Raw genomic sequence first — 1153433 nt, 5'->3', positions numbered from 1 at the left:
TGTAATAGACAGTAACAAAACACTAAAAGTTAAAATAAGTAAATAGAACGTTTTGGTTTATATGAATAAGGTAGTTAAACACGTTTTCGAAAAGTGCTTTATTAAATTGCTCTATTATATATAAAGTTGTAATAACTATATAAAAGGTATCTTTGGAAATATCAGTCATGACTTTTGTTATAGTATCAAATTTATAAGCAAGTACATGAAATTCTAAAATAAAAAATAGCATAAGACAGCACTATTATATAATAGTGCTGTCTTATCCTATTTTTTATGCCTACCTACTAATCTTAAATCTATGTACAGTATATATTTGAATCATTCATATCAGTGTATAATTGAAAAACTTTAATGATAGAAAACAAAATGTGAAACGAGTATTTGACAAAAAGGAAACTTTCGAATTCGATTAAAACTCAATTGTGTTCTAGTGTAGAATGTGAATGTGAAAAATTTTAGTGTAACAGACTGCGACATCTCGGTTCTAATTTATTACGGAAGATATGTCTGGTAAATTATATATAGTGTATAAATTTTGACAATGTTTATATATTTGTAAACGTTTATGTATTAACCACTGTTATTAAAATATTATACACAGCAAGCCACGTGTATACATACATAAATATTGTGCTTTAAAAAACCATAGAAGTTATTTATATTAATAACAATAGCAGGTATTTACTGTTATAATAAACTTTTTACCATACCCTCAGAAAGTGAGTTACGAGTATATAGATTATAAGAGATAGGACGAGAGCTTGGCTATTATTGTTCATGGAAAGTATAAATGAATTAAAATTAATTATTTTCCTGTTTTGTTTTTCTTTTATTTAATTATATGAGTAAACATATTTTATAAGCTAAAAGTAATGTAATAATTCTTTATAACATCATAAAATATTATAATAAGCGTAAATGAAAATTAAAGAGATTTATTTATTAGGTACATAAAAAATGAATTCGGCTGTATATTAATTTAAATAAGTAGGCATTTTCTGACTGTTCATTATATATATTATTACATCAAAATAGGTACGCTTGGTGACTATCGGAGAACAAAATGCCTATATAGAATAATAAATTAATACTTTCTATGTTCCTAGAGCGTTTTGTTTCTTGTTTGGAATAGATACATCATTGCCTTTATTTGCACTCTTTATTTTTTAGATATAGCAATAATATATAAGCACCTTTTTCAGCAAGAATCTCTTTTACTTATTTTAGTATATAAAGAACTTATATACTCGAATCAAATAAGCCAATATATATTTTAGCATTTTTATACAGTTATTGGAACTTCATTAATGTTTAGGGTCAAACAATAATACGTAGCTGTTGGGATTTCCTTATTCGACCTATCGTCGTTGGAGACGACATAAATCTGAGTTAAAAGTTAATTTTGTCAATCCGGATAATTCCTCAAGGTTTAATCAGACTAAGTTGGGTGTAATTAATGTTCACTAAGGCCACACAATCTAGGAAAGCTTCGGCTTAGCCGCTACGGAAATCGGAGTTTGCAATGCTCTGGGCGGGCGCGCACCGTCCGGGCAGGCGAGGCGGAGAGGCGCTTGGGATACGAGCATCGTTCGCCGTCGTCGCCGAGCTCCCTGCCCCACGATCCGCGCGCCAGTGCCATGGGAACGGGCGACTGTGCGCAACGCGTTAACGGCCGATCGAGGCTCGACGATTTGCTGATTAAAATTTACGTCACTCGCCTGTCAAAAACTCAGCCAAACAAATAAGTTCGGACCTAATTAGCTAGACGCCCCTGGAGTTTTAATGAAATTGTTTTTCAGAAAGTCGCGGACGTGGAAGTGATTTTGTTTGTCGCTCTTTTTCAATGAGTCAGAAGAATTGGTAACTTTTACGAGCATTAAAAGTTTATGATATCAGCTTTATTCTTACATAAATGTACGTACTCCAATATTTATTAATAGAATATTAGAATGCATGTTTATGATCAATTACTATTATTCCTAATTTAATAATTTCTTAATTTATTGATATATTATTATGAATACATTGCTTAATTGATTATTATAATGTTTTTTGATATTAAACATCAATAATAATATTTAAAAAAATATTCTATTTGAAAATATACTGTTATTAGGCACCTATATATCTCTTGAAGATAATATTAGGGTAACATTTATGATAACTACTATAATTTTTTGATTTTCATTCATAATTGTATCATCCAAGATAATAGGATATTTATCTATTAGTACCTAACAATAGATAAAAAAATATGACGAATATTTGAATGATGAATGAACTTGCAATATATACAATGTCTCTTGTGATTATTTTAAGAAATAAATGTATAAACAAAACTAATAATAATAAAAAAAATATGCTACTACGAAGTATCTACCAAGAATTTGAGATAGGATTAAAATGTAGAACAGGGTTTTGCCATTTATGTTTTCCATTTTATTCCGGATATACCGTCGCACCTTTCCTAGCACGCTCCTTTATCCCAAAGATTATTCTAATCTTATTCTCGCGCTGTATTTATGAATATATTCAAATGCCTGTCTATCTACTTGCATCATTATTGACTAATATAACCTGTCAGTGGAACATAGTCAAGTATATATTTTAAACAAGTATTACAATTCTTTTAGGGTACTATATGAAAATAATCAAACGACTTTATAATTCTAGCAGGTTCATCACAGAATCCAAATATCTTAATATAAATAAAAACAATTGTTAATAATAAAATTGACTTTGTTGGTACTACTTGTTATGATAATGTTCCATTTTATTACACATAAAACAGCGGCATAAATAATGACAACATTAATAAGAAGCCAATACAAAACTAAGTTCTTTAAATAGCAAAAATTCAAAATCGCTTTGGAATAAGCGAAGATATAGTGTAATATACAAAAAACTTGTCCAAATAAGAAACTTTTTTTCTTTGAAATCTCTTAATAATGAATAAAAAACTGTCTCTATAAATTTATAAAAATAACTAGCTTTTACCCGCGACTTCTTTCACGTGACCATATTATATTTAATATGTATTATAGTAATAGTAGTAAAGATTATTTACTAGCAGCTGTAGAATCTGTGGCCTTGCGGATGGCAGTTAAAAATTATCCTATATTTTATTCCAGATTCTATCTATGTATGCTAAATTTTTGTTTATTAATCAGGATAACGGATTTACGAAATTTTATTAAAACTATTGAGCTTATTAAGCATGATTGAGTAATAAACACCTTTAAAATATGCATGCCAGTGACCTATTAAAGTCGAATATTTCCTTTGTGTTTATTTTTATCTAGTTAGTTTAAAGTCACACAATCAAGGTCTGTAGTTAAATTTTTAAATTATACATTTTACATACATCCGAAGTTGAAATACTATGTGTTTATCTAAATATATATTTAAATCTGTATTTATGTTACTGTATTTCATTTGAATTATTCACTTGTCATTGTATATTTTTATTTATGGTGCAATAAAGAATTAAATAAATAAATAAATAAATAAATATTTTATATCTTGCGGTTTTGTCAGGGTGAAATAAGACGTATCTATTCTTTGTCTTAAGACATTTCTTATCTACGTATCATAGTTTACATAAGTGCGTCCAACTATTTAAATACGATTTAATAATAAACACCAAAACATATTTACAAAATTTCTTACTATAATACAGGTAATAATAAGATTCATTTTATAAAATTACTAGCTAACTCGGTAAACATTGTTTTCCATCTCACCACCACGTACTGCGTAAATTTTTTTTCTTACTGGGATAAAAATTATTCTATCTCTTGAGTTGTAGACTTTCGAAGTTCAATGCAAACACAGCATTTTTATATAATATATCAAGATAAATTTAACAAAAACTAACTGCTAGAGACTGGTCTATTTCTCTTTATAAAAACGTTGAAGAATAGCCCACTATTACCACGCTAGCGAGGTGGACTGTATATTATTTTGAGTTTTTCTTCTACCTGTTATGTTGTTCTCGAGTCCCCTTTATTTATTTTTACTCTGTTTTCACATGCATAATGTAATATATAGACGACATATATATTGTTATTTCACCTTAGCGTAGGTAACGTAAACTTTTTATTATAAACGATTTTTATTAAATTCCATAATAAATATCTTTTTTTTATACAACTTAGAATGGCAAACAAGCTGACGGCCCACCTGATGGAAAGTGGTAACCGTCGCCTATAGACATGAGCAGTACCATGGACGTAACAGAGTATACTGTTTCGCCCATGATACCCCCCATGCGTTGCCATTCCTAAGGACTCAGGTGTTATTCCTCTGTATCCTGTAAATTCACGCCATATCCTACCCTTAAAACTGAAACACAGCCATGTAAATACAACTGCTTCACGGTTAAAACACAAATGGGACAAAGGTACCCAAGCAATCGACTTTTGTACAAAGTCTCTCTGATGACTCAATCTGATATTGCATTTTGTGATAAAATCCCTGTTCTTCATTGATTATGTTAACATTTATAGAATTTTAACTATATCTATATATGAAACGCAATAAATATTATATTCCTTCATATTATAATTTATATGGACTAGAAGAATATAAATTAATTTGGATATTGTCTCATGGAATTTTAGATACGCTTAGACAAAAAGAAATACATATAAAAGTAATATAAAAAAATATTTCTTATTTAATCGGCTTATTCGCAGATCTCTTCAATTATGTAATAAGCAATTATATTTTGTTACATCTATGTAGGTACGTAGTAAACAATTAAAATAATCCTTCCCTTTATTGATGTAAAAGATTTAGCTGATTTTTATTTATTATATAGATATTTTAAATTTAATTAAATATATCACATATATTTGTCTGCAATGTCATTATTAAATTATTTTACAATAATAATATAATTAATTACAAACGCAATATATAAATAGGTATTATAGTAAATCCAAAACTTATATCTAAATTTTAACTATAAATCATTATCATCATATTAGCCGTTAACTGTCCAGTGCTGAACATAGGCCTCCTCTATAAGGGGGGATTTGTCAGTAGTTGCCACGCTTGGTAGGTGGGTTGGAAACCGTAGTTAAGGGTTTGGTGTAGTTTTAAGAGGGACGTTGCTGTCCATCCCTCGACATTTAAGTCCCTTAGTTGCCTCTTACCTTATCCAGAAAGGAAGGGGTGATCCATTCTATGCTGGGACTGCACAGTAATTAATTACGAATAGTTTAATTTAATGAAAATGATTTCATAAATATTTGTGTATACATAGTATATAGTTGCTGTCATAAATGCGACTACAGGAAGGCGAAAGATGGGTAAGAACGTCCCTCTTAAACATCTCCAAAGCCTAACTGCTGTTGCCAATCCACCTGTCAAGCTTGGCAACTGGCGAAACTCACCAAGGGGAGGCTTATGTTCTATAGTGGTTACAGGATAATGATACATAGTATATGTACAATGTAATGATACGCTAACACGATTCTATGAAGGTTTATAGAGCACGAAAATAACTGATTTCTATAAAAACACATTTGCTGAGAATTAAAATATAAAAAAAATGCAAATTGAGTAATAATAAATCATACTTTAGGTTTTTACTTAAAACATTTAAAATTTTTTCTGTTGTTGTATTGTTTTCAAAAACAAATATGTACTTTAAAATGTTATGTTATAAATGTCAAATTGTATGGTTTGTGAAGGGTCAGCCTTCCATCTATCCTTTCTATCTATTTATTCTATCCTTTCTATTTCTTATCATAGCACCACAGAGGCATCATTATCCGAGCCTGTTTATATAGAAAGTCGTTATTTTTTCTTCAGTCCAATTACACCTTGACCTCTTTTCTTTTTCATAGAGCTCACTAAAAGATTTTGTTTTATTTCTGTCATATTATTATTAATAAATATCAATAGCAAATCATTATTTCTATTACCAGTAATAATAACAATCATGAGAGTATTCGAGACTATGTAAATTTACAGATGTAAATAGTAACAGCTATGTATATATGCAACTACATATAATAGAAGTGTGACTTAATAAGAGCGATAGAAGTCAAAATTATATTTTTTTAATTTTTGTATAGCACAAAATAATATAATTTATTACCTACAGTAATGTAAGATTTACAAGCTCTAGTTATTAGAATAAAAGCAACTATATATGTACATAAAAAAGTCTCCAGGAAAGTGAGAAAGTAAATAACATTATAAACAAATAAATAAATCGTGTATCTTGTAAGTTTTAGTTGAGATGTATAGAAATAAGTATAATATTTGGAAAAGCTAAATCCAGTCAAACATGAGCCAAATTTATAGCATGCAAATGAATGAAAATTTGTTTAATAAAATATGTATTATATGTATGTATTGATATCCAATATTTTCGAATTTTGGAGTTCATTCGAAATTTTTCTGAGTTGCTTTTTAAATAGGAAAGTAGATAGCTGGCTGGGACAGAGTATATGTCAAAAGTCATACTGGCACCGAGACTTTCTCCCCTATCGACGTGATCCATCACATTCAATCATATCCTACTTATCCTAGCGCCATATTTGCCTTTCAGCGGCGCTCGATGGGTCGTTGAGATACGAAGACATTCTGATATTTTTTTTTTACAATTTTCTTTAAAAATTATGAACAAAAAATATATTATTGATGACAAAATAGTACTATAAAAATGAACGAAAACGTTTCACAGTTATATTGAACTACCAACATAAAGATCATATATTTCGCAAGTATATATATATATACTTGCGAAATATATGATCTATATATCTAGTTATATTGAAAATGGTTATTTGTTTACGAATATTTTTGTTACATTATTATGATTAATTTATTTTACATGTATACTCGTACCTATAAGGTACGAGTATCTTACTTAGAGTCACTAGATAGGCATTAGTTTTATAATATCTTATCATTTATTATCAGTCGACCCATTGCTGGATATAGACAATGCCTTCTACCTTTTGCCTCCATTTTCTTCCCATTGTCTTGCGGAGATCGTCATTACATCTAGAGGCAAATCGGCCCACAGGGCATCATCATTCCACAGATGTAACAGGACCACTGCTGTATCAGCTTGCAGATTTTGAGGACTATGTCGATTTCTCTGTTTGATGTGACTATTTCGAATCTTATTCCTCAAAGAAATACCTAGCATAGCTCTCTCCATCACTCGCTGTATGAGTTTTAGTTTGTGGATCAATCTAGCGCTCATTCTCTATGTTTCCATACCGTAGACTAAAATGGTAAGAACGCACGTGTTAAAGACTTTAGAGATAAACTTGAGATAAGGATATGACGAACCTTCTTGAAAGTTACCTAGCCTAATTGGATACGTCTATTGATCTTCCCTGAGAGGCATTTTCGATGGTCCTACCGGTTTAGGAGTAATAAAATCATTGTATATGGCTTTTGTCTTGCTCAAATTCAGCTCCAGTTGCACGCATCTAGAAACAATTATCATCTTGTTAAGTTGTCCAGTGACTCTGCTATTATGACTATATAGTTTGTGCATCGACGATGAAAACATACTCACAGTTGATATTAATGTTCCACTTTTTCTAGTTTAATGTCTTGAAAACGTCATACAAAGCAGCAGTAAACAGTTTCGGAGAAATTACGTCTCTCTCTTTCTGTAGTCAGACAAACTTCGAGTACTGGCTCTGGACGCGCACAGTCATTGTAGCGCCGTCATAAATTATATCTTAACTTATTGGTAATTGTGTAAAGAATACTTATTGCTGGAAATATTACCAGATATTACACAGCTTCATCTAGTCTCAAACTGAGTAGAACTTCAACCATGTATACTAAACTATAGATAGAAATAATTATATATAAAACATCTAGCATAATACAAACAATGATACTAATGAATACAAATGTTTGTATTGTGCGGTAATTGCACCGCGGCCATCAGAAGATAAGATGCCTTTTAAACGTTGCAATCCCTAAAGACTAAGGTGGCTGTTATATGTCAATCAATAGATTGTACCGTGTGTATTGAACGATAAAATAGAAATGGTTCTTGTGAAAAAAAAATTTTAAGCACTTACATTTTAATTGTTTTTAAGATACTGCCGTCCAACCCCGAAAGCAGTTTCAGTAAAAAAAAATTACCAAGAAATTTTACTATTATTATTTATATTTTTTTACCATAATTTAATTCTATATACCAACTTAATTTTGATATTATTAAACAAAAATATATTACTTAGTTTATTATTGATTTTAAGTAGTCTTATACAATAATGGTTATAATAACTTAACCACTTTCGCTTTCACTTTGTTTTCAATGCATTTGGAACATTAACTGAAGGTAGTAAAAATTTGTCTGATGATGTAAACATATTGTTTCATTATAATATGTAAATCTCATGTAATTTTGCATATAAAGTTACTCGAAACGATGCTATAAACTTACTCTCTTATACTTTATTTTAAAATTTGCTCATATTACTAACTGCTATTTTAAAAAACTAGCTATTATAATAATAAGAAATCCCCGTGTTCTGTGCACAATTTCAAGTTTCATTGTACGTTCTTATTTAGTTGTATGTTTATATCTCTGTCAATTTGTTCTTTCATTTTACTACAAAATTTCAATCGACTATTAACCGTAAAATTTTCCAGTATAATCCTAATTCGCCAATTGTAAATGATTAAAATTTATAATTCGTGCAAATGTACTTTATTTTGAAGCGATTTCAATTATTATTTTTAATATCGAAAGAGTTTACTTCCGTGTTAGTCCTGTACTAATTTTGTCACGACTGATATTGCTACTTCTTTGTGAATTGAATCTTAAATTCTTTTACTGTATATTTTATAAAAAGAATTAAATAGTAGATCATTTGGAGCAAACTCGAAGCAATTATTGTCGAATCTTTGACAATTCAGTGAACGATATTTTATAATTAAACCAGTGACTTAATAGGAAATTTCTTAAATTATCTAGATATAATTTGAGACATTTTACAGCTTTTTTTAAGTGTTATTTCTTCCTGCTCTCACACATGATAGATTAATATCGTCATTATTTCGATTATAATATCATCGTTAATAGAATACTAGAAAATAGGTTTTTTACTAAACCTAACATATAATATGTATATGATTTAAATAAATGAGTTCTATGGTACTGCTCATGTCTTTAGGCGACGGTTACCACTTTCCATCAGGTGGGCCGTCAGCTTGTTTGCTATTCTAAGTTGTATAAAAAAAGTATTATTACTTATGTGAGATCTGAAGTTAGAAGTTAGTCAATTTAATATAAACGACCTTTTTGAAACTAATTCAGCATCATATTAACAATATGTATTTTTAACTCAGAATATACGTAACCTGGTTTCTTCTAATACGATATGGACCAGTATGAGAATTATCTAAAACTATGGTAATATCACTAATGACCCTCTTCCTTTCTCGTGGGTGTTGTAAGAGGCGACTAAGGGAATTTAATGGACGAAGAATGGGCAGCAACATTCCTCTTATAATATCATCAAAGCCTAACTACGGTTGCCAACCTGCCAGCCAAGCGTGGCAACTACTGGCAAAACCCCTTAATAGCAAAAGGCTTATGTTCAGCAGTAAACAGTTAACAGCTGATATGATGATGATGATGATAATGATGATGATAGTAATGATACTAGATAAGTAAAATCTTTCTATAATCTAAGATTTTTTCCGAAAAAAAGGATTTTAATCTTTTTAATAATAATGTAAAACAAACGCAAGATTTTTAATAATAAAACTCATCCAAATTGAATTATACTTAACGTAATATATTTGCACGTACCTCGCATAATATACAGACAAAAAATGAAGTTGAATTATAAACACCTCTTTGAAGTCGGTCGAATATAATATCAATGACTGATCAAATGAAAAATATTTACCAAATATTTGTTTTCTCAGCGCGAAATGCAATTTATAAATATTACATATACAATGTGCATGAGATACATTTTATATGAGGCATGTAGAATAAATGCTAGCACATCATCTCGTTACAAAATATGGGACACGACGCGGGGCGCTCAGCAAAATGTGTCCCATTGCTCTTTGTGTCGCCTTCTTTTGTTCGATGATCTACCCACATACCAGGCAAGGTGTACCTTCTATGGATGTTAAAAATTTATATTTTCTTTATTGCTGAACATTTTTAAGTAACTATTAGTTATTACTATGTTTGCAGTTTTATTTTTATATGTCGCTAACTCAATTCTATCAACATTTTGTTGGGTGTAATTCAAATTCATAATACACACTATCTGTACTTTGGTATTCGATTTTTTCTCCTTACCTCATAAGTGATCTAATATTAAAAGTATATAGATAAGGAGTTTATAATTTTACTTTAATATTATCGATTGTATTTCTTCTATGAAAAGAGAATACGACAAGGAACATATTATAATGATAGCGTATCTAATAAATATAAATCAATTATGATCTCAATAAAAAAAAAAATTAAATAACTATAAAATATAATGAAACATACAAACAAGATTTTTAAATGTTGGTCAAAAATATTACCCTGTGCTCAACGTAAGTCTATTACGGATAAAGAATGTAAAAAATCAATATTATTTTGCTTAATATACCATTAATATTAGCACGATTACGATATACGATTATATTTTTTACATATTTGTATATAATTTATATAATTTAAACCATTAATATTATATAGTATAAAATGTCTCGTAGGTGTAGATATATCTACAAATTTAGAATAAGTACTTATTTTGTAAGTATTTAGATATATATATATATATATATTGAATATTTAGAATAGAATTCGTTTTAATATTTCTAAGTACCTACTCTAAAGTATTGAAACAAATTCTTTTTACCAGAATAGAGTATTTGTCTCATTTTTAACAGTCCTAGTAATAATACAGTAAATACTCCACTAATGTAATGAAATGAAAAATAAAATCAGTTGGTCTTTTAACACAATTAGATATCAAGTACATAGAAACTTATTAAATTAAAGAAAATTGAACTTTTTGACAATACAAGGACTACAAAGATTGTTGTGGGCAACAATAAATTTAATCAAAATATCTAAAAGTGACAGGGATCAAGAACAAAACACTGAGGTTATTAAATAAGAGGTCGCCCGTAGCTTTAGCTGGGCGTATTTTTACTTTTGCCATCCCTCGGGGGTGTCTAGCAATTTACCGGGACACAAATGTGTACATACAGAACCAAATAATGTCATGCTCATAAAACAATAGAAATAGAGAACGTACTTCTTATACGCAAATAAACAATTAATCGAAGTGTTTATTAATATGTAGTAGTATATAGTAAGTAGTACTTTATTTGTAAAAAGGAAACTATAAAAATAATATCATTATAACGGTTTTTTTTTAGAAAATATGATTATACAGCGAACAAAAACCTTTACTTTTAATGTAACTTGTTAAAATATAAAATTAAGCTGTTCATGATTTGCTTAATAATTCTGAAAAATGAACATTATCTTTTAAATTGATTTAATGTCTCCTAGATTATCAATGTGAATTTTATTCTTTTTTCAGAGTTTTATTAAACACTGTTTAGATTAACAGTGTTTTAATTTTTTTTTTTTTGTAGTAAGACCGAATACATTTACAAAAGAGAAGGAAAACAAATTAAAAGCCCATATTTAACTGTTTGACCAGGATAGTATAACACAAAACTGCTTTTTGTACCACATTGGTCAATAACGTTTATCATAATATGAATACTATATTTAAGAGAAAAGTATTATAAATACAAATTATTCATCAATTGATTAAAGGCTACATTTAGAGTCACTGAATTCTTCCAAAAGAAAAAATATTAAAACCAGTTAATTAGTAGGTTTTGAATCAAAATGACCTGTTTTGAAATTGAAGTCGGTGTTTTTTTTTTTGTGAAACCAAATGTTATTTTTTTTATTTGGTTATTACGTTACTCCATCAATTATATTTTCTATTATTCCTGTCTACAGTTGACTGGTAAACGACATCATATGGTGTTTGTTTTTACTATATTTAGGTATAAGTAATTCCAATAAATAAATGTCTAAATAATTTAATATATCGACGTTATTTCTCTCACTATACTATATTTAGACACTTATATTTCTATTGTAATAAATCAATTTTGTCGTATTATCAGCCTTTCTTTTCTTTTATGAGTTTATTCTTCCACCTTCTTGTTCATCAATCATTCCAGATACTTGTGTTTCCAGAAACTACACTCTATTGTAGTGTATCCAACTATTAATTGAATAATGAAAAATATAGTTATGATTTGGCGCTAGTCTTAAAAAAGTTATTATTTTCATTAATATAGCTTACAATACAATTTGAGTTGACATTGGAAATTAAAGAGGCTGAAGATAAACTTAATGTATTAATTTTTTCTAAGTCCTGAATTATTTTCCACCCAGAGATATTTTCGGGCCACAGGGATAAACGACCATATGACTCACTTGATGGTAAGTGACTACACAGCTGCTGCTGCTGGCCTTTTAAAAAGGAATATGCTATTTTCTTGTAGGTTTGGTGTATTGATTCCAAAAAAGTGATTGTGCGTGGAAGAAAGTGCTGTGAAAAACGCGCGGTGAAGGACCACAATTCATCCAGATGGTTGAATGAGTGGCGGTGGGATAAAACTTTAGGTTTTGGCAGGTTGTACGGTGGCGAAAATAAGCAACAGGAAACAATCCGAACAATTTCTCAGAGCACTCCCCATGATAAATTTGGTAAAAGAGGCACAAAGATGCAACATGTCTACTCAGTTTCAGTGGGTCGAATCAGAGGGCCTACCATGAAGTATTTTCCGAAATTTCGGGGACGAACGAAACAGAAATTTGATGTTAAAATTACATAATACATGTTGTTTAAAATTATTAAAAATGTTAAAATATCACTCCTTTGGACTATTAGAACAGGCTTTATGATGAACGAAATGTTAAGCTCCATTTACTGGGTCGATTTTGATACGAACAAAAACACGAAATTGAGCACGAAATTTCGGAATTTTATTTCATGGTAGACCATCAGACACTAAGGGGTTGATCGTCAATAATTCGAGCCGTTCGACTTTGTATGCGGTCCAGAATATATAGGTACAGAATATATAGGTAAGAACAGTGTTCCATATGTAGTCTAACTTGAGTTTTTTACAATTTTAAGTGGTATTCCGATGTGAAATACTGTCTGACTCTATTGAGTACTCCTAAATTTTTGGAAGACAACTTAGCCCTTTCCTCCAGATGATTGCAAAACTGGACGTCGCTAAATATATAAACGCCAAGGATCAGTAGACTCGTATTATTATTAAGGAAAGTACTTTGAAAATGAGGAGATACGATAAACAACGTCTTTTTGCGGTGAACGCGCAGACTTGTGTCGTCTTGTGGGTTGAATTGAACAAGATTTTGTTCGCCGTAGATCTAAACTTGATTAGGTGAAGTTTCGACTTCAGACAAGTCTATTATGCATGACCAGTATATAATGTGCCCCCCGTACTGTCATCCGCATAGCAATGAATATTACTTTTCTGTAACATATCATTGATATGCAGAAGCAACTGGATCGGGGATAGTACACAGCTGTGCCCCACACATGAATGCTGATGTCCCATCAGCATTCATGTGTTTTAAATCAGAGCATGCTCTGTCGACTACAACCTTAATGCTACGTTTTTTGAGAAAACTGGCGACCTAACTGCACAAACTTGCAGTTAACCTGCCACACCCGATCAAAGGCTTTCGCAATATACAGACTAATAACTAAGGTCTCTCTCTTATTCCAATTCTTATTAAAAAAAGAATAAATCGTTTATGATGTTGTAAAGTCGGCATTGTGATAACAGAAATTCTAAATAAGAAATTAATTATGAATTCAATAACTTTACTAGTGTCTGTAATATATCGTTTTGAAAAGGCAATTTCATTCTCGTGAATTATTCCTAATTTTTTTTTCTCAATATCTATAAAGTAAAAACATTTCTATTTTGATAAAAGGATATTCAAATTTTTTACATGGCATCGAGGTACATTGCAATGTTCTATGTTCTACAGATCTACCAATTAATAAGGGATTCTATTTTCTCGCCAACCCGTAATGAAGTTTTATTCGTTACATGTGGGCTTTAATTAGGACCTCGATAGTAAGGCTTAAGGCTTTTACAACGGTCCTTTGTTAGTTTTGTCTGTGTTAATCTTTTCAGAGATATATCTTTTCTTTTTTTTCTGTATTATGTGAATACAATGGAAACTATTAATTTGTAATTAAATAGCATATTGTACAGCAAAAATGTAGCCTCCTTTGTTGTGAGTATATGACAAATAAATGTGATTGTGTTCTTGCTATATTTCTCGCTTTTAAACAAAATTCTTTTTTACAAATACGGTTTACGTTTTAAGACATTTATTTCTCTAAAGATATATACACAAATCACCTAAATAAAAAATTTAAAACTATGAACATGCACTTAATATTTACTTAGTTAGCAAGCGTATTTATCAAACATCAACTAAAAATAAAAAATAATGTGAAACTACCTTCATTTTATAAAAATTATACAACGTAGTGAGACTCAACAGAATAGGTTTTTTAAAGTAAGGGCAATATCTACAAACTTCGGTTAACTGATTGTTAACTTCACTTATTGTACTATTACTTTATGTATTGTCTCATTCTGTATACGCCTAAATACGTAAACCACACGCACATACATATAGATTACGCATTCAAATATTATAGTTAAAAATTAAGTTAATATTAGAATTAAATATGTAAATAGCACACATATACTGCAATCAGACTACTTATTACTAAAATGTGATATTTTAATACTTTTTTTAACAGGTGAGTTTATATCTTTTATATCTACATACATACATACATATCTGTCACGCCTGTCTCCCATTAGGGTAGGTAGAAACAATGGAACACCAAATCTTTTATATCTCTAGGTAATTTATTATATAACTGTGCTCCCTCATAGACTATATTCTTTTTCCCATAAAAAGTTCTTGGATTATGTAAAATTAAATTATTTACTTAATATTTTTAGATAGTTATTTATTTTATTCGCTAATTTTTAAGTATTATAATTCCATGAAATATTAAATTTTCTAAACCGATTCAAAAATATATTCAATCTTGTTTAATTGAACTTTTGAAATTCTATAATATAATATGGTATTATATTCTATTATTGACTGCGCCGATAATTGTGATCCAAACCTGATGAATCATTTCATAAACAACGGTATTCGATTTATCATTAGTTCCCATAAATATGATTTTATTTATTTACAATCTCCGCAGATATGTGGCTAGTCCTAAGTAACTTTTAAATTACCTATTTATCAGTGTACAATTTACTTTTATCCTTTTCTCTATGTTCCTCTTTTCCAGGATTATTTAAAAAAATGTAATAATAAGTAAATAGTGTACGAGGGTAGATCGAAATATTCGCGGCCAAACACAAATACTTGAACTATTTTAATGTAACTGACCTCATTCTATTTGCTTACTCTTTGGTTGTCACATTGTAAAATTCTATCGCAATAGTATTATCTGTTTTTAATTGGACTGGATTTTGTGAGCCAAAGTGCAGCGTTTTTAAAGAATGGAGAAAATTGAACAATGTGCGGTCATTAAATACCTGTTTAAAAAAAAAACTAATTCCAAAAGAGATTCACGAAGATACATATGTCAACAACATTGGGGGAATTAGTTCCGTCGTATACGACTGTGAAAAATTGGGTTGTAAAATTTAAACGCGGACGAGAGAGTATTGTAGATGACCATCGCTCCGGCCGGCCTACGACGTCTACGACTGAAGAAAACATCGGGAAAATCTGTGATCTGATATTGGCAGATCGGAGATTAACCATCAGGGAGATTGCAGACACTATTGGCATCTCGTATGAATGAACACAAAACATCATAGTCAAAGAACTTGGATTTTCTAAAGTTTCTGTGCGGTGGGTACCCAGATTGCTTTCAGTTGAACAAAAACGAATACAGCTCACGGTATCTCGCGACTGTTTGGAAATGTTTGAGGCTGATCCACAAGATTTTTTGGCCAGATTTGTGACAATGGATGAAACCTGGGTATACCTCTACACCCCAGAGTTAAAACAGCAAACTAAGTAGTGGAAAAAAACCTAATGAACCAACTCCAAAAAAAAGCCAAAGCAATTTTGTCAGCTGGCAAGAAGATGGCCTCAGTTTTTTGGGATATTAAGGGTGTCATCATGGTGGACTACCTTGCAAAAGGTGAAACTATAAACTCGGCTTATTACTGCATCCTTTTACGTCGTTTGCGTGAAACAATCAAAGAGAAAAGGCCAGGATTACTCAGCAAGAAAGTGTTGTTCCGTCAGGATAATGCACGCGTTTACACGTCTGTTGAATCTATGGCTCAAATTTGCGATTGTGGCTTTGAATTACTGCCTATTCCCCTGATTTAGCACCTTCAGACTTTCAATTATTCCCAAACCTAAAAAAACACTTTGGAAGTCAAAAATGTTCATCAAATAAGGAGGTCAAAGCTGCGGTGGGTGACTTTTTTGAAGGCCTTAAAGAAACTTTTTTTATGACTGGCATATAGCTGTTGGAAACCAGATGGAAGAAGTGCATTGAGTTAAGTGGAGCTTACGTGAAAAAATAAAATGAGTTTTGTTTATATTTTATATTGTTTTCTCCGAGGCCGCGAACTTGTCCATCCATCCTCGTATATTACTAAATAGATCAGGAATAAATCAAATCTCTTTCTTAGCCCAGGTTCATCTATTATTGTGTATAGACCTCTTCACGACTTCGTCAATTGACTTTAATCTTCTCCATACGCATTCAGGTTCTGTTCACTGTTTCTAGTATGTCGGCAATCTAGCGCATAGGTTGTCGCCTGACTTTCCTCCAGTCGACTTTTGGTCTCTATTCTGCAATCTTATGGGGCTAATGTTTCTCATCCCGTGTGATTATATGACCAGTCCCTGTCTATTTCAGTCAGGAATAATTTAAATATAATTGTAAAATAAGTGACTCCTTTTCTATCAAGTGATTTATATAGATATAATATTTATTTATTTATTTATTCATTAGTACAAATATGTGTACATGGCGGACTTAATGCTAAAAGCATTCTCTCCCAGTCAACCATAAGGAAGTGTCAGAATACTCGAATAATATCCAGATAAGTTTTAAAAAATATTATTTTTTCAATTATTTAAGTTTATTTGTTTTAATTAATTAAAGTTATTATTTTAATTAGTTTCGACATGATACAAATCGAAATTATGATTATATTAGACAAAGGGACAAATATAGATATTCTGAACAACTACTTGAATAGCATTTATAATAGAAAATTTAATTCCTTAATATCCTTAACTATTCTTTAAATTTAAATTTAGTCCCTTAAATTTAATATAATATAGTAATATATATGAATAATCAAATGATTATATCGGTAGCTTAATAAAAAGGTTTAATTAATATAGAAATTTACATCCCATTTGTCTGTAAAAAGTGTATAATATAATACAGTTTTACAAAATAATAAACCGCAAAAGCATATCTTATTGCAATTCCATTAATTTTCAATATTACTGTGATTTCTTTCATAATGTAACACTTTTGCATTATAAAAAATATAAAAAAGTTAGTTTATTATTTAATTCTTAAATGTACATAGTTTTTGGAGTTCATGTCCTAAAAGATTAATATCTTCCTTTAAATTTAAGAAACCAACTACTGAACAGCATATTGTTTCATGGATAATTATTTATTACAGAGAAATTTATTTGTTCTTTTAGACCCTAAAAAATGTTATAATGTATCCAAGTGACACATAGCATAACCAATAAACGAGTATAATATTGAGATTTTTATCATTCAGCTATGCAGCAGAATATTAAAAAAGAAAATTTGAAAGATACGTTACCACTTGTATTATTCATAAGAAATGAAACGAAGATAACTTACCATATAATTTATACACAAGGGAATAATGTGCAAATAGGCGGCATGAAATCGCTATCAGCATTTCCACTGAGTGCCAGTTAATTCATTCGTGAAATAGGTAGAGTGACATCGTATTTTGTGCATATAAATACTATATGTATCTATATCTAGGTATTTAATCTAATAAATGGTCTGTAAGGTGATGAAAACTATGATTAAAATCTAAGAATTATTGATGATTTGTTCTATTAGTACTTTTACCTAACTGTCAAAGAAAGAAGGGAGGGAAGATTGTACGTATAACATATTTAGTTAGACGCATTTTAATGACTAAAGATTTAATACTAATTAAAAAATAATTTTTAGTTTCATCATAATTGTGGGAGTAAGATGACGACATCCTTACTATTTACTAACATTATTAACGTAGAAGTGTGCTTCTTTTATTTTTGTCAATGATATTAAATTAGACATATATAGAGTACCGATTTAATACAGAGAAGATCTAGGTTGTTTTTATTTCAATTATTTAAAATGTCTAATAATGTCGGATAAAGTCGCGGACTCCTTTAATAAAAAATATATAAATATATAAATACGGTATCAAAAATTTCTGAAATTGTTTAGTTTGATTTTTTTTTTATTTTATTATATCCACTCCTTAATGCTTCGTCTGACAGGATGTAATAACCGAAGCCAAAAAATTAATCATTCCTCTTTATTTGTCTACTAGTTATGTCTCACGACTTTATCCGCTAAACTCACTATATAATCTATGTCTAGCTGTGTCCAAAATTCCAAATTTGGAGTTGCTTAAGCGCAATTGAGGCACAAATATCCAAGTTTTCGCCTTCTTAAAACTAACAGGAAAAACAATTATTAGGACGTCCAAAACACTTTTTAAGTGCGGTCATTCCTGAATACCAAATTAAATTAAAATAAAAAATATTTTTATAGATAAAAAAGACAGTGTGTATAAATAAATCCATCTACAACTTCTCATAAATACAACACTCCCTCTCATTTCTACTCGTAATACACCTATATTATAAGGATTATTTATTCTTATACCTATATTAAGATAAATGGTTACATTGCAACTGCCCTTTAAAGTAAAAAAACACAACAATAACAAAAAACAACAATACTGGTAAATCTTCTTAAAGTGATTGCATATTTTAATATTTATTATGGTTAAAGATCTTCGAAGCAGCCTGAAACCCATTTCGCTCTCATACTACGTCATTGGAGTCTTCATTATTTATATTTTAGTATTATCTAAATATCTTATGATGACATTTTTAGAGATGGTACATCACTTTATTTGAAATTTTATTAAGTTTTCGATTTGGAAAGGAACTTGGATTGAGCTAAGTTCTCTACTAAATAGATCTGTACACAGTTAAAAAAATGGTAGTGAATTCGTGACGAGTTCGTTACGATGGATCATCGCAGACAAAATTTTATTTAAAAAATTTAGGCACCTACTTTCTTATAATTTAAATGTTCACAGTACATTTGTTTACATGTTTTTGGTGACATATTAATATTTTTTAAATATTGTAATAGGTAGATATATAGTACTATGTATTTTAAAATTTAATGTACACTTAAAACTGGATTACTTAGAACAGAGAAGAAGGTAATATTATTATTACCATCATGTCTTTTGTAAGTCACCTTGTAAAATAAAAATTGTTTCAAGAAGATGCTTTTATCAAGTCGCCTAAGGCGCAATGAGGGAAGCTATTTAAATTTATAAATCTAAGAAAAAATAACTCGCTGATGTACTTTCAAGCTCGAGACCAAATGTTATGATTAAGTTATGAAACAAAAAATTCACAAAGTTGTTTCCAACAATCTTACATAAATTATAATAATAAGAAAGATGATAAATAACCATTAACTCAGCACCGATGGGCCGGATGTTTGCCGCGGGTGAATATTCTCTATTTCGACGTGCCGAAACTGGTTACTTACTGAAATTTAATAATTTCTGTCTTCCGAATTTGAAAAGGATGGTTTATATTGAAGGATTAAATGTTCGTCTGTGTCAATATGATAAGCGCTGAGAAAGGCCTTGATTCTGACGCAAATGTTAAATGCAAACAAAGAACAAAGGCGTTGGCGAGATTGGTCAGATTTCATCGGTGGCAGTAGAAATTTACTGCGTTCGCTTCGATCTCATCCCGAAAGGCTGTAAGGTTTCAAATTGTTACTTTATCTAACTTTATGTCTGTCACATGATTGAACATAAATTCATTGAATCCAATTATGTGCCGGATCAGAATTCAATTTTTGATTTTATTCACATTTATTAAGTGTCGAATAGGAAAATCCTATAAAGAAATACGAGTATAAGGAGAATAATAGACGCCGATGTAAGGTGTAAATAGATATAGATAAGTGACAAGTGATTGATAAAATTACATTATGCATTGCTTTAGATGAAATCATAAAATCTGTATGAATGTTGAGTATTTCAAAGTGATTACATGTCGGTATAACTGAAAAAGTTTTCTCGTTGAAAATGGGTAGAAATATAAAAAAAATTTTTCCCCTTTCATGTAAACTGCGCAGCCAAGACGAAAAACAAGATCGATTTAAAGATTCAACATTATTTCATATTTCAATACTGCCATGTTCTTTGAAGAAAGTTGTTTAGTTTCATAAATTCTGTTGTTGTGTTTCGAATACTCGTATTTACTATTTCCATTACACTCTATATTGTACCTAATTTAAATCTGGAAAAAGCTACGACGTAAATATACTTACATATTTTGCTACGGATTTGATAGATTTGTTTCGCACCAGCTGGGGTAACTTAATCGATGTTAGTGTTGGCGACCTTATTTTAATTTCATCAAGTTTTTCTATTTAAAGGAGCATCTGTAAATTTTCTTTGAAATTATTCCTAGAAGAATTAAACAGGATCTTCTATATAAATGTATTTAAGCGAGAATTCGTGGTAAATCTTAATAATTTATTAATTAATTTTAAAATAGGACAGTCTTAAGTCTTATTAAATCATTTGTTGTAAATAATATTTTATTACGTAACAACGTTTAAAGGAAATGTTCGATACTAAGGCAGATAACATTTGCATTTTTTCTATTTCATAGAGATCATTATACGCAAAATATGGTCAATTCAGTGGTACTAGTTAACTAAATATCAATTTATACATTACTATACTTGTATGGTTTTAACAATTTTTATTTCTTGACTAATATTTTGACCGTAAGTAAGTGTAGGTAGGATTATGACATTAATATTACTATATTTAATTTTTACTATCAGCGTAGCTAGTTACTATTTTTATTTCTCCCCAAGTAATATATAAGAAAATTTTTTCTTTAAAATTTTTTTAAAAGTCTGATTACTATAGAAAAATCGCTTCTAAAAGTATTTTGACAATGCCAGTTATCTCCGGCTTTGTGGCCGAGTTAATACTGCATCGTAAATATGTATTTATTTGCTATATTGACATACTAAATAGCAACTTGATTAATGAAACTAAATTTCAAATGCGACATCGAGATTCCTAAAAACAACTACATCGCCAATGTTAAAAGTATCGACCAAGCGTGCGAATTCCCGTTCTTCCTTACTTCTTCGATTTTTATTCTGTGTAAACGTGCTAAAAGCATATACTTTTATTGCTTGTCTGCATTTGTGAACAATTTTGTACGTTGTTCTTGCTTTTTTCCTTTAGTTTAAACCTACTTGGTTCTAGCTAGCTTTTGTTTTGTATTTTTCGTTATTTTGCTCTAATCTTAGTTTAAACTATCTATATCTAACTTTGCATTTTCTTAACCGCTATTTAAAACTACCGATATGTGAATATCCTTTTGAGAGTGAGAGGGATGTTAGAACTAGCGGTCCTGTCAGTTTCACTTTCATGCGGTCTCCTCTGGAAACCGTAGTTGTTAATTTCTGGTGAAGTCATAGGCTGCCTGACCTTAATTCATCCTCATTTACTATTGCCATCATTCCCTGATACACTACCACTGTATACCAATACTGTAAATGGGTTTAGAATTATAATAATATTTTTATTCCATGAAAAAAGATAAAAATATTTCTTTTTTATGTGAAATACAGCTATCTAATTAGTTGTCTATACTAGTCGTAGCATATTATGTTCAAATTGTAATAGAAAAAGTAAGTTTTGTAACTCTGTAGTGTTTCGAGACCAAAAAAAAATCATAAAGAAATTCTTATGTGACCAATCACAAAAAGCATACATCTCAGGACTATGTTCAGTTTGCGATTCACTTTAACCCAGTTTATTTTTCTTTTTTAGGTACCATGAAAGTCAAGAATGGAGCTAGTGATGTGCAAGTGTAGGTGGCGAACTAGCTATAGTTAGATTGATGTGTGTTCTGGGACTGATCGTAAGCTGCCGAAGTTGCAAGACAAATAAGTGAAGTGACTTATATGAGACAAGTTTGGACTAACACAAAACAAGTGGCATGGAGTTAATACCATCGACTGGAGGCCGCATATATGTGGCATTCTTTGCAACTATCTTCTGGGGAATGGGTGAGTTAATTCATATTGTACAACAAATATATACCAAATATATAGTACGAAATACAGCTAAAAATATCTATTTGGTAAATATTTACAAACAATATACTATTAATATTAATATAAATAAATTTTAATATAATATAATGTTATATAGCCAACAATAAAACCGTAAAACATTAATTTAATCTTGGGATGGCGGTAGTGGTATTTCTTTGTCAAATTAGATAATGTGGCATACATATATATATTCTATATAAAAAATAAATAAAAATTTACTTTTAATAATAAGAGGTTATCAAACCTTAAAACCCTAAACACATAACTATAATTAGATCTTTATAGTGAACATTCGATCATTTGGCCAAATTAATAAATGTTCTTTCGAAACCATAAAATCCTTAATAAACTGACTAATTTCATTAAAATTGATGAAAATTAGACAAAATATATAAATTATTTTGATATATAGATGGTTTTTACTATACAATACCTTCCAAGTACTGATTAAATTAATTACAAGTAGATTTTATCATAATAAATATTTTAAAAAGGAAATGTATCAGTTTTTGTTTTACGATATTGATTTATTATGATTACGATAGTTGGTAAATATGTTTTTACGTTTGACACTCAATTTCGTTTAAATAGCTAAATGGGTTTGATTGAAATTTGGTACACAAGTAGGTTATATAGCATATGTTATAACACATAGACTTTATATATTAATACGGGAGGGAAAAGCTGAAAGAAATAGTAAATATATAATAAGCTGAAAGAAATAAAAAGGAATATACATTTTAAAAGTAATGCAGCTTGCTAGCTCAACCTAAGTATTGTTCGCGTAGATTGAAATAAAAATATCCTATCTATTGATATGTTATATCAAGAAATTATTAATTTCCATAAATACCTATATCCATCACGTTTCGTTCAAAATAAAAAGCATAAAGATATATAGGCATGACTGAGTACCTATATCCAGATATATATTTATATATAGGTACAAACATCTTTATATATTTTCCCATTTATGATATCAATGGCGTTCAATCAGTTCTATTAGCAGCGTTGTTGTTAATAAAACAGGCGTATTTTGTATCATAACCAATGAAGGCACAAAATAAGCATTGAAATTCGATATCCGTCGTAGTATTGTAAGCTACAGTAAATATTGCTCAGTTATTATTGTTAAATGGTGTTTTGTATACATTTTATTAATAGGTAGGTATTAAATATCTTACTAATATAATAAAATTGTAACTAGACGATGTTTGTGCATAGGAGATATTAAAGAAAAATCGCTATGATTGGTTTTAATAAGAGTTGGTTTTCTTGTTCGCCCAAAACTATAATTTTTAGAATGTTTATATGTCTGCATGTGTATTTGTTCCGTGTATATATATCCACAAAAATACTGTATTATATTTAATGCAGTTTTACAGTTGTACTTCTCAAGGAATAATATAATAAAAAGGAATAATAACCTTTGACTTTTTTTATCTTATTAGACCAATCTTTAATAATACTGTAAATATGAGAGTAAATTTATTTGTTTTTTATTTTGACATTTTAACTCAACCAATTGTAAATGAAAATTGTAATGAAATTTCGTACATATTGTACAAGGATAATAGCTACTTTTTATCTCAGGCTACACTCGTATGTCTAGATTTTGCACAAACAGCCACATCTCGTGTCGTACATGTATTAATATACAGTATAGTAAAGAAGAGGCCTATGTTCAGCAATGAACAGTTAAGGGCTGACATGATGATATGATGATATGATGATCGTATCAGGAAAAATTACAATATCGAATGTATTAATAATAAAAGTGTTGATTTTTCGTAGCTATTTAAAATAAACATCAGATATATACTTAAAAAACAAGATTTGTTTAAATACCTATATAATTTTATAATAATTTTTGATGATGGTAAATATTCCTTTTTATACAAAATTAAATAAAATTATTCCACGAAGTACGGCTTTTATCTTCAAAGGATTCTATTTTTTATACTTTCCGCACTTTTAAAATTGTATAATTTGCTTGTGCCTTTTATGAAAAATCCTTTGCTCTGACTACTACAAAACGTTAATTTTATATTTACTCATAAATGGTTTAGAAATTACAGTTTATTAATAAATAATATTACAAAGTGTTTATTGAAATGAAACTTCTTTATAGAAAGATAAAATTCATGAAACATTGGTAACAACTTTCCACATTTATTACTTTTCACTCTAGTTTTAATTGTTCTAATAATTTAGAGCACATTCAGATTTTGAGATTAAAAAACTGATAACATAATATGGAATTACTTATTTTTTTCACATGAACTTATGAATAAATTATTTAGGAAAAAGATTATTTTACTAAAATGTCATGTCAGTTATGATAAAGCGAAACTGCCTTCAAATATTAATTTGAAAACAATCTGTGCTGGTCTCTCTCAGTATCAACATATACTTTCCAATCGACCTCAAAAAGAAAGAGATTCACAATTTGGTTGTTTTTTTTTATGTATGTTACTTCATAATTTCGTTAGTTCTTTTGAAAAATTATTATTTTATCTGAAAGGATAATTTACAGATTAGTTTTATAGAAATTTTATGAAGATTGGTCCATGAGTTTAGTTTTTAAACTAAAATAACTGGTTTTGTCACCATTAAAGTCGGATCTTTTTGTGGTATACAACATTTTTTAATCGTTTGTAGCGAGTGGTTAATATATGTATGTGTCTCTTTTATAAATTAAATGATATTTTTTATGTGTTCGAGATTGTTACGTGATATCTGAAAAAAAATCTCAACATTAGTTTTAAATTGACTCTGACAAACATACAAATAAAAAAACATACAAACAAACAGGTTTTTGTATTTTATGCACGAAAAATTATTAATTCACTCTTGCGCCACCTGCCCATTTCTATCTGTTCTCCTTTAACCAAAGGTTGTCTGTAAGAGATTGCCCTAGCGATAAGACCGCCTTTTGTACCTTTATGTGTATATTTTAATCTGTATTTTTGTTACTGTATTTCACTTGAATTATTCACGTGTCATTGTATATTTTTATTTATGGTGCAATAAAGAGTTAAATAAATAAACAAATCTATTTTTCTACACAAAACTAACAACTTCGGTCATGAAGAAATAAACAGAGGAATTGAAAATCACCTACTCTTTCATTTTCCGTTGTGCGTATAATTGTTGTATTTACTTATTATGTTTAACGCCAACTCCAGATCAAGGTGTTTCTAATTTGATAAATAATCGGTAGTTTCACAGATTTTTGTTTGTTTTTTATTAATTATAAATTTTATTTATAAAAGAGATATGAAAAATAGAAAAAAAAAATTATGTCATGTCACAACATAAAGGCGATTTTGGTAATATTATTTTCTACGATTATGAAATACGAAAGATTTTATATAGCGTACATTATGTTATAACAGTAGATAATTGCATAAGATTTTTAGGGCATTACTTATCATTCGGTTGGGTGAAGTTTATTCATTCCGTAGTCGTGCGGTACCGGTATAGAATCGGCCACCCCTTTCTTTCCCATGGGTGTTGTAGGAGGCGACTAAGGGGACTTAATGGTCGAGGAATGGACAGCAGCGGCCCACTTTAAACATATATATTATATAGCAAAGCCTATCCGCCTGGTGGTTGCCAAACCGCCTAACACGCATGGCAACCACTGGCAAAACTCCCTTATGGGGGAGGTCTACGTTTAGCAGCGGACAGTTAACGGCTGATATTATGATGATGATTCACCCCATATGTATTTTAGCTTAAGAGCTAAAATACATATGGGGTAATAATGGGGTTTGAAGCATACTCACAGGGTAGTCAAATAATAAATATTATCAATAATATGTACATACAAAAAGATTACAGTTAGTATAGGGCTTATTGAATAATTTACCAGAGGGAGACTTTGTACAAAAGTCGATTGCTTGGGTACCTCTGTCCCATTCGTGTTTCTACCGTGAAGCACTGCTCATGTCTATAGGCGACTGTTACCACATTCCATCAGGTGGATCGTCAGCTTGTTTGCCATTCTAAGTTGTATAAAAAAAAAAATAAGAAGTAGATCTCTTGCTTTATATTTAATTAAAACATTTTTTTTCTTGATAGACCGCAGTTATTCTAGATTGATTAAATTTGCCTTTTAGACAGTCAACGAGGTATGTGAGTGTATATTGCTATCAAGAATACCATCTATTTTCATACAAACATACAAATTCAAAAAAGGCTTGGCAAAAAATCAACCATAAAAAAAAACCAAGTAAGACATCGACCACCGTGATGGCGCTTTTATTCTATCATAAAATTATAGCTACCCTTTTGGTTGGCCACATTCAAGTCGTATTTTTTATATGGCCTACTAATCATATAAAATAGTTATTTTTTTACTAGTCCTCTGACATTAATTAATATTTTATTAACAATAAAATGTAAAAATAGTAGAATATATTTTACTTTACTCTGATTTAATATAAGAAATTGACTTGAAATGTTATTCGAGAGATTTATTTGAATTTCTAATAAAAGAATATTTAACTAAATGGAATCAATTAATTTTTATAAAAAAATAATTACTGTCTTTAGATATTAAGTCAAAAAGATACCTCAACGTTGTTGAATTTGAGAGAGAGATTAAGGGTGTAATCTCAATATTAAGGTAGGTAAATATAAATATCAATCGCTCCGGAAAATTTGCCTTCATCATTTCTGCCTGAAAAAATATCTACCGTAGATATAAATGGATATTATTATTACGAAAAGCAGACCCTCTAGTATCAGTAGCAGTCTTATCCGAGCCAAGGTGAGGAAGCGGCGCTGCTCCTTTAAATATCAATTGCGATTGTGCCTCCTTTGTGCTACGACCTTTTCTGTGTTTCAATCAAATAATGAATCTTCGAAACAGGCCTATATCTTAAAAGGAATGTTTTTGCACAAATGCCGGGACCGTGATATCGCTAGCAATAAGGGAATATTGACTTTCTATATATCCATTTTAAGTACGGTCGTTTCCTTAGCTATTTCAATTTTAACTTTATTTCTAATAAGCTGCATCCCTCGGCTTTACCTGCGTGAATTAGGTTAGAAATTATATTATCCGCTTTTATACCAAATTTCACTTAAGTATATAACAAATATACAAACATCATTACAAACTTTTATTTTTTCAGTAAGGACAAGTTGTGGCCATGCTTTCGTTCGGGTGTACTATGTATAATAATCTTTTATTACGATTACAATACAAAATTATTTCATACTTTTATTTTTTAATGTCATCTATTTATAAAATATATAGCACAGTCAATACTATATTAAAACAATAATTTAACCACATTGTGCAATGCTGAAAATTTGCTATAGCTTATACATTATGTTATATATCTTAATACGCTGTAAAAATTTCAATGTGAAATAACCATGTAAATACAAACACATAAATAGTTTCATAAACCAGTTTTGGTTTAATGCCATATTGTATAAAATACATCTTAAAAGTGTTGAATATTAAAGCTTTGGCTTCATTGTGATATTATTGTATGTAAAAAATATGTTATAATTAAATATTTTATAATAAATTAAGCATTTTTACATAAAAAAAATATACAATATAAACGTAAATTGGGCTTTGCAGAATTTACACTAAGGCAAATAAGTAACTCTATAAAACATACTCGTGAGTATAAACAACATATTCTAAATATATTACTGACTCCTTTGATCTCAAATAAAGTACTATACTCATATCTTTCTATCCATACTTACGTATATGTTGCGAATCGTAACATAAATGCGTTGATAGTTTGATATTGTTGCAGAATTATAAAAATATGTTTACGGAAAATGCTAGCAATTAGAACTATAAAAATCAATATAAAAATTAAAATGACCTTTAATTTGATACTTTTTTAGCACGGTATCTAACCATTGTATATATTTGTCTAGAACGGTAATCAGAGAAACGAACTTAAAACAAGTATGCGATTAGAGCAATTTTTCTCTATTTGTTTAAAATTCGAAAGCTGTTCTTGACAAAACTTTACACAAAACTTGGGAATTAAAAGGGCTTATTACAAAGCAAAATTCAAAAGTAATCCGTTTTGACTCTCGCCTCGCGTAGGGTAAAATGAACCAAACTCTGACTCGTAAAAACTTTTGAAGTTTTAAGAACGTAGCTAGCTGTCTTGAATAGCGATAGCCAATTCTATTCTTTGTGTAAAAAGTGTACATAAGTACTAGCTGTTTCTCGCATTTTGTCTGCCCATATTAGTACACAAAGTATTCTGTATATTAAATTAATATATAACGTATCCATATACCAAATTTCATTGAAGTTCATTCAGCCTTTAAAGCATGATTGAGTAACAAACGTCTGTATAAACTTTCACATTTATAATATTATATCAATTATAATGTTTTATTTTTATATCTTATAATTTATAAATAGCTAACAGCAATTACAGCGCTCACCGATTTCTATGTTAACCTTGAACCTTCAGCATCAATTTTTTAGTGTTCACTGCGGAATTCCCGATAGGATTAAACAGAACCATTACTAAAAAGGTCTTACTTAAATACAGACAGGTAAGTTTATGGATATAAAGGCCCTTTTAGAGCACTGCGGTGTGATTATGCGTCACAGGAACGATGTTCTACAATAATGCGACGTGACGATACAACATACTAATATAAACGTCCACATCCAACATCATAATGAAAAGAGATTTCTTGTAAAATGTACAGTTACGTACAATAATTATACGTTTGCTTAACTAGTTGAACCCAAATAATTTATATTATAATCAGTCATTGTTATTTGTAATATAACATGTTCGGATTGTTCCATATAAAATGTGGACATGCTGATGGAAATGTAGCGCGTAATGCAATATATTTCACATTTGCACGTTGCGACAGGGCATCAAAATTTCTATGGCACTATATTGTAATATATTGAAGTGAACAATAACTTTATTGTATCGCTCACGTGAGTCATTATGTAAAATATCCTATGTTTTAAGGTATATAATATACAAATAACGTAGCTGTGTGCCAAATTTCTTTAAAATCACATTTTAATAGTAGTAGGGCTGTTTTGTTTAATTTCTTATCAATGTTACAAAGCATCACTCACGTAAGTATACATATAATTCTTAATTACATTTCTTCATTATTCATAAATGTATTAGGATTTAAAAAGATTACTTTTACCTAATATAAGTACCCAACTATACATACATATTATAATAGTTTTCCTCGGCCCCTGGTTTTTGGATCGATCAAGTTCATACATACCTAATAAACCATTTCTCAAATACTCATAATTGTTCAATGCGATTAATCTTAGCCGTAAGTCTTTCAGGTAAAAAGTAGATCCAAAATACTGAACTTTGAACATAAATGGGTTGAGACCTATTAAAACCAATATAAAAATATCCACAGAGATTTTATTGTTCAATTTATTAAAAGCCTCAAGTCTAACTCTTTGATGAAAGTTCGACCTTTCAGTATATACCTGCTTTTAACAAATATTTCTGTGAAGTTCATTCGTACATTTGATTTGATTTCTATTTTATAAAATAATATATAGCAAATGAAGAGGACAAAGATTTATTTTTTATTTTGTTTACAAATAAGTAGTAGAATTATTTAATTTTATATTTAACAATATACTAGAATGCTGTTTTTATACACATACCGAAAATAAATATTAAAACAAAAATGTATTAGGTATATTTTAATGTAATATAAAATATTTATTAAGTGATCAAAATATAACAGGCAGAAATTCCTCAAGATATTGGAATGAAGAATTTATTAAGTATATTATAGGAAACATTTATAAGATTTTAATATTACAATTTTGAATGACATAGTTGATTAATAATAACATTCGATTATTTAACAGCGAATTTCTCAGTTATTGCTTACTTGCAATAATAAAAAGAATAATTTATCTCACAGTCGGTATATTAAATAAAATAAATTGAAAATCTAAAAGTTTGTAAAGATGTTTGGATGTTTACATGTTTGTTAATGGCTGAAAGGATTGGATTGATATTTAATAAATATACTCGTAAATTCCTATCATATATTATCCATCGTCATATTCCTACTTAACATGCAAAGTAATTGTTGTTCATAAGTCAAACAATACATTACCTTTTTTTATTTACTAAATACTATATATCTCTTAATACATAAATTGGATATGATAATTATATATCTAATTATTTTGCAGTTAAACACGTGGTTTGTTGTATTATACATATTACAGGCACGTTTTTATGTCTACAATTTAAAAAGGAAACAAATGACACACTCCATTTAAAAAGGGGAATACACTCGTTGCTCGTAGCATCTGTCTTGAGATAAATTAATCTCCGTCGTGCAAAGAGCCATTACGGCGGTATTCGTATCACTTATAGCCAGGAAACTACCAATTTCTCTCAGTCAGTGTCAATTGATGCAAACTCGTCTATTCCTTCTCAAAGTATTAGGGTGTATTAATGTGATAAGTATACTATTTATTTTTTGGTACGGAAAAAAATATTGTTTTATAATTCTATTTATTAAATTACATATTTAATAATCTTTGTGTGCGCCTTTAATTACATGTCACAATATTTTTTATATTTCAATTATTATACAAACGGCAACATTTATCATTTATATATAACTATATTTATTACAATATACGTTCTTTCCGAAGCAGAACCTACAAAAGAACTAAATAAAAAGCTCTTTAGGAGATGAACTTACAAAGTACTCAGTGGTAATTTTTTTTTATGCTACTTAGAATGGCAACCAAGCTGACGGTCCACCTGATAGAAAATAGTAACCATCGCCTATACACATGAGCAGCACCATGGGCATAACAGAGTATACTGTTTCGCCCATGATACCCCCATGCGTTGCCATTTCTGAGGTCTCAGGTGTTATTCCTCTATACTCTGTAAATTCATTGTCATATCTCACCCTTCAAACTGAAACACAACCATGCAAACACAACTGCTTCATGGTAGAAACACGAATGGGACAGAGGTGCCCAAACAAACTACTTTTGTACAAAGTCTCCCTCTGGTAAAAGGTATTAAATTCCGTACTTATCCTAATCTATCCTACGTAAAAATTTATATTCTGGTACTCAGTTATTTCGATAAAACATTAATTACTCAGTCAGTGTCTTTATAATAACAAATAAATAAAATAAGTAGTTATTAACTATATTGAAACGGAATAGAATAGAAAATAAAAGGTGGTCTTACAAAAGATCCAGAGAAAAACAGAAAAGGTAGGTAAGCAGGTGGTGATAAGTTACCATATGACAACAATATGCCATTATCAATATCACTTTTTATTGGTGACTGTTTAGACATTCTATTCTATTATTAATAAATTTATATAATATTATTAATATTTTATTATAGATAATTATTAGACTTTATATTCAATTAATATTAATTTTATCATGGTGCAACTATCATTATAATGGGGAGTTAATAATTTGTAATAGAGTGAGGAAATGAGGAAATGAACAACTTTTTTATTAGAGCAGGATAGCTAGATATAGAAAAATAAACAACTGTATTACGGACAAAGCAGAATAGTTTCATTTTGGCTAATATAAGATCGATAGCCCATTTCTCTTAAAGAAATGTATTTCTTACATAATACCACAAAAAAGATAACCATGTTATTATATATTTCCTCAACATTCTGCGCAACAAATTTTGAAATAATGTCACGAAAAATATGAAACCAACAATACTCTTGATTTAGTTGGATTTTGTTATTTGAAATTCTACATTTTACGATCCTCTTCACAGATACAGAATTTAGAAGTATATTGTAGCTTTTTTGATAAAAGCTTTTGGGTACAGCGATATAGTATGTACCTATGAAATTTCAGGCTGTGGAAACTATATGCGCTTGTTCATCATTAATTTATTATCATTATTGATAGTTTTAGGTAAGATTAAGCCTATGTCTGACCATCTTATCATTCTTGATTAAATTTAAAACCGCGGGAGGTAATTTTATGATTCTTAGAATGACAAACAAGGTGACGATATAGGCATAAACAGTATCATGAGAATTACAGAATATATACAATTACAGTTGTATAAAGCCATTCTTAGCTTTGTGATTATATATCTGTTTCATCATTGGAACCCCATCCTTTATATCAAATCACACTAGTCAGCTTATGTCAAATGCTTTATTAAACCAGTGATAATAGGGCGCCAAAACAAAAATCAGATAATTGGAAATAAAAAAATTAATATTCTAAAACCAAATTCTCTTATTAGAGAGAAATTAATCCTACGCGTGTTCAAAATTGTAAATAATGTTACACTTAAATTTATTTATAATTTAAATAAGCAAAATATTGATAATTTGTAAAAGTAAATAAGAGAAAATAGTAAAGTTACAAGTAGTTAATTATCAATTACATTCGTGATAAGTGAAAAAATAAGAAAATCAACTTGTTTCCACATTTGGACTAGGCAAAATGTCATCTTGTTGGTAATCCGTCTCTTTGCTATACGAACAATATTTGTGTGATGGGAAAATCATCTTTTTTGAGTGACTCAACACTTACCTCAAATTATCAGTAGTTTCAATAATCACCTGATGATGATGAACAATGTGATAGAAAAAAAGATAGAAATGAATAGTTTTTAGATGTAATGAAGATATTTCAGTATTTTATAATTTTTGTTTTTATTTCATATTACTTAGGTATGTAATTTTTTTATTGTAATTTATATATCTAATACTATGTCCTATAGCAGGGAATGCTGAAAAATTGGTCGCAGCTCACATTATAATTATGTAATGTTTATAATCTTGCTTCAAAATGCATGACAGATTGGTGATCATTTATTGTTAAAAGTTTCGGTAAGCACACATTATAATTTATGTAATAACTACCGTTTCAATTTACGTGTAATTAAATAAAAATGATATGGTGATGATTTAGTTAGAAGTATTTAATTAATAAAGTCAAGGTAAAAATTAATTACTTACTATTATTTTATTTAGTTCTGACACTATTATTAGATATGTGTGCGACCTGACCCTTGTAGAAGAGCCCACCGCAAGCTACCGAGTACAATATAGAACCCCTGGAGATGGACAGATAACGCTATTCAAATAAAATAAAGCGGTATAACGTTATCGTCACACGGGGTTGGTCCATGTAGTTCGTATATAGATACGAGGTAGTTTACTATCGCTGTGTCAATCAGCACTTAACAATTATATATGTAATTTATTATTGTAAAGCGTAGTCGATATTAAAAAAGCAAATCTTATTACAGCTATCACAGTATTAATACAAAATTGATAATAATAATTTTAATATAATAACTACGGGTTTAATAATTTTGTCTTTTAAAAAACATAAATAATTTAAAAAAATAATAAAATATATGCTATATGATTTTGCTATATGTTTAATATATTTCAAACACTTCAAATATATATATTTTATATATTTTTTAATGATTGAAAATAGAACAGTAATTATGATTGCGCTATTGATATACGGTTTATGGTATTAGTGACGAAAGAAATTTACATATTATATATATATATATTTACATATATATATATATATATATATATACATATATATATATATATATATATATATATAGTGTCTTTTATGTTGCAAGAAGGATTTATAGGCAACATATAAAATACTCCATATTACTAAAGATTACACTAATGGTTTTCCGCCGATATAATGTTTCCCTGAAGTGATATTAATGTGATTGAGAATTCCTAAAGAGGCAGTTCGTAAACACGTTTTTTGAAAGCTGATAGAGTTGTAGGTTCAAATCGTTAGTAGCTATTTATTTTTTCCATTCGTAAACGTTGAATTCGTTTCAATTAGGTATTTATTTTAATAAAAAAATTGTTAAAACCATTTAAAACTTATGAAAAAAGTTACTTAGATTATGCCGATAAACTATAATCCGTATCATCATCAACAACGAGTATTTAGAAAGATATAGTCAAACGTCAAACGGTTTTATAGTAGTTACCTACATTTGTTTTATCAAAGAACATCAATTTGTTAGAAATAATATCGTTAATAAATTTCAAATAATTCTTATTTTATTATGACAGCATACATTAATCTCATTATTCCTCCTTTTGCTATTTTCTTGTTATTCGGATACAGTGCATAAAATATATAATACAAGTATGTATTGCACTCTGCATCTGGGGGTCTACTATGAAATGAAATTCCGAATTTTCGGGCTCAATTTCGTGTTTTTGTTCGTACCAAAATCGACCCTATAAATGTAGCCTAACATTTCATTTGTCATAAATCCTACCATAAAAGTAAAAAGGAACGATACTTTAGCATTTTTAATATTTTTAAACGGTATGTATCAAGTAATTTTAACATCAAATTTTTGTTTCGTTCGATTCGAAATTTCGGAAAACATTTCATGGTGGGCTATCTGAAATAAATTTTACATATAATTTTACATATTTGAAATAAATACATAATAGGTAACATGTAATTATATTAATATTATACAAAATGAAAAGGTAAACTTCTAAGTCACGTCACGACAGTTCTAAGACAGGTGGCTTGAATTTGAATATAGTTTATTAAGCTCCGAACTTCAGGAGCAAGTAACGAAATATGGTAGCAAGTACACAGTTATACCTATATATTAAATCCTAAGTTATATCCTGCGATTATCTATTCCTTCGTTTCTAAAATTGATCCAAATAGTGCTGATATCATCATATCAGCATTTAATTGTCCACTGCCTAACATAAGCCTTCCTCTTGGGGGATTTTGCCAGTAGTTGCCATGCTTGATAAATGGATTGGCAACCACAGTCAGGCTTTAAAGATGTTTTAAGAGGGACGCTGCTGCCCATCTCTTAGTCGGCTCTTATGACACCCACGGGATAGGAAGGGGTGGCCTATTGTATGCCGGGATCACACGGCTTATATATGCTGCTGTAATATGGATCAATAAATGGTTAAATGTAAATGTATATATATACCTACCTACTTATAAAATCGTTGGCATACCACTGTGAACTTACGTATATAATCGAAGCAACGTATATACACACATACAATCTTATTAAAAAAGAGCATATTTTGTTTTATTCATATTGTATTGTTATTATTATTCAAATTTTTAATTTTGTAACTATATACATATTATTATGTATGTATATGTATTTATTTATATGGATATGTATTTATTACATATTTAATGTATTTATATATTAAAATATATATATATATATATATATATATATATATATATATACGAGGTTTGTCCGGAAAGTACGTATAAAAGTTTTTTAAAAATTTTATTTTACAATTATTCAGGTAAATCAATTTTATCCCCTTCAAAGTACTCCCCCTGTGACATAATGCACTTGTGCCAACGCCGTTTCCACTGTGAGAAGGCTCCTTGAAAGTCCTCTGGTTGTAGGTTTCTCAGCTGCCCCGTCGTAGCTTTTTTTATCTCATTTATGTCCCCCAAATGCCGCCCCCGAAGTACCAATTTGGTTTTTGGGAACAAGAAGAAGTCACACGGGGCCAAATCCGGCGAATAGGGGGGTGTTCGGTCACCGTAATGGAATTTTTACTCAAAAACTCACGGACAACAAGAGAGGTGTGGGCAGGGGCATTGTCGTGGTGAAGAATCCAACGCCCCTCTCGCGCCAATTCTGGACGAACTCGTGCCACACGAGCTTTGAGGCGTCTGAGCACATCGACGTAGAATTTTCCATCAACTGTCTGGCCTGGAGGGACGAATTCTTGATGGACAATCCCCCGAACATCGAAAAAAACAATCAACATTGTCTCGGCCCTCTCTGAATCTTTTTAGCCACTTGTGGACGGTTGGTTCCTTCACAGCATCATCCCCATAAACTGTTCTGAGATCGGCAAAAATTTCACGGCCATTCTTGCCGAGTTTCGAGAGAAACTTGATTACGACGCGCTGCTCTTCAACGGAAGCGGGCTCCATGCCGACGGGGTTTCGTTAAGAGGTAACTTCACAGATGGCGTGACAAGCCAGTTCGCACCGCACGGCGGTCAGACCAGAACTGAAGCATTGTTAGGGACATAAGGAAGGGGTCCTGCGCTTACCTGGCCTCCCCACTCCTCTTTCTCGCATTCCAGAACACTTTTATACGAACTTTCCGGACAGACCTCGTATATATATATATATATATATATATATATATATATATATATATATATATATATATATATATATATAAATTTATTTAAGTATCTATTAGTAATTTAAAATGTACACATTATTGTACGTATGCATATCTCTATATGTATTTAAAAACTGTTAAACTGTATAATTACTCTTCTCCTTCCAAAGGTTGCCTGAAAGAGATCGCTCTTAGCGTTAAGACCGCTTATTGTTTTCTTTGTGTAATATTCTCTTGTATTTGTTTGTATTTATAATAAATTTACTAAGTAATCTTATGTAGGAAATACTAAGGAGTTTTTATCTATATATTTATCTATTATAATTAATACCCATGTCTATAGATACTTTCTGTATATTATTATAGAATAGTAGTACTCTATGCTCTATATTTTTCATAATACTGTATGTCAACTTGTTTGCCATTCTTAGTGCCATAACAAAAAATATTTTGGCATTTGATATTGAAAAGCATATCTAATCACTGTTCGTTCATTAATTAAAAATCACTATCTGTTTATTAATCTGAATAACCTAAAGATTATTAAGAATACGTCACGAAGTCACGAGTATGTGTAGTAAATAACTATGATAATCAAATTATTTTATGAATTAATCATAATCTTATCAATTAATTATTGTTTGCAATAGATATTAATGAAATGTGTAAACAAGCTACGAACGAAACATATGAAAAGAGGCGAAAATAAATACTAACATAGCAGTATAGGCCTTAATGCTTATAACCTTAAACTCATTGATATCGAAAGAAGTGTCCAAATGATTGATCGATGATATGAGGTACTCCATTGAGCTGCCTCTAGCGTAACGCTAATATTTTATCACTTGTTTAGCTTTTAAGTGATTTGTACAATGGAATTTATGGTTATTTTTATCACAGCTTGGATGATTTTCCTCGTAAATCATGTCTGAATCACGTTTGTAATCCAAAGCAATATTTCATTACAAAAAAGCTTCTCGTTCTTGTTTGTGGTTTACGAAACGAAACCCATCTACGTACATTATTCATTATAAAAAGTAGTATTCTTTTTATGCAATCATATCAACACTTTTAATTCTAATACTGAAATTGAACAAATTTCATAAAATTTGATTGTGGATGCAAAAGTATAAGTATGTACTTTGGTAACTTTGGGTAACTAGGAAGTATATTAAATCAGGTAGTACTTTTATCTAAAGAAGAGTTACTCATTACTTATGTATGTATTGGACTGTCAGCTTTTTTAAAAAAATCTCATGGGTATTACAAATTCAGTATGGTGGGACAGAACATACTGAGTGCGACAAATAGCTCGGGTAATATTAACAATTTTTTGATGAAAAGATACCATAAGTAACCAAGAGTTCGTTGTTCACACAAATGCATGTTTATGCCAAAAAGCGGAAAAAAGTTGTTTGCCAATTGTCAAATGTGACTTTTGAAGATTTAAAATGAACGACCTCATTAATTCTGAGTACATCTTAAATTTGAGAAATTAGAATAATAGTGTAGACACAAACTACTTTTGCCATTACTGCAGTTGCCTGAAGTTCGTCATGATTTTATTATCTTTGCAGAAAGTTTTCACTTAGAAGCATCTACGTGAAAACTTTACACAACTAGGATTACCAGGATATTCCACAAACAATTCAGCACGAGTAAGAACAGCGACTTAAAAACGAAACGATAATGATTCAATCAAGCCTTGTTTCATTTTTTTAAAGTTTCTTTTAATCAGGCCTCGTAAGAATCGCAATCGTTGCACAGAATTTTTAAACAGTTCACAATTACATAAAATTACAGGCAAAGTACAGTACGTGATTTAATTAAGAATTTCATCAAAGTATTTTTTTTTTCAATGAGCGATAAAAAAATTATGCCATTTTTAAGTGGATAAATTTCAAATGCGGTTTAAACACGAACAGGTGAAAATTACTAAACAGATCTATAGTAAAACTTATAAAGTACATAAGGAAATGTTATCTTACTTTTTACTTGAAAGAAGTACGTGATGAAAGAAGTCTTTCCTGTATATGCGATTGTTAGGCAGGAATTTTTTAATTACGTAATGTACTAAAAGTAGTAACTTACTACTGGTTAATAATAAATATTATTATTAACCAGTAAACACTAGATAATAAATATTATTGATAAAGTTTTAAGTAAACGTTAAGTACGTTTAATAATTAAGTATGGTAATGTACGTAGTACCTAAATGTAATATGAAATGGAAACAAAACCTTCATAATTATATATAAGTAGGGGAATAAGCCTGAAATGTTAAGTATTTTAAATGAAACATTTTATAAATATTATCTATGAGTCTCTTGTATCATAATTAACATTAACAACAACATATAAATTTATCGCATTTATTTGAAAGCTATAAGGGCTCACAAATGATATCAGAAGTAGGTCTCATATGATTACATTACATTACATATGGACTGGTATATTTCCTAATATTCATCATAGTACATTAAAATTATAAAAAGTATAAGTAATGTTATTATCAAAAAATTTGTAAAATATCTATTGCATTCATATGTAAATATTTTGTGTTTGTTTATATTAGGTTTCTATTAACATTCAAATTGTGCATATTTGTAACGCATATTTGTATTGCTGCATAAATTCATATTTTATTATTTTTCGATGTTATTAATTTTAAGAATGCTTTATAATTAATACATTTTGTGAAATAATTGTACTGTACTGATTAGGGACAATTACGATCGAGATAGTCGTAATTGCCTGGATAAATAAGAAAAAAGTAAAATTATGAGTATGATGCTTTTAGGAATGGTATTTAGGCACGAAACTCGATCTGTAAATAAATTATCGTAATTTTTATTATAGCAGAATATTATGGACGAATTTTATGATTTACCTAATTTAAAAGTGTATTATTAGTATGTCTAATAATTAAAATTTGTCTATATTTGCTAATATATTGATGACCTCTGTTATATAGAAGTTTAACATATTGCCTTCATTTCAGATTCATATGGGTTTGATTCCCATACTTCTCAAACAAAACATACATACATAACTAATCATATACTATTATTTTAGTTATTCAATCCTATATTTTTCAATAAACTTCAAAAAGAAGGAGATTTTCAATTCGATTACATTTTTTTATGTTTGTTACATCATAACGCCGTTAGTTCTAAACCGATTTGGAAAATTCTTCCTTTTTCTGAAAAGTAGTTTAGTTTTTATGTTAAAACAACTTGTTTTGTTACAGTTTTAGTAGGATACAATCTTTAATTAAGTTTTTCCTGCCTATCGTGCAATGGATTTGGCATGAGGATAGATATAGGTATACTTTTTATAATAAAAACGGTATTTTAGTGTTTATTTTTGTACTAAAGAAATTTAACTACGTACTACGTATTACTACATTATTATCTATGGTAGAAATAGATTTTTGGGTAAGACGTTGATGCCTATTCAAGAGAATTACACAAAACTTTAGTAGTAAGTAATATTTATGAGCTTTAAGCTACGGATATGCAACGTATTCGTACATCCCATCTCTGAATCCAAATATCCTGACAACCCTACTTATAAAAGAAATAGTAAAATATTGTTCCCTTTATTTTATAGATAAAGATAAATATATATTCTATTTAATACTGACTTTTTATTTCCTAGCTCAGAATATATTAGTATTACAACACATGATCATCATTGCCTTGCTTATTTGGGATCGGCGCAGTAGATGTTCTTCGTTCTAATATATCAACTAATCATGACAATGCATTTTATATTAATAAAGACGTCATCGACACATTACACACGTGGGAGCATGATAATAGATTCCGATATACAGATAAGTAGATAGACATAGACCTAGTATAATGAAAACAATCCCAATAAAAGTTAGTGCAGGATAAATAAGAAAGATATACAAGAGAAGGTCAGATTTTCATTAGTTCCGAAGAATTTTTATTAGAAAGGAAAAGCGGTGGCTCGTACGTGCTTAGATTTTTTTATTCACGTGATATTCATATGAGGATTCACGTAATTGCTGTAGAGCAGACGAATTTAACATCAACATTAAATATTTATAGCGATACTTGGCAAGAGTTCTTCATCTCATTATGGTTTCATTTAGAAAATGAAAGCAAGAAAATTTTCTCCTCATTTAAGTATACAAAAAAATCTTCTTGTATTTAATATGGATTAAGTGAGTCAAGGAAAATTAAGTTCTGTGGAGGATATTTGTTTGAGCTAAGATCTCAAAAATAAACACGGAATAGCTACATTTTCATCCTTGGGGCATATCCTTCTGAATCTCGTGGTATATATACATGTATATTTAAATATTTTTTCGGTGGAAGATTGCCACTTGTCCAGATGATCTGGATGTAACGCTTATCATAATAATTAATGGTTTATATGAAAACTTTTAATAACTTTAGACCGTACTATAACGAACCACCTGCTATTGGGTACAGATCTCTCTTTCATATGGAGAGAATATAAGCCTACCTGAATGAATGAGTTTAGTATAGTTTTAAGTCTAGTTTTGTGTTGTATGTATAGCTTTTTGTTCCCCTAGCTACACCTTTTTAAGACTAGACAAACTTTTAAGAAATTGAAGACTCTAAAAGTCCTGAGGTTAAATCTGGCCAATGCAAGAAACTTATTTGTCTATTTAAATTTCCAACTAATTTGCTTGTCATGAAAAAAGTCGTTAACAAAACCAATTGATCCGAAACGGTTATGTAGGTACAACATAACAGTCGATAAATATGTTTGACTACACCATCAGATATTAAAGACGTTATCACATTTATTTCATTTACTCGTATTTATTTTCAATCAGTTTATGAATATTTATAAGTTTCAATAAACGATATAATTTTTAGGTAATATACAACGTGTGGTGAATATGTTTATGCTAATTTATCGTATCTAACCCTCTGAAGTGTAATTAAAGATTACACACCACCTGCCAACGTTTGAAAGGGTAATTTCTAATGTATAATATTAATTCCAAAACTTTGAAGGACTTATATATAAATATTTAAATGAACAATATTAATTATGACGCAGAATTTTATGTTGTCGAAACATTTTGAAGTAAATTATTTTTTAAATTAAATTTAATCTTTTATGGAGATTCTCGTAATTGCATAATTATATAATTTACACGTAAGTTATGCCTATTATAAAACAGAATAATGAGGTGCAAAGAGCAAATTAATATAAAAAAACAGGCTTAGAGTTACTAAGGTGGCTGGTCTAGCTTAGTTCACAAGTACGTTATTCACGTAATATAGATATTTTTTAGGTATTACCTATTTACCTATGTATGATAGACTCAAACTTTTATTCAATACATCTGTAACATTATTTGCCAATTATATAATCATTAATATTACAGAGAACTATATAAATAATTCAAGCTCTTATTGAAAAATAAAAAAAAAATCAAGTTTACATTGAAAAATTAAAAAAAAAATTAAAAAGAATTTACATATTTAATTAATTTAAAAATTAATTAAATTCTATACTAACTTTTATCAGCGACTTCGTTTGTGTAACCAGGATATGTTGTTCGACTGAATTAAAAAGATTCCTTCTTCCTTTTCTATAACAAATTGCATTTTATTGAACTTTTTAAACTACTCTGATATGATATTAATAAGTGTTCTAATGTTGTCATCAGTTATTTATTTTTATTATATCACTAGAATATTTATCTGTAACTTTCTCAATGGGAAATATTATTGTGTTATTTATTTTGCAATTAAATGTTATTTGTAATACTTGATAAATTTATGATTAATTGTTAATAAATGCTTAATCCTATCATATACAAACTGACTCATCATTGTATAGGATTACCCACAGTAATTGTTTAAATTCAGACGACGAATCGTGAATTCTATTTTGCCGTGTATCGTCTTCTATTAAATATATATTTACGAATATATTTTCATTTTTCTATTATGATATGGATAAAATCAATAAAAGTATTACAAAATGACTGAAATATAAACAATAAACAAGATAAAACAATTAGTATTAGTATGTTTTAATGCCAATGAATTACAAAATTAAGACTTGTTGATAACGAAAAAAGAATTGTAACAGAATAAGTAAATATTTGTTTATTATGCCTATGTGTATACATATATTAAAAATAGTACTTGTGGCATCCTTTTTTACAGGTGTGTGAGGCGGAAATTTTTTTGTAATATATCATCTTAGATCGTAGACAGAAAATAACACCTACAAGAAGACCAACTTGCTACTTCGATAAAAAAATATTATTATTAATTTTTTACTCTACTGGCACGGGTAGGCCAGTACCTACCTATTTTTAAATCCATATATTAGAAAAAAAAATTACAAAATAAATCGTTATTTCACAGTCTTTCTAAAGTCAATTCCTAATAAATTAAATGGGGCGTTCAAGTATGTATGCGGCGAAAATATTATTTGATACGCAATACTGGAAATATATCTAATAAAATAAATACCTTTTAGGTGAAATCAATAAATATAAAATCATTGTATACCAATATATAATAAATTCACTGAAATGGGATTGTTCCTTCAACTGTTGAATTTCACTCTCAATTCAACGTATCTATATAGTAGTTTTATACAATTGCTAGGTACATGTATAACCAGAGAGTATAAATATACTATCCCGTTAATCCATATGCAGTATGTAGTTAATAACGATATAAATCTAAAAGTTCTATTAAACTAAATCTGTAGTTATCAACACCATAAAAGGGGTACCACGTATCGTTATGTTATTTTTTCTGATACCTATGGTGTTTTTCATATGTTAGATGGAAAACAAAGATTATATAACAAATTACCATCAGGTAGGCCGTCAACTTTTTTGCCATTTTCCATAATAGGTGTTTCCTCGAGTTCTCCTTAACTGCCATAACAATTTCGATAATTTTGATATACGGGGTTTTCGGCGATGAAAAATCGATTGAAACAGATATCTTGTTACAAAAATCTACTACAAATATAAAATAAAGATCGTAGTTCATGTGTGCAGGTAGATTTACTGCAGTAAATAAAATATATAGCCACAGATCCAGGTGTTTATCTGAATGATTGTGGTAAATGATACACGAGTAATTGTGGTTTTTTTTTATTTACAGGTGTACGATGTCTTCATAATTTGGAGATTAACGTACCCAGTGCTGTACTAGTCGGTGAGACCGTCACCTTAGAATGTAGTTGGGAGTTAGAAGACGAAGAAGCTCTCTACAGTGTAAAATGGTACCGGGGGAGAGAAGAGTTCTACAGATATATTCCGAAAGAGCTACCACACACCAGGGTCTTTCCACTGCCTGGAATTGAAGTTGATGTAAGTTACATGTACTATTACGATATCCCGCGATTTAAGATATCTGTAGTCCCCTGGCTTTGGATAAGCCATTCCCAGTAGACTCAAACGCATGCTCGCTAATGAATCATAGTTTCAAGTGTTCCATGGATTCCGATTTCTCCCCGCATAGTCTGCACAGTGTGTCCGAAGATAGACCCATCTTGCGTAATATATGCCTTATTGGCATATGTCCAGTGAAGGCACCCATAACAAGTCAAATATTAGCTTATTATTACCATACTTGCTAAATAGTTTGATGCAGGGTTTTATTTAGAATTTTCCTTCTTTATTAAGATCCCGATGCTGACTGCTGCAAGCATGAGGCTCGTTAGCGTACTTTTAGTTAAGATTTATCCTTTTCTATATACTATGATAACATATAGTCTACGTAGACTGGTAACAAACTTATAACAAACATCCCAGATGCATTGAGTTATATTTTCGCTTAATATTTAAACCAAGTTTCATTTAAAATTCTTATATCTCTAGAAGTCAACAGTGAGATAGATGTTCACTGTTTAAATAGTTGAATTACGATAAAATAAATAGGGAGCAACTTATACAGCGCTTTATTATTTTAGTATGAGACGATAATAGTGATATATTCATTTTTTTTTCTATCTAATAATTTAAGTACCGCCGTGTGGTCCCGGCACAGAATAGGCCGTCCTTTCCTTTCCCGTGGGTATCGTAAGAGGTAGCTAAGGCTTGGACAACAGCGTCCTTCTTAAAATATCTCTAAAAGTCTAACTGCGATTGCTAATCCGCCTACTAAGCGTGGCAACTACTGGCAAAACTCCCTTTATGGGGAAGGCTTATGCTTAGCAGTGGACATCTGATACAGTGTTATTTATTCCTATTAATATAAATTAAACGGAACTTGTGCTATGAGTAGGTATTAAACAACTAATAAACATACATATTTTATGTTATTTGTTACTATTCTTCTTGTTTTTAAATATTTCCCCCTTTTTAACATACTTTTTTTTGTAAATATATACATAGAATATCCCCAGACGAATATAAAAACATATTCATAAATACGAATGTTTGTATTGTGCAAAGATTGAACTTGTGACCACCGGAAGGTGAAGCGATATATTAAACTACGATACCGCCAAGGTCATCAATACTAAACCAATCTGAAGCATATAATAATGGATATTATGAATTGATATAGTTATATAGTTCAGTCAACTTGTTTTTCGTATCGTTCAGTAACCTTGTAAGTATGTAATATAAACTAGGTTATTGGACGATACGGAAATAAACTTTACTGTGACAGATAGATAAACATATTGTTGATAATAATAATAATAATATTAATATCCGATCGCCTTGTTCAACCTTACCTGTTATACCTGACCTGATTTCATAGCATTATTTGATATAAAAATTACTGCGTATTTTCATATTGCGTTTAAAAATTCGTTTATCTATTTTATTCAGCGTTTATAATAATAGTCTTATTCTTATAAAAATATTACTGAGAAAAAGTAGCAAATAACAGTAAGTTTCAGCTTAACTACGAGTATACTATTATCTTCGCAATATGATTTTTGATAAATCCTTTATGAAAAACAATTTTATGACAAATAAAAGAAATATAGACAATTTATTAGAAACGTATGCTCAGCTTAATGAAGCAATTTCATATTATGAGGATTTTTTAGTAAAATATATGTTATGTATAATCATTATAAGCATGAAAGTGAGTTTGTTATCTTAAATCGCCTTGGCGGTTTAATCAATCAATATGCAATTTGGTATACATACTACGATATACGTACTATACGAATAAGGCTACTTTTTATCCCGATCAGTAAACATCCCAATTACTACGAATAAAGTCGCGAGTAAAAGTTAGTTATAGTATAAATTCAAGATTATCCACGTAAAAAGACATAAATTCCTATCGAGCGGAACCAACATGGAAGCCAACTTTATACTCAGATTTTTAAAAGATATATCAAAATCAGTTAAGATTTAGCGTAACATACTCAAAAAGTATAAAGTTAAATGGGAACTTTTTTGTAGCCGCGTAAATATTACCTAGTTGCTACAGCGATTCGACGGTTCTACCTATACAAACTACTAATATGGTGACTGGCTAGTTAGCCTCGTGTCGTAATTCCCTTGGCCGTATCCCTCGAGGGGTAGAACAGAAAATTGCATCGTCACCAAACTGGACGGTATTATATTGGTTTTGTGATTCTATAACTTATGTATTCTTTGGGTCCCTCGTGCCTTTTATATTTGAACGTGATACAGAAAGTGTAAAATTAGATCCTGGTGTCGTCTTTTAAAATTGAAATAAATAACAAATAATGTTTATTAGTATGGGTTTATTGAATTATATAATTATAAATGTTATTTAGGTTATATTTGCTATCATTTATTGCGAAATATTGAGAGATCTATATTAAGCGGGACATTGTGGTTATCATGACGATCAAAATATAGCTACAATAAACTAGATACTTGTAAGGGTAAATTGTTAAAACAAACAAATAAAGCATAAATATGCAAAAGGACAATTCTTCACATAAATCACTTACAAAATTATACGTAAAATAAGATTTCTCAGTACATATCTCTATAAAACAGTACTTTGTATTTTTTGATATCCACAATGTTGTTCATCTCTGTTAATGGCAGTTAGGATTTTACTTCAAGTACGCGGACAATGATGGCAAAGTAATATCTAATATAAATATATATAGTATAAAATAAATATTTATGGTATACGTATAAGCAAATTAAATGTTACATTAACTATGTTTTTAGAAGAAATATCTGTTTTGTCACAGATATCGCGTTCTGGGTCGCGACGCGTGGTACTGCAGCAAGCAACCCCAGCGATGGCAGGACGCTTTCGATGCGAGGCGTCAGCGGACGCACCAACCTTTCACACAGAAATAAGATCTGCGCCCTTAGAAGTTGTCGGTGGGTAATGACTTTATCAAGTTTATAGTGTGCGATGCGTAATGTTTTGAAATATTATCATACAAAATTTAAGACTGACAGTATAATTACTGATTCTGCAGGCTTTTAAACTATGAAAATGAAAGGCGCCATTGGTTTCTTCTGATGAGAAAAGCGAGAGATGATTGATAGGCATGATGTTTTGAGAATGAATAATGATTGTTTACAGGGGAAAACAGTATAAAGATCGACCTGACGGGGTTTATTGCTAGAAATACAGGAACTATTCCCCATTACTACTCATATCCTCACCTCCTCCGTAGATTATTATCTTTAGATTTAGATATTTTTCAAACTGTAATCCTATAATTACTACGGCGATTATATAGACCATATTTTAACGTAAGGAGGAGTCTAGTTCAAGAGTCTTGGAAATCGGCGAGCACCGTGTGAGTTATGAAAGTATAGGCATACATGTAAAAATATAGACCTTTGACACTCGGTTCTCTCTGCCTACTCCACATGAGACTTGGCGTGAAGATAGATACATAAACTTTGTCAAAAAAGGAAAAATAATGGTTGAGAAAGCATGCCAAGAAATTGTTTCCGCCTTCTGACTTTTACTATTCCATTCGATATTACAGTCTAACCTTTGGCTAGGCAAATCTATTATATAAACCCTACGGCTCGCAAAGATTGGGGAGCAATCGCTTTGTATACTTGTACAATATCAATATACTCCCCAAAACTCGCAGATTAGATTATGGAAACATGGATTACTGAGATATTTCTAAAGGAATAAAGAAAATTGATTGTTATTATTATGATTTTATTACCTATTCATTTTTTTCAGAGCGTTATTTACGCTACCTTTTATTGAACGTCGGTAGGCATTCTTTAAGTAGTTTGTACCTACTGTTTGTAGCTTCCTGATTATAATATTATCGCTAGTAGGTAACAACATTATATAAAAAAACCGTGTCATCATTATGGTCGTTATCTATATTTTTCAAATAATAACTATTGTTAGTCATGATGAATTACGGAGAATCATGATGCATGATGATAATTATAGTTTCCTTAGAGTTGAAAATTATTTAGTTAAAATTTCCCATCTACGATTTTATCTATTCACATTTCATAAACATGAGTAAGGTAAAGCCGATTCAAATTAATTCGCATCAGGTGATATTAATACGAGTATAATATCAGTGTTACCCTTTCTACGGCTTTGAAAACTTTTTTGTTTTTAATAAAAAAACATGGTAACTACTTAAGTAAACTCTTTTTTTTAATCTAATGCTGTTGGTTACTGATGGCCTTTATTTACCGCTTTACTGCACTTCCTCTATTATATCCTTTTGGGAGCAAAGGCGAGTACAAAATGCAATCCAAATCCTCGCTTTCAAATTTCAGATGAACTTAGGCTTGTGACCTTCAATTTGTAAGTTTCTACGAAGATACCACATTACTGTAAATAATAATAATTTTAAATAATACCATACAATCGATGCTACTCTCAGAGATTATCACCTTTTCTAAACTTTGCTCAGGTGATCTTAAAGCTGCAAGGAAATTGATAGCAAATTTTCTTTTCTAAAAATATTATTGTTATAGAAATTGCATAAAAAATATTCATTAAATAATGCTCCGGTTATTTAAACTTCTGGTAGTAAATTTTACTACCGTGAAATTCGGTTATCTATATAATAACAAACACATAACATCAAGTAGGTCATGCACATCACAAGGGCACTTAGCGTAATATTTAGGGGATCTACCATGAACTGAAATTTCGATTTTCCGCCTGAATTTCATGTTTTTGGTTATACCGAATTCGGTCTAGTAAATGGAGCCTAACATTTTGTTCGTCAAAAATCTTACCATAAAAGACCACAAAAACGATATTCTAATATTTTTAAACGATATATATTACGTAATTTTAACATCAAATTTGTGTCTTGTTCAGGTCCAAAATTTTGCGATTTCATTTATAGTGATTTGTAGCTGTTTTTGTGAAGCAATTTAGCTGATGTGACATATAATTTGGCTAGCATATGATTTTTCGCTTGTGAAGAGTAAAATAATTCAAGCTTATCCGAAGTATGGTTATAAATATGTGGACAGGATGTAATATTATGCAATCTTTTTGTTATAGTTTGGGTAAATACCTGTATAAATGGGTACAGAGAAATAATTAAAATTATCCATTTGACCTATAGTTTTATATCAAACTTTTAGTCTTTGTATTTATAAATATTTTTTATTCAAATAAACTTAATAATAAGTATTTTTGAATAGACCTTTTTTTTGAAACTGTCTCCCAGTTCGGAATTTCACAATTTCAGCTGAGAAGAACGGGCTAGAAACACAGCTGTTGTTTGTTTCAAATATAAGTTTACAATAAAAAAATATGAATGAATAAAATGACTATCACAAACTTCATATTTATACAAATAAAGAAAATAAAATGCTACCAAGTTACAACCTATCACAGTAATTTTGAAAAGATAGTCCCTACTAGAAGCACCCATTCACGAGTATAGCGGATGAATATGACGTTAAATATTTGATTTTATGAAGACATCAATAAGTTGCAGTTTAAAGATAGATAGATACCATTTATATAATATATCGTTATAGTCGTAGAATACTGACGGATCTGACAAATATTATAAATATAGATCCGTAGTAAAAATATTAAATAAATGTGTTCATTATATTATAGATATATAGACAATAATTGTTTGGTTTACATCAAATAACTTTTAGGTTATAAATAATATTCGCTTTTGTAATCTCAGAGAGTGTAATTACTGAGATGTTGTCCACTGCTTCCGACGTGACGTGATGAACGCGCAATTTTCCATAAATATCACAATCCGAGAAGGAAGAGATTTATGGGTAGTGTTTTTTCATTGCACTAAAAAAAAATAAACAAGCTTGCGACGCTTATCCTTTTCTAACGGAAAGGGATAAGCGTCTCATATATAGACTATGGCGCCCTTGATAACTATGAAAATTAAGATGTCACGAAATTATAAGAAATAACGCATTATATTATTATATATATCTTATATTTATATTAATTAGTTCACTAAAAGAATAAGATATTGTAACCATACGGAAATTTATCGGCTAGTAATTTACATATTAAAACAGTAAAATATATTGTTGACATCGTATTTATTTTAAAATTCTTACTTTTCGTACAGTATTATCGAAACCTCATTTACAAATCCATTACCAGAAATAAAAATATCATTCTTTCTTTGGTAGTCGGAAAAAGGATAATCAGTAAGTACTAACTTGATACTGTAGATAAAGATTAATATTAAACAAACAACTAGCAAAAAGCACGCGTGACACGCATTATTAGGGTACCTTCGATATATTCGATATATAAAATTATTTTAAAGACAGACAATTTATTGGCGAAAAAGGCTTCAGTTAAAAAATATGTTCTGGCTCCCATTGGGATAGGCAGATTTTATATATATATATATATATATATATATATATATATATATATATATATATATATATATATGTGTGTGTGTGTGTATGTATGTATGTATAAATTAAAAAGTAAACACTTCATTATATATTAATAAATGAATGAAAAAACAATATATATTTTTTTTAGTATAATAATTAATACGTCTATGATAAAATAATATTTAATTGTAATCTGGGCATTAATCTCAATTACCGGAAACAGATAATTAATATAGTCATAATAATCGGATTATATCTGATAAGAATACTACGTACCTACATATTAAAATTATGTATGAAATATACTATGTTACATGTGATATATATTCTACGGTTCGTTACAAGTTCATTGCATGTGCACTACGAAATTGTAGAACAGCATTAGTACGGACGTCACGCCATGCATCATGTCCCGACATAGAAACTATTACATGGTTCTGCGCTTACCGAAACTTTATATTTCTATATATAAATCCAATCCTGTATAACTTATACACAGATAATCTTTTTAATAATTTTATAGTCTGATCAAATTTTTTATATCTTTCTGTATTATTTGTTTAAGATATTTTATTGCATATTATTATTGAATATATATATATATATATATATATATATATATATATATATATATATATATATATATATATATATATATATATATATTCAATTATATGAAATGTAGCTATTAGTATCAAAGTCTTATAATGAACACTTGCCATTACAAACCAGTAAAGCGTGTGTAGATAATTACAATCTAATCAGACAAATGAATGTAACACACGAGAATGCACGTTTCTTCTATCTTATATCCGGGTGTCAGCACAATGAACTAAGTATACAAAACCTTCGCAAAATATTACGTTACAAAGTTATTGTTATTCATAGCCTATTGTGGACTCGTTTGTTTAAAGGAATTAATGTGATGGTGCCCTAAAGGGACGTTTTCCCTGATTGTTGCGGCCTACGGGTTACACATGTCTCATTGATACATAATACAGTCTCTCAGTTTGCTTGTTTCAAGTAATTCGACATGGATTATGTGACACAGTTTTACTTTTTAACATAGTATATGTTATAAGATGTCATTTATAACATTTTTTAAATAGGATAATATTGATCACAATGATCAGAATGATCACAATGTTCAACAGATCTTCTATTTTAAAAGTCTATTAAAAACGTCTTTTTCACCGATTTCAAAACAAGGCGAAGGTTCTCAATTCGGTTATATTTTTTTATGCTTTTTATCTTAGAAAATTGTCATTTCTAAACCAATTTCGAAAATTATTTTTTATCTAAAAAGATATACTTTCAGATCGGTTCCATAGAAATTTTATCAAAATATAAATTTAGTTTTTAAATCAAAATTTAATTTTAATTTAGGTTTTGATGATTGAAGTCGATGTTCTTTTTTTGGAACAACCACATCTTAGAACATTAATTGAAACCTAAAAATTAATTTCTATTACACATAAACTATAGATACGTATCAGATGTGTCGTCAATAGATTCCACTAATATACATATCGCAATACGTGTCACAAATACAACATTTTGCAACATAGATAGGTATATTTTAGTGGAAACGGGGGCAATATTCTCTTTGTTGTCTACATGAAAGTTTATTTGACCGCAAAGACCCATTTTCTCAGGAATTCTCTTGCTGGCTGGTAGATTCCAACCATCTTACCTTTCAAGTCATATGTATATACGCCTTGTTGCATTTTGATTTAAATTATAAGACAACTTAGTACAACCAAAGATAATATAATACTATGCTAAGTGTAACTAATACAAGAAACATAACATTTCCATAATGTAATAAATAGAATTTGAGTATAGTCTCTGGTAAGAGGTGACACTGTCTTTGTGATACTACTTTACTATTGGAATTAATACGATGATAATACAATGATACTATATGGACTTCTCTATAAATAAGCTTAAATGTATGATTGATTATATTATTTTATAACGCTTGCTGGAGTTTGAGTATATTATTATCATCACTTTAGATAACATTAATCCCTAAATTCTTTATTTAATATAATTTGACTGTTTTCGCCTTTATAGCATTATGAAAGGCTTATTAATCTTACATAAAATTGACATACGAATAGTGAATAACGGATTTAATTATTGTAATATTGGATCGATTAATCGGATTGGCGATAAGGCATGTAAATATGTATCATCAATCTAATTGTATAAAAAGTTTTCTGGTTCTAGTCAATAAAAAGTGTTGCCAGATGGGTAAAAACTTCTCTTCTTTATGGAAAATTATATTAATTAGTAATATTCAGAAAAGATGATGTCTCTAGAATGAATTATAAAATACTTCTTTCTATATTTTTTGGAAACATTAGCTTTACTGGGAACTTAAAGTTAAAAGTACAATGAAAAGATCCACCAAAGTTAAACAAGCGTCACAATTAATGAAAATTATCTAATAATTAATAGTTTTGAAAGTCATATAAATTTGAATATGGTGATTGCCATTTTACAATAATAATTTTTAGCTATACTAACTTTTTTTGTTCATTACTGAACATAGGTTCTCCCATATTACCATAAAAACGTGTTGTAACTCGCCTGCATTCATTGAATACTAATATATTTTCAATCATTGCTCCATCTCTATACAATTATTTAGAGAAAAACGAAAGGGCTATCCTACGCTATGACTTTAAAGTAACTTCTTGAGAAGTAGACCTTTCTTTTTCATAGACTTAAATCTCTTTTTCCTTTATTTTCTATATTCTTTAAGTTACATCGTTCATTTTAATTTTACACGAATACCTTCATCTCGAATTTTGTTACTCTACGATACCGCGACCATATCTCACTGAGCAATTAGTTTGGTGCTTTTATATACTCGTATGACTGACAATGCAGGATCATATGTCTTAAGGCCATAAGTCATCACTTGCAATCCGCGCTTGTTAAGCGCTTTTTAAATTTTGTTTTCAAAGTTTTAATTTGCAATATATAAGCATCTAAAATAAACAATAAAAATGTTTTATTAAGTAGTATAATAAATTAACAATTTAATAATGTTGACCGTATTTACTTTACTCCTCCTAAAAATCCTCTACAAGCTCATCAAATTATGATTAACATTAATAATGTATAACGTTCAAATGCAAATGGTATAATTTAGAAGTATTTTCGGAAACAACCTCCGACGTAATTAGCAAATCAAATGTCTAAGAAAATGCTTTAATGTATAATTAAATAGATGAAATATTGGGAAACGTAATTTATTTCCGATGGTGATATGTATCTTTATTACAGAGCCACCGGAATGGGGCCCGAAGTTGGTGTCAGACCGGTCGTGGTACGACGTGGGATCCACCCTTCGGGCTACTTGTGCCTCGCCGCCAGCGCACCCACCGGCAAATCTTACCTTTGGGCTTAATGGCCAGGAGGTAAAGCTATTTTTAAATCTTGTTCTTGACAAATACAGTGATATTGTGACAACACTAAAAGCCAAGCTGTATGAGCTAAAATGAAATTCTGTTCGCGGACAAAATTTTATGTTTCCTTCCTCATATTCCCATATTTTAAATATGGACACATAAGGTAAGTTCTACAAGAGATAATCCCCGACGTATATTTTAGTCTATTCATGAATAATAATAATATACAGTACACGGCTTACAGAGAGTGAAAATGTGCTCGCAGAAAATGTCCATCACTTCACTGTAAAACACGTATACATGAATTTACAATATAACTAGTATATTAATTTAATGGGGCAACAATAACTTACAAATTTGGCACATTACTTTTATATCAGAAAATATAGTCATGTTACCTACATGACGATATGTTCCACTATCTATTATATTTATTCGATTTTAATTTTATGTTAATAATGTTAATAATATTAATGTTTTTTAGAAGTAACTTCATTCCCATTAACATTTGTCTCTGTTGCACGTTGGAAAAAGTAATTAAAATGTTTGAACTTCCCGTAGAAGTCGTTTAACTAAAATTAAGGTCAGCAGGTCAAGTGGACATTCGGAGTAATAATGTTAAGACATATATGTAGGTATTTGTGTTGTATACACAGTTGTTTCAATAATAATATAACGAATTACTCTTTTTATTAATTTTAATTTACTGAAAAATAACAATAACAACATAGTTATAAAGTGTATATCAGAAATAATCATGATATTTAATTGAAAATTAAAAATTCATAATATGATCGTATAATATTGTATTTTTTCATAATCGTCACTTGCCTATATTATACTGATTCAAACGCAAATTGTCAACTCATTTTACATGTAGATACGCACTTATCTCTCTTTGTAGATCTGCCACATTAAATTGACATAATTTATTATTTTACCGGGAACAAGCCTTAAAAAGTACATTTAAACCGTATCTAGATCGTTGGGCCTGCCACCAGATGTCCGCTCGCGGACAATAGAGCTGTAGGTACCTACTTACTCCACTTTGACGTTACTGTTGTTTTTGTGCGCTGCCCGTTGCGTAGGCGAGTTCATTAATCACAAAACAGCTCTGTGCGAGATAAGCTTTTAGCAAACCTTCCTTTATCCATCTCGTATTACATCTGTGAGATTTCTCGCACAATCGCGCCATGCTCGTTTAATAATTAATTAATTTATATAAAGGCAATTCGACAGCCAATATTCAGACAGGTACTTATTATATACTTCACAAGTCAAAGTTTTCCAATTACAAATTGATGTGCACGTTAATTACCAAGCTCTATTTCTCGGTAAATGAATTATTATTATTTTATATTATTGTTATTTTATACTTACAAATGATTACAGTTAATTTATAAATATTTATAATAAATAATACAATGTTTCTGTTATTGCGCAAAATTATTTAGAAAGTTGACTCCCTATGTAGTGTGAAGGAAAAGATAAAGAGAGTGAAATGTTTTTTTTTTTTTTTGTAATAAACTATACTTTTAATAATATACAGTACTATTATTAATATTATAATTTTAAGCTGTGGTTTTAGAACTGGGCTCTTAAATAGGTTAATATAATAACCTGTGTTAAGGGCCACAGCCCCGGCCCCCTCAAAAAAATAATGTTTATTTTTTTGAGGGCGCCGGGGCTGTGGCCCCCTCAAAAAAAATAAAATAATTTTTCATAATTTTAAAAATTATTTTATTTTATTGTTTCTTAAATAATACTTATTTTAATTAATCTAAATAATAATATATAATTACTTATCCTTCTCTTAGATCGACATGGAATCTCTCGTTCACGAGTTACCAGACTGGTTCAAATGGGACCCGCCACCAAAACCCGAAATAACAACTACGGTGCAACCAGAGGATGATATGAACTTTAATATATTTCATGATGAAAACAACATGCAATATTTGGACGAGTCTTATATCAATCTACTTAAAGAAGAGATAAGGCGTCCTCCCAAAGAAAACCCAAAAGTATCATTTGAGAGGATAGAACCGGATAATAGGTTGCCATCTGTGAGCGAGGTGTCTTTTGTAGTTCGGAACGAGGCATTCGAGCGAGGCAGTCTCCGGTTGACCTGTATAGCTAGCATATACAATCTCTATGCAGCACGCTCCGAACTAATTTTCGATGTGGAGCAACCAGAAGTTGCTTCAGTGTTAGGAGTCCGTAATAGTGCTACAGGTAAGTAATCGTTATTGATATAGTAACTTGCCTAATTTTAGATAGGTATTGAATTAAATTTCAATTAAGTCTCAGAATAGCCTGGTATAGATACAGATTTGTATTTACCGCAATTATTAATAATGTAGATATGGTAACTAATTTTCAGAAATTTAATTGAATATACCACACACTATATTGCAAATATCGTAAAGCATTAAAGATTTTCCAAAAGGAGTCAGAAAAGATAAAATAATTATGTATAAATATTAAATTGTGTTTGTAATTCAAATGTTAGTTGACTGAAAAACATTCCTCTGGTGATAGGTTGGTCATTGATTCTCTTTTTTTTTATAATCCGAATTACTAAAAACAACTAATGATTAATAATATATTTACATTGTAAGTACTTATGTTGTGTTTAAAAAATACAAATACATGCGAAATCCTATAATGTATGTATTTCCAATAATTTAAATACAATTGGCACTTTATCCATACTAACAATAGTGTAAATAAATTAAAATGAGTTGATCTGTTGTTTATTACATTTTAGAGTTTTGACAATTTTATCAAAATTTATGAAATTTGACTTACATTTCATATTTGATGCGAAGAAGGTTGTAGATTACTTTAAACTCAGTCAATCAATATATCCCGGTACTAGGAGCAAAGTTGAGGGTACTACTAGTGTTTTATAATTTATTACTTTAATTATAAAAAATAAATCTAATCATTTTTTTTTTCTTTTCAGATTCCTTTTTCTCTAGTACCTGGAGGATATCTGCATCCTTGGTGCCATTTTTATACAATATCCGGTAGTTTACTTGCTAAATTTGTTTAGATAAGTACAAATTTAATTTTAAGTATTTGAATTTTGTATAAATATAACGTTTCTCATTTTGTACAAATCCATTGAACATATCTAAATTAATGATAGTATGAATTTATCTTCTGTTATTGTCTTTAGATATCATCTACAAGATGACTTGACGTTCAGTTTTGGGAACAGTTTTGTATAGGTAGATTCTCGTACATGTCATTAGTTGTAGGTCAAACTGGCCAAAATAGATTACTAAGAATTCCTTCGGTGCGACGCACAAATATATACGATATAAAGCGCAAAGGATTGTTTCAATTTATTAAAAAAAAACTACAAGTTCAAAGCCAATCATTACTTAAAGCAGTTATTTATGACGAATATTTACGATACAATAGAATTTATTTGCAATGCTGTTATGTTAAAAATATCAAATATTAACAGAGTTGGTTTTAAATTTTAAATTTTTTAAATGTGATCGTCCTTTGATGTGAATAAAAGTTAGATGAAATGAATAGAGCTATAAATAGATTATAAGTTTTAAATAAAATGTGATAAGCTTAAGGATAATTGTAAAAATTAATAAAAAATAAACGTACATACTCCAAAGTTCACAAACATAGTATTATAGCGTAATTCGTTTGTTTAACAAGAGCTATTAAGAGGTTATGATTAGTACTACAATCGTACCCTTGTGAAAGACTGATGAATTATTTTATTATCTGTTGAAGTTTTCTTTTACCATACTATGAGTACTATACGTACTGAACACACTGGTACTATGACAAACATAAATATATCAATCTTTATATTGTATGTTTATACCAAATTAAGATTTATTTTCTTTAATCTTACCAAACATATTTCGTGAAAATGTTAAGAATCTGTAAATATAAAATTTATTGTGAAATTTGTGTAAAATATTAAGAAGAGATAGAGTAAAATAAAAGATGTTGAAATTTACTTTGTATATTTTCTATTCCCCTAACCTATTTAGTCAACGTACAAAATGTGACACATCATAGTATCATAATAAACGTCTTTAGGAATATAATAACACAGTACAGGCATTCCCGACTACTTAGTAAAATAACGATGTAATTTCCTCTTGGAAGAGTTCCACCTAAGCCTCAATCAATCATAGTACAAGATCGAGTCCACAATAAACAGTAGAGAATCCCACCATTATAGAGAAAATCATTTATTGAGCAGTTACTATGTCGGCAAAAATAGATTACTCATGGTCGAATCAAGCATGACGCATTAGTTCTGCCTTTTCTATTACACTTATCTTGGTTTAATATGTGTATTTTAATTGTATAGGTTTATGTGTATTTCAGAAATATAAATTAATAAAGGGGTGAAAGTCACGGCGTATGCCAAAAGTGATGATCAGTAAAAAGAGAACGAATAACAAAAAGATTTTACTTTTCATATCTACAGATTTAAAAAATACTGCCGCCTTTAAAGTTGGCACAGTTGTTTAAACAAATCTGTTTCCGACACGAATAAAAAAGGTTAAAACGAAAGTTGATGTTAAAGTTTTTTCCTCCCACTTTCTAACTCAATAATTAACCAAGATAGATTGTGGAAAGGTATTTCTCTCATTGAAAAATATGAGTTTCACGGCCTAATTTAGTTCTATCATATAAAAATTTACCACGTGACGTGGACCACATTGTTTAATTTCTATTTTTCTTTTCTTATATTGGTATGCTTTATTTACTTGGTTGCCTCTTACGTTCTGACAATGAAAAGGAAGACTCTGCTACCATAACATACGTTTACATAACGCTCAAATGTTACCATACCCACCAAAACTAACCGTTCATAATAAAAATTAACCGTTCATTGTTCTTTGCTGAACATAGGCCTTCCTATTGGGGCAACTGCGGTTTTGCCGCAACTGCAGTTAAGCGTAGGTGATGTTTTAAGAGAGACGCTGCTGCTCATCCATCGATCCTTAGGTTGCCTTAACCGCCTCCTATGACACCCACCAGTAAGGAAGGAATGGCCTATTCTATGTCGGAACTATACAGTACACACAATTTTATCATTATACTATCTTGATAGATCTGAATTTCAAAAATTCTGTTATCAACTAAATAATAAATAACTCTTTAAATTCTTAGTTTTTGTTCATGTGCCCAACTTAATTTTATAAGTTTAGTATAGGTATAAGTAGTACTCAGACATATTTATAAATATTAGTGGTCAAATTTATAGGAAGCTGTCTAATTATATTAATAAAAGATAGATAGGACATATACCAAAATATTATAGAGATACTAAGAGAACCTACTTACAAACTTTTCGAGATCCGCTAAAGGGCATATTAATTATTAATAAAGAGTTATTAAATAGATGAAAGTAGCTATAAACTGTACAATATTTTTAATCCAAAGAGGAAAGTCATCTCCATAAAATATCTAACTTGCGGCATTTAATGTAGGTGTTCTATAATAAATTTAACTTGAAGTCAATAATTTTATGGCTACAGAAGTGCAGGTTCGCAACAAAGCCAATAATTTACTTTTCACTGCTTTTTGTTGTCGGCAGCTACAGTGTGGTTGCTTTCTTAAAATAAAATAACAATCTGTTAGGTTACTACATCATACAATTGTAAGGTTACTGTTCACCTGTTTGTAACACTACAGTTTCTCTTCTTTGTTATAGTCGACGCTACATTGAATTCGCGTTGGTTATCAGATTTCAACAATTCATATCATTTTTCCCTTTTCACAATACTTTTTTTTTATTCTTTCTAACTAATAGAGCTAGCAGCCCATTGCTATCAATAGAACTATACACAGTTCTCTGTTAGAGTTATTTCTTTAAATTATAATGAATTAATCGTGTTGACCCAACTTACTTGATTCCATTTTTACCTATTATCCCTACTGATACCTCGCTAGCGCATACCAATTATCCAGATGGGATTACCATTCTATTTTTATCTACACATCTATACATTTTTCAGTATTATTCTATTAACTTTTATAACCTGATAGTTTAGCAAATTGTTGGTATAAGCTACGGTTTTTATTTCATATGTTTTGATGTAACATTTTCAAATGAAGTTTTCGAATAGCTGTAGACTTTTACATGTTATACGTAGAATCAGAGTGCTAATATGGGAAGTTACTTTAAATATAAAGTTTGCATATAACAAATTGTTGGGTGGTCTTAAAAGCAAAGTTTGAGTTTGTTTGTGATAGCCTCGGGCGAAATCTGGCCGCTCGCTGAAAGGCATCCGTGCGGTTTGTTATAATATAGGTACGAATATTATGCCCTACATTACAGTGCTCCTCTTGGCCCGAAAATAATGGATATTATTATTATTATTATTAAAATACGAACTTTTTCCGACAGAAAAACCTGTAACACAGCGACTTTTCCATTATCTTTTGTGCTCGCCCCTTTTTTTAAGTTTGCTGCTAATTCCAATCAATGATAGGAAATTTAAGATGTTTTTATAGCGATGTTTTTTTAGCTCCTCAGGGTATAAAATGTGTTTTTCAAAGGAGATATATCGTTTATGTATGATTGGGCTACAGCCACAAGTACTGCAGCGTTTCTTCCTCATTGAAACAAAATCTGCAAACACTTTTTGGGCCATATGCTTGTTTAGTTTGCAGTATTCAGTGAGAGTCCTTGTTAATACTCACATATTATTTTTACTTGAAGAATTAATTTCTTAGAGTAATTAAAAAAAAGTGCTTTAAATATAGGATATAATAGGTGTACATGATGTTTGGCCATATACAATTTTTTTGGAAATTTCCTTTTACTCCTATCTGTATCATTAGGAATATTAGGTCCTATCATTTTATATTCTTTTTTTATATTTTAGACACTCGCCTAATAAAATCTTATCTTGCATATCACACTATAAGCGATAGTACTAAAATATAAATATCTATAATAAAATTGTAATAAGACGATATCTATATATGGAAGATATTTAAGACAAAATAATATAAGGGGTTTTATGATATAAGAGCAATACAATCCAAAACAATCATTTTTAGAAATGTTGTCTGTCTGTCTAATTTTGTTTGTATGTTAGTTCCAGTATCACGCAAAATGTAATGTACCAAATTAGATGCAGTATTCCTGAAAGTCAAAATAAAAAATCGGTATATACTTAATCTTCATATTGCATTTAGAAGTGGTCTATTTCATTGTTTTCCTATTTCTGAAATTTATTTTCTTACTACTTCGTACAAACGAAGTAGCGGAAAGAAAACTAGTTTCCAATAAAAGCTTAAAATGTACCTATGTCCTTGAGTAAAAATAAGTAATACGTCGAGGTGGCAAACGAGCATACGGCCCACCTGATGGTAAGCGGTTACTACAATATTTTTCACTTTTATTACTGTATTGTATTTGGCATATGATTTTAATTTAAAAGCTTTTTGACGAAAAATATATTTATATTTCAAATTTTACTTTTATATAGATGGTTACGGACATAACAAAATAAGTACGTAGTAATTAATATGTTCATTGATAAAATATAATTATTGTTTGATTCTCTGCGCTCATTTAGGTAGAATATACCTGCAAAACAATTTAGGAGTCTATTAGTACGAGTTAACTATGCAGATGTATTAATTATCAATTATTACTACTTCATTAATAGAAATACCTTCGAAATTTTCCAACGCTAAAACATAATAAAAATTTAATATTCCCTTCTGTATACTGTATTTGAGTATAAAATAAAGATTTTTTTATTAATAATATAAACATAAAAATAACACCCTTTTAATAATTGAGTGTTTATTCAATCACAAATATTTATATTTATAAATATTTATTTGTGTTGGTCTTGACAATTATCATAATAGATATACATTATAATTACTACTAGTAAGTAGTACAATTTCTGCTTAGTTTGAAACTAAATATTGCGGTATGATATGTTCTTGTATATTACTTTATTTATTACTGTAATAAAAAATAATATTAAAAGATAATGTAAAAAAATATTAAAAGATAAAAATATATCTTAGAGAATATGTATAAAAATCAATTCTCTCGGCATAGAAATCATAGTTCATTTATCATGACTTGACCATTTGCAATATTAGAATTAATGACGAATAATATGCCCTCGAAAGATCTTTCACATCACATGCTCATAATAATTTACACACGACTCCATTTCCATCCATATCAGTAAATTGTAAAGGGTTCACATATACAAATACGAGTATATAAAGTGTTAACTACACTTTATGTATAAATAAAATAAAAGTAAATATAAATAAAAGTCACAATAATTGATTAATGTGGAACAACAATAATACTACTATCATGTGCTGAACATAGGACTCCCCCATAAGGAGGGTTTTTTAGTAGTTACCACGGTTGACAGACGGGTTGGCAACCTCATTTAGGCTTTTAGTGATATTTTAGGAAGGCCGCTGCCATCCTTTAACCATTGTTTCCTTAGTTGCCTCTTTCGATGCCCACGAGAAAGGAAGGGGTGGTCGATTCTATGTCGGGACCACGCGGCAATAATACCACTATCCAGTAGTATTATTTTTATTCCATATTAATATACTTACTAAAAGGATATTTCTGTGCCTTTCACCTGCGTATCGCGACAGAAGGCATTTTGAGCGATCCACTCTCTTTACTGGTAAAGATTGATTTACGACATGTCCTGTATATCAACAATAAGCACTGAGCTTCAGGTCTTGTTTTATAATACGTGAACGGGAATCTTTATTCCCCATGATAAGATTTTTTGCTTCCTAATGGGGTTTCGACGAATTCTGGCTTTAACAGCATTAACAGCCTTTGTAGTTCTAACAGCACGCGGCCGTCCTGATCTTTTCTCGTCTTCGACAGAGGAAGTGTTGTTGTATCTGTTGATAGTACCATATACGAACATACAGCTGATACCAAGCTTTTGAAGTATCTGGAATATGACCGACGGCTCCATACCCACTTTGTGTAAGGCGATCACTGCAATCCTATTTTCTTTAACACCCCATTCCATATTGTAATTTGATAATGAATACGAAATCCAAAGAAGTTTTTAAAATAATAATGTGTTCCAAATTAAAAATAATTGAAAAGTTGAAGAAAAAGAAAAGTTTTATGTAACAGTATTTATGACCAGACTAGTTATAATTATTAGGATTTTTTCCTAAACATTTTGTTTAGTTTGCTCTTTCTTCTCAAATTCATAAAATTGTGCAGTTGTGCTCGTGAATTTTCATTATTATTTAATTTAAGTAACTTGCAGTAACTTTGTGTTCCTAACTTTGCCGTTCAAATTAGTTGTATAAAAAAGCTTACTTGTTATAATGAATATCGTGAAATTGTTATCTACCAACAGGGTAATTAAAAGTTATGTATATTGACGATTTAACTTTGTATTTCAAAATTAAACATTGAGCTCTTAAGCCGATCTTGTACTCGTGCCGTTTTAAAGGTGAGTGATCTGTAAAGTAAAATCCAATTTTCATAGAAATGAATGGAATTACTGTTTTGTTTATATATTTAAAGGCATCTTTGTTTTTTATAATAAATAGAATGTTTTATACTTAAAAACAAAATAATTTATTCATATAGGTACTTATTAACTATATGACAATGTATTTGTGATATTAACTGTTTAGATTAATTTAGAAATTTCGTCTACAAATAAAATGCTGTTTGTACGATTCTCGAGATATTTCCTATAATCTGTGATTAGAGATCTTCTTCAGATTATTAGATTGTTATATACTAGTTCATATGATGACGGGTGATGTAGTAAGAATATAATATGAAGTCACTGTCACAGTACCTTATTATTTCCGGAATATTGGGGAAAGATTATGCCCAGCATTGGGATAGTAATGGATCATTATGATCGTATTCAAAACATTGAAAACAGGAAAATAACAATATAGTAGAAAACAAGAGCAAAGTAAAGAAATTACATTGCATCGGCTTGTCATTGTTATTATATTATTATTATATTTATGCCCTTACTAAGGACGAAGTAGTAAAAATCTCATGATAGTGAACGTTTTCAAAATATAAATTCGACTTCATTCGGATTATTAAATTCTTATAAAAATAATTAGGCACAGACAAAGAAAAAAAAAGGCGGCGAAAGTAAAAGTTTGCGGATGTTGGGCTCGCCACATCTTCCGCGAATTGTACTTTCTCACTTTTATATTAAAACATTTTTGGGAAGTCGATAAAATATCTACAAGGACTAAGTAAAAGATTGTAATTATTAATGTGCTTAAATAAACGTACATTTTCATTATTATAAATTTATTTATGCATTTTGAGTAGCCCAAACCGAGCCGAAACCTCAATTCAAAATTATCCCAAAGGTAAACATATACAGTGTTTTATAACTTAATTTAAGATTATAGTCACTCTATATCAAATATGCCAAATATCATGCATTTTTTTTGTATTATACCAGCGAACTACAGCTACTATATACCTAAATATGAAATTTTTGTTAACAACTTCGTTATATAACGTAAGTGATCACTAAAAAGAAACGTCAAAATATTGCCATTCGAAATAAATAAAATTTCAAGTCTTATTTTGACATTAATGTCTTAGTTATAACAATTTCAGTTCTACAAAGCCGTCTGTCCACGTATCTTTATTCAAACGAAAGATAATGGAATGAAGTTAATTTTCCGTTTCTTTGTGATATATATACTTACCTGTTTATTTAATAATGAACAGAAGCCTGCGGGCCAAAAGGCTCGCAATTTTGGGAATGGCACCGGTTACTGATGTGGGTTGACATTTTCGAGACAATTTATATCAAAAAACTGTAACGAAACGTGCAGTGCGAAACTGAAAAAAATGTAGCTCTATTTTGTTAAATTAGTTATTTCAAAAGAATTATTGATATTTATTTACTGAAACTGCCATTTAAAGTTGATCTATATTTATGAAAATATGAAACATAAAGTCTTTAATTATCTCAAAGAAATGTGGAATGCTCTCGTTCGGCTGTGAGCAGAAGTAGACGGAGACACATTGCGAGGACCTCAATTGACAATACACTATAATCATAAAAACCACGACCACCCTGCCAAGAGTGTATGACTAAAGAGATTTCAAAGGAAATTAATTAATAAGGCACCCTATAAATAAAATCTTTAAAATACCTATTTTATATATCCTCAAAACAAAGGAATTTCTCAATGGTTGTATTTTTTAAACTATGTTACGTGATATTTTCACGTATTTTAAGTGATTTTTATAATTATTTTTGCAAACTTAAAATGCATATTTGTTTTTATATTTGGCCCTTATTAATTTTATCACGACTGAATAATTAATATTTAAATAATATAATAATAAACAACAAAATATAAATACGAACAAAATCTTTTATCAATATACTGTAAAAGGTATAAGCAGGTATAGGCAAGATAAACTTGGTATTACAAATTATCTAATAACAAAAGAATAATTAAAATAGCACTACTCTGTGTAAAGTCAGGCGTAGTCATTAAAACCCTTTTTCACTTCTATGTACTTATTTTATTAGATTTTCGTAACTTTGTACTTTTCATTTCAATCAGTATTTTACTTGTATGTATTTATTCCTTAAAAAAGACTGCGCGGCGATTTGACAAACTCCTCTTTTTTGTCGATTAAAAATGTAAAGGCTTTCAACAGTCCCCTAGAGACCCCTCTATTCCCAGGGCTTTTAATACATTTAGACGCCTCATTTTTAGTGTCTTCAAAATTATCGAAAGTTGACGTGGAACCATCCACCCGGGAGAAGGCTGAATTCATTACTTGACCCTAATCGATACCGATCATCAGATTTAACTCAACGTTTTTTAAGAATACCGACAAGTATATATTAAGATAACAAATATATCGTCATAGTCGTATAATACTGACGGATCTGACAAATATTAAATATATATATCCGTCAGTATTCTACGATTATGACGATATATTTATTCTAATATTACAAAGAGGAAAGGTTTGATTTTTTTATGTGTTTGTTTATAATGAATTAAAAATTCTTTTACTTGAAGAAAGCAACATTATCAGCAAATAACTGCAACGAACATTTTCAAAAAAGTAAAAATTTCTTTCAAAATGATTACTATGTAACCTAAAGCATCAAAAATCTACCTATTAAATAAATATAATAAAAATAAAAACAAATTTATCTTTTTATCTATTACCCTTTGCTAAGCCGAGGCAGATTGCTATCTTTTGTAAATGTAATTATAGTCAAATGCTGCAATAATTCTGCAATGACATAAAAAAAAGAAATATATTTGTAACGTTATCTATAAATCTTTTGATTTTACAGTTTATTGACATTTTAGGACAGACAGCATTAATCTTTACCTTATCTTGTCAAATTGTGATGAATTTATTAATGTTTTTTTATTAGCCTCGACCGTGTCATAACAAAATAAATCGTAAATATCAAAATTGTTCCATTAGATACACCTGTACTATATGCCAGGTATCCGGATAACGTCATGATTTAATTCACCAGAGTTAAAACTTGACGCCATGACAGTGATTAGCGGATTTATATGTGACAGGATTAAACATTTATTTACCTGTGGTGTATGATAAAACTTTTCTGAGGAAGATGGAGGTAAAATTCGGTCTAAGCCATGATATCATTGACGACCGTGACGCTTTTGTATTTTAGATGGCTTATAGGACAATTTTTACATTTAAAATAATGTACGCCGAATTACTTTTAGGTTATTTATTTAGAAGGTGCTATTTGGTTAGTTAAGAGTGAAGAGGTATATAAAATTATAATGTAACAATAATTAACGTCTACGGCTTGTCACCTTTCAGATTTATTTAGCTTGTTTATGGAGTTCCATATAATCATAATAACATATTAAATGTAAATTAATTTCATATTTTTCATTCATTCATTCATTCATATAGGTATAGCTCATCAACGTAATGTAAACGTACGTACTTCAATTTATATAAACACTGGCTTTTACCTGCAACTTCATCTGCATGACTGGGATATATTTACTGAGCGAGATAAAAAGTAGCCTATACCTTTCTCCGTCACATAGAGTACGTGTATACCAATTTTTATAGTAATTGGTTATGTCGTTAAGATGCTATAAGGTAAGAAGCAAATGAACTCAATCTCACATTTATAATATTAGAAAGGATAAACTTATATTATTATGTCCTTATTATTATTAGAGAGCATATAAATTCTACGTAACTATTAAATATTAATTGTAGACATTCAAATAAAAAATCAAATAAAAGATCTGAAATTTATATCAACAAGGATATACAAAATATATTTATTGTGTAGACATACAACAAAAATAATTTAATTAATGTTTATATAAAAATAATATATTACTAAAATATTTTCACTTTTGTTCTCTTAAATTTTTTTTAATAACATGAGAGGAAGGCTATATAATATTATTTTATGCGTACCAAAATAGCATTTTAACATTCAAGACTCTGAATAACTGGAAGTTCACAAAGAAATACACCCCCAGATTTACATATTCGTAAAGATAAAGAAAATCAATTCATGAAGCATTGTGATAACCTACCTGAAGCCTCTTACCGTTTATTTTTCATGACTTTCTCATATACCAATGGAGGAAACTGAGACCATTACAACTTAAACTATACTAAGATATCGTATACTGATAAAGCGAAAAACTTAGAACTTACATTGTCATGGGCCTCTCATATTAATGACATTAGTAGACAGATGTACTTTTCATATCACTCTCTCAAACGTCTCCAATACTTTCTCCCTTTCAATACCAAAATTATGCTTGTTCAATCTGTTCTACTCCCCATTCTGGATTATACCGATATCTGTTTCTTAGATGTGACCGAAGAGCTGCTAAATAAGCTTGAGCGGTTACAAAATTTAGCAATAAGGTTGATTTTCAGCTTACGAAAATATGATCATGTCTCGGAATACCGCTCTCGTTTAAAGTGACTTCCAATCCGACAGCGTCATGAGACACATGTCCTAACGGTCCTATATAATGTCCTTAATAATCTCAATTCTCCTTCCTACCTTCATTGCCAGTTCCAATTGTTACCTCCTCCTTCCAGACCTAGTCCAGGTGAATCAGTCCAGGGTACTGAAGCTTCCCAGCTGAAACCCATTTTATGGGTTGATTAGAAGACTGTCATCTTTGTGTTCTCTTTTATTTGATATTTATATCACAAATTTTATATACCAACATAGGAGTAAATTTTATCGACATAAAAAAAATTATTCAAGTCGATCCAGAATTAGCGATATAATTGCATAACATAAAAATATAGGCAAATGGATAATATGTACCTTTTAGAAGTCACTTAGACAGTACAGTAAAATTAAATTGACACCAATTTCATAAACAAGTAAATACATAGTTATGATACCTATTAATATAAAAATAACACAAAAAGTTTCACATAGTATTAAAAATACAATCATTTTAGCGTTACTTACGCAATTAAAAAATATTTTTAAATAGAAATAACACAGTTGTTATATTTTACTTACTAGCAGAATTCAAATTTTACTACCATCTCCCCGATGATTATAACTTATTTTACCATTTAGGTAGGTACGAAGCGTCGTGAGAGATTGCGATGACGTGTGACGTGACACGTGAGAATAGTAATTTAACTTCGTTGTACCATCGTATAATTTAAGTGGAACTGTCTACTTTATACCAAGGTTGACAAGACATCATGAAGACTTCGATATGATTGGCTCGACGAGAAATCGTTAGCGCTGAATAAAAAAATATTGCGACAGTTACGATGAAAACGACCAAATCAGTTACTACGTAGTTCAGTGAACAAAATTCTTTGATACAATATTATCAAAGAATTTTGATGACATTTATGTCTTGTAATATTGTATTATGTATATTTCTAAAGGACTAATTATTTATCTTTAGATATATAGAATTGCTGTTCAAAATCGTTCCTATTAATTCTTATTAAATATTTCGTAATTGTTGTAATGTACGATTACACAAACTGTCAATGTTTAAAATTAAATACGAAGTAGGTACAGAGTAGTACCTTTCTTCTACGTTTTAAAAATGTATGGTACGGATTGTTTTAAAACTGAATATTTTCAATTAAAAAGAATCTTCAAACTTCATAAAAGTTTCTTTACAAATCTCCTCGACAGTAGGTAATTGTAAATTTTAACAATTTTGCAAATTAATTATTTACAAACAAGCCTATTTTGTGTAAACAGATAGTTATATATAATATTGTAATTTTTTTTTTGGTATTATTCACGCTGTTTTCTCTTTAGGGTAGGCAAAGGCATAACACCTTTTATTCCTCAGCTGACTTATTTATCAGCATTTTTTCTTAAAGTATATTATTTCAGTAAAAATATTTCCTACATAATTTTTTCAGAGCAAGTTTCAAAACTGTCGATACGTATATTTTCTGCTCGCTTACAATGTCCTGTGATGGAAAACTGCCAATATTTCATGTCAATCGCTAACCAGCCGGTTTTGCTTTGTTCAATATTTCATAATATAAATCTGTGTAGCACTAGTTCTACGCCCCATGGTGAGCACAAAGTTGATATAGTAACTTTATTAACGTAGTACGTGAACAAATCGATAATATATTGTGTTGAAGGCAATTTAGTACTAGTTTAAAAATAAAATTTATTGATTTCAGGCTTACATTCCTTACTAATAGTATAAACTTAGTTTGTTGCCTCTTGGAGCTGTAATAGCCCAACCGTCGTGAAATTTGGCATACACATTGTATTTGAGGAATGAGAATTATCGTGGTCATTTACATAGTTATGAAAAAACATGAGGAAAAGTTAGTTAATTTTAAACGTAGACAATGAATAAGCAGGTATGTACCTGTAGGTGCTATTTACCTATAAAGACTTTTTTGTCGCGTTAAATTCCGTTCGTAAATAATGGAAGAAAGCTCATCAAATAATTTAAATGTTTATGTAAGTATAGTTCTATATAGTGGAGCAAAGAATGACGGATTAACACACTCAAATACTGATAGAAGTAAGAAGTATCTTGATACTAGAGATCGTTTTTGTAAATTTTCCGTTCCTAGAAATATACAATAAATAATAACAATACCTATGATATGTACATACATATACATCGCAAATTCAATTATTGTGGATGAGTTGGATGCTAATATGCAATACAGTACATTATCAGATGAAGCAGGATAACGACCCTCGTATTATATGTATCTATAAAGATAAGAGGAAATAAAGGATTACTAAGCCAATAGCCGATTAAGATGAACCATTTGTAATTATGTAGTTAATCTTTTGTTAAAAGGAACAAACAAGGCGTTGAATAACTACATAATTTATATTAGTCATATAACAATAATAAGAGAAAGCCTTGTTAATATAATACGTGACTAAGTAAATGATACGAGTATGTCCTACTTCCTACTAATTTTATAAAATAAATGTGTTTTGATATGTAATTAGATAAGAGCGAACTACTTAGATGTTGTTTCGTTGTAATTTTGTTAAGTAATATAAACGTTTGTACAGATGTTTTAGATATTTGGGAATATATTTTAATGAAATAGTACACATATGAATGGTTTATAGATTAAAAAATAAAAAAAATAATATATTTATTCACCCTAAATTAAAATAGGTATATTCAAAAATAAACAAAACCATAAAAAATGTTATTATAATGTTAAAATGTGGCTACTGTTGTTATAAAATATTATAATAGTGAATAATTTTTTCCCGTAAATTTTTAAATAATATAAATATAGTCAATACTCGTATTAGACTTTACCCATCACTTTGTACATGTAGATTTTGGAAGTAACCCTACTTCTAGATAAAGTATTAAGATTAAATATACGCCAGATTTTAGGTTAGACCTTCAGAAATACGAGAACAACTGTAAAGCCGCATTATATTTGTGATTTTACAAATAGACGGAAAAATTCTAAAAAATATTGTTGTTGCTTTTATTGTTTGTATTAAGAGCCTTCATATTAATTATCATTTATATAAAGACATTATCTAATTACAATTTTATTCTATTAGTAAGATATTTATATATTTAACATAAGTTGCTTATTTCTGTAAAATATGGAATTTCTGTAAAGTGAGATTTTCAATAGCCAGTTATTAATGTCATTTTTTAAGCATATATAATTACTCGACACCCCCTTACAAAATAAAAAAAAAACCTGTGCCCTTATTGTTACTTTAATTTTTTCAGTAAGATCATAAAATAAAACTTAAATCACGACTCAACAGGGGTTGCTTAATATTGACAGAGTAATATGTATGGAAATTGGCAGGGTTGTTTTAAGTATTCATGTGTGTGAGTGTTACACATGTGTGAGTTAATTAAATAAAATCCCCATGCGAAAGCACGTATAACAACTGTCTTGTATTCATTAATACAACTTTCTAATTTTCATAGACATTTTGCCAACCATGTTTCCTTAGTTTGTTTCATTCTTTATTAACGTTAAAACCTTACTTATCTATGTAAGATTAAAATAAAAAAAGATTATATATTTAATTTTTAAATCAACTATTTGCAATACTGAAAAATGATATTATTTGTTTTGGTTTAAAATAAAATAAATATTTAATACGTAGCTACTAAATCGGAAATTAAACGTCAAAGTACGAACTTCGTTCTCCTTGCCTATCCTTTTCAAAAAGCATGAATAAGGGATAAAAAAATGTCAAATTTCTCTTAACCAAACGTCACTCTAGTTAAGTTATTTTTGACAGAGGTACTACGCTTTATTTACTGTTTTAACCCGTATTTGCCTCTCAATACTCTATTTGTATAGGGGAGAAAGGGATTGATAGCCATGGAGTTTGACAGCCCCATTGCTAGCAATACTAAGCCCTATTAGGTCGACCTCCACGTGGTTTCCCCTGGAAACCATCGTGAACAATTCTTGTTGAATTCGTCACGATGGGCTAACTGACCTGCTTCATTCTCACCTATCATCCTTCACTGGTGCTCCGCCGGTGTATACCGATACCGCGGGTAGGGTTACCATTCCATTATCACCCATCAAAAAAAAACTCAATCTGTATAATATAAGAATTACTATTTAAGTAAAATATACTAATTTTATAAATATGCATTAACGTTTCCATCATGTCATGCATTTTGAATAGATGGATAATGGTTATCTACATTTTATCTCAGTAAATTAACATATTCCGATCATCCGGTTGAAGTCGCGATTTAAAACTAATAACTATATAAAGGTGTAACATTTATTTTTGCACATCAATGTGGGTGTCTTATCAATAAATACTTATTTATACTTACTTATTTATTTTTTAAATGAATAAGCCTTAGAATATTAATATTATAAACACGTAAGAGTTAATTGTTAGAATAATACATTTCATATTACGTTTTATTAATATTTTTGACAGATATTTGAAAAAGGTCGACGGCTGTGAAAATTTATTGTAAAACTTTTTACTTAAATCTCTCAAATTCCATCATTAGGGTAAGGACCTTTATTTATTAACAGTGTGGTAATTTCATTATCGTTTAACTTCATGGGACTTTTGACAGGATTAATTGATAAAATTGTTATACCTACAAATTTATTATAATATTTTTTTTTTTTGGCAGGTATGCATAATTATAATGAATCTTGAGAGATCATATGTACGACACGAAGATGAACTATGGTGTTTGAATAAAATGAAATATGATTCACGGTCCATGAAAAAGAAATTACCAAAGATAATTACATTATTTTAATAAAAAAAAATAATTATCAAAATCGATTCAGAATTGGTTAATATATCGTGCGTGTACCTCTCGTACATACAAACATAGTAAAACATAATAATTTGAATAAATAAATAAATAAATTAAATACATACTAGTAGTTCGGTAAAAACACGCTTAACCAATGTGGAAATTAAATAATCAAATACTGCTATAAAAAACTCAAAGTTTTATAAACAAAAATATTAAACCTATTTTAAATAACTATTAATAAATAAATAATAATTTTAAGTCTCCCTCAAGGGGGAGACCTATGTTGAGCAGCGGATAGTTAACGGTTAATACGATGATGATTTAACTTATATTTTATGAAAATAAGCATACGGCTGGCCTATATTGAGGAATTTGCTTGAGGAACCTTTTCACGCCCTTTTTTAAAAAACCCCATTCTGTAGTCTCTCGGGAAAACCTCCGCAGGAAACTCATTCCATGACCGTTCTCCATCATATTTAATGGCAAACTTTTGGAAAGGTTGACATTCAAACGAGTTCCGAGGCTGTAGTTACATTATAAGATTGATTTTTGGGATGTTAAATTTTCCGAATTCGTTTGCATAGACGTCACTCAAACCTCGCTTTTCGTATATCGAGAAATTGGTAATTGACAGGACATTATCAAATACCAAACCTGCCATTTAGTTCAACATATTATTTATATAAATAAACTGGCTGACCTGACAAACGTAGCTTTGCTCCTTATCTACAGTGTATTTTTTTATTATAGCGATAAAAACTATCATCTCTAAAATGTTCTCTAAAAATTTAGTACACGAATAGGTTATAGCCTAATTTAACATGTTTTATAATTCCTCCCACAAATATTCAGGTAATGGAATGAGCTCCCTGACGGCTTTTTCCAAAAGATAAACAGCATGGAGTTTTTAAAAAAAGGTGTAAAAAGATTTCTTCAGGATCGACAATGCGCGTGTAATGCCCCTGGTATTTACTGTAGGCGTTCATAGGCCATGGTTACTGCTTACTACAGATGGGTTGTATTCTTGTTTGCCACCTCAGTGGTATAAAAGACACATAAGATACTTTATATACTGATTCACACAGGCAAAGTTAATGGAATATATTATTTAATTAATGGAACAGACATTTCACGAATCAAGTATTCATAAATTTCTGAAATATTTAAACCTCTCATGCTAAAGTTACTGCTACTGGAACAGTACGAGTAGTTAAGTTAGTGTGGGAATAACTACTGTAACCGGAGCTGGAGACGCCGTGTTATTATGGGAGGCTCAAATTTTGTTCGTCATTTAATGACACATGTTTCTTTGGGAAAAATAATACGTTTCGCTAGTAGAATACACCCTTAAAAAGATCCTAAAGATTTTGATTTCACCTGTATAATGTGAAAGACATATTACTTGTACTTTAAAAGTTATCACTCCAAACTCCTGAACTGATTTTGTACTAGTGTTTTTCTTTATTCTGAAATCATTTATTATATTAATGATATTTTTATGTTTATTTCTGTAATTCAAAGGTTTACTATCCACGTTAGTGGCTATCACTACTCAAGACACTTGCAACATGAAAAAGAATGAACGTTACCCGCCTTTTTTTAAAAGAATATATGCGTTTTTTAAGCCCTAATATTACAAAGAACTTTGATAAAATTTAATAATTAACAAATAATAAAAAAAATTATACATTTATTGCGTCACAATAGCCGGTAAACATGTCATACTATAAAAGACACTTGAAGAAATTAATATATTGAGATACTTAAAGTTTATTGTTACACTTAAAGAACAAAATTACATCAGGTATGCATTTATAATATTAATAAATTGTATTGTGTGTTATGTAATTTATCTACTCGAATGATGCAGTTGTTATGTGGTTTCGCTAAAACCGCATATATAATACAACATAGGGTTTTTCAAAAAGAGGTTTTTTAAGGGTTGGCAACGTGCACGTAATGCACCGGGCCTTTATAGGCTACGGTAATAATAATATAATAAATAATAATAATAATAAAAATTAGTTTATTCATCTCCACAAATTACAATGGCTACCGCTTACCATCAGGGGGTCGTATTGTCACCTCAGTGGTATAAAAAAAAAATATATATTCCTGAGTATAATTGGCACACAATCGATTCTGCCTAGCAGTCTGCCTGTGTACGTGTTGTACCATATCAAAACTTTATTGATGAGAATATAACAGTAGCTGGCACAATAACGGTGTACAAGTTGGTAAATTGGATTTGCTCTCTGGGGATTCTGAGACAGCCGGCGACAACGGTGATGCTAAAGCGATGACTACGCTTCGCGGTGCCCACGCATGTCTCATGAGGGGTAACCTAATAAAACAAATGGACGTCTCCACTAAACATATGAAAATTAATAAACTTATAAGCAGCAATTTTCTTACTTTGGATACATACTAAGTAACTATTAGTAATATTCATTAATTATGTAAATAAATAACAAAAAAGTTGGCCAAACACATACCCCCTATGCTGATCTGATGACAATAAAGTGAAAATAAATTGAATCCACAAGACTGGGTCAATGTCTGTGTGACCATCTGCGGTCAATGGAATTAGATTAGTTAAAAATATTATCTGTGTCGTGGTAATATTATTATTGTGCCATTTTCGGACATCTCAGATTAGACTGCATATTAAATATATATATATATATATATATATATATATATATATATATATATATATATATATATATATATATATATATATATATATATATATATATATATATATATATATATAATACCATAACTCACTCAAAGTTCGTATAAAATCGATTCTATAATGTTAATATAGGATATATGATCTATTTGTATACCAAAGGTAATTCAAATACAATTAACTATTTTGTTCTGATTGAGTAACAAACATCGACATGACTACAAACTTTCACACATGTACTTATTAGTAACAAATAAGTAATCAGGTATATTATTTTTTAAATTTATTTGTTACATGTCTTGCTAGAATATTTAAATACTGGCTGTGTAAAAGTAGCACTCTACCTATGAGTATAAATAATACCCTAATATGGAAACAGCGCCACACCAAGTCAAGTCTATGATAAGTATGTGTTTCTAAGAATTTATCATGATACTGTTAAATATTTATTTCCGATAAAAAAACTACATCGATCACATGATAAGTTCTCCACGTGGTTTTTACTCTCTATATACACGTACATATTACATGTATGTACAGATAGAGTATAGGGTATAAATGAAATAGAATTTAATCCACTGTAAATATGGTAAATGCAGGCAGTGCAACTATGTCAGGCAGCCGCTATATTCGACCAGTTTGGCATGCAACATTTTTTTCAAAAGTTTAAATTACATTTTTTTTCATAAAATAATAGTAATATCATAAAATAGTTATAAAGCTATTTGTATGTTTTCATTTACTTCAACTAGGTACTGGATCTTATAAAGTAAATCACAACGTTATTTAGTAATTTCATTATATAAGTAAGTAGGTATAACAAAAGCATTATGTGAACGAGATGCGTTTAGTCTAATCAATTTAATGTAATATAATACCATCGGACATATATTCTCAAATTTCCTCAGTAAAATCTTAGAGTACTTTGATGACTCTGTCAATATATCAATAGTTTCATAACGATATTACTTTAGCTTTGGATCTTGTATAAGGGCGGCAGCTTTAATCGAGTTAACAAGTCTGAGGCAAGTTCGCATATGCGCCCCACAACTTCGGTTAAATGTGAAATTTATCAGTGAGATTATTAACACGGCTTTGTAAGTTCACATTTAGTTAGTAAAGAAACATAATATTAATAACCAACAAAAGTAAGGGTACTAAATACTGATTATAAGATTAAGATGTATCTACTTACTAAATTAAAACTACAAATTTATATTTAAATTAGTAGTTTTGTTTACATTTTGAATACACTAGTGGAAGAGAAGAAAACTCAAAATAAAACCCTACGTCAAATAGTTTGCTAGCGCAGTAAGAGTAAGCTAGAATGGTCCCTTCATGAGAAGAGATCCATATCCAATTATAGCACTTTAATAAATTATTAAGGTTGGTAAGAGAGGAAAAATTATACTAACAACTAACACTATTATTAATTATACCAATAAAGCAGTTGACTCATAAATTTGAATAATAAACAATTTTGAATTAATTTATAACGGTAGAGTAACTAAAACAATAATTCATGGTTTTATATAACTCACACAGCTATTTATGCATTAAATCAACAGTATCATTATTTTCAATGCAAAAATAATTTTGTTAACAAAACATAATGATATTTTGTTTTCGTGTATTTATAAATATATATTAGGATAGTCAAAATTATTAAACGTCAAATAAATTAATAATCGATTGGAACACAGGTATAACTAACTTTTCAGCTATTGGTATGTTTATTCTCCTAGTTGTTGTAAAAGTAGGTTATTCCTACTTTTAATTTTTATAAAATTATATAGGACACGGTTGAGAACTTTAAGCTCTAAGTATTAAATGAGATCTATTATAATGATAGTAAATTATACATACATCACTAAATCGAAGTGTACGGTATTACTTACCTAAGTTAGCTGATTGTAATTGCAAAAAGATTAAGGGAAAATTAAATTATTATTAATTAATTAAATTTTAAAGAGTCATTTTAAAATCCGTTCTGTTTAGTAAAAAATAATGAATCAATACGGTTATGTTTTAATTTAAACAAAAATATAAAATATATATAGAATTGCACATAAATTATCAAAATTAATTACGTTTAACATCGGAACTGGATAATTAACGTTATTTGACAGTAAACACTTCATAATACCCATAATTAATTAAGACCACGTCACTGTAACATCTCTGAAATATTTGGTGGTAGAAGCTATGGGTAATAACACAACAGCCACTTCTCTCTGCTTCTCTGTGAAGTGATTAACATTGAAAAGCCATTTAACATTCTAGTACCGTATTTCCAACATATGTCTACCTATATTCTTAGTTAGAAAATGATAGTCTGTTCATATTTCGTGCATTACGAATATATCATAAGTATATTGGCTATTTTCCATTATGAGTACTTTAGGTATTGAACTTATTCTGAGTATTTATTTAACGGATGAAGATCTATGTACGACGCACCAGTGAGTAATGATAGATAAAGTTAGGTTATGTTGGCAAATGATGACTACATGGAGAGTTAATTGCAATGGTTTCTAGGGAGAACCACGTGGAAGTCGATTTGATAGTGTATTGCTAAGAATAAGCCTTTTAGACTCCTTTTCCTTCTTTTATTCCAAGTAGGTAGGTATACTTACGCTCTCAACATATATGGAGTAAGTTTTGAAGATTTTCACATACTAAATAACATAAAACAATGCATCAAAATTATATAGTATCTATCAGTCTGATAAGTAACCCCAAGTATATCTTAGTACTTTCTCGTTATTTTTACTAATCCGTAACAACGTAGCGTTGTCCTTTTACAATCACGAATATAATCTTTGCAGTTCTTGCATCCACATTTTATACTTTCATTCTTATTCTTGTATATGTATATTCAACTCTTTCTTCTATACAAAAGCATAATACAAGTAATGTGAACGTGAAGTTATTCATGGCCAACTACGCTTATACATTTTTAGCTGCTAAATAACTTCAAAAATTTAGTTAAATAATTAAAAGAAAACAGGTGAAATCACTTTATAGTATTATATAAGTTATTTATCAACTTATGCAGTTCAGTCGTATCAGTAAAGTATATATGCCCAAAACAATATTACTGGTAAGCTAAAAATGTTAAGAGATATTGATCTGAATAATTTTCACTGTTGAAACGAAAGTAAAATCTGCTCAACTAGGCTCAAGAGTGATAGATGCTGGTATTCAATCACTGTCAACTTAGATTATTGAGAGCTTATCTCTTAGATATAAGACACTGTGCTGTTTAAATTTGTTCATAATTATTTTATAATAAACTCTTTTACAACTATATGACTTTACTAACTTTCTTGTTAAAGATTCTTGTAGATTATTCTAGAATATACTCAATTCCTATCTAATATAAAATAGTAGGTACATTTAATACTGCGGCGAGATCAAAAACATTTCTAAAAATGAAGACAGTGAAAATAATTTTACACTGGAATGACATTATTACGCTATAATTTCTCAAGTTGATAAGCTACGCAACCTACGAAGGAAAAACATTTGCCCACGACCCACATAATCTAATAAAAAACATTACAAGTTGAGAACTTTATATTTTTACTTTTTAATGGACATTATTTTCTTCTGAGACAGATTATAAGAAAAGTCGACAATACATACAATTAGTAAGTCTAAATTTGAAGAAATGCAATGAAAATAGTAATTATAATAATTATTGGAATAAAACGCATATACATTAAAATAAATACTAATAAATGTATAGAATAAGTATATTCTATAGTTTTACTATTTTATTTTATTTTATTTCGCCTTATAACATTATCTATGATGTAGAGAGTGCTATATTATTGTATTACCTAGGTAAAACTCTTAGGTATTGTTAGATATAAAATAGTTAATTACGTTATCATAAAGAAATTGGTGAGATCACACCATAGTAATTTATCATCATTGTGTTTTTTTTATAATTGGGTTTGTCTGATAAGCTATTACACCTAGTTGTTACTGCCGGCTTCTCAATATATATAAGACCATAGACATAAAAAAATATACCTACTGTACCTAAATGCTTGACATTCCTGAGAATTAAGGCACTTAATAACTTGTAGTAGAATATAGACATGGATAACATGTACATATATTATGTAAAACTTTACAAATATAATTTATTATATAAATAAATAATATAACAATAATATTATACCTACTAAATGTTAAAAAAGAAGTTATTTTCAACTGACATCAAAAAAGAGGAGGGTCACTATTCGATTGCATTTTTATTTTTTTGTTATCTCATAACTCGATCTTCGAAATTTCTTCTTTTACCTAAAAGGATATGCTTATATATTAATATTATAGACATTTTATTAAAATCAGTTCAGTAGTTCAGTTTTTAAATCAAAATAACAAATTCGCCACAATTGAAGTCGGTTTTTTGTAGAACGAATAGTTATTTATTATTTTTTTATTACATTAACTTCATAGTCGAAGGATAGGCAGCTGCGTCTCTCTTTAAACACCACCAAAACCTAACTGCCAAGTTGCCAAACCTAGTTGCCAAGCCAAGCGTGGTAACTACTGACAAAACCTCCCAATAGAGAGAGGCCTATGTTCAACAGTGGTAAATTTTTTTAAAGGGTGAAAATGGGATGGTAACCCCGCTTGCACTTTCGGTATACACTAGCGGGGTACCAGTGAAAGGTGATAGGTGAAGATGAAAAGACAGATCAGTTAGCCCATCATGACGAATTCAAAGATAAATTAGTCACGATAGTTTCCAGGGGGAAACGCGTAGAGGTCGACCTCTACGCGTTTCCCCCTGGGTTAGGGTATTGATAGCAATGGGAACCAACCTCCGCTTTACTAACAATCCCTTCCCCCAGCAGTGGTCAGTTAACAGCTGATATGATGATGACAATGGATAAAGATGTTATAACTAAATTTTTTTTAACTTATTAAATAATGAAAACTTGTCTTTGGAGAAATGTCCTAGTAAATACAAGTGAATAATGTGTGAATTGTAAATTATATACCTGGCATAAATATCATAATATACATAAGCATAAATATGACAGATTTTCGTAATTGAAAACGGAGCTTACTTAGTAAAGATATTAATAATCTGGTCACGTACATCAATGAACGCACTTCGAATACAAATAATCCACCCTCGACGTGTATCATTCTCGTAGCATCTCCGAATATTTTTATATTTGATGTAATTTTCATTTCTGATGGTTTCGAAAATTTATTCAGACGAGACCGTTACGACGTGGAGCCAGTTCCATTCATTAACTTACTTTTATAATATTTTTAACATTTTTAAACTTTTGTGCACAGAAACATGAATAAGTCACGAAATTTAAATAGTTCTTGAACTTTATTAATTTGAAAGTACACTATATTGTATACAGATTTTTTATATAACGTCGATTCTGTACCTATAGTATACTCATAAATTGTAAAATACACATTGTTATTTTTCTACTCTATCTTTTTATCTTTACATTACACGTATAATGTTAAGATATGCCTATACTTAGTTGTTGGTGAGATAACATAATTATAACAGAGATAATTACATAAAGCCGCGAACAGAAGTCCTTAAAAGTACCGTGTACACTTAGTAATCCATGTTCAAATGGTATCATAATCTTGTCGCGGCAACAATAATCCCTTGAAATTAAACACACATCCATTGAAATTAGACACGCATTTGAGGGGAATTAAAATAAACGTTTCCTTTCGCATGGAGACGTGAGACTTTCTTTAAAGAGGGTGATTAAGGCTCACGTAGACTCGGGACGGAATTGCGCGATACCGTCACGTCACGCACCTAGCCACCCTCAGCCCGTGTAGCCACCAACTACGCTGCTGTGCTACTCTTTAATAATTTCTTCTCCTGGCTAAACTACATGGAATTTATTTTGGAAAAGATCCAGTTTTATCCAACTTGAATAGTTTTATAGCCATACGTATTCCACTTTATTAGTTTTAGATTGTAGCCTTCCATTCAGTGTAGAAGTAATAAAATAGTGGATTAATATCGGTACTTTTACAGACTTTATTCGTAGTTCGTCACATAATATTTTAATGTAATATATCTAACTGCTAAACAAAGTCCTTTTATTTGTATTATAGTGCTATAATGACGAGTTTACTTATCCTTTTCCATATAGATATAAGCTAGTAATCGTTTGTTAATAATAGATATCGCGACCTACTCATGTGAGGAGCCACGTTCTCCAATGTTAAGACTTTCTAGGCTATCCACATTGTACATAAATTCTTCCGATGACAGCATTACGTGCCTCCCGAAACACGAAGCAAGTGACAATATTTTTTTAACATTGGGATTAAATCTTGGGTTTCCCAGATCGCAATCAAGTCTGTCCAATTGAGCTGTCACCACTAATTTCCAATTAAAAAATAAATTATTCTGCGAGATTTCTTCGAATAAATGAGTTTTCAGTGATGCTCATTTATCGATCTAATTCTACCAGAATTAACCAGAACAAACTTTTGTTATGATAAAGGGTAACAAAATTTGCTGTATATGTTTGGATTCTGTACACTAAGATATTTGTTTCACAAAGCACAGATCATCACTTTAGGTTTTAATCCGTTGGTGTAATTTATCTGTTGATATAACCGAAACATGGTCCTACACGATTGCCCGTATGCAAAAGCTGCAAATTACTCAGCGAGCTGTGCTCGGAGTCTCTTTGCGTGATAGAATCCAAAACGAAGATATACGGAAAAGAGCTAAAATAACCGACATAACCCAGAAGGATAAGTAAACTGAAATGGCTGAATGGACTGGTCACATAGCTCGAAGAACCGACAACCGACGGGGAAAAAGGTTCTTGAGTGGCGACCCCGTACCGGCAAACGCAGTATAGGACGATCCCCACTAGATGGAGTTACGACCTCAAATGCATTGGTCAGTGAATGCAAATGGCTCGTGACCGTTCCTTATGGTAGTCTATGGGGGAGGCCTATGTCCAGCAGTGGACGCATAATGCCTGCAATGATAATGATGATGATACACATATATGTAAAGCAAATGTTTTCAATCCAAACAAAAGATTGGACAATTTATAAATTCTGATACTGTGAAATAAAAAACTCACAAAAAGTTTCCACATAAAATGGTGCAATTCTATTGTCGTTGGAGAGGCAAATTTGAAATTGAAAATAGCAGTTGAAACTGCTCGCTACAGTGGTCGTCTAGAGTCGTTTATTTAGGAGCGAGCGATCGTTCTTTGTTCTAATATATGTAGCGACTAGTTACAGATGAAACTTTAATAATTCAGAATATATTTATTCATCCACCGCTATGGAAACCTTTGAACTGTTTGGATATGAGGTGGTTACTATATCTACGTAAATTTTCTTAAACTATATTACAATTAAATTCATACTAAAGTACCACATTTATTGATTTTTTTATACAATATGAAATGACAAACAAGCTGACTACTCACGCAATGAAAGTGGCAATCGTTACCTATATTATTTTATGTATTATATTATCTGTACTTGGAAACATAAACAACATCATATCACAGTATATATTACGACGATTATGGTTGCTACCACTTATACGGTCCTATTCTAGAGGACTGAAATAATATACTAAACTTGCTAATTAGGCATTACTAAAAAAACGTAAATCCTAATTTTATTTAATAAATAATAGTTTTAGACATACAATAAACTAATTAAATCTGTCATTTTTCCATTCTGCTTACATGTGTGGAAAAGGTTCAAGATTATTCCCAAGCGGCACAAACGCAGTCGTTAGCTGGACCTATTTACGGGGTCACTAGTCACTACTTAGCAATCTTAGCATTAACTTTTATGTGCAGTTAGAAAATACCCTCGGTGACTCTTATACTTACGAAAGATTGAATGAGTCTGATAGTGTTTTTGTCGCTTCATAATACGATATATCTAATTTTTTTTTATATCCGATGACATTTTTCACATATATTTTATCCAGTAATTAGTGGTAATTACCAACATTTTGTAGATTCTATTAGTTTTTTTTATTTTATATTTATGAAATATTTTTTATTGGTTATTTTACACAATCCCATTTTGTTTTACACACATAAATATTATAAGAAGGTTTGTTGGGTTACATATTGTTCTTTCTCATTGTTGTTATTTTAATCTCCTTATTTCTTCTAATTCATTACAATACGTGACATAATCAATACTGTTTTCTTTCTACAAAAATCAGCAAATATTTTTATTACATCCCCGGATTTTGAGCAAAATGTGTCAATTCAAGAAATCTTACATGTCGTATCATATTTCGATTATTATATTACATTGCATAACTTTATAATTTATTATATTCTAACAATATTATATCTACAGTCCAATTTATTTATACCATATAAATAAAAAAATACGAGTTAAGAAATAAACAGTTAGAATTTTCCGTGACTCCTACCAGAGTTACTGATTTACTTATTTAACAATTTCATTCTTAGGATATTTGTGAAAATACATGAGGGTACAAGGGGTGACGTAGTATATATAATAATATTCATTATATTTAATTCTAAACTTTCACGTTGTTGATGCGTATTTTAAATACGTTTTCGAAACTTAACGGAACGAAAATTGCAGGTAAATTGTAACATTGGCATCAAAAATCAGGTATATAGGTACTATTTACCTCCAGTTTTAGTCACATTAAGTTCTTATAGTGTATTTACAATAATATTCATTATATTGTTTATTTCTCCCTCTCTCTACTAAGCGAAGTCCACGCGTATCACGTATCACAAGATACTACCTGTATATATCGGTGGATAAATTTATTTAATTCCTTGCAACTACCTATTCAATTCCATTTTTGAATATTAATATAATTATAATGACAGTAAAAAATGTATAAAGCATTAAATTCATTACTTATTACTAGCTGTTTCACTTGCGTAGAATCCATTAGCACTTTAGAATTTTAGATAATCCTTTCTTAGCATATATTTGGATTGTAAATAAAATCTGGAAATGTTAAAAAATCTTAAATGTCAAAATGTGGGCACGTAGACTCTGCATCAATAGATTACTCAATCAGGATATGTCTTTTTATACCTAGGTATACATTTCTTTACTAATTAAATAGCAAACAAGCTGATAGTATACCTGAAGGAAACTAATATTAGGTAAACAACAGTGGTACCCAACCTACGTGGTACCTCTCACGCGTTATCATTTCTGTAGACCTCCATACCTTATAACAGTAAGAAGTATTTATCCAATATTACTATAAGATTATCTGTCACAGTCAAGGTGATACTGAAATAACAAAGGATCTAATCAGATAAGATAAAAGATCAGTTTGAAACAGTATGTTCGTGTTATATTTATGTTAAATATGTAACTGTAATTATCCTATTACAAATAAGATATTACTTATAACTTACAGGTATATATATTCATGAATAGGTGCTGTTTGAAGAGACCAGTCTGCTATATTTGTATATTTAATATCTTGACTTTAATGGTAGTTTGTATTCACACAAAATTAGAAACTAAAAACTTAAATTTTTCTTTGAAAAGAAAAATAAACATACTTCTTTCATATTATTATAGACTGAAACCACCGTCAAAATTAAGTGGTAGAATAATAATATAAATATGAAAAAGGTAATATAAACATAAAAATACTTTTATATTTGTCCGCTACACCATCAATTTTAATTTTACAACGAAGTTTTGTTTAAAATTCATGTTGTTCTTTTTTATTTAGAATACCCAGAAGTACTCTAATCCAATAAAGTATTAATAAATTTGTTTATTCTGCTAATTTTATAAACATAAGAATTGGATGGTTGTTATTCGATCACGGATTTAAATAAATATATTTAAATAGATACTCATTGTTAGGTTCGAATATTTAAAACATTTTACTTAATATGATATGAAATATTTGATGAGCCTAAGTTTGCATATGGCGCCATTATCATCCCATTGCTGGGAAAGTCTCTCACCACTAAAAGAGGATATTAGACTTTACTACTAATATAGTATACTATTACTTTTATATCGTTTTATTCCTTTTTTGCATTGATGTGCTGTGCATTGTTTCCTTAGGTGCCTCACACACTAACATACACCTTAATTGCCTGTAACAAAATTCTAAGGATGAAAACAAATTGTAATACGTTATATTCTTACTCTGTTACCACGAACATTATTGGACAAAGTAAATCCACATGTTTTGTTATTACAATTTTTCAATTTAAATGATGAGAATCAATAATATGGTCTGATGGTAAACAGCCATGTCCACCAGCGTAGTCCATAAGCATTGTCGTTCATAGCGGGTTGCAGGTCATAGCGATTTCCCTATTATTGTCAATAAGGGGATCGCTAGCACATTGTCTATTTAATTGTTAATCACAAAGTTGAAAATGGCATGTAAACAATTTATATGCAACCTATTTAAACAATTTGCTATGAAAAAGTCGATAAACCTGGAAAATAAATAAAATGGAGCCCTTTACATTACTCAGTTAAATAAAAATGAACGAGACTTGCCCCTCTGGATTTATTTTCGTTAAAAGCTTAATCTATAGCTTTGTTGAGGAAAAGCTGTAAAATAATCATTGCGTAATGCTTTTACTTGATTGAAAAGTGAACAGCCGGTAAATGTACCTACTCAATTTTATGCTACTTATACACTTGGTATAAACTTGATAACGCGATTAATTTTTACAACGAAAGGTCGGAGGTTCCGTATTAATATACTGGTCAGAATGTTTTTATCATTACTAGGTTACTACAATTAGTACCCTAAAAAGTTTGTTTACAACCTATTTTAGTATTCCAGAGTGTTATATTTGATATTATAACCATACCATATTTACCATTATTATCTGTCTGTGGCGTTGTAATTCATTAACAGATAGATTTAATAAGATTTTCTTTATTTGTAAAGACAGGGCAACATATGGGTCGAAAAATGATAAAAAAAAATTAAAAATGTATTACATAAATTATGTACTTCAGTCGTCACATATTCAGATGTCTTGATATTATATTTTAGTGTTAGGAAAAAGAAAAAATATATATCTAACTACGCAACACAAAGGGTTTGATTGTAAAGAGTTCGTTTTATACTATGTTGAACATAAAAATTGTTGGCCAAGTTTGTGAACAGTTACAGTAAGTGGCTCGTTAATATTCCGCGAGCACGGTGCGATAGTATTCATGTGAGCGTATAATATTAAGGCCACTAGGTTTACTGTCATTGTTACAATCACATTTTTTTTTATAAATCATGAAATAGTAAACGTCCTGACGAATCACCAGTTGATTAACATTAATAATGTAACTAGTGAATAGTACACGTTAATAGCACAATTTAATAATGTCATAAAAAAACAATATACTTTATCAAAAGGAGATGAAAAAGTACTAATATGTTAAATACATGACCATTACACGAGTGCATTACTTTTGTTTCGCGTCGTGTGATTTTTTAACATTGAGTGATTTTAAATATAGGAGGTTCTTAATTCTCACAATGGATAGTGTTTAATTAAAATTTAAATGTTAACTCGGGAGGCGGAGGGAGGGAGGGATTAGTAATTGTAAATTGTTATTTTGATTAGCTTTTACCTGCAGGTTCGACACGTGACGTGATATGTTCACGAACCGGGATAAATAGTAGCTGCTTGCACTATTCCAAACTATATACTATATATGTAATAAATTTCGTATTAAACAAAAATATTTATAATATTACATATTAATAGAATAATAATACATAATAATACAATATTATAGAATTTCTTACTTCTGTCATTCTATTATCAAAACTCGCTTATTTTTATATTTATTATAACGTTATACTGAATCAAGGTTTATATTAAACTTAATAAAAAATATACAATATACTTGAAAGATTAATCACTGATTTCAATCATCAACAGGACGTAGCATAGTGTGTCGTGAATGTTTTATATGTATATTATCCCACACACTTACGCATTTTACTTAAACACTCCGGTATAATAAGGATTAACTATTAATCAAAATATTTATCGAGAATATCAATCATTATATTATTAGATAATTAAAACAAAATGATAAAATATAATTATATTATTATCTATTAGTGACGTTTCATTACATATGATTATTATTATGTAAACATGAATTAATTTGTTCTGTGTAGTGCTCTTTTTTTTTTTTACTTTTTCTTGTGTTTATTGCTGTTACAAACATGAGCTGCGATTTGATATAGCAGAAATATGTATGGAGGGATTTAATATACGCCAGGGGAATCCTGCAATAGTCAGATTTATTATGCAGATGGCATGCTTCGTCGGCCGCGACACCTATAACCTCATTACTAGCAATACTGACTTGGCTTGGCCCATATTATGTAAATGGGATAATTAGCTTGATATATATTAGAGAAGATTGATTGAGCGTTGCTGCAGTTTTGAATAGACTAGACGGTATTACTGGATCACATCACCTGGATATTATAAGGAGTCAGCGGATACTGGTGGTTCGGGACCGTTTTTTATGGCAGTCTGTGAGGGAGACCTATGTTAAGCAATGAATATTTAACGGCTGATATGATGATGACGACATCATAAGGTACGACTACAAAGAACAATACACCAGAATGTATAAAAAAAACAAGCTTGAAATGAAACTCTAAATGAAGTCGTCGCTGAACATAGAAACAATTTTTATTTAAATAGACAGGATTACAAGCTATTTTCAATTACTTCAAGAATATTTTTGAGTATCTACCTACTAACCCACTTATTAATAAAAACTAAAATATTATAATAACCTATTTTAACTATTATAGTGTTTTGTCGCTCTCTTTCAAATTGAATAAGAAAAGATCAAAACACTTTAATAGCAAAAATAGGTTTATAAGAGGTTTGGCGTTTTTATAAATAAAGGGGTAAGTCGAAGTTTATCTCTAAGTAGAAGTAGTAGTAAATCTTGTTACACCTCTTTGAACGTATTGGATGGGGGTGATTCTGCCATATAAATCAAGTTATTGTCTTGTCTCTTGACTTCTCTTTGAATGTTATTTTCATATACATAGTTGGATTGTTTGTCCTAGCTAAATACCTGCTACTGAACAACTTACGTCGGACTTCATTCACTCCAAAACTTTATAAGTAGGTAGTTTGTGTACATCGGTAATAAAACACGTGCTACGAGACGATCAAATACATGTATACTGTATTAATTACAATGGCGGCTATTTTCAATTATTTAAAAACAAAAACATATTTATGTTAATACTCAGATATAAATCAAAGTTTTCGATAAAGATATGTATGTGTCATTATGTACTGTATTTTTTTTTATTTTTATACAACTTAGGATGGCAAACAAGCTGACGGCCCACCTGATGGAAAGTGGTAACCGTCGCCTATAGACATGAGCAGTACCTACCATGGATGTAACAGAGTATAATGTTTCACCCATGATACTCCCCATGCATTGCCATTTGCACTGTATTTTGTATCGTATTTATTTTTAGAATTAAACCTCATAATATAAATTTCTCTTACATACTTAGTATCACATACTCGTGCTGTACATACTGGTAAACAGATTTACGCACACATAAATAAAAAAGTTGACCTGTTTTTGAGCAAGCATTTGTATGGATACACTATATATCTAATCTAAGTACTATATATAAGTATATATTAGTTACTTAGAAAATAGCGCGGCACTAATCACTAATCATTCACCTGTCAATATTGTACAAAGTTCACTGAACGAAAGACGTACGAGCGATAACGCAATGCGACTAAGCTTGATAGAACAGCACTTGTGAGACGCCAAGCATCATGTTTCCTTATATTTGTATTCAGTCGAACCTTATCATATCATCTTAAAAATATGACAAGTCAACGGAGCTGGGAATGAATTTACCAAAAGAGCACATTTTTAAACGTAACCACGTTGGGTTGCGTTGTTCGCGAATAACCATTCGCGAACAACGCAACCCTAGTTGAGATGATATTTTAAAATGATAATTTAAAATATCATCTCAACTAGGGTTACAGAACATACAATAAAATTTATCAGTTTTATTAATAAAACTTCTGCAGCGTCTTAGTCACGATACCAATCTTGTCTACAAATTCTAATTAAAAGATTTACTTTTCATAAATACTAAATGTATCTTGTCAGTATCCTAAATTAGAATAGGTATGTGTATTTGTAGTGTAGCATTCTGTTAAAATACCATTAGCCACATTTCGTTATTTTCAGAAGGTTCGTTCCATGTAGCTGCAATATTATGGCTTGTACTCCTACATTGTACGTAATAAGAATACACAATTTTGAGCTGAATAGCTGAGAGATGCGAGGTCGAATCCTATTGTATCGTGCCATCGAAAGGTTCAAATGCAATATATACCTTCTTCTCTCAAATTCTTGCCTAAATTGCGAAATGTAAACTCAAATAATGATATTTTTCCCACAGCAATGAAAAAGTCCATATTATAAAATTATTTATCATTAACAGATGGAAAAGAAATTTAATGAGTTATACATTAAATCGCGAATCATTATCACTTTTTAATTCGCTAAATATTATTTCAGTGCCTAAGGGATGTTTTTAATGGCATACCCTGATAGATTTTATGCTATAACGTCGAAAGAATCTACATTACTGTTATGCAGGATTCGAAAATGTAACAAAGGTATTGTAAAAGTATTTGCAGAGAAGTTAAACATACAGGAGTGCAATGTATTGTTATGGATCCAGAGCAGCCGAATGTGGACGCAGATATATTGAATAAAAAAATTAATGAATAGTTATTATTTCTCCTGAGACGCTTGCTTTGTGGCCACTTATTAAAGTACGCCACTTAACGCGACCACGACGAGTCGACGACTCCGCGCTTGAACGCTACGCGCCGCGCGCCCTCTCGCCATCGCCACCACCACTCATGATTTAATGAGCAAAGTAAACCACCTGTTTTAAATGAATGAAATCTAATTATAAAATGTTCCTGCTATTAGATAAATTCATTTCTCCTAACAAAATTATATATATAAGAATTATATTACTTTGGAAACATTTAATTTGCAAATAATCAATGCATATCTATATTATTATTAATACAAGTTTTTATTTAAGTATTATATGTATGATTGGAATTAAATAGTACCTACAAAGTTCTAATTTCCATTTAAATACAAATCCTACTACTGTTTTCTAAAAATTTATATATTATTATAAAGACATTGCTCTTTATATAGATACCTATATCTACATCACTTGTTAACATGAGATACCAATACGCTGAATTTTCAGGCATTTCACTTAACCTTCTATTGTTAGGCAAAATTTTACCAAACTTCTTAGGTAATAAAGTGGCAATTCCAATGTTCCCTTCAATTCTAATTTCTCCGCAAACGAAAATTTTATACAAGGTCCAATTTAATGATGTATCGTAAACAGAACCTCAATTTCAATAGACGGACTAAAACAACTATACAATAATACAAGTATCAATATGCTTAATATAGATAGATAGATAGATACTCTTTATTGTTTCCTCCAAAAGATTACAATAGTAAACTTATTATAAATATAAACAATTACAAGAAATAATCACAATGAGAAAACAATGGGCGACATTATCGCTAAAAGCGGTCTCTTATAATATCAGCCTTTGTATATATTTTGTAACGTTTTTTAGAGACATTTCAATATATTATGGTACGTGTTGAGTTAATTTCTATTTTTGTTTTTACATAATAATATCATAATGAAACTAAGTCAGGTTCCAAGTCGCTCAGCAAGCTGTGGAGAGGGCTGTACTCAAAGTTTCACTGCGTTATAAAATTTTAATCCGCGTTTTAACTAAAGCGTTTGACATAGTTCGGAGATTCTGCAAGCTAGAATTGCAATGGGTCGATCATATAACTCCAGCAACCGATATCTGGTGGAAGAAATAAGGTTGTCAAATGGTGATTCTATGCAGGCAAGCGTAAGCTTCATCTTCCGGCGCGGCGTGTGCGACACTCCGGAAGATGAAGTTAGGATTTCCAAAATGTTTGAGCGAGCCACTTGATGCAAGCGGCACAGGATTGTACTCTTTAGCGTAATATGGAAAAAAACATAGGTATGAGTGAATGAAGATAGGTTCTATAATGGATAATAGAGAGAATGTAACGATGATGATGACAACAAAGCCTAAAATGTACATTAAATATTTTTGGAATTAGAGTTTATATGTATATAGAGTTCCACCGACAAGAGCGCAGTTCTTAAATAGGAACAAATGAAATGTATGACTGTAAATGTAGCTATAAGTACCGTACACGCAATACTGAATTAGAAAACTATACTAAATATACTCGAAATGAAGCGGAAGAAATTGATTGTTTAAACGCGCTTGATCTAGACCTTTTAAAGCTGCCGGTTGGATTTAAAAAATCTTTTAGAATTTGATAGCTCATTTCTTGAGGAATGTTATAGGCTATTCAACATTACGAAACGACTGCAGTTACTGCTAGTATATTATAAATACATACAGAATAATGACTGTATGTGTCACAATGCTGTACAATGCAAACAAAGTTGCGGGCACAACTGGTTTACCTATAAATAAGTGGTTATTATTTATTTATGAGATAATGGAGTATAAATACAATGTATTAGGAATCTCTCTCACCCTTATGTTATCGTAAAAGACGACTAAGGGAACGACCATACACCAGTACAAGACAAGAAATACTAAAACAACCAAATAAAAAAAAACCCTATAAAAACCGATTGGCCAACCTGGTAACAGTAGATTTATTAGGTCATATCTTTCGCTTATCGTAACGAGGAAATGATATATATCTATATAATGTAAATTATACATTATATTAATTATAATGTATATAATGTATAATTATTAGATATTTTGTTAAATAAACTACAGAGATTTTGAATTTCTGCGAGTCACGTGAAGGTCTTCCCCTGGTGTTAAAATAGACCAGTCAACGTCGTACAGGCTTCTGATGTATCATACAAGAAGGCAGCTTTACATGTCCTCCGATACAGAAAACAAATGATGATAATTTTTAATGATCCAAAGTAGAATTTGAAAAATTTGACATTTAGACTTTGTGATTCGTTCTTACTTCGATAGTTAATCGAATCGATAGTTTGATTAAGCCGTTACCACTATAATTAAATTAGTGCATTTAATAATGTCAGTAATTAAATTATCTAAATTATTTATCAAGTTCACGACAATAAAATATCAATCATATTAGTGATGGTAATCTCATATGATTTGCTTACGTAAATAAATCAATGCGCTGCTTTGTACTTTTATCACATTGCTATCATCATGAATATGACAATGAATATTTCCGATTTTGTACTACCTTATTATCAATCGTACTGTGAACTTAAAATCCAAACAGCATTTTTTTACTCTAAATAACTAGAATAACCATCTTCCTTATTGGCTTACTTGGTATCACTTATTTGGCATTTGACAAAGAATCCATACTTAACCGAGTAGACGTGACAAAGTAGCAAAATCCCAACTATAAAATAAGCTTTTTACAGTTTATGGGCGCCTTATTTATTTTATACTGTTGTGGGGAGCGCGTAGCACTCCCACAATGAAAAAGAATCTAACGACACCTCATTTATTAAAATCCATCAAGCCGTTTACGCCGTACGTTACACACACCAAAGAACCATTATTCTCCATAGTTGGGCAATCGAATAAATTACTTTACACACGTATACCTTAATTTATTTGACGTTTAGAGGAAGTAAGCCTTTCAAAACCTTTATTGACATTAAAATAGTAGTTAATTTATAATATGAAGAAAACAATTGCAGAATCTGAAATGAGGATATCCGCAGAAGAACCAAAGTTACCGACATAGCTTGAAAGATAAGCAAGCTGAAGTGGCTAGCCACATAGCTCGAAGAACCATCAACCGAAGAGGAAGAAAGGTTCGTGAGTGGCGACCCTGTACGAGTAAATGTAGTGTAGGATGATGCCCCCCCCCCCCACGATGACCCTCGGTGGCTCAAGACCGTTTCTTATGGTAGTCTATGGGGAGGCCTATATTCAGCAATTGACAGATAATGGCTGAGATGAATGAAGTCGTAGACACAGTTTTGCCATAAAATTATTGATTATATTCTAACACTTTTAAACACTTGGAACATTTAATAATTTTATTCTTGTTCAATTTCACGACAATATTACGATTAGTTATCAGTAGTTTTGTTATTTTGGAAACATAACAACATATATAGTGTAATTAAATTTATTATAAGTTTTAAATGTCGAAGCTATAAGAATAGAAAGTTTTAAAATCATAATTTGACTTACTCTCTATAAAATGCAAGTAGCTATGATGATATTTTGTAGTTACAGTTATCATAATATTTACTTTCAGGCATGTATATTTATGACTAGCTTTTTGACCAACAATTTGTACGTATTAATTTTAAAAGTAAGAAAATCAATTAAATATACAAATTTTAGATGGTTTATCAAAATTTTGTGTGTTTAATATATACACAAAATTTTATGTTAGACACTGAGGAACACAATTGTGTAAACCGGGTCCAATTTGATACAATAGTTTTTTGTAAGATACTGAAACAAACATAGATAGATAAAATTTCTAAAAATTATTGTTTTGTCTTATTAAAACCTCATATTAATATTTTTTTTAATATCTCTAATGTTACATTGTCCAGTTACAATAATATTATATTAGTTTATGTATTTAATAATTTGAGGTTTTTTTGTTTAAATTATTTAAATAATGATAATTAAAATTATGATTTAAATTTCAAATTAAAATATACGTATTAAAACAAAATAATTTATTACATAAATATTTTCAAATATAATTTCGTTACTTATAAACTTAATTAACGCTGTTATTTCAGCTGCGCAATTAAGCTGCAATCAAATGAGCTATAAATTACGTGCAATATGTTCACAGTGAGATATAATTTTGATGTATGGGTTCTGTAGTTGTCCAACAAGATTAAATGATAGCATTGTAATATTAATATTAAAATGTATTTTGACTAAGTCTAGTTGTATTATAAATTTTATTTGTATACTTTTATTATTTTAAATAATTCCTTTCTAATACGGATATGTCCGTATTGTTTGAAAACCATAGAAATTTTTTTAAATTATATTTAACCAATTTGGAAACTATATAACTGAGAGGTATATAGACTGACACATAGACAAAGATAATGCAAATGTCTGTAGCTTACAACAAATTGGATACATGATTGATCATCTTAGATAAAATTTTAGATCAACACGTAAGGCACTTTTTATCCTAAATAATGCAGGTTAAGCGGGTTACAGCTATACCTTTTACTACTATACTTTACTTAATGTGTAGTGAAAAATGTAACTTCTTAAATAGTTTTAAAATACATATCTATCTCGGCTGTCTCCCATTAAGGTAGGCAGAAACAATGGAACGCCAAATACTTTGATTCAAACAAACCTGTTTCGCCTCTTCCACATATAATACATCAATCTTTTCATACACGCTCACCGGTTTCGGGTACTTTTTATTTGGCCCTTTTTTAGCACCTCGTCTATTTGGGCAACATACGTTCGTCAAGGCGGCCCCTGCCGACATCTCCATTCATTCTTGCTTAATAAATCTCTTTCGTAATTCTTCTTACATCTATCCTCTCCAAATGGTCAAGTTAATACTTTAAAACTTCTATCATTTTATGGGTATTTTCAAAAAATATATAAAAAATACTTCGACATACCAAATATGTTAATTAAGCTATTTGTAGAGCATTGAATAGAAATTGTTTAAAATGATAAACTTAAAAATGTAAGTAACCTATTTCTATAATGTCATCTTTAATGAACATCTAACCTAACGTGACCTAAGACATCAACAAAAAATCATGTGAAAACTCGTCTTAAGATAAATAAAATTGTATCTTTATTTAAGACTTTAAATAAAAAACTATTACGTATACTATCTGCGTATTTATTTTCGTTTAACTGAAAGTTGACTCAAGTTAATTCTGACCGGTTAATTAAAACTTAAACATAATTTCATATTGAGTTGTAGGAAACTGTACAATGTTCAATAAACAGAACAACGTAAAACTTTGTAGAATCTAGCTTGAGATAACAAGAAGAGGCGAAACTCATTAAAGTTTTATGTTATACGTCGGGCGTTGCGCGTCGGGAGCTGTTGATCTTATCGGCCTCCTTGGACCAAATTATTGTGGAAGTGTTACAGAAGAAACTGTACACGCTGTATAAATCTTAAAATCATTATGGATTTCTAATAATTTTCATGTAGTTATCAGTGTGATCTTATACTATCAAAGCAAGATCACAATATGTCACCAACCCTATTCATCCGTACAATGATATATGAAGCGATAAAGAAAACGAAACGTAATGAAAAAGAAGGAAAACACAAAATGGAACTACTACTCTAGCAAGCCAGCATGGCACTTAATTAGCCTACTATAATGAGAACAGACCCGTGCTCAGCAATAAGACGTTAAATGTTTATTAAGGTAAAGTACACGACAACAACTAATGGTACTTACTTATAATACAAAGACATTTGATTTCACTTACTGCATAATAATAATAAATAATCAGTAGCACTGTTATCCTACTGTAACTCGTCTAAGAATATTATAACGAGGAAACGATTTTGTTCAATCAATCAATAATTTATTTGCATAAACAAACGTGCATATAGATATTACTATATTACATTTATAGAACGCTATGTTTTGCCATCATTTGGTGTACAAATTATGACATAATGTTTAGTAATATGAACAGTTTTATTAATGAATAAAATAAAATAAATTGCATTATATTAAATACAAAATCATAATAAAAATTAAAAAGAAAGAAATCTATTTACAATTATGATTTCAGAATGATAAATCTGTTAGGAAGGTGTCCACATCGTAATAACATTTATTTATTAAAATTCTGCACAGTTTAGATTTAAATTCCATTGCAGGTAGTTGTTTCAAGTTATCTGGTAGTTTGATGTAAATTTTTGGAGCTATATTGAGTAAGGCTAATGTAAATTGGTTTTCTTTTGAGCCAAACGTTGTGAATGATATTGTGAAGTGAACAAATGAGAATTTTTCATTATGAATGTAGCCACTTCTTACCCATAAATGCTTGTTAAAGCTAATAGTTTCAAAGAATGAAAATGGAGTACGCATCTATCTAATTTTTTTATTCGGCATATGGTCCTTATACATCTTTTCTGTGCTTTAAAAACATAAAACTATATTTTATTAAAGCTATATAAAAACATAGCTTTAATAAAATATAATTCCATATTTTAAAACGGCGGAGATAAAACCATGGTACGCAGTACACAGTACACAGAGTCTCTCTTTAACATACTTTTTGGACTTACTTATACCAGACACGGACAGTTTGTCCGTCCGGATTTGGACATAACTAGACGGACTAGTACAAAGTAGCGTGTGTAAAGTGTAAGACAGATGTATCCACAGATAACCTTATTAAATCTGAGATAAGAGAGTAAAATTACTGGGTAAGATATTATATCCAAACCCTTAAAATTAAACCCATGGTCAGCATGTTCATGACTAAATGCAAAGGTTACCAGTTTGAGTTAATTTGATTATAAGTTTATTTGTTATTATAGGTTGTATTAAAAATACTATTAATTATTTTTTTGTTTAAGTTGATTATTATTAACAATGCTAATATGTGAACATTATTATTTTTTTACTATAACTCAGCAATAAAATACGGAAACGTGACAAAACATGTGAATATTTGAGTAAAGATTAGTAATATCTTATTATAATTGTTTACAAAATACCATTATAACACCAAATAAAATAGTTATCCAAAAATATGATAAGGTTGAAAATAATACCGTGCAACGAAATATAGACTACTTCCCACTCTCAATCTATAAATAAGTGTATAATATAATAATACCTCAATAAATGTTTTTCCAAAATATACAACTAAAATGTATTAGCCTTATAAGACATCTCAGCCTATATTGTGTTAGACTATTACAAACAATGAATCAAATAGATCTACCATAAAGTTTAATTTACGATCAATGTTTTATTTAAAAGTTTGTCGTTGGAAGATCAGATAATAAATACCGATGGTACTGAAATAATAAAACAAAGTAACTCCTTTAGCTACCTATTAAACAGGTAGACATGTGAATTAAATCTTAGTAAAGTTGAATGTAATAACACTATTTGAGGCTGATTATTCCCTTATTGTATGATGTTAGACTTCATTAGATTTTACAGTACTCGTAGTTATCCTCTAATAATGATATATAAGTTCGACTAAAACATGACTACATTTTTTATAAATTACTTTAAAAATATAATATATAGAATTTTACACTATTGATTATATAGTAGTGAACAGCATATTCTAAGAAAAGTAATATGAATATGGATGGCTAGAGGATTAGAGGAAGACCTAAAAAGACATGAATGGACCGTGTAGAAAGTATTATAGCTACATGTTGTCTATAGGAAATTATCCTACAAATCCACTAAATTATTCATTTGTAATATAGCTGCGTAATATATGATATGTAATAAATAACGTCACAATTATAACTCATAAGCATTAAAATCTAATTGCGCTGTTCTTACCCTTCCATGTGGTAACATATGTATTTATAAGTACATAGGACACAGGACATAAATATAATAAGTACATAATTTTATTATGTGTAATCAATTACTGATAAAGACTTCTTTTAAAACTTTGTGATGTATTGAATAAAGACTTAGCCTCCATTCACACATCAATAAATCGTGAATACATACATATAATTATCGTTATTTGACTGTTATTTTTGTAATTTGCCTTCATTTGATCGTATTTACAAGAGCTGTCAAAGTTAATGTTATTTATGATAAATCTTCAATGGCTGACTTGCCGTTTTTATATTTTTTGCATCTATTTGTCATTGACGTCGTTTATTATTATTAATGATTTTTTATCAGTTAGAAACCATCTATAACGATTCAACGTGTGAACATATCTTAATTTAAGAGTATATTGAAACGTAATTTGTCATATAAACAATTAAATTAATATTAAAATAATTGGCTAATACTTTGATCGGTTATATTTAACATAAGTATATGCAATATATCTTATCAGGTATCAATAATATGCCGAAATGCTCTTTCTAAGGATTTATGCACAATGATAAATTCCTGAAAGAATAATTTAGATATACCGAAAAACAAGTGTAAGTAAGTTTATATGCTATCTGAAACCATTTAAAATCAATAAAGAAAATAAGTACCTAATATACATGAAAACTAAAATATAGACTATGCAATTCCAATTGTGTCTATGTACAGTAGCATGAACAGTAGGCAATGTTTACTTATAATAAGGTCAGAAATTGCTACTTATAATGTTTATAGTCCTAAATTACGTATTAGACAAATATCCATATCCACAATGCAACACCAAGAACTTCATGTCTCCAAGTTTTTTTTTTAACAAAAAGTACAGGCATATTACAGAAAAACGTCAGAATAATGAAAGAACAAAGGATAGTCTGCTTCAATGGAATTCAGTGAAAGTGAAACATTACATTTAGACAGTATTTTTGTGATTATTTTAGCAAAACGTGGTTACCTTTTAATTAAGTTCTATTGAAGCAGACTATGCGTATTTGTACTAAAGCTAAAATAATAAAAACTTTGCAAATATTTGAAAAAATAAAAAGTAAACATTATTGTTGTCGTGGTGGGAATAAAAAAAAACTGACAATCAATTTTGTGTTTTCATATTTTCTCGCGCTTTATTTCGTTGTATACCGAAAAAGGTAATTATCATGTTTTTCTTTATTAAATAGCGCAATTTACGAATAAATTGGCAAAACTTATTTTTTTTATTTACACCATTTTTTTCAGTACAAACTAATTTACATATTTATTTTTATTGTAATTTAAATTTAAAGTAATAAAAAATTTTTGTTTATAACATCGAACCATTGTTCATACAGCAACAATGTAAGTATATTATTTACGATATATACAGCAAACGACAGGTGAACACAAGAACACATATATCTATGCAACGTCTAATATCAAAGCGTATGTTGATATTAATGATATGTGAGTATTATCTATTAAGCAGGGAAAATTTAAAAATTATTACGGACACTGATTTTATAGATAACAATCGAGCCAGCTTTATATATTTGCTCACATTAAAAGTTTGATTACTTGTACGTGTTTCGTTGGAAACATCAGGAGTCAAACTCAAATTATATTTTTCTTTAAATTTCAAATAAATTTGACTCACTAAAATGGGTATCGGAGAAGTAAACATCAATAAACGTGTTAATGCGTTAAAGTTAAAATCTGCGGCAAAATACAATATTGCTCCGGAAAAGTGCCACATTGGACATCTTGTGTTACAAGGCATGTTGGAACAACCTGACATGTTGAATCAGGTTTGTACTAAAAAAATATATTTATTTCGTAAAATTCCGTACTTGAAACTTATTTATATTAAAACCGATATATGACCTTTTTTATTATGCACTTTGTGAAGATAATAGCATATCCAACATTTCGACATAGACCACTGTCGCTCAGATGTCTCTGCAATTAAATTTTTACAAAAATATAAAATACAAACTATGTTTAAATGAACACGATTCTTTTTATTACCTTTTTATGTCTATTATCAAGATGTTTACATTTGTAGGTTTTAATATAGATAATAAATTTTAAAATTTGGTATAGTGATATTCCAAATATTGTTTGTGTGATTAATTTCAAATAAGGAGTATTATATTTTTTTAGGTATTTGCACCCTATGTATATGTCTGTCTCAGAGTTTTAAATAGATCGTATTGGCAAGGGAGAGGTCTCTGTTCAGTAGTGGACGATTTACGGCTGACATAATGACGATGAATATGCGCCGCTGTTACTTATTTTACTTACTTACACTTATTTCAATTATCATGATATTAAAAATATTACTGGACTTGCATTTAAATACCTAATCATACTATTCAATTGTTTATAATACGACCTGTAAGTTATTACATAAGAATTTGTTTAAATTTTCATTACTCAATACTAACCTAAAAGTATATATAGAAAATAGACGAATCTTAACTTTTTCAAATAGTTTCAGATATTTTTTTCAAATTAATATACAGAAATATAATTATAATGAATACACAAGGTCGTTGTTACAAAACAGACAAATAATGTACTTATATTAGGAAATTCTTAATACTTATCTGACCCAGTTTAATGGATTATTCTGTGGATGAACGTATATCGATTACTTTGTTATATGATGCAATAATCACTTGTTTCTGATAAATAAATAAAGAATTCTTTGGATTGGTATATTAAAAAAAAACTTAGATATTATATTTGTTTTATACTATTTAATACACAACTTTTGTTAACTAAATTATGTACAATTAAGTGTTCATTTATTTCAAAGAAAATAGGAGAATTATGTTATGTGAATTTCTCATATTACATATTTATCTTCTATTAACAGATGATTAATTAGCTTGTATAATTCATAATCATATTAATTGCTTAATTAAATATTTTCCATTGAATCATAGAATATATATTTCTCTCCTTTGTCACTAGTTAGTTAGTTATTTGCTTATCATTACAAGGAATGCTATATAAGCTAGATAAGAATAAAAATGTGCATTAGAAAAAAGTGATATTTATTTTATTTTCTATTGTAATAACACACGTAACAAATCAAATATTGTGAAAATAAAAAAAAAAAAAACAGTAAATTAATGATACTTATATATCTAATTATGCATGCAAACTTTATAAATATATCTATAATACAAACAAATTATTAAATGACTTATGTATACTTTCTCGATTTTATTTGCCAGATTAGTTCTAAATGAAAAAGAGAATCAAATGTTCTTTAAAAATCAGCAATTTTAATATTAATAGATAAAACATGGTTCATAAACCGACTACAATTGATATGAGTAACCTAATATTATTTTATTCCGTTATGATAAATATATAAACTAGATTCCAAGATTTCCTGTATCGCCGGATAATAATTCCCTTAAGCCTTAACTTCGGAAGCAGAAATGTCTCATTAGTTATTAAATTTACACAAATTCGTAAACTATATCAATATTACTAATAGTCAAATTGTTTCTATAATCGAATATAATATTATATATATTTATACATATATATGTATAATTATTATTTATATATCTAAACGTTTCGACAATTGCAGGTCCTTAACTTTAAAAAATAATTTTAATAAAAAAAATATATCTTATAAAAATAATAAACATATTTTGAAAAATCTATTTTTAAATGCGTTGCAAGAGATATTATCAAATTTCGAGTATCTTTGATTATTATAACGCGATGTATTCGTTCAATGTGTCTATAAACATCAGTTATTTTTACTTTAAAAAGAATAAAACGTGCACAGATACGTTTTATTCGTTAAATAAGAATAGTGACATTATTGATCAATATTAATTTTATTTATGATTAATAAAAAAAGCTTCTTTGAAAGCTACTTTTGCCGTGCCGTACGAATTTATTTTCTTAACCGCCAACGTAGCCTATATAGTTCTTTGAAAGTTCACAAGCATAACTTGATGTTACTCTGGGGACACATTATATCATTATAACAGTGATAAATTTAGTTATACCTACCCCACTGTCTATTAAGTACTACATACAGACAATAATAATAATTATTTTCTATGTTACAGATCGATGCAGCAACGGGAACAAGTGAAAGGAATCTATCTGTGGCAACTCGAAGCATGCGATTAGCTAGTGCAATGAATAATTATGGGCTAAAACCTGGTGACGCGGTAGTCGTAATGGGCCCTAACCACCTGGACATAGCGATTCCTTACTACGCTTGTCACTTTAATGGATTCTCAATGTGCGGAATGGATCCAAACACCGCATTAAGTAAGATTACTTGTTATATTATACATGTGTATATGTGTAACTAGCTGTAATCTTGACTAAGATAAAAATTATATATTCCAGAAAAATATATATTTATATAGGCAATCTCTAAACATAATTTCACTTAGTCGTTTAAAGCGTTTACGAGTAATGAACATTCAAACATCTGTACAAACTTTAACTTTTTTTAATATTATTAAGAAATAAGACGGGATAACTATAAAGTTAAAAAGAATACCAACAAATATTAATAATAAATAAATAAATTCTTCAATGGGGTTAGAATCAGGACCCACACAATTTTTATACAATATAAATTTATATTAAATTATTACAATTACACAATATTAATTATTACAACATTAAATAAAGAAAAACAATACAGACAACAATAACAACCTAACCTACTTTTTTGTATATTAGCCAGCATGTGAATCAAACTACAACGAATTGAAATACTGGCGGTTTGGACGGTCCGCAAATACCCTTAGGATAGTGTTAGAGCTGACCTTGACCCTACCCATCAAAGATGGGCACCGTTTTCGCATAGTATATATAAAATCAATGAAATATTTGTAAAATACTTTTTTAGTTTTTATTTTTATGAAAATTAAAATTTTTATATTAAACTAACTGCATTCCATCTTTGCTTGTAGAAAATACGAGTAGGAAAAGTATTGTATTTCATTTAAATATGTTCAACCGTTTCATTGTGATCGAATAACTTTCTAAATATCCATTAACTTTCACATTTATACTATTAGTAGAATTTGTGATTAAAGTTTTATATTATATATGTTATAACTACATGTAAGTTTAATACTACTTGTATTAAACTTACATGTTAAGACATAACAAAGACACCTTTCACAGGTAATCGAACTCACCGGAAAGATTATATATAAACCTATTACAATTTTGATAGTTATGATTGATTTGTGTAATCTTGTTTTCATTGCTGTTTATTAATTTTAATCTAATGACGCGCTTAATATCAGTACGTTATCAATGTTTCTATAAATTACTTAATTGAAATATTAAATATTACAATTTGGATTGCCAGATTTCTTATAGGTTAGTGACCTACCAGTGGCAAAGATTTTTGCCTATAAATTACATCTCTTAATTCGTTGTTTGAAAATTATGTAGTTTATAAAATAAAATCACAAGCTTAACAATATAACCAAAACATTTTTCTTTATATTATACTACTAACTTTTATCCACAAGTACGTCAATGCAACCGGGACCGACATAAAAAGTAGCCTATATCTTTCTCCATCCCATATAATAGGTGTATACCAAATTCCATAGTGATTGGTTGAGCCGTAATGACATCAAGAGTTAACAAACAAACCCATTTTCACATTTATAATATTAGAAGGATATTTAATATGTTTATCTTATTATACCGATGCTTACTATTTCTACCCTGCAGAAATGTATTATTTTCTAACCTAATTTAGTTTGAACATTAACGTCTAAACAGAATTCTCGCTATATACGGGCCATATAGGATATAGAGAGCACATTCCACATTAGGCTTCTCTATTAGATCACGATTATACTAAGCTTAGGCCCATTCAATTCCATTTTATTACTCACCGACACTAATTACGATTAACTACTACAGGCCTACCTTTTAACAGAAGTAATGTAGTTTAAAACAATGATCAAAATAATATATAGTTTAGAACCGTTTGCAGCTAGTTCCCCTAACTTTCATTTGTACAATTTACTACGAGAACTCCTTTACGAGTTTAAATATCCAACTACTAAAAATACTATTCACTCAGTGGTAGATTTTGCATAATATATATATATATATATATATATATATATATATATATATATACATATACAGACAGACAAAAATCTTTTAAACTGGTATTATTTTATGTTTAAACCATTTATTATATTACTACTTTTTAACAAAATATGATCATAGTTTTATTATATGTAAATTTCCCCATTTTCACCTAATCATCATCCACAGATGAACGTAAGCCTCCCTCATATTTCGCAAATAACTTATTTTAATATATGAGAGAAATTCATACTTTCATAATTGAATGCCTCGTAAGTCTAATTGGCAATTAAGGATTTCATGACAGTTCGCATGTAGGTAGACATAAACATTTTTTCTTTGTCTCCAGAAATAAGATTATAGTATATAACATCACAAATCCTTACTAATATTATAAAAGTGAAAATGTGTTTGTTTGACTTTTATCCTGATCAGTTAATATGAGTATATTCCGGTCACGCATACAGTCAAAGTCGCCCGTAAAAATGAGTTCTTTATTAACTACCTTGCTATGTTGTTGTGCTTTATTTAGAATATCTTATTAATTTGATACTATATCTACCATGAAAGATTGAAGTTTGGACTAATAAATAAATGATATAAACTAATTACATCAGCAATTTATAATAACGATAAGAATTAGATTTGTTCTTTGTGAAAATATTACCAGTAAATAAATGATTTGGATAATTCTATGCCTTCGAAAAAATCTATTCCGCAGTCTCAACTCATTAATATTGACTACAATTTTTTTAAAAACTCGTATGCTGTCCGTATTTGCAACTTCGTTTGAGACATGTTTATTGTATTAAAAAAGTCGCTTATGATATATAATAAACTGTCTAACGATTTATTAATATTTCTTGGAAATTTAGCGACTTACACTTAGGCATCAAGAAGTAACAAATAACATTTCACTTTTATAATAATACTTTTATAAGAGTAGATAATTAAAAAAAACTATCAAATCCATTTTGTATAGCCACAAAAAATTATACCCATATAATTGTAACTATTCAACTACCCACCCACTTTGACCTATGAACTATGATAGTTGTGAATGTCTCCATTAAAAATTAAGCTTTGTAATTACTTATAGGTATGGGGGAATAGGACTATAGAGAGTATTTTTACCCAACTATATTGTGTTTATAATTTATATTATACTGTTTATAGCATTTCAAAATTTATAATTATAATTAGAGATAATGTAAGTAAAGGTAAAAGATCTTTTTTGGTTATCCTAACACAGTGACATAGAAAGTAGTGTAAAAGAGTGATAATGTACATGTAAATGATAATGTATAACTATACAACGACCTATATATATGTGTGTGTGTATATATATATTATAAACAATTCATAACATATTTATATTTATGTTAATTTTATAAGCAATCTTAACATACCCAAAACGAACGAAACAAATAATTAACGAACGATACGAAACAATCCATCAAAATATTTAAATTAAAAAATATACAGAAATAAATCATTCTGGTTAAAAATTTTATAAATCGCAAATATAGCCATAAATAACAAGGAAATTAAATATTATCATTAAATTTATAACTTACCTCATACTGATGAAGTCTTAATTGACTGAAAATAGTTAAGAATAAAAAGATAACATTTATTATAAGCTCAATCTGTCTACATCAGTAATTTTCAGGAGCTTTGTTCTAATTCTAAGCTCAATGCGCTTTTATTGGCAAGAAAGGGCCAAAAGTTTTATTTTTTCAGCTCTAGTGACCCAAAAGTTTGTTTTAAAATCCCAATGGAGGGTGCAAGTCCTCTATCGTCTAATGATGGTCCTTTCAATTAATTGCTCTTTCTAAATTTCAGTCGATCTCAAGGCGCTTTTCCCGTACATTCATCCAAAAATGGTGTTCTGCCAGTCTAGTAACGTGAATAATGTTAAAGAAGCGTTCTCGATAAGTAATCAGGAAGGGAAAATTGTAATTTTCGACGACGAGGACAATAACTTGGAAAATTTCATAAAGACGTACAACGGCACTGAAATTGGCTTCCGGTGAGAATGTTGACATAACTTAAAATAGTTATATGGTTTGTCTTTTACTTAGAATATTTTTTTATTTTAAGATACTTTCCTAAACTTATTTCTAAAATTAAAGTTTCATCATATTATTAATTTAGCTAAACTCTAATGATACAAACCACCGAGAAATAAATATATACTTAGAAGTATGATTCAATTCTAATATAAATTTGGTGTATGTTAATATTTAAAATAATAATTAATTCTGCTGCAATCTCAAAGTGACGTTATGTTTTCGGTATGAAAATAGAGAACGGCAGAGAATAGATCACAATATCTTTGAAATCGATTAAATATAAGTCAAGATAAAAATGTACTCATTCGTTGTACTTGTTTCTTAATAACATAGGCTTACAATGTATTTTAAAACGATTTCAGCTAAAAAGAACGGTCAAACCACTTAGCTGTTACTTTTTCAAATAAAATTAAGTTTATAAAAAACCATGAATGAATAAAATTATGTATATATATATATATATATATATATATATATATACATATATATATATACGAGGTCTGTCCGGAAAGTTCGTATAAAAGTGTTCTGGAATGCGAGAAAGAGGAGTGGGGAGGCCAGGTAAGCGCAGGACCCCTTCCTTATGTCCCTAACAATGCTTCAGTTCTGGTCTGACCGCCGTGCGGTGCGAACTGGCTTGTCACGCCATCTGTGAAGTTACCTCTTAACGAAACCCCGTCGGCATGGAGCCCGCTTCCGTTGAAGAGCAGCGCGTCGTAATCAAGTTTCTCTCGAAACTCGGCAAGAATGGCCGTGAAATTTTTGCCGATCTCAGAACAGTTTATGGGGATGATGCTGTGAAGGAACCAACCGTCCACAAGTGGCTAAAAAGATTCAGAGAGGGCCGAGAAAGAGTTCGATGTTCGGGGGATTGTCCATCAAGAATTCGTCCCTCCAGGCCAGACAGTTGATGGAAAATTCTACGTCGATGTGCTCAGACGCCTCAAAGCTCGTGTGGCACGAGTTCGTCCAGAATTGGCGCGAGAGGGGCGTTGGATTCTTCACCACGACAATGCCCCTGCCCACACCTCTCTTGTTGTCCGTGAGTTTTTGAGTAAAAATTCCATTACGGTGACCGAACACCCCCCTATTCGCCGGATTTGGCCCCGTGTGACTTCTTCTTGTTCCCAAAAACCAAATTGGTACTTCGGGGGCGGCATTTGGGGGACATAAATGAGATAAAAAAAGCTACGACGGGGCAGCTGAGAAACCTACAACCAGAGGACTTTCAAGGAGCCTTCTCACAGTGGAAACGGCGTTGGCACAAGTGCATTATGTCACAGGGGGAGTACTTTGAAGGGGATAAAATTGATTTACCTGAATAATTGTAAAATAAAATTTTTAAAAAACTTTTATACGTACTTTCCGGACAAACCTCGTATATATATATATATATATATATATATATATATATATATATATATGTATATTAAATATTATATCCATAAGTTAAAAAATAATTTCATTGAGAATTAAACCAACAAAAGTGGTGTTCGGTAACGTTATTATATACAACATTTTATACTATAATAATGTTCATAATAATTCTAATGCTTGCTTTGCTCCGGGGTGTGTTAGACAGAATAGGTCTATCTACTCGTACGTATTAATTACAATAGTTAAATGAATATATTTTATTGTTTCAATGTGAACTAATTCAACAAAGGATACATATAGGTACAGGATATAGAGGAATAATACCTGAGTCCTCAGGAATGACAACGTAGGGGGAGGGATATCATGGACGAAATAATAAACTCTATTATGTCCATAGTACTGCTCATGTCTATAGGTGATGATTGCCACTTTCCATTTGGTGAGCCGTCAGCTTATTTGCTTAAGTTGCATAAAAAAGATAATAAAATAAAAGGATACAAATTATTTGAGAAATACAGAATTCTGTGTATTAATTACAAATGACATTAATAAACGTAAAAAATCATGACAATTAATTGATTTAATAGTCTAAAAATAAAGTTACACTTACTAATCGAAAAAAAATGGCATACATAGAAGATTTAATAATTATTTGTAATATATTTGCCTATTTTAATTCTTTTATATATTAATGGGTACACAATTTTCATTTATAATTAGTTTATGCGATAAAGCGGCATCTCGTTTATCCTGTTTTTTTTTTTTTTTTTTGTAGGAAATTACGTCTTTTGTTCCGAGCCGTTTGTTTCTTATCCACAATTTAGAGGCGGCAATGTGATCAAAATATTTCATGGAAAATTTGAGTAATTCAACTCGCAAATGCTTAACTGCGGTTCTGTCTTCGCCTGCACCAAACCTTTATAACTTTCCAAGTCATGTTTAAATGATTATTACTTTGAAATTTAGTCAAAAATGTCAAAACCCTTGTCGCGTGCGGTGAAGATCGACTAAGGATTTTTACGCTTAAAATCGATATTGTCCGAATAATTAGTAGCACTCTAATCTTTTATCATTGTAGCATTTCAGTATAATGTAATAAATGTATATTTAATTAATTACTTTATATTTCTAGGCCTAACGAATTCAATCACTCCAAAATAGCTGCGTGGTTGATGCTGACAAGTGGGACTACGGGTCTTCCTAAAGTAGCAGTCATACCTTTCGATACTCTCCTAAATGGAATATGTCGCTGGTGGTGAGTATTATCTTACAATTTTTATTCAATTCTGCAATATATTAGAATTTCCTTAAACAACGTTATCCTAGCAAGAAAAGAATGTCCGAGGTCTGATCGCTCAATGATTGGTCTAGAGGGAATTTCATTATGTAAAGTCGACAATAAAGATACTTCTCCTTGACCTATTAAATTTGCCTAGTCCGCCTAGTTGCTTGCATGCTGTCTTCTGCTTTGAAGTGTATTATAAGTAAAAACTGGATACTCAAAATTCTAGTTTAATAAAAATTCTCAATATTGTAAGTATTTATATACTAATTCTACCTCCTGGTAATAATAGTTTTTGGTGGCAGAATTAATAGTCGATATAGAAGCAATTATATAGTTGATTAAGTAAAGTTTTCATTGTTTGACGTTAGTTATCCTTATAACCTTAATAAGCATATAAAATTTTATTACTTTTACGGTAACTTTTAGGAATACAGTAATAAAGTAATAATTATTATTTTCTAATTCCAGGACACCTTTTACCGAACCTTTAGGACTAACAATGACAATGTCTACATTCCAATGGTTGTCATCTCTGTTAATATTTATCTCTGGACCTTTAAGGATGTATACGAGACTACAAATGTCTCTTCCATTGACACCACAACTTCTCATCGTCACTATAAATAAATACAAGGTAAAATATTATCTTATTTGTTAACTGTAGGCGCAACAAGTATAAATAACATGCAATAATCTTATCACAAAATTTAATATACATTAATTTAATATATAATACTTATCAAATGCCGATGTTATTAAAAGTTGACAATTATATTTAATTCACTTTCCAATTTAAACTAGTATTTGTATAGTATATATTTAATTAGACTGTTAGGGAATATAATATTAGCCATTTACATTATTTTCCATTTAAAATTTACTTCTTACAGCAATTTGCATCTTATTATATGTCTAATCCTATAACTATATATTGTTTACAGCCACATGTGACTGCTTGGACACCATATTTATTGGGCCAATTTTTACATGCCACCGAGAAAATTTGTGACTTAACATGCTTCAAATACATTCTTATATCGGGCAGTGCTGTTGAAAAGCCTTTGCTGGATTTAATGAAAGTTAGTAAACATTTTATATTTGCACTTATTACTAAGTTATAACGAAAGTATAATATTATATATTTCATATTTTATTCTCTGTTTTTTAGACGAGAACTAATGCGTTCCTCTATTTGGTTTACGGAATGACAGAACTTCTTGTACCAGGTTTTGATTACACAGATAGTACCCCATTTGGCTCCGTTGGAAAACCTTACGAATACAATCAGTACAGGGTAAGTCAAAATATTTAAACCAAGTCAATCCTAAAACAAGCAACTCTTAATTATTAATTAAGTTTTTTAAACTGACTTATTATTATGAATTTAAGATTATTTCTTTTGTTGAATGTATATTTTTTTTTCAGCTTATTGACGATGACGGTTTTGATATAGAAAAACCATTCAAAAGTGGTGAACTCTGGATAAAAGGCGATACTTTCTTTAAGGTAAAATTGAATATACCTAAGTTGTTCTTTATTGTAATAAAATATAATGTATACTTACGAAACTTTTATGATGACAGATACGAGGCTGATACGATGATGATGATTCTTAATACGAGTAGTATATGTGAAACGACATAAGTTAATAGTTTGAACATTATAATATATACTGTACTTAGTTATAACGATTAATATTATTATATACATATATTGCCCATCATAAGCATCACAATATATTCTGTGGTGTTCGTGGCTTTATTCATATCTATAGGTTACAGTTAGCACTTTCCATCAAATGGGACGTGAGTTTGTTATTTTTATTTAATTAATGTCAATTAAAAATTACGTACTATTTATTATTAAGTACTTTTTTAACCTACAATTTCTTTGCAGGGATATTTGAACAACGTTACAGAAACTAGAAAAATGTTGACAGACGATGGCTGGTTGAAAACTGGTGACATATTCTACAAAGACAATGATAATAATTACTACTTTGTTGAAAGGAAGCGACTATTAATTAAGAGCGCTGGTCATTTTGTAAGTATTCATTATTAAAACTTTAGGGTCACATTACACAACCAAATATAATTTAAAGGGTTATATGTATTATTTATAGATATAAATACATAATAAACGTTCAATGCAATCTCACTAGATTAATTCTAAGCTATACGTTATTAAAAGAAATTTATTGATATGAGAAGTGCGTCAATAGTATTATAAATTGATATTGACAGTCTGAGATTCGATAAAGTAATACAGGGTATATTATTTTATAGGCAACTGATATAATTATCTATATCAGGTATATCTTTATATAATAATCAATCTATTTAGATCAATCTATATTGTCCGTTGTCCGATAATATTTAAATAATGACAATAAACACGAGAACATTGAATGAGTTATGAAATTTAGATACGACCTATGGCAATCGGATCTTTACCTTAAAAGACGTAAATATTCTTAATCAACGTATATGTATATAACCATAAAGGAGAGTTTGTTTGTTTATTTCCTTTTGATGTCTTAACAGCTTTACTAATCAATATTATATTTGTATACACGTACTATATGGAATGAAAACAGATATATGCTACTTTTTATCCTAAATACATATCCTGGCCAAATAAAGAAGTCGAGGATAGAAGCAGGTATATAATAAATTTACCATTCATTATTTGATAAACTAGCAAAAATATTAGAAAACAAGTGTGAAGCACTAAACTGATACGTCATATCGTGCTTTACTATTTAGATTGATCACAGAGCTAAATTCAACCAATATTCAACTAACAGCCTAAAAACCCGTTTATATTCAAACAGCTGTCGCTCACGATAGCCGAATTTCAAAAAACATCAAGCTGTTATATTCAAATTTTCATCTAGCCAGTTTTCAGAAAACATTCCGCTTTTGAATTGATGCACACAAAAAAACTGCAATTGTTAGATTCTTAGTGCACTTTCTTTTTTAAATATTCATAATTGTACTACTATTGATGTTGTGTACAATTTCATATTGAATTTATTTCATAGTGACATTAAATCTCTGTAAAGTTCAACATCGCATCCCTTTGTACAAAGTATTATTGATTCTAATTCCTGAGACTCACTTCATACCCTGATAATATGAGTCAATTAAACATTTGTGTGTACCTAAGTCATGTAATTTATTAGATATATTGTATAGTATAAAAAAAAATGCATTTGAAGTTCTGAACTGTGTCATATATTGTGTTAGGTACAATGTAACAGAAAGAAAAACACAAGAATTTATTTGATGACAAAAGCTAAAATGAAGAGCTGAACATTCTTTGCTCGCAACAGTTTTAATTAAACCAGCAGTAAAATAGAGGCTAGCAGGCGAGACACGCTCGCTATTGATTGAAAGCTACACAGACACTAATTAGAGAATTTAGACTTACCGGGATTGATTTTGGAGCGTTATTTTGTCAATGTAAATTTTAATTCGATAGCTCAGTTAAGTCATTATTCTAAAGATCAGTATAAACAAAATTGACATACTATTCAATGGTAAGAGCATCTCTTTGGTTGGACCGATTTAAAATGTTTATTTATTTATTTATTTATTCTTTATTGACCACATTACAAAAAAATGTCTGGTACAAAAGGCGGACTTAATACTTAATGCTCGTAATAGTAGTTTTTTTTTTTTTAAGAAATACTTTTTAAACATTCTATGCACTATATCTGATAGTCACTCTATAATTACATTTTCTTCTATGGAAAACCACGTGATTGGTGATATCCTAAAATAACCCATTCATTCATGGAACATGTGAAGCTGCAGATTTTCGTATTCACATGTCAATCATGTTTATACTTCGATCATATTATAATATTTATATTTATATTGCACTGACTATTAATATTATCCATATTTATGGTGCAATGCCTATGTTCTATGGCTTTCCTTTTTTAGCTGTTTTGCTTACCTACTAATTACATCATTCAAGAATATTATCATCACGCATACAACAAAAATTATCTTTGTATCTGAAAATAAGAATAATTTTATTGTAATTAGGATAAATACAGTTATTGTAAAATTTTAAAATAAAAATATGATATTATCTAAAATGTATCTACCTAAATAATGACTTTACATTTTGCACGCCATTAAAACTATGACTCTATAAAACTAGCTAAGAATTATTTCAACCATATGTATACAAATAAATTATTATTATTTCTTTTATTTTCTTAGATATCTCCGTTGCAACTAGAGGGTATCATCAAAAAACATCCTGCTGTCGCTGATGTATGCGTAGTTGGTATACCTGATGATCTGTTGACGGAGGTACCAGTAGCTGCTATTGTAAAGAAAAATGGTCAGCAATTTGAGCCATCAGAGATCTTTAATTTAATAAAAGGTAATAACAATACTACATAACACGTCAGCTGTGACAAATATTTTTATCATACTTCATTGATAATATGACCATTCACCCAACAAATATTCAATCGCTTATCATTTGTTTGTTATTTTTAATGAAAATCTAGAATTGATATTTCTTATTAGGTACATATTTAGTTTGAGCCTGATTTTAGAACACCTGATGAAAAATAACGATACGACATAAAGTGAATCTAGAAAGTAACATATTGCTATTTTCTAAGATTCGTCGTTAATTAGCTATCTTCCACTTTTCTTCGGTTTGAATAGTAATACAACTAGATTATAGGACCTATTTATACTTATGTCTTTATACATTAAGAGGCTATATTATTTTATAGTGTTTTTGAAAGGAGGCACATGTTTATTCTGCCGTATGTGCATTTGGTATGTCCCCCGTTTTTACCAAATCTGTACCAAATATGGTAATTAATTTTTCGTTAAAAAAATTTGCACCCAAGTTGTTTAAATTTCATATAAATCTTATGACACAAGTTTTTTTTTCTATAGAACAAAACTTTAAATTGTATCTAATATTAATACTAATAACTCCTTGTTGTACATTTTAGAAGAATTACCGGATAACCGCCAACTACACGGTGGTTTCTTCTACGCGCCTGGGATACCAATAACAGCTTCCGGAAAAATGCACAGAGTCAAAGTAAAGGAAATGGCTCTTGCTGCTCAAAGGATTTTGAATAAATGATTTGAATGAAACTCTAAATATATTAGGTTTACGATTAATTTTAAATCAGCATTAAAGCATAAAATGCCATTTTTGATAACTCAAATACATTTGACATAATTAATAAACATCATATTATACTAATACCTTTACTATGTGAGTAGGTACTTATTTGATGTACTTAGATATTTTATTTGTTACATGTATCATCTGTTTTCAAAAACTAGTCGTATTATATTTTAGATGCCTAATTATCAACCGACTTCAAAAAGGAAAATGTTCTCAATTCGACTGGTATATATTTGTGTGCACGTTACGCGATATCTTCGCCAATTTTGAACCGATGTTGATGATTTTTTTAATTGAACATTTAAACTAACTTGGTTAAAATTGAAGTTGTTTTTATGTGTAAACGATAGTGTCTGATCAATATCTGCATTTATTTTAATAAATACAGATATACAGGATTATATGCATTTCAATTCTTCAAATCTGAACCATTTAAAATTTAAACTTAAATAAAAAATGGTTATTGGTGATGGTAACATGCGTTGAATATTCTGTGATAGAAAAAAAATATAAGTATATATATTTACTTATTTTTATTATATATAGTGGAATAAAAATAGTATTACTTACTTTTCTGACATGTATCAACATGTATTTATTGTAAAAATAAATCACTAATTTTGTCGAATGTAAAATATTTGCGTAAGTACATAATATTTATTATTAATATAATTTATCCATATTCAGTAATAGATAATGAACGATTAAATAAAATTTAAGTAAACATCTGTTAGATATAAGTTATTTAAGTAAAAGCATCTAAAATTGGAATTAAACGAATAAAATAAGAAACAAATGTAATTTCTTTTAATTATGCATCACCTACCTACACGAATAATTATGTGAATAACTTGTCGACTCTGATTTTTAAAACGCAAATTAGATAAGCGTATGTTAGAGATATAATTAAACATTGATTTTCATTCAAGCGAATATATTTTAAATATTAAAAACTAATCTCCTTTCGTAGTAATGAATTATAAAATTATTATAAAACTGTGGAAAATAAGGAGTTATTTTCAATACCATAAACCTGGGGGTAAGGGGTTGTTAGTAATGCAGGCTACTAGTCCCATTACTAACAATATACTCTTTCGGGGAGAAAGGGATTGTTAGTAATGGACACTGAGAATCCCATTGCTAGCAATATACCCAACCAGGTCGACCTCCTCACGGTTCTCCCTGGAAACTATCATGGTTAATTCCTAATGAATTCATCATGATGGGCTAACTGGCCTCTTTTCATTCTCATCTATCACTCTTCACTGGTGCTCCGCCAGCGTATCCCGTTAGCGCAGGCGAGGTTACCATACCATTTTCACCCATAAAAAAACAAATATATACCCTTTTAGATCGACCTCCACGTGATCCCCCCTGGAAGCCATCGTGCTAAAACCAAAATGTATTCATCACGATAGGCTAACTGACCTGCCTTTTCATTCTCACCTATCATCCCTTATTGGTGCCCCGCAAGCGCATACCGTTAGCGCAGGCGAAGTTACCATTCCTTTATAATACATTAAAAAAATATCATAAACCTTCACTTAATTCTTTATTAAATTACTTTGGTAATCATTTAAGCTACTCGTATTTCGCGATCATTAATCTCATTAACACAAAATACGAGTATGAATAATTAAATTGGATAAAATGTTCCCTATTATATGTTACATCAAATAATCTAGAATGTGATTCCGTGCAGGTACGAAATTTAGTTCACATACGTTCAGCTGTTATGTTAACGATAATTAAGTAACAAACACCCAAAAATGTTGACAGATGTTTAATTTATATTTTCAATAGAATCTACGAACAAGAGTGCTTCTTAGTATCACAAATTATATAGGTACTTAATAGATCTACAGTTTTATAATGGAATACTCAGTATAAATTTATAAGATCCCAAGTTCAGATTGACTGACATTTCCACTTTCCAGAAATCCTTTATAATCCCTCAACTCATTAACAATTACTTAGTTAACAATTTTAACAATTTCAGTAAGTTCTGTAATATTGAGTCAGAGTTATAATTGTAATACTATATTTTTACTACCTTTGCTATGAAAGAATAAAAAAATTAATCATATACAAACTCTAAAGACACTTCCTCCTTTCAGGTTCTCCAGGTTGACCGGAAGAAATCCCTTTAAGGAATAAGTCCGCCTATGTTCATTTTTGTTATAACCTAATATCTATACTATAAGTGCATGTACAAAAGCATGTAAATAAATAAAGTAGGTGCCCATATCAATTTTATGCAGATACGTAATTTATCCACTGATGAACATAGGTCTCCACCTATTGGGGGATTTTGCCAGTAGTTACTATACGTGACAGGTGGATTGACAACCGCAGTTAGGCATTGGCGATGTTTTGTCACCTCTTACGACACCCACAAGAATAGAAGAGGTAGCCCATTAATCCATAATGGTCTCTTCCACTGAAACTGTAATGGGCATTTAACACTTTATCGCATTTAGGCCGTCGACTTGGCTGCATCTTACAAAATTGCACAAAAATATGACAATTATAAATGAAAATAATATATTTTTTTAATGTTCGTAAGACTCTGAGAATAAATTATTCTCTTTCAATTCTTCCCTTCTATCATTTCACTTTTTGTTGACTCTAAAAATGCCTAGATATCTGAAATGCAAGACAGGAAACTGGAGTAATAAAATGGAGCCTCCATAAACTAAAGTGGGTTGAATCTACCGAAAGAGGTGTGCCATCAAAGTTTCAAATTCTCGTTGATCGAAGGAACGCCCGTCGTATCTCTCGCCATTGCCTCACACTTGATCGTTTGCTACACCTTTCAACATTTTTGCTTACCTATATAGAGAAGATATACCTACATAAAGATACAGTTTTGATACACCCAAGTGAGAAATTCATCCATGCTTATTGTGTTAAAAACGAACCAATTACATTTATATGACAGCTACTGGAGTAACAATATAATATGAGATTGCATAATTCTTACCTCACCTTAACGAGTCATTATGTTCATTTAGTGTAACACAGAATATATAGTATAGAAAAAGATATGTGGTAGATCAATTTTCCGTATTTATACGGAAAAGTCGCAGACACAATTAATATTACAGAATATTCTTTACTTTTGCACAAATACATTGTTAAAATATATTTATATCTTCTGATCATATTTCTTCACACCGCCTTAATTGAAATAACCTACATATTTAGATCTTCTGTACTACTCATATTTCTTAAGGTCAATAAACATGTAGTTAGGTATGTAAATGTTTGTAAAGACCTTTTTATCATGGGGCAGCCTTAATTAGCATCCTATTTTATTATATATATAACATTTCACAAGTTTAGTAACATAATATGTGGGTAATATTTTATACACAGAAGTATTTATATAATTATTTCATATATTTTGTTTATACACGAGAATAAATTATAGTTGCTGCCTGCATTTTAGTATTAGATACATAAAAATATGAAACTTACTATTTGTACTAAATCTACATTAATACCGTTAAATATTTTATATAACACTATTTACAAAAGAAAACAATCTCATGGATTTCTAAAAGGAAAAGTTGGAAATATTCAATTACGACGAGAAAAACTGGATTCAGTTAATCACAGCGAAGAGACAAAAAAGAGGAATTGAACTCGCCGGATGTGTCCAATTAATTACCCGGCAATCGTCTAATCAATCCTCTGGCTAAAAGGATGAACCTGACGTCGGCTCACTACTCCAATTTATTTGTATCCCTGTTTTTCTGCCTCTGCTTCTGACGCCGCACATCTCATGCACACTGCGATATTAAGGTGGGCTAAAATGATTTTGCAGTTTCAGCTCTAAGTGTTTATATGAAACATAGCTTTATATTTTAAATAATATAAAACAAAAATAATAATCCATGTTTATTTCTCTGCCTACTCTTTATAAACCACGCAGTGTATTTTGATACTATCATTTATATATTTATTTACTGAAAGCTTGTAGACGTCCTAATTCGCACACTTATAAAGCCGACGCGAGTAGGCGACTCGCGTAGGATTTATAGGTGTGCGAATATAATATATTATATATATATTATAATATATATATAGTAACTGGATATTACCAAAAATTAATTTATTTACATATTGTATAATATATATACAATATGTATATATATTATACAATATGTTATGTATATAAAATATGTCTTGAATTAATATATATATATATATATATATATATATATATATATATATATATATATATATATATATATATATATATATATATATATATATATATATATATATATATATATATTTATAATTCAAGACATATTTTTTTATGAACAGAAAACATTCATCATAAATTGCTACTTGATGTCGTTTAGATTGAACTCACGATCTATGAATTCGGAGTCTACAGGTATCATTCGACTACAACGCATTCGAAAAATATGAAATAAAAATAAAAAATTCTATTTGTATTCTTATTTCTGAGAAAATTGTTACGCCAATTTACGTTGCTCCTAATCTTAACATTATTAGTTTTCCTAGTTTATTTAAGGAATACCTATAATAAAAAAGAAATAAAAAATTGTAATCACGAAAGGATCGCCCATTACTAACATATCAATCAAATTCGACACAATATACTCTGTTATGTCCATTGCACTATTCATGTCTATAAGCGACGGTTACCACTATTCATCAAGTGCGCCGTCAGCTTGTTTGCCACTCTAAGTTAATTAAAAAATATATTTCATAAACAAAAATTGAAAAAGTAAAGAATTTGTAATGGTATCTCAAATATATGTTATATCCTGTTTTTCTTTTAAAGAAACAATAGTTTAATTTTTACCAATGATAGTAATATTATCATTATATTATTTGTTAAAGAGCCTACATAAATAAGTTACATGCACATTTGTTTTTACAGAATTAGTTACTTACAATCTATTTCCATAAAATTTATAAAAATAGAAACAAATGAATATAAGACAGTCTGATGTCAAATCCAAAATAATTTCATTGAATGTTTCAATTTATTAGTAACTTTATTTAAAGCCTGTTTCTATGATAACATCAACAAATTATAGTATTAATATTTCCTTACTACATCTCTATTTCAAATATCTACAGTGTAATATGTATATAAAAACAAATATGTTGTACATAAAATTGTTGGAGTAAAGTAATCGATATTATGTAGATAAGTTGGAAGGCAGATGTGTGTGACGGGCGACTAGCAAGAGACGACTAAATAATGACGCGACGCGACGCGACGCGAGTCAACACGCGACATAGACATGGACGCCAGTTGTTGCAGACACTTTGCCTCTTTATTTATATGTAATCATATACCCAAACTTTGTGTTTACGTAGTAGCTAAAATTCTTAAAAAATATATGCTCACGACTACAATCCCTAATGTGTAAGTTAAAGTTATATTTTATGAAATGAAAATAAAATAGTATGATTGATATACTGATAGGACATTAGTAGCGGATGGTAGGAGAAGATGAAGATATGACTATCGACGAATTCACCAGAAATTTATAACAATGATTTCCAGGAGAGACAGCAGGGTTGATTAGACAGGCTACGTAGATGACACTGGTGTAGCCATCCATTATTTAGAACTGGTTTATACCCGCGACTTTGCCCGCATAATATTCATTGACCGGGATAAAATGGCCTTCTCCATCTTATATAGTAAGTTTATATCAAATTTCATATTGATTGGTTGAGTCGGTAATGCAGTTGGAAGTAACAAATTAACATTCACATTTATAATATTAGTAAGTATTCTTTTTTCCAAGTACATTTGTTGGTTGTAGGTTGTATTTAATTGTTACAAAATTATAATAGAAATTGTCCTATCTATGAATGGGACGACTTTTATAATGAAGACTAGTTCTATTCCGCCGCTAACAAACAGTAATATACTCTCTCAGGTCGGCCTCCATGTAATCCTCTTTGGAAACCATCGTGATTAATTCCTGGTACATTCATCACGATGAGCCAAGTGATCTAACTTCACTCTCAACTCTCATATTTCACTAATACTCTGCCAGCGAAAACTGCTAAATTTGAAATCAGCGTTACTATTCCATAATCAGCCATAAAAAATTGTCTTGATTACACAGGTAAAATTCTCTAAAAATATAATAGTAAACCGTAAAATAGGTTGATAAAATACATATATACTCGGCTTAGTTAGAGCCTGTTTTGATATTTGGCAAAATCCCAAGTCACTAAACTACTGCGACCTACTTAATCTTTTTTTGGTTGTGACAGCAAGCCGATTCTACGTCGTTTCAGATGACTTCTTGTAACTCCGACCTTACATTTGTAAGTTACTTTTTTATTTATAAAACACATCTCTTTTCTAATGGTTAGATTGAACTGTCTACCACATATAAATGCCACAGATGACTACATTGAAAATGTAATTTTTCATTTAGGATGGAAAATTACTAACATGAAACATCAATTATTTTTAAATACTAGCCTTTACCCGCGATTTCGTCCTCATGACCAGGGTATATTTATTGACAGGAATATAAAATAGCTAATATCCTTCTTTATCCCATGTAGTAATAGTATACTAAATTTCATAATAAATTGCTGAACCATTTTTTTTAATGGATAATAATGGAATGGTAACCTTGCCTACGCTAACGCTATATGTTGGCGTAGCAACAGTGAGGGATGATAGGTGAGAATAAAAAAGCAGGTCAGTTAGCCCATCGTGATGCATTCATTTGGAATTATAACACGATAGCTTCCAAAGGGAACCATGAGGACGTCGACCTGACAGAGTGTATTGCTAGCAATGGGGCTTGTAATCCCCATTATTAACAATCCCTTTTCCCCTCCGGCTAAACCGTTAAAACATTACCTTATAACAAACAAATAAACATAATCACAAATCAATTAATCACAAATTAAGCTATTCGTTGTCTACGGCTAAATGTAGGTCTTCCTATAAAACTGCTGTATATAAAATGTTCATTTATATTTCTTTCGTAATAAATTCCAAAAACAATATCTTTGTCTGCCTAGTAATATATTTTTTATAATAATAAACATTTTTATAGTTTAATCTTTGATAAACTGTAATGTCATGTTTTAAAACAGAAAAAATCTTTGAAATACTTTATACCTACGTTCCCAATTACAGCCCACGCGCAAAAAAAGTAAGAGCTACCTACTATGAGATGGCACCAGCTACAAAGTACGTATATAATTACCATGCATGAAATAGCAATTATGTCCTTATTAATGTTGTTTTATCCTACAACATACAATTTTCCTGCATCCTGTTCAAATTAACAAGTACTGACTATTGAAAATAACTATTGAAAACTATGGATTTTTTTTAATCTGGATATGAGCGTTTAATTGCAGAATAATAAACCATTTATTAATCAGTGTAGGTATCCATATATTTACCTACTTATTTAATCTTAAATCCTATGAAAAACTTTAAAATCTTAAAATCCATTATCCTCCATTGCTTGTGATGCGTAAGTATTTTACATTACTCGATTAAGATCGTGAAAATATATACTTAAACATAACAACGAATTCCCCCCTGCTGCGTGATAAATTACTGAACGAGCAATATCATAACAGTTCTTTGGGCGTTCATTGCCATATTTCAATTTCTCTGCTCAGTTATGACACCTACTACAGTAATCTTTCAAATATATTAGATGTTATAACATTTTTGGACAACCTGAAGGATTATAGTAACTAATCTTCTAGATCGTCCTAAAATATTATATACCCTATTCTATAGGTTAGGTAGTATCTATCAGAACAAGAAATGTGTGGAATACACTTTTAGTCAAACGAATAATTTAAAAAAAAATACAAGGAAAACAAAGGTATTAGTTAACTATATCTTCCTATGGATAATACTTAATATGTCTATAACAACAGATAAGAAAACATTTTCCACCATTGCACATAATACATATGACATAAAAAAACGCAATAATTCGATTTTTTTTTAATAAATGTCCACAAAATTTACGACCCTGTTCCTGAATTCTTATAGTTCAAAACCATGTATATACATAGTCCTGTTTCTTGTAGCAAAAAGGATACACTTCGTACCTTTCATTTCCAATTTCGATTACAATTAAAAAGATTTGGATAAATGTAATCATAATTAATCTTCAATCTTTATTCTTATACCAGTGATATTATACATATGAATCACAATGAAAATAAAAGTTTAAATTGAGAATTTAATAATAATTTATCTAAAAGCTTTAAATAATTATTTCGCAAAATTACTTATCTAAAGAAATATTATAAAGAGAAAAGATTTTCTGTTTGTAATGAATAAAACCAATAATAGATTTCAATAATTCTTTTACCTATAGAAAACTACATTATCAGCCAGTAACATGGACTGTATTTTATGTTCAAAAAACTATTCAAAAGCGGGGCAGCCACTAGTTTTTTATATACCAGCTTTTTACAAATACTAATAATACCTAGATACAGAAACACAGGGGTACAAAACAAATGTACAAAAAAGGGGCTTAACTCTGTAAGAGTTTTCTTCGACAAACCCAAATTGAGAGAAGCATCAATGTCATCAACTACAAACAAAATATATTTAATTGAAACAAAAAGCTGTTGTTGGTATTAACAGGAACCTACTCGTTCCTTTTTTGTATTTATAACGAACTTATAAATGTTTTATTATATATTCCAAAATAAATAAATCTGACTCTAAAAACAATTTTTCTTTGTACCATCAATAATAAACCATCCATTTATGTTTATACATGAATGTTTTATTATCAAAATTTTTAATAAAATAATAGAGCCTCTAAAATACTTGTCTCCATTTATAACTGTGTTTGGATAAAAGATTAAGCAAAACCATAAATTCATTTGCGTAATGCCCACATCAAACTTATACTAAGGCTTAAAGCACTGATAAACAACTTTTATTAGTTTTAGTTAAACCATTTAGAGACAGATATTAATTTAATAGATTATACAATATTTTTATACAACTAAATGAAACTATTTGGTTGATGTTCGTATTATTTGCAAAAAAATATTCTCGTTTTATATATTATTTTATAACGAATTCCGTAAACAGGATGTTGAATTCTTTTAAACCCATCATTTAATTAGGCTTTCTACAAGGAAAATTAAATTCCCGTTTCTTAACTGAGTTATCAAACAAGACTTTTATATCCTCATGAAAGACCAGATATTTAATTTCGTTTTTTTACAAGGAACTAAGAAAATTTTCGTTATGGTTTGTATGAAATTATTTAATCATTATAGTGTTTATATATAGAGTTATATTACGTCGTATTAAGTGATTGCGAATATTGTTTTTTTTTTATGCAACTTAGAATGGCAAACAAGCTGATGGCCCACCTGATGGAAAGTGGTAGCTGTCGCCTGTAGACATGAGCAGTACCATGGACATAACAGTGTATACTGTAATGTAAAGGATATATTTTAAGTATCACAGTCTACATCTATAGGAATTGGGTAAAATATTTTTGAATAAAATGTTATTTATTTATTCTTTTGATGTTACAGGAAAGATATTAAGTAGAAGATTTACTTGTGCAACCTCTTAAATCAAGGCCAAGAGATCTGAAGTATGGTAATAAATTAGCAGCCGTATTACAAAAGGCTTTGGGTGAGACACTTCGGAAACTTGTACGACATACCTACCACTTGACGATAAGGTCGCAAATAATTTGAGTCTATATTCCACTAGAGGGAAACTTATCATTTGTTGTGTATAAATGACATACATAAATAACAAATTATTATTAAAATTAATATATAAATAATAATAACTATATAAATAGCAGTGAAATTGCTATGAAAGGAAACATAATACCCTAGTCCTCAGGAAGTGTAACGCAGAAAGAGTACCAGGACGGCTCAGCATTCTGTGAACTTCATGATACTGTTCATGTCTACAGGTGACGATTACAACTTTTCATCGGATGGACCGTCAGCTTATTTGCTATCCTAAGTCGCAAAAAATCGTTCACAATAAAGTGTTATAATATTATAATTTATTGTCAATTTTTAAAAACAATTGAACCAATTAATTTAATGAAAAAAAAGCATATTTTTTTCACCAACAGAATATAAATTTTCAGTGATAACTTAATGACTGAAAATTTTAATTTTAATAGCGAGAAAATATTTTAGAACTTCAAAAGCTTTGAAATACTTTTTCTTTTTCAATTGATTTATAAGTAGCCAGTTCTATAATTAACGTTCACTATTAAACAACTTTTTGAACAACCAATCAGAACTATTAAACATTTCTTGTTTTTGTTGTGACATAACCAATTTAGATATTGCTACTCATGCACTTCGCTATGAGCGCTCTGAATGCACTAAAAGTTGTATTTGTTGGAAATACACGACGGGATGATTACCTCTAATATAACTCTAATATACCTAAGCATCAAAGACTCTTTACACTTTTTTATTTTTATTTGTAATGTATTTAATTATTTTAGGGCGCTCTGTCACTCAGTATCTAGTACTTGTAACACAAAATGTCACATTGACGAATATAGGAATCGCCTGATCTTCACGCCTAACCTTAATCATAACAAAAACAGCATTTTTTATGCAACTCAGAATGGCAAACAAACTGACGGCTAACATGGAAGTAAATTCCATCAACTTCAAGAAAAGTCAATAATGTTACAACATAACGGACCATGATATAGCATCATATTATATATAAAAAAATACCTTTGAGTTGAGAATTGGTTTTTAAGTCGCTTAAAAGTATGATTGAAATGGTATTAATGTATTATGCGATATTATTTATTTGAACATAACGTTATAAAATGAGAACCTTTCCCTGCGGGCTTTTTATGCGATCTTGATTCATCACGTATTCAAAGTACCGCTTAAATATTTTAACGAAAGCCGGTCGGTGCCTAAAAGCTCTCGCAGTGGCGAAATATTCGTGTACGTAATTGCTTTATAGATTTATTGCGTAATACTTGATTTAGATTGTTACTTTAATTAAATGACAAGCAAATCCTACAATTCATTACATTCACATTTCAGCATAATTCTATCATCTGTGACACCTCGTCATACTTAATTATGATCTCTCTTCAAATATACATTCCAATTAATGTTTAGTTCCTTTTTAAGAATCTGTACACAAATGTATATAACAGGACCCCTAAATTTGTCATGGAGCGTAATTATTTTATGCCCTAGAATATTTAGTTAATATCTGTAGTAAACAATAAATAAAATATAATAATAATGTATTTCAATGACATCCACAAAGGAATATGACATTTTTTATTGGATCGTATGACGTTGAGTAAGGATCTTCTTAAATAAAATATCTTAGTCACGAGATGAGAGTCCGAAGCATTAGAACTTTGAATGTTCCAAAAGTAAAATACAAAATGTATTGTAATATATAAATACTACAAAATAAAGTAACTTTAATGACTTTATTGTAATCATCTATATCGGTTTAACTCGCTCAGGAATACCCTATTAGTTTCACTGGTCGGGCATTTCCAAGTTTAAAACATATATGTTATATATCTATACAACACGTGATATTATGGAAAAGAGATTGTTAGTAATGAGGATTTTTTTCAATGAATGATAATAGAATGGTTACCTCGCCTGCGCTAACGCTATACGCTGGCGTGGCACCAGTGGAGGATGATAGGTGAGGATGAAAGGGCCGGTCAGTTAGCCCACCGTGATGAATACACCTGGAATTCAGCACGATGGTTTCCAGGGGGAACCACGTGGAAGTCGAGCTACCTGAATGTATTGCAGGCAAAGTTACCATTCCACTATCAACAATAAAAAAAATACGATACTGGTCTGTACAATCGCGTACAGTCTAATATCGTGTGTTGTAATATATTACACTATAGTATGACTCATGATAACTATTATTTGAGTTTAACTATATGTATAAGTAACAGAAATAAACATAAAACTAGGTTAAAAACCTGAAATAGTTACAGAATTCTATTAAGATATGTTTGCAACCATTTGGTTTGTTCGATTGAGTGACAAAGCCTTAGAACGGTAATTCTTAAATACTTATACTGCCTCTTCAATTCAATAAAATTTCTATTTTTATGGTTAAAATTATGTTAACATAATACAGGCGTATTGCAATAATATTTTCATAATAATTACAAAAATGTAACCTGTTGAAATAAATAATATATTTTTACAAAGTAATATGTTTTTAAAATACTATATTATTTTAGACATTGTGTAATTAATATGAAAACATTTTTGTTATTTTATTACTATGAAAAAATTAATACAATCCTTCTCATCAGCTACCTTTTCTACATTTAGTAATAAAAGGTAATCTTTAGGAAACTAGTACAGCGGAGGATTTTTCGAGACATTCTTATAATAATGGAAATGTGCCTAGTGAAATATCTATCTATATCTATCTATATCTCTCTCTTCGTCCATTTCATTACTGAAGGTCGTATCTTTGAAATGTGTCAGTTGCCTCTCTTATGATATTTTTCCATTTCGCACGGTCTTCAGCCTCTTGTGAGAGGCTGAAGACTGCAAATATACAAAAATGACAAAACTATAATAATTAATGTACGTTGTCCTTTCAGTGTACGATCGTCTTAATTACAGACTTTACTAGGCGTCTGTTAAAGGCGTCGCTGAAAGCCAAAAAGGCTTCTGTGACTTAATTGTACCAAATAATTCAGTGCCGTGCACTTTGAGAGACTTAAGTAATTTAAATAATTTAATTAACAAAGAATTTAAAGCTAACAGGATTACTTTTCATTATTTCCATTGCAAGGCGATGTCAAAACTTTTGAAGTTCAAATCGCATGCTGATATGAATAGTAGATATGGTGAGCAATTTTTTAAAGGAAATAAAAAAACTAAAACTATATTTTTGTATGTGACCGTTTATTTATATTATAATTATTATTTTAATAAAATTATATTGATCATTAATAAAATACATACATTATAACATTAGTCCATTCATCTTAGCTATAGCATTTCACGTCGAATCGAATTGAGTAACAAAATCATAAAAAAAAATTACTGTTCAAATATGTTTATAATTAAATTCACTCGAATAAAAAAAAAATCTTATTTTTATTAAGATTATCAGAAAAAGACCAAAAGGAGGCTTTGTACAAAAGTCATTTGCTTGGGTACCTCGGTCCTATTCGTGTTTCAACCGTAAATCAGTTGTGTTTGCATGGCTGTGTTTCGGTTTGAAGGGTGGGATATGGCGTGAATTTACAGGGTACAGAGGAATAACATGTAAGTCCTCAGGAATGGCAACGCATGGGGAGTATCATGGGCGAAACAGTATACTTTGTTATGTCCATGATACTGCTCCTGCCTATAGGCCACGGTTACCACTTTCCATCAGGTGGGCCTTCAGCTTGTTTGCCATTCTAAGGTGTAAAAAAAAAAAATCATTTTGATTGTCGCCATTTAGGGCATTTTTTTATTCTTATTAATTAATCCTGCTAAAATGATTATTTCATTACAATATTTCAATTTGATCTTCAAGTTAATTAAATAATATGTTCTATTACGTTAAGTCAATGGGTAATTGGTCACGCATCAATAGAATAGTGCAGAACATCAAATATTGAAAACATTATCAAACCTATTGACACATTTTCTGCTTGATATTAAATTAGACGAAAAGCATATCAATTGTGTACTAATATCAAAATTGAGACTTAATAAGAGAAGATTATATGATCATTGATATATGATCATATAATATTACAACATTAGTGCTTTTGAGATGCAAGGAAACAGTTTTAGGTAGTTGCTACACAAATATATAACTGTCTGTATAATAAATAATCTAATTAAATTTGGTCACACAAATTTCTACTCACCAACCCATGAAACTTTGGTTCTAAACAGGTAACTATAATTTTATATTGTAATTACAATATTAGTTTGAGTTCGAGTGGACAGCAAAACTTTATGTGGCGTAAATCACTTGGTTCTTGGAAATGGTAGTTAGCAAACCACAGGGGTGCCGTTACGTAGCACCGGCTGTTTCCGCCCTCACCAACAGATAATAACGAATGGTCTCCCGAATTTGCACCTCGGTTAAAATTATCATAGAGGAATACCTACGCAACTCTTTTTTTATTATTTATTTTAAAATTTATCCATTAAAATTTCCTCCGATTGCTGACATGGCATATATTTTATAACGTTCAAGACAAAAAAAAAACATTCACAAACAAATATAAACTCTGTCAAAGACACTGTGTAGACTTTATAACTCGACATTATTTATATAATTTATTATTCTTTTTTTACATTTGTGTTAGCTATATTATATGTCAGCAATAAAATAAAACATCTCGGCTTTATCATAATAATATTTTTGCCTGCATATATTACGCGTAACACATATAAAGACAAAATAAAAAGATCCAAGCAATGTAACGACAGCAGAGGTCGTTCGTATAATATACTCGTCTATATAATGGGCTTTGTACAGAGCAAAATCTTGCTATCTGTTTTTGATTGGGTCGTAGACTTGTCGTTCGCGCAATATTATTCCTCGATAAATACATGCATCACGGTATTTTCGTCGGTATCGTGTGTATGAGCACGCCGCGGAAATGGAAAAGGAATTCCGAAGTTACGAGAATTTATGCGCTTAACCTTTCCTTGCCCTTAATATGATACACATACTACTTGAAATTTTTGCGATGAAGAATTTTCAAAGCAAAACCTGTGTAAGGATCTTTATTGAGAGGGTCTATCTATTCTTTGAAGATACATTGGCTATCTCCTATTTTCTACACGCTGAACTTGATGGTAATGCCATAATATGTATTCTAGTGTTAACTCGAAACCGCCCGAAAATCTCAACAAAGAAATTTCCTTCGGCTCCCCTTGGGTGACAATATCTGACCCTTATATCCACAACACAATAAAGCTTCCATTGTCATAATCGGGAGATTATCGATTGAAAAGCAATTCCTGCTATATCTACCACTGACAATCATAATGCTTTCAGTGCTGAAGAGCAAAACATTGTTTTATATTAAATTTCATTATCTCGCTGTTATTTTATTATGGTAATTCTATGAATAATAATGAAAATTCTGTTTTCATTTTATTATTACGAAACATAAATACCACTAAATGTTGTAATTAACAAAGAATATCACATTAAAATATTACCCAAATATTATTATAATGGATACGATATTAGTAAAAATAATCATTTACTATTATATAATGTAACGGTAATTTTAGGACAAAGAAAAAGAAAAAATTTGGAATGAAATTCAGACTGTTCACATCCATTTCTACAAATTAAAAATGCATTTTATAATGAAATCTTCAACAATTGATATTATCAATTATATGTATTATTTTTACGATTTTGGAATATTTTATAAATTTATTATATTCTAATTATAAGAGATATCTAGATAATAATAAAATGATCAAGATATACATATTCAAGTTTGTATGAGCCTATAATGACAGATTCAAAGACGATACAGTCTATACTTTAGACTTTGCTTTAGGAAGTTCATTGAACCTTTAATATAATATATTTCATGTCTCAAAAAGCATATAATGTGTTAGTGTACTTATAAAAAAAAAAATTCAAGTTATTCTTAAGAATAATTAAAAAAAACGACTAGCAATTTCTATTATTGAGGTGTAGGGAATAAACAAACAAAAAAAGGAGTGTCCAATTTTCATTATTATTGTCATTTCTCATGTAGGATATAGCTGGTGTGTTATTTCATCGAGGGCCGTAAAAGCTGATGACGTAGGTACATTTTTTTTTAATAACAAAGCAATTTCCAAGTAAATGGGAGTAAAATTCATTTACTAAAATTCACAATCAAATGTTAAACAAATAACAGTCTCTGGTCACTTATTTGACGTGTGATATGTATAAATAAGTTAGTTTTCTCACAATTTGGATGTATTTTGGCGATTTACTTTAATGGACGTATTTCGTGAAGCCCCAGGATTAATTGTTTCTCAAATCAATATAGACAACGAAATTTTTTAAAGTGACACGAAATTCCAATTACGTACCTATTTTAACTTGTATTCAATTTTGTTCTCATCATTAAGTGTTATCATCTTTACTGAAAAACCTTTAAAGAATAAGTTTAGCTATGACATGATGATAATCAATTTTCATGTCATAATATTCATGTTGTTTTTTCAACAAAATGATTATAGTTTTAATAAAAAGGCAAACGACACAAGCTTAAGATCTAGGTAATTGATATATGATACCTATTTATATTCTTTGATCAGTCATAAATATTTCAACTAATTGTTACCATAAAAATATATGGTAACATAATTTCTACGTTATATAAAATTAATTCCCGACAGGGGCAAGTAACTTTTCAAAATCTGTGAGTGCAATTTAAAAATTTCCTAGCATTAATATTCAAGGTTCTTTCCCTCCACCACCCACCTTTTTCCACACTGTATGTAAAGGTATACGATAAAAACCACATTTTACCTTCACAAAATTATGCGATCTGGTCCGACTCCACGCGGACGGCAATTTTCTGACTTAATTTGTCGTTAATACTCTGCTGCTTATGTTGATACAAAAATAACATACCAATTGTTTACTGCGGCTTTACCCACTCGAATATGTATCAGCCATTCTCAATAAATTCTTCGCATTTTTTTTATTTCAACCTTTTTCACTAACTTAGTTCTATTTTATTATTTTATAGTGCAAAAACATAATATTTTAGATGGACATCCAAATTGGATAGCAACATAATAATAAGTCCTTAACTAAACATTGTGTTTTTATATTGTTTAACTGTAAACATTTGCTATTATGTACTGAAAATATCGAAACACATCGCAAGTAATGGCTGGGAAAGTACGTAGTTGAATACCTACTGGCAGACTCCGTTCTCGGGCTAAATCGAGAACTCATTAGCAAGTCGAACAACAACGTCGCAAGTCATTGCGTAGCGAGGGGGAAGGACTGGCGGATATGTGTATGTTGAAGGAAGGGGGAGTAATTCATCCACTACAATTTTAACGCAGCCTCTCGTTATTTTAGTAAGAGAAATAGCTCGTTAAGCGCCTTTGTGACTTCGAAGCTTGCTGTTCCCATATTTACGAAACGCTACGAATTCGGGTTAACAAAACAATTGTAATTATTTTGTAGAAGGTCGATAATGAGTAGCTATTTCTATAGAGTTGTAAGTTCTTCATTCTACTAACATATGCTAATAGGATTATGGTGATCTTAAAAAAAAATTGTTTTGAGCGAAGTTACTAATAACATACCTAACGTAGTGTCTGTTCACAACCGTTTCTTCTAAAATAGTCCAGCCAATAGTTAGATAATCGTTTTTTAGGACATTTATTTTTTAACACTTAATATAATATCTAAATCTGTATATGATATAAATTGCGACATCATTCGCATGAAATTTTTATTCATATAGAGACTACAAGATACATCTAAAGATAAATGATAGTACCTTTATCTGACCCAATATTATTGATGTCCTCTATGACCTACACCTAGCCATTAAAAGTCTGGTAGACCCATATCAAGAATTATCCTACAGAAAAAATAAAGCAATCTCAGACGAATTAATTTTAGTAATTTACAAGACAGGTTCTAAAAAAATTATAAAGAGGATTTTTAATATCCCCACATAATTTTATATTTTCTTTGCTAATGAAGAGATAACTGCAATTTATTTTTATTATTCTTTAAAATTTCAAAAAATACAGTCTGTCATAATTTTTCCTAAAAAAGTGAGCGGCTACTGAGCGAACAAAATAAAATAACTTGTGATTATTTTATTTTGCTCACATCCACTGATAGTGATGTCACATTATATAGAGGAGGAAACGAGGAGTTATTATTTATTTATATCTGATTCAACTGTTGGGCATTTACTAGACTCAAATACCTATATAAGTATCATAATTAGGGTAATAACGAAAGTAATCTTACTAAACTACTGTTATGGTTTACAAGATGTGCTAAAACTATAAAACGATGCAATACATGAATAGCTTCACAATTTGATAAATCATTAATCACTTATTTGATAATCGTTATTATCTGTTTTCACCATTTTTAAATAGCAATGTTCAATGAATATCTACTAGAATACCCTGATTATACCCAACTAAATTCGGCACATATTATCTTATTTGAAACTTAAATACTTACTATGTTTTTTTCTCTCGCCACCGCTTTCTCCGTCTCAACTCCGCCACACCGACGTCTTTACTGTCTTTGAAACCTAGAGACTGCAGTGCGAGACGTGACGCTTTAATGAAAGTCTTCGTATGCTCTCTGAAGAAGACTTCCGATTGAAGTCGAAACAATAGCAGGAAACAATAAACATTAAATTCATAAAATTCCTGTTATACATATATATGCTTTTGTATTTAAAAATAAAATAAGACTGGCAAAAAACTGGATAGCATAAAAGACGTTTCTGTAAAACAATAACTAAAACCTTTGCGCCAACCAAAGACCTCATATATTTTTACTTCTATAATGATCGGTTAAACGGTCTCTGTTAATCCCAATTATATCTTCTCTTCTTAATCAATCACTTTTGATAAAGTGGTCATGTTTATGTAGATGGTGTACATGGTAGGTCTTTATTATAGGTCTCCTTACTCTAGATTCTCTGGAGATGCGTCTTGAATATTTAATATACCAACATCTATTTATAAAAATAAAAATAAAAATATCATTATTATATTTATTCTTAATAGTTTTGACTGTTGACTAATGATATAACTATCATATATTTATCTCAAATTTCTACACACTCTAAACTACAGTAAATTATATTTCCAAAGGATAATTATTACATAAACGTGATTACATACAATAACTAGCTGTTGCCCGAGACTTTCCACGCGTGGGGTAATAATTCTTTTTTAAGTTTCAGATCCTTTCTTAGCGATCGCTTACGACATAAAATAAACTTATGTGCCTTTTTCACTTTTCAATATTAGTTTCGGCTATGCGTCGATAGTCAATAAAGACAAACAATTTAATAAAATACTTCGTAGACATAGATCTAGAATACGGTGATAAACGCATACTGAATTTAAACCTGAACAATCAATTTGTATAGAAAATATTTCCCACCCTAAATATTTAGAAACCCAGACATAACAGAAATAAGTCTAATTTTTAATAATGAAATTAATATCCAACGCCTACTCTCATATAGACCCACATCCTTCTAAGAATATGTTTATTTTGGTGTACGTGACACCTCTCTCTTTCTCTCACATTAGCATATTACCCTTTCAGCATGTATTTGGTTTTTTGAGGTACATATTATTATTTCAACAGAATTTATCTTTCACTATATTTGTAGTTTATTTCAGTACACACAAAACATCGATAAAGCTAAGTAACCAGTCGAGGAGAATACAAAATTCATGTTATAAATATAAAACAATACTTGACTAAGGTCAGACACAGATATATAGTTAAATAGCTATATTCTTTTCCACAGCAATCACTAAATGTAAATGAAATTTCATTATAAATAGATATTAAGGCGTCAAGAGTTTTTAAACCAGCAAATTTATTTTTACTTTTATAATATAATACGTAACGAATATTTTAATCACAATATTAAAATCTTACAACCACACGATGTGTACGTGTATAAAAGGCTCAAAAATTATTTTTACATTTCGAATGTCCCTTGGTAAAAGTGTTCAGTTACATGAATAATCGTTGGGTTTCAGATGACCCTGTAGACACCGCATTGAGTCTAAATTCACAGTGTACATTTTAATTCTCAATTTTTTAATTATAAAATAATAACAACGCTCATGTGCTTTATTCCGTAGTTAAAAAGATCAAAGTATACAGACGGTGGGAAGTGCCATTGTTTTATACTATATAAAGAAAACAAATTGAAACACCAATTTTTTTGTTGGGTTCTATAAACTATATTCCAATATATATATATATATAGTTTGTAATGTATCAGGTCTACTTTATTTTATTTTCTCAGGACTGCTCAAAAAAATCGTGTAGATTTTTCAATGTTCATATGTATGAGTTTTTTATTCCACCATAACTCAAAATACCAAAACAAATTCTAAATTTCAGATTTATTTAGATGAGATTTTGTTTGAATTCTCACTACGTGATACTGACTGTTTTTTTTTTTTTTAAATAGTTAATTTTTTATTGGGCAGAATGTATTTATTTTTATTTTCGTTAACTAAAGTTACCACTTACCACTTTTTAAAACCCAGAACCTGCCTAAAATAGGTACTTGTACATGTTGTTCTAAAAGTAATATTGATTTTATATTATCCTTTATTTTTATTAGTAGGTACATGACATATATTTGTATATATATCTACATATATTAATTTACAATCCACGCTTTAAAACGAACACACTTATAAAACTTTTACTGCGTATATTCTAAATTCTGACCACTAGTCCATTTTGCTAACATATTTGCTAAACTTTAATAGCTATCTCCATATTACTGTCTGCAAACCACTTTGTAACCGAGAAATTTGTACACATTCCACTCATTCTATTTCCTAACCATTATAAACGTTAAAGAGCACCTGTTATATGCAAATCAATATTAAGTTCTCAATAATTAAATCAGATCAAAATAGAATACAATAACGTAAAGAACCATGCGATTTAATTTCAGGTTATAATTAAAATTTATAATAATTATACCCTTTACTTTTTCCTTTTTTCTTATCTCATTCATTTGTTATAGATCAAATGCGAACAAAATGGGCTCTTGTTACAATAATAAACAAGTAGATCAAGTTATAGTAACAGGAAACAGATTTTTGATATTATATAAATAAAAAAGTTTGTAATAAAAAAAATAACTTCTTTGTTATATTGAGGTTACAACATACAACTTTTAACTGAACAAAAAATAACGTCTTTTATATAACTTCGTATTGTTGTAGGTACTTAAATGTATATATCAAACAAACCTCTCTATATCCTTATCGACACAGTGATAAACCTATTTTAAGTAGAAAGTTCTATTAGAGACAAAAAAGAAACAGGTTTACATTCGAATTGTAACTTATGAATATGAAAAAATATAGAGTTACGAGTTATCGGAATAAATCGTAAAATGCGACAATAATAAAAAATACATAAAATATCTATTTAAATATACTTACACAGTTTACGTACTCCAACCCCGTGTTTTTACTAACATACATTTCGTAAACTTGTTGTGTTTACAACATTTTGTAGAGACACGGATATCAAGATATCGACATGACAAAATAACGTTTTTTTTACATTTAAAATAACTACTCTAAATGTATCATTATGTTGTATGTTTTTTGGAAAAGTTATGTAATAAATGCAGTGTATATAAAAAGAAGGTATACATAACAGAAAATTTAATTATTTTGAATAATTAGGTACCTATGTATAACAAATATTAGATAACATAGTGAAATGCGGTTAAGACCACAGTCCCCAGGTGCAGTCGTAACTCGTAGACTCATAGCGTTTCTCTACTTAACAGTTTAAGTTAAGAAACTTGCCGGGTGTTCGGGACATTCCACCGCACAGACGCAAACAACATTTTATGTGAAATCACGTTTCTGGCATCAGCTGAGGAAATTCTATTATCGAGATTGGAGGTCTGTTTCTTTTAAGCAGTATTCTCTTCTGTGGACACTTCTAATTTACAGCAATAGCCTTTCCTGGCAATAGAACGCCCTTTTCTATTTCATATTTTTATGTACATATATGAATAAGTCATATTAAACATGCCTCTCATGTTTCTCAGCTCGTTTACGGCCAGAGATTATCCATCTGAATTCCATCTTATTACGTAATAAAAATGCCACAATGAATGAAGCAACGTTGCCTGCTTGTGCTTTTAGATGGAGTGTTTTGAGAATTTTAATTTGAGAAATTCCTTTCAAAAGAGATGTTTGATAAACGAGATTCCATTTTTCATTTGCCTGCTTTTTGCCATTTTATTTTGATTTCTTAGATATCTACGCAATTATAACAATTGATTAGATTAATTCAAACTTAAATATTTAGGTATATACGTTATATAAATTTTTAAATAAATATATTTATACAAGATAACACTAACTAAAAACGTCAGTTTATACTACTGTCTAGAAATCAAATTTCTAATTTTGAATATTTATTAGAAATTTGGCAGTTTCCGCAAGAATTAAACCACAAAGTTATCATGTTGTGATTTTTATATAATTTAAAATACGTATATTTTATTTGAAAATAATACAAATCTCAATTACATTCCAGATACATCTAGATTTATTCATTATATCCTACGTACATACATACATACGTACATGTAAAATTGTATCTATTGACTAAGTAATATTTTAAATGTCTTTATTCGATAAGTACCTACAAACATGCGTCGGATTATATATAAAAGTAGGTAAGTATTATTAGAAATCCAAATGATTGTGATTTCCAAGAAAGGAAACTACCTTCTCCATTTTCCGCTTCCAGTGCGGATTATATTGTAGTTATTGGATCACCAAACTAAAATTTTCCTTCTCAAAAAGAACGACAAATGCTACAGCCATTTTTTACCTTTTTTGCTTTAGTGTATTTTCCATAGTCATAAATTACAGATAAAGTATATATAAATTAAATTATTAAATAAATTAAATAGCTTTGCTGACAACTTCATACATTTGAAACTCCAAATTAAGTAAGACCTGTACCCTAAACGCTATTTTAGAAATAAAAATACAAGATTCATTAATCATAATTTGCTAGACCGACTTTGGTATATACACATAAGTATATATAGACATAGACCCTTACCTAATGAGTTATAAAATTTCATAGTTACATTAAACCTTAAATTATTCTAAAATATCCTATTTGAGTTCCATTGATATTTGATAAAGTGAATGTTATCCATTTCCATAGTTAATTTCCATGAAAACAAAAATGTACATTATTATTTTGTATAGGTACCTAATAATACCAATAATGATGATTCGTTTATACCTATATAGGCTAGTTACAAAATAAGTTATTTTTATCATAAATTATTCAACATTTAAATCATTAATCAACTGTAGAAGAAAAACATCTCGCCCTTAGACATTTTCTAAAGAGCTAAATTGAATACAAACTTCAATACATGGTAACAAATAAGTTAATACCAAACTGAAAACTTCTAATAGGTAGAAGAAGAAATGTCATTAGGTACAGTCGGAGCGAGGAAATGGCGAGAATTTAGCTTCTTTCCTCTTCATTTATAATATTAGCAAACTTCAGTGGAAACTTCCTTAATTAGACCCGCGTTAACCTAAACTTAATGTAAAGTACAGTCAACTTCTGGTCTTTTAAAGTCACGTGGGTATCCGTAATACAACCTATAACTCTTTATGAATTCAGCCACGTGTGAAACTGATATATCTCGCCGTATTTGGGGGCTGCGTCGTAGGAATGCTCAGTTAAGCTTGTTATAAGTAAAATTTAAATAACCTCCATCACAGAAACTCCCGTTAACTTTGTAATGTTGTTGACTTATCGAATATAACAAATTTCAATGTAAATAAAATACGCCTAATGTATATATACTATGACATACTTTTTAAAATATTGTTATGGAAAGATATTTATAATATACTAGCTATTTACTACGGCTTTGATTGGGTAATGAAAGTATTTTATCATATGTACAGTATTTTAATATCTTAACCAATGAATCAGTAAATAGTAAAACTGAACACCTTTTTATGTTTTTTTTTTTTTTTGTAATCGTAGAACAAATTATATGTAACTTACAAGTGCAATAAAGAATATACATATAACAAAACTAATGCAAATTCATATTTAATTTTTGTAACTTCTTTTATTATTAATCTCGATTTACTGATAATTAATCAAATATTATTTATCTAAAATAGGCGTAATAATAATAGATAAAGGCTACTACTACTACTTTCATTTTTCTTACTACTAATTAAATTAAAAATTAAAGTAATTAGTATTAACAACTAGCTCATTTATTTAAAAAAAAAATTAAATAAATAAACAAGCATTTCAAGGTACCAGCAGAATATCAGCGCTGCGGGTACTTCACAATTTTATGCTTGAGTTGGTTGCCTTTTCACCGTTGCGACACATAAAGCCACCCACGTATCTATGTTTTGTTTATAAGTCAAACATTATATACTTGTAATGTTGTTATCTATATATAAACATATTATTTAATTAGGTATAGATTTTTAAATTCATACAAAAATTTTGTATTTAATAATTTCATTGTATGGTCGCCATTAAATAATACTACCCATTGAATCAAATAGAGTACGTAGCTTAAAGGGAATTATGAATGTTGAAGTAAGGTGCATGTCGATGAAATGGCTGAGTTAATATGTAGGCGTATGTATAATTAGTCTATAGAATAATAGTTTAATGTTTACACAATTCTATATGGACGTCCGACATCGACGTCCAAACAAACAAATTTAGTTTAAAGACATAGGTTACAAATTAAGGCAGTATGCATGTGTACGTATTGTTACTCATTTAAAATACGCTGAACGGGTTAATTAAGAGAAGCACCGGAGTGTGAAATTGTAAGCGTATGTGAAAACATTCGGTGGTTTCTGAGGAATTACCCCTCGCCCGCCCTACCAGTGGTGGATTGTTCTAATATTGAAAGATTCGAAGCACAGTACGTACACAATACGTGCGTACACACTACGTCGTCGTTTAGATCGTTAGGTACATGCAACAAGTCAACTCTTTGTAGATTTATGAGATCCATATTGAATCCCAAAAGACTGCCCGAGTGGAATGTTGTGCCGTGTAAAGCGGTCCTCGCTGGATATGCTCCGAGCTAACCGAGATCCCATAATCCTACCGCAGAGAACAATAACAAACATAGATAGACATACTGTATATATCCTTCGTGTAGATGGAAAACCTTACAATCTCGGTATTGGCAGAGAATATACATGAAATGATGAAACTAACCTCACAACAATAAGCCAGGGATTACGTTACACAAGCCTATTGTATGTATAATAGAGAGACATTTATAAGTAAATACCATAAATGTATTCTGCTTTCGAAATCGGCCACTTAGAATTATAAATGTTAATATGTAATTAGGATATTCTTTTGTAGTTAATTTTAAACTTTCGTGTAGTTTTTATATATACCTATCTATATATTTTAAGTTCATTTAGACTGGAATTGCGTCGCAATATGAATGTTTATAATGAAATGTTATGAATTTAAATAAAGCTTTTATGAATTCAGAAATTTATTGATTATTGTCCATTTGAATTAATTGATTGTAGATATTTCAACAGAGCATAGTCTACTGTCGGTATTTTATACAGTAGAGAAAGAATATTAACATCACTAAATCTTAATCTACAATAAAAAACCTATTCTTTTAATATTTAGTACTTAAATAAGCAATTACTTATTTAATTATGCGTCTAAAACATGGCAATAAACAACAAGGAAATTTCTTTCTAAATGAAATTGTTATCACTGGATAACACGTAAGTGCACTAACAAAATAAATACAATAATATTATTTTCACCATTTACAGTAAACGTAAAACACAAAGATAAATCGAATGCCTACTGATAATGTAATCATCGCGAACAGAAAAAGAAAATTATAAAGGATAAATGCTTGAGACACAATCATAATCAACGTAACAATCGTGGGTCTGATTAAGTGTCAGAAACAAAACGTTCCTTTTTAAAGCTCTTTATAAAGAAAGTGGACACTGAATTGTAGAAAAGTGAATGAATTCCATTAGCGGAAGTGGAATTAAAGCCAGCCAGCGCTTGCTTGATAATTTAGCTGCCTGTGAAATAATTTCGTACGAACTCGTTATGTCCTTCACAAATATTCGAAAAAAAAATATGGCTAAATATGTAAAACAGATAACAATTTATTTATGTTTAAGCTAAAGATAATAAGAGAACAACATCTGGTGTTAAGTCCGCCTAAATGTACTAATAAATACACTGTATATTTAAGTTTAAATAAATAAATACTCTTTATTATTTTATTATTCTTTGTGTTTATACATTTGTGATTAATTCTCCCGTATAGAAAATATTAATAACAAACCAAATTGTTTCCCTTGGCTTTGCCTGTCTGATCTCTATTTCCTATAGGAATTTTTAAAAACTATGTACACATACATCATATTTATAAAGAATTCTCTTTAAAAATTGATGTATTTCTTTTTTTCATATTCATTGGTAATTTCAAAAATAAATATCTTCGAAAATAGTGGAGAAGCAAAAATTTATTTTTATGATCCAAAGTCTTAAATTCGAAAATTCATATAAATCGATTTGCTATGCGATCTTCAACCATATAGCCAAACATTCCACCTACTGAGTTATCAGCACTCTGTCAACTATCTCCCCGCTTGCGAAACATAATTAATTCCAGAGATGGCAATAAACTCCCCTGTCACATTGGATTTAAACGTGCTCAGTGAATCGTGGGCATGTCAAATGCCGTGTTCACTCTATGATGGCGACATTCGATTATTATTACCTATGATTTCCTATTCTTAGGTTAGGTTATGACATAAAAATAAATAACGTTAACTCGTAAAATACATTGAATTAATATAATGTTTACTTAAATGTAATCTCACAAAAAGAATCATCAAAATCAATATGGCATTGATGAAAACATTCATACCAAAAAATTTGGGAAGCTCTACTGTACCTCTTTAAAGTAAATCAGCGGCAGAATTTATAAATAAGTACTAGACATAAAAAAAAAACGCCACCTAGCCCCGAACTAAACAGAGCTTGTGTAATATTATAGTATTATTGTAAATAAATAACTGATAGACATTTTTAATTATGTTTACACACTGAAATTGGCAATTACATAAGAAAATAATACAGGCACACGAAATTCTATTACTAATGAAAAAAAAATCACGCCTTATATCTCCACTACTCTATCCTTAAATACACAAGAAATAACCAACGATCCATTAAAAAGAAACAACATCGATATATCAAATTATTTGGTTCGCTGACAAGTTTAATTATTATCTACTGTTTGATGAAATTCCTTGTGTGTGTAGTAGGTACTTGATATTTTTTCTTACAAATTACTTCGTCCTAGTTAGTTGTATAGGAAGTAGCTAATTAACTTGTTTTACAAAATGTGTAAGCAGATACAGCTAAAACATTTAGTAAGTAGCTTTTTAGAAGGAATATTTCAACAATTTAGAAAGGAAGGTTATTTGAAACATTATAGTATACGTGTAATAGATTTTAGTAAAAGACGTACAGTTGTATATTTTTGAAATAATAATTGGCATTTAATAAGTATTTAGTTTTATAAATGAAGTAAATCTAATAATAGAATGAAAATTTTCTTAGAAATGATTTTCATTAAAATTTAATATTTATACCAGTATTGGCTATAGCATAATCATAGACCATAATATTGCTGTATAAGTAATAGCAAATAAATTGCTAATATAGCCAATACCAACAAAAAGATAACAAATACCTAGACAGGAAAGCTTTTAAAAGTATCCAGTGTAATCCTAAATAATGCAATCAAATTTAATAGGCTGCTGTTGCTACAATTACAAGTAGTTATTATAACAGTAATGGATATTGTATTAATGATAATACTAGATTTGCAATATTTAAACGAGGCAAGAGCGGATCAATCGCCATCTAACGAATATTTATATGAATTAAATCTACTCTGTAGTAAACGAAAAAAGATTATATTTTTTTTTATCTTATCAATTCAATTATAATTATTTTTTTAACTCACCTATAAATACACGAGTATGTTTCAGATAAATATTTTGCACGAATACGAGTGGGAGGTCTACAGTATTGTTAAAACTAATTAATATTTATTGACTTATATTACTTTTATATGCCCCGCCTACAGCATTACTTTCTCCGTTGAAGTTTGATCGTTATAGAAACAAAACTACCTACATATTCGATATATCTTATAATATTTCAATCCTTTGAATAAAGAAAGTTTTGCGAACTTCATAAAATAAAATGTTTTTAAAATAGTACAAAGAAAAGCATTCAATTAGCTATACAAAATCTGGATTAAGTCGTAAATAACAGGAAAATCTACAATTCAAAAGCACATATTTCGAACATTTTGTATAACTTAAATAGACCTACTAAACTACTGCGCAACCCGACACGTTCTTTTTTTTAAATACGTTTATTAGTCGTACTTGAACGCTAAATTATATAATATATATAAATTAGTTTTCAATTTATAATTTATAACTATAATAAAAATTTCTAGTAGATAAAATATAAAAAATTACGTATATTTATTTACCTTAGGTATACACCTACATTACACAAATATTCTCGCAGCTATCCATAAAACCACATAACTTTTTCATCGACTTTGTCACCTAGAGCAGCATGCTCGGTTGCTGTCTACCATTTACACTCCGTAATAGAAATATAAATCTCCAACTCCGGTGATTTAGAATTTATTGAGCCACCCAACTCACCCTTTTTATTAGTCACGTTTACAACATGAAAATTCTACTCTCAAATAATGTATCCTTGTGACCATAGAATATATTTACAGTTAAAAAACATATAGCCCGGTTAACGTCAATATGTTAAATGTCTATTTAAGATATTATTTAAATAATAATGTCTTTCAATGATATTTAAAATCATACAGTTTTTTGAAATCATATAATGTGCTTCAAACAGATAACATACTTAAGTAAATATCGATTTTTTTTTTTACAACACAGGGGGCAAACGAGCATGCGGCTCACCTGATGGTAAGTGACTACCGCCGCCCATGATCACCCACAACACTAGCGGCATTGCAGGTGTGCTGCCGGTCTTTTAAAAAGGAATATACTCTTTTCTTGAAGGTTATGTTGTCGTATCGGTTCGGAAATGCTGCTGCTGGAAGTTGATTCCAAAGAATGGTTGTGCGTGGAAGAAAGTGCCTTGAAAAACGCACGGTGGAAGACCGCCACTCGTCCAGATGATTGGGATGAAACTTTAGTTTGTGGCGGGTTGTGCGGTGGTGAAAATCGGCAGCAGGTATCAATCCGAACAATTCCTCAGAACACTCCCCATGATAAATTCGGTAGAAGATGCACAGAGATGCAACATCTCTGCGCAGTTTCAGTGGGTCAAGTCGGACAGTAAATATTTTGACTAGCAATCCAAGTTAGGTATATTATAGTTATGCTGGAACTAAAAACTATATATACACTCATATATTATATACAAATATGTAAAAAAATATAATCTATTTATTATATACATACCTTACATCTATGTACTGTAAATAACAAAAACAAGATATTTTTTACATATTTGTATTTTCTATTATTATATTATTATTCTACGTCCTGAATATAAAAATACTGTAATAAATAAAACCCAAAAAATAAAATCTGGGCAATAAAATTATTTTAATAAATTAAAACAAATAGAAAAAAATAAAAAAATATAAAACAACTGAAATAACTAACTACTAAAATATCGACAGAAGAAATCTATAGGCATGATTAAAAAACAATTTTAAAACATGTTATTACGTTAATGCACTTATCACATTAAAAATCATAAATTACCACATCAAAATAGATAATTAACATGCACCCAATGTAACAAATAACCTAAGCTAGGTCTTCTTTTATAGAATCGCGTGTGAAACCATAGTTAAATTCACGTTTAATTATACCAGCAGCCGTTTGTTTTATTTTTCATTTGGTCACCCAACGAATTTATAGCCAATCAGTCTGACATGTCCGGGAATTTTTAATACCACATAAATTCGTTTACTCTGAATTGCGAGCAGACGGTCAAAAGGTCCCTGTTTGGACTGAAAATGACATCGTTTAAAACCCAGTAAAATTCTTTTATTCTTGTCTATCATACATTTAATAAAATATTTTTTTTTTTTTACATTTCGCAAATATTATAAATTAAAAGAATTTATTTTTAATATACATATAAATAATACCTACTATTTATATGATATGATATTATATTTAGTATATTCTTTCTTCATACTAACGTCTTGATTTATAACAAATTTCATCGCTGTAAAAATAAGACAAATGTTTTGCCTAATTTATAAAAAAAAAAAGTCTTGTGTATGGTCGACGTTCGACATGTCATTCACAATAGACTCGAAACATAACAGTAATATAGTATTAATGTTTAGTTCCGGTATAGAATGGACTACCACTTCCTTTCCCATAGATGTCATAAAAGGCAGCTAAGGGAACTTAATCGTCGAAGAATGGGGAGCAGCGTCCCTCTTAAAAATCACCAAAGCTTAACTACGGTTCCCTACTCGCCTTCCAAACGTGGCAATAACTGCAAAACTCCCCTTATGGGGAAGGCCTATGTTTTGCAGTGGACAGTTAATGGCTGATATAAAAGTAATAATGTATTCGAGTCATGCTATTCTAATGGGTTATGGTTTAAATAACTTTTAAAATCTTCCTTTTCACAGTCTCATTTTTACGGTTTGAAAGTCGGTTATTTTTTTATGAATGACAATAAAATGGTAACTCAGCCTCTGCTTAACAGTATACACTGGCGGAGCATTAGTGAGGGATGATAGATGAGAATGAAAAAGCAGGTCAGTTAATCCATCATAATGATGGACCACCTATAATTCAGCGTAATGATTTCCATGGGGAACCACGTGGAGGTCGACCGGAAGTCGGTTATTAGGTTACTTTACCTTATTTTACATTTTAAATAAAAAATTAGTAAATTGTAAAATTGTATTTAAAAGAGGTAATAATGCTGTTGCTAATATAATTCATCAAGGAAATTAGGAATTCTACTATTCAATGTGCCGTTTTATTAAAAGAGTAATAGACAATAGGTTAACGAGAAACTTAGACAAAAAGTACCACAACACGGAGTCTTATTCAATCTATGTCACAAAGAAGAAACAAGAGAACAACAGTAATACCTTTAAAACTTTTAAGGCAAAAACTAAGACGCTATTTTCTCGGCGGGGCCACTGTAATGGTCCGCTGAAATGTTTATAGCGCCCGCTTCGCGTCCTGCGAGCGGGAACAGATCTCAGATCGCAATAAATCGTACCGGGCACTGAGATTTATTCTTTGATTAGCGTCTCTATTCGCCGAATACGTACTGTAAATGTACACAAAACTATAAATAAACATGAAAAGAAATCGCGAAAAGGCTATGTAGGTACCTTGATAAATAAGGACTGAGACTTTGATACGCTTTGATGATCACAAAAGAATATGGATGGACTGTACAAGTTAGTGAGTACATTTAAAAAGATATTACATATTAAGGGCAAGTTATATTTTTCTTATTAGAACTATCATGTTGTTTATAGACAATATAATAAAAATATATATTTGTACTTTATTATTATTTTCATGGAACTCTATGTGTAAATTAATGTAAAATATAATGTTAAATCTTGAGCACTATACTAAATGTAGAGAACATTTTAATAGCATAACATTTATACGTAGAACATGGTTTTGTAAATTAAACATTAACTTATTGTTAATTAGAATACCACTGCTTTACTCGAAATAAATTACCTGATCTCGTTCCCAGGGAGTTTCCAAAAACTGTTATCGATATCTCTACATCCCATAAAAAATTTACTTGTCAAATTACACCATTGAGTATATTTATAATTAAGATTAAGATTTCGTGTATGACATGTATTTCGTAATTAACAAGATATCTATAGATATAGGTATAAGTAGAATCAATTTCTTATTTATAGACTTAGCATCAAATGTATAGTAAATCTCATATTTACTCATATTAAGACCTTTTAATATTGAATTTATTTAAAAAAAAATGGGCATCAATCAATGTATACCAGAGATAGAATCAAATATTTATAATACCAAACATACTTAAACTTCTAAAAAAATTTTATATTGATAATTTTCATATAAGCAAATAGATTGAGAAATAAAATGAAATGTAGTCTTTAGACTCTATATATATAGAGTAAAACATATACAAAGCAAGTAAGTGCCTATATTTAGACTTACGGGTAAATTCAATCTATCTTATCTTGTTAAACTACAAATACATATTATAAATTCTATTTCAGCCATCTACTCAAACCCTCCTCAACTAAGTGTACGTGTTAGTCTTCACTCATATGATTACATAAGCTCTTAAATATGTATGAAGTTCAACACTGCAAATGCATTTTGCCTCCTTGACCTTATTACGTAATTTGATGTAACAGCCTCAAAAAATTTCAAGGAATCGATGGAACCAGCTAGCTCAGAGCCACTGTCGGAACGAGACCTAAATTTGATGTTATGACAGAAGAAGATAGTTTTAAAAATAGAGATGTATAACAATAAAAAGATAAAAATAAAAAAACAAAACTGCGAGACTCGTTTTTCCTCCCATCACGAACTCGTGGGCGAAGCCCCAAGTCACCCACGCCTTACGTTCTCCAATGATCAGGACCGAACCGTAGTTCCACAGTAAGGAATGAATTCTTTGTACTGTAGTTTGGCGAAATATGATAGAGATATACTCGTGGACAACAAAAAGATCATTTACTATACAATGTACGATACTACTTATGTACTAATTTTCAAAACGATTAGTTGAGTTGTTAAGACACCAAGATTTTAATTTTTTACTTGTAAAAAATATTTAAATTGTTTCAACCGTACCCAATCTACCCTACTTAATATTTGTTACATATTTTTATACATTACTAACTTTTACCCGTTCACATGACTGAGATGTGTTTACTGACCAGGATAAAAAGTAGCCTTTATCCTTCTCCATCGCATATACCGCGTGTGTACCGAATTTCATAGTGATTGATTAAGCTGTTTATAGGCTATAATGTAACAAACAAGCTATCACATTTATCATATTATATAAAGGTTGACCTTACTGGCTGTAGTGCTTTTGATGAGTGAAAATGATATGGTAACCCCGCCTGCGCTAACGGGTTACGCTGGCGGAGCACCAGTGAAGGGTGATAGGTGAGAATCAAAACAGGCCAGTTAGCCCATCATGATGAATTCATCAGGAATTAACCATGATAGTTTTCAGGGAGAACCGCGAAGAGGTCGACCTGGTTGGGTATATTGCTAGCAATGGGATTCTCAGTCTCCATTACTAAGAATCCCTTTCCCCCCAAGTAGAATGGTCGAGTATATTAATCCCAGTGGGTAGCAATGGGACTGGTAATCCGTGTTGAGTTTAATTGTTTGGTATCTCCAGCCTCCACAATTATTATTTTAACAATTGCAACATTACACATAGACAACGGAAGAGAAGTTACGGTAGAGTAAGCGAGAGGGCGTTGCATGATTCTCTCTGGGGGTTTTTGTAACAAGTAATATATATGGCTGAGGAAATTGTAATAGATAAATATAATAAAAGTATAAGTGTATTTCAATACGTGTTTTTTATTGCTTGGCGCAAGTGCTCATGCTTCATTATATCAAACATAAATAAAATTATCAATAGCACGCTTCCACTGCGCAGCGCCAAACAAGATAGGTATGGACGCCACGTGTTCCACGAAGTAAGTTATGTACATGCAGAATTAATTATAAAGAAAAATGGCATCAAGTAAGGAGTATAATTATAATATCAAACAGTTCGAAGGAGAGAATTATAATACATGGTTTTATCGATTGAAAGCGATACTAGATGAACATGATTGCGTCGACGCCATATTAGAGCCGGCATTTTCCAGTGTACCGGGTAATAAGAAAAAAGAAACACGAGCGAAAAGTATAATTATAAGTTCGGTCGCAGATAGTCACATCGAATATATAAAAGACATCGATACGGCGTATTGCATGATAAAGAATTTAGAGGATAATTTTATGAAAAAAAATACTCGAAGCCGCATGTTTTTGCGTAGACAGTTGTCAGATATAAAATATAATGAAAAGGAGAAATTGCAAACTCACCTCACTCAACTAGAAGAAATATTTACTCAATTGCGAAATGCAGGATCAGATTTAACAGAAGAAGAAAAAATTAACTACATATTACTATCCATGCCCAAATCATATGATGTGATAATAACAACATTAGAGACCATGCCCGAGTTAAAAATAAATTTCGTCAAGGAAAGGCTACTAGGCGAGGAAGAAAAAAGGAAAAAAGGTAAAAAACAGGTGGACAATGAACAGTTTCCTTCAGCATTCAATTGTTTCAAGTGTGGACGACCTGGTCACAAACAATATAACTGTAAAATGTATCAGAATAATCAAGTTCAAAGGTCAAACTTCAACATGAAGGCTTATAGAGGAGGACGAGAAGTATCTAATTATGGAGGTGGACGTTTCCAAGGACAAGGACATAAACGTGGTCGAGGGACAACCAGACAGCATCATGGTTATCAAAGTCAAGGACATTATATTCATCAGGAAGAGTCTAACATATTTTGTAGTGAAAGTTGTGATAATAAAATAAGTTTAAACTGTGAGACAAATAAAAACAGTATAGTGTTTTGTATAGATTCAGGGTGTACAGACCATTTGATCAATAATAGGAATTATTTTTCAGATTACATTGAGTTAAGTGAACCTAAAAATATTGCAGCAGCCAAGAATGGAATTATGTTGCAAGCGGTTGGTATTGGAAACATAACGGTAACTTGTCGTGTTGGTAACAGATTTAATAAGTGTACTTTACAAAATGTATATTATGTGCCTGATTTGCGAATTAATTTGTTATCTGTTTCAAAAATGGAAAGTTGTGGCTTAATGGTATCTTTCTCTAATGGCAAAGTCAGAGTATTCAAAAATAACAACTTATTATTGATTGGAAATAAAGATGTATCATTGTTTACAGTCCAGATGCATATTGATCAGTCAAGTTGTAATAATTCTTCATCTAACAATAATAGTGAATTAGTAACTTTATGGCACAGGCGTTTCGGTCATTTAGGTGTGAATAATTTAAATATTTTGGTTAAAAATAATTTAGTATATGGTTTGAATGATTTAAAATGTGATAAAATTCAAAATACATTATGTGAACATTGTTTAATTGGTAAAATAACTAGACAGCCTTTCAATAAGGTTGGTCATAGAGCAAGTAGGCCATTAGAATTAATTCATACTGATGTATGTGGACCTTTTAACACTCCTTCTCGTAACAACCATAGATATTTTGTAACATTCATAGATGATTTCACTCATTTTGTTATGGTTTATTTAATTACTCATAAATCTGAAGTTTTTGAAAAATTCAAAGAATATTATTACTATGTTACAAATCATTTTAATAGGAAAATATTAAAATTACGATCTGACAATGGTGGTGAATATATGTCAGAACAATTTAGAAAATTTTGTACAGTGAAAGGAATTAAAATGGAATACACAGTCCCCTATAATCCTGAAATGAATGGTGTCGCTGAACGTATGAACAGGACTTTACTGGATAAAGCTAGAACTATATTATCAGATTCAAAATTAGGAAAAGAGTTTTGGGGTGATGCCGTGCTGTATGCAGCTTATGTAACAAATAGAAGTCCAACCATTAATAAAAATAAAACTCCAAGCGAATTATGGGAAGGCCGGAAACCAGATGTCACTAAAATGAGAGTATTCGGCAGCATAGCTTATAATTATATACCCAGAGAACTGCGACAAAAGTTGGATAATCCTGGAAAGAAAATGATCATGTTAGGTTATGTTACATCGGGTTATAAACTGTATGATGAAGAAAATAACAAGGTGGTGTGTGCAAGAAATGTTATCTTTGATGAGAGAGCTAGAACAAAAAAGGAAGTATACTTACCGTTGTCAAGCGATGATGAAAATATGAAGTCCCAACCTGGAAAAAAGGAAACACACACAGAAGAAAATACACAAAGACAAAAACAGTTTTTTGATGATGTGGAAATACAGAAGGAAGAAATAAATGATCAGATAGAAGAGGAAAATAGAAATGAAGAATTAACAATGAGGAATAGAAGAAATTATAACAATCACGGACAGGGAAATTCTAAAGAAAGACAAGAAAGGGAAAGTCAAGGAATAGAAAGAGCAAAAAGGAAAATACAGAAACCTCAATGGCAAAAGGATTATGAGATGGATTTAGAAAATGAGGATGATGTTCTATTTGCACTATATAGCGGATTGACAGAAGATGCACCTAAAAGTTTTGAGGAAATAAATAACAGAAAAGATAGAGAATTATGGAAAAATGCAATTAAGGAAGAGCTAAATGTTTTAGAAGAAAGTCATACATGGAATAAAATACCAAGGAAAGATGGAATGAAAATATTGGACACCAAATGGGTATTCTCGAAGAAGGAAATAGGAAATAAAGAGTTATGTAAAGCAAGACTTGTTGTTTTAGGATATCAACAAAAAGACCAAATAGAAGATGTGTACTCTCCGGTGGTAAAGATGCAAACATTAAGGATATTATTGTCAATAGCATTAAAAAGGAATTATAAAATAAATCAAATGGATGTCAAAGGAGCTTTTCTTTATGGAAAAATTGAAGAACTGGTGTATTTAAAATTACCAAAAGGATGTGAAACACAAGAAAGAGATAAATATGTATTAAAATTGGAAAAATCATTGTATGGACTAAAGAAATCACCAAAAAATTGGTATGACAGATTTACCAAAGCAATGACTGACTATGGGTTTGTGAGAAGTGAGAATGACTACTGTTTATATATCAAAAAGGACCTATATATACTACTGTATGTTGACGACTTGTTGATTTTTGGAAAGGACATGATAGAGATGAATAAAGTAAAGAAATTTTTAATGACACAATTTAGGATGAAGGATTTGACATATTTAGGGATTTCCATTAAAAGACAAAATGATTCTATTTTTATTAACCAGTCAAAATACTTACAAACTATTCTTAAAAAATATGGTATGAATGAGTGTAAAGGTTCAGATACCCCTATGGACCCTAATTTTAAGTTAGATGATAATAATATTGATATGTCATATGAAAAACAATGTAGATCTTTAATTGGTTCACTTATGTATGTAACTGTTAATTCTAGACCTGATTTAGCTTATTCTGTGTATTATTTAAGTAGATTTCAGTCAAAACCAAATGAAATGTTATGGAAGGCATTAAAAAGAATTCTAAGATATGTAAAGCAAACTATTAACTATAATTTAATTTTTAAAAATAATTGTGATATTCCTTTGTTTGGTTTTGCTGATGCAGATTGGGGTAGAGATGTCGATCGAAAATCTACTACTGGTTATATATTTAAGATATATGGAAATACTGTAATTTGGAAGTCTAAAAAACAATCCGTTGTTGCCCTAAGCACTACTGAAGCTGAATTGATTTCTCTTTGTGAAGCTTGTGTAGAATCCTGTTGGATTATAAAATTGTTAAAGGATTTAAATATTGTAATTGATAACTTTAAAATATATGAAGACAACCAGAGTACTATAAAATCAGTTCAGACTTATGATCAGCGAAAGTTAAAACATTTGGAAATTAAGTATAATTTTATTAAATCTAAAGTAGAGCAAGGGGTAGTTAAAGTAGAGTATATAAGATCTCAATATCAATTGGCAGATATATTTACTAAACCTGTTGGCAAATGTCGTTTAATTGAGTTGATATGTAAGTTGGGAATAATAATGGTGGAAGCTGAGGAAGAGTGTTGAGTTTAATTGTTTGGTATCTCCAGCCTCCACAATTATTATTTTAACAATTGCAACATTACACATAGACAACGGAAGAGAAGTTACGGTAGAGTAAGCGAGAGGGCGCTGCATGATTCTCTCTGGGGGTTTTTGTAACAAGTAATATATATGGCTGAGGAAATTGTAATAGATAAATATAATAAAAGTATAAGTGTATTTCAATACGTGTTTTTTATTGCTTGGCGCAAGTGCTCATGCTTCATTATATCAAACATAAATAAAATTATCAATAATCCGCATTACTAATAATAATTCCCTCTGTCAGAAAGGTAGGTTAAATCTGGTTTAGTAGGGGGAAAAGGATTGTTAGTAATGGGGTCAAATAGCCCCATTACGAGCAATGTACCCTGTCAGGTCGACCTCCACGTGGTTCCCCCTGAAAACCATTGTGACTAATTCTAGTTGAATTTGTCAGGATGGGCTAACTGACCTGCTTTCATCCTCATTAGTCATTTATCACTGATACCCCGCCATTGTATACCAATACCGCAGACGAGGTTACCATACCATTATCACCCATAACAAAAAAATCTGGTTTAGTGAAAGCCCAAAAATGTTCTTTTTTATAAAATTCTTGCATATTGGGTATATGTAAGAATTTTATAAAAATTCTTGCATATATATGTTGGTAAATTTTAAAATTAATTGGTAAAACTATTTATTTAACATTGTACAGGTTTTTAAAGTATAAATTTTATGCTTATGGCGCTACCATTGAAAGAATATTATTTTTTATCTGTACTCGAACTCATGAATTCAAAGTTGGCAGCACTGCTTTAATGTCACTTTGACCTTTACTATCACTCAATATTATCAATGTTAAAATTTGAGAATGATAACTGTTCATCTTCCCTAAGAATGAATAAACCCACCAAGAATCTTATCTTTGTATTAAGCCAAATCAACCACAACCAAAACCAATAAACATTACTGGATTACATTAATTGAATCGTTTTGTATTTTCGTCTCGATATTCACTGAATAAGTAATCACTATCATCATGGTTCTTGTAATTCCAAACAAATTGGGTATGTCTTATATTTAATAATGATCCATGCCCTGTTATAACAACAAAAAACTTTATAGCATTTTTTTTTCAGATCCATCAATGATAAAAAATGTTTACATTAATAAACAGAGCGTAGATTCGCAGGTGAAAACAATAATACAAAACAACCCAGTTTACAGCAAAGAAAACTATACAGCTTGGTTAATCAAAGCTGTGACACTCATAGATCTAACCACACTCTCTGGAGATGATACTAATTCAAACGTTAGAAGACTGTGTATCAAGGTACCTAAATACCTATTTCTAGAAATAAAAAATGATGACACTGTTGTAAGTCTGGTCCATGCCATCCAATCTGGACATGATAATTACTACAATGTACATAAAAATAGTTACATTTTTATTACCTGAAATTGACTCACTAATTTAACTGATGGATTTTACAAATTTATGCGTCATGAACAATTATATTATAATAAAAGAAATTAAATAACATTACAAAAATTCTTATATAAAAATCATTACTTATGACTAATTCTGAATATATCTTCAAGTCAATATTAGCAACATGACAGCTAGTGTATGTATATATATTTATAAAAACTATTTCATATTACAGGCTGCAAATCCACTATCCACAGATTTATGCAAACACTTAAAGCTTAAAGAGTGCACTGTGAGAACAGCAGCTGTTTGTGTATATCCTAGTCGGGTAATAGATGCCTATTCAACTATCAAACGAATGGGGCTCACAAATGATCTCATGATTGCTTCTGGTAAAATAAAAATATTATTGTTAAATATTTAGTATGCTTTAGTAATTTTATAAATTTGTTGCCTCTTAAGATTCAACTAATAATTATGAAAATTAATTATATTACTATATATTCTATATTATATATAATTCTTATTCAAACAAGCTTTATCATACATTTTGCATCAACATAGTTGTTGTTACAAACATAAATAGCACTTATTTTGTTTTCAAGTAGTTATAAATGTTAAGTTATTGCAATCCAGAAGTCAGAGCTACTGAATTATGCAGTATATTTCATTTTATATAAAGTTCTCACTTTTACAAAAGTAATCTATGAAGTACACATACTAAAAATCGTAAAAAAAAATACATACACTAACTTAACAACACTATGTTAATGTCATTACAGTTGCAACGGGATTTCCTTCTGGCCTCTATCCTATAAACTCAAGACTAGATGAAATCAAAGCAGCAGTTTTCAATGGAGCTACAGAAATAGATATAGTGGTTGATCGAAGTCTAATACTCTCAGGCAAATGGGAATCATTATTTGATGAGCTGCAGCAAATGAAAACAGCATGTGGAAATGCACATATGAAAGTTATTCTTGGAGTTGGCGAACTTGGATCTTATGAAAATGTAAGTGTGAATTTTATACAGTTACAACGCTAGGTTTAAGGAAGGTTTATTTTATTTTTATTTATTGTTTATTGTACTTACAAAATTACAAACATGTAATATATATTAAACATGTACAACAGGCGGGCTTAACTCTGTAAGAGTTCACTACCAGCAAACCCTAAGTGGAAAGGAGCATTAATTACCATTTTTACCAAATTTATTCAGATGTTTAAGTTACATTTCAATGAACAAGCTATTTTAAAAGCAAAGCTAATACCTAGGACTACCATATTTCAGAATACAGTTAAAAATGGGAGGAATTTTACATAAAAAAAAAAAAAACAAATCAATCTCACAATTTATTGTGTGTTACAATCATATCTGATAATAACCAATAAGAAAGCTGAAAACTAATAAACATAAAATAAAAGAAAGTTATTATATGCATTATTTTCAATTGCTAAATTATTCATCCAAAATATACTGTTCTTATTATACAAAGAGAAAAATTTTATACCCTCTGCTCAGGTATACAAAGCCTCTATGGTGTCAATGTTTGCTGGAGCCAATTTTATAAAGACATCTACAGGAAAAGAAGCTGTGAATGCTACTCTGCCAGTTGGCCTCGTAATGTGCCGAGCTATTCGACGCTTTTATCAACTAACTGGTATTAAGGTAATTATTTCCTTTATTTGTCATAGCTAAAGATAATTTTGGATATTTATAAATTGTAACATAGGTAACTTATCTGTCTGCTTTCTTAGAATAACATAGGATTTATATATCCCAAAAGTCTAACTTTTTTTGACATTCTAATAGATATAAATAATAGCATGAACATGCTATTTTTTACCATAAATTTTATTAATAGTGTAGATTGTTGGCTGTTGAAGAAATTTAAGTTTATAATCATTATAAAATAAGGATAAGCCTTACTAATATTATAAATGTGAAAGTGAGTTTGTTTGTATATCACCATAATGGCTTAACTAATCACTATGCAATTTGGTATACACATACTATATGAAATGGTCAAGGGTATAGCACATACCCAGTTTATATAAAAGAAGGGGAGACAGGAAGTGTCCATTCTGCACTAACCACTATGCAAAATTATAAATTAGTAGCTTTTACCTTCGACTTCATCTGAGTGACTGGGATATGTTTGCTGACCGGGAAAAAAGTCGCCACCTATATCCACAATATAAGCTTAGTACTGCTTATATTGTGGATATAGGTGGCGACTTTTTTTTCCGGTCAGCAAACATATCCCAGTCACTCAGATGAAGTCGAAGGTAAAAGCTACTAATTTATAATTTTATTTTACTGCACAGGAATATATATAATGAATCTATTTAACATATGACTGTAATATTTTACAAACCATAATTTTTGTTACAGGTGGGACTTAAACCAGCTGGTGGTATCAAAACTGCTGAGGATGCCGTCAACTGGCTCGTTTTGGTGCACAATGAGTTGGGTGTGGAATGGCTTACTCCTAAATTATTCCGTATCGGCGCTTCCAGTTTACTCGATGTTGTTGAGAATTATTTGCAACAAAATAATAGTAACTAATCAAAAATTTTATGAAATCATATATTTTTGTATGTAAATTTTTCCTTATACACATTATTGATACTGTTTATGGTAGAGTAGCTAGATACTTTCTGTGATACCTATCTGAGGAAATCGCCAAATATTTTATGATATCTTACAAAATTATACTAAATTTATATTAATGTACATTAATATATTTAGTTAATACTTTTAAAATTATTATTTAAATGGAAAACTTATATTTTTTATAAAAATTTGTATTGAAATTGTTAAGTATAAATAATCTATTTAGATTATTAGGAATCTATTCAGATACATTGTATATTGACAAAAGAGGAAGTCATATGGGTTATAATTATGGTTAATGCATATATATTGTTTTATATAATAAAATAAAAAGTTCAAAATCTAACTGAAGTACTTAATTTTCTTGTACCTATTTAGTATTAAAAACTGTGTGTTATATAGCTTTTAATACTATATATTAAGTATTTAAAGCTATATATTATATTAAAAATTCAACTATAGATATTTATTAGTCAAAATCGATCCGATAGATACAAAAAAATATTTCGGCTTTTATTGATTTCATTATGAGCCTCATATATTTTTTTCTAAGGTATCTCTTATGTACAAACATCATTGAGTTACAATTTTGTTATATTTGTAAGATTACATAAGATATAACTAACTTAAAAGACCTAATTGGTGTTGCCAAATACTATATTAATAAATATACACAATATATTAAAAAGACAGGGGTATTTTCAAGTAATTTATTTTCCTTTGTATACAAATTATAAATTATTCTTATTGAACTTAGTATGACACTTAAATTATATGGTATTACATATACGGTATTATGGTATTTTAACAGGAAGAGGTAAGTAAAGCAGGGACAATTTAAATTGTATATGTATACTTATGACAAGCAAATATTTACGAAAAAATTGTTTTCTATCAATTATTTAGCTAGTATATGATACAAGCTCTGCCTAACTTTGGGAATCGATAACGCTGTCTAATAAAAATAAATGAATTTATTTATTCAAGCATGGTTATCTATGACTTATTTCAAATAATTTTATAGGGGGGTCTAGCTCCTTAAAAAGACGTACACTTAGATATCAGCGACCACTAGACAATTCTGAGGTATTCCACCTGACCTCGTTTTAAAATGTCTGTGATGATTAGCAGAATAATTAAAAGAAAAATTTATTACACAATTGATACGATTGGGTTTTGTGTCTAGTATCTAATATCTTGAAACTATTTTAGGGCAATTACATGTCATAATATACAAACGTAAATGATTTACTTTATCATTTTGTAAACGAATATTGTTTATACTGATATGTAAATTTTATAAATCAATTGTATTTATCATTATGGCATACTGTTGCCTCTTCACTTTCTTGTAATGCTGTTTTTTTTTTGTGTACATATTTAATATAATTGTATCTTTCGTTATCAAATTTGGTTTAATTCATTATAAGATAAATGAGAAAGTAGATCTGTATTTTATGTTAAGAGGTCATGAAGTCCAAAATTAGGATTAATAAAACTAAAATCAATCTTAACTCAATGTGGGACAATTCTGAATGAGAACCATTTCTATTAACAAAGGAATTATTAAAATCTATCAGCACTAAATATAAATCAATATTCACATAAAACCTAACAACTGTAACGTGACTGCCCATTATCCGTACATAGTACATACAGACATACGCACAAATATACAATTTCTCATGATAAGTGAACGTTTACTGTTTTCAAAGTGTCTATATAGTCAAATATAAAATCTTTTTCAACTAAAACAGTAATACGTAATTACAATTACTCTATTTACAATACCTATAAATCTACTTATGTACAGTTATCCTGATATTGGGACAGGATAATCATATAGGTACACTCAATGGAACTTTTATTACAAATATTCACAAAACTCAAAAAGTCCATCACTCCTTTTCTACTGGTGCGTCAGCCTGGAAGCCGTGTTCCGGATGAGCTCTGTAATTCACTACACGGAGCTTTCCACGTTTATCCATGTATCCATAGTGGCCCCTCACAATCCCATCGTTGTCACGTTCCTCGTAACGGAATTGACGATTCTTTCTGTAATGAACACAAAATTTCAATTTGTCTTAACGCGAAGATGGTTGTTGTAACTTTAAAACCTTTGTATGTGTGTCTGATAAAAATATCGAAACTATAATCCGCTCATAAATAAAACCTTTAAAATTGAACATAAAATAACCTTCGCATTCTTAGGTTTTTAGTATAATATATGCTAAGTCCCGTTTATGGAATCATAGTCTGCAAAGAGATAGAGAGGTTTCTTCAGGGTCGGCAACGCGCGCGTAACGCCTCTAGTATTGCAGATGTTTATAGGCTACAGTAAGCACTTACCATCACGGATGCTTGTTTGCCATCTCAATGGTATATATATCTGATTTATAAATACCACCTCTGCCAAAAATTGTTTTTGTTTAAAATCAATCATAAAATATGTTCAAATATGCATCTACATAGTACAATATACGTAGATGCAAGTTTGAGCTTCTGTGTTTATTTTCTGTTTTCATAAGCTCTGTCTTCTGTCTAGTAGCATTAAGTGTAATTTTATCTTCTTGATGTTTCTTTAATTTCTGTATTTTTGTATCAATGATTCCCTCTATTTTAGTATGTGAAATAATTAAGGTTAGGGTATAAGAGCTGACATAATCTTATGAATGAACGCCTCTAAATAAAAATGATTAAAGAAAATATTGATGTTATAGGTATCTGTACATATAAAATTATTAATTAATCTCCATATATTTTTTAAATTCACTACATCTAATTATGAATTTATAGGAATCGGACAACCTCATAGGTCCATCCAGAGGCATTTGATTTATAGTTCCTAATTCATGTAATCACCTCACAATTAAAGAAAACATAAATCTTGCTGAAAGTTTACATACAGAATTTAGTTTCCACTTACACTTCTATATCAGAAGGACTTGTCCCATCTTTATAAAGATGGAACCCAAAAATAGGGTTGTAATATTTATACATACGTATAATGGGTACATGATAAGCACCTTCCTTCTTACAGGACTTGTACAAACAAACATACCTAATTCCACTCAAATAGTTTCAAAAACGTACCCTTTCCCCGTGTCATATCCAAACTGGTAGCTATGCGGTCCCTTCATGCCATGCATGCGGAATTCTGTTCGATCGTCAGAAGCCGGAGGCGCGTTGGGGTCATTCTGTGGAGCCGGCGGTGGAGCCTGCCTTAGTGGTGCAGGGTATACGTTTCCTGAAAATTATATTACCTTTCGATTACAATTTTATTAATTAGATATCATAGAAAGGAGATCATAGTCATAGAGAGACACACCTCAAACCTACTTGTGTTTCCACCACCAAGTAGTTGACTTGCATGGCTGTATTTCATTTTAATTATTGACTATAAGACATAGAAGCTGCCGACCCACCTGATGGAAAATGGTAACCGTCGCCTATAGACATGAGCATAACAAATTATACAAAGTATACATAAGTAGACATAAGTTTCACCCATGATACCCACCATGTGTTGCCATTCCAGAGGACTAAGGTATTATGCCTCAGTACCCTTCAAACCGAAACATAGCCATGCAAAGATAACTGTTTTACGGGTAAAACTCGAATGGGACAGAGATACCCAAACAAACGATTTTTGTACAAAGTCTCCCTCTGGTAATAGATACGAAAGATACTCGGAAATGAGAACACAAAAGGTAAAATAATGGGTGTCATAGTTTATGATGTCCGTGGTGCTACTTATATCTGCAGGCGACGATTACCAATTTTTATCAAGTACAATAAATTTATGTAAAATATAATATATTAATCATCATGCCAATGGATTTCGGCTAATGGCCATTTTATTATGTGTAGATATAATAGATTTTTATATTTTAAATAAGATTTTTTTGTGTACAAAAATTCTAAAAAACTATGTTTTTTCTTAGTTTTAACTGTCATATCGTATCATTATAGTTTTTTATACCTATTGCAGGCAAGCAGAGTGCCAAGTTATCCAAAGAAATATCAAAACTATATCAAGAACAATATATAGGTATAACGACATGTGTAAGTGTACGTGTGTACGAACATTTAAAATAAAGTAGTTAACCACTTACTTATATCCTCGTTTTCAATAATATAGTTGATGAAGTAACTAGACAAACCTACCTACCTATTATAGAAAATACAATGGGACAAAGACAATAGAACGAAACATTATTACCGTTCTGATCTAAAAACTCCTAAAAACGTAAGTACCTACTTACATGTTTTATGTTATGTTAAGTTATTAAGTAATATATGTATATGTGTAAAATTATAATTAAAAATATGAAAAAAAGCTATATAATTATGTATACCTATATCTTTGTCAATTCTGAACCAACTTTAATAACTCTTTTTGCAATTATTAATGTTTACTCCCGTGTTAATTCCATTCTATTTTTTTTCGTTTTTAGTCAATCTTTATGAAAGAAAATTAACAATATTAAAACTATGCTTTTTTTCACACATACGTCCAGGATATCTGTGGTGAGTTTCAGAAGTTTCTGGCTCTACGGGACTTGTTTCACCATATGTGTCTGCCGCAGATGGCTGCTGTTCCTGAAAACAATGCAAATGATCTCATTACAGTTATGTCTACAGTAGGTTGTTCTATGTATACCTATAGTACCTCTTATTTTTAAGCAACTTAAAAAAGAGGTTCTCGATTATAATTGTTTATTTACTACCATGTTGATTTCATATAAACTTTGTCATGATTCAATTTAATTTAAATTTAGATCATCTCTCAATCATGTCCTGAATGAACCTCGTACGATAATTCTTTATATATTATGATTTCAACAAAAAAAAATATAATGGCAATGTCGCAATCTTTTATTCAATTTTGTATTTGTCTAAAATATATTTATACTAGCTTTTACCCGCTACTTCGTTTGCCACCTCAGCTTTTACTATATATGCACACCTCCAGCGAGATGTATCTATATAGCGCTGATTTTTAGTGCCCATTTTTCGGATGGGAGATTCAATACACTGAATAAAAAAATAGTACATGTATACCAAATTTAATCGAGATTAAGTAACTCTTTAAGGCTCTATAAGATAACAAACCAACAAACTTATTTTCACATTTATAATGATAGCAAGAAAGTAAGGGTATAAAATATATCATCATTATCATCATCATCATCATATCAGCCTTTAAATGTCCACTGCCGAACATAAGCCTCCCCTTGGGGGGTTTTCCCGTAGTTGCCTTGCTTGGCAAGCGGCTTGGCAACCTCAGTTAGGCTTTTAGAGATATTTTAAAAGGAACGCTGCTGCCCATCCTTCGCCTTCCTTTAGTCGACTCTTACGACACCCACAGGATAGGAAGGGGTGGCGTATTCTATGCCGGGACGGCGATAAAATATATAATACAATTCAATATTAATACCAAAAACTTAGGTATATTATAAATTAAAATATTTAAAAATTGAGACGAGATCGTAAGGTTTTCTTTTCTAATAATTAAATACATTATTAAAAAAAAATAGTAACAGCCGCTAAAGCTCAGTATACTTACATTATCGTTATTCACTTCCTCGTTTTTCAATTGACGCTTTAGCTCGGCTTGTTCGTACAAAAATCTCTTTTTCTCTTCAGGATTTCCGTAGTCGTATATTCCTTCTTCGTTCGTTATTGGCACTGGTCGAAATGGCTGTGCAGGTTTAGCTCTGGGGACTTCTAACAAAGTGTCCTCGGCGAATTGTACTATTGGTATGGGAACAGGTTTGAATGACCCAGGATACTTTTTGGGATATAGTTTAGTTGGGTTTCTAAATTTCAAGATAGTTGGTTTAGGTGGCGCAAGATACGAAACTAATTTCGGGTTTTCTGGTTTAATTCTCAAAATATTTTCACCTTTCGCATAAATGGGTTTCATTTTATCTTTGACTGGTGAATAATCAGCAAACTCTTGATTTACCTGTTCCGCAGGCAACTCTAGAATCTCTGAGGGAGTCGATACTGTGTATTCGTTCGGGGCGTTTACTAATGGTGGCTCTAATCGATCTGACGGTACAGGCACAATGACTTGTTCTCGAATAAGGGCTTTTGCACCACGTAGTCTTTGTTTCACAGGAAAACTTTCATATCTGTCATTACCTTGACTTAAAAAAATTGGTATCATACCACTTTCTGGTCTCTGAGCCAACAATTTACTAGGTGCGCTCTGTGATTGTGCAGGTATTGGGTACCAATCACTTTGCTCTCCTGGTTCTGTAGGTGTATAATAATAGTCTGTCGCTTTCTCTGCAGATGGAGGTAAAAGGTACGTCGCTGGTGTTGCAATATCAGACAGCACTTCTGCAGGCTTATGTGGATCTGGAGGTATAAGATAGCCATCTAAATGGCCTTCTTCATCAGAGGAAATATAAACGGGATTTTCCTGTGTTGTATTAGCATTATCTGTTGATAATTCTGTAGTATTCTTGTCGTTATTATCAACAGGTACTTTTATTGCAAAACTAGAAATTATTACAGTCACAATCTGGAACAATAAAACAGAATAATTATACGTGGTTAATTAAAACGATACACACGATTAAGTTCTGTTGGAGGTCTATAATAAAAAGTTTAATAAGCTGAATTACCCAACCTCTAAAATAAATGACCAACGAAAAATATCCATCACAATTTCATTTTTTATCGGAGAACGTCACGTAACCTTTTATTACCAAAATCTGTGTCACAATTATAGAAAAAGTATATGATAAGACGAAAAAGACTTCATGATTAGCGTAACCGTGCCGGCTGCTATTAACAGCCTGAGTTTGGTTCAATATCACATTGCATATTGGTACACTTAACACTTTCATAAGTAAGTATTATATATGCTGTTATTTAAATTATTCCAAGTCTATGATCTTATATGTCATACAAATAATAGTCTTAATACAAATTATTCGATAGACCTATTTCAGATGTTTGTCATATTAATATAATAAATAATGTAATAAATGAGACCAACTTGATTGTATTCTCTCAAATACACAAAAAAACTATCAAATTTCGGTTGGAGAGTTGAACAGTTAGACCAACTCAAGTAGACCAACAGTAAGCCTTATCGATAATAAAATAATCAAATATTACGTAACATAAAACACGTATCATAAAAAAATACAGGCGATTTAAGTACCTCATATCTTTTTTTAATTTTAAATACCTGACTGAGGTTGCCAAGAGTGGCAACTACTTGCAAAACCCCCTAAGGCGGAAGCTTATGTTTAGCAGTGGACAGTTAATGACTGATATGATAATGCTGATGAAGTATCAAAATATATCACAAGGACATAGAATAGAATGTAAGTTATTTTGCTATTTATATACACATTCCTTTATAATTAAATACCTGTCATTTTTGTGAATTGTAAATTATTGTAGAAATACCATCAAATGGACTGTATACTTACTTGCCACCTTCGTGGTATAAAAATTTTTTATTAAAACATGAAACATGTAAATTGTATTCCAATAAATATAGTGATTGGCCTTTTGGTTCCGGCATAATACAGGCCACCCCTTACTTTCCTGTGGGTGTTGTAAGAGGCGACTAAGGGATCTTAATTGTAGAGGGATAGGCAGCAGTATTCCTCTTAAAACATCTCTAAAAGCCTAATTGCGGTTGCCAACCCGCCGGCCAAGCGTGGCAACTACTGACAAAACTCCACATATGAGGAAGGCTTATGTTCACCAGTGGACAGTTAATAGCTAAAATGATGATGAATTATGGTGATTAAAAAGATTTCGAAGTAAGCGGATTTGTAACACCATCATTCACATCATTTACATTTTATGATAAATATAGGAATGGCAGTAAAATAACAGCCTATCACATAAAAAATGGTAAGTAGTATACTATCACATAAAAAAAATAAAACTACATATTACCTTTAAATAAATTGTTTAAATGATATAATAACAAAATTCATTTAATTATATCAGTTGTAGTTAATATAGTATAGCGAATTACGAAATGCCTATTTTCTTGTCGTTATTGTATCTAAGTGGGTACGTAGTTACATTACGTCATAAATTGGGTCGTAACGCGGTTTGGAAAGCAATTTATATCTGTCTAAAATGAATCAAATAGAACAATATTTCAATATAGAATATTTAATCTGTTTTTATTTTGTTTATTATCATTTAGCCATGTCTTTTTCGAAATTGCTTTCGAAATTTATATTAAACCAGCAACTTACCATAGCTTTGCATGAATATAAATTAGGATAAATTGCAGGTAAGTATATAAAACTTTCGGAAAATATATCTTTATACGACAGTAGAACGTGCTTAAAAAATAAACGTAAAAACAGACATACGTTGACAGGGACTTTTTATACTATTTAGAGATAACAACAGGTATATAATTAATGCAAAAACCTAGACTTTTTTTATTTTATACATAATTATTACATTGGAAAGACTAGCCAAGATTGTTTACTACAATATCGACCCATTTAGTGGAAGCTATTCCGATAAAAAAAGAACAGTAGAAGTATAAAACATAAAATATTTAATTGTCTTGTTTATTCCGTATATTGTATAATGCAAATAATATACTTGTACATTCATTCATTCATTCAATATATAGACAACTTCCAAAAGTGGAATTTCTTAATTTGTCTGAAATTTCTTGTGTATACCAAAGAAAGAAAGAAATATTAATATTCAAGTAAATTTCATTTTAAGCATTTTTGAATAACCATTTTTTATAATTTAACCCCCTATTACAAATGCAATTTTAACTAAGAACAACGAACAAGAAACCCTACTGTTACTTTTCGGAAAAATTGTATTTTGTACATTATGAATTTGTATAAATAAAACTACTAAGTAGTACAAGAATGTAAATATTAAGATATTAGTTTATAAATAGTATTAGAATAAATTTATAAATTAAGTCACTTGCAGTGCCCAAAGCAGGTAGTCCCTACAGGTAGTACCGGTTCACGAGTACGACCGACAATGACTGGCGTCATTACACTCAGCCATATTTCAGGAAACTCAATAACCTGGCCAACTCCGCCACCACCAGTCTGAATATTTTAATAAGCTGACTTACTCAAAATACCCGACCAAGTCATAGCTAATTTGAAATAATCTTATACTACTATATAGCAGTCACAGTATTCACACATTACACAACAATAAGACATGTGGTAATTAATAAGAACTGTCATTGTCTTCGCCAATTTCGAACCAATTTTGATAATTATTTTTACATTCAGTATAGGTATTTACTATACTAAAATCTTTAAGTATATACAGATGGTTTCTAGGAGAAACTACGTGAAAGTGTAAGGTTTCTTTAGGATCAACAACGCGCACGTGACATCCCTAGTGTGGCTTCCATAGGTTATAGTAACTGTTTACCATCTGACGGGCTATATGCTTGATAGCCACTTTCATGCTATAAAAAAAGCCTGACAGTGTATATTGCTAGCAACGTGGACTAAAGTCCCTGTCAATCATAAATAAATATATCCTCTTATATAAATAGGTAAAATTAAGTTTTATTGGTGTATGAGCAATTATTATTTTGTCTTATAATTATATATATACGAATACTTATTATTCTGCCTAAAGCTTTAATATATAACTAAATAAAGCACATATAACTAAATAAATTCCCAAAAAATGTCAAAGAGACACCCTAAATAAAAGTTGTAAATTGTGTGACTGATTATTCAATATAGAGTCCATCCACTAAAGTTAAAACACGTAATTTATATACAAAGGGCAATAATAAATAAAAAACATATAAAATGAATGCATTGCTAAGTACACCAAAACGTTGATGTAATGTTTTATTATATGTAGCCAAGAATGTTACGTTTTCTGAACCTACCTACTTATAGAAATCGAATAAGTTTCCATACAGAGAAGGTCTATACGGAAATCCACATACCTACAATCTAGATCAGCAAGTGTGACATAAGTAGATGGTACCCTACAGATACAGGAACTATCGCAAAAACAAATTCAAACTAAAGCAACATATTTGTATAATGTTTGTAACATTATACAACATCACAACACTGTCTGTCTACCTACTTACCTATAAAGACACTAAACACCAACATTAAAACAAAAACGAAACATAAATCTGTAATCACGATCACCGGAGAGAAATGGACCGTGTACGGAAGTATTTTATTTTTTACAAGCGTGTTTTGTAACACTAATCGTCCACTGACGTACCTATATATTTATTTATTATATACGTAATATTTCAAAATTTGGGTGCTACCGAACTTTAAGAATGTCCTGTTTCATTTAAATATTTTTAAAACGTGTAAACGAAGGACAGTCCTTGGCGTACACATTTGTTTATCGGAATAGAACATAATGATATTGAGTGTAACGCGCTCTGTACATTTATGCGTCTGAACAAAAGGGAAACTGTGTCCTCTGTGGATAAAAAAATGTCACTTGTCTTTGCAGATCTTAATAATAACAATCTTTATTTCTGGCTCAGAGAATTTCCAATGTATCTGACCGTGATAATCGGTTTAATAAAAAAAAAGAGCAACAATCTGTTTAGATCATCCTAGTACATGTACAAAACACTTGCTTACCGATTATTTCCATACTTCACAAGGTAATGTCACAGTACAAAGAACTACTTTTCATACAGTAGTTTCACTAAGAGATCTATATAGGGTAACTTTTGAGGAAAGGCGAGGGCGAGGGAATATCGAACTGCCATGTATTCTTTCGGTACCTGACAAATGTTAACGCATGCATTATTAAACTAATTTAATATTTTGGACATTTTTAGTTTGTTTATATAAGTATATAAATATTGCATATAACTTTTTTTGGATATCGTCTGTAATTAGTTTAGGTTTGCTAATCTAAAAAAATATTCTTTGGATTTTGATAAAAATTATATATATCAATATCTTCAGTTTTGAAGTAAGTTTTAGGTAATTCTATGCATGTTTGGCCAAGCTTTGTCATGTTATTATCACATTTATTTTCAACCAACTTCAATAAGATAAGATGAAACCTAAAATTAGCCAATTTGGTTTTAATCTCCTCCTATTAAAAAAGACTTAACTTGTCCAAACTTGACCACACTTGGGCAAAATGACTAAATTTTGCTCAATTTAGCCAAGCTTGTCCGCAGTTGCTTAACACAACTGAACTCGACACTAGACTCGACTCTCCTAAATTTAATTAACTACACTTACTGATTTGGTCAAGTCGAGTCAATTCGTGTAGAGCTTGAAATTTACTCAAATTAAAGTTTAGAATTAATTCTAAATTCAATTCTTAAAAATTGGTAGTTTTCATTTTAGAATATTATAAAAATTAAAAAACTGTTTAAATTCGCAACAAAATTATTCAGAAATAATATTCATATCAAAACTGTGAAAACAGGAATACTCTAATTGAGAATCTCCTCATTTTGAAATCGATTGAGAATAAATATGACAACCCTTGCGACGAATATGGCATAACAACAAATTTCTATAAGCGATAAATCGCTGTGCTAATATTGCTTATAATGTGTAAACGTTGTCAAAATACTATTAAGCTTCTGTGATATTTAAACCTATTTATTATTACATATATACTGGTATAATCCAAGAATATTACTTAGGTACATTATATTTATTGATAAGTATGAAAACATAGAAAAAAGAAAATCTAAAGTGAAAGTTTATAAAGATGATTATTACATCACTCTTACAACGCCTGAATGGATATGAATGAAATTTAGTAAGTACATCGACTACTACTATATATACTAAATGTATACGAATAGGTATACTTTTTAAAAGCCGCGGGTTACTTGCAACTAAGGTTGCCATCCGTCCGGGTTACCACGGATTTGTCCTAGTTTAGAGGGCATCCGGGGAGCGTGAGGGCGGGGCTAATCCGGGTTTAAAAATTTCAAGTCTTGAGCCATAAAAAAATTTAACTGATTATTAAAACAATTATTAATTATGTAACAAACTGTAATAAGATTCTGTTTTGTTAGGTACATTTAAAATGATAATAAATCTAATTTTAGTCTGAAAATAAATAAAAAGGTTATTTATGACATTTTTAACTGTTTTTTTATTACACTATGTTTAAAAAACCTGTTGATTTTTCCTGGTTCTGGGCTCTAAAATCCGGGGGTTTCACGCGCCTTGTCCTGGTTGCCAAATTTTAGAGATGGCAATCCTGCTTGCAGGTAGTGATATAAGTAAATATTAATTGCATAGTGTATTCTGATATAAGGTACTTGTAAAATATATATCTACTATTGATGCCATTTATCAAGATAAGAAATCTAAATAAACATTTTTTTTTTTCATAAGATATCAGTATTTTTTAACCATTACCAAAAATAAAAAATCTATTTCTCTCGCAAATGTATATACGAGTACGAAAACGGCACTTATTTTGCGTGCCCATTTTTTGCCAAAACTTCTTGAACTCCGGTACAACTTTCTGTTTGAACTTCCTACTTGAAATTAATGTCGAAAATTTTAGACATTAAAACAGCATTACAACTGGTAGTAACTGTTACTTTAAAAATAATATTAAATGAATAGAAATGGGTTAGTTGCCTTCACGATTCATTTATTTAAATCCTTTTTAATATATGTATAACAACTTACCTACATAATGAGAATTTCAGAATTTCCCTCTGAAACCACAGAGTAAACCCCCAGCTATTTATCAAGACAACTTATGAATAGATGCTATATAGTTATAGCCCCTGTTTTAAATTTCTGCGTTCAAAATACATGCAAATAAGTAACAAAAATCACTTCTTAAACGAAATTCTGTTTTACTAACTAATGCCTGTCTCTACGTCTACCCAGAACTGAGTTTTATGTTCCTTACTTAAAAAATGATCGAATCCCGAAACTTTCATCCCCTATTTCATCCCCTTCTAGTTTTATTTTCCAACATACTACAAGATCCAAAGGTCAAAATTGTATTAAAATTCACTATAATTACTTTCGCATTTATTATTATTTTCGATTTAGATGCCCCAATTAAATGTCTTTACATGTCTATCAAAAATCTGTTAACCTTTTAATGAAAAAGTGTCAAACCATTGAAGTTTAAAAAAAATACAATCAAGTTAAAAATACAATTATTTTGATAACTCAACTAAATCCCTAATAATGATAGATATTAAATACTAAAATTTAAACCACTTTTATTCCGCGACGAAACTATTAAATTAAACATTTCAGCACGTACAATTTCGATATTCTTATTAACGCTAAACTTGACCTATGGTAGATATCAATAATGAAATCGAGGCTTCAAATCGCTTTACTGTAAAAGCATTCCACTTTCGCCAAATTAAAGTAACTTTGGTCACGAAATACTTACCGAGAAGTGCCTAGTTATTCGCCCGAATTTCAAAAGAATCTAACGATATCTAGTTAGTTAGTATCCTAAATGCAAAAATTATTTCCATGCGATTTCCTACCTCATTTAGAATAAGTATCTTTGATTCTAATATCTAACTAGGTATCTGTAATTTAATTTGTTATGCGGTTTTGGTCGTAATTAAATATTCGAACTACCCATTTTGTCCTTGTCTTTGCGATAACAAAGTATATAGGTATCTACTCAGATACTTAATTCTTACAACGCACCGTACCTACTCTATATAGTTATCTATTGTATTCATTGTTTATTTTTAGTTACATATAAGTAGTACTATATAATAAGGAAGCGATTACGCTATGCATTTATTGTATAAAGTTAATATGCCAGTTGACAAGCATTTGGAATAACAATTTAGATCCAAAGAATATGCAATGTTTTTTTATTAAATCTCACTGTTTAGGGTAACTTATATAAATAAAAAATAAATCATTGATTTTATATATTTATATGATAATTTTATTTCTATTACTGAATAAATTTATTCTATTTCTATATCGCATGGCAGATTACTAATTATATCTTTTACTACTATGTTTTTTTTATTATAATAGTATGATTCAAGATGGTTCAACAACTTTAACTCATTGAAAAATTTGTTGTCATGATACATTACATATCTACTATTTAACAAACTAGTATATATTGTAACAAAAACAAATATGAACACATACAATAGATATAGGTACACTAAATTAAAACATTTTTTGTAATATAAAATTTATTTGTTAACTAGAAAAAGTTTAATGTCCATGTTTGCCTTCAAGTTTATTGACCATATCACAGATATACGTATTCACTAGTTTTAATATGAGCTAATACTAGTTCTATACACAGAAAACTTGTCTGCATTCCGTGTAGCGTCAGATTAAGAATACAAGTTGTCACCTACACCCTTTCATCCTATGATATCATTAAAGCCAACTTAACAAAGTACAATACACCAAACGAATACAGAATACAATAGATAGAAAGGAATGAATGCACCCGAGAAATACAAATTATACCAGGTCGCTTGATAGCTTTTATTCTTGTTCTATGAGAGATACCCGTGATCAGCAATAGAATATGAATAGATTTATATGATTATATTTTTTATAAATATATGTAAGCTTATCTACAATTTTTGTTTCTGTTTTTTTTTTCTAAACATCTAGACTGGGTTTCTATGAGCTTTTCAGTAAATGGCTAAGTATTTTTTAATAACATATTTTTGACATAAATCCATTTTTTTATTATTTTAACCATTAACTGTCCACTGCTGGATATAATCCTTCCCCATAAGGGGAGTTTTACCAGTAGTTGCCATACTTGGCAAGCAGGTTGGCAACCGCAGTTAGGCTTTTAGAGATGTATTAAGAGAAACGCTGCTGCCTATCCCTCACCCTCCTTAGCGCCTCTTACAACAACCACGGAAAAGGAAGGGTAGCATAGGATGACACATTCTATGCTGGGGCAAACAGACATAAATCCACTTAAATAAATAAAAAAATACTTATAAAAATATATTTATATCAGCTACTAGTGCTTTTGTAGGCAATAAATAAATAAGTAAATATAGCAAATACATTCTTAATAAAACAAAACACCAAGATTCCAACGCTTGTTTATTTCAAACTCTAAATAGGTATTTTACATTGCTTCGACTGGTACTACATTCTGGGAGACCACCTACATTTTATTAAAACCAGTTCCTTGCAGTCAATATTCCTCTAATAAACCGAGTGTTTTACTTATTTTGTGGTCAGGGCTAATGGTCCGTCTGTTTACTTTCTAGGACTACTTAGGTATCTAGAAAGTGTACGCTTTGAATAGACAGGGACGGTAATCGATATCTTTGTGGCCGCATTCGAAGGTGTTGATATCAACAAATAAGTACTATGAATTAGAACCGAGGACCGAATCTGAACAATTACTTTTGATAATGACCGCGAATGTCGTTATGGTTACCATCTGGACTGATGTTCAGTCATGGTTCTCTCTTTGTGAAGTCGTAAATACTTAATAATCGTGATAACTCGCTTTAGCAATGTTGTCACAAAATACGTCTATGGTACTTTATATCGAGTACCATAATCTAAAGAAGTATAATAATAATGAAACTTGTTTATTACTTAGGTAAATTTGAAATAAATACAATGTAGGATTAAAAGAACAAGGTATAATTGTAAATTACAATATACATAACTGATAATAAGTATATAAATGTAACTTACAAGTGCAATAAAGAATACCTACTAATTCATGTTTATACAGAACTTATGTATGTTTAGTTCTATTTTTCAATTTACACGAGGTACACTTTCTTTAAATACAATACAATTTATGTGCATAAACAAGATTAAAAAATAGAATACTTAAAAATAATACAAAAATATATATACAACTATAATTGACTAAACCTACTATAGAAGTTGTCACATAGTACAAAATATATAGTGAAATTACACTGTTACATGATCCGAAATGGAAACAATAATGCCTGAAGGGTACTATGGCGTCACAGTATAATCTGTGATGTCTATGGGGCTGTTTATATCTATAAACTACAGATACCAATTTACACCAGGTAGGCCTTCAATTATCCAACTGAGTCGCATTAAGAAAAGAAAGTAATACTTATCTTTCGTGTTTTGAAGGTTTAATATTTTTTATGATTTCGATTCTTAAATCGCCATTTATTAAAATTCGTATTTATAAAACTCAATAGTTTTTTGTTTCTTTAATTTTTCATCGATCTATATTCGTAAACTAAAAATATTAAATAATTCATGAAGGTAAAAATACGAACTACTCACCTACTTAAATAATACTTTGAACTTTATAAAGGTAAAGGCAATATACGTTACAATGATAAATCTTGATACTAGACTATTACTAGTGCCCAGGAACTGGTTGGAGCTTGAAAATAGGTAAATAGGTATCTATGCAAACCTGTGAACACGAGTGCCTATTAATAACTTACCACCTTAGGGATGTCATATGCACACTATTGGGTACACTATACGGAACAGTTTGTAAAATCGTCTGTTTTAATGTTTGCATAGTGCTACCTGCAGTATAAACATTATAGCAGGCGCATCATTATTATTACAAACTACATTACAACAGCATTACAAAGTAGGGTTTTATTTACTCAACAAGTGCCTATGTATACGCTGTAAAAACTGTAATTAACTAGCATTTACTGTGGAATATATAATTAATTATATAAAAAGCTGTCGTTATCCCAAATAAACTAAATAAATTAATTAATTTACATATAAAATGGAAATATTTATATATTCAACTTACCAACGTTCTCGGTCTGTATACATTGTTTTACACAATATTTTAAAATTTTTATGTTCACTACTAAAAATGTAGAGCAACGTGTTACGTTGATCCATCTAGTGGAAAATGGTACCTAAGAATCAGCTATCGATGTAACATTTAATTTTATCTAAAATTAGTGGAAGGAGTTTGTTTGTGACAATGAGAACGTCTCATTGTCATCTCTGAAAACCATCATGATACATTCCTGATGACATACACTTACTTTATTACCATCTACAATCACGGGTACCAGTGCAAACCAATAATATTATATGAGATAACGTATTTAAGATTCTCGAAGAGATACGTTACCACTTTTGAGGAATATTGAGTTAGGCTTATTGTTTTATATATATTATACTTTTCCGACTAAAAACTTAAATGTGCACACATTTCACCCCCAATCATATAATAAAACTAACCAATCAATAAAACCAGAAATTTGATAATTTATGCATTCAGTATTTTAAAAATTCCTACCAGTAATAAGAATAGATTCTGAGCAGATAATGCCGAGCGGTTTCCTTTTATTTAGGTACCTGCTAATAGAGATTTCCCACAGAGATATATTCAATATTTTACAAATGTACTTAAAGGTAACTTATAAAGATTTAAACTATTATTTGCATTTGGAAAAAAAGATATTATATATTCGTATAGCATAGCCGGAAGTGGATATATGCGCAAAGCATAGAATATGCACGCATATAGGGAAAATCTGTGTTCAGCAGTCGATAGATATAGGTTGAAATGATGAAGGGTAATCCACGTAATGAAAATATGTAACAATATTGCCAACGTTGTTATACATATATAATTAGATTGTATATCAGTATAGGATTCTATCAGTACCTAGAACCTTTGTAATCTATTGTCTAATTTTACATAGACAAGAAACAAATTGTTCCTTTGTATTTTACCTGCATTTCTTTTTTCGACTAATTTTGCTCACACAGAAGTGAATATGTTATATAAAGAAAATAAAGTCCTTAGTAGAGTCGTAACTATGCCATTTAACCATTAGTAAATACTATGACTCATTTGAATACATATATGCCCACTGGAAGAAAGTAGATAAAGTGAAAAATATAATAAAATTAAAATATGTTTTCTAATTTAAAATGAAAAACGTTAGCGTACCGGAATTAGGAAACTAGCAGCCCTACCATTTTTAGTAATAAATAATGCTGGTATAATCTTGTTGGTATCAGCTACAGGTAGTCCGCTAGAGTGTACTTTCTAAATTCAAAACATCGGCGACAACAGATTACCTAGAAGGTCGTTATGGGACTACGATACCCATTTAACGGAGTATTATAGTTTTAATGAGTTCTCGTCTTACCGACAGACAAGAGATATTGAAATGAAAGTGAAACTAATAAGTAACTACCGAACTAACAAATCGCAAGGGAAATTCCGTTGTGTTAGAAATTCCTTGTCAAGTATTTTCAAGTTCGTTGAACATTTTAAAAGCAATAATGACAAAACATCTGCGAAGTAAACAATAGGAAACTGTCATATAAAATTGCAACCAAATTGTGCCTTTGTATGTATTAGTATCTGGATAGATAATAATGCATTTAATTTAATAATTTAAGGTGATCTTACCTATAAGTAAAAAATAACTATTATTTATTTTCTTCACTATTCTTCTTCCTGTCTCATTCCTGTATGATTGTAACTAATAATTATTAATTTTATTTTTATTTATTTATTCTCTACTAATACCAAAATTATTTTTGTATGATACCAAAGATATGATTAGAATTGACTCTATCGATTGAAATGATAATAGAATATCTACGGAACAACTTGATTTATTTACGTTTTAACAACCTTTGCATGAATAAGTATAAAATGTTTATAAGCGCAAACCCGAATTATAGGTCATTGACAAAACCTGGAAAAAAGTAATGAATGGCCAAATGATATTGAAAGAATGAGGAAAAGTATCGAAAGTGACTATAAGGACGAGACACATGGAGGAGGAGACAGTTTAAGTTAATCCAATATGTTTTACACCAATAAAAATATTTATAATAAATGTCTAGCAAAATCCAAGCAAAGGATATAATGAAGCAATTTCCAAGCAAAAGATTTTTTTTGTACTTTCGCCATTTCAATAACAAATTCAATAACTTGCCAAAAATAATTGTTGAGGTTTTGTTATAACTTAGAATTTCAATACAAATATAATGAAATAACTATGAAAAGTAATTATAGATAGTTAATAACATTATTCCCGTATTAATTTTCTACAAGACATGCAAATATGCAATTGTTGTTTTTTAGAATTCTGTAATTAAATTAAATATAAAAAATATTTAAAAATAATAATTACAACTATAAAAATAACTTACACAGAATAAATGACGCCACATGTTAACGAATGTTCAATATTTCAAGTTCACTAGATATTAACTTTTGAAATTTTCGCCACACGAATATACAGTTTATAGCGTCGTCGTTTAACAGCTTCCCGCCCAACACTATAATGCGCTCGCGCCTTCTCGACCGTACTTAATAATGGAAGCGAACGGCAGTTTTGCTCGGATTTTATATAACTTCAACGAATCTCCACTGCACTGTACACTGCACGTCAAGATTCGATTCAGTTCCAAATGTTGCTTTGTTGACACGAGTTAGATAATCCTAATGGTACCCCCATCATAATTTACAAAATCATCCATGCATGAAATTATCAGACTTAAACAAATAAATTAATTGTAAAGTTTTACTAGTAACAACATAAAAAGTGCGTAAAAAGTAGGCTCTCTAGCAGTTCAGTCAAATCTTGTGTCATCAGTGCCAATTTACGTGACAAAAAGTATAAATTGAAACTACGGAAAGTATGCCGCCGGATTGTCCCCAATAACCCGAAGTTTAATTACTGAGTGATAAATACCTTGCAACATTTTTTTTATGCAACTTAGAATGACAAACAAGCTGACGGCCCATCTGATGGAAAGTAGTATCCGTCGGCTATAGACATGAATAGTATCATGGACATAACAGATTATACTGTGTCACCCATGATACCCCTCATGCGTTGCTATTCCTGAAGATCAAGATATTATGTCATTGTACCCTGTAATTTCACGGCCTTCCAAATACAACTGCTTCACTTTTGTACAGTCTCCCTCTGGTAAAAACATGTCTCTCTTTTCGTTATAATTATCCAATATAAATAACAAAAACACATAATTGTAGATAGCATAACCATACAAAAAAAGTTTAGCTCCTAACTACGAGTATATAGAGCAGCAACTTTTCATCAACAACATAAAATTATAATAATTACATTTTTTATTCTTTACATGTAAAATATAGCCGATACCTAGATAAACATAGGTACTTATGAATACAAATGTTTGATTGACCGGATATTATCGGTTGCTGAGTTTCTTCAAAATCAAGATTTTGTTAAAAAAAATTAGTAGGAAGTCAGTGGATGCAAGTGACTCAGGACCATTTCTTATGGGCATTTATTAAACAATCTATAGAAGACTATGTTCAGCAGTGGACTTTTAAGACTAATATAATGTTGATAGTGATAATGATATTAGTAATAGTAGAACTCCTCCTTTTTCCAAATTGGTTATAAGTAAGACAATTTTTTTATAAAATTTCTCAACCTTGAGTTATGTAGTATCCGAATTTAAAGCAATCGTCCAACTAATTACGTTGTCCAGCTGTTTTATTTTTTCACTAAAACCGGGTCGTTTATTTTCATACGCGTTGACAAATTTTCTTTTATCAATTGTGTATTATTATTCTTTTATTATTATTATTCTATTTATTCTTATATACTGACTAGCTGACCCGGCAAACGTTGTTCTGCCATATAAATATTTGTTTCTGGATAGGGATACCCTAATCTCCTAGCGATATGAAATATAGTTTACAACCTAATCTCTCTTTATCTTTGCATGTTGAGAGGGTATTCCGTTTCTTTTGCCTGGTTACCAGGACGCAGTGGTATGAGCGACAATGACAAAGCTGACCTTATTGCAAGAGAAGCTGTAACTTGTGGCGATATGTATCCGTATCATGATTACTGCAGTAACCTAGCTTGTCTCTCAAAAATATATTTAAGATATGCCTGGAAGGAATATTGGGAAAAAACCTGTACAATAAACGGAAGATATTATCGCACTATACAACCCGATATTCCTTTCAAACCATGGTTTTGTAAATTAAACCTTAGAAAGACCGCAACTACTATTTTAACTCGTATGCGTCTAGGTCACGTATGCACACCTTCTCATTTATACAAGCTTGGTATTGTACAAAGTTCGTCGTGTAATTACGGTGCTGAAGTGGCGGACTTGAATCATATATTTTTCTCATGTTCTAAGTTTGACTACACCTCCCTTTTTAATCATCTCCGATCTATCCGTATTCCATTCCCAACTTCTATTCTTACTCTACTTTCTTCCAATGATTCTATTATCTATAAAATACTATTATCATATATATACTATAATAACAATATTAAGATTTAGTTACATTATATGAATACATTTATTGTTGCATCAATTGCTTATCCTATATATTTATAAGTATATTCTCATATGTACATGTATATCCTTTATGTCCTATAAATATCCTAGACCTAATCCTTATTCTTTCTAAATTGGCTTGAGTTAAGTATTTTTATTATTACTGTCGTTTTCCCGTTTTAATCTTGGCAAAATATCCTAATATCGGGGTGAACACCACTAAAGAAAAAAAACCTAATCTCATATCTACCAAAATAAATAAAAAAATTCATAAACATTGATCGATCCGTTTCAGAGAAGTTCGATCACAAACACAAAATTTGTTAAAGAAAGGAACACTTTAGCAATGGCAAATGTTTGTTTTGAAATTTACTGTTTCCTGCGGCTTTGTCTGCGTAAATCAGCATACGAAGTATCATTCAATTTCATTCTGCCGTTTAATAATAAATGTAATTGAGTAACAAACAGCCTTTTCGAATTTTCATATTTACAAGTATAACACTTAGGTATAATATTAGTTGGATATTTTCAACCAAAGACCAATAAATAGTTTTTTTTTTTTTATTTTATTGCATAGGAAACACTTTTAAATAAATCGATCTCTACTATTGTTGTAGTAGTATTTACAAGGAGATTGATTATACCTGTAAATATTAAATTTGATTTTACATTAAATAGGTATTCGTTAAACAATGGATAAACCGTGTAAGGTTAATGATGGTTGATTATAGAAGTTCTTTAGCAAAAAGATGTTGTTATAAACAAATAATAAAGAAGTAAATAAAAAAAACTATTTGGAAACATCGCAAATGTTCATTTTTTGCAAAAGGGCTTTAGTAGATAATATTTATGTGCTTATATTTTTTACATAAATTATTAACAAACGTATTGATAATAAATCGACAAAAAACACAATTATCTATTGCGTACTGGCAAAAGGAGCAATATAACCAGGTATGGGTATCGTGATTTTTTGCTTACAACAAAAATTTATAAAGAGGAAAAATTAAATTTTTAATTTTATTGCTTACATTCTGATAAGCAAAACATTATTGGACGTATTTATACTTTTCCATAGAAATCGTACAATAAATTATATCAATTGTTATAAATATTAAACTATTGAAATTAAATAATCCTGAAATATGGAATACACATATGTTTCAAAATCATGCCTATTTAAGATTCCACAACGGTCAAAATTTAACTTTCAAAAGTCAATCAGTTATATAATTTTTAAAACGATGAACTAGACTTCATTTTATATAATAAATAAGCTAAATATACAGCACACCCAATAAGACTACAATCGGACTTCTTACAAAAAATGCCAGTTTTGTAAGATGTCCATTACGATAAATCATTTATACTTATATTTACGGTAACCGATAATAATTGATTAAGTATTCACAGCAAAATACTTATTTATTTCAACTTTGTGTTGTATAATATAATATTAATATTTTTCTGAAACTCCTGAAGAACTGTTTTTATAAACAATCTTACGTCATATCTTTACATATGAACTTTATATTTTCAGACGTTAGACATAATGATTAAACTGTGTTCCACAAAAAATTGTGACAAATCCAGTTATTTTGATTTAAAGACAAACTACTGAACCGAGTTTGATAAAATTTCTATGAAACTATTTTGTAAGTATATCTTTTCGGATAAAAAAATAATTTTCCAAATCGGTCTGAACTGACGGAATTATAAACATAAAAAATACAACGGAATTAAAAACCTTATTTTTAAAGTCGATTGAAAATAGAAAAGTTGAATCGATTGATACCTACCTACTTGACACAATTAATTTTTACTTTATAAGTCTTTTACATTATCCTAATAATAAAGACTATTCTTATACAATAATGGTCCAAATATATAGATAGCGCTGATAAAAGCTACTATTTTTTATTAATTTTCTTCTTCAATATAACCGTCGCTATTAAAGAAAAGGGATTGTTATTATAGTAAGGAATGTTTATCTTCATTGCTGGCAATAACCTATTATTTTTTTTGTTGGATGAAAATGGATTGGTAACTCCGCCTACGCTAACGGGATACGCTGGCGAACCACCAGTGAAGGGTAATCGATGAGAATGAAAACAGGCCAGTTAGCCTATTATGATGCATTCATCAGGAATTAATCATGATAGTTTCCAGGGGGAACCGCGTGGAGGTCGACCTGATTAGGTATATTGCTATTAGATAATATTAACAATAACCTATTAGATTGACTTCTGCGGTGCGCGTTCCCCACTTTCCATTTATTTTTTCACGATGGACCAACTTATATTCTAATCCTTATATTAAAACTTATATTATTTCTTATTAGTGCCCCACCAACGTATATCGATAGCAAAGGCAACCCTAGTATTCTATTATGACCTATTTAAAAAATTATCACTACTGAAATAAAAAACGGTAATGCAACTTACCTACTTATTTTGCTCAATTCAAACAGCTACTGGACACACAAAAACTACAAGAGTAATATTGAAACGGTTGTTTCATCTTCATATAAAAATAAATTTATATTTTTAAAGTTTATGTCGACACGACATAAAGATTGCTTCACCGTGACGTTCGTAATTTTCGGATTTAATTTTTGTTAAAATAAAAGTAATAAAAGGATTATAGAAGAGCCAGACCCCCGCGGAGTACAGAAAATTAGTGAACCGCAAAAATCTTCATTTATGAATATTCACTTAAACGTTATTTACGTATTTCCTTATAAGTGAAATATAAAATTTCATTAAAATCTGTTCAGTCATATTCTTGTGACCACATAGCTACTCAAAAAACATCAAATATTGTAAAATAAACTAATTTGAAACAAAACCCAAAATGCTTTTGCAAAAAATAGCTAGAAAGACTAAATTGCTTATTTTAACCTCGCATGCTCATTTTTAGAAAAAAAAATTATTAAGATTAGATATACTACAATATAGTAATTATATAGTACAGAGAATACCTACATTACTTCGACCGAGAATCGAATTCAAGAATTAACACAATCTATCAAGACGCTATCACTGCACAACCGAGATATGTAAATAAGTAGGTATCACAATAATAAATATAGATAGGTAGGTACTATAATTATTTACAAAATATATCTTCAAATTAAATAAGTAAAATCAAAGCTAATTACGCGTCGGAATGAATGTAATTAGCTTTGATTTTTAGCACGTCAAGATAAAAAGATACATACACGTTTTTAAAACTTCCTAGTGCTATATGTTTGCGAGCTTTGCTCTTGTGGGAACCAAAATACATGCTTCATAATGCCCACGTATTCACCACAACGAGGGTCGTCAATAAGTAACTGCGGTTTCTTGACTACCGCATCAAGATCTTCATCTAGTAATGAATAGGTAGGTACTACGATTAATTAACTTTGTTGTTATGTCCTACATGATAATATAATTTAAGGGCAGTGTTGTATAATGTAGATGTTTGCATCATTATTATTGTAAATATATTTTGTTAATTAAATGAGTACATTAGTAGGTGTCTATATATTTTTTTAATTAAGATACTTAGAATGCGTAAATTATAAAAACACTTATCCACCACACACCAAACTGGTCATAAATATTCAATCACAAGACAAAACATGTATAAAAGTCTAAAAGCATAAACTATAAAAAGTATTAAATCAAACAATTACCATAAAATAATAAGGAACTTCTTACTCAGGAACACACACAAGCAAAAAATTATATTAATAAAAGCAACATCTGCGAAATTGCAAATCATTGAAATAAACTCAATCAATTGTCTAACTCTTTATAATTTTTAGATCAAGGTAAATGTGCAGGTACTTGTGTCTTTTAATACAATTATTAACAAATCATTAATCATTCGCTTTAACTATTTATTCTAGGCCGAGCAAGTACTTAGGTATTTAATCACAATAATAGATCCTTGGTCAATGCCCTCGTGATCTCACGACCTAACTGGAAACAAGAAAGCAAGTGAGCAAAACAGTTATGCAATTTGTCTTCTTTGTACTTCTTTGAATAGCCACAATAGTCAGTTACAGTTACGATAAAGATATCTAAATAGCTATCAAAACAATACTGGATTGACATATTAAATATGAGTATATGTAGACTTAATAAGTTTCAGTACTGTAGTATTGCTAGGTTACTAACGAAAACCTGTCTTTTTTTTTTTTTTTTTTTTTTTTTTTTTTTTATACAACTTAGAATGGCAAACAAGCTGACGGCCCACCTGATGGAAAGTGGTAACCGTCGCCTATAAACATAAGCAGTACCATGGACATAACAGAATATACTGTTTCGCCCATGATACCCCCCCATGCGTTGCCATTCCTGAGGACTCAGGTGTTATTCCTCTGTACCCAGTAAATTCACGTCTTTGTTAGCATAACTGCCATTGGGCTGTTGAACCAAGGAATTTAATTTACTTGTAATCTCTTCTAGTAACTACTTATATACTTGTCAAAAAATCGTATCACACATTTAATGGTACACTAAAAGGTACTAAATAGGTACTAAAAATTCTTAAGTTGTGACAAAATTGATATGGATGTGTATTAACTATTAGACTTTCACACGACATATTTTATGTTTTTTAACCTGTGTAATCTGGCCGAAACGTCGTGATAATTCTATAAATTATCATAATTTACTTAAATGATCGCGGTATTTCCCGTCTCTTATAAAATATAAGATATGAGAATGTATAAACATACGACACCAAATAAAAACATCAAAATCAGTTTAAAATTTACAAAGATATCACATTACATAAATACAAAAAAACTGTCAAATTAATAAATCTTCCTTTTGAAGTTGTTTCATTGTATGGTCGGTTATATACCTACTAGACTAGCCAATATACTGGTAACGTGCCTTTGAAAAATATTACGTACTTTTTTTCTTATGACACAATATGAATAAAAAGATATTTTACAAATATTGTACATTCATTTTGCATTCATTGAACTAAAAAGTAATGCGTACAAAAATAATATAATAACAGATAACAAAGTAAATAGATGGGTACCTGCTTATTTGATTTCAACGCAACAAATAACAAGGAAAACCCACAAGAATCTACAATTAGACGCACGTTCGTGACTTATTTTATATTATAATTACACCAGACACCATCAGAATCTGATCTTCATGTCCTTCCACACCATAACAAAGTTATATTTTATGCACTTTGATAACGAATTATAATTATTTGAAAACATAGTAATTCAAGAAGTGAGACCATCTTATTCCAGTCATGTATTACATCGATTTACAAACCACAATCCTCGTGAGTTCGAATCTGACAATACTAAAAAAAAGGGAATTTAAAATTTCCTATTACCTCTCCAGTAATAGGAAACACTGATAAAAAAAAAAAAAACATGGATATCAACGGGAGACTCGTCTCTTGCCATGTCGACCCTTAATATGTATGTCGCATGTCGATGTTGACCGCAACGGCATCAAATGACAATTACCTTGACTACCCCATTAGGAATTGAGTGTATTTATATTTATATATAATTCGATTCGAAATCCATCAACAGTAATTACGAAACTGAACTCCTTTTTAACGGTATCACTGCCAATGAACAATGATAGGTGAAGATAAATTCAATCAGTGCGGTCAGTGGTCCATCGTGACAAATTAACCACTATCGCTTCTAATTTCTGCTGTTCCAGAATAAAAATTATAAAATTTCTACTTTAAATTCAATTGTAAATTACAATGAAATACTTATAACAGCAAAAAAAATCCAGGCATACGAAAACATATAATAATAATAATAATTTTTATTTCGGACTTTTTTGGTCCATTAAATATTTATTAGTAACAATATTCTTAAAACTAATGTTAGTAAATTTACATACACAATACACACACACACACAAACACATACACACACATAATATATTAAATAATATACAGATAATTACCGCTGTACAATTCCATTGGAAATTGCGCAGCAGTGATTAATGTACACACAGCCTGCTTGCTATCATACTCAGGATGCTGTTGGCGCTGGCACATACTCTGCGCACCAGGGATGCACATCTTTTTCGCATCGTGGCATAAAAACAATCTACACGATGCTCTGCGAACATCCCTGACGCGCTACAGAATCGTGGCAGCCCCATCAACACCCTGAACGCGTTATTATATTAGATACGGAGGTCGCTGTAGGATTTTTGAGTATATACAGCCCACAGGTTGCATGCATAGAAAGATGTGCAATAAGATCTAAATAACGTAGTTTTAACTGGTCTAGAGCACCTCGCAAACCTGCGTGCTACCTATACTACTGAACTCTTCAGAAATCTATAGTGTTATTATTAATGATTACTATTTATTATCAGCTTCTTTATCTTTCAAAGTTGCAGAAATAAACGCAACTACCAGCCTTGTATGAAATATGTGTTCCTTGAGACATGTCTGTGCCACGGAGTAAATACTTGTGTACAATGACATCAACAAACACATAAACCAAGAAACAAATTCCAAAAAGTGTGGACTTAGTTTCACACTTATTTTTCTTGGATATCTAAGCAATTTTCTTAACCCGGTACTTCTCTTCTTAGAAGAACTAAAGTAATTATTATATTTAACTTAATTTTATCACACAGACATTAGGGCATAAAATAAAAAATAAAAAAAAGATATTTTAATATAATTTTTTATTACTGAAATGTAAAACTTAATTTGTCATGTTAAACTTGTAAACGCATTATATTAACAATATTATTATTATATTATTATGAAATACCCCCCCCCCCCCCCCCATTTTAAATACTAGCCTCTAACCTTCGGGGCCAGTTATCAATAGCGGCACGAACAACGTTCATGTCAATATTTGTTACTACTTTTATGAGTGATGCCTTCGAGGAGTCCAAATTTTTGTGAGTGAACCTCAGGAATACATTTTCCTGTAAGTACTGCCATATTTAATAGTTCAGCGGGTTAAGATCAGGTCTAAATGAGAGCCAATCTTCAAGTTGTATGAAGTAAATTTTATTCATGCTTGTGTATCAAGAATGAATGAATGAATGAATGAGTATACTTTGTTTGCATTATACAATATAGGGGGAAAACAACACAATTAATAAATATAACGATACTATTGTATAAATACAGTAAGGCGGTCTTATTGCTGAGAGCAATCTTTTCAAGACAACCTTAGGGTAATGAACTAATTGTTGTACAAGTAGGTATTGTATAATTAAGAAAATTAACAGAGTAAAACATTAAGGAAAATAATTATAAGTATTAAGTATATATAAGTACGTATAATAGTCATGTTTGTGTAGCTTGTGGTGAATCTTGTATTGCAACACCTAATGTTTGTTTCACTAAGGAGTTCCAAATCAACCGTACCCCTTCAACAAAACCCGACATTTTCCGACATGCAATTCCATTAACGATTATTAAGAACAGGGCTATGAAAATTAGCGGGCCGCATTAATTCAAGCCTCGGGCCGCATCAATTCAAGACCTGGGCCGCATGTGGCCCGCGGGCCATGATTTGGGCAGCTCTAATTTAGAAAATACCCTATTTTTTCGGAAGGCACGTAGTCCAAGATCTACATTTAGCACCTTCTATACCGTATTTACTTAATCCCATTTACAATACCATCAACTTCTGTTTTCTAGCAGATTTTTTCTAATTCGAGCTTTTATTGCCTTGTCTACAGCTGAAGTTCGAAAAGAGCGAGGCCGACCCAAACTCTTTCTGTTATCGATACTAAACATCTCATTATAATTACTTGCTCTGTGCATCTCACTCAATCGTTTAATGGTACTATAAACAAATCTACGCATAATTTTTAATGTTTCCAGAAGTTAAAATATTTAGCGAGGGAAGAGCGATTCTTTTCAAGTTCACTACATTGTGAATACAACAATTTTTTTTAGAATAGTGATGTTTTTAAAAACTGTAAGCATTCGTAAATGTTTGTAAAACAATACGGGGGGTTACACGGGAGGGAGGGAGATTCGAACAACGCGTTACGTAAGTTTTTTTATACCACTGAGTAGGCAAACAAACATACGGCCCGCCTGGTAGTAAGCAGCTACCGTAGCCCATGAACGACTGCAATACCAGGGGCATTACGCGCGTATTGCCGATTCTAAAGAAACCGCTTTACACCTCTTTTGAAGAACCCCATACTATAGTCTTTTGGAGAAACCTATATTTAAATAAAAAACTTGGGTTTAAAATCGTTCAAGTTGGCAATTATCCATCCATTCACAAAACCCATTATTTTACGGAGAATCCCTAGACAGTGTTATACATTATTTTTGTTTTCGTTGTCAACAATCGTTAGTTGACTTTTAGGTAAGAATAATCGCTTAGGTGTTATGTGACTTATAGGGATGGCAGTGGAGGAGAGCAAAATGTTACGACACGTTACATGGAATGAGAAGGAGTCAAAAATCTTCTAAAATTGCGTTACATAATATTTGAACGTCCCTTTATACACCAAGCACATCTTCTCCAAACCAAATGCAGTCGGTTCTTTATGTGGTGACATGATCTTTTCTTGAAATTTTTGGAAATTCTCTCTGAGGACAAAGCTGCATAGTTACATTCTAACAATTTTCAAAATAACTATACCTACTAAATATATTTGGATTACATTAGAAAGTTATCGCAACACAAGTTCATGATGCTGTGCTGGTCATTGACGATACGTCGATACCGAATTTTATGCAATTAAGCAAAAAAAACGGGACTAAGCGGTAATGTAACATACAGTTATTAAATATTATATTTTTTATGCAACTTAGAGTGGCAAACAAGCTGACGGCTCACCTGATGGGAAGTGGTAACTGTTGTTATAGACATGAGCGCTACCATGGACATAACAGAGTATACTGTTTCGCCCATATAACCCCCCCCCCCCCCCATGCATTGCCGTTTCTGAAAACTAGTGTTATGCCTCTGTATCCTGTAAATTCACTGCCATATCCCACCTTTCAAACCGAAACAGAGCCACGCAATCAACTGCTTCACAGTTGAAATACGAATGAGACAGAGGTACCCAATCAAACGATTTTTGTACAAAGTCTCTCTCGGTAATATATAATGAAATCACAAATACTGTTACGGTATTTCTTTATTGGATATCTCCGGTACAGTACTATCTGACCAATTTAAAATGCAATGTTATGTATCACTTCGAACAGTAATGCCGAATATTATTTGTACACAGGACAACATATAAATAAAGAGAAAAAATATATTAATTTAAAAGTAGTATAGATGTTTCTACTTTTTTTCTGGTGTGTATGCAGATTAAAAGTACACACAAAAATTAAGCTAAAATCGATGTCATAAATTAGTAGGCTTTTCTTAATTAAATTCACACTTCTAAAAAACTTCTACCAAATTCAAATATTAAAAAAAAATTAAGTTGAACTGTGTTATACTAGTCCATAAATCTCTTACATTCCAAATGGCATAGGTACATGACATACATAAGTAAATAAATAATACTGCTGAAGGATAACATACATTATTACTACCATTGTGACATCACTAAATCAGACTTCAATTTTAATTATACTTTGAATAATTTTTAAACTATTAATCTTTCACTAATTCTTTTTAAGTCCTAATAATTACGATGATGTTTCGTATAAGGGATTCTGTATATAATAAATCAATAGAGATGAGTATGATTTAAGGATAATTCTACAACTTAGGCAAAATTCTATCGCCATAATTATAGGCAAGACCTAAAAAAGACATTGCTATATACAATACATACACTGGTCACTCACTTCGTATTAAAATATACATTAGTGTAAAAAAGTCGCATTTTTAAATCAGTAAAACATTTTTAAGAAAAAGCTTTGAGCCTGCTTAATAATCTCACTGTCTTAGAAACACAACCTAAAATGCATACAAATAAAATTATATTCAAAAACACACCAAAGAAAAAATAGAAATTTACAAATAATTTCCTAAGATAGGTTCATAATAGATTTCCACGTTCAGATCACATTGTGCTAAAACACAAAAATAAGATCAGATAAACGGTTTATACGCATAGAAACTGCATACATCTAATTTGTATATATATTAATAAACACTTATCACGGTCCTGTTGAATGATTAAATGAGAACTAAATAATCTAGGATACCTATGGGCGCCTATCTATCTAAGCTAAAATATTTTGATAAATATTCCATACACGCTATATTCGACTTAATACTAGATTAGCAACGTATCACATCCATCGACCAATCCATAGCCACAGTAATGGAAAGACTTTACTAAACATCTAACCATTCATACTAATGGGGTTGAATATTCTGTACTTGAAATTTTTCTACACTCACCAACTATTTATATTATATTGTAATAATACAAGAATTTAGACAATAATATGGTTAAAATTAAATTTGTTCATAAAAAATTCTAACTGCGTATACTCATTAACATTTATTTCAAATACATGTAATAAGTACTTGATGTCTGTTAATCGCCTTCAATCAATGTACAAGTAACGGAAAATGACTTGAACAAGATTTAAGTACCATTACATAAGCAGTAGTAATTTTGCGTATAAAAATATTTACTGCTTAAACTATGGTTTTATTCTTTTATTAGTTTTATTTATTTCCTATAGTTTTGTTCATTTGTTCAAATTATCTGCCGCAAATTGTAATTGAAGTGTAAATGCTGTTTTAAAAATCAACATCGCAAAGGAGCATAAGTTTAAAATTTTATTTAAACATATAAATATGGACATTAATTCACCCATAAATGTAAAAGAAATTTTAATATTTCACTCTTTTGTCGTTTTAACAAGTGACTGAAAGTGTTTAACATTAATAGAACGATTTCTTATAAATAGTAAGGAGAAATTGCAATCAATACAGACCGAATATCCATACAGAAATATCAACTTAACACGACGTAAAAGTCATTTGCCGTCTAGTTTAGAAATCGTCACAGTAACGTCATTTAAAGCCACACTACACGTACGTACGCAATAAACGTAAAAATCAGTCACGCCGCACCCGCGTACGGGACTCGCCGTATCGTAGCGATTCGCGATATAATGTTCCCGATATCGGTTGCCGATATTCCTCAGTCTGGGAGTTTACCACTGTGGGTTAGGCGGTAGGTAGTCGGGAGCGTTTAGCGGGGGCGCGCCCGCCACCGCGCCCGCGACCGGCCCCGCGCCCTGCATCGCTCCCGAGTACGGTGGCGCCCCCGCGCTGTACGGACCGTAATAGCCTGCACTGCCATACCCGCCGTAATACGCCGGGTTTGGGTATGTCCCGTACGGCGGCATTCCATAAGCTGAGAAATAAATAATACGTTAAATTACATTTTTTCTTAGGACATGCATTAGTCTCTGCATATGAAGGGCAAAATTTTGAATCAACGCGAACTAACATGCCATAAGTATGTCTTGTAAATAAAATTTCTGTAATGCCAGATATTATTCAAATTTTATTATGACGATAAAAGTTTCCCAAAGATTTAACACTCATTCACGATTAATATTTTCATTTATAAAAGGAAGTTCTCAATTTTGTATATCTAATGCGACATTATTTATTTTATTGATCCTATTTAACGACATGTTAAGGTCTCTGGTGTTATTCCGATATTAATTTTGTCAAGTTTGAAATTATTTCTCGTGACTAAAGCTTTAAATTATAATAAGTTACATTGTTTAGTTTTAAATCATAATAGAAAATAACAGTGATAAGTGATATTTACCTGGATATTGTCCATAAGTACCCTCTGGTGGAGGGTTGGCAGGTGGATATGCCTGAGGCGTCATGGGACTCTGAGAGTGCGCTACATTCGGAGATGCTGAATTCTTTGTGACATCCATACCAGCATGGACTACACTGGTTGGTTGTGGTTTAGCAGGCCTCAAAGGCTGTCCAGGGAGTATATGTGGATGGGCCATTCCACTTATCGACATGTCATGGGGCACGTTAGACATCGGTGGTCTACTGATTATTCTAGACTGAGAATTGAGTGCAGTATTTTCTAATGGCGCAACGGGGGCAGTATTTTGTTCATTTTTTCTACATTTTTGCGATGCGTTGCCTGAACTTAAGAGATTTGTTACACTATGGGACATGTTAGAATTAGATGGAAGCTGCCTTTCGTTAATTTGGGATTCTACTGCTAATTCTGATTTATTCGGAGATTTTTTCTTCTTAGATTTAATGCTAGGTTTTTCATCATTACTTGGAGAATATGATTGAGTTATGTCATCTAAATTTTTCCGAAAATCGGGCATTCCTTCTTTATTTAGTACACTTGCAGTTCTTTCTAATTGACTTAAACTCGATTCAGTCTGGGGTCTGCTGCTTAAGCGTTGATGTCTGTAATTTTTCAGTAAATTGATTTTTCTCTCCACACGATCAGCAGCATTGGCAGATTCGAATTGCTCAACCTTTTCACGTGCTGCCATAGACATATCAATAGTATGATCTGCAGTTTTGGTTTCTAAATTTTCTTCTGGTGGTAATTTTTCATCTGTTGTAAGAACAATAGATTCAGACCTTTTTGATTCAGATTCACTCTTAGATTTTTCTGTACCATCAGAAGATTTGGAATCTTCTGAATGTTCAATTCTATTATTGCTATTCTTAAATTTATTACTCGACGATGCCTCTGCCTTATTTTGCTTGTAGGAAACTTCGTCATCACTATCTAATACTTGAGTGTCATCTTCAGAACCAACATCCATTTTATTTGTAGTATTATTTTCATTATTTTCATTATCTGACTTCTTGGAATCTTTCGTTATTTTCGTTATGCTTACAGATCCTGACAAATTTGGACGCATTATCCTTCCATGTTGAAGAGGTGTTCTTGGACGCATACCAGAATATGCTCTTAATTCCCCTAGTCGATTTCTTATATCGGCTATTTTTTGACCTGGAAGCATAGGTCTGGCTAACTTGTTTTGACCAACCATCGAGGGTCGAGCTAAAACTCGCTGATAACCAGGTCTCGCGCCCGTTTTAGATGTGATTGTTATTGCTGAATTATTTTTAAGGGAGCCAGGTATATTCGTGGATGTTGGACGACCACCTAAAACTAGAGAAAAAATCATTTTAGTAAAACTTTATATAATATTAAAAAAAAAAAATGATATTATAAATGTTAAACTTTACTAAGATATTTGGATCTCTATTACTCAAAGATGCTTATAGTGGATTTAAATAAACTATGGTAAACTGCTAAACCAGATCCTAAATTAACACAGAATTCTTTTTATTTACATAAGCAAAACTACATAATAGAACTATCACAATTTTTACATACCTTTTTTTCCGACAGGGTTGTCCTTATTATCTCCTCCTTTTTGTCCTAAGCCTTTAAATGAAGTCTTGATAGCAATAATCTTCCCAGATTCAAGCTGCATATAAATTCCCTTCGGTGATTTTAACACCATAACACGTTGACCAGCTTTCAATACGATATTCGTTTTCTCAGCTGAATTTGTTGGAATCACTACATCTATTAAAATAAAAATATAATATGAGTTAAATATTATTCATATTTAATACTATTATGAGTGTTATTATGTCAATATTAGTACTATTATGAATGAAATATGGATAGATGAAAATAACAAATACACATTAAATAAAAGAGATAACTATTTACACATATTATACACTGTACTTGATGATGATGCAATGTGTTTATGTTGTACAATGGTGTGGAAGTTTAATGTGACGTTTTGGATGTGTGTATAATGTGACGTTTTGAACGTGTGTATAATGTGGTATAATGGAGTAGTGTACGTAAAGTGTGGTGTAGTAGGATGTTGTGTGCAATAATAATGAGGCTTGTGTGTGATATCAGTTACCTAATGGCAGCGTCATTTCTTGCGCGGTCATGCCCTGGCGGCGCCACACGTCGGCAGGGATCCAGCGCGCGCCATGTTGCATGGGTCGCACGGAGGCGACAGGCCGCTGCACCACGCTGCCATCCGCCGTACGTACAGTACGGTATGCTGCCGCCGGCTTCGGTGCCAGCGCCGCCTTCTTCTCTAGCTCATATCTACCCCAGACATATACATAATATACAACCTTTATATATAAATCCTCTTCCTCTTTATTCATCAAAATTAAAACCTACTGATCCACTTTAATTAAGAATCGGTCCTAAACCGCAAGAATAATTCTTAATCTATGTTAAAGAGTACATTTCAAAGAAAATTCAAAACATTACAATAGATTTATATGAATTCAGACTGATATATATATATATATATATATATATATATATATATATATATATATATATATATATATATATATATATATATATATATATATATATATCACTTGTAAATTACATAGATAATATGTTTATAAATATTTATAGGAAAATATATATAAAAATATAAATATTTAAGGATTTATCTCTGAAAAAGATCTCATTAAGTAAACTCAATACAGTGGGAGAGCAGGTTGTTAGAGGGTAGCTAAAGTCCATGAGTAAAAAAAACAATATAACAATAAACAATAATATTCCATTCAAATGCTGCATAAATTGCAATAAACATAATATATTACCCTCTTTGTGCAAGTCTTTTCTCTGCACTAGATAACTTCTTTTCCTTTCTGTCAACTAGTAGTGACTCATGTTGGAATGGTTCCTTGCTGAGGAGTTTTCCATGATCAGATATGATTCCTTGCATCAATACGTCTATGTATTTGTCTTTAAATGCTGATAGATCTTTTGGCTCAGATTCCTAAAAAACAATCAGTGGCTTACACAGGTTTTACAATGTGGTCAAATATGTAGAATCATTAAATATCTTAGTAATTGGGGGGAAAGGGATTGTTAGTAATGGAGACTGAGAATCCCATTGCTAGCAATATACCCAACCAGGTCGACCTCCTCGAAGTTCTCCCTGGAAACTATCATGGTTAATTCCTGATGAATTCATCATGACGGGCTAACTGACCTGTTTTCATTCTCATCTATCACCGTTCACTGGTGCTCCGCCAGCGTATCCCGGTAGCGCAGGCTACTACTATACCATTTTCACCCATCAAAAAAAAATATCTTAGTAACATAGAGACTGGAAACCAAAACTGTTCATCAAATAAAAATGGATAACAGTACAATCAAATGTTACCTTTTCATCATTATCAAAGCAAAGATTGGTGATTTCCTTCATAGATAGTACTGCGTCTGGGTTACATTCGTCGACGACACGGTCCGCCATACCCTGTTTGTTGATTTGACGATCATAAATTTTCTTTTCGAGGCACCAGTCCATCACGAAGCGATATACAAAACAAGGTTTTCGTTGACCGTACCTAAAAGATAAAGATAATAAACAAATGTAAACTGTACTTTAACGATGATTTATTTACGAAAGAAAAAAAAATTTTACTAAGACACTAATATAATAAATGTGAATATAAAATTGTTTCCCATTGACTTATTTTTACATTCCCTGGAACAAAGTTAATCATGAGGGAAAGGTGATGGGAAATTCCAGCCTCATTACTAGCAGTGCTTCCTATTCAAGTGGACCTCCACGTGGTCCCACGTAGCTCTAAGTAGTGATAGAAAGATGTCTGACAGTGAACCATTGAAAAATATTGAGTTACAGTGGATTAATAGATTACGAATAGAAAAATCACGATGTATGTGAAGATATAATAAAGTGGATACATTACCTATACACCCGACAGACAGCCTGTGTATCATGGCAAGGATTCCAGCTAGCATCAAAGACGATGACACGGTTCGCACCCACAAGATTGATGCCGAGAGAACCCGCGCGCGTCGACACCAGGAACAAGTAGATATGTGGGTTGGTATTAAATTCGTTTATTAGTTTTTCGCGCTCAAGAGCATGCGTAGATCCATCTAACCCTGTATAAAAAAATATTTTGGTTAAAATTATCAATTAAAATTACCAATTAATCAACAAAAGTGATAATTGTATCTTTTTTGTTATAATTAATAGGAAATTAAACAATTATGTATAAATTCTTTTATATAAAGGTAAATACTTACGATAATAACTTGTATTTCTTTCCCACAAGCAATTTGTTCCAGGAATATAATTTTTCTCTAAGAAATCTTCAATCAAATTCAATGTAAACAAACTTTGACTAAATAATAATATTCTATCGCCAAGCTTAATACTTTCATTCAAAATATAAAAAAACAATTCCATCTTCGCAGAATTTTCGATTATACCTGGTATATAATCTTTCAATAATTCAGATGCCCAATCGTAAGTCATTTCTTCTGCCTTTTTGACCATGGCCAATTCTTCTTCCCTGTTAGGTTTTTCTTCTTTGTCACTATCTTCAGATTCGGAATCGTTGTCATTTTTCTCCTTCGACTTTTTTCTGTCTTTTCTGCCTTTAGCTTTAGATCTACTCTTAGGTTTCGCCTTTTCTGACTTCTTATTTTCCCTACCTTTACCTTTCGACCTTCCTTTCTTTGGGGTATCCACTTCTTCAGATTCAGAAACATCACTTTTTGTGTCCTTTTCATTTTTCTTTGAGTTTTCTGGTTTAGTAATTGTAGGTGGAACCATATCTGTTGGTTGTTTTTTTATTTCATTTTTAACAATTTTTTTTGTATCCAAGTCTTCAATTTTAACTTCACCATCTGATTCTGATTTCATTTCAATTTTTTCTTCACTTTTCAATTTGTCAATCTCAGTCTTAATCTCTGTGATAGGCCAAGATGTAACTGGACTTCCCGAACTTGCACTTCCCAAAGGAGGTTTAGTTTCTAAATGTGCTGGAAAACTAGGATATTGACAAGGATAATTGCCATTAGTGTTTCCTTGTTGGTCAGGATAGCTTGGCGTATTTGTTTGATATGCATAGCTTGGATCTCCATATGGTGTAGGTGGCACATTTTGAGACATATTAGGTTCAGGTTTAGTCTCATTTGTTGGAAAAGTTGGAGTAATAGTTGATTCCGTTTTTACCGGCTGATTGGGTAAATTTTGAACAGGTGGCACATTGTTTTGATTGTTTGGGGCATTTGGATACCCTGGATAATTTTGAGAGCCATCATAGTGATTAAATGTGTTGGATGTGTTAGGTGGATATGAAGAATTGCCAGCATATGCAGGCGGTGGGTAAGGATGATTTGGGTACTCTTGTGAGGGTGTGTTATTTTGATAAGGCGACGCAGTATTAGCACTATATTCTGGGTACCCTGGTTGATTATACGTCGGATACGGAGGTCTCTGTTGGTTTCCATAAGCTTCCTGATTACCTGAGTATGGTTGCATTGCATTATCAGGATAAGGTTGTTCTCCTGAAGGTGTGTTGTAATTCGGTGGATATTGTTGTGGATTATTGTATTCAGGAGGTGGGTTGTTTCTATAGTCATGTGGTGGTTGATTATTTGGATACTGTGCATTATCCACTAAGTAACCACCAGAATTACCACCACCATAATAATTGCCATTTCCCCAGTAATTCTGATTATATCCTGGAGTACAATTGGAATTATTTGAAGGGTACTGATTAGGGTAATCATTATTATAAGGTGGTTGCTGTTGATAATAATTATTATCATAATTTTGATTATAATTCTGGTTTGGAGGATAGTAACCAGGTCCTGGATTCGGATAATTTGGGTAGGGCGGATAAGAACCGCTAGGTTGCTCCGGTCTGTATGCATTGGGAGGTCCATATGGTCCATTAGGTGGGTATGGTGGGTTACCATATACATTGGAGTCTGATCGAGGGGGAGCTGGCGCTGTTGTAGTATTTGGAGGAATAGTTGCCGCTGGTTTCTTTGAGTTACCCTGTAAAGGTTATAAGTTAAATAAGTATATATATAAACATTTTACTTGATACTTAACTTTAAAAAAACAATAGGAAGAAAGATAACTGGCACTTTGGTCTTTAGAAAAAAAGATAACAAGGAGAAATAATACATAATAACAGAAAATTATAAAGAAAAATAAATTACCCTAGGTTTAGCGGCTCTACGCGGAGGTGCCTTATTCCTAGCACGACCAGCTTTTGTCACACCACCCAACTCCTCTAGATCCAAATCTTCTTCAATGGCAGCATTTGCTTCACTTCGTTTTTTAAGAAAGTTATATAAAACATCTGGATGGTTCCATATCTGAAATATTTGTAACAATATGGAGTTCAAATTCAATTCATAATTAATTATTTTTAATGTCACATGAACATTTATTACTTGGTACTCAAACCATATTCACATTTCAAATATTTATTGCAAAAATATAGAATTTAGCATTTAGTAACACATTTGGTGATTTTTTTATATAAAATATAAATAAGAAAAAATTAACTTACCTTACAACAAATAGCAAACGCTTTCAATGGGTTAGGAACAGATGTAGACCGAACCACTTCATTCATAAATCTATCATATAACTTCCTCTGTAATGGCGTCATACGTACTAAAAGTACATACTCTTCTTTTTGCGGCAAGGTGGACTGTAACACTGCATGCGATCGTCTGCAAATATAATAAAGGTGTTTATATCAACATTTTTATATCATAAAAAACATTAAATAATGCTCACAAATTATTGATATCAGCAATATTTCTTAATGATGTCAATTTATATAAATTTCAACAGTAAGATTTGTTTTAGAAATTATGTGATTATTATTATAGTTCACTCACCTTTGCACAAACCCCACAAGTAAGGAATGCAGTACATGGGCTCTATATCTCATAAGACGTATGTCTTGCGGCGTAGAGTCTATACATTGACCATTTTGTATTGGACGCTCAAACATATTACAAAACTCTGTTTTGCTACCGAGATAGTTTGGCCGAACAAAATCAACCATACACCAGTACTCAAGGAGATTGTTTTGGAGTGGATATCCTGTAATAAGATAATAGATACGAAATTGAATTGAAATTTAAGTTGTTTATTCATATATCAATATTAATGAAGTATGCATATGCATAACAAACTATACTTAACGAAAAATGTAAAAAAGAGCAGCCACATAGTGAAGTTGATTGAATTAAAATATATATAATGTGTCTTATAAGACCATGTTTTATAAGGCACATTATATATATTTTAATTCGACACATAATTCTCATCTAATACTAGATCAGAAATACTTAATTTATATTTGGAAGTTTGATTTCTTGTTAAGTATTCGTAATTTGTTATTTAATTTCTTATGTGCATTAATATATTAATGAATGAATGAATGAGTATACTTTATTTGCATTATACAATATAGGAAATAAGCAAGACAATTAATGAATATAACGATACAATTGTATAAGTACGATAAGGCGGTCTTATTGCTGAGGGCAATCTTTTCAAGACAACCTTAGGGTAATGAATTAATTGTTGTGCAATTAGGTATGATAATATTAATGAAACTTAAGAAAATGTTTTACAGGTTATAGGTATGCTCAATATAAACTCACCAGTCAGAACTATTCTTCGTTTAGTTCTCATCTGTTTCAAAGCATAAGATATATTTGAATGGGAGTTCTTTATTCTATGTCCTTCATCACAGATAACCAAATCAGGACCTGGGCGAACGAGAGCTTCATACATCTCTGTAAGAAAACAAATTTAATATTCATGTATCATATCATTTGATATTTCGAGATTGCCTATTCAGCAAATGATCGTTGTCAATTTTATATTCCTTTTCTTTTATATTAATACTCGCCCACAATGTACTTTTTATTGTAACATTGTGAATTGTTAATTTTTATCGGGTGCCCACGATACAAGTTCGCCTAGTGTGGAACCCATTGTATCTTGTGTTATAACTTTATATTTTTGTCAAATAATAAATTTCTATTTTAATAAATTTCTATTTCTATTCAGTAAGTTTCAGCTTTTAATTACTACTTGATGATATAACAATATATAATATTGCTATAACAGAACAAAAGAACGAAAAGTAAGTTTGTAAGGAAATGCTACATGGTTAGCATTTAATGACATTACACAAGACCTTTACTAAATTGTAAGAATTCGAAAATCAAATTATCCATTTCTAAAATAACCAGATATTATGAAAAACCAGACTACAGATATACATGGCCCAACCCGTTACAAATATAAGTTTCTCTTATAAAGAAATAATCTTAGTGACTTGAGAGATACAACCACAATTAAATAAATTACTAGCATAACTCACCATCTAAAAGTTTCTTCTCTTCATCAGTGGGTGTATCTTCTTTTTTCTCATCTTTCTTAGCCTCATCTTTGTTCTCAACTTCTAGTTTTCCTTGCGTATCACCATCTTCTTTGTCTAGTTTTGATTCATCTGAAATCTATATTATAAAACAACTATTTTATTTGTTGCAGCAGGATGTAACTAGAATCGAACTGTGAATTACACAGTTTGATTTTAATTTACATAATACATCTGAATTAGAAGCATTAATATTTTTCAATAAAGATACATTCTATAACAAAACAAAAACTATGTAATTTGACAATTTTCTTTGGCACATTTTAACTACATTACTATTGAACAAAATGGATAGGGAACGAAATAGAGACAATGGGTGAAAAAGAGAAGTTTTATTATGAAAAAAAGCAACTATTTAACAGATTTCATAATTTTATATACCTGTGTATCTTCATTAGTAATGTCAAGTTTGTCAGTTTTCTTTTCTTCCTTCTCTTTTTCAGTTTCCTGTTTCGCATCAGCTTTCTTTTTCTTACGAGGTTTTTTGTCCTTTTTCATACTTAAAAGTCTATATAATTCATAACCTATCATCAGTACTCCACCCGTGGTAGACCAATCCTAAACATATTAGAAACATAATTTATAAATACCGGTACTGAAGATAATGACAAATATGTAATGTAAAAATATTTAAATACTAGCTTTTTTTTTTTTATTTCGTCAGCGTATATTTCGATAATATATCGATATAAAACAATCAAACTAATTACTTCCTAATTCCTTAAACACATTTTTGGCACCATGCACCACGCAGTTCAATTACATTCTACTAAAAATATTTTCATCGCCGTAACCTATAAAGTATTTACTCAAATTACTTACTGTAAAAGACAAAGATTATACATTTTACGCAGTAACATATAAAAGTATTTATTCTAATAAGGATTAATTTGCAATACTATAAATGTGCATTGTAAATACATTATAATATAAACAATGCCACCAATACATCATTTTCGTGAAACTCTAATTTTTATGCAACTTACGCTCAAATAGATCTTAGATGACATGAATGACAAAATATTTATCGAGAAATTTGACAAATATAAGTTACTAGCGACCCGCCCCAGTTTCGCACGGGTACAATGCTGATAATAAATATACCTACATAATATATAATATAATAAAAAAATATCTTTTTTTATTATATATTGCTTAAAATCATTTCGTAAATAAGCTATTTTTCCCCGTAAAATGTAAAGGATAAAAAATGATTATTGCGGGTTATTCTTAACGGATAGACATATACCATTGCGGACTTTTTTGTTCCCCTTTTTAAGATGTACAATACTGTAGTACATTATTTGGATTTATCTCGTGGAGTTCAGCCAGCGTTTGCAATGTAAGCGCAAAAAATGTGTTTATTTACGACATCACATTAGAAACCCCTTAATTTATCATTATCTATCTATTAAAAAAACCGCTTCAAAATCCGTTGCGTAGTTTCAAAGATTTAAGCATACATAGGGACGGATAAACAGCGACAGCGACTTTGTTTTATACTATGTAGTGATAATATTCCGACCAATTTACACAATATCTGTTTGCTACAGCCTATGTGCTATACTGATTTTTAAACTTATTATATATACTTTATTTTAGTTAAACTTTATTCTATGAATGTTCTATAAAGTGTTCGTAAACAAAAAGTGAAGTGAGGATATAGGTATATACCGACTATAAATGTATATATATATATACATATAAGTATTTTCCATATTTATATGTAATGAATTATAATGGAGATACTACTTTCTTTCTAAAAACTAAAATAGTTCAGATTTAAATTAAATAACGCCGCTCTTAAATGATTTTTTTTATACAATTTAGAATGATGTAATTAACTAAAAATATTAAAAAATAATTTTACACTGTTGATGTTAAAAAATGCAAACTCATTACCTTGACTACTTTGGCGCGCATTTGAAGTGTCTTATGACTATCGTTGAGTACATAAATGGGGAAATTACGCGCTCGGACCTCCCCGTGGGCTGCCAGAGGACTATTTGTCGCATCTAATGGTAGCCACATATTAAATTCTGCCACCTAAATATAAAGAATATAAAATGTACATCACAAATATTTTATGAATATCAATTAAATCTTGATGGAGATAAAGCATGTAAAATACTAGCGGTTTCCTCTATCTATATACTATTGATCCTGTAAATTAGGATTATTAAACTAAAATATGATTTATTTGCGTACTAATATTTTGAGAACCAATAAATAATAAACTTCTGTATGATATGAGTAAGATAATATATTGAAAAAGATTATTTTAGCTAAAATAAAGTTGCATGTATTAAAATAATAACAAATGTCTTACCCAGTTTTGTAGTGTGTTAATAGGCATGATGCATAGCACAGTATTTGATTTGGTGTGTCTTAAGAATATATCACAGAAGCAAACAATTTGTAAAGTCTTTCCAAGGCCCATGGAGTGTGCTAATATGCATCCAAATCCTGTCGATGTTGAGAATCGCTCCACCGATTCTATTATGTTATCAAATAGAAACCTTACACCGCCAATCTAAAAAAAATAAGAATATTATATTTAATAATAATTTCTGGACCATAGACAATGTGCAATATTGATAATACTGACATAAAAATTTTGATTTATTAAAAAAAAATTTTTTTGCTTTATATCAGGCACATAGTAGTTATAGGTTAAGAACAAAAAAAATTATATAAAAGTAATAATATAAAAATTCATTTTAAATATCTTACACTTATTTCTTAACGTTAAAGATGAAAGCAGAGTCAATTATTTAAAATTATATATTTATAAAAAATTATATACCTGATGTGGTTTAATAATTCTAGCAATTTGTGGAGCCAGGAATATATCTTCTTCATTCTCTGGATGTCCTATGTTGATTAAAACTCGGCCTTGTTCATCCGGAATATTGTAAGCATCATTCACATGTAATCCTGGTAACAAAGGACATTTAAATTAACTCATATTTAAGAATTCATTTAAGAGATACACACACATCAAAATAGTAACAAATGTGGAGCTGACAACCTGATGGGTTTTCAACAAAATTTGGTTTTCTGCATTACAATAGAAATAATTAAAATGATGGTGTGTATATAAGTATGATTGTTTTGCCGTGTGGTCCTGAATGTGGCCATAGAATAGACTATCCCTTCCTTTCCCATGAGTGCCATAAGAGGCAACTAAGAGAGGGCGAGGGATGGGAAGCAGTATCCCTCTTAAAACAACTCTAAAGCCTAACTGCGGTTGCCAATCCGCCTACCAAGCGTGACAACTACAGGCAAAAAGTTTGATATGATGATATGATTCTTTAAGATATGTATTTATATTTTCATTTTTTCAATCTAAATGTAAAGATTAAACCAGAAAAAGTCCTTAAATTATAATTAAATCTAGCAAATTAAAGTTAGGCTAGATATGAAAATAGAAATATCTATGAAATAGATCTTTTTAAACAACTTTTTTACATTAGTACCTAAACCAAGAAACTAAAACACTGAACAAACCAGAGTTATGAGGATCTTCTTCAGCTTCTGGACTAGGTGGCACTTCAGAATCCGATAGCATTATGCAATCATCAGAATCTGATGATGAAGATGATGATTCCTCACCACTGCTACTATCGACAATTTCTACTACCTATAATTGAAAAATTTATATGGAATAAATTTGCATGTACATGTAAAATTCCATATTAAACTAATGAATAGATTTTAATAAATATTTACAGATTTATTAATAAATATCCAAAAAAAAATGTATAATTATTAAAAATAAAATTACAAAAATTAAATAAAAATGTAAAGTTACTTAGTTGCCATATAGTTTCTGAATTTAGAAGAATTATAAACTTACTGACCTCTTTTCTATCAGTCTTCTGTTCCATTTTACCTACTTTCCCAGGTATTGCACCAGATGTGGTTGGCTTTGGGACTTTAGTAACTTCCACTTGCCCTTGCTTCATTGTCTTCTTTATTTCACCAGAAGGCAATTTGACAAGTACTGTGTTTGGCAAACTGTAACAAAAAGTTGTAAACATTCTAATAAAATAGTTTTTTATATTATTTCATTTTTATATTCACTTAATATTGACATCCAGATACTTGGCAGTAAGAATCTTTGAGAGTACAATAAACTTACTTTAATTTTTGTCCAGGAATTTTCTTTAAAATTGATGATCCACCTTGTAATAATGACAATGTTTTCTGATGAATTTTGTTTTGCCGGTTTAATGCTATCTGCCTCTGTACCTATCAGATATTAAACAAAAGAATGGTCAGAAAAATCATAAAACATAATTACATTATATGACAAATAAGAAGATTTATACCTCTCTAATTATTCTTTGTTGTTCTTGGACACGAGCCAAGCGCTCAGATTCTTGCCTTTGAGCAGCAAGGGTTGATGCATCTAAATTTTTCTCATCCATTACCTCTCTGATATTTCGACGAACATTCAATGCATTTGTGTTAAGAGATTTTTTCTGTAAAAGTGATATTTTTAATAGATTTAAAAAAATATTAACATTTGCATACAACTTCATACCCATGAACGTTAAAAATAAGTGTTCGCCGCTTCTAGATGGCATAACTAAATAAAACACACACCAGATTTTAAGTGAGATATTTAAGAACACAACTGTAAAAGCAGCATTCAATTTGATACAGTAGTTTTTACAAAATTATTATTTTGTCTAACATTGCTTTTATTAAGACTCCTCATATAAATTTATTTTTAATTACAATTGTATCTTATTAGTAAGACATTGTGATATTAAACAGAATGTTTAAGCATTACAGTAATCACAACACATACAATGATACAAGTACTGAACTTAGAAACCTATCATAATAATAATGCCTAACTATTTATATACACAAAACTTATTGCAATACTTTTATGTACTTACTAGCTTTTTTCATGCTACTTCTCTGCTTTTATTTCAGTAGTACAATAATAAAACCAATTTTAGATAGTATATCAAGATAAAACATAATTATATCAAATTTTATTAAACCATTAAATTTGTAAGGCAGTAAATTTACAGGGTACAGAGGAATAACACATTGGTCCTCAGAAATGGCAACGCATGAGGAATATCATAGGTGAAACAGTATACTCTGTTATGTCCATGATACTGCTCATGTCTATAGGTGACAGTTACCACTTTCAATCAGGTGAGCTGTCAGCTTGTTTGCCATTCTAAGTTGCATAAAAAAAATTCAATTTGGTGCAATAGTTTTTACCTGATGTTAGAACAAACAGGATAAAATACAAGACAGACAGGATAAAATTACAAAAATCATTGCTCATATAATCTTTTCTTAAATACCTCTCATGTACAGATATCATCTAATTACAGTTTTATTATATTAAAATTAATTTTAACTTCAGAACATTGGTTCTTTATTATCTATCATATTATGGACTATTATTATTTATATATAATAATTCCTTTAAAATCTTACCTCATCTTCAGTCTCTGCTTTTTTTTCATTTTCATTTGAGGGTTCACTTTCTTCTTCCTCTTTTTTACTTACAGGTTTCACACTTATTTCTCCCATTTCCTTTAATTTCTCTGTAATATCAAAGTCTTGACTACTTTCTTCTTGTTTTATGCCTAATAATTCATCTGCAGATTTCTCTGGACAGAGTTCACCTTCTTCCACCTCTGCTATCTCCACATTTTTAGTTAGATCTAAATCACCCTCATTAATAATATCACTAATAGAAAGAGTCTTAGGCTCTTCTACTTGTTGCGTTTCAGGTTTCTCTTCCAATGGGACTTGCGAGGGTAATTGCTGGTCTTTTTTTACACAATCTTTCTTGGCTTCCACAATATCACCTGTCTCTGGATCAATGTAACTATTATCTTCTTCATTTAACTCCTGAACTGCACTGGGATTAACCACAAATTCCTCTTCTGATAAACCATCACTGTCTGATTGACTTGCTTCACTAGAAAAATCACTTAACTCTAATATATTGTTTCCAACTAAACTTCGAATTCTTATACCTGTGTCTTTTTTGAGCTTTTTTGTAAAATCATGGAAATGTTTAACTGCTTCCATTTTTCTTTTATGGCTCATGGGTTTGGGGCGCGCGGGCGCTCGCCGTCTTGGGTTCATAGCTGCCGCCTGAGCAAAGTGAGCACGCTGTATCCTCGCAATCGTTTCATCATCGTCCTCGCTATCCCACGTCTCTTCTGAATCTTCCTCCTCTTCCTCTCTCATTTTTAACTTGTTTCTAAGAGCACTCGCACCCCCCGTATCACCCATGGTAAAATTATCAACTTCTTAAAATTCTGCTGGTTTCATATCCAGCATCTACAAGTTGTCTCTTCAATTGTCAATTTCATATTTCAAGACCTAAAACACAATCCTAACAATTAGGGCTCAGTCCTCTCAGAAATAAACAATGTAATTTTGTCAAATACAAACAAATCCCATTTCGGGATGATCCTTTGTAGTACACGGGACGCGGCATAATACGAGACATGAAATTAAAGCCGGATAAAACAAATATTCACCTTACACACTTGTAATGTCTGAAAAACATTACATTTATTCTCTTATTTGTTTACTATATTAATTAACACTAATAAAATAATGCTTGCAATTAAATTTTAGGAAGCCATTACTTCCGCAATAAATAGCATATTTGACTATAGAAATTGTGTACCTATTCTGTATTCGACAAGCGTGTTTACAAAAATTGCAGAAAGACGTCACAGTAAATTGTAAAGACTTTATTGACGAAAGCACTTAAGGTATAAAATTGCTTATCAAATTATCACATGTTTGTACAATTTTAATGTTTGTATATGTGATATGTCAAGGAAAACACTTTCTTGTTGTTTACAACATTATGGTTAAAGTTTGAAGACAATATTTTTAAATAATGGCAACATTATTGATTTTGTTGACTGTCGGCCAATGTTGTCATTTAAATTTCTAGTCTATGAAATGAACTCCGCTTTCTTTATTTCTCATAATAACATGTAACTCCATAATCAGTGATACTAAAATCTTTTCGTTTCTTTTTAATATCTCGTCTCGTTTCCAGTTTTAGCAATGGAGACTAAGGGTCTCATTGCTAGCATTTTACCTAACCAGTATGACCTGGGGGGAAAAGAATTGTTAGTAATGGTGACTAAGAATCCCATTGCTAGCAATATACCCAACCAGGTGAACCTCTACGCGGTTCTCCCTGGAAACAATCATGGTTAATTCCTGATGAATTCATCATGATGGGCTAACTAAACTGTTTTTATTTTAGGGGTTCAGTGTCTCGAGGGAAACCAAACGCAGTGCTAAACTGATCTAAATTAGCACTACTTAATAAAACAAAAAAAATGACCTGTTTTCATTCTCATCTATTACCCTTTATTTCAGTAAAGATAAAACGGTAGCCCGCCAGCGTATCCCGTTAGCGCAGGCGGGGTTACCATATCATTTTCACCCATCAAATAAAAAACCAGGTCGACCTCCGCGTTCTCCCCTCCCCCCCCCCCTTGAAATCATCGTTATAAATTCTAAGTTTATTCATTACGATGGGTTAACTGACCTGTTTTTTTATCCTCACTTATCATTTCTCACTAACAAGAGTGTTAACTATTATTAATAATTTGTTAGAAACAATAATAATAGTATGTAGTGTTATTATAGATTTAGGTAGTACTTTCAGTCCTAAAGTGTTATATATATTTATCTTTTTCTGATGTACTGATAATTTCATAAACACAATACATTAATTTTTGTGTTGTGTCTATGCTCTTATCCAATGTCTTTGAGTTCCTAATAAATGCACAGATGGAGACATTTATAAAATGAAATAGAGATTTTAAACCTTCATTAACAATCAATTACTTTTTATCATATACAATAACTTGCAATCATAGATTAATATATAATTCTGTAGTAATGGTATAGGTCAGTAATTCTAATAACTAGTACACATTTTTAGGATTCCGTAGCAAAAAAGTACAAAAGAACCCTTATGACTGCTCATCCATCAGTCCGTCTGACGACTGTGACTATTATTTTAAGTTTGAGAATTTTTTATTAGGGGGTCCAAAAGAGGTAGTCAACAATTCAAAATTAACTTTCAAATCCAAGTTGAGTATTATATGAAAGACCTTATTATTTTTATTTATCACAGACATAGTATAAAATACTATAAAGATTTTCAAACATAGATTTTTTGTTATGTTCGATAATGTAACAAAAAATCATTTTCCCTTTACCCCTGAGGATTCTGTAGCAAAAATCTGAAATATTTTTTTTTTTTTTTTTTTTTTTTTTTATAGAACTTAGAATGGCAAACAAGCTGACGGCCCACCTGATGGAAAGTGGTAACCGTCGCCTATACACATGAGCAGTACCGTGGACATAACAGAGTATACTGTTTCGCCCATGATACCCCCCATGCGTTGCCATTCCTGAGGACTTAGGTGTTATTCCTCTGTACCCAGTAAATTCACGCCATATCCCACCCTTCAAACCGAAACACAGCCATGCAAACACAACTGCTTCACGGTTGAAACACGAATGGGACAGAGGTACCCAAGCAATCGACTTTTGTACAAAGTCTCCCTCTGGTAAATCAATTTATAAAGATATATGTAAATATTACAGGAAAAACAAAACTATTAGATTCCAAAAACAAGTAGAAACATAGCATCCAAATCTAAGTTTTATTTATGTGGTTGTTTTTAGCCACTATTACTGACATTCTGAATTGTCATCAAAAATCAATAAAAATAACTATTAGGTATCCATTTTGTAAGGGAAATGCAATAAATAAATTTTATTTTATATTTATATATCTATAAACGAAACCCTTGGCATGTGAATTCAACTCGCACTTGACCAGTTTTTATTTATAATTTTGCCAGCAAACCCATTGATAATATTCTGAACTTGTCATTACAAATAGTAAAAAGCCATAAGCTTATGATAAATTTAATTAGGATAGCAAAACCATCAAAAGTAATCAAAACAGAGCCCTAATTTTCATCTAGGGATAAAAAGGAAACATAAATTTAGATTCTATTTACACTTTCATATATATATTAACAAAAATTCTGTCTAATACAGAGACATTATTTAGGCTACACCAACAAGACGCTGTTCTCTTAATCGAAGGCGGCGCTCACGTTCAAACTCTTTCATGCGAAGGACATAACTGCAAAAATCAGATGTGAATTACATATTATAAACCATTCCATCTTCAGATAACAAAAAAAATTAAGTAATTGGATATTTATAATTTTATTTAGAATGCAATAAACATTTAAGAGTTACTAATTTTTATTTTGACAGTCAGGATTACTGTATTTTCTTAGTTTTTATTATAACATATTCAATTGAATTTTTTTATGACTTTTGAATTACTGCAATATGAATTATTTTAAATAAAAATTGTATTTGAAGGGTGACAAGCTATATATAGAAACAACTAGAAAGTACAGTAATCATTGTAAATATGATTTATAATTATATACAACAAAGATAATTACATATATAGAAATAACAACTTACTCTTGATGCTGACAATTCAAATAATGGTGTTTCTCATGAGCACATTTATACAATAGAGGCATGTTTTTGTATCGGCACTGATGATATTCTAACAGGTAGTGTGCACAGTAATCCCTATTTGCTGGTGGAATTCTAGCTGATATAAGATCTTCTTCTTTAGCCACCATCTCTGTAATACAATAAAAATAATAATAAAATTATCATCCACTTCACAACAGAAAGTCATTACCATTTAAAAATAAATAAAGGATAAATAATTGTATTAAACATCTTTTATAAAAATACTTTAAATTTATGCTTTACATAGCAAAATGAAACCACTATACTACTTAATTCCTATTAAGATTTTAATACAAAAAAAATTATTTGGCTTAATGTCGAAATATTACTTACACATGTAAAAAATATATGTATTAAAAGAATATAAAATTATATTTCATGACTGTAATAATATTAATAATAATATTAACCTATACTGAAACCATTATGTAACAAGATATTTTATAATACTAATAATCTACTCTCAAAACAGGAGTCAATGGCAGTGGTTAATACCTCTCTGTTTCCGTTCATAATTAAATCCAGCTTGATGATCGAAGGTTGGTTTATCATCCATGTAAAGGTCTACATTTCGAGCATTAAAAGATCCCATCATCTGCCCCATCTTTTAATGAGCTTGCGCTGCCTACAAAAAGAATAACCAAGTAATTTAATATTAAATTTATTACAAGATTTACATAAAAATGTATATATATGTATATGTATATAAACCTTGAGCGAAGTATTTTATAAATTGTGTAGTAATTCTATTTGTGATAATAAGACACACACATACAAACAAAATTCTGGAGACAATCAACAGTGTTGCCAGATAAAATGGATCGGAATTTGCGGATCGGAATTATGGGACTATTAAGTTTAAAAAATAATTTTCTGACTTAGTTCGTTACTGACGGAGTTATGAGGTACAAGAATAAAAAAAAATGCAATCAAATTGAGAAACTCCTCCTTTTCGACAATCGGTCGACTGCACGCTAAACTTAAACGCATGACATGTACGTAGATATAAGATGCAATAATCCTTATTCTGTTTCTTATACGAAATAGACACGTAACAATTATTGTTATTAATATTATAATTCATAATTTCTTAACAGGTTTATTTAAATTATAACATAGACAGCACAGTATACCCTGTTATATCCATCGTACTGTTCATGCCTATAAGCATTTATGTCGGTTACCACTCTTTATAAGATTAGCCGTCAGCTTGTTTGTCAATCTAAGTTACATGAAAAAAAAAATATGTTTTTAAACTTTGTTAAATTAGACCACAAAACTAAATTAGTTTTTGGATGTTTATTGATAATTTCTCAAAAACTGTACTAGTTAGAAACAAATTATTTTATTTGAATATACTATTTATATATACCTTTATAAACTGTAATTATTTCAGAGTTTTTGGTCTGTAAATTTCGAAGGTAAACGTAGGGGAATTGTATTTTTGTTTACTATTTTTTGGTCATAAGTCAAAAACTATATAATATAAAAATAAATAAGAGAGAGTTTTAAAATGTAAATATAAAATTATTTTACATGGTACCTTAGTTGGACTAGTAGTTATTTTGAAATTTTAAGTACCCCTTTTAGAGCCTATAAAGAAAATAAATTATATTTTTATTGTTTTCTTTGAAAAAATAAAAACTAGGTGCCAAATTTGAAGTTGATAAGCATTCTTAACTTATTAACTGAGATAAAGAGCTATGACAAGTTTCACCCAACATAAGGTTTTCTTTGTATCGTTTTGATACGGAACCATAAAATATCAGCAAATAAAGCCCTTTTATATAACATGCTAGTTAGACTGAAAGGCCAATTTTGAAATTTTTAATACCCGATTTAGACTACCCTAGCGAAAAAAATAAAATGTTCTTCTGTAATCTCTGTAGACTAATATTACCTAAAACTATTTAAAATTTATATTGAATATCACTATAGTTGTTGAGATACACTGTGACAAACAGATGGATAAACTAATAATACTAATAATATATGGGCGCGCAGCAGTGTCCTTCATAAAACATCTTTAAAAGTCTAACTGCAGTTGGCAACCCGCCTGCCAAGCATGGCAACTACTGGCAAAATTTCCATTATGGGAAAGGTTTATGTCCAACAGTGGACTGTTAACGGCTGAAATAATAAAAGTAATAATATTACTGGATCGTAGATGTACGCACTGTTCAATATGCTTTTTACTTCCCATGCTACTCAATGCTTTGATTGTTTAACAGCTTGTTGTATTCCGTAATTCCACCCGCGTGAAACAGTACATAAAGTATTCTATGTGCTAAGTTAGAATTTAACTTATCCGTGAACTAAACTTGATTTAATTATGTTCATGTTAAGAATAATAAATGTCCATCCATCCATTATTACAAACTTTTGCATTTATTGTATTAAATAAGATGAAGATTAGTGGCACCATTGGTAGCAGTAGCGGTCTCCGTAGAAATCAAAACAAACAAGTTTCTTGATGGATTCGTTACAATGTGCTAACTGGACTGATTTCATCCTCACTGGTGTGCTGCCAGCCAACACTGATAGCGCAAGCAGGGTTACTATCATTGGGGCATTTTAGATTAATTTCCGTTACTTTTGATCCCTTAACATGTTTTTGCAAAGCTTTGTTGGTATTCTAAGTTGCGTATATAACGATTCTGGGAACGATTCATGGACCACCTGGTCCCCATCTAAATACACCTATAGTTACTATTCCATTCATCATCATCATATCGGCCTTTAATTATCCACTACTTAACATAAGCTTCCCCTTGGAGATTTTGCCAGTAGTAGCTACGCTTGAAAAAAGCAAAGCGGATTGACAATTGCAGTTACGTTTTGGCGATGTTTTAAAAGGAAAGCTGCTCCCCATCCTTCGCTTTTGTATCGTCGCCTCTTGCAATACCCATGAGAAAGGAAGGGATGACCTATTCTATACTGGGACTACATGGCATAGAATAGACTATTTTTATCCAATAAAAATGACAAATTAGATGAATTAGCTAAAATGGCTCGTTATACTTTTAAGAGAACTATAAATAAAATGAGTAATTTTTACTTAAATGAATAAGTAAATGTTTTTCATACTTTGAAGAAAGCCTAAATGGCGACTATTCGCAAATCGCAATTTTCGGTCACCCGACATACTTTGAGATATCCTAAAAGGCAAAAATCACCTAATCTGGCCACACTGTCAACCAATAGAGGAGTCTTTAATCTAATAATCAACGTAGTGCAGTTTGACATTGACAGTTTCCTATCACAGATTAGAGAGACTATATTTCATTGGTTTCATATCTGACTTTAGATATGTCTAGTCTCTTTAATTTGCGAACCGTCAAATTCGAAAATAACATCAAATTAATGCGTTCTTGGTATAAACTGAAGACAATGGCTGTATAGGATTAGTCCTTTTGCCTTTCCCATATACAAGAGAAAACACAAAGATTTCGAAATAGGTAAAACCCTAAGAACAAGGAATTACATAGAAGGAATGATAAAATAAAAATTGTAAATTGGTTGCCTCCTTTCTTCTTATACAAATATAATTAGGAAAAAGAGGACAAAAGATAAACCATCATTGCTATTTTTGACAATTTGTAGCAGGCTAGTGTACAGAAAATGTTTAATATGTCAATTAGTTGTCAATGACAAATTTTATATTGCACAGATAAAAAAGTTAACGTAGATACATTAAGGATAATATGTGCGAAAGTCATAACATGATATTTCCATGTCAACCAATAATTTGTAATTTTGTAATTTAATAATTAATTTTTTACAATCATCTATCACATTGTTTTATGTCTTTAATATATAATTACGTAGTAGTTGTTCTCAAAGTTCATATAGCTGTTTTCCCCGTCTAGTATTTTTCAACATCAGCACCTGACGGAAAAAATGATTGCAAATTGTTTGTTGATATAATTTCGTCTAGATAGAGTTGATTGTTCTGTGTTCATTAAAGAATATGAAAAAAATGTACAAACATTACAATAGATGTTAACGCATCTCCGATTTTATTTAATCGAGTTGCCAGATGAAAAAAAATTAAATAACTATGCCAGTCTTCCCCAAAGTGGGCGATAACGCCCCTTTAACCTCGCCCCCCTTTAGGCCTGCAGCGCCCACAAAGGGGGCGCTGCAGGTCTAAAGGGAGCGGTAAGAGACCAAGAAAAATTCATTAATTTAAACAATAATTGATTAATTTAATTTAAAGTAAGTGAAAAAGTAGGTGCTAAAATGGGGGCGCAAAATTATTCTCAAAGTGGGCAGTAGACAAAATAAGTTTGGGAACCCCTGATCCATGTAAAAGTACAGTAAAAAAATGACAACATATGTCTCATTCTGAAGTCCTAATTTTTTATCTTTAAAATTAAAATTTCAATTTGATATCTAAGTGAAATCTTTATTTTAATGATTTTAAAAATTGTTATAAGTAATTTTAATTTATAATGGTCTAAAAGTAATTTCCCAAAATTATTAAATTAAAATATTAAGTTCAGAGTTGTGGTAGTGTAGAATCGGTCCCAATATCCTGCAATTTTCGCCTGTCACAAACTGTTTGTGAGATTAGTGATGTGTAGTTTAGCGAGTGTATTATTTTACGCTTATGGTTCTAGGCTCTATGGCTATTGACTATTGGCTTCTGATCAAAGTTTAATGAATTTAAAAAAGAACTCTATGGCTGTTGCTGTTTCCCAAACTTTGTTTTTGGCGGATGCACTTTGTGCTGTGCCATAAGAAAGGAAAAAAAAATACTCTATGGCTGTTATTTTCTGTTCCTGTATTAATTTTAATGAGGGTAGATTAAAAATGTAAAATTCGACCAGTTACTTCGATCAATTTAATAAATAAATAATAAGCTAATAAATAATGGAAACAAAAAAACGATTTTCTGCACGTAATCTGACGATTTTAAAGACAATTGGAAAAGGAACTTATGGGTACGTACGAATAATTATTCTATTTACTCAGATAACTAAATTGTAGGTACTAATCAAACTGTTACCTTCAGATATGTCTCAATATAAACCAAACACTGATAAAAACAGTAAATTATCAATATTTAAATTTTTTTTTTTTTTTTTTTTTTTTTACAACACAGGGGGCAAACGAGCATGCGGCTCACCTGATGGTAAGTGACTACCGCCGCCCATGATCACCCACAACACCTACGGCATTGCAGGTGTGCTGCCGGCCTTTTAAAAAGGAATATGCTCTTTTCTTGAAGGTTATGTTGTCGTATCGGTTCGGAAATACTGCTGCTGGAAGTTGATTCCAAAGAGTGGTTTTTATAAAATTTTTAAAGGTTTTACAGCAAATGTTACAAAGAAACTCATATTGCGACTACCCATCCGTCTGACTTAATTCTCTAGATAGTTAAATATATTTAATGGATGATAATGGAATGGTAACCCTGCCTACTCTAACGGTATACCCTCGCAAGGCTTCAGTGAAAGAAGATAACTGACAATGAAAAGGCAGGTTAGCTAGCCTATCGTGATGAACTCACCTGGAATTCAACACGATGGTTTGCATGGAGGACCACGTGGAGGTTGACCTGACAGCGTATATTGCTAGCAATGGGACTAGTACTCCGTATCACTAAGAATCCTTCCCCCCTAGATAGTTAAGTAGCTAACTAATCCATCGATGGAAACGTTATTGCAAAAGAATCTATGAATTGTCATTTGTCTAGACAATATTTGTGCTGTCCTCTGGTATTGTAGGTAGGTGTAGGAAATAATAAACAATGATAGGAGTAAAGGAATTGTTAGTAATAAGCTTAGCCCTTCCATTGCTTATTAGACGGTTCCATTGCTAGCAATATACCCTATCACGTCGGCCTCCGTGCGGATTGCTCTTGGAATCCCTGATAGACTGCGTTATTATTAAATACATATTGTTATTAAACTCTTCATCTTTACTTCTTACTTACTCTCTTCTTCATTTCCTACTGTTGCCTCGCCAGCGTATACTGATAGCGCAGGCCGGTTTACAATTCCATTTGCAGTTATAAAAACAAATTGTTTGATGCAGTATTATCTATATTGCTGCAACTAGATACTTAATAATACTGTAACTTTTTAGGTAAAAGTAAACACTCATATCATATAAAAAAATCATATTGATCTATAGAATAAAGATTTTATTGTTAAAGATGGGACTGAAATTTTAATTTATGAGATACTGTACGACGTTACATATGGAGAAGAGAGCGACTGTCTCTTATTTCATCATTTTTATTGCTTGTCTTATATGCATGCACGTTGATCTCGTGAAAACTTGACTATTACTTTTCCTTAGATACTGTATTTTAACTATTCTTATTAATATAATTAATTTTTTTATGCAACTTAGAATAACGAACAAGCTGACGGCCCACCTGATGGAAAATGGTAACCGTCGCCTATAAACATAAGCAATACCATGGACATAACAGAGTATACTGTTTCGCCTATGATACCACACATGCGTTGTCATTCCTGAGGACTCAGGTGTTATTCCTCTGTACCCTGTAAATTCACTGCCATATCCCACCCTTTAAACCGAAACACAGCCATGAAAACACAATTGCTTCACGGTAGAAACACGAATAGGACACAAGTAACTAAGAAAACGACTTTTGTACAGTTTACCTCTGGTATATTATGTAATATACTAGTATAGCGGCACTACATTTTGTTTTTTTTTTCAGGAATGTATATTTATGTGAAAATAGAATAACTGGTAATTTAAGTATTGTTAAAGACATTGAATTAAATTTAAGAATTCAAGACCACATGCAGGTAAGTACCTTTTATGGTTTCGCAGATAATAGTATAGAACCTCTCAGACTTAAAAGTCTGGGAAAACGAAGTGAACATGAAAGAAATGTCCGCGAAAGAATATCCTTTACCTGCATGGGCCACGAGGTTATAATATTTGTTACTTAAATTATGGTTGTTCTAACCATACCGAAAGGATACCTGTTTCCACTTGTATATAATTTAAAAACCCACAAGCTGAGACTGTATTATTAACCCTCTGTCAAAGAGAGTCAAGGAATTATCAGTACAAAAGGAGGAAAATTCAAAGTAAAACCCTATAGGAGTTATCTGGAAATCATTGTTATAGATTATTGTGCCTAACAGTGAGACATAGGGGGAGGGATTGTTAATAATGGAGACTAAGGGCTCCATTGCTAACAATATACCCAACCAGGTCAACCTCCACGTGGTTCCCCTTAGAAACTATCGTGCTGAATTTCAAGTGTATTCATCACGGTGGGTTAACTGACCTGTCTTTTCATCCTTACCTATCATCACTCACTGGTGCCACGCCAGTGTATATTGATGGCGCAGGCGATATATATTGATACTATTCCATCATCACCCATTGAAAAAAAAAGAGTGAAGCATGAATGCATCGCTAACGTAAATAAATCTTATTTTCTTCTAGGACATTGCAAATGAAGCAAAAATTTTATCTTCATTAAAACATCCGAATATAATTAGGTTCTATGATTGTTACTACACGGATAATTACGTTATGATAAATATGGAATATGCTAATAATGGAAATCTAGCGGAATACATGTACCAACGATTTCCGAAACTAATGAAACAAGAAGTGAGTTTATTATTTATTACACTATTATAAATCAAGAAACAACATGATGCATCTGTTTAATTATCGATGTACTTAACAAGAAAGGTTACTTTTTTATATTACAAAGATCACATGTTTAATCTTTTTATAGGTAGGATCTATTAGCAAAATGCTTATTTGCTATCAATCTATTATTTTAGATATTTAAACTGGAGATTATATTTTACCTTTGTAGGCATATTACGTAGATTGAAGAAGGGAGCCTGTGTACTATGTATAGTCACTAATCTAAAAAACGTCTTTGTTACAGGAAATACTTTTTTATTTTAGCCAAGTACTATTGGGAGTTAATTATATTCATAATTTGAATATAATTCACAGAGATTTAAAAGCGGAGAACATATTATTAATGGGGAAGTATGGTGTGCTGGTAAAGATAGGCGATTTCGGTATTTCGAAAATGTTAGCAAGGTAAGACTGAAAAATTTTGCAAATTTTATCAACTATTTATATTTATTAAAGTCAAACTTTACGTACTTCAACTTGCTTACAGAAGATGCTCTTACTGTATACGATTTAAAATTATATAAATGATTAAAGGTAGGCAAATACGAGCAATAGAGTTCGCAGCAATAATAGCTAATCTGGCAAACTTGGGGGGGAGGGGGTTGATTATTTTTTTTTAATGTGTGAATATAAAATGGCACCCTTGCCTGCGCTATCGGCATATGCTAGCGGGGTATCCGTGAAGGGTGACAGGTGAGGATGAAGGCAGGTCAGTTGGTCCATAGTGACAAATTGAACAAGAATTAACCACTATGGTTTCCAGGAGGAACCGCGTTGAGGTCGGCCTGATAGGGTGTATTGCTAGCAATGGGGCTGTTAAATCTCATTACTAACAATCCTTTTCCCTCCGGAGGAGGGATTGTTAATAATTCGGATTATTACTCCCATTGCTAACAATATACCTTAACAGGATGACTTCCACATGATTCCCTTTGGAAAACAGGGCCAACTGATCTGCTTTTTCATTTTCACGTATTATTTATTTCTCACTGGGGCCCCAGCAGCGTATACCGTTAGCGTAGGCGGAAGTACCATTCCATTATCATTCAATAAAAAGACCTGGCAAACGTTTCGGACCTTATTTTCATATTGGGATAAAAACTATCCTCTCAAAAAACTATCATATGTGTCATGTTGGTCGGTTTTTTTATGTTTCGGAGATTATTATGATCGAACATTGTTAGTGAGATGAGATGAGATTTTTATTAATATTTAGAAGCAAACTGCGTAGTTATTGGGAGGGATTATACCCAATACTTAATAAACATAATAAATTGACCTCCACGCGCTCCGATAAATTGTCTTAGTAAAATTACCATTGAATTCGTCAGGATAGTCGAACCGTCCTGATCTTATATCTTCACCTATCATAATCCCATACTGGTCATCTTCACAGAACATTTTTCTCTATTTTAAGAGTACCCTGCCAGCGTAGATCAGTGTAGGAAAGGTCATCATTTCATTTTCAGGTTTAGCTATATACTTTGTTGTTGTAATCTTCATTTTCAGTGCAAAAAAAACGTCTACTGTTATTGGTACTCCGTACTATTTGGCACCGGAACTATGTGAGGGAAAACCTTACGACACTAAAAGTGACGTTTGGGCTCTTGGTTGCTTATTGTACGAGATGTGCACTCATAAGAGAGCTTTCGAGTCCGAGGTACGTAATATTTACATATTTAATAACCTCAAATAGATATTATAGATAATAAATAAATAAAAAGAATTAATAATCGTTGGTTTAAAAGTTGTGTCGGCAATTTAAAAGCTAATAATTTCCTTTTATCAAAATCGGTTCAGATTGGCGAAGAAATGCTCGTAACATAAGGAAATTATCTAAGAGCTTTACTATTTGTAAACTCATTCAAAATAACTCTTTTATATACCTAAGTAGATATATAATATACAGTATTAAACTATACCTGTTAGATTGCATCTAATACTTTAACTAGTTCAGTTTTTACTTTTTATCTTTTATTGTAATTGGGTTAGACAGAAGTAGCTAAAGGGCACTGCATATTAATTATAACTATAACGCTTTCAGACTTTGGTGGGTTTGGTTAAAGCTATTACAACTGGGAGTGTACATCCTATTGACTTGTCAATTTATGAAAGAAGAATGCAAGATCTGGTAGACTCAATGTTGTCAATTTTACCTGAAAAACGGCCCACAATAAAGGATCTTATGGGACGGATAATTATACTACCTATTATATATTCAATTTTCTTAGATGCTGGCGATGAGGAATTATTATATAAAAAAGCTAGTGAAATTTTTTTAAATAATAATCTAATTGTATGATCTTGAATTTTTGATTGAATTTGTTGATTATTGAATTAATTTTTGACTATGAAATAAAACAATGACATATAAGAAAAATGCATTTTATTTAGTAGTATGTAGTAATCACTTCACATTTTGGCGATCAGTAATGTAGTTATGATACGGAATGAAGCTTCCTATTTGTAGAAATTTTATTGTGCCATAAACAATAAATAAATAAGATAGGTATATTATGTTCACCTTGAACACAGTACTGAATGTTATTCATTCATGTATCAAACTGATATGGGTATGAGACATATCACACTCAGGTATATATGCTCCTATATTAGCATCTGTTCATTTCAGACTGAATTTAGTGTCACTGTAGTATAGTATCTGCCTTAAGCTAAATATATCATATTTAAATTACATGATCTCATTGTTTGGTTGATCATCGAAAGTCTGACCAAACCATATAGATGGTTTACCATAGGGTAAACAATATCTTTGGAAATCAAAACAAGAACCATCTCTTTTTAAGGATTTCAAATGTAACATTTGAAAGGCTTTTTCCGAAGATTGGTTGAGTGGTCTGTTTAGACAATCGAAAAATAATGTGTAGTCATATTCTGTTCTTACCAGCTTAGTTTATCTTAAATATATTATTAATACAAGAAATTAAAAAGTAGTATCTGCTTTTACAACTTAAAGTATCTGTTCTTTTTAGTTTATATATCTTGCCTGTTACTGTCCATTAGTTTGATCTGTTTCCATCTCCTCATCATCTTCTGGAATCATGAAACATTTTGTTATATTAAAAATGTTTAACCTTTTTATATGAACCCGCAATAGTCCTTTTGTCAAGATTAAAGGAACAAAAGTTATATGTATCTTTTTTGTATCTGACTAAATTATTATATTACATTAAGGATTTAATTTTCAGGATTTTAGATAATTATTCCCAAAGTTCTGAAGTATCTCAGAACTGATTTTGCTTCTCTTAAAATCTTTACTATGGTAGATAAATAATAAAAATAAAACTTACGTTGACCATTGGTTTGTGTTTGTGGTTGTAATGGTTTTTGTCCAGGAATTTGTCCAGATTGTAACATCCTTGTCAACCTCTCAACCTCTTGCAAAGAAGATGCGTTTTTAATTGCTTCCCTGATCTTGTGTATTTCTTGTGGGGTTAGGTCTGAAAATTAAACAAATTTCTTTTAGTATTATTATTCAAATCATAAATATACAAGTATTAATTGAATTTTGTTCATAATTAGTAAAATTATTGTTTTTATCCCATTATTTGGGGTTGGCATAGTATAGGGTCAATTCTGAGGTGTTTTCTATAAAACCATTTCTAATAGGCATATAACATGTGTATCCATTATAAGTTATTTAATTATGGTGATAAAATGATGTTATTTTTTTTATTTATTCTTTGATACAGGTATGTTTACATAACAGACATAATGTTAAAAGCATTCTATCTCAGTCAACTCAGGGAAATGTTAGAATACTTGAAAATATTTATATAAAAATTTGATATACATACTTAATTACTAAAAATTATAAAGATAAACAAATAAATGTATATATCAAATATACTTAAACATATATAAAATATACTATATTATACATAAAAATGAAAATAATAGACTATGTAATACTTACAAATATTTAGAATTACAAATCTGTAATGATTTTTTTTAATATATATATTACAAATTAGTTAATGTCAATTTGCTTTATTATATCAATCATAATAAAAGAATACAGAATTTTTTTTAAGTTTCTTGGACTTCCTCAAAATGAATGTGATTTTGAAGAAACCCAGATGAATTGCAAAAATAGTAAAGAGATACTACAGTTTAATTAATAATAATGTATGTTGTTAAAAACTGTCTGTTTATTAATTGAAATCTATGTGCATTATTCTCCTAATGTTTATAATAGTGAATGTTGCAAATATTAATTACTGGAAAACAAATTTGATGTGGTGTTGATATATTTATTTTTTTCATGTATTGATTTGTATTCTGTTACTTTGCTATAAATTAATAAATAATGTTTCACAAAGCCCCCTTAACCACAAAATTTTTCAAAATTAAAATGTATACTTACTGGTTACTTTAGGATCTGGCATATTACCACCGGGTATGAATGTTTTTGCTTTCCTTGTAATTTCTTTTTGTATTTCTTTCCCTTTTTTACTCTTGAACAAATTATTAGCCTCTTCTCTTTCTTTCTGTTTAATTTTTCTGAAGTCTAACAGTCGTAAATCAGGTAATTTGTATGCAAGATATGCCCTAAAAACATTTTTATTAAAAAACATTAAAAGGAAATATTTAATTCTTTGTTTGTAATGGATAAACACAAAAAAATTTTTACCTACGAAAGATACTTTAGCATAAAATAAAATGTCTGTAATTTTTTTTTTTTAAATTAACCATCTTGAATCTAAAAAAATAAGGGTAGGTCACTAGTATACCTATAAATTATTCTAAACTATAACAACTCCTAGGTTCACTATTGAGCATAGCTGACTTCCTATTTGAGCAAGTTAGACATTTGTTTACATTTACCAAGCAGGCCAGGTGGCTTTAAAGTCCCTCAACCCATCACCCATAACTATTGGATTTTTTTTATATATATCTCTTAGCCATCAGCCCTTTTAGTGGCTATAATCATAACTGATTATGATATGTATTTAGTTCTTGAGACTTTCTCATCCATTAATGCAACACTCTTGCCATTATGTCTATAAACGGTCCATTTATAATTTAGTCAAGTCAGCTCTTTTTAGGTGGAATGCACAACCAATTGTATCTAAAAGCTTTAGGGCTAGATTGTTGATTGTTGAAGTCTGCTTGTATGTCATGCATGATTTGTTTATTTCCTCACTCACTGTTGAGATATCTAAATATTTGTGTACTTCATTCTTTCTAGTAAACTATTGTGAATATGTAATATTTTTTAAAGTATTATTCTGAAATTGTTGAAATTAAATTGATGTTTATTCAATGCCGAAGTCAATATTATAAATCTATATTGGTTTGATAATATATAATAACTTTACAAGGCTAACTTTGCAATGATTGTCTACCAATTAACCAGTTCAAATGATGCAGATTAATACAGGTCGATCTATTTTTTGTGTGATCTCTCCAAGTCAACCTTTCTATCCAGATTCAAGTCAAAATATTTGACAGTGGATTGTTGTAGCAGTAAGTTTCCATCTAAGATAGACATTTGCCTACATCTATCATGTAGACCAGGCGGCTTGAAGTTCCGTACCCCACCACCCCTACCTGATATCATATGATTATGTTGTTTGCAATATGTAAATTAGTTAGATTGATTACATGTGCAAAAACATGATCATATTGGTGCAGAAATAATGTTTCTAGTTGTTCTAAAACTTACTTAGTTCTCCTTACCAATATTATAATTATGAAAGTGAGTTTATTTGCTACCTTATAGCACCTTAATGGCTTAACTAATCACTACAAAGTTTAATATACATATGCTATATGGAATGAAGGATATTCTACTTTTTATTCTGCTTAGTAAACATATCCTGGTCACATAGACTAAGTTGTAGGTAAAAGTTAGTATAATTAATAACTATACAAGTTTTTATATTAATTATAGTTGTTATTATAATACCTGTAATGCTGCTTATTTACAACTGGGTTATGCATTAGTGAGAGAGTTCTTAATTTTGGGAGAGTAGCTAATGGATCCAAGTCACCAAGTTCTGAAATGTTGTTGTTTGTCAATATAAGTGACTCCAAGTTTGGTATATATTGTTCCAAATTCTCACTTATTCTTCTGTAACAATATTGTATGTTGTTAAATTTTGTCATTATGATAGGTATTTAACAATAGCAACAAACAGTAACTCACACAACTCTGTTGTTATTCAGTAATAGACATTTAAGTCGTTTAAGCAAAGGAAAACCATCCAATTTTCTGATATCATTATCTGAAAAGTCTATTGTATCAAATTGATCTAATGTGGCACCCAAGTTTTCAATTTGGGGAATTTTATAACCTGCAATAAAAAAATAATAGAGTTAAAATTATATTTGTACTTCTCTTGAACTTGCCTGTATGCAAATATGGAATTTAATATATGGAAGTAAATTAGAATAAAACAATAACGTTAACATTTTAATTTATGACATTAATTTATACTGTATGCATTTCAATTCTGTCCTTGACAAGTTTTGATTTTTTAAACTTTGAAATTGAATTCTAAATTCTGGAATATTTCCGATATGTTAGAATCAGTAAAACTTCAGGTTGCTTCCAACAAATAATACGAGACGCAATAACAGGCATGGCTACTTTTGGGTTTAAGGCGTAACAATAATCTAATATATCATGGGTTTATTGTGACGTGACGGCTAATAACCACTTTATATAACATGAAACAGGCTTGGTTTTTATTTCTAGTAAATATAAAAATAAAAGATGATGACAAATTAACCTAACCTCTAAGATCCAATTCCCGGTCTTTACATGGGTTCATGTATTGCATTGAATTTTGTATCAATTCGGTAGTAAGTTTTACCATGGTTTACGTTTTCAATATTTCTGTGATACGAACAAAAGATCGAATTTATGAGTTTTTCTTTTAAACACAAAAAATAAAAGAAATCACTAAGTTATAACACTAGATATCGTCTTTATATTTACGAAACTTGGAAGATGAAATACATGATACCTTTTCGAAGTAACACAATAAAAATTATAAAAAAAAATGACTAACCATAGTGTTGCCCATTATCTATATATGTCTACATCGATATCGACTATTACGTATACACGTTCCTTTGCATATAAGAAAAACAGTCCTATTTGTATTTATAATATTTGTAATAAAAATATGTATATGTAAAATTATTTTTATTTTAAAAGGAAACTTTTATATATTGTAAATAAATGATTAAATATTCATAATTTTAAATATTATTCATCTTCATATAATTTTTTACATTTCAATTTCATTTCATATTAGTAAATACTAGGAATCATAGTATGAACAACCTTAATGGATTTTAATTAACTTTACAAATTCATCAAAATTGATAGTACAGCATATAAATTAGCTCCGCTACTATTTTAATCAGTAAATTAGTTAGATAATACATACGAACTTTAATTATACTTAACTATATTAATTGTAATTTTTTTACTTATTAGTTCAAGTCTATTGACAATTATGTCACATATGTCGCTTGTTTTACCTATATATTATATCATACTGAACACTTTATTTATATTTTTGTTAATTCTGCGTAATTTATCAAAACGCATATGTATTAGTTATTTTTATATAAAAAAAAATGTATTTATAAGTTAACCAGATATTGTAACTGTATATTTTGGTATTTGGTAAGGAAAAAAGGCAGTATGGTGGGCACCAAACAATTTTGAGATAGGCACGGCTTACCCAGCCTCACTTACACACACCTTTCATTTTATTTTGTTTTGAATTGTTTAACGTTATTTAAAACATATATTTATTACTTTCAATAACTTAAAAAAAAAATTACCAAACAATTTATTATACATTACAAAATTAATATATAGTGTAATAGAAAGAAGTAGTCATAAAAATATTTCTTTAACTCCAGAGTTTTTTAGATGAACCATCCATCAATCAAATATTGAAATACATATATTGCTTTGTTATTTCTAAAATGCATTAATAGATACGCGCTCATGATGTATTTGAATTGAATCTGATTTAGATTTTAATAACGTCTATATCAGATGTTATTCACCTGCTATCGTCATCTTGTAGATGTCGTTATCGTGCATGTACCTTATAACGAATTATATTCTAGTAGCGGTGCGAATAGGTCCGTCTAATATTGCATTCAACGCGATAAACTGATACGTGCGTATCGGTTATTAAATCGGTTTACAAGTTTCAGTGTATCGCTTTGAGTGCCATATTGAATACTGGCCGGTCCGATTAGTACTGCTATGTCACAGTCCGCAGCTTTCTAATCTATGGGAGTTGGCTGTAGGACGGCTTCGAGGAATCATATGTTGCTTGTAGCACATAATACTGAATTATAGTTTGCTTGCCTGGTCTACATATAAATTTATAATTTTTGACCAATATCCATATATTGCGACTATATATAGTTTACAAACCTACTGGTGATACATTTTGAGTAATAAACTTGATGAAATTTATGTAACCACTTCATTGAATTTTACACTGCAAAATATAATATAAAGTACATAACTCATTTATGATAGTCATCGATATCGACCTTTTAGATAATATTATAAATATAAATGATTGTATAACACTTTGGATATTAATTTATTTTTTTGTGTTGATGCTTCTAGGTAGTGGCATAAATTATTTTACAATTTCGATAAGTGCATTACTACTCTTAAAAAGTGATAATGTTGCCTTATTTAAAAATTAGTTTAGTGTTACAATTATGATTTGATTTAATTCATGAGAACTAAAACCATCTACAAATCTATTTTTATTATTATTGAAAGACGGGCTTTTTCCAGGCAGAAAAACTTGTGACACTGCGACCTTTGCATGATCTTCTGTGCTCGCCCTTTTTTAAAGTTCGTTGCTAATTCGTATCATAAATAGAAATTTTAAAATGTTTTTTTTTTGTAGCGATGTTTTTTTTTCTCCTCAGGATGTAAAGTGTATTTTTCAAAGGAGATATATTGTTTATGTATGAGTGGTCCACTAATTCAGTGCTGCGGCGTTTCATCTTCATTGTGACAAAATCTGCAAATACTTTTTGGGAATAAGACTAATTAGGCCATATGCTTGTTTAGTTTACAATGTCCAGTGATTGCCTTTGTTAATACACACATATTAATTTTTCGCAACGGAATTAATTTATTAGAGTAATGTTCTAAAAAATCTCTGAATTAGGGTTTTCGAGTAATTTAACCCTGGTAACAAGAGCCACCTATAATTTACTACTTCTAAGCTTTCGAGTTGGGGGTGTCTGAGTTTTAGGTTTTGAGGTATGCCGTAATAAGGTTTTGGTCCTATTTAGTAATTCTTTGCCCCTTTCTTTGCTAATCGGTCAACTGTTTCATTTCCATGAATGTTTCAGTGACCAGGGATCCATCTCAAGATAATGTTATTTCTACTGCTCAAGTTATTTAATAACATTTTGCAGATGTTTATAAGTTTTGATTTAATTTCGTATGAGTCAAGTGCAAGTAATGCTGGCTGATTATCCGAGTAAATAAATAATTTGTTATTTATGTAGTTATAACTTAGATTTAATTTTACACATGTCACAATGGCTATAGTTTCTACCTGAAAGATTATAGCATACTTGTTAAGTTTAAAGAGCTGTGGATTATTGGTCTAATACCATATCCCATATTATCTTCTATTTAGATTCATCTGTGAACCAAACTAGATTATGTTCCGAGTGAGACGGTAGGTACCTAATCTTTGTTCCATTTGTCTCTTTTAGATATTTAAATTTGGAATATTTTAAAATTGCATTCTGTGATCATGTCATCTTCTGGTATTCCCATGATGGGATCGATCCTTGTTAATTCTTGGAGGGTTTTCAGTGTCTGTGATTGCCATGAGTTCTTACTATGGAAACTATTTTGAAGCATACTGGATTTAGCCTTTACCTGTATGATATGTATGTAGGGGTGTTAAACTCAATAATTCCTTTAGAGCTGCTCTCGGTGTAGTCATCATGACATGGTATAGTCATTGGGCGATTATAAGACTTATCTCACATCTTAACCCAGCCAAGTGACGACTAATGCCAAGTGCGACTTTAGCCTTTTAAATAATGTTATCTATATGTAGGCTCCATGTCAGTTTTCGACTTATAGTTTCGCCCAGTTACTTGACTTCTTTGGAGAAGATGATAATTTTGCCATTTACTGTAGGCGTTATTAGTTTTTCTATTTTCTTTCTTTTAGTAAATAGGATGATTACAAATTTATCAGTTTAGTTTCTATTAGTTTTATTATGATGTTAAGAGCTTTTTGGATACATTCTGATATGGTAACTTCACAGAAACCTCTGACCATAATTACAAGGTCATCTGCATAACTCTGTACTTTGATGTGGTCATCAGTTATTCATTCCAAGAGTTGGTAGATTATTAGAAGCCACAAAAGAGGCTATATAACACCTCCCTGTGAACATCCTCTAGTGGCATAAACTTCATGTGTTATTTCTTGAAGGTTTCTTTTTATAATACGGTTGAAAGAGCACTGATTTTATTTATTTATTATTTATTTAACTCTTTATTGCACCATAAATAAAAATATACAATGACAAGTGAATAATTCAAATGAAATACAGTAACATAAATACAGATTGAAATATACACATAAAGGTACAAAAGGCGGTCTTATCGCTAGGGCAATCTCTTAAAGACAACCTTTATTACTGATTTTATTCACTGGATGGATGTTTCATTGACCTCTTTTCGAGAGAGACCTTGTATAATAAAGCTAATAGGGGTATAATCAAATGCGCTTTCAATGTCAAGAAAGCACATAGCGCTATTTGCTTGTCCTCAAGGCTTTTTCGTCCTTGTCCGTAATCTTGAACAAGGTGGTTTCAGTTGATTGTCCATTGCATGTTGATTCCTGTGCAAGCGAAATTTTATTTTTTTCTTGACAATAAATCGACATTAAGATCATTAAAGATAGATAATTTGACCTTGATCTGTTCATTTTTAATGATCTTACATAATTATATATGTTTTAATCCTCGACTTTCTGTGTAGTTTTTATTTTTCCTTGTATTATATATATAGTATTTAGATGTAAACGTATGAATCGAATCAATTTTAAAATACTAAATTCTCAGATTCCTGGCCCGAACTCTTCTTTTAAGCTCGTCCTATAAGTGCTCGGTGGGATTCATATCCGGGCTGAGCGCAGGCCAGTCCATCGTGCACAATTCGACCTCTTCAAGAAACTGCCGAGTGACTCGTGCCGTGTGACAGCGGGCATTGTCGTGCATTAACACGAAGTCTTCGCCGACAAACCTTGCGTAGGGCACAACATGATCGAGTAGGATGTCGGTGATGAACAGTTCAGCTGTTAGCCCGCCTTTTCGGCCGCCCCCAGGCACGAAAATAAGCTCAGTTTTTCCCTCTAAGGAAATAACAGCCCACATCATGCCGCCGCCGCTATACGCCACTGTTTCAGCAAAACAGCATTGGGAAAATCGTTCTCCCAGACGCCTGTAAACTCGGCCTCTCCTGTCACTGTCATGCAGACACATTCTGCACTCATCAGTAAACAGTACCGACCGCCAATGTGCAACGCTCCAATTGAGATGCTCTCGAGCAAATTGAAGGCGCGCTTGTCTATGACCTGCAGTCAATTTGAGGTCCGTTGCAGACCTTTCTGACATTAAGTTGGCTTCCTTCAAGCATCTTCTCTTCATCCATTCGCTTACAGCCACCACTCGTACATGTCTCAGTTCCTGCTGCACATCAACACGCGTAAAGTGTCGATTGCGCAGCGAGATAACAACAATAAGTTAATAACAATGTCGCAAAGGCGAACTTAAAACTTTCTCTAAAAGAGATTTCTTCCAGTCAACCTAACACAGTGGCATAGGAAGTAGTGGGCGGGCAGTAGTAGTGCTAAACGGAAATTAAAATAAATATTTACATAAATTATAAATCATTATATATATATGACATGTGTCTCATGACGCTGTCTGATTGGGAGCCATTTTAAACGACTGCGGTATTCCGAGACATGATCATATTTTCGTAAGCTGTAATAAACCTTATCGCTAAATTTTGCAACCGCTCAAGCCTATTTAGCAGCTCCTCGGTCACCAAAGAAACAGACGTCGGCATAATCCAGAATGGGAAGTAGAATAGATTGAGTAAGCATAATTTTAGTATTGAAAGGGAGAAAGTATTGGAGACGTTTGAGAGAGTGATATCAAAAGTACATCCGTATACTAATATCATTAATATGAGAGGTCTGTGACAATGTACTATTCATGATAAGTCCTAAGTTTTTCGCTTTATCAGTATAAGATATCTTAGTACCCTCGTATACCAATGGAGGAATCTGAGACCATTCCAACTTACATCTCCATTCATAGGCCGACGTATTTACTGAGATGTGTACCGGTCAACTTGTGATAAGTGACTGATAAGGTAAATCGGGTGTGCGCGGGTTTTATAATGGGGGCAGGGAGCGCAACTCGTGGATACCTTATGGAGTAAATTTTCCCTGACGCCCAATTAAAATGCGTCAAAGCCAATTAATCAGCGCTTAAGTTTTTTTTTGGGTATTGATGTTAAATGAGAGCATAATTCTTCAGCTTTCGAATGACACATTATTTTTATAATTGACATTTGTCGTTTTAGTTAAATCAATGCATATGTACGCCGTCAAGGGTTGAGTCGATTTGGTTGCTCGCGAGTGTATATGTAAAGGTTGGTAGACTATTCCATAGTCAAACAATTTGCTCAGTAAACGATTTCTCATAAAAGCTTCTGAAATATACTGGTGTCTTCACCTGGAGGCTCCCAGATGACTTAAGATTAAGAGAATTAATGTTATTTACTTCGCTATCAAAGCACTTTTTTAAATAAACAATCAGAAAGTGTGAAAAATATTTATCTGTTCTTGAAAATGGTTCATTATGAATGCTCTTTAAATTTGCCAGGCTTAATTTAGGTATAGTTTCTTATTTTTGGATAAAAAGTCAAATTTTAAAGTTGAATTAATTTTTGCTCAAATGAAATTATTATGAAAAGTTTTGGGTTTTATTGAAATATTTTTGCATATTTAATAAGTATAATCATATATTGTTGAAGGTAATGAGACCAGAGGGGCATTTTCTACAAAAGTCTTCTGCTTGGGTACCATTGTTCCACTTGTGTTTTTGCTGTGAATTAGCTGTGCTTACATGGTTGTGTTTCGGTTTGAAAGGTGGTATATGACAGTAAAATTACTGGGTGCAAGAGCATAACACCATCGCTCGAGGTCCGTGCTCTTAAACCCTAACAATTTAATGATAATTGCAGACCGTAGAACCATCTTTCCGCACACGACACACATGTATTTGCACAATGGACGCCATTCCACCCGGCGGGGACGAAGACCCCATCACATTGTTCATGCAACACCTGGGCGCGCCGTCCTTCAACAATGGTCGAAATACAGCGGCGTAAATCGATGTCCTCTGGAGCCAATGAGCTGTAATCCATTGGTACGAATTAGCTTTCGTCCCTCCTCTTTCGCGGGCTTTGCACTCACTCACGCACGCACCTGGTGAAGCTGTAAAGATCGTTCAACAGTAGTAGTTTCGCTCTAAAAAAACATCCTCCACACAAACGGTAACGCATGAGATGTATTATGGGCATCACAGGGTATTCTGCTGTATCCATGGTTCTATTCATATCTATAGGCGACGGTTACCATTTTCAATCAGATAGGCCGTTAGCTTGTTTGCCATTTATATAAAAAAGATGATGCTAAGGATAGTGCAGAGAGGGTTTTTTTCTCTTCGTTCGTAAAAATGGTTATTTGAAAATGAAAATGGATAAAAGTTTGTGATTGGTAAAAAGAAAGGAATAATATTATTTAAGAAAAAATGAGATGAAATAAAGAAAAAACGGTAGCCCGTCAGCGTAAGCTGAAAGAATAAGCGGTGTTACCATACCATTATAAACCCATAAAAAATAATTGACATATATTTTATTTCATTCTCACCTATCATTTCTCAATGACACATACACGTATACCGGTAGCACTGTATTACTATTCCATTATCATTCATTAAAAATAAATAGGTATTTTGACAAATTAACAATTGATCACGAAGTGATCGAGCAGTGTTTGCTTATTGCTAATTTATAGGTAATCAATTGCGGTGTTCTTACTGTCTCTGACATCATCGCAGTGTTGCCATATCCGATTATTTCTCCCCAAATTTTTTTTTTTCTCCAAAATGGTAGGATTTTCTTATAAATTTTTTATTACAAATTTTTAAGTAATTTTACCTTAAACTTGGTACTCTAAAACTATATATACTCCAAGTTCATCTTAATACTTAACAAGAAATCAGAGAATACGTCTAGAACTTTCTTATAATATGATGATATAATACATTTTCAAGCGGCGAAATACTACAATAAATTATAAAAGATTCTTTGTACTGTTTAAATTTTTTTCTCTAAAAATTTTTTCAATAATTTATATTTTTCCAAAATCTCTCCAAGAGACAAAATTTTACCCAAAAATATGAAAAATATTCCAAACGGGTAATGCTACATCACAAACATTATTCACTCAAGTTATTTCAGTGATGCTGCTGTGATGTGTTTGAGAACATACACATAGTACGTATGTACTAGAGTAATTATGTATATAGTTACTCTAGTTTTCAGGGTTGTTAATCGTCGAATTTTTCCTTGCATTACAAAATCTTAGACCAGTTGGATACCCATTGGAGCTCTTAAACTTTGTACATTCATTATATATGCATGTAGCTGAACCCTTGTGGTTCCATAAATAAGTCGACTCCAAAGCGTTCTGGTTCGCCGTAAAGAGTACGTAATAGCATGAGATTTATAAATTCTTTTGAAAGTTGCATGAATCTCTCTAGTCTGGGAATAAGGAAAGAAAATAATGAAACAGCTTTTAGAGTTTTCTCCCATATCTTTTTATTCTAAATACATTAATATTTTTTAATTCAACTCAAATATTCATTTAAACTATTACAAGCTATTTTTTTTTTATTTTAAACATAAATAAAGTAATGCAAATGACCAGCATTGCACACTTTTAACTTGGTATTATTAATTTATCTAGGTATTATCCAATCTTAGCGATAGTTCTCCATACTGACAAAACATTTTACACAACACTGAAACCACTTTGGCGAAAAAAATCTGATAATAATTCTTAAGTAGGTAATACTAAATTCTATTGAATTGTGACATGCCATATACGTTTGGATTTAACAGTAATTTTGTAGGTACTGCGCTCGAAAATGAAGCTGGTGCTTGTATTTGACATGTCAAGTAGGCGCACGAATTAAAGAATTCGTGGGATATTGTGCTTTAGTTTGACATTTTATAAGCAATTCTACTTATTCGCACGTCTTATAAAGTGTCAAACTATAGATTTGATTGTCTGTCGTAGGTTAAATCTGTCGATAGGTGTATAAATATTGCAATTAGGTCTATTGAAATAAGTTTTAATTGCGAGCATAGTGTTACAAGTCTAGTTACGTGACTGTCAACATTGCAAATTGCTTGTTGGCTGGATTGATACAATATTATTATATCATAAATGGGACAATACTATATCGGCACAATATCCAGGAAAATAGGTAGGAAGATACATTTAATTTGTTCACATGTGAGTTACGAAGTTACGAAAGATTGGGTACGTACGTGTTATACACAGATCTACTGTAGTACGAACATTATTCAACACAATTTCGTTACGAATACATATACATTAGAAAACAAACGTTCTAAGCGTAATGTCTCTATTTTAACACACAAGTAGTTAAGCGTTTTAATTTTTTTTTCATGTCCAAATCCTATCCTATACATTCCCATATTGAAGACATCATGGCGAAATTCTGTATTTAAATATTTTTGATCGCCGAATCAAATCTTAAATTACCTACGAAAATAATGTACATTGGACCTTCATTCTCGACTCAGATGAATGCTAATGATGACTTAGAAAGTACTCACAAAATAATACTCAACTAGGAAATAAAACATTGAACGAAATGTAATTACCTAATGTCCAGAATAAAATGATATACACAATAAATATCTGTTGAGTACATGAAAACATAGAGACCAGCTCATAATAAAACAGTACATTAACAACGATGATGAATAACAATGAAATGCAAAAATAATACAGGTTATTAAGTATAAATACTCTATTTTAAACGAAAGATTCGTTTACATGTTATAATAATACAATGAAGTACTTATAGTTTATAAACATAATAGGTAGATATGGCTATTAAACGAAATAAGTATAATGGGTGGGGTACTTTGATCAGATCTGCTGCTAGAATGTCAATATTAGCCATCACATATCAGAATGTGTGAAAACGAAGAATGACTAATATAAACAGCACAAGGAGATGAATATGAGAGTTGTGCGAAGAGAGAGTGCTTCTGTAACTATCTACTTAGTATGTACTATTGCAAGACCCGGCCCGCGTGCTTTTACAGTTTGCACTTATTTAATAACTTCAGAAAACATTTGAACTCACTCAAAGAAAACTTAGTCGCAAACCACTCGTTTGTTAGTACTTAACTTTAATCAAACACTTCAAGCCGTTAGTTGCATACACAAAAACCTTTACTTGAAGGATCCATGACTAATTTCTTTTATATATTTGGGTAAAAGAGAACTACAGTAGGTATAATACGTAATTTACAAAATAATACACTATTCTAAAGAGAAAAAGTAATGGGATCGCCAGCGATCCTTCACAAGAAATGTGGTGCTATTACGAAATCAAGTAAAGCTATCTAACAGGATGAACTTGGTAACGTGTCTTTTCGCAGTAAGAGGCTGGCCGAATATTATATATTCAGAAAAAAGACACAACAACAACTCCGAAAGGCAATTTTTAAAATTTACCTTAAAATAGATTTATATTTAGGATACCTATCATGTTAATATATTTTGGTGATTAACATCATTATCGCAAACCCGTATTAAATATGAGAAAAGTGGATGATATGACAATATAAATTACCCTTTCATACCAATTAATAAGCGTTTTCAATGTCCTTACTTAGCCGACCCGGTATATACGGTGCCGGCGACTAAAACTACTTACACGACTTTAAATTTACGAACCGAATGCTATCTACTTACAGGGATATTGAACATTTCTGTGAACTTAAGAATTGATTTCCATATCTTTGGTTAGACATAATGAAACAATAGTAAAAACACTAGACAATTGAATGTTACACAGTCATTGGAGGGACATATTTAGTCGTTAGGTAACTCTAAACAACATTGCATAATAATCACATATAAATAATCATAATCGAAATGTTACGATACACCCGCAGATCGTTTCATTTCGACGTTAAGCGTCAACAAGTGTTATTATTATCCAACAAGAAATCGCCCTGCCTCGATGGCAGCCTTGCCCAGCTCCTCGTGGTTCTGCGCTTTACTGCCAGAGCTTCCACCACACCTGCATCTTCTCAGAGAGTTTCTTACAAATTCCCAGTAGTTTCCGTCACATTCCACCGTCGCCCTCTCCTTCGCATTCTTCTGAGCCTTCCCCTTCTTCTAGAGTTACCTGATGAAAAAAATGTTTTGTTAATATACGTAATACCTAAATATAAGGATCTATTGTATTCGATTAAATTGTGGTTATGTTCTATCTCTCTTACATACATCTTTATATACGTCTTTTGCTTCATTTACTTTAATAACTCCTTACATGCATAGGCAAACGCATTGATGTGTACCTCTCTTGTCATTTCTTTTGTTCTTAGACTAGACTCTATTCTTAATCAGTGAGCATATAATTTTTCTGATCATCATTGATCGGTTTTGCTTTTAATATTATATATTATTTAACTTCCGTGTCATTAATAATAACTTTATAAAGTTAAATACTTTATTTACATCCTTTCACTTTTAAGGACCTATTTTGTTATTTCTTATTTAGATATTACATAGGGAAGCTAGAATTAACGTGGCATTAGCGCACCTTTATCATTACAAACTTTGGCGCAAAAAAAAAATAATATTATTAATAAAAGTAGTCTGAAAATTTACTAGTTACACATTACGCATACAGTAAGTATCTATCTAAATGAATATAATAAATTCTATTATTCTTTCATAAATAAAAAAATATATTAAAAACTAACGAATAATGGTTATTAATACTTACTTGAAAGCGTATTTGTTCGGGGCGATCATCGTCAGGTAAAGAATGCGTTTGAATGGGCGCTGGTGGTGGTGACGGTGGGATCATACTTTGATAGTAGTCTCGGTTCTCTTCTAGCGTGTCCAAAATATCTTGGGCATCCGGATGAACAAGATCTGCCCATGTTTCCCACAGCGGGTGCACGATATAGTCGATAAAACCGACTTGAGATTTTTCTATTGTAGCATTATGCCTATCACACATAGGGCTAATGTCCATGCCATGCTCTCTTTCACGATCTCCTTGTTGGAAGAATTCTTCCATGAGTAACGCTACCCATCGCTTATACAAAGGTAATGGCTTCGTAGGGTTACTAAGATCGGCACAATGTACGAGATTCTCCAAAACTTGTATTCTATCTGTGTAATTGTCTAATAGTAATACTCCGCTGCCAGCAACTTTCTTTGTTTCGACCATAGTCTTTAAGTCTGCAAGTAGACTCATATGCTTCGACATATCAGTTGAAAGCACCATATCTATGACCATTTTTCGTAGTGTTTGTCTTTGCTTCTTATGCAAGTTAACAAATATGTCACATCCATCATTTTGAAGTAATTTAAACGCTACGGCAAGATGGTGATTTTCTAGTACAGACTCGTCATTATACATAAGCGCCAGCTCTGAGCTAGAGTTGACCAGGAACTGATTCGTGAGGCCAGGATGGTCTACGTCATGTACACAAGCTGCAAACAATGCTGCACATACTTCAATAGGTGTAAATACGGCATCCAGAGCCGGTGTGTTAAGTAGTACATTTGTTGATTGTGTAACATCTGCAGCATGAAGTGAGTTATGGAAAGGATTATCACGGACGTAATGTTCTTCTAATGTCACAGCGAAGGCTAAGAATGTGCGTGCCGGAATTTGTAAAGTGGTGAGTAGCTCTCTGGAAGTGAATGCAGCGTAAGCGACGGCAGTAAGGGGTCGGCCACACGACAGGTCACCGATGCGGAAAATGTCAACTCCCCAACGGTCAAGTTCACCCAAAAGTCGACCAAGTTCTTCTTCGTGAGGTGTTTCAACTCCATATCTTGGAACTCGTTCGCCCGTAAAACTGTTTGTATGAGTCAACGTCCGTTTGACGCCAGATATCTGTGAAATAAGAATATAATCAGATTAGTCATCGCGTTAATAATATGATAAAAAAGATCTTAGTCGTTGACTTATTGTAGTCAGGTGTATAATTTTCTTTTCATATTATGAATCTTCAAATTGATAATTTTAATAATATTCAGAGATAACTTACTTGTGACATGGTTGTTCCAGGACCGCTGTGACGGGGTTTTTCCTTTTTCTTGGCACGTTCAGAGCTCTCATCAACTTGCAATGAAGGTAAGTCGAGTTCTTGCTGCTTGTCTGAAAGTAAAAATATTACATTTATGATTAAAGGTACTTATGTTTATGATACTCGAAAGTTAGCTAAACTATTTTATATTTGTTTCCTTATATAACATTCGATATGTCTATATTTTGATTATAATCAGGTTTCTTTGAAATTATTACGAGAATGGTCCCTTAACTTTAAAGTGTTAGTCGGAGTTTATACAAAAAGGGAGTAGTCATGATAAGGCGTTTTTTATCAGGTCTTTTTTATAGCAAGACTAGCTTTTATAAAAAAGTACTAGAAAGGAATATGATAAATTCAAAATGAGTTTTTTTTTGTATTTTGTTATAGGTAATTAATTATATTATATTAATTAGTAAGTAATTAGATTATATTATCTGATTTAGTGTTGACCTAAAAACTTTCTTCATAAAAACTGATATAAATCCGATATCGATATTAATAATTCAGACGCATTTAATCATTAAAGCGAAATATGTGGAATACCTATTGTTCCAATGACCCAAAATCGTTTCGTAATAAATCTAAAAGCTGAACAAATAGTCTAGAAATAGCCAGGTAAGTGGCCATTAGATAGATAGTTTCGATATTTATCACTTTTCTAAAACTATGCCAATGGGTATATGTGCCGAAAAAAAGTAGGCGAACATGTAACGTTGATAATGTTTGATTGATGATAACATTTTGGACATTGTGTGTGACGTATTGTTAAGTGTTTCAAAAAGCATTTGGTTCGTATTTCTAGGTATGATATTTTTTGCATACGTTACGCGATATCTGAATTGATATTGATTTTTGGGAAAAATAGTAGTGGACCAGTATTTATCAAAGTGGTATAGGTGGATTTTTAATTTATAGATAATGGTATGAAAGCAGAATGTTGCGGCTTGTCCATACAATCTGTAGAATAGAAATGCGCATAAACTATCTCTATGCGCAAAATAATAATAATAGGCAAAATATTTCTGTAATTTATGACATATATTTAGAATAACATATATTTCACTACGCATTAAGTATTATCTTTTTTGTTGTTTTGTTATAACTTTACTTCTTGTAATATACATATTATATTTGGAAATCGGAAAATTTTAATTTTTTATTCGTGCAATTATTAAGTTAATTACCCCGAAATACTCTTTTGTTTATATTACGTCTTGTGTAATTTAATCTCGTCACAACGTTATCACTATCTATCTGATAAACATATCTGTGATAGTAACATGTCCCACTTCAATATTACACATAAATTATAAAAAAAAAAAAAATTATGAATATTTACAATATGTACGAATATACGAATATGTATTATATATATCATTGAGTGTTCAAAAGATTAAATGATAATATTAAAATTTAATTGAATACAGTTTATAAATATAATTATGTATACACAAAGAAGAATTAAAATAAATTAAAACTCATATATTAATGTTTGAGTAGATCTTGTGATTCAATATCGATACAACGGTTTGACAGATTTAATATGATTTGAATCGTATGTAATGTATTTGTAAGAGTAATAGGGATGAAAATCTAGTACAAAATAACAGTATTTTTATATTTTGTGCGTCATTTATATAGCATTATACTGTAATATAATTTACGTAAGTTCATATTTTTTATTATAAAACGTGACAAGATATGGGAAATGTAGCAAAAACACATGTCAGTAGGTCGCACGAAAGCGTAGATACTAACTGTATCATTTCGTGCGAGTTTAATGAAGTTAATAATATTTGCATACTCATATAACTTATTATCTCTACAATAATAATGTGTTAGATAACATTACACTTATTAATTGGTCTTAAATAAGGACTTTTAAACCAGAAACTTAGTGGTTTTAAAAATTCGTTTCTAATTTTTATTTTGTTTCAATAATTCGTTGGTTTGGGACATCGAAAATAACAATTTAGTAAAACTTGTAGCAAAAGTTGCTATATTTAATCGATTTTTTTTATTCGGTCGATATCTTGTTCTGTTAATAAATATTATAGTATATTTTGAAATCAGTCATAAGCGTCTAGCAAGAAGACCGGTAAAAAAGGCCTCAATAATGAGCGATAGAATATCAAACCCGTACTTAATAAATACTTTTCAATATGCTTAAAAGTAGAGAGAGATTATCAAAAATCAGAAAGCTAGTACTTTTGATGGCTGGTATTATACGTACAAATTGCAAATATGTACCTATTACATACAGAAAGATAAAAACTAGTTCATATACCCACCTTTCTGAAGAGAAATATCAAAACAATGTTTTATTTATGTAATCTACATTATCTACTTTATTTATTTTAAATAACATTATCTCCATTGTTTCAGTAAATTGTGGGCATGAATCTAAATAAATGAATAGTAGAACCTATGGAGTTGTTGATTTATACTGAACATGTTTACGGTAGCGCTCATCAATTGCTACAATTCATTCTATACAGTCGTTTAATTTTAAAAACTTGTTTACTATAGACGTAGTTGTCTACAGCTTTGATTAAATACATTAAATTTATACCCATCTATATTTTCTGATGTTTAATTTACTTGGATTGGTTTAATATTTCATGAGATTTGTTGCACTAAGCAAATTTAGGACTTTAAAATAAACTCAAGAGAATTGGACTAGTTAAAGTTTGATTTCGAGTTCAGAGAATTAATAAAAACAAACATTACAGCTGGTATTTTCAAAAAAAGTTTACTGAATGTTTACTATCAACACATCAAGGAAATTATCATCGAACGACGAACTTGCGTCGTCTATCTTATGTATGGTTGTATGCGTACCAATAATTTCCATTATAATACATATAATGTATATATGTATGACTTTTAATGTGAAATTTTTAAATAATCCATGTAAACAGCTACATTTTGCTATCGCAATTTACTCTGAGGATTGAGTGTGTATTTAGGTATACAAAAAAATTTAGTAAATATAATAATATAAGACATATAAGTACACTTTTTTTACGCCGAAATATAATAATTTTATCATGATAGAGTTCATAATAAGGACGTTGTACATAATAAGAGATCGTGTAATTCGCCTCGATAGGCGTAGCACAGACAGTTATGTAGCTACATGCATAACGCATGTAAAATTTAAATATATTTCTGTTGAAAAGTATTAATAAATGTATTGTCGTTTCGGTTTATGATATAACATAGTCAGAGTAATATTGGACAGAACAAACTACTTAGTTTTAAGGAATGGCAATAGATCTTGCAAACACATTATCCAAATTTTCATTTATACTAATAAGCTTAATATTCGGTTTCTGTTTCTTCTTTCGGTTTTTGTTAGTTGGGTGGGGGCATCACACCTTGAAAATATGCCTTTTTTATTAAATTACCTGCATAATAGGGTATCTTTATTATATCTATTTGTATTTTACCAAAAAATTGTGTTTTGGGTTGAAAGGTGAGATATGACCACAAAATACTTCAAAAGCATCTCGTGGACTTCAGTACTAGCAACGTATGTAGGTTACGATGAATGTCAGAATTCAAATTTTCTTGCGTGTGTTGTTCATACTCGTATCTATAGGCGGTAATCTCTACTTTTCATTAGGTGGGCCATCATTTTAATACTAATACAACGTTGAATAAAAAAAAAAATAAAAATAAAATGTAATTAAGGAAAAATTATAATATTATATGTAAAAATTTAAGATTTGGCATTTACTTCATAAAATTTAGTTTAATTACAAAGTGGTGTGCTATGGTTACTCCATTTTTTTTCTATACCTACTGACATGCAAGGACACGTCTCGTATCATGTTATGCAGTGATAACAAAATGGCAGCTGGTATATTAGTAGATTAATGTTGTTGTTGTCAAGTAAATACGCGTGCGCGTAGGGGTCACAACCCGTTTTTATTACCGGCAGATAAAACTATTTCTGTACACTACAATGATAGTAAGATGATACATAACAGATAGATATACTCGCATTATTATATATAGCTAATGGCTATTAACTGACAAACAGAAACTGTTACTTTTCAGAACTTGTTTGCATTTCAAGCTTTTCGAGTTTATGTTTTTTTTTTATAGGTATATATATATGAGTAGTAATTTAATTCAAAATTACTCTTGTTAGCATGGTGAATAGATTTACAATGAGTATTATTCGGGGAGAAAGCGATTGTTAGTAATTAAGCGATTGTTAGGGTTTAACTGACCCATTGCTAACAATATACTATCAGGTCGACCTTCACGCGGTTCTCCCTGGAAACCATCGTGGTAAATTCTAGTGGAATTCGTCACGATGGGCTAACTGACTTACTGTCATCATCTCATCGTCACCTATCATCCCTTACTGGTTCCCTGACAGCGTATACCGATAGCGCAGGCGGGGTTACCATTCCATTATCACCAATTTAAAAAAAGATTATTCATTATTTAATCACTATATATAAATACAACGATCTTTTACTTCATTCTAATTACTCGTGTAAATTTAATAATATTTTTTTTAAGCAACGCTATAGAGGCCAACACAGCTGACAGCCTTTCTTACGGTAAGTGCAATCTTCTGAAGATTAAGGCAATGCTACCCGTGCATGTCAGAGACTATTTTTTTTTTAATTAAAACGTTACGTTTATTATGTTCACCAAAAGCAATAGTTCAGAAATGCCTCTTACTATTCTATTGGCGATTATTTTTATGAGTATATTTACTTATTTACTGATGTTAAATAAAAATGAAAGTTGACAACTATAGTCGCTATTGCTGTTAGAATTATGCGTAGATAGTTCTCTACAGAGGGGAGTCATAAATAAGCTTTGCAATAACAACAACATTCTGTTTGTACGGCTATACGAGTATATCAAAAGTAATTTGATGTTATCAATGATAGTAATATTATATTGATATTATTTAAGTATAATGAAATCAGCACGCAACTCGATAAAGGAGTGTAAGTACTTCAAATAGTATTATGTTATATAATGTATTAATTAAATGACAACAGTCACACAATACCTAATAACCATCGAAGCAATAAGTCAATCTCTCTAATTGATCTAACAACTTCTCTAATTAATACCTGTCTACCATATCTAGTATAATATATACAAGGTATATAGGTATAAATAAACCATAGCAGTTACGGGCAGAATATTCGGGAGTTTGTGAAGATAGTATATATAACTGGTATTATCTAGTATTGATGGGATCATATTGACATATGTAGCTATGGCAATATATGAGGGGTAGGTACATTGGGCGCCATAGTCTATTTTATTGTTTGTGACGTTCATAGTGATGTTCATGTTTACAAGTGACGGTTACCGCTTTCCATTAACTCGATTGCTATTCTAAGTCATATAAAAATATAGTAATTGTCTAATGTCCGAGTTGTTGTAGTCTTGACACGATATTAAGAGAAATTTCTAGAAGGCACCGGTAACATACTTACAGTTTTTATGCAAAATAAAAAAAAAACAATATTTGACCAGAAATCACTACACTATACAGGGGTCTATTTAAGTTTAGATTGTCACAATAAATAAGTTCGCTTTAGTTCAGCACGAAATTGTAACTGTGTAACAGGACAGTAAGTGAAATGACATATAATGCATGTAAAGAGAATAAATGCTTGTGATGGAATGATTACTTTGTAAATACTTAATCGGAACCTACTTAGAGGGCGTTGATAATATTAACATTAGGGCGGGCGGCGGCGACGTAGCGGCGGCGAATTAAGGGCTTTGACGTCATTCGGTCACAGAGAATAAACTTTTGAATTTTTTATATTGTTTGAACCCCTGTGACGCATTGCTGTGTGAGTAAGTAATTAATAGAATGAGGTTCTATTTGTAATTATACCTTTTAGCAAGAACCTATATCAATTATCGTTAGCGTTTGACTAATTTTATTTTAATATTATTACATTTGCCGTAATACATCTATTAAGATATTTGAAATAAACACTCACTCTAATTATATATATTATATAAAATTATTTTTTTACGTTAGTTAAATTGATTTTAAAGGCCAGTTTCAATAATTGATCAATATTTTTTAATAAACTAATTTCCATTATTTTATTTAAAAAAAAAATCTTTACGTTCACGTTTTACTAATAATTAATTCATGTTGGTTTTTGTCGTTAAAAATATTACAATCGTACATCTCTTTATAAAGACTTTATTTATATTTGCATTTTATTTAATATGAACGTATATTCGATACATTTGATATCTTCGATTTATTATTTAGATACTATACTTAAGAATTTATTATTATTAAGAAAAATATTTACTAAAATATCTAGTTACTAAAATACTACTATTATACCTGAAATGTTCATTTGTTTTCAGTGTTTATAATAAAAACGATATCTTTAATATCGCATTGCAGTAATAATATAAATATATTTTTCTTCTGAGAGTGTTTTGGCCTAGTTGTTTACTACCTTGATTTAAAAACATCTTTGTGGTAGTGGATCTATTTGGACTGACTCCAATATTTTGTGTCAATTAAATATCCGACCAAGTTTCCTGTGATAATGCTCTTAGTTACAGATATGCTTGTATTATAGTATTGAATTATATTAGTATTAAATTATGGATAAGTCGAATTTTATGTTCATTAGAGCAGAGATCATTAAATAAATATCCCTGACTATCCATTAAACTTAAGATTAAAACATATTTTTTTGTTATATTTCTTGTGATAACAGAGATATGGTAAAACTGTTCAATAAATACAACCTATATGCCAATATTTGCTTCGATATTGATAAGAAGATATATTTGATTATATTTCGTTTGAAAATATCCGACTCGATCCTGTTTAATACTCTCGTGTAGTATATACTATTTGAGTTTCAATACTTATAACAGTGTCCATATGTCAAACTAATACATTTTATTTGATTATATTATCTTCAAATAATGTTAGATGTAATATGATTAGTAACAATTAGAATCTCAAATCTTAAAGTTGCCGAATCTAAAGTAAAAAGAAAAAATCCAAATAAAGTAACTTACCCAAGAAAGTGGAGCAAATATACTCCGAGATTTGGTTTCCGGACTTGCTCGACTCGGAGAAATGGCTCAGCTCCTTGTTCAACATCCGTTTGAACTGCAAATGCAACATTTCAATTGAATTTGCCATCTTTCCAGCACGGCGTCGCAACCAACGGGCCGACGCGAAACGAACGCTTTGTCTCTCGGCGCACACGCGCATTTCCCAAAACAGTTCACAAAATAACAACAGTAAAAAAGAAAATAAATTGCAAACGAAAATTTATTCAAACACAGGTCCCAGTTACGAATATAATTTTACAAGTTACAATAATGATAGAGGCGTCTATTAGCCGCGAGCGCTATCGTTGAACTGAAGCTTCGCGGCAAATACTTCGCTGACTTGTACTATGCTATGTTCGTTATCGTCATCAGTGGCTCAGTGCTATATACGAAAATATCGTATTCCAAGTATTGTGAACGCCGGTAGGTAAAGTGGATCCATTCAGATGTTCTAATTTCCTCTTACGAGGGGAAAGAGTTGCTGAAACAATTATATGCGTGACGTAGCGGGTTAGCGAAGTAGAACGTCACACGCTCTTTCCTGATTGGATTTAGTAGGCTATAACGGAACGAAGGGGTTCTATTCTAAAAGGATCTCTTGACATGACAGCTTCTGTCTAGATGTAATTAAAAGCAGAACAGAGAACCTTGCATCAATTTGTACGATAAATCTTTATTACAACAGTATAATGTTGTTTATGAATTATCTATACATAAAATGTATAGATAATTTATTAATTAATTGTTAAATCTAGTATATAAAATAACCGGTTAGCAACACACCATGTATTTGACGATAAAATTATAAAAATGAAAATGTGACGCAGGCTGTCGGTGAGCGGTGAGACTTTGCTGATCCTTATGGAATGTTTATGGGGACAGTATGTATATGAGGGGACTATATGTTTAGTAGTGGATAGTAAATAATTAAAAAGGTGATAATGCTGATGACGAAACATACTGATGCGCAGTTATACCATCAACTACACTAAGTCCCTGGTCACCTATGGTAGTCAGTAACAGTAACCGATAGTTCTTGAGTTTTAATTTTTTTGATGCGTTCTTGACACAGTTTGTTATCGCTTCGGTTTGTTAGAGCGATTATCCACTTGTTTTGGATAGGAAGTAAATAGATTAGATGCTTCTTTAGTTTATCATGATTACTATATAATCTTGTCTTAGTTATTAGTGTATAAAAAATTGACCTTAAAATTATTAATCACTTGATTATATTTATACTATATAAAACCTACTACTACCGACCATTATACGCACTATGTCAAAAATATTATCACGATAGTAATGATAAAGTCGTTCTTAGTGACTGATACAATCTTGCTATCGACAATATCTAGATTGAATACAATATTTTGCTATATTTACACTTGATCTGTTTTTGTGAAAGTAATATTCTATTTCTGTCGGGCAATTGACGTGAGATAACAGTTTTTTTCCACTTCAGTTTTTGTTACGTTGTTCTATTCACTAGACCAATAAATTGCTTATAAGAATATTAAGGTATAAGGTACTTTTTCGTGATAAAAATGTCAGTAAGGTAAAAGTAACATAATGTACCTAATGTATAGGAAATGCTTATTTCTGGGAACTTTATATGATGTTGTTATCATTCTTTATTGGATTTGCTGTTACAATCTAGTAATAATCCTGATTATCTTTACACCAAGCTAATTAATATTTTATCCGGAGAATATGAACAATTTTTCAAGAAAAAAGAAGTTCATGTTAAATCTAAATTCACGGAATGGGCAACAGTAGGAATACTTAAAAGTAGAAATATTTTGTTTGATTTATACGATCAAAAAAAATATCGATTTGATGACAAATTCACCACTTATGTAAAAAATTATTCTAAAATTTTTAAAAAAGTTTGTATTATGGCTAAGTCTAATTATTTTAATAAACAAATTAAGCAGTCTTCTGACAAAATTAAAACCATCTGGAGCATTATAAATAAAGAAACTGGAAGATCTAAAATAGCCTGTAATCAATTTACATTAAATTATGATAATAAATTAATAACAACAACAAAAGATGTAGTTAATATTTTTGAAGATTTTTTTGCTAATATTCCGATTGATATTACATCTTCTCTGGACTCATCTCAATCTCGAGCAAAAAAATTACTAGAGACTAATATCGGTTGTTGTTCTTTAAGATTTAAATTTTCACATGTTAGCCCCTTTCATATCATAAAAATATTCAAACAGCTAAATTTAAAAAATACGGAAGACCTTTGGGGCATGTCTGTAAAAGTAGTTAGTTCTTTCATAGATATTGTTGCTCCATATCTAGCCACTATTTTTAATAAATGTATTGATAATGGCGTTTTTCCACATTTAATGAAATTTAGCAAATTAATCCCACTATTTAAATCAGGAGATAAATTTGAGCCAGGGAACTATAGACCTATATCTATTTTGCCAGTTCTAAGTAAGGTGTTTGAAAAGATAATGTTAAATCAAATGTTACATCACTTCAGGGTTAACGGACTGCTTCACAGTCAGCAATATGGTTTCACCGCCGGCAAGTCTACCACTGACGCAGGTGTTGCGCTAATGACACATATTTTCGAATCTTGGGAGAGGTCACAGGATGCACTCGGAGTTTTTTGTGACCTATCAAAGGCATTTGATTGTGTGGATCATAAAACGCTTTTGTACAAGCTCGAACATTATGGTATAAGAGATAATGATCTAAAATTAATGAGAACTTATTTAGAGGATAGGGTTCAAACTGTAGATATTGACGGTGTAAAATCTAAGGGAGCTAATATTAAGATGGGCGTTCCACAAGGGTCAATCTTAGGCCCCTTTCTCTTTTTAATCTACATAAATGACCTTCCCTTTATGGTAGAGAAAATTGCAGATATAGTGCTGTTTGCGGATGATACTTCGTTAGTGTTTAAAATTGGACGTCAAAGTAATCAATTAGACGATGTAAATTGTGCTATGTCTGCAATATTAAATTGGTTTACATGTAATAACCTATTATTAAATTCCAGCAAAACAAAGTGTATAAAATTTACACTTCCTAATGTAAGACTAATAAATACACAGTTATTGCTTAATGACGAAATAGTAAATTTTGTTAATGATACAGTTTTTTTAGGTATAACAGTGGACTCGAAATTACAATGGGGGCCCCATATTTCAAAATTGGCCAGTAGACTCAGTTCTGCTGCATATGCAATTAGAAGAATTAGGCAATTAACAGACGTGGCGACGGCTAAACTTGTATATTTTAGTTATTTCCATAGCATAATGTCTTATGGCATACTGCTGTGGGGTAAAGCAGCCGATATAAATACTATATTTGTTTTACAAAAGAGAGCCATACGTTCTATTTATGGTATGGGTTCAAGAGAGTCATTACGTCAGTGCTTTAAAGACTCAAATATCCTCACAGTTACTTCACAATACATTTATGAAAATATTATGTATACACGGAAGAACTTAGCGAGTTTTAAAAAACTCAAAGACTGTACAAGTAGAAACTTACGCAATATAAATAAGCTTATTTTACCTAAATGCCGTCTGCACAAAATCAGTAATTCATTCTATGGTAATTGCATAAGATTTTATAATAAACTGCCGGAATCTGCATTAAATCTGACAGAGAGGCAATTCAAATCTTATATTAAACAATTTTTATGTAAGAAAGCCTATTACAGGATAGACGAATTCATAGATGACAACATATCAAGTAAATAATTAGTTTATTAGCATACAACGTTATAATTTTATTTTCTCATTGCTTTCTTGATTTAATTGATTAATTTTAGAAATATGAAAGCGTAGCGGTTTTTTGTATTAATTGCCGCATGCATTCTTATGTAAAATGTGAATACTATAACTATCAGATGGCAATTGTGAGTAGCTTTGACGTGGTCTAGTGTTTTGAGTAGTCATGCTCACTAAAATGTCCAGACTTGTGGCGGCGTGGTGGGCCGGGTCATTGGGCTCCCTAAAATATGGTCGAGCGCAGTGATGGCTGGCTCATCCGTCATACTCGTGAACGGGTGCTGCTTGTAGGGACTGGTCTGCTCTAATCACTATGACTGATTTCCTCTTATTAATTGTTTAACCAGTTGGTTATGTATTCAATTTTTTTTTTCTTTTTGAGTATTTAATTGAATTAGTGCTAATTGGTGGTTTGTATTCACACAATTAAACTTAAAAATGTAAAATAATAATAAAATTATTTAAAAGAGCATCACGCAAGTTTCTTGCTCGTTCTTCTTGTGATGAGACAGCTTTCCGAACGAGCGGTAAATTAAAAAAAATGTAATGACTTTTCAAAAGTGCTTCAATGTAAGTTTATTTGAATAAATGATTTCTATTCTATTCTATTCTATTCTATTCTATTTTACTTAATAAAGAATGATATAGTCGTCAAAGTTTCGTTGAAAAAGTTCGAACCAAAAGTAATTAAAACGATTATATTTTTTTGATCTAAGAAATAAATGATTTTTAAAGCTATATGCCATTATTATAATAAAATACTTATATGCATATAATAAAAGATATTGTTTTACAAAAAAAGCTAATACAGATAGAAAGATGAACACAGGAGTACACCCTATCGATTAAAAAAAAGATGATCAAAAAAGGTTTAAAACTGATAGTGCAGCTTAATAAAACAAAAATGCCAGTTAATTGGGAAATGCCTTTTTTTCTGAATTATTTTAAAATGTTGATATGTCAGGATTGTTTGTATACAATTCCGTCGAAGGTACTATTTTAAATTCATTTACATTTCAATTAAATATTCAAATTCATCAATATATCAAAAATAAGGAGAGTCAGATTTCTTATGCAAGTTATAGAGAAATCAATGAAGAAAATTATTTTTATAAATTTTTACACGTCACAATTAAAGGGACTTGCATAATTGTGCACAAGTTCTATAGGACATTAAAAATGAAGGTAAACTTTTTAAATTCAATATAGTTAAAACATTGTAACCTATACATTTACATGGTCTTACTCGACGCACATTTGTAAAATCAGAATCTACGTAAGTAAGTGCCTTGACCAATTTTTACAGTTTGTACTTGTTTGGTCTAGTGTAGTGTTGCTGAAATAATATATTTTTTTTATTTTATTATCTGTTCTAATTTCATCACTATCAAGAGCGACAGGGTATATTGCTAGCAATGGGACTGGTAGTCCCCCATTACAAAGAATCCCTTGCTCCCCGATCAAGAGTGATTATGATATCTCTGATTTATTCATGTTTATATGAATATCATATTTGTGGATAGTGTTCCGCGGTTTTTTTCACATAAATCAGGTCAAAAGTATCCTATGTACCTAAATAGATAAGCTATGATCTATCTGTGTACCAAATTTCATTAAAATTTGTTTAGCCATTGGAATGTCAATAACAAATATCGAAATATTACAATATTTTTACAAACTTTTCGATTTATAAATTAGTAGTAATGAATGGCAATTTATGAGGGGTAACGTAGGTATCAGTATAGTGTAATGCCTATGGTACTATTCATATCTTTATTAATGTTTCCTATCAGGCCAGTTACCTTTATTACTATTCCAAAACTTCGACTTCAAGAAACAGGAAAATCCCAAGTCGACTGAACTTATTGTTTGTACGAGTACATTACGCGATATCTTCGATTATTCTGCACTGATTTTATTTTTTTTACAATCGATATGATTTATTCTCGTATTAGTCTGATATTAATTTTATTTAGACTGAAATCACTATTTTATGGATACCTTATTATCAAGAATACTACGTTGTTTTTTAAACATTTTTAAATGATAAACTATTATCTAGATACATATCATATTTGTCGCTAAGAATTGTTCAGAAAACAAAAAAAAAACAACTTAATAATTTATAGGGAAATTTCGACCATTGTTGTGTCATGTCTTGGATCGTTTCCAAATTCGGGGAAAGTAGAATCACACCAACACACCGCATAATTCGTAAGATATAGTTATACTACTTCGTACAAAATGAATTATAAATAAGTGTGTAATTTTATTAAGAGAATTGGGCACTGTCATTTCATTTGATGCAATACAGTAATAGAAAATTTTATTTATTTCATTAAAAAATATGAATATAATGAATAAATAACACTTACTACAAGTTTGTTTATTGTCTTTTAGAGCCTATACGAATCAATCAATCGTCACGAAATTTAGTAGGTACACGTGTGTACTTGGGATAGAGAAGGATATATGATGCGTCTATCTCGGCCAATCAATATATATGCTCGGTTACGCGAAGTCGGACAAAACTTGTAATACATAAATAAGCAAATAATTGATTTACTTTTAATATTTTCTCAGTAATAATTACATATTATACGTTATGTAGGTATGTACGTATCTGACATGTCACGATCCAGCAAATTTTGACTGATAAAACAAACATTCGATAAGTGAGTAAGTAGTAAGTAAAAACCCTCTTTATTCAAAAGTATGAGTAATACTGTATGCATTACTAATTAGGTGACTGTTCTATAACAAAAACGAAATACAAAATGTAAAGAACGCAAAGACCCAGTTAAAAATTGTGCAACCTACTTTTCGATGTTGACGATTATTTGTAGCAACAGCGTCACAATTTAATTAAATTAAACAATGATTATTACTAGAAAGGTAAACTAAACTAGATAAATAAACGAAAAAGCAAAAGTGAAATTTGAAATTACAGATCTTATTGTTTAGATATCTAATACGCAAAAAGTTTTATTCAATGTTTCCTTGTCTACGTACCTTACCTACGTACTTGGGGGGAAAGGGATTGTTAATAAGGGGATCTAATGAATCTATTGCTAGCAATACACCTTATCAGGTCGACCTCCACGTGGTTCCCTCTGGAAACCATCGTGATTAATCCTTGTTGAATGCGTCACGATGGACTAACTGACTTGCTTCATCCTCACCTATCATCTCTCACTGGTGCCCCGCACGTGTATACCAATAGCGCGGGCGGGGTTACCATTCCATTATCAACCATTAAAAAATACCTACGTACCTACCTACATACTTAAGTACTTACGATCAGCATCGAAAGATTTTTTTGATATAAGCTAGCATTTTATAGGTACTAGGACTTTGATTCATTATTATTCTTTGAAATTTCATCAGTAGTTGAATAAAACTACGGACTAGGTGTCTAGCTTAATTTCTAATAATAATAAAGATTATGTCGATCTAAAGGTCCCTACGTTCAGAGAATTAAATGTTCAGAGATTATCAAGTTCATAGCCGTAAGTGATATGTACTTTGTATGTAAATATTTAACTAATAATACACTTTGTACTATTATTAGTTTTATATCATACATTTTGTATAATATTGTTGACAGTATTATTATAATATCAATACCTAGATGTTGTACACTGGTACACAATAATTTTACACAGGTACAGTTGACAGTGTTGGGCTTTAGTTGAGTATGGTACGTATGGTTAGTGATTTGTCCGTTATCATATTAACCCTGACTGGTTTACTGATCTAGTTACAGGAATATGACTCAACAGTCACAGTCAGTAAGTCAACAAGTAAATCACCAGGACACGTATCAATAACAGCATCCGATTTGTCTCCAGTCGTCAGAGACGCATTCAATGCCAATATATTTTGGAATCTATCATAATGTGCAGGGTATGTTGACTGTGAAATATGTAAGTCATGTTAGGCTTATGTAGGTTGCGAGGGCGGTACAATATTGATATTGTATGGGGCACAAAATAGCTGCGACACACTTCCCTTTGTCTATTCTGTTTTGAAAACATCCGGCAGGTACTACGCTTATTCTACCCCAAAGTAATGTCACAAATTTTCGTTTAATTACAGTGAATTAAGCTTAACTATTTTGAAGTCATTTTGTACATTATTGTGTTAGAAAACTTTTACACTTGAAACAAACAAGGAAATAATGTCAGTATTTAGATTTTATTTTGCTGAAGAGCCTTTACTATTAGATATTAATTTAAATAAAACTTATAGGTAGCTCATGTAGATATATGATACCAGGACATTGAACATAAAATGTAATATTGTAATATTTCATTATGGCAATGTAAATATGAGATACCCTAAGGGATATGAAGATATAATGAAATTTTAGAAGTCATGTAAGTAACCCTAATTTATTTGTTAAATAACTGTGGATAACAGCAATTTAACAAAAAAAAAAACTCATACACATATACATAATAAAGTTTTATATGACTTGAAAGAACCATGACCTACATATAATTAGTATATACAGTAGGTAAGCACTTTGTCTTTTATGAATAGAACATGTGTTCTGTGCCTTTATCTGTAAATGTTACTGGTTACACAAGTAGGTACAATAAAATTGAAAACGTTTATAATGAGTTTATTTTTAAATACATACATTTAAACATATAATGTACAATTAAGTTTAATTAAATTTCATTTTCATGTGCAACCGACATAAAATGCACGTATTATAAATACAAACATTAATTTTAGATTTTGTAATGTAAATTAATCGCGTTAAATCTCAACCAAATTCTTTTAAGTCACACGAGAGATAATATTATAATGGAAATCGTTTCACAATTGACAAACACATCACATTAATCCAGTTAGTTCAAATTAACAAATGATCTATATATGAATGAACTATGCACAGCTGAATATAGAATATTAAAATTTTGTAGATAGATATAATCTTATAGTGTAGGTGAATAATAATAAATTCAACCCCTAAGGCAGTAAAACGATAGTGGAAAATTTGTACGGAATTTCGTCAATTTAGAAGTGAGACAAATGAAACTTTATAGATTAAGAAATCGAATATTATACGTCAGCGAAGCAGCGGAAAAAGCTAGTATAATTATAAAGAAACATATCAAATTATATGTTTGAACTATTTTGATACTATGTACCGGTTTTTGACCTTACGGACGTGTCGACGTGACAGTGGACATGCGCGAGCCGTCAGATATTAACGGCATTATCCAATCTCGTTATCTGTCTATTGTAGATGTAAACAAATGCGTCAGATGATGAAAACTATTTTAATCGCACATAACATTTAATGACATAAATTGTACAAGTGTCATATAATTATCTACCTAAGTTATTCAGTTGTAAGAGGTAGGCTTTATTATTATTAGAATGTATATATCAAATCTATTTTGCATCAAGAATATATTTAAAAATCGACATATCGTATATAAATATATGTTATTATTTTAATTGATTCATGCATATCGCTTTTTTTTTTAGAGTAACTAAAAATAAAAAAAAAAAATGGAGAGAAAAACTTGGATAGAGAATAAAAGACAGAAGACGGATGAAAGTGAAAAACCAATAGGATGTAGTAGCTATTAAACTAGTTAGATCTTATATAACTCAATAATAACACTAACGTTACAATTATTACAAGGGACATTTGTAATTCAAATCTTTCCATTATAGTTTATGGATCTCATAAGATGTTTACTGTCATGAACACATTTACACAATTAGGTAATTTACTGTTTAAAAACAAAACAATCAAGTGTTTTAGTGGGAGTTCGGTGTTGTTGAAATTCAATTCTAATCGAGGTTAGTCATGCCGACAAATATACTAAACTTCGTTCTTGCAACAGAGAAGAAAATTGTAAAATATTTATTTTTGTATAAATTGGGATTAAACGTTATCATTGATAGTGTAATTATGTAATTGTCATTAGATAGTTACATAATATATTGATTATTATTTGAAAGCGTATTTTTATTATATAGAAAGAATAATGCAATATTCAAGTAAAATGTAAAATAAAAAGGGATATTTTCTATACAACAATAAAAAGCTTGTCCCATTGTGAATGGAGTTTTATCGAATTGTTAATTGCTTATAAATGAATGACGAAATTTACAGAGTGACTTCTCGATGAATTTAATCTCGTAAAGGGTAAAAGCAACGATGTTTCGATCGATACCATTAGGTAGGTATCTACTTATAATGGCCTTAGTAGAGTTACAGTTATTATCCTTGTGATATATTTATTTGTTTTGTACATATTTGAAATTTTTAACATAATTATCAGTTGAGATTGAAGGCTTTTTAAGAATTTGTGTTTAATTAATCTTACTATACATAATTTTAATGTTATATCAGGTTAACACAAACTCTTTGTACAATTTAGGTTTTACTGAATTCCGTTATATCTAATTTTATGCTCATGTCTTGTATCACGTTTACAGAGAAGTGCGTGGAAAAAAATATACATGAAGGTTAAGGGTTAGGAGTTTCCATTTCGAGCAACAAGCACGAGACGTTTAGAGGAAAATAATTCGATATATAGAGATGAATAAAAAAAGTGATCGATGACGACGTATAATGTTTCCTTAAAAAAATATTGGATTGTGATTGAGACTTTTATTAAATTTGGTAGTTTTTTATAATTAAATTTCTATAAATTATATACAAAAACTTCAGCAGAATATATTCATATTACAATGTATTAGATATACAATAATAAAAGTGTATAGGATAAGCATTATATAAATAAATTTGATATTCACATGATATTAAACATCATTAATATCTGTTAACATAATATTGTGAAACGCTACGATATTGTTATATTATAAATTTCTATATAGTAGGTACTCGTATATGTAAATTAGTATTTATGTACTAATTTTGAAATATCCTCTTTTGTGTATTATATATAGGCTGAGTATTAATTACTTTGCTAATAATAAGTCAAAATTTTATTATGATTATGTGATTCTTATTATGGTAAATAAGACTGTGGAAGTTTTTAAGAATACATTTAAGTATGTTTTAGTCGATACATATCGATATCGGAAAATTCATGTCAACCTTCGAGTACGAAGCGGCGTGCGGCCGTTGGTTGTTCAGAGGTCAGAGAAGACGTCATACCTACTTTAACCAGGTCATTTTGTATCACAACTATTGCTTGGTAATAAATTACATAATACCCTTGATGTATACTTATTAATAAAATATATATTTATATTTATTTCATAAATAGATATGCATACGTTACGATGATATAAATTTGTTCCGGCTTTAAAAATTGTATTTGCTCGTAGATTGAAATATTTCACCCTCCGCTGTCGAATAATTTTTCTAATATTAAAGATTGCCGAAATCAGGGTGAATTAAACGGATTGTTGTATGATGTAGACGCAAATGATTCAATAAATAAAAACTAAATCGTAATAATATATAATAAGCATACATTAATACGTAATCCTAATATATAATAAGTATACATTTTATAATATTTAATCCATTAAGGCGATATAATATTATTAATTATCAATGTCTTTCAAGAAAAAACAATAATATAAGAAAAAAAGTATTCTTTTATAATTTCAATATCTGTTGTGAAATAGTTTATTATGATAATTATTGGGTTTTTAAATGTTGTTTAAGCGCAACTCAATATCAGAATTTGTTATTTTTCCAATATGAATAAATTCTAAACGTACTAAAATTTTAACTGTACGAAATGGAATAACTACAGGTTATCAATTTAGAAAATTATAAAAGAAAACTAGATTTTTTGAGTATTTGTTATACGATATGTTCTCCAATTCAGATTTTTTTTGCAATGGATAAGAGCGTTTACTTTCTTGTTGATAACATATTAATTTTGAAGAGCAAGATCTTAAATTATAAAAGATGTTATTTTCGTATACGGAGTTAGTAGCTAATCGCATATCAGTATTGTACCTTATATTCACACGTGGGCAAAATGATAAAATAATATACGTAAACAGATAGGTGTAACATGGATACTACGCTGCTTATCTGAACTTATTTAGGCAATATTTACATATCACGTCAGTGATTGCGTAGATAGGTAGCTATTGAAAAAATCTGTGACGACATTCTTTAATGCAAATCGAGGTCTTCATGAACCGATAAATTTAAGATAAATATATTTGCAAATCCACTTTTGCAGTAAAATAAATGGAGACTACTTATGTACTCTTTGTGTCATTCACTTCATTTTCGTACATAGATATGAAAATATATAGCTATCAATATTTATACAGTCATCAGTGATTATAGTATCACGTTTTTACGTATTTTAACATGTTTGGAAAAGTGGGTAATCGTTGCGTAGAGCAAAGGAAGCTAATTTCGAACAATTTTCAAACAACTTGCACGTTCTTATTAAAAAAAAAAACGGGTTTATTAAAACGTGGAAATTGTAACATTAATAGATCCACAACAAAAAGGAAATAGTTAAATATAAAAATACTTAGACGATTAATAAATGTTTTCAAAAGCTAACTATAGATATTCCAATAATGTATTTATAACTTCGAAATTCTCGAAATTAGTAATAAAACTATTTTTACTAGTGTTAGAAATGCGTGAGAGAGTTGTCTGTTGGTCTATCTAGTTAGTGCATTTCTATGGTGTAACTATTGAGATAGTGAAATTGACAAAACTATTATAACATTCATTATTTTGTTAATGTGAATACCCAAGAAGAAAATTGTGAATAATATCATGGAAAAGAATCTTATGATACTTGTGAACTAAGTTGCAATAAACATCCAAGTATTCTAGTTATAAAGACATCAAAATTACCTATAAACTTTATACCTAATTTAGCTGTTATGACCACAACATTGAAAATCATAAGTTTTTCCTTTGCTTTGGGAGATGTACGTATTCGGAGAATCATGTACGTCAATTTGCCTTTTACATGAAAATATTTACGTGTCACATTACCGTAATACAACAAAATAAACTAATTCATATCTTTCATACATTTATCATGTAAGTATATGTATTTATATATATTTTTCGTTTTCGTGTAAATGCATTTACGTGATGTTACTTTATGACTAAGAAGCCTTCATCTTCTATTAGTAGGGACTATGTTTACCGGGCGTGACCATGATTGTTTGAAAATTATTTTCAGCGAATTACATTTTGACGCGGATTCTATTTTCCTGTTATAAAAAAAATAGATATTTCTTTGAATAGCATTTAGTAATAAGTACCCAGTTTAATATTCACGTATGATTTTTTTACCGAATAGGTTTTGATGTAAGTAGTAAATAAATGTATGAATACTATTTATCGTTCCCCTTAAAGAAAAATAAAATTTACATAAAATATGTAGATAAAAAAGCAAAAGAAGTTACAACGAATGTATCGCAGAATTCATATAAAAATATAGTCGATTCGAGAAGTTATTGATAATGATATTTATATTTTAATTTTCTTTAAATAATCTTCAAAAAGACGCGTGTCAAAAGAAATAGATATTCATAATGTGTATAAAAATATAATTAACTATCTACAGTTATAATCAGCTACTTGCCAACAGTTACTGATAACAAAATGTTAAATATATACCCAATAATTATATTAATTAGGACTATAGTCCTAATACAATCACAAGCGAAACCAGTAATGTGTGTGCACACTATAAAAAAATATTTAACGTTATTCGCAATGACAGATAAAGAGAATTCAATAAATTACTTATATATCTACAATGCATAATACTATTACTAGTGTACCTACTATTAAACGTACGCAATCTATCGATTCATAAGCTTATAATTACAACATAATGATAACAACCTCGCTTGTGTTAACTCACAGGTTACTTTATGAACTACATAATGTATTAAAACATGTTATAAACATGCATATAGATGTAGGAAACATATTATAATAATTTTTTTTTGTATAATAAGTATAGCAAAAGGTTGAAAGCAGTTTTGAAGTTCCTCGATTCACAAAGTAATAACTTAGAAGAATTATTACAAGAAAAACAAACAATTTATTTATATATAATGTGTATAGGTCAAATCATGGAGTTATACATTTTTCTTGAAACACACTACTATATTTTATATAAGATAATCTCAATGACATAGACGCCTCAATTTATAAACACTTTGGGTGGTTAACGTTATTAAGTCTTTCAGATTTTTAACTCGACTTATTTAAGAATTTACAAACGTTTTAAGCATATTCTGAAAATACTATTATATTTTCAGAAATTACAATATATTTTTATAGATAGTTTTTAATGAATGTTTTTAAAAAAATAGTTCATATATATAGAATATATTAACTATTTTTTTTTTAATAAAACTCCCAGTTAAAATGAAATGTTAGCAAAAAAACATTTATTATACCGCTTCAGCTATAGTAACATAGCAGCACACACCTCGATGAAAACTTTAAGGGTCCTGTTTAGCTCCACAAAAGGGTGATTCATGCAAAAACTAAGCATTTCCCTAATTTTTCCGAACTTATATAAAGCTCTATACATTTTCTGAAAAAGGATGCTTGCTTCCTGAGAGATAAATGCTACAGGTTTCTATACGGTGGTGTCTTGAAAAATACTCATTCCATTTCTCTTTGAAGATGACGTTTCCATTATTCTGTTCGTGGAACTGGGAGGGCGTAGATTGATTTTTGTCTCGGTCTCGTTAGGCGGGCGGCCTCGTGCTGCGTACGTGACTAACGCCGCGTGCGGGTGAGTGCCCGTGGGTTTCATGAATGTAGAATAATGTCGACATGAAGGCAACAACAACTAGACAATCAATTAACTGTGATCGATAACAATCATTCATCATTTAATAGTATTTTGTTTATTCGTATCTACTGATTGTTATTGAGTAGAAATGATATGAAATAACTGACCACATATCTATAAACCTCTATGATATATACTTACGAAATGGATATTTTAAATTTAGTAATAAAATTTTTTATTCACCATTCGTCATTTCGTCTATATTATGATGGACGTAATTTTAGAAAATTATTGTGCTACGATTTTCGCTGTGAGTTAACAAGTAGCCGGAGGCTTCAATTAACATTTGATGACAAAGCCTCGTTTCGAAGTTAGCTAATGTCAATAGAAAAAAATATTCAAACGTGGGCATGACAATCGATGTGAAGACCAGGCGTAGGAAGTGTTCAATCGAGTTCAAAGTAATATTGATATCGTACGAATAAAATCCAATAACACGGTAAATTCGTAGAACGTTTAATATTACTGCGAAATATTTTGTTTTTTTTTGTAATAAACAATAATTGAATGGTAAATCTGCCAGCGCTATCGGATTATGCTTGCGAGGTATGTATATATCAACGAGAGTGGTAGCTGAGGATGAAAGCAGGCCATTTAGCTTATCATGATAAATTTATCATCAAGAATGGAGCTGTATGTTTGTTGACCAACTTCGTGGTATAAATAAAAAGGATTAGCAACGATAGTTGCCAGGGGCTCCGCGTGAAGGTCAACGGGATAGGGCATATTATTAACAATAGAGATTCCATTCATTGTTACTAACAATGATAGGAACCATATTAGTGAATGAGATATTTATTTATAAACAACATTATGGAGAATAATATAAAGAAAAAAAACTACCTTGCAAAAGAAAATAATTCATTATTCATGTATAACACTGTGACCAAAAGCTGTACAATATAGTATCTATTATTTTGAACTTGAAAGAAAAACATAATCACCGGATCAGGCCATTTATTTCGGGGATTGGCAGACAAAGAAAAATGTCGAAAAAGAAAAAGTTTTGTGGTTTTGTAAAATATAAAAAAAGGCATCTTTGCAACATAGCCCTCCTTTTCAATACGATAATGTATCAACAAAGTAACAAAGGATAAAAGGAGTTTTCAAAATTTCAATCGTGGATTGCATGACATGGCTGCTATACAATACAACCATAGAATGTATAATAATATCTTATTAGATACATAATACAACGAAAACCTTGTCTTTTTTATTTGAGAAAGCTTCATTCAATTTCTTACAAAAATACGTGTGCGCGCGTGTGTAGTCATGAATTACACACCCACTTTTATAAGAAATCGAATGTTCCGTGTACAGCGGTAAACGAACGGAAACAAGATCTTAAAATAAGACATTTTCCTTTTCACAATATTACATCTACATTTACAATGTACTTGTATACTTCTGTATCTTTACTAATATCATAAATGTGAAACTGAGTTTGTAACTTTTTGGTGATTTAACATGGCAGATAAACATAACTATACTGTATAATCCAATAAACCTATTACATTTATTTTTTATTTAGATATAAGATACGAATGTACTAGTAGTTTATTGAAGTGTTGTTTACGTCATTCTAAATGTGAGACGTAACCCTTAGAAGGTAATTATAATTAAGGCACATGGATATTTACTAATATAGTTTTAAAATGAAATCGTTTAATAACATTGCTTGCCTATTGCTCTACAGCTATTTTGTAATTATTAATTATGTTATATTTAAGTGCCGGAGATTTCATTCGCGTGACTAGCACATATCGATTGACTCCGTACCAAACACTAGATACATGTAAGCTTTTGACGCTAAAAGAACGAATTCAATTTTATATTTAAATATTAATGAGGGCTAGAGATACATTAGTATTAATTATTGTTTTGTCAATTAATGTCAATAGGTATATATTATATAAATACAATACTTTAGCAGTAATAAGTAATAATTTAATAATTGTGTTAAAATCATCATATGGTAGAAACCGTTGTAAATACTATATACCTATAGATATTTTGTAAATTATTGTGTATACAATCCTCATAGCTTTCGTGGTACTACAGACTGCGTGCGTGCGTCATAATTTTATGCTTATTTTGAATCTGTAGTTAAGGTGTTTTCGATACTATGAGTAGGTATAAATTTATTAGGACTTATTATTCTATCGATCGATTAAAAACAAGCATTCCGATCATTATTTTTTTTTTGTGTGGTGCATGAGTCTGCAATTATTTATTGGAAGGTGAAGCAGTGAGTTAAATTGCTACATAACCATGGTAGTCAAATATATCAGGAAAGGCAACTGTTTACCGAATGATATATTACATAATCCCCTTGTTTGTGTATCTTGTTACTGCAAAGGGTATATAGTCCCGAAGCACAGCTCGTAGACCGTAATAGATTCGGTGAGGTACATGTTATACAAAAGAGTTTTTGACAAAATACATGGTAGTATCCATTCACATAATCTAGAAGCCAATTAGTAGGTAACCTAATGAACAGGTAATTACTAGTCCTTGTACCAAAATTAACAAAATTACGTTAGAAGTCACAAGATAGTGAACTATTTTATAATATTAGCTTTTGTTATTTGTTGAACCCACATCTCATTCTTGAAATAAATAGGGTACAATTATTGATTGTCAAAATTATTGTCGATCTAAAATTATATATATTTTTCATTAACAATAATTCAATTATAGCTATAGGATTTGTAAGTATTAATATTGTTGAGTATAAATGAGCACAACATCAGAATCATAATAAAATTATGGAGAAAAATATTGTACTCGTATTTGAATTGCAATATATATATATATATTATATAAAACAAAAAAGGTCAGAATTATTATTTATATTTATGTCACGAAGTCGTTTAGAAGTAAAGTGACATACAAAATATTTGCCAGTAAACATGTCCTAGTCGAGAAATCATTAAAAGTTTTCCTCTAAAAAGAAGCTTTGAAATCTGACGTACGCTCCATGAGACGTCATCTAATATAAAGGAAATATATGGGTCATATCACTTTTTGACATTTAAGAATGGACCACGTGAGTTTAATATTAAGTTATGATTTTCCTACTGAAAATAATTCAATTTTCCATTACATTATACTTTTCGCAGGCCCCTCGTGTACATTATATTAATAATTATATAATTAAAATTACTAATATAATATAGGAAAAGTCTTTTCCTCTCCACTTATGCTGTTATTACTTTTAATTTAAGAATTCAGTAATAAAAAAAAATATTTTATTTTCTTTTTTTTATATAATATAGAAATTTAGGCCAATATAGATAAAGCACAAAGATTATTATTTATGCGAAACTTGAAATAATGTAACAATAAACAAAACCACTGCAGTAAGTAGGTTATCAGTTAAAAGTTTGAAGTTTTAATAATATAAAGAGGAAAGAGTTGATTGTTTATTTATTTGCAACGGATAAACATAAAAACTACCCCTACTACTACTGACTTTTAAATTTTTATAACCTACAGAGAGCTTTATTATCAGCGAGTAACGCAGGGTGCACATTATTTTCGAAAATTCTATCTACCTATGCGAAGCGAAGTCGGATCGCTAGTATTTCATAAGTTGAATGTTTACTAAAATTATTTATCAAAAAAAATATACCTTCCCACAATGTTTGATTTCATAATTAATGTTAAATCCATATTAATTAGTGACGGAGTAAATTTATTCAGCATTTAATTATACATCAGTGTAAGATAGAATGATTGTCGTAATATTAATTGCACATTTATAAATTAATGTATGCACTTTTCATAACCACAGGATAGGTTAAGCATTATGACGTTTGGAAGTAATAAATTATAATAAAGAATACTAATAAAAAACTCTCTTTCATATCTATAATCTTAATAAGGATCATGTGAATAAAAAATAAATTGTATATAATCCATATTCTATTACTTTACTTTTATCTTTTGTATCTTATACTTTTGTAACCGATAGACACAAAATATTTAGAGTAAAGTAGTCCAGGCTTTCAAGACGATTGGATTCATGTGCGGAATAGTAGTTTATAATCATTTGCCTCTATAATACAGAAGATGAGAAAAAAAAAATCGATTTGACGAGAAAGAATACAAGATAACATTGTTGTACGATAGTTATGAGAGTAAACAGATGTTAAAGTATATATTTTTATCTGTAAATTTCCATTAAGTGCCATCTGTCTGTTAATCTCTTCTTACCTGTTGTAAAATAATGAATGCGTATAATAAGCCATAAATTCCCAATTAGCGATAATTAATTACTTAACACATTATTTCTGCGTTTGACAATTTATTTCCCTTTGAAAATGCTTTTAGAGAAAAGCAAAAATAATTTACTGTAAAAATAAACGTAAAAGAATTTTTTAAATATTGTACACCGAGAGACATATATTTCGTATTAATTTATTTTTTATATATTATATGCATTGCTAGAACATTTATAATAATAATATATGAAGGATTTGTAGATATATCAATCTAGTTACATATAGTGAATCTATAAATGCATTAGTGAAGCTATATACAATTGAACTTACCTTGAGCGAAGCCATATCGGAGACTGAGCGATGAGTTTGTATGGTCTCGAGCTGGTCCAGACACCAGTCGAGCTCTTCCACTGTTTCCAGTGCTAGCTTCATATAGGCTTCGTCTGTAACAAAAAGTAATTAATAAATAATAATGATAAATATTTTTTGTTTAAGTAAACTTAATAATAAGTACTTAATAGTATTTTTTTTATGAAACTACCGCTTAGTTTGAAATGCCATTTCAGCTGAAAAGAACGGGCTATAAACACAGCTGTTGCTTATTTTTTAAAGTATAAGTTTAATACAAAAAAAATGAATGGATAAAATTACTATCACAAACTTCGTATTTATAAAAAGAAAGAAAATAAAAGGTTTATTGTAAAGAAAAAGCTACATAGCCTAAATCTTGTTTACTGATTTCTATTGGCTTGTGTCAAAGGCGTTTTAACTGAGAAGAATAGAAGAATGAATGAGAAACTCGATCGCAGTTTTTAAACATTTAATTTGGCAGATTTTTTAAACATTACATAAGGTCTTTGGCAAAAAAAATATCACACCATAAAAAACAAAGATAATTTAAAACATACAACTATCATTATTTATATACACAATTATCCAGCCAAGCTTTGCACGGGTAGATAGAATTTTCAAAAATATTTTTTACTTTTTATAGATGAAAGGTTTTTCAAAATCGATTGAAAAGTTTTTGAATTTATCCATTAAAAACAATCAAATCTTTCCTCTATGTAGTATTAGTGTAGATAAATATTTCCACAATGCAACAATTATTTCTACACATTACTGGCTATACATTACAGTATTTTTGCGACAAATTTCATCAGTAACGCATCTATATGTAAGAGGTTAGAATAATTAAAATTTATTGGTGACCCGTTAGCCTATACAATCTTGTTATTGTTATATTTAAATAAAACTTATTTAATTGCAAACATATTTATTAACATCAAGAGAATGAACAAAGGTGAGAAAGCAACCGGAAGATCCGCTAGTACATACATGTTAACTAATGTCATCTGTCAATTAAGATGCGTTCCTTTATACATATTTAAACTAGGTACGTTCATCTTACACCTCCCCTTCAACTTTAAAACAAAACTTTTACAATCAATTACAAAATAAAAAAACATTTTACAAAATTACATTATAAATTGAGTCTATCTTTAGGTTTTATAATTCTTCCACTGCGAGTGTGACATGCTTTATGAGGGATATTTGATTGGTTACTATTTTCAGATACAATATTTGGCACATTATTACTAACTTTGTCATTTAAAGAATAATCAAAAAAATCTCTCTTAAAACTATGTGTTTTTGTGTTTGACCTCTTAATGTGATGAGAAGTGCGCCTAAAGGGCTTACAATTTTCTCCCCTACTGATCCAATATGATCTAGGTTCTTTAGACTTCTTAATAACTACTCCTTTTTTCCAATAACTATCATGACCTGTCCTATAAGTTACATTTTCTCCTTCCTTAAAATTTGTTTCACCCTTCCTTATAAATCTATCATGAATTTTTTTAGTTATAGATTGTTTCACAGTTAACAATTTATGAATATTTTTCTCTATTTTAGGTTCTAACATGCTTTCTGTAATAGGTACACAAGTTCTCAACTGTCTACTCTGTAATATTTGAGATGGTGATACTTCTAAACTAGATAAAGGTGTACAGTTATAACTTAATAGAAAATCTCTATAATCTACATTATCCTCCCTCGCTTTCTTTAATAAATTTTTAGCAATATTTACTGCCTTTTCTGACATGCCGTTACTTCTAGGATAGTGAGGGCTACTGGTAGTGATACAAATATCTTTAGATTTATAATACTGAATACATTCATAAGATTTAAATGGATTGTTATCTGCTATAATTTCAGTAGGGTAACCAAACCTTGTAAATACTTCCTGAAAAGCATTTATAACAGACTTTGAACTTTTATTTATTATTGGTATAATTTCCAACCAATGTGATAGATAATCCACAACGACAAGGTAGGATTTCCCTCCATACTCCATAATATCAGAACCTACTTTTGAAAATCTTAATTTAGGTATCTTATGCATTAACAATGGTTCATGAGTATTTGCAGATTTAAATTTCTCACAAGTTCTACATTTAGATATAAAGATTTGAATATCCTGAGACAATTTCGGCCAATAAAATAGCTGTCTAGCTTTTTTAATACTTTTACTTATGCCTGGGTGACCAGAATGAACTAAATTTAATACATATAATTGTAAAGATTTAGGAACAATAATTTTGTTAGTATAGAACACTAAACCTGATTCTACATAGATAACCTCTTTAAATTTAAAATATGGTTTACATTCTTTTAACAATTTATTTTCTTCAGGCCATCCTTGATAATAATATTTTATAATTTCAGATAACACTTTATCTTTGCTAGTCTCAGATCTGAACTCAGACTTTCTTTCACTACTCATAGGCAAATGCAATGAAACTGAATGAACCATGTCTAACATTTCATAGTCCTTCTCTGTTGTTTTCATACTACATCTAGATAACATGTCTGCAAAATGAATGTCTTTACCTGGTATATAATTAAGATTTAATCTATAATTTAATAATTTAAGACACAAACGTCTAAGCCTTGGAGATCCTACTTTAGTAATAGGCTTTTTAATAATTGAAATCAATGGTTTGTGATCTGTTTGTACCTGAATATTTTTAGCACCATATATATATTTATGGAATTTTTGTGTACCAAAATAAATAGCTAATAATTCCTTTTCCGTTTGACTATAGTTTAATTCACAATTGTTCATTGTTCTGGATACACAAGCTACTAATCTTAAACAGTTATTGTTATCTTTTTGAAACAAACAACTACCTATTCCATTCTGAGATGCATCACACTGCATTATAATTTCCTTTTTAGAATCAAAAGCACTCAAAGCTGGAGCCTCTGAAACTTTCTTTTTGAGCTCTGAAAAATTTTTATCATGTATTGGTAACCACTGAAATAAAACATCTTTTTTCAATAATTGACATAATGGAGCCATAAGCTCAGCCATTTCTGGTACATATCTTCTAACATAATTGAATGACCCTATAATTCTTCTTAACTCAGCTATATTCCTAGGAGCTTCTAGACTTAATAAAGATTTGACTCTATCCTTGTCCATTTCCATACCCTTTTCACTGAATATTTGTCCTATATATTTAATTTCTTTTAACTTATATTGCAACTTGTCTTTATTAAATTTAGCTTTTATTTGTTTTGCACGTTTAATAACTTCCCTAACAGTTTTATCATGAGCTTCCTCAGTTTCTCCCATAACTAGTAAGTCATCGAACCATGTTATTACATTAGGTATATCGCCAAAGTAATTTTGAATTTGATCTTGAAATACATCAGGTGAATTTGAAAGACCATACGGTAAAACTAAGTATCTATACACTCCAAAAGGTGTCGCAAAACAACATTTCCATGATGCACTTTCTGTTAGTGTCACATGATGAAATCCTTCCGATAAATCAAAAACTGAAAAATACTTTTTACCTTTTACTTTACATGCTATCTCATCTACAGTTAATAATACTTGGGGTTTTCTAATTATTTTTTTATTTAACTCACTGGGATCTAAACACAATCTTATTTCCATTAGGTTTTTCTACTAAAACTAGCCTATTTATACATGCTTCTGAACTTATCTCTTCAACTTTAGTGATAGCTTTCCTCTTAACTAACCTATTCAATTCACACTTCAAAGGATTATATAATTTATTTGGTATCTTAGGTGCCGCATGACAAATTTGCTCATGTGGTAATGTAGGAATATCCACTGGTTTAGGAAAATTTCCATGACCTTCAAAAATTTCCATATTTTCTTGTATAAACTTAAATTTCTCATCATTACAATTTAAATTTACTGTATTAATTCTTTTAACTAAATTCAATGCAATACAACCTGGTAATCCTAGTAACATTGATTTACAGTCAACTACCATGAAATCTTCATAACATTCAATTGCTTTATATTTACAGTGTAAATTTACCATACCCACTGGTTTAATTGTGGAGCCTTGAAAGGCCTCTAAACTTTGGTTACATTTCCTAAGTTCAATATTACTTCCTAGTGACTTATATATATTTAATGGCATTATACTCACATCTGCCCCGGTATCTAATCTACAGTTTACATACCTGTTCTCAATTAAAATGTTCTCTGTCCAGTGTGTCTTTTTATTACCTTTTACTTTGTTTCTCGTTATACTGCAACAATACAATTTAGAATTAGAGTCACTGTCAGAATTACAATCTACATTTTGTACCTTTTTCTTCACATTACAACTAACTGCAAAGTGATTCTTTAATCCACATTTATGACATCTCTGCCCAAAGGCTGGACACTCCCTCGGACCGTGGTTTCTCTTACAGCGCCTACAATTAAATTTTTCTATATATTTTGTTTTATTTTCTTGATATGCATGCTGCCTTCCTTTATTTTTCTGTTTCCCATTATATACTTCTTTATTTCCTTGATATACTTCCTTTTCCTTCTGTTTTAAACTATTTCTTTTCTTCACTATATCTATTTCTATATTTGGATTCATCTCTTTTGCCTGCTTTTTACTAATTTCACTTGTACGACAAAAGTTGGTTGCCTTCTCAAGTGTTAAATTGTCTATTCTTAGTAGAGATTCCTGTAAGGACTTGTCGTATATGCCTTGCACTATTTTATCTCTTAATATTTGGTCCTCTAATGATTCTTGTCCTTCTACATTTTTATACGAACAATTAGCAAGCAGCTGTTTTAAATCTGTGAGAAAATTATGAAAACTTTCGCCTTCTTTTTGTTTCCTTTCATTAAATTTATATCTTTCAAATACTTGATTTGCTCTTGGACTTACATAATTATTAATAGCTCTTATAACATTTGCATAGACTTGCGATTCTGTTTCCGTAATCGGCAATGTATGTAGCAATCTTGCAGATTCGATTCCCATCATATTACGCAAAAGTGATAATTTTACTTTGTCCTGCGAGTCATCTTTTCCAATGCTCATTAAATAATCCTCGAATGCCTGTATCCATACCTTCCACTCTGAGGCTGCATTAGGCGATCTTATGTCGAAATTTGGAGGCAATTTAACCGATCCTTCCATGATGGCGTCTGCTTGGCTGAAAAACTTCTTTACGATATTTAATACTTGATACAATATCGTTTACACTTTGAATACGATAATTGCAACTTCAACCATGACTACTACTTCGAATACCGCTACGACTGCGCCATGTTATATTTAAATAAAACTTATTTAATTGCAAACATATTTATTAACATCAAGAGAATGAACAAAGGTGAGAAAGCAACCGGAAGATCCGCTAGTACATACATGTTAACTAATGTCATCTGTCAATTAAGATGCGTTCCTTTATACATATTTAAACTAGGTACGTTCATCTTACAGTTATATGACAGATAGATAACAATAATCAACGTCTAGTTTTCGTAATTCCAATCTTGAGGACAAAGTTAATCGAATAAAAGCTAATAGGTATATAAAAATCAGTAAATAATACTATAGAATATTTATACCATTACTCTACAGGTAAATCGTTTCAATAATAGGTATATTGACTACCAATGAAAGTCAATGTCCAACGGAATTACTTAGTACTTAAAATTTATTCAATCTGTACTGAAAAGACCATTCGGCCCTTTTATTCTGAAAGGGCCATACAACTTAGAGCTATCTATTACTTATACCAATTACAAATTGACCTTTCTGATAGTATCGAAATTCTAAAGATGGGAATGATTGATACAAAAGCCGTATCTACGATTAGTTTTTTAAATTAATGAAAATAATTTCGTCCATGGTCTCGATATACGTTATTGAGTTATCAGTGATTATATGTGAAATGAAATAATGTCAGTTAGGATATCGTAATGAATTCACAAGGAATTATCTACGACGGTTTCCAGGAGGGACCGTATGGAGGCGTTGAATTATGTTTAGGTTAACCTAATATTACACGCAAGCTGAAACCACCTAGTTTCAAGTTAAACTTATCTGTAATAAATGTAACAGGCCTCAGGGAGGGATAATATTAATGTTATCAATTCTTTTAATAAGGCTTTAATATAAACTTGGTACTTAGAAGATAGCAAGTAGGTGTTATAAATCTTTTTATTGGTATAACCCAAGTATTGGTACCGTACCAATCTTTATCTTATCTTTGTACGAGTACAATAGTAATGTCTTTTATGGCAGTGACGTAGACAGCTACCTAGTATAATCTCTAAGATATATAGACATAACATGTTTTTCAATCATGATCAAAAATTAATATAATGTATGTTAATAAAACCATAATACCATAATCTATGGTCGATATCTATCTTAGATTATAAAGTATATAGATTGGTAATGTAAAAAAGGAAAACTTAATAACATATATGTATGTTGGAGCGAGATACACAAGTAAGACATTCACTTACACAATAAAAATAAATTTCAAGCTAATATGGCAGGAGTATGGACAAAATAATTTCTAACTATGCTGATAGTTTGAAATGGAATTAGTTTTTAGTGGGTACAATTAAGTATGTTGTACCTGAATATAACATAAATAGCGAATAAATAAAATCAGATAATTTTTATTTTTTTAAAATAATCAGAAATATTTTGTAAAATAATTGGTGAAAAAATATATCTAATTTTACTCAATTTAAGTTATGAATATCCACGAAATAAAATCAAAATTACAACAAATACCTGAAGTGTTACTATTGTTGCGACTTCAATCCCATATGAATTCTGAACTGGTACGAGTATAAATTTACTATTAATTTATATAAGACAGCATGAAATCAAATTTGGACAGAACTTGAACAAACAAACAAACACACAGAGAAACAAAGAATTTGAAAAAATCTGGATTTAATTCTAAAATCATAACATTTTTTCTATGTACAGACATTTGATCTTTACAGTTTTGTTACAGGGATATTTATTTTTTTACACTACTCACATTTCCTGAAATTTTGTACAATAAAAAAGGCTATTAAAAATCGAATAATATAATAAAAGTACATAATTATTTTGATGTACCACAATATAATAAATCATAACATATTATCTTGTCTTTTTTATCAGTAATTGAATGTATAGCTACTTAATGACGATTATGACGTTGATATTAAGCATTAACTTATTATTTGATACAGCTATCTAATTTAGAAATGGGGCATCATAAATGAGGTCATAATCACTGTAAGGAGTCGTAGCGGTAAACGTTAAAGATAAATATGTCGTAAGCAGTTATAAGGAATTGATGGACAAAAATATATTCTGAAGTTTGTGGGGTAGAAGGCTTCATTATGGGTTAATAAACTGAACCGCAGCTAGACACGAGTAAAAGACAATACTCATAAATTGGGCCTAGAAAAATTCTCAGTAAATCACATACTACACAAGTGTGGTTTATAAATTTATATTATGGATTAAAATGTACTTGATTGACAAATGCTTTGACAAGCTAAGTAATTTTTATAAATATAGGGCTTCCGGAAACGTAATGCGTCAATCAGAATATGAAAGAAATTAATGGAAGAACTATAGGATTTTGAACGGCAAATTAATCTTAGAAAAGCTATGAAACCATAATGCCGTGAAACAAATGTGCTACTTGCATAGCTGTCTTTCGATTTGAAGGATATCCCGGTGAAATTATATAGTACAGAGGTATCACCACAGTTCTAGTTAAATTTATTTTATATAATTAAAAAAATCGTCGTATTTACACATTATGTTGGTAAGCATAATTTACAAAATGCTAGTTTGTTGGTTTTGCTTTAGTTTAAATTGAAGATAATCTCAAAGTCAACTTTAGACTTCAATATTTATCAGCATAACTTTAATTAAATTGTCTTATAAAACATTGGTCATACTTAATGACCAATAAGTTAAGTACTTAACTTAAAAGTATCGAAATATCAGGCATATGAATATATCGACACGTTACTCGTTTTTGATAAAATTAATCATTATACATGTTAATCTTCGGTTTCTGGTGCAAATTATTATTTTTATTTTATAAAAAAATACTTCCTTTACTTCATCATCATCATTACGTCAGAGAACATTATCTTCAGTGACAGTCATAAAGAACGGTCGTGAGCCACCCGCATTCATTGACTTCCTGCAACACATTTGAGGTCGTTGCTCCACCTTAGATGTCATTTGGGAACGTTTCTTCCCCATGGACTGTCAGTTCTTCGAGTTCTTTGTTGCTGACTCTGTGAATTATTTCGTTAATTTCCTATTTTATAATTAAATGCACCTATTATGTAATAATAAATTGCGTTCTTTAGTGAACTTAATACTACAGCATTATTGATAGTACCTTAATTTACATACGAGTATAATATAAGTTTAATTATAATAATCTTTTCAGTTTCTTCCTAATATTTGAAAAACAGTTCAAATTGTAATAAATTACAATACTCGATATGTTTATACGGGATTATGTAAGTTTGTGAGTCATTAGTGAGATCGCGAGTGCGGTTCATAGGGACTGCTTATCGGAATAAACAACAGTTATCTCAAACCGCGAGACATTATAAGGCTTACTTGTTATTATCTTCATATTGATAGAATAAAGCAGCATGTAATACAAAGTCAAATTTTATCTTGACTCCAAACGTATCAACAAAACGTCCAAGCGATGTCATTAGGCAAGTTAGACGATGAATTTGAGGATTATACGCAATTCAAACTTGTTTCTCTTAATTTCTTAACAAATTGTACTTGATAAATTAGAATTCAGGAATGGCCAGAAAATTTTGTTTTCTGCCCTTTGGTAATGAAATAAAGCGAGAAAATATTTATTACATGAAAAAAGGGAAAAAGAAAAGTTTTTTTAAATATTAAGTAGGTAAGGAATATCCATGTTTAGATAATTACTTACATATATATATATATATATATATATATATATATATATATATATATATATATATATATATATATATATATATATATATATATATATATATATATATATATATATATATATATATATATATATATATATATATATATATATATATATATTTGCAGACTTCATATATATATATATATATTATATATATATTATTTTATATTTATATGCAGATAAAGCTCACTTAATATTTAATCGGTTCCGGAATGGCATACAGATGATTTAAAATTATCGATAATATGTTAAAGGTCCTGTTTCTTAAGAAGATTAATGTATTGTTGACAGTATGAGTAGATCACGTGATTCACGCGTCATATAGCGGTGTCTGTTTCTAGATAACTCGTGAGTTCGATTCAGTTTGACCCTATGTGAAGTAAATAAAGATAAACTAATTAATAAAAATTGTTTGATGTCTGTGACCAATCGATGTCACGTCTAGAATGTAAATATTGTGACATCTATAATGAATACTGTTAAATAGGACATTAACCTGAATAGACAGTCATTGGCGTCATATTTACGAAATTAGCTTTGTATTATAATGTTTAAATAGATTTAAAACAATATATGAGTGAAGATAAATAATAGGAAATTAAATTCAATGCTTGTAAAACAATCGGCGAGCACCGCATAATTTGAGTCAGGTATTTCACTAAAAAAATGAAAGCAAAATTGTGTGCACTTGGATAACATTATTTATTAAATTTATGACGGAGCTTCTGTGAGGGCTTTTGTTAAATACAACAAAAAGGTGAAGTATACATTTGTGATGCAAATTCGAAACGTGCACGTAAAAACCCCATCACAGATGAATAATTTCATTGACACACAGTCACGTAAATTTAAACACAAAATGGATGTGGCTGTTAGTTTAATGTACATGGTACATATAAACTAACAGTTGCTAGTAAAGTTCGGCAAATTTTTAATTAAAATCTGGCACCGAAAAAATCCATAGAATCTGTGATAAAATCCGTGAGTTCGAGAACATGGTACACATATAATTTGATAACAATCATTTTCTTTTTTAAAAACTGTAAATAATAAACAAGTAAATTAGAATGAAAATCAAAAAAGATTCTTCTAGAACACAATGTCATTAGTCGCTTTATTTGTAACGACAGCAATTTATGACAAGTAACAGATAGTCTGTTTGATATGTAACGAAAACTTTTTATTAACTTTACCTATTTAGGTATTAAGAATATTTTTATTTTATATCATACTTTAAATTATATCAGGAATTTATTATATTTATTGTGTGGCAAAGAAACACTAGAAAATAGTTTTTTAAATTACAAGCTAGTAAGCGCCGTAAAAGAAGCTTAAATGAAATTCAATCTCCTTAAATAGACAGTCCTTATAGTTTCTGCCTTTTGATCGGATTGCTGATAATGTAAATATATTTAATATATGTATTTTAAATTAAATGCATTTAGTGCTTTAGGGAAATCAATGAATGATTCATATATTTATTTTGTTTTAAAATTTCTTTTTTTTATGAAATTTACATTCACTGACCGCAAATTTATTCTATTTTTAACGTGTATTGGTCATTATAATAATTTATATTTACCTTTTCTTAGACTTTATTACATGCTATAGTGTTCTGCGAAGCTCGATGACTAGCGAAAACATTGAATAAAAAAGTTGCGAAATAGATATAGATCATGGTTACGACCTCGAGTCACGAAAGTATTTGGAGCAAACGTTAATAACCTTTTTCCAATTAAATAAAACAGTAAAGTAAACATTCACTAGATGTCAATGAGAAGAATGCATTTTTATTATCCGATTTTCAAAGAATTAGAATTTTAATACGACTGTAGTTTTGTTGTCTGCATATATTGTATCTCTGATAATTTTGAACAGATTTTGAAAATTCCTCCTTTAATGGAAAAGTTTGGCAACCACTTTTGGCTTTCTTTCACTATTTACTGTTGGATGTATAATTACAAATTAGTTTTGTTTCAATGCCTTAACGACATATTAAATGTCTTAAGTCTATTCTACTTTAATAGTGTAAATACCGAATCACATCTCTAAACTTATCTGCTGAAAACCGATGAAACCTATGTAGTGTTTTTAAAAATATACATATTATTATTATATTTTTGTAAGCGCATACCAATTTTGATATCTCTGATTAAAGATGAAAAACTACAAAACAAACTTTTCTATCTAAAATATATTTTGCTACCTATACAAAAGAAACATGGATACTGTTCAAATTTTGTTTTTCTTGTTGGTCCTATGGTTGATTTATATGATAGGGAGCAAACAAGTATGCGGCTCATTTGATGGAAAGTAACTATTGCTGCCTATATCTATATAACCAAAAAACCACGTTAGTAGATTTTCTAAGGCAGACCTTATTCATTAAATTTAGGAGAAGTCATATATTTAATGCACTACATAGTATAAAACAAAGGCCCTTTATGTGTTTGTCTCTCTTTTTTTAATAACATACTTCTAAACCAAGCAATGTAAATACATTGAATACTATACACATCCATTTGTATATACGAGTAGGTTTCGCGTTTTACATTTTTTACGAAATATATGAATATTTTACACCTGTATGAAGCGAAGTTATTTTATTATGATTGACTTTATTTTATTTTGCGGAGCAAAATTTTAAATTATATAGATACAAAAGAGACTAGCATTCACAGTGCAACTAATTCACCATCTACTTGGCCTCGCACTGGCCTACATTTCACGCTTTCCTGGAACAGCGGCAGGCGTCCCGGATTCAATTGAAGCCGCCTAACATCTCGTCTCATTAGTACTTGTCACGCTCCAAATGTAAATTATTTTCACAAGGACTGTGAAATCTATCTATATTAGATAATATAAATGTGTTTATAAATTTTAAAATTTTTACTCAGTTATCAGGTTCATTTAATTAATGTAGCTTCATTACTTAATAATAATATACCTGCTTCTAGAACTTATTTATGTTTATTGGGCAAAAATGTTTCTGATAACAGAGACAAATTATGCATTTTTTTTTTCAAAATATAAACTATCAGGCATAGATAAATTAGAGTCTGATAATGTTTAATTAAGTTAATGAGAGAAAAAATAAGAATTACAAAGTTTTTGATTATTGTTTTAGTAAGTATTTAATATTAATATTATATAATTTAAAAATAAATACCTTTGCACATAATACAATGAATATAAACGGGACACATTAGAATAAAACTAATTTATAATTATGCACTTAGGTAAATCACTAATTAAAACATAGTAATTACTATAATATTATATTTAGATATAAACGTAAATACATATACATTCACGTCACGAATTGGTCAGTAAAGACGGAACACTGACATATGTAGGCGAGGTGTTGTAGCAGTCGATTTATAATAAACAGTAATACGAAAATTTACTGGTCACGATTTAAGAAGATTTTCCGACGAGAACCATTTATGTAGATTGTCTATTTTATTTTAACATTATAATGTGTATGATGATGATGTATGTAGATAAAACAATGTCACCAGTGGAAAATGTATACGAAAAATAAATGGTACTTATCATATATTTTCCTTTTATTTAAATTTAAAAATAATCAAACAACAACAATAATATGCTTAAATGTTGGACCTAAAAATACGAGTACTTGATGGCAACCCCATCAAGTATTTTTAGTATGCAACTAAATAAATTTTTCTGTACATATAATATTATTTAGGAATTATAACTTTGTTTCTGTAACAAATATAATATATTTGAAATTTTTGTTCTCTGTTCCAGCATTACAATGTTAATAAAATTACGAAGGTCGATGACTTAGACGGGACCTTTGACGCTTTGTGACGTTTTTAAGCAAACCAAAGATAGGTACGTATTATACATATTGTGGTTTGCATCTTCTTAAAATACCTATTATTTTATTGTCTATTTTTATATCCGGGTGCCAATGATAACTATATATATATTGTTTCATCGCTTTCGTAAATTGTCACATGCACACTATTTTATAAAATACCCTTAAATTGCAGTACACATTTTATAAATTTTTTAACACAATGTTCAATGCACATTTATTATTTACATAACTTTCCTGATCGAGATAATTAAAATATTATACTGTGGATTTATATTAATTCTTCAATTAAGTTAAAACTTGACATTAAATAGCAAATATATAAATGCTATAAATTTGTTGTTGCTAAATTGGCAAGTAAGTAGTAATATTTAAAAATCAGTAGTTACAATAATATTTGAACAATAATTATATAGTTTTAACATCTTATTTGGTACACATCCCAGGAACCTTGAGTTGGAGCGATGACCTTTCTAAAATTTTACTGTACCTACTCGTATCAGATCGGAGTTTTACAGACTAACAGATTATCATTTCTGTCACTAGTAATTATATTGTTACAGTCAATACGTCAATCAATAGTTTGTTTGCATAAACATAGGTACAGTAGTAAATAAAGTATAATATTCACTATAAATAAACTATAAATAGTGTAAATTTAAACGTGAACCCGAATTTCAATTTAGAATAATTTAATATTCCAAAATTATAGGTATTTTAAATATCAGTGGACATTATATCTCGTTATTTTTTTTTATTACATAATGAAAGAGAGTAATTAAATGACGTTCAGTAATTCTATATACTCCATAGAAGGGTTCCCGACGGTTTGTAGCAAGAGTTACTCTTTTTTTTTAATTAATTATTTCTAATTTAGAAATTTGGGTGCGTAATTCTACATAAATCCGAAAATAAATAGGTGGCGAATTCAGAGAATTGAATTCTCAGAATTACTAGCAGATCGGTGCGGGATCTAACGATTTGGTTGTGAATAAATTATCTTACTAATCACTCTCGATAACGAATAAATAAAAAAAATGTATGAATGACATAATATACTTCTATATACTTACGCTACTTATAGCCTATATGAAATAGTAATATATTGACAAAGTAAGAAAAAATTATCTTATTAAAATATCAAGAAAATTCTTTATTGCATCTTCACATTCATTCTTTTATAGACATCTCTTTCGTCATTTATTGTTATTCACTATATGCCTACATGCCAGTATATCTAATTTGCGAGACACATAAATATAAAACAGAAGTGGAAGGTATAGAAAAAAATAAATAATGATTCTATATTTCAAATATTTCTTACAATTTGATCGCTTTATACCAAAATATTTTTATCAACCAACTCGCTCCAAACTTACGCAGATAGTACAAATGCAATGAAGTCGGTTAAAACATGCTTATTGGGAACGGAATTTCATAAAATACGAGTATCTTTCATACACACGTCATTCATAGGCTTTCTCAAATTTTATATTTTTATTATGACTTTTTATTATATAAGTTAGTTTTGTGTTTATTAAGAATTACGCAAAAATATCAACTGATTTTATCACATGTTGATATAGGCGATCATCTGTATCGATAAATTATGTCATCTGCATGTTTGTTCCTAGAATAAATATATTGCGATTATTTTTGTACCTATTTGATCAAGTGTTTATTATTATGCGAGTGCCATTTATAAGTGGTATGAAATTGTTTTTGTTTTGTATTTAGGTAGATTTATATACACATTTTATCTGCACTGGAGTCAGTCAACAAATTTAAATACAAAGGAAACCCTGACATTATATATCTAATATTCTCTTTCATTACATAACCGTTTACTCTAATCAATTCAGTCTTTTGTGCACGTCCAAATTTACTCAGTTGTGGTACTGACAGTTTAATTTTCTTAAATGGTCGAGTATAACTAACCGTAAAGTTATAAGTAAATGGTTCATACTGCTTGTTAAGAAATAAAAAAGGTATAATATGTACTAAAATGAGAATCGCATAACTTTTAAGAAACTTCATAGTTATTATACCGATGAGCACCTAGTCGCAAGGTTTTCTTGTATTTGCTGTTTGTTTTAGGAAATGCATTTGATTGGGTAAGTATTATTTTTGTATTGTTGATATTGACATTGGCTGTGTGGTCCCGGCATAAAATAGGCCACTTCTTCCTTTCCCGTGGGTTTCGTAAGAGGCGACTAAGAGAGGGCGAGGGATGGACAGCAGCGTCCGTCTAAAAATATCTAAAGCCTAACTGCAGTTGCCAATTCGCTTTAGGGGGGAAAGGGATGTTAGTATTGGGGTCTAATTGATCCATTGCCTGCAATATACCCTATCATATCGACCTCCACGCGGTTCCCCCTGAAACCACCGTCGTGATTTCGAGTGGAATTCGTCACAATGAGCTAACTAACCTGCTTTCATCGTCAACTATCATCCCTCACTGGTGCCTTGTCAGCGTATACCAATAGCGCAGGCTGGGTTACTATTTCATTATTATTCATTAAAAGGTTGCCAATCCGCCTGCCAAACGTGGCGCCTGTTAGCAAAACCCCTAAGGAGGAGGCTTATGTTCAGCAGTAGACAAAAGCTGATATGATGATGGTGATATGATGATTGTTGATATTAAAACCAATGGGAAAGATCTAAAATTTTTCAATTTTCGTTTGAAATAATATTATATTTTTGCATTAATAAATAAGACGAATTTAGTTATTTAGTTTAAAAACAAAGAATATACGTGGAGGAAAAATATAACATTAAAATTTGTAGGTACACCTAAAAAACCCGACAGTACTGTTGATAACGGTGTCTATTGTTTCAAATAAGTCTAAGTATGGAATTTTACTCGATTTAACTATTTATTGAATCAATATTACAAATAATAATGTATGGTAAGATTATGTTGTACATTACCTGTAAGATATATACACCTTGTATATGAAAATTTTAAAGAATTAATGAATATTACTTACTTGGTATCGTATTATGCCTTATTTTTAGAACGTGAGTTGTTTATTTGGTTTCTCTGTATTTATTTGTTCCATAACGAAAAGAAATATTAAAAAGAATTGTTTAAAACACACACACACACACACACACACACACACACACACACACACGCACACACACACACACACACACACACACACACACACACACACAATCTATTTTGCAGTTGCATATATAGGTTGCCTATTGGTGGTAGTCTACATTCTATGAATTTACAACAACAATAGATACTATTGTAATGTCTATACTAAAGGAAGATGTCATGGCGGCGGAAGTCGATACTACAAGTTGTGAAATCTTGGCAGCTAGCAAGACATCGTTGTTAATTTACAATGTTAAGCAATGTCTTGAACAGAAGTAAACATCAAAAGGATTCGATTAGGTAATTATAATAAAAAAAATATATACATTATTTGCTATTTGTAGTTCCGGTGGTGTTGTAAAGTGTATAATTTGTCGAGTGTTGCTGTTATGTTGAAATTCAATAGTCAATTCGTAGAGTCAAGTATTTTCGTTGAAATTGCCTATATTTGAATCGAAGAAAGCGAATCTAACGTCGTGTCTCTTAATTTGATTTGATGTCCGCTAGACTCGTGTTTGTATAACTTTATAAGTCTTTATAAGTTAATAAGGGTTAATTAAGACCACGATCATTTTAAAATATATAAAAACTTTATATTATTTGATATGTTTATATATAGTTTTATGTCGAAACTTTTAAGTAAATAATACAATGCGTATTATTTACCTAAATGTATATACATATAGTAATACATATTATTATTATACAATGGTAAAAGAAAAGTCAAAGTATATGAAATATAAAATGGTGGTTTCCTGTCTTGTTATAAGCAAAATTTTCGAAGACGGTTTAAGTGTTAAGGTTGTGACGGTTCGCCTATAGTACAATAGGTTTAATACCATAAGTACATAGAAAAGAAACAGGGGTTCCTATGGGTGACCGCTGCGAAAGCTGAGCTATTTAATATAAACAAACTTTAAAGTCAAGGTTCACAATAGTATACAGAGAAGACGTTACCATATATGAAATATTGACACAGAAGGGAAACTCCTTTGATGTGTTTCCAGAGTGTAGTGGACGTCACAAGAAAATTAAATAAATTAAACAAAAATATATTATATTTTATATTAACCAAATTATAGTTTACCTTTTTCTCATCAGGTGTAAAAAGGATGCATATAACACAGTTTAATAAGGTTTATGAGAGCCTTTAAAGTTTTATAAATTCGATAATCAATTTAATAGAAAATACCAAAATACGTTAACATATAATTAAATTGAATTTAAAGAAAAGTTCAGTTCGAATAATAGGCTAAATCCGATTATTGAAATATCTACCCTTCGGTGACATAATCTATGACGTTACTAGGTGAGAAAAAAAAAAAAGAAAAAAAGGAGAGCCGGCAGATCGGCGGGCGCGCGGGAGTCGCTTTTTAGGAATTGCGCAATAAAAGAAAAAAAAAAAAAAAAGAAAGAGAAAGGAAAATGGCGCGGGAGTCGTGTTTGAAGGAACTGCGCAATAAAATAAAAAAAATAACTGGGATATAGATCTAGGAGGGACTGGATCGATGAAGGGGTTTGAGATCTTAGTGTATCACTATCGATTAAGTGTGTGAAATTAATCAATAGAAGACTGGAGAATCCGGTGAGCTTGTTCCATTTATTACTACGTAGTTAGATTTTTGACTGTGATCACAGGCAAAGTCTATACTTAATATTTTTCCCAACAACTATTAAAATACGTATTTAGTCGAGTCCATATACCTTTAGGTAATGCGTATATCGTTAAATGCAATCACATTTGAACAAAGTTTACATCAATATAATTTACGTACTTACGTTATTTTACTCATATACAAAATCCAATTATATGGTCGTTTGATAGAACTTCATCAATTTGATTCAATGTTCTAATTGTCCAGTTTTGGAAAATACTTATTGAATCAACTATTGAACTATTACAATACTAACTAGTTTCATATCTAGTTATTATAAAGTATTTATTTATTGAGGATAATAGACTAAAGTGACTATGGTCTGGTCTCATTGCTGGGGAAACAGCCATTGATGAGAGAGAGGGGTTATTGAGTGGCGACCCTGTAAATGCAAGTGCGGTGTGGGCTACCTCCATTGTTTGGAGTGACTGTTTTATGTGTATTGTGGGGCCGTTCCTTATGTCAGTCGGTGGAAATTGCCTGTGTTCAGTCGTGGGTTGGTGATGGTTGAGACGATGATGATGATGAAATATTTGTATTTATTACACTATTACAGTGTTGGTTTGCAATATCTGTTCATACTTAACGCTTCATGGTGAAGTGTTTTTATACCATTACTCGGTCGACCAGATTAATGATTCTTAGTCTATATTTGATTATCCATGGCTACATGTGGGGATTTGTTTTACACCAGATGTACAAAGAGACAGCTTAACTGTTGCAAGTGATATTATGTGAATGTAATACTTTTAATACATTATTAATTGTGTTATTAGATAAATTCATGTGACTGTGGGGTGTTTATGGTAAACAAGCCTGTATTGTTTAAATAGATATTTTGTCTTGATTTATTATAAACTTTAATATTGATTTTATTGTAGTGAGCAAGCTGACAATAACAACTCTTTGTATATTACTGCTTTTAATAATATTTAATTATATTGATATTATAGGTGTGGATTTATTTCCTAATGGTAATAAATGTACTAAAGGGTTCTCTGACTATAGTTACTCTTAACTAGGTATGAGGTACAGTATAAAATTAGTACTAAATGACAAGTGTGAGTTATTTATTATTTATTATATTAGTTTACTCATATTTAGGAAGAAAGTTGTCATGGCGATAAGGTTTGTATGTGTGTTGTTTGTTCATGCTATATTGACTAGACAAGTTCAGACAGGGTTAAAATTAGTGAATCTTTATTGGATTTATATTTAATATACATATTTTGAATATTTAAGGGAATAGAATGGAGATATACAAGTAGTAAAATATAATATTAGTATTTTATAAATTTCATTATCGAGTTAGTTGTATATGTTGGGCTGTATCCAAGGAGATATGAACCTATTAATATCAAGTTAGGACAATTACTTTAAATATTAATAAAGCAAACACTAACACTGATTATTTACTTCTTTAATAAATTTACATTAGAGGTTAGGAATCAAATAGATAGCATATTGGGAAAATCTTCACCACACATGTATTTGAGGAATGTTCTTGATAATTAGTACTGTACGTATATATTATTGCAAGTACAATTGCAATAAGAATGTTAAGCTTCTTATCTTCTGTTCATTCTTGAATTTGAAAGTAAGCTTGGCTACTGATATGAATATAAAACTGCAGCATTACTGGATACTATTAATTATTTCTGGTGTAAACTATGATTATTTATGTCACTGATAATTTAGTTGTATATTACGGTTGATATATGATGATTTTATATTTAATTATATTAAACAAATACAAATAAACAAACTTGCTAGTATTTGTTACGTTGACAGTTGTGATAGATAATCAAAATTCAATTCAATACATCAATACGTCATTCAATACGTCATTAATGTGACAGATGTCAAACAAAAGGAGATTATACACGTTATGATTCTATATCTAAGTCTATAGAAAATTTATATAATTTTCTGTTATTTTATAATAACTGTAGGGGAAATATTGGAATTATTTATATGAGAAATTTCACTTAAATGATATGATAATTATTTAAAGACCTAATTTCTTAGGGATTTAATCATGATGATTTAAACACTAAAACACTTGTTTATTTGAGAAATCCTCTTAGTAAATAGGTTTACTAAGACACTAAAAGGAAGTAGATATAGTATAACTATAGTACAGCTACAATAATTGTATAAGACTTACTGTCCTTTGTATACAAATATATATTTAATCTATATCTTTCACATTATAATTATGCAATATATTGCCTCTACTACTACAACATACACAAATAGGACTTATTGTCCTTCCTATATACCTATATATAATAATTGACCTGGCACTTTAATGTGTAATTTATCAGTACTTATAACAACAACCAATTAGGACTTATAGTCCTCTCTATAAAGTTACATAATTATTTAATCTGATTATTTCACAATGTGATTAATCAAACCTCTACAAATATTACAAAAGATCTCTATTACTCTCAACACAATAATAGCTTGTTGGACTTAGTGTCCTCAAACTTATAGAAAACCCAACTGGTTATTTCACGAGACGTTGTTAACTTGTGATTAATCAGTGTCTTTTAAAGGACTTATAGTTCCTTTAGATATATCTCTCTGAATAAATAATTGGTTAATTCACAATGTGGTTAATCAACAATAATATTATATATAATTGACTGGACTTATAGTTCATTCAATAGCACTCATTACTTTTAGTAGCTCTCGACCTATGGGTGGGACTACTCGTTCTTAGGCTCCGGCCTAATCAACAGATTTAACTTGAACCTTGAGTATTCTTGGTATTAAGTAAATAATATTAATTTGACAATGCTATGTTATGATATAGCAATTATCAACATTATATGGCTTGGCCAATTCCAGGGTGTGGAAGGTATCCCCTATCACACAAATCTTCATCTCTATCGGACTGTCTTCACAGGTGATCTCTAATGTCACATTATAGGGCCGAAGGGTTATGTCCCATCAAAGTAGGTTCTGGTGTCTGGGTGATCTCGCTTCTTGGTCTGATCTCTTGTGGAGCCGAAGGGAAACCCCCATTGAGTAAGCTCGTAACAGGGTGACGCTGGGAAACAGTTTCGTACTGTTAGTGGGTGATCTTTATGTCGCCATATAGGACTGAAAGGGTCATCGCCCATGAGTAAGCTCTCGTGTCGGAGTGATCCTGGGATTTCAGTTCCGATTCGTTTGCCTCTGGCAAACACTAATTTATACTGGAAGCATCGTGGGGCTGGTGGAGCCACTGTAATGTTGAAGTAAATGTACTTATGTTTGGTTTGGAACTGAGAATACTCATTCCCTTATTACCATCAGAGTGCATTAATAAATAGTAATACCCTTCCCTACCTTTTAGGAGGAAGAGTTATAGATAGTTGGAAAGTCTTCCACTGGTCCGGGCGTGTGAGGGGCCCGACCGCTCCCCCATTTTTTATTATTACAGTTGTTCTGTAATTTACTAATAATTAACATAACTTCCTAGTTACATGAATTATGAGTATTATTCATTAATTATTGTTAATCCTTAAATATTTATCAATCATCTTCATTATTTAACTCCTATCATATACCAATTAAAGAACCTTTTGGTTATTACACACACAACGGGTCCTACATTACTAGACGATCACACATTTATTTATCTGGCCAGATGATCAAGTGTTCAACTAAAGATCTGTTCAATATTATGTGTTTATTGTAAGGTTTTTTAAGATTCATAAGATGTTTAGGGTGTATAAGGTAATATAGGTATGGGCTATATTGAGGGTGTTAGGCCTTTCTTTAGGGTAGATTTTCATTATATTTTCATAGATTTCATTAGGTAAAGCCTTCGTAGGCTTTTCTTAGGCTTTGTAGGTTTTCCATGTGTAGCTTAGTTCAGAGGGTAGTTATTATAAGGGGTGCAAAAGGGGGGGACCATCACAAGGTCCATAAGAGGGCTTGCAGTAAGATCTGAGGGATAAAGCTTTGAGCAGGTCTAGGAAGAGTGGTAGATGAAATTAAGGATCAAAATCCTTTTATATTATTATTTTATTGTTAATAGCATTACAGTTTAAAAAAAAATAAAACATCAGATTAAACTACGATATACTGGTATTTGTATTTATTTATTTGTAAAAATAATATATAAATTTAAAAACTGATCTTTTAATTTTTTAGCTTTTGCAGTTGAAAACATAACTGTGTCTGTATAGCTTTACGATTTAGTTCTGTTCTATTAACAGAATAGAAGGTACTAAAAACTTGAAGTATATTTAAAAAGGAGCGTCGGTAGGAATATATCGGATTTGAATATAGAGAATATACTTATTGCATTTACAATCAAAAGTGGTGCAGTCTACTTCGACAATATTATGAAAAACGCCATAATTCGACCAATATATTGTAAGTATTAATAATATCTTAACGAAGACTGTTACAAAAGACAACAGTATGCCAATATAAATATCCGACTAACACTTGGACGGTTATAAAACACAATTAACAAAGCTAATTAATCCGCCAGGCAACGGTAGGCTCAGTTGTATTCACGTTCATTACTGCGGGAATTGAGCTCTTGACTACCGTAACATAACAGACTAAGAATACATTTCACTAAGTATAGTACTATTATTATGCAATATTTTTAATAGTGTATTGATAGGATTGACAATATCAATACAAAATATATACATTCGTAATAATTTTGAGATACTTAGTGGTTCGTGGTTATAGAAAAAAAAATTAGTTTTAAATTATAGAAATTAGAACTTTTTGGTTTTGATAAAGTATTGATAAAATTTTTCTACCAATTGGAAACTGTAGGACGTACAATTAACCTAAAATATTTATGTTGTCTTATATCTTTTTTGTTTTATTACAATATCATTGGTAAACATATACGATACTAAAATATAGTATCGTTTAGGTACTTATTCAATTTATAATTTATATAGGTACGAGTACTTATTGTATATTTACTAAATTGATATCAGATTGATATGTTTATTGTTTACTGTTCATCTGATAAGTCTGTAAATATCTTTTCCTGGTAGATATAATACTAAAATACATACGGATTACATTTGTCAGTCACCTATATAAACACTGGTTTCATCGAAGCGCCATTTTATAATCAATTAAAATCTGATAAAGTAGTAAATAATGCGTATTTATAAACACACTAATACCTATTACATTATTATTAATATACAAATTATATAGGTATTTACCTATAAACTATTAAACAAAGTGCACCTATAGTTGATTTGTATTCAATCATATTTATTAATTTAAATGATAAAAAAATAATTAAAGTTCCTTAAGAATTACATATTACATTTTCCATTAACATAGGTATTAATAATAGCAATCTAATCGATATTTACAGACCTGGTTCTATTATTTTTAGTCTAATAAATACTGGAATGTAGTGTAGGAATAGATGGTGTGACGACCCCAAAATTTAATGTGTTGCATGGAGACAAATGAGGATAGTTCAAAATCGTTGCTTATGCTGTGTTCGTGACTGAAGTGATGATGTTGATAATACATATAATCGTAATAATTATGTTCTAACACTATCAAGAATATTAAAAAAATATATCAAAGACATAATTAATGATCTGTGACTATTCTGGGATTTTTATGTTGCAAAACAAAGGACTATTACGAGATTGAAATATTTCATTGTCACCGGATTTTAACTCCCAAAGGGACAGGTAGATCGCTTTCAACGTATTTTTTTTTTAAAGGTAGTTTACTCATAATTGATACTAGGTATTTATATGTTATATTAATACTTATCATCAATTCATAACTTTTAGTTTTATAAATGCATTGAGGTTTTATTTATATAGGTTAGGTACATAGGATGTATTTACCTTAACCTATAGAAATACTTAGTTTTGTTTGTGGTATTGATTTTGTTTTAGTACTGAAATCCAAGTAAGATTTATTAAAAGTAGATACCTATGACGCAGAGAATAAGAATAATTTTATTCAAGTATACTTTTAAGAATATTATAAGCATTTTTGAATAATCGTTTGTTAGGATTCACGATGTAGATATCAAATTTCATCAAAATTATTTCCATCAGTTTCGCAGCTACAGAAAATCGAACAGTACGGATATCTTATTTACACAGATGTTTATTAAATAATTTTTAGTGAAGAAAATTAGGTAGAAGATAAATGTAAAACATACCTCCAGGATTGAAATTCTTTGGTTGTGGAGTAACAGCTGTTGCTGCACCCGACGATCTTCGTGATCTGAAATTAAAAATAAAAATGTATAGGTAACTGTATACAAAAATACATTCAGTCATTTTCGTATTCAATTTTTTTTAAAAATAAAAACGAAATCGAGAAGAAAAATTTTAAAAATAAGAACAGTAGGTAAAAATTAAGATTATATATTATTTCTTCTACTTAGTAGTTATGAAATTGCGTCCAGTAATATTTAATAACTAATTTTATTATACGTATTAAAAAATTATCAACTATCTCTTCGCTTATCTAAGTAGCATGAAGAAAAACAATATAAAATGAACAATTTTTGAAGGAAAATTACACCATAAAAGCGTATTGATTAACATAAAATGTAATTTTATTTTTAAAATATCGAGGAGAAAATGAATACCATACGATTGTTTATGGATTGTTTTTTGCTACTACGTTTCTGTTAAGATAGATATCTATTACCGTTCAAAATACTTGTCACATCTATTTAGCCAAGATTAATTCAGAGAACAACGGCACTCATCTCGAAAATAAAAGTGCGCATAATATCACAAAAGATGAAAAGTAAACATCTCAATCGGAGAAAGGCAAGCGTTGTTTGCTTCGAAAAAGCTCTTATCTCTAATGAGATTAAATTTCTTTTCCCTTATTCAAAAGGCTTTGATGAAGTACACGAGTTACTTGGTAGGTTGGTTGAGACGTGTACTTACTGTGAATTTAGTAAAAGATTTTTTTTTTAATTAAAACTCATAATAACAGACACCAAGTTAATAATTTTTCGAGTCGAGTAACAGACACTTGCAATGTTATTTAAACATCTAGTATTTTATTTTATAGCATTTTCATGTTCAAGAAGTAAAAACGTATTAAGTAGTAAAAACAGATGTCTATCAATTGAATATAAAAACACTTGTACTATTCCACAAATTGTTATCTTAAAATTTTTAATTAATGCATGAAAATAAATTAATATATATAAAGGGTAATCTATCTTCTATCTAAAAAGTATGCTCAGTGACTAACTGACCCATATATTAACGAACAGCTGAAACCGCTGAATTCAGAATTATGAAATTTTACAGATAGGTTCTTTAGTGGTATATAACATAGGTGAACAATAAGAAAGGAATTTTGAATATTCAACCTTTAAGGGCGTAAAGCGGGGGTTGAAAGTTTGTATGGAATAATATTTGCCATATTTGGCAAGCGGATTGGTGTCTGTAATTAGCCTTTAGTGATATTTTAAAAGGGACGCTGCTGCCTATCTCTTATCCCTTGACTATTAAATTCTTTTAGTTACTTCATAAATAATACTTACAGGAAAGGAAAGAATGGTCCACTCTATGTCGAGACCACACGACAAATTAGTTATTAGTTAATTAATTAGAATTATGTTAATTATGTGATTAAATAGCTATGCTTAAAAATTTTTGTATGATATTAAGTAGTACATAGATTTTAAGTCTGGCTAAAAAGTTAAAAAATCTTTAATAACAATTTGTACCAAATTCTGAGTGATTTTATAGCAGTTCCGTACTAATGTAATCAATCAAATATCACTAGTATAAATAAAAACACAAGCGAAAATTAATTATGTAAATGAACTTTTTCTTCTGAACACTAGTGAGTAACTTTCTATTAGATTAAGTTGATTAGTTGGATAAGTATTAGATGTGAGGGATATATTTCACCCTCTTGTTATTCTTATCTTCAGATAACTAAGTAAAGTCACGTTCGCAAATTTTTTATGAGTCATGTAGTATGCATTAGTCAGTATTTACTATTTTGGCGACGCATATTGGCACGGATTCATGAAATTTTTGTAATGTACTTCGTACATGCTATGGAATTCAAATATTGTTGTATACATATTTTAAGTACCTATATAAATAAGATTCAGAGATGATAAAAGCAAAAATATAGTACGTTCACATATATAATATTGTATATTGTAAATCCAGTGTTTTTTACAGATGTTTGAATATTTGTAGTAACTGTAACTGTATGAGTTATAAAAGCACCTTTTTCACACAGACAATGCTGCAGGTACAGATATAAGTGGTAAATAAGCTGTAACAATAAGATTAAAAACGATGATTTTAATTTTATTTATTTCAAATTGGTTTAAAGGTGATTAGTGAATCTTTGATCTTATATTACGTGTTATATATGTGAACTAATTATGTGCTGTGTTGCAGATTCAATTTAATATGTAAGAATGAACTCTTTTTATTATTGCACGTACTGGCCACTTATACTTTTTTACTATTAAAATGTAATGCATTCTGTCGATTCTATTCAAATTTAGTAAAATGGATGTTGAAAACATAATATGTATTTTATTTATCTCGTCGTCTTTATGAATATATAATAGTTTAGCCGCATTTGCACCGCAGTTATCACAGTTTTCAACATGCTGTCTTTAACGAATAAATTGAATTGAATTGAAACATTAATATTCTTACATTAATATTTCTGAAAGAACTATATTTTACTTCTTATTAGTGATGTTATCAGTGAAGATATACACAATATAATTCTAAAATTAATAGTTTGTAAGTAGTAAAGTTTCTAACACAGTGACCTAACTTGAGGATAAGATAGAGTAGGTGTGGCACTTATTAAGTAAATTTACATTTTAGAAGTCGGTATCCATTTTCAATTAGGTGTGTCAGAACTTAACTACTATGAATTGTAAGCGCAAACAAGCTGACGACCGACCTCGTGGAAAGTGGTACCCGCAGCAACGTCAAGGAACATACGTAATATCAATGATAACACTCGTATGTCGCTATCCCTAAAGGTATTAAAGTGTTAAGTAATATTTCGAGGTTTAATAAAGGTTAATTTTAACATTTATTAAATAATAGTAGGTATTAGATAATACAAAATGCAGTCTTGGCCCTCGTTTTTATTATGTTGCACTATAAAACGCGCCTAAAACAATTATAGCGACCATAAAACAAGTCGTTTCTATTTCTATAATTAGCATCTACGATATTGTTTACTACTATAAGCTAAAAGTAGCCATAGCCCTGCTGGCAAATAATCATCATAACACTGTCCCAAGGGCAAAACCGGAGTTATTAACGACAGATGTATCTTATATGTCTTACACTGCTACCTTGAATGATTATACCAGAATAATTTAAATTAACAATGAGTGCACCTATTTCTAGAAGAAAACATATCTATTGTTGTTGTATATATGTGAAACCATAAAGATATCTGATTTTGTAAAAGAATTAGTAGTTGCGTAAAATTCTGCAGCAAATAGTTTAATAAATGTAATGACAACGTGATAAAGGATCTTTGATTTGAACTAATGTTTTCAAATAGCTTTAGAATGTTAATACTGAAGATCAGACACTCTAGTTTTGTAAATGTTTATTATATAAATGTGAAATTTATAATATCGTGATGAAATGCAACAGAGATTTAAGTAAATTTTAAAAATTCTACAAAGAATACATATTTTTTTAAATATTTAGAAGTAGCGGTCGTTAAAGTCATTTAAGATTATGTCCTACGAAAAGAACGCCTATAACAGTTGTGTTAAAATTAATAAGGGACAAATATGACAGTATATTGACTGCATAAATAATTATCAAAGGCTCAGAATTACTAAGATATCGAACCTTTTGAAGCAGCTTAAAGTATTTTATTGCGACTAAAAAATTCAAATTATGCTTTTTAAATTGTCGACAAAATCAGACAACTTTTTTAAAATACACGTAGAAAACGAATTTCATATGGATAAAAGACAGTAATAGACAAATTTATTCTTGTGTCTCGCTAATAGATGGTCTCGTAATTGACTTTGATTAACCCAAATACCAGAAATATACTTGTAAGTGGCCTTTGTACTTTTGATTTCACATTATCTAAGGAGTCTTTAAAATAGATATGAATGGTGCAGAAATGCTTTTTATTTACTAATTAATTTCGTGTATATAAAAGTAACAATTTCGAAAAAAAGAAAAAAAAATAAGACGTCCGTTTTTATTTTTTCGGATAAGGATTTTCAATAACAAGAAAAAAGTAAATAATAAAAAAATTATAACATTATTTACACAGGGTAGATACATATTTTTAGTTTAAAAAAATGCTTAAGATAAAGACGTAGATATGTTATTGCTTATCTTGTAAGGAACATGGCGTGAGAACATAGAACAAACAATATCCTTTTGCTATTATCCATTTGTTATTGCTTTTATCCTTTGCCTTAGGGTTAGCAAAAAAAAATTACACGAAGTTCAAAGTATCAACTAACAGTATCTCGTGATGTTATTGAAGTTTACTATTAATAGACAATACTTATGTAAATAATATTGGTATCATGTCATGTTTTTAACAAAAAAGTGTGTATAATTAAATGTACTTATATGACTTACGTGTTTCAGTAACATAAAATCACAGTGATTTACTTATACTTTTATCGTGACAAAATTAGTTTGAGATCAATATGGGAGTATAGATTGATAAAATAGTCTTGAAAAAAGGTGTGTATACCACTAAGATGTAAATAAAAAAATACAGTTGAATTGCGATCCTTATTGAAATCGGATGGAAAATGTTTATATTTTACGCATATGACTGTATAAACAAAAATTTACAGATTGCTTACATGAAACCTTTTACTGGTAGTAGAATAAAAAAATAATAATAAACAGATGACGTCTGTACACGCCGAAATATGTAGATATGTTCCGGGCGTGGTGCATTCCTGTTTGAAAAGATCACATTTGAGTTATTTTTGAGATAGTCATGGAAGGGAAACGATTAAGCTTTGGATAGAGTTAGGGTGCGTAACTATATTAAATGGAGAAGTAATATAAATAAATTTATATTGTAGTGTAGTGTGAATATATCCCAGCAATCATCATATCAATCAAAATCTGACCACTCCTGAACATCGGCCACCCCTTGACAGGCTGGTTAGCAACCGCAGTTAGGCTTTTGGTGGTGTTTTAATAGGGACGCTGCTGCCCATCTCTCGTCCATTAAGTTCTCTCAGTGGCCTCTTACGACATCCATGAGACAGAGATCAAGACACATTCTATGCCGTAACCACATGGTATATCCCAGTATTCATTTAGTGTTCTACCTATTTCTGCTGTAAATAAACAAAACGTGCATTGGTGCATTGGTCTATTTTGGATAACTAGTAATATAACTAGTGTAATGACACAAGAGTTAAATAATATCTTATCTCTCAGAAAAGGCAGAGCATGAAGTTAATAAAGTTATCACTTTCCATCAGGGGTTCGACACTTTCTTTTCAACTATAGTATAAAACATATACATACTAGATAGTAGACATATCGTCTACTTACTATTCACGGATATATTATTGTCTACTCATTGTTTTAGTGATGTCATCTACTATTGAAAAACTTTGTTTCATTATAATAGGTACGTTTTGTACACGTCACAAACAGTAACAAAACGCGTTCACAAAATGGGTTGTGTATGTTACGTATGGTTTACCTATAAAGGTTTACTGCAGCATCATATATCACAAAAAGTAGACGTTAGTTCCATGTTTTTCTACGGTTGATGGTAAGAAGATAATAGTCTAAATATACAGGACGTTTTAACAAGTGATATAGTGATATTTTTTTACCTTTTTTACTTATATATATTGGCGTATACTTTAAGTTTCAGTTATTTAGACCGGAATGTGACTGCAATTTACTGACTGGGATATAAAGTAGCCTAGAGAAGGCTCTATTACATATAGTGCATCTATACCAAATTTTATAGTAATTGATTAAGCCATTAAGGTGCTAAAAGGTAACAAACAAACTTATTTTCACATTACAATATAGACAAAACTTCCGAGGTAAATTGTTATATCTTTTTTACTTGCATAATCGTGTTATTGGAAAAATGCCATAAACACTCGACTCCCTTTTGTTTAAAAAACATAATAAACTCAAACGTTATTTCAATGTTCTTTTTAAATGTTAGCTTTTAGATTATAAAATGTTTACTTTTTGTTCCATTTATGCAGTAATTTGACGTTATATTTTTGTCTGAGGTCAATAGCTCTTACCACATTTTACTCAGTATGAATTATTCCGAATTATAATAATAATTTATAGAGTATTTATAAATTTAATTTAATTTTAAGACAAATATGTCAATATGCCGTCATCATTATACCTCATAACATCCTTTGAGGTCGACATAAATGTATCAACACAGGTGGCTAATTATAGGTATATTATTACGTGAGCAATTATTAGATATACGAGTAGAAAGAAATATAACGTAAATAAAATATTATAAAATTGAGAATAACTACGTTTTAATATTTATTTGTTTTCTTAAATTGGATGATAAATGACAAAGATATAAGAAGGCATGTGATATTATCAACATAGTTATATAAAGCACGCACCATAATGTGGGCGTTAGGAATAAACAAATATTTGATTCAATCATTTCAGCGCATCGTAAATATATCGTCAAATTTTCTACTCTCTTATGTAACAATTTTTTAGATTGATTGCTACGAGTTTATCCTTCGTTTATTTGAGTGTTCAACAAAAATCGTTCAACCAATTTTAATGAAATTTTGTAAATGTATATTGTTGACTCGAGCTTGAGAAAAAGGGTATTTTTTCTCGATAACAAAAAAAAGAGAAATCCAAAAAGTGGCAGTAGGTGGTTTGCCAGTCCAGCTAATATTATATTATACTTATGTGAAAGAGAAATTTGTTTGTTTCATCACTTAACAAGCATCGTGAAATTCAGTATACATGGACTACTCAAGTAGAGAGAATATATATTACTTTTTGTTCCTGTCAATCAATAGACGTCCGCGGGCGAAAGTGAGCGTAAAAATTCACTATAATTTTTATACCAAAGTTATCTAATTTGGAAATACTTTATAATAACTTATAAGAGAATGAAAAGAAGGAACTAGAAAAGTAGATTTTCTAGTTCTTTCTTTTCATTTTTACCTTAGTCCTCAGAAATGGCAATGCTACTATATTATAGTTAAAAGGGTTGTTAATCCACAAAAAAAGACAAAAACGGGAGTAGTTACTTAAACACTATTCCATATTTTTTTAATAAGATTCTATAAAGAATTATCAAAATTGACGAAGATATTGTATAAAGAAAAAGTATAAAACGGACTTGATTAAGTACTGCTTTTTTTATAAGTTGTTTGAAAAGTACATACCTACTTAATATAAATTTAGTTAAAAATAACAGAATAATATTCTATATATTATATATGAATATTTTTTTATACGATATTCCGGATATTTAAAATCATATAAATATTTTTTAGACGTGGTAACATTGAATTTGTGATGAAGATTCAAATGTGCGAAACAAATTTTTATACGTCTAAAATTGTCTTTTTTTTATAAAACTTAGAATGATAAATAAGCTGATGGCCCACCTGATGACAAATAGTAACTGTCGCCTATAGACATAAACAGTACTATGGACATAACAGAGTATACTGGTTCGCTCCCTCATGCGTTGCTTTTCCTAAGGACTCTGGTGTTTTTCCTTTGTAACCTGTAAATTCACTGCCATATCCCACCCTTCAAACTAAAACACAGCCATGCAAACACAACTGCTTCACGGTTGAAACACGAATGGGACAGTGGTACCCAAGCAAACGACTTTTGTACAAATTCTCTCTCTGGTAAATTATAAATTGTCTATATTACGTTGATAGTTACTTTCAATATAAGAACAAATATTTTTTCTTACTAAGTACGAAGAAAAATATTTATATAACATTAAGACTTATTTACTTTTAGCTCTTATCTTTCATATTTACCACATCGGTATCTTATAAGTATAAAATAAATAATTTTTTACTGGGTAATTAAAATATAGGACCGACGTCAATATTTATAACATGTTGATTTATAAACATTATTTTGCAATAAACACTATCTTTTTTTATATCTTTTATTTGATTATATGTACTATTGAATTAGGCCAATTAAAATTGCAAATTAAGTTGAGATTACAGAAAGTAAAATACTACTAATAATCTACTCGATTCATATATAGTCTAAAAAATCATCATATTGTATTAAGATTTAGTAGACATTTGTATATGAGGAAATGTATATTGAATCTGAGAGTCGCATTAACGAAAAGTTAAACAAATGTTGATAGTCGATACAAAACAGATTGCGGAGACTACGTAACATAGCTTCGCGTAAGTACCAACTTGCATATCTATAGACGAATAACGTGAACGTAGAAAAAAAATATAGCGTACTAGAGATTTCAAAGGCACGAGTTTCTATTCGTCCCCGTAGAGTCGAGAGTACTTTCATATTCCTTTAAAGACGACATCAACTGGTGAAAACATTTTTCATTTTATTTCATGCCACTCTGTTTCTTACTTTATTTCTACATTTCTATATAATGAATAAATTATGAACTTTATCGAGTAATTGACGTCAAGGGTAACCTTTTCATTGGTTAGCATTTCGATGTCTATCTAGTTATCTACATATATGTACATTGAATTTGTAATTTTGTAAATTAGATTTCTATCAAGTAATAATAGGCAAAGGCAGATTTATTGTTTAAAATGACTAAAAATGTTGTGTGAATTATTAAACAACATTTCTAGTGATTCATATACTTTTTAAAAATCATCAAAATTGATTTATAATGATGACGAGGCAAAAAAATGAGGATGATGTAATTATTATTCTTTTTTTTTTTTATTCAACTTAGAATGGCAAACAAGCTGACGGCCCACCTGATGGAAAGTGGTAACCGTCGCCTATAGACATGAACAGTACCATCGACATAACAGAGTATACTGTTTTGCCCATGATACCCCCCATGCGTTGCCATTCCTAAGGACTTAGATGTTATTCCTCTGTACCCAGTAAATTCACGCCATATCCCACCCTTCAAATCGAAACACAGCCATGCGAACACAATTGCTTCACGGTTGAAACACGAATGGGACAGAGGTACCCAAGCAATCGGCTTTTGTACAAAGTCTCCCTCTGGTTAGAAGTCCGTTCATAATTTTTATGTACTTAATTATAGATATGATAATTTTAATTTGAGTTTATTACGCGTACTTGATATATAGTTTAGAGCGCTAATAAGTGAAATATCTGGGTAACGGTAAAGATTTTTTTAGAATATTTTTACATCCTGGGAATAAAATATGTTCATAGTTTCTAGAAGCGGACGTTTATAAATAGAATTACTTATCATATTTTTCTATCCTTTAATGTTTATATTTGTATCTATAAACTCCCCTGAATTTTTTTTTTGTAATACAGTTTTAAATAGAATTTAGGTATTTTATATGTATCTAATACAACAGGAATATTTCCAAATGTATGGGCGGATTGCTTGAATTGCGGATTGTTAACACACGCTACAAGCTTGAGTCACAAGTCGCGTGCTCCACTTTGTCATCAGCCACGTGGACCTGACGTCACTAGTGAATCATGGAGTTATGAATACTTTATGAATACGTTAGTTGTGACTGTGCTCTAATCAATGCTAATCTAGATAAATATTATAAAGCGATAATGTTTTCTTACTCACTATTGCTTAGATGAAATTTCAAAATTATGAAAATGAAATCTACACTAAGAGACGAAGGATAGAAATGTTTTTTTAAGATTCATACTTAATTTTGGAGAATGAAAATTAAAAATTATTTCAAAAAGGGTTTGTAAGTAGACTGGTATGAAACTAAGATATAGGTGTTTCAGTTTAATTGAAAAAGTTTTGGAATTTCTGAATTGATTCTAAAAAATTTTTGACTACTAGGAAATTACGACATAACATAAGTAACATAAAGCGTAATATTTTTTGTGTTGGATATTTCCACGAAAATGGGTTTAGTCAGATACAAAATGTAATAATGTACAATGAATTTGTTTGTTTATCCTTTAAATATTTGGACATAACATAAACACTAGACTTGTGGTAGTTGTAAAAATATTCAGATATTTAGTTAGATCTTTTTAATTCAATTACGCTCAACGACTGGATGGATTTGTATGGAATTTACACCGATGGACCATATTTAAAATAATAATACAGATACTTTCTATATAGTTAAAATTTATATATTAATTATATGCAGAAACTATACACTTACAAGTATATATAAATACGAGTGATTTATTATTAATAGAAATAGAAAGTTAATACATTAATGTGTTATTATTTATTTATTAGACTATTAGACTCATAGTAATTTTATTCATTCTATGTATACAGATTATGATTATTTTTACAAGTATAAATAATTGTGTACTTAAAAATATTATATGCTTAAATTATTTGGAAATATATTTCAATTTAAAAATTTATGGTGTTTTAATATACCTATAATTATTTGATAACGAAAGTATTATAAGTACGGAGTAACTGTGCTCAGTTGATTAACGCATCCATTGATCATACATCGATGATTCGTGACCTTCTATATGCTCACGCGCATATGACGTACCTAGTTTCACGTATCGTTAGTGGAGTCATTTATCAGAGAATTACACCAATAGATAAACGATTGCATGCACGTAACTGTTTCCGTACGTAGTAATCTTATAAAATGAACAAATATTTTATATAACACAGATATTTCACCATTTGAAATATAGTAAGTATAAATAAAAAACATTAATTTTACCAAGTGAAATTAAAGTTTTTTAATTAAACTTGTTTAATATAACCAAAAAACATTAAAAAAAAACAGTTGTACTTAGTAAAGATATTGCGTAACTTAATAATACTGTCGAATTTAGAACCCTTTTTTAACTTATTTAATAAGTGGTTAAAAACTGTACTAAAATACACTACAATATATAATTATGTATTCAATTTCGAAGACAGGTATTTAGCTATCTCAAAGAATTGGAATTTAACGATATAAACTATTAGGAAACCCCAAAAGCAAAAAATGAAATAAATATATCGGTTTTAGTAGTGTACCAGTCTATTGTGTATTTATTTTTAAAATAATTTGATGTCGATAACAATATATTTTTATATATCATTTTACAAAATAATTGTATTTGTATGCACAAAGTAAAATCTGTTAAATGCAATCTTTTTGGTTGTAGATGAGTAAAATCTTTGTCACAAAGACAAAAGCTGAACCAACACTGTTGCGAAACTAAAACAGTTTACTTATACTGGGAAGAAATGTTTTTATTTTATTTCATGTCGCAATAAGTAAATGTGACAATGTATACGTTGATACAAAGGCTGTAGAATAAAATTCTTTGTGTAGTTATAACGGATAAAGAGATTGGTTGTTAAATTTTCCATTTCATTTATATAATTTAATAATTCCGTTATGAATTATATAGCCATTGCGGCTTTAAGTAATTATTCCATAACGATGTTATTCAAAATTAAATATATTTGAAATAATTCCATGAAGGGAGAAGACTGACCTTTTATTATATACCACTGAGGTAAGGTAAGGTGAGGTAAAGTAAACAAGCATACAATATTTTAATGACTTTGAATTAATAAAGAATTGAAACGGGCATTTGATTTAGGGATTTATTACATATATAGTAATTAATTTGTGGTTTGATCAAATTGGTCTAAATTAAAATTATCAAATTTTATATTATGGATATTTAAATTATGCTTAATTTGGTTACTGAATTAAAGAAATCGTAATATTCTAATTATATTTTTGTTAGTTTGTTTTTTTTTTATATATATATTTCATGTGTCATTTTAATTCAAAAATTTATTTTTATTACAATATTATTTTAGTGTTGTTTTTATTCAGTGCTAGAAAGGTATGGTTAAGTATGATTAATTATTTTATTAATAAGAAATAGTTCATAACAATAAAGTGATGATTGTTGCAATAAAATAATTATATAATAAAGCAATATATTCTAAGGTTAAAAATTCACGGAGCAGTATTCATCAATATTTATTTTGATGTTACGGTATCGCTGTTGTGTGGTACGCAACCATCTGCACATAATAATACTGTAATTTCCTATTTACATTTACTTATTCCTTAGATATCCTAGATACACTTAGCTCTGCAATCGTGTCATGTTTAAAAATTTCTCCATGTGTTCAAAGCTTAATGCTCCCTTTAAATTGAGACGGCTCCAGAAGTAAAGAACTGTAGAACTGTATTATGTTTGTGGGGGAATTGTGGCAGATTTAAAATGTTACTTAATTCTATACTTACTTGGCGACAGGTACATTGGTAAGACATAAGAAGTTGTTGCGAACGCTACGCAGACTGGCCAGCACCTGCGCGAACGGCGTCACGATCAGGTCTTCGCCGTGGCTGTAGACAAAAAAGGACTCTGTTAATACTACACAAAAATTTCAGTCACATGTCTTGCATAAAATAATATAGGGTGTCTAATTTATTAGACAAATAGTAGGTACTCGTAAATAAGGACAATTCACTTATTCAATGCATCGTTAGCAACTTTGAAGGTTTTGAGTTGTCGTGGGTGGTGAGTGATACGGTTTAATTCTACCATTGTCTTACAAACCTTGTATGTAATAATGAAAAAAATATTTCAATGAACAAATATTGTAGGATGACTACTATGTTTGGTCACTGTAACTTTTTTTTAATGAAGTATTGTAAAAAGACAACAATGGGTGATTTGGAGCGTTATTCTTTAAAAGTATTTTTAAAACGAAAATTATAAATTATGGTCGTTTAACATATATAATTATGGGCATCATGAACTCATCATGATTTTCTTACGATATCAAAAAGATATTTTAGTTTTAGAGGAAGATTTATAGAATGGTACCTAAATAAATAACGTGAGTTGTCAACAATATTTCTTATTGCTCACAGATATGGTGAATATTTTTATTGATGTCCTTAAGTTTAATATAATCATCTTATATTATAGAATTCCGATATATTTGTAATTAGAGTTTCATCAAATTTTAAATAAAACCCTTTGCATATATTTTTACAATGATAATAAATAGGTGACATAATTAATTGTTATTGTATTTATTTATTACATAATAAGATTATGTAACATGTTGGGAATATCTAAGTCTAAAAGTGAAAGAGAGAAAGAAATTGTATAGTCATGTTTTATAATTAGAAAAGAACATGTACGAGAACATATATTTGATACATTATTTAAATAAAGCCACAAATATTTTCCTAAATTAGATTGAGGCTTAATATTGAGAACCTATTTATAAAATCCTAATGTAATTACGAAAATTGAATATATTGTGGTAATTGGCCGTAATAAGTACTTCTTAATAATTATGTTGATACTACCATTAACGTATTAGTAAAATCATACGGCAATTGATGTATGAAGATTATTTTGGGTTCATATTAAATGTAAAGAAGCGATTTCATGGGAATATTAATTTTTGTTAGAATTTCTAGATTCATTATAATTATAGTAGATTAGCCATATCTCGCGGCTTAGCCCACATTAATAAGTATATAAAGTATCATATATATCAAGTTAAATTAATTAAGGTAGTAAAAAAACCTATCTATGTGTCAATTTTCATTCAAGTCCGTTCAATAGTTTTTGCATGAAAGTGTAATAAAAGTCCGTAAGCTTTATTCTTTTTTTTACTCTTTATTGTACACAAAAAAGGTATTGTATCAGAATAATAATTAAATATAAGTACACAAGGCGAGCTTATCTTTAAAAGAGATTTGTTCCAGCAAACCAAATCTTTACAAACTTTCCAATTTACAATAGTAGCATTGGGAACTCGAGCCGTTTTCGCTTGACCCTTTGTTCCGTCTATCATAGCTCTAGTTATTTCTTAGAGTAATTTGGGAGAATCGAAATACTTTGTGTAATAGTTTAATGTATTATAAAAATGATTAATTTTAAACTAACATCATATTTTCTTAGACAAATAAGTACGTATCGATTCACTTTATTATTGGGGCACTTTTTATGCTTTATGTATCTTGATCCTTACTAATATGGGACCTAAATTACTAGTGAATACATCATGTAACCTCTTCTATAGATATTCCGTCACTCGAATCCAATATCAAGGAAAGGATGCCTTAAATACTGTACTGCAAACCATAAAAAAATTGTTACTAATAATATAAGTTTGTTGACAATAAAACTCTAATTCGACCTTTTTCTCGTCATTAGTATATGATCAGAAATGATCAATAGAATTCCCTTTTCCCTCGTCTAATATTTTATTATAAAATTAACATGAAATGCATTAATTAAATATATTATACAGGTTGAAAAACCTTTGATTACCACTTTCAACATATCCTTACATTCTAAACGCCTACACCACGACTTAATTATTTGTGATTTGAATGTAATTTAATTACAAGTTCCAATTAAGGTGGAGTAGGTATAACATAATAATCAAAATAATTATTGTTATGTTACCTATTTTTAAGGACAATATTGTATTTTGTTTGTTTTATAAACTTATATATAATAAAAGTAATGTTGATTTCGGAAAAAAAGATTTTTTTACATTTGTGTTTCTGAAGATCGAATTAATATTTGACATACTCGTTTGTTTTAATAGGCCATTAAGAAGTGGTCTGTTAAATTGGTTTTTAACATTCAAAACCCATGCATACGAAGTCGCGGCCAAAAGCTAGTAACTTAATAAGACTGTAAATACATTTACTATTTTCTTTAGTCACATTCTTTCACTGATATTACATATTAATATTGTCAATCGATAACGCAATATTCGTATTATACTCGTATATAAGTATACAAAGAAAACTAATATCGTGTTGTTTACTTATTATGCACCTAATATTATAACATAAATTTGAATATTTATAAAATGTTTGAATATTTATTAATCATTTACTGTGGGTATAAGATGCAGTCTTTTTAGATCAGATTTTTGGATTGTGTATTATTATACCATATAAATTAAGATTATCCATAAATAATCGCCTTTCATTGCGACAAAATAAAAAAAAACTATATAGGAATAAGTTGTAAGCGTAACGATTTTAAAAATAATTATCTAAAATATTATAAAATGACTCAGAAGCAGTAGAGGTGTAGCATAGCTATACTCGTACAAATAATTTAAGATTGTATTTCATTAAAATAACCCGACTTCAATTGCAGTATTTTGATTAAAAACTAAATTATTGAAACGATTTTGTTAAAATTTCTATAACAGAAATCTGAAAATATATCCTTTCAGATAAAAAAAAATTTACTTTCTAAATTATTTTATATCCGAATTCATTTGTTACAAAAAATGTGATAAATGAAGAAACGCTCGACCGATTTTGTGCATAAACCATCTACTAAATAGTCCGAACAAAGCCTAAACATTTGGTTTGGATAGGTGAGCCCGTTCTTGAGTTATAAAATTACAACGAAAAGTGGCATTAATTTTTATATATATAGATATGGTTAATATATTCGAACATATAAAACTAAGATACGTACAAGGAGTAAATGGACGCGAGAGGTTCAGACATTTAGGAGATTTTGGTGGTTAAATATGGGAAAGTTCGATCGTGTTTTAGCAATGAATAATAAATAAATATAATATATTGCTAAAATTATAGCAATTATAATAGTGTGTACTTAGTAGATACCCAACATAAACCATCACTAACACTGTTTCATTTTACTGTTTCTGCTGTCGTGAGATAACAGCGTAAGTACGTAAAGCAAGCCACACGAGTACTTCAGTAAAGTAGGAAATGTTATTAGCCATGCTTAGATAGTTTTAAATCTTTGTTATATTTAGATTATTATTTTTTTACCCGCTTCTTCGTTCGTGTGATTGGTAATATGTTCAAGAAAAAAGCATATTACTTTCTAAAAGACCAGTAATACATCTGTAATTTCTTTGGTTTTGTAGGTGTCTATAGGCTGTAGTAAATACTTACTATCATATAGGTCGCATGCTCGAATATCTTCTATGTTATTAAAAAAAAAACAATATTTTCACTGACCGGGATAAAAGTAGCCCATTTCCTTTTCTTCTCATTTAGTACGAGTATAATATGAGTACATTAATAGGGATTGGTTAAGCCGTCAAGGTACTAAGAGGTAACAAACAATCTCACTTACACATTTATAATATTAGTAAGGTGTTTTATGGCAATAAAATTCTATAATCGCAATTTTATAAGCATTATTTTTATGTTTTGTATATTTTGTATGTTGCGTAGAATAGAAAAATAACCGCGTCTATTTCTATGTACTACGCATATACCAAATAGTGAATTTTATGAAAATTTGTTGTATTATTGTCAGTCAGTCAGTCAATGAGTCAGTATGTCAGTGCCTCACTGACTCACTTTCATATTTACGAGTATAATGTTAAAAGAGAATCATTTTACGGACCGTGTAGATCAATAAAAATATGGGACATATAAAATAGAATGTAACAAAGGGTATATAATACATTCCTCGATTCGTTTTGTTTACCTGTATAAATGAATACAGAATGTGGATATATATGTAATAAATATATGTGTGTAATGTAAGTAACATTTGCAATATTATATAAAGTTAATAACACAACAGAAAACGTTTAAACGATATCTCAATAATTTAATATTAATGAGTACTGTCGGTTAATGGATTTATATAACATGATAAGCAAGTACCAAAATTAATTAGGGTAGGCTCCAAGTTGTGAGCCCCATTTCATATACAGAAGTTATTTTACTATCATCCATGAGAGGAGACACACCTGACGTTGTATAAACTACATGAGGTTGTTATTATTGAAATACAAGCATAGGTACAAAGCAATAATATTCATGTGTTATCTAAATTATGTAGTACTTATAAAACAAATAGGGAAATAATAATTTATAAAATTCTTATATTCTTGTCATCACGAACATTATTAAAGTAAATAAACTAAAAAAAAAAATGAAATGAAACTTTTAACGTGACATAATTTATATGAAATCAATACGTGAATAAACAATTGCGATTACAAAAAAAAAGAACCATTTTAGTAATTATTTTTGTCGATAACACAGACGAAGTCAATCAATAATATTTTGGTCTCGTGATGGATGAAGTCGCGGGTAAAAGATATAATATTTAAATTATATTAACTATTCTGTTAGTAGGTATAAGTTAAATAGGTTAAGAAAGTTAGTTAATATAAAATAAGTTATAATTAATTAATGTTTTTTCATTACTGACTTTCAGAGGTTTTACAGGTGGCATTTATGACACTCTTTATAGGCACACAGTTTATTGTGGTGGATCTCGTTCAGCTATAAACAACAGTTCAATGGCTTGAAAATTAACGACGCCCTCGAGTTTTATGGTAATGTTTTATTAAGTACTCAGTTTTGATAGAATTTTGTATGAAAAGTTGTTATTTTAATTATCTACGCGAAAATAAAAAAAAAGAATGATAAATCAACGTAGAATAATTTATAGAGTTCTATTAATTAAAATTTTTAAAGAATTTACAGTATATCTACATATTGCATTTACCAAATCTACAGAAAGAACGAAATTGCATAATGTGGATAAAAAAATTGAAAAGATAGTTCATATCTTTATATATTGTAACAATATTATATTCTATAATTTCATATAGACTATAATTTCATACCACTATATAAATTTGAATATACAAAAAGTTTAACTAAATAAACAATCACTTAATTTGGGTGTTTTTGACCACTAGTATTTATCTGCTTCATGTAAATTGCCTAATAAAATTATCATCGAACAATTATTTAATATATTTTAGTTGATTATACCTTTAAACAGGAAAATATAGCACGGCATTTGTGTGATACTAAAAATTAAAGAGATAATTGTGTTTTTTGTAACGAAATAGTACAAAGTGTGAACACGAATTATTATAAGTATAATATATAAAAATTGTCTTTACTTCAAAATAAAATTTAGTCAAGAGTGTTTGTAGTTGTAAAAATAGTAGAATAAATAACAGTAAATGTCACTAATGTATCTAGGAACAAGAGAAACGTGAAAAAAGCTAACGCAAAAGGCGTCTCATATTCTAATATCTAAATATTACAAGGGACTAATATATCTAAGAACGAAAAATATTCAATACTTATTCATGAGAGTAAAATATGTATGAAGAGATACTTGTCGATGGTATTATGTAAATTGCTGGACTAGGATTTTGTTTTGACCACTATGTAAGTAACAATATTTGGAAGAACTCATTGTTCATTTATTACCGTATATTTTTTCAAAACAACTTCACGAAAATGCTAGTTACCTATTGACTGCTACTTATGTTACTACTGTATATTACAAAATGTATTTTTTATTTATGTTATTATGTGTATTTAAAAAATAAAAATTGAATAACCAGGAAAAAATACTTTTGTACATTCTAAGGTAGTCTTTTGATTATTTAAGGATAAATAGTTTGTTATATTTTGGTAAAATAAAAAAAATTCATAGATATATACTTACCCGTAAACATTTGTTGAACGAAAACGGGGTTTTAAGCTAAATAAAGTTATTTTTATCTATTATAAAAGGAACTTTTTATTTATAGAAATGTATGCTTATTATTATTCTATTGTAAAGTTATATATTATCTATATAAATATATTAATACAACTCAGGTCACAAAAACCTAATAAATTTTTTGTTAATTTTTGTTAATTCAGTATAAGCTTACTGCTATACAATAAAGGAAATAAAAAAAACGAATAGAAGTTTATTGCAATATTTTCGTAATGGAGTTCTTGTAATACCATATGGTATAGTAATACCATAAATAGGCAAGAATTTGTTTGATCCTTTGTTGTTTTTTAACTTTTACAAATTCATATAGGAAAAAAGTTACAAAGAAAAAAAATTGTCAATTAAAATTAGATTTGATAATTAGTAAAAATGTGCTTTTACATTTATATTAGAGGCATCAAAAGACTGATATAGCAACCTGAAATATAAAATAATTATATTGTCTTTTTATATCACAAAAGTGGCAGATATGTATCATTAGATTTGGGTGTGCTTTAAATTTAGTATTTAATTTTTAAATGATTAAGTAATTATTAAGTCCACGATTTTATTATATCACAAACATAGGCTAGCTATAATATGACAGTTGCAATACTGGGTTCAAACTAAACACCAATATTAGATAAAGATATAATTAACATATTTATAATAATAGTCATTTATCCTTGGTAAATGTGAAATATAATCTAGTCTGTGGCTCGTTTTACATATCACTGTTCTACAATTTCTTAAACCACAGGCTTCTTGTCAGTTAATCAGAATATAGTTTTTTTCAGAATTAGAAACAGTATGTGCTTAACATTTAGTATGAAGTGAATTTTATAATCATGTAAAATACCTGAATACTTTGGTAAACAAATCTGGAGTAATGTTCAGTATAGCTTTTGCATAAATGAAGAATAGTTTCCATATATCATACTAATTTGTTTAATCATAATTTTAATTATATAAATATTTTATTTTTCGTTTAAACAACTGAATTTTACAACTACTAGGTTTCATGGTCTAAACATTTTTTTTTTAAATTGGCTCTGAATCCAGTTGCAGTCGCAGCGATAGAAATTCTTATTAGTATTTTAATGCCAATCAGTTTGTCTATTTGTCATATTTACGGTTAAATATGGTTTCGAAGATACATTGGTCGAAATAATCTCAATAAAAGGTAATCAATAATAACCTTATATGGGGAAAATTGTCTATATGTATTCATACTAAATCATGGAATGGGATCTACTGATCTCTATCATTGTATATATCCGTTATTGTTTGTCCATTTTCTTCATCCGTATATACACGTGATCTAGTTGTAATACAATAAACAAAGATTGAAACATTCATAACAATGCATGGGACAAAAATGTACCTCAGCAATAAAAGGGAACATAGATGATTGAAATAGTTCATATTTCATTCGGAATGATTAGGAAAGAGGTCCTAACTCCATTGCTTTAACGAACGTGTACTGCGAGACCACTTTTCTCGTTTACTGACATCCTGTTGAAGTAACACAATAACGTACAACAACATAGGTACGTAGATATCTATATCTAAATGCCAACTGCACAGTGGAGCCAGATTGGATTTAGTAGCAATTACATCTGTTGCAGATGGACCAAACGGTAGGTAAGCAATAGAAGAGATGGAACATTTAAAAACAAATGCCGGCAGTATGGTTTTAAATATTTTTAACATTTACTTCTTCATTTGAATTCCTTTTTTAATGTATTTTTTTTTTTTTTTTTTTACAACACAGGGGGCAAACGAGCATGCGGCTCACCTGATGGTAAGTGACTACCGCCGCCCATGATCACCCACAACACCAGCGGCATTGCAGGTGTGCTGCCGGCCTTTTAAAAAGGAATATACTCTTTTCTTGAAGGTTATGTTGTCGTATCGGTTCGGAAATACTGCTGCTGGAAGTTGATTCCAAAGAATGGTTGTGCGTGGAAGAAAGTGCCTTGAAAAACGCACGGTGGAAGACCGCCACTCGTCCAGATGATTGGGATGAAACTTTAGTTTGTGGCGGGTTGTACGGTGGTGAAAATCAGCAGCAGGTATCAATCCGAACAATTCCTCAGAACACTCCCCATGATAAATTCGGTAGAAGATGCACAGAGATGCAACATCTCTGCGCAGTTTCAGTGGGTCGAGTCGGACAGTAAGGCGTTGACTATCGATAATTCGAGCCGCCCGACTTTGAATGCGGTCTAACGGAAGGAGTTGGTACTGTGGCGCTCCTGCCCACAGGTGAGAACAGTATTCCATATGCGGCCTGACTTGGGCTTTATATAATTTCAGGCGGTGTTCTGGCATGAAATATCGTCTCACCCTATTGAGTACTCCTAACTTTTTGGAAGCTATCTTAGCCTTCTCCTCCAGATGACCGCAAAACTGGACGTCGCAAGATATATCAACGCCCAGAATTCCTAGACTCGACTTTTTATCAAGGGAAGTGCCCTGAAAGTGAGGAGATACGACAAACGGCGTCTTTTTTGCGGTAAACGCGCAGACTTGTGTCTTTTTGGGGTTAAATTGGACAAGATTTTGTTCACCCCAGATCGAAACTTGATGGAGTGAAGTTTCGATTTCAGACACAAGTCTATTCCGGCACTCATCGGTATGTGCCCGCGAGATCTTTGCATGACCGGTATATAATGTATCTCCTGTACTGTCGTCTGCATAGCAATGAATATTACTTATCTGTAACATATCATTGATATGCAGAAGAAACAGAGTCGGAGATAGTACACAGCCTTGCGGGACACCAGCATTCAAAGGTTTTAAATCAGAGCATGCTCCGTCGACTACGACTTTAATGCTACGTTCCTTGAGAAAACTGGCGACCCAAATGCACAGTCTCGCAGGCAACCCAAATGAAGGTAGCTTTGAAAGCAGCGCTCTATGCCACACCCGATCAAAGGCCTTCGCGATATCCAGACTAACTGCTAAGGCCTCTCCCTTACTCTCGATTGCCACTGCCCATCGGTGTGTTAAGTAAGCTAAAAGATCACCAGCCGAACGTCCCTGTCGAAAGCCGTACTGGCGATCACAGATCAGCTGGTGCTCTTCTAGGTACCGGAGCAGTTGACGGTTAATGATGGATTCCATAACCTTCGAGAATAAGGAAGTGATAGCTATGGGCCTATAGTTAGCTGGATCTGAGCGATCTCCCTTTTTAGGGATCGGATGCACCAGAGCAGTCTTCCAAAACTTTGGGACTATGCCCGATGAGTAACTAAGCCGAAAAAGACGCGTAAGAACCGGAGCCAACTCTGGTGCGCACGTCCTAAGCACAATTGGAGGAATACCATCGGGCCCACTCGACTTATGGATTTCGAGGGAGAAAAGTGCTCTACGCACTGAGCTATGCGTGAATTTAATGTCAGGCATAGAGCTCCTACAACACGTGATGGTCGGTGGTGATTTCATCCCGTCATCCAATGTCGAGTTTGACGCAAAGATGGATCCAAGAAGATCGGCCTTTTCCTTAGCGTTCTGGGCCAACGAGTCATCCTCCCTGCGCAATGGTGGAAAAGATGACTTACAGAAATTCCCTTGTGCAGCTTTGGCAAGAGACCAGAAAGCTCGAGTCCCAGAGGGCAAACTAGCCAATCTCTTGCCAATTCTACTGATATGCTCTGACTTCGCTGTGGCTATAACTCTTTTGAAAGACCTAGAGGCAGAGTTATACTTCTTTTTGAGAGCACTGGTGTTAGGATCTCGCGACGCCACACCTTTAGCCCAGGTTAGGAAGCACTCCTGTTTCAGACGAGATGCTGTTCTACAAGAGGCTCCATACCAGGGCTGGGATTTCCCGCCGACGGGCACCACAGAGTTAGGAATAAATAATTCCATTCCCTGAAGCACCACATCAGCAATGGAATCGGCAATGGCGTCAGGATCATCCAGTGTGAAGCAAACCCGCCTCCATGGGTAAGATGCGAAAAAAATCCGCATCTCATCCCAGTCCGCTGACCTGTAGTGCCAGACACGACGTCTACCCGTGGAACGTGGTGGAATCGGACTCATGAGAGGCACCTCGCTCCGCACCAGACTGTGATCCGACGATCCAAGCGGAGCTTCGACGGAAATCACATAGTTGTCTGGGTGGGTGGTCAGCAGAAGGTCCAACAGTGAAGGTGAATGGTCCAACACATCAGGTATTCGCGTAGGCGAGGAAACAAGCTGCGTCAGACCATAAGCCAAAGCAAAGTCATGAACAGATCTTCCCGCATAGTCGGTTGTACGTGAACCAAGCCATTCGGTATGGTGGGCATTAAAATCGCCAAGAATCACGACTTCAGCGGAAGGAATCTGTTCGAGCAGGGAATCTGTAGCCATTTGGACGTGCTCAATGAGTTAGTCGGTTTCGATGTTACCGCTGTGGGACCTGTATAGGCATGCATAGACGCGAGGATGGTCATTGCAGTCTACGCGCAGCCATAAAATAGACAGGTCCGTACCTTCAAGAGTTCCAAGGCGGCGACAGCAGATATCCTCTCTGACATACGCGCATACACCGGCACGCGAAACAAAACAATGTTCAAGTTTATAGCCCGGGTACGTCAGGTATGAAGTTTCGTTTGGAGAGGATATCTGTGTCTCCGTTAGAAAGAGCAATGCCGGCCGCGCCGTTTCTAGGTGGTGGTGGACAGCGTTTAGGTTAGAATGTAATCCCCTGATATTGCAGAAGCTCACATTGAGCGAAGGGGATGCCGTAGAAATCTTGCTCCGTTTGCCCTTGGTTCCAAAGAGCGGAATTTTGCCCCCCCAGAATACGCAGGGCAGCCCGAGCGTGGTTGCTCGAGAGAGGATTCTCCAGCAACATGGTTACTGGTACCTCCCTGGGGTATGCTATTTTTTTTTAATTCCACTGCCATGGTTGCGTGTTGTAAGATAGGGGGACGGGGTTGGGGAAAGGATTTTAGGAATAGGAAAGGGATGGGTATGGGATGGGTATGGGATGGGCCTCCGGACTCCCTCACTCACCGTACGGAATGTGATCATTATTAGTCTATCTCCATGTTTTGTTATCATGTAATAATATACATTATGTAAAAACAAAGCTTAAAAGAAACAAAACACCGCCAGTATTAGAATCCTTTAAGTTATCCAGACTGAGTTGGCTTATAACCACGTCATGTAGGAAATAGTCAATATTTTTTTCCATATTTTGAAGATCAGTCTGCGTTAATTACATTACGCTACTGCCTTATATTTTACATTACAGTAGGAATGGATAAATTTTAAATATATTAAGAGAAACCAAACAGCTAACATCTGGGGCAAAAAGCTCGGCCCCCCAAAGCTTAACTAATTTAGAAAAGTTTGTTTATTAAATTTATCCAACCGTGAATTGAACCCGAGTTCTTGTTTACGTAAAATGCCTACCAATAAGCCACGGAAGTTGGTCGTCGTATCATTACACGGTTAATATCATTACTCGATGAGAAAAAAAAAATAAGGTGAATAAGCTAGAGTACGCACTTATTTCTTTGGTTATGGACGTCATATTACTGTATTACTCGTAGATATAAGAAATTGAGTGGATACTGGTAAACAAAGTTTACTTTGTAAGCCACTTAGCCAAAAAAACAAAGTGAGAATAGTTTATGGAGACATTTGCATAACTAATGTTTCGTAGTAGTTGGACGGGGGAAGAAAATATTTTGCTAAAAACATTCCAGATTTATGTATTCACTTATATAGCCAAAGGATCTCACATTTATGAGAATATTAGCATTATAATGTAATATTTGTGTAAAATGTATAGCATACATTCATTTCAGTAGATAGAACAAAAATATTAGATATTAGGCCGGCCTGTCTCGGCTTCGCACAGGTGGACATTTTTACATTTCTAAAAGTGACCATTAAGGCTGCACACGCAACGGAACCTTAAAAATGGAGTAACGTCTCCCGTTTTCCCAACATTTCCCTTTACTGCTTTGCTGCTATTGATCGTAGCGTGATGAAAAGTATACTGTAACCTGCCCAGGAGTATGAAGAATAATTTCTACCAAGTTTTGTTAAAATCCGTTTAGTAGTTTTTGTTTCTATAACGAACATACAGACAGACGGACAGATAAAAATTTGTATTGTATTTTTGGCATCAGTATCGATCACTAATCACCCCCTGATAGTTATTTAGGAAATATATTTCATGTACAGAATTGACCTCTCTACAGATTTATTATAAGTATGGATGGATATAGAAGATAGATTATAGTGGATAAAATTAGAAAAAGTTCTATATTTTAATGTAATTACAACAAAATTTAATTATAATTGTGAGAGTCTAGTATAAGTGTGATTGAGTAATAAACATTAAACATTTAAATATCCAATCCTATATAATTAGAAAAATATTTCATAAGCCATGGCTCAGCAGAACAAATTCCTAAGCTTCATAATGTTAATAGGTTCAAAGTGTCGAATACGAGATACAAACGAATGGTAACTGGATTATTTTTATCTTTTACAGTTGTAGCTATTATTGGCGTCTCTCTATTTTTAGAATTGAGTAGTTGACTGACAAAAGCAAAAAAAAATTTTAACGTTCTAGAAACGAGTTATTTTTAACTAAGACGTTAATACAGCGTTTGTCACTATCAAGCAATTAAGTGCTCATAAAACCTAATAAAACTGGTATGTACCTAATGAATAACGTCACTGACAGCTGCGCTCTATTAGCAAAGTGATCATAACAACAATTAGTACCATACATTAATCTACTTAAATTATGTACAAAGCAATTATCAGTTATTCATTTAACAAATGGTTTATATATTTTTTGTGATGATTATCATGATTACGTATTAGTTATTAAATATGCAGAAAAATACTCACATATTTATTATTTTTTTAAATAATTTAGAACTATTTAATTGAATGAAGCTGAAAAATTCTTAGTAATGAAACTAAAATATGAAATTTTAAAATAAGAGCATAAATCATTCAATTAAATTAATATTTAATATTCTGATTCTATTGTAAAAGAATTAATATTGACCGAAACTAATACGTAATTTAAAGACGTTATAAATATGAAAATTTATAAAGATATTTGTATATTTAGATATTTTTTACTTAATCACGATTTAAACGGCTGAATGAGTTTCAATGAAATTTGGTACATGAACCGCATGCTAGATTAACACAAAGGCTATATTTTATATTAATTCATGCGAACAAAGACGCGATAATTAAAAATGAAAATATCAGTGCTTTAAAATTATAGCCTGAATAGAAGCAGAATGTGTCTGCCAACTACAATTTGCTAGTGTATTTGTTACAGCTTCTAATTTAAGGATATTTGCCGGTCGAAGGACGCCGCCAAATCACGTACAGTAGCTAAATTGAATAAAACCTCATTCCAAGATTACGATGGAGTTTATTGAATTCAGTACAATTCGTCGTGTAAACAGTTTTATTATTGCATATACACACATACGTTCTTAACGGTTTCCCATCTACAACATCCAAGGCCATCTGCTTCCCTTCATATCAACAGATTCTATTTAATTTAAAAGCAACAGCAATAAACATCATTAAGACCGTTGGCGTATATCTCATTAACTTTTTCAATCTAATTATAAGCGATTTGTTGAGGAAACACGTAGAAAAAAGGCTCTTGATTTTGTTACGAACAAAGTAGTTGTTTTTTCCTTCATAGAGCTAAATATGAAATATTTTACGAATACATTCATAACCTGTGGTTTCAACTGCTAGGCAAAGGCCTCCGCCTAACTGTTTACATCTTTCACGGTCGCTAGTCAATGTGATCGGTTCTACAAGGACTGGTACTTCTTATGGATCCAATTGAAATCTTCTCTTCATACATAAAGGTTATAGTTCTGTATATGAATACAGACGTATTTTTCTGCCATTAGTATTATACACGCACATACCTATAATATTTTTATATTTATCCTAGGATATAAAAAATGTAAGTTAAAACAATGCTTGAGGAATTTCTTATTAGAAATTCTTATAAGATGAAGAGACATAAGACTTATAGACAAGTGTCTATAAGTCTTATGTCTCTTCATCCTATGCTATCCTATGGTGACTTTGTTCTCGTGCCAGAATATATTCATATATTGACCGTCCTTCTATATAATAAATAGTAAAAAACTAGTATATAATATTTAATATATTACGAATAAAAATTAATCATGTAATTTAAGAGGGAGACTTTGTACAAAAGTAGATTGCTTGGGTACCTCTGTCTCATTCGTGTTTCAACCGTGAAGCAGTTGCGTTTGCATGGCTATGTTTCGGTTTGAAGGGTGGGATATAGCGTGAATTTACTGGGTACAGAGGAATAACACCTGAGTCCTCAGGAATGGCAACGCATGGGGGGTATCATTGACGAAACAGTATACTCTGTTATGTCCATGGCACTGCTCATGTCTATAGGCAACGGTTACCACTTTCCATCAGGTGGGCCGTTAGCTTGTTTGCTATTTTAAGTTGTATAAAAATAAAAACAGTAATTATGTACAAAATACTATGCACATGTTTTCATATACATCTGACTCAACATAAATGTATGTAATTTCATATAAAATGAACGTATATGATAATATTTAATTTTCATAAGCAGAATTCCTACAGTTTTCTATATATTTATTTTATTATTCCGATATCGACTACCATATTGAATATAGAAACGTGTAAAATATTGCCGATATTGGCAATAATGTTTCACAGAAATGTCAATTTCCGAACGTTAACGCGTGATATTCAAAGGTTATTGTAGAAAAAAGTTGTCATCGGCGGAATTTATTTATAGGACATTTTTCAAGCCCGTTGGGTCCACAGCATATATATATATATATATATATATATATATATATATATATATATATATAATAGCAATAAAATTATCCGCTATCTAGCATCATATAAAAGCAACAGCAAAGAGGCTGAATCAACTGTATTGACTATTGAAAGACCAGGGGAAAAAGGGTTGTTAGTAATTAGGTAACAGCTTCATTGTTAACAATAAACTATACTAATGTCTTGGTTATTTGTTACGGTGGGATAACTAACCTTCATTCATCTTCACCTATCATCCCTCACTGGTGTCCCGCCTACTGGCTACCAATCCATTATAATCCATTAAAAATAAACTATAAAATGACCCGAAACTTATCGCATATACTCATCTCACAATAACTCGTTTTTATGGGTCACATATCCTTTATATATATATAACGGTATCTATTAAGGTAATATTATGAACTAACATTAAGTACATAATATTTCAATGGAGTAAACAAACATTTTTATATACTTGATAACTTTCTTACCTCATTCCTGTGTGCAATTTCTTATTAAAGGCATTAATTTATAAAGAGAAATGTAATATTTTATTTGCTTTACTCAATAGTTGCTATGATGACATTGACACAATTTTGTTGAAAAGTAGGTGCAATTAGTCAATTAAATAAGGTGTAAACACTTTAAAAAAAGGTTTGCATCTATTGAATGGCAAGTAATATATATTGTCTTCAAAGTTCTTATGTCTTTCATGCCATTATTGATGTGGAGGGCACACAATGATTTTTGTTACATTATAATTTTTAATAATTGTGATTTAACTATAATAGATATATTGCCTCGTTGGCTATTTTTTGGCAATAATGAGTACTAGATATAGTATTTTATGTATCATCAATAATTTTCATTGTTTACATTAAATAAAAACTTAATTAAGGAAATTTTTGATGCCTTGGGTTAAATTATTGTAATTTTTGTAGTGATCTCTATTTTTTTTTAAATAATGTATAAGCCTATGTTACTCGCTAATAATAGCAGCTTTCTATAGGTGAAAGAATTCTTAAAATTGCAGGTCGCAGGTAAAAACATGGTATAAATAAACATAGGTTCATATATATATTTTAGTAAAATACATTTGGGGCATATACAACTTACATTTAAGTAATTTTTGCTCTTGGTTTTTATATAACTTTATATTAATGAGCAAAGTACCTAGTTGTGAAAATATAAACGGACAAACAAACTTGTTTTTAAATTAACCTCATTATAAGTATTTAATAGGAAACATAATTTAATAATGAGATTGATATTTCATTAAAATATCTATAAAGATATTTTACCTGCTCAGATTTTGTCTACTTAAAATTTGGTAATTGACAGACTACACGTGTAATTTCGCTCGTGTAATTGATAAATTAAATTTTATTAATTTTTTTTTTTCATCAATACTCTACAACGAAAACAAAATGATAACAATTTTTCCAATATAATATACTAGCTTTTATCCGCGACTTCGTTTGCAAGTCCGGTAAAAACTTTCTCCATTTCATATAGTACGTATATACCAAATTTCATATTGATAGGTTAAGCTGTTAAGGCGCTATAAGGTAACAAACAAACTCACTTTCACATGTATAATATTAGTAAGGATTATCAATTAATAGATTCTCACAGTACATAATATATATTTAAGGTGTGTATGTGTATTTTAGATATTGCTTGCGTTAGTTGCGAAGTTAAACAGGTAGATTAAATAGATATGTGGTCAAAGCTCTCTTGAATATTTCATAAGAGGATAATAAAACTATTGATATAAAAAATCATCTATTCGTAATTGACAGATATGAATATATATGGCAATTATTTAATTAGACATAGATGATATATCTATTCAACTCAAGAGGTCTATCTGTATATTTATTTATTGCATAGTTTAAGTAAACTATTTTATAAAACATGTTAAGACTGTTTTTAGATCTCATAGATTCATAAAAAAGTGCATAATTTTGAGCAATTTTGTTAACGCTACTGGGAACTAAGCATCGACAACAACGGACGTATTGATGACAGTCGCCAATGGCTTTTAACTGTTAATACCGTATCGACTAACATTTGCCGATCACAAATATTTTTGTCGATAAGTGCCATTCGTATGTATGTGCTATAATTTTAAAGTTAAGTAAAAGTGAAGCTACACTAAAAGAACATAAAGCCAGAAAGAAAGAAGAGGCAAACAAATATGTTAAAATAATGAATTATATTATTCGAAAATGCTGTCAAGTAACGAAAAAATGTTCGTAAATAGTAAACAAAAATAATAAGCAGGAAAAGAACGAGAATTTCGAAACATCAGTGTCTTTGAAATATACTTACTTTTACTTGCATTTTATACTTGAATAAATTATGGACCGTAAATGGCTGTGAAATCAAAAGAGAATTTAAGATAAAAAAGAAAAAATGAAAGAAGAAAGGAAAAAAAAATAGCTACTTCTCTCGTAACAGATTTATGGGACAAACATTGGAATAAACCTTATCGATTGTAAAAATAATTACTAATGTTGGTTTGGAATTAGTGAAGATATTGTAAAAATACAAATAAAAGCACATACGAATCCCCTTTTGAAGTACTTTAAAAGCCCATGCAAAACATTTCCTTTTTAAGGAATTTTGTATTTCATATGAGTAATTAATACATTATTACATTACATGCACGACCAATTATACAAATATTCTGACAATCGTCCTCTCTGAAAAATTGTTCCTTATTGTTTTGACAAAAAGGCCCTTCAAAATTTCGAAAAGGGTTAACCATAGGGGATTGTATTAGATACATCAAAGGATTTCCATTAACGTTTTCCAATAAGTGGGTAGATGCGGTTTTCTTAGCTTGTTTTTACTGCTAACTTGCTGCCCACTAGGTATGAGAATGTATAGGTATCATCTAACCGTATCCACTGACATTACTTAGTGTGTTTGTCTGAGTATGTACACAATACGAAGCTTTTAGTAAGATTATTGTTGTCTACTATTTATGTAAATATATACTCGTACGTGAGATAAATGAGAGCGCATTCCTTAATAGTTTTCGGTAGTGTGCACAACTTAGATTCTTGAACATATAGAAGTTTTAAGAAGACAAATATTGAGATAGAATTTAAAGATTTATTACAAAATAAAAATTTTACTGCATACAGTGAACGAAAATAAATATTAAAACAAATATAAATCTTTGCTTATATTTTTAAAGCCTACCAAATCCTACCGCCACCTACTTATTTATTTTAATATAATAACTACTGGTTTAACTTACATGTAATTTGGTCGAGAAAGCTCAACTAGTTTCGGGACCATTCGGAACCCTTAGCAGTATTTTGTTGGTATACGAGTATATAGTGTATATATACACATATATATTAGGCGTGTTTAAAAATTTCCCGCAGTTGAAACTGTGAGTATAATTCGCCTGTCTTGGTACATAATTTGAGTCATTTTACAAATGAAATCATTCGGAACTGAGGAAGTAGTTATTAAAAAGGACAAATTTATGTAAATTGTTTTTGTTAATGATCTAACGCGTGTACGTACGTGAGTTAATCTATATAATAATGTAGTTCATACAAATATTTAAAAATTATGTTATCTAAATTTATATAAAAAGACAAACCAAAACTAAATAGAAGTTGGAACGGCTATTTTTCAAAAATATTGTTTGAACTATAGATTTAAGCATTGTACAGAGGTAAAAGTAAATATAATTGCATTTTCACCAACAATCTGTAATGAGTGAGGACTGATGTTGTCTCTCTGTAGTGAGGTATGTAAACAAATTCAGTAATTTAGATCTTCAGCGCAAGCCAATGTAAATTACAATGAAAAATAAACGAAATTTGTTTGATAAACAATTGGATTGGATTGCTAATAAATCACAAGGGTTTTGAGCATTCCGGGAAATTGTTTTTGATTCTTTTATGGACATTGTATTTACGATTTTATTAAGAATAAGTGTCAGATAATTACAGCCTTTATTTGAGATTAAATTGGATATGCTCAGTTATTATGGAAATGAAATATCATGAGAACCCAAAACTAAATTAACTAGTCTAGTTAATATGAAAAGCAAGGTTATTAACATTTAGTTGTTTTATCTATGTTGCTTTCCACGCGTAGGTAGTAAGTTATTAACTACAACTTGATCTAGTAACTTAATCTGTAACAGTAACTTAATGAAATTACATCGTTATTCTAGAGAATTACATTGTTTTGGGGACTAATATTCTATAAAATATTGTTAATTTATTTTAACAATATAATAGGATAGATTAATTATATAAGATATTAAAAGTTTATTTTATATTTATATACATATATTTGTCGGCTATTATGGTGTGGGTAATATTCGATGTGTTTAAATAATAATATTTGAATTAAACATTACCTACTAATACAATAAAATAGTAAATAGACGATATCTGTTGGTGTATATTTTATCTTGATATACCACCTAGAAATGGATGGATGTTTTCCTACGTCTGAAACAATGCGTATGAAGTATGTTAGTGGGCAAAAAGTTAATACGATATAAACTTAATGTTTAAAATTGCTAATTAAAACTACTAACTTATGCAACTATATTTTTAAGTACAAAGGTACATGATATATGAGTGGTAAGTATTTCAACAGTTGTGAGTTATTTCTAAAAACGTATTGAAGAGTCAAACTCTCACATCTTCATATTCTTGTTATACAGCAGTTGGAGCCAAGTGCAAGTTATAAATTTAATATATAAGTTTCTTAAGTACTGCGCAAGTCATTTTAATAATGCTTTAATTGGATCAAACTTTCAGTATACTTACAAAAGAAAAACAGTTCCGTAGAAAAGGGAAAATCTAAATTCACTGCAGAGGGAATATTTCTCATATTGTAAAACGTGAATGCTAACTAAACAAGGATGAACGGGTTCGGCAGAACTATGAGATATGTAAATTTATGTAGGACCTTTGTCATTTTCATGTATAATAACTGGTAATTATAATACTCTATATCTACTAATTAATACAGAATGATGGTCTTGTTTAATTAAGAAACTTGTATATAGACGATCCATATATTCAATATATGAGGCACTTGAGAGAATACTAATGAAGAACTGAAAATCGTTCTTTGATTATCTGAGTAACGAATAATTTGATAACAGCATTTACATAACACAGAAAAACATTACATACATGACAAAATACAAGCCAACGCTACTTCTATTAGGCAGTCAATATTAATCAATAATTTATTTGATGATATATTTGAAATAGCTACGAAACAACAAGTAAAATATTGGTTTCTATTGTTGCCCGAGGACGAATGTATGTACGTTTAGGTGTCTACCTAAACTATGGATACATTTCCGTAGATAATAATTAACTACCTTTCTTACCTATCGAGTTTTTTTGAATGGTAGCTCTGCCTATGCTATAGTTATATGCTGGCGGAGCACCAGTGAGAGATGATAGGCGAGGACGAAAGCAGGTCAGTTAGTTCATGGTGACGAATTTAACAAGAATTAACCACGATGGTTTCCAGGGGGACGGTATGGAGGGTCGATTTGTTAGGGTTTAGTGCTAGCAAGGGGGTTGTTAAATCCTATTGTTACTAACAATTCCTTTCCCCCCAATCTACCTAGTTAGTACTTTAACTACCTAGATTACGGAGTCACAGAAAAATAAAGCAAATTACGTTACAACAACATACAGATAAAAAATAATTTTACTCAGTAAAAATATGGACTAAAATACTTTATTAACAGTCTACATAACAGGTATAAAGTATTGTTAAATGATTGACTATAGCATACCTACTTTAAGAATTTTTGTAATACTTTTCAGTAATTTATTTTAATTCCACAGATTAACTTGTGGGCAAACCGTAACTTCGTGATGAAAACTATTCTATATGAACATAAGCAGATTCGTGGTATCAATTAATAAATACACATTCCTAGAGTGTAATCCTGTACCCATGGTTGTTTAATTTCGCTTAGTGGGCTAACAATCACGTCTATCATTATTTTATGGTAAAATCGATTTAATAAGGTAAAATTGTTCGACTGTATATTCTATACTGTATTTTTTTTGAATAAATTATGTATTGCTACATAATTATTTAAAAACATATACAAATATCTTTTTAATAATGATGGTGGTAGAAGAGTTAAATATTCTGGAAAAGTAGGAATTATAAGATAAATAAAATATTTTGTACTTAATTATATGAAATGAATATATGATCAAGATATTTAAAATATAAGGTTTCAATGCGACAGTGCTTAAAAAGATTCGTTGTTGCAATATGGAGTTGATTCTTAGAAAAGTAACCAATACTTTTTGATCTAAACAAATAACATAATTATTCTAGCTGTCTTTGTACCTAGTACAAAAAATAAATTTCATAAAGTAACCAGAATAGGCAATTATTTTATAAAAACTAAAATATTCTGTTGGTACAAACAGTAAAAGAGACTAAAAAAACTAAACGTCGAAGGAATTTCATGGAATTCAAGAGAAATATTTATTTATTATTCAAACAAGTGAAATATCAAATAATAACTAAAGTTAAACTTTCCACATGAGCACTTTTGATAGGTAAATTAATGAAATAATAATTAAGTAGTTATATAATATAGACAAATCGTGGTTATTAAGATAATTCTCTATGAAGTTACGAATTAATAACATAGAAGGGTTTAGTTATTTAGTTCTGTTGAATGTGTTTTTGAGTAGCAACAATTTGGGACAGACTATGTGATAAATATATGACGCTTCGGTAGCCCAGACGACGCCAGCTAACACTGTCAGCATTACCATATGTAAAGTTTGATCTGACAAAATCTAAGATTCAGTTCGTCTGTAGATTGATATGATATAATGGTAGAGATTATTCACTCACCTATATGTATAAAATATTAATTGTAGTATACTGTAGATATTAATATTTGGTTTTATACAATTTACATAAATCGTTAACCGTAAAAAAAAAAACAAAAATATTTCTCTTTTATCAGAAACTCCATAAAAACTTTCCGTCTTAACGATGTTATGTTTCGCCACTTTTTCGTCATAAAAAGTTGAGATTTCGTATAAAGTCAAGTTCTTTAAATTTCTTTGAGGTAAACAAAACAACGTAGGGAAACAACGTAGGTATCTCAATTTTTATGAGATATACTTTACATACTTCAAGGGTATATCATCAAGAATATTTTTCATACACATAGTGTTTGCGATATATGCTTAATTTAACATGAAACTTAATTATGGTATAATTTATATTTTTTTTCAGTTAACAATTTTTCAAAACATTCTTTGTTGTATACAGATTTTTATTTTTTTTATTATGAGAAGTTTTATTTTTCATTTAAGAAAGATTACGCATACATTACATGAATTTCTTTTATTACAAATCTTAAGTTTACAGAATTTATTAAATAAATGGAAAAAATATTCACTAGCCTGTAATAGAAATTCAGATGCAATTTAAATTTATTTATTTATTAGCTCTACAGTTTTTATAAAAAAAATCATTCTTTAAAAACACAAGGCCCGTGTCATGTTTTCTCAAAAAAAATCTACCTACACACATATATTTATTTATTTATTAAAGGACAACCAACAAAGCATACATTTATATCTACTTAAAATTCATGATAATATGGTTACATTATAAAATGTTGCCTCAATTAAAGGCCGCCACGACATGCGTATTCATAATATATAATTATTATTAAGAAAATTTATAAAAACTACAATACTAGTTATATAATAAATAGACTATAGTATATACACAAATGAATATCTTGATGATAAATAATATTATATCTAAATAGTCGTATTTTAATCAAAGTTTGTTAAAAAGTTATATACAGAAATAAATTGCATAGTGAATAATAAGTATTGTATGGATATAATATAGTTATATGTATCTAATTTATAATTTTACAGCCGCTAAAACTACGTATGTTTCACTTTCTAGACGACCTTCCCAGTTACTTATGAGATATGAACCTGTTTTTTTTTCATGCATAATTTATAAGTTCAGATGTTAAGTAAATGCATATCTTATGAATATTAACGCGTTATGTAAAATTGAGTTCAAGGTTCTCTAAAAAAAGATGCAAGTATTGTCAAGTGATCGATTTAGCTATTTCTTCATTCAGTCAAGTATCGCTGTTTTGTTATCGGATATAACATGGACGTAGGACATGTATTATTATATCAATAAGGTTAGATAAAGATATGTGATCAGTCTGGATGGGTTCGTGGAATACGATATCGCGTTATATTTCAAGAAGGATAAGTAATAATTTATAACAATAAATATTATTAGATGATACCCGCGACTTCGTCTATGTTTTATCCAGAGGTTCCTTTTTACTTTTACTATTTTCATAAAATCGATTTTTCTATTTACAACATAAATTGGGTCTAATCAATTAACATTACATGGAATTGTATTTAGAAACTTTAAAATATCAGGAGTAGTCTGTTATTGTTTTTGATTCATCTTCAACTAATCCAGTTATACTTGTATGTAATTTATTAATCTAAAACTTTGTTATTCCAGTGAGTATATCGACGTATTTACATTTCGACCTTTATGCTATTTACCACTTAGAAAAATTGCATTCAAATTAATATATACCCAGTTTACCTATGAAATGTAAGACTTAAGAATTGTTGCTTGTGTAATAGCAATAAAGATTAAATATAATCTAGTAGCTATAGTGTTTTAAAACATTGAATGCAAATAAAACACTACGCAGTAGCCCAGGGGAAATCGACACGTAATTTGCATTGCATAGTTTCTTGTTCCTCATCAATAACAGAGATAAAGTTATAGGGCCGAGCATATTTCCCTAGTCGTATTACTTACTGTACGTCAATGTTTCGTAGGTAATGTTAGTATTATACTGGTCAATTACCAGTTATATTTACAGTGTATTACAAATAATTAGCAGATAATATTCCAACGTTATCTATGGAAAATATGACTAAGTTTATAGAATTTTCTTTGTTCAAATCTAAGGTTTTATTATACTTTATAATTATTTTACTAGGTACAAGAATGTTTCTCGTTTGACAGATTAGCTGTCAGTCATAAATGGATGTAATGAATCTGAATGAATTACAGCAACTTAGAAATGTAATTGTCACCTAAGCATTTTTTTTTTTATTTTAGGGCTGTTTTGCTTGCGAACATTTCGTTTATTTATTTTATGATACATAGGTAGATAACAATGGATGGTAAAAGAAGATAAGTCCTCTGTGATCAACCTCACACATAGAGGTTTACAAATATACAGTATATATAAAATATAATAATGCCATTTAAACATAAATAAAGCAAAAGATTTATTTATCACTACATTTATCTTTGAGGAAATCGTCAACTGAATAAAATGTTTTATTCACTAAGTTTAGTTTTAAAATTATGTCACTTATGTCTGTGAGAGATTTCGGTAGTTTATCATATATTCTAGGTGCCATTTTTAAGACACTTTTGATAAATAATGTCGTTCTATGTAGTTTTGAAGTAATTTTGTGGTGCTATTATTTTTTAATGTATTATATTTATTTAAATTATTTTTAACAAGTACCGCAGGTTCATAAATATATAATGCAGATAATGTCAGTGTTGTCTTTTTTGAATAGTAGTTTACAACTGTTTACCGATTCAATATTGCAAGCTGCCCTTAGACTTTTCTTATGAGTTTTAAAAGCAAGATTTCTGTAAGTAGAACTGCCCCAGAAAGTTATACCATAGCGTATTGTCGAGGTTAAATAAGCATGGTAAACTATCAGTATTGTATTGTGGTTGACCTTTATATTCATGTTTATATATTATAAAATTACTTTTCTCCTGTAATACTTTATTTTTATTTGGAAATGGTATTTATACGTAGGTGCCCCGTGAAATTAAATCATAACATGCAATGTTTTTAATGTTGCCAGTACGAGTATAAAATTAATTTAGTTATAAAATTAAATAAACTATCGGTATATAAATAGTACGTATCAGTTTACAGTTGATTATAAAAGCTCTATATAGAGAGATACATATTAGTTTATATTTGTTTATTTGAATAACTGGCTACCACTAGCCACTTTATTTCGGCGTAGATAACGTAATACTATTCTAGTAATAATAATATATACTATACTCTCAAAGGTTTACTGGTCAAGAATACTATTAGCATTAAGTCCATCTTTTGTACCATGTTTTCATGTAATTTAGAATAATTTTTATAATGATAATGTGATTACATACACACAAAAAATTGCATATACTTAAATAGTTTATAATTCAGGTTTAATGCTTTGTGTTCATATATAATTAATATTTCATATTATAATTAAAACAGAATAAATGCCAGAAAGTTTCCTCCATATATTACATAAAATAAAGAAGTGTTCGGATAATTTTATCTTACGCAAATAATCAAGTGCATCAGATATTTCTCAGTTAATAACGCTCAAATATTAATAAGCTTCTCTCAAGAGCAATAACCTGCAAAGACATGCTCAACATTATTGTGCACTTATCATATCGCATCGTTCGCAAATTATGAAATAATTATTTTTTTTTTTAATTCTTTATTTATTCACTAATATAATGTTATTTAAAATAAAAAAAAAATATATAATTTATAATAAACCAAAAAAGCATATACGTTAAAAGTGCGCCGAAAATAAAACCTAGACAAGACTTGGATTTGTATACACTTTCGAGCAAATAATAAACGCTAGCTATTTTAATTATTGTTATGAATTTAATTACTTTAACACTTTTAAATTATTTGACAATATGATAAAATATATAAAAGAAATAAATAAATTCCTTTAAGATAAGATACACGTACTATATGGAATGGAGAAGGACATAGACTATTTTTCTTTTAGTCCTGGTTATCACTGACATTTCATATATTATACGGTTACGCGAACAAAGTCGCAGGTAGAAGTTAGTAACAAATAAATGTGGGTGATGTTTGACATGCTTATATTGAAAGGAGAGATTATTAGATTCCATAACTGCTGGTCAATTTTGCAACTTTTAATAGCTCTCTCAAGAACTAATTTGTCTACGTAATTATGTTTTACTTTCTATAAAAAAATCTACAGTGCTTTTTCGTTATTGCAGACTTCAGTTTAAAAATTATTACAACGTTGCTTACGTTTAAATTTATTAATTTTTGATACATTTCTTTTTGATTAAAAGCTTTTGGAACTAATATAAAAATATTTCGTGACCTGTTTTACGCATTAAGGGAATAGAATTCTCTATTTTATAAAAATTGCTACCTAAGTATTTTTCAAATGCCGTGTTGTTAGTTTTAACTATATTTCATATTTAGAAGGTATAATCAGTAAATATCTCAAAAAGGGAGTATTAAATAAATAATAACTAAAACTTTAATAATATCTATAGAAGCTTCTATCAGCACTAGCTATTTGTATTGCAGAGCGGATTTCAATATTTATTTATAGAATACGCAGTACCTAGGAAACTGAGGCTGCATTCACGTGTTTTCAATTAACCACCCACATACCCCCAACCACCACTCCAGTAACTTCAGAGCGATATTCATTAAAGGCTTTAAAATATTTTCCATGAACATTACCTGTGCATATAATAATGTTTATGACTTATTTCTTCTGGGATTTGTTACTGGAGAGCTCAACAAGATTTTTAAGCAAACTAAATTAAATTGATAATTAGAATATACTTATTACTTATACATATATATTAAGAAAAGGAAAGGTAAGAAAACACACAACGCAACAGCCGGCATTTAAATTTATACAAATAAAAAATAAATACAAGCCTTATTGTGTCTCTTTTTTCTGTTAGAAATCCATTTAAAGAAATTCTTTTATACTTGGTTTTTAATTTGAAAACTCTGAAATATTTTATATCCATTTCACGAGTTCTTTGAGTTTTAATAGCGCCTACAGTCAATATAGTAAATGAAATATACCCGTTGAATTGTAGAGAAGTAATTTCGCTACCGACTGTATAACTTAATTTACAATCATATCTGACCTTTCAGATTTACAGAAGTTGATTATGTCTATAAAATATAGGTATATACTGCTCCGGTTCGAGGGGGCTTTTATTTCTTTAGATGGTTATTACAGTATGTTTTGCAGATTCGAACTTTGATCTTCTGGTGGTTATATGTATATCTTAAAATTGTAAAGAGTAGACATCAATAAGATTTAAGATTAGATTTTTATTATGTGTAATGTTTATTCCAGTTGTCTGCTTATTACAATTTCTTTTTTATGTGTTTTATGTCCTATTCATATGCCGATTGGATACCTATATTCAGCAGTGAACAACGAACAGATTAAATGACATTGATAATGATTTTTTTCTATTTTTCGATTGCTGTGATGACCACTCTCATATTTGGACCACATTACCTATTTAATATCAGGTGGGGTGTGGTCATTTAGACTAGCCTCTGTTATGTATATATCTGAATATCTGAATTTGAAGTTTCATAGAGAATTTCTTAATTTCTAGTGGTTGTACATACACAATAATTATATTACTAGTACAGATTAAGTTTACGCTTAAATTATATTCAATATTGATATAGCCAATGTTCTTGAATTTAGAAATTATGGAAACTCAGTGAGATATAAACATAAAATATTGAATTGCCAGTACGTTTATAAAATAAATAAGTAACAAAGAACGATGACCTCTACCAAGAACAAAGAAAATAAAACAAAAAATAAATCACTCTTTCATCCAGATATATATTCCCTTAGTTCTGTTTGGATTGTTTTAATATAATGTCAGATATTTGCTGATTGCTGTGTAAAATATTACATTGGAAATGTATGTAGGTATATTATACATGAATGTAAACGAAATATATAATTAAAGTATAGATTATATATTTCATTATAGTTTCAATATATAGCGCACATTAAAGTATAAAATAAAAATAAAATGCTTAAATGTGTCGTACTTGTATAGTTAGTAAAGCCCGTCTAATCTGAATCTGTCTATAACATACTGTATACGTTGTATATTGCATATCTGTACAAGCCTTAAATGAGTACTTTTTACGTACAAGTATCATTGAGCCCAACATATTCTATTTATAATACTTCGCCGGGAGACCGATTCGCATCAGATAACCAATATTATAAGACCCGCTCCTATGAAAGTATAAATTGATATTGGGTCCTTTGTCTACAAGATTTGAGTCCACAATACCTACTGATTATAGACTGTATTTATTGGAATCACTACTATAGAATATATAAGATAATAAGTAAGTGGCAATGTTTAAGCGCAAGTGTTAGATATTCATGGAATGAAAAAGTCAATAAGTGAAATGGGAGATTAAATGTATTAATTGCATGTTGCTGTAGACATTATTAAAATACAATTATTACTATAATAATGTAAGCATGGTATTTAATTATTCATCGAGAATACGATTATAAAAATTTATATTTAACTTATTTCTCGACTTAGCTGGTACAAGAATTGAAGCCATTACCAAAATACCTTACTGTTTTGTATATTTTTAGTATACTACTTTTTGAATAAATAATTGTTGTGGGATTGTTTACTATTGTTTAATTAAAATTTTTCTTAAAATTTCTTATAGTGCTTAATAAAAAAAAATATATTTACTATTTAGATACCTATTTCAAACTTTATGACCGTTCTACATGATGAAGAATTGATCTTTATTCTTTCAAAGCTTCATTTACTATTAATACATACCTATTTATTTACTTACCTACTTAATATTGACATACAACGCAACAGTTTAAAACCCAATGCCGATCACTTGGCATGACATGAAAATATTTGTAAAGAACATGTCAATTCAGAAATTGTAATAAAGTTTCATTTATATAGATACTCGTAAAAATAATAATATATTTTATTTACAGTCTTCTACTATTCATATTATCTATAATCATGTTAGATGTTCGATAATGTAATAGTTGTCATATCGGTAAAGATTACTCAGTGCAAATTTTAATAATTATTCTTGACATTGCGAGTATGTTATTGACATAAAAATTACTGAGATTACATGTATAAACATGTGTTTTATATGTCTCTTACATTCGACAGGAAAATATTGTAATTGTTCATATCGGTATAAGTGAGTTTTATCTTTGTTGAAATAATGTTAGTTTTAGCTTTCTAGAGATTCCAAATGAATAATACTGGGTCTCCATCCGTAAAATGATTATTAAAATAATATTTAATTTATGAATAAATATTTTGTTGGTTTAAAGATAAAAATAAGATTTAATAAAAAAGTAACTGTTTATTATACATATACGCAAGCAAGCGAGAATAAAAAAAAATAGGTTGAAAAAGATATAATATTTTAAGCAATTACAAATTTTTATGATTAGACACAGTTGACTGTCGAAACAAATAAAATTGATCAAGAAAGAGTTCATTTCAGGAAAATAACATTTAATGTCATGCGTAAGATAAATTATACAATTGAGCCATTGACAAATATTATTATATATTTGATAATAATGTTGGTTTTTATTGTTATTTAAAAGAGTAGATAGGTATACATATTTAACATATAAAATGACTATTCGAACAGGTTTTTTTAATATTTCAACATTTTAGTAAGTACATAAATAACTCAATGGCATAGACACTCAAATAACATACAATAAGTAATTACTATTTTAAAATCAAATTAATAACCAAACTCAAGTATCATTGTGTGGTATTCGTGTATATTATATAGCCAACATTTTAATCAAAAAGCAATGATGTGGTTATTAATTAAGTGCGTCAGAACAAATGAATTAATATCTAAAGGTAAAGGTATAAGGCTAATGTTTTTACCATTTAAATATTTTTACAATTTTCAAATGATAAGAATAACTAAATATTTTTCGATTAAACCTTTAAAGTAGCGAAGAAGAATATTAGAGCCAAAAATATATTTTCTTGACATAATCTGAATGGAAGAATATATCTTTAAAATATATGAATGGGTTTACATATTCAATCGTAGGTCGGAGCTGATTTGACCGTATTCTTGAGAACTGTCGAGAAAACTTGGGAGATTTCTTGTACCAACTTTCAGCATAAAATATATTATTAAGATTGAATATTTACAGTCATTAACCTAGTATCTACCTTCCATCCTAGTATCTACCTTCGACGTTATTAATTTTGAAACTTTATATGTAGGTTGTATGTTAAATGTGGATTTTATATATAAAATTTCACAAAAATATTGCACATGAAAGATATTCAATTTTATATTAGTTTTGCATTTTTAGCTTAGCGTGTTGGATGCCAAGATGGCAGACTATTATAATAGATTTTAATATTTTCTATATTATAAATTTTAATGTATAATTCACTATTACATACTTATTATATACAGAGTAGGTACAGAGTAGGTTTGAAAGCTTATTTAGATTAAAGTATAGGTATTTACTATATCCAATCATATCAATTTATATAAATAATGGTATTAAAAATATATTTTATCAGTAGGTGATATGAATTAACGTCGTTGTTTAAGTTCTTTTTTATAAATCAGTATTGTAAAAAACTAATTGTGCAGCTGAATAATTTTAATTATTTCTTTTCATATTTTTGCACGACAAGGTTATACAATATTTATAAGTAAAGTCAAAAGGAATTCACGATCTAAGTGCTGACTGACATAATATTATCCAAATATTTTTTGTGATCTCAACATGTTTACTTACGCATCGCGTCGAGTGCGCTCGTCCCAAAACTTTTCCCAGAAGGTTGATCTATTTTTAATGCGAAGCACACTCGTGCTTAGGGTGCGAGGAAGCGTGCCACCGCTGCTACTTGCAGATACCCCAGTTGACATGCTGTGCTCCGATGCTGAGCTCTTGGCGATAAACGTGGCGCCGCCGCCGCTGGCGCCCAGCCTTTCTGACTGAGACCCCGAGCGCTGCATGTTAAGACACTACGACGATTCACACTACATGACAACACGTCACAGACGACGTAGACTTATCAGGGTAGCGTCATCGTCATCAATACGAGTTTTACGCCATCTACTAGGTATGTCTAGTGATATTTATGGCAGGTGGGTCAAGCGTGACTCTCGCTTGTAATTACGTAAGCGTTTTTCTCACAACCGACATGCACAGTTAACAATCTTTTAACACTACCAGCACATTGTTTTGTTACAAATATCAATCACACCTTTATGTTTAGATAGCTTTATCTCACTTAGATATCGTTATCAACAATAATATTGCAAGTGAAACTTGTGTTTTTATAACGTTCAACATCGAATATCACAAACAACACCGCGGTATCAATAAAACAATTTACATATACTTATAATGTAACATATATGTATATTATATCTTTTTAAAATCAAGGTAGTAGGTAACAAATGTAGGCCTCATCTTTGGCACCAATTAAGTATCTAGTGGTTTTAGCTCTATCGCGTTCAGTGGATTGGCCGATCGAGCAGCTAACCTGTCGGATCAGTGAACGACCTCGACACTGTCCAACCGACTTTATTTACTCTCGGGTAAATATCCACACGTAACATTTATTGAGAGAGACATCACATGTTTACGATCACTTTAATAGTGAAGAAGCACGCGTGTGGCTATATTAAGAACAGAACAGATTTGAGAGTCACATTTCGGGGTTTATAAAGCGAGGGTTTCAGTAGCAGAGGAGAATGAGTGCATCGCGTGTCGCTGGGTGAGTCGGCGGCGTGTCACCGTCAGCCCGCGCGGACTATCAATGGATAGGAGCGAAGCGGAGTGAGCGAGGCGCAGCGACGGGCGGCGTGGTGACGTCGTGTCCCGCTCGCTCGCCCGGCCGCCTCCGAGAGTGAGCGACTCCGCCCGAGGATAAATTTGGCGCTAATGGAAACTGGCGGCGGTGGGCGCCGGTAATCAATGTTAGACGTGGAAATCGAGGACCAGCATTATCAATGTCAAATACATGAAACGCAGTGATTCGGAAGACTGGTGGTTACTGACTGATGTGTAAAGCCATGTACGACAGATTAGACAGGTACAAACTCTATTTTATTGATTGCCGTTTTTTCATATTATGATTTTATGAAGAAGGTTACAGATCTGAAGCTTCTAGTGAAGATTTGGGGCTTTAAATATAAAAATTACGTAAAAATATTTGTCCCATTCTTGTGATTCAAAATTTTATTGAAAATAAATTCTCTGAAGTTTTATTCCAGTCAGTCAATTTATAGTAATGAATCATAAAATATGAAAACACCTACTTATTATAAAAGTTTAAAATTTTTCTTTTAACAAAAATATTTTTTATAAAAATTTTAGGATTGGTTTTTTAGTTGCTGTTATAAATAAACTTACGTTAGATAGAGCCAAGCAAAAGTTTAATTAATACATGGAAAAATGAACGCACTGCACGTGTGTCCTTTTTTATAAACTTACGAGAATGAGAAAATCTTAAATTTTTTATACTTAATTCGAACTTAATTAAACTTTACCTCATTAAATCTCTAATAAAAAAAAAGAGACCTCAGCTTTAAAAATTGCAAAGGAGTTTATTAATGTTTCTTCAAATACGTAATATCCTGTTTTTTCTAAAAATAAATGAATTTAAACAGTCTATTTAACAATTTATTTTATTTTCTAGTTTTTTAAATAACAAATTCGAAAAAGATGAAAAATATGACACTTAGTAAATAACGTTTTTATAAAGTAGAAACATAGTTTTTTTTTTCTTTTAGATAATTTATTAACTTATTTTTCAGTAATAATCTATGGAATATCATAAAATATTATTGTAATTATATTTCCCTGGCTTGTAAGCCTCTTGATAAATCGAGTCACGCAATAGTATAGGTACTATTCATGCATAAGTTACAACTAACACATTAAAATTACAAAGCATTGGACGTGTAATTATTATTGGACATTTTATTTGTTGGATCATAAATTTACTAGTCAGAAACAGACGAGGTACACAGGTAGCATACTAAAACAGAGTAAATTTTAAGTAAAGTATCAAGAATAGTCTAGCATTGTAATTAGTCATAGGTCGTCGACAGCAGAGACATAGTGTGCATTTAATGATAAAAAAAATAGGATTGCCATCATCTATTATAGACTAGCTATATCCCGTAGCTTTGCATACATGACGGAGTAATTAAAGTATCTTATGTATTAAGATACAATATAGGTTATCCGTTTACAAAATTTTATTTATATCCGTTCAGCTATTTAAGCATGATTAAGACACAAACATCTGTATAAACTTTCATATTTATAATATTAGTAATTTAGTGGGATTAGTAGGTTATTAAAAATAACATAATTATGGAGTTCATGCATTGTTACAAAATAATATTATTCGTAAAAGGCAGATTGTATAGATATATCTACATAATAAAACCGGTGAGTCCACAATGGTAATTTTTTTTATCGGAGTTTCTGTTATCATAAGATAGGTCAGAAATTGTCAGTAAGAATAAATTTCTTGAAATCCATAAGGACAGTAATGGGTTCAAGTTATGACCTTATATGTATATACAATAAAATAGTAGGAAAGTTGCATCAGTATGCGGATTTTTTTTGTAAATATAATCATTAAGCATATTTGTCCATATGGGAGTAAATTTCCTGTAAAAACTATTGGGTCCACTTTGATGAAATTTTATGTTCAAAAAATTATCCTACGGAAAAGTACATACAACATACATATTATAGATAATTCCTATTTTATGCGTTAGAAGTTAATTGAAAAAATATTGATTTTCATTGTCTGTTAATAACTGGATGTTAACATATAAAGTCATTATTAAACAACCACTTTTATTTAAATATTTTTTTAGGTAATCCTTGTAATTGTTTGGTCCCCAACGACAAAGTTTCTAGTGATTTTAGTGGCACGTATATCCTTCTAGCAGACTTCACTATAACATACAAAAGTTTATTTCGTAGCTTGGCTTGATCTACAATTTGGTCCGGGATTTCATTTACGTAAATAAACGGTTACAAACAAAAATCTCTACCTAAAAATAATAATTAAAAGCAGACATAATAATCTAAGCACTATAGCGTTAAAACTATAGTTAGTTTACCAACGAGAATCTACTCTATACATTCACTAAATTATATGATTTATTTGCCTTATAAATATTTTTATTAAACAAACATAAAAGTAGTCAAAGCCATTATTTTATTTTATGTATAACTGACCCCTAAAGCAAAATATTCTTTATAATAAATGGATCAAAATAATTTTAGAAAAGACATGAATGGATTATCTGGCCGTAGCACTACTATTATAATCTATGCATTGTAAGTAGATAATGAAGTTTTATAACTATTATACGTAAAGTAACTTTGTCGCCCGTGTATTATACCTTAGGTTTGACCTTTACACAAAATATACATAAAATTTAACTGTAACATTAATAATTTTATAAAAATATGTAAAAAAAGCACAATATCACATTAGTTATTAAGCATAGACGAAAAAGGAAGCTTTAGTACAAACAAATAAAGTTGAAGATAAAAACACAAGCAAAACAATTTAGATGGATGAAAAGGTATAAGTGTATACGTGCGAAAATAGACAATACATACGCTCTGTCCAGTTGTGCCGCCTCTGCCTCCTTGAATCTGTAAGCAATTAAACAATAAGGAAAAGAAAGAAAGAACACATACATAAATACATGGACATATAGTATTATGTCACCTAAGCAGATCAGCGATTACAATATGCGGGGTTGTAGCTCACACCATAAGATATTGTGCTATATGTGTACTGACAGCTCATGTAGTAGTGGCAATAGCATGAAGTGTGTATGTATCATGTTATTATATATATTCAGTAATCGTACATATTTTTGTGTTTTCTTTTTACAATTGAGATGGCAAACATGCACACAGGCCACCTGATGCTAAATTGTTGACGTAGCCTATTAACGTCTGCATTACCAGGAGGTATACGCGTGTTGTGCTGCCTTGAAGAAACCTCATTAACCCATTTTTAAAACCTTATGTTGTAGTTTCTTGGAAAAACCTCGTTAGGAAGCTTATTTCATAACCTGAGCGTATACGGGAGGAAGTATTTCTGAAATTGCATTTTACGCGACCATGCAGAATCTAAGGTAGCTCCCAGGTAGCGGCGAGCAGTACGATGGTAGAAAATGCATTCAATATTTTTTTAATATTGTTACTAGTTGTATTTGTGATATACTATGATATGTACTATGATGATATACTCCGATTCATAGATCAATAGACCAACGTAAAAAAATTGTGCCAATTTAAATTTCTGATTAACTATCCAATATTGGAAAACACCAATAACCACATTAATACGAGTGAGGGTGGTAGGCTCATCTCCTGCCACGTCGGATTCTAATGTATTTTGTTTACTACAACGATAACAATCTTCGAATTATCCCATTAGTGATTATAGTTGTGAGTACATTTATTTAATTTTGCAAGTTACGTGAATGGTTCACGTGTTTGAGGATGTGGTTGACTATAAACAGAACGAAAAATGATGTGCATGCTATTGCCATAATGATCGCTGTATTCAGGTGAGTAAGCTGACTACTGTACTGTTAGTTGTTCACAACATATATTTATTATACACGTAATATAAAATAATATAGCTTACTTTTTTGTGTCCGCAGCAGTTACCTTGCATTTAATTGAAGCGATTTAAGTATTAAAATAATGAGAGATATTTCCCACACAAATTCTTTGCATGGGAAGTTTCTGTAAACATTCGACTTCATTCAGTACGACTACAGTACATTCTAGGAAATAAATGTATAAATATCAACTGTAAATGGTTTTAATGGATTCGTATACGTAGAACTAGTAAAGACGTACGCGGTGACCGTATGAATGTTTACTATAAATTAAGTGTTGTATAAATTGTTTATTTTAAAACAAAGTTGAAATTCTCTTCAAACATAAGAGTTGGTAGGGAATAAAGAATTCAAAGTTATATGAGTGTTGTTGTCATTTGTGATGGTTATATCCAGCAAGATAGGCATGTCTATAATTAGTTCAGTACCTAAATACACGCAAATAAAAGGTGTTCCGAATAGTCTTCAAATTACTGTAATGTAGGATTAGGAATGTTTAAGTTGCGTGAACACATACAACATTAACGAGCTTTTGAACTGATTATTTTTGGTAGAAATGGCGTTTATCCTGATATTATGGTGGCTGCCGAAATGTGTGATGGAGAATGTAGATGATTATGGAATTGTTTCAATATTCCACGGTCGGCAATGCGCACGTGACATCTCAGGTGTTTACATGTGTTCATACCATTTACCATCAGATGGGCTATAGGTATGCTAATTTGGTACCAATATGATAAAATCTTCTTGACTAATATAATCGATAATATTGGATGCACAGTTATTATAATCACTGCTAAAATACAACCCAAGTGTTATTGTTTCATGACAGGCTCATAAACATTCCATTAGTTATTGGAATTAATTAGAATTAGACTAAAATTTCATAATCAGCATCATTTAAAATATTTACAGATAGCAGTAGCTGAATAATAATTATGAAATATACTTATAATTAAATTAAAAAGATATAGCATGAAAAGGTTATTATCTCCCGTTTGCTTACAAACTGATTGTAAAGAATAATAAAAGCATTTTAATCTTTCTGATTCGAAAAAATATGCCAGCAATAACCCAATACAATAACAATGGTAATTGTATTAGGAATACCAAACAGTTCTAACTAATACCTTATTTCCCGAATCGGTTATCATCATCATCATTATATCAGCCGTTAACTGACTCCTGTAAGGGATTGGTAATCTTTATAAATCTTTAATAAATTTCTCAGTACGAGTACGAATGATTTCAGTATTGAAGCATAAATAGAAAAACATGGTAATTATTTATTATTATTAAACAGAGAAAATATAACTAGAAATTTAAAATGATTTTATTTAACATATTTTGTACAGCGCCGTATAGCAAATGTATCTATATGTATTATATATAATTTTATATACGTATTTGATAGTAATATAAACATTCTATTATAATATTTATTCTCACTAAATACATTTTGCTAATAGAAGAGGTAAATTGAACGTTTTACGACAATCGGTGACTGTAAATTAATGCTTCTGACTATTTCATCTGGGATTACAGCTGAAAACATGTTTATAAAATTATTATAAATATATTGACTATTTTTATTAAATTTATAGCGAGAAGTTAAGGAAATATTCTTTATTTATAATAATGGGCTTTTTTACTTAAGGCGTTTAAGTATTCATGAAGGGTTTATAGGGTGAGGTTGGTTACATTCGCCACTCAGCAGTCTTTCAAAATTCACCGAACCTAAAAGATATTTAAGAGTCAGTTTAGAAGGTCAGGGGGACTTTGCATATAAGTCGTTTAAATGAGCACTTTCGTACCTCTTGTGTTTCTACCGCAAAGCGCTCGTGCTTATATGGATGTATTTCGACAGTGTAATTACTGGGTATGATACTCAAATTCTCAGGAATTACAATAGATGAGGGGTGGAATAAGTATTTTAATTACCATGTACCCGTTTATGTATTTACATACATATATTGGACATTGCATAAATTTTGCACCAGATGGATAATTAATTTATTACCATTACAAGTCGTAAGTATGTACAAAAACTGTTATTTAATCTTCTTATAAGTTTTTTAAAATATTTTAATTAGTTCAGTGTTTTTTATTGTTAAATATAAAAAAAATAGACTCATTATCATGAGGGGGGGGGGGGCTTAGTAGTTGCCACGCTTAGCAGACGGGTTTAGCAGCCGCAGTTGTAACGATTATTGTTATCTTAGTCATCTCTTACGATACCCACGGTAATATAAGGAATTATCTTGTATAACCTTATACAATCATGTATTTATATCTATTATATACATATATTAACCCCACCATAGATATTATTAAATATGACACATATAAAATTTATGTGTAGATGTATAAAAGTTTCAAAAGACAACATAAGCCTATTATGAATTAAATTACTCCAAATCTAAAATTATAAATCTATATTTTTTGGAGAGTATAGCTAAGAGTATAATATATTGTAATCCCATTGTGTTAATTAAGCATCTCTTATGGTACAAAACGCAAGGGAGTTGCAATAGATCGCTGATAGCCGCACAGCCATCAAGTTAATTGGTAAGTTAATAGCTTTATATAAGTTGTGAAAGAAATACATTTTCCTTAACTAAAGCTTTTATATGAGTTAGCTCAATGAAGTAAGTAAATATTCATGTAAGTATAACCATCGCCGCGGGGCGTTTTATTTGTAATCCCCTCAACGTCCACGACGTTATTGTATTGGGAAATAAAATAATATCAAATATTGACTATAAGGCAAACCCTTATGGAATTTCGGCAAGTAGTCACCGAATATTACCGGAGGCTTTCACTGCTGACGCAAATATGACGACCAAGTAATGAAAAATAACTAAATTATAAATATATAGATCATGAAAATTTTTTTTAACTTTTTCGCAACTGTAGCGTATTTGGAACTGTTACTAGTAAAATATAATATTTACAGCAATGTCTATATAAACTATTATCTCTAAAAGGGGATAATTTTCCAAAAATATAAAAATATAGATTGAAAATATTAAAAATTTTGAAATTTCCCATGTTAACTTGTTTGATTTACGCGGCGTATTAGTATGGGGCGTTAAAATTTTTGTCTTAATTAACTAAAATAACGTTTTTCTAAAAACCAATATTCAGTGTTTTTGGCTAAACATTTAATTATTAATTACTAGCAACCTATTCTGGCTTTGCATGGTATTTATATAAGATGTAATCTATGTTACTCACTGATAATGTGGCTTTCTATAGATGAAAGAGTTTTTAAAATCTGTTAAGCATTTTTAGTATTCAGACTATAAATCAAATTTTCTTTCTATATAATATGATTTTAAATATAGATTTTATTTGGTAAGAACTCTTGTGCAAATATTCCCGTTTCTAGACCTAGGTTAGGTTGCGCGGTGTATGTCAGTTAGCCAGTGTATTTTTTTTTAATGTAGAAAAAGGAAATTGAGATTAATCAAAATATGACAGACGAATTATTTAGTGTGGTTACAGCGTTATGTTCTCTGATGATGGTTTAGTTTAGAATGTGCTGAATTCAGATTAGTTAACTGTGGTTGAAATACTCAGTTAATTTTAGTAATGTGCTATAATAGAAATGTATAAAGCAAAACTGTTAGTAGTTATTTGGTTTATGATTTTATGTAGTTTAGGCATTGTAATGAGGACGATAGTACGTTTAGGTTTGTGTAATCTTTTTATATTTTTAGTAATATAGAATTACAAATAAAAATTTAAACAGAGAATATGCTGCCATGATAATGCGTGCATTTTGCTTGATATTGTTTCAAGAGCATATTTCAATAACGCGATTGAACAGATCGTTCTCAATTGCAAAGTTTTAATTTAAATATAACACAAAAAAATATATCCTCGATTAGGAATATAAAAAAATTAACGCAGTCTAAAATTATAAACATTATTTCCATGTGCACCTGTACAGTATCTGTATAAAATATGTTCGGAACGTGTATGTATATACAGGGTTTATCGGAAACGGTAGTACCATCCCGGCATAATAGGTCATAAAACTGAACAACTTTTCTCGCGTGAATTGGGATAACGATACCCACTTATTACTTATGTGGTAATCAAGGATAGGTATGTGTATACAAAAATACTTAAATCCTTTCAATCTATCGGCATGTGGGCGTGGCTATCAAACATGTTAACAACCAAACAACTTAACAAATTACAATTTTGATTTTTAGCCACAGATTTTGATAATGAAGAAAGTTTTACAATAACTGGATTCATTTACGTGTACTTCAGTCGAGAAATTCGTTCTGTTAAAATATAATGTGTACTAACTTTTAACAATAAAAAAGTTGTTCAGTTTCAGGTATACATATAATCAATGATTTTTAGATTACGTATTCTTTTCCACAACTATCCTGTATATATTTAAAAAATACGAAATGAAATAATGTTTTCTTATGTGTTATTATATTTTGTATTATATATTGTAGTATATTTTGTATGCCATATATATTTATCAATAATAGTGTATGTTATGTACTTAATATTAATAGCTATATTACGAGCCATGTAAATAGAATGTTGTTCCCAAATATCGCTTCGCATGTTATTGACATTGTACTCGTAAATAAAAATGTTATATACTTGAATTAAATATTATGTTTTTTTTTTCGTTAATAAATATATTTAATAGAAAATACATTTTGTTGAATTGTATTGCGGAATAAATTGATAAGATGATGTTGGTAGTGACGTAAGTTTCAACTGATTGAAAACTTACATACTCGTACAATTGACTTCTAACTGACTGATATTAACAGATAAATTACTATATAAAAATAATCTTATATACTAAATAACAAAGTAAATTAAAATAGAAATAGTGGAACATATTGAATCTAGATCGTGCAGTGCTGTTATTAAGAGGTTTAATAATCGTTAAATTGCAATTATTAACTCTCTTAAAAAACACATTATTTCCTTACTACCCTGCATGCACTTACATAGATATAACTCCATAGATGTTTTGTTGAAATTGAAATACATAAATTTATTTTTACATAAAACAAAAAAATTGTATATGTTTTCGATATCATAATAGATTGTAATAATTGTATTTTACTTTATATTAAGTACTTAATACTTAATATATTTTAGAATTGTGTATATATTTTTAATTTTTTTTTCAACAATAATTAGAATTAGAATAGGTTCATACGATTTAATGTATACTATAGCAACGATATGTAGATATATGATTAATCTAATGAAAAGTAAAAAAATATAAAGTGAATACGCTAAAACGTATAACGGAACCATAAACTGTTTATCTTTAATTTGAACAATAAAAATGTGAACAGTCATTTACATTTAATTATTTAAATCAATAATATTTTGTTTATGACCTCAAATATGTAGATTGATTCACAATAAAAATATAGGCAAGTGAATACCATCAATATTTACAAACAGAAACAGGAAAAATAAATAAACCCACCTTTGCAGGATTATATATATACTTATATTACCAGAGTGGTAACATAGCAACATGGAAGCTGTCTTCGCAAATGTCAAGAACATGCGAATACCAGCGTCATAAGCACAATGACGCAGGGAACAGGTAATAATTTACAGTGTTGGTCTGACTCACGGTAACCGTAACCAGGTAATTATACCAAGATGTGACAGGTAAATTATAGAAAGGTATTTACAGTAAAATTGACATTTAAATTATTAGGTTGAAAAATTGTACCTTCCTTTTTATTAACTTAATAATGTAGGATTCTCGAAAGCAAGGTTACCCACATTAAAATATTTTAAACTAATATTTGCCACAAAAAAATGGCACGAATTGTTTATAATTACTCATATTGGATCTAATAGTATTAATTAATGCTACAATATTTTATCATTGTAAGTATTACATAATATTTGAATATTTATCGTTAACTTTTATAACGGGTAGTTTGCAATTGATGCTGTCTAGTCCATTTCAGAAAATCTTTGATTAATTTTCATTTATTACCTTTTTAGACAAATTAGTATTTTTTAATAAAGGGATAATTAAGTTTATATATACGGTTATATTTACCTTTAAGGAATATAATGAGTAATGCATAAATGATAATATAACTTTGGTGAATAGCTAATAATTTGAATTTATATAAATTTATTGTAGTAATGGTAAATAAGTGGTATGTACATAAGTAAGTAGTGCATTTTAAGTTTTACTAATATTATAAATGTGAAAGTGAGTTTGTTTGTTACGTTATATTGTCTTAACATCTTAACCAATCACTAAGAACTTTGGAATATAAATATGGATTGAAGAATGATATATGGGCTACTTTTTATCCCGGTCAGTGAACGTACCCTGGCTCGCGGATGAAATCGCGAGTAAATGCTAGTAATTGTATAAATTCAATTATGAGTCATTAAAAACAATTTATTTTATTTACAGTTTGGAAACTTGGCTCAACTACCTGTTTAAGGTTACCGCAATTCATTTGTATTTAGGATTAAGACACACTTACCTTTCACTGGCAATCGAACTGTTTCTTGACATAGACTTGGGCGACATCTCGAAGTCGGAGTCTGAGCGGTATAGGAAAGACTCGCGGCGCTGCGGCATGGCTTGAAGGACGAGCGCGGTTGACGGCGAGCCGCCCTCGAGGGGCGAGCGTGCGCCCCCCGCGCCGCCGCCCGCGCCTCCACCATTTTCCACATCGAAGCTGCAACAATAATAAAACAGAATTAATCAGAGAACAAATGCTTTGAATCTTTCATTCCTTTTATAATATAAAAAGAAAAAAAAAATGCTATAAAGAAAGAAAATGCGGGCATCTCCGTAGACATCCATCAGTGACTTTGTTTTTATTCGTTTATTTAAAAAAAAAAAAATTAAGTAGATGCTCATAATGGTTGGCATTGGGAAGAATTTGAAAGTTGTCTGTTAAATAACAATTGTACCTTCTCTACTCGTTTTATTTTTATATGTATTACAGAATGTACATAGTACTAACACTACCTATCACCGTACGCCACCTATATTATAATACTATCTGTGTTAATATTAAGGATAATGAATAGGATAATTGTTCTTTTGCAGTGATAAAAGTCAACAATATTATAAAATTTTAATATATATTTATTAAAAATTTTACTTTAATACATAATACAATATTAGTCACATAGAGATAATAATTTATATGTAAAAATGTAGTATTGTGTTATTGCAGAACAATATTTCTAGACAACATTAAAATTTCGATAAAAAAGCTACTGAATAAAAGATTGTTAAAAAGTAAGTAAATATTTTAAGAAAATATAATAATATTATATTACAGTTACAACATAATATTTATATTTTAGAAAAATATTTACGATATAAAATTTATATATGGTAATTTTGACATGTATGGTAAGTAATAAATTCTTCATGGGATGAGTTCGATGATGATAGCTTTTATAATATTTAATATCGCTGTTATTACTTTTCTTATCTACGATATATCTATATTGTTTAGAAAATAGATATATTGTAAATTTTGGATAGATGTTTACATCCTTGCCATTTTAATAAAAGCACATAAATATTTATAATATTTATTACTTTATACAGTGTAATACGTTTTATTCTAAATAAAACTCGTTGCTTTGTTCTCATCAATTAGAATAAATGTATCCTATAATCTTTTAATTTAGGATATGATTCATCTGTGTACAATGTGTCTCTTGATAATATAGTCCTGCATATACATATTATATAGATACATATAGTACATTTTTTATGTTTCTTACCTCATAAATCTATTAGTTATAAACCGATTCGGAAAATTATTTATAAAGAATATACTTACAGATTGGTCATACAGAAATTTTATAAAAGTCGATTTCTAAAGTTCAATTTTTAAATTAAAATACAATCTAAAGTTATTATTAAATATAATAATATATAAAAATTTTCGACACATAATTTATGATTAGTATAGGTACCCTAATAGTATTAAACTCAAACTGTTTCTAGCCGTAAACATAAATGGAAAAAATAAACCTGTAAAAATACCTGTCTGTAAAAATAGATATTGTGTCATTTATAATCTGATCATAGGTTATGATAAAGTTTGATCTTATCCGCTAATCCATTTATAGTTAGGCTATATTTAGATCACCAGGTATTAACTTTATAATACTACCATAATATAATACGTAAGTTTACCGTGACTGATAAGTAGTAAATAAGTTCATTAATGTGATTATAGAACCGAATACTGACTCTGTATTATTTCAATAAAACGATTTGTGTATTATTTTTGGTAAAGTTATAATCTTAGGGAGATGTCAAAAGTCTTTGAAACCAGCGTGCTACCGTGTATGCACAGAAGTATGTAAAGATGATCATTAATAAATAAAAGATAGATTCGATTCACGGTAGGGTTAATTTAGGAAATTTTGAATAGGTTCGAGTCTGTCTGTTCTGTAGAATACTCTGTTATTACGAAACTAATAACAGAGTATTCTAGCTTAAGGACCAAGTGATTGGTGTAATTGTATCGCACTTAATATAATATGTATAATATAAAAAAGGATTTGCCAGATAGACCTTGCGCCGAGGTATGAACAGTATTGACATCTATTTTTTTAAACCACAAAGGTGGCATAAAAACAACATTTATAAATATATCGTACCGCCAATGGAACCCTCATAGTGTCGTTACTTCTGAGGAATAATGTTGTTCATAGTTTTAGCTCACTAAAGTTTGTCAAAGTCGCAATTATCTGTCATTTTCTAAAATAATTATAAATTGTAAATGTTTCTTACTGGTTATTCAAATAGTTATCTACTAGTGAAATGAAACGTTAATTTTACATATATTTTTAATAAGGTATCACTGAAAATTTGGATTATGATGGCAAAAATACGAATATATTTTAAAATTTTTTAGTGATAGATAAGATAGATTAAGTTTTTAGTGATAGATTTATATGTGGCGTAACGTTTTAGTATCCTATTAGAACCTTTTTAAATTAATCAGTTACATACATTGAAAATTGTTAAAAATAAAAATACGCTTTATTCTTAAATGATTAAAATTTATAAGCTGGAAATGAGAAAATTTATATATAATTGATTAATTATGTAGTATACAGGTACTACACTCGCACAGTATAGTACTGTAGGTATTTTACCATATTCATTAAATTACTAAATTTGTATATAATTAATTATCGTTTCTTTCAGCTTAAACTTGATGATTTCCCTAATATTGACGATATCAAATATCAGAGGTGCTCTTGAGTCTTGATAAGTTATAACAGGGTTACAAAAACAATATATTTGTAAATGGTAAAAAAGAAATAAATCTGTTATTAAAATGCTAGAGAATCTATAAATAAATTATATTTGTTATAAAATATATAAATGAGCACTTTTTACTTGTGCATTGTATAGAAATATTGTACTATAAAATTTAAAGCTAGTGAAACACATATGATCATATATGTATATTTGTTAGTAGTAGCTAAGGAGAATATATTCTAGTATTTCAATAGGTTACCTATTATTTGCTACATACTTAAAAATTACATACATTTTGACTTATATGACATTTTATTCCAGTAACAGATTTATGGGTGATACAAAAAATGAAGTACAGTATAATGTTCTCCCTATTACTATTGTTTGTCGGTGCACATGAGGATTAGAATCTAAAAAAAAGTATTTTACATTTTATTTTGATTACGTCTTATCAATTAACGACACAAATTATAAGCATTCACTTATGTAAGTTCTTGTCGTTATTAAGATATATGTGTATAACACAATTTTATATAAATCTAAAATATTTTTATTTTCACATTTTCTACAGAGGTTCAACTACAATGGTATTATATTATCCTGCACTGCATTGGTATAGAATAAAATTTATACAAAGATGATGTAAATAAAAGGTAATCTATAAAGGGCTTAAACATACATTTTCTTTTAGAGATCGGCGAGGTTTTGTCTGAGTGCCATATTCCAAGAAAGCATTTCCTCTTTGGATTGCATAAAAATTCACTCGATATTTTCCAGTAAGTATATAACTAAAATATAAAAAAATAAAAGTGATTACCTTACGACTACTGTCATTGTTTTTATCGCTATTTTATCTGCTAGATAAAATAGTAATGTCTAAGTAAGTCTCACTAAATATTGGTCTTCATTAATTCACAAAGTAAACAGTGATATTTTCACGTATTACATATTTTAAATATTGAAGTAATTATAAATATTTTTTTTCAACAAGCGTACACAGCCGCTATGTTTCACGACGCGTTAGTATTTGGCAAGTGATAATTTTTATCACTGGCATGAGAATTTGTAATACGTAGAGATAATAGTGATTATAACATCTAAACAAAATATCTATTGTAATTATATTTATATGTACGATAATGTAATTATAACAAGACTTGCAAAATATATTATTACTGTCATTATACGATTACGACCATTTCACAATAATGAAATTGTAATAATATATCATAACTTCGCAAGCGCTTATCAGTGTAAATTTTTTGTTTAATTTTACACTTATTTATAGCTATAAGTAATATGCATAATTATAATGTAAAATATTATAATGTAAAATTTGCTTTGTGGATCTGGCATAGAATGGGCCACCCCTCCCTATCCCGTGAATGATGTAAGAGGCGATTAAGGGAACTTAATGATCGAGGGATGAGCAGCAACATTCCTTTTAAAATGCCTCCAAAGTCTAACTACAATTGTCAACCCGCTTGCCAAACGTGGCAACTAAGGGCAAAAACCTCCAATAAGGAGAGACCTATGTTCAGCAGTGGACAGTTAACTGGTGATATGATGTTGACGATTACTTTTTGATATACTCGTACATTCCTTTTAGAGCTCAATACGTTGTTATATTAATTTTTGCTTTCGTAAATTATGAATTTTCTATACAAAATATTTATTAATTCAATATAAATATTTCTGCACAAATAAAGGTTGTCTTCGAAAAACATTAATGCTGTATTCAGTCCTCTATAATAGAGAATTCAAATACCAATTTTGATGTCCCCAACTCAATAAGTTACGGATTTACTTATAAACTTTCATCCTCTATCCCCTTTGGAGTAAAATTTCCAGAAGTCTCTTCCTATTGCTTGACGACATCGCAGGGAATCACTTTTCCAAGTATCTCCTTTCTATCTTCAATAGTTTTGACTCGGTAGTAAGTTAGTCAATAATCAAATTTATGAACGTCTCTATAATACTAAACTTTAATAATACAGTATCTAAATACTTAGTTTTTCTATAGTAATAGTTAGTATAGATAACTAGAACCTAATGATAGTACATTTTATGTTTAACTACAGAAAATCATATTATTTTAAAATCCTTAAAATTAGGTACTATTAAAGTATTATTAGGTTATTTATATTAATTTTATACCTTATTATATTAATATTATTAAAATATTATTTATATTTTTTATAATACTCCAAAATGGCAGCAGACCGCCCATGTGATGGAAAGTGGTAACCGTCGCCTATAGACATAAACAGCGCCACGAACATCGCAAAATACATTGCAATGCCGATTGATAGCAAAAAAGTCTCCTTAAACTTTACACAATGATATTCATAGTATATTATTAATATTTGTATGAAAATCCCAGGTTCTTCTTGCCTTTATACAGTTTTGTATGAAAATGTAATTTTCATTGTTAAATATAAGAACTATTCTTAATTATAGGAAACGGTAGATTATCTATTTACGATATTTCCTGCAGTAATCTTTATAAACATTGACTTATTATCACGTCCATAGCCAGTATCTGATTTATTTATGAAATTATTTATTAAGTACTGTTTTGTACTATTACGTATTTCATTAATAATTATAATCTAGAAGTTTAGTGACATCTATAGAATTATAGTTAAACGTGTACAGAAATAAATAGCAAGGTGTGAAGGTTTCAGGAACTTTTAGTTTCAATCGTCACCACTAGAGGTCACTTTTCACAATAAGCTGAAAGTCGGGAGTACATTGACGTTTTCTATTAGAAATCCTAAAAACAGAACTGTCAATTAGTAAAATATTTGCTATTCTAATAATTGTCAGTTTTTATGATACTCTGCAAAATTCAACTAGGTAAATTATTCTTGGTAAAATCAAAAAGTAATAATTTTTCGACGATTCTATGAGCAACTTGAAGATGCCAGTGTTAGATTTTCGGGACAATGTACCAAAATATATATATATGAAATATCTAATAATTAATAATCCATATCTCTATTTTTTTGTAAAAATAAGATGTGTAGGTATACGTAGAATAAATATTATTCCGTCAAAAAATATTTCTAAATGCAGAATTAGATAAAAACAATTTAACTAAATTTTCGGTTATAATATTTGTTTTAAATAAGCCAGATGGGATATAGAAGAGTATTTTCCGTTTATTATTTCAAATAGTAGTAACAGAGTCATCATAGAGGCTCGATGTTACAGACCATGAGAGATGTCTTAATTGGTTATAAACAAGACTAACACGCTCAATCTAAACTACTCTTGATCGATAATTTTTTAGATCACTAAAGTAACCGAAATTATCAATTTAACTTGTTTGGATTTTGAATGATTTTTTGACTCAAAAGTATTGTCTTGCCTATGTAAGGTATTCATTATCATTTAAGATATAAATCAAATCAAAGTATATTTATTCATGTAAATCTATACAAGATAATAATGACACTGTTCTTTATTTTTACAAGTTCAAATAACTGTATAAATAAAAACAAACAAATAAAGACGATTGTTATAAATAAATTAGGTACAATTGTTAAAATTTCATATGATACACAAGACTATCAATCCTATTTAAACAACAAAAAAATTGAAAATATTTTTATACGGATATTCTAATAAATGTAACCCCTTTTGAATTTGGTTCATTGTTGTGCTGTAAAAACGATGAAGTCTCAATAATAGGATGAACGGTGAACGTGAAAGTCATGGAGCTAATGTAGCCACGTGATTTTGATTAATGATTCAATTAAATAATCCCCGTTAGGTATATTATAAAATAACATTACTTATCCTATTAAAATTCAATATGTGTAGAGGCTTCCTTATGTTTACTAAATATCTTATAGACTACATTTAGCCCGTACTTCAATGTACTCCATGTAGAGTTTGCAGAATCGAGCTCTTATCAAATACAATTCCGGTATTAGTTCAAATCTGTTCCGGTATATCAAGAACCTCTCGATACTTATTCTTTTAAAAGCTAAAAGATAAAGTATACAGAATTTATTCGGTCCATATAATATTAGTGTTTTCAGTGTTAATTTTTAATAGACATAGTTTAACTCTTATTTTGACCAATGAATCCATTTATTTGATACTAATTTTATTATGATAGATTTTTTTTTGTGAAACTATCCTCAAATATTAATATTATTACAAAATACATTTATGTATACCTTTCCACAATTTCTTACAATAAATAACTGACCGGTTTCACTTTTTAAGATATTTCCAAAGGTTTGTTTGTATATTTGTTTTCGTCTGTGCAATTAATTGAAAAATAACAAGGAAAGGAGAAGCCGGAGTCTGTAATCTCTTGCCAGTACCGGGATATTTCAGTATTTTCGAGGCCGGAAAATCCTGGTTCTTGTATAATGAAGGCGGCTTAAGGATTTGACATCGATGGGCGCACATATTTACATTATTATTAGCACATACTTAGTAAAATATATACTTTCCATTAAAAAAATAATAGTTTCCGGAATCGGTTTACAATTGATGGAGTTATGAGGTTACAAACATAAAAAAAAATAACTGAATTAAAAACCTTCTTCTTTTTAAAGACGATTGGAAATGATTTCGATTGTTCGCCTGTTAGCTCTTGGAGTCATGAAGTTTGGAATAGTCTTTGAGATAGAAAAGGACATAAGCTACTTTTCATCTCGCTTAATCAATATGTCTCAATCACAAGAACGAAGTAAAATATAAAACTAGTATACATATAAATTTAAATTATGGCCTACCGAAATTAGAGTTTCCAATATACCTAAGTGTATATAAAAATCCTAATTTCATCTTACTCGTATTTATTCCTGTCAGCAACTGGTGTCATATCACAAATTTAGAGCTCGTCATCAACTCAGTTCGAGCGTGAAATGTGATTTTCAAAGTTACGGAATGTGCCCCGAGCGGGGTCGCCATTTTGGCCCTTTGATATGGACCTGACAGTCAGCGGACCACTTCGCTATTTGGATGTGTCTACCTTTTGTCGAACCCTTTGCAACTATTCGCTTTCCGGTGACGAGAATGTTTATGACCTTTGACATTTTTGAGAATATACAAGCGTAGTTTTTTAGGTGGAATGAAGTTGATGATTGATAGGTACTTCAGTTTGTTCTAATACTTCTGTATCCCACGCTGTTACACGTGTAATTTAATTTAAAAAAAAAGTGTCCTATGTATATAAATACTAATAGTGATTGTTAATACCATGTGTTTATCTATAATAGGTTCACTTCATTAATATCTGTTAAGTAAGATTAAGTAACAGTCATCCAGACATTTAAACCCATTTACAAATTGCACATTTATATTATAGTATAAATAAAACCCAAAAACAAAAAAAAATATTAAATAAATCATCTAATTTCTAAACCAGTGTATTATTACGTTACTTGAGATAATTTAAAAAAGTTAGTTTCCTCAATAGGTTTGCTTGAGACTTTAAATTTGGCTTTAATTCAATTTCGATTCGGAATTTTTATATATTCATATAGAAAAAGTTTAGAGTATTAATAAAAACACCATTGAATTATGTATGAAAATATTTAGTGCAGTTTGATCTGTTATCAATAAAAAGCTTTTATAATATCAAGGCAAGTTGTGTAAGACATGGTTAGTTTTAAATAAATTGAGGTTCTTGCGGCGTCTATTTTAATTTATTTTTGCGGTTACTACATTTTCATCTGGTGGGCGGGGCCACAACAAAACAAAAATGGCGCAATTACGTTTTAGGCCTTTAGCAGTAATAAAAAATATAAATATTACTGACTAATAGAAAATGCTAGGAGTACTTAGTTATTAAAAAATATAGTGTGACCAGAAAATATTAATAGACTGGATATTTCGCTATCCCAATTACTATATTTATACTAAACTTAATGACGAATGATTGAGCTGTTAAGGCGTTAAGGCAACAAACAAACGAATTCGTTTTCATATTTTTAATATTAGTAAGGACGTTTATTAATCGTAGCAATTGTAATTACAATTATGCCTTAGCTCAATACGTCTGTATAAGATTTAATTAGCATAATTTTATGGCATGCTATGCATAATTTAGAAAGTATAATAAAGAAAGAATAAAAACGTCACTGTTACGTTTTAAGTATTCCTTCAGAGAACTTCAGCCGACAGTTATATAAATTATACAATGGAATAAATTATATATTCCGCGTTTCGTCTTTCGAAAACGATACCTAGCATATTTGGGGAAAGAAAATGTTAGTAATGGGAACAAGCGGCTCTATTGTCAACAAGATACACTATCAGGTTAACTTCCACACGGTCCCCCATGTATACCATCATGGATAATAAATAAATTTATTGTTCTTGGTGAATTTGTCACAATGGGCCAACTGACGTGCATTCATTCTCACTTATTATTTCTCATTGTATACCGACAGCGCAGGTTGGGCTATCATTTCATTATTATCCATCAAAAAAAGTACCTTCCAGTGGTTCGTCTCCGAGCAGATACAGGAGTTCTCCTCAAGGGTCGTCGAATTGCCCCGCGTGCACTCCACCGCCGCGGCGCTTCACTCCACCTAATTATATGTCTCGTCAGCTTCCACTACCACGAGTACCAGACCAGACCAGAAAATTAATGTGTTTATAAGTGCGTGTATTTGTCGATCTACTACCATGTTCAAGTATATATGTAACAATGTGAGTTTAGATAATTGGTATAAATTTCATGAGTTATTTATTTGAAAATAATATTCAGGTCAATAATTTAGAAGATTAACTAGAAGAGATTTTAGTTTATTATTCCAAATATATAAAAATTCAGACTTATTTTATACTAACTGTATCCCGCGGGTTTTTCTGTGTGAATTAGTACACAAAGTATTCTGTTATAAGTTAGGATATAACCTACTTATTTACCATTCAAATCCGTTTAGTAGTTTTTGAATGAAAGAGTAATATATATACATCTATGCATTCCTTCTTACAAAGTTTCACATGTATAATATTAATAGAATTCATAAATGTATAAATATCTAATGCAATCTAATTTCTGCTTAATACGAAACGAAACTGCTAAAAGACAACTAGTGCCTTTAACTTCATCAGCGATTACAGTCGTTACTTGGAAGCACATTTATACATTTTATTTTTAAGAAACGAAATACGGTGGCATAACTTTTAACTAAAAAGGTATTTTATTTTACTTTTGTGTCCATTCTTTTCATTTCATAGCAAAGAAATTGAAATAAAACTTCATGACATAAAGAATACATTTTTAGAGTGCATTCAATAATGTTAATAAATGTAACGTATACGTTATACTAATAATCCCTTTTCCCCAATAAAACACTTTACTAACAGACAGGGCAAATTTAAAAACTAGATGTACCGTGTTACGTATATTGTTTACCTAGTTTAGAAAAAAGTAATACGTTGATTCATATATTTAGGTATATGAATTATATTCTTTAGAGTAATTAGTTATTAATTAATTTATTAAATGGGTAACTATCTATTTCGTGGCTATAATTATATCAAATATGCATATTACAATATAGAAAACTACTGAAAATATAACAAAGTAGCCTCAAGGCAGGAGAAAAACGTAGATAAAGGACGAAAAAGGTATTGCTTCTTACAAATAAAGAAATAGAAATAATAAAATATAGATAAGTATAAATGTACCGTGTCGAAAGCTTAGAGCGAATCAGCTTTACGTTTTAGCTTTCTATCTAAATTTAGGTATTTTGTGTCTTTCATCTGAGTATAAAACTAATAAATAGGAACGTCTCTCACTTTCTACCTTTCTATAACGCTGAATTTAATAAAGCTGATGAAATGATGAATATTTTTCGACTTATATACAAAAACGCTCTTTATTGTTGTCTCCAAAAGGTTACTAGTTAGGTATTTTAATTTACCTTAGCTAAGTCAGGTGCTTAATTTTAGCCGGGGACTGCAGAAGTGGAATATATCTGCTGTTATTTACCCCGCATTTTCTTATGAAAACCCACAGTTAAAAGTAGCACATCCGTTTTATTTATTAATGTAAAATTATGTCCATTGTTGTCCATTATCTAGATATTCTGTAGATATTAACATAATAGAATTGTAAAAGATCATATTGAAGTACGAAACTGCTCTCTTAAAATTAACTTTTAATAATTTTCTATGAAATTAAAGTAAATAATATTATTCTGGAGAGATTTTATTTACGTAATGCGTGGCATATCAGTACAAAAATGTTGAAATATGCGCGAGTTTATTATACTGAATCTAAGCATCTCTAGTACGTATTTTGTAAACAAATAATTATATTCTACATTTTTTTTTATACAACTTAGAATGGCAAACAAGCTGACGGTCCACCTGATGGAATGGTCTACATGATGTATAGATATTATGTACATATTTTTTGTGCATGTCTAATTCTTCCTAAGCAACCTAATGTAAGAGCAGTTCGATTCCAATGCAATTTCAGAATAAAACATTTTTCATATCCATAACACTTACTCTTATTTAATTTACAGAGATGAAATGGAACATCAAATAGGATCTGCGGTCTTCGGGGGTCCGAAGTTTAACTTGATGCATAAATAGCTGTCAAATTGTGGTTTTATAACAGCAATAATTTGAGAAAACCCGAGTTCAATCGTAGATAATAATAGTATGGAACAAATACGTGAGTAAAACTAATCGATTTATTAAAAATAAATTAATAAAAGTATTGCGTACTAACTTAAATATTAAAAATATAGTCAAGTTAAGAAATTTTTCCTTTATGAAATCGATAGAGTTTATTGTTATTATATCATTTTTTGTTATTTTTTTAATGCTATCTATCATCAAAAATATATCATGATAAAAATGTGCTAATTTTAAATACTTTAAAAGGTACCTTTTCAGTATTAAAAATAAAGCCATGTTTGATTTGAATAAATAGATGTTAGAATGTAATCGACGTTACAAACACAAACGAGTTAATAGTTCTGTTATAACGTTTAATTCATGGAATGTAAGTAGGTACATACGTGTAGAATATAAAGTCAACAACATCCAATTCAATCGTGTTAATTATGTCAATTATTCAAGCGTGAGTTTCTATCCTTACCCACTACATATTATCTTTAACGTGTACATATATATATATGTTATAACCTATTGTGGTGTGTAACATAATGGTTTTGTACGAAGCTATCCAGCACACAACTATGTAGTGTAGGCAGTAAATGCTTTTTGTATACTTATAACATGTTATTGGTTATTTCATATATTATTTTTGTAAATTACATATAAAATTACAGAGTCGTGAAATATAAATAATTATTATTAAGTTTTTAAAATGAGAAGGTAATTAGTTGGTCAGTTTTATGGTGTAAGATAAACTACTTTTGCTATATCATCGCAAGTTTAAAATTGATTTTTACATTTTTTTCTGCAATTGGCAGAATTTACTCAAATGTTGGTATTATGCTAATTTTGTGACGATTGAAAGTTTGCGGAGTTAAAACTTAAATCATGTGATGGCAGCGGTGAATTCTAAAATATATAATAATGTATTATTATTGTATATCTACTCAGAAATGATTTTATTGAGAAAGTAATCATTTATATCTGCGATTTACTACTTCCTGCATATTTGCGTACTTTGCGCCATATATATAAAGTTCCATAATCTTTTATTTACGTTAAATGTCTCAAAATATATCTTGAAATAAAATGAGACATCGCATTATAATTGTTTCATTTATGACAGTTTGTATACTTAAATCAAATATATATTTGTTTAATTTTTTTTTTTTTCTAAAGACAGATAATGCCTGTTGTTCTATAAGCTCAAGAAAATGCAATAGTGACGATTATTTGTTGTTAATATAAGATATATATTATATTAATACATTTTAAGATTAAAATTACAATACATTATAATTTTTAAATAGAAAGAAGCTAAAACACTTGCAATAGTTATAATAGATGAGGAAGCTGGAACAAGTGGATATAAAATGATATATCTTGAATGTAGGTTAAGTAAATATGGAAAATATAACCAGTACGAGATCAAGAAAATACTGAGAAAAGGATAAATAAGAAAACCATTCGGCTACTATGCATAACTTATTACGTTGCTTTATGGAAGTAACAGTAAGGTATGTTAGAAGGAACATGAAACTACAATAAACACAGATAACGTGAAATTTGTGTACCTAATACGAAGAATTTGTTAAGCTGGTAGACAATAATACACGTTTGTAATCGAATCGCGTTTGTAATTAGATCGAATGAAACTACAATAGTTTACATGTGTAGTTTACATGGATAATGTGAAAGGGATTGTTAGTAATGAGGTCTAACTAACTTATTGTCAGCAATACACTGAAAATATATCTGAAAAGGTATCAGACAATCTACAATCATAAAAATACATTAACGTCTGACCTCTGGATATCTCCCATACATAGCCCCATGAAGGTCAAACATGAGACTTTTTGTTGTTCTTTTTTTTTAAGGATACTGATTGTACTTTTCATTTTAATATAAGGTTTTTAATTTCTTCAATTTAAGATATGTATTAACGTTATTATTACTGCTACGGAATGATATAGTCGGCTTGGGCATTAGCAGGAGCAGTGATAGTCTTTGCAATGGAGGTCTATTTTTTTAAACAAAATGTAAATTTAATTAATGGAAATTTGCCATCTTACAATGGATAAAGCAGGTACATTCTATTTGTTTTGCATAGTAATGAGAGACATTTATACTCAATTACAGTCGGCTAACGGCCTTCTTTAAATAGCTCGATATCCAATATCTCTATAGCAAAATTTTATCGACATTATTACAGATCCAACTTCTTATAGACTTTGTAAACGGATAAAGTTTTAATTAAGTACACTTTACCATTTTTAATAGCCTTGTTTCGTGGGAAATTTTCCCATCATTCAAAGGCTGGTGAAGGTACAGCTAATTTATATAGAGTTTGCCAGTCTACTTTGATGTTGAACGAAAAATCAATTTCCTGTTGCCTAATTAATTCTATAAAGATATATGAAGTTATTGAAGTTTTGATTTGACATTCAAATCAATTTTTTCATTCTTTTTCTACGAGTGTATATATTTTTATTAATTTGTGGCATTAACTGTCATGCTTGTGTGTATGGTTTTGGTCAATTTCGGTTTTTTTTGTCGTAATATTTGGATGACAACATATTGTTATTTGTGTCCGTTATTTCTTAGCACTAGTACTAGCATAATTAGGACATACAGATCGAAGAGACGATAATAAACTCAATGCATGAATTCTCGTCTACAAAACAGCAGTTATATCGGTGGTCATATCAAATTAAATGGTTGTCTAGGTTCCTTTTCAATGCTGCATTACGACATGGCCAGGATCGTCTCCAATGAAAAGAGCTAATCAATAACTGCACGTAAGCCATTCCAGCTCAGCGCGGCCTTCAGAATGGAGGATGGAAATAGAGTTTGTATTTTGCATTAAATAAAAATACAATCAGTATTTGTATTTAGTATAATCACTTATGTTAAGTTAATATTCATTAGTAGCACTTTTACAAAATATAGTATATCCTCCGTTTCCAATAACCTTTTAATTTTATTTAAAATTAATTTTATAATATAAATTTTACTGAACGTTAACTAGTCATACCTAGAATTATTTGTATGATTAATGATTAAAATAGCGTTACCTAGTATAATTGCCAATTATATAAAGTATCTAATGTTCTGTTTATTATGTTATCATCATCTTATCTTTTGAGGTTTTATCTATTTAATTCAATTCCAACTTTTTATTATTAAGTCTAATACCTTATTACAAAATAGATTTTAGTACAAAGAACTATTTATGTTAATTATGCAAATAAAGTTAAAATATTGACTATTATAAGTTAAGAATATTATATGAATAAAAATTAATTGATGATTATTACATTATTCAAGAACGATAGTACCGATTTGGCAATTTTAGTGTTTCGTATAAATATGGTACAACAAAAACTTTATATCCGTATTTTTTCTTTTTTTATATTCGCAGTAAACCAATATATAATTAAGTATCGTACTGGAGGAAAGTAGGTATTATTTGCATAAAATCCATTAGGTATACATATCAGGAAGTTAATATTTATAGCAACTCCAATACGTATTCTGTTGTTAGTGTGGATTGTATTTCTTTTTAATGATACAAGTACAGTAAATAACATAAAATAAATAATGTACTGATATTAAAAAAATATTCAATTATAGGAATACTTCGTGAAATGGTAAAAAATACATATTAAATAGATATTTTATTATAGATTTAACTACAAGTAATCAATATTTTTGAGATACTTAAATTTCAGTTTGTATATATATATAAACAACGAAAAAAAACCATTCCTTCCGTTTCTACTCCAGTTTATTTTACTTCATCTTACCCTTTCCTCTTATCTTATCCGCTGTTTTACTACTTTCATTCATATATTTGATTGTATTTACCTCTATAGAGTTTGCAAGTATTAAAACTATTACCCAAAAGGCAAAAAAAAAATTACTCAAAGAACCATGTCCCGGATAGTATGGGTTCTGGGCCATGACGAGTCCCGAAGTAGCTTATATATCATTAGATAGTGCATCACCTATATCGATAAAATATATCGTTCGTATGAGCGGTGGCAGGAATCCATTTGATTTGTGAAAATATTGCCTATAATTTATCTGTGAAATGTTACAGGGCATTGTAATTCTCTTTGCGATCAGAGCACTTCCTTGCGGTGACGGTGGTAATGGCTAAAATTTAGACTTTGAGGCCGATAAAAAAATGGAAGGAAAAGATCCAATAAAATCTTTCTATTGTACCTGCAAAAAAGGGGATCGAACCGTAGACTATTGCGCTCATATAGCAATTATTATTTGGCATTTAGGATATGCAAGGCATCTGACATAGCCAATAAAACTTACATCAACACAAATGGGAGACATGTTTTTAAGATTTAATAGTTCTAATGAAGAATCTTCACAGATATAAATGTCAATTAAGTCATCAATGTTGGATTGCCTATAAACATACGCTCACTTTGAATAACAATGGAACTATTTTTCCGTGACTGTACTCGTGAACCCCTAACTGTTAGTATGCGATTCATCAATGGACGCACCATAACCCAAATCGGGACACGGTTCTTTTTCCAAAACCATTTCACTTTTCTCCAAGAATAAATAAATTTCTCCGAATTTCGCGAACAGAAAACTGTTTATCCAAAATTACAAAAAAAAACACCCGATCTGGCAACGCTGAGTTGGCCTTATAATTATGTATATAGTAAGTAAAGAATGTGTTACTATATAAAGTAAAGAATGTGTACGGTCCTATCGTAGTTTCTATCTATTCCAAGAACTGCAATGACCATTCCGCGTATCGTGTCATATTGAGACAGGGGAAAATACTTCCAGACGTTATTTTAAGAAACTACGTACTCCAAAAATGCTGGTCTATTCAGTGAGTCTGTTCAGTGACCGAGAATTTCAACTTTGCGATGATTGCGGGTTCGATACTTACACAATACAAACATTTGTATTAATTGCGATTGGTCTGTGTGGAGTCTAAGATACCTTTACGTCGGTATTTATGGAATAAATGTACATTAATTTACCTCAAAAATGGATACAGAACAAAATTCTATTAATATTATAAATGCGAACATTTGTAAGAATGGACGAATTGATGGATGTTTGTTCCTCTTTCACCCAAAAAGTATTGAATGGATTTGAATGAAATTATTATTATTATTATAGTTAGAATATAATCTATCTGGCAAACGCAGGTAGGTTATGGCCTAACTAGCATACGAGGTACTTAATGGACTGATTTTCTGGGTAAAGTCGCGGAAGATGGCCAATTAGGAATAATTATAGATATTGTGAAACAATTAAACTATTATACACAGGTGTAACAGTATGAGGATATCAACGAAGTTTCCAGGAATAATTCTAACAAGCTACTTCAATTTACTTAAGCCACGATTCGACATACCTTAGTATGTATGTAGTAGAACCATATACTCTGCCCTTAGGTAGACAGGCAGGCCCAGAGTTGCAAAATTGAGATTGAAGTTGGTTGATTACTTATAAAATGTGAGTACTGTGCTTGTCCAATGTTTATATATCGAGGGTTTTTCCGTGTTCAATGTAGCATAATATTTATAAGGTGTTATTGTCAAGGACTGGAAATATTATTTTTATTTAGATCTGCGAAATAGTATCCTCATCCTCCTCCTCCGGGTATTAACTTAGATATAATGCCATGGATAAAATAACAATACTTTGGAAATATTATTGTATAGTTGAAAAAAATTCCAAGCAAACAGGATTTGGAAAAAACAAATTGATTTTCATACAAATCCTTACTATCTGTTATATATGTAAAAAGCATATTATCGTGTAATGGGTGTAGTGTGTGAAGGTTTTAAAAATGTGAATGAGAGCTATTTTCAGCTTCTTATGTTTTTCCGTAAATATTGTTTATTTTTAATTAATTATACTTATTTGTTGTATATACTAATGTTGTACAGTTATAAGTATTTATATTTGTTATATTTACAATTATTCAGTACAGTTTCATTATCCTTGTTTACTATATGAACTATTAGTATGAACTATATCGTGAAACTGTACGTGTATTATTGTACATTAATCATCCATATAAGTTATTATAATTACGGCCACGCTGCCCTGGTTTTCAAAACTAGTGCATTAGTTAGTGAATTGTTTTATTTAAGATGTTTTATTTTAAGCTAGTTATTAATTATGATTATACCTATTTTTTTTTCTATAAAGTATTATATAATACAACATACAAATAAAACTTATGTAGAAATAGATTGGTAAAGACTTGTGTTTTTTGTTTAATTGTAAAGGTATAAAGAGGCATCGACCTCTTTGAATATTCTCCGCTACTGGTCTGGCTGGAACTGGTGGTGGTTGCACTGAGTGTAGAAAGATCACTAGACGCTCTTGCTGAACGCAACCGCGGAAGAACTGGCACTTCTTCAGCCTCTGGGGTTGTAGGTACCGCTTCGCACGCCCAACCGAACGCGCGCGCCGCCGACCACACCGCGAAAACGAACGTCAACATTGTGGAATTATCGAGTCACACGCCGAGCGTGACGCCGGCGTGTTCCCCACATACACTCGCGTAACGGATGCATCGGACCAACAGCACACTGTCACAGTAGTCAATCACGAATGATGTGCCATGTGTCCTGCTGTAAACGCATCACAGCACGTGTTCTGTCACTGTTGGAGCGCGCGACTCACGCGCTGATGTCGCTGTCGCCACACGAATACTGAAGGCGCTACGCTACCGCGATTCGTGTGATGCACTTATTATATCGTCATAATATAGAAAATCATAAAAATAATGTTCATTAAAGTCAACTCATGGTTAGTTTACGAATGTTTGTAATAATTATATTTGAAAGTCCGCATGTTTTACAATTACTTCTATAGTATTTATGTCACTTTTAAAAATACCGCCCGTTAGCGCGACGCACGCGTGTTGATAATATTTATATGATGCGAAGAACGGCGTGCGTGACGCGGCACTGTTGACGTTGCGCGGCGCGGGGAACGTGAGCGGCCGACGCCGACGTCACTCACTCCTTGGCTCACCCGCGCCGCCACTGACCAAAAGGGCACGTTCTATATTTATAAGCGACCCACAGTCACATCACTGCAAAAGTATAATACGAATACATAATTTATATATCTAAGTTTTGAAACGATATCACTTGTTGCACGCGCGGTTCTCCTATCAGCGTTTGTGTCGTTTCACAGTGAGCGATAAATCGATGACACCGCCTGTTTTTGTGCAGATGTGCGTGTCCAGGTGTAAAGCGCTCCGGAAAAGCGTATCAACTTCGTGTTGGACGGGAGCACCGTCACGGAGCATCCTGCGGCTGCTCGGCGGCCATGTTGGCACCGCCATTTTGCTGGGGGTCGAAAGGGGCGAGCCGCATGCGTACGTCGGCACGCAACCCTCGTGGAGGAAATGACGCAAGTCACTGTACTGTCGGACGGAAGCGATGCTTACTCCCTTGTGCCAAGGATCACTTTGATAGACGCCGCTGAGTGCGTTCGTTTGTAGGTCAAACGAAAACTGCCAATGTGTTCACTGAAGCTTGCTGCGAATCGCAACTGATTTCAGTTTAATAGATTTAGGTTAGGAAATGGTATACAAAATTAAATAAGAGTAATTTCTGTTTCTCAGTATATGAAATATTATATTTCAAATACTCATATATTCATATTTCATATATTTCAACTATTTCAAAAAGGACTTTATATAAATGTAAAAAGGTATAATAGAGTTCAAATAAATATTAGTCCAAAATAAGGAACGCATTAACATTATTCAATTTGAAAAATTTTCAGTTCAATATGAAAAATTGAACAAAAAATATCTTTCTCAGTTATGTATAAGAACCGATGTTATATATTGGAATTTCTAAATTGTAGATGTTGAAGTTAAATTACTTTTACATAGAAAGGATATATAATACTTCAATTAGAAACATTCATCTTTCTGATCTCTATGATAAAATATTATTCACTATCGTAAACGTAATTACAGAGATTTTTATATCAAGTATTAGGTAGTAGTAGCTTTCCATAAGATGATATTGGGGACTCTTTCAATAGTAAAAAAATCAACAAATAATAGACAGATTACGAAGTATTTGATACGATAGCTGACAACCGGGGTCACGTGACTTATGAACTTAATCGATGATAATATTATCGTCGATGTTTACAAAATATACATCACCTGCACAAAATATCTTTTAAAAGTACTCGGTCTCTTTTTCCTTATTAAAATTACATATCATGTATATGTAAAAATTGACGACGATGGACGAATTGTGGATATACCTAGTATTCTATAATAAATATTATAGATCTAGATATTTAATTTTAAAACATTTATAATATTTTATCAGTATTATATCGATTTACTAATATGTATATGCATAAATACTGTGCCTGTGTGGTCCCGGCAGAGAATAAGCTACCCCTTGCTTTCCCGTGGGTGTTGTAAGAGGCAACTAAGTTAGGGCGAGGGATGGACAGCAGCGACCCTCTTAAAAATATCTCTAAAGCCTATCTGTATTTGTCAATCCGCCTGCCAAACGTGGTAACTATTGGCAAAACCCCCCAAGGGGAGGCTTACCTTCAGCAGTAGACAGTTAACGGCTGGAATGACGATAATGATGATCGATACTATGTCCAGTAAATTATAAGAAATAAAAACGTTGGTTGTGGACAGGGTCATCATATTTATTTTTACGTTTGTTATTAGTTATTACAAACTATGGCATACTTGGACGGAAATGGAATTTCTATATCTATTTTCTAAAGAAGATATTTACGTTGCTTTCCTTAAAAAACTAGCAATCAGAAATATATTTGTATGATAAGAATAAGAATCATATCTATATAGATATTTTACATTTAAAATAAGGTATTCTAAAATGACAATGGAATTGAAATTTTCAATAAAAGAGCTCATTTATAATAGTTTCCTAAAAGGGCAGTAATACGTTTGTAATTGTTCTATTATTGTTATAGGAGCATTATTTATATATTCTTTATTGCACTTGTAAATTACAATGTTAATGCATTTATAAATATTGTGAGCAAGGGTGGACTTATCTCTGACAGAGATCTCTTCCAGTCAACCCAATGCAGTTAGAAAACATGTTGCTAGCGGGCAGATGAAGTGCTACAACTATTAATATTTAGTATACATAAACAAATAAACATTATATATGGCAGTAGAAATAGTTATTTATCGTACGATGAATTATATGCCCGTCTGTGTCCTGTATTGTGGAAAATCGTGGTGTATTGTTAAACATCGCCTTTATAACATGTTTTGTAGTTTTGTAAAAAAAAAAACATGGCATGTCTTATTTGGATGGATCAATTTCAAATATGATTTTGAAAATACATATATAAAATTTACTTAGTTATTATCTTATAAGATTTATACATATAAATATATACGAATAGAACGACGAATAAAGTTTTGTATAAATATTACAGAAAGTAAAGACACGCTATTACATTTTATGCGTCAGCATAAATTGCATGCAGACCGAGTCGCGGGCTAATAGCTAGTTTCTTTTACAGGTATAATAAAGGACGCTTGTATACCTTTTGTAGCCTCGTTGAGCGCAGAATGTTCGTTACCTTGACGGATAATAGCGGTGTCTCTGCCCACCGTATTATTACGCTTGTGGCCAAACATAATTACTGCGGGATTGCACGTATATGCAATTACAGTACATCTCTACGAGCGGATTGTGTCGAGTATAGGACGCTTTAATGAATGTCCCGTCTTATAATGTGACGAGTATCAACGTGTAATGTATAGTAATGCAATTAGGGCCTTGGTGTCAATGCAACTTAATGGTGTTTCTGTGAAACAAGTTAATAAAAAACCTCAAAATAAATCCTAAGTCGTCTGGGCAGCGAGGTATAATAATTATTTTTATAATGAGATGAATTTTGTTATGAAGGTTAGAATAGTAAAAGAGGCTGAAAACTCATCTGATGGAAAGTGGCAACCCTTGTCCATGTACATGAACAGCTTTGTAAAAATCCTGAGAAAGATATCTCTGTAGCCGGTAATTTTACTATCATATCTTTCTCTCCAAATCAAAACACAGCCACATAACCATAAGTACAGCTACTTTATAGTAGAAACATGATTAAGCCAAAGATATCCATGCAAACAACTTTCGTATTGTCTGCTTCTAATAAAAATAAACTGCAAGCCTGCCTGTAATATCGGTATTCGCTGGTGAAGTATCAGTGAGTGACAATACATTGAATCAGATCAGTAGGCCCTTAGTGATGAATTCACCAGAAATTACATACGATGGTTTCTGTGGGGACCGCGTGGAGGTCGACACCTGATATGGCATATTGTTTGTAATGGAGCCACTAATCCACACCACAAACATCTCCCTCAAATATTTTCGGGAAGAAGCTCATGCTCTACAGTGGGATGTTAATAGCTTATATTTCAGGTATATCATAGGATGACGCTTTAAGTGTCATCCTATGTAATTATCTAAAAATTATTAACATAGTAGTATTATGTAAATGTGAAGGTGAGTTTGTTTGTTACCGTTCGTACTCTAAAAGCTGAATTAATCATCATGGAGAAAGACATCGAGTTTTAGTTCTAGTCTATCAATATATTCTAATAGTGCTATATAACAGACGGATGAACAGACGGATGAAGTCACACCATTAGAGTTCCTTTGTATCATTTTGATATGAAACCGTATAAAATAAGCAAGCGAAGCTACGAATAATGTTTAGTTAAAAAAAATTAATTATATAAAAAGATAATAGCTAAAGATACATTAATTTATAATTTTGTTGATCTAACATGTCAATATGACACAAGTGACAGCAAGTGTAGGCAATGAAAAATGGACCCGGGTGACCAGTGATTACCGTGATACAATAAAGCTATGGTGGCAACTAGATAATTGCATCTTAATAGCTACTATCGGCCTTCGTTGACTACAATGTGATTAGCCTCAATTCATCCCTGTAATTCACTATCACTTGTTGTGAATAAATACGATGGAACGATTCCTTTAAGCTCGAGAACTGAGAAAATTTTAATTAGCTTGTGCCTTGATTCAATTAATGATTGATTACTTTGCTGTTTTCTTGTAGTTTTTGTAGTATGTTTTTTATGAATAGTTAGTTATTAACACTAAGAAGCTTACTACATATACTGGGATACTATTCCTAATTATGATCGAATCTTCATTCAACTATACAGTAGAGATATAAGGATTATTGTCATGGATGGAAAGGAGATATCAGTATGCCAATAAAAATTATAAAAATCTATTTATATATATAAAAAAAGGAATCGTTAAATGTGTTGCTAAGCGCAAACCCTGAGAACGGCTGGGCCAATTCAGCAATTTATTTTTTAAATATTAGTTGAAATTCGAGAAAGGTTCTTATGAAGAGAGAAATTGAAAAAAATTCCCGGAAAAATGTAAAAATCCCATTTTACTTTTTTCAATAAAACTGTTCGTTGGATTAGCTAGTTCGATATAGAAAAAAAATATTAAAAATACATTCATAAAAAAAGTTTTTCAGACCTAGCTGAAAGCAGAGAGTTTAATATATTTTAGATGTAATAATTGCATGTTAACATTCTCGATAATTCATAAGAACATTTTATTCTTGTATGTGGCAATTAATAATTTTAATTGGAGGTAGAAAGAGAAAAAAGGTTGTTGGTGTCTACTCTTAAAAACAGAAACAGAACAGTTTTGTCGTTGTCGCTCTTAAAAATTTTTAATAAGTAAAAGATTTAATTTCACAATCGTGAGACTTTAGTTTTAGAATTTAATATTTTTGTTTTATTAAATAAACTACGCAAAAGATAATTTCTGGTGTCGCTAAAAATATATTTTCAAGATTGAAACGTCTATCGGAGGATTCAAGATCGAAATCCTTAGTTCTTATAACATTTACGAGGTAATCCTAGGTAACTTTAGCATGCTTTAGGAAACTGAGTGGTCTGAGTATGTTATGAAAGGAATTTACGCTAATCAAAGGGTAAGTCACTTGAACTAAGTTTGAATCTAGGTAGTTTAGTATTTTTTTTAAAACAACTTGTCGGTTTTCGCATTCTCGGATCTATATAAAAACCTTGTCGTGTATACAGTCCACTTATATTCTCGCACATGTAATGTATCTAAAAATGAGAAGTACTCTTACTCTTGAAGCTATTATGTTATTAACAGGTTTGCCATTTATAGTTATTTTGGTTTTATTAAATATTAATGATCTGGCTGGCTTTATACAGTAGTTTATATGTAGATAGAATTTTAGAAAACACTATATAGCCTATATATATAATAAGTAACATAGTAAAAATTTCAATCGTCATCAATGTAACTAAAGTTATAAAAAGATTGCTTTAGCAAATAATACAAGTTTGGGTTTCACCCAACGAAGACCTTCAAACAATTTTTTTTATCTAATTTTATAAAATTGATTGCCATTAACAAGCACGCTAAGAGCAAGCATTTATCTTTATTACTATTTATATTATTTAATTATATATATCTTTTTTTACTTTACAGTAAGTCTGTATATAATATTTATATACCTGTTTCGATATATCATTGTCAGTCATACGCCTATATCGAATGTACATTGAAATACTGTGGAAAATAATAAACATATTGTAGTTCTAGTAAGAAACGAAATACATATTACTGTGTTATCGAAAATAAAATTTATTTCAAATAGGAATTCCACCAGGTGAATAACCTTGAAAAATACCGCTTAACAAAGAGTGCTCGTAATTGGTAACTAGTCTGATTATTTGCGAGCTTAGGCAAATTACTTATTCCTTAAACTGTCAGCCCACTGTGGCTGTGTAACATCTTATTGTGGTTTTGTAGGACCTTAGGGATGTAAACCTCGTGAGAGAGCCATTATACAAAGTTCTAATTTATATACAGTTTATAGATGTACCTATGGAAAGGTATTCTCGCACTCTGTTTTTTTTTATCTTGTAGAGTGACAAGTAAATAGGTTGTTATTATTATTTGCAATTGCCAAACAAGATATAAAAAAACTGACCATAAAATAAGTTGTTCATAGTTTATGACAATCATATACACGAGTATATAATTATATATTATTACATATTGTATATCATATTGAGTATCATTTATCAAAGGTAATCTTGTGGTCTATAACGCTTCCGTAATTACGACAATAAGATTCAATTGTCAAATTTTTAACTAGAAAATGAATTTGTTCCTGAATAGACGAACATATTGAGTAGTTATTGCAATAAGTGTTAGTATGTGAACACCTTCGGTACTCGTAACTTTGGAACTAATTATAACCATTTGTATTTCATGGGCCCAAAGTGTGTTCATCATATGCCTGTCATTTGAAAAAAAATCTAATTTCTTTATTCATAGAGTAAAACTTCCTATAAATTTAATTTGAATAAATATATTTTGTCATATTCTTTTTATTGTAGAATATACTTCAAGAGAAAAAGACAAAACTAATTTTTAAAATTGAATAGCTACAAGTGTAGAACATATTAAATGTAGAATCGATTTCCAGTTACGAATATTTACCGGGTGTGATGCGGTTGGGTGTCGTCCTGACTGCTGCTGCGCTTCCTCTTGCGTCGGAAGCACCAGTCTTGTCCCATCGCATCACAGCCAGCAGCCCGCGAGCCGCCCCCGCCCAGGGCGCGCCTCACTCGCTCACCATCTTAACACTTGAGTACGTCTATCACAAGCGACAAATGAACACTATTCGCTTTTTTCACTATTCACTTTTGAAAACATAGCAGTATTTGTTGCACACTGTTTTGCCTCTTTTAGAAACAATCTCTATCCATAGAATAAAAATTTATAATACTATATAATAGAACAATATTGTCAGTTCATTATATCGTCGTCGTCGACTTGAGCATCTGTTTATTTTTTTACTTCATAGAACTTCCATGTTAATTCTCATTTTACGTCTTATTTTTTTTTTGTATTTAATCCGTAGTAGTACAAATAAACCACACTTTGTTGATCTATACCGACGTCTCAAACTTTTCAAATTAAGTAGATACTTTCTACGTGCAACAAACTCGTAAATTTTAGTATTTCATTTAATACTGTATCGTATCTACACACGCCACAATATTCATTTGGGAAATATTTATCGTTACTTCTTTTTAGTCCGTTTGTATATTCGTTATAATTGTATAACTAAACTAAAATGTTATTTTGAATAATTTTGAGAACATATAGAAGCAGTATAAAGTCAATTTTTTTTAAATTTTATACTGTAGGTATTTATGTATTAGGTTAATGTTATAACAAAAACAGTGAAAAATAAAACCGGAAAGAACCTGGGATTTAAAAGAATAAAATACGGAATTTATTCCTAACAGCAGGAGATTGACCTACAAAAACAAAAAAATCTTACGCATTATGAGAATATACGATATAAGACCGTTTCATCAAAGCGAAATATATTATTTATATCATATATTTACATATTATAATGTATAATTGTGTGTATATATATATATATATATATATATATATATATATATATATATATAAGTATTACATAGGTATTTAACGGATAGACAAGAATTAAAAAAATACAAACAAAACGAAATGTAAATTACAATACAGTCTAATATAGTATATAATATTAATGATACTATCCCATGTGAGTATCTGTGGCTACTGTAATTTTCTTTTAACCTTAATAAGTAGGCGCTTATTATTTATGTAGGCACGTGTGAGATGCGGTATATTAGGTAGTGGTGGTACCCAACCGCGAAAGTCGCGGGTGGTAATGTTACGTTGCCTTACTACAGTCTTCCATTACTTCACTCATGTATTTAATATCATAATAATATTACATTTCAAAATATTTGTTAAGAAAAAAAAATTAAAAATAACAGCAATTATTAATTACTTATTTCAGAATGGAATAATTTTAACATAATTAACTATCTAACTTCATGTCAGAACATTTATGGGCACAGTAAAAATATTTAGAAAGGTTCTCGTAATAAATATATGCATATCAGAACTGTTAATTTCGATAAATTCGAATATCAGTATTTGAGAGAACAAATAAAATCTCATTTTTTTTAACAAATTAATATAATTTTTTTATGAAGAAATATATTTATTCATTGGAAGAGGTTTTTCAATTTCAATTATGAATGCAAAATATTTACAGTCAATATAAATAACGTAATGTAAAGATTGAAATAATAATAATGCATTGCAATAATTTAATTGCAATTTTTTATATTGACTTTGGTTATGATGAATGAAATTATGATTCAAAGCTATTTTATAGATACTACAACTATTATCCAAATATAATTTATTTTTGCAATGCCCTTACAGGCATCATATAAGGTATTTAATATTAATTGTTACATATTTCCTAATTCATGCAGTAAACAATAAATTAGTGCAGGTATTAGGATTATCTTTGAATTTTTAACATATTTGGTATCAAATTATTATAAAATAAGTTGTTGTTATTAAAAATAAAATGTAATCAGTGGTACTACATTGAAAAGAGTTGACAGTGTGCTACAAATGTTTCTTGCAAGTTTTAAGTGTAGTATAAAAACTTGTAGGGCGGTGATAAAACGCCCACCTTTCAGTATATGGTTATAAAATACACCTACAAGTATTTTAATATTAGATATCTGTAATATACACTTAATTAATGTTGCCCCATTTACGTTATAAGAATGTTATTTAGAAAAAGTGATGGATAAAGGTTCATCTTGGAATATAAATCTAGGATAAAATAAATAAAGATTTAATATTAGTATAAATTAAACACATGAATGTAAATATTCGTTTGTAAATAAACTTTGCCAACGAACATTTGATAAAGAGACCTTTGAGTTGGCTAATGTAAACATGTACGCAACGCACAAAACAAATTTTATTTCAAATTTCACACGGTTAACTTGAGAGCAAAACTCATTTGACCTTTTCATATCGATTACAGGTGTATCAAAATGTGACAGTCAAATGGAAAAAGGTTCGCCTGCTCAAATCATCGAGTGCCTCTACAAAAATATATGAGTAAAACATGTAAAATGTTCTATTTATGATGAAAATGTTGACCTTTGACTTAATTTCACTTAGCTCCTTATAGAACATTTAATCACATTCTATTTTTATTTAACATTTCAACTTTTTGATAAATTTAATTATTTTCATTTAGTGGAATTGTTTGTGATGAAAAGCCTTGTCCCTTGAAAAAACTAATTTCAATTTAATAAAAAAAGTGGTAGGACATCGTTTTATAAAAAAACAAGAATCATTAACAGCTATTCGAAATTGATGAAGATACTGCGTAGCATAATTGCAGACAGTCGAATCGTAAATCTTCTCCTTTATGGAAGTTTGTTAAAAAGAAATATAATGATAAATATATTGGAAAATGACATTAAACAATATCTACATATTCCATTCCTATTTAGCTCAAAATCAAGTTATGTCTTTATAGTTTATATATAATTTTGTGATATAAAAAGCATACTTCGGCAATAATAGACAATTTTCAAAGGAAAGTATTCATATTGTTTTTTTTTTCATTAAATTACTTTGAAGATACATTCGATTACTCTTTGACGATTACGTCCGTACGTACGTATTGAAGTAACTGACAAGTCTTATTTGAATTTATTTAAAGAGAGAGTATATACTTTAAAAGTTTTTGAGTTTAATAATGTTATAAAATATACTTAATTTTTTTTTTATTATTTTAGATAGTTAATAAAGATCTTGTGTTGAATCATATGCATTCCATTAAAATTTAACTGAAATGAACGACAAAATTTTAAAGATAAAATATAACCATCTAATTAAAATTAAATTGAAATCAAATATAAACTAGACTTATGTGTCATATTTCGTATTTATTACTTTACTAGTTGCAGCTTAACAATAATTAAATTTCGTTATATGTACATAAATGGACAATGTTTATGTACTCTATGTGTGTGGTGTTATGTAAGAAATGTTTAAGGACAGATGTATAAGGGATATATCTGTAATACAGGTAAATAGTATATTTTGCATAAATTTATTTATTAACTCTTTATTGCACTACTCAAAGAATAAAACAAAAAATATTTATTATGCTTATAAATTAGGCGGTCTAATTTCTAAAGCAATTTCTTTTAGACAACTATAAGATAAAGAAGAAAAGGAAGATTTAAAGCAAGAAATGTATCTAAGAAAAATGCTCATTTTAATAAAACATACGCTAATATGCATTTTTTAATACACTGCTATAAGCTGACGACCCACCTGATGGAAAGTGGTAACCGTCGTCTATAGATATGTGCAGTACCATGTACATAACAAAGTATACAGTTTTTTTTTTGATGGGTAAAAATGATATGGTAACTCCGCCTGCGCTAACGGGATACGCTGGCGGAGCACCAGTGAAGGGTGATAGATGAGAATGAGAACAGGCCAGTTAGCCCATCATGATGAATTCATCAGGAATTAACCATGATAGTTTCCAGGGGGAACCGCGAGGAGGTCGACCTGGTTGGGTATATTGCTAGCAATGGGATTCTCAGTCTCCATTACTAACAATCCCTTTCCCCTCAGAGTATACAGTTACTACATACTGTTAATGCATACATCTATTTAGATACGAATAAGTATTTAATTACAATAGCATATATTACCTAAATAACTATATTAAATACTCATTTATTTTATATATATATATTTTTTACATACATTTGCATATTATAATATTATTCATATGTATAAATATTAATTATATATACCATTACTTCACACACAATAACGAGACAAGTAGGTATGCAAGGAAAAAAAATAATTTATAATGATAGGATTCTTGATTGGTCGGTCTAATTTATTATTATTTATCTCTATTATCTGTAGTATCCGACTGAACTTTCGGTTTCGGTTTCGGTTTCGGCTAGTTTCGGCCAGAAATTCTACTTTCGGCCTTTGTTTCGGTTTCGGCCAAAAACTGGCCAAAACATTCGGCCGCGCCGAAACTTTGTGTGTGTGTTTGTGTTGTGTGTGTGTCTAACTGAAAGTTGTTTGGTATATATGACATATTTGTTACATACTTTAATTAGTAATTATTATTACTTTTTAACTATCTGTGTGTTTGTGTAAATAATTGTGTAAAAAATACACTAGATTTCAGTATAGAAGAGAAATTTTGGATATGTTTCAGAAAGTTTTGGTTTAGGCTGAAACTGAGACCAAGGCCGAAAGTTTGCTTTCGGTTGTAAAACCTGTTTTGATCGGACACTAATTATCTGTAATCATAATTTCTGTGAAAATTTAGAAATAACTTAAAATTGGAAACTTTTTTGATCTAAGAACCCTTGGAGTAAAAAATCCTTTAATATATTTTATGGAACTAGGTTGATAGGTATCAGATGAAACATTTAGCGTCATATTTTCAAGCTACATGGTATTAAAAAGAAATATATAAATTCATACTAAACTTATATAGGAACTCCGTAACTAGTCTACTATATAAAGAACTCTTACGGATAATGCATAGGGATCGTGCTTGGTATACAGATATAGGTACGCATATAAAAACAACATTGAATACGTGCTTTGTCGTTTATTGGATACACAGATTCATGGGCATTACAAGGCCTCTATCAAATAAGATAAGACCGAGAAAAATCTTATTGTATTGAAAGGATGTTACGAATAACATCATGAGTTTCTATTGTGTGTTTTAAAATATTTCGTAAAAAAGAATATGGATATTTTTTGGACGATACCTAAATATGGCTGCAACGTAACTGGATGAGTAAAATAAAAATTTCAGGCTTGAAAACGCTTGAGGACATCCCCAAATCGTGTGACCGCCCCTCTGTGAAAAATTTGCGAGGTCGTGAGCCAACGGTGGATTAAGCGCTTGTTAGCCCAAGGCATACTTTTCGTTCTGCTTACGCACACAAATACATACACAAGCTCCCGTCTTGAGTCACATAATAAGCCCAAAGGCAATGTGGAATGTGGAAGCAAACGAATTGGATAGATAAAATGATGAAATGAAAATCGTCACACTACGAATGTAACCGAAGCAGAAAATATCCATACTTTATTGATGTTAAATACGCAACATCTCATATCATCTTGGATAAAATTGAGAATGTCGTATAAAGATGGTAAATACCTCAAAATATCTTTAGTTTTCATAATACGTATATGCAAATAGTAAGTCTCTATATAAAGAAAAAATTGTCTATGTATAAACTATATAAAAATTTGAAATTATCTGACACATCTTAAATTTTTATTAAGCAGATGTAAAAGTTATAGAGAAAATCGAAAAAAGATCATTGTGCGAAGACAGATTGACTTGGTACCAAAATATACACATAACTAAAATTGTTCTACTGAAAGATTCTAAGACGAATTTATATGAATATTAAATCATCGAAAACGCCATAAGAGCTTAATTTAAATAAGACATTGGATGAACATGAATAATACAGCAGTTTTAGAACGGTTGCGAAAATTGATCTGTGGTATGGTTCAATCTATATTACGCCATTTATTTTCCCAGTGTTGGGCAAAGGGTTTATAAAGGACCATTTGGGTATTTTAATTTAATTTAGGTATTGATGTTTCTTCAAAGTTAAATAGTATTTATTATCATACCTAATTAATAGTGTAAGGATAGGATTAACCTTCTTCGGTACGCAGAATATGATATCAAGTAAGTGTAATATAAATGTATATTGTACATTGATCTAAGAAGCTACAAATCACCCACGGTTTTGTGTCAGTAATGAGATAATTAATATGCTTTGTAACACCGAAATATACTTTTATGTTATGTGTTTGTATAGTTACATACTATGCTATATATTAAATATATTTCCTTCCTTAATAACTTATTAATAGGTCACGGGTCTTTCCACATAAAATAAGGATATAGCTAACGATTACCACGTTGACTCTGCGTCTAGCATAGTTTTATTTTGGATTTTCTTTCTATTACTTTAGTGTACCTATTGTGATAAATGATGATGAAAAATGCATCTTTCTTGGCAATAGTTTATTAAAGATATTTATTGCTATCTATCTCATAGTTGCCATTGCAGGGAGTTACAATTTTAAATTACGTTACAAGTGCTTACACATTTTAGAGGAAATCTTCTGCAGTTTGGATTAGTATAAAAATAAACTTATAACTTTTTATTGATTATTTAAATATAAATATTTTTCTTTAGATATATGTAACGAGGGTTTACATTTTACTCTATTTATTTATAATTTACTTTCTAATTTCACTATTTAATTGGTTATGTTATCATTTAATTAACTGTAGATATAATATAAAACTTAAGAAAAAATCTATACTATAAACTTATACTATTCTTGAACTTAGGTACTTATATATTTTTTGGGAATTATAAGTATATATACTTTATTACAGGCAAAAGAGGCTCGAACCATCGGGGCTCGAAACATCCAAAATGGTCTAAAGACGAAAATCGTCATGAATGGCATAACAGTATCAAAAGGGCTGATCACAAATAGGGAGATAGAATGGAGATTGATGGTTATATTTTATTAGTACAGGTGCATGGTATGTATGTAAAATTGCGGACGTCTTCTAAACAAACAAATGTAAAGCCAAATTTCTATGAAACAATCGTTATAAGGAAATATTATGGAATTTCATTCATCATATCACATCAACACCAAGGTCATATCGGTCTTGGTGACGATTGTAATTATGGAATGGAAGGTGCTAGTTCCGTTATGTATGAAGTCCTAATGTCATCAGTTCAATGACTTTGCTAGCTATGTAACATTATACATTTATAAAAGGAAAACTAAGTGACAAAGGTCTAATTACAACACACAACATTGATTTCTGATGTATAATATATTTGAAATAAAAAAGTGCTATATACATTTACCCTCTTATTCATAAAAACTAAAATGTCCTATAAAACTATTTTGACTATTAGAGTATTTTATTACTATCTTCCAATTTGAGAAATTGGCATAAAAGAAAAAGACAAAACACTACAATAGCTTAAATAGGTTCATAAAAGGTTTGACGTTTTTATGAATAAGGAAGTTAAATAATAGGTGGTAACAGACTGGTCTTATCTATAATATGTTTTTTATTTAAAGCAGGTAAATGAAATTTGTTATAAATTTTATAATATTATTCATTCATAATATATTTCATTTAGCAATATTTAATGCGAATAATCTCTGGGTATTCATCAAATGTAAAAATAAGTTTTGTTGACAGAACCTGATATAACTTGGTGATAGCTTCATATATTTCGTGTTTAAGTAATATATTAAGTATTAAAATCTAAAAGTTAATTACAACCACTTATGACATCCGATGTTCTTAAAATTATATCGATGTTTATTTTGTATTAATACAGTACATGACAAGTGTATATATGATGAACTAGATCTGTTGGTATGTATGGCATATGAGGTGTCAGTATTCATTTATGTACATGTCTATGTGGACAATAATAACCTTAATGTTTAAAGCTGTAAAGTACATTTTGCTACATCATTTACTATTATGACACTAAATAATTGATTCGAATGGATCTAAAAATATCTTTTAAAGTAGTTTTATGTACGTTAATGGCTAATTGATTTTACTTTATATGAGGGCACTAAAATAGATAAGACGTAAGATATATTTACTATCATATTAATATATCAAAATTTGTATACGGTATTTCTAATTTTTCTAACGACTTATAAAAATAATTTCATTTGAGTATACACTCTTATTTATAGTTATTTTATGAAATAATATTCCACATTAGGTAGAACAGTATTTTATATTCGTACTTAAACCTAATTATATTAAGAGTTATCTTTAGAAGCACGCCATTTTTAATTTATGTATAATGTAATCAAATATTCAGTCTACTTATCTACTGTATTGTAAAGTGGGGTAAATTAGTATTCAAATTTTGACTAAAAATTTCGTCACAAGGAAGTAACGCTATTATCTATTTGGTGCAATGTTATTGTTTCAAGTATATGATGTTATAATCTACAATACTTCATCTACATTCTACAAATACGTTGCATAGTATACTCATAATAAGAAGCATGCGATGAAAGCGCGCGTTCACTGTCGGTTCCACGTCACAGTACCACGTGTAGTGGTCATGCCGGTGGCATTACGTTAGATTATTATGCAGTTAACGGTACAAGGGTTGTTTATATAAGAGAATTAACATCGGAAGCTCGTGATCGTGTTTAGAACATTTAGGTCGAGAGTCGCGCGTGACTGGTCGCGCGATCGCGAAACACTGGCGCGCCGCCCGGGGCGCGACGCGTGACGTCAGCGCGTGCCCCCGCCCCGCGCATGCGCCGCCTACGACCTACAGCATACTCAAAAACTCTCCACGAGGGCCCTCCACCTAGAGACCTCAACTCCGCTTTGGGACTTAATCGATTTTCGAGCTGCAGTTTCTGGGGATCGAGCAGGTATACTAAACTGAAGAGCTAGTTTATCCTCAAATTTGAAACTGATATACTTATTTTTAATTTACATAATTTTTATATTCATATATGAGTAACTTGTATACCTGTTTTTCAATCATATAATAAGTTTAAACGTATAAGTTGAATAGCACGATACAATGTTATTTGTGACTACTTGAAACTACTTGTGCGAAATTAGGCACGGCACAATGATAACATGTAACTAAACATAGTGTATGACATAACGTTAAAAAAACCGTTACAGTCGCAGGTGTTGACTATTATTTAAAGTTTCGCAAGCTAAAAAGATAAATCAATATTTAAAAAAAGTACGTAGACACTAAGAACGTTTCTTGGCTTAGATACAGTTGTAGCAACACAAAGTATATGCGACGTAGGCCAGCTGCGGGTGCCGCCTACGGATGTCTACGGCCTACGGTCTACTACGCACGTAGCCAATGTAAATGACTCGAATTGCAATTTCATAGTTTTGCAGATGTACCTTTCTTATTCAAGGTTTTTCTAATGTTGTTTTATTAAGAACTAGCTGATCCGACAGACATTTTTCTGTCAGAGGCAATTTTAAGGGAAAAAGGAAAATGATGTTTTTATGTTTTCGGCGAATTTTTCCAATTTTTCTCCTTATACATAAAAGAATAATTGTAGAAAAAAATTACGGAATTGGTTCAGCCATTTGTCAATTTTGTATTTAGTAACATAATTTTATATATATATAGATAGTATACTGACAGAGTAGGCAGTATGGTCCCAGCATAGAAAGGGCCCTTGGTTCCTTTCCTATTGGTGTCGTAAGAGGCGACTGAGGGAACTTAATAGTCGAGGGATGGGCAGCTACGTCCCTCTTAAAACATTACCAAAAACTAACTGCGGTTGCCAATCCGCTTGCCAAGCGTAGCAACTACTGGCAAAACACCCCAATAGGGGGAGTCCTATGTTCAACAGTGAATAATTAACGGCTGATACAATAATAAAGTAATAATACAGACTTCAAATTAAAAACGCAAGTAATGCGTAAAACCTTTCTTAAAGTACTAATACCTATCTATACAGAAAAATGGAATTGAAATTGACATTTTTTCAAACAAATGTGATACGATAAACAACAAAAAAATTAGAGCATTACTAAAATGGTATCTATAACTTTCGAGTTAAATGGAGCTTAAAAAATTTGTTACGTCCGATGTTTCTTTGAGAAAAATGATTGTTTCACTGAAAAAAAAAATCTGTGAAGAAATGTTAATAATTTATATTTCATTCTGTATATATTCATATATTTAATGCCATCGACTATTGGTGATGGGTAACAGTATCCGTCTTTAAATATCATCAAAGCCTAACTGCGGTTGTCAACCCACCAGCCATGCATGGCAACTACTGACAAAACCCCATGGGGGAGGTTATGTTCAGCAGTGGACAGGTAATGGCTAATACAAAGATACAAGTATTCGTAACGGTCGCCTATAGACATGAACAACACCATGGGTGACAAAAAATATAATGATAACGTCTATGATGGCATTCATGTTATCTTTTCAAAATCAGAACAGAGTTTAACCAGCGCAGCTGTTTAGGAGCAAACCACAAGTGAGACATAGATAAGTATCCATCCAGACAACAATGTACCAATGTACAATGTCTGCATTAACTTTGGAATTTTTATTATAGTGTATATAATATTGCAAATTTTAGTCACAAAGAATTTAAATTCTTCTACCCTAAAACGTTAATCATAGGAAAGTATTGGTCATAAATTTACCACTAAAAACTTTTGGCTTATATTTTATATCTTGCTTTGAAATATTCCAAAAGCTTTATCAAATAATTTCAAAGTTTCTAAAACAGATTCATAAAAAAAATATTGAGTGATTAATGTTTTATTCACTATCAGAGTACTTTTTAAATGTTTTTCAAAAATATGCAACAGTACTATCGAGGGCGGAAATAAAGCAATTGACGGCCAAATAATATTGGAAGGACGAGTCGAAGCCGTGTATTTCCCAAGTGGTTTTATAAGGATGAGGCGCCAACATACCTACTTATTTAATTTTCATTCGTGCCAATTCGACCGCACGCGCTCTTTGTTCTTTTTAAGCGACTTACAAAAGAAGGTTATCAAATCCGTCTGCATTTTTGTATGTTTTCCTTTTTGGTCCATAGTAATTTATTCCACATTAAAATACTTTAATCTTATGTATCTATGAAATTTTATTTGTCAATATATTAAAAAAAAAATTATACTACAAAGGTGGCAAACAAGTATAGAGCCCGTTTCGTCACGGTCATTGTAGCCTATGGACGCCTGCAACACTAAGGGTGTCACGTGTGCGTTGCTGACCCTGAAGAAAACTTAATATATTCTTTTTGAAGAACCCCATTCTGTAGTCACTAGGGAAATCTTCGGCAGGGAGTTCATTTCCCAGCCTGCGTTCGCGGGAGAAAAATCCTTTGAAACCGCACTATACGTGACCATTTAGGCTCAATAGTGTGAGGATGAATTGTCTATCGATGGCGAGCAGTGCGATGATAAAAGGTGGCTGTGGGCATCATTTCAAACAATTCCTCAGAGCACAATCCATTATACAAGCAGTAGAACACACGAAGGGATGAAAGGGAAGGATCAAAAAGGGAAGGTCTCGTCTTAAACTTAAGGGTTCAATACCACCAGTATCGTAATCGTCGACAATTCTCATAGTACATATTTGAAACGAGTCAATAGGACAAAGCTGGTATCCAGGTGCTCTGGCTTACAGATGAGAGCAGTACTCCATGAGGGACCGAACTTGCAATTTGTGCAATAATAGTCTTTTTCTCGGAGTGAAGTACCATTTCGCTCTATTGAGAACCCCGAGCTTTTTGGACGCCAACTTGACCTTACCTTCTAGATGACCTCGGAACTTTACAACACTGGAGATATCGACACATAATATTTCAAAACAATTGTGGTGGCATTTGTTTACTAGCTTTTAAGAATAAATTGAGCTCCTACTTCCCAAAAAAGGCAGATTTATCATAAATTTCAAGAATAATAAAAAAATTGATTAGTATATTTTTGTTTCTTATATAATATATTACCTTATTTAATATATTGGAATAAATGGAAATGGAAAAATGCTCATCAGTTTTTCAATGCTGTGATATTTTACAATAATGTATACCATTAGATGTTATATGTAATAACACAATGACTTTACATTATAGAGGTCCCAAATAATCGACGAGTACCCTAGTTAATCGATCTATGTACCTATATCAATATGGTGGCTGTATATCTATCTATATTATCTCATAATAACAGACGGCCTCCACGTCCTTGGGTACTAGGGTTGGCTCCCAAACTTCACAACTAACCTAATTTATCTTTAGGAACTAAAATCTATCAAGCGTTATGTAATTTTATACCAATATTAATTGGTATAAAATTACATAATTATTGTAACCAGTACAATAATAACTGTAAGTATTATATTAATTCAAAATACACAAATTAATTCAAATTATCATATACTATAATTATTACATATACAATACTTTTTAAAATTATACTTACAATTTAAACCATGTAACTTACGACAATTTTTATGGAAGGGATTTAGTAAAACTCTAAATGATTATAATTATACAGCTACTCAATTTGCAAGAATCTAAATATAGACGAAATAGTCAAAAGTCAAGTGATATTCCAATTTAAGAATTTTCATTTTATGGTAATTTAAGAAGTTCATTTTGTAGATCACTGCAACTGTGGTTTCAATCAAATACCTAAATAATGGATTATTTTATAATTCAATATTTTTATATAACGTTTGTACATCAAAACATTTCTTTCTTAATTGTATTGCGGAAAAAGAGCAAATTCTTTTAAAGTAATGCTGAGTAGATTAAAGGAAAATAATCAGAATTGCGTTTAATTGAATTTGCGAAAGATTGTTTAAGGGTTGCGTACCCAAAGGGCAATCAGTAGTACGTTATTTTTCGATACGAGAAGTCGATTAAATAAAAGCAGTGTTAAAAAATTATAAGCATTTTGGATGAGTTTCAAGAAATAATAGCATTTGATAGTCGACTTACAATCGTGTACCATATAGGTAAGAATATAATATTTTGCATAAACCAATTTCGAACGTGTATTTGTTTTTGTTTCTAATTCTTGATATGACTTATTTTGTAGTTTATAGAAATTAGCATATTTTTATTTTAAGAGAATCACTTTTTCAATTGGGTTAAAAAAAAGAAAAACTGAACCCTTATAGGATCACTTTATTATTCATCTGTTTATCAAGAGTCTTTTTCACAGGGAGGAATAAAAATATCAAGCTAAAATTAATATCAAATACTAAAGTCAACAATCTCTTGAAGCTGTAAAAAAGTCAAATTTCTAAATAAACGCAATCAAAAGATACGATTGTTTATGGCATATTTTTTGACATTTGCAAGGATATTAAACGTATATGAAAGGAAAGGAAATTGCCAGAGTGCTTCCGATGACCTAATATCATTTTGTAAAAATAAATGTGGTACAGTACAAGTAAAGGGAAAAATGCGAAAACCATAAATTTGTAGTTATCTTCAGTTTTTTTATAGAATATTTTTTTTCTATTTATATTTTGAACGGAACCCTCGATGCATGAGTCCTACTAACACTTGGCCATTTTTTTCTATAAGTAGGAAATAAATAATCAAATTGTATATGTTTTTTTGTATATGTTACGTGATATATTCGTCCATTTTCAAACGATAATCTCTTTTTTAATTGAAATGTTTTATTGATGTTAGTCCTATATAAATTTTACCAATATTACCTTTTTTGCGACACAAATTTTTAAATAAATGTTTCAATCTATGTTGAAGATTATACGTAGATTATATTTCAAATTCCTTTGTGTATTTCGCCATAAAATAAATTTGGACTTAATGATGTTGTCATTAGGGTTATATTTTAAATATTAACAAAGCTGTAATAACGTTTAAACCTTGTTATATTGTAATAGCCTTTGTTAGAAGAAGTGCAACATTATTTTCTAGTAGTCCAACGTAAATGCTTAGTATAGTTATAAAGGATAGAGTTACATTTAGCTGATGAATAAAAGTTCATCTATCTATTATTTTGTTTACAATTACAATGGTTTTTATTATAAACAAAATAAAGTAGTTAAATTATTGAAACTACTGTCATACAAGTGCACTAAAGGTATTTTTTAACACTATATATAGAATCCAATGCCAGCATGCTGATATAAATATGTATTTGCTTTATTTTATAATGTCTCTAGTTTTGCTTATAAATTTTAATAATATTGATTTACACTGACTTTAATAAATTTTTTTGTTCAATCTATATTAATGGCAACCCTATCAAGTCTAAAGGTTTGCCGATCGCCATAACGAGATCCCCCACATACGACAACTCGATGTTACAGTTATCTGACAGAAACATACCTCATTACCGTTTAACAAAAAGATGGTTATCCTGTAAAATTCAGGAAGACAGGTGACCGAAATAACTAAGGGCTCTAATTTCTTTATGTTGGATTCTTTTGTCTCTACGGGTTTTGATGTTTCGCTGTCGTGCATCAGCCAATTTTAATATTGTTTCTTAAATTTTGTTGAAATCGAAATGTTTATAGACAAATAAATATACTATATATATAATGTAATGAATGTATATGATTTTTACAGTTCACATGAGCATCGTCAAAAATATTTTTCTTAAGATTTTTTTTTTATATTTTGATATTGGGCCATAACTATCTACTAAGAGATAATATTTGGGTCATAATAGAATGAACATCTAAAGAATTAATACCGTGTTATTTTTGTTACTGTTTTGTAAAATCTATCGAATGTAACCAAATGTACGTAATAAAGTATAATAAGAAGCTTTAAAACTTAATTAAAATTATAATTAAGAGTACCTTATTAAAAGTTCATCTTTGTAAATATTATTTTAATTCTTTAAATTAAAATTTCAATTTAAACCGTTTTTACGATTAGCATTATGAAAATTGATTCTGATGAAATAAATTTTCTGTGGAGGTAAGCTCCCTGTACGGGGTTGAGGGAAGAAGGCGGCAGGGCGAGAGGGCAGGTGAGCGCCTGACGTCACACGTGTGACGTCAAAGCTGGGGGCGGGGTGCCACGCCGCGGCCGACGACCGAATCTTCGTCGACACAAAGCGACATCCTTATAAACTATACAATGCTGTATCTAGTTGTATTAAGGTTCAAAATATTAAAATCACAGTCATTTGCAACTTTCGTTTTACGTCAGCATTTTATGTATCAAACTAATAATTTCTTTAAATTTTAATAGATTTAGCATAATATAGACATACATTGTTGTTAATATGACTTAAGCCAATTTGATTATTTGGTATTTAGGATAATTTGTTTAATTATACTTTTTTCATTCTAAGATTGCAGTTGTTATAAATACCAAACATTTAGTTGCCTACGTCAATTGCTGATTCCTGGAAATAAAGTACTCTGAATTATGAGAAATCAGCTAATTGATATCAATAAGGTTATAACTACAATGAACGTCATAGATCCGGTCAGATAAGAAAGGTTCATGGAACCGGATGAAGAATCAAATCCTTGCCAACGCTGAGAAGGCAAGGCAATCTGTTATTATGCCTACTTTTTCCCCTCACAATTATAAACCACTACGTTTCTACTGTGACTGTTGAACTATTAAATATTCTTTGTGACGGGCAATGAGAAAAATTGTTGAGATCATTTTAGCCATTCGTTGTATACTACTAAACATTGATCTTTTCTTCAGAGCCACCAGTTTCCACGTACACCTATCACCATACAATATATGTAAGTTGGCCACTCAATTTACTAGAAGCTGTTAAAGGTGTTCTATATTGAAATTACTTTCTTTAAGGAAGGAAAATGAAAAGGTAAACCCGCCTGCGCTATTGATCTAAGCAGAGTATAAGTTAATGAAGATAGATGAGAATGAAATGTTATATTTACTAGTATGTATGCAAACTGAGACCATTTCTTCACTAAGAGTCATAAAACAATGGCTCTTCGGTGATTAGAGAATTAATATGTATGAAGGCCGTAAGCACTTCCCAAGTTCGATTTAAAATGAAAAATATAGCAAGTCTTATTAGCTCGATCACATGACCATGCATTGTATAAGTATAAAGGATTAATAAATATATTTTTTATATTTTATCGCCGTTCGTATCGTTAGATATGTAAATATTCAGGATTTCAAATTGTTATTACAAAGTTATTATCTTATCTTTATATTTATTTATTTTAAGAAATTACGATGAGATTATTCCTTTAATTAAATACGTAATCAAATCTATGCCTATACTTAAATCGATCACAATGGCGGCGTTCATTATTATTAATATTATTGAGATATATAAATATACATTACGAATCTGCTACTTCTGAAATATCAAAATTCTAATTTATAAATTAGGTTAATCCGTTTTAGTTTATTTTGTTGAATTTAATAACATAAAATACAACTAAATATTTTTAGCGCCATCTGACGATACTCCTGAAAACTTCATGTAGAAATTATGGCTAAGCAAGGCGGATAGTGAGATTTGGTACTGCTGAAAAGCATGTTCGTCGGCGTCTACATATTTTGTAGTGGGATATTTTTATAGATGGCGCTATTTATGTGCTCGGTAAAAACACTAAACAATAAAAATAATAACAAATTATAACATAATGCTTCTCTCTAACTCTCTAACTCACCTTATCTTTCTCATAAGGGGGGAAAGAGATTGTTAGTAATGGGGTCTATTGAACTCATTGCTAGCAATACACCCTATCAGGTCGACCTCCAAGCGGTTTCCCCTGGAAACCATCGTGGTTAATTTTAGCTAAATTCGTCACGATGGGCTGACTTGCTTTCATCGTCATCTATCATCCCTCACTGGTTCCCCGCCAGCGTATACCGATAACACAGACAGGGTTACCATTCCATTATTACCCCTTAAAAAAATCTTTCTCGTAAAGACTTGTGAAAAATACGCATTAAGCAGGTAGTATTTTTTTAATTCATTTACGCTATCGGTAATATTGGCAGAAAACCAGTGAGGGATGATAGGTGAGAATGAAAGCAGGTCAGTTAGCACATCATTATGAATTCACTAAGAAATAACCACGATGTTTTTTCAAGGGGGCCTACTGGGTATATACCCAGTAATATTACTAGCAATATAACCACAAATTATTGAACATTGCTAGAAAATACGAGTAGATCAGTTTTGGATTCATAATAATGAGCAATGGTTTTTCAAATTCGTTTAGGTACTTGCTACGTACTACTTACACTAGGTATTGCATTAGTTGAATGTCAACTACAAACTAATTCTGAAAGAATCTACAGATATTTTAATTTGTTACTAGATATGGGTCAAATAATAGACAATAGATTATTTATTTATATGCTTTTTTAAAAAATTATAGACAAAGTAGGAAATTAGAATTTTCAACTATATGTAATAAATGAATTACGTAGTTGGTTATTTCCTAAATACGTTTTACTATCATAGATATATTGAATGACAAGATGAAGTAGCAGAGCTCAGATAAATTACTCTTTAGCGTCATCAGTAATAGGAAATAAAATGGTGGATAAATTACATATATCAATAACTAATAATATCACCATTTTTTCCACCCCAGTATGTCGTAAGAAGCGTCTAGGGAAAAGAAGCACAATACATCACTTATAGAGGAGAAAAAACTTGAAACAAAACTTTATACAAAGCCGCCTGTCATTCTAAAAAACAAAAATATATGCGTAAAGGTAAAGACGAAGCGGTCTTGACAAGGATGGAGTAAAAAGGACATTTGATGGAAGGAAATGGGGAAATCTTAAGCAATGGTATACTAAGCTGACACCCCACTAGGTCCAAGAAACACAGTTGAAATATGAAAAATTTTGAAATTTTCATACTAAATCGATCACGTGACCGCATAGCTTTTTTGAAATAAAATATTATGAAATTTACACAATTTAGCCACATGAAACTGAACAAGGCTATTTCTTGGGAGAAATTGTTCAGTCTCCACTAGGCTTTGGCCAGGACCATTACCTCCAACTAACCCTGTAAGTCACAACGTCATTTTAGTAAATATTATACAATGACAAGACTACTAACATTTAGTATTCGCCTTTGTATCTTGCGTATGTGTAGTATGTACGTACATATTCAGCACGACTCGTTCGCTCGACGATTTTTATTCGATCACTAGAAGTTATTCAAAAACATTTTTTCTGATAGGGTTAGATTTATAATTCCATCTCCGAGGCTCATAGTGACTACTGTAATTGGGTGTTTTTACATTCACGTAGTTTGCTAGTACATTGAATAGTACATAAGGATTTATAAATAATAATAAATAAATACTACACAACCTATTACGCAGCAGCAACTAATTCCAATCTAAATAGAGCCTGCACTACAACATATATGTATACTGTAATAAAATACTTAAATACTTTTTTTTTTGTAAATAAATACATAATACATAAAAACCCAAACCAATAAAAATAAGTAAAGTTCTCTTGTCATCTCCGCCACAAAATCTAAAGATAAATTTATAATCTGTATAATCTACCTGCAATGATATATGATGCCGAAACGTGGACGTTACGACACGACTAGTACATCAATTTCAAATTTCTCAGATAAAAAACGACGGAAAGAGATATGTTGGAAGTTTCTCTAAGAGATTGAATACGGAACGATGTAATTCGTCAGAGGATCGAAATTACCGACATAGCTTAACGGATTTGCAAGCTGAAATGGCAGTTGGCTGGTATTGTCGGTAGAACTGGCAACCATGAGTATGCAGGAAGGTTATCATGGGCGATATAGTAAATACTCTGTTATGGTCATGGTACACACCACTGTTACCAAGGTTACCACGTTTTTTCACCACGGTCTTTCTGTAAGTTGCATAAAACAAGTATACATATTCTGAAGCGGAGACTACAAACGGACGATCTGCAGCCTGGTCGAAAGTTGTCATAAATAGAGTGGTTGGTTATAACTAGATAGGTAGGTTTATTTTGATAATTAGGTATATTAAACTTTGAAATATAGTTTTGATGACATTTCAAGAGATTTATCAACGAAGTTTCTATTAATTTCATGAGCTCTTAATTTGTTGGTAGAAATCGCTTGACGCAGCTGTTGTATACATAAAGCAAGACGAATTAATTTTCTAATGGGCTGTCAACAAATCTCCTTCTGTATTTGAAAGTTGGGTTTAATAAAATAACAATTATAGGTACAAATATAGGTCATTTTTACTTCAGATATTACGTTGATTCTCCTTTCCATACTTAGAGATGCGATCTAAGAAAAAAATATATTTTCAATATTACTTATATCCGTTTATGTGGACATTGTCTATGGTATATGTAATATGTCCCATTTCTAGTATTGTAAGCGTCCATAGGCTATAGTGATCGTTTACAATCAGACGGGCTGTATGGTTGTTTGCTACCTTTGTGGTATAAAATATATGCAAAACATATAAAATAATATCAAGCAATTCTTTTCCCACTGCTTAGTAGTATATGGTATAAGTTTTGCTTAATTTAGGATAAAATGGCGCTATATATTCTTTCCAAGGCTGTTTGTTATTTACTAACAATCTTCTCCGGCTTCGCATGTATATGACGAGTTCACAAAAAAATTACTGTGAAATAAATTTTTGTCACTTTATAATAAATGTATATTTTATATTAAAGATCCAGAATCCGGTTTCCCATAGGTAGATAGAATTTTTGAAAATAATATATAATCTATGTTACACGATGATAAATTAGCTGTCTATTGGTGAAAGAATTTTTAAAATCGGACCAGTATTTTTTGAGTTTATCCGCCGCAAACAAGCAAACATATAAAAAATCAAAATTTTATTTGTAATATAAGAAAAAGCCTGGGGATATCAATTATAAAACAAATACTAGACAGAAATTAAAATATTTTTTCCTTATTTTTACATCGTAGAGTATTTACAAAAGACAAAGTTTTTAATTAGGCAAAAGGATAAGAGAAAGGACATAAGAATATCTACCTAGCACGCATAGTTTTGGAAACTTTTAGTTTTATATTAAATTTAAAACTCCTAAAAATAAAAATTTATAAAATATTTTTTTTTAATTTTAGGATTTATTCCTATTAATGCAAAAATGTTTTTAAAATAGTTTAATTATACATATAATCACAGTATCTTTGCTTTTCCTTCATTATTAGGTAAGACAACAAATTAATACTATTTTTATTTTACATTGATGTTTATTAATCGTCATACATATACAACTAATAATAAATAATCACTCTACCCGTCTATTCTACTGTATAATTTCGTGATTTCATACACTGCGGGCATATATAGCCCAAACAATTAACAATAAAAGCTCGGCAGAATCATACTAATCTCACTAATATTACAAATGTGAAAGTTTAAATGTTGAGAACTCTGTTAATCAATTACGCTTCAACGGACGAACGTGATTGAATGTAATTTAGTACAGGTGCAGGATACAATTACTAATATTAGAAATATGTAGGAAGATTCCGAAATATATTTATACCTATAAGCCTTTTCCTGCGAAATGATATTATTATTGTCTTTTTATAATTTATTTTCAATTAAATTTACAAGTACCAATATGAAATTCTAAATATCTTATAATTTTGCATTTCTAATTTAATTTTCACTATTGCTACATACGAACAAATATATTTATAGTGATATATTTACGTATATCACTATAAATATATTTTACGTTGTTGTAATTATAGTGTACGTTGAATTTGCTACATTTTTTGAACTGTCGGTATATTTCTACCAACCGCTAAACAATATGGCATTGTATCTGTAGTCGATTGGGATGCAATTTTATTTACGGTCTGCTTAAGATGATTTTTAAATATAGCGCAGTGGAACTATTTATTTTTACTCAAAAACAAATTCACATTTTAACAAATTGAAAATATTTTACTAAATATTGGAATTCTTTTTAGTTGTCACCTGATGCGTATAACTAACAAGTAACCTTTTTATTTGACTAACACGTAAAATGAGGGTGACGTTATACAAGTGTATAATATATAAATTCGTACACAATGTGTAGCCCAAACGGCTTGATGGATTTTTATAGAGGCGACGAAGTGACATCGTACTACTGGTTGTCTCTAGAGAACTGTATTGTCTGTAATAGGTATACTACTATGTCTTCCTAACCTTGTCATAGGTAAAAAGAAAGGAGAGAAATGTTGGTGACATTTTAATTATGGGAGTGAGCTATGCGATGATAGTCTATAGGTACTATAAGTATAAATCATCAGATTAGATTGCTAGTTTGTTTATTTGTAATAGATAAATCCAAATATCGATCGATTCTAAAAATTCTTTCACCAATAGAAAGCTAATTTATCAGCGAAGAACATGTGTAATATATTATTTTTGAAAATCCTACCTACCCGTGCGAAGCAGGGTTGGATTGCTAATATACAATATATAGCGGTTTTAAAGTGACAAAAATTTATATCACAGTAAATTGTTGTGTGACCTCGTCATATCTATTTGTTTACTACATTTAGATCACTTATCAGATAATATTTTATGACAAAAAAAATATAAAAAGATTAAAAACGTCCTTTTTTCAAATCTGAAAAATAAACAGTTTTTTAGTATGCGTACTTACATTAACAATACGAAATAGCTGTTTATGGCTCGCAATTCCGTATACATATAGTGATTTTATCAGTGTAAATGGTGACATTATTTCTGCGATACAATATAGCCAACTTTTGGGTAGGTAGTATGTATTTATAGAAGTTCTGTAATCGCTGTTATATTACTCAGTTCAATTTCGGATTTATATGATTGATGTTAAAAGGATTGCAACGTCATAAAATAGTTATAATATTAAAAACACTTGCAGTGTGTATTTTAAAAATGAATAATACGAGAGTGAGGTGAAAAATTCTCGGTCTGACAATGAAAGCCTGCAATTTTAAGTAAAAAAAATATTTTTATTTTTCTACATATTCTCCCGCGACTTTAATACACTTAATCCAGCGTTTTTCTAACATCAGTATTTCTTTCCGGAAGTGAGAGTCTCGAAGATTGTGAAAATATTCATTTATGGCCCTCTAAACTTCTTTATTGCACGTGACCCTCTTCCCAGAAACAAATTTCTCAAGTTTGGGAATAGAAGTCTGAGGGTGCCAAATTAGGAAAATAGGGGGGATAACCGAGTAAATCGTACCCCGTAATAGTGCGAATTTTACGACCGCAAGATATTCAAGTTTATCCATTTTAACGAAAAATATGTATGACTTTTACTGCAAAAATTCGTGTAAATAAACTATTTGAGAGAACAAGTTTAAACTTGTCATACGAACTAATGATACATGCACTTCGGCAAGAAAACTATTTTTTTGCGGATTAAAATGCCATTTCTGTATCAGGCCGAGAACTTTTCACCTTACCCTCGTATTTATTCAATATTGTTTCAAATATTACCAGTTATATTTAGATATAAAGAAAATAGTAAAAAAAGACCTATCAATTGTATAATATTATCATTAAAAAATATTTAAGTTAGTCAGTTTGATCATAAATCTGAATTTTTATTTAAACAAAATTCTCACGAAATTACCTACTCGATTACTGAGATAGGCGCTAGCGCCTAATAGAAGTGGATGACCCGATTTCGACAACCTTCAAGTGAAAATATTTTCCTGAGCTTTATTACATAAAATTGAATCTAATGGCGACCTCCAATTAGAAATTTTGCTATTTTTATATTTTACGTTAAATCAAGTTTATATTGAATCATTAGATATTACTATGTAAATAATTGTCTGATTTAAGTATAATGTATAACACGTTCCCTTATATATAAGATACAAACAAATTTATAAGTATTAAAAAAATATTATTAACGAAATTTAAATATAAAGTAATTAAATAGTCAAACCTGAAATAGCACTTGAATTTATAAAAAGATCTTTTAATCTATCTACAGCTGTTTAAAATATGTTACCAAAAAGATTGTTTGTAATCAGATACATATGTGTGTATCTATCGTATGTTTATATTTTTAATATTTAACTCTTTTTTATGAATTTTCGTATATATTTCATTAAAAAAAAATTCGAAGGCAATTAATCGTATATCTCGTATGCTGGAAAAAGTACGGATAATAATTTACTACGCTGTCTGATGCATAGTATGAATTAAATACCTTTGAATTCGGAACGTAGAACATAGACAATGCTTTTTAAAATTGACGAGCTTGATACTTTTTTCTCCATTATTAGATAGCCATTACTCGTTCCCATGTAACTTACCTGAAAAGAAATAAAAGTATTATAAGTAAATGTATAGTAGGTGTTTATTATGAAACAAAAATTATCAATAGAACTAAACACAAAGTAAACATTTTAACAGTTCTAAAAAAATTAATTAGATTATACTCATAACTGAAAGCGTTAATAAATTTTGAAGGCCCATCTGATCGAATAAATGGAAACCCTTTCATAGCTTTCAAGGATAGATGCTACTCTAAATTTTACTACTAAATTTAATTTGAAACGACGGTTTTACCGTCCTGAGATTGAGCGAAAACATAAAGAATTTAAAATTAAAAGTCAGTAATACAACACAAAAATATTATATAAGATATAAGCAGGTATGACTGCAGTTGAGGAAATAGTAAACTATTTTTTATTTGTAGGTTATGGGCACGTTACTTAATCCTATATTCGCTCATAATTTACGGCAAACAGAAACAATATGATGAATTTATATACAAAAGTGAAGAACGTAAACATTCAAGCTATGGAAGATTTTTACATATAATAAAAGTACATTGTTAGTACGAGTAGTATTTGAATTTTAATAGTTTAAAAGCGCTCAAGTCGGGATTTACTTTGTTAGAGAATAAAAAGAGAAGCGCCATTGGTGCTAAAGCAAAATATCTGCAGTAATCAATAACAAGAATTCCTTTCACTAAACTTTGGCCATTATACAAAACGGTATTAAATACTAGTCAAAAATAAAATAAAGATAAATGTAATTAGCATCGAAGAAATATAACAATAAGAATACTATATAATTAATATACAATTTATGTAACGATTTTGTTTGTAAAAGTTTGTGAAAATATTCGAATGAAAATAAGTCAACACAAAAAAGTTGTGTTTCTTAATGATTCAACCAATCCTCTTATTAATTATATGTTAATCATAATATTATATTATATTGTAATCAACATACTGTTAAATATGTACTTATTGTATTATAAGGCCGTGTGACTACGGCACAGAAATGGCTACCCCTTCCTTTTCCATGGGTGTCGTAAGGGGCGACTAAGGGAACTTAGTAGTCGGACAGCAGCGGCTTTCTTAAAACGTCATGTCAAAAGTCTAACTGCGGTTGCCAACCCGCCTGCAAAACGTGGCAACTACTGGCCAATCCTTCCTTATGGGGAAAGTCTATGTTCAGAAGTAGACAGTTAACGGCTGATATGATAATGATATTCAAATACGAATTATTGCATGAGAGAGATACACTACAAAACATAGTTTTTTATAAAAACCTGATGTATCCATTTATATGTTATTACCACAGTCATGCGGAGGTAGTCGCAGGTAAAAACAAATATTTGAAATATAGATAATTGTCCAAATAATTTTTATTTATGGATAACGGAATGCAAATCTCGTTTTAAAACACATTTGCTTATATACGTTAAAATCATGTAAACCCATGAGTATAATGTACCTGCATCTACTGCATTAATTACCTCCGTAACATGTATATCCTCCGTATATATAACTATGTCGGGTTTGTTGCACTACGTTTCGTATGGGATATTTTAACAGCATGTCAGATTCATACTCGTATTTCGTGACATGAAAAAGGATTGCTAGTTTACGACTACTATGTTTACGTAACATGATAATTACTATTTTTTACTATGTTTGTTAATATGACATTGTTATTTTATTAATGAAATTTAAAAAAGACCATTTATATATTCTAGTTTTCTCTCATATATAATCTAAATAAATTTAGTTTCAATCGATCGTTTCAATTGATTGACTTCTGAAGCAATCTTATTGGAATCGTAACGAGATCATATTGAATAGACGTTAAATGGACGTTACCTTCGCTTATTATTTGACGTCTGATCAACGTGATTTTGGTTTGATCACAATTCGATTGCGTAAAAAATCACCATTCAGAATTTTGTACATATTGATTATACAGGGTGGCCCATAAGTCCTTAGTAATGAAAAAAAATAATTAAAATAAAACAAATTACATACACTATGAATAATATTTTTATTTGTAAATATAGCTAGAAAAACGGGAATTATTTTTTGTAAATAACGTCGTCCAAATGTAATCCGTTACAGTCACGGCACTCTTGCAAACGCCTTCTGAAATTGTCGATGACTGCGCGGCACGTCACTGCTGAAATGCTTGCCATTTCTCTGCGGATGTTTTCTTTTAGGTCATTAATTGACCGCGGGTTAGAGTCGTACACTTTAGCCTTAAGGTAGCCCCACAAAAAAAAATCCATTGGAGTCAGATCCGGGCTACGTGGTGGCCAGGAAATGTCTCCTCTCTTAGAGATAACTTTGTTTGGAAAAAGTTGACGGATAACGGGCATAGCAGTATTGGAGGTGTGGGAAGTTGCTCCATCTTGTTGAAACCATGTTCGGGCATTAAAGTCTGGAAAGTTTTGCAATTTTTGTGTGAAAAACTCCTCGATCATGGCCACATATCGCTCCGAAGTAACAGTAACAGCACGCCCACTGCCGTCCTCAAAAAAGTAAGGCCCTATGATGCCATGGGCTGACATAGAGGCCCAAACTGTAACTTTAGGGCTATGTAAGGGCTTCTGGTGCTTAAGTTTTGGATTAATTGGGCTCCAATAGCGGCAATTTTGTTTACTAACATGTCCGTTAATGTGGAAGTGTGCCTCATCAGAGAACATTATGTTATTGAACAAAGTAAACCGATTAAACATTTCATTAGCATAATTCACTCTCTGAATAGCATCAGTTTCTTTTAATTCTTGCACCAACTGAATTTTGTAAGGGTGCATAAGTAAATCTTTCTTCAAAATCCGTTGTAACGATGTCCTGGATACGTTTAATGCACTGGAACGCTTACGAGTTGACTGTGTAGGATTTTCACGAATAGATTGTGCCACTGTGTCGATGTTTTGTTCCGTACGTGATGTCCTTGGGCGACCCAACCGCGGTTTATCTAACGTCGAACCGGTCTCCTCGAACTTAGTAACCCAATTCTTAATCGTTTGGAGAGCTGGGGTGTCATCAAAGTTGCGTAAACCTTTGTGTTCTCGAAATTTACGCCTCGCAATGGTTGCCGAATTGTTGTTTTGATAAAACTCGCGCACACAAAACGCACGGTCCGCTCCGGTGAAACGCTCCATCGCGACTAAATTCCCAGAAACCGAAGTTACTGCCCCCGCTACCCCTACACCGCTCACGCGCGCCGTTTTCGTTTAATTCAAATTTTACTTTTCTAAGGACTTTTGGGCCACCCTGTATAACAATATACTGTTATTTTACTTCTTAGATCACTAGCTGTCTCTCGTGGTTTTTCCTGCGTGTAATATATATAAAGTACCCTATGAATTAAACTAGAATATATCAATATACAAGTAACTATACTTCATTAAAATCTAAAGCCGTTTAATCGAAACATTTTAAAAAACATACAGTTATAGAAGGCTTGTAGATTCTGCTATCTAAAAATATACTTTTATTACTTACAGTGAATTTATCTGCTGGATAAGCCGCTGTCTAATGATTCATCGTCAAAGCGCAAACTGTCCCGTATAAAATATTCAGGGGGCTATCTCGCTCATAGCCCGTAGACATAGAAGCGGAAATATACAATAGCGTGGATCCATTCTACGTATAAATGCGTATATTAGAATCATGACACATCAAATTTGAAGAAACTCCTACTTACATATGTATGTATATATATTTTTTGCCAAGACTTTCTCACAAATGTTATATATGTCAAAGTATTTAATGATATATGAATGTTTGCAATCTCGTTAAAACGGTTAAATTTATCTAGATATAATTAAAATAACAGAGTTTTTATACGTAGGTATGGCTGGATTAACGATTATAAGTATATATATATATATATATATATATATATGTGTATACAGTGTCATAACTAAGATGTTCACATTATTCAATCTACAATCTACAATATATATTCCTGCCATATTGATATTATTAGGAAAACACTTGTATTCTTCCACAAATAATTTAAGAATGTTATTCACATAAAAAGAAAACCAAACCACTAGAGATTTTGATAAATTTTCTATGGGTCCAATCTGTAAAGTATCATCATATCATTTTATCAGCATTTAACTGTTCATTGCAGAACATAAGCCTTTCCCTTGGGGGGTTTTGCCAGTAGTTACGACGCTTAGTAAATATATGTTTTTACATTTTTTTTTTTTATTCATTTAAGAGTTTCCTCTTGTCGGTGCAACCAATCCATGCATCTTCCTCCAGCCAGCTCTATCCCAGGCCATATCCTTTATCTCCCTATACGACATGACGCCCAGTGTCTCCTTTATCTGTCTCATGTAGTTAATCCTCGGTCTTCCTCTTCCTCTTTTGCCCTCTATCTTTCCTTCTACTATGCTCTTAAAAAAATCGTCATGTCGTATAAGGTGGCCCAGCATTTTGCCTCTTCTACTCTTTATTATTTCAATCAACGCTCTCCTCTCGTTTACTTTTTTCAGGACTTCCTCGTTCGTTAGTTTTTCCGTCCAGCTTATCCTTTCCATTCTCCTCCACGTCCACATTTCGAATGCCTCAAGCATCTTTCTTTCCTTCTGCGTCATTGTCCATGTTTCACACCCATATAATGCTATGCTCCAAATATAAGTTTTTATAAATTTCTTAAGGATTATTTTGGATATTTTTGATGTAAATATATGTTTTTTCTTGTCATAGGCCTGTTTTGCGACTGTTATTCTAGTTTTTACATACAAAATAAATTTTCCAAATCAGTTTATAACTGACGGAGTTATGAGGTAACAAACAAAAAAATTACAACTAAATTCCACAAAATAGGTTCTACCAAGTGTCAACAATTACAACATCCCTACCATTTTACTCTTACTTCATATCAATCCTATCAGTATTATCAAATTCTTCTAAAAAGTCAAAGTAGTTTTAAAATAGTGGAAATAGACTTACAATAAGATACATGTTATGATAAACTTTTAACAGTATCGTTTTCGCATAATATTTACTATGTACATCTTTTTATTATTCGTCAATAAAATACTAAGAATCATTAATGTTTGTCTGGTTAATAAAACTACCAACGCAATATTGTATCCAAGCCTCTGTAATTTAACAGAATTAGGGCACAGTTATTGCCATTTTCAGTATATTAACAACAACATTATTTCCCATGCCGTATATTACATAAGTCTATTGCTTAGCAACAGAACCTTGACATAAGACGTACTAGGTCTAGTATTTAACATGACCTACTTCAGATTTTGTTGCAGTATTTTAGTAAGGGCCACTTTAAATAATAAACAAGTTAAGGTTTTACCTAAACTAAACTTTACCTAACAGTATTGTATATACAATGGATTCCGTTACAATTATCCTTTATTATAACAAATTATATTTAAATTACAATATTTAATTATAATTAAAAAGGAATAATTGCTCGCAAAATTACTACGTAGGAGATGAGAAATATATTTCAATGTTAAATAAGTATCAAAGATAAAAAAATAAAAAATCAAGATAAAAAAAATTCTCGACATTGGGATCCACATTTATAAGGAATCACCATACTGCCTGAATTTTTGACTAATTCATTGTTGCCGCATCAAAATCCCAAAAGTTATAAATATAAAATAAAGTAGTAGTTTTATTCTATATTTTCGCATTTGTCTACGATTTTGTCAGCATGAATTTCAATCGTGCTAAGAGAAAGTAGTACAAAGATAAATAAATATTCTATGTTTAAAGAAACAATATACTTACTGGATTTAGATCATGCATCTAGATCTTATTTTCTACAAATAATAGGTATTGTAAATGTAAAAGCACGTAAAACATTTGAATTTTTAGATGTTTTTTTCTTAATATCACAACGATAGAACAGACTTTAATAAAATATGGTGTACAATGAATGATTTAGTTCCTTCACTGATATTTGTGGTACTTTTTCCATAATATATGTGAGTCAAGTAATAGAGAATTGCTAGTATTTACAAATTTGGATTAGAACGAAACCAGTCAATCATTCGCTATGTAGGTATTATTTTTATGTGACCAATTTATTTTTTTAACTACATATTATTCATATTACACACCGTAATGTTTGTAATGAGTAAAAAATAACTCCTTTTACAATTTGAATACATATTTCAATATATTATAATTTAACGAATTGAAGAAAATATTTTTTCTGTATTCGCTCGGCAAAGTATAATATTATCTGTGGCTCGAGTTTGTATGTTTTGGATGCCCTCGAATTTCCTTTGTGCCATCCTAGCATTTTTCATCAAAATTAAAGACAAAATATCCAAATTTTATGTCAAATGTAAAATAATATGAATTTACGAATTTAAACCCCATGACAACAAATAGGCAGAAAGAAAAATGACAGCAAAAGGACTCTACTTTAGCCTTTAGGCATGAAGACCTTTTTTATGAAATAATAACAGAACAGAATAAATACTATTATAATATTTTTTTCTCTATATTAATGGTCTCTGTGATCACAGTCTTTATCAAGGTAATATTATTTCGTATGCAGATAAAACATTACTTTTGTTCGTCGTCTATCTCTTGGAATAAAGTCCATTTAACCGCTCAAAGAGGCTTCTACATTGTTTCGAGATGACTTTAATAATTATCTAACATTTAATGCAGAGACAACCAATTACTCTTGTATTAAATTAATTAATCACTTTTGTATTAAAAATAAAAAATGACACATTTAAACCTACACTTTAAGCCATTTTTATACACGATATAAACAAGTACTTGTGTAAGTCTTTTACTGAAAAAACAGACTTTTAAATATTTACGACTAATGCTAGATGTAAATTAACTATGAAGTCCTATAAAATACTTATTTATAAGATTTAGAAAATTTATTTGTGTGTTTATAAATTAAGACATACCTGAAAACCTGATATATATTCTGAAAGAAAAAAATCCACCGGAAGGACTTTCTAAAAATAGATGGAGTTCACTTACTTTTTAATAGACTATAGGTTCAAGAAGTAAATATATTTCAATTACTATTAATTCTCAGTTGTTTATGGGAAGTAGAATAAAAACAAAATAAAAATAGATATCAAAAAGGTGTAATATATGTACTACTAACAAGACTACGAGTAGGTGTGTCATCAACATGGTGTCCTGCAGTACGTGCTCCTTCTGCTGACATCCTGCGGACGAGGAGTTATTGCGAGCACACTGGGCGCTTCCTGTTTCTTAGGCACAGCCATCGGAGCAGCGTTGTTAACCGACATCCAATAAGGCAACATTCAAATAATTTCTGCCGAATACAAAGAAAAGATCACTGTTTTCTCTAATTAACTAGAATATAAATTTGAACCATTTCTAAGTAACGTTCATCAAACAATTTATTATAAGATTCGTTGGGAAAGAGATAACGAAGAAACTTATCAATATAAAATTATTATTGGAATTCATTAGTATCTAAAATAAAGTATTTCTGCTGTTTATTTGTCCGTAAATTTACATTCTACGATATTTTTTTTTATAACTTGAAATAGAAAACAAAACAAACTAACAGCTCCATGAACTAAAGAGTAGTACGAAGATTATGGAATACACAGTGACACTCATAATACTCCTCATGCGTTGTCTAATTTACGAGTAAATCAAGATAATTAACATTTTAGTAATTATTAAACTTTCAGTTATTTAAATAACGTGACAGCACATTTATAGAAGGAATATGATTATATGCTTTGCCGCCATTTGTTTATTAAGTTAGTTTAATTTTTCATTAATTTGTTCGTTAAATATTTTATGGTCCTTATTGACTATATGTTTTTGTTTAATTAAATGTCTTTTACGTATTTACTTAATCTATTTAATAATGTGTAAATAAGTGATATAACAATCAAATTGAAGCGTTGCGGCTGAAACCCTCGTCCAATCTTTAAGCCTTTTTGTCGAACAGTTGTGACAGAGCTTTGTTGCTTATAAAACAAAAGTTTAATTTGAAAAGGCAGAAAGGATAAGATCTGACATTATTTGGGTCCTTTGGCACAAAATTTGTGTATGCTTAGGAAACGAAGTTAAAACGTTTGTATTTTGTGTTATTTTTGGGATTTGTATCTGTTTATCATAATACAAAAAACAAATTTAAATAATTTCATTTATGAGTAAAATCTAGTTATTATAAAAATAAATATCATATTACCTATAGCATTTTTTACAGTGGAACTTGTGTTCTGTAAAGACACGTCATAAATATGTATATCAATTAAAGAATATGGATCCGCAAATATTTATATACTTGAAAACAATGTTATATCCCATCTCTTTAGATATAATTCTGAATAAATTCTATATTTTATATTTGGGTAATGTCCTGAATATGATCTATGAGTTGTGACAATAAATTTGTAGTTAAATGATATGGTGGTACCCGTGAAGATTAATATTGAAAATTTTCATACCAAATGCCCTCTGTCTTACTCCATTTATCAATACAGTATAAGATTATGTCTCCCTACCTCATAACATTATTCTACTATTTATCTACCTATATTTTAATAAATTTAAAATATTTACTGACGTCATTTTGCATTAGATCTGAAAGTTTTTACCTGCTAAGAATCCATATATGAAATTTGAGGATTATTTATTTTTTACATTTAAATATTTTTATGGGATTTTTTTCTAAATATGCTTTTAATTATTTAGTAATGAAATATTCGCACCATAGTAAATTTTATTACTTACCTCTACAAAATATACTAAGTCGCGAATTGCTAATTTATTTTAAAGACAATTTATTTATTTATTTACTTTACTGCACCAAAAACATAAAAATATACATACAATGACAATTCAAGCGAATGTATTTCACTTGGCATAAACCTAACATAAAATACAGATTACAATATAGACATAAAGGTATAAAAGGCAATCTTATCAATAGGGCAATCTCTTACTGGCAACCTTTGGGTAAAGGAGAACAGAAAGAAGTGGGTTGGCGGCGCAAGAGTGAATAAATAATTTTAATGTGCATAAAACACAAAAACCTATATTGCACAAAAATATCAAATACATATAATTTATTAAACTACTTATTATAACAATATACGTATATTATATATTACATGAACAGTATCATTATAAAACATGGAATTGTTGTATTTTCACTAAAATTTGAGTCTATATATGGATAGTATATATGCCTGTGTGTATTACTTACTTAATCTTTGTAAATAATTAATCCAACGCTTTGTGATAGTTGTGCGTACACATGATAAAAGCGGATGCCTGCTTCAATTGATAATGGATTTAGTTGTAATTCTCTAGCTTCAGAATAGTTTCTATCACATCACCTACTAAAGTTATTTGTAACTGTAATAATTATTGTTATTACAATATCTGAAGCTAAGCCTGCGGCGAATAGACTAGTAATGTTTTCGGTCTATACATATTTAGTATGGAAACATAAAATATTACAACTTTATTACACAAATAAAATTCCTAACTCATGTAGAAAAATAGTATAAGAGTAACATGACAGTAACTTTATTGATTGCGAAAAGAATTATTGAAATCAGTTCAGAAATGGTGACGTTATTGCGTTATATGTTTGCATAAAAATTCAGACAAATTGAGACCCTCTATCTTTTTTAAATCTCTCAAAAATATAACTCATAGTGAAAATGATATTTTTTACTACTTATAATGAAAAACAAGCTGACGGCCCATTTGGTGGAAAATGGTAACCGTCGCCTATAGACATGGAAGCGAGCCTATTGAGATTAGTAACGACGGCCGCTCAAGCTGTCCATCATAGTAGATTTTTATGGAATGATGTAATACAGATTATCGTTAGACGACACGCATGATTTTGTGCATAAAATTTTTTTGATGATGTCATAAATCCGAAATTTACCTTAACAATTAGGTTTAGCCTTCATTCTTTACAAAATTTTGTTTAAATCATAAATAGCTTTTAATAAATATGCTTACAATTATAATCTAAAAATGAGTTATTAATTACCAAACAATGGATACTTGAGGATACACGGCAGAATACTTAGACCCGAACCAAAATTTTATTTTTATAAATAGTCACTATGTATTTTTTTTATTTTAGAATAATATTCGAATGATTAAGTTTTTTATTTTTTATATTACTGAGGTGGCAAGCAAGCATATGGTAACCACAACACATGATGGCAAGCGGTTAGCTTAGCCTATGAATGGCTGCAATATCAGGTATGGTTAAGTTCCATATTATCCATTTTAAATAATGATATAGCTTGGATGTTACTGATTAATAACACTATTTACCTACCTCTACATTCAATAACAGATAATATATTTATCGTAATTGTAATACATATGTTTAAATAAATATTGCAGGTATTTTCATAAAACAAAATTACTTTACAATAATATTGAGATTTTCCTTTTATCTCATTCAATACGGCGAGATACCTCGGGAAATGTCTGAATTATTATTATAAAAACACTCTCGAGTAATCTCTTTAGGATTTGATTTATTATTAAAACAATTCCCTTATTTTTAATTGAAAAATAATAGCTCGTAATTGAAATATGAATAAATATTAGATTTATAAAATAAAAAATATAAAGTTCAAACATCCGATAACAGCTAAAATTGAAAAAGCTGCTTTGTCATTAAAGAGATACTGAACAAAATTTAATAATATGCAACTGCAAATAGGCATACAGTTTATTTGCAATACTAGAAGTTATATTAAAATATTAATTAAATATAACATATTTAGGATAAGCGCTTATATTTATTCAGCAAAATTGTAACGATATCTCTCAACGTAAAACAACATAATTTTTTTATTTTGCTTTTAAATAATTGACGCAGAAGTTGACGAAAAGTGCCCTCTTGAAATTTGTTCCTTTCTACGTAAAATATTATCTTGTTATCTCCTATATCCGCATTGTTATTGTAAAAAATTACTTTGAAGTTAACCATTAACGCGTTACAGAAATAATAAAATTAGGGTTAAGTTTTGAGTGAATCCTACGGACACTACCGTTATATTCTATTCCTGCTATGTATTAATTTTTTGTGATTTAATTTTAAAATGTCAAAAATAAATACAAATGGTACATAGGAATCTTAATTTTGTTTCATATTATGTTGTTGTTTATGATTATTAATAGCGGTTATGTATAACTTTCTATTAGTAATGCCTTATTAGATCGAACGCTATTTCCATAGTATTCAACGGCAATATTCTATTTCATTTATTAGCGAGTTGTGCCTTGTATGCTTTTTTTTTTTTAAATTGTAAAAAGTGGCTCAAAACCTTCTACATCTCAAATATTACGTGTATTACCACCTACTTTTATTATGCCAATGATTTATGATTGATAACAAACCATCAAAACCGCTATTACATTTATAATAAAACTAAAGATACTTGTATTACCAGAAACTTTCGATACACTTACAGAATAATAGACGATTTATATTTATGCCAACTACAGGTAAAGTAGGTACGGAAGGTTAATAAATTGGTCTTATTGAATTACAATATATTTGAAATGTGACGAACTCTAGGTATTCAATAACTTTTTCCTTCTAGGCACAAATTTAATATGTGTGTTTGAATTTAATAATATTCCTTTTATAAGTAAAGTCAAAGAAATACTGTTTTTCATATTATTGAAGTTATAGCCAAGTAAAATGTATAAATTTTATTAACTTTTATATTTAAAATCAAATTTCAATTATTTATAAATTATACTATTGGTAATAATTTCCTCTGAACCCATCACAGAAACTTATTGAAACTGAGATTTACTGTCACGCTCAATTTTTATAAAATAACATGTAAATTATGGAAGGCTTAGGAAAATGCAGCCTCATGAATGGCAACTGTAAACAGATTTACATGATAATGATTTTGGTATTTGCCAACAAACTTAATTGTAATGTTTTTTTTTAAATGTAATATATCAATCACACCTATCGCCTAGTTTTCAAGCTAGAATACCTTGTAAACAATGTATATTTGAAGGTACACGTCAGAATATTTAGACCCAAGTCAATATTAAAAAGTCTTTTTTCTAAATTGACTCGATCGAGATCGAACCCGGGGCCTCATTTACGCAAAATGACATGCTTATCGCTACGTCAAGAAGGTTGTCTAGGTCTTTGAGAACTAGGTTATAATCAGATATTTTGCTTTATTTATTGAGGCATGCATAATAGACAGCTTTTTAATTGCACTATACACTTAGTTTGCTTCTTTTATGCCTACCATTAAAAACTATTATGAAAAGAGAATGACTAAAATATCAGTTGGTAGATGTTAAATGAAATATTCAATACAAGTTTATCTAAAATGTAAACAAGGATTAGCCGGAGATATTTTTCCTTAGATCTCATATTTAAATCAGACATCATGCGTCCGCATCGCTCATATTAAATATTTAACTTGCTTTTATCAAAGCAATATAAGATCTTGTTTGAACTTCACAGAAATTCAAGATCATTTTTATCTATTCCAATTTACGAAATAAGGTTTCGAAGCGTATTAAACTTTCTATATGTTATACACCAAAGTTAAATACTCCCTACCATCTGTAAACATGCACAAAATAATCGCATTGAACTTGTCACTAATCGAAATTCAATTTGTGGAAACTTACACAATAATCAGGTATTAATATATTTTTTTTAATATCTTGTAATACGATTAGTAATATATGGATTAGACTAAATTATTTATTATTACTGTTTTGTCATAATTCAAAGCATCTGTTGGAGATCATTCTGTGGAAGATCATAGATATTACAAATATTAGTAAGTTAATATCTATTTCTAACAGTGAAAGAGTTTTGTTCAGTTGCTCACTACTGAGTATTAAGCTTTGATCATCCTTTGTGGTTTTAATATTGGGATATTAGAGACAGACTGTTATTACGAAATCTCACGCGTAAATGAGTTTCAAATTCACTCAGACAAACCCGAGGAAAATAGCAACAGCTAGTTAATTATAAAATATGAATTTAATACAATAGGACATAGTTATAACATTACAACATCAACCGTATGGTATAGGTAAATATACTAGTGTTGCCTAATAATAATTGGGTATCGATTATATTATTAATTGGTAGTTAGATTGCGACTACAATATAATAAAATTGATTATGTAATTGATAATACAGTTATTATAATCGATTATGAACAATAAATCTACTGAAATTAATTGGAGGAATACATGAATTACTTGCCCTAATAAGAGGAAACTTAAATAAACAAACGACTTACATACTATAAATTTATCGAAATGTCGATAGGCACGTACAGGTATAAAACTCAAATAGGGGCGAAGGGGAAGGGATTATTAGTAATTTGAACTGCCAGTCCCAGTTGCTAGCAATATACCCTATCAGATCGATATCCACGCGATCCTACCTGGAATCCATCGTGCTAAATTCCAGGTGTATTCATCATGTTGAGCCAACTGACCTTTTTCATTTTCACCTATCATCCTTCACTAGTGCTCAGTCAGCGTATACCGTTAGTGCAGGCGCTGTTACCATTCCATTATCGTCCATTAAAAAAAATGCTCTGGATATACATAAATTAATAGATACAATTAATAGTATTGCGTTTTGCGCTATTGATATATTTGATTAAAATGCGTAAACATTACCAATTGGCCAATCGCTACTCAGATTATCCAAAGTGAATACTATCGATTAACTGGTAATCGAGTATTAGGCAACACTAAAATAAACATGCTGTTTACTACTTAGCCATCTGTGTATATAAAATAGTGCGAGCGCACTTGTTCACTCTCTGATTGTGAATGAAAAATCCTTCCTTTCTATAAAATGTTTGTGTCAAAGTAAAAAGTAACAAAAAAATAAATATCTGTTCATTAAAAATAAAACGAAGCCTTTTATATTAAAGACGCAAATGGGAATAAAACTTTGTTAGCTGCGGTCGATTTATTCACTGACGTATTTATTATCGTTCTTGTGTATTTAACCATAATATTAAAAAATCAAATAATATTTTCCTATAAATTTGTATATCGTATGTTGACAGGTATATGGGTATTTTTCTATACCAATAACGATGATCCAGACACTAGATAGATTTGTTTCTAAATATTATGTACGTAGCTTATCGCTAGTCCGTACTTATAGATAATATTCATTTCAATTTCGGTTAACAGATATCAGGTAGTTACACTTGTTTTGTCTTGTAATCAAGCTAATGTCGCACAATCTAAAAGTAGATAAGCTTTGTATAATAATGTTATCTATACATATCTAATAAAGTGATGACAAGTTTTTGATAAAATCGTAGATCACTGTTTAATAATAATTACTTATTCTATGAAAAGCTTTATATGTTTCTGAACTGTCCTTTACAAACGATTAAATAATATTAAAATATTCCCTTTTTTTGCATTTGATGCGATAGAGTTTTGAGTAAATTAATTGTATTAAGAAGTTTTTAATAGAAGATACAAAATACATCATTATTATCAAGTTACTATGTAGAGCCCGTGTGGTCCCGGCATAGAATAGGCCACCCCCTTCCTTTCCTGTGAGTGTCGTAAGAGGCGACTAAAGGAGGGCGAAGAATGGGCAGCAGCGTCTCTCTTAAAACATCTCCAAAACCTAACTGCGGTTGCCAAGCGTGGCAACTACTGCCATCACCCCCCTAGAGGGAGGCTTATGGTCAGCAGTGGACACTTAAAGGCTGATGTGATGATAATTTTGAACTGTGTACATGAATATAAAAACTTTTTCACTATAAATTTTTATATAAAACAGCGCAATTATAAATGAAAAACTATCCAGGTAATCAAAGGTTTTGAGAATGTATTCTTTAGTTATTTATTTAAATAATCTTCAATCTACAATAGCAGTATATTTTTTAGATTTCTTACTTAATGTCATAGTTCTGGTCATAATTTCAAATTCTGTATTAGAAAACGGTAATCAGTATTCTATTTTTTTTAAAACATACTATAAAATATTAGATACCATGTACAGACAGAATTTATTGTCTGACAAACGAAAATAATGTATTTTATTTTTAGAAACAGAAAGCGGTTTCGTGTTGAGATTAGAATGAAAACCGATAAAACATAATATGTTATTATTATACTTTTGAAAATTATTATAACGTAGATAAAATAATTCCCATAACAAAACATTTATATATGTATGTACTTGTATATAATTTTCAAATATTGATTTTAAACTAAAATTTCTCAGAACTCATTATTACAGGAAAATCCTTGGCTTTGGTGGTATAAAACTTTGCCTCATATACCGATGGTTGTAGGTTAAATTCCCATACGATATAATTACTTATATATGAGTAAGTACCATGTTTGCATAAATGCCAACAGGTAACAAATGAAAAATTTACATTTATAATGCCTGCAACATTTTCTTCGTGACTGGGAAATATTGATTGACTAGTATAAAATGTAGTCTATTTTCTTCAACATGGCAATTACTACTACTCGTACCTATACCAAATTTAACAGCGATTAGCAGGGAAAAGTAAGGATTTATTCCTTTTTGTTATCTATTCAGTAAAGAACAGCAGAGTAGTAAGGTACATATATTTATTTGTTTACGTATTATATTCCAGTATACTTCTTTACAGCCAGATAATACAACATACAGGATAAGACGGTTTTACGAGCAGATATGTATTGGTGAACCTGTGTAGGTATATTATCTCATTATTTGTGGTGGTATGGTATATTATTCTCATATATTTTTGATCCAAGACATATGTCTAAAAATATACATGTACCTAAGCAATACTTTTGTAGATAAAATTAATGATTTATATTGTAAGACAACATAATAATTTACTCGCTTGTTAGTATAGTTGTGAAATGAGAAGAAAGGCCAAATTTGGTGTATCATTATATATTTATCAGGAGATAGCGTCTTAGTTAATATAAAGGATATAAGGTACTTGAACTTTTAACATATTAACTTCAGATCACAGAATAAGTATTGTACTTCACTTAAGATATGAGAGGTTATCATTGATAATTTGCGTGTACTTTAATTTCGATTCGAATCGGATAAGCAACAAGCCTTCGTTTCCTTTCTGATGCTTCACCTGATATAGTGATGGACAGAATGAAATCTTTGATAAGAAGGAAGTGTACTATGCGCCGACAGAATATCTGATAAAGATCGACGCATGATAAATAACTGATATACATACATATCAATCATTATTTCAACTGTACTCGTAGATTCTTACGATTGATCTCGATAACTTAAGAATTGAAATATCTTTCAAAATTATAAAAATATGTCATTTGTATTCTGAGAATGCTTTTAGCATTAAGTCCGCCATGTAGACATATTTGTACTAATAAATAAATAACAAATAATAATTACCCACATACCATCAAAAACAAAACAAGATAAAATAATGATATTAATATACAAAAGCATATAAATAAGATTATATTAACATAATTTAAAACATGAAGTGACTTTTACAACCAGAAAAATTTGTTTCTGTCGCCATGCATCGCTGTGCTTGCATGACTGTATTATGGCTTAAAGGGTGAAATATGGTTGTGAAATTGCGGGCTACGGAGGCATAATATCTTAATCCTTAGAAATAACAACACGTAAGAGGTACCATGAGCGTTTGTGTATTCAGCGATATGCATAATTCTACTTAGGTATATCTATACTTAAATACTGTTATCTTCCAAATTTTATAGCTTAAAACATTGTTGCTGAAATTATTGTCTAATATATTTACAAAGGATTTGCAGTATTAGTGAGGTGCAGTGAGTATTATTGGTTGGTTGAATACTGACTGAATTCTATGTGCAGAATGTGAAACATATTTTCAAGAAATATAGATGAGAAAAAAGTTGCAGAATTTATTTTCTATCCATTAAGTAATACAAATATTAAATTTTGATATTAAATAATTTAATACATTATTTACAAAACTTTCATGTTCTTTTATATAAATATTTCATAATTGGAAAACGGAATTAAATACGTATAAAACATTTTGTCACAATTACGGTTCTCTTTGTCCGATCTAGAGCTGGAGTAATACATACAGTAAATACTTCGTATATTAGAAAGAGAGAGACAGAGAAAGTACGGAATTCTCAGCTGGCCGAAAATAATGTTTATTACAAAATATTATGATATAAAATATAATTTCTGTTCCTATACAGGTATAACGTACAGCACTTAATTATGGTTTCATGGTAGAAGGATTTATTAAATAATAAAAATTGCAAACAATTCACGTAGGCAAAACATTTCTTTATGGAAAGTGTAAATAAAGAGTTATAATAAATGACACTCGTTGCCACGTGATGTTCTATTCATGTAGTGGCTTCGATATTGTGTGCGAAAACAAAAAGATATCGATTATTTTGGATGCAATCCAATTCTCATTTAGGACCAGCAGTCGCCGGACGCTCGCAGAGGTGGGTTACCCAGAATATTCATCTATGCAAATAATGCTAACAGAGCCCAAAATATACTGTCTTTTGTGGCATGTCTGACCAAAATTAGTTCAATATGTATCGATTACAACGGGGTTTTTTTTATATAGTTCATTTATTTTGTAAATGGCTGTGCTTACAGTTTCGTCCGTATAACCGAGATATAAAGACACCTACGACCACAACTATCCAAAATTAATAGACTTGTATAATGAAATAGTTTAACCGTTAAGGTATTAAGCGATAAAAAACTTACTGTCAAATAAATGAACTCATTTTTTGCATCAATGTAACAATTTTTATCACATAATAGCAAATCAATAAAGATTATATTATTATAAAACGGCCGAGACATTACTAATACCAGATTATGGGAACCATCTTTATATGTTAGCAGTAAGTACCATGGGACTTTTCATTTATAGAAGGTGGCAAGCAATAATACAGCTTGGTTTAGCATTTTATTTACAGTTTTCCTACTCTGATACTGGCGTATTATTCCCTTAGTCGCGTTTTACGACATCCTGGGGAGAGAAATGGTCACATATTGTATTCTTGCTGCGTCATTATGCCGACAAGAAGTAACCGATGTTAAATTATTGCTACGGTGCAATAAATATTAGCAACGTACACATAGAATATCGCAACCTTGAATATAGCTGCATTATTTTCTGCTAAACAACAAAGACAGCGAATATTTATATTAAATTTATTCATATTAAAGAATTTAAAAATTTTAGGGTTATAGATATCCTACTGATAAATTATTACAAATAAGAAAGTTTGTAAAGATGTTTAGATATACGTCATTCAATCACGCTAAAATGACTAAACAGATTTTAGTGAAATCTGGTACCCATGTACCAGATTTCACTAAAATCTGTTTAGTAGTAGTAGTCTATATTCTAGCTTTACACATATGATACTTAATATACTGAAACATTGTCAAATGAATGAAGTTACAACTATAACTATTGGAGTTGCGTAGCTACTAATTATTTAATTATTGTTTTTGTTTAAGTAGACTGTTTTTATATATTTTTTTTCCCAATATTATATACGGAATCCTTATGATGCGCTTTTCATTCGAACTTGTTAATTATTTTTCATTAAGAGTACAAAATAGTAGCGTGTACTATTTCGTTGACTTACGCCCACGCTACATTCTATTGGCAATAAATAAATTGTCTTTCATTCAAATGTCACTTTGATGAATAACCGTAATTATATTTTTCAGCCAATTAAAAAAAATAAGACGATTTTCTATTCAACTGTACTTGTAAGCAAATTCCGCAAGGAGGAGATTCTCCATTTGTCTGCACTTATATTTTTTTGTATCTAAGTAATTGCCAATTTTGATAATTCTTTTTGCAATCGATAAAATATCTTGTTAACTAACAAGATATTTTATCATATAGTTTTTGTACGTAACAATAAAATCAATATAAACAAATTGAAACTTATAAGCTACTCGCAGTATCTTATAAAATTTTATTTCCTTAAATTAATATTAAAAGGTAATTACAAAGTTAAAGCGAACTCCAATTTTAAAATCAACCATAAGAGTAACTCATATTATATTTTTTTGAATTTTATATACGAATTACGTAATATCCTGATATACTTGGCACAGAGGTAGATGAATATATGTTCTGTGTCATATATACACATAAAAATTTACAGGGTTATTGAGAACCTTCTCTGTTTTAAAATCAGTTGAAAAATATATACATACCATTTCATTTACAATTATCAAGTCCTGGTATATGTACGTATACGATATGATACTTAAACGTGTATATTATACTGCATCATTACTATTACGAGAAGATAAAGATAAGAGTTCGTTATTAAGTCTAAGGAAAAAATTGCAGTATTCACTAAAATATGCAAGCGTAATGTGGCAACATCATAAATCGAAACGATTATGTATGACGTGGTCGCATGCATGGCACGATACACGCAACATGACAACAGATATAAATACTGTAAATTCTATAGACTTAACACATTCAATGCTGATTGCATTATAAGATGCATCCCTGTATGCAGTTTTTAGTAATGAATGTAGTAATGTGGCCATACATCTTGAGTAATTGAATATTTGTAATTAAGTATTATATGTATTTTTTGATAATATTGATAACAAAAATTCAATTATTTTAGAAAAAAAAAATAATTTCACGGCGCCGTGTACTAGGCCTACGGAGGTATGGGCGGCCAAACACACGGCGCCGTGTAATTACTTCTTTTTCATTGTGTAATCTTTAAATTACGTTTTTCATATTAATTTATTAAATATTAAAGGATATTACAAATTAAACAAATTAAATAATCACCATAAGTATAATTGCAGATAAAAAAAACAAACAATTGTAACAAAAAATAATAAAATTATAAATGTACTTCAAAGAAGCACTCTATGCAAAAGCCTGGTTTTTCAATGCAGCTCTTACATTCATATAAAGTAGCAACTCGGTTCTTCTTTTCTCTGCAACTTTTACATTCTTTTCTTACTACTTCTGTGATAGTTCTCGTCTTGTTACCCTCTTTTTTTTGGCGCGTCTTAACGTTCTCAATTTTGGTTAAAATATGTTTAGTTGACATTTTTTCTGCTGTTTGTGGTGGTTTTGGTAACAGTTTTTCCAAAATATGTAAACGGAAATCATACAAATTCATTTTGCTATTTATACTATATTTATTATATAAAAGGAACGCATTACTTAAACTCATCTGCAGTGTGTGGAAGAATATCTTTTTGTACCATCGCATGGTTTTTCTTTCACAAGGGTAATAAGAAAGTATTTGATCTTGCAGATCCACACCAGACATAAAATTGTTGTAATGTATAATTGCTGATGGTTTTACGAGAACAGCGCCTCTTTTATTTGTGACTTCCATCATCTCATTGTCGTGCTCTGTCGATATATAAAGCACGTTTCGCTTATCTTTCCATTTACCTATATGTACACCATTTAAAAACAAAGACTTATTTTCTCCTTTACGCAACGTGACAGTACCAAGTTCTATTGGATTACCTTTTCGATTTTTATTTAAAGTACCCGTACAGTAAGTTTGGCGATTTAATAATTTGACAGCTAAATCGTACGAGTTATAATAATTGTCCATATAGACACTGTGTCCCGAGTCCAATTTCTCTTCCAGTAGCTTTAAAACTATTTTTTGAGTGTGTCCTATTCCGGACGTATCATCACCTGCACCACCGTATATTTGAAATTTGAGGACTGTGCCATCTGATTCTGCAAGTATGTATAACTTTACGCCATACTTATGGCGCTTATTTTTAATATATTGCCTAAACTGGAGACGTCCACGCCATAACACCACCGATTCATCCAGAGAAAGCTGTTTGCCTGGGTAATAAATTTTATTCATTCGGTTGTTAAAATGATCTAATATCGGACGAATTTTGGCCAGTCGATCTTCTTCATTTGTTTCAGATGAAAAATGGAGGCAACGCAATATTATCATAAAACGGTTACGTGACATATATTGTGCAAAACAAGGTATATTAAATAACCAATGCTTTTTCCAGTAATCGCTGAGTCGGTTTAGCCGGATTGTACCTGTGTGAAGAACTAACCCAAGGAATGTTAATAATTCAGCTCGTGTTATGTCTTTCCAGGCTATTATTCGCGAGTGTTGTCTAACACCAGGTGCATTAAGTACTCGAGTAACATTAGCATTAGTTTCATGCACTATTAAATCTAAAATATTATCATCTACTATTAACTGGAATGCCTCAAATGGATCAAATGGAGCTGGAACTAGTAACTCCTGGGATTTGCTGAATTTTATAATTTTCATTGTCCCTTGTGAACTCCAAAAAGATGTAGCTCCTTCCGTAGATGGTTGATTGTCTAGCCTCAGAACTCTATTTTGTGAAGTTTCGACTGAAGCTGGTGATCCTGGTGGCAAGATTTGGATATCATCACTGGGAAAGTTGATCGATGGAGCATCGGACATTAACATGGATACTGATGGTGTACTTGTAACATTTAATAAATGGCCTGATATATCAGATGGCTCACCATAACCTTGAATGATAGATGGTGAGGTTGCCATGTGTCGATCTGGAGATATTTGACGGGTAAACGTCTCTTCAGGTTTTGACGTCTTCTGGCGACTTGGCGACTCAAATCTGTCCATACGTTTTTGTATGATACGACATCTAGTATCAAAAATACTATCAGCACTGTCGTCGCTAACCTGCTCTTCATCGTCCTCGTCGTCTTCATCACAACATTGAGAGAATTCAGCTTCCACACTTGAACACTCAAAGTCATCCAGACTACTGTCAGCACTAAAACTACGGCCTCTTTTAGCCTGGAAACCCGAAGTTAATACGCTACCAGAGCGTTTCGAAGGACCTGGCTTGTCAGTCATTTTACTGTAAAAAAGTATATTTTTCAATAGACTGTATTTTGCAAAGTAATAGTTCGAACCCTAATCCAACACTAGATTTTAAAAGATTGTTAGTTTATGCATATGGCCACGTACGTTAAATACAACTATTTCAACGAGCGGAGCGGTACTGATGCATAGAAAAAACACAGTCGCAAGACACGGCGCCGTGTGCCCGGCCCCGCGCCCCTCCACGGCGCCGTGTACTCGGCCGTATACATCTCCACGGCGCCGTGTATTTGGCATTAAATGTGTTAATAAGGTTTTATACAGAACTAGGTCTGTTCCTTAAAAAATTGAATTCAATAGCAATTGGTAATAGAATAAAATCCATTGACATATTCAAATTCTCTCCAGAATCAGCAAAAATATTGCATATCATACAAAAACGTATTAAGAAATTCTCCTTACCACGTCCTTATTGCTGGCAATCGTCTGATAAAATAGGTTTATTATATTCACCAGTATTTGTTGTTCAAATATAGTTTTGGTATTTTTACTAATACATATATTCAACACGTGATACGCGAGTAACAGTATGAACGTAGGTAACAAGTCTATATCCATTGAGAATATTCATGAACCTGAACAAATATAAAATCAATTCTCAATAGGAACCGATTCCATTAACCAATAATTTATTAAATAAATAGTGCATACTCGTGTATGTACCTCTATTGATTAACAATATATATATATATATATATATATATATATATATATATATATATATATATATATATATATATATATATATACCTAATAAAATTATGATAATTACTCAGTTTTTCATAAATATATTCTTATACAAAAATGGCCGTGTCGTACTCGTCAGGTATCTGACAACTTGTAACTTTTTGACGTTAATTAACAAGCTAACAGTTAAGGAATAAACGTTAGAGTCTTTTTACAGCATTAATTTTTTTATTATATTCTGTGTAACAGTATATAATTCAAAGAAAGATAACGATTTGTTTAAAGAAAAAAAAAAGATATATCTTTAAAATTAGTTCAATTTTAACAATTTTAGTTGATTTATATTTCTATGTTATACATAAAACATTCTTACTCAAAGAAAAATATAAACAGGCGTCCTAAAGAATTTTATGTCTGACGCAAGATTATCTGTATGAGCGCATTTGTCTTGGCAAACACGTGAAAATACCTTCTATAAAATATGCTTTTTAAACGCACTATTTTGTGTTCAGGAGTTGATTCATTGTTTGTTGAGTCATGAGAATCTTTTATGTTTTTTAGGATATAAAAATAAGTTTGAATCTAATTATTAGAACTTACGGATTAAATTCTCACAGAGAATACAATTAATAATTTTCTAGATATATCAACCAGCTCCAACTCAAGCAACTCCTCTACTAATGTTCATGGGTTGCGATGATCACTTACCATTAGGTGAGCCGCATGCTCGTTAGCTCCCCGCTTTACTTACTTACACATACAACCAATAGATCGCTAAAGATTAGGTGATATATTTTATACCTGCTCGGAGCGTTGCTACTTTCTTTCCATAAAATAAAAGTAAAAATATCTACATTTTTACTTAAGTTTATAACAATATATCATTTTCATGAAGTACATATTAAACTTATTTTTATGAATTCCTAAATAAGAAATGCAACTTATTTAGCCTATAGTTTACCAGAGGGAAACATTGCACAAAAGTCGTTTGCTTGGGTACCTCTGTCCTATTCGTATTTATACCGTGAAGCAGTTATGTTTACATGGCTGTGTCTCGGTTTAAAGGTAAAAATTCAATGGCATACCCCACGGTATGGCATTGAATTTACAGGACAGAGGAATAACACCTAAGTTCTCAGGAATGGGAAAGCATGGGGGGTATCATGGGTGAAACAGTATAGTGACGGTTACCACTTTCCATCAGGTGGACCATTAGCTTGTTTGCCATTCTAAGTTGCATAAAAAAACTGCATCGAAACAATTATAGGATGTAAGAAGTATGATTTCCATCTAGTGTGATTTGAAGCTCTGGTTCGTTCATATTTGACGGCTGTTATTACCATAATATTATACTTATATCATGTAAAAGAGACCATAGTGTGTATTTAATTATATGATCGGTATGTATTTAATACTTTATATATGTTTAAAAAGATAAAGCACAAACAATAGATAACAAATATGTGAGATAACAGTTAAATCAATGTTCAATTTATTACAGATAATCTTTGTATTAATATAGTAAATATCTCTCATTTCAACTTCATATTTAGCTCTATTCTATGTTTTGACAGTATAACAAGATCGTAAACAATGTTTTTTTAATTAAAGAATAAGTCAATTGTAGTGCATGTAGATTTCAGAGCTTATTACTTTTATTAACTTTCTTTGTAAACTGTTATAAAAATATGTATTTCTTCGTGTGTATGTTACGTGATATCTTCATTCATTCAATTTTGATATTTTTTTTATGAAATTGATAGGGCATTAACTTTGTTGAGATCGAACTCGCTTTTGTCTTTTTGGAAACAAAATTTTAAATTATTTCTTTATATTAAATAAAATAAGAAACATTGTAGTAAATATTTCAAAAACATAGCAATAAGATGTGTAACTAGAAAGATTACTCTAACGTAAATATAACTTATTTACAGGAATTTTTTAGTAGAAGAATATTAAGTGTTTAGAATATATTTATCTACCACTCATTGTTGATTGAAGTTGATAGCACTGACCGGAGGAATTATTACAAATTTTGAACAATAAAAAAATGTGAATTCATAATTTAAAAGGAGCTAAGTAATATTGGGTGTAGAGCAGTTCCTTTAACAGCGATAGAAAAGATGAATACCTTCATTTTCCGCGTAAAATCCGGAAATAAGTAGGTATATATTCTATAGAACAACCTACTTTATTCATCTTAGAAGAAAGTATAATGGTCTTATATTTTCTTATACCATCCTTTGAACTAACACGGTATTAAATGTTTTTTTGTCAAAGTAAACAGTAAATGTTTTATAATATTTTGAAGATTAGTCTATTTATATATTTAGATCAGGTTTTTCAGAGTTATAGTTGTTATTTGAATACTAATGATCTCTTTCTATACATGTAATATCTTACTTTTTAATTCATTCTCTTTCGAACTACCCATTAACCTTGCATTGTAGGTATGTGTATCTCCTTAAAAGAGTATCTCGTAAGTGATATATACTCTAACAGTCTATTACTTCGCTAGCCAAATAACTTGTTGAAGAATTTTATTTTAAGATATCTTCTCTTACATTTCGTCTGCTTAGTCAGTTTATTGCATTTTGCAAGTGAAAAGGAATAATGACGTATTGTACTCGTAATCTATCTCCATTATCACAGGAACGTATGAATAAGTACATAGGTATAAAAAGATTATCTAATATCAGTAGACCTAAAAGTTCTATTAATGAGTAGTTGGTTCTGTGAAATTATGTCTTGGGATATGTCTACCCCAAGAATCTATTAATACAAAAAATCACGTAATTATTTTTATATGTTCTAAAATATTTAAAAAATATCACCTTTCAAAAAACACATCCGAACCATCGGAGTCACTGCGTGGCAGGATAAGTTTAGGTAGTACCATTCCTTTCTTTCGCCGACCTCGAATACCTGAAGGGGCAGGCCACTGTAACTCCGTTATCGCCATTGGACTATGCGGACTGAGAATTGTCAAACGCCGTTCTGGTGGTGGTAAACTAAGTTGCTGCAACGCGCGTCTTTCTGTGCTTGCAAACAAACCACGTCTTTTTTCAGCTGAATTTCCCATATCTTCCCCAGATAATGCCCGTCTTGCAGGTGCACCCCGCGTTTCTCGTACATCTCTCTCGCTAGCTGTTAAAAAGGAACTCCTATGTGTACGAACCGATGTACACGAGCTCGCAGGCCTAGCCGGTGATGTATCTTTACATGGACGGAGACTTTCCATAGAACGCGCTGTTTCTACCCGTGCTGCAGCCAAATATTGACCACTTGTGACTGTCGTATGTGCAACTTCGCATTCCTCTTGACTGGAACTCGAGGTACCACTACGAGAAAATGTACTTGCTTTAGAAATAAAGCTTCTATCACTATATTGAGCTGTCGAAATGCTCGAACATGTATTGGCATCGGCAGACTCTGAAGAGGCTTGTTGCCGAACGTAACCTTCCTCTAATGAAGAGTGTACGACGCGAGCATTTATAGAACTAAAGGTCGCAAGATTCGGCCGTCGGCTTTTTCTCTCGTCGTCCTCTTCCTCCATTTTTTTTTATTTAAATTAACACATCCAAAAATACACACACTACACTAATTTAATACACCATTTCCGTATTTAATAATTTTATTGCATTCTCATAAATTTTATCTTATAAATAAATTGAGTAACATAAAATAAGGAACACTGGACACAGTCTTTATCACTTCGCGAAATCACACCCACGTTTCTATGGAACCTGCAACAAAATAAATGTGTTAGAAACAAAGAAAGAAATATAGTTGCTGTATCTCATTTTTTAACAATGAAATCATTTTAAAATCAAATTACAGACAAATAACAATGTAACCAGATAAAATGATAAAAAATTAATAAAGTTTTAACATAACTCGAACAACTGTCTACAGTAGTGATAATACTAATTTTAACATTAAATACCAATAATTATATATATTTTTTATAATCTGGCTTTTATTGTTTCTGTTTATTTTATTCAGTATTAAATATACGAAGGTGATCATTACGTCGTTTAATTAGCGGCTTTTGAGTCAAGTGCCAGCTGTCCTGCTTGATTTGCGCAGTCTGTTAGGGCTTTTACTTGTTCCGCATTCAGTCCCGAAGCCTTTACTTTAACGTCCGCACTTCTAGAATGTTCCTTGCTTTCGCTACTAGATTCTATTCTTTTTGTCGTTTCATTGCCAAACTCATCAATAAAGGTTTCCTCTTCAAATTCTTCTTCATAACTTTCTTGGTATTGTTCACGAAACTCTTGTCTTGCTTGAATAGATACTCTTTCAGTAGTTTGCCTCTGCTGAATTACTTCATCCATAGTCTTTTTGACTAGCTGTTGGCCAGCTTCCAGAGTCTTGCTTTCAGACATTGTGAAGTTTTTACTAGAAAAAAACACCACATCAGACTAAGATTATATGTAATTAATATTGAATATACAGGAAAAAAGTATATTTTTTATAAATAAACAGCCTATATATTCAGTTTATAACGAACGTAACTACTACAATTGAGTCACACAAAAGAATTTATATTACAGAAAGGAAACACAAAGACTAAGAAATAATAACAATAGTTATAAATTATTCCCGGTGATGTATAAGTAAATCTGAAATCCTGCTCTGATAGATATTGATAGTTGGCTTAGAGCCAGATGAATGTTTGGGTCGTATTTAAATTTACTTTCGTAAGAAAATTTTCAACGTCACTGGCCGCAACGTCTCTACAATGATATTTAAAACGAAAGTAAATTAAAAAAGTTTAGATTTTGCGATTGAAAGCAGACGAAATTCAATTCCGTAGTAGAAGCTATCTCGATTTATGCGAGAAATATGATGCGAGAACAATGCCTCGTCTCAAACATGATTTATAAGTAAGGCCCTAGAGTTTTATTAGAAACTATTTATTTAGAAAGCATTTAATTCCTCAAAATGTATAAAAAGTAATTCGCACCGTTTGTTTATTCACATAAAAAACATATCTTTTATATAAAAGTGTTTATAAAATTTTTGTGTATAAAAGTTAAAATTGGGTCATCTTAATTTTTACTAGGATATAAATATTAACTAGAAGACAAAGAGGTGCAATGCTCCAAATACCTTTCGTGGTTTACGTGACCTATATTTAAGAAATAAATATAGTTATACCGCACTACTTATTAACTGCTACTTCGCCTGTATAGGACGTGTTATTTCCCATTTACAAGGGAATATACCTAAGACAAATGTTTTTTTAGTATTTATTATCATTAAAGAAATTTTCATTCAAAATCTTAAGTTTACCTTAACGGTTTAAGAAATTCGTTGAAATGTTTGTTAGTCTTCAGGATATTTTTTTAAAATATGATATATTTTTTATATAAAATATAAATAATTTTTACACTTCGTTATTTATTTATAATAATAGAATATTAATATTTTCGAATATTCCAAAAAACAACATGACTATATAATTTATAGGTTATAGGTACAACTAAGAAATTCTTATTTTAAAATATTTTATTGTTCTTAATAATACAATAATGAAAATGGGTAAGCAACTTTGTTAGTTATTTAACTTTCCGTGTAAGCACGTTTACTTTAATAATACTAAATTTCAGCCTCTAAACAGAAGTATATTAGAGATATGGTTTTCAAAACTATTTTTTCGCATTTTTGTTATTACAAAATTTTGAATTTATAGTAATTGAATACAAGGAGAACAATGTTAAACAAGTGTTTACCTATAACCTAAATCAGAATTATACACTATAAAAACTGTAATGTTATACGCGATACAAAAATAAATTATAAAAAAATATATCAATAAATACCTTATGGATCCAATATAGAAAATAATATCCTTTTAATAGGTACAATACTACACTTCTGTAAATAAAGTAAATACAACTTTATTCTGGATATATATAAGTTTGTACTGGAGATGTTTGCGCCTGAAAGTTCGCTCGTGTACTGAGTGGCGAGGATGCCGCACCGCGCTTTGTTTCGTCGATCCAAGCTTTGCGTGGGCGCATTGCCACGTAGTGATGCGCCTAAACATTGACCATTTGCTCGAAACACAGTGGAACGCGTCAATTCACATGCTTTATGATAAACTACAAAGAATATTCACCTTTCGGCCCATTACATACGGTTTCGTACCAATAGCCACACAAATTTTCGCTTGCAAAAATGCAACTATAATTATGTATTGGCTCAGACTTATCCAAACTAACGACCGGCATTCACAACATCTGCTTTGGCAAATTAACTACCTTTACCAATTAATTCTGACAGCTGATGCAAAGGTGTAATAAATTTATGATAAATTATATCTGTTCTGTATTATTAATTAATAACCACATGTCACGCTCAAGTCATATTCATCTGACAGATATTTTTCTGTGGGATCCAAAAAGGAAATAAAAAATTCTATATATATATATATATATATATATATATATTATATATATATATATATATATTCTATATATATATATATATATATATATATATATATATATATATATACCATACATATAAAACTTAACTTTAAGGATAAAACAAACAGATTCGAAACATAATAGCATTACAATCAACAGGATTAGGGTTAATGTACATTTAAGAGCGGCAACTGTCAGATGACTTTTTGTTTAGAGATGGATTCATGAAAGTGGGATTGCCAAACTTGGCTGAAAATAGCTGCATGCGTCAGTAGACAGGGAATCAAACGATGATTCCTCGCTAGATGGAGGGGGCGATGAACATTCGTTATGAATAATGATTGGCACAGCTCTCTCTGACTAACTTTATCATTACTGCAATGAAAATTCAAATACCCACGTATTTCTCGAATCTTTGGTTTATTCTACATTCTGGAAATGTTTTATTTCCGAAAATTATTCATCCCAGATACAACTATACTGTGACTCATGTACTTGTTTCATGGAGAGATTAGACGTGGTTGATGTAGGTATTTATTAATACTAATGTAAAAAACTGTTTATACTTTATTTAGTTTACGTTTATTTTATTTATGGACGATGTATGACAATATTTTTCACTATCAGGTCTTTTGGTTTTATTTGTGTGTTTTTTGTTTTATTTCACAAAAAGAAATGTCTATTTCGATGGCAGAATATCAATATCTATTTTAAACACTTCGGACTAATTTAGTGTATTGTCTTTTAAATAAAAATTAAAAAATATGTACGATGTTCTTAACATGATAAAATTTTAGTACGAATTGAACTTTGTTCGTACTTACTAGTGCTCAATTAATATCACACTTGAACAAGGCAAATAAGTACTTTCTGTACCTTTTATAGTCTTTTTTGATTAAATTCTTAATGAATTCCAAGTTTAATTTTATCGAGTCAGCAACAGAAAGCTCTCATATCTACGTGGCTCTTCATTTTCATACTACCAACAACACATAAATACAGAAACTTTAATTACTATTATAATTATTACAATGTACGTAGGTGTTTCTATATATGTAAAATCTAAAAGTTTGCTGTGTGGTTTGGGTTTTTTATACAGATTGGGCCTCTCCTTGTTTTTCCATGAGTGTAGTAAGAGGGGATTAATTAAGGGAACTTAAAGGTCTAGGGATGAGCAGTAGCATCCCTCTTAAAACATCATGAGAGACTAACTGTGGTCGCTAACCCACCTGTCAAACGTGGCAGCTACTAGCAAAACCCCCATACGGTAGGCCTACATTTAGCAGTGAATAGTTAATGGCTAATATGATGATGATGATCTAGAAATTAAGTTATATAAGGAACGATCTTGAGCCATGTGCATCTAATGATTACCTTCAACACTGTCGTTGTTTCTCAGAAATACTATTTAATTGTAAATATTTTTAATATTTACTTTTTTACGTTACCATTAGGTTTATTTTTTATTTTTTGTATATGATACATATTATCTTCAATAATTTTGAACCGATTTTAACAATGATTTTTGCATTCTATACAATAAAATCTTTACTTTGTACATGCCTTGCACTTTTCACTTTATCTATAAATAAATCATCTATGTATTAATTAATTGCTATCAATAATTAATTGGCTATTGATAACTTGGTAATTGGTTAATTAACATAGAATGGCAGATATATATATATACACATACATACATAGTTAAGTATATAATCTTTTATTTTCGTTACATAGACGTTGCCTCTTTTGTAGATTTATCTTACATGTAATATGCATGAAAGGAAGAAACTATTATCAGCGCCTTTTATGAGGAAACAATGAAGATAAATTTGATTGCGCCAGGTGTGCTTCAATGTATCAATAGAACAAATTCAATTATTACGTATTGTACGTAAACATCAGAGTAGAAAACTAAATAATAATAATTATTAACAAGAAATAAATACAAAAGTTCAGTTTAAGAAAGTTACGTTATTTTTGGTTTGACTGAGTGGAGTTGAGTGGACTTGCCAAACATTTTTGGAAATCTCTGTGAAAAGGTACTAAGCTTTTTTTCTTTTATATTATATACTTATAGAATTATAGAATGATATGAGTTATAGACATATAGAATGAGTTTTTTTTATATCTATGGATTTATTCTATGAAGCAAACCAAAATTCTATGAACGTAGCATTTTTTTAGAAATACCATACCCATATGCCGGACGCGCATTTTATTACAAAACCGATAGAATGGGAATCGTTTTCAAGGGTTTAAGGGTCACGATTCATATCTATATTCATAATATAAGTTTTATCCCACAAGAACCGTCTTCAAATGTGACAAATGTTACATACATATAGCTACAGTCGAAACGCAAAACTTTTTTTTAAAAGGGTTGAAAATATAGGAATGATTTAGAGACCTATTGGTCTGTGCACGACGCACCTTTGTAGTTTCTTTTTTAATTTTATTAAAAAGATGTTTTGTTTATAATTTGAAGTCTGTATTAGTTTAGGTTTTGTTTTTGGTCGCTTTTTTACTCCGTTGGTTTTCTTTGTATATTTTTTTTATAATTATATTATCTTTCTAAAACACCGCCATAGGACCAAAAATATGGGCGAAAGGACTATATGCTGGTATGGAAACACGGTGTTTTAGAAAGATAATATAATTATATAAAAAATATACAAAGAAAACCAACGGAGTAAAAAAGCGAACCAAAAACAAAACCTAAACTGACACAGACTTCAAATTATAAACAAAACATCTTTTTTGTTTGCGCTACAATTAGTTTTAATGCACATCTCTTTGTGATAGACAAGGACAGACATACTTCACGATCTAGGGCCGAAAGGAGCCGAGTACACCCGCGCCGCTGCTGGGAAAAAAGATGGCGGCTCTGTTCGTTTTCCCGCTCGTGTCTGAGAAACGCCGCTTGCACATAATTACGTTTCATAATAATTAAATCACTAAGGCTTAATATAAACTATCAAATTATCAAGGTGTATGTCGGTGGTGTGATGTTCAAGGTGTATATACACTAATTCCGCCGCGCGTGTTGTGTGGTGACCAGTTAATCGGTTCCTGCAGCAGCCGCCATAGCAGAATCCAGGTACGCTCGTAACTCTTTACTTTACCCGAATCGTGATCTGTGATGGCAGTCTAGTCGAAGGAAACTATCTCTCGGGATACAAATCCCCAGGGACCGCTTTAACATTTTTAATAAAATTAAAAAAGAAACTAAAAAGCTACGTCGTGCACATTGTCTTTTATTTAAAGTCTCTTTAATCGTTTCTATATATTATCGCAAAATTAAATATGTATAGAATTTTCAAGGGATTTGAGAAGGAATACTTATTTGTAACCAAAAGTTGTAATTTTACACACCTTAAAATTAATACCAGTACAATATACACAGAACTAATACTACGTGTATAAATTTAATTACTTCAAATAGTTCGGGAAATAGTCCCGAGTCTATTGTAGTAATTGAATTGATTACATTGATTTTAACCATATTACCCATATCCTGTTAATCATATTTCTTACTAATATTATAAATGTATTGTAGAGGTATTTGAATTATTAGATATTTCGATGTTTATATTTTGAAATTTGTTATTCGTTACTTTTTACTTGTAACTTCGTCCGCGTTATCGAGTTAAAAGTAGACTCTTTCACCATCTCTACTATGTGTACACCAAATTTCATGACGATTGGTCAAACTGTTAAGGCTCCAAGAGGTAAAGTACAAACAAACAAAAAGACTCACGTCTACATTTATAATATTGGATAAGATAACTTGTAATGACACGTATACCAGAGGGAGTCTTTGTACAAAAGTCGATTGCTTGGCTACCTCTGTCCCATTCGTGTTTCTACCGTGAAGCAGTTGTGTTTGCATTGTTGTGTTTCAGTTTGAAGGGTGGGATATGGCGTGAATTTACAGGGTACAGAGGAATAACACCTGAGTCTTTAGGAATGGCAACGCATGGGGAGTATCATAGGCAAAACAGTATACTCTGTTATGTCCGTGGTACTGCTCATGTCTATAGGCGACGGTTACCATCAGGTGGGTCGTCAGCTTGTTTGCCATTCTAAGTTGTATAAAAAAAACGTATGTAGAATAGTTGGAAAATGCGATACGATAATAGATTATTATTAATTAACGTATTGATAATAATTTCTCATATATAATTGTGAGTATTCTAATATCAAGTGATATACCTGTGCATTTTATTCGTAAATATGAAAACTTCTTATCCAAAATTTAGCAGTTATCAATTCCATTAAGCACAGCACCTATTTACTATTTCTTTTACATAATATAGACTTCAAATATTGTTTGTGTACCATATTAACCTTCGAGGATTTTGCCAGTAGTTGTCATTTTTGCCAGACGGGTTGGCAACCACAGTTATATTTTAGTTGTGTTTTAATAGGGATGCTGTTGCCCATCCTTCAACCATAAAATATAAATATAAATAAATAAATATAATAAATCCTTAATCGCCTCTTATGACATATGTCGAGACCACACGGCTAAATGTATGATGATGAGTAGATTTATGTAATCAACATAATAATTTAACATTTATGATTTACTATGGACAAATAATAAAAATAGAATTAGCTCACTTAATTGTAAACTAATTATATTTTTTATTAAAAAAATTGTATGTGTAATACTACAAGTACAATGACGCCATTATCAATTCTATTTAAATGACAAAAGAAGTAACGGAACCAATATGAGATACAAAAGCGTTTGATTACGTATCATGAAAGGCAACGGCGTAAAAAATATTTCCTTTGACGTAGTGAACGTGCCATAGATACTATAGTAGTTTTTTTTATTTAAAATAATACATTGAAGTTTAATTTAATTATGTTGTTATAAAAAAATTTACTTCACTAAAGTCATATGGCATATTGAATCTAAAAGTGTATAATAATGTAAATCTGAACATTTCTGAAGGTAATCAGATGTTTGTTATATGCTCGTAAAAAGGTATAAGCGTCTCGTAACAACTATTATATATACCAACTTATATGTATAACAAAACTACTAAAGCTATAAACAGAAGATATCAAAAGAGTAAACATGACCTAATCTTATAAAACGGACTGGAGGTAAGAGATTCCTAGTACTGGTGAGGTTACCCCTCACTGCTATCAATATACGCTATCAGGTCGACTTCCACGCGGTTCCCCCTGGAAACTGTCGTGATTAATTTATTGTTGAATTGGTCACGATAGGTTAATTGACCTGCCTTTCCTTGACCTTCTTGACCGGATCTTCATCCTTGCCAGTGTAATATTAATAATAATATATTTATTTATTTAGTGTATACCGATAGCGCGGGCAGGGTTACTATTTCATTATCATCCATAAAAAAATGTTATGAAACGATATAAAAGTATAGATACAACTCTCAAACAATATAGGTATGGTACGTACTTATTTACGTCAAGGTAAAATTGCTATAAGGTCACCAAACTGAAATTTATTGTTGTATAATACGTCACTTAACAGCCGTGAAATCTGTGGCAATTAAAGAAAGCCATATGTTTGGTCTTAATCTGTCTTGCAAGGCGTTCCTGTAGTCAACTGTTTAGAGGCTAGTAGTCACGAATGATAAAACAGGTCATGTGTATTTAGTAAAGAAATTTACTCTACGGCTGAATGTCAAAGTCTTAAGTATATAAATAGCTTCAAAATATAACAATATAATTACTGGGAATTGAACAATTATTTGGAACCGATTGTAAAATATCATTTTCTAAACCCTCTCTAATATTCAAAAACTTATTAATTATGAAGAGAAATTTATCCAATGACATTTCTGATTGACCCGATTGTAACTCAAAATTAATAGTAAAGTGCGAATATAATTAATATACCGCATTAAACTAATCTAAAGTGGCAGTTATGGACGAACACCGCATGTTTGCAAATTAACAAACCATTTATCAATTAACTCTACGTTAATTTATTTAATATTTGTTGTGATGCTTAAATGCTTATTAAGCACAAAGTGGTTCCCCATTCAAATTCATACAATTTATTATATATAGAATAATAGTCTAGCCAAGATAGTCATTAAAATTATATAAAATATTCAAAAGGCTGTATATATAACATATTCAATTTATTACTTTTACGTAGAAAACCATTCTATAGCCTTCCATAAATTTATTTTTGTATGAACATGATCGGTTTCGTCCAGGTATTATGTGAAAGGTTCATTTCATATTAATACCTTTCACTTTATCTCCGCGCAGTCTTTTATATATGTATATTTAACATAGTGGTATTAATCGATAACGTAGTACTGTTCGAAATATCTACATAATTACATTATATAGAAGGCATACTTTATTAACACAACATGACCTTTCGTTAAGACCTTTGACTAGAAAATAGAGTATGTAGTGCACCATGGTACAATAATGCAAGCACGCGAAGGTACTGACTTCCGTCTCTGTGCCGATGCCTATCTTAACCGTCCTCAGCAACCCTCGACCGAGGAAGGACGGCCTCTGAACGTGCGTGTCTATCTATTCATTTACCGTCATGCAAAATAGGATTTAACATTTAAAGGATTACGTGCCTGGATTACATTACGTTTCTGCTTACCACTGGCGTTGATTAGATAATATACAATGTCGAACACTTAAAAAAAAGACGCGTAAAAATTTATTTAAAACTCCCTCTTTTATTAGTATTATAGTATCTGTTCAAATATTGCTTGAACACAATAAGTATGGGTATATAGAGATTGAAATTTCATATCAAATCGAATACCGGGATACGGATATTTAATAAATCTAAAAGTAGATACGACACTCAATCTGTAATAAGTACCTTTACCAAAAATTTGTGATTGTGATGTCATGGGCGATTATTATTAATTCATGGAATTATTCTATTCAAAATTATTAGAATAATACCATTTTCGACTTCAAAGATTAGGAGCTTCTGAATTCACTTGTATTTTTATATGTTACGCAATATTTATAATCAGTAGACTCTCATATTGTTCGTATATACATTATACAAAATCCATTTAAAATAGATTTTATAGAACCTTTCCTTAGAAGTAAATTTATATAGAGCAAAATGAATTTCTGATGATGTACATACAAATTGAAAGTTAGATTCACATTCAATTATTCTTATTTAAAAAAAATTAAACAGAAGCTTCATATTATAAATTGATAGATATAAGTATGTAATTATTATATGCGACTTATTTAGTTTTGGTGTTCACATTGTTTTTATGTGACAGATAAGAAATTTACTGGAACTCTCAATTATGAATGAGCTCGCTCTCGTCTACCTTTTGTATTTACATATTTGTTAACTTTCTCACTGTATAGTGTCACTAGTACTGGGTAATGACCTCGTTTGTTACGATAGTATTTCAGACACGAAGCAAAATGTTCTTGTGTTGCAGTTTGAAGGAAATGTAAGTCATATAAGAGCCATTATGACTTTGTTTTCAGGATTATCTTCTTCACATGCGATGTTGTTCGTTTCGGAGAGTCATATTATACTATTAAAGGAATAGTATATTAATGGAAATATAATATATAATAAATATAATAAAATATAAAAAGGAATAATATATTATATAGGAACATAACTGCATATTTTGAAAACACTCCAAACGACGTTTTTAATTCGACAGTGCCTATACTTTGTACTTTGAGATTTTTTTTTTTAACTCTGTAAGTCGGTACTTAAGTGTGTTTGTCTCCGATATTAATTTTGTCGTGATAGAAATAACTGTTTTTTTTTTTAACGAAACAAAATTTTAATTGAAGGTATAGTATCAAAAATACAAGGTAGAAACGAAAATATATTTTATTAAGGTTTTCCTATGTTACTTATAAAACGTACTGTAAAATTTCAGAATAATATTAAAATTTTATTTTATATATATTTCAGAATAACATATGTTCATAAGAAAAATAGTTACCATTTTTCTATCAGATTATCCGCCAGCTTGTTTACGATTTCCATGGAATATAAAAATGGCTAACCAGACAAGCGAATCTTCGTTTTTTCTTTACTTCGCTTTTATGATAGTGTAAATATTTTTTTTTTGTTATTCCACAATATTCGCAAATTATTCTCTTTGTTCTTTCAGTTTTATACCGCCATAAAAAATATTTGCTCCTGTCACACAATGATATAATAAAATCATTACTGCTACAAGGTTGCAAAATGAAAATTTCGTTTAGAGAATAACCTATGTACATTTTACACATACATTTTAATAAATGTCCAGGTTTTTGTCTAATCGTATTTAATTATTTATAGGTAATTTTAATTTAAATGGTCCGTAGCTTTACTGAAGTTGTCATCTTATGTTTTGAGTTTTCACTCGAAACACTCGAATACTCGGAAGGGATACAACTCATTTGCTAGCCTTATCCAAAACAATCGTTGTTATTTTAAATTTATTTGTAATAGAATTACAAAATTTGTATTGATGAGAGTGTCTGCAAACAAATAGCAATTTAGATTATAATAGTCTTTACGAAGTCGTTATATCCTAAGGAATTATTTCAGTTTATTTTTCCTTTGCTCACCCTTTGAAGACGTAAATTTTCAACATTAATAGTTGAAAATGCAAATGAATATGCAGTAAATCTGGTACTTCTTTTCTTTAATATCTAATAATGTTCATAAACCTTTGTAAAAATAAATATAGAATAAAAATACTATTAAACTACTGCATAAGAATTTAGTAATTTATTTTTGATTAAATACCTACATAGTTCTTATATAATCGATAGAATCAAATTTCAAGGTGAAATATAGCGTGAATAACTCGTTTGATATGCTGTTGCTATGGTTAAACTTTCACTATAGCATTAAATAACTGATTTTGTATATAATTTCGGGCAACATTTCCCATGAGGCGACCTTTAAACACGCACATTTGGTTCATTGACGATATCTCAAACTTTATACGTTTTATCGAACTCATACGCGACCTTCAAAGAAAACCTACACATAAGAACGATTAAGTAACATATGTGTGCAAAGATTTTAAACAAGCGAAAAAAAAGTATAATGATACGCTTCGTAACATTCGTGTCGTTTGTAACGTTCGTCTCTGAGTGTCGAAAAAGAAGAGTAATACTTTCCTGGTGTATGTTCAGATTGTTGGCATAACGCGTAATTTAGACGGATTGGTGGGTTTTAAAAATTGAGATTGAGATATTGGCAGACTCGTTTTTATCATAACATTGCTATATTCTATCTGAGATAAATATGAAATGAATATGACATCCGAAAGGATTTGATTTTAAAAATTAATTATTTTATGATTTTCTCACATCCACTTGGTAAAATATCATTATTATAGAAATAAATTCCATGAATTTATCAGCACGAATACATCCGTTACAATGAGTGAGCTCTGTCAAGTATTATCAAAAGACTTTTCTTACTTGATGACAACGTTACATATTATAAAATCTGTTTGTAAAATTTTAATAATATTTTAGGTTAAATTAGTAAGTTAATATTTGGATATAAAACTTTTATTATATCTAAATGTTACCCTAGTACTATAATTAACAGTATTTTTCATTTGTATTTCATGTCGTAAAACTTCTCCAACTATTTCTAATTTTTCGTGTATTTTGTGGCCATAATGAAACTATTTAAAGCTAACTGCCATCGTTCTACATCTAAGCGCTAACAGCTATTAATTGCTCTATAAATAATGTTTGTTGGTATAAACATAATAATTATGTTGTATATACAAGTAAAATTATAAGTAATTTATAAAAAAAAAACTCTGCGACAAGTTATAGTTATAATTAAAAAGTGTTTTTTCTTTATATTTTATAAGTATAAAGAAGGTGATAAATAGTAATTATCATGACATTTTTACCTTACTGTCAATCAATCATAAATATTTTTATGCGTCTTATACTCAAAAATAGAATAATTCTATCTTATAATATAAATATCATTACAAAAATAATTTCTACTTTTTATTATTTAATTTTTTTTTATAATTTAAGTTATTACTTTATTTTAGACTAGCTATTCCCGCAACTTTGTTTGCGTGTAATTTCTTCACTGGGTTTTGCGTTTGCGTACAATAACGTATATATAATATGTATGCACTTGTTTAGACTAAATAATGTACTACTAAATAAAGTTATATTGATATCTATATAGATACAACTAACGCTAAAAAGCAACCTCAAAGATAAAAGATTAGCAAGTTTTAATTAAGCGCTCAAGAAAAACTTGGTCATCGGACTTGCGCGACTAAAAATAAATAAATAATCTCTTAAAACAAAACAGCAACCTTTACTAATCCACTGAACGAAATCCATTTTAAAAAGCGTTTCTCTAAACACAACGATATCCTCTTATACATTTGGAGGAATGACAAGAACTCTGTAATTGTTGTAGGTATTAAACTGATAAAAGTTCTTTTGACAAATACTTTATATTTCATGATCACTAAAATTGTCGTATTTTCTTAAACAGAAAAGTCAAATTTTTAATGAAAATTTAGCATGATAGTATTGCGTAGATATGTCGCAAATATGGCGACATTAAAATGCTAACATTAAATCCACTGTCGCGGCTACGGCTATACGGTTGTTTTACTGACTCAGCGGCCTTTATTAAATAGCTAAGAAATAAATGTTTTGTTTTATTGCAACGACTCCATTTTTCTTTTACATCACATGTATGTACTCGTAATTAATATAGTGCTCGAGTTATTGATATCCTCTATAAGTTACTAGGCTGGAATGCAAAAGGTTAATAAATGAGCTACGTTATATTTAAATTCGTTTACAGTATTTTTTTTTTGTTCAATAGAACATAATAGAATATGTAAATTCTCAATTTATAATTTCATTATATTAATTCTTTGACAATAATAGAAGTACATTGAAACAGACAATTGCCAAATATATAAAAAATAAAAATTAAAATATCAAATTAAAACAGAAAAAAATTATCAAGTATATTATCGTAAATCAAAATTACTTGTTTTTGTTTTATTGCACCGAATACTCATAATTAGATACGTGACTGACTATCGATTCCATTATAAAAATAAATGAACAAATAAACAAACACATAACAACACTAATAATACATGACACCATTATGTGGCTTTACATTGTTTAAAAAATTCTTTCACATATGCTTTCTTTATTTCCGAGTATTGATTGGCTAATGTTTTTCTCCATATAAATTAACACATGAATACCAAATTTCATAACGATTGTTTGATCTGTTAAAGCGATAAACAGTAACAAAAATACCCACTGTCACATTTGTAATAAAAGTATGGTTGTTGGTATTGCATAACATAATATTTGAAGTCATCACCGCCAAACATTAAATTCAAATGACGTGGTAGCGTTGAATGACTTATACTAGATGCATGCTATCTATAAGAGTAGGACTTATGACGCGTTATCTTCAGACGTAAGCACATCCATTTATACATTTATTTACAATAACTCAACGTAAAATATTTAGACACGAAATACGCAATTTCATCATTATCATAATTTAAGCTGTCTATATCTATTGCTACTAAGAGAATACATAGATAAATACTATATCTTCTTCTATAAATTTTTAATTATCATTTCTATGTTTTTTCCTTACTAAATTATTAATAAGATTATTATAAACATAAAAATGAGTTAGTCTATTTCCCTATTAATTAAGATATTTGGATGTGTGTTAATTATTCAATAACTCGCACTAGTTGAATCTTTAAGCTCAATAAAATTAGGTACATAGATAAACTGAACGCGAGAGTAAGATATTTGAAACTTGTATTCATATATAATTTGTTACGATACTTAAATACTTATATGACATAGTCTTATGACTCATCTGTTACCAATTTCCATAAAAGTGGTAACTGTCACTTATGGACATAAACAGCACTATGATCGTAATATACACTGCGATGTTTATGGTAGTCGTGCATTTTTAGTTGTATCTGCAATATTGTTTATATCCTATGTTCTTCTCTATCTGAAATATTAAACGTACGCAAAAATTGCATAATGATTAACTGAGCAATCAAAGCGCTAAGAGATAAACAAACTCCTTTACGTCACTTATATTTAACAAAAAAACTTATATTTAGTTGAAACTTAAAATAATCTTTATACTTTATTCGTAGAGTTTTATGTATCTATATATCTGGTAGATACACTGTTGCACTAATTCCCAATAGTACAAGTATAAAAAATATCTGTTAAAATTAACAAATTAATTTTGAATATAAGTAAGGTATAAAGTGTAAAAATTTTACTAACCCCTACAATATTACAGTGTGTTTTACGAGGTATGAATAACATATTACATGTATTTTTAATGTTACTAATACGAGTGATTTGGGTCACTCTATATTAGCAAAGTCTATAATTATCAGTAGTAAATGGAAATTAGCTTAAATCTTAATAAGCAAAGGAAAGAATCATATAAAAAAACAATAACTTTTTTATACCCTTGAAATATATTTTGAAGTCGTTTCAATACTAGCGTGCAATACATTATCAAGATTTGTATATCTTAGTAGGTATCTAATTACAGACAAGGTCGAAGGTCCACCAACGATAAGAGTGACGTCTTGATTGATGTGGCACCAACGAATTCAGAGCTCCGTATACTCATTTGCCACGATATTAGATTAATTCAGTTCAACAGATCTATTGAGAATTTAGTTTTCATTACAAATTACTTGTCTAACGAGCTAGCTCAATATTTCTAAGCGTTCTTTACTATCTACAAGTGTTTAGAGTTCTGTCATTACTACACAAATTAATAGAAAACTAACAACGAAATTCATTTTAACTTATTTGGCCTTGACCAACTCGCATATTGATGTTAAATTGCTGTTTAAACCTTCACTTGTGTATATTATACTTAGAACAGAACTACGGACTATTCTTAATCTATGAACTGTGGTATAGTCATAAATACGATATGGCAGCAATAACAGTAGCACAATAAAAAAAACTATTTTATTTGTAACTATCGCAGACTCGCCATATGATACATAAGCCAAGTTGCGGTTTCCGCTCGTTGGCAATTTGAGTTTTATTAAATGTATTTGGCATGTTTAGCGAAAACAAAATAAGTTCAGAACTATAATCATTAATGTGAAAGTGAATTAATATTTTAGCCTTTTTTTAGGACATAATTATTTTTTATATATATCATGTGTTTTCGTAAGCTTCTCTAAATGTACAATTTTGATATCTCAAGTTTTTCTCACAGACATTTTGAAGTACCAAAAAAGACTCATCATGTATGATCACGTATCTACTCTTACTTACGAACGTGACAGAGGCCTCAAAATATAACGAATTAGACTTACTTTATGAAAATCATATATTAAGAAAGAAAAATAATTATTGTTTGTTCTGTTCTAAAAATATAATACTAATTGATTGTTTTTAGATAAGAAATATATAGCAGAATATACGGAGTTAATGATTATTTCGTATTGATATCTCATAATAACGTATAATACGTTGCCGTTTAATCTTTGAAAAGACAAAAACATTCTCGTGAATAGGCGATAAAAATTTACGTACAAATAATCTAAATTGGGTATGAAATTTGAAATTTACCTATTCACATACAATAAGTAGGAGACACGGCAATAATTAGTTCCCCAAGGAACTTTTGTCGCATGGTGCTAATCCCATTTGTGAAACAAACAGACAGACAGCTATGAAATATAAATTTGTTTGTCTTTATAAGATAGAGCGACGTCTGGAATCCGATTACATTGACCGGATTGCGGAAATGATACCTAAAAACGAAAAATATTTGTAGGAAATTGAAACTCAAATTATTGTTGTATTTAAATAACAAAAAGCAGAGCGATATTTTGTTCTGACCTTTTACTAATTGGTTTCGTCAGTAGAATTTATATTATAATATTAAGATAAAAAATTGTATTTTCTTATCTCTGGGGCTATACTCAGACGTATTTTTAAGCAATCTCTAAAAAGAGATTTGTAATTTTTTTGTAGTTCTGTTACTCGATCCTGAAATGATGTTTATTTTTGGAATCGATATGAGAACAATTTCTTGTTGATCGTATTTTAGTTTCGTTAACATTTAAACTGCAGTTTTTTTTTGTAAACAAAACAAACTGCTTATTACAATGCACAATCTACTCATAGACATACAATTCTGAATTGTAAATTCAATTAGTTTTAATAATCTCTCTATAAAAAATACGTTATTAATCATCTAGTGATGTGCCGAGTCAAGCTGACTTGAGTACTGATTCGAATATCTACTGAGAGGGACACTCGAGTATTCAATATAGAATTTAGATACACGGTGTTCGAATACAGGTTTCTGGTACTTACGGTACTTGAACACCATTCATGTGTTTATTATAAGTTCATTTAATGAGTTTTTTTTAAATAGTCGAATACCAGGAAAAGGTCGACCGAATATATCATTAAAAACAAAGAACAAAGAAATATTTTTATTCAAGTGAACTTAGATTTAATAATTTTTGAATAATCATTTGTTCACTATAGTTTATTCGGAATGCAATTTCAGCCAAGAACAACGGGCAAAACACTCAGCTGTTACTTTTTTCAAAAAGTTTTACTATATAAGTAATGAAATTGTGTGAATACAAACTACTAAGTAGCAAAAGATTATAAAATTTTAAATAAATAGTATATAATTCAAACAAATTACTAAATTAAATATTTTTTTTAATGAATGATAACGAAACAGTAATCCTGCCTGCGCTAACGGTATATATACACTGGTGGGGGTACCAGTGACGGATGATAAATGAGGATGAAAGCAGATCAGTTGTGAATTGTGTAGTTATGAATTCATGAAAAAACAATCAAGATGGTTTCCAGGGGGTCGATTTGATAAGGTATATTATTAGCAATGGGGCGTCTAGTCCCATTATTAACAATCTCTTTCCCCCCAAATAAATCGGTTGTAATGACCAGAGCTGACCAGCACCTAAAGGCAGCACCCGTTCACGAGTATGACAAGTATTATAATCGTTGTTTTTTCTACGACTGAAGTTTAATAATGTTGTATTGTCAAAATCGTTACGTAGCGAAATACATACTGTACTCTTATATTACTTACTTATATAAACTCATTTTTCATTGGTTTAGGTCTCGACTTGTCAAACTTTATTTATTTATTTATTTCTTTTCTTGAGTGTTCTGATTTATTTTCTTAAATTTAGTACACTTTAGTATACGAGAGCCCCGTTATTGTTAATGGAAACAAAAGATAGGGCTTCTAAATTGGAAAAAGAGAGTGATGTATGGAGGAAAGAGATGTGAGCCGCGTGGTCGTTTGCTACCCTTTTACATAAAAATGAGGTAATAAGTGGTTTACATATTTAGGGGTATACAATGTACATCTCAGACGTATAGTACGGCGGCAGGATATGAGGAATTGAAGAAGATAAGAAGCAGGACTGTGTGCTTAGACAAAGGGTACCTTAGAGAAAAAAGGAAAGGGCAAACGATGATGAACGACTTGATGAATGAATCTTCGGCCTGTGACTGCAATTGTAAAGTTAATGGATCATGGTCGGTAGCTGAGGAGGCAATTCCTTTGACAGTTCGATTGCACCCTTGGCAATTGATAGATTGATGACTACTGGTATCGATTTAAATTTCTCATTAGTGTGATGTTAGATTCGGATGTATAAGATTTTATATTATTTATTCATTATATTAATAATTGTGAGTTAGATATGTCACGCAGTGTTGTTAATACCAAGAGGTCTTCTAGGGCAGAACCCCTGACCTTAGTATTATAAATTTGTATTAATCGACTAAGTTAAGAAGCTCATAATATTAGCAAATAATTATATAATACCATAGACTCTTGGCAAGACTGATGCACATGGAAATTTAGTAGAAAAAAACTGTAAAACTGCACGCGATGCCACGTAACTCTTTATCGTTAGTATGAAGCTCAAAGATAATGTAGGATGATAAGAATAGAACCCCTAGCTAACGCAGGCGAATGGCGTCGTAAACAGTAACTTGGACTATTTGGTATACCACTTACCGTCTTATTTATTTAATGAAAACCGTTGGTTGTATGCATACTGAATGTATAGTGATGAAATATTTAAATTTAATGAATAAATTCTTATCTTCAAGTTACTCGAGGGTATTAGGTACGTCACTATCAGCTATAGTTAGGTAGAAATGAAAGAAAGAAAAGTACTTAGATACCAGAGGGAGACTTTGTACAAAAGTCGATTGCTTGGGTACCTCTGTCCCATTCGTGTTTCAACCGTGAAGCAGTTGTGTTTGCATGGCTGTGTTTCGGTTTGAAGGGTGGGATATGGCGTGAATTTACTGGGTACAGAGGAATAACACCTGAGTCCTCAGGAATGGCAACGCATGGGGGGTATCATGGGCGAAACAGTATACTCTGTTATGTCCATGGTACTGCTCATGTCTATAGGCGACGGATACCACTTTCCATCAGGTGGGCCGTCAGCTTGTTTGCCATTCTAAGTTCTATAAAAAAAAAAAAAAAAAAAAAAAAAAAAAAAAAACTTCTTTTTTTATTTAATAAACATTGTTAGTTTGTTTTCTACACATAAAGTGCATGATGATGTCTTTTAATAGAATATTTTATCTATAAATTATCTATAAGTTATTTCCAATGGCATTAGCGTTAATATTAAATAGTAAAGTAATAGAAATGTAAAACAAGTGCGAAGAGCCAAAATTTTTCAAAATTTCGACATGTGAAGTAATCGTAAAAAAAAAGCCGATACCAAAATGAATTTCAATGACGTTAAGTGTTTAATATCAATAGTAGATCTTGGACACATCGCATAACATCTAGTCTCAAGCTAAGCCGCGGTTTGATTTTAAATTCCATTTTTTTTCTTTTAATCGCACAATAATTATTGTAATATTTCTTATAAATTACATAATTTTATATAGCAAGCATAGAAAATATAAGTTACAGGTAAAAAAAATTACGGTTTCCGTATAAATGCTAATTAATGGCCAATACAGGATTAAGCCTGACCTGGTTTAGATATCCCGAATCACTTCCGATATGAAGACTGATGGGCTAATGTATTTATTATCGATTAATCAGAAGTTAACGACGTCCAGTCGCCCACTAGATTGCAGTCAATTACAAGCACTTCACCCACTCGCTTAGGTAGCCACTTGAGTAAGATTATATTAGAATATTAATTAGTTTCAACGATTTTTAATTATTTTTTTGCATAAATCGAAAATTTACATCTCCCATATGTATTAAATAACAACTTAATAAAGTCATATCATTGTCAACGGATAGTCATAGGACGCATAATTTGTCATAATAAATGTGAGCAAAATATATAGGTATAATTTTATGACATTTCTAAATTTTCATGCACGTCCACGTTTTCATCGCGGAAAATTTAAAGCATCCCCACACAATTGCATACAATTTGCTCTTTTATTATGTCATGATAAAATCGCACCATGATATAACTTGGTTTATTAATATCCTACTTCTAAATCCCAAAAGGGACGTAGCACGTATGCCAAGTAGGTTAGTGCAGGGTTTCATTTCGAGTTTTACTACTGTACTGTACTACAATTGAGTTTTGTGTTATATACCTTTGGTTGCGTCTTACGAAATTCAAAAGTAAGAATAGGACATTGTATTTTTTCATAGCACGAAACAGAACGTCTTTTACACTATAAAATCATTTCGTTTAAAAACAAAACAAAGATATTTATTTATATGCTTTTGTACATTCACTTATAATATAGATATTAGGTTTTACCTAAGTGTACACAGGCGATCTTATCCCTTAAAGGGATTTCTTCCAGTCAACCTCGAGAACCCAAGAGGAGAACGTATTTATAGGGTTAGCATAAAAAGCATAATATATAATTTCTCTCGATCAAAAATGAATTTTTAAATTCAGTCCACAATTTAAAATAGAGGTGATGAAGACGTCGCATAAAATATAGGCTATAAAAAAGTAGAATTGAAAATTTTCTTATTTCTGAAGTCGATTGATTTTTTTTTATATCATAAAGAATAAATTCTACTAGATAGAGATTTGTGGGTTAAAATTCCTATTTATAGAACACCTGGTGATAAAGAGTTAGTTTCAGCATATACCTACAACAATTCTGATCACAGTATTGTAATTGACATAGGTTGGACATTGACAGTGTGCACTGTCCCAAGTTTATAATGGCAAAATTATAGACACAAATAGGAAGACTGAGTTTGTCAGACAGCTGGCCGCTATTCAACGTTGGCAATATTTGATTCCTCTACTAAGCGAGATCCATATCTTATTACATCATTTTGCTTTATCCGATCTTTCTTTTGCTTTCCTGTTCATAATTACCTCATTTTTAAGTGCCTGCTAGCGTGTCTGTGTTACTACGATAAAAATAAATTATACGTGTTACTAAGAAGCTGATCTAATGATAGTACTCATTTAGTAGGGATACATTGAATTCCTAGATTTATGATCTTTTGTTACTTTAGTTCTTAATATTTTTTTTACAGAAGAAATAAATTCTCTTCATGTCTAATAAAACTTCGTGGGTTTGTAATGGCACTGCACAATTACATTCGTATTAGCATATAGTATTTACATAGTACACGCTTTCTATTTTTTTTTTTTGTTCAATGTACTGGGTTTGGATTACTTACATATGTATATTTTCATTATGTATCACTTTTATAATTAAACTATTCAGAATACAAAAGAAAAAAAACAATTAAATGAATTACATTAGTATAAGGACTTAATTTAATTGTTTACTACGTATCTACATAAGTGGAACGACATATAATATTCTGTATCATCATATATGTTCTTATCATTATATATACTATATAGACAACTTTATTATAAACATACATTGTACATGTACTTATACTATTCACGAGAAAAGCCACGTAGCCACTTAAAATTCAGTATCTGCTTGTGCTTCGGTAAATCACGGTTGACTGGACTCATTCATTAGATAACTAGCTACCTAGTATGCAAACTGGCAAAACTGGTATTTTGAACTATAGCAATACCAGGATTACGCACTGGTAATTATTCTAACTTCAAACGTACAAATTTAAATGAATACAGAATTATCTGTGATTACCTGCTATGAATTCCAAAATTTCTTCAACAACGCATTATTGCGACAAATTGCACCAAGGTTAACTGTGCTTTGCTTAGAAATGAATATGACGTAATTGTGAGTATTTTACTCGTATAACAGTCTTTTCTAAGATTCGTGAAATGAATTTTTATGAATTGTGTATTATAAGTAGTCTGGTAACCCGTTCTAGTGAGATGATTATTGTATTAATATTTATTATATTATTTTATCATTAATTATATTGCAAAGATGGTAAACAAGATGATAGTAAACGATCCGTGTGATAATAATGATGATAATAATGATCAGTAAACTATAGATGCCTGGAACATCATGGGCGTTTCGTTAATTATAAGAAATCTTATTAGACTCTCTTTAAGATTTTTTTATTAGTAGTTTCTTGAAGTAGTTTCCCTCTTGTTGTATTTGTAATTCATAACATAAACAAAGTGAAACATTTTTTTTGTATATGTAAATAAATATGCATTTTTAATAAATACTCGTTGCAGATAAAATAACAATAGAAAGTATCTATTCTATTTTTCACATGAAGTAAAAATGTTTCAATCTAAAAATAATCAGTAAGATTTTAGAAAAACAAAGGAACATTACTCTCTGCCAGAGACAATGTGGGTTAAATACAATTGATATTCGACAGCTAAAGGCGTTAGGGATTATCTTGTAAAATACGATCAATTTAGCTCAGAATAAATATACCCATTGGATATTTAATTGTAGGTGTTAAAAGTTTTTTTTCTTTTTTTGTAAATTCAATGAGTGTTATTAGATTTAAAAGACTACATTTTTTGTCACTATTAATTTTATTTTTGTCACTTTCAAAATGAAATAAGCTTTACACTTTAATTTGACAAGAATTAAACTAACAATTCTCTCTAAAATTCACTATGTAAAGTGAACGAATTGTTGAGCCAATACTATGAACGACAATTTTAGAGTAATAATTGTTTGCTTCTAATAAGGCTGTCACTGTTTGTGAAACATGTAAAACCGGGTAGTTATAAGTAATAGGGTAAATTAGATTCTGAAAATGGCGTATCAATACTAGATATCTTAAAGTGTTAGTAAAACAATACAATTACAATTACAAAGCCATATAAAGCCAGAAAAAGTTAAAGGATGTTAGTTACCGTTATGGCCTACTCGTACGTAGCACTCTATTTACCAAGTTTACGAATAGTAGAAGGAAACCATAAATTTTAAATTGACACAACGTTTTAATATCCAAAATTGAACTCTTAATCACTTAAGTCTCGGTTTACGCCATAAATATTAAAAAATCAACAAACTCAGTAAGTTCATAAAATTCTCGTTGTGCATAAAACAGTCTGACATAGATTTAAAATTCCGCATTTTAAACCCGAAACAAAATAATAATAAATTAAAAATGTTTAATGGCATACCTTAGTGTATTATTAGTATAGATAAATAAATAAAAATATAAGCTCCGTCATATTTAATACCAGTATGGATATTCATCTAAGTTTTATACATAGTTTTTAATTTTTATTCGGTCGAAATCTCGTAACAATTCGATATACGAAAGCCACAAGCGAAATAAAACCAATAATATATCCGTAAGTAAATAAAAAAATATATCCGTAAGTAGAATTGAAATAACCATCTTCCTATTTACCTCCTAATTTCAAATTAAAATCTCGAATAAGTCATAACTGTGACGTTGATGAAAGTCAGATATCGGATTAAAAATTGTTTAAATCCATTAAAAATAAGCGTCTGAATTTCTTCGAATTGAAATCTAACAACGTAACTTCAATTTGCCTAATGGATAAATACGAGTACTTACAGACCTCAAAAGCATTGTTACAGTCGATAAGTCGTTTGTAATTTTGTTCAATGATGTTATTTAATTGACACTCGTTTCTCACATGAATAGATACTTCCGTCTCAGTAGGTAAGCTTCTAATTAACGAAAGGCCTTAAATGATTCATTGAGCAACCCTTTATTGATTCACATACTCTTACGTATATATGTATTTTTGATGCAAAACTTAAAAGTCATTGAAGAATATTATATAGTAAAGTATTATAATCAGTAACTTAGATGGCAATTTTCTAGAAACATAAACTAATGCAACAGAAAAATAAATTTTATTTTATCGGTCTCACATGGAGTATTAATGTGACTTGTGGGCGGGAGCACCTAAATACCAGCTTACTCTTTGACTCAGTGCAACGACAAGCTATAAGAATTGTCGACGATCCCAGGCTCACGACTGATATCGAATCCTTAAGTCTAAGGAAAGATTTTGCTTCACTCCGCTTGTACAATGTGCTCAGAGGAAGTGTTCAATATGATGCCTACTATCACTTTCTACCATCGTACAGAGAGTTCACCACCATATTTTAGAGCCTAAATTGTTGCGTATAGCGCGGTTTCAGAGATGTTTTCTCCCAGGAACGTTCAGATTATCGAATAAGCACATTGTCGAGGTTTATTCAAGAGACTACAGCATGGGAATCCTCAAAAAAATGGTAAAGAGGTTTCTTCAAGGTCTAAAATAAAAAAAACTTGAAATAAAGCTTAAGGTAACTATTCTTATCGAATAATGTAATTACAATACTTAGCAAGATGTCAATTAGTTGTTAAGGTATTAAAATTTACCAGTTACTTTGCGTGTGACTCGAATAGAGATTTTTTATCTTATTTCCTCTCAATTGGAAATCGCACTTTTAGGTTTTACTGCTCCCATCAGGTATTCTTGTACATGATTATGTCGTTCGAAGTATTGAGATCTGTAATTATTTGTAATGATGGATGGATGGATATATAGATGGGAGTTTTGTATTCTTTCATGCAAAAATTACTGATTAGATTAGAATGAAATTTGGTACACGGGTAGGTGATATCCTGACTTAGCACTGATTCATGCAGGTAAAGCTATACGATACAGCTAATAACACAATAATTTTCATTCGATAATTATTACTTAGAACATTTGCATAACATTTTATTTTAATCAACTTATACATTATCCTCGTATAAATTAAAAATACATTAAAATAACATTATCTGCGTGCGTACAGTACCCAAATAAAACCGAACATAAAAACATATTTTTTGGGTATGCATTATTAAAATATCGTCTTGTTACATGTGAATATTTTCCTTTTATATCATAAATTTTTACAAAATTAATATTTCGTGAGCATCTGTTATTGTTATAGAACAGGTGTTCACGGTCGAGTAATATACGAGTACATACCTATCATTGAAAATAAACAACGAATGATTCAGCCCATGAATTTAGATGATCGAAAAATAAAAAGTGTTTTTGTCGATTGTTAGTAACCATTATTATTGTTCGACGTATTCATAATTTATGTGCATAAATTTTCTACGCAATGAAAATATTCTTTCAGAAAAATAACTATTAGAACAAAATTGTATGTATACCTAAGTGGAACCATTCCAGCATGAGAGACAAAAGGCAGTCACGTCCGACTTATTAGTACAATTACGCTGCTTCTGAATAATTGCCAAAACTGCCACAATTTAAGAAGTTATGATTTGTTAAATTTATTAGAACATAAACTGTAAACCTTGACTGTTCTAAGAATAAACGCCTTTGTAAGAAATATAATTTTATCTTATTAGAAAAGTAGGTAATTTCTTCTAACAAATAAAAGTTTGTATCTGTCAGGAAACCATATTGGGAACAGCCTCAAGGGATGGAGATACCTAAATGCTTTTATGAACAATAATTCGATATAAAGAATAGATAATAACATTTTGTTACACTTTTATATATATTTACTTTCATATTTTCATGACGAGATGATCAAAGATTTTAAATAAAATAATTTACAGTATATTACATTAATTGAATACCTAAACTTTTATAAATGACTTTTGAAATATTATTACGGTTTTTTTACTGGTTACAGTAAGTTTTCATTATCTTACTTATTTCGATTTTGATTTAGTAAATACACAATAGGCTCGTTGTCATCACTAAACGTGTTGATTAAGTTTTAAAACTATTTTATTGTATTTTTTTCAACCCTATATCTATTTCGTTCCATGCTCCTTAAAGGAAAGTTGATTACTTTCACAAAAACTATATACATGATAGAACATAACTTTCCCTTAAGGATTTCATCTTATTATACCTCGTTACTCTGCTTGTTATCCTTTCCTTTACATGTAGTATATACCAGTAGGTATTGTAAAATTAAATGCAAAAGCGAATCTATCGAATCGATCTGTCGATAACTGACGGAATAATAGGGTGCCACCAGAATAAAATGGAGACGAAGTTACGAGATGTTCAGTCAAATAAAAAAGAAGGTCTTATTGCTAGTGTGCTATCTTTGAAATTTATTTTTAACCAAAAATTCTCTACGATACTTTGTGTAAAAACTGAAGATGTTTGCTTTTTACTCGACGATTGAGATCGAAAGGAAGTATTATTATTTACAGAAGTCCACTTTGTTGCTTTTAAAGCCATGAATAGATTACAGTAGCATACCTTTAGCTGAATTAATTACAGATCACAGATAACGAACATTCGATCCAAAGTCGAACTTGGATTAAATTCCGACTTGAAGAAATTATTTAGAGTACCGGCCACAAATCCGCTATTGTACTATTGTTTCTATTTCTTTTGTAAAGTCATATCGTTAAATAAAAGCGTTATTGCTTTCTAGTTTATAAAAAAACTTTATGCAGTTAAAACAATTATATTTTTCAGTCTTACTAACAAGGAGATAGAAATAAACTTTTAACCGTAACACAATTCTATCTTTTAAATTGTTCTCTATATATTTGCTATTCTCTTTTTAAAAAGAAACTTTTCTGCAAGCGAATGTGGAAAACACAGAATCTGAGGTATGTTCTACTAATGATATTACAAAGAATTTAGCAGAAAAAGTTGTACCGTCAGCACACTATAATTATGGGAATGTTGAAATAAACTTATGTGTACTAATGGCTTTTGTAATTAAAGCAATAAGCACAAGATATTAGTAACAAAATTACAACAACTTATACTCTATAAATAATAAATTACTGTTTATTCTTTACTACTGCAAATTAATTACAATGTGTTTGTGAACTACAATAAAACAAGGTTACCAGAATTTGCAGTGACAGTAACAAATGGATCGACCAAATTCACCGGCTAGCATTGGACAAAACCACCCCAATATTAATCCAGCTACTTACTATATAGAACTATATATAGGTATATAGTTCTAACCTTAAGAATGTAATTCTCAGGTGGCTTGATGTTCGTAAAAATCTGATTGAATCGTGCCTTTTAAGAAATTTCCAATTAATGAAAGAAACACATTTAATTCGCCATGAAAATACAGCTGAACTAAAGTAAATATTTGAATCAGGGGACAAATTATTTTAAAGTAATAAATCATTATCATTATACCAGCCGCTAATTGTCCACTGCTGAACATAGACAGCCACAAGGAACGGTCCCGAAGCCACCTACATCCGTTGACTCTTTGCAATGTATTTGAGGTCGTTACTCCATCTGGTAGAGGTGTGGTTTGCACTGCGTTTGTCTGTACGGAGTCGCTACTCAAGTACCTTTCTTTCGCTTCGGTTGTAAGTTTTTCGAGCTACGTGACTAGCCTATTTCCAATTCGGCCTACTTATTCTTCGGTCTATGTCGGTCACTTTAATTCTTCTGCAGATATTCTAATTTCGGATTCTATCACACAAAGAAAACTCTGAGCACAGTCTTCTCTATAGCTTGCTGAGCAACTTGGAGTTTCTGCATACGACCAACAATGTAGGACCATGTTTAAGTTCCGTAGGCCATCACTGGCAACACACACTAGTTACACACTTAGTCTTCATATTCTGAGGTATTTTCTAAATATCATAGAAAAGAGACGATGGGACGTAGTTTTCCGAACGCTGCCCCGTAGAGTTAAATTTGTCGGGTGACTTCTCAGTCGAAGTTAGACTTGCCGAGTAATAAATGTAAACGAATAATTCACAATCGAAATTCATAGTAAGGAAGTTGCGAGCATAAATGTCGTAAAAGAAAAAATATGGACCTAGAATCAAGTTATGGGAATGAAAAATCGGTCACTATTATAAATGACTTCAATATGTACATATATGATATTTGCAGTATTTCTTTCAAATATTTTCCTGTGTAGTCATGTCATTTTATTAACTAGTTTGTTTTTATATCAACTACTTTCAGAATATACTACATAGACTCGGAAGCAACATTACAGAATTAATGTGTAGCTAAATAAAGCTTGTATCGTATTGATCAAACTACTTAAAAAAAAGGAAAAGGAAATACTCATTGAAATTAATAAAATTATTACCTTAAAAATGTACCTATTAAGTCCATTTAAGCAATAATATTTTAATAAATAAAAATCTTAGAATGAAAATCAAATTTATAACACCAATTTAAATGATAATTCATTAATATGTCCAATCATTGATATGTGATTACATCTGTTTTTTTTTTATATCATATGATTTCACATATACAGGCTACAGTAAGTTCAAGAAATTAACTAGGAAGTGTAAAATTTCATTTGAAATATTTCATTCCCACTAAACGTTTAAACTGAAATTTCACACTAAAAGATAAATCTATCATAAATTTTCATAGGTAACTCGATAAGTGAAACTTTCATAAGTATAGTCAAATTAAAGCAGGCCAAACTATGGGGGTAGGCTTTGGCTTTGCTTTATAAAGTAAAAGTACAAAACAGAAATTGTAAGTAAATTGTAGGTAATTAAATATTTTCTTTAACATTTTCTGACAATAGCGGTCACATTATAATTAGAGAGTTAAATGTTGTACTTCATTTCTCTCTAATCTAAACAAACTTTAAAACAAATCAAATATAATTTCCATTTTGAATACACAACATGTTTTCTTTTCAGAAAAAAATACATATTCATTTCTGGAAACCGAGTTTAACGTTTTATGAGAACAATAATTGTTATTTTTATACAAAGCTTGTGAAAAAACAAAAATTGTACAATAATATAATTTGCGACATCTTCTTTTTGCGACAAACTTGGAAGCATTAAAGTAAATTGAGCTCTTAGGAAATCAACATTAATTTAAATTGAACTCCCACATGTAAATAAAATCTATCTTTAAGGACACTATTTCATGTATTGTGTATGCAATGCCTGAATGATAAATTGAAGGAAAATAAAAAGAAAATTGAATAGAGCTGAAATAGACAACAATTTCTAGGTATTTTAATATCACAGATTTATTTCTGATAATTTTAGGGATTCTTGAAACATGAAATGACAACAAAATCAGTTGTTTCTAGAATTGAAATCAATTTGTTTGTTATGTCATCACGAAAAATGGCTGAACGGATTTCATCGAAGTTTTTTAATTGAATAGGATTACATCAACTATTAAACTGGTGTATATTTTACTAAATCGATCGAACGCATAATGAGATACAGCTTAACCTCAATGTTATACAAAATGGCATCGAACGTAAACGTAGAGGTGTAGAGTTTACTATTAATTACATCGTCTTATATTGTTAATGAAAAATTCATTAGACATTATAAACATCAAATAATCACATTATTTATTAATTTGATCACTTGATTGTTACACCGACGAAGTCGTTGGCACAGTTAGTTATAATATAAGTATAAAAATGTATTTAGAATAAGCATTAGTATTAGATAAAATAGTTTTAGTTTTGCTAAAATAATGAGATAAAGTAAATATAACAGTAGAATATTAAGGGATCCGAATAGACTGGTATCTACAGACATTGTAAAATACAAAATGTGTTACAAAATTTATACAAATCTATAACTGTAAACCTTATTAAATTTACTTTTTAAGTGCAAAACTATAGTCAAGTATTAATAAATAAACTTTTTATTATTTACATTTTATCTAGCTGTATACTGCATCTTTGTACAAACAATTAAATACTTTATAAATCAAAACATAGCAAGACTTAAATTTAGTTTGATTTAATACCATCTTTACTATGATATACCTAATACCTAGTTTTTACTTGAGACTATCCACGTGATCGGAATATGTAGGTTAACCTGCCTCGTTTTACATCTTATATAGTGCATGTATACCCAATTTCACAAAAATTAGTTGAGCCATGAAGGCGCCAAGAGGTGACAAATTTACAAACTCACTTTCACGTTTATTAGTACGGATTAGTTATTAAAGTTGGTTTGCAAATTAATTCTTAACTTTGTAGCAAGTGTACGCATGATTTCATTTAGATTTGATAATCTTAATAGTTACTTAATAAATAATAAATACTTAATAGTTACGGTGATAATACATGCTATTTCTCTATCTGATACTTACGAGGTTGATTCTCGTATATTATTTATTTATATAAAAAAACGTGTATGTCTATCAATTACATATAATACGCATAGTACGTATAAGTTTAAAGTTGAAGTAGCTGTTTTTACTGTTTTGGCTGTGTTTCGGTTTGAAGGGTGGAATATGACAGTGAAATTACAAGGTACAGATTAATAACACCTTAGTCCTCAGGAATGGCAACGCATGGGAAATATCATGAGCGAAACATTATACTTAACATGTTCATGGTACTGCTCACATCTATAGGCGACGGTTACCACTTTCCTTTAGATTGGCCGTCAGTTTGTTTGTCATTCTAAGATGCATATCAGCTCAGAGGAATTGTTCAATATGATGCCCACAGCCATTTTCTACCATCGTACGGCTTGTCATCGACAGGGAGTTCATCCTCATATCCTACAGCCTCAATGGTCGCATGCTGCGCGGTTTCAGAGATGTTTCCTCCCGCGAACGCTCAGGTTGTGGAATGAGCTCCTTGCCGAGGTTTTCTCAAGAGACTACAGCATGGGGTTCTTCAAAAGGGGGGTAAAGAGGTTTCTTCGGAGTCGGCAACGCACGCGTAATACCTCTGGTATTGCAGGTGTTCATAGGCTACGGTAACCACTTATCATCAGGTGGGCCGTATGCTTGTTTGCGACGTCAGTGGTATAAAAAAACATATATAAAAAAGTTTTTTTTTAATGTTTCTAATTATTATTTATAATATGAACATAGATATCTTAATGTGTTAAGCAGGTTATTATATATATTTATGAATACTCATAATACTTTTTTCTCTATTAAATAGAGATTAGTGAAATATTAATAAGACTCTATGATATAATCTATAACATAGAACAATACTATATTATACCGTAATTTTGTAATGTAGGTATACATCAACTCTATTAAAAACTCCTTTATCATTGTATATTCCAATCTTACCCTTATGTTAGAAGCCCAAATTGGATTAGTGGTAAGATTATGGATTTGCGTACTGACAGAACTTTGTAGATTTATCTTGAATTAGCTACAAACTACAAATTAAAAAAAATATTTAGCTTATTTCTCTTGTATACCATAATTTCATATCTATTTTAAATTATACATGTATGTTATTACTGAAGAAATATTGATCTTTTGATTTAGTTCTAGCTTATAACAAGCATTGTTAAAAATAAGATTGACAATTCGACTTTGGTGACTCAAACTAATATCCTTTATTCATAATTATGAGTGTATATAATTGATTGTTGTATACATTTTTTCAATGATAAGATCTAATGAAAAAAGCGTTCTGTGTGTATAATAATAGAAATATGAGTCAAAATAAATTGAAGTATTGTGTCTTTATATTCATTTATAAGGTTCACACTTCTTCATATTCTTGGGAAGTTCTTTTAAAACATAAATTAGTTGCGAAAGTTACGAAACTTTACTACGTTAGAGTGAACTAACGACTAGATACTGAGCTCGACATGACAAAATTATAAGAATTATATTTAATTCATTTTGCTACAAAACTTTTTGATTCATTTTATATAATTGATTTCGATTTTGTAGTCCAAATCTTCTTTTGAAATAATGGTGGGCAAATAAGCATAAAACCCGTCTAAAGGTACATGAACAACGGCTTGTATATACTTAGATAAGACTGTGAACTTTCAGAAATAATGCTACAGAGTAGAAACGATCTGGTCCCTAGATATACATTATAATTTCATAAATATGTATGTAGTAGTTGATTAACATATCTTTGAACTATAAAATACCTCAGTATAGAAAAAAACCTACACTATAATAATATATAAATATTAAAATCGTAGACTTTGTATATTGAATAATTAAGTAAAATACTCGATGTATCTATACAAAATACCAGATCCAATTTTTTTTCTTTGAATTCTGTAAGAACCAATTAGAATCCTTTTATAATTAAGAGGAAGCAAACTGCAAGAAATGGATATCTCGAAATAATATCATTTTACAAAGTATCTCAGCCATCATGCTAATAGTAATCTAATTTCATACGTTTTTTCTATCCTACTTTTACGAGCATCATGGAATAATCATCCATTTATTTAGTAATTTAATGATATAATCAGCTTGATACTGTACTTAGTTTAAGTACCGTTTTTTTTTTTTACAAGAATCTGGATCAAATTGCAATTTTATGTGGGCATCTATCACCCAATCACATATAATCGCCTAAAAGGATTTTGATTGAATTTGGCACCCAAATTGTCATTAAATTCATTATTATAAATGATGGTTCACATTATAAGTATTTGAAAGCATATGTATCGGTCGCTTATAGGCTCCATACTTCAATACTTACGCAGAAAAAATGTTCCTTTTGAAGTCTATTAAATAATTAGAAATAATGTCGATGAGGTGATTCATCTATTATAATTAGACAACCTATGAACAGTATGTCATATACCACTTATGTTCGAAAATTTAAACAACAGCACAATAGAGGTCATAGATTTAGCTTATGTATATTCATCGTGTATTATTTAGTTAGAGGTAAATAATAAATAACCTTTTAACGATAAATGTTCATACTAAGGCAACATTTCAAAAGTTTCCACGAAAGAATTTTTACCAATACATATAATCTTAGCATAGATAGCAATCGTTTGTGAATGTGTGTGTGGATGTGTGTATATGTGCGTCACAATGTTCGCCAAAAGAGAGCTGCGCTCAGCATGTTGCTGTAATGTTATGTAATTCTAAATCCTACTCGCTCTGCAATAAATTTAGGCTTCTGTGGCGCACCTATATATATACCTGTATTTGCAGCATACGGTGACCCTCCATGAAATGAAATGATGACCTCAAAACTTTTTAGGTTGATAGCTGCAGGTAACATATATATGGTTTGTTGTTTTGTGGTAACATATAGGGAAAAGTTACTTTAGGCAGAGTATGATGGTTAGATTAAAGCGAATAATTAGGTGATATACTTCCAGTTGATAAACGAATTTTTGTACCTTTATGTTTATCTACCTATAACTAACACATTTAGCTGTTAGGGTATACCTATTAAGAAACTATGGCAGATATAAAAAATAACGTTGACATAAACAAGTTTTATTGTTGACGTGTCACAACAAAATAAAGAAAAAAAAAACTAATATTTTTACTGAGTAAAGAACATGGAATACTTTTTATTTTTTCTTTGTAACTATAAATTACAATGGAATCAAAGTCTGTAAACCCTAATAAACCACTTAAAATTTCATTACTACTAAAAAAGTTAACTAAATATTGCGGTTATGTAACATTTTAAGCTTGCACTAGAACTATGTTTATTATCAACATTATATCATAGCAAATTAGCGTAGATTCGTAGGTTCTAGCTACATTTTATATCTTTATGTATAAACAATTTTAAATACAGTCCGTTCAATAATTTTAGTTCTGTTTTAAAAGCACTACAAAACTGCTTTAGTTTAAACAAAATTAATGGAACAAGATACAAAAAAAGGTTTTTTAATAGTAAGTACACGCTTTTATTCTTAAAAATTTATCATTAACAAGGTTACCGTAAAAATTAGTAAACGGTGAAGAATTCATATAAATAATTTGTTAAACTCTTCAAAATTTATAGCGATAAATATTAATCCAGATTTATGAAAAACGTTAACCAAAAATTACAGTTTGTTAGCAAGTGTTTGAGTTGTATGTTTAATATCCAAATAAATGTTATCTATGCTATAAATTCATAAATTAGTTACCAAAGGTAAAAAATAAACCAATTAACATAAGTACCATTAACTTTCTATAAGATTTTATTGAATCAGAAAACGTATTCAGAAAATATAAAAATAGAGATTCCATTATCAACCTTCAGTTATTTTAAGCAGTGATTAAATGCTATATTAATGCTTTGTTTTAAATATAAATACTTTACTTGTATAACAACCATCAAATATATTTATAGTTATATAATTATACTCAAGTATTCCGTCTCTTTCTACCGCACTTGATTCTAATTTGAATGGATATGACAAACACCTTAATAGTTTTAATATTTGTTGGAAGATTACTAATATATTTACTTTCTTATGTTAAAAGTATTATAGTTACTACCTTCTGTAGATTGTTCAATGTATTTCTATTTGAAATAAAATTATTTATACTGTTATTTGGTAAATTGATCTAACTCCAATACTGAAAAAGTGTTCTCTGAAATGAAATAAATAAGTTAAAAATAAACTTTGATCATTATAATGAAAGAATAGTTTAAGTTAGGTCGTGATATTTATAAAGATATCTTACGAAAGTATTGAACTGTAGAATGGTTTATCGGAGCGTATAAACAGACGTCACGGATAAATTACAGAACTGTCAATGATAGTTCGAAATTCGAGATATTCAGATTAGCGTAGGATAATCGAGCTGTCCTCTTTCAAGAGAGGTATTGAAAGTGGTGTTTTGACTAGAGATACTTCAGTTGGCTTTACAATAATACCACAGTTGGATCATGACTCATCCTCAATTCTTATGATTTCAATCTTCGCCAATATGAGGATTTTCCGTTTTCTAACAAAATGTAAATCCACTGTAGCTACGTATTCCCTTATGAATAACTGAATAAGAATGTTTATTTTTCTGGATAGCCTCAATGTGGTTATCATTGTCATTCCTTCTTTAACTTGTTATTCTCAATTTCCTATTTTCACTGCAGTTAGTGTTACAAATTGATAGAAATATTTTTTGAATTTCAACATGATTGGATAATAATTACATAGTTTCTATTATATTTCAATGAGACTCGTATTCTACCAATAATTTCTTGTTATTCTTCTTTGACATACAATGTTTATCATTTCATTAATCTTGATAAGACGCAGGATTCGTGCTCATCTTAAGGCTTATTCCGATAAGAAGTTTATCTTTGATAATGATGAAAGGTATCTTCTTTAGTATAAGTTCCACCATTATTCTATGTAATAACTAAAGTATATATAGCATATGTTGTATATACTTTATGCTGTTCTGTACATTAACATAGGCGTAGATGTATTGTCCATGTAGCCATACGACAACGCTTCATTGAATTCCAATACTGTTCAATGCGCAAATGAATTGTCGTCATTATGTTTTAGCTACTTTTGTTTTGTTCATCATATCATTGTTTTCAGATTCTTCTATTTCATATGAGTTCCAGTTTATATATATATGTATACCAATGTCCTATAAGATATTGAACACCTGTCGCAACAATTATGTCATTGTGACATTTGAAGCAAACATCTGTCCACACTACGAAAATAATATCAATACTAACAGACACTTGAAATTTTTGTTTCATTTCCAAATGAGTGTGTTTCAAACAATTTTGTAGTAAACAAGATTTTTTTTATATTACCTTTACAGTTGTTCGAGTGAGGGTAGCTGAAAGGGGTACAGTCGGGAAATACACATTGTACAATGCGCGGACACTAGGTTGTTTACCTGGGTATAGGACGCGAGATGAAGCGGGCGCGGTAGCGGTGGCGGCGGCGTCGCGTCGACCCGCGGGGGCGCGTGTGAACGCGCGTGCCAACCGACTATGACTGCCGTCGCTACCGCGGCCGCCGCGCGTTTCCCGGCCTGCGCTTATCGGCCACTTCACCACTATGCACTCTGCCGTGCGATAACGATTTTTAAATCCTTCAAAATTAATGTAATTTACTTTATTATATAACATCTTATCTTTATTTAATTGTCTATTAAAAGTTACTTATAAAGATAAAAAAGATGTAGAGGAAATCCATTCATCACTGCTACCGTTTTTATATTATCAGTGTTATCAACAAAATACTTATTAACATTGCGTAGCGTTTCACTCAATGTTCAACATAGAATGTCTAGTAGTTTTATAAGAGCATAACAGTGTCGCAACGCGTAAATCGAACGAGATAAACCGATGGATTATGTGATTTCTTAGTTCATCTCACGGGTTGATCTAGTTGAGTATTATCATATTTCATACCATATTGGGTAGTCTTTATATTTAGTATATCCGTACATATAAAAATTTGTATGGTATAAGTTATATAATTCAAATATCGTACTTGTTATTTTATAGTTATATACGCGACTCAGATATTATTTTCTAAATTAATTCCGTTTTATCTCTAAGTTCATTATTTTTTCTTATACTTCTATTATAAAACATAGATTTATACGAATTTGGGCAATAACAAAACTTTGTGTCTTAATTTAAATTTCAATGCCACTCTGCGCTGATGGAAATATCATTAACGTACCGAATTAATCCAAATGACGGCGGCAAGCTTGATCCGGGTTAGGTTGGATTCAAATACCCTGGGTGAAACTTTAAACTTGAGGGGTTATACCAATATTGTAAATAAAAAAAAAAAAGAAAGTAAATACTCTGACTATGCTGAAAGAGATTACAAGCGTGAATCTCTTTTTTACATTATATATTCTCCAAATATCTATTATAATAAATCACTGCACTGTCATATAATAAAGTATAGATCTTTACTCCTTTACCCAAGGGTTAAAAGAGATTGCTCAAGTGATAAGACGATCTTATGTATTATACTACTCGTACTATATATTTTCAGTCAACTGAACTACTGAGAACAGAGATGTATGTCACAATTTAACAAAGATCAAGGGTACTAGCATTTGTACGCAGTATAATAATAAAAATGGTTAGGTATGTTCCTTAATCGACAGTTAAGTTTGCGTTGTCATATTTTAAGTAAACATTTTTTTTATCTAAATTGCTTTTTTTTTAATATGTATTTATATAATACCTAGGAATGAAAACAGCGTAGTCGTGATCAAGCCAAACATTATTAATGTTCGTATTACGGAGCAAATTTTCGAGGAAAGGAGATCTTAACCAAACAAACTCTTGTGTTGATAATGGATGCCCAAAGGCTGTTTCTAGCCCAAAACCAAACTATCTTACATGAATTAACCTTGTTATAATGTAACATAGTATAATTAATATATTAATAATATAATATAGCTTTTATAATGGTTGATATCTATTTAGTAAAACCCTAAAAAAGGTTGTTATGTAGTTTTAATGACTTCATTTATTAAATAAAAAAAAATTGCAGTTTACTCCAGTGTTAATCCCGTAGTAATTTTGTGAAGTTCGAATTGTCTTTATTAAATTTATTAAGTGATATATTATTCTCTCTCTTCAGTCGTACATTTTTGACAGAGTGTTCGTGGTTTCCATGAAGGCAGTGGTGAATTATCTATGAAATTCTCCTAATAATTAATATTACATGTGATGGGCAAATGTTTCAACATATATAATATGAAGAATTTATAGATTCTAAATGATTAAATATATCTGATATTTAATAATTTAGAATCTATAAATTCTTTAGATCTTTAAAAAATAATAGGTACGGGAGTATATTGTTACAATTGATTCAGAATTATCGAAGATATAAGTAACAAACATATGTACACAAAAAAAAATTGCAGTTAATTTGAAAAATGAATTCACAATAAAAAAAAAACTATTAAAAAAAATATTCTAAATTACTTAAGCCACGGGAATAGCTACTATATTAAGGAATACAAAACGATACATATTCTTACATAGAAATAAAAGTACTCATTTCCACCGTTCCATTCTGTTAGGGGATAAGGAATGTCAGAAGTTTCTATTGGTACAGGAAAATTGTTTATTTAAGCTAAAAGTATTTTATCAATAATTGATTGTAAATACACCAGGTTTAATTTAGTGTATATTTATGTTTTCAGAAACATTTTATAAATTTCATACTTTTTTATGATTTGTTTAATAAATACCTTATATTCTACTAATATTAGAAATTTCAAAGTAAGATTTATTTTTTTATACTACTGAGGTGGCAAACAAGCATAAGACCCGCCTGATGGTAAGCGGTTACCGTAGCCCATGAACGCCTGCAATACCAGAGGTATTAGGCGCCCGTTGCGAATCCTAAAGAAACCACTTTACCCCTCTTTTAAAGAATCCAATGCTCTAGTCTATTGGGAAAACCGCAGCAGGGAGCTCATTCCATAACCTGATTGTTAAGATGTTTGGATATTTAGATATTTGTCTGTTTAATCATGTTTAAACGGCTAAAATTTGATGCACAGGTAGTTTGTATAACAACTTAACATATAGGATACTATATATACTGATTAATGTTGGCGAAGCTGCGGAAAGAGGCTAACGTTACTAATAAGAATTCTTCCTTGACATTAGCTATCAAGGTTTTTAAAATTCTAAAGCCGAATTTATACTATAAAACTAGTAGCCTATATGCATTTACCTCTATTTATATATTAATTTCATAAAATTAAATTATAAAAACTAACGAATTTTGTCATGTAAATGTAATGTAAAATAAACGTAGTGTCATAAAAGTGACTGCATATTAAGTAAAATACGAATTGCGTAATGTAAATTTGACATTATACAAAAAGATCTTTGATGTAGTTTATAAAACGATTCTATTAGATACCCTCCAAAGTACGAAGCAAACGACAATCGTTGTCTCAATTAGTTGTTTGAAAATTCATAGTTTTAATCTGATATTCAATTTTTAAAATCTAGTCCAAACATTTTTCTAGTCGAATTACTACTTCTTTGTAAGAATTGCAAAACAAATTTTAGAATACTGTATTATATTTACATTTGTTATTCTTTTGCCTTAATGAAAATTTAACAGAATAATCTTTGAATGAAAAACAATCGAACATCGAAATTTCTTTCATACAAAATAATATGTTATGTATCTTGTTATAAAAAATTTAATAAAGAAATAGGGTACACTGAATAATAAAAAGGTAATGTACAGTCTACTGTGTGGTTTATAAGATCATCTTAAAGATAAGTACAATAGTTTGAAAGAAAATGTTTTAACTTTTATTTAACTTTCATTTTACAAAGACTGAATTAAAAATAGACAACTTTAATTTCTTGAGAGGTTTTTACATGTTAAATAACCTCACGATATAACTTTGCTTAGTAACATTTTAGATGAAGAAAACTATTTATTCTGCCTCCAGTCATAAAACTATTACCATATTTAATAAAGAAACTTATTTTGTGAATTTTATATGAAACATTAATCAACTATTTTCTAAGAAGCGGTAAAATGTAATTGTGTAATTGCCCTAGTTTTGTTGAAGGAATGGAATAAATTTTTATAAAAGGTTACGTACTACTGGTAATGGTAAACAAGCTGACATACCACCTGATCTTAATGGAAAGTGCCCGCTTTTATACATGTTGCCATAAGCACCATGAATTTCGTAAAATAAAATGTGCTGAAAGTAGCACCCTTCATGGGTGCTACTAAGGAGGATTAAAGTATAAGACTTAATCCTTAGTCCCACTTAAAACCAAATTTATTACTTACTTGCGATTAGGATTTTGATTCAAAGGAGATATTCCACTAGCTATATTTAATATCGTTATCATAAGAACCCATTAACTCTCCACCAGTCGGTATGAGTCTCTCTATAAATGACTGTAATATCCATATTGCTGTTCATGTCTATGACTATTACTACTTACTATGGGTCGTTTGCCATTCTAAGTTATAAAACTATAAAAAGTTAAAAAATAAGCTAAAATAAGTAATAAAAATTCTTATCTTATTTAAAGGTCTAGATAAATTATACAAAACTCAATCTCAAAGTACCTGTACCAAAAAAGCAAGACCATTTATCAGATTTAAAAATATAAATATTCTCGGTTTATTGTATCACTGCCTTTAGTAAAATATTTGTAAGAGAAAACAATTGTTTGATTGGGCGGTCTTTGTTTAATTTTGGCTGGGAACCAATTAAAGAAATAATCCTTGCTATATAAATGGTAAAATAATTTATTAAACGAAAAGCCTTATACATATTATCCAGTTTGTTAATATAATTAGTTAAATTATTCATTTGTGCATTTAGGATATGAATTGACTATTTAAGTATACGCTACTGACTAAAGTGTATATTAAACTATATAAAAAAATATGATTATGTAAAATAAATAAAATTAATACGAGACTTAATATATGAATATTTAATAATAAAAATATTATCATTGTAATTTGTTCTAAAATGTCGATGATTATCTCGCATGCCCATATACAATGTTTCTTTATTTTTCTTTATATTTACAAATACATCTGAAGCAAACTAATAAGCTATTTCACCTCCTTTCTTGGTTGCGTGCAATACTATTACTGTTCGTGCATTCCGTTTATTTCTACCTCGTACATGTAGGTTGTGGAATGAGCCCTGTCTTTAGTTTTCTTTTTACAATATAATATGGGAAAGTTAAAAAAAAGTGCCTATAAACATTTAAAAGGTCAGCAACGCATAAGCAACTCCTCTCGTATCGCAGATTCACGGGCGGCGGTAGTCGCTTTCCATCAGGTAGACCGTCTGCTCCTTTGTATATAATAATTAAATATATAAAAAAAAAAAAAGCAATGGTTTGTAAGTTATGATAAGTGTGGTGTGCTATGTCCAGAAATCGATTCGATTATTTTTTTTACTTTTGGTCGTTTCCTTTCGGTTTTTTTTATTACAAAGATCGCAAATAAAAATACATGCCGCCTATGTATGTATGTCACTGTAGCTTATGGACGCTTGCTACTATATACTTGATACTAGGAGTGTCACATTTTGTCACGAGCGTTGTCGCCCTAAAGAAACCTTAATATACCCTTTTTCAAAAACCCCATACTTCACGGGAGAAAATTCCTTTGAAACCGCATTGTACGTGACCATTTACGTTCAAGCGTGTGAGGATGAATTCCCTAAATAGTAAATAGTATTGAGTAAATATATAATTAAAGGTTGTTACATACATACATATCACATCTGTCTTAGGTATAAAATAAAACGTTGTTTTCATGAAGAAATCATGAGACCTTAGCAAGTTTGTTAAAATCTGATAACAGTCACGCCTCACGTAGGTGTAAATTTTACAAGTTTGTTCACTGTGTTACGTCTATCATAAATAACATTAATCAAATTTGTCGAGTCCTATTTCGTTCAACTCTTGATGTATAGGTTTCTCTACCGTTTCCGTCAATAATACAATTACGGAAGCACTTTACTTATATTTTGTCAAATTATTTTTAAGAATTTCGCTAGTCCTGGTATATTTTTATAGACTTAGCTACATTCTTTATACATATTAAATTTCTATTGTAGTGTATTTGTTTTTCTCTTAAACTAAAATAAAAAGCGTAATTATTTTATGCAACTTATGTAGAATGGCAAACAAGCTAACGGCCCTACTGACGGAAAGTGGTAACTGTCGGCTATAGACATGAGCAGTACCGTGGACATAACAGAGATTACGAAAATATTTTTAAGAATGTCGTATTTCTCTAGTCATAGTATATTTTAATAGGCAGAATTAATAGAACATAGCTTATGTTCTATGTACTTAATACGTATTTATTGTAGTGTAAATAAAATAAAATAACAAGCAGCCTTATCCACGAAATGTCAGATAACTCAATGTTTGTTTTCTTATTTCATCATGCTTTTAATTGATATATTAATAGATTAGTATACTGTACATAGATTAATTAGTAAAGTACTACTAATACTTTATAAAGCATTGTAGTTGTTAGGTCGATAAAAATATAAACTGGTAGCATTGAGTTTACAAGCGTACGTTTACAAAACATGTACAAAGGAGATTAATTAAGAAAGCGTAATTACGTGGAGTAATGTACTTTCACGAATAGTAACATAATATATTCTTCAAAGAAAAATTATAAATATTTATAATGTAATATTTTGTTTATATACATACATTTTAAGGGTCTCTTCCTATAAGAGAACTTATAGGTATACATAGCTTATAATGACAAAGATTATGTGTTCATTCATTCAATGATTATATAGTATATAAAGACAGACGAAGCTTAACTGTGGTTCGAAGAACTCAAGATTAATCTTATAAATTATGAAATTCATGTTTAGATCGTCTAATAATGTAGTGGTAATCATTTAAATCTGTCAACTAGTGAGCGACGTCAGACCCCTTCGTGTACAATAAAAGTGTTTTAAAAACTTTACACCCGACATCTTCACACAAAAAGAAATAGTAACAGACTAGCTGCAGCGATGACTGTACCCATGTGGTAGCAGACCATTAATTAACTTAAGACGTAAAAACATAATGAAACCATGATTATTTTGATATTAGTACCAGCCACTAAGGAATTTTATCGAACTTCAAGTACAACAATGGTGGGTTGATATAAGCTATATCATCAAAGTGATTTAACTAAAACAATAACCATTTTAAATTGCACTAATACTATAATAAACTTTGGATAAAAGTAGTTTAGCCATTTTTTCAAGAGAGCAACAAAAAACAGATATTTGGATTTCTTTGTCTATTTTCAATTGCTATTTGCAAAAAATAGACACTTCCAGATTTTTGACGTTTAGTTTAATTAATCAGACAGTATGATAATAACAGACAACAACCAACTATAGTATTTTGAAACAATGGGCTTAAAATAACAAGCTCCGTGTAATGTTACGTTTAGTTAGTTGTATATTTAGGGTTAAGCACTTAATTATTGGAAATAGTTTGGAGCTTTTCAAAGCCGTGTTTTGCCCCACCCAACCTAAATATTATTCAATTTTACTGTATGGAAATATACCTTTTGTTAATTCTTGATTGTCATTATAATCATTTATTATTCTTAAATTTTCAGAGTTAATGCTACACTTATAAAAGGTGAACAAATAAACTATAATTTGGTTAGTTTCAAGTATAACTTCTGCGGAGTGACAAATTTAAAAAAAGTAGTATTATCGATAGTTGTGTATTGAGGAAAATATGTTTGGTGTATATGCTCTAGTCGTGTAGGTCCTAGTATAGAATTGGCCACCCCTTCCTTTCCCGTGGATGTCGTAAGAAGCGGCTAAAGGAGCTTATGGTGGAGGGATGCGCAGCAGCGTCCCTCGTATAACATCAGCAACAACCGAACTGCGATTGCCAACACTCAACCTTACATGCCAAGCATGGCAATTACTGGCAAAATCCTTCTTATGGGAGAGACTATGTTTGACATTGGACAAATAACTGTTAATGCAACAACATTATAATTATCGATTTTTTAAATTTATCTATGAATAGAGAAATTTTACAAAATGCTTATATTAAAAACACTTGAAAAGCCAAAGTACTTCAATAAAAATATTTAAACTTACCTTGGCTAAACGCGGTATCTTCTTTATCATCATGTTGGAGTAATTAAGGTGAGACGTTGATAAAATTTATTTCCGGCAACTTTTACTTACCTGCAACAAAAATTTGTATTTATGAAGTAAAATATTATTCCTGTACTTTTTTTACCTTCTCACGTACTTATTAAGAGTGGAAAAATAAATAAGAAAGAAACATCTTAAATGATGAGAGGTCACGATGGTGTGTGAAATATTTTCTAAATCATACTTCATTTTTATTCGGGTCGGTGTCACCGGTCGAAGAATTATTCCAACTTAAAACCGGCATTTTTATGAGAAGTGGGAATGTTGAGACTTGAGATTTATGTAGGTTTCTCGAACTTTTTATTTGAATTACTCTCAAGTTTCATCACACATTTTCCACGGTTCCATCTTACCTTATATCCAAATATATAAATAAAATAGATAATGATATTACTCGTATTTATACATTACTTATAATGATGATTACGATAATAATCATAGTTATAATTAATAAGTATTTAACATTATGAAAAGAAAATAATTAATGAATTAATAAATAAACACATATTTATAATATTAATATGCATATAACTATGATGTAAAGTAACACTATTTTATAAAGCACAATACATATAACTTCAAGGAAGAAATAGTATAGGCTTTATAATTATAATAATGCTAATATATAATAATAATTAGTAATATACAATAATATAGAATCTATAGGAAGAGCTCGAGAACGTAGTTAAACCTTTAAATTCAACTAAATTAGGCTGAAATAAAATACCTTTTATTTCTTTATATACTTTACAGAAAATTTATCTACTTTGAAAAAATAATTTGTGTCTATGTGTACATATGTATCCTACTTATATTTCTGCCTGAAATTTATTACACTTGCATGTTTGTATTTAAAGGGTAAAAAATGCAGTGAAACTACTGGGTGTGAAAACAACAACTTTATCCTCAGAAATGATAACAAATGAGGGATGCCAGAGGTGTGACTGAATAATATACGAAGCCCATGGTGCTATTTTTGACTATACATATAAATATGGTTGTAACTTCCATCGGGTGAGTCATTATTTTATTCTATCAAAAATAACATAATAATTTACACTACCTTCAAATATTTGTATAAATTTTCATATTAATGAAGTCATTTATTAAATAGAATTTCCCGATTATTATAAAAACATATAAAAATGTAACAAAAACAAGGAACGAATATTCATTATTTTCTTAAGAACTCTGTATTCTATAATTTGAGACATAACAAACAAACAAAACAAACGCAAATCATTAATATTCCAAATACATAACACCGAAAATATTCTAACCTAATACTTACTCTCGACACGACAGTCAAAGTAATTCGAAGTATTCGCACTCTGAACTTAGTGAAACTTGATTGCTACTTTTCCCCTTTTCCTTGTCATTACACAAGCAAGTAAAAAGTACCAATAAAGTTCGTGCTATGACTCCAATAATTATAAAATCGATAAGAACTCATCTATTTGAAATACCTATTTATTGTTGATTATTAAGTATTTAATCATAAGGATTTCTTGATCGATTAACTATTATTTTATTATTATGTTTTATACATATAGACTCTATTTTTAAAGGCAAATATTATAAAACATCTATATCTAAAATTATTTAACGTCTACTGACAATATAAGATTATGGAATGATTACGTAATGTCAGGTAATGGTTATGTCGAGGTTTTCCCAAGAGACTACAGCATGGGGTTCTTCAAAAGGGGGGTAAAGGAGTTTCTTCAGGGTCGGCAACGCGCGCGTAATACCTCTGGTATTGTAGGCGTTCATAGGCTACGGTAACCGTTTACCATCCATTATCAGGTGGGCAGTATGCTTGTTTGCCACCTCAGTGGTATAAAAAAATATATAATAAATATTACGCAATAGCGTTCAGATAACGACCTATTTTTATAAAAGACAATGATCGTGACAATATATGAACGTTGTTATGGGAAAATTAGCAAGAATTAATATTTAACGATAGTAATGAATGGCTGTGTTTCGGTTTGAAGGGTGGGATATAGCATGAATTTACAGGGTACAGAGGAATAACATCCGAGTCCTCAGGAATAGCAACGCATGGGGGGTATCATGGACGAAACAGTATACTCTGTAGTACTGCTCATGTCTATAGGCGACGGTTACACTTTCCATCAGGTGGGCCGTCAGTTTGTTTACCATTCTAAGTTATATAAAAAAAAAACTCAGTATGTTCGTATTAGACTCGTATTATTTATTGTATCTATTAATCCTCTCATTGATAATATATTTTATTCATACCTATTGTTTTATAGTTTATTTAACAACTTTTGTAAATTCAATATTATGATATAAATATATCAATAAGAAAAATTAAAAATATTATTTAAAATTTGTTTGTATTATATAATAAATAAGATTATAATAAATAACTAAGAGAATACAATACTAAACAGTACAGAACTAAGTAAGGATCAGTATTAAAAATATTTTTATAAAGGCCTGAACAAAAGGCTGATTTTGACATTGATGAAAGATCCTCATTCAAAATTTTCGGGTGAGGTACCTACTAATGAGTTAAAACTGCTAATGACTATGGATGAGAAAGGTATATAGAGGGATCGTAAGGTATATTTAGAGTATATCCAATAAGATATTTTTTCTATATTAATTAAAGATAATGGAACTGAGTGAAATATATTAAAAAATATGAAAATAAAACAAGTACAATAAATATATTACAGATAAATGCCACAAAATTAAATATTTTTCTTTTATACAGATATAATTTGATAAGTTAATTAAGACAATTATGTTTTAGTATGCGAATCTCACTGATATTAATAATTTATACAAACGACTTCAACCTTAAGGGATGAGATCGTTATGTGTTCAATTTCCGCTAACTTCCCAAAAGCTGCCAATGGCCTTTTACAGCTGTCTATATCCTTCAAAGGGATATATAAGAATATATACATTATACCGTCGACTATATCTATATTATTGACGTTTTGTTATCAAACATAAGAGTGACTTGTATATTCACCGAACAAGCATTACATCTGTAAATATGTTAAAATATATCTAATATTACAGTGCGAGTATATATTCTAATATAATGTAAAATTATTTATTATCTATGTAACATCAGCATGATGTAGTTAATACTCAGCTTAAGAAAATAAATGACGTTGAATAACTCAAATAATTATATATTTTCATTTGAAATAATTCTCTTAATTTAATTTTTAGAGTATAATTAGAAATACAAAGTCCGTAATAAAACTTTATAATGGTTTTTGATATATCTTAGACGACATCTAAAGAAGGTTATTTAGACAGGGTCCGAAATCAACTTTAACTTTTAATAATGAGGAAAGAAAAACAAAAACAGTTGCGATCTGTGACCAGGCGCTCCTGAAAGCATGAAAATATCTCTCAAAAATACTATAATCACAAAAATCATATCATTTCACATTTTGTAAAACTGCTTTTGGATATGTTCATTACCTTCCGGTACAAAAAATAAGGTGTTAGAATTAGGTGATGTGACTGAAGATCTTACAATTGTATGAAATTTAGATATTTCTGTATTTTTAATTTTTAATTATATTACAATTTTGTTTTTAAAAAAATTACCTTTTTTCATTTTATTTTGACGTGTATTTTATTAATTTGTATTGCTATCTCATGTGTATTGAAGTAATATATTGTAAAATCGATACAGGTCTGCGGGTTCATTCCCAGATGTCTCGTTTCTAGGTCATTAAACTCTCATAGTACAAACACTGCTTATGTACAATATTGTGAATATGTAACATATACAAACAATTATATTTAATAGAGAAGTATTCAAGAAAATATACTTTCAGAAAGATGAAAACGAAATTATGCTATCATTTATTTAATTATTTAAATTTAGTGCTCAGTGTGAATGTATGTACATTTAGCGAAGTTAATACCAGATAGACAGATTCTCTACTAGCCAACTATCGTGGCATTTTTATTTCATTTATTAAACCAGGTATTATACTTTTTTAATATTCATTCAATTTTAATTTACTCACATATGTTTTTTTTTTCGTTTACTTTATGCTTAGTTTGATAGTCGAGATAAAGTGCACAGAAAAGATAAAGTGTCAAAAAGTATTTTTTCAATCTATTAATAATTTAGACATTTATTTTGTTTATTTCAAAGAAGTTGAGACTCCCAAAGGATTTTACTAAAAAAGGTAAAGTTACAAAAGTTATCTACTTATATAAATTAATGATAAATAGAATTGTAACTTTTATTACAAGATATCGCAATTTACTCTTCACGTAAATAAATAGCTCTTTCGAGAAATTATTAACCAAAATATTATGTTATTCAGGCTTGTCATAATTTTCATCTCCTTGTTATCACATAAGGACTAATGATTTCATAAAGCTTCCTTTGCGCCTTGTTAATAATTTAGATTGAAAATAGTACTTAATATTCATGAAGTTATATATATGTTTAGCTGATAATTTCGTCGTTGTTATTTAAAATTATAATTAAAATTTTCTCATCGAAATAGTACACACAATTATAGAAAATTTGCATAAATCTATGTTAATCTGTTTTGTTAGTAGGTCTGTACTGTTCTGAGTTATGTACCCAGATAATCATTAGGTTTTTCACAAAAGTTAATCTAATTTTAACACCGGGTAATTACTAATGTAGCATTAAAACCCATTTGTGGTGTCGATATTAAAGATATAATTATTTATTAAAGATTCGACATCAGTATGATAGAAAACTTCAAACACTAACAAGAGGATTGATATTTGTTATTTATACAAATTTATTTATACGTAAATTTTAGTTAATAGGTATTTATATCAATTAATACCAGTACCACATTTGAGTATTCTGACACTTCTCTAAGATTGACTGAGAGAGAATGTTTTTAACAATAAGTCCGTCTTACACATTCTTGTACTTTTTTTTTAAAGTTGATAATGGAATGGTAACCCCGCCTGCGCTATCGATATACGCTGGCGAGGCTCCAGTGAGGGATAATAGGTGACGATGAAAGCAGATCAGTTAGCCCATCGTGACGAATTCCATTAGAATTAACCACGATGGTTTCCAAGGAGAACCACGTGGCGGTCGACCTGATAGGGTGTACTGCTAGCAATGGGTCCGTTACTAATAATCCCTTTCCCCTGATATTTTATAGAATATAGAACGAAGAGCCTTCTTTAAGAGCAATAAAATGGCAATAATAAGCATGGTTCGCATTCTTTGTCGGATTATAACGAAAATTAAATTATTATAAATAATAATAAATAAAACAAATGATATAAATATTTTCTTTTAAATTGTCAAATAATGTAAACGTTGCTATGTTCGGTACGAACATTCGAGGATAGTACCATTTTTACGTTACTGAGATATATTTGAAACATTGTAATTTGAGATGTAACAGGTAATGCTTACAGTCCTACGAGAAGTGCGCTTATAACTAGAGTGAATACTATGGAACGGAATCACAATGGTCACCGATCCGTCCGTTACCTACGTCCAAACATGTTTCGAGAATGCGACGTTCGAGTCTATATCCGTAAGGGCAAACTGCCAACAAGCCCGGGCTTATCAGCTGTCACCTGCAACACGTATAAATATGTGATCCAATGACGCATCCTCGAAGCATGCCAGGTATGAAGTTACACCACAAATATCTTTGTGCAGATTTAATTATTTTATTTTAATGTCAATTATGAACTTATATTAAACTAAGCTTAAAGTACAACTATCTTATCTATTTCTGTTGTGAAGCAGCAATGAGTGCAATATTGCTTTACAGTTTACAGGGTAAGATAAGCAATGGTATCTCTAATAATAATAATACATGATCCATTCCTCAAGAATATGTATATACAAAGTAAAATCGATTTTATTAAAATATTTAAGACAATATCCTACGAAACTGAATATTTTTTGCCAAAAAAACATAAAATAAAAATTTAGAGCCTCCCACACAAACAGTCAAACTGACTCTGTAACCTCTTCAGAAACAATTTATTATGTACACGTTGGCAAATGCGAAATATACTATAATGCTATTTCTCTTTATGATAGCAACGTGACCAGAAATTTAATTAAAGAATAACAATGAAATATCTTAATACATTCGCAAAATTAGGTACGCAAATGTATTAAATGTATTAGGTACTTTTCACATTTCTGAAGAAAAAGTCGTGAGTTGCATTCCGTATTTCGATCAATATATTCAATTAGAATGAAAAAAAAACTACAATTTTTATTATTATAAATGTAAGATTAAATATACAATAAGATTTATAGACAATTATTTGGCTATTTAAAAAAATAGCGAGGTATAACTACATATATATATACATAATTTTTAACTGACTGCTAATGTATGCATAATATTAGAAAAGTATATAAGTAGGTCATAGTGATTAATATTTACATTAAAAACAAAATTGAACAGATTCTACTCAGTTAATAAAAATTTCAATAATATTATCATCCCCTGATGAATATTGGACTCCATGTAAAAACCTCTTAATTATACACAGTTATTAAAATATACTTTGAGAGCATTTCAAAATATTATTACAATCTTTCTGTTTGTATAGGGCCGTGCATGAGTTGCTGACTTTCTGGGATTATTTGAATTATATACTAATAAAAAATAAAAACTGAAAACTTAATAATAATTTTATCGTAATACGCATATTATCGCCCATCTTTTTTAAAATTTAAAAAACATTCTTTTATATTCGAATTATTCTTAGAACAATGATTATACCTTCACTTCCTTGTGTATTTAACAGATGCCTTCAAAATTGTTTAGAAATAATTTAAGACCTGCATACTGCTGCTATAAAGTAAACGTAGGTATTTTATGTATAAAACAACGATATCGACGACCTCGATGATGCAGCGATCTAACACATCGTCTCACTATTCAATGGTCACGGGATCGATCCCCGCACTATACAAACATTTGTATTTGTATATATTTATTTTGAATATCTATTTGTATTTGTGTGAGTATTTTCTGTAATATATCTACCTATGTATGTCTGCATAACTGCCCAACTGAAAAACATCATTACGTTGTTATGATGATGATAGATATGATACAACCTCCACGCATTTGATCTTTACTGGATACAGCAAAAGTAAACATGAAAAAGCTTTTATCTGTTAAATCGAATTTCTTCGGGATCCTATCTAGATTGCTGTTTTATCCCTGACAACAACACAAACAAACAACATTTTGTCGATCAACTACTAATAAACTTTCCTAGTTCAACACAGTATTAATAGTTTATATATAGGTAGTTAGTTACACAACGTACTGCTTTGAAATATGACCCAAATTCCAAGATTAAAATATAAATTAGAAAGTGTAGATATTTTTATAAAAATTATAATATAGTATAATACATACATAGATATCATTCGTCAAATTGCCCCTTTATATTATTCATAGCTAATACAATTTATTTATTATAATATTTTATTTGTTTTTATTTAATTTCAAACATATAGCTAATTGTAATGAAACCAGCACTAGTAATCACTTTTTTTTGTATGTATTTAATAAATTAAAGAAACGTCCCAAAAAAGTAAGCTATCAACTTTTCAATAATTCATAAGATTTTGGATCGGACAACAATATATAATATATAACAATACATTATATATATATATATATATATATATATATATATATATATATATATATATATATATATATATACTAATTAAGTATGTTATTTATTAAGCAATGAACGAAACAAAATCTTTGAACCATTTTTGCATTATATTTATACAAATAATTTTATTAAGTAACGTAGACCGAGTTAAAAATATTTTATTTTATTTTTTTTTTTTATGCAACTTAGAATGACAAACAAGCTGACGGCCCACCTGATGGAAAGTGGTAACCGGCGCCTATAGACATGAGCAGTACCATGGACGTAGCAGAGTATACTGTTTCACCCATGATACCCCCCATGCGTTGCCATTCCTGAGGACTCAGGTGTTATTCCTCTGTACCCTGTAAATTCACGCCATATCCCACCCTTCAAACCGAAACACAGTCATGCAAACACAACTGCTTCACGGTTGAAACACGAATGGGACAGAGGTACCCAAGCAATCGACTTTTGTACAAAGTCTCCCTCTGGTATAAGAAACAAGATTATTCTTGTGCACATGTATTGTAATTGTGCACATGTTGTATATTAAATCTATGGATATAATATTGTATATTAAATCTATGATAATTGATATCACTTTATGGAACAGAATCTGAAACGTATTTCGTGTAATTTGCACAAATTTTTTTCGACTTTTTACTATGAATATAAAAATGTTATGAAGCTTATACAAACGAATAATAAATTATAATTATCCTTAATCGTATTTAACTTAATTACGTGATCAAAACAGCAACAAAGCTACTGAGAACAGCGACTAAGTGGTTTGTTTTAAAAACAAAGTAATTTATACAATTTCATTTCATGTTTGAGTTTAAATGTAATTAATGCAATTATCTATAAGTACATCAAAATTATTTTGTAATATTAAAATAATCATAGAGCAAAGTTAAGTCGCTGCAAAATTAATTAAAGGATAAATTAAAATGGCAAATATATAAACTAGTTCTTCTTTTGAGCCGTTGTGCAGTATACGCTCTGTCCCCTTGAGGCCAGCTGGCTTATTAAATTATGCTTAAAAAGTTTAAATTCTTTTATTTTTCTTTATTTTACAAAGAGAGGAGAAATAAATTAATCAAATTTATCCACGTGTTTTATTGTTGACATAGAAAAAATTATAACAAGCTAAAAGCAAAAGTAATTATTTAGGTTTTTTTTTTCGTTCGTTCTGTCTTTGAAGGGTAGTTATATAATAAAAATCTATACAATATATTACGTATTGATATAAATTAGGGGCATCCTGTGTTATCTTCTATTTGTACACAAAATTTCATGCATGTTCAGCCATTCGTGTGATTAAATAGTTTTTTTTATATAATTAAAAAAATTAAAGAAAGTTGCTCACATTAATATTAATAGAATTAATACAAAATCTTATAATGCATCCAAGTGCAGAATTAAAGTCTGGGTTCATATTAAATCGATAGTTATCTTTAAAGCATAATATAACCAAGCCACAGGACACAACGTATAACATCAACAAGCTAGTCACAGGACAAAATAGGATAGACGATAGTTTGGTCCGATTCACAAAACCAGGTTTGTGAAAATTGATCCTAATTTATACCAATAATAATATGGATTGCAAAAAAGTCTAATCGAATTTCTTTCAATTTTAAGCACCTTTAATAAATCTAATTAATTTTAAAACTACTGTAATAGCTTCTACTTATTCGAAATATACAACAGTACACTAATAATAACCTATAGTATTTTCATATAAATATGAGACATTGTATGTATGCATGTATCGTATCACCTTATCCATATTTAGTCATAATTTTACGATTGAACCACTTTCTTTTTTCAACCGACTTCAAAAAGAAGAAGGTTCTCAATTCGGTTGTATTTTTTTTGTACCACGTTAAATGTAAACCGATTTGTTTTTTTATCTGAAAGGATATACTTACAGATTGGTTTCCATACCAATTTTATTAAAATCAATTCAGTAGTTTTTAAATCAAAAAAACTTGTTTTACCACAATTTAACTCAGTTTTTTTTAACACTATTTAATTATTCGACGAATAAATATTGACCTTTCTCCTACTTCTTTAATTTTATTTTGTTTTGTAATAACACACTAAAAGGTAACATATAAACATTTTATGAACATTCTTATTGCTCGTTTTTTCTGATTTCTATGTTTTTTTTTCATATTCTTAATCCATTTACTTATCCGTTCTAGCTCTTGTTCAGTATTCATTTAAAGTAAAAGATGAAAGAATTTGAGTACCTGCCTAATTGGATTCATTCAATTTTCTTTATTACTTCTGACGTAAACAAGTTTGCTTTGCTTTTATTTTAGTCATGTATATATATTAATTTTATTTTGAATTATAATGCTTACTAATATTATAAATGTAATGCAAATGTGGTTGGTATCTCTTGGCATTTCAGTGGCTCACTAATTGTCATGAAATTTGGCACACAAATAGAGTTTGACACTGAGAAAAACAATGGGTATGCTTCATGCAATCATATAGACAAAGTTGCAGAGACAGCTAATAATAAAATATATATTAATAATTACAGAATATCGTTCTTCGAACATTCAAGAAATGGTGGTGACTTATCGCGCTTTAACAACATTGTTAAAGCATTATATAAGTATAACTTCTTCCTATCACAACAATGACAAGAACGGTAGAAAGAACTAATTATTAAGTAGAAAGAAGAAATAATTATTCACTTTCATAAAAAATATGCACAAAAGAAAAATGTTTTGAAAAAAGAAAAAAACTTGACTTAAACTATGGGCGTCTGTTATGTCTATGGGCGTCGGCAAAAACACGAAAATCTTTTTTTGTATACTAGCAATATGCTTCAGCTTCGCACATTTAGTAGAGCATATGTACTTAATTTTTTTGCATCCACTTGTTGCGTCAAGTATGAAATTAGATTTAAATGTAATTTATTGCTACACTAATTAGAATATTTTTAGTATATTTTAAGTCCTAAAAATAATCTATATCTATCTAAATTGCTCTTGTAAATACCGTAATGGGTATAATAAGTTATCCTTAAAAGAAATATGCCATCAGGGATTTTTTGTAAACCTACATATATTAAAGAAAGAATCTTTACTATAAAAAATTTTGTTATATTTCAAACGAAATCCGGTTTTTATGAAAGCTCCCAGACAACTTTATTTTTGCAACATTTACAAAAATCATCATCATACGAGTATTTCAATCAATTTACACAAAACAACGAATTATTCACCTGTACCTTTCTTAGGAATAGTTTTGTTGATAAAAGAAAACCTCATAAAAATCCGTTCCATTTTTGAGATTATCGCGAACATATGGCATGGGACTTTGTTATACATATGTAATAATATACACAAAAACGGGAAATATCGGATTCCGATCAGTCGACACGGTAGAATATGCATTTGCGAGAGTCTAATAAAACAACAAAACGCAAAATAAGGAAACAGACTTAACAATTCTATAGATTATCCCCGATACCCAGATACCGGATAGTGTACTTTTTATCGAAGTTTCTTACAATCAATTGAAATTTCTTATGTATTTATTCCTTTGAACATCCATCGTCTATATCTGATCGTTTATTATGATTCGATTAAATGAAAGACACTTCTATTATGATTGTAACTATATAATACGGTGTTAACTTGTACTGTTAATACGGATGATTTGATATGATTTGATTTTTGTTTATCTGTAATGAATAAACTTAAAAACCTTGAACGCTAAACTATCAGCGAGTAATATAGGTAATATATTATTTTCAAAAAGTTAGAGATCTTTATAAAAATTTACATTATTACTATTGATGACACATTAAACAATGTGCTACATGTTTACACGGTTTTTTTTTTGTAACTAATATTGAGTACTTATCATTACTTACTAAAAAACCATGAGTTTCATAATTACGGTTAGGTTTCATAGTAATGTTCAAAAACCTTTTTATTATTGAAGAGACCCGCGTTTGATTACAATATCATTTGATGAAAAGTGATGATGTGGTTTAAGATGGAGCTCGCGGACCCACAAATAGCCTATGCACATATGCCTTAAATTGGTGCAGATTATATTTGGATGGAAAAACATAAGCAGAGAGAGAATTCCACTCCTTGGCTGTACTTATGATGAAAGGAGACGCAGAGCGCATCATGCGTATAATTGATACGTTTACGAAGTAAGGGAGCAGACTTTCACCCCGTTTGGTCTCCTATACCGAAAGAAAGGAGGAATCAGGTCCTGAACGTACTCTTCAAAGTGTATCCTGCAGGACACAATGAGACAATTATGCGGTCGTGTTCTAAATTAAAAAAAATTGGAATGCAACAAAAAAGCCTCTATGAGCTTCTTGGCTCGGTGTTCAATAGAGTCGATTGATGTTTAGCAGAGCGGTCGCAAAGTTGACAGCAGTACTCCATGTTTATTTGAAACTGTGCTTTATAAAGTTGTAAATTAACTATGGAAATGTAAATTCCAATGTTAATATGAGTGGTGAAAAAGATGCGAGTGGATAGCCTACGCTTAATATTATTGTTATTTTCTATTGGTAGTAAAGTACAAATTTAAAATACTAATTTATTTTTTTCTATCTATCTGAGTGCAATCGGATGGGTCCGCTAGTATGTAATAAATGTAAAATATAAGCTTAGCAGGGATAAATAAATAACTAGATACAAGCAATTATAATCGAAAAGGACTTCCTAGATAACGCGGCTTTCAGACAATGACTAATTGGCAATTAGAGATTTTCTAATATCTGATAAACTAAACAAGATGATAATAATATACAATAATATATTCAAGCACAATAAATAGATATCTAATCCCATAATAAATAGATAAATAATATAAAACTACAATATTTTAGAAAAGATATTTATGCGACGCGTTTATATTCACATGAAAACAAAACACAGCGCTTTGTTCTTTACGTAAATCACTTTATGTCGATTTCGAATTTCTATTTGTGTACCTCTTTACGTCATAGATCTATTTTTTGGACAATGCATGTGAAATTATTTTGGGAGAGTTGTTATAAAAAAAATTAAACAGTATTTACTTTATTTTTAAACTACAAAGTTTTTGCTGCTACTATTCCTAAATAAAATGAATAAATATCAGTATTTTTAGAAAATAAAACTAAATTTTTTTACAGAGGTAACTGCGTAGTGCTTCAGAATGATATATACATAAAAAATTCAGTGATGGCAGAATAAGTTTTCTTTCGAGTATACAAGCTAACACTGGTTATTTCATGTTTTCCAGTCCCAGAAAATCGTTCTTTGTGCATGATATGCGGTATTCGGTAATGTCTGAAAAGCGACATCTGGTACAGGCACCGCCACTCACCTAGTTTCAGAGCCAACAACGGTCCATCCACGTCTGCGACGTACCGCGCGCATTTCAGCGGTAACAACGCGGTCACGGGTGCGGCGGTGACGGCTCGAACTTGTCGCCACTTCACTGGCGCTCTCGTCGCTTTCAGCAATCGGCAGCATTGTTAAAGTTCACGTCACAGTCTCAACAATTACCAGTATTAAGGTAGAGATGTCGCTGTTTATTAAAACTGTCACATTTTCACTATTTCAGATTTGAGGAAGATCTTACTCCTAATTACAGCAAAACTGAATAAATTTAAATAATGTAACGCAAACATACGTTGTAACATCACTTCTTCAAAAAACAATATTTGTATTTTTCTTATTTACTGTTGTTTATATTAATAACAAAATGGTAAAATGAGTGTTTACTTTGCAGGAGAAAATAAACAAGTGTAATCAATTATAAAATAGATAAACAAAACAGGCACAAAGAATTATAATAGATATGTAAATTGCTCAGAAACACGAAATTATGAATAATGAAATTGTTATTTGCTTAGAAATTTATTCAATTAATGTGGTTTTTGGGACTAAAAAAGAGAACATGATTTTAATGATGCTAAAATTTAGCTAAGTATATCTAATAAGATTTTGGTAACTTTTTACGATGTAGTTAATTTCTATTATGAAAATTTTGTTGCTGTGTGATCCCGAATATTATAGAATAGGCCATCTCTTCTTCTCTGTGGGTGTCGTAAAAAGCAACTAAAGGAGGGCGAGGGATGGGCAGCAGCTTGCCTCTTAAAATATCTCCGAAGCCTGACTGCGTATGCCAATCCACTCGCCAAGCGTAGCAACTACTGGCAAAACCCCTCAAGGAAAAGGCTTATGTTCAGCAGTGGACTGTTAAAAGCTGGTTTAATTATTAAAATTTAAATGAGGTAATAATTTTTCTTATAAACTGATCTATGATTAGATATTATAATCGTTGCTTTTTAATGTAAGTACCTTTGAATGGCAAATAAGCTGGCAACCCACGTGATGGTATAACTATCTCCTACGATTGGTTTCGTAATACCGATAGGTATATAGTCATCAAGTTTGCCATTCTAAGTAATATAAAAATAAAGTAACTAAATATGAAATTATGTATTATTCTGTATATATATTTAATATATGATATTATTGATCTATATAAGAAAAAAAACGATTGTATTTTTTTTTATATTCGATTATAAACAGCTAAAATTTCATTACTTTGTTGTCAATTATTTTCTTCATTTGTAAAATCATAATAGGAGCGACTATTTCCACGTCGCAATATCACTTGTTTGTTTCTTTCAAAGATAAAAATCTTAAATAGGATGAACTGATAGTAATTTAATTATTGAGTATTCATCTACTTAATAAAACTCAAATATTCTCCATTACTTGTAAGTACACACCGACTAACATACAATTCACAGCCTAATGCAATGAGTGTAACTGATGCGCAGGTGTTCTTTACATTTCGCTATCGTAGCGAAGTAAGAATGTGACGTCTCATCACTTCTTCTCATCCCCAGAATATAAGAGACAATTGAAGGAGCGAAGGGAATAATACGCCAGTATAAAAGAAACAAAAATCCCAATACCTGTTCTTAACTCAGACAAATCCGAGGTCATTAGTGTGTTGTTAATAATGACTTAATAGAATATTAAAGTAATGTTTTTTTATGTAGACGTACGGGAAGCAACCAATATAGCCGCTGTACAAGCCATTGGCTTGTAATAATATAATAATAATAATATTTATTGAATTAGACTACATAAGGCCCATTTTGTTAGTTACAAATTGACTTAACCTATGTTAGTAAATGAGCGGTCATAACGCTCTTACATTGATAACCTGTCCCACCCAATATTTTAGGATGGGACAATCCATTTTATCAGCAATTGTCTTCAGGACACTGTTTGAGCTAACACGCACCCTACCCAACAGCGAAACAATTCGTTTGCGCCGTATTGCCGTATAAAATACTTTTTAATTTTCAACCATTGGCAGTTTTACATTTTGGCCACCTGGAGTCTATTCAAATTTTGCCACCCCAACCGACCTCTATAATTCGGTACCCTAGTTAGCAATTATATAAATTACAATTTTTAATGAACTTTGTTGATGAAACTGTACCTTTTGGCCTCAAATTTGCTGCTTCTAAGAACTGCTGTCCTAAGTTGCAACCTACCCGATCTACTTGTAAATCCGCCACTGCTTTCAACGTAACCTTAACAGATCATCTGATTAACATCGTATTTTATATATGTGATATAATATAATGATTATTTTCATATAATTTCGATAGATCTTCCTCAGTTGTTTTAGAAAAACTGTTCATTAGTTACTTGTATTTCAAATCGTTATTTCTTTTTCCTAAATATTCATTCATAAGTAGGTATATAACTCCTTTTAATATATTTTTCTTTGTTAACACTCGAACGGTCGTTTTTCAGCACGTATCTTTGAAATATGTAAGCAATTCAAAAATATGCAAGAAATATACGAAAACTGCTACGTGTCACAAAGGAAAAGCCGAATCAGTCTTCCTAAAATCCCCTGAGATTTAGCCAAACGTCGAACGGTGGAAAATCTTCGTCGATTTCTCCACAATGCGGAATTAAAGGATTTGCCCTATCCCAAACGATTTTTAATAAAAGTATGCCCTTTCATTTGATATTCCAAAAGACTAGTTTCATTTACGTTTATGCTTTACGTTCTAATTTATACTATTTATAAAAATAAATTTTAATTGACAAACATAATTATATTATGTAATTTTTAACAACTACAAATACTTACAAGTACTTCATTCATTTGCATTTTATGAGTAACATATTTCTCTCCTTCTGTTCTCATGTTATTTTGTGAGAACTGAAATATTTTTTTTAGAAAACCAAATACAGTACGCGTATCTAAGAGAAAGGGTGTAATAAAATTTTATTTTGAAGGGAATGAAATATGAGTTTAAAGTTTGTTTGTTAAGTTAATTTCAATTACTTTCATAATGCAATGAGATTAAAAGATATTAAAAATTCAGTAATGGTAATTTTTCGTGTATAAAATAACTTATATCGTTCGTACAACTATTATTATTGAATTGTAAAATCTTTTATTCAATTTCTTAGAATTAAGAGCTTATATCTATGACATAAGTATCTGATATATTATTTTCACTTGTTACTTGTTTCTAGGTAGTATAATTGAAAAGAGCGTAGAAAACTGTTGCTTATTTATATATGTAGAGATGTAGAGATGTGTGCTTGATGATATTTATATATATAAATTCAGAAGGAGTGAAAGAAAGAAAGATTTAGTACGAGATTGTATAATTAATAATATTTACAGTAAATAAATTCAGATAAAATAAGTCGCGATACAAAATATAGTTCCGTAAAATTGCTAAGACAAGGAGATTGTCAAGAACGTCACTATTTCTTTTTCTGTAACTATGTAGGTTTGAAAGAGGTTGGTACCCTACATCACTCCCCCCCATGAGACCTGGTTAAGGGCGATAGAAATCTGGAAATCGGACACGACGTCCAGAACGAGTAGTCCTAGCTACAGGATTGTTCGTGTCTTGGTTGTTAAGTGTGGTGTGATCGTTTAAAATGTAGGCGGGTTTCAACCTATCTATAGAAACAGTGACTTCTTTACCTTTGATTAGCAATTTAAAGGTTTTGTCACCTCTGAGCAATACAAGATAAGGTCCTGTATATGCTGGTTGGAGAGAACTACGTAATGCGTCTTCGCGAAGGAAAACGTAATTGGTAGTGGCAAGATCTTTGAAAATAAATATTTTGTCACTTCTATGACGAGAAGCAGCAACAGGTTTGATTTTATTGGCGAATAAACGTAAACGAGCCATAAAATCAGTGACATCAGTAGAACCTTCCAAATGGCGGTCGAAAAATTCGCCTGGAAGTCTTAAAGGTTCTCCATAGGTAAGTTCTGCTGAAGAAGCTTGTAAGTCCTCTTTAAAAGAACTTCGTATGCCCAATAGTACCCACAGAAGAGATTCCGTCCAAGTACTATTCGCATGACACATGATGGAAGTCTTAAGCTGCCTGTGAAATCTTTCAACAAGGCCGTTAGACGCTGGATGGTAGGCTGTAGTTCGTTTGTATTCGAACCCTGTAATCTGAGATAATTGTTCGAACAGCGCCGATTCAAATTGGCGGCCACGGTCCGTAACAATTTGTTCAGGACAGCCAAATCTAGCAATCCAGCCTGAAAGTAAAGCCTTGGCGACAGTTTCAGCTGAAATATCGGTTATCGGTATTGCTTCAGGCCACCTTGTAAAACGGTCGATGGCAGTGAGACAATACCGATAACCCTGAGACAGAGGCATGGGACCGACAAGGTCAATATGTACTACCTTAAATCGTGCTCGAGGTAAGTCGTAAGTGCCCAACGGAGCAGACACGTGACGACTTACTTTAGATCGCTGACAAGCTAGACAAGACTTAGCCCACACTCTGCAATCCTTTCTGATGCCGGGCCATACAAAGCGTTGAGCTACCATTTTAGCAGACGCGTTAGACCCGGGGTGGCTCAGAGAATGAAGGCTGTCAAAAACTTCCTTTCTGAGGGTTTTAGGAACAAATGGTCTAGGAGTTGTTGTACTGATATCACAGTACAATGAGATACAACTCCCAGGTAATTCTCGTTTCTCTAGACGTAAAGAATTTGGTTCGTCTAGATAATGAGATAATTCAGGATCAGTTTCCTGTGCTTCAGCTATGTCCTTCAAACTGACTGGTGTTTGCAATTCATTAACACGTGATAACGTATCAGCCACAACATTATTTTTACCCGAAATATGACGAATGTCAGTGGTAAACTGGGAAATGTAATCTAAATGTCTATACTGCCTAGGCGAACAGTTGGCTTTCCGTTCATGGAAAGCGAAACTGATCGGTTTATGGTCAGTATAGACTGTAAAATGTCTAGCCTCAAGCATATGACGAAAGTATTTTATTGCATCATATATTGCCAATAGCTCTCGGTCATATGGTGAGTACTTTTGTTGAGAAGGGCTGAGTTTTTGGGAAAAGAATGCTAAAGGTTCCCATGCACCATTCTTAAATTGTTGAAGTACTGCACCAATAGCTGTATCAGAGGCGTCTGTGACTAAAGCTAGCTTACATTCACAATCTGGATGAGCTAACAGTGCAGCGTTCGAGAGACTTTCTTTACAGGCTTCAAAGGCTTTTAATGTGTCTCCAGTTAAATTAACAGGACTAGAGCCTTTAACTGAACCTGCCAAAAGAGAATTAAGTGGAGCCTGGATTTGGGCAGCATGAGGCAGAAAACGCCTATAAAAATTTATCATGCCCAAAAACCTTCTAAGCTGCCTTACATCTTTTGGTGGAGGAAAGTTCTTGATCGCCTGCACTTTAGTATCCAGGGGCCTAGTACCTTTTTCGGAAATTCGATAGCCTAAAAAGGTTACTTCCGATACGCCAAAGACCGATTTTGCAGTATTAATTACAATGTTGTATTCTTTCATCCTGGCAAAGACAATACGTAAATGCTGCTCATGTTCAGCTTCAGATTTGGAGAAAATGAGGAAATCGTCCAAATAACAGTAACAGAAATCCAATCCCCTAGTCACCTCATCAACAAATCTTTGAAAAGTTTGACCTGCATTTCTTAAACCAAAGGTCATATACGGAAATTCGTATAGACCAAATGGGGTTGTAATGGCAGTCTTCGGTATGTCCTGAACACTTACGGGTATTTGATTATAGGCTTTAACAAGATCAATAGTAGAAAACACTTTACATCCAGAAATGGAATGAGTAAAATCATGAATATGTCTAATCGGATACCTATCAGGAATCGTCCGTGCATTTAGCATACGGTAATCTCCGCAAGGACGCCAACCGTTATCTTTTTTCGGAGCTAAATGTAATGGCGATGCCCACGGACTCTCTGAAGGCCTAGCTGTGCCATTAGCCAACATGGACTCAAACTCTTGTTTGGCAATTTTCAACTTGTCCGGAGCAAGACGCCGGGGATTGCAATGTACGGGTGGGCCAGGTGTAGTGCGTATGTGATGAACTGTGTTGTGTGAAATAGTCCTATGTACACCTGCTGGTCGTGTAATTTCAGGAAAATCAATTAAAATATTATGAAATTTAGAATCACCTATCAAAACTTTTACAGATTGTATTGTGTTGGATGGATGTGAAAGTGAAGCTGTAGCAGTGAGTGTAGTGGTATTATCTACTAAACGTTGATTGCGACAGTCAACCATTAAATTGTAAAAGGATAAAAAATCTACACCTATAATACACTTTGTTACATCAGCGACTACAAAACGCCATGGAAACTGTCTACGTAGACCTAAGTCTAGGTTTAAATGTGCGTAACCGTAGGTATCGATGACGCTACCATTAGCAGCACGCAGTTGATAATTGGTCTTGGGCCGACGTTGTCGTAGTAGTGATCGTGGAAAGACACAGAGATCGCTTCCGGTGTCGACGAGAAACTGGGTCTTTGTATTCCGATCCATAACGAAAAGGCGACTACAGGAGGTTGGGCAATCGCTGGTCGCCGCTATCGATTGCCTTGTTAGTTTTCCTGATTGTAATCGCATGGCTTGATACAATTGTTAGCTTTACTGCCAAACTTATGGTGATACCAACAAACGGGAAATTTCTTATAATTAGAATGAGACCTTGATGCTGATCGGCTACGTTGAGGCTTCCTAGATCTGGAGCGCTAGCGACGATTTAGTTGTATGGTAAGTGACTTTACTTGCTTGCGCAGCTCCGCTATTTCATTCGCCATATGATTGCTAGGACTTGGTCCTGCAGCTGCATCATCACGAGCTGTCGCTTCAACTTGAGGTGAACGTGGTGCGAGATCTATAATTCTATCTGCTAGATCCGCTAACACATCTAAATCTGCGTTAGGTTGTGCCACAAGGATGGTCTGAATATGAGCAGGAAGACGGCTGGTCCAAATTGTTTGAAGAAATTCATCTGGTACCTTTGGTCCGGCTAAGCTCTGCAAATGCCTTAAAAATTGCGAAGGCTTGCGGTCGCCTAGCTCCTCGTGCATTAGCAGTTGTTTCACCTTCTTCTCTTTGGATGCACTGAGACGCTTAACCAACTCCGATTTAAGCTTTTCATACTTCCCCTCTGCTGGTGGACTGATAATAATGTCTTTAACTTCTTTAGAAAACTGATGGTCGAGTTGTCCGATTACATAATTAAATTTTGTTAGATCGCTAGTAATTTTTGAAATAGCAAATTGGCCCTCGACTTGAGCAAACCATATCTCTGGCTCTTCTGGCCAAAATGGTGGAACTTTAATTGCGACTTTAAATACCTCTGATGACGTGTCGTCTCGTACTGTGGAAACGGTGCCGCTCTCCGTCATTTTTTCTTCCAAAAATCGATGAATGAAAATGTTCAAAAGGGAGTCACCAGTGTAGAGATGTAGAGATGTGTGCTTGATGATATTTATATATATAAATTCAGAAGGAGTGAAAGAAAGAAAGATTTAGTACGAGATTGTATAATTAATAATATTTACAGTAAATAAATTCAGATAAAATAAGTCGCGATACAAAATATAGTTCCGTAAAATTGCTAAGACAAGGAGATTGTCAAGAACGTCACTATTTCTTTTTCTGTAACTATGTAGGTTTGAAAGAGGTTGGTACCCTACATATATTTTCGTTGAAAGTAAACATAATTATAGAAGACTTTTAGTTGCTATTGTTATCTACTGTAGAACTCAGAAACTTTTAATAGACCTATTAAAAATATCTTAATATATTATAGATCTTTTAATTTTTTAATTTAATCATAATATTTATATCTGAGTTTTTTTTTGCTGTATAATCTATCAATAATGCCAGCTACATAAAGCTCATAAAATAAAACAGAATTTAAATGGGTCATCGCTTAATTACCTTAGGAACCAATACAAAACGAACTTAAATATGGCATCGTCTTACTGAATATTAACTACAAAAGGATCTTCATATTTAATGATTTTCGATGTATAAATTTAAATATAAATATAAAAGCGAACAAAGGGGCGCGGATTTAAACTATTTAAAATTCACTCTCTAAGTGAGGCGTTATTTGCTTTATCGTTTTGCTATATGACCAGATATTATGTTAATATTATTGAGCGAAAGTTAACCTAATTATTATACTATATTAAGTTCAAATAAAAATAAACTAATTTATACATTTTCCGGAAAAAAATAATATTTATAAAATTATACAATTCTGAACACGAGTCAGTCAAGAAGACATAAATAATGGAAAATTGAAACCGTCACAGGGAACAACTGCTATAGACGCTACCCATTATGCTGTCTATGGCACCTTTAATGGATTGTCCTTATGTGATGTATTGCTTCTTGTGTAATTTTTTGCTAAAAACCAATCACAGATATGTAGATTTTACTGTGTAGTGGTTTAACACACTGTTTACTTTCTGTTGTATTTTAAATTAAATGGATTTATATAATTAAAATTTATTATTGTAATAAAATACTCGACATAATTTTCATCAGAAAATTACAATTATTGATACATTACAAATATTCGATTTTGTCAATATTCTGTTACTACAAGCAATGTTATACATGATACATGTAAGTTTTACACATACAAATACAAAATATTGGTAAATTATAATGAAAATGCCCGTATGTTGTCATGAAAAACATTAATAACCGTGAATGCAATAGAAATCGTCTATTGCATTTACAGTTAGTTTTTCCACGTGATTTTTACTAAAATACTATTAAATAGAAGTGATATTACACGTATGAAGCGTATTAAAAACAATTTCTTGCTAAAATACCTTGTGTCGCCGTTTGTCGTTCCCTATTAAAATAATACATACGATGCACTAACTAAATATTTCTAGCGAGTCACAAATCAACACCACACTTCTAACAAACATTTTAATGAAAATATATTAGTTCACTATACGTTCATGACGTCACTACTGCATAGCAGTAATTACATGTTAAATTATGACACTCGGTGGACAGAATTATAAGGGCCCGATTCTAGATATTTTAATATCTATCGACGTTATTGTCGGCTGAGGCGTAGCGTGGACTGCGCATGCGACTTGGCGCGTAACATACACTCTAGCGCAGGGGCTACCTAGCGTGAAATGCCGATGACACGTATGATCTTTCAAATATTGTATATTATTATAAAATATATGCGGGGATAACTCACTGTCTCTGAGTCAGGATGTACTTAAATCATCACGTAGAAAAAAAATACTGATTCTATTGCGGAATTATATATAAATAACAAAGTGGCATTGACATCAAAATTTTATGACCAAACTATTTTTAATTAAGTTAGTAAGAGACTAAAAAATAGACATTTTAATGTAGTTACAGATAAATTAATTGAATTTCTTTATATACTATTCTTTACTATATTACCGGCGACTTCATTTACGATTAGGTAAAAAAGTGAAATCGATAGGGTTTTAGAAACTAGCAAATATTAATTAATTTTTTACTTTATTAAGTATTTATTTAGTAAAAAATAATGGATTATTTTTTATCTTCCTGTATATCGTTCACTTTATAGAAACCACCACCAAATCATGTTTTGTACATTATGTATTTAATTTATATAGCTATGTTAATGATTAGGATTATCACCACCTACGAGTTTTGGGTTAACAACGCACATGTGACAACTCAGTTACTATTGTAGGCATCAATAGACTATAATAACTGGGCTGTATGTTTGTTATCTATATATTATGAAAACGTAAATTAAGAAAAGCAATGGTACAAAATAAAGTATTAACTTATAGCTAGAATAATAATCTTACAAGTATTATACATTCGAGAAAGTCAATAATATTTAAGAAAATAGTTAATTGAAAAATAAAATATCTAAAATACTAAAAATGTAAAAGAAATTTATAATAATTGTATTTATATTATATAGTATGTTATAAAAGATTTAGATACGTTATTAAATTTATTTCGATACTGGTAACACTTTTTTACCTTTATTAATTACATATTTTTTTAACATTTTCTACACATTTTAAATGTTTAAAAAAATGGTAGTGGTTTATTCGTTAGTAACGTCTGTAAATCTCCCATTAGTGTATTAATATTGCGGGATTTAATAATATAATTCGTATTTACGGTCCCGTGCGGAGTGTTTACGTGCGACTGACGACCAGAATAGATCGTGGCAGAGTTTCAAATATGTCGCATTGCCCTAAACCTCATCCAGAAAACTTTCGTACTGGCATAAGCAGATACTATTCATAAATAAAACAAGTACACTTGTTATAATTGTAGATAATAAAGATAAAACTATACTGAATTTACTAGAATACTTTCAAAATCAAACATTAGAATTTACACATAAATGGGTTTATATCAGAACTCATTTATGTATAAATGCTAACATTTCCCAACATTGTGTATGTTTATATACTGTGTGTTGTGTATGTATATATAGTAGGACCGTTTATGTATAAACGCTAATGTTATTTGACAAGTGGTTTATTTGCCAAGAATGTTTCGTCTTTTTGATGAGTATATAAAAAAAAGACTTCACAAAGTGACGACAATCACTGAAATATTTTGACTAATTACTCTCCGACAAAAATTCTTTTCCGAATTGAGATAAAATAATCCCCATGTAAAAATGTACCTGTGAATCCAATATTAATAAATTAAAATATTTTCAGTCGGTTAAGCATAGTTATATAAAAATGTATAACAAATATAGTTACAAACTTTCATATTTCTGAGATCGTAGAATAGTAGGATTACTCAAAATGCAACAAAAACAATTTGAAACAATTGCAGAATATATCACAACAATTTACACGAAAATAAAAAGGTAAACAGGAGGGCAATTGATTCACTCAGAAAAAAACTATTCCCCTCAGCCAAGGTAAAATAAAAATCGACCAATCACATCCAATTTTTATTACATCTCCCTCTCAAAAGGTGACAGAAAATTGTTGGAGTTGCATATTCGCATTGCGTATTTCTTCCAAGTAACAAACTGGTTTTTCTACAGAGTAAATATTTTCCTTAAATATCAGTATTTATAGGAAAAAATTCGTTGAAAATTATAGTGAGTGTTTATCTGAAAAATATACAAGTATATGTATATTCAAGAGAAAGGTTCCGTGAATATTCCAAGTTCTACTACTATTCGTACTAATCATGAGGGCAACCCTCTGGCATTAAGAGTTTCGAGGCCACCTTCATTGTACTTTCTCATGAGCTGCAATATAAAGGATGGTGAACTCGGAGAGCCTACCGTAAATTACATTTAATTAAGTTGAGAGATTGATGGAATAGTTGTTGTTTGTTTCACTGAATAAATTACAATAATTTATTCTGTTTTACTAACAGTTCATTAAAAAGTATAATACCAGGGTATTTTTTTAGAGATTCCTGAGAGATTTCTAACTAAAACCTAAGTTAAGTACACTACAGCAAAAATAAACAAACAAAAGTGAACATTATATAGATAATTAGAAAGAACAATACAAAATTTATTATAATATGCAATATATTATGCTATTTATTTCATAATAAGCAAATTTAATTAAAATATCTACTACAATATGAGCTCTAGGGTAAACTCGCATATAATTGAAAAACAAGGTCGGACTCGGAAAGTTATCCGTGAACAGTAAAATTTATTTTGAAAGAGGAAAATTCGGCTGGAAATTCAGTAAAACTTGACTGTATTGTAGCATTAAGAAAGTAGGCGTGAAGTCGTAAAACAGACTCGTGTGAGTTTCACGTAAGTGAATTAAAAGACATATACCTTACTGAACAGTTTCTTCCACACGAGTAAGTACAACCGATCTTCTAGCCAGATGTATTAGGACGGTTACAAAAGATGCTAAAGTCAGATTTTTTTATACTAATTTATACAAGTTATTTTCACTTATGAAATATTAATTAGTTTGCGTTTTTATTTACCAAATATATCCTTTCGGACATGTTCTTATGTAAACTGTCATGTTTTCGTTGTGTACCTACTTAAATACATGTAAACTGAAAAACCCTATGAAAGCGGAAAATTCGGGAGATAGATTTAATTTTATTAGGTGAATTTTGATAAGTCTAAAAATGAGACGTTAATCGGTTGAAAGATATACACTTTATGCATGCACATCGCATAGTGGCCATAGAAAGCTATTCGCTTTTATTTATTACCTACAATCTAAATCATTTAATTCCTAGAATTAAATAATTCATAGAAAGTAAAACAAAGAAAATAAATATGAAATACGTATATGATAATAAATGCAATTCATGATCAATGAATTTTGTATAAAAAACTATAAAGATATTTTTACTTAAATCAATAAATAGTTTTAATTTGTAGTAAAAAAAAAATTAAAATAAAAACGCGTGAATTTGTTTTTTTTTTTTCATGAACCTAATTATTCTGAGTCAATATTAACACTGATTTGAAGGTACAAAAGTTAAAAGTTTATGAAATATGCATATTAGATATGTTTACAAAAAATATCCTAGCGTAATAAATAAAATTATAGGTTGTGTTAATTTTTCATAATTAAATAGTCACGATTAGTTAAATAAAAGCTCTATATGTAATTAACAGTGTTTAACACTTCATTATTGTAGTTCATTGTGGAATATACATTGATCGATTTGTCGACAGAATCTCTGAGTATTAATACAATTTACTGCACAAACAATCTACTGAGAAATAAGTGTTTACCAAAGGAAAATTTTGTACAAAGTCGTCTGAATGAGTATCTCAGCCTCACGTACACCAAGCGGTTTATTTGTCTGTTGTTTCTGTTTGATAGCAAAGTTTGGTGAGATATAGCAGAGAGAAGAAATTACTAAGTAATAAAAAAGTTGGCCACGCGTTATTAAAAGACCAAGCGCCTCTGGTATTGCAAGCGTTCAAAGACGGGACCCATTTACAATCAGTTGAATCTTGTGCTCAGATATTATTCTTATTTTACTGAATTAGGTGTTATCTTGCGAAAGTGAATATCGCTGATTATTCGATTACAATTATTTTATTTCCGCTACCATTAGTATGTGTGCGGTCGCCAACATTCCAACATTGAATAGTATACGAGTACTTATTATTAAAAGTTCTACAACATTCCATATTAGCTATCAATCTCCGACTGCTATTTCACACTAGTTAACACTAGGCTCCGAGCAGCGATCTATTAATTTGCCTGAAGATGCCTCGTTTAGAAGTGAAACGCGTGTCGCCAAACGTGCTTAAACAGAATGTCAACCGCAGTAGTCTTTTTTTTAATGGATGATAATGGAATGGTAACCCCGCCTGTACTATCGGTATACACTGGCGAGGCACCAGTGAGGGATGAATGATGAGGATGAAAAGGCAGATCAGTTAGCCCTTCGTGACGATTTCAACGATAAATTAGTCACGATGGTTTCTGGGGGGAACCGCGTGGAGGTCGACATGATACAGTATATTGATAGCAATGGGACTCATTACTAACAATCCCTTCCCCCCAGCCGGAGTAGTCGAACGGTTATAGAATTTCTGGTAACAAGAATAATAGTAAATTTTCGACTGTTAACGATCACATGCATACTAATGGTAGCGGGATTAAACAAAATAATTATAATCAAATAATCATTCTTGTTGTATAACTAAATGAAAAGTAATGCAACACAGAACCTGACATATATCTCGCAAAATCTTCACTCCGCTTTACAATATTATAAATTTGTATTATGTAGTGGTTACGTGAAAGTCATAGATAGAAACTAATATTTTATTTTTATAAAAAAATGGAATAAAAATAAAAAATATATATATATACATATATGTAGAACTAAAAACAATTACACTTGGCATAACAGTTAAATAAAAAAATGTATTTAAATGACCAAAAAAAAGTTGGTTTTAGTATCTAGTATTATTTGATTCATTATTAGGCATTCCTTATCAATTTTTTAAACTATCCCTTGATATGGGTCGTAAGATTTACGCTCTTTATAAATACTAGATAAATTGAATCCAACAGCCTACTCGTAAATACTTGTTAGTTTTATAGGCAATACATAACTACGTTATAGTCATTATCATTCCACTGCTAAACCACCTAAGCCACCTGCAGCCACTGACTCCCTATAATGCATTTGAGGTCGTCACTGTACCTAGTGGTGGATCATCCTGCACTGCATTTGCCTTACGGGGTAACCACCCAAGAACCATTCTTTCCCATTATTGTCGGTTCTTCGAATTATCTGACAAGCCCGTTTCCACTTCAGCTTGCTTATCCTTTGGGCTATGTCGGCTACTTCGGTTCTTTTGCGGATATTCTCGTTTCGAATTTTATCACGCAAAAAAACTCCGAGAGCAAGATATTGTCATCATTCTTGAAGAACAGGACTACTGTACTTCTGCAATACATTAATGCTACAATTTCTTTTTTATTAAATTTGAGTGCGTTAAACTTTAAGAACTTTTAAAATAAGCGGAGGTTTACACAAATATCAAGTCATACGTATAAAGAACTTGTCTGTTAAATCCATAAGTCAAATAATTTTATGAAATTTGCCGCTAGGTATTTACAAGTATAATTTACATTAACAGTGGCTACTTCGCCACTAACGTTACTCACAAAAACAAAAGATACCTCATTCAGTCCAGCGAATTAATTGCTTCGAGGATACAAAAGGGTCAGTGTGAAATGTAAGATAGATAATATACTTACTAATATTACAAATTATCTACAAAATTTTTTGTTCCCATGAGTTAGGGATACTACTAAATTTCACTTAAACCGGAAACAATTATTAAATTATGATAATACAAGTAGACACTAAGGACAAGTCTATAAAAAGTAGTGAAGTATGAGCAATGAAAAAGATTCATGAGCACTTCACACAACGGAAATGCAAAATTGACTACTCGTAGAGGGGTACATTAGACAACCAGAAATGCAATTAATATATCTACGAAACAGGAGATGCATTAACTCATCTAGCTGTCCACCAAAATTAAGAGCGTTCATAACTTTGGTGTGATGAAGTATGGCCACGTTGCAATTATTTGTCAATTTAAAAACAATTCCATAATTTTCAATATTTCTAATGGCTTATTTAAAAAGTGTTTTGATTCCAAAAAAGTATTTAAAAAATTCAAAGCAAAATAAAGCAATTATAAAGTATGCACGAAATTTTTGGTAGTAGATTTATATGCAATATATTCTATAATTACGTTTTAGTTTGATATCTGAACTTTTTTTAAATAATCCACCAAAAATATTGAAAAATATGAAAATGTGTTTGAAAATTGACAATAAATTACGACTATATCACACTTTATTATAAACGCTCTTAAAGAGGTTGGTTATAAAAAAAAAGATACCGACATGTACTAAAAATAGTGTCAAATGGATGATAAAGTCGACTCCGTGTAAAGGGAGCAATAAGAGAAAGAAGTACTGTATGAAAGTATCCATAAACACTCGCATATGATGATGTAGTGTGCGATTCTCACATTTACGCACTTTACCATATACTGATCCACAGATCCATTGACTCTTATTAAGTCTGTGCGTAAATACATTTATTTATTTTCATCAAGTACTTAGTTGGATTTAAGTATTAATATTTTTTATATTAACTATTTTTTATGATACCTCCTTATATTGACAAATAAACTGACGATCTACCTTTTTTCTTTTTCTTCGTCATTCAAATATTTATAATATTTCGTAATAATACGAGACAAGAAAGTAAATTTGTCTTATTTTGGTACCTTAATGATTCAACTAATGAAATGTCATGATATTTGGCACACGTAGTTGTTGGCATGAAGAAGGTGAATCTCCTGATCGCGCGAACAAACTCGCGGTCACAGCTTGTTATTAATAAACTCATATATGACAATATTTATTCTATTTGAAGTTGAATGTCCAATATATTACTATACATTGTTGCCATATTAATTGGTTTAGTTATTATTTTCCAAGTAACCATTATTTACAAACTAAAATTTTTAAGTATGATAGTAACATTACAAAGTATAACTATATCAAGTAAGAGTTGAAAGTTTGTACCAAGACAACACAGTTTTTATTTTACAACGGCAAGTATTATTATCTATATAATGGTATTGTGCTATCTTGTGCAAGTATTTTAGTTTGTAACTTTTTTTAATTTACAAATAGTACGTCTTTATGTGTTGAAGTTTATTTTTATTTCTTTACATTACATTTATTTACATTTTAACTGAAGTCATACCAGTATAAAATGTACCCTGTAATCATATTCACATTTCGTCAGTTATGTGGCGATCAAAACATCAAAGCATCAAAATGGAAATATTTACGCGTTCAAAACAAAATAAATCGAAGTAAGAAGCTGTCAAGTACAAATATTATTATTAGATGAACAGAATAGTGGCGAAGAGGCGATTAAGGAAACTTAACTGTCAAGAGATGAGCAGCAGCGTCCTCTTAAAACATCGCTAAAAACCCAAGTGCAGTAGTCCCAACTACTGGGAAAACCCCCAAGGGGAGACCTACGTTCAGTAGTGGACAGTTAAGGCTAATAGGATGAAGATTATGATGATACTTGATTAACAAAATAGTGCTGAATATGGCATTGAAAGTTCCAACAAGAATGTCAAAGTCCCATTCACCCCCGTTTAATACAAAGTTTGTGAACCTTTTATTACTCGCATAAAAAAACGACTATTAAATTTTCATATAAATATCTTACATCCATTATTAGTTTAGCAAAGTAGCCGAGCAAAAGACTAGTTTTCATACATTGACGCGTATAGTTTTGTTACATTGAAGATTCGAACTTTTGTTAAGTAGTTTATTTACTATGTATAATTTTTTTAGTTTAAAAATTTCCTAGGCGAATTCAGAATTTCCTCTTGTTTCAATTAAAGTTTTCCCTATCGATAGACTTAATTCCCGTTTTAGTCCTTTGTTATATGAATTTGAGGAGCCAAATTTTTAAATATACATACATATATACTAGATTTAGTTGTATTTCATAATACAATGCAAAATTAAAATTTAATATGTTATCGTTAGACATTAAACAGCCAATCGGATTTATATTTTGAATTAAATTTTACATACGAAGTAAATGATGTTGTGAATTGACATACAGAAAACATTTCACTCGAGTATCGTCTCTGTGGTATAATTTACACGCCCGCCTACATAAATATTCCATATACGAGTATATCCATCACCCAAACGTGATCCGTGATTTATATGGGGCATTTAAGGTATAACTTTAAATGTGCTCATTCACTATATTTTGAAAAAAATTTTTTTTCATTAGCTATGTTTTAAAAACAAAAAAAAAATTTTACTCTTTATTTTTTTTTATATTTTGCTTATATTTTAAATTTCATCCAATCAGTCGATAAATTCATTAATTTATTCGTCTATTCAATAGATCCTTATTTTTCATACAAATATGTGCTAAACATAATAGAGAAAACAAACGAAATATGACATCGTAACCAGTAGTCTAGCGGCACAAACATTGACGGATAAAAAATATATAATAATATTATGTGTAGATACGTAATATTAATGTATTTTTAAATATACTTGTACGCTCTTACTAATTGATACAAGAAATATCTGCTTAGTGTCACCATATACTAGTAACAAATATATATATATATATATATATATATATATATATATATATATATATATATATATATATATATATATATATATATAACCACCGATACCTGCTACCCTATTTAATTCAAATAAATTTATTATTATTATTTATATAAAATAACAATAAAGTTTTAATAAAATAAATCAAACCAAATTTTTCTCAAGTAGATATCAATTTTAGCTTTATATGCAAATATGAAATCTATACCTGAAAGTTTACTGGACCGAGCACACATATGAGTAGTTCAAAATTGCAACGTAATTCAATAAACTAGCTTTGACGTCGATAAAGGATATGATAAAGGATAGTACGTGTGCAATTTAATTTACTTAATTAAGGATCGGGGTTCCGATATACGTACATACTCGTATTTTATAAATAGAATAATCTTATCACGAAACACACTTTGAGTGACCTTTTATGTTATCATTATCCTTATTAATCCTGTCAATATTATAAATGTGAAAATTTGTAAAAATATTTGTATATTTGTTATATAAATACTCTTACTCGGCTAAATAAATAAAATAACTATCTATCCCTCCTCACCGTACTGGTTTCGCTTCAAATTCTTTTCTCCTACATTCATCACGGCTCTGGAACGCGCATCCTGATACCATTAAGAGACTACCGACTAAACTGCCCTTCAAAAAAAAACATTCATGCTTACTTTTTCACTTTATCCGAGCAGTAAGTACTTTATATTATTCTTAATTTCGTGTATAATATTATACATTTTATATATGTGTAAGTATATTTGTTATTTATATATATTTATTCGTTTATATATTCAATTTTAGTGTATATGTATATCAATAATTACTAGTACCGCATTCGAGTATTCATTCCCTATAGTTGACTGGGAGAGAATGCTTTTAGCATTAAGTCCGGCATGTACACATATATGTACTAATGAATAAATAAATTAATAGACGTGATTAATTTTTTTGCATACATGGACTATGATCCTAAATTAATTTAAGCTATAACTTAAAATTTATTCAAGATGTTAAAGTTGCGAGAGTTAGAGTTAGTATTACATATAAATGTGGAAATTAGCTTGTTTTTTACTTCTTAGTACCAATACAAATCACGTTCAATACTATATTTCATGATTTCATACGAAGACGTAAAATATGGCATACGCGTAGTACCTACTTGACATGATGAAAGCCATAAATTTATTTATTGTTGCAATCAATATGTACCTGTCAGGTGGACGAAGTTGTGGGCACAGCCAGTTTCAAATAAAAGACAAAATTTATCCATATCATACAAATTTATATTATTTGCTAGTCTTATAATCGCTACTGGATGGGAGGCTTTGTTTGGCTCTGTATATTGTAAATTGAATGTGGTTTCTGCTCCGCCACACTGGTTTCTTAGAGCCTGAAATTTAACAACCCTCCACTATGTATACCATACTATATCAGATAGATAACTAATCGATCGACGCTCATTTTAAGCCATTTGTAAATATTTTACTCAACTAGGTGTTATTTTGCGGAAATCAAAATAATTCTAATCGACTAACCAGTGACATGAAATTTTGCTTAAATTCTTAAGGAATAGGGATTATAGAATTCACATGGATGAAATCGCTGAGAAGTTAATTAACAATAATAATAAATATAGATTTAAATAAATGCTACAATAATATCTATACTTAGCTTTATTTGTTTTGATTCAGAAATCTTATGATCAATGTTTTAATATTTGTGAATAATAATCGTAGTATATAACACCACGTACACTATAATACAAGTATATATAAATATGGAAAGATACAGGAAGAACGAAATCAATCGATATAGTTCGAAGGATAAGCAAGCTCAATGAGCCGATTACTTAACTCGAGCAATCAGTAGGATGAACCTGTTACAGCTTGAAACAATGATGTTTAGCAGCGTATAATTAATCATATCATATGACATATATTTTCTAGTCTATTGAAAAGTAGTCACAATTTACTTGACAATTTAAAGATTTAGATGTAGATATTACATTTCTGGCAAATAATTTCGCAGTAAATACCTAGCTAGCCTATTTACAAAATCAGCACGCTTTGAATTTAATTTGTATCTCAAGTTTGCACATTAAATAAAACTGGTGTAAACAAATACCTAAATTAAGTTTTTGATATACTTTTATTTCTTTGAAGTACATTTTCAGAAACCCTTATTCTTATCTTTTATATTTCCAGGGTACTTAACATCGCCAATTTAATTTATCGCTACTTCAAGTTAAAGAACTTTTCTCTAAGGTTCGGTATTGAATTAAAAATATTAAAAAGATAGCTATATTATGCAAAATGAATTTAGCATGAATAGCTTTATGTATCTATATTAAACTCTATGTTGAAATACTTTTTAAAATAAAAGTAATAATATAATCTCTTTTTTATATTTGAGGAAATATGCAAAAGATAAAAAAGTACTTTTTTTAGAGAAGATAATATTTTCAATATCGTCAACTATAGATACGTGTATGTAGCTGAATAATAAACAGACACGTGCGCGTTAATTGTAGCATACAATTTTGACAAAAATATAGATATTCCGTGGATTATCTATTAACTGTACAAGCATGTATACTAATATTATAAATGCGAAAGTAATTTTGTATGAATTTTGGTATAGAAATAGACTGATAAAATATTAGGCATCAATTTATTTAATAAATAAATATCCTTGGACTATCTAGACTGTAACTTTCAGAGTTTATATAGTGTAAAAAATAAATAAATACTTTTCCCAATGTAATACATATAAAAAAATCTAGATCTACACATTCAGATATACAAATACAAATTTATGAATTATTCAGGGATCTACTATCGACGTTAAGGTAAAAAGAAAGGCCATAGGACAGAATGAGATAGATATACAATCTTACGCATCTTCATATAATATACGTGATTTTCTTTAGTCGTAACGATCTAAATAGCTTGATTGATTTTGACAAATGAGGTGCAATACGATTCATCATTGTGTCAGCAGTATCTTCAGCTACATGACATTAAATAAAAAACATCAGCCAAATATCCAGCAATAACAATGCAAATATTGTTAGAATATGTAATAATAAATATTTTTTATTATTTAATAGTAAAAAAAGATCAATCATATATAGAAATAATTATTTTTGAATACGTGAGTTAAATCACATTTAATGTTTCAGAGATGCGTACACTTCTAATTTGTTAGTAGTTTGTGTGATGTGAATCTTATACTTTATAGAATATCCTCATATAAATATTAAATTGTTCGTTAGCCCTTTACCGGTAAACCAACTATTACATTATTATTATTATCCTTGTAATATAGGATAGAGAAAAACATAGGCTAATTTTTATCCCGGTTAATGATCATATCTCAGTTACGAGGACGAAGTCGCATGTTAAAGGAAATTTAGTAATATAATATTTTTATTTTATAATATTGTAAAATGTGTAATCTTTGATTTTTTTCAAGCGAATACTCTAAAGTTATTATAGTGTATATAAATATATTAAATGAAAGGAAGTACGTGTTCATAGTGTAAATTACATAATATAACTTTTTATTTTATTACGGTATTCGTATTATTTATTTATGAAAATGTTATTTCATAAATAAATAATAAGTTAGATAATAAATTGATGGTGATTAATTTGTATAAGATTTCATTACTATGTACTTACTTCAATACTCCTAAAATCAATATTAAGGTTTGTTAATTAATTTTATTCTAGACTGATGTAATATCTAATCCCTTGTGAAGCGAGATTACTACGTGATTTCTACCACAAAACAGAGCTTTATTTCATAAGCTTGTTAAAAATAACCACTGTTTCTAACTTAACCGATGTCTGTATCTAATCCCCATCTTGAATATTATACCCATTATAAGACTTGTACAGGGTTTGGTAAACATTTTAAAGTATGTTTATGCTCCTCTTTTTTATAATTGGAGCTAGTTAAGCCGAGAAAAATACCTGGCATATCTATAAGAGACGCCTATTTTGTTTTATGCTCAATTATGATAAATATATCATACGGTGCCAAAACATAAAAAGGTTTTAACGCCATATTAGTACATAATTTAATTTAAAATATACTTATTCTATATAATATCTCTGTTTTCATTAAAAAGTTTCCTCATAACGATGCAACTAATTCATGCATTTTCTATACCAGGTAGCTCTATACCAGGCCATATCTTTATCTTCTCTATATGACAGCACACCTAGTGTTTCCTCACAATATAATCACAAAATATTTTTTGTACACATCGCAACTTTGAATTTTTTTTTTTTGTACCAAGAAGATGGAAAACTAAAATAAGATATATAGACTAATAAAGTAACTTGAAATACGGGGAGTTGTATGCCACATCTGTTACATCTAGATTAATTATAGAGCATATATTGTCTATAGGAGAAAAGTATCCAAAACCGGTGTATATACATTAGAAATAAATTCGAAGAACAGATAAAGCAAAAATATGTGCTAAACTTCTGATACAATCAAGTATCTTATCTTTGTTCCCGAATATTAATTATTCATTTGAATCATAATTTATAAAACGTGAATCCATAAATGACTTTATCAAAATAGTATTGGCTCCCCTTTAACTGAAGCGGAGGAACTATGCATATTTGAAAACGTGATGAAACATCGAAACAGTAATTGGCAAAACAGTCATTTCCCTTTTGCAGATTGATCTATTTCCTGCCGATCGATTTAAATCTTACTATTTTTAAAAATTAGTCCATTTTACTATTTACTTAAAATCTTTCCTAATACAAATAGACAACGTAGACGTTATTAGTTCAAAATGCTTTGATAATAATTCTATAAGGAATTAAGTCATCTGGACAAATGGCTCGTCTTGAATATATAATGGTTTTAATTTTACTTTTAATGTGCAGATTTGCAGATGCAGAAAGTTTACTAATTTTAAAAGTATTAAATCTACGAATATATGAGCATATTTTTATTTTGACATAATTAGATATAAATTCCTTTTAATATTTATTAATAAAAACATTAATTATTGTATCAGTGTAGTTAATGTCATAAATATATGTACTAACATATTTTTCTCAAAGAGGACAGCATGGAAATCAGGTATATTATATATAATCTTTGTTTGAATTATAAAATGAGAGATGTAAATGTAATTGAAAGCATGCATTTTCCCCTCCGGGGTAGCCATATATCTACATAATGCTACTTATTCATATTTTTGCTCATACAAATATTCTTAGTAATATTATAAATAAAAAAATGAGTTACCAACCTCTTATTATATATATGTTTAACAACCTAACGGCTAAAACAATAGTTATTAAATTTAATATACCCATATTTAGTATTTGGTGTGGAGAAAAACACAAGCTACTTTTTACTTCTATCAGTTAACGTATTTCGGCCACACGGATAAAGTCGTAGATTATTAGCTGAACACTAATAAAACACTAATTATAGATAATTATTTTGTTTACTTTAAAATAAGACAATTAATTACAAATATCTTTGAAGAGTAGTAACTCTTATTAATTTTTTTTCATTGCCGAATAGGTATATTTCTCTCGCTGATTTAATACTTACAGGAAGGTTCGATCTTAGGCCACCAGCATCAATCTACTAACTTTTATCAGTCATGTCTGTATAAGAATTAATTTTTATGAGGTTTAATTTCTTTTTCAGACAATGTACGATTTCTTTTATTATTTTCACTCCAAAAATTTCACATAATTATTTAATGATCTATTGTTTTTTCTGAAATACAGAGTACATAAATATTAGAAAAGAAAGTATATACAAGAATAATATAGTGAAAAAAATGACATTGATTTTAGTACAAAAGATGAGGTTAGATGTAGCCTCTATTGTTGTGCTAATATCTGACCAAGAATATCTCATGAATATTTAAATATATATTCATTTCATAACCATCACTGAATATTCTGTAGAAAAGGAGGCAAAAACGAATGTCCATTCGTGTTGTAACGCCTCCACTTATTAAATGTCACGCATTCTTTAGAAAAGTGGAGTTGTATAAATCACGACTTAGTTTTGTTCTTTATGTATCTATTGCACAATATATGTGGGGTTACCATTTACGATAAGATGAATTCGAATGTGTTGAATAGTTTAAGTGAATCAATCTATCTAAACAAATAAATTTATTTGTAGATACGACTATACTGTCTCTTTCGCATACCTAAGTAATATAACTAAACAACAACGCATGATTCAATATCTTATTATTTATCATGCGTGCGGTAACGAAAATATCGATAATAATCTAGTATAGGAGAAGGATATTAAACCACTAGTTTACAGCATTTCCATCATTGCACAAATATTTTAATTAAATTTAAGTATGGATCTACAGTGCGTTTTCATCATACTACTAATTTTAGACAAACTAGAAATCAGCAAGGAATCCACTATGAGTGTGGAGTTTTGTGTGGTCAATATAAAACAGGCTACCGCCGCTTCCTTGCCCGTAAATATCGTAAGAAGCGACTGAGAGAGCTTAATGTTATGTGTTTACGAATAAACTTCATTTCATTTCATTTCAATGATCGAGAGATAGGCAGCAGTATCTTTTTTTTTTTTTTTTTTTTTTTTTTTTACAACACAGGGGGCAAACGAGCATGCGGCACACCTGATGGTAAGTGACTACCGCCGCCCATGATCACCCACAACACCAGCGGCATTGCAGGTGTGCTGCCGGCCTTTTAAAAAGGAATATACTCTTTTCTTGAAGGTTATGTTGTCGTATCGGTTCGGAAATACTGCTGCTGGAAGTTGATTCCAAAGAATGGTTGTGCGTGGAAGAAAGTGCCTTGAAAAACGCACGGTGGAAGACCGCCACTCGTCCAGATGATTGGGATGAAACTTTAGTTTGTGGCGGGTTGTACGGTGGTGAAAATCAGCAGCAGGTATCAATCCGAACAATTCCTCAGAACACTCCCCATGATAAATTCGGTAGAAGATGCACAGAGATGCAACATCTCTGCGCAGTTTCAGTGGGTCGAGTCGGACAGTAAGGCGTTGACTATCGATAATTCGAGCCGCCCGACTTTGAATGCGGTCTAACGGAAGGAGTTGGTACTGTGGCGCTCCTGCCCACAGGTGAGAACAGTATTCCATATGCGGCCTGACTTGGGCTTTATATAATTTCAGGCGGTGTTCTGGCATGAAATATCGTCTCACCCTATTGAGTACTCCTAACTTTTTGGAAGCTATCTTAGCCTTCTCCTCCAGATGACCGCAAAACTGGACGTCGCAAGATATATCAACGCCCAGAATTCCTAGACTCGACTTTTTATCAAGGGAAGTGCCCTGAAAGTGAGGAGATACGACAAACGGCGTCTTTTTTGCGGTAAACGCGCAGACTTGTGTCTTTTTGGGGTTAAATTGGACAAGATTTTGTTCACCCCAGATCGAAACTTGATGGAGTGAAGTTTCGATTTCAGACACAAGTCTATTCCGGCACTCATCGGTATGTGCCCGCGAGATCTTTGCATGACCGGTATATAATGTATCTCCTGTACTGTCGTCTGCATAGCAATGAATATTACTTATCTGTAACATATCATTGATATGCAGAAGAAACAGAGTCGGAGATAGTACACAGCCTTGCGGGACACCAGCATTCAAAGGTTTTAAATCAGAGCATGCTCCGTCGACTACGACCCTAATGCTACGTTCCTTGAGAAAATTGGCGACCCAAATGCACAGTCTCGCAGGCAACCCAAATGAAGGTAGCTTTGAAAGCAGCGCTCTATGCCACACCCGATCAAAGGCCTTCGCGATATCCAGACTAACTGCTAAGGCCTCTCCCTTACTCTCGATTGCCACTGCCCATCGGTGTGTTAAGTAAGCTAAAAGATCACCAGCCGAACGTCCCTGTCGAAAGCCGTACTGGCGATCACAGATCAGCCGGTGCTCTTCTAGGTACCGGAGCAGTTGACGGTTAATGATGGATTCCATAACCTTCGAGAATAAGGAAGTGATAGCTATGGGCCTATAGTTAGCTGGATCTGAGCGATCTCCCTTTTTAGGGATCGGATGCACCAGAGCAGTCTTCCAAAACTTTGGGACTATGCCCGATGAGTAGCTAAGCCGAAAAAGACGCGTAAGAACCGGAGCCAACTCTGGTGCGCACGTCCTCAGCACAATTGGAGGAATACCATCGGGCCCACTCGACTTATGGATTTCGAGGGAGAAAAGTGCTCTACGCACTGAGCTATGCGTGAATTTAATGTCAGGCATAGAGCTCCTACAACACGTGATGGTCGGTGGTGATTTCATCCCGTCATCCAATGTCGAGTTTGACGCAAAGATGGATCCAAGAAGATCGGCCTTTTCCTTAGCGTTCTGGGCCAACGAGTCATCCTCCCTGCGCAATGGTGGAAAAGATGACTTACAGAAATTCCCTTGTGCAGCTTTGGCAAGAGACCAGAAAGCTCGAGTCCCAGAGGGCAAACTAGCCAATCTCTTGCCAATTCTACTAATATGCTCTGACTTCGCTGTGGCTATAACTCTTTTGAAAGACCTAGAGGCAGAGTTATACTTCTTTTTGAGAGCACTGGTGTTAGGATCTCGCGACGCCACACCTTTAGCCCAGGTTAGGAAGCACTCCTGTTTCAGACGAGATGCTGTTCTACAAGAGGCTCCATACCAGGGCTGGGATTTCCCGCCGACGGGCACCACAGAGTTAGGAATAAATAATTCCATTCCCTGAAGCACCACATCAGCAATGGAATCGGCAATGGCGTCAGGATCATCCAGTGTGAAGCAAACCCGCCTCCATGGGTAAGATGCGAAAAAAATCCGCATCTCATCCCAGTCCGCTGACCTGTAGTGCCAGACACGACGTCTACCCGTGGAACGTGGTGGAATCGGACTCATGAGAGGCACCTCGCTCCGCACCAGACTGTGATCCGACGATCCAAGCGGAGCTTCGACGGAAATCACATAGTTGTCTGGGTGGGTGGTCAGCAGAAGGTCCAACAGTGAAGGTGAATGGTCCAACACATCAGGTATTCGCGTAGGCGAGGAAACAAGCTGCGTCAGACCATAAGCCAAAGCAAAGTCATGAACAGATCTTCCCGCATAGTCGGTTGTACCTGAACCAAGCCATTCGGTATGGTGGGCATTAAAATCGCCAAGAATCACGACTTCAGCGGAAGGAATCTGTTCGAGCAGGGAATCTGTAGCCATTTGGACGTGCTCAATGAGTTGGTCGGTTTCAATGTTACCGCTGTGGGACCTGTATAGGCATGCATAGACGCGAGGATGGTCATTGCAGTCTACGCGCAGCCATAAAATAGACAGGTCCGTACCTTCAAGAGTTCCAAGGCGGCGACAGCAGATATCCTCTCTGACATACGCGCATACACCGGCACGCGAAACAAAACAATGTTCAAGTTTATAGCCCGGGTACGTCAGGTATGAAGTTTCGTTTGGAGAGGATATCTGTGTCTCCGTTAGAAAGAGCAATGCCGGCCGCGCCGTTTCTAGGTGGTGGTGGACAGCGTTTAGGTTAGAATGTAATCCCCTGATATTGCAGAAGCTCACATTGAGCGAAGGGGATGCCGTAGAAATCTTGCTCCGTTTGCCCTTGGTTCCAAAGAGCGGAATTTTGCCCCCCCAGAATACGCAGGGCAGCCCGAGCGTGGTTGCTCGAGAGAGGATTCTCCAGCAACATGGTTACTGGTACCTCCCTGGGGTATGCTATTTTTTTTTAATTCCACTGCCATGGTTGCGTGTTGTAAGATAGGGGGACGGGGTTGGGGAAAGGATTTTAGGAATAGGAAAGGGATGGGTGTGGGATGGGTATGGGATGGGCCTCCGGACTCCCTCACTCACCGTACGGAATGTGATCGCACTGAAAGTGCAACCACTTAGCGTCGGTATTCAAGTATAAGCAGTATCTCTATTAAAACATCTCCAAGGCCTGACTGCGGTTGTCAACCTGCCTGCCAAAGCCCTTAAAAAGAGGAAGGCGTATGTTCAACAATGGATAATTAACGTATGTTATACACAACGTAGTATGGTATAGATGCCAAAATTCTACTTACCCACATATCCACGAATGTCGTCTTCTCGGTATACTAGCAAGTGTAAGAGCAAACGGCGGCAGTGCAGCGGGCGGGTTGTCGAGTTCGTCCTGTGCCGGCGCACCACTCACGCGCACCTCAGGCACGCGTAACTGATGACGCCCACTCATCTGTCCACTGTTATTTCTTCTTTACAACATTCATAATCAACTCGTTTATTTAATTTTTATCACTGGTTTCGTTAAATCATACTATTCTTGAAATGTCATCAACCTTTATCTAATTATCTGTTAGAATTCATCAAATTTTAACTTAAATTTATCATTACGAATACCAAGAGCGCTGTTGAAAATGCATAACCTTTCAAATGGTGCCGCAAAAATTATCGATGTGTTTTAAATGCAAAAGTTCATCATTATCATGATCTTATCAGATTTAAAGAATATTTTTAATAAAATAACATATAATAATTATTCTATAAAAAATATTCTTTAAAATAATAAGTGAATAAACCTTCAATCCATTTGATACATCAGAAATGTCATATTTATTTTTCGCTTATCTATATAAGGATAAAAACTAGTGATGAAAAATGTTACTTAACTCATATAATCTTTATTGAAAGTTTCAGACTGTTAGCAATATTGAAGGGATATTTTGTTCAGGAAGCCCCATCATAACATCCGCTTACGTGTCGCGGTGACAGCGTTAAATATAGATTTCCTTTTAATGTGTCTCACCACGGACAGTATCGTTTCTCATAAAATAATATTATTTCGCGACAAAGTAATATACAACAAAACCTGATGAAATGACCAAATCATGGTTTATAATTTAAAGAGCAACTTATCTGCATGAAACTACAAGTTAAAGAGAGAACGATTTTATCTATCCCTGCAAATTGAACCGCCGTTAATAAATAGGTACCTACATAAATATGACTGGCCTAAAGCTATTGTTGTAAGCAAACATGAGCCGTAAAATTTCATAATCCCATTTCCACAACAGATGTTGGGAAGTAGCCCGCCCAAATAAGATGCCATAAATCCATAGAGACGAGGCAGCGTTCGAAAAGTTTTTATGACAACATTTAAAAGTTCGAAATTTCTTTTTTATGTTTTTTGCACCTCTGTTACTATAACCACAACTTAATTTACTGTTTCATAAAATGACACCATTGCTGCCCCTCAGTCTTGACATCTGTCGACAGCTATCAAAGCGCCAAGTTTTGTATCTCCCTGAAGCCTCATTGATCTATATAACATGAAGGGTCAACTTCCACATTTATTTTTATGTTATTTATTTACAAAACAAAAGTATAAATCACTGCTTTTTAGAGTATAGGTATACGTACTTATTATACTTCAATAAATGCTTTTCATTTGTAGTCATACAAGTTTACTACTTCTATGTACTTTAATAGATTCTCTTTTGTGGTCTTAGAATTTTACTTTCATAGACAATATATATATATAATATATATAAGACGTCAATTCATTTTATATTACATAGTTTTGCGGTATCTTTGAAAAAATTTATTCTATGAAAAAGGAATTTTCAATAACTTTGCTTTAGAACAAAGTATACAGTAATGTTCCACAAATCATTGTACGAGTTAGTTTTGTATTATAGATTTATTGTTAGATATTCTGTCTTATTTATACAAAAATACTAACCCGCGACATCCATAACAAAGACCTTTACGTTCTGCGCGACTTCGTATAATAGAAATGTCAGTATGTTAACTATGTAGAAGGCAAATATAGTTACTCTTGTCAGGGAAAGCTGATTTATGATTCCCTCGATCGATTCTCATAAATCACACAGCAATTTTAAGCCGATTTTTTTTTCAGCATAAATATATCATTTCCTTTAAACCTATTCAATCAATTACTCATGATAACGTAATAAACAGACAAACAGAAAGCTATTGTAAAGTTAAGTTTGCCTTTGTACCTATATTTCCAACTATTCAATATCTGTACGTTGCTAGTGTATGCGATAAAATATATATATAAATTTAAAAAAAAGTTTAAGTTAGATTCCATAATTTATTTTAGCCTTTCGAATTTTCGCGAGGAAACAAACTCCCTGTAAGAACTTTTCGACCATTACAATTTTATTTTAGTAAAGTAAGGAAGATATTATTGGGAAGCGGGTGACCGGAATAATTTGCGCATCTGTTGGCCATACGCCTAATACCTGGCCGTGCCCTCAAGGTTGGGGCCAATCCACGTAACGCAGCAATAAAACTAAATTAGAATGTTAATTAGGCAAAGTAACCGTGATATGGGTTTTGGGCAGTTACACTATATTCATCTAATTTTATGTCCAATATCTCCACGACAGAATAAATAATAATTTTATTCCACAAAAACAATTGCAAAATTTACATGGAGTTAATATAGCAGCAAAGCTTTTATTGATTTCAAAAAGAATCATAAAATCCTAAAGATATTGAGCAATAAAACCTTTGCATTTAAAACAAAACAATTACAGTCAAATTGGATTTGTCCTTCTTTTCGAAATTAGTTAAAATATTTTTAATTCTGTAAGTAAAAAAGTATCAATATGTATAATTATATCCTATATAATCTTATCTTACAAATATAATAAAACTATAATCAGATGATGTCTTTACTGTAATACAAGGGATTTTAATAGAGGCAACAGTAGCCAAAATAATAATTTTTAGAAATTTTGTCTGTCAGTCTATATATTTGTTCCGGTATCATGAAAAAATCACTGCACCAAAATAGATGCGGTTTTCATTATTACTTTCCTCTAGGTCTAACTTAAAAATGGTGTATGTTTTATTTTGATACGACATCTATTTAATTGATTTTCATATCTTTGATATCTGCGCGTACAAAAAAGCAGGCAAAAAGCTAATTTGCTATATAAATAGACAGATGCTATATAAAATAGCGAGAAGGAAATGAAGATAAGTTTATTACAAGAACATGAGTTGAGCGTTAATGATAATAGTGAATGAAACCAGTAACGTTTTGCCACCGGAGCGCTGTAAAAACCAATTGTATTCAGGCCCAACGGAGCTGAGGTCATTTCGCGAAACTACTCTGCAATATCACATGCTTATATGCCACAAATGCCACATTTTTTCATTTTACCGAACTATTTACAAGCTAAATAACAATAAAATATAATTAATAAAATATTCAAAAATAAATAACGATGTAGATGTGAATAGAGGACTAGAATTTCCAATATTTTTAATAAGAAATATAACATAGACCTACAATGCAAAATGTAATGCAAACAGTGAAAAGAGCAAATTTGTGGAGTAATTTCGAGTAGATAACACGAGTAGGTACCTAGTGTACTTAGATATATTAAGAAATTCAAATATCTACATCAATTTATAAATAAGTATCTATATAATATACCTATATTATTTTGGTTACTATTCGTATACGTGGCTTACATTTCAAAACAACCTGATACATCCATTTTTTGCGTACTCCTAAGAAATCTAAGAGAATTCTTTATTTACGTGAGAAGAAATAGGTTACATAATACTCGTCAACCTAATCCACAGCGATATATTTGTGTCAAAAAAGAAAGTCGTTTATGATCTTACAACAGTCGGATAAATAATAGTACGTCTCGAAAAAGTTTTGATAAAAGCTTTTACGCATTTGCTTATATAGTTATTTCACCATTACAAATTTTTTGAAAAATTTCTACGCATTCCAGTAACTAAAAACATTTTTTCCAATATTTTAGCTGAGTAGTTACAATAATTTATAAGAGTATCATCAAAATTTATGAGTCAAATGTTACGAACCATTTCATCAAGCCTTCAGTCTATGGTCGATCGAAACGAGATATTTATGCAAAAAATTTGTTCACGTCAGATGGCGGATGTGAATAGAATATTTTGTTCACTTTAGCGACTTTTTTACTACCTGAAAATCTGTAATATTTTTTTACCTTAAAATATAATGCAACACACGTATGAACACATACTACATCAAATATTACACCATTAGATTGGACACGTGACTCGGAAAAATTTGGATGACCTAGATAAAAAGATGAGCTGATGCACAGTTGAATATATAAATTTCATGGATATGGACGGAAATTAGCACAATGGTCTACCTCAATCTTTATTACATTACAAATAATTATGTATTACATTTACTTTACTATTACATGATTTATGGGATTGATGTCACAAGACCGCATAGCTTTGGCGTCGGGACGTACACGATGACATGGTATCCATAACAGACTCCAGCAATGAGATGACGACTAAACAAAACAATTAAAACACTACTTTTTTAACTTAATATTTAATTAATTAATAATATTTTATTAATTACTAATTTCAAGTTTATAAGAATTTATGAGTATGTTACACTTTTTAAAACGGATATTTGCTAAAAATCTTTTCAGAATTCAATCTCTAAAAGAGTAAATTGACTGCCCATTCAAGTCTGTATAAAAGCGATAGGCGTATTTTTATGTTTATATAATCAATGACTAACATGAATAGGAGTAGACTAACCTAAAGATAAAATAGCACTGGTTATCATGATGTTATTTTGAATAATATGTAGGATTAAAATAAACACTGCATAAGAGTATCTCAGCATAAAAAGTAATCCTATTAATATTATAAATGCGAACTGTTTGTAACTATAAATGGAAGGATAGTGAAAGTTAGTGTTTCACGCTTATACTACTGAACAGATTTAAATAAAATTTAGTTTTAATGTCGCATTATATATATTAGCACATTTTTTTTTTGGTGGATGAAAATGGAATGGTAATCCCGCCTGCGCTAACGAGATACGCTGGCGGAGCACCAATGAAGGGTGATCGATGAGAATGAAACAGGCCAGTTAGCCCATCATAATGAATGCATCAGGAATTAACCATGATAGTTTCCAGGGGGAACCACGAGGAGGTCGACCCGGTTGAGTATATTGCTAGCAATGGGATTTTTAGTTTCGATTACTAACAATCCCTTTCCCCCTTATTAGCACATCTGACATTAGAGGGGCTTAATGGTTTGTCTCATATCAAAATCTCATGTCTCAAATTATTTTACTTTATGAGTAAGTAAATTGGTCGCCTAAACATAGGAACAAGTTATGTTTATAATATAGTATAGTGCCAATTATTTAGTAATAACATGTATTACAGTACCAGTATGTTTATATTCCTGGGTATAGATGTCGGATTTAAGTCGCAAGTTTTGCAAATTGGTCTGATTTCATTCATTCAAATGTTGTTTAGCTGGTTTAGTAGTTAATATTATCTAACTACAAATAATTTCTTTATTAAACTTATGTTTTATTAAGATATTAAAACATTGTTTTGATTTCTAAATCAATAAATATCTATTTACATTACCTTTACAATTTTCAAATTATATCTATTTCTTGTATTACTTGTACGTCTTAGTAGTTTCATTGTAACTTATATATATCTGCTGAAATATCAAAATACATCAAGTATGTATTTAAAGGAAAATATAATATATAATATAATATTCAAAATATTTTATATATTATTCGAACGTAAAAGCGGCACATAAATTACTTTGAAAGCGAATGTTTGCAACGGCCTGTTTACTTTAATGACCTTTTAGAATAGGAAGAGTGGTTGGGGCGGTACTACGTCATTGACCTTAGCAATGAATTGTTTGTAAAGCTTAAGATTGAGAGGCAATAAAGGGCGGGCGGGGCAAGCATATAGTAACCTTTGCGTGCCGCCGCGCCTGACGGCTTATAGCACGCACGAACTTGTAACAGTTCGTAGTTCTAGGTTGCCATTGCCAGGCGTTTGAGCAATACAGTCTGGCTCTTGACATTTCTGTAATCTTAATTGTATTTTTTATTTCTAATTATCCGAAATAAAATTTTATTGTAATATTATAAAGTCATTATTAACTTGAATAATGACTTAAATTTCTTATATATTTTTTTATATAGAAATTAAACGTAGATAGTTCTTAACTAATTAAACATGTTTATAAAATTCAGCGCATGTAATAATAATTAATACGCCTTATACTGGATTTTCAGAAAAATAGATTATCATGTTCATATGTAGTAGTATACTTTATCAGATTAATCTCCACGCATTCTCCACTAGAAACCATCAGGGTTAATTATTGTATTTTAAAAAGTAATTAGTTTTTATCTAAAAATTTTTAAATAAATACAAACTGCTTAGTTACACTAGATGGCGTTGTTTGATATGACCAGAGTCATTTACTTATAATTAATAAGCTGTCCGTGAAAACCCACATATGTTTTAAATACATCCAATTACTTATATACATAATATAAAGGTATCGGAACTGTGTATAAATGGCAGACAAAACAAATATTTATCTTTAGTCTATCAACTCATTTAAATAAAAGAATCTGTAACGTAACAATTACGTATAAAAGTCGGATTATTGATAATCCTAATATAATCAAATGTATGATAATCCCGCATTGGGTAAATAGTGTAGTGCTAACAGACACAAGCAAGCCTAATCAAACTCGTTTACGTATTTCAAAATCATTTAATAACCAACTGACAAGATAACATTATCGTTATTAAATATCAGATAATAAATTGATAAACATTTAGATATCTAATAAAGCTTAAGTGTGTTTAACAAAAAAAAAAAACTGAGTGGATACATGTGCAGATAATAACGTACGTCACGTCATCACTGTATATATGCCTACATACTGTGATTTAATTTAATTAAGCAATGTAAGAAAGGGGCTCGATACACAACTCTGATATTAAAATATACTGGAAGGAAATTAACGAGGCAATTTGACTTAATTGCATTGTTAGTTACATATTAGAAATCCATGTAAAAATATAAAGCATATTTAAGCGACTTTTAAATGGAAGATATTTTTAATTTACATTTTACATATTTTTGTGTATATAGGTTACATGCCGTCCTCGTCAATCTGTAACCCATTTTAATAATTCTATTTTGCAACAAATTTAATAAGGGACCAACACGAGCGCATACCCGTTTTGGTCCTATATAAATTTTGTCAAGATCAAAAGTCACTGTTTTCCTTTGCAGAGCAAAATCTAAGTATTTGTACAAATTATTACGCATTCTATATTAATAAAAAAAATTAAAATCTTATCTGTTTGTGAACTATCTTATTGTACATCGCATATAGGTTTCATTAATTTTAAAATCAAAATAGTGTGATTACTAGTCAATACTAATTTGTCACAACTGATATCGCTGAAAAAAGATCCTGTTTTAAAGGTTTCGCTATTGAATGGCTATAAGAGAAATCATATAATTCAGGTCACGTCTGTTTGGCTGGCTGTCAGTTCGTAGCTGTTCTCTATTTTTTACTGAAATACTAACATTCGAACTTTATTAAATTTTACTGGAAGACGTAAAAGGACTAGCACCTATATTATACATAATAAACTTTAAAACAAAACATGTTATCCTTACAATAATGTACAGCTGTACCTACCGCTATTTATTCTATTGAATTTTATTAAGGTGCCATTAAAAAGATCATAAGAATATTAAATATTATAAACGAAACTAAACTTAATGTCATGTATATTTTAATTTGATAGAAAATAAAATATTATACAATATCATATTTACTATGAACCGGTTTCTGTAACCTTAATAACCGAAATAATTCTAAAAGATTATAATCAAAGGCACTTCTAGCCATTTTATTTTCGTATATTGTAATATTAATCCAACCATAGAAGTGGCAAGCCCATGGAGTGGTGACGTAAACCTCACACGCCAACCTCACCGCGGGTACTTAACTACTCATTGCATTTTATTACCACCCAGAAAATATCTGTTTGCCACACCACAGCCATCATTACAATTTGTTTTTGGAGAATTGTTACTAACGGAATTAAACTAGCGAGAATAATTACACCCGATTATCGAGTAATATTTTTGTAGTATTTATGAAGGTACGTACTTCTGACCATTTGACATGCCCTGTTATATAAACAGGTCGGAGAATTTTGAAAAAAAAAATAAATAAACATGTTGTCGTTTTGATCTGTCATGATCATAGGATTGACATAAATATGACTTTATTCTTTGCTAAATTAACTTCTATCAAGCTACCCATATTACAGATTTTTACACAAAACAATTGTTTTAGTTTTCCGTTCATGTAATATAATCATTTAGGAATATGCATTTTGGTCTTTTTTGACTGTGTTTACCAAAACCTAGTGCAAATCTGCAATGCAAATTTTCACCGTGCGGTTTTATCCTCGTAACTCTATAATATATTGAAATATGAAACTGAATAAATCTACATGTACAGTAAAAATTTGTTCATTATATATAATTAACCAAAATGTGGGGAAAACATCACTAGGTAAAAATTCGTTTGTAAATATAAACATTATATCAATTCTAAAGCAATCATGATTGAAAATAATAACTACGATCAAATCAACTGCAGCGAAACATTGCGGTTTTGATACCTGTCAATTAAATCTGACATAAAAGTACCAAATTAACAATTTTATTAATGTCACACCATTCGTGACATCCATCAAATGTAATTAATTGCGACAATGGCTTAGTGCGTGATTTGATTAAAATATATCTATTTAGTCGAGTTCGCTAAAATGTTTACTACCTATTTTAGGCTGCAGAGTTTTATAATTCTACTAGCTTTGAATAAGTTTTACATTTTGTATACTTGTCTCCCTTGTACTTACTTGTGTCAAGTTGGTATACTTGTCACCTGCGACTTAATATACGTTACCGGTATATATTTACTAATCGAAATAATAAGTACCCTATTTCCTCCTCTATCCTACATAGTGCAAGTAAAGCAGATTTCATAGAGTCTGCCTGTTAAGGTACTAAGAAGCCAAAAACAAACTCACTTTCACATTTATCATATGACTAAGTATATAACTATCATTCAGTATATCAAGAAAGAAAAAAGTATATCAGATAGGATTACCGGTTAAAATTTATATTTATGAGCTAACTACCAAATTTCATTCGTATTTCAAGTGTAATTATTGTTAGATTATAACCATATTTACAAATTTACAGATATATTCATATTTTATATATTACTATATAAGAAGTATATATACTATATAGAAGTTTTTAATGATATAACTTACAGATATATTATTAAAAATATCTGATTCTGGGAATAAATCAATATAGTGATATCATTCATATAGTGATAACGAACACGGAATTGTTATAAATTTATAATAAGTGCCATGCTACTCGTAAATAGGTACTAAGTAAATGTATTTTCCGTGTAGAGACGTAGTCAGAATGCAATGTAGGAATACCACTCCTTTCTGTTCTCAGAATATCGCGAGAAGCAAGTAAAGAAATAAAGTGTCAAAGGTAAATTTGAAATAAAACGCCTCACCAAACCCCCCGGGCAGCATGATGATGGTAGACTAATATCCTCTTATAGATTTTTAAACATAAGCACAGCTGTGGAATATATTGATTACGGAATGAAATTAAATATAATTTATTCGTAAACACATTAATAACAACCTTCAACTAAAAATAATAATAAATATTAATAGATAAATTATTATTTTATATCAAGTAATCGTAATGATACTAATTGACCTTATTTTGTCCAGTTCTATCCTATTGTTTTTTTTTTCTTTAGAACATAATCAAAATATAGATAGATACTCTTTATTGTTTCCTCCAATTAAACTTAGTATTAAACCTATTACAGATATAATTAATATTTAAAAAAAATAACTAAAGCAATTTAGCCAATCTAAGTCATAGTACTTAAACCGATTACCATTTTCAAATTTATAAAACCAATTTATACTTTGTAGGTATCTGAAATGAAATGTTGAGGTATTAAAATGACAAAAATAAATAAAAAAAAAAATACATTGAAAGCGCTGCTTGCGCAAATATATTTCAGATTCCAGCGAAAAGGTTTTAAATATTTGTTTTACATGCTCAACGGCACACAAACAACTCAAAGTAATTTAAATTTTGGATTTCATTAATCTTTATTTCAATAACAATTAATTAAAATATTTACTTTTCATTTAATAATAATTTTAACTTTTGTAATAAATACCTGTATATTTGTAATAAAATGTAGAGAATATTTTAAAATTTTGCTTTGCAATAAAGAACGGTTCCTTTCATCGTGACAAAATTTATTTGAGACTAACACGAAAATTAATCGTATCAACTGTAAATTATTAAATCGGTTTAAAACATATACATACATAAAAACATACAGGGCAATTAAAACTTTCTACATTTTGAAGTTGCTTAATTAATTAGTGATTACGTTGAAATAAATCCATGAGTACTTGTTTCAATACGAGTATTGAGTTTGTAATGTCTACTTTTAAAATACAATCGTTAAAAAAGATTAAAGTAGATCATTTAGTTTATAATACTTATAAGTAGATAAAAAATTCAATTTAAACTTTTAAATAACAGAACTGTCTTGTTTAGGATACTTTTGTGAAATTTACTGGACAAATTATTGATAAATTTTATAATATAATAATTGTTTAATATAATGCAGTACATAAGTAACGGTAGCGAGCCCAGGTCTATAGTACAGTACCTATTTGTATACAGTTCTCGGCACGCGATGAGCGAATAATTACCATTCAAGTGTACTACGTCACAATCACAGGAAAACACAAAGACGCCCATTAGAAAATTACTTCTTCAACTTTTTGTGACGATTAATAAAGTATTTTATTGTTTTTGAGATGTCCCGAGCCCACAGAAATAATAAAAGTCTGGAGAGATACGAGTGAAATTAGTCATTTTGTTATTTTGTTGTCATTATCAACATTATCAAGGTGTATCTAGAAAAGTTATAGATTAATGTGACCATTTTTATCACTAAACTTTAATTAATTTATTTAATAAGACCTATTCAAGGCGCCAGTAAGATTGTATCTATACCATATATAATCGCATTACCCCCTTCCCCCACACATACACTACTGGCAACATGATACTTTTTATAAGAATATTAACCAAATAAACTATGGTGATTAGATTTCTTATAGGGTTTATATCGAGTTTTATATTAGAGTTATGAAAAAGATTACGAGAGACTTTGTACCAAGTCATATACATATGGTATCCTGTATCTTACTTATCAAATTTGACTAATAAGTAACTCTGCATATTTATGTTTAGATTTACAGAATAACAATAATACAAAAAAATACCGGGCATGATTCCATCTTAGTCCTCCTCAAGAATGTGAGCCTGTGTGTGTAAAGAATACCATGGGTATCACAATATACTTTACCTAGTGCTGCTGTTCGTATGCATAGATGACGTTTACCATTTCTATCAGGTATATGTACCTTGCCTGACACTACAATACAAAGTACCTATAATATTATATGACCTTAGTACACATCATACCATAGTATATAAACAAACGTACGTTACCTCAAAGGTACATTGTCATAGTTACCAATCCTGATGTTAGCATTTAAAAAAATATTTTACTATTATTACTTTATTTCGTTATACGAAATTGTACTTAGGAGTTCTAAATAAATTAGTAAATATCTTCAGGTTTCAGTGACTTTGTAAACTTTAACGATTATGATGACATATAAGCATAAAATATTAGTTCGATTAATATTATTTATAATATGATATTGATTCGAGTTAGATACTTTGATTTATTACCAAATTACACTTCTAATCGGAAAAAATAATGTTGAATATTTTATCAAAAACATTGATCTGTAATATATTATTAAGAAGATAACATAATCATTTTCCCTATCGGAGACAGTAATATTTATTATCTATATAGTATATCGGATCGTAACACGAATAAGATAATGATAAATAATTTAAACAAGCAGATTGATAACATGCGTGTATGTATTTTAATTAAAGTATAAATTATTTTAGAAACCCGTTTTAACATTTTCATTTTTTTTTATACAACTTAGAATGGCAATCAAGCTGACGGCCCACCTGATGGAAAGTGGTAACCGTCGCCTATAGACATGAGCAGTACCATGGACATAACAGAGTATACTGTTTCGCCCATGATACCCCCCATGCGTTGCCATTCCTGAGGACTCAGGTGTTATTCCTCCATACCCAGTAAATTCACGCCATATCCCACCCTTCAAACCGAAACACAGCCATGCAAACACAACTGCTTCATGGTTGACACACGAATGGGACAGAGGTACCGAAGCAATCGACTTTTGTACAAAGTCTCTCTCTGGTATTTCTACGCTATAATGAAAGACAATTATATCAAATTATGTGTAAATTAGGCGTTTGTGGAAATAACATTATTAATATGCTGCTATTTTGCTTTCCTGATAACATTTACTTTACTAATTAATAGGAGCAAAATTTATACATAAATATTTTCATAAATGTTTTTGAGGGCAAATAATGCATGAAATGAAATGAAACACGTCATTAGCGTACTAACAGTGCTCTACTCAAAATTTAAAACGATAGTTATTGAATTTTTTGTCTGTTTATGTACTCGTATTTTGTTTGTTTGTCTATTATGATGGAATTTTTTTTACCCGCGACTCCACCCGCGTGATTAGGATATGTTCACTGACTGAGATAAAAGTTAACTTATGTCCTTCTCTATTCCATATAGTACGTGTATACTAAATTTCATAGTGATTTATTAAAGCATTATGGCGCTAAGAGTGCGCAAACAAACTCATTTTCACTTTCATAATATTAGTAAATAAGGATTTTCAAAGTACCTATATTACACTAAATATAAGTTAGAATATATACATACATAGTTTAAAACATTATTCCTCAAAGGGAATTAAGTCATAACTTTTGAGGCCCTTTTTTATTAAACATTATATACTGAATCAGGAATGGGGAATGAACGCATGGGGGGTATCATGGGCGGAACAGTATATTCTGTTATGTCCATGGTACTGCTCATGTCTATAGGCGACGGTTACCACTTACCATCAGGTGGGCTGTCAGCTTGTTTGCCATTCTAAGTTGTATAAAAAAAACTGAAAATTTATACGTAAAGGAAGTTGTTGCTATAACTAAAAGGTAATATTTATTGTACCAAAATCGCCGTGTGTTTGTAACTACTGACAAAACCAACCTTAAAAATCATGTAATGTTCCAAAATATGACTTTAAAACAACTAAAACAGTGTTTTTTACAAAATCACTCTAACTGCCTTATCCTTGAATAGAATATCCTGTGTTACGATATGAAAAATCAAGCGATAAACTTTTAAGTTCAAACCGCGGCCAATTTAGAAAACTACTATATTAACGCAAATCAATGAACCTACATACCACTATACCACAGAGGCAGTTATTTATAAATCACCACAATAATTCAGAGGCTGTTGCCCTCTCTAATAAAAACTCATGATTCTAGCATGCATTATATTGTGAGGTGAAACACGAACCTCCATGAGAACGTTTGATACAAATAACCGTATAACTACAGTAACTTAGCGTGCGACGCCATACGTCATATTACGTTCACACGATTTTTATCTTTTATTGTAAACATAATATAAATTATGTGATTTCTCAAACCATTACAAGCTGATAATATAATACTGTTAATATTTAGATTTTAACTTCTTTGATCCAAATTTGATTACTTAGACTAATAGAACAATATGGGGGCGGGAAGAGATTGTTAGTAATGACTACCAGTCCCATTATACAGTACAATATAGTATATATAGTAGTACAATATACGTTGTCAGGTCTACCTGCACATGGTCCCACGCGGACACTATCGTGCTGAATTCCAGGTGTATTCATTACGATGGACTAACTGATCTGCCTTTTCATTCTCACCTATCATCCCGGCTTGGCACCCCGCCAGCGTATATCGTTAGCGCAGGCGGAGCTACCATTCCATTATCTTAAAAAAACAGAACATTTTAACAGAATAAACTTATAAATCAAAAGTATACTTTATATAACATTATTAATAAATATTAGTAAATTTATTAGACTGATCAAAAACCTGATATTAACAATTCTTTTCTCATTATGAAATTTAACATCTATGTAATATTCTGATTTTGAAATTTTTAAAAAAGGACCTAATCTAAGCAGGTATTTACTATTTATTAATCTTTGATTATACAATACTAAAAAAAATCAAAGTGCATTTTAATTATGAGAAACATTATAATATTTTCATTTTTAATTACTTTAATGGAGATAAGAAATAATCCTTTTGTCATACATTTATTGATACATTTTCCGATAAATCTAAAACACTGCATTATTCAAGTGATAATAATATATTTAAAGTATATAATGTAATCAGTATTTGTAACTTTGTATATGTAACTTTAAATGTTATTTATATATCTAGAACTACAAACACAGTATAAAGTAACTAATCTTCAAATTAATCTAAACCATATACTATATAGTATCATAAATGTGAAAGATTTGATAGATGTTTGAACGTCTAGGTTAAACAGCTAAACGTATTAGAATAAAACTTGGTACACTGGTAGGTAATATCCTAACCAGATATATATATCTGATTCACGCGAGCAAAGCTGCGGGAAATAGATAGTAGGTTTAGAACATGACTATTGAAAAATAACAACTAACCAACAAGGCGTAACAAGAAGAAAAACAATAAATATTGCAAGTAATAAATTATATTACTTAGCGTACAACGCAAAATGTCACACTTGTTAGGCATTGCAAACAAAAGCACAAAGTAACAAAAAGTACTTGAAAAACATCTTGAATACTCAGAACAGAAACTGTAGCGGTTCACCTGAGCTCTGTATTAAATATTTTAATATCAATCAATTAAATATTACTTAAATAGCTATAAGGAAATAGAATAGCTTCGATTGTGAAAGTTCTTATGAGGTACAACATACTTGTACCGTTTGTATTTTTAATTCTAACACAATAATATTACCTTCATGTACGAACAAAATACCATCGTGTGGTCCCGGTATAGAATGGGCCAACCCTTCCTTTCCTGTTAATGGTCTAGGTATGGGCAGCAACGTCCCTCTTAAAAACATCACGAAAGCCTAACTACGGTTGCCGACCTGTCTATATATATATATATATATATATATATATATATATATATATATATATATATATATATATATATATATATATATATATATATATATATATATATATATATATATATATATATATATACAACATAACCTTCAAGAAAAGAGCATATTCCTTTTTAAAAGGCCGGCAGCACACCTGCAATGCCGTAGGTGTTGTGGGTGATTATGGGCGGCGGTACTCACTTACCATCAGGTGAGCCGCATGCTCGTTTGCCCCCTGTGTTGTAAAAAAAAAAAAAACCTGTCTGCCCAACAACTACTGGCAAAAACCTCCAATAGGGCTTCCCCCGATAGGGGGTTTCCCTCCTATGTTCAGTAGTGAATAGTAAAGGGTTGATATGATGATGATAAACAAAAGGCCACTTGATCTGTCAACATGACACTTATACAATGTGAAATTGAAATAATTGATTTTATGATATTACTGTGAAACTGATATCTTAAGAATGATGTGTGCATTCTGCCAATTGTTTAAATCCATGATACGAGTACAATCTTTTCATATCAATTTATATTAGTGTCAGTGTTTATAATGTTGGTGTATCTTTAAAAAAAAATATACAGTTTAGTTATATTCTACTGTGATATTTCAAAGGAATTCAAGTACTATCGGGTTACATAAGAGTTTCATGTTACGCAACCAGCGATAATGGAACATCCATAAAATATATGTTATTTTCATTATATTCATATGTTTGTAAGTAATATGTTTATATCAAAGCCCAAAGGCCTACATGCGATGTACTCAATGAATATGTTAACGAAACATAAGCTTATGAGCAACCGTGGGCTATAGCATAACTTCGTTAAACGAAAGTAAATATTTATTTAGGATTACATCGAATCATTATTTCGAACATCGTACGTAGAAGGAGATTAGATTTACCAGAGGGAAACTTTGTACAAAAGTCGATTGCTTGGGTACCTCTGTCCCATTCGTGTTTCAACCGTGAAGCAGTTGTGTTTGCATGGCTGTGTTTCGGTTTGAAGGGTGGGATATGGCGTGAATTTACTGGGTACAGAGGAATAACACCTGAGTCCTCAGGAATGGCAACGCATGGGGGGTATCATGGGCGAAACAGTATACTCTGTTATGTCCATGGTACTGCTCATGTCTATAGGCGACGGTTACCACTTTCCATCAGGTGGGCCGTCAGCTTGTTTGCCATTCTAAGTTCTATAAAAAAAAAAAAAAAAAAAAAAAAACGTAGAAATGCTGTTGAGATGAGTTTACTGTAAAAAATTGTCGAAAAAATATTTGATAAGTACAATAACTTGGCATACCATATTAAAACAAGACACATTTTTTCTGAGCAAAATATACTAACAAAAATTTTGAAATTAGAGGAAAATTCTACCGACACTTTTTTAATAATATAAATCTTCAACTGCCACTTAAACAAGGGTAATACATCAGGAGAATACCCCAAAGGGTCGGCAGTGTCGCTCATATGTCTGCAACATACTGCTAACAGGCAACGCTACCGACCCGTCCAACGCAGATTTCATAAATGTCACGTACCTATATCTTACTTTTAATGTATAGGGATAATTATTTATTTGTAAATAGAATGGAACTCACTGGTTATTTGATTTGATTTATTTTGTTTTATTCTGCTTTAATAATATGTGTGAGTCTGCCAAAACTCAAGAATTGACTAATACCATTACTACAAGAAATTTTACAACCTTTCATATTAAGCATCAATCTCCGACTGCCATTTTATTCACGCACGTTTTACTTCACGGGTTCAACCTCTATAGCAGGCATTAATTAATAATAATTAATATAATTTGCCTATAACATTAATTTAATATTATTATCGCTGCTCAAAGCCTAATGCCGAATGGTTAACACTAACGTATGCGTGAACAAAACACACATACTAATGGTAGCGAAAGTAAATAAAATAATTTTAATTAAATATAACCATTGACATAGACTTCCATAAGACTATCGTTGAAACAACATTTTCCCCAAAGAAACATGAATAACGACAAAAAAATTAATATTTTTCTATCGTTTACTTCCCATACTAATACATACTACGTGTCCAGCTAGCAAATTAATATGACAAGTTCTTAATTCTTATCATTTTTCGTCTTATGTTTTTTTTTTTTTTATTTAATTTCATTAATAAAACATTTACATGTAAGGATGTTAACAATTTGATTTTCAACCTGTATACTAATGATAAATTGGAATCGATTCTAAAATACTCTAAAACTAATAGTTCAGTTTCATATTACAACAAAACAATTATTTTAAGGACCATGAAATATAAAATAAACTTATAATAATATTTACTTATTACTTATTATAAAATAATGAATTAAAAATTTTTTAATTGGATTTATTTGTAGCCTATAATATTTATATTACAATAGCAAATTAAAATTTGTTTTAGAAAAAAACATCATGACAATTCAGACTCGATTCCAGTTTAAGTAAAAATACCTGTGATAGTATTTCAAAAGTACTATTATATATTCTGTATGTGTTCACATATAAATATGTACATGTTATATATAAATACAGTATCGCCATTTCCTGCCCTTTACTGTGATAAAAAAGGTATGACCGTTCAAAAAAAGACCGCGCTCAATATGTACACATATACATATTATTTTTGTATGTACAAACATCAACTGTTTATATTATAATAATGACAGAAAACTAAGCTAAACACAATAAAATCCCCTATATAAAATAATGAATATACCAGGTTTTAGTTGCCCTAAATATTCCATACCTACTATCTATTTAAGGATAAGATAGCAGAATTGAAATATATTACCGTCTTTTTTTCGGTAGTCAGGTAAAACTAGCTGTTGTTATGAAAATAAAATCATGTGTCAATTCAGACAAAAATTGAACTCAGTACGATGATATCGCGTTCAACGGATGTTGTTTGGTAGGATAAACTATAAACATGCTGTCGGTCGTAAAGATAAAAAGGCACAGAGACAGAAAAAAAATCTATTGTTTATAAAATATGTAACAAGTTTTTAATTCGTTATTCTATTTTGTATTGTATTCATATTCTGTAACTACTGTTAAAAAAAGCTAGACAACCTAATGGAAGGGGGAAGGGATTGCTAGTAATGCAAACTACCAGCGTAATTGCTAGCAATATACCCTATCAGGTCAACCTACCATGATCCCCCTTGGAAACCATCGTGCTCAATTCCAGGTGTATTTATCATGATAGGCTAAATGACCTGCCTTTTCATTCTCATCTATCATTCTTCACCGTTAGCGCAAGCGGGGTTACTATTCCATTATCATTATAAAAAAAAAATGGAAAATGACCACTATCGTTCGGAAACGCTGCCAGCCATTTAAGAATATATTTTTATTCATATAAAATGAATTATATGGATGGTGTTGATTATTGGCACTTATGAAATTTTTACTATATTATTACTATTTTACTATATTAAACTACATTTTTTGAATGGATTGAATAAATTGTGAAAATGTATTAGCATTTCATATATATAGGTAAATAACGCTCTGTAAAAAAGCTACTTCAATTGTAAACATACAGCGATAAACAGCGATGTGTGTCGTAAATACTTTGAAAATATTTTCATTTATAACACGTCTATTTTATCACATATCTACAAATAGATTATTATGACAAATAGTTTTTTGCTCCACAAAGAAAAAAACAACTTTATTCGTCACAAAATTGTTATGAATCTAACACGGAATAAACAAAACAAACTATCGATTACAAAAGGGACTATGAGGATCCCCTCAGAATTAGCAAAATATTTACGGAATATAGTCACATGCAATTCATCTGATTTTTACACCATTTTTACAAATTTCAAAAAGAGTACAATGCTGATATTGTGAACGTAGCCTTAGGGCCATAAAGGAATCGTCTACGTGGCCGACATAAGCATGACTTGGGTACGGGTTTGTATTTAAATGAGTGAGATAACACCTTTTGCGAGCGGTTACCGAATTACCTTCCAGTAAAAAGGGTACCTGTAATACTTGAAATATTTATGTTCAGGCTTTTTTGTATCATCCGCCTTTATTGGGTCGGAGGAAATATTTGTGGCTTTTTTAAAACCAATGAATGATTCGTAAAAATAGCAATTGTTACGAGGCTTTGAACGCAGTATGTATACCTAAACCGTTACATATTTAGAAAAATCATTCGTTCTTTAAAAAGAGGTGATTTAAAAAAAATATTATTAATTAAATATATTAATTAGTATTAATAATAAACTAATTATATTAATCTTATAGAGAAAAAATCTTTTTATTAATGATACATTTTTTATTTCGTATAAACATACAGCTTTTAAAATACTTATGATAAATACAATTTTAAATATAATATAATAATAAAAATAGAAGTTATCATTGGCCTTTTCTCTTACACACGGATAAATACAGTGAAAGTAAAAACAACAACAACCATCAAGTTGTTTCAGCAAACATTATAAATTATCAAATACAAGGAAAGGAATATTAACAAAGACATTCGTTTACTTTTGTTAATATCCCTTTCTAAGTGACAACTTAAATGAATTTTAAACATATCTATATAGGGGGGAAAGGGATTGTTGGTAATAAGGATTAGTAGCCCCATTGCTAGCAATATACCATGTTGTGTCGACCTCCTCGTGGTTCCCCTGGAAACCATCATGGTTAATTCTTGTTGAATTCGTCATGGTGGGCCAACTGGTGCCTCGTCGGTGTATACCGATAGCGCAGGCGGGGTTGCCATTTCATTTTCACCCATTAAAAAAAACATATCCATATAAATATGTAAATAAAAATTATTCCTATGTTATTTCGCTTAGATTTTTTTTTTAAATATTCATACTCGTAATGCCCGTTAAAAATGTAACCTGATAAGTTGATAAAAACAATAAGGTTTATTGTGCATTTCTAACCTACAAATGGAATTAGACTAATTGGTTTCAACGTATCAACGCTCCTCATTTTATATGAAGAGAATTATCACGATCCGTGTCCAGTGGTGGTAAATTAGAAGTTTGTTATAGTATGTAATACTAAAAATTTAGATTTAGATAATTTTTACATAAAAGTAGATAATAATTTTACTATTATAATAGCAAATATTCTGGCTTTAGATGTTAAAACTCGCTTATAATTCGGACTCAAATTGTAACTATTGCTATTTTAATTGACAAACGATAAACATATATTCGATATCTACTTAGTAGCGATTATCGAATACAACAGGAACGAAGTTGCGGGTAGTAACTAGTAATACAACATATATAATTACGACACCGAACTGTTCAACTAAAAATAAAACTTAGTCCATTGTGCGATATTGCAAATTTGAATAACCAAACGAATATTTATTTACTTACTCATATCGATTAAACAAACATGATTTTGCGATTTGTTATCATTACTCGACAAGAACGTTGCTTGTATTATTCATACATGCCATAACAACGGTTTTGTTTTGTTTACAAACATACGAGGCACGTACCAGTGAAGGACGACTAGATGATTGAGAATAAACCATAATGCTAACATATTGTTAAATTATTCTATATATAAAAAGCGAGCATTACTTTATATATATATATATACGTTTTTTTAATATTTGTTTACAAATCTTTATCGGTAATTTCATAGTTCTTTTTTATGTGTTTGAGAATATCACGTTATTCCATTCGAATATTGATTTAATATTAATTGAATGAATTGAAAATTCACACCGTGAATAATAATTGTGTTTAATTCTTTTTATTCTTAATATAAATAGCAAAATTATCAATACACAGCATCTGATAATATGACTTTATACATGGATAAAACACAAATGATGACTATAAAAAAATCTCATGAATTTAGAATCAGAATACCTTTTTGCACATCGATTCTTCGGAATATTTTACGCTACCCGTAGCCTTATTCTACTAATAGATATTCCGCCGCCGCCTCCGGCTGAATAGATAAGATCTATGAAACATGAGTGCAGCAACTTTTCTGCCAATATTTTGTGGAATATGAATTTTGAATACTAAAGGATATATACCTACAGTCTGTTAAAAATCTCTATCATTATTTTGTATTCGACTGTACGTATTGTGTGTATATTACGCGATATCTTCATCTCATTATGCATAAATATATGCAATTGTGATATGATATTCATAAATGTTTGAAGGTATTTTTTTTCGTAAACATGAATAATTTTTATTTTAAGTAAATATTAAATTATTCTGATACCCCACTTTACCAGTAAAAAAGGACATTTTTAGAATATACTTATACTAAATCAGTTGTTGAAAATATCAAACTAACATTCTTTAAATCAGCTTAAATAATTTTTATATGTTTTTCTTGTTCATTTCACAATGATAGACAAAAGAAACTGTAATAAATATTACTGTATAAAGTATGAATACAAGATACTATTAATAAGTAATTTTTAGTATAAATATATTTTAGTATTAGGTAAAGTAAGTAATATCCACCAATAACGATAAGACTTCACATATAAATTTTAAATCATTTATTATCATCGTCATGTCAACTGTCCACTGCTGAACATAGGCCTCCTCCGTAACGTAGTTGGCTCGCTTGGTAGGCGGGTTGGCAATCGCAGTTACACTTCAATAACATTTTAAGAGGAACGCTGCTGCTCATACCTTAACAATTAAGTTCCTTTAGTCGCCTCTTACGAGACCTATGGGAATGGAAAGGGTAGAACATTCTAAACGGGACCACACAGCAATCATTTATATTTGATACTTACTATCTATTCATAATAATAATAAATTAATATATTATGTTAATATTATAAATACAAAAGTGAGATTTTTTGTTTGTTACTTCGTAATTGATATGAACTCTGGTATATGTGTAGTATTTAGTATAAAGAATGACTAAGACTAAATATTTTCCCGGTTATAGGGACAAAGTCGCGGGTTAAAATTAAGTTATAATATTAGTAGGATTAAAATGCTTATTTTAAACATCTAAGCATTAAAGTCTTACCATGTAATGAAAACATTCCAGTAGAGTATTATCACGTCATCGTGTGTAGACTAACACCAAGGTGTAAGTACTTGTATTAAATACTTACACCTACATTGTATCATATAGTGTGTGCTATCATATACTTATACTCTTTTAATTATGCCTACGTAGATCACGTTGGCTTATAATATATACAAATTTATTTATATATAGGAACAACAACAGAATATTGCATTATAACACATATTACAACCATTAAATACAATACAATAATAATGCATATGCCTTTTAAAGGTATTCACAACATTTGCTTTAACATAATTATAAAGTATGAAACGAAGTAAACAATTTTAAGGAATTAGATAATACTAAAAATATTTTAAAGTTACGTTATTAGTTATGAAAATATACATGTAACCTTGGTTGTAATATCAAATCAGATATCAGATTATATTAGAATATCAAATCTGAGAATAATTTATTACTAATAATATTTTAGAAATATATGTTTGTAACTCGTTTTCGCTAAAATAACTGAATGGATTTGAATGAAATTTGGTACACGGGTAGGTTATATCCTAACTTAATACATAGGATACTTTATGTACTGTATTGATTCACGCGAGCAAAATCATGGCATATAGTTAGTCTTCTATATTATTTCAAATAGTTTTAGGTTCAATAGTCTGAGTTGAACAATAAATATTTTCAACCGACTTCAAAAAAGGAGGATCTCAATTAGGTTGCATATTTTTAATGTTTGTTACCTCATAACTTCGTCAGTTTTAAATCGATTTGAAAAATTCATGTTTTAGCTGAAAGGATATATTTACAGATTGGTCCCACAGAATCAAAATCTGTTTAGTAGTTTAATTTATAGATTAAAAAACTAGTTTTGTCACCTTTGAAGTTGTTTTTTTTTTGTAAGACACTATTTTTAATTATAGAAAAATATAATCCCAATCCAACTTTCACATAAATCAATAAGATTCTAGAATATAATTCCTTCCCGCTTCTCGATTCCCAAATATCATACAGAGTCAAATTGAATTCCATAACCCCAATATATCTCATATTTTATTACAGGCCCGCGAAAATTTGCTTATAAATTGAATCTCAAACAAAATATATTATTAAGACTAATTTTATACTGGTTCGAAGGAAATAATAGTAAAAGAAAATAAATAGATAGATTCGATCCTATAATCTGTGAGTTTATGGGTCAAAATATTATTACCTTACCTTGTCTACCTTACTTTTTAATTATTTAAATCATAGACCGTTTCAGTAACGTTATGAAAATTTATTCGTAATGATTGAACTTTTTCTGTACCCATATAAACTTATTGCTTAGTAAAATAATAAGTAGTTTTTTAAAGGAGTACATTTGCTATTCTTATTATTATATTTTATTCTGTATATTAAACAAAGATAATCTAACAAACGGTTCCTTTTAAATGCCTTATAAATGGCACCATTAATTAAGCATCACTCGCACCTTCTGTCTATATTACCCATTATACTTAGTAAATTCAGTAATATCTCACTCATCTTTCAAATTAAAACATAGCAGTATAAAAGCAATGTGCTTGACATTCAGAAATACGAGTAGATATAAGATACACTACATTGTTTAATATAATATGCAATATACCTAATAGACGAATTTTTGAAAACAGACAATAAAGTCTCCTTTTCCAGGAATTGTACAATTGCTGTTACCAAATACTCCTACATACAATTATCTCGAAACATCAAAGGAGGCATTTTGCACTTAATATAGCTTTAAACAAATATTTTTTGATTCTACTGATCAACATTTTGTTTAATCAGTTATTTCAATATTCGCATAACATGAATCATCAAAATTATACGAATACTTAAACAAAACTAAAAATAATAAAAATATATATTTTTAATTTAAATCTATTGGATATTTTAAAACATTGAGAATATAGTTTTTCCGTTATCACGTTACACGTGAAAAAATACGACCGGAGCGCTGCCGAAGCCCTTCGACACAATTTGATCTGTACGTGGAGTAACCCTAATGCATAACAAAGCAGTAAAATTCTAACAGATACACCTACTAGACATAGGATGCTTCACAGGATGCATGTGTATTGGAAAATACTACATCACGCCAGCTACTTCTTTTCACATAGACTAATACAAAAATTGCGTTCAGATTTAAATGTAACAGCCATTCGCCAATGTTACAAAGTACATAGTAGCAGAAAGTGATATTGATATGAAAATCACAATTGTAAAATTTAACTAATTAAGTCACTATTTCCATTAAAATAACAACAATAAAAGAAAATCAATTAAAATTAGCAATCTTTACCATGCCTATTATATACGTATTGAATTTGTTTAGGTAAACAATAATTCGGTTTTATACTTCACTTGCATTCTTGCATTGTTAGCTAATTTATTAAGATTACCAGATGTTAATTTGTTCATACTTAATTTTATTGAATACAGTAAATATATCTGTATTCGCACGACATCGTGTTACTTGCTGCACCTTGAAGTAGGTATTGGATATTGAATGACATAGCAAATAATATAATAGTTTAACAACGCAATATATCACGATGTGTAATGTAAGGCTAACAATAAGATTTATAACAATTTCTTTTACTCATTAATGTACGAGTAAGTATGCAATAAGCATTGTATTCTTGTCGCATTGCATAAATTATGAATGGGTGTCGTATTGTTGAAATTGGTCTGTCTTTCTTTAATGCTTATCTATTTAATGATTATCCTTATTCATCAATCTAAAAGGAGAACTTATTATCTACGATGGTCCAAATAGATTAAATGTCTATAAAAAAAAATACAATAAATAAATAGAAACAGAAAATAATAAACGAATGTAACTTTTTTATTTTATATTACATTCATATTACGTCGTCCTGCATCTGTTTATAGGAGACATATTAGATATTTTATATTCAATTAATATTAAAATTGATAATATTAATTAAAGTGTAAAATTTCGTAAATATAAGCACCATATTTACATATAACAGTTTATTAATAAAAAATTTTAATCGATTAAAAATGTATCTATCAGAAAATAAAAAAAAAACTTAATCTGTCACACATTATATTTTTCAGTTTCCATAAAAATAAAATAATATTGGTTATATTTTTTACTGTTAAAGGATCCCGCGATTGAACCAGATCTCAACTGATTGAAAATGATGAAGTAGTCTAAGAGAAAGCTCGAGGACCAACAAATAGCTTGTTAATATTTACCTTAAATTAGTCTAAATTATACATGGTATAATAAACATACACATGGAAAGAATTTCATTGTGTTCTTGATTTTGAAATTTGGAAGGTAACAAGTAACAAATCATCTCCTATGAGTATTAGTTTTTAATATAAAAGATGCCGTATTTACAATCAATCTTTTTTTCCTGTTTTTATTGTCCCGTTTTTCTTTGTCTTTGTTCGAACCAAATGTATCAATAAAACTATACATTGAAAAACTAGATGAACCAATATTTTTCAGGTCATATTTTGTTAAACGTCCGTTCTAAAAAAGTCCATTATGAATTATACATTGATGTCGATTTCAGATATAGTCATGTCGTCACCACATCTATATGATAATATATTCTGAGATCGGAAAATCGGCCAATACTTTTTTAACTTAAATTTAAGAGTACCAACATGGTGAGTTGCCTTTCTTATTATTCCCATAAATGTAATCTGGAATAAAAGTCGAGAAGGACTAATAAGTTATAAAACAGCCACCCCTGAGAGTCCCTTAATCTACCGCATTGTCTTGAAATGTAAAAGTTTCATCATAAAATTTTCTCAACATTTACTTTTTGAAATATTAATTATTTGTATTAATATTTTTTGTATCAGTTTATAAAGTAATCAGTTAATTTAAACAACCAATTTAAATAAGCTTTAAATTGACAAGATACTATTACAATAATTAAGTACAATAATCATTCAATTTTTTATTAATATTACTAACTTCAACTAGAGTAACGATTAACAAAATTAAATTTGTAGTTTATTTTAAACTTTCGCGTTATATATAAATATTTTAAATTCATTATATTGTATTATAATTAATGCGACACGATTACAGGTAAATACAATTTAAACACATATCTGATTTTTTTACATTTTTGTTTAAATACACAAACTATATAGAGATCGCATTTTAAATACAATGTGGATATCGTGAGTACGGTGTGGAGAATGTATATAAAAAACATAATGATAATGTGGAGGTGGCCAAAGATACTGCATGGGCAGCCAAAAGTGGACGCCGTTCCTTTCAGTCCAACTGTGACCACGACATGGTGTAACCCAATTCGAAAGGTCGGCAATAAATATTAGATAGGTACTAGTAGGTACTATTTACTTGTAATCGCGTCGCATTAGGTCCTGATCGTGGATTTAAGTTTCTATAAATGTTTGCATATTTCTGTTTTATAAAAATTACGATTGACTATTAACGATCATATCATTTAGACAAACCGTGGATATTATAAATACGTAGATTATTCTTGTGTTTGCAAATTTTGTCACTTATTGTATATTTTAAATTAAAAATATACTTTTTAGACATACAGAAACCATAGCGCTTTCCCGTAGGTATTGTAAGAGGCGACTAAGGGCGAGCGAGGGATGGGCAGCAGTGTTCCTCAGCGTTCCATAATTTTCAAACATCTTTTCTTTGATTTCTTACAATCATGTTATTAGAAAATATATTGGAACATACACGGCTACTGGATTCTGCTTGCAGCTGATATAATTACACTTATAACACAGAAAGGAAAAAATATAAAATTCCTTTCGTTCATTACCCATATAATCTACATTTGAATACTTGAACGTAAAAATCTTTCTTAAAATATAAAAAAAATATATAGAGATAATAATAGAGAAGAAAAACAATTTAATTTACAAAGTTCTAGTTCTAAGAAAATTTACTTACTAATAAAGAATAATTTAGGGTAGACAAGTAGGATTATAAAAAATGAATTATATAAATTACTTTGAACTTAATAATAGTAGCTTGAGAGTGACATCGTTTCAGCTAAAATTAGGAGCGTAGTTAATAAAAAGTATATTAATATTTATTCCTTTTAGTTTTAATATTATTCTATGAACTTCTTAATTTTTGAGTCGTTTTAGATTATGTGCTATTAAAACTAGCCTCGAGATTTTTTTCTTTCATTTATATCAGCTGTTAACTGCCCATGACTGAGCATAGACCTCCTTCATAAAAGAGGTTTTGTCAGTAATTGCCACGCTTGGCAGGCGGATTGGCAACCGCAGGCATAGGCATTCACTCGTATTTTAATAGGAACGCTCCTGCCCGTACCTTTTTTTTTATACCACTGAGGTGGCAAACAAGCATACGGCCCACCTGATGGTAAATGGTTACCATAGCCTATGAACACCTGCAATACCAGAGGTATTACGCGTGCGTTGCCGACCCTGAAGAAACCTCTTTACCCCCTATTGAAGAACCCCATGCTGTAGTCTTTTGGGAAAACCTCAGCAGGGAGCTCATTCCACAACCTGAGTGTTCGTGGCCTAACCTAACCTAGCTCATATTTCCCTTAGTCGCATCTCATGACACCAACGGGAAAGAAAAGGGTGATTTATTCTATGTCAAGGCCACACAGCAAATTATTATTTATTTTACATTATTAAAATATTTTCATGTAAGAAAAGTATTTGCATGTATTATTATTTAACATTATTAAAATATTTTTATGCAAATGAAAATTGTTGTTATTGTAAACCATTATTACATTTTATATATTACAAGTTTTAAAATCTTGTTAAATACATGGATAAATATAATCAAAAACATAACGTCCAATAATATTTATGCCATTCATGACTATTTAGAATCATTCAGATTGTTCGTGAAAGCAAAAATAAGAAGGCGAATAATAATTTATAACTGAGCATGTCCCACCGTCGATAAGGATTACGAAGATGTTTGGATGAGAAGGGACGATTCGGATTATGGCCGCAGCCAGCTACGTGACCTGTTCTTTTTATTGCGCACTTATCTTAATGTTTTTAGGCTTAGGTATCTCTCTTATTAAATTGAGATCGAAACTTTAAATGATACGTTCCAAATGTAGATTCTTAAAAAAATATAGTTATGACTATAATCCCTAATGGGGTAGTCAGAAACATCTGTTGCCGTTGTGGTGAACTGTTTTTTACGCACAACGGCCCAAATGAGAGGCTAAGTGCGGAAAACAGAGTCTTTCTTACATTCTTACTGTGGTGAACTGGGTATGCCTACATTTCACTGAACGTAATTAGAATCCCACGACATAGCACGGGGCGACTATCGCCCTTATTCCGATTGATTTGGTTTGTAGTTGGTGTTTTCCATCACTGTATGTATATACTTATTTCCATTTATTTTATATCTCTCGAATCTACAAGTTTAGTAGGTTATATTCTAAACTTTTGAAAATTTAAATTACGTTCATTTTAATACAAAAGAAATACCTATAAATAAATTTGCATGACAACTTAAAATTCCGATAAAGTAGATCTCATAAATAATATACGTAAAGGAAATATATCGAGCATGCACGGATTAGAGTTCCGTAGTAATAATATTTTAGATATATATTATTATTCATACAAAATCTATCAGACAAAGATCCAGAAGACTATACTCGCTTAGATGGCTGGTCGGTTTAAATAACTAGAATTGCAAAGTGCGAAGATCACCATCACCAGACTCATTGATGAGGAAATGTAAAAGTAGAAAAAAAATACAAATATATACCGATAATGACGATAAATATAATTTGATTATCAATTTATTTTATTAATGTAAATTTGCTTACTACAATAGTATATTCACAATAGAATTAATTAAAAATTTTACATTAACACTAACAGTTTGATACAATTTTATGATTTTATTTAGAAAGTTTAATAAATTTCTAAATACTTATAATAAGGTCTAGAATCATATGTTTTAATAAAATAGCATAAGATTAGTAAAAAAAGGTCATTGCTAAAAGTTCTTTGGTGATGACTGTGAAACCCTAAAAGTGCAATATGCCGGACAAAATTTTTCAGACTGGTTACGAGATTTAGGTCGAATGTGAGAACAATGAAAGTGGAGCAGAGCAGCATTTTTTCTTAGCCATAAACATGATTTACTTTATAAAATCTAACATCATAGCCCTTCCTCTCATTCGTCACTTCTTCATATCCTACTAATATTAAATTATGAGAAAATATATAAAGATATTTAAACGTACAACTGGCTGATTTTGATTTTAAATTAAATTCGGTACAGAAATAGATTATTCCATAATTAACACACAGATAAGTTTATTCAAATTCACGTGAATAAAGCAATGTGGGGGGCAAAGCTAATCCTTACTGATGTGATTGCGAGTTCATTTATTTATCTTTATGTATTATAATATTAAAATAAAATAACCGAGTATAAGAAAATCAAATGTTTTTTCATCTGTATATGTATATCATAAATAAAAAAAATTATACAGCCAAAACCCAAAACTACTGAGTGTATAAACAAGAAATATTACAGGGACATTTTCATTCGTAATAAAACATAACTCATGAAATCGATTTACTCAAAAACATTTAAATATATGAAAACTGGTAGCGTGTAATAATTCTCTATTAATACTGAATATGTGAACACTAAGAATATCTTGTAAGAAGAACGAGTGAGGATTATCGCGCTCAGTATCTTACAAGTCCTCATAATGATGCCTAACCCCGACTGAAGACCCGCCCTGTAAGCTTGAGTAGTTATCGAACATTTTGTGATAGGTAGTTACGTCAATCAAACCCTAGACTCAGCATCATCTTAGAGATTAACGCGAGGTATTTTCCATTTTTGAAGCAGATACTGGCTTTTAGATGACATATAAGGTTTAGTTAGCTTGTAATATGAAAACTTTGGAATTGTCTTTTAGAAAAAAATACTTATAATAAGATTTGAGATTAAACATTTTCATTTAGAAATTTATACTCTCCCCACGATATGTTCATCATAAAACTATATAAACCTAACCAACTAGTAATGATTATTTCAATGACAAAATAAATTTTACAAGATGCAGAAAATTAAATCGCAATATAACTTAAAAAATCCACCAGAACAAACCATATACATAATTCTTATGGACATACCAACGAGTTTATAAAAAAAAAATATTATAATATTTTATATTTAAATTTCATTTAAAGTGTTTTATATTTAAATTTCAGATCTAAAGAATTTTGAATATCAATTGGGACCTTGTGGAAACCTAAACAATACAAGGTTGTTTGTTATCTGTGAATAAATGTTCTAAACCACACCTAGTCTTGAAAATAGTAAAAACAGAATATAAACGAAGTCATTGATAATACCAACAGCTATAAAAAGATAATACAGGATAAGTTAGTCAATAATGTAATGTACGGAAAATGTTTATACAAGCTGGAATCCAGCGATAGTAGATAATAATATGTACTACGTGACACTTATACTTATTATGTATCTGATTTAACACTATCTACATCCCGCTACAATTATATTTCAGCGATCAAAACACGGAACAGAATAAAAGACTTTTTATCTGCGATTTACTAAATACTTTCTTCTTTTCCTTGTAAAATTCTAATTAAATTCCGCGACTTTGCCTTATCTATATGTGAACAAAATTTCATCAAAATTAATTGAGCCGTTTATAGCGTATTTTAACAGCAAATAATTATAAACATCTTTACGAACAGTTATAAAATTATTTAGATATTAACAAAACTAACATATCCCAATGTTACAATACTAACTCTATATTGCAACATATAAAATAATACAATTGTTGTATTGCTGAGTAAAGAGTATGTTGACGGTCCAGCGGGACCTCAGTACACAACGAGTGTTACGTCACTAGCAGCTGCGCTTCAACTACATAGTCGCACGTAATGGTTGACTTTCTAATGTATATGTGCTTTATTTTGATTTTCTTACCATTTTCATAAGTTATTTGGTAAATCATAATCTTTTATGTTTCTTTCTCTTTAATTCTGCAGTCTCCTGATTTTGAAACATTTTCGTTTACTTTCACCTAATAAACTGTTTTTTGACTTGTTAAATGATTCTGTATATGATAGATGTGACAAAAATGTTAATAGCTTGCAACTACAATGATATTAATGTAAGCAAATGAATCTAAATTAACACTCCCGTTAAGTTAAGCTCAACCTTAATAAAACCTTTAAAAAACTCCGTACTAACTCTCTTTACCACTTCACATCACTTTACATAATTCTTTTACAGAATGTTAGATAAAAATGTAAATTCGCTTTGTAAGTTTCTTAGGGGTTCAATTTAAGGGTCTAAATTAACACCTTTAAAAGGTCTCGTAAAGACAGCTTCTAAGGTTTTATAACCATCGACACAAGGCGGCCAAATTCAAACATGAAACATTCAAGCAAACAGTCTGGAACGTGTACTGTATTCGATATCATCAAAGTACGAGACAGGTTTACTGTGTGACGCGTGCCACTCGGACAGAATTCTCTCATAATTCTCGTTCGTGCGTGTTTCACGACGTGTATTTCCAGATACATTACGATCTTACACTCCGGCGGAATCTACATTTACCAACGACATTATTGCGTTCTGCTTTATGTAAACATCCTACAATATTCGTACACTGACACGTTTGAATTACCAACTGTCTAGTTACTGACAAGCTATAATTAATCTGATAATCATGATGCTATTTACATATCTAAGGCGAAATTAATTATAGCGATACTCTAATATCTTAATTAAAAAAACAAAGAGATAGATACTGAGTAAAATGACTGATCTATTTGCACCTACTCAAAGTAATAAAGACATTACCTAACTGATATTAAGTATATTAGACAAATATTTAAATATTTATTATAGTATCAACATAAATCTACCAATTGGAATAATTTATCATCACTACATAATATAAAACAAAGTCGTTGTCGCTATCTGTCCGTCCCTATGTATGCTTAAATCTTTAAAACTAAGCAACGGATTATGAAGCGGGTTTTTTTAATAGATATAGTGATTCAAGAGGAAGGTTTATATGTATAATACATGCATAATATAGTAGAGAAATACTGATAATTTTAGAGATTTCTAATGTGATATGATATAACGTGCACCCGTGCGAAGCCGGGGCGGGTCGCTAGTAATTATATATAATTTAGTATATTAATATTTTCAACGATTGAATCTAACGTGAAATACACGCAACAATATAATTTAATCATTAATGCGTTATAGAATGCAAGCCTAAATACATCTATAGATGTACACCAAACAGATATTAAAAATATAATAAAACTGAGATAAAATAGCATCATATATGTACATATATAAGAAGTATTTATAAATGAATAACGAGTGCCTATTTAATCAATCGAAGTAGGTGCCTATTGTCCATTAACAATGGACTTTGACTATTTTGCTGAATGGTCATTGTTGCATCTGTAGAAATCTTTAAGACGGAAACGAGCAAATTCTTTAATTAAAGACATTTTCGCCATTTCATCAAAGATAATTTTTTTCCCTAATACAATTATGTAAATTCAGAATAATATTTAAATTAATAAAAGCAAATCGATACATCAAAATACGAGATATCACGCTTATTGAATACCTTGCTTCGTAGCAAATTTGTCCATCTTTAATTGGTTTTTGATAAGAGCTTATATAGCGCCTGCCTAACTATAAATAGCCTATTGTATCTGAATCTGAGTAAGAATTTACCTTAACTATCTCTTTCAGGTCGAATCATCATTATACAGGATTCACTTTTCATCACTAGTAACAATATAATTCAGAATCTTTTGTGCCCATTCAATAAATTAAAGCACGCCGTGACGCGAGTTTACTGTTTTTCTCCATTATGTTCGCACAATACATACTTTCCAAGCTTATTTATTTTTCTAGTATTACGTAAATCAGTCAATATTGTTTTCATTTACTTAAAAAGACTATTGTAATTAATCGATTTTTTATAATCTTTTTAAAATTGTTAATATCGAAAATTTACTATCAATACAATTAGTACCCATATACAACATTAGAATATTATTGTAATATTTTACCTAACATTAGTACCATAATTGCATTAACTTAAAAAAAATAACATTTTTAATAAATTAAATAAGAAATGAAGTAAATTCGCATCGACGATAAAGTTCAAAAAAACTTTAAACTTCCTATAAATTCAATTACTCACTGTCATTCTAAACTTAGACTACCTCCTGACGGTATACTTTTTAAGAATAGTACAATTTTATTAATTATTTGACATTTAATGAAAATATATAAAATTTGAATACTTAGAAATATTATTTTAAAGTAGAATTCGTAATTCTCAAGAGGATAACCTTTAAGGAGAACGAAGTATAATAGATTGAGAAAATAAATCTTTTCCACGAACGAATTAGATGAAACGAGCTGAGGTGTCTCGAGTATACGTACTAATATTTCTCGTCTTTACAAGCTTTTATATTTATACAACAATAAGTGCCACACAATTATACTAATGAAATTTGCAAGCTGGTATCATGTGTGTTGAGGTGTTATGAGAAATTAGGCAATTTATATTTGGAGTTACAATCAAAATTACCCAAAGCAGAGCCACTTAGTAAAGTTCGTTACCAATATTAGTCCGATTTGGCACAATTTGACCATGTGGTCTCGGCATAGAATAAACCACCCCTTCCTTTCCCATGGGTATCGTAAGAGGCGACTAAGGGAACTTAATGATCGTGAGAGAGGCCAACTCGCCTGCCAAGCATGGCAACTACTGGCAAATGAGGCCTATGCTTAGCAATATTAGTCCGATTAAGAATCCTACAAAAATCACATTTCCACAGTACAACTCGCCTATTACTGTGTCACTGAGGGTACTGCAATTCATTCTAAATTGAAAACAATGCATAGAAGTAATATAACTTTTCCACGAGATAGAATTAACACGAAAAATAATAATAGAAATGAATTAAGTAATACAATAATCTCATATTATACTTCTTCTCGAAGAAAGTCGTTAACATAATGTATGTAGTTTCTCATAGTTTATAAAACTTACTCCAACATTATCACGTTGAATGCAGGTGCAATCGAAAATCAACGAACCAGATGTAAGTGTAAAAGTTTAATAAAGTTTTTAAAATGGACAACTTCAATCTACTGGAAGTTATCTGAAGATATGATTCGATAGTTTTGGTAACGTATCAAGTATTTTGTTATTTATTTGTTCTTATTATATTTATTTCGGTTAATTTAATTCCATTTCTGACATTTTTTTCAGTAATGTCTTATGGAATAGAAGTATTATCATAAAAATACTGAAAATCTCTTTCTACAAAGAAGCTTTATACGTAGATCTTGTGACTAGATGACCTTCAGGCTCCATAATCAAACGCAAATCAATATCTGTCAGCCAACAACTCATCGAGACAAATTAAACAAGTTGAAACTGGAGTTGCATTGTTACATTATAAAGTTTCTATGACCAATTTTCAACTCTATTATTAAATTAACTTTATAGTGATAGTAACATACACATAATATAATATATAATTTAGCTCTTTTGGAAGTCACCGAGCCTTTGATAATGACATTTTATTTTTAACATATTATAATTGTTGAATACGAACAAAAATATTGTAATACAAATTATTTCATAATTGTAAAATACTTTTTTTGTTTTCTTGGAATGCTTCTTTTGTGTTTTTCATTACATCTCAATACATACACGTCTATACACGGCATTTTTATTTTTAACTAATTTCATTCTTCTAGTTCAAAGTTCCTACCAAATTTATCCATAACAAAACCAGCGACCAGCAAGGAGCTGAACAATAATGGTCCCAGACTAAACAAAGTTTCAACCGAGAGATACATGCATAATGCGACGATCGAACTTATAACTATCGAATGGTGATGTAGTGTATTAAACCACTACACTACCAAATAATTCAAGATCACTTGAATTACAAATAAATTGAAAGACGAGCGGTAGACATACGAACGAAGTTAAATAAAAGAATGTAAAATTGGCAGAAGTGTGAAGTTTATTAGACATTCCGCTTTTAGGAATTTCATGGCAAGGATATGCAAGTTAAATAAAAAAATCTTAATTATAATTAACAAAATGAGGCCGTACTCTGCTGTTGATCTAAACTAATTTTGTTAAATTAGCAAATCATTATAAAATAATTACCTGTCAAATTTTATTTGCCTATTCAAAACGTTCAAAGTCTATTAATAGTTATGCTTGTCGCGTAAAGTCAGTGTTTCAATTAGTTAAATATATAATATAATGTTAAAATAATATTGATCTATATAATAGTTACTTGTATTAAATGCATTGGAAGTTATCAGCCATTGACTGTCTACTGCTGAATATAGGTCTCCTCCATAAGGGGGATTTTGCCAGTAGTTGCCACGCTTGGCAGGCAGGTTAGTAACCGCAGTTAAACTTTGGTGATTTTTGGTAATGATAAGAACGCTGCTGCCCATTTCTCAACCATAAAGGTCCCTTAGTTGCCCGCGGGAAAGGAAAAGGTAACTCATTCTATACCGGAACCACTCATCAATTACATTTAGTACATTATAATTATATTTAACATAGGTATAAGTATTATTTTTGAAACATATTTGTCACTCAACACACTCTTCTTGTTCATTTATATACAAGACATAAAAAAGGTATTTTGATATTTTTTTGTAATACAAAGATAGTGAAAATAAACAAAGTTTTTTTAAGTAGAAAGATTAAGAGTAAATAATCTTGTGGATATTTTATTCTATTTGCAGTTTGATAATATTTTTATATAACTGAACTATAAGCAAACACCTCTTTATAGGCAAAACCTGCGCTCAAACAGTACAAATGAACATAAATGTTCGAAGTAGCTAATTATATATAAAAACTAACATTAGAGGCAATTTGCACTCGAGAACTAATGAAAGATGTTTTGTGGCTTCTATCTTGTGTATTCAGACATCTCAATTATTTTATATTAACTATTATATTAACATAATAATAAAATAACATAATAAATTCCAATACATTTATCATCTTACAAATCAATAGTATCTGTCTGTTATATATATTCAAGGATATAGTGTTTCGTTGTTTTAGGAAACAAGTAGGCAAGTAACGGCCTCTAGAAATGTCCATAAAATTAATGACTCTGTCAAGTTTACAAACTGTTTAATGTTTAAGAGTATTTACATATTTTATGTATTATTAATAGATTATTATAATGTCTCCTTGTAAATTAAGCTGATTAAAATCATATAAATAAATACATCTAAATCGAGCGGTCGAATTACAACATGAACCCATTAAGTTGTTTTTTTACGATTAAAACGATTTTATTTTGTGTTATTTTCCGTTATACTTAGTTATTCGTACTTAATGTTAGATTTTTATAATATAATTAAGAAGCTTTTAGAGAATATAGATCTAAAAATTTCCTATAACTAGGTAGTAAGTATGAAAGAGATTACTTGTCAGCCATAACGTATAGTATTACATTATCTGTGGCTATAATGAAATCCCTTGTGTTACACGAAAATTGTATTTTTTTCTTTCAGTTACAATCATGCTCATCAATCAATCATAGCCCATGGTGTCCCACTGCTAGACAAAGGCCTCCCTCAACTGTTTCCATCTTGCACGTTTATCCAATTATTTTCATAACTTTTGTCATTTTCTTTCTATTTATAATAACATGTTTATAGGTTTTGAAATAAATACATAAATTTTTGTTTCTATAATAGGCAACAATAAAATGAAAAAGTTCAGCGAATAAATGGCTGGATTAACATAGTTTTTAAAATATCGAATTTGCATAACAAAGTGCACATTATTATGCTTATCGGTATAGTATATATGTTATTATAATATTCAGTAGTAATTTAGAAAAAAATGGTATATAAGTAAGTGCGAAAGCGAAAGCTTCAGTTTCGCTTTTTACCCCGACGATTTAAATTTTCAAACGAGTCAATTTAGGTTACAAACCTAAGATCTCATTTCCGCCAAACAACGAAGATATTTCCCTATATTGATTATAAAATATTGTCATTAACATACGCAATTTGTTAAAAATAAAATTATATATATTTTACTTCATATTTTATTTTAAATAATAGCAAAGAATGTCAAAAACTGAGCAGTAAATTTTTCAGTTATATCCAATTAAGCAGTTCAAGTAGGATAAATCTTACGAGAAGATTCACATAGAACATAGACGAATATTATAAATGTACAGCTTATATATTATTCATAATATCTACCATTCAAATCTTCGTTTATCTAACAATTCCCTGTAATAGGCATGTCAATGTCAAGGTGATAATGATTAAAGGTGTCTAAGATTAAGGAATAAACAAACCCTTAATTCATACTAGTACAATAATTATTTAATGGAATTGTTAACAAGTAAATTATCTAATATATATACATATAGATTAAGAAGTTTGAATTATGGTATCGAAAATCGATGAAAATCTGTCCAAGATTTTAAAGTAATCGTGTTTAAAGACATAGAAAAATAAATACAAAATATATTCTGTATTTGCAATTACTTTGAGACCTAATTAAACTAAATCTTATGATACTGAACTAAGGTTTAATTCCGTCAGATTTCATTAGAATCATAGATCTTCCATTAAAAAAAAAACATCGAAATTCAGGGACTAAGTTCAATAACAATAGGAGCACATGAACATTTGTCTTCGTGATAGCTGCTGTTACTCTTAACAAGCCCATGGGAATCTTGAATCTATACGACGTATTTTGTATATAGTGCGTGTACATTACGCGATAAAACAAATATCTCCATCTTAGATTAAATACTCGTAGATGAGATGAGATACTATGCGCATCTAAAACGGGACGAAAGTCAATCAGCCAGCCAGTGCTATGTTGAGTGATTGAATTTGATTTTTCATTTTTCAGTGTTGCAAATAATTCAAATAAAACTTTTCGATATCCCATGGATTTTTTAAATTTGAAAATGTAACCTACACGCAAGTTAATTATGTCGATTGCAAAAGGCGTCTCTACATCAAAATTGGCGTAAAACCAATGAAAATATAATCAACTTATTTCTTTTTTATTTTCTTTTTTGTTTTATCACATAAATAATATCTACTTTACTATTATTTGAAGTTCAATAAAAATATTAAAATGGTTATATTAATTTACAAATTATATCAAATCAGGGTTCACAGTTTCCACTACTTACGTATCAAATAGTTGAAGATAATTTATTACTTACCTATTAGATAAGATAATGTCATTTATTCGAGCCTATGATTATATATAGGTATTAAACTACTAATTTCCTGCTACTGTTGATTGTTGTCAAACACTATATTTATTACGCACATGATAAGTCTGCTCAGTATAAATAAAATTTCTTAGATAATAATCACTTACATGGGTTTGATTTACGACTAAGGCGACTAAGGGAGGGCGAAGAATGGACAGCAGCGTCCCTCTTCAAACATCACTAAAAGCCTAACTGCGGTTGCGAACCAGCCTGCCAAACGCGGCAACTACTAGCAAAAGCGCTTCTGGGAGAGGCTTATGTTCAGCAGTGGACAGTTAAAAGCTTATATGATGATGGCTTTGATTTATCAATTAAATTTCAATCGAATAAGTTTGACTTTGAATATATTATAAAATGGAGTGTTTTGGAAGATTAATCAATGCATAAACATAAAGAAAACTCCTTATTCTTGTAACTGGAGTTGGATTATTGTTTACTGTAAGTATATGTTTTACATTGGAACAGTTAAATTATTCATTATTACAGGTAACCTATTTATTTATGAACTCACTTATTTAAATTACCTAAATCATAAAAGCATTTGCTTGTCAAATGCTTTTATGACTTAGGTATGGTACGTAGCGTATAATCACATCAAACTATATATACTTAATTAAAATACTACCTAAGTAAAGCCATATAATCTATAATGTTGTGATCACTATAACTTATTTTTATATTCGAATAATTATGATTAATCTAGTGTTTCCACCTATTTCTATTCTCTTGAGAAAGATTTAGATGTACTTATAGGTCTATTATAGTTAGCTAGTTTTAATAAAATTGTCTTTACAAAGAGATGTCATTCACTTCTATGTAGGAGTTGTTCGACTTTCGAAACTTATGTAGACATTTGATTTAATTCATATACTGTGGATATATATGAATCATAGATACAAGTATCTACATAAATTATAATTTGTAACTAGTAAATCAAAGAAATGACGTCAGAAGGAATGTTGTATTAAAATCATAAGAATTTAACTCTTTTAACAATCTCTATTTCCGAATTTTATTTTTTACTTGTCAAATATTTACCTTTATAAAAATATGAATGGGTAATTAACTTAATATTTGACATCTAAATATAGATGCCTAAAAATAAATAAACATACCGTATTGTATTGACGAAAATTCTTACATACTAACAATTACTTGCGAATCTTACCACCAAGGTCAAAATTTGTTCGGATCCGTAAACAAAAACCGGATTGAAGACACATTCAAATTCTTTTATGAATACTTATTGGCGCATGAACATGTACGTATCTACGATGCACGTATTGCGTTTAGTTGCAGTTTCCTGTTTTAGTTGCAAAAGTAACACGCCGTGGCAAACGCGTCATACGTAACGCAACAAACGTCAACGCGCTGCACAATTACCGGTAACAATTCTACCAAAAAACTCACTCGCGATCATAATAACCAAAAGATTATAAATTGCCAAGGTTATGCATTCTAACAACACACGTATTTTTATGTTGATAAATAAAGATACACATACTCGATTGGACAAATTTCACCGTGAAATGGAACCGCTGGACGGTTAAACTGAGTGTCGCCGTGCACTGGCCGTGCTATTTGGCAGTATTAATTGCTAATCTGACGTTATCGTGTAATGTATGTAGGTAGTTGACATTTCGTAGGCATGTGCCCGCTACGGTGTGCGGAGGGCGCGCGCCGTGGCAGGCAGCGTGGCTCGCGGTTAGAAGAGGACTGTGCAATGTGCGTACAATCCGCTCGGCGCGGCGTTTCGGTCCGCTAGCGCCGCGCCGTCACAAGCGAGCGATGTAGCGGGCAACGGGCACGCCGCATGGCCGCATGCTGCCTGCCCAAGCGGAGCGGGGCTCCCAAGCATCACAGATTGATAGTATTACATATATAGAATATACATATTATAAGAGTACGTTTTGCTATAGTTTTCCCGTAATCATGGATGTGACTAATGGAAAATATAACGTGCAACGGAAAGCTAAGAAATGCTACATGCGATCCCCAACATATAATATTAATCATCATCATAAACCCTTAACGTTCCATTCCCCAGTCTCTCTCAACAATATACAAAAGAATTATTACTCCTATATTATGTACCGTGTTCGTCAGCTATGTAGTTTGGTGTGAGATTTTATATTACATTTTTCTTCTTTTAAATAATTAGTATTTATTTTCTCTTAAGAATATATAAAGCGGAGGGGTGAAGAAAATATTTTAAGAAATATATTAAATAATAATGTGGATGAATATAAAGTTGAATGAAGACCTAAAAAGAAATAGATGGACTGTATAAAAATAGCATAGGAAAAGATTCAATTAATGCTTAAATAACTGTAAATAGAGAAGAATGAAACAGGAATACATATTACGTTGATCGTATATGGGTAAGACGAGAACAAAAAGATGATAATTTTTTTTCAGTTTTACTAGTATAATCAATTTCGATATCTATAATAAAAAGAAACTGAGTGTAAGTTTTTATAATCATTGAGCATTTGCAAATCCTTTACAATAGAACAATGAAAATCATTACCTATACTTTAATAAATAACCTATAACCTTATATTACGAAGGTTAGGTTTTGTTGTCCCCTTAGAAGGCTTCGCGAATGCGAAACGTAACACTACTTTGTAGAATTATATTCGTTTAAAATAAAAATTAACCAACTCGATTAGGAATAGTGTGTTTCACATTATATTTTGCTAATGTCAAAATTACACTTTTTTTATAATTTTTAAATACTAAGGAACAAAGAACTCTTTCGTACCAAATATCTATTGTATAAGTCTAAAAAAAACAGTATGTCCCGAATTGTTATGTAATTCATTGTCATTAAGGACATCCCAATTGTTTTAAATTACCTTCTACTGTATACACTGGATCTGAGGGCCAACCATAAAATGTTTTCCGAAATTTCGGAGCCAAACGAAACAGAAATTTGATGTTAAAATTACATAATACATGCCATGTTTGGAAATATTAAAAATGTTAAAATATTGTTCCTTTGGACTTTTATGATAGGATGTATGACAAACGAAATGTTAAACTCCATTTATTGGTCCGATTTTGGTATAAACAACAACACGAAATTGAGTCCGAAATTTCAGAATTTCATTTCATGGTAGACCCGCTGATCCTTACTACATAATTGTAATATCTATACATCATCAAAAAATGCGTTAATATAATAACAAGTGCACAGGTATTAAACTAAGCGGGTGTAATTTGTTAGTTAATGTTGTAACTTACGTCTATGCTTTCCTGGACACCTATAACTGAAGGGAGTGCACCGACCTAAATCATCCCCCGCGCGTAAATAACACTATCGGAAGGATAATTCTCACGCGATGTGATGTCACGGCTTACCTTTAAAGCTATTGACATGCCCTTGAATGCACTACAAATATCTGCCGTGTCGATAGGTAATACATTCCCAATAAAACAGCGCTTTACGATCCGAAGCTTTTCCAAGTTATTTGAGTCTCAATGTCGTTACGACAGATTTGTGTTGAAAAAGTGTGTTTGTGCACGCAATTGAAATAATCATGACACAGTCTTATATTCATGTAATTAAATTTTACAAATAGTATAAATTTAAATCGAATTGTTTCTATTTTTTATAACACAGAAAGATAACAAGTATGCGGCTTACCTGATGATAAGTGACTACCGCCACCTATTATCACCTGCATCACCAAAGGCATTGCTGGTATTCTGCTGGACTTTTAAAAAGGAATATGCTCTTAAAGGTTCTTTTCTTATCTCTCGATCCTTTAACTACTCGACAACTCGTCATGAAATTTGATGCATACGTCGTATTTGAAAGGAATAACAATATAAGCTATTTTAATGCCGGTCGATCATGATAGCCCGGTCACGCGAACCAAGTCACTGGTTAAAACTAGTATGCACAGTATAAAAACAATCAATTGATATTAAATTCATGATTACAACTGTATGTACGTCGAAATAAGATGTAATCTAGAGGAGGTTTCAATGTTGTACAGGAACTGAGCAAGTGCCCGGAGCTTCCGGTTTAGGAAAGCAATCGGCAGGCTGTGGTTGCACTGCTGCACAGAAACTAATAAAGCAGAACCATACAAGTACCTACATGAATATTTCTCAAATAGTAGCAGATATACTTGCTTGAATAAGGAAAGAATCTTTACTAATAATATAAAGTCCTGGCTTCATATGTTTTTTTTTTTTTATACAAGCTATGTTACTCGCTAATAATATGCAAGTAGCTTTCTATAGGTGATAACTTTTTTAAACTCGGTTAAATATTTTTTTACTTTATCCATTACAAACAAAAATAAAATTACCTTTTAGTTAAGTCTAGTCTTTTTTACGAATTGTTTGTAGTAAAAAGATGTCGTATGTCTTTTTGACATGACGTTTAGTTTATCCATTAAAATACCTATAGGTAACAAACAATTAAACTCACTTATGTTTTAAAAGTAATGATGTGCAACTGATTTTGTTTTCATATCTTGTAGCTTTAATGATCCAATCAGTCATTTTGAAATTTTCTATATTCATTGTACGAATGAATTAATAAATAAGTATAATTTTGCACAGAAAACAAAAGAATATAAGTAATAAATAACTCATGTGACAAAATGGTTTCTGCCATTAAATTCCTCTACGTTCTGTTTCCTACTTACGAATGCTTTAAGTTATAAGTTAAGTTTAAAGTTACTGATTATAATAATATCTATCATGCAACAAAATTTCATTATTCATTTTCTTAGTTCAACAAACTTTCACAAACGCATTCAACAAAAGTTCATCAAAGGATCAAAGAGAGTACTATCGCGTGGTAGAGGAATACTGGTACTTAAATATTACATTTCTGAACAATAACTTATTGTGTTAGCATTAAGTAAAACATTGATATTAAAATAAAGATGTAATTTGATATTATCAGTACATTAAACAAATTAATTTGAGCATTCTCATGATTTTTTCATAGGTCGGATATTGACAAATAAGTTGGCCTCCGAACACGGCGCACCCAGCTTACAAGTTAGTATATTAATAAGTTTTTTTGGAAAAAAATCTACAGTTTTGACGATAGAAAACTCTTTTAAAGGGATGATAATAATCCCGATTTTACCCTAAAGGACGACTTTTGAAAGCATGTAATTGGGATCAAATCAAATGAAATCGCATCGAATCTTCAAATAATTGCTATATTACCTTATATTTGACATTTACATAATAAAATCTCACTATAATTGTAATAAAATTGTACTGTTTATCCTGTTTATCCTATTAGTATAATAAATGTAAAAGTTTGTAGCAATAGATGGTTGGATGGATGGATGGATGTTTGTCACCCTTTCGTTCAAAAACTACTTAACGGATTTAAATAAAATTTGGTTCACAGGTAGATTATATCCTAACATAGCATATAAGATACTTTATGTACTGAATCACGCGGATAAAGCTTTAGAATTCAGCTAGTTGTAAGAGTATGTAAAGATTTCCTTTAACCAGCCATAATCATATTTTGTAAAAGAATTTTTGTAAAGTTTACTTTTATAAAGACCTCGTCAGTTGTTCATTGTTCCTAAAGGAATTTCAAAATAATATATAATACATATAAAAATATGTAAAGACATTTGTGTGGTTAAATGTCTGTAGTTCAATCACACTTTTACGTAAAACATTTAAACAAATTTTGGTACATAATGTATACTATACATATAGTATTCTTGTAGGTTAATTAAATTAATTTTCTTAGATTAATAAAGCCATGAATTACAACTAGCTAATGGAATAAAATTGAGAAAACTAAGTGTTAAAAAGTCTCTATAGATAGAAATAGAAAGACAAAGAAAGAAAAAAATATTTTTTCTACGATTTCAATATAACAAATACTATCTATCTATCTATCCATTTAAGAGCTGCGCTCTTGTCGGTGGAGCTCTTGCCACTCACTACGATTTTCAGCAAGTCTCTTCACCTCTTGATACGACACGACACCAACTCCTTCCTTGATATGCCTGATGTAATTATGTCTCGGTCTCCCTCTCCCCCTCCTTCTTTCTATCTTACCTTCTATTATAATGTTCATAAGTTCGTCGTGTCGTATCAAGTGTCCTAACATTTTTCCCCTTCTGTCCTCAATAGTTCTAATAATTTGTCTTTTTTCCTTAACCCTAAGCAGGACCTCCTCATTGCTAATTCGATCCCTCCAGCTAATTTTCTCCATCCTTCTCCAGCACCACATTTCAAAGGCTCTAAGTTTATCCATTTCCTTCTGAGTTAATGTCCACGTCTCACATCCATACAAAGCTATACTCCAGATATAGGTTTTGATAAGCCGCTTTCTAATATCTTTTGTTATCTTAGCTTGTAAAAGGTGTTATTTGCTATTGAAGGCTTGGCCAAACGGCCATGGCTATTCTCGTGACTACATCCGGAGTACATCTGGAATCACTTGTGATTAAACTGCCTAAATATTTAAATGTATTTACTTGTTCTAATTGAATATTGTTAATTTTAACAAATACTATTTCATTTTAATTGAAATATATAGCTTAGAGACAGATTACATTATGACGAGACACTATAGAGCGTTAGAATGCAACGCCTAAAAATTTTACATAAATGAAGTCGCGAATATAATCCAGTAAGTAACTGACAAAATACTTTGATTTGTTCAAAATATTTAAGAATTTTTAAACTACACAATTCAGGGACAATTAACAAGGAAAAGTCATTAAAAATCCCTTGCAAAAATCATGTTCTCATTTTGAACATTTAAACAGATAAACATTAATGTCAACCCATAAAGAAATTTTTATTACCAACCTTTTATATTCACAACCATTATAAAATTTAAGCTTAAAATCATTATAAAAACATAATTTATGACTCTCTTATTTAAAATAAATTTGTATTTAGAATAAAAACCAGAAGTAAGATATTTTAAAAAGCAAATTTATAAGGTAAGTAAGTAAATATGCATTTTCTTATGTTTATTTCATATATAGATATATAAAAATATACTCTAATACAAACACGAAATATATTAACGGTGCCTAAGGTTATAATAATAATAGCACTATGAATTATTATTATAATCTTAATATATGTATTTCACAGTCCATCTATTCACAGAAATAACATTTATTCTGTAATTTAGTCTCAGAACTTGTACTGTAGATACCATACAATTAATTACCATTTTTTCGTCAATTAAAGATAAAATCCTATTTTTATTTTTATCGACATAAAAAAGTATCAAATTATTTCTGGCAATAATTGCCCTCATTATTCCAAATTCAAATAAAAATAATAAAATTTTATTGTTTTCGCTTCCTAATTAACCTGTTAATGTTTTGCTGTGTTTGGGTTGTGACGAAAATTTTATAATTAGGTTACGGGATACATATAGCACATACTCTTGTCAAATTACCTAATAGGTAATTGGAAAGTCAACATGAGAAATTGAGCATTTTCTAAACAACAGTCTAATAAAAAATAACATAAAGAAAAATAAAACCAATTTTAACAAACTTTAATAAAAAAAAAACAATATTTACAGCGGTATCTTAGAGAGGTATAAAGATTTTGTATAAATGGGATGGTTCTGTCAAAATTATAAATGTTAGGATAATAGCCTCCTATTTAGTCTTCATAAACTAATATAGGCATTTTAAAATACATAATATAAATACATTTCAATAAACATAAATTAGATATATTATTACAGTTAATTCGTAAGCGAGCAGCGAGCATGCAATAAATCTTAAATAACCGAGACCTGAGAAGGCTTTGGGGATAATAAAAATGAGAAAAAGTAAATGGTGAATTGTATTGAATATTATTACATTTGAAAAATCTTATTATCCTTTTCGGCTACTGTTACTTATAAAAAAATATAAATACAAATCAATGAACTTAATTAATAAAATGTAGAACCTTAGATAAGCTTATCTCAAATGCTTACCCATACGTCGTAAATTACGATTTTTTTTTCTTTTGTTACTATACAATAATAATAATTTCTAAAGATATTTAAGGTATGTGCATATATATGTTGCTGCATATTATACATGTTGCATTAAAATAATAAACGCAGAAAAAGCCGTCAGTCATAGCTAGACAAGTAATATTAATGATTAATATGCACGTGCCTAGAATTACATTATTGAAATAATCAAGTAATTACTGTAATAATAAGATCAGAGTAAAAATTAAATTTATATTCCATAAAAATAATAAAAAAGTAGCTACGTTACATTTTTTAAATTGTAGTAAATACATTAATGTGTTATAAGATTGTGATAAAACGATTATCTGTATACTATATACATAGCCTCCGTACACAAGTCTACTCATATTTCAGCCGCTAAGCAACTGAGCTTGTATTGCTGTGTTCCTTAAAACATGAAGGCTTAAAACCTAACCTCGATGTTTATAAAACATTGAAATCGAAACCTCTTATAAATCTATTTAAGCTAATGAACTGTCGTGTCTCTTTCTTTTGTGCTAAATTCTCAGTTTGAATTAAAATGGCAAAACAGTGTAATAGTTAAAATAAATTTTAGTTAGTAGTAGTGCATGAAAGATACCATTACTATTTATTTATTTATTCTTTATTGCACAATAAAATTTTGTACAAATGGCGAGCTTAATGCCATATGGCATTCTCTACCAGCTAACCATTAGGTAAAAACAGAAAGCGTATGAAGGGCAGATGTGGTGAAAAATATGTGACAATTATAGTAACACATTAAGGCAATACACAATATAAATATAATATACATATAAATTACTATCATATCTATAAAAGACTCTTACGACTTTCTTTCAGTAGTATGCCGTTGTTTAACATTCCAAGCTGCATAAATAAATGCTCAAACTAATCTCCCTTTGGAGCAGGCAGCAATACGATCTGCATTTATGAATTAAATAATGAACATACATATAACAGCCACAATGTGCTTGAGAAAAAACCGATATTTCACAACCAAAATATTGTGAAAAAAAAATCTATGAAGGTAACTGCGAATAATACAGCAAAATATTTTTACACAATATTTCCTCGATTTTCATTTGATGTTACAATATTTAATTAAGAGTTATGATCTTATATTTTTTAAATAATCTTAAATATTATCCTAAATATAAAAACCTCTTATATTTACTCAAATAAAAAGTATTTATTCGTGAAATAATTGTTTTTCTTAAAAAGAAATATGATAATATCCTCAAGTCGTAAAAATTTAACACATTTCGCATAAAGTAATTCACATCGTTTCTGAGTTCTAAATGACTGTGCACATTGCGAACTGCCATGGAGTGGAATACACTTTCTGCTTCCGTATTCCTGTACAAAAACAACATAGACTACTATGTATATGTTGTATCACTAACAGTCGATGGTGAATAGCTACCATATTTAGGTTATGTGCACTTCATTTTCGGTGTTGTCATTTTTCATCAGGTAACGTAAGACCACAAGCGTATTGAAACTTCTTTGTGGCCGTAATGTAAATTTAAGTCTGGCCACATATATATTGTTGTTTTAAAGAATATTATCTTTCACTGTGACCCTCTACAATGGTTATGGGCCCAGTATTATTAGGTACGTACAGAGTATCATGAAATTCTATTTCATTTACAGAGTTACCATTACACGCCGATAAACAAACGGTGCCCTTACCTTTAATATCTGTGCTCAAGTTAGTGGCTAACTTCAACTTTTCGGTCGCGTTGGTCAGAAATTGAAATTGGCGCGTTGTATGTTACTTTCTTCGGGATTATCCACAGGTTTCTGGGCAGAAGCTGTCGACACAGCTTGTTACATAAGAAATCGTTGTCCTACCAGTAGTTTAGGGGGAGACATCCCCTATGAAAAATGGCATGAGAGACCAATTAAAATTAATTACATGCGCAGTGGAAGCGTGCTGGGCCCATAACCTGTTGTAAATAGCAGGATGCAGTAATAAAACATATATGTATTTGTGATATAAAATAATAAGTTTAGTGAAAAAATACGAGACATATCTTATAAAAATCTGACATAGAACAAGCTTCAAAATAATACATTGTTCTAAAAAACCTCAGTGTCAACAGCCAGTATTAAAACTTCAACAAAGCGAGCTTCGTCTTAGATTTAGCTATCACTTCACATCAGGTAAGGTAAACCAAGCTGAAAACCATTGTGTCTACCCATCAGGTGAGCCATCAGCTCGTTTGCTATTCTAAGTTGCATAAAAATTTTATTAAAACAGTCTTTTTTAAGTAGATTATATTAATAAAATTTCATAGACTGCAACCTTTTGTAACCTCATATAAAAAAATCCTAGGAACAGCACAGATGATCTAGTAAATAGAAAACCTATACTTTTATTAGGTTTAATTGACAACAATATATAATGATAATTCTTAATAGGACATTTTTTATACAACTTAAAATGGCAAACAAGCTGACGGCCCACCTGATAGAAAGCGGTAACCATCGCCAATAGACATGAGCAGTACCATGGAAATAACAGAGTACACTATTAATAAATTATGAATTACATTGACTATGATACTATATGTAGGATCATAATACCTATTTATAATATGTAATTTGCACACAACTTTGGAATTTTAGACGCATTAGAGATTATATATATATTAAGATATATAATCTTATTGAGAATATCCGTCTAGTAAAATTGAGCATTTTTTGTAATGAAACATGAGATCAAAAGCAACAAAGAATATTGACTAAGTTCGACATTATTTTATTTATTATTTTGAAAAAAAATCATCATCATTAGTAGGAGATATTCTTAAAAGAACACCAATGATATCCTGTGTAGTACTAACTTATAGCAAACGTCGATCATTATATTAAAATACTTTATAAAATAACAGCTGTTTTTGCATTTCTAATATACCTACTGCCGTTTTCTTATGATATTTTTATGTAATTATGAACTTTAATACAGAGTATTCTGAGAACCCATATTACGTATACCTGTGTAACATTTATTTATAGTTCATTAAAGATATGTACAGAGAACATGTTGAAGTTGCTACGTGATGGTAAATGTAAAACTTGCTCACACACGACTGTATTAATCCTTGTTTCCGAGAAATTAAGAAAGAAATTATCCATTGTTCTTGTTCTTCATAATAAGACCTTGTTCGTAAATTTAGCTTTTACTTGTTCCATAATATTAATAAACTGTGTTCTGAATAACACGTGCCTTATAATAAATAGTTTTATTATTAAACGTATTTTCACCAGAATAACTTAGTTTGTACATACCTATACCTAGTTGCTTAATGCCTTCACAGTTCTGGATTAACTTACCTGAAACAAAACCACAATAAGTATTATTACAAAAGTTTAGACATATCAAGAACATAAAAAGAAAAAGATTTTGTTCTTAAATAATACACATTATATATCGGTTTATAACTGATGGAGTTATGAGATAGCAAACATAAAAAATACAGCCGAAATCAGAATTTCCTTTTTTGAACTTAGTTGAAAAAGTAGTTATGACAAAATTATCGTGGGCCCAATGATATGATGAAAATAAATGTATTCTATCAAAAATAATTATTGAACTCATTTCAAATTTGGAACTGTTTCATATTAATTTAAATATATATAATATAAAAATCGATACCGAGTGGCACATTATGAATAATTGAAGATTTTATTCTAAAAAAACAGATGAAAAAACCATTATCAAAATTGGTTCATAATTGGGGAAAATATCGTTTAAAGTACAGTACTTGTGTATTCAGTGTTAGAAATTATAATCTATTGTTTTATTACATGATATTCTTATACCTATAAATTATTATTATTATTATTATCTTAGATGGTGATTATATAACCATTAGCACAGTTGCCACCACAACGTAATTACAAAACCATATAGTTGAACCTGAAACTCTTTTTTGTAGTTGGTTAGAAAGTATTTAAAAGTTGTTGAAATTTGGCGAGTTGAAGCGGGTAGTTCGAGTTGAGCTGGGTGCGCCGGCTATCGACCCGTTGTGACGTAACCTGGGAGACTGTCGAAGGACGACCCACAGTGAAACTGTGAACCCTTATTTCACCAATAACACCTAATAAGGCCCTTATATCAAGCAATGTGTCGGAAATTTCAATGAACATTCTCAAAAAACGTGAATACGCCTAACAACTCTAAGAAAATGGAGGATGGAAAATTTATCTTACATAAAAGTCCCTATATTAAATGTAGCGAAAAGCATTTTTCATTTAAATATAATTAAAATCTTTATACTAATTGTAAGAAAATTCATATGAAATATGGAAATAGATATTATCTGATTAATTTTCTACATTTTTTTTGTGATTATCATCCACTATTTGTTGTCAGTTTTGAATCTATTTGACATCTTTTTTTCAATAGATGTGATTTAACCTTTTAATTGTAGAAAGAATACACCTCCATAGACCTCTTATTAATTTTATGTTGATTGAAACTGTAATTTTTTTTCTGAAAGGCGAAAACCTTCTTACGAAGCAAAGACACACGATTCCATGTTTTACATTCAAATATTTAAATTGTGTCTACGAAACATCTCGTCCTTCATTAGTACATATTATGTTTTCGCAATTTATTTTTGTGGAGCAAACGAAAAAATAGTTTCGTTTACTCGAATAAAGAAATCAATAATTTACATATATATATATATATATATATATATATTACATATATAAATAATTTACATAAACTTTAAAAAAAAACTACGTAAAAGTAGGCATAGTAATTAAATAAGTTTAACGCTTAATCACCTACTACGGATAAACCTGAAAGAGGTTACCTAAAATAATAAATTGTAAAAGTTTTTTTACGGTAAAAGTCAAAATAAATGAGATGCAATTAGATTTGTCGTAATTAAGATTACACGACGAGAGAATACGCAAAATAAAATGTTAAAAATAAAATTGGTCTATTTGTATATTGGTAATTGGTAAATTGTATAATTGGCTTTTTTATAACATTATCACATTCATACAGAAAAAATAAAGAAATAACTACTAAATAAAATATTAAATAGCTATTGAAGACTAAAAACCTTAATAAAATTTTATAATTTGATTTTTGTGCCTATTCATGTTCATATACAGTTATATACCATGACACTCTGAAATTATCTAAAATTAAAATCTTTAACACTGTAAGTATAACTACACAATTTGTAGAATCTTGATGCAATAAGAGAACTGACAGTGATAAATACTCCTCTAGAACTTTTAATGAAACATATTGAAAAACTAATAATGAAAACTTTTAAACTATTACAATGCAAACTAAAATAATAATTTAAATGTATAGGTATATACAAGTTACAAACAGAATTGATATTTATTAATATCAACGTAATAATTAGTATTTGTAACTTCTTATACATATTTTCTTTGTTTACTTATTGCAATTGGATCATCGAGTGTATTAACTAGAACAATACATGGATATTGTATATAATATTTGAATACTTACACTCAGATACATTTCAAAGCAAAGGTATCTTTCAAAGAGATTTCAAGAATTATATATAAATAAAAATTTATACATATATGTATATATGAAATTTTTGTATATATAAATTAATGTATATATAAAATGTATATACAAAATTATTATACACGATAAAATATAACATTAATAGGAAAATATACTTTTAGTTAAAAGAAATAACTGTATTTAATTTCATATCATGGCCAATGTAATAAAATTGTAACTAAACAATGTCTGTATATAAGAGATATTTAAAAAAATATCAGGTATTTACTAAGAGCCAAAACAATATTTCTTAGAAATTTTGACAGTCTGTATGTTTGTTCCGACATCACGCAGAGACTACTATCCCAAATTGGTTTTCACAGTTGTGTTTCTAAGGAAATAAAGTCTAAATTTAAATATGGCGTATGTATTATCATGATATTCCTTCTAGAAATCATTTATTTTATTGGTTTTCTAACTTCTAAAAAACCATATATATGAAGGAATGGGTGGAATGCTGGTACATATATATATATATATATATATATATATATATATATATATATATATTCATATAAAATACAATATGTATGAAGCTGAAGAAACCTTTTGACGTCAAATTCTTACGCATCTAGAGAAACAACTTTAGTTTCAACTTTATAAGGCTTTACATACAAATTCGAAACTAAACTGATCCTTCTGTTACGTATACATCTACAATTTTTTCTTCTACTTGTTATAAAATATATCTTTAAAACACTGTTAAATATCGAATTGTTTTGTATAACGATTATTTACTTGAATAGAGTAAAATTCAATGTTTTAAAAATATAAAAATCAATGTTATACACCATTAGCTTTTATGAGTGTAATCAATCATTCTCGAAAGCAGCTGGAGTGTTTACATCAAATGTTTGTGGAATGGAATGTGGACGGAATAAGCTGATTTTGAGACAACCCTACGTAGATTCTAGCTGGTATTGACCCACATTTCCTCTGACGTAACGTTTCAGAGCTTAGAGTTTTAAGGACGCAGTGCTCTGCGATGAATTCCAACTCGAAACATTATCTAAATAGTTTAGTCCGAAGATAATATACAACAATGTCCAATACTTATTTAGTAGTTTAGTAATCTTTTAGTTTAGTCTTGCCCAGAACTTCCAGGTTGACTACCTGGAAGTTCTGGGCAACCTTTTATATTTGACGAGAAATAATATAATAAATTATGTAGTATTAAGAAATTAACTGAAACAAGAAAATTTTAATACTCAGAATTAAATATTTTTATTATTCGACATAAAATTTTACTTTTTTTTTGTTATGCACATTGAAATAGCAGGCAAGCTGACGGTCCACAGTGATGGAAAACGGTAACCGATACGGTCGTAAATTATTTGTCCGTTAGATTTCTTACATGTTAAAGAAAAATTCTATATCCTTTTCAATATAGACAACTATAGTAACGGATGACAAATACAATTTATGTTTAAAAGAATAAAACATTCGTAATGCTTTGAGACCAGTGTCACCTTCACAAAATTTATACGGTAGTGTCAACATAATAAGATTTTTTTCTCCGAAAAAAACTTTAATGATGTCAAAATTAAAATAGAAGCAATATAAGAGTAAATTTTAAAATTACAAAAATAAATTAGACTTGGCAAAGTACACACAAAAAATAACGTCAAATTGAGAAACTCCTTATTTTTGACGCTTAATAATTTGGAAATCTTAAAAATTCTTGACCTACAAATTTTTGTAAAGAAGCTTATAAATTTGATAATCCCATAAGACGGATTTTCTTATTACATGTAGATAGCTATCTAGTAAGAAAAGATTTTAGAAATTCAACAAACGTTTTATCGATCAAATTGAATGTAAATATTATGGTTTATTTTTCTAGATATCACCCGGAGCACTCCGGGATCCATTATCTCTTATATCAGAAGTAGATTTTCATGTAACCAAAGTGGCTGTCAAATAATTTAAATGAAATAAGTGTTTGTTTTAGTTTTAGTGTTATAAATATAAGAGCAAGTATCGATGTAATAATTTCAAATATTATATCACTAAAAATCGGCTTCAATCACGGTAAAATTAACATGAACACGTAATCGATCGATACTTCTCATAAAAACCTTTGAGTTAAGAGACTGATCCTGGCATAATTAATTACTTATATATAGATAATAAAGATGTCAAATGTAAAGATAAAGGATATTAGATAAGTCAATGCAAAACTAATAAATGGCTCAATACCAATGGACATCTGAAAGTAAAAGAAACCAAATATTAATTATTGTAAATAAGAATGTATACTTAAGTCATAAAATTTTGTCTGTCCTCCTTTGAAAATTGTTATTGAGATGTTAAAAGAATGTCAACTATTAATAATGTTCACAAAGTCGTTTGCTTGGGTACCTCTGTTCCATTCGTGTTTCAACCGTGAAGCAGTTGTGTTTGCATGGCTGTGTTTCGATTTAAAGGATGGGATATGGCAGTGTATTTACAGGGTACAGAGATTACATGACACCTGAATCCTCAGGAATAGCAATGCATGGGGGGTATCATGGGTGAAACAATATACTCTGTTATGTCCATGGTACTGCTCATGACTGTAGGCGACGGTTACCACTTTCCATCAGGTGGGCCGTCGGTTTGTATGCCATTTTAAGTTGTATAAAAAAAATCATTTTTGGTGAATATGAGAGTCAAAGTGTCTACATGAAATCCGAACGCCTTAGTTATTTAAGGTTCGATTCAATATCTATTGTAACTTAAAACTCCGAATAGCCAGAACTGTTATTTGGAATGACAAGTACGTCAAGATCTTTCTTTAGTTTCCAAATACGAGAAAAGATATCACGTTAACTTAAAATAAGATAAAGCATATTGAATTTAATGGGACGTTACTTCATTATGTTGAAATGCTTTGTATGATACGAATAGTATAGGAATATATCATAAGAATAGTATCACCATCATCATATCAGCCGTTAGCTGTCCACTGGTGAATATAGATCTCCCCCATAAAGATGGTTTTACCAGTAGTTTCCACGCTTGGCAGGCGTGTTGGCAACCGCAATTAGTCTTTAGGGATATTTTAAGAGGGACATTGCTGCCTATCCATCGACTATTAAGTTCCTTTAATCGCTTTTTATGACACTCACGAAAAAAAAGGATACTTTTCTGTGTTCTATGCCGGAATAATAACTACTATTATTGTTCCGGCATTGAACATAGAAAAATCTAGTAAAATAAAATTATTGTATTAAAATTATCAATTTATAATTAGTATGATTTCTTACTAACCATTCCAACTTAATATTTTTGTACCTAATAAAATGTGGCATGTGTGAACAGAAAATATCCAAAACATAACCAGCAAACATGAATAGAAACAGGTAGAAAATGCCTACATAAAATTAAGTTCACCTTTTGTACCACATTTTATTGGTCTATAAAGTTTAAATAAATAAATAAAACATGCTTATAAATACAAATGTTTTTTATAATGCGGGAATCGAATCTCCGATCAGTTGAAGATAAGGCGGTATGTTAAACCGCTACACTACCAAGGTCGTCAAAGTCAATTTAGATATACATACGTCGAGTGCCCTTTCGGCGACCTACTTTTCAAACCACGAAAATTGATATTAAATCATCTGTCGCGTTAAATTACTCAGTCAAAAGCCGACCAAGAGAGTATTGCTAGCCTTTTTCAATCCGCATAAAACGGCAGTTACCATAATCCGTCCCATTTTTGCTGGCGCAAATAAAGCAAGGCAAAGACATTACTGTTAAAAGACGTGCACCCTCAAATCGGTATTACGGTCTTGTAGGTAATAACATGGTAATAACGTTTTATTGCCACAGAAATGTTTTACCATTCCAAATGAGAAATGGAACCTATTCCTTATGATGTGATGGGAAGTGAATTTTTTTCAATCACTCGCCGTTTTGTCGTCTTATATCTCACTCAAGCTTACGACTGTTTCAAATGATGATGGTGTGAATATTGTAAATCTTCTGGTAGTAACGAGCTATGAGTCCTTACTCATATTATCAATGTGAAAGTGAATTTGTTTGTTTGTCATCTCTGTAACAAACAAACAAACTCACTTACCCCCATACTTTCTCTTATTCGTTTCCTAAATGACTCTCCCAATCATTATAAAATTTGGTATATTGATATTATTTGTGACATAAAAAAATATAGGCAAATTTTTATTACTTGTCACGTGAATAAAAAAACCTTATACGAATAGATAACAGTTATATATATTACTCGTATTTACCTTTAAAAATACTCCTATACTATTTTATATACTCATATAAATTGAATGGATTCAGTCAATTGTAACAAAATTTTGTTCACGTAACGTTTTCTTAAACAATCTAAATTAAATCGTTTATCTTTTTTTAAATAATCACAACCTTAATTTCCTGGTCATCATCGTACACCAAAAAAAAAACTTGGAGTATGAATGATCTCAAGCAAAGGCTTGATTTAATTATTTACTACTTTTAATAATTAATTATATTTTTTACCAATTTTATAATTAATTACTTACTCAATATGATATTTTTTTCCGATAGTAAGCATATTAGTCACTTTAACGACAGCATTAAACTAGTGTTTTGCCAAATTCTAAAATATGATAGTATTTCTCAGAACATTTTTAACTTGTTTACAAAATATGAGTAATATCTTACGAGGTCAGTGCTAGCCTAGTCTATTCATCAGAAAGTATTTGAAAAACCTTATTGGTGAAGTTTTAAATATGAGTATATATCATATGACAAAGGACAACACATAATTCTTCACTGAATAGTAATTACACGATGTTCAGTCCATTCAATCTTTATGGTTAGACATAAACACAATTTTGCATAACCATTAGTCTCTACAATTATAAGGAGAACATATTAAAAACATGCCCACATATTTCAATAAAACCATAGATATATTATTTGTACTTGGCTACAATGAATAGTTATTTTAAACATACTTTAAGTGATCAATAATACTTAAAATGTTACCGGCATGATAAGCTTCATATTGTTGAAAACTGTTCTCCATGCAAATTTTAGAGGAATCTGATTTCACTTCTTTATAAAATTACCAACTGTATTTTTCGACTTTACTTGTAATTTCTGTATTTCAAGTACAAGTCAAAATTATGATGTGTACATCATAATTTTAATATTTAAACATCTAAATAAATTTACATGAAATAATAATCATTATCCTGTGATTATAAATAATTGGATGAATTTGAATTAAATTTAATTTATAAATAATTGAATACTTTGGGGCTGCTCTAGATGAATGTATAACGACCAAATAGGCGACGATGAAATGCTGAAGAAGGATCAGATTAAAAGTACTCGTATTGAGCGAATGCGTATAAAAAGATTGATGAATGTAGAGAAAGCGAAAGAGGTCTATTTGAATTGGAGCATTTGGCGTCCCATTGTTTTTGCCAACCCCAATGAGAGACAGGCGTGACGTATATGTGTGTGTGTACATAAATAGAAAGATTTTTATCCTAAATCATACAAAAGTAATAGCGAAATACAACTGGTATTATGTTTTTTTTTTACAACACAGGAGGCAAAATAGCATGCGGTTCACTTGGTGGTAATAGATTACCGCCGCCCATGATCACCCACAACACTAACGGCATTGCAGGTGTGCTGCCGGCCTTTTAAAAAGGAATATGCTCTTTTCTTGAAGGTTATGTTGTCGTATCGGTTCGGAAATACTGCTGCTGGAAGTTGATTCCAAAGAGTGGTTGTGCGTGGGAGAAGTGCCTTGAAAAACGCACGGTGGAGGACCGCCACTCGTCCAGATGGTTGGGATGAAATTTTAGTTTATGGCGGGTTGTACACTGGACATTATAAATTCACACTAACCGTTAACCGGTGCTATTAACTTATCTTGGAAATATAATCAAAAGATCATGTATATACCCAATATGAATCATTCGAATAAAGCCAAAGAAAGCTGTAGTAAAAGAATAAATGATAAATTTAAAAGAATGAAAGTATTAAAAATCGGGATAAATGAGAATCAGAACAGTAAAATCTTTGATAAGTAAAAGTCGAGGGGATCCCGCGACCCTACGAAGAGTGAGTAAAGTAATTAATAAAAGAAAATTATTTTCTTACTTATCTCATTAATTATATGCCATTCAGTTATATCTTAGTTATCGCTGTTAATATCGCAAATGTAGGTATCTAACTTTATTGTATTTTACAAACAATTTAATGTGAATATTATCAGTTTTATCTCAGTGGTGATGGAGTAACAGTACAATGTATCATTGCTCCATTTTATCTTCGCAATGTGCGAGAAACGACTCTGAAAATAAAACCACGTAATAAAATCCTACCCTAAACCAAATGAATGTATGCTAACTAAAATTCTCCTTTTATGAAACTCCTGGAGTGGAGTTATTTTCATAAAGGTAGAATTTTAGTGGTATCGATAATAGGTTGTTATAAGTCTCGAGGTTCAGTTGGTTTGCTCTTCAAAAATCGCTGACAACATGCATCGTGCATTCCAACAAAATAGCTTCTTGCTCGCACGCAATGAAGTGTGAAACTATTTCAAATATAACGTAAGTAGATTTCCATTTCTCCGCTGCTCATACTGCTCATATGTGTAATTCGAGGGTGAAATCAAACAAAATATGAAAACTCCTAACATGCGATCACGACGTTCAAAACTTGTTGCTTATATAAACAGTGTTGTATACCTACATTAAACTTTATTGGTCAAATTATTTCCCGATTGAGAAATAAAATTTCGAGCTTTTTACTATGCAATTACTAATTTTACACTAGAAACCTAAAAATCGTAAATAAAACGTTGAGTGTTATAACCCTCTATCTTAACTGATTTTTTTATTATAGTCCTACAGTAGTAGGACTATGGTCTATGTATTACTATACTATACTATAGTCCAAAACTCTGTTTATTTATCATTTTGTTATTCAAATATTGTATTCTCTTATTATTGAATGATTATTATGTAAATTCCTTTTTTTTTTATTTGACACTATAACTGACTTTATCCGTGTAATATGACATAAAAATTTACTCGGATGAATAGGATTAAGGATTTTTTTTTAAATGTGAATATCATACTATATTTTGTCTAAGGTTATGCAGTCGATATTTATCTGAAGGAACTAGATTTTTAAAACATTTAATAGTTGATATACTCAACCTATGAAATTGAACTAATATTAAGAATCTATAATCGAAATATATATCGAAGCGTCTTGGAATGTGGTTCGATAGTTTGGCGACCACATTATTCGACCCATATTTTAAGATTAGAGCGTATACAAAAAAGGTTTCTCTGGCATTTGGCTTTTTCAGCTCGACAATCTAAGACCTTGGTGGCCTACGGGGACAGACTTATCTATTTCAATATGGTATCACTTGATAAGCGTAGAACATTAATAGATTTAATGTTAAATTTTAAAAATTATAAATAAAAATACCCAATTAAAATCAGAATTGTCAGAACTTCATAATAGCCATCAGGAAGTTATTGAGCAGCGGGATCAGCTTCAAGAACTAATAAGTAGCTTTCATCAATGTAGTGACATTCATGAGCAAGCCTTGAGGCGTATCACTGAATTGGAACTTGAGTTAAAGCAGGCATATTCTAAAATCAATGATCTAGACACAAGATTGGAATCTCAACAAAGTAATGAGATTAGTAATTTATATGAGGAACTTATTAGTGTTGACTGTGTGCCTCCTTCTACTACAGTTCCATGCACCCATCCTGTTGTAATTGACCTTACTAGTGATACATCACCTAAATTAGGCAACTATAACAGTAATATTTGTATGTTGAGTAATAATAAATTTAAAAAATATTTAAAACTAAAAAAGTTTATAATTAAGAATCGGAATATATTAAATAAGCGTTGCAAAAAGGGACAATTATTGAAAAAAAACACTTTGAATAATTTAAAATTGCATGATTACATTAATAAGTGTAATAATAAGTTAATGGAAAGCCAAAAGTTATATGACATTGATACAGACTACCTAACTTCAAAAATCAATAGTTTAGAATCTTCGCTTCATGATTTAAATACAAAGTATATTATCTCTCAGAAACAAATCCAGGAGCATATTTTAGCAATGGATGATCTGATTGATGTCAGTAAATACAATGCTGACCGTTTTGAGTCGTTGACTAAGCATTGTACATGTAATCACACAAATATATCAAATAATAATTCAGTTGTAACTGTGCTGGAAAATGAAGTTCAGGGTGTTTGTGCCAATGACTGTAACCCTAAGAGTAGCACAATGGTGTTCTCTGACAGAATAGGCTGTAACTTTGGGTCTATTTTGAAGTATCATCTTAAGGGTGATTTATTAAACTACTGCATGCCAGAAGCATCATTTACACAAATAATAAATAAAATTAAGTCTACGAAAATGAACAATATGACCACAATTGTGTTATTTTTTGGTAATAGTATTCAATTAAATAGGCAGGATGTAATTAAAGGAATTGAATATTTATTACAATTAAATGTGTATAAGATTGTATTGTGCGCTTTTCCTTACACAAATAGACATTTTCATAAAAAAATTAACAGTAAGGTACATTACCTGAATAACTTATTACATACATTGACATGTCGTCATAGTGACATTTTGACATTTTTTGATACTAATAGTTTTATTAGTGATTTTTATTTGACAAAAGATACAATGTATCTTTCTAAATCATCTAAAAATAAAATAGCCACTTTAGTGGCTTATAATATTGACTACATGAACAGTTTACATGGTAAACTTAAACATAAAAATGCTGACATAACAGATAATTCTATTAATATTTGTGACATAAGGACTATGACTGCAGATTTAAACTGCTCACAAAGACAAAGGGAAAGCAATCAGAATTAATAATTGTTCATCAGAACATACAAAGTTTTCCCGGCAGCGAGTTAATTATACAATTATTTTTAGAAAAGTATAATATTGATATTGTCTGTTTCACAGAACATTGGCTTAAAGAAAGCAATATGATGTTCAATTTAAATAATTATAACGTTGTCAGCTGCTTCAATCGAAAGTCAGTTAACAGAGGCGGGTCTATGATAATTGCAAGAAATAATATTAAAGTAAAGGAACGTGCTGACATTGTTAGACTTTCTATTGAGTGTTGTATAGAATTATCTTGTATAGAACTAGAAAATTATATCCTTATATGTGTGTACAGGCCTCCTAATAGTGATTACAATGTTTTTGAAGGGGTGATGGAGGATATTTTAAAAAAAGTATTTAATAGTATTAAAAAAATTATTGTATGTGGAGATTTTAACGTTGATATTCTTTGTAACACACCCACATGTACAAAATTTATTAGTTTATTTCAGTCGTTTGATTTATGTCATGTCTTTCATGAACCCACTCGTGTAACTGCCACGTCTGCTACTTGTCTTGACAATGTTTTTTGTAACTGCGAGTATACAGAAAAATTCATAATAAATAAACTTCCTTCAGATCACTGTGGTCAAGTTGTTAAGTTTAGCAGTCAAATCAATAAAGTCAACAATAATAAAAAATCAAAAAGACAAATAAATATTTACAATATTAATAAATACAAAAGCGCGATTAAAAATAAATTGGATTTGCTGTTACAATCTAGTAATAATCCTGATTATCTTTACACCAAGCTAATTAATATTTTATCCGGAGAATATGAACAATTTTTCAAGAAAAAAGAAGTTCATGTTAAATCTAAATTCACGGAATGGGCAACAGTAGGAATACTTAAAAGTAGAAATATTTTGTTTGATTTATACGATCAAAAAAAATATCGATTTGATGACAAATTCACCACTTATGTAAAAAATTATTCTAAAATTTTTAAAAAAGTTTGTATTATGGCTAAGTCTAATTATTTTAATAAACAAATTAAGCAGTCTTCTGACAAAATTAAAACCATCTGGAGCATTATAAATAAAGAAACTGGAAGATCTAAAATAGCCTGTAATCAATTTACATTAAATTATGATAATAAATTAATATCAACAACAAAAGATGTAGTTAATATTTTTGAAGATTTTTTTGCTAATATTCCGATTGATATTACATCTTCTCTGGACTCATCTCAATCTCGAGCAAAAAAATTACTAGAGACTAATATCGGTTGTTGTTCTTTAAGATTTAAATTTTCACATGTTAGCCCCTTTCATATCATAAAAATATTCAAACAGCTAAATTTAAAAAATACGGAAGACCTTTGGGGCATGTCTGTAAAAGTAGTTAGTTCTTTCATAGATATTGTTGCTCCATATCTAGCCACTATTTTTAATAAATGTATTGATAATGGCGTTTTTCCACATTTAATGAAATTTAGCAAATTAATCCCACTATTTAAATCAGGAGATAAATTTGAGCCAGGGAACTATAGACCTATATCTATTTTGCCAGTTCTAAGTAAGGTGTTTGAAAAGATAATGTTAAATCAAATGTTACATCACTTCAGGGTTAACGGACTGCTTCACAGTCAGCAATATGGTTTCACCGCCGGCAAGTCTACCACTGACGCAGGTGTTGCGCTAGTGACACATATTTTCGAATCTTGGGAGAGGTCACAGGATGCACTCGGAGTTTTTTGTGACCTATCAAAGGCATTTGATTGTGTGGATCATAAAACGCTTTTGTACAAGCTCGAACATTATGGTATAAGAGATAATGATCTAAAATTAATGAGAACTTATTTAGAGGATAGGGTTCAAACTGTAGATATTGACGGTGTAAAATCTAAGGGAGCTAATATTAAGATGGGCGTTCCACAAGGGTCAATCTTAGGCCCCTTTCTCTTTTTAATCTACATAAATGACCTTCCCTTTATGGTAGAGAAAATTGCAGATATAGTGCTGTTTGCGGATGATACTTCGTTAGTGTTTAAAATTGGACGTCAAAGTAATCAATTAGACGATGTAAATTGTGCTATGTCTGCAATATTAAATTGGTTTACATGTAATAACCTATTATTAAATTCCAGCAAAACAAAGTGTATAAAATTTACACTTCCTAATGTAAGACTAATAAATACACAGTTATTGCTTAATGATGAAATAGTAAATTTTGTTAATGATACAGTTTTTTTAGGTATAACAGTGGACTCGAAATTACAATGGGGGCCCCATATTTCAAAATTGGCCAGTAGACTCAGTTCTGCTGCATATGCAATTAGAAGAATTAGACAATTAACAGACGTGGCAACGGCTAAACTTGTATATTTTAGTTATTTCCATAGCATAATGTCTTATGGCATACTGCTGTGGGGTAAAGCAGCCGATATAAATACTATATTTGTTTTACAAAAGAGAGCCATACGTTCTATTTATGGTATGGGTTCGAGAGAGTCATTACGTCAGTGCTTTAAAGACTCAAATATCCTCACAGTTACTTCACAATACATTTATGAAAATATTATGTATACACGGAAGAACTTAGAGAGTTTTAAAAAACTCAAAGACTGTACAAGTAGAAACTTACGCAATATAAATAAGCTTATTTTACCTAAATGCCGTCTGCACAAAATCAGTAATTCATTCTATGGTAATTGCATAAGATTTTATAATAAACTGCCGGAATCTGCATTAAATCTGACAGAGAGGCAATTCAAATCTTATATTAAACAATTTTTATGTAAGAAAGCCTATTACAGGATAGACGAATTCATAGATGACAACATATCAAGTAAATAATTAGTTTATTAGCATACAACGTTATAATTTTATTTTCTCATTGCTTTCTTGATTTAATTGATTAATTTTAGAAATATGAAAGCGTAGCGGTTTTTTTGTATTAATTGCCGCATGCATTCTTATGTAAAATGTGAATACTATAACTATCAGATGGCAATTGTGAGTAGCTTTGACGTGGTCTAGTGTTTTGAGTAGTCATGCTCACTAAAATGTCCAGACTTGTGGCGGCGTGGTGGGCCGGGTCATTGGGCTCCCTAAAATATGGTCGAGCGCAGTGATGGCTGGCTCATCCGTCATACTCGTGAACGGGTGCTGCTTGTAGGGACTGGTCTGCTCTAATCACTATGACTGATTTCCTCTTATTAATTGTTTAACCAGTTGGTTATGTATTCAATTTTTCTTTTTCTTTTTGAGTATTTAATTGAATTAGTGCTAATTGGTGGTTTGTATTCACACAATTAAACTTGAAAATGTAAAGTAATAATAAAATTATTTAAAAGAGCAACACGCAAGTTTCTTGCTCGTTCTTCTTGTGATGAGACAGCTTTCCGAACGAGCGGTAGATTAAAAAAAAATGTAATGACTTTTCAAAAGTGCTTCAATGTAAGTTTATTTGAATAAATGATTTCTATTCTATTCTATTCTATTCTTATATAAGTTGTTTAGGAACAGAATTGACTGTTCTCAGCTTCTTGCCAAATTTAATTTTCGATTGCCCGTACACTATCCCCGTAGTTACATCAGTCTAATGTCCGTGCCGTTCCGTAGAACTGTTCTTGGTGCCAACTCCACTGTACCACGTCTTTGCAAGCTGTTGAATGATTGCAAGCAACACTTGGATATTCACTTCGATACAGAAGGGGATTTCTATAGGAAAGCATTACAGTTAATTTAAATAGCTAAAAAACTTATGTGAAGAAGAAGACTTATGTGAATATTATTGTTTTTGTTAATTAGCATGCTGTGTTTCCTTTAAAATGATTGTACACTAAGTATAAATAGACGGTAATTTAAATATTAAATCTTATCAGTGTAACAATTACTAGGAGACCAAATAAAGATAAAATAAAATAAAATAAAATAATAAATCTTAGTAAATGCAGAATCATCTAAAACTATAAGCGAATTAACGCAACTGTTGATGTGTCTATCAAAACAACTTTGTTTATTTGTTCCGGATTGATTGTACTAAAAGTTAGATAACTGAATTCAGTAAAAGTTATCCGTAACTCCGAATACAAATCTATGTTTAATTACCGAATCTTCATATAAATTGCAGAATGTAACACGTAATAAAGTGTCATAATAATGTATGAGTGACACCATTGACGTCGCTTATGTATATTGCTGTGATATTCTATATATTTAACAAAAATAATTAATATAGGTATCATTTAAAAACAAAATTATGTTTAAGCTAAATGAATTGAATTATTGAAATATTTGGTTTCATATTAAGTTGCATCAATAATCGATAACAAATCGTTTAAAAGCTCGATAACAAAGCTCTTCATTTCTAATAGAAATTTATACTTCACTTCTGTGAATATCAACTTCATTCTAAATCCACTACTATGATTAATACATAATACTAATGGATTTTTATTAATCCATGACTTTTTTCTCAATCTTGGCAAAATGCATTGTAATATTCCAACGAAAAAGTGCAAGTAACGAGAGCAATTTGTTGGGAACCGTAGAGGGTAAAGCGGAGGAGACGCGGTTGTGAGCGACTTCACAATTTAATTGCTTTGGCTCTCTTCCATATCTTTCGCAGCTTTAAATGTTATAGAAGAGCCTCTTTAAATTCATGTAATTTATGCAAGAATTTTAAACTTTAAATGTTCTTTTCGTTATAATTGTCTATATTTCCGCTATTGGTATTGTTAGGGTTCTATTTGAATTTTATTATATGATATTATTTATTACACCGGTTATCATCATCATTGCAACCATTAATTGTCCATTGATAACATTTTGCTTCGCTGTTCAAATCTAAATATATCCATCATTTGAGTAGCCACGGATTATAATTTTAGATTTGTAATTCAAATTGAAAGATAATTTTTTTTTTGTCTTATTAATATTATAAATGTAAAAATATGTAAAATTGTTTACATGTTTGGATGTTTTAACAAATATTTACTTAATCACACTTAAACGGCTAAACAGATTTTAATGAAATTTAGTACGTGTATATGTTATATCCTCACTTACCACATAAAATTTAATACACACACTACAATACACATACAAATACGAGTACACTCAGAAAATGCCATAAGAAACTAGTTGCTTCCTGTGGCTTTGCTTTACTTTATATAAAATTATATCTCTAGATTTCTAATAATGCTGATGTTTATTTTTATTACCTCTTTTTGATAAAACTTTAGTATTTGTATAATTATCATATATATTTTTCAAGATATTTGATAAACATAATATGTGTAAATTATAATTTATAAAAAGAATATATTCTGATCTATCAATCCATAATTAGTTAAATATGTATCTATACAGCCTGTTCTCCATACGTAAACTACTGCGAGCCTGACGTAATTGTGACACTACGTGACTATTGCCTCAGGTTCGATAGTGGTCTCACGTTGATAGAGGTATTTCAATAGCCGATTTCTACGGTAATTGGTTACCATTAAGAGAGACTATATTTATTTGTACTTTTACGGCCTTTATTATTATTGCTATACCTATGTATTTAAAATGCAAATCTAGCTTCAAAAGTAACTTTTTATTTTCATTAAAATTAACTGTGTTGGTTATATAGACGTTTCTAGTTTTTTTATCCATAGTACCTACTAAAAAGTATACGTCCTACGTAAAGTTCAAGAGAAAACTTTCCCAACTTTTGTCCACATTGCCATCTGTTTAGCAAAACTTGTTATTGGCACGTTTATAATCCCACGCCAAAATTTGCCAAACCAGTGATTTATTGATATCACGTTTTGTTGCCAAATACATATTATCTTGTTAGCAATTGACAATTATTTTAAGTCCTTACCTAATTTAAAAAGACGACACATCTATTTAATTACTCTAAAATTAAAGTTTTTTTTATACAACTTAGAATGGCAAACAAGCTGACGTCCCACCTGATGGAAAGTGGTAACCATCGCCTATAGACATGAGCACCATGGACATAACAGAGTATACTGTTTCGCCCATGATACCCCCCATGCGTTGCCATTCCTGAGGACTCAGATGTTATTCCTCTGTACCCTATAAATTCATGCCATATCTCACCCTTCAAACCGGAACACAGCCATGCAAACACAACGGTTGAAACACGAATGGGACAGAGGTACCCAAGTAAACGACTTTTGTACAAAGTCTTCCTCTGGTAAAAAAAAAGTATAAAAAAGACTTCATTCTTTTATATGTTTAATAAATATCAAGAAGGCACATCATACATAGATAGTTTTATAACGCCAATTTTATGTTCATTTATAAAATACAGGAGAATAGTTTTCTATTAGCGACTCCTTACAAAGAAACTTAATTAGGCTATTACCATACTAAATAAATGTGTGTGTATATATGTATATATATATATCGATGAGACAGCCTTTTGTAGTTCATATGTGTAATATATTGTTTCGTATTTTTTTAACCGGTGCAATGAAGATTAAATAAATAAATAAATGATCAGCAATCGATATGAAATAATAAGATGATAGGTATTTCAAATTATTTAAGAAGTTAATGGTCTAGTTTAGGACCCTAAAATTAACTATCCCTAGTATTAGAAATGATAATAGTTTGTATCTAAATTGAAATAGTTACATAAGACATATATTTGAGACCTGAAATGCAATTAATCAGCTAACATAGCAATAACATCAAATATGTTTGTTCTATCCAGACACCAATTATAAATTTAATTATTATTTTACATGACGTGTACCTACTTAATTCATAGCTAGTGTGTGTTGGCAGATTATTTAATAGAATCGATGCCACATGAAATGTAATGACGGTTAAGAGGGATTCTGATATTGACATCCACTTTACATAATCAATATTTACAACGAGTGGTATCCAGAATTACGCTAAATATGACTGTCATAGAATAAAATTATTATTAATAGCTATTAAAAATAGTCGTAATTTTTTTTTCGTTACAATGCTGTTGACATTAATATCTGTCTGTAATAATTAAATATGAATTGACATTATTTGAGATTAGATCAAATAAATAAGACAATTTTACTGTCACATATACTTACCATAAAATTCATTGTAAACATATTTCAAATTTGTTTATTACTACTTGTAAAATGAACAACATTGGAATCAATACCAAATTATTGTTTATATAGAATTATGGTTATAAAAAATTAGGGATTACAATCATGTAATATTATCAAAAATGCGTAGCAAGGACAGTGTACCTTTTGCTACGTTACTTTTACTCTCAACATTCTTCATTAAACGGTTTATTTAGTGAGTCCTAAATATAACTTTAACAATAACACCATACCAAAGGTAAAAGCCTACAAATCTTGCATTCCATATTGAATAACCTAAGGCTCGTCCACTTGAATATCGCACAAAATAGCTTTGAGCGTCTTGAATGGATGCCAACGCTTGACAGTCGAAACGGCCACTGAATACGGTACAGATTTATAATACATGACAGATGCCAAACTTATCAGATATTGATAAGGATAAAGTGTCATAATTGCCATAAAAATCTATAAGATTATTCGATTTTTTTATTTCTGTAAGTACGTTTACATTCTGTTGATTTCAGGAAATACCAACGTATATGTTAAAATTTTAAATTTTTACACTATCTTTTTAAGGTGTTCTACCTATGCTTATAGACTTTTATAATATTTAAATTTTGCTGTTTCTGTAATAACATTAATACTATATTAATTTTATTTTAATACTTAATACATTTCTATGAGAATCGAAGGCTATTATCTCATGAATAAATAAAATTTTTCTAAAACAAATTACATTTATTAATGTTATATATTAATAAATTAAAAACAGTTTATAAATATATTTACCTAATGACAACTATCTAAACTATTTTTTCTTACATCCATAATTATAATATAAGAAAAAAATATTTGTATTTTCAATTACTTCTAAAGAGGAGAAAGCTCTCAATTCGGTTGCATATTTTTTTATGTTTGTTAGCTCATAACTCCATTTGTTATAAACTGATTTGAAAAATTATTTTTTTACCCGAAAGGGCTTACTTCTACTACTTACTAAGGACTTACTACTACTACTTTCAGCTTCTATCGAAATGTTATCAAAATCAGTTTAGTTTTCAAATCAAAATAACTGGTTTTGCTACGATTGAAATCTATTAATTATAGATTAAAATCTTTAATCATTATTTAAGATATTTAATGTTCGGCCATCATAACTAAACTTAGCGATTCAAACTCACATTAAATTTTAAGTAACAATTTTAAGAATAGATTAGATAAGTAGTTTAAATAGCAGTAAAACGAAAATCTATCCCAATTCTCTTAAGTTATTCCTATTGCCGGTCATAAAATTATGAGCACTTTAAATAACGTCCTTGCTAACTTTTGATACAATCACAAGTCTGGCAAAGAATACATTAAAATCAACTGTTGAATGCTTTATTTTTATTCTGCGATAACTTTGCAATTTTATTGCCGAATATAAATTAAAATCTCAATTGGTAACGAGCACGTTAGTAAAGTCCGTACATTACACGGTTATTGATCGTCTGCGCTTACGTAACGCTACAATCCCGGATGGGTTTCGTTTAGAAGACGGCAAAAGGGCGGAGGATTTTTGGAAAAACTGCAATATCGTAGCATGTTCTTTATCGATAAAAAAAGTATTAATACGTTATAATTACAAATGAAAATTATATAAGGTTTTAGACAGTAATTTTTTTTCTCAGTTAAATAGACTAAAATATAAAATACTAAATAATATTGAAAATCTTCAAATAGCATAGAATATAATAGATTGTCTAGTTTTCATGGTGATATATTATGAAAACTTGACAATTATTAACAGTCATTATTTGTAGAATTTTTTTATAAATTATTACGGAAATCAAAATGTCTTTAGAATTGGCAAAGATATTGTGTAAAAAACATAAAAAGAAAAGTAGATAAATTAAAAGACTGCTATTATTTAATGTCATTAAAAATAACTTGACTTTATTCTTTTCACGTTTATACATTTAGACAAAGAATCCTTAAAACGAAAACGGTAATATTACAAGAATAATGAAGATATAAAAAAATATGTCAATTTAAACATTTCCAATATACTCTCCAATGCTGTATATATTATCGTTAACAAATTGTGTAATTTCATAGGATGATGGGTTCGGTCCCATAGCGATAACAAATATGCAAATACCATTCTTAACACTTTATTTTTTGTTAATAAAAATAAGAATTCCTTGATCATACCATAAATAACAAATACATTAAAAACACCGTGGCCATCCTGTCTTATAATTCAAATTGAAAAACAACACTACAATACACGCTTTCCTGCGAATTAAAAATACTAGATAAAAGTAGTACTAACTAAATAAGTTTCTTAATCAGTATGCTTAAAATGTTTCATAAAAAAAATAGTAATATTTATAATTATATGATTAATAAATTCAATTAATAATTAAATTTTAACAATATATTTAAGTATTGTTAAAATTTTATCTTTCGGCTTCATTGTCCGACGACACTCGTGGGTACTAATACTTAAATATTACTAGCTATTATTAAAATTTAATTTAATTATACCCATACTATACCCAGAGACGTTATTTTCGTAATAACCGAAAAGCTAAGTTTGTTTTATTAAAATACACATTAATATGAATATCAACATCAGACTTCTCTGCTTAATTTTTATTCATATAACTGAGTAAATTTAGGAAAATTTAAGCCCTAAATTTTAATCTACTAAGAAGCCAAACTGTAACCTTATTTATACACAAGTACTCAGCAAGAATCGACTTCAATTATGAGTGCATCCATAAATGACATCATATATTGTAGATACCCTACAATGATTTGTATCGTTACGTTTGTAGATTTTGTTTCGTGATAAACAGTTTTATTTTAGTATTTAATTAAAGATTTGTTAAAAAAAAATACAACACCAACTTCAATAATATGGGATAAAACCGAAAGTATATCCTTTCAGATAGAAAAGGATTTTTCAAATCGATTAATTAATGATGGAGTTATGAAGTAAGAAACATAAAAAATACAACCGAATTGATTGAATTGAATAACACAAGATTAAACCCTATATACCACTTGTAAAAATAATTATGAAAAAATAATAATATAATAATGTAATACTCGGAAAAATTCGGACGAATTGAGAACCTCCTTATTTGGGAGTTGTTTAAAAAGAACAATACGGATAATGAACTACTTAAGGCATCAAAAGAACACCAATATACATCAAATCTTATCAACATGCTAAGTAAATTATCACTTATACGGAAAGAACTCATATACTCACTACTTCATGTCATTGTTAGTAGATTGTTAACTATTTTATTGTTATATTATACAATTATTATGTTACAATACTTATACGTACGCATTCAATAAATTGGTATCATGAGCGGTTAATATGCGACTGTTCTCCTGTCACGGGACAAAGTCCAAGATGGCTTGTGGTCTTTCATAGCTACACGCATAGTAATTGATCAATTAGCGTACATACCATAACCTTTTCTATATTTTTGAACCAAATAAATTCAGTTTCAATGAATATCCTAAATTGGAATTCGAGAAGTATATTTGAATAAAGTACTGTAATAAAACTAGTTTGGATTAAAATAGCAATAAGAGCATAACGTACAAAAATATTCGCGAGTGCAGCTACTATTGCTCATAAAATTTTTATAGTGTATTAACGCAAAACGAAAATTGGAATAAAAAACAAAGATTTGCTTAGTTGGTGTAAATTCACTACAATTTTTCATATATATAATTATAAAATTACTTAGTTATAAAAAAGTATTAAATACATTATACATTATTTATCCTATCAAATAACTTATGTTTACAAGGTCGATCCTAGGTATAAATAAAAAAAATTACCTACGTTGCGTCATAGCTCCAGTACTGCTTAGATAGCACGCAATAACATACTAGTACTTTTTTAAAATAATAGCATTAACGATAGTTCTGGAAACATCTACTTTAGTAAAATCTTATTGAATTGAAAATAACAATAGAAAGACTAAACTTAGTGGCATTGGATTCATTTCAAAGTAAGACTTTGTGAATAGCTACTTTCAACTTAGATGACAAAACGATATTGACTTATTTGTATGAAGAACCTGGAGAACAGCAAACTTACATCGAAACTTGCGTTAATTTGTTGAGTTGTTGAAATGGCAGTTTAACGATTGAAGTTCATCGACAATTGCTGTAGTCTCCGATTAATTTTATAGAGATTAATTAATTAATAATTATGAATAGATAAATTATAGTTTGTATTTTTCTATACATAGATGTATTATTTAGATAACACCCTATTTATAATTTACTTACTATATGGTACAGTGACGTTGTTCGCATTACCATAATTTATAAGTTAATCGGGATAAAAAAATTATATGAATACCAATTACTACATTTATGTCTATTGTAAAAAAATATTGAGTTCTTACAATACCAAATGTTTTTTTATTATTTTTATTTATATAATAAGTAAAAATTGAAAAGACTAACAAATATTAACGCACAGTCCAAACTGCTAACTTGAATTAAGGTGCAAAAGTTCCGTATAATGTATTTGTGTAAGGTACTTCTACAAAGCAAATGTAAACTGATGCGTGGCATTACAACTAATATGCTATATACGCAACGCAAAATGCTCGCGATAATCTATGGTTAAATATAAATACACTTCCTATATTATACACAGTAACAAAATTGGGTACATACAAAAGGAAATGCTATATAAACTCGAAATCGATGTTACCGGCACAAGAGTTGTAAACATGGTTTATGACATGCGAAGACAGAATTGTTATTTGGCCAACAGTTTAATGTGAGTGTTAAACGTCCTGGAATAGTCCGCTGAAGAAATGGACCGGAGTGATACGCTACGCCACAACCACAATGTAATCAAAAGCATTAACAATTTTATATATTTTATTGTTAAAAGTTTCGTAAGTTCCCATTATATTGTAATGTAATAATTGCCGATTTATTATACATGTAATTTGGTTGAGAAAAATTGACTAGTTTCGGAACTCTTAGTCATGAGCGGCTGTGAATTATTTATTTATTCTTTATCTGAATTTTTTATAAGTCTTCATTTTTGTAACTTGCAATGTAAGTCATCTTCTCAGGTTTGAATTTAAAATAGAGTTTTTAGTCATTTCTACATTTGGGATACAGTTGAAATTTATTAAATAGATTTCTGAGACTTAGTTTGCATGACAATAGATGATTATAATAACCGCTTATATATGCAGCTCAGTAAGAGGTAGTAGTGGTGAAATTGCATAATCATTACTCGTGACACACAAGCTTACGGACCGGGTTGTAGTAAACGTTTTTTGTACCCTATGAACGTTTGCAATACCAAAGGGCGTCACTTGTGTGTTGCATTCATTTGTTTTGTTGTCATAAACGCCTTGCGTAACACAAACAAGTGTTTATATTTTATACAGGAACCGAAAGATTCACGCTTAACGTCCCTAATGACAAATGGTGGGACAGAGGACTCATTTATTTTGCTGTCATGTTTCATTTTTTAAAATGATGACAAGGCTCAAAACACGACTGAAACTGGTAACTGCAACTTTTTAGTAGCAATATTACAGTCGAGCTTAAATCATTACATTGTTATTTAGTACAGAATGTACTGACAAAAATTTATATTAGATTAAACGTCATAATAAGTATACCCAAAATTATTTCAATATAACTCTTGATAGAAAGTATGTATTTTAAACATTAAATAGTATACTTCCTGTTTCTACGCTTTTTATAATAAGTACACACAATTTAAGTTTACAAAATTTAATAGGCCAGTGGTATTATAACAAACTAGAAAATTAATAATGATATCAGAATAAGCGCCACTGATGATCCTACAGTCTAATTCAAGACATTTTACCATCCAAAGAACGCTTTTATACGAAATAATCATACTCTTCTATAAAAAAGTTATATACTAATAAGTTTAATACCTATAGTGCTTTTAAAATGTAACGAGGCCTAATATACGTGGTCATGAATAATAGTGGCAGAAAACACAAGGAACTTAAGTTTACTTGACTGTAATCTACCCTGATAAAGTATTATAATCTATGCATTATAAAAATGTGATACCTAAGGAGATACATATAAAATTTATAGTATTTAATTTAAAAACTGAATAAGACATATTTTAGTAATTATTGAAAATACCCGAAACCGACGAGCGTAACAGAAATTAAAAGAACTTTACAAATCATTGTGTTGAGGCAAAATTCTGCAGTATACTTACTATAATGGTGAATATATCATTTTTTATTGAAGTTCTGAACAAACTAGATATAGGTGTAATTAACCTAAAATGGCCACATGTTGTTTCGTTCATGTTTCATTTACATTGTGTACTTATTCGTTTTCATAATATAAGGTAAATATGTTTGACAAAAAGCTAGACATAGGTCCGGCTCATGCGTGTTTTATTGTAAAAACCAAACCAGTTCAGTTTTGTTTCGAACGAGTTTAATGAGTGGTAAATACAAAATGTTGTAAACAGACTACATTCCCGCTTTAATGAGTAGCCAGATTATTCACGGCGCAAATAATGGCCTAAACTCTTAAACATTATGCTTTTGTAGAGTACTTTTAAAAACTAACAAACATTTCTACATACATAAATAAATAAATACACATTACCATCTCTTTACATTTAATATCGTATTCAATCAGGTGATATATTGATTGATATAAGTATATATCAATCAGAAGATGACTTTATACAACAGTTGTCTGATTAAGTACCACTATCCCACTCATATTTCTACCGTGAAACAGCGGTTCGGTTTGATGGGTGTAATAAGGTAACGAAAATACAGGGTGGAGAAACATAACTCCGTCGACCTTAGGAATGGCAACGTATAAAGGCATGGGCGACACAGTGTATTCAACAGTCAATGTCTATTGGCGACGGTTATCACTTTCCATAAAGTGAACCGTAAGCTCGATTGCCATAATAAGTGACATAAAAAAAAATCATTATCAAATTATTACGTATTCAACATGGATTCTCTTTTTTAAAAAAAAAAAGTCTGGAAAAGGTACATACATTCAAATAAATACTTTTGTCCAATATTAAGCCTACATAATTCTATGGATAGACACAAATAGAGATCTACAGGGACATAGCCCCCAGACGTAATATAAATGAAGTCATTCTTCCCTAACTTCGGCCGGACTTATTTCAGTCATTCTGGTTACATCTCAGTTCGCGTTTTTTTAAGCAAGCTCAGTATGAAAGCGACAATAAATTATACCCTTCAGCGAAAGCAATTTGAGTTTTTTAATACAACTGTGAATTTTCATAACATTACTTAACAATATCATTTTGAGAGAGTTTTTTTTTTTAAATAGAACAAATGAAGTCGTTCATCTCAACATCAATAGTCGATTAATGCCTCTGATTAATTCACTGGAGATTTAAATTGTGAGTATATTTTATCTTTTGTTTAAAAAAATTAAGTAAGTTTCAATAAAATCACGCCAATGCAGAGACTTAGAATGAATTTATTATTATAAGTATATTGTATATTAGGTATAATGTCTTTGCTTAAACCGTATGATCGTTAATGACATACTTTATTATGCAAATTATTATTATAATTTTCATTCTAAATTCAGTAGTTACTATTTATTTCTCCATTTCCTAAGATTATGTATTCATAAAGCAATTAATTTCGAAAATTACGAAATATCTAGTACTAGTAAATTATTCCTTAGATAGATTAATGTTAATTTCGGTAAATAATTTATAGTACTTCCCAAAGGTTCGGAATTACTTTAAAATTATCCTCCCACGTCAGTTAGACCAACAAGTAATAAGAAGTATGTATTTTTAATTTATCTTCCACGGAGTATATACCAATTTATATTGATCTACCTATGTCGTTTTGGTTCTGTTGCGAAAATATTATGGGTCACTGTCAGTAGATATGGGCAATTAGTTTCCGTCAACTAATGTATACAAGTCACTTTAATTGTCATATATCCATATTTCTTGGTAAATCGACAATTTTATGGATTTAAACGACCTCCAAATGAAGAATCTTTTATAGACTTATTAAGTTCATCTATATTTTTTTTTTTATTTAATTTATATAACTCATAATGAGTAAACTATTGAAATATATTCATGATATTTATACTAATTTTCACATTCAAACCTACTTTCGTACAAATTATCATCTCCGAATCTAAGAATTGATTAAAAAATACATATATTTCTCTTCAAATAAAAATCAAAAGGTTTTTACATTCTTAATTAACAGAACTTAAATATATTTCTAGGAATCCAGGTTTCGGAATTACAAGGAGAATTTTATCTTTCATTTTAGATTCTTCATAAACTCAAAATTCTCTTTAATAATTCATTTTACATCACAAAAGAAATAAAATTTTAAAAATATACCTTTTTACTTTTAGCAATTTGGACTCTCGAGTTAATGAGTCATTTATTCTAACAAGATTTCCTTCTTTGGTAAGCTTTAGAGTTTTTACTTGATAATTTTATTAACTATATGTTTATGAAGTCTAAAACAAAAAAATAATTGCGATAGAATTATTGATCTTTCCCTGGAAATTGAAATAAGAAAAAAATAAATAAAGTGACATCTGTTGGTAACTCGGGTAAATAGCAATAGAACCTTTAAGCTACTGAAACTCTTCACAAACGACGAGAAAAATAGAGCTGAAAGCGACCTGTAATTTATAATACCGATAATTTCGAATAGATGGCGCTATAGACTTTCTAATGAAAAAGGGAGGGAATAAATTTCAAGTAGGTAGGTTATAATGATTTTTTTTCTATGAGCAGTTATAATGAAAATTATTTATATTTTATTTTATTCACATTACAACCATAAATATACGGTAATACGCTCTGTAAATCTTAATATAAGAAATTTATTTCAGTGATTGCATAAGTACGACCTAGCATTTAATCAATATTTGATTAAAAATAAACGTTGAAAATGTTAAGTGAATTTCTATATTTAAAACAAACTTGACATTAAAAAAATTACAATAATTTATGCGCCTTCATCTACCTTTCATTTGCTCAACGAAATTAAGGGCACGTCAAGTGTTTTTTAAATACTACATATGTATAATGAAACAACGTAACAAGTTCGAGCCGTAAATAAAAATTAAGAGTATGTAAACAGTTTTATGAGTAAGTTTTTGAAACCACTACAACCACAATATTCAGTACCTACAAGTTTATCGTGCGCAGTTGTAATGTACCGTAGTAAAGTACAACAGTATTTTATCGACATGAGATACCTAATAGGAAAGCGGAATGTATGCTATTGTGTGAAAACATTTTTAATTTTCCGCCGATGGTAACGTTATGCTGTGCACGTTCACGATATCGGAAAATAATTAAAAGCATCTTCATGTAAATGCACACATTTTAACAATGAAACTGTTCTATGTGCTATGATAAATTATATTATTTGTATTGCAGGCATTCATAGACTACAGTTACCGTTTACATGTTGTGTGCTTATTTGCTACCTTTGTGGTATGAAAAAAATCACCTAATACATAATGAAATGCTATTTTCGTATTTTAGTAATTGTGGGAGACAAAGGAAACCAGGAATGGAAATTGGAAATATATGTATAATGGTCAAAAGAACTTTGAAGACTAGGACCGTGAAAACAAGACAAAAGGAAACAATAGATATGCGTGTCAATTTCGAATTTGATAAATAATAATATATAGCTATAAATAATACATGTGGCCTGTACTCCACAATAATATTACTATCATTCTATACAAATCTTAGTATTTTCAGGTATATTTATCGTTAATTTAATTGACTAAAGAAATAATAAATTTGCAAATCTATATCAAAATTCAGTTAATAATTTCTAACTATTTAGTTATAAGTAAATATGTAAGAAATTTAATTCGTCTTTAGTACGCATAAGAGGACAATTATTAGCAGTATAAGTACATCATTAAAATTGTACAGTTCAATTAATGTAAGGTACACAAAGCTTATTATATTATATCGCCATGTGTATGCTGTAACAATATAAAAGGGCTCAATAGAAGAATGTTCATAAAGTAATACACTGACTTTCTGTGAATATCGCGAAGAGGATAAAAAGAAAAAAAAAAGAAAATAAAAAATCAAGTGATGATATTAATGCCTAAACTTGAATAATTAAAATAAATAATTAAAGAACCAGTAATGTTATTTTCGACGTATAACAAATGAAGTACATTAAGTATTGTTATTAACGACAAGTACAAATCTTTGTTGGTAAAGAACGTAATGTTGTAATTTGCCATATAGGTATATATTAGCCATACAGTTTTTCTTTATACTAATAAGATAACAAATAAGAATACAGCTCACCTAATAGTATTTGCCATAACCTATGAACTCTTGTGAACCAGAGGGAGACTTGGTACAAAAGTCAATTGCTTGGGTACCTCCGTCCCATTCGTGTTTCTACCGTGAAGTAATTGTGTTTGCATGGCTATATTTCGATTTGAAGGGTGGGATATGGCATAAATTTACAGGGTACAGAGGAATAACATCTGAGTTCTCAGGAATGGCAACGCATGAGGGTATCATGGGCGAAACAGTATACTTTGTTATGTCCATGGTAGGATACCTAGGAGACTTGCTGCATTTCCACGCTGAATAGCTATGGAAATCCGTATAGGCCAGCCTTCCGGTCAAATAATATTCTGAATAATTCATAACTGCGGACAAGTTTTTTAATATAAAAGTACCTAAAAGTTAGTCATTGTTTGAAAGAAAAGAAGGGAATGGCAACTTAGTTGATTACGTATGAAAAGCTAACTGTCAGTTTGAGATTTTCTTACTGTAAGTATTGTCGACATAACCCAAATTTCGAATTGCTTTGCGCTTATAAACATCAAATATCTTATTTTAAAAAACCTAGAAATTAAATGTATAGCAATTTTTACAAAAAAAAAACTGATCTGATGTAGGACCTAAGTAGATAAAAATAATAATATGTAGTTTTAAAGGACATTAACTACCAAAAAATTGTCATTGCATGCAATCCCTGTGCTTCTTACATTTAAGCTTAAGACATTCATTTTATATATTTAAATACGTATTAGCGATGTCATATGCATTTAGTTCAATCTTGTTTTTATTTAGGAAAACCTGTAATTGGCTTTTTATCTTTACTGTTGTCTTTGCTGTATATATCATACCCACTGCAATTGAAGCATTCCAATGGGTATAATATATGGGAACTACATAGTTAGAAGCGAGCAACGCCACGGGAAACAGCTTGTCTTTAATAAAAAATTAAATAAATAAATATAGCAATCGATATAACATTTCATTATGATACGTACACGACAAATCGGCATATCACCTTAGTCCTTAGGAATAGCAACGCATGGGAAGTATAATAGGCGAAAGAGTATTATACTCTATTACGTTCATGGTACTGTTTATGTCTATAGGCGACAGTTACCACTTTTCATCAGGTGTTTGCCATTCTAAATTGCATAAAAATGTATCTATTAATATACATAATAAATAAATATTATAATACATCATAACAAAGGAATAGTTACATCAGGCAGATCAAGGAAGGAGTTGGTGTCGTGTCGTATCAAGAGGTGAAGAGATTCGCTGAAAATCGTAGGGAGTGGCAAGAGCTCCACCGACAAGAGCGCAGCTCTTAAATGGATAGATAGATAGATCATAACAAAATATTTTATTTTTATAAGTATAAACTCACGGCAGACGGCTCAATGCCAAATATTTCTTTTTTTATATATAAGTACAGTTTTTTTTCTTTTTATGACGGTCATGTATCTATAAGAATTATTTTTAATCGCAAAGAATTTTATATTAAATCTGCGAAACAAGGTACTTACCTTATATTGCGATGTGCGTCACTTAAACAGGAGAAATTCAACGAGGGACAGAATAAGTCGCTAATAAAATATTTCAGGAGGTAATGTTTTAATTAATACAACATTCTTATTGCTGAAACATAATTTAATTTATAAAGGTACATAAATATGATATTAAAATTATTTATCACCTTGAGATAACTGGTCAATAAATTAAAAAAAAAATCATAACCCATGAAAAGATTTTTTAACTACTACAATCTACAGTAATAGTAAAAGTTGTGAATGTATTTTTTTTTTTATACGAAAGAATGTGATGATATTTTTTGTCAACAAATGTTGACAAGTAACTTCTTAGAGTTCCTTACGACTTTACTTAAGTAGGTTGTGTACTGCTCTATAAGTTACTATACATTTTTAGCTATTCCACGGAAACTCTTTAATTTTCCGTGATTAAAACAATCTGAAATCTTAACCGGGGATATAAGGTTTATCCAACCATCTGTCTGTTTGTGTATGTTGTCCGAAACCATCCAACGGTTTCGGACAACATACACAAACAAACAGAGAAACAAAAAATTTAAAAATACTCTAGCTATTTCACTTCTAACATCCCCCTGACTCGGTTTTTAGCGTTTTTCTTTTTCTATGTACAGACATGAGACCTATACTGTTTTATTATATGTATAGATAAGGCTCACAAGGTTTTGAGAAACTAAACAAATAACTGTAGGAGTATACCTAAGTCCAGTATACCCAAACTCGAATAAATTCATATAAATTTATTTCCTATTAATATAGTCCAATGAGAGTTAAACCCGGAAACTCCTTTATGCAAAGCTTCGTGTCTACTACTTATATTCAAAATTGGAATACTATGTACAATAAATATAATTAAGTTAAAAAGAGAAAGGGCGAGGGATGAGCAGAAGCGTCCTTAAAATATCGGTAAAGCGTAACTACGGCTGCCAATCAACCTGCCAAGCGTGACAACTACTGGCAAAACCCCCTAAAGGGGAGACTTATGTCAGCAGCGGGCAGTTAAAGGCTGATATGATGATGTGAAAAATAAATAAAATCGTCATATATTAAGGAGATTATGTAACGTATATCACAAAATTGTTATATAAATTAATCTCACACATTTTATTGCCACAAATGAAAGCAAATATCAATACAGTAAGTGTTAATTTTAAACGTTGCGGCTAAGGGTAGGAATGGGACACTAAGTGGATTTTACACAATGACGGTAATTATACAAATTATAAGAGATAATTAAATGAAATAATACAAAATATCATTACCTATTATAGGCCCTGGTAGTATACTCGTTGAATTAAATACCTTAGCACTGTTCTAATGTTGTGTACGTAATTTAAAATAGTTATTTTAATTGAGGTTTAAACTTCCTTTCTGATATTATATATGTGAATGTGACTTTTTTATTCGTTTTCCAAATAAAAAACGACGAGGATGCCGTCCAATCCTTTTGTTGTTCGTTTGCGCTTAGTCTTGTAAGTACTTTAAATATTAAAATAAATCTAGACAAATAGCTTATTAATGACAGTTAGTTTTGTTAATAACATTACGTACTGATATTATAAATATGAAAGTACGTAAATACTTTTCGAGATTTATTTTTTAAGCACAATGGATTAACACGTATAAAACTTATATCTTGTATAAGCCATTTTGCGGGAACAACCAGCAGTACAATATATTAGATAAAGCCGACCACGTTTATTTGTACCCAAACAAGTGTTCAGGAAAAACCTCAAGAACAATTTTGCAAGCCAAGTTTTCGGTTTACGATAATTAACTTTCGCAAAACATCTTTGATTTTATCGTCTGACGCGTCTTAACGGTCACTACAGCCTAAAACAAACATTATCTGCTACAGAATAAACAATATTACTAGGTTTGATAAAAAATTTTAATACCATTTCATAGAAACTAATAAAAATGATAATAAGTACATACGCACTCCTGTTTTAATATATATATTTACTAAAAAAGCCTTTGACTGATTCACATATCAATACGTAACCCAAACTGTTAAGTCTACGAACTTGAATGTGAAATTGCGTAAACATTTCTTAGAGACCTACAGAGAAAGAATTTCAGAGAATATGCTAGGAAATGAAATATAATAGATGCGATCCAAGTAAAATCATCAGGTTTTTTCTATTTTTATTAATCGGCTTCAGTGAATATAAAGTATGTAGGTATTTTTAAGTGCAATAATAGTAACTCCGCCTGCACTATCAGTATACGCTGGCAGAGTACAGTGAGCAATGATCAATGAAAATCAAGCCGGGTCAGTTAACCAACGGATTAACCATGATAAATTTAAAAAAAGATAACGTGGAGTATGTTTTTTATGCAAATCAGAATAGCTAACAAGCTGACGGCTTATCTGATAGAAAATGGAAAGTAGTCACTATCGCCTGTAGACATGAGCAGTACCATGGCATAACAGAGTATACTGTTTCCCCCATGATACTCCCCATGCGCTGCCATTCCTAAGGACCAAGGTGTTATGCCTCTGTACCCTGTAAATTCACTGCCATATTCTATCCTTCCAACCGAAACACAGCTATGCAAACACAACTACTTAATGGTAGAATTACGAATGGGATAGACGTACTCAAACAAACGAATTTTGTACAAAGTCCCTCTGGTAAATTAATATTAATATGACCACTAGATCTAATTACTAACCATCCTTCCCTTTCTAGTGTGTAGATATTTAACACCATCCAAAATTTAATGAAAGTGATATAAAGGTATTTTTATAATTTGCAATTCTCCCAAGACAAATTTTTCAGGAGCTTGCGTCATTAAATTTTATCGCATTATTTATTATTATGATCACACAAAAATAGCCATTCTATCATAAATAAAATCCACAAATTTTATTTAGTAAAGTTTATAGCGACAAGACAAGTATTTTATTCATCACAAAATATATATGATAACATATTTCAACTTAATTTGAAAGAATATACTGACGTTTTAAAAGCTATAAAATTGGGTTCCACAAAAACCGACTATAACCATGGCAAAATCAAAAATTTATATTTAAAAAATCCAATTATTTTAGTTTAAAAACTACTAAACCGATTTCGATATAAATTCTATGAGAGAATATATTCAGTCGGAAAGTATATCCTTTCAGATAAAAAGACAATTTTTCGAATATGTCCAGGCGTCTTCAAGTAATCAAAGAACATACATAAAAAAAAAGATTCTGACGAATTAAGTACCTCCTCGTTTTTTTAAGTTGGTTAAATTTTTTATAAAAATAAATTAAAGTACAATATGTTTTTTTATGTTTAGAATAATAAACAGACGACCTCATGGAAAGTGACAATCACCGCTTATAGATCTGAACAGTAAGTACCATAGATATCACAAAATATACTGTCATACCCCTTGTAAAACCTTGTGTTGCCTTTCTAAGCAAGTTCTTAGGATAGGCGACACATAGGATAGTAATCCTTTGTATCTTGTATTATCTCTTCCATATCCTTTTTGTGGACAAAAGGACTGTAAGCTGGCATGGAAACACAGTGTCTTCAAGACAATAAAATCAAGGTAAGAGATATTTTAAAAGAGACGCAGCTCTCCATTCCTCTACCATTAAGTTCCTTTAATCGCCTCTTACGACACTTACATGAAAAGAAAGGGTGACCTATTTAAAGCTGGGACCACACGTACAATAACTTAACCTTTATTACCCGCTAATAATACAGCTTTCTATAGGTGTAAGAATGTTTTTAATCAGTTAAGTAGTTTTTGATTTTATCCAATACAAAAAAACAAATCTTTCCTCTTCATTACTTTAGATTTATTTAATAACAGTTCATACTTCAAAAAGGTAGCTAATTTCAAATGTAGTTTCTGGATTCGAATGAGCCTACCGTTGTCTCTCTTGATAATTATATTCATTACCAATGTTTACTATTATCAAGAAAGTAATTTAATATTAAACTTGATACAACAATTTGGTATCGGTTACAGATCTGAACTAAGACTAGAGTTCACTTATACTCGTATGTCACGATATAGTGTTATAACACGATACAATCCTAAACGAAGAAGAAGAATACAAAACGAATAGAGTGATACGAGTATAATCCGAACGATTAGCAAGTTGAAGTGGCAATGAGCTGGCAACGTAGCATGAAGAACCAATAACCAATGGAAAAGAAAGACTCTAGAGCAGCGATCACGTACCGGCTTGAACGTAAACATATACTGTATATAGAAGTCTTTATTTTTCCTGTTGCTAAAATTGTCAACTGACTTCAAAAAAGATTGGGTTCGTACATCAATTTATTCTTTTTATAAATTCATTACGTGGCATTGTTACAAATTTTCAATGCTATTTGATGATGTCTTTTCAAAAACAGTTGTTTCTGTATTGTATCCATATAAATTTGGTCAAGATTGGTTATCGTGGAACAAATATTAAGTCACATTACATTTTATGCACAAAAAATAGCAAATTTAATTGTAACGAAGTTGGTATTGACTAGTAATCACATAAATATTTTAAAACGTACAAAAGGTACTAATAAATGCCAAAATATTTTACGACACATTAAATGAAAATATTTTAATTTAAAAATCGGAACGTGTATCAACAAATAAAATTCGTTTTTTAAAAAAAAATATAAAATTACCTGCAGTTCTACGCCATTCGCATTAAATTGCATTATTTTCCTTAAATTCTAACATTGGACCATTCATAAAAACAATTACGATACAAAAGTGTCTATTATTATCGAACATATTTCGTTAAAATAATTATTATTACAGTAACCGCTTTCACCCGTACCTTTATCAGCGTGACAAGCCCTCCAGACAAAGTACAAACAAATCTACTGATAAAATCGTTGTTACTAGCGAATCTATGAAATATAACGAGATGGCGACGTATGCTGTCTTCTTTCTCATGTGAGCGCTGATCTACCGAGCGATGATACCTTATCTAGGAAGGCTGGATATAGTCTATCTCATATAGAGTATCTATATATACGCATACCAAATTTTATGGTTATTTATTGAGCCATGGGTACCAAGAAGTAACAAATAAACTCACTTTTATATGTATATTATGAAATTAATAAGAATGCGTATGGAATTAAAAAAAAATCCGTCCAGGTTTTAATTTTTGTTCCATTTACAGATAAATTGGTCGCACTGTATTTTATTAGATCAGTCGTTTCTTTATTAATTCATCCATCCATTCATTTATTCAATGTCTGTTTCATTGACCGGTTTGATGTACAACTCGCGACGGTATTCCGTCCACGCTCCTTTAAGTATTTCGTTCATTTAATTAAAAACTGGCAATTTACTTCTCTGGCATCTCTAAATTACTTGCAAATTTTCCTCATCTTCGATATTATAATTATCTGTATTAATAGTAATTACTATGATTTAGTTCACTAAATAAGAATTATATATATATATATATATATATATATATATATATATATATATATATATATATATATATATATATATATATATATATATATATATATATATTGATATTTTGGTTGTGTGCAATCTACATATCTCAATTAATAAGACTCGATGATGTTCATAATATATCTAAATAATGATATAGTTCAGTTTAATAAGAGATAGATACTAGTCCATTAGATCGCAACAAAGTTTGTTAATCAATTATGTTAATTAATCGGTAAAACTGAATTTTAATAATATTTGATATCTCATATCGTCACTAATATATACCTAGATAATTTATGCGCGCAAATGCCATCGGCTACTTACCTACTATATAGTAAAGATTTTAGAAATCACGATAATGTTATACATACACCCTTACATCAAGCCAATGCAAACTTTACCAAGCATAAGATTACAGACGTGACCTGACTCGAGCCGTCGAGTGAGGATTATATGTAATTGAGAGTGTGTGGCAAACAGGCAAACTGCGAGAACTACACCACGCCCTAAATATATTCCCTAAATAAGATTCAAAAGGGAGAAGGTTTTTGCCTGTACTTTTGTATGTATGTTAGGTTATTCCTTCTAGGCCTTCGTCAATTCAGAATCGATTTTTAAACAACTTCTAATAGAAGAAGAATACTCAATTCACCGCTATTTTTTTTTGTGCTTTTTACGCAATGTGGTTACCAATTTTAATTGATTTCTAAAAAGAGACAATAAAAAGTTAGTTCAAAACATATACAGTATTTGTGTACATATTACACTTGTGAGATATCTTTACCAACTTTGATATCGATTTTATTCGTGTTGCATTTTGTCACAATTCAAATTGCTACGAGTATTATTTGCAAAGCACAACTTGAAATCACATTATTTTTTAAGCTTACGTGATTTATATTAGAAAAGATATATACTATTTACCATTAATATATCATGATGAATTTACAAAATTTATAAAAATATATAATCGTATATAATTAACGAGTAATCGACTCTGAACAATACCTTTGGCATTGTCTTTTTAGACATACTTTATATATAAAAAAAAATTTTGAACGCTCATGATGTGACTAGTATGTACATGCTATATATAGAAAATAATAATCCAACATTACATTGACGTATTTGCAAACAATTGACAAAAAAAAAAGAATTCCGTTTAAATTATAATTTAAGTGAAAGCTTAGAATCATATCTTTATACTTAATATAGAAGTAGTGATTAAATCCAAAGTCATAATTTATTAGTTAGATAAGTACTACGTAATTACTGTATTTGCAGTAAGAGTCAGGAGGTAGCTCAAAGGCGACGTAAATGTTGCTTATTTGAATATAATGTAGCTTTATATTTAATTTACAATTAAGTTCTTAGTACGGTGTTTTAGATGTACTGTAACGCAATATTATAGGATAATCGCATTCTCACTAATATTATAATTCTGAAAGTGAATTTGTTCGTTTGTTACCTTTTTAATTACCAAATTTCAAGAAAATTACAAGAAGTTTCTATAAAACTATCATGTTAATTAAAATCTTTATCTTCATTAATGTCATTCTTATTAGGAAAAAGTGGATTACTATACATTTTTTTTTTATTCTTTATTGATCATATATATTTTCTATTTTAAAAAACATTTAAGTAAATATAATATTATTTAAAGGAAATACCTACTCAAAAATATGTACATTTCACAATCCGTTACATCTTACGTAGACTTTTTCATTAATTGATGAAGAAATTTTGTCGCGCAATAAATATAACATTACACAAAATTTTTCGGTTTCTATTCCTGAGAAATGGAGCTACAAAATATAAAGTGTACAAATATATTTGTGTTAATAGCTTATGTCCAATAATCGCTACCTACTTATATTACTGCGTAATATATAAACATAAACTTTTAAAAACTTATCTTCTAATAATATTAAGAACCGCAAAATTTTATAAAAGTTGTATCATATATCACGATTCATTTCCAACTTCGTGGGCAGGACTCGTAGTAGAAATCAATTTTATATCAACGCGACTTCTCGAACCTTACTAAAAGTTTACTTTTCCATTTACGTCTCAACTGATGGCGGTCTGCCTTGTGTGGATTTATGTGAATAAAAAAGAAACTACATTCTATAAGTACATTGTTTATTTATTTTATTAATTTTATATAAAAAAATAATACTAACACTAGTATATAGAAACAGTCTCGAATTACAAACTAAGCCACTAATATTTTCTCACAAGTAGTAACAGAATAATCTAGTTAAACGGAAGTTATACAAAGTAGCTAAACTATATGTTTAAGTGAAATAGTTTTATACTTCATGTATTTAAGCAAAGCAATCCATAGAGGTAATGGCGCCAGTATCTTGGTTACGCTGCCTTGATGTGATGCGTTGGGAGACTATTGGTGTACCCTTACTAACATCATAAATGAAAATACATTGGGTTTATAAGGACAAACAAACATATTTATATAATTTGTTATTTCATTATGCAAACTAAGAGATCGTGCATGTACCATTATTCATGTAATTATTTAAAATAAATTACAAGATTGATTTAATTTTAAATTACACCATACATCAGCAATTCCAATTTTCTTCAGATATTGTATTTTTTTAAAGAATGCTTTATTATATTTGGAAGAAAAAATCAAATATATGTGCAGGTCAATCCCAACTAACAATATTAAATACGCCTCGGGAAATAAATTTTCTACCAGACGCCAAATATGTACCTAATCTGATCAAATTTGCTCATCGATTTTCTATATATACCAAGTGAAGAATTTGTCATAAATTCACGTATATTATCTGTAAGACTAAAACAACTACGTAAACAAAGAAGCTCTCACTGCGGCGATATTTTTTATTTACATATCTTCGTCAATTTTAAATTAATTTGACATTTATTTTCCAATCCAACAAGATACGGTTTACATCCGATTTTCTATCTTCTAATCGGTACTAATTACTCGTATATAATACCGATTTTATGTCTACATATTTTATGTCACATATCAATCTTTGACCTCTCAAAACTTATTCCTCAATAATAAACAGTTTTAATTTATTATTCATTCAACAATTTTGTTACCAGTAAATTCACCATGACATTATTTATGCAATGATATTATTTTATTTACCCATCTGTAATCATATATCACATCAGCGTTTTACAAGATCAAAAAATTACCTTTTCTGCAGTAACATAATTTTTATCTAATGAAATGAATTACCTACAATACATACTTGCACATATTTTTCAATATTAGGTATATGAAATCAATTCACTACTTCGCTGATATTAAATAAAAAATATCTTTTTCACAAATCATACGCCATATAAAATAATATTATTTTAGTACTTATAAAAACAAAGACACATTTCTACGTCATGTTATTATATTTTTAGTCTATCACTATTTTTCATACATTCATTTGAAACATAACAAACAATAATCGCACCATAATAGGTTAACATATATTCTTCCATTCGTAAATACCAATAAGTAAAATCCGAACATTGAAAACGTTTCATGAGCTTTGCCTACTAGCTAGCAAACTATTACACTATGCAAAGCTTTATCTTAAAATCCACGGCAGAGAAATAATTTTGTCATTTGATGACCAAGCAAACGAACGAACGATTGTTTGTTTCTATGAGCAAAACCTTTATTACTTCTCATTATTGTTTTCATAGTTATAATTAAATGCAAAGAGATAAGACGATTGGAACTTCTGATTATAAGCTGTTGATTGAAGGAGACATTTGGATCAGAATCCATGCTATTTTCATTTCGTAATATATTATGCGGTTAAACTACTTCATTCGAATAAATAATAGATAAAAAAATAAAAATTACTACTAAAAATTCTACTTTAATAAATGTTGGCATACTGTGGAAAGACAAAAATTCGGGATGGCGAATAAATAAATGGACAGGTGTGACGATGGAGGCGGCTAAACATTATACAAATATAAAATATCGAGTTGGCTATAATACAAAAATAGGTATCATCAAAATTCGATTCTAAAGTGAAGACTATATAGTCCTATATTTCAATAAATGATTTCTATAACGGTCGATACGCAGCGCAGATTACTGCGCGCTCAAGAATGTGAACCCAGAAGTGTTTGAATTTTTTTGGAAATGTGAAATAATTGGGAGAAAAGCAGGAAACAGTTGGTTATTGTGTATATGTCTTTTTTGTGTTATCTACAAATGTTTAGTGTAGATAAAGTCTCACAGTATTTGAAACGTCCGTTACAATCTTTAGAGTAGTCAACTTATCTGACGATCTGAGAACTGACGCGTCATTCATTCAACGTGTAAGCTTAACAATAGAATTTCTAGCTTCTTGGATCCAAGAGCTAATAAGGGAATTAATTTATTTAAAAAGAATTGGACCTTTTATTAAATTTATTTTATATGTTATAACTATAAGTACTCGTATATATTCTTTTATAAATAAGACGAAGTCGCCGTTACATGAAGGCTAATAATATCTCTTCATCATCTTTTTTTTTAATACTTCATTTTTTATCAGCGAGTGATATCCTGTTAATATATGTAGAGTCATACTTTAAAGTATCAACTTACTTCTTACTTTTGAACTATCGTTTATTTAAAAATTTAGTTTATTGATTGAATTCTGTTCTGTTTCAGTAGAGGATTGCAACAAAATAAATCCCGGAACAATGTGGATCGTATTTGAGTAATTCAAAACGGCAATTGATTTCAATCAAGTGTCCATTGATAGAAAGTTACTGACACAAAATCAACTATTAATTTAATGAAAACCCATACGCAATCAAATATGTTCAATTAAATGTAAATCCTCTTTCATTTATACCTATTATCTCCATCCCAATCTATTATCTAATATATATACATATATATAGCATGATAATAGATATATATATATATATATATATATATATATATATATATATATATATATATATATATATATAAAGATATTTCATACCATCATCTGGAATGAATTTAAAATACGAGAGCTACATTGAAAATTTTTAGAACGGGCTATTGAAAGCAATATAATAAAAAAAATATAAAAATTTTGAAAAAGGAACTCTTTACGAATAATACTGAGTATATAATTTATTCGTTTGTCATTTGTTTTACGGTTTGGTGGCAAATTGAAAATAGTCTATGTAACGTTATCATGAACTTAACACGAGAAAATTTTTGTGCGATGATTTTTTATGACTTTCGATGTCATCTAAGTCAAAAAGAAAGTTATAATAGACTACGATTGGCCTTTCACGATGAAGCCCCATATCGTGCCTGTTTACAACTGGAGTTTAAACGTGGTCGCACTAATCTCACCGATGATGTGCGTGCGACCTTCTACGGCGATGACTGAAGATAACATCAGTGTTGTGCGGCATATGATAGAGACTGACAAAAGAGTGACCTATCAGCAGATCTGGGCAAGCTTAGGGATTAGTATGAGTCAAGTGCACAAAATCCTCCATGAACATTTAGCGGTCAGGAAGCTTTGTACCCGATGGATACCTCATAATTGCGACCGAGGCTCAAAAACTCCGTCGTGTTAAATGGTGCCGTGAAAGGCATGAAAGATTTAACGGAGGTGACTCAAATTCTGTGTTTGACATAGTTACGGGAGACGAAAGCTGGATTTACTGTTATGATCCCGAAACTAAAAGACAGTCAGCTCAGTGGGTGTTTCCTTCCGAGGAGTTGCCAACTAAAGTGAAGAGAGGTCGAAGCGTGAGCAAAAATATGGTGGCCTTGTTCTTTAGAAGGACAGGTCATTACGCGACAATTGTTTTTAAGGATCGGAAAACAGTTACTGCAGAGTGGTACAGTAATAATTGTTTGCCATGTCTTTTGGAAAAAGTGCGTGAGAAACTACATCGCATTAGGATCCTCCTTCACCACGACAATGCTTCGTCGCACACCGCCAGGCAAACGATCGATTAATTGGCGACCTCAGCGTAGAACTACTGGGTCATCCGCCTTATAGCCCCGACCACCTTGCGATTTTTATTTATTCCGAAAAATAAAAGAAAAACTTCAAGGAAAACGTTTTATGGACGCCGAGGAAGCGTTTCAGAAGACCGTCGAAGAGATCTCTAAGAACGAGTGGGCAAAGTGCTTTTCTCAGTGGTCGGTATCAGTATCGGATGCAGCGATGTATTGACGTGAATGGACACTATTTTGAAAAGATAAAATAAAGGTAAAAACTTGCTAAATTAATCAGTTCTTGATTTTCTAAGAACTTTCAGTTTGACCCTTATAATAAACATTAAAAGAATTTAAAATTATATACTAAATGAATAATTAAATAAAAAGCTTTTTACCTGAAACAAGATGGAATTGTCTGAAGCAGTTTCATTAAGTAACTTGCTAAATCTTAAAGAAGAATACTTAATAACAGGTTTCTCCTAAAAATCTTGTCTTAAAAGGTTATTTCACGCAGTTATACTAGCTGAAAGATTAGCTTAGTTTTATTTTTAGTGAAAGTAATAAAGAATATAATGGCTTAGGTATTTTTATTTTTAGAAGTAATAACAAATACAATTCCTTTATGTTGCGATATTTATGATCAAAAGTAAAAATATATACGGATGTTACAACTTATCCTTGATGTCATGAAATTAAAATGAGATTTACTAAGAATTCATATGGAATAAGCTTTACTAACACTCTAATAGCATGTTAAAGATATCAAGCAACTACTAATTGCTCCTTTGAGCAAAATAACTCTGAAAGTGTATTTTTGCGATAATAAATATAATCCACCGGAGGGAGAGCTTTCTTTCCATCAGTGCACGCACGGGTTAATTACCCCAGTGGCCTTTATGGAGTAACTCGAATACAGTTTTATTATTTAACGACCTCCATCAAGGGTAATGAAGGGTAACTTAATTTTGTAGCCGTTGCATCGTCAACCTTCATAAAGAGAGATTATCGTTTTACAAAGTAAATGTCTAGTAAAAGATCACAAGCAATTTGAGAGTTCTATTGAAAGAATAAACAAATTAATCACATTAATTTTTAGATTTAAAATTTTGTTCATCCGGATTATTGAAGGATTATTTAGGAGTTGAAACACCTGCGTTTAGGGAGAGTAGGTACGTTCCAATTTGTGATGAAGACTTATTTTGACAACGTACAATCAATCTGTCGCAGATTAATGAATTTTGTGATTTAGATTGCACGAAATGAAATAAATTAGTCTTTTTTTTACATTATTTATTTTGTATGATACATTGTTAATTGTATTTTTCTAGAATCTTGACCTATTTATTATGAGACGCTGTAAAATTGTATCACCGCTAATTTTTATTTCTAGAATAAATAATAAATGTAATATAATTGGAATTAAGAGACTAAAATAATAAATCACAAAATTAATCGCAGAAAGAAAAATCTAAATAAAGCCCTATACCGAACCACCTCGAGAACATGTTAATAGCACAAGAATAATAAATATTCCTATGGTAATAATAGGCAATATCCTCCTCTTATAGGGAGAGACCTGTGGTCAGCGGTGGGACGTTAATGGGTTGTTAATGAAGAAAGGAAGACCCATAGAGATTATACTCGTGACAAACATTAGGCATTGGAAGTATTCTTACATATTCGTATATTTACTCAAACCAAACAGTATTTACGTATATATATACGTAAAAGTATTTACTTTGGTTTGAGTACAATTTTCATTTCAATTAATTTCAAAACAAATAAACAATTAAACAAAATTATACGCTATTGTATTTGCAATTTAGTAAACATGTACTTTTAATAACATATAAGCTACATTTTAACCTAGTCAATAAGTATGTTACAGTCACACGGACAAAGACGCGGGCAGAGCTATCTGTTCGTATAATTTTGTTATCATAAACTTAACTAAATGAATTTGTGTGAAGCACAAAAAATAATGAGCACAGAAATTTAGGTAAATTTACATAATTATTTTCACCTGAAGAGAATATTTTGCCAAAATAATAATCTTCAACATAAAATGTAAGTATAGTTTCACTGGATGGAATGTTCTATAATTTTACACACCTTGGGTAAATAATTTATTTTGGCTACGTGACAAAAATTCGTAGTATTATAACATGTACGTTTGTTTACAATTTTATTATACTACCTAACATTATATTATTAACAATACGTAATACAGAACATATGTCTCAGTACGTGTTTGAGAATCGCATTACTAACTTGATCTGTCAACCCTCAGCTTAAATAAAAGGGATTAGATTATATTCCTGTCTACAGTTGACTGGTAGATAATGCCATATGGTGTTTAGTAAGCTATTTACACTGTCTAAATATATTAAAGTTCAATAAAAAAGGATTTTAAAATTTTACGATGTTTTCGTATCCAACAAGAAAAAAGTTCCCAAAATTCCCACAGGAATGAGTTCTACACAGGCAAAATTGCTGCTAGAAGCAGACGATAAATATACTGAAAGGGTACCGTTATATACATATATATTCACAATATATTTACAAACAACTTATGGGCGCAAGTTTCAACCCGTAAAAAGAATATAGGTTTATACATATAACTACTGATAGTAGTATTGTGTACGTATGTTGTCGCCATTGATAAATTCAATTTGCCACATGTTGTTGGATTTATTTCAGGCGATTCATTTCTCCCGTAGGTACTGTTGTCAATAATAAATGTTTATGTTTCTTACACTATACAAACTATAAAGTTCATATATGTTTGGTGCAATAAAAATAACTACCACACATCGATTTTCTCAGATGAAATTGTTAAAAACTAATCTAGAGCATGTCATATATATAAATTAATACACTCGTATAGGCTTTTGTATTTTCAAGTTTTAGAATGTTCTGTACAGTTCTAATCGGGTAACTCATTGTCGTAAACTATTGGTTTATAATGAGGGAAGGAATTCAGCATTTTGCATAAAAATAATTAAAGAAGGTACATAGGATGGCATGGACTCAAAGTGACAACAATAAAAATATAATAAAGAGTACAAAATGGTCTACAAAGTACCAATAACAATATATCTGACAAATATGGTACCTAATTCGTGAGACTGCACTTGGTGTTGATTTTTCAGTGAATTTCATAATAAAATAATAATTTCAAAGATATTAATCTTAACAATTTGTATCCACTCCTTTAGTAAATGGGAAACAAATAAAATGTGTTTACCGGCTGGCGTTGTGTAATTGCTCAAAGCGATCGCATGGTCGCGTAAAATTAACAACGCTACGCATTTTGTTTACATTTAAGCTTACAAAACAAATTTAAGCACACTCAAATTAACGTTTATTTATAAACGTAAATTTTTTAAAGGGTTGAGTTTTTAAATCAACAAAAATCAATAAACAAAATTTTTAAATAAACCTGTTAAACGGTTTCGAGGTTTTTATTTATCTAGATTGATCAGTTAATCTAAAAAGCTGTAGGTGCCCTTATATAACATTAGTAACAAATTAGCTTTATTAAAGGTGATATGTTTTAGACCGAATGATAGGAATTGGCAACAAAAAAAAATTAAAAATCTGAAAATAAAATTCTAGTAATTCTTATGTTTTTTTATGATGATTTTATAAATATATTTACTCGTATTATTAGATTCTCAGATTGAGTAGTAATCGACAATGGCTCGCTTATGTTTCACTTACCATATTTCTATGTAAATTGTTAGAAACCTTACGAGCATATTGCCACATCTTGTCTAGTAGTATAATAGTTATATTTGATATTCACATATACTCGTTATCTATTTGAAACTTTCAGATACTGGCGCTATTGACATGCATAAAAATAGAACAAATGTTGAATTCAGTGAGCACTTTCCTTGTCTAAACAGTAAAATAGAACGCAAGTAACTAGCAATTTAAATATATAACTAAAATCTACAGACGAATTTCTATAGTATTATGTTTAAATTACGAAACCTAATATTCTGGTTCTCGAGTAACGTCGATAAAACCATTTATTAGCGGAAAGACAGATTTAGTATCCCGATGTGCTGAAATTTTCATTCTTGTGTTAATACCAGCCGCAATTTGTTTGAACCTCTGTAGAAACTATGCTGGTATATTAATTGTACCTATTCAATGTACATAAACACCTACATACATATATGTAAGTATATATATCATAATTGATTGCACGAGGATAAGATAAAATCAATTATTATAAATATATATTACGATATACGATCTAAAACAATTATATCTTTGATAATATCTGGATACAACTTGTAAAAATAGTACACATGATCTCACTTATAAAGGCTAGCTGTAGTATTAATGAAAAATTTAACGCTATATAGTAGATACGATTTAATTAAAATATTATTGAAGTTTAGAAGTACAAAATCTGGAAATACTTTTGTCGGCGATGTAAAGTTCAATCACTTAACAAGAGTTTAGGGTAAATCAAGTATTTAAGATTATTGGGCTGTTTTGTTTCAAAAAACAAATCTAAGCTTGATTAACGTGAAAGAAACTAATACTCAAATTAACTAATACTTAAAAATTGACAAAGATATAGCATAACACAATACACACAAAATGGGAATCGAGAATACAATGCGATACAGATAAATTAAATGGAGAACCTTCTCTCTTGTATACCCTTTTTTTTATTCAGTTGAATATACTATAATATACCATACATTAATCTTAAACAGAATCAACCTGTATACCAAATTTCATAGAAATATGAGTATCAAACATACAATCTTTACATACTTCCGCATTAAAAATAATCTTGAAAATAGGTACAGAAAAATATACAAAAGATTTTTACGTAACGTAAACATATTATCTACGCATTAGAGTTATCGTTCCTTCGAAATTTATTAGAGATACATTCATTTCCTTTCAGCACTAGTCATCAATCGTTCCATACGTAATGAAAGCCAATAACAAGATAAACTTATAATGAAGTAAACGATGAACTCGGTAATGGTCCGCCAGACATTCATTTTAGAAATGTATATTTATCGAATGTTACCTGTCAGCTAATACAAACACATTAACAATGCGCGTTCCACTTTCGAAACTTTTTTTTTATACTAAAATGATGGCAAACAAGTATATAACCTGTCTAATAATAAATGCAAAATATATTGTTAACAATGGGAAAAACTGACAGTAAGGCGCCATGAACGGCCTAATTTAACACAATATAATGTCTTTAAATCCAAAGCCAAACGAAAAGCTAATGCAGATAAAAAAACTCGATAATTTAAAGTCTAGACCACTAATAATTTACCACTATTATGAGAACGGAGTCCCAACATGCGCACTTTGCCTATGCACGTTCACCAACACTAACTAGGCTATACCAGCCACTACAGAGCTTATTAACGGAGTACACTTAATGTCTAAAAAATTTGTCACCATGGCTGAAATTGGCCAGGAAATCATCAATAACGGTAGCCAAATGGACACCTATATAACCAAAGGTACACGTTAGCATTTATAGAGAAACCTTTATACACTCTTTATACTGTTTGTTGCCTTCAGGAAATACCTTGACAGGAAGCTTAGTCCTTAACCTGTGCTTTTGCAGAAGGACATTGCTCTGAAATTAGTAAAAGGTTCCTAGGGTATGATTGATGCTAATAACACAGACATTAAGATTAATATAAGAGGAAGGAAGTAGGTACGAACACTGACTGTAATGGTTAAAGTCTCGGGGGATCAAGACTAGGTATAGTAGTCATTAAAATGTTAACGATGTCTCTGAAGTGGTTTGAGTGGCTACTACTCTGCGACTTCAGTGCTCATTTTGCCAGTGCACTTGAACAATTAGAACATTCAAGACTAAAATTTGTTCTTTTTTTATATATATAATTAGATAAATCCTCTCTTAGGTAATGCCCGGCAAAATATACGACACATTTACATAGGTCGTAAAGAAAACAAAAAATGTATTTAGCACAAAAAATATGTATAACAACTTTCAAGAGAGTATTAACAAAAATAAAGTAACAGCAAAACCAAAGAATTAAACATTTCAAACTGATATAAAGTTGTAAGTGTTTGCACCACTTTTGTATATTTTTCCATTTGTTAATTCATTCAATTAATATGGCTTGATATTATATTTGTGAATGGTATATTTCATATCAGTCCAAATTTCAAAATGTTGCCCTTTCCAGTACGTAGTTCTGTTTGAATGAAATGAAAGAACCCTAAATATGTAATAAATTTTCTCTAAACAATTCCATTCAGTGCCAAAAATTAAAAGAACTTTTTAACCTTCATTCAATTTTCCATCCTGAATATTATCGTTTACTTGAGATAGATCTTCTCATAATGCAAATTTATGTTGTAACTATACCACAACGTCCTATTAAATAAGTACAAGAATGTAGGCATAGAATGATAAACACCTAATCAGAAAATTACATTTCTTATATTGACAGATATAAGAATTAAATAACTAACGATCGTAACCGCAATTCTTCCTCAATAAACGTAAAATAATCCCACAAGAAACATGTTTCAGCAAATATTGCCACATAATTTAGAAAACAGCTGGTCTGAAATAATATTTTGAATATTTATTTATTTCTTATTAGGCACACCAACAGTATACATATTATACATAAATTAAATATTTTTTTTTGTGTAGCATGCTGATATGCATATCTATAGCAGGCGTACGTATAGCAGGCGTACCAATATAAATGAGTTGAGACATTGTCATTATTAAAACAGTGTGTATCATTAGCAGAAACCTATAGATTTGATGATATTAAATTACATTAATCCAACAATGGGAGGTGGCATCCCGTATTATTACAGAGGCTCGAATGTTTAATTACCTATTCCATTGTCTTTCTATTAACGTAACATAAACAGTGTTTTAATATAATACCCATTAAATACGTGTCCCATATTAATATATAAATATCCAGAGATTAATTCTTCATTGTTTCTGTTGTTATTGTCGATTAATTTTGTAATATATTATGTACATACTGAGCTTATATATATACTCCAGAGATAATAATATTATGCTAGACTATAAAGAGTCTTAGAACTGGAATATGAGAGTGGGCAAAATACGAGGAATATACCTACTCGAATATAGAAAAGTATACTAGATGTCGACTACTCCACACTCATGTCCTTCGCAAAATATGTTTTCATATAAATCTAAACCTAAAGTATGGAGTCAGTATTATCCAATTATAACTTATTGTTTATATAATATTTTTCGTTTTTACTATATTTTCAATATTGTATATCTCTTTGTATTATATCTCAAAAGATTCTGAATAGAAGTCAGTACAAATGACGAACTGAGAAGGGTATATAAAATTATAGAGTTTTAATGTTTTTCAAAGACGTAACGATTAGTTACTAAGTAAGTAGTTATATCTATATATAATTACAAACTACTAAAAGTTTCCTCGGGACTATGCTCATATGATTTCAGTTAAACATATCCTATGTAAATTAAGAAGATGGACTACCTGTATACCAGTAAATGATTAAGTAATAAATATTAAAAAAAAAATACATTTATAACATTAGTAATTTAATAATATTTTCATAAAATTATTCTAAAATATATATTAATATCGTAATTATAATTTTTGTAATTTTTTTTTTAAATTGAATATGTATTAAATTTTATGAGTAGCCCATTTAAATATAATTAAATGGACTAATGGATCTGAATTCATTTCGACAACAAAACATCATAAATGTTTGAATTTTTTATACCTACATTTTTAATAAACATAACGACGTATCTACTTGATAGAAAAGAAAATATAAGTATAGACAATTTGGGTGACAGTTTGTCAAATCGTGTATATAAAAAGTTACATAAATCAATTTAATATAATGCCAATTTCACGAATACATTCTTATTTGAAATATTTTCTAGACATGTGAGTTGTGAATACAGTCATTTTAAATTGTAGCTTCACATTAGAATCGGATATGGTGGTCGTAACTCCGATTCCGTCTCTTGAGACTAGCGTTGTAGCTTTATAAATAAAATATAAATAACCAACCTAGAGCGTGTCCGATGCACAGTAATAGAGTTCCTTAGTCATGTTTTTAGCTTTATTTGCTCGTATCCCTTTAAGCTTTTTCATAATAGAATGTGGTAGAGATGAATTTATTTATATTTTGCTCAATATAAAAAACAAATAGGTACACAATCCAACTGATGGAAGTTGTAATTGTATTATCCTTACTATATATATATATATATATATATATATATATATATATATATATGCATATTTAAAAAATCCACATTTCCTTCAAGTTTTATAATTCTACGGAATACTAACTTACAGATAAATATAAAAAATATTAGGATTCGATTTATCTATTTGATTACGAAACCCTAAAAAGTAAGCCGTATATCTATTCAGAGTATGTCGCGTGTTCCTTAATTTATTTACCTTCGGCGTTGCGTATCGCTGTATGTAATTTGTCTGTACCCTAGAGAACAACCGGACATAAAATGGGAAAGTTTTACCCGTTTCTTTTCATTATATTTATACTAGTATCTATTGTATTCATAAACATCATCTTATATAATCAAAAATACAGAGGATCATAAGCTAAATAAATTTATGAAGCTACCACTAACTGCGCTCTGCAACTTTATCCGCTTGACCGGGATATTAATGACAGAGATAAAATGTCCTTTCCCATAATCTATATCCTTCCCTATACCGAATACTAAAAGTCTGTTAAATGTATGACAATTGATTGAACCATTAAGATACGATAATATTTATCTATTCTGTGGTTCCTTAAGGATAAGATAAGTAAGACAATGGGATAATAGATTTTTATGCAACTTAGAATAGCAAATAAATTGATAATGGATAATAAACAGAAATAATGATGTTTCAAAAATAAAATTATATAATATTTACATTTTAATAAATGAAATAAACACCTGTCATTGTGGACATAATAAATTTAAGAGGTGCGCACTTTGTACGATATAATTAGGAAGTGTCGAAGCGCCAGCACGTAACTATTTATTGGCGCTTTTCCATAAAAAACGTACACTAAAATTAGGGCAATTGAATGAACAACACGACACAAGCTCGCATAATTATTGTATGATTTGTAGAATCAATCATCGTTGTAAAAATGTCTTTGGCAAATAAATATAATTTCATTTAATACATTTGCAAGTGTACAGACGTTAGTTTTTTATGCATTATACTATTTCATAGGGAGCGTTACTACGTAGAAGGAGAGGATTCCTTTTGCATAGCAACCATCTATAGCAACATTGATAGCAACACAGTATGTGTTACTATCAATGTTAGATTGACCTCAACATAAACTCTTAGGTAAACAGCATAGTTAACTCCCGATGAACGTGCTATGATGTGTGATCCCGACAAAGAATAGGCCATCCCTTTCTTTTTTGTGGATGTCATAAGCCATGATTAAGGAAACTTAATAGTCAAAGAATGAGAAGCAGCGTCCTTCTTTAAACATCACCAAAAGCCTAACTGCAATCGTCAACCCGCCTGCCAAATGTGGAAACTACTAGCAGAACGTTTCCGTATGAGGGAGACCTGTGTTCAGCAGTGGACAATTAACCACTGATATAATGATGATGACGCTACGGTCTAACATTATCAGTACTTCATACTCTGACGTCCTACCATTGTGCAACATTTATATTGACCAGTGTACCATTCCATCTATTCTATTAAAAAAGTATTTTACCTAATGGAACCCTGCATAATAAATGATCTTGTAGAGTTTCCCATGGATCTTCATAGAGGACCTTGACCCAACTCAGGAGTAGGCCTATTAAATTAAAAGATAATCTCTGGAATCAAACCGCTAATGGGCACATTTATAATTTACCGTAACACGGCGCGATTTAACATCACGGTATAATAGGAAAGCAAAACGGGTGGAAATGTATGTGGATGCTTTTAATATTATACCTATAATAATTCACACTACATACTTCCACGGTATAGCCGGCAGAAAATAAAATTATTTAAAAAAAAATATTCCTAATCTTCATACAATTATATACATTTTGCTCTCCTGTAATAATGACGAAGAAATCTATAATAATCTATAATAATAACAGTTATAAGAAATTATAATAAGTTTTTAGAGAAAAGACAAAATGATTGTCGATGTATTTATGTACTTTTCCTTGGGCATACTTTTCAATTGTTCACCTAATCTAACAACCCAAGTAAGTAAACAACGTTTAAGACTTTTATTTAACTTCACTCTGCAAAAATAAGAATTTTACTAGATGTTTTATCAATGAGCCAATTCGTTGCAAACTACAGATAGAAGATTTGCTCTGTTTATCGTACTACTATAATATTTTATTTGTATATTCCAGATAAATAAAAATACTGGGATTCTATAAGTTTTCTAAAAAGCTCTTTTGTGAATTTACCTCTTACTACTCATAGTAGTAGTACAGATTATAAAATAATGATATAGTGAAATAGGAAACAGTAAGTAAGCTAATGTCAACCAGATGGAAAATAGTAACTGTAGATATATATAATGCTGACCTATAGATATGGGTGGTATTACGAACGACATAGTGATACCCATACACTGTAAATACTCATGTATAATGTAAATGTATTTCCTAAAGACTTTTTTAATGGGTGATAATGATATTGTAACTCCGCCTGCGCTATCGGTATACACAGACGGGGCACCTGTGGGAGATAATAGATGAGGATGAAAGCAAGTTAGTTAGCCCATCCTGATGAATACAACTAAAATTAACCACAATGGTTTTCAGGGGAAACCACGTGGTGATCGACCTAATAGGATATATTGCTAGTACCTATAATTTATATCATTTCTTTAATTATTGTTATTATAACAGTTATATGACTGCATTCCCTTTGTTTAGTTGCCGTTATATCGTATGTTTTTCAATTATTTATAATATAAAATATATTTACCAAATAAGACTTGCTTAATGGTGGTAACATAAAAAATGAATGAAGTAATATAGGAAGAATATTGTTATGGCCCAATTACTTACAGAAAGATATACTAAATATCGTTAAATTATACGAGCAATATTTTCATATTTATAGACATACGACTTTATATACCATGGCCGTGAAAGCAAAGGGTGCACTTTTGGAGATCACTCATAAATCGTAAATATTATTTCTATTATCGTTTTGTTTATGTTCTGTATATACGATGTTTAAAAATATACCGAAAACAATTTAAAATTTTATTTATTACTAGCTCAAACACGCAACTTTGTCCGTGAGACTGAGATACGTTTACTGACCGAAATAAAAAGTAGCTCACAGCCTTCTCCATCTCGTATATCTATTTCACAGTGATTAGTTAAGGCGTATAAATGCTATAATGTAATAAACAAACAAACTCAATTTCACCTTTATAATATAAATAAGGATAATAATAATAATTATCATCATTATAACAGCCGTTAACTGTCTACTTCTAAACACAGACCTCCCCCTATTGAGGGTTTTGCCAGTAATTACTACACCTGCAGGTTGATGGCCAACCGCAACTAGGTTTGATTAAGAAAGACACTGCTGCCCATACCCTCTTATGACACGGCACTGGATACTAATATTTTGGTATATATCCTAATAAGGAATATATATGTAATTGATCTATACTATCTGCAGAACAAGAAACAGAGATAATTCTTGAGTGACTCATCATCACCGAGCCAAAATAATTGAAACCAAAGAAACGAAATTTTACATTCAGTAGATATATTTACACTTCTTTGAAGTTCTTTTTTATACGAGAGGCGAGAGATAAAAAGGCATTTTCGAAAATTAATCCCCAAAAGGGGTGAATAAGGAGTTGTGTCGTGAATAAGACTGAGATATACGCGGATTATTTTTGTACAAATATATTTAAATTTTTATTGAAAATATGAATAGAAAAAAGAAACATACCATGTACATTATAATAATAGCATAATGTACCTGCCTTCGATACCTATCTATACATTTAAAATAACTAGTCTACAAATGATATAAAAGCCTATTGTAATCGAGTAAAACACCGCCACTATCTAATAGTTTCAAATAATCAATAAATCTGCCCTTTACTTTCTGTGGACCCGTATACGTTAGAGATAACAAATTCATCTTCACATGTCAGAACCCATAAACTTGCTAAGTTGTAAAATTTTAAGTTATACTATCGTTGCTACCTCATGGTGCGAAAGTTTATAAAGATTTTTGGGTGTTACTTAAACACGTTTGAGGGGTTGAACTCATTTAAATAAAATTTACTACACAATTTAAATTCTGGATACAAGATCAAAGCTACTAGCTACATACTATCTGTATGATAATAAATCTGTATATCAGGTGTCTGTTAATGTGGTTATAAACACTAGAGCACACATAATTAAGAACAGTTTTATAAATCACAAAAATGGTACTATATCTTATATTTTACTTTTAAACGTATATTTTTATTTTGTCTATATTAAAATTATAAAGAGGAGACACTTGATTGTTTATTTATTTGTTTGTTTGTAATAGATATACTCAAAACAAGTACTCAATCAATTTTAAAAATTCATTCACTTATAAAAAAACTGCAGTAGCTTATCAGTGAGCAACATAAGCTATGAAAGATAAGATAACATAAGCTATATATCATTTCCAAAAATTCTATTTATCCGTGCAAAACGGGGTCAGATTGACAGTGTAGTATATATAGTTGAATGTCTCTAACCATCAGAAAGAATATAAGGCTGAAGGACAAAGGAAGCAATCTATAGCAAAGGCAGACAACAGACAATACCTACTCATATATGTTGCTCTGATTTTTTTTCATTAATTTGACACTTACTAGTAAAACATTGGATATATGTTACACAATTAGTAATAAATACACTGTTTAGAACTAGGAATGATGAGTCAATAAAACGTAAAAAAGTGACTCACTGAAGTATAATTCTCTTGCATGGATATGCCACTCTCTTTATTGCACCAATTTTGATTTAAATTTACAAGCTAAACTAACTCATTTCCAGCTGAATACAACAAGTAAGGAAACTCTACACCATCAGTGAAAGGGGCTTTATTATTATTATAAACAAAGGACAATATAAACAAATATAGACAGCGTAAGCGAACTGAACCTTGTACAAAAAATGAATGACAGAAATAATAAATCATGAATGAAGAAACTTATTACTGGTATTAAAATATGAATAATTCATTTAATATAATATAGTAAGATTTATGTTATACTAGTACTGTCCCTGTTGATATAATAAGTGATAAAACGAATCTATGCATAATTCGTTTGAGGACGTCCGCATATTCACAGTAACCAACTTCGACATCAAAAAATAAATACAGGAGAACTAAATCTAAAAAAAAATTTCATGCTTAGATTGCATTCAGTTCCATGAAAAATATTCATGTTTTTATATGTTATATGTTGTTATGCCTTTGCGGTTACGACGTGAATATTTTAAGTATAAAAAACATCAATACAGTGTCAATAAAATCTAATGACAAATAACTTATTTCAACAATTCTTTTTTGTAAATTAAATATAGAATTTACTCCCACATTAGGCCAGTATTAATTTTATCACATATACGCATATCAGTGCTATTGTTTCATCCATTTTTAACAGATAATATTTGGAATTTTTTATTGTGAGAAAATAGTAAGGAATGCGATCTGAAATAAAATGTGTTGTATTGTTTGTGTAACGAGTGCGATGTAATTTTTTTCGAATGGTCATATTTGGATTACAGAGACAAGGTGAATTTAGCTCGAAATATTGACAGAGAGTAATCATACTATAGCACAGTATGACTATAAAATTTTGAAACATTTAGGAAATTAAAATTTAATAAAGTTCTTTTTTAATTTTTGGATAAAAAGTGAAAACTCTTATTCTTTTTCCAAAAAAGACAATGATTTCTTTGTAGTCTAATTCCAATAAGTTGACTAAGCCCGAGTTTGTCTGTAGTCTGTAACATCTAAATAAATTTTCGAGAATTTTCAAATTATGCAATTAATATACACTAGTCACAAATACAATACAATAGTAAAAAATTTGGGTGATTTTCAACAAGCTGTAACCCCGAGGAAAATGATGGTACAGCAAAAAGAAAAAATGTTGTAGCTCCAAGTGTCTAGTTTTCTGACATGCCCATGATTATTTTTTATCATGTTTGGGTCTAGAGGAATTCTAAGAAAACTACCAAAAAAATTTTGCAAATTTTTTCTTATCTAAAAATTTGCCTCCGAGTTATCGTCAGTCAAAGCAAAAAGTACTTTTTAACTTTGACAATCGAAGGAGGGTTTTGGAAACTACACGATATTTTCTATAAGATACCGTAAATGGCTTTTGTTGAATAATTTTTTTTAATTGAAAACTTTGACTAAAAAAGACAAAAATTTGCATAATTGAGGATTTTTTAATAACTTGGTATAACTTTGGATAAAATGGATGAACGAAAGATATCGTCAGTAATTTTTCAACCTCAAAGTGTCTCCTAAAATCCCTGACAAATTCAAAGCGCTGCCATTTTTTTATAGTGCCCCGAAGCTTCGAATTCTTTGTTTTTTTTCAAAAATCACCATTTTGAGCAATTTTTCGATTTTTATTAATTTTTAAATGAAATGAAATATCAATAAAAAAAAACAATTTTTTTTTAATTTCTTAAAAAGTCAATCTCTTTGATCGAAAAAATAAAGATTTTTGAGAAAAAAAAGGAACGTAAAACCGTAAATTTTTTCGTAAAAACTGACGAAAAAGTTTGTAAATGAATTCTACGAGAGTGAAGACGCAAAATTCACATATGGAGATATTATAGGTATAATAGAATGCCGTACTTTTCTAATAATTCTATAATACTTTAATAGTCGTTGAGAATCTTTGCGAATATAATAATGCAATAACTAGTTACTCGATCACAGTACCATGAATCATTCATTACATTTAAAGCCAGCAATACTAACATATTGTTTTGTTTTATAAAATGTATTATTAGTTCACTGCCAATTTTCTTAACCATAACTTTTAGAAGCAATGTAGTATATTTGCAAACTCCCACTGAAATAACCGTCAATGAGTCGTAAATTTGATTTTAACTCTATGTCAATTTGAACTTCCGATTAACTTCTCTTTGAACTTTCAGTTAACTGGTGGTAGTAAACATAATGAACAAACCTCATAACCTGGCAAACAGGCTCACCCTTTGCCACGTCAGATGCAAATATGTTCCGGTGGCAAATCGATTATTACACTTCAACAAAAATGTCAATCTTGGATTGTCAAAAGAAGGTTCTTAATTATCTTGCATTATTTTAAAACCAACTGCAGACACCAGTCTCTCACAAAACGAGAAATAAGCTCTCTTTCTTGCCTATTAAGCTGTTACTTTTTTCTACCATTTGAAAGGAGAAAAACAAATAATTCATTCATATCTTCAATATATTTTTAAATAGTATGTTACGCAATATATTTGTTAATTCTATACTAATTTTGATAATTATTTAGCAATCAATTGAATTTACTCTCATGACAGTTACACAGTAGTAACGTCACTATTGAAATCGCTCTATACTACAGCGACAACGCAGTAAATAATGATTAAGTAATTATTAATAAAGCTATCTATCCAAATTAAGGCATAAAGCCTTAATGTTTTAGAATACCAGTATAGGTATAGATTTATATTTCAAAATGCTCCCCTTAGACGAGAGGCAAAGAAATCTATTGATAGAGTTGTTTTCACTTCTATATAAGTTAGAATGAGACAGCAAAATCCGACGTCTCGTTCTTTCTTACTCGCGGCGGTTATACGAATAGTTTCATCTGCCACTTGTCTTAAAAGGGATCCAAATAGTTTAGTTTGAAAACCAAACTTTTAATGTGAGTTTGATCTTTCACAAATTACAGCTGTCTCTTATATTAGCTAGATATTTGAGCCGATAAATTTCAATGGTTTAATTGACAGCATATTGAAGTTTAAAATTGTTCGGATTCTTACCAATTAAAATGACTTTGTAATTAATGCGCAAAATTCTAATAAAAGACATTCAAAGTGTAGGAAGAACAATTTCCTTTACGCGTTCGAGCTTGTATAAAATTAGTTAAGTAACAATGTCAATAGGTATCTGAATTTATATGTAAGTTGTTTAGGAGATCGCACACGTGTTGCAGCCGATGTTTTAAATGATTTAGTGTATTTTATATTTGCTTTAGTTATTTACATTATTATTGTTTATATGGCTTATTTAATATTTGCTTTAAATATATGAGGTTCTTGTTATTTCCCGCAGATGTGTCTACGTGAATGAGTACATGCTTGTATTATCCTATGTTATATTATAGTAACCTATGTACTAAGTTACCTGCCTAGGTACCATATTCATTCAAATCGTTTCAGTAGTTTTTACATGACAGAGTAACAAATATACTTCCATCCATCCTTACAAATGTTCGCATTTACCATATAAATAGGGTTAAAAGGATTGTTGCATAATTTGTAACAGGGAATAAAACAACACAATCAGTAAATACAAGGACTAATATATCACAGTAATAAGTGCATATCAATTGAATAATAAGAAAGGTAGTAATGACGTTACATTGTTATATTTCATCAAGTGGGCCGTTAACTGGTTTGGCATTCAGAGTATCATATAAAAAAGTATATTTTTTATTACTTAATAAATATGTAATCTAAAGAATTTTTATTCCAGTTAAAATATATTATTTTAATTGCATATCAACTTTGTAGAAATAATAAAAAAATACGTTATTTTGTATTTTCACTATTTCTACGAATAAAATAATTTTTCATTAATAAGGTAGATTTCATTTCCGAGAAACGGCTGAATATAACAAATTGTCAACAATTTGTAAATTTATAATTTTTTATTTTAAACAAAACAAATTCTGATTGCTGGTAGCTTTTTGCTGTGTACGTATCTAAACAATTTTATTTCCTCTTTTCTCTTTGTTACAAAGAACATATTATGCAAAAAAGTCGACTAAGGAAGAAAATATAATATAATATATTAGTTACATGATTTTATATCTCTCTTGCTCTTTGTGCTATTTTCTATTTACATCAAATTAAATAAAACAGTTTTCTACAAATGTATGTAATATAGTCACAGAAGAGGTGCATATTTTTAACAATTTTTAGCCTGTATCTTTGTTTATACTATCGTCATATATAGCATATTCATTTCATTGGTCAGCCTGTGGTATGATAAATGAAAAGATTTTTTAAATCTATATGTAAAATATTAACAACCCGCCCCGACTTCGTAAGGGTAGATAGAATATTTTATGGAGAGTGAAGCGGGAATTGATATCTCTTTACTTCAGTAAATCCGAATCTCTAAATGGCGTACCAGCACTGGTATTAAAGCAATGTATTACTAAGTTGTATCCTATATCTATGCGTCTTCTACTAGTGTTATAACACCACTCCTTACCACCACAAGGCGATTTCCGATGCTACCCTTGTACACCTTGTACTTAAAAAGGGAGATAGATCAGACAAATTATAATCCTATTCTTCACGGGGATGAAGCATATAACCAATACGTAACTCCTTGAGCTTCTAGAATATCACGATTTATTGAGCGGTTTACAATACAGTTTTTACCATTATCGTGCTACTGATCTTCTAGTATATCTCGCACACCTCTGGGCTCTTACCGTTAAGAATAAGATTGAGACGTTGGCTGTTGGTCTAAATATAGCAAAGGCTTTCGACCGAAATTGGCACAATTGTCTTCTATTAAAATTGCCCTCATAGGGACTCCCTGAGGGATTATGCAAATAGATTGCTAGCTTTCTATACAGCAAATGTATTAAAACCGTGGTTGACAGTAATTGCTCCGATAGCATGGGCATTAATGCCGATGGGACATCGGGGCTGGGGCAAGGCTCCGTATTGTCCCCAACGCTATTTTTACTGAATATCAATGATTTGTTAGCTACGGTTGACATTCATTGTTATGCGAATGACAGTACTGTGGACGCGTACTACACAGGACGTACGAATATTCCTCGTTCCGTTGTGGATACTAACCGAAAAAAGCTTCTATTTGAAATCAAGAGTACTCATGCTAGAGTCTCCGGTTTAGAACAATTAAACTTAGTCTAATTAACTCATCTAAGTCCATTCCATAGTCATCTTGAAGATAGGGTCAAGCTGGCGTCCAAAAAGCTTAAAAAGCAAGCGGTACTTCACCCCGAGACAAAGACTATTACTGTACAAGTCGCAAGTCCGGCCCTTTATAGAGTACTGCTCTCATTAATACCCTGCGTTTCCTGGACACCAATTTATTCCTCTGAACTCGGTTCAAAAACGGACTATGAAAATTGTCGACAATCCCAAGTTCATAAGCGGTATCGAGCCCTTAAATCTAAAGCCGAAACTTTGCCTAACTTAGTATGTTCTACCTTTGTTTGTGTAACAGAGGATTCATCTGCACTTGTTTAAACCTAAATGGTTACGTATAGTGCATTTCAGAGGAGTTTTCTCCCGCGAACGCTCAGGGTATAAATGAACTCTCTGTCGAGGTTTTCTCTAGAGACTTCAGCATAAGGTTCTTCAATAAAGGAATAAAGCGGTCACTTCAGGGTCTGCAACACGCACGTGACACCCCTAGAGTAGCAGGCGTCCATAGGCATAATACAGTGATCGTTTACCATAAAATGGGCTGTATGCTTATTTGCCATTTTGTGGTATAAAAAAAATCTAATATTTTTAAAATAAAATACAGCCCATGTTATTTTCCATAGGTGGATTATTTTTTATTTTTTTTTTTTTTAACTTAATCCATCATAATCAGAAAATAAAATATTTGCTCTTTATAGTCGTAATGTAAATTCAGTAAATTAGTAAAAAATAATTGAACAGCCTATGGTCCTCTACCAACCAAGCAAACTGTATAGACATTTGTGTGTATATATTTCTCAATAAATTAATTCTGCAGCTTTATTAAACATCACACGCAATGCACATGGTCAATCTATTTACAGAATGTGCAGCTATTACACGCAACAATTAATTTATTGTTCATAAACGATGGCGTATATTTATACTCAATAAAACTAACTTTTATGAGCATCGTACCCATCGTCAGTCATCTAGTATTTATATTGTCACTTAATTTATTATCCATTAAAAACGTAAAACGTACCTTAAGGGATAGATAAAGAGGAGAAATAAATAAATCAGACATGTCCATTAATCATCAATACATATAATAAAATCGTAAATGGTCACTATCTGTACCTGGAAGATATATAAGAAAAACTATCATAGCAAGGCTTTGTGAAAACAATAGAACCCAAAACAATGATTTTTAGAATTTTGTCTGTACGTTTGTGCACGATAATCTCAGAAACTGCTCTATCGATTTGATTGCAGTTTTCAGTAATGCGTTGCGATCTGCTCCATTTAACATTTAGTGTTTTGTTATATTTCAACCGGTTCATAAATAAAAAAATATATCCATCTAAAGTATCACATATAAAATGCTATAAAATTACTGATCAGTTGAATTGGTTGAAACTTTATCAAGGTATTAGGTACACAATTATTATTATGAAAATATATTATTATGAAATTATATTATCATGAAAAGTGTGTGATTGTTTAGAGGTCGTAGCGCTAATGCAAGTTAAGCAACCCCGGCCGTGATTTCAATTAGGATGGGTGACCACAATTAGCACAAAAAATATACATATCAAGTAGCTCAGTAGAAACTTTGTTTGCAGAATTGATCATCGCCAAGCGCGACCTGTATAGACGGTGGATGGTGGGCAAAAGCCTTATAGCTCTTATATGATTTTGTTTATTTTGTATATCTTTTTAGGTATATGGCATTCATCCGAATTCATCACAAATACGTAATATTAAAAAGTTCTTTATAATACTTACTTCATTTCTTCGAGATTGAGAGATATTTTCGTCTTTAGTCGATAATGTTTAAATATTTCCATATTATTTCAATTATTACAGATTTTAATGTAGCATTTCAGTTGTTTCCAACCTTTGACATTTTATTGTTTAAAGTGATTATGAAAAAATTATATCTTATATATACTATTGAACTAACATTATTATTTAAATAAAAATACAAATAAAATATTCACGACTTTATAGTCGTAACAGAGTTGAATAAATATTGTAAGTAAATAGATGACGATTCACATAAACGTTGCACGCTGATACGGCACAGGTGAGTACATTGGGGTATTTAGTATGTTTATTATTCGGTTATTTATATAGATTTCTAAAAGATATTTTTAATCAACAGAGAAAGAAAAGAATTGAAATTATCTTCAGTTTTTAACTTATGCGAAATGGTCCGGCCAAATAGTTTAATAAAACGCCAACTATTCTATGCGGTGGATAAGAAATGGTTTCTAATGCTAACTTCATATAAATAAATTCAGTTTAGTGCTAAATTGCAAAACAGGCAGATTTTTTCCCGCTCTTTCTATGCCATATAAGGATCCGTGCTCTTACCAATCGAGCTGCCACTTTACGACCCCACCCGCTTCAATATTATCAAAAGTGAAATAATTATTACAATATTATTTCATGTTTTGATTTTAATTATATTTATAAGCAAGTTATCGCATATATACTGAACAAAACCATGGACATCAGCGAACATACTGAGCCACCTATCAGACCCCATAAGGGGTAATATATGAATAAGGTATAATATATAAATATTACTTTTTTTGAAGATCAGTTTGTTATCCACTGAAACGCAAGATCGCACGAATTGTGGCTTCGAGGAAAAACTGCGCCATCAATAAATCTAAAATAAATATTTCTATAAAAATATATTTATTTACATTTCTAACACAACTGTTTGGAATGTAATATAAATCATGAATTTTGAGACCAACAACTCATAACTGTCAATTAACGTTATAAACTATTTCAGCAAACAGTGAAATAGCTCATTTTTCAAAACGTACAACTCGGGTCGTAGTCAGCTATTTGCAATATTGTTCGATTTTTCCATATTGATATAACGAGTATTGTACCTACGAAGTTTTCGTGGATTTGTACATTTGTAAAAGCGCGATTGCATGGATTTTTTTTATATTACTAAGTTATTGTTTTACAAATGATGTCTATCTGCAATGAACTACAAATAACTTCTAAATAATTAAAACAATATGGAGAAAGGTGTAGGTTACTTTTAATCTCGTACGATCAACATGCCCCTTGTTACGCAGACGAAGACACATCTAAAAACCAATAAATAATGCCCGCACCCAAAGTCGAAACAAAATAAGAAAAAAGATTTAAGAAGGACATTTGAATGTGTAAGAGGAGGGTTGAAATAAAAATATTAACATACTTCCGCAACGAACAGTAAAAAGATAAACTAGGAAAATATGATTAACATAAATGGATCTTTTTAATTTAACTTACAACGGTACGAAGCGAGTTTCACTCGTCCTTGACCAATATCTTTCTTCGATTTCTCCAGATAATATTTATTGTCGTTATGTCATAAAAATGTCAACATACCTTTACAAATGGGCTTCAAATCTCTTCAATAACGTTCACTATCTAAGCTCAGAAATACGGATTTCAAATTGAAACTGACTTCCGGAATTCAATAAATAAACGCCCAGGAAGTAGGTCAAGTGAATAAAATAAATTAATATTAGTTTACCAAAGAATGAGTCACAAGATATTTTACTACATTGTAAACAACATCACTTTTATTACAACATTTAATTAAATATGGTGTGAAGTACATATTTGCTTCTACATATTTTAACACTAAAACAACATCAGCTCGTTTGAATTGGAACAATACTAGTCATTAATTATTAATTTTGTCGTGACTGCAATTCCTGTTATCTCACTGAAAATATACTAATAATGTGAGAACTTTAGACTATGGTGAAAAGCAGTTGCCGCAGTACACTACAGGTCATTATTTTCGATGGAATCAACTAAACTATTATCAAAAATACCATGCTATGCTCATATTTTACGAAAAATATGTATGTATAATATTACGTAGAGGTTCTATCGTCTACTACATGTAAATTAATTAGCAATTTATACCATAGATTGTAATTCATATAATATGAAATGCCGTACGGGACGCTACCGCCCATCCCTTGCCCTTCCTTATAGCCTCCCACGATACCCACAGAAAAGAAAGGAGTGGCCTGTTCTATGCCGAAACCACATGGCTTAGAATAGGCCATAGGTACTATTAAGAGTAATTATTTATATCGAAGAGCAAAACACCACAAGTGTAGTACATAGAAAAAAAAGCTGTGAAGCATGGTATGTAGTTTAACACATATTAAATCTGCCAATCAGGGCATACGAAGAATAGCTATTAAACTAAAACCCTTATAACCAATGTATCACTTTACAAGATTTTTTTATACAACTTAGAATGGCAAACAAGCTTATGGCCCACCTGATGGAAAGTGGTAACCGTCGCCTAAAGACATGAGCAGTAACATGGACATAACAGAGTATACTGTTTCGGCCATGATACCCCCCATGCGTTGCCATTCCTGAGGACTCAGGTGTTATTCCTCTGTACCCTGTAAATTCACGCCATATCCCACCCATCAAACCGAAACACAGCCATGTAAACAAAGCTGCCTTATTGTTGAAACACGAATGGGACAGAGGTACCCAAGCAAACGACTTTTGTACATAGTCTCCCTCTGGATAGTGTTAATATAATGTCTTCTTTCTTCTTCAACTGTAATATTAGTAAAGAATATAGTCAATTTTCTTGAAAACTATTAAGAACCAACCTAAATTAAAATTAAAATTTTATAACATATTGTATAGTTATATAAAAAATGCATTAGAAAACTAAAACTATATTCAAGTTGATAATATAAATAAATAAATTTTATTAAATGAATTGAATCCTACGAATTTATACAAATAAAAAGAGACCTTACTATAGATATATTTTTCAAAAATATAAATACTCCCGCGTAGGTAGCTATTTCTTTATTTCAGACAACAAGTTTATAAACATGAGCCCATAAATAAATATCTTATAGTCTAATATTTAGAATGTACAAATATGTAAAATATTATTACAAATATATTATATATTATATTATATATAATATTATTAAATTATATAAATATAAAATACTATTTTGAAAAATGTTAACTTATATGGCAAGTTTTATCCTTCTGAGCATTTTGTTTTAAAATTATAAAAGTAAAAGTTTGCAAACAGATTTTAATGTTTGTTTCTCAATCACGCTTATGGGGCTAGACGTATGTATGTGATTTAGTACACAAGTGGAATCCGGAATACATAAATAAATATCCTAGATTTGTTACTTTTTCTCTAGACAGCAGTTGGCTGGTAATAAGTAAATGATCTACTCGAACATAATATATATTATAATACTGAGGCAATCAAAACTTTACCATCAAAAAATTATAAGTTACGAACACTCTAACAAGCCCGTCATAAAAGATTACCCTCTATAAACGAGTCTTACGGACATGTTAATGATAATACTTTGCTCTTTCGCTGCATAACTCACGAGTCAAGGTTGACGCAAATCCAGTGAAATGTTCATAAAAATATAATTGAGTATCCCAGTGACGCGTTCGATTCGCCGCGGTTCGCAATAACGGCTTGAACTATGAGTCTATGATGCCAGCGATATGACGCAATGATAAACTATAAGTTTATGCATGAAAAATATTTATACTTTGAGCTTTCCAACCAAATAATATATTTATATATAACAGTATTATTGCCCTGGGTGGATCCCCGGAGGACCAACAGCGTTCGCGTAAGATTTTTTTTATCTACTATAAATGACAAATTAGTGACAGCGCACCTGGTGTAGTATAATGTAATAACACTACGGATATCATATTTCACGCTTTATGATTCAATCAGTACTAAGTACATGAGGGGATAATGAATCGTTAAAAATGGGGATTAGTAGCCCCATTGTTAGCAATACACCCTGTCAGGTCAACCTCCTCGCGGTTTCCCCTGGAAACTATCGTGTTTTATTCCAAGTGAATTCATTACGATAGGCTAACTGATCTGCCTTTTCATTGTCATCTATCATCCCTCACTGGTGCCCCGCCAGCGTATACCGTTAGCGCAGGGTTACCATTCCATTATCATCCGTTAAAAAAATGAGTAAAAGAGTGACAAGTAGCATGTACTTAATGCTACTTGTCACTCTTTTACTCTTTTGTAACGTTTCGCCTTTTGGAACGCCACTAATACACCATGTTTTGTTCACATTTAACCCAGGCAATGTTAGACATTCGCAGTTTCGATGTACATTTTTAATTAATTATTGACCTCGAATAATATAGCGTGCTTAAAATGATATAGCGTGAGTCCAGTTAGAAATATTTTAACTGCCGTTTAACTACGTGTGACATGTATGTCATTTATAATGATAGGCAATTTGGCTACTTGTCGCTGTCTGGCATCAAAAGAAAAATGAATTATTAAAAAAATTAAGACTCATTAACACAACAAAAATATTAAAATGGAAAGAATTATTCGGTTCTAATATTTACTTTTAATTCAGTCAGTCCACAATAAATGTCACACTTTTATATTTAGACCTAACTGTTGTAGCTACACGTTTTTACTTATATACTATCCTACCAAATTATCTGGAGTTCATATCGAGTAACTTGTGTTATAAGAAATCAGACAACAAACATCTGGGGGCAAAAATCAAACATTTTCATATATTTTAAGACTTAAATAAAATGTACGAAAGATCTGAAGTTGTTATTAATGTTATTTATTGTTCACGGTATGCATTATACAACTATGCTACTTGTGTGGTTGTTTCAGAAATTGTTTTGCCTTTTCAGAAGCGTTTCTATTACATTTTTTAATTATTTCATTTTTTAATGCACATGTAGCGTTTACAATATGGATTTTCTGCAAAAAACATTATCTCACAGTGAACCTTACATAACGTATAATAAATATGGCATAATATAGTAACCTATTTGTACATATAACTTCCTCCATGTGGCTGTAATATTCACTGACTTGAGTTAAAAAGTAGCCTATATCCAGCTCTATTCCAAATAAACCGTTACGCCAATTTTCGTAGCACTTAGTTAACCATTAAAGCGCAAAAAAAAATATAAACTCAATTTAATAATAAAACTAAGTAATATAATTAAAAATGTAAATCGTTCTACATTTTTACAATTACTAGTATTATGTATATATATTGTAGAAAATGTAGATAGAAGATGTCACAACAACTGATTTCACCAAAATACATGGCGCAAACATAGCATGTTTTACGACATATACTTGGTAATCCACACAAAATTTTACTACCAGTGTAACTAGGGTAATGTGATTTGCTAAAATGAATCCCATATTATAGTTTCTATACTACGTATTGTTAGTGTTTGTAGGTGTTTTATATAATGTTCCATTTTCTTTCAGAATAAACAATCGTCTTTGGATAACGAATAAAATGAAATAAATCCTGTTGCCGAAGCAATCCCACCTATGCGCGGCGTTTGAAGTAAATATGTGCCGAAGAAACCGTAACGTAATCTATGTCTGTAACGTTATCTACCAAGTAATCCAATAAATGTCCAATACGTATCTCCGAAATGTACAGCCAGTGGCGAATTTCCCAGCAATAGATCCTTTTTCACGGAAAAAAGGTAGATAATACTTGTACGATCAAACGTGTAAGTTATGCTTTAGTTAAGTACAGTTAAATGGAGCAGATAGATACGCTATTACTACTAAAGAAACGCAATTTGTCTTAAGAACAATATATGACTAAACAAACTATGTAACTTACATATACACGTAATAAAACCTAATCAAATAATGATAATGTGATGGTTGTTTTGGTATTTTATAAGATTGACAAACCATTAAGAAAGATAAAAACTAAGCGGTATCTGTTATTATCATCTTCGTGTATGATATATTAAATTATGCATCTCTCTCTCTCTCTCTCTCTCTCTTCGTCCACTTCATTACTGAAGGTCGTGTACTTGAAAAGTGTCTGTTGCCTCTCTTATGATGTTACTACATTTCGCACGGTCTTCAGCTTCTCGCAGGGCAGCTACAATATACAGTCCCGTAACGGCGGTTATTTGGTCCGACCATAGAATAGGTGATCGTTCGCGTGGTTTTTTCCCTCTATCTTACCTACAACCATTAGCTTGTCCAGTTTGTCGGACTGTCGACGAGCTATATGACCGAATTATACAAGAATCCTCCGATATCAGACTGTCGAGAGCCTATTTTTTATGCGAAATTGCATCACGATAGATATGGTCGTGTGCTTTGCTATCCAGGGAATTCGCAGCAACCATCATTAGCACCACATCTCGAGAGCATAAATTTTTTCCGCTCCTTTGCTCTTATTATTCATGACTCGACATATAGAAATATCGAAAAATATCAGAGTACGGACTAGTCTTATTTTGGTGACATTTAAGATCTTCCTGTTCTACCAAATGCACGTTACTTTGTTCATTGCGATCTTTGCTATTTGAGTCGTTCTTCTGATTTCTCGCTCGCTTCCTCCTTCGTTGGTGAGGAAAGATCCAAGGTAGACGAACTCACTAACAAATTCCAGATCAGAGTTATCGGATCAGAGATCCAGATCCAAATTATGTATACGTGTAAGTATATTTATCATTTATTATATATTCAATATATATATGTATCTATATAAATTTCAGTATGCACGTGTATAAATTAATTTTAACACCGTTTTAAGTTCTTTCATTACTTACTTCCCTAAGGCTGAGTGAGAGAGAATGCTATTAGTATCAAGTCTGCCTTGTACTCATTATATATATACTAAAGAATAAAATAAACAGGAAAAAAATATTTAAACAGCAATCCTATTTTAATAAACAAGAAGAATTATATACAAGTAATCTATCTACCAAGTCTTTATGAATATTGATATTTAGTTTGAATTAAATGTGAAAACATATAGAACAACTAAATAAAAACAAAAATACGAGTAAGTTAATAAACTGAAATCCATGTATTCATATAGACATATCATATTTCGTTGAAATCATTAGAATTAGATTGTTTTGTCGTTTATCTGTCAACTGTCTGTCTGTCTGTTATAACTATTCATCTGAGGTTATAACTGCCTGTCTATCGTCATTATTTTTTAGAACGAATAAAAATATCTAGCAAATATTTATATCAAATTAAATGATTAAAAATAATAATAATAAATGTAAAAAAATACATCTCCTACTCATATTACAAATTAGATAAAACTCCTTATTTAATTTGTAATTTATTTCCGTTCTTCCATTTATGTATTAAAAGATTTTAATCATATTTGGTAAACACATCATTGTTTATGTTAGAATCATTTAGTCTTAGTTCAATTTACATCCAATGCTACGAAAAAGATAAAGGAATTCAGTACTTATAATTAAATAATCTATGCGGTAAAATTGAAAAATTTCTAATATAAGTACAATGGAGCTGGCATTCTTTAAGAATAAAACTATAAATAAAGATAAAAAGAAAAAAAATCGTTTTTTAGATTAACGCGTTGGACACGTTTTATTCTCACACACGAGGGTAAAGCTGCAAGTAACTAGTAATTCATAAATACTAGCCTACATTCAAACATCTTTACTCATTTTCATATTAGTTTAGTGAGGACAGAATTATTGGATACAATTAACCACATAGTATAAACAGTATCGTATTTTCTTTCTTTATAAAAAATAAATTGGCCCACAACAAAGTTAAAAATAAAAACAAATTAGAGCCAAATTAAGAATGGGTTACGGAGTAATGAGGATAAGTAAGTAAGATACTTTTTAGACCTTTCACCCGGTAATACGCTAATCTAATCGTGACCTGAAAGCGGTCGTGGGTTCACAGATTTTATTACATTAAAATTGTTTAGTTGTTTTAAAAAAAGTTGAAGTAGTAATAAATAAAAAAAATATTCCCATCGAGACCTTTATTATATTTAAAAAAAATCTCTTTAAATGTCATAAAAACAATATTTTAATATATACTGAGAACATTTTGATAGAAATATTATATATAATCAATGGGATTGGAACGGAACATTAAAATTGAATTAAAAGGTACGCATGTACGGAATAAATTATAATATATTATATTTAGACGGTCAGCTGGAGTAGATCACGACCCACGCAATTCCATTCTCGTCAATTCGTAATAATAAACCACACAAACCATATTACGCTAAAATAAAATTAGCAATCTATTTTTAACTAATTATTCTTCTTGCTTTTTACTTAATAAATTTAAATGCAAGCTTTTAAAATATATATGTAAAAAATCAGAAAATAAAGTATAATTTAATCAATGTATTTCTTAAAATATATTTAATGAAATTTTCCTATATATAGAAAATACATTTCTTTAAAACTTGTCAGATGTAATTTATAAATTTTATAAATATGCTTTTTTAATTACAATTCAAGATTTTATCCCATAAAATTAATTTCTCAATTAATAACATCTTCATTGAGATAAAATAGCAGCATATAAGCAACCCCTTTTGATGAAAATATTGTAAAACATACCTACATAAACAATATACATACAATAAATACAATACATTACATAATAAATACAATAAATAAAACATACATACACAAAAATATCGTAAGGAAGATGTCCTTTTTGAGGTCGGCTATTTTAGCCATTTCCTTAACAAGTTTATCTTTGCTCATTATTTTATTACTTATCCCATTTCATGTGGAGTAGTAATTATAAGTATGTAATGTACTTATAATTACGTTGTGTGTTTCCGGCATAAAATAGGCCACCCCCCTTCTTTTCCAGTGGGTCTTCTCATTCCCAGTCGTAAGAGGTGACTAAGGGAGGGCAAGACATGGGTAGCATGCTCCCTCTTAAAACATCACCAAAGCCTAACAGTGGTAGCCAATCCGCCTACCAAATGTAGGAACTACTGGCTAAACCCCCCAATGGAGAGGCTTATGCTCAGCAGTGGACAATTAAGAACTGATGTAATGATGATCAATGTACTTATAATGATTCGCTAATTTATTAATTTAGTTCATGTCGTGTAAAATTCATTAATTTCGTATTATCTTTGCTCATATTTGGAAAACATATTCACAAATTGAATAAGCCACAAAGGACAGTAGAATTTACGCTAGTCATGACAATTTAATGGAGGTTCGTACGCTGTTCCCTGTGACACGCACTCTGATAATTCTTTAATGTTAAAGATATTTCAAACGTGAAGTGACAAATAAATTTTAATATGTAATGTTTCATGTAAAATATACATTATATAATTAAATTTTAGGTACTTATTTAAAACTGCTGAAACCTGTTTCCTGTTTTTGTGGGAATTTTAGGAAATCTCTTCCTATTGATCACGGTATAATTTTTTATACATTTTGAAATGGCAAGGTATATAGGTTCATTACTTATAGACGTGAACCGACATTATTATCGTCGCTAAATTTATACTAATTATATTTCTGAATATTAAACACTTCAAACCGAAATACAGGCAGCAATATTTTCGATTAAGCACGACTACGTATATACGTTCATTTATTATTTATTAACAACACCACAATCATTATTTCAGAGCCATTTGAATTGAATCCTTGTGATACATTGAGGTTGTTGCAGCATGTAAGTATCAGGTAATCGATTTATTCTGTGTATCTGTAAGAAGTTTTAACTACAGATTCTTTATTTCTTATATGTTGTAGGTAACTTATTATTATTACTTCTAAATATAGGTAAGCAAATAAACGAATCACCGCTCGAAGTAGAATCACTAAACCTCTAAAATTTCATGATTGAAATTAGATATTCGCGCAGAGAATTCTTATATAACTTTAGCTAAACCGTAAGATTTCTTTCTAAAACAATATGATATGTAGTAAGCATATTTTCTTTTTATGGTTTATTTATTCGATCCTCTCTGCATTTACTTTATAGAATTTACTTGCAATATTATATACGTGAAATTACATACGAGCTCCGTTAAATTTCCGGTACAGATAAGCAAGATAAAAATAACCTATTTTAAACATTATTACAGTACAATAACAAAATACTACATAATCCTCTCAACATTTTGTTCGAATTAACTTGAAGATTCATATATACATTTATACATATTGTTTGCAACATAATATACGTGAAAATACATTCGAGCTCCATTGAATTTCCGGAATATATGTTGAAGATTCAAATAGGCTATTACGAACATTGTTAAATATTAATTCAGTTAATTCCCAAGTGTGCAGTAACATAATAAAATACTACATAATATTGATATGTAAATTTGACAATACTTTGACAAAACGAGTTCTTTTACAAAATCAATAAAATGGTCATAACGTGATTTCTAGTTTTAATAATAACCAACTCAGTCCTACAACTTTGTTTGCAGGAATAAAAGTACCATCCGTTGTCAAAATACCATAGTCTGGGTTTTATCTGTGTAACAAACTTCATTTATATCCGCCAAGACATTTAAATGTAATTTAATAACAAATATTCAAATTTCACTATTAACTACATAATTGTGACGCTTTAAGAAAATACTTAATAAAAATCTAAATTGTTAATTAATAGTTACAGTAAAATAACAATAAAAGGCAGAGGAAACCTACAATTTCCCTTTCTCGCGAGAATTTGCAATGAACCTCTCAGAATTTTAAGCTTTATAGCTTAGATGAATTTTTGATAAAATAGTAATGAGCAGTATTTAGGTTTAATATAAAGTAGGAAGTATTGTGGCCTAGTAACAAACGAACCCCAAGGTGAGATTATATCTAGCCGGTACCATACACTTAGTAAGATCAATATTAAAGGTGCAACCAATTTTTCTGTGATGGAAAACGTTAATAGACATTAAATATAAAAAAAAAATCATGTCTATAACCTCTAAAATAGAGATAACACTCATTTTGAGGATTTACCAAACTGTCAAGGAAAGAAAGGTAATATTTTTGCTTATTACGTATTATCTCCGTACGTATGAATTATATTACATAGTGTGTCAATGGATAAAATATTTTTTAATTGGGACAAATTACATAAAGTAAGACAATATAATGGCCATAAAGTTTTAACAAATTAAAGTGTGGCTTTTGTGATTGTCACATCCATTTGTTTCTCATGAGTTTTGAGCATCACCTTAATGAATATTTTACACGAAAAATGTTACTCATGCAAATATTTCATTTTATCATAATCTCATGTAACCCATACATTTGAAAATCATCAAAATCATAATATAAAATGTAATAGGTGAAATAATTTGTAAGATGTAAATACAAAGCGCTACGAATAGCGGCCATTAGTTTTATTTTTATAAAGCTGTAAAATACTAAACACATCAGTAAAGTATTTTAACAGCCAATAAACAGCCCTACTATTACTATGCATATTACATATTTCTGTACATATCTATATATATGCTACAAACATATGTATATGCACAAATATTAATAACTAATACAAGTGATAAATAGGAAAATAATTATTTTTTTTATTTAATTATATTAATAACTGCATTTAATTTGCAAACAATTAAAATGTATAAATTTGTATACCTGTATACGAACTAAATACACTGAACGAATGCTATACCTTTTGTGATAATTTATTCTGTAAATAAGTTATTTGATTTAAAATACTTAAAAATAATGACACATCATGCTTTTGTCTATGATAGTATCTTTATAATTATCGTAGTTCCCAAAGCTGTAATCGAAATGATAACCCATTCGCGAACAATGAATGATTGATATATATAGCTGTAATAAAAATGAAACTTTTATTCCATCATTTATGTCTGCAAAAATATTAGCTTATTTTAAATTCGTTGAAACGTTTTTAATAATGTTACGTGTATTCAAAACCGCATTCAAATATAAATCAGTTCAATGCTATAATCACCTAAATTACGGTTCATAAAATCTAAATACGTAAATATAAACATCATTAAATTATAATGTTTACTTTATACTCATATTGGTTGCGGAGAATGTTTTATTTATAAATAGAAAAGTTCGGACTTAAAATTCTGTATTAGCTCAGAGACGAGCCAGTTGTAACACGCATGTAACGTTTCTCGACAGACCATCTACGTAACCGCAACATAAATCGAAATTTATTCACAACACTCTATTTTTGTATCCATCACGTGGCAGTTGTTATTGACGATCATCTGTAACGCTTGTTGTACTGAATCGCCGAAACAGAAAGTTTCTTTTGACATTTGAAAATCTGACAGTTTTACAGATTAAATTAGCAGCTCAGCAATTATTTTTTTTTATTCAACTTAGAATTACAAACAAGCTGACTGCCCACCTGATAGAAAGCGGTAACCGCCACGTATAGACATGAGACAAAACAGAGTATACTGTTTCACCCATGATACCCCCCATGCGTTGCCATTCCTGAGGAATCAGGTGTTATTTCTCTGTACCCTATAAATTCACGCCATATCCCACCCTTCAAACCGAAACACAGTTATGCAAACACAACAGTTTTACGATTGAAACACGAATGGGACAGAGGTACCAAAGCAAATGACTTTTGTACAAAGTCTCCCTCTGGTAATTAGCACTAAAATCATAAAGAAAATAGACTAGTCCTTAGTTACATGACCTAAATCTGCCGTTTCTAAAATTTTCTAATAAGCCCGCTGGTCGGTTACATGAGAACTAATATTTACCATCTTATTATAGGTACAGATCATAATCGCACTTAGTGTGAAATGCCAATTTACTCAAAGTTTCATGTTATCAGCATTTGTGTTGTATCAAAATCCTATTAATATAAATATGAAAGTTCGTAATGATGGATGAACGGATGAATAGATGGATATTTAATACTTTTGCAATCAAAAACTAGTGAACCGATTTAAATTAAAGTTACACGGGTTAGTTATATCCAAACTGAGCATATAGGGATGCTTGTAAAATATTCAGATGGGTAAAGCCGCGGGATACAGCGAATATTTACTAAAGAAGCTCATCAAAATACATTAGTGTATCTCGCAAATTATTCTATCTGACGTGCGCCATCAAATTTTTCTTTGAACTTTTACCTATACTTTTTATCATGTTCTCTAAAATATTGTTTTTAGCGATATTATATATTTTTTTAGACAGCCTTTTATAATTTTATTTTATAAAAAATTTCTATGTATTTGCTTCTATTTTGTGCGTAATAAAATGTTTGTTGTTATGTATTAGATACATTATTATTAGGCGTATTAATTATATTTTTTATCTACTCTTAGCTATCAAAGTCTGTACTTCGGAAAAACTTTAAAAAAATCATTTCATTTATCCACTTTTCGAAGCTAATCAAATTGACATTGTTTAAGTCCTATTGTTAGGCATTAATTGTTGTAGACACCAGCCAATTATGGTAATTATACAAAAAGAGCTTATAACATACTTCATGTGCAATACAATAACGCATTCCGAATAATGCTCAATATGTCATGGCAATGTAGTGCATCTGGCATGTTTGCAGAAAATAGGGTTTCTTTGCTACTGAAAATAAGTAGTTTTATTGCTAAAACAATATTCCACACTGCATACCTGATGATCAAGGAATTTATAATAAAAATATTTTATTTCGTTTCTTATTAATTGTTTGTATAATGTAGAATTTTTTATTATTTGAATTTAAAATACATTAATGAATGTAAATGTAATAATTTTATTTATTTATTTATTTCCTTAATAGCCCGTTAAACTAAATTAAAAATTGAACAAGTTACGGTAGTAAGTTCACAAATCCACAGATGGTGATAATAAAAAAAAGTATTCACTACCAAGTAGCAACATTATCATCTTCCCACTACCAAAATAATAATATTAAAAGTAATTAACGAACTATTAACGAATTTCTATTAATAAAATTAGTAGTAATCTTTTATCTACCACGTTATATTTCTATACAGATATATCCTAATAATATTATAAGGTTCGTAAGTATGGATGGATGAACGGATGGATATTTGTTCCTCTTTCATGCAAAAAATAAACGAGTAGGTTATATCCTATCTTAATATATTAATTAATTACTTAATGCTTTATAGACTCAATCACGCAGACGAAGCCGCTGAATACAGCCATTAGTATATAATTGTCAATTTTTTGAAATTAAATAATTTTACACATTTTAATGTTAAAGAAAACTGTTTAAACTTTCCAAATTATTCCTGGCTACTGAAACATGCATATTATATGTAGATCCTCTATGATATAAGTATCAAAAGTTCTCCCCCCACTCTTCTAAAATATAGGATTTCAATAAACATTGCTGGACGCCCTAGATAAACCCTTAATAACACAGCTACGTTGTAGCAATCAACAACCGGATCGTAGAGATGTAGGATTAATCTGGTCAATGCGTTCCAATACATCTATACGTCTCGCTTCTCATATGCAGTTCCTTTGAAGCACGAACGTGCTGTAACCTCGTTCACGAGTGAGTTTTATTAAAAAGCAAATGGCTTATTATACTGATATAATACTTCTTGATAATAGATATTATAAATATGAGTATTTGTAAAGATGTTTGCCTTTTTATTACTTAATCACACTTTTTTTGATACACGGGGGCAGGTCATATCTGACTTAACACTCAGTATATTTTATATACTAATTCGCGCATGCGAAATAGCTTGTATATTATAAATAATGGATTTATAAAGATTTTATATTTGAATGTATGTTACTTAAACAGCGGAGTGGATTTGAATTAAATTTAATATAACACAGAACAAGTACAAGTATGATCTAGAATAAAGACAGGAATACTTTCTTCATAAAATTACGTTAAATTTAAAAAAAGAGCAGTGTAAAATAACTGTTTATAACTAGATATTATGAAAACGATACAAAATCATAAAAACATACATTCCGTATCAAATATAAAATACGATTTTTTTTATCTGGAAAGTTAGAAATCCATTAAAGATAAGTTTGATTTGTAGCGTAGTCCAAGCGTTAAACATTTCATCTTTTAAATCACGAGTAGGACATAGTGCCTGTTTTATTCTTATACTAAATATAAAATAATATATAATGTAAGGTTTAGCTTTTAATTTTATTGGATTTTCACATGATCATAATCATTTGATACTCGAAATAATTATGAATGACTGACTATAAGTAGCTTTTACTAGCGACTTCGCTCATGTAACTATTATATGTTCGCTGGCCGGAATAAATAGTAGCATATATCCTATATATATATATATATATATATATATATATATATATATATATATATATATATATATATATATATATATATGCATTTAGTACACATAAACTGAATAGTACGTGTTTAGCAAATTTTATAGTATTTGTATAAGCAATTGAGACGAGTTAACAAGAGAAACAAATTTACATTCACATTTATAACATTAGTAATGAAGTAGGGATTAATGAACTCTATTTGGTAAAGATAGTTTCTGGAGGACAATTTAATATATATTTACACTCACCTTAGCTGGAGAACAATGAGGATTCAACATTTCTCTTTAATATGTTTATTCATCATAATATAAAACTTTAACGGGATAAACATTCTGTAAGTTAGAAATGTAGGACCGCACTTTCATCTTGCTACTAATGAGTTGCATTGCTGGAAAACAAGTTTTTCAAAAGCCTTGTTATGGGGTCATTCACACTTCATTTCGTATGCACGCTACGCTTTGAGCTTGGTCGCACTGAGCCCAGAGCGTACCCTGCAGGGTACTACACAGTAAGGAAGTCTTTCACGTCACATTCATAACCTCAAGATTTCTAGAGCGGAACAATTCCCTGTCCTTTAGGGAACTTGTGCGCCTTTTACTTGTAAAGGAAAAGTGTCATTTACTTCATATGAATGATGACCTCCTTGTGTCGTGCGTCACTCAATGTTTACTTTCAAACACACTGCTTCAAGCATTGTGTACCAATTGTGTACAAAGTATGTAGTGTATCTACATAGTGCTTGAATGACTGTATAGGTTATTTTTATTATGAAGTTTTACATTTTATTTTTAGCCGACGCGGCGCGATCTCAATAAGAACCTTATTATTCTTACTTTAACTTTATTTTCCATTAAAACCTTCGCCAATTCTAAACCAAATTTCATAGTTCTTTATAAAAACTTATGAAATTCCTTGTTGGTCTCATATTAATTAAGTTTGAAGTCGGTTTTTATAAAATAAAATTATAATTGTGACAGATATTAAATAGTAAAATATGTACCTACAACAAAAGGTATGAACTGGATGAAAAACCGCAGCGTTGACCACGGCGGAGTTTCATCCATTTTGTACAGTTTCCGTACCTTACCTTTATATGACTAGTTACTTTATTAGTATTCTATAAAATACATATTTTGTATGTGAAATCTCTCTACAAAATTTCATGTTTAGATAAAATATAACTTTAATTTCGAAAAATTAACATATTCTGATCACGCGGACGAAGTCGCGGGTAATAGCTAGTAGATAATAAACTAAAATATACAAGTGCTGTTACTTCACATATTCCAGGAAAAGACTTAATTTACAAATATCTCCTTTTAGATCAATACAGTTTCATAGTATCCATATAATAAGAAAGAAAGATTCTTAGAAAAACTCATAAAGTATAAAAGGAATTTTCTATTTGGTGTAATCAACGAATATACAATGCTTTATTTCATTCAATATTAGCTACGGTTCGTCCCTCTACGGTCGCACCTATAAAACTTACCTTAGTACTATTTATAGATTCCAGCTTCGAATATTAAAATTCTCCATTTTGTCTAAGGTCAAATCGAATTTCACAGAATATTAGGAATTCTTTGAACATTGAACCCGAACCCATGAAAGGTAAAATACTATTTCCCAAAGGAATAATTTTCAACCAGGAAATATAAGTAAAAATGGATCATCTGTATTTACGCAGAGCCGCCAAAACAAACTGCCCTCTGTGCAAAGAAAAACCTGTTATAGCGAGCAAACGAGCGCCTACCTTAAACGTTTATTAAATACTTTACCTACCGACTTGCTTAACAATATTACCAGAGGCTGTATATTTTACTAATATTAGTCTCTGGTATTACCATAAGAATAAATAATTCAGGTCCAAGTATTTATTCTTATGACTTTTAAAAGAGGAAGATTCTCAATTCATCTACCTTTTATTATTAACTAAATTAGGGAAATGTTTAGCCAATTTTAACACATATTTTTACAATTATTTTCGTGGTCTCTAGGATTTTCTCCCAAATTAGTTTTAGTGTTAATTTTGTGACAATCGCAAAAAAAAAATATCAGAAACATTATGTAGTAAAGATCAAAAAACTATTTATTATAAATAGATTTCTAACTTTCACTTTGAAGTAGAAGTTATTGGTATGTATTCACAATTAAAATCTCTTTTTAGTTGAGCTTAATAATTATGGATACAAAAATCACTAGATGGTCAGATATTTTTTTATTTTATAACTGTTTTCCCACTACTTCTAAAAAATATTATTTTAGCAGTTCTTACTGATCTTATTAAAACCCCTCATATCAATTTTTCTTAAATATCTCCTATCTAAATTGTGCAGTAGGCTTACTACTACTTACTTGTTGTATATTGATTATATACAATAATAAAAACATCCTATAATACATATTTCTGAAAGACATAAGAACAGTAAGCTATATTGTTGTTAGTTAATAAATTAAACAACCTAATCTAATATTAGACAGTACGTATTATGTGATGAATGTAGTGGGAATTTATGAGCATTAAGTTTTACATACGTTTAATATCTTAGGCATGTTTGTAACACGCATAAATTATCCCTAACAACAGACGAAGAACTACCATTTGTTGCTTACACGTAGACAATATTGAAACAAGAAATAGGTACTTTAATACCATTATTTTTATTGTAACGTTTACTAGAGAAGTTTCAAAGAAAATTTCTTTGTATTCGTATTTTACAACATGTGTTTGTTACTTTCTGTGAAATACTTTGGATAACAAAAATAACTACTCATGTATAAATGTATAAATAAAAATCCTATGTTGGTTATTAATAATAAATTAATCAGTAGCATAAATTCTTACTAAGTTATATAGTTTATTCGTTTGTTACATCATATGTTTGTTTCTAACCGCTCAATCAATAATCACGAAATTTTTTTCTACACGTAGAATTCAAATAGGAAGGATCTATCTTTAAATCATATCAATACATCCCATATAGTTAAGCGGACAAAGTCGCTAGAAAAAAACTAGTATTATTTACTAGTAAAATAAAAAAGTGAAGTTATAAAAATATTGCAGGCATAATGGAAAATGGATCTCGCATCGATGTAGGTAATGTGTTTGAAGGTTTCGACGTCAATCCATCAAATGACACTGAAATCTATCACCCCAGTGGTCGATCAATCAACACCAACAGTGCAAATGGTTTATATATATCTACGTGCAATTCGTGACAGATTAACGAAACACTATATATTTGAATATATCGTCAGCGAATGGAGAATTGAATGGTGGATTTTTTGTAATTTCGAGATAAATACGTTACATGTATTCATATTGTCATTAAATACTATGTAGTAACCTTAAATTAATTTTCTTGTTTATAAAGAATTAGAGTTTACAACATAACAATAAAACGAACGCCGCATGGTCCCAGCATTGAATGGGCCACACCTTCCTTGCCCATGAGAGAGGTAAGAGATGACTAAAGAAACTTAATGGTCAAAGAATGAGCAGTAGCGTCCCTCTTAAAACATCACCAAAGCCTGCGGTTGCCAACATGCATGCCAAGTGTGACAACTGTTGGCAAAATCCCCCAATATAGTTAGGCCTATGTTTAGCAGTGGACAGTTAACAGCTGAATAATAATAAAACGTAATAGGTACTTATTATGAAGTGTTAATTTAATTACTGTACACAACATTAACTCTTCCAAAAAACTTCCAATATCTGGCTTAGTACGTGATTTCGATTTAAGACAATTATATTTTGCTCAAAACAATATAGACTTTAAGACTCTTCGAGACTTCAAGATCTTGGTATTGACTAAACCTATCCATACTTTAAAACGATGAATAATACATGCAAGCGATTAAAGAAATATTTAATAAATTCAAAATATTTTAATTTAGAACGCAGAATAGTGTAAAAAAATGTCAGCTTTCGTTTTGCCATCACAAAATGAATATGCTACTAACACGGGAACTAACCAATTGCAAAAATAATTATCAAATTCGAGTCAGAATTACCAAAGATATCGCATACAATGTAACTATAAAACAAGTAGATTTTGTTTAAAAAAATACCGACTTCAATCGTTGAGAAACCAGTTCAAAGTTAAATAATTTAAAAACTAAACTTCCTACTGAACCGATTTGAATAAAATTTCTATACAACCAATCTGAAAGTAAGAACTTTCAGATAAGAAAAATAAATCTAAATCGTATTATAATTGATTGAGTTCTGACTTTCTTCTTTTTTATTTGAAGGTTTTTCTTCTGTTAATAAACTAATTGAAAACCTCCATAAAATATAGATTTGTCTGTAAAACATCTATGAGTACAAGCTCAAACTTAATAATAATCTCTATAGAAATAAATCACTAGTAAATCCAGTATGGATTAGTTTCCTGAAAGCGGAACTCCACTCGTCCTTTTCCTATTATAGATCTATACGTCTATTGATATTCGCCCAATAACCTCTTATTTATTATTATTTACCTTTTTGTTACAATTTTTTCAACAATATTTTCACTAACTATATTCGACGAGATTGCCCGTATGACGCTCATACTGTAGAACTTGAATCAGTAGCAAATACCCACACTTTTTTTTTACTTTTAAAATGTTATTAATAAGAATATTTAACAATTTTTAACTAAATAATTCGACGTAATTAAAATTCTCAAACATCGCTGTTTGTATTTATTTATTTTTTTGCTATTTTTGACACAATCCTAAAGTAGACATTTGGAGATATATATTGGATGAAACATAGACTAATAATAATCAGATAAAGCATACATTACACTTTTAAAGAGATGTGACGTTTCTAAAATGACATGACAATATAAAGACGAGTCAAAAAAATGTATGGAGTAAATTGTAAGTGCCCTCTTAGCAATCGATTTTCTCTATCTTCCTAACAAAAGACTGGGTAAGAAAAGTAATATATTAGATACCTAATTCCTACTAAACTATTGTTCTATTAAACTATAATCGATAAATGAAAAAGTCATCTAGGAACAAACAGTTAACAACAAATTAACGAGTCTAAAAGCGGTTATCTGATTGAGGTAAGCCATCAAAAAGATAAGGCCTGTTATTTAAATGAATGTAATCCACTTAGTAAATTCTTTATTAAGGGCTTTTAGTTTGCTATACAAAATAACGAAAAACGAGTTAGTTTTCGAAGTATTATTTTATAGAAACCAAATCGCATGTTTTACTAAATTATTAAACATTACTGCTGTAATAGAAGATTAGGTAATATATTGTATATTGCATATATTGTATGTAATGATGTTACTACACATACGGCATTTATGTTATTGTTGTATTCCGTGGCTTCGCTCGGGTGAATTAGTACATAAAGAGTCATATGCGCTAATTAAGGGTGAGTGGGTCGATATTGGTAATACATAGCAATAGCTATAAATTTTTGTAACAGTGGTTCTATGTAGCGGTTCAATAACAAATATGGTCTCTCATACAATATATAATGTTGAAATAAAAATTTTAGTTGAAATTAATATAGATATCCGTCCAGTATGGGCGATATCAAAATGGGTATGACCTTTTTCCACTATTAATATCTAGACGAACCCAATATATAGATATTAGAGTGGTATCGATTTTAACCATGCCTAGCGCTAAATAAGGATATAGCCTTCCCGTATGGGGAGGAACGGGATGGTTAGCAATGGAGTTTGACAGCCCCATTGCTAGCAATACACCTTATTAGGTTGACCTCGACGTGATTCCCCTGGTAACCATCATGAACAATTCTTGTTGAATTCGTCACGATGGACTAACTGACCTTCATCCTCTCCTATCATCTCTCACTGGTACTCACCCGCCAATGTATACCGACACCGCGGGCGGAGTTACCATTCCATTATCACCCAGTAAAAAAACCTTCCCCTATATCGACTTTTTTAAATGCGTTCAATAGTTTTTGCAGAAAAAAGTAACAAACATCCATCCATCAATATAAAATATATACAAACCATTCTTATAAACTTTTGCATTTATTATATTAATAGAAATAAGATTACAATACTACTACAAAAACGGATGTAGTCTCTACTAGTACTACCTAAAAGATAAATGTGTCTTTTTAAATAAACCACAAATTATGTTATTAATTAAAGAAATTATATATCTATTAATATTAACGGAACTGTTAATATACGAGTACACGTGCCCTTTCGTGTGATCAAAGCTTTGAAGTTTATAAATAAACGTTTATATCCAATAATAAAATTTGTCTACATATAGGTCTCTCAACAACATGAAGTTACTATATACTCCTGTACCTAAATTTCGTCTTTATCATATTTACTAAGTAAATTATTATCTCAAAGGATTAATAAAAGATAATATACGTTATAAGTAACACCTATACAGAGTAATTAATTTACTTTTACGCAAGTCAATTAGGTAGGATAACTTTAATCAATACTAACTTTTTGCCCGTTGCTTCGTAAGCGTAGATTTCAGAAGTAGGAAAACCAATTAAATATACTATTTCTAGTTAGTGTATCAAGATGAAACATACAGCAGATTTTAAGTTTAACCTTCAGGGATACAAGTGTGAATCACGTCCAACGTACACACCTTGGTGCAGTAGTTTTTGCGTGATAGCAGAAGAAACATACGGACAGACAGACAGACAAACAACATTTTTTATAAGTATTATTTTGGCTTCTATGTTATTACTTTTATTAAAGCCCCTCGTATCATTTTTTTCTTAAATATATCCCATGTGCAGACATCGTTTAGTTAGATTTTTTTATATTAGTGAGATTAATGAGATAAAATGCCAAATAAATCGATAAAATATAGGGGTATTCCGTGTTTAGTACTATTGGATTTTATAGATAATCCATACTACATACACCAAAAGTTTTCCGGTGCTCACATTTACAAATACAAGATGTGATAATATTATGAAAATTACTAAAATTTCAATCGAGATGACTTAAAATTATTATATGCACAGAAACCGAACTTTTACAGATTTTTTTACATAACAATTTCTGTAAATGCAAAAACTTCGACAAATCTAATTTAATGCTCATATAAGTTAGCAATACTTTTTGTAAATATATACAAATATATTTATTACATAACATCATAAAGCTAAAAGATTATTTTAATATAATAGTACTTATAGATAAAAAAATGTCGACGTAATGTTAAGTGGTTTGGATAAATTAGAATATCATTTTCTTAAGTCTGTTTATCTTTAATCTCAGAAAACAGACTGCTAACGCATAATAAGTAAGTACCTGTTTTTTGTAAAAGCTTTTTAAAGATAGCCATACTTGGTTTCGATAAGAATAATATATATATAAGAGTATAGTCGTAGCTACGAGAGGGTGGGGGGAGAGAGCATTGTGGGACAATACCCTACCATAAAAGGTCCAATCATCATCATCATATCAGCCTTTAACTGTCCACTGCTGAACATAAGCCTCCCATTGGGGGGTTTTGCCAATAGCTGCCACGCTTGACAGGTGGGTTGACAATCGCAGCCAGGTTTTAGAGATGTTTTGAAAGTGACGCTGCTGCCCACCCCTCACCCTCTCTAAGTCGGCTCTTACGACTCCCACGGGATAGGATGGGGTGGCCTATTTTATGCCGGAATCATACGGCCAATGCCCTACCTTAAAATAAAAGACCCCAAGAAAATTAAATAAATTTGCTTTTTCGAAATCATTTCATTATGACTTCTGCCCTACCTTAAACTACGGCCCTGTATAAGAGGATTCACAAAATACATGAAAAGAATCATTGGGAATGACAAAAAGACTGAATATAAACTTTAAATTATAAGTATTCGATAAAATTTTAATCTACAACAAAACCATCAAAAAGGGCATAATAAATTTCAATCGGAATTGGCAACGCATATGTGATGCTTTTGGGTGTTACAGATTTATAATAATACAAACTACAGCAACTATATACATATATTGTCATTATAAGAGGAAAATACGTTTATTTCTATATCATCTCCTTTTTATTCATTTATATTTATTATTTATTTTATAACTTCATACTATAACCATAAAAAAACGTAGAAGTTGGTCTCGCTTTTCTATAATAAATACATAGGCATACCTTTTTATTTTATATTAACCATTCCTTATGGCAGTTTATGGAGGAGTCCTATGTTCAGCAGTGGACAGTTAATCATTGATATGATAATGTTGATGATAATATATATAAAGAAATCTTATTGATCCTAACCCTATATTATAATTAATGTTACTAAATATTTTTTATTTGCATATTTCATTAATATCCCAACATAACGAGGATGCCCGATGTTCATTTTAAAAACAATGTACTCGTGATGCTAATTTTACTGTAGGTAAGTAAAACTTAACAACAATAAACTTAATAATGATGGGAAAATTATTGAAGAATAGTGTGTAACTAATAATCTAGCTCATTACAATATTACCCACTATTGTGACATAATAACACGGTCAGAGCCTACTAATAACTTAATGTTACTAAGCTACGAATTAATCATCTTGTCACTATCAACTGTTACTGATACAATTATAGTGTTTTTAATTTTATTTTTTATTTTTATTTTTTTATATTATCACAACAAATATCTCAAATCTTCATTATCAACAAGTTCTCTCCACTGTGTTTATAAAATGGTTGCTGTCTTTATAATGTAGTTTTTTATTTTATTTATTAACTTATTTTTAAAACTATATAACAAATTGATAAAAAAAAGTTCATTTTAAACACACTTTACATTCTTTATGCTTTTATTTTTTCCTTTAGATGATAATCATGAGTTCTAAATATTCAAAAGCTTCTCATTTCTTTTTTCATTTCCAGATAAGAACTGGTGAAATTGAATTTCTCATAGAGATTCTCCTACATTAATTTATCGTACAATCTCACTTGATTCTATTCTTTAAAGTAAATTAAAATGATATCACAGATAATGAAAAAACTAATCTTAATATGGAAAATGGGGACGTTATTTATTTTCTGTTTATTTTTTCAGTACCTTTTTTATATTTTTTTTTTTGCGAAAACTAAAACGGATAGCTTCCTCAGTTTAAAACTAGGCCCCTTTACCTTAGCCTTCATTCATTATTCCTCCATAAGATCAAAATAAATAAATCATAAGTTTTACAGATAATAAAGAAATAATAAATAACATGACTCTACCTCATTGCATTGTAAGTACGGTAAATAAGAATGGCTCACAGGCATATGCTGCCGCAGCCACTACTACTACATATATATATATATATATATATATATATATATATATATATATATCTATATTGGCTACATTTAGAATGTTTTAATTAAAAATTAAACTACGTAAAATGTGTATTTTTATAATATCATAAGTATGTGTATGTATATAAGTATATCGTTTTTATGATAAAATTATGTAAATATACATACATAAAGTTAAGTTTATGCTTAATCATGAAACTAATTATTATCTATTTAACTAAAACGGATGTTCGTCAATACGTTAATGTCTTGGCTTGTCTTACTTTTCCTTAATAAACTGCATTTAATAGCGTCATTCATTAAATGTAAAGTGTGTGTATCTAAATAAAGGACCACGAACCATCAAGAATTTAATATCTGCAAGTTGTGATTTTCTTCATTTCATTTACTCTTCTATATACAGGAAAAAAAAACTAATTTTCTTTTCAATATAATTCATTAATAATTATTAATAACCTAACACACTTGCAAATCATTTCTTCAATTTACGTTAAACTATTTTGCGCGGTTACAAATGAGTTATAACTACCAATTAGCATATTTATAGATTCACTGCTATTTCATAAACAGTATAATTAGATAGTATTTATATCAATTGATTGTGTCTAACGAAAATAAAATACTGATGGATGTTTCACAGCGGCCTAATAAAAATATTATTTACAGACTCACCGAACATTAGCCAAAGTGTGCCGCCGGCTCTTGAGGTACCTGCCATGGTACTTCTGCAGCTCCCCGATGCTGCCCTGTTCGGCTTGCATCCTGCCGTGTGTGGGCAAAAGTGTGGGCGCGGCTTCTTCGCCGGCCTGCGCAGCCGACGAAACCGCGGCGCCACGCTTACGGGCTTTATTGGACTTCCTAGCCGCTGCTGATATGCATATCTTCACTGATGATGGGCTTCCAAAACGTTTCTTCCCTGAACTCCTAGATGACGTATAAGCTGTATCCGTGCTACTTTTAGTACTCTTGTACGAAGGCGTGATAGTCACGTCCGTTGCGTCTTCCAACGGCCAATCGGAATCGTCTTCTTCCTCGATCCCCGGTAAAGGAGATTGTTGACCGATCGGACGCGGCGAGCTTATTACAGGCTCTGGGGCGACTGCAAACAAGCAATAGAGACGTTCAACAAACAACGTCTGGAATGGAGAGGAAATTCATTCACATACATAGATATATCAAAGTTTTGCTAAATGACGATATTAAATAAAGTAAGCAACAAAATAAATTATATAAGGTTATACAATGTCAAATAAAATCTATGACATATAAACTCTTTATGAAATTAAAATAAGAGCGCGCCCTGAATAGTTCTTTACCGACACTCTTTAAAGTAATATATCTTTTGTTTTATGCCTTATAAACAATATAAGATTACATTGGATTTATTTTATTATAATGTGTATTAATGGATAATTTATAGTATTTTTATGAGAAACATACTTATAACTGCTATTTTTAGAAACTTCATATTCGTAACTTGCTTGCCCATTATTATCATTATGTCGGGTTAGGATCGTTTAACTTCCTCGAAATAACATTTAAGTATTGAAAATGTGATAATAACAGAAATATATATTCATACCAGTACTGTTATTGACAATAATAACATATTTCAGCCCACAGACGAACACTTTATTGAACAACAAGATACCTCCGGTAACCTAAAATATACGTAAAAATTAATTGAAATATTCTCCATTTATTAACAGTGCTATATTAGTGTAAAGAATAAAATTATAAAAACCATTTTTTGTTTTTATGGGTGAAAATGGTATGGTAACCCCACCTGCGCTAACGGGATACGCTGGCGGAGCACCAGTGAAGGGTGATAGATGGGAATGCAAACAGGCCAGTTAGCCCATCATGATGAATTCATCAAGAATTAACCATGATAGTTTCCAGGGAGTACCGCGAGGAGGTCCTGGTTGGGTATATTGCTAGCAATGGGATTCTCAGCCTCCATTACTAACAATCCCTTTCCCCCCTATAAAAACCATTACGCAACATAAAAAAACTACACTTGTATTAAAGATATAATTTTTACCAGAGCTATTAGAATAGTGCTAGATGGAGGGCTAAAATAATAAATTTATTATTTTTACAATCACTGATAATTACAACATTGTGTAGACAATGAATATATTTTTAATACAAAACACATGAAACAACAAAGCTTTTTTTTCAAAGCAATGATTTTCCTTGCCAATTGTAATTTACTGATTGTTTGTATTTGTATTCGTTATATTCAAAGGACAATGATCTCCAAACCGAACCCTTAAAAATGAGAAGGAGATAATGACGAAAAATAAAGTGAAATCTCAGTACGAATCCTCTTTTACATAACACGTCCTGAGTGTGGTCAAAGTTTTAAGCAGGATTTATTGTGTAGCGTATAAGCGAAACAGGTTTTGCATATGGGTAAATATTAGTGGTTTGCAACCACCCTACAGATGGTGTTCTTGAACCTTATATTATGAGTGATAAAGTATAAAACAGGGTATAAAAGACGCGTAACATACCATCGGTGGTGAGAGCGCACACAGAGTTAATCGGCTGAGAAATTAGAGGTCGGGCAACGCGCCGGATCCAATGTACTCATACACGTTTAATTATTCACCCGAAAGCTCATCGACTAATCGATATTGTAATCTATCTATACGAACAATACACTGCACGCTACTGGCAGCGGATAAAATTCCTGTGATATACCTAACGAAAAGTGATTACCGTCGATTATATAATTAATAATATGATTTAGTTGTCAGAGAGAGACTGTACAAACTCATCTACATGGGTACATCTTTCTCGAACCCCAGCCGTTAACGGTGAAAACTATGTTATGGTACATACAGAGTACACTAGTATTCTATGATGTATATATATCAGCTTATTCGCCATAGCAAGTTTTATTAAAAAAAAAACCTATGTCCAACCGGTGCTTCTAACTTGTAAGTACTTGTGTTTGAATGGCCATTCATGTCCTCCTTTTAAACGAACCAAAATACGGCTGAATTTCAGTCTGAAGTAAAAAATATATTCTACTATATATATTCTACAATCTAATAAATGGCAACTGTATAACCACAACAAAATAAAAATGATTTACAAGTTCTATAAATTGAATTTTTTTTAGTTTAAAATCGTATATAGTGAACTTTTTAAAAATATAATATAAGCTGTTAAAATCTATGGTCATTATGTTCTACTAAAACTAAAACAAAAGTTCCACATATCATTTTTTTAATAAACTTTAAAGTCCAAAAACTAGTACACAGTAGTATAAAAAATTTTTGCGAGTTTCAATATTTCATAGAATACAGAACAAAATATTTTTTGATAAATTGGTTTGAAGACGTTGATAAATTGTTGTAAAAGAATTTAAAAATATTACAAAATAATAATTAATTATTCAAAAATAAAGAGGTCGGCTTCCGAAAATAATAACCTAAATAGTGTAGGTAAGTAAAGGTCAGGGCTATTTGAAATTATAATGCTTACTTAAATTTCGTAACAATTAATTAAAACTTATCTTTCGCTACTACGGCTATAACTTATTTCTTTTTTTTAAGGTAAATAAATATTGCTATCTAAATATTGTACCCGTTTTATCCAAGGATCCGGCACGGACCTTTTATCTTATGTTCCCATGAGAATTTACATGAGAAATATATATCCTATTTAGCTGACCCAGTAAACGTTGTTTTGCCTTCTACCGCCACCTATGCGGTTCATTTTTTCTTATCAGGATAAAAACTATCCTTTTTCTCAAATTGAATCAAACGATACACATTTATAAAATTTATATTAAAAATGAATTAAAAATCAAATTAGCGGTATCAAAAATGTCATGAACGAATATCATAAATTTTAAATTAAATAATAATATTAGGCCCTTACATATGAAATTAGCGTTTTATCGTACTGACCACTTTGATCTGAAATATCTCCTCTTTGGTAAAACATTCGAAATTCAAATTTATAAATTCATTTAGCTGGTATTTGAGTTTTGAAAATAGTTATTCATTTGTTTTTTCCTCATAATTTTTTTCTTTGGCATCGCTTATTACCGCACAATGGAAAACATGAAATATCGGTATATTTACAAGTACGAGTTCTACCGTAGGACCAGTGCTGCAGAAATAGCTCGAAAGATTAATGATGTGTACGGCGCTGGTGTCGCAAAAAAAAGCACGGTCCGTTTTTGGTTCCAAGTTTTCGTTCTGAAAATTTCGACCTTTAGAACCAACCCCGTGGACGCTTGGACACCAAAGTGGAAAATGAAGAATTAAAGACTATTGTGGAAATAGATCCATCACAAAGCACTTTCAGAGATAGCTGTAGGCTTTGGGGTAAAGGATAAAACTGTATTAATCCACTTGAAGTAAATCGGGAAAGTAAAAAACTTTAACAAGTGAATCGAACTTGCAAACACGCGTCGACTGCTATGTTACTTTGCTCAACTGACACAATAATAAAGAGATTTTAAATCGAATCATTACTTATAATGAAAAGTGGACACTGTACGATAATCAGAAGTGCTCGTCGAAATAGCTGAACCCTGAAAACCCAGCCAAATCCTGCTCTAAACGAAAATTTACTCAGAAAAAGTTACTTGCAAGTGTTTGGTGGACTAGCCGGTGTCGTTCACTACAGCTTTCTAAAATCTGGCCAAGCGATTACAGCAGATATCTATTGTCAGCAACTGCAAACCATGAAGGAAGAACTAGCTGTTAAAAAACCGAGATTGGTCAATCGCTCTAAACCATTGCTGCTTTACGACAACGCAAGAACACATACTGCACAACAAACAACTACTAAGTTAGACGAGCTATAACTAGAATGTCTACGAAATTCACCGTACTCCCCGGACCTTGCTCCAACAGATTACCTTTTTTTCTGGAATTTGGACAACTTCTTACAAGGAAAAAAATTCAACTCCGATGCGGCAGTCCATACCGTCTTCAAAGAGTTTATTGATTGAACTACCTATGACAGGGCAAAAGTGCATAGATAACAACGGTGCATACTTTTATTAATTAAATATATTTTACAAAAAAAAATCACTCTATACAAAACGCCAATTTCATATGTAAGGACGTAATCATTTTAAATATTTCTAGTTTCATCCAATTCACATCTCACTGTCACTGATAATATTGTAGTTTTCATCATCTTCATCATCATATCAGCCTTTAACTGTCCACTGCTGAACATAAGCCTCCCCATAAAGGGGGATTTTGCCATCATTTGCCACTCTTGGCATGCTGGTTGGCAACCGCAGTTAAGCTTTGGTGATGTTTTAAGAAGTCTCCTTCCACAGAAAGAGTTATACTGTAGCATTTTCACATTTATTCAGTGTAAAAATTTCAGAAATTACATTACATATACAAATAAATAAATTTTACTACTTATCTATAATATTTGAATAATAAATAACCTAAGCTTTAGGTTTGATTCTTGTCAATTTATTTTATTTATTTTTATATAAAAGGTGCATTATAATTTACGAATACGACATTATAAATACTTACCAAATAGTATTCCGACCATTGTTTACTGAATCATGTTAATACAATTTTGTAAAACAAATCGTCGTACTCGTATTTACATTCGACCAAATATAGGTATAAAATGAAAAATAAATTTCGTTCTCATTTCTGCCACCTAGTTTGTTCACGTAACAGGGTAGGTATGCATAAAAATTTACATACGTCCTATTTCGATAGGTTAGTTTACTACTAAGTATACACCAAATTTTATAGCAGTCGGTTAAACCATACTAAAATATAACAAAGATACTAATGAAAAAACACTATCTAACTAACTAACCTATACATAGATGTAAAACAAATTAAATAAATTATTCATAACTAAAAAAGTTGCAATTTTGCCTTTACAGGGGAATCTCTAGAAATGTATAGATGTACTTAATTCACCACCATTATAGCAAATCTCGAATATTTTTAGAAAAATGTAAGGAAAGGAGAAAAAAGTTCTTAGACGATTGCCTACATTACGAATAAATCACGGTATTTTATCAACCACCTAGCGCTAGTATTCAGATACCTATAAAGTTTCCTAATTGAATTTATTATATTCGTTAAGTTTTGATAAAATAATACTATAAAAATTAATAACTCACCCATAATAGGGACTTAGAATTTTATTTAATATTGAATTAAAATAAGTCAACTTTCATAAAAATTTATCGTATTATTGTATCTAATAATTGTGTTATTAACAACAACAGTAAGAAATAATATTTAAATGAAATTATTTCTTTGTATGTACTTGTTTACTTTATTCTGTAATAAAAGAGTAAAAACAGTACGTAGAAAACAAAAATACGTTACAAACAAAATTGTAAAAAATTTGTTATATTGTGGTATATATTTATTAATAACCACTTACTACTGGTAAGTAGTATACATATATAACCGGAATTTTATGAATTTATAGTAAATTAATCGTTCACTGTACATTCGTTCATTTGTAGTTTGTTTATTTACAACATCGTTAAAAAATAAACATTAATTTATAAATTATTAAATTAAATTATAAATAATAATAGTAGTAATGTATATCTTTGGATCTATATCTGTGTTTTATTAGTACAAACAAAACGATGTTATATCGTAAAATGTATTGAAGCTAAGACAAAATATAATGAAACATGATTTACTAATTAATCAGCAGTGTAAAGAACCAATTTTGTTTTATAAAATTAAAACTAAACGAGCAACAAATTAATATCTCTCAGGTATTAAACGATGGACTAGAAGAAATCCCTATGTGAGATAAGTTCACATACCTACTTTTACTCTTCATAAGAATTCTGTATCTTATAATTTAAGTTTTTACTGTAGAATAAAGTTTTATAACTAAACAAATTATAAATTAATATTACGTATGTAACATTTAATTCTTGTTTGTTGTTTGTAAATACTTTTCGCTAATAGAAAATATCTAATTTATTTATCATATACAGTTCAACTAATTTTATAAGAAAAAGTTATAAAGATTTGTATACTTTTTTTAAAGTACTTACTTCTTTAAGATCTTGGTGTATAAATTCTTAAACGACATTGATCAAATCGCCATTTGTACAAAGTTTTATTGTGCAATAAAGAATAAATCAATACATATATATGCAAATTGTCATTCAAATGCTCATCAACACTATTGCCATAATAAATCAATACATTTAAAAAAAAATTTACTCACTTTCCACAGAAATATGGATAATTGCAATTCATTTAATACAATTTATACCCAGCACGTATCGGATAAAGTACACAAATACATTTATATAAATACTGGATATAAGCTATATGAGCGAGATCTACTCAGTATACAATTTTATTTCCAATCCTTCGCATTCAATGTCATCTTTGAAGTTTATGTAGACATACATACTGTTGAAATCTGGGTAAGATCGGTAGGAAAACACGATCTATAAACACCAAGACGCGTCGTCTCCGTGGAACTTGGCAATCAAATCAATATGTTTCACCGTTTCACAAGAGCAAGTTACGCCTGTTTTACAAGTTCTCTTTAGTATCTACATTACAAAATTATAACTTTAACCGATTGACAGACAATACACAGCCTAAACTGGTAAAGCCAATGAAATAATCATACACCTCTTTGCAATTTGATAAGGCTCAAAAAATGACAACATGAAACAGAAATCAAAGTGCATATTGCATATTTATTAAAGATAGAAATACAATATTTTTTCTAATATTTCTTTTTACTTCCATACAACTACAGGGTTTGTTTTTAATAGTAATAAAACCGTTACAAAATTAACATAATAATGTATAATTATATCAATCTCCACATTTCAAACTATACAAGATAAACAGTAGACTCCGAGTAGCGAATTAATAATTTACCTGAAGATACTCGTACATTATTTAGAAGTGAAATACGTGGCACAAAACGGGTGTGAACAAAATGGCAATCGGAGATTAATGGCTAATATGAAAGGTTGTGGAACTTCTGGTAGTAATAGTGGTAGTCAATCTTCGAATGTAGGTAGTTGCACATAACAATGGTAGCGGATTAAACAAAATAATTATCATCAAATATGCAGTGATATAGACTTCCGCAAGATAACACCTAGTTCAGTAAAATATTTACACAGGATATTTCAAAGAATTGTTATTCACACATTTCATGATTTTAATGTAATCAGATAAAATGTTATATCGCTGTTTTCTATTTATGTACGTTAAAATCGAATTCGTATATTTTAAAAAATAAATATTAGCAAATCATTGCAAAACTATAGGAAATCATTAATATTTTAATTTTATTTTCGAATTAAAAACCGATATTTAAATGAAGAAACTATATATATATATATATATATATATATATATATATATATATATATATATATATATATATAAAAAAATAAAATACGAACGTATATCCCTTCTTCTCCTGAAGATTGCTAAAAACAAATTTTGTATGCACCTAGTACATACGTATTTCTTTATAGTCTTTAACTGGAAAAGTAATTAATATATTTATGTTTTAAATATTAACAATAAAATAAACTTTTAACTACTCACTATCAGTTACCATTTATAGACATGGTTACCAAAAAAATGATAAGTATATATCATTTCGTTATAATAAAAAAAAAAACTTGAGCCCAACATTTCTAACAATCATTTATTAATATGTATATGTATAAATGCCTCCACCACCATGCCCTCAAATGCCCTCTTACTTTAAGTTGATTAATAGAACTGTCAGATAAATAATGAAAGACGTGTCCGTCGATCAATCGAATCGTGGCCTCATAATTAGTAGATATTGGGATAATACAAAACTGTATTATAATACAGTATTTTACAGGAAAAAGTGAATTAAAAATGCTATTTTACTCCGTCACAACGGAAATGTACGCCTTCCTTTTCCAAAATTCCTCAAATATCCTAAAATTTCTCATAAATGCAAATAAATGTTAATTTACTGTGCAAATTACCGCTGGCAGCTTCAAGTGGATCAATGATTGACTAGGTAGAATGATGGAATGACAAGATATAATGCGTTTAAGTTATTTATTGCGCGATGTAATTTCATTTTCATGACAAATATTTTCAGTACTACCTGTTTATGAGCATATCGCTATCTAGTCCTAAACCAAGCAGAGAAATAATATACAATAGATTATATCACTATTGCATATAATTTCTGAGACGCTGAGAAATATTTACATAAATATATTTGTACTATGTAGGAATAGAATCTATGACTATAGGAAAGTAAGATCGAAATTATTGACATATTATGTACATAATATAAAATAGGTGAATCTATAAATAACTAATAATGAAAATCGATACATGTAAAGTCATCATGACATATTACCTAACATGATCGCATCGTCGTCATTCATGTCATCAGCGCTGCACTATTCAATATAATGCAGGTGCAACAAGTGTAATGTGAAATAAAATAATCCCTACCAATATTATAAATGTGAAAGTGGATTTGTTACCTCTAGATGACTTAGACAGCTCATTATAAAATTTGATATATACGTAGTTTTTGGAGTGTAAAAAGTAATAGATTTTTTATCCCTGTCATCGCTCCATCTAATAAGGGTTTAATGATTACATCGATACAAATTAGAATGGTTTAAAGGCCGAACGAATCTTATACCCTATCCGTGCGGATAGAGTGAACGGTCGGCCTTCCGATCCGTCTATCCGTCCTCACGTGCGATCGACCTCATCGACCCATACAGACGTATAAAACTTTATATATATAATTTTATATTGCACTCCTTATATCCTTTGCAATCTATTATTAAAATTGCAAAAAAATATTTTATTATCTTCGTTGAGTTTTTATTTAATATATATTAAATAATATGAAAAGAAAAAAAATAACTTTATTCTACGCCATTCCTCAAAATGTTAAAGTGTTATTACGATGACATTATTACATTAACTTTATTTGCATACATAATCCAAGCATTGCGCTGAGGGAGGACGTCGTTCCGGTTTAATCCAAAGACCATCGACCATATTAATTCTTTATATGTATATAAAAAATTATAACAAAAACTCATTAAATAACCATACTATTATTAAAATAATAACTCAATTAAAATATCTACTGAAGATACGAATTCGCATACGATCGGTAAAGCCGTCGATCGGTCGAGCCAATTTTTTTTACATGAAATTAAGTGAATAATTTGCTTCTTGACGTACTACAATTTAGTAGTACAAGTAGATATCTAAACAATCGATATAGTTGGGCCTACTTATTGTGTATTGAATCGCGTCGTCTAATGGAGATATTTATGAAAAATATATAGAAACCAAGTAGCATTTTCAGTAGGTAAGTATCTACGTAATATTCAAAAATTAAAATAAAGAAGTATTTTGTGTTAATTTTTTTTGTTTATTCTTTAGCAAAACTTTGATACCTCGTAAAAAAATGACTAAAAAGCAAAATATAAAACCTAAAATAAATAAAAGATTACTTTATTTACATTTATATGATAAATAATTAATTACTTAAATCAGACTTATATATTTGTAAATGTCACAAATGAAACATGCGGTGAGAGCACAACCATATAAACTCAAATTACAAATAAACTATTGAAATTATTCACGCACATTATAATTACAAAATTTCATTTAATTATGCAGACATGGATTTAAATAGATACCGCAACTGCATGTACTCACTAATATCTATTTGCGTACTACGTACGTAGTATCTTAAAGAGTACACTTGGAATAATATTTCTATTCAGTTTTACTAGCTTAATTTATATAGATATTTATAATAGATATCGTCAAAACAGAATTTTCAAATGGCTTGATATGAAATTAATGTTTTTTAAATCGAAGCATGCACGTAATTTGCATGCGTCATCTATCTTCATCCATGTCTTCTTGTGCATATGTTGCAAGATGAGGTACTCACCATATTCGTCTAGGGCTTGCTGCGGGCTGCCCTCCCTGAGGGCATAGTCGGCGTCGTCGACGGGCGCCGCCGCGCGCGCCCCACACAAGGGCACGCAGCAACGGAACACCCCGCCTCCGACCACCTTGGTGCTTTGCGCGCCCTCCGACCCAAGGCGCCCACGCCACACGCCACACTACCACACGTGCACAGGCACACGTTTGCACATTCGCTGTCTATGATCACCATTCGTGTCACACTTCAAATTTCACGCAGCACAAACTTACCCAGTCAAGGTTTGGTGGTTCCCGTTCTCTTTGGCACTTGTTTTAAGGACAGGGACAACAGTAGAGTAAAAAAGTTCTATCAGTCTTCAAATTTAGAAGATAAGTTTAGAGTATCGATATGTCAGTCGTATTTTAAACTAGTAGTTCAAAGTAATCAAGGAAAGGAGTTAAAGTACGAGGAGATGGAAGAGTTAATTTTTGAATCCGAAAATGAATTCCACTTGATGTCGTTTTATTTATATTCAAAATCACCATCTAATTATCTATCATTTTTATTTATTTTTATAAAATACTATTGTGCGAATTGCCACTTTAGATAAATGCTAGCGATTCACTCAATATGAGACCAAATATTTTTTCTTTCACATGATAAAAATAATAATTTAATCTATAATCAAAGAGAAATAGAATAATATAAAAATATCTGCATTAATTAAAATTAAACAAACTATAAGTTTTGGGCGTAGATCAAAGCGCATTGACGATGTGACGTTTTCTAAATATTCATTGGCCAATTGCCAACTCCGATCGCTGTTTAGATATTATCACCTCAAGTGTCCAACTCCAGTGACAACGATATTATAATTAAATGTATGACACCTCATCAAAGTTATTTAGAAACGGTATCTAACAACCGTTGCGGAATCTAAAACTATCATTATATCTATTAAATATATATTTTTAAACTTATAAGCATTTAATAAACACTTTATTGAAATAATGATATATTAATCATTGAAATTATTAAATTAATTGACATTAAATTAAATAACGTTAATCAAAATAAATGAATGAGTATAATAATCGGAAATACTCTATCCCTTTATCCAAAATAAATAGAAAATATATGCTTTCTAGAAAATGTGTATTATTAGATTTCTGACTTATCTAACCAACTGATTAGCTGATTAAGAGATTCTATCCAATTTTAGTAGATACCTAATAGATTATAATCTCCTTCATTTAAACTCACATCAACCTATTTTGATACTAAAACTGCACTTCGCATTATTTTTTCATTACCAAAAAACATATTGTTTCTCAAGACACATCTATTAATTCATAATCTCTAGACAGACATATATATCAAAATATACGTAATTTGTTCAGATAAGAATATCCAGACAAGTTTATTATTTATTAGTAATATCGCGTCTACTTACTGCTCGAATGAACGTAAACACTCGAAGGGAGTGAAGTCATAAATAAACATTTGTCTAGCTATAAATTTGCATTAACCATATTAGTGTATACTTATATAATAAAATAAATTTAAACTCCAATATATCTGACGGACGTCCAGCATTATTGCTGCTTGCGTTGACGAAAATAATTAAAATATAATCCAACGTGAAAATGCTGCAAACTTTAGATACGAAATGTGAATACAATTTGGACTTATTGTTAATTTAATTTATTAACAATCATTAATATTTATTTTTGTAACTTTGTAAATTGTAACATAAATGAAATTTGGTTAATAAATAAATAAATCAATAAATCAATAAAAAAAGTAAATATTGTAAATGTTATATCATGATACTAAAGGATATTTTGGATTTACCTTTTAATAAAGAAATATATGAAATAATATTATATCTATTCTACTATTAACTTATATTTAAAATTGTATTGAAGATCTAAGGAAAGTTATCTAGAATTTATAGAAAAAGCTGTTAACTTCTACAGAAGTGTGTACAAAAACTTATTCAGTACAAAAATATTTTGCATTTTTATAATTAAATTTGAAGAATATCATCTACATAATAGATGTAATAAAAAAATCTGTAAAATTTGTGGAGAAAATAAATAAATCTATTATTATTATTTTTTTAATTTTTACAAAATTCACATCTCTCTTAAAGAGAGGAGATGACTTATTTATTATTATATTAATAAATCAGTAATATAATATAAATAAATAATATATTAATAATTTTGAATTAAAATAACAAATTATTAAGAGTTAACAATAATTTTATTGGATTGGTTTTATAATATTTTGTGTGAAATTTAAACAAATCTTAATCGATTCTGTAATCTCATTCGTTCTACGATAAAATTAAACAACGCAAACTCCTTTGAAATAAGTAGCACTGAATTTAATTAAATAGGTATATTGAATTTATACCGACCGACGCTTAAATTGATTTCAGTCTCATTGAGGTCGAGATAGAATATTTAATTAGTTTTATTTTAGAAGGCTCTAAAAGCTATGTTCTTAACCTTATTCGTTAAAAAAAATACGAGTAAAATTGCATCTCTCTCGTTCACGAACATCTGAATTTCCTATTATCCGGTTACATAAAATAATATTATACATAGTATTAGGCGAGTAATACAAAACTCATCGATTTTGTAGACGCATAGGTCAAGGTTACTGTAGTATAATGGATCAATGAAAAGCACAGGCAAAGTTAATGTTTACTACAATCAAATAGAAATTGCATTATCATTTATAACTCAAATATATTTATTATATGCACGTCACAAATAATAATGATGATGATAATACCCATTATATGAAGAATGTATCTCTAGTATGTATGTAACTATGGTAATTACTGATGTTATAAAATACGTCACTTTACTAATTTAAAATGATTGTCTTTAACTCAAACAACTACGGGTATTCATTCAACTCCTATTCTATTTATAAACGCGTTTAAAATATCGTAGTTTAAAATTAGACGTAACTATAGGTACATTTTATCGCGATATATCCTATCTTTTACAGAGGAATAGAAATAACCGAGGACATTGGTAACCAATACGTTTCTCCGAATGTAACCGTTGGCCAAGTGTGTCAAATAACTTCTCCACATTATTGGTTACTGAAAATAAACAGGCCCCCATTGATTGACCGACATATTCACATTTATTCATTGAAATGAAACAATATAAAATAATAAATGACATTATTACGGTCTGAAAGGAATTGCTAGCGCCAATAGCGATCGACGCAGTCAATTATTGCTAGTTGAGCGGCCGCTTGTATCAATTGTGAAGTCATTTTTGTATCGTCAGAATCAATGAGATATAATGGTGTAACCCGCGCACCCAGTATAATGGTGTCACTCCACTGCAAAACAGAAGCAGCCAAACTGATTTTAACCATCCGGTATTTCCATTATAATTTAAATTTGGAAAGTGATGAATGACATAAATTTAATAAACAAAAATAGTTTTCAACAGATATTAAAACAACATTCTTCATGGGATAGCATTTATGGTAAACAAAATGTTAAGTTAATTTAAAAATATGAATAGTCCCTTTTTTCTTCCGTTACATTGGAAGATTTTTGTTTGAAACAAATTAATACACAAATTGCAACGTTATCAATAGGTTCATCTCGTTGTCGTTCGCCTCGCTCGAAGTGAAAAGGAACCCTGAGCAACTTTATGATTATGAATATAAAAGCACGTGAAAACATTTTATTAAAAAAAATCCATCATTTTATTTCGATATTGTTACGATCCGGATACCAACATATATTTTACATAATACAAGAGTCGATTCTCAAGCGGCTCTTTTGTGCTTTTTCAGCCTATTATAAATGGGAACTCGTTTATAAAATATTGGTGATATTACGGTTGCTTTAGACAGAATGTCATGTACCTAAATAAATGTCAAAAGCTGTTCAATATAAAAATGGAATAGGCGATGGAGGTAATAATATCCAACTAAAGATCACTTATATTTGCAACATTGAAAATATTTTATATATTTTATAAAACATAACTACAACAAAAAAATATTCCCAGTGTTGACGCTGATACCCTGTTTTTAGGTTTAGTATACATCCTCTCTAGTCACCTATATATGTGATCATACTGTAAAAATCTATTTTATCTAAAGACTGCACATAGATTTCTTATGTTTTTACCATCGTTAATCACTAAAATATTGTACAGAAATTGTCAGCGTGATGACATAATACTGATATATGAATATATATACTGTTTTAGAAGGTGAGTTATCCCAAGCAATGGGACGTTAATGGGTTTACACTAACGAAAGGGTTTTTGGTAATTCCCATGTGAATAAGAGAAAATTCACGCACGAGCAATAAGCTATGTTTTAACCTAATAATCATCGTACCTTTACAATTCGTTATAACATTCAACACAGTAAATTCAAGAAAAACCTTTTGTAAAATATACGTATAATAATTAAGTGTATTATTCAAAACCAAAATACGTAATTTAAACACAAATACTCGTAGTTAGGACGTCAGCTGAGTTTTAGTCTATGCTTAAAATGTGACACTGTTTTCACACGTGGATTAATCATTATCTGACACTTTATTAGCGGACTACGTTATCTTAGCAATATAAATTACGATTATATTTATGACAAGTCTATCCTATACTATAATAAAAAAATTCTTGCGGACTTGTCTATGATATTCTTTGATTTCATTATGTTTTACTTGTAAGTACACTAGAAAAATATTGCGTTCCTCCATTACTGGTTTTACATACATTAAGACAATTACTACCTATCTTTTCAGTAAAATTATCAACTGTTCCTGCCTTCTTATGGTAGTCTATGGGAAAGGCCTATGTTCAACAGTAGACAGTTAACGGCAGATATGGGGATGATGAATTAACTACTGGTATATGTTTAAATTTATGTTAATTTAATAATAATATATATTCGTAGCTAATTGCATAATTAATCATTTATCTAGAGTCTAGAGGATAAAATGTATAAACATTTGCTCTAGCCAAAGATATATAAATGCAGTAGATACTGTCTATCTATGTAATACCATATATCTTTTCTGATTGTGAGTGTGTAACATAAAATGATTTTATGGTCAGGACGCAGCATTTATAAATCAGTCGATAAAAAGGACATGTATGGTTATCGTATACGATGCTATGAACATCAGATAGAATGTCTTTCTAGGTCTATTGGCATTTTGCTTATTATTTCTACAATACCTACCACGGTATTAGCTTACTCTTGTTTTACCTACAGAAAGTGAATTTCTAATTTGCTTATTATCTCATTAATTTTTCTTAACAATAAAAAAATTATTAGCAACCGGCGAAAGCTTTTGTTTCAGCCAATTTCGATACTTTAGAGTTTCAATTTGGTTTATAATTTCATAGAAAATTAACTGGTAGTACTTCTGAAATGAAACCTAGTTACTACATTCGAAAATTTATTTTGTATGCCACTTCCTCACATCATGATTTTTTGTGGCTTCCCCTTTGTTTGTTTGATGATGGTAGACTTGCTGTAATTTTTATCTGGGCACTAACCATGATTTCTCGCGATTTAAAATACCTGTTAAAATTATGTCTTCCATCAATTTACATTAATAACAATTATTATACCTACTTTATCTGATAATAACTCGAATTATTTTGATCAATAATCAAATACTGATTGGTAGATTAGTTATTTTCATATTGAAATACCTACATGCATGTCTATTATGAGTCATGGGATAAAAATATGCTGTTGTTTATTGCTCTAAAAATATTGTACTGGTTACATACCCGATAACTGTGAATTTCTAAAATAAAACATTTTCAAATGATCAATAAAATTATAAAATATAAAAAAAATTATATAAATGAAACATAATTACAAAATCAATAGCAGATGTAAATATCAAAATAAATAAATATAATAAAACTATAAATTCTTATGTCATATTTGTAGGTTTCTATTAAGATGAAAAACAATATCATTTAAAACACGTTTGATCAACTTATTTACGTCACATTTAATTAATTGTGACTTAAATAAATATACATACTCAAAAGACTAACTCTAAAACGCATATCAAAAACAACAAAAAAACCAAACACGTTCACATAATACTTTTATTAAATCGTTTACACAATGTACAAACAACATTTAATGTGCCCATCCAAAGATAATGTACCATAAACCTATCGATCAATTAAAAAGTAAACGGACGGATAACTACAATCATCGATATTGGTCTCGTCTGCTTTTGATCTGATTAAACAGCCGCGCCCTTACAAACTACACAATTTATAGCAATTTCTATGTAATCGACTACAAAGTATATCGAATGGCCGTGGCCAGTGACACTGGACATTATGAGGGTTACGAACTAAAAATATGAAAGGTTCGTTTATTTTCCATTTCAAGAGAAAAAAACACAATAGTTTTTCCCTCACAAACAAATAGAAAATAGAACTTGGATAACTACTGAAGTACTTTTATATTTTATATACCGTTCCATTCAATTAACTGTGAATATAAAACATATAACTATCATGTCACAATGTTAGAGCTGTGTGTAAAAAATTACTTTTACGTAATACCTATTTAATAATAACTACGAGTATTAATGACCATGACAAACCACGCCATGATAATAATAAAGATATTTTTTAATAAATTTTCTCATAGTTAAACAATATGTATACCTATACAATCATTCGATGAGTATAATAAGAACTAGATTATCATTAGATACTTATTATAAAGTCACGCCTATGTCACTACTACACATTGTGAGTAAAATAGGTAACGAATCGACATATCATCAATGATATGAGATTTAAACTACTAAAGAATATACACGAGTTATATACAAATATGATTAGTTATCTACTTCGAAATTATATGTCCATTTATGACCATTCATTAATAATAATTTAATTTTAATTTCTTTCATGATTTTTAGTACTTATTAGTTTTTAAGATTACACATAATTATTTCGTGACTTTTCGTGCATGCACCTTGCTCTATTTTGTAGTAGGTACTTAATATTACGTTCGGATCCGACCAGTATTGTAACAAATGTACGAGTAGTAAACATTCAACAAGTTGTCCATAAAAATCAATAAAATCCATAAGTAAATAATGTGTATCTAAAGTACAAATAGTTTACGTATTCATTAATTACCACTTCTTAACGTTTATATAGAGGTCATACTAATCGCAGACTTCCGCATATCTATCGTGTAAATGAAAATCGGAGTCAGTAGCATGAGTATATATAATTTCGTGTACAATGAGTCCTTGATTCTTTATGTAATTACATTTTACACATTAGGTACTTGTAACACTGCGCAAAGCGCTAATGCGTGTTTTTACCGCGTGATATTCAGATTAAACTGTTATCTCGTTATGTCGTAACTCGTAACAATGATCGTGGCATGCGAAACAATTCTTGCTGTCATCTAAACAAAAACATTCCCGGTACATGAGTGAATCGATAGCATACCACTTTACACAAATTGCAAACCTTCGAAAGTACCGAAGCATCGTTAAGTGACAATTCCCACGATTGAAAAGTGTATTCAAAATAGATCAGCACGGGTAGTACACAAAACAATGTCCCAGTGGCACACTGCACTATGTACACAGGTTCGACGCGTTAAATCAGGAAAGGGACGCGTGAGGGCGCACGAGGGCGCAGTCCTACGAGGAAACAGGGCCCAGCTGAGCGCACAGCGACGGTGCCGTTCAGCAATGCATCTCACACGTCTCCCACATGATACGGTGCGAGGCGCGTAGCGGCGCGGCGGCGAAGCGTCGCGACGGCCGGCAGACCGCGACTGGAGCGTCGCTGCGCGCCGCAGCCTACGGCGCCGAGCGAGCAGGATGAACATACACATCGAATGCGCGCTTCATCCACGATTCTAGCCCTTGAACCTACTGTCTTGATTCTCATTTACCTTGTTCAGAGATAGTCACTTAGGGTTTTGTGCGACCGCAAAAGGGTTTTCACCCCGCGACGCGTCCGTTCCCGTGTTACGTAGACGCTAGAGATAGAGATGCTGCGTGGCCTTTCCTATGCTGTGTGTCGTTTCTATGTTATGTCACTATCGAGCGTGCTTCTGTCTTGTTGTTTGACCGTGAACGTATTTTAACTGTGCACTTGTTTTAACTTTTCTAGGTATTCGATATACTCTAGTACTTATATCGTTTCTAAAACATAAAAATTTTTATAAATTATTTCGTATGCCTTTTCCCGAAAATCTAAACAAAAAAAAACAGGCTATAGTCTTAATTTTAGGACAGAAGAATCATGGTCAGATATTTGATGGGCATTTTAATAAAACGAAGTTACTGAAAGATGTAAAGGGATGCCATTAGCTAATTTATATCGTCACATACCTGTCCCACCTTATCCGAGGGTTCACCTTGACATTTTGGTGAAGGGTTCTCAGAAAGCTTAACTTCGTGTGTCATAAATACGAGTATGAAAATATGTAAATCTAGTCAGCTCGTATTATGTCACTTGATATTGTATATAGCTTCTACAATATTGAGTTGATTCGTATTCTAATTTCCCTTCGCTCATTTCTATACAAAACCATATCATCCGCATAAAATTAATATCATTTATAACCTGCTAGTTAACTACAATCATTATAAACACAGATCCCAATACAGATGAAATAACAACATCAGTAATATGGAGGAAAGGGATTGTTAGTAATGGGGTCTAACTGACCTATTGCCAGCAATACAGGTCATATCAGGTCGACCTTTACGTGATTCCCCCAGGAAATCATCGTGGTTAAATCTAGCGGAATTCGTCACGATGGACTAACTGATCTGCTTTCATCATCACCTATCATCCCTCACTGGTCCTCTGCCAACGTATACCGATAGCGCAGGCGGGGTTACCATTACATTATCACCGACTAAAAAAAAACATCAGCAATATTATTTTTATCACTTATGCAAAAAATATTTTTTCTAATCTGAATTGTAAGAATTCTTATTAGCTTAGAAAAAAAAACAAATTAATCTACTTGCAGTAGTTCTATGCCTGGATAAATTATAAAAAAGGGTATTATAGTATTCTAGTATTTAGTAGCTCTCTGAGATATGATACATCTAAATATATAATAAAGATCATTTATATTATTAATCAAATAATTTTATTCAAACCAGTTAAGTTTTATTGTGTAACAATAATCTTAATTAACTTATATATAAACCTTCTTATTTATAATATTAATGATACGGTAGTGACGTTAAAGAAAAACATCACGAAAGACTTCGTAAGACGCACATTATTTCTATTCATAAATCCTTATTATTTAGTATATTTTTCTGGTACTGGATGAACTATATCACAAACTTATAGCCAAAATGAGTGGTTATTGTCTATCACGAATTTAATATTAATCAGGCATTTCGAAACAAGATACATAATATTCTAACACACAAACTATCAAGGTTACCTTATAATAATTTTCTATTTCTACATCTTCTAATGTTATAAATGGAAAAGCTTGTTTAAGATTTTCTGATATTATGCGCATAAAGTTTAAATATATATACATTTGCATGTACATATAATCTAAGCTTTTCTGATTAATACGTAAGCTATTTTTTATCCATGTATCATCAACGAACTACGGAGAGGGCTGTACTAGAAGTTTCTTTGCGTAATAAAATCCGAAATGAGGAAGTCCGCAGAAGAATCAAATTGACCAACATAGTCCGACAGATAAGCATGCTAAAGTGGCAATGGGCTAGTCGCATAGCTCAAAGAATCGATGGGGAAGAAAGGTTCTTGAGTGGAGACTCCGTATATACAAACGCAATGTAGGACGACCCCCCGCTAAATGACGTAACAACCTCAAGTGTATCGTAGAAAATCAGTAGCTGCAGGTGGATCAGGACTATTCCTTATGGCAGTATATGAGAAATACCTATGTTCAGCAGTGGGCATATAATGTCTCATATGATGAATAAAATCAAATAATATATATTCAAGGTCCAAAGATATTTTCAGTATAATAATGTTACTATTAGTACTTAATAATAATATAATTTAGAAATTTTCCGTTTGTTAACAAAGAAGAATATAATATTTTGTTCTAATAGACAGGCTAGCAATAAAATGTTCATCAACAAACTAAGCAGAACTTGTACTATGGGTAAGACTAGACAATTGACAAAAGTAATTAAATGTTTTTTTTCTTACATACATATATATTATACATATAAAACTCCCAGACCGATATAAACAGTCCTTAGATTCTATAAATAGAGTGTCTCCATATAAATGCTTTTAAAAAGCAGGTCAATTTTTTCATACAATTTTGCGTGATAAATAGCTATGAGCTATGATTGATTATAACTTCCATATTTATTTTGTCCTATTAATTTTACACCTTTTAATGCGCAAAACCTCATTTTTTTTAACTAAATAATTAAATATAGATACATCAAGGTTTATTGTGTTCGTAAATATATAGAATACTAATAAAAAAACTAGTTAAAAAATTTTCTGGCAAAAAGTTGACTGTTTTTCAGGCTCAATGTTCTATTTACATATATAAACAAAGAAACAGTCATACTATCGCAATAAATACAAATGTTTGTATTGTGCAGAGATCGAACATAAATAAATATATTTAAAACATTATTTTAAAGAGAGAAAAGAGAAAAATAATAATAGAAATCTAAATCATAAGAATACTCAAGATCTGTACTCATGTTGCGTCGATGATTTGCCAAATCGATCACTATTTATAACTGACACTGCGCATGATCAACACGCATTCCAGAGAAATAGATTTTTCATTAATATACGTAAACGGTAGGCGATCTACACCGTGTCGGATTAATAATGCACACAAATCATACAAAATTTAATTCAATTGGATCCTATTCTTAAATAAAATATAACCCTTTTACTTTTACGTGAATTTAAACTGTAGTAAAAATACGTTGTAAAATTTCTCAGTATCGGAATTTCACACATTCTTACATTTAATTTTGAAAAAAAAAGCATGAGATTGTACATGATTATAATTTTCATCATTTCAACTAATTGTTAAAATGGACTTTCAGTGCTAATTTAATTGCACTCTATATAATACTCTTAATCTGTTAATATAAATGAAATAACATGATATTAAACGATAGAGCCTTTGATCCGCCAATACTTCGACTGCTTTTCTATTGTCTTCACTAAGTAATATTATGCTTCCACAAGTTATTTTTCTGTATTTTTTCCTATGTCATGCACATTGCAATTTAAAATAGGTAATTCAACTCTACTAACAAGAAAAAGGCGTGAATTACAAAAATGGGCTGCAAGAAACATTCTTTAATATTCTGTCTGAAATTTTCTACAGTATTGACGATTATAAACAAAAATTTAGGCAAACATAAGGGCTTTACGTTTTATCTCTTTCACAAACAAATTAAATCAAAAAGTTTTTTTTTTTATTTATTCTACAACACATACCCAAGCCCATATGCTTTTTTACTGGCAAAATTTTCGTACTATAAATGATGAATATTTAAAAAAGTACAAAATGTTTATTTTTAAAATAAATATCATTTAAATAAATATGTGCATAAGATGCAGTCGCTACTCAAGGGCATGGCGAGTACCTAGTATCTTATCAGATAACTTATATTTTTGTTTTTCACAGTTTCTAATTAATTTAAGTAGAAATAAAATTAATTGTTTAAATAAATCCTAGTCATCGCAAATATCATACGACAATACGTAATAAACATTATTAACGACGAGAAAATCGCTGCCCTTTTTATAATTCTTTAGTACATTGAAATCAACTTTCTGCCTGAAGCTCGCTTTACGCATTCTTTAGTGCACTAAGTTTTGACTCCATTAGCTTTTATATCCATCTTCATAGCTTATCGAATACTATTAAATGAAGAATATATTTATATGATTAGTTATTTTATTATAAAAATGAAAGTTTGTGAATATATATTATTATATGTTATTAATAGAATATTGAAATAGTAAATATGCAGATTAAATAATAATCATTCAAATGTAACTTTTGACCTAATTAATTTATTTCTAAAATTTAAAAACTTAATTAAATTAAAATTTAACAAAATAAATGAAATTAATTAGAGGAGAAATAACATTTGTTAGAAGTCAAAGAAGGCCAAATAGGCGTAAAATACTACTTGAATTTGCATATTCCCTATTTCAAACAATCCCACAGCTCGATGCATCTCGGTAATGGAATGGTCAACCCATTACTTTCAGAAAGGTTCAAAATGGAGTTACTTAATTTAATCAGAATATTTCGATTACAAAAGAAACTAAACAGTTGTTTACAACTTACAAATACTTAACTCTTTCAAAAACAATTTAAAATGTTCAATTTTAATAACGAACCTTTGATTAGTTTTATTCTTAAATAACCGACTATCGATGATGAAGAAAGATATTCATGGCGACCTCGTCAGTGAAAGATAGAGCGACGACCTCAAATGTGTTGCATCGAGTAATGGATTCAGGTGGCTCGAGACCGTTATTTGTGACAGTCTATGCCAGCGGCCTATATTCAGCAATAGACGGTTAATTAATGGCTGACATGATGACGGTAATTATTATTTATATTTATTATATTATTACTATTGCTTTTTTTTTAAATAAATTGAATTTAAAATCTTTGAAAAAGTACTGGATTCTAAAAATTTATATATTAACATACAGCTGGAACTACGGACAAATCACAAATAAATCGTATTGGCTAGAGAACATATTATATTATTGCTCTAAACTTCTCAAGAAAGGAAAAATAAAATCAAATGAACGATTTCTACTTTTTCTCTACTCTTTCTATTTTATTTACTATAATCGTATTAAGAGTATTTTACTTCACTAAGATTATAAGAGCATTCTTTCGTTGCGTGACTGCACTCGTGAACAATTTTATACGTTATTCCTTGTATCATAAACGTATCTGAGGTAGAATATACCTCATGGTCTATTGTCTATTCTTTTAATATAACTCCACCATCAAATATTGAGAACATAAAAGGTAAAGGTGTTGAATCAACATCAATTTGTGTTTTATCGAGCATCGAGCTAATATATGTATTTACACAATTCAGGTTTGTTCTACTCACTCCCGCAATGATTAATTAACATCCAAATATAAATAAAACACATTAGAACATTGCGTTATTTTCGAGGGAAAATTCTCTCTGTTATTCAATACGACATTTTCTTTTTTATAATCTGATTACAATTTAAGCGTTATTGTGCACAGATGCTTGGACCAAAAAGCTTCATTTTTTTAATGTACTTTTGTATTGTTAATTGAGCTTGTGAAATTCACTAAGTAAAACTCGGTTTAAATATATATTATTTATTGTATAGAAAAGGAAAATTTACTACTAACTGATTACCGCACAACCGAAACTGCTAAGTTTATTAATCCTCAGTAATATTATAAATGTAAAAATTTGTTTGGTTTATTTCTTTATTTGTTTCGGGCTTCCTCCTTTATTGAACTAATCTAAGCGTACAAACAGACATTTTCCACATCTCGAATACTTCCAATAAAAATGGTATGGTAGGTGTCACAACTAATAAACTGATGAAGTTTATACACGCGTAAATGTGTATGTGTATGTAAGAGTATGTAGCGAACGTGTCACGTTACGTTTACTACATCACAGAAAGGAAGTGCTAATTCAAGAGAGTGGTAGTGAGTGGGAGAGTGGATAGAGTACTATAGGAGGATGTTTGTTCGTATTGCTCTAGGTATTTAGTTATTTACAACTTTATTGATCACTCCTATGTACATGATTCAAATTATAGGCTTAATAGCATTAATTATTGCAAAATAATAGCGTTTTATTGTTACCAAACACGCAATTTGTTATAAATATTTATTTACAGAACAGTATTAACATATTTCTATCAGTTGTTGGTTAGAACTAGATTGCTCCGCTGTAATGTGGCCAGCACTGTTTTTTATTATTTATTACACGTGTAGACTTTAAATTTGTATTTGTTTTATAACTTAGATTTAATAAGTATACCAATATCAAAGCTTAGTTATATTTATCATATTCTCTATATTTGTACTAGTTATCAAAAGCAAATGAAATTAACTTAGCTAGTTGCTGCTTATTTATATCTAATTATACTACGACACTAAGAGCTTTCCCTTAGGTTAAACTAATAATAGCTGTAGTTATAAGCAAATGGCAATATACCCTACAAACGAAAGGGAAAAGTGCTTAGTTTTTGTTGGACACGAATATACTTTCCTTTTTGTTTTTGTAACCCCTTTAACTTGTTACCCTACTTTTGGACAATAGGCAACTAAATATTGACAGTACAATATTATTAAATTTATAATAGTAGAAATAGTTATGTTTACAAAAAATGTTTAAATATATTCTTATAATCTGACCATCCTACTTTATGTATATGTATATTCGGTACTACATCACGCGTGTACGATTATATATATATATATATATATATATATATATATATATATATATATATATATATATATATATATATCGTACACGCGAAAAAAAATTATACACAATATATCTTCCAGAACATGACGATTATTGGAGATTATGCCTGCTTGAATTAGAATAGAAGAATCACAAGTTTAACACATACTTTTCTTCCAGAAAACTACTAGAAACTACGAACTAGTAGATTTCCTAAAAAAAAAAACATTAAAATCAAATGATATTATATAAATATAGATAACGTTTATTAATGGAAAGAATGTACTTATCTTTCTAATAGTGAATGTAAGTATGGATATTATTCTATATATATGTATGTTCATTGATGTTAAAATATATAAATGTCTATATAAAATATTTATTATATTTACAAATTGATTTTGTTAGACCTCCATTTACTATTTCTGTTTAACGTAAAGATTAACTGGTAAAAAAATTCTATCAGGAATTAAGTTGTTTTGTGTGCAAAAGTATAAATAAAAAAATGTTTTTTTGATAAACGATTTAGAAATCTTCGAAATTACCTCTTACAAACAAATACAGGTATACATTTATTTGCAAATGGCTTTATCTGTCTTCGTTTTTTATAAACAGAGAATTAGCAAAACGTTAACCCAAAACATATGTGATTTGTTTATATGATTTTTTTAAACTTGATTGTTTGTTATTACTGACCAAAAGCCTCACTTAGTGAAAACATCCAGATGTCTCTTTTCCAGCGTTTACCAGATGCAATTTTTGTTCTCCCAAAATGTCAAATATTGTTTTCTCACTGAAGTGAAGTGATATGATCACCTTCACTTTTACTCAAACATAAACTTGATCATTTTTCTTTTTTTTTTTTTACCAAATAAAATAAACTTTGTAATTTAATATTTTAATTAATATAAATTATTATATTTATGGTAACAAACACCAAAACTTTCAAAAATGATTAAAATTACCCAACACTCTGCGCACTAATATTATTTTTCTCCAGAAATATTTCCATCAATTCCTTTTTCATAATAGTTTCTTCTAGCCATATATTTTCACCCACAATTGCGAAAAAAATGTAGCTAATCTAGCACTGCTGCTCTACTCTAAGCTTTGTATGGACAAGCCTCTCTACTCATACCTACATTTCGATCCATAGTACTATCCATATCTATTATTTAATGTCTAGAGCGATAAGTTAGATAATTTTTTTAACTAACTTCAAAACAGTTTGTATTTTATTATGATTGTTACCTCAAAACTTTGTCATTTATAAACCGATGTTGGAAATCACTTTTTCGATTAAAAGGACGTAATTTCAGATTGATTTCATAGAAATTTCATCAAAATTGATTCAGTATTCTGATTTTTTTCACTGGTGCCTCGTCGGTGTATACCAATAGCGCGGGCAGGGTTACCATTCCATTTTCACCTATTAAAAAAACAAGTTGGTATACCATCTCATTATTATCAATACTATTATACTATTATATTAATTACTAATATAATAAAAATATAGGCACTTAATTATCAATAAAAAGAAAGAATCTTATTAGGTCCATAATGATATTAAAATGACATAAATAATAACATATAATATTTTTGCATTGAAATGAAATTCTTTTGCTATAGCGCATTAGTTTATCCTCTGTGGCGGCATTACAAAAAGCACACCTGCTTTGGTCTGATAAGTTCAAAGCCCCCTAACTCAACAAGTGTCAAGTTACTGAATGAGTTAATGATTTTTGCATTAAATGACTATACAACGTAAAGTCAAATTACTCACCACGCAACTTATACAACAAAATATTTGTATAATATTTTTTATTTATTTATTGACTATGCCTACAACTTTATCTATATATTTTGTGTAGATTTTACTGACTGCTAAATTTACTTAATTATAATAATAAATAATATTATAAATATTTAAAAGAGTTTGTTTCTTGGTTATCTTTTAACGAAAATGTTTAAATTTAGAATATATATCTAATAATTTCTCTTATCTCTATTTCCCTTCCCTTTCTCCTAAATAACTGTGGATCTTCATTCACTATCTAGTACACAGAACACGAATTACTACCGAAACGTGTCTGCTTTTGCAATCCCGAGAATAAATATAAGTAACTACATCTATATACCTAGTATATTTTTGCATCGATTCACAACGTAATCAACAAGTAACTGGGCATAATAATGTTGTTTTATACTCCATAAGACTGAATATTCTTTTTTTCTATAAAAGAAATAGTACTTACCATAACAATATATATATATATATATATATTAAATAATAATAATAACTCCTCTCCCCCTCTTAAAACGTCATCAAAAGCCTTCCTGCGGTTGCTAACCCACCTGCCAAACATGGCAATTATTAGCAAAACACCCTTATAGGAGAGGCCTATGTTTAGTACTAGACATTTAATGGATGATAATGATGAGAATATTAGACATATTTTATTGTTCTAAACAAAAGTTTCACAGAATGCCAATTTTTGTTACAGTTTTTCTTAATACTTAATAAATATATCAACAGATATAGAACCTAATTAAAATATATCCAAACGCAATTCTTCTTGTACATTCAAATTAATGAATAATAAAAAAAAATATAATATTCCATATCACGTTACGGATTGGCCTCTAATAAAATATCCAATTAACATTGCGAACGCTTGTGAACAATAGGAGAACTTATGAACACGGACTAATATTAAACTCGCTTCGGAATACCAAGTCACATTAGCCTACTTTCATCTTACAAACAAAGAAATATATCCGATACCTTTTAGATGTAGTCCCCAAGAAACATATGGATGTACTATATACTAGATTTCCTGTATTTTGTTCTTAGGCTCTATATAGGTATATATCAATAAAGCGACCTCTATTCTATCTCAATAAAAGGGAGTGTCACTAAAAGCGTAGCAAATTATACGATATTTATGTTCCTAGAAGCTTTTTGGTCGATATGTATCGACCCTTGCCGATCTTTGTTAACACAAACAATCCCTTTGATGTGAACCTGTAATTATAAAGTAGGTATTGGCTCACATAATGATCTGTTTATTCTGAAATACATTAATTATAAAATAACTTCCAATCTCTAGAGACAAAATAATGGCAAATGTTTGCTATGATTTACACAGATTTATATTATCTGCATTAAAATATTTAAGTTATGTACTGATCAATTCAACAAATCTTGTAAAAGCATTATCACAATGATAAATACAGCAAATACAAATAGTGTATATAGACATTAAAATATCATACTGTATAAAATAATTAATGTTTACTATTACAATTAAATTTTACAAAATTTGACAAGAGACCACGACAAGTTATGATTCGTAGTAAAGTGGCCTTTTAACCGTTATGTGAGTGTACCCTTACTCTGTCAGAATACTAATTTAACTTTAACTATATATAATGAAAAATATTAAAAATTATATTTAAACCATATTATATTAACTTTAAATAGGTAATTTTTAACGTTTTCCATAATAAACATTCTAATGTGTATCTAACATTATTGACCGTTACTATCAAACGCGCTGTACGCTTGTACCACCTTCGTAGTGTAAAAAAAATGCCATAACATTATTTTAAAAATTTAAAGTGATCTTATAAATTATATTTAATAATTATGATTATAAGACATACGGAAATAATAACTATACCTGTACGTGGAAAACTCTCATCTAACCAGAACTATACCATCCATCCACACAGTCTGCGATTTTATATAACTATACTAATTAGTATTAGTTACAAGGAATCTCCGACTCTACTTCGTCATTAAAACTTTGTAGCTAATCACCTTCAATAAGTTTATTGCTTTAACTAGCACTTCGTTACGATTCCGAAATATGATCCGTCAGGTACTTAACATAGAAGTAGATATTGAAAATTGAAAACCCACTAAGATTGGAAGTCACAAAATTACTGTTTGTAGGAGGCTTAAAATACATTGCCACGAGAATTATGGAAATGTACATACATACTTCACAAATAAGTATATAGATCTCAATAGCATAAACAAAAACGCCATTTGCATTACGATATTACGGTGGCGCCACCCCGCCGTCTGGCCGCTGTCAAAAATGGTAGCCCCTCATTAAAAATGTCCGCACCAGATATGACTATTGTGCTGGCGCAAATTGTGCCTATTATTGCGAGCCGGATGCGGCACGCATTGTCATTTATGTTTTGGCCAAGATGGTAACTGTCAGATATCACAATTATTAACTTTACTTACCATACATATGTATAACAAAATATGTTTTTATTAATTACTTTGTGAGCGGCGTTAATAGATATGCTCTAGTATCTAACTATAAATAATATAAAAGCATCATTATGCGAAGTCCTTATATCGATACTAGCTTATATTAGAAAGTTTAGTTAATGATAGTAAACACAATTAACAAATTTAATTAATTCGAAACTAGATAGTAGATGCGGCCCGTTTCGCATTTAAGGCACTCTTTAAGGTTTACACTTTTTTTTATTTTTTATTTATTTATTTAATACTATATTGTACATACTAATTATACATATATTTTTATTAAAACTATTTTATTTTTTCAGATAGACAAATGTATATAACCACTGGAATAAAAAATCATCATTAGATACAAGCGATATCTCACATGTTTACATCTAATTCATTAATGTCCCAATACTGGGCATAAGTCTGTCTGCTGAATACCACTGAATTTATTAAACTAACATATGAATATTCCAGTACGTTTATCTACTTTTAGCCATATTGTCTAATTCTAATAATTTAAATCCACATAAATTTACCCCAAGGTTAAGTAAAAATAAATAAATTTTAGACTATAACTGACCTCTGGTAAGAACTGGAAGATTAATATTCATTTCATAATTTTTATATCTTCAGCTCCCAGCCTTTCTGAAATTGGGCGACTTACCTGAAACAAAGACAATATAATGTTAAACAACAGAGTTGCTTAAAGGTATAATCCAAAACAGTGAATATTTTTGTCGGATAAAATTCTGCCGTTTTGTATTATGCATAAAAGTTATTCAAAGGCTTTTTGAATGGAAAATTGTGCTAAAGTAATATAAAAAATGTATCTAGGCGTAACAAGAAGTTTTTTGATATTTTATTAAAAAGTTTTATGAGTAGGCAAATAGGTATAAGTTATTTCTATGGTGGATGTTATGATTGTAAAACGATAATAGTGATACTGCTATGTATTAAGATTTAATAAAGCCTCACTCGCTCTTCATCTGAACATTTAATGTACCTAATCATACATATTATTTCAGTTTTATTAAGGCTGTTCTCTCCCCTAATAAAAGAACAAAATTAACCCGGTATGTAACGGACATACCGGGTTAATTTTTTTCTATCGGGATAAAACTTTTCTATCTCTCTAATTCAAACGAACAATACACATTCACAATCTTTTGTAAATTTGTTGAGCGATTTCAGAAATCAGCGTGAACGAACAACGTGACACGGGATTTTTATATACGTATATTCAAGATAAAAATAGAAACATACACTATTTTTATCTAATAATAATTAGTTAAATAATTAATGAAACTGTCACAAGAAAACTACTGAATAGTTTTAATGAAATTTGGTGCTGTGATAGCTTAATAATCGGTACACCACAGCTTTTTTTATTTTGAAATTTCTTAACTGTTAGTTTTTCTTTAATAAAAATATTTAAATGTCTGATTATGTGAATTAAACACATAAATTTACCGTGCGTGTAACGTCGCTAATATATACCAATCGTAATAGTGATGTCAGAAATAAGCTGTTAGCTAAAATTTCAAGCAATTTCATAGATCTTAAATGAAAAATAAATAGATGTCCCGTTATAACTCTCTAGTATCTACGACAGCCAGTAAATTTCATGGTGAACATAAAGTTCCGCGCGGATTTAACTTTGCAAATAAATCAAAAAGTAATTGTCGTTGTACACTGTAAAAACAAGAAAATATGTCATTTTGATTTATGTTATTGTATAGAATGGACAACTGAAGATTATACCGTTGAGAAAAAAAATATATGCATTAGATTTGTGTGTAGTATTACTTTTTTAGAACTCGAAAAAAGATGACGTATTACGTTATTATATTTTTTTATTACCTCCTTTTTTAAACCTGTCACTTTCTAAAATCTAGATGGAGCTACCCTCACGTATGTAGAATCTATAAATAAAACCTTTTTTTTATTTTTACTTCTATGTATTTTAGCAAGAGAGCAATAATTTACAATTTACGTGCACAATAGGTGGCGTATATAAATACTTTATAATACCGGAGTCTAGATTATGAAATAATAAATTAAAAAAATTATAATTCATCCTAAAAGAATACATATCGCTTTTAATCTACAAGAACCTATGTGCCTACTGTACTAGTGATTATTTTTTAAGTTGTTATTAAATATAAGAATTTAGTTTTGTTATATAATTAATACTTAAAATTGTATATATGCCAAACTAATCCTGAATACAACCACACAAAGCAACCGAAATGGAGCAGCTAAATCCTAGCACAATGTTTACATAAAATTAACAAACGTTTCATTTAATTAGCTTTCCGGATTGTCAAGATACCTCATCGACCCGAATAATTAAAATTAATTGGGTCGATGAAATTATGTTAAAATTAAATGTTATGAGAAAAGCTACTCTTTGTCTGTGGGCTTAATTGTATTTTTCCTGACAATAGGGTGAAGAAATTGTTGATGTTGGAATGGCAACACATTCCTGTTAGTATCAATAATTTTAAAGAGCAAATCTTTTCGCAAATAACTTTTAAAAATTGATATCGTCAAGAAGACAAAGCTCTCGCCAGCTACCTCTGTGTTGTAACAATATTGATTCAAAAATTAAATTTGCATAATGTATCACATTTATAATTGAATAGATAATTTGGCTGCATCATTTCATAGAATTATTGTTAATCTATGATAACATTTCAAACGTGGTCTATTTTTACATTTACTTTATCAAATAGTAACATGTTTATATGTGCATACTGTAATGTAGTATGTGCATAATGTAATAAGTAAACTAAAAAATTGGCTACTAAGAAAAATAATTTTTATGGAATTAATTTTTGACCTACTGGATAAATTTTCAAGATCTTTATAAGCTTACATTATGTGGTAAATATTTTAACGCGCAATTATCTGCTTCCTAACAAGCAGTATTTTGCTCCACAAAAAAGACAGCTTCAATTGTCACAAAAATAATATAAATCTAACACCCACCGGCAGTTAGGTAAAACAGATCGTCCTATTATAATTATCTTAAAGAAAATTAAATGTAAGCACGTTTAATTCAGAAAGATAACGAAGGAAAATTATATTAATTCTTTACCAACGTTATGCCTGTAAAGCTAATTTCAAGCTTGAGTGAAGCCTCCTCATAAAAATGTGCGGACGCATCTTTACGGATTAGTGATTTCGAAATTCCGATATTTATACTGATACCCACCCTATCAGTTTCCGACGTGTGGATAAAATATCGATCAATGAGCCTTGATTCAAAAATATTTTTATTAATATATAAAATTACATACCGTTAATTAAACTTAAAGAAATAATATACAAAGGTTAACAAATAATATTTTAAACAAAATTCACAATTTAAAATTATGTTTCACAAAAAAAAAAAACTGATTACAATTTTTATAAAATTAGTACGAGACCACTGTATAAACACCCTTTCAATTAAAAAAAAAATTCGAAATTGTACAGAACTGTTGAAGTATCACAAAACGTACAGAAAACACATTCTAATGGAGAATGTTCTCTTCTTAAAGTGGGACAAAAATTAAACTAAATCGTATAAGTTTAATTTAGCGTAATATGATCTATTTGAGTTAATATTGATTTATATTGCATGCATGCATTCTTATTATGTGTAAGTGCAAAGAACGATTAGCTTTGAGCGTAAAATAATAATTTCAGCAAGTTCTTTCTCCTTAAATGCAATTATCACTGTAACACATTGCTAAAACTCAAGGATTAATATACCAGTATGTAATTTTATACATTTATGAATACAAATAGGCAGTATGTAGAAGGGTATACCTTTTTCTTTTACACCAACTAAACAAAACTAGCTGAAGAAAAATCAAAAAATCTAACTATAATAAAAATAAAACTAATATCCCATTGTTAAAGTTTCTAACTAATAAAAAGTTAATCGTGAAACTCAAAATTAATTACACCAAATTTGGGAAAAACTTTTAATTGTTTTCCATAAATTGTTATATTTTCATGACTTTGAAATAAAATAAAATGAAATGAGTTTATTTGCTTTAAACAGTCATAAAATTATTAACATAGGCCACGTAATATATGTAAGTTTGGCACCTGTTTAATTGCCTTAAGCGATATAGGAACTCAAATATTTAAAAACTAGTATCATTTTTTACCATTAACAGCTAGGAAACTGAATCCAAGACCATATGAATCAATGCTGTTATTACAAAATTCTTTAATTTCCTTTCTTTCCATTTTCAATTAAGTACCTAAGTAATATAAGGAACTAAATAAATACGAAAGCCTAGTAAATATAATTTGAGCAACAAAGGCCGGCAACAAGTGACAATAATTGCATTTGTTCCGTGACCGCTACGTTTCTCCGCAGACAACAGTCGTTAATGTTACTTCTATGGGCGTTATATAGCTTATAGCGATATACCTTTTTAGGTTATCTGTGTTATACAACAGTCACTCTACAGATATAAGTAAAATTTTATTTGTAAGTACTCAATTACAAGTACATCATCCAGTTATCTTAGGTTATTTATACATGTATAATCTAAAATTACAGGATCGTGTCGTGATGAAAATAACATATATTTATATGGTATTTCTCAATCTTCAGTTCTCTCTAAATTTAATGCTCAAATACGACAGTAAAGAGAAAAACAATTTTTTTCAACTTCTATGTGTGTTTTCATGCGTTGAAATTTTATATCAGAGTAATAATAATAAAGTATCATAATTAAAGATTGTGTCCCACAAAAAAACGTCTTCAATTGTGGCAAAACCAATAAATTTGATCTAAAAGCTAAATTATTGAACCGATTTTGACAAACTTTTCTATAAGACCAATCTCTGTAAGTATATCCTTTCAGATAGAAACAAAAATCCAAATCGGTTTAGAACTAACAAAGTTATGAATGAAAAAACAAAAAAATACAACCGAATTGATAATAAACTAACACATATTTTTTTAAATTTTGAATAAATTAATATAGTACATAATAAAATAAATAAAGGTATCAAAAATAGGTACAATTTTAATTACTAGCTAATGTTTAATCTTATTAATAATTTAAATTTTAAATAGTAATGATTTTTAAATTATTTTTCTGCATTACCTATTTAAGTTATATCAAATTACCTTACTTATTATTAATATTTATTAGAAAATCTAAGTATTAAAATTATAATCTCACATGACTTCTTATTTTGCTAGACCATTTCAATTCGTCGAAGATTGGAATCGTAATCGCCTAGCAAAGGATAACTGAATTAATCTGATGACGTCCGCAATTCCGCACAAATTAACCGGCCGCCTTGCTCGGTCTATTATCCAGAGAGCAAGTTAACCATCAGTTATTACAATTACCGTCGATTCAACTCGTAAGTTCTCCGTTTATTTATAGTCGATTCTTTCTTATTCGATGATGTTATAGATTATTAATGTTCCACTAGTTTTTCCAAACAACTATGATTAAAAGCATTTATGTTGAAATTTATCAACGTCTCTAAATTTTTAAACACACCTTTAAGAGGTCGGTGGTTATGAAATAAAACTCGTGTCATTATAGGGGAATCCAACTCATGTATTAACAGCCCCACAGCTTTGCAATTAAAATACATTTGTATTAAAGCGACTTACCAAATTATACGTCTTTACTGGTCAATGCTCAATCAACAACTGTCAACTGTTGGTCGTTACTTATAGTTTTTATGTTGACTATTTTTGGCGAGTAAATAATTATTCCGGAAATGACAAATCACCATTTTGAAGTTAAATCAAATCAGCAACGGTAGCACTTGACAACAGTTATGTTATGATACAAATATAATAAAATATTGGTATACTAAATGTAAAGATGCTAACACACCTAAACAACTTTCGATGTAGTAACATTATTTGTATTATGACTTCTTGTTGGAACTTCATTTTATGGACTATATAATACTATTCCAAATACTTGTAGTATGGTTCACGGTCTTTATTAAAATATTATTATTTACTTTATACACAGTATACTCTATTATGTTTATGGTACTACTATTCATGTCTATAAGCAACGGTAACCACGGACGGATGCATGAATATTTTTTTTTATAATTATTTAGGTGAAATTTAAATGTAATTTACAACTAACCGTTAAGATTAATACATACGTTAATTGACCTCAGTTACGTGTATACTAATAACGTTTACACTCAATAATAATTAATGAAGTCACTATCTATACTAATATAATAAAGCGGGTGAGTTTGCTTATTTGAACTCGTTAATCTTCGAAACGATTAGTCAGGTTTGAAAAATTCTCTTTACATTTGATAACTCAATTCTTAAGGAAGGTTATAGGCTCTTCAATATCACGATATGATTACGAGCGAAGCCGCAGGATACAGTTAGTTACAAAAAATATTTATTCTAATTATGAGGCCAATTCCAGATTTATACAACAACTTAGAAAATTATGAATATATAAGAAAAAATATATATAATATATAAAGAAAGAATATAATATATAAAGAAACCCATACAAATGAAATTTAACAAAACGAACAATGACTTCAATCATAGCACCACGTATTTGGGTTAATTAAACAGACAAAACAACCTCGTCTCTGCCTGTCTCGCGAGCGACTCGTCATATAACATAGAAGAGAAGAAAAAAAATTGAGACTAAAATTGAAAATTCCCATTAATCTTAACTTATTATTAATAGTGATTTAAAATAAATTATAATTTTAAATCACCATTTATAAATAAATAAATTCAGTTCTACATTGTTAAATTACTTAATATTTTCAGATAAGGACGGTTTCTTCTTTATATAAGTTTTAACTGACTTAAAAGGATAAGATCGACGCACTTACTCGTATTTTCTTTAATTTTTAAATAAACTATTTGTATTTGTAGAATAAAATAGAAACCGTTTGTATTAAATAGATTTATTTAGATGCTCTTTTAAGTCGTTATTTACTTAAAACTCAGCAGCACCTGCAAAAAACTCAGCAGTTCTGTATTAAAGGGAGTAGTAAACACTAGGTCTTATACAGTACTGCTAACTTTTATAACTTTGTGGTTTGAAATCCTCAAAAAATTACTGATTTCTGCGGTGACCTCGAAAAATATGCGACTAGAGAAATTTTGGAATCCAATGAAAAAGAATATTAAATTATATAATATAAAAAATTGCGAGCTAATATATAATAGAGAAAAATTACCGAACGTGTAATAATAATATATTACATGCCTACTAAGATACGTGCCTGGATTCGTGCGCTTTCGGAGCGAAGCGCATTTTATTGAAATAAATTGTAGGAGATCAGGACTGTGGCGTGTTTACAATACACATTTATCCATCCCTAATAAAATTTTTACATATAAGCCTGCTCACAATTATAACGTACAATTTATTATGAAAACTTATCGCAAATCTGTGAGATTAAGTTATAAGTTTGTTTGTAGTTATTGCAAACGAGTTTTATGTTTATCCGTAATGTAAAAAAATTACTTTAATTGTCTACTCTTTTTAATTTCTTATAAAAAAAAAACTTGTGTTACTAAGCTTAATATATATCTTATGCCTGTACTATCGTAGCTCCTAAATAAATGAAACGACTTCGATGCGGCTTTTCATATACACAATTACGGCAGGTATTTAAGATAACAGATCTGCAGTTCTTGGAAGTCTATATTTTATTTACAACTTATCTATAATTTACGTAAATAAGCATAAATATCATTTTGTGCGTTAATTTATATTTTGATAATTATTTTTACAATCATTAAAGTCTAATCTCGTGTTAGTCCCATATTAATTCTGCCATTAGTAAAATCACAATATTTTTTATGTAACAAAATCTCAAATTATGTTATTATGATTTAACCTATCATTTGTCTTCATCGTCATCGTCAGTCAGAAGAAAACATAGGTATAGCCAACATACTGTAACAAAAGTTAACATTTACGTAGAAGACAAACATATTTGACTTTATTTAATCAAACACGGCATTTTAAATTCTAATAGCATTGTAAATGTGCATTAGTAAAGAAAATTATATTTTTGTGTTTATTTCACTCATTTAAAGTTTTAATGAATTTGAATTTGATACTCACATAAGCGAAGATATGTCTATTTTCCATCCGCGCGCAGACATAGCTGTCGCCACACATTATATAAAAAACTCTTGAAAATAATTTATTTTCAATATTAATTGAAATATTACCAAGTAATATTTAGTGCGTATGTTTTCACAGAGTCACGAGGGCTTACAACTATACCTACAAAATATTGTGACAATCCCGCAACAAATTCCCACTGCTGTATTTCATATGTAGCTAGGATTAACGCCGACAAACCAGATTGACACAATGAGCGATGAAACTCCAAACCCGGTCCCGGGGGAATCTCACGGGCTATCTTGGAACTCACAACGAATATAATCAGAAAGAATAGTATCTGTGCGTGAAAGTTATCAATTGGTGTAACATACAAAACAAGTATTTATTGTAGCGCCTTGTAAAAAAAACTATAGCGACCTCGATCATCACAAACTTAATATTGACTATTCATGTCATTATTCTTAATTCAAAATTGATAAAACTCGCCGATAAACGACTAGTATTTTGTTAATATTAGATTTAAATACTTTGATTTAGAAAGAGATTTCTTTATTTGCACCATACATTTTACATTTGGATGATAATAACAATATTTCACATTTAAATATACAACTAGTATAAAATAATCTTCGTATCTATCTTTATAGTATCTTTAGAAGTGTATGTCCCCTAGTAAATGTTACTTCGCAGCAAACAGGATATTGATTTGCATAGAAACAGTAGCTTTAATAATCACTAAATTATATGATTTGAAACCAAAATTGGATTTGCCATGTGGTATCAGCATAGAATATGCCACTCATTCCTTTCCCGTGGGTATGCAGTGATGTGATGTGCGAGGGATGGGCAGCAACGTCCCATTTAAAATATCTCTAAAGCCTAACTGCGGTTACCAATCCGCCTGCCAAGCGTGGCAACTACTAGCAAAACCTTTCAAGGAGGAGGCTTTTGTTTAGCAGTAGACAGTTAAAGACTAATGTAATGGTGGGAGTAAACACTACCGTACTATAATAAATCGAAGTAAAAGAATAAGTAAAAAAAAATAAACCTAATAATGTAACACAGCCACAGAAAATAATGAATTGAGAACCTCTTTCATTTAGAAATCACTTACAAAGTAACTTATAAACCGAAGTCTACTTCGCAATTATCATAAAGACTCATTAGCTGTTATAGGCCTCTCCCAAATATGAGAAGAAATTAATTAGTCCACTGGATATAATGATATTTGTGAAGTATAATAATGAGAGCCATACAGTATGAGATAAAAACATTTTACACATGAAACTCATGTGTAAAATACTTTACGTAAAATAACAGTAAATAGTGAAAAAGATGAGAACGATAAAAATCTATTTCTGACTCAGATTCAAATCATCAAAATATAAGGTCTAAAATATTTTTTATATAGTATTAGATATTCTGTGACTAATTACAAAATAGACGATATATTTCAAAACGATTTTATCAAACGGCGGGATTTTATAATAAAGGAAAACGCGTAGCACTGAATTAGCTTGACAGTCTCGCGTTAATTTATACGAAGGCCGTGAATTTGAAACCCATTTCCCTTTACACTTCGCGTTGAAGTGGCTTGAAAAACTTTTCCACATAAATATATTCTAATTATAGTTAGTATTAAAAAAAAACAAAAAGGGGATTTCTTACATTTTTTACATTATAAAAAAAATCTTTAGTAATATTATATATCTAAAATTATTTGTTACCTCTTGACACAATCATCATGAAATTTGATTTGAATTTGGGTTCAAAAAGACTACCCTATATTCCGCTCGACCAAAATCCTGTCCTGTAAAAGTCCTGGGTAAAAATTTATATTTACATAAATATTAATACTATTATTGTAATACTGTCACTATTCCTTATGTAGACATGTTAAATATTACAATGATAAATGTCTTTGGCTTCTTCATTCGGTATTACAGTCGTGAAGATAAAAGACGATTACACCCATTTTACCAACTACCAAAAATAACATTTTGTTCCTCGTTATATCCAGTTCCATTCCATTCTCATTTATATCTCTGGCAGGTTATTATGAATTATGAACTCATTTCTCTTTTTGCCTCCCCATATTTCGCCATCGTTAACCTTCATTTTTGATATATAAGTACGTACCTAAATGAGACCTTTTTCATTTCTTTTATTAATAAAATCTTAATCAATTTGTTGATTGATACATTTTTAATTTTTAAACAGGATATCAAATACAAAAACATCCCTATTTACTATCATATATGTAGCTTCATAAATTTCATAGAAACCTCAGTTAGAAATATATTGTCCGTTAGTTTATAAAGAAAGAGTATTATTTAAAAAAAGAATAAAAATACCTTTATAAAGTGATTGTAAATACTAGAAACTACAACCGTCCAATAAAAATCGGAATTGAATCCCAGTGTAAAGTAAATAAATAAAATAAAATAAAAATGTTTATTTGGGATCCTTAGCTTAATTTACAGTTTTTTGTAGGTTCGATAATAACTAAACTAAAAATAACTAAAGTAAATTAAATGTCTTTCAAAATGCTACGGAAGGAGTACCTACTTGAAATATTAAAGTAATACAAAAAATAAGTAATAATAAATTACCAACAGGTTAGCAATTTTATCATAACCGGCACTCCAGCCTTCATCCACTACCGAACGTAGGTAATCCTCTCGGGAACATAGACCTTCGCCACCTTCAACACTCGCTTTCTCGCTACTTTTATGATATAAAACATCGTGCAGACGTAGATAGGCCGCAACTACATCAATTTATGTGGAAACTATAGGTACGTGTATCTTCCTGTTTTCATGTTACCAAAAATTATATATCAATAGTAAATACATTTTCGCGCAATCCTTTTAAATATCCTAAATTTAATGTTCAATCCTTTTGTATACACATAACACATAAATCAATCCTCTTATCCTTTTTAGACATAAACGTTTGTAGGAACTTCGAAACGATAATCAAAGTTCGTCAGGCTCTTTTGAACCTTAATGCCAAAAACTGCCACGTGTCTAATAAAATACATGTCTACAAATATGACTGTAGTTTACTACTTAACTACCTAGTATTAAAAAGAGGTTTAACGTTCATAGTTTTGGTTTTGGTAGACCTTTTGAGTCAAAACTTCAACTTGCCTTATCTATAATCATGAATCCTGATAACTAATCTAGTTCAAAAGGTATAGACCAAACATACTCAGAATCAAATTTTACTTTTTTGAGTAAGTTACAGATACAACATTCAGTCAAATTTAATCTTGATAAGTACCTATGAGTCTTAATTCAAATAAAATTATTCGAAGATACTCATAAACATATTTATTATTTCAGTTTAATGAAGTTCAATACATAATATATGAATTATATCTGTAATAGTTAATGAAATTCCTCCGACTACCTGTCAAGTCGATAATATTAATAAGGATAAAAAAGTAATTTGACAAATAGCCTTCATAGATAATTATATTCACAAAGGAAAAACTATTAAACTTCATGTCCATAAAATTATTATTCACGAAATGGAACAACTTTTCCCATAGGAGTATTAACAACCTTCAACATTAACCTCATCAACTAATAGGGCACTTAAAATGGGAAGTTCATATATTTATTACATTATTTAAAAAAAAAAATTTAATATAATGAAGGTCATTATATTAACTCCATTTGGTGATTCTGTAGTAAAGGTATTGTTATACTATACAAATTACGACGTCCCTTGTCATACAAGTTTTCGTGTAATTGGCAATACTTAAAAGTAAATTATGTTAATAATGTACTTTTAAATATAGGTAAATTCATCAACAAAAAAATATACATCTATATGAAACTTAATTTTCTCTTATTTTCAGTGTCAATGATCTACCTTCAGCGACAACTTGTAGAAGTAAGAATATTAAATTCATGTACAAACCTCTACGGGAATACTCGCAGGTGATAGTGAACCCTAGATCACATACTATATATACTATACGTACTTCTAATTGGCTGCAAACTTCGTACCATGGGACAGTACACAAAATAATTTTTCTGTTAAGTATTAAAATTAAATTTTATCTAAACTTCGTAGACAAAGGGTTGTCGTAAGTTCAATGCCTCTGTGTATATCTCTGTGGTATCGTAGCTGTCAAATTGATGAACCGATTACAACATGCTTTTGTTAATTTGAAGGCGGGTTCTTATCTATGTTTGGTAGAAATCAAACCACCCTCCACCATTTTCGATCGAAGATTTATCAGAATTATAAGAATAATTTGTTCCATAAAAAACAGCTACCCTAATTATAACAAAACATATTAATGCACGTCTATAATTTTAGTATTAAGATTGACATGTGGGTGACATGGCTATCAAAACAAAATAGATAAATTGATAACGTCATCCTTTACAGATGATGCAAATAGATCTTACTATCTCTCTTTAACTGTCTCTTCTTCATACTACAATTATTTGTCATAATTTCATTTTTAAACACTAAAAACTAAATAGTTACGCACAATGTAGTGTCAGAAGAGTTTTCTCCCGTGAACGCTCAAGCTATGGAATAAGCTTCTTGTCATCTTTAGGTACATCTTTAGGTTCGGCAACACGTGCGTGGTACCCTTAGTGTTACAGGTGTCCAAGGGCTATTTTGACCATCATCAGACAGATTGTATGATTGTTTACTACCTTTGTGATAAAAAAATCCCTTATTCCATTTTCGTGTTTTTAAACACACGATCAGAAAATAAAAAAGTAATTTATACCTACAAATTTTATTATTACTTAAGTAAGCACAAAGTTATTTTCAGTTCCATTTAATGGACTAATTTATTTTAACATTTATTGTATAAGTAAGCAAGTATTATATTTATTTATAGTATAAGTATTTATGTAATATTCTAATACATATTAATATTTCATTTAACTATTTATTTGTATATTTAAGTATTGATTAGTGTTAAAATTATTCGTATTCGGAGTATCAATAGTTGTTCGTGCACTTTAGCTACCCGCTAATGACATGCTTTCCAACAGTATCGGATTGAAGAGATCTCTGTCAGATAAGTCCACCCTTGCTCATAATATTTATAAATGCGTTAATGTAATTTAAAAGAAATTTTGCAATAAAGTATATATATATATATATATATATATATAATTGTATTCGCCTGATATACCACATTGCTTGTCTAATGATTTATTTTAATTAATTAATATTATTATTCATCCTTCCACAGCGGAGTTAAATTAATATCATATACGCACATATAAGTGTACTTGTAGAAGGATACGAAGTAGTACTATTATACTGTGATTAGACATAAATGCAAAGTTTCGAATGTACAAACCTCAGGTACTCTGCTACTCCATAATTTTATATTTTACTTTAGCTCTTTACTTTCACTCTATAATAGTGCTAGTAAAGATTCTTTATTTAATTCTCACGTTCAAGTCCAATATAATAAGTAGAAACAAAAGAAAATATGTCCCGGGGAAAAGCATTAACTACGTAAACGAACGAACTTGATGAAACTTGCCTCGTATATTTTCTCGCGCCTCCCTAAATGGATATACATTCGATAACCATCGGGAATAATTGGGACGCATCGCAACTATTAATTTACCGGTATATTAAATGATGCGAATCGAGTATTAATATACGTAAACTATTTATGTTATAGCTACACTATTAATACGTGCATACATATTATATTCAGGTCGAAATCAGTTGCATTTTTAATCCACTACTAAAGTTCTGAAATCAACCTTTTGTGGTTATATTATACGATTAAGTATGGATAGATTTAAATCACATTGCTAGCTATTGGTCTCATTGAGAATAAAAGGATATAAACTAATACCATTCAATCCATATTGCTTAGTACAGAGATTATATATATTTTCCTTCTTTTACGTGTATCGTGCTTTTTCCCTTAATCACCGTTTACGACATCCTGGCAATAAACAGGGAGTATTGACACGTTGCATTTTTACTGTCACCACATGGGTGCACAAGATATAATAACTACTAACGTTAATAAAATGAAATTGAGTATATAAGCATAACATTAAAATAGATTATAGATTGAAATTCGACTAAAAATACATAATTCTGTGTAATAGTCAGAAAAACGATAGAACAAATATTATAGGGGTCCATTGTGTGCTGCGACAGCCATGAAAGGCGGAAAATTCTCCACAAAAAGGCTTTCCGAATAAATGTTGTGTGAAAATAATGATAGATAATATTATTCTCATACATACAGTGCTCTCGTTACAGCGTTCTATCGATTGACTTTTGTAATATTTGGGATTTATTTTTTTAAGTTATAAAAACTGTTGTCTCGGTCGGGATATTCCGGATTATGCTGCTAAATGGTTTTTTTGCAAGAAAATGTTTTGATTGAGAACCAGATATATAACAAGACTAGCTTTTACCCACGATTTCGCACACGTAAATTTTAAAAATAGACCACATCTGGATAAAACGTACACTACATAAATTACAACTCCAAGAAATTAAACAGTAAAAACCGCATCTAGTTTGGCGCAGTAATTTTTACGTGATACCGAAATAAATAACAAACAAAAATTTTAAAAATATTTTAGTGTCTACTGCTCTTTCAAGTATAAAGATTATTTTACTTATATATTATTTACGTGCAGTATCTTAGTTACTGAAATTCAAAGTCGTAAAGTTGAAAAGTGCCGTCTCTCTTGTTTTACTACTGACGTAGCAAGCATGACAAACAGTCATCTTAGTTTATCGACATCACCCATACTAAGAGCGTCCCAAAATAGAATAAATCGATCTTACAAGTTAGTAGAAATGTTTGCTGCCTTGAAATAGTTACGGTAATCTCATCCCTGTCAACATCAAATTGCGCTTGCACATGCCTTACTCCCGCCCATTCTCGATTATGCCGGCTCCTGTCATTTAGACCTCACTTAAGAGCAATTAAACAAGCTTGAGCGTCTTCCAAATTTTTAATGCATTCGCTTCATATTTGGTCTTTGCAAATATAATCACATTTCTCAATTTCGTACTCAACTCAAATGGCTTCCTATCGGTTTTCGTCGTAACCTGCATATCCTATCTCTTCTTTACGTAATTATTTTTTAACCTCGTTGTTCGTGATTATCTAAAAGACCGATTCGTGTTTCTCAGTAAAGCTAATGGCCTTACTTCGCGCAGTGTCAACAACCTCCGCCTCAAATTTCCTGCTCATGCCTCTTCCCTTTATTCTAAATCCTTTACTATCCAGGCAGTTCGCCTGTGTAACTCACAGTTTGCCTCTATTCGTACTATTTTCTTGTGTTCTTTCTTCATCCTTCCTCTTTCAATCTCTCGAAATCGAATATAGCATATATATAGCATATATATGAATATATGTTTGTATATTTAGTATCTATATAATAATAGCACGCCACTTGTAACAAATTATACCACACAATAGTAGATAGAAAATTTGATCTGATATATTTTAATGCAATATTTTATAGATTTTTTTTTTAATTTTTTAATGTAATATTTTATAGATAACTATAAAATATTACATAAAAAAATTTTAATTTAGAGCAATGCTATAGATCTCTGAGTTAATAATTTCACAACTAGTATACTTTCATAAATAGAACCCAGTAAGCGATTTTCATGCTCAAACTATAAGTACATTGCCGTCTTTTTATATTTATCAATACAAAGCATCTACTCTACACGACTTTAAAAGACTTCTGGTCACTTTCAGGCTTAACGTAATATCCTCTAACGAAAATCTCTCAACGCAGCAATTCCAACCCTCTTAAGAGGTCCGCAGTTCAATAAGCAAGAACTGCGTAAACCCTTATCGCTCGAATTTGGAAAATAATTTAATTTTTACCAGTTTCCCCCTAATAATAAAGTACGTATCCCGAATATTGAAGCGTGCGACCTGGATTAACGTTGAACCTTATTCCATACACCATATTTCGCAGCTACGGTGGAATTTTAAATAAATTGCTTATACACCCCCTGTGTATTTTATCCTTATAATCTATAAAAACGTTAAGGTTGCCATAAAAGTTTCATATATATATATATATATATATATATATATATATATATATATATATATATATATATATATATATATATATATATATATATATATATAATATATATATATATACACGTAGCAGGTGTATGTTAGAACATTGATTTGCATGAGGAAAGATATCGCACGGATAAATTATACTAAAATATAGGATCATAGATAATTTTTCAAAGGATTTGATGTACCTTTATTATCATTGTAACATTTTGCACTATTTTATATAATTTGAGAATAACATAGCAAGATAACTTTCATTTTTATTTTGTATTTATGTAATTAATTTTTAAAAAATTGTTTTCATAGTCAATAGAGTTACTTTCATATGATTTTTACATTTTTGTATTATACAACAAAATATTAATCTAACTCAGCACGGATATATATATATATATATATATATATATATATATATATATATATATATATATATATATATATATTAATATACAAATAGCTGACTTCAAAATATTTTTCTGTTTAATTAGTAAATGATTTAAATAAAATAATTATAATAAAAAAGCATGCTAATTGCGCCAAGTAAAAAAATATATTTGATCATCACCAACCACCATTAATTACCATATGCACCACGTATGTGACGATCTTTATAGATTTAGTCTACTATAATATAGTAAAACAAATATATAAAGATATATTATTATAACATATATTCACTGTATTTACTCACTAATACAATATCATATAGGTCCAATAACTATAGTAATAATTAACGTACTTACTTAAAAAAAAATATCCCACGAAAATGGATTACTGAGATAAAAGCATCGTATTCATTACGTGTTTTGGGCGGCCTTTATACGTGCTTGGGTGGTAAACATCCAAACTTCTAAAACACCTTCATAAACTTTCAGATTTAGTTGTATTAGTAACTATCCCGCACCTTATTTCGCGTAACTCTAGATGGAAAAAAAGCCGGAATGTTTACAGCTTGAAAATTACATTCTTTATTACTCCGTTTGCGTTATTGGTTTACGCTATCAGGATAACAATGTAACCGAAGATGAAATTAGGTCATTTGACCAACTTCATTAGGAGCATCATGATTAATTGTTACATATACACATATCTAAAATGCCTTTTAACCGCCACTTCGTACACCATATATAATTATTTATGGCATAAGAAGTTACAGTTAACTTACACCAGTTGTTGCCAAAAACACCATAATGCTTTTGCATAATACCAGAACAAACACACAGAGAGAACTAAAATTCTAAAAATTATTGTTTTGGTTTCTATTGCCCTTATTAAGACCCCTAATATCAATTGTTCTTAAATATCTTCTGTGTACAAGATATCTTCCAGTAACAATTTTAATGTATAAGTAAGATTATTTATCAATATTGGTACATCAATAAACAGAATGTTTAAGAGGGATGGACAGCGAATGAGAATTACCATAACAATCTAATAGCACATGAAGAACGATACAATAGAAGGTTCCTATTTCCCCTATAGGGGATCAAATCTTAAAAAGAGGAATATCCATCTTAATTATTCATAGCGAGGGTATCGATCCTTCGGAATCTCGCCATCTGCTGGCTTCTAGCCGCTCTTCTATACCGCTTTTACGTAACAACTTCGTCCAACCAAGATTTGCAAAATAATCCTCATTTCTAATCTAATAGGTCAATAATTAAAAACCACCATCTGATATATTCCATAATTTATATTTTTAGTTTGATTAATCAATTCTTAGCTTGGGATATTTTGCACCATTTAAGAAATCATCCATCAAAACTAAACTCAATCCAACAAAACTATCATATGACCTATGAGGACGAAATTTAATTAGGTGTTGAGAAAAGTTATCGTTTTAATTATAAAAATATTTGTAACTGAAACTTTATACATACAAAGTTACAAAGATTTAACAGATAAATACATATATCAAGCTAATAACCTAAGAGTTGGTTTCACAAAACCCTATAGAATTCAAAAGAATAAACAAAATCAGTTCAGAATTGCCGATGATAAAGCTTGGGGGATAAATGTGAAAAGTTCGATGGCCCCTCTTCCTTTAATTTTGAAGATAAAGTGAAACATACTTAAGCCCCCTTTAACAAACAAGTGGTAAACGAATGTCGGTACACACTTGACGTTTCCATTACGGTGAAAAAAATAACACGACAAAGGTCGCTTTCATGTTCTATACAATGCATGCGATAGCATTAACATACCTATCGTTGATAATCAATACATACTTTTATTATTTTTTGTGTGCTTTATTAGATAAATAGTCTAGGAGAGCAGTTACAATGATTGTAGAATTCCAAATTCATAAATTATTGTTGGCTCCGTCAACAAGGTAAAAAACAAAAAACTAAGAAATATTCTCAATTTACTGCGCAATGACATAATTCTCAAAGTTTTCATGTAACCCACATTAGTTTGTTAGTATGTAAAAAAGATGAAAGGGTCGTGTGTGTCTGTAAAGGATGTTTATAGTCGGTCAGAAAGCGGTGCGATCGACCGGCGCGGCGCAGCAGGCGGCGAAGGGATGCCCACTGAACGCATAAACTTTCACACCCTCATTCCTACTTTGGGAGTATCGGAACAATGAAGGAATTTACTCAATAATTTTAGGTTTATCTCATATAATAAACTCTAATTTATTGAGTTAAACTATTAAATTGAAATACTTTTCATCACTAAAATAGCCCATCTAATTAATTGCATTAATGCAATTTGTGCATGATTGAAGAATAAAAATATAAAAAGAATTTATATAGTAGTATTCATCTATTTTAGATTTTCTTTCTTCTGTAATGACAATAAGATGTAATATTTAAAGAAGATTTACATGATACTAACAAGAATGGTTAATATAATATATTATATTTGAACATTTGTTAGACAAACACGCTTAAATGGTATAACAAATTCGAAACATTTAATTGATGCACGGGTAAAGTATAATCTAACTTAATATACAGGATATTTCATATACTAATTGACATGGTTAAAGCCACGGGAAGCATGTAGTATATTTATATATTAAAGATTAGCGCGGTGTAGCCATGAATTATTTTTAGCTTTATCAAAACACCCATAATACAAATTTGGATATTTGGAAATATTTTATTATTACCATCAAGGCCTTTGTTCCAAGTAATAAATTATTTCTTTTTATATTTATCTGTAATATCGTTTATTCAAAACCCGATTCAGATCTCCTAATCGTCATACCTAGGTATACATAAATTATTTATAATTTACCGTTTGAACGTTAGTACAGCTTTAAAGCAAATCAATATCCATCGACTCCTTACAATGTACCAGCCCTATTGTAAATTACTTGTAAATTTTCTAATAAAATATTAACGTTCGTACTATGTCATTATATCTAACAGTAATATTTCTTTGAGTTCAATGAGTGATAGACAACATAGATATCCACTGTCAGCTAACCATTAACTAAATAATACATATTTATTATTTATGTAAATGTTTGTAGAGATGTTTGTACGTGTGTTGCTCTTGGCACACTTTAACGTATTTTAAATGTGATTTGGTATAAGAGACGGTGCGTAAAAATGTTGACAACGTTACCTAGCGTTATTGTTTACCACAATTATAACAGCTGACAATGTCTCTGACTACCCTACAATATTAACATCTCGGAACCATAATCTCTTCAGTATATAATCAACAAATAAAACAGCGCTAATTCATTTAAAGCACATTTGGTAGCAGATAGCCTAAAAGAATTTAAAAATACGTAATAATAAACCTATAAAACATTCATTTTAAACTATTTATATATATTTCCCGTGATATATTAGTGTATAAAAATAATGGGCATAATATATAAGATTCATTATCACACATCTTATAGTACCTCTAATAAAAAAGCACTTAAACCTTATATATATGTTTACATTAATTTATAATTTTACATACATACATATCTATCATAACTATCTTTATGCAAAATAAAAAGGGAAAACACGATATAAACTACTAACATTCAATTTTTCAAATAACTTGTATTAAAAAAACCTACAATATTATCAATCGTGAAGGATTACAATGCGGTATCTTAATTTTTTTTATGATGGATTATAAAATCTTAAATATAATCCCTCTAACAAATGCATCATATCCATATATAGATTATAAAAGATACTTTATCCTCATATATTCATTCAAACAACCAAGCAACCCTTCCTTATTTTCATTTGATAATATTTGAAAAGTAACAATAAGTTGATAAATAAACTGAACAATAAATAGCTGTAAATACTCGTATGGCTGACACCCGTCAAATTAACTAATCACAGACATCGCAAAACAAGTCAAGCAAGTAACATATATTGATCCATGGTTGCGTTTACTAACAGAAACATCTATTGGTGACGATAGGTATTATTCTGTAAGCGTATATCAAAATCTTCAGTCGCATCTAAAATGTAATGTAGTGTAACTAAGTATATGACTACATATACTTAGTTTATGGCACCTGAAGTAGACAAAAGCAGTCTCAGCCGTATCTCGAAAGTCATTTTCGTTCTTGCGGCGAACTGAGAGCAAATGTACAAACGAACTGAAATCAAATTACTAGGGTAAAGTCTACAGTCATTTGCATCGTGTTTTAACAACATCACACTTTTTATATATTTTGTTTGCCGCAAATTCAAAAATGTGGAAGCACGATAAAGATAATCTAAACAATAACCTGTATCAATGAAATTAATAATCAGAAAAGGTGCTATTAATATTAAATATAATTTGCATTCTTTATGTACTAAGTTTGATGGTGACATTTATACGTAACATTCTCTAAAATGGAACTATAAATATCCACTGCATTATAGATGTAACACAAACTTTTTGTAATATGAATAATTTACTTTGATTTCTTTCCTTCACATAATGTGTAATTTATAGAAAATATTCAATAATTTTTATTGTTTCAGGAACATGATATAAAATAAATTAATATTAGATAAATTGATATTATAGTCTAATTTTGGCCATCTATCAAAATATTATGTGGCTACACAAATTTTTATATACTATAACATTTTATCTAAGAACACACAGATATTTCTTATTTTTTGTTTATGTTCAAATATATATAAATATTTACAAACGTAAATATAATTATAATTAAACTGTAACTAGATAGTGTGAGCTAATTCGAAACACGTTTATGAATATATGTAAATTATTTATATGATAAAACTGTAGGTATTAACAGCATCAAATGAGAATATACATAAGTATAGAGACAATTCTTATGGAACATATAAATTACCATTTCTAGAGACAACTGACATATCGTAAAGTCAGTATCCTTTTACATTACTTTTCTTATAAAACACCACCATCTCGATTTTGACAAAAACAATATAGCAATGTAATAAACTCATGGGGATACCACAGGTAGCATAGTTTATTCTGTTATGTCCATGTATACAAACGACGTTTACCACTTCATATCAACCAGACTATCAGCTCGTTAAATATTATAAGTAGTCTGGTAACAAAAATAAACAAAACATTGCCTTTTATGTCTTGTCAAGTCAAATGGCTTACGAAAGCACTCTGTCTCCTAAAGTACTTGATGCAACCGAAAGCAGATGTCTTCTATAAATCTGAAAAGTAGATACAAATCTACAAGTAAACAGCTACTTATGATTACTGTATTCTACTCGTAGCTAGCTTATTTCACTCGCATTCAAGAGATTGTCTAATGAAGTTGTTACTGAATAATACTTCTATTAGCTTCCTATTTTACGAACTCTTATATTAAGAGTCGACTTGTATGGACGATTGCATGTTATTGCTGTATTACGAAACACTGTATAAATGAATTAACTAGGACCCTGGAATTTCCTTCATTCAACATTGAAATTTTCTTACAAAAACATTGTCGTAAATGAACACGTTTAATATTTAATGAATGCTACAAGTGCTTAACGAATACAGAAAAGAAAAATTTGTCTATCAGGAAAATATTTACCTATGTACGTTTCTTTTTATTTTATTGACTTTTATTTCATCGGAGATTTATTATGTTAGAAACAAAGTCATTTTTTCAACTTTTCAATAATATTAGAATAATGTTATAAATATGTTATCTGAAATTGTTGGCAACCCAACAATGATAATAATTTATTATAATAAAAAAGTGTACTCCTTCTGTTTCCTAAAACATTCTGAACTAATTATCTAGTATTTTTTTTTATTTTGGAAATAATTCCAATAATTACCAGAGGGAGACTTTATACAAAAGTCGTTTACTTGATCCCATTCGTGTTACAGTCGTGAAGAAGCATGGCTATGTTTCGGTTTGAAGGGTGAGATATGGGTACAGAGGCATAACACCTAAGTCCTCAGGAATGGCAACATATAATGGGTATCATGGGCGAAACAATATACTCTGTTTTGTCCATGATACTGCTCATTTCTATAGGCGACGGTTACCACTTTCCATTAGGCAGCTTGTTTGCCATTCTAAGTTACAAAAGAAAATAATAAAAATTGCAATTTAAAATTAGTCTTATATTTGAATTATATATTATAATTGGTTTCATAATATACATTGTGAATTCCAACAGTAATAGTATAATAGTATTTACAAATTGCTAAGAAATTTTCATTAACAATTAATTAAATTATATTGAATTAGGCTACTTTGGCTATCAAATCCATATTAAAATTATTATTAAAAAAAAAGCATTTGTAGCGCGTGAAGAGGCGAATTTTTAATAAGACGTTTAACACAAAAACAATTGGGCAGATGTTTCAGTTGTTGGCAGCATGGCGTCGTAGCATGGTATAGCGGGTAGTACGGAGGTAGGCAGCGTACCGCTGCGCCGCGGCGCCGGCCGTATCGACCGCCGCCTGTTGAATGCCGACGACCCCCTTTTTACCACCCCAACTCCCTAAGACCTTACACCACCCCCTCCACTTTTCACGTGCTTAAAATAGAAGCGTGCAATGTCGATATTTCAAGCATTAGCCTGACATACGACACTAAACATTACATTTACCCAGTGCCCCAATTGATCCTATTTTGTTCAATCTTCTGATTATTTCTCCACACATGTACGCCACCTAATCCTCTATAAAGTATATGAGAAATGACATATACATTTTAAATCCAGTGAAAGCATTACTGAAACCGAGAGTTGGAATTGAAAAAAAAAATAATCCTTTGAACCGCAAGTTAGATTAACTTTAATATGAAAATTCTTCAAAAAATATTTACATAATATGAAAAAAATAATTTTGCTTTTTATATTCAGATCAGACGTTCTTTAAAAAAATATTTTTTTAAAGAACGTGTGATTTAATTCTACAGGACTCAAGTGATGTAATCTTTAATCACCCAGCTCTCTATACCTACTCCGCAGACAACTTAACGTAAAGATACATACATAACATACCTATCTAAATAATTGTTATAACTGAATTCTGGATTATTATACCCCTTTTGTTTCACCTTATACCTATAAGGAAATGGAGAATGGAAATTTATTAACTTGAGTAATCATTTATTTCGACGCCCATTACGGTATCATTAAGATAAATGTGCCCATCCAATGCCCTGAAATTTCCTTCAAGGAATTGCAATTACTGTAGACACATAAGTGCGTCGGTATTTCCATTGCTGTAATTACCCGAGTACGACGCTAACAATAAACATAACTCTGTATTAGATATCTTCTAATTTGCACATAACATTCTTTAGTCGCGCAAACTACTACTATTATAAAATCCATATCAGAGTTTGTACGTAAAGTTGAATATTTGTTACTCAATTATGTTTAAACGACTAAATCGATTTTAATTATTATATTTGGCATTTACGCAAAATTTATTTATTTAAATTCACCACCTAAACCACTGATGGTAGCAAGTCTAAAGATCTATGAAAGAACGGAGTTTCACTTGCCATGTTTTGAAAAGAAATGAAGATCATTTTACAAAAATATATCATTTGAAATAGACAGAAGAAAATAAAACCGAATTAAAATAAATTATATGAAAGAGCCTAGTGTGTATTAATATTAAAAATATGATAGTAGAAATTACTGAATCAAGATCTGAGTGGAAATTGTGCTGACCTTAAATGATGGGAAAATGTCGGAAGAATAATAATGATAATAGGTATAATAAATAAGCATGTGCTAACATGAGTGTGATAACATTTTTCGTGACGTGGCCCTCTTGCGTAACATGGGTATAGTTATTACTTTTTATGAATATCGAGAATTTTTGTAATTGGCATTGTTTAATGTCAAATACGTGTATTATTAGATATAGAATCTCATATATGTGTGAAATAGAGCAATAAACGAATATTAGAAAAATAGGACTAACAGTACCTGTGATTTTGCTATAGCTGGAATATATATAGTATATTTATTGACTATATCCTAGGCATAAATAAATGCAACATCCAAATCTCTTCACTTGATTAAGTATAATAGAGTAATAAGTATTCGTAGTTATAACAGCAAGATTCCCATAAGCTGACTTATACAAATTTTTTAAGTACATATAGTTACAAAATACAATTTTTATGGAAAATAGCAACACTCATATTATTCATTGCCAGTTTTATTGAAAGCCGAATCTGTTTCCGAAGGTGGCAGCAGTTTTAAGGTATCAATTAAATTGATGTATCATGAGTTTCAAAATGTAAACATAGAATATAAATGACTTTTTGATTGATTGATTAACTTTTTAAACATCAACAATAGAAGGCAAAAAATTTTAACTTTTGCGTTAAAATCTAACGAACCGTAACTTTTGACTAAAGAAACCTGACAGCATTGGTGCTTAAATAATTATTGTTAATAAATTAATACTTACCATTAGGCATATCACACAGTGCTATTTTGTGTCATAATAATTATATAGTAAACATCCATTTATTGAGTCTAATCTCAAAATCCAAATTGAAAATTAGTGAAAAATCTTTTACACTAACACAAATACATTAAAAACTCCTAAATATGATAGATAAATATTTAGCAAACTTCGCTTCGGAGTAACGATGTTGACAAACGTGAAGTTTATCTTATAAATGGCTTAAGTTTGAAACGCTTTCAAGACTTACCGCAGCTCGTGTTCGTAGATTTTTTATCTATTTATCCAATTCTGTACAAGATTATTTTCGATCGAGATTCAAATTTTTACATCAAAAATGTGTTAGTAGTCTTCTTTTATTGAAAATACTTTTGAAGTGCATTCATATTATATGTAGGTACATATGCATTTTATTCGCATAATATAGATAACAGTTTTTAGTTGATATCTATAATACTGACTAACGTTGAAAAAATAAAAGCTTGTAAAACTATAAAAAAACATACTTCAATTTATTAATACAAATATTACATCTATCACAACGGCAACAGCCGATTAGTGCAGAAACATTATTAGACTGAGGTAGTCAGAGGACAATTTCATCAACAATTTTATTAGTGTCGTGAACACATATTTTTTATTTAAATGTTTGTACCTATTGTACAGGTATCGAACCTGCATCCATCAAAATGTGAAGTTATAATATTAAACTACTACACTACCACAGTTATCATTTATGTATTAAGATTACTAATTGTACTTGCGATATCAAAAATATGAGTATTAATGCATACATTAGTAGCAATGTATACATTATTGTACTGTACGGGAGAAATATGTAAGAAAATGATACCACAAGCCATACAAAACTGTGCCACCATTCCACTGAAAATAGAATTGTGCGGAGTAAATTTTGTTTATCTGTCTGTCTGTGCACGTATCGTGATGAAACACGAATATTAATGAAACGTTTAATATAACATTCTACATCGGTTCGTATTTGGGACATTTATCAAATTCAAAAGATAGTAGGTTTTCAATTCGCGTCTACATTTTTTATGTACTCACATTACTAATTTAGAACGTACTTCGATAATTATTTTTAAAATTGGAATAGGATTTACTTGCATATTGGCTTCATGGTACTTTTGGCACGACGAAAGTTTTTTTTTTAAACTAAATTGTATTATTTCATGGAAATTAAAAAGTCTATACGCGTACATACATGATTTAAGATTGGATCGAATAGTTGTATTTCACAAATTAATATTAAAATTTTTCACATAACTAGAGATGCCTAAAACTATAAGATATTCTGTGTTAAAGATATTCATATTCTAAGAAAGAAAGAGAACTCTGGTCAACTCATCATACTGTAGTTATTCTGTAAATAATTATATTCTGTTAAGAAATCATATATGTCACGGAAACACATTAAACATGATACATATTCAATATCAATTTGTTATATGGAAAACAAGTAATGAGTATTTGCTCACCAAAAACTTTAGCATTATTGTTTAATGGTAAATACATCTCTAATGGAGAAAGTTATATCTGAGTTTAAACTAGTTGAAATTGTTTTCAGTCTAAATTTCAATCGATTTCCACAATTCCCTAGCAACATAATAATATTAAAAATTAAGAAAATAATAACAGACACAAGTCAATAAATTATTTCGCAAAAAAGCGAACTATAATCGTGACAAAATTAATATAAAACTAACATAGCATTAAAACTACAGATTACAAAAATTATCATCGAATCAAAATTGAAGAATACATCACAAAATCTAAAAGCAAACTTGAAAAAAATACAGTCCAATTGAGAGAGTCTTCCTTTCGAAGTCGATATAAAGTGTAGCAGAAATTAAGTGTAATATTTTTTCCTTTTAAATTATTCACAAGGAAGAAATTATTGTATTTAAATTTTACAGAATGTGCAAAGATAAAAACAAAGTAACCACATGTTCATTATTCTAAACCTATTATGGTCACGCTTTTAGGCACGGGTGTCTTCCCGTTTCCATAATAAGAGAATAATTGTGTTATTATTACTATTCTAACAAGGGAATATGATATGGGTATGTATTTTGATTGTTTCACCTACATATATATTACAATTCCTACAATCAATTTTAAATTTAACATGTACTAGTATAGGTATTGTAAAATTGAGCCTCAAAAATCATCAAAATGAATACATTTGAACACTGCAAATTGTATATAGGTTAATTTAATCCAAACGTAATAAACTACATATTTACCTAATCCATTAAATCTCAAGTCAATAACTCTATTGTGTGTACGTTTATGAAATTAAATCAAAAACTGCGTAGTCACAAGCAGTCGTAGATCAATGCCTTTTCATTCGTTACAACACAAAATAGGCAAGAGCAATTGAATATGTGTTCGCGATGATTAATGGAGCTGCTAAAGTCAGGATTACCAACTCTGAAAAACATTTACCCCGAACCCTATGTCAAAATACCCTTAGAATTACCAAAACTAATCGTTAAAATCCCTAAAAGATTTATCTAAAAAATATTTCCTATTATACTCAATACTAGCTATTAACTGTGGCTTCACTCACATACTACTACTTTTATTAAAACACGGAGTAATCTAATTAGATTAAATCATAATGAAAACTAACCTATACACTAAATAATAGTAAAAAATAGTACATCACAAAATAATTTTAAGATTTAAACATACCACTATGCACGTGATCTTTTTTATTATCCTTACAAATATTATAAATGTGAAAGTAAGTAAATAAATAAATGAGTTTCTTTGTTACTTTATAACGCCACAATGATTTAAGGAATTACAATGAAATTTGATATACGCGTACAATATGAGATGATGAAGGATATAGGCTACTTTTATCCTAGTCAATAGACATATTCCGATCACGGGAATGAAATCGCGAGTAAAAACTAATAATACAATAAATGTTCTAAATACTATGTGTTCGTAAAAATTATGATTGTTTAAGTCACCAGATGTAACAATTTTCTCTTTCATATTTTTTGGGCTAGTTTAATGGTGATAATCCGATACCGGTTGCATTGAACGGCTTAAAGGTCGTTTTACCACACAAGAGAGTGCTGTCGCATTGCACCTGAGCGAAACTATGTTCAGATTGATAAAAAAAAAAAGTAATATGGCGTTGGCGCGAAAAGTGATAATGGGTTGTTACGCTCTGTTTTGTGTATTTCTTTTATAATAAAGGACATATAAGTGAAATTAATAGTTTGCTACGACGTGGTTTTGTGTGCAACTTGTTATGTTTCATAATAAGACTAAATTTCTATTAATGGAAAAACTGATATGTGTGTCATGGACATGTGAAGTACCCGACATCACGCCACCCTAATCAAATACAACATTTGTGCGTGCTCTAGAGCCCGTGAGGATCCTTAGCTGCGCCGTAGAGAAAGACAGCAAACCCAGGAGGCAGGTGAACCAGCACATCAAAGAGGTACGATTAATTTAAGTTGTTGCGAACGGCATACCGGTCTAGTAAAGTCATTGTTAACCGCCCTCTCTGCCGACCCTTGGACTTTTCGTTTTTCGCCCATACACATATTAATATTATTTTACTGATAATTATTTTCAAATAGGTATTGTCAAGTCACATAATATAGTGTTTACATATTTACTTAGTGGGCTCATACGTGATCTATAGACGCCTTGGGGTCTCATTACGTACCATTAGTTATATCAGATTCTATTTTGTTTTTATGGGTGATAATGGAATGGTAACCCCGCGTACGCTATCGGTATACACTGGCGGGACACCAGTGAGGGATGATTGGTGAAGGTGAATAGTTAGTTCAATTAGCCCATCGTGACGAATTTAACAATAAATTAGTCACGATGGTTTCCAGGGGGAACCGCGTGGAGGTCGACCTGATAAGGTATATTGGTAACAATGGGGACTAACCTCCCCATTACTAACATTTCGTTCCCCCTAACAGATTCTATTAGGAATACATATGTAGAGGATGGAAAGGTGAACCAAGATGAAATAATCTTACTAGGGATAAACTCACCTTTGTACATTACGTCTAAAATGAATTGTTCTTAACATTATGTTTGTGTACAATAAAGGAAAAAGAAAAGTACGAGTATTTTAAATATTTAGGACACTTCATTTTACTAAAAGAATCTTTCATTTATAGAAATAAGAACAACTATAATACATTTATAAGTTTTTTTTTTTTAAAAAACAAACCGGAGTCGGTTATTAAATAAACTTACATAATATAATATACCGGAATTTTTACTATTTTTATTACAACTAATATTAATAATTTATCCTTCTAAATTCACATACATTAGCATTGTGTTTTACATTTCAGAATTAACATAAAATATTACATTTTGCGTACAACCGTGAAATATTCGATTCTAAGAAATACTCATATGGAGGATACGGTTTTCATAGACATTAAATACCCATTGTTTGTTTTTAAAATGAAATTGCCGTTTATAATTTAAACGCTTTTAAATTAGGTATGAATTAATCTCATGCTAGATTTAAAAGTGTTTTTAAAAAAATATCGGTCCGTCATACTTAAATCGTAAACTCGACATGTATAAAATGAAATATTACATGGTTTTCTTACAATAAAAGACACGAATATACAATCGAAGAATTTATCCTTAACATTGACCTTATCGAGATTTGGTACAAATGTCGTTTACGTGTATTTCGCTTTAAAATTACAGGATACAATAACGGCAAAACATAAAATGTTCTATGAGCGTCACAGTGTATTCTGTGATGTTTATATTGGCAATAAACATTGCATCAAAGTTCAACACCTCTTAATCCGTAATGGTTAATATTAGATATAATAAATGTGTTCCACAAAAAAAACAGACTTCAGTTGCGGTAAAACCGATTATATTGCTTTTAAAACTAAACTGATTTTGATAGAATTTCTATGGGGCCAATCTGCAATACTTTCAGATAAAAAAATATTTTTGAAATTAGTTAATAACTGACGAAGTTATGAAGTAACAAAAGGAAAAAATAATACAACCGAATTGAGAACTTTCTTTTTTTGAAGTCGGTTAAAAATATTTTTAAATAGAATAAATAGACATTTCAAACTAGAAATACAAGTTAGGTACCGCAGATATGGAACACTTATAAATAAATTTTTCTCGTGCACTTATTTCGATTTTAAAGAACTTACAAAAAATTAAATATATGTATTTGATGAAAGAAGAAGTTAGAAATGGGCATTTTGGATGAAATGGTTTTGAAATAATTTAATTATTATTCCAAAACAGGACTTAATCCTTAACTAACAACTTAAAATTAATATCTTATCTTTAATGCAATATTATTATTTCTTTCCAATTGGAGGGTCTCGCGACTAATCTTATTGATTACTTGATAGGAAGTAACGATGAGGTCGAAGGTAAAGCCCGCGAGGTGATAAACAAACTAGTCTATTCACTTTTTCCTCGCATAATATGTCTATTTAATGCACTAAACATAAAATGTTAGTTCATTATATTTCATAATTTCCTAATTACTATAAATTTTAACTCTATTAATAAGTAGTAGTATTTTTATTCATTTTTAAATTAGTTCAAAATAAGTTATAAAGTATTTCATTTTAGTCCTCGGGAATAGCAATTCCCTTAACTTAAGTTCTTTTTATCTAATAAAATACGAGTCAGTTTTCTTATAGGGTAGATAATTAATAAAGCAGTTAAAGACAGCGAAAATCTAGTGACCCTGTAATTTTGGTCTATGACACTCTCAGTGAACGGCCTCTTGACTTTATTCGACGCAATAAATGCAACTAACTTTGATAGTAACGCCATCTATTCCAATCTTTACGTAAGTACGACTTCTGAGTTGCTGTAACTGAAAGTATTCTCCAACTAACGCCATCTTTTGCAATTTTCCAATAACAAGAAAATACTCGCTACTTTGACTGAAAACTGTAAGGAAATTCTGAAAAAAGAGTCAGATGGCATTAATGATATATAGAAATATTGATAATAATATACACAAATTCACTCAGTATTTTCTACTCAATTGCTTTGATGTTCATGATGTAGAACAAATCAGAGCCCAAAATAGGATGTGCTAAGTGGAACGTATTTACGTACTTAACTCGTGTTTCTTTACTATTCTTAAAATAAAATCGCACAATGTCTACTATTATCTTTATAGAAGACATCTCCATTACATACTACATTAAGAGAAAATATATACTAACTAAAAATACAAGCATTAATAACATTAATATCGTTACTATGGAGCTTCTAAAATATATTCTACTGTATTACTATGGTGATAGATATAATTCTATATAAATTACTTATGTAGGTGCCCTCATCTTACTTATTTCCGTCAAGAAACAGCAATTGCAACGTTGCTGTGTTTCCGCCAGGATATTATCTGCGTTTATGGTTTTGGTAAGAAAAGTAAGATATTTTATTGAATTAGTTGTTACTTTATGCAGATCCATTTAATGGTTATCTGATTATTGTATATCACAACAGAATATGTGTTTTGCTCTTTTGAGAGCAATGCAGTAAACTTAGATATGACCATTTTTTGTTACTATGGCATATGCACAAAAGAAAAAAAATATGTAATTTCTTTTGTTATGTACTTTTTTTGTACATGTATTTTTTATCTCTTTTTTGTTTGTGTATCTACGTCTGTTGTTATTTGTGTACTGTAAGTAATGCAAATAAATTATATATCTATCTATCTACCTACTGCTGTTTTTTTAATTCCGTCCGTATGCATAAGATTACCAATATTTAGTGTGAAAGACTATAATCTATAACAAGAATCACTAATAAAGATCATTGTAATACATACATTATAAATTGTAGTTGCTGAAATGATTGCATTAAAACAAAAAGCAACAAATGAGAATATTTTTTTAAATGAAATTAATATATGAATAAAACTAAAAAAAAGAAATTTCTACTTAATAATCACTCAGAGTTGCAGACACGTATTTTTAACAAATTAACAAATAGTGTTATCACACTACACGATCAAAATACAAACACGCAGTACCTCCTATTATTATAACTAGCATTGTGTTTTCGCTTTCATATATGTATAACAAAGTAGGTACTTGAGTTTATTTTCATTTGCCCTTGAACCATACTGGTTTGCCACGCCATCTGAAAAGCTCCAATACTTACCTACATACAGTACGTTTAAGTGCAAGTATATTAAGTTACTGAATTTCAGATTAACTTCTTTCAGTATTCTACATATTCGGAATTTTGTGTGGAATATCGAATTCTTCGACGAATCGAATCTTTTCGTAATTTCATTTTATATATTTACCCCGGAAGCAATGTAACATTTTTTAAAGAAGAAGTGCATTTAAAATGGTTAGCTAAAGTAGATTTTTTTTTTGTATATTATATATGTTCTATTAAAGAATCTGAACATTTTTCATATAAATCCAATAACAAGAAAAAAATTAGAGCATTCCATTTTCGATAGCTAAATATGCCGTGTTAGTATGAATTTTTTCTACCATTGTTTCGTTCACAAAAAAATTTTGTCTCACTAAGAGAAAAATAATATTTAAAGCATTGTTATTGATTTCGATTACCAATACAATATATAGAAAAAATATTAATAATATTTATTTCATTATATAGTATAGGTACTATAATCCCAATGTCACAAATAAGAATAAATATCCCAGTGTTTATTCTTATAGTCAAGACAATAAACGTTGAACCGAATAAATATTTAGGCAGTCATTTGAGGACACAGAAAAGTAATAGGTATTATTTATGTTTGTCCTAATCAAAATAGATAGTACATACGCCATGTGTTATTTCATAATAAATTGAAGTAATAAAATCATATTACAACCGTTTAGGCTAATAGTGCAAGTTTTCGCTTGAGTTCCAACAAATATTTGTCTTCACAAAATATATATTTACGTCGAAACTTTTACATTTAAGTTCTGAAGACAACATGTTACTTTATCGAACATATGATCCATATACATTATATTACCTTAATATAAACATCTGTCCCATAAACTTTAGAATGTTATTATCTTTAGTCTATTTATTAGATAGATAAACTAGTCAACACAAAATGTATGATTTATTCACTTATTATATTCATTTACTATCAACATAAAATCTTTATTAAAAAAACGTGCAAAATAATCCGCTATGTATTTTTAACGCAATATTTTATTATTATACATACTTAGGTATTGCACGTTTATGTAATCTCAAAGTTTATATAAACCGTATTTTATCGAGTTAGATAGAATATATATAGAGTATAGATCTATAGAAAGATTAGAACTAATAAATTCGATAAAATTTTAATAAATAAATTATTAATTTGCACTACTTACAGCACACAAATAACAATACAAACATACACATAATACTGACATACACAATAAAAAGAGATAAAAAAATGAAAAACAAAAAAAGCAACAAATTAAACGCAGTAAATATCACTTAAGCTTAAATTCGATTTAATAAGAAATATGACTATAAATTAACAACGTGCTACCATAACTATTATTTGGCTGTATATTCCACCATGTTATTCATTTCGGTAATGAAATAGCAATGTGTACTTTGTTGTTACAATCTCTGAAAAGTTTGACAGCCAGATCAATCTCGGCCACAAAGGGCATAACATTTCAACCTTCAACTCACTCTATCTTATTGTTCACATCTATGAGTGACGGATACTAACTAGTTCTGTAAGATGACAGCTTGTTTGCCAATAATTTTGGCTCATCGCAAATAAGTCAATCAGGAATATACAGAACTTGTTTCCTCATCAATTAAAAAATATTTATTTGCTTCTATATTTAAAATGCTTGCCAATTTTGTTGCAATTTTTATAATTATTTATTTACGACCTTGGTTATGCACAGATACGTACCAAACGGCCGAAACGAGGACGAGTCTTAGTGAAAACTTTTTTGATGATGCCTGCATTTTTTATACTACTGTAGTGACAAACAAGCATAGGACCCATCTAATATTGACGGATTTTTTTTATGTGTGATAATGGAATGGTAGCCCCGCCTGTGCTATCGGTATACGCTGGCGAGGCACCAGTGACGGATGATAGGTGACGATGAAAAAGCAGGTCAGTTAGCCAATCGTGACGAATTCCACTAGAATTAATAACGATAGTTTCCAGGGGGAACTGCGTGGAGGTCGACCTAATACGGTATATTGCTAATCATAGGGAAATCAGACCCCATTACTAACAATCCATTTCCCCCCATATTGACGGGGTTATTAAACTGCATGACTCCCACATTACATTATTTCTTATTCCCGCATACCATCCATAATCCCTACAGATTTGCACTGTATATTACATCATTTCGTAAATCAATTTGCTTACATAAACAAAAAAGGAATTTGGCTAAGTATACCATTTATAAGTAAGAGGCAATTTTATAAATGGAGGCAATATAGCGTTCAACTAAGATTCCCATGATATCAAAACATATTACTTATTGTTTTTGCAATACCTGCATTAGAAAACTAGTATGACTCTTTTATATCATTTGGTATTTAATATTTTATATATCGCACAGTTAAGAGAAAAATGAATATACTTTATATTTTCTAACAAAAGAACTGTGAAATAAGTAATTTTGCGTCCAGGGACTAGGGATGCGTCAAAACTGGCCGGGTGAGCCCAACTTTGTTCAACATCAAATGGATTCCAAATATAAACACTCCTTTCAAATTGTAGTCTTACCCCGAAGATAAACCAAACATATATAGGTTCATCCATTTGATAGGGCCAGCAAAAGTATTCATTCATTGAATCAGTACTATAATACTTTAGTAAAAAATACTCGTAGGTGTAAAAGGGGTATAAATAAGCCTTTGTACAGACGTGATCCCATAAAGTGTACATGCTTTATTTCATCTAGCTGTCTTTATATACATATATGTGAAGGCTAAAAGATTTTAAAGAATAGTAAACATTTAAATTTTGTTTTTTTTTTGCATGATTTGCACGAGCATGCGGCTCACCTGATGGTAAGTGACTACCGCCACCCATGATCACCCACAACACCAGCGGCATTGCAGGTGTGCTGCCGGCCTTTTAAAAAGAATATACTCTTTTCTTGAAGGTTATGTTCTCGTATCGGTTCGGAAATACTGCTGCTGGAAGTTGATTCCAAAGAATGGTTGTGCGTGGAAGAAAGTGTCTTGAAAAACGCACGGTTTCTACTTTATTTATAAATATAAAAGTTTGTGATTTAGATATTTGGTTGCTTTTTACTAAACGTCTTTTTTAAATGAAACATACAAAGATAGATCATATCTTTTATAGTTTTATTTATTATATAGGTTACGTTTCATTGTAAATCACGCGGGCTCATTCACGAGATACAACTAGTTATTTTATAAAAGTACGCACTACTGTCAACTTTTTTTTTTTTACATTGTTTCATTTGTAATGGTAAACCTACAATTTTACAACCAGCAGTGGAAATTGGGAACTGTCGTCCTTAAGCATAAATAACACCCTAAATGTCACGGAATATTAACGTGACAAATTATATTATGTCGAAGAACAATAATAATAATAACCCATTATCGTCTTTGCTGGGTAGGAATGTCTACATATATATGAGACTAGTATTAGGTACCACACTATCTGGACGGCTTGGTATAAAATTTTATTTGAGTGTTCCTACCCTAACACTAACCTATTATTCTAAGTTTCACTGGTCAAGTATTAAGTAGGACATCTTGGGAATAATAAGGACAATATCTATTACCTTTTAACGGGAGTCTTGGTACGCCATGCCTACCTCAGAATCAAGAGCAAAACCTTTATGCACACCCCCCTGGAAAATTAAATATGCCAATGGTATTAACAAACTTATAATACTCCGTCACTACATGGCGTAGCAGCTTGGCAAATTGCATTCCATGATAAATAATAATAACATGGAGAAAGAAATGTATAAAAAGCTCACAATTTTTTATGCTATTCTTACGAAAGCTTAAGTAGGGGGATCGTTCATGTATCATAATATCACTAATAAAACTTTATTATCCATCTACTGTCCCGCAGCGAAACCCGCTGTGTCAGATATTATATTATTGTGGCATATTCCTATATAAGTTATTACATATACAATACATAACCTAAATACAACCGCCCCATATGTGTCCAAACTATTTTATTTATTAACTACAATGATGATAAACAAGCATACGTCCTATATAATGGTAAACACTTACCATTATTTAAAGGTTGAAACACGTAAAGACGAGTTACGAGTAAGACATGCATGTTGCGGAATGTTAAGAAACCTTATTACACCCTCTTTGAAGAACCCTATACTGTAGTCTAGTTATACCCTCACTACAAACCTCCAATAATTCGATTTATAGTCCGAAACCACAGTCAGAGTAAATTCTGTATTATTCATGACGCTATTTATGTCTATAAACGACGATCGCTACTTTCCACCCGATGGGTCGTCAGCTTGTTTGCTATTCCAAGGTGTATAAAAAAAAGTTCTATCTCTGAACTTTTTTCACGATCGTGAGATAGCATAAAAATTCTAATAAACGAACTTTTCAAATTACAAAAACGTGTTACAAATAAATCTGTATGCAAAATTTCGTTCAAATTCACTCAGTCGTTTATGCGGAATTGAATAATATCCGTCACAACCCATTTACGTCCGATTATTGAGCATTGATCTCTCGTCATAAAAGAAAGATATACTATATTTATGCTGACTAGGCGAGCTGGTGAAGGGTTCTATTCTGAGATTTCATTCTTTTTCATTGGCGTCTTATTGTATTTTTACTTTGTTTCCTTAGATGCCTCATACACCTACCCTTGAAATAAAGTAGTGTAGAGAAGTAGCAAATTCCATTATAATTCAACCACGAAAAATAACAAAGTATTCTTTAACCAGTGATCGTCATGCAATTCTTTTAATAGTATATGTTTCGACTTTACTATTTGTTTATTTACTTTACCAAAATCCTTATTAATATTATAAACGTGAAAATGAGTTTGTTTGTTTATCACCTTAAAACGCCTTAACGGCTTAACCAATCACTATGAAGTACAGTATACACATTCTATATGGAATAGAATAAGGATATAGCCTACTTTTTACCACGGTCAATAAACATATCCCGGTCATGCTATCCCTAGTTCATAAAATAAACAGCAATATTAAAAAACCTTTTTCATTAATTAATAACACGTACTATTAGTTTTCATCTAATTTATTTTCAAATTCAATAAATAGCCATGCTTAAATTATTTTTTAAATAACAAGTATAGAAAAATAAACTATATATAGGTACATAAATAACCTTTTTTTTAATAATATTTATTCGAACGTTGTCTAACTAGCTAGTTACGATGAGGGTACTGGAATTTGGTACTAAGCGCTGTGTCACCGAAAAAGGAAATGGAAGACAAAATCAAATCGGGAAACTCATTGAATTTTCTTTTCCCTTTTTGAATTCCACAGCTGTACGGCTCGAATTGAAAAGGTTTTTGCCACAAATTTACTACTATCACTGTGAAGCGAAACAAATCGATGGTCATCTTAAATTGGGCTTACCCATACTCGTAAAACTGAATAAAATTTCATTAATTCACATTACTACATCCGTAGTATCACATTACTACATTAAGCATTAATAATTAACTCAATCTCTTAAATTAATAAATAAATACAGAATCGAGCCCTAAAAACAGGTCAACATTTTATCAGATAGTTGTCAAAGAAACTTTTTGGTGTAAACGTTTTTAGTGTTCTGTATATTTAAGCATTAATTATTTCTAATAATGAATACTTAATTACATAAAAGCAAGATAAAGAGACAAGCCGCCCATTGTGGCCTTATCGCTAAATAGCGATTTTTTCCAGGCAACCTTAGTATGGAGAGGATTAATAAAAATTGTGTCTGGTCAAAGCGTAACTAAAAAACAATATATATACATATATAAACTTGTATATGTATATACATATATAAACTTATATACAGATTAACATTCTAATATACTGTATTAAGTACTACGACGAAGATAATTTTCTTAAATAATCTTAAACATTTTACTCGTAACTTTAAATTCGGCAATGAGTCTATTTTTCTCATAGAAAGTGGTAGTTATTTCAAGGGCGGATAGCTAATATGACGAACGACTTGTTATAAAATCTAGTGCGATGTCTTTAACTGGAGGCTCAGACGATCTAAATTTGACGATATTTTTTTTAATGGATGATAATGGAATGGTAACCCCACCTGCACTAACGGTATACGCTGGGGCTAAGAGACGGTAGGTGAGAATGAAAAGACAGGCCAGTTAGCCCATCGTGATGAATAAAAGAAATCCAACCGTTTCTTCAAATAATGAGGCATTGAAAAATTATAGATAATGTTATGTAGAAGAGAGAGAATGTGAGAATGTGTTTCGCCAGAATACTCTGGCGAAAGCGAATGGAATCCCACTTGAGCTTAAGTACGGAAATCAAACATATGATCATATTTTCGAAGATTTAAAATAAATCAAATAAAAACATTTTGAAGTCACTCTTTATTAAATTGTTCTTCTGTAAGATTAGAATAACAAGTGTCAGCGTAATCAAGTATGGGGTGGAGAAGAGACTGAGATAGTACAATTTTAGTGACAATAGGTAGAAAATTACGTAACCTTCGCAATGAGCCTAATAAGCAAACACTTTCCTACTAACTGATTCTATAATAATATTTATGTAGGTATAAACATAGATATATTGCTGAGACTAAATATTATGCAGACTAATGTTATTCATACTAAATTAAATGACATTATAATGACACAATTTCTTGAATTATTAATACAACGGCCACCATTTTCAAGTGACTTCAAAAAGAAAAAGATTAATATTCGACTATTTATATTTTATCAAAAGGATGTTTGTTACTTGACCAATTGCTTTCAAAATTAAAATCTAAAGATCCGTGTACACTTTAAATATGAATCCGGTATCGAATTTATTTAAAATGGCCGCCTTTTTTATTTTTTTGCTATAACAAATCCTTATTTGAAGTATATACATATAGTATATACTTCAAATAAGGGTTCGTTAAAAAAATTACTCAAAATGGCCGTCATTTGTATTTAAAACGACAAAAGTATTTATTTGGACGTACAAAATATTATTAAGAATTTTAATTTGAAATACAATTCAATAATTTTTACATTTAGTCAACATAATAACAATTAAATTACTTATATTTCCATTCTCATAAAACCAAAAACTCGAAAAAATTAAAATTTCTCCCACTTTCATCAACACCAATACAAATTTTAAGTCTTCAGTTAATCATTCTAAAATATTAATATTAAAAAAAACGGTTAAGTAAAAAAATCAAAATTATCTGTGCGGTCATATACATGAATTCACAAATACCGATTTTCAAGCTTTACCTCAAAATAATAAATAATATGATTAAATATATCATCGTTTCAGTCATTAACTGTCCACAGCTGAGTATAAGCCTACGTATAAGGGAATTTTTGCCAGTAGTTGCCACGCTTGGCTGGCGAGTTGGCAACCGCAATTAGGCTTTTAGAGATGTTTTATGAGGGATGCTGCTGCCCATTCCTCTACATAAAGTTCCCTTAGTTGCCTCTTACGACACCCACTAGAAAAGGAGGGGTGGCCTATTCTATGCCAGGACCACACGACCACAGTTTAAATATATAAATAAAGGAATAAATGTATACTATTTTAAGTTACAATCTTCACTTTTTACCTAATTCTAAAGTAATAATTTCTAATCTGGTAACCCTATCATGCACACATGTACAAAAAAGTTGACCTGCTTTTTTTCAAAGCATACTCTATATAGTCTAATGCTCGTCCTTGTTGCCCAATTATATCAATTCTGAACCGATTTTGATAATTCTATCGTTTTCCAAAAGAATTATCCAAATTGATTTAAGAAGCTCTATGTTGATTGCCTCTTTCCTAATGGAACAAGAACTTGCTTGTTTGTAAAGCAGAATTAATTGTAGGCATGACGCACAATAGTTATTATTATCAAAAGCCTTCATTGTTCAAAGAATAATTTGTTTCATGAGAATTTAATAAAAAGGTAACCAAATTTTATTGAAATTATCACAGAAACACTCTCTAAATGAAATTAGTATCGAACATTCAATTAATTGATTTTTTATTAGCATTGAGTATCAGCCTTAGAAGCATTAAAGCGTGCCAACATTTATTGACATTTAACTGACTCAATTTGATACATATTTATTTAATTCAAAATTCGTCATTTGCATCAGACCAAATTGATTTATTAAACTTAAATTCGGAACTATTTCTTCTAATGTTATATAAATATACAAATCTTTATAATGGTAACAAATTAATACATAGGTATAAATTAAAATGGCGGCCTTTTTTCATGATTTTAAAACGAAAACATATTTTAAGTCGGTATTGGAAATAAAGTAATTAGTGAAGATAAGCATCATTACGACTGTTTATCTCGATCTTTCAAACATATTCGTAAGAATTTTGTATCGTTTTTATTTTTCGATTAAACCTTACAATATAATTTCTTCTATATACTGAATAAAAATGTACATAATGATAACCCTACTTAGTACTCACGCACACATAAATAAAAAAAAAATGTTAATCTGTTTTTAATGAAGCATTTATATGGAGACACTCTATGTAAAGTTATAATATATCTAAGGAACATCAGCATACTGTTTTATTATCGGGCAAATTATATATTTGTTTAGACTTTCATTAATTATTATTAAACTTAGCTTGCTTACTTACTAGTTTTAACTCAGCTATGGGTGTATTACTAATAGTTAAATACCCCAAATGCCTGGTACGTTAATATTTATTATTTGTCATAAAGACCTTAACTGGAAATGTATTATATGTTTTACAATAGGTATCTATTATTAGTAATTTTACAAGAAAGGTTATGTTCAAACGTATTAAATATTAATGTGATAACTAAATACAGTATCTTTGTACTCAACAATACATAATGACTTTGTTTATCAGGTCACGGACTCAATCAATACCTTTTAAGCCGAAATTGAAATCCTTCTGTTTTTACCTCAGCTGTAACTCTAACGTGAAATACGAGAATAATCATGTTTCCTTAGAAACCGTTCATACGATTCTAAGTAGGCTATTACTGAAAATGCAATAATTAGATGTTATTATTTTCTAATAAAATAAAATAAAATAAAAAAATCGTATATCTATAATTTAAATATTATTCATTATTTATATCATAATATAAAAATAAATATAAGGTAAAAAGAAATACCATCTGGCGGAACATCTCTATACCAAATCTATATTTTTACAAGAAAACAACAATGTAGATCTCTTTTGTATGTTTCATTTTGTTTTGTTGCTGCGTAGGTAGTGTAGAATATAATACGAGTATGTCCATGAATCCAAAATTAGAAATTAATTAATACTTCCTAGTCTCGAAAACCTATTAACAACTTTTCTTCGCGCGACGCTCTTATTGAAAAACTTTTTGTTCGCACAATAGTCACCAGCTTTTCTTACTAGATGCTATCGGGCTACATTCAAATAGAACACTGATAAATATATTGCATTCGAAATAATTGAGATAGAAATCTCGCATCCATTCGGAACATAATAGAAGCAAACAATTTGGAAATATAATAGGAGTGTTATGACGCGTTAACACGTTACTCCTACCCGACCCGATCCAGGCCCCGAGGTTAGGGTTGTCAGATCCAAAAATAGAAAACTGTATTTATAGCTGGATATTTCATCCTAAAAGCCAGACTACCGTACTTTTCTAATTTAAACACCTTATAGACGGGTAATTAAAAGCCCTAAGCAAATAAATATTTTTTATTAACGGATTTTTTAGCGACGTCCAAGAGATTCTCAGTTCGTATGTTACGTAATTACGAGTATATTACCAGTCCCAAACTACATATTACTATTATTTTTGCAATCGATATAGGTTTCTACTGAATTAATCAAATATTAACGATTTTTACTTTACGATTAACCTGAAACGATTGAACCTATCCTTTTTCTTTTCAAAGTAAAAATATCTGTTGTAAAGCAAACTTTGCTTGTGGACACGAGATCCTCCATTCTAAACATAACTCGTCATTTAGTTCCAAATTTTACCAGAGTAGCAGGAGATAAGATGCTTTTCCTTTACTTAAAAATACATAAAGACGAAATATGGTCACTCAAATTCAAATTTTACGTTTGTTTAAAACGTAAAATATAAGTAAATGGATACGGCAAGCAAGATAAGTAAAAGTAACATATGTAATCACGCAGGAAATTGTCTATTAATAGTCTTTAGATATTCCTTAAAAAAAATTAATTAATTTGTTACTGTAACGTTGAAACATTTTGATTAATAACAGGACCGAACTTTGGCCTCTTATATACTAATAAGTTACAAATATAATTGATAGTATAAAAACTGATACTGCATAAGTAACTGGTATCTTTCCGTACTACTTCGAAAAACTAAAACTTCTACAGACCTTTACATTCAAATTAAATTGAAATCTATCCAAGTATCTCTTTCGGTTGTATAAAAAACGTTTCGTACTTAACGACTAAAATATTAAAGATATAAGAATAATATAGAGAAAATTAATAAATTTAAGGAAATATGGATAAATTGAAGACCTATTTCTTTTTTGTCATTTAATACTTCGGTTCGGACTGTAAATTATTCAAATTCACCTTTAAGTATTAAGTTCGTTGTAGTTTTAATGCTTAGTTATTGTCCTAAATTATAATTAATAAAACAGCCGTCAAAAGTTAATAATAGATTTTCATAATGTAAACTAGATACTTAGTATTTACTTTACTAGTAAATTTTGTTTAAAATTTTTTTATTATTTTTTTTATTTTTTATTTGAATATGTAAACTACATGCACGTAGTGTTCATATTTATAAGTAATATGACTTTCTATCAGATAAACTGTCAGTAAGTTGTTTTTTTTCTATTAATCCAAAATAAAATTGAATATCATTTTAACAATACGTAAAAAAAAAAGTAGCTACTATCCTGACTGTACCGCAAACCAGGATTTAGCGTTTGTGATTTCGACAGTACAGTACATACAGAACAAGTATTAAATATGACGTTACGATAGGAACCAACGATCACTTAACAACCGTGCATTATCAGGATATAGGTAGAGCCAACTTGAAATACTGTCTCACTACACATAGCGTAAGCTTCTATTATTAAGGAACATAGGCGTAGTTTTCACCATTCAATCTGGTACGTATTGTGCAGAGATCGCGTAGCAACCCTAATCGTGTAGACAATTCATTGAAGCAACAATAGCGCCTATCTGTGGGGCACAGGTACGCCTTGTTTTGTGGGTATGTACGCCGATCTATTTGTGTAATTGTGTAAATTATTATTGAATGTAATGAAAATTGATTTTCTAATTTATACATAAGCAAAAAAAAAATCAATTATATTAAGAAGTAAACTAAACCAAGTTAATATTATTATTACGCCTTGACCAGACGAAAATCTAGTTATTCCTCTCATCCTAAGATTGCCTGAAAGAGATCGCTTTTTAACAATAAGACCACCCATTGTTTCCTCTTTATCTAGCTTTTTGCAATTTAAATTTTTTATGTACACATTGTTAACATACATAATTGTATCATGGTATGAACAAAATAATAAAGAGTTTTTATTCGTTCATTCAAGTTCATTTCCAGTATCATCAAAAACTGCTTAAGAACGATATTATTATAATAGAGTTGTATAACCTCATTTACTAACTAGATCGCATACAGTAAGCTGCAGAGGCAACGACCTTGTAACAAACCCCAAGGAGCCCATGGGAATGATAGATTCTCAGATAACAAACCTTGCAAACTGGCATTTACTGGCATGTTAGATGATATATGTGACATTCGCGTAGGCGAATCGGCACCACTTAATTAAAAAAAAAACAAACTAGAAATAATATAGGTACGAATAAATAACTCAAAACCGTTCTTATTTGAGAAATCTACATTTATTTAACATTAACTGATCAATGAAAACCAAAAAACATGTTTTGACACTTTGAGATACACATATTTTTTAACAATATAAGATTCGTCTCATTATGTCATTTCACTTAAAATTTTAAATTTTGAAAATTTAATACATTTTAATTATTTTTTATTAATAATTATGACATTGTATACCTAATATAAAAAACTTTTAAATGAAAGCATAAAACTTTGAAGGCATAGTTAAATTGTTTTGTTTTTTACCACAATAAAAACGCAGTTATTAAATGTATGTATCTACCTACAATAGAAAATTATGTAACTAACAAAGAGAATCAATATTCCTTATATTAAAGGAACTGCCATCATCAAACGATAGTTCCTTCCTACTCTATATATTATTTCTCCTTTAACTGAATCTGACATCTACATAAACCCCTGAACCAAAGAAACCACACCAATGTAGTAACACAATTACTTTCCAATCAATCTATTGGCGAGTTTCTTATTACGTACTATAATTTCATTCTTAATATACGACAGATGGAAATACAGAATGAATCGGCAATCAATCATTATTGGTGATAATAAAACCTTTGGGCGATCTGTCGAAATGGCCTATTTCTTTCTTAGCACTCAAAGAAAATCTTCCTCGATTTATTAGGTGGGTAGATAGAGCTTTGCAAATGAAATGTAGATTTTTGTGCCCACGCCAAGTAAATAGTGAATAAATCTGATATTTCCAAAGTAGATTTGATAATCTATATCAATCATAAAACTTTAATTTCTCTAAATTCCGAGATTGTATTGTCTTCATAAGCATTATTCGGATACTAAATACCGCTATGATGATGAAAAATGGTGGCATTAAATTTATACCGGAACGTGCATACCCCGTTTTATTAAATGGTTATGTACGTATCTATGCAATTACTCTTATATATCTGCTGTTTAATAAAACATGTATGACAAGATAAACTCTTAAACTGAAGTTGGGCTTCTTATTATTTAGTAATAAAAAGTAAACAAATATGCTCACGACTGTGGTCCCAGGCGTGATAATCAACTGTGTGAAATAAATAGGTGAATGTATAAATAACACTTGATTACTATATATCATCCATCCATCCTTATTAACTGTCCATTGCTGAACATAGGCCTCCACCATAAAGGGAATTTTTCCAATAGTTTCCATAAAGAAGAAAAGGGATTGTTAGTATTAATTAGCAATCATATTGCTAGCAATACCCACTATCAGGTCGACCTCCACGTGGTTCCTCCTAGAAATCATCGTGTTTAATTTATTGTTGATTTCGTCACGATGGGCCAACTGACCTGCTTTTTCCTTATCATCTCTCACTAGTGCCCCGGTAACGCATACCAATAGCGTAGGCGGAGTTACTATTCCATTATCATGTACTTAAAAATAATTACCACGCTTACTTTATTTTGTCGAGCATATTCAATATTAGTTTCAAAATTGACAAACTATTTGGTGTCAGTTAGCTTAGAAGTTATGACAAATGAGATCAGATTCAGGATGTCAAATGGATAATATATAATAATACTTACGACTTTAAAAGATTATACTCGATATTAGCCCATATCAATATATCGAACCTAAATATCGTGAGGACGTAAATATATCCAACTTCATAATTGACAAATTTCCAAACAAACTTTCAATCCCTTTTCACTTAGCTTTGAAGAAAAGTTTTAAACTAAAAGTAATAGCTAAGTTTGATAACTACATAAAAAAAACCGAACCCTTAAATATTACCTCCGATATAATCTGAAGCGGGTTGCTAATATATTTATAGAATAAAATGTATACTTCATCATATAAATAAGCATTTAAGTTTTGAAAATAACACTATCTCTCCGTTAACATACTTGTAGTTTTCATTGGTAAACATCTGAACCTATTTTAATGAAAATGTATTTGATCTAGAGGTGGTTTCGAAGGGAATGAAATTGAGCGATGAAGGCGCAGGTTAAAGCTGTGTATAAAATAAAAATTACATACAATGATGAGCGCATAAACCTATCATTAGATGACTCATGCTTTTCAGCAATGTTTTTAGAAAATAATTCCTAAATTTACAATTACTTGTATTGAAAATTATTATACAAAATTAGTAAACAAACCATTGTGAAAATATTTACTACAAAAACATGTTTGCGTTTAACTTTACGAAACACGAAAGCGTGTTATAAAATTGTTTTGATATATAAAATATAATTTGAACTCTTCAAGACGGTACCACACAAGAGGGTCTTTTGAATATTTTATTTCCTGTTACGAATTTTTCTTTTTATTGGCCGCCATTTTGCTTTTTATTTGGCGTCATACAGCCATATAGACTCGCGATAAAAGGAGGGATCATGCATCAAAATCCGTCAAGCTGCTTGATAGCTACAAACTCACATACGTACATATACGTAGTAATTCGTAACAAAAATGCTCTCAATTTTTTAAGAAAGGTGTGTATATAAAATTTATATTGTCTAGATGCAGAATATTAAATTTATATTCTCTAGATGCCCATAATTTGTTGTTGATTAGGTACTTATTAAATTGGTACATACTGTAGTTCGTGATCGATAGAGCTCTGTAAGCGACGCACCCAAAGTAAATTAATTATATAAACATAATTTAGCGATGTTAAACTGGGTTCAAATTGCTGTCATATGTAATTTCACGTCTCTAGTGGTGACTAACACAATTATAATTCAATTACAGTATCATATATAGGTACTATTATGAAACATCCAATTTCAACAAAAGAGGGCATCAGTTGTTGTGTTATTTTAATATCTAAATATCACGCACTCTAATTATAGCCAATTTTCTTCAAAATTATTTTATTATGGGTAAAATGCCTTAGATTAACTTTGTTAGTGATAACAAACGTGTAAAATATGCTAAACAACTAAGCTGTTTCCACTATTTCTGGCTATTGTTAACATCATCTGTCGTTGATATTTATGTTTGCGTGATTCAAATTTAACGCGATGTGGCGGATGAATTGCGTTTCATGCTGTACTAAAACCTAGTTGGTTTGACTTGTTTACGATCAATTCTAAAATTATCAAATGAGCACCTTTACAGACACAAATCATATACTGAACAGATCTATAGGTCAACATTATAGATATTTTTATAATTCAAAACAAGTCTTGAAAAAATAAAATATTTTTTCAAGACTTGTTTTAATATTTTTAAATAGATATACAATTCAAACATAGATACATGTTGTATCTCTCTTTTTCAATAACGATTTCAGAAACATACAGGTTCATTTCTAATGGAATTGACATTAAATCTGAATCATATCGAATAGACAATAAATATAAAATAAGGTAATACCTATCAATTTAAGATTTATTCTATTTCCAAGCGATGGAGAAGTTATTCGATACTTGCCTTCGATAGGACTGAGGTGCGACCGGCCAGCTCCGCCGGGAACGTAACACAAGCGCTACCCTTGGCATGGACCCATGCAAGTTGCCGCCCATTTGCGGAGCTGATGTACGCTTGCGACTCCAACCACGTCGTCCGCTGTTCGAGCCCCATAAGTGGGATGTGCCATGTTCTGTTCACAAGTTAAAATCAATATTAAAGTTTTACGAGTACGTTTTACTTAATATAAATATTATAAGTATATTACACTTTATACGTTGTGTAAAACCTAGATTATTCTATAGTCTTTTTATTATATTAACCTTATATACTGTATTACATATTATAAATGTGAAAGCAAGTTTATTTGCATCTTATTATTGTTGTTTTTGCTGTCTTAATGACTTGACCAATCGTCATGTTATTTGGTATACGTGTAATATTAAGAATGAAAAAGAATATAGTTTTTTTTATTCTGGTCAATCAACATATCGACGAGGTCGCAGACAAAAATTTGTATTAAAATAAAGGCACAGGTTATAGAAATTAATATTTTTTTTTTATATTTTTAATAAGTCAATCATAGTTTTTACTTAAAAAACAGAAAATAAATAATTATTTGAATACAGTATCCGTATAACCAATATGTACCTTTTTTTTTCTGAATGATAGGAAAATTATTAATCCATCGTTAAGTTTACTAGCAGGAATTGTGTGTATTCACGTAGACTTTGATTTTATATTCGTTAAAGTTTAACTCGATATTTCTTTTTATTCAATACATTTGAAGTGAAAACTGGGTTGAATGACGTTGAAAAGATAAAGGTCCTTCATGTCCACTGTCCTTGAATGTATACAATGGTGTTGGAGGCCCTCTAAAGGGGAGAACAAGGATTCTGATTCGGTTGCGTTACTAGTATTTGTTTTGATACATTTACACTAAGATTCAACACAAATATTTGACGACCTTCGTGGTGTAGAGGTTTAAAACATTATAGGTTCGATCTCCACACAATACATATACTGGTATTCATGAGTTGTCTATTTATATCGGTATGGGTATTCTCTATATATATTAAAGAAAATATATATAAGTATGTCTATCAGCTACCTATTAACTATAATCCAAGCTCTACTTAATTTAGAACTAAATAACGTTATGTTATTTGTCCAGTGGTATTTCTCTAAATTAATGTCTTCATTTCAATCTGATTCTTTAACTAACCATTGAAAATTGGATAAAATGGACTGATGCCAACATGATATATAACTCACTTTCTATAACTTTGTTAAATAACACCAAATTAACATAGATATAAAAATACCCATCCCACTCGGTAAGTTGTTTTTCTATGGTACTTAAACATATCTTAAGAAACATACATAAATAGTTGTTTTGTTTCTGTAACAAAACAACTATTTCGTTTATTTTACAAATCACATTATCAATATTAAAAATCTTTAATAACAATCATGGGCTTGCTTCTACTTACACTTAAAAAAATTCAAAATATGCAAAAACAGCAGAAAGGAAATATAAACTCGCACAAATTTTTTAGTCATTAATATTAAAATGTTACATAATAATAAAAAGTCCTATTGCCATGATTTTTCCACAAACAAGAGTGCGTCGTTTATTACAGCCATATATGCAAATATTTTCACAGCTTTATTGAAAATTATTTAAAAGCGATTTGGGTTATTGAATTGGTGTTAGAACAATCTCAATTGTTCCGTATACTTTTAAATCTTAATATTGAAAACACCATAAATAGAAAAGTTCGATTATTTTTTCATACATAAAACGACTCTAGAGATATGCACTCCTTATTAATCTCTCTTGAATTAGATATGCTTTCTCTGAGAAGTACCTACTACTGAGAAGCTTTTTAACAAACTGGAACGCGTTAAAAATCTGAGCATTCGTTTTGTTTATGTACTGCTTAAACATGACCAAGTCTAGTCTTTTTGCTCTAAATTAAAATTACTTCTAATCCTTTCTTTCATTAAATTTATATCATTGCTTCTTAGACGTCATGAATATTATATAATATTTTCAATCTTTTCTATATTCCTTTTTGCCTACGTATCCCTTGCAAAACAAGTATATCTTCTCCATAAAATCCCGTCTTGTTGCTCAGTAACATTTGTTACTGAATCACACTTAAACGAATAAATGGATTTGAATGAAATTGAATAGGGTACGCAACTAGGGAAAAAACTAATAAAATATAAATAAATAAGCATTTAATTACTTAAATAGCATATAATTCTCGTAACGTCCTAAAAATATTCCTTCATTACTCTTCTACATTTGTAAACAATTTTGTATATTGTTCTTGCGTTGTCGATATAATGCCATCCACAAACATTTTGTTAAACCAAACACCCCGTTTGTTTACCATGTTGAAGGCCTTAACCTCATTTCTAATTATTTTAATGGCAATATCATATTATTATCGAAGATATTACACGACAAAATGTATATGGTTCTCAACAAATAAGTCTTAACAGATTTTATTATTGTACCTTATATATACCTTATACTCGTATATAAGTGTACGTATCTTTATGGTATAAAACTGTGCGAATAGTAAGAGTAGTATAGTCAAGTTAGTAATAATACTATCAAGTGTATCATTCTTACTTACACTTCCTTTACAAACAAATAAAGTTTCCCCTACAGTATACCGTTCATCGAAAGGGCGTGAAAAGGTCTCTTAACGATTAACCACCACGATTCTCAGGTAGTACGCTAGATTTCTACCATTATGATATCAAAAATCAACTTATAGAGTGCCAAACCACGAATTAGGCTTTATACTCTTTCAGAATAACATTTCTCTTTTTTTCAATATACTCAACCGAAAGGTTGTCTGGAAAACATTGCTTAGCGATAAGGCCGCCTTTTGTATCACTTCACATTAAAATTTACTGTACTTCATATTTTTTAAATGATGCATTAAAATTAAATAAATTAACGAACTTTACTTTCAATGAAACTCAAACACTAGAATTTGCATAAATATAATCTGAAAATATTTCCCACATCTATCACAAACACTGACATTTAATGAAATCATAATAGTTTCAAAGTTACGAACTCTCTAGTATAATATACAAAGCAACAATGACACCGCTGTAATCAGTTACAAAACATTGTTAAATAAGTTACCATTGCCGACGATTTGGCAGCGGTGGTTTCGGGGAAACTCAAAATACCACTCCATATTATTCTCCATATTATTATATTTCAATACAAACGTCTCTGATACTAGACTAATGGATGATTTTTGTACAGATTAACGAGTAAGTCGGTTATATAGATTCCATAAAAATCTAGTACACAGGGACGTAAAAAAAAAAACATTTACAGCAATAATACACCACAATCACAGGTATATATGTACCATATCAAATATACCTAAACATGTGATTCACATAACGAACAATCCTTTATATCCTTTATAAATAGTTCAAATATAAGTCATCCGTTTTATATTATCTCAGAATTTCAATTAATATCCCACAAAATTAAAAAATCGAAATTGCAAATTTAAAAAATACCCTTCTGTATTTTCTTTGTGGTTACAAAGTTCACTATCGTTTATAACATATTTAAAGGTCGATCAAAATACTTTCACTCTATTGAAATTATTCTTAAAATCATTTCCTATATTTACTATTAATGGAGTTTTATATAATTCGCATGAGTACTATCATCTTTTATAAGAGGGAGACTTTCTACAAAAGTCGTTTGCTTTGGCACCTCTGTCTCATTTGTGTTTCTACCGTAAATCAGTTGTATTTGCATAGCTGTTTCGGTTTGAAGGGTGGAATATGGCAGTGAATTTACAGGGTACAGAGGAATAACTCCTGAGTCCTCAAGAATGGTAATGCATAGGGGGTATCATGGGTGAAACAGTATACATGTATACATATATGTTATGTCCATGGTACTGCTAATGTCTAAAGGCGACGGTTACCACTTTCCATCAGGTGGGCCGTCAGTTTGTTTGCCATTGTAAGTTGCAAAAAAATCTTACCTATATTTCCTGTCATAAAGGATCATTCACGTTGTTGTATTTGAATAATAGAGCAGTACAAATCATCACTCACACAATCAGCTCCGACTGTTTGTTTTCCAAAAAGTAAGGAGTTCCTTGTTCTCCTGTATATTTATGTGCAAGTATGAGATATAGAAAATAGACGATATTCTGAACCGATTTTTATATTACTTTGATGATATTCTTTTTACAATCGATAGGGTTCACTTCCGTCTTGGTCCCATATTAAATTCGTTACGATTGAAATCGCTGATCTTTTTGCACAAGTAAATCTTATTATACGTCTATAGATCTTATTTGTAAACTTTTATCGTAATTTATATGTGCTCTACAATGGCGGATAAACTTGTGCATAGGTATTGATGCATAACACTAATTATTTTACTTATCATGTAGCAATCATTCCTTACTACTTTGGCATAGTATATTTTGCAAGAGTGCTTGTTTTAGTTCGTTTCATGGAAATTAGCATCACATTGGAGATGTGTTTAAAATTAAAATAAAATCAGTCAACCCTCAAGGTAAATGCGAAATGCAAAATTCTGTACGCATTATTTTATCCAATTTACACCATAATCCCAGATTCTAGTTAACAAACTTTGAAGAAAAAAACCGCGGATATATCACATCATATCGTGCCGGAATAGACTTGTGTCTAAAATCGAAACTTCACTCGATCAAGTTTCGATCTGGGGTGAACACAATATTGTCCAATTTAACCCTAAGAAGACATAAGTCTGTGCGTTCACCGCAAAAAAGACGCCATTTGTCGTATCTCCTCACTTACCATTGATAACAAGTCGAGTCTAGGGGTCCTTGGCGTTGATATATCTTGCGACGCCCAATTTTGCGATCATCTAGAGTAAAAGGCTAAGATAGCTTCCAAAAAGTTAGGAATGCTAAATAGAGACAGTATTTCACGCCATAACACCGCTTGAAATTGTATAAAGCTCAAGTCAGGCCACATATAGAATATGTTCTCATCTATGTGCAGGAGCGCCACAGTACCAGCTCCCTCCGTTAGACCGCATTCAAAGTCGGGCGGCTCGAATCATTGATGATCAGCGCCTTACTGTCCAACTTGACCCACTGTAACTGCGTAGAGATATTGCATCTCTGTGCATCTTCTACCGAATTTATCATGGGGAGTGCTCTGAAGAATTGTTCAGATTGGTACCTGCTGCTGACTTTCACCAGCGTACAAGCCGCCACAAACTAAATTTTCATCCCAACCATCTGGACGAGTGGCGGTCTTCCACCGTGCGTTTTAAGGCACTTTCTTTCACGCACAACCACTCTTTGGAATCAACTTTCAGCAGCAGTATTTCCGAACCGATACGACACCATAACCTTCAAGAAAAGAGCAGATATCTTAAGGCCAGCAGCACACTCACAATGCTTTTGGTGTTGTGGATGATCATAGGCGGCGACAGTCACTTATCATCAAGTGAGCCGCACGCTCGTTTGCCCCTTATGTTGTAAAAAAATATCATCCTTTAGTTTTATTGGCGTTCTATATGTATAATGTACATAATTAATTTAATAAAAAGTCAAGTTATTTTTATTGATAGGATATCAATAAAAGACGTCAATATCAGACCCTAAATCTAACTCATACCTACTGATTATTATGGAATCAGCAAACTCACTCCAAAAATATCGAAAGAATTTCTAGAAGAAGAAATTTCCGAATTCGTGTTGATAAGATGCTAAGTATGTACCACAGTGTGCACCTTAATCGTAATCGCAAAGTTAATATTACTCATACATACATGATATCTACAAAACTATATATTATATATTTAAGTAGGTATTTAGTTGTTCATTTTATTATGTAGTTGCGTTCATTTTATTAAATTGTCAGGCAATTGCTTTTTTTGTATTTTTGATGTGATGGACATAGCTTGACTGACAGTTTACAGATAATACAGTCATGGTAGTCACGGCATATTCATTTTTGTAGCAATGTTTTTATCACCTCTTTTCATGTAAATTAGTTTGAATGAATGCTAAAAAGACGTGGTATAAGGCAAACTTACATCCTCGTTTTATTTTCTGGCACTGTACCAGAAGTCATTGCTGTTGTATCTCATTTTATAGAGAAATAATACAATAATTAAAATAAAAACTTAGTTATGCCAATGTTGCTGTGGCAACAAACGATCAAAATTGATTAATATCGTTATCCCATATTGCTGGATTTATAATGAATTTGATAATTATTTACCTTTTAATTATTATTCTAAGTGCCGATTCAGTTTACGTAAATAACAGTATATTACTATTTACGCGAAATAAATTACATTAACTACACTCCACATCCAAATTTCAACAAATACGCGTATATGACATTTTTCTTTGAAATTTATTAAACTCACAAGTTAGAAATATTGTGAGTTATATCCCGCGGCGTGGGCCATATGAATTCGAATGCAAGTTTTCTACATACTAAGCTTACTTATATTAATCCATTATCGTTTAGTTGTATAAGCATAACTGAGATACTAACTTGTTTATTGTGAGTCTGTACTCACGATTATTATATTAATCGTCCGAATATCCGTACCAAATATCTTATGCGTGACTCGAATAAATTTAATTTATTAAAAACCAGACTAAAATGAAAAATATGCTCTTTTCTACCTCAAATATTACGTGTATATCAAATTGCATGAAACTGGTCGATCTTTTAAGACGCCAAGAGAACAGACAAACAAACAAACCATTTATAGCACGGATAATTTTAACCGTATCACTCCTCTATCGTAATTTAATATATCCTCTGTATAATGCAATATATACACATGACTGTCTATATCCCCTAAGTGCTCTTGAGCGTCGAAGTGTGCCTGCCGGAGTGATGTGATCTTCGTACATCTCTCCCTACTGTCCCCATTTCACCTTCGTATAACTTTTTAAATAAACGACTCAATTATTTTCAAAGACTCAGTAGTTTATTTAAACGTTGCCATTTAGTTTATAAAGTAATAAATTAGACAAAAAAGTAATGCAGACGACTTTCTTTAAACTAAAAATGCTATTCTACTTTTTATGATATTTAAAATGGTAAACAAGTAGACGGCCCACCTGACGAAAAGTGTTAGCCGTCGCCTGTAAACATGGACAGCACAATGTTACAGAACACATTATGATACCCATAGGACCGCTCATGCATTTGATGTTACGCATCCGCGCCCTGTAATTTCACTCTCACAGAACAGTCACTTTTATGGAATTAACAACGAGTGAGATAGAGTAACTTTTATACAAAGTCTATCTCTAGTAAGTTTTTGTAAAGAATCCTATGGAAGACTACAAGTTTTCTCATTTATATAACGAAGAAATTCCAAATTCTATCAATAGCCAATGATCACTAGCGACAACATAACGTTATTAATTCGTTAATCTTGGTTGTTGTATTTTTATAAGTCAATTTACACAACAGCAACATCTGAATACCGACTATTTCAAAACAATATCACTAAAAATAATATAAGAAGAAATTGTACCATAAATTACATATAGGTACTCTTGTAAAAAAAAATTATCATAAATTCCACCTTTTATATATCATTTTAACGTTTCTACACAATACATAATTAATTCAGTACAATAAAGATTTTACAATAACATCTAAACCTTTTAATTGAATTAAGACACAATTTGAAAATTTCCTAATAATATAATATACATATTTTGGTACTTTAGTTACTTCATAAAAATCTTATTTTAGCACTCATATATATTAGTATAAGAATTTTTCTAGAAACTTTGGTATTTTCTTTAAATTAATTCTAAGAATCTTTTATTGTATACGAAATCCGTCTCATCATTAGTGTTATACATGTTTATGTATAATAATTAAAGTAGATAAATTATTTTTATTCAACGTTTTAGACAGCTCAAGGTTTCTCCATGCCTTGTTTAAAATAAACTTCATAAAGCTTTCTATTAAAATAAAATTACTGAAGCGTTCCATGCGTGACTTTTCGTTTATTGTTTTGCCACCCCGTACATATGAACAACAATGGTTTTAAATGTATTTTGTCACCATTCTACCCCTTTTTATGAAACTGATATATTACAAATGTGATAATTACGTGTTAATTACATACATTATTAATTAAATATAAGAAATATTTTTCCTTTATAACCATTTTATATGATCTTAGATTCATGGATTATTTATATGTTATAGCATAGATAGCTTTCAAGGATATTATCGTGATAGTAAATGCCACCTCAACCTATGAGCGCTTACAACCTTCCATTGCTCACCGACCTTTATAACAAAAAGATTACATTAAAAATTAAAACACAGCAGGCATATAAGCAAGCTATTTACTGTCATAATTAATATTAAGTTTTTAAAACATCAATAAATAATAAAAATACTGTACTAATTCATAATTAGAATATAGGTAGCCATAAAGATGACTTTATACAAGATATATCTTCCTTTGATCAAACACACACAAATCTCGGTTTTCAAATTGTATATTTTGCTAGTAACGTCATTTGGCTTCATTGGTTTCATAGACTTGTAAATATATACGTATATTAAGAACCAGGTAAAAGCAAAGTAAACTGCAAAATCCAGCAACTCACAAAACTTTTGATCTGAAGTACTCGCAATAAAGTACAATACGCATAAATTTTCCCGAACAGCTATTAATTATAATGTACATTGCGTCAAAAACACTACAGTACAGTATACAGCGCAGACCTATGTGATGAATGTATGTAACGTACTCAAACATGCGTTTGTATAATCTTATACATAAACATATATAATAGCTATGGAGTTCACCACAACGAAAACAAACTATCCCATCTGAGATTATAGTTATGTCACTCACATAAGAAATATCTCTACAGAACTCAAACTATATACAAGCGATCCGCTGCAGGCACACTCACACATAGCACTCTTGGTCGTACTATAACTAAACTTACACAAATGAGCGGCGATTCGTGCCTGAATTTGTCACTGTGAATAATCACGCGCATATCATGGCGCATGGGTGTAGTTTTAACTCTGTAAGGTTAATTATTCATGTTTTACATGAATATATATTTTTCTTCATTATTTTAGAACATTTTGTGATTTAAAATATACTTACGTAAATGAAAAGTAGGATGTGGTCCCTGTTCAGAACATGCTCGGCGACCGCGTCCACTGATCAGAATCTCCCGGCGGGGGCGTTCCGTACCACTGTCACCACTGTCACTAGCGTCCACGTCACACACATCGGCACTGCCTTCATCTCGACTCTCCTCAACAAAGCACTCGGACATCACTATTTTGAACTACGATATCTACGTTAACACACGTACTAAAATATTTCTACCGTGATGCGTCAATTTCAAATATACAATGCGTACATTTTTTTAATACTTCACAGCACTCGATCTCTGTTTGTTTATACACTGCACTACTACCTAACGTTTACAGTGCTCTCGTAAAGCATGTCTGGTATTTATAAATTATAATTTGATTATATTTTTACTCTGTGTATGTACTTTACAACAGCAATATTAAATCTGAAACAAAAAAATAGTATTATTATTATTTGACAAAACTGTCTACTTACTTTTCAGTCTACGACCTCATTTACTATAAGAAACTAATAACGAAACAACAGCATTCTGTTGTTTAATAACAATAATCTGATGATACAAATCAGAATACCCAGAAACGAAACAATACGAGTACATAAAAGTTACGTTTCCTGAATAAGCTCCCTCGAGATTCGAACTCGGTACTAGTAAGATTTATTAATATCAATGCCATGATGCTATGAAGATCAAATGTCTAAATATATTCAGAAGTATTTACTTAATACTAATATATAAATATTAATATTTAATCAAAAAACTACTATTGGTTCATTTTATAATACTTTTTATGAACTACGCTCTTATCTTTAGAAATCTTTTATAAGTAAATTACTATTTACCGCGACTTTTCACGCTTGGTATCGTTTTATTTGCATTGATAATCTGTGAGGACAAACAATTTTATAAGTACAAATTAGCGTGCGAAATTTTATACATTTTAACAAAACGTATTGTGTAATAAGAAAAGTCAGACTTTTCAACTTATATGAAGATCTAGCGACAGCATAGGCATTGGGAGTAACAACTTTCGATTAAAAAACATCAAAACCAATTTAGAATTAGCCACAAATCGCGTAACATACACCAAAATCTCCTCAAAAGTTGATTGAAATCCATAAAGAATGTTCATCTATTTAACTTACAAGAATTTTTGTCAATTAATGTAGTCCTTGTGGTATGGCTCGTCTAAACCACTGCTTTTTTATTTCTTTTGTACTAAAACTGTAGTCCACTGATTGATGTGCTTAGGTCTGAAGGATATAGTGAAATTTATGGCAGTCACTTTAAATCCTTGTTAAGTATACTTTATTTGCATTATACAATATAAGGAATAGCCAAGATAATTAATAATAGTAACCATACAATTTATTCATGTTCATTTGTTCATATTCATTTATTTTTGTTCATACGCGGGTTTTTTTAAATGGGTGAAAATGGAATGGTAACCTCGCCCGCGCTATCGATATACATCGGCGGGGCACCAGTGAGAGATAAGAGGTATGAATGAATGCAGGTCAGTTGGCCCACCATGATGAATTTGATAAGAATTAACCGTGATCCAAGTAACCGTGCTTTCCAAAAGTAACCGCGTGGAGGTCGACCTGATAGAATACATTGCTAGCAATGGGACTATAAGACCTTATTACTAACAATCCCTTTCCCCTCGATTATACGCAGTTACCACCAACCGTCTATGAAGTAGGCCGTGCACCTATAATCATATAAAAAAGGAAACTTATGTCACACAGCAGCAATTTTTTATAGCAGCAAATATTTTGTTATATTATTCATAATAATATAAAATAATTATTATTAATTAATTAATAATACTATTTCCCATTAATATAAAAAAAATTGATAAAGTTATAATTAGATAAACACTAAGTGTTTTTGTTTACAAACAACAGTATTATATAATTTGTTTTTTAATAAGTAAATTATGTCTACGGGACTATTCTAAAATTCATTCAATAAAAAAGAAATGTTGGTGATAATAATAAAAACATGCTGAACAAAGTAGAATCCATTTTTTTTAAGTCGGCTAAAAGTAGTGTTACGATCATATTCAAACTAGATATCAAACTTCTGTGTAACTGAGCTATATTCAGAAGATGAATTCCTGTGGTTTCTTTTTATGACACAACTTTATAACATCACAAAAACATAACGCCGTCCCCAATAGGATAAGGGCGAGGTCACGTCATGACAATGTTCTGTGATGAAGCAGGTAAACCATAAAATACATAATAACAGAAAATCCTATCCTGATAAAATGTCATATAGATATATATGATACCAACTCCAAGTAAGTTAGTATAATTTTAATTAAAATCTAATGAAACAATACATGTTTCAGACAACTAACATATGCCGTAAATAATTTGAAATCATTTAATTAAAATAATTAAATACTCATCAACTACTCAGAGGTCGCTCTCACTGATAAATATATTTTATAATTCAAGTCTATATCGTTTATTTAATTATTTATTTAAATAATTTAATTTACCAAATCAGAATATAATACAAAAAGCGGGCATAATGCTAATAGCATATTCTACCAGCCAACTTTTATGATGAGCAGTGAAATGCGAATGCGGTGCTTATTAAAATAGATAAAGAAAATTGAATTATAATGATTTTTTCGCGAAAAGCTCGAAAGAAGAGAGCAATAGAACCCAAATCAACATTCTTGTCAGATAATGACTGAATAAATTTTAACAATATTTTATAATTAAATAGATATTAGTCCAACATTAAATAAAAATTGTTGTAGTAGTATAGATCAAGTGGAACATAAAATATAAACTATTTTTTTTTTCGTTAATGGCCATTACATGTATGGAGTCAGTTAAAACAAAGTAATCTTTATTAATTAATTATTTATATTTATAAGAAAAAATACTCTGCACTTTATTAATTATCAAACATTTAATTTTTATGAACAATTTTGCTTCTACTGATAAAACGCGGATCAAGTCGCTTTATAGCTACATTACTATAAATATACTAATTTATACAATTTTATCCTCGCTCCTTCATTTACTCCGCCTCTATATTACCTTTAAACCTCATTATTTTAATGCTACACCTTTTATAGCTGTATTTCTTTTTTCTTATAGGTTCTAAGAGCGTAAGCAACCATATTTTATTACGTGATACTAATTAAATATATAAATGTATACATCAGAAAAACTCGAAAATACTAATAAATAAAACATAAATTTTTTTTTACACTTTTACTATCACTATCATACACAATGTAGGTACGTACACGGAACTTAATTAACCCTCGATTTGAATTAATTTTACCTTTATATTAAATTATGTCTCCCAAAAAGAGATAAAAAAATTCTGTATAAAAAATACTGACAAATGGAAAACGTATGGAAAAGAAAATTTAGTTATACTAACGATTTACCCCGACTACGTACGATTTTTTTAATAAAATACAACCTATATTACTCGTTGATAATGTTTCTATAGGTGAAAGAATGTTTAAAATCGGTTAAACAGTTTTTGAGTTTATCCATTATAAATACACATACAAAGAATCAAATCTTTTGTTTTTATTATTAGTATAGACTTGCCATAGGGCAAATATATAACTTATTTCTCAACTAGAAAGTGTATAATTAATAGAAAATATATATGCATTTGTATAATATCAAGTTAGAATATACTATGGCACCACTCTTCTTCATCATTAATATGTTGTTATACATGCAGAATGTAACAATGTTTAAAATACATCAGTACAAAAGATGAGATAGAATAACTTACATCATACTGTTGACAAGGCATTAGATGGTATTTTCAAACAAAAAACCAAGAACGGAGATCAATAAATAGAAACTGTAACTTCACGAGAAATAGTTTAGCAGCGGCACGCTTAGTTTTCGTACAGATTGAGGTGCTTGGGGCATTTATCCTTATATATGTAACAACTTGTAAGCCGGCTTCTAAATAAAATAGTGGAATGTAATAGAAAGACAGAACGACACAGTTTGTTTCAATAGTGACAAGCATTTGTTTGGTAAAAGCAGATTGTTGTAGGTTAACCTGAACAAAGTCAAATATTTTCGCACCTTACCCCAACCGACCCTATCGATCGGCTATAACAACACGCAATAAAGTTTATTACTTTGATCGGATATGCCCTCAAATTCAGAGCTCATCTCATTTTAAAACTCAATAAAATATAATGACAATACTATTTAATTAAATAACTTTATTGTCCAAAATAAAATAAGGTACAAAAAGCAGAGTTAATGCTAGTAGCATTCTCTACTAGTTAACACAGGGGAGCAGTTGAGATGGGGAAGGTAGCTGCACTAATTCTCACATCCTCATCATGGAAATCGTAGTCTTAAGTCGGGGTAAGCTGCAGTAATGATGTAACGCAATTGCGGTTCAGGCGCCATGTCGCTCATTGTGAAGGCTGTAAATGCCACATTGTCAGGCCCATGAGAGGTCAATTGAGTTTCAGAGAATGTAAAGAAAATAACATCTAATAATGTATATTTATAGTCACAGCATCCATGCAATTGTAAAATCACCTAAAACATAATAATTGGAAAAGAGTAACTGTTTAGTTTCTTGCAGGTTCTTCTCAGCAGATAATAACATCCAAAACCTAACAATACAATCATAAAAAATTGAAAATATTTTAAGAGTTTGTAAAGAAACTTATATGAATAAAGTATATATATATATATATATATATATATATATATATATATATATATACTTAAGTAAAATAGAATAGAATAGAAATAATCTTTATTCAAATAAGTTTCTTTACAAACTCTTTAAAAATATTTTCAATTTTTTACATTATATATTTATAGGTAGATTAAAAAAAAAATGTAATGACTTTTCAAAAGTGCTTCAATGTAAGTTTATTTGAGAAAATGATTTCTATTCTATTCTATTCTATTCTATTTATATATACATATATATATTATATATATATTATATATATATATATATATATATATATATATATATATATATATATATATATATATATATATATATATATACATATATATTATTTTATTAATCAATTAATGAATAGATTTTATTAGCATATTCTCTCTCTCACTCCCTCTCTCTGTCCCTTTATATTACCACACTGGGCTTAACATAAAGTTTTATTTCGAATTTACTCTCTTTACACTAATGTAACAGTTGTCATCTCCTATGATACTTGCTACTCTATACAAATTATTAGGCATAAAGCTACTTAGATACGTCCAAATTTGTTTAATCAGTCAACCATAAAGTTTATCAAATACTTATATGCACTTAGTTTCGATAATATGATTGGCCTACTAAAAAAAATATATTTATGGTTGAGAGAACAAAATTGACAGTCAAATTGTGAGCCGGATGCCTGACACTTTCAGAAACATTGTCGGTATCCTGTCATTACCAATCAAGCTTCTATTCTATCGTATCAGGACTGAAGAATATAAGACATATTTTATTAAACTGTACACAAAAAATATTAATAATCTTTCTTTTTCAAATTAATCTAATATTAGTCTTATAAATAATAAATATTTATTAATCGAAATGGTTCGCTTTCAGAATAGTCTTATAATAATTTGGGAAAATTTTTAAATTGGATTTTTTTATTAATACCTGCGAAATTCGTTTGTCCCACGTAAATTTTAGTTAATTTCAGTTACATACATTAGTATAGAACTGAAATTAATCGAAACGTATCAATTAAATACATTAATATTTTACTACCCTGTAATATGATTGAGAAGGCTTGACTAATTTCGGGACCATTCGAAATCCTTAATCTTAAGCAGCAGGATCCCGAAATAGTCCCGAATCTAATCAAGCTTTGTCAACCAAATTAGACGTAAGATAAACCGACAGTTATTACATTGAAGTATAATATATATTTATGAAACTTTTAACATTAATAATTAATTATATTTTTGATATTTCCAACGTTTTAACCAGATATAAAAACTATGAGTATGAGTGGTACACTACTCCAACTTCTAGACCTCAAAGATCACGACTTTGAATTTAAAGAATTTATTTAAAATATAAAGAATTTATTTAACATTTTAGCGATACTAAACACTTATGTCAAAGAAGACATAAGTGTTTCTTCTGATTAACTTTCCGGTAATAAAAGGAAATAGTACTATAAACATAAATAGTATAATTGTGTTTATACCCCAGCTGCTATATTCGCCTGTGTGATAGAAAGCAATGAAATTATTGGATGCAATAGCGTAATACCTTTATGTTCAGAAATGGCACCATATGCGTATTGTAAAGAGAAAAATTATACATTTTGTGATGTATTGTGTGACAACGGTTACCACTTTTCATCAAGTAGGCCGATTGCACAAAATCATTTTTAATATTCCCATTTATTTTTTCCTATGTAAGGATTATTATCGAAGTACTAGCTAACCCGGAAGACATTCTGACAAAAGCTATTGAAATGTTTGACTTGGCAGCTAGGAACAGTGTATGAGAAAAATAAGAATGGAATTTTTGCGTTTTTCCGGGTAATTTTTCCAATTTTTCTATAAGAACCTTTCTTGAACTATAATATTTGAATATTTGAAAAAACATTGTTAAATCGGTCCACCTTTCTTGAGTTTTACGCTTTTACGATTCAGTTTTTATTTATATAGATATGATCCTTATTAATATTATAAATATGAAAGTGAGTTTGTTTGTTTATGTGTTACTTCTTGGCACCTTAAAGGCTTAACAATCGCTATGAACTTTGGTTCACAGGTATTGTATGGAATGGAGAGGGCATTAAGTTACTTTTTATCCTGGTCAGTGAACATATATCAGTCACGCGAACGAAGTCACGGATAAAGGCTAGTATTATGTAAGTATATATCTGTAACTACATTAAATTTACATGTATATCCATGTATATACTCTTAATACTGGCTACAAGCGACTGGATCACTTTTTTCATTCAACAAATGGGATGCCGTAAAATATCGAAATCCTATAGTCACAATTTCCTTCTATATTTTCATTGTTAAGGTTTTGTAACTATCTATATTTATATCCTAATACTTTTGTATTTATTTATTATTATAATATTACCTTTGGTATTTATAAAGGCAATAAATAAATGACTTTTTGTTAAATAACAACTATCGTGAATCATACTATATTGTAATTACTTATGTCGGCTTTACTTACGTTTTATATTCGGGAGTGCCCGACTAGTTTTGAACACAGGAGCCTTTACATAATGAGTAATCTTAATCAATATTACAAATGTGTAAATGAGTTTGTTTGTTTATCCGTAACATCTTGGTGCATTAACAGCTCAACTTATCATCATGAAATTTGGTATACACGTATATTTAGGATGAAGTAGGGCATAGCCTACTTTTAATTTCAGTCATACAACATATCCGGAGGAGAACTAGTGTCATATACAAGTACACCACATGCTTTTGTTCATATAATATCCTTCTAAATCCTTCTAATATTACTCAAATATGTTTGGCGAAATGTGATCGTATTCAACAAAATGGCAACAGTCGACTAATACTGATTATATTCCAGAAAAGATTAGGTAAAATCGTTATTTATTAAAACTATATAAATATATATATATATATATATAAATATATATATATATATATATATATATATATATATATATATATATATATATATATATCAATAATAACGTACAAATTGAGTAAAAAAAATAATTCAGAATTCGTGAAGTAATTTCGTAACATACATATGTATAAAAAGAAAACAATTTAATATCTCTTTCTTTTGGAAGTCGCTTAAAAAGTTTAACAAAACATACTATATTGTACTAGCTTAACTGCAGGTAAAATTGCATTTGAAAGACCCGAGCCAATATGCCATGGGGGCGCCGACCGACGACCCCTTAATACGACTGACTCGCACGCGACCGCGGCTCCGCTCAATATCCGACCTATTTTACGTGACGAAATAAGCAACTAACGCCTCCCTTTTTTCAGGATACTGCAAGGTTTACGTGTTTCCTGTTATCTCGTTCACCGTAATCTTATTTTATTTGTACTTCGGATTTGATTGGATAATAGGTAGTTCGCTATTTTACTTTTAAATGTGTAATGTTAAATGTCAACTGACTGCAAATTTGTTGACAATTAGTAGTACAAGTCGCTTATAAATACAAAATTATTTTTTAAAATCACAAAAATATTGCAGAATATTATATATTATTTTTTAATAAAAAGGTAAAATAGAAAATGAAATTTGTTTACACGATGGCATACTTTATGTAATAATTATAACATAAAGTATGGCATCATATAATATAATAACTATGCTCTATGCTCTATTAAATGAGATAGTTGAAAACAATATGACTTCAACAATGTCTGAATACCTTAGCACTTGTAAAGTCTGCCCATCCAATTAAAACATAATTAAACTAAACTTTAGGTATTCTTCGTAAGGTTACTTTTTAATAATTTAAATAGCTATAATCGCTATTAACATCATGAATTCTTCTATAAAAAATAAAAAAATATTATTTTTTGCATCTATTATAATTTTTATAATATTAAAACATATATATTACAGATTAACTACATTTGAAAATATCGAACATCTTATTATATCTAGTCACAGGGCTTGATTGCTCTAGTTTAACGACATATAAACAAGCATTTAAACAAACTTCAGTCGGACCTATTATGTTATATGTGATTTAATGTTCATAACAACATAACAAATTCAACCGTCTTATCACTTTCCAAGTGATCATTAACTCTATCATCATCTTAGCCCAATAAAGATATTAAACAAACAATACCTTTAAGCTTTTAAATTTAACAAGGGTTAAATAAAATTTTTAGATCATTGCGCTAGCAATGAAATATTCGTCTAGTCTGATGGTAAGCGAATTATTAACATATGGTACAGATCGTGCGTTAATAACCCTGAAATAACCTCTTACAATAGTTGCTAATATTATAATGTGAAAATGAGATTGTTTGTTAACGCTTTAACAACTCGACCAATGATCATAAAATTTGATATGCACGTAGTATTTAATATGCACACAAATTACTTTTTATCCAAAAACAAAGTCTCACAAAGTTGTAGGTAAACCCTAGTTTATTATAATTTAATTGTAATTTTAAAATATACATATATACGCAAGCGTCGCATTTTAAAAGCTTGAAAAAATATGCACTTTACAGTTTTTGCAAATATGCACAAATTATGACATGATTTTAAATTATAATTTAAAAAATTTGGGCAAGGGTCGTAAATATGGAAAAGGTGATGTTCACAATTCTGTGTTGTAATGAAATTGCTGAAATCGCTATTACAATTAAAATCTAATAGAGAAGTCATAATAAATATTTCATCAACACAATTTAAAATCTAATCGACTTTATAAGTGGAAAATTTTTAGCGATTCTTGGTAGAATATAAAAAGGCGTTACAACATTTCTCACGGAGTTAGAAAAAGTAACCTCTAAAATGAAGACCGCCATTTTTAGATGGCGCAGAACGACGAAGGTCAAAGTTTAGAGCAATGTTATTTCAACCTTGTACGAAGTTAATATTCAATCAAATCTGCTCACCGTTTCTGTGAAGGATATTTAAAAAAACGATTAAATAAACTTACAATGTTAATAATATTGGTACTTTATTGCAAAAGGGGGGTAAAGAGGTTTCTTCAGGGTCGGCAACGCACACGTAATACCTCTGGTATTGCAGGTGTTCATAGACTACGGTAACCACTTACTATCAGGTGTACCGTATGCTTGTTTGTCTCCTCAGTGGTATAAAAAAAATAGAAGACGTATATAAAATTCATATAATAAAAAAATACACAAATGCTTAATTATGAAAGTAACCAAAAATAACGGTGATCTATTTTTAAAAGCACATTAAAAGCAGAATCAATAGGTGTTCATAATAAAAAAAAAATATTTTTAACTTGCTTTCATCCACAACTTCGTTCGCGTGACCGTGATAAAAGGTAAACTATTTCCTTCACCATCCCAAATTGTATGTCTGTGGTAAAAGTGGCAGTTGGTTGAGCTACTAAAACACCAAGATGCAACAAACAATCAAATATATGCACATTCACAATCGTACTAACTTTATCATACTATGTCCTCGTGATGTAGGTAATTGGATAAAATGCCAAGAACTAACAAATTATTTTTTATCTAATATAACAGACAGTTTTATTACAAATTAGTTATATCTTGCATCTTCTCTCGCTTGTATCAGTACATACAGTAACCTATGTGCTAAATTAGGATAATCTGTCCGTGTATCAAATTTTATTCAAGTTTATTCTGTAATTTCTGCATGATGATGTAACAAACATCCTTTCATCCATCGTTACAAACTTTCGCATTTATTATATTTAGAGCGAACTAAATTGGATTTACATACACAACCATTTAAACAAGATTAATAACAAAATTTCAAACATTTTAACATCTTTACAAACTTTTCACGTTTATTATATTATTGGGACTAGTTGTGCCCTCGATTTCACCCCCGTGGCAGGGACATACTGCTTAAACGAAAATAAATAGCCTACGCCTTTTTTATCCCAAATACGACTTATATGCTATTGATTGAGCCATTAAACCGTTAAAGCATGAACAAGTAAACAACAAATAAACAAATTACCTTGCTTTTACTTCTGCGATATTAAAGCAGTAATAATTTAGAAATAACTCTTGTTTAAAATGAAACTTCATAAGAAAAGATCAAAGATTTGTTTGTATAAATAGTGTGTATCCAATATTATGGATGCCCAAAATAACATCTTTCCATTATTATATTTAAATGAAGTTTGTTGTAACGGAATATATATACATAATATATTTTAGACTCGCTTTGTCCGTAACTTCACTTGCATTTTTTTTTCATTTATCGCAACAACATACAACATTTTTATGTGACTTTTGGAAATGAATTGGAAGAATAAAATAGTAAGTTTTTTTTAGTACTACTACTGGTGTTATTTTTTAATCTTTCTATGACTATTATTAACTCATTATTTAGCACAATATATGGTGAAATATTATATATATTACATTACAATGAATCCGTTGAAGCATAAAACTTTCTAAAAACCGTCGATTTCGGTACTGTATTACTCATATGTGTATTATATATTATTATTAATTACAGCTTTGACTTTGTTATAATTTTATTACATCTAAATATTAACAAAATAAAATCATTAACATCAATAGTAGATTATTATGATTTAATAATATATATGTTTATACATTAATGAAATAAATAGGTACGTGAATATACTAAATCCGATATCCAAACGAATGAAAGCAATTCTTTTCAATTTAAGTACCTACCTTTTAAGTATCAAATCGATCCGGTGAGTTGTCAACGACCCAGACGTTCCAGCGTCGTATTTGAGTATTTGAGCTACGATTTCAATGTCATAATATAATGAGAGCTTCGTGACCTAGTGGTATACTACCCCAACTTATGGACCCTAAAAATTATAAGTTCGATTCTGACATCAAACACTCTTTGTCATTTTAAAGTTTTTGTTAAATTTCTTGTAAATAAATCCTGTGATTTTTTACACGAGTAGAATATATCCCAACTCAATACATAAGATACTTTATATACTGATTTATACGCTCAAAACTGCAAGATACAGCTAGTATATAATAAACCAAATTAATCCGAAAGACAACGATAAACTCTGCCCTGTCACGTTAGATTCTAAAATGTGATCCTTTCATTAAATATTACTGTTGTGAGCATATCATACATTATAATGAATGATTTAATACGACATTGCATTGTAGTTTAATTATTCACATTTACGTGAGACATTTATTTAAATAGGTACTTTTCATTCAAATTAATATTTTGTCTTCCTGACATTTTTCTATGTTCATTTTACTTTCTACTATGCCATTTAGCTAATGACATATTCTTATGCTATGCAATTTATCAATAAAAATTATACATAATTTAATTAAAGATTGTGACGCGCAAAAAAGAACCGATTTTAATTGTAACAAAACCAGTTATTTTGATCTATCATTCTGGAAGTATATATATATATAAGTTATTATATGTAACTTCTTATAGAGCCTATGCTATGGGATATAGCACAATTTAAAACTTTTGTATTCTGTCAATTTCTCTTTGCATTAATAATATCAGAAAATAATTGTCTTCATATACGAGTACTATATCAATTATATTTTATCTGGAAAGTATTACAAATAAATGTTCTTAATGAACTCTTAAGTTTTATACATTTTACTGCTTTCTCTTTTCAAGGAAAATGATAATCGCTGCTTGTTTAAAAAAAACTCAATGTTAGTAAACACAGGAATTAAACCTGAGACGTTGAAACATTAGATCGACCAAGGCGCCTTTTAATTAGCTTCCATTTATCTTCTTGATCTTCTGAGATAGGGCTTGAACAAAAGCTCCCTCGCCGAATTTATTTATATAGACATCATTAATGTTGTAAGAACGATATAAAAAAACCAACTGCAATCGCGACAAAAACAACCATTGAAATAAGTGTAAAATAAAAAAAAACTCCATCTCAAGAGATTTTACTTTCTTATTAAAGCCTCTTAGAAAGATAATTTTAAATATAAAAAATCATGATACCTATTTATGCCCATATCAGTATTCTATAATCGATTATTCTTTATGAATTTTTTATTCAATAAAACCTACTCGTTGGCGTATATATATTACAGGATTAAGTATAATCTCATAATACAGTAAGCCCCATCAAATAAGTATATTACACACTTTATTAACACTTTACCCTTTCACATTTAATCTGACCTGTTTGCAAATATAAAAAGGGACTAACGTGGGCTATGATCTTTTAATTTTTTTATATTTATTTTTATTAATTTAGCAATTAATACAATATTAATAATATGGAAGAATGCAAACTTAATTTATTTGAATTACTCCAAGTTATAATCTTATATATAAAAATCACATATCACGGTATTTCTGATCGAACTATTTTACAAATATAAAAGTTGTCACAAATGAAAATATTTCATTAGCATGATAACCATTTATGAACCTAATTGTAATTAACTTAATCTTCTTCACAGATTATTATAGTAGATACTCGTATTATCTGTGACATGTAACTTACAGGCAATGTATGCAAAATAATTAATAAAACTTGTAATAATTTAAAGACTGTACTTAAAGTACGATCAAAAGACAGTTTATAAAAACTATTTTGAATAAGATTCCATTGATATGTTTTTATATTTTATCATACATACAACTGGGATTGGCAAACAAAATGACGGCCCACCAAATGGAAAGTAGCAATCTTTGCCTGTAGATATGAATAACTTCAACTAACACCAAAGACGTCGTGTTTACCTATGTACTCGTATCATGCTCTGTTTCACTATGACAATAAATGTGTTCCTAGTTTACATTGCTGTTTACGTGTTACTCAATACCTACTTATGCTTTATTACAAAACTAGACATAATGTGCGTGAATTAGTATAAAAATATCCTATGTGTTAACCCACAATACGATTCCATTAGTTAACTAAATCTAATTGAAATCCGCAGAGTCGTGTCATGAATAGTAAACATCCAAACAATCCACACAAATATTTATGTTTATCTAATACATGTTTTTGTATTAGAATAATTATTTATAGATTACGTGCCTATTACCTATCAACCTTTGTGTATTTGAATAACTTTATATTTAAAATTTATAAAGGTAAGTAAATAAAACGTTCACTGAATTTGAAATACGCTGATCCAAAGTTAATCTTTATTCTGAGCTTTTTAATTGGAGATTTATATAGAGATCATTTAATATATTTATATTATATATATTTGAAACAAAACTGGTGGCATGATTTGACTACATAATAATGTTTGTATATTATACTACGACTGAATCGATTATATAATTAATTTAAGATTTTGCTCCACAACAAAATACAACAAACGTTATCTAATGAAAAAAAGAGTGAATTCAGAATGAGAAGAGATATTTAGTTGAATACATATTTAAAATTTCTATATAATCACTAACAATGTTATTATAATAGTATATTTATTTGAGTTAAATATTTTCTAAACGCCATGTATTATGATACCTTTGATTACTAAATTAGACTATATTACTACATTGCGCCTAAGATCGGGTCATACATACATACCAACATAGGTAATAGTACTGTATCTGATGTATATCGATTTTTGCTGTCGGTAAAAAATAAAACTATATATACCTATAATGCTTTTTTACAACAGTGAACAATTATAGAAAATATTGTATTTTAATTCGTGAAAAAGTAGAATTTGGAGAAAAGACATCTTACGAAAGAAGACGAAATTGCTCTTTAACGTTAAAAAGATCCATAAGACGAGAATACTTCTTAAAGATCCGATTTATTATCTGAGTTTGAAACTTAACTAAAAAGCGGACCGAATTCAAGTTCAAGCTCAAAGAAATTTAGCTATATTAGGTTTGGTAAACATATCAAAAACATTTCACGTATAAGTTTTAATAGGTAATGCTGAATAACCAATTAAAAGTTATTAGTGCCAATAAGAAGCACTAATACAACTTCTGTTTGTTTTCTATAAACACACGGAGCGTGACTATCATACCGTTATGAGAAATAATGAAAATAGCATCCATAGAACTTCTTCAATAATAACTTGGCTCATACCATCAGTGACAAAACGTATGGACTGGAGTTTATAAATACTAAAGTACGAAGTTTTAAACTATTTTTCACATTACCATTCCAAATTATCATGAATAATATACTAAGTAATAATATACTATTTCCAAATCAAAAGAGCAATTTCAAGGCAATTTAATGATGATTACTATTATGATATGATGATTAATACTTAGCACCTAACGGAATGGGTGGGCATCATCCCATTACCTAAATCATTTTATTGTTTATCTCATATTTACATACGGAACTCTTGGCATGCGAGTTAAACTCGGACATGATCGTTTTTTTTCTTATCAGAACAATAACTATCCTATCTTTCAAATTGGAAAAAATAGTAGATATTTGAAAATTTTCATTAACTTCAATACAGCGGTTTCGGAGATTAGCATGAATGACCATCATTGCACGGGATTTTTATATTAAGATATAAAGAGAAAAACATTTAATATACTGTATAAAAAAATAAAATTAAACGTCGAAAATTTAAATAACTAAGTAAAGTTTATATATATACTATACGCGAATTTTTTTTTCTTATTATTATTATTTTTCACTTTTATTGTTCACTTTTATTGTTATTATATTAAAATTAACAAAAACTATTATAGTTAATAAATAAACACAAACACCAAATCAATCTCAAATAAGTGAGAGATATAGACTATATATTGTCAAAGAGACTTCTAGAATTGATTGTACATAACCATGTAACGCCTAAGCTACGAGTAGATAATTCCCTGGACACTATTTTGTTATTGAAGTTTCGCAAAAAATAAGCGGCATTGATCAATATTTCCTCTTAAGTCTCATTTTAGTGTAATATAAGTGTAACAAGATTTTTACTTTGTAATAATGATTTATTTCACTGTACCATTCGAAAGGTAGAATATAGTATAAAGACGAGTAGGTGCTCTTCTTTTGCAGGGTGGCGTATAGATTTTAGATTAATAAAAAAGTTTTGATTTTCCATATGTTTACTGAAATGATTAAGTACACGTAAACAAACAATAAATAACATACGAGACGTGTGGAAGCAAACACCTATCGCGTTTTTATTTATTACTTAACACTTTTGAAAGGACTGAGTTCGATCACACTTTGCTAATAGAATTTGAAGCGGAACTATGGGGCTCGTAAAATAATAAACATTATACTATGTCAAATACAAAATGCGTATATTCTATATATATATATATATATATATATATATATATATATATATATATATATATATATATATATATATATATAGAATACACTTTCTGCCATGTTTGCGACGGACTACATCAATATTTCTCTAGATTTTCCAATAACTCCGTATCCAACTGTTATTCGAACAGACACCAGTATTCTCAATATATATGAAAACTAAGCGTATCATAGGTATTTTTTTCTTTTACCTACAGTCATCTTACAAAAGTAATTTATTGATATTAGGAAACTCTATTCTACGTCGAATCCTTATGAAAATACGAGGTAATTACCGGAAAAGTTGTTTTTGTTAATCCTCTATTATAACTTCATGTTGGAACTCCGAATAAAAGTTTAGACGATGTGCAATTAAAAAATTGTACTTGATACAAATGCAGATTTATTACATATGATAAATTATTGTAATAGACCTTGTAAAACACAATTGAAAGTAAAGAAATTTGTCGAATAACAGATAATGATCATTTATTCGAGCAACAACTTACAATATAAGTGTTTACAAGATTTATTGCTACTGAAGAGAATGTATTGGAAAAGAAGAATATATTTGAAATATATATATATATATATATATATATATATATATATATATATATATATATATATATATATATATATATATATATGTGTGTGTGTGTGTGTGTGTGTGTGTGTGTGTGTGTGTGTGTGTGTGTGTGTGTATGTGTATTTATTATATAAACTTTATTATTATTATTTCTAATCATTCATTGTCCAATATTGGACATACGGTTATTCCGTACATTATTAATGTAAGGTCTTGAGCCCTTTATGCATTAATTAAATTTTATCCTTATAGCCTTTACTAATAATCTATAAAATCGATTTTGTCTAAATTCAATTCCATAGTTGCCGCATGAAAACTGTCTTCAGTTAAATATTTACAGATATAAATAATTTATTCATTCACTTACAAACAGCCATTAATAATAAATTAGATACATAGTTTTGAACATTATTTTAGACCACTTTAATATTGGTCTATGTAAATTCACAATCTCTAGTTCGGGTAGATATAAGCATTTTATAAGAGTTTCTATATACTCAAATTTGAAACGTATTGACTATAAGTATAAATATATATTTTCTTTATAACATTTCACTTCATAATACCAAAACTAAATTTCATATTTGTGAGTTCTGAAAATCAGTTGCGTTTCAGTCAGTTTAAAAGTTAAATAACTTTTGTGTTTTGTACGATATATGTATAATATAAGTAATGAAACGAACGAAATTCCGGATACAGAATTTCAGGTAAATAGTAACTACATTCATGCATTGTAAGTATAAAACAGAGCCTAGACATTCATTACTTATACGTACTATATGAATATATACGTTCGTTCATTATAGGTACCCAATTATGTTAACATCTATACCTACAACCAAAGAAGTTAAAACTTAGTGTGAAATTTTGCATAGGCTAACAATGTATAGGGTATATATTGCTAGCAATGTTCGGATCAACACGGTTATCTCTTGGAAAGCATCATAGTTGATGCTTATCAATTTAACATGATAAGTCAGCTGACCTAACTTCGTTCTCACTTATTTATCCCTCACTGATGCCCCGGTAGTTTAGATTAATAGCACGGCAAAATTGCCAAAAATTTCATCTTTATCCATTAAAAAATATATTTAAGATGATATATCTATGACTTACTGTTTATGATTACTACCTGTGTATATTTGATAAAATGCTGGCCATACTAATTTTCTTATACATTATTGAAATTTAAGTTACAAAATTAAGCCTTGATCGAGATCTTGAAGTTCATCAATCAACATCTGCACCCACTGTACTTATTGAAGATAAATAGACTTCAATTATCTTTACCACATGACGCATTAACTGTCGAACTGTACGAGTTATGTGATCGATCGTAGGTATATGTATCGTAATAAAAACAACCAGTGGAAGAAACACAGCCTTTACTACAACCAAATGATTTTATTTCGAGAATATTACGAAAGTGCTTCTTTTACCGTACGTTATTGGAAGGTTTAAGGATTAATCTAATCCATTGATCATCTAAAATCATATTATATTTTCAACATACGATGAACCACGGGTTTCGATTCATATTTAAGTATAATAATCTAGGACTACGAGATCGATTTCAATTAATAACTTGGCTTTTACTACTTCACTGGACTGAATGTAACATTGCGAGTTACATTTAATCCTTTGTCACTAGTCTTGTTTTGGATTATCTTAGACTATAATCAAATAGCAATTCTATACTTATGTTGTAGAATTAATAATTTAAAATTTTAAGAAAAAATAATATCTTGAAATGTGGCCATAATAATAAGGTATAAAAAAGATAATAAACTCTATCTTTAAAAAAAAACGGTTTAAAATTATAAAGATTGCATAACATACACGCAAAAAATAGAAATTAATTCAGAACTTGCAAGTAACTTCTAATGATCTGTACAATGCGTACATTATATATTACTGTTTATACAAACTATTTTCTACAACTTCGCCTGCACCATTGGAGTGTATTATCTCTCAGTTTCGTGGGAATTTAGAAAGAATCAGTAAAGTCCGTGGACTTTCCACGTGACAAAAGGAAAAATATCAACAATAACGTTTTTATAGGTCAGTCAGGCAGGACAAGTGTTTTAATATACAAATTACATAAATTCGACACGAATGAATCCCATTGGATTTATAGCACGGCGGTTGCGTGCGGAAAAATATTACCGCTACAATTATACAGCAATTAAAGTAATAACTCACCTGAAATAACATCACTATATTATGAATATTTAAAACTAGAATTTATTATAATTGACTGATTTGTTGAAAATTAGCCTTTTTATATATTTTCACAAATTTTTATTTCTAATTTCACATCAAAAACATATAGTATGCTAAAAATCCGAAGCATATATATTTTTTCGAAGAAAGTAAGTACTGCATTATTAACAAAATAATAATATCGTTATGGGATAACGATATATAATGTTAAGGGATAAAGATATACGACGTGAATGATCAACTTAAATGGTCTACTTTAAAAGAAAGAGTGTTCGTACAGCACTCGTGCAGTTTAGCTGCCCGCTAACGACTTGCTTTCCAACTGTATTGGGTTGACTAGAAGAGATTTCTGTCAGAGATAAGTCCACACTTGCTAACAATATTTATAAATGCATTAACTATGTAATATACAAGTGCAATAAAGAATATATATTCCTATACAATGTTAGAATTAGCACCTACTTATATAGGTATATTTATAAAGTATATTTTTTTACGAATATAAACTTACTTACGTTCCATTACATAATAATAACTAAACAAGGTACATATTTCTATAAACATTAATTAGATTATAAGATATACTGGCAAATTTTCCACCAAATCTCGTTACAGACAATCAAGTGTAAGAATACGAACTCGAAACCCGTTCAAAATCTTGTTTAAGCAAATATTCTCTACAATTCACAATGAACAACAGACAATACTAAAATACACCGAACATGGCGTGTTGTGATGGTACTTCAAAATTCAAATTATGTATACTCACTGACAACCCACTCCAATTACCTACACATAAACAAAGACTCGACATGCCGTTGTCTAAGCCAAGGCCACGATATTAGGGGCTAGCTAAAGCTAACTCAACCTGTCTAAAATTAAGTAAATAAATAATTCATTTATTTTCTACATTTTCTCTTTTATGTGTAAGTGTCTTGAACGTCACAGTTAGACTAAACACTGAAATAAAGATTAATAATAAAAAATCAATACCCATAGAAATAATTACACAGCCCGGTCTGCCCCAAAATAGGCAGAACTTGTACTTTGAGTTAATCTGAACGCACCTAGACTTATTATTATATCGAGGGAAATAAAGTACGTATGGTGACTAATCCATAAAATATTGTTCTGTCGTGGCGAAGGAATACTAATTATTACTGCCTACGGAATGGGCAATGCCTATTCTATATTACGTCATGCCTCAGCGAAATATAGTAGAATTGTATTATTATATTTTAATATAATTGTTATATTTTTATGAATTATTAAAATGTTATATCACATAAATAATTATAACGTTTGTATCTGTTTGCTGTTTTTTATAATTTTTGGTACAAATTTTTGTGTTCTCGAAATGTTAGTGATATGAAAATTTTAAAGAAATTTTTAGAGATATATTAAATGGACTTGCAAAAAATTCTGTAAAGTTTGACAGTTTTAGTAGTTACAAACAATATAGCAATATATAAAATATATGAATGCAGATAGCAAAACAGATGACGGGATACGACAAGGAAGGTAGAATTAGAAAATATACAAAAGCGCTTCTTTTTCGTTGTTCGGTATGTGATTCATGGCAAAACGTGAGGAAAATCGATACAAGTTTGTGATTGGTTAAATTGGGTAAAAATAAATAAAATCATACCGATTATAAAAAAAAATATTTGATATTTGGATAGGTAAAATAATGTGCTAGCAACCCTGTCACGAAGGGTGCAATTAATAGATTACGTAGGTATACATAAATCTTACAATATAATATGTTACAATCAGTTAGCGTGGAATTTCTTATTATGTCACATGGTTGTTATAGTTTTTTCTATGTCCAGTTCAACTAAACACGTAGCCGAGTTGGATCTCAAATGACTCTCAAGAAGATTGCAAACCCGTCCTAACAGAGTGCAAAATATCTATTATGTATGTGACAGTATGTGGAATGATGAAAATTAATTGCTGCTCCTAAATCTAGCTTAGCACATTTCTTTAAAATTCACTGTTATTTTTCCCGATGAGTAAGTACTGGAAAAGGCAAACAATCAAGCGCAACTTAATGAAAAGTGATAACAATCATCTATTGATACCTAAAAATGATCACAAACAGATAAAATACTTTACATATCATATTGATGGCATTCCTAAGACTATATAGTAATTATTTTCTAAAACTAATGCTTTGGTTCCATATCAACACATCATCATCATCATATCAGCCCTTAACCGTCCACTGCTGAACATAAACCTCCTCCTTGGGGGATTTTACCAATAGATGCCACGCAGACGGATTGGCAACCGCTGTTAGGCTTTAGAGATGCCCATCCCTGGAGCATATGTTCCCTTAGTCGCCTCTTACGACACCAACGGAAAAGAAAAAGGTTGCCTATTCTACACCGGAACCACACAGTCAACACATTTGACGAAGAAACAGCATAATCTTTTCTTGTCCTTAGCTCGTTTCTACTTTATGTCAGGTCGACTCTTGTCGCCAGGAATTTCTATCCTAGATAGTTGAATCGGGTAGTTTCTTTCGAAAATATCGCGTAACGTAAGAAACAAAACATAATTCAAACTGTTATCTCTATTCGTTTTTAAAGACGTTTTAAAACTAAGATATATAAAACTAATCATTCGCATCTTTTTATGACAAATATAAGATTATCCACACTATTCTCATTTATAACTGAATAGACACTGAAATACATTAACGATCTTATTTTGGCATCGTACCTTGGATCTGGTTTTCGTAAACCTACCATTTATATCGTTTTTATTGTATGCCATTAAAACGATTTTAGATGTACGAATATATTGTCTAATTATGAAATTAAGATAGATAAGTAAGCTTAACATTAATAAAATTATATCACAAAAAGGGCAGTCGCATCTTGTATAAAACATTATTAGTAAGTAAATAAATTCTAATTTATTAAATTAATTAACAATTATTTATTAATTATTAATTAAATGACAATTAATTAAGTAGTAAATTAATTTCAAACCCATTAACTATATATATACAAAATAGCCAAGTATAAAAGATTTAACAAACTTCACTAATAAATATATGATTGGAACTTAAGGTACTCATACTGTCTCAACAGTTATTACGTATGTACGTTATTAGGCATCACCACTTTTTATTTATTTATAACTCTTTATTGCGCCAAAAATATAAAAATATACAATGGCAATTAGAAGATTCAAATGAAATACAGTAGCATCGCTATAGCAAACATTTTACAAACAACCTTTGATTAAAGGAGAACAGATAAATGTGGGTATGTGGCGCAAGAGTGAACTAATAATCTTTACATGCATAAAATACACCAGAGGGAGACTTTGTACAAAAGTCGTTTGCTTGGGTACCTCTGTTCCATTCGTGTTTCAACCGTAAAACAGATGTGTTTGCATGGCTGTACTTCGGTTTGCAGGGTGGATTATGGCGTGAATTTACAGGGTACAAAGGAATAACACCTGAGTCCTCAGGAATGGCAACGCATGGGGAGTATCATGGGCGAAACAGTCATCATCTTCCTACCCTTATCCCTATTGTTACTTGGAGTCGGCGTAATATGGTTTAATCCATATTACTAAAGGATTTGGCTTATAGTTTTACGACCGGCCGCCTGCCTGACGTCAACCCTCTTTGGAAAACAGTATACTCTGTTATTTCCATAGTACTGCTCATGTCTATAGGCAACGATTACCACTTTCTATCAAGTGGGCCGTCAGCTTGCTTGCCATTCTAAGTTGTTTAAAAAAAACAAAAGCCTATATTACGCAAATATATATATATATATATATATATATATATATATATATATATATATATATATATATATATATATATATATATAGAGCACATACAGGGAAAAATGACGAATCCAGTAAAAGATTACAGAAGAAAGAAAAAGAGTAACTACAATGACATAAAATGCGGTTTAATATGTTCTTTAAATGAAGCTAGAGACTGGTTACTCCGTATTAAACAAAATTTAACAAAAATTTAAATAAATTAAACAAAAATTATTCGATATACGTGAAGCAAGACCGAGAAATATAAATCGCTCTTTGAGGTAGTGAGGTGTGCAAGGATTAAATAGAATAAAAAAGAGAAAATATACGCCACTCACAACGTCGACGTATAGGAAACCACTTAAGCTGATTGCAAAAATTAGGAAGTCCAAATATAAATCTAATACCCATGTGTTGGAGATGCTCAACTTTGTTAAGTTAGTGTTGAGATCAATGTAGCAGATATCAGCATAATCAAGAACTGTAAAGACAAGGAAATAACCAAGCACAATTTTGGTGGTCATAGGTAAAAAATTCTGAATGATCCCATAATCGCAAAAACCCCCCTACTAACCTCTGATATTTGTGTAGTCCAGGATAGTGTTTTGTCAAGGTATACTCCGAAATCCTTAACAAAGTATATTCCACAAAAATTCTGTCGATTTCTTCGTTATCTTTTTAATTCATTTTAGATAAACTTTCTTTAGCAAATGTTATTCAATTACAATTACTAGGTTTCAAATTGTCAGAACTCGGAACAAACTATATATTACAATAGAATAATAAAATAAAAAATTTAAGAAAGTTTTTATACATAATATAATGTATGCACATATTTTGCAATATATGTATCTAATATAAATTTAATCCAATATATTTTTTTCAAATATTGCCCAATAAATTAGATTAGGCACTTTAATTACTTAAATGGTTAATTAATTAAAGATCAAGTTATTCATCGTAATCCATCTCTTTAATTACTTCGTAAATTTCAATTTACCTCGTGTATTCACCTTACCTTACTTATACCTTACCAGATTGGCCCTTTTTTGACGAAGATATGTTAAACCATTGATCATTAACATATGAACTCTTACGATCACGTATTATTGTATAAGTACCTACGTAATATCTATTGAAGGCGACTACAAAAAAAACTATTAAAATTTTATCTAAATTATTAATATTTTAGACTAATTAAATTAATTATTGCCAGTAAACATTCAAACATCGCTTATATAAAAATGTTAGATATTACCCAAATTTTATGTTAAAACAATAATCGATACGCTTCTTCTTATAAAAAGTTTACTAATTATAAGCATATCGCTGTGTGGTCCCAGCATAGAATGGGCCACTCCTTTCTCTCCCGTGGATGTCGTAAAAAGCAATTAAGGAAATTTAATGGTCGAGGGTTGGATAGTAGCGTCCCTCTTAAAACCTGCCCGCCTCTCAAGCGTGGCAACTACTGGTAAAACCCTTCAAGGGGAGACCTATGTTCAGCAATGGACAGTTAATCGCTGATATAATTATGATAAATTATAAGTATATTATCATCACGTTAAATGTATTAAGTCAAGAAACAAGAAAAGAAAGCCAAAATACCTTATATGTGAATAAAAATCTTTAAATATTTTACATATGTATTTTCCTATCTCAATCGTTCATGTCGGTTTCGGAGACTCTTAATCTCTATTTCAGACAACAAAAATTACTAAATTTATCTTTATTCCCAATTACCCAATATGGAGGTGGGGAGAAAAGGGATCAAGCTTAATCCTAGGTGAATTCATCGCTATAGGCTAACTGACCTGCCTCTTCATCCTCATTTACCATCTCTCACTGATGCCAAGCCAGTGTACCGTTTGCGCAGGTGTGGTTATAATTTCATTATCTCTCAAACAGCTCTTATAAGTTTATGTGAAAAATTCCATAGATTGTATCGTCTTTTACCTGAATGCATATAATCAATCTCATAAAGATTTTTTTTTATGTGGACACACATATTTGATACCCTCTAATATGTATATATAGATATCTCTATAATGTTCTGGATTAACAAATAAAAAAAAATACATATATACGCTTCTGAATCACATGCACGCATCCCTAATGAAAAAGCATTTGTCGACGGTTACCATTATAGTAAACATATCACTCGACATGCCGGCTTTTCGCTAATATATACCACATGAATTCAAATATGTTTATATTTGAATTCATGTGGTATAAAGCAAGCCGGCGTCACTTGTTTTTATTTGGTTCGTTAACAATATTTTCCGTCAACAAAAAGTTAGTCATAAATTTAAATTGACACACAAAGTTTATAATATCGGTCGGAATCCAATTAATGAATTTTGAGGTCAATACTAGATGACGACGGTTTCTAATAAGATGGGCACCTACGCAACAGATAAAATAATAAACTTATAATTTACTCCAGTAAGTCAGTTCCCGAGATAATTCACAATCGCAAATTTCACGAACTAAAGCTAATTCTCAACCAAAAACTTATAATTGTATCGCGTGTTTAATATGGATAATCCTATTATTAGATAAATGCCCAAAACTTTTGGTAGGTACATATGGACAGAATAATGCAATATAACAGTTAATTTTAGTCCCAGATTGATCAACAAACTAATTGATTCGAAAATGTAACTGTATTGACAGAACGCCGTAAATCGAGTCCTAAACAAACAAGTAACTACCATTATTAAATTCCAAATTCTTGAGCCTAAATTTGCCAGCGTTTAATGAAACAATACAACACTAGCTAAGTTAATTTACAGAAATTAAGTTCTTACATTTATAACTCTCCTACTAATTTGTAATACGATATTGATTAGTATGTTAGTATAAATTACTATCAATCAATTAAATTCAGTCGAATAAATATTTAAAGTGGAATGTTGGAAGGTTTAACACCTTAAACGTTAGGAGTTAGGAGATAACTTCTTGGATATTAAAGGTAGATCCGTAGATAAGACCGTTGCTTATGCATTTTCAGGTTATTTGAGTGATTGCGTCTAAGAGTCAGTTTTTCAGGTTGCTGAGATGATAGAAGTTACGGGACTCTGTATTGTTAACAATTTAACATTACAGAGTGCATTATAATTTGATGATCTTCTATTGGTGAGTGGGTGCAATTCATACTAAACTTAATTAATTTGTAAAGTCACAGTTATGATAAACTTATATAATGAGTTTGATTGTATTCCATGAAATAATTTTCTATTAACTATTTACCTAATATTTACACTAAAAAGAGAAATATATACGATATTCTTTTTAAATAGAGCCAACTACAAAAAAAATTACAAAAACCAAAAAGTGAATAATAAACTAATATTAGTCTATTAATTTAAAGGACATATCAGTTTGAAGTCGGGGCCCAACCCAAAAAGAACAAAAACTAGAATACATAATAATATACAGTTTAAATTAATAAAGAAACGATTATTTTTAAATACTTAAATATTTTTATTAATGGTTAAAAATCTTAACCTTAAGCTGTCTACTATCAAATTATAAAACTTTATCTACAATAATATAATGCATCACCGTGTGGTCCTGGCATAAAATGGGCCATCTCTTCTTGTGGGTGTAGTAAGAAGCGACTAAGGAAATTTAATGGTCGAGGGATGGACAGCAATGTCCCTCTTAAAATATCATCGAAGGTTAACTGCAGTCGCCTGCCAAGCGTGGCAACTACTGGCAAAATCCCACAAAGGGAATATGATGATAAATATAACACATCAATTTGCAACGATTTCAAACAGATTTTGTCCTTCTAATGAAAAGTCTAATATTAGTTTATTATTCTTATAATATAGTTCACTTTTTGGGTTTTGTATCATTATTTTTAAAACAATTTTATTTAAAAAATAATAGTTTGTTTATCTTGCAATCTATCGGATTTATTCCCATGTTGGTGTCATACTAATCTTCTCATGCTTGAAGTTCGGCGTTTGTTTTGTTAAATAAAACATAAGGTAATTATTAATTTGATATATTAGCTTAACTTAAAATTATCAATGCTTTTTAAATTTGGGAAATACCTTTTTTATATTACGAAAGTGACAAATAAACATACAGTCCGTCTGATGGTAAACGGTCCCTATAGCCTATAGGCGCCTGTAACACTAAGGGTGCCACGTGCGCGCTGCCAACCCTGAAAAAACATTCATAATTTTTTTTTAGAACCCCTTGCCATAATCATTAGGAAAACCCTCGGCAGAAAGCTCATACCACAGCCTGTGCGTTTATGTATACCTACATAATTCCAATGAATCACGTATTATAATATAACAATTTAATCAATACGCATACTACCATTACATTATCTGTGATACTACCAAGTTTCTCTGAAATTAGTACAACTATTTACATAATGTGCTGATAAGCTTAAGTGTGCAAACATCAGTGTAAATTCCAATGTTAGAACTATCCCGATTTACAAACTACTTACAAAAATTATTGAAATCAAAATAATGACTCCTATTTCATATTTCCTAATGTTAATTATTAAAACTTATGGAAATATTTTTAAGACCTTCATAATACTTTTTCTTTTGATATTTTGTATAATTTTATCCAAATTTCGATAATATAGAGCAGGCTTATCCACCTTTAACACCTTTGTCCTGTCGATATAGGACAATACTATTTTCTTCAGTTTAGGTAAAAAGTAATAATCTCGTGCGGTGCGGTGCCCTGCAAAGACAATTTATTATCTTTTAAATAATATATCAACATTAAACCTACCTACTAGACCATGAGCGTTCAAAGGAGGTAAAACATATTACCTTTGGAATAATATGAATGATTTTTTACGGACAATATCAACGCAGGTGTTAATTATCCATTAAGGTCTAACTACTGATACAGGTCTCTCATAATACAGTCACTAAGTCAGTTTCCTAAATAAAAAAAAGACAGATTTCCTACTTTAATAAAAACTTTCTATATTTTTTATACTTTTATATTTTCAGTAATTACAAGATTGCCCCACTTACTTCAATTGTGACAAAACCAATGATATTGATTTAAAATTAAACTACTGAACCGATTTCAATAACATTTCTGTGAAACTAATCTGTAAGTATACCCTGTCAGATAAAAAAATAATTTTTAAAATCTGTTAAAAACTGATCATATTATGATGTATCAAAACATTAAAAAAAATCGAGTTGAGAACCTCCTTCTTACTTAAGTCAGTTGAAAATAGTTTCGACACAATAAATTTGTCAGACTATTAGGAATTATAATTTTTTAATAGAAACATGTAAATAACGGAACACAACACCTATCGGATAATTTCTTCTCCCACATTTTTTAAGGAAAACACCCACTGGATTATTAAGTCACATAAAGAACCTATGTGCATAGTTACCAATTTAGAGATTTCGTCTTTTTCTTACATATAAATTATTCATGACGAATATTTATCATCAAAATACTTTTTATTATTATTACCAGCGGCAAACAAGGTGAAGACAGCTGATAAACTATATAAATTCATGTATCGTTTTTGTGTTCTATTGGACTTTTTATTTAGACGCCGTCATATTACAGGGGTCAATGGTTTATCGATTGCTGAACGGTTGCGTGTAGTCTGCCACACCGGGCATAACTTAGTCCAATCTAGTAGCATGCTGTTTTTAGGTACGAGTTAGACTCGCGGTATTCAACTATGTCTTACAACAATCCTATTAATATTTTTTTATAAAATATTAACTTTTGCCTCCCTATGTATGTGTATCAATGGATTGTGCTCAGAGGAATTGTTTAATATGATGCCCACAGCCACTTTCTACCATCGTACGGTTCGCCATCGACAGGGAGTTCATCGTCATGTCCTACAGCCTCAATGGTCGCGTACTGTGCCCTTCCATATCTTCGGAAAATAGCTCAGTCTCAGGCATTGGTTGTAGATTGCATGTAGAGTATCTATATCTGCTTCATAAGCATTTTAGCATATATCGGCTATAAAGTCATCAATGCCAGGTGCCTTTTTGGATTTTATTTACTTCAATGCTGTTTGTTACTCGTGATGAGTGAATGCAGTGAGTTGCCTGTCGGTCGGTGGTTTAAATGTTAGTAGGTTAGCCTTTTGTCTCACAGTAATATGTTCGCTAGTATCGTTTATGGATCACCCTATTAATACTATAAATGTGAATGTAAAGATGTTTAGATGTTTGTATGTTCGTTACTTAATTACGGTTGAACGGATTTAAATTAAATTTGGTACACAGATATCTCAACACATAGGATACCTTATAACTTGATTTACGAGGGCAAATCCGCAAGAAACAGCTAGTAAATAACATTATTAAAATCAAAGTTTTCGTTACAAAATTCTGCCGATGAACAAGATATATACTTGCTACTGTTACTTGTCTACCCTATAAATATCCTTTAATTACAAATTCTCCTTTCTTTACCCTATAGTAACCTAAATTTGTTTGATGGTAGTAAATATGTAACAAAGAACGACACGGCCTCGTTTTATTACATTTTTTATTAGTAAGGACTTAAAACATCTGTCATCGTTATATAGTAAATATAATAATAATATGTTGCCCTAATAATATTAAAAAAAAAACAAATCAAGATGCTCACCCAACTGAGAAATCGGACTATCACTTATAAGTAATGAAACAATATGCTTAACGTATAAAGAAGATCATCTAGCCTAAATACGAGTATATTACTATGACTGAAATAACTTGTTTATATAGATACGTTGCCTAGCAATTTGTATATTATACAAAATCTCCTATTTAGACAAGTCACGATCTGAGGTAAAAATTTTGACAATTTACTCCACTGACCATTTTTTCGAGCAGATGCATTATCTTCGCTTATCGTCGAACTCAATCTACTCGTCAACTAACTTTTGTTAAACTTTTCATAACTTAGGTTACTAAAAGATATCTTTTAAACTAAGTAATAGTACCATTATTGAAACTGAATGAAATTTAGTAGGTACTCATTATAACATAAACCTAATAATTATGCAATATTAATCCGCGTTTTCACCAAACACACTCTTATACATATTTTATGTGTATAATATTTGTAAAGCTTTTATGTCAAGTTTTATACATGTGATATACGTAAAAAATATGATTTTTATTTGTATAACGCTATAATAATAACCGTTTGCAAAATACATGTTTGCTACACATATTTCGCGATATACTTTTTGGTGGAAATGGGGGTTTATGGTAAATAGTCATAAACCTTTTATACATAAACATTTTTTTTACATACAAAAGTGACAATACTTAATACAGAAGTAAAAAACTTACTATATTGATCTCGTTGAGTAACTTACTGATAAAAATGGCTATCAAGATGGATAGTCTGAATTTCCTAACTTAAACGCAACAAATTTGTTCTATCAAAGTTTTTATTGTCCCCTAATAACATGTCTTATTCGCAATTCATCCCCCTTTGTCAATTCTGTTCTCGTCCAATCTTTGTACGTTGCTCTCACCTATCCACTTTTCTGGTGGTCGACCCACGCCAATCTGCCTAGATTAATAAATGACTTTACATGTTTCCAATATAATTTGACTTCGACTTTATCGTATAGTGTAAATTTTATAATTTCCATACACTTTAAAAAAAGGAGATTCTCAATGCAACAATACCTTTTTTACATGTTTGTTACGCTATTTTTTCTCAAATTCGGCGCCGATCATAGTTATTATTCTTGTAATTGATAAAGCGACAACTTAATATTGGCAAAACCAATATTAGACCATGTTGCTCCTATATTAATTTTATTCAATTTGATAATGGTTTCTGAGACCATTCACAAGTAACGAATACCATTTGTCTTTTTCTCTCAGCTCTTGAACTAAGTTTGAATTAAATGTTTTAAAAGCTTATCGTTAGAATCATAATCTTAACTTGATTCGTTTTTTCTGTCTTCACTCCAAATCTATTACAAAAATTTTTCATCAGTATCCTTTTGAACCAATTTCAAAAAGGAGATTCTCCATCCGATTGTATTTTTTTATGTTTATTACCTCATAACTCCGTCAGGTCTAAACCAATTTAGAATTTTTTTTTTACCTTAAAGGATGTACTTCCAGATTGGTACCGTAGAAATTATATTAAAATTGTTTCGGTAGTTTAATTTTTAATTCAAAATTACTGGTTTTGTCACAATTGAAGTCGGTTCTTTTATGGAACAAAATCTTTAAATATTTATTCATTAGGTAATATAGGCGTTAAATTAATAAGGATTACTAAAATTTTACTAACGTGTACGATCAGCAAAAGTTATAAATCGAAACATTTAGCTTACCTCTGCCACGTTGAATTCAAATATGCTCAGCAAAATGTGCTTGCTTTATCAAGCAGGTAAAACAGTTAAAATCGTTGTCTCTAGCTAATCTATATATTTATAATACATACTTTTATAAAGTACGTACAGTACCTACACGACAAAATAACTTTGTAAGAGTATGTTAATGACTATTATAACACATAGTTACATAAGTTACATTCTACCGTAATGGTAGAACAGAAACTTTATAATGAGCAGTGACTGAAAACTTAGAACTTTCAAGAAGCAATTAAAGTGTTATTAAAATTATTATTATATTAAATACCTTCGCTCCGTGTTACTTCTAGATAACCTCAGAAACATCATTCGGTTTTATCAAGATAATTAGTTATTATTGTGCTGTCAAAAGAAATACTCAGTACAGAATTCTCAACATAGAAAAATAAAAGAAAATTATTTTTAATTTTGTAAAAAAACATTCTAGTACCTATGTTTGACTCATATGTCAACGTTATATTACATTGCCTTCTATTTAATTTACTTAGTTTTATTATGTCGCAGAAATATATTTTATTATATTTCACTACTATTCTCTATAAAACTACTTAAAAGATTTATTTTTATTATTAACTGATACTTGTATACTAGATAACCAACAGATATACTTATTATACTTTTGTGGATATATACATTATAATACATAGCAAATCCCCATATGTACTAGTATTATATTTTGTGCTCAAACAAATACAAACAGAAAAAGTAATGAATAATATTCCCACAAATATTTATATCATGTGGCAATGGAATCTAGAACCATAGAAAAATAAAAAATTTAATTAATTGCTACACTACCAATTTCTTAATACTCTTCAGTTTACTCAATTTTTAATAATGAATCCGAAAATTGTATTATATGTATTTGTAGCCATTTAAGTATTACAATATACAGACAGAAATTAAAAACATTAGTATTCTTTTAAGGGAATTTTCCACCCATAGATACTACAACTTAATGGTTTAATACTTCAACCACAAACATATTTCCACCAGTAAACTACATGATGTGTCTAGCTAAAAAGCTTTAAATTTTATATCGTTCATACATACATACATACATATCTGTCACGCCTGTCTCCCATTAGGGTAGGCAGAAACAATGGAACGCCAAATGCTTCGATTCAAACAAACCTCTTTCGCTCGCTTTTATATCGTTCCTCAACCCATATTTATTTCTCAAAAACATTCCTGAACTAAAAGATGCTAATAATAGGTATCTATATACAGTAGGTACTGTATTATAATTTAAATATAAGTCGGCTACGTTTAATCGAAAACCAAACCGGTAGGTACTATCATACACAGTGCCTTTAAATTAATTATAAGAGGATTTGAAATGTCGGATTTAAATAACTTTATTCACGTAGTGTTCGTAATTAATATAAAACAAGATTACGAGAAAAACTTTAGAATAAGTCTTTATAATTTTTTAATTACTTCTATATTTAATTTTAAGTTCTGATGCATACAAAATACATGTTTGAAAAATACGTATTGATTGTGTGTAATTATTTAACAAAGAAAAATTTATCTAATACAATTTTTAACAAATACAACGAAACAGACGGAGAGACGACGAACCTAATTAAAATAAATAACATAACGTAACTACATGCATATTATTATACAACCGCAACTTTTGTATCACAAATCATAATCAAATTCTGACATTCAGTGAAGAAACATAGTTACGTATCGTAAATATCATTTAGTAATAAATATTTTGGTGTGCCACTCAACCCAGTATATTATCTAACCATATACATGAAACTGAATTCGATCTCATAACCATGCGTTTTTCATAAAAGGTACAAACATGTTTTCCAATTTTTTGGTAGAAATACATATACCTAGAGTAGGACAAAATTATTTTAATGTGTGTTATTAAAATTATTCTATTATATTTCATTCTATTGTTAAATATTGTATCTATTGTATTTGTCCATAGACAACTTTCGAACTATCTGTGGCATTTTTATACTGTTATTGTAAATTTTTGTTCAGGAGATTTTTACTAATTAAGTTCATTAATTTTATTATTAAGGTACAGAGTATTTATTCACCAAGAGTATAATTTACTATAGTGCATGATCATCCCCAATATATATATATATATATATATATATATATATATATATATATATATAGCCTAAATAAATAAATTTGTTATTAATGCATGGTAATTTGAGGATAAACAATACATCTTTATCTGCACCAGTGGCGTAACAATAGAGTGGCACAGCGGGTAAAATGCCATGGGCCCCCGACCTGAGCGAACCCCTGATTTGAGAAGTCATGAGCATAGGTGAATCTAATATTTATTCATTACATAAATTAGTAAAAAGTATAATTCATTTCTTTAAGAATTAGAGTTTAATTTAGAACATACACGAATTACACAAATGAACTATCAAGATGAAGAAAATCTCCGTAAGTTGGATTCTATCCACAAAAATTCTTTGAATTTTTCTTATTTATATAAAGGGAGGATCTTATTCGATGAACTTGCCATGGGCCTTAGTTTGTATTGATACGCCAATGATTTTTTTTTAATGGGTAAGATTGGAATGGTAACCTCGTCTGCGCTATCAGTATACGCTGGCGGGGCACCAGTAAGATATGATAGGTGAAGATGAAAGCAGGTCAGTTAGCCCATCGTGAAGAATTCCACGAGAATTAACCACGATGGTTTCCAGGGGGAAGTACGTGTAGATCGATCTGATAGACATTGCTAGCAATGGGGCTGTTAGATCCTATTACTGAAAATCCCTTTCCCTCCGATACGCTACTGATTTGTACTCGTTGTTTAACATTCAGAATGTATATATGAAGTTATATTTGATAAAGTTATATCACCAGAATTTAATTAGATATTAATTGGGGATGATCATGCACTATATATGTATATATATATATATATATATATATATATATATATATATATATATATATATATATATATATATATATATATATGTATGTATATATGTTTTATTCATTAGGCAAGTACTATATGTTTATATAATTATGATTTTGTGTAAATATATAAAAACAAAACCATTATAAAAACCGTAAGTATTTCATTTTTTATAAATATTGAAAGTATCAATAAAACGCATCTTATAGGACAACTTAAAAATTAATAAAATTGTTAATTTCATTAAACAATTATTCAAAAAGATAAACAGGTTGGCATAAAACCTATTACATCAGAAAATTGAGCTATAATTTAATTTACCTTAATTTCCACAAACCTGTTTTCTTAAGGGTTAATATAAATGCTAATGGCGATGTCGCACCTCTGTCGTATAGTCCCTAGAGTCATACCGACTCGACCACGGCGATATCAAAACAGTGAAAGCGCTGTTTATGTCGCCAAAAACAAAAGCACTAATTGCATTCTTTGAACTTTGTTGTTATTATCACATATTTAAAGACTTTATTCACTAAACAGACAGAATTTGAACCCACATATCTCAGTTATCCATTCCGAATACGTTCTTAATTACACCACGAAAAGCACACTATTATGTGATGACTTTTTTTTTCTATTTTTAAACGTTATCTTAGTTACTATCTACAAAGATTAAAAAATCAAGTACATAAGGTATTATTTTGATTTTCTGTATATTTTATGTTATATGTGTGCTAATTCTACGCCAATAACAGATAGTAACTATTACGATTAAAAATAATACAATGCAAATATGTTTAATAGTTTATATTTTATAAACTACCTCTGTTGTGCTATTAAATAAGAGTGTTTGAATATAGCACGGCCTTTACAGAAACCGGAAACAACATTTTCGAATCTTACCTCAATAATGAAAACTCTAACAGGTATCATGTGAATCACAGTGAATTCTGTGAAAACCGTGATCTCAACTTGTGTAATCAACGGTTTGCGACTGCTCGTATATCGGTGCTCCAGATGGGCATTAATTTACTTGCCGTTCCAATTAATTATAGTAAATAATATTAAATTTGAAATAGATACCAAGGCACTGTGTATTGGAAATGGGTATGTGTATCTAAAAATAATAGCTGATAAAAGTTTTCATATAAATTTTTTTTTATACAACTTAGAAAATGGTAACCGTCGTCTATAGACATGAACAGTACCATGAACATAACAGAGTATACTGTTTTGCCCATGATACGCCGCATGCGTTGCCATTCCTGAGAACTCAGGTGTTATTCCTCTGTATCCTGTACATTCACTGCCATATCCCACCCTTCAAACCCAAACAGCCATGCAAACACAACTACTTCACGGTTAAAACAGGTGCCGGCAGGTTGACAGAGGTGCCGAAGCAAACGACTTCTGTACAAAGTCTCTCTCTGGTATGGTATGTATTATATCGGACGTTAACCCTATATATATATATATATATATATATATATATATATATATATATATATATATATATATATATATATATATATATATATATATATATATATATATATATATATATATATATATATATATATATATATATATATATATATATATATATATATATATATATATATATATATATATATATATATATATATATATATATATATATATATATATATATATATATATATATATATATATATATATAAGATCCTCCATCGGAGAGAGGGGGATTCTGCCAATAGTTTTGACACACTTGGCAGGAAGGTGGCAACCGCAGTTAAATTTTGGAGCATCAAATCGTCCCTATTAAAACATCAGTTTTATAAATGACGCAGCTCATCCCTTGACCAATAAATTCCCATAGTCGTCACTTACAACACCCATGGGAAAGGAGGGGGTCGCTCATTTTATGTTGGGATGACAGGGCATATAAAAGTTAATGTAAATTTGTTAAACTTGCTTGCTACAAAGAATAAACAAAAACATTTTATATTCAAACACAACACCCTCAGCAATTAAAGCTCATGACGTAATATTTTCTTTAGATATAAGGTATGCCAACTAAAAAGTATTACATACGACTATTGTTATTCTGTAATGGATTTATTCCTGTTATTAGATTAAAATATAATAAATAGCATTTATCTATAGAAAATTCATCACCAATGTTGTGAGATTTGTGAACATTTACAGCCCCTAGCCATCGAAATGGTACAAAAGCTATTGAGGCACAGTCGTACAATGAAATCGGTTCATGCAATCAACCAAACGAGCCTATTGTGGCATTCTCATATAATATAACCCATTCTATACGATGCATTGAATCCTGATGTAGTTAATTTAAGAAATTGTGCGACGAAAATCTCGTTTCCCTATAATATCTTGTTTATTTTATAATAATTCAAAGCACCATTACAACGCTTTTAGGCTTTTACGAAGGTGAACCACACAACCACAAATTGTGGTGTTACATAGCAAAAGATGACTTTGAATAAAATTGTATATAATTATGAGGTAAATAATTTTATAAAGTACAAATATGTCAGTGCTGACGTAGTTTAATAGTAATAAAAATTCGCCTGTTCCGAATTGCAAATTTATTGCTCAGATTTTACTATATTTTTTCAACAAAACGAAAAGTTCTTTTTATATTATAAATTTAAAGTGAAAAATTTAAATTGAAAGAAAAATTAACGTATGTAAACTTATTTTTGTTTTCATTAGTGACAATAAAGTAAGCATCAACACACTTAGTTTTGATGTTTGCTTTATTACGGTAGGGTAAATATAAAATTATAATGTAAAAATTTGACGTTCATAAGCGGCTAAAATGTCCTACATGAATAAATGATTTTTGAATTTTGAATTTTGAATTTTGAATTGAGCTTTAGATATTAATTGTTTGCTAATGACTTTACTACACGCTTCAGAAAAACATTTCATTCCATACATAATATTTATAATATATGCATTTATATTGTAAGATTGGTAGTTAAAAAGTACTTTGTCATTCGAAATCAAAACACCCAGATTCAGACTATACTGCTGCCAGTCGCGATTCGTTCAGGGTCCAATCTTGGTCTATTAAAATATTATTACGTAAAAAACAATGTATACATATGATACTATATATTATGAACACACATATTCCACAAACAACAATCCAGTTCCATTCCAGTTACCGTACCAGTACTAGTCTAAGATTTACCTCCAAAAGTCCTGTTTGATAGCTAACATAATAACTAAACTGTATTTCGTTTCATTTAAACGTGATAATTAGATTTAAATAATTATAAGACCTTGTAGATTGATACTAAATTACAGTTGTGACTTTGATAACATATTTGATCTTTTCGGAGCTTTAATTATCTATCATGAGAATATATATGTAAGATTATGTACGTATACATGTTTATTTACACCAAACAAAAATCAGTAATCACTGCTTTAGGTAAATATGGAGTATATACTATCTTATCTATAACACCTAAATCAGTAAAATATATAATATAGAATGCTATCATATGCTATCACTAACTTTTTTGTAGTCCTAATAAAAACAAACAATTCCGTCATACATTATTTTGTTATATTTCAACATTTTCCATAAAAGCTCTCAGTCAACTTAATTTTTTAAATTCCCGTTTTTAACAAATTAACACAAAACAATATCAAACTATATTTATGAGTCTTCTTCTTAAATCACGCTATCTATTAATGAAAACCGTATTGAATCTGGTACGTAATTTAAAAAATCTAACCTTACAGACTACGGAAATGACTTTGTTTTATATTATGTAGAGATGCCTAAACGTTGCAGTTGGTTAAACTTCGAAAATATGAATACAGAAAAGACAGCGCGGCGGCGTCGATGTTACAAACTAATCTTATTCGAATGGAAGACATTTTACGTACCTTTTCTCGTCAATCACAACTAGGGTTACCATCTTGCAATATGCTACAATTATGCTCGTTTAATACCTATATTTCACAGCTTAATATTATTCTGTCTAAATTCAACAATTTATTGTATCTGGCATTCTACTATTTGGTACTATTTATTCTACTTTTTATAACAACACTCTGCTAAAAACAAATATTTAGTCGATCTTCAAAAGTCTATTGAGAAAAGATTTCACATCACATTAAACATTTGCATTGCATTAAGTTACAGAAACTAATTGATACCATACTGTAATACAATCTGGGTAACATTATATAAATAAATATTGTACGAGTATATATTTACTGTTGGATTTTAAAAGATACCAGTAGGTACCTTTTTTATGCAACTTAGAAAGGCAAACAAACTGACGGCTCACCTGATGGAAAGTGGTAACCGTCATCTATAGACATGACACTACCTACGTGTAGGATTATCAATATCAACATGCAATAAAGTTAATTTTAATTTTCACATATTTAAGCTTAATTATTATAAATTTATCTTATAATATATCGTTCAGGACATTTTGATAAAATGAACCAAATTATATCAAAAATATTTTAGAAAAACAAGACTTTAAATTGGATTATTTTGAATATTATGTTCAATGATTGTGTATTTTACCATTGACATACAATTCAATTCAGAAACTTTGATAAAATCATTGTATGTAAACAACTGCTTTGTACGATAAATTAGAACAAAAGTTATAATCCTATTAAATATTTGCAGTTAAATATTTCTTCAAAAATAAATCAGAATGTTTTATTAATAAAAATGTTGAGAGTAACCCTGGTACAACTTCATAAAATTGTTTAGATGACGGTTTCAGAGCAGGCTACTATAAACCCAAAAACTGTTGCAAGTAAACAGTTATTTAGGCCCAGACATTTATTTACCTTATTCTATTCAGTAAATGAAATATAAAACGCGGTCTAAAAATTTTCCTTTAAAAAATACTTAATCTCTGTGAAGGTTAATATAAATTGAGAAAATCATAAAGAAAACTAAATTTTTTGAAAGACAAAACCGAGTCGTCCCTTTGTAAACTACAAGTCTCAAGCTCTTAAATAGAATCAGTTACTATGCCTGGTCTAGGCTTGAAATTTAAATATGTATTTACAATACTATGTAATCCATAAATAAGTCATTATATATAATTTAATATGATAACTAATTCATGGAAATAATCGGTAATATACTTTTTTAACTAATAAAAACTATTTTATCAGCTGACAACGTATTTGTCACCGATAACAACGATATAGAGATCATCTTCATACCATTTTCATTGTCAACTAAGTAAAAAATAAAATATTTTTTAAAACATACCCTAATTCACTGACATCTCACTTCTCGACACGGATCTCTTCTTATAACAGGAAGATACCTATTGTTACCATCCTGCTCAAGTGACTTGGTATATTGTTGTTTTACTTTCCTTTTGCCCTAGAATATTAATCTTTAAATAACTTTAGTTAATTAAGATATTTGGCAATCATTTCTATTAAATTTCTTTTACTGTTTCTTAACACTCAACCAAGAAACAAATTTAACAAACAGTCATTAAACGCTTTAAGGCATGCGTTTAAGACATGTAGGAAGCTATGTATATGAGCTACTTTTTATCTACGTTAATTAATAAATTCCATATAATTATCTAGCAACTGTGATTTACGAATTTACTAATGTTGGTGATAGATAACAAAGTTGTATATTCTTATCGTATTGTTATATAGAAACAAAAAAGGTTTATTTTAACATTCACTTCTATTCAGAATGCCTGGTATCTTCTTGAAGCACTCTAAATTCATAAAGTGATACTATTACCATATCAACAATCCGCCTGTGTGTGAACTTCTTTTTAACGAAATGCTGCCTGCGAATTTTTGCTTCCGTAGAAGAAATTTCTACAACATTTTGATGTTTATTATTCCAGGTTAACGCTTCCGGCAAACAAATATATACATAAAACTACAATGGTTAATCTTCCAGTTTATATATATTTTCTATGATAAATAGCGCTGTAACATTCAAGGCTTTCAAATTTTATTCATATCACATCAGATATGTCAGAGAAAAAGGTAATTTATATTTAGTAGTCTGAAAAAAGCATATTTGTATATTGTATAATAAAATACCTTCATTTGTTTTAATTATATACTAGGTAAAACCATTAAAGTAGAAAAATTATTAGTCTACAATCAATGCGAAATAACCTTTTAAAATTCAATCACTTACTTTGGTGTTATAGTCTGTAAATGATTTTGTACAGAACTATGTAAGAAACCAAGTAGTTTGATTAAAAACCTCATGTCAACTTATATACGAGTACATAATATAAGGAAATTATTGTGAGGCAAAACTATATAACAGTAGAAAACAAATGTATTAGTCAGATAAAATTTTTCAAGAAGAAACAACATATTAATTCCATCATCTCTATACCTACTTACTTCAAAAATACCTACAACAAATATTCTATCTATCTAAATACAAATTTACAGGAAATATCTATCACATAGTCATAATTTTGTTTTTATATTATTCTTATAAATAATATAAAGCGAAAGCAATCAGATTACATTTAGTTATAAAAACAAAATTTTAAACAGTTATTATAAACTATTATTAACTAAAGTTTTCAATAAATCGAAACAATTATAAAAATTAACAATTATTAAATAATATATTAAACTACTAACTGCTGCTTAACTACCTTGAATTAACCATCTACGTTCTGCGTGACTTTAGGCTTCATATTATATACAAGCGAGAATAGATAGAATTTTCGTTAATAATATAAAGTCTATGTTATTTGCTGTAATATATTTTATAGGTAAAATAATTTCTAAAATCGGGTATGAGTTTTTGAGTTTATCCATTGCAAATAAATAATTAAATCTATCTTCTATAATATTAGTATTTTAGATAAAAGAAAAAAATACAAAACCTAATCCGACAGCGTTATTAAACACATATTCTGGCTGTTCTTTATAATGTCCTTAACGATCCCAATTCTCCTACCAACCTTCGTTCCCGGTTCCAATTGTTACCTCCTTCTTCCCGACCTAGATGTCTTTACTTAAACCAGTCCATGGTATTGAAGCTTCCCATCTGTAAAACTCATTTTATGGGTAATTCATTTGCATTTCGTGCTGCACAGCTGTGGAATAAACTTCCTGTGGATATTTAGAAGAGGCTATCTAGCAATTCCTTCAAGAAAAGGTTAAAATCATACTATCTTTCCAATTTCGCTTTAATACTTTCTTTATTACTATTATTGATTAAAAGATGTTGTCATTGTATTATTATTTTTTTATGTAGGTTTATATTTATATAATAGCCATGTTGATTATTAGAAGAGTAGAAAAAAGTACCACGCAAACATAACAATAGCCTAGATAGACTGTGAGCTAGGATAAGTACGTTATCTTATGGAGAACCAAACAACGAACATGGAACGTTGTAATATCAGGGCTTAGCGTACCGGCTTAAAATTTAAGTTTATTTTTTATTAGGGGTAGTAGCTAGCAATATATAAATTCTTAAAATAGCTAGAAATATTGGATTTTCCTAGAAAACAACTAGATACTTATACTTACATATAAACAATTTTTTATACTACATTTATTGAATATCAAATTTTCTGGCAATTGATTAGAAAACTTTATAAATAGGAATATATATATGGAGTGAAACCGAATTCATTAGCATCCTTGAGCAGGTAAGTAGGTACTAAGTGTTTTATCAGTAAACTGAACATCTTTTCTAGAGATATGAAAAATTACTAAGTTTTGTTCTTTCTACATTTACTAGAGAGCTGAATGTATTATAATTAATACAAGGTTCAATAATTTATACTTAAATATAATATATTAAATATAAATTATTATGTAACAACAAGTAAAACCATAAGTTTTATCTCTACCTGCGTAATAAAAGATTAGTTAATTAAATTGTTAAACTTGAAACCTTTAATTTTAAGTTTTTTAAGGGGGCTACTACTATATTTCTTTAAAATCAATTATTACTAATTTTAAAATCACAAAAGACGTTTATTTTTCTTTGAATATTACCCAACAACTAAGAAATCGAATCTTTACTCTGTTGGGTAATTAAAAAATTTAATTACGTATTACATTAGTCTAGATACTGCTTATTTCTAAATCTTAACCTAAATAACTGGCCGAAACGCCATATTTCTTTTAATTTATCCTTTAGCTTTGTGTACATCAGAGTATGTGTAATTGAGACTTTAGTACTCTTTAAATTTGCAAATATGAAAAATTACGGATATATATTAATGTAGAAAACTAATCCTCGCAATAGAAACTCTATCGAGAAAACGTACTAATCATGTCTAAATATGATCCTCGACATCCAAATCCTCGGATATAAGAAGCACGTCCTCCTTTACTTATTTATCTAAAACTTTCATGCATGTATTTTTTATGCTACAAACAATATGGATCGATTATAATATATAATCTCTAATAGGCTTAGGATTGTTATGTAAGATTAAACATATTTAACCTACTATTCTAATCATTCTTCTCAATCCTATATAAAAAGAAAGCAGATTTTCTTATATAATACCTCCAGTAATTTTTATGTTTTTATATGAATTTGCGGGCAAAATATTTTTTACGACAAAATCGCTATTTTAAATTGAGAACGAAGAAAAAACTTGTAAATTAGAATTCACGAATAAAAAAGAGCGAAATAAGATACTATAGAAACTGATTCTAAATGCGGTAAAACAATTTTTCTTTGTTGTTGCTCAAAATATAAACAGAACCTATATTCAAATATTTTATATTTCTAACTCTAACTATTTAAGCTGTGCTTTAATAGACATACCAGGGAAAGACTTTGTACATATGTAAGTTGTTTACTTGGGTATCTTTGTCGCATTTGTGTTTGTGTTGTGTGTGAAACAGTTGTGTTTACATGACTATGTTTCGCTTTTGTGAGGTAGGATATGGCAGTGAAACTACAGAAATACAGAGGCATAACACCTCAAAAATCAACGCATTAAGGTTATCACGGGAGACATAATACACTGTGTGATATCCATTGTACTGTTCATATCTATAGGCGACGGTTACTACTTTCCATTAGGCGGGCCGTCAGCTTATTTGCCATTCTAACTTGCATAAAAAAGAAATTCATGAACATAACAGAATAATATACTATAGCACCAAACCAATAGACAACTAATTAGGTAAATTTTCATTGTGCGTATCGACAAAGCATGTCCTTGATGGTTACCTGTTATCTATGGTTTTAGAAACTAAAACTACAGTGTTTATCTGTTGATAATGTTCATTCGATTTAAATACATATGTAGATAATTGCAAATTATAAATCAAATTATATTTTTAATTGCTAACGAATGAAATACTTCTAAAATTTATTATTTGATTTAATTATTTCATAGTAAGAAATGAGTCTTACAGAAATTAAATATAACATATCTACACTAATATTATAAATAGGAAAGAAATGTATTTTTGTGTGTATGTATGTTTGTAATGAATAAACTCAAAAACTACTTAGCCAATTTCAAAAAAATCTTTCACGTTTAGAAAGCTATATTCATCGTGAGTAACATAGGCTATATTTATTGCTAGAAAAAATTAGGGATCCTTACTAAAACTTTAGTAACGTAACTCAAGGTGTAAAAAAATGCTATAAAATATATTTCGTTGCGTGCGCTGCGGAAACTATTGGTGATAGAACAAAAATATGTTCTACAATATTGAAGAAAATATCAATAACTACAAAAAACTTCGCGATACTATATGTCCAACTATTATCGTTATGTCACAATAACGACTTTTTAAAATGTAAAAATATCCACCCATGCGAAGCCGGGACGGGCTGCTAGTTAATAATAAAAATATTTATTTAACAAAATTATAATCACATAACAAATTTGCATACGTATTTATGTAAAAAAAATATATACATTCAATTTCTAAATTATTTTCTGATCCAAAAAGTAGGCCAATACATACACAATGTTATTAGCATACTATATCTAAATAGTTCGATCGTGATATACATTCGATACTAGTACATTACTTATACTATGCTATTACCTACAACTCGTCTATATTGACAAGGGAATCACGAAACACGAACGAAATTATATCATAGATTTAATACAGTTTTAAGATCTCTCGAGCCAAGTGTCGGCTAAGAGACCTCTTAATGTTGTTTAATTTACCAGTCAACGTTCGCTCCAACGAATCTTAAACTGTACTTTCAAAAGTTCTACGCGATGTTTTAACAGCTTGGGAAAAGCGAAGTCCTGTTCGAGTGCGTGTGTTAAGGTAGAGAGCAAGCGAGCGAACCCTCATTCTTCTCTTTCTTAATTGTTGTTTAACTTTAGAGAGAGAGAGAGAGAGACCTAAGAGAGTTTTAATACCATTTTGAGCAATTTTTTGTAACTCAGCGGTATTTACAAATAATTTCAAACAGAAATACGAATCTCATCCAAAGAATTGCAAATGTATTGCCGGCCTTTTGAGAAGAGATATGTTCTTTCCTTGAAAGTTTCAATGTCTTCTATATATATTAATATTTCTGTTAATAATAAAATCTAAGAATGATATAAATACAAGAATATTGATCAAGTCATTTGAATAGCAACTTTTAATAGTACTATATAATCGTAATGCCGAGAGATTTTTACTGTTAAATCTGGAAATTGAACCCTTTGCATTGAAATTTTTTCACACAAAAGTAAATTTGTGTCCAATCTTGTATTTTTTTTATTTTACTCTTATTGACTAAAATATTTTCTGTAGTACTGACTTAATTTTTTAAAGTATTTGCACAAGTCGGATAGATAACATTTCCATAGAACGCAAACAGTAAATAGAAGTAGTCCCACTGTAAAGATCACCAAACCTCCACCTTTGCAAAAAACCGCAACCTTATACCCTTGCGCTTATAAGCAATAGTCTCAGACTTCCTGAAAAGTTCACAGCAAATTCTTTCACTTAGAATTTGCTGTGATCTTTTCTGGAATTACAAGTGTATATTTAAAAATTTTCAAAAAGCTTATACTTGTTTACAGCATAATTAATAGAATTTTTGTTCTATAAAAAAACCGTAATAAAACAAAATTAGTATGATCACCATGAGAATAAATACAATCGATTGCATAATGATTCATCATAGCCAATTCTGCATACAGAATTGGCAAAAATAACGCGTTAAATTGTGATTTGATGAACCTGGTTTCCTTTCAAATATTTAATTCACATCCTTATAAACAGTAAAAAAATTATAATGAAATTATTGACAAGAAACAAAGTAACTTAAACGTTTAAAAATTAAATAACATTTTTGGTGACGGTAAACTGAAATCATATTATAAACCAAAATGAAACACTCTATCTTTTATTTTTATGGTAATGTAATTGGGCACATTAATTGTGTTACATCCTAATTGCATTAGCTATCCATTCCTGCTAAGCCGCGTTAGAAAAATTCACGACTTCAGAGAGAAATTTTCATTCGCTATTAAAAGCTTGAAATGGCCACGCTGTAATTTCATAATAGATCCTAAAATGATTCGTATTTGCCATTTTAGATTAATTAAAATATTTACTACGAGACAGTATTCTATGAAAACCCATCCGCAAAACTATAATAATTATAACAAATGTTACACCACTGAACAATAAAGTACGGTCCACCCTATAGTGGATAGTTACAGTAGCCGATTGGAACTCTGAAAAATCATTTGTCTGCGCGTTACTGATCCTATAGAAAGCATGTTATAAACCTTTAGAAGAAAACTCTTTTCATAAAATACATAGCGCAAATATCTACACAAGAAAACTTCTGTTCTCAAATCTTTCTGTACGTCGTCATTCAAGTTGTAAGGTATAATACTAAACAAATACATTATTAACAAATATATTATTTTCTTTTATAAAATACGTTATTGTAGTAAGTCTTTTATAATTAATGCCTGTTAATTATTTTTACATTGTTTTTATACATATAACAATTCCCTCATCTTATTATAGACAAATATATATTCACTACCATATATACCATGTAAGTACATAAACTATCTCAGAAATCCATATAAAAAATAGAACAGGAAAACGGTAGTGAAAATAGCTTCTGCATGACGTTCACATGCTACATTTGATGGGAATAAGAATCAAGTTTACAGAGTCGTCTCTACAAAACTACATTTGTATAAAAAATATATGTTATTTCGAGTACTTATAAAAATAAATAAAAAGAACAGTGTTTATTTTACATATGTACTGTCCAACGAGATATATACCTACAAAGTAATATACACCTACTTATGTACCCAACATACTTGTATATACATACACAATTGAGTAATAGATCTGTTTAACTCTGTGATTTCATATTTCTCTGTTCAATATGTGCAGTATAACTGTACTTATAATCCTATAAAACAATTATATTATACTTATAACCTACGCTCCAATATACTTTATTTAAATATATATCTACAGATCAAACTTTTCTAAATATCAAATAATGACCACTTCTGTGTATGTTATTTTTTATCTATTGTTTACAATTTCATATATAGAGATATACAATAGATTGTAGTCCATTATTTGATTAGTTTTATGGAAGAGAGATAACACATATTGTTTACCAACACTATTGCCACTACAATAGGTAATCTTAAAGTCTTAAAAAAAATAGATAATTTCTTATCCACAAGTGGTACCTAAAATAAAAATAAAAGTATGCGCTGTGCGGTAATAAAAACCATAGTTAAAAATATGTTAAGCATGACATATTTCTGTCATAACTTCTAAAAAAAATATTTTAGTATAGTAATATCATGAATTATGCAAAATGAACTCAATTTACCTATTTAATTTAATTAAATATAAATCTAAACAGAAGTAAAGAGTTAGAGAAAGTTGAAAATAGATATCCGATCAAACGGCTTTATCACGCCAGCCGTATAGCGTCATGTCAAGGCTGGCGCATCAACATCGTAGACTTGACGGGGCTGAGTAGAGATTGAATTCAGATGTTTACTATTAATCCGTATTAGTGTAATTTTATCGGTAAATATAATGCACAAAAACTGTGTACCGCATTATAACAGCACCTTCATTTTTGAAAACTCGATCTAACAAGAAAAGAAACAAAATAATTTAATTCTGAATATTTCTTTTTGCAATTTTAATTGCAAAATAAATATTAAAAATTGTTGAAAATATCGCTTAACATACACACAAAAAAAAATAAGCGAATTGAGAACATCTTTCCTTTTTCAAGTTGCTTAAAAATAAACCAATTGGTTTTGTATCATAAAAAGATAAATATCATGTCGACTGTTTCGTCGATTACCTCGGTTTTAAAAGAAAACCGCCCGAGGTGAATTGACTCGTCTTCCTGCTTAGTAAACATAATATTTTCATTCGTTTTTCTCATTACGAATATAAGGAAAAATTTATCAAATAAAAAAAAATCTAAAGTATAAAAACTTGTCTGTAAACATATATATAAATGTGCGTACAGATTGTCATCATTATATCAGCCTTTACTGTACACTGCTGAACATAAGCCTCCCCTTTGGAAGGATTTTGCCAGTAATTGCCACGCTTGGCAGGCGGATTGGCAACCGCAGTTAAGCTTTGGAGATGTTTTAAGAGAAACGCTGCTGCTCATCCTTCGCCCTCCCTTAATCGCTTCTTACGATACCCATGGGAAAAGAAGGGTTGGCTTATTCTATACCGGGACCACACGGCGACAAATTATGTAGTTACTTGTAAAGACCATTTATTCACCAATGTATAAAGGTGTGTGACATTCGGATTCCCAATTTAGGTATCCAACTTCCGGCGTCCGATCTCTAACCGGATGATTAATCTGAGTCTACCAGTACGTCTCAAGATCAAATCAAGTTCAAGAATTATCTATTCATGAATAAATGTTCCATCTTTTTTAGAATATATAAATTGAATAATTTTATACTCATCTCAAACATAATCCATGTCGTTGTTGTTAATTTTATCTATTTCTATTATGTTATACAACAAACATTTGCTTAAACTTACGTATTAAAATTCCAATAGAATCAGTTCAGAGATGGTAAACCAAAAATCGAGAATTTGTACATAGTAAAACTCCTGTATAACGATGTTTATTCACGCTAATCAATAAAACCGATTCAATCGATATTAATTAATTATTTAATACTTTAATTTGTGAGATAGCATAGTTTTTTATCAAGATAATAAATACATTATAAAGCCAGTAGGTGGAATAGTAGAGGGCAAAACAACGTTTGCTGGGTCAGCTAGCCTAGTATAAATATCTATAAAACAGTCTCAGATTAAATACCGACAATATGTACAGATGATTCGTTATTTACATTTCGCAGAACAGAATAAGATAATTATCTTCGTGTTATCAAATATTATGTCTTGTAATAACAACATGATAATTATGATATACGAAAATTAATGGCAATTATAAATTTTATAATTTCATATTAATTAATTTGATACTCTACAACTTCCTATCATGATATGAATATTTAATTAATTTAATTTCAACTAAACAGAATCCATAATTTGTGAGCTAAAAGTATATGAAATAGAAGAAATATAAAATATAATAAAGCCTATGAATAAAAATACAATGAATTATAAATTTACAAGATTGAAAAATTACAATTGTTCAACATTTTTTTTTTATATAAAATGAATTTAATTAAATAAAGCATGAGTTGTCATGGCAACTCATGCTTTATTTACATTATTTACATGACTGGCAAAACCCCCCTTATAAGGGAAGCCTATGTTAACCAATGGATACTTTATAACTGATATAATAATAATAAATCTAAACATATATTTATTAAAAAATTTATGATCAGACTCTGATCTAACTCTACATAATTCTACCTCTACCATGAAATTATCCCATACTCACCATAATTTTACATTCTCATCAGAATTATATACGTATAAAAAATTTTACGCGAATATTTAGCTCCAACGGGCGTCAGTAAAAGTTTGAAAAATGGATTACAAATTGAACCGGAATGAAAAGACATTACGCACGCAGCAAGTTAAATAAAAACTTGTAATAAAAGCTATTTATCCGGATTTATAATAGAAACATTATTCTTGGAAAATTCGATTCAAACTTGTTTGCAATTTGTAGTAAATACAGAGTTAAATAACGAAGTGCAATGTGATTTGAATAAGTTACACTTTACTTTATAAAAGCAATCATTAAACACTACATTGTGTTCTAACTTTATATGTACACCTACATTTTTATTAATCCTACTGGTATTATAAATGTGAAAGTTTGTAAAGATGTTCGAATGTTTGTCACTCAACCACGCTTATACATCTGAACGGATTTAAATAAATGTGGTACACATGTAGGCTATATCCTAATTTTACAAATGAGATACGTTATTACATTGATGCACTGGTGCAAAGCTACGGAAAATAACTTTTATTTGTTAATGATAAAATGGTTCACAATTTTTACAATTTGTTTTTCATTGAATGAATTTTATAATATTTTAAAGACACAGAATATGAAAAACCAACAGACAACTTACAAATTCATAAAAATAAGAAAGATATTCTATGTTCTATTATATTGTTATATTATTTGTAATTTACTTGGTTCTTAAATAAGAACTAAGTAATATTACAAATGGTTTAACTTTATTAATAAAATTTTGCTTTTATCATAACAATACTTTTATTCAAACACTGCTAAAGCGAATTCCCTTTCATCTTGTTTAGACCTATTATGATTCTTTTTTTAGTATATTCTACAGGTGCGTCTTATTGAAAAGGAACGATTATAAAATTGTATTCTGTAATCGTTTAATAATTCCAAAGCTTATTATTATAATTTACCTGTATAGTACTTGAAAGCCTATAATTTCTTTACAGTTAGAATTAAAATCCATATTATTATAAAATAAATAAAATATTTTCATTTTTTTAAATACCTATTCGTTATCATCATCCTTCCGGACTTAGATTGCCAACATGTTTTTACCTTCCATTCCGATCTTGATTAAATCGTGTCGCTTGTCACATCGTTTATGGTGCAATATTCATATCTTTTTCGTCATGTCTTTTTTAGGTCCTTCTTATCCCTCGATAATTATGATTTTTCTTAAAATTTTTATGAATGACAATTACTACTTATAATTATTTTCAGTAAAAAGAAATATTCAAAAACCTTAATTTTAGACAGAAACGCTTAAAAAATTTTATAATCCTATTATTTAACTATTATTATTTAATTATTATTATTTAATTTTAAATTAAGTAACTATATAAATGTAAGTATTCATTAATACCTAACAGTAGTTTTTTTTTTAATGGATGGTAATGGAATATTAACCCTGCCTGCGCTAATGGCGTAATACACTGGCGGTGCACCAGTGAGAATTGAAAGGTGAGAATGAAGCAGGTCAGTTAAACCATCGTGACAAATTCAATAATAAATCAATCACGATGGTTTCCAGGGGGAACCGCAATGAGGTCAACCTGATAGGGTATATTGCTAGCAATGAAGTTATTAAGCTTAATTACTAACAGTTTCTTCTCCCCCCACTTAAAGGTTTTTATTAATAGGTTAATATAATAAAGTTATCTGAAAAAAATTATATATGAGGAAACTACTTACCTATCTCTGTAATTATTAATGTATTAAAATTTATATAAAATATAAAAACGAACACCTCATCGATTATCAAAATGTTATTTTAAAAAATATCTGAATCTATAAAACATAAAACATTTTTTTTTATACAACTTAGAATGGCAAACAAGCTGACGGCCCACCTGATGGTAAGTGGTAAACGTCGCCTATAGACATGAACAGTACCATGGACATAACAAAGTATACTGTTTCGCCCATGATACCCCCCATGCGTTGCCATTCCTGAAGACTCAGGTATTATTCCTCTGTACCCTGTAAATGCACGCCATACCCCACCCTTCAAACAGAAACACAGCCATGCAAACACAACTGCTTTACGGTTGAAACACGAATGGGACAGAGGTACCCAAGCAAACGACTTTTGTACAAAGTCTCCCTCTGATAAAATACAATCGATTGATTTACCGTATTTTACCCAATGGTAACAAAAATATTGTATAAGCTTTCACCTTTTCGGATTTTAATAGATAAATAACCAACTAAGGTGCTAAAAACTATTATTTAAGCAACCTAGTACAAACTTAAGTGACATAAATATTTTATTTGCCATTAAATAACAGGTTATGAATTGAGAAATTATTCTACTTTTCATCCTAATCTGTGTCGTCGTGAAACACAGCTAATGAACTCAAAAGCTTAAATTTTCTAGAGATAACTAATGTCCTTTTCTTAGTGTATAACGTGCATCTTATTCAACAATCTAATATTTGGAGTTAAAACAGTGAATATCGCGAAAAATTCTTATAAATAAATTAAAATAACAAATATATTTATATATTATTTTCGTAAAATATAAGCCCTCGAAGCATCAAATCTTATCCAATCACTCTAAACTCTTACCATGAGCCAAAACTGCCTTGAAAATTACGCCGAAGAAATCATATTTATTAAAGTCCAATGATTAATAATATTAATAATCTTCATTTCTATCGCAATGTCACTTTATTTATACATTTAAAAAAATAGAATATACATAGACTTCCATTGGTAGTGGACAGAATCCGCACTAGAATATCCTGAGTTACAGTATTATGGTCTCTACACTCGGCCCCTGGCTATACAAAAAACAGGTAAATTAATATAAAAAGTAATTCCAAAAGTTTAAAAAAGGCACAATATTACAAAAATCAGGTACATAATTCCAAATACAAACATTATGTTTAAAATAACTCACTGTATGGTTTTCAAAAAACATTCAGTTTCTTCATAGCATTGCGTTTCTAAATATTTCGTGACTTTATATTTGCAAATACAGCGAGATTCGAAATATATTTTTGTAAGTCGATTTAATTTATTATACAGAAAAGGGTGTAAAAATTAATAATGCCGTTTAAAGAAAGTAGATGATGTTACAGTTTTCTTAAACACTATATTTGTTCTCCAATGATTAGCAAACATTTTAGGATCATAGGAATTTTGCGTATGACAACACAGTACAGATTTAAGAATAAACACTTGCCGCAATGAAAAGATCAGCATTCAAATATTTTTATAGTCGAATACCTATAGGGCTTAGACAGCACTACTTTAATTGCAACTCTTTGAACTTCTTTCACTTGCAAATTATACCAGTTCGTATCCTAACATTCCTTAATGCGGTAAACAGCAAACGGCTAAAATGATAATATTGATGATGCACATAGATCTGAGTCGATAATGGTACGCTCTCAAATTATCTGTTGTGAAAAGGAACTGTCAATATCTATGATGAATGACGTCATTTCATGTCACCTGATACACATGCACATGATTTTATACACATTCTTATGTTGAATATGTATACATACAAAGTAACAGAAATTTCATTAAAAGAAATGTACTTTTTTTGGTGGCTGTTACAGTAAAAACAAGAACTTCTAAGTACTTTTTGCAAAACTTTTAAAAATATTTACTATTTTTTTTACTCTTATATTATATTCTTCAATAATATTTTGTGTACTTAGGTTTTGTTGATCACAAGCCGGTCAATAGTTTGAAATACGGAAGCCGGTGTCTACGATATGCTTAAAGATATTCAAAGAAGATATGGATGATCTGTATGGAAAAAAAACTAACGCAGAAACAAGTTGAGCACAAAAATGTAAGAATAATTAGACCTAATCCACTTGTATAAGGGCGGAAGGGATTATTAATAATGCGGACTGCCAGTTCCATTGTTAATATATATTCTGTCAGGTCGACCTCCCCGCGGTCCCCCTGGATTCCAGCTATCGTGCTGAATTCCAGGTGCATTTATCACGATGGGCTAACTGACCTCATTTACCTACATTTATCGTCCCTCACTGGTGCCCCGCTAGCGCATACCGTTAGCACAGGCGGGGTAACCATTCCATTATCATCTATTCATCAATCCACTTGTATATTGAATGTGTGAATGTGAAAAGGACTCCATTTTCCGCGCTTAGCCTCTCACTTGGGCCATTGTGCGTATGAGTCGTGGCTAGTGCAGCCAACCTAGTTTCGCCCAGAAGCGCAGAAGCTTCCTGGGTTCTTCACAGGCCTCACGGAGCGACCTCACCGTTCCGAGGATTTCTAAACGTTGATGGGCCACAGCCTCACATTCCAGGATTACGTGAGCAGCCGTTTCTTCGGCGTCGAAACAGCCTCGACATAGAGGGCTGTCTGTGGCTCCTATTGTGTATAGATGTTTGTTTAATGGCCAATAACCCGTTATTGTCCCTATCATTATTTTGAGGTTTTTTCTGTCTAGATGTAATAAACGTTTTGATAGTCGTTGATTCAACATAGGTACGGCCAATTTTGATTGTCTGCAATCAGTAGCCTGTATCCATCTTTGGTTTTGTATGTCAGCGGATCTTTGACGAATCCGCATTCGAAGTTGTGAGAATGGAAAAGGAAGGAGTGGATACGGGCCTACCACCCTCGTTCCTGAGCCTCTTCTAGCTAGTTCGTCTGCGGCATCGTTACCATAAGATCCACTGTGCCCTCTTATCCATTGGAGGATAACTCGGTTATTGGAAGATATCCTATCCAGTGAATGGTGGCATTCAATTATTAGTTTGTTGTTTGTCTTGTTGTTTCGTAATGTTTTTAGTACTGCTGCGCTGTCAGATAAGAATCTAATGCTATAACCATTTATTCCTAGCTTATGTACAACTGCAGCAGCCTCGGTTATTGCAACACATTCGCATTGGAACTTGTATATTGTATTGGACTGTTTCGCTATATCTTATGTCAGTGATCCTATAAATAAACAAATTATAATATAATCGAAAAATTCAAGCAATTAAAATTAAAATGTTATGTCACTAATTCTTAATAAGCAAGATTAAATCTAAATTATTAGCTTACTCTTAAGAGAATGTTCTGCCAATGACCTTGAATATTTTCATCACAGAAACATGGGTCAAAATTAAAAAACGAATAAAATTTTGGGTCTCCTGAACCACAGATAATATAATACTACATATACTACCTGCACTAAAAAGGATGGCGCATCGAGTTGTTAAATTAGTATGAGAGGCTTAAAAATATTTATTATTCTTTGATTTTTGATTCACGAAATTTCTGTCGCAATATATTTTATGGTATGAATAGATTCTAAGACATTATTTTCTAATAGCACGATATGTTACCACCTCATCCTGAACGAATACAGGAACAATATTGTTCATGAATGTAATCAACCCCAAGACTAGTGGTTCCTAAAAACTTTACTAATACCCTAATATTATATTATAAATCTATTAAATTTAGAGCGTTGTAAGTGTTTTTCCAACAAATTCATTAGAATACAGTATATATACATGTATAACTATGTAAGCAACACTATTACTAGTAGATGGAATATGCTAAACACTTAGATAAGGTAATTGAATTGTGCGCAAAATATCATTTGCAATTTTAATATTCAGTTTTTACTGTACTCCGAGCCTTGTTTAATTTGATGTAAAGTACATAAATTTATCATAGGCCCATGATTCTGTAGTTTAGTTCAAATTTACGCAAACGGTATCTACTGATATTGTGGTAATTTTACGGCAGACCTAGTCGATTACCTACTCTAACAAATTGCCCCTGAATGGCCCGAATACCATGGAAATATATCCTACTAATATTATAAATATAAGAGATTGTAAATACGTTTGGAAAATTTAATGTTGAAACTCACGCTTAAAATTTTTGAAGACAGATGAACCATTGTTCCGCATTAACAGATATAGTAAAATTTAACGACTTCAAAAAACAGGAACTTCTCAAGTATTTTTTTATTTTTATTACCTCATAACTCCGTCAGTTCGGGGGAAAAGGGATTGTTAGTTATAGAGACTGAGAATCCTATTGTTAGCAATATACCCAACCAGGTCGACCTCCTCGCGGTTCTCCCTGGAAACTATCATGTTTAATTCCTGATGAATTCATCATAAAGGGCTAACGGGCCTGTTTTCATTCTCATCTATCACTCTTCACTGGTGCTCCGCCAGCGTATCCCGTTAGCGCAGGCGAGATTACCATAACCATTTTCACCCATCAAAAAAAAAACTCCGTCGGTTCTAAACCGATTTGGAAAATTCTATTATCATATTTTTTTAAAAACTCTAAGTTATAGCGCATATCACATATCGCAGACAAATAAACAAGCAATATTCTAAAATCAATATACAAGACGATCCAGAACATATTTATATATATAAGTTGCGTACAATATAAAGCCAAGCACAGTGATCTATTTTGCCTCTATTGTCAATGATACTTTACTGATGAGAAATAATATATAACACCTAAATCTTGTACACAACTGCAGAGCATTATTTTCCATTTTACTATTATTATTTTACGACAAAATCTTGAATATTACAAATACATCTTCGTTATAGCGCATATGTTACCTATTTTCAGTAGCTATTTCAGTATGAGTATTTTGTACTTTTAGTTAAATAGTTATAAAATTAAACCAATTTGACGAAAAGTATATAATGGCGTATTTTTTTGTGTTTTTAAATAATGCCATCTAATATCGTTATCAAATCGCAATGAAGCTAGGTACTTGGGTCTAGTTTAACTTAATGCAAAACAGTCAGTCAACTCGACTTCCTTAATCTTTTTCTATAAACAAAAAGTTTAAACGTAATATGTATTAATCCACATTATTGGCCTTTGTTACTTAATATAAACTGTAGAGACAGTTTAGTTAATGCTTGCTGCAGTGAAAAGAGATTGTTAGTAATGAGGTCTAACACCTTTAATTGGGGGAAAAGGGATTGTTAGTGATGGAGACAAAATCCCATTGCTAGCAATATACCCAACCAAGTCGACCTTCTCGTAGTTCCCCCTGAAAACTATCATGGTTAATTCCTGATGAATTCATCATGATAGGCTAACTGGCCTGTTTTCATTCTCATCTATCATCCTTCCCTGGTGCTCCGCCAGCGTATCCCGTTAGCATAGGCGGAGTTACCATATCATTTTCACCCATCAAAAAAAACCACCTCCAATTCGGGAGGAAAGGGATTGTTAGTAATGAAATTTAACAACCCCATTGCTAGCAATACACTCTATCAAGTCGACATCCACGCGGTTCCTCTTGGAAACCATAGTGTTTTTTTTTGATGAGTGAAAATGGTATGGTAACCCCCCCGCCTGTGCTAACGGGATACGCTGGCGAGCACCAGTGAAGGGTGATAGATGAGAATGAAAATAGGCCAGTTAGCCCATAATGATGAATTCATCAGGAATTAACCATGATAGTTTCCAGGGAAAACCGCGAGGAAGTCGACCTGATTGGGTATATTGCTAGCAATGGGATTCTCAGTCTCCATTACTAACAATCCCTTTCCCCCCAACCATAGTGGTTAATTCTTTTTCAATTGGTCATTATGGGCCAACTGGCCTGCCTTCATTTTCACCTGTCATCATCACTGGTACCCCACCAGCATATACCGATAGCGCAAGCGAGGTTACCATTCCATCTTCACTCATTAAAAAAATCCTCCAGTTCTAGCAATGTACCGTATCAGATCGACTTCCACGCTGTTCTCCCTGAAAAACACAATGCACTTTTTGGTAGGTAAACACTATTCTCTATCAACACTTTTTTGGCATTTAATATAATATACGCCAACTTTAACTTGCCAATAATTTGGTGGATGATAACAAATAACAAAGTTCTAAATACGCTTAATGATTTCATAGACACGACTTTACTTAATTAATCCCTCTAATCAACTTATGTACTCACCAAAACAAAAACAGTTAAATATCTATCCACAAATAGGCACAGTATAAGATACAGTAAACACAAAGATCACATTCATGTGCTTGATCTCATTATTTACTTAAACATTAGCACTGAATTTTGTTAAAGTATAAGGTTCAGAAATTACACAAACTTAAACCACATTAAGTACGTAAACTATTACAATTATTGTACAATATTTTTCACCGCCTTTAATAGACTTGTGAAACATGTGTACGATAAATTTGTTTATACTAAAGTTTGGATATTACTGATACAAGTATATGCTATCGCAATTCGTATTCAGTTCGCGTCAACGGGGAGCGAGACGTGCCAACGAAGAGGCCTGCAAAACGCTACTGAACTGAAGTGACGGTTGCGGCGTAACGACTTCAGTGAATATTGCTTGCTTGCCAGGAACCCATGATGACATACCTACCTATCTAAGGATAAGTTTGTAAACACAAACGCCTGGCGTAACGCCGTACTGTCATATCGCAGCTCGTGGCGTATTCTTATAATGCACTCGCAATATAATCACAAATGTGCTTTGATAAATACCATTAACTACTGATAATAATGGATACTGCAACGATCAGTGATACATCCTTTAATACACCCTTAGAAAACAAGAATACACCCAGTCAAGTATCAATGTTGTGCTCGTGCTATAATTGAACACTCAGTATTTCTTATTTTTAATTTTTTTTTCTCCACCAGTTTGTACGTTGTAATTGTTTGCGGATTTTGCCATAAACTGGTAGAAATTCCATTTTATGGGAAAGTCCGCCATGGTACTCATTTTTTCTTAAGAAATCTATATCCTATAATTTAAAAGTACTGTACAATAAAGCGTTACAAACAATCACCATTGTTATATGTAGAATAGGGCATACGTAGAAATATTCCTTAATTGTAAACATGGTACATAGGCAACACTATTTTCCACATGTATGAGACTAGTTGTAACAAACAAGTGGTAAACGAATCCATCGATGGAAGCGTTATCGCAAACGAGTTCATAAATTGAAATGAGACTTCGGACGTTGCTATCTTATTCTATCTTACAGACCGTAAGATTTGTCGTCATTTGCCCCTAGAAATTAATCCTTACTAATATTATAAATTTGAAAGTGAGCTTATTTGTCTGTTTCTTACCTCCTAATGCCTTAACCAATCAATATGAAATTTGGTATACTCATACAATATACGATGGAAAAAGATATACGTTAGTTATTATCTTGCTCCATTGAGCGAGCATATCCCAGTCACGTAGACGAACTGGCGAGTAAACTAATTTTTGTTTTTTCAATAAATCGTTAAAATATATCCATTGAATTGTTAGCGAATTATTTTTTCCAAGTGAGAGTTTTTTCTTTGAAATCAATTAATAGAGCCAACAAATTAAGAGCGCAATCACATTTCTATAGTCCTACTTCTTCGAATACTTAAAACACAAAAAAAAACAATTTCTTCACCTTTGTGGTGCACAATTATTTATTAAAATCGTGAAACTTTTTTTTACTTTTTTTATAACATCCAGTAAGGTAATTTCATCGGCGTAGCGAACATTCTTTCAGTTTTCTGTCTTTCAACTGCTACCATCCCATTCCACCCTTTTAAAGCCTTGCGCATAAAGATTACGACATACATCCCCATCCTTAATAATATTATAAATGGAATGTGAAATTGAGTTTGTTTTTTGTTTATTTAAAGCGTTAACGGCTCTACCAAACGTTATGACATTTAGCATGAAAAGATTATACTTTTTACTACGATCAAGTAATTTGCTACATTTATACGGACGAAGTCAGTACAGATGTTTTATATAGGGATAATAATATTTATTTTCATACTAAATACAAGTATATCAAGTAATCGACCGCGCAATTTGTATGAAAAGTTAAAATATTCTCATTATTTGATTACGTTCTTCATTAAAATGTCATTTTTTTTCGCAAAATACTGAATATAATGTTGTTGCTTATAGCCTACAGAGGACACTTTTAACCATAATTGACTTATTTGCCATTACAAATTTTATAAAAAAATATCTACACAATTATCTACTTTGTAATAAAACAAAACTTCATTAAAGTAATATCAGAATACATATTATATCATAAAATGGGAAAGTTACTTTGTTCGTTGCCTTTGTTTTCAAAGTCAAAAACCGAATTTAATGAAATTCCGTATGGCACTACCATAAACCATAAATTCTAAGAAGGAGCAGACGGTTTCAAAGTATTAATTCAACGTGAACGTTGTCGCTAATGAAATTCTACCATTATAAAAAGACAAAAATACTAGAATATAAACTTCATATTGTTGTAAGTTAGCATACGTTCTGTAAATTTAATTATTGCACTTGACAGTAGAAATATGATATAATATTATGTATTTTTTTTTAATCCACAACTTCTACCGTATGACGGACCGCATACGGGATATACTATTTGTGCCATCTTACACACTACACTACATAGGCTACTCTATGTCCTTCTCCATCGCATTTCATATTTACCATTCAATTTCACCATCGTACAACCCGCCATATACTAAAGTTCCATCCCAACCATATGGATGACTGGCGGTCTTGCACTGTGTTTTTCAAGGCAATTTCTTCCACGCATAACGTTTTATAATGAATTTCCAGCCACAATATTTGAACCAATATAATAAACCGATATAAAAAACCATATTCCTTTATAAAAGGCCGACATCATCATCATCATCATTTTAACCATTATCCGTCCACTATTGAACATAAGTCGCCCACATAAACTGCCATGAGGAACGGTCCTGAGCCACCTGCATTCACTGACTCCCTGCAATGCATTTCAGGTCGCCACTTTATCTAGCGGGGGGGTCATCCTAAACTGCGCCGGAAAAAAAGGCCAACATCATACCCGAAATTCCTCCAGTACTTATTACGGGTGCTCATAGGCGATTATCGTCACTTAACATTAGGTTAGTCTCATACTGCCCCTTTATAATAATAATATAGTAGGCACCTACGTGCATATCAAATTTTAGATAATAAATAAACAAACTCGCTTTCACATTTGTAATATTTGTAAATATTAGATATTTAACCCTTCTTTGCATAGTGGTGGAAATTTCCATCATAATATTGAATGCCCAAAAATTATATATCTCTGTTACGTGTCTGGATACCTTTTTAATGTCCATTGCAGAAAAAAAAACATAGCTGTCAATTTTGTTTTTAATTTTTCTTTTTAGTTTTGAACATAAATTATATCACCTTGATTTATTTCACCAATAAAAAAATATCATGCAAAGAAAGGTTAATCAACACTAATACAAACTTTTTGTTAGTGATGCGGACTACCCTGTCAGTAAACTGTAACTGACCTGCTTGCATTCTCCACTATTATCCCTTGGTGCGCTGGCGACGTATACCAATAGCGCAGGCAGGGTTACCGATCCATTATCATTCATTAAAACACTACCAAAAACACATAATTGTGGGATTGTCAATTCACCCTGGAAGCCATCGTGGTTAATTCTTGTGGAATGATCCGCCTCGAAACCATCGTGCTAAATTTCAGGTGTATTTATTACGATAGGCTAACTGGCTTGCCTTTACATTCTCATCTATCATCCCTCACTGATGCCCAGCCAGCGTATACCGTCATAGCAGGCGGGGTTTCCATTTCATTGTCATCATCATATTCTTACCCTTATCTCAATTATTATTTGGAGTCAGCATAATATGTTTTTATCGATATTACAAAAAGATTTGGCTTACAGTTTTACAACCGGCCACCTGCCTGACGTCAACCCTTTTTGAGAATGCATTTGTTGGTGGTTTTCGCCAGCTATAGTATGGAGGAAAGAAAATAAGGAAGGATTTTGTTTCTAATTGAATATATCTAAATATTGAATATATCTAAATAAATCTAGATATTACGAGACAACACCAAGAGCACAGATTAAGAGGGTCAAAGCCATTTTTTTAATAATGTAACACTAAATGTCATTATTGTCATTACGTCAACTATCATTGTCAATTTTTCAGCATTGTCATCTTTTTTTCTTCATATAGTGGTCTTGTCATTTATCCATCGTGACATCGGCGAGTATATCTACGTTATAGATTATTATAGTCTCACTCTGGATGGCATTACTATGATCAAAGCAACTTGTGTATAATCTATGTAATCAGTTACGAATTAAGATTAGTAACAGCAGGATGTTTCCGTACATCTAACATATGATAGATGTCAAGTTGACACAATCCGTCAATCTAGAGATTAGATAGTGTTAATATAATTCTACAACTCAAAAATTTCCTCAGGTTCGCCAAGACGTGCGTAATACCTCTGGTATTACTTGCATTCATAGGATACGGTAACTGCTTACCATCAGGTAGGCCGTGTACTTGTTTGCCACCTCAGTAGTATAAAAAAAATATTATCTAGTGATGGGATTCGAGTTGCTTTTCACTCGAGTGACTCGAGTAGTTTCTATATTACATGCACTCGAGTTAAATTTTTGACCACTCGAGTTTCGAGTGACTCGCGTCGACTCGAATTACGAGTGACTCGAGTTGACTCGTACCACTCGAGTGGTTTATACCGAACTGAGTGAGAAATTCAAATTGTGACAAGTTTACCCGCGGTACCAGGAAACTTTTAAGAGAGAAAATTCTTCCTGATGCTTATCATGCCGCACGCACTATAATTGTAGATATTCTACATTTAGTTGAATATACGGCTGCTACAACAGATTTATGGACTTCTAAAGCATACCTAACTATTACAATACTTATAATTCAAAACTTTTTTCGCAAACTGTTACTACTAAAGAGGTTACGGAGAAACATTCTTCTATTATTTTAGCAAGTGTGCTGAAGTCGATATTATCGAAGCCGTTTGGTAGGGAAAAAATTTATCAATTTATTTTTTTAAAGTAGTTATTACACCAATTTCAGTTAAATTTGTTATCTCATTAAAGATACATTATTTTTGTTTTTTTTTGTTGAGTTTATATAAGTTTTATTTAAGTTAATTTTATATATTTATATTATATTATTATTTATATTATTACATATAAAATATTTATATTATTACATAAATTGTGTAAGAACATAATAAAACTGTTTATATTTGGATCTCATGAAAGTTCCTTGTTAGAATAAATTAAATTGGATTAGAACTTATTAGTAGTAGATTATGGTATAATATTTTAATTTGACTGATAGTTGATATAAGAGGTTTCTTGATTACGTATGACAGGTTTAGTTTGAAGGAAAATTCTATTTTTTACATTTTATTTAGATTTTTTTTTTGAAAAAATGAATACACATTTTCTATGTAAAATTAATACTGTTTTATTCGTTTTAAAATTTTGGTCACTCGAGTTTTATATTCCGAGTGACTCGAGTCAATAAAAATCACTCGAGTTTTATCTTCACTCGAGTGGCATTCGAGTGAGTAACTTATCAGTACCGAGTGACTCGAGTAAAAAAAAATCACTCGAGTCCCATCACTAATATTATCGAAACAATCTGATTCGAACTTAAACACCGATAAATGTATCAAACGGTAATATGTCAATCACTAGTTAAAAATATGGAATACTTTTTAATATTACTTAAAATAAATCTAAAATTTTGATATTATCAGTGGTATGTGATTCCCTGTATTTTGACTTTTGTTAAACTTCGTAATATACCAACGTACGTGCTAAATAAGCCTAATGGTTATTTTTCTGTTATTGGCTAGTGAGACTTATGGCAGGTATTATTCTGTATCTAATTTAAATGTTGTTCTTTTTTTTAGACAATTCGAAATCTTAATTTTTCCTAAATATTTTCTTAATAAATAACACGAACTCTATTTATCATAAAAAAAATTGTATAGAAAAAAGATAAAATACAGTTCCTCAAACGACTTTCGTGAAAGGTAGCTCAAATATATATCCAAAAAAATAGTTAATTAGATCCCACATAAGCGTCAAGCGTCAGACATTATTTGTTATCTACATATATCTGTAGTGGATAATTAATAGTTTATTGAGTCATTTTCCTATTTCGTTTATATAAGGGTTGTGTCGACTTTATTTACTAGTTACTCTGGTCTGTGGTCTCTTTTATCTGTGCCAAAATAAGTCGAACTACACATGTGATGTTAATAATTTTGTAAATTCAAACAAAATGGCTGCAGTAAAAACTGATGAATTAAATAAGGAGGAAATCGTTGAAAATGGTGAGGAAGAGGATGATCTAGAAGGAACAGAAGAAAATGGAACAAAAGACCCTGCTAAAAAAAAGAAAAAGAAAAAAAAGAAGAAGAAGACAGGTTAGGTTCTACTATTAACACCGTTGTAATATTTTCCTGATTTATTTCATTGTCACATTAAATTTTATTTATGTTTTTTTTACTAGAATAAACAGAATTATTCCCCTTTGTAATTACAACATAAAAGAATTTATAATGCCAACGAATTTGTTCTAAAAATATCTTTATAATTATATCCTACTTAATTTAGTTTTTAAACATATTACGCATGTCGATAGAACATAGTAACATCAAAATATGAGTAACAACATGAATACTTGGCATCGTTCCTATCTCATGTTTAAAATGGTAAATAAGTAATTAGGACCTATTTAGTTATTTCTCTATATCTAATTAAAAATATAAATAGCAATGCTTTCGAAACAAATTATTGAACTATGGAACGAAGAAATATATAAATAGATATCTACTCAAACATTACTAGAACTACCTATCTTTGTTGATTAAATATAAAACTCTTGGCTGCTTTACATCAATTTTAATCAGTGTAATAGAATTATCACAATGATAGATGTGTGTCATAATATAACCCTTATAAAGAACACATGTACATGGAAGTTTTATGTATCTGTACATTTTAAAAAATCTGAGTATTGTTAGTGAAATTTGCTCGCACCTCTTTATTCTAATATTAAATCATATTTATTTTTACTCCACGCAACTACCTTTTACTTTGAATTGTCAATACTTATATGGGGGGGACCTGGTGTCTAATATACAAGTTACGACTTAGTTTAGGCTCCAGATCTCCCACAAATTATGATACTTTTATTTTGTATAAAGTAAAATTTAATATTATTATACATTGTAATTTGTGGAGATGAATAAACTAATTTTTATATTTATATTAAATATAAAAAAAATTGTGAAGTATAAAACAGTTAATTTTGCTTAGTAATGCCCAAGAATATACATTATGGTTTTTGTTTCAACCACCCTTTTTATTGATGATAATGGAATTGTATCCCCATCAGTACTGACTGTTTAAGCTGATGAATTACTTTTTTTATGAGTGATAATGGAATGGTAACTCCACTCGTGTTATCGTATATACCGGCTGGGCACCAGTGAAGGATGTTAGGTGAGGATGAAACAGGTCAGTTAATTCATTGTGACAAAAAGAATTGTTCACAATGGTTTCCAGGGGAAACCATGTGGAGATCAACCTAGGGCATATTGCTAGCAACGGGGCTGTCAAACTCCATTGCTAACAATCCCTTTCCCCCTTGATGGAATACTAGTGAAGGTATGAAGTAAGGCCATTGGCTTATTGTGATGAATTCTCCAGGTATTAACTATGATTGTTTCTAAGCAGTACAGGGAGATGGATCTGATAATTTCTGTCCTGCCATTATTCTATTACTTCATTTCATAAAATGACTCATAGGATGCATCTCATCTCATAAGAGAAAGGATATTAATATTGTTACTGTTATGAATTTATTTTATAGCTGATGCTGATGCTACAATTGAAAATAAGGCTGATGTCAATAACACGTCAGAAAAAATACAGTCTTTATCTGTAGAAGAATCAGCTGGAGATGGGGATGACAAGAAAAAGAAAAAAAAGAAAAACAAAAATAAGTCTGGCAAAGGACCAAGCAAGGAACAAACAAATCCACCTACTATACCTATTGCTGAACTGTTTCCAGATGGTAAATAATCCTTCCGATTTCATTGCTTTCATTTTATTTCTGTGTTAATTTGGTCATACAGGGACACTCTGGGTTTGTTGCACGCATCCATGTAGTCTAGTCACCTCATGCTGCAGCTAAAAATCAGTACTTTGCTTTTAAGCAAAACTATCACTGACCTGTAGCATGTTTAAGTCACTGTGATACAGATGCCAAAAACATATTTTTGTATTTTATCTATTGTTTTATATTTAAAAAAATGTAATGAATTTGATTGTATTAAATCAATTGTTAATTTATGTGTGTCATAAATGACTCAAAGTGTTTATCTTTCACTCAAAACTTACATATTATTTTATGCTTTTTTATTATAGACACTAAAATCTCTATCTATCATGAACATGTTAAATACATGTTATCAATTGGGAATTTAAAAAGTTATATTATTATGTAAACTCTCAAAAGACAGCTCTTAAAACTATTCTTAACTGTTTTTGGGTATGTTGGGTTTAGGTATGATATTTCAGAGCTATGTAAGGTATGGTGACTTAGCACTTGCACTTTCAATTATGATAATAATCAGATAAAATTACTTGCTTTAATAAATAATTTAGCTATCACCTATTAATACTGGTATTATTTAAAAACTAATATACATTATTCAGGAAATTAGACAAATTTTAACTCTTAAATGTCATTACTAAATTTGGGAATTTTTTTTAGGTAATTTCCCTGAGGGCCAAATTATGGAACATGGTCCCGCTGAAGGCATTAACGAACAAACTGCCAAAGATCGCTTTACAAGCGAGGAAAAAAGAGCCTTGGATAGAATGCAACAAGATATCTATCAAGAAATTAGACATGCTGCAGAAGCACATAGACAGGTATACCTGTTTATTATGTATAATAATCCTATACAAAATATAATATACCTCCTCCTGTTCGAACTTAACTGAAAATCAAATAAAACATAAGCAATTTCTGTTTAAAAATTAAGTGTAAAAAAAACTGTTTATAACTGGTGTGTCACACCAAATCTCTGAAACTGATCAACAAAATTTAATAAAATTTTGTAAATTGGTATTATTTTCAACTTAAGTAGAAGGATAGTTTTTAATTCAACATATATAATGGATAACAAAAAGTAATATTCAGCAGTATGAGGTAAAATAATGTTTAATGGGTCAATAAATACCATTTACCATATAAGTGAAATGTAAGTAATCATCAGATTATATCTCTATTAAAGGCACCTTGGCAGAAAATTTTATTAAAAAGTATTTATGCACATATATCCACACAAATTTACAATTCTTGTTATAGACTCGTGACCATATCCGTAAATGGATAAAGCCTGGCATGACCATGATCCAAATTTGTGAAGAATTAGAATCGACTGCAAGGCGTCTTATTGGTGAAGATGGGCTTAAGGCTGGTTTGGCTTTTCCTACTGGCTGCAGTCGTAACCATTGTGCTGCCCACTACACTCCTAATACAGGTACAACTAATTCTAAGGCAGTATCTCTATAATAACTTGAATAACATGTAATGGATCACCTGCTTGTATTCCAATATACAATTTCATTATTTAGTTATCATTATTGAAATTATTCATGTTGATTAAATTTACTAATAAACATGAATCTTACTTTTTTAAGACTAACATTATTAATACTTATAAAACCGTAGGTGACACAACTGTTCTTGAATATGATGATGTGGTGAAAATAGATTTTGGCACACACATTAATGGACGTATTATTGACTGTGCATTCACTCTGCACTTCAACCCTCGGTATGATCCCCTAGTTAAAGGTGTGCAGGAGGCAACTGAAGCTGGTATTAAATCATCCGGGGTAGATGTGAGGTTGTGTGATGTTGGTGCTGCAATACAAGAAGTAAGTTACAAACAATTACCATTATTACACCAGATCTAATTGTAGCTAAAGAGAGCTAATTGCAGACAGAAAGATAAAATTAAAAAAAAACTGCTGCATAGGTCTAGAGATAGATGTGCATCTCTAACAGATTGTCATATGAGGAATGTCTTCAGCATCTATTCATCATGTTTAAAATTGTCCTCAAGAAGACATCATCCTCTTCATTATATCAGCCATTAATTATCCACTGCTGAACATAGATCAATTAAAGATCAATAGAGTTTTGTCAGTAGTTGTCACCCTTAGCAAGTGGGTTGGCAACTGCAGTTAGGTATTTCATGATATTTTAGGAAGAACACTGCTACCCATCTCTCGGGCATTAAGTTCCCTTTGTCGCTTCTTACGACGCTTAAAAGAAAGGATGGGGTGGCGGAAGTGCTGGAGCCACGTGGCATTACCTCTTAACTAGTGAATTATTAGTAAATAACTAGGTTTTTACTACTAATAAATTACTAATATTTATGTAATAATTTTAACTACTGTTTCATGATTCATACAGTTCAAGAACTTCATTATAGTAGTTAAACTTATATCAAAATATGTTGTATTTACATTAGGTTGCAAATAGTTGTGAATCTATTATTCTTAATAATTAAAAAAAAAAATGAAGCTTTATGCAGCAAAATCTTTACAAAATACTGTTATTGTAGGTAATGGAATCACATGAAGTAGAGTTGGATGGCCAAGTGTATCAAGTGAAGCCTATTCGAAATCTTAACGGGCATTCGATTGGGCCCTATAGTAAGTAACATAATTATATTATAAACTAGCCTTTTGCCCACGACTCCGTAGGCGTGGATTTTAAAAGTAGGAAAATCAATGATGTGGACTATTAAATGGTGTAACAATATAATACATATCCCAATTTTCAAGTTTATTAACGTTTAGAAGTAAAACTGTAAAAGCCGCATCCCAATTTCAATTCCGTGTAGTAGTGTTTGGGTCATGCAAACAAACAAAATTTTTAAAATTTACTACTTTTGCTCTTATTAAGACTAATTATATTTTTTCTTAAGTATAAGCCTAAACCTATCTCTAAAATTAAAATTTGATATCACAAAATCTTTATTATTATTTAAGGGATAATATGAACTAATTTTCTATTAAATTTAAGTCCAAATTATTATAAATCTAGTTTATGATGGTCCATAAAACGATAATTGGACGAAATTGTCAAATTAAAATATTAAGTTAGAAGATAAAGTTTATTATAAAAATAAAATAACACTAACTCTCGCACATAAATTTAATTATTTTTTATTGTAGGAATTCATGCTGGCAAAACGGTGCCAATTGTAAAAGGAGGCGAAACGACACGCATGGAAGAAAATGAGTTCTATGCTATTGAAACATTTGGATCTACAGGACGCGGGCAAGTTCACGATGATATGGACTGTTCACACTACATGAAAAATTTCGACCAACAGTTTGTGCCATTAAGGTAACTAAAAATTAAATTAAACGCCATATAATCATTCGTGTTTTCATACTTGGCATAATGAGAAAACAATTCTTTTATCTCCATTCACATGTGCTTTTGGTCATATACACATGAATTAGGTCATAGCGAAATTTAGACAATCTCTCATAGCCCCATATAGTCATGCGTAGTTTGTTAAAATCACAGTTCATCATATACGCGGTTAAGTCTTTGTTATATTCGCATTTTGTCATGGAAAGCTATAACTGTAAATTCTTGTTTGTTTTTAAAGATTTTTTTATACATATTATTGACTTGCGTTTGTGACGAACAACCTTTGTAATATTACAATTGTGGCGAAATTCATATGTTCCAAATGGACTGTGATAAATTCCGTATCGTGATCAAATACGTTCGTAACATGGTGCGTACAATCCTACCAAAATATGTTACCTAGGAAACAACAGATTAAATATTTTATCAAATCTAATATAAAATTAAGAAAAAATAAAATTTTATTTTCTTTATATTACAGACTGCAATCTTCCAAACAATTGCTAAATTTGATTAACAAAAATTTTGGTACGCTCGCATTTTGCAAGCGATGGTTAGAACGCGCTGGCGCGTCAAGGTATGCTATGGCACTAAAAGATCTCTGCGATAAAGGAGTGGTGGACCCTTACCCACCTTTGTGTGACATCAAAGGTTGCTACACTGCCCAGTTTGAACACACTATCCTTCTAAGACCTACTTGTAAGGAAGTGATATCACGTGGAGAAGATTACTAGCGTCTAATGAACAACGTCGACAACGTTGCTGTTTTGTTATAATTGTGTTAAACACTTACATTCAATAATGTCAAAATATACTCTCCTGCAAGTTCTTTAAAAATTGTAAATAAATTGTTTTAATAACAACAATAGTTATTTTCTTTGCTTATTGGTAGATGTCAGTCTTATAACAGTATAATATTAGTTATATTCTTTGAACATTTTAACTGTGCAGTTGCGTATATTCATATTATTATCCGTCATTGAACCCGTCTCGTCCACTTATATGTGGGTTATTTGTTTTATTATTTATAGGTTTTCACTTTTATTAAAATTGTATATCATTTATCCTAAATAACTTGTATTAAATTTCTTTAAGTAATGTCATTAATTTTATAAAAGGTGATATATTATTATATATACACTAGTTTGTCAAACTAACACATGAAACATATGAAATAAAGTTCAAACTTACATAACATTGACTATAATTAAAAATTTTAGCCAATAAACCAATTTGACAGGAGAAGATAATTCATTTGAGGGTGAGTGAAAATTCCTTTTTGAAAATTGGGTAGGGACTTCGATCTGAATTATTTTAATATAACGTTATAAAGAAAGAATGCCAGGTGCTGTCCTTGATTTATGTATTACATCTATTTGCATTCTGCTTCATAAAAGTAAATTGTAAAAAAGAAAATACGAAATTGCAGTTTATACTTTAACTCTTTAATTTTCAGTAAAAGACTATTTAATAACTATTATCGCAAATAGTTTATAATAAACGATTACATTCATATTTTTATTCTAGTAATATCGGTACAAAAATTCTTGCCAATAACATGGGCATATAAAAATGTATAAAACAGCCAACATCCTTACACTTAAAGGTCTTATTTAGCAACTTGAGAATATAAATAGATGATCGATTTTCAAAACACGCCATAATTCACAGCAGCGATATACAAACACTTGCACAAAATGGGTTTCAAATTATCCGTCTTATTCCAAATTGGAACAAGTCCTCGTGAAAATAATGCACTTCGCGTAGGCATTGAGTGTATACTTGATTTTATATAAATCATTCTATTATCTGTCTATATTTTTCAGTTGCCAAATAGCTTTAAGTCAGGAATAACATACAATAAATGTATATGCAGCTAGCATTACGTAAAAGATTCATTTACCTTCCATTTGTCCTACATACGACTACTAATACTACCTACTTGAAATTGTATTTTTTATAAGTACTTATTTATATATTTCATAAATTAAGAAACCAAGTATCAGCATCTATTTTTTCTTCGTCGATAAATTACTATATAGTATGAAATAGGCCTCCCGACAGTCTAATATTTAATTGAAGATTTATTTTGAACTTCGTTCTAGAAGTGTAGTATATCTATGTAATGATATTAATATAATATTTTTAATAGATAAAAGCAATAATAAATACCATTTATTTCATGATTGAACATTAAAAACCAATTTGTATTGAATGACTAGATTTGATTTAATATTTTTACTGCAATAAATTTTCATCCATTCTTTTTTTAAATGTGTTTTTTATACACAGAATGAATGGTGTAGAGATGATACTATATATTAAATAATGTAATGGTGATTATGTTTACCATCCACCTAAATGTATTCGGATTTCGGCTTTCTGTCCGGTATGTGCTAATTTTTATTTATATATTAATTTTCTCATGGCATAATTGAAACTAAATCTATCGTCATTGAGTTTGGTCCATTCCAAGTCAATTATGGTTTACTAATATAGTAATAATTTACATTCGGACATTCACAAACAACAACAGAAAAAGGAATGTAACCTTTACCTAAACAGTATACATAAAGTATATGACATAATGAGCTAATCGAAGACTTATAATAAACACGATTTGTCTTCTTGGATGTCGTCTCTTAGATATACGACGTCTTGTTCTTTTCACATGCATGCGATAACAAAAACTACCAATAGATCATTTGTCACTTTAGAGCTATAAAGCTCGGTCCATGACTTAATCGAAATGGTCTTGAATTAAAAGTACAATTGCCAACTACAAAAATCTACAATACAAATAAAATGAACATGTTAATTATATAATTAAACAGAGCAAATATATAAAGTAAATATAGTCGAAACTCGATTAACTTGTTATCGCAAGCATTCGGATAATCGAAAATCCGGATAATTTAATTTACGTTAAATTGCTACTTCAACCTCATTCACGTACATGTACATGTACGTCCATTCAAAACAACAAAAACCAGTCAAAATCAATTTTTATTAAAAGATTGTTATTTACAAAGTTATCTAATCGCTGTTATTAATTAGTAAAATCGCGAATTCGTATAAATGGTGAGCGGATAATCTCTACTATATTCAAATTTCATAATAAAAATTCAGTTATTCCAGTCCAAAAATTATGTTTGCTGGATTCGTAATATTAACCGTAATGTATCATGTCACGGGTAAAACTTGTTGTTTGAGAAGTTTGCTGTTGTTATTATACATTTTTGGATATGATAATATTAGGCCCAGTTTATCAGAGTACAATAATTTTGGTTATACTTATTTATATCTAATTTATGAAATTAGTTTATTAGTCTAAACAAACTCGTGTGTCAAAGTTTAAAATTTCTATTAATGTTCTGAGGAAAATTTACTTTTACAAAAATCACTATCACTGGACTTCCATTTCTGTTTAATATATGAATGGTATTTAAAAATGAACTGCAAATAATTGGTGCGATTGCTCTTTTGAATGGTATGCATGTTTGCATACATTATAAAAAATTATATTGTTGTCGTATTACTTATATCCAATTAATCCCTTAAATTGTTTGCAATGCATATATAAACACACAAAGTATACATTGTAATCTATTAATACTATAAAGTCAATATATGTACAATGTATTACGAAATATATGGTTTAAGTAGAAGACTGGAGTTCAAACGATGTAGTTCTATGGATTAATTTTTTCCTTTTAATTAACTATTACAACATTAACTCGTAACTAAATTGTTTAGAATACATGTAGGTATAAATTTTGTCCTGAAAAGTTGTGGAAATTAACATTTAAAAAGCACGTAATTATTCAATCATAATTAAAAATACAATAAATAATTATAATTAATCCTTCAGGAAGATAAACATTCCTCATGGTTGACAAAACAACTAAATATATTATACAATGTCTTATACCAAACTGGTAAAGTATCACAGAAATTAACCGTACCTAGCTAAAACTATCATGACATTTTCAAATATAAGGATTTGGTCAGTGTTGACAGCGAGTACATTTTGAAAAACTACTAGTTTGGTAACTTACATTACCTATGTGATAATTTAAAATAAGGCCCTGTTTAATACAAAAACTTATCATTACTACTATTGAAAATTAGATATTTAGTGTTCATTATTTAAGTCAAAACAGCAAATTTTCAAAATATTCGATGTTACTTTAAATATTGTAAAATAATAAATAGAATGAACTAATTATGAGCTAATTCTGTGTATGTAATTCGTCGGAATCTCTATTAACTGTCGCTACAGCTGTGTATGGCCAATTATAGATGGATTGCAGTGGAACGTGCAGCAACTCCACCAGGTAGCGGTAGTTCGGCTCTGAAGATCACAATAATAACATAATGTTAATTAGCTGCCAATGAAACATGAAGAGACAGACAGCAGGAGAGATAAATTTCACTTCATGAAGCTTTTAACTTTCTGGATATCTATATAGAAAACCTAATAGTAAGTATAGATATATATTTTTTTATTGCAGACCTTACAAGCATACAATGCCACGGAGTATAATAAATGATGTGTTCTTGAACTGCAATGATGGAAAACTATCATAGAACCTGCCTGACAACAAGTATAAGCGTAGTCTGTAAACGCCAATACTAGATGTATTACAAAAAACAATCGAAAAATCAAATTGTAACCCTATCCAAAATAATTTAAGGAAAATATTTCTTTTAAAATAAAAACACCACTGATAAAATTAATTCTCACCATTCTCTGGATTTATATATCCTTTTCGTATCAAGAAGTCCAACAATACGGGGGCGCTGGTAGTTTTAAACTGAGGCGAGAGAGCCCGCTGTATACATTCCTCTGCAGTAAGTAATTCAAAAGATTCCACTTCACCATCAGCATTACGTGGTGCAAAATCCAATGGCAATTCGAGGTCATACACATATTCAGTGTTTGGAAATAATCCCCTTTCACTTTCAAAATAAAAGCTACAAAAAAAATACATTCTTTATATATTGTATAAAGTAGAAGCATGCTGATGTACTGGAAGCTAGACTAACTTATCATAAAAATACAAACTAGGACTCTTCAAGTAAAAATGATGAATAAGTATTTTCTACTGTCAAGCACAAACCCATCAAAATAAAAAACAATAGTGCAAAGATCAAACTCTGTATATTTTAATTATTATATTTAGTATAAAACTTCTTACCTAACACAACCAGCTGGGACCAATTTTTTAACTAAATCTCCTTCTACAGATGCCTCTTCAGCAGCTTCTTTAATTGTTGTTTCTAGTATTCCATAGCCTACTGCTAGTCCACCACTAACAAAGCAATCCCACTTTCCTGCCAAAAAAAAGTAACAATACATTATATTGTATGTACCCATGTACTTTTGTATCTTTGACGCAACTTGTAACCTTGTAACCAGCTTGATGTAGTTTAATAAATAGAATATTAATGCACCAGTGTAAAATTAACTTGACGGGCATAAAGTAAGGTACATACTCCTCAGAATTAGTATCTATAAAAAACTTGCAAATAAAATTAAAATTGCCTGCATAAATGCAGGAGTCTCATATGCCGGTTCCAGTTTGAGAATTGAGAGCAGTTATTGAGTTTTTCTCTTTTCCAAGAAATTAAAAATTATGTAAAGGATTAAAAACGTACATAGAAACCAAGAGTTCTAGCTGTTAATTAACTATTGGTATTGCAAATATAACAATCTAATAATCTTGTTCATGTCATAATTTAAATATAAAAATCACACAAATACATTTATTTCCATATATTTCATTTTACTCACCAGGCCAAGTTTGTTTTGTAAAACTTCTTTGTTGTAACCAGATGCATAATCCTTTGGTAGGATGATACAAGTAGCCAGTAACACTGACACCATAATTTCTAATTCCAAACAGACAAACAGCGCTCCGATCCATTTCCAAAAGACTTTCGTGATGAAATGGTGTACTTACTTCAAAGCACTGTAAGAAAGTGTAATATAGATATTTGAGATGTATACATATATAAGGATATATATAAGGATATAATAATAAAAGCAAATTAATAAAAATATAAATATTTCAAATAAACTAATAATTAATTATGTTTGAATATGCATATAGGTATAAGTTATAGAATGAAGCGTTGATTTCTGATGATGATGATTAAAGAGTTGATAAACTCATTTGTTGTCGTTTCTAGAGTTCTAGGATGGTGCATTAATATAGTTGGTAAGTAATCTCAAAGTATATAGAGAAAAATTTATAGGGCTGTATATCTCTGAAACTTGTTGAAGATCCTTGTTGAATAACGTTTATTAAAGTATAGGAGAAATATAAATACTCAATCAAGACTTAATGTAACGCGACTACAGGCAAATAGTATCTACCTGCATACCGGACTTTTGTTGCAAATGCTTCGAATAAATTAACTACGGGCGAAATTTAAACTTAGAAAATAGCTAGAGTTCTAGTATTTCCTGAGAAAGAATTTGCTGGTTTTGTTTTTGTTAAGAAAAATTAATATAAAAATTATCTAACCTATTTGCATCCGCTAAGCTGATAAGATCTAACCTATTATATTACTATCATAATACCATATTAATTAGTATTCTATTATACACTAAGTAACCCAAATTCATGTGCAATTTACAATTGATAATAATTGGGGGGAAAGGGATTGTTAGTAATGGAGTTTGACAGCCCCATTGCTAGCAATATGCCCTATCAGGTCGACCTCCACGTGGTTCCCCCTGGAAACCATCGTGAACAATTCTTGTTGAATTCGTCACGATGGGCTAACTGACCTGCTTCATCCTCATCTATCATCCTTCACTGGTGCCCCGCCGGTGTATACCGATAGCGCGGGTGGGGTTGCCATTCCATTATCATCAATTAAAAAAAAAAAAAAAAAAATTGATAATAATTTGATCCAACACTATACACATTATATAGATATCTTATCTGCACAAACTTGAAAGTTATTTGAAGATTAAGAGATTACATACCCTGAGTCAATATATAAAGTTAGTCTACTTATGTTTTCTAGATTTATTTTATTATTTCTCTAAATTGCAAGACTTCAGAAAAGTTGGAAATTTCAGACCCTAAACTATTTTTGTGTCACAGAGAGATCAATTTCAATCAGTCGATACTGATAAGCAAATAACTTGAAACATCTTCAATTAAAAGTTTCATGGGTGCCCAGGAAAAAACTGAATACCCAAATGTCATCTTGTCATAGTTTTTTTTCTTTTTTATTTTTTTATTTCTTCAACAACAGCAATTCAAGTGATAGCTGTTCTAATAGTGATCACAACCAGAAGTAAAAAGTATAATAAGTATATTTTTCTTTTTTGTATTTCTACTAAGTTTATTACTGTAATTGTTTTGGGGGAACATTAAAGATTATCTATTTATTTAAATATATAATAATAATTCAATATTTACATTTTTAGAATCAAGAATTGATTCTAATATATGACTACTACTTTATTATTTATTTTACAAACCTCATCACGCCAACCTTTGAGAGCACAAATTTCATTTTCAGTTCTAAGATTTTGTAATACCTCTGCAACTCTCATTGTCCTTTGTTTATAATCTCGGAAGGCAGGATTCAATTCTACATGTTTATCAGTTATATTAAACACCTGTAAAATATTTAATAAAAATCAATTGATAAATATAAAATATGTTGAGTACTTCAGTCTTCAGTCTAAATGAGGGATATTTTGTCCATTAATGAAATTAATAATTAAGATGAAATCCTTAGCATACATTTTAGTTTGGTCACAATAAAAATCTTAAAATTGCTTGCTAATTACAAAACTTACACACATTTACATACACATTAACTCTGCAATAAGCCTCCAATAAAATTTAAGAAACATCAGGTATCCCCGAGATGAATATATGCAATGTAGTCATAGTAAATTATTTATCAAATTGAATTTTCTATAACTATATTGCACTACAACACTAATTAATCCCAATTCTTTATACTAACTAGTTATTAATATCAGTGATTTTAAAAAAGATGAAGAAGATATTAACAGAATGAACCTACCTTAGGGTCTAATAAAATTCTGGATAGAGAGCACATTATTATACCTAATTTGGTGTCATATGTCATAATTTAATTTAAAAAAAAATTACTAGGAAAAATTTTAGATAAAATTATTCCCATCTGTTTAAGACATTTTATCTGTTATTATTATTTATCTAATTAATTAGTACTTTGGAATTTGAACTAACTGTTGATAAAAAGATCATACATTAAAAAAATTCCACTATTTAATTATACCTACATATACAATTTATACATTACAAATGTTAAAATGAATTTGTTACTTTTTGACCCATTAACTGTTCAATCAATCATTATGAAAATTTACATAAATACATATAATATTTCAGAATATCAACCTACCTAACACAATTAGCAAATAAATTTTATTTAAAAAAAAAAGAAATAAATACCTAAAAAGGCAGTTTCTTAACCTAGTTAATAAAATAAAAAATTAAGATGATGTTCCACAAAAAAAGACTTCAAATATGGCGGCAAAACCAATTATTATGATTTAAAAACTTCTGAACTATATTGGTAAAATCTAAAGAAAACCCCTTTCAGATAAAAAGAATTTACAAAATCTGTTTATAACTATCAGTTATAAGGTAACAAACAAAAAACCTTACTGAGAACCTTGTTATCTTTTTAAGTCAATTTAAAAACATTTTTCCTTGACCATGCTAAGGAAAAGTAGTATTTCTTAACTAAATTATAAAACCTGCTATTATTTAGGTTGACAGTTAATTTAAGTAAACTACCCACCTAAAAAAAATTGAGGTTTATTTTCAATATTTTAAAGTATAACAGGCCACTTTTTATCCAATATAGTTAATCATCAGTTAATTATTATCACATGAGAAAAGCAAGTGAGTGGATATATACTAGTATTTAATAAAACAGCAAAATATTAACCTCAGGAAATCTCTGTAGGTACTTTAGCACATTTGGTCTAATGAGACCCACTTGATGACCAGCCACTAAAAATGGTTTACATGTTCCTTGATGCAAACCTAAAACATATATATAAAATATAGACAGTTTTAAAAAATAGGTACTCACTTAAGTGCATTAACTTTATAAAAATAATTATAATACTTAAATAATTTCATTAATAACCTAAGTTTAGGCGGTAAAATTATTAAAAAAAATATTGAAAGTTTACTTAGAATAAAAAATATTCTTATTAGTAAGTACCTACACAAAAAACACTTACCTCCTAAATAGAAACAGTTAAAGTTTCTTGCTAACTTTAATAATTCGGACGCGGTGTTTTGTATTGACGAATTCATATCTTTCATATTTTTATTCCATAAATTATCAGAAAGTAATCAGTGCTTGCAAAATACAGACGCCTTGCACCAATCTACCTTTTCCACTAATGTAGAAAAATAATATTTTAAAAACAATTATGAAGATGATGACCCCAAATTATTTATAAGAGTGAAATCTATGTGGAAAAAGAAATAAAAAACTTGATGCCTGTGTAATATTATTTAGAACGAGCAAAACGACAAAATTACAATAAACCGACTAAGCAACTGACTGATCTGAAGACCAGTGTTACCAGAAAAAATGAACTGAAATTCACCGAAAGTTGGATCACAAATAAGATTAACTCTGTCATGTAAATTTTTTATAGCATTGTAGCCAAGAAATCGTTTAATTACTTTAAGGCTCTGACTTCATATTTTAAATATTTAAATATTATAGATCGCGGTATTATAGATCACTATGAACTAAATTTAGTTATTTAATAATTTTAACTTCAATAATATAAATTTGAGAGACTTCCCTATGTTACCAAATTGAAATTTGAATTTTAAGAGATGTTTACCGTAAGGGTACAGCTGAATCGATCCCATTACTTGAATAATTATTGTATTTTATAACTTATAAATAAATTAGCTAATATCTAATCGAACCCAAATAAATGGAATTATATATTATAATAAAAAAGCATGCACCAGTTCGAATACTGTTGTGGGCAGGACGTTTCTATTTGAAATTACGTTACCGTCCCCCACGTCCATCATCACATAATATCCACTCTGTGCCACCATGAGAACCATAGTCATCTTGAATTGGCGCCATGATAGATAAACTTGCTATTTCAAAAACAGCGTAACAAAGTTATTCTTTGTTACGCTGTTTTTGAAATAGCAAGTTGTTGTTTTTAGCTCAATTTTCAATAGATTTAAACTGGTGAGAAAACAATAATTAATATAAGTAAGAATAATTAAAGTTTGCATGTATTATCTAAATAATTAATTTACTCATTCATATACATAGCAGCGGAGTTAATTTTTAAGCTATATTACCAATTTTGGTAAACTTATAAATTTTAGTTAATTTTATAAGTTTACCAAAATTGGTAATATTATTGGTAAAATTGGTAGTATTGTTCCTGTCATTGTGCCTACTGTTTATCGACATGAATCGATTTTTTTTTTATGCAACTTAGCTTGGCAAACACGCTGACGGTTTACCTGATTGAAAGTAGTAACTGTCGCCTAAAGACATGAGCAGTACCATGGACATAACAAATTATTTCGCCCATAATACCTCCCATGCATTGCCATTCCTGAGGACTCAGCTGTTATTCCTTTATACTCTGTAAATTCACTGCCATATTTCATCCTTCAAACCGAAACACAACCATGCAAACGCAACTACTTTACAGTAGAAAAACGAATGGGACAGAGGTGCCCAAGCAAATGACTTTTGTACAAAGTTTCCCTTTGGTAATTGAATTATAAGTAATATTATGAAAATAAATAGTACTTAAAATTCATCATCATCAGTATTCCATCCATTATCCGTCCACTACTGAACTTAGGCCTCCCCCCTAGACTGCTATAATATGCCAGAAGTCGAGATATAAAGAATAAACCACCTGCGTCCATCGACTCCCTACATTGCGTTTAAAGTCACTCCATCTGCGTTTGCCTGTACGGGGTCGCCACTCAAGAACCTTTCTTGAAAACTTCACTCGATCAAGTTTTGATCTGAGGTGAACAGAACCTTGTCCAATTCAACCCTAAGGAGAGACAAGTCTGCACGTTCACCGCAAAAAAAAAACGCCGTTTGTCGTATCTCTTCACTTTCAAGGCACTTCCCTTGACAATAACTTAAGTCCCTAGACTCAATTTATTATCAAGGGAACTGACGTTGGCATTGCTATATCCAGCGAAGTCGTTTTGCGGTCTTCTGGAGAAAAAGGCTAAGATGGCCTCCAAAAAGTTAGAGTGCTCAATAGAGTGAGACAGTATTTCATGCCGGAACACCGTTTGAAATTGTATAACGTTCAAGTCAGGCCACATATGCAATACTGTTCTCACCTATAGGCAGGAGCGCAACAGTACCAGCTTCTTTCGTTAGACTGCATTCAAAGTCGAGCGGCTTGAATCATTGATGACCAGCGCCTTACTGTCCGACTTGACCCACTGAAACTGCGTAGAGATGTTGCATCTCTGTGCATTTTCTATCGAATATATCATAGGGAATGCTCCGAAGAATTGTTCAGATTGATACCTGTTGCTGATTTTCACCACCATACAACCCGCCATAAACTAAAACTTCATCCCAACCATCAGGAGGTACAGACGTCTGTGCGTTTTTCAATATACTTTCTTCCACGCACAAGCACTCTTTGGAATCAACTTCCAGCAGCAGTATTTCCGAACCGATACGACAACATAACCTTCTAGAAAAGAGTATATTTCTTTTTAAAAGGCCAGCAGCACATCTGCGATACCTCTGGTATTACGGGTGATCATGGGCAGCTGTTGTCACCCAACATCAGATGAGTCGTATGCTCGTTTGCTCCCTATTATAAAAAAAAAAAAACTTCGAGCGTAGCATTTTCAATCATAACCGATATAAGTGTGATATGGACGTGAGACATGATTTTAGTCTTATTCGTGATCATTTTAAGATCTACTTACATAAAATTATGTATAAATAATTAACTATATTTGTAGTATTCAGTTTCCACTTAAAATTTTTATTTGACTCGGTACTATACTTCCACCTTTTGTATAATACACAGAAATATAATACATAGAAAATTTGCAGTATTTGCCTGTCAAAAAAATTAGTTTAAAAATTGTATACTAATTTTACAATATGTACTAATTTTATATTGTCCATGTTTTTAGTAAAACTTGAAAATTTTATATTATGAACTGGCTAGGTTTTTTCATGGCAACTCTTGATTCAGTAATGCTACGATGTCTATCCGAGTACAGAACCAGAGCACGAAACCCATCCCAGTGCAGAAAGGTGAAAGACAGGGTGATGTCATATATTCGAAATTCTTCACAGCTTCATTAGAAGATATTTTCAAATTTTGGACTGGAAAAGATATGTTATGAACATCAATGGCCAATATATCACTCACCTTCAATTTGCCTTTCTCAGTACTATAGATACTTCTCAACAGGTAGGTCTTAAGTTGAACATGGACAAGACTTAAAATGGACAAGACGTAAAATCATGTCTAGCATTCATGCCACACCTATACCGGTTACGACTGAGAACACTAACTCGAAGTTGTCGACGAGTATGTATACCTGGAAAAAGTTGTCTAAATATATAAGTCCAATTTCGATCGAGATGTCAACCGACAAATCCTACTCGGCTGGGCAGCATTCGTAAAACTACACCTTCTTTTCATCCAAAATACCTCAAAGTTTGAAGACGAAGACCTTTTACTAGTGCGTGTAGCTAGTGATGACTTATGGAACCTGTCCAACTCTTTGTTGGTCGCTGGTTTTGCTATAGGTAAATTTGGCAAGCACTTTGAACCGAAAGAATAAAATTAGACAAAAATAAAACAGCCGTGTATAGATGTTCATGTATTGTGATATAATAATAAAGACTAAAGAAACATTCCATGAAACAAACGAAAAACATAAAAGTATTTTAAAATTATGAAAAAGTTTATTTTACAATATTTTTGTTAGTTTTGCAATGGTGATGATGATGAACTGTTGATATCGATATGTTAAATGAAGGCATATATAGATAGTGGTACAACACTATGGATAATCATTAGGTTTTCTTTTATAATTTTATTATATTGTCGCTTCGGAAAGGTAACATGCATTTAATCTTTTTTTTTCTTCAGTTTATGTCGATATAAGGCCGGTGCTAACTTCTATAACGTAGTGATTATATACTCTTTGTTCGATAGTGACAACGAGAAAAACTATTTACCTTTTATAATTATCTATTCTGTGTAATCTGTGGTAATTACTTACTATGTTTATTATTTTATTCTAATGTATTTCCGATAATTTCCATATATATTACAATTTCCAAAATCATTACATATTTTCTCTTGAGATATTGATTAATAAATTAATTAATATTACCTATATAGATAAGCTATCGTCTTTTAATATGTCTTCAGAATGTATTGGAATTTTAAATGATATATCTCCTATATTTCGTCCGTACATACAAAATGTTTACGAAGAATTGAAGCTTGGTAAGTAATATATCATCATATCAGCTTTTGACTGTCAACTGCTGAACATAAGCCTCCTCCTATGGGGGTTTTGCCAGTAATTGCCGCACTTGGCAGGCGGATTGGCAACCACAATTTCTAATGGGTAAAAATGGCATGATAACCCCGCTTGCGCTATCGATATACACTGGCGGGGTACCAATGAGGGGTGATAGGTGAGGATAAAAGGGCAGGTCAATTCGCCCATCGTGAAGAATTCAATGATAAACTAATCACGATAATTTCCAGGGAGATCCACGTGGAGGTCGACCTGATAGGGTATATTGATAGCAATGGGGACTAATCTCCCCATTACTAACAATCCCTTCCCCCCTGGCAACCACAGTTAGGCTTTGGAAATGTTTTAAAAAAGATGCTACTGCCGCCCATTTTTCTGCCTCTCATAGTTGCATCTCACGACACCCAGGGGTAAGAAAGGGGTGGCCTATTCTATGCCGGGTCCACATGGGAAAAGTTATATATATTTTTTATGTAACTTAGAATGGCAAACAATGTAAAGAACATTAAATAAAATGTTGTAAATTATTGATAATAAAATATTCCTGTGAATAATATAAAAAAATACTTTTATTCTTTTTTCTCATATTTGTAACTTTTATACCATCTTGTAAAAACTTATAATCTAATAATTAATCTGTGAAGGTAAATAATTTTTACTTAAAATAATTACTAAATATTTTTATAGGTATGTGATTATAAACAACTACTCTTCTCCATTTCGAGAATTTAGATTTTTTTAAATATATAATTATAAGGCAAAATTGATCAGTTAAGTTTTTCCTTTAAACAACTTTATTTTTTTTTCTTTAAACCACCCCTATATAACAATAAATAAAATAAAAAAAAAAAACTGTTCAAATTAGTTAAACCATTTTTGAGTTTTAACATTAACATGATTAATGAATGGTGATTAATTTTTGTATATGTAGATTATATTAAAACTCAGGCATATACATTTACAATAAATCTAATATTATTTTATTATTCTTAGGCCTTTGTAAGACCAAAGTTGACTTGGAAAAAGTAGCTGGTTCAGATTTAACAGATAGCCAGTTACGATTAGTGCTGCCTTATTGCTCTAAAAAAATAAAATGGGAAATTATATTTGATCCAACAACACCTTGGTTTGCACCAGACTTCAGATTTGATGATGAAAGTTTTCTGAGCAATGTTAATGAGGAATTTTTAGAAGAAAAATTACCAAGTTTGTGTAGTTGGAATGAAAATGATCCTAAAGCACTCAGTTGTGTTCTATCAGAGTTAGTTTCTTTATATAAAAACCATCAGGTACGGAAAATTCTATTTTAATGTACTATTATATCTTTTGGCAGATGTCAATGTTATTTAGTGTGGAAATAGTGATATGCAATTCAGTGTGCTCCATTCCAATACACAAAATTGCACAATGATGAATGTAGGATTGTTTATTGTCTCTAGGAAACTGATCAAAAGACTGGCATGAAACCCACCTATGTGCAAAGTACACAATAAATGTGCGTATTATAACACAGTCTTATCACAAAAGTCTATTAAAAAGAGAATAGTGATTGTACAGCCAAATTGATATCTTAAAACATACTATCTAATTATGGAACTTCATTCAAACTTTTCCAACTCGGTAATTTTTTTTTAATAAGTATACTATATGACTAATTGAAGTTTATATTATAGATAAAAAAACTTAATGAAGATGAAAGTTCTCGTGCTTATTTTGAATACACTGCATTACTTGGTGATGCTTTAACAACTGAAAATGATATTGAAGTTTGGGTTGGGAACCATGTGGTTGAATTTCTTATTAAACTAAATGTGGATACATCAAGGCTTCCTGAATTATACAATGATGGGTTAGTACAATAAGCATACTACACATTAAACAATACCTTTATTAGATATATTGCATATATATATATATATATCTTAGTCTTATAAACGTTCAACTTATGGCCGTCCTAAAAAAATACGAAACAAAATATATCACAAGTAGTACCTTTGTTATCTTTATTTTAAAGAAAAGTAAAAAATGTATGAATACATGGGTGACCAATAATTTTAATATAAGTCTGTTTCAATGTTTAATTATTAGAACTATTGAGGACAGAAGGGGAAAAAATGTTAGGACACTTGATACGACACGACGAACTTATGAACATTATAATAGAAGGAAGAAGGGGGAGAGGGAGACCGAGACATAGTTACATCAGGCAGATCAAGGAAGGAGTTGGTGTCGTGTCGTATCAAGAGGTGAAGAGACTCGCTGAAAATCGTAGTGAGTGGCAAGAGCTCCACCGACAAGAGCGCAGCTCTTAAATGGATAGATAGATAGACAGTCTGTTTCAAGTAGATTTTATAATGGTACAATTCATAACTGTATCTATCATAAATAGTGACTTATTGTCATTAATGTAGAAAAGGAGAATATATATATATACAAATTTCAAACTATGACGTTCTGATTTCAGTATAGAAGAAAATCCTGGTATTGACACAGCACTACTTCTTGTGAGGTATCCAAATTCAACAAATGCAGAATTAATATTATCACCTCTACTTACGAAATCACTGGGAAACATAACTTTACCATTGTAAGTAATATTTCGAATTTTAAAAGGAACACTAAAAATTGCTTGCTTGGATCTCTCACACTTTGGCGTTGTTACACTATCCTGTACAGGTAAGTATGAGTGTGTGTAATTTCTAATCATATGGCGCAATTAAACTATGTAATATAAAACTAAACCATATACTTATGATCTGATAATATGCACTTTTTTACTAAATGTATCATTGTGTATATCACATGTATATCTTTTTTACTAAAGTGACCCGAAAAAATCGTAGAAAAAAATGCCGACTTTTGAAAAACTACATAAGAGATTTACTTCTACTTGTTTTCTTTTTTTCTATGGTAGCATTATAATCCTACAAGAAAGTATCCAGCCAATAGCTCTGTTTACCTAGACAGGTGACAAAGAAATTTATTAATAGATAGATTGTGATATAAAGTGTCTTGTTCTTTTTCATAGGCGCGGGTTATTTAAATTACCTACCAAAAGTCTTTTTCTACTTTTAAATTTTTGAGATAATATGTAGTGGTGCTAATATTTTTTTTTTTATTTCAATATAAATTCAATAAGGTCTGAGTCTTCATTTATATCTAATTTCTTTAGCAAGATTATCTATTTTCATGAACTATTGTTTCTTTTTTTTTCTTTCAAATCCTATAACTTACTCATATTAACTACTATTTTTTTATGTCTGTTTCTAAATACATATTCTCTTGTTGTTTTAACTATATATTGAATTATTTTGTATAATTTGCAGAATGCATCAATCAGGAGTTTTAATGGACTATGTGCCTATGGTGACGGAACTTTTAAATAAAAAGGTATGATACATATTGAACAAAGAAAATTCAAGAAACAATTATTTTATACATCTGGCAAACAACCTCTTGATCAATCCGATAAGTTTTAAATGCTTAACATAAATACTGTGGTCAACAGTAGTAATGGGCAATATGGTCAAGTGTAATGGTCAATTGATTCAATTGTTTCAGATCCAAGATGTCCTGAATAATGAAAGATTAAAACGAGAACTATTGGCTCAGCTTATTGTAAAATATGAAGGTGCTATTTTGGAGCATGATGCAAACAACGCATCATTTCTCTTTGAAATGAATGATTTTCACTGGATATTACAAATTGACATTGGTATATTTTTTTCCTACTTTTATAAAATTCTTATTTTGTGCCTATAAAGTTAATCTTACAATCCACAGATTATTCCTTTATTAGTAAATATTATTCTATAATTTTTTGCAACTATTAAATCAATTCTAAAAATTCTTACGTAAAAAGATTCACTGTCCCAGAATAATATGTTACTAATATAATAAACTGTTGACCGTGATGGCACTTGATATGCAACTTTGATTCATTGGCAAGCATGCGTATGAGTATACTGGGAACAGCTTATCCAGAGTCAGCGGACTACAGATATCTTAAACCGTGGGATATCGTTAACACATAGGATCTATGAAATGATGGTATAAGGCAGGGGGAAGCACAAAAAAATCCCGATGGATCGACGTGTAACGGCTTAGCTGACCCCATATGCGAATATAACTGTTGGCCGTGATTTTGTTTACGTGAATCCATTCCGATAGGAAATTTTATTAGTACTTAATTTTGCTATAATTCTTCCTATGTCATCAGGCAAGCAAAATCGATCGATCGATCTTAGAATAGCAAACAAGCTGACGGCCCACCTGATGGAAAGTGGTAACCGTCGCCTATAGACATGACAGTACCATGGACATAACAGAGAATACTGTTTCGCCCATGATACCACCCATGCGTTGCCATTCCTGAGGACTCAGGTGTTATTCCTCTGTACCCAGTAAATTCACGCTATATCCCACCCTTCAAACCGAAACACAGCCATGCAAACACAACTCCTTCACGGTTGAAACACGAATGGGACAGAGGTACCCAAGCAATCGACTTTTGTATAAAGTCTCCCTCTGATGCTTGTAACAATCCATCAACACCCTACTACAGGACACAGATTTCTTCTATAAGTGAAGTTACTCGTATAAACTGGCCATTTCTAGTTTACGTTTGCATTGGTAGATCGTGCTTGATGCCGCAATCGCCTTTTTTAATATTCCTAGAGATGTGAAAAGGGGTGACAACATACTTATGACAAACAACTAATTTAAACTATTTTTATCCCTTTAACTAATTAAATTTAATTATTCAATTGACAGGTGTTAAATTTCCAGAGAAGCCTCCTGTTTTGATGTTGAGATCTGTTTATCATTCCACCAAAGGGAAGCCTAAATTCAAAATTCTTCCATCTTGTCCCTACAGTAATTTTGAGGGGTACATAGAACAGCAAGTTGAAATTTTCAAAATTGAGTGCAAAGGACAAACATCAAATAACCAACTCGTAAATTTAGAATAAACCCATAACTTATAATTTAAAAGTGACATAGTTTTTTGTAAAAATAGTTGTATTAACAAGATGAAATCAAACTCAAAAAAATTTTATTTCAACAATAAAATTATTTGTACATAATTACATATGGTTTTATGTGTCTTAAGTACATACTACTTATATTAATGTGTACTTACTCATAATATATTAGTGAATTAATGGGTTAAGACGAATGTAATACGAGTAGGATATCATAATACATCTACCTTTAGGTATAATATGAATATACTTAATGAGATTATGAAATATTTGGAATCTCGTAATTGGTTTAGTATGAATATCTAATAAAATAAATAGTTAGAAAACAATCACAAAGAGTTTCTGCAGTGACAAATGTTGCCGACAGAAGAACTCCACAAAAAATAAAATTTAATGTGTACAATTCACCTTAATACAGAAACTTTTAAGGAAATAAATGATAAATTTGCAAATACACACAAATTAATTAGTTAATTTGGTTCCTCCTTTATTACCAATCAATTCATAGCGATATCTCATATACATGACTTTCATTCTGTCCCAAACATTCTCGAAATTATCGATAGCTGGTCTAACATCTAGCAACGCAAATTGATACTTGTTGTCAAGTTCGCCTCCATCATAATAGTCAATAATATAGCGAACTTCTTTTCCACATCTATCCACAATCCAATCATGTCGATCAAATGGCAGTTCATACCTGGAAAAAGTAAAGGATCTTTAAAAGTGTATACATATCAGGGCAATAAAAACGATTTTTCTTAAAAAAAAAAAACTTGTTTAAATTTTTAATACTGTTGTAATGAAAGAGTTGGTAAGATATGAATACTTTGTGACTATTTGTATACATTATACATACTTTTAATGTTATTAATATTAAACAAGCAATAGAGAAGTAGAACCAGGGCTCTATGGTATTTGATAAATTACAGTACTTAGTACTAAATTGAGATTTTAAGTGAGATTGTTAAGTGTATTATACTAGAATATGGGATACATACCCAAGCCAAGAGCGTATACGAGCCCTAGGGCTGTACTGTGTAGCTTTTCCACCAAAGCTTTTTAGTCTGGGATGTCCACACTCCTTAGCATGTAAAGCTTCCCATTTCAGAACTTCTTGCCATGCCTATAATAAACATGTCTAATAAATTTTACATGTATATTTAATTTTATTTGAATACAATATGTGTACGATCACAGCTTTTTAAGTCTTAAATATTGCCCACTTTAAAAAGGTCACCAAAGACTCTGATGACTCAAAAATACCAATGTAAAATTTTATGCAAGTCTTTACTGATTTATGGCTCCTGTTTGAAGGGAGGTTCTTGGACCTCTGCCTGAACACCCTCTCACCCTAAGGCTTTTGTTGTAAATTTATAAAACATTATCTCATTAGATTACTGAAATGATCATAAACTATCAGTTAAAAATACCACAGACTAATAGAAAGTTACATAATGAATACCTGTTCATTGTTAGCATTGTGGATTCTAATAATATCATCCATGTCTTTTGGCTTTATATCTTCATCTTTCCAACGCCATCCCTTACGAAGCATGGCATTCCAAAACATTTGCTGACTTGGATATACCCAAAATTCTGTAGAACCATCGGGCATAGCTCGTGGAATTGTCGAGACTTGCCGTTGCGTTGGAAGAGGAAAAGGTTGATCAGGGGATGGTTGCTGGTTTGCTGGAGGCATCTAAAATTTATTTACAATTATTAATTTATGAAATTTTTTATTATTGTAATTTTCATGAAATCTATATACAGCAATTAAAGTTATTACAATTATTTTCTTATCATCAACACTATTTATTAATTTTTCACTATTGGACATATAGGGGCTGGGTAGGCTGTACCCACCCCAGAAATGTCTGGTGCCAGCCTATGCAAAACTTCATAAAGACATATCTAAAAGTATATGTATATGCCTCTTTAAACTACCACATTTTAAACTAAATGTCTACATATTAATATCACAGACTTTATGGAAAAGAGTTGTAAACAGGTTGTCTGAGATAGATAGAATGATAGCCAGGGTCTACAATTGGAGATGACAAATTTAATCCAGTTTAACCCCACTAAGATACAAACTATCACAGAAAATAAACCCTATTTTGCTGTGGCTCTGCAATTTCACATCCTTTTCCTTATCATCTCTAAGAACATTGCAATCCTTAGTATCAAGATCTCTAGCGATATACAGTTCCATTGCCATCTTTAAGTTGAAGCTAGCATCAAAAAGATGCAGTGTACGTAATAGAGTGATGCAACATTTTACGCCGGATCAATAACTCTATAAGTCACAAATTCAACCCCACATGAAGTGTTAATCTCCCATAAATGCTACAAGATTTAATCCTTCAACTCAGTGCAACCATACACTATGAGAATTATTGATAATTTCAGGCATACAAGCAGTATTGGATCCTTACATATTAGCCCTTCTTTGCATGAATTTTTTTATTGGTGAAATAAATAAAGGTGATATAATTCATGTTCAAAATTAAAGGAAAAATTGTTAAAAAATAAATTTGACACAATCAACTTAAATTGAATTTGTTCTTTTACATAATTTTTGGGCATTCAATGTTATGATGGAAATTTCCACCATTATACTAAGAAGGGTTAGGACATTTTGCCTCACTTTGTATGTTTGACTGCTTATACAATGGACTGTGCTCAGAAGAATTGTTTAATATGATGCCTACAGCCACTTTCTAAGATTCTACAGCTCACCACTGACAGGGAGTTCATCCCCATACATTTGAGCCTGAATAGTCATATACAGCACAGTTTCAGAGATGTTTCCTCCCACAAAAACTCAGGTTATGAAATGAACCAAAGTTTTTTCAAGAGACTATAGCATGAGATTCTTTTAAAAAAAATAGAGGACACTTCTGGGTTAGCAATGTGTATGTAATAAATACTCCTGATATTGCAGGCATTCATAGACTACAGTACTCACTGACAAGTGGGAAAGATGCTCATTTGCCACTTCAGTTTTTTTCCATGATAATGTAATGGTAACTCTGCTTGTACTAACTGTTTATGCTGATGTAGCACCAGTGGGGGTATGATAGATGAGAATGAAAAGGCAGATCAGTTAGTCCATCATGATGAATACACCTGGAATGATTTCCAGGGGGGACCGTGGGGAATTAAACCTGACAGGGTATGTTGCTAGTGATGGGACTGGCAGTCCACACTACTAATAATCCCTTCCATCACTGTGTACTGCAGTAGTATAAAAAAGATTGAATTTTGTAAATAATAATTATGGTTAACAATAAACCCTAATAACTATCTGGGGGGGGGGGGGGGAATTGTTAGTAAACGGAGACTAAGGGTCCCATTGCTAGCAATATACCCAACCGGGATGACTTCCACATGGTCCCCCTAGAAACCATCGTGCTGAATATCAGGTCTATTCATCACGATGAGCTAACTGATCTGCTTTCATTATTACCTGTTATCCCTCACTGGTGCTCTGCTGGCGTATACCATGAGCGTGAGCCGCGTGGCCTTTCCATTGTCATCCAAATAGAAAAACTATTTTATTAATAAAGAATCGATATTGCGTACATTACCATATTATAAGGGTTAATATCACTTCCAGTGCCATGTTGTACAGGGCATTCTGATACTTTCTTCGTTTCCTGTTGTTCCTTGGATCCTTTGTTGTGCATAGGACATTCAGGTGGTGGATTTAAGTTATTTGTAGTAGCTTTTATGTTAACATTAGCATCTGCAGACACTGTATTCCCCATTCTGTTGTTAATTGTACAAACTTACGTAAGATGAATTGAAGTTAGGTTTAGAAAGTCATTACTTTCCTGAAAAGATACGAAGAACTAAAAATGAATCTCTTATTAGGACAAATTTCTAAGATCTATCTAATTCTTTTTAAATTATTATATACAATACGTACCTACAAAAGGGTTTTTAAACTATTTTAATTTTTTAAAAGGATCATATAGCAAAAAGAAATAAATAAAACCGTAGATTATATAGACTACGTGTAAAGACAATAAGTTCTATCATAGATAAAAAAATATCTTTACCAGCATAGATATGATCAGAGTTGCCAGATAAAATGGATGAGAAGTCACCTAATTTTTTTATTCCAAGGTAACCTAACATCACCTAAAACAACCCTCCACCCCTCACTCCATAAATATCTATGTACAATATCAATAATAAAGTATCCATGTAAATAATTCAGTGATCTCGAACGTCAATATACGAAATCGGAAAAGTTGCCAAATAAGTTTTATTAGAAACAAAAATAAAAACAGTTCAATAAAATTTCGATTATTATAAATTTCAGGAATTATTAAAAATAACTAACAGTTTGCACATAAATTTAACTCTTCATTGTCATAGCCTAAATGCGGTTGCCAGTCCGTTTACCAAGCTTACTGGCAACTACTGGCAAATTCCCCCCATAGGGGATGGTCTTTGTCCAAGAATGGACAGTTAACGGTTGATATGATACATAGAAATTTATTAATATTTAGTTTACTTATATTAATAAATCAACATGGGATTTCCCGTAAAAAATAAATGAAGAGTCATTTGTAATTATTGAAAATCGGTAAAATCTCAAGATTTTTCTTGCATTCTTAGAAGTCAAAAAAAAGGTGTCATTTTGGTATTTCAATAGGAGTAGATAGTACCATATCGGTAGAAATATCGAGAAATAGGTAGGTGTAAGAATACTGAAATAATATAACATTATGTTCCACAAAAAAACGGACTTTTGTACAAAAACTAGGTATTTTGATTTATAGATTAAACAACACAGATATGAGATACAATAACATTAGTTTCTTATACAAAATATATACCCAATAGTTGTTATTGATATTATGATTCGTAATTTCTTATAATTCATAATTTTTTAAACTGGCAAAAATCTGGTCCGCAAAACTGTTTGTTTTGTAGGTTTTTTTGTTAATTTCTTAAAAAGTGCTAGTTAGAAACATTATTTTACTATATTATTCACATATACCTTTATTAACTGTAATTATTTAAGAGTGATAAAGATGAGGAATGATTTTTTTGCCATAAATTAAAAACTATATAATATAAAAATTATTAAAAGATAATATTAAAATATAGGAGGGAAAGGGAGTGTTAATAACGAGATTTATTAGTCCCATTGCTAGCAATATACCCTATCAGGTCGACCTCCGCGCGATTCTCCCTGGATAACTGGTTAATTCTTGTTCAATTGGTTACTATGGACCAACTGACCTTCCTTCATCCTAACCTGTCAGTCTTCACGGGTACCCTGCCAACGTATACCCATAGTGCAGGTGGGATTACAATTTTATCTTCACCCATTAAAAAAAGTATTAAAATATATACAAATGAAGACATTTCATATGGTACCCTAGTTTTGTTTAAAGATATAATTTGATTATTTTGATAATTGATATTGAAACTATCGTGGCTAATTTATCGTTGAATTCGTCACAATGAGTCTTTTCATCCTCATCAATTATCCTTCACTGGTGCCCTGCCAGTGTATACCGATAGCGCGGTCAGGGTTACGATTTCATTATTAATTATCATCACTACATAGTATAAAACAAAGTCGCTGTCGGTGTCTGTCCGTCTCTATGCTTAACTCTTTAAAACTACGCAACGGATTTTGAAGCGGTTTTTTTTTAATAGATAGAGTGATTCAAGAGGAAGGTTTATATGTATAATACATGCATAATATTGTAGAGAAACACTGATAAATTTAGAGGTTTTTTTTTATACAACTTAGAATGGCAAACAAGCTAACAGCCCACCTAATGGAAAGTGGTAACCGTCGCCTATAGACATAACAGAGTATACTGTTTCGCTCATGATACCTTCAATGCGTTGCCATTCCTGAGGACTCAGGTATTTTTCCTCTGTACCCTGTAAATTCACGCCATATCCCACCCATCTAACCGAAATACAGCCATGCAAACTCAACTGCTTTGCGGTTGAAACACGAATGGGACAGAGGTGCCCAAGCAAACAAGTTTTGAACAAAGTCTCCCTCTGCTAAATGTGATCTAATGTGATGTCGTAAATAAACACATTTTTGCGCTTACATTATAAACGCTGGCTGAACCCCACGAGATAAATCAAAATAATGTACAGCATTGTACACCTTAAAAAGGTCAACAAAAAAGTCCGCGATGGTATATGTCTATCTCTTAAGGATAACCCACAATAAACATTTATTATCCTTTTACGGAAAAAAATGACTTATTTACGAAGTGATTTTAAGCAATACAGCATTAATTTTTATCCAATTAAGTACCATTTAATATAGATCAATATGGTCCTATGCAGCGTGTAATTTAAATAAATATTTCCTTAGATATTATAGATTTAAAATGCAGAGACATAGCGGTGCGGCGGTATCACCCCGGCCTGCGGCGCGTGTCTTTATAATAGTGCGTCGAAGGCCGCGCTTCTCCCTATAGGACTTTATTATGTTTATATTGTATAATGACAAAAAAGCTTTAAAAGTCGTTTATAAGGATATTCTATAGTAAGTAGGTATATTTAGTATCAGCGTTATACCCGTGCGAAGCCGGGTCGGGTCGCTAGTTAAAAAATAAATACTTAATTTTCACTCATTGGAAAAATAAACTAGAAATATATTTAATATATTTACTATATTTACTTTTGTTGGACAAACAAATTTTTATTAAAGAATACATAAATCCAATTCTAAGGACCATAAATTGGGGGTACATACATACATACATATCTGTCATGCCTATCTCCCATTAGGATAGGCAGGCAAATTGGAGGTCATGTACTAATATACTTTCAATTTAAAAGCTTTCTGTAAACAATTCATATTTTAATATAAATGTGGTAGTACACACATGTACCTATATTTAAAATAGAACAAGTAGATGTAACTACTGGTGTGTTCTCACCTTTTGATTTGATATCTTTCAATTAATAGATTCCACAAAATGGTAAACGACAGACTCAGATGTAGAAGAGTTTTAAATGATTTTTTGAAAGTGTAATAAGAAACAACTAAGAGAATTTATTAGTAAAGGGATGGCAGCAACATCTCTCTTAAAACATGTCTTAACTCCAGTTATGGGAAAGGCAAAGTTCAGCAGTGAACAGTTAATGGCTAAAATGAATAAATATATACAGTCATCAATCATAAATATATTATCTTAATCTATTATTAAAAATTTTCTAATAACTAATCCAAGCAATCAATTTAAAAAAAAAAAATATTATTTTTTTCCCTTTTTCATAAATTTCAAATATTTTTTAGCATTAAAATTATCTTCAACATCATCAATGATTTTGACTTTTTTCTTTGGTTTCCTTCTTTCTAGTCTAATCCTCCTTTCTTCCTCAGACAATAATGACAAATTTAGCGGCAACTGTAATCAAAGAAAATAGTATGTATTTAACTACCAAATATTATAAAACATTCTTTATTTAAAATCATTAAAACCAGTCAGAAGTAAAAAGTGAACTTACCAGATATATATTAATAATACAATTATATATATTTTGATGTATTATATATACCTTATTACTTATCTTGCTAATACTATAACCCCCTTATTTTTAAAAATGTCAAACCTCTCATAAATCTATTCTTGCTATTGAATTGTATCTCTCCTACATTAAATTCCCAATTTTAAAAAAGTGAACAACATTTTAGAAAGAGACAAAAGAAAAGTAGATTGTAGAAAGTTTTAGTTGTTGAACATGAAAGTTTATAAGATGTTTATGATTCTTATAACTAGCTGTTTCCCATGGCCTAGACCAAATACTTCAAAATATATAAAGTATCCCATATTATTAGGATATAACACCCACCAATGTATAAAATTCCTTTCAAATTTTTTCAGCTGTTTAGGTGTGGTTGAATAACATATAAACATTTTGAAAATCTTTCATATTTAATAAATATGAAAGATTTTCAATAATAAAAAATAATAGTAGAATAAATAATAATAAATATTAGTGAACATATTACACAGCACCATCCAATCTCAAACTAAGCAGAACTTATACTATACACAATAAATAATAGATAAACTTTTTGTTACATACCACACACAGAAAACATGACTAATACAGACCAGCAGGCCTTCTCTTGAATCTAATATAAATATCAATCCAATTTAAGGCCAATTATTTTGTACTACATTCATGAAATAACAATTATAAATTAAGTTAAAATTGAAATTAGTTTGTAATAGTTTGCATTGGCAAATTGCATGCAATTTACATTGCAAATATGCATCTATAAGAATAGTATGGAACTATTATGTTGCTATTGTTGCAATTCTCTCTAATTGTGTGAATCGTGTGAAACATTTTAATTCCAATATTGATCTATTCATATTTATTTCAAGAGTAACCCTGCTGGTCATGAATAAATGTTTGTTTTGTTGTGGTTTGAACCTGCAGTCATCGTAAAGTGGTGTTGAACCACAAGAATGGCAAAGTGGTTATAACATCGAAATGACTTTACTATACAGTAAATTTCTAAATTATAGGCTTTTCTTAATAATTGTATACAATTATTAAGAAAAGAGTGTAATGTCAGACATCCCATAAAAGGAATTTTAAATCTGTCATTACTCTATTAGGTACTCCCTATGATGTTACAAAATATGTTTATTAATAATTTTTAAATTATCTCCTATTATATGATGTTTGTTATTTGCAACATAAATGTAGATTTGAATTTGAGTTTAATCTTTAATTCCTTATTTACAAAAGCAAAGACATAAATATGATACATAAATTTAATATATCATTTCATTAATTACCTTAATAATCTTCCGTGGTTCATGATATCTAATGTTAATCGAAGCACCATCAGGTTGTACTATTCGAGTTGGATACATTCTCGCGTATATTTCTCTATGTATTTTGGTTATGCACGTAACATTGTTATTTAAATATCGATTATGCATAGATAAATTTACAACAGATACTTTGAAGTTTTTTATTAAATTGAAATACATATTAAGATTTAAATCATAAAATTAATAAAAGTACAAGAAAATTTATAGTTTTATTTTATTACTTTAATATAAGAAAGGGAAAAAAGAAAAAAGATTAAGTAATTATTACGTCGTAAGAGTTGGCAGTGGTCTTATATTCACAAAAACTGGAAAATGAAATGCAAGTTACCTTTTCGAAGTAACATCATGAAAATTATAGAAAATGAATATCCATACGGATGTACCACTATCTATATATGCCGTCATTCAATATATCGTTATCGACTGATGTCTTAAAAAACTTAGCTTATTTCATAATATCAATTTTCAAATTTTTCAATAAATATGGACAATAAAACAAACGCTTATGTTTAGTTACAGTTTGCTCTATTATAATTTTGTCAATGTGAGTTTTACATCATACAAAGAGAAACTTTAGCGAATTAAACAATAGTTGGAAGTTTACATACTTCATAAGTATACAGATTGGCAATGTAAGAGAAAGAAAATACAATAACCTGTATGTTAGAGTGAGAGTAATAACGGGATAAAAATTTACGCAACAAAGCTATTTTGGTGGGAGTATGAAGAAACTAAAATACATGTATTGCAACTATATACAGTTTACAATACCATGTCTTTTACATGTTGTGCAACTATTTACAATATGCTTTTGTCCAAAATATCAATATCTTTTTGTGATGCCTATCAACATCATAAAAAGACTTAATTACTTTATAATGTAAAATTTTCATATTTAATGAAGTGATCTCATCATCATCGTCAGGCAAGCGGCCGGTCATAAAACTATAAGCCAAGTCTTTTTGTAATATGGATAAAACCATGGATAATTATGCCAATCCCAAATAATAATTAAGATAAGGGTAGGAAGATGATGAATGAAGTGATCTCATGAATTTCATATTAATATTGATTTCTTAAAAGTGAGTGAGCTTTTATACGTATATTACATTTCACTATAAAATATTATTATTTCTTTATCATATATATTCTATGTCATAGATTACATAATTTTAAATGAAAAAATAAAACGGAAAATCAAATTAAAATTTTTCGGAAAGAATTTCTACTGGTTTTCAATTTTAGAAAAAATTTTGAATTTACTGTTTCAGTTTTTGCCAATCTGTCCCTTACATCTTGTATAATGAGTTCGTAAAAAAAGTCATCACTGATTTAAATGTTGTCCACGCCATGTTCACCGGGTTCGATATTTAAACATCGAGTTTGTCATATAGACATTATATATATTGAATAACCGATATCTAATATATAGTTATTGTGTCTATCAATTTATTTATTAAGAGCTCCTCCCTAAATAATTATTTGAAATGTTTTGTTTTTGACGCTTGGTCTTTTGCTGTTTGTTTGGAAATATTTATAATTATTTTTAACGCAATATAAAAACGGGTGTTTTTTTGTATATTTTTGCTGACAACTGAATTCTTGTAATATCCTGTAATGGGCTGTACACAAAGTGAAATATCGCCTCAAAATGAAACGCCTAGAAAAGGGTGTACTGATGTTCTATGGCTGGTTATTTATATTATTTTTTGGATTTTAATGGTAAGTTATAAATTAGGTTCATAAATTCTTTAAAATAAATTAAAATAAATAAATTCTAGAAAAATATTGTTTATACCCTTTAGCGTAAATGAAAATAATGTATACCTACATAAATAAAAAATATAAATTACTTAAATAATGCCTAGCACATAATACATAATAATCTTTTTTTTTATTATTAATTTTATTTTTTCTTATCTAGTAAACAATAGGTACCTATTGTATGTCTAATATAATATAGCTTGTTTGTGAGAAAAAATATAGTACAACTCGAAATTAAAGAGAAATGCTAAACATTTCCAGTATGAAGGTATCCATGTAATAGTATAAAATTTTGGTTACTATTCAAATTAGAAACACAGTTTCCAAGTATGTTTTTTGAATTGTAGAGTCATAGTTTAATAGTATTAACTTAATAGTTAGTAGACTGTTAGATTGTAAATCTTCATGTTTTATATTTTATGCTGTTATAATATAAGCTATAGAGTATGATAAATATTTTTATTACATCATATTGATCTAATTGTTCGAGTTATAGTATTTGATATGTATTATATTTTGGCGTTTAGCAGATTGGAATGACTATATTTTTTTTGGTGAAAATCCTTAATGGATTTCTACTCAATGAGGCTTGAATTATCAAAGTTCAATTGTATTGTTATTTATTTGTATAATTTGGAAGGACTTGTGTTGTTCTATTGTTTTATTATCAAGAGGAGAGAATAGGGCACAGAGGGGCATCCCTAACTTCTCTAGGGGTATAGTATCAGAGATAAATTATTTTATGATTTTTGGAAACAAAATAGTAAAATAGTTGGACACAGCAATTAGAAGCGAGGAGGATGTCGATCTTTAAATTTTCATAAAGATTTCAATTATTAAATAATCCAATTTTAATGTCATCAATGTAATTAAATTTCAATTAAATTCCACATTAATTTAATGTATTTTTATATCCGTATGTTCTATTTTAATTTAATGCAATTTAATGTAGTTGTTTATATTTTTGTATGTTTTTATTAGTATCATTATCAGTTTTAGAAGGATTTCCAAAATTACTTATCTAGTAATATTTATATATTATGTGTTATTTTTTTAATACAAATTTTTATCATTTAAATATTCATCTATATCCTAATAAGTGATAAGATAATGATAGGTTAATAAATTCCTCCTGAATTTGTCATCATGAACTAACTGATCTGATTTCAACTTCACCTATTATCTCTCACAGATGATTTAAAAATTATATGATTTTATGTACATTATATTATTAATTGTGATTTAAACAATATGAAACAGATTTTTTCTCAACATATTTGAACATTACTAAGTATGTGCTCTGGCACAGGTATTTAACTGTTCTTGCCACTAATCTATCATTCCCTTTTTTGTCAAAGCTTCTTAAATCTACTCTCTACAGCTGTGTTGTTCTGAAGTTCGAATGGGTATTTGTTTGATTATATATATATAGGTTTAATCTAATAATTTGTTTCTAACAGGTTTTTTTGTTTTAGATAATTGTTGCTGCAATATCTTTTGTATATGGTAACCCACAAAGACTCATTAATGGATTTGATTCATTTGGAAACACATGTGGTGTAAAGAACAACCAGAAACTTATAAATTTTCCATTAGCGGGCATAAGCACTATTGACAAGAAATATTTATTTTTTATGGATGTGAAAGAACTACGAAGATCTCTTAAAATATGTGTTAAAGAATGTCCTAATAGAAAAATGGAGTCTCTGACTGATATACGAAATTTTTATCAAGAAACAGGTTCAAATCTTTGCAGATATGATATTAATCCAAATAATGTTACTGCTACTAAGGATCTGCACAATTTTATTGGTCCATGTCCCACTTTGCCTGTTTATGACTCATTTCCACTTTTAAATAGATGTTTCCCTAAATCAGCACATGACTTAGCGAAACGAGTATTTAACGATTTTTATGACCTTCTTAATAGTTGGGATACTGTTGAACAAATGCTGTCCGATCTTTATTCCTCTTGGAAGGAAATGATTATATGTGTCATCATAGCTTTTAGTAAGTATCTCTCAAAAATGTTGTTACTATTTACTATAATAACTAAGCCAAATAATTAAAGAATTTAACTTCTATTTGATTATTACGGACTATGAACACCTGTAATATCACTGCACTAATGGGGCACTGCATTAATGATTCTTAAAAAATATTTATGCACTTTTTTTGGTTCTTCAAATGTTGCATTGTTGGAAAGTTATTCTATCATTACAGCAATTGGAGAATAACTTTCCCCAGGATGCAAGGTTTCGAAAATCATGCTATACTTGACCATCTATATTTTAAGGTGTTAGAACGAACTGTCGTATAGTAAGTAATGTAGTGGTAGAAGTTTGTCATGGGAATCGAATCAAAACGAATATTTATTGCTTTCCATTATATATCCGTGCCTTCAAAGTGTATATTGTGGTGGTCATTTTAATACTACGCGCATTTCACAGAAAAATCAAGGTTTCAAAATGTTCACCAGGGATCTAGTTATTGTTTGAGATCACCTCTATTGGAAAAGTTCATGACTGTTACCGGCAACATAATACGTTACTCATTAAAATTTTTACCGATGTTTTGACTCCTTGTTAAAAAAACATCAGTTCGTGACATATTTTATTATACACTTTACGTGATTGATGCCGGATATTTTTTTTTCTATCCATAGGGGTTCTTTTGATGATTTAAGGTATATAAGACCAGAGGGAGACTGTACAAAAGTCGATTGCTTGGGTATTTCTGTCCCATTCGTGTTTCTACCGTGAAGCAGTTGTGTTTGCATGGCTGTGTTTCGGTTTGAAGGGTGGGATATGGCGTGAATTTACAGGGTACAGAGGAATAACACCTGAGTCCTCAGGAATGGCAACGCATGGGGGGTATCATGGGCAAAACAGTATACTCTATTACGTTCATGGTACTGCTCATGTCTATAGGCGACGGTTACCACTTTCCATCAGGTGGGCCGTCAGCTTGTTTGCCATTCTAAATTATATAAAAAAAAAAATATAAATTCTATCATAATCGTAAGTGTTTATTGATTTTTTTTTCTTGCACGATAGAGGTTTTAGGTTTTTTCGTTAATAAAAAGAATATTTTTTGTTAATATTGTATCGCTAACTTATACTTTTGTAACACTGCTATAGTAGTACTTCTAAAGCACTAAGACCTAATTATTAAGTTGATATTCATTAAATGAACTATAATAATTTATTTTCGGAAATATTTTTATATATATTTTCTGTTTTTATAATTACTAAAGAGTAAATAATATTAAAAGCTCAGATCGGTGCTCGTTTTTTGTCTCTAACCTAATATCAAATCGGTTCAGCCTCAACTAGAAGGCAACTGATCTAATCAAGAACTCGTAACATGTCTATTGCTACAGTCTCTTTAGCGGGTCTAGATTGACTAACAGTTTATAAAAGTACTGAAATAGGTGAACATTAAGTGATATACCTTTCTGAGTACAGAACCAAATTACGAAACTAACCTGTATAAAAATAATATTTAAATTTCCAAGGTCCTATCTATTATTGCAATGCAATTTTGAGCCGTGTACCTGTAATGTTTCAAATTGTATTAGATAGGTGCTATAGTAAGATGCTGTAATAATGTAATTGTTGCGTGGGGAGGTAACCGTCGAGTGACGTTTACCCGCTGACTCATTGTCTATTATTATAATGAGTAGTGATCTCATTAATGTGCTGCAACAGTATTTTAATTTCCAGCTTTTAAAACAATTTCCAAGTCAATAATGAATAAGGATTTTTGAACCACAAGCAAACTTAAGCATTCTGACTAAAGTGATCCTCTGGGAAATTTTTAATAATCATCAAATTTGTCTGAAATAATTAGCAAATGTCTATTAGATATTCGTTATTTTTTTTAAATAAAAAAAAAGGAGTTTTGTATGAATAATTCTTTATAGCAGAGGGAAAGATAGTTAATAATAGGATCAAATAGCCCTATTACTAGCAATGTACTCTAATAGATCGACGTCCACGCTGATTCAATTAATTCTTGTTGAATTCATCACGATTGCTCAACTGCTGCTTTTATTTTCACCTATTTTACTGGTGCTCTGGTAGTATATAACAATAGCGCAAGTAGAGTTACTAATCCATTATCATCTATTAAAAAAAATCTTTATAGTGGCATAGTTCTTAATCTGTTTCAAGGTAGGTTAAAATCGATATTGTTTTTGTTACTAATGTACTACCCGTGTAAGGGTGGTACCTATTGATGTGAAGAGTTTCTAGGTCGCCTTGACTATACCTACATATTAAACTTCATTATATTGACATTATTTACCGGATAACGGCATTACAGTATAAAAATATATTAGATAAATGTTATGTAAATAAATTAATAATATCATTAATTTATATGTTTAATTTATCTCTAGGCAAGATAAAAATTGCCATGAAAAAACATCAAGACAATTTTTCTAGTGTTTTAGTTTCATTAAGGAGAACTATTAATAATGAGAGAATGAATGAAAACAGATCTCTATAAAAATCACGATATTCGGTCATGCTGATCTCCGATACCACTCAAGTGATTTTAATGACATATATGTGTACTATTTATTCTAACTTGGTAGGATAGTTTTTAGTAAAAGTGCACCCGGTAGTGCTCAAGACAGCGTTTGCCAGGCCAGCTAGTACCTAATGATATTGGAGGGAAGGGATTGTTAGTAATGTGGACTATCAGTCCCATTGCTAGCAATGTACCCTGTCAAGTCGATCTCTACGTGGTTCCCCCTGGAAACTACGTGAACATCCAATAAAAAAAGTACTTAATGATATAAATATGTTAATATTTTATATTGTTTCAGTCTGCTCGTTACTTATGGTTTCGATTCTGCATCTATTGGCGACGTTTGTGTCATGGATATTCATGATTATCGTATCCATTGTGAGCGTAGCCGGTACTTGCTTGTTATGGTACACGTACCATGAGCTGAGAACTAAGCAGAGGGACTTCTCTGAGATGAGTTTTTTATCTGTAAGTTTGTTTCTTTTTTTAATTAAAGAAAAAAATCACAAAACACAAAAGATAGTTCGCAGAACAGCGACGTAATCGTAGCAAAACAGGAATAAACGATACATTGAACGTTTTCTTTAGTAACTTTAAAGTTGCTGTTTTTTTTTTTCACGGAATTATATAAAATCAATGAGTTTCATTTTTACGCGACGTTCAAAAGGAAGAGATATATATAGATATACATAGATTATTTGGGCGATTGCTATTAATTGCAAGAATTTTAAAAATCAGTTTACGGCCTTGTTGGAGCCATATTAGTTTTATGGCATTAAAGCTACCGTTTTCCATTGCAGAGCAAAAGATTGCTTTTTGTAAATCATAAAATTTTATACTTACTTCTACTACTTCTACTTGCAGACATATAGTTTCGCATTATAAATTAAAATATATTTTGGTCTATTATATTTACGTATCATCTCATTTTTTTTGTGAATCAAAATGTATTTATGAAGTGTACGATTGATAGTGTGACACAAGCATTATATACTAAAGTAGTTATAACTCCGATCTATTATAAATTTATTTTGTATTGGTTTTTAGAAGTGTGATTTCGCCCTAATTTTATACTTGAACAGAATCGACCCCATAGGGTCATAATTCAGTAAACAGTGCTGTACTTTCCTGATAGAGAGGCAATTTATATACATTATTACCTACGCACAAAATGACTCAACATAATAAACATGAGTAAATAATAAATGTCCATATAGTCTCGGTATAGAACGGGCACAGTGTTGAGGTGTTATGAGAAATTAGGCAATTTATATCTGGAGTTACAATCTAAATTACCCAAAGCAGAGCTGTTTAGGAAAATTCATTACTAGTATTAGTCCGATTTGTCCATGTGGCCACCCCTTCCTTTCCTGTGGGTGTCGTAATAGGTGATTAAGGGAATTTGATAGTCGAGGGATGGGCAAGGAGACTTTATTGCTTGTTAATTAATTTATTTGAACTTTATTGACCAATAAAATATGGTGCAAAAGACGGACTCAATACTGTTAGTATTCTCTACCAGTTAACCTTTAGGATATGCAGAGATACTCGATAATGTATATGATATAGATGTTATAATAATAATATAAAAAATAGACGTACAAAGTCAAGTTTTTACATGGAACCATGCTATGATTTTACTGAGTGAATCGCTTACCATTATGTATACCAATTGTATTGATTGAGTGCTTACTACTTATTTATTGATTAAAGTAACTTATGTCTTTTCTTCATAATTTACGGACTGACAAGAATGAAATATGAATCTCATGTGCTGATCAAATAAGTTTATCACCTCTTTGCTCTGATTAGTAGTAAATAACGTGGTTTAAATAGTTATCTGTCTATCTGGCTCCCCGGTATCTTTGAAAGCAAGGGACTTGGTGTGAAAATAGAACAATAGAAAATTGAATAAAATTCTTCCTATTTGATAAATGTGTGTTTGTTACCTCTTGATATCTTAATGGTATAATCGAGATTATCATGAAATTCGATATTCATTTACTTTTTGAAATGAAGCGAACATAGGCTTCTTATATTTCGGTCAGTCAATATTTCCGGGTCGCAAGGGGTCGACGTAGTCATGGGTAAAACTAGAATAAATAAGTAGTAATAGGTATTAATAATGTAAGTAATGCCGACATTCAAGTAAGAGGCGTGGACCTATTGACCGAGATCTCTGATCGCTCCTGATTATTTACCCTTTCTAGGCCATGCTTATTATTATTTGTAAGTCAGCCTTTGAATAAATTATGTCGTTAAAAAAAGAACTTTATTTTCTGATAAATAAATTGTTCTTGTATAAATTTGTGCAGATAGTACTATATATCTGCTGTACTATGCCTACATAAATACATGCAATAAAATTATAACATTTGTTTGTCAAACAAGTGCGGAACTTAGTCTTGTGTCTATCTTTTTCTTTTATGTTACTTAGGAGTAATAACAGTATTGTCATAAATTCTGAACCGATTTTCATAATTCTGCACAGCAACAAATTTATTTATTTACTATGTATAAGATACATATAGTGAACATAGGCGAAACACTAATCTTAAATTATTTAGCATTATTTTATAAATAATTATTAATTTTTTTAGGAATCGCTGAAAAATGAAAAAGCTTTTTTGTGGTACTCCATAATTGCCACTATAATAACTGTAAGTACATATTTACCAGTTTACTAATAATACATATAAAGTAATTCAATTATTTGAAGGTATTTGGTATTATTATATATTTTGAGTATTAGGTATAGGTATAATTTGGATTATATATTTGTATCCACTGCATATGTGGTGGGAATATTAAAAACTCTTTTAATGTAATGAATAGGATCAGATACTGATACAATTGTCTTTGTATCAGTGCTCAATCTGGAGTGAGAAGTATGCAAACTAGATAAATACCTAATTTATATAAACAAAATGAAGTATAGGTTATTTGATCCTCAAACAATTAATACATTTTCTCATATTACGTATAGAATTTTATTATGTATTTTCATTTCAGGTAATTTTGCTGTTGCTTGTTTTTGTAATGCGTTCACGTGTGTCGTTCCTAGCGGCCTTATTCAAGGAGACCGCTCACTGCCTCGGTTCAATTCCGTCACTTTTCCTACAGCCAATAATTACATTCTTCTTCCTCGTACTATTCTTTGCATTTTGGTCTCTTGTTGTGGTAAGTTACTCTTCTGTACTTGTAAGATCATATTTAAATTTAGACTTGGTTTAATATATAGATGCCCCACATAATATTAATTATAATTTTAAATAATTTAAAAACCTCTACCTTTCAGTGCCTTAACCAATCGTCATGAAATTTAGTAGATACATACGTAGCATTCGATATAGAGAAGTACATAATAGACATCTTATTAATATAGTCTAGTTTTTTTTTTATTTATAAAATAATTTATTTCGTGGGTATGTAATAAAATCTATAAAACTATTTATGAATTTTTAAAATCGTATTAAGATTTTTGTGGTAAGTCTTGCTATATACAATAATAATATCATACACTCCCTACCAATATACCATACATACTAGACAAACTAGCTCTTAAGGAAGTTAACCTAATTAATAAAACTATGTATAAGGCAGTAGATTCATCCCTGCTTTTTTGTACTTTTTAATATTCTTAGTAAAATGTGAACAAGTCAAAACTTACGTTCAACACAAACGGTGACAACTGACAAAATGTTCCTAGTTACATCTGCACCTTGGAATACAATTGTGTGCGTATTTTTCAAAAATACCTATTATTTTAGGTTTGCTTAGCAACAGCCAATTACCCTGGAATACCATACCGCACGAACTTTTTCATTAATGGAACCACAATGCCAGACCAAGTGGACAAAGCAGCCGTTCAAGCGCAAAGTGTTGACAAAAGTGCTAGTCTAAAGAGTATGTATTAATTACTTACTATTAGGATTGAATTTTTGTTATCCAAATATTGAGTAATAAGTGCATTAATTTTTCTTTTGTAACCAAGAATGGCAAACATGCTGACGGTCTACAAGATGGAAAGTGGCAACCATCAATATATACATTAACAGCACCGTGGACTATTGACATTGTCGTTTTTCTTTACGATGCAAAAAGCTGTTTATATCATAAACAGCTTAATCAAATACGACTTTAAACGCGATTTCGCGTTCTAAATTTAAATATTTTTAATGTAGGTGTCTATGAAATAATTGACCCATTATAGTTTCAACTAATTGATCGGAGCTATATACTAAAGCGAATGTTGGATGTCATGGTTATTTTAATATAATTTTTCTTTTCAGCTTATACCCTCGATCCGATTCAGTTCGACCCAATGTGGGTGAAAAGTATGTGGTGGATGTGCCTCATATGCTTAGTGTGGGGCAGCGAGTTTATATTGGGATGCCAACAGATGACTATTGCTGGTGCTGTATCCCACTGGTATTTTAGGTACCTATATTGCATTTACACTATAACATTTTAAATTGAGAGATCTATAATGAAATACGTTTTTCGTTACTGTTTTTGTATTACTTTTGACTATGGATCATTCCTTCTTCTCTATTTTATTGATATTTTTTCTATTGCATGTTCTCATGCGAGTATTAAGGCCGGCTTCTGAATGCTACATTTTGCATTCAGTCATGCTCATGGACTATTTCGTGTTAAATATTATAATATATACCTATTTTCTAATTAAAATATTTTTTTTTTATTTTCATAAAGCAAAATTTCTATTTCAGAGGTCCAAATGCTCACTCACCTGTTTTGTATTCAGTAGGAAAGCTCTTAAAGTACCATTTGGGCTCTGTTGCCAAGGGATCTTTCTTGATAACATTATTTAAAATACCAAGACTAATTCTGACGTATCTACATGCTAAGTGAGTAAAATTTATACTATTAGTAGTAGTTTAATAGTCTTAGTTATGATAAACGGTTCATAAATTTTATCAAATATAAGGTAATTGAACTTGTGTGTAAATTTTATCAATTATGAGTGTAACTCCTGTCACTAATATAATAAATAATAATATATTTAGAAAATGTGTAAATTCTAATTATACTAAGTCATATAAAATTATTTCTCATGTGGTGAAGTTGAATTTGGAAGGAGGATCTTAGATTTGAACAAAGTACATAATTCTTTTTTATCTTATTGTAGATTGTCAGCTCGGGCTGAAAAAGGATCTGAATGTGCAAAATGTGGCTTGAAATGTGGAATATGTTGCTTTTATTGCCTAGAGAAGTTTATACGCTATTTAAACCACAATGCGTATACTATTATTACAATTGAGAGATGCCACTTCTGTAAGGCTGCTGCTAAGGTAACATTTTAATATGTATAATATTTGTTACGGCAGTCTATCTCTTAAATGAAATAACATACTTGATTCTGATGATTATCTCATTTCTCTCTCGTTATATATTTATTATTTTTTGATGTTGTTTTTTTTTTTATTTGATAAAATGTTATTAACATCAGGCATTCAGCACAGTCGTGAACAACGCATTACAAGTAGCTACGATAAACAGCGTGGGCGACTTTATACTGTTTTTGGGCAAGTGCATTGTGACCGCGGTGACCGGCATCGTGAGCTTGCTGCTCCTCAAACGAAACTCTGAGCTGCACTTCTTTGCTGCCCCCACACTTGTTATCTGCATATTCTCCTTCTTTATCGCACATTGCATTCTCTCCCTATATGAGGTTTGTTTATTTTTATTACACCTTTTATCTTTAAGGCATACAGTACGTAACGTAGCATTTGCATCCAGAGAGATCACAGTTATTTATCACGATATAAATAAATAAAAATAATACGAGAAAAGCCTTTTACTTTTTAAATCAAGTTTTTGTTAATTTTAAATTTGACATTACTTTGCAGATGGTTGTTGACTCATTGTTCCTATGTGTATGCGAAGACCGTAATATAAACGGTGCCGAAGGCAAATGGAAACATTCCCGACTTGCTGAACTTGGTGGTCACAAACAGCGCGACGAACAAGATGGCGCCGAACTGCAGGATTTGCAGGAGAAGTACTAATTTTTTTTGTCGTGCTTGTTGCTCAGGGTTCGGCTGAATGCAATGTTGTAGATGTGAATGAATTGTTTATTGTAGTATCTCCTCTTCTATCAATGTTTAACTTAACTAAAGTGGAAAGGGAAAGAATGATCGATATTTTTATATGAATATAATTATTTTTAAATTTTACTATGAAAATATGATATTATTATTGTTTATATTAAAAATTTAAAATAAATCAATTAGAATAAAGTGAAAAATGAAAGCATATGAAATGCACATACAATGCAATGTTTGATGTAATATAAATCTTAAAATGTACCATGTTTTTACAATTTATAAATATTGGGGTTTTGTTCGTTTAAAAATATTCTAAAGTTTGTTATATCTTAGGAGATATATATGTATATATCGATAATAACCATGTATTTACAATACTGGGGTATTGTCGAATATTATTAATCCTCCTAAGTCATGTCAAGCCTAGCGTTCTATATTTAATTTTGTCAAAAATGAAAATAAGTTACTGGCAGTTGCTTTGATGTGGCTTTTGTCGAATGTTATAGCAAAGTTGTTTAGTATTAGGCCAAGCATGGGTCCATTTATGTAATATTTTCTAGATTTTAGGTAAGTAAAATTTAAATATGTGTGCATTTTATTGTCTGATATGCTATTTATGTTGTATACTGCATAATTATAAGTTATTCTGTAACTCGTTAAAAAAACAATGATAAATTTAGTAACAGAGCACAATGGTATATTATTATGAGAAAATATTTGTTTCACAGCTGAATCGAGTGTTGATCCGCGATCTCCAGAGTGCTTATAAGAAATCTTACGCTTAATTACTATAATAATTTTATTTTAAAATATTGATATATAAATCATTATTAGTACGTAATAATCTGTCCATAATAATTGTGTGAATTTTTGAAATTTTATACACTTTAGCTAGTTGTTAATATAATAGATGTATTTAGTTGTATTAATTTATACACTTTTTCAAATTTACTTAAAGTACAAATCTAATTTTTATATTTTTATTAGGGCGACGCGTGTCTGAAAACGGAGCCTGCGTGAGTTCAGGCTTAAGATAGTATAACATTGCATGCCACAATCATTATGATACGAAACTGTACATTAAGAAAGTATATTTTATATGTAATTTTATTAGGCCTGAATAGATGAAATTTTTTAGGTTGTGTGACAAAATTGATCTTTAAAAGACAGACTTAGTTACAGTTTTTACTTGATGTATTTTTTATTTATCATATATACCGTCCACTTTCCAATGCAGTTAAAATTTTTAGAATTTGTATCTCAATGGTCGGAAACAATAATGTTATCTATCGCCAATTTAATGTTTTTAAGCCTAAAATTAGGATTTTCTTTATATTTTTATACAAGACAAATGATTTAAGATATATTTACAACACTGGAATGTACACGGATCTTGATGGACGTAATAAATTTACAAAATTATATTTAACTATAATAAAGATGAATAGAGCTTGCTATATTAATGGTAGTAAATAAGCTATATCTACAGTGATTATAATGATCTAAATTTCCTATCGTTGACTGTCTTTGTATATATATATTTTTTTTATTGATGATGATGTATGATGATAATAGAATGGTAACCACGCCTGCGCTAACGGTATACACTGGCGGGGCACCAGTGAGAGATGATAGGTAATAATGAAAAGGCAGGCCAGTTTGCCCATCGTGATGAATACACCTGGGATTCAGCACGATTTTCCAGGGGAAACCACGTGGAGACCTTATAGAATATATTACTAGCTATGGGCAGTCCCATAGCTAGTAATATATTCTATATAGTCCGTATTACTAACAGTCCCTTCCCCCCTGTCTTTGTATATTATGTGTCGTGGTATGTATTGTTATTGAATATAACATCAAGGAAGGATGGTGAAATTGTGGATTGTAATAATGGTAACATAGCCCAACTAGAACACATCACTGATGATATTTGATAAGTTACTTTATATTCGAATATTTTTATTGATAATTTCAATATCTCAATAGATTTGTAAGATTAAATTGTAACTTTTCTACCTCTTTTTGTTAAATATCTTCCATTCATTGATATATTATATATAATAATTAAATATGCTGAATAAGATTACCTTTACCCATTTTTGTGAAATTTCTTCAACACTGAGACATAATTTAATTTCTTTGAACTTAATTCTTGCTGCATAATATAATAAGGTAAAAACTATAATTGTTCGGAATCTTGATACTCATACAAGTTATTTAGCATTTTTCTGGACTATACCTTATATTTCATTTACAGAGATGTGGAGCTTTGCATTATAAACTTATTTTTACTTACCTTTTTTTTATGCATGTATATTGATTAAATTCTTATATTTGTAACATGAATATAATCAATTTACACGTCTGAATCCGCCTCTAACGCAACAATACGCGTCTATAATATGCTAAACGTATTTCTATGGAATAGTGTTTGTTATTATATGATTTATACTTTTACACTAAGTTCAGCATCTTTGTAAATGAAGCATTACTTTGACTATTGCATAAGTTTTTGAGTAAGCTTAATTTATTTATAAGGAAATTCATTCATATTTGTATTTGAAAATTAAAATAAAATTCTTTTTAAGATAAGTAACAATTTTTTTATTAAATTTTGTTTTACCTTTATATCATCTGATTTATTTCTTTCTGAACTGTTTTCTCTTTTTTATTTGATCAGAGATAGCCTTACTTTTGGCTTTCAGTTGCTTACGACGTATGGCCATATCTGGTCTGCTCTTTGATTTTTTTATACTGAATGTTGGTTTTTTCACTTTCGGCTCATTTAGTTCTGCATCATTAATTTCTTCTTTTATTTTCTCTGAAAAATTTATAAATTAATGATATTTTTTAAAGTTTGTACAAAATAATTTTCATTATAAATTAGAATTTTCTAAATGCTGACTTTTGTAATAGCCTATTTTTTCACTTATACATATTAGAGGTAATAGAAAGTAACAAAGAATAATACTATAAAAAATATTTGGTAAACCTTTTCCAAAAGTTACCAGTTTCTTATGGTTGATGCCACTGTATTCTTTTTTTTTTACAATATTTAGTTATAATAAAGAGTAAGTGTAATAATAGCGTGCGTAAATATATCATCATATTTAGACAAGGTTATTAAAAAAAATAGAAATAAAAAGATTTGAGAAAAAACAAGAGTGAAATATCAACAATGCAATTTACCTTCAACCAAGACTTCATGTGCTTTTTCTATAGGATCACCTTTGAAAAAATCAGCACCTTCAATATCTGGATAACCTGTTTCAGGCTTTGTTGCCTCATATACTGCTTTTTTCTCCACTCGCGACTCATACTTGCTAGCAGCCTTTTTAGAATATGCTTGTCTAAGTTTTGCTGGGCTTACATACTTTGGATTTTCCCAAAGAGTTGTACCACCAAATGATCCAGAAAATATTTTAACCTAAAATAATCAAATTTCAATAGTTTAAATATTTTTTACAAATATGAAAGTGAGTTTGCTACATCTTAATATTGTAAATAGACAACCAGTCATCGTTAGACATACAGATAGTATTTGGCATGGAGTAGGACATACTTTTAGCCTAGTCAATCAATATTTCCTATGAAAGAAATTGCAGACAAAACTAATATAAGATATAATATAACTACTTACAGGGTTTAATACAAATCTTGGCCCAATTTCTGCTAATGCTCCATCCTCAGACAAAATTTGGTAATTTCTAAACCATATTCTATTATCAAGTATCATGAAAGTGTACACATGGTCAAAAAATGGTTGACTTTTTGGATGGTGGTAAGGCACACCAAATATTTGAGTAAGTAATTCTTTTAATAGGTTGTAATGTGGATCTTTTGTGAACTGTGGGTCAAAAGACAATAACGGTCTGGACCCTCTTAAACAATTACCCGTCATCTTGAGCTCCCCCATAGTATAAACTGCAAAATAAAACAAGATCTTTATTGTAGCTTACATTTATTGTAATCTTATTGAATTAGAAATTACATCATCTCACAAGGTGAGATAAAATTTGTTTTTTATTTTTCAATGCTTTCCATTTGGGAAGATTAAATTATAACTTTTCTTTAAGATAAAATTATTTATGATATACTTATAAATATTTTTTAGTAATTCATCTTGAATCTATGGATATAACATCATATATATGGATATGACTACATTTGCTATTTTTTCTTTTAGTTTTAAAATGAAACAGACACTTTATTTATACATAAATAAAGTGTCTGTGTCATACCTAAAATATTCTACAGTTCAACTGCCTAAATTATTAAGATAATCACAGATAGTTGGAAGTTTTAGCTATTGTCATCAAACACCAAACTACAATTACCCTTTTGCAATCATATAATTCTAATATTATAAATATGAAAGTATGTTTAATTGTATTAGGTATTAATAAGTAGTGCTTTAAGTGCACAACCAATAGTTACAAAATTTTATAGCACATACTATTTAGGATATAGAATATATTTTTTATCTCGGCCAATCAATATATTTATGTCACAGTAACAGGTAAAAGTTATCACAGCTTATAATCAGACTATTTTACTTACTGTTTTCAACTAAAAACTTCACACTTGGTCCATTGGGGATATTTGACATCCACAAATACAAATCTCTCATTTTCCTGCCTTCAAACAAAATACATTTGTTGCAATTCTTCATCTCACTAATTTCATTGACCACATATAGGTTTTTACTTCTCTCCATTTTTGATTCTGACTTATGGTGAGGCATAATTTTTTTTATATCCTCCATAAGATGTCGATGCCGATGATTAATGCCACGCGCAGCAAAAACCAGTACTCGTTGCCTATTTATCCATTTTACCTAAATTAATATTAAATATTTACTATCGTTAATTATAGTAGGCAAATACCATGTAAAAATCTCATGGTATTGCCGTAAACAGTCTGTTCTTAGTCTATGCATAAGTATAATGAGAAAAATTATAATTAGCAATATAGAAATAGCATAAGATATTATAAATAATTTGATTACTTGTTTCGGCATTGGATCATCAGAATTTCGGACTGGTGGTAGTATAACCACATTTTCCTCTGTATTTTTAGTTTCTTGTGGTAATTGCTTTTTCTTTTCTTTGTTCTTTACTTTAACCATTTTTATTGAATTTAACTATTATAGTAATTATGACAATTAAATATGATTAAATAAAATAAAAAAAGTTATTTGAAACACGTGGTTATGTTGTCGATTAGATTTTAATAATCACATCACACTACTCTGACAGCTCTGTGTCACACATGGTAATGACAAGTGGTATGTCAGTTAAATGTCAGATAATCAATATATATCAAAAATAGATGATATAATACTACAGAATAAATAAATTATTCAATCCTCTAGACAAATGGTCAACGAATCAAATTTATCGATTGAATTATTGTTCGGTATCTTGTTCTTTCTAATTTGAATGCAAACCAAAACGAATCTATTAATACATTCATTTGCCACTTATTTAGGGGCATAATGTTTTACTACAATTTCATCTTAAATAATTTTACCTGTATTAAATTTATATCTTTTATAAAAAATAAAAAATTCTTGAGGTCATCACTTACTGATAAGGTACCCTAAGAACAAGGAATTACATAGAAGAAATGATAAAATAAAAACTGTTAATCATATGGTTGCCTCCTTTCTTCTTATGCAAATATAATTAGTAAAAAAAGGACGAAAGTTACACCATCAGTTGCTATTTTTGTCAGTTCAACCTGCTATAGGTTAGTGTAAAAAAATGTTATACGGCCGTAAAACCCTACCAACTTTAAATACAACCTGCTTGCATACCTTCTACATAAATTATGTCGAGTATATAATATAGTAATGTAAAATTTGTCATTAACAAATAATTGACATATCAAATATTTTTTAGTAGCGGGAAAAAGGACTGTTAGTAATCAAAAACTAAAAGCCCTATTACTGCTAATATAGAGTACAACAGTAGAGAATTATATCTGTCAAGTCGATCTCTATGCGGTTAGATGCATAAATAACTAGTCATTTGTTATTTTCATTAAATTCACCAAAAAAAAAGCAGTCTTGTATGAATAATTCTTTGTAGCAGGCGGAAAGGGATTGTTAGTAATAGAGGCTATTTAATAGCCCCTATTTTAGTAATATACCGTGTCAGGCCGACCTTTACACGGTTCCTCCTGAAGCCATCTTTATTAATTCTTTATGAAATCGTCACTATAGGCGTGAGCTAAGTGACAGGTTTCATTCTCACTTATCATTTCTCACCGAAGCCTCGATAGCAACGTATATCGATAGCGTAGGCGGGGTTAAAAAAGTTAAAATATTCCATTTTAACTTTTCTTCTTTTGTAAAAAAATAAAATAAAAAAATCGACAGTAGATAAACGGTGTTTCTTAATTCTGTTTGTCCTAATTTCATATATATTTTTTATACTACTTAGAATGGTAAACAAGCTGACAGCCCACCTGATGGAAAGTGGTAACCGTCGCCTATAGACATGAGCAGTACTAAGGACATAACAGAGTATACTGTTTCGCCCATGATACCTCCCATGCGTTGACATTCCTGAGGACTGAGGTGTTATTCCTCTGTACCCAGTATTTACTGGGTACAGAGGAATAACACCTCAGTCCTCACGCCATATCCCACCCTTTAAACCGAAACACAGCCATGCAAACACAACTGCTTTAAGGTTGATACACGAATGGGATAGAGGTACCCAAACAATCGACTTTTGTACAAAGTCTCCCTCTTTAATATATAAAATCTTATTACCGACCTTATAGCGATGGGCAACCCAATCGCTGTCAGGTCTTCATTACTAACAATCCTTTCTCCCCAGCAGTGCGATAGTAGAAAATATCCGTGTTAATATATCCATTGCTAGCAATAAAACCTATCTGATCATCTTTCACGCGGTCTTTCTTTGGTACCATCATGGTTAATTCCTGATGAATTAGTCACAATAGATCGAATAACCTGACTTCATCCTTAGTTATCATCATTTACTGGGCAGCGTAGGCGAATAACACAGTCGGACATATAATTCCATTATCATCCATAAAAAAAGTAAAAATATTCATGCATATCACGTAATATATAAAAATTAAATTAGATCAAAAAGAATATTAAATACTATATGTTTGCCGCGGCTTTGCTTGTTTGAATCAATATATATACAGAGTTAGCTAGGCTAGGCAATGCGGCCATTGATAATAGAAAGGCTGCCCGTATCATCGATAGAACAACAAATGGAATACATAAATGACAGTAACCAGTAATTACAGTAATGTAAATAACCACTGGGATGTTTAAATACATAAGTATTACAGATAACATGGGTGCTTGATAACATTATGATGATGTACCTACAAAGATTATACTTATTTTGTGACTCGCAGATGTACGCATGAAAGTCATTATTGATCATGTTAAATTTTGTAAACCTTTTTGTAAGACATGTAACCAAGCAAAATGTTTTGGTTAAACTTCAATATTCATCACAAGTTTTACCACAGTTTTCTTCGGTAAGTTATTTTTATATTTTATTGCCTATCTTGTTAGAGACTGGAGATTTTTAATGTGTTAACATTAAAAACAGTTTTTAACGTGTGATTCTTCAGAGATTTTTATTGAATAATAGTGTTTAGACAGCAGTTCTGAAAATAATAATATATATAGGAAATCATAGCAAATTGGCTATAATAGGTACTTAACATGAATGCTATCATTCAATAAAAGTTCTCAATTGAGTTGTATTTTATTTATGTTTATTACTTCAAAATTCGGTCATTTATGAAAAAAATTGTCAATCTTTTTTTATTCAAAACGAATATACTTTCAGATTAGTTCAATAAAAATTTTATCAAAATCGGTTCAATAGATTAGTTTTTGAAATCAAAATAACTGATTTTGTCACGATTGAAGTCAGTGTTTTTTTTGTAGTACCAAATCGTAAATTATATGAAACAAATTCACAGAAATTCTTAGTATTAATATTTTTTTATTCTATTATAATGCACCTTTCTTTTGCCTTAGGAGAAATATAACAAAACGCGAAAGGACTTTACCACAGCTGAATCAAGGGATCTAGATTACTTCAAAAAAATACTTGGCGCTCAAAGAGTTTTAACAGAAGACAGTGATGTTTTACCATTTAACGTCGATTGGTTTAAAAATTGTAGAGGTGTGTAAAGAGACCTTAAAGTTTAATATTGGCGAAAAAATACCTAAATTAAACAGTGAAAAATTAAACGACGCTGACATTTTAAGAAAATTATATTTTTTAAGAAAAGATTGTATATTGATTAGGAAAGTTTATTAAATTAGACTTTCCTTGAGGTATATTTTTTTACGTAGTTACTGGTAATTGAAATTGTTCCTTTGCAGAGAAAATGTTACTTATTGCTAATTAAAATTTAGTTTGTCTACTAAACATCTCCTTGCCCGTTGGTGTATTTTGTCACTGAATTAAGTAGCTTTTTTATAAAGCAAAAATACTGTTTTCAACCGACTTCAATAAAGATGTTTTCGGTTGCATTTTTTATGTGTGTTACCTCATGACTCTGTCATTTATAACTTGATTTGGATTCTTTTACCTAAAAGTTTAAAATGGGTTCAGTAGGTAGTTTAGTTTTTCAATCAAAATTTTTCCACGACTGAACTCAATTTTTTTGTGGAACAAAATCTTAAATCTATTTGTTGCTGTAAATATGTATCTACCAAGGATATTACGAATACAAAGTAGTAAAAAATGCATACTTCAGAAAATTAGGTGTTCTGACCCGAGAAGAGTTCGATCCGACCGAGAATGGAACCTGAGGCTTCATTTATATAAAAAATTACTATGTCACTTATATAGTATTACTAACGAGTATAGTATTCTCAAATTATTATTAGAATTATATTATCTGTGTTGTACAAATATGTACAGTCAGATAAGTAATTCAAAGAATAATATAATAGACAAAATCTTTCACCAGGTCAATCGAAGATTGTATTGAAGCCAAAAAGTGTTCAAGAAGTATCACAGATCTTATCTTATTGTAATCAGAGGAAAATCGCTATTTGTCCTCAAGGTGGAAACACCAGCGTTGTAGGGGGAGGCGTTCCAATGTTTGATGAAGTTATACTTAATTTATCGTTGATGAACCAGATTATCAGTTTGGATGCTATTTCAGGTAAATATTTATTTGCCTAATAATAAATACATTCCTATTTTTTCTAGGCTAGGTATCTTAAATCTGAACAGAAGACAATCTCACTCTTGAATTCGTATGTTTATTATGTTATAATAGCTCAAATATAATTAATTATGTACATATTAATAGAGTTTCGTACCTCAAAAACAAAAACATAACCCTTTAAAATCTCTTTGTTGTCTGTCTGTCTGTCCGTCTTTCAAGACCCATTTTCTAAGAAGCGCGTTAAGATGTCAAACTGAAATTAATGGCAAATACTCAAGTCAGCATCCATTAAAGCTGTCAAAAAATCAAACTTCCAAGTTAACGCAATCAAAAGACATGACCGTTTTTAATGTACTTCGACATTTACAAAGAAATCAAAACCCAGAGTACTTCCCATTGATCTAGAATCATGAAATTTGGCAAGAAGCAATGTTGTACAGCACAAGTAAAGGGGAAAAATCCGAAAATTGAAAATTTGTAGTTATATCATATAAGTCAAAATCTTCAGTAATATGGATAAAACCCCAAATAATAATTGGTATAAGGGTATGAAGATAATGATGATGACCATAAAAAGTTGTTTGTTTTGCAATTTTTTTTTCCATACTAATATTATACAGCAAAAAAATTTTATTGTTTTTTTTTTTTTGTAAAGGATAAATTCAACCGATTTTAAAAATTCTTTCATCTATAGAAATCTTCATTATCAGCGATTAATATAGGCTATATTTTATTTTAAATTTTATCTATCCGTGCGAAGCCGGGCCAGATCGGTAGTAATAAATAAATAGGAAAAATAATTATATACTAGTCTGGTATTTCACACAAAACCTTACTGCTAAATTATTTTGCTGAGATTAGTGAGATGGCTTTTTTCACAGGAACTTTGGTATGCGAAGCGGGATGTATTTTAGAAAATTTGGATAATTATGTGCGTGAGCATGAACTTATAATGCCCATAGACCTTGGTGCTAAGGGCACTTGCCATATCGGTGGGAATGTGAGTACCAATGCTGGCGGAATTCGGCTACTACGCTATGGGAATTTGCATGGATCCATATTAGGAGTTGAAGCTGTAAGCATCTATTTATTTTATTATTACATTAAATTAATAAATAACATACAGTAAAACTCGTATTAAAATCGGTTGCGTGGTTTAATTGAGTCAAATAACTGACGCCGACAATGACTTTGTTTTGTGTGTATTAGATATTTAGAGACTGTACAAAAAGAAATTAAGTTCAGAAGAGATCTTTTCTAGCAAATAAGTAGACTTGTTTGTTTTAGAGATAAAAAAAATTGATACACATGTGACCGTCAATGTAGATATTGGGAAAAATATATAGAACTATGATGGTAACCTAATATAATCGGATAAAAAATATTTTTTGCAGGTAAAAGCCGATGGTACCATAATAAATTGTCTTAAGACGCTAAAAAAGGATAATACAGGGTACCATTTGAAACATTTATTTATAGGATCCGAGGGTACATTGGGCGTCGTGACGAAAGTTGCCATTCACTGCCCTGTTAAGCCAAAATCTGTTACAGTTGGTTTTTTTGGTGAGATAATTCATAGAAAAACTTTATTGATAATTATTATTATTTTTCCCCTTTGAAGTAGGCTGAAGCTACAGACCACCACTTGCTTTTAAGCTAACGCTGCATACCGTAGTCCTGGCTTCCTCCATTTCTATACAATTTTATATATATATATATATATATATATATATATATATATATATATATATGATTAATAATATAATGATATTCTTTTTTTAGGACTTGACAATTTCAAAAATATTTTAAAGTTGTACAGAAGTGCCAAATCATCATTGGGTGAAATATTGTCTGCATTTGAAATGATTGATCGTGAAGCATTAAACAGTAGTGCGAAATATCTCAATCAAAAGTAAGTAGGTATCTACATAAACAAACTAGAAACATAATAAAAGTAAAATAATAAGAAATAATGATTACACCTATATAGATTTGAACTCGACAAACAGTTAAGGCAATCAAACAGAAGTCTGTCGAAATATTAAGTAAAATTTCGCGAATAATTTTTTTATGCGTGTTGGATATTTGGACACGTGTGTTCAAATTTTTAATGTCAAGGATTTTCTAACAACAATTTTTTTGTGATTTAGGTATATACTCGCAAAGTTACATGCCAATATATTTATTTGCTACAAAAGAAATGTAAAGAGTTCGAGAATAATATAACAACATTAATATTCCTTTGCAGTCTTCCAATATCAGAGTACCCATTTTATGTGTTAGTTGAGACTCATGGCAGCAATGAAACTCACGATGAAGAAAAATTAACTCAGTTCCTATCAAAAGAGATGGAAAGTGGACTCATTTTGGACGGCACTGTTACTTCCGAGCCAGGAAAAATGCAGGTTGGCTGTTTAACGTTTTATTTATAATCTGATTTAAAAGATTTATCTTCAGCAACAGTTAGATTGCATTTTTGTGTATTTGAGTTCGATGATTCAATTTCATGTGTACAAAAGTATAAACAAATAATAATAAAATTTGTTTATAATTAGGTACTTGGTAATTTACTAATTGCAGTATGACGTAGAAATATAAAAGGAGCTAGTTATGTAGAAAACAAACACATTACTCGGGGTGTTCGTAAGATAATAACAACTTTACCGTTTCCAAATTATAATTATTATTAAACACACCACACATATTGCTTAATAGGTATGGAATGTTTATATAAATACATAAATACGTAGTACATAGAATTAATTCATATTTTTTTTTATACCATACAAATGTGGCAAACAAACATACGGGCCACCTGGTGATGAGCGGGTGACCTACTGTTTATCGTATATTATTCCCTTCCATCAACGAAATACGAATAATTATGGTATACCTATCTAAAATTATGTGTAGCTAAATATTATTTCCATACAATTAACGACCATGTTTAAATGTTATCTATTGCAACTTTTATCTACTTGTACTGACCTAAGTGTCAAATTATCAATTGATACATGCCCGGCTGATGCGTTTGACGATCTAAGTAATAAATTTTAATGGTATATTCCTTATTTTTGTGGTAGTGTACCTACTAAAGTGGTAGGTGGCCTGTTTATTTGTTTTGTTTGAATATCACGTTAAATCTACTGAACCAATTTTGATGGCATTTTACAGATAATAATAATATTTCAATATGTATTTACTTCGTGCAATTATTTCACTACAGTATATTTGGAGATTCCGTGAAAGTATACCAGCTGCAGATTTAGCAGGCGCCTACCTTTATACATACGACGTATCGCTCCCTCAAAATCATTATTACGAGATAGTACCACTGCTGCGTGAGAGATTGGGCGACAAAGCCACAAAAGTATGCGGTTTTGGACATATTGGTATGTATTTATCGTGTTTCTTTATTATTGAAATTCATTTAGGCTGATACTTCAAAATTTGAAGACGAAGGTCTTTAATCAGCGGTTACCGTATACAAATTTCAAATTACTCAGTGAGCTATGAGAGGGCTATGCTCGGAGTTTCTTTGCGTGACAGAATCCGAAATGAGGATATTCGCAAATAACCAAAGTCATTGATATAGCTCGAAGAATAAGCAAGCTAAAGTGGTAATGGGCTGGTTATATAGCTTGAAGAACCGACAACCGATGAAGAAGAAAGGTTCTTGAGTGACGACCTCGAAAATGAAGTGCAGTACGACCCCCCATTAGTTAGTAGAAGTGAGAACCTCAAATACATTGTTGAAAGTCAGTGGATGCGGGTGGATCAGGACCGTTCTTTTTGTGAATCCGTGAAATTCAGTATATTATCTGTTACATTACGCTTTTTTACGAAAAAGGGTAATGTAACAGATAAGCGTAAAAGAGCTAGCTGCTCGCCTGATAAATAAAACAAATAAATACAGTTCATTGATTACTCAATAAATGGTGTTTTACTATTTATTTTATTATAATTAATATACAATAATAAATAACACCACTCAACATGATCAAAATAAATGTATGTAAATCTTTTATAGGTGATGGAAATATTCACATCGACGTTGTAGTTCCAGAATACAGTTCAGAAATAACTAATATTATTGAGCCGTTTCTTTTCGAAGAGGTGGCTAAAAGAAATGGTTCCGTGAGCGCTGAACATGGGGTTGGATGTCGCAAGCCACATTTAATACACTACAGTGTGGATGAGGACGCGATACAGCTCATGCGTGATTTAAAGAACGTGATGGATCCAAACGGGATTCTCAACCCTTATAAGGTCCTTCCCGATGTATATGAATAAATTGTGAATATAAAGAGTAGGTTTAATACTATTTTGAATCGAACTTAATAGTAGATTATCGATTTGGACTAATCTATTATCTAATATATTATATAACCTATTATCTATATATCTACTTTATTGTTGTTTTTCGTGATTTATTGTAGCTACATGATTCGTTTAAATAGCTTAGACGTAAAGTATTATAAAAAAATTAGAAACTACACGATCTAAGTGAGACCAAATGGCAAACTTTTAACAATTTAAGATTTTATTTGAATCAAATAAAATAAATAAAAATCTAGTGTGGCGATATATTCGCGTGGTTGTTGAATGTTACATTCACTACAATGGCAATACTCGACAATAGTAAGAAAATTTATTTTTTTATAGAAAAATAATACATTGTATTATAATAATAAATACATTAATAATACATTGGATTGTAATATTTATAAATATCTAAATAAAGAAATAAGTAATAAGTAATAAGTATCACTTGTTTTTTTTTTTGGTCTGCAAGTAGGTACGTTAATTTTTAGATAGAAAAGAATTACTGAAGTACCTTTATAAAAATTGGTAAGTAAGTACTTACCTACGTACATATGGAAATTATACACATTATAAATGCTTAGCTGCAAAAGTTTTTGAAATTGATAATTGCCAAAATTGCCCTGTTTTGATTAAGTAAGAAGGTGCCTATAGGTCGTGTCCTCATTTTATTTTTACGTTTGAATGAGATCTTAGTTTTGAAAATTAAATTTGGTTTAAGAATTTTCTTAGGTGTGGGCTTCTTATAAAAGTGGGCAATCAGTTATAGAATAGATAAAATACTATGATTAGTACCATAAGACAAGATGGCCATAGTAAAGGTAAATTAGTTCAACTCGAGTCACTCACTCGCTTAACCGATTATGAGGAAATTTTATCAATGTGTATTGTTTGCTTCAACTTGACAGCTAGGATTGTTTTTATGACAGTAATATACATTTCAGTACTATAGGAGAAAATAATCTTTGCTGAATCAGCTAGTCTCATAATAGAAATCTTCAAATCGATAGATAGAAAGGTACCTATAACTAAAACACGATGCGACTAATTTTATTTTTATAGTAGTGAAAACAGGCAAATTTATTTATTAAAAGAAAAATAGTGTTATTATTATAATTATCAAAGACTTGATAAATTATTGTGATTGGTCCCTTGTCGCACCGAATATCTATTGAAGCTGGCAATACTATCAAATGTGAAGCTTCCATTCCTATACAACTTATAAAATCCAAGGTTGTTTATTATCGTCATGACGCTATGCAGTGCACTAGTATCACGAAGTGACGTTAGTATGTTGTGAAGTGGCATGATAAATAGACGTAAATTAATTTAAAAAAGAAACGTATTGAGTACGCTATAAGATATTGGAGGAATTAACTTATTTTTCCGTTTATACATAACCAATTATCATAATGCTAAATCCAATGAAACTAGTATTACCAAATATTAAGCGGCCGACAGTATTCGAACAGGTTAAATATTTATCACAAGTGTTGCCACAATTAAGTGCAGTAAGTACCTACTTATATGTCTTTTATTTATTGGAATTCTTATCATTACATTTATCATACTAAATCAAGTTCAAACATTAACCCGCCTAGGTATTTACAAAGTAATAATATGTAATCAACGAATACACATTAATTAGCGACTATAATAGTCTGTTTTATATATTGTTTGGTAATAATAATAAACATATTTAGCGTTCAATATTAATGTATACTATAAAATATAAAACCTAAATACATATTCCCATACAAAAATTGTCCCGAAATTAAATAAAAATATTTTTTTTATGAATTTTGAAGAGAAATATTAGCTCGGAAAAACGTAAAAGTCCCATTTTTATTTTCTCCATATTAACTGTTCCTAACTGCCAATTCAAACATTTCTATTTTGTACATGTGTCTTGATTGTTTTAGTTTGAGAAATAGGATAGTTTTTATTCTTTTAAGAAAAAGTCGACCCGCTATAGTGCGGTAGGGGGCAAACGACGTTTACCGAGTCAGCTAGTTTAAATAAAACAGTTATCATGGAACGATGGGTGTGTGGCATTAAAATTATTGGATAGACAATGTACTATCAATTCTGATACAAATTATAACTTTTTTGTATCGGTTGTTGTAATAGTAATTAAAGTTATGTTCCATTTAATGGACTGTGGTACCTAATTAACTCTCGCTGGGGGGAAAGGGATTGTTAGTAATGGAGACTACAAATCCCATTGCTAGCAATATACCCAACCAGGTCGACCTCCTCGTGGAAGCTACCCCTGGAAACTATCATGGTTAATTCCTGATGAATTCATCATGATGGGCTAACTGGCCTATTTTCATTCTAATCGATCACCCTTCACTGGTACTCCGCCAGCGTATCCCATTAGCGCAGGCAGGGTTAGCATTCCATTTTCATCCACTAAAAAAAAAATTTACTCTCGCTTGTAGTTATGAACTACAACAAAGACTTCACAGGATATACTGCACCACCCACGAACTAGCACCACTTATGCAATCCGACAGCTGAATTTAAAAGAAAGTTAAAATATTATGTTACAAATTGTCAGGGAGTCAGTAGGCAGAAGGCCAGGGCTATTCGTTATGGCAATAAATTATGATGACGTTTTAAAAGATTTGCCTTTAGTATACAGCCATTATAATCATATCAACCTTTAACTGTCCACTATTAAACAAAAGCCTTCTTGGAGGGGTTTGCCAATAGTTGCTATACTTGGTAGGCTGATTGGCAACCGCAGTTAGGCTCTGAAGATATTTTAAGAGGGACGCAGCTGTCCATCCTTCGCCCTCCCTTAGTCGCCTCTTACGACACCCACGAGAAAGGAAGGGGTGGTCTATTTAATATTTATATATTATTTTATTTATCATACGGCCAATATACATATATGTAGCCATGGAGGTAGGTAATTCCCAAAATTAAAAATTATCTACTAAATATAAGGTTAAGATATAAGATCTAGCTAGTATATTAAGTACTAATTTAAAATTTTGGAATGTTCATTGCCAACAATTGTAATTGTTTTGCAATTGTAATTTTGTATTTTAAACAAATGTACTTTAATTCGGGTACAAATTGCTTAGGTAGGTTTAAAACTCTGTTGTTATTCCAGTTTGTTTTGTTTATAGTAGGCACATTACATGTAGTATAGGTATAGGTGTGGTATAAAAATTACATGACACATGAAATGAATTCTTGATGATGATATTTAATAATTATGTATAAGATTAGATTATTATTTTAATTATCTCTTTACTAGGACAAGTACAACGTCAGACGGAAAGCATTCGCTTCAATACAAGCACGTGACGTTGATTACTTCAAATCGGTACTTGGCGAAGAGAGGGTACTTACAGATGAAGCCGATGTTTTACCATTCAACATCGATTGGATAAAAAATTGTAGAGGTAAAAATAATGAATCAGTAGTGTACAATATAGGTTTTTAAAGGGATAAAGTCAGTATGATATATACCGACTTTATCCCTTTACACCGCTTATACCAATACGCCACTTGCGGAGAAGCAATGGAGAATAAAGTGATGACGATGAAATCAGTTCAGTTGACACATTATGGCGAAATCACTATGACTTTCTACGATCTTTTTTTTATGCAACTTGGAATGCAAAATAAGTTGACGGCCCACCTGATGGAAAGTATTAACCGTCGTCTATAGACAAGAGTAGTACCATGGACATAACAGAGTATACTATTTCGCCCATGATTTCCCCCATGCGTTGCCATTCCTGAGGACTAACGTGTTATTCTTGGTTATTTGATCCTTAGTTACCAAGGAGTACTAGAGCCCTATTATTAATAATTCATTTATTTCTGTACCTATAGATATTTAATAGACGTAAGCAGGTTCTAAATTATTTTTTTGCGGTCGTGTACAATTTAGCTCTGGAGCAATTTTCTTTCACTAACGCTTAATTTGTAGAAAATTTAAATTTAAAAGACCTTTATTCTTAGACGGGCCCATTCTGTGAGATAGCAGACTCTTATCTATTATACAGTATGATAATATTATTTACAAACCAGTTTTTTTATTGGGTAAAAATATTATGATAGTTCCGCCTGTACTATTGGTATATGCTGGTGGGGCACCAGTGACGGATAATGTTGAAGATGAAAGTAGATCAGTCAGTTCATCGTGATGAACTTTACAAAAATTAACTACAATAATTTCCAGAAAGAACCGCATGAAGATCGACCTGATAAGATATATCGCTGTTGGGCTGTAGACTCCATTATTAACAATACCTTTCCTCGCTTACAAACTAGTTTGTTTTTTCAGGTCAATCATCAGTAGTATTAAAACCAAAAACAACCCAAGAAGTTTCGAATATTTTGTCATATTGTAATCAGAGAAAACTAGCGGTATGTCCTCAAGGGGGAAATACCGGACTTGTAGGCGGTTCTGTGCCAGTGTTCGATGAAATAGTAATCAACTTCATGCTAATGAATAAAATCATTAGTTTAGACGACGTTTCAGGTATTTGGATTTCGACTAGCCGGTAATGGTTCTATTATGATTTAATATTGTTCTATAAAAGGTCAGCAATCTTGACAAAATTAGTATCTATGGGTTCAACATGGGAGTAAAGGTTATCCTAATCAATAGTAAACAAGTATATTTTGTTTCACAAAAAAAATATTACGACATCAGTGGATTTGAATGACTGAAAATTCTTCTCAATTGACTTCAAAATAGAACGAATTCTCAATTTTTGTGTTCATATATACAAATACTTTACACAATAACTTCTTCTATATAAATTTTGTCAAGATTGAAGTAGTTGTTTTATTTTTAAGGAAATATTTTAAACTGACTTAAAAAAAAGAGGTTCTGAATTCAGAATTTAGAACATAATTATGTTCTAATTTTTTTTATTTTTGTTACATCATAATTTGTCGCCTCTTACGACACCCACGGGAAAGGAAGGGGTGGCCTATTCTATGCCGCGATTACACGGCGAACTTACAGATTCGTATTACAGAAATTTTATCAAAATCAGTTCATTAGTTTAATTTACATACATACATACATATCTGTCATAATGAATAAAATCATTAGTTTAGACGACGCGTTTTTAACGTTTATAGTTTAATTTCTATATAATAATTACTGGTTATGTCACAGTTGAAGTGAATTTTTTGTGGGATCTTTTATTACAAATAATATGTGTAATTTATTTATTTATAGGAGCTTTGACATGCGAAGCGGGATGTATTTTAGAAAACTTGGACAACTATGCGCGTGAGCACAACCTTATTATGCCCTTGGATCTTGGTGCTAAGGGAACTTGCCACATCGGCGGGAATGTGAGCACTAATGCTGGCGGTGTTCGGTTGCTGCGCTATGGAAATCTTCACGGGTCGATATTGGGAGTTGAAGCCGTAAGATCTTTTATATTATAAGAAATCATGAATTTATAGGTATTATGAAGCCTTATGATACCTACTATACTTATACGTATTCTTTTAAAGGTAAAAGCCGATGGAACTATAATAGATTGTTTAAAAGCTCTCAAAAAGGACAACACCGGTTATCACCTTAAACATTTATTTATAGGATCTGAAGGTACCTTAGGACTCGTAACAAAAGTGGCTATTCACTGTCCCGTTAAACCCAAAGCCGTTACTGTAGGCTTTTTTGGTAAGGAATCTTGTTTATCTACCTAATAAAGTATTTTAAATACAGTGGCATTAAACTGGTATTATGTCAGCTCATCTGTATTATTATTTCAGGTGTTGAAAATTTTGATAACATTCTTCAATTATATAAAAGTGCTAAATCTTCTTTGGGCGAAATATTATCAGCTTTTGAAATGGCAGACAACGGAGCGATTAGTACCACATCAAAAAATCTGAAGCTCCCGTAAGTAAGTAGGTAGTTATAAAGGTTAAAATCTCGCGGATATATTAAATAGATATTCCTTTTTATTAACATGCCGAAGTGATAATACAGAATCCGCTCCGAAGGATAAAAAATGTGATATTAACGAGTACAACCGAATATTTCGTTTATTTTATCCACAATTTTATTTTATTATTAAACTAATCGGGTATTCTCGGTTAAAATACGTGTAAGTCAATCCGGTTAATGTTGTGGTTAATTTTCATAAATACATGCCTAGGATTAAATGCAGCGTTGTTAGGAAATTTAAGTAAGCAGAGGTCCTATCTGCAGTTCCGTATAAGCAAAACATAAGCGTTATTCAAGAGTTTTAGTAATTTCATGTTAATTTTCATAATGCGCAATTTTAAATTGCTAATTTTGTATTTTTAGCTGCGAGTTAGTGTTAGTCAGTGCAGTAGCTCAGCTTTTACATTTAGGTACATATTAACCTGCATTCAATGCCACTCTTGTTAATGACTCTATATATGAGTGTATGGGATGGAAAATTACATAGGCTACTTTTTATTCCAGTTAGTAAATTTACCTTGGTCACGCGGGCAAAGTCGCGGGTAAAAGCTAGTAATAAATAATAATTATTTTTCGCAATAAATATAAAATACCTACCATTTTACGCATTGTTGTTTATAATATCTAGGTATTTCATTTATTGTTTAAACACGAGATATAATTTTTGCCTACATACATTTTTATGTATGTAAATAATTAACCATTATAAATAGGTAGGTAAATAACGATATTCATTTATCAATTACATTTATTATATCATACTAATATTATGTGAGTGTTCGCACTTTTGTTACTCAATCACTTTTAAACATCAGAACGGATTTGAATGAGATTTGGTCCACGGGTAAGTTATATCCTAACTATCCTAATATATGGTACTTTATATGCCGATGGATTTGGGTAAAACTGCGAAAAACAACCAATGTGTTATAATGTGGTTTGTGACTGACATTAAATAAATAGTAAATAGCAACCTTCAGTTAATATTCTTCATTCACTAACATCTATAGACAACACCTTTTCTAATAAGGAATTAAAATTCCGGCTGCGGCGGGATTCAAATCCCTGCCCATACTTAAAATTATGTACATTAGATGTTCGTCCTTGCTCCTTAATAAATTCCATCTTTTGAAATAATTGTTATTGCTAAGATACATATTTACACAACATTTAGTTCTCTTAATAGGATTATGAGTGTCAGGTGATATGTGCAAAAATCTACGACTAGTAGTAGATTCTATTTTTATACCGAATTGAAGACCTCTTTATAATATTTTATTTAATGGTCATTATTTGAGAATTATGTAGGATAGTACCTACATAAAACATTTTAAACATACATTATGAAATTGGAAAAAAACTCTTAATTGCAGAAATATGGTAACCTATCTACAATTATTATTTTTATAATGTCTCCATTACAGAAATCCAATATCAGATTATCCATTTTACGTACTAGTTGAAACTCAAGGAAGCAATGAAGTCCACGATGAGGAGAAGCTAACAAAATTCCTGTCAAAAGAGATGGAAAGTGGCCTGATATTAGATGGAACAGTCACTTCAGAGCCAGCAAAGATGAATGTAAGTAATTATATAAGTAAACATGTGGTCTAGAGTTTTAGATGAATACGTTATATATTGTAATAAAGTATTGGAACCTATTTGTTTTTTTTTTGTAGACAATTTGGACGTTACGGGAGAGCATATCTGGAGCCGGACTTGCTCGTGGCTACGTATTTAAGTACGATGTTTCGCTGCCGCAACAAAATTACTATGATTTAGTCCCAATACTAAGAGAGAGGCTGGGCGATAAAGCAATTGGAGTCTATGGATATGGGCATATTGGTACGTTTGTTTAAAAGTATGGATATCATTGACTTCGTTCTGGTTGTCTAGCCGAGAAATACGAAATAATTCTACAGTAATTTCTTGGTAATTATTCAAGGCGAAGTTCACTGTAAGAGTGATTGGTTCATTGTAATAGAGGCACTGGAATGATATGCATTATTACGAGACCTCCATCTGGAGGTGGATAGCAAAGTATAGATATTATTATTATCAGTTTATTCTTATTAATTCAATATTTCTCCTCTTCAAATATCGATAAAATGTTTCCAGTATCCATTAATATACCTAATTTCAGGTGATGGCAACATACACATCAATATCACAGTGCCAGAGTACTCTAAAGAAATAGCATCTCTTATGGAACCTTTCATATTTGAAGAAGTCGCCAAGCTGAAAGGGTCTATAAGCGCTGAACATGGCATTGGTTTCCGGAAACCACAGTACATGCATTACAGCAAAGATGAGTCGTCACTGCAGATGATGCGAGATTTGAAAAATTTGATGGACCCAAATGGAATCCTTAACCCATATAAAGTGTTACCTGAAGTAAATGTATAATTTTTTTAAAGTATTAAATTAATAAGCTATTTTGCAGAAATTAGATAACCGTCTAGCATGTGATATGCTTATCGCTTCATGCATCGGAGAAGTCCATCATTAATGCGTTGTAAAATATTTAAAATTACATTAAAATAGTAAATTGTATATCAATTCACCGACACGTTTGATCTTCTTAAATAAGGCGGGATTGTCTCTTTTCTGATTGCAATTTTTTACCGTTATTTCTTCTATACTCTATTTTCGTATAAAAACTTAATATTAGAGGGTGAAATTTTAATAATAAAACAATCTTATTATTTAAATGACTTTTATTAAAATATCCATTTATTCTTATAACATTCATAATATCACTGCAACAAAAATACAATGGAATATTATAAACATTTTCCTAATTGCTTCAAATAAATAAAATTGTATTGCATAAATATATTCAAAAACGTGTAATTCATTAGCACTCTCTATGAACTGTCTATTTTATTAGCATTATTAAAGTTATTGCTATTGATGAATTGAATGTTGGTACCACTATAGATTATATTATTTATTAACCGCAATTAGGTTCTTGATTAAAATCCATTATAGCACTCTAAAGACTCATTCTGTCTCACTCATTTCGAATAGGCAAATTTTAATCACAACAAAGTTTAACATAAATTGTAACAAATTTGGCATTTCAGTTGCTTTAGTGACTCTTGTCTTTAAGGAAATGCCATAAACTGATTTGTCTTTCAGTTGGGAGTCACCTGCGGCACCTAGTAAAAAAGGTTTGTGCAAAATAAAATTATCATGAAATTAAAAATAATTTATATAAGATTATTGCATACGATTTCGAAGATTGTTAAAAGAGATTACTAAAAAGAACACTGGATGCTGAATCCAAAAATATCAAATCACATCATTGTTTCAATTGTCAGCCTTTTAAATTATAAAACAATATAGGTACATACATTCAAAATTGTATTTTATCATTTGATCCAATGGAATGGAAGTTCTTATAAAGACAGGTGTAAAAACACGACGACAGACGATGTTACAGGACGTGTACAAAATATTTTGATATTTGTCATTTTTTTATATTATGAACCAAGCAATTTACATATTAATTATTTTATTATTTTTAAAACGAAGGTTTTTGAGAGGAATGAAAGTTTAACATGTCAGATAATGATAGGATATGAAAGAGTGGAACCAGTGAATTTCTATATTTGGGTTCATTGTTTACGAGGGATGGAAAGTGTGACCGAGATATTGAAGAGAGTGAAAGCAGGAAACAGAGTTAACGGTGCATTACTATTAAATATGAAGGATTGTATAGAGCTCACTTTGCCATAATTCAGGGAATACTGACAACAACACTAAGTATGGAAGCGAATCGTGGGTACGGCGGAAGAAGCATGGAAGTAAATGCTGTAGAAATCAGATCTCTGAGAAGTATGTGTTGTATTACATTAAAAGATAAAGTGAGAAACAGTGTGATCAAAAAGAATTGTGGATTGAAAGACGATGTAGTGACAAAAATTGAAAAGAGACTATTGCGTTGATTTGGCCATTTGGAGAGGACGGATAAAAGTAGAACTACGAGGGATTTATTGAGCAATAATTAATGGAAATGTCGATAGGGACCGCCCTAGACGGATATATGTCGACCAAATGGGCGACGTGCTAGACCATATTAAATTATTAAAGTACCCGTAACCGGCGAGCGTGTAGGAAAAGATTGATGAATGTGGAGGAAGTGAAAAAGGCTTGTTTGAATTGGAGCATTTTGTATACTATTGTTTCTGTCTATCTTAGTGGGAGACAGACGTGATAGATATGTATGTATGTAGTTAACATAAAATATATTTACACATATATGTAAACAAATTATCTCAATCACTTTATTGATATTCGGATAATGACAAAAAAGTGCGCCCCTTTAATATCTGTCAAAATCACCCTCTTCATAAGGTCTCGAACCTTCTCCAAAATTTTCTATCGACTCCATCAACTGTTTAACCTGTAAATCGTGAAATTTACAATAATGACTCATCGCCCATTGATCCTCATCAGAAAGGTTATCTTAAAAGTCATACTCTCAGTACCCACCTAATGATGAAGCCCAAATTCTTTACCCATATAATTACCTAATCGACTGCAAACCTTGGCATACGCGAGCGTACACTAAAAGCGCAAACGCAAGTGCTTGGGAATCCAAACCCAGTACATTGAACAAAAAAAATATCAATTTCAAAATTGATATACTCGTATTACTACTAAATTTAGCTATTTTGCTTTTATTCCAAACCATTTACATTTTTAAGAAGTTAAACCTGAGAATACGAATTGCAACAGAAAACTACTTATAAACTGACACCAACATTATCACTGGGTAACGGTAGAATTCAAAACCAGTAACAGTTTATTTCTTCTAATTATTTTGGAATTCTGTAGATACATAAGTATGTATACATACTTAGCCATAGTTATACCAGGAATTGTAATATTTTCCTAAATATTGTATACAATCCAATCTAGCTTGATTGTACGGTCAAATATATTTTCACATTGTATATTATTTATTTACTTACACTTTATTGCGCCATTTAAATAAATGATACAAAAGGCAGCCTTATCTCTAAGCAATCTCTTCCAGCCAACCTGTTGGGTAGAGGACGTTGAGAAAAAAGACAAAGGGTAGGCGGCGCAGTACTATTATGTGTATATTTATATAAACACGAATATATATTTATATAAACGCGAATATATAATTATATAAACGCGAATATATATTTATATAAACGCGAATATATATTTATATAAACGCGAATATATATTTATATAAACATGAATATATATTTATATAAACGCGAATATATATTTATATAAACGCGAATATATATTTATATAAACGCGAATATATATTTATATAAACGCGAATATATATTTATATAAACGCGAATATATATTTATATAAACGCGAATATATATTTATATAAACACACTCACACACTTAATAGCACATATACACCAAGAGAGAATGATGGAGGAACATGAAGAAAGAATGCAGGAAAATAGCACTAAAAGGAGAGATAGAAGGACTTAACAGAAGTTTGAGCGTACCAAATGTAGTCTGCAACATCAAAGTTTTATGTTCATTTAAATAAAAAATTGGATAAGAAGAAAATAGAATATTTTATCTACTTTTTATATATTATTATTCTAACACATTTTATTCTTATAATATAAAACAGTACTCACCATTTTATATGACCATAAAATATTTTAGAATAAAAATACACAATAAGTACTACTACTTAACATGCTCAGTTATTGTTGTACATCCACAAAAAGTGGAGTGTGAACGAAATAAAATTCATTTAAATGTTTTGCATTAAAGACTTTTAAAGTTTCAAATTTATCTATCAACTTGGTCCATAATATCCATATTCAATTATTTTAGTGAAAGTATCAAAAGAATATGAGATCACTAAATATCATTTGACGAGGACGAAATGTAAACAAGAAATTGAACAATGACTCTCAGTATGGCCTTTAATTTAATGGTGGGAATAGCAATTTAAAATTAATAAACAATTAAACGACACTAAAATTATGAACAAAAAAAATCATTAATAAAAAACAAATTTATGAATATTTAGGACAAAAATAGAATTTAAACTTGTTTACATTTAGTCTATGGATTGTGTATATCAATTGTAGTGTTTACGTATTAATGTTATAAAAGAAACAGGATATAATCGACCTAATTTATATAAATTAATAAAAATGTTAAAAACAAGTCCTGTAAAAGGATGTCTCTGCTTTACTCTCATTATACGTAAACACAACATCAGTTCTCACGAAACAGACCATAATCGTATTATAATAATCGCTACGTAAGTATATCGACATGTATTATTATGCAAATGGCTTTAGTTCGAAGCTACAAATAATAAAATTAAAAGTTCTTAATAAGTAATGTCCAAATGCTTAACCACTCTAAAAGTAATCATGTTATTACTTCATCAGAAAATCAAACCCGACAAAAACACGATTGCAATGCGCATTGCATTATTGTTGCATACTTAAACGTCATGGAAGTTGTAATGAAGCTATTTTAAATAGTAATTGTGATGTTATGTTTCTTTGTATGGTATTCTATTATCCTTACACAACAAATATAGAAACTCCTTCGAGTTTACTAAGAGCTTACTTCTTATAGAAGTAGTCATCACAGCAACGCACAGCAATATAATTCAAATTCACGCATTCTCTTAGAGTGATTACAGGGTTGGTCACTCCTTTATATCTTTTTATAGTTTTATAATATTTTATGTTTTTTTTTAGTGTTTTTCACCATTGTCCTAATTTATAAAGACGCAGTTCGGTCTGTCCCCCGCGAGGCTCAGGGTGCGGGGTAGGCGCGGTTATCGCTTGATTTGATTGGACATTCTCAGGAACTCCAGGTAGCCAGCTTGCATCTCAGCATCCATGCCTGTATCCCACGCTTCGTTCTCCAGCTCCTCACTGCGAGTTTGGTCAAATTCTAATCATTAATTCAAAGCTCTAAATAAATAACTTGATGTAATTATATTAAATAAACAAAATTGATAAGTACACGCTTGTACTCGCATATTAATAATTTCAGAATGCCAAAGAATATTCTGTGATACCCATGGTACCCCTCATGTGCTACTATTCCTGAGGGTTAACCATGTTATATTTCTGTACTCTGTAATTTCACTGCCATGTCCCACTCTTAAAACTGGAACACAGCCATGCATGTATATCTGCTTTACACCAGAAACACAAGAATGCAGATGACTTTTGTAAAAAGTTTCCGTCTGGTAAAATCTACTATATATATATATTTAATTAACAATATAAAAATATCGTTAAAAAAATTCAGAATCGCAAGTGAAAGTGCCGCTTGTGTGACTGAAAGGACGCGTGGAAGACTGATAATTCTAAGTTTTAATGTTCGCTTTCACTGGTATAACACTTCCTTACTTCCTTCAAAGTATGCAAATGATTTTAATTTCTTCCTGTATACGAAAACTTCTAAGTATACTAATGGAAAAATAGTAAAAAATAGCATCTCAAGTATTTTTGTAATAAGCTTTGAAGCTTTCTAAAAATGCAAGATACATAAAAATTTATTTATATAACTTTTCTAACAAGTTTAAAATATTATGAAGTTCTGTTGCTTCCATTTAGTATTTTGTTTTATATTTATTTTTCTATTTCTTGCCGCCTGAAATTATCATTTCCCTGTTATCATTAGCTTTTCGCATAAAGAAAAAATGTATAGACTCGAGTTTAAACAAATATGTACTCACAGTATGTCATCATCGAGTGCGGCGTTTTTAGAAGATGGCGGCAGGTTGCTTTGAAGGAACGCTTGCTCTTCAGGGGTCAGCGAATTACCGTCCGCTAGGTATCCGCCATCACTATTCGGACCATCTATATCGACATTAATTGCTATTAGTATAAAATTTACACACACACACACACACACACACACACACACACAGAGAGAGAGAGAGAGAGAGTTTTATATAGTATTTAGGCTGCTCTATAGATTAGTACTAAAATTATAGACAAAACACGCCAATTTGTAGTAAAGTGATCTGAATTTTTCAAGATCCCCAAGATTCCATGTATCGAATAAATAAGAATATAAATTAAAAGACAGGTAAAATAAATTATTAAATTAAAACCAACCAAAGATGACAGATCATGCGGTTTTTTTTTTTGATGGTTGAAAATGAAGTGGTAGCCTCGCCTGCACTATCACTTTCAATCAGGTGAACAGTCAGCTTGTTTGCCATTCTAAGTTGTATAAAAAAAAAAACAGTATACGCTGGCGGGGCACTACTGAAGGGTGGTCGATGAGAATGATAATTAATTAATTAATGAAAAAATGGGCCGGTCCATCATGAAGAATTCAACAGGAATTAACAATGACAGTTTCCAGAGGGCACCGAGAGAAGGTCAAACAGGTTAAGTATATTGCTAGCAATGGGATTCTTAGTCTCTATTACTAATAATCCCTTTCCCCCTAAATCATGAGGTTAGGAAATAATAGAAGTGTAAAAAAAATCGTTAGGGCTTACCTAACGATTTTTTTAAATTCCCCAAAATTAAAAAATGTTCGTGGTCAACATTTCAGCTCACCCAAAGAAGTTGTTGACGCATACAAATCGGCCATTTTGACTACCCCCACTTTGGAGTGGAATGAATGTTTTAAAAACTAGTTTAACACATTGTAGTATTATATAGCACAAGTGTATTAAAAATCGCAGAGAATTCTTTGAAAAACAATAAATAGTAATAACTTCAAAGGACCAATGTAAAAGCCAGCCCTCATATACATACAGCTTATACTAAGGATATACATAGTGTTAAATGATAAATACCTTGCGGGCGACGGCGCAGGTCTGCGATCGGTGCGTTGGAATTCGGTTGATGTTCATGCTCGGGCTCGTGCTCGGCGAGTCCCCAGCGCGCTGCACGCAGTGCGAGCACGGCGCGCACGCAGCCCAGTTGAGAACGCATCGCCAGCCGCTCGAACGCCGCCTGCATCGACGACGGACAGTCCGCATCCAATGCGATGCCCGATAGCTATACAATACAAAGACACATGTTCAAAGTTGTCTGTATGGGTACCCCTTTATTACTAGTATTTATAACACCATTGGTTGTTTTGGTATAAATGGTGGTCAGATAATTGTAGCTATGTGCAGTTGATAAACTTTAGGCTGTTCTTTGTATTATTGATTTCAATTACATTTGTAAATATAACAAGTATAGCGAAAAATACAGAGAGTCCTCAGAAGATGGAGATGCATAAGTTGTACCATGGGCATTAGAGGGGAAAGAAATTATTTGTATTGGGTATTTAGACTATTTATTATTAGTAATACACCCATCAGGTCCACCTTCTGAAATCATCGAGGTAAATTCTTTACGATGGACCGTCTGATCTGCTTTTAGCCTGACCTATTATTTTTCACTGGTATCTAGCCAGCGTATACAGATATCGCAGGCCATTATCACCCATAAACAATCATGGGCATTATAGAGTATTGTGTGAGGTTCCATGGTACTGTTCATGTCCTTTTCGCGACAGTTAGTGCTTCTTGAGTATCTACATGATAAACATCATTTGAGGCACTACTAAGTTATATAGTTTTTCTAATAGAGCAGAAATAATTGAGAGAGATACATTATTATGTATTCAAAATCTCTTTTTTTTTTTAGATTTTGAAAAGGGCGTGGAAAGATGCTTTAGGGTCGAGAACGTGCATGCTATTCTCTCAGCGTTGCCTGATTAGGTGTTTGTTTTCGCGATTTAGGGTAAAAAAAAATTCTGATCGCAAAATTTTGGAGAAATTATCTTCTTGGATTTTCTTAGAGAAAAGTGAAATGGCTAAAAGCTAAAAATTTTAGCAGTTTAAATACTATTGTATATATGCGGTATAAAATAATGAATGAAAGTAGAAAACCCGAATAACACATAAAGGCGTTTTTCTTTCGTCATTAGGTTTGTGATATATAGCACGTAAAGAAAATTAATGCAGGTTTGTGATTGGATAAAAGTTATGAAAATCGTATCAATTTGAAGAAAAAATATTTGTCATTTGTGTAAAAAATCAATGCCTCTAATAGCAGCTATCCATAAAATAATTATAAAAATGTATCATGAGATGAGCCGTATTCTTATTTGTCATGTCTTGGTGGCATATAAATAAATGTATGTAATGTTATTAATTCTTAGATGATTATTATTCTTGATGAAGTATATTTACCTTAAGTAGTTGACATACAGCTTTGATGTTAGTTTCTTTATCAGTATTTAACAAGTGTAGTAACACTTTGCAGAGACTTTCCCCTAGAGATTTAATTCTTCCTCCCTGTAAATATCATATTGTTAAATTTATTACTATATTACAAAATATTATTATAATAATCATAAATAAGTAATTAAAAATAACAATGCAGCTAAAAATCTAGAACTACAAAAATTTTAAATAGAAATGGATCCGCCTGAAAATTTTTTCTACTATCTAATAATAACAAATTTAAAACCTAAACATAATCCAGTTATTTACCCATGAATAAAGCCTCCTATCGAGTCGAAAACTAGTTGGGAAACTTCAAAGTTAATGTGTGAATAAAACCAATATCAATAAATACAAAACCAATATCAATATATACAAAACAAATATTTTTTTTTTTTATTAACTTTTAAAGCAGAGCACCTTTAGCGCCATAGGAATCTTTTGTCACAGACAATTATTGACACAGGTATTCAAGTTACGTCCACAGAGTAGCAAAACCAGTTAGGTTAATAAACTGCATAGATAATTATGTAAAATACTAAGATACAAGTAAAAAAACCTGTTTATTGATTGTATATTTATTTCTATTCTTACATACAGTAACTTTTAGATATTTCGCACCTTATTAATAACGAGATGCAATTACATGTTTATTCATCTAGTTTCTTACCTGATTATCTTCTAGTTGTGTATATATCTCAGCAAGGAACATAGCAAATCCACGCATATTTTCTTCTGATGTTTCCAGGCGATTAATAATCTTATTCTCTTCAGCAGAGCAACGTTCCAGCAAGCAGGCACGGAATGTAGACTCTTCAGGAGAAGCAACAGAGTCGTACATCGAACAAAGTCGGGCACCATTGTACCGGAAGTTTGCCTCAGCGATGGACTATAAAATTTTGTTATTTATAGACAGTGTGAATAATATAAATTAATTTAAATAGACTAAGTATTTAGAATAGTATTTTTTTTATTTTATACCTCAAAATGGAATGCTATTTCAAGAAAGTGTAGAAAACTGGAAAGGGATAACCATCATGTCTAGGTATGAATAATATCGTAGACAGAGAATAGAGGTTAACAGAGAAAGGGATTGTTAGTAATAGGAACTACCAGCCCCATTACTAGTATATACCCTGTCAGGTCGACCTCCTCAGTTGGTTGGTGGGTCTTTCTGGAAATGTATTTATCATACAATCACCATTAGTAATGGAATCTGACAGCTTCATTACTAGCAATATTCCCTATCAGGTTGACTTTTATATGGTTTCCCCTGGAAACCATCATAGTTAATTCTTGTAGAATTTGTCATGACAGGCTAACCTATATTCATACTCACCTATCATCATTCACTGATACTAAACCAGCATATGCTATTAGCACAGGCGTGGTTACCATAACATTATCAGTCACAAAAAAAAAACTAAAGATATTGGAGAGTGGTCTATATGTATTTTATTATCATTCCTAAAAATTAAAGAGTAAATATATATGTTATCTTACCATTTAATACACACCAATGAATGTGTTGTTACATCACAATATAATAAATAGGTAATATGATGGTATGTTCCATGTTATTATGTTTATTTGAAATTTGTAAGAAATTTCAAATAAACATAATAAAAAAATAAATTATGCAATAAGATAATTACCTGATTTACTATAGCCTCTACCAAAGCTCTAGTGTAGTTCGTATCATTTAATGTTGGTGCAAATGAATCCACAAGAGGACCACATAGGGTATCAAACTTGCCAGGGTCGAATGTTATTTCACACATAACAGTGATTAAGTTTGCGATATTTTCCTGGGAGATAAACAATTTTCAATTAATATTCTCAACTGTGTTCATGGTCTCAACCATGTTAATCATAGGTAAAAAAAAAATAGAACCAATGGCTATTTTTTTTATACAATTTAGAATGGCGATACAGGCTAGAATTGATTATTTACCAATAAATGGTATCATATTAGGTAATTTTATTTGTTGTTACTTTAAAATCACTTTAAAAGATTTATTAAATTAAAACGTCCCTTTTCATATTGGCAAGGACAGTACATAGGTAGAAAACTTTAACACATAGTGTCTATCTGGTAAAATAACTATTTTTTTTTCTCTTTTCCTCTACACAAAGGTTTTTTTTTTATGCAACTAAGAATGGCAAACAAGCTGACAGCCCACCTGATGGAAAGTGGTAACCGTCACATACAGACATGAGCAGTACCATGGACATAAAAGAGTATACTATTTGTTGGCACCCATCATACCCCCCCCATGCATTGCCATTCTTGAGGACTCAGGTGTTATTCCTCTGTACTCTGTAAATTCACTGTCTTATTTCACCCTTCAAACCAAAACACAACTTGTCTGAAAGAAATTGCTTTAGCAATAATTTGTACTTCATATGTGTAATAATTATATGTATATATACATATATGTTTTGTATTATTCTTTAAATGGTGCAAAAAAGAGTAAATAAATAAATATATTGCACTAGGGGCCCATCCCAGCTTTGCAGGGGTGGACATTTTTACATTTTTATTTGTACCTACCTAGCTACCTATCTAGATGCCCACCCCTCCTATCCTCTTCGGCACCTCTAAAATAGGTAGGAGTAACATGTATAACGCGACAGCATTATTTTTTTTATTTCTATGAATTATTAAATTCATAATATCTATTGAATGGAATAGCCAATTTGAACAATATGTTTAAAAATATAAACACAAAGCAATAATTTTCTCTGACAATTTGCTTTAATCGAAGCACATCCAAAATGAAATGACCACATGAATGACATAACAACATGTTTGTACTGTCAATACTGAAAAAAGTTTTAATTTGACAGCACAATCCCCATCTTAAAAAAAGTCTGAATTTGACACAAAAATTCCTATTCATTTATTACAAAAAATGTGATAAATGAAGAACCACTAGACCGATTTTATGCAAACCTCACATAAACCATCTACTAAATAGTCTGAACAAAGCCTAAACATTTGGTTTGGATAGGTAAGCCCGTTCTTGAGTTATAAAATTACAACGAAAAGTGGCATTATACTGTAAATACTAGAATATATTGCATATTTCACTTAATATATTTCATATAAATTCTGAAGTATAATCAATTGTTCTTACTCATTTTAGATCATGGTCAAATTAGTGACATTAAAAAATGTACATTTTAATATAGGCAACTAATAGATAATAATATATATATTTTTTTTATATTATTATTAAATAGATGTAAGTGCATGCATTTTTTAATTGTGTTCTGATTTAAAAGACATTATTACTATTAAAGTACATTAAAAAAATATACATGAATTTGACAAGTTCTACAAAACAGGAACATTTAGATTACCACTCAGCTTACATAGCCAAAGGTTGGCTGTATAATGATATTGCATAACTTTCTTAATTAGCACTAACCTATTAACACAGCATCCAAAATGTGAATTGTTAAAAAATTATTAATTCTATTAGAATATAATTTTTTTTAAGTAACAATATACTGTAAACTATATGAGACCTTATCATTATTAAAATATATATAATTAACAACATACCCGAATATCCATATTTTCTGCTTCCTCTAGTGAGTATGCCATTTCATCAAAGTTGTAAGGGTTTTGGTCCTGTGCTTGTCGTAGGCGATCTTGTACAGAAGAACGTGGGAGCCTGTAAGGAACTGACTCAGGCCCATATGAAGGCACACTATGTGGTATGTAATTGGGTGGATACCATTCTTTGGCATCTGCTGATAGTTGGGACTTAGGAGGCTCGGCTGTAAATATAATTTATTAATTCACATTATATTTAATCACTCAGTCTAAAATCCTAACCTATTTGTTAATAAAATACAAACTTGATATAATTTAAATATTTCAATATGATATTATAACTGAAACAGAAGAAATTTAGAACATGGCCGTTGGTGTTGACAATTTTCAATGTCGTTACTAGAAATGAAAATCCTTACTTTCACCTGAAGTATTATAATTATGCAGAACGCAGTTGAACTGGCCATGTATGACGACGTCACATTGTGCTCGATACGATTCGTGAAAGTACACATTTGAATGCATAATATTAATCATTACCTTTTACATCATCACCAACGATCTTCGGCCGGCGAAGCTCCTTTGGCTGGTTATCAGGCTGCTGCCATCCACGGCCTCTGCCTCTAGGTCCTCCAATTTCACCGTTATTCATTTCATACAATTTTGATAAGAATTAGGTAAATTGTCTTTGAAAAAGTTCCATAAACGAGATCACGTTTAAGATCGATTGTTTCAATATTCGTTCAATAAGTTCGACACGTAAACAAAGAAAATATTCCTTACAAATCAAGACAGCGACTCCATTTTATTTTTGTAGTGATGTCTATCAGTAACAAAATTATGAAATTACGGTTTGTGATAGTGTTGTACTTAAATCAAGAGTCTATAAAAAAATCATAGTATAATATTACGGGTTTCAATCAAGCAATAGGTATTTTTTTTAATAGATGATAATGAATGGTAGCCTAATAATAATGTAATAATCAATAATAGTAAACGCTGGCGGAGCACTAGTGAGGGATGATAAGTGAAAATGAAAAGGCAGATCAGTTAGCCCATCGTGATGAATATACCTGGAATTCAGCACGATAGATAGCAGGGGGATAACATGGAGGTCGACCTGACAGGATATATTGCTAGTAATGGGACTGCTAGTCCACATTACTAACAATCCCTTCCCCCTAACATTAGGTCTGCGATATTATTCACAAACATGATGTCTGCGATAGTCACAAACATTATGTCTGCGATATTATTATAATATTATATCGTAGAACGGGTAAATTAATATATATACAGGCCTGCGTTAGTGGGAACAATAATGTTTTTGTATGAAACTTATTTATCTAGATAGCCAATAGTAAGAATCATATTCTATCATAATGGATCATGACCATCTTGAATAGGCGGCATAACGGTCAGTATTATAGTCTCATTTTAAAACTAGCGTTTCTATTAAAAATGCACTTGTTTTTAATATTAAAATATCTAATTTATAATAGGAATAACATGTTTATCTAATCTTCATTTTGAACCGGTAAGTAAACAATAAAATTAGTATATTTAAGTATAAATAATATTAGCTTTTAGTTGATTTTTTTTTTATACGACTTAGAATGGCAAACAAGCTGACGGCCCACCTGATGGAAAGTGGTAATCGTCGCCTATAGACATGAGCAGTACCATGGACATAGCAGAGTATACTGTTTTGCCCATGATACCCCCATGCGTTGCCATTCCTGAGGAGTCAGGTGTTATTCCTCTGTACCCTGTAAATTCACGCCATATTCCACCCATCAAACCGAAACACAGCAATGCAAACACAATTGCTTTACGGTTGAAACACGAATTAATTAATTATATAATACATTACATAATTAATTAATTCACTTGTTCATATAGTAGCGTAGCAAAATAACATAAAATTGGTAATAGAGCGTAATTTATACGCTATATTAATTTGTAAAAATTAATTAAGAAATAAATAATTAATTTATACTTATTTTATGAGCTTGTAAAATTAATTGAAATCCATAAGTGATGTTCCTATTATGGTTCTTAATATTTATCTATATAAAATTGAATTATAAGTAAAGATATATTACAAAGATAAATAGTACTTTAAATTATGTAGGTACGTTTAAAATAAATTTAATAATTTTATAGTTACATGTAACTGTAATAATATTATACCTACGAATAGGGCTATTACTTTTATATGTATATAATCTTTAAACGTATATATTCTTTAAATAAGAATACATTTTTTTTCAGATGCTGTTCATCTTGCCACAAAATTTCCAATTATTGTTTAATGTAAAATAACGATTTTGCATTACTCACCCTTCAAAAATAAACGTATTTAAATATCGAAATAGAACAAAATTAAGTAACTAAACATAGTATTTTATTATAAATGTTTTAGCTAGATTTTTATAAAAATAGTCGATATCTATATTTTGGATATGGACATAGAGACATATATTCATAGTGGAACAAAACATCGAACTGAATAGTATACATTCAGTTCGATGTGTTGTTACATCAAAACAGTTTCGTGGATATAAAGAAATTGAAATATATATATATATATATATATATATATATATATATATATATATATATATATATATATATATATATATATATATATATATATATATATATATATATATATATATATATATATATATATATATATATATATATATATATACATATATATAAACGCCCACATTAATTTCATAATAATAATTCCTTGCACATTTACTTTCCTGCTTATTTTAATAATAACTATCGCAATTTGATATAAATATAAATTTACTAAAACTTTACTTATTTTTATCGAAAACTAGTAATTTTTACTCAATTTAAATTGCCAACACTCTTCTCCATTAAAAAAAGGCATTCCAACTATCAATGAAATTAATAGTCGTTTGATTAAAAAATCATTCGAAAAATCCAATTGATTTGCTCAGTTGAATAATTAGTAGTCTGGTAATAAAGTCACGCATCGATACTGTATACTACTCTTTAATTTGAACATTTAGTATAATATCTTTAGAACAAGGAATAAATTTCTATTTCGAAATCTTTGATTATAATAATTTATTTACGGAGCAAAATCCTGATTTTGAAAAATCATGATTGTGCCTCCGAATTATCCACATTCTATGTCTATACTATAAGAATTATGTCTGGATACCTTTTTAATGTCCATTGTAGAAAAAACCATATCTGTCAAATTTATTTTTTTAACGATTTTTCCTTTAATTTTGAGCATAATTTATATCACCATGATTTATTTCACCAAGAAAAAAAATCATGCAAAGAAACCCTTCTTTTAAATTAAAACATACGCCAGATTTTAAGTTACATTGTCGTCTTTATTAAATTGGGTCACATTCGGTTTGTCATGTGGTTCTTCTCTTTTATTATATTTTTGATTGTTGGTAAATTTTATGTATTTTTTGCAGAAGGTATCCACCAATTTGTTTTTATTTTTCTGTACACATTATTTTCCTTTTATGCATGTGGTGTTTACCAATAATTATTAATATAATGTGTGCAATGTACCAATCTTATCAAATTACCATTCCAATCGATTCTAGTAATACTAAATCAATAAACACTACTGTTAAAATCGCATCTAATTTAGTGCAGTAGTATTTGCGTGAACAGACATACAGTCAAACAAAATTTCTAAAGATTATCGTTTTTGCTTTTGTTGCTATTATTAAATCTTCTGATATAATTTTATCATAATCATAATTATGACATAATTATTATTATATTAGAAGATACATAGATTTAAGAGTCTCCATAGAAATGCTTCGAGAAATCGAGTAAATTTTTTCATACAATTTTGCATAATAAATAGTTATGAGTGATTTTTTTCTTACTTCTATATTTATTTTGTCTTATAAATTCTGCATCTTTTTAATGCTTAAATACTAATTTTATTTATTAAATAATACTTCAAGATAAATTTTATGCATAATTATATAGAGTACTGATAACAAAATGAGTTAGTTAATTTGACAATTAGCTGACAAAAAGTTGACTTGTTTATGAGGCTTGATGCTACATCTACATAATCTAAATATAGTTAATAAAGTTAATTTAAAATAAATCTCTTAGCAATTTATTTTATGGTGTATAGAATAAAGAATTTGCTGTGACATTATATTGACATTTTAATTTTAGAGATTGCTTTATAGTTCAGATTAGTTTAGAGAAATGGCGCCTATGTAGCTCAGAATTATAGAAGAATTGGATTGTTAGTAATAGAGTCCGAAAACTCCACCTTAAAGTGGTTTCCTTTCAAAACCATTGTAGTTAATTCTTGTTGAATTCATCGTGATAAGCCAGTTGACTTGTTTCCATCTGTATCTATTGTCTCTCATTGTTGCCCCTTCTTTTTTTTTTATGGATAATAATAGAATGGTAATCCTGCACTATTGGTATACACTGGCGGGGCTTGAGTTAGGGATGATAGGTGAGGATGAAAAAGGCCAGTTAGTCCACTGTGATGAATCCAACAATAAATAAATAATGATGGTTTCCAGGGGGAACTACGAGAAGGTTGACCTGATATAGTATATTACTAGCAAAGGGGCTACTAATCCCCACTATTAACAATCCCTTCTTCTCCCATTGTTGCCCTGTCACCATATACTAATAGCAAAGGTGGAGTTATCATTTTATTATTACCCATTAAAAAAAGCTCAGAATTGTCCCCAATGTCTAGGCCAGATATAACGTTTAAAGGTAGCATCCTCTGGTGACAAGTTTTTCCATGACTAGTCTGTTTCAGTAGAACTTTACATTACATTCCATTTTGTTCGGCACACATAGAAAAACTTACTTATTTAAATTGATAACAAATTAAAACATTTATTAATTTATTTTTTATTTATAGTTTACATTAAAGACCAGGAGACTATCTTATTGGCAAGTCAATTATTCCATTTTTATATATTCAGTAAGTTATATTGAAACAAACTAGATAGTGACTAATGATATCAATACAAAAAAATAAGAAAATTACAGTTTACAAACTGTATAATTATTCACTCACTAGAAATTATCTAAGTATTAACATTTTATACTAAAGTATACTTTAATACAGTAACTAATAAAACTATATACATCATTATAAACAAAATTTTAACCTATTTCAAATCCTTATTAAAATTCTTGTTGTTGATAGAATGAAATATATTAAACAATTTTTTTTTCTTGAATTTTTTAATGTATTTATATCATAATGAGTTGATTGTGAAGCATTATTACCTAAATTTATAATTTTAATATAGTTCTTTAACAAAACTATATGTTCTAAACAAAGTAAATGTGTCTGTGTATGAATATAAAAATAATTATTTAATTTGAATAAATATTGTTTATTAAAGTAAAATTTTTGTTTTAGAAATAGAGAATTACACTTCAAAATCAACTCTGTATATATCTTAAATACAATTTTTTATTATACAGATATAAAATAATAATTTTATTAGCATAACAGCAGTACAAGTTGTGTATTGTATGAGATCACCAATTTGTCATATGATAACTATTATCACATGTGTAGCAATTAAATATTACTATTAGCCTAATAAGCTTGACTTTTAAAAATGTATTTAAGTGGACTATATGTGGTAACAAAAAAGGTTTATAATGTTTTTATTAAAGATTCTCTTTAGTCTTTTCTGCCTATCCTGTAAGGGATGGCATGATGATAGAATTGTAAGATCAACAAATTTATTTTTTATATACTAAATGACTCGCCACAACCACATGTTCCTTTTATATTTGGATTGTTAAACACAAATTCAGCAGATAGTTTATCTTCTACAAAGTCCATTTCAGTTCCTAAAACAAAAATATAACCACATTGAACAGAGAAATTAAAGAGTTGCAGTAATACATTTTTAATTTTATATTTGTTGCTTACCTAACAATGTTAACTGAGCTTTCTTGTCTATTATGATAGTAACTCCATCTTGTTTAACCTCCTCATCTAACTTGTCTTTAGTCTTTGCATAATCTAATGTATAAGATAAGCCATTACAACCTCGTTGTCGGACACCCACTTTTAAGCCAATATAGCCCTTGGCCTCTTCCTTTGACATAATCTCCTTTACTTTATTTACGGCTGAAGGTGTAAGAACAAGAGCAGCTCGTGTAGCAAGTACTCGTTTCTTTACAGCCCTTACTGTGGCACTTGCAATAGTTTTCGTTGCCATCTGTAATAAGAATTTATAATTATTTGTAGGAATAAGGTCATGAGAATTACTATGTACAATATCGAAAATATCCGTTTTTAACAATTCCTCTATTCTTAAATAAAACTAAATATATTTTTATTCTCTATTATGTAATTTGCTACCTTTTGTTTGTTTTTATTTATTTTTATTTGGTAAATAATTTTTTGGTTTCATAACACGCAATTTAAGTAACTTATTGAAAGAAAACATATGTAATGTCATTTGTCAAAAACATCTGTGATAACTGTCTTGATGACGTACAGATAGCTAGGGGGGGGGGGGGGATTAAGGGTTTTTAATAAATTAAAATGGAATGGTAATCCCGCCTGACAGAGTAAAGTAATTTTATTTTAATGTGTGATGATGGAATGGTAACCCTACCCGGCGGGGCACTAGTGAAGGATGATAGGTGAGGATGACATTTGGCCCATCGTGACGAATTCAACAAGAATTGTTCTTGACGGTTTCTAGGGAGAACCACATGAAGGTCGCCTAATAAGGCATATTGCTAGCAATGGGGCTGTCAAACTCTATTGCTAACAATCCCTTTCCCCCCATAATAGTGGGACTAGTAGTTACTAACCATCTCTATCTTCGTAATGCGGACTACTAATCTCATTATTAGCAATATATCCTATCAGGTCGACCTTCACGTGCCCCCTCCCCCCCTGGAAATCATCGCACTCAATTCCTGTGTATATTCATTTCAATGGGCTAATCTGTTTTTTCAATTCGCCTATTATCCATTACTGGTGCACCGCCACCATAAACTATTAGCACAGGAAGGGTTACCATTCTATTGTTATCCATTAAAAGATAGGTAATGTTATATAAGAATAGTAAGTAGCTAATTTAATAATGCAGATACTTTTTTGCACAAATTGTTCATACTAATAATTTAATTACATTAATATAAACTAATGAAATTTTATACAAATTATCCACTACTCTTAGTCTATGACGCAAATATTACCAAGAATAAGGACACGAATATCTACACGACACGACTGACAATTTATGACACGTCTTCTCTATAGTTACACTTGTGTAGCTTTTAATGATTTCATTCTAAATGTATTAATAATTAAAAAATGGGTGGCCAAAAATTTGAATATGATGAAAGTGGATCTACATTCTTTTATTTTGTTCTTTCATTTCTCGCGTTAATATTGGTGCCTGCTACTTTTTATTATTGGCCACGAAAAAGGAAAGAAGGTAAATTAACTTGTTTTCCGGTCTTAAAAGTCTAAGAAATCGTGCTTTACACTTTGTAGTTGTGTTTCTTATATTAAATAGCTTGTATCAAAACATAGTAGTAATTATTAACTGTTTAACAGTTAAATTATAATTAGCTACTAAGTAATCATACGGCGTCATAACATAGCATTTCACTTAGCCTAAATTGGTCATACAATACCTACCTACTTAGCAATAAAATGGTTTTTGATTTTAGATCCAGCTAAAAGAGCAGAATTGTGTCAGTGTCCAAACTGTGTAAAGAAACAGCTAATTATAGAACAATCACAGCCCTACAAGGGAGTAAAAAATTTCTTTATAAAGTTAGCTATTGTATTAGGATGGGTGCTATTGGGATTCCTAGCATACAAAGTGTCACAGTTTGACTATGAAATGTCTAATTTTGATCCGTATGAAATATTGGGTTTACCTCCGGGTGCAACTCAAGCAGAAATCAAGAAGTCATACCGTAAACAGTCATTAATTCTTCATCCCGATAAAGAAACTGGTGATGAAAAAGCATTCATGAAACTAACTAAAGCTTATCAGGTATGATATACAAATTTTAAAACCTTATAATTATAGAATATCTGTATTGCCCTTTATGGATTATGTATAATTATTTTGTATTGCTAAATGTTTGACCTTATCTATTTTCTTCATTCAACTCTAATTAGAAATCTTACTAGTATAATAAAATTGTAAATATCTCTTGTATGTACATAAGAGATATTTAAGAAAAAATAATATGTCTTAATAAGACTGATAAATGACAAAGCAATATTTTTTAGAAATTTTGTTTGTCTGTCTTTTTGTTCCAGTATCATGCAAAAACTACTACACCAAATTAAATATGGTTTCTGCAGTTACATTCTTGAAGGTCTAACTTAAAAACTGCTGTATATTTTATTTTGCTAAGTAAATTAGAATGTAATTGGTTTTTTCATTGTTCATAGAGTAGTAGGCAGAGGCTAGTTCAATAATAAAATAGTCATGCAAATAGTGCAGAATTATAATAGTATAGAAATGAAATTTGGAATTGATGTGATAAATACTATTATCCAGTAGATTTTTTGTTTATGAAATAAAATTTAGATCCTAACTAAAGTAATTTTTTTTAATGTCAATACATTATTTAAGATCTAGACTATTAGGAAGTTAGAGGGAAGATTATAGACATTCACTGTTTGTTTCCTTATTTCCTGTAATCAAGTTTATGGAAGATATTTAAGATCAACAGTAAATTAATAATTAATTATAAATGAAAATAAAAAAAAAATTAAAATATCATGATTATTTTCATCATCAATGATTATTGTGGGTTTTCATTTGCATCCAGTTCATTTTCTTTGTGTAGATGTTGTCATGTTTTTTATATTACATTTTACTTATAATATAAGAAAGTTTGTAAGAATGTTTAGACCAAATTTTTTTAGTTAGTCTAGAATAGTATAAATATATATGAATAAATATATACTAATAAATAAATGAGTAGTAATTAAAATTATTGCTGTACTCTTACAGGATTCATGTTGAAAGTGTATCTCTGATGCTTTATTGTTACAATATGAAAATGCAATAGATGATCAATTTAAATTGAATTGAAATGTTACAGTTTTACCACTTGCAATTGCCTTTTTAATATATGTTTAGTATCTAACTAAAAAAATGTGTCTTACATCTATTTATGTTTAAACAAAGGAAGTCTATGTCATTAAAAATAAAAAGTTTAAAGTAATTTTATTATTATAAATAATCTATAATTTTATTTACTAAAATGTATATAAAATTACAAATAAACATCATTACATTGATTAAACAATATTCAATCACTTAAAGTTTTTCAATATTTTTATAGTGAGACTGTTATAGTTTATAAGATTAGTTCTAATTATGTTCTTGATAAAGTTATCTGTTTTGCATCCAGGCTCTTACAGATGATGAGGCACGACGAAATTTTGAAAAGTATGGAAATCCGGATGGTCCAGGAGCTATGAGCTTTGGTATAGCCTTACCTAGTTGGATTGTAGAGAAAGAGAATAGTGTGTGGGTGCTTGGTCTATATGCACTTGTATTTATGGTTGCCTTGCCAACAGCTGTAAGTATTAAAAACTAAAGTTTATTGTTATTTGAACTTCATAACTGTATGGTGCATTGTATAGTTTGGTAGTATTATAATAATTAACACAGACATTGTTATATTATCCAGTTACAAATTTGATAACTGTACAATTTTAGATTAAATACAAAATTGTTATTTTGTTGCAAATAACAATAAAGATATTTTAATTTATAATGTGTGCTAATTATTATTTCTTATTTTATTTTAATAAAAACAATTATTGTTTATTATAGAAATTTTAAACCTTTGATTTGCAGGTTGGCACTTGGTGGTATCGATCTATTAGGTTCTCAGGAGAGCAAGTTTTGTTAGATACAACTCAAATGTATTTTTATTTCTGTCACAAAACACCATCTATGCCACTAAAGAGAGCTCTCATGATACTTGCTGCATCTTGTGAGTTTGACCGCAGACATAACTCTGAAGTTATTGAGAGAATAACTGATAATGAAGAAGTCCCAATGGTAAAGTATTAATGATTGTTTTTCATTAGATATTTATAATAAATTGTTAGTAAAAGTGTGGAACTAATGCTTTTTTTCTTTCTTATTGGATATTTGAAAACAATTTAATTCCATAGAAGAAAAGAGATCTTTCCTAAATATTGTTTTTGTATTTAAGTATATATGTTTATTATTTATAAAATATCTAAAAAATCTAAATAATCGGAAAATTAACAATATTTGTAATAGCAGTTGAATTTATAAATAAATTTGACAATGTTCCATTGCAGTTACTTCGTGAATTACCAAACCTGGGCGAAAAGAATAAAGAGCAACCGCTGTGCCGGCCGTACAGTATTAAGGCACGCGCTCTTCTTCATGCTCACCTGTCTCGAATGAGGTTGCCGCCGGACACGTTGGAGTGCGATCGACGATATGTGGTGTCGCGCTGCCCAGATCTCATTGTTGAGATGGTCAACTGCGTCAATCAGCTTATAGCTCTCGCATACGCCAGAAGGAGTTAGTTTCATTTTCTAATATCTTTTTAATATTTTTAACATAATTATTATTTAATATCACTGTTAAATAAATTCACTGGGGTAAAAGTAAAAGCTAATTATTTTCTCGCGCCAATTTAAATTCGTTAATCTACTATTATAATAATTATTAAAATGTCAATTGGTTTATCATTTTAGTACCTCGACTACCGACAATTGAAACAATTGAAAATTGTATGAAGTTGTCTCCAATGATAGTACAAGGACTATGGGAGTACAAGTCTCCTTTGCTCCAGTTACCATACATCACAGAAGACCATTTGAAACACTTCACAAATCGTAAAAAGCATATCAAATCATTGCTCCAACTAGCTCAGTTACCTGGTGATGAGAGAAGACAAGTTTTACGGTTCCTCAATGATAAACAATATGATGATTTGATGAAAGTGTTAGGCAACATGCCTTATATTCATTTTCAAGTAAACACTGAAGGTAATTTATTCCAAATTAATCATATACAAAATTTTATATTTTTGATTCTTAACTGAAACAATTTTTTTTTAAATAAACGGTACATTATGTACATATGTAATACATTTTCCAATTTGACGCAGTAATCGACGATGAAAACTCAACTGTGGTGACAGCCGGCGCTATTGTGACCGTAACTGTGTTTCTACGTCGAACCAATATGAAACAGTTGTTTGGAGATACTACAATAAAAGAAAAAGGTATCAAGTAAGTAACAATGCTAATCATTGAATAAAAGATATAACAAGTATAACAAATAACATTGTACCTATTGTTATTCATTTTAGATTATAAAATTTATTTTACTAAAATATGATTAAACTTTTTGACTGCTTGGTTTTGGTAGCAGTTGTAATTCTGCTAGCGTTTGACTTAAATCGACAAATTTGTATTGTATTTGTTTTTTAATATTTCAGACTATGACAAGTAGTTTTAAAAATTTCATAAATTTTAATTGTATATTCGTCTCTGTTTTATTACTTTGTTATTGTAGATAAATATATGAAAAAAATAAACATGAACACGAGTTATCTGTCGGATAAATCCGATAGGGGTCCTACGAACGCGACAATCTTTGTCAGATATATCTGACTAGGGCCTAGTCACTAGGGTGACAAAAACAATTTTTTTGTAGAAAAAAATAAATTTTGAGTCCCTGTTAATTAATACTGGTTTTAAGAAATTGTTTAACTAACGTACTGTATTTATAGTCGTTTTAAATTTATTTGTCAGAGAAGATGAAGAAGTGGCTGGTGAAAATGGAGAAAAAGGAGAAAAGGGAGACAACGATAAAAACGATAAAAAAGAAACGTTCAAACGGCCGGTGTGGATGAAACAGACTAAGAAACACGCGCCGTCTAAGAAGACCAAAAAACCAGCAGCGAGCAAGCAACAGGCGAAACCGGCGGCAGTCAATTCAACACCGCCGCCGCCCAGTAACGACGTCAAGAAAAATAAAGAACCAAAGAAGAGAGAAGAAGAAGGTATTGTTTTTTTTTATAAATACTATAAGCAACCTGTCCTTACTTCGCACTAATGCAATTTGACCATACAAATCTTCCATAAAAATATCTGACAGTGTATACTGTCCGTATACTTTTTTGTAGTCTAGAAGAAACTAGTGAAGAAATAAACACGGATAAAGAATTTGCTTTACGCTTAAAACACTTTTTTCAATACTACACGTAATTAACACGTACGAGGTTTGTCCGGAAAGTACGTATAAAAGTTTTTTAAAAATTTTATTTTACAATTATTCAGTTAAATCAATTTTATCCCCTTCAAAGTACTCCCCCTGTGACATAATGCACTTGTGCCAACGCCGTTTCCACTGTGAGAAGGCTCCTTGAAAGTCCTCTGGTTGTAGGTTTCTCAGCTGCCCCGTCGTAGCTTTTTTTATCTCATTTATGTCCCCCAAATGCCGCCCCCGAAGTACCAATTTGGTTTTTGGGAACAAGAAGAAGTCACACGGGGCCAAATCCGGCGAATAGGGGGGTGTTCGGTCACCGTAATGGAATTTTTACTCAAAAACTCACGGACAACAAGAGAGGTGTGGGCAGGGGCATTGTCGTGGTGAAGAATCCAACGCCCCTCTCGCGCCAATTCTAAGATAAGATCTGGATTGCCAGTGATGTTCAGATGGTCAGTGCAAATCATTACAATGGACTTTATCTTCTACATAGGTACTTCAAACAGTACACTACTATTTGATGATTGAGAAATAGGTAAGATGGTGTGCAATGCCACCTCTAGTTGAGTCGTATAAAATTCTACCAACAGTTGAGTAAACAATATTAGCATTTAGTAATTTATTAAATAATGTAGGTATAAATTATGATGAATATGTGGTGTGTTGTGACAATGTATATTTGTCGATTGTTGTTTCTAAATAATAAACCTATAATGTCTAGAACACGTTGGCCGGACTTGCTCTGCGAGTATACTTGACAAATTTAATGACGTCATTTATACGTTTGGCGGGGTTTCATAGTACATTGGCCGTTACATGAAGATGTATGTTGAGGCAGTAGCCGCCGCTACAATTTAGAATATGAACTGAACACTCGGAAAACATTTAATCACTGTTTGCGGTTTACGCTGAATTCTTCGTCTTGATATGTACTTGAAAAACCGACACTCGGCGGGTCGTCGACGAACGTCGGCCCTAATAGACAAAACACCCTAAAATACATTCGCTGAGTGTACTTACCGTGCATACTCGGCCAATATATATGTACTGGAACCTTATGGATTTAATAATTAGTTAATTTTTAGATAGATTTGTGCTTGTTTTTATTAAAATATTCCGATAATAATTAGTATATATTCCTAACTAACTTCTCAATATTCGAATCTATAAAATCATATTCCTTACCTTTTTTTTTTGTTTGCCGGCTACTCGTCGTTTTTTTTGCGATCAACTTTAACCGCATTGTTTAAGATGTAAGGTGACTCAGCGGCCTAAGAATTTATCTCGTCTCCGACGTAGATTTGCTAATACAATAAATACATAAAACCTACCTGTTATTGTTTTTTGTCACTTTGACCAGGCTAAATTTGTTATTTTATGTAGATATATATTTGAACATATCTATCGAATCAATTACATTGTTGGTTTGTGTTGCGTAAAAGCATCGATTGCCCATTGGTAATAAAAAAAAAGATTAATTTATTACTGTATCAAAGGCATTTGGTGCGGTAATAAATAAACTCGATTTTCAGATTTATAATACTAGTAAAGATTCTAAAAGGCAGTTATAAACAATGTACTATTAAAAATTTTAATGTTCTTCATTAAAACATAATTAGTGTCTTGAAAAATCCTCTCTCTCAAATTTTCTGTGTAAATATATATCAATTATTAAATTCTTACTCCTGACACCATCAAGGGCATGTATCATTTAGATTCTTAGATCAAGGTCTGATGATGTTATCAGTTTTTAGTAGTTTTATTAAGTATTTATTTTTCTGGTAGTTGATTATTTCTGTAATTGGCCTTTGCGATGCTAAAATATGAAGCCTTTGATATGTTTGTTGAAAAAAAATTTGTATATTAGGTACCTACTTAGTATACACAGCTAACCTTTAAAAAATAATTAGATTACGACATTCAAATTATTAAAGTAGGGTTTTTAGTATAGTTCAGCTATTTTGTATGGGTGTTTATATTTTATACTTATTTACTCATAAATAAATACAATTGTGTAGTTTTTGTATTTTATGAAAGTAATTTGTTTACTAAGTGTTAATATGAGTATGAAGCAATAAAAAAAATCCTTGAACTACAATAGAAAAATGGATCTTTTATTGTGTTATACTATCAAACTAAAAATATTTCAACATTATTATACATTTTATAACGAGCATTTGTGTGAAATGTATTAGGTAGTCTGGCATAAATTACTAGTATAAATCTTTATATTTTTCTTTTTTCTCTTTTATTTTTGTCTTTATGCAATAATAAATTATTTGAATTTAAAAGTGTTTAAGCATTTTGAAATAACTAAGTTAGTTTTTTTTTATACAAAGGTCAAACTTGTAACAAAGTGTCGATTGGAGTATTTTCTTTTTTTTTTTCGAGCTAAGTACTTAATTTGAAAGAGATAAAACACTATTCAATCCATTATCCAAAAGTAAAATATTGGATTGTGTATTGAATAATTTGTTATTTAAAGTGTGAATAACGTAATTTTTTGTATTCTAAATTTAATATTTTGACTGTAGGTGAAGAATCAGACGAGGGCAGTTCAGATGACTCCGCATCACATAGTTCCGGGTCCGAAGATGAGTCCCGAGACAAGTCATCGGCTGCGGATGATGACGACGACCAATGGGATAAGTTCCAGAAGCGACTGCAAAAGCGCGAGCGGCTTGAGGGACGCTCCAAGAGCTCCCATCCGGTGCACTGCCCGTACTTCCCACAGGTAACAACTATGGAGCATTATTATCTATATCATAATTTTTTTTAATGTTTGATAATGGAATGGTTACCCCGCCTGCGCTAACGGTATATGCTGGCGAGGCAACAGTGAGAGATGATAGGTGAGAATTAATAGGCAGGTCAGTTAGTCCATCGTAATGAATATATGTGGAATTCAGCTCGATGGTTTTCAGGGGGGACTATGTGGACATCGACTTAACCTGTATCATCTGTATCATCATCACAAGCGCTTCATTTTTCCATTGCTACTATATAGATTGTTTAAACTTGAAGGTAATTCATAATGGAGGGAGGAGAGATCTTATAGGGCCTAGCAGACTGCTAACAGTATACTTACTAGCTTACCAGCTTTCTTGTCCGACTTGGCCACTGAAACTGCGCAGAGATGTTGCATCTCTGTGCATCTTCTACCGAATTTCTCACAAGGAGTGCTCTGAGGAATTGTTCGGATTGATACCTGCTGCTGATTTTGCACCACCGTATAACTCGCCATAAACTAAAATTTCATCCCAACCATCTGGACGAGTAGCGGTCTTCCATCGTGCGTTTTTCAAGGTACTTTCTTCCCCTCACAACCACTCTTTGGAATCAACTTCCAGCAGCAGTATTTCCGAACTGATACGATATCATAACTTATAAGAAAAGAGCATATCTCTTTTTAAAAGGCCGGCAGCACACCTGCAATGCCTTTGGTGTTGTGGGTGATCATGGGCGGCGGTAGTCCTGTGCTGTAAACAAAATATATCTTGTCGAATTGATCTTTTTTTTATACAACTTAGAATGGCAACCAAGCTGACGGCCCACCTGATGGAAATTGGTAACCGTCGCCTATAAACATGAGCAGTACCATGAACATATCAGAGTATACTGTTTCGCCCATGATACCCCCCATGCGTTGCCACTCCTGAGGACACGGGTGTTATTCCTCTGTACCCAGTAAATTCACGCCATATCCCACCCTTCAAACCGAAACACAGCCATGCAAACACAACTGCTTCACGGTTGAAACACGAATGGGACAGAGGTACCCAAGCAATTGAATTTGTACAAAGTCTCCCTCTGATAAACGTAAGCATAGGTAAGGATCTCCCCGCGATCCACCTGGAAACCACTGTGGTTCATTATTCACGATGAGCCAACTGACTTGATTTCACCTATCGTCACTTACTCGTAGTAGTCACTACACTAGTTCTATTTAAATTCTATAATGTGTTTCCTAATGGCCTTTATACGTTTGCGGCATATGTAGCATGACGCGGTCCTCAGATTTATGCGAAGTTATATGGTCATCAATTAATTTTGTGCTACCTTATTGTTTGACTTAGAGAACTATGGAAGTACTTTTTCTTTGGGAGATAATAAAGTTATTTAAATTAATAGAAATATATCTGTACCTGTTATTAGGTTAGAATGTTGATTTTGACCTGTATAATATGGCAAGACGTATAACAGACTAAAATTTTTGCCTAAGTATATTCTTTAGAATTTGATAATATAATTCACCCGCTCAGGTGCAATCTCTACCCCTAAAACACTTTATAAAAAAGTATATAATTTTATAAAAAGAATCATTGAAGCGTGTGATCACCTTTATGTTAAGTCCACACTGACCGACGTGGTAATACCGCCTCGATAATTATAAATTATTAATAATTGGATTGAGGGCTGTAAAGGTACAAAATTCAGTTTTTGTATTTTTAGATTTTGTTTCTGCGGACACGGCATAATACCTACACATTCTGCCAGATGGTCAAATCACAATAAATTTGAAAACACGTCCTGTTTTCTCTGATTGTAAACAAGTAATTTGATATAATTGTCCGCATAAATGTTTACTATCCCTTGAGCTTGGTAATAAGCAATTAACTTGAGTCAATAAGGAAACTAATTAAAATTTGTTTATATACTTCAATATTCTGTATTTACGGAATATTTCACATTTTAACTTTTAAGACATGCATTTGGTATCTGTTTGTATGATAATGGTCGCTTTTCTTGACTCCACTATCCTGTGACTTAATTTATTTTATTTAGGTCGACAAATAGTAGACGCAGTAATGATATTCTATACAATGTATTTGAATAAATTAAATAAAACTGATATTTTTATCAGTTATACGTACTGTGTATACTGTGTGTACTGTAATATATATATATATATATATATATATATATATATATATATATATATATATATATATATATATATATATATATTTTCGAAGATATCGCGTAACATGAATACAAATGTACAGGCGAATTAAAAAATTAAAATAAAATCATTTAAAAATAATTTTTGTTGTGAAGATGAAATATTACTACAGAACCTCTAAACTTTTTTAAAAGTAACAATAATGTTAGATATAATAATATCTAACAGTAATAATTTCATTGTTCACCTTTTTTTGGAATATGTAGACAAAATTTTATCCACCATAAATAGCTTGAATATATCTCTTTTTAGACATAATAGCTTTTGTCTTGTGCTCGAAACTAAATAAAAAATATGGTGATCACGCCATTTTCTTGTGACTCATAAACTCTGGATTAATAGTAGACGTGCTCAAAATTCAACTTGCTAATGTCACTATTGTTTCTCATGATACGACGCAAATACAAACAAATACAAATTAAAGTTATATTTATTTGTACCGCTTACGTGTTATTACCTTAAATTCACATCATGCCGTCAATTTAGGTATAGCGTGCTAACTGTTAATGGTTTTGCTGCGATGACTTATATTCTGACGTATGCGATCGAATACGTACACATCTGTGTATGCGATTTATGCTAATTTTATTTAGTCAGTGGCATAAACTATTATAATTAAAATATGTAGGTACATCTACGTACCTATTGATTTACGCAGTATAATAATAATATTTTTTCGTGTGTTATAACGAATGTAAATCTCTTTATTTCATTCACGTTTGAATTTCGTATTTTAATTTAATAAGAAGTTATAGACCTGTGATAGACATATAACAATTTGAAACTAAAAAAAAAACAAAATTGTGTTATATAATTGTAATATGTTCAAAATGTGGGGTTATTTGTCTAATTTGTAATTCTACATGACTCAGTTGTTACTATCAATTAGCTTTGATTCGCTACTTTTGTAACGAGTCAGATACTCGTCATTTTTTAAATGTCGTTTCAGTTAAATCATGACTCGGTTCTCTGAAAGTTAAATTCTATGATGCATTGTGACTAATCAATAAGGTTATTATATTCATATGGGACGATTTTTGTAAAGGCCATAGCAAGGCAACACAAAAGCATTGTAAAAAAAAGGCTACATAATGGTACATGGTGTACTGATTGTTACATTTAAAATGGAGATCTTGTTCAACAGCAGTTCTAGTAGCAGAATTGTAATAGCAGATAGAATTGTGTGTTAAATTCAAGTTACTTTTGTCACAAAAAAATCGATTAATAAAATAATTTTAATTTTTTTAATAAAAAATAAAAAAGGAAGCGATTGTTTCACCTAATGATTTTATACAAGATTTTCCTGTATGTATGAATTAATCTATGTATTCATACACCAAACAATAGTGGTGAAGGCACGTCATCGCTGTACGTGAACGTTGGCGACGATGCTTTTAATTTTTGTTCTATTAATAGATGAAAACATTATTTATGTTGTCTACAACATATGCTTGTGTAGCCATAGTACATATGTAAAGTTTATTGAATTATTAATAAAATCAAGGTCAATCTTTCACTCTTAAATTTGCATCATCATTCTCAAATTAATGACAACTTTAATACAAGCACATCGATAAGCACGATAACTAATGAGGTTTTTTTTTTAATTGAATGATAAAGCAAATAGTAAGTATGCTAACGATATATACTGGGGCGGAAGGGATTTTTAATAATGGGGACTAAGGGCACCATTGCTAACAATATACCCAACTAGGTCAATCTCCACGTTGGTCCCCTTGAAACCATTGTGCTGAATTTCAGGTGTATTCATCACGATTTGCTAACTGACCTGTCTGTTTATCCTCGCCTATCATCACTCACTGGTGCCCTGCAAGAGTATATTGCTAGCAATAAGACTGTGGTAGTCCACATTACTAACAATCCCCCCTCCCATTAATGAGGTCTTTAGGTTCATCCTCATGAAATTTTATGTAAGAAAGTAATTCTGATTTGCTGACATAAGAACTTATGGTTATGAGCAAACTGAACGCTCTTTCACCACAACAGTGGGCTAATGCCTGCACCATCTGTGATTACAGTGGAGGTTTTGTTTTACCATGGATATATATTTAATTTGGCGTGATTTCGATTTTCTGGATCTTTCTTATATTTTGCCCATGTGCCCATGTATTAAGTTAGGATATAACCTATCCGTGTATTAAATTTCATTCAAATCTGTTCAGCCGTTTAATCACGATTGAACAACAAACATTCGAACATGTAAACATCCAAATATATTTATTAACTTTCACATTTATAATAGGATAATAAAATGAAAATCCCGCCTGCGCTGCTAATATAATATTTATTGTTCGTTTAATAGGAGAAGCAAGAATATTGGTGGTGCTACATCTGCGATCGTAAGTCGCACACACTGCTGACTGCGCCAGCGCACGTGACCGCGCTGGTTGACACCCACGAGCTTCAGCTGCGGTTCACGGCGCCGCGCTGGCCCGGTCTATACACGCTCGCCTGCTGTTTACGATCAGGTAATAAAATAATATTCGGCTAATAGGTTTTTATACGTCCATAGCTTGTATTTACCGACTTCATCCGCCTGCGCTATCGTTATACGTTGGCGGGTACAGATGGGCAAAGCACCGGGTTTAAACCCGGTGCTTTGGTAAAAACCCAATAAACACCCATAAACTCCCATAATCACCCAAAAAAATAGGTTTTTACGTATTTTTTTGAAAATATGTAAGTAATACCAATAAATTATTTTTATAAATTGTATTGATCAATTCTACAATATTAAATAAAACGTTAACTAATAATATTTCAGGAAATTTTAAAAATCTATATATAATAAAATGAAAGTAATTAATTTTCAGTGTTTTCATGTTGCAGTTGATCAACATGTTGGCCTTTTGCTTCCCGTAGATACTTTAAAATTTCTTCATAACACCTCGTTCGCACACATGGCCGTATATATTTAAATTCTTGAGCCACTAACAGTCCGAAATACTCATTTCTTTTATCCTCTTCTCCATAAATTAAGCATTTAGAACAGTTTGTTTCTTCTTTCAGTAAATTTTCTTTTACTTTATCCTCGTTTTTTTCTTTGTTGCGACGACGCTGGGTAAATCATCTGGACACTGGGTCTCACTATCGCCAAATATATTTGGAGATCGGCTTCGGCTACGGCTTGGCAGACATTTTTTTCTTTCTACAATTTTAAATTAAATTTATTAGAATAAATGCTTCGAACACACGCGATCTAAGTACCTTTTGTGTTTATTATACCTTACCTACCTAGGTATAAAAAGAGTACTTACGTAGATTTTCTTTTATTAATTGTTTTATACGAAGATCTTGATCTCTCAAATTAGCATCCATTTTACTTCCAGTGATTATCAACTAAATTAATAATCCACAAAGTATTAAATAACGTTTTTATGAAATATTTAGCACAAAAACAATACCCTTTAAATATCGATCGTCAGTAACTGTGGCTGACTTACCTATATTCTAGCAAGCAGGACTGCCAGATGTGAAGGGGAAATCCCCAATAAATTGTTGCATGTGACTGATGATGTGAGCATGTTCGTTTCATAATAAAAATGTTGCCAGGTAACCAAAAAGTCGTATGTTTTTGTGCGAATTACGATCATAATCTTTACGATCGTACATTAAAAAATAGACAAATAATAGTATGAGTACGATTTAAATCGTATATCTGTCAACCCTGCTAGCAAGACAGCGACAAAATCACGTTGCATAACAATGTAGCCCAAGCTTATATCTTATGAAATATACGGAAGAGATACGGACTTAGAAAAAACAGAAATGTTGTTCTTTGTGGAAGTCATTGATGAAATTCTATGTATTTTAGCCCGCAAACTTTCTTCAAACAAAAACAGCGCCATCTAGTATCGAGTTCTGTAATTATCTCTTTGTTTATGGATTTGAAGTAAGACCGCCACGCATGCAATACATTATGACTGGGGATTCCCCTATTCGTCGACGCTGAATATGAGGCGACGACAATCACTGTCAAACGTGTTCACTATTACTCTGACTCTGGTAACGTGACTTCCTGGTAACGTGTTAGGTAGGAAAAGCAGTAAAAAAGTGCATATTAAGGGAGTAGATTTGAAATAATATTTATACTTAACAAGAAATAATTAAAGGTAAGTGGATTTTTGAATGATACAATTATATCATGATCACTTAACAATTTTAACTTAAAATTAGATGTATTATTACAAGCTTTTATTTAGCTTGCGTTATGTAAATAAAAGTATGTAGGTATGTTCGTATGTTGATGCAATTATCCTCAATCCTCAACCGACTGGGATAAAATTTTCCATACACGTTTATTTTGGATGATAGTGCATAGTTAGCTGAGAGTCGTCATTGGATAATAATGGTGGATAGCCTAAGATGTGTACTAGATATTTATTTTTAACATAATATGCGTAAGTACCTAATCGAATTAAAGAAGTTGCTGAGAAAAATACAGAACAATACGATAATAAACTAGCGTCTGCGTTTAATCCTCCGAGGAGATGTAATTTTACAAAGGTTTTTTGTATTTATTTTATTATTTTTTTAATAAATTTATTGTAAATAACAAGAAATAATCATTGTAAAAAAATAGGCACTCTATTGTTGAATTTTCGTCAGACCAACTAATCATCGTTCATTTTTTTAGGTTCAATGGGGAGACCTAAAGATTTACGCATATGGGAGCACTACCGTACTTTACCAAACAAGTCTGTTTCTTGCAAGCTTTGTAATAAGGTCTACAAATTCAGTAATGCTGCCAAAATGCTTCAACATCTTATCACTTGTCCAAAATCTCCAGAAACATTAAAAGACTCTATGAAACTTATAAAAGATAGCTCGTCCAAAACCAAAATGTCTGGACTGTCAGAGATAGAGACAAATGATTCTTTTATAAGCCCCTCGTCGTCTGCTAACACTACAATAAATGCTGAGTTTCAAGACACCGATGATCATATAAAAACAGAATTAGCGAGAGCTATATTTGTAACAGGGACGCCATTATCGATGGTGCAACATCCTTTATGGATACAATTTTTCGAAAAATTGCAACCAAAATTTAAAATACCTTCACGTAAAGCTTTAGCGACAAAATACTTAGATAAAATATATAGAGAAATGCGTTTTGAGTTAAATGAGGAACTAAATGCTTGTAGTTACTTACACCTTCAGTGCGATGGCTGGTCTAATTTAAGAAATGAAGGAATAATAAACTTTCTTATATCAAAACCTCAACCTGCATACGTTAAAAGTTTGAATACAGAAAGTAATCCTCACACTAGTGAATACCTTAGCCAAGAAGTTGAAAAAGTAATGAAAGTGTATGGAGCAAATAAGTTTCTTGTACTTATTGGCGATAACGCTAGAAATATACAAAAGGCATTCGAATTAACAAAACTCAAATATCCACATGTTGTTCCTCTCGGTTGCTGTGCACATATCCTTAACTTGTTGTGCCAAGATATTGTAAAGATACAAGAAGTAACTGTGTTTATTATATATATATATATTCTTTATTGCACAAAAACATACAGTAACAACAATAAGTTAATAACAATGTTAGCAAAGGCGAACTTATCTCTAAAAGAGATTTCTTCCAGTCAACCTAACGCAGTGGCATAGGAAGTAGTGAGTGGGCAGTAGTAGTGCAAGACAGAAATTTAAATAAATATTTACATAAATTATAAATAATTATATATATACACACATGCATTCACATATATACATACATACACATACACATATATATACATATACACATACATATACACACATACATACACACGTTAAATACAACATATAAATATCAAATACAAGAGAACACAATGATGACAGTCTTCTAATCATTTTTATATTTAAATTAAATTGGAAAGATAAAATGATTTTAATCTTTTTTTGAAGGAACTGCTAGACGGGCTATTCTGAATATTCACGGGAAGTTTATTCCACAGCTGTACAGCACGATATGCAAATGAGTTACCCATAAAATGGGTTTTACAGCAGGGAAGCTTCAGTACCCTGGACTGGTTCAGACAAAGACGTCTAGGTCTGGAAGGAGGAGGTAATAATTGGAACCGGGAACGAAGGTAGGAAGGAGAATTGGGATTATTAAGGATATTATATAGGACCGCTAGGACATGTGTCTCATGACGATGTCTAATTGGGATTGTCTAATTTATTATGCAAGCCATAAATATAATAAAAACTGTTAAAAGGAGTCAACGATTAAGTTCCTTGTTGATAAAATCAAGGCAGGGTGAAGATTCTACACAAACACTAAAATTGCCTTGTGCTACAAGATGGGGAAGTCATGTTACTTCGTTAAAAAGTTTGAAAGCAAATAAGATAGCTTTGCAAATATTAACAGTTAGAGAAGATGTGGTAATTTCAAGAGATATTAAAGATTTAATTCTAAGTGATGATTTCTGGACGAAGACAGGGGAATGTATAAGTATTTTGGAACCAGTCACTGAAAGCATATTTTACTTAGAGAGCGACCAGAATCGTTTGCATCGCACATACATTACATTTAGAGATGTACAAGCTAAGATACGTTTTGCATTAAATGAGATTTCGACATTGAGCGAAGAAAGCAAACAGCAGATTCTAACATCAGTATCTTCAAGATGCAATATGGCAATGAGGCCAATACATTTTGCAGCATATATTCTAGACCCCAGGACTCTAGGAGTCGAACTTACTCAAGAGGAAGAACTTAAGGGTATGGAGTTTATCTACAATTTAAGCCAACACTTAAGTTTGTCAAATGTAATGGCAGATTTGGCGTGTTATAAAGCTAAAGAAAACTTTTGGGCCAGAGGATTTGTATGGAGCTCATTAGATAGCATTGAGCCCCTAATATGGTGGAAAGGTATTTGTGGTTCCACTGAGTTAAGCAAAGTAGCGATTCGTATTCTATCAGCTCCCTGTACTTCGGCAGCCACTGAGCGTTCCTTTAGTATCCAAGGCTACATACATAATAACAAAAGAAATCGACTTACAACTGAAAGAACTGAAAAAATTTCATTCATTTGTTATAACTGGAATCTTAAACATAAAGCTGAATGCGAGGACATTCAGTTTAATGAAGAAAATACCTTAGAAGCTTTCATTGAGCAAGTAAATGAACATAACAGTTTAGACGAAATAGAGCCTATCGAACCTATACAATTCATCGCTTGTAATAACTCTGAATCTGACAGTGATTGACTGTAGTTTTACATTTTACTTTCATCTCTTTCTTAATAAACTCAAAATCAAATTAAAAGTTTTTTATTCTGTAGGCTGCATAATAATATTGTCTATGTCCAGTATAGTGGACGTCTTGCGGCTGAGATGACGATGATGAAGTACAAAATCATAAACACCCAAAAATTTGGGTGTTTATGGGGTTTAAACCCAATAAACCCAAAACACCCGGTTTTTACCCACCAGACTTTAAACCCACCCAGGTGGATTGCCCATCTCTATTGGCGGGGCAACAATGAGTGATGATAGGTGAGGATGAAGTCAGGTTGGTTGACCTATGTTAATAAATGCATCAAGAATTGACCCTGATGGTTTATAGAAAGGACTGCGTGGTGGTTATTCTAAGGGTATATAGCTAAAAAATGCAATTACACTGTTCTTACTTTTAAATTTTACATTTTATTTATAATATAAAGAGCAACAACAAAGTTTTTTGTCTACCTTTTCAATTGCAACTGCTTTCCAAAATGAGTGATAAAAATTCAATAAAATAAGAATTCAAAAATATCTAAGGCTTTATTTGAATAAAGTATATTTATATTTTTTAACAGTAATTTAATACATACTATAAATTTACTTATTTATTTCAATAATTATTTTTGAATGATGAGAGGGCGTGTTGAGCAATAGGACATAAACAGGCGTTTGTTATAAAGAATAGGTGTTAACGTGAAGAAAATTATACATAATATTTATATTGTTACGTAGATTCGTATATCGGCATGGACCAGCAGCAAGATATGAAATTAGATGTGAAGGAGGCGGCCGCAGTACCAGCTGAGCACCCACAGTGGGATATCAGCGATTCTGATTCAGACAACAATGATCAGGTTAGTAAAATTAAAATAATTTATTATACGTTTCATTTACAAGAATACCAGTAGGCGGCTTTGTACACAATTGTCTCCTCTTTGTCGCCGTGTATCTGCCATAAACGGCTGTTCCAACAAACAGTTTCAGTTTAAAAAATAGAACATAGCAATGAGATAAAAAAAAATCCGTTAAACCAACATGAGAAAAAACTAAACGGATCTAGGTGAAATTTGGTATGGTAATGTCAATTAATATACAATTTTTTTGCTGCAATAAAACATCTCATTCTTATGTGAGAATACAAAAACTTACGAATAATGTTGCGGGAACAGTAGTTGCGTATATCACGCTACATAATATATTGAATATATGTAAAGTGCAACTAACAATTTAAGCCGGATATTTTCTATCGATATTATTATATTCTGAAGTCTAAATTACGAGTAATATTGTTAACAATTAACTTTGTAATGAAATATGTTTCAATCGTTTTATGTACAGACAAGGATAAAATAAAATAAATTTCACTTTAATATCTCTGTGTGGTGAACGGTAAGAAATATAATGCGTCACCACTCCTTTTCTCACTTAAAGAATTTGGCTTAAATAACCGGCGCATAACGTTGTAATGGTCATCCACATATTTCTAGTACACTTATGATCATGGTGACGTAGACACATTGACTACATTTCAATAAAAAAATACATGAATGCATTGCCTGATTGTAGTAGTACGTTATGGCAATATATTAAGAATTAACTCGAAGTCGTTATCATTTTTTGAAGGAAGAGATACCATCGAATATGACCATTTTCATCAAATAAAATAGTTTGAAAAACAACAAACATTTTTCAACTTCCTGTTACATGGCATGTTCAGTCGTCGAGTTAGTATGGAAAACTCAACATTTTATGTCATTTTTGAGTTTTTAATGTACGCAAATTCTGTCTTAATATATTCTATATTGTGGATAGATAGATGGTATACTAATACATACTACTAATTATTTCAAATTCACCTCATTTCGATGTGTACTCTTGAAACCTGTGCCTAACAGTGGAAGTTTAATAGGTTTTCACTAGGTATAATTTAGATTAATATGTAATATATTCTAAACTAAATATTTATTTGGTCGAGTGAATATTTTAAAGTTGTCTCCCGTAACCCACATACCGTTTCATGCGTCCGCGTCGTCAATCGTAAGTAAACGCAACTGAACCAAAAGATATATTCTAGTAACAAGGTCAATCGTGAGATGTATATATCGTGATATTATATACTTGTTGTAATCTGTAAATAACCCTCCTTAATCTAACCCTATTTTCAAGAAGTGAGCTATTAAATGTATTTTTTTTTTCCGATCGATACTTTTAGAGATTAGTGCATTGAAATAAACGAACAAAAAAACTATTCTGTTCTATTATATAAGTATAGATTAAATTTCATAGGGAGAAACCGCTTTTATTCAATCTTTTAATACGTGATACTGAGTGAATAAAGAAATATTAGATAATGATATATATCATAATTGCCTCTAGAAATTTATCAGCGATTTCGTAATTAATTTACGTAAACGTTTTATAACCGTATGGATATTTTCTATATTTATGATTCGCAGATGAAAAAGTGAATGTTTTTATTTTAATAGAAACAATAAAACGATGAATTTATTGAGCACAGCGAATAGATCTATTGAGTATGGGAATGTGAAACTAGACTTAATAATTTTATTATATATTTTTCTTTTTGACAATTTTTCTAAAATAAAAAGATTTTAGTTTCATTTTTATTCAATATTATTAAAAGTTTGGAGTGTCCGGACCCGGCAGGTATCTGTAAACTTGAGACAAGTTATAAAAATGGAAATGAGACCATAGATTTGTGTAAGTATATAAAAACCTATCCTTATACAAAAAGAATTTAGAACTTATTCCCAAAATCAATTATATCCATTACAATATAAAGTATGTTAAAGACGTAGAACAGTTTTATTGGGTTGACATTTATTCAAGTTTAGATTTTTTTTATTGAAACAAAATTTTTATACTTAAAATTAATTAAAAAAAAAAAAATAAAAAATATCTATGCACATCTCCCAGCCACTTCTCTAATAAAAAGAAATATGTATAATTTTTTTACATAATATTTTGTAATACAACGTAGTGTGCATTAGATGCAACTCGAATGTTGTTAAATTTAATTGTTATGGTTTATGACGCTTATATGACAATTTTATGTAACTCAAAATAAACATCGTGTCAATGTAAAAGCAAGTAACTAAGAGCAGCATATCAAATTCATTACCATTACAAATTTCTTGACATACATAGCTTCGTACCAATTTGGGCATTTAAAATTCTGAACCTAAAGAAAATTATTTGTTTAAACGAGAAATTATTTTTAAATTTAAATCGCGGCTCGTTGACACCGGTAAATAACCTTTTGAAAAATATGTTTGTTTAAGTTAAAACTTCCTTATACACGTCTGTTTGAGGTCCGTATTTTGGTTGGCTTTATATAATTTGATATTAATTTTTATTCCAACAATTGCCAAGGAAAGGATGAAACATCCTTATATTTTTTTTACACTACATTTTATATTTAATAAATGATCTTGGCACGTCTTTCAAAATAACAGTGCATAAAATAAATAAATGCTTAAAAATGAAAACTCATTTATGGAATTTTTGCAAGCTGGAGACCCATCTGATGGAAAGTGATACATGAATAGAACATCACAGAATAAACTTGATGCCCGTAATATCCTTTATGACAGTTTTTGTGTTAATTGTTTTCTGTTAAATGATTTAATTTTGATATAAAGATATGCTAAGATTGTTTATTAAATACATCAAATATAAAAATAGGTTTTTATTTAAATATTGCTAATATTATGGTTATTTGAGCGTATATACGAGTATATTTGTTCCCATATTTATAAAATTACTGTGTAATTATCTTATTGATATTATAATTGAAAATTTTTATAAATATGTTTGGATATTTGTTGCTCTATCACGCCTAAACAATCAAGTGAATGAATTTGAAAGATTTTTAGCATTCAGATGGAATTCAGTCCTAAATGACGCGGGTAAACTTGCGTTGTACAGTTAATGTTACATATGCAAATGATTTGTAATTTGATTGTCTAAATAATTTAATTTATTTTGTGCACAGGGAGGCAACGAGAGTGAATTCACGACAGACGACGAGGTTGAAGAGGAGTAGCAAATGTATAATTAAGTTATTTTTATAGAGTTTATTATGGGGTATATGCGGCATAAGTTGTTGTATGGTCGGAGAGTGAATGAATATAATAATATTTTATATTCAATTGTTTTTGTTTTCTTTATTTAATATCCTTCAGCTTTCTTAAGACAATTATATTTTCCTAAATGTAAATGGGTAATCACATATTTGTAGTATTAACGTGGAACTTGCAAATACACATACATATATTGCAAAAACACTATTTTAGAAACAGGGTTACTTCACTTATCAATTTATGATATATGTATGTATGTATATATTTTTATGCTGCATCTATTACGGGGTAGAGAGAGAGAGAGAGATATATATATAAAAGAACACTTAAACAATTTTGATGAAACTTGGCATAAACCCTTCATAGTTTTAGATGTCTAAATCGTAATTATGTGTATGTATGTAGCTGAACGGCTACGTATCTATATACAAGTTATGAAGTATTTAACAAAGTGTGAATTATGTATCAACCAGTACAAAATACTAAGCTGAAAGTAATACAATTATAGGGCTAAATCCAACAAAGACTGCTTTCACAGTCACTTGTATAGTTTGCTAGTCCAACACAAAGGGAGACTGGCTGATGAGGGTATCGTCCTCGGAGGCTGCGCGGGCGCATCCTGCAGCGCGCGGGCGGGGCGGGGGCGGGGGTGGGGGCGGCCCCCCGCGGGGCGGCGCGCAGCTCGCGGCGCGGCCGAGCCGCACTCGCGCGCCGCAGCTCGCAACAGTCCCACGACCGAACGACCGACGCCCGCGCCCGGTGTCGTATTACCGCTCTATAAATATCCCGTGATCGCGATCGCCAATTTAGAAACGGTCGCGCGCCGTGTTTTGAACCAGTGATTAACAGTGCCAAGTGAAGAATAATACCTGAACCCACCAGTTAACGACCATCGATGTAAGTATAGTAATTGATAATTCGATTGAAGTCCGCCTTGTTTATGCCGTATTACCGCATCGCGGTTTTAAAATAAACAGCTGTTCTTGGAATCCATAGCGCTGTTGAAGCGCTAAATTGGGAATATGTAGGTATGAGTATAGTCGAGGTTTAAGAAATTTGAGATGAATGAATATGGTCATAGTATTACTTTAGTATACTAGTAGATATTATTGAATTACGAGGTTTGTCCGGAAAGTACGTATAAAAGTTTTTTAAAAATTTTATTTTACAATTATTCAGGTAAATCAATTTTATCCCCTTCAAAGTACTCCCCCTGTGACATAATGCACTTGTGCCAACGCCGTTTCCACTGTGAGAAGGCTCCTTGAAAGTCCTCTGGTTGTAGGTTTCTCAGCTGCCCCGTCGTAGCTTTTTTTATCTCATTTATGTCCCCCAAATGCCGCCCCCGAAGTACCAATTTGGTTTTTGGGAACAAGAAGAAGTCACACGGGGCCAAATCCGGCGAATAGGGGGGTGTTCGGTCACCGTAATGGAATTTTTACTCAAAAACTCACGGACAACAAGAGAGGTGTGGGCAGGGGCATTGTCGTGGTGAAGAATCCAACGCCCCTCTCGCGCCAATTCTGGACGAACTCGTGCCACACGAGCTTTGAGGCGTCTGAGCACATCGACGTAGAATTTTCCATCAACTGTCTGGCCTGGAGGGACGAATTCTTGATGGACAATCCCCCGAACATCGAACTCTTTCTCGGCCCTCTCTGAATCTTTTTAGCCACTTGTGGACGGTTGGTTCCTTCACAGCATCATCCCCATAAACTGTTCTGAGATCGGCAAAAATTTCACGGCCATTCTTGCCGAGTTTCGAGAGAAACTTGATTACGACGCGCTGCTCTTCAACGGAAGCGGGCTCCATGCCGACGGGGTTTCGTTAAGAGGTAACTTCACAGATGGCGTGACAAGCCAGTTCGCACCGCACGGCGGTCAGACCAGAACTGAAGCATTGTTAGGGACATAAGGAAGGGGTCCTGCGCTTACCTGGCCTCCCCACTCCTCTTTCTCGCATTCCAGAACACTTTTATACGAACTTTCCGGACAGACCTCGTATAATTGAGTACTATACTCTAGTATCTGATAAGTATAACTTATTGTACAGGTAAATGGTAGATAGATATATAATAAATACCAAATTGAAATATTACAGTTGACATTAATTTGTAGGTAGTTATTTTCAATGTAATAAGAATCGACTTAAAAAACGAACTGAGTACTTATTATTAGTTGGACGTAATTAGTGTTTAATTTTCCTTTTCATAGCGACTGTATTACACTTATTATCTGAAAATGACTAATTTGTTTACTCACCCGATAAATATAAATTAAAAAATCAATTGAATATCATTATTCGTTATTTACAACTTCGATAGAAATCCTATAGGTAAAAGTGAATAAATTAATGCCTTCTTTTTAAATTAGAACAATTACGTTAATAACGTTACAGTATACACATTACTACTAAGTAGTTATTAGACAAACAGAGTAAACAAACAAATCAATATTGACAGTTGCATACATTTTTCATATTAATAAGCCGTCTGGTTATCTTGGAATACAAATGAATTAAAAGTATAGTTAGTACATAGGTACCATGCTACGGTTTGTCTTGAATTTAATGAATGAATTTAAAGGCGAAGTTCCACATTCTGATCTAGACATAAACTGAACCTGGTCTTGGAACTTGGTCAATTGCATAAGCGCCAATAGTCGGCTGGTTGTCGTGGGTAGTGAGTCAGTTTATATTTTGTAAAATTCAAGTTGTTGGCAACAACAATCGCAATACTAATTGGCAATTATACAGAAGAATTTGACGAGGAAAAAATTTCGGCCCTCACGCTTCAAGAAAATCGTGATTACATTGAAAAATATCTACACCATTGTTTTTGCTATACTTACAAACCTGTGTTCCTGTGTGTATGTAGAATTAGATTTATTATCTATATATAATTATAAAATTATAGGTAACTAAAAGAAGTAACAGAAAAGTTGTACATAGGTCATGTTTTAGAAATATTTATATGAGGGTATTTGATCACAAAAGTTTAATCAGATACTAAAACAATATTAAAAAAAAATATTTGTCTGTCTGTATATATGTTTCGTCATCACGCAAAAACTACTGCATAAAATTGAATACTCTTTTCACTGTTGTGTTCCTGAAGGTCGAACTTAAAATCCGATGTCTTTATAATTTTAGCTTAAATTCTTGATATACCATATGCCATCTAGAAATTGTATTTATTTATTTAAACTTTATTGACCAATTATATATATGATACAAAACTTAATGTTGTTAGCATTCTGAATTTTTGAGATGTGCAGAAATATTCACTGAATGTTTAAATAATAAAATAATTTAATTTTAATCCATGCGTAAGTACGAAGTACTACAAAAATGCTAGTGCTGAATACAATGATATTACTAAAAAGAGAACTGGGTCAATTTATATGAGAGATCTTAGAAGTCAACACAATAAGTTTTAGAAACGTTGTCTATCTGTCTGTATGTTGTTCTGGCATCATGTAAAAACTATGGTACTAAATTGGATTCGGTTTTCATAAATCTCTTTCCGAAGGTCTAACTTATCTTATTTTCGCATATGGGGTCAGCTAAGCCGTTGCACGTCGACCCATACGGATCTTTTGTGCTTCAAGGTCTGAACTTAAAATTTTGTACACGATATATCTTGATATGCCGCCGTTTTTTTTTCATTTTAAATCTCAATTTATAGGTAAATATAGATTACTTGGATAGTTGCAACTATAGCTAATTGAATTTATACAAAAATAAGATATCAAGATAATCTATTATTATCTATTATTATTATTATGTCCACAAAAAGCCTCAACAAAGTATATCAACTGATTCTCAAGATAATTTATTAGGCACAGTGTTGATTTCTTTTATTTTTAAATGATTTTAAATAGTTCTAAATTAATCGCTTTATTGCAAAATTTATCAAAACCGATTTTTTATTTATTTTGAAATCGAAAGGGTTTCAAGAGCATAGTGTCGAAGGTAGCACCTATGTCAATACAACGCCATCACCTTTTCAAACCAAGCCATGACCAAATTATGAAGAACTGATTTTTAATACTTTTTTTATACACGAGGCCGTTGTCATATCCGTACCGAAACTTTGATGCAATGTATCTATTCAATTTTTTTTGTTATACAACTTACAACTTAATATTGGCTTCTAATATTGGCTTGATGGATTTTATAAATAAATAGTACATCATTAGAATTATTTCATTGGATTGAGAGTATTAATGTCATTCTGTAGGAAAAGACCCGAGTACAGCAAAGGGACGTTAAAGGTTACTAAAGTGGGGAAACCATTTAAGAATTCACATAAAGAGAAAATTGCCAAAAAATTTCACTAGTAATTATAATGATAAATTAGTATATTATTATGTCGAATTACAATTGTCGTCCTAACGCAGATTGCGTATTGGTTGCTATCTAATTCTTTGTTAGTCCTAATTTATTTCATTACTATCTCTTGCAGTTTCGCTTGTGGTCGTATTGTGATGTTACCTTTTTTAAGAAATGAACTATCAAATGCCTTATAAATCCGAATGATAATTCCATAGATTTGCATGTTCAAACAAACTCTTTCGTATTATTATATATAAGGAAGAATGTAATTCGATAGGTGTCTATTAAGTAGGTAACTTTGTAATTTATCATAACTATGACCTGTTCAAAGAGTAAAATATAAATATAAAAAATATGTACGTCTGACTGTTCCATAGCATTATTAATAATTCTCGATACCGTTTTAATTATACAGAATTAGTTCGTATCATACAATGTAACAGGAATACTATCTATTTACAATAATATAACACAATATGCGTTATACTCGTATTATTGTGTAGGTAGGTGATTGATTCACAAACTAAATATTTTATAAAGTAAGCTTGAAATTAATTGCTTTTGATTTAAAGATTTCGTTTAAAATATTAATTTTATATATTCTTTATTGCACTTGAAAAAAAAGATTCATCGATAGTTTAACAACTTGTTAGCAAGGGTGGTAATTATTGTTGTAATTTTCCAAATAAAATAACCCGAAGTATAATTTCAGCATATTCAGCATATTTTTATCATACATCATAATTATAATAAGTAAATTAATCAATCCAGCACTGTGGAGTAATTTAGCTGAAACTGTTTTAGGAGGTAGGTACTTCAGTTCAAAGAAACTAGGCGAAAGAAAAAACGTTGACGTTTAAGTGTAATTATAGAAATTTAAACTACTTTTTGATAGTGAAAATTTTCCATAACTGTAGTTAAGTATGTACCTATTGATGTGTATGTCTATAGTCTATTATGTAGTTAGGATTGGTGATATCCAGCGCCTTGCCCACGGGCCACGGGCGCAGGCGGCCGGGCGGGCGCGCGATGAATCGAACTGGCGACTGATAGTGGGCCGGTTAGACGAGTCCCCAAGAGTGCAACGGCCCAAACTGAAGGGAATTTTAAAACGTTCATACTCGCAAGCCCTTTGATTTTATAGTCCACACTGATGGTAATAAAGACTCATAAAACGTTAATTTTTCTCGTAACCACCATCTGCCTAGATCATGGCCTAGACATAAATTATATAGCCACCTCACTACCTAACGTCGTTAGAATAGCAGTATTAATTAAAATAAATGATAACGACAATTTGAATTAAATTTAATTATACAAATACGTTTGTGTAAGTGCATTATTTTATCTTATATTTTCTCGTCTTATCAATTCTACAAGTATTAATAGTATTAATAGTTAAGGGAATACTCGACTTTCTCTGACTGCCGCATCAGGGGTTCGTGAGCATTTTTTTTTTATTTTCTGTAGTATATGCATCGTTAACAAAGGAAACTATCGATATAAGTATACAATGAATACATATCAGTACAATAAGGAAAAAGAATATGCAAATTTCAGTGGATCCTTATTTTCATAAACATTTGCAAATGTCGATGTACCTACCTACTTCCAGTGGTTGCTATAAATAAATGATAACTAGTTTCCTTGTTCTTTCTATTGCGTAGTTAACAAGTTGTTGCTTTGATATTGAATTTAATGGTGTCAAGTTTATAAGATGACTAGACTGGTACATTCAAAGGTAATTAGACAGTGGCTTCCCTGTTGTGTGTATTCAGTGTTTTAAGTTCACGTTTGAAAACTATGGGTGCAATTCTGGATTCATACAATAAATCTAAACTATACTAACATATATATTATTATGAATAAGAATGATTTTATTTTTATTGGTAATGGATAAATTAAAAAATACTTAATGGAAGTGAATAAATCAAATTTTTTTTATCGATGAATAGTTGCGATCTATTGTTTACTTTTATGATTGTTATTACAAGAAAACTGTCCCTTTATAAGATGATTTTAAAATAAGCCATTTTTTAGAGACGAACAAACAGTCCGTTTATAAAAGTAGTAACCATAGCCCCTACACAGGTACTAGATAAGTAAGTAATACTGTGCTATTAGTGTTCTATGATTCTATGATGTAGACAATACCGTGAACATGCGTAGCAGGCTAGTATACTGTGGCTATCGGCGTGGAGAGGCGTACCTACTAGCCACCCTTATGTTTCTCCTTCAGAGGATTTTACTATAAACATTTGTTTTCTTGACCCTTCTGACTCGACTACTTTATTAGACAAATGGGTACTTTAATCGAACTTAAATACCATACAATTTAAATAATTTACAGATATTTTTTATACCATAAAGGTGGCAAACAAGCATACAGAAATATTATATCTTAGATAAAAAAATATATTCACGACATAGTTTCCGTACTTGCACTAAAAATACGTAATTAGTTTTTAATGTTTATAATAAATTACTACTAAAATAATTTGATTTTAAATGCTCTGTTAGCTCTAGTTATGTAGGTCGGTCAGTCAATACTTAATCTAAATATTTATACAAATATCTATGTTACATTACAACATTTACGATATAGAACTTTAATACTTAAATAATTCTTTTAGCTTGTAAGTAAGTGTCAATGTAGGTAATATTAAACCAATAGCAGCTGCAAAATTTTCCTGAACGATACCTCTGATGATACATTCCATATGTACGATGAAATCATCAATTCAGTCTGTACCCAAACATTTCATGCAGTCTATTTTAATGTTAAACGTTTACCTATATTTTCAATTTGTATTGATTTTACGGCTTTGTACTTTTAGTGAAAAAAGTGGAATATCTTTCATACGTCTGATAGTATCGTATTTATACAGAGATCAAGCTTTTTATGAACCTAGAAATCGAAAAAATAATTTTGGAGGTTTAAAACTTTAAAACGGTGAATGTATTGGTGAGCATTTCAACAAGTAAATAAGAAATAAAATAAGAATGCAAACTTCCGAGCACGACCTGACGTTGAAACTGCTATAGTTGTAGATATATTGTATCTACTACTGTTTATAATCAAGTAGCTTTTAGCCAGCTACTTCGTACGCGTAGAATTTAGAAGAAGAAAAACCAATGAAACAAAGCACTTTTAGATTATTTTCAAACCAATTTTCATAATAAACCTCCAGGAACAGGAACTTTCACAACTGTGAAAACCGCATCCAATTTGGTGCAGTAATTTTTGCGTGATGCCGGAACAAACATGTATACAGACAAACAAAATTTTTAAAAATATTTGTTTCCGCTTCTAATAGTCTTATTAAGATCAATTTTTCTTATATATCTCCCATGTGCAGACATCGTCTAGTCAGTAAGATACCTAAGTATATTAATTATATTAATTTAGTTCTGAAATAAATGGAACAATATGCATTTATTCATCCTTTGCTCTACATAACGGTGAGTCAATAGGACGTTAACATCCGAGCGCTTGCTGGATGTGGTCAGATATTATTCATACAAGTTCAGTTTTTAAAATAATTTGTTTGTATTTAACGTTTACCTATAATGTCTAAAAGCACTGAAATACAGTTTTCTAATTTCCAAATAACATAAAACAATCTTGTTGTCTGTGTCGCTTAGACTCTTTGTTTACTTGTAAACCACGCGACATGGATGCTTTTTTGATTCGGATTTCATTGTCATTTAATTGAACTTTTAAATAAGTAAATTAAATATTTGGTAAGCAAGTCGACAAAAATCATCAAAACATTAGGTATATCAAAATAATATATTAACAGGGCAGATTCTTAAAATTAAATGAAGTATTTATATAACTACATTTCTACCAGCTTATTCAATCAATGATTGGCCTCAGTATTTAATGTTCGCTAACATCGCGGTCTTTTGTAAATTTTTAACAGCCGTGATATGCTCTTTGACCTTTCACTTATCGTATATTTTATCTGACCATAAGAACTACCACAACATCAGTCAGTAAATCTTGTAGATAATTTGTATTTCATAATAAGGCAGCTTAGTGGAAGGCAGTACAACACTGTTCGTTACTTTCAAAGGCAATAGATTCGAAAATATTTCTGATATTTGTTAATATCTCTGATAGTTATAAATTCCTAACCCTAATAACCTGGAGGGAAGAAATTGTTAGTAATGAGGTTTAAAAATTCTATTGTTAGAAATATATTGATTTTTATTTTAATGGGTGATAATGGAATGGTAACCCTTCCTGCATTATCGGAATGCACTGGCGGTGTACCAATGAGGGATGATAGGTGACGATGAAAGCAGGTCAGTTAGCCCATTGTGACAAATTCCGCTAGAATTTACCACGATGATTTCCAAGAGGAACCACGTGAAGGTCAACCTGATAGGGTGTATTGCTGGCAATGGGTCAGTTAGACTCAAACAATCCCCTTCTCCCCAATATACTCTATTAGGTCGAAATCCACGCGGTTCCTCTTGGAAAACATTGTAGTTAATTCTTGGCGAATTCGTTATAGTGGTCCAATAGACTTGCATTCATCCTCACGTGTCATCTCTCACTGATGCCCCGTCAGTGTATACCAACAGCGCAGACGAGTTTATCATTCCATTTTCACCCATTAAAAAAACTCTAGTAACCTGTTTTAGAATTTAAGAATTTTATTATTTACTATTACAGATATAGTTAAATTAACAGTTTAGTATTTAGGAGTATGAGTCAGGTTTTACACGTAACGTTCAGTAAATAGGTAATACCTATGACAAAAGCTAATAAAATTCGCGCTACCAGGGCCATACCTATACGTATTAGAATAATGGCACAGATATATAACAAATATATAACAAATAATAAGAATAAGACACTGATATATCTACTTATTACATTATTTGTTCTATTTTGTATTCTGTGACACTGCTAGATGTAGGTATAATCGAAGTTAAACATACCTTTTTAAAGGCAGATGTTGGTACCTAATTGGTAAGATACGCTTCAACGTGCCATTCATAAACATGTCAATATGGCACTGGGATCAATCGTGCACATCCGTTCTGCGTCTCATATACGTAGATCCTAATGGTTCTATGATGATATGTACAATGTTCTTTGTCCCCAAACAATGCATCCTTCATGAATTGTTAACCCATCGATGTATGTCTTAATGTACAACTTAAAAAAATCATATTACCTATATCAATTACAATTAATTACAATTCATAATTGTTTTTAAATTATTACATAATAATAAAGAATCTAATTTATTAATTATACATAATCCTGAAGTTATAGAAGTACATAACTAATCTGGAGTAGAGTAAAAGTCTATGAAGTAACTAAAATCTTAGGTTAAACTTAAAAATGAGATCTATTAAGGATCTACTTTGAAGGGCATTAGTAACTTTTTTATTTTCATACTATAATAACTTTGGTAATAATTGTTGACAAGATGAATTGGTGCAGAATCCTCAAATCCTACCAATGAGTATCTATATACTTTCATTGGTAGTTACTAACATGTGTTTGTATAAATCGAATCAAGTATATTGATTTAAGCGCGAGTATATAGGTATATTTGTTCCAAATTCGATGACCCATTTCTATGTTCGTCGGATATATAAATAACTATTTATTTTTCAACATTAGAAATTTCGATGATATCTCGAACTGTGATAGTCTGTTGTTAAATTTTTTGTGTTTTATCACTATCTCAATTTCAGCTGCTAAAATAGGCCTAAACCATAAATTATCAGATATATTCTCAGCCATCTGTAACAGTCAGTCTGTTGTCTTCAGCTAGAGGAAGATCGTTTATGTATACTATATGAGGTTGCCTTTTGAAAAACTTTCTTCTCTATCGGTTGTAAGTTTTCTGAGCTATAGGGCTGGCCCATTGCCACTGCAGCTTGCATATACATCGCTCTATATCGGTTCGATTCTATTCGGTTATATTCGGTTATACTCTGGTTCTTGTGCGGATATCCTTATTTCGGATTCCATCACGTAGCAAAACACTGAACAAACGTTTCTTCACAGCTCGTTGAGCAAGAACTATATATCTACATAATTCTATTTATAATACAAGCGTTATATCAGAAATTTCTGCCTCCACAACGCTCAACGCAGTGACATTTTATATACTTCTTAACGTGTTCAGCGCGTAAAATATTTTCAGCCGCGTCTTCCACATTGAACTTGTCCGCGTCAATGAAATTTTTTTGCTTTGTCGTAATGATTGAACTATGAATTCTTAATTTTGTGTTTGATGATATATTCTACGAAGTAGTTTGCTTTGTTCAATGCGAGCTTGAGTATACATACATATTATCTGCAAACCTAACTACTTTGATACTTATAAAAATCAATTTTGTTTGTTATATTTTTTAAACAACAAATTGTTAAATAGATATTATTAATTATACAACAATAAATGTTATTCGCAGCAACGTAATAAATTTAAATGTTACACGAAAGTGAAGGTAAAATACATATGAATTGCAGTAGTATCTCGGTATTGAATATATCGTAGTAATATAAACCTTATCTGGAATTGTTTGTATATCGATGCTTGTTAAAAATTTGCGTTATCAGTGAGGCGTCCGAGCTAGCGTCGCAGTGGCGACCAGCCAACTCTTTCGCAACCGTTTTATATTTATTCGCCAAGGTTCTTACATTGCATTTTAGGGGTTATTGACATTAACCGAGCGTTATTCAACGTGTTATCCAATATTTAGATGGAGCGTGTTATATTCTGGAGTATTTTCACAGAGCGAGGATGACAGCCATAAGTCGTGAGCAATGGTGCTGGCGTCCGTCTGTCAAGTGCCAAGTTTACGCCAGCGCACGCGACGACTCGCCGACACTACATTATCAGAAATAACACGAGGTTACCTAAATATAATGTTGACTAGGAAAATATTTTATCAAAAATATTTCAACGTTATACGGAATTGATATCCTGCTGTGTATATAACTAACACCTATAACTCTATTAAATGTAATTGTAAGTAATACGTAATGAATCAAATTAGCCGCGAATGCTCAGTTCGAAATTTAGGTTGTTGACCCTTCGAGTTACGGAAGCCCCAAAGTCAATATTTACTAAGGACTATCTTTAATGCAATACTTATGCTGACACGGTAACAAATTAATAAAAAGAATGTGTTTTAATGCGTGGGTTTGCAAACTTTATTTACTGAGCTGCATACCTATATGTAATTCTTTTGAACCTACGCAAATACTAAATAAATAACTTTCAATAACTGCCCCGTCTGCAGCTTACAGTAGGTAGGTTGATTTTATTTAAAAGGCTGATATATTTATTTGTATTCAGTGTAAACGGAATGAAAAAAATACCTATAACAGTGATAGGAAAAGAAAAATTTCTTTGTTCCTATAATGACAATTTTTAAAATATGAAATATATGCCTAACGTATTTAATATTTTAAATAAAATTATAGGGTGCGTGGTCAGTATCTGATGTGTCATTGTATTAATAGTACAGATTTAAAAAAAAACCAACTGGGCTTAAAAATTGAATCACTAGTGATTTTTTTTAATGATTAGTTAAATAACGCAATAAATACATCAAATAACGATTTCAGTCAAAGTAACGTAGTATCGATACCTAGTTCATTGTGTATCGTGACTGTATCAAACAAATGAATAGACCAAAAAACTAAACTTACTTAGTTATAAGTATCCAGTAAAATAGATAGAGTCGTGATTTGATACTGGTATCAGAATAAGCTATAATTTATATCCATACTAGACATTATTGTAGATACAAAATTAATAGCCGTCAGATTATCGCTATTTAATTTTATATCTGACGCTCTAAAATGATTTATAGAACCAATTGAATCGACACTAGTTTGATCAATTTAGGTATAACGTTTCTTGTCTTTTTGATAAATTAATTGTTTCCCGTGATGCACTCATGCAAAATTTATTAGAGAGAGAGAGAAAGAGAGAGAAAGTCATGCCTATTATCTAAAAGCACAGATTTATAAGAGATTAGTCTAGGCATATAAGAAGGTAATTAGATTACAAAATCATAAAACTAAGGTAGTTATTTCCAATCAAAGATCTGAGTCCAACAATACACAAGTAATTAATATATTATATTAACTTTTAGACTTCCGCGTCGCATGGTTTATCGAATATTGGAATAATAGTAATTTACATATTTAGAAAATTATAATTTCAACAATAGTAACTACTAACTGAAAATTGTTAAACATATCTACTTTAAACAAAGGTAACTTATTACGAGTCACAAAATAAACGAATATGTTTACGAAATAATAAAAAAAAGAACAAAAAATCAATAAATATTGTTTGATATTTTGTTTTTTTTTTTTAAGTATACAGATTAGTGCAAATTTTAAGATAAGAAAAGACATTTTGGTAAAAAATTTAGACACCATGACGAGAATCATTTCTGGTTGTAATTTGGGAACAATAGAGACCTTAACTAGTACTGCACATTTTTAGATAAGAAAAGAATCTGGTAAAACATTTAGACACCAAGACTTGGATGACCTCTGATCGTAATTTGGGGACAAAAGAGATCTTAACCATACATTCATAATTAGGACTCACACATTTGATTACAATATTGAAATAAGACGAAAGGCAGATAAATGAGCATAGCTTGTTAGGTATACGTAATATTTATGTGAACAACGGGTCAATTTAGATGGCGCCATATTGCCGATAGGTCGAATACCTCAATGCAGTAGACGCTAGAGGTTGCAACATCAGTGATCAACATAGCTGCTGGACTATGGCATGCATACGTTTATTTAAACATATTATAGTGGCTATCGACAAATAGTGAAAGCCTCTTTGCCGCGTCGATTGTATATTAGGGGTCACGCACGGTTATCCTAAAGTTAACTAATATTAAGGTATAACTTACATTGAACTACCACAGTATATATTAAATGTGCATTGTCATTGTTGTGTTGCTATATTATGTGTACACCTGTGGTACCCACTCATTAGGTGTACTTACTATACACAACATACTAATAATATATTTACAGTATAAAAACTACACTACACACATATTTATTAATTATATAAATACGTCTTTATAATATACATTTGATCCATAGGTACCTACATAATACAGGTTATAATATTGTATTCATCTATAACAATATTTTTGTTATACTTTTGATCTTGTTCGGATGGTTAAAAACACATTAAAATGACGCATATAGGTACATAATAGCTTACATCTTTAATTTTTTTTATACCACAAATGTTGGCGAAAAAGCATACAGCCTGTTTGATGGTAAACGATTACTGTGGCCTATAGATGCCTGCAACAATTGTTTGTTTATAATGAATAAACTCAAAAACTATTCAAACGATTTTAATAATTCTTTCACCAATAGAAAGTTATATTATCAACGATATAATATAGCCTATATATATTATTTAAAAAAAAAATAGAGATACCTACGGAAATTATAATAATTAAACCTAAAGTATCAAAAATTTGCCTACTAAAATTAATACGTGGGACACTCAGAAAGTTTTACGGCACTGAAAAAAATGTTCTATAGGTAAATATATTTTTATTACATCTTTTTAAAGTACTCTCCACCAGCCTCTATACAAAGTTTCATGTGTCTGAACCAGTTTTCGAAACACTTTTTCCAGTCCGCTGCAGATACCTCATTTACAGCCTGCTCGAACGCTGAGAGCGCATCATCCGGCAACGAAAATTGTATCCTTTTGAACAATTTTTTTATTTTTGGGAGTAAGAAGAAGTCACAAGGATGTTAGGTCACGGCTGTAAGGAGGGTGACCTAGGAGTTTGACCGGTGTGCTGTCTAGGAAGTTTTGATTGCGGTGTGGGCGGGCGCATTATCGTGGTGGAGCAGTAACCCGCAGAGCCCTGTGTTTGGTCGCTTGTTGCTCACAACAGAGAAAACTTCTGCCAAGCATTTGGTAGTACACCATTCGGCGTTAATGCTTCTTTGGTTTCGTAAAGGAATTGACACTATATAGCCAGTCAAATTGAAAAAGCTTCATCCATGAATGCCATTTAAAGTCTATCGTACGATTCGTCCGGTTTCAGGCGACAATTAAAATCGTAAAAAAATCATAGCGCGAAAATGTTCTCGACGCAAATCTATTTTTCAAATAGACACGGTAATTTTAATTAGCTCGCAAAAAATGTGGAGGGAAGTTTTGAATTTAGAACGTACCTATTTTTACTTATAAGTAATCATATTTTTAAATAAATTATAAATGGCCAGTCTCACATACATAAAAACTTTTTCTCGCAATACTTTCTGAGTAATATAAAATACTAATTTATCGTTCTATTTACTCATGCGAAGCTGAGGTGGATCACTAATTACAAATACGTAGGTTTCTATGCGGAGAGCCCAACAGTATAACGACAATCGGTTATTATGATGTTAATTCGGTATATTTTGGATATTAAAAGATGATGGTTTATCTCCAAAAAATAGAAAAATATATAACAACAATCAGTAATGTGGGATGAGCAATCTGCCGAGGTTTTCCCCTAAGATTACTTTAGAGTCAGCAACGTACACGTGACATCCCATATTATGTCCGGTGTTGCATATGTTGTAAGTAACCATTTACCATCAGATGGGCTGTATGCTTGTTTGCCACCTTCGTAGTACAAAAATATATGGTCACGTCGATTTGAACTTTTAAAAACTTGACTGGTCAAGGTCACGTGATTACTTTAGTTCCAATTTACAGGATAGGTCAATTTAAACTGTAAAACTGTCAGGTTTTAATGGCTCATAATAAGTCCTAGGTGCCAGGTTCTATTTTCGAACTAACTACTGATTGATCATTAGACACGTAGTACAAAGAAGACCAACGACAGCACGACCTCAGAAGGCCACATCTGTGTAAATACTCTCCTTTATACTGTATGTGAATGTATGTATTTTACATATAGTTAGTTACATTACAACACTGACAATGACATCATCTCCATAAGTAAGCAGTTAATAGTTTTGCATAAATAAGTGATTCCTCAAAAACAATTAAGTATCTACCTAGCTATACTGCGTTCCAAATAACAATAATTTGTTGTCTGCACATAATTTGGCTATAGACGGATAGGTATTTATTTATTTAAATAACTTTATTGACTAAGGGAAAATTTAGTACAAAAGGCATGTACTTAATGTTAGTAGCATTATCTACCAGTCAACCTTTGGGATAGACAGTGTTTCACGACCGCGGTACTTTATTGTTGGGATAGGTAGTGTGAAAAAATGTGATAAAATATTCGATCATTTGGATACTCATATATAAAGGTTCAGTCAAAGTTTCAAACACGATTATCACGTCCACGCATTTCACTTGCAGAATGGCTTTTTATTTTAAATCATTTTGATTTTTTTCAGACAAACAAAACCGCGCATTTTCATTTATGTACATTTTTGCAATGTACATTAAGTATGAATTACAATTACAAGATGAATGCTCTTTTCCGTTTATTCGTTTCAAATCATCAGAATTATTATCTGGATAGAATTAAATACTAAAAGGTTAAAAAATTAACATTAGTTAAACTAGGTATTTTCTTAAGGAAAGTCGTGTTTGAGATACTTAAAAATGTACAGCAAGTATATACATTGTGCGGTTATTTGCTATGAAACAACTTGAATCATAAGATGCCCCATTTATTTAATAACAGACCAATACGGGAATAAATCCTATTGATTTCATAAGATTCATTGAAGTAATTATGGAATTGGCGAAGACAAAGGTAATTCACATATGGAAACAGTGATGAATTAAAAAAAAACTTTTTAAAAAATAGTCGGTATACGTTACGAGTTTTTTACGACCACAAATTTTCTTTATATTACCTATGGTGGCAAGGCCAAACCATTTGTAAGTAAGCCAGCAAGTACGTACCTAGTTACGAAATAAAAAAATGGATTCTTTCGAGTGAGTGATATACTAACGGTAACATTCCATTCCATTTTGTATTGTAGAATGGATCCCACGCATTGTATCCCATATAAATTTCCGCTATCCTAGAATTGATTGTAGTATACATGATAATACATATGATTTTTTAATTAGTAATTTCAATCGATATTTATTCTACTTTTCACACCGACGGAAGTCCAGAATGCTTTCAGCTGATTTAGCTCCCACTTGGGTAGTAGGTATATTGCCATCATTATATAATTCGTGCGTCAGGTGAGTCTAATTTAGTTTTAAAATAAACAATCGCATAAAATAACATCTGATGACGGAAATGGAGGGGGGGGGGGGAGAAAGAGAGAGGGAGAAACCTATATCCAATTGTGGGAATATGATGGGATATACTTGTACCGTCTTTTTCAAAGTCAGCATTGCTCTCTCAAGTTTTGTATTATTTAAATGATAGGCAGCTGATTTCACATACTCATTGATTGCCCTTATCCTCGTAACTCAAAGGGAAGAAAATTTTAAGACTAAACCAAGTAAATAAAGACGCAAATTTACCATAACGCTTAATAAAGTTTGTCCTTATCCTGGGTTCATCAAAGTAGACTTAAATGGAAAAATATAGAGTCGTTTTGCGTAGTCAAGTAACATCATACTTAGTATAAATAAAATATCTTCTAGTAACTTGACTTACTATTTACTTCATACGTGTAGATTTGGAATTAAAAAAACCAATGAAATAAACCACTTTTAGATGGTGTATCAAAATAAAACGTAAATTAGATTATATTTCATTAAAAATATACGAGTATTACATTTTTATGTACTATGTTATGTATAAAATTTTTGTGTATATCGCCCTTATGTTAAACAGTATTTTTTTTTACTATTTTCACAATTTTTGTGTATCTATTGATGAAAAAAAAGACGTTATCAGTCTTTCTATCAGATTTTAAGTTAGACCTTCAGAAACTCAACTGTGAAATGTGCATTCAATTTAGTGTAAAGTCTAGTAGATTTTGCGGAATACCGAAACAAACATACAGACAGATGATAAACAAAATTTCTAAAATTTATTGCTTTGGCATCTTATTAGTTTTATTAAAACTTCTTATATATATTTTTTTTTAAATATCTACTATGTACATACGTCGTCTGCTTACAATTTCATTATATTAATATGTATATTTAGCATACAAGATCTTTAACATACCGTAAAAGAAATTTTATTTTAAAAAAAGTCGTTGCCATTAATCAATTAGTTTGTATATAAATAGTATGTTCCAAGCATCATAGCTAATTGCCCATATATCAAATGTTTTAAAACTGGTTGTAGACGACAAAAATGATTAATTAGTTCTTAAAAGTTTTACTTTCTCTATTCTCATAGTGATATGATAGCTTTTAAGCTTAATTTAAAATTTTAAACAGAGATTAACGGATCTGAGAAGCTTATATTTTATATCTATGTAGTAAAACACTGGTCGATGTGTTTCATTGAATATTCATAGGTAAATTTTATTTGCTTTACAAATTGTGTACTACTTCAGAGCTTACGAGTATTATGACCCAGTGCCAGTCATCGTACCTACAAAGAAATTTCAATTTCACCCAATCACCGAGCAAGATAAGCTTAAGCATTGCAGTGGACGCGGTTTCTTGTGGTTAGTCATACATGAGTGACGTCACCGATTAACATATGACTAAGTTATGACGATGAAATCGAATGGTTATTTGAGGAAACACCACACGCACATTTACATAATACGGATTTGTTTCGAGGAAATCAAAGAAATCATGTCAACTCGAAGAAGTCATGCGTTGACTCGAGTAACAATATAATCGTCAAAAAGTTGTTGTTCAGACATTGATTCATCGAGTGGTGAAATACGATACAAGATGGGCTTGGTTAAACCGACTCATCATGTTTACCATAGCTTTTTACTTACGCCTGACATCAATTGGTACTTACTACGAGGTCACACTAAACTCAACTACGCAATCCATGGGTCCTTATTGTATTGCGTACTTAGCAGGTAACTACTTGGCAAACCCTCATGCTTTGTTTAAATGTTGTTGTCAGTAAAAAGGAATTCTTATCTATGGTAAATATTGATCAAGTCCTATCAATGTTGCAACTGAAGTGAATGCATATTCAATTTGCATGTCATGCATAGATAAGCGTCCAAATACTTACACGAACAATTCCCATACCAAAATTAGATCAGTATTAGGACATTAGCTGAGCTTAAATATTTAAGGTATCTATTAAGGACAATAAACTCTATTATTTCATTCACACCTAAATGTGGGTCGTAAAATAAAAAATCTACCGGAGTTTATTGTAGAGGATAATAAAGAATATCTATTTACTTGCATCCTGATGGTATTTGCGTAATCGTCTTGCTAATGGGCCAAGGAACAACAGACCTATATAATGTCTGTAAAGGGAGTTTATGCCCTCGTAGACTAGTCGATCTTTAAAGAAAGCGATGACTAGTGTTATGTTGTTCTATAACTTTTGATAAAAAACTCATTAGGTACCCCATATTGTCTGATTATTTTTTAACGAAACTGTACGTATATGTAGCTACTTAATCTCTTCATAGAGCATTCTTCAGATAAGTAAATGACTTACAATCATGAACAAAGTTTTATGAATAATATTAGCCTTTCAATACATACAATGTATTGATAGTAACTTAATGTAAATCTTGAGTAATACTTATTATAGATTAGGATATAATAAGTTGAAATCCAGTAATTTTCAAGAAACTAAATGATTTTCCTAAAGGAACATAATATATATATATATATATATATATATATATATATATATATATATATATATATAAATTAAGGAATTAAAGGTTTACAATATTTTCGTACTCTTCGTTCTTGGGGAAATTGTACTCGTATTTCAGCCTGTATCCTATTACACATAATTTAATAAGGTACACAATATATTTGTTCTTTATTATATATGTATCTATTTAAGTAAGTATAGCTACAAAAAATTATAATGCAACTGTCTCCAAATAGGTAGGTATATACTTATATAGTCAGATCTCATTTAGCTTTAGACAATAAAGTTGTAAATATGAAGCAAGTTCATTTTGGTCTCTACATGAAATTTATGTTAGTTAATATGTTAACAAAATAAAAAATATTGAAAGTACAGTAACGTTACTTGACATTTTATTGTGAATTGAACTGATGAAGTAGTGTAGTGTCAGCTAAAGAGTGCCGTGACCTCTTGATTGGTGTCGATGTATCGCGACATGTATGACTTGTAACAACAATTTTAATATATTAATATTTTATGGTTCTACATTCGAGGAAACACACTTTTCTTACGATGTACGATTCATAACGTTAAAATAATATACGTAGATAAGTATATTATATAGTTACACGAGTACCTACTTACTAAAATAAAAAAAAGGTTATTAGCTCAATTTTATTTATTCTATTAATTGAACAGTAATTAAAACTTGATTAAGACGAAATTTTTTTAGGTATCTAAACGCTATAATCATAATTCATAAAACTACTTATAAATAATATTCTGTAACATTTTAATAGTAAAGACACGAATTGATAATAATCGATAACAACATGTTCAATTAACACCTATCTATAATTTATGGAGGATTGGAGACTGGACATTAAGTAGGTGGACCGTTATTTTTCCGATTACGAAAGAGCGAAGATTGTATTGTTGATGTCGAAAGATTTTATCTGGGAATTCTTTAGCTAATCAAATTTATGGTATCTTAGAATAGAATCAAGACCATGAAAACCGATAAGTAATTTGATTATTGTTTATTCCTTGTATAAATAAACGAAAGTTTTGCTCTCAGCCTCCTTTCACTAATGTCTTTTGATTCGCACTTAGATCTTGATCTGTGATAAAATAAATCACACGACGTCTGAATACTCACTGAGTGGAGTACGGGTGTACGGTCAGCGCAACGAGGCTGGCCCGAGAGAAAATAAATCTTCAATTGGGTCGATCAAATGCCAGGCTTAATGTTCTGGCGCAATACTTAATCGTGCTTTTATTTGGGCTCACTTTCCACTTTCATTCTTTAAGGGATCGAAACGGGTTTTTACTGTCTTTACGGGTGTATATATTTGTTTCTGAATATTTGAATTTGACCAAAAATTTAGTATATTAATTAAGCAGTCTAAATAAATATTTACTTATATGCAAAATAGATGTATTTAAGACAATACCTTACTGGTGCATTTAAACTATATAGTACATAAAGGTGCCTAATTTGTATACAAAATGGACTTTGTATTACAGAACGGTACAATTTTATCGTCACGATAGGTATAATAAAAAAGTAAAACATATGCAATCGTATGGTGCCATTTTAAATTTCCATGCACGTCCACGATATCGTTATGCAGAGGACGTTCACAAGATCGCGGGGAAAAAATAATGGCATTTCCATACGATTGCATAATTTCTGCTGATCTGCTAGTTAAATATATCGTTACAGTAAGTATAGTATGATAATGTGCCTTCGGTAAATTACAAAAGCTCTCATTAATAAAGAATATTCATATAATTAATATTATTGATCCAGTAACAACTAATTTAAGAAAGATATACAACTCTGTTTCATAATTTATTTCATATAATTCAACCTCTGTTCATTGTTATTATTACTTCTACAACTGCCTTAATATTGTCGCATTTTTTTTTAGAATGTTATCTTTTATTGTTAACAGATGGCACAGTTAATCACTGTGCGTCTCAACAAATCCGACCAGCAGCCGCTAGGCTTCCGGCTACAGGGGGGAAAGGACTTCGGCACACCTCTCGTTGTTCAAAAGGTTAGTAAATGTATCCTATAGTAGGTATTCATTTGCAGGTAATCTTAACAATGTAAAAGCTTAAAAAAATATTTGGTCTATGTTTCGTACAGAATGTTAAATGATTTAATGTACACAAAACAATGGGTTTCGAGTTGATATTTTTTTTTTATTACACTTATATATTTATTAATGTGACATGTAAAAAATAAAATATTTAAAATTCAATATATTTAATTACTTAGTAGGTAAGGTTAAGTACATACCAAATACATTTTTTATCATATAAAAATAATAAAATTGCAACTAAATGATGTATGTAAATGAAAGATATTTAAGATAATTTATGCAATATAAGGAGCAAGAACCCTTATATTACATAAATTTTTAAAGAAGGCCAACACAAGCCGAAACAATAAATTATAGAAATTTTTACAATTAAGTTCCTAAACCTTTAACATAAAATCTGGTGTATGTTTTATCGTGATACGTCATTAAGAAATAATCTATTTTATTGGTTTTCCTGCTTCTGAAATTCACGCGTACAAAGCAGCGGGCAGAAAACTTGTTTGTGTAATAATACACGGCTAAATTAATATAAATATTGTTTTTTTCATGAATTATCTGTGATAGGTAGATACTAAATAGCCAACCAGCCACCCACGCGTCGATTCTGGGCTGGGCTATCGACCGTACAACATAAAAAGCGAATACTAAGCAAGCAAACAACTATCTATCTTTATTCGTATTTATTTGAGTAAAAATTATTCAGTGCAACGGAGCGGGTATAACTAGAGATGGGCAATCCACCTGGGTGGGTTTAAAGTCTGGTGGGTAAAAACCGGGTGTTTTGGGTTTATTGGGTTTAAACCCCATAAACACCCAAATTTTTGGGTGTTTATGATTTTGTACTTCATTATCGTCATCTCAGCCGCAAGACGTCCACTATACTGGACATAGACAATATTATTATGCAGCCTACAGAATAAAAAACTTTTAATTTGATTTTGAGTTTATTAAGAAAGAGATGAAAGTAAAATGTAAAACTACAGTCAATCACTGTCAGATTCAGAGTTATTACAAGCGATGAATTGTATAGGTTCGATAGGCTCTATTTCGTCTAAACTGTTATGTTCATTTACTTGCTCAATGAAAGCTTCTAAGGTATTTTCTTCATTAAACTGAATGTCCTCGCATTCAGCTTTATGTTTAAGATTCCAGTTATAACAAATGAATGAAATTTTTTCAGTTCTTTCAGTTGTAAGTCGATTTCTTTTGTTATTATGTATGTAGCCTTGGATACTAAAGGAACGCTCAGTGGCTGCCGAAGTACAGGGAGCTGATAGAATACGAATCGCTACTTTGCTTAACTCAGTGGAACCACAAATACCTTTCCACCATATTAGGGGCTCAATGCTATCTAATGAGCTCCATACAAATCCTCTGGCCCAAAAGTTTTCTTTAGCTTTATAACACGCCAAATCTGCCATTACATTTGACAAACTTAAGTGTTGGCTTAAATTGTAGATAAACTCCATACCCTTAAGTTCTTCCTCTTGAGTAAGTTCGACTCCTAGAGTCCTGGGGTCTAGAATATATGCTGCAAAATGTATTGGCCTCATTGCCATATTGCATCTTGAAGATACTGATGTTAGAATCTGCTGTTTGCTTTCTTCGCTCAATGTCGAAATCTCATTTAATGCAAAACGTATCTTAGCTTGTACATCTCTAAATGTAATGTATGTGCGATGCAAACGATTCTGGTCGCTCTCTAAGTAAAATATGCTTTCAGTGACTGGTTCCAAAATACTTATACATTCCCCTGTCTTCGTCCAGAAATCATCACTTAGAATTAAATCTTTAATATCTCTTGAAATTACCACATCTTCTCTAACTGTTAATATTTGCAAAGCTATCTTATTTGCTTTCAAACTTTTTAACGAAGTAACATGACTTCCCCATCTTGTAGCACAAGGCAATTTTAGTGTTTGTGTAGAATCTTCACCCTGCCTTGATTTTATCAACAAGGAACTTAATCGTTGACTCCTTTTAACAGTTTTTATTATATTTATGGCTTGCATAATAAACACAGTTACTTCTTGTATCTTTACAATATCTTGGCACAACAAGTTAAGGATATGTGCACAGCAACCGAGAGGAACAACATGTGGATATTTGAGTTTTGTTAATTCGAATGCCTTTTGTATATTTCTAGCGTTATCGCCAATAAGTACAAGAAACTTATTTGCTCCATACACTTTCATTACTTTTTCAACTTCTTGGCTAAGGTATTCACTAGTGTGAGGATTACTTTCTGTATTCAAACTTTTAACGTATGCAGGTTGAGGTTTTGATATAAGAAAGTTTATTATTCCTTCATTTCTTAAATTAGATCAGCCATCGCACTGAAGGTGTAAGTAACTACAAGCATTTAGTTCCTCATTTAACTCAAAACGCATTTCTCTATATATTTTATCTAAGTATTTTGTCGCTAAAGCTTTACGTGAAGGTATTTCAAATTTTGGTTGCAATTTTTCAAAAAATTGTATCCATAAAGGATGTTGCACCATCGATAATGGCGTCCCTGTTACAAATATAGCTCTCGCTAATTCTGTTTTTATATGATCATCGGTGTCTTGAAACTCAGCATTTATTGTAGTGTTAGCAGACGACGAGGGGCTTATAAAAGAATCATTTGTCTCTATCTCTGACAGTCCAGACATTTTGGTTTTGGACGAGCTATCTTTTATAAGTTTCATAGAGTCTTTTAATGTTTCTGGAGATTTTGGACAAGTGATAAGATGTTGAAGCATTTTGGCAGCATTACTGAATTTGTAGACCTTATTACAAAGCTTGCAAGAAACAGACTTGTTTGGTAAAGTACGGTAGTGCTCCCATATGCGTAAATCTTTAGGTCTCCCCATTGAACCTAAAAAAATGAACGATGATTAGTTGGTCTGACGAAAATTCAACAATAGAGTGCCTATTTTTTTACAATGATTATTTCTTGTTATTTACAATAAATTTATTAAAAAAATAATAAAATAAATACAAAAAACCTTTGTAAAATTACATCTCCTCGGAGGATTAAACGCAGACGCTAGTTTATTATCGTATTGTTCTGTATTTTTCTCAGCAACTTCTTTAATTCGATTAGGTACTTACGCATATTATGTTAAAAATAAATATCTAGTACACATCTTAGGCTATCCACCATTATTATCCAATGACGACTCTCAGCTAACTATGCACTATCATCCAAAATAAACGTGTATGGAAAATTTTATCCCAGTCGGTTGAGGATTGAGGATAATTGCATCAACATACGAACATACCTACATACTTTTATTTACATAACGCAAGCTAAATAAAAGCTTGTAATAATACATCTAATTTTAAGTTAAAATTGTTAAGTGATCATGATATAATTGTATCATTCAAAAATCCACTTACCTTTAATTATTTCTTGTTAAGTATAAATATTATTTCAAATCTGCTCCCTTAATATGCACTTTTTTACTGCTTTTCCTACCTAACACGTTACCAGGAAGTCACGTTACCAGAGTCAGAGTAATAGTGAACACGTTTGACAGTGATTGTCGTCGCCTCATATTCAGCGTCGACGAATAGGGGAATCCCCAGTCATAATGTATTGCATGCGTGGCGGTCTTACTTCAAATCCATAAACAAAGAGATAATTACAGAACTCGATACTAGATGGCGCTGTTTTTGTTTGAAGAAAGTTTGCGGGCTAAAATACATAGAATTTCATCAATGACTTCCACAAAGAACAACATTTCTGTTTTTTCTAAGTCCGCGTCTCTTCCGTATATTTCATAAGATATAAGCTTGGGCTACATTGTTATGCAACGTGATTTTGTCGCTGTCTTGCTAGCAGGGTTGACAGATATACGATTTAAATCGTACTCATACTATTATTTGTCTATTTTTTAATGTACGATCGTAAAGATTATGATCGTAATTCGCACAAAAACATACGACTTTTTGGTTACCTGGCAACATTTTTATTATGAAACGAACATGCTCACATCATCAGTCACATGCAACAATTTATTGGGGATTTCCCCTTCACATCTGGCAGTCCTGCTTGCTAGAATATAGGTAAGTCAGCCACAGTTACTGACGATCGATATTTAAAGGGTATTGTTTTTGTGCTAAATATTTCATAAAAACGTTATTTAATACTTTGTGGATTATTAATTTAGTTGATAATCACTGGAAGTAAAATGGATGCTAATTTGAGAGATCAAGATCTTCGTATAAAACAGTTAATAAAAGAAAATCTACGTAAGTACTCTTTTTATACCTAGGTAGGTAAGGTATAATAAACACAAAAGGTACTTAGATCGCGTGTGTTCGAAGCATTTATTCTAATAAATTTAGTTTAAAATTGTAGAAAGAAAAAAATGTCTGCCAAGCCGTAGCCGAAGCCGATCTCCAAATATATTTGGCGATAGTGAGACCCAGTGTCCAGATGATTTACCCAGCGTCGTCGCAACAAAGAAAAAAACGAGGATAAAGTAAAAGAAAATTTACTGAAAGAAGAAACAAACTGTTCTAAATGCTTAATTTATGGAGAAGAGGATAAAAGAAATGAGTATTTCGGACTGTTAGTGGCTCAAGAATTTAAATATATTTAATAATTTAAAGAATTTAAATAATATTTACGGCCATGTGTGCGAACGAGGTGTTATGAAGAAATTTTAAAGTATCTACGGGAAGCAAAAGGCCAACATGTTGATCAACTGCAACATGAAAACACTGAAAATTAATTACTTTCATTTTATTATATATAGATTTTTAAAATTTCCTGAAATATTATTAGTTAACGTTTTATTTAATATTGTAGAATTGATCAATACAATTTATAAAAATAATTTATTGGTATTACTTACATATTTTCAAAAAAAAAAGTAAAAACCTATTTTTTTGGGTGATTATGGGAGTTTATGGGTGTTTATTGGGTTTTTACCAAAGCACCGGGTTTAAACCCGGTGCTTTGCCCATCTGTAGGTATAACTTATAACAACATTGTGTTAATTAGTCTCAAGTTAGGATCAAGAAGTAGTAGTACATCTAGTTGCACAATACACAAAATCCAGACACAAGTCAGTTTAAAAAAAGCTGGTTTCCTAAATTTATCCGACTAAGAATCGAATCCAGTACTTCATTAACATATCTACCATTACCTTACGGAAATGATTAAAGGTTATAATATTTTAGATTAAAAAGTTTTTATATTCGGATATTTTTGTTATGATTTTATTTAGTACAGTTCTTAAATAGGATAGATTAACTATCTCTTGCGCTCTTGTCGGTGGAGCTCTTGCCACTCACTACGATTTTCTGCGAGTCTCTTTACCTCTTGATACGAGGATATTATATTAGGATAAAGATTCTAAAATTATTTTTATGTTTCAACCATGTTAATTGTGAAAATTAAAAATTAATTTAATTTTTTATAATATTTTTTATTATATTTATTATTTCCTGTCTTAATTTTTCATTCAAATCCGATTAGTCAACCGTTTTAGTGTCATTGTTTACCAAACATCTAAACGTCTTTGTATCTATATACAAGTTTTTACGTTTACAATATATGTACAATTGAAATTACGAATTTAAATGTATTATTTTTCAAATAACTTGTTTATCCATTGTTTTCACACAAGGAAAAAAGGAAATGGATTTTCATTAGTCTTAAACCAAACAATATATTATGCATATAACATAGTACATACGTCAATTACTCGGTTACTGGTATCATTACAGTGCTTTTACAAACTCATTAACGGTTATACGGCCTCGTTATTATAGCTTTGACATTCTCGGAGGTTATGAGACTTATGAGTGACAAAAAATATTGGATGAGTACTATTTATATAAAACTATAAATATAAAGAGGAAATGAAATGGAAAATAAACTGTGTATCGAGCTCAAACAAAAGGAGTTCCGTTGTATTCAATCTGTATTTATTCATTATATGATAATTTAAGTAGTATCTATTAGAAGTAATAAATATTTTATTTCTTTTATGAAAAAGGCACTTAATAGTTACTTGTATAGTTTTTATTACTATCGAGAGTTTTTTAGTCGAAGTCAAACTACATTAAAAAAAAAAACAAACTACATAGAATATCTAAATAATAATAGCGTAGATACCTTTTTAAAATTGTTAGTGAAATATTTTTAATAATGTTTCGAAAACTGTACCAATGGAAAAATTTAGATTTTTCATTTACGAATACTGGAGATAAGGATAATGATAATTGGTATTTTTTTATATTTCTCTATGTAAGTTGAAAAGTGAATAGCGTAGTTTTTATTTGCAACATGCAAGAAAACTTTTTCTCATAATACTCTGTATGAAATATTAGTAGATAGTTATTAACAATTGAATATTGCTATATAACGCTGAGATAAATAAATATATACGAGGTCTGTCCGGAAAGTTCGTATAAAAGTGTTCTGGAATGCGAGAAAGAGGAGTGGGGAGGCCAGGTAAGCGCAGGACCCCTTCCTTATGTCCCTAACAATGCTTCAGTTCTGGTCTGACCGCCGTGCGGTGCGAACTGGCTTGTCACGCCATCTGTGAAGTTACCTCTTAACGAAACCCCGTCGGCATGGAGCCCGCTTCCGTTGAAGAGCAGCGCGTCGTAATCAAGTTTCTCTCGAAACTCGGCAAGAATGGCCGTGAAATTTTTGCCGATCTCAGAACAGTTTATGGGGATGATGCTGTGAAGGAACCAACCGTCCACAAGTGGCTAAAAAGATTCAGAGAGGGCCGAGAAAGCGTTCAAGATGACCCACGTTCAGGACGTCCTTCCACTTCACATTCCGACGAATTCGTCCCTCCAGGCCAGACAGTTGATGGAAAATTCTACGTCGATGTGCTCAGACGCCTCAAAGCTCGTGTGGCACGAGTTCGTCCAGAATTGGCGCGAGAGGGGCGTTGGATTCTTCACCACGACAATGCCCCTGCCCACACCTCTCTTGTTGTCCGTGAGTTTTTGAGTAAAAATTCCATTACGGTGACCGAACACCCCCCCTATTCGCCGGATTTGGCCCCGTGTGACTTCTTCTTGTTCCCAAAAACCAAATTGGTACTTCGGGGGCGGCATTTGGGGGACATAAATGAGATAAAAAAAGCTACGACGGGGCAGCTGAGAAACCTACAACCAGAGGACTTTCAAGGAGCCTTCTCACAGTGGAAACGGCGTTGGCACAAGTGCATTATGTCACAGGGGGAGTACTTTGAAGGGGATAAAATTGATTTACCTGAATAATTGTAAAATAAAATTTTTAAAAAACTTTTATACGTACTTTCCGGACAAACCTCGTAACTCCGTACCGTACATAACTTTTTCGCATTTTGGTACGGAACTCGAACTAAATATTGAAATTAATTACATATTAAATGAAATCTAGAAAAAATAATTTTAAACACCAACCGATAATCGGATACAAAGCTGCGGGTATGGTGAACTATATGCGCGTTCACACTTTGAAAGTGACGTTAAAAAATATCAATGCTATTGATAAGTTGATGAGCCATAATGATGATGGAATCTCCAAAACGAACGGTACTTTTACTTGTATATTGTCGATGAGTTAGGTAGGTACCTATTTGTAATCAGTATTTGGTCTACTTACACCCGAAACTACATCGTTTTTGTTAGTTCACTGAACTTTGGAGTCCCGGATTTGAGTGTGGCTAAACGTGTTTTTCTGATGATGTTATTTTAAGAATGCAGTATACTTATATGTTTTTGTAAAATCTGATTATTGTAGTTGTTCGCTAGCATATTGGCTAATATGGCAATTACATATTTTCTATTACTTATTGTTTTAGTAATTATCTAATAGAATTAGTGTTCTAAGTAGTAATAATAATTGGATTTCAGTTGGGTACAATCAACATATTTACCTGTTATACTTCTGACGACCAAATATTGTGTTGGTTCATGATTTTATTGCTAATAATATTTCATGTATCAGCTGGTGTGATATTACAAGTAACCCTTCAATAAAACATAACCGAGCTTTAAATATGAGTAAGGATACTACAAGCTACAAATTTATGGTCTTTAAGAAGCAACTATACTCTGCTTTGGCGTGTTTCGGTACGTTAGTTTCATGAAATCGTTGGTTCGATTTCCAGTCAGGAAATGAACTTTTCTAAATTGACTCGGTCTCGAGTATTCTACGCTGTGCCACCAGATGTTCATTGTCTAAATTCTCATATGACAGGTATCATAATTTGAGGTTAAATAAATTGGCGTGATTCTGTGTTATTAAAAAGAACTTCTACTATTCTCATTTGAGGGTGGAGATTCTGGTGTCAAGAATTTCTAGGCTGCCATATTTGTATCTACGTACCTATTTTAGGTACTGACTTATCCAAATTAGCTGTCACCGTTTTTGGTAAGTCACCGTCAAGAAGATGCTTCTTCTGAATTTATTGTTATTTCTGAGTCTTGTACCTGGGAATCAGTGGCCATTGCAGAGTAAATAGGAAATCGAAACATTGTCGTTATGGTTTGGTATTTTTGAATTTAATTGAAAACTCATTTTGTTTTTCATTATTCATTCACTGGTAATAATAAGTTTAAAAAAACAAAATTAAGTTAATTTTACAACCGCGGTAATATTCAATCCAAATTCGATACTTATTAAATGGAGATGTTTATGTGCTTGGTGCTAATAGGTCTATTTTTCCGATCCCACTTGGTTGACTTTCTTTATCCATTAGTCTTTCTCTTAATGCATATAATCAATCATACCTGCCCGTAAAATGTTGATCAGTGAAACAAAAAGCTATGTCAAATGATTTGCTTCGGATGTGAATTATATTACGCTATACAAAAGGAAAGATTATCATCTGCCGCGTGTGTCGACATCAATATAATTATATCTATATAATAATAAATGACCACGAGAATTACAGTACGTGTTTTGATAATATTTTATATCGTAAGCCAGTAAGAATAAGGCAAGACTTTCTTTCCTTTTAGGTGTTCTACCGTTTGTAAAATGAATTGTGTTCTAAAGGAATTGTTTCAAATGATGCCCATAACTACATTTTATCATCACGCCTTCACCTCACATGCTAGAACTTAAATGGTCGGGCACAGTACGGATTCAGAGGAGTTTTCTACCGTGAACGCTCAGGCTGAGGAATGAGCTCCCTGCCGAGGTTTTTCCTGGTGACTACAGTATGGAGTTTTTAAAAAAAGGGAGCATTAAGGTTTTTTCAGGGTTGGCAATACGCATGTTGGTGTCACAGGCATCCATTGGGACCGTTTACAATCAGATGGGCTCTATGTTTGTTTGCTACCTTCGTGGTATAAAAAAATTATACAATGTTACAAACATTGTATGATATGTTTATTTAAGAAAAATTTATAAGAGAGATCCTTAATAAATAGAAGCCAAATCAATAATTTTTAGAGATTTTGTCTGCCTGTTGTTCTGGCATCACATGAAAACGTGGTTTTACAATTGTGTTTTTGAAGATCTAACTTAAAAACTTGTTTATATTGATTTTGATACGCATTTTAGAAGTGATCAATTTAATCGGTTTTTCTTCTTCTGAAATTACCGCGTACATAGTAGTAGGCAAAATGCTAGTATTAAATGTATTATCTAAATCAATTTCTAATAGGATATAGAGAGTATATGATCACATTTGAACTCTGTAACTTGGTGTGCGTGCAATATACAGTGATACCTATTAGTACAGATGGGCAAAGCACCGGGTTTAAACCCGGTGCTTTGGTAAAAACCCAATAAACACCCATAAACTCCCATAATCACCCAAAAAAATAGGTTTTTACTTTTTTTTTTGAAAATATGTAAGTAATACCAATAAATTATTTTTATAAATTGTATTGATCAATTCTACAATATTAAATAAAACGTTAACTAATAATATTTCAGGAAATTTTAAAAATCTATATATAATAAAATGAAAGTAATTAATTTTCAGTGTTTTCATGTTGCAGTTGATCAACATGTTGGCCTTTTGCTTCCCGTAGATACTTTAAAATTTCTTCATAACACCTCGTTCGCACACATGGCCGTAAATATTATTTAAATTCTTTAAATTATTAAATATATTTAAATTCTTGAGCCACTAACAGTCCGAAATACTCATTTCTTTTATCCTCTTCTCCATAAATTAAGCATTTAGAACAGTTTGTTTCTTCTTTCAGTAAATTTTCTTTTACTTTATCCTCGTTTTTTTCTTTGTTGCGACGACGCTGGGTAAATCATCTGGACACTGGGTCTCACTATCGCCAAATATATTTGGAGATCGGCTTCGGCTACGGCTTGGCAGACATTTTTTTCTTTCTACAATTTTAAACTAAATTTATTAGAATAAATGCTTCGAACACACGCGATCTAAGTACCTTTTGTGTTTATTATACCTTACCTACCTAGGTATAAAAAGAGTACTTACGTAGATTTTCTTTTATTAACTGTTTTATACGAAGATCTTGATCTCTCAAATTAGCATCCATTTTACTTCCAGTGATTATCAACTAAATTAATAATCCACAAAGTATTAAATAACGTTTTTATGAAATATTTAGCACAAAAACAATACCCTTTAAATATCGATCGTCAGTAACTGTGGCTGACTTACCTATATTCTAGCAAGCAGGACTGCCAGATGTGAAGGGGAAATCCCCAATAAATTGTTGCATGTGACTGATGATGTGAGCATGTTCGTTTCATAATAAAAATGTTGCCAGGTAACCAAAAAGTCGTATGTTTTTGTGCGAATTACGATCATAATCTTTACGATCGTACATTAAAAAATAGACAAATAATAGTATGAGTACGATTTAAATCGTATATCTGTCAACCCTGCTAGCAAGACAGCGACAAAATCACGTTGCATAACAATGTAGCCCAAGCTTATATCTTATGAAATATACGGAAGAGACGCGGACTTAGAAAAAACAGAAATGTTGTTCTTTGTGGAAGTCATTGATGAAATTCTATGTATTTTAGCCCGCAAACTTTCTTCAAACAAAAACAGCGCCATCTAGTATCGAGTTCTGTAATTATCTCTTTGTTTATGGATTTGAAGTAAGACCGCCACGCATGCAATACATTATGACTGGGGATTCCCCTATTCGTCGACGCTGAATATGAGGCGACGACAATCACTGTCAAACGTGTTCACTATTACTCTGACTCTGGTAACGTGACTTCCTGGTAACGTGTTAGGTAGGAAAAGCAGTAAAAAAGTGCATATTAAGGGAGCAGATTTGAAATAATATTTATACTTAACAAGAAATAATTAAAGGTAAGTGGATTTTTGAATGATACAATTATATCATGATCACTTAACAATTTTAACTTAAAATTAGATGTATTATTACAAGCTTTTATTTAGCTTGCGTTATGTAAATAAAAGTATGTAGGTATGTTCGTATGTTGATGCAATTATCCTCAATCCTCAACCGACTGGGATAAAATTTTCCATACACGTTTATTTTGGATGATAGTGCATAGTTAGCTGAGAGTCGTCATTGGATAATAATGGTGGATAGCCTAAGATGTGTACTAGATATTTATTTTTAACATAATATGCGTAAGTACCTAATCGAATTAAAGAAGTTGCTGAGAAAAATACAGAACAATACGATAATAAACTAGCGTCTGCGTTTAATCCTCCGAGGAGATGTAATTTTACAAAGGTTTTTTGTATTTATTTTATTATTTTTTTAATAAATTTATTGTAAATAACAAGAAATAATCATTGTAAAAAAATAGGCACTCTATTGTTGAATTTTCGTCAGACCAACTAATCATCGTTCATTTTTTTAGGTTCAATGGGGAGACCTAAAGATTTACGCATATGGGAGCACTACCGTACTTTACCAAACAAGTCTGTTTCTTGCAAGCTTTGTAATAAGGTCTACAAATTCAGTAATGCTGCCAAAATGCTTCAACATCTTATCACTTGTCCAAAATCTCCAGAAACATTAAAAGACTCTATGAAACTTATAAAAGATAGCTCGTCCAAAACCAAAATGTCTGGACTGTCAGAGATAGAGACAAATGATTCTTTTATAAGCCCCTCGTCGTCTGCTAACACTACAATAAATGCTGAGTTTCAAGACACCGATGATCATATAAAAACAGAATTAGCGAGAGCTATATTTGTAACAGGGACGCCATTATCGATGGTGCAACATCCTTTATGGATACAATTTTTTGAAAAATTGCAACCAAAATTTGAAATACCTTCACGTAAAGCTTTAGCGACAAAATACTTAGATAAAATATATAGAGAAATGCGTTTTGAGTTAAATGAGGAACTAAATGCTTGTAGTTACTTACACCTTCAGTGCGATGGCTGATCTAATTTAAGAAATGAAGGAATAATAAACTTTCTTATATCAAAACCTCAACCTGCATACGTTAAAAGTTTGAATACAGAAAGTAATCCTCACACTAGTGAATACCTTAGCCAAGAAGTTGAAAAAGTAATGAAAGTGTATGGAGCAAATAAGTTTCTTGTACTTATTGGCGATAACGCTAGAAATATACAAAAGGCATTCGAATTAACAAAACTCAAATATCCACATGTTGTTCCTCTCGGTTGCTGTGCACATATCCTTAACTTGTTGTGCCAAGATATTGTAAAGATACAAGAAGTAACTGTGTTTATTATGCAAGCCATAAATATAATAAAAACTGTTAAAAGGAGTCAACGATTAAGTTCCTTGTTGATAAAATCAAGGCAGGGTGAAGATTCTACACAAACACTAAAATTGCCTTGTGCTACAAGATGGGGAAGTCATGTTACTTCGTTAAAAAGTTTGAAAGCAAATAAGATAGCTTTGCAAATATTAACAGTTAGAGAAGATGTGGTAATTTCAAGAGATATTAAAGATTTAATTCTAAGTGATGATTTCTGGACGAAGACAGGGGAATGTATAAGTATTTTGGAACCAGTCACTGAAAGCATATTTTACTTAGAGAGCGACCAGAATCGTTTGCATCGCACATACATTACATTTAGAGATGTACAAGCTAAGATACGTTTTGCATTAAATGAGATTTCGACATTGAGCGAAGAAAGCAAACAGCAGATTCTAACATCAGTATCTTCAAGATGCAATATGGCAATGAGGCCAATACATTTTGCAGCATATATTCTAGACCCCAGGACTCTAGGAGTCGAACTTACTCAAGAGGAAGAACTTAAGGGTATGGAGTTTATCTACAATTTAAGCCAACACTTAAGTTTGTCAAATGTAATGGCAGATTTGGCGTGTTATAAAGCTAAAGAAAACTTTTGGGCCAGAGGATTTGTATGGAGCTCATTAGATAGCATTGAGCCCCTAATATGGTGGAAAGGTATTTGTGGTTCCACTGAGTTAAGCAAAGTAGCGATTCGTATTCTATCAGCTCCCTGTACTTCGGCAGCCACTGAGCGTTCCTTTAGTATCCAAGGCTACATACATAATAACAAAAGAAATCGACTTACAACTGAAAGAACTGAAAAAATTTCATTCATTTGTTATAACTGGAATCTTAAACATAAAGCTGAATGCGAGGACATTCAGTTTAATGAAGAAAATACCTTAGAAGCTTTCATTGAGCAAGTAAATGAACATAACAGTTTAGACGAAATAGAGCCTATCGAACCTATACAATTCATCGCTTGTAATAACTCTGAATCTGACAGTGATTGACTGTAGTTTTACATTTTACTTTCATCTCTTTCTTAATAAACTCAAAATCAAATTAAAAGTTTTTTATTCTGTAGGCTGCATAATAATATTGTCTATGTCCAGTATAGTGGACGTCTTGCGGCTGAGATGACGATAATGAAGTACAAAATCATAAACACCCAAAAATTTGGGTGTTTATGGGGTTTAAACCCAATAAACCCAAAACACCCGGTTTTTACCCACCAGACTTTAAACCCACCCAGGTGGATTGCCCATCTCTACCTATTAGCATTGCCACGACACAGAGAGCTCGTCGCTATTAATTATAGTTATTTATAATGGATGTAGGTAACTAGGTAGATAAATATAGTTTCGCGAATTGTCTTAACATAATGGAAAAGATCTTAGCGCCCAGTGCACACAGTTAAGGCAAACAATACAGTATCATAAAAAAGTATTAAATAAGTACCAATAACGGAAAGATAAATTGATGTACTCTAATAGAGTTCTAAAATTTAGAAGTATATTAGCTTTGTTAGCTTACTACAGTTTGCCTCTCCAGTTGGACACTACGATCACTTTACCAGCTGCCTTCGATGAATACTAATTATTCCAATAACAACTTTGAATTTTAAACAAAATGTTGATATACCAAAATTGGTAGAGATTGAGTAAAACAGTTATAGGTGTGGCCTCTACCCATGCACTTTATATAGGGCTCTAATTTAGTTTATTATAAATACTTCAATGTGGCGATAATAAAGTATCGATAGATTTGGTACAGAATGAATAATAATGTATAATAATAAGTTTATTTGCTATTCAAAATTTTGATTGTACTGTTTTATAAGATATAAGTGCCTATTGTTTTATTAATTGAGTTTGAATCCTACTAATAATAGTAATATTATAAATGTGAAACGGATAAACCGATTTGAACGAATATTTTATATTCGGAAATGACCATGTGTTAAGACTGTTTGTGGATAATATTTACTGTTATGGCTTCCAAAAATACTAACAGAATTTAAAAAAGATTTGCGTAAAATTATATAAATATGCAATAGAGGATTGATTCTCTTAGAGTAGTAATCTAATTTAAACCGGTTTCGTATGCATTCCTGAAGGGACTGCATCATTCAAGTACTTTCACTTCCTTACATAAGGTCCTCCATAAAAAATGTAATTCGTTCAAAACTTACTGTATTTTTCAGGGTGTAGTAATGTTCTTTAGTTGTTGAAGTTTTTACAAATGTTGACATATATGTTGATAAAACAAAAAGTCATAAAATGTAATCACCATCAGTTCTCCTAATAAGGATCAAGCGTGTTATTATTTCATATTATAAGATTTTTTTGTAGATTCGTATGTTCTTAATTATATTTCTGAAATTGTCCTTGCTAAAAAAAGATGTACATAAAACATGCTGTTTCGTTTTATGATATTACACAGAAAAAAAAAATACTTTATCTCCGTTTTATCTATATAGTATGTAATATAAGATACATTTTGTAAACGCTATTTTTTCAAATGCTTTTGAAATCTTTCCTAACTATAATTTGCAGTGAATTAAAATAAGAAATAGTATTATATCCAAAGGTTATGTTTATATCTGTGTATCTAATTTTATTTAACATTATTCTGCTGTTATTATTGATATTTTTGTTTTAAAACATTTTTGTCGATCATGTATGAAGTTTTAGGTATATCCTGTAGCCGTATACCTATATCTATCTATACGTAGGTATAGGTATCTATCTATACCTATGTATAGATAGATACCTACCAGATTCACTCTTAATGAAACGGAAACTTATAGAAACGGGTTGCTGGTGGTTGTACTGTTACGCAAGTGACCGCTGCTGCACAGCTCGGGTGTCGTTTAGAACATAATCTGAGTCACGTACTGGCTGGGATTTGTTTTGAAATTAGAACGCCGAACGCGACAACAACGCCTTTTGTGGATTATCGCCACTGGTATTTTCTAATTATCAACTGGCGTTGGGAGGTTTCTGATGATTTATAGTAGCTATCTACAGAATAAATGAAACAATGCAAAGTGTACCTACCATATACATTACATTTAGATTATAATGTATGCATGTTCAGATCTTAAAGTTTATATCATAGCTTAGCATGATTGTAGAATTTCTTGTAAATGTTTAAATTTAAAAAGGATATCATAGTTCAAGCGAGTTAACAACTACAATTTGTAACATTTCTTTTTGTTTTAACATAACCTTAAATTGAATATATTTATGCTGTGCATATTACATCTGTGTGTATCACAGTATACATACGTGACGATATCTTTGGTGAACATTGAAACCTGTATCAAACATATAGGATTATTTAAATCAATCTATTTGTCTCGGGAAACCTTTGTTTTATAGGAGTTTCAATCTACTAGTCTATTTATTACAATTAATGTAGTACCCATACTTGTTTAAATAAATATAAAGTTTTTTTACGAAACTATTTTACATTATAGATAATACTATATCCTGCGGTTTCATCTATATAAATCAGTATATAAAGTATCCTATATGTTAAGACCTATCCGTGTATTAATTTATTCAAATCTGTTCATGTGTCTTTGCATAAAAGTGCAACAAATATCTGTCCAATAATATATCCTCTTAAACATTTGCACCTATAATACTAATAGTATAAATATACACACAAAATAACTATATATATATTTAGATACTTAATATATTCACATATGTAATAAAGATCTACTATTTGGGAGTAAAATATTCATATTAGGTAATGTAACTTTATAAGTTCTGGCCTCGTGCAGCAGTGTGTGTCAGCGAGGGCTGCATTCATTTCTGGTTTTTGTAATTCTGATGCCGTATATGGTATGCGCATGCGGCGCCGCACTACATAGGGCATGCCATAGATTAACGAACACCCGCAGAAATGTATAATATTTTATATTATACAAAATTTTCAAGATAAATAAATGACCCAAATACATGTTTTTTAAATCTCATACCTACCTACTTAGCAAATAATCCAAATACTTAATCAGTAGATATTATACGTAGTAGTTTTCTATTTTAGTACCATTAGGTGTGGTATGTACAAAATATTATTTCTTTCTTTCTTAGATAAGAAGACTATCGTTGTATCTACCTAATTATATACCAGTTCTTTTTATAGGTAATAAAATATAACAATAATCAAAATAACAAATTATATATTTTTTGTGGTGTATAAAAAGAATCTAATAAAATAAAATATTTAATTAAAACATACTAATGATTTGCACGAGATCTTAAGAACTTGCAGTATGTACTTTCGGAACAGCCCGAATATTAAATAGGTATTTAAGCAAAATATATAAACAGTTCTTACTGTAACGATTGGTACTGCTACATACTCGTATTCATCTATACTAGTCTATTATCATTTAATTACTACCGCTTATTAGCTGTGTTTATAAGTTCAACAATGAAAATCAAATTTCTTGATTCAATCAGATCAGATTCAGAAAATCAAGTTCTTTAATAAAAGTTCAAAATGACAATTTTATTAAAGAACCTAAATGTACTTCTGTCATGTAGGAAAGTTCTTTGAGCTTGAATTGGCAGACAGTGGAGGTCACTGTCAGAGGAAGGCGGCCGGAAGAAGGCTGTCTGAATGCAGACATATGGTGATCAAAGTCTACGGTCAGCTTTATTTTTATTTACACTTATATTATTATTATTACTACATTCTTCTCATAAACTTATGTTATTTTACCGACAGCTGTAGCATATTTATACTCGTACCATAAAATAATGTGGATTCAAATCTTGGAACTACATAATCCTACTTTAAATATAGAAAGGTATGCATATACATATAAATACCACATCCCTGTAGATATTACGTAAAGCTTTCTCAGCCAGCTGATGAACAATTATTTATTCCAAACGCGATTTTGGACTGTAAATTGTACAATATGGTGCGAAAGTTTGAATTTCGCAAATGTCTCTTACAGATATTTCTCATAGGTGAGATTTTAACTATTTGGTTGACAATTGTGACATTTTTAAGCGTTTCTAAAAATAGGAGGTTCTCGATTCGTTTGTTTTTTTGTGCGTGCTAGTGATATATTTGCCAGTTATGAAACATGCCATTGGAAATTGGTGTTTTTTATTCTGAGTATAGTGAGGAAACTGATCAATAATAAATTGCGCAGCAAAGTCTACTTGTTTACATTATCTATATTTGACACAAGAGGTGTAACGTATATCACAGTTATTTAGAATAGCAACGTGTGGATAGGTGCTATAGCAGTATTACTTTTTATTGTACTTGTTGATGTCAAAAATATTGTTTAAATCTATACACGATAACATTCTTTCTCCATTAGGTAGACCTTATAATAGGTTATAATTTGTTGCCAATTTCCATATTTCAAAAATATGCATGCTTATCTTCAGATTCAGGGAAGCGTGGTTTATTAGCCACAGGGTAGATCGAGGTCGAGCGGAAGGAATTTGTCGCGATGACGTCATTGTGAGATCAGCATCATCCCATAAACTGGACGTGCATGCACAAACGCCTGCAATAATATAGCCAATAATTATTTATGTTCTGCAATATTATAAACAAAACATGGATGAACTTAATTAATTATTAATTAATTAGATATTACAGAAATAATGTTATAATTAGATACGTACTTGCCACAAATTAGTGTCTAGATATTCTGTCTATCTAATGTTTATTTCGCATTGCGATTTATAATAATTATTTCTTTAAATTTATTTTTGTATTATATTTATATTTGCATATTTATATTTCCATAATATATTTGCTGATATTAAATCAAATCTGGCAAAAAAGCACAACTATACGGTTTGGAATAAGCAAAGCAAAATTGGAAACAAAAAAAAAAACCATTATAAGCTGCGTAAGGTTTTGCTGTGGCTGGCTAGCTACTTGGGGAAACCGACATTGAATCGATTTGTTTGCTTGTTGTTAGGTTAACGGCGGCAGCGCGGCAGAGCGTGCTGGTCTTCAAGCTGGCGACGCACTCATCCGAGTCAACAACACAGATGTGTACACACTGCGTCACCAAGAGGCACAGGACACCATCCGTGGTGCTGGTACCGCCCTTGAGCTGACTGTGCAACGGTAACATATTTTCATTAGTAATTTGATTTTATCTCACGGCTTTTCCAGTTTCAATTCAGCTAAAAAGTATGCTATATTTTAATTTAGGATATCCTCTTTCCATGTGCAAAGTTTCATTTTTTAAGCGTTTTATATGTGTGTGTGATTGAGTGATATCTTTACAAAGCTTTCATCTTTAGGAAATAATTAAGGTTATTACAAGATAATAAATAATTTTGATAACGACTTATTTAATTTTACTTTATTTATGTTATTACAATAGAAAATAAACATAGCATACCTATACCCTCTGCCTATATACATGAACAACACACCATGCACCGAGGTCCATATCTAGTTATGTAGTGCTTATGTTGTTGCTGTGGAATTTTTTTTTTGATGGATGAAAATGGTATGGCAACCCTGCCTGCGCTGGGATGGGATACGCTGGCGGAGCACCAGTGAAGGGTGATACATGAGAATGAAAACAGGCCAGTTAGCCCATCATGATGAATTCATCAGGAATTAACCATGATAGTTTCCAGGGAGATCCGCGAGGAGGTCGACCTGGTTGGGTATATTGCCAGCAATGGGATTCTCAGTCTTCACTACTAACAATCCCTTTCCCCCCTGTAGAATATATTGGGATCCGTTATGATAGGTCATACCTAAACTTATTTATAATTTGATGATAGTTATTAGGTATGTTATGTACGGATCACTTAGTTTTAAGCCAAATCTGTTATAAAGTCGTTTTATTTAAATCCTATATTTTTATCCGGTAGTATGCGTGAGTTTCGAAATTACGACAACAAATTACTTATCCCAGTTTTAGATGGCCTATTAAGATGAAATATACACTAGAAGTTTTAAGTCAGATCTTTCGAAATACAACTGTGAAACCCCATTCATTTTGGTGCAGTAGTTTTTGTATATTGGTATCACGAATTCCCCGTATTTTTTTTAATATCTCCTACGTACGAGTACTGACATTGTCAAGTTACATTTTTATCATATTAGCATACATAATATACATTTGAGAATTTAACTGAAATTTTAGTTAGAATAGATACTTGTATGTTCTTCAGAATCGACCAATTTGTGAAGTCACATGAATCATGTGCCACATACTATTTACATATCTCCTAGAAAGTTATATACATAAACTGTACCTAATTTCAACACTTAACTTTTAGATTCAATGAATTTCATGGCCAAAGTATAACCATTTTACAAATATTACTTCTGTCTCCTATTGGGGTAAGCAAAAAATAGTGGTCACCGAATGCACCCTTTCTTTCTTTTTATCCTTTAGTTCATAATACAATAACGTATGAATTGTTATTATGTAGTCATTACTCATGGAAGTCCCTAATAGATACACAAAACTCGAACACTATTTTGTATGTTAACAGGTTTACTACTGTGCAAAAGTGTATTACTAATTTTTGTGAAATAATAACATGATTACCATTTACTCTACGGATTATATATTGGTTTTTAGCGGCGGCAGCACTTGGCGCCCATCAGTGACCCCGACTGGCAGCCTGCCACGTCCCGGATCCAGGCCGTTGGGTGCGGCTCCTATACCCGTTACCAACACCTCGCTGAAGGCCACGCCGCAGCCATCCCGAGCCTTCGGCTCTGGACATAACAATGTCGCCAAACCCTTCGGCTATGTTAGTATTTCCCTGTATTATTCTCATACTAATTGTATCCTGTATGAATCAGTATATTAAACATCCTATGTTCTAAGTTAGAAAATAACGTACCCGTGTACCAAACTGCGTTCAAATCGATTCAGTACCTTTTTCGTAAAAGAGTATCAAACATCTATCCATCCCTATTAACTTTCGTATTTATAATATTAATTAGCTTTTACTCGCGACTTCGTCTGTGCAACCGGGATATGTTTACTGACCGAGATAAAAAGTAGCTTATATTCTTCTCTATCCCATATAGTACATCTATATCAAATTTCATAGTATTTGATTAAGCCGTTGAAGCGCTGTAAAGTAACAAACAAACTTACTTTCACCGTTATAACATTAGTAAAGATAGGATAAGAGGACGACGTAAGAGATCGGTTCTTTTATCTATATTATTATTTATTACTGCATACTATTATTTATTAGACATAAAAAACCAAGCGAACAACGGTGATAGCTAGTTCTCTGCCACGTTGGATTCTAATTTATTCGATGAAATATGAGCAAGTTGAATATTACGTTCACCACTGGAATTACACTATATAGTTGGAATCACTAGTTCACCATATTATATTAATATATAAAAAATTCCTGTCACGATGTTCGTTCACATTAATCTCTCCGAAACCCCTTACCGATTTAATGAAATTTTGTAAGTGTATATTGTTTGCTCACAACAAATAAATCCATTCTTTCTTTTTCATTTGTGAATTAATAAAATTTCAGATGAACGGCAGTGACTCAGTGAAGAGTATAGTGAACAAGCAATACAATACACCGGTGAATATGTACAGTGACAAAACAATCGCGGAGACCCTGTCTGCGCAGACCGAGGTGTTGGCTGGAGGTGTGCTTGGGTAAGTGGGACATCTTCGTAGTTACCAGTATATTTAATATTGTTATACACCTAATCTTTATATACAAGGTTCGGTAGTACTTAACATTACTGACATGTATTTGGCCTTGATTAGTAGATATGTATATAACTAGATGTCTGATTTGTGCTAAATGGAATGCTGCATCAATTCATACCTATATTAAAAAAAAAAACAGAAATCCTATTCGTAAATAGATACTTATCTTCATAAGAAAATGGAGATTATTAGGTATTAGTGATGACTCTAACAAATAATACATTGTACAAAGTGTCATGCTTCGCATTTTAAATGTGTCATAATGCACATTCAAATAAGTAAAAATATATCACATTATTTGCCTTACCTAGTTCAATTAAAAATATAAAGCATGTAGCATTACGTTCTCTTTTTTACAGTGTGAACTTCAAGAAAAATGAGAAAACATACGATGCAGAAAAGAGCGCTGTGTTTAAAGTGTTGCAAGAGGAGCAAAACGACCCTGAACCAGGTATGAAATATAACTGCCATAAAGAACAAGATACATATAATAATAATCAAATCCTTATATGCCACTTAAATTTTACCGTGCCCATAACGTGAAAACTACATATGTATAATATTCATACTGTAAATAGTCATCAGTTCATTACTAATGACCAATGTCGTCAAAGTGTATAACTTATTTAGGAAACTACATAAAACAAAATTAAAAATAGTTATTTTTTTTTCGAATCTGCTGTTTTCGTTTGTGGTAATGTAACTATTAAAGGAAACAAAGTTATTGGTCTTTAAATAATATTAAAAATTACTCTACTTCTTGACACAATGTATCTATAATGTTACTTGAAAATTATAAAATAAAAATAGCACACAATTATGACAATATTTTTTTTAAGTAAAGAAAAATATATTAGCTATAACCGTTAAAAAAATATTGAAATTGGCACATCTTAGTCGAAGTCACCCAGAGCGCGGCGTCTCCTGTTAGTGGTCTACGACACGTGCAGGCGCCTGTGACGCGCCCCGATGCCCCGGTGAACAATACCGGCGGCTTGCCACCCGGACAGAACATTTGTGAAGAGTGCGAACGACTTATCACGTAAGTCGGACGGAACGTCGAGTGCGGGGCGACACGGTGGCAGACGTCGTTTACGTGTTCAATTATGCAGATTCGGTTCGGTTAGGTCTTTCCAACTCACTCGATGGTGTCTATAAATCTTGGATCAATTGTAATCATCCCGGCATGACTGAGGCCCCTCGTCCCTCTGCCGAAAATCATTTCCCTACCGTCCTCATTTTCCCGTGTTAATCCACATTTGCGTGCGATATGTTTGTAAAATAACAACAAATTGCGGGCCAGCAGAGCCGTCTCACTTTTACTCACGAGCGAGCGTGGCGCGGGCGGGTACACCGTGCAGCCTGCACCGAACTCACCGGTCGCGGTCGCGCACGCCGCGCGTGGCGGGCACCCCGCGGCCCGCGTCGCCCCCGCGGCCCCCGCAGCCCCCGCGCGCCACCACCGGCACCCAGACGCCCGTGCCGGCCCCAGAGCCGCCGCAGCCTACAATCCCCGTGGGCTGCCACCAGGTGCTAGCTGACGGCAGCGTGGCGCTGGGTGCGCCCGCCGCTTCGCAGCCTCACCACGACTCGCTGCCGGTCATCAATGATACGCCCTATTGCTCCGACTGTAACCGCTACATTATGTAAGAGGCGACTCAGGAATGCCTAGACGTGTTTGCGACCGTGTCGACCTGTGCCTTAGTTCTATCGTGTAGTAGATTAAAACTATGTTCGATGTTTTACAAGTTTTGGCTTCTTAACTACTTATATACGTATATTTAGTATTCTAAAAGAAGCCACGACTATTAATTTTGTACAAGTATCACGTATAACAGTATGCTATTTGTAATTTTCGATGAATAAAAGTGCACGTGATATTTGTGCTTGACATAACGTTTCATTGTTACCATCAATTAATTGACTTCATCTCTCTATTAGTAGGTATGTTCGTAGATTAAGCGGAATGAAAATTAGAGACATAACTGTGTCATGTATTCCTTAAGCATGTCCTCACTTATAATGCACCATAGATGCGCACCCTTTCTCTCATCGCTTGGCAGGTTTGGTGGTTCAGCACGAGCAGTTTGGTAAGCATGCCTGTATATTAGAGTAGGCGCGCAAGAAATAAATATAATATGTCCACGAATCCCATGTATTTACGGTTCCTCGATATTATTAAAAATATAAGCATCCCACTTTATTCCATTTACATTTTTTTTTTCTATTTAAAGCGGTGTGTTCGTGCGCATCAAGGACAAGAACTTGCACGTGGAATGTTTCAAATGTTCTACATGTGGCACGTCACTTAAGAACCAGGGTTACTACAACTTGAATGGAAAATTATACTGCGACATACACGCCAAGCTCGTTGCTCGCCAGAATCCACCGGCTCCAAACCTAGAGCCCGTTACTGTACCACCGTAAGTTTAAATTTTAATAAATTAGTAATGTTACTCAAAGATCGATATAACACGAATGCATTTGATTTGTCAGTAAGTGGTGGTTTTAAAATAAGATATATCTTTATTTTGTTATTTTACTGTGATAGAAATAATAACTATCAAAGTAAAATATATACTGTTGTATATATAATGTACTGCTTTCATTCAAAATATTGGGACACGCTACGGCGTTTCTCAATATTTTCCAAATGATATCTGTAATTTCAAAACGCATAATATATTTATAATAAAACCATAACATCCCATTGATGTACCACTGCTGATTCTCCCCCCATTAAATATCTTTAATTTATGAGAAATGATCCTACGTATGCCGTAGTATAATAATACCTATATCCTATTTTTGTTTATCGATCAAAGGAAACGTTATAATGAGTATGGCTACACTGTGATAGTCAAAAAGTAAAATAATTAACTTTTTGCTGTGCTATAGTATAAAATTCTGTATTGATGTGAAAATCCGCTGGTGGTATGATTGATATACACACAATACGCAGCACAACAATTGGGATTTCGTTGTTTTCATTATCTATTCTCAGATCAGCTTCACTGGACAGGTTACAAGAAAAAGGAGGAGATATGAAAATGTTTGGTGTGATCAAAGTAAAAATGTGACAAACCTCTTGTAAGCTGTCGAATACCGGATACGAAATTATTATGATAGGTACACGATAAATGGCTAACTCTATAGTAACGAGAAAGTTAGTCGATCTCTGCTCTCGAGGTACACAGTTCATTTGTTCTCCAGTTGAAAAGCTGCATTTTTTCTCTCCTCCTTCCTCATCTCTGAATAGATCATTATAGATAGTATGTAGTCTGAACTCTTGAACTAGGTATTACACATAGACCAAAATTCTAAAAATGATGTAAATGATAAAAATAGAGATTTTATCTTTGCAGTGGTGGCCGTATCCCCACAAATACATATTCGACTCCACTACCACCATTGGCTACAAACAACTATATAAATGGATCATCGTCGCTGTTCAGCGTGAGTATCAATTATTTGTAGTTAGTAATACCTTTACCTATATGTTGTCATTCACTAGCTATTTTCTATGGTTTCGTCTACATGAAAAAATATATATATATATATATATATAGACTTCCCGTGTCCCAAATGTAATCGTTAGTAGTTTTTGTGTGAAAGACTATATCTCTGTCTACAATTTGTAGACAGGTAGCAAGTTTACTGTTCAAACAATTTAAAATTGCTTTATAAGAATAAATAGGATGTCTTTACCCTGTCACTCCCGTTACATGTAATAAAGTTGTGCTGTTTCATTCTTTCGATAAGGAATCGTTTGCTACGTTCAGAGCTCCTAGGGCATTTACGTATTTAAGTTTAATATTTTCTATCTGTAATAGAAAATATATTGTATTGTGATTTCTTGTGATTATAATATTCTTTGTTGGCACAGCCGAATAGTAACATCTCGGGTCCGAAACCTTTCGGTTCCTCTATCGGATCAGCGTACTCTCCGTCATTGTCGCCGCGATCTGCGCCGCTGTCGCCTGCGCGGCCTCTGGTGGCCCCCGCCCCCGCCTTGGCGCCTGCGCCTGCTCTGATTACCGCACCAGCGCCTGCGCCCTTCGCGCCTAGTAAGAGAGTCACTTTTGCTATCTAGAATAATTATATAGGTTTATCCTTTAATCTTAATGTCTTATTATAAGTATTTGGAATGACAATTGAGTAGACAGACCGGCTATAGAAATGGAGTTCATCCTCATCATCACAGTATACACTGTGACGTTCATGACTTCCCTCACGTGTTGCCATTCCTGAGGAATAGTATTATGGTATATGTGTGAAGTGGTGTGATATAATTAATAATTAGTTATAAGCTAATAGTTGTTACGTAAGTATTAATATTGTTATTGCATAAAGTTATATAAGAAAGACAGTTTTTAATATCTACCTCTAATAATTATATCATAAAGTGTTTAAAAATATACTATAAGTTATATAAATTGATTCAATTAAAATACGTAATTAAAATACGGCCTATAAGATTAGAATTAAATGCAGAAAACATAATTCATCATTATTATTATTATTCATTCATATCAACCGTTATCGATGTCATGGTACATTTTTAAACACCGTGATAAAAAAATTAGACAAGAGCATGTAGGGTATCTTTAATAGAGTTGCATAGCTGTTTTAAGTAATTAAATAAATATAAACTATAGGACAAAAACTAATTAGTTTTATCATCATTATATATAAGCCGATAGTTTTATCTAGTACCTGCAATAATAACAACAGGTATAACGTAGATACCGTGTGTGGATAATTATTTAAAAATGTTATTAAAACTTTTATATGTATAAATAATTAGATGTTTATATAAGAACTTCTTGGACACACTGGTTAGACATTTATTGTTTATATTAGATATATATTTTATTAAAATTGGCATAAGTATGACATTATTTGGTGTAAAATATTTAAACTATTATTTATTTTCAACAGAGGCCCCAGTATCTCTTTTTAAAGGTAATTTCTAAATTAGGAATAAATACGCGCAGAACAGCTTATCGCAGCTAATAGTCATAATTTAGAAATGTGCAATTCTAATTCTATCTACAAAAATTATATAAATATATTTTTATATGCTACGCGGGCCAGCAATATCAATCACAGCATTAAAACCACTATTACCCTGATGCCGAATATCTGTCGAAACATGCGTCATGTATAACGCAACCAATCTATACTTCTACAGATATTTAACATTCTTGCTTTTTTAAATTGTGTGCTGTTAGAAATCTAGTAAGCTTACATTTTACGTTACACACTTAGCTTCTTTCAGTATTCTAATTTAATTTCATCTATTTTTTTCCACCCATTTACAACCTTGACAACCATTACAATACTAATAGCTCAAAATGTGAAAAGCATAGTGTGGCCCCCATCAAATCCCCCTACAGACGAAATGCCCCAACTCGATAGCAGAGAATCAAAATCAACAATTGTCGTCGATGAAAGTACTGTACATACTATGCAAAAAGAGAAACAACTAGAAAAAAGTAATACCAAATCTCAAGAAGATTACATCAATCAAAAGGATGCACAACAAATATTGTCGTCTTCTAAACAATGCTCTGAAATCTCTTCCAGTGTATCTTATGCGTCCGCAACTTTATCAACGGCTACAACTACATCATCGCAGTCACAGTCATTAATTCAAAGTAAACAATCAAACGAAATTCATAAAAGTACCAGCTGTGTCGTACAATCTTTCTCGGAAAAAACGTCCTCCGAGAAGCAAAGTTTGAATATTTATCAATCAAAAACAAGTCCTCCAGTTGAAAAATTAAATGATAGTACTTTGGAAAACATAAGTGAATTCGTTCAGAAGACAGAAAAAGCAGAACATGCTGAAGTCGAAGCTATAGAAAAATCAGAAATACTTATTACAAAACAATCAGAAGTAGATTTTCACAACAATGACTCTAACGTTCCAGAAAAAAAATTAGAAGTAATATCAAATGCAACTAAAATACAACATAATAATTCAGACGAAAATAAACAAACGCCCTCAAAGAATATTGAAAATGAAGAACTTATTCAGAAATCTAATAATGATGAGTTATCTTATCAAAATATGTCTACAATATCAATTTCTGATAAAAAAAATGAAATTAGTGACACTGTTGTTACTTCAATAAAATCACCCACACACAGTACTATAGAGAGTTCAGGTCCAATAAGGTCTATGAGGGATGCTTTAACGACTGCACCAGATCGTCCTTATTCACCTTTGCCGTCTTCACAACCTATAAATCCCAATACTCAGATAAGTAATGAACTTGAAATTGAAACTTCAGTTAATAAAATTCCAGAAATATCGAATGTATCATTACAACCAACCTCACAACCATCGCCAATATTTGTTCAACAATCTAACCGGGGTATTTCACCTATTCCACCAATTAAAACATACACTCCACCAGATACAAAACAAGTTCCAATACCAATGCCTGAAGAAACTAAACCATATATTCCACCAGATTTTAAAATTAATATTGAGCCAAAAGTGCCACGGGAAGAGACATCATCTCCAATGGTAGAAGCATTAACAACAGCTCCGAGTCGATCATTTACTCCTGTACAAATTCCAATAATACAAAGAGGCTCTTTAAGAGACGCACTTACAATTGCTCCAGATCAACCTTATAATTCTCTCAGTATAAAAAACCAATCAACTAGTTTCACATCTACGTCATCTACAATACAATCTACAACATCAGATATATTAAAACCGATTGCGACACAATCATCGAATAGTCAGACTCTTTCAGAATTTTCAAATTCTATACAAAATACATGTCAATTGCAAACATCAACTAATATGTCCGCATTTAGGCCAGTTGCAAAACAAGTTTTCCCTCCACTACAACCCGAAGAATTCTGTCAACTTTCCAATTTTCCACCTATTAGTGATGACCTAAAATCCAGTTTTCAACAATCCGTTCATTCAAAACAGGAAACTATGATATCCGAAACTATGCAACACTCTGCTATTACAACAAGTAGCATTAGTACTCAAGGTTTCTCGTCAATAAAAAATGCTCAAAGCTATTTTGAGCAATTGAATCAAAAGGAATCATTATCATCAACAAATATAAGATCAAAATCTGGTTTACATAAAGCAGACGATATCCCATCTTATCAGAGAAACTTTGAGAAATTGCCTTCTCAAAGAGGAATTACTCCAGAAATATGTACTGCACCAGCAATCCCTCAAAGACCTGTCACCCCATTAACCGATGCGCCCAACAAGTTGAGGGAGAAATCCCAAGAACCCAAACAAATAACAAGCATCGTATCACCTCAACCACAAATTCCTAAATATCATCAATTAAGAACACCCGTTCAACAAACTCCTAATCAATTCCATAAAGACACTCCTATTAGTATGACTTTCCAACCTGTGACAGATGAAAATCTGTTGAGAATATCCCCTGCACGAAGTCGACCCACTACACCTAGTTTGATAAATAAACCAGCTCCTATAATACCTCATTACCAAATGAATTTGGTAACAGTGGAATACTCCGCACCGGAAAGTCATTTATATGAGCCGTCGAGCCGTGAAGCAAGTCGTTCTCCGACACCAAAACCAAGATCTCGTTCTCCAGCACATGGACCTCCACCAAATCCTTTAAAAGCCCAAGCACCGCGACTTAAAGAAACTACACCACAACGCCATTCAGCACATTCCCTTTTGACACAAGCCACTTCAAATTTACGAAAAGAAAATGAATTGACCCAAAAAGAGATTAAAAGATATACAGATACGTCAAATCCAACTCAAACTTGGGCAAATGATCAACCGTCAATAACTAAGGAAGAGAAGTATTCAAATTTTGGGTACAACAGTGAACATTATAATAAGGGGGATTTCAATATAAAAGAAGATTCAATGCTCAATCAAAACTATGGACAAAAACACACACAATCGCATAATGTATCAGAATATGGAAATAAGACAGTACAGACGACAAGAAAAACTTTCGAAGAATTTGAAAGGACACAATCTGCTAAAGTTATAGAAATACGAAAAGGGGCCTCGTCTTCATCAGAAATGCATCAACAGATTGAATCTAACATTCGCCCATCTAATGTTAAACAAGTTTTTCCACCACCTGTCATGAGTATACCAACGATCCAACAGAACTCATCTGCTAACCTTACTAATGAAAGTGTCGTAACTGCAAGTAGATCAATAGAAAATTACCAGCCAAAGCCTTCGATTTCTGGTGCTAACCAAGGTCCAGTGTGTGATCCTACCCCGTCAACAGGTTCCAGTGTAGGAGCTGCTGCCCGTGGCAAAACTTTTGGTGTATCCTCTGCTCCAAAACGAGGAAGGGGAATTTTGAATAAAGCAGCGGTACCTGGCTCTCGGGTGCCCCTTTGCGCTTCCTGCAATGGGAATATTAGGTGATTCGTTTACATAGGCAAAATCGTGTTTTGTGTTTATGTCGTTTTGCACACTGCATGAAAGAAAAAAAATAGGTAGTGATAGAAATAACTATTGAGCTTGGATGTTTATAAATTCAGATAATTATATTACTAATTTTTTTTTTTCACTTACAATGCGTGTAATATTAACAATAAGATTAACGATTTAACTTTTGTTTGATTTATTAATTTTGTTTTCTACCAGTTAACGAAACGCAGAGTATCAACAATACACATAGAACAGAATTCAAAAGTCCTGCAGAAGAAAGGCTTATTAGAAAAATGGCGAAAATGGCGTTAAATGGTTATGAAATCGGCATACAGAGAAAAATAAAGCCAGCTGATCATATTCAATCAATGGCAGATAAAATACAGGATACTGTGGTAACAAAACATCCATTAAATGCAGACAGTTCTTCGGGTGAAAACAGCTGTGAGAATACTTTAAAACAGCCCCTAAATAAATTGTTTGAAAAAGGTTATAAAACGCAAGACAATATTCAACAAATAGGTGATAAAATAAAAGAAACTATTATGAGTAATCATCCAACAGCTATTAATTTTGCGAATGGTAATGTGCCTCCACCGCCACCGATTCCTAATACTCCAGTGCCATCAATTAATGCTCAGAGTACACCGATTGGATATAACAGTATAAAAAAACCAACAAATATCGAACCAAAAAATCTTAATACTAGTTTTGTAATGGATACTAGTGGCACTGGTAAATCACTGAATAATAGCAGATGTTCAAGTACTGAGGATTTATCTCTTAAAAATAAAACAGACAATTATTACTCAAATACGTTGCGCAAAAAGGAAGCTTTTGAGAAATCGGCTTTCTTGAACGGTATGAATTCATCAAATAATGACATGTTTAAAACGGAACTAAAATTAGATAATAATTATTCGAATACCTTAAACAAAAAGAAAATATTTGAAACAAAAGATACACAAAATTCTATTAATACCATGGAAAATCCCAATAAATGTCATGAAAAAAGTCATAGTAGCCTTTCCGAAATAAATACATCAAACAAAACGAATCTTTATGAAAAATCCTGTGAAAATGGAAAGCCACGCCAAAATCAAGAAAATATAGTAACGCCAGGTTCGTCTAAAAAATTACATGATAATACATTATATATTTACAAAACCTCAGATTCTGATGCTAATTCTAGTGAGTCCAAAAATAACACTCAAAATTTGGACCATGACATTGAACACCAGCTTAATGCATCTAACAGTGATAGAAATCAAGAAAATACAGAGAATGAGACGATCGTGAGACGAAGAGAAAAAAGAAATCCTAAAAATGACGATGGTAGAAGAGATTCTCATATTGTCGCACGACCGTTAAGTACCATGACTTCCACGGATGTCGCAGATGGACTCTACCCTGTATGCCATAAATGTGACAAGGCTATAACAAGGTAATGTACTTTTATTAACTAATCTAAAATCAAGTAAGTAAAAAGAACAGAAAGCATGCTTTATTTACAGCATGAATGTTGTTTTTTTTTCCTTTTAACACACTAATCAGTTCGTGACGATCTCAAAATATTTACATACCTACAAAATAACCTATATATTATATTATACGAGATATTAATTACTTTTTTTTTTTTACAAACAGAGGACCATTTATAACGGCTTTGGGGCGTATTTGGTGTCCTGAGCATTTCGTTTGCGTGAATGCTACATGCCGACGTCATCTGCAAGATATTGGTTTTGTTGAGGAGAATGGTCAACTTTATTGTGAATACTGTTTCGAACAATACATCGCACCGGCATGTGATAAATGTCACGCCAAAATTAAGGGTGTACGTAAAATTATATAGATAAAAGTTTATATTTAAATTCGAATGTAGAGTAAACTACATTTTCTTTTATTACAGGATTGTCTAAATGCTATTGGGAAACATTTCCATCCAGAATGTTTCAATTGCGTCTATTGTGGAAAATTATTTGGTAACAATCCGTTCTTCTTAGAAGATGGATTGCCTTATTGTGAAGCAGGTAAAGTATAAAAAAATCAATTTTCATTTATGGTTTATCCTACAAGAATTAAGAAATAATAATCGGGTATGTTTACTTTTAGATTGGAATGAGCTGTTTACAACTAAATGTTTCGCCTGCGGGTTCCCTGTGGAGGCAGGCGACAGGTGGGTCGAGGCGCTCAACAATAACTACCACAGTCAGTGCTTCAACTGCACGGTGCGTATGATGCGAGCCCTACTAAATATCGATATTTATCACACAATTTCAAAATCATCTGACTATTTTAGGCAAATAATCTAAAATTAAACTCTAATACAATTGAAACATGAAATGGTCAAAACCTAAGCTTGCCTAATGTTAGTCAATCTTAATAACCTTATATAATTATTGTGCAATTATTTCCTTTCATTGATAATTTGGTAAATAAATCGTCTTCCTAACATTTTAAGGTCATGGTATTTCAGTAACATCATCGCAAAATAATCCTTCAATATTGAATTTAAATACAAAAATTCAACACTGTTGTTCACATGGTTAAATTCTGAAAATAATAAGTAATATATAATTTATGGAAGATAATGATTTCAAACAGTTTTTTATATATTGCATTGATCCACAAATTTTATTATATTACATTAGTACGAAGCTCGTCATACGCTGCCAACGACCGTGTTAAAATATTAACAAAAATATTAGTGTGTGTGCCCCCCAAGTGTGTTCCATATAAATGAATTAATATTAACGATAATATACCCACAATACTCGTACATAAACTTCCAGAGGTTCAGGAAGCTTAATTAATATTAATTTATAATTATTTATATATATATTAAATATAAAAATATGTATATACATTTGTATCCCAGACTATGGAAATAAAATTATGCTTGTAGAAACTGCTTTTGATTGACGTAAAGTTATGAGTTTGACTGATATTAAATAAAATTGTTTTGGCTATTTTATGTATAGTTATAATTAGAAATAGTGTTATTATTAGAAATAATATATTTTTTTTACATATAACCATTTGAATAAATCTTATATTGCTAGTAGAAGTTATGATTTATTATTAATTTTTGCCTTGGTAATTATAGTGTTTAAAGTAATCTAGTAGAAAAAACATTTAAACTTTTTTTCTTGTACTACATTATGTATTACATATAGGTGTCACGGAAAGTGTTTTAATATCTGCAATTCAGTTATAGTAATATGGAACAAATTAAAAAAAAAAAAGAGGCGCAATATTAAATAATTTTCGAATCTTTCATACTGGATATTAGTACCAAATAACATCTATTTAAACTGGAAAAATTATCGAACTGAATTATATTTTGGGACTATCTTATATTTTGGAACTACATTATTAGTGGTCACGTTCACATAAGGCGAATATATTTATATTTTACAATTAATATATAACGTGTGTTTATTAAACTTATAACAATGAAACATTAATTATTTAGCATGTTATAATTTATAAGGTATCGATTTTATAACAATAAATAAACTGTGTGTGTTATGTGTTGGACCACTATTTTATTCCGGCCTTTGAAATTTCCTGGGAAAAGTTATATAAGTACTATCACTGAAATTCGGATTATTATACTCTTTCTTTGAGACTTTGTATGTAATACTGATATCATTACAGAAATGAAAATTTATTTAAAATATTTACAGGTGTGCAAAAAGAACCTCGAAGGACAGAGTTTCTTCGCCAAGGGAGGTAGACCTTTCTGTAAAACTCACGCCCGCTAGAAGTCCACATCATATTATGTACAACTCGGACACTGTTTACTCCACTACTACTTTCCGTCCTGTTTCTCCTTCTCCTGTGGTATTCGAACCAGTCGAAACACCTTCTCCACAAAGAACAAGAAAGTTGGAAACACCCCTCCACTTTGATGGAGGATTGTTTTCCGATATAAAGAGTAAAGATGGCAAGCTACTGAGCACTGTTACCGTCGATCGAGTTCATAGCTCGACGCGTCGTGATGTCACAGACTCGCCTAACTCGTATCAGAACATCGCATCAAATGGAACAAGGGACTATGTAGACGATATTATCAAAACAGAGACAATCACAAATCAAGATGTTATCAAAGTTAAATTTACTCCAGTACCACAAGAATTGGACTCTCCACGTTTGCTAACACCTTCACAGTTTCAAACAAATCGTACCACAACGCCTATAAATTACATTAAGGATAATTATGAAGACTTACAAAGTTACAAAATTGTTAATTCTCTATGTATGGAAAAGGACCTAGATGCTGAGGTATCGAGTAGTATTAAGAGTGTAGATAACTTAACAGTTACTAAACCTCACAAGAGGGCATTCAGTCCACTGGCGAACATAGAAATATCTGAACAATTAACAAAGATAGACAGTTATTTGCAAGATAGTTTGAATGTATGCACCATTAGCGAAACTATGGGCCATACTACTCCTGTGCTAAGGCTTACGCCCGTGTCAATACAGACAGAGGGAGAAACAGAAAGGTCTGAAACAAAAAGTAATTATCATAAAGAAAATCAGTATTTCGTAGAGAAATGTGTAAGTAATATTTCTAACAGTTACCATGAGGTAGAGAACAAAGAAGGTAATCAAAAAGAATATACACCACAACTGGACCTAGTACAAGATAAGCGTCAAGTTCTCACTGATTCTACTGATGTTGGAAATATTACAGAAAATATATCAAAATCACACAGTGTCAATAAAAAACATCAGGGAGTTTTTAGTGCTGTCTATAATATGCCGATACATTATCATGCAGCAATTTTATGTTTTATATTAATTGTATATAATCTTATTTATCAGTATATTAAGCAAAATTGCCTTAATAATAACAGTAAATAAATTAATTACTTATGGTATTTCATATACCTACGTATATCTGTTTTAAAAACACGAGAAATAAAAAAATCGTGAATTTTATGTACTATAACGAACTAGTCATTGGTTGGGATATAATGAATATGACACAATAATAATAAATAATGTATTGATGTTGTGGGAGATCGTATGTTAAAATAAAAGAAGATGTAAATAGTCACAGGTAACAAATTCCTCTATTGTCGTTTGTGTATCAATAATATTTTTATATTAACCATTTGGTGCTTTTCAATACAGTAAAATGCTCGCAATATTGTGATATTTTACAGTTTCCTCTAATTTAAATTTAAGGCTTTGTATACAGCTTCCGGAATGTTGCAGTAAACTGTTACTAACATTAACAGTAGTTATTAATTCAAATTGGAAGAAAGTAAATGTTGTTGTCCATGGGGGACATAAGAAAGTAATTGGTGCACCAAGTCTAAAAAATGTATTCTGTTTAATGATGTAACCTCTTATATCAAATAGTATAACATTTTTTATAACAATTATATATATTTAATTTGTTATGAACCATTCAATGTATTATTTTTAGGGACTTATTTATACTTTTTAATACTGAGATAAGATGATGAAAAAAATATTGTTCCGACTCCCTATATTCTGTTGGTAATAAATTAAGAATCATACATTTATAAACTATTTATTTAGTCTTACGTACTCTATAGTTTATACACACTTAAAAATGTGAGCTTAAATAAAAATATTTTATTTTCTAATATTGTTTCATTTTAATAATTAATAAATTATTATTAGTATGACTTATACTATAAAATTATTTATTACTAGTCGTTTCTCGCTTTATGTAATTCCCGTATATCATTCCCATTGAAACTCTTCATGAATCTGGTCTTATATACTTAAATGATAATTACATACCTAATCTACACTAATATTATAAAGAGGAAAGATTTGTATTTTTGTGTATGTATGTTTGTAATGAATAAACTCAAAAACTACTCTGCTGATTTCAACAATTTTTTCACCATTAGAAAGCTACATTCACCCTGAGTAACATAGGCTATATTTATTGCTAGAAAAGATTAGGGATCCTTACTGAAACTTTAGTAACGTAACTTGAGGTGTAGAAAAATACTATAAAGTATCTTTCGTCGCGTGCGTTGCGGAAACTTTTTTTTTTATACAACTTAGAATGGCAAACAAGCTGACGGCCCATCTGATGGAAAGTGGTAACCGTCGCCTATAGACATGAGCAGTACCATGGGCATAATAGAGTATACTGTTTCACCCATGATACCCCCCATGCGTTGCCATTCCTGAGGACTCGGGTGTTATTCCTCTGTACCCAGTAAATTCACGCCATATCCCACCCTTTAAACCGAAACACAGTTATGCAAACACAACTGCTTCACGGTTGAAACACGAATGGGACAGAGGTACCCACGCAATCGACTTTTGTACAAAGTCTCCCTCTGGTGTCTATTGGTGATAGAACAAAATATATTCTACAATACTATACTTTGCGACACTATATGTCCAACTATTATCGTTATGTCACAATAACCACTTTTAACATTTTAAAAGTTGATAGAAATACCGGCCAAAATTACACCATGTTATTTATACTTCTGTTTAAATTCTTATCCAAATAAATCATATCGTTTTCAAAACTGTTTCAAATTATATACATTTTGAATTATTCAAATCGGCTATTCCATTCAATAGATACAAATCTAATAAGTCATAGAAATAGAAAAAATAACGCTGTCGCGTTATATATGTCATTCATACCTATTTATTAATCCTTATCGAAATAAATTATTTTGTATTCCAAATTGTTTCAATACCTGCAGATTATTTTTGAATTTTTCAAATTGTAGGAATATTCCATTCGAAAGATATGTTAAAAAATATTTTTAGATAGTTCCAGTTCCAGGGCACGTCTCTTAACATCTCTAAAAGCATTGGGATCCTTGGTGTCGACATCTTTAGTGACGTACAGTTCCGTGGCCACCTCGAAGATAAGGTGAAGCTGGCATCCAAAAAACTCTGTGTGCTTAATTAAGCATTCGAAACATTACTTCACGCCGGATCAGCGATTAATGCTTTACAAATCGCAAATCCGGCCCCATATGGAGTATTGCTGTCACTTATGGGCGGGAGCACCTAAATACCAGCTTGAACCCTTTGACTCAGTGCAACGACGAGCTATGAGAATTAACGATGATCCCAGGCTTGCAAGCGGTATCGAACCCTTAAGTCTTAGGAGAGATTTTGCCTCACTCTGCGTGTTCTACCGCTTATACAACAGATTGTGCTCAGAGGAATTATTCAATATGATGCCTACGGCCACTTTCTATCAGCGTACGGCTCGCCATCGACAGGGAGTTCACCCTCATACCTTACAGCCTAAATGGTCGCGTACAACGCGGTTACAGAGATGTTTTCTCCCACGAACACTCAGGTTTTGGAATGAGCTCCCTGCCGAGGTTTTCCCAAGAGATTACAGCATGGGGTTCTTCAAAAGGGGGGTAAAGAGGTTTCTTCAATGTCGGCAACGCGCACATAATACCTTTGGTAAATAAGGCGTTCATAGGCTACGGTAACCACTTACCATCAGGTGGGCTGTATGTTTGTTTGCCACCTCAGTGGTATAAAAAAAAGATAGAAAAGAATAAAATATCCATCATCTGCACAGGTTTTAAAACGTGAAATGAAATTTCACGAAAATGAAAGAAAAATTTTGTAAATTCTATGATTTATTAACACTTATGAGAAGATTATCCTATGGTTATATTAAGACAGTAGATACTATGCTTAATCTATATTAAGGATAGTATCTACTGTCTTAATATAACCCTCGCAAGTATTAGCAGGTGCTCAACTTAGGTGTAAAGTTTTACATGGACATCTCTGAATACATATATGAGCCTTTTTAAGGGACCAGCCCCTCCTCCTCTCCTAAATAATCTTAAATATGACGATAATCTTATATACCAGCATCAATATTTTGAAAATCAATATTTATTATATTTTAACAAAAGCAGAAATTTTACTCGGCAGACGTTAGACGTACCCTACAAATGTAAAGGTTTAGAAAGATTCTTGGTACTCGATCATGATTAAATAGTTAATTAACTAATTTGTGTAAAATTTGGTACTCAGATCATTACATATAATAAATTCGTTACTAGTCGCTGTTTGTAGATGGAAAAAATATAACAAAAACTATTATAGGGAAGCAATGAATTATGAATGCAATAGAAACCAATGATATTTAGAATTTTTGTCTGTACGTTTGTGCACGTTAATCTTAGAAACGATTTGAATACGATTTTCACTAATGCCTTGAGACCAATCTAATGCCTTGCCATTTAACATTTAGTGTTTCTTTTACTTTTATTGGTTCATAAATAAAGTAAGTTATATCAATCTACATAGAAGGAACCACTTATAAAATACTATAAAATAACCGATCAGTTGAATCTTTACTACTACGGTACTAGGTGTTTCCCGCGGCCTTGCCTGCTTCTAAGTATTTACTTCCATTAATTCTTATCATTCCTATTGGAACTCTCCATGAATCCGGTCTAATATGGCATTAGGTATAAACTTAAATAATAATTACGTACCTGATACAGATAGGGGACTTCAACGTTAAACTAGGCACAAGGAAAGACGATAATGGGGAACTACGGTATCGGGCAAGGAATCCTAGGGAACAGCAGTTGGCTGTCTTCATAGAGGAAGGACTTCATCATGACGATTAATCGCCATTTATTCAATGTCTTAGTGATCAATAGATTTAAAATGGAAAATGATCACCAAATGATAAAAGGTAGATTGCACCTGAATATTAGGCTTGAAAAGTATAATCTGATGAACTCAATGGTCCAGCCTTCGTATACCCTTATCAAAAACCCTGAGAATTTTCAACTCGAATCGACAAATCAAAGTGTTTTTAGCTTTACAGGCAAATTCAGTGTACAACGACCCATCACTAGATAGAATGACGACCTCAAATGCATTCAAGAAAGTCAGTGGATGCATGTGGCTCAGGACTGTTCTTTATGGCAGTCCATGCGGGAGGCCAATGTCAAGCAGTGGATGGATAATGGCTGCATTGATAACATTGAATAGATGATGAAGTTGCAATATTCAAATAATTAGTAAGTAATAATGAGGATAAATATTTTAAATACACTATTGGGACTTAATGTGATGAAATTTTATTTGTAGCACATTAATAGTACATGTTAAGTCCCAACAGTGTATTTAATATATGTGTCAAAAATGTGAGAATTTAAAACTAATGAAGATAAAATTTTAAAATATTCCAAATCTGTCATATAAGCATTTATTATTTTTTAAATAAAAACCTACTAGCTGTTACATTTCAATAATTTAATTTTTTTTCTAATTGTTTAAGAATATTTGTATTAATATAATATCTAAATATAAACAAAAGTCAAAAGCTCATACATCTTAATTTATACTGGAATTATTGACAACATCAAATATTTCTTCCTCAGATCCAGTATGCTCTTCACCAAAAAAGAATTTTGATATTCTGAAATAAAATTCAATAAATAAGAGGAATGAAGAAAAGAAAATAAAATCCTACATCATTAGCTACAAACAAAGAATTATGAATCAGTCTATTTTAGTTAAAATTTAATAATTAATAATATAGGTGATAAATAAATATTTATTATAATGAATCTCAATACAACAACAGGCATTGGTAAGACTGAAAAAATTGCAAAATCTAAGTTTATCCTAAATGCTGAGAGGCAGGCTCAAACAGTGTACCTGCAATGTAAAGTGACTTGTCAATAGATGGAATGACTACCTATCTCAAATGTGTTTATATCAAATCAATTTAATTTTTCTGTAACTTTATTATAGATGTGCGCAGGTAGTTAAAAAACAAAGTGGAAATAATAAATTGAGTTCAGACTGTTGTTTAAAATAATTATTTAATTGTAACCTACTATTCAAATTTTAGTCTTAGAGATAGATACTTCATTATTAACAACTATTAAACTAAATAGATCCATGCAGGAGGGAAGAGATCATTGGTAATGGTGAGATGAATCCATAATGTGCAGATCAATCTCCATGCCATCACCTTAGACACCATTGTGATTAATTACTGGCAATTCACCACAATGAGCCAACTGATCAGACGTCATGCTTGTTTATCATTACTCAATGGTACTTCATCAGCATATAATGATAATGCAGCCAGAGTTACCATTTCATTATTATACATGAAAAAAATAGACAGTTGCTACTTGCTAATAAATAATTAATAAAATCAACACATGTTATAGTACCGACCTTTTCCACTCAATTCCAAATCCAATGAAAGTAAATGTTAGGAATCCATGCCAAAGAGTAGTGACCATCGGTATTGGTTCTCTTTTATGACCAAAATTTTTAAATGTTCTCCTACTCACTAAATGTACAGTTCTTATTATTTGTAACATAGTGTCTTTTCATTAAAAATAATTATATTCTTATTAATATTACACAACGTCAACGTCTAAAATGTCTAATAATCATGGTATCTACTTCATTCGTTTTTATACATTTTCGCAATTTGTGATTTTATAAATAAATATTTTGTAGGAAGGATTCAGATAGAATTTTTAAATTCGTTTGTATGTTCTATAAATTTATTTTGATATGTGATTAAAAACTGCGAAAACCCTAAAAAAATAAAATAATCAATCCTGTTTCGACTACGACAGCTGACACATACATATGACAATGACAGTTAGCTAAAAAAATTTCAGTCAGCGTTGTCAAATGCGATAGGTAGTTCTTAACGACGTTCTTAAGTTCATGATTTTCTTTATTTTTATCGATTCACAAACTTTTCTTGGTTTTCTTTATGTTACACCATTTACATATAGTATAACGTATTTGCGTACTTTTTTTTGTTTTAATGGATGATAAAGAAATGGTCACCCCGCTTGCGCTATCAGTATATTCGTTGTTCTTAGGTATATACTGGCAGGGTACCACTGAAGGATGACAGGTGAGGATGAAGGAAGGCCAGTTTTTTTTTAATTTTGATAATGGAATGGTAATCCCGCCTGCGCGAACGGTATACACTGGCGTGGCACCAGTGAGGGATGATAGGTGAGAATGAAAAGACAGGTCAGTTAGCCAATCGTGATGAATATACTTGGAATTTAGCATGATGGTTTCCAGGGGAGACCACGGGGAGGTCGACCTGTTAGGGTATATTGCTAGCAATGGAAGTAGTAATCCGCATTACTAACAATCCCTTCCCTCTTGAAGGAAGCTCATTTATTAATACGATCCAGAAACAAAGCGCCAGTCGACGGTTTGGGTGTTCAAAACTAATCAACGCCTACCAAAGTAAAGCGACCTAGAAGCGGGGGGAAAATTTTGATCGTGAGTTTTTTCAATTTGACTGGCTACTTGGTGTCAATTCCTTTACGAAACCAGAGAAGCATTAACGCCAAATAGTATACCTCTACCAAATGCTTGGCAGAAGTTTTCTCTGTTGTGAGCAACAAGCGACCAAACACAGGGCTCCGCGGGCTACTACTCCACCACGATAATGCGCCCGCCCACACCATACTTTGAAAAGATCTAATAAAAATATATTTACTTATAGAACATTTTTTTTAGTGTCGCAAAACTTTCTGAGTGTCCCACGTATGTATATATGTGAGCAAGGAACAGTGCTGCATCATGCATATTCTATCGTTACATGATTTTTTGACACTGTAATCCAATTTCAAAACTTTCGAACAATTTTATTTAACAGTTATCGTTAACATCTTAAAAGTTTATCCAAAACCCCGACTTTTCAACGCGAATTGTCAAACCGCTTTCAATGCCTGGTGAACTGTGAAACAACGGACAATATCAACGATAAGCTAATGGAAACTGTCGGGAGAGAGGGGATTATTAGTGTAGCGTTAATAACTTTGGTGATATGAATATAAAATAAAAAATAAAAATTAGGTAAACACCTTTAACAAAAAATAAATTTATTACATATAACAAAAGTTACAAATTTATAAAAATGGTGGATATAAATGAAGGGCCCGTCACTGGCTGAGTCAACCTCTGTGCTGCCGAATGGCACTTCCTTTATCTGGATGTGTGTATATATATATATATATATATATATATATATATATATATATATATATATATATATATATATATATATATATATCAACATCTATTACCACTAAAAATTTTTTTTCCGTAGAAGTTTTATTTACCGATTTTAATAAATCGGTTCAGGTACTGTTTTAGGTCAAAATAACTGTTTTTTTTCAATCAAACTTATAAGACTTTGTAGGTCTTCTGTTTCGTCCTCCACGCGGTTCCTCATGGAAACAATCGTAATTAATTTTTGTGGAATTCGTCATGATGGGCTGACTGGCTTGCTTCCATCTTCACCTATTATCACTAACTAGTGCCCCGTTAGCACAGGCAGGTTTACTTTTTCATTTTCACCTCATAAAAAACACAATAGCAATAGATGAAGGGTATCATGGACGACACAGTATACTTTGTTATGTCCATAGTACTGGTTCATGACTATAGGCGATGGTTATTACTCCGTCAAATATGGAAGTATACCAGTAGTAGAAAGTTGAAAAGTAACTAGGGATCAAGTACGTTTTAGAGTTACGCCGCAATTAAGGATTTTTACGAATTCGTTAGAATAGTCTATATGATTTACAAATACCAATACTATTACTTACATAAATTTCTCCACAAATTTGCGAAAAAATACCCAATCTGGGAATACTGATTGCATTATATATTTGTTGCTGTCTATTTTTGATATTTAGCTATGAGCTACCTTTACTGCAGAAAAATTTCGGAACTAAAACTACTGTTAATAGTTTTATTTTTTATTTATCGCCTTTTGACTCGATTGTTGACGTAGCATACCATTTTATTTATGGGCGAAGAATATACTTTCATGGCAGTTTGTAAGGCGTGGGTGGTCGTGTACACGGCCGCATAGGATAGGTCACGCCTTCCTTTGCGTGGGTGTCCTAAAAGGCGACTATGGAGAAGCTAATGGTTGATGGATGGGCATACAGATGGGCAAAGCACCGGGTTTAAACCCGGTGCTTTGGTAAAAACCCAATAAACACCCATAAACTCCCATAATCACCCAAAAAAATAGGTTTTTACGTATTTTTTTGAAAATATGTAAGTAATACCAATAAATTATTTTTATAAATTGTATTGATCAATTCTACAATATTAAATAAAACGTTAACTAATAATATTTCAGGAAATTTTAAAAATCTATATATAATAAAATGAAAGTAATTAATTTTCAGTGTTTTCATGTTGCAGTTGATCAACATGTTGGCCTTTTGCTTCCCGTAGATACTTTAAAATTTCTTCATAACACCTCGTTCGCACACATGGCCGTATATATTTAAATTCTTGAGCCACTAACAGTCCGAAATACTCATTTCTTTTATCCTCTTCTCCATAAATTAAGCATTTAGAACAGTTTGTTTCTTCTTTCAGTAAATTTTCTTTTACTTTATCCTCGTTTTTTTCTTTGTTGCGACGACGCTGGGTAAATCATCTGGACACTGGGTCTCACTATCGCCAAATATATTTGGAGATCGGCTTCGGCTACGGCTTGGCAGACATTTTTTTCTTTCTACAATTTTAAATTAAATTTATTAGAATAAATGCTTCGAACACACGCGATCTAAGTACCTTTTGTGTTTATTATACCTTACCTACCTAGGTATAAAAAGAGTACTTACGTAGATTTTCTTTTATTAACTGTTTTATACGAAGATCTTGATCTCTCAAATTAGCATCCATTTTACTTCCAGTGATTATCAACTAAATTAATAATCCACAAAGTATTAAATAACGTTTTTATGAAATATTTAGCACAAAAACAATACCCTTTAAATATCGATCGTCAGTAACTGTGGCTGACTTACCTATATTCTAGCAAGCAGGACTGCCAGATGTGAAGGGGAAATCCCCAATAAATTGTTGCATGTGACTGATGATGTGAGCATGTTCGTTTCATAATAAAAATGTTGCCAGGTAACCAAAAAGTCGTATGTTTTTGTGCGAATTACGATCATAATCTTTACGATCGTACATTAAAAAATAGACAAATAATAGTATGAGTACGATTTAAATCGTATATCTGTCAACCCTGCTAGCAAGACAGCGACAAAATCACGTTGCATAACAATGTAGCCCAAGCTTATATCTTATGAAATATACGGAAGAGATACGGACTTAGAAAAAACAGAAATGTTGTTCTTTGTGGAAGTCATTGATGAAATTCTATGTATTTTAGCCCGCAAACTTTCTTCAAACAAAAACAGCGCCATCTAGTATCGAGTTCTGTAATTATCTCTTTGTTTATGGATTTGAAGTAAGACCGCCACGCATGCAATACATTATGACTGGGGATTCCCCTATTCGTCGACGCTGAATATGAGGCGACGACAATCACTGTCAAACGTGTTCACTATTACTCTGACTCTGGTAACGTGACTTCCTGGTAACGTGTTAGGTAGGAAAAGCAGTAAAAAAGTGCATATTAAGGGAGCAGATTTGAAATAATATTTATACTTAACAAGAAATAATTAAAGGTAAGTGGATTTTTGAATGATACAATTATATCATGATCACTTAACAATTTTAACTTAAAATTAGATGTATTATTACAAGCTTTTATTTAGCTTGCGTTATGTAAATAAAAGTATGTAGGTATGTTCGTATGTTGATGCAATTATCCTCAATCCTCAACCGACTGGGATAAAATTTTCCATACACGTTTATTTTGGATGATAGTGCATAGTTAGCTGAGAGTCGTCATTGGATAATAATGGTGGATAGCCTAAGATGTGTACTAGATATTTATTTTTAACATAATATGCGTAAGTACCTAATCGAATTAAAGAAGTTGCTGAGAAAAATACAGAACAATACGATAATAAACTAGCGTCTGCGTTTAATCCTCCGAGGAGATGTAATTTTACAAAGGTTTTTTGTATTTATTTTATTATTTTTTTAATAAATTTATTGTAAATAACAAGAAATAATCATTGTAAAAAAATAGGCACTCTATTGTTGAATTTTCGTCAGACCAACTAATCATCGTTCATTTTTTTAGGTTCAATGGGGAGACCTAAAGATTTACGCATATGGGAGCACTACCGTACTTTACCAAACAAGTCTGTTTCTTGCAAGCTTTGTAATAAGGTCTACAAATTCAGTAATGCTGCCAAAATGCTTCAACATCTTATCACTTGTCCAAAATCTCCAGAAACATTAAAAGACTCTATGAAACTTATAAAAGATAGCTCGTCCAAAACCAAAATGTCTGGACTGTCAGAGATAGAGACAAATGATTCTTTTATAAGCCCCTCGTCGTCTGCTAACACTACAATAAATGCTGAGTTTCAAGACACCGATGATCATATAAAAACAGAATTAGCGAGAGCTATATTTGTAACAGGGACGCCATTATCGATGGTGCAACATCCTTTATGGATACAATTTTTCGAAAAATTGCAACCAAAATTTAAAATACCTTCACGTAAAGCTTTAGCGACAAAATACTTAGATAAAATATATAGAGAAATGCGTTTTGAGTTAAATGAGGAACTAAATGCTTGTAGTTACTTACACCTTCAGTGCGATGGCTGGTCTAATTTAAGAAATGAAGGAATAATAAACTTTCTTATATCAAAACCTCAACCTGCATACGTTAAAAGTTTGAATACAGAAAGTAATCCTCACACTAGTGAATACCTTAGCCAAGAAGTTGAAAAAGTAATGAAAGTGTATGGAGCAAATAAGTTTCTTGTACTTATTGGCGATAACGCTAGAAATATACAAAAGGCATTCGAATTAACAAAACTCAAATATCCACATGTTGTTCCTCTCGGTTGCTGTGCACATATCCTTAACTTGTTGTGCCAAGATATTGTAAAGATACAAGAAGTAACTGTGTTTATTATGCAAGCCATAAATATAATAAAAACTGTTAAAAGGAGTCAACGATTAAGTTCCTTGTTGATAAAATCAAGGCAGGGTGAAGATTCTACACAAACACTAAAATTGCCTTGTGCTACAAGATGGGGAAGTCATGTTACTTCGTTAAAAAGTTTGAAAGCAAATAAGATAGCTTTGCAAATATTAACAGTTAGAGAAGATGTGGTAATTTCAAGAGATATTAAAGATTTAATTCTAAGTGATGATTTCTGGACGAAGACAGGGGAATGTATAAGTATTTTGGAACCAGTCACTGAAAGCATATTTTACTTAGAGAGCGACCAGAATCGTTTGCATCGCACATACATTACATTTAGAGATGTACAAGCTAAGATACGTTTTGCATTAAATGAGATTTCGACATTGAGCGAAGAAAGCAAACAGCAGATTCTAACATCAGTATCTTCAAGATGCAATATGGCAATGAGGCCAATACATTTTGCAGCATATATTCTAGACCCCAGGACTCTAGGAGTCGAACTTACTCAAGAGGAAGAACTTAAGGGTATGGAGTTTATCTACAATTTAAGCCAACACTTAAGTTTGTCAAATGTAATGGCAGATTTGGCGTGTTATAAAGCTAAAGAAAACTTTTGGGCCAGAGGATTTGTATGGAGCTCATTAGATAGCATTGAGCCCCTAATATGGTGGAAAGGTATTTGTGGTTCCACTGAGTTAAGCAAAGTAGCGATTCGTATTCTATCAGCTCCCTGTACTTCGGCAGCCACTGAGCGTTCCTTTAGTATCCAAGGCTACATACATAATAACAAAAGAAATCGACTTACAACTGAAAGAACTGAAAAAATTTCATTCATTTGTTATAACTGGAATCTTAAACATAAAGCTGAATGCGAGGACATTCAGTTTAATGAAGAAAATACCTTAGAAGCTTTCATTGAGCAAGTAAATGAACATAACAGTTTAGACGAAATAGAGCCTATCGAACCTATACAATTCATCGCTTGTAATAACTCTGAATCTGACAGTGATTGACTGTAGTTTTATATTTTACTTTCATCTCTTTCTTAATAAACTCAAAATCAAATTAAAAGTTTTTTATTCTGTAGGCTGCATAATAATATTGTCTATGTCCAGTATAGTGGACGTCTTGCGGCTGAGATGACGATGATGAAGTACAAAATCATAAACACCCAAAAATTTGGGTGTTTATGGGGTTTAAACCCAATAAACCCAAAACACCCGGTTTTTACCCACCAGACTTTAAACCCACCCAGGTGGATTGCCCATCTCTAGATGGGCAGCAGCCATCCTCTTAAAATATTTTTAAAAGCTTAACTGTTGTTGCCTAGCGTGGTAACTACTAGCAAAACTCCCCTTATGGGAAAGGCTCATGTTCAGCAGTGGTCAGTTAACGGCTGAAATGAAGATGTGGGCGACGTGCGCTATGGCCTCACGGTCTGAGAAGCTTTGCATCCCAGTTTCGTTACTTTCGAATTTTAGATATTTTTTTTTAAACCATCTTTTTGCGTCGCCAAAAAGCCTCGCGTAAAGTGTATCTTGTCTCCATTCACAATTTAAGTCTTGCCCCGCTAATTATTGTAGTGAAATTACAGGGTACGAAGGCATGATCCTCAGGAGTGGTAATGGCAGTATCATAGACGTCATAGTGTAATCTTAGAGGGGGAAAGGCTTGTTATCAATGGGGAGATTAGTCCCTATTGTATTTGTATAGTCTACGCGGTTCCCTCTGAAAACCATCGTGACTAATTTATCATTTAATTCGTCACGATGGGCTAACTTACCTGACTTTTCATCCTCACCGATCATCTCTAATTGGTACCCCAGAAGCGTATACCGATAGTGCACGTTGGATTATCATTCCATTAGGTCTATTAAAAAAAGTGTAATTTTAGATGTTCATAATGATACTCCTTCTTCCCTGAGACTGGCATTGTAAGCACGCATCTGCTACCACTTGCAAGAGAAGTTGAAGCAACTCCTTTATCCTATAGTAAGAGATTAGAGGAATGGATATCAGTAATAAGAACTAGCGGTTTGTTCTGCGGCACCATATTGTTAAAACTTAATAAAATAAAAATTTCAATTTGATATCACAACGAAATTTTTATTTTAAGGACCAATAGGAACTAAATTTATAATAGATTTAAAACAAGATTATTATAATTTACATGTTCATTCATAAAAATGTCAAGCCTTTTATAAACTTATTTAAGCTAAGCTTATTTTAAAAATTTGCGCAAATTGTAAAGACTTTTATAGTAGACTTTTTTAGTGCTTTAATATTGTTACAATATTATCATATATATTGTCATATTTAAATAAAAAGGGTTTGCAGGACGTTTTAATTTTTATGGATATGGTGGTTAGTTTATAATGGTCCATAAAACAATAAAGGTTAAGAGATAAGCGAAATGGCGCCTCAGAATTGAACCCATTGATATGTGTAACTTATCAAGTCGGCGTCAAAGGAATATAAAAAAAAGAACAAATAGGTACGGATATTTTCTTATATTAAGTAATAAAAAAAAATAGTACAATACTATGTACCTAAATTATTAATTTTATATGTACAAAATAAAATCAATCGCTTAAACATTAAAATAAAATGTAAAGATAGAGCCAAATGTAAAAAAGAACATTAAGCACTCGAGAATTAAGAATCGAGTTTCGTAAGATAGTTTTTAGAATCTAAATACATCAAGTAAGTATATTTACAGAAGCTTATATATTATATTTACATTCTTTCTAGTACTGTGTGATACAATCTACAAATTTTAATCCCAACACACACTGCATAATAAAGAATCCGAAATTATTAAATAGTAAACATTGTTTTAGCCATGTGGTTCCGGCATAGAATGGGCCATCCCTTCTGTTTTCGTGGGTGGCACTTTTGCCATCTCTTTAGATGACTAAGGGAATTTAATAGTCGAGGAATATGTACCAGCGTCTCTCATAAAACGTCAACAAAGCCTAACTGCGGTTGTCAACCCGCAGTTCAAATGTGGCGACTACTAGCAAAACCCCTCAAAGGCTCACCCTCACATCTCCAAAAGGTTATGATGATTGTACCCACAATAGGTATCGGGATAAAAACTATCCTATTTCTCAAATAAAAAAAAAAAAATAAAATTTGCAAAATTTAATTAAAAAATCGGTAGAGCGGTTTCGGAGATTAGATACGTGAACGAACGTGAACAAGGAATTTTTATATATTAAGGTACCGACTATGTCATCGGTGCATCTCACAATTAACTTTTATACAAAAAGCAATAATTAAAAAAAAAAAAATTAAAGACGCTATTCGTTAATTAAAAGTTGAAAAATTTGTTACGCAACCAATACGGGAGTAAATCTTAGAGATTGCAAAAATATTGTCAGAATCATTTAAAAAATACAGATAAGAAATTCTTTTTGAGCTAAAAAAATAAAAGCATTCGAGGATAAAGAGATTGGTTTCAAGCGATCTTTTTTTTAGTATTGTTTGAAAAGAATCTGCTTTCAAAATATCTACTTTCTTCATGTAACTTGTCGTCTATTCACAAAAGTTCTGTTCATATTTTCGTGTCAATCATATTTTATAAATTTATAAATATAATTTTCAGCGCGATATATGAGAGAAAATCATAATAAAACCTAAAAATTTTTAGTTTCCGTTCTACAAAAAAAGTCTACCTCGACCGTCACATTTTTGTGTGTATGTTATTTTTATTATACTAAAAGGCTGTTCTTTTATTGTTAAAAGGTATATGTTCTAGCGCATACTCTAGACAAAATTATTATTTAACATTCAGTTAAAAACTAGGAAACTTTATAAGTAGGCTACAGCTGGTTGGGCAAATAAAAACAAATATAAAACCAATTGAAAATCTCTAAAAAAAAAAAAAAAAATACAATATTAGACTATTTATCTAAGATCATTAAATCTTAGATAAATACCATTAATTTCAGTCTCCTATGATATAAAAGTATACTGCGTGAAAAAAATATTATGAATATTATCTTTAATGTATACTATACTAAATACATAATATACATACAGCATAAGACCAAACATACAAAAAAAAATTATATATTCTAAACATTATATATCCTCAAACAGATAGATCCATTGTAGTTCAGTACATTTAGTACAATCTGCAACAGAAATTAACTGTAAATGCTGACTCTGGTACTTACCACCACTGGCAATTTTGAATCTAACAGATGCAGAATGAAAATGAAGTTTGAATTAAAGTGACGCTTAAATACAAAAATAATATTATATCGCAACTTCATTTTTATTATTAATCCTCAAATTTAATGGAATGGACGCCAGTATCGATGGCACCACCACGATATGAGCCCCGCTTCTTCTTCGTCTTTTCATGTTTGAATGACTTGCCCCGAGTGTGTTTCAAATCTTGATTGGCACGCTCACCCCATGAACCACGAGCTCCACTCTAGAAAATATGAAATATAAATTTGAGAATATAAAATATCAATTGAAATGTCATATAAAGATAGTTTTATCAATTGAATTCAATTTAAATAAATTGTGAGAGAGATGATATCATTACTTGTTTTCTATACTGTATTTATTGTACTGTTGATAGCATACACTGAATTATATACTGTCTTACAATATAATTGTTTAAATAACGTAATTACAATTTATTTAATAAGTATATATATATAGTTTTTGTAATAGGTAGTATCAAGTACCTAAATCAAAATATTAATGCATATCTTACCCATTTAGTCAAAAACTATTTTTTTATTTTGAGAATTATCTCCACCCCCGAAACTGTTTCTGTCTTTAAAACCGCCTTTATTAAATCCTCCCCGGTCACCACCCCAAGAATGACGATCGCCACGGCCACCACGATTTCCCCAGCCACCTTTGTCGCCCCCACGGCCACCTCTGTTACCCCCACGACCACCTCTGTCCCCACCGCGACCTCCACCGCCTCGCCCTCCTCTATCGAATCCACCACGGCCTCCCCTGTTGCCACGTCCACTTCTGTCGTTGAAGCCGCCGCGACCCCTGAATCCCCCACGACCTTTATCAAATCCACCCCTGCCATGATTAAATCCACCATGGCTACGATCTTGCCAGTTTCCAGATTTATTGCCTTCTGACTCTTCATTATTTTCATCATCTTGGTTTTCACCCGCCTGGTTGAGAGAGACACTTGATTTATAATAATACCACCAAGACAACCCTATGTTATTTTAATTCTTAAATTAACATAAAAGTAAATGCCCAAAATTGGTAGTGTGCCATTATATATTTTTTTAAACTACGATAAAAAATAAATTCAAGTGGATGCGTATACTTTTTTATTCTTACATAGAGTTGCCTTGGCTTCTCAAATTTTAGGGCATTTACCTTAGCCTCAAAAGAATTATCTTTAAGTCTAGGATCCACTTCTATTTTTGCATCCACCACACGTCTAAATGGGATTGGCTTATTATTTACTTCATTCTGGTTCTGAATAGGTGTTGAAGCATTAACTGTTCCCTAAAATTACAGTAGTAGCAATATTAGTAATTTAGAATTAAATTTAAAGAATTTTAATTAAAAAATTTATTTACTAGTACTACTATTTTTTTTTTAATATGTATATAATATATTGTGTTCACCTTTACAAAGTTCTTGTATGGCTTTTTAGCGGGACCATGATCTCCATCTGATATTTTCCTTTTCTTTCCAGTTTGGACACCATTCTAAAAATAAAGCTTAGCATAAGTATTACTCTAGTAGAGAAGTTATTCTCGTGATATCATGTATCAGATAATGTTGGATAGTATCTGAATATTTTAGTAAATGACAAAAGTTGAATTAGAAATCAAGAATAGTTTTGCGAATATGGTATTTTAATACGTTTTAGAAAAATATTTCAAAATATTATGGAATAATACATTTACAATTTGATTAATTATTTGTGATTTTCTTTATTTTCTATGAAAATTTCTATCAGTTTAAATTAATAAAAAAACTGCTTAAAGTCCAAAATGCTAATACGCCATGTCATGCCAATACCTGCTTATAAATATATTTTTAGCTATCAAATCGTACTCTTAGTTATAACTGATAACTTTACTGCAATAAAATTATTTATAAATGGTGCATAGTTCCATATTATACAATACATCTATAAAATAACCCATTACCATGTAAGAAAAATGTAATTAAAATTTCATTTATTATTTGAAAGTTTCCCAAGTGATATAGTAGGTATGCAGTTAAGTTAAAAAAAATCATGGAAAGTAGGGAGAATGTATTCTATGTATTTTTTGTGTGATTGTGTGAAACAAAACACAATACAGTCGGTATGAAAGTAATATGTGTTAATAAATACCTGATTTCCAGCATTTTCATTTGAACCTTTTTTCGTTTTTTTCAAAGGTGGGCCATCATTATCATCACTGTCTGATTCTTCTGATGAATCCTTCTTTTCAATTTGTTTTTTATTAACAGGCGCATTTTGTTTTGGTTCATCTTCATCACTACTGTCATCATCTGATGATTCTTTCTTCTTATTTGGTGTGGGTTTAGCTGCCTTGGTAGGATTTACTTTTTGAACTGATTTAGGTTTATTATCTTCACTGCTATCATCATCACTATCCTCTGAAGAAGATTCCTTTTTAGCTATTGGCTTTATTTGAGGTTTGACCGGAGCTTTTTGTGTGAGTTTTGTTTTCTCATCTTCACTACTACTATCTTCACTACTTGATGAATCCTTTTTTACAGGAGCTTTTGTTGCTAATTTAGCAGGAGTAGCCTGAGGTTTTGGAACGGGTTTTTTGGCTGTTTCATCATCACTGCTATCATCACTTTCATCTGAAGATTCTTTTTGCTTAACTTGAATAGCGGTCTTCATTTGTGGTTTAACAGTTGCTGTTTTAACAGGTGAAGCTACCTTACCTTTATTATCATCATCACTACTATCATCACTGTCTGATGATGATTCAGGTTTTTTAGCTGGTGTTACTTTTGTTGGTAATTTCGTTGGGAGTTTAGGCTTTGCTTCCTCTTCACTACTATCGCTATCTGATGAAGAAGCAGGTTTCTTTGTTACTGTTAATTTAACAGGGGTTTTTGGTGGCGCTTTTGTTTGATTAGTCACTGCTTTTTTAGTAATTGCAGGCTTATCAGAGTCATCACTATCATCACTGTCATCAGAAGAATCTTGTTTTTTAGCTGGTGTTACCTTTTTTGGAATAGGTTTAGCAGGTGTTTTTACTGGTACTTTAGGTGTTTCATCTTCACTATCATCACTGTCTGAAGAGGATTCTTGTTTCTTTGCTGGCACTTTAGCAACTGGTTTCGTAACAGCATTCTGTTGATTTTTGGACTTCTCATCCTCACTACTATCATCAGATGATTCTTCTTTCTTGGCTGGCAGTGGTTTGGTTTGTGGTTTAGCAGGAGTAGCTTTTGCCTTAGTTTTAACATCATCACTACTGTCAGTGTCATCTGAGGAAGATTCTGGTTTCTTTACAGGTGCTGGTTTTGCAGTAGGTTTGGCTGGTGTTTGTTTTGGGTTAGGTTTAGATTCTTCATCACTACTGTCACTGTCATCAGACGATTCTTCTTTAGGTTTTATTTTCGTTGATGTATTTGTTAGTTGTGATTTTATTGGCTGTTTTTTTGGTTTTGCAGTAGCATCATCTTCACTGCTTTCACTATCATCTGATGACTCTTGTTTCTTGGCTGGAATTGATGATGCTTTTGTTTGTTTTACCTACAATTAAATATATTTTAAAAATAATAAAAGCTCTTTATTACAGGTAGGAATATTTAATATATAAAATAATCAGAGGTAGTGACGAATTGATTAAAACATATTAATCACAATAGACATTTCATTGCAAGATTTCACATCATATGTAAAACAGAAATTATTTAAATTTTTCTTGTATATGAAGTAACAGAAATACCATGAATAATGCATACTCACAACTTGGTTGCTCAGTAGTAGAAAAATATATTTACCTGTGTTTTTAGTTTTTCATCAGCTGATGAATCAGAGTCATCTTGATATTTCTTTGCAGAGGGACTTTTGCCATTAACTTGTGGAAGTATTTTTTTAGATTGTTCTTCTTCATCACTTGAGTCATCAGAACTAAAAATTGCACATATTACTTTTACCATTAACACTGTCTTTAATTTTGGAAATATTATGGAACAGGTGAATACAACAGAATTAAGAATAACAAGAATTATTTAAATAATGTGAGACAGTATCAATCAATAACTAATTACAGTGAGCAATTTATGAATTTTTAAAGAAAGTAGAATGTAAGAATATCCCCTAAATAGACAAGCCTGTATGAATGTGGAGTTAAGGAAGTGGCAGAAAACTCAAATCTGTTTTCTGTCTATTCTAAAAGAAAAGTGTGATAATATATGCAACAAAGTACTAATACTTTATTTCCATGAATTTCCTAGTAAGTGATAGCACATAGAAGAAATATTTCAACAAGAAGATAGTGAGAATGAAATCATATTAGAAACATAGGATCATGAGAAGCACAGTCAATCATCACAGCAATATTGAGCAGGAAGTGGATGCTAATGATATTGTTAACATTTCCTGCAGTTTGAAGATCAGGATGAGTAAAATTGTTTTTGAAATTAAGATTATTTAGATGATGTACCATTGACATATATTAGGCAAGGGAAATTCATTGGCTAAAATAGAAAAAAACTGAATGGCTTGTTAGTCTGTTAGTTTAAAATAATATAATAAAATAATATAAAAGGTGATTTTTTTACTTCCACGTACCACAAGAATTCCATTATGTGCCCACCCATGAGCATTTAACATGTTAAAAACTATAGTTACTTATACAGCTTAGTACTCAACCTACTTAAGTAATATCATTTTGACCTAAGGCAAAGAATGAAAACAACATGTCATTTGTTAAGTTTGGTCCATTATTCTCAGACATAATAAATAGGTAGATGTATATATCAATACATACTAAACAAAAATAAGAAATACCACACAGACAAAGTCACAGGCATTAGTGAGTGAATAATAAGATACTTATATTTGAATATGTGAGTGTTTAGTAATTCAGTTATCATTTTTTACATCTTGACTAGAAACAATAAAACAAATTCAAATATCTAATAGATTTTTTTGCCGGGGTAACTATTGAACAATATGGTGACAAAGTAATAATTTATCTTCTCACAAAATCTATTAAAATAATCTATATACAATACAGAAAAGAATACAATTAATCCCAAAAGTGCAAGCATGTTCTATGTCTCTATTCTCATAATGAAAAACTTCATAGTATCATAGTGAAACTATATATATCCTCAACTTTGAATGGTATTTCAATTATATAGTTATTAAATTGTAATATCAAAGAAAAATTTCCATATTTTATGTGATTTATTAACAATACAATTGTATAATTTTAATATATAAAATATATTAAAATTATACAATTATAAATATAAAAACTACAATACAGAGAAACACAACTGGAAAGATATTTTTCCAGTTAACAAGTCCATTGATACGAAAATATGGAATAGAAATATCAGAATTTTTATAGGATAACTAAAAAACTTTGTTATTGAAATATTAATAATATTAATAGTTATGATTAGCAAGCTCTTAATCTGCAGTTCTGTATGAGTTTGAGTGTCAGCCCATTAAAATGGATGAACAACTGCATATGTAAATGATGTGATAGAGTATATCATGGAGGGTTTAAATATTTCTACAAATAGCATTGATGTAATTACATATGTAGATATTTGAAATAAACTGTTTCCTGCAGCTTTGCTCACATATAACTGTATATAAAGTATTCTGTGTTAAGTTAGGTTATAACCTAAATATGCATTAAATGTTATTAGTAAACATTACAAATTTAACATTTATAATATTAGTAGTATATTCTTGATATATTAAATGTAAAGTATAAAAATACGTACCTTTCAGCAGGCTTGCTTTGTTGTTTCTTGTATTGAGAAATTATATCTGTCAGTGTAGGTAGGTTTTTTGCACGAGGTTTCTAAAATATAAATAATTGTATGATATAAATTATGTATTATATAGAACATCGATACATATATCTAAGTAATAATAACCGGTTAGTAGCAAATTCGCAAAGAATTCACAAGTCACAAATACACACAATGTGAAAATGATTATTTTTATGGCACGATGTAAAGGAGCGCCGTTTTTGTTCTTTTTTATAATATTACTTAAAATAGAGAAGTATTTAAATAATTTAAGTTAAGTACCAACACGTGTGGTGTGTGTGGACCACACGTGGTCTTTGGTTAGGTGGACCACTCACCGCTTTAGTCTTCTTTAGAAATTCATGTGCCAGCGATTTGTCTACATTCAATATAAATTGATAAACCAGAGAAATAGCTTCGGTTTGCACTACAGAAGGAACCGCCATAATAACGAATTTAAATTTATTTAATAATTATAAATGAAGAACAAGCACCAAGAGAACCAAAAGACACTCGGCTCGATCAAGGCTAACAGTATTACCATATTCACATTATTAAAAGTGAAGTTTATATTAGGCAACAGTGTGACCAGATTTCATTTTTACTTCTTGACACGACGGATACGAATCTAATGCTCGTGGAGGTTAAAAGCTACTGAATTCTAACAAAAGACAATAAGAAAAGACATGAATGTTTTATTGATTAAAAGATTTTATTATCTTTTAATTAATAATATAATCTTTTAATTAATTATAAAAATAAAAAAGAAATAGAAAATGTTATACAGCTGTATAATCTTAACAAATTCAGATACAACCTGTTTGCATATTTTCTATATAAACTGTGTCGAATATATAATATAGTAATGTAAAATTTGTCATTGATTAATAATTGATATATCAAACATTGTCTATACACTAGCCTGATATAAATTAAAAAAATAGCAGGGGATGTATATCTTTCGTCCTCTTTTTACTAATTATATTTGCATAAGAAGAATGGAGGCAACCATATGATTTACAGTTTTTATTTTATCATTCCTTTTATGGAATTCCTTGTTCTTAGTATTTATTAGCTTGAAATATCTATCTATAAAAATGTATGTTTTATAGTTTTTTTCTGTATTACAGAAATAAATATATATTTTATTTTAAAAAATATTCAAAAATATTATATAAAATTCATGTATTAAATATGTTAATACAAAGTCAATTAGAATTAAACTGAAAAAAATTAAATATATTTAAAAAAATAGAGCATTAATCTTTTAACCATGATAAGTTATTGGTATAATCCGTACGAAATATTAAAATATATAACATTATTAATTAATTTTTACTATCCGCGCTGTTCTAAATAATATACATTATATGAGTGTAATAAATGCATTTCAAATTTGTAAATGTCTATTACGGGTTTGGTTTGAAATGAAAGTGTTGATAAAATTATACGAAACATTATATTTAAATCTCGGTTTCTGAAGATGAAATTAGTATTTATATTAAACTATTTGATCTTGTTGTAATCATAACGAGTTTTTATACATAAATTATACTAAACAGCAACAATTATTATAGCTAATTGAAATCAGTTTATACATTAAAAGTTTTTGCCATATCGATTTGTCTTATTTGGATTTTTTGAGAAGCGATTTTAGCGCACCTCTACCTCGGTACATGGCATGGCATCTGAAGTAAAATTTTGTATAAGGATTTTTAATTATCGGTCTTTCGATTGACATTATTAGCAAATTTGTATAAAAAGCTAGATCAAAATCAACTAAGAAAGACGTAGGCTGCATGGATAGAATAGATGTTTTCATATTTATAATTTGGTAAGTTTTTTTAGATAGGATGTTGAAAAATATATCAAAATCAGTTTCCCTATATTTCATTTAAGTTGTAATTGTTTATAATAATCATATTATAGACTAGCGGCCCGTCCCGCCATCGCACGGGTGGACATATTTAAATTTTAAAATGTGCCGACGGAAGCTTAAAAATGCAGTAATTTCTCCCGTTTTCCCAACATTTCCCTTCACTGCTCTGCTTCTATTGACCATAGCGTGATGAAAAGTATACTATAACCTGCCCAGGAGTATAAAGAATAATTGTACTAAGTTTCGTTAAAATCCGTCGAGTAGTTTTTGTTTCTATAACGAACATACAGACAGACAGACAAAAATTTTACTGATTGCATTTTTGGTATCAGTATCGATCACTAATCACCCCCTGATAGTTATTTTGGAAATATATTTCATGTACAGAATTGACCTCTCTACAGATTTATAGAGTATAGATTATAAGAAAATTTAAAATTTGCAAAAGTTATTTATGTGGTTTGCTATGAAATTACATATGAATTATCGTAATGTAGAATTCCGCTAGTGTTGGATCATTCACCTGTAATTATTAATATTATTTTTGAAGAAATTATTTCTTCCGTTAATATCCAATACTTTTTTTTATACACCAGCCTGCTATGAATTGATAAAAATAGCAAGTGCTGGTGTATCTTTTGTCGTCTTTTTACTAATTATATTTGCATTAGAAAAACGGAGCCAACCATATGATTTATAATTTTTATTTTATCATTCTTTCTATATAATGCCTTGTTCTTAGGGTTTTAGGTTCTTAGAGGTAAATGACCGTGGGTGCTTTCTCTGTAGTGTGCACCTGATCTATATTATTTTCCTTAGTCTATGTGCTTTCTCTGTTTTATGGGGTTTTCTCATCTTTTCTTTCTTTATTGTGTCAAGTTAATCAAAGTCAATGTAGGAATAAATGCTATAAATGTAAATCTACGAGAGCCTTTAAAAGCTGTCGAAGTATTCATGTATTTTTCATATTCTTTTAATAAAATGTGTTGATTTCTGTCAATTTGTTACAATAATTTTAACTCGTTTAATTATATACCACGATAATTGCTTTAGTACATTCGATCTTAGTACCCAATCAAAGGTATTGTTGATATTGTCATTGCGTCGATAAGAAGAACGTGACATGTTTCCCGATATTTGCTTTGTCGATATTCAGTAGGATTTCCTACGATCACGATTATTAAATGAGAAATGTAACGTGGGCTCTATTGAGCGCAAAACTGGGAAGAAAAAACAATGCCAGTGCAACAGATAAACGTCAAAAATTCGTCTGATATTGAAAGTTGGGAATGGGGTGGAGGATGTGGCAGAGAACCAGTGCGTGCTGGTTCGGGAAGCAGTCGCACATCTTGCAGCAATTCCAGTGGCGATATATGCCGTATTTGCCACTGCGAGAGTGAAGTACACAATCCATTGTTGGCACCGTGCTATTGCTCAGGTATTAGAATAAATTGATTCAATATTTATGTTATTGCGGTTTGTGGGTTGTTTCGCAAGAAGTAGATTGATTTTTAAGATTGGTATTTTATATATACATAAAAAAGAAAACCATTGTTCAAAGTTTTATCTTAATTTTATAGAAGAAAATCTGCAAATTTCTGGTTTCTAAAAATCTTGTTTATAAACACATTTGCTTATGCATTTTTTATTTGTGTACATTTATATAGATACATACATATCTGTCACACCTGTCTTCTATTAGGGTAGGCAGAATCAATGGAGCACCAAATGCTTCGATTCAAACAAACCTCTTTTGCTTCTTCCACATCCATTAATCTTTTTATACACTCTCGCTAGTTATGGGTACTTTTAATTTTAGCCTTCTTCAGCATTTCACCTATTTGGTCGACATATATCCATCTAGGGTGGCCCCTACCAATATCTCCTTATCATTTTTGCTCAATACATCTCTTTTATAATACTTATTTCATTTATCCTCTCCAAATGGCCAAAATGCAACTTTTATATCCTTAACAGTGTATTATATTTTGTTAGTTGACATAAATATCATGATATTTATTTTTAAACAATAATAATTATACATTACATATCTTTAGTTGTATTGTAATACAATATTTTAATTATATTTTATCATATTAATATATATGTAAACAATTATTTATTTTATAACTGTAAATATATTTCAAATATTTTCTTTATATACTATATATAACTATATACTCTACTATATATATATAACTATATATACTATATATAACTATAAACAACAAAAAATGAATTAGACAAATAGGAGCAGTTGTTCTGAAGTGATGTGCATTTGGCACTTGATTTTTATATAGATTAATACATTACATTAAATAGGAGTGTAATTAAAATTATTTATTTTTATTTGCAAAATGTTTGTTAGGTTTAAATTTTATGACTATGCGCCTAACCACAATTCTAGGAATATTATTATGAGAAACATTAATAAATGCTGTTTTTTCCTTAAAAGATGGATATATATATATATATATATATATATATATCGCTTACTTTCAGTTTTGTAAAATTAGATGTCATCTGATTTAATGTTATATATTAAATAAATGAGATTTTTTTTTAATTTTTTTTTTTTCTATTTAATGGAATATAATCTGCTTTGTGTTACAGATCATATTCTTTTATCATCATCATATTCGTTACTGAAAATTGTATTTTATTAATATTATAGTTAAGTATTAATTTATGAAAATTCTCATCTGTAAGTACCTATAAAGAAGACAATGAACTGTTGACCTATTAATGCTACCCCTAATATATGTTTTTTTAAACCTTTTTCAATATTGAGATTGTCTACATTTTTATTATATGTGTAAAGATAGGTATTATACATATATATCTATAATTTGTATGTAAATATAATTAAACACTGTTTGATTTAAAAAACTTTGAACTAAGTTATATGAGCCTTACAGTGATGTAAACCTTTTTGTAATGAGTCTTATGGTATTATGGCCTTTGATGATGATGATACAGACGTTAACTGTCCACTGTTGAACATATAGGGCTTTCCCTTGTGAGGTTCAGTAGTTGTCATACAGGTTAGTAATCACAGTTAGACTTCGGTGATGCTTTAAGGGAAATGCTGCTGCTCATCCCTCAACCATTAAGTTTCCTTATTCACCTCGTATGACACCTACGAGAAAGAAAGTTTTTTTAATGGGTGATAATGGAATGGAAACCCGCCTGCCTTATTGGTATAAACTGGTGGAGTATCAGTGAGGGATATTAAGTGATGATAAAAGCAGGTCAGTTAGTCCATAGTGATGAATTCTGCTAGAATTAACCATGATGGTTTCCAAGGGGAACAGTGTGAAGGTCGATCTGATAGGGTGTATTGCTGGTCATATGACAGTTAGAATCCATTACTAACAATCCCTTTTACCCCAGAAAGGAAGGGTTAGCCTATTCCATGCAGAGACTACTTGACCATAACTATAGCCCTTTAAAGCCTGCAATAATAAAGAAACAATAATGTTCTCTTATTTTTTATATTTAAAAATTTGACAAAGGTTTATTAAATAGGACATTTTTTTTTAATTATAGGAAGCCTGAAATATGTACATCAGAGTTGTCTACAACAATGGCTGACAGCATCTGAAACTAGGTCCTGTGAACTTTGCAAATTCAATTTCATTATGCACACTAAAATAAAGCCATTTAATGAGGTATGTGTTAAATTATTTAGCAACAGTTTATAATAATTATATATTCCTTATATTTTGTAATAAGATGACTGTTATATAATATATTTATTTATACAGTAGGTGGAAGAGGTGAAATTTTGCATACCATATGTAACATTGTTAAATCAATATGATTATTCAGAATATATGAATTGTTTAACTTAACTTTTTTATTAATAAATTTGAGTGTACTTGGTAACAGTCTCACCTGATGTTAATTGATGACAAGGTTTAAGATGATGCACTCATATGTTTAGTCTTGAAAAACGATAGATGATATGAGTTGGGAAATATAGACATATATAATAGTATAACATGTGTGACAAACACTTGTTGACAAAATATCACTGGATACCCAATTAGGGTATTACAGTAGTGGAAAATTTGTTTATTTTTATTTAATATTGCCATAGAATGCAATTTTAAAAGGCAGTTTTATTCCTAAAAGCATCTCATGGTGAAATGTTTTTTTTAATGAGTCAATATGAAACAGTACCCCCACCTGGGCTATTGATATACACTAGTGGGGACCAGTGAGGGATGATAGGTGGGGATGAAGCAGGTTATTTGGCCCATTATTCGTTCATTCAACAATATTTAACCACTATTGGGAACAATGTGCACATCAATCTGATAGGGTATATTGCTAGCAATGTGCTGTTAGAATCTATTACTAACAATTCCTTCCACCTGGTGAGATAGTTTGATGATGGACTTTGAATGGGCCATTGGAACTTTGAGTATAATAAGTGCAATTTCATCAAGTTTGAATTCAATCGGTTTATCTTGATAAATAGGTTCTTCATCAGGGTCTATATCTATAAAAACAAATTAAAGTTTCTCCTAACAAATTATTCCTTCTTGGGTTAGAACCAAAGAATGCTTATTCATAATACAGTATAGAGTGCCAAATAATAAAGAGCTGACGATCTCTTTGGAACATGGTCACGACCTCGCATGCGGTTGTAAATTCATACTCACACCTCAGACAACATTGCTCTAATAATATTAGGTATTATTATTACAAACTGATTAATTAATAATTGTTATTTACTGACTAATTGGTAACGCAAAATATCTTAAACTGTTAATACTCATGAACCGCTTTCAAATAATGATGAACCTCTGTAGGGGGGAATTATTGTAAAATTAACTCGAGTGCCTATACGAGTATTTTCCCAAAAGTATTATTTACATGCTCCAATGAATAAGACGGTTGTTTTTTATAGCATGTCGAATTGAAAAACTATTTTCTATAATATAAGACGTGCTCAAAGTTCCAGTTGATGCAGTATTTTAAGATGTATTTTAAATTCATGTGTATTTCGGCCGTCACATGTCCGTACTTGCACGGTTGATTCGGTTTGATATGTAAAATATGATAATTTATATATATATATACTTAGAATGACAAACAAGCTGACGGTCCACCTGATGGAAAGTGGTAACCGTCGCCTATAGATATGAGCAGTATCATGGACATAACAGAGTGCACTTTTTCGCCCATGATACCCCCCATGCGTTGCCATTCGTGAGGACTCGAGTGTTATTCCTCTGTACCCTGTAAATTCACGCCATATCCCACCTTTCAAACCGAAACACAGCCATGCAAACACAACTGCTTCACGGTAGAAACATGAATGGGTCAGAGGTATCCAAGCAATCGACTTTTGTACAAAGTCTCCCTCTGGTAATAATAATAATGAAATTAAATAGTAGTAATAATGAAATTATTCGGAAGAATAACAGTTTAGTTCTTATAAATAGAGACGTTTGTGAGATGAAGAGTGCTATAGGCAATAACAGTATGTTCTTAGATATTCATATTATTGTTAGTGTCTGTAGGCAACGACTACCCATATTCTATAAGATGGAAATCCTATGTTAATACCTAAAGGATAATTGATTTTAATATTTATTTTTTCTTTTTAGTGGCGTCTTTTAGAAATGTCCGGTGTGGAACGTCGTCGACTTTGTTGTGCTGTGCTATTCCATTGCGTGGCCGCTTTATGTGTCATGTGGTCGCTGTTCGTACTTATTGAGCGAGCGGTGGAAGAAGTGAATCGAGGGCTAATTGGTAATTATTTTTTGCTTAAATGTAATGTGAATTCTTGATACGACTTCATTATATTGGTTAACTAATATTATTCATATACTCATCGTATGTCTCTTATGAAAGCAGGTCCTTATGGTAACACTTAGTTCCACGGTGTTTATTAATGTATATTTCAAACGGTCATGGAACAAGCTCCGTGTCGAGGTTTTTCCAAAAAATTATAGCATGGGGTTCTTCAAAAACGGAGTAAAGAGGTTTCTTCAGGGTCGGAACACGCACATAATGCTTCTGGTTTGCAGACGTTCATAGGCTACGGTAACTGCTTACTATCTGGTGGGTCGTATGTTTATTTGCAACTTTAGTGGTATAAAAAAATCTTTTATTATTATTAGATATTTTATTTATATATTGGATGTAAAATGATAAGTGCTTCATAGATAAGTGTCTATTTACATTGTACTTTTGTAGAGATCGATTTGACTTTCAAATACAAGTCAAATTGATCTCTACATCTATAAATAAATATAGTACCTACTATGAACTAGTAAGGATTGAACTCTTAGATAAGTTAATAGGACACCTTTTGTGAATTGAGCATATTAGAAAATTACTAGACAAAATTGCTTTCGCAAATACTTGGTACCTACTTTTTTAAATCAAATCGATCACGTATTTGACAAATACTTTGGATTTCCAACTATAAGATGCTCTTGTGGTGAACGTAATATACATTTTGCCGAGTGGATATGTACATTTGATCACGGCATGCCGTGTGGTCCCGGCATAGAAAAGGCCACCCCTTCCCTTTCCGTGGGTGTTGTAAGAGGCGACTAAGGGAACTTAATGGTCGAGAGATAGGCAGCAGCATCCTTTTAAAAATTTCCAAAGGCTAACTGCGGTTACCAATCCGCCTGCCAAGCGTGGCAACTACTGGCAAAACCCCCAAGGGGGAGGCTTATGTCAGCAGCGGATAGTTAAAGGTTGATATGATGATGATCACGACATGGTAGGATCACATCTCATGGATTATAATAGTTCTTGAAGGTGTTTTCCGTCTATAAGATTTAGTGGAATATTTTAATGGTCACAAAATTTTTAGTGTCAGCCAGATTTAATTATGATGGAAGTCTTTGGTTTTTAGAAATCGAAACAGTAGCCGCATGAGCTTGTCCCTCTCAAAAAAGGTTATTATAGTAGACGCATTAAGTATGTCAAGAAGCAATTTAATGAATGTTTTGTATTGAACTTGACATTGATAGTTGGATGGCTATCCATGCAATTCGTCGTGTCTCTACAAATTATTGTATATAAGCGTTTTTATTTGCTTACCTTATTGATTTATCACGCCTCGTTTGTTATACTTGCTGACGTTGTTTACTTGTTTTTCACCAGACTAAAGAGCTGTCTAGCATTGTTACATAATAACGATATTTTGTAGAATTAAGCTATTATTAATAAACTAAATGGTATTTTTTTTTAATGGATGACAATGGAATGGTAACCCCGTCTGTTCTAACGCTGGCGGGGCACCAGTAAGGGATGGTAGGTGAGATGAAAAGGCAGGTTGCAAGCATGTGTAAGCACACATGATTTAATGAAATGCCATAAAAATAATATTCTAAATCTCTTAAAATCATTAAATAATTGTTTCTGTCATATCATTTAAACCATTTTGTGAGGTTTACTCTCATACATCTTCCTATAGAGTTTTATAATTGGACTTGAACTAGAAACATTTGATGTGTTGAGATATCGACGAACGTGTAGATATGATGAAATTGTCATGGTTTAATTTTTCTAATTGCTTATGGAACGTTGTAAAAGTGATTGTCATAGGTACATTAATAAACTAGGGTTTATTTAATGTGTAATAAGGGAATGATAACTCCGCCTGCACTAACGGTATACGCTGGCGGAGTACCAGTGAGAGATGATAGGTGAGGCTGAAAAGGCAGATCAGTTAGCCTATTGTGACGAATTCATCTGGAGTTATGTACGACAGTTTCCACGGGCACCGCGAGGTCGAGGAGGTTATTTTGCTAAGTTATTTAACTAGCAGCCCTTTGCTAATGGACTGCTAGTTACTATTACTAACAGTCCCTCCTTCCCCCCGAATGTAATAGGTATATACATTATTAGTTTTAACCCGCGACTTGATCTGCGTGATCGGTGTATGTTTACTGACCGAAATAAAAAGTATCCTATATCCATTTTCATCCCATATTGTATGTGTATACCAAATTTAATAGTAAGCGATTAAGCCATTGAGGCTTTAAAAGCAAACAAACAAATTCACATTCACATTTATTTTATAATATTATTAAGGATTGTTGCAGTGGCAATAGGTATTTACAAGTAATTTAAACAATATTGTCGGAAAAACGTTCTATTCTCTGTGTACGTGACTTCTCCATTAATATGTTTGGCAATATTGCACACATTATTATTGTGTAATTGTTGATTTTAAGAAAATATTATTTTTCATATACCTACCTCACGTAATGGGCACGGTTGTTGTATCGAATGTTTATTGCAACAATTCGTTATGGGCGATAATCACCTAGAGTTATTTACGCTATGTTTATACTTCCATTGAATCACCAATGAATTAAATATAATGAATACCCATATTTTATGATTGTAAGTATTACTCCTTTGTGTAATTACGTAACAAGAATACATTCTGTCAGTATTTATTTTAACAAAGTACAATATACCAGTGCAAGAGAAGGAAAACTCGAAATAAAATTCCTTTAGCCGCTTGGCTAGTATAATAATAGCTAGTAGTTTTGGCGTGTCGAAGTAGATATAGCAAAAACTTAAATATTAACCTTACAGGCAGGTAAGATGAAATGAATTAAAATGAAGAACCTAGGTGTGTGATGGTACTAATCACCTAAGTCAGTTCTGCGTGCTTTATAAATTATTTTAATAAATAAAAAGGAGATGTAAGGTTGTAATAACTAACTGCAGTTGCCAACCTGCCTGTCAAGCGTGGCAGCTACTGGTAAAACCCCTCTAATAGGAGAAGGATGGTTCGGCAATAGATAGTAACGGCTGATATCATCAAGGTTGTAATACCTGAAATATTGTCCCGATTGACTCCATTGTATATGGACTAGATGCATTCGTTTTCAAAACTATTTAATAAAGTACATAATGTTATATATAATGTTCATAATTTTTTGTAGTTTATTTAAGGGAAATGTACAGTTACTTTAATAGAATACTTGATTCCGATCCGACAAACTTTCTAGTTCTCAAGACTGACTGGAAAAATCCCTCCATCAAGAGATAAGTGTGCGTGTGTAATCTGTAATTCTCTCTTTAATTTTTTTCTTGTATATATAAACAAAAATTTATAAGGTTGTTTTATGTTTCAGCATGGCCGTTCTGGACAAAACTGGTGGTAGTTGCAGTGGGCTTCACCGGCGGAGCGGTCTTCATGTATATACAGTGTCGTCAGTACCTGCATCTCTGTAACCGCTGGCGGGCCCATAATAGGTAAGGCTGATTTGTTACTACTAACTGGAATTGAAATTTATTGTATTGTTTTTTTATAGTCTTACATAAAATTACATGTCTAACGTGAAAAAAGAAAATTATATTTTGTATTAAAAAAAAAAACAGCGTGCTCCATTATGACCAAATTATAATTGACCAGTAATCTCACTATTTATATTTTAAAAGGCATAAGACATATATGTATTGTTTTATTTTAGTTACAAAAACTGTACATAAAAATTTTGGATAGTGCCAAATTGTTATAAAAATATTATATATATTGTTATATATATATATATATATATATATATATATATCCGTATTTTAATTGAAATAGGTGCTTATCGAAGAAGATAATAATAATTGTACAACCAATAATTTCTAAATTTAATGTTCTATATTAAATACGTTCTATATAAAAAAGGCAACAGACACCTTTCAAGGACACGACGTCTAGTAATGAAGTGGACGAAGAGAGAGAGAGAGATATATAAAATACTTTATAATGTTATAATATATTAGTCAACCTATGTTTATGTAAATCAATTATTGCAACAGAATACTATTAATACAAAACGCACCAGAGAAGATTCCAATGAACGGGTCACCGCCAGTTCGCGTGAAGCGACGTGAACGATCCGCTAGGGGACAAGTGGTGGCCAATATCGAGCCGCCGCCGCCTCCTGCTGTTTATCACGAGGAGGATGAGAGTGGCGGCTTCGAGACCTACCGGCCCAATCCGTTACGGCGGCTGTCCGTGCGGCGTGATCCCCGCGACACCCGTGACCCTCGAGACCCACGCGACCCTCGCGACTCGCTGCGGCCTGAAGAAGACGCGCGACGCTCTTCTGATTCGCGCCTCGTGCAGGCCGACGGGGAACTAGATGTAAGTACCCCACTCTGTAGGGTCTGTCCACTCTGTATAACAATCGTAAAACCGATACTGTTTCTTTTAATGTTCTTGAAATTAAGAAGTACTATTAAAATATTTAAAAATCGTATAAGTTCACTCAAACTAAATCCCGTGATTTAGTATAAGTGAATTTTAAACTTCCGCATTGTTTATACATATTGTAAATACACTATCGTCATCTTACCTGCAAGGTTTTTTTTTATCACGTTAAGTCCAGATAGCGTTAAAATAAATTAGTAATAAGTGGTTCAGTATATATAAAGAAAAAAGTTTTTATGAACTGTTTGCGTATAGGTATACTACGGGTTTTGTCTTACAAAATTTTATGTTTTACTACTTATAAATTGTCTAAATAATTCATGTTTATAATTTTATAAGTTGTTACGCATTTATTTAATTGCAGGCTGGAGTGTACCACATCAGCGTGGACCCACTCGAGGCGGACATCCGTTCACTTTTAGAGTTAGAGGCGAGGCGGCAAGCTCGTGCGGCGCGGTCATTGCCTAACTTGCGCGCGAGCCGCGAAAGTTTGCTTCCCGCACCCGCTCACTCTCCCGCGCCAGCACCTGCTGCCGCTTCCGCCCTAGCGTCCGCACCGCCTATCGTCCCCGCCCCACCCACGTCCTCCCGTCCTTCCTGAGGATTCGTCCCCGCGCCGCCTGCGACGCTGCTGCTATTCCCCGATGACACAGTCTATTAGCGGCTCCGCTTCCGCTCCCGCTCCCGCTCCCGCCACCGCTCGCCCGCAGTCTCCGCAGCGTGCCGCCTGTTTAATGGTGCGAATTGACATGCTCACAGGGGAGCATGCTTGGATGCTAGTAGTGAGTGCGAAAAAGATATTTGTAAACATAACTATGCTATAATCTAGCAATATACACACATATGCTCGTAGGTAGCATAAGCTGATTAATATACGCTTTTGTGCCGCTGATCGTAATGCGTCTATACTTTTTAGTATGGAGTACGGGACGGCTCTGAGGGCGATAACTGTCGCCTGTGTTGTCTGAAGTGTTATATATTACGTTCTTTTAGATGCATTCGGTTTATAATTATTGTTTTCTTCACATCGGCTTGATTTTTACTGCGTTTTGAGTACATCGTTACTGAAGTCTGTTGTGAAAACGGTCAAATGCTCTTTTCGAAAATTATACTCGACTAACAAATCCCACTGTATATGACAATTTTATTGTTGAACTCTCTTTTATTTCAATAATTATTTTTACATTTTTACTTATTATTTTATTGTTGAAAATGTTTTCAAATATGGTTTTATTTATCACATTTATAATGTTTAAGGGTTGATATAGATTTGAGCTGCGGTGTTTTAATGTTTTCTATGACATAATTATGAGCTGTACGTGATCAAGTCTTGTATATATTAGTATGGAAGATGTAAATAGTCATGTACAATTAACGTCATAACAATTATAATGCAGAAGATAGTAGTTTTAAATGCTCTATTTGTCTACTCTCGGTTGCCTAGAGATAATATTCATAAAAAAATTACTTAGGTTTATTTCAGGGAAAGATTACACAATATTAGTGAAATTTAGTAAACTAATTGTTTTATTTTGGGCCCAGTTATTGAATAACATTGGGAACATTACTATAATTATCGGAAAATAAATGTATTATCCAATTTCTCATTGTTTTGTAAACGAAAATACGATAAAACGCAACAGTGAAACTAATTTGTCTAGATGTAATGTTAATTTAATTTCAGTACGATATGTAAAATCATTGCATAAACTATACAGGAGTTATAGAAATAAGATATTAACGTTTAATAATTTTTAATGCCTTATGCAATATATGAGACATTAAAAAGAATTTTAAACAATAGCTACACAATCCACAAATAAATCGTATTTGACAGCATGATGACTTTCATAAGTTCTTGTTCTAACATTAATCAAAATAAAATTCGTAATTGACTTTGCGTAGAAATTGTTGAAATTTGGTTTTATTTGTGCTAAAAAACGAAATAAAATTAAATATGAAAAAATATGTTAAATTCTATAATATATGGGGCACGCATTTTAATACACAATTGTACATTCACTGAATGATTGGTGAATAATTCACTGGGCCCAAATTTCAAGCAATCTCGAAACATCATCATTATTGTGATGTAGAATATTACATTTTAAAACTCGATTCAAACTGAATAAAAAAATAATTTTGAGGTACTTACGATTGGCTCAACTTTGTTGGACCACGAATGTGACCGAACATATTTTTTTAAATGTGAGGTGAATTTGTTTTAACATTCTTATAGCCCCAAAATTTTGGTTTGATTAAGTAGAATTTAGATATTAATTTTACGATGTCTCACAGTTTGCTGTATATTGTTTTAATGAAATATTTAGCAACTTAATTCTGCTTCGATTTAATTACTTGCCACTCGATTAAAAAAGTAGTTTGAAGTATGCCTAATAGAAATGCTAAAAAATGAGACTCATTAAGTGTGTTCATGTCGAAGTGTGCCAACGTTTGTATTATCTATCTAATTTTAAATATTTCTTAATAGTTATTTAATTAGTGTTCTTATAGCCAGCTTCAGAGCATTTAATGCCAGCGTTTTAGTGGTTATAATGTGCATTTTGTCTTATAAGTAATATCTTAGTTTGTTATCAGAGAAACTTTTTGAACAAGTCTGTTTAAAATATTTTTAAAGACAAGTATTTATAGTGTTTAGAGTTGATTACTAGATTCTCGGCATCATAAATGGGTAACAGTCCTTTACAGTACCTTAATATTTTATTATCTCAAAATTTACACAACTATGCTAAATTACATTCGGATACTAGCAAATGGTTAAAGAAACAGCTTGCAAATTTTAAATGAAAAGACTTAAATAAAAGCTTGTGAAAATCAATCAGAATTGAAAATTGATAGGCAAATCCAACGTTGTTACACTTCGTTATGGATGCTTTTAATGCTTCGTTTCATTGTTGCCAGCCACACACTAGTTAATTTTTTGCCTTAAATTAAATGTTATAGTCCCGAAATAAATTTAGTTAAATTTCGATTCGGAGTTCCTACATAAAATTTATATCACGCATTGTTTCTATATAAATTAACAGAGGTACATCATCTTTCTGTATCTACGTGGATTCAAATCTTGCCGCTGGCTAGACAGATACGTAAAAATATAATTAATTGGGAAGTGGATTATTCATCTGTGAAAATTGTTGTTTGTTATCTACCTGCATCGTACATTAAGTTATTCAGTGATACAGCATTGGATATATTATGATCGATAAACTTTTTAGAATGTTTGAAGCTTTAATTTTTTTTATTCTATTTCGCTTGTTCTTCTACGAAATACAACTGATTGCTGTTTGAGAAATAAGGTTGAGTCAATCTGTAAATACCTACCAATAGGCAGGAATTATCTTTTATGGCATAGACATTGAAATAACCCAACTTTATAAAAATTAATTCTTTTAACTTATTATAACTTTATGCTCTCACATTTGCGTATCTCTAATTTTCATATTGAGTCTGTCCATTTAGTTATTTTTTTGTTCGCTTTATGTGTGAGTTGTTCGTGATGATATGTATGCATCACATTTAAGTGAATCCATGTGAATAAGTCAATTCATGTTCGAAATTTTGAATATATTGTAGTGGCATTTTATTGTGAATTTCACTGTCACATTCACATTTCTGTCTAGATTCTATGATTAGTCTTCCCGTTATATATGACCTCAGAATGAATTTGTATACAGTAGTTACTGTGTTACGTCAATTTAAACTTATTTAAATTAAAAAAAAAATGTGACATAAAGTACCGAATCTCTTCATGATTACATATTAAATGACTTTTTGTTATGCTCTCTGTAAACTGATATTTCAATACAAAATCCTTATTCAGGACACAAGTATGTCACAATTTCCCTATCGTATTAGTCATGTCGGGGAAAATTACTCATGTATAAGATATACAAAGTACAATAAGAATATACCAAAACATATTGAACAATCGTCTACTTGCATATATTTTTTATATCGTGGTTCCATATACTTTAAAATAGAAAACGAAAATATAAGCAATGTTGAGAAAATTAATTTGAGAAATCGAAACAAATACTGAGTTCTTTTTCTCAGTGGATCAATAAAATTATATAGATAAATAGAAAAAATACTATCAACTAAATTTAATTTACTTTTTATGTTGCATTGAAATGGGACATACTTTATTTCATATTGTCATGAAATAATTAATACAAGAAGAGTTAATCAGCCGAATGTACAGCTCACAAAATGACAGGGATGTCAAAGTTATGACAGATGGTACAAAATTTTTCTTATTATTAATACATGCTTACAACTTTTAATACAATTTTTTTGTCAGTTTTTAAATAATTATTTGTGAAGTTTTTAAATTTTGTGTTATTAATTTAAATCCCGCAGTGCTGTAATAATTAATTGTGGTAAATACAGTATGTTAATTAATGAAATCCATTCTTTAAAACTAGTGTTAGTATTCGTTATTAGGGTATTAGAATTATTTTGTAAACAAATATAAAGAAAAAAAAATATTAACAAAAACAACAACCTGTATGTGTACTAACAGCATTACTTAATAAAATGTGTCTACACACCTTGTATTATGTAGTGTCGATAGAACAAATATAGGTGTTCTTTTGTATTTTTTTTTAGTTATTGGTGACATAAAGATTTTTTAAGAAAATAAATTAGACCTTTTACTTAATACTAACATTAGTTTTAAGAGATCGATTTCGTTATTTAACATACTGTATATTATTTTTATTCAATGTTGTTTTAATAAAACAAAATGAACTGCATTGTAATTTGTAACGCATTTAGAAAGTGCATTTAGGAAATTGTTTTAAATTTTATTTTATAACAATTGGTTTTATATTTTAGAATTACGTTCAATCATAGCCGTGAATAATAATAATAGTACATTTTTAAAAACTATATAGTAAAGATATTTTCGTCTGTATATAGTAAAAATTTGATGTTCATGATTTAAACATTTTGAAGATATAAGGAAATTGTGTTTATCATTACAGAGCTCTCAGAAAAAGACAATAACTTTTAGTCCATTATTCTCCAATTTTTTTTTTGTGTTAATACAAGATTTATAATTATTTACTATTTAGCCCTATTTAGACCAGTGTTTTTCATAAAAAAAAAAAAAAAAAAACTTTGTTGTAATAGACAGTAGTGGGCGCATAAACTTTCAATTTCTATAAAATATCTTATAGTAAAAGTTCTTATTTTTAAAACAATACCAAGTAAAGCAGTTGAATATTACTTATTTGTATAAAAATATACCAGTAACACAATGGGCTCTATCAACAGGTTTGATGTAAAATTATTATAGTTATGCCATTTTTTTACTTTATTTTTGACGTCTTGCATTGTACATTTAAAAATATTTCACAATAAAGTGTAATAAAGTACACGAAACGACTATTAGAAAAACTGTAATTATAAATAAAAAATAAAACTATAACGATGTTCACGCAAAATCGTCAAAACACAGGAGCGTTTCTTAAAACCTGTCAAACAGAAATTAATAGAATTACATAACAATAAAATGTTTATTATGTTAATAGCTGCAATTGTCGGCGCTTTGTGTTTTTTTTTGTGTATATATTGATATTATTAGAAAGACACTTGTACTCTTCCACAAAAAAGGCCACATTTCAATTGCTTTAACGGAAAGAAACAAAGATTATTTAAGTCTATGAAAATGCATTAAACTGCAAAACGGGTCTGATATTTATAATTACACCTTTTTTGTGGAAGAGAATAAGTGTTTATCTTATAATATCAATATTTATTCGTAATTTAAAAAATGATTTCTCATTTTATCGATTTTTCGTTGAAATGTGAAGAGTATTTAGTTCAGGACGGCATGTTAATCTATATTACTTCTACAATTAACATCACTTAAAAAAAACTTATTCTATTCACTATTTTTTAACATACTCTAATGCGCTTTAATTATTTTGGTACAGGTATACCTACTTTAATATAGATCATTTATTTGTATAGTATACATAATCGTATTCAGACATTTGAAAAGAGTAAATCAGGTCTCCATGGACCTTTCTAATGTAAATAGTTATTTAAATCTAATTAAAAAACATAAATTTAATTAAAATCCTCAGAATCAAATGTAGGTAATACGGTACGGTACAGAAATATTATGTAGCTAGGTAGTAATTATTAGATTGGACATTTGGTGCTAAAGATTAAATGGTGAATATCAGTCCAAAATTAAGTGTTATTGTGTGATTATAAGCTGGCTCGACATTAGTTTGCAGATATCCACTAAACTACGTAATTTTTAACAATCATATATCGAAGCGAAAACGTGTTTATCGTAATATAAATAAGTTTTATTTTGTAAAAATAATAAATGATGAATGATACTTGCGATGGCATATTTGTATATCGATTGAATGTCTTTCACATCTAATTACCTTGCACGTATGCATATATTTGATACATTGTGTTGTCTGAATGTAAATACAAGTTTTGTGCTATGGAAGAATGAACGTTTGTATAGGTTGAACGTTAATTATGATTTATATATATTGGGGACGAGTAAGTGAACGTTTGCGACAGTAATAGAAAACATGTTTCGCAACACGGATGCCCCAAAAGTGATCACGTCCCAGATTTCTTTTTTTTTTTTAACTTTTTTGTCGTTTTATTCTTGACTATTTGCAATTTATTATTGTATATTTCACATATGTCTCTATGTACATTATCCAGGAACGATGATTCTAGTCTGTTTCCATGAGATGATTATAAGGTCACAAATTACGTTTATGGTTTTTTTGTTATTACCAATTGAAACATTATTACTATGTGGTTAGGTCTCAATATTAATAAGTTATGAGAATGTTTTCAATTTGTGAATGTTGTAAATTTTATTGTATAATATTATTATAGTAATGTCGGTCAGTCACTGTATATGTTGATGTAAGAATTAAGGTCGTCGCCCATTAAAACAGTACAGCACTACTCCGACACAGCGAGGAATTATCACATAAATTTTACTTACGTTGTTAATGTAAAATGTATTATATTATACACAAAATGAAGCCTAAATTTGAATGAGATGTAGCTTGATATCGGAGCAGTACTGCAATAATGAGTAACGTCCTCATGTGTATACTTGGGTGCATGGAGAGATGTTCCGGTGCGGAGTGCACATTTGTTCCACTTATTTTTCTGTACTTATGTGTTTACATATCACACAATTGCGGCAAATTTTAATCGTAAGCGGCATTTGTAAATATTGCTTCCTCATGATAAAAAATTTAAATGTGACTAGTATCGGACCCTCTCCGCAGGTCTCTTGTGTTGTTGTAATAGTTTAGTTGACATTTGATTTTTGTTGGAATATCAAATAATAAAATTGTAGTGCCTTATTTAAATGTTTTAAACTAATATTCAAATATTCATTTTATACTAGGTATCACAGTATATAAGTAGTCCATGTACTTTATTAACATTCTTACCATTTAAAATCAAATTCTTTCATTTCTAACACACGAGACCTACCCGTTTGTATATTGTGATATAAGTTGTTAAGTGTTTATTTTTTTTTGCTCAAAATTAATATTTTCTCCTTTTGATCTGTGTACTTATCATTCATGAAATTTGTAAGACTGTATATTATTTTGTTGTGTAACATTGTTAGTTAACTCCAAGTTATAAATATAGTTATTTTGAGATTTAATGTCTTTTTTTTTTGTTATATGTTTTTAAAAATATCCTCTAATAAATTGGAGACTAAACGAAAGTAAAAAAAGAGAAGAGTTCGGCAAAAAATAGGCCTTGTTTGAAGAGAAACGGAAGCTTGTGGGGCGAGTAGTATGGAACTTACGCATGCCGAGTCCGCATTTGAATGGGCATAGTTTATCAATAAACATTCCTAATTAATTACAAATACTATACGTACGTACTTACGTGTAACTCGCCCATTTACCATTGTCCGTTTGTAATAGTGTGAAATAAATTTGTGGCGTGCACTAAGCCGCTTGTCTCCGTAAACAAGGTTTTAGAGGAAATTTGGATTTTTGTATGAACCGTCCATATGTGGCCAATAAAGTCACTAAAATCCCCATTGATACTTGTGTAGCACAACAGTACTAATAGGATTGGTCAAAATAGCATTCCAGTGAGTGTTTGTGGCGTTAAAATAGCCACTTTACGCGAATAATATTATAATTTATTTCGTATAATCTGGCCGATGAATTTATTTTTGAGTTACGTATGCTTATAAACTTACGCCTACAAAACTTGGCTGGGTGTATGAAATAAATCATATTATGATTTTTGCAAAATGACTATTTTAACTCTCCGATTTATTGTAGTAAAAAGGGTTGAAATTATGATTTTTTCCGATCAATAAAACAAAAAAGTAGATAAAAATAAATAATTTATTTAAAGTTGAACGAATTTCATACTCGTGGGCACGACCAGAGCTCGGGTCGACGTGACTAGACTGTACACTCAACATTTCTCATATGTATACATAAACAGTAATATTTCTGTACAAACAGAAAATCAACACTTAGTAATAGACGTTACATGGCTACTTAATACAAATATAAATGATATTACTAATACTCGAGTATTAGAATAATTTAATTAAATCCACCGAAAAATAATTTTACACACTGCCAGGAGCATTATTATAATAGTTTACTATTAATCTTTGTTAGTCTTATTTCATTGCTAATCGAATAAGTCAGTATTGGGCGCCGTCGACTAACCGCCACAAAACCATACTAAAAATCATATCCTCTGTGCTTCATACATTCGATGTGGCAAACTCAAGCTAAAAAATAAATTATACATACGTTGACAATACATAACGTATGCTATATCTATTTGTTGCTCAGTTCAATATTTCATTTCCATTGGTGGTCTGCCATGTCTACCTTCCATCATGACGGTCAAACTGCGTTGAAACGATGTTACAAGTCAGCATCACTAAGAACATTGTACATAAGGCGTTTGAATGAGTTTGACTGCTGAATGTGCTCTTCGTGTAATGAATTTACCTGTAGCAAAAACAATAAGACTATAATAGTTAATTTATATAAAGGATATCTAGCCCTTTTGTTAGATTTCTTATTTATGTATCTATTAAAGGCAAAAATTCATTTAGTATATAGTACGTTTCATAAATTACTACAAACAGAGGATCTTCCATGAAATGTTTTTTGAAATTTGGAGCCGAACGAAAGACAAATTTGATGTTAAAATTATATAATAGATACATACTGTTTAAAACTGTTAAAATATCTTTCCTTTTATGGTAGGATTTATGATAAATGAAATGTTAACTTCCATTTACAGGGCTGATTTCGGTGTGGACAACAACAAGAAATTGATCCTGTAAATTCGGAATTTCATTCCATGGTAGACCCTCAGATAACGTGCGTGCTAATTCGACTTCAATTGTTGTTCATGAAACACAATATTTATGTACAATTTTTCAAATTGATTTAACGTTAGTCTTCATACATACTTCGAACAGGTAATATAATAAAAGACCCGTTTTACTAACGCATCAACGATAAGCCTGAACCGACTTAGATACTATTTGTATGGGAAATAATTGTTTCAGCTCAAGTGTACTTCAAAGTTTATATGAATGAACAAAATTAGTATTAAATCACATATGATACTATTAAAGTAATTATTTTTTTTTATAAACAAAGTTATATTGAAGAAAGCGATTTTTTATTTCAGTACTTACGAAGGTCGTTTGTTTTCCTTTCGGTTTCGCGTCAGGCTGTTTCGTTGGTTTCGGAGTTGGCGCTGGTTTCTGAAATATGAACATATTTATTATTTTTTAAATTGAAGTATAACTTCAATGGTTTAATAATTTTAAAATTAAAGTATAACTTCAAAACTATGGTTTCATACTTGTATTTTATTAGGATTACAGACGGTCACAGGTTATCAAACTTCGTATTCAGTTAGTGTTTTTTACAAGAACCCAGTGGCAAGGACTATTTATCTTTTTTTTATACCACAAAGTTGGCAAATAAGCATATAATCCGTCTGATGGTAAACGGTCACTGTAGCCTATGGACGCCTGCAACACTAGGAGTGTCACGTGCGCATTGCCGACCCTGAAGAAATTTTAATATACTCTTTCTGAAGAACCCCATACTGTAGTCCCTAGGGAAAACCTCGGCAGGGAGCTTATTCCACAGCCTGAGCGTTCGTGGTAGACAATTTCTCTGAAACCGCATTGTGCGTGACCATTTAACTTCAAGCGTGTATCTTCTCTCCATGTGTATATCATCTATAATACTAAATTATTATATACCTAAATAGTTAAATAAATAAAACCCGCTGAGAACCACATTGTGCTTATTTTTAGATCAAATGGTCTACGATAACGCAACGAATGTCTTAATGTAGTTTTAATTCGCATTTTCTCATCGGGTTTTCTTATTTTTGGCAGTAAATGACAGGTACTACGCACCTTATTGGCCGGCGCCTGGAAAACCTTCGGCTGGACGGGTGTGGGCACCTCCTGCACCACGTCGCCCAGCCCCTCCTCCTGCAGCGCGCGGAAGGTCTCCGACTTGGCGGGGTCGTACAGCAGCGTCGGCTTATGGCTGCGGTGTCGTGCGGACAGTGGCGCGGGCACGGTAGTGGGGCGGGGCGTTAGTTTTTAGTCGGTTAGCGGGCGCAACACAATAATAGAGAGAAACACATTAGACTCATCTCAGTCGGAACATTAGGGGGACGCGGAAGCGGTTAGTACACGTACGGTAGATGTTTAGTGTTTGTTTTTGAGGAAGGAAAGGTCGATAAAAATACTAACATTAATCATGTAGAATAAGTTCTAATTCTTAATTATTTTAAATAAGTGATATATTCATTATAAATTACTTAGAGCTACTGGTGTAATAGCCACACTGATTCACACACAATGTCGTCGCGTGAAACGTGAGGCGAATGAAGTGTTCCATGAGTATTCGACACTTCTCGAAATATTTGTTGCCAACATGTCGACGTCGTCACCATGCTTGACGATATATCGAAGTGTTGTGTGAAACAGACGAAGTAGTTTCATAAGAGTTTCGAGAGACAGCAAAATAAAAATAAGAAGCATTAATGCATCATGAGAGATGGGCGTCGACTGTTGTTTTGGCGGCGTTTCTAGTAAAACACTTGCCTCTTCACAACGTGCGGCCGCCCGTAATGGCCGTTAGCGCTAGGTAAGCAGACAAATATTATTACACTATGCGATATATATACTATATATTTAGGCATTTTGAATACATACATTATAATTTACCATATACATACAGATAATAGTTATTATGAGATAACATTCTAAAGCAAAATGATCTCTGAGAAATATATTTGTGAGCGTCTATACCAAAATTATATTTACATTTGTATTGCACTAAGCAAGGGACACTACTTTCTAGGTTTCAGTAGTCACGACTACATGAGATAATCAAAATGTGACGCCCCTAGGTATTTTTCTGTGGGGTAGACAGATGATACCTAGAATACTTGTTATAAGTACGACAAATATACAGTTATATTTTATAGCGTGTCGAAGTTCAAATTTAATAATATTTCATAAAATTAAATTCATACAAAATATTCACAAAGTTATACATCGAGAATCGGTACTGTGCTTAAGAATACGTTAAGTGGGTAGTTTCATGAGTAATATTCTACCAATCTACATATAAGCCTGGCGTTCGGCCATGTTGTCGTACGTCAGTGCCAAGATATTCGTTCACAAACTATGATGGCACTCGCATTTTTAAATCGCCTGATATGAGACAAAATTTTGGTAAACATAATAAACTCGGTCTCATTTATATAATATAAATATTGTTTCATCATATAAATCATGAAATATTTATTAATACATGTAAAAGATATAAATTCATCAATGGGGTTTATTTTACTATCAAACATAAGATCACATAGTATGTTGCTAGATTAATTTAAATATTATCCTATAAGTTTATTCAATAGTATAATAAGCTCCATACTGTACGATGTACGTAAAACATTATTTGATAGGTACTCACGGCAGGGGCGAAGTTTGTTGTCTAATCGAATTAGCAATATTCTGGTCTGAATATAGATTGATGGGCGAGTTGAATTGCTTATGCACCACCTGAAGAAACAACATCAGATATTATTAAAACAGAAGTAACTAAAAGTATAAAAAAGTAAGCAGCTATATATTTTGTGGAAATTGTATTTATATTTGTATTTATTTTTGTATAAAAAGTTTTAGCTACTTGTCATTTGAATCGCGGAAAAACATATACATTTTATTATCGAATTCATTTTATATTAATTCATTACAATTTATATAGCTACAAACTCGGTTTTGCAAAAAAGTAAGAAAATAATGTACTTCAGTTGAAACAATCAGTGGCCTCCAAAACCATTCTAAATGAAGGAAACGTTGCAAAAACGATTGTTGAAATATGAAGCACAAACAAGATGGCGTATAGATACATGAGAATATGATTTTCAACGATTTCTTACAAGAATACATTACAACTTTATTTTATAATATGTAAGTATGTAATATTAATTCTGTTTTGAAGTTAAAATAAAAAAAGAGATTCTTGTAGGAGATCGTTAAAGTGAAAATCGATCAGCTTCGTTACAGAAGTTTGTCGCGCTCATGCTTGAAGCCGAATACTAAAAGGCAGTCTATTATACAACTCGTAAACCACCTTATTGCCCTCATCTCCAATCACTCGCTGCAGCACCGACTCGGCAACCTGAGTTTTTAGGAAAAAAATCTTTTGTACAATCCAATCCGTGCATTTAGTGCATCTAATTATTTGGTTATTAATCTATAGCTCATTATACCTGTACTACCTAATACTACTTGCTATAATTACTAAGAAAAAGTTTTTAAGTGTCCACTTTTTTGTATTTTTCATATAAGTAAATGAATAAATAATATGAATTGAATAAAAACGGTCAGAATAGTACTGACACAGTAAAAATTAACTAAATAGACTCTTAGTTCTTGCTATAAAAAGGGTAGATGGTATGTGAATATATTTTTGGGATCCAGATATTATTATATTTACGTTCCGGGAGAAATGCTGCCTATTTTAAAAACTGACTCAATAAAACAATAATTATATCTTATTTTATATCTATCACAGTTTATACAGAAAATATAATATCGAAGATAGATATACTACATATATCTGAAATATTTACTCATAAAACACTGGCCGCTTTTTTGTAAATTAGATGGATATAATAATTGCAAAACTTCATATTTTTCTATAACTACGAGTTACAAGAACTAAGAGTTTTTGCTATCATAACATTATATTGCTAATAGTTTATTTTTTACTTTAATAACAAATCTATAAGGTGTATATATATATATATATATATATATATATATATATATATATATATATATATATATATATATCATTTAATAACTCTTTAATTAAAAAATACGCGCCACTAATTATTCAGCCAATAAAGCTAATCTAAATAATCTATATTGCACTTACTTTAAAACAAATGATTAAAATTATATTGTTTAGCGTATTCTCTAAGCTAGTTCTACTTATATCTACATTCTATATAAGTCTATAAATAACTATTACTATAGTTATCCACCTAAGATACAGGTAAGTAATTACTTGCTTTTATCTACATAGGTAAGTATTTATTTGGCATTTAGATTATGTCACAGTAACTTATGTTAAGTATCTTGTTAAGTAAGAATGGTCTCGTTTATATAAAAGCTACTAAATAATTTATTTCATCGAAACTTATTTAAAAGTTTAATTTTAATGTAATATATTTTGTATTCGTATAGTATAGATCCAAAGGATTATTTTGTAATGAAAAATCAACATAATACAGGTGCTTAATAAAGTGAAACTCGTCTAAATTAGATAATTTTTGCTTTATTCAATATAGGCATTTAGTAGACACATAAGTACAATGTAAACTAAAAGCAACTAGCGTCATTGCCTATAGGGTGAATTAGAGATCACCAGCATCCCTTTAAGGATAATCTAATGTAAACGTTTAGTTTAGGTAACTGAACATTTTTCTCCAAAGAAACACGAGTCGTAAAATGAACTTTACTAGTATAAAATACTAGTCAACAATTTAAATTTCATTACGTAATTTGATAAATTAATTATTAGCTCTATATAATATGAATAGTGTCAATAAGTAAGGTAAAATAGCGTGCATAGTGCAACCAAATGTGCATATCATGTATGCGTGTGTCATATACAGTACAATGTCTAGTGTACGTATAGGTATTTAGTAGTATACGTATAAATAGTACAATTTATTTTGGCCGAGATAGTTATTTATTTACACATTACATCTATATTATTTGAAGAATGATTTTCATCTATTAATTTAAAATATTGACACTAATAATCTTTTAACATGAAGAAGATAGCATTTTCGGTGGACAGTGATAAACTAGATCTTGATTTTTTGTATTTCGTATTTAATTAAAGTTCTCGTAAAGAAATAAGAATTGCTTGGCTGTTTGTTGTTGAGGAGGATTGTCTAGCTGTTCACTAAAAATGCTCACTGTCTGTCATGCCTTCTAGTTTGGGTAAGTATATTTTTAATTTTTAATTTACCCTTTGTTTCATGACTGTGTCGCGGTAGTCGTGGTGTGGGGGCGCCCTCATCGCTGGGTTGGGGTGGTGACGGAGGTAGCTCTCTGTGGGACCTGGTTCGCGACGGACCTTCGCGCCCGGCAACACCAGGGGCGTAGTACGGTATGGCTATAATACATAGTAAAATTTATTTAATATAATAAAATTACTTTAGGACTTAGGTACATAATATTTATTTATCGTGTTCTTTACACTGTGTTTACCTATAATGTAGTCATAAATTTGCAACTAAGTACCTACCTATTATAACTCAATGAAAATAATCGTAGTTAGAGATAGTTAATTATAAAAATCATAATGGGAGTCTTGCCAGTTGTTGTCACGGTTGGCAAGCGGGTTGACAACCGCAGTTTAGGCTTTTAGAGATGTTTTAAGAGACGACGCGGCGTTACATTTATACAGTATAAAATTAATAAGATACAATAAAATATATAATAGTCCAACATATAGAACTCCGTTTAACAAATTTTCTGAAACTGTTACTAAACCTGGGATTACGCATGTGAAACGTTAAAATATTGAGCTAATTTACAGCAGACAGAAATATTATAACGATGTCAGACTAATAAATAAAGACGTTTCAACAGAAACTTTTATTAGGTTTATAGAACATGCTACTATTAGCATGATTATAATTATAATAATTAGGTACCTATAATATAAATATGTATTAAATCTATTTCTATATACGTAAATATTATTTATATATAAAGATATTAACTTTAATAATAAAATAAATTTATTTTTGATATCGTTAACATTTACAGAGGACATTGTTTTGCAGTGGATTAATTCCAACATTTGGCCAGTATCAATCTCGGCAAGCAACATCAGCGTCGTATGCGCAACGCTTCTAAATTTACCCCGAGGTTGTTCCATGTGGGTTATGATTTCTGACACTATTCCTTTATATTTATACGGCCGTTGGACGATGTGGGTCGCGGTCAGCTTTGAAATTTATAAAATCACACTTGGACCGTAACATGTGCTTTGAAAAAGTAATTATGCGCGAAATAATTCGCAATAAAATAAACGCAGCTAAAATACGAGCGTTTCGGAGAAGGTCGCGTTTGTTATAAATGCAGCAGTACGATAGCGAAAAGGTTTTAAAAATTTGTTGGTATAGAATGAAAAGGACAAGCTAAGATGATTAAATATGCATAAAGAATAAACAGATAAAAAAGGCGGAAAAGGAAATTAAATTAATTTAAGACGCTATAAGGTAACAAACAAACAAGCTCACTTTCACATTTATGATATTAGTAAGATTTTATCATAAACAGATGGATTTTATATACTCCAAGGAAGAGATGGACACCCTCATTTATAAAAACTAAAACCTCCTACAAACTTATTTTAGTTATTGAGGTGTTTTGTCACTTTCTTTCAGATTGAGAATTTAGTGCAAAAGAAAAAGACAAAATAGTTCAAAAGCTAAAATAGATTTATGAGAGGGCTGATGTTTTTATGAACAAGGAAGTAAGAGTAGAGAGAGCTCTGAATGTGTTAGCTGACATTGCTATTCATTTCTCCAAAGTGTCGATATTTGATAGATATTTAACATTAGTATTAGAACGTGCCATTTACTTTAAAATTTCTTTAACATAGATAGATATTGTTTTGTAGCTGAAAAAAATACACTTTAATATTGACAAAATTATTGCCAATAATTAATACACAAGTATCTATTTTAATTTTAAAACGAATATAAGAAATAAATAGATAAATGATGACATTAATTTGTAGACAGTAAAGCAAGAACAACACAACAAACAGGATATAGGACCAACGCGGAAGTAAACAGTGTAGATAGCAAAAAGAACTTTATCAAAATATTATCAGAATTTGCGTATAATATGTATAATATTAGTACATAAACTCGAGTACGAGAAAATTAGACTAATAGAAATTATCCTATTTTTTATAAATCACTTAAAATCAATTCCAATCTTGTTGATTAAATGTTTGTTCGAAAACGTTTCAAGTAATATGAGAAAAATATGTCAGTAAAATTTTCCAATAAAAATATCATCATAAAAAATACAATAGAAATAAGAATATTTTTCTTTTTGAAGAAACACACACTAATGTGCAGTGGAATTGAAATTTCTTTTTTTTATAATATGAGAGATTTATAGGTAAAATGGAAATTATCACTAAACGGATCATGTTCTGAGGAATTGTTTGACATGATCGTATAGTAATTTCTATTACCAACGTCACCCCGCGCGCTACTTTACATTGGATTATAAATAGTTGTGTACGTACACACATGTATTTTGCAGTAACGGAGTATCTTCCCGCTAATGTTCAAATAGAAGATTAAGCTTAATGTCAAGGTTTTCTTAAAATATTACAGCATTGAGTTCTTCGACAAGGGTGCGAAAAGTTTGATGAAGGGCGAGTCAATGTTAAATACCTATGTAGTATGCCATCTCATAACATTTTAGCGAGCATCTACATGAGATCTCATAACATTTTAGCGAACAACGTGAAAACAATCAACGTAAAAAAGTATGCTGTATACCGCATACAGCATAGGTACTTTTTAATGTTTAATGTTTTGTAGAACTTTTACTGAAAACAACACTTGAGTCTTTTATTTTATAAAGACATTATTTTTACTTTATTAAATTAGATATAAATTTGTAAGAATATTTGGGTAATAATATTTATTTCTGATTTTGTACTTAAAAGTACGTGATAATTGGACCTTATTTTGCTTTCAGTTATCTTTTCTTATTAAATAAATTTTATTAAACGTATTTCTCTTTTTTTAAATAAATGTATCTATTTTTATGGCAAATAAAAAGTATATATTTTTATGGTTGTAAAAGAAAACAGATAAACAGAGAGATAGTTTAAAATTTTATAGTGCTAGAAAACATCTTCATTCACACCTAGCTAGCCGTAAAAGAAATTTGCTTTTACACTATAGTAAGCTACGTAAAGATTATGTTGGGAACGACTAACACAGTAGATTGCGTCATTGGCGAAAACTCCGTTCCTGTAAACAAGTACGCAAATAACGTTCAAGCTTGTTCGCCTATTGGCACATTTACTTCGACCATTACAATATATTTCTTGTTCCACAATATCATAGCACTTTATAGTGCATTTTATATTCTAGTTGTACCATGAGTCATTGCTGCCATGGAACAGAAAGGAACATTAAAATTTTATTACGCAAAACATCTTCAATCATGACAAAAATACAGAGTAATTGAGGACCTCATCTCTTTTTCATCGGTTTGAATCGTTTATAATCAATAGGCACGTCTTAGATAAAAACAATTTCTAAACACTTAGTTTTATTGTGTTATGTAACTGATTTTAACATACGTACATAATCTAACATCCTACATTTTCAAGAGAGGAAGGGCATGTTTAAATTTCTCGAAAACTGGGACTGCCCGACTGGCTAAGTGCCAAATATAACTACTTTCCGCCGATGTTTCGGTGGCAACAAGCACGTGTTACCATTGGTACTATCAGGCGTCCATAGATTGCATCTTTTTCACGGGATAAGCGGAATCCAATTCCGCTTTTGTGACATAACAAAAAAACAAAATCAAAATTATCAAATAAAATTTCTGCTAAGATTGGCAGTATAGGAAATTAACGTGGATAAAAATTTAGTAACTGAAAAAGGCTTTAAAATATAGTTCTAGAATAGTTCTAATTAAATTTGACAAATGAGCATTCGGCTCGCTAATTATATGCGATTACTGTAGCATAAGGACTTGCATGATACCTGAAGAATGTGACTGCAGAGAAGCTTTTTGAAATCTTTAATGTCTAGGGTAAACCTCAGTAGTGTAACAACAAATCTACTGACCTGAAACACCTATTAATATGCTTGTAGGTGGTGAGGTTTCCTGTTTTCACATGTTAATAATGTGAAATTTAATTTTGACTGTGTTTCAAAATAAACACGAGCTTATGTTTTATTGAGTATTTGGATAAGATAATCAGAGTCTGAGCAATGTGAGTTGTTCTTTCAGTATCATACCTCACATCTCATCAGCTACATAGCATATTCAAAGACAACTATTAGCTAAGTATATAACTATAAGCTTAGCATATTAAGCTTAAATAAGTCTTAGTTGTTGTGTTGCGTTATATATATAGTATTTTGCTTAGATCGAAATAGCAAAGTTTAATGTTTATGAACAACAAAGAATGAGATCTAAGTATATTACAAAAATATAGCTATACTAACGTCCCATTACTTCCAAATAATAGATAAAACTTGCACCAAACGACGAAATAAAGACTGGGCCATGATGTATACATTGCTATTGTTAAGTAATGTTTGTAACCTAGCTCTAAATATTATGCATATAAAATGCCAAATGTATCACCCAGTAAAAGTATCCTAGGTATATATTAATTCAGGATATTGTCCATTTGCGCAGTGTGCTAACTTTTAATTTAAATTCGTTCAGGTATTTAAGAGTTTACAATTTTATACATCTGAAATTTAAATAAACGTGCAGTAACCTTCTGAGGAATCAAAATTAAGGTCTTGGTTACGCTTTTAATTTATATATCTGTTGTTCTATAGTATTTCTCCATTTTTATTATTTTATGATACGCAGTTTTTTTTGTATAAAGTACATATATTAGACGTTACAGGTAAAATATTTTCAAATGACTCGCTTAAATTAATCATACTACCATTTGACCAGTTACCGCCTTCATTTATTATATGTTTATTGTATATTTATTTGTGTTATGAAATAGCAATACATTAAATATTGAAGTCAAATGAACGAACGAATGAAGAGGCATAAGATTTTAATATCGACAAAGCATGAATAATAGCAGTGATAGTATGAGTATTAGTTTAACCTTTGTAATCCCTAGTGACGTTGCATCTAAAGGTGAAGGTAATGCAAATGTGCAGCTTCTAGGTAAATAAAAACTCTTAGGAGTTTACAGTAGGTATTTATCCATCGATAACGTTCGCTGACACAGTAAGAGCTAATACATGTATAACGACAAAAGGTTGCTTTTAATCCTTACTCTGTAACTTCAACTGTTTTCGCTAGTCCAAATGTTTATAAAGGGTAACTTTGGTTCTGGCAGGTGTTAGTAATATCATGTCAACTTGCATAAATGACACGTCTAATTTGTTATCTATGATTAAAATTTTTTAGATTACAAAAAGCATCTGTTTATGAGAGAGTAAGGTGTAAGGAATGTTTTGGCATGAAGTTCCAACGTGATGATATCGTTTTGCTTATTCGTGTCATGTTGAAACTGGAAGTGGGTGTAAAAATGTAGAGTAGTGACATTGGTTTGAAAATAGTTTAACAGCTGGCGAATTTATATCAAACTGTGATTACTAATTAAGAGGTCGATGTGAAAGTGGCGGTTAACAACATTGCAATCTTCTGGAAAAAAGTAAAATGTGTGCTGAATTCAACGGAATATAATTTCGGAAATAAAATATGGAATAAGAAAGTTTTGAGGGCGAAGAAATAACAGATTTGTTTCATATAACTTATTTTTTCATAAAAGCAATCAACAAAACGACACTACGAGCCTTTCATTATTCCATTTGTTTGGTAATTTTTGATTTAGGATTATTGCATATCTTGTTTGAATTTGTTTTTCAAATAATTTATTCAGTTTCACAATAGCATTCTTTGGATTTTATTAAATTATTTTTCTACTTATTTGTTTATTGTTATTTATATAGTAAATACAAATGTAATAGATAGTTTAGTAGAAATTATTATAAAATATATTTTGAAGTTAGTATTTTTTTTTATACAATATAACTATTACACATCATCATAATTTAATCCTAACTACTTAGAATATGAATATCAAAGTTTCATATTCGTAGAAATCAAGATGTTTACAGTTTAGGTATATAAAAAATCTCTAATTATACGAACGTACCATCTATAGTCTACACATATTTTGTAGATTTTCTTGTACAAATTACTCACAACAATCTCTATGGAAAATTACGTCGTAAAGCTCGCGTTATTACATCACATATTTTGTAACACAACGCACGTTCAAGTGATCCAAAATTAGATCTCGTTTATACAGAATGTTATATTTGCTTGTATCCCAAGTACCTTCATTCAACTATTCACATCTGGAACTGTTGGTAACATCTTGAGCATAGGAATGACGGTATCACTTCAAGTAAGTACTTAAACAATAAAACGTTTGGAGCATCAGGACAACAGAGAGAGTAAGATGGTTTAAGGAATACTCGCACGCACCCAGTTTGTGACAACTTCCTCCTCAGGATGCATAGGGTCCTGGTACCCGTTGGGAAAGAAGTTGGGGTTGACTGCCATACTGGAAGCACTCACTAGTGTCGCTAGCGTAGACGCGTGTCTTACAGCGCACGATCGCGGACTGCCGTTTCAGCCGCTCCCTCTTGAGTAAACAACGCGATTTCAATGCATTCTATTTTGGCAATAAGGCGGGATAATAGGTGTCGACGTGGGCGAGAGCCTCTCGCGTACCCGGAGAGCCTTGTGGAACGAGCACGCTACGTACACATCCGTTATTTATCTTTTCAAAATATTCAGCAGTAGCTTTTGCTGAAATTATATTTCCTGGTTTCAGGTAAATCCATTTTCTAAAAGAGAAGCGTCGACTAAAGTAAGTGTGAAATTGACTATAAAAATCCAGTTTGTTCTATTAATTTTCTAAATTTTAATTTCTTTGAGAAAATGGACTTATACTGTTGAAGAATAATGAAATCTGATTTAAATGTCGAAATCGTTATTTTAATAATACTCTTAATAATATTTCATTCATTGAGCTACTCACTGTATCAGTGGCAAATAATTATTTTTTCTGTCATTCATTGTCTAGTACATTGCTAAAGTGAGCAAATGAATGAGTATAGATGTGTGTTTCATTGGATATGCCAATAATTTTTTGTTAGATAGGTTAGGTTAGGTTATCTCGCTTATTCTGCTTCTGTTTGCTTGCGTAAATTTGAATAAAAATATTCTACACGAGTATATATTTACGGTATAGATTATCCGTGTACCAAATTCACCTAATTTTTTCATCCAATAAAATGTGGTTGAATACTTTTAAATTTATTATTAGTAGTACTAATTATCAACCTGTTTCTAGTAGGGCAGAGCAGATTATGCTACAATTCTCGCGGATTTGCTTGCGTGAATTAGAATTAAAATTAGTCTACTCTAGGCATTAATCATACACATACCTACTCTCTGCCAATTTTCATCTAAATCAGTCTTACCATGAAAACAAAGTTGTTTTTGCACTTCATTTCACACTAGGTATAATAATAATAATTTAGTCTAATGCGAGCCTATGCTTGCACTAGACTAAGTTATTAGGCAGTTATACCTATGCCCTGGGGATGTGCTAATATACCGGCGCATCCCCCGAGTGGTAGGGTGGGCACGCCATCCACCCTATCTTGAGAGAGGAGACCTGCTCTTACCATCAGGGGGCGGGTCGCTGTCGTCGGAGATGTGGTGAGTGCGAAAGCGAACCCATGTCTCCGACATATGGCACCTCGAGGGTATATCGTCTGGTTTTTGGTGGGTGCACCTCCACCTTATAGGGGGATTCCCACTGTACCCATTCACCTCCCACAAGGTGTATGGGTCTGCATAAAGCATTTTCCAGACGTTAAAAAAAAAGTTATACCTATGTATATTATGTTGAAACTTTATTTGAAAATTATATAATTATAAATGAGTGAAAGATACTTTTAATACTGGCAATTATTGGCGATTTTGTCCCCATGACCGAGTTGAAGAACTGTATTTTGCGTAACCCACGTGATTCATATCATCATCATCATATTAGCCGTTAACTGCCCGCTGCTAACCCGCTGCTAAACTACCTGCTGCCAGTAACTACCACGCTTGGCAGGTTGGTTAGCACCGCAGTTAGGCTTTGGTAATCTTTAAAGAAGGATGCTGCTGTTCATCCCTCGACTATTAAGATCTGTTAGTCGCCTTTTACGACATCCACGGAAAAGCTAGGGGTGGTCCATTCTATGCCAAAAATCAGTATATAAAGTATTCTGCATGCCAAGTTAGGTTATAACTTATTCTTGTACAATATTTTTGCAAATATCCATTCATACATACTCACAAACTTTCTCGTTTATAATAGTAAGGACACAATAATGACCCGTTTACATATTTTAAATCAATACCTTTTAATTATGGAACGCTTAATAAAGCTATTATTAAGAGTGTTTAAAATGAAGCATGGCAATCTCGCAATTATTTATAAATTTTTAAAAACATTTGAACATTTTTAATGTTTCTGATTATTTAAAAGTTTTTTGCCAGCGAATTAAAATGTTAATTATACAATAGTATACTTATTAAGTTATCGCTGAAAATTTGGATTTTGATGGTAGATTTATATGCAGTATATTTTCTGTGTTAATGTTTGAGTTCGCTAGCAGAGCACTTTTCAAATAATGAGCCAGAAACATTGAATAATTTATTTTTGGAAAATTGACATATAATTGCGACGTTGCCATACTTGGGTAAGCAAAAGTTATGAACGCTCTTGTATAACAAAATATGTATATATACATAATATATATTTATTTTAAGCATTATGTACCAGAGGGAGACTTTGTACAAAAGTCGATTGCTTGGGTACCTCTGTCCCATTCATGTTTCTACCGTGAAGCAGTTGTGTTTGCATCGCTGTGTTTCGGTTTGAAAGGTGGGATATGGCGTGAATTTACAGGGTACAGAGGAATAACACTCGAGTCCTCAGGAATGGCAACGCATGGGGGGTATCACGGGCGAAACAGTATGTGTATGTACTGTTATGTCCATGGTACTGCTCATGTCTATAGGCGACGGTTACCACTTTCCATCAGGTGGGCCGTCAGTTTGTTTGCCATTCTAAGTTGTATAAAAAAAAAGCTTAGATTATATATATATTATGACGACAAATTATATGTTACGGCGCGACATGATATAGAAAAGCAAATGTATGTAGACAGCTTTAATTTTACAATAATCATAATGATATTGCGATCTTTAGAAAGCTGCAGATAGGTACTATTCTTAAACAATATTGTGATTGTACACGAAAAATAAAAAAAAATGCATGTATTGATAAAATCGCCGAGCAATTTATGGTAAATTTATAATTTAAGGGTCAATTATAAGTATCCAATGAATACAAGTCAACACCAAACATCCACTTTAATTTTATTGTAGCAGATTCTGTGGACCATAATCTTCAAAATTTAAAGGCATCCATAATAAATAATAATATATACATTGTCTTTTGTTTGGTATGTGGTTTATCGGTGTGCCAATTTTCATATAATTAGTAGGCAAGAGTACAAAATTGTAGTTGTTTTTAAAGAAAAAAAATCTTATATAATTTTGTTTACAAAGATGGAACGCTTCCTATTTGATTCATAAGACTATTTTTGTGTTGGCAGTGATATAGGTATTGTATACAAAATAAGATGGTTCTATTTTTTGTAATGGCAATTTATCACAAACAAATTGCCTAATAGCAAGCCAAATCCCAATTTAAAAAAAAATATTTAAAATCAGAACTTAATGCGATGCGATTTAAAAATTGCCTAGTTTTTAAAATAGGATGTACCTACAATGAGAAACTAGATAACGAAAACTGTTTAGTTCGTACATAGGCCTGAGCGAGGATCGAACAGAAATGAAAATTTTGTTGCTTCGCGTAAATGACGTATTGGTCATTAGCTAACCAACGAAAGTTATGGCATTCCATATTTTAAATTCTAAAGAGCAATTGAAATGGCGTGAGTATCTATTATTAAATACATGATTCAGAAGTTGAATTTAGCCAGTCTCCAGAACGTTCATGATATTACGATAAATAACATTCCATCTAATAAGTGAAATTCCAGACATTGTCCTATAGTAGGTACCCAGACAGATAAAATTCTACGTTTTACTGATAGCATCTATCAGAACCTATGTAATTAATAACATCATTAGACTTAAGATATTTTGGCTTATGTCCAAACTACGTCACCCTTTGGACGGACATGGTTAACCTATATCATTTTAAACCAAGGACACATTCAAAACTAAGTAATATGTACATATTTATTAAAAGTGAAATGTTTCAATTTTTTTTAATAATCCACTGCGGTAGTTATTGGACTCTATACAGATTATAATAGATTTTAATTATTGATTTGAAAAATATTTTACTTATTACTAAGTAATAATTGAGATATATAAATATTGAGAATGACAAGCGTGCATGGTGTTAGTCGATCATGCACGGGCTTTTTAATGACCATGTAATTTTAGACATAGTACATTTAAGTAAATAGGTATGTATAATGTAAACAGATTTAAAAGAGTAACTGTTGAGTTTCTTTGCGGGCTCTTCTCAACAGATAACAACTTTCCGAACCCTGCAGTAGATTTAAAAAAAAATACGATTTAAAAGTTCTATTTGAATAAACATATCTTCCAAGTCTGAAAGTCTAGGGCACAGATTTTCTAGTTCACATTTCACTTGATCGACATGATTTATTTTATTACATCAGTCGTTAACTCTCCACTGTTGAAGATAGATCTTCCCCATAAGGGGAGTTTTGTCAGTAGGTGCCACGCTTGGCGGATTGGCATCCGCATTTAGTCCTTGGAGATATTTTAGGAGGGAATCTGTTGCCTATCCCTCGACCATTAGGTTCCCTTAGTCACCTCTTACGACATCTACGGGCTAGGAAAGGGTGGGGCTTATTCTATGCTAGGACCACACGACAACATGATATAGGGTTTTAATTCGTGTTTTCCTTCATTGAAAGTAATATTTCGTGTAGATGTGTTTTCCCCTAATAATCACTTACGATATCCTGGAGATAAATATGGTGGTATCATATCGTCACCACGTGGATTATGATATATATTCTTTAATGGGTGATAATGAAATAGTAACCCCGCCTGCGTTATCGGTATTCACCGGCGAAGCACTAGTGAGAGATGGCAGGTGAGAATGAAAGCAGATCAGTTAGTCTATTCCGATGAATTCTACTAGAATTAACTACGATGGTTTCCAGGTAAAATCACGTAGAGATCGACCTGAGAGCAGTAATGGGTAACAATCCATTTCTCACCGGACTAATATAGTTTGTATCTATGTAAAATTATTTCTCCATATAATAAAGACTGGTCTTGATTAACTTTCGGGTGTAACAATGTATAAATTAAACATTAGGGTCGGAAAAACTTGGGCATTAGAAAAGGATTTCCAGAAATCTCTACTGGAATGGGAGATAGTTTTCCCTCGCCATGGAGTAACCGCAATTTATATAAGTAATTTACAAAATATAAACAAAGATGTAGATAAATTATTGGGTTATGGATATTTTATTTAAGTATTTACTTATTAATTATATAACGATTATGAATGTATGTAAATATTTTGTGCCTAATTTATTTATTTGACAGTGATCATTAGGTAAACGTACCTTATATGACGTGTAGTATGCCTACTATATTATAAAGATTCATGCGCGTAGCAGTGGTTGTTACGTAAATTTCATTTGGCAGGTTACCAAATTTTATGTTGACGAAGTATAAAGAAAGAGCGGATGGAAGTTTTAATTGTGTCAATTTTATTGTTTACTAGGTGTAGCGACAAATTGGTCCGTAGAACTGAGTCATAGTGACTGATTGGGGTAAATCCTATGCCTTTCTCCATACTCAATACTAGGTGTACGCTAAGAGCAATGACGACTGGATTAGCGGTTAAGGTGCTAAGAGGTTTTAAGTAAATACACCTACTGACTTTTAAACCAATATAATATAAGTAAAAAAAATATTGAGAAACGATATCATAGAACAGTATTTGTAGTTAGTTACAAAATATTATAACACAGTTATATTAGTTTGGAACTAACTATGTATCAAATTTTAGGAATTCCTAAAATATGCCATTTATAATATTTACATTGGTTAGTAGTTTCAATTTTTTTCTAGTTACGCTAGTACAAAAGTGAATTAAAGTTATAGCTTGGTTGCATGGTATCTAGTATGTATGTCTCGTGATTTTAATTTGACAAGTGTCAGCAAAGAGCAAATGATGCCTTTAGCTAACACAAAAACACTATAAGCATTTAAATCTGCGATTGTCGTTTATGCACTATCAGAGGGACCAAATGTTTTGAGATTTTTAGTTTATGCAATGTTTCATCGCCACTTACATAAAAGTTATATAATATAGTATCAATATATGTAAGAAGATTCTTTTATAAGTAGAAAAAAAATCCGGGATATTACACAGGACAGTCACAATAGTCGGAAATACCAATAGATATACTGACAGACCTTAGATGTATATTCTCTATCGGCTATTGGTAGAGATGGGCAATCCACCTGGGTGGGTTTAAAGTCTGGTGGGTAAAAACCGGGTGTTTTGGGTTTATTGGGTTTAAACCCCATAAACACCCAAATTTTTGGGTGTTTATGATTTTGTACTTCATCATCGTCATCTCAGCCGCAAGACGTCCACTATACTGGACATAGACAATATTATTATGCAGCCTACAGAATAAAAAACTTTTAATTTGATTTTGAGTTTATTAAGAAAGAGATGAAAGTAAAATGTAAAACTACAGTCAATCACTGTCAGATTCAGAGTTATTACAAGCGATGAATTGTATAGGTTCGATAGGCTCTATTTCGTCTAAACTGTTATGTTCATTTACTTGCTCAATGAAAGCTTCTAAGGTATTTTTTTCATTAAACTGAATGTCCTCGCATTCAGCTTTATGTTTAAGATTCCAGTTATAACAAATGAATGAAATTTTTTCAGTTCTTTCAGTTGTAAGTCGATTTCTTTTGTTATTATGTATGTAGCCTTGGATACTAAAGGAACGCTCAGTGGCTGCCGAAGTACATACGAATCGCTACTTTGCTTAACTCAGTGGAACCACAAATACCTTTCCACCATATTAGGGGCTCAATGCTATCTAATGAGCTCCATACAAATCCTCTGGCCCAAAAGTTTTCTTTAGCTTTATAACACGCCAAATCTGCCATTACATTTGACAAACTTAAGTGTTGGCTTAAATTGTAGATAAACTCCATACCCTTAAGTTCTTCCTCTTGAGTAAGTTCGACTCCTAGAGTCCTGGGGTCTAGAATATATGCTGCAAAATGTATTGGCCTCATTGCCATATTGCATCTTGAAGATACTGATGTTAGAATCTGCTGTTTGCTTTCTTCGCTCAATGTCGAAATCTCATTTAATGCAAAACGTATCTTAGCTTGTACATCTCTAAATGTAATGTATGTGCGATGCAAACGATTCTGGTCGCTCTCTAAGTAAAATATGCTTTCAGTGACTGGTTCCAAAATACTTATACATTCCCCTGTCTTCGTCCAGAAATCATCACTTAGAATTAAATCTTTAATATCTCTTGAAATTACCACATCTTCTCTAACTGTTAATATTTGAAAAGCTATCTTATTTGCTTTCAAACTTTTTAACGAAGTAACATGACTTCCCCATCTTGTAGCACAAGGCAATTTTAGTGTTTGTGTAGAATCTTCACCCTGCCTTGATTTTATCAACAAGGAACTTAATCGTTGACTCCTTTTAACAGTTTTTATTATATTTATGGCTTGCATAATAAACACAGTTACTTCTTGTATCTTTACAATATCTTGGCACAACAAGTTAAGGATATGTGCACAGCAACCGAGAGGAACAACATGTGGATATTTGAGTTTTGTTAATTCGAATGCCTTTTGTATATTTCTAGCGTTATCGCCAATAAGTACAAGAAACTTATTTGCTCCATACACTTTCATTACTTTTTCAACTTCTTGGCTAAGGTATTCACTAGTGTGAGGATTACTTTCTGTATTCAAACTTTTAACGTATGCAGGTTGAGGTTTTGATATAAGAAAGTTTATTATTCCTTCATTTCTTAAATTAGACCAGCCATCGCACTGAAGGTGTAAGTAACTACAAGCATTTAGTTCCTCATTTAACTCAAAACGCATTTCTCTATATATTTTATCTAAGTATTTTGTCGCTAAAGCTTTACGTGAAGGTATTTTAAATTTTGGTTGCAATTTTTCGAAAAATTGTATCCATAAAGGATGTTGCACCATCGATAATGGCGTCCCTGTTACAAATATAGCTCTCGCTAATTCTGTTTTTATATGATCATCGGTGTCTTGAAACTCAGCATTTATTGTAGTGTTAGCAGACGACGAGGGGCTTATAAAAGAATCATTTGTCTCTATCTCTGACAGTCCAGACATTTTGGTTTTGGACGAGCTATCTTTTATAAGTTTCATAGAGTCTTTTAATGTTTCTGGAGATTTTGGACAAGTGATAAGATGTTGAAGCATTTTGGCAGCATTACTGAATTTGTAGACCTTATTACAAAGCTTGCAAGAAACAGACTTGTTTGGTAAAGTACGGTAGTGCTCCCATATGCGTAAATCTTTAGGTCTCCCCATTGAACCTAAAAAAATGAACGATGATTAGTTGGTCTGACGAAAATTCAACAATAGAGTGCCTATTTTTTTACAATGATTATTTCTTGTTATTTACAATAAATTTATTAAAAAAATAATAAAATAAATACAAAAAACCTTTGTAAAATTACATCTCCTCGGAGGATTAAACGCAGACGCTAGTTTATTATCGTATTGTTCTGTATTTTTCTCAGCAACTTCTTTAATTCGATTAGGTACTTACGCATATTATGTTAAAAATAAATATCTAGTACACATCTTAGGCTATCCACCATTATTATCCAATGACGACTCTCAGCTAACTATGCACTATCATCCAAAATAAACGTGTATGGAAAATTTTATCCCAGTCGGTTGAGGATTGAGGATAATTGCATCAACATACGAACATACCTACATACTTTTATTTACATAACGCAAGCTAAATAAAAGCTTGTAATAATACATCTAATTTTAAGTTAAAATTGTTAAGTGATCATGATATAATTGTATCATTCAAAAATCCACTTACCTTTAATTATTTCTTGTTAAGTATAAATATTATTTCAAATCTGCTCCCTTAATATGCACTTTTTTACTGCTTTTCCTACCTAACACGTTACCAGGAAGTCACGTTACCAGAGTCAGAGTAATAGTGAACACGTTTGACAGTGATTGTCGTCGCCTCATATTCAGCGTCGACGAATAGGGGAATCCCCAGTCATAATGTATTGCATGCGTGGCGGTCTTACTTCAAATCCATAAACAAAGAGATAATTACAGAACTCGATACTAGATGGCGCTGTTTTTGTTTGAAGAAAGTTTGCGGGCTAAAATACATAGAATTTCATCAATGACTTCCACAAAGAACAACATTTCTGTTTTTTTTAAGTCCGTATCTCTTCCGTATATTTCATAAGATATAAGCTTGGGCTACATTGTTATGCAACGTGATTTTGTCGCTGTCTTGCTAGCAGGGTTGACAGATATACGATTTAAATCGTACTCATACTATTATTTGTCTATTTTTTAATGTACGATCGTAAAGATTATGATCGTAATTCGCACAAAAACATACGACTTTTTGGTTACCTGGCAACATTTTTATTATGAAACGAACATGCTCACATCATCAGTCACATGCAACAATTTATTGGGGATTTCCCCTTCACATCTGGCAGTCCTGCTTGCTAGAATACGAGGTCTGTCCGGAAAGTTCGTATAAAAGTGTTCTGGAATGCGAGAAAGAGGAGTGGGGAGGCCAGGTAAGCGCAGGACCCCTTCCTTATGTCCCTAACAATGCTTCAGTTCTGGTCTGACCGCCGTGCGGTGCGAACTGGCTTGTCACGCCATCTGTGAAGTTACCTCTTAACGAAACCCCGTCGGCATGGAGCCCGCTTCCGTTGAAGAGCAGCGCGTCGTAATCAAGTTTCTCTCGAAACTCGGCAAGAATGGCCGTGAAAAGCAAAGAGTGGAAGACATCCGGGGAACCACGAACAAAAAAATCAAGAAAATCCCGCTCAAATGTCAAGACAATGTTGATTGTTTTTTTCGATGTTCGGGGGATTGTCCATCAAGAATTCGTCCCTCCAGGCCAGACAGTTGATGGAAAATTCTACGTCGATGTGCTCAGACGCCTCAAAGCTCGTGTGGCACGAGTTCGTCCAGAATTGGCGCGAGAGGGGCGTTGGATTCTTCACCACGACAATGCCCCTGCCCACACCTCTCTTGTTGTCCGTGAGTTTTTGAGTAAAAATTCCATTACGGTGACCGAACACCCCCCCTATTCGCCGGATTTGGCCCCGTGTGACTTCTTCTTGTTCCCAAAAACCAAATTGGTACTTCGGGGGCGGCATTTGGGGGACATAAATGAGATAAAAAAAGCTACGACGGGGCAGCTGAGAAACCTACAACCAGAGGACTTTCAAGGAGCCTTCTCACAGTGGAAACGGCGTTGGCACAAGTGCATTATGTCACAGGGGGAGTACTTTGAAGGGGATAAAATTGATTTACCTGAATAATTGTAAAATAAAATTTTTAAAAAACTTTTATACGTACTTTCCGGACAAACCTCGTATAGGTAAGTCAGCCACAGTTACTGACGATCGATATTTAAAGGGTATTGTTTTTGTGCTAAATATTTCATAAAAACGTTATTTAATACTTTGTGGATTATTAATTTAGTTGATAATCACTGGAAGTAAAATGGATGCTAATTTGAGAGATCAAGATCTTCGTATAAAACAGTTAATAAAAGAAAATCTACGTAAGTACTCTTTTTATACCTAGGTAGGTAAGGTATAATAAACACAAAAGGTACTTAGATCGCGTGTGTTCGAAGCATTTATTCTAATAAATTTAATTTAAAATTGTAGAAAGAAAAAAATGTCTGCCAAGCCGTAGCCGAAGCCGATCTCCAAATATATTTGGCGATAGTGAGACCCAGTGTCCAGATGATTTACCCAGCGTCGTCGCAACAAAGAAAAAAACGAGGATAAAGTAAAAGAAAATTTACTGAAAGAAGAAACAAACTGTTCTAAATGCTTAATTTATGGAGAAGAGGATAAAAGAAATGAGTATTTCGGACTGTTAGTGGCTCAAGAATTTAAATATATACGGCCATGTGTGCGAACGAGGTGTTATGAAGAAATTTTAAAGTATCTACGGGAAGCAAAAGGCCAACATGTTGATCAACTGCAACATGAAAACACTGAAAATTAATTACTTTCATTTTATTATATATAGATTTTTAAAATTTCCTGAAATATTCTTAGTTAACGTTTTATTTAATATTGTAGAATTGATCAATACAATTTATAAAAATAATTTATTGGTATTACTTACATATTTTCAAAAAAATACGTAAAAACCTATTTTTTTGGGTGATTATGGGAGTTTATGGGTGTTTATTGGGTTTTTACCAAAGCACCGGGTTTAAACCCGGTGCTTTGCCCATCTGTAGCTATTGGTGAGGTACGCTAATAAGGGATAATGCTAAATATCAAATGAATTACGGAGTAGGAATTTTCGAAATTTTCTATAGTAAATTACAAATATATATTTAAAAGCGAATTCAAAACTTTTTTCTGTGTTTCACTTCGCATGCATTTTTGCGTGCATTACGCTATATCTACTGAATCTGTTTTGATAAATTAGATTTTGCAAACGATAGTGATTTTCTGATATTGGACTGAAGTTGCTGTTTTATCGCAAAACAAAAATTTTAATTCTTTTTGTACAGTGAAGGTTTGCCATCTTCATAGTATATTACACGATACAGTTCTTACAGATTCTAAGCGGTTATCGAAATGATTCACAACGACAGTACTTGAGAGTGTATTTGAAACATATTTATATTACTATTGCCTACGTTTACATCGATAATTTATATAGCTGGTTAGTTTAGCTGCGCCTCTAGCGGATCGTTTCGGAAACTCAAATTTTCATACAAATCAATTTACGTAAAAGCTAACACAGTAGACAATAAAACTGCATTAAGCACATATTTAGAACTTGGCAGTGTTATTTGTGTGTTGTCGACTTTTGTGACATAAAGATCTAATCTCACCGTTCAAATGGGGAGACTCCTATAGAAGTGCATAGTTGTTATGAGACAGAAATAGTTGAAGCAAAGTTGCTGTAGATGATTTTGTACAAGATCTTGTTAGACCTTTATAATTAATGCTTACAGAGACAGTAAAAAGCTTGTTCCTGAGAGATCAAAGTTCATTTATAATTAAATTTACGGAGAAATGTTATGAATTCTTTAATTACTAACATATATTTAGCAGATTGAAGTTATGGTAAATAGTTATTATCATTTTTAGTCACCGCTGAAGCAACAAGATCATACAGGAATTAGTACAGTACGTTTGTAAATACTACTTACTTGGCTATGAATAGATTCATCGATTGTTTCATCAGTACGGACGGATGAAGGCGACAGCAATAGAGTTCTGTACTCCCCCTCGTGCTGGACAGGGAATGACGTGTAGTTTTGCACTGGGGTCCTGGGTAGAGACTCGGGACCGCGCCCTTGCCAGTTTCCTTGGCTCGTCGGAAGTGGACTGGGTGTTCTGGTCAACATAATGACATATAAGTTAAATAAAAATATACATATAAATGCCTATAGATTGCATATACAAAAATTTAAATCGGCGAAGAATCGGAAAATTTATAAATGAGAACCGCCCTCCGTTTTCTAGATGTTGAAAAGCATCTTTTTATATAGATAACAGAATGAAATCTCTCATATAAAAACATTGAAGTAGACATGCAATCATGACAATACAGATTATAAGTTGAAATCCACCACCATTATAACATGTAGGGCGCTTTCCCCACATTTTTTAGATGACTCTTCTGAATTGCGTATCGTTTGGAAAGACACAATGTTTGATTTTTCCAAAGATATTGAAGATTAAGATTAACTACCCTTTTTTTCACGTCCTGACAATTTACGCCGCGTACTTCCTTAGCTACGCACTAAGCTGACAGCCTATAGACATTTCAGATTTTTTTATGTTAACAGAAACTTTGTTTAGATATTTGTTATAAGTAAGTGTTTTGCCGTTTTAACTCTATGTTCCTATACTTAATAGAAGTAAACAGCTTCGATATTTTTGACGATGACATTTTTTAGTACGTTCGCGAACATGAAGTGTAAGCACTTTAGTTATGGCTTATGAATATGTTAATACATGGTGAATCCGAAATCATTATTAACCTTTTAAAAGAGCTTGCAATCAATGAGACTTAATTTTTTTTTCCAAAATACGAATAAACATAAAAAAATTTAGTTAACTAACTTGATAACAAGACCTACTATTTTAGTATAAGAAACACTTTTTTTGTTGATTTTTTATTTTTACGCAATCAATAATCAATACGCTAAAGATTTCGATTTCACCTGGTGTTTTACTATTAATTACATCTAAATATGCGTCATGAATACTTACCTGAAGGATGGAGGAACACTGCTGGGAACCGGCGACCTCGGTATGTATGGAATCGCCCCCACCACGTCTCGGTCCGCGTCCCTAAGCAAACCATGCCAAATGTGATGCTGAGATTCGATTAAATGAAATTAATGTAACGCTGCATCAGTATTTTTGTGTCTTTAAATACAAAATTTTATTTAACAAGAATTCATCGCTATGATGAATGGATTCTATTAGTAAGTACTAGGAGAAGATGCAATGCATTGTTTTAATCACAGTACGTAAACAAGAATACTTACTAAAAATATGTAACAGAAAAAAAAAGAAATGGAAAGTATTCAGACAAAAACATTGTTCATGCACCTATTTGCATACACAGGTATGTCCAATACAAGGAATCGAGAACAAAAGTTCTTTTTTTTGTGTAGATTATTTCTATTATTAACGCGTATGCGTTTTACATATTCGTCATCTACGAGATTATGGACAGGTTCTAATAGTTGTACAACATGTAATACTTATACATACGAGTACATGCGGAATTAGGAATAATTTTCTAGTTTTAAGAAGTATCAGGAAAATCAAAAGTAAGTACTATGATACTGAATACAGATAATTGTAGTTGGTAAATATTTTGAAGATATCTAAATTATACGGTATAGTAGTAGCACTGTATACTGTACAGTATTACTACTAGTTTTAATGATTGGATTACGTTAATTAAAATACTGTATAATTTATCCACTATATATGAGTATATAAGCTTAAAATTTAAAATGTAGAAAATATCTAGGTTCAGTATCATATAGAGAAGTCGGTTCAGAAATAGGTAATACATCGAGTAAATACGGAGAGACACCTATGATGCACCATGCACAGGTGCTACGTCTTACTCAGCGTATTCGTGATAGAAGGTGGGAGTGGGCACTCGGCCTACATAGCTCCCTGTCGCACGTGGCACTGAATATAGATGAGAGCTCGAACCGCCCCTGTGTGTTTATTTTATAACATATTTAACGGAGAAGACGATCTAAAATATTCTAGAATTGGCTCTTTAGATTTTTATTTATTATCGCCTAATAATAATAGACATAAGATACAATGGGTAGTAAGGTAAACAATATATTCTAGTAGATTATATATTTAGGACATACATATACAGCGTGGCTACTTCTGCCGTCTATCATTTATATCAAAGGATTACAAATAGAAATATCGAAATAAAATAAAACCCACATGGCTGCTTCCCAGAAGGCATAAAAGACTATGTATCTACCTACGTAATGAATATGAAACTCTACTATCAATAAATTATACCCAAGTAGGTAAAATAGTTAAGATTTAGATTTTTAAATGCACTGCCCACGATTTGAATCGTTTCATGTATATATAGTATATATAGATAACCAAATGAAAGCTAAGTGATAATTTCCACATAGAATTTTTGCTATTCATCCCATTTTCATTTCGTACTTTAATAGGATCATACTTAAAATCAGCATAATTTAGTAAAGTGATGTAGCAACATAAAGAGTATATATATGATATATTTTTCTATATTACTAATATTCTTTTGATGCTATCATAAGTTCTAACTTTCACATTAATCCTTGCCGTGTGACCCGGTATAGAACGGGCCACCCCTTTCTTTTGCTGTGTTTAATGACATGTACTTATAAAAATATTCAGTTTAGAGCGCTATATTTTGCTGTCTGTGGGCATACAAATATTATAAACACTTATCGTCTTTAATCTAGAGGTAAAAAATGTAAAACTAATTTATAAAGATGCAATTTAAGAATACATATTTTGAATATTACCAGAATTACCAGGTCGAATTTGACGGGGATAGTGTTACCCAATGTAGTTTTTTTCGCCATAGATCACAATAATTACCGAGCCTTCGAGTTAGGATACACTGGGTTATGAGAAACCAGGCAATCTGGGCGCATAATTCAGATCTGAGCCTTAACTGGCTCGACTCAAAATCACACTGATTCCTTTATGTATGCATAAGTAACGTGTCTATTACTACGTTACACTTATATATTTATTAGTTAATTAGTAGGTATTAAAAATACCCAAGTATCACACTTAACAGTATATTAGTAGCAAATTTTTACCAATTCTAAACTAATTAGGAAGAAAAAAAATACTTGTATCTTTTGAGAATATACGTAACAAATATAATCCAGAAATTTTAACACGTGACCTAAATTTTACTTTTCCAACGCTGAACAACTCTTTGAACGTATGTGGTTTTGCAATAGGTAATTGGATGTGTAGCAGCTGTTCAAACCATATGCAGCTATAACAATAACGACTTCATAGGTATCTACATATTTTGCACGCGTACGTCAGCATCATTTGTATTTTTAATGATTTGTCTATTTGTCATGTCTTAGTAATTATTTTGTTTAAAGATGAGACGATAATTGAATAAAATTTTAATTATCGTTTAATTATATATATATTTATATATATATATATATATATATATATATATATATATATATATATATATATATATATATGATTATTAATTATAAAATTAGCTAATGTAATTTATTGCCAAGAATTGCATTGCAGTTGTGTAATTTGTTGGTAATAGTTTATTTTATTTGTTTCTTGAAATGGTTAAGAAATAAGTGGTAATTCTTTGTTTACCTTTGGACAACAATTTTTATTTGATTGCGGGCATTTTTGAAGAGGTTCTGTGCGTCCTCGTGGCGTAGATCCCGCGCGTCGTAGTCATCTATCTTAGCGATGATGTCCCCTCGGACCAGCTCTCGACCGGCCGGAGTGCCTGGTGTCACCTGTAAATGTATTAGATAAATTGATATTAGATGCATTATTATTTATTGTACTATTTTTACGAGATATTTATTGCTATTACATATAATACCGTATCGTTTTTATAATTTAAAATAGTCTCATTAGGATGTGTGTTGATCCTGGTTTTGAAATATGAAACAAACTGAGAACAGTCTACAGCATGGAAAATGCTAACCATCACCTATAGACATGAACAGCAAGACATTAAAACACACTGTGACTCTTATAGTACCCTTCAATCATTGCATTTCCTACGAATTATAGTGTTACTGTTATGCCTCCATACTCTGTGATCTAATTCACCTAGGTTTATGAGTATATTTTTCCTCAAGCCACTTGTTCTGGCTTAGCTTTTTTTTTTGTGTAAAGACTAAAGTTTTTAAAAACTTTAGTTTTTTTAAATTTGTTTAATTTTATATATGGGCTATTCGTTTGCCCGCGAGTTCCATCTTACATCATACCGTCGTTTTCTACCAGGTGAGACTGTGATCAATCGCGGGATTTTTCAATAGTAAAAAAAAATCAAAACATGTTAGGAAAACCATTTCTAATAAAGTTTACAGCTCTACAATAAAAAAAAGTATAGTGTAAAATGTTTTTTAAATCCATTTGTAGACAACTATTCCTGTATACCCGCTTCTGAAAGTAAAGGTATTCATGACTAGAACGACAATGTACGAGTATGAAACCGACACGTAACTAATGTAATGACCTACTTGTACCTGTTATGTCATATTTAATGTCACTCGAAGGTTGGCGATAAGACCGTGACATTCTGAAGTTTGGGTGAGACAATAATACTTTAGATCATCGTCAAGGTGCAATCGTTATTTTAATATCGAATATTTTCTTGTATTTTATTTAAATTTTAATTAATTAGTCTGTAATGACAGGCGGGTTTTAAATACACGCCATTATGGATTTTTTTAAAATCTCACTTTATCAATAAAATTCTGTTTAACGTCACTTTCATAGAACGTAAGCTTTCCTATCACATAGTAACAACATGCTTAATTTGTTAAAAATTATTAATCAATTTGTAATTGTTATCATGTACACGTAATGTAGACACAATATGTATTATAACTTGGCCACGTCTATTTGTTGCCTTTTTCAGATTACTTGTCACAAAATAATCTCGCTTTGTTTCAAATAAATCATTGAGTAGAGCTACCAGCCGCTCTCCAGGAATATCAAGGTGTTTCTAATTATTCCGTTAAATGGTTGGATTTATATGAGCTATTCATTTTTATATCATATAAGAAGTAAAAACTCAGAACAAAACTGATTAGCAAAAAGTTTATTTTTATCACAGTTCAAAACTCATCATGTGGTATCACTTGTAGTAATTAGTACAAAGGGTTTGGATGCATCGTTAGCTAGGGCGACCTTGTATATGGGCAAGGGGTAGGCGGGACGTATGCACCGCTTGGAATGAAGCCAGGCTAAATGCGTACGCCGGCGTCGCCGCGCCAACCTGACATTTTTATTGAAAACAACCGTCGGATCAGATAGAGGCCGCGTCACATCGACGGCTAGACCTGCGCAAATCCATCACACACTTCCTCGAGTCAATGGCGAGGGCATTCGACTATATTTACACTTGTCCATCAGCGGCAGGCGCGTGTCATCGGTTGCCGTTGAGGAATTCACGTGTCGACGTCAATTCGACGCACTCGAAACCTTAACTGCGAAGGTGTTGCTTCTCGGGTGTTTGTTTGTATATTGCAAAAATATGAAATCTATGCATACGTTTATTAGATATAATGACATATTATTTTTATAAGACAGAGGGTAAACAAGCATGGGATCTATTTATTCTATGACTACACTGTCAACGAACACCCATAACACAGGAGGATTTACAGAGAATTGTTGACCTTTAAAAAAGGTTAAAGATTGGCCATTTATAGAGTTTGTTATAATGGGTACATTAAGCCGAAACTTTGATATTAATATAAATTATTAACATTTGGCTCAAGCAAGAAGTTAAAACGAAAAAAGAAATTAATTTTTGGACCTGAATATTAAATTAATAAAATGAATTGTTTATTTTGAAGCTTCGAGTCTGACACTCCTTGAGGAAAGTTGTTCAGTTTCATGATTATACATATATTTATCTATATGTACTTCGAATATTATATCTGGGTCGCTTTTGTCTTTTTATTAATTGATTCATATTTTATTAGCCAGAGAAACTAAAAAGCCCGTTGAACGAACCGCGGAGCATCTTCGTACGTGAAAATGGATTAAATAGTCAATACTGGTAACATGTAAAAAGACCTTTCGCCTTTAGCCATACTATTAATATCTACAGGCGGCATGACATACCTAGAATTTTTTATTTCCCTTTTCTTGCACTATTGTATTATGCTATGCTTTTCTAGTTGTCTCTACCACATTATGGTAATGAAAAAAGAGTGGTGACATATTGTAATCCGTCATCATACGGAAACAGTGGTTTTTAAAAGATGTAAGTATCCCATGGGTGGATGTGGATTTATACATTTGTTATATCATCATCATCATATCAGCCTTTCTAGAACTCATGTATGTTCAGCAATGGACAGTTGTCTATTGCTGAACATAAACCTCCCTCTAAGGGGGTTTTGCTAGTAGTTGCCACGCTTGGCAGGCGGATTGGAAACCGCAGTTTTTGGAGATATTTTCAGAGGGGCCCTACTGCCCATCCCTCGTCTTCTTTTGGTCGTTTTTTACGACACCCATGGGAAAGCAAGGGATGGCCTATTCTATGTCGGAACCACATGGCTAATTAGTCATATACAAAGAAGAAAATATAGAAAATTATCGACATTTTAATATTTTTTCTAGCTTATGTTGTTCAAAGTCATTGAATCATTAATATTTACATTGAGACCGTTGTAAAAAGTGAAATCTCGCATATATCAAGGGCATCGAGCCGTTGCCAACTATTGTCATGAGTTATGTTAAAATGGTGTGTACATATTAAATAGATTTTTAGATAACGTCATATAAAACAATAATAATGAAAACAAGTGTACAGGTAGTACGCACGCGCGAATAGTTCCGTAGTCAGAGAAAACCGTTGTGTAAAATCATTAAAGCTGAACACAATGTATAGGTGTATCTCAAAATCATGTTCTTTTAAATTGACCTTCTTTAATTAAAGTGTAGATAATACACAGAAGTACGCGAATACCCTAGGTGCACGTTGACAAATTGTAAAATTCGGGTTTAAGCTGCAAGCTTCCTCTAGTAGGATTTACCAAATAAAAAATTACGATATTGTAGGTAACATACTGACAAATATTGTAAAACATGATTAAATTAATCAGTTTCAGACATTTGGTTAAACATTTTAAAAAATGAAGTTGTGAATTCGTTTGCCTATTATGACGACTTCATAATAACCAAGGATGGGTACAATATGAGTAGAATGCAAAACGGAATAGGTAGTAGGCAAACCAATAGTAAACATAAACTAATATATTTTCTATTTCAGTTCTACGAATGTATATAATATACGAACACATTATTGAGAGCTATCGATCGATTGACTCACCTCTACAGACGCCATATGTAGAGGAAGTAATCAAGTATTTTAATGGCAACGTAAAGAAAACGGGCTCAAGGCCTCTGCCTGATTGATTTATGGCGATGAAGGTCGGAGATCAGATAAAGTAAATCGATATTTTTTTGCGCAAATTATGTGGGTATCGGCTACTACATAGGTTCTCAGCATAGACGATAACACTCTCTTGTCAGATATTCCGTCGGTCAAGTTGGACTTACCATCTCTAAAAGAGCTGGTAAGTAAAATTAAGATGAGGACTCTAGAAAAAAAAAAACATATGGCAAAGTTGGTGATGAGTAAAATAAAGTTTTGAAACTATGCTAAGCTATTGCTTCTGACTAAGTCCTATCTTCTGTCGCACCTTAGGCAGGTTCCAACGAAATACATGAAACGAAGGAGAATTTCAAGGAAGTGAATAATATGACGTAAAAATAGAATTATATTTAAAAAGATACGAAAATTTGGATTTTAAAGTCATATAGGCATTTACGTGTGTAAATATGACATGAGGTTGCGACAAGTCAAAAATGAATATGTTCCATTTTTTGGCCTATCCTTGGTACCTATCAATCTGAAAAAGCACTAAGTAAGGACTTAACAAAGTAAGCGACATTTTGTACACCAGGCTGTTCTCCTGAAAAGTATCGTGTTTAATTCCTGACGAATTCCTCACGATTGGCTAGCTGACCTATCTTCGTCCTCACTTATAATCCGTCATTGGTACCACGCCAGCGTATACCGATAATACAGTAGAGATAATTACTTCATTATCGTCCATTAAAGAAAAGATCTACTGTAGAGGCCTAAATATATTTACGTGATATAATGAAATTGGACTACTCAAGCGCACTATTTTAGTTGGTAATAATCCTAAATGCTCATTCTAAATACTCGTCTAAAGCGTTATAATAGTGATATGAGCTTGTACGTTATAAAGTTAAAAGTATTATGAAAAACAAATGTACAAGACATTTTAATGATATTTCCGACTTTTACTGGTTTAAACACACACACATCACTTAATTTATCTTTAGATATTTATGATTAACTAGGTTATTCATATCTAAGTTATTTATAGTGGTCGAAAATTTGCAGTGTTTACAAAAAACAACGTAAGAAATAATGTATGTGAAAGATACATCATAACGTGAAAGATCTAAATTTAAAAACGAACTTTTCGACTCCTTAATGTATCTCATGTAAAAGATTTTTTAATTGCGTAGTACTTGATCCATCTAATAAACAAAGATTTTGGTCTACAAGAAGCATTGACTTCAATGGGGCAAAACAAAAAAAAAAGGAATTTTAATTTAAAATTCATTTCAGATAAAAAAAAGAAATTTGAAATCAGTTTTTAACTAACAGAGTTCTAAAGTAATAAATGTAATAAAAAAAATTTACGGAATTGCATTTCTGTAAAATTTTTAATTGTTTTATATATACCGTTTTGTTATCTCTTCTTCTAACTTAAAGATAGCTGTATTTAAGTTACATAAGTGATAATAGTATGACAGAGAGATTCAGGTAAAGTGAAAAGACATACTATTTTGATATGGATATCTAAAAAATAAAAAATAAAAAAAAATAGTAAAAAATACATCTACGAGTACTAATTACGTAGGTACTCGTAGTATATAACCCACACTAATTTTCACATGTGAACAAATTTGTTAGACATGATTACGTGATCGATAGTGAATAACCGTAGACGGTATTGGCATCTCATGTTTTTGCGACCGAAAAAAAATTACTCAGTATAATTTAAAAACAAACATGAGTTGTAGAACTTCAGCAAACAACAACAATAATAATTTTAATTCATAGGATGATGTTAGAGGCAATTAGGGAAATAAAATACAATACAGTGCTATTAAGATAAAAAAACTAGAAACAAAATCTTATATACAACCCTATGGTCAGAGTAGTAATAATAGGTCAACATCTTTCCTTTTTTTGGTCGTTAAGTTGTTTCGGTAGATTACTTTTAAAAAGTTTATATACAATGGTGATACATTCTTCTAATATTAATAAAATTATGTTTCTTTCGATAATGATGAAATACCCAATTTGACAAATAGTTAATATAAAATTTTGTGTAATTTTTTTTAAATATTTTACTAGAATTATATTAAATCTTCAACTATAATTTGTTTAGAAGTTATGACATCTATAAGTAATCAATACAAGTGATTTATTTACGTCAATTCTTATTATTGAATGAATTAGATTTTTGTTTTTTTTTTTTTAATTACAAATACATATTTTTAGAATAATTATTTTATTTAACACGGAATATTGAAAATCGTCGCTTATAGATATGAACTTCTATTTATAGACATGAATAGTTATAGAACCAAATAGTTGGTTTTCTATAGATATCTGGAATACATTATGGTGTCTTGTATCGAATCTATCCTTTAATGAGTGAGCAATACAATAAGTAACCTATTTGATAGCAGCCAAAAACAAAATACAAAAAAAAAAAATATTGTATTGAGATAAATTTAATAGATAGTCTGAAAAATTTTCAAACGCATAACAAAATATTGTAAGAAACTTATTAAGAGCGTGTTCCTATTATTTATGTGATGATTAGTTTTATATAAGAAAATGTTTACTTAATTTTGTTATTTACAAATATGATTTTAAATAGCTTATAGTTAAAAGAGTAGAGGCGGCTTTTGATAAAAATAAACGTAAAATTACCTACGCCCGTGCTACTTTCCGCACCACATGCAGCTGACTCATAATATGCACAATTTCATATAATTTTTACATCATCGTCCAATATAATGTGTCGAAACATTTCTTAAAAAAAGGTCCATTAGTGTACTCAGAAAATAATTTATAATGATTAATATTATTCTTTGGAAGCTTTTCTATTCGACAATAGATAATGTTTATCCGTTTTCAAAAGTATGAATTTATTCAGGTATGAATAATTTCCAGTATACATCATTAATTTTCAGTGACCGGTTACCGAAACTTAGGGACGGCTGCAACACCACCATATTGAAGAAAAAGGGATTGTTAGCAATGAGGTCTAACTGCCTCATTCCTAATAACACACACTATCAGGACACACGATTTCTTCCGGAAACTATCGTGGTTAATTCTAATAGAATTCGTCAGGATGGGCTAACTCACTTACTTTCTTCGTTATCTATTATCTCTCACTGGTGCTTCACTACGTATATCGATAGCGCAGGCGGTGTTACCATTTCATTATCACCCATTAAAATACCACCATATGACATAATGAAAATTTTTGAAGTAAATACTGAAGGTAGAAGAATAAGACCAAGAAATAATATGAGGCAGATAGAAAAGATAGGTATCATGTAGACCAGAGGGAGACTTTGTACAAAAGTCGATTGCTTGGGTACCTCTGTCTCATTCGTGTTTCTACCGTGACGCAGTTGTATTTGCATGGCTGTGTTTCGGTTTGAAGGGTGGGATATGGCGTGAATTTACAGGGTACAGAGGAATAACATCTGAGTCCTCAGGAATGGCAACGCATGTGGGGTATCATGGGCGAAACAGTATACTCTGTTATGTCCATGATACTGCTCATGTCTATAGGCGACGGTTACCACTTTTCATCAGGAGGACCGTCAGCTTGTTTGCCATTCTAAGTTGTATAAAAAAAAAAACAGGCAAGTGAGGAATATGACATTGGACAAAGCCAATTGGAGAAAAACATATGATTTAATTACTTCGGCAACAAATATTAAAAAACTCTTAGATTGCGAAGACAAGATTCAAAATGTTAGTTACAGGAGTAAATATAAGTACTTAATTAAGTAATCACCTTTCTTGTTATGGAGTGCAAATTGTTACATACTTTCATAACCCAGTTTTAAGATTACATATTATTTGCCTACAAGGTTGATGATATGGAAACAAACTGTATTTGCTCGCCATGTAAGTCAGTATCTACGTATTAGTCACAACATAAAACAACATTGGTATAATGTATAATAGACCGAAGACAATACGAGGATAGCACCTAAATAGATCCAATAGAGATATAATTGATAACATTAAAAATATATATGTTTTAAGGAAGAGTTACTGATTATGCTTGAGAAAGGGATCTTAGCTAATATATCAATCTATGATCAAATCTTTGGAGGACATTATTGGAAAACCAGAATTATTTAGTGATTTATCTGAGTGACATTATGTACACCGAGCAAATGGATAAAACAAACAGATACAATTAACAGGTTAAGAAAACATGACACATGCATTAAGTCATACACAATCTAATATTAAATTAATAGGTCAAGGAAAGCAAACAAAAAGAAACGTAGCTAGTTATTATTCTGACTAGGATTTCTATCAGTTCCTAAAGAAATGTACAATCATAATCAGTGCTTTTTTTACAAATTGGAGGATAACTTTGTCTATCAAGCTGTGTAAACAAAGCTAACGAGGACCTTATTGAACTGTGACTGAGATCGATTAAAAGAATATAATACAAAAAGGCAATGCGAGAATAGTAAATAGTGTCTACGTCGACAGATGTATGTTGACATCCTTATTAATAATATAATCATGAAATGATTTTATTTGTTACTTCTTGGCGCTTTAACGGCTTAATTAATAGTAATGAAACTTGGCATAAATGTATGCACGCACGCATATATGTTTGGGATAAAAAAAGGAAATAGGCTATTTTTATCCCGGTCAATCAATATATTCTGCCACATGAGTGAAGCGGAAATACCATAATATGCTTTATGCAAGAGGTTCTATGAAATATAACAAAGAAAAGGATTGCTCTGTTATATTTGCCTATTATTTATTCCATAATATTATTTATAAAGACCTGGAACTAACAACACGGTTGTAAGTAAGAATTTTCAGCGGACTTCTACAAAATCGTGCAAGCGGATAGCGAGATAAATAATGGGTAATGATATCAATATATTAATGATATCAAATATATGGAGGATATTATATTAAAATTAAATTGAAATTTAGATTAGGGAAACCCTGATTGATGAATCAAATAATGTTTGTTCAAATTTATAAGACTATATCAGTAGGTCAAGGAAGATTTAATGAAAAATGCGTAATAACTCTTAATCATCTCAAAATGAAAATGCATTAGTGCCATGAATATTTTAAGTAACGAATTTTGGATATCGATAAAAGACATTTCCATGTCTTCTCTGTTGTAAAAAATGAGGTCAGATTGCGTCTCCGTCGGCAACTGTCGAACGGGGAGTGACCGATACAATCCCAGAATACATCGGTTATAAAGAGACAACGTTATAGACGTTCTCAATATTTGATGTTGTTCTAGATAATCTCTAAAGAATTATTTGATTGGATCATTAAACGTCATGTTATTTTAAGATGAGTATAGTACAATGCTGTTGAAGCTTGCGAGCGCTAACATTGTTTTTGTTTTATATCGACAGCTGTACTTAGTATGTGTTACTTTGTTATGTGTAGATTTAAACCTCTATTATGTCTATGTGTAAAGATCTCTGAAATAAAAATTAATGTATTTCAGAAACTTAAATGAATTTATACTGTAAAGGGTGTAGAGATGTCGCGACGTAGCGAATAGATCGACCGACGTAACCGGCTACGATTCCAGCGTCGTTTTGTTTACACCGGCAAATATTCATTGACATGTGAGCATCGTCGAAAGGGCGTGAATGTGAAGCGCGTACCCTGGTGACGATGAGCGGGGTGGCGAGGTCCGAACCGCCTACAAGCCGGAGCCCCCAGTTGGTGTCGCGGTTCTCACGCCGCAGCGTCACCACGAACGTATGCAGCCGCCCCATGTCAGGGGAGTGGGGTACGATGCAGAGGCGCGGGCGCGCGCGCTCGATTCGCGGACTAGTGAGCACGACGGCAATACGCGGCGTTGTGTGAGCAAAATTAGCCTCACCTCTAACTCCTCACCCTCCCCTCCTCCCGTGGATCTGCACCGTATGCATGTTACCCTGCCTTTGCAATCGACCTAATTTGCTCTAAGGAAACTGAAGGTAATTGATGCCTGAACAGATTTCCAGTATCTCCAGCAGCGGACGCGCGAGACGCATGTTTATTTATTTTAAATCGTTTGATGATCGGACGCATGAGACGTGACCTAGATACATTACTTTTTAGTTTAGATTTTAATGTTATTCGAAATAAATGCGTGGGAATAAATCAATATTAGTGTACTAATCGCACTAAGGTACTATGAATCCAAGTGAACTTAAAACACTTGTTAATACTTAAACTTATTTTCTGTACTCAGTACCAATTTTGGAAAGTGTTATATTTTTTTATAGTTCAAGCTAACAAATATTTGATATCATGATACTTATAAATTATTTGATCTTAATAGAAATTAAGACCAAATATATTTTATTTGGTGTTAATTTCTACTAAGTAAGCTTACTACATATTATATATACTTATAATTAATACTAAATTTCACATATTTGGTATTAATATCTACTAAGTAAAAGAACATAAGTCATCGACATAGCCCGAAGGATAAGAAAGCTGAAATAGTAATAGGTTGGTCACATAGAATGAAGAATCGACAACCGATGGGGAAGAAAGTCTCTCGAGTGGCGACCCAGTTTGTCCGTACTGGGTGGAGTCCGCAGTGTAGGACGACCTCCCACTGGGTGGAGAGACGTCCTCAAATACATTGCAGGGAGTCAGTGTATGCAGGTGGCAGGATCGTTCTTTAAGGCAGTCTATGGGGGTGACTTATGTTATAGATGCTATATTTATGTATAGCAGAGGACGGATAATGGCTGAGTTGACGATGATGTGATATTTCCTGACAAGTATAATCATAAGTACCTACATAATCTAGTGCCTAGGTACCTTAATAATCGAACATATAATATTTATACACGAATCATTACATGAAGTTAGTAAGTGGGTATTAATTACTTGTATGAAATAGAAAACAAAATGATCATATTGATATCAAAATGCCACAAAATGTATTTAGGTAAAAATATAATTTTATTAACAGTGGTGGTATCAATGGTTAATCTAGTAAGTAATTAATCCAATTAAGTACCAGTAATGTCTTAAGGTGCGTATCGACTAGGAGCATATACAATTACACATGTAACAAATATATTTAGTTATCTATATCATATTCGCTAATGTAATGATCGTTTCTGAGCTGTTACGTTATAGTTATATTATCAGTGATTGCTTTTACTAATTACGCACTTTTCTAATTTAAATACAACAAAAAATAAACTGAAATAAGACACTCACCCTTCTTCGTTGTCCAAAGTCTCTGGGTTCGTCGCCGGGGTCTACTCTTTGATGGGGAACGCGCCAAAACGGAGGCCTCTGATACATAGGCATCTTCGACACGTCTTCTTACACTAAACCACTGAATAAAAAGTAAAATAAATATTACAAATAGTTAACAGTTGCAAAAGACTCCGAACGTCATCGAGTTTATTCCAAAACTGAGAAGCATTGTTGAAAATCTTTCTCAGTTGTATCTGTTCTAATTTTAGCGATAACTTTCAATTAAAACCAGAGCCAAGGGGATAATCCAATGACTTCTGGTTGAGCAATGCCGCTAGATTGACGCTCCTATCTATATATTTTATTAATATGCATTTCTGGATAAAGTTTGCAAAGATGGCAGTTCGTTGTAAAAATGTGTAGGTAGACAGGTAACTCGAATTCTTATTATTTCTAGAGCAATGTTGAATAGCAATTAACATGGCATAACGATCTTGAAAGGTGAACATCAATATAATCATAAATCAAATAGAAAACACGGAACATAAAAAACCGGCGTTACGTGTAAATCACCGGAGTGGGGACTTTACATCGTTACGTCTTATGCTTACTCACCAGAGGGCGCGGTATATGTTTCTTGCTCGACGTCGTTCAAACAGTGCCGCTTTCTATTATCTCAAATTATTCCGGGCTACATAAAACTATATCTATTTTTTGCTTGCGGATGGCAGCGAACGGGCCGTCGGTTCGACGGGTTGTGCTTACAGTGATTTACAAGTCGGCAGCTACTCGCGCTGTTTCTGGGGCAATCCGAAATTCGCAACAATCCGTTCGGTTCAAATCCCGATCGCGGTTCGTTGCTCCCGAAATGACTGTTATTATGACGTATAATGAAAGGTTTATGTATGGAATGGGATTATTTTATGTCCGGGATTTCATATAAGGTATAATGGCTTGTTACGTTGATAAATTGATTATATCCTGTCAGAAAATACAATCCCCATATTTAAAACAAAACACCAAACATCAAATGAACTTATTTTTGTTATAGAAACATTTCGACTCCTTTTTTTGTGCAAAATCTTATGCTAGAGAGAAATTGACGAAAGATTGTGCAAATAAAATATATTAGTTTTTTTTTGGCTTTTTCATTTTTCCATTTATTCTGTTGTGAACTTGCCATATAAATTTGTAGAATTGTAAGTAGTAGATTTATATAGAAAAATAATACATACACACATACACAGACACACACATATATATATATATATATATACATAGTGATAAAAATCGAAAAGGGAATGTTGCATTGGCCATTTGGAGAGGATGGATAAAAGAAAAATTACGAAAGAGATTTATTGGGCAAGAATGAATGGAGATGTCGGTAGGGACCGTCCTAGACGCAGGCATGTCGACCAAAAAGGCATGTGCTGAAGAAGGGCCAAATTAACTGTAACTGGCTGGCCCGTAACTGGCGAGTGTGTATGAAAAGATTGATGTATATGGAAGAAGCGAATGAACAAACCGTTTGAATCGAAGCGTTTCCAATGGAACGCAAAATGCTTCGATTGTAGAATTTAAATGCAGAAACAATTTCTGCCTATTCTAATAGGAGGCAGGCGTGACAGATATATAGATTTTTGCCAGTAAGTGCAGATTACCACATAATTATGTAAATATAATGTTTTTAAAAGTATTATATTTAATATATACTATAGAAGAAAACAATGTTCTATTAAATTTAATGTATTCGAAGACTTCTTTATACTTACATTATGGAAAACAAAAATTATATTAAAACTATATATATCGCGCATACCGACCGTGGCAAGGTATTAATTTATTTTAAAATAACATACAATGCACTATTATAAAACACATAAACATAAAGTATAAATATTTAATTATACTTATGAGCTGTAAGAAAAATGTATTAAAATATATATAGTCAACTCCACAAGGAACATGTGTCAAAACAAGATCGTTTAACAATAATTTTACATTTTTATTTGAATTCGCTTAAAAACATTATTTGTAGGGATGCGATCCTGCAATGATTTATATTTATAGTTATAATTACCCACACTCTTTAAAAAGGTTTGCAGTATTTTATTAATACCATTATTGGATATTTATAATTATTAATGGTATTATCGTAAATGAAATATTATTAGTCAGATATTTTTACTAAAAATCTTTAATTTTGACAGCAGTATTAATAAACGAACACGATAGATAGTTTAAAAGAAAAACATCAAAATTGTTTTAGAATTGGCGAAGATATAACATAAAATGCATACAAATTCATAGTCGAATTGTAAACTCCTTGTAAACGCCACAAGGCGTTTTCTTATTGAAAGGTTTATAAGTTTGTTCCGTGTAAAGTCAAATATTGTAAATGTTCTGAATAAATAAATAAATCGGTTAAAAACCCATACAAATAAGCAAACTTAAAAGCATTTTATAATAGCAGTACAAATGGTAACTATTTGTCGGCACGATTTCGACATACCGGTAGGCATGCGCAATTCATATACAAAATAAACAATCCATCACAAATATGGCTGACTAGAGTAATGAGAAATGTATATCTTGGAGAAATTTTAGAATAATTATTTTCCTTATAAATTTATTAATAATCATTAAAGTTTAATCTTTTAATAGTCCAGTCGGATTTACCTGACAAAAATTGTCATGCCCGTAACGATATGTCGGATTTATCTGTCAAAGTATCTGTGCTTAATGTTTGACTTTATTCCAGTCTATTTATTTACCTATTACATTAAGACGGTTAGAAATATTTATAAAACCAAGTACAACATAAAAATATTTATTTGTGTCGGGCGCTAGAGGCATAACAATTGCTACAAATTCAAGCGTTCAAAAGATTAAGCAATAAAAAGTATCTTTAATGTGTTTATACAATGACTAATAATATTGTCTTATAATTACATTACATATATATTGAATATTATAGATTAATATATAGCGTGACAAATATTGTCGTGTTGAAATGGAAAATATGTATCAAAGATTCTTGTAAATATTATCTGTCTTCTATTGATCGCAAAAAGGAATTATACCTACATGTAGTTGCCATGAATTCAATAAAATTAGATTATATTACATTTGATAGATCTATGAGGTAAGAAACATAAAAAAATACAACAGAATTGAGAGCCTCCTTTTTTGAAGTCTGTTTTTGAAGAGAAATATCTCAATCTCTTATTTATCAAAATTTTGTTTTTATGATTACTTACATAAATTACAAATAAGAAAATAATGTTGCTTATATACTAAACATAAAGTAAAAAATAAAGTCAACAATTCTATATAAAAATTAACAAAGTGAAGCATAAAAGCATGTAAAAAATGTATATATCAATTCTAAACAAAATAATCTTAAAGTTAAATTAGAAATAAACTTTACATATAAATTCGAATCTTTAGGTAATAAAGTAACAATGTATAGAATAACCGACTTTGTACATATATAGAACAATTATACATATTATTCGATATTCGTCAGTTCTTACGTTATTATAAATCAGATCTAATATTACTTAGAAGTCTAATATAGCAGGCTTTGTGTCCCGAGCACATTTGATGAGCGAGTGCATTAGTTTAACGAAACCGGTATCTTTGGGTTTTTCTAAGCCGCGCAGTAGTCGATTCTTCATCACTGCCACGAATTCTCTATTGCTCAGTTGACCATCCACTGTAAAGTATTAAAATATGTACCCATATCTAAATGTTGTCTATTAGAATTGGTGCCAGGCGTTTTATAGAATGACTTGTGGATTGGAATAAAATATTTTATAAGCTTTGTTATAACTTGTGTGACAATTGATCATGTATATTCTTAGCAAGCTTAGCTTATTTTAACCGTAAAGCAGTTGTGTATGCATAGCTGTATTTCGATTTGAAGGGTGGGATATGGTGTGAATTTACAAGGTACAGCGAATGACCTGAGTTCTCATGAATGCCAACGCATTTTGCCATTCTAAGTTGTAAAAAAAAAAATACGGATTATCGCGGAATAAGCTGCGAAAAATAGGTAGAGACTGTAACTCACTGTTCTCATCGAATATAGTGAAGACTACATTGATGACGTGTGGGTCCAGGTCCACATGCGCCACGGTCTTGGCCACGTGGCGCAGGGTCGGCTGGTCGATGGAAGCGCCGGCGATGTGGTAGAAAGTCAGCGCGGTGTCCACGTCATTTATGTTGTTCAACAAGTGGAAGAACTTGAGGTAATCATCTTTTGTGATACCGACGCCGTGGTCTCGGAAACTGGAATTTATTATGTAATCGTTACTTTCTTAGGGTTTTATGAAATTAAGACAAGAATATGTTTATACTTAAACTATTTCCTAAACGGATTTTATTCCTTTTTTTTTAATATTCTATAATTTTGAATAATATTTATTGAATGTGGGAAAAAAATGTTCAATATCTGTCAAGAACGAAAGATTCAATACGATTAATACAAATTTAGATACGAATAAAAGTAATATTAAATAATATCAACTTTTGTAGACATTTTAATATAACAGCAACCATAGACACCGCCTAGTACACAACATATTAGAAGATAAACAAATTGTTAAATTGCTTACATATATAGTTTTTTTAATATATAAATAGTTTACTCACGCTTTTTTAACACGTTTGAGCATTCTAGACTTCTTTTTGGCGGGATAGCCTGCGTATGCTAAAAGCAATTCAGCAAAATCTGCTTCAGTAATACGCCCATTTTCATCTGAAAATTAAACGTTAAAAACATTATTCATATTGGAATAAATAAAATTTTATATATATTTATTCTCTTTACTAGATTCTTATTTAACTGTATTGTTAATTTTATAATTCGTTATATGTACGCACTCTGGTTTTGGACAGTTTAGACTTATTGCATGAAACTATCATTTTAATGTGAATAAGTTCACAATATTAGCTGTAATATTGTTATGAAGCGCGGGAGTAAACACTTTTGATTAAAAATATATCTACGAATTTATAACTATCCCTTTTAGAATTTAATTGAAAGGTGAATAAATTATTGGTTAATTAAATACAGAGCAATAAAGGATCTTTCTTGACTGATAAATTTTAAATTATATATTGGATAAACATTACAGAATTAGCTTTCAAAATTAAACATACCTGGTTGCTTTCTCTGAAATTCTAACGATAAAATTTCTTTTTGTAGCTGTTGCTGGAAATCTAGAAACTTTTCTATGGTCAATTTTTGATTGAGTTTGGGACCAAAGAAGTAAGTTGTCAGAGCTGAATTAATTCCCTGGGAAAATACAAATTGATCAAGAAATATATCGTGACGCAGACATTGTCTCATTTATCATTAAATTGCTTAAAACTCATTATTATTTGTAAAGTTTTTCTTTATAAATTAGTAAATCATGCAATCAAACACAATTCAAAAATGCTGTAACAAAAATCTGTTTTCTAAATAGTTTGCTCAGGCATTAGATAGTGGCTACATATTTATTATATGACTAGCTTTTACCCGCAGTTTCGTTTGTGTAACTGTTTTGATTGGTCTGGATTAGAGTTGCCATTTCCATAACTTGACAACTAGGACAAGACGCGTGAAAACCCCGAATTTTAGAGCCCAGAAACCGAAAAATCAACAGGCTCTTTAAACATAGTGTAATAAAAACAGTTGAAAATTTAATGAATCACCTTTTTGTTTATTTTCAGACATTAATATTAAATTTTGTCATTTTTTATCATCATTTTAAATGTACCTGACAAAACAAAATCTTATTACAGTTTGCTACAAATTAAATTACGCTCCGCCTGGACGCTCCCCGGATGCCCTAAACTAATTCAGGAAAACCCGGAGGGATGGCAACCCTGGCCTGGATAAACGTCCTTTATCATCGCGTATAGTATGACTAAATAACTTTTCCGACGATTGGTTGAGCTGTTAAGGTACCAAGATGTAATAAACAAACTTATTTTCACATTTATAATATTAATATCGTAATTACTAATAAGGACTACTTACTTACTAGTCATTTAATGGCGAAAAATTCACACTAAGCTGAATGAGATATAAATAGGTTGCAAAGGTAAGCTCATCCATATAACTTTAAAGTACTCACTCAAATCAGATGAATCTAGCGATGGGATATATATTCAGATTCTATGTCACACGGATATAATCGCGGAAAAAAATCACTACTTCAATGAAAGACTACCGTCGTTAGCAACGAGTTGCCTATCTCCATCCTTATGTTATTTGGGATTACAGTGACTACACCATTAGAATATCTTGTGTGCATATTTCTTTTTCTAATAAAACGTACTTTAAAAGTGTTTCCGGTATTCGCGTGGTCTCTGTGCCGAGAGCCGATACTGCTTTGCTGGCGGATGAGAGCTGCCACCTTCTCAAACTCCTCGCAGTCCACATCACCGTCGCCGTTCAGGTCAAACATCCGGAACGCGATTTCGAAGTGGCGACGAGATGCTGGTATTAACAAATTACACATTAGTGTAATACGTAATAACCTAAGGAAATAGGAAACCTAAGGCTAGCAATTGGTGGCTAGAGGACCCATTGCGAGTAATATATCTTACCAGATTATTTCTACACTGTACTCTACTGGGAAACTGTCGTGAATAATTTGCTGGTGAATTAGTTGTAGATTACTCAAATCTAACAGTGGGACGTTGCAAAATTGTTATAATAGCAATGTATAACAGAAAGAAATAATAGAAGTAAAACATCTACTTTTGCTATCCATGTATTACAAATATAATATGTAGGCAGGTGTTCATAGGCTACAGTGACCGTTTGGCTTATATAATTATTTGCTGCTTTCGTAGTTTTAAAAAATAATACGTTTGTAAACGTTTCTAAAAGTGTTTTGATATTTGTTATTATACTAGGAACGCTTAAATAAACGGATATGTAGAATTTGTAATGAAATTTGATGGATCTTTTTTATCCTTATTCGTCCGGAGAAGATGTTCACATATAATATGTAAATATAGCTTTACATATAAAATATATAAGTTATATAATATGTGATGAAAACATAAACTTTTGCATAAATATATTAAACAATAGTATTAGGTACTTTTAGAATTGTTTTAAAGTTTGTCTTCATATTATTGTTTCCTAATTTGCGATATTTATGAATAGACACATAAATACATATATATTTGCATTCCATAAATATACATGTTTCCGTTAAAGCAAAAATTTCTAAACAATATAACCCACTTTAGTGCAATGGCGAAATAGCTTCTGTCAGTTTAGAGATAAGTCTCGTGCGGACGGGAATACGGGATCATAAAATCATTACATTCGCTCATGCCCCGTGTCGAGTTCCCCGTCCCTGTCGGATGCTGCGTGCGAGGGATCGCAACAACGTTTCATCTAGACCATGGTGTGACCCAAACAATATTCTGTCATATTTTAAATAAACAAACTGAAACTGATTTATCTATTCTTAGAATTTTAATATCAAACATCGATACCACATGACGCGGCAAAATGTTAATATCTGTGAAACGGTTGCGTACGAAAATGAAAACAAAAGCTTTTCATTATTTGAGATGTGGTGCGAAGACCGCGACCTTTCTGTTCTGGGCGACGTTATACATGGTGGTCATGAAAATGACAATATTCAAGAGCAATGTCAATACACCAGTCGTGAGGGATTGGTCAATAGTACCTGACAATTACACCAAATGGCTGGTAAATAATTTATTAGTAAACAATGATAGTGAAGTGCGCGAATAACGTACATAATATTTTTAAAGTTATAATTAATTTGTCATATATATAGAGTTAGGTACATTCATTAGTTCAAAAACTCGAGATGATGAGGAACCACATCGGTTTTCAAGATATTTTCGTTATGCACAAAAAAAAAAACATATATTTAAAAAGCCTAATAGATAACTTTCGTAAATAGAAGTGTATCATATGGTAATATCTACATAAATATTTGTAGTTAGGACAAAAGCTGTGGTTATATGTGGCTTTGTATGGATATGATTATGGTGGATACGATAGGATTTTAAACATTCTTTATACATACTACACAGACAAATATAAACAAAGATTTTGTAACTTTATATTTTAACTTGTATAATAAAATGGTCATAAAATGATTTTAATTGTGTGAAAGCACTAATAAACATTAAAGGTTATTAAATTATTGTCCTATCAAATGACAATCGGTGAAACAGAGTAATGTACGTAATTTATACTTTCCCATTAGGTTTGTAATCGAGCAGATAGGTACAAACGAGCGCCAAGTCTCTTTCTCGCTTTTATCTTATAGGAATGTTATGTTAAATATTATTTTTTAAAGTTGTAAGAAGCGAACTGTTGATTTTTTGCGGCAGGGTTGACAATCTTTTTTAATTAGTGGCGATAAAATTTTAACTCCGCTTATGCTACTGGTATATGCTGGCTGGAAACCAGCGAGTGATGATAGGTGAGGATTAAATTAGATTAGTCGTTTCATCGTGCTAAATTTATTTTTGATATCATAGGAGAAATAGTGTACTCTGTTATGTCCTATGGTACTGCTCATGTTTATAGGCCACGGTTACCACTTTCCATCAGGTGAGCTGTCAGCTTGTTTGTCATTCTAAGTTACATTAAAAAAAATCTAGGAATTAATCACGATGGTTTCCAAAGATCGCTCGAAGGTACACCTGGTAGGGTATATTACTAGTATTTACTAGTAATGAGGCCACTAGTCGACAATGTTGAAGAAAATCAATGATTATTGTTATACAAATATGTAATTTCCAGTTACAAGGTCCAGTTCTAGGAGACGATGAATCAGACACTTATCCCAACAACGTGGAGTGGATGGAGCCCGATAATGCCACAATAGCGGATTTGGAGAAACGAGCACAAAGAGTACAAGACGTATGTCGAAAGAGATCTCTTCCATCCAAGTCAATTAACAGCAAAGAGTTTTTTGTGGATCATGCTCATAATCTTGTTTGGTGCAATATTTTTAAGGCAGCAAGTTCATCGTGGTTATATAAATTTAATATACTTGGTAAGGATAAAGGACCACGTTACAAAATCAAAAGACAAACGTTTTAAATTTCTTTAACTTTTTTTTTTTTATTTTAGGTGGTTATGAGAAAAAATTTTTGGCACGAACTCGACAAACACCACTCATGCTAGCCCGAAAAAAGTTCCCCAGACCTAGTGAAGAAGAATTACGAGATGCAGTAAATACACCGGGTGTCATTTCCCTTTTGGTCGTACGTGAACCATTTGTTCGTCTGTTGTCAGCTTATCGAGACAAATTAGAAAACATTGCACCGCCTTTTTATAGGAAATTGGCAAGGGCTATTGTAGCAGAGAACAGAGAAAAGGCAACAAAAATTTTTGGACCGATCAAAAGTTTTGGTCCTACGTTTTATGAATTCGTAACATATTTGACTAAAAAATTTAAGGACAAAGACAAATCATTTACTTTTGATGAACACTGGGCACCATATTATAAATTTTGCTCTCCATGTGCGGTTAATTTCAGTGTTATTTCTAAAGTGGAAACATTATCGAGAGATTCAGCATACGTGATACAGCAACTGGGACTGGGCCACGTGTTAGGAAGTAAAGTCAATGATAGAAGAACACGACTTCGTACAGTGATGAATAAATCTAAAGATGGAAAAAATACAACCGCCTTAATGAAACATTACTTTAGCCAGCTCGATGAGCAAATGCTTAACGATTTGTTGTTAATATATGGTATAGATTTTGAGATGTTTGGATATGATCCTAAAGTTTATAGTCGTTATGTAAGAAAATAAATTCTATCTTCTATCTACATGGAGTTGTTTCTCAATAATTCTAGTAAGTTTTTTAGACATCCTTGAAAACTATGATCATTATAATATCAGTCTTTATCAGTCCACTGCCTTCCCTATGGGGGGGGGGGGGGTAACTAGTAGTTGCAATGCTTGGCAGGCGGGTTGACAACTGCATACAACTGTTAGGATTTGGTGTTATTTTAAGAGTGAGAGTGCTGCCCATCGCTCGACCATAAATTTCTTTACTCGCCTCTTACGTCATCTACGGGAAAGATTCGAAGGTAGGTTGAAATGATGATGACAATAAATGCTTCATACTTACTGGACAGCACAGTTAGAAGAAAGATGTAGTCGCTAAACGTGATGAGTCCCGAAGATCCAAGTTTATAAAAAATTGAATCTTCATCAAGATCTAGGTTCAGACGTTGACTGATGCTCTGTACGTAGAAAATAAATCATACGTATTATTTCAAATGCTAGATCTGAATTAAAAAGCAAAAGAAATCTACGCACCCAAACACAAAACTAATTCATGATCAATCTAATGAAAAAAGTGATCAGTCCCATAACTAAAATTTGCTTAATACTATTGAAATGAAACCTAATATTAAATAATGCAGCGCGGTCGTTTACTGGATTGTAGATATTATGCTATCGCTTATTACAAATAAAAATAGGAAAAGTAGTGATCGATCAAAATAGAAGTTATGGCTATGACATGTTAATACAAAGTAAAAGTGAGGTAATAAAAAAGGAAAATTTAAAGGGCCATGCATTCAAATAAATGCATTAAAATAAAACTTTCTATGCTAAACAATTCAAATGAAATTGATATAGATTAAGAGTATAAGCAAAGTGTCGCTATAATTGGCAGGCAGTCTACACATTGAAGAATTGTGGATTTATTATTTATAGTAACGGTGTTCTCTAATTTAGGCAATTGGTACATTGTGGCCAATGAGAGTGATATGAGCAGAATTGGAATCAGGGATAGTAACCAATTTAAAAATTGTGCATAGTAAAGAAAAAAAATTACAAATTGAGAGCAGTTGAGATATAGGAAGAGATAGACAGTACCTCATCGATGTTCTGAAAAGACAAGAAAGTGGTGTGAGTGGCTGGAAGAAGGTGCCAGTGCGGAAGTGTTTGATGGTAATTTAAAAACAAGCTACACGTGTTATTTCATTGAGTTTGAAAACACTTTTAGGGGTACTAAATTCTTTGTTAATTACAAATATTTAAGATTAAGAGACAGGAAAATGAATGAGCTCATAAGATTTATTGTATTTTTTCTTTCTGTAATGGGCTCTGCTTCCGCATGTTTGCAAATGTGAAAAGAAATAACTCAATATGATACTAGTTATTTTATTTCTACCAATCATGTTGACACTATCGTATTATTTTAAATTGCCACATTAGATGGTTCTCGTTCATTTTTCTCAGTCGTTTTTTGTCCTTTTAGAATATCAACTTTAATACAATTCCCTCATTTTTCCTTTGATCTTTTCTATTATTGTATGTATAATTAAAACATGCAATAAACAAATAACATTATTAAAAAAACATCAAATATTGGTTTATAAATATAGAAATTGTTTAGATCACATTTCCAAATGCCTATCATATTATTTAACATGTATTTATTAATTACAATTTCTAAATAATAAGTATAAATCACTTATATACGATGGTGCTTTATCTGTGTGACGCGGAGTCCTATTTTTTGGTCTTGATAATAATAATAATAGAATATAATAAAATAATTATAGATACTATATATTAAACAAGGTTACCTTAGGATCATATCTTCGGTACTGGTCAAGCCCCAAACCTGTTGGTAAAAATGATTTTATTTTAATGTATTAAGTAAGCAGATACTTTATTATTTTTGTCCACATACTACGGGATGATACGAGATATGTCCTTTCATGTTTTCTAATTGTTAGTTAATTTTTTGTTAGAACATTTATTTATATATTTATATATATATATATATATATATATATATATATATATATATATATATATATATATATATATATATATATATATATATATATATATATATATATATATATATATATATAATATATATTAGATTTTTAAAGTTGTTGGCGGGTTCTACAATTCTAATTATCATAAATACTTAGTTATTAATTTTTGTTTTATACAGTATTGTAAGCTTGTCAAGCCGTTAAAGTAGCTTAGGGGAAGTAGTAACCACCTATACAAGTATAAGAAGTATCAATATTGCAATACATAATTCATTATGCTACCAAGCACTGTTAATCCTAAGCACTACCCACTCACACCGAAACAGCCATGTAAATACAGCAGAGTTGCGACATAAATACGATTGAGGTTGAGGTACCTGCGATTAGTTTTGTATAATAACATATGTAATAACTATATAATACATGTAATTATTTGTTCTTAATTATTCTACATGTTGACAAGAGAGAAATTTAATTTTGACTTGGTTCATACACCGGTACTTTATTTATAAAGTACTTAATAATTTTATTATCATAACTTACTTAAAAATAGATAAAATTACCATCAGGTTGTTTGACACCAGGGGTCATTGATCGTAGAAAATCATCAGGCGTCATGAAAACTTCATGTTGATCATGATGCTGAGCTTGAAGAGTTGCAAAGTATCGAAATACTTTGTCTGGTGTAGAATATTGACGCATGCGATTTTCATATTCAATAATCTATCCAGCAGCGTTAAAGACAAAAGAGATTTGCGAATGAAACATACATATATGTATATATTATTATTATTACATTATGTTTATAAAAAAAAATTATGATTTATCAAATAAACACGTCCAACTTCTCAACTAAATTGTTTTATTTTTAATTAATTTTAAAATTATAAAGATTTTTAATACCATATTAACTAGTAGGCTTTATAAAACTATATAAAATTATAAATGTAATTGATGCTAAAAATAAGGAATAAAAAAAAAATAAAGTACCAAAATTTTTATTTGTATCCTACATAATTTTCAAATAACAAAACAATTAGTCAAGATTAAAATGTGCTATCCCTCATATAAAATTGAAACATTTTATTAGCATACAAGTATTGAGGGGGAAGGGGGCTTGCAGATCTCAGAATAGTTGAATGTCCACCCCAGTATCCCAGTGAAGCTTTGCAAAGATATGTCTGAAAGTACATATCTACCTTTTTTAAGGAGCTGGGCCCATCTCCTTACAAAATAATCTAAGATATGTTAATGTTTATTAGGCAAAAGAATAATTTTAAATTAATATGTTGTTCTGATGTTAGGTCCTTTCAAGAAGAATAAAAATATTGCAATATCTTATCAAATTTTGTGTAAAGTCATGTTTACAGAGTCACCTCCATCAATGATCAGAAACATTCAAAATGTTTGAAATTTGTCAAATATAGTAAAAATTTGTAATTAGACAATATATATATTTTTTAATATCTTTCAGATATAAGAAAAAAATAATAAAGTTTTATTAAGACTAGTAAATGTCAACACAGCAGTTTATTGAAATTTTGTTCATCTTTTTGTATGCATGTTTGCTTTGGAATTATACAAAAAGTATTGGCCCATATTAGATGTGGATGTGTATGTGTGTGTGATTTCCCCATTGTCCAGGACCATCTAACTAAAAATATGTTGTATATTTTACTACTTTTATATATATATATATATATATATATATATATATATATATATATATATATATATATATATATATATATATATATATATATATATATATATATATATATATATATATATATATACAATTGAATAAGCAGTAGTAACATTCTGTTAAAAGTACATATAAAAGTAAAAATCAATTTAAATTGCTAGTATTAGTGATATTAAAAATTAACACAACACAAACTAAAAAAATTTAGTACCACACTAGAAATTGTATGTGACCTGTCACCCACAACATGCAATGATACGAAAAGTATACTAGTATTATGACCATTTATAATGTTTTAATTATGGATTTCTCAAATAATAATTATCATGAGACACACTGTATAGTAATTATTCATATTTGCTTTATAAACCTTTAAAATTGGTCCCCATACAAGCTCTTATTTGTGACAGTAGATCACTGTAGTATTGTAAGTAGTACAGCACTTCACTGAGGAGGAAAGGGATTGTTAGTAATGGAGACTGAGAATCCAACTGCTAGCAATATACCCAACCAGGTCAACTTCCTCACGGTTCTCCCTGGAGACTATCATGGTTAATTTCTGATGGGCTAACTGACCTGTTTTCATTCTCATCTATCACCCTTCACTGGTCCTCTGCCAGCATATCCCGTTAGCGCAGGAGGGGTTACCATAACATTTCCACCCAACAAGCACTTTACTCAGACTAGTTAAATATTCCAGAATTTTATGTGAGAGTAAAGCAAATATAAATAATTTCAATTTATAGGCTGCTTAATGTGTAATTAATAACATCACAAAAATGCTTAATATACTAAATACTATTGAAGCCAAATTTTTGTTATCATATATATATATATATATATATATTTTCAGAAAAAAATTATATGTATCAACAATGGGTAATGTTGATTAATGTCACACATGAAACTAAACATAAAAAAAAATGCAAAATAAAACAATACCATCAGGCTGTTTCATGCCAGGTGTTATAGCTCTTAAAAAGTCATCAGGAGTCATGAAAACCTCAGTGGTATCTCCTAAGGATAATTTCACAGTTGCAAAATATCTGAATATTTTGTCAGGTGTTGAGTATGACCTCATACGATTTTCATATTCTATAATCTGTGTGAAAATAAATATTAAAATAAACCATCAATAACTAAACCATATTTAACAATTTTCCACAAATATTAATGAGAGTTCAATAACTATTGTATTAAAGTAGGATGAGAGATGAGGACAGTTAAGTAGAGAGACCATTTAGTTGGTTAAAAAAAAGTAAGTATGGGGCTCTAATAATAAAATAATTAAAAAAAGCAAGAATATACATTTTAAGCCTACCTCTCATAATTGAAAAATGTATTTTTACTTAACTTCATTCTTATTAAGGTATTCACAACATAATTATAAACTTTGTTTTTAAAAAATCCATTCTATTATCTTAATAAGTATAGGGCGTTGGGAATAGTTATTAATAAGTATATGAAGTTGGCAGTATTTATACTATACTTATTTATTAAAACAAAATTATGTAAAGGACAAGCTTATATTTAATAGATTTCAGATATACTGTAAGTATAACATACCTTCCTGTCTCTAAAGCCTATCTTTTCTTTTCTGTATCGTTTCTTTTTAGTATCAGTTTCATTATCAGATTCAGAATCTGAAATTTCTTCAGCTGCTGTTATAGATGGCAATATTTGATTTCTCAACCTAAAGTGAAATTTTTAATACAAAAACACTTTAACATTTATATTTAATACTGATATGTTGATATTAAATTTTATGTATTAATAAGTTGTTTACCATATCCTATAAGTGGTGTAAGATATAGCGCTGAAAAGGACAGCGTAGCATATGTATTTATTAGAATATCGACGCAGAGATTCCCAATTGCGAACATTACTATAATTCCTGCGCACTTTATTTGAATTATCAGAGGGTAATGAAACAATTTTAGCACCAATTTGAAAAGATGAAAATTTTTGGAATGCCTTTATTTCTCTAGGTATTTGAAGAAGGCGATTTATTACACAATACATTTTCGTAAAGTGAGAATATATGAGTGTCACTTTTAGTCTAGAATTAACTTCTTAATCATAATATAGACTTTAGAATATAGAAATTAATTAAATGAATATTAGAAAAAAAGTAAAAATAAAATTTTGATTGATATTAAAGTGTTGACTGATTGACGTTTTGTCAAACAGACGGAGCTGTCTAGAAGACATTAATGACATTGAGTGTTAATTTTTTTTTATAAAGATTATTAATTATAAAATCGTTCAATAGAGGCACGACAAACGATCGCTTGTTAATAACTTTTATGTCTGAATTGGAAATGTAAATAAATAATAAATACTATGTGTAATGATATGATGTTATATATAATGATATGTAGTATATTTTTAGTCATTATATTTTTTTACATATATATTTTTTTAATTATTAAGTATTAATATAAACCTACGTGGTTTCTGAATGCTAATGTAACATAAATTCTGTAACTTGTATTTTTATTGATAATAAATAAAAAAAAATAAAATAAAAAATAGTTATGCTGGTTTTCTCTATCTATGTTTATAAAGCCTTAATTTATGGCGAAAAAATCTCTATAATAGACAATACAATTTATTTATGGTCAACTGGAGGGCATAAACTGCAATGCGTTTTGTGAAGTTTAAATTTTTGTCATAGAATAGAACTATCAAAATTTGACGGCGCTCGTCTGAGATTCCATTCGAATAGTGTCAAAGGTAAATATAGTCGAAGATAAAATCCTATTAGGCAAAATATTAGTCTGAGTGTCTAATTTCAAACGAATTAATTTAGTAATAAGTGTTTCAAAGTGTTAGCGTTCGTATTTCTATGTCTACAAAAGTGAGTTACATAACCTTGAATTGAATCACGGGATTTCAGTATTGATCAGTATTTTTTATTGTTGAATAAATTTAGAGGATTTATTATCAGGTATGTAACAAAATATAAAATTTTTGATAATATAACTAATTACCATAGCTGTTAACTGTACTTACTTTTTACTTATGCATATCATTTCCCTATATTTTTTCTAATGTCATTGGAAATTCGAAAGAAAGCTGTATTTGTTGAAAATAAAATTTTATAGAATCGTTTCTAAATCAAAGTACTTGTATCATGATAATTATCATTGGGTGGTAATACTTCTATTGAACTATAGCATAATAATTTTCACCTCCTTTCTAATTTTTTCGTTTAACCTTAGCATATGTGAAAATATATTCGATTTTAAAAAACTATATTTGAAAGTTACATTTAGCAGCAAAATTGTAATTTTGATTTGAAATGTGTTAATTAAGAGGTAATTTTTTCCATAACATTGCAAAATCTCTTTAATTTTTATTCATATTTTGTTTGTAGTAGTTAAATTTTACCTTTAATTCGACATTTGGGATTATTTTTATTTTGTCTACCCTAATGATAGACTAGCTTGTATGAATGAATGTAGATTAAATACTTTTATTTAGAAATAATGATTATTATCTCCTCCAACTCCAAAAAGAAGGAGATTCCCAATTCAGTTGTATTTTTTTTTGTTTGTTACCTCATAACTTCACCAGTTGTAAACCAATTTGAAAGATATTTTTTTTTATCTGGAGGGATTTACTTATGGATTGGTCTCATAGAAATTTTATCAATTCTGTTTAAGCAGTTTAGTTTAAAGTCAAAATAACTAGTTTTGTGACGATTGAAGTCTGTTTTTTTTTTTGTGAAAAATCTTATAAACAATTTAAATTAATATTTTAAGTATGCAAAGTCCTGATTCTATATTTGATTGAAAACCATAAAATATGTTGTAGATAAAAACTATCTTTTATAAAATTTTATCTCGGAAACATGCATTTTTAAAAACTTGTAAAAAGTAATGTATTATCTATCTGTCTATAAAAATTTTTGTGTGTAATATAGTCAACTCAATGAGACCTGGTGTGCTACTTTAGTTCTATTATTTCTCACCATGTTATTGCTATGACTGAGTCTGCATTGGCAGTTTTCATTAAAGTATTACACTATCTGTGAAAAAAATTGTTTTGTCACAGTTCAATTAAATTTTAAAAGGCTCCTCCTCCTTGAGCTACATTGTTTGTTAGTTAATTTAACATGTGTACAAGAATAGATTTTTTTCTAAGCAAAATTGAAATGATGCCAAGTCATTATATATTGTTAAGTTAGTGCACTTAAAATACAAAATATATATTTAAATGTGTAAAAATGTGAATATATTGTTTTGAACTAATCTGTTATGCAACTCCTTACATGGATGAAAATGCAATGGTATTCACAGTTTTGCTATTTATGTTGTGAGTGGTAATTGGAAGAGGTATTTTTTTTCAAAGATATAAATAGAATGATGTCTTTGCCTGATTCAGCAGTATAAGCTGATAGGGTTTATATCTCCTGCCATGCCAAGATAGAGTTTACACCCAAAAAGCTTTCCCAAAGCTAGGCATGATTTTTTTTAAATGGTGAAAATGAAAAACCTTCACTATTGGGTTATACTTGTGGGCACAAAGGGGAGATGATAGATGAGGATGAAGTAAAAAGTTTATTACTATGGTTTCCAAAAGGATGAGAATATATTGTTAGCCTTGATATGGTATTATGCTAGTGTTTAGGTATTTAGATCTCATTATAATCTTATCTTTCTGAAGTGAGGCAAGTTTAGTTAAGATCCAGATAGTCCATTCAGTTGGCCCATTCTACCATCTTAAAACAGTTGTACAGGATGTATTGCAAAGTTTGCAATACATCCTGTATTGCTGGTAGTGGGGCACATAGGATTACCATACAGTGCTTACTTCCCTATATATTTTCACCATGTTATCATCAACAATTTACTGCAATTTTCACAGCTGTATTAAAGTTTATTAAAAATCTATATACCACCATAAACTGAACCATTTCGGGGGTGGGGGGGTTTAGTAATGCAGACTGCTAGCCCACTGCTAACAATATACCCTATCAGCTCTACCTCCACATGCCTTGATAGCATTGTGCTGAATCCCAGGCGTATTCATCTCAATAGAGTAACTGATCTTTTCATTATCTTCTCTCATCTTGCATTGGTGACCCGCAAACACTGTGCAGGCGGGGTTGCAATTCCATTATCATCCGTAAAAAAAAAAACTGAATCAATTCCTTCCATATTTACCATTCTTTGTACTAAAGTCAGGATGTTCATCGCCCACATCTAATAGTGAGAATGGGCTTCACAAAACCCTATGAATCTCATAACAAGAAAAAGATTGAACCACTCCAGTGATCTGGTGATGACTGTTAGTACAATTTTAATATATCTAATATCATAGTTGTTTTGAATACTTTGGGAACAAGTGCTGTGTAATTTATTTTATAATTTAATTCATTAGCTACTTGTACTTAGTAAATTGGATTAACTCTATATTAATATATAATAATAACTTAGCGATGTATGGTATATACATCGCTAAGTTGATGCTGGCCGAATGTTCTGGTTTTTGTAGAATATAAATATAATAATAGCATTAGTACATAAAGTACACAGATATCATTGCGTCATACAAGATAATTTCTCGACGAGCGGCACATTGCCAATGGAGAAAATGCGCATTAGGGGAAGTCGTCGTCAGGTGACTTAGGTCAGTGGTTCTTAAAGTTTTGAGGACATAAAAGATTCGTAATTTTTATTACTTTATGAAACTTAATTGTAAATGGAAATAAAAATAAATGATACATAATTATGAATTATACTTATAGGCATTAATTAAAACTAGGGTAACCCACAGATTTATTTAAATAAATCTACTCGAACTAATAAAGTTTGTTGTTACTAGACCTGACACGCTTGGGCGCTGACACAGAAAAACAGCAAATATGCATCGTGCTAGAGTTGTTCTTCAGGTGTCAAACAAAGTAGGAAAAAATGAGAGGTTTGCGTCATGGCTTCTCAATAAATCACAGGTTAGTAGCAACAGTTGAGAAATCCTTGTAATTTACAATTTTCTTTTTTATACAAGTGCAAATGGAAAATAAGCTGATGTGTCATTCCTGAAAACTGGTAACTATTACTTATAGATAACATTTCTATGGACAGCAGATAATATACTGTTTGTTGCCTATGTTATGTAAAAATTATATTTTAAATTAAGTCACTGTATCCTGTTTTGTTTCAGTATCAATGAATTTATTTTGATTCTCCTGATAGGTTTGGTTTGATTAAAAATAAAGAAAAGAAAATTTTAAGATCGTGAAAGTAGTTGAAGGTTGTCCCTCTGACATTGATATTGCATTAAATAATTTTTTTATCTTGTATGTCAACATTTGATAACATTGACCATGTATGCTTATCTTAGTAGGTGTTATCCCAAATTGTTTTTGTTATCATTATAAATCAGTGCAAAGATCAACCAATTTTTTTAAATGCATTTCATGTTCTTAGAGTTCATAGATCTTAATTTCTGCTGCATTATAAAATCTGTTTCAATTAATATACATGTAGGCCTTATCTATTATTAAGTACTGAGATTTATATTTTTAGAATGGCAAATGATGACCCATCATCATCATATCAGACTATCGTTAACTGTCCACTGCTGGACATAAGCCTCCTTAAGGGGTTTTGCCAGTAGTTGCTACGCTTGGCAGGTGGTTTTAAGAGGAATGCTGCTGCCCATCCCTCAACCATTAAGTTCCCTTAGTTTCCTCTTACGATACCCAATTACGGCCCAGCTAATGGAAAATAGCCATTGCCTACAGGTATGAACAAGAAAGAATCACAGAAGATACTGACTGCAAATGATTTTTTCCATTGAGATTCCTCTTTACAAAAATACAACATATATAGTTTAAAAATAATATTTTAAACTCTACTTAGGATTCAATACAATTTGTTTTTCACCTATGATTTCTTTGTTGTATAGAATGCCGCTGTGACAGTAAACGCCAGTAGGTGGAAAAGTTCCACAGCGGCAGAACCCTTCCTCAATGGCTCCAGCTCTGCATATGTGGAGACCATGTACAATTCATGGCTCTCTGACCCTAACTCCGTACATGCGGTGAGTAAATATTGTTGCCGTATTTAAATATAATAACAAGTAGAAAAAAGTGTTGTGTTCTTTTTATATAGGCTTACATTAATGAAATTATTTAGATATTTTTAATTTAACATAATATGTTTTAGTTTTTTATGGGTGGTAGTCGAGGGTAGTAGTTAAGCATACGGTATGTTTGATTATAACCACCTTAAGCGCTTATAAAGTATTTTTTTATGTAATATGGCACTGTAGAATTCATAATATTTCATATGACAATAACCTCGTCAATTTACTATAGTAACAATTTATGAAGTTGTATTTTTTTGTATCGTTTATTTGTTTATATATAATATTCTTTTCGTTTTGTTTTCTTACGATTGCTTTAGGAAGCTGTCAGTTGTGTAATTTTTTTTTATGAAGTATACTATAGTAGCAAATATATTGTTTGTATGACTAATTTCACACAGATAATGTAAAATTTTAATTTTAAATTTTCGCGTTTTTTATACATACATAAATTCACGTTAAGTCATATTAAGTCCCAATTATGAATTTAAATAAATGTAATATTACACGTCGGGAATAAATATTGCAATTTTTATCCGAAATTGTTATACTTAAATATATCGACGAAATACCTAAGATATGTATATAGTTGTTTATACTATTAGGATCTAGATTTGTATAGAGAATTTCATAACAATATAACAAATTATTGTCTCCTAAGGAGACTATTACATTATAATAGTAATATAGTATGTGACGTATTTATTTTACTTTAATTCACCTATTAGATATTTAGTCATGCCATATAATGTATGTAGTATTTACATATGCTAATACATCATATTTTAACTCATTTTGTAATATCTTCTTTAAAGACGGTAGAACTATTTCTTGAGTAGGTTCTTGTATGACGTCTTCGGTTTGTGACAAGCGTTGATTTTTATCATGATACATCACAATTGTTACCAAAAATAAGAATCACATTGACGTAATTTATCTTTTTTTTTTCTAATGACGTAAATAAAAACGAAATCATTATTACAGTAACAATTTACTTTGACAATAAATTCATTAAATGTTAATGTAGTATACGCATATACTTAAATTACGATGTGTTTTGAACATCTGATCAAACATTGTTTACTATATATTTTAGTACTGGTAATTTTTAGTTATTTGTGTCCCGTTGGAAACTGTATATTGTGTAGCCTATAGCATCCTCTTGTGCTGTCATTCGTGAAGATTATGTTAAAAATCTTTATAAAATTGTCAAAAATATATGTGATTTTTCTGTCAGACCATCATCAGATGTGGGTTATTTATTTATTACAGAAAACGTGCCTACAAATTTTAACCTAACAATAAAAATACATTTTCATAATTTCTTTTTTAAGACCGTTTAAGACCTTGAGCATTTGACACTTGTTCAATGTAGACAAATGCCAACAATATAAGGTTCTAATTACATACTTGATCAGTTATTGTGTCTAGACGGTGCACAGACATCTAAAATACGATTGGCTTTCGATATCGTATTGCAGTTCATAGGTTGAGTTGTGAACTTCTGATAGTTTTGATGGATATTCGGAAGATCTATAGACACATTTTTCATATCGCGCTTTTATGACAGTTTTGTTATAAAAATAAACAGTACATTTTACATTACTAATTCCATTTTAATATTAAAAATTTAAATATAAAGGTAACTTTGTTTTGTTTTTACTGATACGTGATCGAAACTTGAAGAAATCTGGTGATACCTCGAAATCTGAGATCATTAATATTGCGCTGTTGAAAAAAATCGGTTTCATTGTATTCTTTTAGATGTGATTTTGTTATAGTAACCATATTATAGTCGATTTTAGTTCCTAAATAAAAATTGAAAAAGAAATACCAACCAGGCGATAATGAAAGGCTTTTATCAAATTGTTGTATTTCCGTTAAGGGCAGCTATACTCTGTACACATATTGTTTACGTGTCTTTGCTAGATTACGTGATTCATGTTTTGACGTCATGATTACGCTTAAAATGTAGTTATTGCAAAAATGAACTTTATTTAAACCTCTATACAATACATTTGTACTGTAGTATCTGACAGTTACGTCAACAAGCGTTTTACAACCAACTAGTCTAGTATTTTCGTCGCATGTTTATGAATATTACCTTTAATTTGTGTTAGATCACTGGAAAGACGACATGAAATAGAGATCGTGTGCAAGGTCAATTTACGAGTGACTCTGAATTAGTTTATCTATCGAATCAACAACTTTAAATGTAACAATAACTAGAAATTGAAATAGCTATCTATTAAGCAGTTCAGAATGCGATTATATAAATAAACCTCATGTACTACTAATTAATGTTTAGGTAGCATATAGTAGTAAGTATACGATAAAATTAATTATTGTTGTGTATATTATACTGTACTTTGTTATGTTTATAATAATTATGCCAAGAATCGGAACATTGTACATGGGAGGTATTTAAGGAAATTAATATGGAGGGAATTAATTAGAAATTTTCTCTGTCTATCTATCTGTCTGTTTGACTCTATGTTTGTTCCGGCATCACACAAAAACTAATGCACCAAATTGGATGTGATTTTCATAGTTGTGTTCCTGAAGTTCTAACTTAAAAACTAGTATATATTTTAACTTTTGACACGCCTTTTAGAAGTGGTCTATTTCATGGGCAATAAGCTAGTACTACTAAATAAATTTATTTAAACTGCGGCTTAGATTTGGTTAAGTTTTTAGTAGTAAGTAATTCAAACAATGGGATTTATTTGCCTATAGTCCTGGGATGCATTCTTCCGCAATGCGACCAACGGTGCACAGCCTGGCGCCGCTTATACATCGCCTCCTAACCTCGCGCCATATAACAAAAATGAGGTACCACTCACAGCTCTCGTGCCTACATCTGGTGGAATGTCTTCAATATCTGCAGGTTTGTATATAAGGTATAAGATATGAATAGTAGTTAGAGAAAAATTATTAATATATGAAAATCATGTTTATCATAATTATTATGTACTTAAAAAATATCAAATCATAATTTTGTAATTGTTGTTTTCATATTTTAAAATGTCTATAACAATTGGCTGTTAATAAATTGATAGAATATGTATACGGTCCAGAATAAATTCCAGTAATATGTAGATATATTCAAGTATTGAATATCACTTGTATTTGTATGTTAAAATAGGTCGATTATAAAATGAGCCAAGTTTGTCTGATAATGAACAAACTATTGTATAGTCGAAAATTACAGTGTGATAAGTATACTTGTAGTAGGGACACGTTTTGTAATTATTTTGTGATTTGCAGGCTCACCTATCAATGAGAAGATAATTGATGATCATCTCGCTGTCCAAGCTATTATTAGGAGTTATCAGGTGAAAATCATTCATTATGATTTTTAAATGTAATGTGTCCTGTTATGACCCCGTTCCTTATTGTTTGCACATTTTGTTCAGTCCCATACTATACCTTTTTGCTAATAGTATCCCTTGTTTTGAAATCCCTGAATTAATAAGAAAAATAAAGTAGGGTATTTATTATTCTTTACTTCAGGATGTTTTACTGTTATTTTAGGTCCAATTATAATGTTTGATTTCATAATATTTATCAAATTAGGCTATACAATATTATTTACATATAATGTTATTTATAAGAGACGTGTCATTAAAGTCAGCCGCGAATCAAACAAATTAGGTGCGTTTTATCATCTTAGTAAATTTTTGTTTTCGCAGTTGGAAATTATTTTCAAGAGCTATAATCGCGTATAATTGTTAGAAACTGTTATTATAAATATTGGGAGACGTTATTAAGAAATTATTTAAAATACCACACATCACACACAATAATAAAAAAACAAGAGAAAATAATAATAAAAATGTGCATTCCATAAAAACAATTGTTTTTCACATGACAATTAAAATAAATTTATTTATGAACATAATTAGCAAATCATTGCAACTGCATTTGATGTGATTGGCAAGACTTCCATGTCCGAATTTTACTACACGACCCATCGACCATATTTTTAAATAATACAGATTGCCCCTTTTGGGCGCCAATGTAAGTATAATCCCACGTTGGGCGTCAGTGTATAAATAGTAAGCAGTCGTTGGGTCGTGGTGCTTACAATTTGGGCTAGTGATGACACGTGATGGCGGGTGCGTAACAGGCTCGCGGTCACCTGGCGGCCGATGTGGACCCGCTCGGCATCACGACGGCCAACCTGCCCGAACTGGGCATGCGCGCGCCCAACTCCGAGCTCATCATGAGGAAATATTTCAAGTTTGGTACGCAGGATATAAATGAAAATGTCGATGGAAATTTTGTTGAAGCAATCACTCTCGTAATCGATCATGCTGTTGAATTAGTTGAGCGCTGCATTGCGTGTCACTATTGTGTTAATAAGCGATGATATTATAACATACATATACTTACGCAAAAAATTTAGTCAAAGAAGGATTCTCTCGCCATAAAACATACAGTATATATAGTCAATTGGAAACAATTTTCAGTTGAACTTTAAATCAATATACTTGAGTGGTAATATTCAATGAGTTATTAGGCTACATTTATTTTTTACATTTATTAAAATGTATATGTTATGTATATGCTTATGTTTATAATATTTTCGCTTTCTACAACATCTAGTGGATTGACTAATTTATTTGCTGTAGCGTATATTTAAAGCATTGGTAGAACAAATCAGAAAACCCTAACAAGTGTTATTCGTTTTACATTATTTCAAAGCCTCAATAAAAATAAATTAACATATCTATGCTGCCAATCTGCCACTCTAGTGAATAGTTTTCTTGATACATTCTTCAACTAACAATCAAATCAAGACCGATCACAAAGAATTGCTAGTCTCAAGATAATAGCTCTTTTGTTATCTCAGTTATTATCAGAATGATTATTATTTAGGTGTGTGGTGAATGTTACCTTTATTTAGCATGCATTTTATTGTAATTATCAAAGTTAGGATTATTTTTGTTTAATGTAATTTGTAGTCTTTTATTAAATTTACGGTTTTTAAATATGCGGATCCTGTTCGTATTCTTTAATTTGTAATGTCATTAAAATATGTATATTGTTAGCATAATTTTCAACAATATTATTACTCACTTCACATTTTTTATATTTTCCTTATATGAACTGAATACAGATGCGTTCTGTTTACAATATTCATTTCCAAGAAATTATTATCATTTATTATTTAATGTACCTATGCTTTTCGATATGATATTGAAAAAACTCTTTTATTATGTTTATTTGGGAAATAACATGCACAATATTATATATTATATTGCATATTAACTAGTTATGTACTATATGAAATAGTCTCGTGGTCATCTTGTGGCGCAACTCGATCCCCTGGGCATCTCTACGGGTGATCCAGCGTCGAGTGGCGAGTGGCACGGTGATTTGAGAGCCTTCGCCAACGAGGCTGTTATTAGACAACACGTACGCTTCGGTATGGAACACTCTGTTCATGTATTGCGATTGAGGGTTAGCGGGCGTCACTTGGTGTCGCGACCAATGCATCTTCTGGCTATTTAATTTTACTACACGCCAGCTACGTTCGTTTAATAGTTCGCAGTTATCACTAACAATGGATTAATAATTTTAGTTTTAAATGTACCAATCATAATTGCGCGTAGCAACTGTAATTCGGGCTTATTAAGATATTGACTATTATTGTAATTTGGATATCCACTGACATCATTCTAATTTTCAATTCGCAATACGAGTTTCCAAACTGGTATAGGGTTATTAGCTTCGGTGTCACTTGCTATCTAAAGGGCAACACTTTCTTTATTAGTACTCTTTTAATAGTCTCTTACTTCGAAGGTTTCCGTCACTTGACCATTTGTCTAGGGCGGAGTAGTTTTTTCTCTTGCTTTTAGTTTGGTGCTTGGTTTGTAGTTTTATCTTTCTCGTAGAAACTATTTGATTTTTCTTTATATTACGGTGCTTGGGCAACTTTTTTTAGACGATCTTGAATGATATGAGTATATATTATATTAAAAGAAACGGCTAAAACAGTTATAATCGGCAAAATATAGATTTTTTCGAGCCGAATACGCTTCCCATATTATTTACTTTGTTAAATTGTTAGAATATTTATAAATATTAAACAATCATTTGGATATGTTGGATTCTAAAGTTTTACTGATTTTTGTAATGGACGCTTATTGTTTGTTCCGGTGAGCGTAATGTAGGCATTTTTATTAGTTGTCTCAGTTAATTTTGTTTACTTATCTCGTTTTTGACATAGTCTTTTATATGGGAAGTCCAAATCGACGAAATATTATTTTTATTACTTGACGCTTATTTTGGTTTAGAAAATTGAGACTAGCCATTTGTAAGTAATTTTCGGTCTTTCTGTATAACGTAGGTACTTAGTTACTAAAAAATTTAATTGATCTCACTAACAATTTAACATTTTAACAAAATCTAATCCATATATTTCGCTAATAAAATTTTAATTAGATAGAAAATTGGTACAAATAACTTATTGTGCTTCCTATTATAGCTGTGCCATCATATTCCTTTACTAGATTAAGTCTTGACCTATATAACATACATATTTCTTGCGTAATCAAAACAGATGGTAGCGACTGTAGGTTCAGTGTGGAAAAGGGAACTTTATAAAGTAGCAACTTAATGGAAAATAAAATTTAGGTTCTTGAACCATAAAAATATTTAATAGGTGTTCAAGTTCAGTTCAAGGTTATTATTTTATGAACTGTTGGCGAGTGAGGTATGTACATGAGATGCGTAATCCCTTTTATTTACGAGTATCTAACCTGTGAAGTGACTTAATATGCACGCAGTCCACCAATACCTTTTTGCTTACTTAATATATTTATATTGAAATGTTGTAACCTGACCTAACCGGTTATTTAAAACCTAATGTGATTTTTTTGTCAAAACTGTTTTTGTATAGTTCTTCAATATATTGGACTTTAATACTTGATGTGTATTTAATTACTAGGAAATATAATTGTTTACTAACATTATTTAACTTCACTTATTATTTCTTATTATATAATTTTCTTTCAAGAAACTGCAGAAATTTTTAATAAGTAATTTAAATTATTTTTCTGTAGCTTTTAACAACGTAATTATGTTTATTTTGTTCATACTTTTTCCGCTTTTTATTTATACGTCATTAGACCGATTATTCAACGTCGGTAACATATTGCATACTAAACAAATACGTTGTGAACTAAAAAACAGATCCGTGGACACCATGTAGCGAAACTCGACCCCCTGCAAATATCGAATGTTGTGAGCGGTAAAAACCTTCGGGAGATGATCCACAACAGCTACAGGTTTGGTAAGGAGAAAATAACCTGGCGCATAGACCCTGGCCGCTCGGTGTATCTCCATAGGTAGTTATGGCGGCGCAGTGGAGCTTCAATCAGCACTTTTTAACAGATATAATATCTTCAACTATATTATTAAGTGACAATCTTATCTAACATGGTTGTTCCACTACATCCCGCCCTTGCATATATTAATTTTTGATAGGTATGGAAGTGTATAACAAAATGAAGAATATTTATTATTTGTCTATTTGTTTTTGTAATTACGTGTCGTAATTTAGTGAAGTGCTAATTGATAATTGAACAATTCGATATTTAAAATGTAAAAGAGGGAAATATTTTTTGTTTGCAATTATAATTTTTTTTTATAATTTTTTTTTCTAAATTATTTTAGTAACTGGACGCCATAACTACGAACATGCACAATAGCCATTGATGTGTATGCACGATTTTTTCGGCTCGCACGCCACATGTCTATTCCATCACCACACCTTGGCTATATGCAACTATTGAATCCTATCACTGTATTTATTTATTCACAACTTATTTGTTGCATGTGATTTGGGCTAGATCAATATATATATGCATGGGTATAAACGTCAAATGGAATGTCTGTCTGTCACCCTATTGTTTTGTCTCTCTATCTTGTATGATAGATAAATATTGCTGTGTGGTAAGATGAAGTTTTGGTAGAGAGTGAAAATGTTTGACATTGACTAGCATTGAATGTCACGTGTACCTATTTCATCTATGTTGGATTGCGGCCAATAGATTGTTCGCAACATTATTTAACAATCGTGCTATCTTTAACGGCCTTTGGACTTTCAATCAAATATTTAAGAAAAAAATAAACAAATATTTTATTGACCACTACCTAGCGGTAGTTTTAATTGGGTAACGGTGTGATAATTGGGCTCTTAATTGAAACAGAATATATATATATTTGTCATAATTACATAACGCAAAATGTTGGATGCTAGTAAAGGGATATGATACGTCTACTTTTGCCTCGATCTGCTTCTTCAATATCTGCTTTCTGTATCAATCGTATTTCAACTGCTGGCTTATACTATTAGTTTTGGTGAACTTGTAAAACCCTTTCACTTTCATGCTGTTACATAATACTCAGCAAGTATTAATAGTATGTGCGGATGTCGACATCAGCATTTATGACTAATGAAATTAAGATTTAGATTAGAAATAATTTATTACAAGATAATTATTTCCTCAAATTTGACACAAGAGATAGAATTTTGCTATCGAAAGTATTTACTTTTTTAAACTCAGAATAGTTTAATGTAATACTGGATATAGTATATGTAATAATTGTTATATCATTTCAATACATCATATTGCTTCGGTTAGGTATAGTTTGGTATAATTTACCCTGAGTTCTTACGACATCTATGATTTTTTTGCACGTTATATGTACTTATATAAGTCGTTTAGCGAGGGAGCATTGTATGTAGATAATAAACTTTAACAAACCTTTTTCTTGTAATGTTTAAAGTTCTATTATTTTTAATGTATGGTACTTTCTAAATTTTTACTCAGTAGACTATTGCTTTAATTCATTACTTATGTTAGAACAATAATATGACAGAATGCTGAAAGTGAAAAGGTTGTGTATATTTTTTGTGCTGTATTTTTTAAAGGGAATAGTTGATATTCATACTTTCATAAGCACCTTTTTTTAGATGAAGCCGATATGGATAGGGTATTCAAACTGCCCTCCACTACTTTCATTGGCGAGAAAGAAAAAGCATTACCACTTAGGTAAAGTATTTTATAATATTTATGATTTATTTGTTTATATATTTTTTTTCAGTTGCAAGTTAAATATGATTAAAAACATTAGTTTGTCTACATTTTGCTATAAGATCTTTCAATTGTGCTATAACATCTCTCTTATTTCTCAACGGATAAATATATGGACAGAGATAGACAGATGAACAAGAATATTATTGTATAAAGTTTTCGTTTTTCCAAATTTGAGGCACGTAAATACAATATATGTATTTACGTGTCTCAAATTTTAGTTATAGTTATATTTAAGTAGGTACGTAGATATACTCGATACATTCTTTTGATAATGAATTGTGTTTATGTAGCTGTATAGATTTGAACGAAGTTATGTAAGTACATAGGTGAACTATGTTCAAGATTAATATATGATACTTTTTATCGAAACTTATGCGGGTAAACCCGCGGGATACAATTATGATAGCATCGTAGGTAAATTTGGTAATTAACTTCAATTTATCATTCAAACATTACGGTTATCGCTATTTAGAATAATTGTCTATACACGTATCAATATGGTTGTTAGTTACAGCTAACTACCTATAGAATTTTAACAAAAGAAATATACATATGTAATGCAATGCTATTTATGTAAATGCAAATATTTTTGGAGATTTTTAAAGAATGACTAGACAATGGAAATAGACAATTTTTAGAATTATTATTATTTTTTAAACGTTAGTAGCTATAGAATATATAATAGAAAATACTAACTAAAATATATTTTCATATATGGATGATAATATAATTACATTAAAGTTGGAATAGGATTTTGATTATTGTCACTACCAAACGGCAATTGTTCTGCGAAACTTATGCTTTATGTCAAGGTAGCCCCTTAAAACTACTTATTTAATCGCTGTTACGAATCAAGGTCTCATCTAATTGTGTTTTATAAACACAAATTTGAACGTAATTACTTTTTATACTGTTGTCTAATGACATTGGTGATGAGAAAATCTGTGTCACTATTTTTATATGAGTACCCAGAATATCGTCTCGTAAGAGTACATTGTCGTCTATTTGTAATTTAGGCTTAATCCTTAATAATACGGGCTGAAACAAAAATCATTAGTGTAGATACTTTTAAGGTCGTTTTCTAGAATTGAAATTGAAATTCAACGACAAGTGAAATCAAGAGGTAGAGACAAAATATTTTAACATCTGATCCTAAATATAGTTATTTAATTAATTGACGACTATATATATATATATATATATATATATATATATATATATATATATATATATATATATATATATATATAAAAAAAATCAATTACTACGTTAGTCATACCTACTTAAAATTTTATTTCTGAAAGGAATAATTTTCGTTAGAGTTGTATTGATAAATAAATCATGTAATTAAAATTAGTTGCATCCATGTAACGAATTATATATATTTTAGGGAGATCTTGAGCCGCCTGGAACAAGCTTACTGCAACAACATTGGTATCGAATTCATGTTTATTAACTCATTGGAACAATGCAATTGGATTAGGCAGCGTATGGAACCACCCAACGTAACTAAAATGAGTCCCGATCAGAAGAGACTTATCCTTGCACGTCTTACTAGATCTACTGGGTAAGTAGCTATTGTATAAATACAATATTGATGTTATAAATAAATGTTTGCTATATATAAAACATCTGGGTAGGTATGTAGTAGGTGTGTCTGCATAACTGAGTAAACACCTATTGAATAGCATATGTGACGTCAATGTTGCGTTTTTTCTGCGAATCTTTTTCACGATGAAAAGTATTTCTGACTAAGGAGGTTGGAAAAAGATTTTTATTTATTTATTTTATTTTGATTGTTGATTTGATCGCTTGAGACTGTCATCAACAAAAGATATTTGTCAAAATAGCATTAGATCGATGCTTTAAAGAAAGTTTTCATTATTAAATAGATCTATGAGTACTATTTATATTAGTCAAAATTAGTCAAAAAAAGGATTGATTTATTTAATTCGAAATACATTATGTTACTGCATAGATTTGTTATCTTATTTATGTATTTAAAGAATATCTGACAGAATATAACCTGTGCTGATAAGTATACTGTAAAAAATATGGAAATATTATATTAGTCACACCGTTGAAATGGTGGTGCAATTAAGTGATACAATGCATTTCTAGAAATTATTGATTAATAATTATTAATTTATATATTGAGACCTAAGTCCGACTTTCTACGGTTCGTTTTTGTATGTCATAGGATTGATGTTGAGTGTCTGTCAAATCAATATAATCACACTTATACTTTTGTATTAAGGATGTGTTCGAGAATATCTTTCCATTAAGATAAGATTACAACGATGTAGATTATATTGAGATCATGATAGATTGACAATATAATGCCTGCCTTAGTTCTTAATGTTATAAAATTTGTCATATATTATTGGTTTACGTGACCAAATAGGTTATATATAAGTATTGCTTATTTGTAGAAACAGTAGTAAGAGTATTGTTAAAATGTTATGGTATGCTGTTGTAATTGGATACACAATGAATTTAAATCCTTACTATTATTTCAAATGTGAAAATAAGTTTGCTTGTTCGTTACCTCTTAGTACCTTAGGCTTATTACGGCAATTACTACGAAATTTGGTATACGTATTGTATAGGATGGAGATATGGGCTATTTTTTATCCCGGTTAGTAAATATATCGGTCTCGCGGATGAAGTCGTGGATAAAAGGTGTCATATATAGTCACTGTGGATTAATTTAGGTGTAAATTAACCCAGTAATGGAAATAAAGTGAAAGTAGTTGCGATAAACGGCTTAACATATTGTCAGTAAATATTATTTTATGTCCAGTCTTGAAACAAGAATTTGGGAAATTACTCAATTAACATATTTGAACGGATGGAAATAGCCAACTCAAGTCACATGACAGGCAAACAGCAAGTAACTCAGTTGCAAACAATATTTATGTGAAACAGATGGAAGTTGATAGTTTTATGATTAGCGATGCACCATTTGACAGATTTAGTTACAAGCGGAGTTAAACGCTAACTAAAACTGTCGAATAGGACATGGCTTATCGCATTGCTTTCAACCCATTTTATTGTGAGGAATCTTAGCTCTTATTAAGTTAAATAAAAAAATACTAAGTCAGTTAGGTAACCTGAAGCTGATTGCACCTTAATTTTTATTGCAACTAAGCATTATTAAAGCCAATACTTTGATTTTGTAAGTAATTACAAAATACCTCTGACTTAAACGTGACGTCACATACTGCTGATGATAGTTATAGGAATACATAACAATTCTCTTTGCCGTGTCATTGGTGTTTAAGTGCTAGCGTGACTTGATACAAGACAGGGGCTATCTTGTATCAGATAGCGCCGGAGCACGTTGTATTACGATAAGGCTGCGACAGATCGTGTTAGCCTTATCGCAATATAATCGATAATGTTTTTAATGTTTATAATGTATATATTATAGATTCGAGAATTTCTTGGCAAAGAAATGGTCCTCGGAAAAGCGTTTCGGTCTGGAGGGTTGTGAAATCCTGATTCCTGCCATGAAGCAGGTGATCGACGTCTCTACGCGCCTTGGTGTTGAATCCATCATCATGGGAATGCCTCACAGAGGTATATTTTTAACACAAATAGAATCAACGTTTTGGTTTCTTTCCTTTTGATTTAATTCAATTATTATTATTGATTTTTTATCTTAATTTATAACTAATATAGAAATATATTCTCAAATAGAGTATATTTAGATTTTTGTCTAAATTGAACCATATGTAAGCGAACCAAGGGGTATTTATTAACTAAATACCTACTTTATAAAGTACTTTACAAGTGGAATATTATTCTACTCTACGTAGTTAGTATAAATAGATAAATAATTGTGAAACATGCCCACAAGTGTAAACACTGTGAGCATATTTTTAATCTTCATATAGATACAATACATTACTATTTAAAGATAAAAGATATGTTCACAATAGTGACAAATTGTTTTTATTTTCAACCAACTTCAAATAGGAGAAGATTCTCAATTAAATTCAACTAAATTTGTAATACTGTTCGTCTACTGTAATTTTTTGTGTATATGTTATGAGATATTTTCAACATTTCTGAAACGATTTTGATTATTAAATTTTATCCGGAAGGATATCTTAAAGATATCATAACTTTGTATAAATATCATTTAATTTTGTTCAACTGACTAAAATAATATAGAGAGTCAAATATCCTAATATTAAGAGAATCTTTCACCATTATATTATTAAAATTTGGTGAGATAAATTTCTGTTACCTACAATAATAATTATTTTTATAGGTCGTCTCAATGTTTTGGCCAATGTCTGCCGTAAACCACTCCACCAGCTGTTTACCCAGTTTGCGGGTCTCGAAGCAGAAGATGATGTAAGTTGTTTATAAGCATATTAATATCTAATAGGTATTAGAAATATTTTCTAATTACAAGGAGCGTAGTTGTTAATGAACAAATGAAATCTGATACATTTCATTTCTCAATGATTTCTGTGATGACAAGTGTGAGCAATTTTTTGATTATAAAATATTTGCTAGCTGGAACTGACACTTGTTTTGATATTTCTAATTGCGTAATATGCATTTCACATTATAATTAAGTATAGGTACTATTTATTATGTTCCATATGTATGTAGGTAGTATATGTGTCGTCTGCGCTATGAATAGGCTAGGGGGCAGCGATATAGACTAGTAGGTGCATCAAAAATTGTAATGGAACTCTACTACGTAAACAGTACCGTAAGCTTTTCTTGTGATGTTTTTCCTTTGTTCTATAAGTTCTGATCCTTTAAAGGTATCGGTGAAAAGGACTTAATGCGGCCTACCGTTGAAACTTGAACATTCTCTTTTCGCTTGATCACATTCTTGGTTCATATTAGCCTGTGTTCGCTCGGGACAGCGTGGTCACATATCGTGTTATTATAGAAAAAAAAAAGAATTAGATTAAATTAAAAGAAACGTCAATTTGATATTATTTTTATTTGTCCCCTGTTCAATTTCGATCTCAATCTCAATTCCGATCTCAATTCAGTTGCGTCAAATCACTCCGCTGCAGCAGCGGCTCAAACTTATTACGACCATCGTTCATTTCAGGTCAATAAAGTTTCATGTGCTTACCTTCCAGGGTATATTATTATATTTTATCCTTAATTTTTAACTCATTCATATTGTTAGAAAAATTATAAAATTATGAAAATAAATAAAAAAAAAAACACTGCTTTTCAATCTTCACTAGACCGTTTTAACGCCCCTATATTTCCCTGTATCTTGTGTATTGCTTTTTGAAATATGTAAGTTTCCAACGCTCACAAGGGGCTGTTATCACTCACTTTGAAATAGACTGGTATAGATGGTACCAGGTTGCTAACTTGTCATGCGCCAATTTTACATCGTCTTTTCGCATCGAGTGCATATTTCTTATACTATAAATTATAACAGATTAGCTATAATAAACGGTAAATCTGATAATTTATAATACATGCGGGTCAGATGTCAACTATAATGAACCTTCAACCCCAGATATAGTCTGCAAAGTCTGATATGATAAAAAATAATTTGTTGTCACGTTGGTGATATTTTTTTGTATTTATAGATTTACTTTGTTCACCACGTGATTTAGTCTTCTTCGAAATCTAAATGGAATATAGTTAATGTTATATATATATATATATATATATATATATATATATATATATATATATATATATATATATATATATATATATATATATATATATATATATATATATCTTTATGAAAATATTCTCCAAAAGTAATCTCAATAGTAAACTTATTATAAATACAAACAATTATAAGAAAACATCACACTGAAATCCCTTTGCTTTCAAAGGGAAATTAATACGGTTTTCTAACAAGTATTTTATACCCGATTAGGGTATAAAATTTACGAAACATGAAATTGTTTTAATTTTGGTCGGTTGAGGAAGTTAATTTATTAGTTTCATATCACTGTTTTCAAAATATAATTTACATTGTAAATAAAATTTAAATTTTAAAGATCCAATAATTGTCTAGTTCTTCCCGCAATCTCTCTTTAGCAACTTTGTTTCGCTACTACGTTTTGTAGTAGAGTTTGGTATTTTATATTTGATTAACAAATCTTGTTACCTGTTGTAAAATTGAAGCATAACTATTGTTACAAAATAAAATGTACAATCTTATTATTAATATGTAAAATATAAATACCTATACTTAATATCGCAAACATTATATAATACCTAAAGATATTAATTTTAATTTCGCGGTGTCATAAATTTATTTACATTTTTGTTATTGTTTAATTAATTATAAACATAAAGATGAGTCTCTTATCTTTCTTTAACTAATTAGGTGTTCTGTTTTTACAACTGTCAGGTTAAAATTTATTTATGAAACATGAATCCGGGACCACATAGAGTGCAATACAAAATTTACAAATAAGAGAATTACGGTTAGTTATAACTTCAAACTTTTGTATGTTTTATCAGCTGCATTCACGTCTTCGCCAGTGACGACTCGCAACTGAGATTGATTGATTGGAATAAAATAGAAATAATCTTTGTACGTCTCTCTGTCAAACTTGTATGTCAGTTTTATAAAGATAGGTTAAGCCATTAGGACCAAGAAGTAACAAACAAATATAGAAATTCGCTAGCTGTATCCCGCGGCTTTACCCATGTGAATCAGTATACAAAGTACCTCATGTGCTAAGTTAGAATATAATGTACTCGTGTACCAAATTTCATACAAATCCGTAGTTTTTGCGTGAAAGAGCAACAAATATCCATCCATTGTTACAAACTTACGCATTTATAATAAATAAAATAAATAAATAAGAATGATAGGCCTGTTTAATATGGGCGTGGTTCTATTTGTTATTACAATGGTAAATTGACGTCATATCGATATCAAGATGATAACCAGATTCCGATTAGTACTCATATATCTTTCTTATGTGGAGCAATTAGTTTTATTTAATTCGGTTAATTATTTTCTATGCGGTTAAGAATAATTAATAAAGAAAATGGAAGTAAAATGTCTTCGAAATACTAGCGCTACTGAAGTATCATGAAAGTTTCGTAACAGCAATGCGAGAGTAAGATAGAAATTGAAAAAGGATATCATGGAAAGGATGTTGGACGAAAGGATAATGAAAAGAGAAAAAAATCGTGTTTGTTTTATTCGTATAATTAATTTGTGTATTATGCATGTAGTTGTTGTGATACGTCATGACGATATCAATATAGTGATCTATATGTATATATAAGTGAGCTTTAGAACGAGTATTTTTCCTTTAGCAGAACCTACATTTATTTTATATAGTTAATGGATAAATAGCAAATTGTGAGCGTACATATTAAAGTCTCGATGTAAAAAATGAAAAAGGCATTGTGTAATGAAGATTGGACGAAAGGATGACTATAGGAAAAAAGAAATTTCTCATTTGTTCTATAATGGACGTATGTATTGCGTAGTTATTATTAGACGTCATACAATAACAATATGATAACCGACTTCAGATTGTATATTTTTCCTTAATACACCGCGTCTAGTGTTATATAACTTATTACTTGTTCCTACGAGTATGCAAGCGAGAGTCGAGTTTTTAAATGGATGGAAATAGAATGCAAACCGTGCTTACGCTATTAGTTTACGCTTTTGTTTTTTTTTTATAATGGGTGAGAATGGAATGGTACTCCGTCTGCGCTATCGGTTTACGCTGGCGGGGTACTAGTGAGAGATGATAGGTGAGGATGAGAGTAATCAATTAGTTCATCGTAACACATTCCACGACAATTAACCAAGAGGGTTTCCAGGTGATAGGTTATATTGATAACAACGGGGCTGTTAGACACCATTTTTTTTTTATGGATGAAAATGGTATGGTAGCCCTGCCTTTGCTAACGGTATACGCTTGCGGAGCACCAGTGAAGGGTGATAGATGAGAATGAAAACAGGCCTATTAGCCCATCATGATCGAGGAGGTCGACCTGGTTAGGTATATTGTTAGCAATAGGATTCTCAGTCTCCATTACTAATAATTCCCCCCCCCCCCCGTTAGACACCATTACTAAAATACAATATAGCTGCTAGGTTGTTATAAATGTTTCTTCCCCCCCCCCCCCCACGCGAGTAGAATTAGATCTGTAAGAATGAGGACTGAAGTAGAATAAATGCAGTTGAACTGCAAGAATTGTGAAATGTTTGCGGAATAAGATTCGCATTTGCAGAGGAATATAACAGACTGTGTTTATAAAAAAGTATAGGTACTACAAGAGCAACTTGATTTGAAAGTGTTATTTGTAAAAATACGGGAACAATATTGAATGTTGAACATCGAGAAAAGTAAAGTTCATAAATTTTTATTTGTTCTACGACAAACTTGTGTATAGTGGGCGTGGTCCTAGTTGTTATTATAATGCTGCTAAATCAACGTCACAGCGATATCATAAACCGATAACGAATTTCAGTCTAAGTACGTATTGTTTCCCACACCACGCCTCATCTACCATGTCGCATCGATTTTATATCTGCGAATGTTTTGTTTTTGTTAGTAAATATGCTAAGTCATAGATTTAATATGACTATTCTAAAGACATCGTAATATTAATCCTCGATGAATTATATACACTTATCTATTATTAATACTGTATAAAGATTAAAGTCGTATTTTTAGCATTTTAGAATTATTAGTAATATGTGTACATAAATTATATTTTACTACTTTAATTTATACTTTATATTTCCATTTATTTCATTTATTTATTTTGTCAATGTCTATTATTATCATCGTATCAGCCTTTAACTGTCCACTGCTGAACATAAGCCTCCCCCTTGGGGGGGTTTTGCCATTAGTTGTTGCCAATGTTTATAATGCGCTGTAATTCGTGTTGTGCGTCATATATGTCGATTCTAATTAGTGCTAATAACTATATAGTTTCAACTCTCTTGAACTTTATGACGTATATTTTATAGAAAAAAGAAATAATTATACATTAATATCTGATAAAATAGTCATCTGTTACACCCGTGCGAAGTTTTGAGTTTCTGTTTCTTTCAGGGATCTGGTGACGTCAAATATCACTTGGGTACATACATTGAGCGGCTGAACCGAGTAACAAACAAGAACATTCGGCTGGCGGTTTGCGCTAACCCATCTCACTTGGAAGCTGTCGACCCTATAGTGCAGGGCAAGACCAGGGCTGAGCAATTCTACAGGGGTGACAATGAAGGCAAAAAGGTACTTTGTCTATGACTTTGTGTCATATTAGTAAGTTAGTATATAGTAAGGAATATATATATATATATATATATATATATATATATATATATATATATATATATATATATATATATATATATATATATATATATATATATATATATATATATATATATATATATATATATATATATATATATATATATATATATATATATATATATATATATATATATACTGACAGTTTGCCTTTTTTTTTGTAAAAGGAACCGTATTTCCTTAGATTTTTAAGTCGATCGGTGAAATGTTTTAGTGAATATGTTGAAGCCTCTTAAGTTACGATTTAGTAATATATTTAGTGATCTGTCATTTCACACACATTATCTTACAATTCACGGAGTATAGTTAAATATATATTTAAGGGATCTGGTGTGACAATATAGATAAAAGTTGTGATATTGGGGCCTTAATCAAAACAAACAAAGTTGTTATCATTTATGCAGTTAAAACATCGTATAAAATTTGATGTTTATTATCATTTACCATATTGAACTTTTGGGCCTCAGTTACTTTTTACTGTAGAGCCTGGTTCCATTTTTTTGATAATGTTATTGATATTAACAAAAAAGCTATTTTCAGACGATAAGAAACCAAAATAAAAATAGGTTTCATATGCTTTATCACTCTTGAGGAGTTTTTTAAAAGATAAAAATGGTATAGAAATCCGGCCTGCGTTATTGACATTGCACTGTTGAGTGCCAATAAAGAATGATAAGTGAGGATGCAGTCGAGTCAGTTAGCTCATCGTGACACTAGGAATTAATCACGATGGTTTCTACTGGTAGTTGATTATGTCTAGCTTGAATATACTTGATATTGCTAGCTATAGGGCTGATAGTCTTAACAATCTTCTTCTCACTTGAAGTTTGCATTGGTACACAGGGGCTTACTGTAAATTGTCAAATTTAAAATGTGTGATGCAAATAAAGCTTATTCCCTTTTCTTTAGCTGTTGAACAGCTGAAATGGGTAGGCAAAATGGTAGACATTAAAATATTGACATTGATTATACCTATCAGGTGATGTCTATCCTGCTTCATGGTGACGCCGCGTTCGCCGGCCAAGGTGTGGTGTTCGAGACTATGCACTTGTCCGACCTCCCTGCCTACACCACCCACGGAACCATTCACATCGTGGTCAACAACCAGATCGGATTCACAACTGATCCCAGGCACTCGCGCTCTTCTGCCTACTGCACAGGTTATTAATATTGTTGTTAATTAATTAATAATGAATAATGAATTATTATTAATATCTTTATATCATTCAGGCTTGAAAAATATGTACTTTCTCTAAAATAGGGTAGAAAGTCAGACGATAAATTAGAAGAGTACATCAACATACAGAGTTTTATTCTTTTTTGTATGTATGCTAAAGAAAACGTATCTGGTAATAGATATGTTTACTTTCTTCTAACGAGGGAGCTTACTTTACTATTAATTCAGTTTTAACCATTAAAATGTAACTGTGCACAGACGTGGCCCGCGTGGTGAACGCTCCGATCTTCCACGTGAACAGCGACAATCCAGAGGCAGTGATGCACGTCTGCAACGTGGCCGCCGAGTGGCGCGCTACCTTCCACAAGGATGTCGTTATTGACATCGTGAGCTACCGCCGCAACGGGCACAACGAGGTCGACGAACCTATGTTCACGCAACCTCTTATGTACCAGAAGATTCGCAAGACTAAACCTGGTATGTAAATTTCTCTGTAAAAAAATATAACCTGAATCCCATCCTCATCCTCCAATACGTGTGAATAAGTAGTGCCCTCTTGTAAGTCAAAAAAAGTTATCACTCTCAAATCTATAACAATATCCATACTATATTACACTATTTATGGAAGTCTGAAAGTCCTTCTGTATTACTACGTCATTCATAAAACATAGCAGCGTCCCTCTTAAAACATCTCCAAGGCCTAACTGTGGTTGCCAATCCCCCCGTCATTGCCAAGCATGGCAATTACTGGCAAAACCCCCCAGGCTTATGTTCAGCAGTGGACAGTTACAGGCGGATATGATGATGATAGATTAGTATAAAATTTGTCTTACTTCAAAGTTTATGTAGTCTTTTCATCGGTAGACGGCACCGCACCGCTTTATTTAATCGTGTTAAATAAGCAAACTGTTTATAGAACATTTTATTGTAAATTTTATATATTTATTCATAAAAACGCTTTTTATATAAGGTGCAATTTTTAAATCTATTTAGATGTAGTAAATCTGTTTTATATATTAATAAATACAACTTACAGTAATTTTTTGATATAATCTTTATTTTAGTCTTGGAAATATATGCTGACCAGCTAATCGCCGAAGGAGTTGTTACCGCAGAAGAAGTGAAAGATGTCAAGGATAAATATGAGAAGATCTGCGAGGATGCATACAATCAGGCTAAACAGGAAACACACATTAAATATAAGGATTGGCTTGATTCCCCCTGGTCTGGTTTCTTTGAGGGCAAAGACCCACTGAAGGTACCATATCAATTTATTAGAAAGAAGTTTATGATTTCACTTTATATTTTTGTATCTGTATACCACCTTTTCTTTTTAATTCTATGTAGTTTTCTCCTGTATGAGTCTAACTCTACTTATTTATTCAAAATTAATGTCAGTTTATTTGTAGAATATAATATTAGATTCTATTCCTTATAAGGAGCAAGGAGGTTACATATTTAAATGTGTTTTAGTTTGATATATGGTATTATGCAAAACTTTATTAAATGGAATGAATTTTCTACAGATGTCGCCTACTGGAGTTGCTGAGGAGACCTTGGTTCATATTGGCAAACGTTTTTCATCGCCGCCACCGAACGCAGCTGAATTCGTGGTTCACAAGGGTCTGCTCCGTATCCTGAAGGCACGAATGGAGATGGTAGAGAATCGCCAAGTAGACTGGGCTTTAGGAGAAGCCATGGCGTTTGGATCACTTCTCAAGGACGGCATTCACGTCAGATTGTCTGGAGAGGATGTTGAGAGAGGAACATTCTCACACAGGTAAATATGTTTTTATAAGCTGTAACCTAATCGGTGAATTGGCAATGGGTCAGCAATATAGCTCAAGCAAGTGAGGTGAAGCCTTGCAAGATGGAGTGATGATTTCAATAGTGTTGCAAGGCATTGTTTAATGCAAGTGACGCAGGATCATACTTAAGGCTTCATATATGAGATACCTATGTTCGACAGTGGACAATGAATAGGTTGTAATGATGATGATGATATGTATTACAAGCTCAATCTACTGGTGGTAGTCATAAAACTGAACAGCTTTCCTCAAAGAATGTGGTTCGATATAACAATATATAAGATATAGTTTGTATGTAGGGTTAAAAAAATATCTTTACCTATTATAGCTTTCAAGTCTGTTGCTTGGGGAAGTTTAATTTTATGAATGATATCGTTGATTGTCTTTATTACTCATAGTATAAATTAGGGCATAATAAATATTATTATTTAATTTTACATTGTTTAATATATTCTTTTTTCAGACATCACGTTCTCCACCATCAAAAAGTTGACAAGGCCACTTACTGCCCACTGGCACATCTCTACCCTGACCAAGCTCCATACACTGTTTGTAACAGCTCATTATCTGAATATGGTGAGTATATTATTTTTTATTTTGATCAATAAAAAATATTTATCTAGTTAGTGTTACCACAGAATATATAATAACAACTCAACTCAAATGTCTTTTTTTTGTCATAAAAGTTCTCGTGACTATGTCTTTCTCAGCCATAAGGTAGCCTGTTATCAATTTTGTTTAGCTGCATCTGAAATAGATATTTAAAGATTGGATGTTGATTGTTGTATTTTATTATTCATATTTGAGATATTCCAAGGTTCTATTGTATGCATATACACTTAATAGTGTATTTGCATGTGCATGCATAGTGGGAGGGCACCTTTCACATAGTTTTTCAGTAAGATGTTGTTATTCGGTGTTCTTATTTATTTTATTTTCGGTGTTAATATTATTAGAATATGTTTACAGTGTTATTTGTCTTATAGGTGTATTGGGTTTCGAAGTGGGATATTCAGTAACCAACCCAAATGCTCTGGTATTGTGGGAGGCACAGTTTGGAGATTTCAACAATGTGGCGCAGTGCATCATCGATCAGTTCATCTCCAGCGGACAGTCTAAGTGGGTGCGACAGTCTGGCATCGTATTGTTGCAGCCACACGGTATGGAGGGCATGGTCAGTATAAGTTTTTATATGTATTTACGAAAAAGTATTTCTATCAGTTGTTTAGTACCCACTAGACAATATCTATTTAATTAAGGATTTGATCACGCTGTGCCCAGTTGTAGATAGATACTCTTTATTGTTCCCTCCAAAAGGTAATATTAATAAAAAAGAATATTTATATATATATTTACCTATTATTATATGAATTGAAGGGGCAAATGTGCTGATGACCCGTGTGATGTAAAGTATGAAATGTAATTAAGATGTAAGTAAGGAAATACTTGTGGTCTGTAGGTATGGCTTTTTTAAATAGACGTCTACATAAAGCGCTATAGATCAATGCAAGAAAATAAAAACTGAATAAAACTATAATTAGCCTTTAAACACTTGTAGTATGGTTAATATCCTCTTCCAAGGGGTATCTGGAATGACCAATATCATTGTTTAGCCTATTTCAGCAATGTAACACTGTTGATAATTGCAGGGCCCTGAACACTCTTCGGCTCGCTTGGAGAGGTTCTTGCAAATGAGCGCCGATGATCCAGACTACATGCCACCTGAGAGCCCCGACTATGAAGGTTGGTTATCGCCATTTACGTAATTGAAATTGTGAAGGTTATAACAATTAAATTTAATATAATTAGTAATATGTATATGTGTAGTATATGTACTATGTTAGTAGATACAAATACTAACCATTGCCTAATAGAAATATCAGTTTATTTATTAATATAATGAAATTGCTACTAGATAACGTTTATATATGGAAGATATTTAAGAAAAAAGATATAAATGTTAAATAAAGCTATAAATAAAGCTATATAAGGGATCCTGATAAGTGCAATAGAAGACCAGACAATAATAATTAGAAATTTTGTCTGTTCTGGTATCACACAAAAACTATCAGATTAAATACGGTTATCATAGTTGTGATCGTGAAGGTCAAACTTAAAATAGATCACTTCTAGGTTAAGATAAAATGTATACCAGGTATGGTTTATCTTGATCCGCCGTCTTGAAGTACTTCATTTAATTTTTCTTCTGAAATTCACGCGTACAAAGTAATAAACAAAAACTAATAGACATGTCTATGACTAATTTTATGTAGTATTTTGTGTAGTATATATTGTATACTTATAAGTGATGTAGATGCTTTTCAGTCTAGACTTCTTATTTTCTCATTTAGTTTTTTTTATAATTGTAACAAAAAAAAGTTTGATAGATAAGGTAGTAATAGAAAGTGATTGGCTCTTGCGTCACTACTATATCTATTACGAGGATGTGGGGGAGTATGGATTGTTGGTAATGGGAGTTAGTAGCACCATTGCTAGCAATATACCTTGGCAAGTTAAAATCCTCGTGACATTTCTTGAAATTGTTTGTTAGATACAAACAATTTCAAGAAATGTCACGAGGTTTATAATAAATTTACTAATCTTTTGGATGAAACAATAAAGAGTATCTATCTATCCTAGTGGTTCCTACTGGAAACTATCGTATTTAATTTCTAGAGAATTTATCACGATGGATTAATGAACCTGTCTTTTCATACTCACCTATCATCCTCCACTGGTGCCCCGCCAGCGTATACCGATAGCGCAGGCGGGGTTGCAATCCTATTTCCATTCACAAAAAACAAAACCTGGGTGCTTAACAACAATTCTAGTCTATGTGCTATTGTTTTTTTTATGCTACTTAGAATGACAAACAAGCTGATATTTTATTAACAATATGTTATGGTTAATAAAAGTTTTTCTATTTTTTCTTTATCAGTGCGTCAACTGCATGACTGCAACTGGATTGTGGCGAACTGCTCGACTCCTGCATCCTATTTCCACATCATGCGTCGCCAGATTGCGTTGCCGTTCCGCAAGCCTCTCATCCTAATGACTCCCAAATCGCTGCTGCGTCACCCTGAATGTAAATCCTCGTTCGATGACATGAACGAAGGCACCGCATTCAGAAGGTATGAATATTTTTTTCTTTTAAATGTGTCATATCTGTTTACATAAAGTGCTGACAGATTCATGTGGTCTAGGAACCCGATACTAAATCAGTTCAAATATGATAGAGACCAATTATATGCCATAACTCTATTAATTAGATATCCTATGTTATTATTGTTCATTATAATATTTGTATCTTCTCAGTTTGTTGGAATGTTATTGTGCAATATGAAACATCTTTTTTGTAAAATAATGATTCTGTTATCAGTTGATTTCGTAAAGCTATTCGTAAATCACATTTAAGCTCTTTTTTTATATATATATTTCAGTTTCACCATTCAGTCAATATAAATTTGTACAATGTGAGGTATTTTTATGTAAATACAGAGTGATCCCTGAAGAAGGTCCAGCATCCCAGAATCCGCAGAAAGTACGCAAGCTGGCATTCTGTTCAGGCCGCGTCTATTATGACTTGCTTAAAGAGCGCCGTGACAGAGGACTGGAAGGCGACATCGCTATCGCTAGGTATGATATATTTTTAAGATTTAAATAAAATTGTAACTCCACTTGTGCTATATGTATATGTGACTTTATTTGTTATAAAATTATGTCTTAGAGTTTAATTTTTTAATCAATTTTATATTTATAAGATTTTCTTTCATAAACAAAAATCAACTACAATTAGGATTAATTCAGGTTGAGAGATCAGTGTACGGGTGTATTGCACGCATTCTGTAATAAGAATATTCTATATTTGCAAAACAAGTTAACGAATTTCTTTATCATAAATTAGATTGGAGCAAATCTCGCCGTTCCCCTTCGATTTAGTCAAGGCAGAAGTTGCCAAGTATCCTAACGCTCAGCTAGTATGGAGCCAAGAGGAGCACAAGAATATGGGATCATGGAGCTATGTCGAACCACGCTTCCGCACCCTCCTGCAAAACCAGAAGCAGATTAGGTGAGTGCTAAATTAACATACTGCTATTAATTGAGAATTTGTTTCTTTATTTTGTAATCTAACTGAAGTAATTTTACGTGTCAATAAAGTAATTAACGATATAGTTATATAATCTTTGGAGAGTACAGTTTTATTGTTGGTTTAGTAGTATTTGTAAGTTATATAACATTTTGTTATATTTGATACCTATATTTGATTGAAATATCGTTATAAAATATATACCATTGAAGATTATGTAAACACATTTAAAATAGATACGTTATTGGTCTAAATAACATTTACTTAAAAATCATTGTTAAAAGAATATAAAAATACAAATATAAATTAGTTGTGTTGCAACGAAACTGTTTAGTATTATTTATTTAGGTTAAAAAAATAATATATTTATACTGCATAGCTTGCAGCTTTTACGGAAACATATTGGTATTGCATGGATTTTTGCCTGTACATTCAACATAATCGCGTCAAACTGGGAGATATTTTAAAAGTGTACTGCTGTCATATACTAACGTACGTTATGCCATAACCTAACTGGCTATTGGTTGCAGGGCAAAGTCCCAATCCAAAGGTTGGTTTAGTCAACTTTTCGGCAGTGGTCAGGAGCCTGCCCCACAAACTGAATCGGCAACTGAAACAGTGCCGCGCACCATTAGGTGAGACAACGGCATAGCATCTATATAATGATACAATGTTCTATGGTTGTAGTAATAAATTGTTAGGTTTTATGAGGGGGTAAATATTGAATTGTTAGTGAAATAGTTCCACTTTCTGCGAATAACTTATGGTAATTTCCCATAGCAAAAACGGCCTTAATACATTATGTATACGTTATATAATCTAACAGTTACTTTCTTTTTTTACTCTTTCCTATTTATGTGCAGAATATTTCAGGTGAAAATTTGTAGTAGATACTGCAAATATTTAATGAAACGAAACATGCCATTTCGTTATTCATATAAGTAATAATATAGTTTGAATTTCGTGACACCAATAGCCAGTTAGATCACACAGCTTTTTTTATTATTTACGGGGTATACATCTCAAACTGCATGCTACTATTTTTAATGATGTGGTCTTAAAATTTTGCTTTGTTTGCTTTATAAATAAAATTCATTCAGTGGTTAATTCTTAATTATTACACTATACGCTAATATTCATGGTGAATACATCATTCTATTGTACGCTGTTTTTTGGGTTTAACCACGTCACGGTAAATTTAAACTGCAAATTACGATAGATACTTAAACAAGTATAATATATAAAATTTCATATCGCACATATTTGTACTTTCGTATTTCAATTAAAGCTATTATAAATAATGATTTATTATGTATATTAATTATTTCTCCTGAACAGAATATATTTTATGGGATATCATGAAAATATGCCATATCAATAAAAACTAAAACATTTTACAAATTTATTTTAATTAATTAGAGTGTTTTGTTATTTTTTCAATGTAATTTAAAATGATAATCAGGCTGACGGTTAACCTTATAAAAAATGGTAACCGGCGTTTTTAGAGATATTTAATATCATGTACATCACATAATATACTCCGATGTTCGTGTTTCCTTCGACTTTTTTTTAAAGTGAAAAATTAGTGCAAGAGGAAAAACAAAACACTGCAATAATTAAAATAGAGACGAGCTAGATTCGATGTTTTGATGGTTAAAACTACCGCTACACTCATTTAATATAATAAAATTCTTAATATACGAGTATTAGAAACATATTTCTGTTATCGCTGATCCATTATAAAGATTTTTTTAAAATATATATTGGTGTGTGTAAAACTTTATTCTTATATATAACCATTAACACCCTTATAAAAATAAAAGCTCTTTTATATTACGAATTTAATTTGAGTAAAAGAGACGAAAAACATATAGCTAAAACTCTTAGGCTTAATGATCAATTTTGTATAAAATTGTCAAAAAATATGTTAATGTATTCTGTTTATTTCTAATGGAACCTACTAGCTTGTAATGTTGATGAAGTATTTTGGTTTTGAAGTATATACCTAAGTAACTATCAAATTAACATAATTTTTTTTGTATGTTTCAGTTACAACGGCAGGGCGACCGCTGCATCGCCAGCTACAGGATCGAAGGCCGCTCACAACAAGGAACTGAAGAATCTTCTCGACGAATTCTGCGTATTATAAGCGACTTCACTGCACACGCTTACATTTGGCTTCGATACGAATCGCCGATGATAGTTTAGTAACCCAATATGCCATAGAGTATAAACGAAACGTATCTAAATCATCAGTAGGTACAATCCAAACTCGAAACGGAATTTATCTTTGACTATATTAATTTTTACCGAAATTATATTTTTCTCTCCAACATAACTGTCAGTATTTGTTGTAATTCTCCTCACGATTAGCTAGAGTAGTTAGATAAATTCTAATTTATTTATTTAATGTAGCATAATATGTGGCGTAGTTTGTAACGTTATTTATTTTGGTACGTAAAGCAATATTCAGCTATGTCTGTTACATTACCTTTGTAGTAATTAGCTATGTGCAAAACGGTGTAATTTATTTATGACTTAGAGTAGCGTCATTTACGCTTGTTATTTTTTGTAAATAAATATTATAATGTTATTTTTTTATTTTATTAACACATTGGTGGATTTATTTTTGGATGGTTTTAATATGGAGCAAATTTTTCGCAGAGTTACATAATAGGCTATTCCTACGTATGCCATGTTAGTCTATATATGAATATGGGGTTGTTTCGCACTAATGCTCTTTACGTACCTTTGTACTAGTCTGGAAATAGTCTTGTATCAGTGACTAATGTGAATATCATTCATTATTACCGCTACCAGTGTTGCCAGATGCGATGTTTTATTTCGCCTCAATTTACAAATATTTTTTTCTAGAATTGAATTTATTTTTTATTTTTACTCAATCAAAAACGTGGTTCGGTTTTCATTGTTTTACCATATTACCGTTATGCGAACGAAAAAAACAACACCGGTCTAAGTTGACTTTTTTATTTTATTGTTACCATTCCAAGTGCACTTCGTTACCTGTATTGGTATATCCTGTGGACCAAAAAATTATTCTAATTTCTTCACATCTATTTTATTTTTCTTTGAAAATATTTTAACAATTTAATTTCTCCAAAAAATTGATTTCTTTAACATTTCGTTGACATAAATTTTTTTACTAAAAATTGCGAAATAATATCAAATCTTGCAACACTGACCGCAACACTAGTGTAACAGTGGTACGGGTATCTCGCCAGCAATTATTAAATTTGTCTTGTTGCTGTATAGTATATTATACAGTATACAGAATTAAGTCTAAATTTGAATAATAAGTTGTTTGCTGCGTCGGAGTGGTATGGTTATAATATTGACATAAAATTTTTCACTGATGCGAAACGCAATCTTTAAACATGTTATTGTACATTTTAGAGTTTTCGTGAGGCTGTTAAATATCTGTTGTAATTCTGCTATCGTGCTACTATACCTAGTTTTTATTCAAAATCGTATAACGATATTATATGAGATATTATTAGGTAATATTACAATTTATCGGTATAGTAAATTGCACTGTAGTCCGTAAAGCACATTCGTATAAAATTATTATAGTAGCCAACGATTATTTATCGTCACTATGGTCGTTATGTTTTGCATCCGGCCGCATCTTTGTATAGATTTAGTTCGCTCATAGTTACCGCCGTTCTAAACGGCTCGTGTAAGGAATAACACCAAGGCCCATCGCTTTGTATAAACCATATTGCATATTGTCTACGAGTTTGTTGTTACCTATTCTGTATGTAGAATTTAATACTTTTCCCTTTAAGGAGAATCGGCTGTTCAAATTTATAGTACATTGTTTTCTTATTATCGTTAAGAGGTCACATTTGCTAAGAAGCGTAATACCGCAATCTCCTATCCCATTTTGTTGGTATTGTTATCATTTTATAATATTTTAAAACACATAAATTGTTCATGTTTAATTGTTTATATTGGTTATAATTATAACAAATTTCTTTTTAAATTATTCTTATATGTAATTTAAACAAAGATTTTATAGTACATTGACGTGCTATGACAAAATTATTGAATACATTTTGATGAAATATTTCGAAATTATCTATATAGGTATCTTGATTGATAGATTGACAGATTTATCAACAAACTGTTGAGGTTAGAAACTTTTTTAACGTAAGTGTATACAATCCTTTTATGAATATATAATCTAAAAAAGCCAAAAAAATCTCAGGATTGCGTTATAACTCTTCGCAAATTTAGTCTCTTAACTCTGTTGTTGTCCATTTGATTTGTCTCTATTAAAAATATTATATGTATTTGAAACTATTTAGCTTTGTAACACTATTCGCATATATAATGCACTATTTATCGTTTAAAACGTATTATTTTGATGTTAGCATATTTTCGATTATAGCTCGGAAAGTTTGAAGAATTGAATGTCAAAGGGATTTGAATGTTAGGATTGTTTGATAGGCAGGAAACGCGAGCTAATTTAACGATACGTTAGTTTGAACTATTTAATTTACAATACAACATACAAGAAAATCGTTTGTTTTAATTATCACATACCTTTTTCCTATTTTTATTTCTTTCCTCATGTGTAGGTAAAAATTGTATATGTATAGTGAGATTGAGAATAGGAAATGTGAAATTTAACTTCATTTAAATAATAAATTTTAATAATTATATATTTTTATTTTTATCAAAGTAATTCTATAATTGAAAAATTATGACAACTAGTAATAACAATTTATATATTTATATTATAATATTTATAATTATAATAGAAAAAGATTATATTTTTTGTCAATTGTTTTATCGTGGAGCGTACAGTACTTTTTAGATTTTAATTTCTATCAGAGCTATTATCGACTTACAGAGAAATGCTGTCATGCGATGTACACATTGTATGTAAGTAGTAATACAATAAATAAAAAATAAACTTTTTAATAATATAAAATAGAAAATTTATACTGTGAAATTATCTTTATTTTTTTTTGGTAGGGAGTAGGTACTGAATTCTTAAATTGACAAGTCTTGAAGTGGGAAGATACGACTGTCTTTACATTAAACATATTATATACAGAGTGTAAGGGACAGGTTGGCAAAAATTTATAATTTAGACTATTAATCTAAACTGAAAAATAGTAGAGATTCTTTTCAGGAAATTTCTTATTTTTTTCATTTAAAAACATGTAATATATGATATTATGACATAACATAAAGAAGTAATAATATAGTGAAATACTGTGAAATACCGAAAAACAACAATATAATACTTATTAAAATCCTACCGCAATGCGTGCAATCAGCTTTGTAAGGTGAACGCCACAAGCGTACGAAAACTACCTACGAAGAAGTGCTATTGACCGTGCGATACCTATATATCACGCGTCGTGTGGATCGTAAAATTTCAAATATATTGCTTGGCGTTAAAACTAAGAATTGTTAATTATATGACTATGGTGCAGTTCCGGTGGGAAAATAAACTACCATCTGATTCGGACCTTTCATCTAAATCAGTTCTTATCGTTTTGGCTAACCTGCCCCATCCATTCTATATATTATTATAGGAGTATATAATTTACTCTGAAACTAAATTGATGAACTGAGTCGTAATTAAATAATAATGTATTAAATAATAGGTTTAGTATTGAAAAGCGCAATAGATCAGTGCGCCCTTGACGAGTTTGGTTGACACGGCTCACCACACACTTGGAGCACTTTCAAGATTCTTATCTTTCGCTAGTCTCATTTCAGCTTACAAAGCGTTCCCGGCGCCCTATTTATAAACCGCTTGGCTAGCGTCGAGCGCCCAGACCACACGAAAAGGTGCGAAGATTAAAGATCGTATCAGTGACAAGTGCGTTTTGCACGTCACGCCAGTGACACCGCAAAGACGCTCTTGTTTGTATAGGCATGCTGCGTATTGCGCTTCATTCTACTTTTTTTTTTAGATTTTGAAACAGATAATTTCTAGCATGCGGGTATGTTTTTTAATGACCCTTTCACGTTTTCAGTACAGGTACATATAATCTCAGCTATACTAACCTTACATATTACATAGGTTAGCTATTGGTGTATATAATAATTCCGGAGGTTACTGACCCCTTGAAAAAGGTGCATATGCACTCTCAAGCATGTCTTCGCATAGCTGAAAGTTTCATTCAGATTTTGGGCACTGGATTGTGGGCACGGCCATCCCGGACTCGGGGGACAAGGGATTGTTAGTAATGGGAATAAGAACCCTATTTCTAACGTATAACGTTAGTAAAACCATCCTAATTGATTTATTGTTGAATTCGTCATGGTGCGCCAAGTAACCTGCTTCATCCTCACCTATCTCACTGGTGCTCCGCCAGTGTATACCAATAGCGCAGACGGAGTTACCGTTCAATTAAAAAAATCGTTCCGGTCCCTTGTAAATATGTCTACGAATCTAGCCAGTGCGTTAGAATAGATCTGCTATAAGCATAATATACCTACTTAAATGCGGCTATGATAATACTATAGTTTTATGATATATGTTTATGTTTTAAATCGCATAGATGATTACCGAATAAAAAATCTGTACCAACCCATCGAATCCAATAAATTTCGTAATAAATTTTTTTTGTCATATATTTCATAGTAGATCCTTATCGTTTTGATTGTAGACCAGTAGGGTGGTAGTGACATAAAGAATTAGGTAAGTAGTATAACGTACTACGTACATTTTATAATATATGTTTTTTTTTTATGGATGATAATGGAATGTTATTCCCGCCTACGCTATCAGTATACACTGGCGGGGTATCAGTGAGGGATGATTAGTGGAGGTGAAAAGGCAGGTCAGTTAGTCCATCGTGACGAATTTAACGATAAATTATTCACGATGGTTTCCAGGGGTTACCGCGTGGAGGTCGACCTGATCAGGTATATTGATAGCAATGGGGGCTAACCTCCCAATTACTAACAATCCCTTCTCCCATATTATCTATAGCTAGGTACGTACTCAATACACACAAAGAACAAGCATTTATTCGTAGTTACATAATTCTTGCGAATATAATAAAAGTAACTAATTGTAAGAAATATAGATATGAGAGATCTTAATGAGAGCAATAGAAGCACAAATAAGTGTCAATTTTAGATTTTTTGTTTGTTTGTTTTTTTTCGACGTCACGCAAATACTACTGAATTGAATGTGATTTCTTCAGTTGTTTTCTTTAAATCTGGTGTAACGTCTAAGTCTAAACTATTTAAAAGTTGTTATTTTCATAATTAATACGTATGAAACAAAAATAACTTTTCATAAGAAATACGATATGAGGTATTATACTTGATGTATGAAAACTGAAGATTAATATCATCATGTTATCCGTTAGCTATTCATTGCTGAATAAAAGTTTCGCCTTTGGGGGTTTTGCCAGTACTTGCCACGATTGGCAGGCGGGTTGACAACTGCAGTTAGCCTTTAGTGATGTTATAAGAGGAACACTGCTGCCCATCCCTCGACCATTAAGTGCTTTTAGTGACTTCTTACGATACTTAGAGGAATGGAAGGGATGGCTCATATGCTGAGACCACACAGTGGTTAATATACTTAAGTGTAATAATATATTATATTTAATTATTTGTATATAAACAACCACCATTTACTCTACTTGAAGACGAATCTGAGGGGTGGTGACGGCGCCGAACTGCGCGAACGCGAATATTCTATAAAACATCCACTAAATCTAAACAAAGAGATTTCGCTTAAAACTAAAATGACATCCGTGAAGACTGCAATCTGCAGAAGTAACAGAGCACTTTGTGTTGTTTCAGAGTCAGAGGCTTAGCTCCTTTGTTTTCTAAAACATCTCGGAGCTCCTTTTAATACTTTGTGATAGCAGTACGAGTATAAATTCTGTGTGGTCTGGCGATGTGTATGTTGAAATGAGTTTCCGAGTACAAGTAGTAGGTAGGTTATACACATACACATAATTAAGAATTGTATAATTGCAAAAAAATAAGAAAAATTAAAGAAAAATAGTATAGCAGACTTTTTTACTTTTTGACTGCCGTAAAAACTAATAATACAAAATAGGTACAAGTTGATAGGTAATTTGAACTATTTTCAACTAGCTATTTTTTGCGGCTTTGCCCATGCGAATTAGTAAATAAAATATCCTTTGTTTTAGAATATAATCTACCCGTGTACAAACAAATTTCATTCAAATCCTTTAAACCATTTAAGCGTGATTGAATAACAAACATCTATACAAACTATTATATTTTAGTAGGATTTAAAGACTGTTAGCATCTACAGCTCGTGATATTTCTAGTGCTACAGGCTACGGTAACTCCGTTTATTAATGGGATTACTAGTAATGGAGACATTCATGTCTATTGCTAGCAATATACTCTGTCAGGTCCACCTTCGCGCAGTTCACTAGTACTCCGCCAGCGTATATCGACAGCGAAGGCGGGGTTGTCATTCCATTACAAACATGTCATAATGCGCTCTTTTTTAAATAAAATTATTTCATTCCTATTTCATTATTGTTACCCCGCAGATTCTTTGCAGCGCTCGTACTTACATTAACTGTATTTTATTTATTTTACTTTCGTTCTCTTTTTATATACACAACTTCATTTTTTATATAGCAGCGCAGGGTAAATGTTGAAAAATCAAAATAATAACCTAGGTAATGACTAGGCAAGCCTTTATGAGGCAATTGAAGCATATTTATTACTTTCATGTTGCGAGTATTCTATGAACATTACATTGTCGGTTGCTTCGTGTAGAAAATAAAACGTTGTACTTAATGTAACGTAAAGTGTCAAGTAAGCTTCTAATACACCAGGTGAACCATATTGTTTTTTATTTGTTATACTTTTTATTAAGGTGTTTTTATTTAATTCAATACGAGTACGTAGCAGTTAACTTATTCGAACCAATATAATAGATCTTTTTAGTGTTTCATAATGCTACTGTGTAGTGTTTAGCAACAAAGGACAAATAATATCAAAATAAGAAACCTGGAGTTTCTTAGTTGTAGGTATTTATCGTTTTACTGAAATCTGTTCAGCTGTTTCATAGTAGGTAAATATGTAGGCTCCTACTTAATAGTCGTATAGATATTAGTGGCTTTCTTTTAAATTAATTTTATAATTGATTATAAAAATAATTTAAAAGAAAATTATTGTCTGTTTATAATTGATTATTTTAGTGCGAAGTTGGAGCGGATTGAATACAAGTCTTTCGTACATAAAAATATATAAATGTTAGCAAATCTCGGATGAAAATCCGATGCGTGATTTAGAAAAAGATACTATTTATAGATTTCTAACCTTCGTAGATAATTTTCATAACAAAAAACCTTAGAAACGAATTTTGTTATCTATATTTATAAAATCGTCTGTTTTGACAATTAACAGACAGTTAAATTACTATGTAATCTACTAAGAAAGCTGAAATTTGGTACATATGTTTATTTTAAAAAGTAAGCATTCGCTAAGAAACTATTTTTAAAATTTCAGTTTAAAGAGGAAACGTGACACCACGCGTTGTTAAACGTAAAAATAAAGAGATAGATGGATACTCTTTATTGTTTCCTCCAAAAGATTACATAAACAATTACAAGAAAGAAAACAATGGGCAACCTTATAGCCAAAGACGATCTCTTTCAGGCAACCTTTGGATGGAGAGGAGTAATTATAAACAGTTTGATCGGAGGCATGATAAAAATTCCATCATTTCTAAATATGGAGACGTAATACATGTAATAATTTAAATATATATCTTTACTCATTATATACACATGCACACACACACACACACGCACGCACGCACGCACGCACGCACGCACGCACGCACGCACGCACGCACGCACGCACGCACGCACGCACGCACGCACGCACGCACGCACGCACGCACGCGCGCGCGCGCGCGCGCGCGCGCGCGCGCGCGCGCGCGCGCGCGCGCGCGCGCGCGCGCGCGCGCGCGCGCGCGCGCGCACGCGCGCACGCACGCACGCACGCGCGCGCGCGCGCGCGCGCGCGCGCGCGCGCGCGCGCGCGCGCGCGCGCGCGCGCGCACGCACGCGCACGCACGCGCGCGCGCGCGCGCGCGCACGCACGCGCACGCACGCACGCACGCGCGCACGCGCGCACGCGCACGCACGCACGCACGCACGCACGCACGCACGCACGCACGCACGCACGCACGCACGCACGCACGCACGCACGCACGCACGCACGCACGCACGCACGCACGCACGCACGCACACACACACACACACACACACACGCACGCACGCATAAAAAGTCATAAAATTTTTAGATATCTGAAGTTATTTCTTCTATGTATGCTAACCAGACAAACAAATTAAGAAGACGACAACTTGCCCAGATAAAAATCCTTAAGTTTTATTTTATTGTGAGATATTTTATAGAACCATGATAAAAAAAAAGTTGGCATTAAAATAACCAATTTTAGAATATCTGAAGATTTGTTTCGTCCCAGAAATTAGATCAAATCCTGGGATAATAAATAAAATATTTTCATTTCAGTAATGGGTTCTTATGAAACAATTTGCAATCATATCTAATCCACGCGAATAACTTGGTTGTTATAAGAACAAACACTAAGTTGTTAGTGTAAACATAGCTATGGTTAATTTTATATTTACTGTGAGCACATTTTATCAATGAATACGTCATAAAGAGTTATGACTTTAACAGTCATATATCTGCATCTATAATTTTCCAATCAAAATGTTAATTACTTAAATTGTGTTTGTTAGAAAATAGACATATACTCCTCTTTTATACAGAAAAATATGTCTATTTGCATAAAAAAATAAATTGGGTACCTATTATGAATACTTTCATCTTAGTAGGTAACGAACATAAGATTCTTATTATTTAAAAAATCCACCTCCAAGACCTAATAATAAATAGCTTATTTACCTCAGAGATAATAAAACCTTAAATAAAAGTAAAAAAGTTATTAAACAAAAAATACTTATTTGACTCTAGGGGCCTTTTTCAATTATTTTTCTGTCTACGACCTTGTTAATGTAATTCAATTTTCATCTTCAACATAACGATGGATTTCAGAGGGATTTAACGAGATGTTAAAGCGAGTCAAAGGCAAAAAAGATAAAAAGTTTTTTGCTAAGCATTGATATCGGACACACTTTACTTGCCTTCCGCCTGCGGTGATGCGAATGCCGAGAGAAGCTACGGTATAACACACATACGTTCAGGTGAGTACATTTTACATTACATTAAAATATGCTTTTATCTATTTATACACTCAGCAATAAATCATTGTCATACATCTAGATTAAAACTATCGTTGCAAATAATATTCAGCTAATTTAAACTTTTACGATATTTAATTTTAGCCAATTTCGTTAATTTACTTATTTATATCATGGCGTTCAAGGGGTTTGAAGAAATTTATTGTTAGTTGCATTTTGATGCTAACTGTAAGTAAATAACTTAAAGGTAAGTTGACAATAAAATTGTCGTAGAACAAAATTTAATCTATTATTAGGTATAATCAGTAAGTCGTATTTTATCATATATAATTCTCTTTGGAGTTATTGTGTCCTGAAGATCCCATCGATAATCCAAGGTTTGAATAATTCAACAGCCGTTTTAGGATAATTCCCAAATTGAAGGTTTCACGGTTACGCGTCGTCTCGTTTGTAATGAAGTGAAGTTTTTCTCTCCTTGGGCTCCAATCCCCAGAGTACTTTATATTAATATACTAGCTATATCTTGCGGCTTTACTTACATAAAAATGAATGAATGAATGGAAACTCTATATTATTCCTTTCAAAGAATGAAACAGATTATAAAGATTAACAATATGAATATAACAAAATGAATACTTAATTACAACTTAAAACTTTATAATGCGAATCAAGTCAAGATATAACCTATCCGTGTACTAAATTTAATTCAAATCCGTTTAGTAGTTTTTGCGTGAGAGAGTAACAAATATTTGTTACTCTGTTGTTGAATGACTGGATATCCATTCATCCATCCATCGTTAGAAACTTTTGCATTTATTTTATTATATAAGGATAATAGGATTAATAGAACTTTTACATGTAATATATTGAATGACAACAAGTATATTAATATTAACTGACGTATTAGACGTACATGCAATTTTTTAATTGATAGAAAAGACATATTAACTGAAATGTATGTTAGCTTAATTCCTGGAAAATTCGTTACGATGGGTTAACTGAACTGATTACATGCTCATCTATTATCATTCACTGGTATCCTCCACGGTATACCGGGGTATGATAAAAGATATCGCAGGTCAGACGCACTTTATTATCATCCATAAAAATCCCGCTTGTGCTATTGGTTGACCATAGAGTGACGATAATGCATTGCTAGGCTCTCTCCCCTTAACAGGAGGATATCAAAAACACGATAATTTATGATTGATACTTTTTCATAATTAATTAAATATTTTATCGAGATCGTGACAAATTAATTTTCAGAGGATTTTGTGACTTGTCATCCTCACCATGCTTTGAGTATATGTACGTTGTACAGTGTGTACGGAGTACCTATAGTCGCTCGACTCGCGCGTCTATAACAAAGTTTAGTTTTTATGTCCGGTCTTGCTACCCAAATATCTGACAAACTGACTTGTATATCCGGCTTTCTGATTTTTATATTAGGCAACTTTATGTTTGACTCTATGACTCGTTAAAATAATTTTGTTCATTGATAATTCGAAGGAAAATGATACTTATCTATGAATTTGCCCAAATAATTTTGGGTATCTATTTTTCTTTATATATATGTAGTTACAACAAAATATCAACATAGCACACAGGTAAAACACTGTTGTGACAAAGCGAAGTGTATGGGAATTAGCAACGCTCGTTATTAATGTGAAACGAGAAATGTGCAAACGACGAAAGCAGCCTCTGACGCTACCGTGATTTGTACATTTCCCTCAGTGACGTGACTTTTGGTTAGATCCATAGACGTAGTATATATATTACGTACAGACAGTCTGGCAATGCAATTACAAAAACGAGACAAGAAAATTGTTATACTAGTGTACGTATAATCTAAATGTGTGCATGTGACAGCTTTGAATTTATATGGAATTGAAGTTGTGAAAATAGCAAATATTCACGTATTTGTTATAGTTTTTATTTCACTTCGCAAACGTTCAAAATTTTATTTAGGATAAATAAGATATTCTAATCAATCTATTAATTCTGGTACAAAGTAGTTCTGATTGTTATATATTATTGCATTTAAAATGTACAATTTTATTTTTAAAACTCATGTTAATTTTTTTAATGGTGTCTATATACACGTACAATTAAAGAAGAAATCTTCCGGAAACAATAAATACAGAAAGTTCATAAAATTTCCGTTGTGCTCTTGTAAAGATATTGTACAATTTGTTTTTTTTTCTTTTTTCTAATTTATGTTATATCTAGATAAAATACACATGATTCTAACTGAATACTAACATTCACTTAAAAGTAATTCCACTTTAAAACGTAGAAATCAGCTTCGAGCTTATATTGTGTAGGAGAGTGTGTTATTTGTCTATCTCGCTCTAACATACATATTATTACGTTTTGTCTCTCACATTATCGATCTATTGTATATACTTTATAATCTAATGGTTAGATCTATTGTTTACGTTGTGAAGATATTATTCTTAATCTATGATGATAATGAATTGGTAACACTGCTTGTGCTAACAGTCTACTCTAGTGGGGCTCCAGTGAAAGATGATATAAGTTTTTTTGATTACCTCTGTCATATTTTTATAACTGGTGTGTACAATAAAGAATTAAAGAAAGAAAGAATATAAGTGTGAATGAAAAGCAGGGCAGTTATCGTTGTCCATCGTGAGGAACTATTTAAGAATTAATCTCTATGGTATTGCTAGCAATGTAGTTGCCAGTCTTCACTATTAACAATGTGTTCTTTTTAGAGGGTTACAGTTATATTATACCCATAGTGCATGCTCCAAATGTTATTTATTTATTTATTTGATAATTACTCACCACACTTACAGTTTCCCAAAACGTGTAGTGAGCCATAGTTTTATTTTACAAAGTTACAAATTTTGTACAACATTTTAAAAATATATTTCTTTTGTCATTAAATATGTCAATATCTATCATTTTATTATTATTATAATTATCTATCTCTGATGCGACAACAGGTATTTAGAAAGTAGATGCAAGTAGAACTGAAAAATTAAAAGTTGGAATAAGTAATATTTTCTGTGGGTAAAAAACTACCTCAGAAACCTTGATTTATAATAAAGGTGGCTTAGAATTCTAGAGGATATCTTTATATGAATGTAGGTAAAACATGTTTTTAGGTTGTGTAAGTTTGGTATAAGGAAGTATTATTATTTTCTCATGAGAATATTAAGAACACTCCATTCACTTATGTAATCTAAGATAGAAACAACGTTGTTAATACTGAGTACCTACTCCGAACCGAATCACACGAGTTGGAATAGGTTTAATTTACAGATCTCTAACTATGTAAAGATACAGAGTACTTTAATAAACATCTTTTAATGGATCAGACCCAGTATTATTTTTATTAATTTGTTCGAAAGAAGTAGGTATCCTGCATTGTATTTTGCAAAATACTCGTACAATGAAATGTTTATGCAATTCTAACCATTATACTTGTATAATGTCAATATTTAAAAAAAATATTATATAAGAGCAATAGAAACAAAAACAATAGTTTTCAGAATATTTGTTTATTTGTGTTGCGATCATGTAAAAATTGGATGCAGTTTTAACAGTTACATATCCAAAGGTTTCACTTAAAATCTGGTGTGTTTTATTATTTTTAAATCCTATGCGTGAATCCGCGGCCAAAATTTAGTTTATTGATAAAACTGGTATATTGTTCACCTTAGAATATATCGAATACTAGTTGTTTTTCGCGGCTTTGCCGTATACATCAGTATGTAAAATATCATATGTATTAAGTTAGGGTATACCATACTTGTATGTCAAATTTCATTTAGTTATATTCAGATCTTTAAGCTTTAAGTTTGATTAATTCACATCTGAATATCCAAACATCATTACAAACTTTCACATCTATAATATAATGTAATATAATATAACGGTATAAGGTTTCTCTGAAAATCGTCGTTGCCGCATGTATTCTACTTGTTTTGCAGTGTAATGCTGAGTGGACACATTTTTTGTTGTTATTGTGACGCACATAAAATACTAGGTATTGTGAGGGGTCGTTTTATTAGTAAATTATATATCTATTTATCTAGTATATTTATCACCTTTCTATTATAATAATAGTATATATATGAGAGAAGAGAGACTTTATATAAATGTCGTTTGAATTTTTTTTTTTTTTTTTTTTTTTTTTTTTTTTATAGAACTTAGAATGGCAAACAAGCTGACGGCCCACCTGATGGAAAGTGGTAACCGTCGCCTATACACATGAGCAGTACCATGGACATAACAGAGTATACTGTTTCGCCCATGATACCCCCCATGCGTTGCCATTCCTGAGGACTTAGGTGTTATTCCTCTGTAAAACACAACTGCTTCACGCACGAATGGGACAGAGTACCCAAGCAATCGACTTTTGTACAAAGTCTCCCTCTGGTAAATGGGTGCCTCTGCCCTTCTCGTATTTCAAAGTTAAGCAACTGTTTGTATAGCTGTGTTTTCTGTAGTAAAATTACAGCAGGGTATGGAGCTATAATATCATAGTCCTCAGGGCAGGAATATCGACGTATGAGATGCATTATGAGCTTATTAGTGTATTCTATAATATTCATAGAGTACCATGGCTAAACAACTACCATGGGGGAAAGGGATTGTTAGTAATAGGATCTAACTGATTCATTGCTAGCAATACACCCTATTAGGTTGACCCCCACACGGTTCTCCCTGGAAACTACCGTAGTTAATTCTAGTGAAATTCGTAACGATGAACTAACTGACTGCTTTCATCGTCGCCTATAATCCATCACTGGTGTCCCGCCAACGCATACCGATAGCGCAGGCGGGGTTATCATTCCATTATCACCCATTAAAAAAAACAACTACCACGGTTACCACTTTTTATCAGGTGGGCTGTTAGCTTGTTGCTTATTGTCTAAGTATCATAAAAATATATATTTTATATAACATTTGATAATAATATGTAATATACAGTTTATTGTAAAATTCCCGAGAAAAAAGTTGTGACAATCTTTTAAGTATTGTTTTCTTATAGAAAGGTAGATAGATAGATAGATACTCTTTATTGTTTCCTCCAAAAGATTACAATAGTAAACTTATTATAAATATAAATAATTACAAGAAATAATCACAATGAGAAAACAATGGGCGACCTTATCGCTAAGAGCGATCTCTTCCAGGCAACCTTTGGATGGAGAGGAGTAATTATAAACAGTTTGGTGGGAGGCACGATGAAAAATTTTGTTAGTTCTAAATATGGGAGATGTGATACATATAATAATATAAATATTATCCCTACTCATTATTATATTTATATACATACACCTACACACACATATACGTATATATACATACACATACACATACATACATACATATATATATATATATACACATATATACATATACATACCATACACATACAAATACATATACATACATGGACATAAACGCCTACACAAATACATAAAAATATATAAATACTGTTCACGAAAAGTATGCAAGTAATAAGTATGCTAACCAGACATATAAACATATTAAGAAGATGACAACTTGCTCAAATAATAGTTCTTCAGTTTTGCTTTAAAACCAGCCGTACATTTTATATTTCGTAAGGAAACTGGTAAAGCATTCCAAAGCCGTACAGCTTGCACCGTAAATGATTTGTCATAAAAATTAGAGAAATGTACCGGAATCTTCAGCTGAAGGCCCTCAGAAGACCTAAGATTAAAAGAATTGACGGTATGCAAGAATTCAAACCGCTCCTTCAGATAGTGAGGGGAAGAAGAGTTGAAAAGGGCATTGTGGAGCAGTGAAAGAATATGAGTATTCCGGCGAAAACGAATAGGAAGCCACTTGAGCTTAGTGCGAAACTCGGAAATGTGATCATATTTTCTAAGACCGAAAATAAATCTGATAAAAACATTTTGAAGACGCTCAAGTTTGTTAAGCTGGTCTTCCGTAAGATCCAGATAACAGGTATCGGCATAATCAAGAATTGGAAGTAAAAGAGATTGGGATAGCGCAATTTTGGTAGCAGTAGGAAGGAAATTACGCAGTCTACGAAGTGAGCATACAGATCCGAAAACTTTCCTGCTGACAGATTCTATTTGTGGCCGCCAAGTAAGGGAACTATCTATAATTATACCTAGATCTTTTACTGATGCACTGAAGGGGATAGCCACATTACCAAAATTTATAGGTGCCAGTGTTGAATGATCGACCTTTTGTATTAACTTAGAACTACCTACTAGAACTGCCTGAGACTTGGAAGGATTTATTTTCAGTCCAAAAGCCTTACTCCAATCACTTATATGTTTAAGATCCTTGTTTGTTAAAGCGATAGCATCCTTTAAATTATCTATAGAGGCCTGAGTATAAATTTGTAAATCGTCTGCATATAGATGGTAGAGAGAAGTTAGTTGGTCAGATATTGAGTCAATAAGAACTGAAAAAAGGAGAGGAGACAAGACGCCACCTTGCGGAACGCCAGCAAACGTATCGCACCAAGATGAATATGTATCACCTATTCGTACTCGCTGCCGGCGTCCAAACAAGTAGTCACGAATCCATTCAACTACAGGCGGAGATACGTTAAGAGAGCGTAACAGTTCCAGCAGGATATCAAAGTCGACGGTATTGAACGCATTGCTAAAATCTAGGAGCGTGAGAATGGTCAGTTGGCCGTGTTCCATACCCGATCGAATATCATCAGTAATCTTGACTAGTGCTGTTACTGTGCTATGACCGGGTCGGTAGCCAGACTGATAAGGGTTCAATAGGTTGTTTTCAGTAAAAAATTTTGTCAATTGAGTATGAATAAGGCGTTCAAGCACTTTAGAAAGGAATGGTAGGATTGAGATAGGTCGCAAATCAGAGAAAGAATGAGGATTGTTCTTTTTTGGAATGGGGATAATTTGTGCTTCTTTCCAACACTTTGGAAAGGTACAAGTTTCAATGGAGCGGTTTAGGATAAAGCAAATTATAGACAATATTTCATCAAGAATCGGAATGATCATCTTACGACTGATGCAATCGCTACCTACTGCATCAGACGTTATAGAAATAATGCTCTTCTTAACGTCACACTCTGTAAATTGATTAAAAACAAATGGTGAATAGTCTGGAGTTGGAAGCGAGGAAAGATCTGATAATGTTTTAGTTTTATTATTAACATCAATAACAGGAGATGTTGAAAAGTGCTGGTTAAGAGAGTTAACATCTAAATTAGAAGATATGCTATCCTGATGGATCTTGCCAACTCCTAATGACTTGAGAAATTTCCAAACTTTACCGGGATCACGCTCTGAGATCGAGTCATGAATGTAGCGTCGTTGTGCATCCCTACACACTCTATTGCAGCGATTCCGATGTTTGAGATACTTAGCCTTATTTTCAACACTGGGACGATACTTGTAACGAGCTTTTGCGGCATCCCTTCCATGCATCAATATCCTAATTTTATCATTAATCCATGGGGCAGGTGCGTGCTTAATTTTGATAGCTTTGATGGGTGCATGCACATCGTATAATTGAGTAATCAATTTGTTAAATTGTACAACCTGTTCATCCACGGACATTGCCTCTCTAACAGGTGTCCAATCTATTGCTTTCGCATCATTGCGCAGTCCCTCCACGTTCATACTGCCAAAACTACGCTGGAAAAGAGTTTTGCGTTTTGCTTTTGGGGGACGAATTTTGTAAGATAGATAAATCAAATCATGATAAGAAAAGGAGTCCGCTGCACACTGACCATGCTTCACAACATTTTGTGGGGATGAGAGTATAATTAAATCGAGAAGTGAAGGTGTAGCATTGGGAAAATGGTGTGTCGCAGATAACGGGAGTATATTTAAATTGCAAGCTTTTACAGTTGAAATAAGAGTGGAAGCACGTGTATCATTCTTTAGGAGACAAGTATTAAAATCGCCCATTATGATTGTGTGATTATAGGAAGGAGTAAGATTTTCAAGAATTTTTTCAAAGGACGAGAAATAATCAATGCGCATGGAAGGACTATAGTAGACTCCGAGTAGTAATTTTGTATGGGAGAGGGAGATTTCAATAAAAAGATGTTCACCAGCATTGTTTGGAGGTGGCTGTGCAGATATATTAACCACAGAGTAAGTAAATTGAGTACGAAGGTAAATAGCTACACCACCACCACCACTGCTAGTTCGATCATTTCGAATAAGTTGAAACCCCGGGAGGGAATAAGAAGTAGAAGAGAGGCATGGTTTTAACCAAGATTCGGAGACTAATATAGCGTGGATGTTGTGTTGATCAAGAGTAGTAATCATATCAGAGTAATGTGCCGGAATACTTTGGGCGTTAATGTGGATAATGTTGAAATTGTTAGCTACATCTGTGAACAGCCCAGCCAAAGAATCCGATAGACATGGCAAACTGGAGAAACTGTTGTTGGTGTTACAGGATGAATCGTGTGTAGAAACAGAGAAGTAGTCATCATTATCCGAGTCCGCGTCACTACTGCAAAACAGATTGAGCATACTTTAAAAAAAAAAATCCTAAAAAATAGTATACAATACAAAAATATAAATACAATAAATATAATAAAAAAAAATATATATATAGATATATACAAAATTTAAAATATTGTGAATATTATGAGTACGTCAAGTACATTAGTACTCCACCTGCCGGTTGTTAGGAAAGAAAACTAATAATTACAATTTCACTTAATGACCTGTACCTAGATTCGGTGAGTGAGTCCGTCAATACTTAGGGGTATCTATCCGTTTAAAAATTAAGAAAAAATTAATAAAATAAAAGAAAGTAACAATAATATAGTAACTGTACAATCACATTTTTAGCAACTATAACTTAGAGAAACGGACAGAAAATAAATTATAACAGCTACAGCTGTATTTGCGTGGACGATTCGATTTATAGGTTAGAAATAATAATTATTATAAGAGTATTATAAGAGTTATATATATATACATACATACACATATATACATACACACACACACATATATATACATACATACACATATATACACATACACATATATACATATACATATATATATATACACACACACATACATACATATACACACACATACATACGCATATACACACATACATAAACATATATATAGTACTCGGCATTTCCTTCTAAGCTTGTCAATCAATGTCGATATCGTCTGTGCCGATATAATAATGAGCATAAATAAGTAAATGTAAATAAGCGTTAAAAGTAATGTAAAAAAGGTGTTCGTTAAAATAAATGCGTTCTTCTCCATTAACTCAATCACTTAATTAGTACACCGTAGGCGTCAACGATCAAAAAGGAAAAGGTAAATCGACTACAAAGAGTGACGTAAAGAGCGATTTGATAAAAGTATTAAATTTCAGTTACTTTTTATCTTTGGCTTCGATCTTGATTTAACGTCTTTTGAGGTCATTACTAAGGCTCACCGGAATGGCTTCGCTTAATGAACTCGTGAAAGAAAATTGAGTTTAGTTAAAGGGGCGAATTTAATTCGATTTCAAACTTTTTGAATGAATGTCGCAGTTTAAGAATGGTGGCATCGAGAAGCCACAAAATAAGATGGAAGCGAAAAATGGAACTGTCTTTCTTCGTTAATTAAAATAAATTATTCACTGGCTTTCTTAAATAGATTGCTCGGTGTCTGTGTAACAAATAGGCTTCAGTTAAATTGTGATTCAGTAGCTAATGATACAGATTTTATAATAAATTTGTTATCTATGTAATCGATGTTGTTTTTTACAATCCCGCTGAATGACATTTGGTGAGATTTTCTCAAAGTCATTTTAAATTAACGTAATTTTATGCCGCCTTTTTATAATAAAATCCTGTTATCAATAACAGCTAAAAATATATTAAATTGTATTACCTTTATTTACATAATTAGTATTTATCTGCAACTTCGTGATCGGGATATGTTCATTGACCGGGATAAAAGGGATAGAATTCCCCATGTTGTATAATACGTGTATACGAAATTTTATAGTGATTGATTAAGCCGTCAAGGCGCTATAAAGTAATAATTAAACAAAATTATTATTAATTATTTTCACATTCATAATATTTGTAAGAACATATCACTATAACATTTGAACTGGTAGTGTATTTTATTTATCTGAAAACATAGTAACAATGTCTTAAAATTTCTTGTCATACCTTCGGATTACCCACAATCTTTGATTCCCTAGAGACGAGGAGTGATAAAATATTTTTGTATGTTGGTACATGCTCAGAATCGAGATCTGACATAACTGAGGTATGTACCTCGACAATACCTCTCAAGTATTGAAATATTCAAGAGCTTAGTGTAAAGGTCTCCTAAAACAGCACATTTGTATATTTTATGGTTATATTTCAGTATATTTAAGTAGGTAGATACACTATAAAATAAAATATTGAGTCAATATTACTGATGTACTGGATCGTTCAAAATGTATATCCTCAGATACGGATAGTTAGTACAATAAAAATTAACCATTATGTTTTCTAATAGGAACAACAATAGCAATGGTATGTTTCATCATCACATTTTACCATTAGTCGAAAACTACCGTAACACATTGTTTGTAGTTTTCACAGTTATATGTCCAAAGGTCACACTTAAAATCTGGTGTATGTTCTATCTTAATACGCCATATAGAAATATTTTGTTTATTCTTATGTATATAACGAAATTGTAACTAAACTATATCTATATAGAGAAGACATTAAAAAATACAATAAGGGACCTTAACTAAGAAGCCAAAACGATATTTTTAAATATTTGTCTGTTTTTTGTCTGTATGGATGTTCCGGTATTACGCAAAAGTTAATATAATAGGTATGTAATGCAGAATGTGATTTCTATAATTACGTACTTGTATTAACTTAAAAGCTACCTACATTACATTAATTTCATTTGTTTTTTTTTCTATATGACAAAACCCTACTTTTACCGAGATAAAAATAATTCCACAGAAAAAAATAAATTTATTTTACGACGTGACAGTTTGCATCGATTTATTAAACAGCTGGCAACACGCGTTAACAATTATAACAATGAATAATTTTGTTTTATGGGCAATTTTATAAATCCTTTTAATAAATTTAACCTTGAAGTAGTTTGTATTATATGAATTTAAAATAGTCTATATTTTCATAAAATATAGAGTTCGCTGAAATATTTTCGTGTACGTAGTTCATTTAAAAGAGCCAGATAGGACTTAAGTAAATTATGTAAAACGCACTATTATATGATTGGTCATAAAAGAATCGTTGCTAATCTTTTCTTTCTTTTTAATCGAGAACTTGTATTAACAATAATAATAAAAATAATATAATATTTATACAAGAATTTTAAAACTATTATTACGAAGACATTTGTAAGACAGTAAATATCTACCTATAAATTGGAATTTCATATACGTAATGACATTTAACAAGGTTAATCAAGATTCGCCGAAAATGACGGATACAAATACAATTCTTTCTCTGTTTCGAATATCAGCGGATACGGATACGGATATCCGACACATCACTAGTCAATATATTGAAGTAAGTATCTTTATATTTATAGATAATCTATTCTGCTGAGATAAGGGGTCATTTACCTGCAAATGTTTTAGAAAGAATAGGTAGGACCGTTTTACGAAGTTGCCACTAACACGCGAACTTCCGACATTTTAACTAGCACAAAGCCGTTAAGCCCGCATTGATTTTATAAACGGCAAGTCCCCACTGTGTTAGAGCCTTCAACTTCACCTGAAGTCTCACCTTCATACAGGCAGACTCATGAAAAGTTAGATAGAGTAGCGAAAGTAGTTTCTAAAGACAAGCACTTTCCTATAGTGTAACCGTGTTTCGATATGGTACAACTTTTTAAAGCTCTCCTGATTGCATCCCAACTAACCAGACTGTTATTTAATTTTAACATCGTATGTGCAATTAGGTTAAAATTAAAAAAAAATGTTTTGCAAGTAGATAATAAGATAATATCATAATACTCGTATATTTTTAAATGAAATCAAAAATTCATCTATAAATTTGCCAATTCTGCAACAATTTTTACGATTTGATTTGCAATTGATTTTACTCCTGTATCCCACCCATATTAGTTTTAAAATAGCTTTTTTTTGTTATAATGAAAATAATGTAAAATTCATTCACGCTAACAAAGGTATTGAGGGGAAAGAGATTGTTAGTAATTGGGTCTAATAGCTCCATTGCTATCAGGTCGATCTTTACGTGGTTCTCTCGTGAAAACTATTGTGGTTAATTTTCGTGGAATTTGTGGAAAGAATGGGCTACATGACCTGCGTTCAGCCTTACCTATCATCTCTCACTGGTGTCCTACCAGCGTATACCTATATCGCAGGCGGGGTTACGATACATTTTCACCTATTAAAAAAAGGTATTCCTGTATATTATGGTTATGGTTAAGAGTATAGGTTATGAGTTTACAGTTAGTATTATAGTTATATATATAACAATAATAACGTTGTAAATTTACTCTATGTATACATTTTAGAACGCAATTCAGGCATACATTCAACTTTAAACTTGAAAATTGATTTTAGTTAGTAAAGTTAGTATACTATACTGGTTTATTATTTAACAAATGCCTAAAGCTAAACCCAGCCAAAAATATGTTTTAAAGTTTGGCAGCGCTAGAATATCAATTACACGACATACATAAAGGGGTTGAGTCCTACATCTTTCTTTATCCCTGTTGGTTAAGTGACTTTGCTTGTGACTTTGATGTTTCTACATAGTATCGAATAAGAAAGTAGTTTCGATTTCTTAAAGCGATTTTCTAAAGAAATAGGTTTTCAATTCGTCAGATTCTTTTTTATGGCTACGGCCACGTTACGCAATTACGTCGCCTAATTCTGAACTGATTTTCATAATTATTATTACATTCGATTGGGATTACTTCCGTGTTGATCTTCTCTTAATAATTTTTATTCAATCCTGTGATGATTAGAGCTATCGGTTTCCTTATTTATTTATTTAAAAAAATACTTATTGTAATGCGTATTCTATTTTTAGATACGCGATTCTGTGTTATAAATTGAAATATTTCTAATGTTTGAGAAATTTCTCGTTGTTTATATATAGGGTATACGACATTTTAAGTCACTTTTTGCGAAGCAAAATGTACTTGTTTACGATTACATGAAAATATTGATCTCAATTAGGCACCTGAGTTTCTGTGATATTAGTTTATATGCTGCTACTGCGAAATGCGAAAAGAAACATACCGTTATGCTGTACTAAATGATTATATATTAATTTTATAGATAGTCCTAGAGGTTTAATTTTTTGGTGTTAGGTGTCTCGACGGAGTACCAGCTGATGCTTTTAGCTTAAGTAATCGTTTAATTAAGACCAGGCATTTGCGTCGGGCGCCGCCCCTGGACGCGCCAGTGCAAATTTCAACTAAGCTAGAGAGAAGTTTAATACAGCTCTGCACACGATGGTATATGATATGCCCTCATAAAGTTAGATCGTTACATAATATTTTTAATTTCACCATATACTAGGTTATTCATTATAAATAGAAAATAATAATTGAAATTGTTTTTGAAGGCGTTTATTTTTCAAACGACTTCAAAAAGAAGGCGGTTTTTAATTTGGTAGTATTTTTTTGTATTCATAACTCCGTCAGTTTTACATCGATTTAGGAAATTCTTTTTATCAGAAAGGATATGCTTACAGATTGGTTGCTTAGATATTTTATTAAAATCGGTTCAGTAGTTCAGTATTTAAGTCAAATTAACTAGTTTCGTCACAGTTGAAGTAGTTTTTTTCTTGAGAGTCTCAATCTTTAATTATTAATCATATTCACAACAAGAAATGACAAATATACTTCATGTATGTGAATGTCTATTAGGATTAAAAGATTGTATTTTTGTGACATATGCATGATATACGATATACAAAATCTTTATATCAATAAAAAGATTTTTAATATTAATTTATGAATAGCAAATATCTCGCAGGATTTACTTGCGTCCGCATTTTATAATGTACTGTGATCGACATTATATTTGTTTTTGATTTTTCTCACCTGATAGCAAGTAATCATGAGATTTAAGATGCAGCGTGCTTACTAACAAAATAGCATCCTTCTCAAAATTCCTAGGTAATAAAGTTTGTGATCTTTTTTTTGGTGAATCTTTGAAATTATTAATTTATATACTAATCATTTCATAAATTTAATGAACATTCTAAATATACTTTGAGTGTATCTGTTAATCGATTAATGAAATAAGGTTTAAAATGTTATACATATAGATATGTAAATAGGTATCTAGTAGACACCTAAACGTAAAACAGGTAAATGTAACTGTACCTCAAACATTATGTACCTACCTACCAGATTTCACGGACTTGTACGGTATACTATGGTGTAACTACAAAATCACGGCAATAGTAACAAACGTTTAACTCAGACCTCTGTCCCGATTTCGGTTCAATACAGTGTGTGAAAATAATTTATTCATTGTCTGGTATCTCGGCTCAGCCGTTGGGCTCGCTGAACGCGAATTTACTGCAAGGACTGCTTTTAAATTTTCAAGAACAGCCAGAGAACAAAGGACCGTCGGACTTTATCAGACGTAAAGAGAGTAAAATGTGTCTATTGCACAAGCGCATACTGGGGGGTTTATGGTCACGACATCGCAGCCACCTGTTCCGATGCCATCGTTTTCGGATGAAATTGTTTAAAGCTGTATGATAGTAAATTATTATATAATTGTTAGTAATATTAATTAATTATTAAATAAAAAAAGAAACAATATTCAATCATTCAGTTATAAAGTACATTGTGTAACTCAACTTATAGACCGCTAAAGTTGTGAATTCAAATTTGGTTGACGGCAAAAACTTTGGCCTGAAATTAACATTTCCGAATCACACTTCAATAATGGGAAACTCTGATAAGAATCCAATGGATGACAACTAAGTTTGCTCTCTAGCACATTGGATTTTAATATATTAGAGCAATTGTGGACATTTCGAATGTTACGTTCACCACAATGGCAACAGTCTACAAATGCCTGTGACTACTTACCCCATTAGGAATAAATAATAATATAATTGTGAACGTATTTATATAATTTATCCACTGGTACTCACGGATAAATTCTCATCTATATGAAATCTAAGAATTAAGAACATGATGTGTTTTGAGTAATTTATTCCCTAACTATATGGATAGAATAGTTTTGAAAATATTCAGTTTGCATGAAAATGGATGTTATATTTCAAAAGACAGAAGCTGCGTAGGATCATTATATCTTATAAAAAATAGCTCTCTCCTTCATATACCTAATATTATTATTAAAAAGCTTAGAATATTTTCGTATTCCTTTTGTAAGTAATAGAGTAGAAATGATATCCGTGAGCCTTCATTTGCCTCAAGTACTAGCGACTGCACGCTTGGTGTACCTCCAATGGAAGGGATGATAAGGTCCGTTTCTCTGCGGTAATTCTAAACCGATAATACCAGTTTTAGTTGTATTTACGTTGGGCCATCTTTATTTCTTCACTCGGAAGAATATTTACGTCGGTGTGGCCACGCCTACAGATTTATTTACGGCTGGCCCGGTAAGGCTGAGCACACAATTTGTGAGACAATTTAGGTTATTGCATTCGATATAGTGAATCTGGTGGCGAAATGAACCAACATTTGAGTAATAAAGGCCTTTATTATTAACAACAAATAATATAATATAGTTATATTTATGTTTAAAACTAAATATATTTAATATTTGGGATATTTCTTTATTGAAATATGTAGATTGGAATAGATTATAGACTAATGTTTAATGTAACAACAACCTGATTAACTTGTGTGTATGTTATTATAGTGAGGTATTATTCCATTTTATTTTTATTTCCCTAGATATTTGTGATGTCTACGGAGCTCTATGCATTGATGTAGTATTAAAAGTAAGGCAAAATAAAAATAAAGAAATTTAAAAATGAAAATTTGTACACAATAAACATTATTTCTTGCCGAAAACTTAAATTGTGTCACCTTCCGGTGCTACGTTCGTGTGCCTTATGCCTTGCAAAGCTCAAGCCCGGCCTTGCTATCAAGTGGGATTAAAATTGCAGTGCTGCAGCTGCTTCTTCCTTTAGTTGCTATTTATAGTTATCGCAATAGAGTTCTTTATAAGCTTGAATATATAAGGTTTTCTGGAAATCACTACAATTCTCTCAGAGTTAGACAAGAGCAAATTATGCAATTCTGACAATTTTCTTTACTTTTATTACCAAATATTCTCGTAATTTCCGGTACTTGGAACATAGATTAGCCCACGGGAACACATTGTGGGCTAACTTTACTTCTAACTACTTACAGATCCATTACCAGCTTCCAAATAAACATTTTTTACGTAGTTTTTGTACTTTCCCGTGGGAAAGAGATATTTTTCTGCAGTGAAATGTAACCTGATTGTTGACTAAGATACCAATATCTGGTCTAGTATTATAAGTTATTATAAAATTTATTGTAGATATTCATGGACAATTGTCTTATATTTTCCTTGCCACATAGATAATCACTTAATTTACATATATTAATAACGTTACATTGTTGATGTTCGCGAGTTATGATGGTTTCTGTGTTAGGGTAGCATTGTTTGTGCACGTTATGTCATATACACAAGGAAAGCTTGTTATGTTCTGTATTCCATTGCCAATTTTCGTTTACAAGTTCCTTACTACACTCAAGGGGGTATATGGCCTATACGCCATTAGAAAATTATTACAATATTTACGAATGTTAAACCAGAAAGGAAAATTTAGCTATACGTAAATGGAGTAACATTTTATAAATTTTGTACACACTCTTTTTGTTGAAGCCATTGGTATTTATTAAAATATTTATGGATGGAAAAAAAACTGACATCTCGTTTTGTGCATTGTGCTAATTATCGTCTGTCTATATCTAGATATGACTAACACCATAAATATACTGTGATAAAAAAAATATTGTTCATAAATGTTGAATTGATACAAAATTTTTTCATTTATTATTAATGACTATTATGTCTACCTCAGGAGCATGAACAGTCATACTCTTTATTTTTTATAAATCTGTCACCCAATTTGGAATGCAATTTCAGTTAATAAGAACAGGCAAGAGACTCAGCTGTTGCTTTTTTATTGTGACGAGTTATTCAAGCTATAAAAAATATTATTTATATAACAATGATTATTACAAATAATGAAATTAAATCAACATTGAATGTATTCCGTGAAAAGTTGATTTTTGGAATATTATTGCCTCTGTTCTTCCATAAGGAAAACGTATTCAGTGATTAGCAAGTTCACACTTCGCTGCCTTCTGACCTACTCGGATGAAATCTTTGATGTAAATAAAATTATGGAGGCCATGCTTCAGAACTTTGTAATATGATTTTATCATAACATCTATTTTACCCAACTTTTTCTCTACATCAATTCTTATGATTATTGTGGGAGATAATGGTGTCCATAAAATGTAATGTGAACATTTAGATAGCTATTTTTTCAAGGGTATTTTTTATATTACGGGCAATTTCATTTTTATCTTTTCATAGCTTAAACAACTGTTTCTATTCCTAATAACTAATAATCGTCTAATGGATATAGATTGAAACAAAAAAGTGCGCCATTAATCTACGTCATATTTGTTTAAGTTAAACATTATTTTAATGTTTCAATATTGTATATATCTGTGCATTCATTTTTAGTATCCAATTTTGCACCCATGTTTTAGTATCTCTAATAAAATATATTTTTGGGTATAGTACACAGCGTCACCTAGTTTGAAAATAAGCAGCGCTTGGGTACTGATAGAGAAGTTAATATTTGTATACATTACGTTCGTAAAATATGTAACCTAATATTTACTAAGATATAAACATCAAATGAACCTCGAAATTGTGGATACTGATTGTAATTGAATATAATAAGGTAATTACATATTAAAAGATAATATATATTTGGTTATTCTGTTACAATTGAAAAAACTAGTTTTTTACAGAGCAAAATTGTAAATAACATAGTTCAAGAAGTTTTTAGTCAAATCCTCTAATTATGAAACTTTATTGAGACAGTATCTAAGGTTCTTTGGGTTAAAGATGGTCATCGATGAGAATAAATAATGGCGGTGTCCTTTAGCTTCTGACCCTAGGTCCATTAACTTTAATGGAGGTCTGAAGAGGCTCTATCAGATGAAACGTCACTGACCTGAACTGACCGGCACCTAGGCAAGGGTTTGTTTCGTATTTAAATTTATAACTCTTGAACGTTCTATTTATGACTGAATACAAATATCCATATTGTAAGTACTTATAGACAAATATGCGTTTATGTGTTTATTAATAAAATTGGTTTGAGTGTTTCCAAGAAATAATTTGTTAATTAGTTACTGAGGCTAAATTGTGATGAATTTAGATTCATATCAATTTATATAATAGATTACTTATAAAATTGCATATTATATTCTAATATTCAATTAATGAAGCTGAAGGTCTTTACGTATTGGCCAGTACGTGTTGGCAAAACCTATGGAACTGAAATACGATCCTACACGGTTACTCGTATGCAAAAGCTTCAAGTTACTCAATGAGATATACAGAGGGCTATACTCAGTTTCTTTGCGTGGCGGAATCCGAAATTGGGTTATCTGCAGAAGAACGGAAGTAACCGATATAGCCATACATAGCGGATAAGCAAGCTAAAGTGACAATGGGCTGGTGACATAGCTCGAAGAACCGCCAACTGATAGAGAAGAAAGATTTTCGAGTGGCGACCATGTACAGGTAAATGCAGCGGAATACGACCCCCCCACTAGATGGAGTGACGAACTCAAATACATTGCAGGGAGTCAGGAGAGAGTAGATGCAAGTGGCTAAGGATTGCTCCTCACGACAGTCTATAGGTGATGTCTATGTTCAGCAATGGACATATAATTGCTGATATGATGATAACTTACTCAATTATTTATCAAGTCTGATATGATGATAACTTACTCAATTATTTATCAAGTCTCAAACTGACTATAGTTTGTGACTTAGTTGGTTATGTATAATGTATATGTAATAAGCACACATTAGATAAAATAAAGAGTAAAATGAGTTATGATATTATTTCCTTGATCAAATTAAGCACCTACAAAATCATATCGTCACAGTAATTTGCCTATTTAATTTATAATATCAGTAAGGTTCCAATAAAAACAAGAAACTACATACTTCCCGCGGAGGGTCCAATTTTTTAGGGAATAGAAACAAAACAAAGTTGGCTATATATTTTATCTCGTGTTTCGCGCCAATCCTAACCCTGACGGAAAGTCATCACGTATTTATTAAACTGTCCTGGGGTGCATGAGCCCGGAAAGACTGCAGTGCAGTCGGCGACTTGGTACAATTTATGACCTAACCCGAACGGGACAGAGTGATGGCATAGACTACACTTTAAAAAGTAAACGAGTTTTTTTTTTTAAACGAGAAGGTTTACTATCCCACACTTTTATATGGATTATATATACACATATATAAAGCTTATAAAACAGTCTGCCCTCACGTAGAAGAAAGAAAATGATAGTTCAAGATGTTATTCATGAAAATAAATTAAGGAATTTAGACAAGAATAAAACGGATGAAAGGAAACGTTTGGACAAAGAAAAAAAGAATTGAAAAAATTGTATCGATTATCGATTTTATTGTTTAGCGTACCTAAATGACGTGAAAAAAATTAAGACGAGTGTATTTTTTCGATTTCAGCTCTTTCTCTTTGCAATTAGCTAAGAAATAAATTATAATCTTTACGCGCAATATAAACTAAGGTATATAAGTATACCTGGTATAATTAAATAAACTAAATGTAAAGGCAAGAGATAACAATTGCATGAAATTTAATTAAAATACTCATTGTTGAATGTAAATTATATCATTAGGATAGTTTTTATAGCACAAAGTATTAATATGCTTAGCAATTTGCAGTTTTAATTTGAAAATCTAAAATAGTGGCGGTGTATTAAATGTCAAGCATTTCTTGTATTCTATTCATCACATTTTATCAAAGTAGAAGTGTATACATATCACAAAGTAAACAAAAGCGCTCGAATCTTCTCTATTCTCAAAGGTACAAAATATTTATTTATTTGTAAAGTTTTACTTATTTCTAATACTGAGAAACAAACCAACGTGTCAGCTACCCACAACGTACCAAGGAGAATAAACTACAAAGATAACAAGATAATCGTGTCCGAAGTTTCCTATTGTAAGTTTAAGTGCACTAGAGTCTAGTGAGACAATTTAATCTTGTCGGCTTCACGGTTCCCGGGACTGGATAGTTTTTAAACGGTTTCTTTGTCATCTATCTAGCTCGAGTCTAATTCGTTTTTTTCAAAGTTTCAACTACATTGCCGCCGTTAATTAAATACAGTTTTATCGGTAGCTGAAGACCAGGTATTCGTAGCACCTCATGGTTAAAAGCCTTTCTTATCTAAAAGCATATAAAGTGTTTTTGTTTTTGTATGGATTGGATATTAAACTACAAAGTGTAATTTTTATAAATGAGGGGGTTAAGAAGAAAGGATAAACAATAATTTCTTAGTTTTAATTAATATAATTAAATATATTTAAATACTTTTATTTTATACATAAATACTGCAGTCTATATAATTGTATCTGTATAAAAGAATAATAGTATCAGTAGTAATTAATATTCAAAAATCGAAACCAATTATTTTAAATATAATAGAAAAATATTTATTGCCAGAAATATTAGAAATGCATACATTTTTTCATCTCTTACATTGTAATGTTCTTATTTGTGGGTTATGTGTTAATTTGTAATACTTATTATAAGTAAGTAAAATGGCATATACTATAATACATATAATTACATACTACATAAAATGAAACACATACATATATACTTTAGGACAACTTTCAACGTAATATGTTAGAATAGAGAGGGACATTGAATTATTAATTAACTCTACCAAACATCAGTTATTATTTTGAAGTTATTACGGATTATGAAATCAGCAGTTCTGGCATTGTCATTCAATTCTAATCACGATTCGAGGAAAGTCGTAAACAAAGTACTAACTTACTTTGTCGAATCCTCTCATCAAATCTACAACGGACCCGTTCATTAATTTCAATAAAAGCTCCCCACAAAGGATGAGGTGGGTAGCTACTTATTTTTGATCATCGAGGAATTAAAATGAACGTTAAATATCTCTTTTTAGGGTGTGCGCTTTGTAACAATTAAGAGCGTTTGTGACAAAACCTAATAATACAATATGACATGAGATGATGATGGGATGTATTGTGATATGATATTATATCTATATCATATATGATACGTTTTAAAAGGGAAAATTATAGGAAATAAATGCTATATGAAATTGTTAATAATAATAATATAAACAGACTAGTCATCTGTCGCGGCTTTATATGTTTTTTTTTGTAAATACAATCTATGCTATTCGCCGAATATAAAAATAATTTTTAAAATAGGTTAAGTTATTTTTGTGTTTATCCATTACAAACAAAGAAACATACAAGAAATCAAATCTTTTCCTTTTATAATATTAGTTTGGAAGGTCAGATATTATTTTTAAAAAAGTAATAATGTGACGATAAAGTTATATTAATACAATTCAAATAGGTAAAAATAATTTTATAGTTCTTCAGTTCTAAAATGTGATAGTTTATATAAATATTTAAATAAATAAACCGTATTAAATGAATACCCATGATCCTTTTACCGGAAAGGATAAGCCTCACAGAAAGAAAATACGAAAGCATATTTTTATATAAATATTTCTTTAGCACTCGAAAGTATTTTAGTTTATCCTCCATAGATGCACGTTATATTTAAAATACGTTATTTCGTTTTATTTGGATTTCGTGTATATTTTGTATATTTTATAATGTTTGAATTGCTTCTTATTACTTTTAGACATATATACCTATTGGAAAATTGAAACAAGTCTGAAAGTCAAAAAGATTTCTAGATACAAGCTTATATAATATAATTCGCCGTCTTATAGCTGAGGATATTTTATAGTGATGTCTTTTATTTTATTATTACCTGCTTTTAAAGCTTTTTCAACTTGACACTCACATTAATATAGTTGAGAAAATATATGAGTACATTAGCCGTCATTTTGAAAATCGGTGATTTAATACGTAATGTAATATTTTGTATGTAATGTAATGTATAATTATTATATTTATATTATATGTATATATAATGTATATTATATATTTTATTGCTAAAGATGTATGCAAAATTGCAACAAAATTGGGTAGGCAGAACTGTTTATAATTCAACTTGTAAGATTTGATGTAAACCAATTAACAAATATTATTAAAAATTGTTAAAGGTGTAAGCGCATAGATAAAATAATACAATACTTTTTTTGTATGACCAGTTACTTAAAATATAAAAATAACTTATTTAAATAAAATTTATCAGAAAAGGCAGTTGATAGACTCATCAAAATAGAACTAAAATTAGTGAAATTGAGTATAGGTACTTGATTTAAGATTTTTTTTTCAAAAATAACAGGAAGTGCTCGTCAATTTTGATAAAATCAGTATAAAACATCGTTTACTGTGTTCACAATTTTATCGAAGATGTCGTGTCGTACATACAAAAGATTCTACTCTTTTTAAAATTCTAGTAAAATATAATTAGCTTGATAACAGATAATATAATACCCTACAAGTATAAATAGGGATTTACATTTCTATACAAAATATATTTTATAATCTAAAAATAATAAATAAATTATAAAAATAGAAAAGAGACCAAAGCAAAGCTTAGACTAGTTGTTATAAAGTTGTGTGATTGTATAAAATAATAAATCTCCTATTTATTCGTTAATTTAATTTATTTGTTGAATTTTGAAAGTTAATTAATTGTTATCCATCTTTAAGGGAAGTCGAAGAGGGGGGTCAAGAAACGGTAACTTAACTATGAAAACTTATGAAGGACACTTACTTTCTATTAGTTGAAAACTTTAGATGAAATGGTAATGTTTCAAAATTTTAATACAATATGCAAATAACTATTTGTTTTTCACTTGCCTGTTTATACTTTTGCAGCGCAATTTTTTGCAATGAAATATATAATTGGTTTTATATATTAACGTTAGCCATGCAACTGTAAGTAAGAATATACATATGTAGGATCACCAAACTTAGAGAAAATACGATAATAGTTAAATTTGCGAATGTTTATATTTTTTTCTATTTGCTGTATCATTATTTCTACTTCTGTATTCGAGTGTAATCCTATGATTGATTCAAATGATAATAATTGACTAAAACAAATGAAAAGCGTGGTGTTTATATTTTTGCATCCAATTATCAATTGATAGCAATGGGACAAAGAGATAGATTGTTGTTTGTTTATTCATATTATTTTATAATTTACATGGAATCCGTACGCATGACAAAGCACTTCCGTATTACTGACAAGTACGCAACAATATGTTTTGATAGCGGATTGCGAACCAAAGTGTACAAATCTGTGCAAATATCTGCGGAGGCGGAAGCGGAAGCGGAAATCCGTTACATTTCGCCCTCAAAGTAAAGGTTCGCACGCTGAATGTAGCGGAAAAGAATTCAGCAGGAAACTCTATTAAGAATAGGAGGACGCTTTGTGCGAAATTAAATTTAGATTGAACCTATCTGTTAAACCGTCTGAACGTTTAAAGTTTTAAATTTAATATTAAATACGAGTAGGTAGCACTTATCTTCTATTTGGATTCCTCGTCTTGTTATACGAAATTAAGTTTTCGCGTAAGTAATACTGTTTTGAGATATTCAACCACTATAAAAAAAAAAAAATTAAAAGATAGGTACTTTCTATATTTTAATGGCATTTTATAACGTTATTTCTTAATAATTCTTATTAATATTATAAATGTGATATTGAGTTTGTTTCTTCTTGGCTCCTTTACGACTCATCCAGTCATCATAAAATTCATGAAAAATAGAGGTGATATTTGGGACGGGGAAGAACATATACTAATATTTATTTCAGTCAATAAACTAAAAAAAAGTATTTACTACATAAAAATTATTCATTGTACAATAATTAGTGAATTTCATACGTCATTTGTCACGCAGATGTTTTGCACGTGTGTAACATAACAGTCCTTACAATAAATACACATTAACGTAGTTTATTGTAGTCTCAGGTGCAAGGCAGTGGAGTAGACAAACCGGAGGCCAGCCTTGAGGGAATCTGATTAATTAGACCCACGCCCCACGCCCCACTCCCGAACCCTTTGAATTATTTGGGCTCTGCCAAAGCTTCTTAAGATTGTGTTCTCGGATGTTAGGATTTTCTCGCAAAGATGCGCCTTTGGTGTATTGTGTAATTAATTAGCAAGTGCACGGTTTTCTGCTTTATAAAAGGAATGTTTTGGGAATAAAACATTTATTTTTGTAAGCTTTAGAACGTAACAATACCACCGAATGATTGTTCCACCGGGGCCCATCTCAGCTTTAGTAACTTCAAAAACAGATTCTTTAGTAATGTAAGTAACTAATCACGTAATTGTTAGTTTATAAATCAATATATTTATATAATTTATATAGATACGATTTGGAATATCTGGTGTCCTTTGGCATAGTCCCATTGATATTTACTATTTAATGAAGAAAGCAGAAACTAAGAAAATTTTATTTCTCAAAAGTAATCATTTCAATAAAATTATTAAGCTAATCTTTAACTGTCAGTTTAGAATTGGATTTTAATAACCTGTTATAGTTTACAAATAATTCAAAACTTCATGTAGCTTTCTAATTGTATCGTCCTTCATTAAATAAGTTAAGCTCATGTACCTAAAAGTAGATTGGTAAAATTGAAAAGTATTGAGTCGCAACTATAAACAATGAGAACAAAATCACGAATGTAGATTGTGCAGTGTATCTCATGAATAAAGAATCAGATTAAACTGACCTATCGCGTACTGGCGCCACGTGGTCGCACCGGCACAGAGGCTATCTGTACTCGCCAGCGCTCTCCCCGCGAAATTTTCAGTGGTTTCTATTATAACATGAATTAACATTTTATTGCTGGCTACAACACTGCTAGATTGCTGTGCATACGAATTTTTTGGGTTATTGCTGTCCGGACACTGTTAAATAATGTAAATTTATGGCCACGGTAACTGTGTTTGTAGGTATTTACTTGCTGGTATAATATTTTATATTAGGTTACTTTAGAGATAGTTAAATATTCAGAATATTACCTACTCCAAATTTGGATATTATCTTGACAGTGACGCTTTTAGGTGTATAAACACATAATGTGAAAAATATTTCTTTACTCATAAGTATATTTTCACTTAGAATTTCACAGAATATGCGAATAATATAAAATACAGTAAGATATCGTTTAAATAATACCTAAAACAAAATTCCGACGATAGTTTGATAAAGAGACTTTATGTTTCAAAGCAATTTTTGAAAAAGTAAGGTAAAATCCATTTAGTTAAACTTTCTTCTCTTTTTCCTGGTTATATTTTTATTATCTTATTAAACTGTCAGAAAGTTAAAGATTGTACCATTTTCGTTCCCTATTCGTGGTAAGAGATTTATGAGAGCGGGAAAAACGTTTATTTTATTATCCGCTCTTTTGTTGAATATACATTTGAAAAAAAGAATTTAAAAACGTCCTTACAAATCTTTGGTTATTTCGAAAATTCCCTCAACCTACTGAATTATACATAGATAAGATAATTTAAGATTTTGAGCAATTTTACGATATTTTTTGTAGAACATTATAATAAAATTTATGTGGGCCCTATACGGAAATAAAAAATATGAAAATAAGAATGAAATGTGGATATATAGCAATACCTATATATTGTAGTTACAATATCTATATATTGGCCTAATAGATATTATATAAAATATATATTATTCAAAATGTAATATTGAAATAAAGATTGAAATGAATATAGATATTTGACTGATATCGGCGATATTGAAATAAGCGATGATCCAGAATCTAGATATCGGAATTATCCATGTCTATTCAGAATTAGCGAAGATATGATATTGTAGTCAATTGGGAAAGTATATGATATTTTTAATATGATATTGAATTTATGAAATATATACATGCGAAATGAAAATCTCTTCTAAGAAGCCGCTTAATTACTAATTAAGTATACTGAAACACTGACCTATCAAAAAATTTACCTTTTAGGGTCCTAGTATGCTGTACCATAGGTTTTATAAGTAAATACGACAGGAAAATAAAAAGTAACGTAAAGGTTAGGTGGTATATAGCTTTCCTTTTATTCAAATACGTCGGGCGGTCCGAATATCAGAGGAGTCTAAGTAAAAGCATCATTTGTAAACGTGAGTTCGCGAGCTCAGCCCGTTTAGCATTCACTCTCATTTTAAGCTGTTCCCGTTTTAATCTTCGGGTCATCAAGTTGTTTTTATTGCGGCACGAATATCCAATTAAACGCTAGAGCCACTCGTAAATTTGGAAACGCAAACCTACGGGACCCTTCGATTCCCCTTTCATTAAATCGATTATAGCGCCGTGTCTGTGCTTTTATAGAGGTGAGGACTTTGATCACAAAATTGCTTTAAAAACAACAGGTTGACGTGGCCTAGTGTGCTCGGCTGTAGGGTTTGACTTGATGGACGTTTGTTCAGCTAATTTAAAATAACATGGCCGATGCGATTTATAGCTTTTCATTTAATGGCTGAAGATACCTATTGGTCTAAATTTTAGGTTCGATTTTTGTTTTTCGAATTGAAATATTATTTAGTTTAAATAGTCAAAGAGTTTATTAATTTGTTTAGTATTTTTTACTAATATTTGAACTTTATCCAAACATCTCAAAATTACTAAAATTTATATTTACTTTTAAGGCATGCTGACACTATTGTATGCCATTTTCTATACTGGCATACTTGTTTTGGCTTTTTTACATTCATGTTTGTTATTACAATAGACTAAATGTATATATAATCGTAAAACGCCAATGAAAGTGGTTGCGGAGAGTGAAATATTATGGTAGTTAAATTAATTAATCACATGATATATTTATATTAATAGTTATGTTGAAATATTTGATATAAAATCTGAAATATTTCCCTTCAATATCATGTGCTTCATGCGTTCTATGAGAATGTGCGATTGAAAGTTTAGCCTATCACATTTTTATAATAATAGGTACTATTTTAGTTTCTAGGCATGATGACGCATGAGAGGCAGCATAGGTGTTGTAGTGTATTTTATGAGTTCATGGCGCTGTCTTTTTCTATGGGCTACGTTTACTATTTTTCATTAGTTGGGCCGACAGATAGTTTGAAAGTTGCATAAAAATCACACCATTAATTCTTGCACCTAGCATCTTAGATGTTTGATCTGATGAGATATCGAAATGACTATTGAGTACTCACTATGAAGCAACCTTTAGGTCTGATGAGATGGCATTATGCAAGTGATACCTTTGGTCACTCGCTTTGGTGTCATATAGGTACATATGGGCGGCGGTGTTCTCTTACTTTCCATGCTTCTGTGGAAGGTTCGTACTACTGTATGCTTGATAATCCTGTATACTGTATGCTTGATATAAAAAATATAAATTTTATGTCGAATCAATTTGGAGATACGACCATTTATTTGGTATAAAAAAAATATTCACAATTTAATTTAACATTTGTGCAAAGAAGTTCAAAATTAAATATAAAGAATTGTTATTCAAATAAAAACCTTTAGTTCATTATCGATGATAGGTACCACTCTTAAACTGACTCGTTACGGAGACACCGACTTCATGAATAATGTACAACGAATAATGGGAGTACTCTGAATATACCTGCATGTTTAAAATTCTGCGAATTTCTTCTTTTGATGCTTCTGCCAACGCGATCAGCTTAAATACTTTAATACGGTGTCAGTTCATTTATTCACTTTTAATAATAACAATAATAGTATAGAGTATTAAAATAGTTTTCAGCAAATTACATGTAATGAACTATGTATATGAAAAATAAGTTATATAGGTTTTTTTTAATGCATGATTAATGGAATAGTAATCCCGCCTGTGCTAACGGGATACGCTGGCGGGGCACCAGTGAGGGATAATAGGTGAATAATGAAAAAAGCAGGTCAGTCAGCCCATCGTGACGAATTCAGTGATAAATTAGTCACGATGGTTTCCAGGGGGAACCGCGTGGAGGTCGACCTGATACGGTATATTGTTAGCAATGGGAATTAACCTCCTCATTACTAACAATCTCTTCCCCCCAAGTTATATAGGTTACTTACCTATATTATTTTCATTGTAAAATCCTGGAGTTATGTTTTAAAAAACAAATAAGTACGAACACATAACTTACTTTAGATTTATCAGAATTATGGATCGTTTTGAAAATATCAATTAATCATTATTATTTCGTTAGTTCTATACACAATTAACGGTGTTAAAGTGAACGGTCGTAACATAAATATTTGTACAACTCGCACTAATTAGGTACTTAATTCATTTATTGTAAAAGCTGCAAAAATGTTAGGTGTCACCCAAAATACAGTAACAAAATAGCAATAGATAGAAGTTTTGACTATTTCATCACCATTACAATGAAACAAATAAACTTATAGCGCTGTAGCAATTGAATTGCTGCAGCACATGCCGAGTAGCGGCCCCGTTGGCCAAATGTAGTTTTTTTTCTATTGATAATTAATGTAACTCTTTTTGTTGTTGGCTTAATGTTTACATTTATATGTTTTCTTTCTTATAACTACATAGTAAAACAGATGTTTTACTGTATATAATGATGGTATTTGAAGTTTGTTACTTACCATGAAAAAATCCTTAGATTTACGTATGTAAAGCTTACATAGGCTACTTTACCACTAAGCTATAGAGGTCATAATGTATAACAAACTGATGAGAGCCAAAGGAAACCTTTGAACAACTGAACCTCATAAATAATAGTAAAGTGCACACAACTTCAAAGTAACCACCGACTCTTTGAAGCCGATGTAACTCTAGGAAATTTGTTGAAAATTGGCTGACTGTAACGTAACTGATTGCTTCAGCGTTGAATAGCTTAATGAGCTAATTTACAGATAGTATTTACATGTACGAGTACACAACGCTTCTACGATATGTGTATTATTTCTGTATATGAAATTGATCTATTTTTTAAAACTCCATCGTTGGGTTCCTTTAGTGTCTGCGTTGGCTGCGTTTTTATTTGGAAGGGTTAACTTTTAGGAGACTTTTAATTAATTTGTTTTTATATTAAGTAGTTACTTCGGCAATTTTCAAGTAATTTTGATATATAAAAAAATAATTAAAAACCTTACCCTAATTAAATGAGTGTAAATACTTTAATTAAGATTTAGTTTTGTTAAAATTTACTCATAGACGCACGATTCCGTGTTCTAAATTAAATTTTTTCCATCAAAATTTTTTTATAAGTGTCACTTATGGTATATGCGTGTAGTGATTACTTGCTCTATGAGTAAACGCGATAAAAAGTTGTGCGCTATCGAGTTTACGTCACATAAAAGATAGTAGAAATAATGCACTGAAAAAAGTAACAGTGTTTCAATTTTTATCGTTTAATTTTATAATATAATCAATTATTCGGCGATAGAATCTACTATATTTTAAGATAATGCTAAAATGAGCCTCAACTGATTGGTAAATTGGCTAATTTTTCTAGTGAAATTGCCTTAAAATTTTGATTAGGGGTTCAAAGTGAGGTATAGCGTGAGGTCGATGGGCTTGGCCCGATTTACCTCAATTTGGGCCCATGTCGTGTGCCGATGCGGTTGGACCTGAAAATTTAATGCTACGGGCCCCTCGTTACTCTGTGTCAATGTTCGCCACCCTGCACATGTTGAAATGTGTTTATATACAGAGAGGCGTATACGGTATCTAAGTTTAGTACGCAAATTATTTTTGAAGTAGGTCAATTGTGTACATAGATAATAACTATATTTTTAATATTATATGTTTATTGTTAATATTATTGTATGTACCATGGTTATATTTTTAAATATTCGTAAACTCAGCAAACGCAGTATGGAAAGACTGCCCCACTAAATGAATTGACGACCTCAAATGCATTGCAGGAAGTCAGTAGATGCAGGTACCTCAGGACGGTTCCTTATGGCATTCTGTGGGATAATGATGATGATGATCTACCTAAACTATATAAATATAGATATAAAATCATTCTTATCTTATTATACGACTATATACTAATACTTACAAAATGTTATATACTTTGTTTCAACAGAATTAAAATATAAACTAACGAACAATTTACTCTACTAAGATTCGGTGGTCTACTTGAGGTGGAGGAATGATATTTTGTTGTTAATGTTGTGTTTACTTATTTATTGCTGGTAAATAAATTTTAATTTTTAAAATATATAACATCAATTTGGAAGTTCTTTGATTTTGAGTGGATCACTGGTACGCATTTCTTTATATTTCTGTCATTCATGTATGTTATGTTAATGTATGCATATTTTGTTTTATAGTAAAAGGTGGCCAACGTCGTTGGTGATACTAAAATTATTGATATTTAGATGCATATGTATATATATTGTTATTGTGTTTACTATTTGTTGACCTAAATAAAGAGGAAAAAAAAAAGATAGTCTATTAAATAGTATCTATTACAAATAAAAATTAAATAAATAACTGAAAGTTTCGATTTGATAGTAATTTCATTTAGAAAGTGTTTCTGTCATAATTTAAACAAAACTTGGTTACCTTTTCATTAAATTCTATTGAAACACACTATAAATATTAAAAATTGTGTCGCGAATAAAAATCTGACTACATTTTTTCCCTTTTATCATTTTTTGAGATTTTAATCGGCTATGCTAGTCCTAAAGTTAGATCGCATACTAATTTTGACAGTTTTTTCAGTTCCAATATTAATAAAATTGGTTAATATTTTTCCAACAAGGAAGAAATTTGTCGTGCACGTGACGCTCCTAGTGTAGCAGGCATCCATAGGCTACAATAACTTTACCTTCAGATAGGCTGTAAGTTATTTGCCACCTTTGTGTTATTAAAAACATTTGTAAAATCAACACGAGAATTGATGAAATATTGCGTATCCTAAACAAAAATACTAAGAATAGAATTAAGATTCTATTCTTTTGTGGATTATTCTAGTTTTTTAAAGATTGTGTCCCACAAAGAAAACCCTTTATTTTGATTTAAAGACTGACTAATTGATATTTTGAAAGATTACTGAACCGATTTTAATATAATTTCTATGCGACTAATCTGTAAACATATCCATTCAGATAAAAAAGATAATTTTCCAAATCGGTTTATAACAGAGTTATGAGGTAACAAAAAAAAAATACAACCGAATACAACCGAGAACCTTCTTCTTTTTGAAATCACTTGAAAATACCAAGTGCCTGTGTGTATATACTCGTACCACGCAGTAAACGTACCAAATATCTATTCTTTATGTTCGGCGTCAGTTAAGGGCAGAAGGTGGTGTCACATAAATCTCTCTATTCGCACTATTAGGTTAGGGCACCGTTTAATTAATTACAAACCTGTAATAGATATAACTCACTGTAATGAAATGAGATTGTTCAGGGGAACCCAGCGATAAAAGAATTTAATAGCTATCATAAAACAAAGAGAGTCAATTATTTCGATTTATACTTTTGGGATTTCTTTTTATTAACTGCATGCTAAAATAATTGTACAGAGGGCAAAAATTCATGTCATTTTTTAAGCATTTATATTAAATAAATAAATATTATAATATAATTTTGGAGGCTTTTTAAATTACTCAGCTCGATTTCGATAATCAGTACAAAGTTATGCAGTATATAAATACATAAAAATTTGTTTTAAAATGTACTAATGAAGATGTTTCATATAGCATTCCATTTGGACAATTTGTTCCATTTTGATATTTGGTGTACTCCTTTTGGACCCCTCAGCAAAAAATTACTCTTCAATTACTTCCATTGCGATATATGCGAGTTAATAATATGTAAAACTGTATCAAATTTCAATTTGATAGCATTAGGAGTTATGTGACAGACGGATGGATAAAGTCGCACCAAAGGATTCCTTTATTTATTTTTGGTATGGAACCCTAAAAACATCATATAACAGTATTAGAAGAAGCAATTATCAGGCGAGAAATTGGCAAATAAAAAATAAATGCCTATAAATACGAATTGACATATTCAATAACACAATACTAACCACGTGACGTTGTCGTATCAAGTCGCATGTATCCACTTAAGGCGGTGTGAATGCGCAGGTGTGTTGAACTTGCCCCGCTATTGTCTGCACTTCTACAGCACTCACTTTACGGGCTAATTGCTTCTCTTTTATACTGCTGCTAACAAGAAAACGCTGTTAAGACTTCTCTGCATTGTTTCTTAATTGAAGTTGTTCCTGTATACTGCAACCTACGTTTGTACTTGTACAAACGGCTGCGGTTTCATTTTCAAAGGAAAATATTCAATAATTAAAGAGGTGCAATTTAAATAGGCATGTCTCGGCTTTGTTGTTGCCTTACTGAGCTTATTTAATTAATTTCTCCTCTATTACCTACTAGCTGTATCTTGTGGCTTCAGACATATGATGTAAATTATTATCTAATTAATATATCTTATGAGTTAATAATAGCATATTTATTTATAAATTGCTCAATTCACTTATTTTCCCAAAACATATAGTGAGTTTAAGGTACATTTTACATATAAAAGAAAATTTACATAACATTTAGAGAATTTAACTAATTTGTCATGTAGATTATCTATGCATTAAGGTTGTTCCAATGAAAACATTCAGACATCTATTTATTAAACATCTGAACTTTCGTCACTACATATAATAAAATCCTAACTGCCTGTACTGTAGAAGATATATATTATATAATATATAATAATATTATATAAGAAAAACTATTACAAGGAGGCTTTATGAACGCAATACAACCCAAAATAACTATTTTTAGAATTGTTGTCTGTTTGCCTATACGTTTGTACACGCTTATCTCAGAAACGGCGTATCCGATTTAAATGCGGTTTTCACTAATGCGTTGCGGTTTGCTCCATTTAATGTTTGTTTTATTTCAATCGGTTCATAAATAAAAAAAATATATCAATATAAAAATCACATATAAACTGCTATAAAAGAACCGATCAGTTAAATTGGCTGAAACTTTATGAAGGTAGGTTATAATATCATATTTTAACTTATAGGATATTTTAAATACCGATTCACGCGGGCAGGGCCGTGGTATGATGTAGATAATATTGTGTTTAACTGACTTTAAAAACGGAGGAGATTCCCAATTCCGTTTTTTTTTTATGTTTGTTACGCTATAACTTCGTCAGTTATAAACCAGTTTGGTTAATTTCTTTTTAAAATAGTTTCATTAGTTTAGTTTTTAAATCAAAATAATTGTTTTGTTACAATTGAAGCCATCTTTTTTGCGAAATAAAAACTATGTTTGAAATATCCACTATAAAAGTATGCACTTTGAATCAAATTGATTAATTTACTTATCATAAAATTCTATCAAAATTATGTATAGACACAGGTTTACGCTTTAGAATAAATTGAAACTCTATCTTCCACTACAGTGTGCTGAACAAAACCTTTCCGCGGCCGGCCATTCTGTCTTCATCTCAAGCGTCAGGATTTCATTTAACTTAGCAAGACAATATAAATCATGACATCGCTCAATACAAAACAATGAGTCTGCCCCATAAAGATAACGGGGCGGTGAAAGGTGGCCGACATTAATCTACGCGTTGTTACGTTTGTTCGTCTGAAAGCGTTCATTAGAACACAAAAGCGTGGTCTATCAGCTAGTTTCCGTAGAGCTATGCCTCAACAAATTGGTGTAGTAATGTGGGTGCGCTCGGACAATGAGAATGGAAGCGAACGGAACCGACGCGACGAGGTCGCTTCTTACATGGAGTAAGTACTAGTCATCGTGCGAAAGGATAGTGCTAAAATGTAAATCGCATTAAAATTATAATTGGATGTTTATACAACAGAAATATAATTAGTCTACTATTTACTCGTGTAAAAGCATCAATTGTGTAATAATGGCACGTTAATGGATCTTTTGTAAAGTATGCAGTTGTTAGATTTTCATCAAGAATGTGTAAACAATTTAATTAATTAAAATAAAAAAAAGATGTGTAGCAGTATTAATGACTAAGTTTTGTATCTACATATTATGTATGTCATTGTATTATGTGAGTCATAATCTATCGAAGAATATGTATTCATGTATGTATATTTATATAATTATAATGTGCAGTAGTCCTCTATTGTATGTGTTGTGATTTTTAAGTGTACGTACGTGTAAATATTTATTTGCAACAATTTTCAATTTTTTACACCGCATAATTAAATTTTTGTTTTGTCAAAGGTTGACTGGGAGAGAATGCTATATAGTATTAAGTCCGCCTTTTGTACCAGATTTTTTTTGTAATGTGGTCAATAAAGAATAAATAAATATGTAATATAAGTATTTTTTTTGCTTATAAAGAATATGAATTTTAATTTCTGCCAACTGCCAACATTAAGTCTCATTAAAACAAAATCACACACAGTTTTTTGTATCGATCAAATTTGAATAAAGGTTTTTGCGATTTATAAATCGGCGTAGAATACTATTGGGACATGATGATGTATTTTTATGAGTATAAACGCTTATATAGATTAGTGCTATTCAGTTTCCAGAATTTGTTTGACTTTAACCTGTTAAAAGTTGGTATCAAGATCAGAATTAAGTTGTCTATTTGCGAAATGGTCAAAGTTTGCAAAGGAACTCCAAGTCTCCAGGTCAGATGAATGACGGCGTAAAGGCAATTATAGATAACACTACTGGAATGTTCCCATTTTAATAGTATTTTATTAGAATATTATTTTATGAGAATTATGTGATGTGTAAGTTACTGAAATAGCAAAGAAGCTGACACCTACTTAATGGAAGGTGGTAAATGTTATCTATAGACATGAATAGTATTTTAAACATTAGAAAATGTAATGTGATGCCAATAGTATCCCTCATGCGTAGGCGTTACTGGGGATTATGGTATCATGCCTCCGTATCCTGTATATTAGTTGTTAGGTCCCACCAATTAAAGCTACTACACGACAGAAAACCGGGTGGTACACAGTTGAATACGAGTTTCAATGAAAGTCTCCCTCTGGTAGTGAATTATTTATATCTAAAATTAATTTAAAATTTTCTCACCTCTGTTTTGTAAGTATCTTAAAATCAATAATAGTTTTATTTTTCATTTATTTTTGTTATGGGCGTTCTGAACCGACCTTGATAATTATTTTTTTATTGAAAGTTTCATGTTGATCAAAAAAAAAAGAAACAAAAAACATACTTAAATGTTTCCAACATTTTAGTCCCTTTTTTACAAGGTACAGAGGAATAACACCTGAGTGCTTAGGAATGGCAACGCATGGGTAGGTATCATGGGCGAAATAGTATATTCTGTTTAGCATATTCTGTTCCATGGTACTGCTCATATCTATAGGTGACGGTTACCATTTTCCATTAGGTGGATCGTCGCCTTGTTTGTCATTCTAAGTTGCATAAAAAAAAAGGATTTTTAATTAGTCAGTTAATTATAAGAATAAATTGACTAGGTATGAGTATTTATTACATTACTCTAACGTATTCTAAAGTAAGTAAGGTTTACACGTCAGCATTAGTTCTATTGACATCATGAGTATGAGTACCTCCAGTATAAATAAATAAAGTAAATACAGCAGTTTGGTGCTGTGTTCAGGATACTAAATATTATAAATAGGGAAGTAACGTTGGGCGTAGGCACCTGCTTCTATCAGAAATACAACTGTATAGGACAAGTAAGTAAATACCTTTAATCTTGTTTACAGACGTATTAGGCATATTAATTTTATTGATCTTCGCTTTTATAGATGATACTGCATGCAACGCACGCACGTCCTGTTTTTGATAAGATTTTCTTAAACGGATCAAATCGAAAAAACAACAGATGAAAAGTGCTTACCGAGGTTTGAAATTGGAAACGCGTTCGTCAGAGTCCGGAAATTATCGTCTGTGGAGAATGGTGGGTGCGGCGGCGGCGCCTGCAGTTGACGGCTCACGTGAGCTCATTATCCTGTCACGTTGCGATTGCCTCAACGAGATGTCACGTCTGGTTGCTTGTACACAGTGGGTATCACTGGTTTCGTCTTATTAACGTTACTAGTTGAAGAATGCACAGTGCCTCGAGTTGTTTGTGTGTAAAATACGTGTGCGCATTACAACGCTGAATGCGGCGTGCGCATTACACCGCTAAATACGTATACCGCATTCGCTTTTTTCTTAAATGAGTGATAATGAAAAGGCAATCTCGCCTGTATTCTAGGCATATGCCGCTAGTATTAGTATGTGTTGTAATGTGTATATGCACACCATAAGAAAAAGATACTATTTTTTTCTATGACTTAATATTATCTACTTAACGAAGGTGGTCTCAGAGTTCTCGACATCAGGCGATAATCACAAGAGAAGTAGCAGTAGTAACATAATAGTAGTGTGCTGAATGCGATATCATATTAATGTTATTCAACCTATTAAACTAACTAGCTGTTTCCCGCGGTGCTGCCCGCGTGAATCGGTATATAAAATATCTTATGAGTTAAAATATGATATATAACCTATCTTCATAAAGTATTAGCCAATTCAACTAATCGGTTTTTTTATAGCATTTTATATGTGATTTTTATATTGACATAACTTTTTTATTTATGAACCGATTGAAATAAAGCAAACATTAAATGTTAAGTGGAGTAAACTGTAACATATTAGTGAAAACTGCATTCAAAGCGGTTAAGCCGTTTTTGAGATTGGCGCCTACAAACGTACAGACAAACGGATATATTGACAAATACAAAAATTAAAAAAAATATATGTTTTTTTATCCTATTGCATTCATAAAGCCCATATATCTTCCATGTACAAACAGCGACCAGTTACGATTTTATTATACGAGTATGTATTGATTGATTGATGATATATAATGCTTGTAAAGATGTTTAGATATTTGTTACTCAATCATGCTTAAACACTTGAACGGATTTAAATAAAATTTGGTACGCGGGTAAGTTATATCTTAATATATAGAACACTTTATATACTTACCGATGCACGCAAACATCTGCAGGAAATAGTATACAAATTTATCGTTCATTATCATCATCATCATCATGGAGACCCATTACCATCAGGGCATGGTCTCAGGATTGTTAGTTTCTAGCGTCTTTAAAAAATCCATTCAGTACTTATTTGACTATTTAAGTTTATAAGACGTGTAATATGTACATTATTTGGTATTTACTATTATTTTTTGTAATATAAAACATTTTACTTATATAAAGGTTGCTGTAGAACGAAAATATCTTGAAAAAGTTATGAAAATGTACAACTTTTTATAAAAGAGGTCAAAGGCGAATACAAAGAAATATTGATTCGTTATACGAAACACATTATGACGCGGTCGATTTAGTATGAAAGGTTAAAAATAATGGTCATATTATATTTCGATCAAGTTGTTGATATTTATAATAATATTTAGAATATTTAGAATTTTGACTGATGTCTTTTTATGCAACTGGGTATGGCCAATAAGCTGACGTTCACCTGGTGGAAAGTGGTATACGGGTATAGACATGAACAGTGCCTTTATGGTCTAACTTCGCTGTGGCTATAACTCTTTTGAAAGACCTAGAGATAGAGTTGTACTTCTTTTTATGGGCACTGGTGTTAGGTTCTCGCGACACCACACCATTGGCCCAGACTAGGAAGTATTCCTATTTCAAATGAGATGCTGTTCTACAAGAGGCTCAATACCAGGCCTGGGATCTCCATATCGGCGATAGAATCAGCGATGGCGTCGATCATCCAGTGTGAAGCAAGCAAACCTGCCTCCATGTGTAAGATGCGAAAAAAATTCGCATCTCATCCTAATCTGCAAATGCGACATCTTCCCGTAGAACAAGGTGGAATTGGACTCATGAGAGGCACCTCGTTCCGCACCAAACAATGATCCGACGATCCTTGATAGACATGAACAATGCCTTTACTAACACAGATTTATGCTGGCACGAATACTTGTATCCGATCATCTAGGGTTACTTTGTAAAAGGCTTGCAGCAAATCGAGCAGTCTTCTGGATTTTCGGAATAGTCTAGTTTTGCTATACTAATCACTACGCACAGTGGTTTAATTAACTGTCAGATTAAAGTACTATCATACTTTTTTATTAGCGAATTCTGAAGTAGGAAAATCAAAGAAACAGACTAATAGAAAATGCATCAAAGTTAAAATATACACCAGATTTTATAACAGATCATCAGTTTTTGCGTGATGCAAGAACAAACAAACAGATAGACAAGTTAAAAGACAAACAATATTTCTAAAAAAATATTATTCTAGATTCAATTGCTTATTGACATAGCACAGTTATAATTTTATTATACTAGTAAGATTTAATACAAATGGTTAATAAAAGATATTATTGATTTTAAAATACATTTTATTAAAATTAAACAAAATTGGGCTTTAATTGACCCCAATTCGTTCTCATCGCTTCCTTTGAGAGTCAAATAACCTGTAAATTAAAAAATATTATTAGTTAAATTGTAAATAAAATACTCTAATAAGAAATTTTAACAAATATTGCCAGCAATGATTTTTAATGATATTTATTTATTTTTTATAATTGTTACGAGTAGCAATGAAATGGAACTTATTTCTCTATACAAAAAAAAAAAAAAGATATTATATATGGTAGATTTAGTTGTAAAATAAGTATAAAAGTCTCTAATTTTTTGCTGCTTTTCAAACATGTATTTTTGAGAAGAATGTTCCATTTCTCTAGTACAAAATTCTTTTAAAATATACCATTGAATTCCATTTCACCTTATATATTACAAATTTTTTAAAAAGGAAATAATTAATGTTTATTAATAAATGTATTTACATTTAAATACTGATTATGCTATTACTAAAATTAAGTTAAATTAAACCATTCATGCATGAATATATGTAGTAGGATTTATGCCTAATATTTAAAAAGATTTCAATATATAATACAAATAGATAGAACAATGTTGAAGAAGCAAACATAGAGTATAATCGTGAATATATTTTTAATAATTCCTTTAGACTCAGCAGGTTTTAATGCTTTATGGATCAACTCTTTCGTTAAATATAATTTAATAAATAAATAAATTAGATTATAATATATCGTTGCCGTTACTGCGTATAAAAATATTTGGCATATATCCTTTTTAAAAAGTTAATTTAAATCAAAAGCCATTTGAATTTCACCATTTGTTATTCCATGCATGCGATATACAAATACACTTTGCAATAGTTAGCATTGTTTAAATAATCATGCTTTAGGTCGTGTCAATGATAACATATTATTACAATATATAGGTATTACTAATAATGTTTTTGTAGACAATATACACATATATAACCTTAGTAGCGTAATATTAGCAAAAGTGCCACGTGTAACAAAGATACAAGTTACCAATATAAGCTTCCATTTATTTTGAATTAAACGTACAATTACAGTAGGTACGGTAAATTATGTGTAATAGAGAGTTTACATACTCATAGAAAATTGGTACTTTTACAGATTTTACAAGTAGAAATGGCTAGAAAAAATGTTTTAAATACTTAGTTTTAATTACATATTATTATATAATAATTTGCCTTGTATTATTTATAGATATTAAAATTAAATTTTGTTGTGAGTTTAAAATTAAATATTAACTATTAAATAACTTTTATGTATTATAATTTGTTTACGGCGACACAATTTCCGAGTAGTTTTATATTAAATTTTCGGAATTTGGTTTTGCATTACAACAATTTTGACTGTATCATTAGAAATGCCTCACACGGTTCCAAACTTAAAACTATCCCTTGATCTCGCGTGCTATGAATTTTGAATAGGTGCATTACATTTTACTTAATTATTATCACTTGACAGATATGCTCCTGAGAACAAATCGACATGATTACTTCTAATCACGAAGACGAATGGATGGTCGGCCACGAATTGCATTTTAGGTATGACGAAAAAAGCTCTCGTCACGACGTGTATAACTGAAATTGTTATATTTATTCTGTTAGTAACTTATTACTTATATGAAAATGTGCAAGGAAAACGTTTTGCGATTACAACATCAATATGTCGGAGCAATAAGTATGCATATCTTAGCGTTCCCCACTTAAGTTTAGGATTTGACATAAGTTTTGCTACTAAATTGCTCGAGCGCTATGTTATCATGGATATAATCAACTCAAAAGGTATAAGTAATATAAACATGAGAATTATTAATAAAATATTTAATGACTAGAAATATAGCATATATATTGTTTATATGAAAATGAAATAGTAAAATTCCTGTGGAAAAGGGAGATAAAGATTTTTATACAAGCGAAGCTAGGCTTATATTTATATTATGATATATTATGGAATAATTGACATTACAGATACGATATGAATAAATGTCTTGACGAATTATGAAATACGCCTATTTATATTTGAATTTTAATGAAACGGATTTACTTTGCAGAATGCTATATACGAGTACGTAACATTCCAGGATTTTTTAGTTTTAAGTTGTATTTTATTTAAGCTAATGTGCACTGACTAGTTTTAATGCAGTTTAATTTTGAAGCTCGTATTAAATGTAAATCATGTAATGTTTTGGAGATTTACCTAAGAGCGGTAAACTCCATTAAAAAGTGTAGTTTGTTCGTTCTTCAAGAAGAAAACGAATGGATGATTAGCGTTGAAGACAGGTGGTCTGGAAATGGTCGCACTCAAAAATGCAACGCCGAATTCTGTAAATAATGTTCAAATTTATTATTTACGTAAAAATGCGTTTGTTATCTCTTGACGCTTTAATGACTCAACCAATGGTCACGAAATTTAGCTACTACTATTTATTTTGGTCAATCAATATCTTTTATTTTTGTGTACGAAGTCACGGGTAAAAACTAATAATACAAGTATATATTGTTATGGTTAAATGAAAAATATAGGGCTGTTGGACAATGAAAATATATCAAATTTAAAGTTGGTAGTATTGGGATGACTCAAGGGCCGCTTCATACGTTCCCCTCTGTTCTTTCTAAATTTATTAAACTTTGGATGCAGTAAACTTTGCGTACAAATGAACATATACAATGTTTATGAAATATACACTTATAAAAATTAAGTTTGTGTTTATGTTTATATATATAATATTTGTACAAAAATAATATATAATAACAAACAAACATAAATAAAAATAAGTTATTAAAAGTTTCATTAGATATACGAGGGGGAAGATATTGATGTTAATATTAAATGTTACGAAACAATGTATAAAAAAAGTTTATGGAAAAGAAAAAGTTTGAAGATTGATTGCGCATTTTAGTACATTTTATTTAGAGAGTGGGATCTACAATCACTCTGCTAAACAGAGGTTTGTCATTGTGACGTAGTTCAAGGTAGAAAGGTCAATCGATTTTGAATTTAGATGGACGAACGAGAGACGCGCCCACATAAAATGCTGAAATAAAGAGATATCATTTTATCCATAAAAACTAAAATTTACTTTAAACATAAATGGATAATATATTTCTTGTTTTCTGTTAAAAGAAATCCGCTCAAAAGAAAAAAGAAAAAAAACATTTCAATAGTCATAATAAGATTGGAAAGAGGACGTTTGATGTTTTTTGTGAATAAGGTTTATCAACCTAGGAGGGATTTTATTTAAAAACAATTATGACATTTACGAAATATAATAAAATATTATAATTACGTAGCAAACCCTATTTCAATTTACTAACAAGAAGTTTTATTGGAGTGCAAAAAAAAAACATTAAGAAAACTTGTAGTTATATCTAATGTTAAAAAGCAAAACAATATAAATATGCTGGTATATGCCTACCATATACCAGCATATTATCTACCACCTAATTGTACTCTGTTTAGATGATATTGTCTGTTTGACGCTTGAAACATACGAGTAGAACATGTATGTCCTATATCTTATGGGATATGAAAAAAAGATGATGACACATCTGAAGTACTAACAATTGTATTTATTCCGCCTACAAATGTTGTCCGTCGGTTTTGCTGTTTGTAATAATTTTATTATGTACGTAATCAGTATCGTATCAGTTACTGTTGCAATACAGTGAAGTATGATATTTACTTTTGATTCATTTTAGAGGTCTAATTATGTTATGTATAGTGTTTTTGGAACAGTAATTAGTAGATGTTAGTATGTATATACATAATTGAATAGTAAAAAAAGGCTATAAAAAGTTTTATCGCTATATATATATATATATATATATATATATATATATTTGTACACGTTGCGAAGCTAATAGTTGCATTGTAAAGCAAAGAGACAATAGAATTATTATTTGTTAACATGAAATATTACCAAAAGTGCATAAAAGATAAAGTTTATACAACAGAAAAGGAATGATTATTGTAGTACATTTTATTTAGTGAGTGGGTTCCACAATCACTCCGTTGAACAGAGGTTTGTCGTTGTGACGTATTTCAAAGTAGAAAGGTCTATCCATCTTGATACTAGGCGGAATAAAGTAAGACTCCCCTGTAATAATGAATTCTGAAATACACAGATATTACTTTATTCATTAGAACTAAAATTTCCTTTAAATTGATATGAATCTATAGTATATCTTCAATTGCTTTTAGAAGAAATAGACAAAACACTTTAATGGTTATAATAGGGTTTGCAAAAAGACGTTGGACATTTTTGTGAATAAGAAGGATAGTTTTTTTTTATATTAAATCAATTACAACATTTAAGAAATATACAAAAATATTATAAATAAATAGTAAATCGTTTTTTAATTAATAATAAATAATTAAACTAATTTTTCCTGCAATAAATACTCTTGATATATGATCAAGGGTATTTATTGCAGGAAAAATTAGTTCATTTTATAAATAATAAATACCAAAAATAGGTGTAACAAATGCTAAAAGGCAAAACTATATAACTATGCTGGTATATGCCTATATTGTATTATAATAAATAGTGTACTATTTAGATGATATTGTACTTTAAACCTATTTGTTAACCTGTAATTTTAATTTAATAGTTTTTATAATATTAACGATTTACGTAGATACTATTATAAACTAAATTTATAATAATTTTGACGTAAATCTAATTTAGTTCATATTGGTCCTTAGAATGAGATTCCGCTGTAAAATCAAAAGGAAATTTTAATTTTAGAGATAGCTTTAGAGAAATGGTGCATCAGAATTGACCCCATTGTCTACATATTACTTGAAATATAGATGTAATAACATGTGTCTTATATACTATTGAAAACGGAAAACAAGATATCGACCCATTTAAGGAAAGTGATAACTATTGCCTATAAATGTTGACCATCGGTTTTGCTATTTGTACCAATGATTTGACCTTGTCACTGATTTACGGAATTCTTGTATTGCCCTAATCTGCGAGTAACGTTTTAAAAATAACCTTTTAAGGGATGCAGCGCTTTAAGTGTTAAAAGTTTTAAAGATGTTTTATGTAGTCATATGTAAATGATTGAAATTAAATTGTTTTTATCCCGGTATAGTGTTTCTATGAGACAATGTGCAATCGAAACCTACGTAGATAAAGTAGTTGGTAGTTGCTTGGTCAAAAAGTATATTCGAATGAGTATTAGCTAATATTAAAGCAGGAGTTATTATAAATACGTTTATAGTTATTGCATTTACTAGTATATACAGAGATTAATAGAAATAAGTAAATTAGAGAACTGTTAAGCTCCTTTAGCTGGTAAAACATAAATAAATTATTCTACCATAAGCAACAAGCAAAAATATGATATATATTCATATTAAAATCAGTACACAAACATTGGGCACACAAATTGTAATTTTTGGATATTTTACATTATATTCATTATTAAGATGTAGTCTAACTTAATAGTGAATATTTCAATATTAAGAGAAACTATATGTTTTTCCTAAGTTTTAATATAATTAAAAATATTTTTTAATGAACAATGCTGCATCACTAATTGGATATTTTTAAAATATCCAGAATGCTATATAATGTCTTAGATACTCTTTAGTTTTAAGTCGTATTTCATTTATGTTAATGTGTACTGACTGGTTTTCAATGCAACTTAATTTTCAAGCTTGTAATAAATGTAATTCATTAAACGTATTGGAGATTTACCTAAGAGTAGTAAACTCCATTGAAAAGTGTAGTTTGTTCATTCTTCAAGAAGAAAACGAATGGATGATTAGCATTGAAGATAGGTGGTCTGGAAATGGTCGCACTAAAAGGTACAACGCCGAATTCTGTAAATAATGTTTATGGATAGAGAGCAAATCATAAAAAAAACACTGGTATTATTACAAAGTGTCAATATTCTTACTAATATTGTAAACAAAAAAGTATGTTTGTTATCTCTTGGCATTTTAATGACTCAACCAATGGTCATGAAATTTAGCTACTACTTTTTGTTCTGATCAATCAATATATCCCGATCATGTGGATGAAGTCACGGATAAAAACTAATAATACAAGTATTTAGTGATGGTTAAATAAAAAATTAAGGGCTGTTGGATAATGAAAATATATCAAAGTCACTATATTGGACAATTCGCTTAAAGTTGGTAGCATTGGGATGATTCAAGGAGCACTTCGTACTTTCCTCTGTACATTCTAAATTTACTTTGGACGACTTTGGACGCAGTAAACTTTGTGACAGTATGGTTTTGCCGGGATTAGTTTACACCAACAGATGAATGCCTGCTGTGTTTATTAACTATATACTTATAAAAAAATAAGTTTATGCTTATGTTTATATATAATGTTTATAGAAAAATAATGTAGGTATTTTAATTAATAAAAATTGTCGTAATATTAAGAATACTTTTTTTTTAATTTTAATACAAAATATAGTTGAAATTAGTTCTGTGTATAAATCCTGCCTAATATTTTAGACATATAGGTCAAATGGTAAATAACGGAAAGTTAAAGCGGTCAAAAAAGATTTTTATACTACACAGTATTGGTTTAGAAATAAAACTAGAGTCTTAGACCTACAACAAAGTAATTAGTAGTAGTAACAACAAATATAACTAAAAATAAGTTGTCAAAAGTTTCATTGGTTGTAACGAGGGCGAAGACATAACTTACATTCTAAATAAAAATAATAATGTTATTGTAAATTATTAATGTGAAATGTTGCTAAAAACTGCACAATAAATGATTATTGTAGTACATTTTATTTAATGAATGGGTTCCACAATCACTCCGTTGAATAGAGGTTTGTTGTTGTGACGTAGTTCAAAGTAGAAAAGTCTATCGATTTTGAATTAAGGTGTATATACGAATGAGAGACGAACCTTCACGAAATGCTGAAATAAAGTGATATCATTTTACTAACAGGGAGTTTTATTGCAGTGCAATAAATAAATATTAAAAATACTCGTATATACCTACGAAAAAGAAAAGATCTATCGATGTTGATACTAGGTGGAATGAAGGGAGACTTCCCTTTAATAACGTATTCTGAAATACACAGATACTATTTTATTCATAAAAAGTAAATTGTCCTTTAAAATTAAACTGTTAGTGTATTATTTGTTTTTTTTTTAGGAGAATTTCTCTCAACCTTTCAATAATTAAAATAGGATTTGCAAGAAGACAATTAATGTTTTTGTGAATAAAGATAGATTTTTTTTTATTTTAAAACAGTTATGACTTTTTTTTTAAATACACAATCGGGATTTAGCCTGTTGAAGTTTTAATACTGGCTGCTGACGCTGAGGTTTTTTTAGAACAATGTATTATTTTTAAGTTTGTTCTGTGTCAGATTTTTATAAGACATGTATTTTCTCACTAAACTTATTATTTTATATCTCAAATATATATATGTTTTATTACTGCATCTTGCTATTTACAACATAGCCCGATGTAAATTAATATCAAAAATAGGTATAAATAATATAAATATGCTCGTATATGCCTACCATGTATTCTAATTGTACCCTATTTAGATGATATTGTCTTTCTGTCGCTTGAAACATACGAGTAGAACATGTATGTTCTATGCCTCATTGGATATAAAGAACAAGATGACGACACATTTGAAATACTGACAATAGAACCTACTCCGCCTACAAATGTCATCGGTTTTACTATTTGTAGTAATTTTATTACGTAGGTACTTATTCTTATTAGTTAATGTATGTAACATTATAGTTAAGTATTTAGAAAATTATATCATAATATCAGCTCTTAATCGTCTACTGCTAAACATAAGCCTCACACTTGGGGGGGTTTTACCAGTAGTTGTCATGCTTGGCAGGCCAATTGGCAACCGTTATGCTTTAGAGATGTTTTAAGAGAGATGCTGCTGCCCATCCCTCGCCCCCTTAGTCGTCTCTTACCACACTCACGGGAAAGGAAGGGGTAGCGTATTCTATCGTATTTCGTAGCGTATTCTACAATTATTACTTCTCTCAATTATTGCTTAGTCTTACACAATTATTACTATACTGGGACCTCATGGTCCCGGCATAGTAATAATTGTGTAAGACTAAGCAATAGTAGTAAGTAAGTATATATATAACTTGATGTGTAAAAATAAGTTACAAAGAGTTTCATTAGAGAATGGTTAATGTGAAATGTTGCATAAATAGATGAAGTTTATGTAAAATGTAATGTATAATAATTGCCATGTGGCTCCGGCATACAACGAGCCACTTTTTTCATTCCTGTGGGAGGGATGGGCAGCAGCGTCCCTCTAAAAACATCACTAAAGACTAACTGCATTTGCTAACCCGCCTGCCAAGCGTCGCAACTATTTTTAAAATTACCTTTTTTATTTTATTTTTACAATCACTCCGACAAACAGAGGTTAGTTGTTGTGACGCTATACAAAGTTAAAAGATCTATCTCGATTTTGAATCTAGGCAGAACGAAGTAAAATAAGGAATCGAGTTCATAAAATTCTGAAATATATAAATATTCTTTAATATTTTTTTTTTTAATTAAGGCAATCAGTCTTTTACGATAATAATAGAATATTATACGTATGTTACAAATTTTTGTCAATTTTGGCGGTATGGCAGTTTAAGAACAGTCATCAGCTGTTAATAATATCATAGTACAAGTTTTACCTAGTTTGAGATTAGACGATGCTGTATAATATGTCTAGTGGTATTTTGTTTTATACCACGAAGGTGGCAACAAGCACACAACCCGTCTGATGGTGAACGGTCACTGTGGAATATGGACGCCTGCAACATTAGGTTTTATTATTATTAAATACATTTCTATTTATTAACATATTATATTACATATATTGTAGGTTAAATTTGAACACGATTGATTTGACTGGCATATGTAAAAAAAATAAGGGTGTAATCATATAAATCATCAAAAAACATGTAAGGTAGTTCTAATAATATATTTAGATATGTAAATGTAAAAATATTTGGACATTTAATAGATTAGTCTGGATTTAGTTATGTACACAAAAAGTAGTAAGTGAGTCCCAATTGTGAATTTAAAATACTGAATAATTGCTAAAAACTAATTTTTATAAATGGCAAGTTATACTAATTTTAAATAATGCCTAATCGTACTAAAATACTAAAAGTGAAAGTTTATAAAGATATTTTGCATTTTTAGATGTGTGTTATTTAATTACGAGTAATTGTCATCTCAGCGTCTATGGGAGCAAGGATTTGAATGAAATTTAGTACATATATTGATCGTATCCGAGATTCACACGTATAGGATATTTTTTACCTTAATTCATGCTACAAGATATAGCTACATCTATATAAATAAAGTTCATTTGCCAAATATATATAAGTGTATCACTTCAGAACGACTGCAGTTGGTTAATTATTTTTTTGTTGTATTAGCAACTGTTAGGATAAGATTGTATAAAAGAAAATTTGAGTTAAAAATCTAAATATATAAAAGGGGATGAGTTTAGTGAGTGGGAAAATTTAGAAAATGTATTCATGAAAGAAAATGCTCTGAATTAGTACACCCGTGCGAAGCCAAAGCGGACAGCTTGTATATAAATCGAGACTGCGAGTATTTTTTTTTAGTTATAAGCTCATTGTAACCGAATGGAGAAAGATTTGTAAATCTATTTTAAAAGTTTTACAATTCAGAGTTGAAGCAATGTTACGCTATACTAATAGTGTGTTTGTACAAATATATTAGTAATTTCCCATTTAGGATTGCCAGATGCCACGTATTTTACAGCTTACTCCATTTATTACCTATACCGAAATCCAGGATATATTACGAATACCAGGGTTGGCACATGTACTTGTACATTCTCTCTAGCTTTCTGTCACTCTTCGACTTTAGAATCTTGTAGTGCAATGTGAATTCAATTTTATTGTTGGAGGAATAAATATTTTCAAGCAGCCATAACATTGTATAAAAATTACATCCGAAAAAATTTAAGTTATAATGACAACTCTTAAATAAAGAAGCAGCAACTGGCAACCCTATTTGCATATTATTTTTTAATAGTAAGTAGGTAATTACTTTAAAATTGAACATTTACATTTACAAAGCGGGTTCTACAAATACTCCATTAAATAGAGGTATTTCTTTGTGTTTAAGTTCGAAGTAAAAAGGTCTATTCACTACAATAGAAGGTGCAATGTATAAACTCGTAGCTACAGCTCCAAATTCTGAAAGAAAAAATATGTAAATACTAATGACATTTCTTGTTGGTACACAAATCAATAATATCTATCCAGCTAAACTGAGCACTTTATCTAAAAAAAAAATGAGTCAACATAATTGAAAAATAAATTAGGTTCATAATTATTTAGCACTTTTCTTGAGATGTCATAAAAGTTGTCACTTATATTTAGTATGTGTGTATTGTAACAATAATTCTTTATATTTTTGTATGTATGAAATTAAAGTATTTAGTCTTCTAGCCTAATGTGGAAAGATTTGATTTTTTGTTTGTAATGGATAAATTCAAATAATACCTAATCGATTTTAAAAAATCTTCCATCTATAGACAACGTCAATTATCAACGTTACTCGTTCGTCGTAGGTTGTATTTTATTTGAAAAACAATTAGGAATCTTTTATTATAAGATACTTCAAGTACTAAATTTAAATTTCACACAATTAGTGAATACAATATGTTTTACTTCTTTCTTTTTATCGGATTAAAAATATTTTATCCTTTAAGATACAGCAAACAATACATATTTATAAATTTTCATTAAAATCTGTTAAGCATTAATAACGAATATTGCGACGCGGGATTTTTATATATTAATATATGTGATAGACGTGATAGGTAAACTAATCTGTCATTTGTAGGTTGTTTCATAAAATTATTTATATTGATACACATACATACATATTTTAAATTAAGGAAATAGTTATAAAATGAAAAAAAAGTATAATAATATAATACATATATATTTAATAATAACATATTATTTAACTACATAAATTAAATAAGTTATTTTTAATGTCAAGTTATATAATCTCATAGTCAAAATTTTCTTAAATAGTTAAAGGTACTTTTATAGAAATAATTTAAGTAATTAAATTTAAATAATATAATTTAAAATTAAATTAAAATTACTTATACATACAAATAGATAGATAAATTAGACATATCAAAATTTATAATCTAAACTTTAATTTTCACTGATTTTAAGCAGTTATTAAATTCGAGCTTTCATTGCAAAAAATGCTAAATTAATCTACGATTATTATTATGATATTTATGTAACAGGTGGTTGCACAAATGCACCGTTAAAGAGAAGTGTATCTTTGTAGTTAAGTTCGAAGTAGAAAGGTCTGTCCATGGAAATAATTGGTAATACGATACCACCCACTACCAAACTTACGAATCCTGAAAATTAAATTTTTTATTCTGTATATCCTATTAATAAATATGAAAGTTTGTAACGATGAACGGACAGATGGATGGATTTCAAGTATAAACTACTAAAAGGATTTGAATAAAATTTAATACAGGGGAGGTTATATTTTAACTTAGAGAATACTTTATGTACTGATTCATGCGGGCGAAGACATGAAATACAGCTAGTTATAATATTTGTTAGTAATAATTTTCATATTCTTGTATTAACTATTAAGGTTTTTTTTTTATATTTTATAATACGTTAATTAAAATAGTAGTTGCATTTACATAAAAGGTAACTGTCTCTCTTTTATAACAAAATTGTTATAAATTCGAAAAAAGAGGCTAGAAATAAGCAATGTTACCGAATTTAGTAATTTTTAGATTTGTTGTCTTTCAATTTATTTTTTATATTCGAATGAAATAGTTAAAAAATGGCAACAAAACTTAAACTAGCTGTACTTGTGATTTCATTTAAGTGTCTTCTATTACAATTGAATTATGCTGACAAATAAAAAAGAAAAAAAAAAAGATTGTAAATAACCTAGGTTATTTGAGGTTTTTGGCATGCACGCCAAGAGTCTGGCCGTAATGCCCAAAAATAGATTAACACTGGCAAAAGAGAAGACTTGAGAGGGAGGAGTTCAGTGTATTGGATAAACCAAATGTGAGCTATCATTAACATTGCTGAAATTGTTCTTGTTGCTGTAAATAGAAATACGGATGGTGGAATATCTGAAGTTCACGAGGTCACTAATCGTCATTGGAATAAGGAGAGGGGGAGGGGGGGAGGGAGAAGTGTGATAAAGCTTAATGTACATTTTGAATACAAATAAAAGAACCGGTTTATATGAAATTAAAAATAATGTTATATTCTTAATGTGCTTTGTGAATATAGTAGTACAAATTGTTTGTGAAATCTGCTAATGGTAATTTATTTTGGTTTCATTTTAAAACGTTAATCATATCTAACTAATTATAAGGTAACATTATTAATGTATGTAAGTAATAATTATTTGTCTACTCGACGGCGGGTTGCACATAGACTCCGCTAAATAGTGCATGATCAATGTGTCTAAGTTGAAAGTAAAATGGTCGGTCTATTTCTAGCACAGGAATCCAAATACCAGAACGATTTTCGATCATTATTTCTGTAAATATAAAAGAATAAAAAGTATCATCAACAGGGATTATATAATACTAAAACTGTTTAATTACGCGTTGAAAGAGTTATGTTTAATTTAAAAAATGCACAAAGATTAATACTTTATGCATTTATAATATTATACGAAAATGTGAATGTAGATAACTCTTTTCAGAGGTAGATATATAAGATATGCTACTGTTATATGCTATAGTTCATTAATCGGTATCCAATATTTTTTTTCTCAGAAAAATATTTTATATTACCTAAAAGTAAAAAAATAATTTAAAATCTTTGAAAAAAGAACAACGTGTATTTGTATCTTCGGGACTTCGTTATAATAGCTGTGTATATACCTTATACTGTGCAGTAATTAATATGAAATAAGTGAATAAAGTTTATTTTTATTATACTACTGAGGTAAAGGTCTGAGGTAAACAGGCATACGGGTCACCTGATGATAACCGGTTCCGGTAGCCTATGAACGCCTGCAATAGCAGAGGCATCAATATAATAATAGGTAAATAAACGGTTTTATCGCTAGGGCAATCTCTTACAACAACTTTTGGTTAAAGGAAAGCAAATAGATATTGTTGTTTACGAATATTTAATTTTAATTTCTTTTTTATTTTAATTAGCAAATTAAGTTTAGAATTCAATGTTGTCTTTTAGATGCCGTACGTTTTTGATAATTTTGCAGCCGAATAATACAATTAGTAATTACTATTTGATAAAATTAGTATTTACTATTCGAATAACAAAATCTTTCAGATTCGCTACTAAGCTTACTACCGCTACTAAGAATGCAAAGGAATATTAATGACAGTCATGTTGTTTACTTCCATATTACGTCATCATATATTTCAGATCGTTTTTTAACTAGATAAAAATATAATAAGTATTTAGCAAATTTTATGCATAATTAACAATATTTTATTTTGTCAGATAATTGCAGAACACTTTTAAGGCCCTATTCACCTTGATACAACTGGATTCTTAAAGTTTGAATTGAATATATTTCTATTTATATGCTGTATCTATTTTTTTTATTATAATTATGTAATTCTTTGTATACATTAAATTATAAATAGGTATGGAAACACAGAAGGAGAATTATTAGTTATTAAATTTTTAACGGTACTAGGTCTGACACAGGCACCATCTACCATATATTTATGACAAACATAAAAGTTAGTGATTGCAGTTAATTACTATTATTAATTGGATATCTATATCTTTTAGTATGAAATACTTAACATTATTTTGTATTAGGTTCCATAAATACACCATTAAAGAGTGGGTAGCTCTTGTGTTTTAGTACGAAATAAAAAGGCTTATCAGCGAAAAATTTCGGTTTCTTTTTAGGAGCAAAGGACGAACCAAAAGAGTAAAATGCTGAAAAAGAGGAAGGTAGAAATAAATATTATATTAGATTTGTAATATAAAATCATCATCATCATTTCAGCCATTATTTGTCCACTGACTATACTGACATAGGCCTTCCCCATGGACTGCCATAAGGAACGGCCCTGAGCCACCTGTATGCACTGAACTTAAGGTACTAGATAATGATATAATAAGTTTTTTTGCATAATTGCATAATTAATAATATTTTATTTTGTCAGATAATTGCAGACCACTTTTAAGGCCCTAAGTCTATGCTGATAGCATTAAATAAATCATTTTTTCTATATTGTCTTTTGTAAAATATAGTAAGTTCTGTCAAACATATTACAAATTAATTTGTAATCATTTATGGGAAAATTATCTTACAGATCGCAATAATAATTAATGTATATATATCCTTTTTTGAAAAAATTATAGATGCGGATTTAATAAGAGTAGGTATTTAATTTGTTTTGCGACAGATACATTTGGACCTGTAGGTCTATCTTAAATAAAAAAGATAAATATTAGTAGATAGTAGTAGAGCCTTACTAGCTTCAAGGTAGATTTGTTGAAATTCGGAAATATTTGAAAATAAATTTTAATAAAAAATATATGTAACCTATGTAGGTTTTATATACCCAAAGGCACTTCTGTTGTCTGTCCCTATTTCAATGTCGATGGGTATAGAGCGGTGATGAGGGCGGTAACGCATACTGCAGGCCTAAAGGGGGACGGTAAGAGACCCAGAAAAAAAAACGGGGGTTGTGTAGAGGCTTGGGGGGTGATTTATTGATCTTGAAGTAATAGTGGTTTTTGAGTAGGTGAAAAAATGGGGGCGCTAAAAAATAATTTATTCTCAAAGTAAGTTTAATTTCAAAGTAGACAAAATAAGTTTGGGAACCCCTTGCTCTATAGCGTAATGTGAAATACGATCTAAATGGGTAGATACCAAATTCTGTGTTTTGACTACTGACATTTCGTATTTAATAAATAAGTATTTTATACTTCTATAAAATATTTTAGAATATTTATTCCATGATAAATACTCTAAAGTATTTTATTCCAATATATCGTATCAATACATATCGAAACTCGTAAATATTAGAATGAAACATTCAACTTTGATACAACCCGATTTTTTAAGTTTGAATTTAATGTATTTCTATTTTTATATGCTGTGTCTATTTTTTATTTAAATATAATTATGTACATTTTTGTGTAAATTACATTATAAATAGGCATGAAAACACAGGAGGAGGGTTATTAGTTGTTCAATTTTGAACGTTACTAGGTCTGGCGCCATCTACCATGTATTTATGACAAACATAGAAGTTAATAATTGCAGCTAATTCTTATTATTATATCTTCTTTTCATACTTAACTTTATTTTATATTAGGTTTCACAAATACACCATTAAAAAGTAGGTAGTTCTTGTGTTTTAATACGAAATAAAAAGGCTTATCAGCGAAAAATTCAGGTTTCTTTTTAGGAAAAAAGGATGAACCATCATTGAAAAATGCTGAAAAAGAGGAAGGTAGAAATAAATATTATATTGGAATTATAACATAAAATCATCATCATTTCAGCCATTATCCGTCCACTGACCACACGGACATAGGCTTTTCCCATGGACTGCCTTCATAAAGAACAGCCCTGAGCCACCTGTATGCACTGAACATAAGGTACTAGATAAAAATATAATAAGTTTTTTTTTTGCATAATTGCATAATTAATAATATTTTATTTTGTCAGATAATTGCAGACCACTTTTAAGGCCCTAAGTCTATGCTGATAGCATTAAATAAATCATTTTTTCTATATTGTCTTTTGTAAAAATATAATAAGTTCTGTCAAACATATTACAAATTAATTTGTAATCATTTATGGGAAAATTATCTCACATATCGCAATAATAATTAATGTATGTATATCCTTTTTTGATAAAATTATAGATGCGGATTTAATAAGAGTAGATTTAATTTGTTACGCGACAACCCGATTTTTTAAGTTTGAATTTAATGTATTTCTATTTTTATATGCTGTGTCTATTTTTTATTTAAATATAATTATGTACATTTTTGTGTAAATTACATTATAAATAGGCATGAAAACACAGGAGGAGGGTTATTAGTTGTTCAATTTTGAACGTTACTAGGTCTGGCGCCATCTACCATGTATTTATGACAAACATAGAAGTTAATAATTGCAGCTAATTCTTATTATTATATCTTCTTTTCATACTTAACTTTATTTTATATTAGGTTTCACAAATACACCATTAAAAAGTAGGTAGTTCTTGTGTTTTAATACGAAATAAAAAGGCTTATCAGCGAAAAATTCAGGTTTCTTTTTAGGAAAAAGGGATGAACCAACTTCGAAAAATGCTGAAAAAGAGGAAGGTAGAAATACATTGGAAAAAATAATTTAAATATACAAGTATAACAGAATTGTAACGTAAATTGGAAAGATTTGTCAATGAATAAGTTATTCGCTAATGTTTACTTTTAAATTATAATATATTAACCGTAAAATGAAATGATTTCTAAATTCTAATAGCACTGTTAGGTAGTGCGCCGTCAAAACAATCGCTAAATAATAATAATCGCGGAATGTCAAAAGTACTGGCAAAGAATTTAATGATTCACATAATATGATTATTTTTGGTTGCTTTGATATAATGCTGCACTAAATAAGGTAATATTATTATTCCTTGGTTTTGCGATAAGTCGGTCTATCGAACTATTATAAACGGAACAGCTTGGTGGATTGATTATTATATTTGAATTTTATTAAGAATTATTTAAAATATTTAAATTCATTGGATTTTTATAACGAAGAAAAATTATGTTTAAGAAAAAAATCACACATCCAGATAAAGCAATTAAGTTTATTTTATTATGTATTATTATTTTTATGTATTATGACTCAAATGTTGTACAGAACTTGTACAGAATATTGCAGCTCAAGGGGTCTTTATCTGTAGTATTTGTAATAAAAGTATTATGTTTAGGTAAAAAAACAATCACGAAATATTTGAATGTTTACATATAAAAGATAACCTTTTGACATTGGAATGTCAATACTTCATATTGATAAATCGTTTGACCTTGGGCTCGTCTTCAGTAACACCTTCTATATTTAGTTTTATATTACTAGAAGGGTAAATGCGCTAGTTTGTTTGAAAGTGATGATCATCGCCTATAGATATGAACAATACTATACCAGGGAGAAACTGTATAAAAGTTATTTTCTTGGGTACCTTTGCTTTAATCATTTTTTGCTGTGACTATGTTTTGATTTGAAGGGCAAATATGGCAGCGAAATTACACGAAATGGTGGCATATACCATGCTCCTAAGGAATGGTTACGCATGATGTTCAGGATGCTGTACATGTCTATAGGTGACGGTTATCACTTCACATCATCAGGCGAGCTACCTGCTTCTATGCTTTTCAAAATCATAGAAATATTATATTATTTCTCTCTCTCTCTCTCTCTTTCTCTCTCTCATAAAAAACTATATATTTAATAAAATACATTACATTATGTGGGTTTTAGCATTAGGCAATTGTTAGCTCGTCTGGTGATTAAAGAGTTTCAAAGATGAACAAGCTGCTTGTCGCACACGTTAAGCTTCTTGGTAAATTTATATTATTTTTAATTTTTATAAATTTTGCATTTTCATTTGCATTGCATTTATTATTATATCTGCGTTAAGAAATTACTCAATTAAACATATATACAATAAATTACGATTGAATCAAAATAGAACGCTTCAATATCTTCTAATATTTCTGTATACGCAAAAGGAAAAATTGGCTGATGAGCTTACATGTGAAGTCGCTGGACTCACGAAATTTTGAACAGAAATTTTTGACACAGCTCGTATTCTAAGTACTTTCAATGTTTAGTTTACTAAATAAACTAAAAAAATTGAAAATCTCATTGTTATATACTTACCATTGGCTGCAGCTGCTTCAGCACCCTCTTCGTTGACTTCAATGAAAGCTTTTTGGATCGCCTCACTTACGTATAGAGATTCTTTTACATCTTTTAGTAAGTTATCTAAACGCGCTTCACTAGTGAAAATCTTTTTAACATCAATCTGAAAATGTTTTATAGTTAGATAATTATTTATGCTTATGTAACTTACATGATTAATTATTTAATACAGAAGACATTAGGCGAATATATTCTATATATGGATATGGATCCAAATCAGCCGTTGATTGTCTACTTCTGAATATAGGCCTCTCCCTATTGGGGGGTTTTGCCAGTAGTTGCCACGCCTAGCAGGTGGATTGACAACTGCAGTTAAGCCTTGGTGGTGTTTTAAAAGGGACGCTGCTGCTCATCCGTCGACGATTAAGTTCCTTTAGTCGCCTCTTACGACACCTACCGGAAAGGAAGGGCTGACCTATTCTATGCTGGGTTCATAAGGCATGTATTCTATATATATATATATTGCTCTTATTGTTCTTTAATATTATGCAATAAATGGATTATTTCATTAAAAAAATAAACGCTAATTGCAGGTAGACTGCAGCATTATTTCCTGTTTGATTTATTTTGAAAACTTTAAAAATTACTAAGTGAGGTAACTTACATTTCGAAGAGCAGTTTTTAAGTCAGTTTTAGTTTCTATTTTAAATTTAGGCAAGTGAACTTCAACTTCTTGATTAATCATATTTTTGACAGCTTTTTCTAACAGTGAAGGATCCTTCAGTTTTTCTTCAAGAGCAGAAAGGCCGTCGACTGCATTGGGTAGCACAATCAGGAAAGATGCTTCGTCTCCTTCATAAGGCAATTCTAAGAGCTGAAAAGAGGCGATGAATAACATTAGAATTATTTTGAAATGTCTATGTCTAGTTCTCGAAGGTATAATAGGTATTATTTATAGGACAGGTCTGGTAATATATGTTACTGAGATTAATTTTTTTTTATACAACTTAGAATGACAAATAAGCTAACGGCCCATCTAATGGAAAGTAATAACCGTCGCCTATAGACATGAGCAGTACTATGGACATAACAGAGTATACTGTTTCGCCCATGATACTCCCCATGCGTTGCCATTCCTGAGGACTCAGATGTGATAAAATTAGTATACCTATTTATAAAGTTATTACTATAATATTCTTAATACCTATTTTTAAATCGAAATTTACATTATAGGTATTTTTTATTATTTAATATTCGAGTTTTGTAAAATTTTAATTAAACAAAATCATAGTAAATTCTTTTACCTTAGCATCCAGTTCATCACTCTGACCATATAAGAATGTATCTTGTTTATACATCATAGGAACCTTAACTGTTTTCTCTTTAGTCACATGAAAATCTTGGTCAGATGTAAACATTTTATTGAACTTTTCTTTCCAAGTTCCCTGTAAATAATATTTGTCTTAGTAAACATTTTTGTGATTTAAAAATAAGTGTAAAATTGTAATTACATATTAATCTAATTAATCTGATTTTGAATTATATGTATTTTTAAAAAAATAGTATTTATACCTTGTACTACGGATATCAGATAACTCAAATACTTTTTGTATATATTATAAATAGAAAATAATCATACTAATACAAATGGACATACTTATTAATAAAAATTTTTTTATTGTGAGGAGATAGATTACCAAGTACAACAAGTTTAAGGAACTATTTTTGGGCACAACAATTTATTTTGTTTCTTATGCACTTAATGTTGATTATAGTTTTAAATGTGATGTTAAAATTAACTTCTTTTATACACCAATGATCAAAGTTTCCATATAGGAGAAATTGAATGAATAAAATCTTCTGTGTGTATGTATTATTTAACTGATTTCTAAGTTTAATACAATATATTTATTACGCAAGGAACTTGTTAAACTTGAGAAGATTGCTAACATTATTCATTAAATACTTACTTTGAAATAAAGAGCGTTGACGAGCACTGCACGGGTGTCAGAATCTAAGGAGTTAGGAGACACCAAGTCCTTGATACGATTGTTAGTTTGACTCTCCACCTACGATGAAAATATTAGTAATATGTGTTTAAAGTCTGTATGCATGTTAAGTAGAAAGTACTTAAATTATGAAAGTGATTTAGTGATGTACTGAAGTATATAAACAAGTATTTACTTGCTGTAAACGTAATTTGTTGCTATCGAAAATTATAAAGGAAAATTATTAATCTGCCTTTTACATTGCAGTACTTAAGTATTTTATTATTGTTTTTTTTAAATTACACGGGTTGAACTAAATATCAGAATAAAATATCATCTATGATTGTTATTAGATTATGAAATATATAAAAATATATGTATTCTTATTATAAGTTAGGATTCTCAGCGTTGGACAGTCTCGACTTGAGGCAAGCTAAGACTATTCAAGATTGCAATAAAATAATATAAATTAAATATGATAACTGCCAAAATTACCCAAGCATTGATTGATTTAGCAGTGGCCTGGCTCTTGGTGAAGTCAACGTTTTGGACTTCAGAATCGAAAACGTTTCTCGATACAGCTGCAAAGTCATCATTCAGAGCAAACTGTAAGGGGATGTACACTTTATTTGCCATTCGCAACTCTATTCCCTTCACTGATCGGAGATTGGTTTTCAGATATGAGAACACCTCTTTTGTCTGAAAAAGAGAATAATTTGAGTTTATATAAAATTGACTTAATTTAAGCTGTAAAAAAGAAAAGATATTTTTACGTATTTCTTTGTTTTTTTTTATACAACTTAGAATGGCAAACAAGCTGACGGCCCACCTGATGGAAAGTGGTAACCGTCGCCTATACACATGAGCAGTACCATGGACATAACAGAGTATACTGTTTCGCCCATGATATCCCTCATGCGTTGCCATTCCTGAGGACTCAGGTGTTATTTCTCTGTACCCTGTAAATTCACGGCATATCCCACCCTTCAAACCGAAACACAGCCATGCAAACACAACTGCTTTACAGTTGAAACACGAATGGGACAGAGGTACCCTCTAGGTGTATGTGTATATATATAAATAAATAAATAAATCCCTGTTTAATTAAAACAATGACACTAAATTTGTATGCCTAGAATTTTAAGGCATTGAAAATGGTATCTGAAGTTCTATCACGTGGCCTTTACTAGATTAAATGTCTGTTTAAAGCAAATAAATATTTCATTTTGTTTACGAATGTAAACTGTAGGAGATATTCTTAATCTATAATACAATTAATATGTCTCAAGCATCAAATTTATTTACACAACATCGTTATCGGCTGATAAAACATTGTTATTCAGGGTAGTAGGTTGTCGTACTGTTTATAATATTAAGCAAGTAGATGTTTTTTATTTATTTATTTTCGGGGAAATTTACAGATAACAGATATAAATATTAAAATTAGAACTACATTATAGGTAAGTCTAATTATAATCTTTCATTTATAGTATTACTTTTACAACAAATTGTATTAATAAATCTAAAATATGTCTAAAATCCTTACTAATATTATATGTAGATGTGAAAGTGAGTTTGTTTGATTGTAACCTTATAACGCCTTAATGGTTTATCCAATCCCTATGAAATTTGTTTATACGTACAAAGATATATGTTAATTTTTATCTGGGTGAGTAAATATATTACACTCGTATGAAATATTATTAAAAACGTAACAAAAATCTGTAAGAAAACATCTTTACTAATATTATAAATAGTCAGTTTGTTTATTTATTTAATTTTATTTTGTTCATTAACTCTTGGCATTTTATCTGTTCAGCTAATAGTCACAAAATTTGGCATACATGCACTATTTGGAGCGGAGAAGACTTTGTCCCAGACCATAAACATAATCCCGGTCATGCCGACGAAGTGGCAGGAGATAATTTTTAGTACATAGTAGTTTACTTACAACATTGTCATTAGGTACACCGATGGCTTTGAGGAGTTCGTCATGAGAAGCACCAACTGATGCTTGACTCAATAGAGCAAGCGGCGTCAGCACCGAGAAGGCGGATAGAACGACGCTCTCTTTTGGATGCTGTTTTACCACCTCCTACAAAATAAATACCAATTTTAGCTTGTATTTTTAACAAAATTAGTAGGATCATCTTTTTAGTAAATATTTAATTTTTTTTAGAATAGCTGTTAACAATTTTATAGTTTCTTTGATTGATATATCTCGAGCGCATTACCAATTATTAAGAAACCTTTTTTAAAGAAACCAATGTAGTCTCTGGAAATTATTTAGAAACTCCTCTTATTGGTTATTTACATTCTGGAGCATAGGAATGAATTTTCTATCGATAGTGGGCGATGGTTTCATTTCATGTTACACAATCCCGTGGAAAACACTTCGTTATACGAGCGATAGAATCTACAAAGGGGGTTTTTTAATATTTTCTCAAGAGAATTATTTACGTTGCATTTTGATGTAGTAAATTGCAATTATTCTTAACAGGTAATTGTATTATCGCTACGCAATTGAGGTTTTTCCAAGAGACTACAGCATGGGGTTCTCTAAAAGGGGTGTAAAGAGGTTTCTTCAGGGTTAGTAACGCGCGCGTAATACCCCTGTTATTGCAGGCGTTTATAGGTTTTGGCAACCGCTTACTATTAGGTGGGATATATGCTTGTTTGCCACCCCAGTGGTATAAAAAAATATTAAAGCTTGTTTGGTAGTTTTTGTGTTAAACGTGCATTACAGTCTATAATCATAATACTACAGTCATAATGTATAGACGTATAGGTTCTACAGTGATCGGTCATAAGATTTATAGAAATATCATCTATTATATCTATGATATATGATAACGCCGTGTGATCCCGGCATAGAATGGTCCACCTTCCTATCCTGTAGGTGTCGTAAGAGGCAATTAAGGGAACTTAATAGTTGAGGGTTAGGCAGCAGTGTCTCTCTTAAAACATCACCATAAGCCAAACTACGGTTGTCAATCCGCCAGCTAAGCGTGGCAACTACTGGTAAGATTCCTCTAATGGTAAACTTAAGGAATGCTCCCGTTTCTTATCGTAGTTTATGGGGGAGACCTATGTTCAGAAATGGATAAATAACAGCTAAAATGATGATATTTATAATATATTAATAATAATATTTAGATACTTAAAAATATATTTAAATTATATAATACAGAATGAAATCTAAATTGTTAGGATCTTTTTAAGGGTGTGAATTTTTTTTTATTATTAAATATTGGTTGAAAAACGATAAAATTTTTACATAAAATGTGGGTAGTGAACGGTAAAAATATGTAGTGCCTCTAATATTAATTTAAGAGCTGTATGCGTTGTAACACATAATGCTAATGATATGATATGCTGAGTACAAAAATAAATAGATATAAATTTTTTACTTACAGGAAATAGCCTCGAGGTAAAAATATCGTTTCCTTCCTTGAGGACTTTTTCAACTGCCACATCATTGTCTACCGCTATCACGGCGGTTACGATTCCGATTACTGAAATAATAACAAAATAATTAATCCTAAACAAAGAAAATTTTAATTCCATTGATTTTTTTTATACCACTGAGGTGGCAAACAAGCATACGGCCCACCTGATGGTAAGTGGTTACCGTAGCCTGTGAACACTTGCAATACCAGAGGTATTACGCGTGCATTGTCGACCTTGAAGAAACCTTTTTACATCCCTTTTGAAGAACCCCATGCTGTAGTCTCTTGGGAAAACCTCGGCTATTCATAATAAAAGGAATCACTTTGAACTCTATATTGTACTGTATATTTCCGTTTGTATGAATTATTCACAGTTGTCAACCTATATATAAAGAAAGAAGAGCAATTCTCAGTTCTAAGATTATATATGGTAAAAATATTATTAATATAATAATAATAATATAGTGTTATTTTTGTTATATTAGTTTAAAATATACACAGTTGCTTAGATTTTGAATACTGAATGTTAGTTATTGTTGTTGTTGAGATTATAAACAACGAGGAATGGTTAAAATTATCGTCGTTTCTCATTTTTGCCTTTTCATTTAATAGCTGGAGTAAAATTGTATTTTTTAAAGGAACAATTCAAAATAAAAATCTTATTATAAATATGAATTATAGAATTATTTATATTCAATTATTTCAGCTATAGCATTATTTACTGCAAAAGTTAAATAAAATAAATAAAAAATTTATGATATGATATCATTGGTTCGTATAAGCTATTATTACTTATTATTAGTATTATATGTATATAGTATTACGTATTAGCCCTTGTTATATTAAACTACTAATTTATTTACAATTATTCTAACAAATGGTTAGCAGTTTAAACATTAGGTACATTCAAATGCATATGATGGTTTATGGAACTCAGTGATAGTTTTTATTTGAAATATATTTAAATTGATAGTTTTATGATTGGGATCTACAATTTGATAATTTATAAGTTGAGACAATTTATGCATAATGCAGCCATATTTGAAAGGCCCTAAAATAAACGTATACACAGCTCACAATTACCAATCACAGTTAGTAGAATCATGTAGTCTCTTAAATGTAAATTAATAGTCATAAATTGATAATAATAATACTAGTGAATATTACACTAACATTTTAAGTCTATTCTATATATATATATATATATATATATATATATATATATATATAGATATGTGTAATCAAGATCTGTTATTTGCAATTACAAATATTGTGGAAAGACAGACTGAAGTATGTTTATTTTTAAACAGTCAAAGAAATTAGCAATCAGACGGCTATTGAATAATAACAATCATGAGTGATTCTGTGTTGTAATTATTTATTGACGTTTTAAATTCGGGAATGCCCAACAAATTTCGAACTCGACAGAATGCTGCTTGCAACGTGACCATGCAATGCACTTATGACTCCTGGCTTCTGCTCCTTAGTTGGGTATCTCCGAATTTAAAACCGACATAAATAATTACAATAAAACAATTGTTGTATTGTTTAGTTATATTGTTATAAATAAGTGATTAAGAAACCATAACACTTTAATCTTCGGGCATGACTAAGCAGGCGTTGCACAGGAATCAAAGTATATTCTACGTTGGCTGTGGATGTTGTTCACATTAATGGACAATAATTATCACTTTCCACTAGATGTTATAGTATGATTGCATTTTAAACGTACAAAAAAAGTAATGTAGATTTATAAATGCAATAGATTCATAAGCAAATATGTGTATGTAAATATAAGAAGTAAAGGAGACGAAATAAATTATCACTGAAGGTATAAATAGAATCTATATTTGCAGAGCCAATACACTTTTTGTTTCCTCATCTGATGAAACTGGTTTTTGACTTGTGTAGTTACCATGTTTTTTTTTTTTTAATTAAAGTCTTTGTATACATATCTATATGAACTTAATAGTACTTATTGAAGACGTTACGTAGTCTTTGTTCAATAAAACTGGAAGACTTTGTTGATATGGAGGCGTGTGTCGATCAAGTTTTGTTGTATGTTCTACAGTTAGCAAGTACGAATAAAACTATCGATGATGAGTTTCTTTGGGCAATTATGCTGCAAGGTTTTCCATTGGAGTACGAATCCATGACCATGGCACGTGAGCACTCGGAAATTGTAATATTAGTTGGTTTAGTGAAGACTAAATTATTACAAGAAAAGCGTTGGACAACTCGTGGTGAATCGAATGAATGCTTGTTTTCTTGGAAGAAAAGCACTTCAGCTTCGAGTACATCCGGAACGAGTGACGCGTAAGGAGACAAAGATGAGTTAAGGAATGCGAAGCAGTCTTCTTATCATAAGAAGGAACCGTGGTGCTGAAAGTGTAGACAGAAATGGCATCTTAAAAAAAGATTGTCGCAGTGAAAAGAGTTTTGTCTGGAAACTGTGTTTTGTCGATATACACTGCTAGTGCGGATACAGAAAATTCGTTGCAAATTAACTCAGGAGCCACAAATTATGTGACTGAACGGCGTGATCTGATGAATAATTTCATATCGCGTGATTGTTTAGTGGTGAAAAAGGCTTCGTTTACCGAGGCGGAGTATATAGTATTATTGGAGGCGGTAAGAGAAGCGGTGTACGTCCGTGTCTTACTCTCCGAGCTGACGGGGCATATTAACGCTATCGTAATATATTGCGGCAATCAGTCAGCGGTCAAACAGTTGCTGGTCAACATCCAGGATTAAGAGGGCGTGTTGAAGTTTTAATACTGGCTGTTGACACTGAGGTTTTTTAGAACAATGTATTATTTTGAAGCTTGTTCTATGTCAGATTTTTATAAGACATGTCTCGTATTTTTTCACTAAACTTATTATTTTATATCACAAATACATATATGTTTTATTACTGCATCCTGCTATTTACAACACTTATTATTTTTGTTAATTGTTTACACTGTACTTAAACGATATGCACGATCTGCTTCCTCAAAATGAAGGACACCTATTTGAACACTTGTTTGGATAGGATTTCTTAAAAACCTATTACTAGTGGATCCATATACTACAGCGGGAATTTTTAGGTATATAGAACTTCATATTATGTGATGGTTTTATAATCCTAACGATTTCAGTACTAGTTAAATGGTTTATATCTCATTTAGATTCAGGTAGATACGAAAACTATTTGTAGGTAAGAGCCAAACACAAATACATTTTATTTAAAGACTTATTAATGAGTTTTAGACACCTAACAGAAAATATTATAAAAATAGATATAAAAATTGGATGGCAAGGATCTATTAAAATATATTTTTGTTTTCGACAATTAAAAAATAAAAATTCAAGTGAACTTTAATTTTGCTTAACTTTTTTGTATAGTCATGATTTTATTCTTAATTTCTTATGTAATTTCAATTTCAGAACGGGCAAGAAACTCAGCTGCTACTTTTTAGAAAACAAAGAAAATCATCAGCTGGGTGCTTTTTGAAGTGAATTATTTAAATTTAATAATTTCTGTAAATGCAAACTACCAAGCAGTGTCAGATAATAAATAAAAATCAATATTATATTAGCATATTTATTAATATATTTTTTTAAAGTTTTATAATTTTTATTATAATTCAATGGTTTATATGTCATTTAGATTCAGGTCGAAACAAAAACTATTTGTATGTTCAAAGAGCCAAATACTATATGAGTTTTAGAGAATAAATGTTAAAAAAATATTTTGCTAAATATTATTCCCATATTTATTATTGCGATAAAAATAGCTTTATAACATTATATTTGATTTTTTAATAAATATGACTTAACACTTTATGGTGTTATCTGACAGTTGATCGTAGACTGGAATAACAGAAAATATAATTGACGGTGCAACGTGATAAGCAAATGAATAGAAAAACAAAACTAATTATGTTCTTATTTGAAATAAAATTTCTTTAAAGCTAATCCTATACGTTTGAAAAAGAATTCTTTATTTGTTTGTATTACTTCATATAATTTGTAAGACTATCTATTATGTGGTTATGAAGCATACAGTCTGCTTGATGGTATACGATTATCGTAATCTATGGACTCAGCAGTTTTTTTATCTTTGCCAAGAGTTCGTTAAAGGGATAAATAAATTTTGTTATCACATATAAAGTGGTTATATTATTGACATTTAATATTATTTTAATATCATGCAAGATAGATAATAAGGTTAGCAATTAATGGGAACCATTAGTAAGTTGACACCTAATAGACACATAATTAAAGGGCGATTATAATTGAATTAATTTTAGTTTTATCAGCGTGAAAATAATATTCAATATTTTGACATTATGTAAAGGAAATAAAGTTATTATTATTTAATTTTAGTTATTATTATTTATTTAATAAAAGTAGATTTTACATAAAATTTATTTAAATTCAGTATAGGTAGATATATATTAATTTGAATATAGTATAGTGCAAAATAAACAAATATAAAATAAAGAATAATAATTTAATTAAACAATAAATTATAAAACGTATGAAGCATAAATATAAAATTTTCAAATTATACGATTATGTACTTAATCATAAGTGATAAAAAATTTTTACCTACTAGCGACTGGCATCGGCTTAATATGGGGCCCAATTTATTATTCAATTTATCTACTTATACGACAACAGTTTGATTAGAATAGAATCTACATACAAATCTTCCGTCAAAATATCCAAATGATAATAAAATCTGTATCAAAATCCGTTGCTTGCTTTAGAGGAAGTAAGCGGAAATACGAACATTGACTTTGTTATATAGTTATGTTTTAACAGATTAATTTAAGCCTATAATACCGAAAATTATAGTTTAGAAGTTATAGTGTTTGACAGAATCTGATTCCGTTATGCATAATTATCAATACACAGCCGAGAACATTGATATCACTAATATCAGTGTGTGAAACGAATGAATTAATTGAACCGGTCACGATTTTATGATTTGTTTGCAACAGAAGGTGTTTGCAGCGAATTGTATAATGATTGCATAGGAAAATAAGAATAATAAGTTTATGCGGAAAATATCTGATATCATTTGCCATTAGGGAATCCCAATGTTTTGTGATTGCATTTATTTGCTATTTTGCTCAATGGTTTTACGTCATTTTGTTGCTAATATAGTCAACAAAGGACCGTTAAGTGGTTGTTATGATGCACAAATGTTTATTTCTTCATCTAGCAGTACAAGGTCAAGTTCTTAGGCAAATAATTCAAATCGTATGGTCTTATGGTATATTGTATTTAATTTTTCATATAAATAAATTAATAAACTGGTTTAGATTCCTAATAATAAAGTATAAATATATTATTGTACTTATATATTTATTACAGTTATAATAACAATAGATACGAAAATGAATGAGTATCTCTGAATTTTCGTAATCTATTGAAGGTAAAATTAAAACAAATATATTTGTGATGTGTCAACAATTTTAAAATAATGTAATAAATCCAATTTATAATCAAAATGTAATCATAATTATCTAATTAATTAGATTTATTTATAGACAAAAATAAAATAAAAAAATATATAAATAAACTCACAACAAATTAAGACCTTCATATTGGACGTGGTCACTCAACGATGGCCGGACTTGAACTGGTCGTCTCTTTCCTTGTTGTTTTATTTAATACATCGGAAATCTCGCCACAACTTACTTATTCATAATTATTAGGTACCTACCTACGATTGTTTTATCATGTTACTTTGTAAATAATCTTAGAACAGAGTTTGGTTCGGGAAATTTAACAATACGCCACTTTTAACTAACGACCCAAATTAATTGGTTATGGTCATCAATTTTCCTTTAAGTTTTAATTACATGTATTAAGTACTGTATTAAAAAAACTAACAATACACTTAATTACAACGCATTTTTAGTATTCTTTATAGTATTAGAAGTTTTAATTTCGTAAAATTTTTAAAAATACAGAAGTTCAAAATACAAGAACTAAAGCAAATTTTGTCAACATCAATCTTTGGTATTTTCATAACAAATACTAACAAAACTATGCAAAAAAAAATAGTAAACTAATCGTCATAAAATTAAGCATCACTTTATCTAGTATTTGAAATGAAAAAGGACACAGTCTACTGTTTGTATCATTTAATTAATATATCTTGATTATGTGGATTAAGTCTCAGGTAAAAGCTAGTGATTAATATGTAAATAACATAGAAGTAAATACTATTGTTTTAAAAAAATCGATTCAGAACTATAGAAGATATTTAAAAAAAAAATAGAAAAGAAAATCTTGTAATCAAAATTAAACCTAATTTGTATAAACTCAAAATATAACTTGTGTCTAGGCATATTAGCGACTAAGGGAGGGCGAGGGATGGGCAGCAACGTTCTTCCTAAAATATCTCCAAAGCCTGACTGTGGTTGCCAATCCGCCTGCCAAGCATGGCAACTACTCACGAAACTTCTCCTAGGGGAGGTTTATATTCAACAGGTGACAGTTAAAGGTTGACATGATGATGATGATGATAAATGTACGAGTAATACTTATAAAAAAATAGCTTCATGTAATATTTGAACAATCCATGGTCAAGTTCTGTACATCAGTCATTAATAATAATAAAAATATTTACAAAACAAATTCCAATATTCTTAGAATTTGTAAAGAAACGTGACAGTTCAGATTTACTGAAATTTCGGAGGAAAATACATGTTTTTAATGAATTCGACAACTTTATACGAAAATAAATATATAAACAATGAAGAAATGTCAAGAGTTTTATTTGTATACTATCTTTTATCCGTGTCTTCGTTTTCGCGTCTGAAACATGTTGATTCATTGGGATTGGTATTTTTTTTAATGGATGGTTATGAAATGGTAACTCCGCTTACGCTAACAATATATGCTGGGGGGCACCAGTGAGGGTTGGTAGGTGAGAATGGAAAGGCAGGTCAGTTAACCTATCGTGAGGAATACATCATTGAATTCAGTATGATGGATTCCAGGAGAGATCACGTGCAGGTCGACCTGACAGGGTAATATACTAGTCCCATAAAGGTTCGTAGTCTTTATGTATATAATACTTAGTCAAGAAAGATTATAATAATAATATAATAATATGGTATTGTTAATATCATGTATAATATCATGGTATTGTTAATTCCTTACATTTGGCCAAACTTAGAGTGTATATAACTTAGAAAAAAAACATATACCTACCTATTTGTACTGTTTCACTTTTTTGCATTGACACCTTGATAATGTCAAGAAAAGGCGAAACCGGTCGGTGAGCATAAGTAATATGTACAAAAAAGCATAGTATATAGTTTATAGATATATTCATATCTTTTGTATAGTTTATAGATATAAATCTTTAAAGTATCTTCAAACGATAAATCAGAATAAAGTAAAATATAGAACGGTAAAAGAGAGCCGTTTAGTTTTAAACTAAGCAGGGTTTGCGCTATGATCTACTGTTTTTTTTTTAATGAAAATTAAATAATAACCTCCTACTAATAGTATACT

The 1153433-nt window shown here is 30.6% G+C and overlaps 31 protein-coding genes and 4 long non-coding RNA genes across 83 annotated transcripts; 17 read left to right on the top strand and 18 right to left on the bottom strand.

Annotated features, from left to right (window-relative positions):
- The first annotated feature begins 1544 nt into the window (after positions 1 to 1544).
- LOC113511772 (uncharacterized) lies at positions 1545 to 57992 on the top strand. Its single transcript, XM_052897504.1, has 7 exons — positions 1545 to 1917; positions 22291 to 22529; positions 43921 to 44129; positions 46961 to 47096; positions 53871 to 54004; positions 55813 to 56230; positions 56964 to 57992. Exons 2-7 carry the CDS (start codon positions 22460 to 22462, stop codon positions 57029 to 57031), a joined length of 1035 nt encoding a protein of 344 aa, XP_052753464.1. The 5' UTR covers positions 1545 to 1917; positions 22291 to 22459; the 3' UTR covers positions 57032 to 57992.
- A 41794-nt stretch (positions 57993 to 99786) lies between these two features.
- On the top strand, positions 99787 to 114947 carry LOC113511640 (luciferin 4-monooxygenase). The gene is made up of 11 exons (XM_026895315.3): positions 99787 to 100025; positions 102321 to 102528; positions 106180 to 106366; positions 108919 to 109041; positions 109540 to 109705; positions 110013 to 110150; positions 110240 to 110365; positions 110497 to 110577; positions 110968 to 111114; positions 113307 to 113472; positions 114065 to 114947. The coding sequence occupies exons 1-11, from the start codon at positions 99879 to 99881 to the stop codon at positions 114199 to 114201; spliced, it is 1626 nt and encodes a 541-aa protein (XP_026751116.1). The 5' UTR covers positions 99787 to 99878; the 3' UTR covers positions 114202 to 114947.
- Positions 114948 to 152818: 37871 nt separating this feature from the next.
- On the top strand, positions 152819 to 156605 carry LOC113511624 (deoxyribose-phosphate aldolase). Its single transcript, XM_026895293.3, has 6 exons — positions 152819 to 153062; positions 153135 to 153328; positions 153663 to 153819; positions 154210 to 154439; positions 154950 to 155096; positions 155823 to 156605. The coding sequence occupies exons 1-6, from the start codon at positions 153035 to 153037 to the stop codon at positions 155994 to 155996; spliced, it is 930 nt and encodes a 309-aa protein (XP_026751094.1). The 5' UTR covers positions 152819 to 153034; the 3' UTR covers positions 155997 to 156605.
- A 135-nt stretch (positions 156606 to 156740) lies between these two features.
- On the bottom strand, positions 156741 to 175355 carry LOC113511623 (uncharacterized). Its single transcript, XM_026895292.3, has 5 exons — positions 175175 to 175355; positions 161614 to 162579; positions 160559 to 160646; positions 159138 to 159291; positions 156741 to 158099 (listed from the first exon to the last, which is right to left on the bottom strand). The coding sequence occupies exons 1-5, from the start codon at positions 175193 to 175195 to the stop codon at positions 157943 to 157945; spliced, it is 1386 nt and encodes a 461-aa protein (XP_026751093.1). The 5' UTR covers positions 175196 to 175355; the 3' UTR covers positions 156741 to 157942.
- An 11074-nt stretch (positions 175356 to 186429) lies between these two features.
- LOC113511970 (uncharacterized) lies at positions 186430 to 204254 on the bottom strand. Of its 2 annotated transcripts, none has more exons than XM_026895712.3 (23): positions 204083 to 204254; positions 203022 to 203921; positions 201884 to 202036; positions 201694 to 201803; positions 201413 to 201569; positions 201060 to 201192; positions 200356 to 200486; positions 199879 to 200082; positions 199452 to 199595; positions 197931 to 198107; positions 197493 to 197628; positions 196765 to 196899; positions 195991 to 196198; positions 195654 to 195819; positions 195298 to 195456; positions 193366 to 195130; positions 193023 to 193221; positions 192473 to 192656; positions 191904 to 192082; positions 191192 to 191385; positions 190642 to 190836; positions 189073 to 190413; positions 186430 to 188646 (listed from the first exon to the last, which is right to left on the bottom strand). In XM_026895712.3, the coding sequence occupies exons 2-23, from the start codon at positions 203829 to 203831 to the stop codon at positions 188444 to 188446; spliced, it is 7083 nt and encodes a 2360-aa protein (XP_026751513.1). In that variant the 5' UTR covers positions 203832 to 203921; positions 204083 to 204254; the 3' UTR covers positions 186430 to 188443. The 2 variants fall into 2 exon arrangements, with proteins under 2 accessions (XP_026751513.1, XP_026751515.1); XM_026895714.3 differs by having other exon boundaries at positions 189073 to 190407.
- Positions 204255 to 206595: 2341 nt separating this feature from the next.
- On the bottom strand, positions 206596 to 208016 carry LOC113511765 (NADH dehydrogenase [ubiquinone] 1 beta subcomplex subunit 7). Of its 2 annotated transcripts, none has more exons than XM_026895481.3 (4): positions 207867 to 208016; positions 207651 to 207780; positions 207096 to 207264; positions 206596 to 206739 (listed from the first exon to the last, which is right to left on the bottom strand). In XM_026895481.3, the coding sequence occupies exons 2-4, from the start codon at positions 207757 to 207759 to the stop codon at positions 206661 to 206663; spliced, it is 357 nt and encodes a 118-aa protein (XP_026751282.1). In that variant the 5' UTR covers positions 207760 to 207780; positions 207867 to 208016; the 3' UTR covers positions 206596 to 206660. The 2 variants fall into 2 exon arrangements, with proteins under 2 accessions (XP_026751282.1, XP_052753651.1); XM_052897691.1 differs by having other exon boundaries at positions 207931 to 207953.
- Positions 208017 to 211862: 3846 nt separating this feature from the next.
- LOC113511821 (serine/threonine-protein kinase Nek8-like) lies at positions 211863 to 217188 on the top strand. 2 transcript variants are annotated; one of them, XM_031913655.2, is made up of 6 exons: positions 211863 to 212101; positions 213856 to 213946; positions 214599 to 214769; positions 215059 to 215219; positions 216324 to 216474; positions 216859 to 217188. In XM_031913655.2, exons 1-6 carry the CDS (start codon positions 212031 to 212033, stop codon positions 217114 to 217116), a joined length of 903 nt encoding a protein of 300 aa, XP_031769515.2. In that variant the 5' UTR covers positions 211863 to 212030; the 3' UTR covers positions 217117 to 217188. The 2 variants fall into 2 exon arrangements, with proteins under 2 accessions (XP_031769515.2, XP_052753799.1); XM_052897839.1 differs by lacking the exon at positions 211863 to 212101 and adding an exon at positions 213641 to 213764.
- On the bottom strand, positions 217184 to 221765 carry LOC113511592 (U2 small nuclear ribonucleoprotein A'). The gene is made up of 6 exons (XM_026895233.3): positions 221578 to 221765; positions 220987 to 221134; positions 220747 to 220911; positions 219202 to 219386; positions 218126 to 218275; positions 217184 to 217868 (listed from the first exon to the last, which is right to left on the bottom strand). Exons 1-6 carry the CDS (start codon positions 221657 to 221659, stop codon positions 217825 to 217827), a joined length of 774 nt encoding a protein of 257 aa, XP_026751034.1. The 5' UTR covers positions 221660 to 221765; the 3' UTR covers positions 217184 to 217824.
- Positions 221766 to 229750: 7985 nt separating this feature from the next.
- LOC113511544 (cAMP-specific 3',5'-cyclic phosphodiesterase) lies at positions 229751 to 777253 on the bottom strand. Of its 12 annotated transcripts, none has more exons than XM_052897791.1 (12): positions 776917 to 777253; positions 720210 to 720630; positions 711044 to 711212; positions 338838 to 339035; positions 331292 to 331327; positions 296573 to 296674; positions 284336 to 284400; positions 260571 to 260683; positions 241398 to 241491; positions 234300 to 234409; positions 233018 to 234145; positions 229751 to 232414 (listed from the first exon to the last, which is right to left on the bottom strand). In XM_052897791.1, exons 2-12 carry the CDS (start codon positions 720382 to 720384, stop codon positions 232352 to 232354), a joined length of 2253 nt encoding a protein of 750 aa, XP_052753751.1. In that variant the 5' UTR covers positions 720385 to 720630; positions 776917 to 777253; the 3' UTR covers positions 229751 to 232351. The 12 variants fall into 12 exon arrangements, with proteins under 12 accessions (XP_052753751.1, XP_052753782.1, XP_052753785.1 ...); XM_052897822.1 differs by lacking the exons at positions 711044 to 711212; positions 720210 to 720630; positions 776917 to 777253 and adding exons at positions 634418 to 634844; positions 644711 to 645239; positions 652222 to 652530; XM_052897825.1 differs by lacking the exons at positions 711044 to 711212; positions 720210 to 720630; positions 776917 to 777253 and adding exons at positions 634418 to 634844; positions 644711 to 645231; positions 652222 to 652530.
- On the top strand, positions 523442 to 532591 carry LOC128201293 (uncharacterized). Its single transcript, XR_008253158.1, has 3 exons — positions 523442 to 523540; positions 532019 to 532130; positions 532216 to 532591. It is a non-coding gene; the product is annotated as an uncharacterized LOC128201293 (long non-coding RNA).
- A 5756-nt stretch (positions 777254 to 783009) lies between the features above and the next one.
- On the top strand, positions 783010 to 789482 carry LOC113511968 (methionine aminopeptidase 2). Its single transcript, XM_026895709.3, has 8 exons — positions 783010 to 783239; positions 784691 to 784894; positions 785597 to 785757; positions 786197 to 786371; positions 786563 to 786771; positions 787464 to 787554; positions 788080 to 788254; positions 788769 to 789482. The coding sequence occupies exons 1-8, from the start codon at positions 783095 to 783097 to the stop codon at positions 789019 to 789021; spliced, it is 1413 nt and encodes a 470-aa protein (XP_026751510.2). The 5' UTR covers positions 783010 to 783094; the 3' UTR covers positions 789022 to 789482.
- A 1793-nt stretch (positions 789483 to 791275) lies between these two features.
- Positions 791276 to 797905, bottom strand: LOC113511969 (uncharacterized). The gene is made up of 7 exons (XM_026895710.3): positions 797565 to 797905; positions 797264 to 797361; positions 795792 to 795932; positions 794085 to 794262; positions 793489 to 793624; positions 793035 to 793264; positions 791276 to 792641 (listed from the first exon to the last, which is right to left on the bottom strand). Exons 1-7 carry the CDS (start codon positions 797647 to 797649, stop codon positions 792520 to 792522), a joined length of 990 nt encoding a protein of 329 aa, XP_026751511.1. The 5' UTR covers positions 797650 to 797905; the 3' UTR covers positions 791276 to 792519.
- Positions 797906 to 801526: 3621 nt separating this feature from the next.
- LOC113511930 (BRISC and BRCA1-A complex member 2-like) lies at positions 801527 to 806963 on the top strand. The gene is made up of 7 exons (XM_026895660.3): positions 801527 to 801842; positions 802873 to 803168; positions 803553 to 803728; positions 804344 to 804466; positions 805206 to 805269; positions 805441 to 805594; positions 806653 to 806963. The coding sequence occupies exons 1-7, from the start codon at positions 801755 to 801757 to the stop codon at positions 806847 to 806849; spliced, it is 1098 nt and encodes a 365-aa protein (XP_026751461.1). The 5' UTR covers positions 801527 to 801754; the 3' UTR covers positions 806850 to 806963.
- Positions 806916 to 810917, bottom strand: LOC113511931 (holocytochrome c-type synthase). 2 transcript variants are annotated; one of them, XM_026895661.3, is made up of 5 exons: positions 810796 to 810917; positions 810455 to 810700; positions 808327 to 808563; positions 807863 to 807987; positions 806916 to 807561 (listed from the first exon to the last, which is right to left on the bottom strand). In XM_026895661.3, the coding sequence occupies exons 2-5, from the start codon at positions 810632 to 810634 to the stop codon at positions 807324 to 807326; spliced, it is 780 nt and encodes a 259-aa protein (XP_026751462.2). In that variant the 5' UTR covers positions 810635 to 810700; positions 810796 to 810917; the 3' UTR covers positions 806916 to 807323. The 2 variants fall into 2 exon arrangements, with proteins under 2 accessions (XP_026751462.2, XP_031769323.2); XM_031913463.2 differs by having other exon boundaries at positions 810455 to 810718; positions 810796 to 810908.
- A 3112-nt stretch (positions 810918 to 814029) lies between these two features.
- LOC113511932 (39S ribosomal protein L55, mitochondrial) lies at positions 814030 to 816016 on the bottom strand. Its single transcript, XM_026895663.3, has 2 exons — positions 815681 to 816016; positions 814030 to 814273 (listed from the first exon to the last, which is right to left on the bottom strand). Exons 1-2 carry the CDS (start codon positions 815876 to 815878, stop codon positions 814121 to 814123), a joined length of 351 nt encoding a protein of 116 aa, XP_026751464.1. The 5' UTR covers positions 815879 to 816016; the 3' UTR covers positions 814030 to 814120.
- Positions 816017 to 817192: 1176 nt separating this feature from the next.
- LOC113511729 (choline transporter-like 1) lies at positions 817193 to 829631 on the top strand. 2 transcript variants are annotated; one of them, XM_026895437.3, is made up of 12 exons: positions 817193 to 817441; positions 818959 to 819493; positions 822318 to 822487; positions 824620 to 824679; positions 825032 to 825199; positions 825790 to 825925; positions 826312 to 826459; positions 826753 to 826890; positions 827172 to 827334; positions 827493 to 827714; positions 827893 to 828044; positions 828819 to 829631. In XM_026895437.3, the coding sequence occupies exons 1-12, from the start codon at positions 817337 to 817339 to the stop codon at positions 828820 to 828822; spliced, it is 2001 nt and encodes a 666-aa protein (XP_026751238.2). In that variant the 5' UTR covers positions 817193 to 817336; the 3' UTR covers positions 828823 to 829631. The 2 variants fall into 2 exon arrangements, with proteins under 2 accessions (XP_026751238.2, XP_026751237.2); XM_026895436.3 differs by having other exon boundaries at positions 827893 to 829631.
- A 1045-nt stretch (positions 829632 to 830676) lies between these two features.
- On the bottom strand, positions 830677 to 833353 carry LOC113511660 (ribosome biogenesis protein BRX1 homolog). Its single transcript, XM_026895337.3, has 5 exons — positions 833102 to 833353; positions 832654 to 832930; positions 831734 to 832017; positions 831283 to 831520; positions 830677 to 830914 (listed from the first exon to the last, which is right to left on the bottom strand). The coding sequence occupies exons 1-5, from the start codon at positions 833219 to 833221 to the stop codon at positions 830733 to 830735; spliced, it is 1101 nt and encodes a 366-aa protein (XP_026751138.2). The 5' UTR covers positions 833222 to 833353; the 3' UTR covers positions 830677 to 830732.
- A 2063-nt stretch (positions 833354 to 835416) lies between these two features.
- On the top strand, positions 835417 to 842049 carry LOC113511824 (D-2-hydroxyglutarate dehydrogenase, mitochondrial-like). The gene is made up of 9 exons (XM_026895543.3): positions 835417 to 835626; positions 836138 to 836285; positions 837082 to 837279; positions 838167 to 838360; positions 838680 to 838848; positions 839068 to 839197; positions 839534 to 839690; positions 840512 to 840677; positions 841316 to 842049. The coding sequence occupies exons 1-9, from the start codon at positions 835528 to 835530 to the stop codon at positions 841576 to 841578; spliced, it is 1524 nt and encodes a 507-aa protein (XP_026751344.2). The 5' UTR covers positions 835417 to 835527; the 3' UTR covers positions 841579 to 842049.
- An 807-nt stretch (positions 842050 to 842856) lies between these two features.
- Positions 842857 to 850260, top strand: LOC113511759 (D-2-hydroxyglutarate dehydrogenase, mitochondrial-like). Its single transcript, XM_026895475.3, has 9 exons — positions 842857 to 843119; positions 844880 to 845027; positions 845918 to 846115; positions 846827 to 847020; positions 847111 to 847279; positions 847372 to 847501; positions 848974 to 849130; positions 849229 to 849394; positions 849693 to 850260. The coding sequence occupies exons 1-9, from the start codon at positions 843021 to 843023 to the stop codon at positions 849953 to 849955; spliced, it is 1524 nt and encodes a 507-aa protein (XP_026751276.2). The 5' UTR covers positions 842857 to 843020; the 3' UTR covers positions 849956 to 850260.
- Positions 850249 to 862168, bottom strand: LOC113511608 (polyadenylate-binding protein-interacting protein 1). Its single transcript, XM_026895262.3, has 8 exons — positions 861890 to 862168; positions 861356 to 861573; positions 859440 to 859592; positions 858455 to 858673; positions 857752 to 857856; positions 856360 to 856564; positions 855280 to 855403; positions 850249 to 854467 (listed from the first exon to the last, which is right to left on the bottom strand). Exons 1-8 carry the CDS (start codon positions 861999 to 862001, stop codon positions 854368 to 854370), a joined length of 1236 nt encoding a protein of 411 aa, XP_026751063.2. The 5' UTR covers positions 862002 to 862168; the 3' UTR covers positions 850249 to 854367.
- A 3165-nt stretch (positions 862169 to 865333) lies between these two features.
- Positions 865334 to 867880, bottom strand: LOC113511661 (iron-sulfur cluster assembly 1 homolog, mitochondrial). The gene is made up of 3 exons (XM_026895338.3): positions 867741 to 867880; positions 867306 to 867597; positions 865334 to 867223 (listed from the first exon to the last, which is right to left on the bottom strand). Exons 2-3 carry the CDS (start codon positions 867595 to 867597, stop codon positions 867120 to 867122), a joined length of 396 nt encoding a protein of 131 aa, XP_026751139.1. The 5' UTR covers positions 867741 to 867880; the 3' UTR covers positions 865334 to 867119.
- A 744-nt stretch (positions 867881 to 868624) lies between these two features.
- LOC113511825 (translocation protein SEC63 homolog) lies at positions 868625 to 890004 on the top strand. The gene is made up of 12 exons (XM_052895986.1): positions 868625 to 868833; positions 869072 to 869403; positions 870782 to 870952; positions 871234 to 871440; positions 871710 to 871938; positions 872115 to 872408; positions 872531 to 872654; positions 873180 to 873430; positions 876171 to 876370; positions 880923 to 881088; positions 886565 to 886686; positions 889848 to 890004. Exons 1-12 carry the CDS (start codon positions 868710 to 868712, stop codon positions 889896 to 889898), a joined length of 2271 nt encoding a protein of 756 aa, XP_052751946.1. The 5' UTR covers positions 868625 to 868709; the 3' UTR covers positions 889899 to 890004.
- Positions 890005 to 890620: 616 nt separating this feature from the next.
- On the top strand, positions 890621 to 946562 carry LOC113511630 (PDZ and LIM domain protein Zasp). 7 transcript variants are annotated; one of them, XM_026895304.3, is made up of 16 exons: positions 890621 to 890832; positions 910972 to 911076; positions 929757 to 929908; positions 931392 to 931566; positions 932323 to 932453; positions 932870 to 932961; positions 933817 to 934156; positions 934745 to 934933; positions 935876 to 935966; positions 936397 to 936577; positions 937862 to 938305; positions 938372 to 940925; positions 942583 to 942769; positions 942845 to 942965; positions 943048 to 943163; positions 944625 to 946562. In XM_026895304.3, the coding sequence occupies exons 2-16, from the start codon at positions 910972 to 910974 to the stop codon at positions 944700 to 944702; spliced, it is 4956 nt and encodes a 1651-aa protein (XP_026751105.2). In that variant the 5' UTR covers positions 890621 to 890832; the 3' UTR covers positions 944703 to 946562. The 7 variants fall into 7 exon arrangements, with proteins under 7 accessions (XP_026751105.2, XP_031769367.2, XP_031769368.2 ...); XM_031913507.2 differs by lacking the exons at positions 937862 to 938305; positions 938372 to 940925 and adding exons at positions 937452 to 937475; positions 941152 to 942379 and having other exon boundaries at positions 890627 to 890832; XM_031913510.2 differs by lacking the exon at positions 937862 to 938305 and adding an exon at positions 937452 to 937475 and having other exon boundaries at positions 890628 to 890832; positions 940787 to 940925.
- A 3561-nt stretch (positions 946563 to 950123) lies between these two features.
- LOC128201241 (uncharacterized) lies at positions 950124 to 951566 on the bottom strand. Its single transcript, XR_008253128.1, has 2 exons — positions 951148 to 951566; positions 950124 to 950374 (listed from the first exon to the last, which is right to left on the bottom strand). It is a non-coding gene; the product is annotated as an uncharacterized LOC128201241 (long non-coding RNA).
- Positions 951567 to 953924: 2358 nt separating this feature from the next.
- On the top strand, positions 953925 to 958113 carry LOC128200946 (uncharacterized). The gene is made up of 2 exons (XM_052896129.1): positions 953925 to 955460; positions 955985 to 958113. Exon 2 carries the CDS (start codon positions 955990 to 955992, stop codon positions 957859 to 957861), a length of 1872 nt encoding a protein of 623 aa, XP_052752089.1. The 5' UTR covers positions 953925 to 955460; positions 955985 to 955989; the 3' UTR covers positions 957862 to 958113.
- A 1341-nt stretch (positions 958114 to 959454) lies between these two features.
- On the bottom strand, positions 959455 to 967378 carry LOC113511689 (nucleolar protein dao-5). 2 transcript variants are annotated; one of them, XM_026895378.3, is made up of 7 exons: positions 967165 to 967378; positions 966797 to 966876; positions 964832 to 964961; positions 963195 to 964580; positions 962476 to 962559; positions 962222 to 962353; positions 959455 to 961292 (listed from the first exon to the last, which is right to left on the bottom strand). In XM_026895378.3, the coding sequence occupies exons 1-7, from the start codon at positions 967270 to 967272 to the stop codon at positions 961137 to 961139; spliced, it is 2076 nt and encodes a 691-aa protein (XP_026751179.2). In that variant the 5' UTR covers positions 967273 to 967378; the 3' UTR covers positions 959455 to 961136. The 2 variants fall into 2 exon arrangements, with proteins under 2 accessions (XP_026751179.2, XP_026751178.2); XM_026895377.3 differs by lacking the exon at positions 962222 to 962353 and adding an exon at positions 961584 to 962007 and having other exon boundaries at positions 961153 to 961292.
- Positions 967379 to 969547: 2169 nt separating this feature from the next.
- LOC113511920 (E3 ubiquitin-protein ligase MARCHF8) lies at positions 969548 to 986602 on the top strand. The gene is made up of 6 exons (XM_026895644.3): positions 969548 to 970143; positions 972255 to 972376; positions 974327 to 974471; positions 977834 to 977954; positions 978513 to 978840; positions 979271 to 986602. The coding sequence occupies exons 1-6, from the start codon at positions 969942 to 969944 to the stop codon at positions 979505 to 979507; spliced, it is 1155 nt and encodes a 384-aa protein (XP_026751445.3). The 5' UTR covers positions 969548 to 969941; the 3' UTR covers positions 979508 to 986602.
- Positions 986603 to 987287: 685 nt separating this feature from the next.
- Positions 987288 to 1027378, bottom strand: LOC113511829 (PDZ and LIM domain protein 7). Of its 6 annotated transcripts, XM_052895865.1 has the most exons (13): positions 1027232 to 1027378; positions 1026635 to 1026755; positions 1015654 to 1015802; positions 1013880 to 1013975; positions 1013005 to 1013085; positions 1011936 to 1012122; positions 993528 to 993674; positions 991614 to 991661; positions 990951 to 991039; positions 990071 to 990109; positions 989372 to 989507; positions 988634 to 988702; positions 987288 to 987932 (listed from the first exon to the last, which is right to left on the bottom strand). In XM_052895865.1, exons 2-13 carry the CDS (start codon positions 1026725 to 1026727, stop codon positions 987846 to 987848), a joined length of 1221 nt encoding a protein of 406 aa, XP_052751825.1. In that variant the 5' UTR covers positions 1026728 to 1026755; positions 1027232 to 1027378; the 3' UTR covers positions 987288 to 987845. The 6 variants fall into 6 exon arrangements, with proteins under 6 accessions (XP_052751825.1, XP_052751820.1, XP_052751812.1 ...); XM_052895860.1 differs by lacking the exon at positions 1027232 to 1027378 and having other exon boundaries at positions 1026635 to 1026881; XM_052895852.1 differs by lacking the exons at positions 1026635 to 1026755; positions 1027232 to 1027378 and adding an exon at positions 1025068 to 1025280.
- Positions 1006439 to 1009207, bottom strand: LOC128200913 (uncharacterized). Its single transcript, XM_052895845.1, has 2 exons — positions 1008579 to 1009207; positions 1006439 to 1008054 (listed from the first exon to the last, which is right to left on the bottom strand). Exon 2 carries the CDS (start codon positions 1008047 to 1008049, stop codon positions 1006454 to 1006456), a length of 1596 nt encoding a protein of 531 aa, XP_052751805.1. The 5' UTR covers positions 1008050 to 1008054; positions 1008579 to 1009207; the 3' UTR covers positions 1006439 to 1006453.
- A 968-nt stretch (positions 1027379 to 1028346) lies between the features above and the next one.
- LOC113511827 (calcium uptake protein 1 homolog, mitochondrial-like) lies at positions 1028347 to 1042317 on the bottom strand. 2 transcript variants are annotated; one of them, XM_052896506.1, is made up of 10 exons: positions 1041924 to 1042317; positions 1041704 to 1041830; positions 1038996 to 1039155; positions 1038232 to 1038269; positions 1036761 to 1036875; positions 1032949 to 1033109; positions 1031783 to 1031918; positions 1031273 to 1031378; positions 1030692 to 1030909; positions 1028347 to 1030334 (listed from the first exon to the last, which is right to left on the bottom strand). In XM_052896506.1, exons 1-10 carry the CDS (start codon positions 1042157 to 1042159, stop codon positions 1030180 to 1030182), a joined length of 1452 nt encoding a protein of 483 aa, XP_052752466.1. In that variant the 5' UTR covers positions 1042160 to 1042317; the 3' UTR covers positions 1028347 to 1030179. The 2 variants fall into 2 exon arrangements, with proteins under 2 accessions (XP_052752466.1, XP_052752465.1); XM_052896505.1 differs by lacking the exon at positions 1038996 to 1039155 and adding an exon at positions 1041080 to 1041239 and having other exon boundaries at positions 1041924 to 1042316.
- On the top strand, positions 1034030 to 1036438 carry LOC113511670 (carbohydrate sulfotransferase 11-like). The gene is made up of 3 exons (XM_031913658.2): positions 1034030 to 1034345; positions 1035417 to 1035672; positions 1035750 to 1036438. Exons 1-3 carry the CDS (start codon positions 1034142 to 1034144, stop codon positions 1036436 to 1036438), a joined length of 1149 nt encoding a protein of 382 aa, XP_031769518.2. The 5' UTR covers positions 1034030 to 1034141.
- Positions 1042318 to 1042757: 440 nt separating the features above from the next.
- On the top strand, positions 1042758 to 1077273 carry LOC113511595 (2-oxoglutarate dehydrogenase complex component E1). Of its 6 annotated transcripts, none has more exons than XM_026895243.3 (23): positions 1042758 to 1042873; positions 1045970 to 1046096; positions 1047056 to 1047190; positions 1049972 to 1050122; positions 1050503 to 1050570; positions 1054436 to 1054535; positions 1056222 to 1056300; positions 1057736 to 1057912; positions 1059779 to 1059927; positions 1060625 to 1060710; positions 1065399 to 1065578; positions 1066639 to 1066819; positions 1067095 to 1067313; positions 1067901 to 1068094; positions 1068363 to 1068616; positions 1069108 to 1069220; positions 1069631 to 1069818; positions 1070294 to 1070387; positions 1071583 to 1071775; positions 1072143 to 1072280; positions 1072549 to 1072713; positions 1073262 to 1073366; positions 1074781 to 1077273. In XM_026895243.3, the coding sequence occupies exons 2-23, from the start codon at positions 1046010 to 1046012 to the stop codon at positions 1074878 to 1074880; spliced, it is 3156 nt and encodes a 1051-aa protein (XP_026751044.1). In that variant the 5' UTR covers positions 1042758 to 1042873; positions 1045970 to 1046009; the 3' UTR covers positions 1074881 to 1077273. The 6 variants fall into 6 exon arrangements, with proteins under 6 accessions (XP_026751044.1, XP_026751037.1, XP_026751043.1 ...); XM_026895236.3 differs by lacking the exon at positions 1054436 to 1054535 and adding an exon at positions 1052534 to 1052666; XM_026895242.3 differs by lacking the exon at positions 1054436 to 1054535 and adding an exon at positions 1051365 to 1051482.
- A 38294-nt stretch (positions 1077274 to 1115567) lies between these two features.
- LOC128201030 (uncharacterized) lies at positions 1115568 to 1120400 on the bottom strand. The gene is made up of 3 exons (XR_008253030.1): positions 1120039 to 1120400; positions 1116224 to 1116359; positions 1115568 to 1116110 (listed from the first exon to the last, which is right to left on the bottom strand). It is a non-coding gene; the product is annotated as an uncharacterized LOC128201030 (long non-coding RNA).
- Positions 1120401 to 1122546: 2146 nt separating this feature from the next.
- LOC113511617 (alaserpin) lies at positions 1122547 to 1151643 on the bottom strand. 15 transcript variants are annotated; one of them, XR_008253029.1, is made up of 11 exons: positions 1151490 to 1151643; positions 1145875 to 1145975; positions 1144412 to 1144555; positions 1142956 to 1143159; positions 1142443 to 1142541; positions 1141777 to 1141917; positions 1141137 to 1141346; positions 1140491 to 1140635; positions 1128287 to 1128411; positions 1124773 to 1124897; positions 1122547 to 1122642 (listed from the first exon to the last, which is right to left on the bottom strand). XR_008253029.1 is itself a non-coding variant. In XM_026895277.3 (10 exons), exons 1-9 carry the CDS (start codon positions 1151506 to 1151508, stop codon positions 1136399 to 1136401), a joined length of 1200 nt encoding a protein of 399 aa, XP_026751078.2. In that variant the 5' UTR covers positions 1151509 to 1151643; the 3' UTR covers positions 1122547 to 1122642; position 1136398. The 15 variants fall into 15 exon arrangements, 13 of the variants coding, with proteins under 13 accessions (XP_026751078.2, XP_026751083.2, XP_026751082.2 ...); XR_008253024.1 differs by lacking the exons at positions 1122547 to 1122642; positions 1124773 to 1124897 and adding exons at positions 1131244 to 1131363; positions 1132659 to 1132788 and having other exon boundaries at positions 1128318 to 1128411; XM_026895277.3 differs by lacking the exons at positions 1124773 to 1124897; positions 1128287 to 1128411 and adding an exon at positions 1136398 to 1136535.
- LOC128201031 (uncharacterized) lies at positions 1147826 to 1152675 on the top strand. Its single transcript, XR_008253031.1, has 2 exons — positions 1147826 to 1148704; positions 1149339 to 1152675. It is a non-coding gene; the product is annotated as an uncharacterized LOC128201031 (long non-coding RNA).
- The last annotated feature ends 758 nt before the right edge of the window (positions 1152676 to 1153433 follow it).

This window comes from Galleria mellonella, unplaced genomic scaffold, assembly GCF_026898425.1.
Source record: "Galleria mellonella isolate WM207_F2 unplaced genomic scaffold, CSIRO_AGI_GalMel_v1 utg117, whole genome shotgun sequence".
In the NCBI taxonomy this organism is placed as follows: Eukaryota; Metazoa; Arthropoda; class Insecta; order Lepidoptera; family Pyralidae; genus Galleria; species Galleria mellonella.
This window is presented reverse-complemented; position numbering and strand designations above follow the sequence as displayed.

What these genes read in the sequence shown, in the direction of transcription:
- LOC113511772 (XM_052897504.1), top strand. Translation starts at nt 22,460, where the DNA reads ATGGAGTTAATACCATCGACTGGAGGCCGCATATATGTGGCATTCTTT. An exon ending in TGCCTGGAATTGAAGTTGAT is followed by an intron (nt 44,130 to 46,960) that starts GTAAGTTACATG and finishes GTTTTGTCACAG; the next exon opens with ATATCGCGTTCTGGGTCGCG. An exon ending in TGCGCCCTTAGAAGTTGTCG is followed by an intron (nt 47,097 to 53,870) that starts GTGGGTAATGAC and finishes TCTTTATTACAG; the next exon opens with AGCCACCGGAATGGGGCCCG.
- LOC113511640 (XM_026895315.3), top strand. Translation starts at nt 99,879, where the DNA reads ATGGGTATCGGAGAAGTAAACATCAATAAACGTGTTAATGCGTTAAAG. An exon ending in AATGGAATATGTCGCTGGTG is followed by an intron (nt 109,042 to 109,539) that starts GTGAGTATTATC and finishes TTCTAATTCCAG; the next exon opens with GACACCTTTTACCGAACCTT. An exon ending in CTTTGCTGGATTTAATGAAA is followed by an intron (nt 110,151 to 110,239) that starts GTTAGTAAACAT and finishes TCTGTTTTTTAG; the next exon opens with ACGAGAACTAATGCGTTCCT.
- LOC113511624 (XM_026895293.3), top strand. Translation starts at nt 153,035, where the DNA reads ATGGTTCTTGTAATTCCAAACAAATTGG. An exon ending in AACTTGGATCTTATGAAAAT is followed by an intron (nt 154,440 to 154,949) that starts GTAAGTGTGAAT and finishes CCCTCTGCTCAG; the next exon opens with GTATACAAAGCCTCTATGGT. An exon ending in ATCAACTAACTGGTATTAAG is followed by an intron (nt 155,097 to 155,822) that starts GTAATTATTTCC and finishes TTTTTGTTACAG; the next exon opens with GTGGGACTTAAACCAGCTGG.
- LOC113511623 (XM_026895292.3), bottom strand. Translation starts at nt 175,195, where the DNA reads ATGTGGCGTCATTTATTCTGT. An exon ending in TGTGGCGTCATTTATTCTGT is followed by an intron (nt 162,580 to 175,174) that starts GTAAGTTATTTT and finishes TTATTGTTCCAG; the next exon opens with ATTGTGACTGTAATAATTTC. An exon ending in GGATATGACACGGGGAAAGG is followed by an intron (nt 158,100 to 159,137) that starts GTACGTTTTTGA and finishes TGTTCATTACAG; the next exon opens with AAAGAATCGTCAATTCCGTT.
- LOC113511970 (XM_026895712.3), bottom strand. Translation starts at nt 203,831, where the DNA reads ATGGGTGATACGGGGGGTGCGAGTGCTCTTAGAAACAAGTTAAAAATG. An exon ending in AGAAGATCCTCATAACTCTG is followed by an intron (nt 200,487 to 201,059) that starts GTTTGTTCAGTG and finishes CTTTGTTACCAG; the next exon opens with GATTACATGTGAATGATGCT. An exon ending in TTAACACACTACAAAACTGG is followed by an intron (nt 199,596 to 199,878) that starts GTAAGACATTTG and finishes CTTTATATTTAG; the next exon opens with GTGGCAGAATTTAATATGTG.
- LOC113511765 (XM_026895481.3), bottom strand. Translation starts at nt 207,759, where the DNA reads ATGGGGCAGATGATGGGATCTTTTAATGCTCGAAATGTAGACCTTTAC. An exon ending in TTATGAACGGAAACAGAGAG is followed by an intron (nt 207,265 to 207,650) that starts GTATTAACCACT and finishes ATTGTATTACAG; the next exon opens with AGATGGTGGCTAAAGAAGAA. An exon ending in TTGAATTGTCAGCATCAAGA is followed by an intron (nt 206,740 to 207,095) that starts GTAAGTTGTTAT and finishes TGATTTTTGCAG; the next exon opens with TTATGTCCTTCGCATGAAAG.
- LOC113511821 (XM_031913655.2), top strand. Translation starts at nt 212,031, where the DNA reads ATGGAAACAAAAAAACGATTTTCTGCACGTAATCTGACGATTTTAAAG. An exon ending in CGAAACTAATGAAACAAGAA is followed by an intron (nt 214,770 to 215,058) that starts GTGAGTTTATTA and finishes TCTTTGTTACAG; the next exon opens with GAAATACTTTTTTATTTTAG. An exon ending in AGAGAGCTTTCGAGTCCGAG is followed by an intron (nt 216,475 to 216,858) that starts GTACGTAATATT and finishes TAACGCTTTCAG; the next exon opens with ACTTTGGTGGGTTTGGTTAA.
- LOC113511592 (XM_026895233.3), bottom strand. Translation starts at nt 221,659, where the DNA reads ATGGTAAAACTTACTACCGAATTGATACAAAATTCAATGCAATACATG. An exon ending in CCGGGAATTGGATCTTAGAG is followed by an intron (nt 221,135 to 221,577) that starts GTTAGGTTAATT and finishes TTTTTATTGCAG; the next exon opens with GTTATAAAATTCCCCAAATT. An exon ending in AACACAAACCAATGGTCAAC is followed by an intron (nt 217,869 to 218,125) that starts GTAAGTTTTATT and finishes TCATGATTCCAG; the next exon opens with AAGATGATGAGGAGATGGAA.
- LOC113511544 (XM_052897786.1), bottom strand. Translation starts at nt 413,252, where the DNA reads ATGGAGGAAGAGGACGACGAGAGAAAAAGCCGACGGCCGAATCTTGCG. An exon ending in CCGATATGGCTTCGCTCAAG is followed by an intron (nt 241,492 to 260,570) that starts GTAAGTTCAATT and finishes TTGCATTTGCAG; the next exon opens with TTCAAACGGATGTTGAACAA. An exon ending in CTGGAACAACCATGTCACAA is followed by an intron (nt 234,146 to 234,299) that starts GTAAGTTATCTC and finishes CTTATTTCACAG; the next exon opens with ATATCTGGCGTCAAACGGAC.
- LOC113511968 (XM_026895709.3), top strand. Translation starts at nt 783,095, where the DNA reads ATGGCTGCAGTAAAAACTGATGAATTAAATAAGGAGGAAATCGTTGAA. An exon ending in CTGCAGAAGCACATAGACAG is followed by an intron (nt 785,758 to 786,196) that starts GTATACCTGTTT and finishes TTCTTGTTATAG; the next exon opens with ACTCGTGACCATATCCGTAA. An exon ending in CCACTACACTCCTAATACAG is followed by an intron (nt 786,372 to 786,562) that starts GTACAACTAATT and finishes ATAAAACCGTAG; the next exon opens with GTGACACAACTGTTCTTGAA.
- LOC113511969 (XM_026895710.3), bottom strand. Translation starts at nt 797,649, where the DNA reads ATGAAAGATATGAATTCGTCAATACAAAACACCGCGTCCGAATTATTA. An exon ending in TCAAAGGTTGGCGTGATGAG is followed by an intron (nt 794,263 to 795,791) that starts GTTTGTAAAATA and finishes ACTTTCTTACAG; the next exon opens with TGCTTTGAAGTAAGTACACC. An exon ending in GTCCCAGCTGGTTGTGTTAG is followed by an intron (nt 793,265 to 793,488) that starts GTAAGAAGTTTT and finishes TTTTTTTTGTAG; the next exon opens with CTTTTATTTTGAAAGTGAAA.
- LOC113511930 (XM_026895660.3), top strand. Translation starts at nt 801,755, where the DNA reads ATGTCTTCAGAATGTATTGGAATTTTAAATGATATATCTCCTATATTT. An exon ending in TTACGAAGAATTGAAGCTTG is followed by an intron (nt 801,843 to 802,872) that starts GTAAGTAATATA and finishes TATTATTCTTAG; the next exon opens with GCCTTTGTAAGACCAAAGTT. An exon ending in CTTTATATAAAAACCATCAG is followed by an intron (nt 803,169 to 803,552) that starts GTACGGAAAATT and finishes TTTATATTATAG; the next exon opens with ATAAAAAAACTTAATGAAGA.
- LOC113511931 (XM_026895661.3), bottom strand. Translation starts at nt 810,634, where the DNA reads ATGGGGAATACAGTGTCTGCAGATGCTAATGTTAACATAAAAGCTACT. An exon ending in ATATTAACCCTTATAATATG is followed by an intron (nt 808,564 to 810,454) that starts GTAATGTACGCA and finishes AATAAATTTTAG; the next exon opens with ATGCCTCCAGCAAACCAGCA. An exon ending in ACAATGCTAACAATGAACAG is followed by an intron (nt 807,988 to 808,326) that starts GTATTCATTATG and finishes TGTTTATTATAG; the next exon opens with GCATGGCAAGAAGTTCTGAA.
- LOC113511932 (XM_026895663.3), bottom strand. Translation starts at nt 815,878, where the DNA reads ATGTATTTCAATTTAATAAAAAACTTCAAAGTATCTGTTGTAAATTTA. An exon ending in AACCACGGAAGATTATTAAG is followed by an intron (nt 814,274 to 815,680) that starts GTAATTAATGAA and finishes CTTTGATTACAG; the next exon opens with TTGCCGCTAAATTTGTCATT.
- LOC113511729 (XM_026895436.3), top strand. Translation starts at nt 817,337, where the DNA reads ATGGGCTGTACACAAAGTGAAATATCGCCTCAAAATGAAACGCCTAGA. An exon ending in ATGTGTCATCATAGCTTTTA is followed by an intron (nt 819,494 to 822,317) that starts GTAAGTATCTCT and finishes ATATTGTTTCAG; the next exon opens with TCTGCTCGTTACTTATGGTT. An exon ending in TAATTGCCACTATAATAACT is followed by an intron (nt 824,680 to 825,031) that starts GTAAGTACATAT and finishes TTTTCATTTCAG; the next exon opens with GTAATTTTGCTGTTGCTTGT.
- LOC113511660 (XM_026895337.3), bottom strand. Translation starts at nt 833,221, where the DNA reads ATGGTTAAAGTAAAGAACAAAGAAAAGAAAAAGCAATTACCACAAGAA. An exon ending in ATGATCCAATGCCGAAACAA is followed by an intron (nt 832,931 to 833,101) that starts GTAATCAAATTA and finishes ATATTAATTTAG; the next exon opens with GTAAAATGGATAAATAGGCA. An exon ending in CAAGATTTGTATTAAACCCT is followed by an intron (nt 831,521 to 831,733) that starts GTAAGTAGTTAT and finishes TGATTATTTTAG; the next exon opens with GTTAAAATATTTTCTGGATC.
- LOC113511824 (XM_026895543.3), top strand. Translation starts at nt 835,528, where the DNA reads ATGTTAAATTTTGTAAACCTTTTTGTAAGACATGTAACCAAGCAAAAT. An exon ending in TTTTACCACAGTTTTCTTCG is followed by an intron (nt 835,627 to 836,137) that starts GTAAGTTATTTT and finishes CTTTTGCCTTAG; the next exon opens with GAGAAATATAACAAAACGCG. An exon ending in CCGAGCCAGGAAAAATGCAG is followed by an intron (nt 839,691 to 840,511) that starts GTTGGCTGTTTA and finishes ATTTCACTACAG; the next exon opens with TATATTTGGAGATTCCGTGA.
- LOC113511759 (XM_026895475.3), top strand. Translation starts at nt 843,021, where the DNA reads ATGCTAAATCCAATGAAACTAGTATTACCAAATATTAAGCGGCCGACA. An exon ending in TTGGATAAAAAATTGTAGAG is followed by an intron (nt 845,028 to 845,917) that starts GTAAAAATAATG and finishes TTGTTTTTTCAG; the next exon opens with GTCAATCATCAGTAGTATTA. An exon ending in CTATGGATATGGGCATATTG is followed by an intron (nt 849,395 to 849,692) that starts GTACGTTTGTTT and finishes ACCTAATTTCAG; the next exon opens with GTGATGGCAACATACACATC.
- LOC113511608 (XM_026895262.3), bottom strand. Translation starts at nt 862,001, where the DNA reads ATGAATAACGGTGAAATTGGAGGACCTAGAGGCAGAGGCCGTGGATGG. An exon ending in TAGAGGCTATAGTAAATCAG is followed by an intron (nt 858,674 to 859,439) that starts GTAATTATCTTA and finishes AAAATTTTATAG; the next exon opens with TCCATCGCTGAGGCAAACTT. An exon ending in CCTGCGCCGTCGCCCGCAAG is followed by an intron (nt 855,404 to 856,359) that starts GTATTTATCATT and finishes ATGTCGATATAG; the next exon opens with ATGGTCCGAATAGTGATGGC.
- LOC113511661 (XM_026895338.3), bottom strand. Translation starts at nt 867,597, where the DNA reads ATGGCAACGAAAACTATTGCAAGTGCCACAGTAAGGGCTGTAAAGAAA. An exon ending in AGCTCAGTTAACATTGTTAG is followed by an intron (nt 867,224 to 867,305) that starts GTAAGCAACAAA and finishes TTTTTGTTTTAG; the next exon opens with GAACTGAAATGGACTTTGTA.
- LOC113511825 (XM_052895986.1), top strand. Translation starts at nt 868,710, where the DNA reads ATGGGTGGCCAAAAATTTGAATATGATGAAAGTGGATCTACATTCTTT. An exon ending in GCCACGAAAAAGGAAAGAAG is followed by an intron (nt 868,834 to 869,071) that starts GTAAATTAACTT and finishes TTTTGATTTTAG; the next exon opens with ATCCAGCTAAAAGAGCAGAA. An exon ending in TCTCGCATACGCCAGAAGGA is followed by an intron (nt 871,939 to 872,114) that starts GTTAGTTTCATT and finishes TTATCATTTTAG; the next exon opens with TACCTCGACTACCGACAATT.
- LOC113511630 (XM_026895304.3), top strand. Translation starts at nt 910,972, where the DNA reads ATGGCACAGTTAATCACTGTGCGTCTCAACAAATCCGACCAGCAGCCG. An exon ending in GACTGTAACCGCTACATTAT is followed by an intron (nt 934,157 to 934,744) that starts GTAAGAGGCGAC and finishes TTCTATTTAAAG; the next exon opens with CGGTGTGTTCGTGCGCATCA. An exon ending in GCCTGCGCCCTTCGCGCCTA is followed by an intron (nt 936,578 to 937,861) that starts GTAAGAGAGTCA and finishes CAATACTAATAG; the next exon opens with CTCAAAATGTGAAAAGCATA.
- LOC128200946 (XM_052896129.1), top strand. Translation starts at nt 955,990, where the DNA reads ATGGGGAGACCTAAAGATTTACGCATATGGGAGCACTACCGTACTTTA.
- LOC113511689 (XM_026895377.3), bottom strand. Translation starts at nt 967,272, where the DNA reads ATGGCGGTTCCTTCTGTAGTGCAAACCGAAGCTATTTCTCTGGTTTAT. An exon ending in CAAAGCAAGCCTGCTGAAAG is followed by an intron (nt 964,962 to 966,796) that starts GTACGTATTTTT and finishes TGCAATTTTTAG; the next exon opens with TTCTGATGACTCAAGTGATG. An exon ending in ATGAAAATGCTGGAAATCAG is followed by an intron (nt 962,560 to 963,194) that starts GTATTTATTAAC and finishes CTTTATTTTTAG; the next exon opens with AATGGTGTCCAAACTGGAAA.
- LOC113511920 (XM_026895644.3), top strand. Translation starts at nt 969,942, where the DNA reads ATGCCAGTGCAACAGATAAACGTCAAAAATTCGTCTGATATTGAAAGT. An exon ending in AAATAAAGCCATTTAATGAG is followed by an intron (nt 972,377 to 974,326) that starts GTATGTGTTAAA and finishes TTTTCTTTTTAG; the next exon opens with TGGCGTCTTTTAGAAATGTC. An exon ending in CGCTGGCGGGCCCATAATAG is followed by an intron (nt 977,955 to 978,512) that starts GTAAGGCTGATT and finishes TTATTGCAACAG; the next exon opens with AATACTATTAATACAAAACG.
- LOC128200913 (XM_052895845.1), bottom strand. Translation starts at nt 1,008,049, where the DNA reads ATGGGGAGACCTAAAGATTTACGCATATGGGAGCACTACCGTACTTTA.
- LOC113511829 (XM_052895852.1), bottom strand. Translation starts at nt 1,025,181, where the DNA reads ATGGGGCGGCTGCATACGTTCGTGGTGACGCTGCGGCGTGAGAACCGC. An exon ending in TTGGAGATGAGGGCAATAAG is followed by an intron (nt 991,040 to 991,613) that starts GTGGTTTACGAG and finishes TTGTTTCTTCAG; the next exon opens with GTGGTGCATAAGCAATTCAA. An exon ending in CGGCCGCACGTTGTGAAGAG is followed by an intron (nt 989,508 to 990,070) that starts GCAAGTGTTTTA and finishes ACGACACCGCAG; the next exon opens with CCATAAGCCGACGCTGCTGT.
- LOC113511670 (XM_031913658.2), top strand. Translation starts at nt 1,034,142, where the DNA reads ATGTTAATATCTGTGAAACGGTTGCGTACGAAAATGAAAACAAAAGCT. An exon ending in ACAATTACACCAAATGGCTG is followed by an intron (nt 1,034,346 to 1,035,416) that starts GTAAATAATTTA and finishes TGTAATTTCCAG; the next exon opens with TTACAAGGTCCAGTTCTAGG. An exon ending in ATATAAATTTAATATACTTG is followed by an intron (nt 1,035,673 to 1,035,749) that starts GTAAGGATAAAG and finishes TTTTTATTTTAG; the next exon opens with GTGGTTATGAGAAAAAATTT.
- LOC113511827 (XM_052896506.1), bottom strand. Translation starts at nt 1,042,159, where the DNA reads ATGTATTGTGTAATAAATCGCCTTCTTCAAATACCTAGAGAAATAAAG. An exon ending in ACCGAAGATATGATCCTAAG is followed by an intron (nt 1,036,876 to 1,038,231) that starts GTAACCTTGTTT and finishes TTCTACGTACAG; the next exon opens with AGCATCAGTCAACGTCTGAA. An exon ending in TCTTCTAACTGTGCTGTCCA is followed by an intron (nt 1,033,110 to 1,036,760) that starts GTAAGTATGAAG and finishes TGTTAATACCAG; the next exon opens with CATCTCGTCGCCACTTCGAA.
- LOC113511595 (XM_026895236.3), top strand. Translation starts at nt 1,046,010, where the DNA reads ATGCATCGTGCTAGAGTTGTTCTTCAGGTGTCAAACAAAGTAGGAAAA. An exon ending in TGAGAGCCCCGACTATGAAG is followed by an intron (nt 1,070,388 to 1,071,582) that starts GTTGGTTATCGC and finishes TTTCTTTATCAG; the next exon opens with TGCGTCAACTGCATGACTGC. An exon ending in CAAAACCAGAAGCAGATTAG is followed by an intron (nt 1,072,714 to 1,073,261) that starts GTGAGTGCTAAA and finishes TATTGGTTGCAG; the next exon opens with GGCAAAGTCCCAATCCAAAG.
- LOC113511617 (XM_026895277.3), bottom strand. An exon ending in TTACCTCGAGGCTATTTCCT is followed by an intron (nt 1,144,556 to 1,145,874) that starts GTAAGTAAAAAA and finishes TTTATTTTGTAG; the next exon opens with GAGGTGGTAAAACAGCATCC. An exon ending in TCAACGCTCTTTATTTCAAA is followed by an intron (nt 1,141,918 to 1,142,442) that starts GTAAGTATTTAA and finishes TATTATTTACAG; the next exon opens with GGAACTTGGAAAGAAAAGTT.